At 39.8% G+C, this 1,047,954-nt stretch overlaps 7 protein-coding genes, 1 non-coding gene and 6 pseudogenes across 18 annotated transcripts; 7 read left to right on the top strand and 7 right to left on the bottom strand.

Moving 5' to 3' along the window:
• The first annotated feature begins 43,330 nt into the window (after window positions 1–43,330).
• On the top strand, window positions 43,331–83,235 carry Kiaa0040 (KIAA0040 ortholog). 3 transcript variants are annotated; one of them, XM_045150494.1, is made up of 2 exons: window positions 43,331–43,392; window positions 80,140–83,235. In XM_045150494.1, exon 2 carries the CDS (start codon window positions 80,273–80,275, stop codon window positions 80,564–80,566), a length of 294 nt encoding a protein of 97 aa, XP_045006429.1. In that variant the 5' UTR covers window positions 43,331–43,392; window positions 80,140–80,272; the 3' UTR covers window positions 80,567–83,235. The 3 variants fall into 3 exon arrangements, with proteins under 3 accessions (XP_045006429.1, XP_045006443.1, XP_045006438.1); XM_045150508.1 differs by lacking the exon at window positions 43,331–43,392 and adding an exon at window positions 56,823–56,839; XM_045150503.1 differs by lacking the exon at window positions 43,331–43,392 and adding an exon at window positions 56,828–56,910.
• Window positions 83,236–91,954: 8,719 nt separating this feature from the next.
• Window positions 91,955–171,657, bottom strand: Tnn (tenascin N). 3 transcript variants are annotated; one of them, XM_045153002.1, is made up of 22 exons: window positions 171,603–171,657; window positions 163,735–164,173; window positions 161,933–162,307; window positions 161,042–161,305; window positions 155,458–155,643; window positions 155,176–155,265; window positions 140,844–141,107; window positions 137,467–137,730; window positions 135,616–135,879; window positions 132,972–133,235; window positions 129,551–129,814; window positions 128,259–128,522; window positions 125,857–126,120; window positions 124,272–124,535; window positions 119,540–119,803; window positions 115,811–115,941; window positions 112,655–112,787; window positions 112,063–112,214; window positions 104,707–104,803; window positions 103,283–103,450; window positions 95,416–95,579; window positions 91,955–92,858 (listed from the first exon to the last, which is right to left on the bottom strand). In XM_045153002.1, the coding sequence occupies exons 2-22, from the start codon at window positions 164,144–164,146 to the stop codon at window positions 92,718–92,720; spliced, it is 4,689 nt and encodes a 1,562-aa protein (XP_045008937.1). In that variant the 5' UTR covers window positions 164,147–164,173; window positions 171,603–171,657; the 3' UTR covers window positions 91,955–92,717. The 3 variants fall into 3 exon arrangements, with proteins under 3 accessions (XP_045008937.1, XP_045008946.1, XP_045008957.1); XM_045153011.1 differs by lacking the exon at window positions 132,972–133,235; XM_045153022.1 differs by lacking the exons at window positions 129,551–129,814; window positions 132,972–133,235.
• A 37,029-nt stretch (window positions 171,658–208,686) lies between these two features.
• Window positions 208,687–213,865, top strand: Mrps14 (mitochondrial ribosomal protein S14). The gene is made up of 3 exons (XM_004658770.2): window positions 208,687–208,773; window positions 210,372–210,530; window positions 213,444–213,865. The coding sequence occupies exons 1-3, from the start codon at window positions 208,729–208,731 to the stop codon at window positions 213,624–213,626; spliced, it is 387 nt and encodes a 128-aa protein (XP_004658827.1). The 5' UTR covers window positions 208,687–208,728; the 3' UTR covers window positions 213,627–213,865.
• A 2,721-nt stretch (window positions 213,866–216,586) lies between these two features.
• Window positions 216,587–228,590, bottom strand: LOC101614779 (calcyclin binding protein). The gene is made up of 6 exons (XM_045142218.1): window positions 228,433–228,590; window positions 223,674–223,893; window positions 222,075–222,171; window positions 221,774–221,873; window positions 219,513–219,610; window positions 216,587–217,807 (listed from the first exon to the last, which is right to left on the bottom strand). Exons 1-6 carry the CDS (start codon window positions 228,451–228,453, stop codon window positions 217,651–217,653), a joined length of 693 nt encoding a protein of 230 aa, XP_044998153.1. The 5' UTR covers window positions 228,454–228,590; the 3' UTR covers window positions 216,587–217,650.
• Window positions 228,591–239,192: 10,602 nt separating this feature from the next.
• Rabgap1l (RAB GTPase activating protein 1 like) lies at window positions 239,193–921,728 on the bottom strand. 7 transcript variants are annotated; one of them, XM_045141715.1, is made up of 26 exons: window positions 921,579–921,725; window positions 854,943–855,011; window positions 853,268–853,460; window positions 848,357–848,567; window positions 846,128–846,302; window positions 833,807–833,964; window positions 830,976–831,086; window positions 806,147–806,213; window positions 802,335–802,437; window positions 800,844–801,010; window positions 773,282–773,423; window positions 726,295–726,388; window positions 703,599–703,749; window positions 525,972–526,085; window positions 505,357–505,431; window positions 484,166–484,291; window positions 481,083–481,226; window positions 438,143–438,184; window positions 389,922–390,050; window positions 280,264–280,356; window positions 268,038–268,148; window positions 256,040–256,144; window positions 252,967–253,050; window positions 248,756–248,827; window positions 245,733–245,930; window positions 239,193–244,495 (listed from the first exon to the last, which is right to left on the bottom strand). In XM_045141715.1, the coding sequence occupies exons 2-26, from the start codon at window positions 854,967–854,969 to the stop codon at window positions 244,343–244,345; spliced, it is 3,045 nt and encodes a 1,014-aa protein (XP_044997650.1). In that variant the 5' UTR covers window positions 854,970–855,011; window positions 921,579–921,725; the 3' UTR covers window positions 239,193–244,342. The 7 variants fall into 7 exon arrangements, with proteins under 7 accessions (XP_044997650.1, XP_004658829.1, XP_044997649.1 ...); XM_004658772.3 differs by having other exon boundaries at window positions 854,829–855,011; XM_045141714.1 differs by lacking the exon at window positions 921,579–921,725 and adding an exon at window positions 921,188–921,206 and having other exon boundaries at window positions 854,829–855,011.
• Window positions 317,739–317,893, top strand: LOC123457967 (annotated as a pseudogene).
• LOC123458029 lies at window positions 355,831–356,046 on the bottom strand (annotated as a pseudogene).
• LOC123458245 lies at window positions 461,174–461,282 on the bottom strand. Its single transcript, XR_006635542.1, has one exon. It is a non-coding gene; the product is annotated as a U6 spliceosomal RNA (small nuclear RNA).
• Window positions 611,296–611,760, top strand: LOC105944019 (annotated as a pseudogene).
• Window positions 612,358–637,567, top strand: LOC105944020 (annotated as a pseudogene).
• Window positions 667,524–694,948, bottom strand: Gpr52 (G protein-coupled receptor 52). The gene is made up of 2 exons (XM_004658771.2): window positions 694,884–694,948; window positions 667,524–668,837 (listed from the first exon to the last, which is right to left on the bottom strand). Exon 2 carries the CDS (start codon window positions 668,631–668,633, stop codon window positions 667,548–667,550), a length of 1,086 nt encoding a protein of 361 aa, XP_004658828.1. The 5' UTR covers window positions 668,634–668,837; window positions 694,884–694,948; the 3' UTR covers window positions 667,524–667,547.
• On the bottom strand, window positions 751,075–753,072 carry LOC105944021 (annotated as a pseudogene).
• LOC105944022 lies at window positions 773,544–786,004 on the top strand (annotated as a pseudogene).
• LOC123457638 (60S ribosomal protein L34-like) lies at window positions 798,095–798,394 on the top strand. The gene has a single exon (XM_045141718.1). The coding sequence runs from the start codon at window positions 798,095–798,097 to the stop codon at window positions 798,392–798,394; it is 300 nt and encodes a 99-aa protein (XP_044997653.1).
• Window positions 921,729–1,047,954: the final 126,226 nt, after the last annotated feature.

Genomic DNA, 1,047,954 nt, shown 5'->3' on the forward strand with positions numbered 1-1,047,954 from the left:
TGTTGTTTGTGTTTTGTTTTGTTTTGTTTTTTGTTCTTTAAGGTAGGGTCTCACCCTAGCCCAAGATGACCTGAAATTCACTATGTGGTCTCAGGGTGGTCTTGAACTCATGGCGATCCTCTTACCTCTGCCTTCTGAGTGCTGACATTAAAGGCATACACACCGCACCCAGCTAATTCCCTCATTTGAAAGATGTTATTGAGTGAACAATAGTGAATGATTTTCAGAGTTTTATCCAGATAGGGGTCTGTTTCAAATGTTATCTAGCACCAAGGAGATATCTATAGCCTTGACACACCAAACCATACCCTGATTGGATGAGGCAGTGAAGTTCCTTTTGGATACAACCCCCAGTAGCCAGGAAGTAGCTAAAAATGATCAGTAGTTGTCCCCTTCCCTCTAACAGCAGTTAGAGTTTCTTTTCAAGAGAGGAGGAAATGAGGGGGAGTCAGGTAGCTTTGTTAGGCAGTTTAGGGAAAAGGCTCACAAGAGAGAAATGTTGTGTCATCGTGCTTCAACAACAGAACTGGAATTTAGTGTCTACTACAGTCTCATTCAATCAGCGCTCACTCTCTCTCTCTCTCTTTCTCTCTCCTTAATAAAGTATGTGTATGGACCTCTTTTCTGAGACCAGGCTAATTGGCTCTCCCACTGTACCTAGGTGTGCCAACCTTTTCTGGTAGACAGTCCCTGATCCCACATAAACAGAGAGTTATGATGCAGGGATGGAGGCATCCTCTCTATTCTTTTCCCAGCTCCTTGAATGTTCATCTCTCCACGCCCAAGTCTTCCCAACACCATGTCCTTCCCACTCTGGTAGCCTGGCTGACAATATAGGAAAAGATATTCTTTAGTACTATTTCTATGGCCTTTTAATTTTTTTTTTTAAAAGCACAAGCCATTTTAGAAAATCCCTTTTCAGTCTATGGCCATACCACTCTGAACATGCCTGATCTCGTCTGATCTCGGAAGCTAAGCAGGGTCAGGCCTAGTTAGTACTTGGATGGGAGAATGCTCAACTCCCAAATGTGCTCTCAGACCACATGAATGCATCCATTCCCCTTTCCTTGGTTCACAGACTCTCCTTCATTCCTGAGTTTCCTGAATAGTGTAATAGTTCATAAACTTAAAAAAAAAAATACAAAGAAAAAGAAGAAGGAAAATAACCACCTCTACCTTTTCATTTTCATAGCAAACAAATTCTGGATTATCAAATACATTGTCTAAATGGACTGTCTAAAACTCATAGAAATTTAAATTCCAATTCTTCCTCTTCCAAACATTTTTTTTTCACTTCTTGGATGAAGCATTTTTGAATCATCCCACAAATAAGATGTCTGACACTCAAATTTTCTGATTATGTAGTGAAGATATGTGTGTGTGTGTGTGTGTGTGTGTGTGTGTGTGTGTGTGTGTGTTTGAGCAAGTGTAGTTTATTTATTCTCCATATTATATTCTGCTTTGTCCTGTCCTGAAGTGTTGCCACATGGCACTAACATTAAACTAACCCTCCCTGTCTAATTCCCAGTGTCTCTTCTACAATTGCATGAATGTACATTCTACTGAGAATCTTCTCTTAGAAAAGCCTCATTTCATCACAACTTAAGGCTTGCTTTGGAGGATGCCTTTCTTCCTTAATCAATTTCAACACCGCAGGAAATGTGACAGCAAATGCAGCCTTTCCCATACTTTAATTTTAAACCGAAACGTATTCCAGAATCTGTGTGATCATCCCTTATTTATATTCAGTGGCTTTTTACTACTCACTTCAGGGGTTCCATTGCTGAGGTCTTCATATAATGCTTTCTGCTGCAACACATTGCCACCACTTTAAACATCTTTTATGTTCCCTAGCTACAAATTGTTTTTTCATTGAATATTTTCAGGTTGTGGTTGCTCTCAAATAACTAAAACCTCAAAAGGCAGAACTATGGGTAAGAAGACTAGAATATATTATATGATTCATAGAACAACTATTTTAAGAGCTATATACAAAGATATACACCCAACATAGATATAATAGAGAAATCAAAGCAAAATTCTAAAAGGTGTTATAAGCTGGGCTTGATGATGCATGCCTTTAATCCCAGCACTCAGGAGGCCAAGATGGGAGGATTTCTGTGAGTCTGAGGCCAGCCTGAGACATAGTGAATTCCGGGTCAGCCTGGGCTAAGGTGATACCCTACATCAAGAAACAAAAACAAACAAGAAAAACAGTAGAAAAAATAGTATATTTAAGTTCCATCTTTGCCAGGTGTGATGGTGCACACCTTTAAGTCTAGCACTCAGGAGGCAGAGGTAGGGGATCACTGTGAGTTCAAGACTAGTCTGAGACTACATTGTAAATTCCAGGTCAACCTTGGGCTAGGGTAAGACCCCACCTTGAAAAACAAAACACAAAACAACAACAACAACAACCAAAAACTTACATTAATTGTAAATGGTTAAGATACGCTAGTAAAGTGACAGATGTTGGGGACTGGAGTGATGGCTCAACACGCGCACACACACACGCACACATGCACCCCACTGCAGATCACATCATACACCACATACCCTTCATAACACATACACACACACACACGTACACACACAAAGCATGACCCAACTATATGCTACCTGCATGAGACTAACTTTAAATGTAACAATCCAGGCAGGAATGGAAAAATATTTCTCATGCAAATATTAATCAAAGGAAAACAATGGTGAGTACATTAGTACCCGAAACACAGACTTCAAAATAAAAAATAGGGCTGGAGGTTGTCTTAGCAGTTAAGGTGCTTGCCTGTGAAGCCAAAGGACCTCAGTTTGATTCCCCAGGACCCACATAAGCCAGATGAACAAGGTGGAACATGCATCTGAAGAACGTTGGCAGTGGTTGGAAGCCCTGGTGTGCCCGTTCTCTCTCTCTCTCTCTTTCTGACTCTTCCCTTCTCTCAAATAAATAAATAAAAATAAAATATTAAAAAATAACAAATTCCAGACCAGTGGAGAACATTGTCTACTCATAAAAATGGTCAATTTCTCTGAGGTGAGAGGAATATTCTAAATATATATACTAAACAGTAGAGCTGCAAAATATGTGGAACAGAAACTGATAGAACAAAAGAAAAAAAAAATTCGCAGTTACAGTTGAAGAGTTCAACATCCCTTTCTCAGCAATGGTTTAAAAATAATGAGACATAAAATGTCTCAAAACATAATCTTATATTTCTATAACCTAAAAATAAAAATCAATGAAACTCAGAAGGCATTCTTTGAAAGTTACAAACTAGGAAACTGACAAAAGAAGAGACATCATAAATTACCAGAATCAGACATGAAATGAGGTATTGTTACAAACTCAACAGACTCTGAAAATGATAAATGAATATGCAAATAATACAGATACTTAAATTTAATAAGTAGACCAATTTTTCAAAACACAAACTACCATAACCCATCTAGCATGAAATAGATGTTTTTGTTTTACTATCCCTATAACTATTAAGAAGTTGAATTTGTAATTTTGAAGCTTCCAAGAAAAGAAATTTCCAAATCATATCATTTCTTTTTTTTAATTTAGTTATTTTTACTGACAACTTCCATGATTATAAACAATATCCCGTGGTAATTCCCTCCCTCCCCTCACCTTCCCCTTTGAAACTTCACTCTCCATCATATCTCCTCCCCTTCTCATTTTACAAGAGAATTTTACCAAATGTTTATAAAATTCAACATTAATTCTACACAGTCTCTTCCAAAAAATGGGAGAGGAGAAAGCATTTTCCAATTTATTCCCTAAACTGTTATAGCTCTGATTCTAAAACCAGATAAAGACGTTACAAAAAAAAATCCCTTATGAGCATGGACACAATCCTGTAAAGACCATTAGCAAATGGAATTCAGAAATATATAACAATCACTTACAGATTGTGACCAAGTAGTGTTTATTCCAGGGATGCAACTGTATTCAATGTTTGAAAAGCAATCAAGATAATCCATCAATCTATTGACCAAAGGAAATTACATGATTAGATCAATAGATACTGAAAGAATTTTTGACCTAATTAAATGTTTATTCATGATAACTGGACATGCATAGGTCCAAAAAGACAATATTCTAAATCTTATATCTTGTTCAGATATTAACTCAAAAAGGACCCTAGACTCAGATGCAAAACATAGCACTATAAACCTTGGAAAAATGGCTAAAATTAAGCAGTGATGTTCTTCAACTTGATTGTACTCATGTCTACATGTTGATTAGTTATTTAATGTATTACCAGGGGAAGAAACCAGGTAGGGGATGCTCATGATCTCTCTGCATTATTCTTTACACCTGCATAATTATCTCAACAGATCAGAATTGAAATAATATTCATTATTATCATTTGCATCCCTTTTTAAATTTTAACATCTAATTATGAATGCTCTAGAAAACTCCTTTTAATAATGTACATAAAATGTTTAATTTTTCACTTTTATGCATTTATTTCTATGAAAATACACTCAAATACAATTTTGATGATGCCATTTCCTTGATTTTAACTCCTTGCATGAGGTCTGGGGATATAGCTCAGTGGTAGAGTGCTTGCCTAGCATGCATGTAAATATGATAAAGTCGTTATGTTCAATCTATAACAGTGAAAAAAACTCCTGGGTATGGGACTACACCCATGAAATTATAGCACTTGGGGGTGAAAAGGTAGGAGAATCAAATTCCAAGCCAGCTTTGTCTGCATAATGAGTTCAAGGTCAACCTATTTCAAAAAAAAAAAAAAATCAAGCAAGCAAAAATCTTTCTACAGCTCTTTAAGGACAATAGGATCAAACTATAGCTTGCCCTCTAAGGCCACACATGACTCATACACATCCCTCTCTCCAGCACTTGACCACTTGAACTTATTTAATGTTCCTTGCTGTTTTATCTCCTCTGACATCTCATCCTGCCCCACAACACTCTAGAAACATCTTACTGTCATCCAAATCCCACCTCCTGCAGGAATTTTTAATGTTTTCCTCCCCAAAGGTCCTTGCCTCCGTGGCGGCAGTGATAACCTCTGGTTTGGTGCCTACCAGCTCAGGGTGTCTTTTTCCCTCTTCGAATCTATGCATGCTGTGAAGTTTGTGACTGAACTTTCCACCTTTGTCTTTCTGTGCTTAAAAAGGTGCCTTGTATATATAAAGAGGTCAGTTAATGGTTATAGCATGCAAGAATGTCCAGCTTAGGTTTTCGAGTCTGTTGATTTATCTTTTCTCTCCCTTTCTCATCTTTTCCTCTATATATTTAATTTCTTACTCTCCTGAAATCTGTTAGACTTTGTTCAAAGGACTAATGTGAAACAAGTATCTCATCTGACAGTTAGCTGTCCTCACACTGTCTATTAGCTCCTCAGGTGTGGCCAGGGTGCACTTTAAAATATTATTTATTTATTTACTTTTTTTTTTTTTTTTTTTTATTTTTATTTATTTATTTATTTAATTTATTAGTTTTCTTTTCAGTAAATACAGGCAGTTTGGTATTTACTTTTTTAAATATAATTTTTATTGACAACTTCCATAATTGTAAACAATATCCCATGGTAATTCCCCCCTTCCCCCCGCTTTCCCCTTTGCAACTCCACTCTCCATCATATCTACTCCCCCTCTCAATCTATCTGTCTTTTGTTTGGATGTCATCACTTTTTCCTCCTATTATGATGGTCTTGTGTAGGTAGTATCAGACACTGTGAGGTCATGGATAGCCAGACCATTTGGTATCTGGAGGAGCATGTTGTAAGGAGACCTACCCTTCCTTTGGCTCTTACATTCTTTCCACCCCCTCTTTCAGAATGGACCATGAGCCTTAGGAAGTGTGATAGAGATATTTCAGAGCTGAGTACTCCCCTGTCACTTCTTCTCAGCCCCATGATGCCTTTTGAGTCTTCCCAGTGGTCACCACCATCTGAAAAGAGAAGCTTCTCTAACCAAAAATGAGAGTAGCATTAATATATGGGTATGAACATTAAGAGAAGTGCTTACTGGGCAGTTTGATGAGCATAGTGTATACATTTAGCCAGATACCAGCAGACATTACAGCCCTAGGACTCATGACTACCCTTGTTGTAGGTTTTCAATATCAGAAATGTATTTCCTCCCATGGAGGGAGCCTCCAGTCCAATTAGAGAGTAGTTGGTTTCCCCCATAACAGAAATGCTACTATTGCACCTGTTGGCTCATTAGGCCAGGGTGGCCAAATTTAAGACTTGCAGTGTCCACTGTTGAGTATCTTCACTGGTGATTTCTCTCTCCACCATTGAACTATATGCAGAGTAGCTTATTCCAGCTTTCTGTCAGCTGGTCTACAAAGAGAAGGTTTTCAGCTCAGCTCCAACAGGATTTCTCAGTGAACTTACAGACCAAGTATGTGGAGTCTTCAGCAATAGGGTCTTACTATCCATTCCTGGTGGGAAACCAAGGGCCTAGGCAATGGCCTGTCATGTTTGGGGGGGGCATCAGGTACCTCCCTGGCCAACACTCGAAGGATTATTTACTTATTTATTTGCAAACACACAGAGAGAGAGAAGAGAGGACCTCTGCTGCTGTAAACAACCTCCAGATGTATATGCCACTTTGTGCATCTGGCTTTATGTGGTGTGGTGGTTTGATTCAGGTGTTCCCCATAAACTTAGGTGTTCTGAATGCTAGGTTCCCAGCTGATGGCAATTGGAAATTAAAGCCTCCTGGAGGTGGTGTATTGTTGGGGGTGGGCTTCAGGGTAGTTTCAGGTAGCCAGTTTCTCCATGCCAGTGTTGGGCACACTCTCCTCTTGCTATTGTCCACCTTATGTTGGCCAGAGGGTAATGTTCACCCTCTGCTCATGCCATCATTTTCCCCCTGCCATCATGGAGCATCCCCTTAAGTTTGTAAGCCAAAACAAACCCTTTTTCTCCTCCTAAAAGCTGCTCTTGGTTGGGTGATTTCTTCCCGCAATGCAAATCAGCAGCATGTGGGTACTAGGGAACTGAACCCATGTTGTTAGGTTTTTCAGGTGAGCGTCTTAACCACTGAGAAATTTCTCCAGCCCCAGGGTGCATCTTTTATGCACTCATTAGACACAGTGAAGAATTTAGGTCTGGTTGCTGAGTGAATGAACAACTGAATGAATGACCATGCTGTACCTCAAATAGTACAATATGCAGGTTACTATTTACTTTGCTCCCACTCTTAGACAAAGAAAGACAGATACAGAGACAAAGAGGTAACAAGGCCCGAAAGTATATAAACCTCAAAGAAGACTATGAAGCAGAGGCATAAAGGATAAATATGTGCTTGGAATTCTGAACATCATTGTGTAGCTTCTGTGTTTGGATTAGGTCCCACACATTACTCTTTGTGATTGATGGAAGGAAGGAAGGTGTGAAATCTTCATATCATTTCTAGCTGCCTGGAAGGGCTCTCAGTATGAGTCCTACTTGTCACCTACACAGAAAATACAGACAGAAAGACAATGTTAAAATCATCCAATATGGGCTGGATGGATAGCCTAGTGGTTAAGGCACTTACCTACAAAGCCAAAGGATTCAGGTTCAATTCCCCAGGACCACATAAGCCACATGCACAAGGTAGCAAATGCATCTGGAGTTCGTTTGCAGTGGTTGGAGGCCCTGGTGTACCCATTCTCCCCACCCCTCTCTCTCATAAATAAATAAATGAACTTTCTTTAAAAACCGTCAAACAGCATGTTTCAGTCTTATTCAGTCTCAGCCTTGAGGAAGTTATAATCCACTTTCAATTGTAATCATTCTAAAGGTTTACCTTTAATAAAATGTGATTAACTTAATAATTATCAAGAATTTATGGGAAAAAGTATGAGCCTTAGCTATATAGGCCTGAGTTCAAATCCTACCTTGACACTTTGTAGTTATAGGATCCTGCCAGCTGTCAATCTACTTTATTGACCCTAAAGTGATGTTATAACATTTGTCTATAGGATAGATATATGAATGAAATAAGATGATGAGTGTTAGCTCAGAGTGCAATTCCTGGCATATAGTCAGCCAGTATGTAATAACTGTCCCTTTCTTCATCAAAGCCCCCAATCTTTGCATTATAAACTTCAAGCCACTTTCACATGAAATATTTTCCTCCCTGAAACTGCATTAGAATCCAGTTATCATATCAGGAGAATGCTTAAAGAAAGTATGAAATGCATGAAAAATGTTGTGTTAGACACCCTACAGGGCTCTCAGTAAATACTGTGGACTGACAAATGTGTTGTCAGAACATAAAATCATCTAGGTAGAAAGGGATAATGGCATAGAAAGGTAATTTGGAATCCATACAGAATAATGATTTTACTTCAATAAGGATTTTACTTTTGGAAGCAATAGCAAAGGAAACTGGAAATCACTTTTTAAAAATCAAGTTTTCTTTACAATGATAAGTGTATATGACCATCGACAGGCACAGTAGAACAGTACCCAGAATACGGACACCTTGCTGGTAAAAGTTGTTGTGGGTGACTAAAGATGTGTGTACTAGTGACACCGGCAACTAGCTCCTTCTAAATGACATTGGGAGGAGACCCAGCCACCATCTGTATGCATAACTACACAAGCTGATGAAGCATGTCCTAGAATAGCATCATTCTGAAGACAGTGCTCACCTCTTGAGTATCTCCCCAGCTCTCAGGTTTTCTCTGCAGTTTTGTTTGTAGTTGTTGGAGGCCCTGGTATTCTCTCTCTCTTTCTCTCTCTCTATCCCTGTCTGCCTCTTTCACCTTTATTTGCAAATAGATAAATTAAATTAATTTTAAAATAAAAGGTAAGAAGGCCATCAATCCACAGGAGGTAAAAGCAGCTCATGCAGAGAAACAATCTCAACTAACACTCTCTCTCTCTCTCTCTCTCTCTCTCTCTCTCTCTCTCTCTCTCTGTCTGCCTGCCTTTCTCTCTCTCCTCTCTCCATCTCTAGTAAAATAAAATTAAGAAAATAAGTGGAGAAGCTATAAGGCTTATATGATGTATAGATATATATGGTATATTAGGTATAAGCATATCCTAATACACTTGCACAATTGACAGAAAATAATTACTACCATTTGTTGATGTACACCTTATAAACCTCCATTCCCTATCCTGTCAGTTCAACTAATCTACCTAATATTTTGCAAATACTTGAGGTTGTGGTTGATTATAGGTCACTAAATGAACTTCACTCATCAATGCCTTGCTTCTCTTAGGTTCTCAAGTTCTTAGGAAACAGGCCACCCAGAATTACAGAAATCCTGGGAGGGATGGAAAGGAAGAGGGGCTGAACAAGAGGGAGGAACACAACTTTCCACCAAAAGCATCTCAATGGCCCAACAAAATAACCCAACATCCTGGAAGGATAGCTATTTTTTTAATTGTCAGAAAACAAAACTGTAAAGTACTTCATGAATCAGCTGTGGAGCCTGACATAGCTTTTCTCTTTCATAATATAAAAATGAAAATTTCTTGGGCTGGAGAGATGGTTTAGCGGTTAAACGCTTGCCTGTGAAGCCTAAGGACCCCGGTTCGAGGCTCGGTTCCCCAGGTCCCACGTTAGCCAGATGCACAAGGGGGCTCACGCGTCTGGAGTTCGTTTGCAGAGGCTGGAAGCCCTGGCACGCCCATTCTCTCTCTCTCCCTCTATCTGTCTTTCTCTCTGTGTCTGTCGCTCTCAAATAAATAAATAAATAATTTTTTAAAAAAATGAAAATTTCTTATCAAGATGAAACTTAAAAACAAAGGCAATATGTGCCAACTTGTGAAGAGATCTACAGTACCATGGTTTTCTGGCACTATGGATTATCTTAGAAATGGAAGTAGTCGATAGCCATATACGGGTTTCCACTGCAGACACTACTAAATGATCTTGATTGTTTTTCTCCCATCCTAGTATTAGCCATGCCTGATCCTGCTTAGCTTCTGAAATCACATGAGACTGGGTGCCCGTTCAGGGTGGTATTGCTATAGACATGGTATGTTTTCCTAATGAACCTGAGAATAGAGAATAAGCAAAACTAGAGTGAATAGTTCATCATCCTCTTAAAAATAATGCTGTTTGTATTCCACAGAGATCTCTGCAATTCCATATTTACTGTTGCACAATTCACAATAGTGAAATCATTGAATTAGCCTAGAGGACCATCAACAGAGGCTAGATTTAAAAAAAAAAAAAAGTGACACACACACAGAAAGCAGAGTACTACTCAGCTGTAAAGAATGAAACCATGTCCCTTGCAAGAAAATGAATGAAACTGGAGATCACCATGTAAAGTGAAATAAGCCAGACTCAGAATGACAAATACTGCATGTTTTCTTTCATGTGAACAATCTAGACTTTAAAAATAATGAAAGCATGGCTGGATAGATGGTTTGGCAGTTAAGGCACTTGCCTGCAAAGCCAAAGGATGCAAGTTTGATTCCCCAGCCCCACGTAAGTCAGATAAACAAGGTGGCACAGGTGTCTGGAGTTTGTTTGTTATGACTAGAAGCACTGGTGTACCCATTCTCTCTTTTTTCTCTTTCCCTCTTTCTCCCTCTCGCTCTCAAATAAATAACTAAAAATAAAATATTTTAAAAATAAAAATAATCCTGCTAGAACTGAGCAGAGATAACCTCCTCCATGTAGACCAGCTGACAGCTGGAAGAAGCCATTCTGCAAGCAGTTCAATGGGAGAGGGATAAATCACCAGTGAAGACACTCAACAGTGGATACTGCAAGCCTTATATTTGACCAGCCAACCAAATGAGCCAATGGGTACGATAGTGGCACATCTGTCATGGTAGAAACCAACTGCCCTCTAAGTAGACTGACGGCCTGCTCCATGGGAGGGAGTACAGCCCTGATACTGAAAACTTAAAACAAGGGTAGTCATGAGCCCTAGGGGTGTAATGTCTGCTGCAGTCTGGCTAAATGTGTATACTATGCTTATCAAGCTGCCCAGTAAGCACTTCTGTTAATGTTCATACCCTTATATTAATGCTACTCTCACTTTTGGTAGAGATTCTTCTCTTTTCAGATGGCAGTGACCTTGGGATGACTCAGAAGGAATCATGGTGCTGGAAAGAAGTAACCACAGTGCTCAGTACTGCAATATCTCTATCACACCTTCCAAGGCTCGGGGTCTAATGCAGAAGAGGTGGCGGAAAGAATGTAAGAGCCAAAGGAAGGGTAGGACTCCTTCCAATGTGCTCCCTCCAGACACAAAATGGCCTGGATATCCATGACCTCACAGTGCCTGACACTACCTACACAAGACCATCATAAGAGGAGGAAAAGATTATGACATCAAAATTAAAAGAGAGACTGATTGAGGTGGGGAGGGGATATGATGGAGAATGGAGTTTCAAAGAGGAAAATTGGGCGGGGGAGGGAGAGTATTACCATGGGATATTTTTTATAATCATGGAAGTTGTTAATAAAAATTTGAAAAAAACTAATGAAAGTACAAGGAGGGCTATTTTGGAAGACATGAACAGTAGGAGTGGGAGGACAGAGAGAAAATGATAAGGGGATGAATATGATCAAAGTACATTTTATGCCAGCAGGGTGGTACACATCTTTAATCACTGAACTCAGGAACCTGGGGTAAGAGGATCGCTGTAAGGTTCAAGGCCACCCTGAGACTACATAGTAAGTTTCAGGCCAGCCTGGGTTAAAGTGAAACCCTACCTCAAAAAACCAAAAGAAACAAGTACATTTTATGCATGTGTGAAGTGACATAATGAAACTCATTATTTTGTACAGTTAATATATGCTCATAAAAATAATGCTTTTTATTCATCATTGAAATTGCCCCATGGTTAAGTTAAAATTACCACTTCACAGAGTCATCTTCTCACTTTCATGTCCCATACTTGCCTCAAGTGGTTACATGATCTTCCTTCCCCCCAGGCCACAATTTCTCTGAGCTTCTAAGCCCTTTCTTTAAAAAAAAAAAAAAAAAAAAAGAACTGGGCGTGGTGGTGCACACCTTTAATCCCCACATTTGGGAGGCAGAGGTAGGAGGATTGCTGGGAGTTTGAGGCCACCCTGAGACTACATAGTGAATTCCAGGTCAGCTTGAACTAGAGTGAGACCCTACCTCGCAAAACCAAACAACAACAAAAAAAATTATTTAAGAGAGAGAGAGGCAGATAGATACTGGGCACACCAAGGCCTCTAGCCACTGTAAACAAACTCCAGATGAATGCTCCACCTTGTGCATCCGGCTTTACATGGGTACTGGGGAAACCTGGGTCCATTGGCTTTTCAGGCAAGCACCTTACACACTAAGCCATCTCTCCAGCCCCTTCTAATCACTTTCTATTAAATGAAGTGATGGAAATTTCTATAAAAATGAAATAAACATTGGTTCTCATTCTGATGGTTTGTAATTCTCTTTCCTTTTATTTTTTTAACCAGCCTGCACAGCTACAAGACAGTGGCTGATGAGCCCAGCTGGCCAGTGTCTTTGTTTGAAGTGTGCAACATGCACATCTACTAAGACAATGACTGCCCCAAAGTAGTAACCTGAAAACCAAGACCTCATTTGCTCTCTGTGGTTTCACTTCCTGACCGGAAACAGAGTTTGGGGCTGCAGGTGGGGGCCTTAAGATGGTAAACACTGCTAAAGGAAGTCAGTACAGGTTCATTTGATGGGAGGTAGTGGGAAAGGCCACACAGCCTCTTCTTTTTGTAGGGTAAAGCAGAAAGCACAGTTGGAATGTTCTCCACTTTGGCACCCACTTCTGGATGTAGTCAATATAAAGGGTGCCACGGAATGTGAGGAGCACCCTGTAGTTGTTTGGGCGAGGCCCCAGCTGTGGTTTCAGCCTCCATGGAACCTACGGGGTGCGGAGTGGGGTCCGCTGGGCCCAAGTGCAAGGAGCACAACTGTCTCTCAGGAGGAACTTGGAACTTGGGGTGGGGGTTCCTGAGCAGACTCATCCCTGTCACAGCAGTACTGCACAGGACTTCTCCCCTCTTCTGTGTGACTAAGTGTAAGAGCTCAGACCAGGAGGATGCCTGAATCTAGATTCACACCTTGTCATGTTTACTTCTGTGATTTGAACTTTCTGGACCTCGGCTTTCTCTTCCATAAAATCACACTCCTAACAGAATAAAATCACAAGGCTCATTGTGAGGATTAAAGCAATACGGTTGGCTCGCATTGGTGGCAGTGGGCCTTACTAGAACCTGAAAACAAAGAGAAAATCTGTAATTATGTTCCAGGCTTTATACTTTTTTTTTTTTTTTTTTTTTTGAGGTAGGGTCTCACTCTAGCTCAGGCTGACCTGGAATTCACTATGTAGTCTCAGGGTGGCCTCAAACTCGTGGCAATCCTCCTACCTCTACCTCCCAAGTGCTGGAATTAAAGGCGTGTGACCACCATGCCCAGCTTTTATACTTTAATTGTTACTATTTTGCTTGCTGTGAATTTTTTGCACTAATTTTGATCTTCAAAAAAAATTAGGGCTGAGGGTATAGCTCAATGTTAGAAAAATTGTGAAGTCTCTCAGCAAGGTTCTCAGCTCAGTCCTTAGCACTCCAAGATTATATATGCATATATAATATATATATAGAGAGAGGACTGTTACTTATTTTGATTACTGGGGAGGCTTTGTGCCCCTTAAAATTTGAGCAGTTGCTTCAGAACTCTGAGAACAACAAGGGCTATATTTGTGGGAGGGGGTCGTTTGTTTTTGAGACATGCCTTGTGCAACTCAAGCTATTCTTAAACTCCTGATCCAGGGCTGGAGAGATGGCTTAGTGGTTAAGCACTTGTCTGTGAAGCCTAAGAACCCCGGTTCGAGGCTCAGTTCCCCAGGACCCAGGTTAGCCAGATGCACAAGGGGGCACACATGTCTAGAGTTTGTTTGCAGTGGCTGGAGCACCCATTCTCTCTGTGTCTGCCTCTTTCTCTCTCTCTGTTGCTCTCAAATAAATAAATAAAAAATAAAAATATTTTAAACTCCTGATCCACCTGACTTTGCCTCCCAAGTGCTAGGATTATAGGTATGTGCCACCCTACCCAAAAGTTGCTAATATTTTGCTATCTTCACAGAATGATGTCTGTATAATACTATATAGCACTTAATTATCTAGTGTATTCTATTAGACCTTGCTCTAATTTCTCACATTTTGTTTTCCCAACCAATTTGTATATTTATTGAGGACACGATATGACTGAATCTTTTCTTCTGAAAACTGCTATGTATACAAAAGCTCAGCTAGGCACTTGCCAATTGAATGCATATAACCCATGGTAGATAAATGCTATTCTCCCATTGCTTCATGTGTTTGAAAGTTCTGGTTCATGATCCATGAGGGAAGACATGACATCTGTCATTTATTTTGTGCCATATCTGACATAAAACTTTGGGGCCCCGTATCAAAGAACTGTCAGGGACCTTTGAGTTCAGCTAATCCCACCTGCTCACTTTACAAATAAACCATTTGATGACCAAAGAGGTTCCATGATGTGACCAAACCAATGAAGTGAAGCTGAGGTGAGATTTCAGGTCGCCCAAGTTCTCTCCATTACAGCACTGTTGATCTTCTTTTGTCTGTATCACCACTTCAGTATCAAGCACAGGGTTCTGTATGTAGGAAAAGCTCAACACATGATATAGACCGTTGGTTTCTTTAACTTGTCAGGGTGGTGGGGTTATTGACTGGGAAAATATATATGTATTTATCAACTGTCAATACATTCAGGCTCAGTGGTATAAGGGGATCAAAGAATACTGGATTTGAAGATATATAGCCCTGAGTACAAAACCTGGCTTTCATTATTTCTTAGCAATGCAACCTTGAGTGAAATGAAGTTTTAAATTTTATTTGCCTCATTGAAATCATGAACATAATAATGGTGCTTACCACAAAATTATGCCTAGCATTCCCAATCATTATTATTATTATTATTATTAATGAAGCATGTATGATTATACTGTATATGTTCCATGAATCCTAACAAATAACTTTTTAACCTTTTTTATTTACAGCTTCCATAATAATAGATAAAAAGCCATGATATTCCCAACCCCTCCCCTACTTTCACTCTCACAAATCCACCCTCCATCCTATCCCCTCCCCCCATTAGTCTCTCTCTTTTTTTGTTTCTTTATCTTTTAATTTTTATTTGTTTTAGTCTTTCTTTAATTTTGATGTCATCAGCTTTTCTTCCTATTAAGAGGGTCTTGTGTAAGTAGTGCCACTCACTGCAAGGCTATAGACATCCACATTTTTGTGTCTGGAAGATTGCATTGTAAGCAGTCCTACTCTTCCTTTGGCTCTTACATTCTTTCTGCCACATCTTCCATAATAGACCCTGAGCCTTGGAAGATGTGATAGAGATATCTCCATGCTGAGCACTTTGTCACTTCATCTCAGTGCTACAGTGCCTTTTGAGTCTTCCCAGTAGTCACCGTCAACTGAAAGTGAAGCTTTTCTAACCAAAAGTAAGAAAAGTGTTTACAGAGCAGTTTGGTAAGCATAATATATGCAATTAGCCAGTCAACAGTAGGCATTACTCTCGTAGGGCTCATGATCTCCTTCACCATAGGCTTTGACTAGGTTTCCAGTAACAGGCATGTATTCTCTTCCATGGATCAGTTGGTTTCCCCCATAACAGACATGCCACTATTGCACTAGTTGGCACATTTGGCCTGGCTAGCCAGTCTTAAGGCTTGCAATGTCCAGTGCTGTTTATCATTCTTGATGACCTCTCTCCAATAGGGCTTCATGCAATGTAGCTTTTTCCATCTTTCTGTCAGCTACTCAACAAGGAGAACATTTCAGCTCAGCTCCAGTTTGATTTTTCAGTGACCTTGCAGCCCAAGCATGTAGCGTTTTCAGCAAATGGTCTTACCATGTAATTCTGATGGGAAACCAAGAGCCTTGGCAGTGGCCTATAATGTTTTGGGGTCATCAAGGTCCTCTCTGGCCAACAACTCATTGGAAGGTATCCCATCCCTGGCACTGAAGTTTTTATAAGAACAATCTATGGCGTCCAGGTGCACCATTATCCAAAGAAGTAGGTTTCCAAACAGCTTTTTATAGCTTCTTAAATTTTTATTAACCCTCCTCCCATCCTTCCTTTAACTCAGTCCCTTCCCCTGACCTCATTTAAGCTATTGAACCCCCAGTAATTTGTTCATCTACTTAAATATACAGAATACCCTCTCCTAAGTCCTCCCTTCTCTGCCCTCCCTTATAGCCCCCTTTCTAGGTTATTGGCCTCTGCTACCAATTTTTACTCCAACACACATACTGTGGTAGTTTAAATAAATGTCCCCCAATAGATTCAGGAGTTTATTAAAGCTTACTGGATTTCCAGCTACCTGGCTGGAGGAGGTGTCAGTGGGCAGATCCTAGGGTTCAGCCCTAAGATGTAGTGGTATATTTGGAATTCCAGTCTAAAGAGACACAAAGTTCCTGAGTTCCACCTCAAGTTCCTGAAGTGGGCTGTCATGGCGTGGCTTTTGGAGTTGTGGCTTGGGGCTTTCTCTCTTTGTTTGGACCCATAAAAGCATGCCAGCTTCTTCTGCCATTATGGAACTTCCCATGGATCTGTAAGCTTCAATAAATCCCTTCCACCATAATTGTGCCTGGTTTAGAAGTTCATTTCAGAAACTTGAGGCTGTCTACTACACATAAAAATCTAAACATTTGTAGCTAGGATCCATGTATGAAAGAGAACATGCAGCACTTGGCTTTCTGTAGGTGGCCTCTTTGCTCTATTCACTGTGTCCTTTTCTGTACAAAAGCTTTGTAACTTCACAAAGTCCCAGCGGTTGATTAGTGGTTTTACCCCCTGAGCAACTGGGGTTATATTCAGAAAGTCATTGCCTATGCAAATATGGTGAAGGGTTTCCCCAACTTTTTTCTTTAGCATTTTCAGAGTTTCAGGTCTGATATTTAGATCTTTGATCCATTTGGACTTGATTCTTGTGCATGGAGAGAGATAAATATCTCTTTTCATACTTCTACAGATAGATATACAGTTTTCCCAGCACCATTTGTTAAAGAGGCTGTCTTTTCTCCAATGAGTATTTTGGCATTTTTGTCAAAAATCATTTGGCTCTAGCTGCTTGGGTTTACATCTGGGCCCTCTATTCTGTTCCACTTATCTACATGCCTGTTTTTGTGCCGGTATCATGCTGCTTTTGTTACTATGGCTCTGCAATATATGTTAATATCAGACATGGTGATAGGTTAGCCTTATTTTTGTTGCTCAAAATTGTTTAGGCTATTCAAGGATTTTTGTGCTTCCAAATGAATTTTAGTATTGTTTTTTTCCTATTTCTGTAAAGAATGAAATTGGAATTTTGATGGGGATTGCATTAATGTGTAGATTGCTTTTGGGAAGATTGACATTTTCACAATATTGACTCTTCTAATCCAAGAACAAGGGATGTCTTTCCAATTCCTAGTGCCTTCTGAAATTTCTCTCTTGAGTGTTTTAAAGTTTTCATTGTAGAGATATTTCACTTCTTTCCTTGGTTAGGTTTATTCCAAAGTACTTTATTTTTTTGAGGCAATTTTGAATGAAAGTGATCACCATAAATAACTCATATTAGAATTATTCTGTGAGAGTAAGAGAAGTTGCTTAGTGGTTAAAGTACTTGCCTATGAAACCCAAGGACCCAGGTTTGATTCCCCAGTACCCACATAAAGCTAGATGCAACAATGGAACACTCAGGAGCCATAGATTGTTACTAGATAATTTTCAGTGCCAGGGATGTGATACATTCCAGTGAGTTGTTGGCCATGGAGGTCCCTGATGCCCAAAACATTATAGGCCATTGTCAAGGCTCCTGGTTTCCCACCAGGAATATATGGTAAGACCCTATTGCTGAAGACTCCACATACTTGAGCTGCAAGGCCACTGAAAAATCCTGGTGGAACTGAGCTGATAACCTCCTCCATGTAGACCAGCTGACAGAAAGCTAGAAGAAACCATTCTGCATGCAGTTCAATGGGAGAGGGAGAAATCAGCAGTGAAGATACTCAACAATAGACACTGCAAGCCTTATATTTGGTCAGCCAGGCCAAATGAGCCAATGGGTGCAATAGTGGCATGGCTGTCATGGTGGAAACCAACTGCCCTCTAATTGGACTGGAGGCCCGCTCCATGGGAGGGAATACATCCCTGATAGTAAAAACCTAAAACTAGGATAGTCATGAGCCATAGGGGTGTAACGTCTGCTGCAGTCTGGCTAAATGTATATACTATGCTCATCAAACTGCCCAGTAAGCACTTCTCTTAATGTTCATACCTATATGTTAATGCTACTCTCACTTTTGGTTGTGACCTTCTCTTTTCAGATGGCAGTGACCTTGGGATGACTCAGAAGGCATCATGGCTCTGGGAAGAAGTGACAGGAGGGCTCAGCACTGCAATATCTGTATCACACCTTCCAGGGCTCAGGGTTTATTGCAGAAGAAGTGGCAGAAAGAATGTAAGAGCCAAAGGAAGGGGTAGGACTCCTTACAACTTGCTCTTCCAGATACCAAATGGTCTGGATATCCATGACCTCACAGTTCCTGACACTACCTACACAAAACCATCATAATAGGAGGAAAAGATGATGACATCAAAATAAAAGAGACTGCGAGGAGGAGGGGATATTATGGAGAATGGAGTTTCAAAGGAGAAAGTGGGGGGAGGGAGGACATTACCATGGGATATTGTTTATAATCATGGAAGTTATTAATAAAAAAATTAAATTAAAGAAAGCCAGATGCACAAGGTGGCACATGCATCTGGAGTTCATTTGCAGAGGTAGGAGGCCCTGATATGCCCATTCTCTCTATTTCTTTCTTTCTCTCTCTCTCTCTCTCTCTCTAATAAGTAAATAAGTGTTTTTTAAAAAAGAATTATCTTGGAGATCTCAGTTCCATATAATCATAGCAGAGAGCCCCAGCATCCTTGCTCCTGAAATATTAGAGATTCCCCAAAGCACCAGAATAATCAGTAGACTATGGAAAATGACTTGTCATAAACTCAAGAATATCTATCTATAACCTATATTAGCAAGGATGCCCAATTGATAAGCAGAAGCCTAGACAGCTATAATAAGATGCCTTGTGATTTGGAATACTGTCAACTGGTACAATGACAAGGGACTGAGTAACTCAGAGAAACCAACTGCACAAGTGACTTCACACAACTCACCTTTCATTGCCTTTTCTTCTCATCTCAAAGCAAATCTCCAAGCCCAGATTTACTTGGCTCCATGGAAAGTTGCAAGGTAGAATTCTGTATGAAAAGTTTCCTGTTTTTTAGGACTTGAAACCTGGATTAAGTAAATATACCTGGGAATTTCAAATGCCCAACCAAAGTGCAAAATAGTTTACATTTTTGGAATATCTTTACTCCAAAATCTTCAAAGCACTTCACCTTGCCTGGCACTAACATTCCAGTGTAGCAGCTAAGAGTTCTTTGAGGTCACAAAACTTCACAGAGCACTTAATATTTAATGCATCCTGATAAGAAAAGTGAGGGAAAAGAATTCATAATTTTAATAGTAGTATTATAGGCCACTGATGTTTGCTTTGATGAATTCAACATTAATCACTTTAATTATGAGCATTTGGTCAAGATGAATGAAGTTTTCTTTTAATTCTAAAACTATTACAAAGTTTATGTTTCTAACACTTTATAGACCATTTTCATTTATGTACATAATGTATTTTTATCATAATCCCTTTTGTTACTTGTTTTGTTCCTCTTTACCAAAGGTAGTATGTTGGGAAAGCAAACAGCCTTGGGGATTGAACTTTCTAGTCTGTAAAACTGGAATAAATATATCTCTAGGGCTGCAGAGATGGCTTGGTAGTTGGAGGTGCTAAAAAAATAAATTAAATAAATAAATAATAAAAAATTTTTAAAAGATACCTCTCTCAAGCATTACTATGAGAAGACAGGAGACAGTGAACAGAGCAGTGACACACACCAGGGTTTATATATTGACATTTTCTGCTGCTCCCTCCTAACATGTTCTAACAGGTAGTTCCATCCACCCTACAGGGACACTTTCATAGGGAGCCTCTAGAGGGGCAGCATCTGTTCCATTCTCTTGTCAAGGAAGTCCTTTGTGTTGTGAGTCTTTGAAGGAGCTTCTGGGTACTGGGCTCCTGGACAATGAACAGTGACCTCTCCATATACTTTTAAAAGGCCTCTTGCACTCAGCTAGGCTAGGCTGCTGCCAAGCCTCCTACTAGCAGCTCTTTCCTTGCACTGCTTCCCCACTTTTTTTTTTTTTTTCCCCGAGGTAGGGTCTCACTCTAGCTCAGGCTGACCTGGAATTCATTATGTCGTTGAACTCACAGCGATCCTCCTACCTCTGCCTCCCAAATGCTGGGATTAAAGGTGTGCTCCACCACCCCCGGATACCTTCCCCACTTTTGTTGTGCCCATATGGGTGTGTAGTATGCCTGTGTATGTATATGTTTCTGGGCATAGCTATGTGTGTAGGTACACTTAAGTGTATGTGCGTATGGAGACCAAAGGTTGACATCAAGGCATCTTCCTCAATTACTCAACCCCTTATTTTTGAGACAGAGTCTCTGGCTGAACCTAGAATTCACCAATTTGGCTAGACTAGCTAACACCAAAGCCTAGGATTCTTCTATCTTCACATCCCTAGCCCTAGGATTATAAGCACATGACACCATGACTGGCTTTTGTAGACTCAGGTCCTCATGTGCTTTGTTGACAGAGCAATCTTCCTAGCCCTGTACCCACTCCTATTAAAAAGAAAAATTTTAGCCAGGCATGGTGGCGCACGCCTTTAATCCCAGCACTCGGGAGGCAGAGGTAGGAGGATTGGATTGCTGTGAGTTCAAGGCCACCCTGAGATGACAGAGTTAATTCCAAGTCAGCCTGGACCAGAGTGAGACCCTACCGCAAAAAACCAAAAAAAAGAAAAAGAAAAAGAAAAAGAAAAATTTTATTTGACAGATAGAGAGAGAGAGAATAGGTGTGCCAGGGCCTACAGCCACTGCGAATGCACTCCAGACACATATGCCACCTTGTGCATCTGGCTAACTTGGGTCCTGAGAAAGTAAATGTGGGTCCTTTGGCTTTGCAGGCAAATGCCTTAACCACTAAGCCATCCCTCCAGCCCCCTGTACCCACTCTTAAAGAACAGCCTAACACTCCACTCACCACTCTGTGGGAACAAGAGAGAAAAGCATAGCTCATACTTACTGGTTTACTTTTCAGTTGCAAGTACACGGGAACAGCGAGACTAATGGCCCAACCTCTACTCCACAGAGCCATGCTTGGCAACACCACATGAAGGCTTGGTTCTACAACAAACCTGACTTCTGTGGTTGCCAAAACTAAGTATATACACACTGACTTTGTGTCCTTTGCTTCAAGGAAACTTGTAGTAAGTGGGCCTTGTCATTCTGGGACCATGTAGAATCCATCTGATCTTCCTGACTTTGTCTGGTCTTGTAGCTATAGAATTAAAGTTTTGATGTCCTTCCTACATGCTTTTATTTTATTTTATTTTATTTGTATTCATTTATTTGAGAGAAATAAAGAGGTAAATATATAGAGAGAGAATGGGCATGCTATGCTATGACGCATGTGCCACCTTGTGCATCTGGCTTATGTCGGTCCTGGAGAATTGAGCCTGGGTTCTTTGGCTTTGTAGGCAAGTGTCTTAACCACTAAGCATTCTCTCCAACCCCATAGTGTTTAATTTTTCAATAATGTTTCCCAAATATTCTATCTTGTTTTTCTGAGATTATCCAAACTTCCCAGAAATTAAAAATTGTGCACACAGAGCACCCTCCCTCAGCCTCGTCTGCCTGCAGGGAGCCACATATTCTGTGATATCTCTTGTGTTCTCTTTGACAGTATCCAAAGTGCCCATAAGTAGTTAGTTTTCTGCAGGATATCTGTCCTGTGCTTTTGGCTACTAAGCATCTTCACCTCCTTTGTATGCTTGTGGACCCCCTTTCCTTGTGAGGTGGAGCTCCTCTTCCTCTGCAGAGACTAGCAGCAACAGAAATGTGTTTCAGCAACCTCCCTTGCAGAGGTAGGCTCCCTTTGAACTAGTCTCCACCAATAAAATGCACTTAGTCCATAATTTGAATTGAAAACTAATGATATAAAAAGCAGGCTCCAGGCTGGAGAGATGGCTTAGTGGTTAAGGCACCTGTCTGCAAAGACTAAGGACCCAGGTTTGATTCCCCAGTACCCACATAAGTCACAAGGTAGCACATGTGTCTGGAGTTTGTTTGTAGCAGCTGGAAGTCCTGCCATGCCCATATTCCACCCCCCCCTCTCTGTCTCTGTCTCTGTCTCTCTCTTTCCCCCCTTTCCTTTCATAAATAAGTAAGACTAAATAATTTTTTTTGAAAATCAGGCCCTGTGCAGAATTCATTCTGGCAATGGGGATAACTCCATATGGTCTATTGAATGCACGGATGGCAGCAGATTCAAGGACGGTTTCCAGGACTTATCAGCATGGCATGGGGACAAGCTGCAGCATCTGTGCTGGGCAGGAGCAGCACTGAGTTTCACCATGTCATTCTCCAGCACAATTTGGGTGTTGTTCCTGACTGTGCAGCCACTAAACCTGGCCCTTTGACCTCGTGGATCGTCTCTGAGGCAGGACCAGCTTCATAATCATGTCTCCTGTGTAGTCACACAGGAGCCCCATGCTCCATTTAATGTTCTGCTATTGCCGTGTCGCAATTCTTAAAACTTTTTGATCAAGAGGCCACACGCTTTCATCTTGCTTGGGCTCTGAATATTATGGGGCCTATTCTGCTGTGGTCAACTTACTATGCTTAAGGTCGGGTTCTTAAGCTTTTATTCATATAAGCCCTTCAGTGATCTGATAAAGCCTAAGAAAAGTTTTTAAAGGCATAAAATAAACCATATAGAAAACAAATTATATTCAGATGCAGTAAATATTAAAAATGCAATAGCCTTCTAATATTAGTGTATTAAGTAAATCTAGTGGTAGGACTAACAACTTCTGTTATTCAGAAGTAATCATGAGCATAAATAATATTTGGAATGTCCACAACAACTGAAGCGTACCTCAAAATGTTGCCAATTATCCTAAGATTCTTTTGCTCAGTACAAAATAGAAATCAGGAAGAAGCAAGCAATCCTAACCAAATGGCTTTATTGGAGCTCATGCCTAAATACAAGTAGGACAGTAACAGGTCTCTGACCAGCTTTCTGAAGTGTCAGTGTTTATAGTCTGGACGTTATCCCTGCACAGGCACACTAGTAGTTGTGGCACCCAGCACGTGATTTTTGCAGTATCAAGGTCTACATTCATCATGGTGATCTGTTCATGTGTGCTGAGTGCTTGCACTTGGGTCACAGAAAAATGACAGGGCTTTCTACCATCACCTCTGGGAAATCATACAGTGTTCAGAGTCGGTATTCTGCACATATGGGTCTTGCAGGAAAGTCTCCTTACAAGCTTTGGAAGAAGCTAGTAGTCCCCAGACCCATTTATCTGTGAACACCTCCTGTGAAAACAGCTTGTATCAGAAAAGAACTTTTTATCATGAAAATCAGGATGCTTTCTATTTTTTCGTACACTTTTAAGACATTTTAAGCTCCTTAATCTTAAGGAATCATGAGTGAAGGTCTATTGCTTTTGTAACTGTGTTTGGTTACTAAGGAACATTGACCTTATTATGGTTTCTTTTGCTTTTGCTAGCTGGGCATGGTGGCCTTCACCTTTAATCCCAGCACTTAAGAGGCAGAGATAAGAGAATCAACATAAATTCAAGGCCACCCTAAGACGATTTAGTTAATTCCAAGTCAGCCTGGACTACAGGGAGACCCTACCTCAAAAACAAAAATCTTTAGCTGACTTCAGTGTCTATATAGGCCTACTCCCCACCACCCAAAAATATAAGTTGGAAGCATTTCATAATTATTTGTTTGTCTTGGAAGTGCTATAACCTGGAAGACACAAATTTCATCAGAAGGTTAAAAACACAATAACCACAGATTAACAATAAATAATAATTGTTGCTAGTGTAGCCAAGAAAGAAAGGAACTAAGATAGAGAGGGGAGACAAAACTTGACTATCCCAAATGGAGGTGGCTAAAGGGTTTGGTTGCCTTGTCCAAAGATGTACAGACCTTTGTATGATCAAACATAGCCTTGATGTTTACTTTCATTTATTTGTGTGGTTAATCCTAGTGCAGAAAGAGGTTTGGATAAGAGCAAAGATTCCTCCCTGTGCAGACAGAAGAAAGTGTAAATCTAGAGGTTTATTCAGGGCCACATTGACAAGATTTTCTAATGACTCACAGACATCAGTGAGGGTTCTTCCAGACCAGACAGCTCATCTCTAGGCTAAGATTCCATAGAGTAACTTTATGGTATATGGAACCAGCAATCTGTTATACTCCTGCTAGAATTAACCCAAATAGGGCAAGTCTTGAAGGAGGTGTTAAAAATAGTGATGCTGGAGCTGGGAAAATGGCTTAGTGAGTAAAAAGAGCACTTACATGCAAGCATGAAGGCCTTACAGAGCCTTAGTTTCCCCACGTTCAATATTATGGCACAAACAACTGGGTATGGTCATGTATACCTATAACCCCAGTCCTGCTGAAGGCAGAGACCCTATTGTCTCCAGGTTCAATGAGAGCCTCTGTCTCAAGGAAACATGCAGATGAGTGACCCGATATTGACGTACTCCTCTGATCTCCACACGTGTGTGCACAAGACAATCCCATGTGCACATGCATGTGCATATACCATACACACAAGCACACCACACATATTATATACACACACCTTGCTCAGCGGTTAAGTCACTTGCCTGTAAAGCCTAATGACTCAGGTTTGATTCTCCAGTACTCACAAAAAATGGGGCATGCATCTGGAGTTTGTTTGCAGTAGCTGGAGGTTCCTGGCATGCCCATTCTCTCTGTCTCCCTTCTTTTTCTCTCCTTTCAAATATATATATATGATTGGGCAGATGGCTCAGCAGGTAAAAGTGCTTGCTGCAAGCATAAGGGTCTGAGATGATCAGAGTTTGAGTCCCCAGAGCCAATGTAAGCAGCTAGGCATGGTCATACATGTCTGTAATTCCAGTCTTGCGGGGAGCAGAGACTATAGAATTGTTGGGGCTCAAAAAGCACAGTTCTAACCACAGTACTCTACCCTAGCGCCAGATGAAACCACTCAGGAATTGGGGAAATGAGCAAGAGTGCTGCTTTCTTAGTTAAACTGGTATCAGCACAAGGGTGAAGGAGATAGACACTGAGGACACTCAACACCTACCAACAGAGATTCAGAGGCTCCTAAATGCCCATCACTGAAGTAGACTTAAAATGCATCCAACATGGCTCATGGAATTTTGTAGAAGAGGAGCCAGAAATATTGTTAGAGCCACAAATTGGGACATTTTGCACAGAGAAATTGCCTCTCCCCCATAACTCACTGCTGCCCCCATAATGCATGATCCACAATCCCCATTGGGTTGAACTGCATCCCCAATGAGGAAGGCCTCTTCAGAAAAGGGGCAGGGAGAGGGAAAGGAAGGTTGTTTACATACTAAATATGTCCATATCTAATAAAAAAATTAAAGGAAGAAAAACCACAGTTCTGCATTCTTTGTATCAAGGAAATATATGAATGAGTAATAGAGGAATGATACTCAGTATTTTCCACTGGCTTTATAGAACAAGATTTAATGGATGACTATTAAAGAGCAGATATCCTAGACATACACAAGCCAGTGGGGAAATGAGGAATCAAATCTTTAAGTAGAGACTGTCCTCAAACCAATAAATTTTCTCACAGTGGAGATACGGGTCATCCTCTGAGGAATGCATCTCCAGATACTGTGACAAGCCTGGAGTATGCAGAGGAAGGGAGGGAGATGAGCCTCCACTTAACCGTCTTCTTTTCCAGCTATAGTGAACACTGATCAGGACTTTTTGGTTTTGACCTCATGAGTAGAGGGGAGGCTGAATAGTGAGTGGTGCTGACCTGGCATGCTGAGCTAAAGTAAAAAGTTAGGAGACAGGCTGGAGGAGGTATTTTCCCATCTGCATAAAGCTACAAGACATGATCTCCTAGGTGTGCACAAGTCTATTTCCATATTTCTGTATTGCTTTTTGTACTTGACCCAGACTAGAGCCTGGTTAAAGTTATATATTAAGAGGTCATAAAACTAAATAAAAAGAGCTGAGCATGGTAGCACACACTTTTAATACAAGCACTCAGGAGGCTGAGGTAGGAGGATCACTGTGAGTTTGAGGCCAGCCTGGGCTAGAGTGAGTTCCAGGTCAGCTTGGGCAACAGTAAGACTGTACCCTGGGTGTGGGTTGAATCCACCAATAACAAAAGCATGTCCATCTGAGTAAAAGAAATCTGAGAACTTTCTGGGTGTATTTGTTGGTCTCAGACACAGTAAGTTAAGGCAGAAGGGACAGAATGGAAGCTGGGCTTGGTGGCACATGACTTTAATCCCCACACTTGGGAGGTAGAAGTAGGAGAATTGCCATGAGTTCAAGGCCACTCTGAGACTACATAGTGAATTCCAGGTCAGCCTGGGCTACGGTGAGATCCTACCTTGAAATAAAAAAGGAATAGGGGGCTGGAAAGATGGCTTAGTGGCTAAGCACTTACCTATGAAGTATAAAGACCCTGGTTTGAGGCTCGATTCCTCAGAACCCATGTAAACCAGATGCACAAGATGGCACATGCATTTGGAGTTCATTTGCAGTGGCTGCAGGCCCTGGTGTTCCCATATTCTCTCTGCCTCTCTCTCTCTCTCTCTCTCTCTCTCTCTTTCTGTCTGTCTCTCTCTCTCTCACTCTCCCTCTCTCTCTGCCTCTGCCTCTGCCTCTTTCTCTGTATGTCGCTCTCAAATAAATGCATAAATAAATAAATAAGGAATAGAATGGGTCTGAGGATAGTTTCTAAGACATAGCTTGCAAGCTATAGTATCTTGACTTTTATTCTAAGTCCCTTCCTCAAAAATAAACCACAGAGGGCTAGAGAGATGGTTTAGCATTTGCCTGCAAAGCCAAAGGACCCAGGTTCAACTCCCTAGGACCTTGTAAGCCAGATGCACATAGTAGTGCATGAGGCCCTGATGCACCCATTCCCTATGTGCCTCCTTCTCTCTCTCACTTGCTCAAATAAATAAATAAAAATTAGGAAAAAAGAAGCCACAGAACAAATGGCCCTTACTATAGCACAGCCTTCTCTCTAAACCCTACCCCCGCCAACCCAAATAATGATCAGCAAGTCACTGAGCTTCTGCATTTTGGAGGGGATCTCTATACCAGTGGTCAGATCTGACAGTCTCTTCTAAAAGACTTGCTCAATTATGTCCACACAGTAGTACTGTAGTCCACCTGTCTGTTTGAGGGAGAAGAGTAGCTGGACTTAGGGTATGAATGGTAGAATCAGGGCCATCTAGTAGCTGGGCCTTATGTTGGATCAGTCTTAGACAATGATGACCCTTTACGTTCTAAACAGCTTGTACTGAGCTGCAGAGATGGCTTAGAGGTTAAAGTGCTTGCCTGCAAAGTCTAAGATCCCAGGATTGATTTCCCAGGACCCATATAACCCAGATACACAAGATGAAATATGCATCTGGAATTCCTTTGCAGTGGCTAGAGGCCCTGGTGCACCCATTCTCTCTATCTGTCTCTCCCTCTCGTTCTCTCTCTCAAATAAATAAATAAAAATATTTTTAAAATTTTGAAAATCAAAAGCCAGGCGTGGTGGCGCACGCCTTTAATTGCAGCACTTGGGAGGCAGAGGTAGGAGGATCACCATGAGCTTGAGGCCACCCTGAGACTCCATGGTGAATTCCAGGTCAGCCTGGGCTAGAGTGAGACCCTACCTCAAAAAAAAAAAAAAATTGAAAAAAAAACCAGCCTGTACTAGTGGGGCATTGAATGCCCTGGAGCTGCTTTGGCATGTGCTTTAATGAAGGCCAAAGTGGCTAGCACTCTCAACCAACTAAGCCATTCCTAGTCAAGGGGGCTGAGCTGCTTTGCGAACTAAGCAATCTACCAGGGATGTGGTCCAAGGTTTTGGGTTTAGCCTTGGCCAAGTGATTCCCTATCTTTCATATATGTACAAGTGAAAGGCTTTTCTTGGTCTGGCAGCCCCAGTGTAGAGGCCCAGCCCAACTTAGATTTAAGACAATCACTATCCCAGTAAAGGGGTTCAAATAGTGCAGAGTTGGGGATCCAGGTTTGGCAGAGGCCCCACATTCCCAGAAAAAAAAAAAATCCCAATGTTATCTGTTTAATGTAAAGGCAATTAGGTGATTACCTGATTTCTATCTCTCGCCACAGTTCCAGCCCTGGCACGAGCACAATTTCTAGATATCATGTGTGTTGTAGGGAGAGCTGAGTCTTGGATGGGAAAATCTTGAACACTGTTTTGACAGGAAGTTTGAGATTCTGTTAGTTTTATCATCTGAATGCTGGCAAATGCTGCTAACAATCAATAAATCATCTACATGCTGTAACAAAGTTCTAGTTTTTAGACTCAGGATTTTCAGTTGTTTTACTCAGGCATTTCCAAAAAAAGAAAAAAAAATAGGAACCATAAACCCCTAGGGAAGTGCTGTCCAGGTGTAGCTTCCTGTGTGTCAGTGTCCCGCCATTCCAAGGTAAACAGTCATGATTATGGATAGAAAAGGATGCAGAGGAAGGCATCTTTTAGATCCAGACCTGCAAAGTACATGTACATCTCCTGGACCTGGGAGTGCAAAGTATACAAGTTACAGATGATGGGGTATACAGAGATTACTGAACAACTTACTACATAGAAGCTGGAATGCATTGGCACCTCCCATTGCGTTCTCTTTACTGGTAGTGTGGAAGTGTTACAATGGGATTGGTGTGGGCTATTAAGTCCACACTCAAAGGCTGGTTATCTCTCAGAGGTTGAGGCTTGAGGCTACTGTTTTGTTCCAGGGATAGCCTAATCCAGGCTTGTATCACAATGAGTTCTACATTTACATAGCGCAACCTAGAGTGTCAGTGGCCAAATCAGATGCCTACACCCAGGCCCCTATATCATAGGAATGCACTGGAACCTTGTGACAGAATTGCCCAGGAGGTTAATAGATTAGTCACCTACTCTGGCTTTATGGGGACCTGTATGCATTCTCCTTTTAAGGAAATGGTAATATCTAGTTTGCTATGAAGATCTCTTCCTAACAGAGATATAGGACATTCTGGAACACAAAGTAATAAATAATGGTCAGCAATGGTAAGCCCAATTTCACAACTAAAGGGAAAGAAAGGTAAAGCTTCTGACCTTAGACTACTGACCTATGCCCATCCCTGTGCAGTCAACATCAGAAACACAGCCAATAGGTCTAGTCAGGACATAGTAGGCATCTTTATTATCCAATAAAAATCCTGTTTTCCTCCCTATCACACCAAGGGTTCCCAAGACTACGCGCTGGTGATATCTCCTCAAGACAGATGATGATTTTCTTCCCTGTGAGGTCCATGCCTGGTTCAGAATTGGTCCCTTTGAAAATGGCCTTTCTGGGATGAAGTGGGCAGTCCCTCTTGCAGTCCCCCTCCTTTTGGCAGTATGCATGCTAGTCCTGAATCAAACATTGTTCTCATTGAGTAGATCTTTGGGAACCCTGTAATTTCCCTTGCTGTGACAGTCAAATCCATGCTTTCAAAAACTATGCCTTGACTGGAGAGATGACTTAGTGTTTAAGGTGTTTGCCTGCAAAGCCAAAAGATCCTGGTTCAACTTTCCAGGACCCACGTAATCCAGATGCACAAAAGGGCACATGCATCTGGAATTCGTTTACAGTGGCTAAAGGCCCTGGAGTTCCCATTCTCTCCCTCCCTCTGCCTCTCTCTCTCTCTCTCTCTCTCTCTCTCTCTCTCTCTCTTTCTCTCACTCGCTCAAAATAAATAAAATAAAAATAAAGTTTTTTTTAAAAATAACTATATCATCATGGTGCTGGAAAGAAGTGACTGGAGTACTGAGTAATATCTCGATCACACCTTCCAAGGCTCAGGGTCTAATGCAGAAGAGGTGGTGGAAAGAATGTAAGAGCCAAAGGAAGGGTAGGACTCCTTACAACGTGCTCCCTCCAGACATAAAATGGCCTGGATATCCATGACCTCACTACCTACACAAGACCATCATAATAGGAGGAAAAGATCATGACATCAAAATAAAAGAGAGAGACTGATTAAGATGGGGAGGGGATATGATGGAGAATGGAATTTCAAAGGGCAAAGTGGGGTGAGGGAGGGTATTACCATGGGATATTTTTATAACCATGGAAGATGTTAATAAAACTTGAGAGAAAAAAAAAAACTATGTCTTTTTTTTTTCTACTCTCTAATCATCCTTCACCTCCTGCACTTGATTTCTATTGTTTCAGACCTTAAAGATCTCTCAAGCACAAAAGTCATAGGGATCCCAGTGAGTCAAAGATATATCCAACATAGTCCTACCTTCAGATGTTACAATCTTCCAGGAGATCTTCCAGTGACAGCCATCTGGAAAACATATGGCAAATAATACATGTGTGGTGTTAACCCAGTGATCAAGAAGGCTGAGCAAATGCTACATGCAACTCCATGGGAGAGAAAGAGAAGTATTCAGTGGAAATAAACAACTCTGCAAGCCTTAAGTTTGGCCAGCCAAGCAAAATGAGCCACAGGTGCAATAGTGGCATGTCTGTTAGGAGGGAAACCAACTGCTCTCTAATTGGAATGGAGGTCCATTCCATGGGATGGAATGCATGCCTGATACTGAAAACCTATGATAGGGGATGTCATGAGCCCTATGGTTGTAACACCTGCTGGTGTCTGGCTAAATATATATATTATGCTAACCAATCTGCCCAATAAGCACTTCTCCTGATGTCCATACCCATATATTAATGCTACTCTCACTTTTCATTAGAGAAGCTTCTCTTTTCAGATGGTGGTGACTTATGGGATGACTCAAAAGGCACCATAGTGCTAAGAAGAAGTGACAGAGGAATGCTCAGCACTGAAACATCTCCATCACACCTTCCAAGGCTCAGGGTCCATTGCAGAAGAGGTGGCAGAAAGAATGTAAGAGTCAAAGGAAAGTAGGACTCCTTACAACTTGCTCCTCCAGACACAAAATGGCCTGTATATCCATGACCTTTCAGTGTCTGGCACTATCTACACAAAACCATCACAATAGGAGGAAAAGATGATGGCATCAAAATAGAGACTGATTGAGAGGGGGAAGGGATATGATGGAGAGTGGAGTTGTAAAGGGGGAAGTGAAGGGAGGGAATTATCATGTTTTTTTGCCTATAATTATGGAAGTTTTCAATTAAAAAAAAAAAAGAAAGCTGAGCAAATGGAGATCCTGTCCAGTTGGGGCAGTCAACCATGAGCAATGGCCTTTCAGTGTGAGATGAGAGATAAGACATAGCAATGTAATCCTTCCTGTCAGGCCCACATCAAACTAGCAGCATGGTAAACATTTCATTTTCTCAAATACTAATCTAGCATTCTTTTATGTTATAAATAAAAACATATAGCTAATACTTTTTATTTTTTTAATATTTTATTTACTTGAGAAATTGTTTGTGTGGATATAGGTGTGCCAGGGCCTCAGGTGGCTAAAATTGAACTCCAAATACATGTGCCACTTTATATATCTGGCTTTATATGGGTACTGGGGGAATTTTGTTCAGGCCAGCAGGCTTTGCAAGCAAGTACCTCTAAAGACTGAGCTATCATCTCCCCAACCTTAGCATTTTTAATTCTAGCCTAGATTATGTCTGTGATGCTTTGAATTAGGTGCCCCCCATAAGCTCACATGTTCTGAATGCTAGGGCTCCAGCTGGTAGCAATTTGGGAACTGGAGCCTCCTGGAGGAGGTTTGTCATTGGGGGCAGGCTTATGGGCGTTATAGCCAACTTCCTATTGCCTGTGTGCACAGCACACTCTCCTACTGCTGCTGTCCAGCTGAAGTTGGCCAGGAGGCAATGTCCAGCCTCTGTTCATGCCTCAGTTTCCCCTGTCATTATGGAGCTTCCCCTTGAGTCTGTAAGCCAAAATAAACCCTTTCCTCCCATAAGATGCTTTTGGTCGAGTGCTTCCTGCCAGTAACATGAAGGTAACTACAATAATCCCTTAGGCATTTCACTGCAAATTTGGGTTTTACACATCTTGAAGGAAATGTAATTACTCCAACCATCACTCCTTTGTGGAAAGAGACTTTCAAGAGCCCTTGGGGTAAAAGGAATGCCCATCTTTTGGTCTGGATTTAAAATTCATATGCAGATATCTTGAACTTCTCAAGGTTGCTTTGTCCTTATTAACTTCAGTTGAGTCCTAGGCATCTGCTATTACACTGATTGCAGATAAAGAACCCAAGGCTCAGAGAGGTTGTGATTTGATCAGGGTCACAAGGAAAGGCAGCGGAACTGGAAGAAAAGCCCAGGTTTCTTGCCTACTCCCGGGACCTTTCCTTCCACCACAACCTCTGCCATGAGCAAAACAGAAGGCTGCAGCTAAAGGGGGAAATGCATTCAGGCACATCGTCCACAAGCACACACCCCAAATTCTGGATAGCAGGTGTCTACTAGGAGAAACACAGCCTTTAAAAAGGAAAATAGGTCACCCAATCGTGTGGTCCATACTAGGCTGGATTTTTGAGCCCCCACATAAGTTAGAATTCACTTGGCAAGTGACCAGTGCAGTCAGTCTGTCCCCTTCCTGCCTACAAGCTCCACTCATTACAACAGCAGCAGCAGGAAAGGGACTTTATGAACATAAAAATAAACAAACTTTCTATTTTTAGCAGGGCTGCAGCTGTGGGAGCTTCATTTCTTTGCTTTTTGCTGCAGCATTCTGAGAGAGCAGAGGCAAGGGTGGAGGGGATGGCTGTAAGGAAAATAGGGGCAGTCGTGCTGGAGGCCAAATTTTCTGTAGCTGAGCCTCATTATGTGGAGGCCACAGAAACCAATGTCCAGCCTGGAAGTCTCTGGAGTCTTCAGGTCTGGAAAAACTGGAGCGTGTCCACCAGGAAGCCAGCCCTGTGACTGGGATAGTTTCTGGCCATATATAGAAATAAACAATCTTTTGCCCACTGAAAACTGGGTTACTTAGTGACTCCATCAGAGGAATGGAAGATGTACTGGTTGATGTTTTCCCACTTCACTTTGGCTTTAGTTGGAATCTGTGTGACTCTCATAGGAACACAGATCCCTCATTCTTCCAGCTGACACTATGTGGAGAATTTTCTGTCCCAGCCACCACTGACAGCTGGCAACATTAGGAAGCTTAAAAAGGACACTGCCACGCTGGAGGGTGGGAATAACTGGAGATGCAGCTCCCTCTTTCTGTTAGCCTAGAACTTGTATGGGTGCAAGGAAAAGGGTTTCTTAGGCTTCCACTGAGAGAGGCAGAGAAGTCCTCTCTCTCAATCTCTCTCTCTCAATCTTCATACTTATTTATTTGCAAGAAGACAGAGAGAAGATGTGAACAACAAGGCTTCTTGCCACTGCAAGCAAACTCCAGACTCATGTGCCAATTTGTGCATCTGGCTTTACATGGGCACTGGAGAATTGAATCTGGAAGTACAGGTTTTGGTAGCAAGCACCTTTTAACCACTGAGCCATCTCCTGATTTTTTGTTGTTGTTTTCAAAGTTGGTTCTCATTCTGGCCCAGGCTAACCTGGAACCTGATTTTTATTTATTTTAATATTTTTATTTGCAAGTAGAGAGAGAATAAATGTGCAGCCTGTAACTCCTGTTTCTTGTGCCTCCACCTCTCCAGCATGCCACCACAACCAGCAAATCCTTCCTTATAAATGTCAAAATAGTGTGGGGAAAAATGGACCTGTAGGGTTTCATAAGAGCCTTTTTGATTTTGCTCTTACCGCCCTAGCTCCAAGGTACCTGCAGTTACTTCCTGTTTCCCACTTGTGTCCTTTTCATGCACAGCACCAGCTATGTTTTCACTACTTCAAGAGGCAGAATTGCAGGCCCCAAAGCAGTTCTGAGGAAGGGAACACCACATGCTTTGAGTGTTCATAAGGAGGTAGGTGTGTGAGGAAGGGCATTTTGCTTATCCATGCTTGGAGACAAATTCTAAAGCTCCCCAGATATGGCCTTGTGGGCAAGGTTCTTCATTTTCAGTGACAAATGTTTATTAAATAATTTACCATCTACCAGCCTCTGTCTGCCTGAGCTTACATTCCAGTGTAGGGGACATATAAACAGACAATTTCATCACTGTAATGGGGTAGAGAGACTTTAAGCTGGGAGTCCTATGGGAATACAAAGGACTTAGTTCTACCTCAGCCTTGGGGAGCAAAGGAGAGCTGTCAGGGGAGACTGTAGCTGAACCGGAAACCAAGATGGTAGAAATTGGGTAGGGATGAGAGTCTGTTCTCAAATGCTCCCCAGGTAAGGGCAGCTCTCAAATATTCATTTAGTTGGGTTAACCAAGTAAGAATTTAGCAAGCTAGGCCATATCTATGGCCATATCTATAAGGCTCTTGTCTGTAATTCAGGTAGAAGCTGAGGCAGGAAGATTGCTGCTAGTCCAAGGTCAGCCTGGGCTACATAATGAAATGTTATCCCAACAAAAAGAAATAAACAAAGTGGAAATAGAGAAGAGAAAAGGAAGGAAGGAATGAAGAAAAGAAGGGAGGGAGGGAGAGAGGGGAAAAGAAGGGAAGGGAACTGGTTTCAAAGTTAGTTAATTTCTACTGCCCAATAACATTAACCATATAGGTCCAATAATTTAAGAAATTAAGAAAATCAATTACTGTCAAATCATAAGGGAAAAGAACATCATAATTTATGTAAATCTGAACTTCCACCATTAACAATATGTCCTAGAATTTGGAGGTTGGAAGAGGTCATCTTCCAACTTCCAAATCCCCCTCTAGATACAGCAAACCATTCAACAGCATCTACCCGAGGGCACAGCCAGTCTCTGTGTGAATCACTTCAGTCATGGAGAACTCACTGATAGAGGAGTTTGGGATTCTTCACCAATATATACCAACCCATCAATAATTTAAAATGGGGATATCGAAGGATTCTTGTCTTATGAATGCAAAGAATTGAAATCCGTAAAGTAGGAGGTAAGGTTTAGAGAGATTTTATTAGGTTTTAGAGAGATTTTATTAGGTTAAGGAAAGAGGAGAGAGTATGAAGAGTTCCTGCCCATGAGAAGGCAGGAGGGGATAAAGCCCACCTAAAGACCCAAATTGGGGTCATTTATAGGTTCGGAATAGGGGCTGAGCTAACCAGCCATGATGCCCAGTTTGGGAGGCTGAGCTTAACTAACTACAAACCAGGTTTTAATCTTTCCAAGAAACTAAATTCTAGGAAAGGGGAACTCCTACCTAGGGAGGGACTTCAGGTTGAGTTTATAGAAAAACAGATCCACGGAACTCCTTTCTGAAGAAGAGATAGGAGCTGGTGCACCCTTCTCTGCCCTCCAGCAAAGTTAAGATTGCAGGGCAAGCTCAAAAACATTCCTCACTTTAACTTTCAGGGGGGCCAGTCCCCCTAAGCCACCTCATCGCCACTAATGAAGGCAATTTGTTAGTCCTCACACAGCTTTGAAAGCAGAAGCTAGAGTACATACTTTTCTTTTGCCCATTGGCATTTCTGACTATAGTCTTCTAGTCTCTCCTCAGTCTAATAAACAATACAAAAAGTGACTGGATTTACCTTTTCTTTTTTTTTTTTTTTCTTGTGGTGGGGGATGAATCAGTACATAATCAAAAATATGTGGTGACCTCAACTACCTACATACAAATTCTAATTTTCTTCTAAAAGACAAGAATAATCCATACCAAACTGCTACACTGGTTACTACTTTGATTACCATGAGTATGGATGATATTCTGTTATTTTCCTTCATAGTTTTGAGTCTGAAAGAGAAATCAAATAATATTAATTATGAGAAAAGTCCTACCATGTTTATTCTTCCTCTACACATTTATTCATACTCTATCTAGTTTGAGACCTTTCACTTTCTTTCTCTTATCTTCAAATTCTTCTATACCTCTATATTCTGATCAATCAACCATTATTAAGATAAATTTCTGAAAGTGCTACAGACCTCAGTGATGTTAAATCCAATTGACAAAACTTAACATTTTCTTATAAGCAGTTGTCTATTGTCTGCTATTTTCAAGGTCGGTTTCATATTAGATTGTGAATTCCTTAAGAGCCATGCCATGCCCTACCCTATCCTAACCTATCCTATCTTACCCTATCCTGCCTTATTCAACCTATCCTAGCCTGGTCTATCCTAACCTTCCCTACCATGCCTTATTGTATCCATCATTCCAGTAGTCTACCTCATATAGTGCTAGTGGATGAATGGCTAGGTGGATAAAATTTTAAGAGGTATTATTATTGGCCTGGTGGTTCAAGCATAGTTCTATGCAGTTTCACACAACCTCTGTTGTTCTATACTTCTCTAACTATGGTACACACAACCCTAGAGGCTTATGGACATCCATATCAAGTGTTTATGAAACCACAAGATGTTAAGTAATGCCTTCCTAAAGCAATTAGAGATTCTGTGATAGGAAAATGTGAGAAGCACACCATAACCCACAGTTGCCCAAGTGCTGGAGTTCCCTCCAATGCTGATATCCATACTCTGTTGAGCTCCTCAGTCTGGGCTTTGCTTCCAGACACTGTCAGACAACCTTAGTATCCCACCAAGAGATATTCCTGAAATGCATCACTCATCCTGTATTACTACAAATGCAGCCTACTGATCTAGAAGAGCAGAGCAGCTACACTACAGTCCAGTTATACAAGTATGTACAAGTAGCCCCTGCAAGCCCAGCTGCTCATTTGCCTGCCCTAACAAAGAGTGACACATATTAAACAATAAATGTGAAACACGCTCATAAACTGGCGACCCAAAAAGCTCTAGCTGACCGGGCGTGGTGGCTCACACCTTTAATCCCAGCACTCAGGAGGCAGATAGGAGTATTGCTGTGAGTTCAAGGCCACCCTGAGACTACATAGTGAATTCCAGGTCAGCCTGGGCTAGAGTGAAACCCTACCTTGAAAAACCAAAATAAATAAATAAAAATAAAAAGCTCTAGGTCTCCACAGGCTGTACCTTTCTTCTTCTTCTCCTTCTTCTCCTCCTTCTTCCTCCTCCTCCTCCTCTTCTTCTTCTTCTTCTTCTTTTAAATATTATTCATTTATTTATTTGAGACAGAGAGAGAGAGAATGGTGTGCCAGGTCCTCCGGCCACTATAAACAAACTCCAGATGCATGTGCCACCTTGTGCATTTGGTTTATGAGGGTCCTAGGGAATTAGACCTGGGTCCTTTGGCTTTGGAGGCAAGTGCCTTAACAACTTAAGCCATCCTTCCAGCCCCACAGACTGTTTCTTGATGGAGCACAGTGGGACACAGGGCCAGAGGCAGTCTCAGATTAGGAAATCAAATGCCTATGTCTGTCCCCTCTACAAGGCAAGTGAACATAAAGGAACTCTTTCAACTACAAGACAATCTACTAACTTTGTCATTGTAATGTTAAAAACAGAGCAGCTAGCCAGATATGGTGCACAACTCTAATCCCAGCACTTGGGAGGCAGAGGTAGGAGGCTCATTTGTGAATTCAATGCCAACCTGGGACTACAGAGTGAGTAGAGTGAGACCCTATCTCAAAAAATAAAAAATAGGGCTGGAGGGATGGCTTAGTGGTTAAGGTATTTGCCTGCAAAGCAAAAAGACCCAGGTTTGATTCCCCAGGACAATGTTAGCCAGATGCACAAGGGGGTGCAAATGTCTAGAGGCCCTGGCATGACCATTCTTTCTCTCTTTCTCCTTCTCTTTCTCTATCCCTCCCTCTTTCTCTGTCAAATAAACAAATAAAGAAAAATAAAATATTTGAATAAATAAGAATGAAAAAATGCAACAACAACAAAAAAAAGCAGAGCAGCCAACCCAATGCTGGGTCAAGCACGGTTTATTTTGCTTTGTCAGCTGGATGATCAAATTGGACAAATGTAGAAAAGTTTAAAAAGTTTAATTGCTTAATATTACAAAACAAAACAAAAACTCTAGCTATTATTATTGCTATTGTTTTATCATTGTCGAATGAATCAGATAATTTGATTCTGTCTCAAAGACTTCCCAGACCTGTCCAAATGATTAAGCAAGTCAGAAAATTCTGGGTTGAAACCTAACACTAGAATTAGATGCACAAGGCTTTTTAATTTATTTTATTTTGTTTATTTTTATTTGGGGTTTTTTTTTCCAACCAGGGTTTCAATCTAATCCAGACTGACCTGAAACTCACTCTGTAGATCCAGGCTGGCCTCAAACTTGTGGTAATCCTCCAACCTCAAGTCTCCCTAGTACTGACAGTAAAGGTGTGTGCCACCACACCCACACCCAGCTTGTTTATTTTTATCCAATGTTAAGCATGATAATGGGATTATTATATATGTGTTGAATAAATGAATCTCTACTTATTGTAACCCCTGCTTTCCACTTTCATGACCTTTAACAATTTTTTTTAAATTTCCATATCTGTTTCCACATCTCTTAAATGAGCATGATAATAGAACCTCATAGTGTTGTTAGATACAAACACACACACAAATAAATATGTATATTACATAGCACAGTGCTTGGAATAAGAAAGTAATAAGTCAATAGAAGTTAAAACAAAAATAATGTGTGCGTATTTCTGTACCCTAGTAAATGAACGCTATCCCATTGTTTCATGAATTTTTTTTTTTAACCCTTCCTTTTACCTGTTATGAAAGAGCCAGCCTAGGGACAGGAAGTTTGTTTGTGGTAACACTGATGTTCTGAGTCACTGAAGTAGTTAAGGAAGCACAGTTCAAAGCCACAGTTACTTCGTGCGCCCTCAGGGCAAGAAGCATGAACAATTTTAGCCTCACAAAGACTTCTGTCAGAATGAAAGTGCTGGGCAGAACAAGCTGGGCTTTCCCAGGAGTTTCTCCAACAAAGTGATGAGAAATGCTCTATGTAGTCCATGTATAGGCTATAGGAAACCCGCACCGTGGGATCACTTAATAAAGCAATAAGTAAAGCCATCCCTAAGAGAAGAACAGACGACAGAGAAAACCACAAACAGAAGCGAAATGAGGGCTCTGTGTTCTCTCCTGCTACCTTGAGACCCCTGCCACAAGAAGAGAACCCGGAAGCCCTCTGTTTACACTGAACAAATCAGATGCTGAATCCAGCACAGGGCCCTGAACAGTAGTGCTGCCAATTAACAATGGCCAGTCATAATACTGTAAAACAGCTTTGAAGATAAAGCAGGGGGGGAGGAGTGTCTGTGAACCAAAAACAAAATGAAAACTGAGCCTCTTAGTTCCCCAGAGGTATAAAAAAGGGCCTTTCAACCCCCTGTCCCTTACTGGAGATGATAGGATAGGGTGCTGTACCCCAGCAACTTACAGAAACATTACAGAAAGCACACAGTGTGTGGAGCAGAGGGGTGGAGGATGGGTGGTTATCAGAAGAGATAATCCAAGAGTTTCCTTAGATCTTAGATTTGCAGTTACAGTCATAAAACCAAACTCTTTTTTTTTTTTTTTTTTTTTTTTTGACCAAGCATCTTTCACATAGCATTAATAACATTTTGGATGTTGCACTAAAAAGATCTCCCAAGAAAAGTATATTGTTAGTGCTTTTTTTGAGAAGAATTTTCAGAATTAGAGTAATTTATGCCAGAATTAGATCATTTAGGAGGGAATGTCTGACAGAAATCTAATTGCAAGAGATGCATATAATAAATGGTATGAAAGCAGACTCTTTAAAAAATCTGTTTAGAAGTTGAAAGTCAAAATGACAATGTAATGCACTTTAAATGGGTAAGGCTATGGTAAAAAGAATACTTTTGCTGCCTACATAAAGCAAAGGCCACTGACACTGTAGAATTCGGGAGGAAGGGTAGGGGCTGCCCATTGGCTCAAATCCAAGCTCTCTGAAGACCAAGATTCTTCTGGCTACAAAAATCCAATGTATGCGTTGTTTAAGGGCCTACTGGGCCACCCTGAACCCCCAACCACATGGAGTATACCTCAACTCTCAGTTATGGCTTTACCACTCACACGTGTGTCTAAACCTTTCTCAAACTCATTTACATTGCCAGCTTGGGCCACCTCTGGGAGGTGATCCAGCCCATAAATTCATTACCTGCTGGGTGCAGTAGTATTTCCACTGACTTGTCCTGAACTTGCCTCAATTGTGCTTCTCAGACACTGTGGTATTTCAAGATCTGATGAACAAGTCTGTGCTCATCTTATCCACACCACTTACAGTCTCATCATTTCCTCCTAACAGCCTTCAACTTGTCAGCAGCCCTTCCACCTTCTAGTCAGCCAGGTTTCGCTTTAAGGACTTTCTCTAGCTCCACTTTAGCCTTTGAGAGCCTAGAGGTCAGTGTTGAAGGCAAGAATACCCCACAGTTTCAGATAAGAGTAAGATAATGACCTTAACTTAGTATTTTCCATATGTAATAAAGGTGTCCATTTTTATGAAGCACTGTCTTTCATGGCTTATAGACTCAGAGTTTATGAGTGGATGGGAAACTGTGTCCCACAAGTGGATGACACAGGTGGATCAGTGTTGACCAGAACTGCAATTAAGCTGTATGAAACAAGGCATTTCTGAACAAGAACTGAAAGTGGAGTCATTCTTCACCTTCAAAGCAAACTAAAGTTCAATACTTAATAGCCCATTGATTTTGACAATGTTTACAAGAGAGCTAGCACCTTCTGTCTGAAACAAACTGATATGAAGCCAGAGCTCTTCAGGTGCTAAAGTTAGGGAGGGGTGGTCAGGCAAAAAAGAAGGGGGTTTAAATTTCTGGTCTCAGATAACAATCTGCTATTTTAGGTTTTTCTTTCTTTTTTTTTAAAGTATCCTTTTTTAATTAATTTATTGTGGGGGTGGTGGCAGGAGAGAATGGACAAGACAGGGTCTCCGGCACTGCAAATGAACTCCAGGCACATGTTCTACTTTGTGCATCTGGCTTTACATGGGTACTAGAGAACTGAACCCAGGCCATCAAGCTCTGCAAGCAAGCACCTTAACTGCTAAGCCACCCCTCTAGCCAGGGTTTTCTTAATAAGATGTTAATGTTCTGCTTCACTCCATCTAAAGCCCGCTGGCCTCTTGACCGCCTCATATCCTTATTGAAAACAAGAAAACTAATGAGGATTAAGAAAATATTAACAGTGCTGTGGTTGCCTAGGGCCAATGATGAGTTCATAGGAGTTGGGATTTCACTGCCAAAGGAATAAAAGAGTAGGTGGGTGCTCCAACTTGCTTGTTCATAAGGCATACATCATCCATCCAGAATGAGAACATCCTGGCAGGATGCCCACTTGTTTTTTCTGCCATGATCACATCTTCCCAGGAATGTCAGAACCTCAACACATTTTGCAGTCATGGCAATTCAGTGTGAGCACATTTGCCGTCTTATCCACCTCAAAGTCCCCAATTTGTCTGCCACAGAAGCTACTGGTTTTCAGTCACTTCTAGACTTTTAATAGTCTTTTCTCCTATGAACTAAAATAACTCAGAGATAACACCTATGGATTAACCTTTGGTGTTCCTTGTTCTAACAGACAGTCATACCTATAAAATCCTGAGCTCTTGTTTACTGTTTAAGTTTCTCTTTGTTTCTCCTTTTTCTTTCTTTCCTTTCTTTCTTTTTTTTTTTTTCTTTTCTGAAAAGCAACCCTATGTAACTGTTACCTCAGCCTGAGCCAGTCTGTAACGTTGCTCAAGAAAGTATTGCACGCAGCCTTCTCCCAATAAGTGTCATCCCAGGCCTGCACATCTCCCTCGCTCAAATGTGGAATTGCTACACAGAAGCCATTCTCTGTCAGATGATGTGATGGATAAAAAGATGGATTGGAGGACTGGAAACACTTGAGCCCAAATCCTCAAATTTGGGCTTCACGGCCTGGGGAGATGGTTTAATGGCTAAAGGCACTTTCCTGCAAAGCTTGCCACACAGGCAAGCTTTGATGCCAGTACCCACACAAAGCCAGATGCACAAAGTGGCCCCATGCATCTGACATTTGTTTGTGGTGGCAAAGAGCCCTGGCACACCCATGCTCATTCTGTGTTTCTCTCTCCCTTGCAAATAAATAAAAACATGAAAAATGATAAACCAAAATTTGGGGCTTAACTATCTATGTGGTATGACTTTGAGGGAGCTTCTTACTATACTGTGAACCTCAGTTTCCTCGTCTCCAAAGAGAGGACGTCGCATTTCATAAAAGCAGGGTGTAGGATTGAGCGATACCCTGTAAAGCTTTAGGTGGAAGGACATCTGTATCCCCTCCCCTGCACCACCACCCCCCCAAAAAGTCCCCAGGCCTACATTTAAGGATTCCTGTCATTTTCAAGCCTGTCTACCCCCCTCCTGCTCCCTTCTCTAATAGACTCTATACTCTAGTCACCCCAGCCCAGGGAAGCCCTTCGTCTTTGCTGTCCTCTTGTGGTGCCTGACCTCCCATCCCGAGAACCTTCCTTACATTTTTCTAGGAGCTTTCTTTTCCCTTCTTATTCACACCTAAACTGAGTTCATGCCACACGCATTTCTGAACCGATCTCCTCTAATCTTCTTGTGAAATATCACATTCTCCTCCCCCCACCGCCCCCTCCCAGCCTCTCTGCAGCTATTCTCGGTACTCCTCGACGGGCGGGCGCCGGGCCTCTCTCCGGCCTTTCAACTCAGAGCCATGGGCTTCTCCCGCGGAAACGGACGAGCCCTCCGTCCCTCAGCCGTGACAGTGGGTCCCGCAGGAACACGACAGCTCGGGCCTCATTTCAGTTAGCCGTCGCCGCCGCCTCCGCTTCTACCGCCTTCAAGCCGGGAGGCCGAGACTCGTGAGGTGCTGCGGGCGCCCCTCGGAGCACCGGGCCGAGATGGCCGCGGGGCCTGCGCCCCGCCTCCCTCCCGGGGTCCGACACTGCAGCGTGTGTCCGCGGAGGCCCCCGGGCTGGGCTCGGCCGTCGCGTCCCGTCGGCGGGCGGCCTGGGGGAGGCGAGGCGTGCTCGGGGCGGAGGGCCGAGACGCGTCACGCGGGGCGGGGGTGGCGGGCGGCGGGAGGAGCCGAGCGAGGGCGCGTCGGGCGGCACCGGGGGTCTGCGGGCGGCGGCAGAGGCGGCGCGGCCGTCGCACTGCGGAAGCCGTGTGCGCGACGGGGCGGCCGGCCGGACACCTCCGCGACGCGCGGCGCCGGCTAGCGGGAGGGCGGCGGCGGCGGGGGACAGGGACGCCGAGCCCGGCGGAAGGAGCTCGCCGAGCCCCGCGTCGCCGTCCGTCCCTCTCCTCCCTCGGGGGCGGGCACGGGCCTCGCGGGGGCCCCCGACGCCGCACCTGCGCGAAGCCCACCTGCGCCCCCAAAGGTGAGTTTCCAGACTTCCTTTCCGAGACGCGGTGGGGACGGGACCTCCCTCCGCTGGGGCGCCGGGCGGGTCCCGCCTACCTGGGACGGAGAAGAGGGAGGGAAGGGCTGAGTCCAAGGAGACGCTCGAGCCCGCTGGCCGGAAAAGTTCTAGCTGACTTCCCGCCCAAGCCAAGGGCTCTTCCCGGCAGCTTCCAGGTGCCGCTGGCCTGCCACACGGGCTCCTCCTCCGGGGGGGAGTTCGGGGTGCAGTTCTCAACTCCAAATGACAACAGCTGCCCCCCTCCCCAGGAGAGGCTGGAAAGGGCGACAGATGGACAGTCTGTCTTCTGTGGAAGAAAGTCAAGGTCTGAGTCCGTTCCCCACCCCCACCACAAAAAAAGCATAGCAGGCTTGGATGTTTCTTAACTCATTTTAGGATCTAGGTGAAGCCGCTTTTCAGTGGGGGCTCAGGAACTGACCAAGATGAAAATGTGATTTGGAACCATGTGTGAAGTGGGACCGGCCTGCTGACCTGAGACACAGATTGTTTCTGAACAGTTTTGACTGTAAACCTTCCCACTTTCTGACCCCCTTCCTACCCATAATACTGGGGGACGCAACAGGTCTCACTTCCCTATATTCTGTGAGAACACCTTGTCAATAATAGTTAAGTAAATGATAGAGGTTAGTGTGAACAGCCCTCTTTAACTGAAAGGAAGCCTGAAATAAAGAGCAGCGCTTGTCATAACTTAACAGAACACCAGCTTCCAGCCAGGGTAGGGTGTGTGAGAATTTGCAGGCCAATGCCACTGTTCTGCTCAGTGAGAGGACAGGCACTTGAGCTTCTATCTCCCAAGCACCTACCTTCCAAAGCAGCTCCTCAAGGAACACTCCTAAGAATCTGAAGGCAATTTTAAGGAACCCTCATTCTTAAGTATCGTTGATTGACTAGAGAGTCTTGGGTTACAAAGAGCAAGACTTAAAAAATCATTTTAAAAAATATTTTTATTTATTTATTTAAGAGGAGAGAGAGAGAGAGAGAGAGAAGGAGACAGATACAGGATGGGCACCCCAGGGCCTCCAGCCTCTGCAAATGAGCTCCAAATGCATGCACCACCTTGTGTATCTGGCTTACATGGGTACTGGGGAATTGAACCTGGGTTTTAAGCTTCTGGGGCAAGTGCCTTAACCACTAAGCCATCTCTCCAGCCCTTTAAAAGTTATTTGGATGCATCTTGTTTACAAGTAATTTGCAGGTTCTACCTAAGTAATTCTGCAGGGGGAGGGGGAGGCACTGTTACATTGCATCTGTGTGACCTATTTTTTGAAAATCTTTTTTGAAGTAAATAGTTATATTCTGTATAATTTAGAGAAAAAAAAAACAACAAAGAATTCTGCAATGGTCTTAGGGCCTTTAAGCTGATTCAGTCACATCAACCACTTGGTCTGACATGCTTGCTCTGTGCCAAATGTCCCTCCATGTCTAAAATTCTGCCTCCCTATCCCTGCCCCTGTTCTAAGAAAAAGGCAAATTACAGATTTTTTTCCCCTCTAGTCTTGATATGTTGTCAACATTTGGTCTATAGAGTGAAAGAGACTGACTTCTGCCTTTTCCCTCAAGATCAAACCCAAGAAGACAAACATTCAACAATCTTACTTTATTGACTTTAAAAAAAATTTTGTCTATTTTTATTAATTTGAGAGCAACACAGAGAGAGAGAAAGAGGCAGAGAGTGAGATAATGGGCATGCCAGGGCTTCCAGCCACTGCAAATTAACTCCAGACACATGCGCCCCTTATGCATCTGGCTAACATGGGTCCTGGGGAATCAAGCCTAGAACCGGTGTCCTTAGGCTTCACAGGCAAGTGCTTAGCCGCTAAGCCATCTCTCCAGCCCACCTTATTGATTTTATCAAAGAACAAGTTATACCCACCCCATAGATCCACTCAGCATTACTATACCTGCTGTGTGTTGGGAAGTATGCCTGGGATTTGAAGTCCAAGGCAATGAGATAGTTTCTACTTTTGAGGGCCCCAGTCTTACAAATGCTACAGAAACAAACTATAGCTCATACCTCATACAATCAGTGAAAACTAGAGCTCCTGACAGTGTACCTCATAACTTCAGTGAAAACTAGAGCTCCTGACAGTGTGCCTCATAACATCAGTGAAAACTAGAGCTCCTGACAGTCCGCCTCATAACTTCAGTGAGAACTAGAGCTCCTGACAGTCCGCCTCATAACTTCAGTGAGAACTAGAGCTCCTGACAGTCTGCCTCATAACTTCAGTGAGAACTAGAGCTCCTGACAGTCCGCCTCATAACTTCAGTGAAAACTAGAGCTCCTGACAGTGTGCCTCATAACATCAGTGAAAACTAGAGCTCCTGACAGTGTGCCTCATAACATTAGTGAAAACTAGAGCTCCTGACAGTATACCTCATAACTTCAGTGAAAACTAGAGCTCCTGACAGTATACCTCATAACTTCAGTGAAAATATTCAAAGGAGGGACCTTCAGGAATTCCTCACCCAAAAAAGTAAGCTCCTTAGAAACAGTGCATGAGCAAAGGTTTAAAAGAGAGTAGGACTCCCAGGGAAGGGGTGTTGTGGATAAAAGGAAAAGTATATGCATATTCATGGCAGGCTAAGGGGGAAGGAACAACATAGGATAGGGATTATAGTACTCTACCGTCAAGAGGGACATAGCTTCTGCAGCAGTAAAGAGCCATTTCTGGTTTTAAATAGGGAAAATGTACCATCAGACTTGTGTGTGGAGAAAGAATTACTTGGCTTGGAGAGAGGAGAAGCAGAGATGTTGAGGACCTTGACAAGACAGTAAAGATGGAAACTAAGAGACAGATGGTGCTGAAGAATTAGAATCAAAAGTGCCTAGTGCCCAGGAGAAGTGTGGTAAAGGAAGTATGAATGGGTCTCAGGGTGATTATAACATCTTGAACTGGAGCGGGGAAGATACATTGTGGTCCATCCATGGTAATCATGTAAGCTAGAGAAGGGTGGCTCATAAATTTTGAGGCAGGATGGAGCTAACATTTGAGATATATTTATGTTAGGTAGGCCTAGGAGGTGTCCAGGAGGAGGTAAATGGTCAGCACTTAGGTACACAGGTATAGAGCTTGGGTGTAGGGGCCAAGGCTGCTCTATCCCAGAAGCTCTACACAGAAACAGGGGTGATAGCAGCCTGAGATGACACTATCTGTGAGGCCACAATTATACTGAAGAGCCTTGACTTTGTTGGTAGTGGTAGCTTCTGGGCATTATTTTTCTATCACAGTTTCGAGGCTTTCCTGAGATGCCTGGCAGAGTAATTCCTACAAGTGTGGAAAGAATTCCAGGTATTGGCACATACCTAGCTCATGAGTATTTAAGTAAATAGGGAAACCTCTAGGGATCTCTTCCTCATGTGAAAAGAAAAATATTTAGTTCAGCTGTTAGATTAACTCTCTCCAAAGTGCATACTCAAATCTCTAGTTACCCCACCTGTGTGGGAGAGCCCTGCCTCATTAAAATAAGGAAGAGTGCCTTCCCAGATAATTCCACATCCTTGCAAAGTTATTCTTCCCATCTTGTTGTCAGTGCAAAGAAAGAATGAATGAATGAGAGAGAGAGAGAGAGAGAGAAAGAATGAAGAGAGGGAGGGAAGAAGGAAGGATAGAAAGAGAAGGAGGAGAGAAGAGAAAGAAGGGAGGGAGGAAGGAAGGAGAGAAAGAGATGAGGGGAAGAGAAAAAGAAAAGGGAAGGGGGAGAGAAGTAGAGCGAGAAAGGGAAAGAAAAGGGAGAAAAACACTTGGATTTGGAGGTAGACAGATGTGGTTTCGTTTTCTGGCTTAACCACTTATCAGCTGCCCTTGAAGAAACCTTTGATTTCTTCATTTCCCTTGTATTTAATATGGAAATTATTATTACTCACCAGGGCAATGATTAGATTCAGAATCCATTTGAAAGAGAAAGTACATTTAATGTCCTACATAAACTTTCAGGCCCTCTAAGGAGTTAATTACTTTTTTAAGATTTATTTTTATTTATTTATTAGAGACAGAGAGAAAGAGAGAGAGAATGAGAATGGGCACACCAGAGCCTGTAGCCACTGCAAACAAACTCCAGACACATGTTCTACCATGTGCATCTGGCTTACATGGGACCTGAAGAATCAAACATGGGTTTTTAGGTTTTACAGGCATGTGCCTTAACTGCTAAGCCATCTCTGCAGCCCCTAATTATTATTACTAAATCTTATCTCTTGAAGCTACCTAAATCAGAAGGGAATACAGGCATAGAATCTAAGCATCATAGGACATGTGGCCCTTTCCTTTTTTTTTATTTTATTTTATTCAATGTAAGATCTCACTCTAGCCCAGGCTGTCCTGGAATTCATCCTGTGCCACCACACCCAACTTAAGTGTGGCACTTTTTTTTTAATTTATTTTATTTTGTGGCACTTTTTAATTGCATGAAATATCTTAAGGCTATAATGATAAAGGCTCCTTCTACCATATCAGTGATGTGTGTATATATTCTAGCCTCATCCATGACCTTTTCTACATAGGTAACAGGGTCAGAGGCTAAAGAAGCCATGCTCCACTAATGTGCATCCTGCACATTGTTCACTGCACAAAACTCCTGAGAGTTAAAGGAACTAAAAGTAGCCAAGATTCTCAACTGTTATTCCACTTACCCAATCCCACTTGAAGTTGAAACTAGAGGGGTCTCTTTTTCACCAAGGTGCTGGTTAAACCATCAGAGGCTGTAAATCAGTTGATGGATTAGCTGTATCTGTGCCCCTCTCTCTCCTGTCTCTGACCTTTTGAGGTACAGTCTCGCTTTAGCCCAGGCTGACCTGAAATACACTAGGTAGTCTCAGGCCAGCCTTGAACTCACAGTGATTCTCCTACCTCTGCCTCCCAAGCGCTGGGATCAAAGGTGTGTGCCACCATGCCAGCCTCTGTACCTTTATCTAACCCCAGCTAGGGAAGCCTGTATCCTGAAGAGACATAGACAGCAGCATTTCATGTTCCAATATAGCAGAGCTCTAATGCACAACTTTCAAGTGAACAGAGTTCACTAGAGGCTAGTTGTTGATGCAGAGGAGGAAGTAACCACAGATTCAGAGACTTCAAATGGAAAAACCCTTTCGGGATGAGCCAACCCCACCCACCCTCTCACTTCATAGATGATCCAAGTAGGGTTCAGGGAGGAGAACTAAGTGCCTTGGTCACACAGATAGTTAATGACAGGAGCAGAATCCAAGTTCCACGGCCTTCACCCCTGGGATACCCAATACTATCTAGGTTCATGACATATAGCATGCAGTACTCAAGTGTTGGCAGAGATAAAATGAAAAGATTGTTCCAGAGTGACCTCTGAGGGAAACTGTAGATCTTGAAAAAATACAGGTAGACTTTATCCTATAAAACAGTTTTCACACACCTTCTTTTTCTATAACTTTAAAGTTTTCTTAGGAGTTCCCCAATATCCTTCAAGAAGAAAGAACACACTGGGTGCCTTAATTAGCTAAAAGTCTCTCAATGTTTGGTCAAACAGGACATGAAAACTATTTGGGTTCAGAGACTTGAATGTGCTAGGGACCAGCAGAAGAGCCTAACACCAGCCTAGAACTTGTTTGAAGAGAAAGGCTCCAGGTAGACATTTGGAACTCATGACCCTCATCACCTCATCATGAATACAGTAAGAGAGATAAGGACAGTGGTAAGATAGACCTTTTTTCCTTTCCAAGGAGCAAAGGGGAAAATCTGCAGTGAACTCTTTGAAGGGCCAACCTAAGGGCTGAAAGCCTGCTCACATGGCTGGTGTTTGTCCCACATAGGTCTGAGCCATCTCTACAGAGTACTTCCTGGGGACTCGAGTAGATATTTATTGGAAACTGGGAGGGCTAGCTAAGTCCTCAGTTGAACTCACACAAATGGTATTTCTTTCTGTAGGCAATTTCCAAGGGCCCATGGCAGTGTCCAGCTCTTAATGCCTGGGAAGAAACATGCTCCCATTGTTAAGGCAAGCTGCCCCTGGAGTTTGTCTCTAAGGAAGGAAAAGAAAGCTTAGCCATGGCTACATTCTTAGCCAGAATTAAAGATCAGATTGTGCTTATTAGCCATTGTAGACTTGCCCTTGCTCTTAACTCTCTATAACCCCCCCATCCCCCTAGGATGGATGTCTTTTAGCTGAGTTTTTCTCCTCTCCAGAGGAGACCCTCATTTCAAGGTGAAAAGATTTAAGTAAATCCCATCAGCTATTTTTTTTTTTTAGTAAGTCATTAAAGAAAGGTGTAAGAAGAAGTAGAAAACATGAATAGCTATGTAAAGATAGTTGTAGGTTAGAGAACTTTCCAATGTTCAGAAAAGGATGGAGTTAAAGGTCAAGAGTATAGAGGTGGGGGAGAGGCTCAGACTGGGGGCAGGGAGAGAAGCAATGGGAACTAGAAAGTTATGTTAGCTTTAGTATCATGGGAGCACAATGACACAGTGGACATGCTGTGTATGAATCTAAATGTCATGTGACAGTGGCAACTATGAATTAGAGAATGCTGCTGAGTCAGAAACATACTCTCTCCCCAATCCAAATAATATAATGAGTTTGCATCCTATTTCCTGTGGTTTCTCCATCAGGGAGACAAAGGTCAGGTTTTCCAATAGCTCCTCTGTCTGTGTGGTCCTCAGATACCCAAAGTCTTGGCTATGAACTGGAAGGTCCATGTAGCCCTTCATTGGCCTAAAATCCCACAGGAACTAAGTACATTCAAAGTGACCTACCCATGGGACATGGAATAAACAGTTGTGCATTCAATCTTTCTCAACTGCATAGATTGCCGGTGTAATTGCCAGACTCTCAGTGGCCATTTATTCAGTGGTGTTGCTAAGAATTTGAGGCATTCAAAGACAGCCAGGCTGGAGAGGTTGCTCGTTGGTTGCCTGCAAAAACTAATGACCTAAGTTGATTCCCCAGTACCCACGGAAAGCCAGGTGTGTGTGTGTGTGTGTGTGTGTGTGTGTGTGTCTGTCTGTGTGTCTGTCTGTCTGTCTCTCGTTCCCTCTCTCTCTCTCTCTCTCTCTCTTTCTTTGCAAATAAACAATAAAAAAAAAAATTTTTTTAAGACAGCAGCCATCATTGTCCCCACCCACCAGCTTGCTGTAGGAGCACATTTGGGGAGAATGTGCCACTCTTAAGGCTAGCCCTGCAGACTTAACCCCCTCTCTTATAAATGCCTGATAGCTTTACTCTCTACACCTTTTGCTCCTGACCTGAAAAAATGCCTGCTGCCCAAGGCTCACAGTCTGCTAAGTTGCATTTGCCAGAATAGTGCAGCCATAGCCTAGATGAAAGAAGCCTCCAGGCTTGTTACATGGGTGACCCACATCATTTGAAATGAGACCTCCACAGGGAAAAGGGAGCAGACACAGTGGCCTGCCATACCCCCTAGACACAACCTGCTCAGAGCTCTCTTGGTCTCCAAATTAGAAAGTCAGACTGTACCTTGTGAGGATATTTGGACCAAAGCGTTCACTGGGTCAGGAAGAAAGTAATACCCTGCCAGGTGGCATAGCACATGTACTGACTGCCATTGACTGCCCTTCTCAGTGGGGACATACGTTATTGACTTCCCCTAGGAAAGAGCGGCACTTATGCTGTTCAGTGGATGGATGGCACAGCTTCCCAAAGGCAGCTGTGGAAAGAATACCTCTCCTCCAGACTGTCTTGGCCAAGGGACAAGACACAGTCACAGGACATGTGCCATACAGGGACGGTCAGACGCTCCTGACTGACATTTTCCAGGAACAAGATTTTCATGGCTTGAAAAATATTATTCCTTCAAGGTGGGGCCAGAGAGTGAGGGGAAAATAACACCAGGTCTGTGTTCGTTCAGCATTTGGTGCTGGAATGAATGAGTAAACACAGATATCTTTAGTAACATTTTCTACCTCTCAATTGATTAATAATGAGCCCTCTACCACTCTTTTCCATGTGCCACCTATTTGTTTTTAAGAAATGTTTGTATTATTTCCCTCTGTATTTCTTATTGAGGCAAAAAGTCACATTATATAAAGTCAACTACCTGAAAGTGAACGGTTCAGTGGCAGTTACTGCTTTGTAATGTTCTGCATCCACCACCTGTAGCTAGTGCTAACATATTTTTATTGCCTCAAAATGGAACTTGTTAAGCAGCTTCTCCTTGTTACATCTTCTCCCAGCCCTTCGTAGCCACTGATGTATATTTTACCTGTATGAATTCACTTATTCTGGGAATGACCTGTCAGTGGAATCATAGGGTACATGACCTTTTGTGCCTGGCTCCTTTCATTTAGCATGCTTTCCAGGTTCTTCTGTGCTGTAGCTTTTGCCAGCATGTCACTTTCATGGCCAAATGATATTTCACTATTCCATACCACAATCTGTTTTCTTATTTGTTGGTCATTTGAGCTGGTTGCAGCTTTGGCTGTCGTGGATAGGGCTGCTGGGAATATGTACATACGAGGACTTCCATGTGTACCTATTGGTAGTTCTTCTGATCATATACCTGGGAGTAAAATTATTTTCTTTTCCTCACATTTTTACTTATGAACTTCTGGTTTTTTTTTTTTAAAGAATTTTATTTATCTTCTTGAATGCAAAGAGAGAAGAGAGAGAGAGCACGCCAGAGCTTCCAGCCATTGCAAACGAACTCCAGATGCATATGCCACCTTATGCATCTGGCTTTACATGGGTACTGGGGTATCAAACCTGGATCATTAGGGTTTGCAGACAAGTGCCTTAACTACTGAGCCATCTCTCTAGCCCTTATTTATGAATTTCCAAGTTCAGTTTCTTTTGTTGAAGATAACATGCATACTAAGTAGCATATTTTCTCATGCCTAGTCTCTTTTTTTAATATTTTATATATCTATTTTTATCTATTTATTTGGGAAAAAGAAGAAAATAGAGAGAATGGATGCACCAGGGTCTCGAGCCACTGTAAGTGATTGCCAGATGCATATGCCACCTTGTGCATCTGGCTTTATTTGGGTACTAGGAAATTAAATCTGGGTCATTTGGCTTTTCAGGCAAGTGCCTTAGCCACTAAGCCATCTGTCTAGCCTTCATGCCTGGTCTCTTATGCAATGGCTTTGATGTTATGGTTGTTTATTTTTTTATTTATTTGAGAGAGAGAGATACAGAAATAGGCAGGTAGGAAGAGACAGAGAGAGAGAGAATGGGCATGCCAGGGCCTCCAGCTACTGCAAACGAATTCAAGATGTGTGTGCCCCCCTTGTACATCTGGCTTACATGGGTCCTGGGGAGTATAACCTGGGTCCTTTGGCTTTTCAAGCAAGCACCTTAACCACTAAGCCTTCTCTCCAGCCCTGATCTTATGTTTTAATAGAAGACATTAAACTGATCAAAGGATTCAGTTGGGTGCTTGAGATAGAAAAAAATATTTGGGGTAAATGAAAACTCTTTCTGGGTGTCACTGAGTAGAAAGCCACAGGCAATAACAGCAGCATGTATGGCATCCTGCATGTATGCTGGGACAGATTTACCTACTTCTCCTCATTTGAGCCTCATGACAAGTGATGAGAGAGGTGCTACTCTTAATCTGTTTACAGATGAGGAAACTGGGGTCTCTACCCCAATGTCAGTGCTTTTCCCCTGGCTCCTACAAAGGCGTTCCTCCAACACAGCTCTGCAGCTGCCACTAGTGATGATGGAAAAACTGTTCTGTTTGTCAGAAGCTTATAGTCTATTGACAGACAGATAGGTAAAGAGACAATTATAGCATGGTGTCATAAACACTATGATAGGGGTCAAGACAGTGTCCAGTAGAGCATTTATCCAGCTCTCACCAATAGACTGCCCAGACTATCATTTTCTTCATAACCTCATGTGGGCCCCTTGGAAAGGTATGAGCCTACCCCTGCCCCAGTCACCCTTGGGCACCCTAGCCCCCATCATTGCATCCACAGGGTACAGTTTCCAACCCTTAGTCACTGCTAATTAAATTCAAGTAAATAAACATGCACACTTATAGAATGTTTCTATCTAGAGGCACTGTGATGTTTCCAGCCCCTGTTACACATAGATCCCAGTGCCTGAGAGCAACTCAACAGCTCTTTCAAAACAGACATGGCCCAGGGATTACCAGAAGAGACCTGAAAAGATCTAAAATAGCCTTTATTTTCTCTCTACATCTGAATAGCTTAGTATATGTGTGTGTGTGTGTGTGTGTGTGTGTGTGTGTGTGTGTGTGTGTTAAAGAATTGGGAAGATGGGCTGGAGAGATGGATTAACAGTTAAAGTGCTTGCCTGAAGAGCCTAATGACCCAGGGTCAATTCCTAGTAGCCACAGAAAGCCAGATGTAGTGGTGCATGCATTTAGGTTCGTTTGCTGCACCTGAAGGCCCTGGTGCACCCATTTTAAAAAAGGGGAGGGAAGAATTGGGAAGAGGGGTCAGGAGAAGGGAAAGGGTCTTTCAAGTCATATCACACAGAAGTCTTCCATACCCAGAAAGAATAGTCTGGAGTCACCTAAAGATGAGATGAACTGGGAAACCTCTTTACAAACCCTAATTTCTTCATTTAATCTCAAGGTTGTATTATTGCTTCAAAGCTTCTAGTTTCTGGCTACATAGGACTTGCAATAAACCTTATTTGGCCAGTAAATGAGGCACTAGCTTCTTGGGCATGTCTAGAGTCTCCCTAAATGTAAGTCTCACCCCTCTTTGTCAGGGTCAGTGAGAGCTGGGAGCATCTCTGTTTCTTGATCAGTCACCTTTGGCTCCTCTTTGGAAAAGGAGAATGGCAAAAATTCTTAAGAGACACGTTCAAACGGTAGAAACTTCCCTGGTGTGACTCTAGCTGCATTTTTTTTAAGCACACATACATTTTTAAATGCTCCAGGCTGTGGGGAATTTCAAAACAAAACAAAAGGCAGGCACAGACTTCCCTAGGGACTTGCTGCTCTGGAATCTGCAAGCACCTAGTTAAAAGTCCCACCCCTCTCACTCATTGCTGGGAGAAGTAGCTTCTTCCTTAGAAGGAGTCTATCTGGGATCTCTGTTCCGAGTACCATCTTTCCATCCAGGCTCAGGAGTGTGCCATTCTGGAGTTCTGACACTTGCTCTGTCCTGCTTGGCTGACTCTCCAGACATCTAACCAATATACCTGAGCCATAAGCTGATGCCTTTGGTTACAGCAAACCCCTTCACCCATTGCAAGGCTTTCCTGTTCTACCTCATTCTGGTTGCCTTACCCTGCTGGAACAGTCTTCCCTCTCACCCCATGACCTAGCCCCAGTGGAAGGCAACACAAAGTCCTCACAGAGACAGGTTTAACTCTATCTTGTTTCTGTCCCCCAACCAGTTAATTGATTAATCAACCACTCAGCAGATGGGGCAGGTGGCGGTAAGCTCTGAAATAGCTCAGTGTTCAGTGGGAAAGCCGACATGAACAGCATGTGTGCTATCAGGAAACAATCATTTTTCACGTACTGTTGGGGAGGTGAGGTGCAGAAAAAGAAAGAGGGCTTCAACTAGGATTAATTTCCACATAGCACACAGTTCTAGGGAAAAACACTAAGCTACAGATTCTCCTTAGGTCTATCTGGCGGGAGCTGTACACAGGTCACTCTCTTAGATACGGTTCTACATTCTTCCATGGTGCTGAAATAATGAAAGTCATATTGCTGAATACACAGGAGTTGTCCTTGTGGTTCCTTCTGTATACCTGAGCGGACCACAATAGCCATCTCAGGCTCAGATCCTGCAGGGAGACTGATAAGCAGAGCTAACATTTACTGCACGTTTACATGTTTGCTCTTCACTAAGCACTATTTTAACGTCATATATGTTGTTTAACTCACCTGATTCCTACAATCCTCAGACAGAATCTATTCCTGTTTTCCTCTTACAGTTGAAAACACAGGCACAGAGGGGATCAAAGGATATTCTGTGTTCAGATAGGTAGGGTATGGTGGGGCTAAGCTTTCATTCAAGCTGCCACCTCTGAGAGCCAGTCACCCAGACTGTAAGAGCACTCTGCAAACCAAAGAGCTGTGGGTCACAGCTTCCCTTCACAGTGGGGCACATCCACCTTATAGACTTCCCATCTGTAAACTCTGACCCACAGATTAATCCAGACTTCCCCCCAATCCATTGGCTTTTCACAAACCTTATACTAAATATCACCAGTGTTGCTACACAAACTATGTGTGTGTGTAAGAGAGAGAGAGAGGGAGAGGGAGAGAGGGAATATTAATCCCTTTGAACTCTTTGAAGTAAACTGCCTTTGGTTAGCCAGGGCCTTGTGACATATTTGAAATGAGGATTATCACCAAATTTAAGAATATGCAAAGAGATAAAATGTGGTTGGGGTGGGGGATGGGGGGAGATAGAAAACCACTGTTCTCTAAAGTTTTAACACAACAATCTACTTCCTTGATCAAACATGAAAAATATTCTCTGCATTTATTCAGGACTAGTATGTCAACAGCCATCCCTGACCCCTAGATTTTCAAGTCATAACACCTCATGAGACATTAAGGGCGAGAAAATTCCCCAGTAGTGTCCTCCACAGATGGCTTCCTTGAGGAATCCCAGCCATGTGCCAGGTTTGCTCCCTGAAATGCTGTGGCAATTAGAGCAGCTAGCTAGAGAAAATCCCACTAAGGGAGGGGCGGGGGAAGGAGCTGCTTGAGTGTTGTCATAGTAACAGGAAGGTTGAAAACCTCCATCCAGATCTGGGCTGGAGCTGAGCCACCTTAATTGGAGTCTTCCTCAGGGCCACCTGTGCCTTCTTGAACAGCCCAGGCTCTCTTTTCTTTTTCTTCCTAGCTGCCCTGTGGCCCTGCAGGTACCCACTTAAATCTCACCCTCCTGGAAGCCTTCCCCATATTCCTCATTGGGATTAACAGCTCCCTCATTGCTGCCTCCATAACCATTTGTTTAAATTTCCCTTGGGACACTTAACTAATCCTGCCTTATGGTGCTTCTCCTTTGCTCATCTACTTCCCCAATAAATAACGCATTTCTCAAGTTCACAGTCTCTGTCTTCAGTTCAATGTTGAATCCCTTGCCCAGATAACTGGCAGGGTTTCTACTTATTGTATAGCACTTTCTGGGAAAGCCTCAGAAAAGAAAGATGTGCTCTGTGTGTGTCGTGGGTAGTAAAATGTAACTGAAGTGATTATCTGCTGCTGTACCACAAGGAGCAGATATGGCAGTTCTTAGCTTCCTTGGCCTCAGTGATGTTAACAACTCAGGCTCAGCAAAGAGGGCAGCAAAGAGAGTTCCTCCCTCTGGGAAGAAGCTGGGAGGGCTTTTGCAGTAATAATGAGGCAGTGAGAGGCTGAGTATGACTCATACGCATACTGGAGTCAGTGAGGCAGCTGGAAGCTACTAGGTGAAATGATCCACTTAGGAGTATAGGTGTGTCAAAAACATATCTCCAGGGCTTCCCAACAACATGGGTGAGTCTGACTTCCAAGTGGTGTCATGCAACAGACCTGAGGTCTGCTGGGTACTGATCTTTGCCTGCAAGGTAGGTCTACCCTGGAATACCCAGGAATATTTCACATCTGAGCGTGTTGCCCAGAATGAAAGAGTTCTCCAGCCCAGACTATTAAAATTCTAATTGGTGGGGTTTGTTTGTTTGTTGTTGTTGTTTTTCTGGGTACTTTCTTTTGCCTGACCACAATGTTTTATGTGAACCTAGAAACAAGTATGGCAGAAGCTGGATACCCAGAGATCAAAGAATTTTCTTTTATTAGCTGTGAGACCTGAGACAAATCATTTCATTTCAGTGAGCCTTGGAGTTTTCTCAGATAGAAAAGTGTTAATTCATTAACCTAGCAAACATTTCTCAAGTACAAATAGGCCCTGGATAATGGAGATACTATGATGGGGAATAGATTCCATGTGGAAAGTGGGACAATGGTTAATGAGAACATACCACAGCCAGGGATAGTGCTGCATTCCTTTAATTCCAGCACTTGGAAGGCTGAGGTAGGATAACTGTTAGTTCAAGGCCAGTCTGGGACTACAGAGTAAGTTCCAGGTCAGCTTGGGCTAGAATGAGACCCTGCCTTAAAAAAAAGAAAAGAACCCACCTTACTCCAGAGCAGACTGGAGTTGTGGCCACAGTGAAGGATGTGCAACAGGGGCTCTGACCTTTAATAAGGTCGTGAAAATTTCCTCAAGAGGAACAAAGGTTTCAGCTGAGATTTAGTGAGGGTGGTTAGAGGAGAGTTGGATTTGGACAAAGAACCTCTATGAGACCCCCAAAGCAAGAGAGGAACTGTGGATCTCAGAGTCTGAAAAGAAGAGGCTTTGTGAACTGTGAAAGTAGTTGGCTGCCATTGCATGTACCCCTTCAGGGGCTAATGTAGAGAAGAGAGCAACACACAGGGAAGCTAGAGAGCTACAGCTTGACCGACCACCTTTGGCTACCAAGCCATTGTGGAGAAAATTCTTGCTCTTTATTCACCTGTGAAATAGGGACAAGAAACCCCTCCCCTTTCCGCATTACAGTGACTCAAAAAAAAAAAAGAGTCTTCAGGGCCCTTTAAAGAATCCCATTGTGCTGTGTGGAAGTGGGGAGCATGGCTCAATCCCATAATACCAGCATTAAGGACACTGAGGCAGAAGACCTTGTCCAAAAAAAAAAAAAAAAAAAATCCAGCAAGTTATAAGTGCAACAGGGTCATGCTAGTACTTTCCTCAGTCGTAAACAAACCCTAACCCTAAGTGAGGTCAATTCAAAGAATGTTTTTTCACCCAAGCCTTTCCCAGGGGATCAGAAGATAAATAGCAGTTTCTTTCTGACTGGTTTGGTGATATTTCATTTCAGATCATAATCAGGTTTTTGTCTAAGGAATATGTATGCTATTAATAAAGTTTTTTAAAATTGTAATATATGTGATTACTCTGCCCAGCTGGTGAGGGCAGACTGCCAACAGGCCCAGGGGTAGTAGAAGCTTAATACTGCATAATCCTGAATTCTGGCCAAGTGTCCTTTCAACACTTCTGGAACATCAGTGCTATCAAGTCTCCTCTGCCCACACCTTCTGGGGTCTTCCTGGGGCTCCACATCAAGCCTTCAGAGCCCCCAAATCTCCCAGCTTTGCCTGTACCTGCTTCTTTTCCCAAGCTTCCTCACAAGCCTTCCTCCTTGCCAGCTCACTCTCAGCCTGGGCATGCTAGTCCCTGTACCTTGGCTCCTGCACCTTCCTGTGCTGTCTTAACTCCCCTAGTGTCCCCTTTCCCCACCAGTACGTCCATCCTTCTACATGGTGACCACAATGAGGCCCAGGGGCAGCCCAGCCTCATCTTTGCTGTCCCTACTACAAACCTGAGCCTATACTGTTCTTTTTCTGACCTAATAGCCACGCATTCTGCCACCTGCTGGTATTTAACATCTAATGACTACTTCTTTTTAGAAAAAAATAATAAACTTTCTAGCACATTTTCAGATTCTAAAGAATTTATATGCAGTACAATATTATTTGACTTTCACCACAATCCTGGATGGTGAATAAAGTCAATGCTATTATTATCTTCCCATCTTAGAGATGAGGAACCTGAGGCTTATGCAGCTCTGTGACTTAACCTGCCCATTAGCTAAGCAGAACTTGAAATGCATTAAGGTTCATGAAGAAACTCACTCATCTAAGAGGCCATGCCTCTTTCTTTATTTTATTTTATTTTATTTTATTTTATTTTATTTTATTTTATTTTATTTTATTTTATTTTATTTTATTTTATTTTATTTTGAGGTAGTATTTCACTGTAGTCCAGGCTGACCTGGAGTTCACTATGTAGTCTCAGGGTGGCCTCAAACTCACAGCGTTCCTCCTACCTTTGCCTCCTTAATGCTGGGATTAAAGGTGTGTACCACCATGCCCAGCTATATCTCTTTCTTTTTCCCCCTCTACCATGCCAATCATAGTGTTTGGGAAGTCTTCCAGCCTTCAACCCACAATGAATGGAAGATACCACTCTAACCCATTCCAGGGCAGCTCTTCTACTTCTTTTATGTAAGGTGGCAAGTTAAATATATATACAGGGCTGGAGAGATGGATTAGTGGATAAGGTGTTTGCCTGTAAAGCCTAAAGACCCAGGTTTGATTCCCCAGTACTTACATAAACCAGTTGCACAAGATGACACATGTGTCTGGAGTCTGTTTGCAGTGGCTGGAGGTCCTGGCATGCCTATTCTCTCTCTTCCCCCCCTTTCTCAAATAAATAAATTAAAATATTTTTAAACCTTTATTAAATATGTATGCATATATATTTAACTAATACTTTTGACATGAACTCCATGAGCAACTATAGGAAAATGAATAAAGTGGTATATTGTATTGATGTAAATAATTATTAACACTAAGTCTCTTCAAGTATAAAGAACAGCATATGAAGGTGCTAGGGAAAGGTTCAGTGGGTAAAGTTCTTATCATGAAAGCATGAGGGACCTGAGTTTGGCTCACTAGCAGCCACCTAAAATACCGGGCATGATGACCCATTTGTAATCCCAGTGCTAGAGAGGCAAAGACAGGGGATCCCCAAGACTTACTAGCTAGGTAGGTTCATTGAGAAACTCTGACTCAAAAAATAAAGTAGAAATTGACTGAGGAAGACACTCAACATTGGCCGCTAGCGAAGACAGGCATGCACACAGACACCCACACACATACAAACAAACATAAACGTATGTATCCATTCCATGTTTGCACACATTTGTATGCCAAAAAAGAATGAAATGTTTGTAGCATTATTTTTATTTAGTGACTCAGTGAATATCCTAAGGTAAACTCATGTATATTCTATACCAGATTCCCTTACCCTGGGTAGAAATTAGAGAGCAGCCACTAATGCAGGCACCACTGCCTCTGCTCACACGAGGAGCCCCACCACCTCCTAGCAATGGATGGAATGTGCTTGTCAGAACTTGCTCAACAGGGTGGACATGCACCATTAGCCCTTGAAAGTCAGAGCCTTTGTACACTGAGGATCTAAATTTCCAGCAGCTGGGCTTCAACTTTACTAACCAGTCAGGTGGAAGAGCTGCCCTGGCATGGGTTAGAGTGGCACCACCCATCCATTCTGGGTTGAAGGCTGGAAGACCTTCCACCAGTAGATCAGATTTCCCAAGTTCTGACTGCCTGGAAGAATTGAAAGGTGACAAGACTTTTTGTTTTTCTGTCATGTCCTTTCATTCACCTAGAATGATACCAATTAATTTTGACTGCAGATATTACAGTTCCTAACAGCCCAGATGCACATTCACACATACCTACTTTGCCCTAAGGACCCAAGAGGAGATACTCATTTCCAGCAGATTGTTTGTCTTTAGGAAGCAAGTGCGTTTGATCAAACATCATTAGAATTGTACTGAAGGACTGGGAGAAAAACCAGTGTCCCTTCCAGCATGGTCCCCAATCTTCTACCAGAGACGACACATGTTCGACAACATGTTCGATGTCATATGCTCTCATTTTCTTATATATTCTTCCAGATTTGTCCCCTTTTTGGATATGGAAAAACTGAGATCCAAAGCAGCTTAGTGATTTCCCAATGATACACTGAGTAATTCACAGCTGCTGGTCATACCACAGTCTATGAATGTGTGGCTCTTAAACTGTCCTTTAGCAATATTTTGGCTCATGTAAAAATTTACATGAAAAAATAAACAAAACCAAGAAAGGTCAAAACCAGAACAAGAGGCCTGGGTCCCACAGACTTGCCCACCACTAAGTGTCACCGCACCCTAACTGCCCTAAGGACCCTCTTAGGGCTTACTGCTGTTAGGCACTGTAAGACACTCTTGCCTGGCTGCTCCAAGCCAGCTCCATCCCAGGAGTCTTTCCTGCCTGTCTGACTGGCAGGGCCAGACCCAACAATCAGGTTGCTCTGCTCTATCAAAGTATTCCCACCCCATGTCCTGTCCTTCAGGACCCTGATACTTTGAGAGTGAGTCTGATAAGCCATGCATTCTGAGTGCTCAGGGGAAATAAAGTCTAAACAACCCATCCCAGAGGCTGCACCTTAGAAAGCCCAGGAACAAAAGCTACAGTCCCAACCTCTCCCACTATGTCACTCATCTCCCAGGGGTCCCAAATGCTTTCCAGAATGCCCAAATTCTCCAGGCACAAGTGAAACAGAGGTGATAGGTGAAAAGGTAAAGCCAAGGGGTGTGTGTGTGTGTGTGTGTGTGTGTGTGTGTGTGTGTGTGTGGTATTTATGAGGCAATCCTCTGTAATCTTTAGCTTAAGAATTTTGTTCCATTTATACTCCCAGATCACATATTTGTAATACAATAGGTCCATCTTATCTAAGGGGTATATTATCCCAGGACCTCTATTAGATGTCTGAAACCTTGGATAATATCAATCCTATATAAATGCATAGTTTTATTCATATGAATACTTGTGATAAATTTCAGTTTATGAATTAGTCACAGTCACAGGAAGCAGATCAGGGCAGGAGTGAAACAAGTGGAGTTTAGGAGCAATAGTCTATATATACAAGATGGCAGTGAATTTGATGAGCCTGAAAAATGTCTGTTATGCAAAAGGTACTAGAGTGTGGGAAAGGGTGTTTCCTCCTCATCAGTGGATGATGTTTAATAAATATCCTAGCTCACTCATATATGTCACGTGCCTTCATCAACTATTGCTTAAGAAAACAGTGCCTTTTTCAAAACAGAATAAAAGCCTTCATGCAGTGTTTGGGATGTAGCCTTAAGTCCATGCAGTGAGGAAACGAAGGTTCACCCGCAGGCAGTGGAAAGTCCTCTGTGAAGTACCTACTCTGGGACAGAAGCTTCATGACTCTGAAACATTACACAACCTGGTACACACCCCACAGGGATGAATTATTACCGCATTGAGGATATTTCTATAGTTCTGCTCCCTCTGATTTGGATGGTGCATATTAAACTTTAATATTGCACTGTAGTAGTGTTTGGCTTTTAATTGCCTTGAACTTCTGTTAACACTAAACAAAGGGAGGAAATGAAAAGGAAAATAGAATCATATCTGTATTGCTTTCAGATTGCGTAATGGGATACTTTTGCCACCCCATTAGTTTCCAACTATTCCAGCTTGTGAACCTCTTCCCCCACCACCACTGAGATGAAGCAAGCCCAAGTGTGCAGAACCCAAAAGGCCCTTATCCAGAATTAAAGAGAATTATGCAACTTTTAATTTAAGGCTTATTTTTTAATTACCACTTGTGTGGGAGACCCTGAATCACATGAATATTAGGTGTCCTCTTGCTTATTCAAAAAATACTGTATCCCTCCTAAAGGATGTGATGTTTGCAGACTACGCAACAGTGTCTGAAGTAGACCTGGAGCAGAACTTTCCCTTTCTTTATTTGCGGAACAGAAAAGGCACCACCCAACCCCAGCCCCTCCTAACTCAGATGACCTCAGAGGCTCTTGCCTTCCAAAAAATAAAACCTCACCTAGTTGCTTTACCACACCCACAAAAATTGGCTCCAAAATCTTTCTCCAAACAATTTTGAAGAGTGAAAATGAGAGCTAGGTAACTGAGGTCTTTCACTGTAACCATGGCTACAGTTTTTACGAGCACTAAGACCAGGATGTGGTCAGATTGGAAATATACAGAAGTGTAAGTGGTATCAGAGTATGCACTCATGAATTCTCCACCTTGGAAACATAACTCCTGGTGACTGTGATTCATGCAAGACCTGGGGGTGTGGGATGAGAGGTTGGAGGGCTGCATGAGAAAGAAAAGCTCAGTGTTCTAAGTTTAGGTCTAATCCAGTGGTTTTTTAAAAAAATATTTTTATTTATTTATTTATTCATTTGAGAGAGGGAAAGAGGCAGTGGGGGGGGGGGTTGAGAATAAGCACATCAAGGCATCCAGCATTGCAAATGAACTCCAGATGCATATGCCACCTTGTGCATCTGGCTTATGTGGGTCCTAGGGAATCGAACCAAGGTCCTTGCAAACGCCTTAACCGCTAAACCATCTCTCTAGCCCTCTCAAGTGTTTTTTGTTTGTTTGTTTTTGTTTTTCTTTGGGGGGAGTTGAGCTAGGGCCTTGCTTTAGCTGAGGCTGACCTGGAATTCACTATGTAGTCTCAGGGTGGCCTTGAACACAAGGTGATCCTCCTACCTCTGCCTCCCAAGTTCTGGGATTAAAGGCATGCACTACCATGCCCAGCTGTCCTCGTTTTTATGTGTGGTTCTCCCTACAGAGATGATGGCATGGGGAACAGGTAATGTGGTCCCTACTCCAGAGGTGTATGATCTGGGGCTGCAAGTTCACAATGCCTCCACGGACCAGGCAGGTGAACAGGACTGGGAGAAACAAGCAGGCAGAGAGGATCCAAGAGAGCACAGACCCTTTTAAAGCTCCAACAGATTGTGCATTTGTGGAATTTTAGTGTGGCTCAAGCTTAGGACTAACTAACTATTGATGTTTTTATGTAAAGGAAGAAAAATGTCAAGCAGGAAATAAATGGGTTTGGCTCTTGAACTGCCAAGTGAGCATTATGCCTACATGAAGGAGATTCACGCCTTGCAGTCGCATCACCTGCTGTCATGTGTGATGCTGGATTATACTTCCGTCCTGTCATGGGTGGTCCTATTAAAATGTGAGCTCCTTAAAGGCACATCAGACATATCATTGCAGTGTTTCCATAGGGTGTGCCACATGTGGCAGTTCTCATATTGTCAGCTAATGAATGATTGGGTGAACATCTTGTCATCCTAGAAGGTAAAGTCAAGAAGACGAAGTTATTGGCCTTCTGAATATGGGAACTACCTAGCAAAGTGCTTACAGCAGGATCTTTTGACTCAGCTAGGATTAAATTCAAATTTCATTCTGCCCTTTATACCTCCATGGCCTTGAACAATTTTCTCAGTCTCTGACAGCCTCAGAATCTTCAGTGAGGATATATAAAGGTTGACCCAACTTGTTGACTGAGACCTTGTATTTAAAACCTTGATCACACACGCCAGTGTGCACTTAGTAAGGACTCAACAAATGATGGCTTTTGATTCAACCAATAATTCTCCGTTCTAATGAAAGGCAACAAGACTTCTGCCAACACTTTGTTGAAAGGCTTTGGCCTTCTGAAGTAAGTCAAAAAGCTGCTCAAAGAAAACAAGTGAGCATTCTAGTTGAAATGAAGAGGGAAAGTTGATAGTGATGTGTTCAGCCAGCCCCTCCCACCAGTAAGAAACTAGATCCTGGGAGTCAGGAGGGCTGAGGGAGGGAACAACAGTTAGAATGGAGATAAAGGCAGCAAGAAAACAGAGAAAGCCAGATGTGTCTTCCCTGATTCCCTCAGGCTTGCTCAACTCACCTTTGAAACCAATTCAGTGAAAAAATTGATCAAGCTGGGATTAGAGCAAAATAATTGGTTAATAAAAGGATGTTTCCACATTTTTAAAATATATTTTTATTTATTTATTTGAGAGAGATAACAAAGGGGAGAGAGAGAATGGGTGTGCCAGGGCCTCCAGCCATTGCATGCAAACTCCAGATGTGTGCGCCCCCTCGTGCACCTGGCTTACGTGGGTCCTGGAGAGTCGAACAGGGATCTTTTGGCTTTGCAGGCAAATGCCTTAACTGCTAAGCCATTTCTCCAGCCCCCTGTTTCCACATTTTATATAAAATGAGCTTTACACTTTGCAAAGCAATTTTAAGGTGCTCACTGTGAAGTATAATAGATGCTTTACACATTCTCTCACTGATTTCACCTAGAACCATATTCATTCATCCCTTCATTCACCCATTCAGCAGACACTGCTAGCCCACCTTCTACCAGGCATTGTGCCAGACTCCAAGTTCAAATGATGAAGCACAATGGGTAAAATGCCAGAGGCCAGCATCATCATTTACAGAAAGGAACACTGAACTCAAAGCATGTGAGCTTTTCCAGACTTTGTACTGTATTGGTAGAGGAAACGGTTCTTAGCTATAAGTTTTCTGGCATGTGAGAAGAAAAATGAGGAAATTCCTTAATGATCTCAAGGAAGTTGCTGACTTGCTAACAGTCTGGAGATAGTGTTCCATCACATCTAACAGAACTGAACTTGTCAGGGAATTAGAGAGGTATACTTTCCAGGCATTATGCCTGAGAGTGAGCCAAAGAAAAAAGGACTCTTTAAGGAGAGTATAATTAGGGATGAGAATAAAAAGGGAGGGAAGGAGAGTAGGGAAAACCATGACGAGGAATTTTTAAAAGTGGAGATTTCAGATCTTTTGGAATGTTCATGTTTCCAAATGAAACCCTTTTGAAACTCTTCATTGTCTTTAAACCATTCTCCAATTATTTCTCATCTTTGAGAAAAGCGAAGGTATCTTTTACTTTTCCTGTATATCCTAGCATGGCTTAATTAATACTTGATTGATGAAAGATTGACTCATCCAAACCTGAAGTGAAGTGGAGCTTTTTAATTTTCTTTTCTGCTGAACCTGAAACAGAGCATACAGTAATTAGGAAAGGATCCTTTGTTATCAGAAAGTTCCAGCTACAATAGGCTCTTTGTGTTGAGCAAAGGAAAGGTAGGCGATTATTTAGGTGCTGATAAAACATACCCCATTCTCTACTGCTCTTGTGATAATGGGATTTTCATGATCATTATTTCCTCTCAAATGAGTTTTGTGTCTGGAGGATTTGACTGGACAGTACTAAATGGGTGGGCAATTATCATCAAGGCCCAACCATAGCTGTGATCTATGGATACTTTCTGTGCCCTTCACTCTTACAGTCTCTCCCCAGCAACCTGAATTGACTGACTGGTGTCCAGTCAAGATCTCACTTATTTTAGAGTCTCTGGGTTAACTGCACTGATTCATGTAGCCATATGCCAGTCACAAGGCATCCAAACAGAATAGCCAGGCAGGGGCACTCTTCTCATGGAATTTGTGTTCCACTGGAGGATGGCAGGTTTTAAGCATGTGTATCACCATGATCAGGGTGTAATTAAAGATGAGTAGGAAAAAAGGAAAAAGCAGGGAAGATAATAAAGAAGAATAAAGGAATTGGAGTGAATGAGGAACTTCATTGTGGAAGTACTATAACATCAGTGAGGTAGGATGGTGTGGTAGAGGCTGGCTGAGTTAGGAAAAGACCCTTTCTGTGGTATCTTTTGAGGAAATTTGGGTGGAAATTTATTCAGCCGAGATATGACTCTTGAGAAGTACTTACACCAAGAGCTGAGTAAAACTGTCTTCAGCAGAGACAAAGTTCTGTGCAGGTATAGAGTACCAAAGTAGGTGTGACCAGGACACAGTGAGTGAAACAGAAAGGAATGCAATAAAAGAGTCAGAGAAGGAGGCAGGAGCCAGATGATGGTGGTGTGGGCCACATGATGGAAGAAGCAAGGAATAGATGACAGAGAAAAGGGTTGAATGTGGGGGACTTGTGGGATGGTGATGTGGGACTTGAGGTCCAGGAAGGGATTAGACTCTAAAAATGCAGGGGATCCCAAGGCCCATGAACCCCAACTTTGGATCTTTGTCCAAGTTAGCAAAGAATTGAAAACATGGACTCTGAGAAGGGTAAATTATGAATTGCAAGGGTTTTTATTTATTTATTTTTTAGGGAGAGTTAGGACCCAGAGGGAAAGCAAGCAGGGAAACTCAAGCCAGAAGTCTGGCTGGGAAGGGGTAGGAAAGACTAAGGTAGTCACAGAGTAGAAGCTTCTGGGAATGATGTGCGTGCACATCTATACAGAGAGAAAGAGAGAGAGAAGCAGGAGAGCCCAAGCCACAAGACCCCCCTTGCACAAGGTGTCAGGAAAAAACTGGGAGATAGTAGGGGGCTCAGAACTTAGAGATCACACATATAGGAAAACAAACAAAACAAAATGCATGTAGAACGCAAGCAGGAAAACACCCAGGCAAAAAGAAATACTACTCTTCCCGGGCAAAGGGACCAGGAAGCGTGGACCAGGAGAGTCAGGGGTTAAGAGGGTGAGAGAGATTCATACCCATGGTTTATGAAATTCATGTGCATCAAACACCCAATTAGGATGTGCCTCATCATTAGAGTCAGTTGTGTAAGGGAGAGAAGTGATTGCATGGTGGTGGGCTCAGAGGGCTGACTCAGGAGGGCTGTGCTTGGGAAAACTGGAAGAAGCAGCAAGTTTTCACTGGAATTTATGCTTGCAGCCATCTTGGATGAAACTGGGTCAGACACGGGTTCTAGTCTTGCCAAGACAGGCAAGAAGGCATCTCCTTGGACCTTTGTTTGTGGTAGACTACCTGTAAAAAGGCTACTTTGTTCCTATTCTCTATCAATATGATAAAGCATTTAGTGTTGTTTGTTTGTTTGTTTGTTTGTCTTGGTTTGTCAAGGTAGGTAGGGTCTCGCTGTAGCCCAGGCTGACCTGGAATTCACTATGTAGTCTCAGGCTGACCTCAAACTCACCACAATCCTCCTACTTTAGCCTCCTGAGTGCTGGGGTTAAAAGTGTATACCACCACACCCAGCTTGTTTTTTGTTTTTTGAAGCAATATCTCACTGTAGTCCAGGATAACCTGGAATTCACTATGTAGTCTCAGGGTGGCCTCCTCACAGCATTCTTCCTACCTCTGTCTCCTGAGTGCTGAGATTAAAGGCGTGCACCCCCACACCCAGCACATTTACATTTTATACATCAGGTAATGGGAGGTCATGAGAAATATGCTAGTGATGAGACCAATATGCTCTGCTCATGTAGGAGAACATACTATAACAAGGGAAAAGTAAAAACTCAGATACTGATGAAGATGCATCTGTACTGACCCAGGTAACAAACAGCAGTGACCTAGCCTGGAGAGAAGGGTGGGTTGGGTATGTGACTGGGAGATAGACCTCATGAAGCTCAGCTCATGGCTGGAGGTGAGGGAAGTAAAGGCGATAGGCAAGGGTGCACACACAGTCGTTCTGCTCAATAAGAATATTGGAAGAATTCCTTCTTATGTTGAATATTTATTAGCACCTATTGTGTGATTTATTAGATCATATAATATGTGATAGGCACAGAGCTAGACAGAGAAGTACAAACCACTGCTCGTAGGAGCTTGCAGTAAGTATGGAAAACTCAACAAGTACAAGAGAGCATTTGTTATACATATATAACCCTCAGCATTTTTTCTGTGTAATTTTTATTATAATTTATTGTAATTTTTCAAAAGAAACAAATAATTATCATATAGTGAGATCAGGGCTCTCCTCACAGCCTTGTCCTTGTCGTCTATGTCCTTTATGGTCCATTTGGGTTCCCTTCTTTGTTCACTTGTTTACTATCTCCTTGCAGAAAGTAAGGAACTTTGCCATGTCCCTTTTGTTCATGGCTACATCGGCAGAGCCTAGCATGCCTACTGGCACACTGAGGAACTCATTAAGTTCATTGGCAGAAAGAAAGAAGGGAGAGGAAGAGGATACAAGAGGACAGTGTCATGTGGGGATGATAAAGTGGGCTTGGTTATCATTACACAGAGGTAGGTGAGAGCCACGGAAAGGACATGAAGAGATGTGTCTAAACACTAAGTGTACCTCTGAGTGACACCTGTTCATCTTTCTGGAAACGTTGCTTTGAAAACAATGATGGATGAAATAAAAGAGTCTCCTTACTACAGGAAAACTAGAGAAAAAAGGGGAGATGTCTTTTAACAGGCAAAATCATCACACATGGTGGTGGGTGGAGTCAAGGGATGTTTATTTTGGCCCATCTTGTTGGTTGAGGTTAAATCATTATCACATCTATTGCCTGGCTAGGCTGTGAGACACTGTAGCAATAGGATGGAGTTAATTCTCAGAACACCTATTAATATCAACTCTGTTTCACAAATGAGAAGACAAGCCCAAGGGAGAAAGAGGCTGACTTTCAGTGTGACACAGTGAGTGAGTGACAGAGCCAGAATTCAGGCCACCATCTGTGGTCTCAGGAACGCTGCTCTAGAGCATTAAGGTGAGCTGCACTTGGTCAGAGCTGTGCTTGAGGAGAGCCGTGGGAACTCACTGTACATTGTTGAAAGCATTGCCAACAGGAGCTTTTTCATCAGTTGCATTAGTCAGGATAGGTTCAACTTCTGCAGATCTCAGTGGCTTCTCCCAACTGAGGCTTATTGTCAAAAGATGGGTTCTGTGCCATAGTCATTCAGAAGCGTCTTCATCTCTGCTGCAATTCCCCCCCCCCCACCTCCGTCCTTGCAACTTGCCATGTGAACACACAGAAAGAGAAGGAGAAGACCATGGCCAGCATTCAGTCCCATGGTGCCACAGATATGCAGAGGAGCTACCAAGGATGCTCTAGCACATGCCCAGGAAGACAGCATGGTGGGCCTTTTACAAGACACTGCCAAAGAGCTCTCTGTGGGAGAAACCTGCAAGAAGATGAGCTGAGAAGCAGAAAACATTAGTTCTAACTGTCCTGGGTATTTGCTGACCTCCAGCCAAGAGTCCTCAGACTTCTGGCTAATAAGCACAGAAATCCAATCAGGTGGCCCAATTCCCCAACTCAGGATTCTTCAACTCTAAAATGTCCTTTATGATAAAGCATCTTTGTTTATTATTTTTAATAGCTCTAGGTTCTACTATATTGATAGTCTATTTGAACTTCTATCCATAATTACAACCATAATTACATACATTGATTCTGAGGAAAAAATACTATCTGTTTTCTTTTAACAATCAATATCTAGTTACATATCATATATGCATACTTGAGGGGAAAGGGAGCCTCCACCTGTTAGTAGGACTAGTTGATTGAAACAATTAATTAAATTGTGAGAAAATATACAAACTTTTTTTTATAATGTCTAGAGCAGGTTTTACTAATAAATATAATGGTCTACAAGAAGATCATTTGCCATGATAAGATAATTTTTGTACAATACAGTCTGACATCTGTTAGGGGGCATCTGAGCATGCCAGGTTGGCAAGGTAAAAACCGTCAGAAAAATATCTACACCTAGCAGCAGAGTTAATAACTAGCAGTGGAGGTTCCACTCTGTGCTCTCACAGCTGGGGCGCCTCAGATTCTGAAGTGCGTGATATTATCATAACCATAGGGATTTTGCAAGGCAGGGTGGTTTAAGAGCTGGGACAAAGTTTGGGCAGGCATGGTGGAGAGGTCTGGACAGAATAAGTTATTAACAGCTCCCAGGAAAGATGGTGAGAGGTCAGATAAAGACTGACTGATGTGATTATTTGGGGAAGGAGAAAGAAAAACAAAAATAATGTATTACACATATCCATCCAGATTTGGACTTCATAAGAAACTAGAGCTAAAAAAAGGGTGGGGGCAGAACAGAATCCAGGGACATTTCTGAGAGTTGTGCTCATATCTAGAGAACATCTGAGCCAGGCTGTGTCTAACCCTCCACCACCATCACCCTCGTCCTGCTACCATCTTTCCCCAAACAACCAGAAGGGTCGCCCTCACCTGTCTCGCCTATCTCTTCTTCATACCTTGGTGTCCTTTCTCAGTTTTTTCAAGGTAGGGTTCTCACTAGCCCAAGCTGACCTGCATCTCACCCAGTAGTCCCTGGCTTGAATCTACAGGAATCCTCCTACCTCTGCTTACCAAGTGTGGGATTAAAGGTGTGTGCCACCATTCCCAGTTACCTTGATGTTTTTTTATGAAATGCAGATACATTATATTTCCTCCTTGCTCAAAACCCCATGGCTCTCACAGCACATGCCAGCCTTGGTGGAGACTTGTGAGAGCCTTTAGATGTGGGCCCACCTGCATAGTGGTCTCGTGTAATCCCCATCTTGTTCCACCACCATTGCAGTGCTCAGCTCAGTTGTCCCTTCAGGTCTTTTTCAGGAAAAGCGGTATGCTCAGTTACTCACCTAATAAAAATTTCAATAAATGTTATTTCTCTGTGTTTCTGAACTTTTGGAGAACACTTAATAGTGTAGTACCAATTGAACTCATTGCTGTAAATTTAGAGACACTTCACCTGAAAAGGAACCTGAGGGTGAAGAAAAAACATGTTACACATATTACTTGGAAATACACTTAAAATAAGATTATCTTATGTTTCTAGGCAGTTTGGGCTCTCTGGCTAATTTTTTAATTCAGATCTCAGCTCAGTCATCTCTACACAGAGCCCTAACCTCCCTTATGGGTCACTTTTGCCTTTTATCCACCTGTAAAGCATCTTGTTTGTTCTTCATAGTATTTATATAATTATACTTTTATACCTGCGTACATGGTTCGTTAATGAATATTTGCTTCCCATATTAGATTTTGAGTACCGCACTATAAGGGCAGGGATCTAGTTGGCTTGTTCCTTGATATTCATGTCCCAACCCAGCTCCCAACCCTTAGGTACTCACAAACCATGGCCCAGTGCAAACAAGGACATCTTGACTATCATTCCTTTCCATGTTTTCTCCTTCAGTCCCTTCAGGCAGTTGTTTGCTCTTTCTCTTGCACCCATCCCATAGCCCATTGCACAGAAGTTGACCATAGGACTCATCACACCACACTGCTTCTATTCCTGTTTCTCCTGTCTGCTAGACTGGGGAGAACTCAGTATCTGAACACATAGGGCCAGATATATTGCTAGTGTTCAACAGATGTTTATGATGTTAGGTTAGATAATCTCTGTATTATCTGTAGTATATAGCTGGGAAGAAGAGATTCTTCATTCACTTTTTTCTCAAGTTTCTATCTTCCTGCACATGAGATGATAGAGAACATTGACACTAGTGAGAAGACCTGGGTTTGAGCCTGGGATCAACCTGCATGACCTTGGCAAGTTACTGAGCCTTAGCTGCACAACTGAAGCTTAATAAGCTTTTCTTATAATGATGTTGCAAGGATCAAAAAGGATCAGTATATTTCATGTGTCATGACAACACTGAGCAAGAAGTCACACTGAAAGAGGCTCCCCACACTAGGATATCTAACCTAGAGATAAAGCTCTTCCCCTAACCCCCTAGCCCTTAATTCATCCTTCTTTCAACACAAGGCTCATAAATGAGGGTTATCTACTCAACTTGAATTTGCAATAGTTCCTCAACCTGAAAATCATCTAGAAACATTCAAACCACTACAGATATAAATTTGGGGACCCCACTCCATATCTATTGAATCAGGACCTCCAGGAGTCATGGTCAGGAATCTGTGAATTTAACTTTCTGAGTGACATTTCCGAGCCAGCAGCCCATCCTGCTATCACATAGCATCCATGGGCAGAGGAGATAATAGCAACAGTGATAATCCCGACCCAGGCAGAATGCACCACGGATACATGGGAGCAAAGGCCTGAGTGGAGCTCTTTGCCCCTGACTTCAATTTTAAGCCGCCTCCACCCACACACCCTGGAGTCTGCAACAGCAGCAGAGGATCTCAGAAGACTCCAAGGGAAAAGAGCCTCTCACTCTGCCCCATCCCTCCACAAAGCTAAAGATTGGCACCATTTAGAGGTCCCCGTGGAATTTGTCTTGGGGATCAAATTGGGTCCATCATGGACCTTATCATTAATATTTCTAGAAGGCATTTTGCTATCATAAACACTGTTCTTGAACTTTTTGTGTATTATTTCATCTAATAAACAGGAGCAGTAAGATGATGCAAAGTAAAATGCTCCACTGCCTCATGGAGCACTCCAGAAGGGTATCAGCTCCTGAGCCAGCCTGGGCTCAACCCTGCAGCAACATTTGGTTCTCAGAGGTTGGATCCAGTCTCCTTAAGAAGTGGCCTGCCCCTCTGTACTCCCAGAGGTTCCAAAGCCTGGGAGTGTGGCTTGGGCCTGAAAACAGCCAGAAGTCTCCTCAAACCTCATCTGTGGGCTAAATCATGCTCTGGATTCCTACACGTATTCCCCAGGTGGCCCTTCTCCATCATGTCATGGGATGCCAGAATCTAGAATTCTAGCCACAGGGGGGCAGACTGGCGGTAAGCAGAAAGGCTGACCTTGAAGCTCTTTTCTCTCAAAGGGGTAGAGGAGCTGTGTTTCTATGACAATGATGATTGAGCTGGGGGGCAGGGAGCTCAAGGCTAGAATTAGTCTGTTGTTATTGCAAGACAGCCCACTATTTTATGGATTATGATTATATAGTATTATACAGTTTACAAAACACATGAAATATACTAATCATTTTTAATCCTCACAAAATCATTATCAGAAACGCTTATTAGCTTCATCTTGTAGTTAAAGCTCAGTAACTTGCCAAGGTCATGCAGGTTGATCCCAGGCTCAAACCCAGGTCTTCTCACTAGTGTCAGTGTTCTTTATCATCTCATGTGCAGGCAGATAGAAACTTGAGAAAAAAGTGAATGAAGAATCTCTTCTTCCCAGCTATATACTACAGATAATACAAAGATTAATAATACTTTGTTTCCCGGAAACTGAAGGCAATCTTCCCTTGTTCGTTCTCCTTAGATCCGCCCCGCCCCCCCCAAGAGGTGGAGCTTCATTGGCACCTATTGTTAGTTTTACTAGAATAAATGAATTACATGTCAGTGTCATTGATACCTGAAAGCCAGTAAAAGGACAGGTCTCCCTGAGTACATACTATGCACAAGGTATAGTTTCTTTTGCATTGCAATCCCATGAAAGACCTAACTTTTAATTCATACCACTGAGGAGATATTTGATTGTTTCCTAGAAATGCTAATAATGCAAAGCTCATAAATACTAATGAAACACTATAGATTAGCAAAGCTCAGCAAGTAACCTAAGGGGCCTAGACGAGAATGCTTAGATTAAAAAATATAAAGAATACCTTTTAATCGAATTTTCCCCAGACTGGGCTCCCAGATGTTAATGAATACTCTCCTTGGCTGTGTGGAGAGCTGACTCCAGTAAGTGCCTTTAGGAATGCAGAAGTGAGTTATTGACTTAGCTCTAGCTTCAAAGAAATATGTTTACTCAAAGGCTATTTGGGGTGCCTGGGATGGATGAGTTGTAGACAAAGGTGGGAGGGCAGGAGATCCTGGGACATTGAGATGAACACGTAATTCAAAGGCATGCTTCCATTTCAGCCAACTAAACAGTCTAAGTTGGAATTTGCTTATTATATTTGGTTTGATGACATGATCCTTCAATAATAATAACTCCCCTATACTATACACAGCTCCACGCTGTCAGGAAGTGTAACTTTGTCATTCATTGCTGAACCCACAACACCCAGCACAGAGTGTGGCACTTACCAGGTGTCCAACATATGCATGTTAAATGACTAATGAGCTCTCTCAAGGCATTTTCCAGAGCTTTTCAGATTTTGTTGACTGCTCCTAAAGGACAGCTGTGATCACAGTGTTGTACTGTTACAAAGTTCCCAAACTCCCACAACCCATCTACCGTAGCCACCACTTACCCTTCTAAGTTCTCTCTGGTCTTCTCCCACCTGTGTTCCAGGGTCATTGGGAGACAACCCTTGAGCACTAGAAGCTTCACTGCTTGGGATGTTTGAAAGTCCTTTTTACTCAGGTTTCTCTATCAAAATCATACTCATCTTTAAAGGTCCCCTTTAAGTGACTCCCACCTTCCTTAAAAGTGCCCTAATATTCTCCAAAGGCTCAACATTCTTCCTCTGTCCTTGGATTATCCCAAGGGTACCCCTGATGACCTTCTGCTCCCTGCAAGGGACCAGCACCACCCTGATACAAAATAGTTGATAAGGAACTGTGGGGCTAGTGTCATCTGTGAATCCCACAAACACTGTACAAGGAGCCCGTAGTCCCAGGACAGCTTGGTGTAGAATCAAATAGAGAAGAGCACCCAAAGTCTTCCCACAGCACAATGGAAAAATTGCTCTAAATGAGCCAAAAAATACTGGATCACACTTTGCTGAGGCAAAAGTAAGGGTCATAGCAAAGGGAGAAAGCCCAAAAGAGGGAAGATCATATGAGAGGAGAGGGGAGTCATGTGTGGCTGTGGAAGCACCAAAGGCTGCTTGTCTCTCCCAATTGCTAGACGCTTAACGGAGTGCTGAAGATCCATGTCATGGGATGTCCCCAGCCCTTGGGGGCGGGGCTTGGGCAGTGAGAGGATATGGCTTCTTAGAGGACTTTTCTTCATTACCTGTTGCCTTCAAGTTTCACCAGTCCTTTGCTTCCTCTAAGCCTATGCTTGGGCAGGACTTGGGTTCCATTTCATGTCTCTTTTTGCAGTTAGGAAGTGTCTAAAAATGGGAAGTAAATCTCTTTGTAGCCTTTTTGACAATGGACTGGGATAAATGTTGAAATTAGTCTGGGAAATAGCCAGGGATTGTGAGATACAAATCCTGGGCTGCTTGCCAAAAAAACTGGGTTAATTCCATACAGAGGATGGGAGACCTCTGAGCAGTGCCTGTGAACAGTTCACCTATTGGAGCTCTGGAGCCAAACTCCCCAGAATGAACAAGTCCAGCTCTGCCACTCATATACCAAGTAAATATGCCTTCCTGTCTTTACACAAAAGGTGGGAATGGCTGTACCTACTGCTTAGGTTATAATGGAGGTTAAGTGGAGGTAGAAAGTTTCTAGAAGAGTGCCTGGCATATAGCATCTTAAAATGTAGTCTAAAATCATTGTTTTCCTATAGCATTACTTCAGTCTTGGTGGCCAAGGGGTACACACGGTAATAGGTGTCAGTTTGTGCAATTGCAAAAATTGTGCAATAATGCTATTGGGCTGAGGCTACATGCCAGCAGACCAGGCCAGCTGGGACTGGAATGATCACGTGGTCTCTGGATATATAGAACATTGACAGGACACATTACTAAAGGAATTATATTTCCAAAGGCAACTCCTAGGATTCTATATAATGTACCACCCAGAGGGGGTGAGCATGCTATTGGCTGCAGTGCAGGGCAACAGACTTATGCTTGAACTAACCTCAAATTTTGGACGCAGGCACCCTGTGGCTTCTGTCCATAGCCATAGTATCATCCTGTTTTCACTTAAAAAGAAAATGGTGGGAGAATGAACCAAAAGTAAGGACAAAGTAATAGTCCATATGGAAACATACTACTTGGTAATCCAACTTTAAAATATAAATTAAATCAAAAAGTATTTGAATGAAAATCTCAGATAAAGCTGCTCCCAGAAGCCATATGGTATTAACCATAAATTTCAGTGCTAGGAATGAGATACCTCCCAATGAGTTGTTGGCCAGGGAGGCTGCAAAGGCCCATAAAACAATATTGGCTTTTGCCATTGCTTATGGCTGCCCACCAAAACCAGGTGGTAAGTCCATACTACTGAAGATGCCACATGTTTTGGTTACAGGACATAGAGAAACTAAATTGGAAGTTCTCTCCCTGCTGGGTAGCTGTGTTCATACCAGAAAGTGCTATGCAAGCTGTTGACAGAGAAAAGCCATCTGCAGTCCTACCCACCATGGGCCCTGTGTGCTCCCTAACTGACCTGCCATGTAAGATATTTCCACTGGGACAAGAGTGGCATGAATGTTATGGGACTAACCAACTGCTTTTGGATTGGTTTTGAGGCCCAACTCCACAGAAGAGAATTCATGCCTGGTACTGTAAACCTGGTCAAAAGCCTGGGGACATAGACCCTAGTAGGGAATCTGCTGCTGTTGATATGCAGGTCTTGTTTATGTAGCATTAGCCATGATGAGGTCATGAATGCCATCTCTGCTTTGTGTCTGGAAGACAATATTACAAAAAAATATTATTATTATTTTTTTGTTTGTTTGTTTGAGGTAGGGTCTTGTTCTAGCCCAGGCTGACCTAGAATTCACTTGGTAGTCTCAGGGTAGCCTTGAACTCATGGTAATACTCCTACCTCTGCTTCCCAAGTGCTGGGATTGAAGGTGTGCACTACCACGCCCAGCTTGGATTACAAAAAGTTGTTACCACAATGGGCAAAGGTTAATACAAAGATGCATAGTTAGTAACATTGCCAAGAGCAAATGACTACTATTTGCTTGGCCTTAAACAGGGCTTTTAAACCACCTACTCCAAGGCTCAGTGAACCTGGAGAAGAGGAGACAAAGAGAATGTAAGAGCAGGAAGATGAGGAGGAAGGCTGCAAAACACTGTCTTATGGATACAACATGGCTGCTACACTCATGAATTCACAGCAGCTGTGGTTTTCTGCACAAGATTGAGTCCATCAATATTTCACCAGTAGAAAAAGTGTTCAGAAGATCCTACACCTCTAAGAGCAACTAATTACAGTTCATGGTTGCTGGCAGGAGGAGTTACGTTCATCAGTAGCGTAGCCACTGGTGGCTGCCCATTCTACAGTAAATATCCTTCCACCTGTGATCATACAGTGATGATTTTTTTTTAAAGAAATCCTCAGTGAGTAAAGTTCAAGGGGCCAAAAGGGGGGCGGGGCATGAAAGTAAGATGAGGATTAATAGAGAAGAAGAAGTGTTAGTGAAAGGAGATGGGGTTAGGAGGTGAATTGAGGGAATAAGATCAAAATACATTATAGGGCTAGAGAGATGGCTTAGTGTTTAAAGCACTTGACTATGAAGGCTAAGGACCCAAGTTCAATTCTCCAGTACCCACAGAAGCCAGATATATAAGGTAACATATGCATATGAAGTCCATTTAAAAGTCCTGGTGTGCCCATTCTCTCTATTTGCCTCTCTCTCTCTCTCTCCCCTCCCTCCAAATAAGTAAATAAATTAAAAAAATATTTTTTAAAAAAATACATTATATACATGTATGAAAATGTTCAAACTGGCTGGGCTTGGTGGTGCACACCTTTAATCCCAGCACTTGTTGGGGGTGGTGCAGAGGTAGGAGGATTGCTGTAAGTTCAAGGCCAGCCTGGGACTACAGAGTGAGTTTCAGAACAGCCTGGACTAGAGTGAGACACTACCTTGGAAAAATAAAAAATGAACAAACAAAAAAAATGTTAAAACTGAATATGAAATGAGTAACTTTTAAAAATGCCCCAGCTATATTCAGGAGTCTTAGGAGGGTTGCAGTTCTAACCCAGCCTGCTTGAAGTAGCAAAACCTTGTTGATCAGCAAAGTACCAGGTAAAATATCAATAAAACAGTATTGTTAGGGCTGAGTTGATGGCTAAGTAATTAAAAGTGCTTGCCACTTAATGATGAGGGTCTCTTGGGCTAGAGACTGTCAAGTTCAACTTCCCAAAATCCATGTAAAAAGCTGAATGTGGCCACACAGTAACCCCAGTCCACAGCAAGACAGAGACTAGAAAATAGTCAGGGCTCACAGACAGATCCTCCCATACCATCCCAAGGAAATACATGGGTAACTACTGAGAAAAGGACACCTGATGTTCTCCTCTGATCTGTCTATACACACACATGGGGTGCACACATCTGCATACACACAATAAAAAACCCAACGTCATTATCATATCTATAGCTCCTGTGCTTTCTCAGCATTCTTGAGAGGATGCTAGACTCCTTGTCTAGAAGTCTATGTTTACTGCAGCTCTGTGTGGCCTCAGATACATTGATTTACCACTTTGAAGCACTTTAAAGTTTATCAAATTCAAGTGAAAGCTAGTCTAAGTCTCCAGCTTGAAAAAATCAGTGATTCTTCATATTTTGGTCCAGGGAAATGTGTTACATACCATGAAGTCTCTTAAATTTGCTTGAGTTATCTGGTCTTTACAGTCATCTTTGGATGCAAGAACTTATGGATTCCAGAATCCACAAGAGCCTGTGAGACCTTATACCTGAGAGCTAAGCTCTAAGATATGTGTGCAGAGGTGACCTAGGGGTGGCCTTCTAAGAGTCCTCTGTCCTTGTTGCAATGGATAAGAGTAGGTATCAAGACCAGAGTTGGCATACATGCCCTGAGGTATTTAAATGAGATCTGTTCCTAGTTAAGAGCTTTTCCTCACCCAGCTACCGTTGATGGAGTTAATCCACCCATATGACAGACTCAGTGGTATCTTTATCATATTGTGACCATATTACAAAGATAGAGATGATTCCCAACTTCAGAGTAGGTTGTAGCCTAACAGGTCATTTGCAAAGGAAGAGGTGGCGTTCTGTTTGAGAGCTAGAGAGTGGGCCCTGAGGGACACTGGGATCAGGATAGGAACAGGGAGGCTTCCTCAGGACTCAACCTCAGTTTCCAAGTACCAGTTCTGAAAGAGCTGTACAGCTCCTTTCTCCCTGGGAATAAAAGTAATAGGCAGGGAAGGCGACCTGGGGATGTTTGCTTGTGGGGTGGAAAACAGGAGGGTAACGAGAGACACAAAGGTAGAAAGCAGAGCCAGGAATAGGAATGGGACATAAGGAGGGAGGGAAACACAGAAGAGTAACGAAGGCAGGATGAGGCAAGATGAACACTGATGACCACTTAGCCTGGGGGAAGCCCCAACCCCCTGCCAACCACAGCAAAACGTAAACAGTTCCTTAAGTCTTAATAAGCATCAAAAATGGCAAGCTGTATATCTCACAGGTCAGATGCAGACCTACCCTGTGGGAAATGTGCACTCCGCACCTGTCAGGTGAACTGCAGTCTAAAGAAGATAGAGAGCTGCCAGTGGAAAGGGTAAAGGGACAAATTCCTAACCAAAATAAACTCACAGGATAGCCACAGTGATTCATCTGTCCAACAACTGCTAATCACCTACTGTGTACCAGACCTGATACCGTCCTTACAATCCTTACATTCTAAGTCAAGATCACGCATGTGCAGAGCAAGAAGTACTCAATGCTTATTGACTAAATGCATGCACTTATCTTGTTTATTGAGTCTCAGTACAATTTCAGTAAGCTCTTTGCAAATCTTTAATTCCTTCCCCTTTCTAGGCCTAAAACCTCTGATGCTACGAAAATGATAGACTATTCCCATTGCATTTCTCTTGAATTATCTCTTTTAATTTCTTCAGATGCTCTTAGTGGCATGCCTAAACCCAGAGCTGGAAGAGGACTAAATTGCAAGAGGCCAAGACTGCATCCTGTGAAGCCCAGGACTTGCTGGAGACTCGCAAGGGTCCTCTGGCCACACACTAGCCTAGCACTATGGAGAGACTCAGCTCCTTCTTCAGCTCTGTCTGGGACACCATCCTGACCAAACACCAAGAGGGCATCTTCAGCATCGCCTGGGCTATTATCCTGGCGCTGCCCCTGTTGGTTATCCTCACACTCCTCTTCATCTGTTGCCATTGCTGCTGCAGCCGGCCAGGCAAGAATAGCCAACAGCCAGAGCAAAACAAGAGGAAGAAGAAGAAAAAGAAGAAGAATGAAGAAGACCTCTGGATCTCCGCTCAACCCAACCTCCTCCAGATGGAGAAGAGACCATCACTGCCTGTCTAGTGAGGCAGGAAGCCCAGGTGTCCTCCCCTGGAGCCAGGCCTCCTTCCAGCCACACAGACTCAGGAGGAGTCCCAGAAGTGATGTACTCATGCCTCCCGATTACTCCACCAAGGAGCAAATGTCAGACTGTCACAGTGGAGAGGAGCATATGGATAATCCCTCCTCTATCCGGGCAGCTATGTGACAGCTATGTGACCAGTAACAATGTACTTTGCCCTAGGTCAAGCATGCATTAAACACCTCTGGTGTACCTGTCCTGAAAGCACAGAGCACACTTCTCCGTGCAGCTTAGGTGGCTTCCAAGTAAGCACATGCCCATTGCATATGCATCGATATACATACCCCGGCACATGCAGGCGCCAGGAACATGGAGCAGCACATTCTGTTCAAGTGGCCACTGAATATGTATTTCTTATGAAGCAGTTCACTATGTCCATTTGAAGAATTGTCTCATGGGAAAACATGGCCAGATTTAGATGTATATGCACACTTACATAGCTGTTCAAGGCCCCTGTGTGCTGTCTATTCTGTATTTCATTCAGGTCAGAGATGGGTGCTTTTGTTTTCCTACACCTACATAGCCTTTTAGTAGAAATATATTTGGACCTTCCAGGAAACTGGTACAGTCCCCCACCCAGCGGGTAGTGATACAGACATAGCTAGTTCCTATGCTTCTGGCCCTTCACCTGTGCCTAAAAATTTATGGATCAATTCGTGAAAATTCTTGTGGTCAAAGACCTCTGGGATGTTACTCCATAACCACTCAGAAAATCACCCTTGTATATAAGCACGATGAAGAGTTCTGAGCAGTGGCTGCTAGAAAGCTATGGCAGCCCACTTGTTCACAGCCATGGGCTGCAGTTGTGTACCTGTGTGACACATGTGCCGACAGAAAGGGTACGGAGACACCGTACCTGGGCCAGGTAGCGTCTGTGCAACCAGAGGCTTTCGGTAGGAAAGGAATGAGGACGATCTCAAGTGCAGACTCAAGGAAGGCGCCACACACTGGAAACCACTCCTGAGTTTGTAACCATGTGTTGTGCGTCGCAGATGGGATGCAGAAGTAACAGTTTAAATGCAAGTAGACTGAGGCTTATTATAAAGAAGTTGATTATTTATCTTAATGCTCAGGCAAGTGTCTTACACATGGTAGGTACTCATAACTGGTTGCTTTTGGAAGTAATGATGTTAAGGGTAAACTTGCAATACCTCACCAATTCCCCCAAGTATCCTTCTCTTCCAAGAGTCCCCATTCATTGCTGCAGTGGTTGGCAAGACCAGGGTTGAGTTGGCATGGGCCCCGAGATGTATGAGGACATGCACCCGATCTGCTCTGAGTTGAGCTTTTCCTCACCCAGCGAACACCAAGAAACATGGTTAATGATGAACTGGGTGGTATTTCAGTCATATTGTGACCACGTTATTAAAAATGGCAAATTTCAAACTTAGGAGTAGCCTGTGTTCTGACAGCTCATTTACAAATGTACTGGGAAGCTCTTGAAATATTTTCCCATGGAAACTGTTCTAGAGAGTGGCAAAAAATCACTGTCTAATTAATAACATGGCTAAACTATGACATTTGTAATAGCAAAAACTAAATTCAACAAGACTATGTAAACGGAAAGATGTACTCTCTCTCTTCTCTTGGGCTGCCTGGTGCCCACCTGCTGTCCAGATGTACACCAGGCTCTTGGAGGGTAGGCATAAGCCCTCACACCTGGATCTTCTAACCGATAACCCTGTGAATCATAATTTAAATTTACATATATTTTGGAGCCACTCACATTCACCCTACATAGCGGTAAGGTCCCCAGGCCCTTGGACGCTCTAGAAAAACCTCTTTGACTAGAGGCAGCCTTCCTGATTCTCTGTCCCCTTGTCACCTGAGAGCTTTCGCAGCATCTGGCTGCCCCTGCACATCATAGGAGGGCCAGTCCTCTCCTTGAACCACATGCCTTGCTGTCCAGTGCTTCCCACCAGGAGGGGGTGCCCTTTCCCCCTCCAACTCTCAGTCTCCCTAGGATAGACAACCTGAGGGGATGTGGAGCCTGACAGCAGAGGTGGGATGTCAGATGTGACCTTCAAAAGTCTATCACCAGGATCAGGGACCATATAAGTATCATGGTTTCCATGGCAACTGGCTGCCAGTTTGAATTAAGACAGCGATCAGTTGTCACTGCTGTGACAAGGGCTCCGTCTCCAGGCACAGTATCCCTACTGACTCCTAATCAAATGGACTTGAGCCAGTTATAGTCACAAACCACCTAGAGGCTCACGTTTCAGTTGCATCCATATTCTAGAATTCAGAAGACACACCACCGAGCAGCCTAACCTCTTCCCAGCCCCGCCTCCCTGACAGCCTAGGCCTGTGCAGAGCTCCTGTGTGCAGCCCTCACATGGCTGCTGGATAGCAGAGGCCTCTGAGCAGCCTCGGCCAGACTCAACACAGTGAGGGAGGTCTTCTCTCCATTGCTCAACAGATGTTGCTTTTTTAAAAAAAATTCTTGGAGGGAGGGCCACCGGGAAAAGGGAACAGGAAAATGTAGAGAAAGAGCAGTCACTTTTTCAAGAAGAATATATAAATGATCAAAGTTGCGTAGTATTTGTTAGTATTTTTCTGTAAAATTCAAACACATAAAATTTATTTAAATAAATATTTTGCAAACAGAGGCCTTTACTTGCTGAAGTGAACTGCTTTCTTATCATTAGACACTACTGTCACTCGGTCACCACTCAAATGGCAGATACAGGGCTCTCCCTCTGGGACACAAAAGTTCCTGCCTGGTCACTCACTGCCTTCCCTGAGTTACAGGCCAGAGAATCAGAGACATTTGTCTCTTTGCATGGCAGACTCAAGGGCTGAACTGAGAGATGCTAGCTACAGAAAGACATACTTATGTTCCCTGGCTTCACTTACAAATGCCTTCCAGTGAGGTCAATTAATGTCTTCTTACAGGAAAGTAGGAAATAATACCTAAGAAAAACTGGCTGGGTGTTGTGGTGAACGCCTTTAATCCCAGCACTCAGGAGGCAGAGGTAGGAGGATCAACCATGAGTTCAAGGTCACCCTGAGTCTATGTAATGAATTCTAGTCAGCCTGGGCCAGAGTGAAACCCTACCTCTGTGAGGGGGTGGGGTGGGCAGCAGACCTCTGACTTAACCCACACTGAAAAGCAAGGGCTCAAGGACCCAATCCCTAGTAGCTACCAGAGACAGAGAGAGACATGGTGCATCAGTGTATACACCCTTTGTCCAAGCCGGCCAAAGCTTTGCATTGATTATGAAATGACGCAGATGCTCCTGAGTCCTCTGTTGATGATGCTAAGCTTGCTATTAAAGCAGAAGCCACCCAGAACAGTGCTAGCCAATGGGAACAAGATGATGGAAATGTTCTCTATCTAGACTGCAGTATGGTACTATCAGCCACCTGTGGCTCTTTGAGTTAATTAACATTAAATAAAATTAAAGATCCAGAGCTCAATTCTGTCAACCATATTTTGAGCGCTCAGTAGACATCTGAGGTTAGCAGCCCTCATTTTATGTGGCATAGATCTATTATAATCTTGCGGGAAGAGTGGTCAAACACATTGGCAAAAGGCTATGCTGTCTGAATGAGGGCCAAGGAAGGAAGGCTGGCATCACTGGCACACATTTTGTCCTGTCCCCCACCAGGGCAGAGGATTCCTACAGTTCTGTTGGCTCCTGAGCTCCTTCCCCAGGCAACAGAGTCTGCATTCAGCTTCCTAGCCACTCCAGGACATTGCAAAACTTTCCAGCACAGAGGAGTTTCCAGAGGGCCGTTGCACACCTGAGAGGAGCACTAGTTACCTCTGAGCCCCACCAATTCAGGCCTGCCCACACTTGGGGTGTGAAGACAGGTTTACAGAAAGAAATCATTCAGCTTTCTCAACTCGCCGGAGCACCTGCTGGCCCCTTACCCCTTGCCTTAGGATTAATGCCAAATTCAAAGTCACAGTCATACAAGATTGAACAAACAATCCCTTTACCCCACTTGCAGTGTCTGACATAGATTTGAAGGGGTGTTTTCAAATATAAGTGTGGGTGACCCCCACAAAGGGATATTTTATTCAAGAATGGGAGTGTGTACACACATGTAGCCCTTTCTTTTTTTTGCATGCATGTGTGTGTGGTATACGTGCTTACATGCATGTTAGTGTGGGGGGGTACATGGGTGTATGCTCATGCACGTGGAGGCCATAAGTTTGTGTTGGTGTCTTCCTCATTCACTTCTCTACTTTATTTTGAGTCAGTCTGTCACTGAACCCAGAGCTCACAGATTAGGCTGGACTAGCTAGCTGGCATGCTCCAGAGATGGGAGCCCCTGTCTCCACCTCCCTAGTGCTGAGATTGAAGGCACGTGCTGCCATGCCCAGCTTTTACAGAGTCCTGGGGTCTGAACTCTGAACCTCATGCTTGCATGACAGGACTCTATCCACTGAGCCATCTCCCTGGCCTCATGTAGCCCCATCTTGAGGCTGTTTATTCCATGTGCTGTTTTGACTGTTTACCATGTGCCAAGCCTACTCGGAGCCAGGGATATGAATTTGTCCTGAGAAGATCTCACAGCCCAGCTGGGGAGTGGGCAGCAGACCACTGCAATATGGCATGTTCATTGCATCAGGACATCAGAACAGTCTGGCAGAGTTGCAGGGAGGAACCTGAGAAAGGAAGCTGCTTGCACAGTGGCATGAGGCGTACCATTTTGGAAGCCATCTGGGCTCTCCAGAGCCTATAGGTCCTGTGGGATAGGACCCAGCACTAAGGCAGTATAGATCCAGATTCAAATGCCAGTTCTCAATGGTCAAATAATGTAAGCCTATGGCTTAGTCTCACCGCTGAGACTTATCTGTAAAGTAAAGGTAATGAGAGCCCCTATTTCACAGAGAAGATTAAATGAAATAATATACATAAATCATTTATCATGGGGCCTGCTGGCTTATGGAAAGTGCTCATGTCAGGTGTTGTTAATGAGATTAGAAGGAAAATCACAAGTTATGCCCTAGAAATCAAAAGGGGAAAGTGCAAGAAGAAAATACTAAACAGTCCATAGAGTCAGATGGTGGTGCAATCAGAGTGAATGAGACAGTTTCCCCTCGACTCTTAGTAACCTTTCTTTTCTGTTTGTGAACCATAATAATCCTGTTAATGATTCCTTTTAAAATATTTTATTTATTTGTTTGTTTATTTACTTACTTGAGAGAAAGAAGCAAATGAAAGACAGATACAGGCACAGCAGGGCCTCCAGCCACTGCAAACGCATTCCAGATACATGCACCACCTTGTGCATCTGGCTTACATGGGTCCTGGGGAATCCATCTGGGTCCTTAGGCTTCATAGACAAGCTCCTTAACCACTAAGCTATCTCTTTGAACCCTGTTAACTATTCTTAGAAAATAAACCCAAGAACTAGTTAAAGATACACCTTTATTATGGGAAAAGGGAAGCAAAAGAAAACCAAGTCTTAAGATTCAAACTCAGTCTCTTATCACTCCATAGGGCTTTGTAATACATAAAGAGCACTTTCATTATTGGAGGACAGGAGAAAAATAGCTTTTTTTTTTTTTTTCTTTTTAATAGCCAGGGAAAAAAGCCCAAGGAAAACGAGGACAGCACCTTGCTTGCCCTTACAGAACCCTCGTCTGATCCAGTCTCATCCAAGATGGCTGCAAGCAACACTCCCCAGCAGCGGCTTCTTCCTCAGTCTAGCACTCCTGAGTGGGCTGGCCCCTCCTGGGTCAGCTTCTTGAGTCTCCCAGCCAATCAGTTCTCTCCCTTACATACCTGAGTCTAATACTGAGGCCCATCCTAACTGGATGCTCGATCAGTATAAAGGAGCCTAAGCACACGTGTGCGTGCGTGTGTGCATGCGTGTCTTCTGTTTCACCTTGGCTCCCTTCGTCCTGTGGGTCTCCAGCACGCAAGTGTGCAGGTCTCTCTCCTCCTCCTCGGCCTGACTGGGGAAGCGAAGTTCCTTTTGCCTGGGTAGCTTCCTGCTTGCTCTCTACTTGTATTTTGTTTCTAGATGTTTTCATGGTTTACCACTTGGGTGGTCTCTACTTAAGCTTTGGGTCCTTTACTTTCTCTTTAGTCTTTTCTGACCTCCTATGTGAATGTGAACATAATGGGATCTTTTGGTTTGGGCTCTCATGTATTACCTTGTGTGTGTGTGTGTGTGTGTGTGTGTGTGTGTGTGTGTGTGTCTTCTCCAAAGGCTTTAAAAAAATTTTTTATTGGGATGGAGAGATGGCTTAGTGGTTAAGGCACTTGTCTGCCAAGCCTAAGGACCCATGTTAGATTCTTCAGATCCCATGTAAGATGATACAAGAATGCAAGGTCACAAGGTGCCGCACACGTCCAGAGTGTACAGTGGCTGGAGGCCTTGGCCCACCAATATTCATTATCTATCTATCTATCTATCTATCTATCTATCTATCTGTCTGTCTCATTTTTAAAAAGGCTAGTCTGTTGGGCTTGCCTCAAAAAAAAGAAAAAAATTGTTTTGTTGATAAGTTTTTATTTATTTTATTTTATCTATTTATTTGAGAGAGAGAGAACACCAGGGCCTCCAGCCACTGTAAACAAATTCCAGATGCATGTGCCACCTTGTGCATCTGGCTTACATGGGTCCTGGGGAGTCGAACCTGAGTCCTTTGACTTTGCAGGCAAGTGCCTTAACCGGAGAGAGAGAGAGAGTGAACACACCAGGGCCTCCAGCCACTGCAGATAAACTCCAGATGCATGCACTACTCTGTGCATCTGGCTTTATATGGGCACTGGGGATCCTAGGTTTTGCAGGGAAGTGCCTTAACCACTGAACCATCTCTTCAGTCCTCAAGAGGCTTTTTTCAGGGGAAATTTCTCTGTGAAGGAGATTCTCTGCACCTCCCCTCCCCTTTTCCAGCTCAGGAAGGAAGAGAACTCTTCTTTTAGCCAGCCTTCCCCCTGGATCTTAATTCTCCCTAAACCTCGTAACTAACCTCATAATTCACAATTTATCCTTCTTGGAAGCTATTTTATTCCATTCTTTGCTAATTCTAATAAAGACTCATAAGTTGGGATTCACAGGGCTGGGATCTTTCTAGGACTTTACCCCATCCTGCACCCAGAATTATGTATCGCAACCTCACTGGATTCACACCTTATGAGTGCACACAGTGGAGCCCAGGAAGAGGGTGGTGTGCCCAGGTTTGCAATGGAGATCATCACCCTCATGCAGGCCTCTCAAAGTCTGAGGGCTTTCCAAGAGCTCTTCCTTCCATGCACTCAGGAGCTAGCCACAAGACTGTGTCCCAATGTCTTCATATGTTCTACAACAAGCACTGTATGTTGCCTGGACCTTCCTCTAATTAAACCTAGTTCTCTTTCCTCACACACACACAAAAAAAACCACTCTCGCTGTATTTCCTTATTTTATTCATAATTACAATTTATTTTTCATAGAATGAATGTTTTTATGGGCTCCCGTGGAAACCTAACTTCCTCATGTAACATTGAATGAGAATGCAAAGCATTTCCCCACAGAAACACGAGCCTGAAAGGAGAACTTTGGGAAGAACTTGAAAATCTTTTACTGCTCTGATCTGAGCCTAGAGTGCGGGTGTCAGCAGTCTTCCAAATAGTGCCTGATTACCTGTTTGCGCATAAATTCAGGAACGCTGCCTGCAACTTCTAAGTGCGGGCTGGATGCTGAGCTACTACCCAGTGTGCAAGCCTCCCATGTTACCCAAGAAGGAAGAAAGTTAGGGCTCCCCACCCTACACTACCCTGTGAAATCCCCTTCATGGAGAAGAAAGTTTTGTTTGTGAGCTCTTGGTATGACAACACTGCCATCTTCTGGCAAGCATGAGTATAGCGTGGCTCCTGCACTGGTCTACAGGTCCCAACCACACCAACCTCCCTCTTGATCCTCTTCACTGCCCTGGAGAAGGCTTAAAGTAACCACTTGCATTCATGGAGGACCTCTGCTAGTAACTGACTAAATGTCACCATGAGCTTTTTCACCATTTTCTGTTTCTCCTTTTGTTGCCGTCCCTTCATTTGCCTGCCTTCCTGTCCGCATGTTCTTATTTTACACACCCCCTTCACTTGCTTGGTTTTCTTCCTTGATCTTAACTCTTTGAGTCTCTTTCTATCTTGTTCCTGCAGCATATTCTAGTTTTTATAATCCTCGAACCCCTGAGAATTCTAAGTTATCCCACAGCTCTTGACCTCACTTGGCAAGCAGATTGAGTCCCATTCCCAGAGGAAGCCGCTGCCTCCAGGTTCTGCCATGCACAGCCAGCCGCCCACCTTCTTGGCTGACTCTTCTTCCCGAGGGCCTCTTTCATCTGTGCTCTCTCCCTTTCCCACCTTTTCCACCCCAGGCCAAGTCATGACCTCTCGCCTGAACTCTTACAGTCACTTTGAGCAGGTCCTTTCCCACCTCCACCCCCAGGGGATAATTAATGTGGAGAAGGTAGAGCTGGTTAGGAGGAGTCGATTCCAAAGTTCCGTATCACAGTAGGATGACCACGGTTGACAAGGATTAATTGCACATTTTAATGTAGTACTTAGTAGTACTGGAGAATTTTGTGAGTTTCCAACACAAAGACATGATAAATGTCTGAAGTGATGGATATGCCAGTTGCCCTGATCTGAGCACATTATGTACACATATTGAAATGTCACCTTCTATCCCATAAATATGTGCAAGTATTACATGTCAGTTATAAAACAATTTTTTTAATCCTATTGTCCTGCATTCTTTATCCTGTCATCAAATTAATATTTTCAAAACATAAGCCTGTCCATGGCACTCGTAGGTTTAAAAGCCTCTATGAGCTTCCCACTGTCCAGATGCTTTCACGTGAGCAGTGGCTCTCACCCCTGGGCCCATGTTAGAATCCCCCAGGGAGCTTTGAGAAGCTCAGGGGCACAGGAGTCACCCTGAGACCTACTGAAGTGGAGTCTCTAGAGGAGCCATGCACAAAAGAGTACATATCAAAGCTCACACTGACTGTGAAGGATGGTGTGAGCTGAGAGCCACATCCTGGAATGACAAAAAGGAATCCCAGCCTACCTCTCCCACTGACTCACCAGGCTCTCCTCACCCATTGAGAGAAACCCCCTCCCCTGCCTCTGACACACTGCCCTACAGGCTGCTCCCTCCCCTAGCCAACTCAGACTGTCCTCCGAAACTTAGGTCACCAGGTCCCCACAAAGAAGCTTTCTCCCTCCATGACCTCTGGTGGGATTAGTCACTGCCCTCAACGATTCACCACACTCTAGTGGCTTATGTTCTGCCCCCTCCCCTGTGCCTGGCTTCTAGTTTAGTCCCACAACCTAAGTTTCTGTTCACTTTGGTCTGTCCTAAGGGACAGGAGTTGTTTCTTATGAGCTTCAGAACCTTGATGGCTCGTAACCTGGCTCTAGGAAGTGTTTGAACCTTTCTAAAGATTTCTGAAGGTCCATCCAGGAAACCCATTCCATGGGCCCATATTCAACTACTGGAATGGGAACTTCTGGGCCAGTCATGTTGAGGTAAGGAGGCATGGGAAGGTTCCGGGCTGGGATGTTTTCCATTTAGATACCTACCCTCGAAAATTAATTTCTAAGACTTCCTTTCCTATTCACAGAAGAACTGTGAAGGTCAGCTGAGGACTTCTTCTCCCTTGCCCCCCTCCTGTTTATGTCAGCAGAGGTCCTGTTTGCCAGGAAGAAATACTCTGGCATCTCTGCCAGGTCCCTTAGAGGTCATCAGTGGAGAAACCCTGAGGCACTGAGCCTGGTGTGAGCAGTCTTCAATCACTGGGCCATTAGTGGCCCCACAGCGGAGATACTCAGAGAGGACACTGATCCAGAAGCATCTTACCGAGTCAGAACAAGAACTTCTGGGGAGAGTACCCAGCAAATTCAAGAAACCTGTTCAAAGGAGAGTCTTGCCACCATATGCCTGCCATCTCTGGTGTGGGTCAGTCCGTGGAATTAAATCTACTTTGCCATACAGGCCATTCCTTGATCTAAAAGCTTGGCCTATCTCTACCAGGATGAGCTCAAGGACTCGGATTCACAGACGTACACAAGCACTTGGAAGCAGAAGGCTGTATAGAGCGATCTTTAAGACAGATGAGGAAGTTGGCTCAGGCACAGGCCTGGACAGGGCTGGATCAGACTCAGAGAATCTGCATGTCTGAAAATATCTCCCGTCAGGAAAGTCTCCATCCCGCCCCTGCAGCAATGATCGCCTCTTGAATTTACACACATATATGTTGTTCATTGTCAGTCTCTAATGCTAGACTATAAACATAATTTATTATTTACTGTCAGTCTCCACCACTAGAATATAGGCATTACCCGTTTATTGTTAGTCTTCTTCTCGAAAAGAAAATCACTAGAATATGTAGCTGAAATATAAGTGAACGTTTTGTTTACTTAGAAGGTGTGGCGCTTAGAGGAGAACCTGGCACATGATTGTATTTAATCAATACTTGTTGAATGAAAAAGTGAAGGCATCAATGACAGCATTTGTTACTGTTATTATTGTTATTATTATTTGTCACTACCCATTAGTACAAAGACTCAGTCTGGCTCGCTCATCTGTTTCCCCAGCATCCAGCATACTGCCTGATACAGAGCTGGCCAACACCTAATAGATTCTTGAATCAATGAACAACGTGCAAGCACATTTGCTAATGATTATTCCCACCACTGAAAGTGTGCTCCATTCACACCACACATGATCACATCTAGCAGTTGCTGTGGCACTACTGTGTGTTTGCTGGGTGACACTGTAAACCTGAAAGGTTGGCAGAAGCAGTTTCGGGCGTACGGTGTGGCCTTTACGCACATGATAAAACCTGAGAAAGCTAGGCAGCCCTGCACACCCCAGTCCTGACCGGGAGCTGCAATGTCGAACGTTTGCCTTTCTTCCCACTACACACTTCTGCATTTCAAATAGTATTATTTGCCATCACACAGGCGACCAAATTCACTATGATACACAAATTGTACCTTCACTTGTACTTTGGTTAACTTTAGAATTTCAAGTGCACTTCAGTGGAGGGAAATAAAAAAAAAAAAAACACACAAGGTAGTTTTTTTTTTTTTTAAGCAAGTGGTGTATTTATTTTTTCTTGAATAGGAATTTAAGTTACTTCAATGGTCACTGACTTGACTAGAGAAAATCTTCCCCACTGATAGCAAACAGGCAAGAAAGATGAGACTGGCTAAAAGTCCAAACAGGAAGGCTCACAGTGCTGCACTGTCCCTGGGGAACCCAAGGGCCCAGCAGTGAGGGTGCAGGGAAGCTGGGGAGAGGTGGGCTTGGAGAGGAGTCATAAGAGAGAGCCTGGGTGGAACCAGTTGTTACAAAAATTAGATTATTTAAAGTTGAAATGAGTAAGGATTTATTTACAGCATATGCAGGTCCATGTGAGTGATTATGCAAATAGCCAGAAAGGGGGCAGTTAAAAATAGCAATAAAATGGGAGCTTTGGTTTCCAGCTCGCTGGAGACTAGTCAAAACTTAGCTAAATGTGAATACATCTTTGTCCCCTTTTACTCTCGTATTCTTCTTCATAACACCAGCCATTTAACGGGAGTAAGGTTCACACTTTTTCCTCAAAACCCAAGGAGAGCAGAAAGCAACAAGCATCAGGTCGTCTGCCTTAGCCCTGAGCCCCAGGGACTGGGACATCTCTTTGGTTCTTCTTTTAAAAAGATTTACAGGGTGTGTGACTGTGTGTGTATGTGTGTGTGCTGTTACTTCTAGCAATTTCTAGACATTTCCAATTACTGAGGTACTGGGTGAATAATTTCTCCTTTTGTCCTAATCCAATACATCTGATACCAAAAACATACTGGAAAACCTTGTCATCTTAGCACTGTCTGTCCCATCCATACATACTATGCAACGTTGACATTGATGCCTTTCAGGCCTCCCAGAGGACAGGCAAAGATACAGGTGGCACGGAAGGAGTTGAAGCAGGTGCTATCGTTTGTTCTGTGGGTTGACCAGCCATTTAAGATGCTATTGGCTATGAGCATCCTTTAACCTCCAGGTCCCCAGCCACCACCACCCACCCTTTCCCAAGCTTATATAGCCCCAACCACAGCTGGTCCTGTCTTCTGCAAAGATGGCCCCGATGAGCCTTCAGAACACTCTAGCCTTGCCTTCCACAGACCTCTTCTTTCTGCCAGAGAAACGGTCTCTGCTGTAGCCAAAGGGACGGATTTTCAGTTCCACATAAGGAATGGAGAATTCATGTCCTTTCCACGGCTCCCAGTTTACTCCCTAGGAAAACAAACCAGCATCAGCAAGAGGCTCTTGGGAAGGCAGTTTCCTGCACAAGGGAATCCTTCATTGAGAATGAAGCCACTTGCTCTCTGCTAGAGAGGGGAAGTGTAATAATGGGTTAGAATCCAGAGGTGAAGGCCAGAGCGAAAAAGCTAGCGCCCTCTACTGGAAAACTGTGGTTAAACAGGCAGAGAGGACCAACCAGAGGTGGGAAGACCAGGCTTTGAGCCCAAGATGTAGGTGAGGCCTGCGCACAAAGGTAAGGGCTGGGCGTGGCAGGGGGTTCGGCCTGGCCAGCAATCAGCCAAATCGGCTCTCACTCTGTTCCTTTCTGAAAAAAAAAAAAATTAAAGGCAAAAATAAACATAATTTAATTGGCCAATTGTGTAAAATCATTTTCAATTTAGACTGTTTAGATATTAGCTCTGGGGTAACAAATAGCCTACTGAAAACTAAATTTCATTTTATGTCTTTTGACTGGTGAGCACAGTAATATGTAATTCACTTAATAACCTTGCAACCTGGCCAATAAAGAGCCCAAGTGACCAATTTTATATATTTTAATTTGTGAGGTAAATAATAAACAAGAAACTAAATGCCTTGCAGACTGCGAAAAGCACATTAACCAGATAAATGTCTTTTATTAGCAAACATAGGGATGGCTTAGGATGTGCTGGCTGCTCATTTCAAATATTTGATCTCTGATCACAGGCTTCCCTCAGATGGCCCACATGCTGCCACAGTGATTCATGGGCCCACCCTCCCCAGCCTCCCTAAGGGCAAATCTCTTCTTCCCTTTGAAAAAAAAAAATCACAAAAAGATTGTGAGTCCTGGCAGCCTGGTTTGGACCAAAGTAATAAAAATGACCCTAGACGTTAGAAGCACTAATATATCCAGTAATATTGGTATGGGTGCGTTCTGGGGAAAGGCGGCCTTGTGAGAACTAGTGTCAAGACCTAGGATGAACTAATGGAGCACACAGGATTTGTGGTGAGTAGGAGCAGACATACAGTTTCCAGGAAGCTATGAGGAAGCAGGTAGGAGATGCCACCTTGTGACAGAGTCAAGGTGATAGACAGGGGTCATGAAGGTTAGAGAAGTTACCCATAGGAAAACTTCAGAGCTTGGAGGACACAGGTGCCCCAAAGGTGCTCAGCCCGCCCCTGTGCTGGTGGAGAATAGGCCTGGCGTGATACTCTAAGCAGACTCTCAGTGGCTTTGGGTAAAGTGTATCCAAGGATGGGTCTGCCCTAACATGGATGACTGTTTTCCTGGTGATTATGAGAAATGGCTCTGGTTTGGTGGAGGAGACAATTAGAAAGGAGGATGAAATGTCTTGTTATGGACTGAATGCTTGTGTTATAGGTTAAAATTCCATCTCCCAATGTGGTGATAGTCAGAGGTAGCCTTTGGAAGCTAATTTGTTCAGATGAGACCATCATGAGGGTAGAGACTCCATAATGAGATTAATGTCACAAGAGAAAGGCCAGAATCTCTTTCTGTTCTGTCCTCTCTCTTCCTTCTGTTTCTCTCCCCCACCCCCATCTCTCTCTCAGATATAGCTAGGGAACAAGGTCCCACCAAGAACCGAATCCTTATCTTGGACTCACCAGCCTCCTTGGAGAAATAACATATCTGTGGTTCACAACATCCAACTTGTGGTAGTTTGTTATACCAGCCTGAGTAAGACAGTGTTTATATATGAATTTAAAAAGTTAAATGATAAGCAGGTGTGGTGGTACACAGCTGTAAACCCAGCATTTAGGAGGCTACAGTAGAAAGATCAGGCTTCCAGGCCAGCTTGGGCTGTATTGAAAGATTCTGTCTCAAAAATAAACAAACAAACAAACAAATAGTTGGGTAAAGCAGCCCATGCCTTTAATCCTAGCACCCCTGGGACAGAAGTAGGAGCTCAAGGCCACAATGGGGCTACAGAATGAGTTCCAGTCTGGGCTAGAGTAAGAAACAGCCTGGAAAAATAAATGAATAAATAAATAAATAAATAAATAAATAAATAAATAAATAAATAAATAAAATGAGCTGGGCGTGGTGACATAGGCCTATAATCCCAACACTTGAAAGATAGAGGCAGGAGTTCAAGGTTATCCCTAGCTACATAGCAAGTTCAAAGTCAGCCTGGACTACATGAGACCCTGTCTCAAGAAAACTAAAACATAAATAAATAAAAAAAAGCCAAGCTGGGCGTGGTGGCCACACCTTTAATCCCAGCACTTGGGAGGCAGAGGTAGGAGGATCACCATGAGTTCAAGGCCACCCTGAGACTACATAGTGAATCCCAGGTCAGTCTGGGCTAGAGTGAGAGCCTACCTTGAAAAAAAAAAAAAAAAACAGATGGCATATGACCACATCATTGGTCATTATACAGCAAGTGGTAGGCTGAGCTGATCACTGCATGCAACAGAACCAGTGTGTAGTGCTGGAATGTACAGCAGGCAGGGATCACTGCCTCTATACAGGGTGATCATGACCTCGAGACCATAAAGAGAAGGTGTACAAAGCCTGTGACAAAAAACATATTCACCTATCACTTACCTCACTGTGCTTGGTCTCCCCATATTTGCCATTAGGGTTGGCCAAGTGGCAGTTTTTATACCACCAGCCACCATGATGAGTCAGAGCACAGTTGCTGAGGGCAATGTCATTATCTCTATCAAAAGTTGTGAATTTCCATCCATTGTGGTAAGTCAGAGCATCCCCTACAGAACAGATAGAAAGAGAGATAAGAAACATAGGAAAGAGGGCCCAGCAGGAAACATCTAGGTATGAAAATACCAAGGAGAAACGGGGAGAGAATTGAGTCAGTAAAATACTTGCCCCTCAAGCATGAGACCCTGAGTTTGATCCCAGCAAATGCTGAGTGTGTCACATACCTATAATCCCAGTCCAAGAGAGCCAGAGAAAGGTGAATTCTTAGAGCTCACTGGCCAGCCAATCTAGTCTAACTGATGAGCTCCAGGCCAATGAAAGGTCCTGTCTCAAAAAGAGGTGGATGCCATACTTGAAGAACTGGCCTTCATAGGTCCACATACACATACTAATATGCAGGCATGTATGCATGCATACACAGCATGCACAATCACATGACCGAACCCCCCAAGAACACCACCAGGGATTTAGTCAGCCATGTCACAGGAGGTCATCACTCTTTCAAAATGACCAAAATGAGAGAATGATATAGATGAGTAGGTTCTCTTTCCTAATCCATCACCTATATACCAGGCCTGTTTCTCCAGCAGTCCTTACAGCAAGTTTTTCTTTTTCTTGGATTTTTTTCTTTTTCTTTTTCTTTCTTTTAAAGATTGGATGCCAGGCATGGTGGCACGCATCTTATTTATTTATTTATTTATTTATTTATTTATTTATTTATAATTTATTATTTGAGAGAGACAAAGAGGCGGAGGGGGGAATGAGCACGCCAGGGCCTCCAGCCACTGCAAACAAACTCCAGATGCATGTGCCCCCCTTGTGCATCTAGCTTATGTGGGTCCTGGGGAATCAAACCAGGATCCTTTGGCTTTTTAGACAATCGCCTTAACCACTAAGCCATCTCTCCAGCCCCGACTTTTTTTTGAGGTAGGATCTCACTCTAGACCAGGCTGACCAGGAACTTATTCTGTAGTTCTAGGCTGGCCTCAAATTCACATCAATCCTCCTACTTCAACCTCCTGAGTGCTGGGATTAAAGGAGTGTGCAACCACACCCAGAAAATATTTAGTCATTTGCAAGCAGAGGGTGGGGGGCACACACAAAGACCTCTAGCCACTGTAAACAAACTCCAGATGTATGTGCTTCTTTGCGCATCTGTCTTTTACGTGGGTACTGGGGAATCAAACCCAGGTTAAGTACCTTAACTGCTAAGTCATCTCTCCAGTCCCCTGACAGCATTTTTGCTATCTTGTTTTGGAAGATCCATACAGTAATCTTTTAAAACTATTGTTAAGGGGTTTTTGGTTTTTTTTTTTTTTTTTTTTTTTTTTTTTTTGAGTTTTTGAGGCAGGATCTCACTATAGCACAGCCTAACCTGAAATTCACTATGTAGTCTCAGGCTGGCCTCAAACTTACAGTGATCCTCCTATCTTGGCCTCCTGAGTGCTGGGATTAAAGACGTGCTCCACCACACCCGGAAAGTCAAGTGTCTGGCTACCAATAGCCATTTTCTGTCCGCCCGTCTTTGCTATGGAGCCCCCTTCTCCCTGCCACCCTGGTGTGAATCATATTTGACAAGCCTTTCATGCCCTTGATCTAACCGTTGGTTCTCAGACTACCCTCCTCGCCTCTACATGGCTATAAGGCCAGGCCTTTTCTTGTCTCTGTAGACCAGTGCCCACCTAACAGCCTCTCAGACTCTTCATCTGCCAGCCCCTTCCCGTCCAAACCCCTCTTCTCACTCTCTCAAGCCTAACATCCTATTTCTGAGCAGAGAGGTCCATTGTCCAGGTTTGCTGTGCAAGTGTGTAGCATGGCTGCCCCTCTATGCAGTGTCCAATACCACTGTTGCCACTAGCGGAAGAAGCAGGTGCACCTGCCATGGGGTGTCTCATTGGCATTCACTGGTCAAATCTTACCCATACCTTAAAGCCTCCTCTACTCCTAAGGAAGACTGTCATTGATCTTGCTGCAGGTGCCCCCTCTCCATTTATACCTGAGCTTCTAGAGCCATCTAGGGACATGTGTACAAGTTAGTGCTTCATTACATCATGTCTGGGATCTGCTTTAATTATGTTCCTTGTAGTGAACCTATTTCCCTATCACAGTTGTCATTCTTTAATAAATTTACTCTCTTTCTTTTTCAGCTCATAAAAGGCAATAAGATTACACATCAGTCACGAGCCTAATCAAGTTCCACTCCTGCAACCCCTGAGTTTATGGATCATCTACACACATATCTTACCTGACTCTTCAGGCCTGTAAGATAGGCAGGGCAGCTTTTGTTCCCATGCGGAAATAACCTCACAGGGTTAGACTCTAGGGACTTGTTAAGGTCCCACAGTCTGCAAATAAGCCAACCAAGACTCAATTCATGGTCCTCAGATTCTAAGACCATAAATTCACCTGGGGCTCCTTCATTCCTCAGAGAGCTTCATTCTTGCTGGTAAGAGCAGGCTGTCTCTGACAGCCTGCAACAGTGGTTTTCCCAGAGGAGCTCTCAGACTTGCATCATTACTTCACCCAAAAACTTATTAGAAATGCAAGTTCTGAGCCAGGGAGATGGCTCAGTGGATAAAGCTTTTGCCCATTTGCCATGTAAACATGAGAACCCGAGTCCAGCTCTTCAGAACCTACACAAAGCCAAACACTGTGGCAGACTCCTGTAACCCCAGCACTCCTTTGGGGAAAGGAGGGGTGAAGACAGGAGAATCTGATGCCAGAAGCTTGCAGGCTTATGGCTACTTTTCCTGTAATGAACATAGCTTTCCAGAGCTTGTCTTCTAAGAATCCAGGCAGAGACTTGCTTAAAGATATGTTCGTGGCCAGGTGTGGTGGCACACGCCTTTAATCCCAGCACCTGGGGGGCAGAGGTAGGAGGACTGCTGTGAGTTTGAGGCCACCCTGAGACGACATAGTGAATTCCAGGTCAGCCTGGACCAGAGTGAGACCCTACCTCAAAAAACAAAACAAAGAAGATATGTTTGTGGTTACCTAGCCTTGGGCACCAGAATGAAAATAGGAGGAGCAGGGCTGGAGAGATGGCTTAGCAGTTAAGCGCTTGCCTGTGAAGCCTAAGGACCCTGGTTCAAGGCTCGATTCCCCAGGACCCACATTAGCCAGATTCACAAGGGGCGCACACATCTGGAGTTCATTTGCAGTGGCTGGAAGCCCTGGCGTGCCCACTCTCTCTCTCTCTTTCTCTCTCTCTCTCACTCTCTCTCTCTCCTCCTCTCTGTCTGTCACTCTCAAATAAATAAAGAAAAATAAAGAAAAAAATTTTTTGAAACGAAAAGAAAATAGGAGGAGCAGGTTTCAGCCTATATGGGACATTTTCCGTTCCCTACAGATGGATGTTCTACCTTCAAGAAACTGACGGCACCCTACTGTTCTGAGTGTAGAAAATGAGAATACTCATGAATCAGAAAATAACTTTGCTCAGTTCACCCAAACCTAAGCTAAGACAGTATTCTCATTCATTAAGCTCATCTTCTTAAGTAAGAGAAAGTTAAATTGACAATGATGGCACATGCCTGTAATTCCAGAGCACAGGAAGCTAAGCAAGAGGATCATATGTTAGAAGCTATCCTGGGCTACATATTGTTCCCAAAATGAAAATTAAAAACATAGTTGAGCCAATGATGCTTCGATGCCCTGTACTTCCTTTCTGTTGTAAGAGAAAATACTGTTAAGCAATGAGGGCCTAGTGCAATGGCTTTGGTGAGAAGCTAGTTCTTCTCTGTGGTTGGGTGGGAGTTGTGGCAAGCTCATAGAAGGTCTGAACCCATTCTCAAGGTGGGACCACTCATCTAAATGACGTTCTGAGACCCGCTCTCCTCTTCCACATTTTGTGAGAGAGGAAAGATGATCCAGGAAGCCATCCCCTCAGACCAGGAAAAGCCATTAACATCACATCCCCTGCAAAACACATTTAGGCATGACTGAGTCTGGACCCTGAATGTCTTTTGCTCTGAAAATAGGGGTCAGCAAGTAAAGCGTGACATGTATCCTGTCTAGCTTCTCCTTTTGCCCATGTACCCATTACTTTTTTTTTCTCTCTTTCTTAACTGCTAGCCTTTAAAAATACTTCTTAGGGGCTGGACAGATTGCTTAGTGGTTAAAGCTCTTTCCTGAAAAGTCAAAAGATCCAGGTTCATTTCCCAAATATCCATGTAAAGCCAGATGCCTAAGGTGGCACATGCTTCTGGAGTTCGCTTGTAGTGGCTAGAGGCCCTGGTATGCTCTCTCTTTCTCTCTCTCTCTCTCTCCCCTTTCTCTCTTTCTGAAAGAAAGAAGAATGAAAGAGAGAAAAAGAAAGAAAACATTTAAAAATCCTTCTTGAAGCATAGGAAACACTAACATTTGGAGACAGAAAAGAAAATGGTGTCCCTGACTCCAGCCCATAAGTACTGCTGGAGAGCCCCAGGCACATTTCCAGGTGCCTCCAGCAGGTAGCCCCATCTCTTGAGCAGCCTAGAATGACTGAAGCCATACAGGAGGAACATGAAACCAGCTGTCAATAATTGGAGAGCCCCTAAAAACCAGTGCACCAGTGTCTATGTATGCTTCCACTGTCATCTGCCCATAGATAAACAACATTTCAAAAGTAGAGCTCATAAGAAAACCTGCAAGACTCGGAACAAGTGATTGAATTTACACTCTACTGCCTTGCTGAAGTTTCGTACCCCCCAAAAAATAAAAAGTTTATAGACATGATGTCAGTGGAAGTCAAAAGTTATAAGCCCACCTGGAGAGTCTGCAGAGGGGACAGCTCTATGCTCACCAGGGCTATATGCATCCCTGTTCTAACGAAGCTTAAGCAGGGGAAGAGCTGGCACACAGAGATAGCAATGCCTTCACCTTCCATTTGAATGTCTGTCCTCTACATGGTGCCTCATCATTTAGAACACGAGTAGCCAGAAGCTTCCTAAATTTTAAAGCCTTTCTCTGAACTGATGAGTACAACATGTAAGAGATGCTATAATGCCAGTGATCCCACCATTGTAATTCAGCATTTAAAAGTAGGAGTGATAATACACAAGGGAAGATTAGATGGCTGCCTAAATGTGATGTGATTTGAGAGCCTCCCAAAGCTTCCTATTAAAAAACACATCCTCCACTGGCTGGCCCTGTTGGCCTGAACAACCTTAGAACAGGAATTATCCCCTAGTCACAATTAAAATGCAAATAAGGTACCTGGGAGGAGAATCGCATTAATTCAAAGAATATGTTGACTCCCTTTCACTCACTTTCCCATTAGAATCAGGTCATTTACTGGATTAAGTTAAATAAGCCCAGAAAAGGCAAATTCTAATGGCCTAGGAAAGGAAAGGGGTCTGGACAGTACTGGAAGGATAAAGTAGAGTGAGGTCCCAATGAAGAGGCCACGGAAGGATCAGTTCTCAGGGACAAGGGTAGGGCACAGGGGACTAATGGATGCACCCAACTTCACATCTTGTCCAGAAATGAGTCCTGTGCAAAACTGTGAGTCTTTAACCCAAGAAAGGCTGAGGTGATCTGGAAGCAAAGGAGGTGACCAAACAGGCTGTGATCAGACTGAGACCAGAGCAAGAGACTGAAGGGGTGGTTTGGAGATGGCCTATGTGTCTCTTCTTATACCAATAAATCCTGAAGGTATATCAGGAATGCAATCTGATACTTAGAGAACGGTTGAGGAATAGGCGAACTTGGACTTGGGCTTGGTCTTTCAAGGCAGCAAATTAAAATTATTTTAGCATTACATTATTGTTACCTCTAGATGTGGTGGTACATGCCTATAATCCCAGCACTCAGGAGGCTGAGAAGGATCATGAATTTGAGCCCAGCCTGGGATGTTTTAATAATAGCCTGATCACCACATGAATGAAGGTCCATCAGTGTTTCTCGATCATATCTGAGCTTCCTTTTTATCCATGTATTAAAATAGAAAGATACATCCTCCCAGTGGAAGCCCTGTTGGCCTGAATAACCTCTGAACAGGAATTATCCTCTAGTCGTAGCTGAAATGCAAATAAGATACCTCAGATGAGAATCACATGAATTCAAGAATATGTTGACTCACTTTCCCACTAGCCTAACTTCCATGCTTTATAATACACTTTGACTGCATATGGTACAACCCTTTTCTAGTCATGAAAACCAGGACCTCTCAGGAAAGAACCCAGAGAACACGGGGTCCATCTAGCCACAGTGTCTTTTTTCCAAAGATCCTTTTGAGAGCTTGGTTGGAGGTTCTAGCAGGGGAGCACAGCTACTTGTATACCCTTGACCGAAGACCAGTCCTCCTATATTGGGGAAGATCATCCTCTTTTACCAAGCATGCAGCTTCGGGAGGGACGCACATGGAATGGTGAGGGAGAAAGGGGACACCCGCCTAGCCAGCCAGATCAGCCGAATCAACCCTGGCGATCAATGGGGTAACAGATGTTGCAGCCAGATCACCTTCACATCCCAAAGATTCTTTTGTACTTCTTCCCAGAAACAATGCTTTGCACACTCTTCCCATTCAACCCTTGCTTAGGAACTTTGGACAATTCTATATCTCAGAAGAAAATTTCACCCCTTCTCATATCACCATGCCAGCAAGCCTCCCCTTCACTGATCCTTCAGAGACTATTTCTGAAAGATACTAAACGTGTCTTAGTACCTTAAAGATAATAAAGTCCTACAAATGTTCAAGTGTATATGTCAAATTCTTTGCCCTTCCCCCCCCCCCAGTCCTTACTCTCCCCTAGGCTTATCCAAGTGGAGAATCTTCCTTCCCTTCCACGTGAATTCAGCCCCTCTTTCTGATCCAACTCCAGTCCCTTGACCAGCAGGAAGCTCCCTCCAGATACTCTGGTCCTTGGTGCATCCACCTCTCTACTCCTTGACCCTTTATTTTCATTACCACTTGTTCTGTAGAAGTTACCTTATATATTTCTTTTCTTCACATGTGCATCTGAAGAGAGAGACCATGTCTTACCCAGTCAGTCAAGTTGGCTGGTAACACATCCTTATATAGTTATACCAATCAGAAACATACAAGAGGCAAAGGCCAGATTCGCTTTGTTAAAACATAATTGGTTTTAAGATATTACTAGGAAAGTAATAACTGCACCATCTCCTCTTAAAATACCCATATGATTCAAGCTCTTCCTTCATGTTGCTTAACTGTGTTCTTTCCCTTCACAATTGAATGCACCATCAATTGACCAAAATCCAATGCACAGCTAATGGAGGCTAAAGATCTCTGCCTTCAGCTGAACCACTAGTTCCTGTGTTGTCACAGTTGTATTGAGCTAATGAGACCAAAAGTTCGTATCATTTGAATCAGCACTTTCTATGTTTTAATTTCCAGCAAAGTACTACAAAAACGCTTAAATAACACACATGTACACACACACACACACATGCATGCATGCACACTGCTCTGCAGATGGTGAAAGCCACACTGCTGAGGCCTGAAGAAGGGCAGGAAGCTCTGCGGAGTTGCTCAGAAAGTTAATTTACAACAGCCTAAATCAGGAGGAGGGGTTTATTCCAGGAGGGATATAATCGTTTCGGTTTTATGACGGTCAAGGGTTGTTCTGTGTCAGCCCCCAACCCCTGCGTGGACCAGGACCTCCAGTACCAATCAGGACAATTCACCTCCACAGGAAAAGAGTTCACCCTCCCCCCACTCCCATACTGGATCCATGGCTCATGGCAAACCAATCTTTAAACATGAACAGAAAGCAAGAAACTCTAATCATAATAAAACCCTCACTTTTACCTGCTGTGCCTCTGTATTTCCCAACTGACAGCTTGTACCGTTCCTTGTTGGAGGCCACTTGGAAGAAATCATATACAGCATAGGCAGATTCGTTGGCAGTCTGTAAGTCCACCCTCACTTCATACCGGGTAGGAGTTCCAGAGGTGAGATTGTGTAGTTTGTCAAGTCCTAAAAGCATGGGGGTGGGATTCCAATAACCAGTCAATTTGTGTGTAAGCTATCACCATTTGCATATGAAAGTTTCTGAGTCAAAAGTCAAGAGAGCCCTTATCTTCTCTACTAGTCAGTTTTTCTCAATAATTTCTCTTTGGAATCCCAGGACTCGGGAGGCAGAGGTAGGAGGATCACTGTGAGTTCAAGGCCACTCTGACTACAGAGTTAATTCCAGGACAGCCTGGACCAGAGTGAGACCCTACCTCGAAAAACCAAAAAATAATAATAATAATAACTTCTCTTTGGGAGTGCTGATTTTCTCACTCCTATTTCCTTAGCATGGCTGTGCAAACGACCTCTGTGGAAGGGCATAGTGGGTATGGTGGAGGATAATATTGGGCTAAATCTTCCCACTTGGCTCCATCTCTCTAAAATAGAAACAGCTCTATTTATTGTCCACACATCTCACAAGTAGAAGAGCAGTCAGTTGACTCATCCTCAGATCTCAAAGGAGACTCTGTACCAAGCAAACCACAGGCATTGCCTGCTCTATGAGACACTGAGTGTCCACATTCATTGTTTTTTTTTTTTTTAATCTTGGATTTTCCAGTTAATGTTTTTGGCTGTTTCACTATCTGTGAATATATGCTCCAGGTGAAAGAGGAGGAAAATTATACCAGCAGAATTATAGAAACTGCTAGCATGTCGCCCCAACACCAGCCCAGGATCCAATCAATCAACTGTTTTTCTAGTATTGTCATTTATAACAAATGTAGGCACTCTCTCTTTCTCTCTCTACCTGACTCTTTCTCAAGTAAATAAATAAAATATTTTAAAAATATTATGTGCTGGAGAGATGGCTTAGCAATTAAGGCATTTTCCTGCAAAGCCCAACAGGTTTAATTCCCCAGTACCCATGTAAGACAGAGGCACAAGGTGGAGAATGCATCTGGAGTTAGTTTGCAGTGACTAGAGGCACTGCAATGCCCTTTCTCTGTCTCTCTATTTATCTATCTGCATCTCGCTGTCTCTCAAATAAATAATTAAATATTTTTTAAAAGATTTTAAGATATGTAGGGTCTGGGAAAATCTTGCAGAACTTAGCTATAACACAAAAGTCATGAGGGACAGTTCCACCTCTTCATAAGTCCACAGTACCTTCCTATTAACATGAGCCACCACAAAGTGTCCATGTCCCTTGGACTTCGTAGAACTAGAGAGCTTCCTTAAGCTGCCTGATCAGCCCCCCTCCTGATTCTCAGAGGTCATACCAAGCCAGAACTCCTTCATAGGGTCCCCAAAACCTTCCACATAGCTCCGCCAACGCTTGAAGAAGTCCAGCTGCCCAGTGTTCCGTCTCTGGAAGACCTGAGAAAGGAAATGGATGTTTGGCTCTGATGCAGAACAGAAATAACCAAGGAAAGGGGAACAGTACTTGCATTTCTTAAGGTGGTGCTGGGATACAGAAGACACTCTGAACCTGCACATACATTTATGTGAGTACTTCATCTTCATTTTTCTAGAAATGACTTTATTTATATGTCAGTAGTCTCATCTTATTATTAATTATGCTATTGTCTGTTACATAATAAACACTTTAGGCTCAAGAAGCATGCTAGGTATGAAAACATGTAGTAGTACATAACAGAAAAATGTTTCCTCCCTCAAGAAGTTTTGATCCTAGAGCACAAAAAAACCAGGAATATGATTGGTAGTGGAGGGTTGTGTAGGGCAGAACAATGAACACCTTTGCTGGCTGTTACCTATAGCTTTCAATATCCATTCAACTCAACTGGGGCACATTAATCTATTTATCTCCTACCCTCCACTTAAACAGTTTGAAAGAAGAAATTATTTTTGGTTCACTTGATTACTAAAATAACATTTAATATTTATGGAGGATAAAAGCTCACCCAACAAGTACTTATTGATCATCTACTATATACTTGAACTATGCAAGATGATGTAAAAAAAAAATGAAACATAAATAGTTCATATTGTCATGAAGCTAGCAGTTAAGTAAATGAAACAGACATAAATTAAGTAATAATACACAAATACCATTCAATTAAAACAATGGTAATATCATGAAGTAAAGCTATAATGACACTTAAGAGCATAAAACAAGAGAACCTAATTAAGGAGCCAACAGCACTCCTCTCAGGCTGGAGTGATGTATTAGTGAAGTGTTTGCTATGCAAGCATTAGGACCTAATTTGAGATTCCTAGCACCCACTTACACATTCAGACACAGAGGCTGGAGAGATGGCTCAGCAGTTGAAAGTGCTTGCTTGAAAAGCCTGAAGGCCTGGGTTTGAGTCCCCGGCACCCACGTAAAGCCAGATGCACAAAGATGGCACATGTTTCTGGAGTTTGCAGTGGCGAGAGGCCCTGGTGCATCTCTCTCCCCCCAACCCCTACTCTTTACTTGAAAATAAATAAATAAAAATAATAAGAAGAACCCTGGGGCTTACTAACCAGCTAGCCTAGCTGAGTCAGTGAACTTCAGGTTCAGTGAGAGATTCTGTCTCAAAAATTAGAGTGGAGAGTAACTTAGGAAAACACCCTATGTCAACTTTTAGCCTATATACCACACACACATACACACATCACTAAAATGAATGCTTCCCTCAGAAGCAGCTGAGATGTGGAGTATGAGGTTTTGTGGTTCTGGGTGTTGATTAGGAAAGGATGGAGTTTAATAAATATTGTTGAAATGTTGGCCCATTGTAAGACCAATGGGAAATATTGAAGGATTCTAAGCAGGAAACAAAACGTTCATGTTCACATCTTCCTCAGAGCCCAGTAGACACAATAGGCTGACCAAGGCCAAGAGTGGAAAAGAAACAACCAATTCAGAAATCATAGTATTATGCTGCTGACAGAGGACAGCGTCCTGGACTAGATGCTACCCTGAGGAGAGACTAAAGAGGACAGAAAGTAAACTTGGTAGACGTGGCAATGCACAGGATGTAAATGTAAAGAACCACGTCAAGTCAAGAGTGAGTGGTAGTTTTGACTTGAAGTACTGGATGGCTATTCATCAGCTGCTTACATTGAAGGAAGATTCTGAGAGGCGACAGGGTTTGTGTTAAGCTCATTGAAGAATACTATATGACTTTCCCCTCTTTCCCCTTTTCTTTTTGGCTGTGGTAGGGATGAACCCCATTGCTGTGTGCATGCTAGACAAGTGTTCTACCACTGAGCTACATGCCCAGCCTTTTGTAAGCTCTTTCTGAGATATCTCTTCAAAAGAAGAGCCCATGTAAGCCGTCCAAGTAGGAGACAGAAATTCTAAAGAGAGCTCTAGGCTAGATTTCGAAGATGGGCATATGTCTGGGAACATACTAGGAGTTTAAGAAGTCCCATTTCACTTTCGTCTTCCCAGGAACACAGAAAGATTTCCTTTTTCAGCTTTCTTTGCAGTGAAGTAAAATCCATGTGACCATTTCTAGCCAAAAGGCTATAAATGAGAGGACAGGAAAGTGTGTGGGTTCTCCATGCTGTCTTCTATTGTCATGTGCCTCGGTAAGGCCACATGTTAAAATGTCACAGCCACAAGATGAAAGCAGATTGAATCCCTGAGTCACCACTCAGATGTAGTGCCAAAGTCTCCACACAAAACAAAGAGCAAAACAGCATTATGTGTTAGAGCATTGGAATCTGGGGGAAGAGGGTTATTACTACAACATAATCCATCCCATTAACCCTAACCCTAATGAATATAGAGGACCACTGAGAGTCATGGGGAAAACAAAGGCCCAGGGAACATTATGGCCATATAGAAAGAAAAATAGGAACTAAAAAGAAAAGACGGCTGAGATGAAACCTTAGAGACTTCTAATATGTAACAGCCACACAGGGAAGAATGTTTTCATTAAGGAGAGTGGAGAAGCCACGACAGGTATAGAAAGAAAACTACAAAAGTATGGAGTCACAAAAGCCACAAAGAGAAATAATGGTCAGTAGTGTCAGATGCAGATGGCAGGTGAAGGAGCATGAGAACGAAAACTGGCCCTTTACTTCTGCACAGGCTGAGTTAGAGCTAGGCAGTCAGACGAGAATGAGCCGAAGACAGGTGAAAATGGAGACTGGGTTGGTCAGTACATTTCACAAAGACTGGCTGCTTTCCTTCTTTTTTCTTTTTTTATTTTAGAGATAGCAAGAGAGAGAGAGAATTGGCACGCCAGGGCCTCAGCCACTTGCAATTGAACTCCAGACCCAGTGGGCATGCGTGACCTTGTGCTTGCCTCACCTTTGTGTGTCTGGCTTATGTGGGATTTGTAAAGTTGAACATGGGTCCTTAGGCTTTGCAGGCACATGCCTTAACTGCTAAGCCATCTCTCTAGCCCTGCTGCTTTCTTCATAAAATTCTTTCTGTTGGAAAATAAAATTGGTCCCTCCCAAAGTAAATCAAATTTCTTTTTATCAAATAAACCTGGAAAGTACCTACACATAACTGTGTGAAGTATTGGGGTTGGTAATACATATAATTCCACTCGACCTTGAGAACCAAGCTAAAAGCCTTCTTAGCCAACCTCAGAAATTATTTACCACTTACCAAAAGCTAGAATTGCATCTTTCTCCCTCTACCTATTTTCCTTTGTATTCATTCAAATGCAGAAGCCCAATGCAAAACCTAATAACCCCACTTTCTATTAGGCTTCAAAGCAAAGTCCTGAAGTGAACTGTATGATCCTAAATTTGGTAAGGCAAACCTCCCCATAGCTGTGTGCTCTTTACATTTTTTTTCTAAGCTTGAGAAGAAGTGGGGAGAACAGATGACCCTATGACTCTGCTGAAACCCCACTTGGAGGCTCACCTTTAAGCCCTCAGGAGCACCAGTCCAGCTTTACTGGCCCAGGCAGTGCTGAACTGAGGTGCTCATGGGAGAGGAAAGTTCCAGGCTCCAAGTCAGTCATAGTCACTTCTACCAGTGAGTGGGTCATTTTGGTTTCTGACCACAGCCAACTCATTATACAACAGATATACAAGTGGAAAGAATAGTCTGCTCTACAGAGTTGTTGGGAAGGCTAAGTGAGATGGTATGTGGCCTATAAAAATGTCCTGTGGGTGGGAAAGGACTGCTGAGCAGAATTTAGGACTGCTCTCAATAACCAAGCACTGTATTAGCATTGTTGCTCCTTTCACCTTGTCTCAGTTGCCTGTTTATTAAACTTACCTGCTCTTTTCTTGGCTTCCTTTATTCTTTACCCACCTAAATAACAATTGTTTATTGAGCATCTACTGAATGTTGACTCTGAGGCAAGTATATGATGCCATTTCACAGATGAGAAAATCCAGAAAAGTAGCCAAAGCCATGCAACTATTCAACTATTGGTGGTCAAACAAAGATAGCACACAATCTCATCTTTCAGTCAGAAAGTGTACAAATGCCAGCTCTTTGGAGTCTATTTCCACAATGGTATTTCTTAAGACCTGGGGCCCTTGTTTGTTTCCTAGAAAGGAGCCCATGCTAACCTCTCTCTCAGACTCTCACTGCATCATGGACAGTAGAGTCATAGGTTGGATATGACACTGATACTTGCTTTCCTACCATCCATTTTGTCAAATAGCACTCCCAGTGGAAGGTGAGGATTGTCTGAGACTGCCTTCTAAGACAGATCTCTCTCCAACCAATGAGCACAATGTCCAAGGCTGACAGGAACTTTCCAGACAAATTTTCTTTTTCAATAATGTCCCCATGTCACCAGGGGAGCTGATTCTCGAGTTCTTCACTCATTGTTTAGAACTGGCTTCAAACCTGCAAGTAGTCGAGGATGGCCTTGAACTTTTGATCTTCCTACAGGCAGATACCACCACACCTTTTTTTTTTCTTTCTTTTTGGCTTTTTGAGGTAGGGTCTCACTCTGGTCCAGGCTGACCTGGAATTAACCATGTAGTCTCAGGGTGACCTTGAACTCACGGTGATCCTCCTAGCTCTGTCTCTAGAGTGCTGGGATTAATACCTTGTGTTTTTTATGTAGTGCTGGGGTCAAACTCACAACTTCAAGCACTCTCTACCAAGACTCTCCCTCGACTCAAGTTTCACTCTTCTAAACTATCAGATGAAGACATTAGCCCCTCTGTCGTTTGATAGTTTAAATGAAGACTTTAGCAAGGTCATTAATCCCAGAAAATAGCCCAGGGTCTGGCACACATAGATAATAATAAGTTGTTATAATGTTTCAGTAAATGTTTGTTTGCATTTTATGTCAGATTCAAATGAACTGACCTGCACAGATCATTTATACCTCTTAATCAGACAAGCTTCATTGAATTACTCAGGGTCTAGTTCATTCCTATTCTGAGATGAGAACACTCTGTAATGCACTATTTGAGAATATCAAAAGCTCTTTAGCAAATAAGTCTCAAGAGATGGGGAAAAAATCTATGTCTGGTTCTGTGATCCAGACTTGTCATTGTGCTGGAGAACTTACTGTCTTAAATGACTAAATTGAGATTTTTTTAAAAGTCAAAATTGCATTTAAATGCCTGTGGAAAGAGCCTCTGATGGAGCCCTTAAGACTTCCAAGACAGAAAGCAAAGATGGAAATATTTGAGACAGTTAAGTGTTCCCTGGTGTTCTTTACCAGGCAGCCTCATTGCCTCAGGGCAGAGTTCTTGTGCTTTTTCATCACATTGGGTTCCTGCTGCCGGGGCAGTGAATAATTTCCTTAAAAGGATTTTAAAAGCTTGAAAGAAGCAATGGGTCATCCTCCAGTGACAGAAGACTCTTAACTGTCAGTAAAATATGCAGCAGAGAAGGCTTTCAGAGCTCTACATGTCTTCTGGAGTATCTGGCTTTGAGGAGAACCCCTAAAGTCTTGGCTGACCTACCTCCAGGGGGCTAGAATAGAAAACAAGACTTAGGATGGGTTGGGAAGGTAGACTGGTGTTGGTTACAATGCTGAGTAGATTCAGGATCTCTAGAACTGACTCTGTCAGGCTCATGTGTATGGGCAGATATAAGTTCCTTGAGGGCAAGGATTATAGTTTGATGTGTTCCTTATTGGATTTTGAGTACATGAAACTGTGCCCGACATTTAGTAGGCACTCAATAAATATGTGTGCAATCAATTATGACTTTTGCAGGCAGAGACAAGTCTCTCTGCAAAGGTTCCTGAGATAAATATTTCCTGCCCTATGTAAGCGTGGCTTGGTTTCAAAAGGACCATCAGACAATATAAACATCCTACTAATGGTCAATTGTGGGCACAATGGCAGGAAATTGGGCTGCAAGCCTGAGGGAACTAGATGCTTGGAGTTACAATAGTAATGATGAAAAACAGCAGGTACAGCCCCATGGGTCTGCTCAGGTGGAAGAACTCACATGATACATTCTGGTCTGTTATTTTACAAATCAATCAGGAATTTCCCCCATCCAATTCAATTGCTGCCTTTCAACTATCAGATGCCACTGTGCAGATAATAAGTTTTTGTTTTTTTTTTTTCAGTGCTGCTCATCAGATGGTATCATTTTACCCATGGCTGCTCAAGTGTCTGGCTTCCCAGGTCCCTGAGCAAACGTGTAAATGAATATAGTTTGAAATCGTGCTTTCTCTTTCCCACACCGGATTGTGACGTACATCAGGTGAAGGCTGCATGTTGGTCGGGGATGGTGAGAGCCTCTATCAGTTCAGGCATGGGGAGAAATAGGGAGGAGACAGAATCATCCTCACCTTCAAAGGAAGCTTATCACATAAATAGATCAGACAAGCAGGGAAAGGAGATGTCATTAGTTTAAGCAGATAATGACCCAAGAGAATAAAATCTCCCCATAGAAGAGAGACGGAAGGGCAGGGAGAGCATGACCCAAGCTTTCCTCTTCAAATCAAAGCTTTAAAGTCTTGTTTCTAGCTCACAGTCAAGTTATAGAACTTGGACCACAGGCTCCAGTTCAGAGGACTGAGATTCCAAAGAGGCTGAATGTTCCCATCTTGGATGACCTCAGATGACCTATTGTGAAGACCAATGAGTTGAGACACTGGAGCCTTGAAATCTAGCTCCAGCATTGTCATGAACTGGTGAGACTCACCCAGGACCTCTTCTTTGTGAGTATTCCTGTTTTATAAAGCAGGGTGGGGCTAGAAGGATGGCTTAGCAGTTAAGGCATTTGCCTGCAAAACCAAAGGACCTTGGTTTGATTCCCCAGGACCCACATAAGCCAGATGCAAAAGGGGGTGCACACACCTGGAGTTCATTTTCAGTGGCTGGAGGCCCTGACATGCCCATTCTCCCTCTCCCTCTCTCTGCCTATTTCTCTCTCTCAAATAAATAAATAAAAATAAAGTTTTTAAAGCAGGGCAACAATCCTTTCACTAAAGCTATCATGCTAAAGTCATGTTTTTGAGAGTGTTTTCACGAGAGTAAATATAGGTAATATTCACATATTGGAGATTATTAAGTAATGATAAAGTCACAGTCTGCACAGTTGTCAGGTCTGGTTCAACCAAGCTTGTTTTATGATAGGTGATAAGTACTGCCCTTACATTGACATGGGATCTATGTCTCAAAATAGCTACAAACCACCAAAGCTCTTCTCAGACATGGCCCAAGGAGAAATTGCACGCTCATCTGCTCTGTGGGGGGAAAAGAAGACACTACATAGAAATCTTCAGACTCACAATCCAGCCGCCTCCATCTGTGTCCATATCACAGTACACCTGCATAGGCCGGTCAGCATCACCATTCAGGTAAATGGTATAGAGTCCACTGGCAGCATCGGTGTTCTGCTGAACCTGGCTGCAGTCCGAGGGGTGTGGAAAACGGGCGTCCACTGAGGGCCAAGCGGAGGGAGGTATTGTTAGAAGAAAGGCAAGGAAGAGAGTAGTGAAGCACAGCTTCTCTCCTTTTTAAGGCAATTTATTTTGTTTGGAAATAATTTTATAACCCCCTACTATTTTGTTCCTCCCAACTCTTCATGCACTTGTTTCTCTCACTCACTCTATTCTCATCAAACCCTGTAAACGTGTTTTAAGGTCAAGCAGGGACATAAGTCACTTGCTCTTCCAGTTCAACTCTCTGATAGCATAATATGCCACTTACGCTCCCCTTTAGTCTCTTCACTGTGGAGTGGGTTTCCTTTGGACCCATTGTCCCATTTCCATTTCTTCATACTGAGAGAAATTAATAGCTCTGTACCCACTACTCTTCCCTGACCTCTCCAATAGCTTTCCCCTATTCATTGTCACCCAGGGGTTCTGGATTCCATGTTACCTGTGGAGAGGGTGGTGGACACACTTCTGCTCCGACGATCACCCTTATAGGCAACCAAGGAAATAGGGTAGGTGATACCCTGTTCAAGGCCTTGCAACTCAAACCGGTGCTCCCCTCTTTGGAGCCGCACCTCCTACCAAACAGAGGAGACAGGAGACAGTCAGTGGTTCAGTTTATCTTCCCCCAGCTCCCCAGGCATCAACAGCACAACCTAGCACTTTATCGGAAGCTTTTCAAGGGCTCAATGGCAGCCTGGAATCCCACTGGATCTCAGACACTTCCCTGGAGGGCCATGCCACTAGCTGAGAGCCAAGGTCAGTGAGAGACTCCAGCTCAGGAAAACAAGTAGGTGCATAATAGAGGAGAGATACAGACAGTGTTCTCCTCTGGCCTATGCACTCATGCACAATGGGCACATTTAACTGTCCACACCACACACACACACACATGCTGAAATAAAAAGAGAGGGGAGTGAAGCTGGCCATTGATACCTGTGTGATACAGAAATGGTATTTCAGTCTTTCTAAATCTGCCTTACTTCCTCTGTATTGTACAAGGTTGCCTCTCCTAGCAGGACTGTCATGGACATTCATCTTAATAATGAATAAATAAAAGTGTCCTTCCTTTTCTCTTCCTTCTTTCCCTTTATTTTTGCCAAGGAGAGAGAATGACAAATTTTTATTGGACAAGATTTTAAAAATGTGTTGGCCTTTAGAGAGTCAAGGGGACGGGGTAGCCCTTGAGTATTTACTGACAGCCAGGAGTGGTGGCACACATCTGAAAACCCTTGCTACTTGGGAGGCTGAATCATTAGGATTTCAAGTTTGAAGCCAGCTTCAACAACCTAATGAGACCTTGTCTCATAATAAAAATTTAAAAGGGCCAGGGATGCTATTTTATGGTACAGTATTGGTATAACATATTCAAGGCTCTGAGTTTAATCTCCACTATCTCAAAAAAAAAAAAAAAAAGAACAGCCAGGCATGGTGGTGCACGCCTTTAATCCCAGCACTCAGGAGGCACAGGTAGAAGGATCACCATAAATTCAAGGCCATCCTGAGACTATATAGTGAATTCCAGGTCAGCCTGGACAAGAATGAGACCCAACCTCAAAAAAAAAAAAAAAAAAGAAAAAAAGAAATAATAAAACAACAAAGAAAAGATGTGGTACATTTATGCAATGGAGTTCTATTCAGCAGTAAAGAAAAATTAAATTATGAAATTTGCAGGGAAGTGGATGGATCTGGAAAGGATTATACTAAATGAGATAACCCAGGCCCAGAAAGCCAAACATTGCATGTTCTCTCTCATATGTGGATCCTAGTTACAAACGTATAGACTTCTGTATGAGCTGGAACCAAAAATCGGTAGCAGAGGCCAGTAAGCTAGAAAAAGGCTGTAAGGGAGGGAGGTTAGAGAAGGACTTAAGGGGATGGTATTGTATATATGTAAGTAGAAGAACAGATTACAGGGAGGGGAAAGGCCTAAGCGAGGTCAGGGGAAGAGATTGTATAAAAGACGGGTGGGGAGTGGGGGTCAATCAGAATTCAAAATATTCTGATTAAGACATATGAAAACCTACTTTCTTGAATAATGGCACATCCAGAAGCCATAGATTGTTACTAGAAAATTTTCAGTGCCAGAGATGGGATACCTTCCAGTGAGTTGTTGGCCAGGGAGGTCCCTGTTGCCTCCAAAACATTACAGGCTATTGCCAAGGCTTTTGGTTTCCCGTGAGAAAGAGATAGTAAGACCCTATTGCCGAAGACTTCGCATGTCTGAGCAGCAAAGTCACTGAGAAATCAAGCTTGAGCTGAGCAGAAATCCTTCTCCCTATAGCTCAGCCGACTGAAAGCTGGAAAAAGCTGCACTATATGCAGCCTTATGGGAGACAGAAGTCATCTTTGGTGAAAACAGTGGACACTGGAAGTCTCAAATTTTGCCAGACAGGTCAAATGACCAAATGAGTACAATAGTGCCATGTCTGCTCTGAGAGAAACCAACTGCTCTCTAACTGGACTGAAGAACTGCTCTGTGGGAGGGAATACATGCCTGGTCCTGAAAACCTAATCAAAAGCCTATGGCAGGGGTGGTCATGAGCCTTAGGGGTATAAAGCCTGCTCTTGTCTGGATAAATGCACATATTATTCTCACCAAATTGCCCTGAAACCATTACACTTAGTGTTCACACTCATATATTAATGCTACTCTCACTTCTGGTTAGAGAAGCTTCTCTTTTCAGATGATGATGACCACTGGGATGACCCAAAAGGTAACATAGTGCTGAGAAGAAGGGATGGGGGAGTGTCCAGCACTGAAACATCTGACACCCTCCATGTCTCAGGGTCCATTGTGGAAGAGGTGGTGGAAAGAATGTAACAGCCAAAGGAAGGGTATCAGTCCTTACATACAACTGCCCAGACAGAAATTGGCCTCTATATCCATGACCTCACACTTAGCAATACCTACACAAGACCCTCATAATAGAAGAAAAAGATGATGATATCAAATTAAAAGAGAGACTAATGGAGAAAAGGAGGGGATGTGATGGAGAGCAAAGTTATGATGGGGAAAGTGGGGGAGGGAAGGGAAATATGGTTTGTTGTCTATAAGTATAGAAATTGTCTCTCTCTATATATATATATAGACAATATATATAATATATTTTTTTTCTTTTCATATATATAAAAAGAAAATAATGAGCACCTACCATACACTCAGCACTATCTTACATGCTTCAGAAACAGATAAAAAGAATCAGCCCTCATGGAATTTAAATTTAAAAAATTTTAAAGGAAAACACCAAGGCTTAGAGTATATCTCAATGATACAGCACTTACTCGCCTTGTATGTACAACCCCTCAGTACTGCAAAATAAGTAAATAATAAATTAATATTTTAAATGGGGCATATGTGTAGCCAGCAAATATATGCAGTGGTCAGATAGGAGCAGACGCAAAAGTTAATCCTTAGAATGTGACTAGTGACTATGTTTAGCACTGACCCTGTTCATAGTAAGTGATCAATCAATATGGATTAACTGAGTGTTCAGCAGCTTGCCACGTGGCCAGAAATCAAGCTGATTTGCCCAAGTCAGTTTTTCAACAGGAAAAGGCTATGAGAAGGCAGCAAGAGAAAGACAAAGAGTGTCTGTACCTTCACTGTGCCATTGGGGAACTGGTAGGTCAGAATGTAGCCATCGATCTGAGCAGAGGGGGGCATCCAAGTCAATGCCCCACCAGTATGTGTTACACCAAATGGACGAAAGTTTTTGGGAGGGTCAATATCTATAAAAAAAAAAAAAGGCAAGGTCATTATTATTACCAGGATCCCACGTGTAATCTTTAAGCTATCAATTTGTATTATGTCTCTAACTATCTTCCCTTTTCCCTTCCTCCCTTCAAGTAGCTGGTAGATCTGTTCTTTCTCACTAGTGTCTTCCTTACCTTTGTTCCCCAAAAGTACAGAAGCAGAGGACAAGATAATTAAAGAAAGGGGCATTGGGTAGGTCCCAGATGGATAAAATCTGGGGTGTTTTCCTCAACATATTCTCAAAGAGTGGTGGATATGAACAGTCTAGTTTTAGGATGTGGGTTCTCAGTGGCAACAGGGTTCCCTAAGTGATGTGGGAAAATGAGAGTTATGGAGAAAGGACACAGAACCTAGGGATGATTGCAAACTCTACTGTATGAAGAGAAAACAAAACTACTAATAGGCTTCCAAGGGTCAGCACTGGGAAATTCCCAAAGACATATACAGCCCCAAGGAACTAGTGCAACTCTAAATGTATCAAGATAGATGCCCATGAAGCACAATGGGGGCTAATGAAGGAAATTAAGTTAGTACAGAAATGCAAAATTACATTTCTTAAATATCTGAATGTGTGATTTTCAATGCATACTCCATACTGAAAGGAGTCAGCACTTATATAAATAATGAAAGAAGTTGTACTTCTATAATCCTAGCAGGAGGCTTACTATGAGCTTGAGGTCAGCCTGGGCTACAAAGTAAAACCCTCAAAAAAAAAAAAAAAGAAAAAAAGAAAAGAAAAGAAAAAAGAAAACAGAGGCAGGTTCCTGTATGAGGTATAGGGAAAGCAGCTTTTCTTGTGTGTATTCCCCACCCAAACACCAGAGGGCATGTGTTGGGTATGTGAGCATCAGGGTAGACCAGAAATACTCTACACCAGTAACTGGTCAGATGCTCTTTTCTTTTCTTTCTTTCTTTTTCTAATCCAAACAAGATATGAATGGAAATTTCCATTTTGAGGAAACATTATCATAGAGGGCTATGTTAATTTAGAAGTTCCAAAAAAGACATCTTCAGGCTATTTTCTACCCAGTAGCATTTCAGCAGAGATCTGAATTGCAGTATTTTAATAGAAATCAGGCAGCTGTTGTTTTGAATTAGGTTGTTTTGACAAATTTTGAATTTCTGTAATATCAGCTTGGTTTGATTTTCTAAAGCATAACATCTGGCATGCATCTTATCCTATTCATTGCATGCAAAGACTAAATTTCCTTTTGGAATCAAAGCAAAACTGTAACTATTTAAATATCATAAGCAAGTTTCTGCCACTCTTTGATTGCCCACTGGTCCCCTGGCCACAGACTTGTCTGACTTGGCTACATCCACATTTCTATGAAGTAAAAAGATGATGGTTTCATTATGGGTTTTTGTTTGGTTGGGGATTTTTTTTTTCTTTTTTTCTTTTTTCTTTTTTGAGGTAAGGTCTCACTATAGCCCAGGCTGACTTGGAATTCACTATGTAGTCTCAGGGTGGCCTTGAACTCACAGAAATCCTCCTACCTCTGCCTCCCAAGTGCTGGGATTAAAGGCATAAGCCCCCATGCCCAGCTTTGCACAGCTTTTTTAATGTGAAAAGTTTTACTCTAATAATTTTGGGATTTAAAATACTGGCTAATTTTAGGGAGGTCACTGATAACCCCCAAAATATTACAGGCCATTGCCAAGGCTCTTGGTTTCTCACCAGGAATAGATGTTAAGACTCTATTGCTGAAGACTCCACATACTTGGGCTGCAATGTCACTGAGAAATCATGCTGGAGCTGAGCTGAAAACCTCCTCCGTGTAGACCAGCTGACAGAAAGCTGGAAAAAGCTATGCTAAATGCAGTTCAATGAGAGAGAAAGAAATCACCAGTGGAAACACTCTACAGAGGACACTGCAAGCCTTGAATTTGACCAGCCAGGCCAAATGAGTCAACTGGTGCAATAGTGGCATGTTTGTTATGGGGAAAACAACTGTTCTATAATTGGACTGGAGGCCATGGGAGAGAATACATCCCTAATACAGCAAACCTACAACAGAGATAGTCATGAGCCCTAGGGGTGTAACATCTGCTGGTGTCTGACTAAATGTATATACTATGCTCACCAAACTGCCCAGTAAGCACTTCTCTTAATGTTCATACCAATATATTAATGCTACTCTCACTTTTGGTTAGAGAAGCTTCTCTTTTCAGATAGCAGTGACCTTGGGATGACTCAAAAGGTACCGTGGTGCTGAGAAGAAGTTATAGAGGAGTGCTCAGCACTGAAATATCTCTATCACATCTTCCAAGGCTCAGGGCCCATTGTGGAAGAGGTGGTGGAAAGAATGTTAGAGCCAAAGAAAGGTAGAATTCCTTACAATGTGCTCCTCCAGATACAAAATGGCCTGGATATCCATGACCTCACAGTACCTACACTACCTACACAAGACCATCATAATAGGAGGAAAAGATGATAACATCAAAATAAAAGAGAGACTGATTGGGGGTGGGGGAAAGGGGTATAGTGGAGAGTGGAGTTTCAAAGGTTAAATGGGGGGAGGGAGGGAATTACCATGGGTTTTTGTCCACAATTATGGAAGTTGTCAATAAAAATTAAATTAATTAATTAATTAAAGTGTGCACTAAAAAGAAAATAAAATACTGACTAATTTTGACTGGTTAAAAAAAAAAAAAATTTAAGTGCCACCAACTTCAGTGGCCAGGTTCAAATAACTTGACTCAAAATTCCTGAAGAGAGATACAAACCTCCAGGATTTACTAAAGCCTCATTCTACAGTGCTGATCTGAGACCAGAGGTACATGTAGCCTAATATCTTTGTTTCTCAGCAGGCCATGGCATGTTCCACCATCACTCCACCCCCGTCCAGGAAGCAGCTCCTGCTTCTTTCTTCTCACAGTTGGAGCAGAGCCCTTCAAGGCCTTAACACCAAACAAGGTGTTCTGTAGCAATCTCCTGACTTGGACCGAATTAAAACATTCTCTCCAGGGAGGTTCAGAGACTCCGGAGGTAAATAAGTCTCAGAAAGCTGAAACTTAGGTCACAAGGCCTCCTGCCCAAGGTTAAAGAGACAGTGCACAACTGCTGGGGTTCAGGGGGTACTCTCCAACCAGCCAAACTGCCTGTCCCCATGGTATGTGCAATGAGCTCCAGAGATGTGGCTCCCCTGCACTGACACTGGTTTCAGAGTGAACTTTACAGTAATGCAGATGCCTTAGAGGCATTCATGCTTCAGCAAGCTTTTCCTCATCCATGGGCTGTAAACACCCCCAATAAACTCATTGGTTCACCAAAATTGGACTTAAGAGCAATTGTGCTTTGCTCTGTCATCTGACCCTATCTGGGTATAAATGGACTTCTGTTCATATCTCCCCAAGGGAAAAGTTTCGCCCAACACAAGGGCAGACAGCCTGGCAGCTGCGTTCTCATCCAAACGATCATGCCAAGTACTGTCTCAGAAAGGTGAATATGGAACCACTTAGCACAGTGTCCGCAAGCAAAGCAGCCAGCCTCCTTGCTCCCCTCCAAACCCAGGAAGGAAGACTTACTCTTGGGAAGCGTGAAGTGTGCCCCTGAACTGGCCCGCACTGTACCTGTAACAGCCTCAGTGTTGGCCTTCTTGCTCTCCCGGGCCCCCTTCTGGGCCCACACGTGGACCGTGTACTCCACACCTGGCCTCAGGCCTGTGAGGACGGTGCTGCTCCGATCCTTTGACACTGGAACCTCCCTGGTCTCGCCGTCAGCAGAGGTGTAGCGCACCATGTACCTGTCGATGGTGGCTCGCACTGGATCCCAGGAGATGGTGGCTGTATTCTCTGTCACCCGATTGGTCACCAAGTTTTGGGGGCTGTCAATTTCTTTGGAAAAAAATATTTAGAGCAGGTTAATTTTAGACCCAAGAAAGACCATAGATACATCCCCTCCCCAGGAGCTCTCCATTTGAGTTATAACTAACAATGGTATAATTCCCATAAAACAGATGAATCTGATAGTACACTCCTATAGTCTCAGCACTTGGAAAGCTGAGGTGAGAAGATCACAGGTTAGAGGTCAGCTGGGGCTACATAGTGAGATTCTGTCACAAAAAACAGCAGGATTGGGGCTGGAGAGATGGCTTAGCGGTTAAGCGCTTGCCTGTGAAGCCTAAGGACCCCGGTTCAAGGCTCGGTTCCCCAGGTCCCACGTTAGCCAGATGCACAAGGGGCACACGCATCTGGAGTTCGTTTGCAGAGGCTGGAAGCCCTGGTGCACCCATTCTCTCTCTCTTCCTCTATCTGTCTTTCTCTCTGTGTCTGTCGCTCTCAAATAAATAAATAAATAAAATTTAAAAAAAAAAGCAGGATTGGAGAGATGGCTTAGTGGTTAAGGTGCTTGCCTGCAAAACCTAAGGGCCCATCATCAATTCCCCAGTACCCACATAAGCCAGATGCACAAGGTGATGTACACACAAGGTTGTGCATGTGCACAAGGTGGTACATGTGTCTGGAGTTCAGATTCTCTCTCTTGCTCGCTCTCTCTCTCTCCCCCTCTCATATAAAGAAAAAAAAACACAAAAAATATTATAATAAGCCAGGCATGGTGGCACACACCTTTAATCCCACTAATCAGGAGGCTGAGGTAGAAAGATTATTGCTATGAGCTTGAGGCCAGCCTGGAGCTACAGAGTCCAGATCAGCCTGGGCTAGAGTGAGACCTTGCCTTAAAAAATATACTGTAATAAACAAAAATAGAATAGAGGAGCTGGAGAGATGGCTTAGCAGTGAAGGCATTTGCCTGCAAAGCCAAAAGGACCTAGATTCAATTCCTCAGGACCCACATTAGCCAGATGCACAAGGTAGCACATGCATCTGGAGTTTATTTGCAGCGTCTAGGGGCCCTGGAGCACCCATTCTCTATTTGCCTCTGTCTCTGCTTCTTTTTCTCTGCCTCAAATAAATAAATAAAAATGAAATATTTTTAAAAAATGGAATAGAGGACTGGGGAAATGGCTCGGTAACTAAGAGTACATGGCATTAGGGCCTGAGAGGGCCTGATTCACCCTGAGTTCGATTCCCCAGTAGCCATGTAAACAGCTGAGTGTGGCCATACAAGCCTGTAACCCCAGTCCAGTAGGGAACAGAGACCAGAGATTCACTGGAGCTCAGTGGCTGAAAAAAAAAAGTCTAAAAGAAAAGAAAAATGGGACTATAGGTTTAGTGAGAGACTGTCTCAAGGAAACACATAGAAAGTGATAAGAGGAGGAGGCCCAATGTTCTCTCCTGGAAGGCATGAACTCTTCAGCACCCACAAATGCATGCCGCATAACACATACACACACACACACACACACACACACACACACACACACACACACACAAAATAGAGGCAAGATGCTCTCAGTTTCCACTTCCCAGGGAAACAAGCTACTGGCTATCAAAACTGGAAGGAATCAGATCATAAATCAATATGGAAAGTTCCTATCCTTATAGTTCTCACCAAAGTAACAATAAAAAATCTAAACAAGATAAGCCACCCAAAACTGCCATTGTAAGAAGCTCTTTGATGCTCTTTGTGGCATCTGGCTGTGCTTCACCACATCTGAGAACAAACTTGTACCTTTCAGCCTTCTTGACTCATGAAGGAAGGAAATTGAAGCCAAGCATGGTGGCTCATGCGTTTACTCCCAGCACTCAGTCCGTTGCTCACAGCCTTCAGGTGCTGGGGCCTCCCAAGTTCCTTCTCCTCCTTGTTCTCTCTCTGCATAGCTCTCTAAGGGGCGCTATCATGCCCACAGCTAGAAATGCCATCTGGGTGCTCATTGCTCTGTAGGAGCATCAATGCGGAGGCCCTGGCTTGTATCTACTATTGCATATCCACCAGTGCCTGGATTGACTCAAAACCTCAATAAAGATTTGTGGGATTGATAAATCACTCAATTAACCAAGAAATCTCACAAGGATCTCGAACTTAATTGACATTCCTTTCCTGAAGAGATAAATATCTCTCAGTCCTCCTTCTCAAAAAATAAAAAATGCTTCCATGTTGCACAAATTAGAAACACAGTTCACTCTTGATTTGTTTATTTTCTTCTTACCCCACACCTTATCAATCAGCAAGTACCTTCATTTGTACCTGTAAAATATGTTCTCAGACCCCTACTTTATTCTATTCCTACTCCCATCACATTGCCCAAATCATCTCCAATTCTTACACAGAATTTTGCAATAACTTCTTGAATAATCTTTCTCCTTCCATCCTCAACATTTCTTCCATTATTTACTCACTGAGTCCTAAAAAATGTTTTTTAATGTTTTATTTATTTATTTATTTGAGAGAGAGAGAATGGGCACGCTAAGGGTCTTCACCACTGCAAATGAACTCCAGATGCATGTGCCCCCTTGTGCATCTGGCTAACATGGGTCCTGGAGGTCAAATATGGATCCTTTGGCTTTGCAGACAAATGTCTTAGCCGCTAAGCCATCTCCCCAGCCCCTAAGAAACATTTTAAGTGAATACTGCATCATATATCGTTTAATAGATACAACACATTTCCTCTGTGGGCACCACGTATTCCTCTGTGAGTTGACCCTGCTCCTTCCCACTGCACCTCAGGACATCCTCTCACTAGCTTTGTTCCAATGTTCTTCAACCACTGCACGTGCTCGTCCAGATTAAAGCCATGACATAAATTCCTGCCTGAGCCGTAAATGGCTAGTTTTCTCCAGTAGCCACCCTCTCCTTTTCCTACAAGCACATGGTCCCAACAGATTGCCTGCAGTGATAAAAATATTCTACAGTCTTCACCGTCCACTGTAGCAGTCATTAGTCACATGTGGCTACTGACCATTTTAAATGTGGTTAGCCCGATTTGGAAAATAAATTTTTACTTTTAACTATTTTAAATTAAAATTTAAATGTGGTTATTGAGTTTTACAGGACAGTGTGGCAGAAGTTAAATCTGGGCACATGGCCATTCATCTGAAGACCTCATTTCCCAGCATTCTGGCAGTGAGGTCTGGCACTGAGTCTTGGATCTGACAATAAAATGTGAGAACTGGTGGATGTGATGTTCCAGTCATGTCCTGCCCTTTCTCATGCCCCCTCCCACTAGCTGGAATGCAGATGTGTTGGAACTCTGTAACTGGGGGCAACTCCCTAGGGTAACGGAGCAGTAATAGACAAGAAGTCGGTTCTCCTATACCAGGGAACCGCCATGTCTGACAGTGGACACCGTACTACTTCTTCCTCGTGCTGCTGATACCCTATTCCTCTCCTTCATAGAACTTACCATCTATTGTCAGAAGTTTGCTTCCTTGTTTATCATCAACCTCTCTTACTGGAATTAAGAGGGAACAGATCACATTTATTTTGTTCATCCCCAGTTTTGGCACTTAAAAGGTGCTAATGAAATTTAGCTGCATGTGGAACACAGCTCCAGCTACTCATGATAGTATATGTAACTTTGTACCATAAAATTTCTACTAAATCAAACCATACTTGGGTTTCTCTTAGATTATAGGAATGGCTTGCCACTAAACATACATAAAACAGCTTGCTACAGAACAGTTCTTTAACCCAATAGTCTTAGGAACTTTATATAGGATTTGTACTATTTCCTATAATTTTCTATAGCTGAGAAGCGTAGTGGTCAAAATCATATGCTTTGCAAAAAGTTTTAAGACATTAATGGAGCTGTTAAGTACCTATTTATAGTCTAGTACTATGCTTTCTTCTTTCTTCAAGTGAATGAAAGTTTTTTACAGCCAACTCTCAGCTGTGATTTGAACATAAGACTCAACTCATGATCAAATTGCCACTGTGACAATAGTAATAGGTGTAACCATTGAACTGTGATTGAGACTCCAGGATTCTGCTGTCATGAATGGATTAATACCATTATCAAGGAGTGGGATCGTGCAAGAGTAGATTCCAGTTCAGTAACCCCTTTGTCTTCTTTTTGTCTTTTGCATGTTCTCTTGTCCCTCTGCCATGTTATGATGCAGGACAAAGACCCTCACCAGATACTGGCACCAATACTTGGACTTTCCAAACTCCAGAACTATAAGCCAAATAAACATTGTGTTTTTCATAATTTACATAATAAGCAGCCCTCTTGTTATTCCAGAAGGAAGATGAAAGAATTTCCTGAAGCAGTCCTTGGTCTCTGACATCATAGTTCTCCAAAATACCTGTGCCATCATTCCACAATAACAAGATGAACCCACATTCACGAATCCAGTTTGCTCATCTCTTTCTTCCCACTCCATGTCAATGTAAGAAAAGGAAAACAAAACTTGAGCTCCCATAACATGACAGGTGATATTCCCAGAGAATAGTGTTCCTTACCTGTGGGGGCCTGGGTGTTGGCTTTCTTGCTTGTCCGACCTCCCTTCTGGGCCCACACGTGGACAGTGTACTCCACGCCAGGCCTCAGGCCTGTGAGGACGGTGCTGCTCCGATCCTTTGACACTGGAACCTCCCTGGTCTCACCGTCGGCAGAGGTGTAGCGCACCATGTACCTGTCGATGTCAGCCTGCACAGGGTCCCAGGAGATGGTGGCTGTATTCTCTGTCACCTGGTTAGTCACCAGGTTTTTGGGACTGTCTATGTCTAAAAAGAAAAGTTTTAATCAATATGTGCAATTTAAAGGCCCAGGGTACAGAGACAGGTGATTGTGTCACCTGGGGAGACCCTTTCATGTTCTGTGGCTTTCTGTCTCATACATTCCAATTTCAGTGGGAATTTTGTTTTTATGTTGTTATTTCTTTTGTGCACACACATCTTCTCTTCCCAGAAATACTTCTGTCCTAAAACAGAAAACCCAACCAACCAGAATCTGAAAAACCTAGACTTCTACCAAAAGTTGAACAAAACAAATCTCTCCATTCATTTTACATCAAGCCTCCACTGTGCACAAGGCACCTCATAGGCAGACTTCAAGACTTGGGTTCTGTTTACAAGGCGCTAACAATTTTGCTACCCCTATCATGACTATAAAAAGTTCCACCTTATTCTAAGATACTAGAAGCCAGATCCAAATATAAATACTGCAGGAAGATGGTTGCAGCCTATTCCTCTTTGTGTCCCCAGTGCCAGCCAGAGGACAGGGTACATGGAAAGTGCTTAGTACATATTACCAAATAAATCAGCAAAAATTAAATCCTGCTTTAATGCCTCAAACGCATATGGAGTCACTCTCATGCTGGCTTGATGGCCATCACTGTACAGAATATAGTCACATATCTCACTGACAATTAGATATAAATGTCACACAGGTATTGGCCTAACCTCAAAATCCTGAACAACTCTTATTTTGCTACTGCACAGAAAGCAATAAATTTCCCTCTCTCGTTTAGTCAACTTTATTTGGGTAGTTCTGCTAGGCAGTCTCCTGTTACTACTTATCCCATCATACCAAAGAAACACCTCTTCACTGTTAGTCTCCACAACTGTATCACGTATTTCTCATTCACAGAACTTATCACCTATATTGACAAATGTGTTTATAAGTGAAATATAATTTAGAGTCAAGAAAACAACATATAGCTACTTGCTGTAGCAGATATAAAATCTATAGTCTTGAAGTCAGATTTCAATAAGACTTTAATTTCACTTTCTGGTTCCACTCACAAACTCACTGAGGAAAAAAACAAATTACTGTCAACAGCAAAAGACTCATTTGCCCACAAAATGAGGTCTACATGCAACTATCCAAAAAGAGCTTGGAGACTATCTAGAGAATTTGGCATCTTGGAAAACTGGTTAAAAGGAATCAAGGAATGGTATGTGCAGTTGATTATGAGGGACCTGATCCTGCTCCTGCAAACATCATCACTTTCTACTCATTTTACAGGAGGAAAACAAAACCTGACTTCCCAGAGGCTTACCAGTGAGGACAGGTACTAGACTCCCTAACTTTGAAGTTCATTACCTGTGGGAGCCCTGGTGCTGGCCTTCCTGCTCTCCCGGGCACCCTTCTGGGCCCACACGTCAACCTTGTACTCCACACCTGGCCTCAGACCTCTCAGGACAGTGCTCCTTTGGTCCTTCCCAACAAGAAATTCCTTGGTCTTTCCATCAGCAGAAGTGTAGCGCACCACGTATCTGTCAATGTCAGCCTTCACTGGGTCCCATGAAATAGTAAGGGTGTCCTCTGTTGCCTGATTAATCTCCAGGTTTTTGGGGCTGTCAATATCTAAAAAGAAATTGCTTATTGACAAACACTAGTAATTAACACCAAAGAGTGGGGTCATTTTGCTTTGACTGTGTTTCCTTTTCCTATGGTTTCACAACTCAGATGAGTATTTTCAGTTCTCATGGATAAAAATCTCGTCTTCTTTACTGGATGCTTAGATCCTCAAAGAGGAAACACAAGATAGTGGAACAAACACCACACCCAGAGTTGGAGGGGCTTGGTTCTATACTCAGCCCCAGGAGCAGAGCTGAGAGGCTAGAAGCACCTTAGGATACAATCAGTAGACCAAGAATCCTATCTCAGCTTTACCATTGGCCAGCTACAGCCTGGCGCAACTCAGCTGCATATGACTCCACCTTGATTCATGAAGTATGAGACTTCCAACATTCCATTCCACGAATACTTCATGAATCAAGCCCCATGTCATCAACTATATGACTTGTAAAAACTAAATACTTCACTGGATTTGAGTATTCTCAACTGCAAAACAAAGATACTGATTCCTGCTCCATCAGCTCAACAAATTCCTCTGAGAAGAGGAAGAGAATGAATCTTATTCTTGTTGTGTATATAAAATGATGTAACCACTAAAGAAATATATACTAGCATATATAATATACTGAAAAATAAAAACTGATTTAAAAAGTGGTTCAGAAATTTACTTGTAGGTATATATGTCAATGAAAAAAATAGTACACAAATGTTGCTAACATCATTCTTTATGATACTGAAAGAGCAGAAGCAATATGAAGGTTCAATAGTGACAAATGGAGCTAATACCACTAATAATAAGTGACAATGAATTTTTAAGTTATAATAGAATTGTATATTGGTACATTTTATAATATAAATGAACCTGGAAAATACAATGCTTCATAAAAGAAGTCAGTCACAGAAGGCCACATAGTATATGAATCCATATAGTGATATCCAAAACAAAAAATGAACTCTCTCTCTCTTTCTCTCTCACAAACATATATATTTATATATATATATATCACATATAAGAGAGAGAGAGAGAGGGGGGGGGGAGTTCGTATATACATAGTTTTTTTGTTTTTTTGTTTTTTGCTTTTCAAGATAGAGTTTCACTCTAGCCCAGGTTGACCTGGAATTCACTATGGAGTCTCAGAGTGGCCTTGAACTCACAGCAAGCTACCTACCTCTGCCTCCCTAGTGCTTGAATTAAAGGCATGTACCACCACACCCAGCTAGAAAACTATAGATATAGACAACACTTGTTACTCATGGCTGTAGAGAGGATGAGAAGTTACTGATAACAGACATGAGGTTCCTCTTGGTGATGAAAATTCTCTGAAATAGTGGTAATAGTTGTATAATTCTGTGAATATACTAAATCCACTGAACTGTACTCTTTTAAAAGGTGAATATTATAGTATATAAATACTGATATAAGGCAAAGAGAAAGCAGATGGAAAACCTTATAATTATCAATTGTTATATATAATTGGAACCAGAGTGAACATATAGTACTCAAAATAGAATTTATTCACTTAAAAAGCAGTATCCTCTCCTTGTCCCAAAAAGATCACAGGAAAATCCATTTCCATAAAGTTCTTAACTCACAGATCCTAAGACACATGGCTTCAAGAGGAATATTTTGAGATTTACTGCAAATGAAACAGACAATTGGAGGAACTGTGGATGGATATATTAATCACCATTAACTTTGAGGAGACAAGATAGGAAGGTGAGTCCGAGCTCTTTATTTTGAGACGTGTTAAGTGGCATGGAGGGATATGCTAATAGCGTGACAAAGCCTACCACCCTGGTCTTCTCCAAATCATTTCTCTTTTTTTCTTCCTTTCTTCTGCCCTTCCTTCCTTCCTTCCTTCCTTCTTTCTTTTCTGTTTTGTTTTGTTTTACAAGGCAGGGTCTCACTCTAGCCCAGGCTAAGCTGGAATTCACTATGTAGTCTCAGGGTGGCCTGGAGCTCACTCATGGCAATCCTCTATCCTCCTACCTCTGCCTCCCAAGTGCTGGGATTAAAGGTGTGTGCCACCACACACGACTTTTCAAATCATTCATTTCTTCCAAGGTCAGAAAGGAACAACAAAATGTCCTCCCTAAGGCTGTTCATGCGATGTGTTACAACCTGAAATTACAACATTCATTACCTGTGGGGGCCTTGGTGTTGGCTTTCCTGCTAGACTGGGCCCCCTTCTGGGCCCACACGTCGACCTCGTACTCCACGCCAGGCCTCAGGCCTGTGAGCACGGTGCTGCTCTCCTCCTTTGACACTGGAACCTCCCGGGTCTCTCCATCGGCAGAGGTGTAACGCACCATGTACCTGTCGATGTCAGCCTCCACCGGGTCCCAGGAGACAGTGAGAGTGGTCTCGGTCACCTGCTCTGTCACCAGGTTTTTGGGGCCATCAATGTCTAAAAGGAAAAGAGCTGATCAATAAACACTTGTAACAAGTGCTAAAAAGTGAGACGATTTTGTAAGGTAACAATATTATGTCAATATTTCAGGAACCAAACCAACAAAGCTAAGTGACTTGTAGAAAGTATGCACTTCAGTGCATTACAGGGTCCCCTGCTGCAAAATGGGAACAGCAACGCCTGCTCTACCAATTCAGCAAACGCCACTGAGTACCAAATAAGTGAATGAGATAATCCTCATTCACTGCTAATGGGTATGGCAAATGCTGTAACCTGCAACTCCACACCTGGCGAAACTGATCCTTTTGAATTTTTTTAAAATAGTTTTATTTATTTACTTGAGAGTAAAAGAGGGATGGTGAATGGGTGCACCAGAGCCTCTAGACACTGCAAACAAACTCAAGACATGTGCATCACCTTGTGCATCTGGCTTACATGGGTGCTAGGGATTCAAAGTTGGGTCTATTGGCTTGGCAGGCAAGCATCTAAATCATTAAGCCATCTCCCCAGCCCTGATCCTTTTATTTTTATCCTGAGGATCAAACCCAGGGCCTTGTGCATGTTATGCAATGTCCTGCTATAGAGAATTGTATTCCCAGACTACTACTAATCTCTCTCTCTCTCTCTCTCTCTCTCTCCCTCCCTCCCTCCCTCTCTCTCTCTCTCTCTCGGTTTTTCAAGGTAGGGTCTCACTCTAGCTCAGGCTTACCTGGAATTCACTATGTAGTCTCAGGCTGACCTCAAACTCTCAGTGATCCTTCTATCTCTGCCTCCCTATGCTGGGATTAAAGGTGTGTGCCATCCCACCCAGCAAATCTCTTATGAGATCAAAATATATGGCTGAATATGACCTTATTGGGAGAGAATCTTTGAGGGACAGGGTAAGTAGTATGACAGTCTGCTCCCATCTTGGTCTTCTACGAATCATTGATGTCTGCCAATAGCAGAGAAGGAAATCATCCACATGTGCCCCCCAACAAGCATAGGGTGATAGTTGCAGCCTTTTCAAGGAGTGATGTCCTTACCTGTTGGGGCTTTGGTGCTCGCCTTTCTGCTCTCCTGGGTCCCCTTCTGGGCCCACACATCAAAGTGGTACTCCACGCCTGGTCTCATGCCCGTCAGGGTAGTGCTCCTCTCCTCCTTCCCAACAAGAATCTCCCTGGTCTCTCCATCCTCAGACGTGTAGCGTACCACGTACCTGTCAATGTCGGCCTTGACTGGGTCCCAGGAGACAGTGGCAGTGTTTTCTGTCACCTGCTCAGCCACCAGGTTTTTGGGGCTATCAATGCCTAAAAAGAAGAGAGTTGATCAATAAGCACTAGTAAGTTTGATGTGGTGCCCCAAGTCGGTAATCTTGCCACACACCCACTAAGGATGCTAAGGCAAGGGGATCATGTGATCATGAATTGGAGGCTAGCATGGGCAGCCTTGTGAGATACTGTAGCAAAAAATAATCATAGGGCCAGGTATGATGGTGCATGCCTTTAATCTTGGCACTCAGGAGGCAGAGGTAGGAGGATCACTGTGAGTTTGAGGCCACCCTGAGACTCCATAGTGAATTCCAGGTCAGCCTGAGCTAGAATAAGACCCTACCTCAAAAAAACAAACTAAAAAAATCACAGGGGCTAGAGATGGCTCATCAGTTAAGGCGCTTGCTTGCAAATCCTAATGACCTGGGTTTGATTCCTCAGAACCCATGTAAAGTCAGATGCACAAGGTGGCACAATCTTCTGGAGTTCATTCATTTGCAGTGGCTAGAGGCCCTGGTGTGCCTATTCTGTGGTGTGTGTGTGTGTGTGTGTGTGTGTGTGTGTGTGTGTGTGTATTTATATGCATTTCTCTCTGTCAGATAAATAAAATATTAAATAATAAAAACACTAGTACTAAGCACCAGGGTGAGACCACTTAGAAAGTTCCCTGTTCTTACAGTTTTGTCCTCTCCTATACTGGTTTTCTGCTGTCTTATTGGCAGAGATCTTGTCTTCACAGTTAGACTCTTGGGTCCTCTAGGAGGCACAGCATAGTGGAAGGAGTCAAAGTTAGGTGTTCGAGTCCCAGCTCATAAGGTCAGAGCTGAGAAGCAGTAAGTACATTGGGTTTCAGTCAGCAGGCCTGATCTCACCTCTGCCATTGGCTATCTATGACCTTGCAGACCCCAGGTCTCCATCATACAATATCTCAGTATTCCGTGAGCATTTCATACATCAAACCCTTCAAATCAATAGCTAACTGTGTGAAGACAGAAAGCGTGTACTGCACTGGATTGGGGATTCTCAACTGGCAAACAGGGTCATCAATTCCCATTCTACCAATTCAACCAAGTGTGCTGAGGACAAATTAAATGAAGAAAAATGCCTTCTTTTGTATATAAAATGTAACAATCACCTTGGAACGTAGTTTGGTAGTAACCCAAAAATTAAATATATAGAATTACCAATTCCACTCCAAAGCATATCCCCAAGAAAGATGAAGACATATGACTATAAATGCCCCCAGCACCATATTCACTATAGCTAAAAAGTGGAAACAACCCAAATGTTCACCAAAAGACAAAGTGATAAACAAAGCTGCATATTCATTTTAAGCAAAACTAGGTGTTGATATGTTACAACATGGATGAACCTGGAAAATCTGTTTCAAGAAAAAGTCACACAGGTCATCCATTTAAATAAATGTCCAGGGAAGAGCTAGAGAGACAGTGATATTATCAATTGTTACCTAGGGTGGGGGGGATGAGGCTGGGGAGTGAATGGTCATGAATGTGGTTCTCCTTTATGTGATGAAAATCTCTAGACAGTGCAACTAATTGAGTCACTGTGTTAATAGACTAAGTGCTGAATCATATACTGTAAAGGATAAATCTCATAGTATGGAAACACATTTTAATAAGGCTATTCATTTTTGTTTGTTTATTCATTCAAGGTAGGATCTCACTCTAGCCCAGGCTGACCCAGAATTCACTATGTAGTCTCAGGATGCTCTGGAACTCACAGTGATCCTTTTACTTTGACCTCCCAAGGGCTGGGATTAAAGGTATGTGCCACCACGCCCAGAGCGCGCACGCGCGCACACGCGCGCGCGCGCGCGCACACACACACACACACAGAGAGAGAGAGAGAGAGAGAGAGAAAGACAGACAGAGATAAAGAGAGAATGGGCCCATCAGGGCTTCTAGCTGCTGCAAACTCTAGATGCATGTGCCACTTTGTACATCTGGCTTACCTGCTGAGCCATCTCCCCAGCCCAATGAGGCTATTCTGAACAGATAAGGAAACATATGGAAAAGTCTTAAAATCATAAACTGTTACTGCGTGTAATTGTAACTATAGGATACCCAGAATAGAACATAGTACTCAAAAGAGGATTTATTCACTAACAAAGCAGTAACCTTTCTGATTCTAAACATATTCTAAAAGCCGTTTTTCTGAAGCACATCAGTATATAACCTAAGCTCATGATTTCTTCCTCAGAACTTTCTGCATGTGTTCATGGTATGTACACGTGTGGGAGATACACATATGTACACATGTGTGCACGCATGTGTGTGGGTACACATATATGCATGTGCTTGTGGATACATGTGAGAAGTCAATATCAGGTATCTTACACAATCCCTATCCACCTTACTTTTTGAGAGAAGGTCTCTCACTGAACTCAGATCCCTAAATTCTCATGTCTCTGCCTTCCCAGCAGCACTAGGATTACAGGCACATGCCTCCATATGTAATATTTAAAAACATATTTTATCTTAAGCTGGGCACGTCTTTAATCCCAGCATTCAGGAGGCAGAGGTAGGAAGATTGCCGTGTTTTCAAGGCCACCCTGAGACTACATAGTGGATTCCAGGTCAGCCTGAGCTAAGGTAAAACCCTACTTTGAAAAAAAAAAAAGTTTTGTTTTGTTTTGTTTTTGTTTTTTTGCAAGGGGAGAGAGAACCAGGGCCTCTAGCTTCTCTAAACAAACTCAAGATGCATACACGATTCTGTGAATCTGGCTTCATGTGGGTACTGGGGAACTGACCCCAGGTCATTAGGCATTTCAGGCAAGCACCTTAACTGCTGAACCATCTCTCCAGCTCCATTCCCAGTATTTTACATGGGTGCTAGGGATCTGAACTCAGTTCCTCATGCTTTTATCGCAAGTGGTTTAACCACTGAGCCATCTCTACAGTCCCGCATCTAATTTCATTATGCTACTTCATTTTCAACATGGAATAATTTGGTGATTGACCACAAAGGAAATATTAATGTGTTCATTTTTGTAAGAGCAAAGTCTGTATTTTGAGATTCCGCGTAAAGGACATAGAGGGATAGCAGCAGTAGTATAACAAAGTCTACCATGCTTCTCTGCTACTAAGAGAATGAACCCTTAGAGAGAGAACAGCACATGTCCTCCCTAAGGCTCTCCACTAGATGTGTAACATCCTGAAGTTACAACATTCATTACCTGTGGGGGCCTTGGTGTTGGCTTTCCTGCTAGACTGGGCCCCCTTCTGGGCCCACACGTCGACCTCGTACTCCACGCCAGGCCTCAGGCCTGTGAGGACGGTGCTGCTCCGATCCTTTGACACTGGAACCTCCCTGGTCTCTCCATCGGCAGAGGTGTAACGCACCATGTACCTGTCGATGTCAGCCTCCACTGGGTCCCAAGAGACAGTGAGAGTGGTCTCGGTCACCTGCTTAGTCACCAGGTTTTTGGGACCATCAATGTCTAAAAGGAAAAGAGCTGATCAATAAACACTAGTAACAAGTGCCAAAGACATAGTGATTTCCATTGTCTCATGGACAGAGAATTTGTCTCCACAGCTGGACTCTTAGATCCTCAAAGACAGCACATAAAGCAGTGAAATGGGCACCCCATCCAAAGGAACTGAGTTTCAGCCCTAGAGGCAGAACAAAGAGGCAGGAAGCACATGGGGGTCAGTCAGTAAGCCAGGTATCATATCCAAGCTCTTCAACCAGCCACATGTGGCCTTGAACAACCCAACAGCCTGTCTCTACGCCTCCACATCATCTCTGAGATCTGCAATTACATAGAGTTTTAGATTCGTTCAGGTACTAATATATGCATCTAGTCTCATACATTGCGAAAATGTTTATGACTTGGGCAAGTTTATTCCCTTTATATTTATAAAGCAGGATTGTTAATAATTATGTACATAACTCAAGATTTTAAAAAATGCTATATAAAAGAGGGCTTTGAAAATGTTAAAGTTTTACAGTGTATACAACTCTGAAGCCATAGAATATTCACTCAGTAATTCAAAATGTAATAAAGGCCATACCAGCCTTGGTGCTTCAATTTTTTCCACAGAAGGAAACAGAAACAAGAATTAGGGGTATTCATTTATACCTTACAGTTGTTGTATTACATGAATTAACAACATGTCACTTATGACTATCCACAACACTGAGTAGATACCCAATCAATTATTATTACTAATGGGATCAATCTGTGAACACTTTATAAAAGATTATTTTCCTCCATACATCATACACAGAAGATACTAAAACGTATTTTACCAAGAAAATGATAACATTTCTTAAAGTTCACTGCAATAGCTATTTTCCTAGTCATTTGCTCAAACTCCTACGTCATATGTTGGTTTAGGACCCTTGGCTGGCCAACCATCCTCAGCCTATTAAAAAAGTTTGAGAGTCCAGGGTGTTGGGAATAAAAGAATGTACATATTTGAAAAGACTTATATTCTGTTCTCATGGGTGGTACTTGAGTCATAACTAGTTTCAGTGGGATCGCCCACAGAGCTCATTTGTGTACTGTGGAGTAGCAGAATTCAGCAGGGGTGACTGGAATGTCTGAGACATTCTGCTTACCACAACACAGAGCAGCACCTAATGTGTAGACACCAGGGATGCTGCTAAACATCCTACAATGCACAAGAGAGACCCGTGCAGCAAAGAATTGCCCTGCTCAAATATCATCAATGCCAAGATTGAGCGCCCCTTCCTGAGCATGCGGAGCACAAGGGCTTGTGTGCCTGACACAAAATGTAAGCAGCACGCACGCCATGTCATTTGGCTATACAAGGGAGACGTGTGTTTTGCATGGGACAGATGTGAATCACGTGAAGGAGGGCATGCCTGGGGTTGTGCTAGGAGCTGTCCTGGAGGACTACCTGGAGGAGAGAGGTGACACACTCAGAGCGGGGGGGTCGGGGGGGGAGTATGCTGGGTATGCTGGGGGATTAAGAGGGAGGAGAAATGGGGGAGGTGTTAGGTGGGAGGAAATGACACTTGTCAAGCTAGAAAAACACAGGAAAAAATATAAGAAAAGCTGAGCAGTCCCTTCTCACAGCAGGCAGTTAGCATGCAAACGGCCAACTGTAAATGAAAGACTCTTGCATGAAAATGGGCATCTTCATTACTTAAATCAACATTTGGGGGACGAGACGCTGGCTTATTTTTAGCTAACAAAACACTGCCCTTATTTCTGCCTGAAACATTCATCTGAAGGGCAGAAACAAGAACAAGCTTCATAGAATGGGTTTCAACAGGTAGTTTTTTTAAACAGAAAAGTTGTTTGTGGATCATAATCCACAAGCCTGCCACGGTAGTTGTTTGAGCTTTCTTCCTATTTATTTTCTTACCAAGATGAAGCTTAAGTGTTTGGTTTTTGCTGTTGTTGTTGTTTTGTTTGTTTGTTTTGGTTTTTCAAGGTAGGGTCTCACTCTAGCCCAGGCTGACCTGGAATTCACTATGCAGCCTCAGGGTGGCCTCGAACTCACAGCGATCCTCCTACCTCTGCCTCCCGAGTGCTGGGATTAAAGGCATGCACCACCACGCCTGGCAAGTTTTTGTTGTTTTTTGTTAAACAACAAAGGTACACAGGCAGAGAAAGATTAGGTGCTATAAGCAATAAACATTAACCTTTAAGGACCAAAGTTTGGAGACCACTTTATGAGACATAAATTCTAGGAGAAGCCATTGAAGGGAAGGGAGGAGTTTACAGTTTGTTATGGAGGATACCACTAGCTAATAAAACCTCCCTCTGTGCCTAGATGGGAGAAATAAAACCAACCGAGACGTTCATGAGATTAGTAATGACACCATCATGATGCATTTTCTATTACCTGTGGGGGCCTTGGTGTTGGCCTTTTTGCTCTCCTGGGTCCCCTTCTGGGCCCACACATGGACCTTGTACTCCATACCCGGCCGCAGGCCCACCAGCATGGTGCTGGTCTTCTCCTTCCCCACTGGAACCTCCCTGGTCTCTCCATCAGCAGAGGTGTAGCTCACTATGTATCTGTCAATGTTGGCCTGCACAGGGTCCCAGGAGACAGTAACTGTATTCTCTGTCACTCGGTCAGCTACCAAGTTTTTAGGACTGTCAATGTCTGAAAGGAAATGTTTAGAAGAGCCTAAGCTCTGACAGTAGGAGGCACACCCGTCCCCTCATCATCCTGCTTCTCATCTTCCAGAGCGCCCGGCACAGGACCAGGGATTCCCACCCTATGTCTCTGCTGAGAGTCGAGGAAGAAAGCAGCCCTTGGGTCTCGATTTCAAAGGAGGGGTAGTTATTAACTCAGCCTTATTTCTTGGTTTTCAGTACCCTCCAAGGTAGGAGGACCAATATCGTCTTAGTAGCCTGTGGCACATCAAGACTGCCCCAATGTCAATTTACCTAATTTGCCATTTAATCAAGTGCTGCCTGATGAGCACTCGCTGAACGTTATCACAGATACTGAGGTAACCGGTTCCTCTGCCCGTCTCACCTGAGTCTGCTAAAAAGAAGCATTCCCACTATACAATTCTACTTCTCCTTTCTGGCAGCCAAGGAGTTTCATGAACAGCCCAACCCTGTCAGAGAACTGGTGTCTGTGATTACTTCTAAGCTCGCTCTCTGTCATGCATCTTTATGATTCCAGTTGCAGCTGGGTATAGTGGTGCATACCTTTAATCCAAGTACTCAGGAGGCAGAGGATTGCTATGTGTTCAAGGCCACCCTGAGACTACATAGTGAATTCCAGGTCAGACTAGACCAGAGTGAGACCCTACCTTGAAAACCCAAAAAAGAAAAAAGAACCCAGGCCTGGTGATGCATGCCTTTATTCCCAGCACTTAGGAGACAGAGGTAGGAGGATCATTAGTTCAAAACCACCCAGAGATTACATAGTAAATTCCAGGTCAGCCTGGGCTAGAGCTAGACCCTACCTCAAAAAAGAAAAAAAAAATTCCATTTGCAGTCTCTCATCTCAGGCCACAACATTTTGCATCATACACACTCAAAGCCACAAGTTCAAAAAATCAATTCCAAGGCTGGAGAGATGGCTTAGTGGTTAAATGTTTGCCTATGAAACCTAAGGACCCCAGTTCAAGGCTTGATTCCCCAGGACCCATGTTAGCCAGATGCACAAGGGGATGCACGCATCTGGAGTTCTTTTGCTGTGGCTGGAAGCCCTGGCACGCCCATTCTCTCTCTCTCTCCCTCTGCCTCTTTCTCTCTCTGTCTGTCGCTCTCAAATAAATAAACAAAAAAAAATTTTTTAATCAATTCCAAGATAGGCATGATGGTGCACACCTTTAATCCCAGCACTTGAGAGGCAGAGGTAGGAGTATCACTGCAAGTTCATGACCACCCTGAGACTACATAGTGAATTCCAGGTCAGCCTGAGCTAGAGTGAGATACTACCTTGAAAAACAAAACAAAAAAAAAGAAATCATTCCAGGGCTGGAGAGATGGCTTAGCAGTTAAGGCATCTGCTTGCAAAGCCTAAGGATCCAGATTCGATTCCCCAGGACCCACATAAGCCAGATACACAAGGTGGCACATGCATCTGGGGTTCATTTGCAATGGCTACAGGCCCTGGAACACACACACACTCTCTCTCTCTGTCTTTCTTTCTCTCTGTCTCTCAGATAAATAAATGATTTTTTTAAAAGAAAGGGAAATCAACTCCAGTGGACCGTCTCCTGCTGCTTACCTGTTGGAGCCTTGGTGTTTGCCTTCTTGCTCTCTCGGTCCCCTTTCTCAGCCCACACGTAGACTTTGTACTCCACACCTGGACTCAGGCCTGTGAGGACCGTGCTGTGCTGATCCTTCCTCACCGGAACCTCCCTTGTCTGTCCATCCGCTGAGGTGTAGCTCACCACATACCTGTCGATGTCAGCCTCCACCGGGTTCCAAGAGACAGAGGCGGTATTCTCCGTCACCCGATCGGTCACCAGGTTTTCTGGGCTGTCAATTTCTTTAAGAAAGGCATAAAAGCAGAAGGTAACCTTATTCTTAAAAGGCTGCTTGTACAGCCAAAATGATAATATCAATAAATTTATACCACTGGTTGAGAGAACTTGGGGTTCAATTAAACAAGCGGTCAGAAATTTGAATAAGATACTAATGTTGATGAAAAATGCAGTCTTTGGGCTGGGGGAAATGCTTAGCAGTTAAGGCATTTGAATGCAAAGCCAAAGGACCCAGGTTCGATTCCCCAGGACCCACATTAGCCAGATGCACAAGGGGGTGCACGTATCTGGAGTTTGTTTGTAGAGGATAGAGGCCCTGGCTTGCCCATTCATTCTCTCTCTCTCTCTCTCTGTCAAATTAAAAAAAAAAAAAAAGCAGTTTTCAAACCAAGCCACAACATACAGATCAACTCTATAAACTTTTATCACAAGTCACTTTTGGATAAGAAGAATTTGTCTTTAGATAAAAATTCTTGTTTTACTTTGGATTTATATAACATTCCTTCAGTTTCTAACTCCTTGTACCTGAAAGCAATTACATTTTGATAGTCCTCTCCATCTGCTCTAATATTTTCCTTGGGAAGAAAAATATCCTGGAAGTATAAGCTGCCAGTTCTTTCCAAATAAAATATGTCTGTGACTAGGAAACCAATACAGTTTTTAATCAATGGTATCTGAAGTCTGGGTTAATACAAATAACCCTATATGTAGAATCTTCCTGAATTTGTGCATAACTATACTGGGTTAGAACTTGAGATCCACTATTTCTTGGTTGCTCACTTGAGACAAATTGAGTAATTTAAGTTTTTGTCTCTTCAACTCTATGAAGAGGAAATATCAGTACCTACCCCTCAGGCTATGATGAATATAATATGAACAAATGAATAGTAAATGTACATACATGTTCTTAGTGGTGACATCTGAGATATAAAATGTCCCTTCCTCCTCAAAGTGTAAACTCACAGAGAAAGTCAAAACCCCAAGCAGTTTGGTACATGGTTTTAAAATGATGCCTTTATTACCCTGTTTTAAGAACCAACTCCTCAAGAGTTTTCTAGGAGAGCAAATGCATTTCATACTTGCATACCACCACTTGTAGGCATGACGGCCAGGTCAGTGCAGTGCATGCATGCCCGTGTGAGACAGCTGGTCTGAAGAAGCAGAGTTTAGACTACGCCACAGACATCTGTCATGGAAAGTCAAAAGATCTACCTCCTGGACACCAAGCTGGCTTTAATGTTCTAGTCTCACTCTTCATTGCCATACCACCTCACCAATCTTTGTGAAATGGCTCAACTTGTCCCATCTGTCCCCTGAGACCTCTGAACACACTGCTTCCACTGCTGGTTTCCACCCATCCTTCCAGGCTTTGCTCAGGTGCCACCTCCCAGTCAGCCTGCCACAATGCCTCTCCAAGCATGTTTCCTCCAGAACATAACTGAGAGTACTTTATCTGTTATACTCTCGTCTTCACACAAAGGATTGTGAACATCACAAAGGTATGACGATACCCTTCGTCTATGCTCCTCCAGAGCCCAGCTCCATGGCTGATCCACCCCCAGCAGCAATACCACACACCCCAAAGGTTCACTAAACAGTGGGGTGCTTAGTCACACTACCTTCTCCTAAGACAGGACAAGAGTCTTTTGTAGTCCCACCTCCAATGTCTTGAGACCGCTGACTCACATGCTTTTCACAATGCTGAAAATCCCAGTGAACAGGAAGTCATGGGTAAGAGAAACCAAAAGGTGACAATCCACAAACCTCAAGCCAAATCTGATCCACTGCAGATCTTCACAAAGTTTCTTTAGAATGCAGTTGCACAAACTTATTTACATATTATTGCTAGTTGGCTGTTTTCATACTTCGTTGGCAGAACTAAGTAGATGCAACAGAAACTGCTTGGTTTCAAAAGCCAAAAATATTTACTATCTGATCCTTTATTTAATCATAATTTTTTAATTTTTATTCATTTAGTTGACAGAGAAAGAAGGAGGAGGAGGAGAGAGAGAGGGAGAGAATGGGCACTCCAGGGCCTCCAGCCACTGCAACCAAACTCCAGACACATGTGCCCCTTTGTACATCTGGCTAACATGGGTCCTGGGGAATCAAACATGGGTCCTTTGGTTTTGCAGGCAAACCCCTTAACCGCTAAGCCATCCCTCCAGCCCCGATCCTTTATTTTTTTTTAAAAAAAAAAAAAAGCTTTTCTGGGGCTGGAGAGTTGGCTTAGCAGTTAAGGCGTTTGCCTGCAAAGCCAAAGGATCCAGGTTCAACTCTCCAGGACCCACATAAGCCAGATGCACTAGGGGGCGCATGCATCTGGAGTTTGTTTGCAGTGGTTGGAGGCCCTGGCATGCTTGTTCTCCCTGTCTGTCTTTCTTCTCTGTTTCTGTTTGCAAATAAATGAAAATTTAAAATTTAAAAAAAAGTAGAAGGAATGGCCACATTGTGTTCTCGCATGTCTCAGAACCCCCAGAGGCATGAACTAGGCAGAATGAGTGGATGAAGCTTAGGGACCTTTGTGCTTCTGAAAGTTTAGAGGCAGAATCAGGACATCGGGTCTCTGTTGACAAAGGATGCAAACTATTTCTAAAAGAGCTGCAGATTATATGCACAGTGCCTGTCCAGCTACTGCAAACTGAGATAAGCATTCAAATTCAGTTGGGCCAATGTTTTGAATTTCCAAGTTCTAAAAAATTTAAAATTAGAAAGTATTGCTCTAATCCAAGAGAGATTTATATAGACATTCAGCCCAAATAGATATGATATTCTCTACTGAATAGAGAATCTTGTCTTTTCAGTGTGAGGTTAAGAGGGAAAAAAATCATACATAATGATATTGAAAATAGCTTTCACAAATTTCCATACTCCTGCAAACAAGAGAGCTGATGTCAAGTGCCAATGATCTCCTCATGCAAAAAGCGACCTTCAGCCAAGTGTGGTGGCGCACGCCTTTAATCCCAGCACTTGGGAGGCCAAGGTAGGAGGATCGCCATGAGTTCAAGGCCAGCCTGAGACTACATAGTGAATTCCAGGTCAGCCTAGGCTACAGTGAGACCCTACCTCGGGCGGTGGGGGGGGGAAGCAACCCGTCACCCTGGCATTCACCAGTTACCTGTGAGGGCCTTGGTGTCGGCCTTCTTGCTGCCCTGGCTGCCCCTCTCCGCCCACACGTAGACCTTGTACGCCTCCCCCGGCTTCAGGCCCTTCAGGATGGTGCTGCTCTCGTCCTTGGGCACTGCCTTCTCCTTGGCGTCCCCATCAGGGGAGATGTAGCGCACCACATACTTGTCTATATCCGCCTTCACCGGGTCCCAGGAGACGACTGCCGTGTCTTCTGTCACCTGATCAGTGATCACGTTCTTGGGACCATCAATTTCTTCATAAAAATACATAGGAATGGAAAATTAGAGAAACCATTTAGCCCATCAAGATCACAGCTACTATAAGATCGGGCTCAGTAGCCTATGTAACACAGAGGGATCTCATTTAACTACAGCAGGTGAACAACTGGCCTCTGCTTGGACCCTTAACTGCCAGTGGGTCCCCGATGTTTTATCTGTTCTATTTTCAGATCACTGAACACATGAGAGAGGAAACTGTTTTAGATGAAGCTGGTAAGCATCCTCAGAAGTGGCTGTGGTGATCACTTGTAGAGCACTGTCTGTGGAGTCCACTTCTTTCAAAGTACCTGCCTTAGCTAGACAGATGGAATGCTCTGGTTGCTCTTCCAGCAGATCAGTCATTCAGCAAATATCCAAGACTAGTTTTCATCCCCTTTCCCAATTCTCCTCAAATGAAACAACTTGCCTGTCTTGGCTCTGCCTTCCAAATTATAGTTTCTAGACCTGGCACTATACAATGTTCCTTTTCTTTTTCCAAAGAAAAGTGCCCAAAGCTTAGTTCATTTATTCCATGACAATTCATTACATATCCATTATGTGTCAGGAATGGTACTTAGCAGTTACCTATTAATAAAACGGGAATTTTTGCTGATGTAGAACAATTTGCCAACTATATCCTGGACCCGTGCATGCTTCCCCGTAACACACTGTATGCCCATGGCCTTTGAGGAAGCATAATCTGGGCCTCAGAGATGACTCAGAGAATAAAGTGCTCACTACTCAAGACTGAGTACCCAAGTTCAGGATCCACATAAAAAGCCGGAAGCCACAGCAGGGTCCTGTAGTCCCAGCATGCTGACCGATGTTAATATGGGAGGCCAAGAAAGGAGAATTTCCCAGGAAGTTCTTGTTGAGTGCAGGAAAAAACAGTACCAGGGAGAGAAGCCCTACCTGAAAAGAGTTGGAAAGGTAAAGACAGACCCCAAAGTTGTCTTCTGTCACATACACTGTGGCGTGCCTGCACTCACATACACATAAATATATGAATGCACACACATACAACAAAAATAAGTACACAAAAAGCGAACATCCATCATTTTCTTTTCACGCAGGTCCCTACTAACCGTTGTCAGCCTTGGGGGTTCTCAACCTCTGTCAGCACTAGATACCTGCTAAGTACCAACATCAAAGATTCTACTTGAGGAGGTTTCAAGCAAGCCCTAGACCCACTCTCTGTCTCTCTCTCTCTCTCTCTCTCTCTCTCTCGCTCTCGCTCTCACTCGCTCGCTTGCTCGCTCTTTCTCTCTCCTTCCTCCTTCTCTCTTCTCAGTCTTATGTAGCCCAGGTTGGCCTTAAACTCACTATAGAGCCAAGCATGACCTTAAATTTTGGTTCTCTTGCCTCCCCTACCAAGTGCTTTGATTACAAGCATGCACCACCATGCCCAGTTTACGTGAACCCAGGGCCTCATGTAAGCTAAGCAAATACTCTACCAACTGAGCTATATCCCCAAAACTAAGTCCTTTTTTTAAAGACAGGCTCACATAGCAGGAAGATGATATGAAGACACAACAAGAGAAGACAGCTATATAACTATATGACTTAAGTGGTGCATCTAAAATTCAAGGAACACCAAGGGTTAACATCAGAGGTTGCAAGAAATGGAAGAGTCTTTTCTCCAGTCATCAGAGGGAACATGGTCCATCGACATCTCAGCTGCAGACTTTTGGTGTCCGCAGCTATGCAGCAAAAATACCATTGTCTTAAACCACCCATGCACTGGTACATTGTTACTGCAGCCATTGGAAACAAAAAAACAATGAACCAAATGCTCTTTCTTATGGAGCTCATGATCTCTTGAGAGCTAGCTCTTCTTTTTGTTTTAGGACAAGGGGTGGGGTCCTTTTCAAACAGGGTCTCACTGTGTAGCCCTGCTGGCCTCAAACTCAAAATCTTCCTACTTCGGTCTACTGAGTGCCAGAATTACAGATGTGCCAACATCAGCCATCCATTTTATAAACAAGCAAGCTTGGTGTGGCAGTGCGTGCCTCTAATCTCAGAATTTGGGAGACTGAAGCAGAGGATCAAAAGTCTGAGGTAAGCCTGGACTACACAGGGAGTTTAAAACCAGACTAGGTTAGTGAGCAAAGTACTGTCTCAAAATAAAATGATAGTGAGTTAATAAATAAATAAAACTCTCAAGTGGTTCTGATGCAGTGTCACTCCCACACTTTGCATGTATAAACACATCCTGGGTCTAACATTTATCCATGTTAGTTTTCTCTTAAAGATTACATTTGTGGCAGCTGGAGAAATGGCTTAGCAGTTAAGGCATTTGCCTGCAAAGCCAAAGGACCCAAGTTCTATTCTCCAGTACCCATGTAAGCCAGACGCACAAGGTGGTGCATGCATCTGGAGTTCATTTGCAGTGGCTGGAGGACATGGCATGCTCATTCTCTATCTCTGTATCTGCCTCTCCCCACCCCCCAGATAAATAAATAAAAATAAAATATTTTTTAAATATTTCATTTATAATTTAGTCTCCTTTTTGTCCAGCATGTTGCTGTTGGAGGACATTAAGCCATCTGAGCACATCTATCAAGGCCACTGATAAAGATGCTAAACAGAATAAAGTTGAGGCTTGCAACCAGCACATCCTCTGCATGCAGACCAACATCCTTTACCTACAAAATAGCTTCTGCCTGCCAGACACTTAAACAGCTTTCCTTCCTTCCTATGCTGCTCTTGGTCTCTCGGTCAAGGAATTTCCAAGAGAAGTTACAACTTCACATAGTCTCATATTTAACCTTGGCTAGCATGCACCCTTATCAAACGCAAGGGCAGTGTCTTGTTTGCATGGAAAGATGAAAGAGGTTCAGATACCAGAAGCAGCTCATATTTTGTTTAGTAAGCCAACTGTCATGTATTGAGCACATAGCAAGGGTCAGGTGCTTTTCACAAATTATTGTATCAAGCCTCAGAGTAAAAGAACAAGGGATGAGGTAAGTTTGGAAAAACTAATATAGCAGTAGCTACATGGGAGACTCACCAAGTAAGTAGATAACTAGCTTAAGATCACTCAGGTAGTAGATAGTATTCCCTGGCTCAGTTTGCAGTCTTGAATGCCTACTTAGAATTCAGGATTCAGCAGTGTTAAGGTTAAACTGTATAGTATCCCCTTCCCTACAAAAACATGTCGAGGTGCTGTCCCTTGCACCTCAGAATGAACATATTTAGAAACAGTGTTTCCACAAATAATAAATTGAAATTGGGTCATCTGGGTGGACCCAATACAATATGACTGGCATCTTTATGAAAGAAGATTTGGACAGCGACTCACAGGCACAGCAGGAAGATGCTAGGAAGCCAGCAAGAGAGGACATCTGCACGGCTCACAGGATGAGTCCACAACTCAAGGAACACCAAGGGTCACCCATAAAGGCCACAGGCTACAAGAAAATGGGAAAAGTAATCTCTCCTCCAGCCATCAGAGGAAGCATGGCCCTGGGGACACGTCAATTTCAGACTTCTGCTCTCCACAGCCATGAAGCAAAATGTTCTGTGGTTTAAAGTTACCCGCGCTTTGGCTCACTGTTACGTACCAGTTGGAAACAAATGAAAGAACAAAACAAAATATTCTTTCTTATAGAGCTCACATTCTCCTGGGAGAAGATAAACAGTGAGCAAGTGGCAGAATATTCCAAAAGCAAACAAGGCAAGGCAGAGGATTATAGAAAGCTGAACAGAAGCTGAGGGGGTAGTGCAGGATTAGAACACGTGCTTAGCATGCATCAACATGATCCGGGTTCAACCTCTGGAGGGAGGGAAGAAGAGGGGGTAAGGAAGGTAGATGATATCTATGAGCTAAGGCAAAGAAATCGGAAGAGCTTTCACTGAACTTTGTCCACAATCTAATAAAAACCTATGTGAAGTAGGGCTGCCAGCCATGTGCTGCTTGGAGAACTTCATTCCAGGCAAAAAAAGAGCAGCATATTTAAAGGGCATGTTTTGTGAATTCAGGAAGGCCAAAGTAAGTTAAGGGGCTGGAGGTGAGGCCAGTGAAGTGAGGGGGAAAGTGGATTGTGAATGGTCATTGCAACGGGTATGGCTTTCATGCTGCAAGAAATGAGAAGTCTCTGGCGTTTTCTAAAGAAGGATGACGTGATGTGACTTGTGTGACAAAAGGATCCCTGTAGCTGCTGGGGAGAGTTCAGGTTATTGCGGGGAGGGTCAGAGATGAAGCCACTTGGGAGACTTTCTGTGAAAGATGGCGGTGGTGCGGACAACTGTGGCAGTAAGGGAGATCACAGGAAAAGTGGGGTTTGGGCATTTTCAGAAGGTAAAGCTGTCAGATTCTGCTGATGGACTTGATACAGTATACAATGGATGAGTTGTTAGTTTGGGACCTGAGCAATGTGCCAAATGGAATGACTGTTACAGCCACAAGCCACAGCCACTTCTCCAGGAAGGAAAGGCTTGTAGTAGGGGTAGAGAATGAAATCCAGGAGGTGTTCAGAGGACCTGAGCCCAATCCTTTCTATTGGACTGCACAGTTCTATGTTATACCACTACATCTTAAGCAGCATTACCACCAAATTGTTCCTATGGAAACACGACTACTAATAAATTCTAAGTAAAATAAAATATGCTATAAAGGCTAGTGTAATCTGAAAAATAACAGCAGTAAATTAGAACTTGGGGAAATAACTGAGGAGATAAAATGGTCTTGAACTATTGCTTATGCAAGGTAGACACTAGGCATATCTCACTGCAAAGGGGTTTCTGTGGAATGAGAGGCACAGTCAGGATGCAGAAGCACACAGGACTACAGCCATGACCTCAGGAGGCTTTCCCAAGGCTCTTAAGAGAATGTTCAGAAGAAAGCATGCACAATGGCAGAGGACTCCTTCTCTGTCCTCTTGCCACTTCCTGTGTAAGAAATTATTCTGGGGCTAGAGAGATTGCTCAGTGGTTAAGGTACTTGCCTGAAAGGCCTAAGGACTCACAGTCAACTGTTCTGGTCCCATGTAATCCAGGCATACAGTGACACAGACACACAAGGCTGCACATGTGCACAAGGGGGCGCAAGTGTCTGGAGTTCAACTGCAGTGGCTAAGGCCCTGGTATCCCAAATCTCTCTCTCTCTTTCACTCTCACTCTCTTGCATAACAAAAGGCCAGTCTGGTGCAGGGAATTACAGGCCAGCACCAAAAGAAAAGAAAAAAAGTAAAAGACAGAGAAGAAGGAGAGAAACAGGAGAAATTTGAGGTTAGGTTTCATACCTGGATGTGGTATACATCCACAATAAGTGTTGATCAGAGAGACCTACTAGATCTCCCAAAACAAACAAGACAGACTTCCGTCAGAGCACTTGATTACCCACCAGGGGTCAATGGTAAGATCCTACTTCTGAAGACACCATACACTGTTGGCACAGGCCATAGAGCTGGTTGGAATCCGGAGGAGTCAGTCCCCAGACAATTATCCTATCTAGTGTCGGAAGGCACTACATGAGCTCCTGGGGTAAAGTGGCCAAATGTCTGTCCAAGAAACTCAGCAGCAAACAACCTGATGTGATACTCACCCAATGCAATAGTGGCACACAGCCATGGTGGGTAACCAGCTGCTCTTGGATTGGCTAACAGATCCACTCAGTGGAAAGAAACCCATATCTGGAACTGGGAAACAAGTTAGAATCATATCCAGATGATTCTGCTTTCCATTGTCAAGCGCCCACTAACCTTAGGCTCTAAGAGGGTCTACACCCTTTTAACCCATTTAACTGGTGCTAACTTCATTCTGAAAAAGAGAATCTGCTTCTCTTTTTCAGATGGGAGCTGGACCTGGAGAGATAAACAACCCAGTACACTCCAACCCAGCCCCAGTTGAAACCACAGAGGAATTGGGGAAATGAGCAAGAGTGCTCCTTTCTTAGTGAACCTGATATCAGCACAATGGTGATGGAAAAAGATACTGAGGACATTCAACACCTACCAAACCAGACATCTAGATGTTCCTAAGTGCCTATTACTGAAATAGACTTAAAATACTCTCAGCATGGCTCAGGGAATTTTGTGGAAGAGGGGACAGAAAGATTGTTAGAGCCACAACTTGGGACATTTTGCACATAGACATGGCCTCCCCCCCCACACACACACACACATGCATGACTCACAATCCCTGTGGGGTTGACCTGCATCCCCAACAAGGAAAGAATCTTCAGAAAAGGGGCAGGGAGGAGGGAAAGGATGGTACCAACATGTGCTGTTTACATATATAATATGTCCATATCTAATAAAAAAAAAAGGGCAGTCTGTTGGGCTTGCCTCAAAAATTAATAAATAAATAAAAGAAATGATTCTGGGGTCTGGAGTGATGGCACTTGCCTGCAAATCCTAACAACCTGGGTTCTATTCCCCAGTGTCCATGTGAAGCCAGATACACAAATATAGCACCTTTGCAGCAGCTGGAGGCCCTGATGTGCCCATTCTCTCTGTATCTCTTCCTTCTCTCTCTCTCCTTGCAAATAAACTAATTGAATTTTTAAAAAGAAGAAATGATTCTGAACTTGATAGGAAGGTATGGTCAGAACCCTCCAAGGCAAATTCGTAGTCTGGGAAAATCAGTGATGGAATGAGAGTGGACAAGTCAGGATGGAGAGAAGACTACAAGAATACCCTAACAGTCCTGTTCTTGAAGCTGCTGGTCTGCATCATCTCCAGAGCGACCCCCATCTGTACACTAGAAGCATCTCTCACTGCCTCACACGAGCACTTGGCCTGTAGCTCCCAGGAACTATAGCACAAGCCAGAGGTTTGGTAGGGTCAGAGCTATCTGTATATGCCAAGGGAGCCATCACACCAGCCCTGAAGCTCCGTTTCCCCAGAAGTCCAAAAACACTCAAAAGATGAAGTAGTTACCAAGAGAAAACCTTGACTTAAACATCAGTAGCATAACAGGCTACACAACCAGGCAATACATTAGTAGTCTTCTGCTAGCTTTGTGTAAATAATGTAAGGGTTATGAGGATAATAGTTGCCTGGGTTACTTTTCATGTAAGGTAATTTTTGCTTAAAAAAAAAAAAAAACAGGTGTTGGAGGGATGGCTTAGTGGTTAAGACCCATGCTCGATCTCTCTCCAGATCCCACATAAGCCAGACGCACATAGGTGACACAAGGTTGCACATGCACACTAGGTGGCACAAGCATCTGGAATTAGATTGCAGTGTCCCTGGTGCACCAATTCTCTCTCTTGCTCTTATTCGCTCTCTAAAATAAATAAATAAAAGCTGGACGTGGTGGTGGTACACACCGTTAATCCCAGCACTCAGAAGGTAGAGCTAGGAGAATGGCTATGAGGTCTGGACTACATAGTGAATTCCAGGTCAGCCTAGGCTAGAGGGAGACTGTACCTTGAAAAACGAAAAAAAAAAGCCTGGATTTTCACTTTGACCTGCAGATGCTACCAGGTGAGTTGAATGAGGTGAAAAGAATTGGCATCTGTCTTCATGTTGTATCTGCCCCTTGGCTGCCTAAACCTTTGGGTGAGCATCTACTCAGCTCTGCACATAGACATGTTGACCATTTGAGTAGTTCTTTGTCCGGAAGTAAAATTCAGGGTTAGTGTGATATAGACTGACTTGTCTCCCACTTCCCCCTTCAAGGCCAGAGAAACCTAACGGTCATGATGAAAAGCACCAACCATGGAAAGTGGTGACATCTGAGTTCCTGGTGATCTCTGCCTTTCCTCAGAAAAGACATGTGTCTCCCATTTATTGCCTATCTCTCCCTCACTATTCTTTTTTGTTCATTTATTCATTTGAAGTGAACGGGAAGAGAGAAAGAGAGAGTATATGGGTGTGCTAGGGTCTCTTGCCGCTGCAAATGCACTCCAGATACATGTGCCGCTTTGTGCATCTGTCTGAACATGAGTACTAGGGTATCAAACCTGGGGTAACCCAGGCATACAGGTTTTGCAAGCACATGCCTTTAACTACTGAGACATCTCCCCAGCCCACCCTCATTATTCTTGACCCATATAACCCCTTAATGCCCTTAAATTGAAAGGCTGGTTTGCAAGCAAAAGTTTCCATTTTGCCATTATTTGGCTACTGAATAAAGCATTTATTTCTTTGTAATACTCATCTTTCAAACACTGGTTCTTTTGTGGGATGAGCTTCTTGACCTAAGTTTGAGCCAGGAAAAGGCATCTTTGTGATCAAAACTATGAAAGAAAACAGAAGCACACCATGCCAGAGAGTTATAGGTAACCTAAAAGTTGAAAAGACACCTTCTCTAAGCTGACAGAGCCAACTAGAAACAGAACTAGAGCTGGAGAGATGACTTAGTGGTTAAGACACTTCCCTGCAAAGTCAAAGGACCCAGGTTCAATTCCCCAGTGCCCATGTAAGCTAGATGTACAAGAAGGCACATGTGTCTGGAGTTCATATGCAGTGGCTAGAGGTCCTGGCAGGCTCATTCTCTGTCTCTTCCCCCACCCCCACCCCCTTACCTCTATTAAATAAATAAATTAATAAATAAAAACTAGCCTCGAACTCTAGGTTTTCTAACCCCTTCCACTCCCTTTTCTCTCAACTCCATAACAACTTATACCAGAGGGAGGTTCTCTGCAGAGCTATTGCCCCTGACCATTCTCAGGGAATAACAATGATAGTAACCAGATGCAGAGACTCAGGAATGAGAGGAAGACCTTCCCCCCTCCACCACCACCACAAAATGCCACGCTGTTAAAAGCCAGTAATACAAGACCAAAACGTCCCTGCTGTCTGCCAAGAGGGAATGTGGGGGTCATGAAACGCTTTTTCCATGCAACGTCTTCCAGTAGCTGCAGTGTGGGCCTAATCACAGATGAGTCACAGCCACAGCTCGTCTAAGAGACAGGCTCTCTCCACCTTGGTCCCAATGTCCTCCTCAGGCCCCACCTTCCCTCTGCTGGACACTGGAAGTCCAGCCAAGGTCAGGGAGATTTAAGGGAAGACATAAGGCTCAATTATCATCTTGCCTTTAAGTGCACTGTTAGATTAAAGGTGAGCCCAGTTCAAAGAGATGGAAATCTCAAAACTTGAATATGTAAAAGTCGTTTAAATTAGGCACTCTGGTTACATCAGGAAAGTTTATTTCACTTTATGACAAGATTCAACACAAGCCTTAGGAGTAGTGTCCCCATTCATGGTGACCACCTGTGAATTACCCAGTTTGGTAGTAGAAAAAGGCATGCTAGATTACAAAGGACATGGGAATATGAGATCAGGGACAGGTCATAAGCTATTGCTTTGAAGGTGAGTTCCTGGAAAAGGTAGAGTATTGTACCTATGCATTCTATGATCTGTCTTTATCATTTGTAGAGGTTGTGTTCAGGGATACCAACCCCACTTCTTTCTCCCTTCTAGCTTTACTTCTTGGGAAGATTATCAATTTTGATCTCAAGTGTATTTGAACTCAGGGGTAGCTCAGCTTTCACTACTTCTCCCTGAGTCTCCTAAACTTTTTAGAGTTCCATTTTCTAATCTGTAAAATGAGAGTAGTAGCACTTATAATACTATTATAAGAACCAGATATTATATTTATGAAGTCTTACAGTACACAGAGGTCCACAAGAATACAGTTGCCATTCAAATGATGTATATATTAGTATTTTTCAATCATTAGCATTTGTGCTGGGCATGAATATGAGAGACAGTTCTGAACATCAACAGGAGCATATTTTGGTACACGAAGAAATTTGGAGGCAAATTATTAGAAGTTAGACCATTCAGATGAAACACTGATTGGCAATCAGTTAAAAATGAATAAGAACAGAGGCCTTAATCACTCCACAGTAAACATCAATAACACTACTGAGGAGGACCTACAGGGAAGCAGGGACAGGGGATGGGTCACTACTACAAGCTATGTTAAAAAATTAATCATTAATAAAAAATGAATAAGATAGTAAGAGAAACAAGCCAGGTGTGGTGGTACACACCTTTAATCCCAGCACTTGGGAGGCAGAGGTAGAAGGCACACTGTGAGTTCAAGACCACCCTGACACTATAGAGTGAAGTGAAATCCAGGTCAGCCTGGACTAGAACAAGACCCTACCTCAAAAAGCAAAACTAAAGTAAAATAACATGACATAAAATAAAATAAAAAGAGGAGCCAGGTGTGGTAGTGCATGCCTTTAATCCCAGCACTCTGGGAGGCAGAGGTAGGAGGATCACTGTGAGTTCGAGGCCATCCTGAGACTCCATAGTGAATTCCAGGTCAGCTTGGGCTAGAGCGAGACCCTACCTCGAAAAGCCAAAATAAATAAAATAAAAATAGGAACTTTAAACTCGTCCAGTCTAACTGAGGTAGGCTAGGCAGGCATAGGGGAAAGAGGAAAACAAGGCAGCTAGAAGCTGATGTAACCACAGAGCTGTATCACAGCAGGACGTCATGTGACCACAACAGTAATGACACAAAACCACCCCAAACTGGCTGCAACCACTATGACCAATCAAGAGGACTGTTAACTTTTGCTTCATTATAATGGCATCTCCACAGTATTAGCATTGCAAAACTGGCTGTTCCCACCATGCATCTGATGCATGACACATCTAGGAAACCCCTTATTAGGAGAGAAAAGGTGAAGAAACCCACTTTTGGGAATCCCAGTAGCAGATCCTAGAGTGCATTGACCAGCCAGACCAGGCTGGTTGGTGAGCTCCAGGCCAATGAGAGATACTTCTCAAAAAGAGGTTGTCTCTGTCGGGAGCGGTGGCGCACGCCTTTAATCCCAGCATTTGGGAGGCAGAGGTAAGAGGACCGCTGTGAGTTTGAGGCCACCCTGAGAATGCATAGTGAATTCCAGGTCAGCCTGAACTACAGTGATATCCTACCTTGAAAAACCGAAAACCAAAAAAAAAAAAAAAAAAACAAAGAGGTTGTCTCTGGCCTCCTCATTCATGTGCCTGGTCATACACATGTTCCATATACATATGAGCATGCATATATGCACACACATTACACAAACACATTTAAAAAAAAAAAGAAAGAGGCTAAAGAGAAGTGGTGTGATGATAAAAGAAATCATTCTGTGGGTTAATAGCTGTGGGTGAAACTAACAATAAGACATTCCTTGCATGTATATACAAACCTTCACTTAAATCCCATCATTATCAGGGCCACCATGCCCTGTCTACTTAAAAGCTCTAAGAACCTTAAAATGGGTCAATCCAGAAGCAACAAGTACTGCTTCATGGATTGCTTTCCCATCCCAAGGTTTTCTCCTCTGCATAATCCTGAGGCAGGACAGAATGACAGGAAATCAAGGAGATCTGGGAAAGAAACGAGCCCCTTCCCACCCCCACAGTGAAGACTGCCTGCCTAGAACCAGTATTTCCTACTCTGATCATCTCAAACAGGAGAGTTAGAACAGCTAGTGAGCCATGCTCACTGTCAAAGTGCATGTGACCTTTAAATTTAACCTTGTAAGACTCCCTTCTCATCTGTAAACCTGTACTTTTCTAAGAAAAAAATCCCAATAAAAGATTACAATTAAAACATGTCTTGAAGCCCGTTATGGTGGTGCATACCTTTAATCCCAGCACTTGAGAGGCACGGGGTAGGAGGATCTCTGTGAGTTCGAGGCCAGTCCAGACTAAATAGTGAATTCCAGGTCAGCCTGGGCTAGAGAAAGACCCTACCTCGAAAAACAAGCAAACAAACAAAAATCTTGACCTGCTTTTGACCTATGCATAATAAGAATTTCTTTGACCTTCTTTGACTTATTTTTTCTTTTCTATGCTTAAAAAAATCTGCCAACCTGTACAATGCACTCATAAGTCACCTTATAATCTTATTTACAAAAAAACTTGTTTAGATCAGAATAAGTATATCATAACACTTTTACTTAACATTTTAAACCTATAGATCATATCCCATGACCAAGGTAACTTCGAAAGCTACAAAATCACATGTAGCTATTTTTAAGACACTTAAGTTTGGCTCTTTCTTGAGAAGCCCATACTCACCCCTTGAGTATATACTGCCCACTCCATAATAAGCCCCAGCTTTGCTTCATTTTGCCCTCAAACCTGTAGCATACAGATTTGTAGCATCAAGATCCTGGCTATACCTGAGTAGACCTCCCTGGGACAGCACAGCAGGCAGCCTAGTTGGCAAGGTGGAATTACATCTCCTGATGCCACTGATAATCCAACCCCTCTTACCTACAGTCAGTGTAGAATCAATGTGAACACATTTGTTCTCCCTGAATTTTACAAATATATTCCCGGCTCTATGTTCCACACACATATTTCCAACTGCTATTTATCCTTGCCACTGGCAGTTAGTTACAGGAACTGGTCCAAGGACATAGCCAGTTTTTTTTTTTTTTTCTTTTCTGGCTAGCAGCTGTAACAACTCAATAAACATATTTAGAGAACCTTCATTCTCAAGAGTTTGAATTTAACAAGTTCTACTGTGACTTGGTAAGTGGAAAATAACTGGACTGCTTCCTTTATTCCCTGCACATATTGATGGTATTCTTAACTTCCAGTGTCATTTTTCCATCTTATGAGATACAATATGTTTGCAGAAAACAGATTATTTTTCTCTTAAATTAATTGTCTATCTAGGTTTGAGATTATTTCCTGACCTTAGAAATTACACTGTCTTGTCTTTTTCTATTTCATGTTAGTAGAACACACATGCCAAATTTATTTGTAATCCAATAAAATATCCCATCCTAATTTTAGGATATAACTGACAATAAAAAGACTATTTGGGTACTAGTATACTAGCTGGGATAATATACTTGAAAGGTTAACAACTAATTTGATGCTACTTGCAATTAAATGCTCAAACAACTTGGAGCAGCAATGGCTGACATTTAATGTAATGATAAAAGGCTTCACACAAGAATCAGAAGTTCTAGCAGGGCCTAGAAGGATGGGTGACATTGCTGTGAACTCTTCAAAGTCAGAGATCATGATGCAGCCTCTCTGTTAGTTTCTTTCTTTTTAATGAGTATGTGTAGTTGCGATATTTACATGTGCAGGTGGAGCCAGAGGTCAACCTCAGGTGTCAGTGCATCATCTACTGTTTTGGAAACAGGCTCTCTCATTGTCCTGGAGCTCACCAATGAGGCTACATTGGCTGGCCAGTAGGCTCTAGGGATTCTCTTGTTTCTGTTTTCCCAGTGCTAGAATTCCAAGCATGTGCCACCAGGCATTACATTTACATGGGTCCTGGGAATCAAACCGAAGTACTCATGCTTGTGAAGCCAGCACTTTACCCTCTGAACTACAACTGTACTATGACTCTCATACTCCAGATATGCAATCTGTTAAGGAGATGAACTAATGAATTCATTTTTCACATCCCCTCATCCTCATTATCACCTCAACTACTTCAAGGACTGAACAGAAACAAACTAAACCACTTTTTAAGAAAGATTCAAAATTTAAAGATCATTCTTTGCAAGCTCTAATCATTAGCTCCTACCGGTTCCATTGTGGTCTAGGACACAGGCTCCCAACATGGGTAGACAGGACACAGAGTTATTGTTGAAGGCTCACAATTCAATATGGGCTCCTTTCAAACTCTGTGCTGCTTAATAAATGATAAATTGCTGATTTATAAATATTCTTAGTAAACACACACTAATTATCTTATGACTACCAAATGTGGGTCTTTATACCTTTTGACATTTCAAAACAGACTGCTGGAGTGTGAACATCAGAGGGAAAAAAATCCATGTGCAACAAGAAAAAGTAAGAAAGATCACTTTTCCTTAGGAATACAGAGCTGTGTGCCTAGGTTCATGAGAATAATTACCTTGAAACAATAATCAAGTGATTGAAATGACTGAAACAAGTAGAAAGCTGCCACAGTCTTTTCCCTTGACTCTACAAGCCTAGGGAAGATTTTTCTATTCAAGAAAAATTTGAGATAGAAGGAATTTGCTTCTTTTCTTCTACCTCAGTATAGATGTGCACCCGTGGAGGAGTAGAATCCCTACATCCAAATTCCAGAATGTTTCCCAGAAAGGAGTGAGCCAAGAAAAATATGAGCATGCAAAGATGACTAGGCTGTCATAATGCCTCAGGTAGCTCTTACCTGTCCTGCCACTCAGGAGAATTGGTTTCCCCTCCAGATCTCCTCTCATAGGAACAACTGTGATTTTATACTCTGTCCCAGGCTGCAGACCTAGAAATAAGCAGCCAGCATGAATGTGAGACTCGACTCCAGACACACATACACACACCATACACACACCTTCCCTGGATTTCTCATGTAAACAGAAGATCAGAATTTGAGCCTATAACAATCTACCTGCCTCAGTCTCCCTGGGACTACAGGCATGAGCCACCACACCCACCCTTCAGTACTGGTTCTTACCAGTGATGTCGTAGCGACTCTTGGGGTCATTGCTCTTGGGCACAGTGACTTCAGCCACCTCATGCCCTGTCAAGGGGCCATATCGCAGTTTGTAGTAGTCTACCTCAGTCAGAGGGTTTTCCCATTCCACGTCGAGGGAGGTCTCAGTCTCTTCATTCACCCAGGCAGTGCCCACCACAGCGAGATCTAGGGCAGGGATCAGAGCACTTACTGAAGTGTGGTGGTCACAAAAGTCTGAAATGGCCACTGGTTCCCTCCCTTTACACCCCCAGAGCTGGCTGGCTTTGGTCCCAGAAAACAGTCCTTAACGACAGTTTTAGGGCAGGAAGCAGCTAGTGGAGAGGGTTCAGATTCTCCATGAGGGCAGACACTCCCTGCAAGCCCCTCACTCCTCATCCTGCTAGCTTTCCCTATCCATACAGACTTTACCTCATGCAAGATTCCGCCTGTTCTGAACTGATATTCATCCTTTCGTTGCAGAAACCTTGCCTTTGGTACCAGCCTCAGGAAGACATGCACAGGCCCTTCCACCTGCAGCTCGAGTAATGAAGTTCAAATGTTCTGTTGCATGACATTTTAACACAACCAGCTCCTTCCTCCAAAATCCCACACTTCTGCTTTTGGCTCTCAAATTCTCTATAGATTAACCTAAGGCAGAACTATAAAGCAAGTTATTTTTTAACTTGATCCTTATCTGTATTCTGTCTGCATTTTCTACCAAATTTTAGTTCTATCACTATACCCCCACTATATTCACCCTTCCTCACTGTTCTGTCCTGTGGAGAGCTATCATATGCCTTTGTTCAAGATAAAGCACTTAACAGCTAAATGTCTTGCCTACCACTTGGAAAAATCATGGAATTATGACTAATAAAAGAAATGGATCACTGACACAGCTCCAAGGGAAGAACATTTGGGAGGGGGTGAATGGAATCTGTTGGAAACATTTTGAATTGCAAAAGCTGTATCCCAGATGGATGTAGACTGATCTTAAAGTTTGGAACAGGGAAAACGAGTCCCCAAGACTCCCAGCCTGGCCTCCTTTGGAGGTCACATTTCCTTCACCTTGGAATCACTTCCACCCATCTTGGCTGACTGATCCCTTGTCAAGGATGTGTGACGGGGAACTTGTACATCAGGCAGGGTGAGAACTTGATGATCTCTAGGTCCTTTGGCTCTGAGCATCTTGATTGTCTCTGTGATAAAAAGCCTCAGAGAGACTTTCCCCTCACCTGCGCCTTCTACTCGCCAGTCAATGGGAGGGATTCACAAGTGAAAAGGCCAGGATTTAGAAAGAATGTTTGAGATGATGATGGGAATAAATGTCGCTAGGTCTTAGGCTCCCTGGGGAGTAAAACAGAATGATTTTGAACTTGAGTCGAATCTGGCAAAAAGATAAAATTTGCCCCAGAAATATTTTTCAAATCCATACAGCAAGACACCATAAGGAGTTGCTAAGACTTTCAGAGCAGATGTCCCTGTCTCCCCATGGCAGCCTGGACACCGTCCTGCCTGTCACAGATACAGCACAGGCAAAATGAGCCCCTGCCAGCCAGAGGGGCCCTTCTCTCACAGCTGGCCTTGGTGTTCTCCCACGGACATAAACTATTTCACAGAACATTAGCACCAGACGAGGCCACTCTGCAGCCATATCTGAGACACACAAAAACACGACAAATATGGTCCACACCTAGGACCACAGATCCTCTCCCCTGACTGACAAACGGGACTGCTGTCGTCTAGTCACAGCTTCGGTTTCCCTCTAGCCTGCCTCTTTCTACAGAAGAGTCACTAGGACCCACAACCACAATAGCACACGCTTCTTGATAGATTCCAACCCAATGCAATCTCTGGCCCCCAAATTACCTAACCAAAGCCCACATTGTAGAACAAATGCCTTCTTACACTGTTACGGAGACATTCCCACAGTTTCCCATGGTATACGTTCTCCCAGGCTAAAATGAACAATTCCAGCTTGTGCAACTATAGGGGTCTCTGGCCTGCAAGATAGGCACACTGAAAGGCAATCACAAAGTGTACCCTTAAGCTGCCACATCTCTCAAGGTCCTTTCAGCAAAGGCCTGCCCTAGCCCACCCTGTTCCTAGCACTAAAACAAGAAACTGTTTCTGCAAAGACAACCACATGGCAACATCCTATTCATCTGCATCTGTCTGGATCCTTCCCCAGGAGTGTAAGGCAATATGAAGGCAGTACATTTTTGTTAGCACCTGGGTGCTTATGGTGTTTTGATTTGGGTGTCCCCCATAAAATTAGGCATTCTGAATGCTAGGCTCCTCAGCTGATGGTAACTGGAAATTAAAGCTTCCTGGAGGCAGTGTATTGTTGGGGGAGGGCTTATGGGTGTTATAGCCAAGTGTCCCCTTGCCAGTACTGGCACACTCTCCTGTGGCTATTGTGTACCTTATGTTGGCCAGGGGTGATGTCCACCCTCTGCTCATGCCATCATTTTCTCTGCCATCCTTGAGTGTCCCCTTGAGTCTGTAATTTCTGCCGGCAATGCAAACTTGACTGCAACAGTAATATTAGTACCAAGGAGTGGTGTCATTTGCTGCTAGGCACCTGACTGCGCGGCTTTGGCCTTTTGGAGATGATTTTCAAGAGGAATGTGGAAGGATTTGAAATCTTTGCCTAAGAGGCACCTTGCAGTGCTGTAAGAACAGCTTGATGGACTATTCTGGTCAGAGTTGCAAGACTTGAATGCAGTAAGACCTATGGACTGTGAGGTTTGGCTTATGAAGATGAGAAAGAGCTTTACCTGGACTGGGCTAGAGGCAGTTTGTGTGAGAGGCTTGCTGTTATGACTGTGTCTTGAGAATTTGTGCAGGTTGCAGTGTGCAAAAATGGACTGGTGTGAGCAAAGGGATATGGCACAGAAAGAAATCTTTAGGCCGAAACTGCTGCCTGTACAGTGGCAATTGAGAGATTGCAACCATTAAGGTTGGGCCAGCTGACCTGCACTGGGGCAATAGGAAGAATGTAGTCTCTTTTGAAGGGGCCTGAATGCTCAAAGAGTGTCCTGTTCTTCAAAATCTGCTTATTCCCCCCACCCCACCCCCAGATTAACAAATTGGGGAAGAGAAGGTCACTGAATTTGCAACACAGTCTTGTGTTTTGGAAATGGCCATGGGCAGTATGAAGCAGGTTTGCTAGATGCCTGCATGAAGACCCAATGAAGCCGTGAAGATGAACCATGGGTTGCAGTACCCAGTAGAGACGCTGGAATCATGAGATGGCTGCTAAGGAAAGCTGCCAGAGCCAGATAAAGTTTTCCAGGACTATGAGTAGTCTATCTGGAGGGGCAAAATTGAAACTCCAGAGACCTGTTGCTGTTTAGAATTATCAGACTTGAAGATTTGTCACTGACTAAAGTTGTTGGACTTGGAGCTACAGAGTTTGATGTTTGCCCTGGTTGTTTCAAATCTTATATTGGTTGAATATTTCTTTGCTATGCCCAATGCCATCTTTGCAGTGTGAATGTTTATTCTGTACCATTATGTTTTGTTTTGTTGTTTTTTTGGTTTTTTGGTATTACAAGCTCTGTTAAAAGGCCTGGGATAATAGGGATGTTTGAAAATCATTAGGATTGATAAACAAAAATTGAAAAAAATATGGAGACCTTTAAAGTTGGACTGAATGCATTGTATTTTATATCATGTATGGTTATCAATTTATGGGGGCCAGGGGTGGAATGTGGTGGCTTGATTCAGGTGTCACCCATAAACTTAGGTGTTCTGAATGCTAGGTTCCTCAGCTGATGGCAACTGGAAATTAAAGCTTCCTGGAGGCAGTATATTGTTGGGGAGGGCTTATGGGTATTATAGCCAGTCTCCCCTTACCAGTGTTTGGCACACTCTCCTGTGGCTATTGTCCACTTGATATTGGCCAGGGGGGTGACGTCTATCCTTTGCACATGCCATCGTTTTCCCCTGCCATCCTGGAACACCCCCTCAAGTGTGTAAGCCAAAATAAACCCTTTTTTCCCAAAAGCTGTTCTTGGTCAAGTGATTTCTTCCAGCAAAGTGAACCTGACTGCAACAGTGCTCAATAAAAAATGTATTCAGAAAAGGAACAAATCATTCATTCAGACAGCTAGAGTTCTCCAGCCTTCAAAGATCAAACCTGCTTTAAGAATTTTCATGAGGGAATAATAATGTCTAAAGTGTTAGCTGCCAGGCACAGTTAAAGGAGAAAAAGCTGTTTGCTCCTTTAAATGTCTTCACAGTCATTATTTTGTGTCATTTTGTGTGTTGTGTTGTTTTGTTTTGAGACAGAATCTCACTATATAGCCCAGGCTGGCCTAGAACCTGTGATCCTCTTGCCTCAGTCCCCTGAGGGCTAGGGCACTACAACCAGCTCCAATTTGTTTTCTTAGTTGTGGTACTAGATTTGCAGCTAAAAAATAAAAAAATAAAATAAAAAGTACCTTAAAGGAAACCAGCCAAAATGTTTCAATCACTCTGTGTCATTCTTTTCCATTATAATACTAACTTCTCTATCCAGAGGCATTGATAGCCATTTCTTTAAGCATAGGATATATGACCCTAAACTAAACATGCTTAGGCATGCGCCACCTCTGCATAGGATACTCTCTCCTTCATGAATATGGTTCTAAATAAAACCCTGCTGTCTTCTTCACTCAAAAACAACACTGCTTCGAGAGGTATCCCCAGGGCTTTCCTTGCTTGCTACAAAAGGAATAAACCTCCCTTCACTCTTTAATCTCCTGGTTGCTCACCAAGAGCTGAACTATTGCGTTCTGCTGCAGAAGTGGTGATGTTTATTCTTGCAGATGTCTTGGTAGCAATCGGTGATGGGAGGACGACTCTGTCTATCCTGTTCTGCATTCCCGCTTTTGACCTCTGGCTGGGTACTGAGTCAGCCAGGCTCCTGGCCCTCTGGTCTTGGGTTCAGCCAGAAGGAACCACAAGCAGATCGGGGCGCAGGAGAGACAGTAGAGTTTGCATCCTTCTACCAACAGCACCTCACCTTTCCTACACCTTCCTCCAGGTCCGCCTACTAAGGCTCTTCCTTCTCAGGCTGGAATGGTTGGTGCTCCTGCTAGGATGTTCTGCTACCCAAACTCTGCCCATGCCTTTGTAAACAACCTCTTATAAATTCTCTTCAGTTGCCCCATTTGTGTTCTCTTCGCTGCTGAGATGAATCTACTTATAAGGGTAGATTTCTGTGGCTTCTCACTCAACCCCGTTGAATGCGCTCAAAGTGCTTGGGGGCTTAGAGAGGGGCTGAGGATTCAGGTGTGCTCTTTGGCTGCTGGTAGGGGCGTGTGAGGTAATCAGATCTGACTAATCTCAGAGAAATGGAAGATCTCTTCAGCCCCAATTCAGCAGGCGTCCATGACAGGCTTAAAAAGACCCACTAATGAGGAAATTATGAGAGGAGAGAAAACAGGAATCTCGTCCAGAACCCAACATTGCAGCCACTATTGTTTTCAAAGCCCAAATCAGGGTAATCAGTGGAAGAGGGAATGTGTGGAGAGAACGGGAGAAAACACTTAAAATGGAACCTGGTGGGGGGGATCTGGGACATGGGGCTGGCCCTCACCTGTGGTGGCAAGCAGATGCTGCGGGCTGCTGGAAACGTCTTTCTTCACGTTGCGCAGGGTGACTATATACTTGGTTCCAGGCTGCAAGCCGGGGATCTCATAGGTGTGCTGCTCCTTGGGCACCTGGATCTGCTTCGTAGCCGGCTCCTTCCCCAGGGGGTAGTAGCTGAGCAGATAGTGGTCCACCTCGCTGGTGGGCTCCCAGCTCACCAGCAGGGAGGTCTCTGTGCTCTTGAGTAGCTGCAGACCCTGAGGGGGGACCACTGGACAGAGAGGGAACAGGTGTGGAGAGTGAGGCATGCTGGGGATCCTAGCCAGTGAGGAGTATGCGGACCAAGAAGGGCACCATTCTTGGCATACTCCCTAGGAATGAATACACACACACACACACACACACACGGACACACACACACACACACACCCATGAATAAGAACTCAGTGGTCTTCACACTGGAAGCCCCTAGCCACCACCACCACCAGCCCATGGGAACTTGTAGACATGCCAGAACTCAGGCCCCGACCCGACCTGCCCCCAAGCTCTTGATGCCCCTGCGCTGTGTTGTTGGGGTGTTTTTTTTTTTTTGGTTGGTTTGGTTTGATTTTTCAAGGTAGGGTCTCACTCTGGTCCAGACTGACCTGGACTTAACCATGTAGTCTCAGGGTGGCCTCGAACTCTCAGCAATCCTCCTACCTCCCAAGTGCTGGGATCAAAGGAAGGCGCCACCATGCCCGGCGCTATGTTTTGATAAGCCCTCCAGGGATCCTGACCCTTGGGGTCAAGGTTGAGACTCCCCCACTGGACAGTGGAACTGGATGTGCAAGGGTGCAGTGGCCACCGCTGGGGGAAGGAAGGGCGGCCCCGGCCCGAGGCGGCGCAGCGAGGCTCTCACCCTGGGAACAGTCGCGACCCGTGAAGCCCAACTCGCAGTAACACTCGCCGGTGTCGCAGAAGCCGTGGCCGCTGCAGTCGCCGGGACAGCGCTGCTCGCTGCAGTCGTCCGCCGTGAAGTCCTCGTGGCACTGGCACACGCCGCGCACGCACACGCCGTGCCCGCTGCAGTCCTGGGGGCACGCGGCGTAGGCGCAGTCCACCCCCACGTAGGGCCGGTCGCACACGCAGTGCCCGTCCACGCAGCGCCCGTGACCGCTGCACGCCCCGGGGCAGGTGGGCAGCTCGCAGTCGGCGCCCTCCCAGCCCTGCTCGCAGAGGCAGCTGCAAGTCTCAGGCAGGAAAGTGCCGTGGCCGCTGCAGCGGCGGCTCAGACCTGGGAGGAAGAGGAGAGACAGGGGTGACCTGAGGAGGTCTCCTTCCTTGGAGATGAGCTAGAAAAGGCTGGCACCTTCTGGGTCTTCTTGTGGGGCTCTGTCAAGGAGACTGGGTTCCTGTCCTTTGCACAGGAGCCCGAAGCATAGTGTTTCTCCTTTCTCTGCCTAAAAAGTTGCCTTGAATCCCAGCACTTAGGAGGCAGAGGTAGAAGGATCACCCTAAGTTTGAGGCCACCCTGAGACTACCTAGTGAATTCCAGGTCAGCCTAGGCTAGAGCAAGGCCCTATCTAGAAAAAAAAAAAAAAAAACAACAACAAAAAAAAAAAAAAAACTTTCCTTCTTTTACCTTTCCAGATGAATTCTCTGGGTTCTGGGTTCGGGTTCCTTCCTTTGTGACTGGGAGTAACTATTTAATTATTTAAAGTTTACAGTAAAGAGGCCTTACATTCTCCACACTGTTGACTGGCCTCTGACTGTAAGGAGCTGGCTCCTGGGAGAAAATCAGGTGAGAGCCACTCAGTCGGGACTTTGCCTCATCCTGCTGGACTGAGCTGGCCCGAGTGAGGCCTGCTGGTTGTGCAATGAGCCAAGCTGAAGGCTGGAGAAGTGGACGTACATAAATTGCAAAACAGCCCAGTCTTGGTGATGGACAAGGGGGTGAGGGTGGACCAAGGCATTTAACCTGGACCCCCTCTGACCCTACACAGCAAGGGTCTGCTGGAGGGCTGGTCAGGCACAGTCCTTTCTGCTTCTCAGAATCCCTCCTTCTCTTCCTAATGATGTTTCCACAGCAGGGTTCCTAAGAACATTACTAAGGCAGTAAACGTGCTGCTTTCTTCATGGCCGTGTGCATGTAGCATTTAGGAGTGCTTTCAACCATAGCAATCCCTTCAGACGTAACATTTATGCCTAAGTACCATTTGTTGTTGTTTCAGCAGTTTATGCTTTTAAAAGGACAGGACAGAGGAAACTTGATTATTTATAAAAATCAAACTGTAGTACTTTATAACTAATAAAATAGTCACAATTTCCCGAATACTAACTCTGGGCCAGGAAGCTAATCCACACCATATTTGGTTCTCAGAACTAGGCTTAGCTGATAGAATCAGCTTCACTGAACACTTGAAGAAACAGAGAATTTGCTTAATGTCTCATTGGACTTGTCACCCTCCCTACTCCGTCGTTTCTCTGAGTGGAGATTGGATCTACAAGTTAAAAGCCTCTGGACTCGTTCCCATCCCAGATGCCCCTAGACCTGTACCAATGAATTAACAGCAGGTGCATGCCCTACACCCCAAAGAACGCCAGGTGACAGGTGGGAATGTACCAGAAGCACCCAGTAGCCAGAGGCTGATGGAGGCCGCCCTGGCACATAGCAGATACTTGCTGAGTGTTTGTGGGATGAAGGCCAGGTGGTAATCTCACCCGCAGCTCCTGGGCAGCAGCGCTGGGGGTTACACTGCTCCTTCATCTCCGCCATCTCTTCCTCCAGCTTCTTCACACGGGCCAGGAGGTCCTGGATGCTGTCTGCCAAGTCGCAGTCCTTCTGTGGTGTCTGAAGGCGGATGTTGTGCCTGAAGATGAAGTTCTGCTCGTCCCCACCCTCCCCCAAGGCCAAGAGCGGTGTCCCATCGTCACTGAGGGCCTGCGGGTCAGCTTCCACCTGGACCAGGGCGGACTTGGGCACATCGATCTTGTACGTGTGGCTGACGGTGACCTGTTGCTCCTTGTTGCTGCAGCCCTGTGGCTCCTGGGGAGTGGTCGGTGCTGAAGACACCAGGAGCACAGAGGCAAGCAGGAGCCCCAAGGGAAAGCCGACCTTCCCCGGGAGACCCATCCTTAAAGAGACAGTACTCCAGGAGGCCTAGACCAGCAAGGGGCACGGGGGGGGGGGGGGGGGGGGGGAGGGAGGGGGAGGGGGGAGGGAGGACAGAAGAAGGCCATGAGATTCGTTGAGGGAAACTGGTAATGTTAACAGATTCTTTAAAAAAAATTTTTTTTTGTTTTTTTTTAGAGTAACAGAGAAAGAGGCAGCTAGAGAGAGAGAATGGGCATGCCAGGGCCTCCAGCCACTGCAAACAAACTCCAGACGCATGTGCCCCCTTGTGCATCTGGCTAAGGTGGGTCCTGGGGAATCGAGCCTCGAACCGGGGTCCTTGGGCTTCACAGGCAAGCGCTTAACCGCTAAGCCATCTCTCCAGCCCAATGTTAACAGATTCTAAGAGTCCACAGAAAGCTGAGAAAGAAGCAAAGAGAATTCCTCCTGTATCTCCTGTGGATCTGGGCTCAATATTTGCTGTTGTACCTCCTGTTTATCTGGAGTGCCCTTCACTTCTAATCCTAGGCTCACCTGGGCCAGACTTTCATCCTCTTAACCCCTAGTCCTTACAACAGCCCGGTACTATCCTCCTCCTTCATAACACCATAACATAATAGTTGCATAGAGAATGCTGGCTACATGACAGATCTGTCCTGAGTATTTCGCATTTGATATCTCATTAAGTTGTCCAAGAATCCCATCGTTACCCCGTTATTTTCTTTGGTGTGCTGGGGATTGAACCCAGCACCTTGTACATGGTAGGCAAACACTATAGCACTAAACTACACCTCTATTTTATTGCCTCCATTTCTAGCCAGGGAGACTAAGACATGCCCACTCTGAATGACTTCTCCCAGGCACACAGCTAAGAATGGTGAGATTTTTTTTTTAAATTTCTAAACATTTAGGTATTTTTGGTTTGTTTTTTTTTAAATTTATTTGAGAGAAAGAGTCAGAGAGAGAGAATGAGTGCCTCCAGCTGCTGCAAACGAACTCCAGACGCATATAGCATCTTGTGCATTTGTCTTATGTGGGTCCTGGGGCATCCAACATGAGTCCTTAGGCTTCACAGGCAAGCACCTTAACCACAAAGCCATCTCTCCAGCCCCCAAGATTTTTTTTTCCAGTGCTAGGAATCAAAGCCAGGGCCTCTTGCTTGCTAGGCAAGGGTTCTACCACTAAGTTACACCTCTATCCCCAGAGGAGGATTTGGACCTAAGTATCCCACTCCAGACCCTGTGCTCATCACCACGATGCCAAGCTTCTTTACAATAAGGAAGTGGTAGTTCCAGAGGTCCAGCAAGTTGTCCTGGGTACCACAGCCAGAAAGGGTGGAGCCTGTGCTCAGATCCAAGTCCATGGGCTGCAAGGCCAGTGTCCTACTCGAGGCTTGCATACAGACCAGCAGAATCTAAGAATTTCTAGTAAAAATACCTTATCCACAAAAGTCCTCTCTTCTGTTCCCCTACCTTACCCCAGTTCTGTTGTTAAACATCTAGAAAAGCCAGCCTGTGCCTCTATATTGGTCTTATTTTTAGTTATTCCTGTATGTAGTTTTTCTCCCCACTGGCTCTTCCTGTTGTTTGTAGCATTGTGTCATCTGTAGTAATGATAACAGCTCACCTTTTCTGACCTCTTTCTAGATTTCAGGTACTGGACTTTCAGAAGAAATGGAATGGTCGGTGGAGGGTGGAGAACTTTTTACTCCCCAGAGCTGGGCAACAAGCAGGTAATATATCTACACATTTTACAGACAGCTGATATAATGGGAGTTTGGAGGGTGGAGCGAGACCAGGATGAATAGACCAGGACAGCAGGCAAGGAGATGGGTGTCTGACTTTGGCCAGGAGCAATTGAGGGGTGAGCACTTGGCTGGACCTGGCTACCTGGCAGAGACAAGAGGAGGCCTATGTGAAAGAGGCCTGCAACCCTGGAATTTGGTAAGGCCATGTTGATGCCACAGATCAAGGCTGTAGTGCCCCCAAGTGGGCAACTAGGGCTGCAGCTGGGGCATAGTTCAGTAGGGATGCTCTGTCCCAAGGGGCAACTAGCTATAGGAGGAGGTTCCAGCAGGAAGAACTCAAAAAAGGTTTCCTTAAAGGGGTGCTAGGCTACCACGAAAGGTGTCTACATCACAAAGGCCTCCAATAACTGGGGGGACCCACATCAACCCCAGTTAAATAATGGTTTCCCCTTTCTTTCCTAATACCCCACCACATCTCAGACAGCAACCAGAGGAGGCCACAGCAGCCATGCAAGTCATGAGAAGATGAGAAGCGGAAGAGGAAATCACCCAGGTGTGTACGCACACAAGCGAGCGTGCACATGCGCGCGCGCGCACACACACACACACACACACACACACACACAATGTGGATTCTAGGCTCAGATCTGAACTCAGAGAAACAAGATGTGGCTTGGAGAAGACTGAAGTTATTTCTGTTCACAAAAATAATCTAATATCAAAGCAAGCAGGAAAGCTCCAGAGTCTGATGGGGACTTTTGTGAGAAGACAGGGAAGAGCCAGAGGAGAGAACTGAAAGGGGCTGGCATGGTTAGAGAGCTTTATATCTTACAACTATCACTTTAAAAATCTCAGCCCAATCTTCAAGCTGGGAACTGAGGTACAGGAGGCATGGAGCACCTCATGAACACAAGGGCACAGGTTCCCAACGTGTGCACAGTCTCTGCAGCAGTGCCCTTAACCCCTTGTTTTGGTCATCACTAAAGCATCTACTATGGGTGTGGCAGGACACGAGCTTGCGCTGTCAAAATTCCCTTCGTGGACCACAACACAGCTAGGAATGTCAACTTTTCTGCTCACTCACATCATCTAATGCCTACCTCCCAGTGGCTCACTATTCCTGAGGACTAAATGGAGTGCAGATGTTTGTCTGTACAAGTTCTGAATGCATGTAGAAAAATAGCCAGGGACTCCTGCCATAGACCACAGAAGGGCTGTCCAAAGCCTTGTCTCAACAGTGTTTGTTTTTGAAGCCTGGAATAAGAGAAACCCCAGAAGCTCTTGTGGGAGCCTTCTGTGTCGCCTGTCCCTCTGAATTGTAACAAGATGTCCTCAGTAATTATAACCTCTCGGCTTCCACGTGTTGAGCTCAGCTTTTCCTGGGCAGGGTGATTACTCGAAAGAGATGAGATTGGGGAAACCCTCCACCTGCCACTGCCAAGTGTGCAGGGTAAGAAGAGAAGCTGCTGGCCCTGGCTCCAACATGCAGAGGAGCAAACATGTTGAACAACATGAGGAAGGGATGACATCATAGTCTGTTAGTATGCACAGCACACCACAGACAGCTCCCCAGGGGTGCAGAGGGGTGGGAGGACACCAAATTTCAACAAGAAAAATAGCAGGATGCTATGTCCAGGGTCGTTTCCCATGGGGAGTGAGGTAGGTGGTGCAGGATGCATGGAATAAAGGGTGTTTTATACACAGGCGTATTCCTTCACAAAGTCATGGAAATAAGGTACATACCCCCAAGAACCACTGGCCCACTGAGGCTGATCATGACTGCAGGAGGGGGTTGGATGGTGTGGGAAGTTGGGAAGCCATGACAGGAACAGATGCTATCTGGTAGGGCTGTCTGGGGGAGGCTTTTCAAGGGGTCTAATGGCTCACCATGAGCTGGGTGGATGATCACCCCTGGATCTGCCTCGAAACCCACTGATGGCCTTTAAGTCTGTGTTCTACTCCCTTTTCGTAGCTGCAACTACTAGCCTGGCTTTAATTTCTAGCTGAATATTGACAGCTTCCAAATCTGCAAGTGTGTTTCTAGCTCAGATATCCTTGTGAGCTCAGGGATGGAAATGGCTATAACTACAGTGATCTCTTCTGTTTCCCTAGCCTCATAAGCCAGCTCTGGCAAAATAGTGTGTGAATTAAATAGCAACGGGCACTAGATGTTGTCAGTGCATTTATTAGATGATGGGTAATGGGCCAAACAAGTTAAAAACATTAATTTCAATTAATCCTCAAGATGCTGACAGTCCACTGACAGTATTTTTTGTTATACCTACTCATAAATGTTAGGTAATGTGGCCAAAAACATCCAACAAGTTAAACAGCAGAGCTGGAATCACCTACCAGATATGTCCACTCCCTGTATCTGGATTCTTCATCTTTGTTCAATATGTACTATAGATGTGGAAAATAAAAAATAAACCACCATATGTCCTCTTGCCTGCCTTATTTCCTTTAAGAAAATTGTTCTTCTAAAAATAGGAAAGTCAAAGCATCCAGAGTACCCAGAAAAACATTAACAAATCAGTAACTGAACCTGGGGCCTGCACAGCCTCTGAGTAGCTTCAAGATGATCCTTGGAAAGATGAATTTCACTTCCCCTCCAGGGAGATTAAGTCCCAGGCACTTCTCATGAGAAGCTAGGACACAGTAGTGTGCACCATAATCTCTGTCCACGAGGGAACATGTCAACCAAGCCTTAGCAGAGGAGAAAGATGGCCTCCCAATTGCCATGGTGCCCACCACTTTCAGGGCTGGGTGGCCTCTATGCCACCTTCTTCTCTCCAAAGGAGGACACACACCCTGGGTCAGGAAAAACATCCTGCTTTCACCAAATGAGCAGTTGCCAGTTTCTAGCCACTGTTGCAGAGGTTGGTACTTAAATACAGGACTTTCTCTGGTCCCTCATGACCTCATCCTGTCTTTATGGTTAACCACAAGCAAATGAGAACACTGCTTTGGGTTTTAGAAAAGCTGTATTATCATAGATTTCCAGTGGAGTCACTAAGAAGATATTTTGTCCCAAATGAAAGGGTAGACATCATTGAACTCTGAAGGAAAACGAAGGAAGTGTGTGGCTTGAGATGCACTGATGTCACAAATGTCATTGGCAAACTTGTCACTTCTTATTCTCTGGAGCATATTTTGCCAGCGGTTCATAGCCTGGTCCCTGCATGACTCAGAGTGTTCTGACTTGAAACCTTGGTGCAGGGAAGCAAATTCTCAGGTAGCTAAGAAATCTACTGTGGTTGACCTATCCTGAACTTCAGACCTCAGACAACCCATTTCTTCCCGTTCCCCCTTCTTCAGTGCGCAAGAGTGTCTAGTGTGCTCGGCAGAACTGTTTCTCCTTGGCCAGCCTCCAGTTGAACCAAATGCATGCAAACATCGCAGTCTTTGCACAGGTATTCCATGTAGGATGAGACACAGCAAAGGTGTGGTCAAGACTGAACACTTGGGTTTATAACAGCTTTCCTATGATGACAGTCCAGGCATCACTGGACGCTCCCATGTTCCTAGGTCCACGTAATGAGTCCCTGGGAAGTGCTTTTAATCTCTCTCTCTCTCTCTCTCTCTCTCTCTCTCTCTCTCTCTCACACACACACACACACACACACACACACACCATGCAGTAACTCACTTTGTTAAAAAAAAAAAAAAACCTCTTTCCATGGAATGGAGGTTGCCTACCCGCCAGAGGCAGAAAAGACAAGGGGTTGTGCCTCCGTCACAGCCCTGAAGTCCAATCACTTTTACAGGGCTCACAGGGGCTTGTCTTGTTTTGTCAGCTGAATCTCAATCCGTCTTTTGCAAAGGCTCCCATGGATACTGGTAACAGTAGCTACCTTGTTCTAGGCTCTTCTCATGCTCCAGGCTCTACTCCAAGCACTTTAAACCTTTCCCTGAACATCAGGCAAGGGTGGTCATTGACCACCCACCTGGGGAATGAATTACTTTCACATAGAAAGATCTTCTGTTAGCCTTAGTGGACCAGATCTATGCACAATGAGAAGATAAAATAGACACAGGACCCAAATTCAGTTATTTTCTTGACCAACCCAGTACCCAAACAAAGATCCCCATGCCCATGGGCATGACAGGCATCTGCTGGAAGCTCTGCTTCAGGTGAGTGACAATGCAGAGAGACCCATGGTGAAAAATTACAATTCCTTCCTTTAGTTTAGTGTGTTATCCCAGATACTGAAACTTTAAAGTTCCAGACTTCCATCAAGGAAATGTAAGGCTAACCCAGGGATCTGTGCTATTTCACCCACACTCACTGGGCACAGATATAGATGGCAGCTGATTGGCATCAGCCTGGGTCCTTTGTGATGACCACGGGCAAACCCACTGCTCATCAAGGAGGAGGCCTGAGGATCCCAGCACCATCCCCTCAGAGACCGGTGGTTACAAATGCCCCAACATAACCTAAATGATGATCTCATGTCTGCAGCCAGACCCCATGGGAGACAGGGCTCTGGAATGAGTGGTGGGGAAACAAGAGTTTCCATAGGCCTGGGCACAATTTCCTCAGGCATCGTCTCAGGAACAGACTGGTCTACCCTACACGTCAAACCACAGCACGGCACTAGAATGGAAACCAGAAGCCACAAGATATTTGGAATCATCTGTCCTATTTTTCTTGCCTTGGGAGTCAGCTGCAGCTCTCAAACAGGAGGGACAAGAAAGGATTCAAATTATTATATACAGCAAGCTCAGGTGCCTCCTCCTTCCCAATTGCTCGAAAAGAACAAATAATACCAGTGTTAACACTATTTCCTCCTGAGTGACTTCTCCTGACAATGCCACCTTCACTCTAAATCTGCAGCAAATGCCACAGACACTCTGCCTTTGCCCTGGAGACCCTGTCTACAATCTATCAGTACATAGCCTTGACTGAGCTGGTGGCACAGGATATCCTGGTGACACCCTGACTTTGCCAGGAACTCAATCACCTTGGGAACCATGGCTTACCTGTGTCCACATGTGGCCAGATGGTTATTTTTATATTGAGGCTACTCTTTTTTTTTTTCAACGATTAACATGCAACTCTAGGGGGTCTTCAGTTAAACCCCAGTTATTCTCAGTCAGTCTTCCTCCCCCAGCTGCTCCCTCAAAGATTAATAAAAGGTCAGACCTCCACAACTAGCCCGTCACATCATTCTTGAGACATTTTGAAATGCCTTGTTGGAGGTATTGTCAAGGTAATTGAATGGAATTTCAGAGGAAAGAAATTGTCCTCTCACAAACAACAATTAAAATGCGCACAATTAAATTAGCCCTCCGAGTACATTTGCAAGTATCATCTTAATTGGTACATACACACAAAAACAGAAGAAGGGGCAATCATAATAGCTTCCTGATCACAAGTGAAATGAAATTTCTGTTTTAGGATTCATGAGAACAATGAGCTGTAACAGATAAGAAATTAAGCACAAGGAGGTCTTCCACATTGTAAAGACAAGAAAAAAAGATGAGTAGACTTAAAGGAAGCACTTATGTAAAATTACTGCTCCAGGTAGACAGTAGTATTCCACCAACTGTCCATTGCCAGGTAAGGGGATGACTACTCTAACACAACCTGGGAATGGGGGTGGGGGGCCACGGATCTTGGGAGATATTCTGAATTTAAGCCATATGACCTTGTCTGGGTTTTCTGGCTTAGAGCTTAGGCCTATGAGCATCAGCACACCTGGCCATGTTTCACCCTGTCGCTCTTACCTAGAAGATTGCTGAGCACAGCTTCCAACCCTCCTGCCTCCTGGGAGCTGGTTATGGTGTTGCAGCCCTCAGTGCGGGTCAGCTCCTCTTTCTGGTCTCTCTGGCTTCCCTCCTTGGGTTTAAATCCTGTCTAGCCAGAGGAGGAGCCAACCAATGGGGACTCAGGGATTTTCCTTCCTTCTTTTCCCAGCAGGAACTCTGTTAAGGATTGAGCAATTCATTCTCTTATTCTAAGTAGAAAAGAAAAAATATACATTCCCTCTTTTCTTTTTACTTCAATTACGCAGCAGCTAAAAATATCAGAGGCTGTTTCCATTTAAGTGGATACAGAACAAGGATATTTTAAAAGTTTGCATATCTCTGGCCAGGAGCTGAGTCTAGGGGTTTGGAAGTACATTTATTAAGTCTCTTTTTCCTGTCTCAGGCATTCTAGACCTTAGACATAAAAAAAAAAGACCTTTCTCGGGCTGGAGGGATTGCTTAGAAGTTAAGGCTCTTGCCTGCACAGCCAAAGGACCCAGGTTCAATTCCCCAGGACCCACGTAAACCAGATGAACAAGGTGGTGCATGCACCTGGAATTCGTTTACAGCGGCTGGAGGCCCTGGCTTGCCCAGTACCTTTCTCTTTGTCAAATAAAAATATCTAAATAAATAAAAGTATTAAAAAAAATATTAAAAAAGAAAAGAAAAGACCTTTCACATAGAAAGAAATGAGCAGAGACTTAGGGTCAGAAGGTGCTCTGCTCCACCCCCACAGCTCCGTCATCTCACACCTGTGATAGGCAGAGGTGAAAGAGGCTGAGAGATGCCTGGCACTACATACCTTCCCAGATGCCTCCTACGTACACAGGAGCTCTGTAACCAGGGAGGAGAGCCCGCCCCTTGTAGGATACTCTTTCTCTTGCCATCAGGTGGACAGAATTTAGACCCTTCTGAATTTTTTTTTTGCATATGTATGTGTGCATGGTATGTGCATATCAACGCGGGAAGCACATTTGGGTATATGTGTATTGTAACAGGGTGCTAGAGGCCCAGGAAAGTCCTTGAGCCCCACACCCCAAGTTTGTTACGAATTTTAATCAAAGAATTAAATGAAAAAGACTGAGAAGGATAATTATTAAATTATTATATTTATTGAGAGAAATTCAGAGCCAAGGAAAGGCACCCACATGGTTAGAGATCCCACATGGAAGGCCTGGAGAAAGCATAAGAAGAAAAGAGAAAAGAAAGCTCAAGGAGCTCCTGCCATGTGGGGAGCTGGAGGGGATAAACAGCCCATGTGGAGAGTGAGGGTTGGGAGCCCTCCCAGCTAGGCCTGGACCTGGGCCAAGTCAGCCCAGGCCCAGCCAAGGGAAAACCTCACCCACAACTGGAAGTTCCCAAGTGGTCAGAGAGCCTCTCTTTCCCTTGCAAAGGTACTTATAACCTACAGTATTCCTCACTTGCTCACTACCTTATTTACTGAGGCAGGGTCTCTCACTACAACTCAGAGCTCACTGATTTGGCTAGTCTAGTTATCCCTCTTTTTCTGGGGATATCTTGTCCCCACCTCCCAAGAGCTGAGATTACAAGCAGGCTGTCTTACCCTCCCAGCATTAATGTGGGTCCTGGGGATCCAAACCCCTGTCCTCACACTTGTAAGTGCTTGATCTACTGATCCATCTCCCCAGCCACAGTGTTCGATCTTTGTATGAACTAGAACTGTTTCAACGGGTCACAGGCCAACCTGATGTTCATCCTTCCCCACTGGTCCTCCTCCATCCTGCCCCAAGCAGATTCTGGAGGGAGCTTCACAACATGGAGAGAGCCCATAGCTTTCTACTTCACCTTTGTTGTCTTCAAAGACTGTTTTTTTGGAGGAAATAAGGATGAGGATAGAGGGTAAGAGGGATCAAAGAATTGTACTCAGAATTTTTGTTACTGAGCCAGGTCCATTGTGCTCATCAAGCTGCTTGTCCACATTGAAACAAAGAGCTTTGAAAAGTAGAAATACTTTATGCACAGTTGTGATGGTTAATCGTGTGTGTATGTGAGTGTGTGTATGATGTGCATATGTGTGTATACATGTGGAGGCCAGAGATTGATGTCACATATCTTCCTTAATCACTCTCCACCTTGTTGTTTTTTCTACCTTTTATTTATTTATTTATTTTGAGGCATGGTCTTTCACTAAACACAGAGCTCACAGATTTGGCTATATTAACTAGCCAGCCAGTCCTAGGGCTTCTCCTGCCTCTGCTTCTCCAGCTCTGAGATCACAGGCAGACACTGGGATTTAAACTTGGGTCTTCATGCTTATGCAGCAAGCACTTTACCAAGTGACCCATCCTCCCAGCTCCATGACAGTTAATTCTGATTGTCAACTTGACTGGACTTAGAATCACCTTGGAGACAGACCTCTGGATACATCTGTGAGGATATTTTCGAAGAGGCTTAACTGAGATGGGAAGACCCTCCCTGGATGTGAGTGCACCACCCCATGGTCTAGGGTCCTAGAATAAAAAAGAACAAAGTGTGCTGAACACTAGTACCCTCATCCTCTGTCTTCCTCTCTCTCCCTTTTTCTCTTTCTTTTTCCTTGAGTGTAGACACGGTGTAGCCACCTGCCACACTCCTGCTGCCAAACCTTTTCTGCCATGACGGACTGTACCTTCAAACTGTGAGCAGAAATAAACTCTTCCTTCCTTAAGTTTCCTTTGCCAACTATATTGTCACAGCAATGAGGAAATTAATATAGGCACTAAGCATGAATACTGGAAAATAAGTTTCAAATCTTCCTCCTTGAAGATGCGGCTTGATGATACTCAATGGAATCAAGAAGCAACTTATCTGAAACATGGAGAAAGGTGATCAGAGGTATGGAAAAGTGAAGTAGTCAAGGGTCTGCATAAGTGCACTCAAATGTCCCTCTTCATGGGTGCGTTCAGAAAGTGGTGGTGGTAGCAATGTGGAAAGGTGATGTCCTCTGATGTCAAAAGATCACCTGTCTCACAATTGTATAGGCTGGGATGAAGGGGCCAGTGGTTTCTACTAGTTTGAGTTGGACAAATGCAGCCTCCAAGTTCCTAAAAACACAATTTAGGCAACTTGGCCATCATAAACCACACATCACAAGTCACGTATAGCAAAGCTAGTAAGCTACCAACAGTAGCTACATGCTTGACTACACGACCTCTAAAATTGAAAGTAAAAGCTAGCAACTACACATGAGTGGTGTGCATTAAGTGTAAAGGTATTATCCCCTCAGTAACTGCAAATGACCTTTGATTTAACCTCTTCATACCTCAGTCTATTCATTCTCTAAAACAGGAATGTTATAGTAATTATAACCATCGAACCAATTGATACATAAGGAACTTGGAATAGAAGCCGGGCATGGTGGCTCATGCCTTTAATCCCAGCATTCGGGAGGCAGAGATGGAGGATAGCTGTAAATTTGAGGCCACCCTGAGACTACATAGTGAATTCCAGGTCAGCCTGGGCCAGAGTGAGACCCTACCTCGGAAAACCAAAAAAAAAAAAAAAAAAAGGAGCTTGGAATAGTCCCAAGGGAAAAATGAGGATTCAATAAAAATCAGCTGCTATTGTTGCTGAGTATGATTGGTCTTGGACTGAATTTTGTAACATACCCCACATAAACTCCACTTCAGGCCACCTACCCTTCTTCACATATAACCACAAACAACTCTGCTATTTACCGCAGGAATTAAGGGCGACTACATAAAGGTGACCAGTGTAGCAAAATTTAAAGCTGACAAAAAAAAAAAAAAAAAAAAAAAATCTCCTCGGACCCAAATATCTTCCTTTTCACTTGGTTCTTTTGTCCTCTGATTCCTAAGTTTGAAGATCTCCTCAGAAACTCCTCAGAAGCAGTGAGTACACTGCTGCCTCCTTAAACTGCTCTCCCATTCTTAATTTCCTTTCACTAATTCTCCCCACATGAGCAGTCTTTACCTAATCTCTCCATTACTCTACCTTCCAAACCCCCAGTGGATAAAACTAAGCCAGTCACCCAAGCTCCTCTGGCCCTGCATTGCAACAGCCTGGAAAAATTGAAGCTCGCTCTCTCATAGAACAGTGGAAGCCAGGCCAGATTGGGAGCACAATAGCATCATCCACACCACATGGAGACCTTGCTCTAGGACCACCTCCCAGCCAATGGGAGGGAAGAAAATACAGGACTCTTTACTTAAAAATAACAAATCCCACTCTATTTTATAGTCATTTCAGAGTTAAAGAAAAATTTTAAAAGGGAGGAGGGTACTTAATAGGTTGATATTGTATATATGTAAGAAAAATTTTAAAACTATTATAAGGAGTACCCATCTATCCACATTCTCTGAATGTTAACATTTTATTATACTTGCTTTTTGATTCATTCTCTTAACAGATTTTCCTAAAACTTTGAAGAATAAGGATGTGATTTGTATCTCCACCTCTTCATTTCTAAATACCCTCAGTGCACAATATTTATCCAAAACAGGAGCATACTTTAACTTCTACTACACGGTAGTCAAGATCAGGAATTGATACTGGCATCATGATGCTGGTCTTCTGACTGACAGGCTGTATTCAGATTCCATCAATTGTCTCTCATGTAATTTATAGAGTTAAAAAAAAAAAAACATTTTCTGTTAAAGGATCCAGTTCACTGCATTCACTTGCCCTTGCTTTAGAGTCTCCATAACCTAGAGCAGTTCTTCAATCTTTATCATGACCTTGAAGTCTTTTTTAAAATATATTTTTAATTTAATTTTAGAGAGAGAAAGAAAGACAGAGAGAAAATTGGTGCACAAAGACCTCAGCCATTAAAATCTAACTCCAGATGCCTGTGCCACGTAGTGGGCATGTGCAACCTTGCACTTGCCTCACTTGTGTGCATCTGGTTAATGTGGGCTCTGGAGTGTTGAACATGGGTCCTTAGACTTTGCAGGCAAGTGCCTTAACCGCTAAGCCATCTCTGCAGCCCTAACCTTGACATCTTTGAAGAGTGAAGGTCCATTACTCTGCAGAGCATCCTCAGTTTGCTTTTGTCTGCTATTTTTTCTGACAAGAGTTAGGTTATACATTTTTGGCAGGACGATGTGTGTCCTCCTAATCCCATCTTATCAGAAGGCCCTTGATAACAATCAGTGTGTCCCAATGTTAGGTTGTTACTTTGGATCACTTATTAAAGTGATATGTGCTGGGTTTCTCCAAGGTAAATATCTGTCCCTTTGTAACTAACAGCTATTATTATTATTATTATTATATTTATTTGCATGTGGCAGTGCACTGCAAATGCTCTCCAGATTCATGTGTTACCTTTCCACCTGGCTTTCCATGTCTACTGGGGAATTAAATATGAGACAGCAGTCTTTGCAAGCAAGTGCCTTTAACTACTGAGCAATCTTCCCAACCTATTAACACGTATCTTGAAAGATATTTTAAAGTCTTGTAAATATCCTGCTTTCTTCTTATGCTTTTATTCATGAGTTTTAATAACTCATAGTACCCTGAGATAGTTCCTTATTATTGTGGCTGCTGATTTTTCTAATTCCAAACTTCCTTCTATGTTTATTAGGTGAAATTTCATCATAAAGAAGAGGTTTTAAGCTAATTGATCATGATGGTGTATGCCTGTAATCCCAGTACTCAGAAGGTTGAGGCATGAAGATTGTAAAATAAGGTCAGTCTGAGCTACAAAGCAAGATCCTATTGAAAGAAAGAAAGAAGGAAAGAAAGGAATGAAGGAAGAAGGAAAATTAAGAAGAAAGGAAGGAAAGAGAAGAAAAGAATCAGAAAAGAAAAAAAGTCCTTCTTTTGGATTATGAAATTTCTCATTATACTATACTTGTCTGTTCCTTGATAAACTCTCATTACAGGATTAGGCTTCAAAAGTTCTCTGGGATTGCCTTTTTACTTCCCTGTGGTCTTCCCATAGGTTGTAAGATTAAGATTGGGGCTGATGTTATTTGTCCTTGTCTGGCTCCTGAATTCCAGGGTTTCTTCTCAAGCCCCATGAATACAGTATCTACCATCTGCCTTTCTATTGGCTATTTGTTCTCCCAAACTTCCACCAGAATGGACCATTAAGCTCTATTCACAACATTCTGGCTCTTCTTTGGCCCACAGCTCCAAACTCCTCATCATTGCTTCCATGATACACTTCAGAAGGCCTGTGAACCATATGGTCAAATTTGCCACAGCAGTGTACCCCCTTTTGCTACAAATTGGTTTCTTTTCTCATGCCCATGACCAAATGTCTGGCAAGAAGCAACTGACAGGAGAAGAGGTTTACTTTGACTCATGAGGGTCGAGTCCATCATGGTGGGGGATGGCTTAGCAGAACTTACGGTGGTGGGAGCATGTGGCTGGGACTCCGCATCTTAATAGACCAGAGACAGAACAGGAAATGGTTTGTGACTGATCTAAGCCAACCAGGATAATCCCATCTCCTTGCCAGCAACTGAATCAGACAAGAACATGCAGTTCACTTGAGGTTAGTGAGACATAAAGAAAAGGATACTGGCAGAAATTCAATGAAAGCATCTTTCACACACACGACCAAAGAATACATAAATGTTGTCCTATCTGCATGGGATGCCTGGATTATGGCGTCCATTTATAACTAGCAAGGAGTAGTGGTCAAAGGCAAAGGGAAAAGCATGAAAAATGGCTAAGTAAAGTGGAAGGAACTACTGTAACCCTGGGAGATGGAATCAAGAAGATGAGTGGTTAAAGGCCAGCCTTGGGTACATGAGACACTGTCTAAAAAATAGTGAAAAAGGAAGGGAGGGAGGGAGGAGAGAAGGGGGAAAGGAAAGAGAAGCTTTTGGTGACATTGCCAAGCTGCTAAAAGAATTGCAACTCAATTTTCCCTAGGTTAGAACTTTCTGAACTCAGGATTTTGTTTCTTAAAGCTACAGCCATTCTAATAGATTCAACAAACATCAGAAAATTTCTTGGTGGCAACTAGACTTATTGATGTGCTTCTATGGACAGACCTATGGAAGGGACTCTGAGAAGAAATAGAGAGTCGTAGCCAGTGAGAGGCAGTGGCTTGAAGGGAAGGCAGTCCACTCAAAGCTTGTTGTTCTAAGGCTAAAGCTCCCCTATGTTGTCTGCAGGTTGTGAGTGCATCGTCGCAAAAAGTGGCCCTGGGGTCTTCACAGCTCAAGACCAAGTCTATCTGACCACTTCTTGAACCCAGACTAACTCTGTGACTTCCTTTCTCCAATAGAAGGCAGCTAAATGCCACTACAAGTCTGGGCTTGGGGCTTCCCATGGCCTTGCCAACTCTGCTCTCAGGTGATAGAACACAGTGCCTTGTAAAGAATGGAAGAAAAGAGGAGCGCAGCCCATCTGACCATCCTAGCAGAGACCACAGACATTGGAAGGAACCCAGGTGAGCAATACCAGGTCAAACTACTGTAAACTGACAAACACTGAATTTTGAAATATAAATGATCATTTCAAATCATATTTTAGAGATATTTATGAAGTAGCAATGAAAAAATAATACAAGAGCCTACATACCCAGAGCTAGGCTCGGGGTCACATACCTATAATCCTAGCACTTGGATGCCAGAGGCAAGAGAGTAGAAAATCCTGGGGTGCATAGTGAGGCCCTGTCTCAAATAAAAACAACTAAAACAAACAAACAAGAAAGCCTATACCCAACTAAGGGATTAGCTTAACATGAAACTAATTTCAACTCATCATTTTGTTCAATAGTATAACCAATTCCAGAATAACCTGGAAAAAAAGACGCTGGCTCAAATGATGGTTCAACCAATATGTTATTATACCATCATCTTTTAATTGAGAAAAATGTAGGAAAAAGTGTTCCGATTGTAGTCATCTACCATTGTATTTGTCCTAAGACATCACCAAAAGCCCAGTCAGCCAGTGTGCTGGCGCTGAGAAAATCTGAGTCACTCGTGGCTAGTCCCGAGGCTTGGAGCTGGTCTGTTGGACTTGGTTGAAAGACTGGTACTAGTGGCTTTAATTAGGTTGCTGAATTGATACTACTGAATCTAAAAGATTGGAAACCAAACCTGAACAGACCTTTATTGTCAAGATACCTTGCTCTCTATTTTTCCATAAATTATATTTACTCTATATAAGATCATTTTTGCCTTATTCCCTTTCTGGTAAATTCTATATTCAAGCTTCTAAAAGTGCTTACAGGGATGTGCCATTTTTGACTTTAGATGTGCAATTGCCTGTAAAAATGAACAGAATAAGGAAGTCAAGCCAAGAGGAAAGTTTATTATTCCCTTCAAGGCAATGAAAGACCTTGATTCGTCTTCCATCAATATTTTCTCTCCTGTGGTCAATATTTTTTGACATCAATCTCACTAGAAGTCAATATCTTCTTATTAATCTCTTTTGGCAATAACAGTTGCTATGAGCCAATTACCTCAGGTGTGTGGGGCCAGAGAGCTGGATTTACAGCTCCAGGTCTGGAACCTCATAGAGGATGACGGTTTTCTTTAGGAGGCTCTTTAGGTATCACTTGCCCACAGGCTGCTGTTTTGCAAATATCAATATTATTTCCATTATGAAAGCAATTAATTGCTACAGTCTAAACAGAAAATGCAGAAAATGTGAAGAAGAAAATGAGCATTTTCTTATAATTTCCACCATCATAAAAAATCATTTTTCCTACAAATAAGCAAATAAACAGAAAAAATGTACATATCTATGCATATACACAAAAAAGACTGAACAATAAAGTTACATGGAATATTTTGCCACTTTTTACTTCTTATACAGTTATTTTGTCATTTTGCATATATTTTCAAGATTTGCTTTATTTGTTTTACTTTTTGCTTGTGTAGGTGTGTGTTATGTATAGTGTGCTCAGATGTGTGAACACATGTGTGTGCAGGGGCATATACATGTATGTGTGTGTGTGCACGTGAAGGCCAGAGGCCAGTGTTGAGTTCTTCCTTAGTCACCCTCCACCTTACTTAAAAAAATATTTTTATGTATTTTTTTGCAAGCAGAGAGAGATAGAGAGATGAGAGAGAATGGGCACACCAGGGCCTCTAGCCATTGCAAACAAACTCTAGAGATGTACACCACTGTGCATCTGATGTTACATGGGTACTAAGGAAACAAGCCTAGATTGTTAGGCATGCACGTAAGCACCTTAACCACTAAGCCATCTCTCCAACCCCACCTTACCTTCTGAGACAGTGTTTCTTGCTAAACCTAAAGCTCACTGATTTGACCAGACTAGCTAGCCAGCAAGCCATGGGATCCTCTTCTCCACTTCACCAACACTGAGTTTACAGGCACACACCATAGTGCCTGGCTTTTACAGAGGTGCTGGGCATCCTCACACCTGTACAGTGAGCATTTTATCCACTCAGCCATCTCCCAAGCCCAAGACTTGCTTTCTAATGTTGCCTAACATTCTCATGTGTGCACGTTATGCCCAGGGCAAGGGCTGGCTGCAGACAAACTCAAAGGAATTTAGAGAAGTCATGGGAGTGTTCTGTATCTTTATTGTAAATGTCACAGAACTTTATTCAATTGCTAAAATTCATCAAACTGGGGCTGGAGAGAAGGCTTAGTGGTTAAGGCATTTGCCTACGAAGCCAAAATACCTGAGTTCAATTACCCAGGACCTACATGAGCCAGATACACAAGGGGTACATGCATCTGGAGTTCATCTGCAGTGGCTAGAGGCCCTGGTATGCCCATTCTTTCTCACTGTCTGTCTCTCTTCTCTCTTCTCCCTCTCTCTCTCCTTGCAAATAAATAAATAAAATTATAAAAATTTATCAAGCTGATACTTTAAAAGGGCAAATCTTAACATATCTAAATTAAACCTCAATATATCTGACTTAACATAAAAAGGACTTGTTAAAAGATCACCGTATAACCTGTCCATGTTGCCCACACTCTGTTCTACTCTTGAAATCTCTCAGTCTTGCCAACACAAGGAAATCACTGGGAGATCTGAATGAAGTATGACAGCAATGCTGGAGAATGCAAAGCCAAGTCTCTGATCAAATTGGCCATACCTGGAGCCCAGGCAACATAATTTTTAAAAGTTCACCTGTGGTTCCAGAATGGGCTATGCCACATGGTTGAGAACCATAAACTTACACACCAAGCCATTAAGACCAAGGAAGTAGGAGAAGATAAAAATAAATGAGTACATTTTACAATCATAAAATCATTTTGTAAATTTTACAAAATGGCACATTTATTAGCCCATTGATATTTTGGTCCTATTTCCCCGATAGCCATTCAACTGTCCTAGAAGTATTTTTAGGGAGGTAAAATTCACATCCCATGCAATTCATCTGTTCAAAGAATGCTATTCAGTGTTTTACAGTTACATGCTCACAAGACTGTACAACCATGATCATTATCTAATTTGCAAACACTGCAACAATCCCAGAAGAAACAGCACACCTATTAGCAGCCACTTCCCATTCTTCCCCCAGTAGGCTGTGACAACTACTAACCTTCTCTCTATCTCTATGGATTTGCCAGTTCTGGACTGGAATCCTAAAACTTACATGGGTCCTGGGGAGCCAAACCAGGCTCCTTAGGCTTTGCAGGCAGAAGCCTTAACACCTATGCCATTTCCCCACCCTCCTTTGCTTTTTAAATTGAATAGTTGCCCTTTTATTGTTGAGTTATAAAATTTCTTTAAATATTCTAGACTTTTTTTCTTTGTTGCTGGTGACAATGTCTCATTTAGTCTAGGCTGGCTCATATAGCCAAGGATGACCTTGAACTTCTGAGCCACCTTCCTCCATTTTGAAAGTGCTGGGATTATAGGTGTGCATCAGCACACCCAGTTTATGCAGAACTAGGATTGACCCCAGGACTTCCTGCATGCTTCATGAGCACTCTACCAGCAGGCCTGCATCCCAGCCCGAGACTATAAGTAGTCAAATAAGTGGTCTGCAGACACTGCCTCCCAGTGATGTACTGTTAGTGCATCCTTTGAAATATAAAACTTTCTATTTTTATGAGTTCCAATTTCCATTTTTTTCTTTTGCTACTTGTGCTTTAGGTATGTATTAGAAATTGTTAACTAACCCAAGGCACAAGATTTGTAAATTTTCTTATAATTTTTTGAGGCAAGCCTAACAGACTGCCTTTTTTATGGAAGAGTGAGTGAGTGTGTGTGTGTGTGTGAGACAGAGAGAAAGGGAGAGAGAGAGAGAATTGGTGCACCAGAGCCTCTAGCCATTGCAATCAAACTCTAGACATGTGTGACCTCTAGTGAGGATCTTCAACCTTGCATGCTTGGGTCACTATGTGTCTGGCTTACGTGGGACCTAGGGAGTCAAACAGGAGTCCTTAGGCTTCTCAGACAAGCACCTTAGCCAATAAGCTATCTCTCCAGCCCATTCTTCTAATTTTTTAATAATTTGTTAGCTCTTTCAGATTGGCTAGTGTTGCCATCCTTGCCAGAATGGCTATTATAGTTCCACTATGAGAAGCCCTAAACAGGACAAAGGGTGATGACAGAAGAAAATGGATCCTTTATGACATTCTTTTTAAAATATATTATTTATTTACTTATTTTTTTTGAGAGAGAGAGAGAGACAGACAGACAGAGACTGGGCACTCCAGGGTCTCCAGCCACTGCAAACAAACTCCATATGCATGTGCTGCCCTGTGCATCTGGCTTATGTGGGTACTGGGGAATTGAACTTGGGTTCTTAGGCTTCACAGGCAAGCACATTAACCACTAAGCCATCTCCTCAGTGCTGCCCCCTTTATGACATTCTTGATCCTCTAGAGATTTGTCTATTGGTTGCTACCAGCACACTATTGGTAATCTTTGTAGATGGTTCTGTGGATAAGATGTTCTCTTATGCCAATGTATTACAATACCTCTCAAACTTCAAATGTGTAAATAAAAATGATGAAAAGGCATCACAATCCTTTGCTAGGAGATGACTAACTGCTACAAATGATAGGAAAATCCAATCATTTTCCTTTTTGAGTCACAGGTTCAAATACTGAGTCACCCAGCTCAAATGCTCCTCCTGAGGCCATGCTGTTCATGCTTTAAGCACACACAACTTTGATTCTCCCCAATAACCAGTGTTTGGTGTTTTGTTTTGCTCAGTTTGCTTAATTGTTGCTTTCTAAGAGGACAGGATTACAGCGAGGCTACACTATGGCAACTGTTCCATTACACACTAGGGCAAAGCCACAGTAATGACATGGTCTTCCTGTAGAACTGCTGAAGTCACCCATCAGGCCATCTGTGATCCCAGACGGATGTGTCTACGGTTCCTGTGTGACTAAAAGACAGAGACATACTGGATACTGATACAGACTGTCATCTTTCTACCCTGGACCTTAACCTAAAACTTGAAGCGCTGAAACTTCTTCTAGAATACAAAATAGGAGGCTGGAGAGATAGCTTAATGGTTAAGGCACTTGCCTGCAAACGGTAATGACCTAGGCAACCCAGGTTCAATTCCCCAGTACCCATGTAAAGCCAGATGCACAAAGTAGTACATGCATCTGCAGTTTTTGTGCAGTGGTTAGAGGCCCTGGTGCACCCATTCTCTCATTTTCTCATTCTCTCTCTCTCTCTCTCTCTCATTCTCTCTCTCTCTTCTCTCTCTCTCTCTCTCCCCCTCCCTCCTTACAAATAAATAAAAATCTAAAAAATAGGGAACATGCTTCAAGATATAGGCATAGGCAAGCACTATCTAAACAGGACTCCATTAACACAGGAAATAGTCCAAAGAATTAACTAATGGAACTGCATGAAATGTAAAAGTTTCTGCATAGCCAAAGAAACCAGCAGCAATGTGAACAGACAGCCTGTAGAATGAGAGAAAAATCTTTGCTGGCTATACCTTAGACAGAGAACTAATAACCAGAATTTACAAAGGACTGCAAAACTTAAACACCAGAAAAATAAATTTACTAATCACCAAATCAACAAAGCAAGCACTTTAAAAGGAAGAAACACCCATGGCCAATAAGTACTTTCAAAACAGTTCCACATCCCTGTCCATCGGGGAAATGTGACTTAAAACTAACGAGGAGCCACACTGGAGTGGGAGGAGGGAAATCATCATGCTGGCACATGATGTGTCTGTACAAAGTTTCTACTTAATAGAAAAAGAGCAAGAAAAATAGAAAAAAATAGGAAAATTTTAAAAAATTATCATCTTACCCCAGTCAGAATGGATATCATCAAGAAAACTGGCAGCAAATGCTGGTGAAGATGCAAGAAAGAGAACTCTTAGTTCATTGTTGGTGGAGGTGTAACTGGTACAACCATTATGGAAATCAATATGGAGTTATCTCAACAAATTAGAAACACGACTCCCATGTAACCTAGCTATATAATCTGGACGTATACCCTAAGAACTCTACTCATTACTATAGAGATGCTAGCTCGTCCGTGTTTATTGCTGCTTTATTTACAATAGCTAAAAGTAGGAATCAGCCTAGATGCCCACTGACTGATAGATGGGTAATGAAAATGTGGCACATATACACAATGGAATTCTATTCAGCAGTATGGAAAAGTGAAATTATGAAATTTACAGGAAAATAAATGGACATAGAAAGAATAGTATTAGCTGGGTGTTGTGGCGCATGCCTTTAATTCCAGAACTCAGGAAGCAAAGGTAGGAGGATCGCTGAGAGTTCAAGACCACCCTGAAACTACATAGTGAATTCCAGGTCAGCTTGGGCTAGAGTGAGACCCTACCTCAAAAGACCAATGGAAAGGGCTGGAGAGATGGCTTAGCGGTTAAGCACTTGCCTGTGAAGCCTACAGACCCTGGTTCGAGGCTCAGTTCCCCAGGTCCCATGTTAGCCAGATGCACAAGGGGGCGCATGCATCTGGAGTTCATTTCCAGAGGCTGGAAGCCCTGGCACACCCATTCTCTCTCTCCCTCTATCTGTCTTTCTCTCTGTGTCTGTCGCTCTCAAATAAATAAATAAATAAAATTTTTAAAAAAAAGACCAACGGGAAAAAGAAGAAGGAGTAGGAGGAGGAGGAAGAGGAGAAGAAGGAGAAGAAGAAGGGAAGAAAGGAAAAGAAAAAGAAAAGAAGAATGGACAATATTAAGGGAAGAGACTCAAACTCAGATCAAAACTATTTGTTTCTGATGTGTGGATCTAAGTGTGTATGTATAGAGGGGCAAATGTGGATAAAACCTATAAATGTAAAATGCAACCAAAAAATAGTATTAAGAGATGAACTGAAGAAGGGGTGAAGGAAGGATGATAGGACAAATATGACATTTAAACAGAAGAGTGGAGGATACTGGAAGAGGACAGGAGTTCGAGAGAGGAGAGGGCATTGGAGATAGGAGTGAGGGACAAGAATCTACATAAACAAATTGTATTTGAAAATACCAGAATGAATGCTACCTAAATCTGTGTATGCCAACTAAAATAAGAAAAAACGGGTTCCTCATCTTCCCCTCCCTCCAAGAAAGAAATACATCTGTCTCATCTTGTAGCCCAGGATGTGGCCCATGATGGCCTTAAACTTGGCAATCCTCCTGCCTCATCCTCCTGAGTGCTGAAATTACAAGTGTGAGTCACCATGCCTGGCTATCTTTATATGCAGTGTGTCTGTCTGTCTGTCTGTCTGTCTGAATGTCTGTCCTCTATCTATCTATCTATCTATCTATCTATCTATCTATCTATCTATCTATCATCCATCTTTTATATCTATATGCAAGCTTAAATACATCCCTTTTACTGACACATATTTTGTTTTCATATATTTTAACACTATTATTTTGAGAACAAGCTTGAAGTGAGTTTCCTCAGCATACTGAACTAATGTAGCCCATGCTATCAAACTACAATAACAATTTAAAGTGGTTATTATGTCTTAATGTGCTAATTTGTTTTCATGGACACTACATATTCTTGCATTACTGGGGCTTTCTCCTTATTTGTACTTCTCGATTACTTTCTTTTTGGTATTTTATTATGCAGATGTTTTTCATTTTAATTTGGTCAAGTTTTTCATCCATTCCCTTTATGGTTTGTTCTTTCTGTGACTTATTTCAGAAATATTTTCCTCTCCTGAGGTCATGAAGATAGTCATCTATATTGTGCTACGAAGGTTTTTAAGTTGTGTTTTAACACATCTAGGCCTGTTATACAACTGGAATGTATTTTTGTCTAATATGATTTTTTCCAAATAGTTATATGGATGTGATAAATGATGTTAAAATGACTAGATATCCATGCAGAAAAAAACATTTGCTTTTCTAGTAGGTCGTGTCATCTTTCCTTTATCAAATCTGTATATATGCAAGAGTTTGCTTCTGGATTCTCTATTCCGGTCTATTGATCTATTTAATTAACCTCTACCAATGAATTCTGCTTTATTTTATTTTGTAATAAATCTTTTAAGAGTGTATTTATTTGGCTAGTTATTTACATGTGTGTGTGTGTGTGTATGCCAGTCTCTCTTGCCACTGCAAATGAACACCAGATGCACCGTTTCTTGCTTCTGGCTTTACATGGATGCTTGGGAACCAAATTCAGACTGGCAGACTTTGCAAGCAAGCACCTTGAGCCACTGAACCATCTCCCTAGCCCCTATAATAAGTCATTATGTCAAGCATGTTAATCTATCTCAATCTTTTCCTCCGAAAATGTTTAGTCTAAACTTAGATTCAGATTGCCAAATTCCATGACAACTCTTACTGAGATTGGACTGGAGTCTTCAATGGGTAACTTAATTCAGAAAATATTATGGGCTACATAGTGCTCCTAAATTCATATGTTAAACTCCTAACCTCCAGTACCTCAGAATGTCATTGTATTGGAGATGGCATCCTTAGAGACATGGTGAAAGTTTAAATTGAGTTAAATGTGAGTGATGTCTTTATAAGAAGAGGAGACTAAGCTACAGGCAAACACACAGGAAAGACCATGTGAAGGGCCAGGTAGAAGGCCACATGCCATCTGCAAGCTAAAGAAACTGCCTCAGTAGAAACCACTCTTGCTGATCCCTTGAACTCCCAGCCTCAGATCTGTGAGAAAATAAATTTCTATTGTTTAGAAAACTTGGCCTGAGGTGCAGGTTAAGTATCCCTTTTCTGAAACGCCTGGGACCTTAGTGTTTCAGTGTGTGCGTGTGTGTGTGTGTGTGTGTGTATGTGTGTGTGTTGCATGTTTTTATAAATTTTGGAATATTTTCATAGACTTTATGGCTGAAAACCCTAAATCCAAAATGCTCCAAAATCTTAGGAATTTTGGAGTATTTTGGTGAGTTTCAGATTTTGGAGCATTTTAGACTTCAGTTTTTTTCAGATTAGGGGTGTTCAATCTGTACATTGTGTTTTGGAATCTGTTTCTACCTTGTTAGTGACTCAGTACAAGGACCACTGATATAGTCTCAATATTGAGTTTTTCTATCTATAAACATGGGCTAGCTCTCCATTTCTCTCTCTACTTATTGACTCCTATCAACAAAGTTTTATATCTTTTGTTAGATTTATTCTAACAGAAGTGTCCTATGTTCCTGTTTTTTATCCTCTCATTAATTCAATTACTCTTCTGAAGATTTTTATAAGTTTCTCTGAAAAACTATATTAGGTGAAAAATGATTACCTTTTCTCTTTCCTAAGAGCTTTTGACCAAGTTAAAAGGAAAGCTGGTGAAAGTTAGTGTCCTTGCTTTTCTCCTGATCTCTGGGGTCTACTAACACTTAAAGGTCATGTGCTTGTCTAAAGGCATCCCCACCCCTCCCTGCTTTCTATAGCATATACTGAGAAAAGCCACCTCCCTCACCTCTGATATTCAGCCAAGACAAGGCCTCATCATGCAGCCTGAGCTAGCCTCAAACTCACAATCCTACCTCAGCCTCCTGAGTACGGGAACCACAGCAGTGTGCCATGATCTCAGGGTATCAGCCCCTTTCTTGGACTCTGTCACTCTTCTTCCTCCAACAAAATCTATCTGCTCTAAGACCCACAGCTTAAAAATAAAATAGTGTAGCAGTTCTCACTTACATACTGATGGTTGGTCCTTGGTCAGAAAGCACATTTGAATAAGCACAAAAGGGGGATTCCAGGCCCAAGAAATAATTATGAATGTTGGAGTCTGAGCATAGACACTCAGGTCACAATAATAGTAGAAAAACACCAACAGTCCCTCTGCACAGCTCTCTCTTTTGTGACAATTTTCCCTCTGGGTACTCAAACTAGACGAACTCAGATGGAGCCAAGATGAATTCCAAAGGGGGAGGATTCGATTTCTTTCCATGTTTGCATCAATGGCCTAGATCCACACAAGTTCGGACACTTATTTACATGGCATTGGGCAAGGTTTCCCCTCCTTCCTCAGGTCCCTGGCCTTCCTAGGGATATTATCAAGATTAAATGAATTGTTAATGTAACTCACATTGCGCCATCCTTGATCCTGTACAACGGGGTCAGGGAGGAGGGAGAAGATGGTACCAACACATGATGCATCCATACAAAGTATTTTCTTAATAAAATAAATAAATAAGTAAGTTAGCTAAGTATACTGGTGGCCACATTTGCACTGCCCTTCAGTCACTTACATTTCATTTCAAAGTCTCAAAACAAACCATGTATGGTGGTACATGCCTGCAATCCAGACACCCTAAAGCTGAAACAAGAGGACCGTGAGTTCAAGGCCAGAGAGGGCTGCATAGTGGAAACAATCTCAATATATATATAATGTTTTAAATGTTAGCCTGCTCCTCATTTGTTTTTTGTGTTTATTTTTGTTTTTGTTGTTGTTTTGTTTTTTTGCTTTTCAAGGTAGTGTTTCCCTCTAGTCCAAGCTGACCTGGAATTCACTATGTAGTCTCAGGGTGGCCTCAAACTCACAACGATCCTCCTACCTTTACCTCCCAAGTACTGGAATTAAAGGCATGCACCACCACGCCCGGCTTCCTCATGTGTTTTATTCTGTGGCTTTGCCCCACACTGTTTGCGTCCATCTCTAACCCTCCCTTTCAACAACCATCTTCGCTTGCCTTGCCTGTGCCTTCTCTAGCACTCAAGAACAAGCACAACTAGCTTACAGACCAGCTTTCCACAATGAATGAAATGCTGAGCAGGAAACAAACAACCCAGAATGCATCAAGTGGACCCTAACTATTTAGACAGTGAAGATAGGGGTGCTGGAAAGCTGGGGAACCCTAAGCAGGTCTGGATCATAGCCCCACCTCCTAGAAACTTAATTGTTACACTAGGAACTCAGGCCTAGTGGTCTTGATGCCATTCATGCTAGTTATAGGGAGTCCTGATAGGAATGGGGGGTGACCAGCCTCACTCTTTTCAGTAAATCTGTCAGATATTGAATTGACTATAATATCTGGGAGGGCAGAGAGCTGCCACTCTTTGTCACCATGTTATTCCAGTGCCCCATACCATGCCTGGTATCTGCTTAGCAAATGGGTACAAATCTATAGTAATTTTTCCCCTGTATCCAACTTCATCAATGTTCAATGCAGCTCCACACATAACAGGTGATTAGTAACTATAGGAAACTACAAGGGTTCTACAGGTGGGGATTGTGCTGCAAAGACAGTACTCACATCCCCTGTGACGTGATGAGCCACTGGCAGATACTCACTTGTCTTGTACTGTTATATTGGTGTAACTGCTGTACACATCCTCAATAAACCACTGTACAGGAGAAAGTTAAATCACTAAAAAATACAGCTCTGTTCGCAGAAAAAGGTGTCTTGCCTAAAGTAATGAAGTACTGGATATCACTGTCTCAGCAGCTGTGTATTGAGGAACTAAGACAGGCAAGGCACTGTGCCAGGTAAAAAGGGTCTGAGAGGCACAGGACCCAGCCCTAGCTCAGAGTGAGTTCAGTGAACCATCAGGGGAGCAGATGCACTCAGGCAGAGGAGATAAAAAGGGACAAGGCCACAAAGGTCAGCACTCAGATCTGCCTCCACCTTTGAAAAGCTCCAGAGCCTACAGGGTTGCAGGAAACCACCACTGATGATCCCTGTGGCCCACAGCATCAAAGCAGGAGGTGTTCAGAGGAGCTCCATGCCCCAGATGCACCAAAGCCAGAGGAGCACCGACACTCGCTCACCTCCCATCTCACTCTAGAGTTCAGAGGAATTCTTCTACTAGTGGAAGTGTTACCGGGCATTGAAATTCATTAAACATGCACAGTCTCCTTGTATTTATTTATAGCTTAGCCAAAGAGGAGGAGAGGAGTCTACTTCCTTTCCCAACTTGCCTGTGCCCATCTTATAATTTATAGAAAGTCATGAGACAAAGGCCAGGCTATAGATAAATTTATATAATTGCTAGGTAATATAACTGTTTTGTTTTTCTCCTGGTAGGATGGCAACCTTGACCCCAGGTTGTCATCAAACAGAGAAAAATGAAGTTTGAAGGATTCTCCATTTTAAGAGTTGGATTTGCTGGGTATGGTGGAGCATGCCTTTAATCCCAGCACTCGGAGGCAGAGGTAGGAGGATCACCATGAGTTCAAGGCCACCCTGAGACTACATAGTGAATTACAGGCCTGGACTAGAGTGAAACCCTACCTCGAAAAAACAAAAACAAAAAAAAATTAGATTTGTGTGATGTGGGGTTCTCATACATTCTAACCTGGCAGAGTTCTGTATCCATAATTTCATTCCTTTGATAATGGAAACTGCAAGCCTTTTGTATCTTAGAGACTAGGATAGATAGATAGATAGATAGATAGATAGATAGATAGATAGATAGATAGATAGATAGATAATATATGTATAGATAGATAGATAGATAGATAGATAGATAGATAGATAGATAGACAGACAGACAGATGATGGAGAGATAGATGATAGAGAGATAGATTCTGCATATGAGAGGATACATGTGATATTGGTCTTTCTGAATCTGCCTTACATCCCTGAGCAGGAGTGAGGAGATCATTTTGAGCAGACTTCTACATCCGTGCTCAACACACTAATTTTACAAGGAAAGGCGACCGTCTGATAGCTGAAGGAAGGGCGCAAGCGTGGAGTCAATCATGCTTCTTGGCAAAAGAACTTCTAAGTGCTCGTTTCAGAAGCTCAATGTGAGCACTGCTGGCAAGGGTGTGGGAAATGCTGTTCTCCAGCTTTCAGCCCTCAAGAGAAAGATGGAGTAGAGAAAGAATGGCATGATGCTGTCAGTGGAGAGGTCAGCGCAGAAGTTTCAGGGTAAACATAGGACAACATTCTAAGGCAGCAAACCATTACTGAGCACTTGAGGCGTGATGCCATCTGTGCTAAAGTGGAGGCGTTGTCATGAGGGCCCCAGCCTTTGAAGACACCTTGAGGAGAGGTAGGAGCTAAGACCAGGCTTTGTCAAACAGATAATGAAAAAGAGCATGAGCACGTCGGGGTACCCATGTTTATTCTTAACCAAGGAAACATGTCATGATATTTGTAGTGTTGGGAGAGCTTTCTCATTAGTTTATTCTATTACTTGTGTGTATTGTGTGTGGTGGGCGTGTAGAGGTCAGGGGGCTTTGGGTTTAGTCCTCACCTGTATACCTCATTTGAGGCAGTGCTTCTCATTCTGTGCTGTTCTTTGCTACATTTACCACAAGGGTCCAGAGTGTTCTTCTGACTCTACCTCCCATCTCATCCTCACTGTCAACATCAGCGTCCTGGTATCCCAGAAGCCTGCCAAGTCTTGTGGCTTTTTTTTTTTTTAACATGGGCCCTGAGGAACAAAGTTGGATACCAGCTTGAGCAGCAAATTTTTTATCCACTGAGCCATCTCCACAGCTCATTTTGTAAAAATTAACATACAAAACAGTGGGTTTCATTATGAAATTTGCATATACATGTATCATTGAACTTTGCTCCTCCCCCCCATAGTATTTCCCACACTTCTTCCCCCTTCAGTAATCGCTTTCATCCTCCGAAAATGTCCCCTTCAGTGTTTATATATAGAAATTTAAATCTAGATCCTATGTATGATAGTAAATATGTAATATATTATCCCCCCCCATTACCCTCTCTTGTTTACCCCTTCCTTCCCTTTAGACCAATGCCTACCCCTTCTACTTTCATTCATTCAGATAGATAAGATAGATAAGTGGACAAATAGATAGACAGATGATAGATAGATAGATAGATAGATAGATAGATAGATAGATAGATAGATTCTGCATATGAGAGAATACATGTGATATTTGTCTTTCTGGGTCTGGCTTATATTGTTCAGCAGGAGTGTGGAGATCATTTTGAAAATTCATGCATGCGTATACAAAGCTGAAAATATCCACACTTCAATGTTAACAGTGCTTTTTGAGAAGGTGGGACTATAAGTAAATGCTGATTTCTGTATCTCTCAGTATTTTTAAATGTTCTACAATGAGTTTGCATTACTTTTTTTCCAAATTAAAACCAAAAGTTTCAAGAAAGAAGACAGGAAGACAAAACTTGTAGCAGCATAAAGGAAGTTCTTCCCATATTTTGTGATGTGATGTTTCTTCTCAGTAGGATAACTTATCTTGTCCTTCTTCACCTAGTTGCCTTCTTCCTAAAGCCTACACTCATAGCTGCTGAGGTTCTCCCATCTGTCATCATTCTTACAAGTAGGAGAGGTCTGTCTTCTTCAGAATACAAGCCCCACAAGGACACTTGCCTTGTTTACAGATGTTTCTCAAGCACAGTGGTTGCTCCCTAAATTCTGTCAGAAAGAGTTAGTAATGGCTTTAAAGGATATGAACCTGGAGATAGGTCAGTAAGGTGACAGAGACAGTAATCTGAACAAGTCTCAAACTAAAGAAAGGGAAGAGTGAGAAGGAGAGAAAAACATCCATGGAAATGTTATGGTATAGAACTGACAGAATCTAACTGCTTGGATTCTTTCAACAAGAAGCAGGCGTGTAGAGAATAAACTGATAGGAAATTCTGAGAGACTTAGTTAAGGAATGATAACATGGAGTCTTCGAGAGTATTCTTTGGGATATCTGGATATCTGATAATATTTCCTGATGCAGGAGGCAGTCATTGGAGATGGCATCAAGTACTCCAATTTTGGGTGAGAAGTATGGGTAAGAAGAAATCAATGATGAATCCCAAGTTCTAGTTTAGGAGTCATTCACTGGAGCTACAAATACAGAAAGTAGACCAAATACCATTGTGTCTATTACCTAATCATTGCTATGAGCAAATAACTTAGAGAAGGAAAGCGTTTCATTTGCCTTCCACTTCCAGAGAGATAGAGTTCACCATGGTGGAAAAAGCATTGCCAGAGCAGGTACCTGGCATCACATTTTCACATCAGCAGAGAGGTAACAGAGAATAGTAAGCAGGGCCAGGCTGTCACACCGCAAGACCCATCCCTAGTGACACATTTCCTCTGGCAAGGATATACCTCCTGAAGTTTCCATAACCTTCTAGAATAGCACCACTAGCTTGAGGTGCTCACTGAGAGACCCAGGATAACCAATGATTTAGCAGGGACTAATCCAGGAGAGATGCCTGTATGGAGATAGAGATATGGACATAGTGATAGTAGCTGCAGATATAGAGTGAAGTAGAACATGTGTAAAATGAGGAGAGGAAAATATTGTTGGGAGACTGATATTTTTAGAAGAAGGAAAGGGACCCTAAAGAAGAGACTGGAAACAAACTTAGAAGAGTGAAAATGTCAGGAAATTTTATGAAAAAAAAAAAAGTACTGACATTTTGATCAAAGTAAGGGTTAAAAGTAGTAAGTTGGAGTGGTGAATAGGAGCCAAACTTTGGAGGTCCATGAATGTCAAGTGAAGAGTTTGATAGCATCCAGCCCCTCCGTGATCGGTAGTGATGAAAGAGTTAGATGTGCTGGAGTTGGTGAGCTGATCCTTCTCACCTTGGGGAGAATTTAGAAACAATATGGCTTGGTCAAGGGTTCAGAATCTAAGACTTGGAGGTAGGAAATAGGGAGGAGTTTTTAAGAATATATTTCTCATCAAAAATATGTCATCTAAGCCAAATCACCACTGGCATAAATAAGCTAGAGAGGAAAACCCAAAATTTTGAGGGCTGTCATTTTTGCTTGATTCTTAACCAAGCCTGTTGGCAATGACAAAGGACAAAAATATCCCTCAAGAATCCTGCTGGGATAGCCAAGTCTAAAACCAACTGCAGCCTATCCAACAGTCTCTACAAGGAGCCTCTGTCATGGAGTCTTAGCGCCATGTTAGCCATGGATTTTTAGTTCCTGTTCCAAAGGAGCCATCAGACAAAAGCAAAAGAGTGTCTTCCCACCTTTCCATTACCACGTCCCACAATAAGAAGAACCTGTACCGAGGCAAAGGGAAAACAGACATCCTGACTCTTTTAAACTTTGGCAGCCCTACCTCCTACCATACCACTGCGGCTTTGGGAGAGGATTAAAGCTAAGCTTCAAAAACAATTATAAATGAAGGATCTGGTTAAGCATGACCACAGTGGGAGACAGATGAGCTGGACTTTTGCAGAAGGCATTAGGGTGCATGGAGAGTATGTGAGCCTGACTGTAGAGGAAGGCTCACAGTGACATTGTAGGGATTGTGCATGTCACAGGAGGATGATTCTCTACTAGGAGATGGACAGGAATTCATACTGACAGAAAATGGTGGCAACTGATAATGTGATTATGACCATGTGGAGGAGACTTCACTGGGCACCCACACTTTGGAGACATGCATTAGGTGGTTACTTTTAGTAATTCTTTAAGTTCCAGCCACTGGGCAAAGTTAGAAGCTTCAAAGACAACAGAGGGTTGAGATGGACAAACCTGTTGCCGTCGGGCACTAGTCCTAGGAATTCTGTGTCCGATGGGGAGAAGAAGGAAGCAAGAGTAAGCTACACATAGATCATCATGTTGGTTCTCTGATCAGAACATTGGCCAGCACTCCCACTATATCACAGATTCACACTGTGCTGGACTGTTCTTCTTGGTGAAAAGTCAGAAAAGTCAGAGAAATCTTCTGGAGAGGAGAGAGACCACCTCCAGATTCCAGGAGCACATGAACTTGAGCCCCTTGGACTCCCTCAAGATATACCATGTTAGAGATGAGAGCCCCCTCATTCTGTAAGCTCAGCGGTGAGACCCAATGTGTGTGGTAGAGTAAAAAAGGAAAAACCACCACTGGGGAACAGGGCTCATGAAGGGCTCAGGAACAGCAATAAATTCTGAAGTAACATCTAAGGCTGAGGCTATGACATCGGTGCCATGAGGAAATGAAGGCACACAGTAAAGAGACGACCTCTGGCAGTTCTGTCCAGTACTCTTATCTTGTAAACCTGTGAAGCACCAGCATTCACGGGGCGTTGCAATCCACAAAGACCTGATCCTGAGCTCACAGGGCTCCTGGTTTTCTAGATAGAAAACTGTTGCAAAGTCTGTAAATACAATTACACTGGAGGTGAGCACAGAGAAAATTAACCCTGCCCAGGGGGTAAAGGGAAAAACCTCCTAGCCAAGATGGCATAAGTGCTCTTGAGGGCAGAAGAAAATGTGTGTGTCTGGGTGTGTGTGAATAATGTGTCCCCTGTGCAATATTTTGTATCTGGCAGTTACATAATAAAGACTTGTGGGTGAATACAAGAATTAGTTACTTTTTCTCTCTTCCTGAACATTCTTCCTAAATCTTATTGTCTTTTTCTTTTTGGAAATGCCCAGAGAGTTTCATTTTGAAGTAACATCTGGTAAACTGGACACCATCCGACACAGCAATGGCCACTTCATGACATGAGGCCATATTTTAGGGACCGATGCCTTGGCCTGCAGTCAGGAGAGTCATTGTCATGATCCTCATACAACATTTATTGAACACTTGCTGTGCACCAGGTGTCTCAAGTATGAAATGTGCTGAATCCTTTAATCTTCACAATAACTCAGAGGTGGGAGTATTTTAGACGAGGGCTCCAGTGCACAGAGGGGTCATGTACTGTGCTCAAGGTCAGAGTGTGAGTAAACAATAGCACTAACACAGTTTGGCTGGAGAGCCTGCCACTCAAACTGCATCCCACACTTAGGCTTCAGCCAAGAGTATCTTGAGTTTTTAGCCCGTTGTTTAGGCTAGAGATCAGTAATTATTAAAATTTAAACCTTTTAGGCTATAAGGGAGGGAGGAGAGGGAAGAACTTAAGGGGATGGTATTGTATATATGTAAGTAGAAGAGCAGATTACAGGGAGGGGAAAGGCCTAAGCAAGGTCAGGGGAAGAGATTAGGCTTTGGGAGAAAGCTGTGGAGAGAGTGTCTGATAAACATGGAACATTCAGAGAACATTCTGTCCCCTTGCTCCTTCAAGGCCCCAGCCTGAACCATGGACATTATGACATGACACACATATCTACTGCTCTGGGGTGCTGGGTGGCCTGAAGGATTCCATGAACCATGTATCTTCAAGTCCAGGAAAGGGGACATCTGCCTTGTGGTGGCATCATCAGGACTCATCCAATGGCTTTGCAGATGTTTCCTACCCTTGGGCCCCATTAATTTATGGTTCTTTGATAGTTTCATCCCCATAGTTACCAACTGTGGCTCACTTAAGCAAAACTGCTAACATTTTGCCCTTTCATTAAGATGGGTTTGAAATGTAGAAAAACAAGGATGAGGCAAAAGAAAAAAAGAGAGTAGATGATGTGGAAGAAAGGAAAAGCTGCTTTCCTATCAACTGTTTATTCATGCAAACAAAAATCAATTTAAGACATTGCAAAGGAAAATGGATGTGACCTTATGCCTGAAACCACACAAAACATTTTGTTACAGCCTTGGCCACAAGCAGCTGGAAGAGAGAGCCTAAAAAGGGCACTGAGTCACATTCAGAACCTCAAAGTTGACTTCCCTTTAGTAAGAGGAGAGAGAGATGCCCACACCTCTGCAGAGGCAGAAGTGAGCTTTGGAACCAGGCAGATAATCGAGAAGACCTTGGGCTCAGGTACAGATAGGGCCAAGACAGCACTGTGACTGACTCCCATGGAACTCCACTGAGGCAGGTCTGGAACCCATGACAGCCAGATAGCCCTGGGGTTTCTGTCTTCAGGTAGCCAACAAAGCTCTCTTGGGCATTCCAGAAGATTCCAAGTAGCACACACGTACATGGTCATCAGTTGAATGTGAACACTCCCATTGTCACCATCACACAATGTCTGTCGGGTGCTGGCTCTGGGCAGGGCAGCACATGTGGTCCAGGAACACAGAGACTGAGCCTCACCTCTGACCTTTGAATGTTGCTTTCTTGCCAGAGAGGCAGAGGGGTACTTTACGGCTACTTCAAAGGGATCTCCCTTGAGGATACTTTTTCCCTCTCTTCCTCTGAAAGAAGTAAAACAATTAAGTTACTTCTGTCATCATTATCAAGTGTGGTTTTTGTCATGCCTGGAAAAGGAGAGACAGAAGGAGAAAATAACTTTCTTCTGAAATATTAGGGCAGCAGATTGGATTCAGAAAGGCTGGACATGGGGGGAAAGTCCAAGAACAATAAGAAAGATGTTGATATCAGCCCAGTCACTTCCCACTCAGGTTGACAATGTGGTTAGGACAAAGTGACAGGTGAGAGTTTGATTCATTTCAATCCAAGAAATATTTCTGAGCATCTACACTATATACCAGACCCTCTACTAGAAACTTGAAAGCAATATGATTTCTTAAGAAACCTTCAATAGTTGGAGAAAATAATACAGATGAATATTAAAAGAGTTGTACATAATTATGTCCCTGATGTGGTTACCTCTATGAAAATTTCCAACTTTTATGTGTTCACTTTGCATATGTCTTTAGAAATGCAGAAGAGGCAAATCTTGTACACACACATTATGAGTCCCTCCTAGGGGACATAATTAGGAAGAGAGGAACTGGGCAGCTAGAAATCAGTCATTATTAAAATTTAAACCTTTTAGGCCATAAGGGAGGGAGGACAGTGGTAAAGCAGCTGACATGAGTTGTTCGCATTGAGGTCTTAAGTAGATAAGTGTTGTGGATTAAGTAGTTAGTTTCCCCCTCAAAATTCATCCACAGCCTCAGAGGTTTGGGCTGATATGAAAATAGCCCTTTCAGATGTAGTTAGGTAAAGATTGAGATGAGATTTTCAGATTAGAATGGGTCCTTAATCCAAAAGAGGGTGTTCTAATTAAAGGGAAAGAAAGCATGCACACACACACACACACACACACACACACACACACACACATACACACACACACACACACACACACACACACACACACACACACACACACACGAGGAACAGAGGACTGGGAAGACAAGGCAGAGGTTGGATGCTGTTGCCAAAGCAAAGTACACCAAGATCTCCAGAGGCTGGAGGCAAAGACAGTAGGGGGCCTTCTCCCCTGGAGCCGTTGAAGAGAACATGATGATGTCATGATTCTGGACATCTGGATTCCAGAACTGTGAGAGACCATATTTCTGTTGTTTTAAGCTACCAGGTTGGTGGTAAGTTTTTCTAAAACTATAGGAAACTAGTTTAAAGAGAAGAAAAAGGGCTGGAGAGTTGGCTTAGAAGTTAAGCGCTTGCCTGTGAAGTCTAAGGACCCCAGTTTGAGGCTCAATTCCCCAGGTCCCACGTTAGCCAGATGCACAAGGGGGCGCATGCGTCTGGAGTTCGTTTGCAGAGGCTGGAGGCCCTGGTGCGTCCATTCTCTCTCTTGCTCTCTGCCTCTTTCTCTCTCTCTCTCTCTCTGTGTCACTCTCAAATAAATAAACAAAAATAAATAAATAAAGGTGTGTGCCACCAGGCCTGGCCAATTAAAAAAAGAGAGAGAGAGAAGAAAAAAATCCAGGTGTCTAGAACCAGGAGTTAGCCCAAGAGGAAGAGGAATTCTTGGAAAAAGGAATTGATAGCATGTGTTTCTTCATACAAACACCTAAGCCATCGCTGAGATTACAAACTGGGAACTGGATAGAAAGGCTAAGAATGATCTGCTAACACAACTGCCACAACTGGCTAAACAAGATTATTCTAAAATCACTCTGTTCCAACCAGCCACTTACTTGACATTTCTGAATGATGGCAGAATTATGGTTATTTTTTTAAAGTTTACAGGACTACTTGGGGTGTAGCTCAGTGGCAGTGCACTTGCCTAGCTGTGATGCCCTGTGTTTGATGTCCAGCACGGAAAAACAAAGGACTCCAGAGGTAAGCCAGGGAGGAAAAGCTGGCAGACCTCCTGAACTGGACGTGGGGCCCATATGCTCCTGGGCCTACCCCTGTCCTGCAAGCCTGCATGCCGTATCCAGTGGCCCTGCTGGCATAACCAGAAAGGTAGAAAATCAACAGTTCCAAGCCCTCAAGACAAGGAGACATTGAATATGTGGGTGGAAAATGAAATTCAGGAAGAAAAACCTCTTTGCATGCATATTATATTGGTTATAGAACCAATCAAAACAAATACACTAGATTTTCCTTTAGGCTACTGGAAACAAAACTTAACACTTCGTTTGATGAGTGTTGGGGACTGGAAATTGACTATCATATCCACTACCATTAATTTAAAATGTGAAAATGTACATTGTTTTGTCTTTATTTAGACATTAATCATTGCTGTCAATGTAACAATGAAAAGGTTTTTCAGATATTTGCCCCACTCACAACTTAATTTTATCAGAAAACCTCAAATTCAACAAAGGCAAATCTTTTCCCCTCATCAAACCCCTGGAAGTGGTTTTACCATGGTGAAAAAGTATTTTCAGGCCCCTAACCTGAGGCAGATTAGGAAAAGCCATTATATGGGATTGTGTTCACACATGACATACCTTTACCCTAATCTTGTCATCTCCTCCTTGCCCTTTTGGTCAATAGAAATCCATACATACCTGACGTTCGGTTAAGCATTTAGTAAACTAAACTGGGCTAAAAGGTTGGTCGAGAGAAAGGCTTTGTGAGAACTACTAAAGGAAGAGTTGAGAGTTAGAAAATCTAATATGCAGAGGTGTTGAGGAGAAACTAAGAGAAGTACGACAACCATGAATGTTACGGTGAGGGGTTTGGATCTTAGTTTGCAGGTGATGGGAAGCTAACAAAGCAGGAGTGGGAGGGAAGTTCACTCTTCAGCAGAAAGGGGTGGGTGCAGGGTGTAATGTTGGGGAGATAATAGTTCACATTTTAACAAGTGAAGGGGCCCCTGGGGAGATGGCTCAGTGGGGAAGAGTGCTTGCTGAACAAGCATGAAGACCTGTGAACATACGTAAAATGTCAGGGGTGGCCGTGCATGCCTGTGACGTCACTGCTGAGAGGGACAGAGATGAGAGGGTCGCTGGGGCCGACCAGTCAGCCAGTCTGGCTAAAAACTGGCAAGCTCCAGGTTTACTGGGAGACTCTGTCTGAAAGAAATAAGGCAGAAGTGTAATAGAGGACACTTGGTGTCCTCCTCAAGTGTCTGTACAAGTTCACATGGAGCGTGTACAAATGCACACATATGTGTATATACCTTGCATGTGCACAGGCAGACATGCACACGTACACCAAAAAACAGTGAGGAGGGGTCTGACATAATGACACACATCTGTAATTCCAATACCTGGGAAGCAGGAACAGGAGGTTCATCATAAGTTCAAGGCCAGCCTGATCTAATAGAGAGCCTGAGGCCAGCCAGGACTAAATACTAAGACTCTGTCTCAAAAACTAAATAAATAGGAGGAGAAAGGCAAAATTAGAAATTACAAGTTTCATTATTTGTGATACAAACAAGACATGACGACTGTTGAAATGAGTAGGAATTAGAAAATTAAAGACATGCCGGGCGTGGTGGCGCACACCTTTAATCCCAGCACTCGGGAGGCAGAGGTAGGAGGATCGCCGTGAGTTCGAGGCCACCCTGAGACTACATAGTGAATTCCAGGTCAGCCTGAGCCACAGTGAGACCCTGCCTTGAAAAACAAAAAAAAAAAAAAAAAAGAAAATTAAAGACAAACTACAGTAACATCAGCAATATGTGGACAATCTTTTAAGTGGGGCACTGTTTTGTCTTAGCTTAGATGGCCCCTCACCATTCCCAAAACCAGAATCCAAACTAAAGGTCTACATGCAAGTAATTTGTCTGGGAAGCAACAGGGTACAAGAGTGAGTGATTGAGGCACTGGGAGAAGAAAAGATGCAAAAGGAATGCAAGACAGGTATATTGGCGCACACCTTTAATCGTGGCACTTGGGACGCTGAGGTAGGAGTATCACTGTGTTTCAAGGGCAGTCTGAGACTACATAGTGAATTACAGGTCAGCCTGGGCTAGAGTGAGACCCTACCTTGAAAAAACAAACAAAAAAAATTGAGTTAATTTTATGCAATATTTGCACTGTTCTGGTAAGAATGAGATGCATAAGAAAATCACACATTATAAAATACGAATTGTGTAATTTCACATACAATTAAGATGCTCTTATATTTTGCATTATGAACTACCATTGAAAAATCAGGAAATGAGTGGCTAAATCCATGCTAATGATTTAAAATTAAATTCAATGATTTCATCTTCCTTTATTAAATAGCACATAAAAACCCATGACAAATTGAAAGTCTGAGAAAGAAAAAGGAAAAGCTCATGTTTAACTTCCTTTGACAACTCTTTTCCCTGCATTTTCAACAAGGAGCTCATTTTCATTGTGCACAGGCCCTACAAAGTGCAGTCTCTTTTGCCTGAAAATTCTACAAAAGGAGCCAAATAAATCTCAAACACAGAGGTTCACCTGATGATAGAGTGTCATTATTTTGCTTGGAGCACACCTCCCCCCCTCCCCGCCCCCTTTCTCTCTTTCTCTGTATGTGTATGTCCAGAGTTGGGTGTTGAACTCAGATGTCGTGTTACTGCCACCTTGTGTCTAGTCTGATGCACAACATGTAACTCCAAGAGGAGACTCACAAGCAAGGCAGGGAAGATCCTGTGGCTGCTTGGGTAATACCACCGACACTCAGCAGCCAAACTGGTACACCAATAGGATTACTATTTGGCTGCTGGTGTCTACACAAACACAAAAGGCAGATTTGTAATGAGAACAAGGGTTTCAACCACTATCCCTATACACCTGACCTATTTACAGAGTCAGGACTGAAAATGATGCCTTTCTGTCTCCCTCCACATGTTCCTTTCCTTTTTTCCCACTTTCTTCCTCTTTGCAGTACCCTTGTATTGTCCACGAAGTCCAGTCTTTTGGGGGACTTGAACTATGCCCGGCTCTTATATGGAAGGTCTAGTGGTAGACCTTGGAAACATCACCATGAAGCACTGCATGGACAGATGGGGAGGAAGTCAAGGACAAAGATGCTTGTGACTCATCATGAGCCAGTCATAGGACAAGAATATGCCAAGTAAATGCTCTAACTGTGGGGCTCAGAGGCTGGCGTGAAGTTAACTGTTGCTTCCTAGTAACAAATATAAGAGAAATTACTCCTTCCCAAATGCGGGCATTAAGGAAATGATCAATTCTGCATTAGGAATAGATTACATAATAGGAGCCAACAATTTATTTGATGGTAGACACCAAGAAGCCCAAGGAATAAAGCCAAGGAGAATGAACTTCTGTACGAAATTAACTATGAACGAAGCAAACACCCCCGAGCTCTTAATGCCTTGCTGCTCCGATGATGGTCCTGGCATCCCAGTCCCTGAGGACAAGCAGAAGACACTGATGGGGGCCAAGAATGCCCCTTTCCCTGACCACTGAAAAACACAGCTTAATCCTGTGTGAGGGGGGCAGGTCTGGGGAGATGATTCAGTGGATAAAGCACCACTGCTCTAGCTGGAGTAACTGAGTTCAACCCCTCGACCCATGTAAAAAGACAAAAGCCATAAATTCCCAGCACAATGATGGGTGGAGATGGGAGGTGGAGGCAGGAGAATCTCCTGGACACTCCTGGCTCCCTCAGCAAGAACATCGGAGCAAAACTACAGACCAAGAAACACAAGGACTGAAAGACTGAAAGTCATCTTCTGACCTCCACACATGCACCAGCCGTGGCACGCACACACCCACACTTACTCATACACATGAATGGGGACACACAGGAACACACATACACAATTAAAGTTAAAAAATGTTTCAGGTAAACCAGGTATGGTGTCTCATGCCTATAATCCCAGCACTCAGGAGGCTGAGGCAGAAGGATCATTGTGAGTTTTATGTCAGCCTGAGCTACAGAGTGAGTTCCAGGTCTGACCCTGACTCAAAACAAAGATAAAAATGTTTGGGGTAAAATAATATTCATTAACATATAAGAAATAGTATTATAAGCCGGGCGTGGTGGCGCACGCCTTTAATCTCAGCACTCGGGAGGCAGAGGTAGGAGGATTGCCATGAGTTCAAGGCCACCCTGAGACTACACAGTTAATTCCAGGTCAGCCTGGACCAGAGTGAGACCCTACCTCAAAAAACCAAAAAAAAAAAAAAAGAAGAAATAGTATTATAAAACCAACTGTATCATATGTGTGAGCATAAAATGTATGTAAATTATAAAGAAAATGGAAAAATTCACACCACAAAATTGTCAGCAATCTACTAACTCATCTAGTATTTGAGTATATTTCCTTCTAATCCATCTAATTTATACCTAGACCTATGAGTGTATATATACCTATATATTTAAATTTGAAAGCCATCATATTTTTAGATAGGGTCTCATTATATATCCCATACTGGCCTTGAGCTCACAGTGATCCTCCTTCCTCAGTTCAAACACTACACTCAAAAACTATCAGACTTTTAACAACTTAGAATCCTGACATGTTATTTTTTAAATCCATTTAACTCTCTCATACTGTCAGACTTAACTTATTTATTTGCTTTTGTGATAAATAACCTCATGATAAGTGTAATAACATATAAACTTCAGAGTTTCTCAGTATTTCCAAGGGATTCATTCCTCAAAGAAGCATAACTGGGTCAATAAGTATAAACTTTGAAAAACCTCTTGCCAAATCACTTTGTAGATAAGTTAAATCATTAAACTAATTTATATTATACCAGTGTGATGGTTTGATTCAGGTGTGCCCCATAAACTTAGATGTTCTGAATGCTAGGTTCCAAGCTGATGGAAATTTGGGAATTAATGCCTCCTTGAGGCACTGCATTGTTGGGGGCAGTCTTATGAGTATTATAGCCAGTGTCCCCTTGCCAGTGTTTGGCACACTTTCCTGTTGCTATTGTCCACCTTATGTGGACCAGGGGGTGATGTCCACCATCTGCTCCTGCCATCATTCTCCCCTGCCATCATGGAGCTTCCCCTTGAGTTTGTAAGCCAAAATAAACATTTTTCCCCCCAAAGCTGCTCTTGGTCAGGTGATTTCTGCCAGCAATGTGGACCTGACTGCAACACTATGGTTAGTACCAGAGGAGTGGGATTGCTGATAGACACTTAACTGTGTGAATTTGGCCTTTTGGAGCTGATTTTCAAGAGGAATGTGGAAGGATTTGAAACCTTGGCCTAAGAGATGCTTTGCAGCACTGTAATTACAGCTTGATGGACTATTCTGGTCAGAGTTGAAAGACCTGAATGCAGTAAGAGCTAAGGACTGTGAGGTTTGGCTTATGAGAGTGAAAAACAACTTTGCCTGGACAGGGCTAGAAGCAGTTTGTGTGAGAGGCTTGCTGTTATACCTGTGTCCTGAGAATTTGTGCAGGGTTGCATTGTGTAGAAATGGACTGGTATGTACAGAAGGATATGGCACAGAGAGAAATCTTTGGGCCAAAACTGCTGCTGTTCAGCTGCAATTATATGAGATTATAACCTTTGAGATTGGGCCAGCTGACCTGCACTGGGACAACAGAAAGAATGTAAATTCTTTTGAAGGGGCCTGAGTGCTCAAGAAAAGTACTATTCTTCAAAGTGTGTTTTATTCCCCCTGGATTAACAAAATAGCACCCTACCTGGTATTGTGGAGTATAAGAAATGCAGGAAAGAGAGGGTCATTGAATTTGCAACATGGTCTTGTATTTTGGAAATGGCCATGGGCAGTGTGAAGCAGGTTTGCTGATGCCTGTATGGAGGCTCAATGGAGCTGTGACGATGAACTGTCAGTTGCAGTGGAGACCCAGTGGAGATATCAGGACCATGAGATGGCTGCTAAGGAAAGCTGCCAGCCCCAGATGAGGTTTTTCAGGACTTGAGTAGCCTAGCTGGAGGGGCAGAATTGGAACTCCAAAGACTGGTTACTGGTTAGAATTATCAGACTTGGAGACTTGCTGTAGAAATCACCTAACCAAGAGCAGCTTGTAGAAAAAAAAAAAAAGAGGTTTATTTTTGGCTTACAGGCTCTAGGGGAAGCTCCACGATGGCAGGGGAAACAATGGCATGAGCAGAGGTTGGACATCACCCCCTGGCCAACATAATGTGGACAATTGGAACAGGAGAGTGTGTCAAACACTAGCTTGGGAAAACTGGCTATAACACCTGCCCCCAACAATACACTCCCTCCAGGAGGCATTAATTCCCAAATCTCCATCAGCTTGGAACCTAGCATTCAGAACACCTAAGTTTATGAGGGACACCCGAATCAAACCACCACAGCCAGTGTCCCCATGCCAGTGTTTGGCACACTCTCCTGTTGCTATTGTCCACCCTCTGCTCATGCCATCATTTTCCCCTGTCATCATGGATCTTTCCCTTGAGTATATAAGCCAAAATAAACTGATTCCTGCTTCCCCCACCACACAAAGCTGACCTTGGTCAGGTGATTTCTGCCAGCAAAGTGAATCTGACTGCAACAACCAGTAAGATGTGAAATTACTCATTTTCTGCACCTATGGCAACATTGAGTTAAAAAAAAAAAAAACCTTTGCTAATTTGCTAGTTTAACTCAGTCTCCTTGATCTATTCTGCATTCTCTTAAAAACTATTCAAATTGAATACTTTTAATATTATTGGATTTACTGAAAATTGTATGTTGGGATTTAAATATTTAAAATATATATCCTTCTGATTGAGGGTTGGTAGTATTTATTAATTTTTAACTCTTTACCTAAAACATATATTGATGTAGAAAGAAGTAAAGATAATATTTCAAAAAGTTTCCCAAGTCTTTACTCAGTAATTCCATTACTACTGGTTCAGTCATTTATATTTTGTCTTTCTCTCTCTACATATATATGTACATATAATATATACATATATATTATTTGAGAGAACAAGAGTGTGTGTATGGGTATACCAGGGAGTCTTGTGGCTGCAAACAAACTCCAGATGTATGCACCACTTTGTGCACCTGGCTTTACATGCACACTGGGGAATGTAGTTAGTACCACTGACCTGCATACTTACAGTTGTTAAGATAGTGAATCTCATGTTTTATACTCTGTGCATGACCCCCAACGTTAGCATGTTGGCAATTTAATCTCCTGGACAACAGGGCAGCTGGACCTTATGAAGATTATCAGGTCATGTTCCAGTAGATTCATGTCATGATGGAGTGGAACCCTTGTCTGAAAGTGGCTTGTTGTACAAGGGAATTTGGCTCTGTTCACTCTCACATCTTCTGCATAGGATGGCATACGCCCCTTCAGTTTGTACTTTCACACTCTCAAAACAGTGAGAAATGAATCAATATTATGAATTACCCATTCCTACGTATCCCAATATAACAGTACAGAATGGACAAAAACATTTTCTTTTAATTTTTTTATTGGGGGGGGGGTTAGGGTCTCATTCTAGACCATGTTGACCTAAAACACACTCTGTAGTCCCAGGTGAGCCTTGAACTCAAAATGATCCTCCTGCCTCTGCCTCCCGAGTGCTGTATTTTTTTAAGTAACTAATATTATTTAAAGGTGCTACCTGGAGTTTTCGGTAGTTGAAGGGAGGAATTTCCAAGTGTGGAAGTTTTTTTTGTTTTTTTTAATCCTGTCCTTTGCATTTCTTACATTTGTCTGTCTAGCTGTATTTTTTGTAATCATACCAAGGCTTGTACAGTATGAATTCCATACACCCCATCAGCCTCCACATACTAGGCCTGAGAGCTGAGATCCTGGGCTACCTCTTCATGTGCCATTACTTTGCCATTTTTCTTATTTGGTTTGGTTGTCTTGTTGCTCTTCTGATGAGGTCTCATGTAGCCCAGGCTTGCCATTAACTTGCTGTGTAGCCAAGGCTGGCCTTGAACTCCTGATCCTCCTGCCTCTACCTCTCAAATGCTGGGATTACAGGCATACACCACCTTGCCCAGCTTTACTTTGTCATTTTCAACAGGCAAACAATTGAGTCCACCTGGCTCCTGTGACCTAAAGTTTATCTGGCCACTCCCAGGAAGATCTGGCCACAGTCCTCTGTCCATTCTAGATGTGTGTAATCCTGTTTTTTTTTTGTTGTTTTTTTTTTTATGTCATTGTGCAGATGGGTTCTTGGTCTTGCTCTCTGTCAATACTAATGCAGAATGAAACCATAGTCCACTGGGTGTGGGGAAATGTTTAAACAAGTTTTTAAAAAAGCAAAAGCTCAGAGTACCCATTTAATGAGCTTATTATAGATACCCTCAATTGTGGGCAGGAGAAGAGGACGGTGTTAACATGGGCTGGAGACAGAGCCTGATCATAATATGACAGGAATTAAAGGCAGGAATTTGCATTCGGGTCTCCTTTCTCCCCAGAAGGCCGATGTGTGACAGCGCAGATGTAAATAGCCTAACAGGCATTTCCTCACCCCATGCAGCAAAATAGCTATGATACAGGCACTTGCCTAATCCATCTTCCTTGAAACTCTTCTACCAGGAGGGTATGTGATACCTTCCTTACATCCCCTCCAAAGGTTCTTTCCCAACAACAACAACAAAAAAAAAAATGCTAGGAAAATGACCTGAAAATTCCCTGTGCCACAGACTGAAAACAGGTTTCAAATGGCACCGCCACACACTCCTGAACAAAATACACAAGCTCTTCCCACCCCACACCACCTCCATACAGCTGTACTGTGCAGCAGGTTGGGCGGGACCAAGGAGACGGGGGAAAAGAAATTGTGGGGAGCAGAGACGCAGGCAGTTTAAGGGCGGCTGTACAGTGAATGTGGGCCGCAACCCCGCAGCCAAGCCCGCCCGTCAAGATTTACGACTTCCCCACGCTCTGCGCAGCACCGCGAGCGCGCAGGCCCCGCCACAACCCGTCCTTTCCGGTACGTGCGGCCCAGGCCCCGCCCTCCACGCAGCGCCGTTTCCGGCGCTGTCAATAAAGTTGCGGCGGATGGTGGCTTGCGGCGGACAAGATGGCGGCGTCCGTGCTGAGCTCGCTGCTGCGGGCGATGCGGCAGGTCAGCGCGCCGGTACCCCCTCCACCTCTCACCCCTGCCGCTCGGCCCCGGGCTTCTCCTTCCACTCACGCTCCCCGCCCCGGCTGAGCTGCAGATGTAAACCTGATGTTCGTTAAGTGTACGGCGGACTGTGTGCGAAGCCGCGAGACTGACTCCGACGTAGGAGGGCCTGAGCGTAGTTGAGAGAAGGGCAGGGCCCCGAGGATCGAGGCCTCGGAGGCTGGGGTTGTGCAAAGGACACGGACAGAAGTTGTCAGCCATGGAGCAGGAAAACCCGGGGAGTGTGGTGGCGGTGGCTTGGGCACACGACCACAGAATTTCAAACTGGGGAGGCAGCCGCTCTCCGCTTAAAGTTGACGGGTTAGTTGTAAAAATAAAATATGAGAACTGACTGTAGTGTTGAGCAGTGAAGCGCTGACGATGTGCTGTTAGGGGCAGAAACTGAAAGAGTAGCAAAATAGAAATTGGAGACCGTGAGCTTGGATAAGCCTTTAAAAGTGGGGTCCTAAGTTTAGTCTTAGGAATGTGAATAGTTCCTCTCCTCCAACCAGTTTTATTCAGTAGAGATAAAAAGCAACCACACAGGTAATTTAAAATATTTCTAGTACCTACATTAAAGTTAAAAAAGCAACTGCAGTTAATATTGATGTTTTATCCAGGTATATGCAACATGTTAACATGAAATCTATATTAAAATTACTTATGGGGCATTTATATCTGTCTCTTGGTGGTAGATTTTCAAAATCTACTTCGTATCTTACACATAAAACATATCTGTTAGGATTCTAAATTTTGCACCATAACATAGAAAGTGTAGTTGTACCAAGACAGATGAATTAATATCAAAAATCGCATTCCCCAGTTGTACTAATTTCATTTCCAGTGCTTACTAGCCGTGTGTGTGTGTGTGTGGCTAGTGGCTACTGTTGTGGAGAACTTATTATAATAAAAGGGGAGAAGGTACAGCATGTGGCGCCGGTGCTACTAAGTGAATGGATGTGATGGTGGGAGTTTGTGGCAGTTCTCTTCACGTTGCTTCTAGTTTTGTAGTTTCGGAGAGGTTTGAAGTCATCAGTTGAATGTGGGGCTGTGGGAGCACATAAGAGGACCACCTGGGCCTAGTAGCCTTACCAACATGGTGAGATTCCATCTCCCACTGCCCCCAAAAAGCAAAAGATGTGGGAAAGAATTGGAGTAAGCCCTCCGAAGTAAAAGATGGGTTCAAAAACAAATAAACAACAACAACAACAAAAAACAATGACTGAAAGAAGTTTGCAGAATTGGGCTGGAGGGATGGCTTAGCATTTAATGCACTTGCCTGCAAAGCCTAAGAACCCAGGTTCATTTCCCCAGTTAACCCAGGTTAACCAAATGCACAAGGTGGCCCATGTGTTTGGATTTGTTTGCAGTGGCTAGAGGCCCTGGTGTGCCCCTCCTCTTTCTCTTGGCTTCTTTCTCATCTCCCTCCCTCTCTCCTCCCCCCCCCCCTTCTCGCTCTCTCTCTCTCTCATTTTCAAATAAATAAATAAAAATTAAAATTTTGCAGGATAGATGGATAAACACGTGCAGAGCCCACGTTCCCTGTCTCTGTCCTCTAGGTGGTTCCTTCATCGGCTTCAGGCCAACTTCGAGGTTATTATGTCGACTGGAAAATGGTACGTGATCTGAAGAGACGAAAAACAGCCCATGAATATGCAGATGAGAGGCTACGATTCAATTCGCTCAGGAAGAATACCATTTTGCCAAAAGATCTTCAGGTTAGCCAGTTGAATATTTTTCTCTCATGAAATCATTAATCCACTTTAGATTCCCTTTGATACTGGTTTCTTGTGGCTTATTAATATAATGTCTGAGGAATATGATCAAATACTCAAGTCAAAATAAATAGCCTTAAATTACTCTAGTGAATTTAGGGTGAAAGATAATGATTCATTCTGTCAGTCCTTCATTATACAGTCCTAGAAAATACTAATGAATGGAGATCACACAGAAACTGGAATGGTATTTTGGCCCATCTTCATCTCAATCTGTGGGAATCCTCAAAGCATTTGGGGGCATTGCTGATGCATGATCCACATTCTTTGCTTGGTCCTTTCACTACCTTTGTGGTCAGTTAGCTTTCCATTCTTGTCATGCACTGTCAGATTAAGTGGCAGGATGCCAGCCTTGCTTGGCTACCTGAACATAAATGGTCCTGTACCTCAATGATAACATAGAACATCTGCATCAGGAGGCTTGTTAAGAAGTATATACTAAACTCAAGGGCAGTCACCAAAAGCTAGAGTTTTTAAAACATAATGTTTATATAAGTTGGCAGAATGATATATAGTCTATTTGTTACTGTTCATTCTTTTAAATTTTGTCTGGATTAAGCCGTAAACAGAAAACTGAGTTGTCAGTAATACACTGTTTTGGCTTTTACTATGAGGGCTTGAAGCTACTTAAATTTAGAGAGTATTAAGAAAAGGCCCCTGAGAAACTCAGCAATGTAGAATGGTAGCTGCTAGGAGCTGAGAGCCAAGAGATAGATTGGTCAAATGGTATATACTTTGAGTTATAAGGTGAATAAATGCTGGGCAGCTAAAGTACAGCATAGGGATTACAGCCTAGAGGGTAGACTGAGCCATTCTTAGCACCAAAAAAAAGCATGTGCTGAGGGATATGTTAATTAACTTGATCGTGGTAATCATTTCACAATATAGGTGCGTCAGTTATGACATTTTCCCTGTTAGATGCATAAAATTTTAATTGTCAGTAAGCCGGGGTAAGTGTTGCATGATGTGTTTACTGAGTTTGCTCCCCAGAAGTGTCTGGTATTAGTAGCAGCAGTAGCAGTGCAGAGAATGAATTGTAGAAATGGATGAGGCAAGGCTCTTTGATGCTTACAAGTCAAACTCATGTTACAGTTCTAGTGATCAGACAGGCTTTCCCAGTATGTGCTTTTTTGACCTAAGTGCTTTTTTTCCTTTTATTTCTTTACTCCAGTTTCCTCATTTGGGGAGGGGGACTGATGGAAGGATTTATTGTTTGTCAATCAGACTTCACTGTGTTGCTGTAATTCTCCACATATTTCATGTCAGCACATGCATAAGCTTTTGGATGTAACTCTGAATGCTTAACAGTTGTCTATTTAGTAATTGTCATACTTTGTGTTCTTTCAAATGCTTGGGCAGTTGTTCTGTGTCCACTATAATGCAGCACACTGTCAATCATATGTGCTAGTACATTTGACATGCACACACACTCTTGAGCACACACATAAGAGTAGATGGCAGGCTGAAGGGATGGCTTCGTGGATAAAGTGCTGCACAGGCTTGAGGACCTGAGTTCAGAATCCATGTAAAGCTGTATGCTGTAGCAGCAGCATCTGTATGGTGGGGAGGGAAATGGAAAAAGAAGAATCTCCTGGAAGCATGCAGGCCAGCTAGTCTGGTGAACACAGTGAACAGTGAGAGCCCCTGCCTCCAGGTGGACGGTGAAGACACATGCGCCGTAACACACACACACACAGATCAGTGTCCACTGACAAACCTGAGCCTTATCTACCATGCTTTTTCTCCCCTCAACTACTTTGTTCTAACCAGATTCATCTACACCTACATTTTTAATGTAAATCTTGTCTGATCACTTTGCCTTATTTCTGCAGTAGTCAGAATGTTTACAGTGTGGCTTGAGATGATCCTACAGTTCCCCTTTCTCTGTCTCAAACCATGTTCCTTCCTACCTTAGCCCAGAGGTTTCTAATTTTTATATACTTCAAAATTGTGTGTGGGGAAGGGAAACAAATGTATTCATGGTTTTCTAAATGACCTAAACAAGGGTGTATGTAGAGAACTATTCATAATAGCTCAAAACTACAAGTTTCTTGGACATCTGGGAAATTACAGTATACTCACACAACAAAATCTGCCATCAGTGAGAATGAGTAAATTGTCACTTGCACCAGTGAAAGTGAGTCTCACAATCATCATGTTTAGTGAAAGAAGCCAAACAAATGATTAGTCCCATGCTGGCCACACAGGTCTGTTTGTGCAAACATACTGCCCTTTATTCTTAAGATTCATGACTCCAAAATGTCACCTTTTAAAAATTGTATTGGGGCTGGAGAGATGGCTTAGTGGTTAAAACACTTGACTGCGAAGCCCAAGGACCAAGGTTCAATTCTCCAGGACCCACATAAACCAGATGCACATGGTGGCACATGCACATGAGTTCATTTGCGGTGGCTAAAGGCCCTGGTGCACCATTCTCCCTCACTTTCTCTGTCCCTCTCTCTGTTTCTAATAAATAAATAAGCCAGGTGTGGTGGTGCACGCCTTTAATCCCAGCACTCGGAAGGCAAAGATAGGAGGATCTCTGTGAGTTCAAGGTCACCCTGAGACTACGTAGATAATTCCAGGTCAGCCTGAGCCAGAGCAAGACCCTACCTCGAAAAACCAAAAATCAGAAAAAAAAAATTTTTTTTAATCATATTGGAAGGACATAAAGCATTTTTGGTTAGCTCTCTGGATTGTTTTTTCTCACAGGGTAAGATTTACTACTGTGTTCAGGGTACTTTGGCTTAGTTTTGTCTACTATAATGAATCTAGCCTTTTCTTCCTCATTTAGGCATTGACTTAAGCACTTGCGTAAATAACGTGGTCGTGTAGTAATGTTGTGATTTCCCTTAGCAAGTGGCTGATGAAGAAATTGCCGCACTTCCCCGGGATAGCTGTCCTGTAAGGATCAGAAATCGATGTGTTATGACATCCCGTCCACGTGGTGTAAAGCGTCGCTGGAGGCTTAGTCGCATAGTCTTCCGTCACTTAGCTGACCATGGGCAACTTTCCGGAGTCCAGCGAGCAATGTGGTAAATCATTTCTAGAACCTACTGAGCTTTCAGGGAAGCCAGTACTGCAAGAAGAGACTTTTGTAGTAGACAAGACCCTAGTTTTATATTGGGGTCCAGTATATTTTATCTACCTGATGCTTATCTATAGTTTCTTTTAAATTTCAAGTGAAGAAACTGAGTATTTCATTGTCAGTGTATTATCTTTTTAATAGATCCTGTATGTGATAGAAGAGTAGAATAAATGTATTTTGTGCAAAAATACGCTATTTTCATGTTCCTTCATGTTTAAACTTTTAATAACATAAGTTTTTGTGATTTTTTTCTTTAGTGTTAATTCATGAAACACTGTTGTTATACGCAGACCAACTAATGGACAGGTCACTCATCTGTGGCAGTTTGTAATCCTGGGCTGATTTCTCTGTCATGCAGTTTACCTGCTATTATTGTTAGAGAAGCAATAGACTGGGCTGCTTGTGCAAATATACTGTGCTTTATTCTTAAGATTCATGACTCCAAAATGTCACCTTTTAAAAATCATATTGGCACTGAAGAGATGGCTTAGTGGTTCGAATGCTTGCCTGTGAAGCTTGAGGACCAAGGTTCAATTCTCCAGGTCCCACGTAAACCAGATGCACATGGTGGCTCCATACAGATGCTGATGCTACAGCATACAGCTTTACATGGATTCTGAACTCAGGTCCTCAAGCCTGTGCAGCACTTTATCCACGAAGCCATCCCTTCAGCCTGCCATCTACTCTTATGTGTGTGCTCAAGAGTGTGTGTGCATGTCAAATGTGCTAGCACATATGATTGACAGTGTGCTGCATTATAGTGGACACAGAACAACTGCCCAAGCATTTGAAAGAACACAAAGTATGACAACTACTAAATAGACAACTGTTAAGCATTCAGAGTTACTGACATCCAAAAGCTTATTCATGTGCCGAGGCTCTGGGTTATCTAGTGTTCAACTTTGTCCTAGCTGACTAGAAGAAGCAATACTTTCTTATTCCATGTATCTTTAAAGACATCCTTTAATACAAAATATGCCTCTTTCAATTAAAGAACAAGCTTTACTGAAGTAGTATTTATACTCTGGATTCATGTTGCTTTAATCTGCAGCAGAAGAGTAAGGGTTGCTTCATGCAGTAACTAAACTATGACCAGCCCAGGAAGGAAACAGCTGTACAAAAATATACATAGTAGTAATTGGATAAATTTGTAACATCAGGAAAATATTCCTGGAGATGACAGCTGAACCTAAGTCAGGAGACTGATTGCATTGTGAACCAAGCACAGTGAAGCAGATTTAGTCAACTTCAACTATCAGGAATAGGCACAAAGTAAGAAAGGTCATGTCATGTGAAGAGGTTAAAAATTGACTATTGTTGAGTTTTAAGCAAAAATCAGTTTGTTCTATAGATAACTGACAGATGTGTGGTAGTCCTGAAGGATGAACCTATACACAAGACAATTTTGTAGGATTGCTTAATTGAGGAATCAAGGGCCTGAACTAAAGTAGTGGTACTAGATAAGAGATAATATTTAGGAGAAAGTATTAAGCAAAGATAGGTGGGGTGGTGCATGTCTGACATCCCAGAACTCAGGAGGCTCAGGCAAGAGGATCAGGAGTTCAATGCCAGCTTCAGCAATATAGTGGGCTAAAGGTCAAACATGGGCTGCATGAGACCCTGTTCTCAAACCAACAAAAATAGTGTATCAGGCAAGACTTAAGTGACCAATTCTGTAATTTGGGAGGTAGAAATGGCTCTGAATTCCTGGGTTAGATTACAATTTTTATTCACTTATTAGAGAGAATGGGTGCACTAAGGCCCTCTAGCCACGGCAAACAACCTCCATATGCATATGCTACCATGTGCATCTGGCTTACATAGGTTCTGGTGAACCAAAACTGGCTTCCCAAGCTTTGCTTGGCAAGCACCTTAACCTCTAAGGCATCTCTCTCCAGCACCCCCCCCCCTTCTTGTTTTTAATTTTAGTTATTTGAGAGAACAGACAGAAAAAGGAAAGAGGCAGGTAAGAGAATGGGCACACCAGGGCCTCCAGCCACTGCAAATGAACTCCAGCTGCATGTGCCACCTTGTGCATCTGGCTTACAGGGGTCCTGGGGAATCCAGCATCGAACCGAGGTCCTTAGGCTTCACAGGCAAGCATCTAATCCCTAAACCATCTCTCCAGCCTCAGCCCCCTTTCTTAAAACTTTATTTTCTGCTCATCTTAATAACCAGTAACCTTCTCATACCCAGAACCATCAAATTGGCTTTCTAGTATTAATAATGTGTTGTCATCTTGTTATCTGAAAAAACCCAATGTATTTCATCCAGTTGCTATCTTAAATTCTTTGTTTCATAAGCACTTGCTTTAGTCCTCCCATTGTAGTTGGAGAAATGAGGCCATTTGTCCTAGAGTGTCCATTTGATTGTTGGCCTCATTGAATTTCATATGCAAATTGATGGGTAAGAAGCTGGGCCAGAAGCAGGTTGTGTCGCTCAGGTGAATTTTCATTGGCAGTGCTGGGTACTGTATTGTATCAAAGGCACATTTTCAGGTTGTCCCAACTTTTAACGATGCTTAGATGCAATCCAGGTAGGCCCACCCTGATCCCTGCATTTCAAGTTCACCACTCAAGTCTGTAGAGGTAAAAGGTACTTTCTAGCAAAGTCCAATGGCTCAGTGGTCTGTATGTCAATAGTGATTACAACCCTTATCTACTGCCTTAAGGACTGCAATAGTGATTTTCTAATTCCATCATTTTGGGGTACAATAATCAGAAAGCAAGCCCTCACAAAATGACAAATAGATTGACACTTGATCTGGGTCTTTCCAGCTTCCAGAACTGAGAATGTCTGTATATTTACAAATTACCTAGTCTAAGGTCCACAGCCAAGGGTGACCTCTTGCCTCGACTGATCTCAAGGGCTAGGATTACAGGTGTAAATCAAAAGGTCTAACTCTCCAGTATCTTGTTCAGGTACACAAATTTATTTTTACACAGAAGCAACTATGCTGCCATTTTGTACTTTGCTTTTCAACATAATTCTATCCTGTTGCTCATTCTAAATCACTATACAGATTCTCTCATGTGGATATGCCCTCCTATATTTGAATGCTCCCAACCCTCTGTATCATTAATTTTCACCAGATAAATGCACATAGACTGTTTTTGTTCATTTGAAATCCTACCACTTTTACTGGATTCTTGTAAATCACAGTTTTGGTGATCCTCTTGGATTTTTCCTTTATCTTGCTACCTAACTGCATCAGCTACTACCTCCAATAAAATGCAGTGGCAAAGCCTAATTTGTCTGACATATTCTTAAAACAGTAAAACCATTTTGTTAAATAAAAATCAAACTTTATTGAACATAGGCATAGATGGATTTTCAAATTATTTTTGTTTCATAGCTGTTCTGTAAACCATCTGGTCCATGGCAGTTCCTCTCATATAAAGATGCTTATACATTTTTGTCAAGTTTGTATTTTGTCTCAATTTTATATTCACAAACATATATTTAATTCTAGATAGGAGCACTTGTGATTGGATGACTAGAGCATGGTAATGCATGGTATATACACTGCTCAAGCTGGTGATAAAGTATCAACTGCTCTGCAGTAACTGTCACATACATGTACAAATTGGAATTTTAGTGAATATTTTGGCTTTACTCTTATTTTTACATTAGCATAGCTGATGTAAGTTACAGGCAGTCAAATACTTTTGTTTCCTACCTTCCAACTGAACAGAAATACACAATGTATCATTTTCGTTGGGTTAGACACACTTTTTACATCTCAACAAGAATGCCATAACCCTTTTTTGAACAAAATTACCAGGGTACTAATGAAACTATCTTTGGAGGAAGCTTAATAATCATATTTAAAATACATCCTCCACTGGCAAGCTCACTGCCTTCTCCTAGAAGGTGGCTATGTAAATTCTTGTCTCTCAAATTTATGTGCAGTTCAACAACATTCCCTTACTGGAAACACAAATTTCCACAACACAGTTCCCCAAAACTGAAGTCTTAAAATTCTGTCTCTCCCTTGGCTTGCTTCTCTCTTGATTCCACCCAGGCTTTATTAATGGTTCGCTTCATATCATCGTCTCCATCTTCATAAATTTTCTTTAAGACATTCATTAATCCCTCACTGGGATCTGTTTCATTGTCATAGGAGGGCTTTCTGTTGAGAGAGCACAATAGAGAAACTGAAGCTTGGGAAGATACAATCTCAGGTTGTTAACCCTGGTAGAAAGTAGAGGGCTAGACAAAAAGCTGGAATATACAACCACAGCACATTATTGGTTATTTTTATGAAATTACATACCTAGTTGTACACAAAGGAAATCATTAAGCAGAGGTGAGATCTCCTGTGATCTTAACAGAAAGTAAGTGAACAAGTACTTTTTCAACTCTATCTAAATTTTTTTTTTTTTTTTTGGTTTTTCAAGGTAGGGTGTCACTCTCGCCTAGGCCGACCTGGAATTCACTATGGAGTCTCAGGGTGACCTCAAAGTCACCATAACCCTCCTACCTCTGCCTCCCAAGTGCTGGGATTAAAGGCATGCAATTTTTTTTTTTTAATTTGGGAGAGAGAAGAAGCAGAGGTGGGCCTTCTGTCACTCCAAATTCTAAATGCATGTGCAGTCTTTATGCATCTAGCTTTACATGGGTACTAGGGAATTGAACCCAGGCTGTCAGGCTTTGAAATCAAGCCTTTCCTACCACTAAAGAACATCTCCCAGCCCAACTTGTCTTAATTCTTAAAAGCATGTTTCATCACTTTATTAAAAGTATTTTAGGGGTGGGGGAGATGGCTCACTGGGTAAGAGCACTTGCTGTGCAAACATGAGGACCTGAGTTAAGATCCTCAGTACCCATGAAAAAAGCTAAGTGTAACATCTGCACATACCTGCATCCCTAAGAAGCAGAACAAATTTATAGTTTTGGACCACAGAGTAAGACCTTGTCTTAAAAAACAAACAAAAAAAAGTAAAGCTGGGTGTGGTGGTGCCTTTAGTCCCAGTACTGGGTAGACACAGGCTAAGAGGATCACTATGAGTTCCAAGACAGCCTGGGCTAGAGTAAAACACTGCCTTGAAAAAAACCAACTGCATATCAGAAACTTAAATTAGGGCTGGGGAGATGGCTCAACAGTTAAAAGACACCAATACCACATAAAGCCAGATGAACAAAACAGGATATAAGTCTTGAGTTTGTTTGCAGTAGCAGGAGACGTTGGTGCATCCATACCCTCTCTCAAATGAATAAAACTATTATTTTAAGAAAAAACTTAAGAGTTGGAGAGAGATGGCTTAGTGGTTAAGGCATTTGCCTATGAAGCCTAGAGATCCTGGTTCAACTCCCCAGGACCCACATAAGACAGATGCACAAAGGAACACATGTGTCTGGAGTTAATTTGCAGTGGCTAGAGGCCCTAGCGCACCCATTTTATCTGCCTTTCTCTCTCAAATAAAATAGTTAAATAATAAAAATTAAAAAATGAACTTTACTGGGCACAGTGGCACATAGCTTCAATCATAGCACTTGGGAGGCAGAAGTTTACTCTGAGTTTGAGGCCAGCCTGGAGCTACCTTGGGAGCCCCCATGACCCCCCCCCAAAAAAAAAACTTTAAAAAACTACTACTTGGGAGGTTGAGCTACTTTGCAATTCCTAAAGCACAATTATTTGAAAATAGGCATAGTATCTATAGAAATACCAATATGCCCAGGAGTAAGCATAAGAGAGTTAACTATAGTTACTGCCTTAGGAACAGCTTGCTGGATACATGCCCTCCTCAAACAGGTCTGACAACTGAAAGAACATTAGAGTAATGAGACTAGGAAGTGGACATCACTATACAGCTGCTAAAGGAAAGTAAACTCACTCTTTTTCTTTGCACTCCTTCTCAACTTGAGTCAAGTAGTCCCATCGTGTGTTTTCTGCTTTCTTTCTACATAAGATGATAACTGTGTCAGTCTTGACCTGGAAAAGTGGGAAGAGAAATATAACTTATATGACATAAGCATAAACACGAGAGTAATTTACTCAAGTACCTAGTATATAAGAAATATTTGTGATGCTGATAATACTTATGAATAGGCCAGAATACACAAGTAAAATCTGACTGCCTTCAATTACTAATAGCTATCAAGACCTAAGCAGAGGGCTGGGAATGTAGCTCAGTTGGAAGACTGCATGAAGCCCTGTGTTGGATTCCTAGCGTCACATAAAACAAGGCATACTGGTACATAACTAATATCAGTATTCAGAAGGTAGAGGCAGGAGTACAGGAGTTCAAGGTCATCTTCACTACACAGAGTTCAAAGCCAGCCCGGGCTACATGAAATCTTATCTCAAAAAGGGCCTAACGAGATGCTGGAAAGAACTTTAATTGGGAAGGCTTCCCTGGGACAAAATATGAACTGAAAAGTAAGGTCCAAAGCCAGGTGTGGTAATGCATACCTTTAATCCCAGCACTTGGAAGGCACAGGTAGGAGAATTGTCAAGAGTTTGAGGCCACCCTGAGACTACATAGTGAATTCCAGGTCATCCTGGACCAAGGTAAAAACCAAAAAAGGAAAAAAAAAAAAAAAAAAAAAATTATCTGAATTAGTGAAAATTAGGTTATTTTTTAAAAGCACTGGGTGCTGGACATGGTGGCACACACCTTTAATCTCAGCACTTGGGAAAGAGAGGATCACTGTGAGTTCAAGTCCAGTCTGGGAGGACTACAGAGTTAAATTCTAGGTTGGCATGGCCTAGAGTGAGCGCCTACATATAAAACAAGAATTAAAAGCATTGGGTGCCTTCAGTATTTCTCTACCTTATGAAACAAGGTCTTGCAAGGAACCTATAGCTCACTTAGTTGGCTGGACTAGGTAGCCAGCAAACCTGTGGGATCACACACCTTTTATGTGCTTGCTAAGGCTCCAAAGTCAGTGCTTATGATTGCACATAAAGCACTGATCATCTGATCCACCTCCCAAGCAGCTGGTGTAGCTGGTATCTTCCCCAGCTCAAAGCTCACTCTTAACCATTTCAAATCTCTATTCTTGATTTTAATGTAATAAGCTTATTATAAGCATCTATCTTCTACAATGAACTGATCCGGGTTTTTTTGGCAAAGAGCCAGATAATAATTATATTAGGTTTCTACCCTGCCACTATAGTGCAAAAGCAGCCATAAACAGGGCTGGAGAGATGGCTTAGCGGTTAAGCGCTTGCCTGTGAAGCCTAAGGACCCCGGTTCGAGGCTCAGTTCCCCAGGTCCCACGTTAGCCAGATGCACAAGGGGGCGCACGCGTCTGGAGTTCGTTTGCAGAGGCTGGAAGCCCTGGCGCGCCCATTCTCTCTCTCCCTCTATCTGTCTTTCTCTCTGTGTCTGTTGCTCTCAAATAAATAAATAAATAACATTTAAAAAAAAAAAAGCAGCCATAAACAATGAGGAAGAATGGCTCTGTTGTAGTAATACATTGTTTACAAATGCAGCAATAAGCTGCAGTTTACTGATACCAGATACAGCAGAAAATTTAGTTTCTCTCAACTCTGAAACAGCCAGATTCAACTTAATGGAGTGTAGTACTTCATTCCAAAATGCAGGGATAAGCATCCAACCAAACACAGTTTATGGAAGGAAGAGATTTATTTCAAGTTTACAGATCCAGGGGAAGTTCCATCAATGGTGGAAAGAAAGTGCTAACTTCCATAGATCCAAGCCAAGAGAAAAACTACAGCAAGCAAAACACCAGGACCAACACACACAATCCAATGGCAGCAAGCAGGACTCCCAGAGCTCAAACTGCTTTCTCCTCTTTTTTTTTTTTTTTTTTGGTTTTTCAAGGTAGGGTCACACTCTAGACCAGGCTGACCTGTAATTCACTATCTAGTCTCAGGGTGGCCTCAAACTCACGACAATCCTACCTCTGCCTCCCTAGTGCTGGGATTAAAGGCATGCACCACAAAACCTGGCATTCAAACTGCTCTCTTACACCTTTGGGCTAGACGATTCTCCCCAAGTGACATCTCCTCCAGCCAAGTGGCTGGAGATCCAAATTACAAGTTAAACACCCAACTCAACAGGAAGTACACATTCAAACTACAATACGGTTTTACAATGTATACATATATTACATATACCACACTCACTTTTTTTGAACTGCCTTCCACAGAGATGGGTTTCAAAAGATTGTTCACAATCATGGAGTAATTCTTCCCATTTAGATTCTTCACCAAAAGATCAAATGATCTGTAACACAATAGTGAATGAATGTGTCATCTTTGGATTCTGATAGGCAATCTACAGTTCATAAGAACGTCAAGAGCTCTATTTTAGTGTCTACATGTGGCTATCCCAAATGATGTGCACACCTCTTCAGAGCAGATACAAAACTAATTAATTCCAAACTTAAGCAGAAGACTCCCATGATAAGGGACTGTGAGAACTCACCTCTCGGTGAAATGCACTTGCACGTTCTCAATGGGAACCTGGTGAACTCCAGTTAAGGTAATGTAGATTTTCACAAACTTATCTGACTGATCCCATCCTAGCAACAACAAAAACAAGTGGCAGAAGAATCTTAAAATCTCTAGAACAGCAATTTTACATGGCTTAGTAAAACTCAACAATATAAATACATGAAAACCCAATAATAAACAGTGGTTTTAGGCATTTGTTGAGGGGTAAAATGGACTCAAACTCAGTTCTCACAATCCTCTTCCCTTAAGACAAGAATATGATCCTGAAATGTTTTTTCTTTAAAAAAAAAAATTTGTGTGTTGGGAGTTTAAGCCCCAAGCCTTCATGGAAAACGCTTTACCACTGAGGTACATTTTTGGCCTTACAGAATTTTGGCTGAGGTTTTTTGGTATTGTTTTATTTTTTGAGGTAGGCTGATCTGGTATATAGTCTCAGACCGGCCTTGAACTCACAACAATCCTCCTACCTCAGACTCCCAAGTGGCTGGGATTAAAGGTGTGTACCAAGCCAGGCTACAAAGTTTTTCTTTGAAACTAGGTCTCAAGTAAGTTGCTCACTCTGGCCTCAAACGCAATCTTTGTACCATTAGCCCACAAGTATCTGGGATTAGAGGCCACAATCCCAAACAAGCACACCAAGATTACCCTGTTTACCAAGATTTCCAGTTTTTTGGGAAATAATTCTGTCTTACATCTAAATATTAATAGAGCCAGGCACAGTGGTACGACACTGTTGGAGTCCTTGCACTCCTAGAGGCAGGAGGACCAGGAATTCAAGGCCAGCTTTGGCTATATCATTGAAACCCTGTCTCCCAAGGGGGACAAAAAGGAGTAGTTGTCCCTAGCCTTTGCAGTTATTTTCAGGGACAAAATTTGCATAGTGATATAGGACTGTACTACTAGTTATTTGGGAAGCCTAGGAGGATCACTTGAGCCGGAGTTGAGTTGTGAAACTAGCCTGGACAACACAGCAAAATGCCTCATTCTCACAGATAAAACAATAGTTTCTAATTCTTTTTGATCTATCAGTATCTAATTAATGCCACTTCAGTATATACTGTCAATCCAACCTACACCAATTCTGTCAACACAAAACATTAAAAAAAACTAGGTCCCATGTGACATGAAAGTAGAAAGGGGACAAAATCAACAAAAACAAATTTCATGTGAAAATGCCATAATGAAACCTAATATATCTTATGCTGACTTTAAAAAGCAAATTTTTAGGCATGGAGAGATGGCTCAGTGATCAAAGGTGTTGTTTTCAAAATCTGATGGCCCAGGGTTTGATTCCCACTACCCAAGTAAAGACAGATACACCAGGTGGTGCATGCGTCTGGATTCATTTGCAGGGCAGGGTGCCCTGGCAGCATGCTCATACTCACTCACTCTGCCTACTGCTTTCTGTCTGACCCTCAAACAAATAAATGCAACTATTGTTTGAAAAATAAAAAATTTTAAAAACCACAAGCATAATTAAAATATTATATAACAAGAATATAATATGAAGGGGAAGACTTATTTCTGCTTAATGGAGAAAAAAAAAACTAAACAGCAAAGCAAGCCATACCATAATTACTGATCTTCACTGTATATCCTGTTGTAAGAGGAGCAACCACAGCAGCTGGCTTTTCACTGTCAACAAGTTCTGGTTTCTTCTGTGATTTCTGCTGCATCTTGTTCTTTATTTCTGTCTCAATCTTGTTTTTTTCAACTGTAAGGGCATCACGCACTCTTTTCCTAGTGGACTTTTCCAACAAGACCTTTACCTCTTCTAGGTCTTTCTGCAACTGTTAAAACAGAAGGAAAGTGAGAGATAAGTCCTAGTACACATTTCAGCTACTGAAATAAGAACTGAAAAGACCTCATCTCGATTTTTTAAGAATGAGTTACAAACACCCTGGCTTGCTGAGCTGTAAATAAATTGTCCCTTTTATTTATTGTTTTTTCCAAAAGAAACAATCTTAAACCAAAGACAGATAATTAAGCTCAATTTTCCAGTTTGGTAGGCAATTATTTGCCCTTGTTTTACAAAATTTAAAGGAAACAGGAGAATTATAAAGCAGAGTGCTGAAACTTTAAAAAGTTAGATTTCCTTGTGATACTTCTTAAATGTTACATGAGGTAAGCATTGAGTCCGAGGTGCTGCAGCAATGGTGCTGAGGCAATGACTGTTCCGCATCTTTTCAACAACCCGTCCTCACTCACCTTCCAAATCTTAAATACCCCACCATAGTTTGACCTTTGGTTTTTAAAATATTTGCAAACGCACACACGCACACGCGCGCACACGAGAGGGGGGGGGGGAGGGAGGGAAAGAGAGGAAGGGAGGGAAAGAGAGAGGGAGGGAGAGACAGATAGGGAGAACACGCGTGTGAGACACACACCATACCCTTTGCCATTACAAATGACTCCATAACCATCACTTTGTGCATCTGGCTTTACCTAGATATATAGGAGAAATGAACTGGGCCGGCAGGCTTTTCAAGCAAGCACCTTTAAAATTGTGAGGGGTTTTGGCTTTTTTATTTTTTTGAGGTAGGGTCTCACTTTACCCCATGCTGACCTGGAACTCACTCTGTAGTCCCAGTCTGGCCTTAACTCACGGCAATCCTCCTACCTCTGCCTACTAAGTGCTGGGACTAAAGGAAAGTGTGCATCACCAAGCCTGACAATTTTTTTTTATTCTTAGATTTTACTTTAATTGATTTGGAAGCAGAGATAGGAGGCAGACAGAATGAGCATGCCAAAGCCTCCAAGCACTATAAATGAACTCCATCCAGATGCAAGTGCCACTCTGTGCATCTGCCTTTATGACAGTACTGGGGAACAGAACTTAGGACATTAGGCTTTGCAGGCAAGTGCCTTAACCACAGAGCAATCGCACCAGCCCTGCCTTTAAAAGAAATGTTTCTTTTTTTACCTAATATTTTATTTGAGAGTGAGAGACAAGACAGAATGAGCACACCAGGACCACTAGCTACTGCAAATGAACTCTAGATGTATGTGTCCCCTTGTGCATCCGGTTTTATATGCATACTTGAGAACCTAATCTGGGCCCTTTAGTTTTGCTGGCAAGCCACATCTCCAGCCCCCAGGTTGGAGTTTTTAAAATCTTTTTACTTTATTTAAATCACAGATGTCCTATTTGAACATAATGTAATGTGATCATAATCCCCTCCCATTCCTTCTTTTGTTCTCCCTTCCACTGAAAGACTTAACAAAAAATTTTGAGATTATAAGACACAAGATAAAAAAAAAATCTGTTTTCAAGAAAAGTTGTCTTCAGTAGTGGGGTCAGTTTTACAGTCATAATTTGACATATCTGCACAGAAAGGAAAACCAAGACATACTTTCAAATGAACATGCTATCGAAAATTGATCTTTTCTAAGCCTATTTTCTTGTGATGCCAATGTATCACTTATTAAAGTCTTCTATTTTCTAGAAACTGACATTTCATAAAGTTATAGAACGTCACTAAAGACAGTGTGAAGAAAATTGGGGGTTGTAGCTCAGTTGGTACAGTGCCTGCTTAGCATGGAGGAGTCCCTGGGTTCAATCCACAGCACTAAAACTAAATGTGGTGGTAGTGCCCAACTGTAAGCTCTTGGGAGTAGGATGGAGGAAGACTGGAAAGTTGAAGGTTATCTTAGGCTATGAGAGACTATCTCAAACAAAAACAAAACCCAAATAATAACAATGGGCTTAAATATTTTCCCCAATTGTTCTCTGAACTAATTATATATAAATGTGTAAGATCTTTCCAGTTAACTAGGTCACTTGACCAGAAGAAAGCTTTATACTTTTATACCTTTATACTTCCCATCAACTAAAAAGGTTCAAATAAAGACCCTTAAATGCTACTCAGTATAGTATCTAAGCTACACAGAAGTTTGAAAGTTTTCTGTTTCTATATAACGCTCTACCTGCTACCTAGTCTTTTAGTATCTTATTTAGCTTTGATGACTTTGTCTCTTATTTTATTTTCTTTCTTTCTTTTTTTTTTTTTTTTCCCGAGGTAAGGTCTCATTCTAGCCCAGGCTGACCTAGAATTCACTCTGTAGTCTCAGGGTGGCCTTGAACTCACAGCAATCCTACCTCGGCCTACCAGGTGCTGGGATTAAAGGTGTATGCCACCACACCAGGCTCTATTTTAACAATAAAATAGCATGAAAAAACTCAGAATGGCTGGAGATGTAGCTCAGTTGATATGCAAGAAGCCCCGAGTTCAATCCTCAGCACCACATATAACTAGGTGGGGTAGCATCCCCATCTGTAATACAAGCACTAGGGAAGTGAAGCAGGTACATCCAAAGTTCAAGGTCAACCTGAACTAGATCAAACTCAAAAACCAAGACAGTAAGCACATGAATATATGTTCAATTTCTTTTGTCATTGGGAAACAAACAGAAAATCCCTAAGATGCCACTTGACACTCACTAGAATGGTATACAAAAAAGTCCAAGAAACAAAATGTGGAAAGCATATGGATAAACAGGGCTGTGCCTAGAATGGTGCAACTACTTTGATTCACCCTAGCAGGGTAGGGTCTCGCCCTAGCCCAGGCTGACCTGATACTCACTATGTAGTCGCAGAGTAGCCTAGAATTCACAGCTGGGATTAAAGGTGTGTGCCACCATGGCCAGCTTAGTGCAACCACTTTGAAACAGTCTACTGGCAAGCATCTTAACATTATGATCCAGCAATTCCACTCTTAGGTTTATACTTTTTTTTAAAACATTTTCCATGATTATAAAAAAATCCCATGGTAATTCCCACCCTCCCCACCCCCCAACTTTCCCCTTTGAAATTCCATTCTCCATCATATATACTTAAGGTCTGAAAACACACACTTGTATACAGCATTAGCTGGGTGTGGTGGCTCACATCTTTGATCCCAGAACTTATAAGGCTGAATGTCACTGCCAGGGCTGGAAGAATGGCCTGCAAAGACAAAAGGACCCAGGTTCGTTTCCCCAGGACCCACGTTAGCCAGATGCACAAGGTGGCGCATGTATCCTGAGTTCGCTTGCAGAGGCTGGAGGCCCTGGTATACCCATTCGCGCGCTTCTGGCGCGCGCGCTCTCTCTAAAAAAGAAAAATATGTATCACTGTGAGTTCCAAGGCCAGTGGTTTTCAAACGTTATAAAGTGTACAATTTACTGGCTTTTCTTCAGTTAGGAAGCATAGTATTATCTAGTTCCAGAAGACTTTCATCACCCCCCAAAAAAATCCATTAAGTGTCCTTTAAAGGCTCACTCCATTCACTCTTGTCTCAGCCCCTAGCAACCACAGATTCACTCTGTCGGTAATTTGCCTATTTGTAGGCATTTCATAAGGGGATTCATACCTCCAGTAACATGGCATGATGTTCATCTGTGCCCTAGCATATCAGTCACTGCACCATTCTTTCTTATGGTTGAGTACTATCCCACCGTCAGGATGTAACACATTTGGTACATCTGTTCATCAGCTGATACAAGTTGGTTGCCCCTTCTTGACTATTAAAGTGCCGTACTTGTTTTTCTAAGGCAGTGCCTCCTTAATTCATCCATGTTCAGTTTTATAAAGGTTAAAAACAGCCGGGCGAGGTGGGGGGGGTGGCAGAGGTTGGAGGATCACTGTGAGTTCAAAGCCAGCCTGAGAATACACAGTGAATTCCACGGCAGCCTGGGCTAGAGCGAAACTACATCGAAAACAGACAGACATAAAAACAAACCGAATTTTCTATCATTAGTTACACCTAACTTTCCAACCGTTTTAGAAACGCATATATACATAATAAGGACTGGCAGAGCGCATGCCTGTAAGGTGCGAGGCCCCGGGTTCCAGCCCTGCCGAAAGAGGCGGGGAGGGGGGAGGCATACAGCAGGTTTGCCATGAACTGCATTGGCGTAAGCACTGAGAAAGAATACAGCGTACAGCAATCTTATGAAACGCGGACTATGAAAGGCTAACTCACTTGGCCCACTACAGCTACTAGTAAGTAAAAGAACACTCTTTCCGAAGCCCTCCGCCAAGAGAGTTTTAATTTGCAGTCAGTTTTAATTTCCCAGAGCTTGCTGGCCCGCGGCTGGTCCACGCGGACGGAAGGACCCGAGGCAACGTGAAGGTGACCAGAGCCCCAGGCGGGAATCACGACACGCCCCCAACGTCCCGCACGCGGCCGGGCAACACCGGGGCCGCGGCAGGTGGCGGCGTGCGCGGCCGAGGGTCCGGGGCCGCCCACGGCAGGGGGCCGGGACGATGCCGCCACCCGCCGCGGGCGAGATCCGGCCAATGCAGGGCCGCGGGCGCTCCCCCGGTGAGAGAAGGCCGACCCTCTTACCTCCTCCAACACCGAAGCCATGGTCGGGCCTAAGGCCGGAGCTACAGCCGAGCACCGGAGCACGCAGAACACGCCGCACCAACACGCTCGCCACGAGCGCGAAGCCCAGCCGCCGCCGTACCCGCAGCGCGCTCAAGCCGGAGCGCTCCCGTGCGCGACTCCGCGGCCCGCCTTCCACCCGCGACGCCTCTGGAACCTTCGCGACGCCCCCCACCGCGCGCCCACAGCCCCGCCCCGCCGAGCTCGGCTCCGCCCCACGCCCCGCCTCCTGGAAACTCAACTCTCGCGAGAGAGCCGACGGGAAGCGGAACGCCTCTTCCGCTCAGGCCACTGAGCGCTTGTACTTCCGCCGCAGTTGCCCCAGCTGAGCAGGCGCAGCTTGGAGTGGTGACTTTAACCCAGTCCCGGAAGTGTCGCACAGAGCTTTGGTGTGTGGGGGGGAGGGGTTCCAAGTGGGATGTAGTTGGAGAAGGGCTGCTTCCGGTCGTTCCGTTAACCAGCCATCTTGTCTAGACTAGTCCGTGAGCGGCGGAAGGATGGGTAGAAGAGAGCATTGTCATGTTAGGACGAGAAAGGACGAACTAAGGTCGCTGGGTTTTAGTGTCTTTTGTCGCCCTTGAGACATTGTGCATCCGGGGTCTCCGACGTGGTGATGTCCTCAGAGCAAACGTCAGGGGGTTGCGGTGGCCACGTGACCTGGGCTCCGGCGCGGCCCCAGGGCATGGGCTGCCCGCCTTAGGTGGGCGGACATTTTTGTCTTTTATTTCCTAAGCTCTTGAGAAGCTTTTCCTTTGCCTTCCCCCGTTGTCGACTGTCGCTAGGTTATAGTTCTCCCCGATTTTGCGGTTGGTGTGTAGTGGGCAAACAGAAGAAATGCAGCGAAATGATTTATCTTAAGGTTCTGGCAGCTCCAGAGTAACGCACTTGGAATTTTTTTTATTATTTCTGGCATCATCATGACGTGAGAAGCAGCGTTGTAGACACGGACAAGCCAAGGCGTCCAGGACGCACTCAATTTACAGTTCGTCAGAGAGCAAGGCTGCTAGAACCATTGCGGTCAAGAATAAGGAAGTTTACAAAAAAATAATAATTATCAACACACAGCACGCGTGGATTCTCACACAAACGTGCACAAAACGACGTGTGGGAAAGAAGCCAGACAGAAGAGTGCATCTTGATTCGTTCCATTTAAATAAAGTGTCAACTCATAATCCTTTGGTCTGTAGAGTGAGAAATGAAAATTGTCTTTCCTGCAGAGGGGAGGACAATGACAGTAAGAAACCACCAGAGGGGGCTTTTGACGTTAAGGTATAGCTTCTTGGTTTGAATACAGAATATAGGAGTATGCACTTCATGGAAAAGGCACTGAGCAGTAAGCTTACATGTGTGTAGTTTCTTTTGTAGTTTAAAACTAAGGTCCAGGAAGGAATTTTTCCAAGAAGGGAGGTGGTGATTGAGCCCACTAAATTCCAAATACACCCAAGCAGCTTAGGAATAAATTGCCAAAGTTTATGAACTAAAAGTTGTACTGGTAATTATATCTTGATACTTAAAAATGTCCAACCAATGTTCAGGAACTAATACTCAGTTGGCATTGGGTGAAAACGTCACCTCGGAATCTTCAGTGTCAGGCCTGGCTTAATCTGAAAATTATGTCTGGAAACCCAACACGTCTCACCTCCTCCCCACTTTGCTTTCAGCACTCTACCTTCTTGGTCTAGACATTTTTCTTAAGAGTGTGTGTGTACACATTTTTACTATTCCTAAAACCTACTGAGCTGTTTTCTCTGCTCCAAGTCTGTACTCTGCTTCCGCTGCCTAGTCGGCTCTTGTTCCAGGTCATCACATAGCTCTTATCTTCACAATTAGGTCTCTTCAAAGTGAAATTAGGGACTCTCTTAGGCCGTATTAGTCAAAGTTCAATCAGAGAAACCAAATCAGTAGAAAAGAATGAAGAGTGAATAAAGAGGTGCACACAGTGGAGGTTGGCTAATCAAGTTCAAAATCTGTAGGACAGGCAGGAATAGAAGATCAAGCATGTACCCTATGAGAACTAGGAAATCAGGGAGGGAACACGCTGTCCTCAGCCCCGCTTGCTTTTAAGACCTTGAACTGGATTACTCAGGCCCTGTCCCTTACTCAAAGTGACAGACTAGGGCTTTAATTATGTGTTAATTGCTCCACTGACCTAGACAGTATAAGCCAACTAAGTTTACATATCAAAATCCATACAAACAACTATCCAGTTTCTCTCTAGTCTCGAAGTGTTTCATACTTTTGTTTTTTGTTTCTGCTTGGTGTGCAATATGTCTGTGGTGTGTGCACATGCATGTGCCCATGCAATGCCATGTGCTTGCCTGTGGAAGGGTGCACTTAACTGTAATGGCAGGAGTGGTTGGAGTGTTCTACTCTTTTACACTGATTTTTTTTTTTAATGTAGGGTCACTTTGTAGCCCAGACTGACCTGGAATTCACTATGTAGTCTCAGGCTAGCCTCAGACTCACAGAGATCATCCTACCTCTGCCTCCCAAGTGCTGCAATTAAAGGCAGGTGCCATCATGCCAAGCAGAGAGCTCTTTCACTCATTCTTATTTTTTCACCTGAGTCTTTTGCTAATCCTAGAGCTTTCGTTCCTCCCTCCTTAAGGGTTAATGACTTTCCCTGAAACCAGAGGGAACTAAAGGGTTAATGACTGACTCTCCCAAAAACTAAGAGGTCTTGGGAACATCAGAGGCATTCAGTCCCAGACAAGCCTGACAACTTCCCTGACTGGTAAAACTTCCTTTAACTCAGAAGGCCTTGAACATTAAACCATCTGGGGTATCCTTCCTAGACAATCTTGCTGAAAAAGGCTTATTCTGAACAAGGATACAAATAGCTACAGTTCCTTGTCTACTTCCCTTGGACCTGCATCTGGTACAGTCTGGTTTTTCTTAGGATCCTCATTATAAGCTTGAACCCCAGCCTAGTTCAGTGCTTCACCCTCCATCCCACGGGAAGTTTGCAGCCCCTCCCCTCACTGTGCTTCAATAAACAGTCTGTCGAGATCAAGTCTGGTATTTTCCTTTGCTTTTCTCTTTGATTTTTCTGACACCTCCCAGTCTCTGTTCACCTACTGTGGTGGTTTGAATGTAGTAATGTCCCTGTGACCTTAAGTATTCTTGATTAATATTAAGCTTCCTACTTAGTTTTCAGCAAGTGTATCAGGAAGTGTGTCATTGGGAGTAGATCTGGAGTCCAGCGGTGAAGTGTGTGTTCAGTCATCTCATGTTGGCTAATGCTTGCTTCTCTCCTCTCCCTCCCCTCTCTCCCCTGTGGATATAGGATAAAGTAATCCAGCTTCTTCTGCCATAATTGTGTTTCCCCTGGATTTTGTAAGCCTAAAATAAACCCTTTCCTCTTATAAACCGCTTCTGGTCAGGTGTTTGTCCCAGAAATACACTTACCAGGGTTACAGACAGGCGTAGCTATACCAACTCTTCATGTGGATCATGGGGATCCAATTGGAACAATCTCTCAGGCCTCCTCCCACCATCATGTTTGCACAGGAAGTGCTCATAACCACTCAGCAGTCTCTCCAATCCCCCTGCCATTCTTTATACTTTTGCCACCTGATATATGTTAGTCTTCTTCCTGTTATTAGCAGTTGTTCTCAGTTTGAGGCAGTTGTAGATATTTTGCTCTCTCCTTCCCCCCACACTTGGCAATATCTGGAGACATGTCCAGTTGTCACTATTGAGGAAATACTACTGGCATTGTAGGTAGAGCCAGAAACACTATTAAATATTATACAATCACAGGGCAACCCTTCCCCCAACCCACAAAAGAATCATTTGGCCGAGTATGCCAGTATGGTTGAGGCTGAAAGGCTATGCTGGAGTTGAAGCTCCAGAGTGAATTATTCTTTTTGTCCCGTTTTTTACTTGATTTGATTCAAATTAGAGACTGGAAGCCAGAAATACTGTTTTGGTGAGCTTTGGTGCTTGCCTGTGAATCCTAAGGACCCAGGTTTGATTCCCCAGAACCTACATAAGCCAGATGCACATGGTGGAGCATGCATCTGGAGTTCATTTGCAGTGGCTAGAGGCCCTGGCATGCTCACTGTCTCTCCATCCCCTACTCTGTAACAGGGTGCTAGGGGTCTAGGAAAGTCTTTGAACCCTAAAGTCTAGGTTCCTTTCTAATTTTAATCAAAGAATTGAATAAAACTGAAGACTGAAAAGGATAATTATTAAATTATATTTGTTGAGGGAAGTACAAGGAAAGGTGCCCACGTGGCTAGAGATCCCACGTGGAGGGCCTGGAAAGAAGCATGAGAAGAAAAGAGCACAGAAAGCTCAAGGAGCTCCTGCCATGTAGAGAGCTGGAGGGGATAAAGAGGCCATGTGGAGAGTAAGGGCTGGGGCCCCTCCGGGCTGGGCCTGGGCCTTGGCTGAGCCCCTCCAACATAGGCCTGTATCAACCCAGCCCAGGGCCAGGCAAAGGAAAAACTTACCTACAGCTGGAAGTTCCCAAGTGATCAGACAGCCTGCCCTCTTCTTGCAAAGGTACGTGCAACCTGTTAGTGGAGGTGGGCTGTCTTCTGGCTCAGGTGAACCAGAGGGACAGCTGGTTGGTTAGGGCTAGGGGCTATCTCAGGAAAAGGCTAGCCCTGGCACCAATTTCTGGGGGCTGAACTTGACCAAACACAATGTTTAAATCCTATGAAAGACTTCCCTCCCAGGAGGGGGTTCTGGCTGTTTGTGGAAAAACAGGTCTGGGGAACTAGGCAAGAGAGATAAGAAATTAGATCATCTTTGATTTCTGGCAAGTACAGACTTTCCTGCTCTTTTTACCTTCAGAGGTCCAGTCACCCTAACTGTACCCCCTCTCAACTCTTTCTCTTTCTCCCTCTCTAAAAATTAATTCAATTAAAAAAATACTTAGCAGTGTTTAAGAAGATAAGTTAAAAACCACAGTTCCCCAAAACATGCATATATGACATAAATTTTATTTCTGATTGCTATTTGCAGATCTTCATCATGCTTGGCTATGCCTTAGACCTTGTCATGTCACAGACCTACCCATTTCTAAAATCTTAAAACATCGAGCTGGCAGTTAAAGGCACTTGCTTGCAAAAACCAGATTCAATACCTCAGCACCCACATAAATCCAAACCCAGAGTGGCACCTGTGTCTAGTGTTTCTTTGCAACAGCAGGAGACCCTGATGTGTGTGCGTGCACACACATAAGCACACATGCACACACACATGCACACACACATGCAAATAAATTACAAAGTAAAATCATAAAACTCCCTAATGACTGTCATATCAAATTCTTAATTTTCTCCTTTTGCATTGGCCTATAGGACTAGAGTTATGATCCCAAGTTTTATCATTTTCTTAGCCACTGAGCCCTTGGTTGTTCTACTGCATCTATCCAGCAAGACACCAGTAGTTTTGCTTTGATTTCTCCCAGACAACATTGGTGATTATCCCCATTCTATTCCACTTCATTTCCTTTCTTTCTTTTTTTTTTTTTTTTTGTTTTTTGTTTTTTGAGGTAGAGTCTCACTCTAGCTCAGGCTGACCTGGAATTCACTGTGGCATTCAGGGAGGCCTCGAACTCATGGCAATCCTCCTACCTCTGCCTCCAAGTGCTGGGATTAAAGGTGTGTGCCACCACGCCCGGCATCCACTTCATTTTCTTTTAGCCATCAATTAAAGTTACTCAATTCTCCCACCCTGAAGAGTCAACAACACAAACTCAGTCTGGCTTTCCTCTTGCTGTCCACAAGTCCCTGTATCTGCCATGGAGAAGTGTGGTGGTTTGATTCAGGTGTCCCCCATCAATTTAGGTGTTCTGAATGTTAAATTCCCAGCTGATAGAGATTTGGGAATTAAGGCCTTCTGAAGGGAGTGTGTTGTTGGGGGTGGGCTTATGGGTGTTATAGACGGTTTCCCCTTGCCAATGTTTGGCACATTCTCCTGCTACTGTTATTCACCCTATGTTGGCCAGGGGTAATGTCCATCCTCCGCTCATGCCATCATTTTCCCTACCATCATGGAGCTTCTCCCTCAAGCCTGTAAGCCAAAATAAACTTCTTTTTTTCCCACAAGCTGCTCTTGGTTGGGTGATTTTTACCAGCCATGTGAACCTGACTGCAACAAGAAGTAAAACTCTACAGTTAGGCAGGGTAACTCATAACTGTTGTCTCAATCCTAGAGGCTGATACTTTCCAAAAAAGAAAGAAAGAAAGAAAGAAAGAAAGAAAGAAAGAAAGAAAGAAAGAAAGAAAGAAAGAAAGAAAGAAGGAAGGAAGGAAGGAAGGAAGGAAGGAAGGAAGGAAGGAAGGAAGGAAGGAAGGAAGAAAGGGGAAGGGAAGGGAAAAGGAGAAAGGGGGAAGGAAAGGGAAAGGAAAGGGAAGGGAGAAAAAGGAGGGGAATGAGGAGATGTCTTAGAGGGTAAAGTCCTCTTTACTCAACCCTGAGTACTAAGTTTGATTCCCAGACCAAAGATAAGAAGCCAGCGTGCGGATTGGTGAGATGGAAGGCAAAAAGGAGAGTTGGATTTAAAAAAAAAAAAAAAAAAAAAAAAACCCACAAGCAAACAAACAAAAGGTTTGGGAAGATAGCTCAGTGGATAAAACATGTGCTGAATTGGGATCCCCAGATCCCATATTACAAAAGGCAGGTCACTGTGGTGGGCTTCTGAAATCCCAGTATGCTGAAAGCTAGGAGGGAGGCAGAGACAGAAGAATTTCCCAAAAGCTTACAAATAGTGAATAACAATGAAACCCTGCCCAAAATTAGGCATAAGTCAAGGACCAACCTGAAAGTTGTCCCCTGACATGCACACACACACACTACACACTAGCACGTACAGGCATGTACATACACATATATCAAATAAATTTAAAAAATTAAAAACAAAACAATATACAAACTCCTTGCCTTGCTGCCATTCTGAGCAATTGAGTACAGGAAAAACAAACAAACCTTGTGTCTTAAAACAAAAACAAAACTCTACAAACAATACACATCAGGATTATTCTGTCTAGCACCCCATATAAATGAAACTATGAGTCTAAGCCTTTCATGTAAAATTAGACTCCTTGAGATGGCTTAGTAGTTAAGGTGCTTGCCTCCAAAACCAAAGGACCCAGGTTTGATTCCCCAGGACCCATGTAAACCATATGCTCAAGGGGGCACATGTGTCTAGAGTTCATTTGCAGTGGCTTGAGGTCCTGGTGTGTCCATTCTCTCTTCCTATTTTTTCTCTCTGTCTAATAAATAATTAAAAATAAATAATAAATAATAATAATAAATAAAAATAAAAATTAGATGCCTTAAGGGTCAATGAAAACAGTACAATTTTTACAGTGCTGACATTTGAAAACATGATGATTATGTAAGGATTGCTATTTTCCCATTACAAAGAAACTCAAGACTCTTAAATTGGAATAATGTAGCTTTCATTTAAAAACTTGTAGGTTGCTTATGGTGAGCCATTTCTAAAGCTTGGACTTTCTTTAAACTTCCTCTTTCAAAGACTATTTCTTTGATAGTAATCAACTATTTTTTTAAATTTATTTTTGAGAGAGAGAGAGACGCAGAGAGAGAAAGAGACAGAGAGGGAGAGAGACAAAGAATGGGTGCACCAGGGCCTGCAGCCACTGTGAATGAACTCCAGAAGCGTGCGCCCCTTGTACTGTGCGCTTTGCATTGCTTTGAGTCTGGCTACATGGAACCTGGAAATTCGAATATGAGTTCTTAGGTTTCGCAGGCAAGCACCTTAACCGCTAAGCCATCTCTCCAGCCCTCAATTATTTTTTTAAAAGTGTAATTTCACAAATGGTAAAACAAAAACAGATAAAAATCAAGACTTTTTTCTTGCAAATATAAGCAAGTGACATGTTTTATTTATGAATTAGTTGATAAGGAAACCAGTAAGAGGTTAAAGCTGCCACAAAGTTATCTGAGCAGCTGGATTTTTAGTTTGTTTGTTTTTCAAGGTAGGGTCTCACTCTAGCCCAGGCTGACCTGGAACTCACTATGTAGTCCCAGGGTGGCCTCAAACTCATGGCCTTCCTCCTATCTCTGCCTCCCGAGTACTGGGATTGAAGGTGTGTGCCACTACGCCTGGCCTCAGCTGGATTTTTATAAGCAGTTTAGCAATGGAGTGTTAATATAAGGCGATGAGGTTAGATGTATACTAGTTACTGTTTTACAGGTTAATAAATATAACCTTTAGAGTTATCTGTTCTGGTAAAAGAATATAAGGATTTACATTCTATTGGATAAAAATTTACACACTAACATAGAGATTAAATATAAGAACATTAGTCAAGAATGAGCAGTGAGCTAACAACATATACTCCCCCAGTCCTTGGTCTGACCTTGAAAGAACATATATATCACTTGCCTTTCTGCATAGTTTCCAAGTTTTAAATAATTGCCTTTTAACGTGGAATTCCATTTCCTTATTTATTTATCCCACTTTAAGTAGATCCAGGCTGGCCTAAAACTTACTCTATAGCCCAGTCTGATGGCCTCAAGCATGTCTTAGTAAGGTGTGAGCCACCACACTGTATTTTTTTTTTTTTTTTTTTTTTGAGATAGGATCTCACTCTAGCCCAGGCTGACATAGAATTTACTTTGTAATCCCAGGCTGGATTTGAACTCTCACAGCCATCTTCCTACCTCAGCCACCTGAGTGCTAGGATTAAAGTCATGTGGTCACCATGCCTGGCTGGGTTTTTTGTTGTTGTTGTTTTGAGGTAGGGTTTCACACTAGTCCAGGCTGACCTAGAACTACGTAGTCTGAGGGTGGCCTCGAACTCACGAATATCCTCCTACCTCTGCCTCCCCAGTGCCGGGGTTAAAGACGTGCACCACCACACCCGGCTTCTGGCTGTTTTGGCTTTGTTTTTTTGAGGTAGGGTCTTGCTGTAGCCCAGGCTAACCTGGAATTCACTATGTAGTCTCGGGGTGGCCACAAACTCATGGTGATCCTCCTACCTCTGCTTCCTGAGCACTGGGATTACAGGCTTGCATCACCATGCCATGCTGTTTTGTTTCTTTTTTTTATATAAAATTTTTTGTTTATTTTTATTTAGTTATTTATTTGAGAGCAATAGACAGAGAGAGAAAGAGGGAGAGAGAGAGAATGGGCGCCCCAGGGCCTCAAGCCACTGCAAACGAACTCCAGATGCGTGCACCCCCTTGTGCATCTGGCTAACATGGGTTCTGAGGAATCAAGCCTCGATCCAGGGTCCTTAGGCTTCACAGGCAAGTGCTTAACCACTAAGCCATCTCTCCAGCCCCTGTTTTGTTTCTTGAGGCAAGGTCTAGTATAGCTCAAACTGGCATTGAAGTGGCTATATATGAAGGATGACCTTGAACTTCTGTTTGTACTACCTCTTCCTTCCAGGTGCAGGTACCACAGGTGTGAATCAACTTGCTGAGCTTTCCCCATATTGTACATGTCATGCTCACTCATGATGTGCCAAACTCAATGGGTGTTTTCTAACTTTTGACTTCTTTTTTTCTCTTACTACTGCTGAGGAATCTAGCCCTTAATCTCATACATGACATTCTAGATAAGTGTTCCTATTAGTCAGCTATACCCCAGCATGCTTTATGTTTTATGTAAAATTTCTCTTTTAAAATACTCTGAGGGCTGGGGATGTAGTTCAGTTGGTAGGGTGCTTGTGTAGCATGCGAAAAGGCCTAGGTTCAATCCCTAGCACTGAATAAAAGAGACATGGTGGTGCACTCAGGAGGTGAAGACAAGATCAGAAGTGTAAGTCATCCTCAGTTACATAGGAAGTCCAAGACCAGCCTAGGCTATATGAGACCCTGTCTCAAAAATCAACCCCCCCAAAATGCTAAAATGTCCATGAACCAAATAATAGGTGTCTGTGGTCTGGACTTGACCCCAAAATTGTAATTTTACAATTTCTGATTAATATGTATTTTCAGTATATTCTGAATTCTAAGAGGTGCTAACCCATCTCTTGGCTTTCACTAAGGTTCCATGAGCTCCCACACCAAAAGACAGATACAGAGTAGATTAGTAATAGCCTTTTGACCCAGGATTAACCAAATCATATATTTTTTTTTGCAAGAATTTGGAATTAGGACAAGATGGCTACTCCAAGTCTGCTGTTCATTTGAAGAAGGACATGTACAGGTGGTAGTTGTATGGATTGCTTTTGGAGAGAAGGATGAAGCAGAGAATCATCTAGAAAGCCAAGCAGGTGAGAAACTGTGGAAACAGTTGCTTGGTCTCTTGTGACATTCCAGGCTCTTGAAGTACCATGATACAGATACCCCTATTTATTTTTAATTAATTTGTCTTTAAATTGATTTAACTCACTTGAAATAGTTTCTTTTACTCGTAATCAAGGACCTCAGTTGAAAGTACAATATGTCTGTTGGTAGTGTGCTGTGCAGGACATCAGTTTGTAGAACCTGTCCTAGGGCATACTCCTGTGCATGTTTACTTTCTTGGTACTCTCACAACAGATAAAAACACTAGGAAAAGATAAAATAAAAAGAAATAAATGCCAGGCCTGGAGTCACCTATTAAGTAGTTCCAGTACTTGGGAGGCAGAGGTAGGTGTATCAGCCAGAGTTGCAGAGTTCCAGGTCAGCCTGGGCTAGAGTGAGACCCTGCTTACAAACAACAAACCCACTGGGGTCAAATGACTCAGATTAAGGTCAACTTGAAAAAAATCAGTGTGCTGGAGAAATGGCTCAGTCAGAGACATATATGGACTTCAGAACAAATGTTTATTACTATTTAATGGGCCCAAAGGGCCAACACAAAGCATTAAAAACATCACTGGCTCACAAAAGCAATCACCTTGTTACCTTCTAGGTTGCATTTTTTATTTCACAAGGTTTCATTCACACAAGAGAACAAGTTACCAATCCAATTCAAGTTCATGGTGAATATAAAAGTAAACATTTGTTGGGACAATGTACAATAAATTGCACTTTCTTAACAGGCATTACATTTACATTAAGAGTGTACTATACATAATACATTGCATATGGAAACATCTAATTGGTCAGAGTTTATAGAGGAAGAGGGTGATGACTAATGTTTCTTTTGCAGCCAATTAGCACTCTTCAGATTACTCAACTTCTTTATGCTATAACCTGTCTTCATTGTAGATGCTGGGGGAAAATCATGTTTCATAAAAATAGAAAAAGGTAGCATAAAATTTCTACTACCTCCTCAACTAAGGGAAAGGGGGGAGTTGGAGAGAAAGGAAGTGGGTTAACTGAGAACAGTTTTCCAAACTTTGACCTAAGAATTCATGCATTTTATGCAAAACAATGAAAAATACAGAAACTGATGCAGAAGTCTGTTGGGACATCTTGAGTTCCAGGACATCTCCAGTTTTCTTATTGTGCTTTCATGTCACTAGTCTTTTGATACATTTATATTTTCACAACTCAGTTTTCTTGAGCTTATACCACCTACAATATAGTTATATAAAGTTGTAATTTAGTGAAAAAGGTCTTACATATTAACCAAATGCCACTGGAAGAGGAAAATATTTTAAAATATTTAGTTTATTTTCAAGGATTTATTTTTTTCTCAAATGTTTTAGAATACAACTAGGGCTATACCAGAGACAGTAGCAGAGAAGATAGGATTTATTTTGATGGAGATGATTTTATAGCTGATAGCAAGTTTACTTGAAGGTAAGCTTGAGATATAGTTTTTGAGAGGAAACTGCAAAGATACACCAGTCACTAAAATCCCACAAACATCTACTTTTCTCTTTACAATTCAAAGGTCACCATCACCTATTGAGGTTTAGTTCTTATTGGAATCTTCACTTTTGTAAATTTTGAAAGTTAGTTAATGAATTTGGTAGGGTTAAAGTGCTTTGCATATATTACATAAATGCCACCATGAGAAAGGAATAATGTTTTCAGACAATTCTATTTCAATGTGACCATCAACAAAAGTGACTTGACAGAGTTTTATATCACAGAGCTGATGGCTGGGCTTCTAGTTTTGCTCACCATGTCTTGAAATCTTAATGTGTTATTTGGTTGCATGTTATGTGGTATACAAAAGAAACAGGAATACTCAATAAAATTTCACTAATCTCTCTCTGTGTCATACATACACACACACACACACACACACACACACACACACAGAGCACATAAATATTCAAAAATCTAGGTGTTCAAATTATACAACAGAATTTGTTCATTCTTTATTTACTTAGTATTGAGGAAGAGAATCAGCCATTGTTTTTTAAATAAGTTACAATCATTGTGCTAAGGAATTATAAGTGTTTTTTTTTAATAAAAAATGGTATTTTTAAAATGTTCTTTTTGTCCCTTTAAGGAGTCCTAAAAAGCTGGTAACCACCTTTGTGTCTGATGCTCAGAGCTGGTGAGATCATTAGCAGACTTGATTTCAGCTAGAGCACTGGAAAGGTTGGTTTTGACATTAGCTACACATTTGATTCTTTTGTTTGATGTTTTTGAGACAGGGTCTCACTATGTAATCCTGGTTGGCCTAGAACTCACTATGTAGCCCAAGCTAGCCTTGAAGTCATAGCAATCCCTCTGCTTCAACCTCCTGAATGCTGGGATTGTTGGTGTACAAAACCATACCCAGCATTGGTTCTTGGACTCCTGACAAGGTCTAAATTTATCTGCAGTGCCCTTGCCTATGTATTGTCTAGGTTTTCTAACTTCAGCTAAAAAATGAAACCACTGTTATTAACTGGAAAATATTTGAAATAGAATAGGAATTAGAGAAAAAATAAATATTAATACACAGAACTGTATTAACTTTTTAAAAATGAAAGACAATGAAAATTATTAAACTATTAACATCAGCACAAAAGTTTCTCTTTCACTTTTCCAGGTCATTTTAATAAAGCCAATGAAGAAATCACCAATTTAATAGCTGGAAGAGGGAAAGAGAGATATTTGTTGTATGAAAAGACAGGTTGCAGACCTATATAGCATTTTATTACCCTTTCTGATAGGCACTCATGTACAGAATCTTAGTGAACTGAAAATTTCTTTGCATTAAATTGTTTGTACTAAATATAACTAAGTCATGTCATGACTTGGGGAAAGCTAGCAAAAATATGCATCCAAAATCCAACTTGTTTTCTGACAGCTTAAAGAATGTGTTCAATAAGAGACTTGCATAACAAAAGCTAATGAGTTATTAGGGTTTTTCTGTGTATTTTACAGACTTAATACAAAGAGAAATGATCACTTTCAGATGTTGCAACTACTGGATTTTTGGAGGAATATTTTTTACATTGTAAATGTTAGGAGATGAAAACCACTAGAATACTGAAGATTTCCTGGATATTTTGCTGGATGATCTTCTTCTAAAAGGAATTCTAATGGAGTTTTATCTGTGGTGGCACATGCCATAATCTCAGCACTTGGGAGGATAAGGCAGGAGAGTTTCAAGTTCAAGGTCAGTCTAGGTTACATGGTGAGATCCTGTCTCAAGAAAAAAATAACTTGCAATTTTTGACTATATCTCAAAGTAAGTGAAATTAAAATGCATAGTTGCTTCATGTTGCCATGTATGAGTTTTCAACCAACAATAATGGAAACTTGATTTGGAGCACTGCTGTTGTAACATACTGTATGAACAAGCACAGCCCCTATCATGTTTTGCATTCTCTTTCCAATCTTTACTATTGCTACAAATGAAAGACAATGCAGTGAGTGGTATATATGTAATCTCTAAGTAGGTGGAAAAGAAAAAACTATTTTTGTCTTTCATAGTAGTTAAAAGAAAATTCAAAAGATAGGTTCATCTAACTTCTAAAGGTGATTTTGTTTAGAAAGGAAAAGGAAAGAAGCTATGAACCTGAACTAGTTTTACAGATAAGACTTGACCTAGAGCCATTCTGTTTTTCTTTCATTACCATTTGAGGAAAATCATGCAACTTAGGCATTCTGTGGAATGTATTTATTTTCAGAAGTCAAAGAGAGCTCTGAATGGTACTATGAAGTTCACAACAACAACAAAAATGCATCTTTAGTTTAGCTGGCCATTTGAAAAGGTAACTTGTACAGGGTTTCTTGAATCAAAGCATAAAATGACAATAAAGCTAAGAGACTATATACTAAATGACTTATAGAAACAAAATGTAATTTTCCAGTCACTATATTCATAGAAAAAAATAGCTTAACTAAAAACCATGTGGGAAAAGTTAAAGTCACCAAAGGTATGTGGAATGCTGGGTCATTGCCCGTTTGGATTAAAAGAAATGGACCTTCTGATGAGAACTATCACCAAAACAGATTTCTATATGGAAAATATATTGGCAAATGTAGCAGAGACCAAGTAGGCATCAGTTTCTTGGGGTTGTAGATGAAGGGAATTACACTTTTGGAATTTAAAGATCATTGTAGAGGAAAGGATCTACCATGAGCAAATCTGAAGTGCATCCTCTTGGGGTTGACAAGCATCCTTTGATACATGCTTGTCAGACTGCATTATTTACAACTGCAGCATATGGCACAGAGAAGACCCACCCTGACAATACAGACTTGAAGATTCTTGAAAAACTGTATGTTTAAAATGAAGCCAAGATGAATATAAATCAGTGTCACTCTACATAGCTGACAGTAGTTTGGTTGCTGTAAAAGGACCAGATGCTTTCATAATATCTTAGAAAATGGGAGACTCAGCTTTGTTCTTACAAGAGCTATTTATATAGACATGTCAAATGTAACTGAAAACCTATTTGCACCAATTTTTAAATAACACCTTTCCATGAGTTAAGTATTTCTACAAAGATTTTATAGCCAATCCAAAATGCCAGGAATACACTTGTATCTCTTTATCCATACCTCATTTTTAGTGTGTAGAAGTCAGGAAAAATTGCCCAACATTCAGCTATGGTGACATGAAGCTGACTTCAATTTCCATTGCAACAGCATATCCTTTAGTGAAGTTATAAGACATTAGTGTTTCCCTTAACAAGTCTGTCAACATTAATGAGCTCATCACTGTTTTATTACATTCTAAGCACAATGGCTGGCCAGGCCTGGGCCTTTCTAATCTCTCTGGAGAAGTTTCCCTAAGTCTTCAACCCATAGTATCTACCTTTGTGTTTACATTTGCCACAAGTCACAAGCATGCCCATGTAGCCATATGAGGAACATTTAAGTTCCAGGTAGAGTTCTTGAAAGGAACTGCTAGAATATCATAGCCAAATGATTTTATTGCACATTTGTCAAAAGCTTAGTTCCATTTACCTAGTGTACATTCTCAGCAGCCTGTCTGTCCCACAGTTCCTAGTACTTCATGTCCAGATTGCCCAACAAAACATAATTATCTTTGGGAACTTTCAACCTGGTCTGTTCTTTCCTTGGGACAGGAGAATCACTACTCTGCAAATGACTTTTAAGATGAAAGTCGATGGTGATCATGACCAGCCTCACAGTGTGCTTTATCTGAAAAAGTCCTGAAAAGTTAAAGAGGCTAGGTTCCTTTTTTTTTTTTTTTCTGTGACAGAGGTCTTATCACTTCAACCTTAGATACTAGATGCTTCCATTTTTTAGGTAAGATAAAAATTATCATGAATAATTAATTCTATATAAAAAGCATTTAGTTTAAGATTAATTATTTCCAACTAAACATCAGGCATATAAAATAACATGTAATACTATGATAGATCTGAAGATGGCCTTCCATGAAGAAGTGGAAAATAGGTATTCGACATAAATCAGGTCAATTTAAGTAACATCCCTTTGAAAAGTGCCGTTCATGAAAGATGGAGCGCTACTGAAAGACTCTGACTGGCTTCTGGCCTCTTGGCTTTCCTTCCAAGGACTACATGAAGAATTCTCTCAGGTTTCCATTGCTTTGAGCTTTGTGCTCATGTGCTTGGTGAGGTTGCAACTATGTGCTCTCCTTGGGTGGCTGAGTGGCCTGTGGTGGCTGTAGTGGCTGGTTGCCTGTGGCTGTTTTGATAGAGTTCAGGGTTTTGCTAAACCAAGAGTTTTTTGCAGCTTGTATTTCATTCATAAGGGCTCCTCTCTGATGTTCAAGTTCCTAATCAAAGAAGGAAAACCATATGAGTTACAGAAATGCCAAAGGAAATTAGAAATTAGGGCTGGGGAGATGGCTGAGCAGTTAAGGTGCTTGGCTGAAAAGCCTAATGACCTGTGACTGATTCCCTAATACTTACGTAGTCAGATGCACAAAGTGGTGCATAATCTGGAGTTCATTTGAAGTGGCACTGTGCCCTGGCATCCCCATTCTCTCTATTTGCATATATACATGCTTTTTAGAATCACCAGATCGCTGTAGTTAGTGTCCTGCTCTTAAAACCCAGGAAGATTAAGTTTGCTTCTTAATGGAAGAAGCAAGTTTAAGGCTAAAAGAATTACCATTAAAAATCAGAATCTGAGCCAGGTGTGGTGGCATATGCCTTTAATTCCAGCACTTAGCAGACAGAGGTAGGAGGATCACCATGAGTATAAGGCCATCCTGAGACTACACAGTGAATTCCAGATCAGCCTGGGCTAGAACAAGACCCTACCTCAAAAAACAAAAAAAATTAAAAAAAATCAGAATCTGGCTTTCTTGTAACAGTGAAATGAATTGTATTTTATATTCCCCTCATCCCCATGACCTCATGCCATTTAGGTCTAAATTTAGGTTTATGTTGCAACCAGAGAATACATGTTTAAAATTACATAAAAGTATGAGCATAAATGAGTTCCAATGTAAACATGCCCCTAGTGAATATCCAGGGTCCAGAGAATGCACACTGCTGAGGATCCTTAATGCTGCATGGGTTGGACATGAAGTAGGGACTACTGGTGAAGAGGCAATGGCCAAGAGTCCACCAGAAGCCAGGCCCATTTTCCTAATTATGACACTCTGCAGTCTGGGTAGAATGGGGAAAGGTATTTGGAGAAATCAGCTAAAGTCAAGAACCTCCAAAGAAAAGAATGGCTGTTAGCCAATAGTGGAGGGAAGGACAACTGAGGGGTTCGGCCTTCTAATTTGCAGGATCTACTGAACATGATCAATGTGAAAAGACATGAGTCACACATCTTAGGGAAAACTACAAAGCACGCTGAGTTCTCACAAGTGGTAAAGTTTGTGTTTAGAAGGACATGATGTAAAACGTGATGATGCAGGACAGTTAGGAATACAACATGTAAGTGACACATACAGTAATATCTTGTGACTCTGACCCCAGACAGGATATCATAAAGCCCAGCTTCTTAAACTGTGGGGTCATGATGCAGCTGATGTCATCTTTTATCAAGTTACCCACCTGGATTTTACACTTGGCCTCCACCAACTGCAGTTTGGTTTGTGCCAGTTCCAGCTCCATCTCCCTCAGCTGCTTCTTAAGGGAGTCTTTCTCGTCGTCTGCCTCAATTCCCTGGTCCTCGCTGCTTATGGCTGTTGGTTTCAAAGCACCTTCCTTACTGAAAATGTCACTGCAGTGTTTGCATGCCATCATTTTACCCTGAAATATATAAAAGGTATCCAACATCAAACTATTTTATAGGCTCAATCACTTACTGAAATAATATATGATTTTTAAAGATGGCTCAATCCTATCAGTCCTTTTTAAAATATTTTTTGTTTTATTTATTTATTTGAGAGCAACAGACAGAGAGAAAGAGGGAGAGAGAGAAAGAGGGAGGGAGGGAGGGAGGGAGAGAGAGAGAGAGAGAGAGAGAGAGAGAGAGAGAGAGAGAGGGAGAGAATGGGTGCACCAGGGCCTCCAGCCATTGCAAATGAACTCCAGACACATGCACCTGGCTAACGTGGGTCCTGGGGAATCGAGCCTCGAACTGGGGTCCTTAGGCTTCACAGGCAAGCGCTTAACCGCTAAGCCACCACTCTAGCCCCAGTCCTCTTTCTTAAGGTACTGTTTTTCTTGTACTGAAACCAAATGGTTACAGGCAGCACAAATCCAGCTATCCCAGGACCAGTGTACTTTTTTATTAAGGATCTGTAAAAAGAACCTAGGAGTGTATATCCTGTCTATGAAATTTGATCTAGAAATTTTGGGCTTTCATTACTATTAACAGGTGCCGAGTCTCACACAGTCTACTCTACTTGTATTTCATTTAATCCTAGAGAAACTACACAAACAGGTACCCTCCTCCTCCTCCTCCTCTTCACCTTTCCCCTCTCCCTCCTTTTTCCGGTTTTTCAAGGTAGGGTCTCACTCTAGCCCAGGTTCACCTTGAACTCACTCAGTAGTTTCAGGGTTGCCTTGAACTCACAGTGATCCTCCTATCTCTGCCTCCGGAGGGCTAGGATTAAAGGCGTTAAAGGCATGCGCCACCACACCCAGTTTACTATTCTTTTGTTAATGAAAAAACTCAAGACTTTAAGTAGCTTGTGGTAACTTATATTTAGTAGACTGAGGAGGTCATGATGGCTAACCTAAATCTACTCTTGAAACAAAGAACATCTTTTTCAGTCAGCTTAAAGGAAAAACAATCATATGTATATAATAACGAAGTAACATCACTACATGCCCATTTTGTGGATCAAACCAACAGTGAAGATAAAGACAACTAGAGCAATTCTTTTCAAGACAACAGTGCTATTGTTTCACTCAGATTTCAAGAATAAATTAGAAACCAAACATGTTACTACTTTTATCTAGATGTCCTACTGTTACAATGAGCTCAATGTGTCCATACCCAACAACTGCATTCATCCTCACATACACATAAAGCAACTCTTCACCACACTTCCGTGGGATTCACCCAGTTTGGCTTGAAGATTGGCATCACGGATTCATTAACTGCTCCTCATCCCATGTCCAGTTCATCATTAAGCTCTCCCTCTCTCGTGTCCAAGCTCTTCCTTTCTAGATTTCAGCTTTTCTATCCCCACCAGCTTTTCTCTTGTCCTGTCCATAATCTACTCTATATTTTTGTCTGCTTAATATCCATTAGACACATTGAAAAAAAAATACACTTTTCAGTCTGTTACTTAGAAACCTAGGCGAAGGAGCTGAGGAGGTGGCTCGGTAGATAAAGCACTTGCCGGGCAAGTATGAAGACCTGAGTTCAGATCCCCAGTAGCCACATAAAGCTGGATGCTGTAGAACTAGCAGGTAATCCTAGCATGCCAAAGGTAAGAAGGGAGGCAGAGACTAGAGAATTGCCCAGGAGCCTATAGGCCAGCTAGCCTGGTGAATACACTAGTGAACAACAAAACAAGAGACATGAGGACTAACAACCAAAGTTGCCCTCTGCCTTCCACCCACATTAGATGGGAGGTGCGTGCCTCCACTCATACTCAGGAACATGTACATAAACATATAGTCACTCCAAAAAGGTTAAAATGACTTTGAAATTTTGTTAAATTGAATGTTAAATTGCCTATAACACTTTTGTTTACTAAAGAAACCTGGGGCTAGAGAGATGGCTTAGCAGTTAAGGCTCTTGCCTTCGAAGCTTAAGAACTCATGCTTTAATCTCCGGGTCCCACATAAGCCAGATACACAGTGATGCAAGTGTGCAATGTCATACATGCACACAAGGGGATGCATGCATCTGGAGTTTATTTGCAGTGGCTAAGGGCCCTGCTGTGCCCATTCTCTATCTGCTTCTTTCTTCTTCTCAAATAAATAAAAATAAATTAAAAGAAAGAAACCTGCATATGTTCAAATAGGAGGACATCATGTTTCTGTGACACTGATTCCAAGTTTTGCCTGATCCAACAGTGCTTCTAAAGAATGCCAATCCATTTGGTTTATTGTTGTCTAAGGAACATATAGCAATAACAGATTTTACCACCAGGGGACAGCAAAAAAATAAATGGCATATATTTTCTTTAAAAACAAAGCACTAAAATTTTGGTTAAGGGCTGGGCATGGTGGCACACGCCTTTCATCCCAGCACTTGGAGGGCAGAGGTAGGAGGATCATCATGAGTTCGAGGCCATCCTGAGACTACATAGTGAAGTCCAGGTCAGCCTGGGCTAGAGTGAGACCCTATCTTGAAAAACCCTTTGTTTAAGAAACATTTGGTTACTTAACATGTTTTGTCATCCAAGTTCCATATTGCCCACGGTGTTAACTGTTTCAGAGAGTGACGGGAGGATCCGATCAAGCCCCTAGCTGAAGCTATATGAATTCAGATAATAATCCAAAAAAGCCACATGGGCCTCCAGTGTCAGCTCAGATTCCCCATCCTTTTCTGCTACTTGTGTCTGACATCCCAAAACCTGGGGCAGAAGAAAGGACTTCTATTCTCCACAATTTCGGAATGCTTTCATATGGAGCAGGGCGGGTCTATGAGAGTAAGCTAGCTCACTTCTTACCTTTACTACTTCAAGTTCCTCCTTGCTGGCTGCTTGCTGTTTCTCCAGCCTGGTACTTAACTGGGAACAGATCTAAGATAGAGAAGAAAGTTAGTGACCAATGACAGAACTGTTTATCAACTCATATAGCACTCTAGTGTATCTGATCTGAGAAGACAGCTTGCATATGAGCGGCAATGCAAATGCAAGTCACTTGTGAGCTAACCAAAAAAAGGCTGCAAGTTCATTGTGCAAAGCTCAGATACAGGATGGGCATGTTTGGTTTCTTGCTGTCACTTCCGTGGCTAATTCCAATGAATTTTTGCCCTCACTGTGGAATCAACCCATAGAATCTCTGCTGAGAATCTGCTTTGAACAAAGCATGTTGTGGAGAATTGGATGGAAAGAATTCTGAAACAACAGTATCTCTCCATCCAGACAAAGAAAGAGTCTCTTTCTTTCTTTTTGTATTTTTATTTTATTAAAAAATTTTTTATTGACAACTTCTATACTTAGAGAAAATAAACCATGATAATTCCCCCCCACACCTTCCCCTTACAACTCTACTCTCCATCATATCCCCTCCCTCTCTCTGCTAGTCTTTCTTTTATTTTGATGTTATATCCTTTTCTCCTATTATGAGGGTCTTGTGAAGGTATTGCTAGGCACTGCGAGATCATAGGTATCAAGGCCAATATCTGTCTGGACAGTTGCATTGTAAGGAGTGGTGCCCTTCCTTTAGCTGAAAGAGCCTCTTTCAGTCGTAGACGTTTCCTTAAGAGGTAATGGAGTGAATGGAACATCCCAGCTCCCTCTGGACTGAAAAGTGCTATGCTGCAGTAACTGAAAAAGATATATTTGAAGAGTTTAGAATTGTACAGTGCCTGGCCAGTAGAGATGCTTATTTAAGAAAAGCATATTTGATTTTCCATTCTGAAATAAGGTGCTAGTAAGTACTGAGAACAAGTAGAAATAAAATTGTTCAAAGCTATTGGCTGAAATAAAAATCTTTTCTTTTAGAAATATGGATGAAAACAAATCTAAAATATATGAAAAAAAATTAAAAGCAATCATGTGCCAGGCATGGTGGCACACACCTTTAATCCCAGCACTTGGGAGGCCAACATAGGAGGATCACTGTGAGTTCAAGGCCAGCCTGAGACTACATATAAATTCCGGGTCAGCCTGGGCTAGAGTGAGGCCTTAACTTGAAAAAAAAATATATTAAAAAACAGGGGATGTCAAATTAAAAGTACAAATTGGGCTAGAAGTGTATACAGTCTACTTATATTATCAAAAGGCATAAAAAAGTTGTAGTTACTAAAAACTAGCTCAATAGCAAGTCTAGCTTATTGAATTCAGTTTCCAATGTTTCCAGTTCCAAAGCTGGAACAATTAGTAGGACTGTATTGACTGATGTTAGAAAGAAGGGATCACCCTGGCAGTGCCTGCAAACCATTCAAGCCTTTTAAATAAACCCAAGCATTTTTGAAATATAGCCAAGCCCAAAAGCAGGATGCATTGAAGTTACTTTGTGTTCAGTTTCCTCCAGAGTGTTGCCTATTACATTACTTCAAGAGCTTGCCAGATAATAGTTTGAAATAGCTGAAAAGGTTGCCACTGTAGAGTGTGGTATGCAGTGACCACCTGAAGCATGATGTGGCAATAAAAAATGCATTTTTAGGCTGGAGAGATGGCTTAGAGATTAAGTGCTTTCCTGTGAAGCCTAAGAACCCTGGTTCAAGGCTCGATTCCCCAGGACCCACATTAGCCACATGCACAGGGGTACGCACACATCTGGAGTTTGTTTGCAGTGGCTGGAAGCCCTGGCATGTCCATTCTCTCTTTCTCTCTGCCTGTTTCTCTCTGTGTCTGTCACTCTCAAATAAATAAGAATAAACAAAAAATTTTAAAGAAGTGCATTTTCGGGATGGAGAGATGGCTTAATAGTTAAGCACTTGCCTGTGAAGCCTAAGGACCCTAGTTTGAGGCCCTATTCCCCAGGACCCACGTAAGCCAAATGCACAAGGTGGCGCATGCATCTGGAGTTTGCAGTGGCTGGAGGCCTGGTGCACCCATTCTCTCTCTGTCTGTCACTCTCAAATAAATAAAAATAAACAAAAAAATTAAAAAAAATTGCAAGTGATGGCAGGTACCATAGCACATAGTAGCCAACATTCTCCATGCTGACTAGCATCTAACATATTCAAAATCTCAGCACCACCTTCCATGTTTTCCCTTTGCTAGCTAATGTTTCTGTCTCCTCCTTTGGCTTGGTGTCCTGTTTCTTTCACTTTGACTCTTGGCTTTGTCCTTGCCTGCAAACCTCATCCTTTGTTGCCAATGATACTTGTATGATCAGACCCTTTTTACCCAAACATTTCTACTGCAAACAAAATACAAACTCCTCAGCGCAGGCCTGAAGACCTTTCTGGGGCCCCATGTACCTTTGCTTCTCCTCCTGTACTTGAATCTCGTGCCAAATAAAATGTTCTCTGCTGAATATCTAGCTTTGTGCCAGCCCACTTTCCATTTCCATCTGGTCTTCCTCCAAATCTCACCTAGCCTTGGAATCACACTTCAGATGATCCCATCTCCAGGAAAGCCTTCCTCACATCCCACATATACTTGCTTCTGTTCTTATCTACAAATATGTGTTATCCCCTATTATAAAATAAGTTTCTAGGATACGGACAAAGAGGCACCCATATGTAATGCCAGCAAGGGGAGACTGAGGCAGGAGGATTTAAGAGTTCTATGCCAGACTGAACTACATGGAGAGACCCTAAAAAGAAAACAAATAAAAGGCTTCTAGAGGAGAGAGATCAGTACGTTTTATGGTCCCATGAAGCATCAAGTTTCATCACCTATAAGCATTAAAAAATAGTTTTATCCTAAGAGTAAGACAGCTCTGAAATCTTATTTATTTTATTTTATTTATTTGAGAAAAAGAGGAAGAGAGAATGGGTACACCAGAGCCTCTAGCCACTGTAGATGAACTCCAGACACATGTGCCACCTTGTGCATATGGCTTATGTGGGTACTGGGGAACTGAACCTGGGTCCTTAGGCTTTACATTCAAGTGTCTTAATGACTAAGCCATCTCTCCATCCCTGAAATCTTATTTCTAAGAAATTGTCCATGAATATCAGAGTTGTTCTTTTGTTTAAGTCTTGGAGATTATTACTGAGCTACATCTCCAGTCCCAATGCTTCCTAATGAAAAGATGTTCATAATACACAAATGAGCCAAAACCACTTCCAAAGTGTAGGATGAATTATATAGTCACTTTGTTTATTTACAGTACATATTTATTTATGTGGTACTTGCTTACATAATGATGCTTACTCGACACAGTGATTATCTTTAGATGAAAAGAATAAGGGAATTTTTTTATATGTTCCTAATTTTCTACAAATATATAAATAAATATATAAATAGCATTTATATGCATAAAATACATTTTAAAATGCATCAGAAGCCGGGTGTGGTGGTGCACACCTTTAATCCTTTAATAGCACGCGGGAGGTAGAGATAGGAGTATCACCATGAGTTCGAGACCACGCTAAGACTACACAGTGAATTCCAGGTCAGCCTGAGCTACAGTGAGGCCCTACCTCAAAACTTGCCCCCACCCCCCAAAAAATATCAGGTTTCAACAACATTTGAGAGGCAGGTGATCCCAAGGAAACCCTTCAAGTGGAAAATGTCCCATGGTGCTTTACTTAATTCTGGGAGCCTTGAACATGAATGTTCTATGTAGGGTCTCTCAGCAACAAATGGTCCTTCCCAAGTCCAGCAGCTAACAGGAGGGACATGAAAATATACCTAGAGATAAAAGGAGGGCTTTCAGGAACCACTCTGGTGATGGAGCTAGAAATGTCTTCATGGGTAGAAACATCTTCATGGGCAGAAAGCTTCCTATTAAAAGAGCATTTTAAGAAAATTTCCTGCCAGCACTGGCTTATAGTGGGTGAGGCCACATAAACCAAGCTGGGGGAAAAAATAGGATCATTTTCTGTTCCTCTAATTCTATCAAACACTGTAAGCAAGTCTAGTTGGTCAACTAGACTTCCCAAGTTATCAGCAAGCATACCCTACCACTGCCAACTTCAGAGAGTGAGCCACCATGTTTAGTAAATCTAGAAACTGCTTTACAAATTAAAACAAAAACAAAACCATTAGAAAAAACAATTGCTTATATAGCACTAAAATCCACTGTAGCATATTACCTGTTTATATTCAGCAATGATAGCCGTCGTCTTCTTTATTTCATATTCTGCTTTTTCTAGCTGTTTCCTGAAGACTTCTTTTAGCTAAATAGAGAAACATCAGTATTCTGTCAAAATTTTAATAAGTTTCCATAAACATCTATATTCATGTCTTCCTGATTCATAGTCAATGACAATGCTACGTGCTCCTCATTGAAGTTTTATCTTCATAATTCAAAAACCTACATCTCTCTAGAGATGGAGGAGGTTTCTTTGCTGTCAAGTAGAAGACATACGATCAACCCTACAATAAGACTGTGCCTGCTTACTCTGCTCCTTACTTGATAAGTACACTGCTAAATAGGTGCCAATTTAGAAGCTATCTTTATTATAAAAATCTAAATCAAAATTCCATGGCAGCACTACATTTATTACTTAATGGTATATTGAAAAATTACTCAAAAAGCACTTTTAGTCTTCCTGCTTACAATATCCTACTGTCATTGCTGTTACTTTTCTCAAAACAAGGATAAGACAAGAGGCTTTGGAGTCAGGAAATGATGGAAGGTAAGAGTTCTTAAGAAGGACAGAAGACTCAGTGAGTGAGACAGAGGAGAAAAGTGTCACAGGTACTTGTTTCAGTCACTGACATACTACATCATGGATGCTATTTTTAAGTTTTGTATCCTGGTACAAAGAAAGGTTAAGTGATGAAAAACTCAGGTGCTGTCAGATGAAAAATACCTCAATTCTACTGAGATGTTGAACAAATGGTCAAGCAAACAAGTACAAGGTCAGATTAAAAAGATGAGTTTTTCATGTTATCACCTCAAATTATGAATAGAATGGACTATACATGTGGTAATTTGTTAATTATTATAACTTTGAGACAGGATCTCACATAGCCCAGGCTGGCCTTGAATTTGCTATTTGGTCCTTCTGCTTTACCTCCCAGGTCTGGGACTACAGGCATGCACCACCACCACACCTAGTTCATGTGGAACTAGGGATGGAACCCAGGGCTTTAGGCATGCTAGGAAGTACTATACCAACTGAGCTACAGCCCCTGACTCTTACTATAATATATAACTGAACATTATTATCAGATTTCTGACATTCTTTGTGTCTGTACATGCTTAAATTCTAATAGTAACTGATTCAAACATAGCTGTTCCATCTCTATTTTACATAATTTAGTACATAAACAATAGCATCCCCCTTTCCTACAATAAGACCCCACTGACTCTAAGACAAACCTGGGTAGCTGAGGGGCTTGGAGCGAGTGTCACTGAACAAAGTTTCTTCATGTAACAGATGGGACTCCTGACCCCTATCACACAAGAGGACTGTAATCATAACTGCTGGAACAGGCTGTGGGGAGCCTATATCCTGCCCACACTGGTGAGTTCTCAACACACGTCCCAGCCCCGCCTGTCTTCGGTATTAGTCACCCAAGGACTGATACATATTATGGAACTGTGGGAGCAGGTAGGACATGGACTAAATAAGTTTAAAACAGTTTCTTCACTTAAGTAGCCCAAAGAAAAAATGGCGCATGCCAACAATCTCAGCACTCAGGAGGCTGAGGCAGGCAGACTGTGAGCTAAGGCCAGCCTGGGCTACAGAGTGGTGATCCTGTCTCAAAGAAACAAAAACAAAAAACAAAAACTAAACAAAAAAAGAAAAATAGAGAATTCACAGTCACCCAAAAATTTCAAGTAGATTAAAAAAAAAAAGCTTGGGTAACATTAAATGCCAGATATACCTTTTAACATATTTCAATGGGAAAAAAAAATCACAGAACATTTTTTATGAGTTGGGGTAGGTGCCAAGTGACACATCCCTGTGTAACTTAACAAGCTTCTTCTTTTTTCTTTTTTTCTGGTTTCTTGTTCTTTGAAATGCTTTCAGTTGTTTTAGGGTTAGTATTACTGAAGCCTTAGAATAAAAGTCACTTATCATGATATAAAAAATTTCATTTTGTAAATTAGTCATGTTAAAAGTAGACTTCAACACTATGAATAATCTCTACCCCATAATTCAGATTCAGCACCGTGGCTGGGCTGCTGGGTAGAAAACATGGGTGGAAGGTCAGGCTCTTCCTCAGGGAATCTAGGAGCCCCACGTCCTTGGCATAAGGGCCTCTGTTCCATCCTAGGCTCTGTTGCTCTGCTGGGCTGATTAGATTCAAAATTACATGAAAAGCGGGATGCTGGCTCCCCACTCATATGTTCTCCTTATTCTCCCAGGGAGGTCTGGGAGCTGGACCAGGGATTCCGCCACTCCCTCTCAAGGCAGAATCAGGAGAATGAAGCACACTGAATAGGGTTAGGGTCTTGGTAACCCCTACCAGAGGCTTTTCGGTTCCACAAGGTTCATAAACTACTTCCGAAGCGTTGATGATCTTGAGGATATGGCTTGCAATTTTTAGATCCTTCAAAGCTCTTAGACCCTAATTCCAAATCACTAATCTTAGAGCAAATGAAATACATTTCCTAGATTATCTCAGTGTGATAGTGTGAATGCGTGTCTCCCTCCCCGCCCCCCCCCCCCCCCCCCACTCAGGTGCTTCATCAAAGCTGGTCTCCAGCTGCCTTGGCTGGAGGAGGTGCCACTGGAGGTAGATCCTGAGGTCTAGCCCTAAGGTAAATTGGAGATGGGCCTGAATTCCAGCTAACAGGTATGCAGTGAAGCTTGAACTCTGGCTGGGCCCCTGCCTTGTGCTGCAGGTTATATGCTTGCTTGTGGTGCTGGCTATTTGGGGGTGAATGGGAGCTAGCTTCTTACACTGTTTTATGGAACTTCCCCTGGCTCTGTGAGCTTGAAATAAATCCCTTCCTTCCCTAAACTGTGCCTGGTTTGGATGTGCATCCCAGCAACATGGAACCAACAACACTCAGTAAAGCAAAATTCCTAAAAGCTCTTCAAGGGCAGAATACCACCTTTTGTCTTAACACTAATCAAATAAAGTACCAAGACTCAACCACATAGGTTTACTATTTAAACATCACCCCTCAATTAGAAAAAAATATATTACAAAATTAACTCGCTGCCAATATACTTATGCACAGAAAAGCCCGTGTGTGTTTTTTACCTGAGCAGTCTCTTCCTCTTGCTTCCTCTTCTCCTCCTCAGTTTCCACCAGCCTCTGCTTGGTGAGGAGGAGTTCCTTATTCAGCACATCTGCCTTGTCTTCTGCCTGCAAGACAGGGCGCAACACAACCATAAGGAAGCGAAGAAATCTTGTGCTTGTGTTCTCCAGCCTCACAATCACCTCAGGCCATTCTGTCCCTTTCCAGCTCACCACACAGGTGGCTTTCCTCTAGGTAGCTATGTGCTAGGCACTTGGCATACATAGTTCTTAATCCTTACAACAACAATTTTATAGCTAATGACGCTGAGTTTTGGATAGATCAAACAGCCTGGGGTCAAATGTCTAACAACACAGTCATGGCCTAGATTCAGATTTGAATGATATCAAAGTCCATGTTCATCCCACACATTTTCAGATGTCACAAGAGCATTATTTGCTCTGGGTGCATGGATCTTACGAAGATGGAGAGCCTCATACAGAAGCTTCTAACTGCTAATGCATGGGAAGATTCAGAGGACAGTTGGTTGGCTCATAGAAAACACTAGGCAGGAAAATTCAAAAACTAACAGGTAAACTGGCCCACAGGCCACTCACACAGGGCAGTGAGCAGATAAAGAAGAAATTAAGACAGGATCTCATGAGAGAGAAAGGCTGGGTGAAGTGAAGAATGTACCAGGAACCAAGGCAGGAAAGGCTGTGTTTGTAGAGTGGTGAGGAAGAGCCTGGAGATAGCACTTCCATTTTACTTGAGCCAAAGTGAATTATAAAGTACTGAGTATATTTGAATTAATCTTGTCTGTCTTACACTCCTGGGGTCCTGGACCCATCCTCTGGTTCCGGCCATATACTTACTTCGCAGTGAACATGACCCAGGCTGGCCCTGCTCGCTCCCAACTCAAACACTTTAGCTATTTCATCCCTCCCATTGCTCTCAATGGCACTGTCATGATCGGTCACATGTGGGACTTGGGTGTCTTGCCACTAGACTTTAAGCCCCAGGAAGAATCTTATCTTTTGCTTTTCACTGCATCCTTAGTCACCGTAGAGGCTCTGAGGACAGGAGTAGGTATAAGTAGTTAGCGAATGAGTGGACAAGAACTTCTAAGTCACTGCGGAAGCAGGCTGTGCAGTGGCGATGGCAAAGGGCCACAGGATGAGTTCAGCAAAGAAAACCCAGAGGCAGAGGACAGGCAGCTATTTGAAGAAGCTGTCCTTGGCTGGTGTCAGCCAGGGATACTATCCAAGTAGTCATGCACACTGGCAGCTTATGTCTGTGTTTCGCTCCATCTCCCTCATGTCCAGATGGTCAGGCCAGCAGTCTGCTGGAAACAGGTAGAGAACTGCAGCCTAGCTTCTCTGCTATTCTTCCCTTCTAGCTTCTAACAGCCCACATTCTAGTGGTCACTGTTCTTTTTTCAGAGCATTGGGAACTACCTAATGACTCTAAGATTTATTCTGGTGCATTAAATTTTGGTGAGAAAAATTCTGAAGAGCAGATGGACACAATAAAACTAGATGCAGACCTAAAAAAAATGCAAGTGGAAAAGCCGGGCGTGGTGGCGCACGCCTTTAATCCCAGCACTTGGGAGGCAGAGGTAGGAGGATCACCGTGAGTTCAAGGCCACCCTGAGACTAATTCCAGGTCAGCCTGGACCAGAGTGAGACCCTACCTCGAAAAACCAAAAAAAAAAAAAAAAAAAAAAAATGCAAGTGGAAAATGTTACAAGTTAAGTGGTAGGCTATCTCATATAGATTATAGAAGATCAAAACTTTGAATTTCGGAGCTGTCATCTAGATGACTGAGGTGACCCACAAAGTTGGAAGACCCTTGCCAAAGTCCTGGGGATGGTCAGAGTGGTGTGTTGGGAGTCGCTGTATTGATCACAGAAATGTTCTTAAAAGTCCAACCAGGGTTGGAGAGATGCTTAGCAGTTAAGGTGCTTGTCTACAAAGCTAAAGGACCTTAATTTGATTCCCCAGGACCCATGTTAGCCAGATGCACAAGGTGGTGCATGTATATGGAGTTCGCTTGCACTGGCTGGAAGCCCTGGTGCACCCATTCTCTCTCTTTCCCTCTTTCAAATAAATAAATAAAAATAAACATATTTTTTTAAAGACCAACCGAAGTGGGCCTGGGGAGAGGGCTCAGTGGTTAAAGAGTGCTTTTGGCTTTAGCATAAGGGCCTCTTGTCCTAGAAACTGCCAACTGCCAAATTTCAGAATTCATTAAAAAAAAAAAATCTGGGCATGGTCATACATGTCTGTAATCCCAGTCCTGGGGAGGAGGAGGGTTAAGGCCTAGAGACTAGGGGATCAAGAGGTTGGATGGACAGCAGATGCAGGTAGAGGGAGAGACCCTCTCTGAAGTATAGAAATTCCCAAATGAACACTAGGACAACACCCAACATTCTCCTCTGGTCCCCACATAGATGCACATACACATACACTACACATACCACACAACACATATATTCTACACACACATACACACACACACACACACACACACCCTTAACCAAATGTATCTTCCTGTACTTTAGCCCATTACATTCTAACCAAGAATGTAAGTTATACCAGTTAAAAGGATTGCAATGAAATCTGCAATTTTTACCTAAAAAATTCCTGTAAACTGGGTGTGGTGGCACACGCCTTTAATCCCAGCACTCAGAAGGCAGAGGTAGGAGGGTTGTTGTGAGTTCAAGGCCACCCTGAGACTACATAGTGAGTTCCAGGTCAGCCTGGACCAGAGTGAGACCCTACCTAGAAAAACAAAAAACAAACAAAAAAATCCTGTAATATGCACCATACCATGAAACTCTGAAATAAATATTTTACAAATCTGATGTCTTGAAGAGAGAGAGATTCATCTAACCCTAACTCTAAACTTGAATGGTCAATGCTATGCTGACTTCAGTAACAAGTTTCTTGAATCTTGCAACCTATGCCGCTATTGTACAGTTTTGAAAATTATAAGTAAGAAAAGGGGGAAAGTCTTCCATATGGAGAACTTTTTTTTTTTTTTTGGTTTTTCAAGGTAGAGTCTCACTCTGGCCCAGACTGACCTGGAATTCACTCTGTAGTCTCAGGGTGGCCTCAAACTCATGGCAATCCTCCTACCTCTGCCTCCGGAGTGCTATGATTAAAGGCGTGTGCCACCATTCCCGGCTGGAAAACTTTTTACAAACACCTAAATATTGTGAAGAAAACACTGCCATTTTTATTTGTATAGTTTCTCTCTCTCTCTCTGTGTGTGTATGTGTGTGGAGGGGTATGCTTGTGTGTGTGCACATGTGTGCATGTGCGTGTGCATGTAAAGGCTAGAGGTTATGTGAGGTGTCTTCATCAATCACTCTCCATCTTGTTTGAGACAGAATCTCTCACTGATCCTACAGCTCACAGATTCAGCCAGATGAGCTGCCCAGCGAGCCCCAGAGATCCACCTGTCTCTGCCTACTCAGCACTGCCCATGACTTTTTTTTTTGTTTTTTTGGGGTAGGGTCTCACTCTAGTCCAGGCTGACCTGGAATTCACTATGTAGTCTCAGGGTGGCCTCGAACTCATGGCGATCCTCCTACCTCTACCTCCCAAGTGCTGGGATTAAAGGCATGCACCACCACGCCTGGCTGCCCATGACTTTTTACGTGTTGGTGCTAGGGATCAGAACTCAGGTTCTCATGCTTGTATGGCGAGCACTTTACCAATGGAGCCATCTACCCAGTCCCTTTTTAGACATCTTCTGCTGAATAATCTTTGTTAGTCATAAGACAGTCTTATACATTGTTATCACTATTTTTCCCCATCATACATAATTAATGTTGTGGTTCCTATATATAAGCAATACCACATTTTCATTTTGAGAAAACTAATCTAGAGTTTCTTTTCTTTGTTAAATAGACCAGATCTTATATGACCTGGGTCATCCTCTAAAAATTGGCTTCTGTAAAAAAAAAATTGGCTTCTGTATTATTGTACAGCCAACTGCTATACCTCACTCAAATATACATTCTCTTTAATGTTAAATGATGATAATATTAAACAGCGAGTTACTCAAATTCTAAATCTGAATACATAAGACCTCCATAATTTGTAGACTAAGTGGAACATTACCATTATTAAGTCTTTTTGTTGTTGTTGTTGTTTATTGGGGTAGGGTCTCGCTCTAGCCCAGGTTGACCTGGAATTCACTATGTAGTCTCAGGGTAGATTCGAACTCATTCTGCCTCCTGAATGCTAGGATTAAAGGCATGTGCCACCACATCTGGCTATCATTAATCACACATAAACATCTTATAATTCCTACTGATATTTGAAGTTAGAAGCACAATCAATTGCCTCTATGACATAACCACATAACAGAAACAGGCACTACAATGTGTGCTTTAGTCACAAACCTGGTCAAAAGCATAGCTCTAACACCAGGGATGATTTTTCAGAAATGATTTATGAAAGAACACATTGAGCTGGTTGTTTGATTTAAACAAAACAATGCATCTCTCATGGCCCTCAGCTTTTGGTCTGTGGCCAGAAGCAACAGATAGATCTTCACTAACTTACCTCTTCCTTTCTGTTCCTGGGAACAATGAAGGAAGGGTCTGAAGCACTGAAGTGGAGATTCATCTTTTTTCATTTCTTATCCTGAGGAATCTTTGCATAAGGTGTGTGAGTGGGTGAGTTGTCAGACGAGAAGCATCCTCAGTCAGAAAGAAAAAATGAAGTCCCTTTACCACACAGGGAACCTCGGACACATGGAGCATGGTAATGACAAGACATAGGATGATGTGCTTTGGCAAAGGTACCCAGTTAGAGCCGGGCATGGTGGCGCATGCCTTTAATCCCAGAACTTGGAAGGCAGAAGTAGGAGGATTGCTGTGAGTTCAAGGCCACCCTGAGACTACATAGCAAATTCCAGGTCAGCCTGGGTGAGACTCTACCTTGAAAAACCAAAAAAATAAAAATAAAAAGTACCTAGTTAGTATTTGTTAAATATGGTCTCACAGCCCAGTTTCATGTTTAAGCCTGGCTACTTTCAATGATATACTCTGACTGCAAAGGCACTAGGCAAACAGGGGAAACAGGTAAAGTCAGTCTTTCTCTCTCAGACCCATGCCCTTCTGTGAGAACCTAAGGGCAGAATGGGTGTTTGACAGAAATAGTCTACCTGCTGAGGCAGAAACTGTAAAATCAGAAGTCAGGAGGAGATATGAAAGAAATGGCAATTTTATTCTTTCCTCTTGATGATTAGCTGCAAGAGGCAAAGGTCCAGGTCTTACTACCTCTTTAAAAGACAGCATGGAAGAGGTATGGAAGAAGAATATAGGGAAAGTAGAAATGAAAGCATGATAGAATTCTTTCTTTAAGAACTGATTTAGTGTCCACATGAGGTGTCTAGGTATTCAAAAATCAGTAATTTCAAGAGTAACCATAGAGCAGTCATTTCATTGATGCAGATGAAATGATTTTTAGGGTTTTTTTTTTTCTGTTTATAAAGTTATGGGTGGGGCTAGGGAGATGGCTCAGCAGTTAAAGGCACTTGCTTGCAAAGTCTGATGGCCTGGGTTAAATTCCCAAATATCCACATAAAGCCAGATGCACAAAATGGCACATGCATCTGGAGTTCACCTGCAGTGGTAGAAGGCCCCGGCACACCCATATGCACTCTCTCTTTTGGTTCTTTCTCTTTCTTTCTCAAATAAATATATAATTTTGAAAAATAAAATTATGTGCTATATATGTATTATTATTATAATTAACATTGTTTTTCAAACTATTTTACAGATGTACTCTCTTTCTCCCCTACTACTTATTGAACATGCACATTATTTCTATTCTTTTAAAAATATTTTATTTACTAATTATAATATTTACTTATTTACTTATTTTGCAAGCAGAGTGAGACAGACAGTGACATACAGACAGAAGAGGATGGGTACACCAGGGGCTCCAGCCACTGTAAATGAACTCCAAATGCATGCACCACTTTGTGAGTCTGGCTTTACATGGGTACCGGGGAATCAAATCTGGATCATTAGGCTTTGCCAACAAGCATTTTAATCACTGAGCCATCACTCCAGTCCTCTGTTCTTTATTCATATGAGAAACCTGTAGTAAATAAACTAGTATATCCATTTGTAATCATATCATTAATTTTTAAAATAACTTTCAAGTCTAAGTATGAATATGTCAGTTTTCTTATTTATTTATTTATTTATTTTTGAGATAGTGTCTGACTTGTAGCCCAGGCTGATCTGCAATACACTCTGTAGTCTCAGGCTGGCCTTGAACTCACAGTAATCTTCCTACGTCTACCTCCCAGTGCTGGGATTAAAGGCGTGCGCCACCATACCTGGCCATTGTTCTCATTTCTTTTTTTTTTTTTTAATTTTTTTTTATTTATTTATTTGAGAGCGACAGACACAGAGAGAAAGACAGATAGAGGGAGAGAGAGAATGGGCACGCCAGGGCTTCCAGCCTCTGCAAATGAACTCCAGACACGTGCGCCCCCTTGTGCATCTGGCTAATGTGGGACCTGGGGAACCGAGCCTCAAACCGGGGTCCTTAGGCTTCACAGGCAAGCGCTTAATCGCTAAGCCATCTCTCCAGACCTGTTCTCATTTCTAAAGTGAGGGATTGAAAATAATACTTGCCTCAAAAGTTGAGTTAGCAAGCCGGGCGTGGTGGCGCACGCCTTTAATCCCAGCACTCGGGAGGCAGAGGTAGGAGGATCGCCATGAGTTCAAGACCACCCTGAGACTCCATAGTGAATTCCAGGTCAGTCTGGGCCAGAGTGAGACCCTACTTCGAAAAAATACCAAAAAAAAAAAAAAGTTGAGTTAGCACAAAATAAAAATGACCATAATACAGATTTTTAGAAAGGAACATTAGAAGAGATCTGTGGACACAAAGAAGGTAAAACTTGAAGCCTTGTCCAAAGTATGTCTATTTATGTTATAAGAAGCATGGCTGAAACACACCTAGCAGCTGAAACACCAGTGTAAGCAACATCCTCACAAAAAGTGGGTGGGGCCAGGCATGATGGCTTACTCCTTCAATCCTAGCACTCAGGAGCCAGAGGTAGGAGCATCACTATGAGTTTGAGGTCAGCCTGAAACTACATAGTGAATTCTAGGTCAGCCTGGGCTAGAGTGAGACCCTACCCTAAAAAAAAAAAAAAAAAAAAAAAAAAAAAAAGCAAGCAAGCAAACAGCTGATGGTGCAGAACAGCAAGAGGAAGAGCCTTCCAGGACAGTGAAGCTGCTGAAGACCCTGAATTCAAAGACTCAGAAAACAGGTCAAAGCCTCAAGAAGGCTGAAGACTCTTCTTGAGGCAAACCGGAGCCACCTAATATCCCTAAAGATTCAAACTTTCTTGTACAGAAGGCTACATTCATTGGTTAATTTGCTCCCTTTCTGCTCAGTAAAAAAAGCAGTATCCAACCTTTGCAACAGTACAGGTCAGAAGCAAAATACAGCATGACCAAGCAGAGAAAGGAAAAGGAAAAGGAGGCTACAGAAAGAAGTTCTAGGTGATTGAGGCAAAGAATTAATTAGCAATTTATTTAAGGTCTAGTTGATTTATCTATTGTGCATGTGTGTGTGCAACTTGCATGCATGTGAAGACCACAGGACAACTGTGGATGTCATTCCTCTGGAACTTCATTCAGATTTATTTTAAAAAAAATAATTTTTATTTGTTTATTTGAGAGAAAGAAAGAAAGAGGCAGAGAGGAGAGATTGGGCACTCCAGGGCTTCCAGCCACTGTGAACAAACTCCAGACACATGTGCCACCATGTGCATCTGGCTTATGTAGATACTGGGGAATCAAGCCTAGGTTCCTAGGCTTCACAGGCAAGCACCTTAACCACTAAGCCATTGCTCCAATCCCTCATTCATCCTTTTTAAATCTGGGTCACTCAATAGTCTCATTCCTACCTCTGCCTCCCGAGTGTAGGGATTAAAGGTGTAGTCACCACACCTGGCTCGACCTTTCTTTAGCTCATTTCACTGTATTCCCACTGAATGAAAGGATTTACTTTTTTTCATGTAGACAGCCATCTTAAGAAAACTACTCATGAATAAAATATTCAAATTGGGGCTGGAGAGTTGGTTTAGCAGTTAAGGTGCTTGTCTGAAAAGCTAAAGGACCCAGGTTCAATTCCATAGGACCCATGTAAGGCAGATGCACAAGGTGGTACATGTGTCTGGAGTTCGTTTGCTGCAGCTGAAGGCCCTGGTGTGCCCATTCTCTATATGTATCTGTCTCTTTCTCTCTCAAAAAAAAAATTTAAAAAATGAAAAATGAAAAATGAAAAAGATTCAAATGGAAGATTCAAGAGTAAGATCGCATGGAGGGCAACCATGCTACTGCTTACCTGAGCTTGGGCCAAGTGGCCCTAACTGAATGGGAAGCTTGCCACCTTCTCTGGCTCTGGCTCTCTTAGTCTAGACTTTTATTGATATCCAAATGGACTAGCCAAATAGAATTTGGAGTTAAGCCCCCCAAATTTGTTTTGAATAGGTTTCTTTTTCTACCTATAAATACCACTTTTTTTTTTTTCGTTTTGTTTTTTCAAAGCCCATTTAGGGGCTGGGGTTGTAGCTCAGTGGTAGAGTACTGCTTATATGAGAAAAAGAAATGTGGCAGAGACTGCTGTTAGCCATCCTGAAATTTTAAACACACAAACAGGTTGATGTTATCAGTGGATCGTTACACAGGTAAAAATTGGCTCCACAGCCTTGGAGTTTCAATATTTCTTGCCCTGATTCATCTACCAGGAATATTTTCTTTTTTAGAAGTCAGAAAACTGTTGAAGTATTTCAATGCACATATTAGTTATACAGTTCAGTGGTAGAATGCTTTCCTAGCATGTAAAACACCCTGGGTTTGATCCCCCAGGACTCCTAGATAGATAGATAGATAGATAGATAGATAGATAGATAGATAGATAGATAGATGGATGGATGGATGGATGGATGGATGGATGGATGGATGGATGGATGATAGATAGACACATAAAAAATACACAAGCCTGTTCCCATTTTAGCAATGATTTTTGAAAATGCTAGCAAAGGAAGTCAGGAAGTCCTAAGACTGTCAGCACTGTTGGAATGAACAAGGGAAGCCAAATAATTAAAGGGTTCCCTAGCAACCACTAACATTTACTAAGCACATACTACTGGAATGTTTTTTTTTTTTAAATGTTATTTATTTATTTATTTGAGAGCAACAGACACAGAGAGAAAGACAGACAGAGGGAGAGAGAGAATGGGCGCGCCAGGGCTTCCAGCCTCTGCAAACGAACTCCAGACGCGTGCGCCCCCTTGTGCATCTGGCTAATGTGGGACCTGGGGAACTGAGCCTCGAACTGGGGTCCTTAGGCTTCACAGGCAAGCGCTTAACCGCTAAGCCATCTCTCCAGCCCACTGGAATGTTTTTACTCCATCTTTACATCTTCCTTATGGGGTAGATACTTTTAAAATATGGACAGGAAAGAACTGCCCAGGATGACACAGCAAGATTCACACCCAAGTAGTCTGGCTCTTAGGCACTAAGATGCTTATCAATCCAATAATTCAACTCCTGGGCATTTTTTATTACTGTTTTGTTATGTTTTTTATTTTGGAGTCTGGGTCTTTTGTAACTTAGGCTGGCCTTTGAACTTGCTACATAGTTCAGGTTGGCACTGAATTCCTGATCCTCCTGTGTCCACCTCCACAGTGCCATGATGTACAGGTATGCACCCCACACTGGGTTCTCAATGTATGTGATTCTTATAAAACTTCATATTCAGTGCTAACAACAAACACACAGAGGATGAAATCAGAGAATCAGTCCCATTCACAATTGCATCAAAAAAAAAATAAAGCACCTTGGAATAAACCTAACCAAGGAAGTAAAGAATCTCTACAATGAGAACTTTAAAACACTCAAGCGAGAAATTGCAGAAGACACTAGAAAGTGGAGAAACATCCCTTGTTCCTGGATTGGAAGAATCAATATTATGAAAATGGCAATCTTACCTAAAGCAATCTACACATTTAATGCAATCCCTATCAAAATTCCAAAGGCTTTCTTCATGGAAATAGAAAAAACAATCCAAAAATTCATTTGGAATAACAAAAAACCTCGAATATCTAAAATAATACTGAGCAACAAAAATGAGGCTGGTGGTATCACCATACCTGATTTTAAGCTATACCACAGAGCCATAGTAACAAAAACAGCATGGTACTGGCACAAAAATAGACATGTAGATCAGTGGAACAGAATAGAGGACCCAGATGTAAGCCCAAGTAGCTATAGCCACCTGATATTCGATAAAAATGCCAAAAATACTCATTGGAGAAGAGACAGCCTCTTCAGCAAATGGTGTTTTGAAAACTGGATATATATCTGCAGAAGGATGAAAATAGATTCCTCTCTCTCGCCATGCACAAGAATTAAGTCCAAATGGATTAAAGACCTTAACATCAGACCTGAAACTCTGAAACTGCTAGAGGAAAAAGTAGGGGAAACCCTTCAACATATTGGTCTTGGCAAAGACTTTCTGAATACAACCCCAATTGCTCAGGCAATAAAACCACAGATTAATCACTGGGACCTCATGAAATTACAAAGATTTTGCACTGCAAAGGACACAGTGAAAAAAGCAAAGAGGCAACCTACAGAATGGGAAAAAATATTTACCAGCTATATATCTGATAGAGGATTAATATCTAGGATATACAGAGAACTCAAAAAGTTAAATAATACGGAATCAAGTAAGCCAATCAAAAAATGGGCTATGGAGCTAAATAGAGAGTTCTCAAAGGAAGAAATATGAATGGCATATAAGCATCTAAAAAAATGTTCTACGTCACTAGTCATCAGGAAAATGCAGATTAAAACTACATTGAGATTCCATCTCACTCCTGTCAGATTGGCCACCATCATGAAAACAAATGATCATAAATGTTGGCAGGGATGTGGAAAAAGAGGAACCCTTCTACACTGCTGGTGGGAATGCAATCTGGTCCAGACATTGTGGAAAACAGTGTGGAGGTTCCTAAAACAGCTAAAGATTGATCTACCATATGACCCAGCTATAGCACTCCTAGGCATATATCCAAAGAACTCATCTCATTTCCTTAGAAGTATGTGCTCAACCATGTTTATTGCTGCTCAATCTATAATAGCTGGGAAATGGAACCAGCCTAGATGTCCCTCAACAGATGAGTGGATAATGAAGATGTGGCACATTTATACAATGGAGTTCTACTCAGTGGTAGAGAAAAATGAAGTTATGAAATTTGCAGAAAAATGGATGGACCTGGAAAGGATTATACTAAGTGAGGTAACCCAGACCCAGAAAGCCAAGCGCCACATGTTCTCTCTCATATGTGGATCCTAGCTACAGATGATTGGGCTTCTGCGTGAGAAGGAAAATACTTAGTAGCAGAGGCCAGTAAGGTAAAAAGGAAACATAAAGGGTAGAGAAAGGAAGGGAAGAGGATACTTAATAGGTTGATATTGTACATAAGTAATTACAATGATTGTAATGGGGAGGTAATATGATGGAGAATGGAATTTCAAATGGGAAAGTGTGGGGGTGGGGAGGGAGGGAATTACCATGGGATATATTTTATAATCATGGAAAATGTTAATAAAAAAATAAATAAATAAAAGAAAAAAAAACCTTCATATTCAGTATGAGGAAGAGTCTTAGGTAATTATGGTGGCCCTTGGTTTAGGAAAAGTACTGGTGAAGAAAAGACACATCAGGGTAGCTTAGGTTTGTAGAAAGGATGTCACACATGCTGTTAGAAATAACCCAAACCCTTCTCTGAGACTTGCATTTTTCATTCACTCCCTTCCTACCTGCCCATTCATGTATCTAGAAGCTCACTCATGTGGAGAAGAGAGCAAGGCGGGGGTGGGGGAGTGCTGCCAGAGCCATGTGGTCCATGCCCTTGAACAAGTTAGATACAGTCTCAATTCCACCCAGTGAAGGGCATATTTACCTGGTCCAAGTCATTCCGCAAGGCAATTTTGCTGGTTACTAGCTCGTGCGCAAGGTCATCATTCTCTTGTTCCAACCTCAGGCTGGCCTCCTGTAATCTTCGGTTCTCCCTCTGTAGAAATAGAGCAACAGCGGAGGTAGGCATTAGTGCCAGCACACACAAGCAGAAACAAGAGGGACTGGTGAGGAACACAAGCAACAACCACAAAGTGAACTTTCAAAGGTGAAAAAGAAGGCGCGGGTGGCACAGGAAGGCAGGCTGCTGTCTGGGAACAAACAGTGAGTTTAGCCAGCGGTGCAGTCGCAGAACTCTACCAGTGAAGCTGGCCCCCACCCCTAAGTCATCCAAACAGGACTTCATAGGTAAAATGTACAACAAAGAGCAGAACTCCCAAGTCTATTTCCAATCCTGGGTTTTCATGCAGACCTCGTTACAGATACAGGAGTCATCTGAAACGTGCCCAGTGGCTCCACACTTGACCTACAGAAACTGCAGGACCTAGTAGGATTGACACTAGTCATTTCTTCAAATTGTTTTTCTAAGGTCAGGGGTCAAATTAATTGGCACTATTTAAGAACACTAAATCCAGAATCAAGGTATGTGGGTTCAAAAAGAATGAAAAAGACAAGGGAGCTTATGCTTTTCTAAGCACTGTTTTTTTATTGGTGAGAGCAAAAATCCCTGTAATAAATTTTTAATTTTATTTTCATTTTATTCAAACTTCATATCAAAAGAACTTTGGTCAAATAAATTACTGAGCTACTTTTTTTTTTTTTAACCTCTTGGAATTCCTGTCTTTGGTTATGAGTGAATCAAGTGACGAATTCTTATGAGGCAAGGTATCCCTTAGCTCCCTTAGCTGAACTGGGTAAGCTGATGTCAGAAGCTTTCAGAATAACATCTAAGTCTTCTATATTCCACAGTATCAAAAATGTTTTCTTTGCTACTGTTAGTTACAGGTGATTCAAAAGGTAGCTAATAGACTTCAGTGTGATGAGACCTTCCTGGTTTTAGGTTTACACACCCAACAGTGTTTTCTGTGGGGACAGGGGTGGTAAAAATAAATCCAGACCAATACTGATAAGAAAAAAAATCAAAATATATGTTCTGGAAGACAGTATTTCACAGAGGAGTACGGATTAGTTTTATCTCATAGAGAACAATCTGGTATTTGTTATATAGACAGGAAATCCAATTTCTCTCCTCTCTCCTCTGGCCCTCTCTCACAGAGCTAAAAACAGAGTAAGGGCAATGCCTCAGCCACTCAAAGAAGCAGATGACCCACAAGCAGGGAAGGCCAGCAAAGACGTTCAAGAAGGACCCACAGTTTGAGCACATCTTTTCTACTAGAAAAGATAGACTGGGATAGTTGGGGGATGCCAAAAAAACTTTTTTAAAGATGTCTACTAAAAAAAAAATGAAGATAGAAAATATCCCAAATCTTGTAAAATACTTTTAAATAAATGGCAGAAAAATATCTAATAGTAAACAAAATGCTCACATAACCTTATAGCTAAAATAGATAACTAGAAAACTTCATTTTAATGACTATTTTAAAAGACATTGGGTTAAAAAGATGCTTTAATGGTTTAAAGCGCTTGCTCTTAGGAGGCCTGATGACCTGGTCTCAATCCCTAGTACCCATAGAAACCCAGATACACAAACTGGTGCATGTATCTGGAGTTCATTTGCAGTGGCAGGAGGCCCAGGTATGCCCATTCCCTATCTTCTAAATCTCTCTGCTTGTAAATAAATAAAAATATTAAATAAAAAAAACCCCAGGGCTGGAGACCTGGCTTAGCAGTTAAGACACTTTCCCACAAAGCCTAAGGACCCATATTCTACTCTCCAGACCCCAAGTCAGATGCACAAGGTGATGCAAGCGCAAGGTTGCACATGTGCACAAAATGTTATATGCATCTGGAGTTTGATTACAGTAGCTGGAGGCCCTGGCACACCAATTCTCTCTCACACACACATAACAAAAAAGGCCAGTCTGTTGGGCTTGCCTCAAAAAAAAAATTAAAAGCCATATTAAGAATAAAAAATAGGAGCCAGGCATGGTGGCACACATCTTTAATCCCAGCACTTGGAGGCAGAGGTAAGAGGATTGCTGTGAGTTTGAGGCCACCCTTAGACTACAAAGTGAATTCCAAGTCAGCCTGGGCTAGAGCAAAACCCTACCTTGAAAAACAAAACAAAACAAAACAAAACAAAAAAAAGAATAAAGAATTATAGCACTGTGTGGATAGTGGATGATTTTTTGTTATCTTTGTCCTTTGGAAAATGTTTCCAAGTTTTCTACAATGAAAAAAAATATATAAAGTATAAGGAAAAAACCTTTGTTTAAAAAACTCTTTAATCCCAAATTTCAATTCTACTAGAAGGGATAAAATACAAAAATGAAGAAAAACTATTAAGTCTACTCTGGTAGAAAGTCATGTTCTATACAATACCATACTGAACCTTTTCTTGTGACTAAGACATAATGCAAGTTCTCAAACATGCTTTCTTGCCAGGAACCCTGTGTCCCAGAATATTCCTGAAAAAACAAAGAGTGTACCATGTATTGGTAGGACAACTTATTCTTACTGAATTCTTTGTTTTCTCAGTCAACACACATTCTATCCTCCTGTGGAAGCATCACAAATGACACATGAAAACCTGGGTTTTAGGAGAATTTCAATCTCTAGTTGGGGCTAGAGTTAATCCTTATTTCTGAAGCATCTATTACTTCTTTCTGTAGAAACAACTTAGATACTTGTAGAAAACTTGAGTTTTATAAACATTTCAGAAACTTTCAATCTGTTTCCTCCTTGCCAGGAAAAAGCAGCAATGCCCAGCACAATTTCAACATCACCTCCTTCACAGGGCAGACTCTTGGGTGGAGAACAGATTTTTCTCATTTCTTGATAAATCTCTTCAAGAGACCTAGATAAGATTACCTCAATACCTGTTCCTGAGTGAAGTGCCCTGTTTCTACTGAGATTGTCTGAAGCTGTACTCAGGGAAGTCTAAAGCACAAGAGAGCCTTCCTCACCTATTATTTACACCATGTTAAGTTGGCACAAATGAAAATATGATGTTTGTGGGGAAAATGTTCAAGTATTTCCATACCACACAAGGTAGCTACTGCATTTTCAATTAGAGATGAATGTCTGGTGGGTTCACTACTCTAGAAGGAAGGTGAGAGTGGTGAGCACAGCTGAAATGCTGGCTGTAACTTCTGTGACACTGCTGCAGCTTGAACCCATCTTCACAGACACACAATTAAAGGGGTAAGGGCAAGGTGGGGCCTGGGAGGAAGTGTGGAGGGGGGTCCCTAAAGATGAGACTAGCCCACAGGGCATGCCCACCGCTTGGGCGTTAGCAAGCAGCTTCAGTTCGGTGTCTGCAAAGCAAGCGGCACAGTGGGGAGCGTCAGACTCCTGCTCACGCTCACAGACAAGGGGAAGCAAGCGACGGCGCTAAGAGGCCAAAAATGCAGTATCGTCCTCCAAAGTTTGGGCCTGGGGAGGTGAGGTGTTCTTGGGACACTCAAGTGGCACCCAGTGCGACGCTGCTACTGAGATGGAGGCACCAAAGATTAACGCCCATTACACTGCTTAGTTGTGTTTTCCAGCTCTTCCTAAGGAGCCAACACTACTCTCAGAACTAAGAACAAGCTTACCTTCCCATCAGAGAGGAAAACAAAGTGGAGCTTGGTTCATTCTGAAAGGTTGGCAGAGTCTGGGGAGAGGCTTGCAGTCAGTGTGGAGAGACCCACACAGTGCAGGTTTAACACAGCAGATGTGCTGAATGCTCAGAGCCTGGGGGTGGGGTGGGGGGCACTAGGCAGATGGCTCCCTTGCCTTGCAGAAAAGATTATAGGAGCACACAGTTACATAAGCCCGAAAACCCACACTGCACTGTCTGAAACACACTCCATCTCATGCAACCGACACCACTGGAACGGAGAACAGACCGCTTTCCTCTGGTGCTCCTTCCCCCTCGTGCACAGCAGCTGTATAGCCAGGAAGGTTTGGTTAGTAACTTTTGGGAGGAGGATACTGCATTTTTCAGAGACAGACGCTAATACAGACACACACAGATTTAAAAAAAAAAAAAAAAAAAAAGAACCAACATAACTTACCTCCTCAACAGTCATAGACCAACTACCGTTTTCAATCATAGGTACAAAGACAATTGAAAGAAAAAGGAATATCCAATGAAATGGCACACCTACTAATACTTAGAGAAAAATGGCAGTAACAAAAACAGACACTTGTTAGTACTCTCTTCGCTGTTTTGTTTTTTAGTGTCGTATGCTCTAAGTTCTCTCTGCGACGGCAAACATTCAGAAGAAGAAAGTATCTACTTGTGGCAGCCAGGGACAAGTCTCAACTCAGGAGACTCAGGCTGGAAAACTCCTCCCTTTCCACACTGCTATTTGCAGTTTGCATGACTTGGGGAAATGCTGTGTGTGGAACTATTAGTAATTATGGGCGAGTTGATACTGTGTTAAAGCTGGATGGAAGAAACTTCCTTATACGATAAGGTCAGTCTCCTTGCATAATGGTTCATCTCCAGACAAAAGAATGGAATGGCTAAGCAGGGAATGCAAAAGGAAAAATGAGCTCAGTTCCCATTCATTCCTAGGGCTGACTTTGGGATGAAGCTATCCAAACCATGATGAGGAGAAAGCAGAGAAATGGGAATTGGCAAGAAAAAGAAAATGAATCAGCTTTCAGGGAAAAAATGATGGGGAAGGCGGTGGCTGCATAAACCTTGCTCAATATTTTGGGTGTGTTGTCTGATGCTATGATGAACTGTTGGCACATGTTTTTAAAGGCATTTAAGGGTCAGGAGAAAATGTTTATCTAAAAAAAAAAAAAGTATAATTTCATTAGCAAGGAAAGTGTCAATTCTTGAATGTTTTATTTTGGATACCTCTTTTAAAAGAATGGATAATCAGCTTAATTCTCAGAAGACAGTTTTTTGATATACAAAGATAAATTTCTACATGTCTATTTTGTTTGTAAATAAAAATTTGAGGAAAAACTGGATATCTAAAACTGTTTTATGCTTTCGTTTTCTCATTACCTCCAATTTTATCTCTCTGGTAGAAATTAAAAGATCTTAAATGTTAAACTAAAAACACAATCTTGTCAGAAATAACTGACAGTTGGCAAACCAGACTGCATACAAAGTAAAAAAAAAATAAAAACTTAGATGTTACTCTAGCATAGGAGCTAGTACTTTTAATGTTAAGTGGCTGCACATTAAATATTTTCTGGTGTGCAGACCACAATTCATGTTGAAATGAATCTGCAATGGCTGCAAAAGCCATGGATAACAGGTAAATAGAAATATGTGATAGCATTCCAATAAAACTTTATTTACAACAAGACAGTACTGAGCCAGATATAGACCACAAGTCACTGTTCGTGGATCTTTACACATAGGTAAGTCAAGTTCACAGGTCAGTCTGGGCTAGAGTGAGATCTTGTCTCAAAAAAAATTAAAATAATTAAATAATAAAGTTATGGATAATGTAAAATGTATTATCATCATTTCTCTGTAATACAGGAAGAAAAAGTCTCCAAATTTAAGAAAAATGTTGGGGAATTCTGAATATCATCAATAAACATACTGAGAAGTTCTTTTGCGCATGTCACTTAGGGATCCCCAAATGTTAAGTACAACTGAGTCAGTGGGACACCATCGGAAGCTGTCCATTCCTCATAGCTACATCACTTGGGAAGCCCCCAAAGGGCACAGGCTTGCAGTCTTCACCACCCTACAACAATAAATGCATTGTTATCCAGCCAATGAAGAAAGTGGCACCTGCTGAAGGTTGTCTTTGCAGGCAGATAGAAACAATCCTCACATGCATTTCTACTCATTGAAAGCACATTTTTTTGTAAAACAAAAGCTCCCAAAAGCCAACAACAATCTAGAGAATATGAAAGAAGTAAAAGCTACAGGAAGTAAAACATGCTTATTTTCACTAGCAGAACATTTTTCAAAGATGTCTGAACTTATTTTTATATCTGTGTAGGGAAGGACCCACCATAACAAGGTGACAAAAATCAAACCTGTCTCCTCTTAACAGCTAAGAAATTTAATATAATTTAAACATGTTCCCTTGTCAAATTTAGAAAACTCTGAAATTACTGCCCATAATTTTAATAGAAAAATAAAGGTGGTAAGTAATATGGTATAATTAAGTTTTACTTCAAGTAATTTGTATTATTCTTACTATATACAATTAGATAACTAAGAGATATATGTAGTGACAATTGTTTTACAAAAATTAGCATATGAAAAAATTTACTATAGACTTATAGGAATCATTAGAGGAATCATTCCCCACCTCCTACTTGAATTACATCTTGTTTTTATTTGGTTTGGTTGGCAGTGCTAGGGATCAAATCTGGGCAAGTCCTCTACCATGAAGCTACATACCTAGAATTACACTTTTTTTTTTTTTTTTTTTGTTTTTTCGAGGTAGGGTCTCAGTCTGGCCCAGGCTGACCTGGGCTTCACTATGAAGTCTCAGGGTGGCCTTGAACTCACAGCAATCCTCCTACCTCTTCCTGCCGAGTGCTGGGATTAAAGGCGTGTGCCACCATGCCTGGTGAATTACAATTTTTTGACTGTTGAGTCAGAGTCTCACTCTAGCCCAGGCTGACCTGGAACTTACTATGTAGCTCAAAATGGCTTTGAACTAAAGGTGCTCCTCCTACCTTAGCCTCCTGAGTACTGGGATTGAATTACATTTTGATTAACAAGAATTTAATGTGTCTAAGATAATGAAGGAAATTAATGTTCTAAATTTAACTATACTGAAAATGGATATTTCAACTAGAAATTGTATATTTATAATACCATGAGTGTCTCAGACCCAAGAGTGTTTAAACATCCCAGATTCTGTCTAGGATATTCCCCATCAGAACCGGCAATCTTTATTATATCTTTGGGAAATTCGCTGACTTAATTAATTGTATCTTTACAGACCTGACACATATTAGTATGAGTAGCTCTTTAATTAAACAAGAAACAGTTGTCATTCTCCAAAGGCTGACGAAGGCTATAGTTCTCTAACAATATATCATCAATTGATTAGAGAACTAAAAAACTTTCCTTGTAATGAAAATAATTCCTCTCCATAATGATGAAAACATTATCCTCATATCTTCATTTAGGAAACTACCTGCTTCTTGGGAGTTTGATTATCAACTTTACAAATTTTGTAAAACAGCTGAACATATCCACTAATGTAAGTTTTCTGGCGACTTGCACAAAAATGAAAATGAAAATGAACTTGACCCATTCGTTGGCCATATCTATAAGTATATGTGAACTCATCAATTAATTTACAAATCAACACACCAGAGAAGGCAAGAATATCACATAAATGTGGCTAGGCCCCAGTTAAGAAAGATGACAAAGAGTTTTAGAATTGATAGTCTATAATTATCTTCCAGTAGGTTTCCTTTCTGTCTCCAGAATCTTGTCATGGAATCAAAGAGAACACTAATGGCTGCAAGCAGTTGTTGTGAGGTTTGCTGAGCTCAAAAACAGACCTGATTTCAAGACCAGGTAGTGCAGACAGTGTGCATATGTGTGTGCTACTGATAGGAACAGCACATATTATACCTACAATTAATAAGCAACACTAAAGATGAATGTACCACTCATTTATGCTGACCAATAGTTATTAGTTAGCTAAAATTAATTAGCTAACATTGATCTCCCTTCAACAAGTATGATCTTCACGTAAGCATTTCACTTCAACACAAGTGACCTACCCAAGTTGATGTAAGAATAACAATGGGTAGGCTAGGATATAGCTCACTGGACAGAGTGCTTTCCTAGGTTGCACAAGCTCTGGGTTCAATCTCCAGCATGATATAAACCAGTATGATAGTGCACACTCGTAATCCTAGCACTCTAGTGGATACAGGAAATCGGAAGTTCAAGATCATACAGAGACTTTGAAGTCAGTCTGAGATATATGAAACCCTGTCTCAAAAAAAAAAAAAAAAAAAGATAAATCTAGCCAGGTGTGGTGACCAATACCTTTGAGCCAACATTCAGGAAGCAGAGGCTACCCACATAAAGCCAGATGTACAAAGTGGCGCATATGTCTAGTGTTTGCAGCAGCAGGAGGCCCTGGCGTGCCCATTCTCCTTCTATCTCTCCCTCTCTCAAATAAATAATTTTTTTAAAAGACAAATCTAGAATTGATTCTAAGTTAAATATAGTATGGAGCTAGTGTGAATTTTTAAATGGAGAGAGTCACCATGCTACAGAGTGATCTCTTCTAGACAGGGAGAATAATTACATAGGTGAGAATAACCAGGTGAAAGAAAAAAAAAAAATGGTAAGATCAGGAAGGAACTTTTACTTGCTAGTTGTAACATTTGGAAAATATAAAAAACTGACAGGGTTTAAAATATGACAATTGGTTAGAGCAAGACCCTACCTTGAAAAACAACAACAACAAAATGACAAAGATGAGGCCAGGTGTAGTGGTATATACCTTTAATCCCAGCACTAGGGAGGCTGAGGTAGGAGGATCACTGTGAGTTTGAGGCCAGCCTGAGACTACATAGTGAATTCCAGGTAAACCTGGACTAGAGTGAAACCTTATCTTGAAAAACCATCACTACCACCACCACCAACAGCAACAACAAAAAGTAAAAAATTTGGGCTAGAAAGATAGCTTAATGTTTAAAAGCACCTACTTGCAAAACCTGATGGCCCAGGTCTATTTCCCCAGTATCCATGTAAATTTAGAAGCATAAAATGGCACATGCATCTGGAGTCTGTTCTGGCATCTCTCTCTCCCTCTCTCTCTCTGTTTCTCTTCACAAGTAAACAATAAAAACAAAAATAAATAGATGACAATAACTTTTAAATAACAAAAAATTCAGATAGGTTTTAACATTTTGGAGTATTTATTTCCCTTTTTTCACTTGCATAAAAGTGAAATGGTGGTGAATATAATGTTTTTTTTAAATCCTGTTTTCCCACTTATTGTTTATTTTGCACTAAGTGTGGAAATCCTGGTTGGAATGGTTAAATAATAATTTATAGTTATTCCAAACTTTATTTATTTTTTTTTAAATTTTATTTATTTACTTGAGAGCGATAGACACAGAGAGAAAGACAGAGAGAGGGAGAGAAAGAGAATGGGCGCACCAGGGCTTCCAGCCTCTGCAAACGAACTCCAGACGTGTGCGCCCCCTTGTGCATCTGGCTAACGTGGGACCTGGGGAACCAAGCCTCGAACCGGGGTCCTTAGGCTTCACAGGCAAGCGCTTAACCGCTAAGCCATCTCTCCAGCCCCCAAACTTTATTTTGCAGCTTTTTGTATCATGAAATATTTTCCCTTTTAAAATGCATCTTTGAGCCGGGCGTGGTGGCTCATGCCTTTAATCCCAGCACTTGGGAGGCAGAGGTAGGAGGATTGCCATGAGTTCAAGGCCACCCTGAGACTACAGAGTGAATTCCAGGTCAACCTGAGCTACAGCAATACCCTACCTTAGGGGGGAAAAAAAAGCATCTTTGAGCAAAAAGAAAGAAAGAAAAAAGAAAAAGAAAGATGGGAGTTAGATGCCAATATTCTGGAACATTTGCTTGGGTTGTGTGGTAGTTTGAATATGATAGTGAAAATGTAGGGCCCCACAGACTCATGTGTTTTTGTAACTTTAGCCCTTAGCAGGCAGATTCCTGCTAGAGGAGTCGTGTCACTGGGGGCAGTTCTGATTCCAGACCAAAGGAGTAGAGAGAGCAGTTTGAGCTCTGGTGGGGTTCATGCTGTCTGCTGGTACTGGTGTTTGCTTGATGCAGTTGTTTCTCTCTGCCTGGACCTATGGAAGTAAACAGTTTCTTCCACCACTGATGGAGTTTCCTCTGGATTTGTAAACCTTAAATAAGCCTCCTCCTAACTATGTCTGGTCGATGTCTGTCCCAACAACATAGAGCTGACTGAAACAGATTGGGAATAGATTTAATTCACATACCATAAAATTATGTGTTTTTTTTGAGGGGGATGGTAAACCAGAGTTTTACTATGTAACCCAAGCTGGCTTCAAAATCTTGATGTTCCTTCCTTAGTCTTCTGAATGCTGGAGTTATAGTTTTTTCATCACTATTTATGGCAAAATCATGCTTTTGTGTACAGTGTACAATTCGGTGGTCTTAATATAATAATGAAGACATGTAACCATCACCACTAATTTCTGAACATTTTAGCAGGCTTAGGATTTTAAAATTTAAATTTAATACCTTTTCTTTTCTTGTACTTAAGATTGATATGTTGGATAAAAGTTAGTACAGTAATAAAACCTCAGAATGTAAACTTCTGTATATGTCGCAAAGACAGTCACAAAGAATATGTTTACTTGTATTTTGGGGGCAGGGGCTAGAGATCAAACACAGGGCCTTGCCTCATGCTAGGTAAGCACTCTACTACTACATCCCTACATGTTTACATCGATACCACAAGAAGAGTTTCTGCTGGCAGTCATGGATACACTACTGGATCTTTAATCCCAAGCCTGCTTTTATGCACAGCCTTTCTATATGTGCCACCAAGTACAAGAGAAATAGCATCAGACTTGAATAGCTTATCGTATGATATTTCTGATTTACAAAAACATAGCTCCTATAGTCTTCCTAACTCTCTTGGTGTATGGCAATCTGAAAATTTATGCAGAATTGGTTTCCATGGTGGAAGAAGGGTTGTTTCTGAGCAGGTGTGAGTTCTCACTCAGTGTTCTCAGTATTTTTTCTTATTCTATATTAGAAAGTACTCATTTTATTCATGACAATATTACATACAGAAGATGCTCAAAGGTATTAAAGTTTTTGACACACTTTGTTACATTAAGATAACTTTTTATACTTTACTTCTGAAACTAGATTGTTGACTATATGAAGGACCAAATCTGTTTTTGGTTGGCACTGTATTGTCAATTGCTACCTTGAAAATGTCATTGTAAATTGAGGGTTCTAACTTTGCTAAGAAGTCCATCAGGACAAATTCCTAGACATTACTAATAGGGTATAAAAGGCTTAAGAGATGGCTTAGTGGTTAAGGCACTTGCCTACAAAGCCAAAAGACACAGGTTCAATTCCCCAGGACCCACGTAAGCTACATAAACAAGGTAGCACTTGTGTCTGGAGTTCATTTGCAATGGCTAGAGGTCCTGGTGTGCCCATTCTCTCTCTCAAATAAATAAATAAAAGTTGGGCTAGAGAGATGGCTTAGCAGTTAAGACATTTACCTGCAAAGCCAAAGGACCCAGGTTTGATTCCCAGGACCCACATGACCCAGATACACAAGGTAGTTCATGCGTCTGTAGTTCATTTTAGTTTTTCATTTTGAGAGAGAGATAGAAAGAGGCAGATGGGAGAGAGAGAGAGACGGAGAGAGGGAGGGAGAGAATGGGCACGCCAGGGCCTATAGCCACTGCAAACATACTCCAGATGCATGCGCCACCTTGTGTATGCATCTGGCTTACATGGATACTGGGGAATCAAATCTGTAGGCTTTGCAGGCAAGTACTTTAACCACTAACCAGCCCCTACAGCTATTTCTTTCATATTATTGAAATAGTATACACCTAATTACATTTTATACCTTTAAAAACTCAATTGAAATTATTTTGATTCTGAAATTGCATACTGTATTCAAATGTGACTGTTATTCATAAATTATTTGTAGAGATAAATGTTGCAATAAATACAATAACTGTGCTTGATATAACTTCATGGCTTTTATTGTCTTTCTGAGTTTGTATTTTTAATGTTTGCTACACACAGGGATAAGTTTGAAACATCTTGTGCCAGTCTTGAACAGTTCACCTTCTAAAAGTCTCTGTGGAAGTGATCATGCACAGCTAAAACAGTACTTTGCCATTTTCTTTCTTTTCCTCATTTTTGAAAGTAGAAAGCCACTTTCTTTTTCCCTTTCTCTCAGCTTCTTAGGAAGGTTCTCAGAATAAACAGCTGGAGTTACCTACAAATATACAAACTGAAAGGGAAAAAAAATATTATGGTTGGGCTACTTAGAAACCTCCTGGACTAAAGACATACCTGGACAGTCAGCATCATCACACAGGGTCTAAAGCATTCAGGATGGAACAAAGGGGACTGGACTCAACAAAACTGCTGGCTTTCAGGATATAGATAGGTCTGTTTTGCACCGGCGGATGCAGAGTGTCTACCATACCTTGTATCTATCCATTGGGTCTTCCTGTTGCAGCTGACTCTCCCGCATTGCCTGATATTCCTTTTCATATTTCTTTAGCTTTTTGGTTGGTACCTGCAGAGTTTAGAAAAAAAAAGTTAAATAAGACCATTATATAGATAAAAAAGCTTTCTAATTAACTTTCTGGCATTCTAAAGCAGCATTTCCAATTTAAAGGAAGGCTTAGAGCCTGGAGTTGAGGCTAAGAAACTTTTCCTATGAAGGTCCAGGTAGTATATATTTTAGGCTTTGTAGGCTATTTAGTTGACATCATAACTATTCAAATCTGTTGTTATAGCACAAAAGTTGCCATGTGTATTAGATAAGCAAAGAAGTATAGCTGAGTTCCAACAAAGCTTTATTTATAAAAACAACCACAGTATCTATCTCTGTTCAATCATACTGCTGGTATCATAACATTTTTGGTGTATGAATTTAATAATTCTGTAAACTTTAACTATAATTAGGCATAATTCACTTTACCATATTGAAAATGAAATTATTTTAGAACAATATTTACCAGTAATAATTAAATGGACCAAAACAAAAGACTGAAGTTTGACCCTAAAACTCAAAGGAATATAAGATCTTTGTCCTGAATGAAACAATACAACTAGCTCAACAATTCATTTTTTTTTGTAAAAAGACAAAAGAAAACTATGTCACCTTCAAAAGATAGTTGTTTTCTTTTTTCTGACAAGACTAGAATCTTTCAGTGTTAGAATTCTACAAATAAGCATTAGCATGGTATAAAGAACATAGAATTTGCCAGTAGATAAATGACAGTCTAAATGACCTTTATGAACTATGATCCTTCAGCAAACAGGGATTACCTGTTCAGTTTACCTACAGGTTTGATAGGTTTTCTTACCTATGAAATGGCAGGTAAACATATTCTACCTCATCAAACTTATTAGGAGAATAATTGATGTAACAGACAAGGAATCCAAAATACTGTCTGGTTCATGGAAATTAATAATTGAATAAACTATTCAGACAAAAAATAATGCATTATAACGTATTGTGTTCCATATGATGTACCAAATCTAGTTTCATCCTTTCCTTGGATAATCAAAAGGATGTAATTCCTTCTTAGTGGCTCTGGTGAACAAACCCAGGGCCTCATATGTGTTAGGCAAGTGCTCTGACAGGGAGCTACACCATCAACCCTATATATTTCTTTTTGTAAATATTTTACTTTGTTTATTTACGAAAGAGAGACAGAGGCGGGGGGGGGGGGGTAGCAGATAGAGAGAAAGAATGGGCACTCCAGGGCCTCTAGCCACTGCAAATGAACTCCATACTCATGAGCCACCTTGTACATTTGGCTTAGGTACTGGGGAATCAAACCTGGGTCCTTAGGCTTCACAGGAAAACACCTAGCCACTAAGCCATCTCTGCAGCCCCTATCTAATTCTCTTAAACATCAAAAATTCCTTTAATTTTAGATTCTAAAGAAAGAGACTTTAAATTTTATTTTTGTTTTAAAGATTACACATATATAATTTTGTTCAGGAAGAATGATGTGTCTATATCAGTACATACAATACTATTGCTGAAAAGATTTGACTCATCTTAAGCTTCCCCCTCCCCCTGCCCCCACACACACAAGTCCTTTTTCTTTTTGTTTTTTCGAGGTAGTGTCTCACCTGAGCTCAGTCTGTCCTGGAATTCACTATGTAGTCTCAGGGTGACCTTGAACTCTCAGAGATCCTCCTACCTCTGCCTTCTAAGTGCTACGATTAAAGGCATGCGCCACCACACCCAGCTCTCTTTTTTCTTTTCTTTTCTTTTTTTTTTTTTTGAGGTAGGGTCTCAATCTAGCCCAGGATGACCCAGAACTTACTCTGTAGTCCTAGACTGGCCTCCAACTCACAACAATCGTAAGTATTGGGAAGGTGTGTGCCACCACACCCGGCAACAAGTTACTTCTTGTTGACTTCAAACTATGGTATTTAAAAATGTGTGCATAAGTGTGAGAGAGATCCAAAGAGAATGGAAATCACCCAGTATGAAAATAAATACAGCTTTCTGGTAGGAAGATAATTTTAACTCTCTGGCTTCTGGCCAGTGTTTGTTAAATGAAAACAAAGACACCAGGTATCCTTCTCTTCACTCTAATTGCTTTGCTTTCCTTCCCAGTAGCACTGTCATGTGCTATAAGTATCTGCTTTTGACTGCAACTAGGGAGTTTCTCAAACAGGACCCAAGACTGATAGATGGTGCAAACCATTCACTACCCGTGTTATGAGTCGATTCATCTGGCTAATGGGGGAGTACCTCCCAGTCAATCAATAAGTGAGGACATTCTCCAGGGTGTAGCCGAATTGCAAAGCCACTGCTAAATCTTGTCATGAGAAACATTAATCCTTGATTACTCCATCTCCAGAGACCTTCCACAGCACACTGTGACCAGCTAGAGTACAACAGAAAGCAAAGTGCCACCCGCCACCTGCAGGGCTTTACAGATGGTTAGTGAAACAAGGGAAAGATTCAAGATCCTGTGCTAACAAAGCATTTGTCTTAAATATGATGAATTTCTTGAATTTTCTTTTCTATATGTACTAATCATATACTCAGAAATCCAAAAGTAGACTGTCAAAATCATATAGCAAATCACTGGCACTGATCACCCTGGAGCTAAGGGACAAAGGAAGCAAGTCTCAAGGAGCTTCTGCTGGACCTCAGAACAGGGCTATGGAGCAACTAACCACCCGTGAGGAACATCTGCCCCAGCAGCCATTTCCCTACCAGATCAAGAGTACTTTTGTGTTTTTGAAACTGGAATACCATACCACTGGAAACCAGGCTGAACATTAGTCCAGTATTGGAAATATTTTCTACATAGTTCTAAAATGGATCCATTTATTAATAACTGAATTACATATTGCAAGCTTGTTCCCAGAAAATTGTTCAAACAATTACTGAAATTATTTTTTTACATGTGAAATCTAGTTTTTAAAACCAAGCTTGCTATTTATTATGTTAAACAGTTCATTTCAAAGTGAAAATTTTGAAAAAAAAAATGCATTGCACAATCCTAATAAGCAAATCCTTTCCCATCTGGCTGAGACTCTAGGATGTTTGGCTTCATCTTCTTCAGGGAAACAGAGACGGTTCCCAGAACAATATGTTGCTAGGAAACCTTCCAAGCTTATTTATCTTGTGCTGTGGGGTGATACAGAACATCTACCTGTAATTGGCACTATGTGAAAGGCGGAAGAGTGGAGAAGGCAAAGCCAATAGAGCTAATGTGAGACTCTGGTTCTTTATGAGGCAATCAAAGGAAATAACTTGTTACTTAAGATGCAAACAAAATATTTAACATTATATTCCAGGAATAAATAAAAACATATGTTATCCTAGGGAATGGAATATTGAAGCTTGAATGTTTTCTTTTTTTTTAAATTTTTTTTAAATTTATTTGAGAGGGACAGACACAGAGAGAAAGACAGATAGAGGGAGAGAAAAAGAATGGGCGCGCCAGGGCTTCCAGCCTCTGCAAACGAACTCCAGACGCCTGCTCCCCCTTGTGCATCTGGCTAACGTGGGACCTGGGGAACCGAGCCTCGAACTGGGGTCCTTAGGCTTCACAGACAAGCGCTTAACCACTAAGCCATCTCTCCAGCCCAAGCTTGAATGTTTTCTTATTGGAGAAAGGAATTAAATAAAAATTCTCCAGTATGTACTGTCAACTAAAAGAATAAAGGGTCATTAATTAAAAATTATTAGAATTGGAATAACCTATTATCTCAAGACTTTAAATAAAAGTAATAAAGAAGTACACTTGCATGTATTAGGAATCAGCATTCCTTTAAATTGTTTACCTAATTTGGGAGTCCTATTTCATCAACTATCCATCCTTTGCCTTTCCAGAAATTCTTATTTGGCTAAGTTTAAGAAATGTCCTCAGGATAGAAAGATTACCCATTAGTTAAAGGTGTTTGTTTGCTTGCAAAGCCTAAGGCCTAGGTTCAATTCCCCAAACACATGTAAAGCCAGATGCACAATAGGTATCATGTATACCTGGTGACTCAGAATCAGTTAAGTGGGTCTTGAGGGACCTTTGGAGACTGCCTATCCAGTCAACTCTTTCTTTAGGTTGAGGAAACTAATCAAAGGAAACCAGATTGGGATGGAACTAGCTGGCTGCAGCAGAGAAGTCTGAATCTGGGTAGTTCTACTTCCTCTCTGCTTGCACACTATATCCTGGTATTGGGCCATGTGTCAGGTGAAATGCTTCCCAAACTGCACTCATTCCAGGGGCACTTTCACTATTTTAGCCATATCCATATATACTTTACCATTTTTCTTTTTGAAAATGCAAATTTTATTTTGTAAGAAAACACTGTTTAAGTAAGAGTCAAAGTAAAAGAATGGCTGCTCAAAGTTAACTACATTCTGGGCCAGAGAGATGGCTCAGTGGTTAAGGCACTTGATGCAAAGCCTAATGACCTAGGTTTGATTCCCCAGTACCCATGCAAAGCCAAATGCACAGGGTGTTCATGCATTTGGAATTTGTTTGCAGTGGCTAGAGGCCCTGGTTTGCCCATTCTCTCTCCCCAACCCCTCTCTTTCTCTGCTTGCAAATAAATAAAATACAAAATCAAAATAAGATGACTGCATTCTAATTCCTGGAACTGGTAAACGTGTTGCCTCATGGTACAAAATGAATTTTCAGATGTGATTAAAGTTAAGGAGATGGAAATATTTTGGATTATTGAGTGGGCCAGGTGAAACTACCTAAGTCATTAAGAGGAGAGCCTAAGGACTTCCAACAGAGGAAGATGCGACTACTGCAGAAGGCCAAAGAAATCTGATGTTGCTGGCTTTGATGGCAGAAGTAGAGTTCCCTTAGTTAAAGGAATGCGGTAGGTAGCCTTTACACACCGGTGAAGCAAGCGAATAGATTCTTCCTAAGAACCTCCAGAAAGGCGCATACTCCTACCATATCATTCTAGGCCTGTGATCCTCATGGCACCCTTCTAATCTACACATCTTTAAATAACAGATTTATGTCCTTAAAACCACTTGTTTATAGTTATGCTAATGATAGGAAACTAAAACATGTTACAAATATTACTCATTGTTGGGCTGGAGAGATTGCTTAGTGGTTAAGGCACTTGCCTGCAAAGCCTAAGGACCCAGGTTTGATTCCCAGTACCTACTTAAGCCAGATGCACAGGTGGCGCAAGTGTCTGGAGTTTACTGGCCGTAGCTAGAGGCTCTGGCGTACCCATTCTCTTTCTCTCAATCTGCCTCTTTCTCTCTCTCTCGTGTAAATAAATAGAAAGCAAGTATAATGACATATATGTATGAAAATGCAATAATGAAATGCATTGTTTTTGCCAATTTTAATCCCAGCACTTAGGGAAGCTGAGGCAGGAGGATTGGTGTAAATTTGAGGCCAGCCTGTGCTACAGAATGAGTTCCAGGTCAATCTGAGCTGGAGTTACACCATGTTCCCAAAATAAAAAGTTTTATTTAAGCAGGGCATGGTGGCTCACACCATAAACCCCACAACATTTGGGAGACTGAGGTTAGGTGGTCACTGTGAGCTGTAAGTTAGCTTGGGCTAGAATGAGATCCTGCCACAAAAATAAAATAAACAAAAATTAAAAACATTCCTCTCTCTTCATTTACATGTATAAGCATGTAAATAGAAAATAAACTATTAAGCTTTTTGTTACACTTACCTGGATATAAAACTAGACACAGTAAGCAAAAGATAAAAGCCAGGTGGCTCCGCCCAAACTGCAAACTCCTGAAGTCCCTTTCTGTCTTCTCTCTCATCACCACTGGCTGTGCTTGCTCTCTGTTACACCTCTGTAGGCAGGTCTTCTAAGGATATGAGCAACAGCCACTGGTATTCTCATTATGGTTTTATTGCATTTCATTTTTAAAATGCTCATTCAGACTCCCTCCAATGATTCCAGGACCAGCATTTTGAAGGACACTGCATAAGTCAAATGGGAATTTTCATCTATCTCCCTAATAACAACCAAGTGGATATCCATTCTAAATTCTCATTATAAACTCCACTCCCGGTATCTATACCCTCACTCAATGATGAGGGTGATTCTTACTTAGACGTTTTTAGGAAATAATAAAGAAGTGAGTCTTAAGCTGTGATAGGGGAATGGCAAAGGAGTTAAAAATGACCTTCACTGACAGGAAAGGAGAAAACACAGTAATTACTGAGCTGTGTTATTCTATTTTTAAAGATTTTATTTTTTTTTAATTATTTATTTATTTATTTATTTATTTGAGAGCGACAGACATAGAGAGAAAGACAGATAGAGGGAGAGAGAGAGAATGGGCGTGCCAGGGCTTCCAGCCTCTGCAAACGAACTCCAGACGCATGCGCCCCCTTGTGCATCTGGCTAACGTGGGACCTGGGGAACCGAGCCTCGAACCGGGGTCCGTAGGCTTCACAGGCAAGCGCTTAACCGCTAAGCCATCTCTCCAGCCCTAAAGATTTTATTTTATTTTTTTATTATAGTGGAGAAAGAGAGAGAGAGAGAATGAGAGAGAGAATGGGCACACAAGGGCTTCTAGCCACTGCAAATGAACTCAAGACGCATGTGCCACCTTGTGCATCTGGCTTATGTGGGACTTGCAGAATCAAAGCTGGGTCCTTAAACTTTGCAGGCATGCACCTTACCCACTAAGCCATCTCTCCAGCCCCAGCTGCATTATTCTTTTACCACGTTTATTATGCAGGCCTCAGTCAGAGACTTGCGGGAGGAAGACTGCAAAAGAATAGGAGTGTCCTTTCTAATAAATGCTTGTGATTAGAGGTGCTTTGGATTTTGGAGTATTTACAAATATATAATAAAATACCTGGGAGCTAAAACACAAGTCTAACTATAAAATTCATTTAAGCCTAATATACATCCTAAACACAAAACTGGAAGGCTGCTTTTTTAAAATTTTTATTTGTTTGAGAGTGACAGAGAGAGAAAGAGGCAGAGAGAGAGAGAGAGAGAGAGAGAGAGAGAGAGAGAGAGAGAGAGAGAGAGAGAATGGGCATGCCAGGGCCTCCAGCCACTGAAAACAAACTCAGACGCGTGTGCTCCCTTGTGCATCTGGCTTATGTGGGTCCTGGGGAATCAAGCCTTGAACCAGGGTCCTTAGGCTTCACAGGCAAGCACTTAACCACTAAGCCATCTCTCCAGCCCAGGAAGGTGATTTTTTAAAAACAATTTTAGTTCACCTCTGCTTGGAATGAGACCTGTCACACAGTTGGGTATGGATTTCCAGCTCTGGTATCATGTCAGTGCTACAAAGTTTCAGATTATATGGCCAGTCATGGTAGCACATGCCTTTAATCCCAGCACTTAGGAGGCAGAGGTAGAAAGGTCACCATTACATCAAGTCCACCCTGAGACTGCACAGTGAATTCCAGGTCAGCCTGGGCTAGACTGAGACCCTACCTTGAAAAACAAAAAAACGAAACAAACAGAAAAGTTCCAGATTTTAGAACATTTTAGATTCAGGATTTTTAGTTAGGGGTGCTCACCCTGTACACCCAGCTTTGTTCATTCCTTAACTTTTTTTCTTTTCATTTAAAAATCGTGGTGGTGCATGCCTTTAATCCCAGCACTCGGGAGGCAGAGGTAGGAGGATTGCCATGAGTTTGAGGCCACCCTGAGACTACAGAGTGAATTCCAGGTCAGCCTGAGCTAGAGAGAGACCCTCCCTTGAAAAAGCAAAAAAAAAAAAAAAAAAAAAGTAAAGTTCTTCAGGGCATGGTGGCACACACCTTTCATCCCAGCACTCAGGGGGCAGAGGTAGGTGGATCTCTGAGAGTTCAAGAACACCCTGAGACTACATAGTGAATTCCAGGTCAGCATGGGCTACAGTGACACTCTACCTTAAAACAAAAAACAAAACAAAACAAAGCAAAGCAAAAAGTATAGTTCTCATTTCTCATTCATTATTTTTATATATAACAAAGTAGAGTAGATAGATGTCTTAAGTTTATTCTATATTATTATTATTATTATTTGGTTTTCAAGGTAGAGTACACTAACTTCAAATGAACTTGCTATAATAATCTTCACTTCACAAATCATATCCAGCAGTTATCACCTTATTTTGACTTTTTTGTTTTCATTGCTTATTTGAATACTGTGGTGGTTTGATTCAGGTGTCCCCCATAAACTTAGGTGTTCTGAATTCTAGGTTCCCAGCTGATGGAGATTTGGGAATTAACTCCTCCTGGAGGCAGAGTATTGTTGGGGGTAGGCTTATGGGAATTATAGCCAGTTTCCCCTTGCCAGTGTTTGGCACACTCTCCTGTTGCTATTGTCCACATTATATTGGCCAGGGGGTGATGTCTACTCTCTGCTCATGTCATTGTTTTCCTCTGCTATCATGGAGCTTCCCCTCGAGTCTATAAGCCAAAATAAACCCCTTTTCCCCTAAAGCTGTTCTTGGTTGGGTGATTTCTACCAGCAATGTGAACTTAACTGCAATACTTATTGAAATGTGAATTTCATAAATTCATTTTTAATTTATAGAATATATTTCCCTTGTATTTATTATTTAATTTCCTGATTAGCAAATATGATATTTCTTTGTTTAATAGCTTAACTTCTCCTTTACACCACAGACCATAACGTTTTCTAGTTACTAGTAGTATAATAGAACCTTAAGTAACAATTTCAGAATGCACCTACTATATTAACTCAAGGAAAACTTACATGGAGTAGAGAAATAACAACACTGAAAAATACAAATCTGGAGAGCTTCAACCTGTTCTATGCTCTATAATGTAAAGGGCATGATCTTTTGTTCAAGTATATAAATTTTAGGACAAACTGATAGAACTTAAGGAGGGAAAAGTACATAGGCTATACCAGTTCCTCAACATCAAGTACTACTGACATTTGGGTCAGATGACTTTTGGTTTTCTTGCAGTGTTGCGGACTGTATCTAAGGCCTTGCACATGTTAGGCAAGCATTCTACCTGTGAGCTATATGCCCAGCCCAGGTTGGATGAATTTTGTTTGGGTATACATCCCATTCCCAAGTCCCTGGCATCCCTTATGTGTGGTACTTACCTTTGAGTGGCTAACACAAAACTTTGACCAAGAGCAGCTGATGAAAGGAAAGGATTTACTTTGGCATACAATCTCAAGGGGAAGGTCATGATCATAGGAGAAAGCATGGCACAAGCAGAGACTGCCATAGCAGGTGAAAAACAGCAACAGAAGAGTGAGATGGAGCTGGGCTCTGGCAAGAAAGAGCTGGCTACAACACCTTAAAACCTACCCCTACCCTCAAAATTGCAACCAGTCTGGAACCAAACATTCAGAACACATGGGTTTATAGAGGACAACTAATTCATATCACCACACTAGCCACTTATCTCACCTACAAAGGCTTATCATGTCGGTTTGTTGCTGTGACAATTAGGATACTTAGATGTTTCAAACTAGTGGGGAAAGGTATGTTCAACATGAGATCTGTACTGAATTTACTGAGCTAACCTGTCAATAGACAGAGGAGGCTGCTTGTGATATCTGCTTTTCTTTCTCTCTCTCTCTTCCTTCCTTCCTCTTTCTCTCTCTCTCTCTCTCTCTCTCTCTCTTTCTTTCTTTCTTTCTTTCTTTCTTCTTTTTCTCTCTCTCTCCCCCTCTTCTTTTTCTTACCCCCTTTTTAAAAATTTATTTAGGACCTAGGGTCTCATTCTATAACCTAGGTTGGACTTGGACTATAGGCAAAAATGGCTTTGACTCCTGATATTCCTGCCTCCACCTCCTGAGTGTTAGTATTACAGGTATGTTTTTTCATAATGTCTCACTCTAGCCCAAGCTGACCAGGAACTCACCCTGTAATCCAGGCTGGCCTTGAATTCACAGTGATCCTCCTACCTCTGCTTCCCAAGTATTGGGAGGATTAAAGGCGTGCACTACCATTCCTGGCCCTCTGTTGTTTTTGATCAGCAGTAATTGGCATTAAGAGAAGTATGACAGGGTGGGGAGATGGCTCAGATGATAAAGTGCTTGCTTTGCAAGCATGAAAAACTGAATTCCAACCCCAGACATATTAAAAAAAAAAAAAGCCTTGCATGGCAGTGTGTTTATAATCCCAGTGCTGGGAAAGTGTAGGCAGGCAGATCCCTAGGGCTCACTGGCCAGCCACTTTATCCTAATTAGGCAAGTTCCAGGCCAATGAAAGAACCTGTCAAAAAAAAAAAAAAAAAAAAGTGCCTGAGCAGCATGTCCTCTTCCCTCCACATGCATATGTGCATATACACTTAAACACATGCAAAGAAAAAAGTTTTATATCAAAACTTTTTCTAGTCAGGCACAGTGGTGCTTGCCTTTAATCCCAACACTCTGGAGGCAGAGGTAGGAGGATCTGTGAGTTCGAGGCCACCCTGAGACTATATAGTTAATTCCAGGTCAGCCTGGACCAGAGTGAGACCCTACCTCGAAAAATAAAAACAAACATTCTAGCAGTTTTATTGCTAACTTAAAAAATGGTATTTAAGAGCTGGAGAAATGGCTTAGTGGTTAAGCGCTTGCCTGTGAAGCCTAAGGACTCCGGTTCGAGGCTCGATTCCCCAGGACCCACGTTAGCCAGATACACAAGTGGGCGCATGCATCTGGAGTTCGTTTGCAGTGCCTGGAAGCCCTGGCATGCCCATTCTCTCTATCTATCTGCCTCTTTGTCTCTCTCTGTCACTGTCAAATAAATAAATAAAAATGAACCAAAAAATATTTTTAAAAAATGGTATTTAAGCCTCTTAAGGCAAGTTATTCAAAACTGAAAATAAGAAAACTGAAGACAGGTAACTTATCCTGGGTCACAGAGCTAGCAAATCAGAATTAGGAATGGGGTCTAGACAGTCATCCTCCATAATATTCCCTCTTCACTCTCCTCTTTTGTTTGGGACTAGAGCATTTAAGCAAAGCTGAGAGTCTGGACAGAGTGCCAAATACATGTCTAGTTTCTATAGATTCCTAAGTACAACAACAGATGATCACAAAGGGAGATCAGGAGGAGGTTTGCAAGGCAAGGGGAAGAGAGTGGAGAGCACCTCTGTGAGGATTTTCATCACGTAAGCTTCTTGCTCTGTTAAAAACTGTAGCATCTTCCCCTGGGCTCAAAAGAAACATTGAGTCAGTCACTCATAAGAAGCTATTTCTGAATGCTTAACGAATCTGCTTCTCTATTTTAAAAACAAAAGCTAAAAAAAAGAAAAAAAAAAAGAAAAAAGAGCCAGGCCTGGTAGTGCAGGCCTATAATCCAGCTACTAAGAAGGATCATGAGTTCAAGGCATGCATGGGTAATTTAGTGAAACCATGTCCCAAAATAAAAATAGAGTTGGGCATAGTGGTGCATACCTATAATATAAGGATTTGAGAGATAGAGGCAGGAGGATCAGAAATTGAAGCTACATAGTAAGTTCAAGCCCAGCCTAAGCTATGTGGGACACTGTCTCTAAACAAACAAATAAACAAGCCAAACCAAACAAACTGTGGGGAGGAGTTATGTCTCAGTGCTGAACAAAACAGCAGACTGGAAGCAGCTTATGGAAGGAAAGGGTATATTTCTGGCTTACTTTTTTTTTTTTTTTTTTTTTTTTTGAGGTAGGGTCTCGCTCTGGCCCAGGCTGACCTGGATGGAATTCACTATGTAGTCTCAGGGTAGCCTTGAACTCACAGTGATCCTCCTGCCTCTGCCTCCCGAGTGCTAGGATTAAAGGTATGCGCCACCACGTCTGGCTCTGTCTTACATTGTTGAGGAAAGTTTTCGTCATTGCAGGAAAAGCATGGCAGAGCACACAGCCAGGCACCCCGTCTCCATAACAGCATGGACAGAGTAGAGTGTGCGAGCTGGCACTGGTAAGTGGAACTGGACTATAAAATGTAAAGCTGTCCCCAGTGATACACCTCCTTCAGGAAGGTTCTATTCTATCCACAACACTACTCCACTGGGGAATTAAGTATGAGGCTTAATCACAAGCATGGAGGTGATGGAAGACATTTTTATACTGAAACCACCCCACAAACAAGTTCAGCGGTAAAATGCTTACTTAGCTGTATAAGGCCCTACTTTCAATCCCCAGTACTGCCAAATAATTTAAAAAATTATTAATGGCTAAAAATGATGGTAAGTAAATATTTATTTAAAAACAAAATGAGGGCTGGAGACATGGCTGAGCAGTTAAGGCACTTGCCTACAAAGCCCAAGGACCCAGGTTTGGTTCCCCAGGACCAATGTAAGCCAATATGCACAAGGTAGTGAATGCATCTGAGTTCATTTGCAGTGGCTAGAGGCCCTGGCTCTATCTATCTATCTATCTATCTATCTGTCTGTCTGTCTGTCTGTCTGTCTGTCTGTCTATCTATCTATCCATCATCTATTTATTATCTATCATCTGCCTCTCCCTCTCTCTTAAATAAATAAATAAATAAGTAAAATGAAAAGGCTCAAATGACCTAAGTTAATATGTTTCAAAGTAAATCTTCCTGGTAGTCTTAAACCCAAATACTTAAAAAATTAATATGATAGACCAAAGGTACCAGCCATTATGTATTGCAACGTGCACTCTAGATAAATAGGCATAAAATATAGTGTCTGGAAATTTAGAGCAATCTGAGGGTTCCTAATGTAGCGTCACAGTCACATCTGCAAGGACTTATCAATTAAGAGATAAGTGCATCAGTAGTAACTGAAATTCTAATAGACAGTATGGAGGAGTGTAAGTTAAATGACTTGGGGAAAAATGGAAGGACATCTAAGAAGAATGGCCTTTACCTATAGGTTTCACTTTTCAGACTAGATAGCAAGAGAAATTACTTTGACTCTGAGCTTTCAGAACTAAAAGAAGGGAACTATTTGTGAATGACATTTTAGTACATGAAACTAGGAGGTAAAACTCTACAGAACAGCAGAGCATATAAATTATTATTAGGTGAATTCCAATACTTAAGGAGCATAAAGGCTTAGGGAGTTAAGGTAAGAACAAGACATATAATACACTCTCATTTCTTACTCCAATTCTAACTCTCAAGGGTACAAACATCAAATTACTAAGTAAGTAGTCTTTTCCTGAATTCATATTAACATACAACTTATGGTGATGCCCTTGCTTTTGTCTCATGATATGTCAGCTATCCCAAATTGCTAAGGCCTAATGGTACACACAGCTGTGACAGGTTCCTGGACTCATTCATGAGTAATTGTTTGGTATGATGTTAGCCACTTCCCCATATTCCTGGCTCACTGTAGAATGTAGCATGCTCATCAAACTGTCTATGAAAGCTTCTGAAATATTGATTTCTACTTTCTTTAGCTCATTTCAGATATAAACTGTGGTTCTGATGCTGCAGCAACTTTAGGAGACTTACATTTTATAGAATCTGATTATCTATTTATAATTTTCTCATTTTAAGATCTAATTCAGCACACTATCATTGTGGAATTCCTTGGCACTTCTGTTCTTGAGCTTTCTTATCAATAAATAATATCTAGAAGTAGAGAAATTTCTATATGTTTATGTTGAGAATAACCAGCTTTATAATTTCTGGTCTAGAACTTCTAGTGAGCACAGCCTACATTATCCAATAGCTAACTCTATACCATCATTTAAATGGTTCACATTAGAGAAATTTTAAATCTGTATTCATGTCCCGCTGTATCCCCAGTCTGCTCTTTCTTCACTGTTCATCTCCCATCTAGAAGAGAATAAATTTGTAAGGTTAGAAAGGACTGATTGTTTTGATGCTCTAAAATATTTCAAGCATCTATATATAAGTATTTTGGAAGTAAAGAAAAATCATATTCTTTTAAAAAATATTTTAATGTATTTATTTGCAAGCAGAGAGAAAGAAAGAGTGAGAGAATGGGCATGCCAGGGCCTCTGGCCAATAGAAATAAATTCCAGATGCATGTGCCACCTTGTGCATTATATAGGTCCTGGGAAACTGAACCTTGGCCATTGGGCTTTGCAGGCAAGCACCAAAACTGCTGAGCCGTACCTCTGCAGCACAAATCATACTCTTTGAAGAACAACTGTTTGGCCAACACAATTTCTCTTCAATACTGATGTGTTGAAGGTGTATGTATGTATAGGTGGTTTAGGGGATAAAACGGCTTATGCATGAAACTGTGTCTTGCCAAATACTGGTTACATAATGTTATAAGCATTTTACTTTAACCTATTTGTCAGAACTTGAACTTACATTGATAGTAGAGTAACACAAACTACCACTACTGCCACAAGCACTGCCTTTTATTGGGCACATAATGCACATTGGAATAAGTGATTAAGCACTCAACATAAATTGTAGCCTTCACAAAAGATAAGTGTACCTACATCTGCTTTATAAACTGAAAAAGCTGAAAACGACTAAGTAACATGCGCAGGTGCCATCACAATGACAGATCCCACAGGCCCTTTGACATAGAAGCTAAGACCTAATTATATGCGTTACATGACCCTCACCTACACTACCATCATTAGCCAGCCAGCACACATGGCTCTCAATGTGGGACCTCCACAGGCATGATCAGGAGCGAGTTCCAAGTACTGAGCCACTCCACTCAGAGATAAACAAACCATTATTTTCACACCTGACTACAAGATAATGAACCTCAGGTACTTGTCATACTACCTAACATAAAAAAATACACATGAACACTTACTTTAACCCTGATTTCTGCAGGATATCTAGAAGAAAGGAGAAGGACAAATAGGCTCTGGAGTAGTTGTGTCAGGAATTTAATTCTTAAAAAGGCCTGCTTAGATAGAATTCTACTAAGTCTTAAGAGGGGGCAAGATGAAATAAATGATACATTTTATTTCTCTCACAGACTTCTGAAAAAAAAAAAAAAAGTACTGAGAGCAAATACCACCCAGGAGATTTGTAGCTTAAAGCAAATCATCTTAAGGTCCTAGAATCTATGAACACTTAGATGGAACATTTTTTGAAGTTTACATCTTCCTTAACAATGCTCATCTTTGTGTACCATTTCCTATACTCATTTATTTCTCTTCCCACTTCATTCCTTACTGATTTTCTTCATTCATAGGCAATAGTTGCTGTGGGATTTTTAATTGGGTTTTAAATTTCTTTTTAGTGGATTCTTTGCACTTAAAGGGTAGGGAAAAGGCCATTTAGAATATGACTATATTGGTAGTCTCAATTTGGGACTGAATTATAAAAATTATAATTATTTTTCTCTTTGCAAAACTTAAGAGGAAATATCTTAAATGAGTATACTGTGGTGAATGTTTTGATTTCTTTTTGGATGAAGTACTCAAAATCTATGGGAATATCTCATATAAAATCTAGTATAGTGTTAGGAGAGGAATAGAATGTCTACCAACTACTAAAAATTAAGATTACAAAATGGCTTGCATTGCAGCAACTTGGTTATATGTTCAATGGTCTTGGTCTGATCTAGGGAGTATTTAACCAGATGTAGTCCCAAAATTGTGCTGCAGAAAGCTGACAGAGCTAGGCTTGCAGAGTGAGCTAATTAAGCTTATTTGAAACCAGACAATGAGAGGAGAGAAAGAATGATTGGGGAGCCAAGTAGAACACTGCTCTCTATTATCCTCCTACACTCATTATAACAATGCTTTGCCACAGAATGCTAAGAAACCTGAAGGAATGTTTTTGTGTCATTTGTTATTGGCCATTAGATCAAGCAGACATATAGCTCCTTTTAAAACATCCACAGTGGACAGAAGATTCTAGACAACTATGCTGTAAGAAATTTGAAACTAATGGATAAGAAACATACACATATTTTATTTTTTAAATATATTTATTTATTTATTATTTGAGAGAGAGACACACAGAGAGAGAGAGACAGAGAGAATGGGTGTGCCAGGGTGTCTAGCCACTGCAAATGAACTCCAGGTCATGTGCCACCTTGTGCATCAGGCTTACATGGGTCCTGTAGAATGCAACCTGGGTCCTTTGGCTTCACAGGCAAGTGCTTTAACCACTAAGCCATCTCTCCAGCCCTATTTTTTATTTTTTGGTTTTTTGAGATAGGGCCTCACTCTAGCCCAGGCTGACCTGGAATTCACTCTGTAGTCTCTGGGTTGCCTCGAACTCGCAGTGATCCTCTCCTACGTCTGCCTCCCAAGTACTGGGATTAAAGGCATATATGGTTTTAAATAGATTCAACTGTACTATTCCAGACTGAGGAGGGCAACCTTGACTGGATGTACCTAAGGAAGTCAGCCTGGTAAAAGTCATCACTGACAGCATTAAATTGCATGATGACTGCATTGCTAGTTTTGTGCATCAACTCTTTTGAGATAGGGTCTCCCTGTGTGGCTTTGGCTGGCATGGAACTACTATGCAGAACAAGCTGGCCTCAACCTTGTGGTGATCCTTCTGCCTCTGCTTCTACAGGATATTTTTACACAGGAAGAAAAAACTAACTCAATAACTTTTTCTTTATATACATATAGTATCTATGACACGTGTGTGTGTGTGTGTATGTGTGTGTATGTATGCATGCCTTGTGTGGTGTATATGTGTATAGGCCAGAGGACATTAAGCATCCTCCTCTATCATTTCTTCACCTTATTTCCTTGAGACAGACTTTCACTGAACCTTCAGCTGGCATCACTGGCTGACCAGTGAGGCCCAGAGATCTTCCTGTCTATCCCTCCTCAGTGCTGGGCTTACAGGCATGTGCAGCCATCCCAGCTCTTTCTATGGCAGCAGGGGGGGGGATGGGAGGGAGGGAGAATGTTAAACTCAAGTCCACATGCTTGAGCAGCAAGCACACTTACCCACTGAATCATCTCAGATTCCCCAAGACTATTCCTTTCTTTTTTTTTAAATTTTTTATTTATTTATTTGAGAGCGACAGATACAGAAGAAAGACAGATAGAGGGAGAGAGAGAGAATGGGCGCGCCAGGGCTTCCAGCCTCTGCAAACGAACTCCAGACGCGTGCGCCCCCTTGTGCATCTGGCTAACGTGGGACCTGGGGAACCGAGCCTTGAACCGGGGTCCTTAGGCTTCACAGGCAAGCGCTTAACCGCTAAGCCATCTCTCCAGCCCCCCAAAACTATTTCTAAAACTCACCCATTGCTGATTGTGATTGTTCACGTCTCTAATTCCAATACTTGTGAAGCTAGACAGGAGGACTGTTAAGAGTTAGGGGCTACACTCTACAATATCAAGCTACCATCAATCACGGGGTATAAGAGGGCCTACACCTATCAAACTGTCTATCAAAAAAGTAAGTGTTATCTCAATTTTCCGGGTGCTAACTTACTCTCCGTTTGAGAATCTTATCTCTTTTCCAGATAGATGCAGATCCTAAGAAGAGAGCTGCCCCAACATACCTCAGAAGGGGCCCAACTGAAACTAAGGACAACTGGCGAAATAAGTAAGGGTGATGTTTTGCTATGAACCGGATACCAGCACAAAGGGGAAGGAGATCAACGCAGAGAAAAATCAACTCCTACCAAATCAGAGAGCCAAAGCTTCAGAGGCCCCTAACACCTCAGCACTGAAGCAGACCAAAAATGAACCCAACATGGCTCAGGGAAATCTTGCGGAAGAGGAGGTGGAAAGAATGTCAGAGTTACATGTTGGGTCATGATTTGCAGAGACATTTATCATACTAATAACTGGGGGCTAACTCCACAATGCACGACCCATTTTCATTAACAAGGAGGGTCTAATGGGAGGGGGTAGATCACAGATGAGCCTAAATAATGGTACCAAACTGCCTGTATTCACTGAAAAGAAAACTAATAAATTAAATTTAAAAAAAAAAAGAGGGAAGGAGGGAAGGAGGCGGGGGGACAGAAAAAGAAAGAAAGGGAGGGAGAAAGGAAGAAAAAAAGAGAAAGAGGGAGGGAGGGGGTAAAGAAGGGAGAGAGAGAAGGAGGGAGAAAGAAAAGAAGGAAGGGATGAAGTATGGACAAAAATAAAATGAGAGCAACCAAAAAAAAAAAAAAAAAAAAGAGTTAGGGGCTAGCTTACTACACAGCAAGTAACAAACCAGCCAGGACAAAAATACGAAACTGTTTCAAAACAAAACAAGATAAACAAACATCATCTAATCACTAACTCATTCCAACAACCTAGCCAGCCTAGAACAAATGTACAACTTGTTCCCTCAAGGAATTTATAGTCTATAAGGGAAAAAGTCTTTTAAAAGTTATCATACAAGTAAAAGCTATATTGTATTTATTTAAAAAGTAAACACAGTGCTCTGAGGGAGAAGTAAAGGTGGAAGGACAGTACAGTACACGACTCTATATCTGACTTGTCTCTGAAGAATTACAATGAAGCTGAGTTCTGAGAAGAAACCAGTGAAGAGTGGCCAGTGTGTTCCAGGCACACAGACAACAGCAAAGGATGGGAAAGAGCAAAAATTACCAGCCCAGTGCAAAATGTTGTTCCTTGTTCAAAAACTAAGACTTTCAAGATGCTGTGAGAGAGTGTTAATCTAGTGTGGCGACCTGTGTAAATTCACATCTATGAAGCTGGCTCCAGGAAAGGAGAATGTGTGTCTGAGGGGATGCATGCCAGGTGTCAGAGCACAGTGAGTGAGGGGAGGAATTGCTAGCCAAAGCGGAAGGGGCCTGAGGGGTACAGTCTCATGTGTGTGGTCCAGGAACCAACCTCATGGGGTGTCTGCTTTGCAATACCATCCTCCAAACCATTACTAGGAGCTATTGTGCAAGACACAATGTTATGTAATCACACAGCCTGTGCTAGAAGGAAGACAAGACAGTCTGCTTTCAAAGAGCTTACAGATAATTCTTTAATTTAGGGTCCAATCTGCAAGTTCCTCAAGAAAGGTATAAGCACCATTTGTGGGAGAGTAAGACATGATGATTACTCACTTGGAGTGGAGAATTGCAAAGCACACAGACAGAACTGCAGATTAACTTAAGTAAGCATGGTTCTGCCTTGGACAGGTTAGTCTATCATGCCACTGAGGACAACCATCACTCCCTTGTGCTCGGCCCCAAGTGCTGCTGTGAGTTTTAATGCATTTGAGTCCATCACATAAGAGGTAGGCACTATTACCATCTTCATCTATTGAAGAAGAAACAGAGGCACAGGAGTAAATGAGTTGCCTACCATTACATAGCTAGCATGCTAGGAATTTCATTCAAATCCAAGTTGTCTGAGTTCAAAGTCCTTGCTGACCTGCTATAGGACCCTACCCTTTTACTAGCAATACATTTTATTTTGCTCTGTTTACTTAAAATCGATATGCTATAAGTATGCCTTTTAGTTTTCCTCCAAGTCTTCTGTTGTTCCTCCTCCTTCTCCCTTCTCCAACACACAGAACTTCCAATTAGCTAGCTAGGAAATATCCAAGAAAAACAATGGTCCTCAAGATTTGCTTATTGGTTTTTATATGTAAAACCTGACTTGGCAGGAATGGCCGTATGAAATATTGTGGTCTAATTTCTGAAAGCCAATTCTGCTACTAATAGCCCAACTGTGTGTTCTATTCTATTATGAAGGTCAACTAGAGACCATATAGTAATGGCTAATTTCTACTGACTCCAATAACTGTAAGAACTCAATGGGACTCTGGGAATTTACATTGGCTCCTAGAGTCCCCATGACCCAATGCTGAACCTGTGCATATATAAGCTTATCAATTCAACAAATGCCAACTATGTGCAAGGCACTACATCATGGTTATGTGTGAACCAGAGAGGTTTAATAAGGGAGAAAGACTCACCCTGAATATAGGCAGTACTGCCTCAAGGACTGGAGTTCCAGATGAATAATAAGGATAAAAAGAAGAAAGCAAGTTGAATCCAAGCATTCATCTCTCTCTGCTTCCTGACTATAGACACAATGTGACTAGTTGCCTCATACTCCTACTGCCATGCCTTTCCTCCATGATGGACTTATATTTTCAAAGTGTGATCCAAAGTAAACTCTCTCTTCCTTAAGTTACTCCTCGTTAGGTACCTGGTCACAGTAATACAAAAAGTAACTAATACATTACCATTAAGAAGTCACTAAGGTTTTAACATGGGGCACTAGGGTTGGGGATATACCTCAGAGGAAAAGCACTTGCCTATCATGCAGAAGGCCCTGGGAGCTCTTGATCTCTACTACTGTAAAAACAATAAATCAACAAATCAACATAAACAATACTATGAAAGGATCAAAAAGGAAACCATGTATATGCTTAACTAGGAGGATAAAGAAAGAGGTAGAAATTGAAAGAACATTCAGAAAGCTATAAAACTGGCTGAGGAACAACAGCCTTTATGAAGACAGAAAAAGTAGAAAAGAAGATAAAGAAGGACACTAATACAAGAGGGGTGTTTAGAAACCAGGCCTGCCAGGCATGGTGGTGCACACCTTTAATCCCAGTACTTGGGAGGCACAGGTACAAAGAATGCTGTGAGTTCATGGCTAACCTGAAACTACAGAATGAGTTCCAAGTCATCCTGGGCTAGAATGAGACCCTATCTTGATGCAAAACAAAAACCAGGCCTGATGGTACATATCTATAATCCCAGCACTTTAGAGGTGAAGTTAAGAGGCTCAAGAGTTCAAATCCATCCTCAGTTATAAAGTAAGTTCACAGTAAGATGAAAACGGGGGGGGGGGAGGGGCAGGAGGGGGAGGGAGAAAGAGATTTAAAATGAGTCTTTTCCTGTCAGCTCAGTTAGGCCCAATGATCCCCTGCCTTCCTTGAACTCATCTAGAATTAGTCTAAATTACCCATTTAATAAGCATGCATGTAAAGGAAAAAAAAGGAGAGAATGAGTTCAGAAAAATTTTCCTTGGTTATGAAACTCTTCTATAGCTATGGGTAGGCCTTAAGGCAAAATAAAACAAAAATCTTATTCAAACCTGGTACCTAGCTCAAGCTAACACAAAGCTGAGTACCTAGCAGTTACCTAGCACAGATTTACTCAGGTAAGAGTGTACTAAATGTCTTGTGGTTCAAAGAGAGTTTGTTAATTAGTTAGAGTATTGGAACAAAAGGACAGATACAGACTGCTCATGTATCTTCCTTGAGTATGAACATTACAGGAGCAATGTAATGACATAAAACTGATTAGTGGAGAGCCATAGGAATCTGCTCAAACACAAGACATTTTTGTGAGCTAAATTAGAAAATTATGATAACCAATTAAAATGACAGTTTTCCATGTTTGACAGAGCCAATAACTACTTCTGCTCTTTGGGTAAATTCTAAAGTAATATTGAAATTATGTAACATTTTATATGCTATCCTATTGGACTATTTCTTAAATTAAACATTCATTATGGGCTGAAGAGATGGCTCCATGGTTAAAGGCACTTGCTTGCAAAGCCTGAGGTCTGTGCTTGATTCCCCAGTAAAGCTAGATGCACCAAGTGATGCATACTTCTGAAGTTTATTAGCAGTGGCAAAAGGCCTTGGCATGTCCATACACTCTCTCAGTCTGCCCTTTTCTCTCTGTCTCAAATAAATAGAAATATTGAAAAGGCAAAATATCATTACAATCATTCATAATAAAACACAATGTATACAAAACTATGATAAAAACACTATGCACAATAAACTCAACACATGAAGAATATATACACACCTAACAATATATGAGGCTTTATATAAAAAAGTAATTTCATTTTGGAAAAAAGCAGTATCAAAGGGACAAAAATGACTTGGTGGTTAAAGGTGCATGCTTACAGCTTGCTGGCCCAAGTTCACTTCCCTAGCCACACAAAGCTGAATGTAAAAAGTTTATACACCTGGTGTTTGTTTGCAGCAGCATGAGATCCTGGAGTCTCCCACACCACACATACACACACACACACACACACACACACACACACACACACACACAAATTTTACAAAGTGTTTAAATTTTTCTGATGTAAAGACAAGATCAAATGAGACTATATTTAAATTACTGTTTCCTCTACACACAAGTAAAGCAACTTGTCTGTCTGCCTCTTTGAAGTCTGTATACTGCAGTGTACACATGAACAACTGCTCTTCAAAGTTTGGAATGGGGTAGCATTTGTTTTCCTATCTCTATGGAAGCTGTAGGAAGGCAGGAAAAGGAAGGCAAGGGAAAATGTCTATTTCAACCCTCATGTAGCAGCCACCTTCTCTTCTCAAACACCCAACCAGAAACAGCTTACGGGAGGAAAGGACTTATTTTGGCCTTACAGTTTCAAGGGAAATCATGGCAGAGGAAGCTGGCTCACTTTGTACATCCACAGGACACACACACACACACACACACACACACACACACACGGTGAGAGAGACAGACAGACAGACAGACTGAACAGCCAGCCATAGCTGGTTCTGAACACTTAGTAGAGCTGGACTCCTCAACCCCAAGGTTTACCCCTACAAACAGCTCTTCTAGCAAGATTTTACCTCTTAAATGCTCTACCATCTGGGGACTAAGTAGGAACCTTAATCAAATATACCTGAGGTGGGTGGAATAGATAGCTCAGTGGTTAAGACACTTGCTCACAAAGCCAGGTTCAATTCCCCAGTACCCATGTAAAGCCAGATGTATAAAGTAGCACATGGTCTAGAGACCATTCTCTCTCTATTTCTCTCTCTCCTTCTCCTTGTAAATAAATAAATATTTTTTAAAATACCTAAGGCTATGGGGGATATTTACATTCAGAGGACCACATGTCACTTCCTTTCCAAGCTTCCGGGCCCTCCTCATTTTCCTGGGAACCAAAGTTGAAAGGCAGCTGGAAGTAAAAGGTCACTCACAGACTGCAGCTGTTTGAATGTCAGCTAAGAGCTGTGAATGACAGTTTATAGCTATCTTTAAATTTTTAAATGATGTTTTCCCTAGTAAATTCCTGACAGTAATAATTTACTAGGGGAAACTGACTAGATAACTTGAGAAAATAAGATCTTCTGAGGCCTAGCCTGCTGCTGTCTTTCGTAGTTCCATTATCACATATCACTTTGTAAGGAACGCCTGCAAGAGGAAGCAGTGAAATGACAGTATACTCATCAAGTGACTCTGATGTCACAACTTCCTCTAAGTGGAGGATGTGTAGAAAGCACTGAGGAGCTAATTAATCCAAGGATTGATGGAGAAAGAGATGGGGAAGAGAACATAATTTAGTATTTAATTATATTTTACTATAAGAAACTACGCAGTCAGCTATACCAAGAGTTTTAACACTGAGCCCACTGAATTTGGCAAAAGATCTGTACTTGAGCTTTGGAGAGAATTCTATAAATATACAATATTACCCAGAATACCTTGGAAATATAGGGAATGTTTATAAAAAACCTTTTTGTTTTCTATGTCCATAACTCAATTCTTTCCCTCTGTCTCTCTTTGTTTTTTTTTTTTTTGGGGGGGGGGGGTTTGAGGTAGTATCTCGCTCTAGCTCAAGCTGACCTGGAATTCACTATGTAGTTTCTGGGTGGCATCGAACTAGCAGCAAACCTTCTATTCTACCTCTGACTCCTGAGTTCTAGGATTAAAGGCATGTGCCACCATGCCTGGCTTCAATTTTATCTCTTTGATATAAATATATTAAATATTTACTAGCAATAACAAATAATAAGGGGGGCTGGGCACACCAGGGTCTCTATCACTGCAAATGAACTCCATATGCATGTGCTACTTTGTGCAATTGGCTTTATGTAAGTATAGGGAAATCAAACTCAGGCTACCACGCTTTGCAAGCCAGCACCTTTACCCACTGACCATCTCTCCAGCTACCTTTTTAAAAAAGTATTTAAATTTTTTTTATTTACTTGCAAGCAGAGAGAGAGAGAGATAGAAGAGAGACACACAGAGAGAATGGGCATGCCAGGGCCTCCAGATGCATGTGTCACTTTGTGCATCTGGCTTCGCAGGCAAGTGACTTAACCACTGGGAAATCTCTTCAGCCCTCTAGCTCTCTTTAATGTTTTTTTTTTTTTTTTATTTTCACTCTTTTTGGAGAGGGTGCTATCCCAAACTATTTATTATACCCTGTCTTCTACTTAGACATGGCTCTGATAAATATAAATTCTACTGCATTTCTAATACAGTTCTTAATATTTATACTGAACTTTTAAAACAATTCAATAGAATAGTGTTAAGAACACTAACTAATAAGGAAGACAAATTTTAGTAGCCTATATTAACACACTATCTAAGGTGGTATCTCCAATAATATGAAAATAAACCACAGGGGAGCTCTAAGTTATAAGGTATGGTTTTCACTATTATTGAAAACAAAGCCCAATCCCATGTATTTCAATAAGCACATACTTAGGGCTAGTGCTGGGCACATTTATGAATAAGACCAAGCTTCTAACTGCTATACATATATTTTTAAATAAGCTGTTGCTATTTTTAAATTAATGATGAAAGAAATCTGGTAGTTCTACAGACCTTGATGAACATGAAGGCTGTCCTAACACTGTTTTGGAGAAGCCACTTATAGTGTACCATATCATGTAAGCTCTAAGATGCAGATTCATACTTGAAAAAATACAACATAAGTCTGGTACCTCCTCATTCTCAGCAAAAGTTTTCTCTCTCTCTTTTCATGAGCAGACTTTTACTAGTTAACATACATTTACTAGGGGAAACATTGTTATGTCAGAACAACTTCATTGTCTCTGTGAAGTACACAATAATTTTAGGTTCATTACCAGGTAGAAACTATGAAATTTGCTAAGCTAAAGAATGTTTCAATTTAACTCAAACTTCTTTTTCTGCTAAGCCACCATTTCCTTTGACTTCATGTTCTAATCAACTCTACTTTCAGCACCAGTGGTTGGCTTCCTTTTTGGAGACATTTTCCACTTAGAAGCAGAGTTAAATTTAAATCTAAATGTTGCAAAAACAACTGGGCTCATCTAGACTTACTTTTTACCCAGGCTTAGGATTTTTACAAGTTTACATAATGCTACAATGTCATGGATCTTAAGGAATGTCAAAAAATATTGAAATCACATATGATAAAATTCAAAATTTTCAAAATCTGTTTAAACTTTCAGAACTCTAAGTTTTTCATATTTTTTTAATTTTTTATTTATTTATTTGAGAGCGACAGACACAGAGAGAAAGACAGATAGAGGGAGAGAGAGAGAGAATGGGCGTGCCAGGGCTTCCAGCCTTTGCAAACGAACTCAAGACGCGTGTGCCCCCTTGTGCATCTGGCTAACGTGGGACCTGGGGAACCGAGCCTCGAACCGGGGTCCTTAGGCTTCACAGGCAAGCGGTTAACCGCTAAGCCATCTCTCCAGCCCAGTTTTTCATATTTTTAAGTTAACAATTCCCTTAGGAATTTTTAAGGTATTATTTATAAATAAAAGTGCATAAGAGCAAGACAAAATGCAGGCAAGCTCCATATTAAGTGCTTTATAATCTAGCCAGCTTTGTAAATAGTAGTATGTATTTATGTTTTTTGTTTGTTTGTTTGTTTGTTTTTTTCAAGGTACAATCTCGCTATAGCCCAGGATGACCTGAATTCATTACGAAGTCTCAGGGTGGCCTTGAATTCATGGCGATCCTCCTACCTCTGCCTCTCAATTGTTGGAATTAAAGGCTTGTGCCACCATGCCTGGTATTGTGTGTTATTTTTAGTCTGGAAAAAGTCAAAGGACTGTACTTGGAAATTCTTAAAACTATTTAATCAGGGTTGGAGATATGGCTTAGCAGTCAAGGTGTCTGTCTGCAAAGCCAGAGGATCTAGGTTTGATTCTCCAGGACCCATGTAAGCCAGATGCACAAGGGCATGCATGCATCTGGAGTTCGTTTGCAGTGTCTGGATGCCCTGGTGCACCCATTCTCTCTCTTTTTTTTTTCTCTTAAATAAAAATAATAAATAAATAAGATACAGAGAGGAAACACCCTAAACGATTAAAAAGAAAAAAAACCTATTTAATAACATCAACTCAGAAACCAAGAACTGAAAAGCATTCACAAAAACTTTCTGGAGAAAAACAATAATAAAAGGCTTCCCTGAGAGGAAAGAAAATAAAAACTCAGAAATAATAATCACCTTTTTAATTTTTATTTATTTATTTATTGGTTTTTCGAGGTAGGGTCTTACTCTATCCCAGGCTGACCTGGAATTCACTATATAGTCTCAGGGTGGCCTCGAACTCATGGCACTCCTCCTACCTCTGCCTCCTGATTGCTGGGATTAAAGGCATGCACCACCACGCCCAGACCTTTTTAATTTTTTAGAAAATATTTTTATTTATTTATTTTCAGGTAGAGAGAGAATAGAGAGACAGACAGAATGAGCATGCCAGGGACTCCAGCCACTGCAAATGAACTCCAGATGTACGTGCCAATCGGTGCCTCTGGTTGTATGTGGATACTGGGGAATCAAACCTCGGTCATTAGGTTTTGCAAGCAAGCACTTAAAGTGCTCAGCCATCCCTCCAGCCCGATAATCACCTTTTTAGAAAGAAATCCATAAGGGAACGTTAACATGAATGGGAAGTATTTCTTCATTCAGGTACTGTGTCTTAATTATCATTTTCTGCTGACAAAAGCTAAAGGAAACAGGATGTATCTGGCCTAGGAACCTAAACAAAGTAGAGAGTCTCTGGCTAATTCAAATGAGTTAAATGATGCAATGCTGAATTTGACTCTACTAAGAACACAAATTTTTCATTATGTACTTATGTACATAAAGAACTAAAGAAAAGGACGTAATAAGTAATCCAGGTATGGCAGGATATGTCTGCAATCTGAGCACTAGAGAGACTGAGATAGGATGAATGTGAAAACAATCCAGACTACACAGTGAGACCTTACCTCAAAAGACCTAAGTTAGCTAAAATCTGTTTTCATGTGTTTGGTTACAGCAAACAAATAAACAAACTGAAAAATACCGAGTCTGGAGTGGCCTATAGGGAGGAGACTGGGTTCATGGTAGGAGGAAGGCAGCCAGGCCCAGTGTTTGTGCCAGAGCACAGCAGGAGTGAGAAGGGCATTTATAGAGTGCCAGCCTGGCACGGGTGTGTTGGAGTCCAACCAGAATGAGGAAAATGCATGGGAGGGCACAATCTGGCATGAGGAGTTACAGTAGGGGGAGGATGGCAAGCACACTATCCAGGGTGCAACAGCAGGGATGGCAGCTTGGCATATTTAGGGCGATATCAAATAAATTACAGATACAGACTGCTTAGTGCCAAGAGGGAAGTTAGAAAGAGCTCTATAGTACTGGGCTGTAAATGGAGGTACCAGTACAAAGTCAGAGTGGACAAACAGGCAGATGCAAAGGCATGTAAGCGTGTTTGTCTGTGTATGCACGATGCCTAGCTGACTGCTGGGAGGACCTAGAACAATACTTCCCCGGAAGCAACAAACCTATCATAGAGTTTTGGGTTTGGCTGTCACTGTATATGAAAAAGAACCAGGGCCATTTGTAAAACACAAAAAGAACCTGGAATATCTTGCAATGACAAAAGCAAGTTATACTCAGAGAAGAAGAATATGTCAAAGGACACAAAGTTATCCAAAGGAACTCCCACTGGAGTTCCAAATAGGAGAAATCTCAGCATCCAAATAAATGATACAGCTATATTACGTAGAAATGGAAGCCATGGGTATTTATAGGCATAAATGAAAGAAATTATGTGGGAATGGAATATTTATATAATTCCAAAGTACTTCTGCCCAGTATCTTTTCTAGTCATAAAAGGGAAAAGAACAACCTTACATGTAGAACCTTGTAACTTAGTCAACCTGGTCAGATAAAGCAGTACCAGTGTGAGAACATATGAGAACTATGCTCTGGGTGCTAGATTGGATGTGATGAGGAAAAACACAGCATCGTCTGCATTCACTTCCATCAAGATACGTGCCCCAAGTCCAACCACAAGGAACTATAGATGAACTCAGAGAGACAGTCTATTGATGACTAGTTTGTAATTTTCAAGAATATCAGCACTAAGCGTGTCAAAAGACAGAGAGAATTTTCCACACCTGGAAAAGCTGGAGAGAGTTGAACATGGCTGAATCTAGTTCTCCATTAGGACATTCTCATATATTAGGTAATTAATATCCTTCTGGACAGGCTGTAAAGATGGCTTAGTGGATAAGGTGCTTGCCTGTGAAGCCAAAGGACCCAGGTTCAATTCCCCAGAACCCACACATGCCAGATGCACATGGTGGCACATGTGTCTGGAGATCATTTGCAGTGGCTAGAGGCTCTGGCATGAACAATCTCTTTCTCTCTCTCTCTCTCTCTCTCATAAATAAGTAAGTTAAAAAAAATCCCTCTGGGAACTGAAGATGAGGACTGACTTTCTGGAGTAGTTCTGATATAATCCTACATAAAGATGCAAAAATTCCACATTCCTTCTAGTTTATGCATCCCCCACCCCCGCAGTTTACTACCAGCCTTTCTGTGATTCAGAGCTCACTCAACAGAAAAGTGTTGAACAAAGGTAGCTCAAAACTTCGCTGAACAGGCAAATAAACACTTACCTAAAACACATGCTCAACCTAAGAAAAGCTATTATAACTTTAAATCTCATTTTAATGATAATAATACTAATCTCAAACATCTACACCTAGCCAGGTGCATGCCTTTAATCCCAACACTTGGGAGGCAGAGGTAGGAGGATCGCCATGAGTTCGAGGCCACCCTGAGACTCCATAGTGAATTCCAGGTCAGCCTGGGCTACATGAGACCCTGCCTCAAAAAACCAAAAAAATAAAAATAAAAAACATCTATACCTAGATACAAAACAGGAGGAGACAATGTCTTCAACCAGCACATACACTCATTCACATAGTACTTCTGCCACTTGACTGTAGGCGTAATGAGGAAGTAATAAAAGGCAATACATGAACATTTTTAAAGTTAAATATTAATGAAGCCTGCTAGCATGAAATAGAAATCATCTCTTCATTTCCCACAGTGACAAGGAAATGGAGGGCAAGAACTAAGTATACCACACAGGACCATTTGTTTACATGGAGATCCTCATGCTGTGGTCACAGTCCCACTCCTCTAGGCCACCCTGAACTGTTTCCATGAATTTGGTTACAAAGGAAAATTGGATGACTGAAGGGGACCCAAGAATATACTATATAATTAAGAGGTCACCAGCATAATTTAACTAGAGATGGCTACAGTTTACCCAAGGTTTCTAAAAGCTTTAGAAAAGGAGCAAAGGAGAGTTAGAATAGCTTGCTATTCCAAAAGAAAGACTCAAAAGTCATCTTGAGGGATATTCCAGTGACCAAAAAGGGATAATCTCATCATTTCCATAATTGAAAAGATATGATATTGAATAAACTATAAAAACTGTGATTTTACAGATTATAAATGAAACATAATCCTGCTAGAATAAGGAAAAGAACCACATGTTATTTCTGTGTTCCTTATTTCCTCATTCTGCCTGGCATACCATGTCATATAGATATAAAAACCTCATGCCTTTCTCCTTTTCATATATCCCAATTGGCTGAGGCAACTAATTCCCATTTAATATAGTGGAGTAAAACATATGGCAATAATGGTCACTTCTCTAATATCTTTTCAAAAAACATCTAAGTCTTGTCAGAGCCAAAGTAAGCTTTGATTTGGCTAAGGAGTATCAGATTCTTAAGTTAAAAAAATTATTTATTTATTTGAAAGAGAGAAAAAAATGAATGACAATGAATACCAGGCCTCTTGCCACTGCACATGAACTCCAGATGCATGGGCCACACTGTGCACACATTGTAGGCATGGGGAAATAAAACCCAGGCTGCAGGCTTTGCTGAGCCATCTTTCTAGCCCTTCTTTCAAGCTTCAAAAGCCTTACAAAGAAAGCTCTGAAAGGAGAGCCACAAAATGTACCAGCTGTTGAAAGTTACAAGGAATGACTTCCTTTATCAAAGATGGATGAGAAGTAGGGTATCAAGCCCACCATTACCAGCAGGGATTCTGAATTTTCTCTTATAAAATAATGAAAAAGTCATCCACCATCTTTCCCTTATAAAAGAAATGGGAAGTATTCACCATATAAGAGACTAAGGTTTGGGGCTGGGGAAATTGTTCAGCAGTTAAAGGTGTTTGTTTGCAAAGTATACTTGTGCAGTTTCAATTCCCCAGTGCCCATGTAAAACCAGATGTAAACCAGATGTAAAGTGGCACTTGCCTCTGTGATCCCAATGCACCTACAACAACAGGAGCTGGAGCCAGAAGAGTCCAAAGCTCATGGCGAGCTAGTTTCACATTCCTTTGCAGCCTAACAGTTCATTTGTAGGGGCAAGGGACCCTGTCTCAGATGGCAACAAATAACAGGAAGAACCTAGACCCATCAATACAACAAGAAAAGAAAGTTGATTGCCTATCACAAGATGAGTCATCTATATCACAGCTGCCAGAGTCCATGGAACATCATAGATGAAATGATGGGTTAAATATGAGTGCTACCCACACTCCTAGCCCAAGAACCTTCTCAAGGGAGATGGTGGTAGACACTGAGGAGACTCAAAACTCATTTTAGCAGAAAATCAGAGGCTGCTGAGAGCTCAACACTAAAGGAGACTTATAATATGCCCAAGACTCAGGGAACATTGCAGAAGATGGGGAAGAAAGAATGAAAGAGCCACAGGGTGATAAGGCATGTTCTGTGCACCCTCCACCAGAGACTGGTATATTCATAACCCCAAAGTGATTACCATTAAGCTCACTGAGAGGAGCCCTCAGGGAAATGAAGGTGGGGGAGAAGGAACATAAGAGTATAACCTAATGGAAATATGGCCATTAGGCAGTATGTTCATATGGTAAGTTCTCAGTTAAAAGAGAGAGAGAGATAGAGAGAGAAAGAGAAAGAGAGAGAGAGAGAGAGCTAGAGAAATGGCTTAGTGGTTAAGGTGCTTGCCTATCTCTTTCTCAAATAAATTATATATGTGTGTGAAGATATATATATTACATTATATATATAATCAGGTAGATAAAAAGATGCTCAATATCATCAAAGAATGTAAATTAAATTTTCAAAAGATAGTACTTACTACATACTTATCTGAATATCCAGGCTATAAGGATAGAGATTAACATCATTAAGTACCACAGAGCACATGGAGAAATATAAAATGTGACGGAGCAAGAGTTTGGAAATTACTTAAAAGTTATACAAACTTAGTATATGGCTCAGCAATTATACTCCTAGGCATCTCCCCAAGAGAAATAAAATCTTGCGTGGAAATATTCATAGAAGCATTATTCTTAGTAGTCAAAACTAAAAAAAAAAAAAAAGTTAAAAGTTCACCAATTGATAAATGGAGAAACAAAATCTGAGAGGCTCAAATCTTAAAGTACTGTTATGCAACATACACTAGTCTAAACTGGCCTCAAGCTCACACTCTTTCTGCTTTAGCCTCCTTAATTCTGGGAGAAGTGACACTTAGAAATCATTGCTAGAGCGGGGTGTGATGGTGCACACCTTTAGTAACAGAACTAGAGAGGCTGAGATAGTCAGATTGCCATGAGTTCAAGGACAGTCTGGGGCTACAGAGTGAGTTCCAGGCCAGCCTGGGCTATAATGAGGCCTGATAAAACTACAATACTAAATAAAATGAAATAAAATAATTGCTAAGTGAGAGAAGCCAGATACAAAAGACTACATATCATAAAATCACACTGATGTAAAATTTCCCAAGAAGGCCAATGGATAGAGACAGAAAGTAAATCCGGGATCACTGTAAATGAGCATTAAGGGACTTTTAGGGATGCAATGATGGGTACACTCCATAAATCACTGTACAGTATAAACACATGGATTTGTGACTGAAATATAAATTATACCTTCATAAAACTATTTTAAAAACTAAAGTACCAGCTGGACGTGGTGGTGTATGCCTTTAATCCTAGCTCTCTGGACACAAACGGATCACTGTGAGTTCAAGAACAGCCTGAGACTACATAGTGAATTCCAGGTCAGCCTGGGCTAATGTGAGAACCTACCTTGAAAAACCAAAACAACAACAACAACCTAAAATATCTAGCTGGCATCTCTCTTCAGAAGTAATTTTTTTGTTTGTCTGACCTGGAATTCACTATGTCGTCTCAGGGTGGCTTCGAGCTCACAGCAATCCTCCTACCCCTGCTTCCCGAGTGCTGGGATTAAAGGTGTGTGCCACCACATCTGGCTTCAGAAGTAATTATCAACATGAAGCTTTACCATCCCATTCTGGCTCCACTTCAAATCTGTGCTCATCACAGACTATTGTATATAATGAAAGGCATGACTGTGTCACAGACTAGTAAAAATAGTAGTTACCCAACATGTATGTTAGTTTCCTTGTTGTCGGGACAAAATACCTATACCTGACCAGACGTAACTTAAGGAAGGGAAGGGTTTATTCTGGCTTCCAGTTTCAAGGGGCTACATTCTGTGATGTCAGGGAAGGCATGGGGCAGGGGCTTGAGGCAGCTGGCCCCCTCCACAGTGGGGAAGCAGATAGGGATGGATGCTGCTGTCAGCTCACTTTCTCCTTTTTATTCAATCCAGGATATCAGCCCATGAAATGTATAGTCCACTGTTAGGGTGAGTCCTCACACATAATCTAATCTAGAAAATCCCTCACAAATAATTCCAGAGATTTGTTTCCATGATGATTCTAAATCCTAAACCAGAGATGAACATCACAGTCAACATCCTACCTCTACTTTGTCCTTTACTAACCATCTTTCACTGGGAGGAGTTTCTGATGCTCAAGGTTAGCCAGCCCTGTGGTTTGCGGAGATGATATGATGTGAGTGTGGTAATGGGTGTGGTTTCACACTTAAGCCCTAAATGAGAAGGGTTTGTCCTAATTTCCTTCCTTTCAGGCAGGGAGATGGCAGAGCACCATCTTCTCCCTGAACGTTGAGAAGGAGCAGCTTTGGGCATGGCAAAAGTGCTAACTGGCCTTGGTCCTTTCACCCCATGGACTGTCTGGGAGAAAACCCAGTAGATTTTAGGATAATCCAGTCTCATTGTGTAACATGACAAGTGGAGCTCATTCCTCAACATGTGTCAGTTGCACAGTGTCTCAGGCTACTCTTTATGAGCCATTTGCAAATCAGCAATAAGTATGTTCTTATCTAATTACAGAAAAATGTATGCAACAACTTCTGTTGGTTTTCAATATTTAAGATCTGTTGTAGATAAATATGCTGGGAAATCTATCCTGGACACTAGTATATATCCAAAGTACATGTATTTAAAGAATGCACCAGAAACTTATTGAAGCTTTGTAATTTGCTTCCATCTTTTGAGTGCTGAGACCTAGTTTCTGAAGTAGTGAATTGCCAGCTATTCTCATTTCTTACAAACACTGGAATTAACATGATTCCAAGGAAAAGTTTTTGCTGCAGTTATTTCAATGAAACTTTAAGATAGTTCCATAGAAAGAAAAAAGATAACTGCATAGTATTAAAAAACTTTTTCAGGCAGCTCACTAGTACAAAAAAGCTAGGTGTGTTGGCTAACTTACCACCCAGTTTAAAACAAAACCAGGGGGTTGGAGAGATGGCTTACCTGAGAAGGTGCTTGCCTGAAAAGCCTAAGGACTCAGGTTCAATTCACCATTACCCACGTTAGCCAGATACGCATGGTAGTACTAGCATCTGGAGTTCATTTGCAGTGTCTAGGGTCCCTGGCCCTCCCATTCTCTCTCTGCCTCTTTCTCTTTCTCTCTCATAAGTAAATAAAAATAAAATGTGTTTTGAAAGATAAAACCAGGGTAGGAAAGCACTCAAGAAAACTAGAAGCCAAAGGCACTGTTCTGTTCTCCATCTCAGAAGTTACAGGGTTAAGTCTTGTAAAATTTCCAGAATGTAAGGGTTTGCCTAGACATATCTGCCCTATCAGGAAGATTGTATCTCACCCTCCCCTCTGTAAAGAAAAAAAAAAAAAAAGAGGTATGTTGTTCTTCAGGCAAATGAGGGAAACACCATGTTCTACTTGACAGCCCACAAGTGTGAAGCTTCCAGCTCTAAAAGCACAAGGTTTAGTTCAATTGCCTTAATTATACAGCAATGCCATGCAAGTCAAAACCACCAAGGAGATCAGCAGCATGCTTAAAGTTGAAGTGTTTTCATATAAAGATCTTCTAAATGAGCTGTAGCGAACAGCACATGCTGCATAACTCTACACAAAACCAATGCAATGGTCTACGCCCTGCATAATGAAAAGGCACACACTTTCTCCCAGTACTAGGTAATGACTAGATTCTGAATACTGATGCTGTTTGATGAGGATGGAAATGAACACAACAGAGACTGGTGCCATTAGAATGGCACATATTTAAATTATGTTCAACAGTTCCTAGGTTCAAAAACTCTGAAAACATACTGTTACAATTTTCCATATGAAATAAACTTACCAAATTAGACATGTCTGGCTCTATGTTGTACAACCTATACTTGGTTATAAGTGTCTTTTAAGTCATAGGTATTTCTAGATGTGAGGATTCTGTTCAGAGAACACTGAAGCATCTTGAGATCAAAGACCATGTACCTAACCTTTTCTGATGCCTCCTATAGCAAGGCATGATATATTCTTGCCACTCATAAGGGTGGTTTCAGGGTAGGCAGGATGAAACAAGTCTCTTTGGTACATTTTTGAATTACTTTTCTAGGACAATGGATGTGAGCAGATCTGCCTATATTCTCTTGCCTAGCTCCGTTGGGAGAGAAATTTAGACAATTGGCAGGGAACTGTGGTAAACCCACAGAAGAGAACACAATCATCTGTCTCATTTGCATGTGGAGCATATGGCTTGTCTCTCATTAACACCTGCCTGACATGGAAAATGTCTCTGACCAATCATTTATGGTTTTGATTTTTATTTAAACGAGTTCATGAGAGAATAAATGCTCACCCAACTCAATTTATGCTTTGCATTTTCAAATGTACAAATCAAATTTTACCTATTTATTCCCTTGACCTACAAAGGAGAAACAAGGCTGCTGAAAGCAGGCGCTAATATGAATAGCAGTGCCCAAAGCTCAGCAAGACAAGCAAGTTTCCAAAGTGAGCAGGGCTTCTGAATTACTTCGCCAACCTTGTCAGCACATCTCAAAAACTCAGAGGGGGGCGGGGAGGGGAGACTGGAGAATCTGGAATAAAATCATGTGGGCCTGGAAGTTGTTTAAAACCACTGTCTCTACAGTAGTCTTTATCTCCATTCAACAATATCCAGGCAAACATAGCTGATACCTGGAGGCACAAAGATCTGAACTGCTCAGTCATCCATCCATGCAGCAGCTTAGAAGAGGCACAGAATAGCAAGGCAGCTTTTATTTTTGTAGCAATAAATGATGATTCAATCCCATAAAACTCTTTGAATGGGCTATTCAATTTTGAAATCTCAAAAGACAGATATCATTACTACATAGATAATATGTTCACAAAGACATTGCCAGTATTATCAGCACATTCTCCCATTTTATAAGTTTTAGGAAAAATCCCCCAAAACTTACTGGTGAATGGGATACCATTTCACAGAAAACTTAGAAAAGGTAACAAAATTACTGAACTTACACAAACTTACATTAAATTAACTATCACTAATGCATTATGCATTTTATAAAACAGTTTGCATTAGTTATTAAATTACATACTCAGGTATGGTGGTGCATGCCTGAAATCACAGCACTTGGGGAGCAGAGGTAGGAGAATATCCCCACCCCAAATTTCAGAGCAGTTGGGCTACATAGTGAGTTCCAGGCTACTCAGAGTTAGATAATGAAACTTTGTTTTGATAAACAAACAAAATTACAGAAAGAGGTGGGAGATATAACAGTGGTAGAGCACTTGCCTAGCACACAGGAGGACCTGGATTATATTTCCAGTACCACACAATAGATAAATAAATATGCAGTTCAGGCTTTGAACTTGTGATTCTCCTGCCTTAGGCTCTCAGATGCTGGAATTGTAAGTGTGCACCACTATGTCTAGTAAGGTCTATTGACTTAAAAGAAGCAGAACACTGATAAGTCATGGAAATTGAAAACCATTGAGCAAAAACATTACCAAAAAAGTGAAAAGAACAACCTATTGAATGGGAAAATATATCTGCAAATCTGATAGATGGTAAGGATTTATTATCCAGACTATATAAAGAAAAACTGCAATTCAACAACAAAAATAATCAATTAGAAATGGCTAATAGACCTTAATAGACATCTCTCCAAAGAAAAGACACAAAAGACTAACAAGACATGAAATAAGACTCAACATTATTAGTCAGTAAGGAACTGCAAACCAGAATGGCAGTAAGATCTCACTTCATTCCCACTGGGAGGATTAGGATAAAAAAATACACACTAGGGCTGGAGAAATGGCTTAGTGATTAAGGCACTTGCTGCTGACCTGCAAAGCCAAAGGACCCAGGTTTGATTCCCAGGACCCAGGTAAGTTAGATGCACAAGGGGCACACACATCTGGAGTTCATTTGTAGCAGCTGGAGGCCCTGGCGTGCCATTCTCTCCCCCTCTCTCCCTGCCTATTTCTCCCTCTCAAACAAATAAAGAAAAAAAATTAATACACACACACACACACACACACACACACACACACACACACACACACACTAGCCCAAATGTGATGGCGCATGCCTTTAATCCCAGAATTTGGGAATCTGAGGTCGGAGGATCATTGTGAGTTCAAGGCCAGCCTGGGCTGTATAGTGAGTTACAGGTCAGCCTGGGCTATAGCAAAACCCTACCTCAAAAGCCAAACACACACACACACACACACACACACACACACACATACACACAGAGAGAGAGAGAGAGAGAGAGAGAGAGAGAGAGTAAGTGTTGGTGAAGAATGAAGAAATTTAAATCATTATACATTGCTGCCCAAAATATAAAATGTTTCAACTGCTGTGGAAATAGTATGGTGATCCCTCAATAAGGTAGATACAGAATTACCACATGAGCAATTCTTCTACTTTGTACCCAAAAGAATCAAAAGTAGGGACTCAGAGACATACCAGTATACCCATACTAACTGCAGTGTTATTCACAATATCAAAGGCAGAAGCCTCCACATGTCCAAGGAATGAATAAGCAAAATAAAACATTACATTAAGTGAAGTCATATTTAGCCACATAAATGAATGAAGTATCAATACATCAATACATGCTATAACACACATAGATGAACTGTGAAGACACTATGGAAAGTAAAATAACCAGATACACAAGGAGAAAAAAAAAAGATACTCAGAAAAGGTCATCTACAGAGAGAGAACACAGGCTGATTGCAGCCAGGGACTGGGTAAAGAGGAACAGGGGAAGCAGAGAAACTGGTTACTGGGTGAGAGGTTTCACCTTGGAGTGACAGATGTTTTGAAATCAGTCAAAGGTAACAGATGCAGAACACCCTGAATGTCCACTTTAAAGTGGTTCATTTTATGTTATGTGAATTTCAGCTCAATAAATCATTAGGAACAATGTTTGCAAGGATTTAACAAGTGAAAATAGTATGTAGTATGGACCATAAACAAAAATTAAAAGCAAGACTAGCACCTTCCTGTACAAGCCCTGTGCTACAATTACAGTACCTGGAGTCCTGTCCAGCAGAGCACACATGGGAAGAAGAGGAACCACACCAGGCCCTGAAGGCTGGATGAGCCCTTTCAATGTCCAGGGTCCTTTATCTTAAGATTTCATGCAATATTGTAAAAAAAAAATTTTTTAAAGCAAAGCAGGACTAGCAATCATCATTCACTGCTCTGAAGGCAAAAATTCTAATTATGTAGCATTTCTGACTATAGGAAAATAATAACTTTGGTTTTCTATCAGGAGACACCTGTCACAGACAAATCAAAATACAAAAATCTCTGAAATACCCTATCAGAGCAATGCCATTTAACAGTATGGCAAAATATTCACTAATGTTTCTCAACTTGATATGGAATTTAAAATCTACCTTTTCCCAAATGCAAATGAATCTTCAGCCAATGTCATAGCTTTGCTCTTATCATCATCCATCCAGACTGTGACTGGGTGAACCATCAGATATTTTCCATATTGCCATATCTTATCTTATTTTTAGCCTTTTCATTTATATTTGATTTTCATATAAGCATTGAGTATATCACATTCTATCTTAGCCCTTTTTAAAACTGCATGCCATATACCTGGTAACCCTATTTATTTATTAGAGAGAGAGAGAGGAAGATAGAGAGAGAATGGGCATGTCAGGGCCTCCAGCCAATGCAAATGAACTCCAGACACATTTGCCACGTGCATATGGCTTTACATGGGTCCTGGGGAATTGAACTGAGGTTCTTTAGCTTTGTAGTCAAGCACCTTAACTGCTAAGCCATCTCTGCAGCCTATCAAAACTGCTTTTTATCATATCATCTTCTATAACACTTTATATTACTCCCTACAAGAAAAATTATTTATATAGTTGCCTCCTAAGCTAACTGTAAACGCTCAGGGGATTGGAGAGATGGTTCAGTGGTTAAGGGCACTTGTTTGCAAACCCTGATGGCCTGGGTTTGATTCCCCAGTTCCCACAATAAGCCAGATGCAAAAAGTGACACATGTGTCTAGAGATCATTTGCAGTGGCAAGAGGCCCTGTCATGCCCATACTTTCTCTGCTTGCAAATAAATAAAAATATATTTTTAAAAACTCCCCCAATCCCCCTTAAAGAAAAACACTGCCCCAAGTTAAAGTCTGTATGCAAATACCAGTGCCTACACAGAAGACCCTTTTCTCAATACCACATCAACTCAGAGACCTCTAGCTATAAGAACTATCTTTATCTATTTCTTATCTGTCTACATCCACTACGCTATATGGCATTACACAGAAATATAGGTTGAGTATCCCTTATCCAAAATACTTGGGACCATTGGTGTTTCAGATTTGGGACTTTTTACTTAAATTATGTATACATAATTGAAAAAATATTTTGTGTATTTGAGAGAGAGGGAGAGAGAATAGGCACACCAGGATCTCCAGTCACTGTGAACCAGCTCTAGGCACATGTTCATCTGGCTTATGTGGGTACTGGGGAACCCAACCTGAGTCCTTAGGCTTCTCAGGCAAACAACTTAGCCATGAAGCCATCTATCCAGATCTGTATACATAATTTTAAAATTTTTGGGTATACATAACAAAATCTCTTGGGAATGAGCCCCAAGTCTAAACAAGGGATTCACTTACCCTTCACATATGCCTTACTGACATAGACTGAAGATAATTTAAAACTCCACTGGGGCTGGAGAGATGGCTTAGTGGTTAAGCACTTGTCTATGAAGCCTAAGGACCCTGGTTCGAGGCTCGGTTCCCCAGGTCCCACGTTAGCCAGATGCACAAGGGGGTGCACGCGTCTGGAGTTCGTTTGCAGTGGCTGGAAACCCTGGCACGCCCATTCTCTCTCTCTCCCTCTATCTGTCTTTCTCTCTATATCTGTCACTCTCAAATAAATAAATAAATAATGAACAAAAAAAAAATTATGAAAAAAACTACATTGTTTACACACCTGTGTTTGCCACTCATCACAGAAGGCCCCCTGGAATGGACTCTCACCTATAATGTCATGTCAGTGCTAGTTTGGGACTCTGGATTTTCTGAACGAAGATTCTCAGCCCATAGTACTAATTATCCTGTTCAGAATTCTCTTTCCCCATCCCCAAAATGAGTGTTTATTTTGCAGTTACTCAGTCATACATCTAAAATCCATCAGTGGTCTATTCAAATAGCAGAACTGAGGAAGGTCTGTGTCATATTTTAAAAAAGGAGTTTCTCAGCCTAGAGATTGTTAAACTGAAATCTTATGAAGGCAGAGACCATATTTATGCTGTTCTTTAGTCTCACTACTAACATATTATTGGGCTCAGAGTAAATTATAAATGTTCCATTTCTAAAAAGCTAAAGTTAGTTTATAATACCTAGAAATATGAATGTGTGCCAGTATGTATGTATGTATACATATGTGTGTGTATATATATATATATACACACACACACATATGGTATGTATGTATGTATATAGATGTATATATGTGCATATATATATATATATATATATATGTATGTATATATACTACACCATCACTATCAGCATGTTTGCTACAGAACAAAGTTCCTTTCTCATGTACAAAGCTTCCCCAAACACAAGACTTTTGAAATTTAGACAAACATAGCTACTTTGATATTTAAATAACCTAAAGAAAGCAAATAAAAATCTCATAGCAGTGTCAATTATTGTTAAAGCAATCATTCACATTTAAGAGTCATGCTCCAAAAATTCAGGAAATTGTAATTATCGGTTTGACATCTAACATATTATCTCTGTGAGAAATTGCTGAAGTGTAGAAAATTCAGATTCTGGAAATCAAAGTGACATATAACCAAAGAAACATGGAGCAGATTTAGCGAGAGAGTACAAAGCCCAAGTGTCACGTAACACAATTAACAGTCCAGCCCTAGAGCCAGATAGCCCGTGCTCCACCCTGACTACTGCTCTTCAGTTTTGTGACCTTGAACAAGCTGCCTAACCCATGCTTCACTTTTATTATCTGTACAGTAAACCTTAAAGAGAATACCTCCCTCACAGTTGTTGTGAAGGTATGTGCTATTAGTGTAATTTTGGGTCACTGTTAATCATCAGAGAAATGCAAATTAAAACCACAATGAAATATATATCAAAAGATTTTTAAAAAAAAGACAAGAAAGGTCTGGAGAGGTGGCTTAGCAGTTGAGGCATTTGCTTGTGAAGCCCAAGGACCTAGGTTCTACTACCCAGAACCTACATAAGTCAGATGCACATGGCACTTGCATCTGGAGTTCATTTGCAGTGGCTACAGACCCTAGTGCACCCATTCTCTTTCTCTCTTCATCTCCCCTTCCCTTCTGTCTATCTCTAATAAAAATAAAAATAAATATTTAAAAAAATACAAGAGAAATTACAAATGTTGTCAAGGATGCAGAGAATTAGGAACTTATATACAGGTTGTGAACCATATAAATTAGTGTAGCCACTGTGGAAATCATGGAAATTTCTCAAAAACTATGATGGATCTATCACTTGATGGGCAGTTCCACCACTGGGTATGTACCTAGAGAAGATGAATTCTGGTTTGTTTTTGTTTTTGTTTTTGTTTTTTTGTTTTTTGTTTTTTCGAGGTAGGGTCTCACTCTAGCGCAGGCTGACCTGGAATTCACTCTGTATTCTCAGGGTGGCCTTGAACTCATGGCAATCCTCCTACCTCTACCTCCTGAGTGCTGGGATTAAAGGCGTGTGCCACCACACCTGGCTAGGAGATGAATTCTTTGCACCAAACTTTGCATCCCATGCTTATTGCAGCACTATTCACAATAGCTACACTATAATCAACCCTTCAGCCAGTGAATGAATGAAGAAAGACTATATGATCTATTTATAAGATACAACACTGCAAAGCCATGCAAACTATGAAATCCTGTCACTTGCAACAATGTGGAACATTATTTGGAGTGAAACAAGCCAGACACAAAATGATCAATCCCACATCTTTGCACTGGTTTCTTACGAAACCAGAGAGCCGACACTGTTGATGTATGCAACAGAATAGAGCTCACCTAAGACAGCAAAGGGTAAGGGAGAGGGGGGGCAAAATTAAGAGGGATTCTGGTTTGTTTTTAAATATTTTATTTATTTAAGAGAGAAAGAGAGAATGGGCCCACCAGGGCCTCTAGTCACTGCAAATGAATGAAGTCTATATGAATGCATTACCTTATGCATCTGGCTTTATGTGGGTACTAGGGAATCAAAGGCAGATCCTTAGCTTTACAAGTAAGTGCCTTAACTGCTGAGACAACTCTCCAACTCCATTTTGTTATTTTGGATAGGTTCTCACTTTGTAGTCCAGGTGGTCCTGAACTCAACATGTAGGACAGGCTGGCCTTGAACTCATGATACTCCAACTGCCTCAGCCTCATGAGTGTTGGGACTATAGGCTTAAGCCACCATGTCTGGCTTATGAGACATTTTTTAAGGACTGAGAAGGGTGTTAGAGGACAGGAAGACAGAGGGGCCTTGGGTAGAAGATAGATGGACATGATGAATAATGTATGCATGAAAAGAACAGAAACACATTAATTTGTACAATATGTTAAAAATAGGTCAGAGGATTAAAATAAAGTGTTTGATGTGATTTCATAGATTTTATATAATGTTCAAGCATGTTCAATATACAATACAATATATAAAAACTATTATTTTGATTAGAAAACTGAACTAGAGTAAATGCCTTTGACTCTAGATAGAATATTTTTGTCTTACATCATTTCATTTTTGGTTGACTTGAATATTATTTAGGAAAATGAACAAAAGGACTACATTGATGGATACTTCAAGGTTGTACTGCCTTTAAATATCTGCAATACATTGTTCTCAAGTCATATGGTTTCCATAGTGTAGTGGTTTATCACGCTCACCTCAACTGTTCTCAAGTCCACTGATAGCAGACAGAACAGTTTTTTGACAGAAACAACAGAATGAACAAGTTCATTCATGTATTTCAGTTATTTGCCCAGTTTTGACTGGATAAGGACTGAGAAAAGCTATTAGTTAAACAACCTTGGTCCAGTCTCAACAATACTCTCTTCACCCAATGTAGTGTTCTAAGCCTCATTCCTTACCAGTCATCAGGAAGTGAGCACACAGGTCATAAGTTTCTCCCCAGAGGGAACAAATGAACTCGAGTGAGTTCAGTCAATTAAGCCATACTGCTTTTACCGTGATAAACCATGTTCCAATCTCTCCAGCCTTCTCTTTTATCCTCCTGTCTGCACTCTTCCCACTACTACAAAAGCTGTTCATTAAGACATTGAATTCTGGGTAACAATCTTGAATGACAGGTTATCCTCATTTCTCAAGGTTATACATTCGTTCTCAAATCTTTGGAGAGTTAAAGTCAATGACAACTTGCACTACAAATTTACAGGTGACATGAACACTTTCAAGGGATATATATTTAATGAGAAAGAAGCTGAGCCGCCCTACATCCAAGGCAAGAAGCAACCTGCACCTTTCAGGCATAGCAATAAAATAATCCTTTTACATGAAGAAACTGAATTAATGAAACTGTGGCTGTTAGGCCAGAACTCGTCAGAGTGCACACTGGGTCACATTTCAACTTTTTAAAGGACTTATCTTGATTCCTTATGCTCATCATATACTGGGTAGTTTTTGCACTGCCTTGTATATTTATAATCCCAAATCATTAAGATTGTCACAGTCTATCAGCTTGGAGTAGTACTATGACAGATAGGTGAGTAGATGCACCCACGGTCTTGGTCCCACTCCACTCCTCCCCTAGTTTAACTCGTGGGCTCTAAGTGGAAGGGAAGTGGCAGGCACCTCAGTGTGCCCTCTAGCAGCAGGATGCACATGTGCACACAGGACGTTTGTGACCTGGACATAGTTTTAACTTCTGTACTCAAAGAACAGCCTGCAAAGGCTGTGCCAAAAACTGTTCCAATCAGCTACAAGTGGAACACTTAATCACAATATTAGGATTATTCCAGGAGATGACTTTGCAACTGAGCAGTGACGTACTATTGGTGAAACTTTCCAGCCTTGGCAGCACTCTGTGCTGCTGATCACAGTGAAGAGTTACAAGGAAAAGCAGTGCCTGTGATTGGATCTACCAAACAGGTCTACAGTAAGGTCCTTAAAGAAAATTTAAGTGAGATGGTTCTTAAGTCTCTAAGACATCTGCACATATGGAGGAAGACCCTTGCATGGCTCTCTGCACAAACAATTCTGCTGCAATTTCTGGAGATAAAGGCATCCACTGCGTTGTTTCCTTTCTCCTAGAAGGAACCATAAGCATCTCTAAACAACTAACAAGTGGCTGTCTTTAAGTCAGGCTCCGTGTCTCATGCCTGTGATCCCAGCACTCAGGAAGCAGGTGAGGCAGGAGGATCACTTTGAGTTTCAGGCCATCTGGGCTACACAGTGAAACCTTGTCTCAAAAACAATAATAACAACAAAAAAGCCGATACATGTCACCTCTCCTATGTGTTCCTGGAAGTGCTATTCCTTCTGTCCAAAAAACCCTTCCGTTCCCACAACTGGCAAATTCTAAATTTTTTTCTTTAAAATCATGCTCAATATTTAAGTTGGCAATTTCTGGTAGACATATTCATTTTTATAACCTTTAAGGAGAACATTTTAGCCCAGTGACTTTTTTTTTTTTTTTTTTTTGGTGGGATCTCACTATATGGTCCATCATTCTATCCATTCAGCAGAAACAGTGCCTGCTGGTAGTATTAAGAGCTATGATAGGCACAATTGAGAAATAAAAACAACCTATATGGAAAATAAATTTCAACACACAGCTTAGGAAATCAGACAGGATATCCCATTTCAGTGAGGGCCTGAGGCACAGGGGATGATAAGAGCACATGAGAGATCCAAGGCCCCCACGTCTCTGACACTGCTTGCATCACCGGTTTGCAGTTGCTTATACTGCTAACCCTCTACCTAGATGGTTATCTGCGTGATGAGCTCTCACGGTGCTTGTGCACACAGAAGGAAACATGGCAAAGGAACCACTAACCTAATAAAGACGCAACAGAAATAACCACTGCATTACTTTTTAACAGTTAAGCGCTAAATACATAGCTATACTCTAATGACTCTACAATCTATTTCATGACACAGCTCTGAGGACAGAATGATAGAAAAACCACTCTATTCTCTAGGCTTATTGGGATGATGCTTGCTTAGCATGTGCAATGCCCTGAGTTCAATCTTCAGAAACAATTAATTAATTAATATCCATTTTTTTGTTTCTTGTTTGAGGTAGGGTCTCACAGTCTAGGTTGACCTGGAACTCACTATGTCATCTCAGGGTGGCCTCGAACTTACAGCCATCCACCTACCTCTGCCTCCCAAGTGCTGGGATTAAAGGCATGTGCCACCACGCCAGGGTCAGGAACTGTAGACACGTGCACCCCCTTGTGCATCTGGCTTGCGTGCATTCTGAGGAATGAACCCGGGTCCTTTGGGTTCAGAGGCAAATGCTGTAACCGCTAAGCCATTTCCCAGTTCCCTTAATTTTTTTATTAACAGCTTTCAAACATGAACAGAATGTATTTTGATCATAGTCCCCTCCCATAAATGTTCATTTTTTACATGCATAAGTATTTATGAATGGAGTTGTTACAAACATGCATTTATTTCTAAACCTGTTTGTGCTCATAAGAAAAAGAATGTAAAAAGAAAATGAATTTTTGCTTCTATCAAAGCTATGATGGAGTACTTTGGAAAGACATGACAAAAGTGAGTGGTGAACACAGAGGTAAGGTCACATTAAATGTTGGACATGAGGGCTGGAGGGATGGCTTAGCAGTTAAGCGCTTGCCTGTGAAGCCTAAGGGCCCAGGTTCGAGGCTCGATTCCCCAAGACCCATGTTAGCCAGATGCACAAGGGGGCGCATGCATCTGGAGTTCATTTGCAGTGGCTGGAAGCCCTGGCACACCCATTCTCTCTCTCTCTCTGCGCCTCTTTTTCTGTCTGTTGCTCTCAAATAAATAAACAAAAAAAATTTTTAAAAATGTTGGACATGAGACCATGAAAAATGCAAAAAACAAAGCCAGGCGTGGTGGTGCATGCCTTTAATCCCGGCACTTGGGAGGTAGAGGTAGGAGGATCATTGTGAGTTCAAGGCTACCCTGAGACTCCGTAGTGAATTCCAGGTCAGCCTGGGCTAAAGTGAGACCCTACTTCGAAAAACCAAAAAAATGCAAAAAACAAAGTTATAAAACTCTCTAAATTGGACTGGGGAGATGGCTCAGAGGTTAGTAAAGGTGCTTGCTTGCAAAGCTTTCAGGTTGGATTCTCTAGTACTCACATAAAGCCAGATACACAAAGTGGCACTTGTGTCTGGGGTTGGTTTGCAGTGGCAAGAGACTTTGGTGTGCCCACACTCTCTTTGTCTTTGTCTCTCATAAATAAATAAATAATATTTTTAATTGCTAAAATTTTGCCATTAGATTGCTTCATAAATTTATTAATTTGCCAAGCATTGGTGCTGCACACCTGTAATGCTAGAACTTCAGGAGGTAGAAGCGGAAGACTCAAGAGTTCAGGGCCAGCCTCAGAAGCAACACTATAACTTTTAGGCCAGTCTGGGAAAATAATAAAATCTGAGTAAATTAATAATAATGATAATAATAATAAATTTATTGATCCTCTTATGGGAAAAATATGAAATGCAGGGTTTCTATAGAAAGGTTCTATAACAAAATCAATAAGGAAGAACTTGTTTTAAATTAAATGTTAATGTTAGTTGTCTACCACACATTTTATGCTTCTTCTGAATTAACTCTTTCTACTGTTCAAAGAACTATAATCCTGACTACTAGGGAAATGGGTTTCTACAACAGATATATGAAAATATTCTCAATATAAATCTTCATTGGGGAAAATTTAACTCAAAATCACAATAAGATACCATCTCACCCCAATAAGAATGGCAATCATAGGGCTGGGAATGGCTTAGTGGTTAAGGCATTTGCCTGCAAAGCCAAAGGATCCCGGTTCGATTCTCCAGGACCCACATAAGCCAGATGCATATGTGACTGGAGTTTGTTTGCAATGGCTGGAGGCCCTGTGTGCTCCCCCAGCCTCTTTCTCTCTCTCAAATAAATAAAACATTTTTTTAAAAGAATGGCAATTATGAAAATCACTAACAAAGCAAGTACTGGTGAGGATATGGAATAAAGGAACCTTTACTGTTGGTCGAAAACATAGAGTAACACAGTTGCTATGGATATGGCATGAAAGTTCTTCAAAAAATTTAAAGGGAGAAGGAAATTAAATCAGCATGGAGAGACATCTGCACTCCCGTGTTTATTGTGGAACTATTCACAACAGCTAAGAAAGAAACAACCTAAGTGCCCATCACTGATGAATGCCAAAATAAAACACAATACATATAAATGGACTAGCCGTGAAAGAAAGAAAAAGAGGATGCAAGGGGGCCAAAAAGAGGGGAAATTTCCTCATTTTGTAAAAATATGGATGGAACTAGAGATTACTGTACCAGAGAGTAACAATCTAGGCCCAGAAAGAAAAGTACTGTATGATCTCACTCAACATAGAACCTACAAAAGTTGATCTCATGGAAGTTAAGAGTTATTTATTTTTATTTTTGGTTTTGAGGACAGACCCAAGAGCCTCTGAGCTATACCAGCAGCAAGCTTAGGCATTTAACAGACACTGTTTCCACTCATACCTCTGGGAACTTTTAAAGTCTGCCATGATCACATAATAATGAGCGTAGATCCAACACCTCAGCTCTGCCCAGGAATGCCCAGCCATGATCAGCCAACCCCTAGCCACCCACAGGGACAGCATTACTCAGGCTGCGGGGAGTGGAAGGGCAGGGAGGGATGGGAAGGTTAATCAATTGGTGCTATGTTTTTGTTAGGATAAAGAAGTTCTGGGGTGCTATTGTATAGTATGGTAGTTGTAGAAAACTATGCATTTCAGAAGGTAGAAAAATCAAGTGTATGCCTGTAATCCCAGCATTTAGGAAGCAGAGGTAAGGGATCAGGAATTAAAGGATATCCTTCACTATGTAGTGAGCTCAGGAGAAGCCTAGGATACGTGAGACATTGTTTTAAAAAATGGCTGGAGAGAATGCGCAGTGGTTAGAGCACCTGTCTGCAAAGCCTAATGACCAGGGTTTGATTCCCAAGTACCCACATAAAACCAGATGCACAGTGGGGCATGCACCTGGAGTTCATCTGCAGCAGACAGAGGTTCTGGTGGGTCCATTCTGTCTCTCTTTTTTACTATCTCTTTTTGCTTGAAAATAAATAAATAAATAAATAATATTAAAAAACAAAACAGTTAAGTGGGGCTAGGGAGATGGCTCACCAGTTAAAGACACTTGCCTGCAAAGTTTGATGACCTGGGTTCAATTTGCCAGTACCCACATAAAGCCAGATTTACAGTGGTGCATGTGTCTGAAGTCCTAAATTTATATGGGCAAGAGGTCTTGTTGTGCCCACAATGTGTCTGTCTTCCTCTGTGTCACTCTTTCTCTCTCTCTTGCAAATGAGTAAAAATATTTTGTTTTTCCGGGGTTTTTTTGTTTGTTTGTTTGTTTAGAGACAGAGCTTCAGGTAACCCAGATTCTCTCTCTCTCTCTCTCTCTCTCTCTCTCTCTCTCTCTCTCTCTTTCTCTCTTGGTTTTTTGAGGCAGGGTTTCTCTCTCTAGCCCAGGCTGACCTAGAATTTACAATGTAATCTCAGGATGGCCTTGAACTCACAGCAATCCTTCTACCTCTGCCTAAAAGTGAAGAAGAAGAAGAAGGAGGAGGCGGAGGAGGAGGAAGAGGAAGAGGAGAAAAAAGGAGAGGAGGAGGAACAGGAGGAGAAAGAGGAGGAGGAAAGGCAGAAGAAGAAAAAGGGAGGAAGAAGAAATAATATCAAGGCCGGAGAGATAGCTTGGTGGCTAAGGTCCTTGCCTGCAAAGCCTAAGGACCCAGATTCAATTCCCTAGTATCCACATAAAACCACATGCACAAAGTGGTGCATCAATCTGGAGTTCGTTTGCTGGAAGCCCTGGTGTACCCTGTCTCTCTGTCTCTCTCTTGCTCTGTCTCTACTTGAAAATAAGTAAATACTTAAAAAAAAAAAAAAGAAATATTAAGTGCAAGGAGATAGATATGTTTAATCAAGTTAGGCAATATATAATGTATATCAACATGACATAATATCACCACTAATAATTATGGCATTTTTTGTTGTTGTCGTTGTTTTGTTTTTCGAGATAGGGTCTCACTCTAGCCCAGGCTGACCTGGAATTCACTATGTAGTCTTAGGCTGGCCTCGAACTCACAACAATCCTCATACCTCTGCTTCCCGAGTGCTGGGATTAAAGGCATGTGCCACCATGTCCAGCTATAACAATAGCTTCTATGTATCAGTTAATAAATTAATTTTTAAAAATAAGGAATTTTAAAAAGAGGGCTTCTACAATATTTTAGGCTGCTACAAATCCTGTTGTGAGCATGACAATCATCAGGGCTCCAGTGCTGCTTTGTGTTTGTTTGGCTGGGAATCCAGTTTTTTAAAAAATAAATATATTTATTTGACACAGAGAGAGAGAATAAATATGGGTGCATCAAGGCCTCTTGCCTGTGCAAACAAACTGCAGAAACTTGAACCTGGGGAATTGAACCCTAACTGTCAGGCTTTGCAATGAAGCACCTTTAACCACTGAGCCATCTCTCTAACACTGAGAACCCTATTTCTATTCCAGCCTTCTATCCTTGCACTGACAATGCTACTCATATTGAGCTTGAGCACACAGTGAGGTCATAAATCTAATACTGAAGTCTCTAATAAATTAATCACTTAAAATTTTTGTTAACCACACCTAAAATCTGATTCATTCAGTTCTTAAAATATAATATAATATAATAAATATAATAAAACCTAAGCTACTTCATCTGAATTACACAGCCCTATATCACAGCCTGGTCTCTAATCTCTTCCCAACCTCATTTCTTACCAGTCTGTCCCTGACTCATGATGCTCCAACCACAGACTCTCCTGTTCTGCTATACACGGATCAAGCTCTACCACCCTGGTCTTCTCTCAGGTTTCCTCTGCCGGAAAAATGCATTTTCCCATGGGCGTCATTCAGACCTCAGATGGCATCAGTGGGACTATCACTGACCACCCAATGTAAAGCCTCCCACTAGTTACATGAACACTTGGATTTGGTGACTCCACCTGAAGTCTATGGACAGTTTATCACTAGATGAAAAGCAATGCCACTATTTCACATGGGTCTTACCCTTTCCAACTATAAGATTCACAATATCATGTCTTCTATTGTTCTTACCCAGATCCCCCATGCCAAGAACATTCACCATATGGCAACAAATCTTTTTGGTTGACTATTAAACTAAATGAAAATGTCAGTGGTTAAAGCAAAACAATAAAAAGTTTAATGTTTACAGCCATTATGGGCAAGTTGGTGAATTTATAAAACAGATTAGTAAGATTTAATGTATTATATACTTCATGTGAACTGTTCCTATAACATCTCTGAAAAGATATTCAGAATTGACTCGCAAACCAATCCTATCTCTTCTATAAAGAAAAACTATTGCTCAGGCTGGAGAGATGGCTTAGTGGTTAAGGCACGTGACTGCAAAGCCTAAGGATGCAAGTTCAACAAACCCAGTACCCACGTAAAGCCAGATGCGTAAGATGGTGCATGTATCTGGAGCTCATTGAGTTTGTTTTCAGTGGCTAGAGGCTCTGGCATGCCATTCTCTCTCTTAAATAAATAATTTAAAAGATAAAGAAAACAAACTATTTCTCAACATCTGAAACAGTGTCAAATGTAGTTTTATTGTAATAAAAGCTAGTTAGGGAGATTGTATGATACAACTTCCATGAGGTCATCATCCTGATGGGGTGCAATTTTGCAATGATGTAGTTGTTTTGGGGTCATCCATGCTCTTTTAAGAAACCCCTCACCCATGCTACTAAGCCTTTAGGATTGTCTCTTTATACTTGTTTTAAAATTTCATCAGGAAGTGAATTGTGGACCAAATATGTTCCCATTCATGTTGAGATTCTATTCCTAAAATGGCAGGATTTGGTTGGTCATGGAGTCTTTGGGAGGTCAGTCAGTTCAGAGTACTGAGCCCTCATGATAGGATCATTCTCTTGTAGCAGGAAACAGAGAGGATTTGTTTCCTCTCTCTTGGTCTGTCCTTTGCCACATGAACTGTAAGAAAGCAGCCATGTGTGAGCAGGGTGAGGCCTCTCCAAGAGTCCTCCTATCCCAATCCCAGCTTCCAGACTCCAAAACTCGAGAAAAGAAGCCCATTATGGAGGCATATACCTTCAATTGTAGCGCTCAGGTGGCGGAGCTAGGAGGACCACCGTGAGTTCAAGGCAAGCTTGGGACTACAGAGTGAGTTCTAGGTCAGTGTGGGTTAGAGTGAGACTCTGCTTCAAAAAAAAAACAAACAAAATTCTATTTAAATAATCCAAGCCGGGCATGGTGGTGCACGCCTTTAATCCCAGCACTTGGGAGACAGAGGTAGGAGGACTGCCATGAGCTCAAGGCCACTCTGAGACATCTTGAGTTCCATGTCAGCCTGAGCTACTGTGAGATTACACCTCAAAAATAACAAAACAAAACAAAACATAAATAATCCAGTACTTTTCTGGAACAGTGTGAGCTGACTAAGACCTCATGCCAAAGAAAGTATTCTGGAAAGAAGCCTGAAATGCTAACAGTAACTCCTGTACCCAGGGTTGGCTCTTTCACCAGGTTACCATCTCCTCACCTTCAGACAAGCAGTCTTCCTGCAGTCATCATCGACATTGTCTTCTGACTGTATGGACTCTACCATTCCTATTTTACCAACTTTACATCATAAAGAAAGCTGATTTTAGAGTTCTGAAAACAATACCTGTGTACCTTCCTTCCACCCCAATTTGGGTGTTTGGGGCTATTTTTTTTTTTTTTTTTAACCTGGAGAAACCATCTCTAGGCACTTCTGTCTTAGTCATAGAGGGCACAGGAGGAGTGATGAAGAGTACTCGCTTTTCTGCTCCTCTGGGCTCCTGGTATCCAACGCCCACTGTCAAGAGCAAGGTCTCCCGCAGAGCTGAGAGGAAAGCAGGAGAGCCTGCGCTGGCTCAGGACCACAGAGACACAGGCTTTGCTAGGCCCTCAGCTACTTCCTCCCTGTGCCACCTCAGAATCAAGTTACTCAACCAGCCAGTGTCCATCTTACTACACGTTACACGCAGATAACAACTCTACCTCTTACGTAGTTGTGAAATGTAAATTAAATAAGACTTTGCATATAAGGAACCTACCACATGGTATGGGTGTGTGAACTAATGTCTATAAAATGCTACAAATACTCTTACCCCAAAGGATATACATACACATTCATACATCTCCTGGCCTGGTAGATGAGCCTGGAAAGGAAGTTTAAGTGAGTGCAAGCTAAAATATAGCATTTTTAAAGTATAGAAGCAGCTAGCTAGAGGGCTTCCCCCCCCCCCCCCAGAAACACAAATGAAGACTGCAGAGCTTCAGGGCTGCTCTAAAGTGACAACTGAACCACATAAAAATGTGAGCAAATGGTGCCTGCGAGGGTACAGGGAAAACCCCAGTGAGAGAGCAAGTTGAGGGAAGGCAGCATTGCAAGAGAAACTGACTTGGTTGGGAGAGCAAGAATGACTTTTCTGCTGAGACACATGCTTATGAAGACACCACAGGTCAGTACAGGTGAGACACGTGTTTCTGAGGATACCATAGAACACTACAGCTCACTACAGGTGATACATGTGTTTATGAGGACAGTACAGGTTACTACAGGTGAGACACGTGTTTGTGAGGACACTACAGACCAAGGGGGAAGTCAAAGAAAACACTAGGAAAGTGGTATGCAGGAAAACGATTGGTAGAATATAACATCTGAAACAGGTTTAGTATTTAGAAACATTAACAAAACCTGGGAACTTTCAAAATTTGTGATAAAGGAACATACATTTTGAGCATATACAAAGCTATAGAGAATAGTTCATGTATCTGCACTAGCCAGCTTCAAAAATTATCAGCTCATGCCCAGTGTCAGTATCATCCAGTATTTAGCCTTTTGTGCCTGGATCCTTTTACTTAAGGCTTGTGACTTCATCCACGTTGTGATAGGGATCAGTATTTCACTATTTTCATTCCCTTTAATTGCTGAATGACATTCCATTGTAGGGAACTACCACTGTGCGCTTATACATTCACCATGTGATGGACCTTTGGATTGGGTCTAGATTGACACTATTAGGAATAATGCTGCTATGCACAGTCATGTATAAATTTTATTAATTTTTTGTTTTTGCTTTTGTTGTTCCAAGGTAGGGTCTCACTCTAGCCCAGGTTGACCCAGAATTCTCTATGTAGTCTCAGGCTGGCCTCAAACTCACAATCAACCCTCCTACCTCAGCCTCCCAAGTGCTGGGATTAAAAGTGTGCACTACCACAACCAGCCATGTACAAATTTTTTTCTGTGTGCATATATTTTCCTTGGACAGATTTTTTGGTTAAATTCTTAGGAAGATTTTCTGGATATGTTCATATTGAATTTTTAAAATAAGATGTCAAACAGCTTGTCAAAGTGGCTCTACTCATGTTCTCACCAGCCATGCATGAGGGCTCTGGTTTCTCTGTGTATTTGATATTATTTACTATATTTACTATAGCCATCCTAGTGAATATGAAGTGGGTCCCTGATGAGTACTGATGGTGAGATCTTTGATATGCTCAGTAGCCACTGATATGTCTTCCTTGGAGTAGTACAGTGTGTAATGAAGAATTTTGACCATTTACAAGTTTAATAATTTATTTAATTTCAAAACAGCTTAAATGATTTGGGGATAGTGAATTTATTTATCAAATATTGCTAAAGTTATTTATTCGAAGATTATAGAAAGGGCTAAGGATGTGGTTCAGTGGAAAATCACTTGTGTACTATGCATGAGGCATTAAGGGTGATCCTCAGTATTGGTAAAAGTTTTTGTAAAAGAATTAGTTTAGGATAATAACTAGAATGTGAGTTCTTTATCATGCACTGGGGTTTTTTAAGTTCCTTACAAATATGAGCTGATTTACTTCCCACAACAGTCTTATACAGTTAGTGCTAACATGATTCTATTTTTATGTTTGAGAAATGAAGTTGGAGGGGTTAGCCTCTCCACATGCACAAAGATAACTGCAGGTAAAAAGGGGTTTGGTGCAGGTAGTTTGCCTTAGGATCTGCCCTTATGGATTCTGCTCAAAGCCATCTTGATTTTTTATGAGAGACAGAAAGAAAGAGATATAAAGAGAAAGAGATTTGGCATGCCAGGGTGTATAGCCACTGTAGTCAAACTCCAGATTTGTGCATCACCTTGTGCATATGACTGACCTCATGCATCTGGCTTACATGGGTTCTAGGGAGTTGAACCTAGGTCCTTAGGTTATGCAGGCAAGTGCCTTAACTGCTAAGCCATCTCTCCAGCCCCATCTCAAGTTTTCTCATGTTACTTAGTTATTTTTTCTCCAAGAGAGTCTGGTGATCAAAGGTGGTGGTATAACTGCTGTGCATGACAGGGTTGTAAATCTGGGTGTTTCACAGCAGCAGTATTTTGCCATGGGAATGAGGCAGCAGAGAACTCAGGGACAAAGAGCTGAACAAAGCAGATATGAAGCATGAAGCTAATTAGATGGCAAGAGTCAGAGAGAATGATGCCAGCATCCAACCCGTCCCAGCCCTGCTGCGTAGCCGACCACAGCCTTGCATTTGAGTGAGCACACCTTGGGGCCCACATGATAAATTATCTTTCTTAATTCAGATAGTGCAGGATTTGATTGCAAGTGATCACAAAAACTTTAAATCATCAGAACTGATAAACCAAATGAGGGAAGACCAAGATTGAGTTTCTTGGACAAACTTGAAATTGATAAAATAGTGCCAAAATATGTGTATGTTAAGAGAGACAGAGAGAGAGAGAGAGAGAGAGAGAGAGAGAGAGAGAGAGAGAGAGAGAGAGAGAGAGAGACAACGCAAAACATGTTCAGTAAAAACGTTTCTTTTCTTTTTAAAGTAGGGTCTTGCTCTCGGCTGACCTGGAATTCACTATGTAGTATCAGGCTGGCCCCAAACTCACAGCAATTCTCCTATCTTGGTCTCCTGACTGCTGGGATTAAAGGCATGCACTACAATGCTCTGGCAGTAAGAACTTTTAAAGATGAAAAAATTTTAATTGATTGCAACATGTCTGACTTAATATTTTTTAAAATTATTTTATTTATTTATTTATTTGCAAGCAGAGAGAGGAGACAGACAGAGAGAGACTGGCTGTGCCAGGGCTCCAGCCACTGCAAATGGACTCCAGATGCATGTACCCCCCTGCACATCTGGCTTATGTGACTACTGGGGAATTGAACCTGGGTTCTTTGACTTTGCAGACAAATGCCTAATCTCTAAGCCATCTCTCCAGCCCTGACTTAATATTTTAATACTGACTTAAAATCAATATTTAAAATGTATATTCAGTCATTATTTATAACTAATTACATTGATTTTACTTTTTCTCCCATCTCCAGCATATGAAATTACTCTGATCATTTTTTTTTTTCCTATTTTGTTTTGGTTTTCAAGGTAAGGCCTCACTCTAGTAAAGACTAGCATGAAATTCACTATGTAGTCTCAGGGTAGCTTTGAACTCATGGCGATCCACCTACCTATGCCTCCCAAGTGCTGGAATTAAAGGCATGTGCCACCACGCTGGGCTGAAATTTTTTTATATTTATTTTTATTTATAATAATAGGGAAATAGGGAGAGAGGTGATAATGGGTGTGTCAGGGTCTGCAACTGCTGCAAATGAACTCCAGATGTGTGCAACTCCTTGTGCATCTGGCTTACATGGGTCCTGGAGAATCAAACCTGGGTCCTTTGGCTTTGCAGGCAAGTGCCTGAAACATTAAACCATTTCTACAAACCTGAAATTTTTTTACAATTTGGTTTGCTGGATGAAATTTTTGTGCCAGTCCAATAAGAAGGAAGGAATTACAGAATGCTTGTCCTCACTTCCCATCCATACAACAGGCAAACTGGAGCTCTCAGAACAGGCTCCCTTCCTTTGCTAACAGAAAGCTTCTATTTTGGTATCTGTCAGCTAACAATGTCTATCTACTCAGTGCCAATACACAATAACCATATGCTATTTGGTTAATAACCACTGATCAATTCTCTTTCAGAGGCAGCATGACCTCAATTTTCTAGATGTGGAACATGGTAAAGCCAGAATACAGGCCCTTTCTCCACTGTATTCCTGACATCGAACCTTCCCATTCAATTTAATACAAGAGTTTTCAGTTTTCCAATTTTATAAGGTTGAAAGGTTACAAGTTTCAATGTTTCCCAATCATTTATTCTTCTCATATAAAGGAATTATTTCTTCCTACATAGCATGACTATAACTATCCTGAGCAAGATCTAATCAACACACGTGGACTGTCGTGCTACCACTGTCCAATATCTAAGTACAGATACTTGTGAATTCTTTCCACCTGCATTTTTCTATTGTCCTTGACATCTTTTTCCCTTGGGCCGTATAGCCTCTGCCTGCCCATCACTGCTACATAATTGCTGCAGTAACTGATCCCATCTGCTCAGTAGCTGATGCAGACAATGCACAGTCCACTCTCCCTTGGTTCTATATTGTCTTCCCACTGTTCTGAGTTCAAATGTCAACTCTTACCAGGCATGTTTAACCTGTGGCCCTTGAGCCACACATTCCAGTTCCAAGGTAGCTAAGATTGTGGCCCAACCCATTTTTAGATAATGATGGCATTCTCAACTTTAAAATGTTGTATATCTAATCTGTATCATCTCCAGGGCAGAAGGCTGGATTCCTGTAGGACTGATGGTGATCTTCTAATCAAGCCAACACACTGGGGTACCATGACTACTCCATTCTTTCCTCCTGCAAACCGCAACCTCTACATCCCTATGGCTCCTTATCTATTCAGCCCACTCCTTCCTTTAGACCTGCTCCAAACACTCAGAAAAGTCCTTGTTTTATGAGAAGAGGGAATGATTAGTAAGGGTTTTCCCTATGTGAGTAATTCACAAGTACTCTTATTTGAGTGTCATGGAAATCCAATGGGGTGGACTACGAGGTTTCTCATTGCTACAGTGAGGAAACGAAGGCTTAGAAAAATTTAGTAATTTCCTGGTGAGTAGATCTAAAGCCTGAACTGAAGCTTATGTAACTTTAAAGCACCCTATACAGTCAGGTGTAGCAGCTCCCACCACTAAACTCAGTACTCAGGATGCTGAGGCAGGAGGACTGTGGTAAGTTTGAGGCCAGCCTAACCTAGAATATGAGACCTTTTCTCATCTTGCACTCCAAATAAATAAAAGATGTCACCCTAAACAGTTACCAACCTCTCAAACTTTGCACAGCTGTCCCACTGACACAGGTCCCACCCCCTCCTCTGGCTGGCAAACACCGGATCAGCCTTCAAAGCCAAACTAACTGTTCCCCTCCCCCACCTTTGGAGGCCTCTTCCTCACTGCTTAAATAGTAGCAATTATTCTCCACTTGGTTCTACCCTATGCTAGCAAATAGCACTCCCATAAATATCAATTTTGCACTTTCTTAGTGTACTGTGAGGTCTTTAAAGGGTGACATTCTACTTGTGCCCACCGCATTGTAGTAAGCCAAAAATCTTTGTACTGTTATGTACTGATCCTTAGTAACACACATCTCTTTATAGCCATTTAATAGATTTAGAAGTTGAAATAATTTGGCAGAATGTATAATATTTAATCTGAAGCATTTTAGCTTGTCACAGTATGCATTAGTTAGAGGTTTGTTCACCGTTAAAACATTAGATCATGCATTTTGAATTTAAATACATATCCAAAGCCTTCTTCGGAATGCAATAAATGTAACATATGTGATTTTTCCCTTCTTGTATATTAGTCAGTTATATATAACTATAGCTGGATGCAATGCCACATACCTGTAGTCCTAGATAATGAGAGGCTGAGGCTGAGGGCTCACTTGAACCCAGGAGTTCAAGGGCAATCTAGCAATACCTCATCTTAAAAAGGATAGAAGGCCTGCAAAAATAACTGGAAATGACAGCAGTGGTTGAGAAGAATACTGGCCACTGTACTCAAAAGCCAAAGCCCGGACAGGAGCCTGCAGAGATCTCACGCCCTCATGTACTCTGTAAACATCTCAGGGTGACTTGAAGATATTTTGTGTGCATGTGGTATTGTGGTGGTGATGGGAAATTTTTGTCTTCAAAAATAGTTAACTGAACCAGTGAACAGCTAAAAGAAATCTGGTGGATTTAACAGATGGTAGGAACACTAGGTGTAATGAAGCACCTTTCTAAATGTGTCTAAACCATTCTGAATGCACTGATCCTAAGTGGCAATGTATCTGTATTGTTAGTCAAAGTTCCTAGGCTTTACTCTTAGTATTTCTTGGTGTCTGTTTAGTTTATTGTGATAAGTACAATATTGGTCTAGGTATGTCTTATTTTGTGTGTGAAAGTTATATTTGGTTTTGGTTTCCTTATCTTTTTTGCTCATCTGTAACATATATAAAGGAATCTCTGATTTTCTTGCTCCTTTTTTATTAATAAGGAATCAATAGTATATAGCCATGTTTTTCAAAATGGAGATTGAAGCATTTCTTAAATCAACTTAGTGACTCATATCCAGCCACTAATATATCAGTAAGCAAAATAAATTTACACCAAAAAAATCCAAACAAAAACAGAAAAGCACTGAGAAATATCACATATAGCAACAGCAGATATTGGAAGACAAATGATCTTCAGTGTTGTGTGTGTAATGCCTTGCAATGAATTATTTTTTCTATGAGTCTCCATTAAAAACATTAGAAAGCCACAGGATTAGTTGTAAATAAGAAAAAGAAACAGTATCCACATCTGAGAGCCACTGAAATTCTTTCCATTCGAGGAATGAACACACTTCCTCTTATGAAACAAAGCCAATTACACAAAAATAAGTAATCTGCATTAAGCTTCTAAATATTCTTTAGAGATCCAAGCTGAACTTAGAAAGTATTTTGTAAGTTAGCAAGAGTGGCATTTGCCTCACAGTACAGGAATAATGTAAACTAAAAAACAAACTAGTTTATACTATAGAAAAATCTAAGGACTCCTTTCATATGATTAAGGATTCATCTCAAACAAAGCAAACTTCAATATGAAAAAAAGAAAACAAAAGCAAATAGTGGGACTACTGTATCGAAGTACAATTTTATTCTAGTTTTTTCTGATAAACCCAAATCACTTATTATGTCTCAAGGATTATCTGAAATTTCAAATCTGATAAAGACATCTAAATTTTCAGAAAGTTGTAGAAAGTAACATCTCATCTAGACTCAATGTTTGGTGTATACATCAATATTCTGTACCTGTTTCATGCCTCTAAGCCTTTCCCTGTCAGTAACCAAATTTTGTATCAAACATATATAAACTATCTACAAATGTACATTAAGATTCAGCTATGAAGTCATTCACTTTTTCTTCTCTCCGTGCATTCATCTTCCCTCAACAACATGGATACAATGCCTGTACTTATTAAATGAAAACTGCTCCCTGTGACTCAGAAAACTCTTTAGTTCCTTAGCCTCCTCTGCCCTCTATACTCACACTGTGCTACCTCATGTCCACTTGCTTTTGTGATGTCGGGGATAAAGCCAGGGTATGAAGCATGACAGGCAAGCACTCTGGCATGAACCCCTAGCCCACATCACTGTTTTTGTCTCTTCTCTTGCTTGGTCTGGAAAACTCCCAGAAGTTTTTGAGGATCTTAGAAGATACTGATAGAACCATCACAAAGAAATGAAAAAAATCTGAATTCTTTGGGCAAGCTTTTATGATGGAATTTATTATGAAATTAACAGCTAAGATGAAATTTAACTATTCAGAACGATAGACTTTCCTCCCATGACTCAGTGTACATAATGTGTTTAGCTAAAAGTTGGCAAATTTCACAAAGTATGGATAATTCATATTGTGGTTTTGATTTTGCCGTCTTTCCCCCTTTCATCTATCAGTTGTTTTAAACTACATCTAGCCAACACTAGAAAAGTGGAGAGCGTAGATGAATCGCTATGTGCTCAACACCTGCTAGCCACCACTATCAACACAGGCATCTACTTTCATCTACATTGCCAATCCCTCTACTGGATCCTCTCAAATTTTTTCAGACATTTCAACCACAACTATTCAATATGTATCTCCAAATCACCTTTTAAAAATAATTATTGTACAATGACTAAGTAATTTCATTAATATAATTAAATAACTCATTTGTGGTCAGATTTCTTCCTGATTATCTCAGAGATGTTTTTAATAGTTTGTTCACATCAGCAGCTAAACAAGTTTGATACATTGCATCTGACTGTATAACCCTTTTTAAATCAATTATGGGATGGCCCTTTCTCTTTTTTGTGGCAATTTACTACTTGAAAAATACTGCCACATTGTGGTTTTAGGGTTCCTGTGCCTTAAGATAGGGAAGTAGGGTTTCATATGGCAAGTTTTACTGCTATAAAAAACATGTTTCATTCTGTTTCTGCAGTACACACTGCAGAAGAAGAGAGGGCTGCAACTGCAGCTAGGAAAATTTGCTTAAAAGATATAGATCACTGTCTTAACTCACTAACCATCATAATGTTTCCCTTTACAAAGAACGAATACTTGTAAGACATGTTTTTCTACTGTGCCAGAACACACACACACACACACACACACACACACACACACACACACACACACACCCCACTACTGGAGAGTAGTTAAAAACTTTTACAAAGAATAAATCCCAACTAAAGCTGTACTCAGTGTTAATATAATTGCTCTAAGTTCGTCTTGGAAGTAATTTAAGACCCTAAAAGTTATTTGAGTTTTAGATTGTTCAATTTGCAAAGATGTCACAGTCCATTGAAGAAAAAAAATTCTACTTCAAAGACACTGAGCTACAGGAATACAAATATAGCTAGTTTCAATGTAAGAGTCATATAAACACATACAAAGCACACAATGGGGAAAAAGTAAAATTCCTCTCTTCCTCACTATACATGAAGGCATTAGTCTAGCATTTAAAATGCACTACTGATGTTCAACAGTGCTCAGCGATGTAAATAAATCATTGAAAACTGCAGACCTTGCTGTAGCCTGTAACACAAAGCCGATGGCAATACTTCTATATTAACTTACAGCTGTTCCTCCCTTGCTATGGCAGGATAGCTGTCATATTAAAGAAGAAAGAACAGCCCAATGTAGTGTGCAAGGCACCACCTACCATGGACCTGGGCTTGCTGATGGCCACCAGACTAGTGAGGAAGTCTTCATCGTGCAGCTGGCTGAAGACATGGGCGTCATAGGCTACCATAATGGAGATTTCTTCCATCATCGTGCCAGCTGGCTTCTTCACAACAGCTGCTGCTGCCCAGCTCCAGACCAGACTATCCCAGGAAAAATCCTATGGCAATTCAGTGCCAGTGCACACACCCACCTGAGTGTCAGGGGGCTGGGTGTCAAAATCCCAGAAAGAAAGAGAAAAAAAAAGCAGCTGCTATCACAGACTTGTCTAGCAATTCACCCCCAGAAGAAAAGTAAAGGAGGGTCTCTTATCTATGCAGGAAGTATATATTATAAACACCTTCTGCACTCTTAACACAACAGATGGAAAAATTCAGTTTTTAGAAATCTTTAAACTTTAAAGAAAAAACAGAAAGAGAAGTTTCCTAACAGAAATTATCCTATATGAAACACCCTTCCCCTCAAACAAATCAATTTATGGTGTGTTCTTGGTAATTAAAAATTTTTGTAATGGTTCATCTTCTTGTTTCAGTGTTATGTATATGAAGACACTTCTTGGAAGAAAAGGAGTTTTTTCTTAATGTATTTATTCTTTCATGTTCTTAGAAAAAAACAGATGACAATCATCTTAAATTTACAGAATTCTTGGCATTGTTAAAATTTACCCCAAAGTATGGAGAAAAAAAAAGCCTCCCCCCCCCAGAGTATTTCTGTTAAAAAAAGTACCATATAAAACATATAAAAATGAAGTAATTCCTTTAGGACAGTAATGCCAACTATAATAATTTCCCTTTCTCTCACTGAATCTATAAATATTTAAAATAGAAGTTTCTGTTATTTCAAAAGCAAAACTAGGATCTAATTTATGAACTTTTTCTCCCGGTGACAAATGCCCTCATCACCTTTTATGCAGCCAGAAGTTCGAGTTCTCATACCAGCATGTAAACGCAAGCTGTTGGTGCCTTAACTACCTGACATGGTTTCTATATGTAGCAGCGCTGGGGAGTTGTTAAGCAGGATTCTGTATTTCAAGATAAAAAGGTTCATCCCTGCAATGTTTCCTCAAATTGCCAGGATGTTTAATGCAAGCTAATTCCTTGCAGAGCATTAAGCAAATCAGAGAGGGAAGACAATAAAGCTCCTTTAAAAGTCCTTTATCCAATATTCCTAGTATCATTATTGCTTTTATGGATGGCACTGCAGTACTATGGGGAATATTTTTTTGTGGGTCCTAGAAATCAATTTGGGGATGTCTGTTTAAAAGTCAAAAGAAATATAGCAACTGATTGGAATCTTTAGTCTTATTACAAATAGTGGGATTATGTTGTTTAAATTTGTTTGCTTGTCAAGAAAGGAGTACAGGAACTCAGAACAAGGCCGATAATGCTTGTTTCCCAAGTTTTCCTAACGGCATTTCATCTTCCTTAGACCAGCATGATTACTTAACTAGTCCTTGTGCTACTTAAACGTGACTGGGGAGTTTTGCAACTTGTAAGTGAAGTCTAGATTAAAAGTGCTTCCACACAAAAGGTGCAAAAAAGTCTCTTGCTAGGAAACAACCAAACCTAATAGGCTTATTTAAGCAAAAATTGCAAAATTTTAAATAAATCTTCAGGATTAAAATAGCTTCAAGCTGTGTTTGACCCTCAGTAAAGCCAATAATGCATTTTACTTTATTTTCTCTCTACAATGCATCTTGTTTTTAAGGCACTATTTTCATTAAAAAAAAATTTTCCCCTAGCACATTTATCTTAAAGCTGACTAACCCAGTAACAACTAGATGATAGCCAGGAGTCAAGGCGTCACAAGACACCCAGGCAGTTCATACCTTTTAGATTCCTTTTTAGCGTTGCAGTAGTATTTTAAAAGACTGAATTCTTCATATGTTCATTAGCACCAGAGGATTTCAGATTTATCTTGCAGCACTAGTTTTCTAGCCATAGAAGCAATTCCTTCTGCTTTCTTACTTTCCTTCCTTTGGTGACTCAGTGCTTCCACACACTGATATCGAATAGGTGCGCTGACAAAGACACCTGTTGTGAAAGGTAATGGAACTAGATCCCATAATGCCTTACTCCCTACTGGCAACCGCCCAGAGGCAAGCAGGAATTGTAACCCCGTCTGAGCAGTCGCCAATGGGTCCCGGGAGAGTGCATTCAGCATAACAATAGGTAATCTTCTCAGTTAAGAACACTTTACCCCAAGAAAGAAAACAGGCAAAGTGCACCTGAAAGGCGCTGCATATCAACTTCTTAAGATTTAAGGTATCAAAATAAGAGTGCAAAAGCAGTTTAGAAATATAACCAAATGTTGTAAAAAATAAACAGTTTTAATTTTACATAAACAGAGGCTGGCAACTCCAAATACTTAAGCTTTTTTAGCATTTTATACAAATGCTTAGATAAATATGTTTACAAGCTTCTGACTTACTACCTTCATAAGACTGTTCTAACTAGTCACAATGACTAGATATCTTTTTATTTCTAAATCTAAGAGCTCTTCGTTCTTGGACTGATTTTCTTGAGCAAGGACTAAGTTTGCTCTAGTAGCATTAACTTTTTTCATCAATCTTTAATATATTTCTTAAAATATATTTTACTTTCAGAGCCTTGGAAAAGAAAAGATCATTTTGTTATATTATTAAATACATGACTGGTTCCAAACAAGAAAAACTTGTTTCTGTACTCCGTTTTTCCCCCTTGTCCTAAGACATTTTCTACAGTGTCTATGTAGGAACTCTGTTGAACCCTCCCAATCTTCAGCAGCTTTTGTTCACTGGCATGCTTACCTCTGGCCCTTAACTTTCTCACAAGACAGCCACCCACCCTGTACCAGATTTAGACCATATTATCTATCTCCCTGAGCTGTTTACGTACTTCTGCATGGAGCAACTGGGGGTGGGGGAGGCAGAGAGGTAAAGAATTACCTGAGATCAAGGATGGAGGCAGATGATGCAGCTTACACACTGCTTACTGTACAATGTGTGGGGAGAGTTTGAATATTAGCTGGTAGCAGAAACCAAGGCACTCAGGGTAAATATACAGGTTCCCAGTTCTAACAGGAACTAGCTAGCTGTGGATCCCAGGGCTAGTCATTTTAACTCCTTAGGTTTCAGTTTCCTTATGGTCATGTAAATTGAGAGGGACAGACTAGAGGAGTTGTTCACACTAGTACACAGGGAAAGCCTGCAAAGCAATGGGTCCTATTTCCTTCTACAATAGAGGCTTCCTGGGAAATTTTATAGTGAAAATGCCTTTTTAATCTCTATTAGAATAAAAATTAAGGGGGAATATTTTCTAGACATTATGAAAATATCCGAGAGTTGCTATAATATGTAAAAAAATGCAGTAGACTTTGTAGCCACGTTGAGATTTTCTACTATCAACTCTTTTTACCTAATAAAGAGAATTCAATCAAGTAGCGATAAAATTTGCACTAGGTATAATTTATAGCTTTTCTGTTTGGAAGCCAAACTAGCTAAAAATTTTCCAAAGTATTCCCAGGCATTTTAATTTTAAAAATTAATGAATAAAATATGGTAAATGATTTTATTTATTAAGTTAGAATACAAAATAAGGATTTTCACTGTGGCACTTTCATACATATAATGTCATTATACTTTCTTCTTTATCTCCGAGACTGCTCCTCTTGCTCTCTTCACCTTCCTCCCCTCAATGGTCTCTCCTACTTTCATGTATTCCATTACTTTCTCTTTTTTACTTTCTCTCTTCTTCCTCTCTCAGGGTCCTCTTTCAACTTTTATGACCAACACATCTAAATGTACGTGTATGTGTGTGTATGCATACACAAATACTTTTAAATCTAAAGTTATTTTCTCATCAATGATTTTTTTAAATTATTTATTTATTTTACAGCGACAGAGAGAAGGAAGTGGAGAGAGAGAGAGAAAGAGAATGGGCATGCCAGAGCTTCCAGCTTCTATAAAAAAAACTCCAGATATATGCACCCCTTTGTGCAACTGGCTAACGTGGGTCCTGGGGAATCGAGCCTCAAACCAGGATCCTTAGGCTTCACAGACAAGCGCTTAACCACTAAGCCATCTCTCCAACCCACATCAGTGATTTTTAAATACTATTTTACACTGAGGGTTAATTTTCTCCCAAAGTCATCTTTCTAGAACTGTAACTTTTAAATTAAAAAACAGAAACCCCAACTTGGTTCCCACTAAGTATGAGACAAATAAGATATTCTTGCCTTCAGAATCAAATTGTGAAATATGAATAGACAAAACAAAAATCAGGAAAAGGGGCTAGAGAGATGGATCAGTGGTTAAGAATGCTTCCTGTACAAGTGTGAGGGCCTGAGTTTGAATATCCAGACCCCACATAAAACAGATGGGTGTGGCCCCATTCACCTGTAACCCCAGTCCCACAGGAGAGTAGAGACCAAGGAACTGCCTGGGCTCATAGCAAAAGAAAACAGCAAGCTCAGGTATCAGTAAGAGACTCCGGCTGAAATAAGAACAGGCAGAAGAGTTGTACAGTGGCCAGTTGACATTCTGCTCTGGCAACATCAGGCAAGCAATCCCCACCCCCCCCAAACCCCACCGCCAGCCACCACAGGTGAGCACAGTGTCCTGCAAGGACACATACACATGTATAAACCACACACACACATACATACAAGCAAAATAACAAAACAAAAAAAGGAGAGTCTGAATACTACATGTACCATTTCCCATTTCTATGTTCCTCCCAAATACAACAGAGAAAGCTGTTTTGTAGTGTGAACAGAATTTTGCTATCCACCAAGCACTGAAAAATATTAAAAATGAGTCTCTCATATAAAAAATTGTCTTACCTCATGAAAGTGGCTGTAAAGACTCTTCCCTGTGGCTCAGGTTCTACTTGTTGAACATTCTCATTATGACAGCCATAAAATCAGGTCACATGGTAAGAAGAACAAAACAAACAGGGCAGAAATATAGTGTAGAGGGCAGAGGTCTGACTCCCCCTCTGTACAGGAATAGCTCTGCAGAAACTCTTCTTCCTGCCCCAGTGACCCTCGCCTACTCATTCATGTACATCCTTATACAACGCTGTAAATATTCGCTAAGTATTTAGGACTTAATGTTAAAGGAGCTCTAAAACCACAAAAAGGTCATAGGGCTGACATAGAAACAAAAAATAAGAGGGGTACTGAAATCACTGTTCTAAGAGGTTTCTATCTGTCCTTCAGAGTGCACATTATAAAACCCCAGTGTTCTAAGTGGGAGAACAAAAGATGTGACTGAGAAACCCTAGAAGTAAATGAAAAATGTGGGGTAAAGTATTTTAGATTTGAAATAGTCTACTAACACTTACTGAGCTCTTACAGTGGAAAAAGAACTAGTACAAAGATAAGGGAAATCTTAATTCTCTTAAAAATTAGGCAAGGTAAATAAAGAAAACCATTCTTCTTGTGTTGAATTCCAGCCATTTAGCTCATTATCTTTCCTATCTTTGCTAGCATAGCAATTGCTAAGCAAATTCAAAACCTCAGCAAGCATAGTATCTTTAAAGGAAAAAAAAAAAAAATCCACAGCATTGAACTGAGGAAAGAAATGTCAGTGGGATCAGGTACAAGGATCTCTCTCTCTCTTGCAGCCTCATTTGCATCTTACCACAAAGAAGAATGAAGGTGAGGTAGATTCCAGACAAAGAAAGAAGATCTCTACCTCAATTGTAATAATAAACTCCACAAAAAACAACATTCAATTAAATTGACCTCACCAAACAGAAGTGTTCACAAACACTTGCTATTATCTAAAATGACATTGTTGCAGACCCATGCAAAAACATGAATGCTTTGCCCTGTCTTACTTTGAGCAGAGCATGTAAGTGAATTCAACTTACAAATAACTTAATTTCTAAAGCCTTGAAAAATGATTTAACAAGTATTACCAAGTCAAACCATTTGCTATAATGGGTTATATTCATCTCCCCCTCCCCCAACACACACACTCGCACACTCAGAGTGAGGACTAGGGAACAATAGTACAGTTTCATTCTCTCTTGTCTCAGGCTCTTCTTCCAACATGGATCCATTCTAATGGCTCTTCTGATCTCAGCATTAAGTTATATATAGGTAGCTTAAACATGGGTTTGGCTAAAATCCTAGTGGTAAAACTTGAATTTCATTGTATGTGAATTGTATCTGTTTTTTTTTTTTAAATAATTCAGCAATTACTAAATGCTTTCAATATGCATGGAAACAATTACAGAATGTATAATATTATGTGTAATCTAGTATAATATATTTACTAAGTTTTATAATTATAAAAATAGCAGCTAGAAGTCTTAATATTTCTAGGCTTTAGACATGTAATGAATTCTCTATTTTTTCCTTTGTAAACAAACCAACAAAAGCAGCTAAAGCCAATCATGTTGGCTTAGCCCAGCACTTGGGACATGGAGTCAGGAGGATCATGAGTTTGAGGCCAGCCTGAGCCATGTAAGGAGACTGTCTCAAAAAGTCAAGGACTGCCAGGTGTAGTAGTACACATCTTTAATCTCTGCACTCAGGAGGCAGAGGTAGGAGGATTATTGGGAGATCGAGGCCAGCCTGAGACTACATCGTGAATTCTAGGACAGCCTGGGGCCCTACCTTGAAAAATCAAAAAAGAAAAGTTTAGGGCTAAGGAGATAGCTCAGTGGTAGAGTACTAGTCCAGCTAGACAAGCCCTGTGTCAGAATTTCAATACTGCAAAAATGAAAAAAAAAAAAAAAAAGCAAAGCAAAGAAAGTGAACTTATACCAGAATGGGCTAAGTGCCAAATACTACTGCTTTTCATACACTGTGGCTTACATGTATGTATGTATGTGTATGCATGCACGTGCACACACATATACACACACACACACACACACACACACATACCACTTACCCTAAAACACAATGGAAGACCAAATCTATGGTATAGGATTTGAATACAATGAAGTCCCTTCGCAGACCAAGATACTTTAATGAAAAAGGTGGATTATATTTGGATGAGCAAAGGGAAATAAATTTTTCCTTACAGGGAAAATGACACTAGCCTGGCCAAAGTGATAAATTCACGTTGCACATACCAGGAGAGGTTTCAAAGGCAGATTTGAATAGACAGGAGGTACGTTTCACACATCACGTTAGGACAAGAGCAGTCACAGAAGGGTAATATAATTGTTACCACATGGACTCCTGAATTTTTAAAGATATGATCTTATTATTTGGTTTTGTAATTTACTGCTTATATGATTGTCTTAGTCTGTTTAGGCTATTACTAGAACAAAGTATCATAAATGAGGTGACTTGAAATGAAATAAATTTATTTGTCATAGTTCAAGAGCTGGGTGGAGGTTCAAAAACAATGTATACTGGTAGATTTGGTATCTGATGAGGGCCTGCTTCCATGGACAAGCTGTCTTCTCACTGTGGACACATGGTAAATACCTTCCGGTAGTTTGAATGGATAGCCCTCAATATAATCTGGAGTTTCTTAAAATTTATAACTTAGATCACCAGCCACCTGGATGGAGGAGGTGTCACTGTGGGCAGATCCTAGGGTCCAGCCCTAAGGTGTATTTGAGGCATTCCAGTCTAAAGATATGCAAAGTGCGTGAGTTTAGAGTATGCTTTCTTGTGTGTTGATGGTGGCTTTTTTTTCTGCCTGGACCTGTGAAAGTGGGGCCATCTGCTTCTGCCATTTTGGAACTTCTCCTGCATCTGTAAGCTTAAATAAATCCCGTCTTCCCATAATTTGTACCCGGTTTGGAAGTTCATCCCAGCAACTAAGGCTGACTGCATATCTCAAGTAATATTCCTCACAGGTAAAAAGGATCTCTCTGACATGCTTTTCTGTTGTTATTTATTTATCTTTATTTTATTTATTTTTATTTTATTTCATTATTTTTTAGGTAGAGTCTCACTATAGCTCAGGCTGATCTGAAATTCACTATGTAGTCTCAGGATGGGTTGAGCTCACAGTGATCTTCCTACACAAGTGCTGGGATTAAAGGCATGTTCCACCACACCCTGCTCTGGCATGCTTTTATTTTTACTTTTTGGTTTATTTTAGAGACAGAGAGAGAGAATTGGTGTGGCAGGGCCTCAGCCACTGAAATCAAACTCCAGATGCTTGCACCACCTAGTAGGCATGTGTGACCTTGTGATTGCCTCACCTTTGTGCATCTGGCTTATGTGGGATCTACAGAGTTGAACATGGGTCCTTAGGCTTTGCAGACAAGTGCCTTAACTGCTAAGCCATCTCTCCAGTCTTCTGGCATGCTTTTGTAAAGACACTAAACCCGTTCAAGAGGCTCCACTCTCAATAGTCCCACCTTTTAAAATCCTATTGGGGGTAGGATGTGAGCATGTAAATTCAGTGGTTAGCAATGGCCATGAGTAAATTATATAGGCTATTTCATTGTTGGTTTTCTCATTAAAAAATAAGAAAATATTAACAGTACTGGTATTGAAAGAAATCAAGGTATGTAACTTTGAGGCATGCCTTAGACACTTAGTAATATCTTGTCCCTAAATAAACAAATAAATAAACAAGAGGACATATAGCTCATTGGTGAAGCATTTACTTAATATTTATGAGGCAGGCCTGAGTTCAATAACCAGTACTGCAAAAAATACAAAATAAAAATTCATGAAGGACTAAAAGTCTTAGATCAATCAGGTAATTAGAAAGAGGAAGTCATATTGAAAACATATACCAATGGATTGATCTTATATATAGACAACATTAAAGATGTCACCCCAAAAAAACAAGTCTACTAAAACTAATACATATATTTAGTAAATTTATATAATAACAAATGCCAGGAATGCTGGCTTATTACAGTCAGGTTTCACACTGCTGGTAGAAAACACCTGACCTACAGCAGCTTGTGGGAAAAAAGGTTTATTTTGGCTTACGGACTTGAGAGGAAGCTCCATGATGGCAGGGGAATATGACGGCATGAGCAGAGCGTAGAAATCACCCCCTGGCCAACATAAGATGGAAAATAGCAACAGGAGAGTATACCAAACACTGGCAAGGAGAAGCTGGCTATAATACCTATAAGCCTGTCCCCAACAATACACTGCCTCCAGGAGACATTAATTCCCAAATCTCCATCAGCTGGGAACCTAACATTCAGAACACCTAAATATATGGGGGACACCTGAATCAAACCACCATATTCCACCCCTGGCCCCCACAAAGTGATAATCATCCATGATAGAAAATGCAATGCATTCAGTCCAACTTTAAAAGTCCCCATATTAACAGTCCTAATGATGTTCAAACATTCCCTCATCCAAGGTCTTTTAACTGAGCCATAATACCAAAAAATCCCCCCCCCCAACTCATAATGGCACAGAACACACATTCACACTGCAATGGGCATAGCAAGAAAATATTCAACCAACACAAGATTTAAAACAGGGCAAACATCAAACTCTGTAGTTCCAAGTCCAACAACTCTCGTCAGTGACAAATCTCCAAGTATGTTAATTCTAACCACTGACAAGTCTCTGGAGTTCCAATTCTCCCCTCTAGCTATGCTATTCACAGTCCTGGAAAACTTCATCTGGGCCAGCAGCTTTCCTTGGCAGCCATAATATGGTCCAAGCATCTCCACTGGTTCTCCACTGCAACCCACAGTCTAACCTCACAGCTCCATTGGGTCTCCATGAGGCATCCAGCAAACTTGCTTCACACTGCCCATGGCTGTTTCCAAAACATAAGACTGTGTTGCAAGTTCACTGACCCTCTCTTTATTCCACAATACCGGGGTGGGGGTGCCAATTTGTTAATCCAGGGGGGAATAAAGCTGACTTTGAAGAACCGGATACTCCTTGAGCACTCAGGCCCTTTCAAAAGAGTCCACATCCTTCCTACTGCTCTAGTACAGGTTAGCTGGCCCAATATCAAAGGTTGTAATCTCTCATATAATTGCAGCTGAACAGGAAGAAATTTCAGCCTAAAGATTTCACTTCTGTGCCATATCCCTCTGCTTACACCTGTCAATTTCTACACAAAGCACAAGTTCTCAAGACACAGGCATAACAGCAAGTCTCTCACCCAAACTACTTCTAGCCCAGTCCAGGCAAAGCTCTTTCTCACCCTCACAGGCCAAACCTCACAGTCCATAGTTCTAACTGCATGCGGGTTTTTCAACCTTGATCAGAATAGTCCATCAAGCTGTACTTACAGTGCTGCAAGACAACTCTTAGGCCAAGGTTTCAAATCCTTCCATATTCCACTTGAAAATCAACTCCAAAAGGACAAAGCATGTCAGGTGTCTAGCAGCAAATGACACCACTCCTCAGTACCATCTTTACTGTTGCAGTCAGGTTCACATTGCTGCAGAAATCACCCAACCAAGAGCAGTTTGTGGGAAAAAAGGTTTATTTTGGCTTACAGACTTGAGAGAAGCTCCATGATGGCAGGGGAAAATGATGGCATGAGCAGAGGGTAAACATCACCCCCTGGCCAATATAAGGTGAACAATAGCAACAGGAGAGTGTGCCAAACACTGGCAAGGGGAAGCTGAGTATAACATCCATAAGCCCACCCCCAACAATACACTGCCTCTAGGAAGCATTAATTTCTAAATCTCCATCAGCTGGGAACCTAGCATTCAGAATACCTAATAGAGGACACCTGAATCAAACCACCACATGGGTCATGCCTGTAATCCCAGTATTGGGGAGTCTGACATGACAAGATTAATGTGAGTTTGAAGCCTGCCTGGGCTATGTTTTAAGTTTCAGGCAGCCTGGCAGGCTATAGTGTGGGACACTATCTCAAAAAGAAAAAAAAAAAATCAACATACAAAAGCCAGTAGTTTTGGTGTATACCATAGTGAGTTATCTGAAATAGAAATCACGAAAGAAATATGATTTATAATAGTTACGCCAAAATAAAAATAAAATATGTAAGAATAAAGTTAACCAGAGATAAAAGAGTTCTATAGTAAAAACTTTAAAATGCTGATAGAAAACTGGAAAACACGCAGCTTTCTTTGATTGGAAGAGTCAGGATTATTAAATGTTCATACTATTTGTAATGGACTGAATGAGGTATCCCCTATAATCTCATGTGTATTTTAGTGGTATGAAAGAAATGTCCCACCATAGCCTCATGTGTTTTGAAAACTTGGACCCCAGCTAGAGGTAATTTGGGAAATAAGGTCTTGCTGGAGAAAGTATATTGCTGGGGATGCGCTGAGGGGGTGTTAGAGCCCAGTTCCCTTTGCCAGTAGAGGCTCAGCTCATTGTTAGTGCTTACTGTCTGTCAGCTGCTGTCACAATATGTGATGTCCAGCCTCTGCTCTATCATGCTTTCTCTGTCATAATGTATGAAATACTTGGTCCCCACCTGGTGGAAATTCAGGAATTGGAGCCTCGCTGGAGATATGTTGTTGAGGATGGGCTTAGGGGTAATACAGCCCATTTCCCCTTACCAGTAGAGGCTCAGATCACTGTTTCCTGTCAGCTGCTATGACAAGATGTGATGCCAAGCCTATGCTCTACCATACATTCCCTGCTCTGATGAAGCTTCTCCTAGAGCCTGTCATCCAAAATAAACCCTTTCCTCCCATCAGCTGCTTTTGGTTGGGTGTTTTGTCCCAGTAACAAGAAGAAAACAACAATGAAGCATTAGAAAAATAGGCAGTTTTCTTGACTAGGCAGATAAGGAAAAAGGGCCCTTGATAGGTAGCTACATTCTAACCCAAGATGACCAAGAGGATGACACCACTTCGTCCTTATTTTTGGCTTAAGTGTAATTTTCCTACCAGTGGGCTGGCTTGACAGGTTTTCTGGGACCTGTGCTGTACTTGGCTGAATCATGACCCAGCACTTTCTCCTTTATTAAACAGACCAAGCATGGACTCTGGATGGGCAGGCTTTCCCCAGCCAACAGAAGTCCAGTTCCCACTGGGATTGAAACTTGTCCAGCTTTGGAATCCCCTCAATTCAGAGGAGTGTTTTCTCTCTGTTTTCTTTACCTCTTACTTTGAAATATGCTTAATTTTTTAAACCCTTTCCTGTCTTTTAATTCTTCACTCGGCAGAGAAAACAAAGTCAACAACCCAGATGGCATCAACAACACTAGATGAAGAGTTCTGCAGAGTCAATGTAATCTCTATCAAAATTCCAATGGCATTATTTATAGAACTAGAAAAAAATAATTCTGAAATATGCATGCAAACATACACATAAAATCCTTAATAGTTACAGCAATGTGAGCAAAATGAACAAACTAGGATGTTTACCAAAGAACTATTTATGACAGCTGAGAATTAGAGTCAACCACTAATGGGTTCAAGAAAATGTGGAATATTTACAATAAAATAGTATTCAGATATTTAAAAAAAAATCAAGAAATCTGTCATTTGTTACCTCATTGATGGAACTGGAGATCACTATGCTAAATAAATAAGAGGTACAGAGAGACAATATGGTAGTTTGAATGAGGAATGTCCTCCATAGCCTTAGGTATTTGTGATTAAGCTTCTACTTGGTCCCTAGCTAGCCTTTGGTAGGTACAGTCTTGCTGGAGAAGGCATGTTTCTCTAGGGGTAGACCTTGAGGTTGATGAGTCTAGCCTCTGAGTATTCACAGCCAACTCATGTCTGCTGTTCTCTTTCTGCTGTGGATGTGTGATGAAGTGAGACAGCTTCCTCTGCCATGATGAAGCTTCCCCTTAAAACTATAAGCCTGTAATAAATCCCTTCCCCTATAAGCTGTTTTTGGTCAGGTAATTTATCCTAGCATCAAGAAGCTAACTAATATAACAAGTACCACATGATCTTATTCATATGTGTAATCTATAAAAGCTGGACTCAAAAGATGCTGAGACTAGGGAGTGTGGTGATTAGGGAGTATTGGGAAAGGTTATACTTACATAAAAGAAAACAGTATGGGAGAGCTATTATACATTGGATGAATATAGATAATTAGGTGTTATATATTTCAAAATGCTAGAATAAGAGATTTTAAATATTATCACCATAAAGAAATGGCAAATGGGGCTGGAGAGATAGCTTGGTGGTTAAGGTGTTTACCTAAAAAGCCAAAGGATCCAGGTTTGATTCCCTAGAACCAACGTATGCCAGATACACTAGGTGGCTCATGTGTTTGGAGTTCATTGGCAGTTGCTAAAGGCCCTGGCACACCCATTCTCTCTATCTGCCTCTTTCTTGCTCTCTAAAATAAATAAAGAAAAATTAAAAATTAAGCCAGGTGTGGTGGTTCACATTTTTAATCCCAGCACTTGGGAGACAGAGGTAGGAGGATTGCCATGAGTTCAAGGCCACCCTGAAACTACCTAGTGAATTCCAGGTCAGCCTGGGTTGGAGCGAGAGCCTACCTTGAAAAACAAAACAAAACAATAAAGTTAAAAATTTTAAAAAAAGAAGAAATGGAAAATATTTGGAATGATATTTTTAACTCATTTTAAACTTGAATTTGATACATACAAACATATATGTATAATAAAGCATCACATGGTACCTGTTAATATATTTAGTATAATTTTATGCATAAGCTTTCAACAATTAAGCCCAAATATTTAAAATCCAGCAAAAATATAAATATAAAAAATAAGCCAGGAGTGGTAGTGCTTGTCTTAAATCCTTGCACTTGGGAGGCAGAGGTTGGAGTATTGCTGTGATTTTGATTTTGAGGCCAGCCTAAGGCTATGTTGCAGTCAGACTCACATTGTTGGTAGGAAACACCTGTTCAAGAGCAGCTTTTGGAAGGAAAGGACTTATTTTAGCTTATAAGACTCAGGGGGAAGCTCCATGACGGCAGGGGAAATGATGGCAGGAGCAGAGGGTGGACATCACCTCCTGGCCAACATCAGGTCGATAGCACCAGCAGGAGAGTGTGCCAAATACTGGCAAGGAGAAGCTGGCGATAACACCCATAAACCCACCCCAACAATACATCACCTCCAGGAGGAGCCAAATTCCCAAACTGCCACTAAAGGGGGACCTAGCATTCAGAGCACATAAGCTTGTGGGGGAAACCTGAATAAAATCACCACAGACTACACAGTGAGTTCCAGATCAGCCTGAGCTAGAGCAAGACCCTACCTTGAAAAAACAAAACAAACGAGCAAAAAACCCAAGTGAGGCATGGTGCATGCCTTTAATACCACCACTTGGTAGGCCAAGGTAGGAGGATCACTGTGAGTTTGAGGCCTGGCTGAGATTATATAGTGAATTCCAGGTCAGACTGGGCTACAGCAAGACCCTATCTTGAAAAATTAAAAGAAAAGAAAAAAATTTATCACTAAGGGAGTCAGGTGTTATGGTGCATGCCTTTAATTCCAGTACTTGGGAGGCAGAGGTAGAAGGATGGCCTGTGAGTTTGAGGCCAACCTGGGACTACATAGTAAATTCCATCAGCCTGGGCTAGAGTGAGACTCTACCTTGAAAAAAAAAAAAACAATAAAATGAAAACTTTGTTAATAAATGAAAAAAACATAATTTATAAAAGAGAGTTTGGACAGAAGTACCATGTTGGGATAAATAATGCTGCTCCCAGAAGCCATAGCTCCTAGTGATAGAGGTGACCTATAAAACAATATAGGCTATTACCAATAGTCTTCATTGCCCATCAGAACAAGATGATAAAGATCCTATTGCTGAAGACACCATATGCTTCAGTTGCAAGACACTAAGAAATCAAGCTAGAACTGAGTTGGATGTCTTCTCCAACCTGGCTAGCTGTGGTAGTGCTATGAAGTGCCATGTAGCCTGCTTGGGAAGAAGAGTCATCAATAGTCTTACCCAGTTGTGGACCAGCAAGCTATGCAAATGGCTAGTTTGACATGATGTGCCCACTGGAGCAATAAGGACATGACCTTTATTAAACTGATAAGAACAGATACTACACTTGATCTTAGCCAAAAGGCAGAGAAGCGATAGGACATGACCTTTATGAGAGTAATCTGATTAAATCTGAAGCCTGCTTCATGGGAGGGAATTCATGACTGAAAAAAAAACCTAGTCAAAAGCCTATAGCTGGGAAGGTCATAAACCCTGAGATACTATAGTTCGGATAACTGGATAGGTTGTGCCTATCAAGTTGCCCTCTAAATATTTATATTCATGCTCATAGATTAGTGCTGCTCTCACTTTTTGGTTAGAGAAGCTTCTCTTTTCAGATGGTAGTACTTGCTGCATAGACTCAAAACTCACTAAAGTGCTGAGAATGACAGTTGAGTGACCTCATAAACATAGCCACTATCTGCACAAGACCTGAACAATATGGAACCTATCAACATGCCATCATGGATGATGGAGAAGGGGAAAAAAGACATCACAGTGGAAGAGTGACTAAGACTACCTGGAAAGAAGGAATGCAGTAGAAGGGAGAAAATGGAAGGGGGACAAAAGAAGGCAATGGGAGAGGATTAAGATTGAAATATATTATGTACATATATAAAAATGGTCAATAATAATTTTTTAAAGAAAACCCAGGAGGCACATATAAAAGGTATTAAACATCAATCCTCTGCCAGTTTCCCCTAAGCAACTAAATATTTCTGAACATTGCTGCATTTGAGACTGTGTTGGCAATTGGCGTGAGTCTGGTTAGTGATGACTGGAACAGGTTATGGAGATAAAAGGTGGCAGTAGGGTGGGGACAATTTTCTGTTGTTCACTACCTTCTCTTGTTTCCTGACTGCATGGCTAAAAGAATTTAATCAATTACCTCTCATTAAATTGAACAACAGTGACATGAACAAGGAACAAAGAGAACATCTGCTTTATAATGACATTCATGTGCTGTAACCTGATCAACAAAGCACCATCACTATGGGCTCTCATGTGGAAATATATAATCATTCTTTATAATTGTATTATAATAAGGTTTCCCACTGTTCATTTGTATTTTAGAACCAAAAGAAATACCCTGTGAGAGAATTTAGAGTGGAAGCTTATCCTGAAGTTTAGAACTGACCAGCACACTTAATAATTCCTTTCATTTCAAACGCAACAGGAGTTTGGATTAGTGGTGACTGGAAGAAAAGTAAAACATTTAACCCCTGGCCCAGGGAATTTTTATCACATTACTTCTGTTAGGTGACACATGGGACTGGTTTTAGTATCCCCACTTTAAAAGGGCTACTTGCCTTAGGAGTAAAAATAATTTAAAGTAAATGACAAGCATGATTAAAACTGAAATGTGGGCTGGAGATGGCTTAGTGGTTAAAAGCTTGTAAAGCCAAAGGACCCAGGTTTGATTCTCTAGTACCCACATAAGCCATATGCCCAAGGTGGCACATGTGTCTGGAGTTTGTTTACAGTGGCTGGAGGCCCTGGTGTGCCCATTCTCACTCTCTCTCCCTCTTTTTCCATGTCTCTCAAATAACTAAATAAAAATTAAAAAAAATAAATAAACCCTGAAATGTAGCCAGGTGTGGTGGCACATGTCTTTAATCCCAGCACTTGGATGGCAGAGGTAGGAGGATCACATGAATTCAAGGCCACCCTGAGATTACTGAGTGAATTTCAGGTCAATCTGGGCTAGAGTGAGAGCCTACTTTGAAAAACAAACAAACAAAACAACAACAACAACAACAACAACAACAACAACAACAACAAAAAATCCCTGAAATGTGTGATTATAAAAGTTCAGGTTCATTATAAGATGAATGCAATAGAAAAGAAGGTAGGTACACTCAATTCCCTTTTTGTTTGTATTTTGTTTTGTTTTTGACATAGAGGTGTAGTATGTATCCCTGGCTGGCCTAGAACTTGCTATACAGTCTAGATCAAGGCTCCTGCTGCCTCTGGGGCCTCAGTCTTGGGATCACAGGTATTTCCACTATGTCAGCTTCTTTAAATTCAAGTTTTAGCAGTCCACTTCCTGAAGCAGTCTTTATATTTAAAATCCAAAGCTCAATACTATACTTTTATTCTCTTAACATTATAACATTATTTAAAATATGAACTGAAAACTTACATTGCATTCAGTGGGATTATTTATAAACCATTGCCAAACAGAAAGATAGAGATTCAAGTGAGCCATCAATTTCACCTCAAGTTACTGATGAGTACAGCACACACAGTCTGAACAACAAAAGAAAATACTGTGATTAAGGTCACATTCCTCAACCATCTTTTTTTAAAATTTTTATTTATTTATTTGAGAGTGACACAGAGAGCAAGGCAGAGAGAGAGGGGGAGAGATTAGGTGCACCAGGGCCTCCAGCAGCTGCAAACGAACTCCTGATGCATGTGCCCCCTTGTGCATCTGGTTAACGTGGGTTCTGAGGAATCAAGTCTTGGCCTAGGGTCCTTAGGCTTCACAGGCAAGTGCTTAACTGCTAAGCCATCTCTCCAGCCCCAAACCATCTTTTAAATTATTTTTTATTTTTATTTATTTGAGAGCGAAAAACAGGCAGGCAGAGAGAAAGAGACAGAGACAGAGAGAAAGAGAGAGAGAGAGAGAGAGAGAGAGAGAGAGACAACATTGGGTGCTCCAAGGCTGCCAGCCACTGCAAACGAACTCCAGATGCATGCACCACCTTGTGCATCTGGCTGATGTGGGTCTTGGGGAATTGAGTCTTGAACTGGGGTCCTTAGGTTTCACAGACAAGTGCTTAACCACTAAGCCATCTCTCCAACCCCCGAAAAATCTTTTGATGATGACTTCCATGATGTTAAAAATTGGCTTTAAGAATTATAATTAATTGTTTAATTGACTAATAACATATATAATTTATTTAAATGGTGGTCATAAGAGCAGTGACCATACAAAGGGAATTCAAACTTCACATAATTATTTGAATGAGTTTCTTTTCTTTTCTTTACTTTTTTCTCTTCTTTTGGTTTATTAAGACAAGGTCTCCCTCTAGTCCAGGAGTTCACTATGTAGTGTCAGGCTGCCCTCGAACTCACGGTGAACCTCCTACCTGAGATTAAAGGTATGCACCACCACACTTTTCAATTTAAAGCTAAAACACTTTCTATCTTCTCTTCCCTCTCTTAACTACCTCTCCTCCTCCTTCCCTCACCTCTGTCTCTCTAGTCTCTCTAGTGTTTTGGAGAAAGGGTCTCATGTAGCCTAGAGTGGCCTTAAATTTCTGCTGCTTCTACCTCTACCTTCCAAGTTTAGGATCACAGACATGCACTACTACATCCTACACCAACACACTTTTTATAAAAAAAAAACATACAGATAGATATGGGAGAATGATAGAGGGGAAAAATATTATAAAAGTAAAATTATTTTAAGATTAGCAGGTTACATATCTACCATATCAATCTTTGCTTTGCACACCTTGCTCAAATACACAGATTCTTTAAAAATCACAGTTTACGGAGCATACAATTTTTATTGTTTCTGAAAAGTAACAGCACTAAATTGTTTTAATTATTGACCTTAAAATTACAGCTTTCTGTTTTGAAATTTTTTCTTTTTGGTTTTAAACCTACAATGAGAAAAAATATATATGTACCCACACACAGTAGAACTCAAGAGCACTGTGCTAGTGTATCCTTGGGCCAGGGTTGGGGTTACATGGGGAGGCACTAAAGAACTAGTAAGCAAGATATACGAGAAACACGTGGTCACAAAATGCAGGGTGATGGCTAGTACAGTGGTATTTCTGTTTCCTTGTCATTCAGCAGCATGCTGGGGATCCTGTAGTCTGGTGGAGAACAATCAGATCCTGGGCATTGCAATACTCCTTCCAGCACAGACACTTCCCACACACATGGTGCATCTTCCTCAGAAAAGTTTCATGGAGCTCACAACACTCAATGGGCTTGCTGGTACCTCATACAGGTGCAAGGAGGTGGCAAACCACCTGTAATCCCAATGATGGAGATGCAGCTGATGCTTAGCTAGATAGGCTAAAAATAGCAAGACCTAGGTCCAAGTGAGAGACTGTCTCAATAAATAAGGTGGAGAGTGACTGAGGAAGACATCTGATATCAACCTCTGGCCCCCACACTCAAGTGTATATACATGCATGCACACCAAATACAGAAGCACCCACAAACAAGAGGACATGTATACACACATGCACACACACTACACATACATACATATGTAAAATTCAGAAGAAATTCAAAGTGAAACAACTTCCTCTTAAATTTGATTATCAATATATGAATATTTGAATTTCAAATAAATACGTCTCCTAAGTTCTTACTAGGTATAGACCTATTTGTTATTTAGGTGGTTGCTAAGCAACAGTCTCTTCTGTAGAGCTCTAAAGTGCATGGAATTAATAGACTTCCTGAAAAAGATAAACTGAATGAAATCTAGGCAATGGAAAGGGGAAAAAAAAGCATTAACTTGCTAATAAGGCTGTAAGTTCAGTGGCATTAGTGAGAGTTGGCTAAGCATTTGGTTTTCTGCTACTATTTCAGCACATCAATATTGTAATTTTATTGAAATAATAATCATAACACCTCTACACTCAAAAGCCTAATTATGTTGAACATTTCAAATTAAATCAGACCAAGACACTCCAATTACTTCTAACAACAATGCTCTCCACATGTGTTTCTTTAACAGTATCTTCCTCAAACCACCAGTTTCAGGTACGTTAAAGTTTTTTTATTTTTATTTTTTATTTTTAAGTAGGGTCCCACTCTAGCCATTCTGATTTGGAATTCACTCTGTAGTCCCAGGCTAGCCTTGAACTCATGGCAATCCTCCTACTTCAGCCTTCCAAATGCTGGAAATAACAGTGTGCACCACCACGCCCAGTAATACTCATATGTGAAAATATTACTGTAACATGAAATCATAAAGCTGCCCAGCAATAGTCATATGTGAAAATATTACTGTAACATGAAATAAAAAGCTACAGCCCCACTGAAGCTGCACAGAAACTATCAGACTCTAAAGTTTGGCAAGAGTGCCAAGATGCTCAGTGGGGAACCGCTAGTCTCTTTAATAAATGTTGTTGGGAAAACTGGATCTGCATGTATAAAGAATGATGATAAACTTACATTATGGCAAAATTAAGTTGAAGTAAATTAAAGATTTAAATGTAAGAGTTTTAAATCATAAAACTCCTAGAAGAAAACACTGTGAAAAAATTCTTTATGCTTGTCCTGCTAATCACTTTTTGGATAGTAGCAGACAAAGAAAGTAAACAAATGGGACAGCACCAAACTTTTGCACAGCATAAGAATCAATAAAATGAAAAGAAAATCAAGGAGTGGGTAAAACATTTGTAAATCATATATAGATATTAATAACCAAAATAAATACAGAACGTGTATAATTTGATAGGAAAGTAACCCAACCCTAAAATTTGTAAAAAAAAAAAAAAAAAAAAAAGACACGGGCTGGAGAGATGGCATAGCGGTTAAGCGCTTGCCTGTGAAGTCTAAGGACCCCGGTTCGAGGCTCAATTCCCCAGGACCCACGTTAGCCAGATGCATAAGGGGGCGCACACGTCTGGAGTTCATTTGCAGTGGCTGAAAGCCCTGGCACGCCCATTCTCTCTCTCGCTCTCTATGTGCCTCTTTCTCTCTCTGTCACTCTCAAATAAATAAATAAATAATCTTAAAAAAAAAGACACTGTCCCAAAGACATTCAATATTATTAATCATGACAGAAATGCAATTCTGAACAGGAAATATTACTTCATATGTGTTAGGATGGCTATTGTCAAAAGGGCAAAGCATAAAAAGGATTGGTGAGGGTGTGGGGAAAATGGAACCCTTGTACATTGCAGGGAATATAAATTCTCACAACCATTATGGACAATAGTATAGAGGTCCCTCTAATAAATTTATAAGAGCTATATATTATCTACTAATTCCACTTCTGTGTATGAATCCAAAGAAAAGGAAATCAACATCTTGAAGAAAGATCTGCACTCCTATGCTCGCTGAAGCATTAATTACAATAGCCAAGACACAAAATCAACTGAAGTGTCTGTTGATGAATGAATATGCACAGCAAGTATGCTATGCATGTTTATATCTGCATTGGGATATTATTAAGTCATAAAGAGGAGAAAATCCTACCATTTGAAACAATGTAGATAAGCCTGGAGGACATTAAATTAAGTGAAAAAAAGCCAGCACAGGGCTGGAGAGATGGCTTAGCGGTTAAGCGCTTGCCTGTGAAGCCTAAGGACCCTGGTTTGAGGCTCGGTTCCCCAGGTCCCATGTTAGCCAGATGCACAAGGAGGCACACGCATCTGGAGTTCGTTTGCAGAGGCTGGAAGCCCTGGCGCGCCCATTCTCTCTCTCCCTCTATCTGTCTTTCTCTCTGTGTCTGTCGCTCTCAAATAACAAATAAAAAATAAAAAGCCAGCACAAAAATACAAATACTATATGATCTAAGTTACAGATAGAATATAACATGGTCACATCACATTAGTCTAGTTAGGACTGTCGGAGGCAATGGGGAAGTGCTGGTCAGAGACACAAACATTGTTTATAACATGGTTACATTCTGGTGTTGTAATATACAGCTTGGTGACTAAAACTGACACTATATTATATATTGAAATTTCTTTTTTTTTTCTTCGAGATATTGAGATAGGGTCTCGCTCTAGCCTATCCCAGGCTGACCTGGAATTCACTGTGTAGTCTCAGAGTGGCCTCAAACTCATGGTAATCCACCTACCTCTGCCTCCCAAATGCTGGGATTAAAGGAGTGAGCCACCATGCCTGGCTGGCTGTTTATATATTTGAGAGCGAGCAAGAGAGAGAGAGAGAGGGAGGGAGGGAGGGAGGGAGGGAGGGAGGGAGGGAGGGAGGGAGGGAGAAGAATGGGCATAGCAGGAGGGGCCTCTAGCCACTGCAAATGAACTTCAGACACAGACACCAACTTATGCATCTGCCTTATGTGGCTACTGGGGAATCTAACCTGGTCCTTGGGTTTCACAGGCAAGTGCCTTAACTGCTAAACCATCTCTCCAGCCCCCTAATACTGAAATTTCTAGGACAGTAGATCCCAAATGTTTTTATCTTACATGAGACTACATATAAATATATGTGCAGGGCTGGAGAGATGGCTTGGTGGTTAAGCGCTTGCCTGTAAAGCCTGAGGACCCTGGTTTGAGGCTCGATTCCCCAGGACCCATGTTAGTCAGGTGCCACAAGGGGGCACACTGGAGTTTGTTTGCAGTGGCTGGAGGCCCTGGTGCGCCCATTCTCTCTCTCTGCCTCTTTCTCTCTCTCTCTGTCACTCTCAAATAAATAAATAAAAATAAACAAAAATTTTTTAAAAAATTATTAAAAAAATGGGCTGGAGAGATGGCTTAGTGGTTAAGCGCTTGCCTATGAAGCCTAAGGACCCAGGTTCAAGGCTCGATTCCCCAGGTCCCATGTTAGCCAGATGCACAAGGGGGTGCATGCGCCTGGAGTTCGTTTGCAGTGGCTGGAGGCCCTGGCACACCCATTCTCTCTCTCTCTATCTGCCTCTTTCTCTGTCTGTCACTTTCAAATTAATAAAAAAAAATTAAATTAAAATAAATATATGTGCAAATATCCACACACATACTACTCCTCTCCCTTCTCTTTACTCTGTTTTCTGTCCCGTCTCCCCCCTACCCCCCCATCAAAACAGGGTCTTGCCATGTAGTATAGGCTGGCTGTGAACTCAATATGTAGCCCAAGCTGGGGTTCACAATCTTCCGCCTTAGTTTCCCAAGTGCTGGGATTATAAGCATGTGCCCTATGGCTATTTTTTCTTTTCCTTTCCTTCTTTTTATTCATCATCATTTTCTTCTTTTTCCCTTCCATGTAAGGCCTCACTCTAGCCCAGGCTGACCTGGAATTCACTATGTATTCTCAGGCTGGCCTCAAACTCACAGTGATCCTACTACCTCAGCCTCCCAAGTGCTGGGATTAAAGATGTGTGCCACCATGCCTGGCCTTCTTTTCCTCTCCCTTTCCTCCCTCCTTCCATTTCTTTCTTTGTTCTTTTCTCTCTTTCTCCCTTTTTCTCTTTCCTTCCTTTCTTTCATATCTGTGCATCCTTCTGCCTCAGTCTTCAGAGTAGCTAGGACTCTGCCACTATGCCAAGCTCTCCTCAAAATGTATTTTAAAGTTCATATTGAGAAAAGCTTAATGCAGAAGATAGTGAGGCCAGCTTTAAGAAATTATCCCGGGGGGAAAAAAAACCCTGAATTTGTGAAGAATATTACTATGGAGCAGAAGGAAATTCCTTGTATCTGGGTTGTAGTCATGCACCTAGGCCTTCTACTGATTCTGCCACCAACACATCATGTGAGCTTCTTAACTGTATTTTCACATGCAAAATGGGAGTAAATGACTGTCAATTGTACTTTAAATATTTTTTATTTATTTTTATTTGAGACAGAGAGAGGGGAAAAGAGAGAGGGAGAGAGAGAGAGAGAGAGAGAGAGAGAGAGAGAGAGAATTGGTGCACTAGACCTCTAGCCCTGTAAATGAACTCCAGGCGCATGCGCCACCTGTGCATCTGGCTTACATGGAACCTGGAGAATTGAACCTGGGTCCTTAGGTGTCGCAGGCAAGCACTTTAACTGCTAAGCCATCTCTCCAGTCCTGTCAAGTCTACTTTAATTTGACTCTACTTTAAAGAATACTCATATAAAAGGACTGTTCATTGTTATTTATGAAAAAAATTATTTAATCTTTGTGTATGTGGTTGTGCTGAGAGTCAAACCTAGAGCCTTGTACTTGCTAGATAAGTGTTCTACCTTTGAGCTATATGCTGAGCTTTTAAAAACTTTTAATTGCTCAGATGAGACACTTGTTACTACATAGTAGGATCTTTTGAGTAAATTTTCTTTTTGTTGCCCAATAATAATAATGACGATGTCCCAGATGAAATCCAAAACTTCACTGTGAAGGTTCTAGGTAAAGAATGAAAGGCAAGAATCAGCAATCATGATGTGATTATATACACGGAGGTAGAAGCCAGCAAGTAGGACATTATGATACACATGCAGTTACAACTGTAATGACCTTTATCTTCACAACCTACCAGGATTTTTATCACCAGGCAGCTAATGAGAACAAATACATTAATTCATATTCTACATATAATACACCCCAAATATCTTTTTTTTGTTTTTGTTTTTCAAGGTAGGGTCCCACTCTATTCCAGGCTGACCTGGAACTCACTATATACTCTCAGGGTAGCCTCGAACTCACGCAATCCACCTACCTCTGCCTTCTAAGTGCTGGGATTAAAGACATGCACCACTACGCCTGGTCCAAATATCTTTTTAAAATTTATTTACTTATTTTTTTAGCATATAGACATACAGATGGTTTCATTATAGCACTTTTTCATAATTTGTTTTTGGTTTCTCTTTCTCTTATTTCAAATGCCTTTTAAAATCTGTTTTCAAATACCTTTGATTTGAACTTCTCTTTCTAAAACCTTCGCTCATTTAACAGTCTTCTCTTTCTCTAGAGTTTATATATTTAGCAGGTAATACAGCCCATAAAAATTGAATTGACTAAGGTTCTATGGAATCACACATGGAATATAGACTCATGACATAAGAGCTAGATAAACCCATTAACAATCAGATGGTAATCATCCCTCTTGGCTCATGAACAAGGGCCCTAGAGGAAGCTAAAATCCTGGCTTTCCTTTGGCCTGCATGTAGGATGCAGCTCATTCCTAATGTGGTTCCTGTACAAAGCAAGCTCCACTCTTGGGGCTAAACAGGGCGAGAATAAGACTCCTCCACAGCTGTTTAGACTGGAGAAGATCTAGGCCTGACTAGGGCCATCTGTGTCCTTATAGCTTGGTTCACATTTGCTGTATATGTACCTCAGATCAAGGCCAGAAATGGGGTGGTGGTCTCTACTATCAGAGTATAAGGTATAGGATCCATTGTAATTTGACCCTTACACTCAATATTATATGAGGTTTCCATATTTGTAGTTTCTTGTTGAGAATGCTTCAGGGAAAATACTCCAGAAAAGAGGATTAGATAGGAAAGCAAGAAAAGTTATTTTAAAAATGTGTTTGTTACGGTTGGGCACACACTGTGTGTACTGGAGTAGTAATTTGTAAAAGAAAAAAGTTTCATTTCAAACTCACTGGTGGAATCTAAATATATATCACTCATTTCCTGACTGCGTAGGCCATTAAAGGTCTAATCTATTTCCTGAGCTGAAACTAGCTAATGGAAAAATATTTAGTAATCATTGAGTGAGATGGACAGTTGGCATCTATTCACACAAAACATATTCTTTGTCATAATTCCCTTTGGAAATCTGTGTGGTTTCTAAAGGAATAATTTCACATTTTATAATGAAAAGATTTTGCTTAATAAAATGATAAAGGTCCCTTGCCCTAGTGTTTTAGGAATGAGGGCACCCCTCTGTGCTAATCTTTACCCTCAACATTAAGTAACATGTGATCTGGAAGTGTGCTGTTTACTTTCCCGACAGTCACTCGTGAAATCAATAAGCAACAATAAAAATAAAAATATAAGGTCAGTGCTATTACCATTGCAAAACTCAGGCTGCTGCATTTAATAGATGGAAATCTGTTAAATAAACTCTTATGATATTGGCTAAAGTTGCACAGATTTGTATGAAAAAGTAAACTACAACATGACATTCCCTGTACTTCTCAATTTCATCCTCAGAAGTTTACTTAACTTTTGTGACAAAACATCACTGAGCAGCAAACCCAACACATCTGTGATGGGTTGGAAGATTATGATAGCAGCTAACTTTGTAATTGGCCCAGGAAAAACATTGAGAAGACAAGCAAGCCAGAAGAAAACCCCAAATGCAGACGAGCACTAAGATGACTTGGAGTCATGCGTACTGCCCCACCCTCTCAGCAATGCTCAACTGCTGCCTTAGGAACAGTCATTAGAGCCACATTTGTGCTTCAGAACAAAACTGGATTTTCAGTTATCTTGGTATCAGGGGTCTCAGGAGCTTATCTCACATAGCTCTTTCAAGGAGAGGGTCTTAATTTAGAAAGCTGAGCCCACAAGATTTAGCTTTCTCCTAAGCCAGTGTCTACAAAGTATGACCTACAGGAACACAAAGCTCAGAAGAAGGTATAGTTTGACTAGGTAAAATGACAGCAGTATTCTTATCATGACATAGATTATTACTATTCTATATTGAGATATCATTCAGTGACAAGTCATTTTGTATGTTTTGTCACAGAGCATTAATATAACTTAAAAAAAATTTTTTTGTATTTATTTGAGAGAGAAAGAGGCAGAGAGAGGGAGAGAGAGAATGGGTGCGCCAGGGCCTCCAGCCACTGCAAACGAATTCCAGACACATATGCCCCTTGTGCATCTGGCTTGCGTGGGTGTTAGGGAATTGAACTGAGGACCTTTGGCGTTGCAGGCAAACACCTTACCTGCTAAGCCATCTCTCCAGCCCTAATACAATTTTTTTTTTTTTCGAGGTAGGGTCTCACTCTGGCTCAGGCTGACATGAAATTAACTATGTAGCCTCAGAGTGGCCTCGAACTCATGGCAATCTACTTCTGCCTCCCAAGTGCTGAGATTAAAGGTGTGTGCCACCATGCCTGGCTCTAATATAACTTTTACTACTGCAAAGTACCTCAGTCTTCACCAGGACTAGCAATACTATGGTTAGCGAATTAACACTTCAATCAGTATTGTGAAACTATTTCTCTTCTATTCTGTGTGGCCTGTGTTTTCTACTATTGCTTTGAATCAGTCCTCTCTGCCTTAGAGCTTTGTGTCCTAATTTCAATCTGTGTAATATTAAAGACACAATCCCCATCTTGTGTCTTCCCATGTTTTTGATGTTATTTGTGCGACTTTATTGAGCCCATTACCTTACTTTTTCTCTAAGTATCATGAGAACCCAGAAGTCTCCTGGGGCCAGCTCACAAATCCACCCATTACTTTAAACTGAGTTTTGTTGCTTTTGATTCACCAAGAATTCTACCAGCTTGGTTTAAGATAGGCAGCCATAGGCATCTTTTTCCAACTCCATTTATCTGTACTATAACACATATTGTGATTTGCAGTTGCATATATCTTCTACTTTCTTTTATGAAAAGCATAATGGTTTCTGTTTTGTTTTTTCCTAGCAGAGTTGAGTGATTTTTAAGAGAGGATAATCTTTGTAATCTTTGCTTTGTGATTTAAAGATTAGATCTAGAATTTTCAGCCATTTTCCTCACAATCCCATTCTCTATGTCACCCGCTGATCAGATCTGCTCTTTCTCTTTCTCTCTCTCAAACACAACCAAAAAAAATAAAATAATTTTTAAAAAATATATTATATAAATAGACCTTATGGGTGCTCATGAAACACAGCTTAACCAGGCTTAATGAGAAGTTGTAATTTCATAGATGGAGAACTTAAATTATAATTTCAAGATGTCTAGGATTGTCTTCCTCTGTATAAGTCAATTAAAATCCTTGTATCTATCCCTTCAATGTCCTCCCCACCCCTGCGCACACCAACACATGCTTTTAAAAACTCATAACTCAATCCAGATGTGGTAACTCATGCCTTTAATCCTAGCACTCAGGAGGTTAAGGTAGAATTGCTATGAGTTTGAGGCCAGCCTGGGCTACAGAGTGATTTTCAGATCTATTAACAACAAAAATTCATGATTCAGCTTATTTTTACTCTTGCTTATTCATGGCTTCTACTGACTCATGTCATCTTTGTCTGCCTTTTTGTTCCTAGTAACCATTTGACCTCTGTTCCTATTAAATAATTCTGTTTATCTTGAACTTACAATTTCTTCTTTTTCCTTTTGGTTTGTCTGAGGTAGGGTCTCACTCTAGGCCAGGCTGGTCTCGAACTCACAGCAATCCCACCTCTGCCTCCCGACTGCTGGGATTAAAGGCACGTACCACCATGCCCAGCTTGAAGTTAACAACACCTAAGAAAACACCTATCAGTCGACCATTAATTCCTACTAGATCCTGTGCAGTTGGTATAAGCCTCATTTCATAGTGCTAAACTCATATTCAGGGAGATTCAGTAATTTTATCAGGATCCCTTAGTCAGTAAGAACTGAGCCAGAATCCAAACCTTGATGTGTCTTCCTCCAAAGCCCCTTCCTTCTCTGAGAACTCCACAGAGGGAAGTACTCCAGGCAGAAGAGGCAGGCTGTAACAAGGGCATCTTGGTGTGAAGTAAGGGGAAATGTGCTGAGCTGAGCTGTATGGCAACATCCTTCAGGTAGCAGGGAAGTGCAGGGTCCTCTGCACAGAGAAACAGTAAGGTAAGACTGTTTTCTAGGTTGGAGATGTAACTTGTAACTTAGTGGGGGAAATCTTGCAAAATTTGTGTACAAGGCCCTGATTTCCATCCCCAGAACTTAAAAAGGTGAGGCGGTTCCTCAAGCAGACAGCATAGGTGGTACTATGAGGAGGAAACTTGGGAGGACAGGAAGAAGAGAGAGTAGTACAAGGCAGCTTCCCAAGTCCAAACAAACGCTGTCAGTGGCCTGAATCTATGCATTCTGAATGATCCTAGAAGGTCATACCATTTTCCTAGGAGGTAATGTTTACCAGTAAACTTCTTAAACACTGGATATCATAAAATTTGGTAAAATACTTTAGAAGAAAACAGTTTGCTGACGTATTGTCAGAAAATAAATCTTTGTGTCCTATTCAGTATTCAAACTATATTCTTGCTTAAAATACTTCCTGCTATTATAAAGCAGTTTAGGGTTTCTTCTATCATTGGACATTATACTAAGACATTGAATTGTAAAATTCACTGGCCCTCCTTTAGGAAAAGGAATGAAGGCAGTCATAGTTTATATAAGATACAGTACTCTAAGGAAGTTAATGTAATAAGGCCATACTAGCATAGGGTATATAAGGTAAATTAGAACTTTTAACAAGCTAACATACATGCCAGAGGAAATTCCTTGCCAAACAAGTGGGCTGTAAGAAGTAGAGGGTGGAGTTGTGAAAAAAGTAGGATTTTTTAGATAATATGAGAGTTTGGGAGAAAATGGGAGAACTTGAGTATGCTGACAAAAATAGGAGACTACCATGTGTTATAGGATGCTGGAGGTACGGCTCAGTGCTGCCAAGTAAGACTCATGTTCAGAAGAAAAAAATGCTTTCATAGAAACCAAGAAAAAAATTATATTCAGCAGACTATGAAAAGAAGATAATGAGCAAATTTGTGTATTGAAACCCTAGGTCACCATTGGATAGGAACAAAGCTATTTGAAGTTAATGATTTTAAAGAGATAATTAAGTTAAAATAGAGTTGCCAGGTTATGCCTTACTCTAATGTGGCTTCTGTCCTTATAAAAAGAGATTAGGACACAGAGCACATGGTCAAGAGGATGATCATGTGAGGATAGAAAAAAGGTGGCTACTATTTGCCCAACAAAGTCCTCAGAAAAACTAGGTCTACTAATCCCTTGATCTCAGACTTCTATTCTACAGGACTAAAAAAAATAAATTTCTGTTGTTTAAGACTCCTAGCCTATGAGATATGCTATCATGACCACCCTTGCCTTAGCAAACTCATACAAACATGAGACTAGTGGCAGACATGAGAAACAGGGTAGAAAGGAGGCAAGGGCTGGAGTGAATGCAGTGCTCCTAAGGTAAGGGACAATAGAGGATAATGCAGGGCCTGGGCAGAGAATGAAACATATGGTAGAAAACACTAAGTATTATGTTGAACTTGTGCTAAGTTGAGCAACAGAAAACTCCCTAGCCTAAACTGTGTCACCTTTTCATGTGATCTGTATTCCAAGACTTCTTCACTATATAGCCATCACCTCTCTCCCCATAAGTACATGAAATAGACTAAGTGAACTACCCATCATGATTTGGGCAGGAAATCCCTCAAGTAGCATGTTAAATTATCTTTCTGTGATTAAATTCTTGAGAAAGACAACCCAACTGAAGAAGGATTATTTTGGCTTGTGGTCCTTGGCTCTGTTGATTGTTGGTCAATGTTAAGGCAGAGTATCGTGGTAGTGACAGCATAGTAGAATTCCTTGCCTCAAGGGGGCCAGAAAGCAGACACAGCATGAGAAGAGGTCAGAGACAAGATATACTTTTCCAGGGTATGCCTTTAGCAAAGTACTTCATCTAACGAGGCTCCACCTTCGGCTCTCTACCTTCCCCAATTAATGCCATCTTATTACAAAGGTGACTCATGCATCCATTAAGCCCAAGCCCTATGGTCTACTTGTCTCTGGAAACTCCTTACTGACACACTCAGTGGTGTGTTTTACTATAACTCCTCTAGCCACTTCTCAATTCCATCAAGTTGACAAGATTAGCCATCCCAGGCATAGGAAAAAGGCAATGAAAGGTCTCCTTCCTAATGCAGATGGCAGTAAGAGGAAGCTCCCAGTCAGCAGACCTTCTACAGAGAAAAGACTGCCCTCTTAATATGACCATTAATTACAGATTGTAAAGTAAGTAGCTTCTTCAAAGTACTAGATTCAGTTATTTGCCAGCCAAATGATAACTGGATTAAAGACTTCGAGAAATGAGAAGATGAATAGTAAGTAAATGTGATGAGATTATATTTTATATCTAAGTAGGGGCACTGGTCTGAAGCAGTTGTGGTTTATTGTTTGCATATCAGTTGCTCCCTTGTTGTTGGGACAAAATGCCTGATGAGAAGCAGCTTAAGAAATAAGAAGGTTTACTTTTGTGTTACAGTTTCTAGGGAAAGTCCATCATGGAGGGGAAAGCATGGCAGGACCAAGAAGCCAGCTCCCATAGTCACAGAAGTAGGGAGGAGAAAGTAGACAGCAATGAATGCTAGTTGCTTAGCTAGCTTTCTTCTTTTTAAACAGTCTATGAACTTTGTCCCTGGGATGGTCCACTCACAGGATTCTCCCACCTAACTAAGCTAACCTAGAAAAATCCCTCACATATTTTTTTCCACATTGATTATAAATCCTATCAAATCAATCACCCAAAATTAACCATGCCAGTAGTATGGTACTCAGTCCTCAATTTAGAATGACTGAACTAAAAAAAAGACCTTTTTTTTGAGGTAGAGTCTCACTCTAGCACAGGCTTACCTGGACATCACTGTGTAGTCTCAGGGTAGCCTCAAATTTATGGAAATCCTCCTACCTTGGCCTCCCAAAAGCTGAGATTAAAGGTGTCCACAACATGCTCGGCAGAGAGAGAGGGAGAATGGATGTGCCAGGGCCTCTACCCACTATAAACAAACTCCAGATGCAGGTGTCACTTTATGCATCTGCCTGTATGTGGGAACTAGGGAAACATACCAAGGCTGTTATGCTTTGCAAGCAAGTGCCTTAACCACTGATATATCCCTCCAGCACTTTTATTCTTTCATTTTTACCATAGTACTGAAGCAATATTGAATTAGTAGAAACAATATTTATAATTTAAACATTTGAAATTTGACCTTTAGCTAGGTGAGTGATATGTATTAAAGTGTCCTGATGCAGCTCCAAGTTAGTCACCAAATAAAAGAGTATACAATCAATATTTTATAGTGTACTATGCTGCTAAGCTATGATGTTTGGGTATACCAGATGTAGATTTATTAAACTTAATAATATTTTTCAATTTATGATGGCCTTACTGAGGTATACCTTGTCCTAAATTGAAAGTATATTTTCTAAAAATCTAAGGATCCAAAGGTCTAGCTTTTCTAACCACTATAGATTAGGAAGAAATGTGGCTCTCATTATAAATAACTGCAGGGAAATTATCTATTATGTTCCCCACATTAATACAAGATCCAATTTTAATCTCAAACACAGATAAATATAAATAACAACAAATGACTAAAATATAGTTCATAAAGTTATACAAAATATGAAAATTCTGATTTAAAGCTGCCCATTAGTTTAAGTCTTGAAAAAACTGTAATGAATTAAATATGGGGATGGGGAGGGGTGAGAAAGTTCACAAAGAGAAAGAAACTATTACATGAGAAAGTAATTTTGGTGTTCTTTTTGTTGGTAATGAAATGTGGGAGGCATACAGTACAAACTTGGAACTGTATATAAAGGCATAAAGCCATGGTTTACTATTTTTTTTCTAATAAAAGAGACACTCATACAAAAATCAATTTTTGTATCTATTTATCTTATTTTTTCTTTGGGAAAGTTTAATGATTTCTTTGTAGAATAATTCATGATACAATACCCAATTTACCCATTAAGTTAATTTTAAAATGTCAGCATGGCTTTCATTTTAATGAAGTACCAAAGGAATTGGCACTAGTAGGTACAGTAGTAGAAATAAAATAGTATAAACAAACAAAGAAGATAAATGCATTGTAGCTAATTAGGTATAGCATAAAAGCTGAGATTCCAAGTGCAGAATGTACCTGATAGGCATCTGAAGCTATGGCCTGTTTTCTCCACCTGCTTCCAACTGTTTCAGAACACATCCAACATGTATGTATTCCTTGCCCACTGACAGAAAACAAAACAATGCCCCAGAACTGAGATACACTGAAGATTAGGAATGTTATTTGAAGCCTCAAAGGAGAAAAAAGGGAAAGATGTTAGCAAATTAATTAATTACCACCTGTTAATCAACACAGCTCTGTATCCTACACACATTTCTTTAGTAGGGAAGTATTGTGCTTTAAACTGAATATCCAAAGTGTAGTTGTAAAAGTATAGAGGTCTTTATATGGAAGGGACACAAGATTCAACCTCATTAAAAAAAAAAAAAAAAGGCACTGGGCATGGTGGCTCATGCCTTTAATCCCAACACTAGTGAAGCAGAGGTAGGAGGATTGCTATGAGTTTGAGGCCACCCTGAGACTACATAGTGAATTCCAGGTCAGCCTGAGCTAGACTGAGACCCTACCTCAAAAAAAAAAAAAAAAAGCCTTTTCTGGTACAAATAGGGTAAACACCATAGATCCATGGAGTTAGTACCATCTTTGTGTGACTTGACTGCTAATTCAAAGAAAACTTCTATTTGGAAGAGTACATTCTTATTCACATATAACAATAGCAGCTAGCAATAAGTAGCAAGGAGTTAAACAAAATTAGAACCAAATTGATTTAAATATTAATGTTCTTTATTGTTTCAGTCTAGAATGAAAGTTATATTCAAGTGTAAAATCTACAATTACAAGTATGGATAGAGTTCATAGAGGGAAAATATTATAAAGACATTCACCAATACCCCATTAAAACAATAAAAGGTCAAATCAGATTCTATTCTGCCATTCTGGGAAAGCAGAAAATTGTCCAGCCTGGTACATAGGTAACTGAGCTAGGACATATCTTAGATTTTTTGAGGCAAGCAGTTACGATGGCAACATATTTGTCACCGGTAGCTACCTTCTCAGCAGGAATTGGAAGACAATTTTGGTGTGTAAGCAAGTTACCAGGTTAGGATTTTGCATTTAACACAAAGGGCTCTTCTCATTCCCCTACACATAATTTGCCTCTGCTACCATTGTTTATTCTTCTTAAAAAGCATCTGAAACCTTTAATCATGTGATCAGGATAAAGTAGAAGTGATGTTGCCCCATAATTATTGGGACAAAGAGAAGCAAATGCTAGATACAGATCATGAATGCCAACATATCAGCTGGCATAGTCTGGCTGCAACCAATTAACATGAGCTGGAAACTGAATATTTTGAACACAGATCATCATTAAAAGAAAGTGTCAGAAAATTGTCTTTAAGAACTTTTTTGGGGAAAAAGTGTTTCCCCCTCCCCTTCTATAAATACAAACAAGTAATTTAACAGCTTCCTCCACCATTCTACCTGCTCAGGGACCTCAACAATTCTTTGTTGCTGTCCAACTCTTGTAGTCACTCAGTCCCAATCGATCTTCACTTTGTTTTCTACAAGAGCCCATTGTCCACATGTCAATCATTCTCATGCCACCAGCCTTACCTTTATAATCCTCAAGTGTGCTATAGGCAACAGCTATGGACATAGGAGAATGAGGGCTAGTATTTGGAAATTAAGTGATATGGCTAGTAGTCATTGATAGCCTACTTATTAGCCACAGGGGAAGTATTTATACTATGGAAATTACCAAGAGTTGCAAATCAAAATCAAAGATGCCTTCTCTCCTTTTCTTGCCCTCCTATTCAAGATATGGCTTACACACTTGCCATTGCCCTACCTTTGCCTCACGCAGGCAAATTTCAATTCAGGTTAAAAAAAAACCTTTTTCAGGCAGACAGGCATGGAAATGTGGAGTGAGTAGGCCAGACCCCTGTTCCCTGGCTCCTCCTACCTCCCTGGTCTGGGTTTCCTGCAAGGACAGTGAGTGTATGGGCAGGCGTGGTGGTGTGGGGTGAGTAGGCATAATCCCTGTTCCCTGGCTCCTCCCAGCCCCTGGTCCTTTTAGGTCCTATTGTGCTTTGCATGGGAAGGCCTTATCCCTGTGTGAGCCGTGGAGTCAGGCCTTTTGCTCTGGTGTCCTAACTGGCCACTGGGTACCAATCTCCCTGTTCACCTGAGTCAGAGGGTGCATGGGTCAAAGGAAGAAAACTTGCTTCCTCCTAAAAAGACAACTTAAAAAAACCGATGAAATGAAGAGCTGGCTCTTTGAAAAAATAAGCAAAATTGACAAACCCCTGTCCGATTTGATCAAGCCCAAAAAGGAGAAAAGTCTCAAATTAACAAAATAAGAAATGAAAAAGGAGAGATCACACAGACATCAATGAAATTGGAAGAACCATCATGAAATTCTTCCAGAACCTCTAGTCCACAAAATTGAATAATCTGGAAGAAATGATGAATTTCTAAACACATACCCCCTACCAAAACTAAACTCAGAGCAGATAAATCTCCTAAACAAACATATCACATTCATGGAGATTGAAAAGGTAATCCAAAACCTCCCAAAAAGAAAAGCCCAGGACCGATGGCTTCTCAGCTGAATTCTATCAACCCTTAATTAAAGAACTAAAACCAATTTTTCTAAAACTATTTTACATAATTGGAGACTAGGGAATCCTCCCCAACTCCTTTTATAAAACTAGCATCACTCTAACACAAAAACCAGACAGAGATGCAACAAGGAAAGAAAACTATAGTCCTATATCCCTAATGAATTTAGATGCAAAGATCCTGAACAAAATTCTTGCAAAGAGAATTCGACAACAAAACAAAAGCAAACCAAATTCAACATCTCATCAAAAGCATTATCCACTTTGATCAAGTAGGCTCCATTCCAGGGATGCAGGGATAGTTTAACATATAGAACCCAGTCAACATAATACACCACATAAATAAACTGAACCATAAGCAACACATGACCATCTTAGTTGATGCAGAGAAGGCCTTTGAAAAAATACAATACCACTTCATGATCAAAACACTGGAAAGAATAGGGGAAAATTACAAGGAGTTCCCACTGAGATTGGGAACAAGACAGGGGTGCCCACTCTCACCACTGCTTTTCAATACAGTATTAGAAATACAGTATTAGAAGTACTAGCCCAAGCAATAAGACAGTTCTGAGAAAGAAATAAAAGGGATTCAAATTAGAAAGGAAGAAATCATGTTAGCCATATTTGCAGGTGATATTATCCTATAAATAAGTGATCTAAAAGTCTCCATCTCAAAACATCTAAAAGTAATAAATTCCTTCAGCAAAGTGGCAAGATAAAATATCAATGCACAAAATCAGTAGCTTTTCTATATACAAAGTACAAATATACAGAGAAAGAAATCAATGAAGCTGTCCTATTTTCAATAGCAAAAAAAAAAAAAAAATTAAATCCCTTCCAATAACACTAAACAAGGCTGCGAAAGACCTATATAATGAAAACATTTTTTAAAAAACTTAAGAGAAAAATAGAGGAGGACTTCAGAAGACGGAAAAACCTCCCATGCTCCTGGGAAGATAGAATTAATGTTGTGAAAATGATAATTCTACCAAAAGCAAAATATAGATTTAATGCAATACCAATAAAAATACCAGCATCATTCTTCACAGAGATTGAAAAAATGATCTCAAAATTTTTATGGAATGGCAGCAGGCCTTGGATATACAAACATCCTCAGCAAAGAAATCACCTCTGGTGTTATCACCAGACCTGATCTAATGCTACATTACAAAGCCATAATGGCAAAAACAACGTGGAACTGGAATAAAAACAGAAAAATACACCAATGGAACAGAATTGAAGACCCAGACCTTAGGTCAAGTAACTACAGCTACTTGATTTTTGACAAAGGTGCCAATAATGTAGGCTGGAGAAAAGACAGCATCTCTAACAACAAATGGTGCTGGACAAATTGGATGACCATATGTAGAAAAATGGAATTAGAACCACTCATTTCACCATAAACAAAAATCTAGTCCAAGTGGATTAAAGACCTCAAAATACAACCTGAAACTTTTCAACTACTGGAAAAAAAAAAATAGGAGGCATGCTCCACAATATAGAACTGGGGAAAGACTTCCTGAACAAGACCCCAGTAGCCCAGGAAATTAAACAAGCACTCAACCAATGGGATCTCATGAAGCTAAAAAGCTTTTGTCCAGACAAACATACCATAAACAGATCCAACAGATTACCCACTGAATGGGAGAAAAGCTTTGCCAGCTCTATCACTGACAGAAGCCTAATATCTAGTCTAAATGAACTCAAAAACTAAACAATAAAATAATCAAACAACCTACTCCAAAAGTGGGACGGAGAACTAAATAGGGAGTTCTCAGAGGAAGAATTACAAATGGCTAACACACACTTAAGAAAATGTTCAATATCTCTAACCATTAGGGAAATGCAAGTTAAAACAACTATGAGATTCCACCTTACCCCAGTAAGGATAGCAAACATTAAAAAATCAAATGAAAACAAATGTTAGTGAGGGTGTGGAGAAATAGGAACACTCATTTACTGTTAGTGGGAATGTAAGCTGTTACAACCACTGTGGAAATCAATATGGAGTCTCCTGAAAAGGATGAATAGAGTTACCAACAGTCCCTGTTATTCCCTTATTGGGCATTTACCCTAAAAGCTCCACATATCAGTTCAGAGATATTTGCTCAACCATGTTTATAGCTGCTCATTTCATAATAGCTAAGAACTAGAATCAAGCAAGGTGCCCATCATTGGATGAATGGATAACCAAGATGTGGTATATCCACATGATGAAATTCTACTCAGCAGTAAGAAAAAAATGGCACAATGAAATTTGTAGAAAAATGGTTGAACAAGAACAGATCATTTTATGTGAACTCACACAATCACAGAAAGACAATTGTTGCATGGTCTCACCCATCTGTTGTTCCTAACCTGGATCACCTGAGTTGTTGATATACCTGAATGGCATCTCAAGGCTTGGGCAATAGGGAAGGTAGGGCAAGAGCAAGGGGAAGGATGTGTGTGTGGGGGGGACACAAACCTGAAACCAATTGAACTGGTACCATAGAATCCTATATCCTGGAAATTAGACTAAAAGATGAAACCCTCAAGAGGACCTTAGGGGGAGCACCTGAATCAAAGGGCCCTAGAGAAGGTGAGATGAAACCTAACCTTAAATTTCTCCTGTTTCTCTTTCTTCTCTGGCTTTTTCTTTTTTCTTTTCCCTTGGCACTGGCCTGTAATTCTCTTTGCCAGGATGTGGACTACATCCACAATGAGCTGTTGATCAGAGAGACCTAGATATCCCAAAACAAATAAGACAGACTTCTGTCAGAGCACTTGATTACCCACCAGAGGTTAATGGTAAGACCCTGCTGCTGAAGACACCATACACTGTTGGCATGGATCATGGAGAGATGTGGTTGGAATCCAGAAGACAGCCAGTCCCCAGACAAGTAGCCCATCTAGTGCTGGAATGCACTACATGAGCTACGGGGGGAAAGTGGCCAATATCTGTCTGTCCAACTTAAAAGCAGAAGCAAAGAACCTTATATGATGCTCACACAAGTGCAATAGTGGCACACAGCCATGGTGGATAACCAACTGCTCATGGATCGGCTAACCGATCCACTTAGTGGCAAGGAAACCATTTCTGGAACTGGGAAACAATCATATCCAGATAATGACTCTGCACTATATTGTCAAGCTCCCGCTAATATTGGGCTATAAGAAGGTCTACACTCTTTAAATTCTCTCTAAGCCAATAACAGTTATCCTATTTAACCAGTGCTGACTTCACTCTCTGTTGGAGATTCTGCTTCTCTTCTTCAGACAGGAATTGGACCTAAGGAGATAAACAACCCAGTGCACTCTACCCCAGCCCTCGCTGAAGCCACAGAGGAATTGAGGAAATGAGAATGAGTGCTGCTCTCTTAGTGAATCTGATATCAGCACAAGGGTAAAGGAAATAGACACCGAGGACACTCAACTCCTACCAAACCAGAGATCTAGAGGCTCCTAAGTGCTCATCACTGAAGTAGACTTAAAATGCACCCAACATGGCTCAGGGAATTTTGCAGAAGAGGGGGTGGAAAGATTGTTAGAGCCACAAGTTGGGATATTTTGCACAGAGACATTGCCTCTCCTCCATAACTGACTGCTGCCCCATAATGCATGACCCACAATCCCCATGGGGTTGATGCTCATCCCCAAACAAGGAGGGCCTCTTCAGAAAAGAGGTAGGGAGAGGGAAAGGATGGTACCAACATGTGTTGTTTATATACTAAGTATGTCCATATCTAATAAAAATAAAAAATATTAAAACCTTTTTATTTTCCATCTCTGCTCTCTCCACACACATACATATATAGTTGAATATTTCAAGAAAAACACAAAACATTGCCAAATTTTGTCGCTACAAATTCATGCTCTACAGTAATATAGTGGCACAATTTTTTAAATTATTTTCTAGTTCTATCATTCAATATACTATATAGAAGATTTCATGTTCTTCATACCTCTCATTCTATTAGGTCTCCTTAATCCCTAGGTCCTACCTAATAGAAAAATCACAGAATGTCAGCTGGAATATCATGTTTCCTCCTCACCTATGCATTCACTTCTATCCATCTATCCCTTGCTCATTTTCCCTGTTATAATAAATGAAAGATTCATTTTTTGAAATTAATCTCTTCTTCCTTAGAGACCTCTCACTGTTGATATATTTCTTTTTACTTATTGAATCTTCAATTTCCTGTACATCTTTTTCTTACTGGCACTTAGAGATGTCTAGCCCCTCGAAACCCTTGCATATAACTCTCTAGGCTATAGTCACAGTGGCCTTCTCCTAGTTTCTAAAGATTTCTAAACTCTCCCTCTTGACAGGTTTTATGCATGCCAGTTCTGCACTCTAGAGGGCCTTACTGTCTCAGTACAATCAAGTGTTCTCTGAATTACTATGTCAAAATCAGGTTTCTTTGGTCTTAGCTCTCATACATCTCAGTTACAGCTCTTTTAAGTATTAACTCATTTGAATATATAAATTGCTTGTTTGTTTGTTTTTGAGGTATGGTTTCACTCTAGGCCAGGTTGACCTAGAACTCACTCAGTATGCCAAGGCTGGCCTACAATTCACAGTGATCCTCCTACTTCTGCCTCCTGAGTGCTGGAATTAAAGGTGTGTGCTACTACACCTGGCTTTTTTTTCTTCTTTTTTTGAGGAAGGACTCATGTCTCATTATGGATCTGAGGATGAACTTAAAATAGCTGATCCCCTTGCCCCCCAGTTCCTTGCTAGTATTAAAGTTGTGTGCCACCACATCTTTAAGTAACTGGGAATTGAACCCAGGGCTTTACACATGCTAGGCAAGAACTCTTCCAGTTATTAAAATGATTATTAACATCTTCCTCACATACCCATGACTTCAGAAAGCACATCTGCTTTTGCTTAACCTCACATTATCTGGGTTTGGCATTGCACCTGGAATACAGCAGGTGCTCAGGGCAGAAGTTAAGATTCATTAGGTTTTGTTTGTTTTTAGCATTTAAAGGCCCACCCTTTGTATTCTCCACAAATCCATCTTGGGCACATATTCTTTCAAGTCTTTCTCATATTTACTCTCTGGCTTGCTGGCCATCTCTTCCATTTCCCAGCCTCTCCTTATATAACCTTTTAGGAAAATACCTCATCTTCATCCCTCCATTTACTTACTTCCTATTTACTCTTGAACTGGATTTTATGTTTCACTCCACTGAAACTGCTCTCCCTAAGGCCATCAAGGACCTCTGCACCATTAAGTATTGTACAATGGCCATTTTATACTCCTCAGTATCTTACATGACTCCTAGGCACCACTGATACTTGTTACCTGCCCCCACTTCCTCCTTGTCCTCCCTCAGTGCTGGGGATTGAACCCAATGCCTTATAGACTTCTTGAAAATATACCTTTTTGTTAATGTTTATAAGCCATATTTTTCAAGGTTAGTGCCTTCTTAGCCTTATCACCTTTTATTCTTCTGCCTTTTTTTTTTTTTTTTTTTTTTTTTTTGAGGTAGGGTTTCATTCTAGCCCAGGCTGACCTGGAATTCACTATGTAATCTCAGGGTGGCCTCAAACTCACAGTGACCCTCCTACCTCTGTCTCCCGAGTGCTGGGATTAAAGGCATGTGCCACTGTGCCCAGCTCTTCTGCCAAGTTTTAAAATGTTAAAGCATTTTTTTTTTCAAAAATCAATTTTTAATTTTTTTCAAGCCAAACGGTATCCAGCTTTACTAAAGACACTTTTCATAAACAATCATGGTACTTCAGGCAGGGCATGGCAGACACTCCGTAACAGTATACAAGGACTTTCAAACTCCCTTCTTGTAGAGACTAGCAAAATCAGAAAGCCACTATAACATCCAGTCCAGTCTTCATGCGAATGTTAAAGCATTTATCTCCAACCCATTTTTCCCTGCTCTCATTGTATACTCCTCTATGAGAGTTCACCTACTCCTATTGTTTCAATGCTATTGTTTCCAACATTCAGCTCAGCTCTTACTTCAATATCTACTTGCCTTCTGCCCATTTACTTGGATGTGAGTTTGTGAATATGCACCACATACTTAACATATCCTAAATTTAACTCATCATTAGCCACCTGTAGAAGTTGTTCTCTTTGCCTTCTTTTTCTTCTCAGTATAATCACTACCAAAGTGCCTATGCAGGAACGCTGAGTGTCACTACTCTTCCTCTATCAGAGGGCTCTTTTAATCACTGATATCTATAGATCCTCTCTCTTGAATATCTCCCGTCCATCTCTGTATAGCCCATAACACATGATCTGGTCACTCCTCACCTTGATTACCACAGTAATTCCTGAAATGGCCTGTGACCAACATTTAATCTTACATCTTTCAATTCGTTCTCTACACAGAGCCAGAATGACCTTCTTAAAACAAATCTGGTCTGGTCATTTCTGTCTCCTATTCAAAGCCTCTCAGTGCTTTCCAGTACCCTCAGGGTAAAGTACAGATTGCTTCTTAAGGCTGACCCAGATGTACAGAAGCAGTCTGGCTCCTGCTTATCTTGCCAGTTTGGTCTCTCTTACCTCCCCTCATCCACTGGCTCCTCTCATGCCCTAATCTGCAATCATGACCTACATTTAATGGTCCTGGTAACCCCATATTTTGTTACCTATGAGTTCCTGCACATTCTCTGCATGAACATCCTCTTTCTGCCTGTGTATCCTCCTACTGGTCTCCAGGTCTCATCTTAGCTCTTATTTCCCTGGACTCTTCTTGCAGTTCCCGGTATAAACAGGCACTTAATAAATGACCCTTCTTTTCTACCTCCCTTCTTTTAGGTTACCCTTTGATGTCTTTCATTTGTTTGTGTTTGTATTTTTAAGACAGCCCAAGCTGGCTTGAAATTTATGCCAATCTTCTTATCTCAACCTCTGGCATACTGGGGTTGCATACATGAGCTACCATACCAAGCTCTTCTTTGTAGTTTTAATTTTGCTCTAATTATTTTATTGACAAAATATAATTTACATAGGGTACTTTGTATTTTAAAACATTTTATTATTAAGATTTACCAAAATAACAATTGGATTATATACTTTTGAGCTGTGTTACTGATAACAGTTTATCATAAATGTGGTATTTTTGAAATTATTCCAAATTAAAAACAGAGGCTTGTTACCAAGACTTTTGGAGAAAAACTCTCAAGAAACATTCATAAGGCCAGAGGACTGAGGTACATATGATTTTCTAGTCTATAGTTGTTTCATTCTTTTGGCTCACTTTGTGTGTGTGGGGGGGGGTGTGTGCATGCATGCATATCTGCCCTTGATGTGCCCACATGCTTGCCTGTGGTGGGTACGCTTGCTTGCAGTAGCTGGAGTAGAACATCAGGCGTCCCACTCTCCCACCTACTCTTACTTGAGCAAGAATCTCTTACTAATCCTAGAGAATGCTGTTTTTTTTTTTCCCCTTGAGAGCCCTGGAAATTCTCTGGTCTCTGCTCCCCACAGATCAGGGGTTACAAATGCACATGACCATGGTTAGCTGTTTCTGTGGGTGCTGGACACTGAACTCAACCAGTCTCTCAGGCCTCTTCAGGCCCTTATGCTTGCACAGGAATTGCTCCTAACTGCAGAGCCAACTCTTCAGCCCTCATTTTTTAAAAATTTCTATCATATTTTTAAAAATTTCTATCATATCAGTGTCAGCTATATGAATTTCTTTATGTCTAAAAGTTTCAAATTTTTTTTTGTTCATTTTATTTTATTTATTTATTTGACAGCGACAGACACAGAGAGAAAGACAGATAGAGGGGGAAAGAGATTGAATGGGCACACCAGGGCTTCCAGCCACTGCAAACGAACTCCAGATGCGTGTGCCCCCTTGTGCATCTGGCTAACGTGGGACCTGGGGAACCGAGCCTCGAACCGAGGTCCATAGGCTTCACAGGCGAGCGCTTAACCGCTAAGCCATCTCTCCAGGCCTCAAACTTTTAATATTTGATCATCCAAACATATCATCTAGTTGAATTGTAAGGAAGCATAAAATCATGTAAACATATAATACCTGTCAGCATTTGAACAATAAAAATGGCAATTTGGTCAGCCAAACTTAATTCAATATAAACTGTAGTGAATAAAAATAGGTAATCCAATCTATATTTTTAAATGTATGGAGGCATCCCACTCATAACTTCTAATATTCTATAGAAATATAAATTTGCTTAGTAGGCTTAGGACTGCCTTATTATATATAGAGGCTACTGTACATAGTCACTGAATTCCTTTCCAGAATCTAATGAAGGTTATATAGTGTCTTAAAGGCAAAACATAATGCTTACATGGTCATGCAGAGAAATTCAAAATTCTGGTGATTCAGTTTCTAAAGCCAAAATCCAAATTTAAGAAATTCTGTAGTAGATTTTTTTTTTTTTTTTGAGGTATTGTCTTGCTCTAGCTCAGGTTGACCTGGAATTCACTATGTAGCCTCAGGTGACCTTAAACTCACAGCAATCCTCCTACCTCTGCATCCTGAGTGCTGGGATTAAAGGTGTGTACCACCACACCTAGCTAGAATTCTTTTTTAAAATATTTTATTTTTATTTATTTATTTGACAGAGAAAGAGAGTGAGAGAGAATGGGCATGCTAGGGCATCCAGCTGCTGCAGATGAACTCCACATACATGTACCCCCTTGTGCATCTGGCTAATGTGGAATCTGGGGAATTGAACCTGGGTCCTTTGGCTTTGCAGGCAAATGCCTTAACCACTAAGCAATCACTCCAATCCCTGGCTAGAATTTTTTTTTGGAGGGGGGATTACAGGCAAATTTTATTTGGAATCAGTTTTACTAAATAAATATTTATTTCTCTTATATTCAAGAAAACATTAAAACTACAGAAAAATTTATAGGAAAAGAAAAAAGTGGGATTTTGTTTGCTAAACTATACAAACATGAAATAATCAAATTTCTCATAAAAAGATTCATACAGTAATAGAAAGCAAAGTGTTTACAATTGCCAGCCCTTTCATTTTAGTCCATATATACATATTTAGTTTTTCAAGGTAGGGCCTGGGGCCTCCCTCTCCCCAGGCTATCTGGAATCTGCCCTGTAGTATCAGGCTGGCCTTGAACTCACAGTGATCTTCCTACCTTTGCTTCTCAAGTACTGGGATTAAAGGAGTGCACCACCATGCTGGGCTTTCTTCTTAAAAAAAAAAAATAATAATAATAATTTGAGAGAGACAGAGAGAGGCAGAGAAAATGAGTATGGATGTGCCAGGGCCCCTGCTACCTCAAAGAAATACCACATGTATTTGCCACTGTGTGCATCTGGCTTTACATGGGTACTGGAAAATCAAACCCAGCCCATCAGGCTTTGCAACTGATCGCTTCTTTTTTTTTTTCCACGAGGCACTTTCTTTTAAACATTCAATAAAGCTAAGCAATTCACAATAATATGGAACACATTTTTTTCCCCAAAGAATTAGATTAAATTTAGACAACGTTTGAGCAAGTCCACTATATTCACACAGTGTGGCATATTAGTATGGGGTAGATATTTAGTGAATCAAGAAATATTTAAACACAATTAAAAAACATTATTCAAGTCAACCAAACCCGAGACTGAATATAACCTCATCAATAAGTCTTTTAGTACATCTTCTAGTCCTTGGTTTAAAAGTATCTTGTTAAGCTAGAGAAAAGGCTGTTTTAATTTCTCTACTAGCAGGTGTGATTACTTCAATTTAAAGTGACAAAACCAGTAATTCTTTTTTTTTTTAATTTTATTTATTTATTTGAGAGCAACAGAGACAGAGAGAAAGACAGATAGAGGGAGAGAGAGAGAATGGGCGCGCCAGGGCTTCCAGCCTCTGCAAACGAACTCCAGACGTGTGCGCCCCCTTGTGCATCTGGCTAACGTGGGACCTGGGGAACCGAGCCTCGAACCGGGGTCCTTAGGCTTCACAGGCAAGCACTTAACCGCTAAGCCATCTCTCCAGCTCCAGTAATTCTTTATACCTGGCTAGAATTCTTAATGGTAGCACATTAAAAAGTGAATACACAGTTGGGCGTGGTGGTACATGCCTTTAATCCCAGCACTTGGGCTGCAGGTGTGGTGGCACGTACTCAGGAGGCAGACGTAGGAGGACTGCAGTGAGTTGGTGAGTTCGAGGCCACCCTGAGACTACATAGTGAATTCCAGATAAGCCTGAGCTATCATGAAACCCTACCTTGAAAACTGGTTGAACTTGGAACAGATCATTTTAAGTGAATTTACACAATCACAGAAAGACAATCATCACATGATCTCACTCATCTGTAGTTCCTAACCTGGATCAGCCCAAGTTGCTGATATAACTGAATAGTATCTTGAGGCTTGGACAATAGGGAGGGTAGAGCTTGGGGAAAGGGAAGAGGTTGGGGGGGGGGGGACACAAAATCTGAACCCAAATTGAACTGGTACATAGAATCCTATATTCTGAAAATCAGACTAAAAGGTGGAACCCTCAAGTGGACCTTAGAGGGAGTACATGAGTTGAAGGGCCCTGGAGAGAGTGAGATGAAACCGAACCTCAAACTTCTCCTGTTTCTCTTTCTTCTCTGGCTTTTTCTTTTTTCTTTTCCCATGGCGCTGGCCTGTAATACCCTGTACCTGGATGTGATCTACATCCACATTGAGCTATTAATCAGAGAGACCTACTAGATCTCCCAAAACAAATAAGACAGACTTCTATCAGAGCACTTGATTACCCACCAGAGGTTAATGGTAAGACCCAAATGGTAAAGATACCAAATGCTGTGGGCATGGGCCATGGAGAGACCTGGTTGGAATCTGGAGAAGAGGCAGTGCTCAGATAATTAACCCATCTAGTGCTGGAAGGCACTACATGAGCTACCAGGGGAATGTGGCCAACATCAGTCCAAGCAGCTCAAAGTCTAAGTGCCTCAGAAGCAAACAACCTGACATGATGCTCACACAAGTGCAATAGTGGCACACAGCCATGGTGGGTGACCAACTACTCTTGGATTGGCTAACAGATCCACTTAGTGGAAAGGAAACCACATCTGGAACTGGGAAACAAGTCAGAATCATATCCAGATAATGATTCTGCTTTCCATTGTCAAGCTCCCACTAACCTTACATTATAAAAGTGTCTAAGCCTTTTTAATTCTCTCTAAATGAATAATGGTTATCCCATTTAACTGGCACTGACTTCACTCTCTGTTGAAGAATCTGCTTCATTTTTTTAGATGGAAACTGGACTTGAGATAAACAACTCAGCACACTCACCCTGGCCCCAGCTGAAACCACAGAGGAATTGGGGGAATGAGCAAGAATGCTGCTCTCTTAGTTAAGCTGATATCAGCACAAGGGTGATGGAAAAAGATACTGAAGACATTCAACACCTACCAAAGCAGATACCTAGATGCTCCTAAGTGCCCATCACTGCAGTAGACTTAAAATGCTCCTTGCATGGCTCAGGGAATTTTGCAGAAGAGAGGGTAGAAAGATTGTTAGAGTAACAAGTTGAGACAATTTGCACATAGACATTGCCTTTCCCCCCCAACCCACATAAGGCATGACCCACAATCCCTGTGGGGTTGGCCTGTATCCCCAATGAGGAAGGTCTCTTCAGAAAAGGGGCAGGGAGAGGGATCAACCAACATGTAATGTTTACATACAAAATATGTCCATATCTAATAAAAAAAAAGAAACCACAACAGTGAATACAGATTGTCAATAAGGAGAACATGGCACATGCCTATCACCCCAGCCCTCAGAAGGCTGACACAGGAGGATTTGAGTTTCAGACCAACCTCAGCTACATGATGAGTTCTAGACCAGTTAGAGCTATATGGTAAGATTGTACTTTTAAACAAAAAAAATAACAACATAACAAAACAAAGATAACAATAAGAATTGACTCCATGAAAAAGTATAGGATGCTCATATTAGGCATGTGAAGCATCTTTGATTTCAGCATTAAGTAATCAAGTATCTATAAAGTTTGATGGTTCAACATATTTTCTGATATTAGCCTAGTGAAAATCATAAAGCCATTATCTCAAAATAACTTAAGATAACTTTAAGTTAATTAGCAGTTTAAGGTCTACCAAAAATGTCTCTGCTTTTTAATATCACTTTAGTTTTAGAAAAATAAAATGAGGGCTGTAGAGCTGGCTTAGCTGTTAAAGAACTTGCCTGCAAAGCCCAAGGACCCAGGTTCGATTCCCTAGTACTATGTAAGCCAGATGTACAAGGTGGCACATGCATCTGGAGTTTGTTTGCAGTGGCTAGAGGCCCTGGTCACCCATTCTTTCTCTTTCTCTCTCAAATAAGTAAATTATTTAAAATTTTTTAAAAGGAGCCTTGTTCAAACCTGCCCTGGATGGGGCTCAAGTTTAAAAAAGAAAAAGAAGAAGAAAACTAGGGCAGAGAGATGGCTTAGCAGTTAAGGTGCTTCCCTGTGAAGACTAAGGAAACAGGTTCAATTCCCCAGTACCCACATAGGCCAAATGCACAAGGTAGCACATGCCTCAGAAATTCATTTGCAGTCATTAGAGGCCCTGGTGTACCATTCTCTTTTTCCCCTCTCTCAAATAAGTAAAAAGGGGGTTGAGAGGTGGAGAGATGGTTTAGCAGTTAAGGTGCTTGCCAGCAAAGCCAAAGGACCCATGTTTGATTCTCCAATACCCACATAAAGCCAGATGCACAAGGTGGAACATGCATCTGGAGTTTGCTTGCAGTGGCTAGAAGCCCCAGAGTGCCTGTCTCTCTCTCAAATAAGTAAGAAAAAAATTTAAAAAGCAAAAGAAAACTATTTGTCCAACCTAATGTGATGTATTAGTAAGTCTTGTGGTTACACTCATGGAAATAAGCCACATACAGAGCCAACTCCCTCTGTTTAGGAATCAGCTCAGTGGTTTAGTCCCTTAAAGTTAGAGCAAAATGATCCACTTTGTTGGACTGAGATGTATGCAAACATGTCTTTAAAGAAGATACAGTTATACACAAATACCAACTTTAAAAAAATAAAAAATTTAAATTTTTGACAGAAATTATATCCACCCATAAACAGGCTATGGATAATAAATGATAACTTCAGATTTTTGCACATCCTGTGTCTATAGTAGCGTTCATGAGTGGTTGACGAATGACTGTTGCTCTCCTGGCATGTTCTATCCTACGACAGTCCATAAGGTGCTCTTTGCTTCACTCATGGTCTCAGTGAGGTCCACTTTAAGTCACTAGTGAAACAATCACCCATCACTGTAATCTCTCTTCTTTTTCCCTACATCTTTCCCCATGTTATCTCTGCACGTCCTTTATTTTTTTCTGTTAATTGTTCACTGTCTGTTTTTAGTATGTAAGAATGTAAGGTCCACAAGTTGCTTGGGTGTTTGTTTAGGAAACATATTTACATTTATGTCATGGTTAAACCCAGAACTGATATCAGCAAACTGATTCCAAGTCTTAGAAGTGTGCTCTCTTACCTTAGTTCTGTAACTTTCTGGATAGTGTTTCCAATTTCAAACCAAATTAGTTTGTTAAGGTTTGTTTAGTTTTATCAGACATAGGACATGGACCAATACATAGACAGACATTTGGCAGCAGTGAGATGAAGTGGAAGATCAAGATTCAACCTGTTCACATTAAGTACCTTAAGAAAGGAAAGCATTGCCTATCAGACTTTTTTCACTACATCCTAAATAATTTTAAAACAGATGGTAAAAGCTATCAAGTCTGCTGCCATGGAAACCACGACCACAGCGGCCATTCCAGAGCCCCACTTAGAAGATATACATTTGTTTCCCTATTATTATGATCTCCACCTGCCACTTTTCACTCTATATCCTATTAGATGGTACAACAACTATCCACATCTTGGCCTGACCAAAAAAAATGTCTAGGAGAGACTAGTTCATATACAATATCACTTGAAGTGTATTCAGAAACATGCAATATATGTAGAAAAAGGAGTTACCATGATTTTCTGTTTTTCTGCATTCAAGCTACACCTTTCTAGCATATAAATTATAAATCTTACTTTAATATTGCAAGCCTGCTCCATCAATCTTCTTGCATTTTCCTCTGCTCTGTATCTCTTTGGAAGCTGAACTCTAAAGAACTTCAAAGCACCTTCAAAATCAGCCTGTAGAAGATCTTCCTTTGAGGTCTGCAAAACAATCACCAAGACTTATTATTACATTTCAGCCTGGATACATTACAAGTGCAAGTGTATTCCAAAAAGAATTTCTATTTTCCTGAATATACTTTTATAGCGAGGATCTAATTAGTTCCAAATATGCTTAGGATATATTTCTATTATTTAGGATACATTGCTACAAGCTGAAGTAAGTCTATAAATCCTAGGAGTGGGCTGGAAGGATTGCTTAGTGGTTAAGGCACTTTTCCTGCAAAGCCAAAGGATCCATTTCAATTCCCCAGGACCCACGTAAGCTGGATGCATAAGATGGCGCATGCATCCGGAGTTTGTATGCAGTGGCTGGAGGCCCTGGCATGCCCATTCTGTCTGTCTATCTCTGTCTCTCTTTCTCTGTCTCTCTCAAATAAATAAATAAATAAATATATCTTTTTAAAAATCCTAGAAGTAATCTCAGTGTGAATTAACAAACCAACTTTTTTTTTTTTTTTTTTTTGTTTTTGAGGTAGGGTTTCACACTAGTCTAGGCTGACCTGGAACCAGAATGGCCTTAAACTCACAGTGATCCTCCTACCTCTGCCTTCTGAGTGCTGGGATTAAAGGCATGGGCCATCACAATTGGTTCCCAACATTTAATTTATATTACCTGAAGATTACAGTGGTGGACCCTGGCAAAGCTTACCAAGTTAGGAAGGTTGGGGGCGGGGAGAAAAGACTCCCCCCTCAAAAGTGAACTCTGACTACTCTGTGACTTTAACTTGATAAGCATTTCAAGGGTTGTAAAATCTCACAAACAAAGCAATCAATGCTTACCAAAGTTACATAATAAACACCTAATGTGAAGATGTCTTTTCAAATAATGACCACAGCAGCTGGTCCAGCACCTTAAAGAATGCTAGGAATAAGCCAATGAAGCAAACCACTTTACTGGTTTCTTATAATAAACACTGTTGCAAAGTTCACTTCTTTTATGAGTTGAAGGGAAGCAAAACAAGAAATATTTAGGTTATTTTTTCTTTATATTTTATGTTTTCTACAATAACATTTTCATAATAAGACAAGACATTAGTAAACAACTATAAATGGCCTGTGTAAAACTCCTGACATATATTTGATGCATATATAGGTAGAATGGATACATAAAAATAAGTCAAAAAGAAATAAAATGTTTTAGCTAGCAGGGTAGCTCACATCTATATTTCTAGCACTCTGTAGGTTGAGGCATGAGTGTCACCACAAGGCCAGCTGTGATTACATCGTGAGTTCCAGGTCAGCCTGGGCTATAGAGTAAGACCCTACCTCAAGAAAGAAGAAAGAAACAGAGAAAGAAAGAAAGAGAGAGAGAGAAAGAAATAAAATTAAAAAATGGAGGCTGGGGAGATGGCTCAGCAGTTAAGGCATTTACCTGCAAAGTCAGATGCACAAAGTGGCGCATGCATCTGGGGTTGGTTTTCAGTGGCACTATGCCCTGGAGTACCCACTGTCTGTTTGTCTGTCTGTCTTTCTCTGATTGCGAATAAATAATAAATTAAAACTTTTTAATAAATAAAATGTTTAAAATTGTCTCTTAATTGTCAAACATGTCAGTAATTAAAAAACAATGGTCCTTGAAAATCACAGAACTACTTATTAGTTCAAAGAAATATTCCTTTTTTTTGGAAAATGTTACCTTATTTAAATTCAAATGCAAAGCCAACTAGCCCTAAAGATTATATTGAAAACTATATAGGAAGTCAGAAAAATTTATGCTGAAAACAGGGCCTGAATTCTTGTCATCACCACCCTGGCCTAAGCCACAGGTGCTACTTCAGTGACTTCCTGGGACCCCCTGGTTTCCACTCTTGATCATTATTTATTGTCCTCGCTGCTGGGTAGAAATCCGCATGTCACCTCCCTCTCTTGTGTAAAGCCCTCTAGTGGGACTAGAGCTCAGAAAGAAGTCCAATCTCTTCCCCAATGCCCACAGAGCCTTTCATGACCTGGTATTGTACTCCTTCTACCCTAGGCTACTTTTCCCTTGGTTTTAAAAGTCCCAAGGACATGTGTTCTTTTTTTAATAATTAAAAAATTTTATAGATTGATTTGCAAGCAGAGAAAGATAGAGAAGAGAGACAGAGAGAATGGGAATGCCAGGGCCTCTAGACACTGTAGATAAATCCCAAAACCATATACTACTTTGTGTGTCTGGCTTTACATAGGTACTGGGGAATGGAACTTGGGTTATGAAGCCACTAAGCCATTTCTTCAGCCCTTTTCTGTTGTTCTTATACACACCAAGTTCATTCCTAACAGAAGGCTACTGATGCTGCTATTTTCCAATATCTTCCAAAGAACAGTAACATTTTGTGATCCATGTTTTAGCTCAAATGTAAGATCTGAGTCAGGCCTCTCTGCACACTTAAATTCTTTGCCCAGCCCAGCCCACACCAAGTCACTTTCTAGTTTTATATTTGTTCCTCTTTTCTCTTTCCTACCACAGTTTCTCTCCAGCTCCTGTGTCTGTCATGGTCACTATTGTACCTATAATGAGAATAATGTCCAGAATATAGGAGGCACCATTACTACTTAAATCTGCTTCAGAATAAACAGAGGAGACCTACTTTCATTTCCTCTTTGCTATATATGCATCATTTTCTTCTCCTCTCCGCTGCCCTTAAAGCAGTACTTAAAGGAGATGAACATATCAACTGTCATAGCAGATGGCATCATGATGGCTTATGTTGGCAAGTTAGTAGTCAGGAAAGAAAGCAAGGCTAACTGTGGCAGCAAGTAAAAATAATAATAATTAAAAATAAAAAGCAAAAGCAAAAACCTTCAAAATATTTCAGATTTATTTCCTTCCTCATAAATACATCAGTATGCTATGTTCAACTTAGTTGGAAAAGGCTGTTACTGGAACCATCAATCAGAAAGTCTCTAACTGAAATATCAACTACTTGGAAAGTGTCTAGCTTCTAGTAGTCAGTCAGGATTTGTCATGTTCCCCATCTTCCTTTTTCATATGTAATTAGGATTCTGATGGCCAGCTCTCTGGGAATGGTTTGGAAAAGTTCAAGGTAGGCTACCTAAAGGGCTTAAGGGAAGCAGGATTAGCCCTTTCCTGATACTACCCAAAGGTCTAAGTGCCACAAACTTCTAGTTAACCCTAGAATCAGAATCTTCAAAATAGTGGGGACAATATCTCACTTAGCTAATTTTCTAAATCTGTTCACAGGCTAATTTCAAGTGTAGCCATGGAGGTCACAGTGCAGAAATGCTGAGATCAAGAATGAGGAATGAAGAATACTGCCTCCTTACACCCTGGACTTCTAGTCAGGAGAGGATGCCATGAGAGCAGACATGATGTTTGCAGGAGGCCATGGTTTGGGGGGAGGCGCTGCTGCAGGTGGTGGTGAGGCAGGTAGTGGCTGCCTTTTCCAAGACACTGGTAGCACTGGTGATACTCCAGATTGCAAGGCTTTCCTACCTCAGTAGTAAGTAATGCTTTACATGAAAATAAAAATAGTTCTCTCACACACTAATTATTAATTAGCTGGCTATGGACATAATAACATAATAGTTATAATTAAGTTTATAACTGTATGAGTACTAATCCTGTGACAATGAAGAGAGGCTTGGTGCATGATTTCCTGATAGGACTTCAGCTTTAAAGTGCACCCCTAAAAAAGCAAATAACACTTCAGTAATCAAACCAAGTACCCCAAAAAGGTTGTGTTTATTTATGTGCTCACACAGAACCCCATCTACCTAGAGTAAGTTTAGGCTGGAAAGCTATTATTCTTCAATTAGGAAATTCTTAAAAGTTTTTCTAGTCGAGTGTGGTAGCTCATGACTGTAATCCCAGCATTCGAAAGGCTGAGTTAAAGGTATCACTGTGAATTTAAAGCTAGCTTAGGCTACAGAGTAAGTTCCAGGTTGGCCGGGGCTACAGGAACATTTTGCTTCAAAAAAAGTTTTTCTAAGAATATCTTTTGATTAATGCAAGGTAAGAATAAAACAGTAAAAAGGCAATTACTTCCTCAACATTATTCAATAAGGGAACAGGTTTCCTTCCTTTTAAAAGATAAACTCTACCATCTTGTAAATAAATATTAAAGGATAACCTTATAATCTCTGAAAATTAGTGTTCTACCAATATTCATCTTCTGCTTATCAAGCTTTCTGACAAGTCCTTTCAAGTAATGTGAACTTTGTTTATTAATTACATCTTCAAAGGTGATATTTCTCATCCCCTCAGTTGAATTACAAACAAAGACTGCCTGTAAGATTAAGGATATTACACAAGTCCTACTTCTATTTTCTTTCAAGTAATTAGGAAGAAATTTCCAAAGGAAAATGGTGGTTTTAATAATATTCATTGCATTTTTCTTGGTAAAAGGAATTAAGCAAATTGCCAGGCACACAACAGACAAATGACAACTGCTGTATTTAGGTCTTAAACTTCTTCTAATTATTGTAATCTCTCTTGATTGAACTACCTTGTTTTAGTGGTGTGCATGCTGGTATGTGAACATACATGTATGTGGCTGTACATACGTGAGAGGGTCAGAGACTGACATCATTTTTCTTGATTGCTCTCCATCGTATTTAGTGAGGCAAGGTCACTGACTTGAACCCAGGGCTTCTGATTCAGCTAGCATAACTAGTCAGCTTGCCCCAGGAATTCCCTATCCCAAGTACTGGAATTACAGGTGGGATGCCAGGCCCACTCAGCATTTATGTAGGTGCTGTGAATCTAAACTCTGGTCCTCATGATTGTGTGGCAAGCACTTTATCCACCGAGCCATCTCCCCAGGCCCTCAGGAGCAATCCTCATGGCTGCTAATGTCAGAGATAAAACAGGGAGATATGTCCTTTCTTCTGTCCTTCTATTTTTGTTTAAAATTCAAGTTCTAGGGCTGGAGAGATGGTGTAGCAGTTAAGGCATTTGCCAGCAAAGGCAATGGACTCAGCTTTGATTCCCTGGTGCCCACATAAGTCAGATGCACAAGGTGGCACATACACCTGGAGTTCATTTGCTATGGCTAGAGGCCCTGGTATACCTAGTCTCTCTCTCTTCTCAAATAAATAAATACTAAAAAAATAATGTTTTAGCAAATCCCACAAATTCAAAAGTATTAAGGTATAATTTCATTAAAAAATCTAATCAAATTTAATTTTATGGCTGGGTATATGTATATGGCTCAGTAGGTAATGTACCTACCTACCATTACAAAGCAAGCACTACATAATAAAATCAGGTGTGGTGCATGGCTGTAATCCTAGCACTTGAAAGGTAGAGATAGGAGGATCAGGGACTCAAGGTCATTCTCAGCTACATAAGGTTGTAGGCCAGCTTGGGCTATATGAAACTGTCTCCAAAACATTACAATGGTTAGTAAATGGGGTGTGAATATATGTATGACATGTGTGTTCATACATACACTTCAAGTCTCCTTAGCCTGGGAATTCTTTGGAATCATGCTGGAAAATACCCAGAGTACCAATATTGAAGCAATAGCTGATACAAACATAATTTAACATACAGTGATTTGATATTAGCAACTTCTCATAGGATATGGTAGCCAAAAAGAAAACTTAAGGAGAAAGAAGAATTTTGAACATGAAGAGAGTAAAAGCTTTCCTTCTTTCTCTAAAGTTCACACATAGAGCATGAATTCTAGCCATATCACTTTTGATAGCATTTTAATGTGTTTTCCCACTGAAAAATTCAGTGTAAAAATATCACACTTTAAAGTTTTTTTTAACAAAAGGTGAGTAGAAATAGTTCTAACATCCGAGAGTGCCAGCGGGTTCTATTCCAATCTTATTATTCTTAGATGATAAATCTTTTCTTAGGGGTCTCTATCTAATAAGTAGCAAACTCTATGTTTGATTCTTTTAGTTGATTATTTGGGAGAAAAGTCCAAGTATGTTACTCTTGTCTTTATTGGTTTATTTTTAAATCCAAATGGCCTTTTTTCTTTCCGTTATGGAGTCAAATAGAATTTCTATTTACCTCAAAATATTTTTGGATGTCTAAGAATCATTTGGAAGTATAGTCTTTAGAAAAAGGAAACATTATTTAGCTGGTATCTAGGAAGTTTGTATCTTGTTCTTTATTATTTTAATTCACTGGGAAAAAAATCATGTTTGGTAAGTCACTTCATGGAATTGATGCCTTGTGGTAATATCTCAAAGTGAATGGACCTGATCTCATAAGGTAATTGTTTTTTTACTGCTTGAACCTCTGAAAGGCAAGAAGCACACATTTCCAAATGTGCATCCTCTGTTCAACGGTGGTCTCTTTACTAGTAAGCCTTGGTTTTAGTACTTTGATGGCTCCTCTGTGAATCTGGCACAATAAATAAAGCTTAGAGTCCAAATCTCCAACTCTGTCTTGATACACTGCTATTTATTGATATTTTGCTTATTTGTTTGTTTGTATGTGAGAGGGACTTCTTAGGTAGCACAGGCTGGTCTAGAACTCATTATGTAGCATAGGCTAGGCTTTCATTCATGATTCCACTGCCTCAGCCTCCTGTTTGCAGAATTATGCCTGGCTTTGATTGCCTGTTTTGAAAAGTTAATTTATAGTAAGAAATACTGGGATTCTTAAAAGTAAAATAAGGTATGTGTAGATGCAAAATATGCATTCATGTTTGAAACATGACTAACAAGGCACAGGGACATATCTTAAGCTGAAGTACTTATCCTCTTGACTGAATACGGAAAGCCAACACTACTACATATAGGAGGATTCCTCCTAGGAGTTCCCGGTGCAGATCAGCCATTGATCCTCCATCATTAGCCAGTCCAATAGCACAAAGCTGAACAACTGAACTTCCCTCTAGTACACATGCCAAACTTTGCGCAGGAACCTGTTGGGCAGCAGGTCCCAATTCACAGCCACATTGCTAATTTAAAGGTCACATAATTTCCCAAAACATAGACTATTCTATCAATAGTCTTGCAAGTGTAACTGTGTATAATAGGGTCAGAGATTTACAGATGGCCTTGTTGAAAAGTCAGCATGTACTTATCACATGCAATGCAAGAGCCTATTCTAAGTGGTACGTGTCCAAAACAATCTAAGGGAGACACTACTTCAGACACCTCATTTGGAAACAGATACAAAGACCCCCACAAGTTAATTCCCTGTGGATTTCACTGGTGACTATTTTTTTTTTTAATTGGAAGATATCCCTAAAGGATATCTGAATGTGAGATATATTCTTTTTATCAATTTGGTGTTTCCCTCAAAACACTGAAAATGTAAATGCAAAACAGCAGCACCAACAGATGATTAGAAAGTCACTAGTAGAAACCCTTTAATTACAAGGTTAAATAGACTTGGATGCTCAGAAATACATTTCATGGGCTTGATTCCTCAGAGATGCAGATATTTGTTGAAATGTATTTTAGTATTTCCTAATATCAAAATTTCCAAACTTAAAAAAAATCCAAAATCCTTTTTAAAAGAGTCATGACCTTTCAGTTTTTCCTTCATAAACTAAAAATAATTCAGAAAAGCAATAATTTCACCCAGGTATTAAAGCATATGTATTTAGCTTTGTAAAATGCCTTGCTTATATGGGAAAGGAACTATATTTTCCAATGACAGTCTCTCTCTAATTATATGCTGCTTATTGCATCTAACTTCATCTTGCAATGATAAACACTTTCTTCACAGTGGGAAATTTCTCATACCCATGCCTAGGTAACATGTCTGCTAAGATGAGATAGAAGAAATTATATTCCAAGGTAAATATATACATGAATATGGCATTAATAACTGTAAAAAGAAACATAATAACTGTAAAAAATATAAACAGAGATGAGCTACAGTGGGAGAAGCTATGTAGTAGAAAATGAATCAAGTAAATATTATACTGAAAAGAAATCAATCTGAAAGAACCATAATAAGAAAACAATCTTGAATGGTATTAAATTCCATTCTATAAAATAAAGATAATTTTTTTTCAATTACTGAATTATTGTATAGGACTATAGTAGACCAATTATATCATAGAATCATTGCAAGGTATAGTTCTGAAGGCACTAAAGAGAAACCCTGCAACCCAGTGATTGTGGGTGTTTAATTTTAACTCTTGGAAGGAAATGAGGAAGGTTGATTTTTCTCTTGCTCAGGAAACCAAAAAATAAGCAAGCCACACTTCCCAGACTCACAGCACAGACCCAGAAGCTGTAAGATGCTTTACAGACACATGTTTTCATCCTTCTGGGAGAGAAACCTGTAATTTCCCACCCAGGGATTTTTCAGGTAGTAAAATTCCTATCATCCAAATCTAATTGGCAAGCCAATGGAGGCTGAAAAGTAAGCTACATAGAGTCTAGATAAGTGGCTATTTCTCTTAGAAAATTTAACCCTTTGAGGACATAAAATAACAGAATGCCCACATTAAGTTCTTGGGTTTTCTGCTTTATTGCTGAGCCTTGCCAGCTAGAAAATCTCTTTTTCTCCTGCCACAGAAAGGATGGCACTAATGTGACCCTGGCTCTGAAAAAAGAGCCATGGTTTCCTCTAGCCAATTAAGGAGTGGCACGGACCAGGCTCCAAAAGGGCTACACAACAGTGGCCACTCAGCCCTTCCTCTTTAGCAGAAAGGGGAGAAAGAGAAGAAAACAGGAGCCCATGAGCCTCCTTCAGGGCAACGTTCTTACAGAGGGCAGCAGATTCTCTACAAATGAAGTTCAATAACAAACAGTCTCACCGCCAGAAGCCGAGGCACAAACAGCCGATGCCCCATCCCCAGAAGTTCCAGCACTCGACATGCATACTCATTCACCAGCTTGCTCCTTTCGTCGTGCATGTCCTGGGACTTTTTGACAGGAGCTGTGAGCTTAGCAGCTGGGGCTGGGCAGGGCACCCCTTCTTCCATGAGCAGAAAGTAGATATCCAGAATGAGAATGCTGGGTCTCTTATCCACAACCTTAAGAAATGCTGAGAGGGGAGCCAGGCTGTCTCCCCAGGAAGATGTACAAGATGGTCTATAGTGGAAACTGTCAGCTAATGTCGCCTCAAGAAAAACATTTTGGCAAATTTTTCTACTATGAAAGAACCATGAAGTAGGCTGTAAAATAAATGAAATGTTGATCTAAATAAAAAAGGCAAAAGCAACTGAATGCCAAAAAAATGGCCAAGAGCAATGCAGGAGACCTCAGATACATGTGTAAAAATGGACAAGCTGCTCAGAAGGGTCTAGCATGTGAGAATGTGTGAGTGCTGTATGAAGAGAGGAGAGAGGAGAGCAACCGACTGTGTGAATGTGTGTGTTGAGCAGCAGCGGCGGCGGCAGCAGCCAGGAGAAGCCAGGGCAGTAGTGAAGCTGCAAGGAGAAAAGGATGAGCTCATTGCAATCCGTGATTCCTGACAAGCAGTGCTGCTGCCGGCTGCCGCTGCTGCCGCTGCCACCCGCCCCTACTGCTGCTAGCTGTGAATCAGTAATGAAGGGGTAGGACAGGAAGGGGAGCAGAAGGGGAGGTAGGTGAATGAGCATGCAGAGAATGTCTCAGGGGAGAATGCTGTAATAAGAAGCCAATGGCGAGCCGTTGGACAGATGTGCTTCCCCCTCCCAGCCCACCTTCAATCAGTGTTAGTCTGACAGTTTCTGCTGTTGTATCCTAAATCCACAGACAGATGAACTAGCTTCTCCTAACATGTGATGCTCACAGAAAAATCAGCCAGCCAGCCATTTACAAGGCTGCCCCTCTTCACTCTTACTTTCCAAGAAGAACAGAAAGAAGTCTGATTGTACTCTGTGTGTAAAGTGGGAAGTGCCAATCCTTAGTAGCTTGCTGAAATCTCTACAGAAGAGAGGTGTTAGGGTAAAATGATAGAATGTGAACAGAAGAGCAAGGACCCAGCATCCAGCAAGTGACACACCCTCAAGTTGAAGTGTTTATGCCATAATAGTGACTTCTGCAACGGCAGGACACTCAGAAGCATGTCAGCATGCTGGTCACAACTAAAAGGAGGATGCTTCTAAGCATTAATGCGCTAAAACATAAAAACCCACAGCAAATCGAGAGTATACATTTTAGAAACTACAGGAGTAGAGATTTTCAAAAAATAAATTTATGTTATAGATGTCAAGCAATAAAATTCTGATGTGTTTTATAAAATAAAATACTATTTTGATAATCTCTGATCAAGTGAATATTTCCCTATTAAGGCTGCTAGCATTAGGAATTATCTTACTTTAAAACTTTACAATATTGGGCTGGAGAGATGGCTCAGAGGTTAAAGCTCTTGCCTGCACAGCCTAATGACTGGGGTTCAATTCCATAGTACTCATGTTAAGCCAGATGCATAGTAGCACATTCATCTGGAGTTTGTTGGCAGTGACTAGAGGGACTGACATGCTCATGTTCTCTCTCTCTTTCTCTCTCTACTAATAAAATATTTTTAAATAAAAACTACAATCTTCATGATAAAGTGTTAATTTCTGTAACATGAATAATCAATTATAACAAATGAAGGCAAAAGCTCAAGACCACCTTTAGGAACAGCCTCTTACTGTTGTCCCAACAATGAGCTAATCAATGCTCAGTATCCCAGCTGTGTTTTCGTAATTGGGTTCATAAACACCATACCAGTATCTACAAACACAGTTTCAGCATGGTGCAATGAGCCATAGTGCTAAGAGGAGACAGCAAGTTTTCCCCTAGACTTAAGTTTCCTCCTGTGACACATAAGTGGTACAAATCTGCAAGAAATCAAATAGAAATGACATCTATCCATAATACTAGAAAAAGAAATAGATGGCTGGGCATGGTAGATCAGTCCTTTAATCCCAGAACTTAGGAGGCAGAGGTAGATAGTTGCTGTGCGTTTAAGGCCAGCCTGAGACTACAAAGTGAGTTCCAGGCTAGCCTGGACTAGAGTGAGACCCTACCTCAAAAAAACAAAACAAAACCAAATACAACAAAAAAGTAGATTAATTATAAAACTGGTGTTAAAGGCAAATAAATAGGAAGATATATTGCATCCTTTAACAAATAATTATTTTATTACTGTTTCTAAAATTTCAGGAAAACAAAACTTTAAAAAATCCAACATTTTGTTGGGTGTGGTAGTACACATTTATAATCTCAGTACTTGAGAGGCAGAGGCAAGAAGATCATGAGCTCAAGGCCAGCCTGATGTACCTAGCCACACCCAATCAGGGGATGTACATCCATGGTGCATCACTTACCTGACATGTGCAAGGCTCTAAGTTCAAGTCCCTTTTTAAAAACTTTAATAAAGTACTTTACTATGAAGTGAAAAAAGCTGGAATAGTACATATATCATATCAATATGTATTATTTTTATTTTGGGTCCCTAAGGTTTGGAGCGACACTCTGTTAGGCTGCCTAGGATGGGGTAGATTGTACTGAAACTGGGAGATTAAGGAAAAATGAAGAGGGTCTGGGAAATTCATATTCTACCCCTGCACAGATACACACGCACGTGCATGAGCGCGCGCACACAAACACACATCCACACGCATGCATGCACGTATGCACAAACACACATATGCTCAGCAGCTTCATTTTAGGTTGCTCACATACTTGTGTTCTGCTTTAGACTGTTTTAAAGGACTGTCTGCTGATGGTGAGTGAAGAGCTAGGCCACCACACTTCACATTCAGCACAAGGGATCAGTCTTACTGGATTGGGAAGAATGAAGTCACTCCTCAGATGACAGGAGCTTTTCCCATCTACTTTTTTGTGGGGCAGGGGAGATGTTTTCATCCAACTCACTAGAATAGGATAAAGAGAAGAGAAGAGAAGAGAAGAGAGGAGAGGAGAGGAGAGGAGAGGAGAGGAGAGGAGAGGAGAGGAGAGGAGAGGAGAGGAGAGGAGAGGAGAGGAGAGGAGAGGAGAGGAGAGGAGAGGAGAAGAGAGGAGAAGAGAAGAGAATGCTTAGGCCAGGCGTGGTGGCACAAGCCTTTAATCCCAGCACTCAGGAGGCAGAGGTAGGAAGATCGCTGTGAGTTCAAGGTCACTCTGAAACTACATAGTAAATTCCAGGTCAGCCTGGGCTAGGAGGAGACTCTACCTTGAAAAGCCAAAACCAAACAACAACAACAAAAAGAATAAAATGTTTGAGACATTTATTTTTTCTTATATGAAATAGAAATTTTAAAAAGTCTGCTAAAAAGGATTCTGAGAAAAGAAGTAAAAAATGAATCAAATAATTTCAGAACTGTATAGTTTAGCTCTGATGATCGGAGGAGGAAACACAATCATATGGCATAAGCAGTAAAGGAGATGATTAAAAGATCCTATCAGTAAACTAAGGCTTTATAATACTTAGGCTCATTTGATAAAGTACTATGTGAAAATCATTATAAAGATCATCATGGATCTCAGTTTCCCCAACTTCCCCACCATGCTGCTCATCTGAGCTCTCACTTTCCACCATTTCTCAGTCCTGGCTTGTTTGCAGGTTGTCCTTTCAGAGCAGGGTCTTGATCACCCCAGGGAAGATTACCTTGTGGAGCATCACTCATTGAAACTGAAGAACAGGGTCTAGGAGTTTTTGAAGCCATAAGAGTTACCCTCAATCTCAGCATTTCTTCATCTTTTTTTGTAGGCCCCAAATAACTCATTTACTACTACTGATGAGATTCAGTAATAAATCACAAAACATTTTTTGAAGTAAATTCAGCAAATCAGCATTTCAAAAATGTAATAGAAAATAAACTTCTAAATTAATTAGTAATAATACAACATTTCTCAAATTTTGTTGCATTACCATAAAAGCGATATAAAAGCTTCTAAAAAATAAACTCAAGATAACATGAGAAATTTGGATAAATTATCCACAGAGAAGAAAAGGCAGAAAGCTCTGCAAGTAAGTTGAACCTTAAGAGAAAACTCAACAGAAGTTCAGCATGTGCCCACTGCCTACACATGGAGAAACTGGGTAATAAGTAACTCAGAAGAGTGGGCAGAACTTGGGATGGAGTAGTGACATAACAGAGCAATAATGTTTGAAATTCACAAGGAAGGAAAAGTACTTTGAGCTTCTATGGTTACAAAAGCAGGAAGGCAAATATATGGGGAAAGGATGGCCAGTTAGTAAGGCATGTATGTAGACTCCATGTATGGACTCTATGCCATCTTATCTCCATCTGTAAGAATGCTACTCCCTGCTTGGCATGGGCATTGATGGGACACCTTCTCAAGCAGGCATTCAGGTTCTAAGATCAGGCAGAGAGTTTGTATTATGTCTGTGTTTCCCTAAAGGCCTTTAGCTAAAAAGAATCCTTTGGCCAAGGATGATATGTTTGGAGGTGGCATTCTCTGAACTCAATGAGGGAGTAAGGGAGGGCCAACAATCGTCTCACAGTTAGTCTCTTGCCTGCTGAAAGCAGGTGGTTAGTGGTATAGGCCTCACTGAAGTTTTGTACTTAGGAGTTCTCTGCCTAAACGACTCCACTGTGCCATCCTTGTCAGATTATGCTGAGAATATAGATTTCCACTGAAATATGAAAAGTGTATTTGACTTAACTAAGCCTATAATCAAGAATATTGAGTGTACAAAAGGGAAAACAAACCATCTTAGGATGCTACTTTAGGAGTTACAAAGATGAGAAAGGAAATGCAGGACCTTAAACTGGGGGCATCGAAAGGTGAAAATAAAGCAGGGGCTGATGGATACTTTTATAACAGGACAAACACAATGTGACTATGAAGTAGGTATGCCTTTGTTGTTTTTAACAGATGCAAGTAGAAGTAGGCTTAAGCTAGTGGGATGTGTTTAAATGAAGATCCATGAGTAATGAGAATTAAATGTATCTAAGAACAAGTAAGAGGATTGCTTATTATACTATCTTTTGGTTTCATTTATATTATTAATATTATTATTTGGTTTTGCAACGTAGGGTCTTACTCTAGCCCAGGTTGAACTGGAATTCACTCTTTATTCTCAGGTCGGCCTCCAATTTAGGTTGATCCTCCTACCTCTGCCTCTCAAGTGTTGGGATTAAAGGGATATGCCCCCACACCCGACTCAACATTATTATTTTTTTTAATGTGGTATTAGACATCAAACCCAGAGCCTAATATGTGCTATGGACGTCTCTACAGAGAAAACCATGTAGCCAACCCTAAGCTATATTTATTAACTCCATATATGCAAAAGGTCTCTTAGCATCTTTAAAATGGCAATATCATCTACCTAGCCAAAGTGTTCTCAAATTTTAATAAGTTGTACATATAAAATCTCTTATAGAGCCTAATACAAGATGGACTGGGAAGTCATGTGTAAAAGAGAAGAAAATATACTGTTACGTTCACCTGAAATAAGGTTTATATAGGTGAAAAAGAACTCTGGATAGAAAAAAGTCACCAAAGACTGGATAAATGACTGGTTGTCCCTGGAGACAACCTGGCCCTGCAGTTCACACTTAGGATGGAGTATTAACAGTGAGTTGCAAAGCACCCATACTTTCCTAACCTAGGAGAGGTAAAAGTACAATATTGTAATTCTCTAACTTTTTTGTCTGGCTGACAACTCTTTAAAAGATGAACTTATAATCTGACAGTTTCCTAAGATCCAAAAAACAGACCAGAAAAGGATGACTTCATGAATAGTAATGGTCCCTTGGCTCTGTAAAATCACACAAAACTCACTCCTTTCAGCCATTCAAGTCTCAATTCTTTTTTTTTTTTAATTCAATTTGTTATTTATTTGCAAGGAGAGAGAGAAAAAGATTGGGAGGGAGGGATGGAGGAAGAGAAGGGAGGAAAGGAGGATGGGCACACCAAGGCCTCCCGCCACTGCAAACAAACACACTCCAGACGCATGCACCACTTTGTACATCTGGCTTTACAAGGGTACTAGGGAACTGAACCCAGACCATCAGATTTTGCAACTAAGTGCCTTTAACCATCCCCTCAAGTCTTAATTCTGTCCAAGACTGTTAGAAGCTTCTGGATGTGAGAAGACAGAAGAGACCCTGCTTCTAATTTTATGGATTACTCAAGCTACTTGACAAAAAAAAAAAAAAAATGAAATGTAATAAAACTGAGCTTACAAATCATATGGAGGGAAATTAGTCTCATTATTTCATAGTTGTATCTCAGAATAAAGTAAAAATGAGAAAGATATTACATAATTATCTAGCACTAGAATATGGTTCAGGCTACAGATCTATAAGAATTCAATGAAAACAAAAACAAAGTTCCCTGAAAAATAAAGTAGACTTAACCAGTTTTGTGTTATTACTTTAAGAATGTTCTGACCTCTTGTAAGACAAGTGAAAACTGATGGAACCTTTTTTTTTTTTTTTTTACAATTTTTGTTTATTTTTATTTATTTATTTGAGAGTGACAGAGAGAGAAAGAGGCAGAGAGAGAGAATGGGCACACCTGGGCCTCCAGCCACTGCAAAGGAACTCCAGACACATAAGCCATCTTATACATCTGGCTTATGAGGGTCCTAGAGAATCCAGCCTCAAACCAGGGTCCTTACGCTTCACAAGCAAGCGCTTAACTGATAAGCCATCTCTCCAGCCCTGGTGGAAGCTTTCTGTTGTTGTATGTTTTCAAATAGAGAAGATAGCCTCCCACCCAGAGCAACTTAAGAACACTCTGAATAGGTTTGGCAGTATCACTAGCAGCCTGGTACCATCCTTGTGATCAGACTTTGTAACACCTGGATTAATGTAAGAACTTGTTCTACAGCTTCTCTGCAAGCTGGCCATTTTGTTTCTGCTTCTGTGTCTGCGTTGATGGGAAGTGTGGACCTGCTTTATTATTACATATTTATATTTGTTAGAAAAGCAGTTAGCCAAAAATCTGCTACTTCTAGTCAATAGTTCCAGTTACACATAAATTTTAAAAACCTGATTTACAATGGCATGAACAGCACACATCAAGTTGTAGATAGCTAATATTGCAACTTGATATGTTTGGGCATCAGTATACTCCCATGAGACAGTTATCATTATCAACATCATAAACTTATCCACTATCTCCTCTTCCTCTTATCCCTACTTTGTTCTTTTTCAGTTAGGAACCCTTGATACAAGATCTACCACAGTAATATATTTTATAACAACAGCAGATAAGCATATTTCTCTTTTTCTTTGTGACATTAATTAAGTTGAAGACAGACTTAATTGTCTTTTCTCTAAGTTAATCCTCTCTGTTTCTGGTTGGTCTCCTGTGGGCTGATTTTCTGACCATTTTAGATTATTCACAATCCTGCTTGCTCCCTAAATATGCACTTGATTGAATGATGTCTCTCCATATAGTCTGCTCACATTGGAGAAAAATACTCTATATTTTATAACAGAATTATAAAATAATAAGATCTTACACTCTAAAAAATGGAAAGATCTATCAACTTTTTATCCTATTGATGAAAAGAGTGGAGCAGACAAGAGTCATAAAACTTTCAGGAGACAGATCCAGGAAGGGAACAAACATCCCAGATGCACAGCAGGGAATCCAGTATTTCCTGCACTGTAATATGCTATCTTTCAATTAGCATAACTCATAAAGAAAGCATCTGATTAAGACTATGCTTCCCCATTGTACCTACACAGAATTAGTCCAGAGCTTATGCTTGTTTGCCTTCTGCTCTGAAAGAATGGAAGAGTCTTAGATTTAAGTTGAAAAGAGGGCATACATAGCCTGCCTCAGAACAGTCACTTTTTATTTTAAATTAATTAATTAATGAGAAATAGAGAGAAAGAGGCACAAAGACAAAGAGAGAATGGGTGTGCCAGGGCCTCTAGCCACTGCAAATGAACTCCAGACACATGTGACACCTTGTGCATCTAGCTTACATGGGTACTGGGGTATCAAACCCGAGTCCTTAGGCTTCACAGGCAAGAACTTTAACCATTAAGCCATTTCTCCAGCCCCGAACAGTCAGTTTTAAGTAGAGTCCTATAATTAATAAAGAACACCTGCATTGTTTTCAGTAGCAGACACTTTCTCTTTCAATCATACAAGTCAAGGAGCTATACACTTGGGCGCTCAGGCAGCATCTACAGAAATGATGCTTTCTTTCTTTTTTTTCTTTTTTTGTTTTTTTTTTTTTGTTTTTTCAAGGTAGGGTCTCACTCTGGCTCAGGCTGACCTGGAATTCATTATGTAGTCTCAGGGTGGCCTTGAACTCTCAGCAATCCTCCTACCTCTGCCTCCCGAGCGCTGGGATTAAAGGCGTGCGCCACCACACCTGGCTAGAAATGATGCTTTCTTGAGGCCATGTTTGCAAATGGCACACTACCTCAGGTCTTTCATAATCTTCCCTGGGAAGTATGTGTAAAGCTCATATTTATTTTCAAACCTGAGCAAAGGCATAAACATATGTTAAGAAAGGCTTTTTTAAGCATTTTAAAATTGATCAGATTAAAATTATGACTTCTAGAATCTGGACTATTCTGTGCTCCACTCAATTCATTTTCAATTTTTGTATTACTTTTAATGTGTACATATTTTTCCATTGCTTTTAGAAATAATGAGGTGCTGTACTGATCAAGATGAATCACGAATTGCCTTGACCACCTCTGGCACATCTCCGATTCTCTATTAGATTGGCAATCTCTGCCATTTTCATGTTACATAGAATGTTAGGGGTAGTTTAATAGCTGTCACTGTAAAAAGTATTTTTTGGGGGGTACTGAAGGACTTATAGGAGTCAATACATGTATTGCCAAGTGAATTTGTTGCTACAAAATGAAACTGTCAAGATGGGAAACTTCATTGTTTTTAAGTGAACAAGTCTGAAAACCATAACAAAGTTGGCAACAGAATGAACAGTTCCTTCCCATTCCACTCTAACACACTCATTGACCCAGCTTCAAATGGACTCTGAACTTCAGAGCCAGCAAAATGGTAAGCGTGGAGGTGAATTTTCCTTTGCTTTTGCTGGCAGTGATGGGCACCTCTCCCTTATGAGCACAGCACCTGTCCACACAGTATTAGTCTGTCTTGCATGATGACAGCACCATGTGAACTGTGCATCTGAGTCTTCCCTGCTTGAAGGACTCTTTCATTTAGTGCAGCTCTTGCTTCTCTAAGGAGGGCTTAAAAGAGAAACTCACACATCAAGAAACTAAAAGGATGGACAACAATTCTTTTTGTGCAGGGCTTATGAAGTCCATAAACTAGGCTAAGACCATTAATATGCATCACTACATTTAATCTGAATAGTCAATAGTGGCCATTTTACAAAGGCAGCACCTAGCTGAGCTTAGACAAGTCAGATGACTTCCTGAGGTCATATAGCTAGCTATAGTTTTCAGTTGATACCATACTAAGCCCTGGCATTTTAGCATACTGGCTATTTCCACAAAGGAGTCTAAGAGACATCAGGGAGGACATTTCCCCACCCTATCCCCAGAAAGCAAGTCACAGCCTCTCAGGTCACAGGTGCCCTTCCCATACTTGGGGAAGAGAAGCATCACTGTTCCTGTGGGTGGAGGATACTGAGGGCACTGGCTGAGCAGGTCTTGCTAAATTTCCCCTACTTCGCCACATTTAGCTTACACCTTTTGTACTACTACATTTTCTCACAACTCTCCATTCTTCACTAAATCTAGTTTAAGAATGCCCATGTTTAACTGTTTCTTGGAGTCCTCACTTCCTTATGAAGGATCCTATATTCATAAAACTTAATCACACAAAGTATACTTTTTTTAAAAAAATTTTTTTGTTCATTTTTTATTAATTTATCTGAGAGTGACAGAGAGAGAGAGAGAAAGAGACAGAGAGAGAGAGAGATTGAGAACGGGCGTGCCAGGGCCTCCAGCCACTGCAATTGAACTCCAGATGCGTGCACCCCCTTGTGCATCTGGCTAACGTGGGTCCTGGGGAATTAAGCCTCGAACCAGGGTCCTTAGGCTTCACAGGCAAGCGCTTAACCGCTAAGCCATCTCTCCAGCCCCAAAGTATACTTTTTAGATAGCCACATATGCAATGTCTAAGTGTTTTTAAATATAGTCTGAGTTATTTAAGATAATGAAGGAAATTCAACAGGTTAGATCCTACAGAGTAGTCTAGTGGGCACGATAGGATGTATATAGCCATTTATTTGCACATATACACATTAGATTATGAAAGAAGCATCAAAAGCAAAAGTAAAGCAAAGACAAAGCTTTTCTCAAAGAGCAAAACCTGTACCACGTACCATATCCATGTCTTCCTTCTTAATATCAAACAACCTAATCATGACATCAGCTTTCTTTCCACAACTCCCACTCTGTATATCTATGTCCTTATAGAATATATGGCCTCATATACACCTTACTTCAAATGGCCAAAGTCACCATTTCATCCCCATAGTTGCTCTTCTTGAATTTCCTTTCCTGGCTAACTGTATTTGTTATTCACCCAATTACCCAAGCAGACATCCCTGTACTATGCTAACAGGCTTCTTTTCTCTCTTCCTACACCCAACCCATCATTCATGTCTGGGTGATTCAACCTCCTTCCATGTCTCAGAACTATTCCTTCTCTTCCACTACTATCACTTCTTGTAATCACCCTTTAGAATGACATGTTGGGATCTCTACCACACCACACATGCAGGTAGCTGCTATCTCCATGCCCTTGTTCATGATTATCTTTTCTTTAGTTGTGCTTCCTCTCCAACTCATGGGCCTTCTTCTAATCTGTGAAGACAATTCTCATATGTTACCTATTCATAACCTCAGTTTCTAGGGCTTAAGGTATATGGCCCTCTTGTTTGCCCAACTTCTACCCATGCTTGCCTTCTTATAGCACCTGGAGGCCTGTTCTTGAATGTGTTCCATCAGACTCAGGGCACAGGGTCATTAGCCCTTATTAAGCTTATCAATGCCAAGGATTTCCCCCCGCTTTTTTGTCCCCAAAGCCCATCAAAGGCAGTTACTTGAAATACAACATCTGTTCCCATAAATATTTGCTGAATTGGTTCAACATTCAAAAATGAATAAACTATTATTATTATTTTTAAAATGTTTATTTTTATTTATTTACTTGAGAGCATCAGATAGAGAGAGAAAGAGGCAGATAGAGGAAGAAAGAGAGAGAATGGGCACTCCAGGGCCTCCAGCCACTGCAAACGAACTCCAGATGCTGCACCCCCTTGTGCATCTGGTAACGTGGGTTCTGGGGAATCGAGCCTCAAACCGGGGTCCTTAGGTTTCACAGGCAAACACTAATCCGCTAAGCCATCTCTCCAGCCTGAATAAAATATTATTATCTGTAAGAGGTAAACATTTTTTTTTCCCTAAATAGGGTTACTATTAATAGTGGCTATACCTTAGGGAGTTATCCTTGACAACACTACTTTTGACTTACCTTTGCTTTTCCCAGCATTCCAAATTCTAAAGAAAAGCTTCATTTAAATGAATAGGACATTAATAGATAATATTTATTTAGATTCATAGAAAAACCACTGGTATATTCTAGACACAGAAAGGACAAGAGGAAACACATGTCCCCATCTAGCATGAGGTCTTTCTGCCATTGCCCTTTGCTCCTCGCTGTAAACAACTTTTTGTATTCCTGAATACTCCAAGATAATTTTGGAGACATGTCATTTCCCTGCCTAGTACATCCTCCAAATCCCAACCCGTGAGTAAACCTGATTGGCTTTTGAGTGGTGAGTAGCCAGACATGAGCCCAGTAACGTTACTGGTATTTTGATATTTCTGAGCCTTTTTGACTCTCTTCTCCTCCTTGTAGAATGCTCTCCTCCGTAATTTTTTCTTTCAACATTTTAACAACCCTTCAAAATATTGTCATGGAAAGAACACAGGCTGACGTGTGAGATGGATCTGATGCCTACTGCCTGTGTGACTTCACAATAGTCAAACTCTCATGAGTATTATTTTTAACTAGGAAAATGCAGTTAATAATAACAATAATATGAACCTGCTATTGTTAATCATGTCTTTGAGATTTTCATCTTGGTGAACTGGGATGATAGTGGAAGGGATTAATAGTTCACCAAAATGCTTTGACAGTTATTTTAAAGTAAAATACCTTTGGCAATTAGCAGCTACAGAAGCATTATGTAAGCATAAAAACAGTCTCCTGAAAATATGGCTGTCATTGACTACCTCAGAGCCTTTCCAAATTGGGATAAGACTTGCCCTTAGCAGATGCTCAATGAAGATCTTTCTTAGAAGTTTTCTTATCTACTGAAGATCAGGTCCACCAATAATGGACATATTTGCCTTTTATATTTTCACAGAGATTTCATTAGCCAAGAATTATTAAGTCATGTCACAGAAAAAGATAGCACAATCAAATTCTACTCTTAGAGTCCAGGGAAACACTGTCCCAGGGTACTGTTTGCTCTTTGGGACCATGTGACTCTGCTGCAAATCATTTACTATTCTTTTAAAAGTTGTATTATTATTGGTATTATTACTATTATTCACCTTTTTTTGTTTCTTTTTTGAGGTATGGTTTCCCTCTAGTCCAGGATGACCTAGAATTCACTATGTAGTCTCAGGGAAGCCTCAAACTCACAGTGATCCTCCTACTCCTGCCTCCCAAGTGCTAGGATGGCAGTGCCACCATGCCCAGCTCAAATTTATTATTTTTTATTAAGTAGGAACTTGACTATATGGACAAATCATGTGTTGGTCCTATTCCTCTCATGTGTTATCTTCTTATAGCCCCTCTTTCCCTCCCCCATTCCACTGAGGGCCCTCCTCAGTGGGGTTACTGGTATTCACCATGGTGTTATAAATGTAAGTCAGCCAGTCCCGGGATTGTGGGGACAATGCCTGAAATCTTACTCTGTGGCTCTAACAGTTATTCAGCTCTCTCTTCCACAGTATTCTGTTAGCCTTGGTGAGCATGTTTAGTGTTGAGCCCTCTACAACCTCTGGATTTCATTTACTATTCTTTTAAGGTACCTATACCCTCCACTTTTCTATGCTTTATCAAGAATGCACTTAGTCTTGGGCTGGAGAGATGGCTTAGTGGTTAAGCGCTTGCCTGTGAAGTCTAAGGACCCCAGTTCCAGGCTCGATTCTCCAGGACCCACATTAGCCAGATGCACAAGGGGTCGCACGCGTCTGGAGTTCGTTTGCAGTGGCGGGAAACCCTGGTGCGCCCATTCTCTCTCTCTCTCCCTCTATCTGCCTCTTTCTCTCTCTGTCACTTTCAAGTAAATAAATAAAAATGTACAAAAAAATTTAAAAAAAAAGAATGTACTTAGTCTTCAGCTATCTATTTTTTTTGAGTGTCTCATTTATTTATTATTTTGAGAGAGAGAGAGAGAGAATGGGTGGGCCAGGGCCGTCAGCCACTGGGAACTCCAGATGTGTGCACCCCCTTGTGGCATATGTGTGACACTGCATGCTTGTGTCTGGCTATGTGGGACCTGGAGATTTGAACATCAGTTCTTAGGCTTCACAGGCAAGTGGCTTAACTGCTAAACCATCTCTCCAGCCTGAGTATTATCCTTTGCAGATGAACACATTAATAAACTTATGCCTTTTTTCCTGTTAATCTATTGCCAATTTATGTCATCACAGTTGGTGGATTTTTTACTCTCTATAATATCCTTTGCTGTGGTTTGCATATATTGCTTGCTCTCTAAAGATTCATATGCTGGAAGCACAGTCTCCATCCTAGAGGTATGGAAATGGTAGAACCTTGAAGAGCTGGGGCCTAAAAGGAAGCAATTAGGTTATGGAGAGTCTAGCCTCATGAATGGATTAAATCCAGTCTTATGAATTGCAGTAGAGAATCAGTTCTTGCTTGAATGGACTGAATTCAGCTATCTTAGCTCACTGTCTTTTATCTATGCACCCTCTGGCACATGGCCGTTTCCCTTTCTGCTTTTCTGCCATGCTGTGGCACAGCGGGGGGACTCTTACTAGGCTGCTTGCACTATTTTCTATGAACCTTCCAGCCATATGTAAGCCTTGTCACTCTAGTTTCAAGATGTATCTTGTATCTGTCCTCCTTACTATCAGTTCCTGTTTGGCCCTCTATAACAAAATCTTTAGATTCCATGTTTCTTCAGTCACCCCTTCTTAAGCTACAGTTCACATGCCTGAATTACTCAATCAAAGTGATGTCCTACCCCATGAATCTGATAAAATTTCTATTTGTTTAAAACTTAAAAATCTGCCAGGCATGGTGGTGCACGCCTTTCATCCCAGCACTCCCGAGACAGAGGTAGGAGGATCACCATGAGTTCAAGGCCACCCTGAGATTACATAGTGAATTCCAGGTCAGCCTGAGCTACAGTGAAACACTACCTCGAAAAAAACCAACCAACCTAACAAACAACAAAAAAAAAATCAGGCATGGTGATACCACCAGCCTTATTTTTGTTGCTCAGTATTATTTTAGATATTCGAGGTTTTTTGTGATTCCAAATGAATTTTTGGATTGTTTTTTCTATTTCCACGAAGAATGCCTTTGGAATTTTGATAGGGATTGCATTAAATGTGTAGATTGCTTCTGGTAAGATTGCCATTCTCACAATATTGATTCTTCCAATCCAGGAACAAGGGATGTTTCTCCACTTTCTAGTGTCTTCTGCAATTTCTCGCTTGAGAGTTTTAAAGTTCTCATTGTAGAGATTCTTTGCTTCCTTGGTTAGGTTTATTCCAAGGTACTTTATTTTCTTTGATGCAATTGTAAATGGAAGTGATTCTCTGATTTCATCCTCTGTGTGTTTGTTGTTAGTATTTAGGAATGCTACTGATTTCTGTGTAATTATTTTATGGCTGTAGGTTTCTATCAGCTCTAACAGTTTGCTAGTAGAGTCTTTAGGGTCCTTTATGTATAGAATCATGTCATCTGCAAATAATGATAACTTGATCTCTTCCTTTCCAATTTCTATCCCTTTTATGTGTGACTCTTTCCTTATTGCTATGGCTAAGGCTTCCAAAACTATATTAAATAAAAGTGGAGACACTGGACACCCTTGTCTTGTTCCTGATTTTAGTGGAAAAGCTTCCAGTTTTTCCCCATTTAGTAATATCTTGGCTGTAGGATTGTCATAAATACCTTTTATTATATTGAGATATGTTCCTTCTATTCCCAGTCTCTGTAGGACTTTTATCATGAAGGGATATTGGATTTTGTCAAATGCTTTCTCTGCATCCAATGAGATAATCATGTGATTTTTGTCCTTCAACCCATTTATATAATGTATTACATTTATAGATTTGTATATATTGAACCATCCCTGCATCTCTGGGATAAAGCCTACTTGGTCAGGGTGAATGATCTTTTTGATATATTCTTGTATTCTGTTTGCAAATATTTTGTTGAGAATTTTTGCATCTATGTTCATGAAGGAGATTGGTCTGTAATTTTCTCTCTTTGCCTGGTTTTGGTATCAGGGTGATGCTGGCCTCATAGAAGGAGTTCTACTCAGCAGTAAAGAAAAATGAAGTTATGAAATTTGCAGAAAAATGGATGGATCTGTAAAGGATTATACTAAGTGAGGTAACCCAGGCCCAGAAAGCCAAGCACCACATGTTCTCCCTCATATGTGGATCCTAGCTACAGATGATTGGGCTTCTGCGTGAGAAAGAAAATACTTACTAGCAGAGGCCAGTAAGTTAAAAAGGAGATATAAAGGCAAGAAAAAGGAAGGGAGGAGGGTACTTAATAGGTTGGTATTGTATATATGGAAGTACAATGATTGAGGTGGGGAGGTAATATGATGGAGAATGGAATTTCAAAGGGGAAAGTGGGGGGGGGGGAATTTCCATGGGATTTTTTTTATAATCGTGGAAAATGTTAATAAAAATTAAAAAAAAGAATGAATGAATTGCAGTCTCTGTTCTTTGAGAGTATTAGATGTTCTCATAGCAAAAAAGTTATTGTGTCTCAATTTCATAAAGAAACCAAGTAAAATAATCCTGTGGCACTAAAAACCAGGAATTTAAAACATCTTTAAATGTATCCTTAAAGAAAATTGCCATTTTTCTCCCCTAAGCCCATGTATATATACATTAAATAACCAACTTAAGTGGTATAGTTAACTGCAGTGAGTCCTTAAGAATACCATGATTAATACCCAATAGTTTGCTTCCAAAAAGGCTATTATTAACCTATAACCATCATAAAGACTAGCCACAGAAAAATGGAAAGACCATTTTAGACATGCAAGTGGCTGAGTCACTGTCACTGTGGTTTTTAGTACAGAACAGAAAGGCTTCTAAATTTAACAATAAGGTTACCATAATATTGGTGTTTAAAAGTGCTCTGTTCTGTGAGTTTTAGATAATATATGCTATCTTACTGTTAACTACTTTAGAAAGAGAAGGAAATAAGCAACACAAAATAACTAGAAGCAGGCCTTGGACCAAGTAAGGAAGAGAGGAATAAATAAACTCTGGAGTTGTTACAGGATGGCAAGAACATCCCTTCAAATCCAGATTGTTAAAGGCTTGGTCCCTTTAGTGTACCTTTGAAGGAGATATCAAACCTCAGTCTCTCCCTTCTCCTCTGCATCCTGACCACTAGGGGAATAGTTTTACTACTATGCCACAAGTTTTGCTACAACAGGAAGCCCCCATTGGTCCTCATGACAGCATGAGCACTGAGTACGTGAACTTAAAAGCTACCATAGGATTCAGCTGGTCCTGTTCTTAAAAGGCAATGCTTTGTTAGCTTGACAAATACTAGAATCAACTTTACTGTCTTTGCTCTGAAATAAAAACAAATTATTCTCCAACAAGAATCCCTCAGCAGCAAGTGTGCTAAGGAAAAACTTGATTTCCTTTTTTTTAACCCTAAAACTGCCTAAGTATACCATAAAATAACAAGTCAAGAGAACTATAGTTAGGGGCTGAGGAAATGGCTCAGCACTTCCTGTGCAAGCATGAGGACCTGAGAGGGCCTGAGATGAGAACCCCGGAGTTTGAGTCCCCAGCACCCAAGTAACAGCTAGGCAAGGTCTGTAGCTCCATTCCCTGGGGCTCATGAAAATAGCGAGCTCCAGAATCGGTGAGAGACTCATGTCTATCAGCCATGAAGAGTGGACATCTAACATTCTCCTCTGGCCTTCTTACATGCCCGCACACACATACATGAATGTACCCCCCACCCACACAAAAGCATGGGCAGAAAAAAAGAGAACTATAAGCATACTTATAATTGCTTTATTGAAATTGCCAATTTTACTAAAATGGTAAGTTGTATGATAAACTAGCCTTAATCAAAGAACAAAAAAAATTCACTTAAGTGGAAATATTGTATTTAGAAATACTGTAGTATACTCCCAACATCCAAATTATACAAAGACAGGAATATTTTTGTCCCAAAGTCCTTAACAAATGGCACTTTGTGCAATCCTGAATCTGTCTGACTCCTTTGGTGTTTTGACTCCTGTCTTTTGCAGCTGGTTCCTAAACACTGGGATGTGGTGTATTGACACAGTACTCTAGAGGATAAAAAGTGAGCCCCATGCTGTCTTTAAGAAATAAACAGTTCCGAGCTGGGCGTGGTGGTGCACGCCTTTAATCCCAGCTCTCAGGAGGCAGAGGTAGGAGGATCTCCATGAGTTCAAGGTCACTCTGAGACTACATAGTGAATTCCAGGTCAGCTTGGGCTAGAGTAAGACCCTACCTTAAAATTAAAATAAAATAAAGTAAATAAAATAAAACAGTCCCACAATGCATGACCCACAATCCCCATGAGTTTGACCTGCATCCCCAATGAGGAGGGCCTCTTCGGAAAAGGGGAAGGGATGAGGAAAAGGATGGTACCAATGTGTACTGTTTACATACTAATTATGTCCATAGCTAATAAAAATAAACAAATAAAAAGACATAAGCAGTTCTATTGGAGAACATCAGATATTCATACATGGAACATTCAAGCAACAATGAAAGATAGTATGTTAGTGTCAACACAAACAATGCATGGTATAACTGTAAGGGCTGTTTATTTTGTACAGAACGCATCCTGATCTATCTTTTGAAGGAGGTGGGGCTTTCCTGTTTCTACAGGCTGAGGAGGAGAAAGGGATTTCCAACATAAGGATGGGCTCAAAGCAAGAGACTGAAAAACACCAACCTGAGGAGGTACAGAACTGACGATATACAGAATTCTCTCACCCCATCAGTCTAACTAGAGGATCATGACTAGATGGGGCTAACCATGAAACCTTTTCCATATTCCATGTTGGAATGTTTATCTCAGTAGCTTCTATGTATTTAAAAACAGGATGATGGGGGATGGAGAACGGCTTAGTCTTAAAAAGTGATTACTTGCAAAGCCTGATTGCCTGGGCTCAATTCCCCAGTTTCTACATAAAGCCAGATACACAAAGTAGCCCAAGCGTTTGGAATTCATTTGCATGGGCAGGAGGCTCGGGTGCCCTCTCCCTATCTCTCTTTCTCCTTCTCTTTCAAATAAATAAGTATTTAAAAACGAGGGTGATATTCTATTTTTCCCAGTTATTGGAACTTAGTGCCCATACTTCCATTTTTTTGTAGTAATTAAGTTTCAAATTATAGAAACAGATGTATTATAAAAATAATGCATTTTAATTTAAGAAGGGTTAATCAAGTGATCATCTCCTCCTCCTCCCTGCCTGCTCCTCTTAGAATCTAAAAGGAATTTATCTGTTTATCAGAGCCATGATCTAGAACAGTCACAGCAATTTTTCTGGGAAGGTGACCTATAGAAGATGTAGAAAGTGAGTGGGAGATTTGGCAATCCATGGTATGCTTAAAATATGTTTGTTACCAGGCATAGTGGCACACACCTTTAATCCCAGCACTCGGGAGGTAGAGGTAGGAAGATCACTGTGAGTTCAAGGCCAGCCTGAGACTACATAGTGAATTCCAGGTCAGCCTGGGCTACAGTGAGACCATACCTCAAAACACCAAAATGACAAAAACCAACCAAAAAAAGACTACACACACACACACACACACACGCTTTATATGTACTAATATATATATATATATATATATATATATATATATATATATATATATATATATATATACACAATGTTTTGCTTACCATCCATGAAGTCCTGGGATTGACCCTGAGCCCTGCCTAAACTGGACTTGGTGGTACATTACTATAATCCTAGCACAAGGGAGATGGAGGCAGTACAATCAGAAGTTCTAGATCATCCCTGGCTACTTAACAAGTTCAAGGACACCCTGGGCAGTATGAGACTCTGTTTTAAAAGAATATGGATTGGGAAGATGACTCAATAGTTAAAGAGTGCTAGCTACTTAAGCATGAAGGCCTCTTGGGCCTAAGACCACAAAGTTGAACTTCCCAGAACCCATGTAAAAATCTGGGTGTGGCTATGTACATCTATAACCCTAACCTGTGAGGGTGGATCCTAGAAAGCTGCTCGCAGACAGTGACTCCAGGTTAAGATAGAGAAACTGCCTCTTAGAAATGCATAGATGAGCAATAACATAAGAGCACCCAGGATGTTCTCTTTTGGCCTTCATATACACGTGTATGAGGTGAGTACATCTGCATATACATATGCATAAAGTACACATCACACAGCACTTGACACATCATAAGAACAAGAAAAAGGAGGAGGAGAAGCAGCAGTGGGGGTGGGGAGGGCATGGTAGCAATTTCTAGAACCTCAGAATTTGGGAGGATCAGGCAGGAGGATTTCTGAAAGTTTGAGGCCAGCTTTAGTTAGACAGTGAGTTCCAGACTACTATGGGCTATAGACTGAGACGCCCATAAAAAAAAAAATTATATGCATATAAAATGTACCCAAGCTGCATGAGGCTCATTCTGCTTTGACTTCAGGCCAGTTTGCCCCTCAGAGCCCTGACAGCTCAGAGGTTAGATGGTCCCAGGTGGCAAAAATCCACTTGAAAGCTTTCTTTCCACTCCTGGATGCATCCTGTAACTGCCTCCTGCTGCCCTCTGGTGGTCAGATGGCTGCAGACCATTCCATGTGGCCTCTGAAAACATCAGAACATTGTCCCCCACAGGAGTTCCAGGCCTCTTTGTTTTGTCTCTTTTTGGCCACAGGTCCCCTGGCTCTCCTCTTCCTCATACATTTATTTTATGTTTTATGTTTAATGTTTTTTAAATTTTTAAAAAAATTTATTTATTTATTTGAGAGAGTGAGAGAGGGAAGGAGGCAGACAGAAAGAGAGAGAGAATGGGTACCCCAAGGCCTTCAGCCACTGAAGATGAACTCTGGATCCATGAGCCCCTTTGAGCATCTGTCTTACGTGGGTCTTGCGGAATCAAACCGAGATCCTTTGGCTTTGCAGGCAAATGCCTTAACTGCTAAGCCATCTCTCCAGCCCCTGTTTAATTATCATGTATTAGTTATATATAATAATGGGTTTCATTATGACATTTTCATACATGTATACATTTCAATTATTTTTACCCCACCCTGTTTCTCTTGCCCACCTCCCATCCTTGCTAACCCCTTTCTATTTTCAAATCACCTCATTTCCATTTTCACATATTTTTAATTTTATTACTGTCATATGTGTGCGACATAATATGTTTCCTTAAGGTTAATTACAGGAGCATGAGTGAGGGATTGTTTACATGAGCAGGGGCACCTTACAAATGGCCACATCCCTGAATAACATGTTTCTCTCTCCCCATCAACTGCATATAAATACTCAAGTGGGTGTTTTCTGCAGTTTTTTTTTTTTTTTTTTTTTAAGCCACCGAGCCTTGGGTTGAGGATAATGCCCAACATCTTTACCTGTTTCCTCTTTGGTTTCTGGTTGTTTTGTTTTTCTTATCTACTACACTAAGGTTTCTGGAAGGCCAGTTTCTGGAACTGGGGCCTGTGGCTTGTCCTTTACATGGGCTACTCACTTGGAAAAATACTTGTAGATGGGGTAAGGCATTTGCTATGCTGGTGGAGGCTACAATTTCCCCTTCATGAATCTCATACAATGAATTGAGTTTTTGGAAATTTTAAAATTTTGCTTAAGGCTAAAAGATATCTTTTTCCTTATTGTCTAGTGAGTCTGCTCTTCTCTTTTCGGTCAATGTCAAGGATTCAGTTCTACAAGAAGCTAGTTAAAGTCATCCCGCTGAGCCATCCAATTGTCTTTGTTACTGGTTATGGATCCAAATCCTAAGTATTCATTTTTTTTAAAAAAAATTTGTTCATTTTTATTTGTTTATTTGAGAGTGACAGAGAGAGGGAGAGAGAGAGAGAGAGAGAGAGAGAGAGAGAGGGAGGGAAAGGGAGAGAGAATGGGTGCACCAGGGCTTCCAGCCACTGCAAAGGAACTCCAGATGTGTGCGCCCCCTTGTGCATCTGGCTAAAATGGGTCCTGGGGAATTGAGCCTCGAACCGGGGTCCTTAGGCTTCACAGGCAAGCGCTTAACCGCTAAACCATCTCTCCAGCCCCTAAGTATTCGTTTCTAACTTGAACTTTAATATGATCTGTGTCTTCTTGCTCCTAAGCCCCCAGACCCTATATATCACTCCATCTCTTGCAATACAGACATATGAGTTATTCAAAGACCTTTGATTTTTAGCAGAGGAAGTAAGTGAATTGAGCCTGGGGATGTCTCAGTGGGAAGGAAGAAGGAAGAAGGAAGAAGGGAGTGCCTGTCTATGTAAGGGAGTAAAGATGGTCACAGATACTGAATGGCCAGTAGGGCAGGCTATGACAGACTATAATTGTTTCCAAAGAACATTTTCTTCTCCTTTCATACAGATTGTTAATGAGTTATAACAAGGCATATGACTGTTGATGTACACACTATATTTCCTAGTACCCTTGAAGTTAACTGTGGCATCTGTCCATAAAACATAAGGAAAAGTGTTGCATGCTATTTTCTATTTGCTTAAGAGTAAATATCTGGTCCTCCTTTTTTCCTTCACATCCTTTCCCCACTTTCTCTGAATTTGAACATGGATGAGGAATTGATCTAACTGTAGCAATAGAGACAACATCCTAGGGTGCTGTGAAAGAAAAATTTACACAAGAGCCTGAGTCTGAGAGACCTCATAGAGCTGAGCCCCCTGCCTTTTGGGCAAATCTTTTTGTCTCTGCACTAGGATCTGTAGGAGGAATATATTCTCCGATTTAAGTCACTGTATTCTCATGGTTCCCCTTTCATGTACCCCATCTACTTAAAGAGAAATAAAACTGTATTTCTCATGGTTACAAATGCCACAAGTAAATTATTTTCTTCTAAATTAATTTAGCTTTGCTTAAATTAAGTTCCTAGTCAAAGGAGAGCTACAGGAGAAAAAGAGAAAGCCTCTTTGTATTTACTATATTTTTAATAAAAGGAACATATTTCAGTCTTTTTCTCAACATTAATAATCCAAATATGAAATAAATTTATATTTTAGTTAAATTTTTTCTGTCATAATTCAGTAAAAGTGATGTCAATCAACTCTCCCAGTGAGCCATCATATTTTCAACATTTTGATTAACAAAATTAGACTAGTTCAGGCTTAAAAGCAGTATTAGTAACTCTTACAGATTTTTTAAAAAAAAAAAAAAGGCCATAAAAACTTATTGAGCAATGACATCCACTGACAAAAGTCTTATGGAGATCTCTCCCTGTGATGAGCTCACACACAGTGACTGGTTGCAGTGACATGGAGCTCAGTTGGACTACTGCATTGTTCACTATTTAAGGGTGACTTCATCTTAGAGGTGATGAAAGAACAGTGGGGCCAACAGAACTTAGAAATAAAACACTATTCTCGCCAATCACAAGCAGAGAATATTTTAATTTTATGATCATTTTCAACAACTTGTTTACCTAAATTCAATTAATTGTTGATATTATAGCTCTGGGTTTCTTTGATTTTCTCTAGTTCTGCTCTATAGAACCAGTTAATATTTTTAAATTGAGGCAACCATCTTTGAGCATGTACTCTTCAAACAACTCATCTAAAAAGCTTTCTTCCACCACTTTTTATTAATTATATGATCAATACAGATTTGTGAAACAGAAGCCATTTTATTCAATTTCAGGGTTAAGAGTTTCCTGCTATCCAACGTAAAAATCCATGGAATTTTGAGTGAGTTCTGAGTAGCAAGCAGAATCAAAATAAGGTACTTCTTCATGGAATAGTATTAAGATTTAAAACATGTGCATATCATAGCTTAGGATTTGCAAACATTGGCACTTTGGTAAGATAGATCCAGCTGTGATTCTGGTGTGTAACTTGACTAGCTGAATGACTATGACCAAATTTCTATACCAATAAGTTAATGCATTGTAATAGTAGTAAGACCACTATTTTTTAAATTTTTTTTTTAAATTTTATTTATTTATTTGAGAGCGATAGACACAGAGAGAAAGACAGATAGAGGGAGAGAGAGAGAATGGGCGCGCCAGGGCTTCCAGCCTCTGCAAACGAACTCCAGACGCGTGCGCCCCCTTGTGCATCTGGCTAACGTGGGACCTGGGGAACCGAGCCTCGAACTGGGGTCCTTAGGCTTCACAGGCAAGCGCTTAACCGCCAAGCCATCTCTCCAGCCCTATTTTTTAAAATTTTTATTAGCATTTTCCATGATTATAAAAAAAAATCCCATGGTGATTCCCTCCCCCCCCAAATAAGACCACTATTAAATTAATAATACAATACTAACAGTCATATGATTGTTAAAAGTAAAGGTTATGGGCTGGAGAAATGGCTTAGCAGTTAAGGCACTTGCCTGCAAAGCCTAAGGAACCATGTTCAATTCTCCAGGTCCCACATAAGTCAGACACACAAGGTGATGGAAGCACACAAGGTCACACAGGCACACAAGGTGGTGCATGTGTCTAGAGTTTGATTACAGGGGTTGGAGGCCCTTATACACTAGTTGTCTCTCTCTCCCCCTCACTGTCTCATGTAAAAAATAAAGGCCAGTCTGATGAGCCTCAAAAAGAAATATTAAAGGTTATACATTATGTTAAGTAAAAAGGACAAACAGTATGTCATTACACATATAAAGTACCTGGTGTAGTCAAATGCACAGACTCAATGTAGAATGGTAGCTGGTTAGAGAGGGAAATATCTGTTTAATATACAGAGTTTCCGTTTGAGGCAATGAAAAAAGTTCTGGAGATGATAGTGATAGCTGCACAACAGTGTGAATGCACTAAATGTTTGTGTTAAAATAGTTAATGAGTTAAATTTTATATCATAGGTATTTTACTATAATAAAAACGAAAATATTAAAGGTCATGAAGATTAGCTTAAAAGTACCAGGTACATTTCAGTAAAGATAGGTGCCTTGCTGTTAATGTATAATTTTCTCTATTTTTTTTTTTTTTTTTTTTGCCTTTTTCAAGTTAGGGTTCATTCTAGTCTAGGCTGACCTGGAACTCACTCTGTAGTGCCAGGATGGCCTCAAATTCACGGTGATTCTCCCACCTATGATTCTCATGTACTGGGATTAAAGGTGTACACCACCATGCCTGGCTAATTTATAATTTTAAAAAATGCATTTAGGGGTTGAAGAGATGGCTTAGCAGTTAAGGTTCTTACTTGCAAAGCCTAAGGACCCAGGTTTGATTCCCTAGACCCACATAAAGTCAGATAGACAAGGTGGCACATGCATTTGGAGTTTGTAGTGGCTACAGGCCCTAGTATACCCATTCTCTCTATCTGCCCCCCACCCCACAAATAAAGAAACAAACAAACATTAAAATGCATTTAGGAGCTCCTCACAAACTGCAAATACTACACAATTAAATAATTATCAAAGGCAGTCATATTCTTTCTTTTGCATAGCTCCAACATATGATGTGGTAGTATGTGTGACCATGGCATACAGATGCATGTACTACAAAGACAACTGTACACAGGCACACAATACCATTTAGGCACACTTCTAAGGAGGCTTAAAGTTGGAGTGAAAACAACTTGCTGATACTTTTAAGTATAATTAATGGAACATTCCTTTTATATCATATTATTCTGTCACTTGTTTTTTTAATTCTTTTTCCATTTATTTATTTATTTGAGAGAGGCAGAAAGAGAGAGAGAGAAATGAGAAAGAGTAAAAATGGGCACACCAGGGCCTGCAGCCACTGCAAGTGAACTCCAGGCACATGGGCCACCTTGTGCATTTGGCTTATGTGGATACCAGGGAATCAAACGTAGGTCCTTAGGCTTTGCAGACAAGTGCCTTAACCACTAAGCCACCTCTCCAGCCCTATCCTGCCACTTCTTTTCCAGTAACAAAGACAAATATAAATTTAGTCAAGCACTTAAATATATATGGTAATTATAAGATGATTGCTATTTATTCATTAAAGGACCAAGATAGCTGTATAAGGCACATAAACAAATACATCTGTATACATGCACACTCACAACTGCACACACATGTGAACACACACACATATCTACATACAGCATAGACTGACATTCTACATGACAGAAATCTAGTGCCTTAGGAACTTATTTCTTCATTTGATAGAGAAATACATTGTTAGAAAGGTTTGATTAAAATCTAGCTTCAGGTAAAAATAAGCAAAATGGCAGAATGCACTTCAGAACCCCATCCTGTGCATTGGTCAAAAAATGCACCATAGCAAAGGTCTCATCTCAGCCATTTTCCCTTTAATCCTTCACATACTGCTTACTCTGCCTAAAATTCCCTAGTCTCAGTTACTTCGCTGTCTGGAAAATCTTCCCTGGTTCTCTCAGAATGAAACTATCAAAATACTTTTAAGGCTCCTGGAGCTCCCTTAAAAAATGCAGGGATTTCTAATATTGTACTTTTCTACACCCTCCATTAGTTCCCTGATAACTTTAAGACATCAAATGTCATTTCTGTACCTCACTCCATCCCAACCCAGGACATGTCAAAAAAAAGCTCTCTCAGCTTGTCTGTTGAATGAGTAAAAGAAAGTCAACCAACTGCCACAGGCTTGTCCAAAGGCAGCAGGAGCGATTATACTAAGGAGTTGCAAGTGGGATGACAGCCTTGGAATGAATGCTGCTGTGTTGGCAGAGCATGATAAAGATGGAAAAAGAAGTTTTAAGTAAGAAGATTGAGAACTTGAATGAGTTTGTGCTGAATACTTATTTTGCTCACAACAACAGGACCAGGAGGACAATGGATTTTGTTGTTCTCTCTCAGCAAATGACTTCATATTTCTTAGGGTACACTAAGTTCAAATTAATTTAATTACTGGCTGCTTGGAACAGTGGCATGTTTATTAAACTTCTCTTTCTTCCTGGCACTTTGAATTGTCTCATGGGAAATGAATAATGAAATATTGCCTCAACAAATTTAAGATATGATTTAATATATGAAGCATTCTGTGATGTTGTAGTTTTCTCAGATATAGATCCCTACGTCATAAAATACATTTTTTATAAAACTTTAAAATTACCTGAGCATCCTAAACTAGTTGAAGCCCTGCATTAGTATTTGTTGGTTTTAGCATTAACTAGACAGTACCTTCAAGCTAACCTGTCATCAGACATCAGACACAGAACACACCAGAGTAAGGTCAAAAACAAATGATATTGGAAGACAAACCAAAATAAAGGAACACCAGTGTCACAGAATTCAGAGTGCTTCACAATTTAAAGCCATAACAAGAGCAGAGCTTTGCTGCCACCAAGAGGACAGTAGGCATTCCTTCAGGAAAGTATCAACAGTGAGCAAATTCCATTGCAAACCTAAAAGAATGGCTATCATTTTGTTGAAGTCTTTTAAGTTCTAACCTGAACCTTAACTGCAGAAACAACAGTTTTGCCTGCAATTTTTCCTTATGTTATTATCTTGGAACACAGACACAACTTTAAACTCAAGGTGGTATAAACACTAAGTGTGCTGGTTTGATTTTAGCTTTTTTGCTCATGCCATCATTTTACCCTGCCACCATGGAGCTTCTCCTCAAGTCTGTAAGCTAAAATAAATCCTTTCTCCCATAAGCTGCTCTTGGTTGGATGTTTTCTTCAAGCAATGTAAAGCTAGCTAACTTCAACAGTAAAACTGGCACCAGAGGAGTGGGTCCATTGCTGTTAGAAACCTGATGGTGACTTTGGTCATTTGTCAATGATTTGAGGGAGAAATGTGGAAGGATTTGAAAGAGATATCTTCCAGTGCTGTAATTACAGCTTGATGGACTATTGTGGCCCGAGTTGAAAGACCTGAATGCAGTAAGAACTAAGGACTATGATGTTTGGCTTATAAAAGAAAGAGCTTTACCTGGACTAGGCTAGAAGCAGTTTGTATGAGAGGCTTCCTGTTATGCTCATGTCATGAGAACTTGTGCGGGGTTGCATTGCATAGAAATTAACTGGTGTGAGCAGAAGGATAAGGCAAGGAAAAAAAGGAAATCTTTGGACCCAGACTGCTGACCATTTTGCTGCAATTGTTGGAGAGATTACAACCAATGATACTGGGCCAGCTAATCTGCATTGGGACAACAGGAAGAATGACGACTGTTGGGCCTGAATGCTGAAGGACTGTCCTGTTCTTTGAAGTTTGCTTTATTCCTCCTGGATTAACAAATTGGTAGCCAACCTGGTATTATGGAGTATAAGAAATATAGGAAAGAGAGGGTCACTGAATTTGCAACACAGTTTTGTTGTTTGAAAATGGCTACAGGAAATATGAAGCAGGCTTGGTGGATTACTTGTGTAAAGGACTGATGGAACCATGACGATGAACCATGGGTTGCAGTGTAGACCCAGTCGAGATGTCAGGACTATGGGATGACTGCCAAGGAGAGTGTAGCCACCATATGAAGTTTGAACTTTTCCCGGACTGTGAGTAGCCTCGCTTGAGGGGTAGAATTTGAACTCCAGAGAATCAGCACTGGTTAGAATTATTGGGCTTGGAGACTTGTTACTTGTTAAGAGTTGTTGGACTTGGAGGTACATAATTTGATGTTTGCCTGTTTGCTTAAAGTCTTGTATCACTTGAATATTTCTTTGTAATCCAATGCCATCTTTTCCAGTGTGAATACTCTATACATTTATGATTTTTTCATTTGTTTTTTTTATTATGGGTTAGTTAAAAATCTTGGATTATGGGGATGTTTGAACATCATTGGGATTGATAAAACCTATAGGGACTTTTAAAGTTGGACTGAATGAATTGCATTTAACATCATGGATGGTTATCAGTTTATGGAAGCCAGGGGTAGAATGTGGTGGTTTGATTCAGGTTTCCCCCATAAATTTAGGTGTTCTGAATGCTAGTTCCCTAGCTAATGGAAATTTGGGAATTGTAACCTCTTAGAGGCAGTGTATTGTTGGGGTTTGGTTTATGGGTGTTACAGCCTGCTTCCCCTTGCCAGTGTTTGGCACACTCTCTTGCTGCTGTTGTCCATTTGAAGTTTGCCAGGAGCTGATGCCCACCCTCTGCTCATGCCATTGTTTCCCCCTGCCATCATGGAGCTTCCCCTCGAGTCTATAAGCCAAAATAAACCCTTTCCACCCACAAGCTGCTCTCTGTCCACAAAGCAAAGACAACTGTAACACTAAGGAAAGCTGAAATTCCTTTTCCAGTTCTTTAAAAACCTTTATTTGCAAAATACATATGTGAGAGGCACACCAGGTTCTCTTGCCACTGCAAACAAACTCCTGATGCATGTGCCATTTTTGGCTTCTGGCTTTACATGAGGGGCTGTAGAATTGAACTGGGGCTGACAGGTTTACAAGCAAAGGCCTTTAACTGTGGAGCCATCTCTATAGCCCCATTTTCTAGTTTCAGGATATGTTGCTCTTCACTGCGTATAAGTTAGTCTTCTACACCATGCTGGCAGGAGAAGTACCGGAAATTGTCTTTTGGAAGGTAAAAGGAATACTGAATTAATTTGATTTATATTAAATAATAATGTTATTTTTTCTCTCTCTCAAACGAACAGGTCCTAATCCTGGAATTTCTTGATACTCTATGAAGCCTATGTTCTCCCTTCTTCCTTTGGCTACTGAAAGATACTAACAGAAGATGAATTATACTCTTCTACCAAAAAGTAAAGATGTATAAGAAATTATCAACCACAGCAGAGAAGTATGAGAGATCCCGAGCTTCTAGAGACTACAGAAGAAGGCAGAAGCAGCTCCAGCAGCAGCAGCACAGATCCATGCAGCTGCCAAGAGAAACCAGATGGAGAGATTTTCTACTTACACCAGTCTCCTCTTTGAAAACTCAAGAAACCTGAAGGGGAAGACAGCAGGGACTGGCTGAGTGGTGGGGACCAGCTATACAGCTCCAGTACAACTTCACGCACACTACACATCCTTCCCTTCCACAACTGCTAGAGCCAGCAACCACCAGAGACCTGGGGCAGGGAGATCAGCTACACAGCATCCAGCACCAGGGATCACAGCAGAGACTCACTGACCCAGCCAACCTATCTGAGCCCACAGTGCAGGAAAGAGGGACCCAAGTAGACACACTACATAGCTGAGACCAAAGCCATCCCAAAATGTAACAGGGTCTACTTACACCAGATCAGCACCTGCCAAAAAGGCCTGGAAGTGCTCATTATCCCTTCAATGTCAGGACAAATTAAGTGTTAAGTTGGATGGATGGTCAGATATGACATTCTTCAATAAACTGTATTTTGGGTTGTCATTTGTTGATTCCTGATTTATAGTACCTTTGTTTCTTCTTCTGGCATTTGTGGGGACAGGGTCTCACTCGGCCACAGGTTGATCTGGAACCCTTTACAGACCAGAAATCTCAGCCCCCCAGTTGACAGGATTAAGGGTGTGGGGCAACAAACATTCTTATTGACTTTGACTTTGTCTGTTTGTTTTAATATACACACTTACATAAATACTCCATCCTGGTTTTGGTTGAATGTGTATACTGTTCAGTTAAATTTTAGAATTTGCCTGTATTTTGCTATACCCAGCCTACTAGAATACTTGCACAGCAGGCAAACCCAACACCTAGGGTAACTTCTGCTATTACTCTGAAAGTCACACTTGGCATCTTAAGCTCCTGCCTGAAAGATATATAATGTCAGATTTACACATCTAAGAATACTGCAGATAATTAGAAAACCCAAGCATCAAATTAACCCAAGATACAAAATCTCTACATAATATAGGAAACACAAAAAATTCAGACAATGTAATTCTGCCCAAAATTATAAATCTATCAGTAATGACCTCTAGTGAGATTGATCTAGATGAAATGCCTGGGAAAGATTTCAAAAGAATAATTATAACTAGGTACAAAGATATCAAAGAAAAAATCAAAGGAATCAAAGAAGACATGGGAAATCAATTTAATGAAATAAGGAAGTTAATATAAGACATGAGTAAGGAAATAAAAATGTTGGAGAAAAACCAATCAGAAATAGTAGACATGAAAAAACACAGTAAGTCAAATAAAAAAAAACTCTACAGAAGGTATCACTAGTAGAATGGATGAAGGAGAGAAGAGAATATCTAGAGTAAAAGACCAGGTAGCACATATAATAAAGTCCAACAAAGAGAAAGACAACTGTAAGCTAATAGGAAGGTATGAATGGGAATTTCAAGATATTCAGGACAGTACGAAAAGATCAAACAAGAATTCAGAAAGAGAAAAAAAGAAAGAGAAGAATTTCACTCCAAAGGCATAGTAGGTGTTTTCAACAAAATAATAGAAGAAAACTTCCCCCAAATTGGGAAAGAGATGCCAATGCAGATACAGAAAGCTTTTAGAACTCCACACAAACAAAACCTGGAAAGAACCTCTCCTCACTATAACACAATTAAACTACCAAACACACAAGCCAAAGAAAATATATTGCAAGCAGTTAGAGAGAAAAAGCCATTTACTTTTAAAGGCAAGCCCATCAGGATAACAACAGATCACTCAACACAAACTTTTAAAAAGCCAGAATGGGGGCTGGAGAGATGATTTAGTGGTTAAGTGCTTGCCTGTGAAGCCTAAGGACCCCAGTTCGAGGCTTGATTCCCCAGGACCCATGTTAGCCAGATGTACAAGGGGGCACATGCATCTGGAGTTTGTTTGCAGTGACTGGAGGCCCTGGCACACCCAATCTCTCTCTCTCTCTCTGCTTCTTTCTCTCTCTGTCTGTCACTCTCAAATAAATAAGTAAAATAAAATAATATTTTTTAAAAGCCAGAAGGGCTTGGAATGATGTATTACAAGTTCTGAAAGATAACAACTGTCAACCAAGATTACTTTACTTAGCAAAGCTATCTATCCAAATTGATGGAGAAATAATGACCACTAAGCCAGCTCTGCAGAAAATACTTGAAGGGATCCTTCATGCTAAAGAGAAAGCAATACACAAAAAAGGAAATAGGAAAAAATAAACCACACTCAAATAACAGTTAGTATGAGGGTAAAAGGAAAACAGGAAGCACTACAAACCAAGAAGAATGGCAAGTGTAAATGCATACCTTTCAATAATAACTCCTTTTTTTTTCTTTTTTTTTTTTTGATTTTCGAGGCAGGGTCTCACTCTAGCCCAGGCTGACCTGGAATCCTGGAATTCACTATGTAGTCTCAGAGTGGCCTCGAAGTCACGGTGATCCTCCTACCTCTGCCTCCCGAATGCTGGGATTAAAGGTGTGCTCCACCATGCCCGGCATAACTCCTTTTTTAAAACTGATTTTGTTTTCTTTCTTTTCATTCATTTTTATTTATTTATTTGAAAGTGACACACACACACACACAGAGAGAGAGAGAGAGAGAGAGAGAGAGAGAGAGCGAGAGAGAGAGAATGGGCACGCCAGGGCTTCCAGCCACTGCAAAAATTCCAGACACGTGTGCCTTGTACATCTGGCTAACATGGGTCCTGGGGAATCGAGCCTCAAACTGGGGCCCTTAGGCTTCACAGACAAGCACTTAACCACTAAGCCATCTCTCCAGCCCTCAATAATAACTCTTAATAACAATGTTTCCAATACCCAAATCAAAAGACACAGACTTGCAAATTGAATTAACAGGCAGGATCCTTCTGTTTATTGCCTCCAAGAAACTCACCTCTCCATAAAAGACAGACACTATCTTAGGGTGAAAGGATGGAAAACAGCTGAAGATTCCAAGTGCCTGGGCTGCAAGGTCACCAAGAAATCAAACTGGGGCTGAGCTGAAACCCTCCTCCCTGTAGACCAGCTGACAAAAAGCTAGAAAAAGCTGTACTGCATGCAGTCCTATAGGAGACAGAAGCTATCAGTGGTGAAAACAGTGGATCCTGCAAGCCTCAAGTTTGGCCAGCCAGGCCAAATGAGCCAATGTGTGCAATAATGGCACATGTGTTCATGGGGGAAACCAACTGCTCTCCAATTGGAATGGAGACCCACTCTATAGGAGGGAATACATGCCTGGTAGTGAAAACCTAATCCAAAGCTTATGGTGGGGGAGGTCATGAGCCTTAGGAGTATAACACCTGCTCTTGTCTGACTAAATGCATATATTATGCTCACCAAACTGCCCTGTAAGCACTTTACTTAACATTCCCACCCATATATTAATGCTACTCTCACTTTTGGTTAGAGAAGCTTTTCTTCTTTAGATGGCACTGACCACGGGAATGATATAAAAGGCACCACAGTGCTGAGAAGAAGTGGCAGAGAAGTGTTCAACACTATCACACCTTTCAAGGCTCAGGGTCCATTGCAGAAGAGGTAGTGAAAGAATGTAAGAGCCAAAGGAAGGGAGGACTGTTTACAATCCAATTGTCCAGACAGAAATGGGCCTCAATATCCATGATCTCACAGTGCCTAGCACTACCTTCACAAGATCCTCATCACAGGGGGAAAAGATGATGACATCAAAATAAAAGAGGGACTAATGGAGAGAGGGAGGGAGAGGGAGGGGTATGAAGGAGTGTGGATTTGTGAAGGGGAAATGGGGGAGGGAATTATCATGGTTTATTGTCTATAAGTATGGAAGCTATCAATGAAAAAAAAAGCCAATACACAAATGTCCAGAGCATATTATTCATAAGTCAAAAAAGGGAAATCATCCAAAGGTTCATTAGGTGCCAAATGGACAAATAAAATGTGTTATAACTACACAACAGAATATTACCCATCAGCAAAAAGAATGAAGAACTACCATATACTACAATATAGAAAATCCTCGAAAACATGTGAGGCAAAAGAAGCCAGCCTTTAAAGACTACCCAATATATGATCCAATTTATATGAAATGCTCATTATAGGTAAACCTATAGGGACAGAATATGAGTTAGTACTTGCCAGGCAGTGGTAAGAGGAGGAAATAATTATGGAGCTTCATATTGAGGTGTTGAAAATAATCTAAAATTAGATTATGGTAGTGGTTTCATAAATTTGTGTATATACTAAAACCTACTGAATTATAATCCTTTAAAGGTCAAATTTCACTGAATTTACATCTTAACAATAAAAATAAAATAAATTAAAGATTGAACTAGAGCAACTAACTTTTAAAGATTTAACAAATAAAAGTGACTTGTGATAAAAAACAAAATAAGCCATTACCCTGGCCAAATACTAGAAAGTAAGGAACAATGAAGCCCATGCTTTGTCAACATGTCTGACAGACCATGATCCATTTAGTACCTGCTATGTGCTCAAGCATCATCACTCTTAGTACTTTTATTAACTATCTAATCCAAAGAAAGAAATGCCCCTTTCTGTATCAAAATCATTCTCCTTCAAAAACCTTAGTAAGTTATAAAACTATCACACCTATGTGGTTAATCACTACCTTATGAGGGTCCATGAAAGCTGATCATTTCCTCATCAGCACTTGACCTGCAATGCCTTGAATGGCTCCTGGCACCAAGTGTTCAGTTTTTGTTACTGAAGGAGGTCACTGCAACAGGCTGGTTTAGAGTTTTATAGCCTAAACTACCAAAGTAGAGATAGGAGGGAAGTTGGAAAATTCTAAAAATTCTCAATATGCAGAATCCATAGGACTTGGTAACTTAGGAGACACGAAGTATTCAGAGAAGAATATCAAAGAACAATGTCTGTGTTTCTGGTTCCAGCAACTAGGGAGTGTCTTTACTCAAGTGCAGGTAACTGGAGGAGCAGTAAATTTGGGAGGACATATTAGTTCAGTTTTGACTCTGGGAAGTGATATAATGTGAAACTACAGTTCAGTACTCAGATCTGGTCTAAATATACAGATGAGAATGAACATTTATTAATGAAACCAGGAAAATGAACAGGATCCACAAGGCAGGAGCACCAAACAAGTTCCCAAAGGCTACACTTGTGTTAAACTTGGAACTGATGGCTAAGAAAACACAGGAGCAAGCAAAGGGAAATGAGAAGCTGCAGAAGGGCAGATGAAAGTTAAGACAGAGGTTCACTGTGAGTTTGAGGCCACATGAGACTCCATAGTGAATTCCAGGTCAGCCTGGGCTGGAGTGCGAGCCTACCTCGAAACCTAAAAAAAAAAAAAAAAAAAAGTTAAGACAGGAGCCAAGGGAAGATGTTGGAGAAGGAAAAAGGAAAATAAGAAAGAAAAGGTGAAATATTGTCATTATGCTCTTTTGACAACTGTTCAGGGATTAAGTAAGATTAAAAATTGAAATATCCATGAGATTTTATTAGTGAGTAATATTAGTGAGAATAATTAATGAATTTCACTTCAATGAAAATGAAAATACATGGTGAAAAGGATTATAAAATAAAAACATTAAAGAAGTATTTGTAAACTCATGTATACCATATAAAGTGCCCCCAACCAAGAGAAAGCCCATTCTTCCTCACTTTACCGAGGATAAACTGGCTTTCCTAAAAACACCCATATTCTTAAAGGAACCTAGAAGGCACCAAAACTGAAAAGTTTTGTTTATTTATAAGGAAACACATTACTATAATAATTAATTTTTAAGCTACCTAATTTTATAACTTGTTTTTTGTAACTTGTTTTTTATATCCATAAAAGCACCCGTTTTAAAAAATAACTTTACCTAGAGTATTTGGAAAATGTACTTTCTGGTAGAGTTATTTTGTCACACAAAAAGACAAAAATTAAAATGTGATTATAGTTTGACCATTAATTCCATTTCTTCAAATTTACCTAAGAAATATGATAGTAATATAAAGAAGGAAGGTTAGGGATATTTGTTGTATTTATTCCATATGAAAGTCTGGAGAGAAATATTTATAAAATTGGTTACATACATTATGGAACATACAGCAGAATAAAAATGGTCATTAAGAAAGGAATTAGTGGTAGAATATAAGCTATCATGTACAAGGTCTTATCTTCAGCATCACACACTCATACACTTTCTTTTTTAAAAATATTTTATCTTTATTTATTTACTTATTTGACAGAGAAAGAGGGAGAGGGAGAGAGAGAGAGAGAATGGGAGCACCAGGGCTTCCAGCCATTGCAAATGAACTCCAGATACATGCACCACCTGTACATTTGGCTAACGTGGGTCCTGGGGAATTGAACCTGGGTCCTTTGGATTTGTTGGCAAATGCCTTAACCTCTAAGCCATCTCTCCTGCCCATTCATACACTTTCAATTCCACAGAAGGATATGAAAATTCTATGTATAAATAAAAGCATCTGGCACACTGTAGTACTTACTGGATCCCATGTATCAATCACATATGAGCTCATTAGATCCAAGCAATAATCCTATGAGATTGTGAGTATATACATGCATCTGTGTGTGCCTATGTGTAGAAGCCAGAGGTCAACAGTGGTATCTTCAATTGTTCTCCACCTTCTTTCTTGAGACAAGGTCTCTGAACTTAGAGCTCACTAATTTGGCTAGACAAGCTAGTCAGTAAGCCCTATGGACCCTTCTGTCTCTGCCTCCTCAGTGACAGATTAGGTGCATGCCATCATGCTGGGCTTTTATGTGGGTGTTAGGGATCTGAACTCAGGTCCTCATTCCTTTATGGTAAGCACTTTGTTTGTCTAACCACATTCCAAGCTCCAATATCTGTATTTTAAAACTTGAGAAACTGGGCTGGAGAGATGGGTCAGTGGTTAAAGGAGCTTGCTTGCAAAGCCTGATGGCCTGGGTTTGATTCTCCATTATCCATGTAAAGTCAGATGCACAAAGTGGTGCATGCATCTTGAGTTCATTTGCAGTGGCAGGAAGTCCTGGTGCACCTAAACACACACACACACACACACACACACACACACACACACTGCCCCTCTCTCTCTCTCTTTGTCCCTTTGTTTCTCTCAAATAAATAAATAAAAACATTTTGACAAAACATAGAATCTAATAAGACCACTGGATAAATTTTTGAAGTTAGTATTTGAAATGGTCTGACTCCAGTGTCTACATGCTTTAAATAACTATATGTAATAGTAGCATGGAGAAATATTCGTAATATGCTAACTGTAAAAGAATATCTTTGAACAGAAGTTTTTATATTTATGCTCATATTTACTTCCCATATTATCTGTTATCTTCTCTCTCTCTCTCTCTCTCCCTCTATAGATAGATAGATAGATAGATAGATAGATAGATAGATAGATAGATAGATAGATAATGCCTGCAGATATATCCATCTACTAAGGCATGGGAGAGAGAATTCATATCAAATATTTTATTCTTATCTCTAGTGGTGGGTTGCCTTTTTCTTTTTAACTTTTAGATGAGCAAATGCACATTCCTTTATCTGGCATACTAGATTAGAGGCTGGAAGTCAGTCACTGCGTTCTTTCTGAGAGATGGAGCTTTCAGATCAATGATATTCATGTTAATATAACTCTAAGTATATTGTGTCTATGTGGAGTCTTCAGGATTCATACAAGGTGGATATACCTTGCATGGATCTTCCTGGTAAGAGAGTTCCCTTTTCGCTTTTCTACAGTCTTCTGCTCTACCAATTGAGCTATCAAAGGATTCACCCTTCATTTAATTCTCTGAAGAATGTTCATTTACTGCTAGAGAAGATATTAAAGGCTTTTCTTCCCAGTGACCAGAAAATGTCTTTTACCCAGGCCATGACTGGTTAAAAATACAAAAAAAAAAAAGAAAGAAAAGACTATAAATAAGGCAACATGCCACTTAAGAAAACAATGTATCAGTGTCTATTAAACTTACATAAAAGGGCTAGTATCCAAGAGACAGCACTGGGTTAAACAGAGACATACTAAGCATCATTAATAAGGAAAGACGTTTGGAAAACATGTAATGTTTGAGAGCCAAAGGAAGATCAGGTATGACAGGTAAAATCAGAACTTTGTTGGACATCCTTCTCATTAGTGATTTGATATTATTTCTAGTCTGAATTATGCAATAGTTTTATTGCCTAGACATTCTTAACTCTTATTATAGTTCTATTGAGAGATTTTGTTACAAAAAGTTTGATTCTTTTATTTTTATATTTATTTATTTATTTGAGAGAGAGAGAGCAATGGGTGTGCCAGGACCTCTAACCACTGCAAAGGAACTTCAGATGCATGTGCCACCATGTGTAACTAGCTGACATGGGTACTGGGGAATCAAATCTGGGTCCTTAGGGTTCACAGGCAAGCACCTTAGCTGCTAAGCCATCTCTCCAGCCCTAATTTATTTTAATATCAACAAAAAAGACAAGGCCAGGATCCATAATTTCATTAGAAGACATAGCAACCATGTCTGTTATTCTAATAAAACATTTTAAGTAATTTCCTAATGTCTACAGTAACTTTGGCATAACAATTGTTCATATATAAACACATAATGATTTAATGAATGAAATGAGTGAAGGTATTATATAAACTTTACCCCAAACAAATGTTTAACAGAGGCAAGGAGCAGCTCATATTTTTTGAAGTTTCAGAGAACCCTGTTTTGTGTGTGTGTGTGTGTGTGTGTGTGTGTGTGTGTGTGCACGTGCATGCGTGCTTGTGTGCACTCACATATGCACATATAAGCACAGGGATGTGGTGGCAGAGGATAACTTCAGGGGTTTGTCAGACATCATTCTGAGCCAGGGTCTCTCACTGGCATGGAATTCAGCCAGTAGGCTAGACTGGCTAGAAGTGATTCCCCAGGCATCTGTCTCTGCTTCCTCAGTACTGGGATTACAAGTGACTCCACCATGGCTGACTACTTTTTTGTGGGTTCTGGGGATTGTGCTCAGGTCCTCAAGCTTGCAGGGCAAGTGCTCTACTGACTGAGCCATCTTCCCACCCATTTATGCCTCTTTAGAATCATGATCTTTTAACAGTTAAGTGTTGGGTCTCTCCAGAGATATGAGGAAGGGCCTCTCAAGATAAATTTTGAGAGATTCATGTTAACTAGGGATTATGAACACATTCTGGGTTACCTCATGAATGACGATGGCAATCATAAGAATGACAGCTAATGTCTATTAGGCAGGAAAACTTTCTAGACATTAAGAACTTTTAAATATTATCTTATTTTTCAATAAATTAACTTTATTTTTATGTGAAATACAGCTCTGAGTACTTAATTTGCCCAGGGTTAAATAGCAAGGCTGAAATTAGAACATAATCTGTCTGATCCCATTGTCTGTGATTTAACTGTCATGTTAAATTGGGACAGGAGAAGCCTGTATTCTTTTTGTTTTGTTTTGTTTTGTTTGAGGTAGGGCTTCACTCTAGCCCAGGCTGACCTGGAATTTACTCTGTAGTCTCAAACTCATGGCAATTCTCCTACCTCTGCCTCCAGAGTGCTGGGATTAAAGGCATGCATCACCATGCCCAGCTCTGTATTGTCTTTTTAATAAACAAGGTAACTATTACTTTCAATAACAGAATGTCTGCTTTGGGTTATTTTCACTAACTATGCAGCAATGATCTTGCCTTTACCAGGTCACTAAAGCTGTATTCATAGGTTGATGTAAGATCCCACAAAGTAATTATAATTGAATTCTAAAGTATCTTATAAATTTCTAGCTATTGGGAAAAGATCAGGAAATTGAAATGTAGCAGTTTCTTTTTCAGTCAGCATATTGTGGAAGTTTTGAAATATCTCAATTATATGTTTAGGTATCTCTAAGAATGTTATTATGGCAGGAAGTATTTTAGGAAAAAAATCTAGCTTCATTTTGACAGAAAATGGATTTTAACTTTTTTCTCATAGCATACAACTCATAAATGAAAGCATCATTTATGTGATCATTCTGCTAATGGATTAATAAAATAAATTCCAAGCAAGCAATAATAAAAAAGATGACAGTGAAGGAAAGGGTCAGAGTTGTTCAGAGCTGAAGAATCAAGAATGTGTCACAGGCTGTAAGTTGAATGACACCAGTTCCAAGACAAAGAGCTAAGGGAGTCTGATAATTTGGGATGAAAAGAGACTTACCTTTAGAAGAGCCAAGGCTACATGAAAGATTATGTTCAAACCCTGAAATAGAAAAAAGAAGTTAATAATATCTATTATTATTTTACTATTTTCTCAAGACTTTATACATCATTAATAAAATCCTCAATTTATTTCATCTTTCCACACAATAGTATTATCGTATAAATGTGAGATGCTCTGTGTAGGCTCTTGTGTTTGAGCAATGGTTCCTAGCTGTTGGCCCTGTTTGGAGAGGTTGTGGAACCTTTAGGACATGAAAACTAGCTACTAGCTATAGAGACATGGAGGCAGAACTTAAGGGTTACAGGAGAGTTCCACTTTCAGCTAAAGCTTTCTCTGTTTCTTGGTGTGCTGAGATGCAAGCATGTAGCCTCACACTACTGCTACCATTCATGCAGCCAGTGCTCCTTGCCCTGGTGCCCTGGAACTCCCCGTAAACTATAAACTCAAAATGACTTTCTTCCTGAAGTGATTTCTACTGGGTATTTTGTCACAGTGATAAGAAAATTAACCAATACCAATATTAATTTAAAAGGTATTTCACTTCTCTGGGACACAAAAATAGTTTTAGGTGTCACACAGGATATCCATCTCTGCTCGTATAGTTCTGTTATTGAAGTGTTTGTCTTCAAGTATTTAGAGAGATACAGGCAGGAATTAAGGACTACCTCCCAGACTTCCCTTTCCCTTGTTTCAGGAAAGCTACAGCAATGCTCCATTATGGATGTCCTAGCTCTAGAGTAGCCATATTAGATTGGAATTTGAACTCTGGGCTCACTCCAGTGACTCTGAAGAAATATGAGCAATTAAATTCATTAGCTTTGGAAGATATGTTCAAGATAACAGGATTAGAAGTGAGATTTCCATGGAATGTGCTGAGTCCTTGTTTTCAAATAATCATGTTTCGGTTCTTGTTTTCTAGTCTATGCTCAAAATATAAGTCCCTCTTATCTACAGTTCTCTCATGCACATTATGCTCTGGTATTTCCGTTAAGCTAGTTCCCCACTCTTCTCTTTCCCCAGCCCTTTATGGTATTCATTTGAAACTTCACTGTATGTTCAACCAGCTTGGCTATCACTCCCAAGATCAGTATAAAACAGTCTCCTACCTCCTTATTTTTTATAGCAAAAGAAACCCCATCAATTCTCATAACAGCTTTCACTACAAGTCTCATTGTTCAGGGAATGAAAGTGGCTAGCCCATATGCATATTTACTAACAGATAGGATGCCCACCACCCAAGTCATGTGATATCTAGGTTCATGATATCTTCAAGCAGTGCTGATATAATATATATAGTAAATGCTTATTTGGTAAATTAGCTATTCTAAATTTCTGGTGGTTGATTATTTTCCATATGGGTTCTACTAGACTTATTTACAGAATCACCTTGAAATTATAGTAAGAATCACTTTTCTTAAATTATGTTAAAACAAATTTTGAAGCAACTGACCTATGAAAAGCAAACAAGAACACATAATTTTTTTTTTTGAGGTAGGGTCTCACTCTAGCCCAGGGTGACCTGGAATTCACTATGCAGTCCCAGATTTGCCTCAAACTCATGGCAATCATCCTACTTCTGCCTCCACAGTGCTGGGATTAAAGGCGTGTGCCACTATGCATGGCAAGAATGTACAATTCTTTAAAATTAAAAACCTTTGCCAGGCATGGTAGTGCACGCCTTTAATCCCAGCACTTGGGAGGCAGAGGTAGGAGAAGTGCCATGAGTTCAAGGCCACCCTGAGACTCCACAGTGAATTCCAGGTCAGCCTGGGCTAGAGTGAGACCCTATATCAAAAAAAAAAAAAATTAAAAACCTTTAAATATCCAAAATAGATCCCACAAAGACCAAGAGAAAAATTCTTCAAACTTTTATATACTTCTAATTACTTCAGTGGTAAAAATTTAAAGTTTATATATATTAGAAGGTATAAACTACAAGAAAAAGTATGTGCTAAATGAGGTTAAAGACAGAAAATCTAGGGCTGGAGAGATGGCTTAGCAGTTAAGCGCTTGCCTGTGAAGCCTAAGGACCCCGGTTCGAGGCTCGGTTCCCCAGGTCCCACGTTAGCCAGATGCACAAGGGGGCGCACGCGTCTGGAGTTCGTTTGCAGAGGCTGGAAGCCCTGGCGCGCCCATTCTCTCTCTCTCCCTCTATCTGTCTTTCTCTCTGTGTCTGTCACTCTCAACTAAATAAATAAATAATTTAAAAAAAAATTTGTAAAAAAAAAAGACAGAAAATCTAGAGAGAGGGGGGAGAGAGAGAGAGAGAGAGAATGAATTAATGAATATGAATGAATATAAGAAGGGTCTTTCATAGGCCAGGCTTTGGTCAGTTAAAAGTAAGGCACTACAAAAAAGGTCGGGCTTAAGATTGGTAATATCAATGCAATTACAACTCTTAGTGGATTCCTCCTCTCTAATAATGATGTAGATCATCGGTAAACTAACTTTTTCTCTTCTACATTAACAATTCTTTATTGTTATTTTACTTTCTGTATACTCTTCCATCAGAGAACCTTTGGGTAATTGAGATGAAATGTATTCTTTCAATTTTTATTGAGAACTTTAATATATGAATATATTATAAAATGGTTATATTCCCATTGGGTCTTATGCTTATGTCTTCTTTTATCCACCCATATTCTACTGAGGGTAATATATATTTGGTTTTTCAAGTTAGAGTCTCACTCTAGTCCAGGCTAACCTGGAAGTCACTAGGTAGTCTCTGGCTTGGCTCAAACTCACAGTGATCCTCCTACCTCTGCCTTAGAGTGCTGGGATTAAAAGTGTGTGCCATCACACCCAGCTATACATATTTTTAAAAGAAGAAGATGCCTGAAATTATCTAGATGATTCCACTTTTCAGAAGCATGTAATCTCTAACAGTTTACACGTGAAAGTCAGTATGTATATCTAGCAGATCTTAAATGCAGGAAAATTTGAAGCATTATTAAGAACAAAACACCAAATAAATATGTTGTTATAACCACTTGTTATTTACAGTATTGGATTTAATTACTGTTAGTACAAGGGTCAAATGATAAACGAGAGCAATCATCAATGAAATATTTTCTATGTGACAAGATATGAGGCCAGTAGATGAATAATGTGTTCTTTTATCATCCCTCAACAAACAACCCTAAACTCCATTTTTCCACAAAGAGAAATTAGGAATCAAAGAATGAGCTAGGAGTGGTCCTGCATGAATGTACAGCAAGTACCCAGGAGACTGAGGCATGAAGATGGGTAGTTTAAGACCAGATTGGGGTGCATGGTGAAGACTCTTTATTTACAAAGACAGTTTCATAGAATTAAGTGTGCATTTTCTATAATCATATAATTCATATAAATCTATAAATCTAGCATTTTAGCCTGAGTAGAGTTGACTCAAAAAGTCATACTCTAAATCACTAAGTTAGAGAATATAGTTCAATGAATATGAGAATATCATAGTTTAGGCCTTAAAGTCCCTTTGGTAAAGGCTCGTCCCCAAGATAACACTACTGGGAGGTAGTGGAGCCTTTAGGAGATGGGGGTCCAGTGGGAGGACTTTAGGTGTGGTGGTTTGATTCAGGTGTCCCCCATAAACTTAGGTGTCCTGAATGCTAGGTTCTCCGCTGAGGGAGATTTGGGAATTGATGCTACTGGAGTCTGTGTATTGTTGGGGACAGGATCGTGGGTTTTATAGCCAGTTTCCCCTTGCCAGTGTTTGGCACACTATCCTGTTCCTGTTGTCCATCTGATGTTGGCCAGGAGGTGATGTCCACTCTCTGCTCATGCTATTGTTTCCCCTGCCATCATGGAGCTTGTCCTTGAGTCTGTAAGCTAAAATAAACCCTTTTTTCCCAAAAGCTGCTCTTGGTCAGATGATTTCTGCCAGCAATGCAAACCTGGCTGCAATATTAGGTCAACGGGGGAATACCCTTTAAAATGACTGTGAAACCCTGGCCTCTTCCTCTCTTTTTCACTTCCTGGTCACAAGGTTTAGTTCCACCATAGGTTTAAAGTTATTGGAGTAACTAACCAGGGTAAAACTTTCAAAACTGTAAGGCAAATAAACTTAAACCTTGTGTGGCACCAAAACCTTAGTTGGTTTGAATGCTAGGTTCCCAGCTAATGGAGATTTGGGAAGTAATCCCTTCTGCAGACAGTGTATTGTTGGGGGCAGGCTTATGGGTGTTACAGCCAGTTTCCCCATGCCAGTGTTTGGCACACTCTCCTGTTGCAACTGTCCACCTGATGTTGGCCAGGGGGTGATGTTCACCCTCTGCTCATGCCATCATTTTCCCCTTCCCCTCAAGCTTGTAAGCCAAAATAAACCTTTTTCCCACAAGCTGCTCTTGGTTGGGTGATTTCTATCAGCAATGTGATCCTGACTGCAACACCCTGTATTTTTCCAAGTTGATTATCTCTGATGTTTGTTATAGCAGTGAAAAGCTAAGAATGTGATTAAAGAAGTTCCCCCCCCCCTTTTTTTAAATTAATTTCCACCAGTTCCTATGGAATTAAAGACAGGTAATGGCTGGGGAGATGGCTCAACATTTGAAGGCACTTGAGGGCCCAGGTTTGATTCCCTAGTGCCCTCTGGAGCCAGATGCACAGAGTGATACATGCATCTGGAGTTCATCTGCAGTGGCAAGAGGCCCTGGAGTGACCATTCTCTTATCTCTTTGCTTGCAAATAAATAATAAAAATATTAAAAAGAAATAAAGACAGGTAAAATTTCAGAGCAAAGAGCAGAAAAATGAAAATGGGAGAATTCTATCCAAACCAGATTTTGTTTCCATACTGAAAATATTCATAAAAAGTAGTGGATTGCTTGTAGGATATGAGGCAATAAAAAACCACCTGCTTTGGAAAGAAAGGGTCACCACCTTCCTCCAATGACAGCAGATTGAGACCAGCATGCTGTGTCTGAAGAAATGTTTCCTTAACTGATTTGGACATTGCTTTTTCATAATTTAGTCACAGTCTGGGGGCATCTTTGCCTAAAATAACACCTGCAGGTAATTTCCCCAAATTGAATAATTGCTCTAAAGTGCAGATCGTGGTGTTCCTGGGTAGGCCAACAATTGAGCACCCACAATCATGATGCATAAAATAAAGGCTGACAAGAGAGCACTCACTGAAACAAAGATGCTGAACATTTGACTGTGATGAGCAGGCAATCGTGGGTTCTGAAAGCTGACAGATTGTGTGAGAAGCTGTCAAAAACTATGCTGACAGCACTGGGAATAAATGCTGAAAAGGTAATGTCAAAAGGGGCCAAATATGCATCACAGCACCTGTGTCCTTAGGGATCAAACACAAAGGGAAATAAATAGTATATGGAAATGGAAATCCTAACAAGGGAGCAAGAAGTTCACAAGCCCAAAGGAGCAGCACAAATGGAGCAGCCCATACACAAAGCCAGAGGTAGTAATGCTGCTTTTCTGACCCATATAAAATTGGATTCTCTGCCCCAGGCAGAGGTAATGAGCAAATTAAGTATCACTTAAAAAGCATATGAAATGAGGTATATAGTTGGTGAGTGTTTGCTAAATGCTCATACTTACTAGTAAGTTTATGTATTTGTTACCTACTATTTCAGCATTTTGTGTGTGTACGTGTGCATGTGTGTTTCCACTCAGTTCTCTCAACAGTTCTTTTGCATGAGTTGTTACCATGTTAGAGATAAGAAAACTGAGCTTCAGAGATACCACACTGTACTAATTAGGATTAGAATTTGGGCCTGACACACAAATCCATGGTTCCTTCAGTAATTTCACTTCAACTGCTTATTAGGTAAGACTTTTTGCAGATATATGTGATAGACTAAGAATGGTTACAATTCTCTCGCATTTCAGCAGTTATGAGAGGTAGGGTCTTTGTCCTTGCTGAATCTGGGCAAGTATGCCACCGCTCTGATGAGGGGATGGGGTGGAGGTGATGCTAGGACATTTTCTGGGCCGAAGGCTTAAAAGACTGACAGCTTCCGTGTCTACCTTTGGAGGGCTCGCTCCTGGAAGCCAGCCAAGATGTAAGATGCACAAGTATACTTAGACCTCGTGTTCTAAGAAGCCAAAAAATGATGATTCACCATGACAAAGAAAGACCTAGCATAATCAAGGTGCAGACCATTGAGTAAAGCTAAGCCCTTCCCAAACACTGACTCAAGAGATCATGAACAAAATAAATGCATCATTTTAACTTTAAAATTTTCTTTGGAAATAATTTTTAGATACATATTTATTTATTTATTTATTTATTTGCAAGGGAGGAGAGAGAGAGAATGGGTACGCTAGGTCCTCTTTACACTGCAAATAAACTCCAGAAGCATAAGCCAATGAGCCATTTATACATCTGGCTTTATGTGGGTGCTGGGGAATCAAACAAACCTGGGCTGGCAGGCTTTGCAAGCAAGTGACTTTATACACCAAGCCACTTTCCCAGCCCTGGAAATATTTTTTCCTGGAAATATTTTTTTTTTGTTTTTATTTTTGGAAGTAGAGTTTCATCTAGTCCTGGAATTCACAATGTAGTCTCAGGGTGGCCTCAAATTCACAGTGGTCTTCCTACCTCTGCCTCCCAAGTGCTGGGATTAAAGATGTGTGGCACCATATCTGGCTTGGAAATTTTTTGTTCATTTGTTTTTGCGAGGTAGGGTCTCACTCTAGCTCAGGCTGACCTGGAATTTACTATGAGGTCTCAGGGTGGCCTCAAACTCATAGCGATACTCTTACCTCTGCCTCCTGAGTGCTGGGATTAAAGGCATGTGCCACCACACCCAGCCTTGGAAATAATTTTTTACTTAGAAAATATTGTTTAAAATTTATTTTTATTTTTATTTATTTATTTGAGAGTGAGAGAGACAGAAAGAGGCATCTCTCCAGCCCATTACTTAGAAAATATTTGAAAAAAGAAACAGTCCCCAAAGTTCCTGCATACCTATTACTCACTTTCACAAAATGTTAACATCTCATATAACCAGATCATACACAATGATCAAACCAAGAAATCAGTATTAAAATTTTGTCAAATGTCCTGCTAATGTCATTATTTTTCTGGTTCAGGATACAGTTCTGGATCTTTGAAGTTAGTGCCTGCCTAACTAATCTTCCATCTAGGACTATTTTCAGTCTCTTTCATGGGCATGATATATATATATATATTGGGTTTTGAGGTAGGGTCTCACTATGGCCCAGGCTGACCTGGAACTCACTATGGAGTCTCAGGGTGGCTTCGAATTCACGGTGATCCTCTTACCTCTGCCTCCTGAGTTCTGGGATTAAAGGCATGTGCCACCATGCTTGGCTGGAGCATGATATTGTTTGAAGAGTACTGGCCTGTGGTCTTGAAGAATGTTGCCAAACTTGACTTAACTAATGTATCTGTATTAAATTTGAATCATGTGTTTTGGGGACAAGTACCACATAAGACATTCTGTTACTATCAGGAGGTTAAATAACATCAATATGTCTCACCATGAAATCACAGCTTTACAGCTACCCAGTTCTAGTTAGTTTTGTTAAATATGGTAATCAAACCTGTTTGGTTTTCTTCAATAAATTTCTCCTATCTATGACCTATATAATCATATACCTCTATTAGTGGTACCTCTCCTAAATTAATTATCATGTAAATATAAAGAAGCAAGTACTGGCTACTTTTAAATACACATTCAAATAACAAGAATAATTTAACATGTTAGTGGAGACTTTTATATGCTTCTCATATTTTAAGCTCTTTAAAGACTTCATCTTTTAGGATGATTGACATTTGATACACTTATTTAAAATACAAGTATATTTAGTAATATACTAAATAGTAGCAATGTTTGGGCTTAATGGATTGTTTTCACAGATGTCCACTAGAGGTCAGGACTATAGTGCTGAAAACCAAGCAAAGTCCTTTCTCATGTCTAATAATAATTTACTAATACAATATAAACTGTTCAAAAAGTCAGGCATTGTGGCTTACATTTATTATCCTAGTATTTGGTGCATTAAGGTAGGAGGATTTCCATGAATCCAAAGCCTGTATGGGCTAGAGTTCCAGGTCAGCTTGGGTAGAGTGCAACCCTGCCTCAAAATTAAAATAAATCTTGGCTGGGGGGCTGGAGAGATGGCTCAGCAGTTAAGGAGCTTGCCTGCAATGCCTAATGACTGGGTTCGATTCCCCACTACCCACAGAGAGTAGGATACACAAAGTGGTGCATGCATCTGGAGTTCATTTGCTGTGGTTAGAAGCCTTGGTGCACCTATTCTCTCTCCCTTCTTTCAAGTAAGTAAAATAAAATAATTTTTAAAAATGCCGTGGCTAAGGAGATGGCTCACAGAATAAAAGTGGTTGTTGCACAACTATGAGTGCCGGAATTTGGATGCCCAAACCCCATGTAAAATCCAGAAAGTGTGGTGTGCTTCTGTAATCTGTAAAGAAGGAGCAGAGACAGGAGAACTTCATGGAAGCTTGTGGATGGAGCACAGCAGCAAACAGCAAGTTGAGACCCTGCATTAAATTAGACAGAAGACAAGGACCATCCCAAAAGTTGTCCTCTGACCTCTACATGCATGCAATGGCACATGTGTGCCTGTACTCACATACACATGTGCACACATATCAGATAACTAACTTTTTACAAATTTTTAAAAAACATTTTTTAAAACAGCTCAGTAAGGTGGTACACACCTTTAATCCCAGTACCTAGCAGGCAGAGGTAGGAAAACCACTGTGAGTTCAATGCCAGCCTAGAAGTAGAGTGAGTTCCAGGCCAACAAAGGCTAGAGTGAGACCCTACCTTTAAAAAAAGTAAAAGTATTAAAAGTTAAAAAATAGATTATTTCCAATATCCCTTTCCCTCAGATTTATTACATATGTTCATATTTACTGTACTGAGTAGGAAAGAGTTAAAAAATGGACAGAGATGAGTTATAAACTAGGAATAGCCTCTTATTCTACTGCATAGTGAGATTTCACTGGTGGTCCCATTGGCTGCCAACCCCAGCTTCCCATGATCTCATGTTATGGGAATGTGAAAAACTAGCTTCTTCTCAGTGTGGTCTTTCCAACCACACCTGACTCCCTGGCTTGAATCTCTATGATGTGCCTCTACTTAGAACATCCTTCTGCCTCAATTAGCCATTTCTCTCCTCCTCTAGGTTTGAGCTTAGATGTTAACTAAGCTGGAGAGGCTTCCTGGCCTTCCATGGCTAGGATTGGGTCTCCTTGTTCATCCTCTTTAAAGTCACCCCACTGCCCCTGCACTCATTACGTACCTTTCTCTACTCCCTTGTGAGTTATATGAGGACTTCAATGGTGTATTCCCATCATCAGGACACTACCTAGAACAGTGCTCAATGCTAACTCAATGAACGTATGATATGAACAGTCGCTAAGAAGAAGCAAATAAACTTTTAATGAGAATTAAAAATTATGAAATGATGGGCTGGGGTTAAAGGTGCTTACTTGCAAAACCTGACAGCCCAAGTTCATTTTACCAGTACACATGTAAAGACATATGCATAAAGTGGAACATGCATCTGCTAGTATTTATTTGTAGTAGCAAGAGGCCCAGGTGAGTACTGTCTTTAGAAATGAATAATTAGTAAAATATTTAAAAAATATGAAATGGTTGGGCATTAATCTCAGTACTCAGGAGGCAGAGATTGGAGGATCACAGTGAGTTCAAGACCACCCTGAGACTATAGAGTGAATTTCAGGTCAGCCTGGGCTAGAGTGAGACCCTACCTCAAAAAAAAAAGTTTGGAATATTGTTCAAAGTAACTTTCCTATCTGTTGAAATTATCTGAATGATACTCTTTTCATTGCTAAGTCTCCTTTTTGGATTATTCAATAGCACACATTACCATCAATTCCCCTTTAAAATGGAAAGCAAGTTCCTGGGCAGCAACATTAAGCTTTTGGTACCTTATCTTTCATCCTCTCCTCCAGATAGGAAAGGCTTACTTCTCTTTTCCAAATCTGAAAACTAGGGTATGTTGCATCAAACTTATTTGCTCAGAAAAACAAAAACAATCACACATAAATCATGGTCTTCAGAAAAAAAATCAGGGGCTATTTTAAGCTTTCACAAAACAGAAATCAAGCAAAACAGAATGCTCAAGAACCTGCAGTCAAACCATATGCAGGCTTCAAAGCCTTGAAGTTATAGTAAGTAATCTTGTTTGGAAATGAGTGATGCATCTATCAAGATATTATGCCAAGACCAACGTACTGGGATGACATGAGTTGTCAATCTCCCTCTGCCAGGGGTGAAGTTCTGAGGTCTGTGTCATGCTGAGGAACCAGTTTGTGTATATATGTATATTATCTTTGGGAACAAGTTTGTCTACTATCACTACCCTATTTGTGATTATTAGTGAAGCTTAAACACTAAGGACAGCAGAGAAAGAAATGATACAAGAGGAAACCTGGAAAAAGATAATGTGGGAAAGTGTTATTCCATAAATAGTCCCAAGATTGCCTACCTGTATATGAATTCATCTTTTTGTGTGTATAATGCTGAAGTTCAACTGAACCCAGTACCCTGTACATAGTAGGAAACTGCTCCACCACTGAGCTATATTTCCAGCCCACATTTATTTTATTACCACCTTACAGCTGCTCCATCTTTTCTTCTACCTTCTGTTTCCTGCCACCTGGAGTCACTAGCAGCTTGATCTGTATAAACATGCAGTGCAACCTTTAAGAATCGTGATGTGCCCTGAGGTCAGCCAAGAACCTTAAGTTACTTTCTGTCTTGGAATTTGAGCATTTTGTATCAAAGTATCAAAGACTTGGTGCAAGCCTGAGGAGACCACATTGCATGGTAAGGTTCAATTGCTAACAGATGAATAGCACTTCATTGTTAAGAACATCTGTGTTTGTGGCTTCATTCAATTGTAACAATGTTAGGTACAGAAGCTATCATTAGTATCTCCGTTTTAGGAAGAAAACTAAAATATGCTAGGTGATTTACTTGGGTTCACAGAATTAAGACATGGAAGTTGGAATACACTACAAGTTTGTTTTTACTTTGTCACATCAGATCATTTGACAGCAGGAAAAAAAAAAACATTTTCTAATTTAGTAGTTAGTTATTGTGGAACAAGCTATCCATGACTTTCAGTACTGAAGCATGGTAATCATTTGATAGCTTTGACATACAGTTCAGCCTATTCCCCTTTGTGTAACCATGTAGAATGGAAGATAGAACTTGTTTGGTTCTTAGGAACTAAATAACAAGAAAGTATCCATCTAAAATATCAAGATAATTAGACAACTAGCACTTTAAGTTCTTTTTTTTTTTTTGTTTTTGTTTTTTTTTGTTTTGAGGTAGGGTCTCACTCTGGCCTAGGCTGACCTGGAATTAACTCTGTAGTCTCAGGGCGGCCTTGAACTCACGCTGACCCTCCTACCTCTGCCTGCCTCCCGAGTGCTGGGATTAAAGGCGTTCACCACCACGCCCGGCTCTGCTCTTTAAGTTCTTTTCTAAGAAACCCTGTCCTCATATCAAAAAATGACATGGGAGCTGGGTGTGGTGGCGCACGCCTTTAATCCCAGCACTCAGGAAGCAGAGGTAAGAGGGTCGCCATGAGTTCAAGGCCACCCCGAGAAGACAGTTTCTCTGCTCAAAGTTCTTTGTTACTGCTTTAAAAAAAAAAAAAAATTACACATAAATGTCATTACATCGAAGTTTGGACTGACTGACCTCACTGTTTGCACCTACTTTTAAGTTCAAAAACTGAATGGCAATACTACAGAGAGATGGATAGAGGTGGTTGGGATGGGTGGAAGTGGCATAGGAGAAGGTCAGAGTTAGAAAGGGCAGTCCTTCTTGTGTAGACCGGAAACCGTTACATAAAGTAAAGCATGTTTACAAGACAGTGATAGCTTGAACAAGGTTGAGGAATGAACACCGACTGGCCAGGGCAAAGTGTTGAGAACAAAGCAGTGACTGCAGCATCCAATGAGGCAGCCTGGGTACTCAGAAACTGCATGCGATTGGCAAGGCTGAGGGACAGGAAGTGCAGGTGAGAAATGAAGCTGGAGAGGGAGGGAGGTGCTCCACTGGCTCCCCTTTATCCTACATCTTTCTGTATGTTGATCCAAGTTATTATGGGTTCAAGAGGTTCCTGGGCAATGAAACAGACCTATTCTTTCCCCGGAAGTCTGACTTTCTTTTTGCCTTTATCCCTTTCTGGAGAGGGTAAGTTGTTATGAGGTAGACTGTGGAACAAGCCTTCCTAAGTCTGAATCAGCTACCTCCTTCTAACTACAGGATATAGAACAACTTATTTAAATTCTCTGTGCCTCAGGCTCTTCGTAAGCTCATTTACCCACAGGATAGTTGTGAGGATGGAATGGGGTACTATACAAAAAACACTTAGAACAGTAACTGGTGTGCGCACACACTCAAAAAACATATCACTATAGTTAAGGTCCCAAAACCACACCCAGAATTTTTATGGGGATTTCAGCTATGGAGCCCAAAGAATCTGCTACATATTCAGATGAATGTTGCCAACAGAAGCTGATCAATTTAATCCTTGGCATTTATTCCTTCAATGCTAGTTGTGATTTAAAAATTAGTCCAGGGCTAGAAAGATGTTTCAGCAACTAAGGTGCTTGCCTGAAAAGTCTAAGGACCCAACATTCAATTCAATTCCCCAGTACCCACGTCAAGCCATATATACAAGGTGGCATATGCGTCTAGAGCACCTTTGCAGTGGCTGGAGGCCCTGGTGCACCCATTCTCTTTCTCAAATAAATAAAGATACAATAATAAAAAATGATTCAAATCAAACAGAGATTGGTTGTACGCAAGCTTGACATTGGCAGGCCTCACAATCCCTAAGTTGGACATGATTTTGAGAGGTGTATCCATTCAGACCTTCAGATGTCAAATTCCCACCACAGGAAGCAGAAATTGATAATAAGCAGAGAATTTCAGGGAAATAACCAGGAATTTAAGTACCCCTCCTGGTTCAGCATTTGCTGGCTTCGTTGTGTGGATCTGCCTCACATCGAACACTGCTGTCCCTTCTAGTATAAACTCACTTCCTTTTGTTCTATTCTCAAAGGAAATGGAAAACATCTGGTCATAATTTTTCATGTTATTCAGGATGCTTTTGAAAGTATCCTTTTCAAGGTTAAATATCCTTAATTCCTTCAATCTGATCTCATGAGTATTAACTTTAAATTGTTTTCTTGTTCACCAGTGAATTCTTCTCATAACACTTATAAATCTCCTAAAAAATAAACAAATTTAAAAACTAGAGGAAATTCTGTAGCATAGGTCCAAATAGTGTAGACTATTATTAACGAATTACCTACTATACTCAGAGTATCAACTAAATTCTAATAAGGAATTTACTTCTGCTTTAAGCTTGACAATAGACTTAGGCCTTATGCATGAGATCTTGATCTCTTAAAATTTTATTAGTTACTGAAAGAGGAGAGGAGAGAGAGGGAGAGAGAGAGAGAGGGAGAGAAAGAGAGAGAGAGAGAGGGAGGGGGAGAGAGAGAGAGAGAGGGAGGGGGAGAGAGAGAGAGAATGGGCATGCCAGGGCCTCTAGCCACTGCAAACAAACTCAGACGCATGTGCCACTGTGTGCATGTACATCTGGCTTACATGGGTTCTGGGGAGTTGAACCTGGGTCCTTAGGCCTCATAGGCAAGTGCCTTAGCCATTAAGCAATCTCTCCAGCCTAAGATCTCAATTTTTGTTTTTTAACAGGTCAGCTTGGAAATTAAACCTGGGCCAGAAAACTTTACAAGCACATAACCACTCAGCCATGGGGCTTATAACATTCACTATCATATTTATGCAACTCTTCTTTTTTAAAACTAGGACTATGGGTCTAAGTTTCAAGTCTAACAAATCATGATTCTTTATAAATTGGATATACTACAAATGTAATTGTTAAACTTTCTGATTTCAAATTAAGAACAAATTTAGTAAGTTTATTGGAGACATAACAGATTTTCATTTCTAGCTCCCATATGTGGAAAAGAAGGTATGAACATTGTTAGGGCAGAGTGTGGAAACCAAAACTTACTTAGAAAATATACCTGTAGGACTTGCCAGGCATTACACACATTTCAATGTTTTTTTTTTTTAATATTTATTTATTTACTTTTTTTGGTTTTCTAAGGTAGGGTCTCACTCTAGCTCAGGCTGACCTGGAATTCACTATGTATTCTAAAGGTGGCTTCGAACTCTCGGCGATCCTCCTACCTCTGCCTCCCGAGTGCTGGGATTAAAGGCGTGCACCACCACACCCGGCTACATTTCAATGTTTGTTGTGTACAAATGAGAGTAAAAATGAATTGTTAGTAATTGCAGGTAAAAGAAAATCCTCAACTGGGAGTCCTAGGTGTAAAGGGACTGGAAAGACACATAAGTATAGGCTGGTAGCAAACCCTGTTTGTACAAATCTTATACAAACTCTCAAGACCCTTTCATGGTCTCAGAGCATGATGGTCTACCAAGACCACATCAAAGGAGGCCTGAAGGGCAGTATTAAGATTTAATTTCTACTTAGTGATACATATTACTTCCCACAAACAGCAGATGGCACCATGAATCAGTGAAGAAATGAGAAAAAGCCAAACAGACAAAAGTTAAGTCTTTTAGAAATAACTCAATTGTTTAAAAGCTAGCTTTATATTAAAGACAGTTAATTTAAGATATATCTTTGGTAATTTGCTAAATATTAACTAAGTTACATTTATTTATTTTTCTTTATGGCATTTCAAGGTAGAGTATTCTTTAGCCCAGACAGACCTAGAATTCATTCTGCAGCCTCAGGCTTGCCTCAAAGTCATGGCAATCCTCCTACCTCTACCTCCCAAGTGCTGAAATCACAGGTGGGATCACTTTATTTTTAAAATTATTTTTACTTATTTACTTGAGAGAGATAGAGACAGAATGAGAATAAATATCAGTGCACCAGGACCTCTTGCCACTGCAAACAAACTCCAGACACACGCATCATTTTGTGTACCTGGCTTTATGGGGAATCAAACCCAAGCTGGTAGGCTTTATAACCACTGAACAATCTCTCCAGCCCCATAAGCTACTTTCAGTGCAGTCTTGTGAACCACATTATGTGAGGAAAAATATAACAAATAGGCATTCTAATTTATAACAAGTCTAGTAAAAACCAATTTATTAAATATAAATTATAATTATTTGCCCAATAATCCTAATGAGAAACTAATTCAGAAAAGATACCTAGATGAATAAAATTTCAAAAGAAAAACTCAGAGTGCTGGACTATTAAGCAAACATACAAAGTTAATATAATCAAGAACTATAAAACAATTAGGATATTCTCAAAAATATTCAAAATCAAATAAAGATGGAATTATCCACGATAGCTCATTGGCAATTATATTTTTGTCATCCAAAGCCATTGCAACTCTTTGATTCTAGCCGTTCCTAGCACTATCCCAGAACATAAAAGAAACCTAGGAGGCATGCTACATGAAAACACAATGGAGTCCAAGTGAGCCCTTCCTTCTTTGGCCCAGCAAGCCAGCAAGCAAACAGGCCTTGCTTCAGAAGTGATCTCATTCTTGGAAACATAAAGCACCTGAACTGTCTTCTTTCAGAAACACAAACTTCATCCATGCAATGTCTACAAAAGTTAGAAGTGGAAAAATCCAAGGTTAAAAGTGAAAATTACAAATAAGGTAAAAGGTTATTTATTATCAGTACTTACAAATTATCTGCCTAAATTACAATAATTCTTTCTTCCTAAACAAAATTTGTTGGAAATATAAAAAGGAAGTCATGTTTCAGAAGTAAATGCTGAAGCCTGGTGTGGTGGTGCACACCTTTAATCCCAGCACTCGGGAGGCTGAGGTAGGAGGATTGACATGAGTTCAAGGCCACCCTGAGACTACATAGTGAATTCCAGGTCAGTCTGGGCTAGAGGGAGACCCTACCTCAAAAACAACAACAATGAAGGTATATGACAACAATGAACAAATGTTACCAACAATTTCCCTATAACATCTTCTTTCTCAACTCATAAATGATACAGTGGTTGAGGAGTAATGTTTCCATTATCTTATAACAAGTATTTTTCCTGAGTAAAATATAGTAATAATGCTTTTTCCTTTTCTCTTTCTTTTTCTTTTTGAGAGTATCTCACACAGCCTAACCTGGTCTTCAACTTGCTATGTAGACATGGCTGACATTGAACTCCTGATCATCCCAATTCCACATCCCAAGTGCTGGGGTTATATATGTGTGCCATGGTTACTTGATAGCAATAATACTTCTTAAAAATTTAAGCTTTAAGTCTTCAACTGCAATTGCACAAGTTCAACTAACCCCCTTCTGCTCTTCCTGGGCAGCAAAGCCTACCTGGTTTCGTCATCTCCTTCAGTGTATTGACTATAACCACAGTTATCTCAGAAACTCTGAAATCAAATGCTGTAAGTCCATGATTTAAGACAGCCAGTGGATTCTCCCAACAGTTGGGATGAGTCCTTATCTTTTAAAAAATATTTTTATTGTTTAATATTGAAGCAAGGTCTCAATCTAGTCCAAGCTGATCTAATCCAGGCTGGCCTCAATTTCACTACAGTCTTCCTACCTCAGCGGCCCAAAGAGTTTCTTTCATTGGAGATTCAAAATCTTGCCAAGTTGACCACTGAGATTAACCATCACACACATATATACTTTTCTATTTATTATCTACACACTTACTAGTTAGCTTCCTGAATACAGAAACAATGTGTACTCTATTAACCATCAGACCAGTTAGGACTATCTCCATGTCAACATATATTAAGAATATAATATTTATTAAATGAGTTGTGATAGATAAATATGATAATATTCCTTTTTATTATTATTATTTTATTTTTTAGAGATCGTGTGTGAGAGAGACAGAAAGAAACAGAAAGACTGAGAGGGAGAGAGAATTGGTATGCCAGAGCCTCAGCCACTGCTGTCAAGCTCCAGACATTTGCACCACCTAATGGGCATGTGTGACCTTGTGCTTGCCTCACCTTTGTGTGTCTGGCTTCTGTGGGATCTAGAGAGTCGAACATGGGTCCTTAGGCTTTGCAGGCAAGCACTTTAACTGCTAAGCCATCTTTCCAGCCCAGGTAACAATCCTTTTAACCAGTATATTTGGCCCCTTAGATGTTGAACTAATGAACTATTAGCTGCTATTTTCTAGAAACAATATCTTACATCAAAATACTTTGAAGTTTCTACAGATCTTCTCTCAGCATGCTCCTCACTGCAGTGAGTTCTAGTCTGTTTCATATTGGTGTTTCACATATGATACTCATCCACTTTGCATTATCTTCAATGTCTTTGAATCCCTTTTAGATTCCCATATGAACCTTTAGGAACCTTGAAATTCTAGTTCTCTTGATGGCTGGGACAATGGCTCACTGGGTAAGAGTTATTGCAGCACAAATATGAAAGCTTGAGACCACCTGAATTTGATTCACAGCACCAGTGTAAAATGCTGGGTGTAGCACCCAATCCTGTGGGGAGTAGAGAGACAGAGAATCACTGGGGCTCACCAATCAGCCAATCCAACCTAAAATAATAACTCCAGGTTCACTGAGAAGCTCTGGTTCACAGAAACAAAGCAGAATGGTAGAGGAGGACATCTGACATTCTCCTATGGCTTCTTAACATGTGTGTATGGGGTTTGTACATTTGCATACATATGTGCATATATTATACACACACTAAACATACTACACACATGTACATGCCAAAGGTTAGTTATCCTGCTGATAAAATACAACACCCTAATGTATTCCATAAATTCCCTTTACCCCAAATTTAAGAAATCACAGGAGAGAAATAGCCAAAAAACAAAATCTAATCTAAGATTTTTACATATATTGTATAATGTGTTCCCTCCCTCACAATTCCACAAAATTGTAGTACTGTTAAACAGTTAGGTATTACATAACATGTCTTGAATGTATACTTAATGTGAAAGAAAAAAAAAAAAAGCTGAGTGCCAAAGGACAGATTTAAAGCAACAATACATCTTACCATTTATTCACTTTAAAATGGTCTATTTTTGTGACACAGTCTCAGTATGTAGCTCAAATTAGCCTTGAACTTACTATGTATCCGAGGCTGGCCTCAACCTCACTATCTTCCAGAATCAGCTTCCTGAGTGTTGGTATCACTGGCATGTAGTATGCATCACCATGCTCAATTAAGCACATACTCTTTTTTGTTTGCCACTTACTGAAAGACTAGTGTTGAATTATGTTTTGATTATTTTTAGTTTTTACTTTTTACAGCATTATTTTGAGAGAGAGAAGAAGAAAAAAGAAGAAAGAGATAGGATGTGCATACCAGACCAGCTGCCACTTCAAATAAATTCCAGATACATGTGACACTTTGTACATCTGACTTTGGATGGGTACTGGAGAATTGAACCCCGACCTTTGATTTGCTTCCACATACCTTTAACTGCTGAGCAATCTCCCCAGCCCTATAGTACTACTTATTTTAGCTATGTCAGTTCTACATTTAAGTTTTGAAATTTATTTACTATCTGTTTGTGTTTGTCTAAGTACATGCATACTACAGCAAGTATGTGATGGTCAGAGAACAACCTGTAGATGTCAGTTCCATCTACCTTTGAGATTTTCTCTCTTCCCCACTCCAAGAACAATCGGGCTGGCCCTGGAGCTTAGGGAAATTTTATAGGCTCTGCATCGTATTGCCAAAGGTGTGTTGGGATTACAGCAGCATATGACAGTGGTTAAATGGACTTTGCTGTACAAGCCTCCCAGCCTGAGTTTGATCCCCAAAACACATGTAAAGTCAGCTATGCCTTTATAATGTATATGTCATTGCCACAAATTAACTTTCAGTGGATTTCTATATATGTAACTGCACTTCCTATCTGGTATGTCAAACTTCTGAGGTAAATAGATCGAGGTGTGAGGAGGGGGAAAGCTATGTGCTTTACTTGAGCCTGTAAAGAAAAGAGTCCTAAAACAACTATGATTTCACTGTGCAAAAGAATGCAAATTTAAATGTATTTTTTAAAGGTAAGGTCTCTCTTTAGTCAAGGCAGTCTTTATCCATGTATTACATAAGCAGAGACTATGGGCCACCACAGTGTCCTGAATAGAACACATTCTCTAAGTGTGGATTAGGTATCACTGGCTCTTATGACCTTATTTCCAACATGTCACTGTCCCTGTGTATTATTAGGCCAAACCACAAGAAATTGCCAATATTTAATAATTTTGGACTTGTAGCAAATTCTTAGGTAGGCATGGTAGCATATGCCTACCAACCCAATATCTGGGAGGCTAGGAAAGGAAGATCATGATTCAAGGCCAGGATGGATTACAAAACAAATTCCAGACCAGGTATGTATGTATGTATGTATGTATGTATGTATGTATGTATGTATGCATGCATGCATGTGTGTGTAATGTGTGTATAATGTATGTATATTCCTTATGGTCCAATATAATATAAGAACCTACTAACCTGCCTCTTTCAAAAAAATGTCTGATAATTCTGTTTCCATCACCAAATAATGTAATTGGCCTAAAACAGAGTACAGATATGCTGTCTGAGGGCAAAGCCTCAGTCCATTTATACACAATGAACACAAGCAGACATCTGAAGTCCTATAGTTGGACAGGAAGAAGACTGGGAATAGAACCCCTATGGTTCAGGGTGAGTCAGCAGATTCTGCTAGCCACATAGAACTGGCAGAAAGGGGAGAGCTGAGGCGATCTAATCCTACCCACCATCCCAGATCCAAATTGACCACAGTGATTTCCCTATAACATAACCATCCTAATATACCATCAATGTAAGAGGAGTATATTTTAAGCTTGGTTATGGATTTTGTTTTGTTGTTGTGAAAAAGATAGACTTAGGACTGGAGAGGTGACTCTCAGTGGTTAAAGGTGGTGCTTGCTTGCAAACCTTGATGGGCCAGGTTTGATTCCCCAGTACCCAGGTTAAACCAGAAGCACAAAGTGGTACATGCACTTGGAATACATTTGCAGTGCCGGGAGGCCCTGGCACTTCCTTCCTTCCTACCTTTCTCTCTCTACATCCCCCCAAATAAATAAATGAATACTTTTAAAGTATAAGGTATTTCATAAAAAATAGACTTAATCAAAGTAAGAGGGGCTGATATCAATCACAGAATTTACTACGTATTAAGCTACACTTTTTTAAAGCTATACTTTTTTCTAAACAAAGTTATTCTTTCAAAACTTGGGGGAAAACTTTGGGAAAAGAGGGTCTATAGAGTTTCAAAAGAGACTTTATAAACTCAATGTTTGTAGGATCTATTAAAGATCATAGACCATTTTCCAACTCTGTGAAAGTAAACATCTGAAAAAGACCCCAAATATTTTATAATAGGAAAATGCAGACCCACCTTCATTCTGTCTGGCAACTGCTGACACTAAAAGGTTCCTACTTGTTATCCTAAATCCTTACAAAGTAAAATATCTATTTTTAATTGCAATTTGTTCTGGTGCTTCACTGCCGAGAAACATTTCTGATGCAGGTACTATTGCCGAGGAAGTTTAGCTGTTAAACTATGTATCTGTTCTCTGTCAACATGGCTTTGTTGATAGGCCATTGGTCACATCAGGCCAAAAAATCATGGAAAAAAATCAGCATCCCACACTTTTTACCCTACACCCGCCACTCAGAATCAACACTAAAAACCCAGCAACCAAAGAAACACTGCTGGATGTTTCCTATAACTTGTGTGTTTCTCTGAATTCATTACCTAGGACTATTATGTTACTTCCTGGAATCTGACAGCTAATAAATTCAAAGAACTGAAAGAGGTACACGGACGGCCCCATGCCTCTCCACTTCCCTTTCCCTTTCCTCTAGAGAGGACTGTGCTATATGTAGTGCTCCATAACTCCCAGGTGGGACAAAATAATGTACCCTAATAATTTTTTACTGCTCTTGTATATTTCATGAAAAAAAGCATACATTCAGTAGTTCAAAGACATTTAAGTGTACGCAGTTTTACAACTGTACAACAGCACATTTTTAAACTTCAGGAAATGAATAACCTTGATGTTTAATGAACATGCACATTTCTGGGGCTTTACCCTTCAAGGATATTGTAGCTAGGACATGTCCCTAGAACTATGTTTAATAACCACTCTGCTTCCCCATTCACAAGTTATTGTTACAAACTGAAATAAAATGTGACTTTTTTTTATTGCAAGGGGAGAGAGAAGGGAAGGGCGAAGAAGAGAGAAGAGAATGGGCATGCCAGAATCGTCTGCCACTGCAAATGAATTCCAGATGCATGCCCACTTTGTGAATTTGGTTTGACATGGGTACTGGGGAGTTGAATCCAGGTTTTGCAAAACAAAACAAAAAAAAAGCAAAAAAGCCTTTAAGCTCTAAGCCATCTCTCCAGTCCAAAAAGCATTTAATTCAGAGATTTTTAGTGTATTCAAGATGAGTTGCCATCACAACTCTATTTACATTCCCTGCTACTGTAAACAAACCCTATTGCTGAACCTGTGAGTAGTTGCTCCCAGTTTCTGCCCTCCCTAATCCTTGCCAGCCATGAATCTGCTGTTTCTGGATTTGCCATAAAAGTGGGATCACACATGACCTTCATGTCCGTATGCTTTCCTGTGCTTAATGCTGTCCATGTTCAACCATACTGTACCATGTATGACTATACCATTCCTCTTTGCGGATAAATTACATTCTACATGGATATTCTACATTTTGCTTACTCAGTTATCAGTCAATGGGTATTTGGGTTCTTCTTTTAATAGCTATTATAAATATTGCTGATATGACCATTCATATGCAATTTTTAATGTGTAAGCATACATTTTTAATTTTCCTGGGTATATATGAGAACCCAATAAGTAGGACATAGAGTAACCCTGTATTTAACTTTCTGAGTACCTTCTAAACTTCCTAAGTGACTGGACCATTTACATTCCTCCCAAGAGTGTATGAAGGTTCTAATTTCTCCACATCCTTATCAGTATCAGTTTCTGCCTGTCTTGTTGATGATAGCCATTCAGTGGGCCTGAAAACATATGACATTATGCACTTTTACCTTGTGTTTCCATGATAGCTACTTTAATCACACATCTCTATCTTTTTTTTTTTTTTTTTTTTTTAAGGTAGGGGCTTGCTCTAGGCCAGGTTGACTGAAATTCACTAAGTAGTCTTAGGCTGGCCTCAAACTCACAGGAATCCTTCTACCTTGGCCTCCCCAGTGCTGGGATTGAAGGCGTGTGCCACCATGCCCTGCTTTTAATCACACATCTTTAAAAACATGTTCTATTTGTTAACATAGAGAGAGAGGGAATGAAAGAATATGGGCATGTCAGGGCCACCTGCTACTGCAAACAAATTCCAGACACATGTGCCACTTTGTGCACCTGGCTTCATGTGGGTACTATGGAACTGAACCCAGTCCATAAGGCTTCACAAGTAAGTGCTTTTAATTACTGAACCATCTCTCTAGCCCCATCACACATCTTTTCATGGGTCTTTAGGCTTCACAGACAAGTGCCTTAACCACTAAGCCATCTCTCCAGCCCCTAAATCTTTAATTGTCTCAGTTCATTAATATATACTTCTATACCTATGCTATTACCTCATAGGCTCTTGCTGGTTTTTTTTGTTTGTTTGTTTGTTTGTTTGAGATGGGGTCACCCTATGTAGCCCAGATTGGTGATCCTCTTGCCTCAGTCTCCTAGTACTGGGATGACAAGCATGTGCTACAACATCTGGTTAACTCGTGTTTTTTTTTCAAGTTCTTTTTTTCTTAATTTTTATTTATTTATTTGACAGAGAAAGAGGGAGGGGGGAAAGGGTGCACGAAGGCTCCAGCCACTGCAAACAAACTCCAGACATGTGTGCCCCCCCTGTGCATCTGGCTAATGTGGGTCCTGGGGAATCAAACCTGGGTCCTTTGGTTTTGCAGGCAAACACCTTAACAGCTAAGCCATCCTTCCAGCCCTAACTCAGTTTTTATTACTGTAGTTTTACAGTAACTTTAAAAATATATGGAATGCTTCACAAATTTGCATGTCATACTTGTGCAGGGGTCATGCTAATCCTCTTTGTATCATTCTAATTTTTTAATGTATGTGCTGCTGAAGTGAGCACTACAGTAATTTTTTTAAATTATTTTTTATTTGCCCATGTGTGGGGGTGGGTGGGTGTGGGTGTGTGTATGTATATGGTCTTTTGTCAACACAAATGAATTCCTGTCTGGCTTTACATAACAGCTTGTGGCATTAAACCCAGGTTTTCAAGTTTTATAAGCAAGCCACTTTGACCACTGAGCCATATTCCCAGCTCCTACAGTAATTTTTTAAAGTTAAAAAATGTATTTATTTATAAGATATGGAGAGAAAGAGAGAAAAAGAGAAAAAGAATGGGCACACCAGGGCCTCTATCCTTCAGACACATGTGCCACCATGTGCATCTGGCTGATGTGGGACGTGGAGAATCAAACCTGGGTCCTTAGGCTTTGCCAGCAAGTGCCTTAACTGCTAAGTCATCTTTCCATTTCTACAATAAGTTTTTTTTGTTTGTTTGTTTTTCAAGGTTGTGTCTCACTCTGGTCCAGGCTGACCTGGAATTAACTGTGTAGTTTCAGGGTAGCCTCAAATTCACAGCGATCCTCCTACCTCTGCCTCCTGAGTGCTGGGATTAAAGGCTTGCACCACCACACCCGGCTACAGTAAGTTCTTTTTTTGTGTGTGGTTTTTTGAGATAGGGTCTCACTGTAGCTCAGGCTGACCTGGAATTCACTAGGTAGTCTCAGGGTGGCCTTGAACTCACAGAAATCCTCCTATCTATGCCTACCAAGTGCTGGGATTAAAGGCACGCACCACCACACCTGGCTATAGTAAATTTTAAAATCACTCCATGCTCCAAATAATTCTAACATGAACTGTTTATACACTACATTTGAGAAATACTGCCTGATGTTTTCAAGGGTAATTATACTTTTCTTTAATAAGTACAATACATCCTTTGCAATATGGGCTTCTATATCACAAATATATTAATGTATCATTAGATGTAGAATTACCTTACCTCTTTCAAATTTTCCTCCAAAAAGAAAACTATGCCACCTTGCTATTGAGTTTGGAAGTCACAGATGGCAGGTTAAATATGGATAATGATGCATTCTATTTGGCCACATAATTTTCCACGGCTGTTAAATCTGAGTTGCTATCTAGTTCACTGCTCTGTATTGTTTTCTTCCTAGTGCATTTCATTCACTTTGTGTCCTTGAGTTGGCCATATCTAATCTAAATAAACCCTTAATATAGACCCACTAAGAAAAGAAATGTTGATTTCTTATTTTGTTGTAACCAACCCCAAGTTTTTCCAAGGATTTTATCCAAACAATTAAATTCAAAGACCTTTCTTGAACTAAGTAAAGTATAATGAATATTACCAACTAAGTAAAGTATAATGAATAATATTACCTAACTTGGAGTGATTGTACAACTTACAAGATTGGAATGAATGTGTGAAATTCATTGTGTTCAAAATATTATTTGATATCAAATCTAGTACAGATTTAAAAGCTGATGATAGCATGGAAGATAAAATATATTTAAGGTTTGTTAGTAAACTTCAAATAAAATTCAGAATTACCTTTACTGAAAATATTTAGAAAGTGGTTTGTATTTGTCTGAGAAAAATACACAGATAAAAACACTGGGTTAGGGAGATGACTCAGCAGTTAAAGACACTTGCTTGAAACCCACATAAAGCCAAATGCACAAAGTGGTACTTGCATCTGGAATGGGTTTGCAGTGGTAAGAGGCCTTGATGTGCCCATATTCTCTCTCTCTCTGTCTGTTTCCTCCCTCAAATAAATAAATTAAATTAAATAAATATTAAAAAATTTTGGCTAACAAGTTGGGATATTATGCACAGAGACACCGTCTCTTCCTCATAACCGATGGCTACCCCCACAATGCATAACCCACAATCACCATGGGGATAACTGGCATCCCCAATGAGGAGGGTCCCTTCGGGTGGGGGGGGGCAGGGATGAGGGTAAGGGTGGTACCAACATGTGCTGTTTACACACTGAGTATATAAATAACTAATGAAGAAAAAAAAAGTCCAGAACAAAACAAAAAATCTTGGCTGGCATGATGTTAAAAAGTCATTTTAGGGCTGGAGAGATGGCTTAGCAGTTAAGCGCTTGCCTGTGAAGCCTAAGGACCCCAGTTCGAGGCTCGGTTCCCCAGGTCCCACGTTAGCCAGATGCACAAGGGGGCGCACGCGTCTGGAGTTCGTTTGCAGAGGCTGGAAGCCCTGGCGTGCCCATTCTCTCTCTTCCTCTATCTGTCTTTCTCTCTATGTCTGTCGCTCTTAAATTTAAAAAAAAAAAAAAAAAAGTCATTTTAGAGCCGGGTGTGGTGGCGCATGCCTTTAATCCCATCACTCGGGAGGCAGAGGTAGGAGGATTGCTGTGAGTTCGATGCCACCTTGAGACTCCATAGTGAATTCCAGGTCAGCCTGGACTAGTGTAAGACCCTACCTCAAAGAACCAAAGGAAAAAAAAGTCATTTTAAAGACTGGTATGAAGAAGGCTTCAGAAATTCAACTATGGAAAAGCCAACTCTGTCTGTCTAGAGGATCGCTAGTTGTCAGTTTTCATGGAAGCTGAGGCATGTCCTTCTCTCCTTTCCTAGTCCTTCCTACACAGGGCTTCAGGGTGTTGCTCTGCATCTTCACTATTCTCACTTAGCGAAACCATCTTGAGGAATGTTTGATTGTCACCTGAATAGTATATGAACACAAATGATACCAAGGGTCTCCAAAATATATGTGCTTCTTTGATGCTAAAAGCAGAGCAAAATCCAATTGCAGAGCATCAAGGACAGGATTTCCTCTCATTATCATCTACTTCTCAGGGCCCTGCCCATCCCTCTTTTCTTTTTGGGATTACACACTCCATGACTAAGACAAAAGAAGAGGTCTTTTATAATGCAACTCTACGCAAAGATATGAGGCAGAGATTCGTCAGATACCAACAGGTAGGCATCTCATTAGGGTGGGGGAAATGTGTTGGTAGCTTCTGAGGACTGATGCAAGAGGTTTCCTTCCATTCCTTTCTTCATTATGGTCAGATCTGAAACACTCTAACATACTATTAGGTCAAACTGAGTAACTGAAAGCAAGCCAAAGGCCTAAGTAAATATAAGAAAATAGGAAAAAGGAGTAAAGTAAAAAGAGAAACAGAGTCTGGACAGGTAAATGAGAGACAGAAAGATTTTCTGAAATACCATGGAAGGATTGGTTAAACAGATTCCAATCTTAGCACTAGAGGTAGGAGAGAGAAAGCACATAGAAGAATCTTCCCTCAATGATTCTCCACCCAAGAAGGGTATCTACAGACCATAGCAGGCAACTGGAGTCTGGAGAAAAGAATTCCTCTGCCCATCCTTCAAGGCACATTGGTATGAATGATGAACCAACAATGTGGACTTCACTGTATCTTAGTACTGAACTACATCAATATAATCTGATTTTTTAAAGAGATCTCACTAAAAAAGCACTTCCAGGTAGTTGGGGAAATAACCTCTGCCAATAAAGTGCTTGTCTTGTAAGGATGAGTTCAGTTCCCAATACCCACATAAATCCCAGTGCTGGCACAGGCAGATCCTTGGAACTCACTGGCCAGCGAGTCTGTCAAAATAGTGAGCTCCAGGCCAGTCTCAAAAAAAAACTGAGAGCATGCCTGAGGATGACATATGAGTGTCCATGAGCACCTGTATTTATGTGGACATACCCACACAAATGTGCCTACACATATGTGAACATGCCTATATACATAAACTCATACCATATACACATGTAAACACACACATATGTGAACCTGCATACATACATAAAGTCATACCATATACACATATAAACACACACACACACACACAAGCATTTCTAAAATTCCAGGTAGTTCATAACCAGAAATAAGTGTAAAGCAGCTATACTGATTAAAAAAAAATCTGGAACAAGCGTTAGATCATATAACAAGCTAGGAGAATAGGAAAAGTAATGTGTGATAGCTAAAGGTTTCTTTTTCAGAGGTCTAAAATTTTAGTGTGTGTCAGAGTTGACTTGTACTACTTGAATATGATAAACAATATTAACTTCTGACTCAACATCATTTATTTGTTTTTATTTTTTTAAAAAATATGCTTATTTATTTGGAGAGAGACCAACACACACACACACACACACACACACACAGAGAGAGAGAGAGAGAGAGAGAGAGAGAGAGAGAGAGAGAGAGAGAGAGAGAGAAAGTGGCACACTGCTGCAAACTCCAGATGCACATGTCACTTTGTGCATCTGGCTTTATGTGGGTACTAGGGAATCAAGTAACTGCTGAGCCATCTCACCCAGCCCCTCATTTATTTCCAGTTACTTATTTTTCAAGGTGCAAATTTATTAATTGTTAGGTAAAATGTGCTTTGAAGGTCAAGCATGGTAGCTCCTGCCTTTAGTCCCAGCACTTGGGAGGCAGAGATAGGAGGATCGCCATGAGTTTGAGGCCTCCCTGAGACTACAGAGTGTGTTCCAGGTAACCTGGACTACAGTAAGACCCTATCTCAAAAAAAAAAAAAAAAATCACAAAAAATGTACTTTGCTTCTATTTAATAAGAAAACAGATGAGCCATAAACTATATGATTTTCAATGCTATTAGGTCTTTATTATATATTCTTTGAAATATATAATAAAATATATAATAAAAGTTATATTACTATTAATAGACAATATTTTCAATATATTTTAAGTGTAAAAAAGATGCTGAAATCAGGGCTGGTAACACATGCTAGTAATACCAGCTACTCAGAAGGTTGAGGCAAGATCACAAATCAAGACCTGTCTGGGCTACAGACTGAGTTTAAGGCCAGCCTGGGCAACAGTAAGACCCTGTCTCAAAATAAATGGGAAAAAGAGGGTTGGGGGATGTAGATCAGTGGGAGAGCAATAGGCCAGCACACTCAAGGCCCTGCATTCCATCTCACTCAAAAAAAAAAAAGATTTTTGACCTTATGAATGTACCAATTTTCTTAGGTATTAAGAATTTTTATGGATAGATATATCCTTACAATTAGCAAACCAAGAGGATTAGTCTGAAGAAACATGTACCTCTTCAGTACAAAGTTAGAAGAACTAGATCATGCCTTAGAAAGAAACACACAACCAAAATCTTTAAGTGCCTTACATAAGAACAAAGAAGCATCTTAAACAAAACAATGACCAGATTATGACCTGCTCCAAGCTGTAATCTTTACTTAGGTCAATGAACCACTGGACCAATGAAAAAACTGTTCTATTCAATTATGAAGAAATTTTGGCATTATCACTCAAAAATGAAGAGCAAAATGGATTATATTACTAATACATACACAAGAAGCAAAATGTCAAGTGGACATCTAACAAAAAAAAGAGCTTCAGAATGCTCTGGTGAGATAACCTGAAAAATAGACCAGAAAATCCTATTGTGCCCTTTTTAAACTGATGAAATCAGCAATTTTAGTATAAGTAGAGGGTTAAGAGTAAGACCCTACCTCGAAAAACCAAAAAAGAAAAAAAAAAAAGAAGAAGTAGCTAGATACCACTACCTGACAGCAATTCTAGTAATGGTATGTCCAGGTATAATTAAAAGGCCCTAGAAAAAAAGATCAAGCCACTGTTTGGTTAAAATGCCAAACAATGGAGCTGATCATAAACTACTTAAAAGGGGCAGTTAGAACAGAGTACCAGGAACACCACTGAAGTGATATACTATGGAAAAATTCTGCTGGAGCAAAGCGCACCCAGGGTATGAGACCAGCAACGCTGGAATGAGACACAGAAACCTACATCAAGAAATTTTAAAACTTATTTATTTATTTATTTATTTATTTATTTGCAAGTAGAGGGAGATAATGAGTGCTTCAGGTCCTCTTGCCACTGGAAACAACTTCCAGATGCATGTACCATTTTGTGCATCTGCTTTTGTGCAGGTACTGGGGACTTGAACCCAGGACATCAGGCTTTGCAAGCAAGTGTCTTTAACAGTTGGGCTAACTCCATAGCCCCTGTACTGAAAACTGATAGGACCTCAACCTTAAAAGGAGGATAAATAATGCTTTTTTTGAGGTATGGTCTTGCTCTAGGCCAAGCTGACCCAGAATTCACTATGAATCTTAGAGTGGCCCCCAACTTACAGAGATCCTCCTACCTCTGCCTCCTGAATGCTGCAATTAAAGATGTGTGTCACCACGCCTGGCTCAATGATTTGTTTTAATGGTTTATTTATTTTTATCTTAGAGACAAAAAAACCATCTGCCTATCTGTTGTACAGATGGACAAGAATAATTAGAATGTCTGACTGTAAAAATTTAAAAACAAAAGCCTATTTCTAAGTTGGTAAAGGGTATAAGGGATGTGATGAGCAGTACTGTATTTGAGTGAAATAAGCTCTGCAGTTTCCAGTAGAGTATGTGGCCCAGAAACACACTCCAAGAATGTCTACCAGCAACCTATACTCCAAGATTTAAAGAAAAACTCCAGGAGTTTATCAGCTAAAGTTGCTATGTCTAAAACAGGACAGGAAAGGCAAGTCCTCTCTAATATAACAAGATTTTCACAACCATTCTACTGTTTATGATAGAGTTCCTTCTCTATTGTACAATAGAAATAATTTATAAATTAAAGGAACATTGTTACCAATAATTGCAGTGAATCTTTCAATAAGTATTATTTAGAAGGTGTTTTTACAATTCAATCTATTGACAATGGGAAGCATTCAAACATTCCATACACCACTGCAGATAACCATGAAAATAATAATTATAAAAGGTCAAAGCTGCAAATTGCCTTTATACAAAACACTATTTATAAAAAGTATACCATGAAAATAATTTAGAAAACAGTAGCCACTTCAACTCTGAAAACCAAATTATGATTTTAAAGATTAAGGCCTAATTTGCAAGTGTACCACTCTAATTAAGTAAATATGTATGGTTGCATATATAATAACTTATTTTGAAATGCATGACTTTTATTTAATAAATATTATATTTACCAAATACTTACTTTCAGTGTAGTCAACCCTAAGAATTTTATTATTTGAGTTATAAGTACTCTAGAAATGGTTTGTTATGCCAAATCCAAAATGTCTAGTTTCAGGATATCAGCCTCCTGGACAGAGGGTTGTAGCCCATATGACTAAATGGTCTAAGAGATGGACAACTGGTCTAAAATGAATCATGGGACTTGTAGCAGTGTACTCTTATTTGAAAATATGTATGGGATCAGTCAGTTTCTCTATTAGGAATTTTTGTTTGTTTTTGTTTTGTTTCTCAAAGTAGAGTCTCTATCTCTCTAGCCTAGGCTGATCTGGATTCACCATGTAATCTCAGGCTGGACTTGAACTCATTGCACACCTAATTCTGCTTCCTGATGGGATCAAGGCATGCATCTGGCTGTACCAGGAATTTTATCTAAAAAGCACATATCGAAATTGCTAGGAGATACTGGTATTAAGAGTTTAAATACCATGCACACCTTCTGAGATCATTTAGGTTTTGCACAAAACAAGCCTACAAAAACCCTAGGTCAGGAAAAGAAAACAACATGGGACTCATGAAGTGCAATTGCTGGAATGACTTCAGTGCCTCCTTCTGAGGATCCCACTCACATTTTCCTGCATTGCTTCTGTATTCATACTACACCTCCACTATTGTTGAGATACCGTCTGGTTGTCTGTTTCTTAAAATATCTTTGAATTTTGAAATGGACAGAATCCCTAAAGGTATTAACTATTGCCTTTCTTAAAATACTCAAGAAGTAAGTTATTTTTTAACCTGTAATATTTGAATGAAGATGATAAAAACAATTTTGTCCACTAATACTTTATCTCTATTTCCCCCAAAAAACTATTTTGTGTGTTTGCCACAAGTCACCTAGGTATTCAGTAATACACAACTAGGTATGTAGTACACATGAAAAAAGACATAGCTCTTCCTTTTGGAAATTTATGACCTAGGATAGGAAACAATGATTTGGAATGTAATACGAAATAGAAAAAATGGGCACTGGCCAATGGGCAGTATTAGAGAAAGTGAAAGGATGGGTCGACATACTGATGAGTCATCGAGTAACTTCTTAGAGGAAGCAACATTTCCTTCTATGGGAAACAGTGTAGACGAAGAATAAAGAAGATTGGCTCAGCAAGAGGGAAGGAATATACAAACGTATTCAACATGTAAAATCTTATTGCATGTATGTCTGCCATACCCAGCTTTTACATGGATGTTAAGGATCCAAACTCAGGTTCTCATGCACTTTACTGACTGAGCCATCTCCCTATGTTTAAATATAATGCTTTGTATGTACACATATACTTTTTTTTTGAGGTAGGGTTGTACTCTAGCCCAGGCTGATCTGGAATTCACTATGTAGTCTCAGGTTGGCCTTGAACTCACAGCGATCCTCCTACTTCTGCATTTCAACTGCTGGGATTAAAGGCGTGTGCCACCACACCCGGCTCATGTAATAGTTTCTTAATCCATTCATTTATTTATAGGCACATAAGATGATTCCATATCTTAACTATTGCAAATAGTACTGTAAAATACATGGACAAGCAGCTATCACTTTGGTATGTAAATTTCATTCCTGTGGATATATACTGAGCAATGGGATAGCTAGATTATTTGGAAGTTCTACTGATAAAATTTCCATACTGTTCTTTGATAAATGAATTCTTTTTTCTTCCATCTTGTGCAGCACTTTTTTTTGTTTTGCTAATAATTGAACTTAGATGAGACAGTGCTTTACTATAGTTCTGACTTGCATTTCTCAGCTAAAGACACTGAGCATCTCCCCCCATTGGGTTTCTTTCTGTGAGAAATGTCTGTTAAATTTACTTGTCCTCTTAAGTGAATGACTTGCTTTTTAATGTTAGATTTTAAAATTTATTTTATCTTTTGGTTTTTTGAGGTAAGGTCTCACTCTAGTCCAGGCTGAACTGGAATTCACTAAGTATCCTCAGGGCAGCCTTGAACTCATGGTGATCCTTGTACCTCTGCCTCCCAACCGCTGGGATTAAAGACATGTGCCACCATACTCGGCTTGTTAGTTTTTTAGTTATTTCTATCTCCTAGATGTTAATCTACTGTCAGATGACTGCTACCAAGTATTTTCTTTTATTCTTTAGGTTATATCTTTACTCTGGTGGTTTATTTTCTTCTTTTCTGTATAGAATTTCTTAGTATGATGTACCACTTTTCAATTTTTGCTTTCTTAGTAGTAGAAAATGCAAACCTAATTGAACAAGTCCAAAACTCTCTAGAAGCTCTCAAGAATACAGTCAGCCATGTGGAAGATAGAAACTCTGATCTGGAAGGCAAGATGGAAGAAACAGTTCAAGAGTTCAAAAGTTTCAGTAAGCTCAAAAGTTTCTGTGAACAGAACATGAGGGAAATGTGGTATACCCTTAAACATGCTTTCTTTATTTGGGGATCTTAACCAGAAGATTTATGGCCTGTGACAATATCATGAAGTGTTTTTCCTGTATTTTCTTCTAGTCTTAAATTGTTGATCTATTTTTGAGCTGAATTTTATATAGGATAAGAAACATGGGTCAAATTTCAAATTTCAGTCTTCTGCATTTGGATGGAAAGTTTTCCCAGCACCATTTATTGATGAAGCTCTCTTGTTTTGAACACATTTTTTGGCACCTTTGTTAAGAATCAGCCGGGTATAGTTACATGGGTTTATTGGGTTCTGGGTCTTCTATTCCATTAGTCTACATGTCTATTTTTAGGTCAATACTATGTTTGGGATATTATAACACAATAGTATGTCTTAAGCTCAGACACAGTTTTATCTCCAGTTCCCCTCCCCTCTACCTCTTGGGCTATTTAGGATATTTTTTTCTAATTTTGGGAGAAAAAAGTAATTGGTGTTTTAATGAGGATTGAATTCCATAAGTTTTATAGTATTAATTCTTTTGCTGCACGGATATGGAAAGATTTTGCATTTTTTGTTTTGTAATTTCAATTTAGTTTATTCCTAGTGTTATGTGGGGGAGGAAGTGTGGGTGTTGTTTATTGTAAAGGAAGCTGCTTAAATGATTCAGGGACGAGATTTTAGACAGTTTTTGTATTCTTAAAAATTTCTATTGATATTTTAAACTTTGAAGTCCTATTTGGTTGTTTGTTGGATAGACAGAGCATTTTAAAAGATTTTTTTTAAATTTTTATTTATTTATATGAGAGTGACAGACACAGAGAGGAGGACAGATAGAGGGAGAGAGAGAGAATGGGCGCGCCAGGGCTTCCAGCCTCTGCAAACGAACTCCAGACACATGCACCCCATTATGCATCTGGCTAACGTGGGACCTGGGGAACCGAGCCTCGAACCGGGGTCCTTAGGCTTCACAGGCAAGCGTTTAACCGCTAAGCCATCTCTCCAGCCCAACAGAGCATTTTAGTGTCTACTCTTATATACATTATTGCACAGGTTTTCAGAAACATTTTTCATAGGTCTTAATTTTCCTTATATCAGCTCATTCACTTTTTGGAGGTGGGGCAGTTATTGGGGCTAAAAGGGAGAATAGTAGATAATGAACCAATTCTTCAGATAACTTAAGCACACTTCTTTCCAGGGGAAATTATACCTGGTGGTATTTAATGAGATAATGGAGAAATGTCAATTTCTTTTATCTGAACAAGGAAAGAAAGCACTGGAGTCATACTCTAATTGGAAGGGTCAATGAGTTCCTTCAATTTCATGAAATACCAAGTTACTATATAAAGCTGAATATATTTGGTACTCTAAAAACTGAATTATCTGGAAAGTCAACTTCAAGCACCAGTTGTCAGTTATCCTGTCAAGACTAAGCAAAATACTGGAGTTTTCCTAATGTATCCTTTGTAAGAAGGTGAAGGGAAAGAAAAACACATTTGGAGAACTACTTTAATCACTACCAGGAAAATAAGTAAAACAAAATTTCCATTAAAGTCACTGACTAAAATTGTGTTTTTAGGGCTGGAGAAATGGTTTAGCGGTTAAGCGCTTGCCTGTGAAGCCTAAGGACCCCGGTTCGAGGCTCGGTTCTCCAGGTCCCACGTTAGCCAGATGCACAAGGGGGCGCACGCGTCTGGAGTTCGTTTGCAGAGGCTGGAAGCCCTGGCGCGCCCATTCTCTCTCTCTCCCTCTATCTGTCTTTCTCTCTGTGTCTGTCACTCTCAAATAAATAAATAAAAAATTTAAAAAAAAATTTTTTTTAAAAAAATAAAATTGTGTTTTTAGCAAAAATAGTATCTCAACTGGGTATATATGGGGAAGGAAATTTAAAAGCTAGGTAATTTGGGGTAGAATAAAAAAGACTGCATAACTGAACAGTGCAAATACTGGACATATTATTGCTTGAATATTTAGACTAAGCGCTAAGTACTTCATATCACAATTCACTTAGTCAGAGAGATAGGTAGCCCCTATAAATAAATAAAGATACTGGGACTTATACAGGTCAAGTAACTTGGAAAAGGTGACCAGGAATGGTCCAATATCTTAAAGGTTTAGCATCCTTACATCAGTGTTATACTTTCTCTATGTTATTTCTTCTAGAACTGAACCTTCTGATAGACTTTTCCCAACCAGGGAATTCTCTCATATAAGAACAGAAGTGACTCAGCTATTAGGTCCAGCTTCCAGGCCCCATCTGTATGCAACTTCAGAAGGCAAATGAATAGCTTCATTTATTAAGTGAGTTCCACTTTGTTTAATTCTCATGAACTGTAATCTGACCCAGGATTGGCTATCTAAAAACAAAACAAATATCTTTCCTTCACCACAAAAGTAATGTCTATTCTATTTAGGGATGTTATTTGGCATTATCTATCCAAGTTGAGCATATGCACCTTTAACTGAGCAATTCCATTTTCAGGTGTATACTCAGAAGTACCTACCTATGTTCAGCATTATTCATTGCCTTAAATTGGATATAATTCAAATGCCTATAAACAATAGAATGAAGGAATGGATAAGCTATAGTATAGTCTAAATATAAATTATATTATTTACAATTACATAATATTTATAATAAACGATATTATTTATACAAATTATATATAGTATTAATATGTATATAGTATAAATTGTGCCTAGGTACTATAAGATAGATGAATCTTACAAACATGATAAGGAATTTACAAAGCTAGACAAAGCATTCATTTTGTATGATTATATTTACATAAAATTAAAAAACTAAGGCTGTGGAGATGCCTCAAGAAGAAAGAGCACTTGCAGTGAAATCATGAGAATCTTAACTTGACCTCAGTACCAACATAAAAAGCTGTGCACAGCCATGCATGCTTACAATCCCAGTGCTGAGGGGTGGGGGGAGTGAAGACAGAAGGATTTCCAGGGTTCCTTGGTCAGTGAGAGACTTTGCTCAGGGTAGTAAGGTGAAAGAGCAAGAGAGAACACATGACATCATCCTCTGGTCTACACATATGCTGGTCCTGCAAATACTTTTGTGAAAAAACTATTTATTTATTTGTTTGTTTGTTTGTTTAGAGGCAGGGTCTCACTCTAGGCCAGGCTAGTCTTGAACTCACTGTGATTCTCCTACTTTAGTATCCCAAGTGCTGGTATTATAGACATGAGTCACCATATCCAGCTAAAAAGATAAAGTTTTATACTAATTTTTATTTACCATTATACTTCAATAAAAAGTTATTTCAAAAAGTGCAACATAATTACATTTACAGAAGTTGTTAATATAAAGGTATTTCAAAAACTGGGCCAGGTGTGGTAGCACACACCTTTACTCTGAGCACTTGGGAGGCCAAGGTGGGAGGATCGCTGTGAGTCTGAGGCCACCCTAAGACTACAGAGTGAATTCCAGGTCAGCCTGGGCCAGAATGAGAGCCTACCTCAAAAAGCCAAAAAAAAAAAAAAAAAAAAAAAAAAGTTGTTTCAAAAAGTACATTTTTTCTAGGTGGCTTATAAGCAAAGGATTCATACTATAAATATTAATATATTTAGACTTTTTCTTTACTCTAAAACAGATTGGGCAGATATCAAAACACATGGTTTAAAGTTATTTTCCTTTTGGGAGACATAAAGGGAAGAGAAAGGAAGGGAGGAGGGTACTTAATAGGCTGATATTATATATATGTAAGTACAATGATTGTGATGGAGAGGTAATATGATGGAGAATGGAATTTCAAAGGGGAAAGTGTGGGGGGGGGAAGGAGGGAATTAACATGGGATATTTTTTTATAATCATGGAAAATGCTAATAAAAATCTTAAAAAAACAAAATAAAATAAAAAATTATTTTCCTTTTGAATACGGCTAAAAGTATACAGACAATATATTAATCTTAACACAAGAAAATGTGTTTTGGGACTCTAATTTTAAATCATGTTAACATACATCTTCAACTAAACAAGTGAAATGACCAAGGCTACCATATAGTCAGGATTAAGTAAGCATTTTAAACAAACTAGGATTTTTTAAATTTATGCTGTCAAAGCTATATTTTTTGTTGAAATAACTTCATATTCTTAATCTTAGAATGAAGAAATCTTTAAAACTGTACATGATATGATGATCTGCCTTATAAGAGTAACGTTGAATTCTTTTTTAAAATACTTTATTTTTATTTATTTATTTATTTGTCAGAGAAAGAGGGAGGTGGACAGAGAGAGAGAGAGAATGGGCATACCAGGGCCTCTAGCCACTGCAAACAAACTCCAGATACACATGCCCTCTTGTGCATCTGGCTAACGTGGGTCCTGGGGAATTGAACCTAGGTCTTTGGCTTTGCAGGCAGGTCCCTTAACCGTTAAGCCATCCCTCCAGTCCAGCTGAATTCCTTTTCACTTTATATTAGGATCTCTGAGAAAGACTAGTATTTTGAACTATGAAAAATTAACACCTTGTCACCTGACAATTTTAGCCTTTCATTTGCAACAAAGTATTAACTCACTGCTATCATCAAGATTTTCACAAAGAGAGAATATGACAAAAACATACATCTAGTAGGTTTTAAGATGAATTCTATTTCATTCTTAGAATACTTTACCACATAGAAAATAATAGCTCTTGATAGAAATATTTTATTAACTATAAGAAAGAGTGAAAGAGAAAACACAGAAAGGCAGGAAGTCAAAGTTTATGTGAAAGTTCCTTTGCAAAATAATCCTCAGCAAGGATGACAAAGATGAGTTAGTGGAAAGAATGAACATCCTGAGGACACACTACAATATTGTTCCCCATAAAGTTTATTTTGAAAACTTACTTTAACTCTGTCATTTCCTTGGAAATCATGATGCTGTGATTACAACCTATTTCATGGTTTGCAAGTTTCTTAAACAGTTCAGGAATAAATCTAACTAAGGAGGTGAAAGATCTCTGCCATGAAACATCTAAAGTACTAAAAAGAGAAACTGAAGAAGACAGCAGAAAGGTCTGCCATGTTCCTGGATTGGCAGAATTAATAGTGAGAAAATGGATCTATTGCCAAAGTAATCTACAGACTCGATACAACCTACATCCACATTCCAATGACATTCTGCATAGAACTGGATAACAAAACCATCCTAACATTTATATGGAAGCTCAAAAGACTATGGCTAACTGTTGTAGCTACCTTCTTGTTGCTGGGACCATCACCCAACCAGAAGGAGCTTATAGGAGGAAAGGTTTTATTTCAGACTTACAGATTTCCAGGAGCAATTTCATTAGTGCAGAAGCAGCTGGCTCACTTCATCACATATCCACAGCAAAGACACAATAGCAAGTACCAGTAAGCACAAGCTGACTCTGACCACACAGGGCTTGACTCAATTCCAAGGTCTGTCCCTTGTGACACACTTCCTCTACCACCTCTCAAATGCTCTAAGTGGGAACTAAGTAGAAAACTTAATCAAAAACACCTGAGGCTATAGAGATATTATATTCAAGTCAGTTAAATAAAACAATCCTAAACAGAAAGGTCACTGCTAGAGGTATCATAAAACCTGACTTTAAATTATACTACAAAGTCATGACAAAATAGCATGGTCATGGCAACAAAATAGACTTATAAAACAATGGAATAGATCAGAAAGCCCAGAAGTAAACCCACACAGCTATGGTTACCTAATTTGTGACAAAAATATAAACATATATTGGAAAAAGATAGTCTAGTGAGCAAATGGTGCTGGCAAAACTGGATATTCACATACATAAGAAAGAAATTAGATTCATATATCTTATCTTGTACCAAAAAAAACCCCAACACATTTAAAATACCTTATTTTAAAACCTAAAAATTTGAGCTGGGAAGATGGCTTAGTGGGTAAAACGCTTGCTATCCAACTCTTGAGTGCCTGAGTTCAGTTCCCCAGCTATATAAAAGCTCTGGTGGGCTTCTATAATCACTATGTGCCTATAGCAAGAAAAGAGGTGAAGACAGGAGAATTTTCTGAAGCTATTAGACCATTTATGCTGGCAAATACAGCATAGAACAATGAAAGATTTGTCTCAAATGAGGTGGAGGGCAAGGACCAACCTGAAAGTTGTCCTCTGACCTGCACACCCACACACTATGGATGGTATCCATGTACCCATTTAAAAACACACATACTGCCAAACAAGCAAATAAATGTGTAAAACTACTTAAATAACCTAACTTACTAGAGGAACTTTAGAGCACAGGTACAGGCAAGAATTTTCTGAAAAGGACTCCAATAGCATATGGAATAGTATTACATGCAATTAAAAAGGCTGTGTACAGCAAGAGTTTATCAGCATAGCAAAATGGTAGCCTACAGAATGGGATATTTGCCAGATATACTTCCAACAGGAGGGTTAACATCTAGAATATATAAATAATTGTAAACATTGAACATCTAATAAACAAAACTACAAATTAATAAATGAACTAAGGAACTGAACAAAAGGAAGCACAATGGCCATTAGGGAATGCCAGTTAAAACTACTCTGAGACGATGGCCCTCATCAGGAAAACAAATGATAACAAAAGAGAGAAACACTTATTCACTGCTGGTGGAAGTGTAAACTGGAATTACAGAAATCAGCTTCCCCCCAAAAAAGAAAATGAAACATAGAATTATCATAGGATACAGTCATGTTATTCCTGGGTATATATTCAAAGGACTCTTGAGTCCTACCACAGAGGTTCTTGTATATCCATGTTTATTTCTGCTCTACTCATAACATAAATGAATAGATATCTTTCAACAGATGAATGAATAAGAAAAATGTAATAGATGCACGTTGGAACTTTATTCAGCTTCAAAGACAAATCATGAAATGGATATGGAAATTATTTATTATTTTTTAGTTACAAGCAGAGAGAGATGGGGGGTGGGATGGGCATACCAGGGCCTCCAGCCACTGCAAATGAACTCCAGATGCATACAACACTTTCCACTTTGTACATCTGGCTTTATATGGATACCAAGGAAATGAACTCAGGTCATTAGGCTTTGAAAGCAAGCACCTTAACTGCTGAGTCCTCTCTCCAACCCAGAAATTATTATATTAAGTAAGATGATAACTCACACTGAGAATAAAATACTGAATGTTCTCTCTCATAGACAGATCCAAGATGGATGGATAGATAGATAGATAGATAGATAGATAGATAGATAGATAGAGGATAGATAGATAATAGACATATATATATATACATAAATATATATGTGTGTGTGTATATATATATATAATCTATATTCTATATTATATTCTATAATCACTATGTGCCTATAGCAAGAAAAGAGGTGAAGACAGGAGAATTTTCTGAAGCTATTAGACCATTTATGCTGGCCATCTCTTAGTATCTATAATGCAAAAACTATTAGCAATCTCTTAGTATCTATAATGCAAAAACTATTAAAATTTCACATGCCCACATTTCTATTTTCATATATATATACACACACACATACATACATATATAGGTCATGAAATTATAAAGGGAACCATGAGGGAAAAAAGAGGTCGTAAGGTAGGTGTGTGTGGGGGAATATTAGAATACATGTGAAATCAAAATGAAAAATGGACTACTAAGGGTGGAAGGGTAGAAGGGGGTGGGGGGAGAGAAGGAACAACAAAAACAAAGTATGCATGAAAATACTATAACAAAACTCATTACTTTGTGAATCAAAAAACAAAGAAAAAGAAACAGACTGCAGGTGTAAGGGGAGGGAAAGCAACACCTATGTTGGTTTTGTTAATTTCAATGAACATTGTGATTTTTTACCAATTGCAATTATAGCAGACAAATGACAGGAAGGCTTTTAAATTTAGCTTGCTTCTCTGTGCTATAAATTCAGGCAATTTTATTAGCAAGTGACACAAGAAACTCCAACATCTTTAAGATAAAGATGAGACACTATAAACCCATGTACCAGAAGACACTTGATCAGGCTCCAGGTGTGTTAACCCCCAGGCAGACCTCTTAGAAAGTCCTCATTCCAGAGAACTAAACAATAACAATGCTACTCTACAAAAAGTAATAGAACAATTTAGTCTAACGGAGTCATTAAGAATATGAATTTTGGGCTGGGCATGGTGGCACATGCCTTTAATCCCAGCACTTGGGAGGCAGAGGTAGAAGGATCACCATGAATTTGAGGCCACCCTGAGACTACATAGTGAATTCCAGGTCAGCCTGAGCTACAGTGAGAAACAAAAACAAAACAACAACAACAACAACAAAAGAATATGAATTTCTATAATGAAAATAATATGAGTAAACTAATATGAAATAATCAGATAACCTTTTCAAAAATGAAACAATAACAAATCTCTTAGTATCTATAATGCAAAAACTATTAAAATTTCACATGCCCACATTTCTATTTTCATGAAATATTAACTTTAACTCAATTTACAACAGATAATATCTATGAAAACTTATTTGATTTTTTTCTTTCTTTTTTTTGAGATCAAATTTTGTTCTAGTCCAGGTTAACCTGGAATTCACTATGTAGTCTCATGGTGCCTTTGACCTCATGTGATCCTCCTACTTCTCTACCTCCCAAATGCTAGAATTAAATGCATGTGCCATCATGCCTGGCGAAAACTTATCAAAACTAATTTTTCTTCCCTCCTTTCCTAACTTCCTTTTTTCCTTCCTTTCTTCCTCCTTCCTTCCTTTTTTTGTTTCTTTCTAAGGAAAAAGAGAGAGAATGAAAATGGGCACACCAGGACCTCTAACCACAGTTCTTTCTTTCCACCTTCTTTTTGAGACAAGGTCTCTCTTGTTACCATTGAATAGGCCAGTCTACTTGACCTGTAAGCTTCTCCATTGTAGCTCTGTCTCCCACTGCCAAAGGCACATTGGGATTGCAGACCTGTGCTCTACTATGCATCATTCATTACATAGTGCATCATTTATTACATAGGTATCGGGGAGGATGGAACTCTAAGTATCAAGTTTGCAAGCAAGAGTTTTTAATCACTGAGCCATCCCCTGCAGTCCCTAGAATAACATTTTATAAACTAATGTGAAAACACAACTTTAGTTGTTATACATTCAGGATTCAAGATCCTTTTCAATGGAGCCTCAAGTTCACCCAAACTTTCCTTATCAAAGTACTTTACAAATGATGCCAAACTCTCCTTTTTACAAAGTGCTCTGCACCCTTCAGGGACTATGCAACTGCTAGCCAGAGCATTTGAAGAGCAAGGCCAGCAATGTCTGCCTATAAAGCGCTACTGCTACTGAAGGCTAAGAACTAACACCTATGCTTTACATGGCTTATGCATTTTGCCTTTTCAAATACTGAGTTGACAATTAAATTTATACTGTCTAGAGCGATTAACATGGTTAGTCTCTTAAAAAGAGAACGCTCTTCCTGGAAAAAAATATAGTAATGCAAAACTAAGTAGATTATATTAAGCTGATAATCATAAGCATAAGCTTATAGCTTATATGCAATCATGCCAATAAAACAAAGATATATATTTATGTATATTTATATTTCCATTCACATATATGCTTCTCATTCAGCAAGTTTCCTTTTAAGCTATTTGTTAAACATTTTGATGGGCAACATAAGCTGTGTGTTTGTGTAATAAGCTATTTGAAAGCATCAAGGAGGCTTAGAGGCGTGCTTCAGCAGTGTGACATGCGCACAGCACAGGTGAGACAGGGTTCAATCTCAGGGGTGGCACCCCTAAGCAAAAGATTAGCATAAACACATACAGCCAGTTAAGGAACAAAACAGTATAAAATAAACAAATATAAATGCTAAATAGCCCACAAACTAATATCTGAAATATGGTGCCTAAAAATATGATTGAGGTTGGGATGCATTTTACAGGTAAAATTTTTGTCCAAAGACCCTAGACTTGATTACTAACACTGAAAGAAAAGAGAGAAAGGGAAGGAGGGAAAGGGGAAGGAAAAATGGAAGCAGACAAGAAGGGAAGGAAAGAAGATTATATGATCGAAAATGTTACTATTTTTCTCTCTCTTGCTGGAGACTCAAACATCACATGCCCATAAACAGCTAATGAACTGAGGAATTATTTTTTTTAAAAATCTCACATTTCCTATTGTAGCATAATGGTATTAATATTAATAATACCAGAGTCTAAATTCATTTTTTCAATGTTTAAAAATGTAGTATCAGTGATAGATTATTTTATACATATAGGTTTATGAATATAAACATAAAATATAATGACATTTTTCTTTGTGGGAAATACAAATGTCTTAATATTTTTATTCCTCACAATAATAAAATTACAAAATAGGCTTTTCTAAAAGGTCAAACCATACTTTTGTCAGTGAGTATAGGTCACTATCACATGAAGACAGTGAGGAAAATAATTCATTTTAAGCAGAACCTATTTTCTAATTTTTCTTATGTATGAAGATGGGAGTCACTCTACCTCACAAAGCAGTAAGTCAATGATGTGGAACACCATGCAGAGTGGAAACTTGGCAGTAAACAGAGTGAGGAACCACTGGGATGCATACATATGAGCTTCCAGGTTCAGATCACAAAAATGGCTGTGTAGGTCAGGTAGCTGTTCCTAAAAGTCAAAGTGAAAGGATTAGAAGAAGCTACATTTCCTACCACAGCTGCAATTTCCATCAAGCTTTACGCGGTCACTGTAATTGTATTCCAACATTGGTTGCTGTTTATGGAAGCGCCCAGAAGTGATGGCACCTGAGCATGTGAAGGATACCTGTGTAAAACAAAGCCTTGTTATAACAAATAACAAACATGTTTTGTTTACATGGCTGTACTGGGCAGTGCTTCGCCTCTCGGAAGTGCAGCCTAATGAATAGCATGACTCCAAGGTCAAGCCACAGCTTATTTTTCAGGGCTCACCTCTTACCTAACTAGAAAAGAAATGTATCTTCTTTTCAGACACCACAAAATGTACACATTATCTGAGGCATATGATATCATTACAGGATATTTTTTGTGCACTTGGAAAACTCCAAGTGTGACCACATATTTTAAAAAAGTCTATCTTTAACATATTAAAAATGGCAAAGTATAACTGTGAAAAAGCATAACACATAGTGCTGAATAGCTCTTAATAACCCTTTATACTAGCTTTATTTTATTCCTGAGTTAAAAAAGCAAGTGTACCCAGCTATAGCACTCCTAGGCATATATCCAAAGGACTCATCTCATTTCCTTAGAAGTACATGCTCAACCATGTTTATTGCTGCTCAATTTATAATAGCTGGGAAATGGAACCAGCCTAGATGTCCCTCAACAGATGAGTGGATAATGAAGATGTGGTACATTTATACAATGGAGTTCTACTCAGCGGTAAAGAAAAATGAAGTTATGAAATTTGCAGAAAAATGGATGGACCTGGAAAGTATTATACTAAGTCAGGTAACCCAGGCCCAGAAAGCCAAGCGCCACATGTTCTCCCTCATATGGGGATCCTAGCTACAGATGACTGGGCTTCTGTGTGAGAATGAAAATACTTAGTAGCAGAGGCCAGTAAGTTGAAAAGGAGACATAAAGGGTGGAGAAAGGAAGGGAGGAGGATACTTAATAGGTTGATATTGTATATATGTAATTACAATGATTGTAATGGGGAGGTAATATGATTGAGAATGGAATTTCAAACGGGAAAGTGTGGGGGTGGGGAGGGAGGGAATTACCATGGGATATATTTTATAATCATGGAAAATGTTAATAAAAATTTAAAAAAAAAAAAAGCAAGTGTGAAAGGCTAAGTACAAAGTATTTTCATAACTAAAGGACAGAGGCAAAGATATAAGAAAGCTAACATTCATTTTGTTCTTGTAAGTAGACATTAAAAATATGCTCACTTTGAAAAGAACTGCATGTGCCTATTTGGTAGCTTAACTGGGATGTCTAAATGATCATCAACCTAAAAGACAAAAAGTACTAAGAAGTTTCTTCATTGAAAAATTTTACTAGATACTTATGACTTACAAAGCCCCAGAGATAATGCCTTTTTGGAATAAAAACACAAAGATTGGAACTTTGGTGAAAGAAAACTAAAACATAAATGTCATAGTTTGGCTATAAAGTGTTTTCCCAAAAGACTCATGTATGAAGGCATGGTCCCTGCCTGGTGGCACTACTGAGACGTGACTGGATCAAGAGGACAATAACCTTATCAATGGCTCAATCATTGGATTCACAGCTGAATGGGCTATTAGGAGGAAAACAGTCACCAGAGGTACTCCTGGCCTGTTTCTGTCTCTCTACTTCCTACCTGTCAGGATGTGGGCAGCCTCCTCTGCCACAGCATTCCACAGCCATTATGTTCTGCCTCACATCAGACCCATAGTAATGGAGTTGGCTGACTGAACTGAAATCTCCAAAACTGAGAGACAAAATAAATCTTCCTTCCCCTAAGTTATTATCTATTTTTGTAACAGCAAAAACTTGCTAATACAAGAACCACAAATATTTACTTGCAAAGATTAAACATATTTTATTAAATTCTCAAATATTTAATATACATGGTTACTAGACCTTTCTATAAACTCATTTCTTCCTCCACTCCTGTGCATCCTTGTGCATATGGCTCATTTCCTATCCTTCTCTCTAAAAGGTCTTCTATATTCCCTTTGCCAAAAGAGTTGCTCCTTAATCTCCCTCTAAACTCCCAATCTTTTACTCTTAATGTTCTTTCATTCAATCGTGCTCCTCTGGATTCACTTTCCTCTTTAGATAACAATGCATTTCCTGATTGGTCATATCACTGGACTTACACCAGCACCTTCTACTCCCACATTCCACTAATCTTCCTCTGCAACCATTTTACATTGCCCTAATATAAATTCATCCAATCATATGGTTCCTTCACATTTCTTTTGGGTCCCCACTATATTTTTCAGGGAAAGTCATAAAAATAGATTCATTATAAATTTAAGATTTCCAATCCCAAGTAGACATTCAAAGGCATTGTATAATTCTTATTAACAATTCTAGTTAATAATTTTGCCTTTGCTCATAACCCTTTATGCTTTACAGTATTTTACATAGAGTTATGAATATTTCTTATACCAATATATTATGGAGTATACTACGACCACACTGACATTGTTTGAGATGAGGAAATTATATGTGAACATTAAAATATGGAATCTATATTATCAAATTTTAGGAATTTCCAAAATTTCCTTGCCAATATATTTTTTTAACATATGCTCTATATATCCAAAGATGATAGTAGTAATAATTAGAAGAAAGGACTTCCATATTTCAATTTTTATTTGGTAGGTATCTTCACTGAGTAACTTATTATATCCTTATTTCAAAATGTAATAAACCTGAATATTGACAATGTGAGGTTATTTAACATTAGTCAAATGATTAAATACATATAATATTAATATCAATTCAGTGTTGGTCATTTCATTTCATTAAACTTTTATAGTTAAATATTGTTTATCAAATCTATTAGGATTTTTTTTGTTAGCTGAAGAAATAATTAAGTGATAAAATCTCCTCCTTCTTATTTACCTGCATTAGTTTCTCCAGCTGAAAAAATTTACAATGAAGATCTTCAAAGTTGTTTTTGTAAAGGTCTCGCAAGCGATAGTTATACATGATTTTCACCAAAACGCAGAATGCTTGTTCTTCTGGCATCTACAGAAAAAACATATGCATATAATATATGTGTGAGTAATAACTGGCAAGAATGTCAACAAAATCCCTTCAAGTCCTCTGCAGAAATGTCTGAAGGTCTGCTGTGACCTTAAGTCTCACACACCTGGCCCCCTAAGTACTCAGTAATTTCTTCTGTATCCTGCCAGTGTTTCTTCAGAAGATATAGGCTTTATATAGTTTTTTTGTATAATTCTATTTCTTATTTTATTTCTCCTCTTTCCACAAAAGGTAACATTACACAGACAGATAAATACACACACACACACACACATATACACACAGACAACACATTTAGCTCTTCTCCTCTTAACAACATGTTAAAATTATTTCCCTCTCAATACATGTATATAGGTAGGTAGGTGTATTTATATAAATAAACACATACAGAGAGAGAAAGAACTTTGTGAAAATTTGAACTTTGTGGAAGAAAACTAAAACATAAATGTCAGGATGTGTGTGTGTGTGCATGCACACACATGCACCATTTTCTTTTCTGAAATATTTGCTTATTTATATATTTATTTGCAAGGAAGAGAGAAAGATAGACAGACAGAGAGAATGAGCATGCCAGAGCCTCCTGCCATGCAAAATAACTCTAGATACATGCTCTACTTTCTGTATCTGGTTTTACATGGATTCTGGGGAATCAAACCAGGGCCATCAGACTTTGCAAGCAAGTGCCTTGGACCACTAAGCATTCCCTGCAGCCCCCTATCAAAAAAAAATAAATAGGGGAATAGCTATCTGGAGTGAGTAGGCCGGACCCATATCTGGGCTCCTCCCACCTTCTCCTGGGTCTGAGTTTCTTGCAGGGTCAGTGTGTGGGCAGGCACAGTGGTCTAGAATGAGTAAGCAGATCCATTTCTGTCCCCTCCCACCTTCCGGGTCTGAGTTCCTTATATATCCGTGTGTGGGAGGCCATAGGCCTCTGGAGTGAATAGACCAGACCCCTGTATCTGGGCTCCTCCCACCTCCCCAGCCAAGGTTGCCTGCACTGGTTCATGTCCTAAAGGACTCAGCATGAAGTAGGCCAGATCCCTATTCCCTTTCTCCTCCTAGTCTCCTAGTCCTGGTAGGTCCTACTGTGCCTTGCTCCAGGAGACCTGGCCCCTGTGTGAGCTATGTAATCAGGCCTTTTGCTCTGGTATCTTGACTGGACACTAAATACCAACATCCTGTTCACATGAGTCAGAGGGTGAATGGGCCAAAGGACACAAACTTGCTTCCTCCTCAATAAAATAAAGAATCTCCCTAAAATGGGTAGATGACAACAACAACAACAACAACACACACACACACACACACACACACACACACACACACACACACACACAAAGAAAGTCCAAAAACTGAGAGATCTCCAAGGATGCCTACTCCTGCTACGAAAGCCTCCAATGAAATCTTGGAGAAATCAATAGAAATTCATTCTCAAAATGAAAACACAACGACGAATGAGACCCTGATTTAAAAAAAAACAAATAAAAAAGAAAAGATCACTGATCTTGAAGCAAACTATCAAAGAACAACAATTGTATCAATGAAATTGAATAAAATCATCTCCTAGAGTATTCAGCTTTTGACTATAGGCTTAACTTGATGGAAGAAAATGCTAGAACCCTCCAAAGAGATATGAATAAATTGAAGGTAAATCAAGAAATGGAAGACCTCATCAACCGGTTTATTAAGCTTAATGAAGACTTGATCAAATGCAAGATTGAATGACAAGAAGCATCAAGAAAGTAAGATGGACATTATACAAAACAACACAACAGAAAACAAAAATCAAATAGAATTTATGAAAACCTCTCTAGAACCACTCACCAATAACGTTATTCATGTGGAACACAGAACCTCTGACCTGGAAGATAGGACAGAAATTGTTTGGGAGGTCAAAAGCTCTCTTAAGTTCAAAAAATCAAGTGAACAGAATACAAGGGAATTGTGGGACACTCTAAAACAACCAAACATCCAGATCACGGGCATACCAGAAGGAGAGGAAATCCAGATCAGAGGCATAGAAAACATACTCAACAAAATTATTGAAGAATATATTACAAATCTTTCAAAAGAGAGGCCCATCCAGGTACAAGAAGCCCACAGAACACCAAACAGGCAGGACCAAGAAAAAACTTTCTGAAACACATCACAGTTAAAACCCTTAACAATGAAAACAGAACGAGAGTGTTAAAAGCAGCAAGAGAGAAGCGATTCACAACATACAAAGGCAATACCATTAGAATAACATCAGATTTTTCAATGAAAACCCTGAAAGCCAGAAGGAGTCAAATCTATAATTATATGAACACAAAGCAAACCTACAGAGAATATTTGAGGGAATACTCCACACAGAACAGGTAACCAACCAATCTCAGGTGCCAACCAGAAGAAGATCACAATAACCAAAATAGACCAGGCTCAAAATAGTACATAACACAAGTAAGCACCCAACCCCATAAAACACCTCATCATGGCAGGGATTAATTCAAACCTCACAGTAATAACCTTAAATATTAATGGTCTTAACTCACCCATCAAAAGACACAGGCTATCAGAATGGATCAAAAAACTGGACCCTTCTATCTGCTATCTTCAAGAAACCCACCTCACCATTAAAGACAGACACCTCCTCAGGGTGAAAGGTTAGAAAGTGACATTCCAAGCAAATGGAAATAAAAAACAAGTGGGTGTTGCTATATTAACATCTGATAAAATAGACTTCAAACCAAAATAAATCAAAAAGGATTTAGAAGGCCACTTCTTATGCATCAAGGGAATGATCCAACATGGGCACATCAAATCATAAATATATATGCCCCAAACACATGGGCACTATAGTTTATAAAACAAAATCTACTCGACAATAAAACAGAAATAAACACAAACACCATCATTTTTGGAGATTTCAATACTCCAGTATCATCAATAGATAGGTCATCCAAGCAGAAAATCAACAGGGAAATAATAGAGCTCAACAAAATCATAGATCAACTAGACCTAAAGGATATCTACAGAACTTTCCACCCCAACTCTACAAAATACACATTCTTCTTAGTAGCCCACAGAACCTTCTCCAAAATTGACCTTCTATTAGACCATAAAGCATGCCTTCATAAAGTCAGGAAAATTGAAATAACTTCCTGCACCATGTCAGATCACAATGCTTTAAAGCTAGAAATTAACAAGAGACACATCAAGAATACCACCAACTCCTGGAGAATAAACAACACACTTTTAAACAATGAATGGGTTATGGAAGAAATCAAAAAAGAAATTGCAAAATTCCTAGATTTGAATGATAATGAAAACACAACCTACCAAAACTTGTGGCACTCAATGAAGGCAGCCATAAGGAAAATTCATAGTCCTAAATGCCTTCAATTACAAAGACAGAGAGATCACAAATCAATAACCTGACTGTCCACATAAAAACACTGAAAACAACAAGTAACTACCCCAAGGAGCTCCAGACAAAACGAAATAATCAAGATTGGAGCAGAAATTAATGAATTGGAAAAAAAATCAAAGAAACGAAGAGCTGGTTCTTTGAAAAAATAAACAAGATTGACAAACCACCTGGCCAAAGTGATCAAGCACAAAAGAAAAGTCTCAAATTAACAAAACTGAAATGAAAAAGGAGAGATCACTATATACATCAATGAAATTGGAAGCATCATCATAGCATACTTCCAAAACCTCTATTCCACAAAATTAAATAATCTGGAAGAAATGGATGAATTCCCAGACATATACTACCTACCAGAGCCAATTAATCTCCTAAACCTATCATGTCCATGGAGATTGTAAAGGTAATAAAAAACCTCCCCCAAAAGAAAAGTCCAGGACACGATGGCTTCTCAGCTGAACCCTATCAAACCTTCATGGAAGAACTGAAACCAATTTTTATCAAATTATTCTGCATAATCAGAGACTAGGGAATCCTCCCTGACTCCTTTTAAGACACTAGCATCACCCTAATACCAAAACCAGACAGAGATACAACAAAGAAACAAAATTATAAATCTATATTACTAATGAACTTTGATGCAAAGATCCTGAACAAAATCCTTGCAAAGAGAATTCAACAACACATCAAAAACATTATCCACCTAGATCAAGTAGGCTTCATCCCACGGATGCAGGGATGGTTTAAGATATGGAAATCTGTCAGTGTAATACACCACATAAATAAAATGAACCATAAGAACCATATGATCATCACAATTGATGCAGAGGCCTTGCACAAAATACAACACCAATTCATGATCAAAACACTGGAAAGAATAAGCATGTAGGGTTTATATCTCAACACAAAAAGAGGCTATAGATAAAGATCCTAAAGCCCAAATACTTCTTAATGGAGAAAAACTCAAGGAGTTCCTCCTGAGATCAGGAACAAGACAGGGGCACCCACTTTCACCACTGCTCTTGAACATAGTACTAGGAGCACTAGCCCAAGCAATAAGACAGGAGAAAGAAATAAAAGGGATTCAAAAGTCTCCATCCCAAAACTTCTAAAGGTGATAAATTTCTTCAGCAAAGTGGCAGGATACAAAATCAATGCACAAAAATCAGTAGCTTGGGCTGGAGAGATGGCTTAGTGGTTAAGTGTTTGCCTGTGAAGCCTAAGGACCTCAGTTCAAGGCTCAATTCCCCAGGACCCACATTAGCCAGATGTATAAGGGGGCACACATGTCTGGAGTGGCTGGAGGCCCTGGCAAGCCTATTCTCTCTCTATCTGTCACTCTCCACTAAATAAATAAAAATGAACAAAAATTAAAAAAAAAAGAAATCAGTAGCTTTTCTATATGCAAAGGACAAATACACAGAGAAATAAATCAGTAAGACTGTCCCATTTTCAATAACAACAGCAAAAATTAAATACCTTCGAATAACACTAACAAAGAATGTGATAGAGGGCTGGAGAGATGGCTTAGCAGTTAAGCGCTTGCCTGTGAAGCCTAAGGACCCCGGTTCGAGGCTCGGTTCCCCAGGTCCCACGTTAGCCAGATGCACAAGGGGGCGCACGCGTCTGGAGTTCGTTTGCAGAGGCTGGAAGCCCTGGCACGCCCATTCTCTCTCTCTCCCTCTGTCTTTCTCTCTGTGTCTGTCGCTCTCAAATAAATAAATAAATAAATAATTTTTAAAAAAGAATGTGATAGAACTATATAATGAAAACATAAAAACACTCAAGAAAGAAATAGAGGAGGACTTGAGAAGATGGTAGTACCTCCCATGTTTCTGGATAGGTAGAATTAATGTTGTGAAAATGGCAATTCTATCAAAAGAAATATAGAGGTTTAATGCAATACCAATAAAAATACCAGCATCATTCTTCACTGAGACTGAAAAAGTGATCTCAAAATTCATATGGAATGGCAGAAGGCCTTGGATATCCAAATATATCCTCAGCAAAAGAAACACCTCTGGTGGTATCACCATACCTGATCTAAAGCTATATTACAAAACCATAGTCACAAAACAGCATGGTACTAGAATAAAAACAGAAATATATACAAATAGAACAGAACTGAATATCCAGACTTTAGGGCAAGCAACTACAGCTGCTTAGTCTTTGACAAAGATGCCAATAATGTAGACTGGAGAAAAGACAGCACCTTCAACAAACAGTGTTGGGCAAATCGGATGACCATATGTAGAAAAATGAAATTAGTCCCACTCATTTCACCACACACAAAAATTAAGCCCAAATGGATTAAAGACCTCAATATAAGACTTGAAACACTTCAACTACTGGAAGGAAAATAGGAAGCATGCTCCACAATATAGGGCAGGAAAAAGACTTCCTGAAGCTAAAAAGGTTTTGCACAAACAAACATACCATAAGCAGAGCCAATAGATAACTCACTGAATGGGAGATAATCTTTGCCAGCTATATCACTGACAGAAGCCTAATATCTAGAATCTACAAAAAACTCAAAAAGCTAAACAATAAAAAAATCAAACAACCCACTCCAAAAGTGGGGCAGAGAACTAAATAGAGAGTTCTCAGAGGAAGAATTACAAATGGCTAACCCACACTTAAAGAAATGTCCAACATCCCTAACCACTAAAGATGTACAAATTAAAAGAGCTATTAAATTCTACCTTAGGGCTGGAGAGATGGCTTAGCGGTTAAGCGCTTGCCTGTGAAGCCTAAGGACCCCGGTTCGAGGCTCGGTTCCCCAGGTCCCACGTTAGCCAGATGCACAAGGGGGCGCACGTGTCTGGAGTTCGTTTGCAGAGGCTGGAAGCCCTGGCGCGCCCATTCTCTCTCTCTCCCTCTATCTGTCTTTCTCTCTGTGTCTGTCGCTCTCAAATAAATAAATAAAAAATATTTAAAAAAAAATTAAATTCTACCTTACCCCAGTTAGGATAACAAACATTAAAAAAATCAAATGAAAATAAACGTTTGCGAGGCTGTGGAGAAATAGGAATCCTCATTCACTGTTGGGAATGTAAGCCATTACAACCTCTGTGGAAATCAGTTTGGAGACTCCTGAAAAGGATAATACAGAGTTACCAGAAGACCCTGTTATTCCCTTACTAGGCATTTACCCCCAAAGCTCCACATCTCAGTTCAGAAATTTTTGCTCAACCATGTTTACAGCTGCTCAATTCATAATAGCTAAAAACTGGAATCAACCCATCATTGGATGAACTAAGATGTAGTATATCTACACAACAGAATTCTACTCAGCAGTAAGAAAAAGTGACACAATGAAATTTGTAGAAAAATGGTCAAACTTGGAACAGATCATTTTAAGTGAACTCATATAATCTCAGAAACACATCGTCACATGAGCTCACTCATCTGTGGTTCCTAACATGGATCAGCACAAGTTGCTGACATAACTGAATAGCATCTTGAAACTTGGACAATAGGTAGGAAAGGGCTTTAGGAAAGGGAAAGGTTAGTTGGGGGGTACGACACAAAATCTGAACCCAAATTGAACTGGTACCACAGAATCCTATATCGTGGAAATTAGACTAAAAGGTGGAACCCTCAGGAAAACCTTACAGGGAGCACCTGAATCAAGAGAACCTGGAGAGAATAAGATGAAACCAAACCTCAAATTTCTCCTGTTTCTCTTTCTTCTATGGCTTTTTATTTTTTCTTTTCCCTTGGTGCTGGCCTGTAATTCCCTATACCAGGATGTGGTCTACATCCACAATGAGCTGTTGATCAGAGAGACCTACTAGATATCCCAACATAAATAAGACAGGCTTCTGTCAGAGCACTTGATTAATCGCCAGAGATTAATGGTAGGACCCTATTGCTGAAGACACCAATCGCTGTTGTCATGGACCATGGAGAGACCTGATTGGAATCCAGAGAACCAGTCCTCAGATAATTAGCCCATCTAGTTCTGGAAGGTGCTATATGAGTTACCAGGGGAAGGTGGCCAACATCTGTCCAAGCAACTCAAAGTCTAAGTGACTCAGAAGCAAACAACCTGATGTGATGCTCACACAAGTGCAATAGTGGCACACAGCCATGGTGGGTGACCATCTGCTCTTCTACTGGCTAACAGATCCACTCAGTGGAAAGGAAACCATATCTGGAACTGGGAAACAAGTCAGAATCATATCCAGATAATGATTCTACTTTCCATTGTCAAGCTCCCACTAACCCTACACTATGAAAGTGTCTAAGCCCTTATAATTCTCTCAAAATTAATAATGGTTACCCATTTGGCACTGACTTCACTCTCCACTGGAGAATCTGCTTCTCTTTTTCAGATGGGAATGGGACTTGAGGAGATAAACAACCCAGCCACCCTGGCCCCAGCTGAAACCACACGGGAATTGGGGGAATGAGCAAGAATGCTGCTTTCTGAGTTTAGCTGATATTAGCACAAGGGTGATGGAGAAAGATACTGAGGACACTCAACACCTACCAGACATCTAGATGTTCCTAAGGGCCCATCACTGAAGCAGACTTAAAATGTTCCCAGCATGGCTCAGGAAATTTTGTGGAAGTGGGGTGAAAAGATTGAGCCACAAGTTGGGAAATTCTGTACAGAGACATGGTCTTTCCCCCATAACTGACTGCTTCCCCTATAATGCATGACCCACAGTTGCTATGGGATTGACCTGCATACCCAATGAGGAAGGCTTCAGAAAAAGGGCAGGGAGGAGGGAAAGGATGGTACCAACATATGATGTTTATATACAAAATAGGTCCATAACTAAGAATAAAAAAATGAAAAATAAATAAATAGCTACATAGTATTCCACTATATGGATATTCCAGAATTCATCTAATCAATTTCCAACTGGTGCATTGTTGAGATATTACATTTTTTAAACCATCAAAAGTTGTAATAAACAACATTGTATTTGCATTATTACTATTATTATTATTATTTATTATTAATTTTGTTGAGGTAGATATCCCAGGTTGACCTGGAATTCACTATGTAGTCTCAGGGTGGCCTTGAACTCACAGAAATCGTCCTACCTCTGCCTCCCAAGTGATGGTATTAAAGCGTGTACCACCAAGCCTGGCCCTGCATTAATTTTTTATAATAATCAAAGATTGGCTAAAGATAAGCAAAGTCCCTAAATAGGGATTGGTAGCTCAAAGGATAAATGTAATTTGAATTTTTAAAAATTTATTTATTTGCATGTGTGTGTGTGTACGTGTGTATGCATGCAAGCAAGGGCCTCTTGCTACTGTAAAAGAATACAAGGCATTTGCATCATATTTTGTACCTAGCTTATATGGGTGGCTCAGGAATTGAACCCAGGGCTAACATGCTTTGCAAACAAGTGCCTTTAAGTGCTGAGCCATCTTTTCAGCCTTTTTTTTTTTTTTTTTAAATAAGGCCTTACTATGTATCCCTGGCTTAGTCTCCATTGTTGACATTACAAAATCAGGTCACACTTTAAATGTTGATAGACAATGTGACACTTTACTTACAGAGTTTTCTTGATGCTGCTATTTATCTGTCAATAAAAAGAGCTAAGAATATAGATCAATCTGGTAAATTGTTTGCCTTGTCAATGTATAAAGCTCTGGGTTTGACTCTCAGCACCGTATAAATCAGACATGGTGGTACACACGTATAATCCCAGGACTCTGGAGCTGAATGCAGAAGGAAGTTCAAAGTCAATCTTGGCTACACAGTAAATTTGAGGCCAGTAAATACTACATAATACTCTATTTAAAAAAAATATTTCAGGAAAGGAGCTAATAAAATTCTATCAAGATTTAAGTTATCAATATGTTAACTATCAAAGATATTTTCTCTCAACAGAGAATAAAGTCTTAAGTCAAAGGAAAAAAATCTTAAAATTGAGGTGTCAAGAACCTGAAAGAATATGAAAAGGGAAATATTTATTGTTTCGAAAAGTATATCAAGCCAGGCATGGTGGCACATGCCTTTAATCCCAGCACTCAGGAGGCAGAAGTAGGAGGATCACTGTGAGTTTGAGGCTACCCTGAGACTACATAGTGAATTCCAGGTCAGCCTGAGCTAGAGATAGACTCTACCTTGGACAAAAAAGAAAATATATCAAGTAGAACAAACATGTCAGATGATTGACTATTTTGTAAGCTTCTACTTTAAAAATCACCCATAAAAAACAAATTTAACAAATATAATTTGATTATTATTTTATATATTTATTAACTTCATGCCTGAATCACTCTGACAAATAGAGCTCCATCTACCCACTCATAAATACAATTTTAAAAAAAAAATTCCTATCCAAATCAACCACTTGTATTATCTACTTATAACCATCAAGGGCCTAAACTGTAAAATAAAATCTCCTACAATTAAGTAAATATACTTCACTATGATCAGGTTGTCTAAATATTGGCTTATTCTTTTGTATCTATGTGTATTCAAAGTTGTTTCATAATGTTTGTGCTCTGACCTTAGCTGCTCAAGTCTGCAAGTTCTTTTCAAGCTTGTATTTAATTCTAAGAATACAAGTGCACTGAATGAAGTACTCCTTCAAAACTTCTGTCATTTTGACTTGCACCTGTATGGCCTAAAATACTTCTCTTACCACCAAATTCTAAGCTTTATCCTCTTTTCTTGGATCTTCTCAAGTGGCTGTTCAGAAATCTGCATCTAAAATAATTATAGCCAGCCTTAAAGAAATTCACACAGCCTCTTTCTAAATGGATGGCAACTGCCTGTGTATTTTACAATCTGGTACCTTGTCTGGGGGATAATAAGCCTTTGTTTCCTTGAGTGTGGTAAAACCACAGAAGCAAATAGATGGTTTAACTACCTTGTGGCCTTCATACACAGTCACTGCATAGCTGAGATGGAGGCACTGAATACAAACACAATGAACAGACCTTCCTAGAAGATGAGGACACAGGCATATCACTTAATAAGGACACATATCCTGGAAGAGGTGATGTAAAGTGTGTGGATGGTAATGCTACAGGAAAACTGCAAGTAAAGACATAGCCTCATAGGGACCAAATGAGGATAGATTATTCAAAATAACTAGAGTGATGACTTATAGACACAAATTTCTGCTTATTTTTAGATAAAGAACTTAAATGTCATACCTCTTTCTTCAACCTCTCTCCTCCTCATCCACAGAATATAACATGACCATTTAATGTGCTTGAAAAATGAACTATTTAAAGTGACTAAAAACCAAAATTTTTTTGTTTTATTTATTTGAGAGTGACAGACAGAGAAAAAGGGGGGGGGGAGAGAGAGAGAGAGAGAGAGAATGGGTGCGCCCAGGCCTCCAGCCACTGCAAACGAACTCCAGATGCATGCAGCCCCTTGTGCATCTGGCTAACATGGGTCCTGGGGAATTGAGCCTCCAACTGAGGTCCTTAGGCTTCACAGGCAAGCACTTAGCTGCTAAGCTATTTCTCCAGCCCCCCAATTTTTGAATATTAATTACTAATATCAGCTCATAATCTACTTATTTTGTAAAGCACAATTTTAAAATGTGTGTGTGTGTGTGTGTGTGTGTTAGGGTCTCTTGATACACAAACTCTAGATGCTTACACTACTTTTTTTGGTCTGGCTTATATGAGTGGCTTGGGAATTGAACTTTGGCCATCAGCCTTCACAAGCAAGCACCTTTAACAGTTTGGACATCTCCCTGCCCCCCTTTTATTTTTGTAACTGCATTTACACTTGGCGGGGGAGAGGCCATCTGGAAGTTAGAACCCTTTATGTCTACTTAAGCAATATAATCAAACTTTTTTTTTTTTTTTTGAGGTAGGGTTTCACTACCCTGGCTGACCTGGGATTCACTATGCAGTCTCAGGGTGGCCTTGAACTCACAGCGATCCTACTACCTCCGCTTCCTGAGTGCTAGGATTAAAGGCATGCACCACCATGCCCAGCTTTTAATACGGTCAAACTTTTAATATTTGTCTAATGTTCCACATAAAAAATTAAAAATATAAGCCGGGCGTGGTGGTGCACACCTTTAATCCCAGCACTCGGGAGGCAGAGGTAGGAGGATTGCCATGAGTTCAAGGCCACCCTGAGATGACAAAGTTAATTCTAGGTCAGCCTGGACCAGAGTGAGACCCTACCTCGAAAAACCAAAAAACAAAACAAAAACCAAAAAATTAAAAATAGCAGCTTAACTTTGGTAGAATCAATACTATCTGTGAAGATTATGTGAATAACGACTTTCAAATGTTATCTCGTCACAAAAGAGACTGCAGTGAGCCACAGCAGTAACGCGGCACATACGGTTACACTACTTCCATCCTGCAGATAAACCAGAACATAAATGGCCACAGCACAGGTAACAGTAAAGTTGTAAAATAATTAGGAAATGATTTTTGAGTATCTTTCTGTTTTTAACATAAATTATTTAAGTATCAGTTTATGCCATGTAACTTTATTTATTTATTTATTTAAGAGACAAAGAGAATGAGCATGGGCCTGCCAGGGCCTCCTGCCACTGCACAAGAACTCCAGACACAAGTGCCACTTTTTGCATCTGGCTTTATGTGCGTACTGGGGAATCAAACCCAGGCCATCAAACTTAATAAAGCAAGTGCTTTTAACCACTGAGCTATCTCTCTAGCCCCAATGCCATGCAATATTTAACAAGGATTGTATTTAAAAACTAATTTACAGAATTCCTGAACATTTAACAACTGTCCTTCATAAGCTGGTATGATCCGGCTCCAGCACAACTCTGATATAAACCATACTGAAAAACTAATGCAGTGTTCCAAGTGTGATGGAAGATCATTAGAGATTAAACATGGAATCTGATGTTTACTTTTATAACTATGAATTCACTGTTTGCCAGAGAGTACAGGGAAAGGACAGTAAGTTGATTTAGTAAGGATTCATGACTTTCTTTTATATGAAACTATAACCTACAATAAAGAATAATCAGTAATTCTCCTCAAGAAGGCTTCAAGGTGTGGGGAGATGGCTCAGTGGTTAAAGGCACTTGCTTAAAAAGCATGTAAGTCTAGGTTCAACTCTAGATTACCCACGTAAAGCCATATGTACAAAGTGGTTCATGCATCTGAATTTTATTTTACAATAGCAAGTGGACCTGGCATACTCATGTCCATTCTTATTCGCTCTAGCTCTTATTCTCACTCTTTCATAAATAGTATTTTCTAAAAAAGAGTTTCAAGGCCAGGCATGGTGGCGCATGCCTTTAATCCTAGCACTCGGGAGGCAGAGGCAGGAGAATCACCAAGAGTTCGAGAACACCCTGAGACTATATAGTGAATTTCAGGTCAGCCTATGCTAGTGTGAGACCCTGTCTCAGAAAAAAACAAAACAAAACAAGAGTTTCAAGAATGGATGGTGACTAAAGAAAAGGTTCTACCATGAAAAAACACGATTGGAAGCTGCATTAACATATGTAAATTCCCAGATAAGCTTTTAGTTATTAACTGGTAGCCTTTGACAGGTAAGCTCTGAGTGCCTGAATATTCTTAGTTCCAAAAAATGCAAATAATATCCATGGCATAGAAATATTAGAAGGGTTATAGGAAATAACATATGCATGAAGTTGGAGATCAATAAATATAAATTTTCCTTTTCTTTTTCTCCTTGAAATACAGAAACTCTTACAGAGCAGCAACTACAATCATACTTTATCAATAGCACTCAAAGGAATAAATGAGTACATGGGTAAAAATTTGACCTTATCTAAATGTACAAAAGTAAAATTTTTTGCTTTAAGACTCTTTTATTGTCAAAATAACTTATTGGTATATGTACTTTGTTTTTTTTTTTAAAAAAAAAGCATTTGCCTTTTATGTATATAACATGACAGCAGTACCTGTGTACCAGTGGGAAGACTATCCTTCCCCATCTTTTTATAAATTAAGTGCTGACAAGCTGCATTACCAAGTTCTCCTCACAATTAAGGGATATAATAAGCTCAACGTAGATGACTGGGTAGGGTTAAACACATAGCACAGCTCTGCCTTTGAAATCTTACTGATCCTTTTAGGTTAATCATAAGCAACTTAATCCATAGTCTTTGTCATTCTCTTTAATCTGAAGAGTTCTTTTCTCTCTTGGAATCTTCAAAACTTTACTTATATCTAGTATAGTTATTTGTGTGCCCTGAGCCTCTGCAACATAGTTTTCTTTTTCTTTTTTTCTGAGTCAAGCTCAATAGACTGGCCTAGACTGGCCCTTTTTTCTGGTTTTTTTTAATGCAAGAGAGTGAGAGAAAGAGAGAGAATTGGCACACCAGGACCTCCAGCCACTGTAATTGAACTCCATACACATGCGCCACCTTGCACATTTGCATTAACTTGTGCGTCTGGCTTACATGGGATCTGAAAAGTCAAACATGGATCCTTAGGCTTCTCAGGGAAGTGTCTTAACTTCTAAGGCATCTCCAGAGAGCTTTTAATAAATATTAAGTGTTAAACATTTATTTAGACTAGCTTCACTTAGTAAAACTCTGGAAAAAGCCAACAAAAGGTATGCACATTCTGTTTGTCTCTGTGTCCAAATAAATGTAAATAGTAAAAAAAAAAAAAAAAAAAAAAAAAATCTCACTGAAATGACTAACCTAATACAAAGATAAATGTTTCACTGAAGTAATCAATTTATCATTGATAAAAAAATCAAAGAACAATAAAAATAAACTGAAGCATATGTAACATATTTAAATAAAATATTAAGATGTGGGATCATGATGGGTCTTAAATACTGAATTTATATTTTTTTCTGTGTATTGTAACTTTGTAATAGAATCAGAGATATTTCATTGGGCAAAGAAGATAAACACTAAAATCTTGTAATTTCAGATTTTAAAACCTTCTCTGTGGCTTTATGAAATACCTACCTAGCATTCATACTCTGAGTATGAAGTATGGTATAATAACAATTTGGTAACAAATGTTGATAATGATTTGCCATCTGTGCTATTAGAGATGGTCTTTAAACAGAGCCCATCTCTAAGTAGCAGTACATTTCTCCACAACAAATCATAAGAGGAAGCACTTTTAAGTACTGAATACCTTTAACATTCAAGTAATATACATCAAGATATTTTCTGGATGGACTGAAGAAGTGGCTTAGCAGTTACAGCACTGGCCTGCAAAGCCTAAGGACCCGGGTTCGATTCCCCAAGACCCATGTAAGCCAGATGCACAAGGGGGCACATGTGTCTGGTGTTCATATTTAGTGGCTAAAGGCTCTGGCATGCCCACTCTCTTTTTCTCTCTGTCTTCTCTCTCATAAATAAATAATTTAAAATATTTTTAAAAAGAGAAAGATTAGATTTTGATAATTAAAAATAATCTTTATTTTTAAAATAGCACTGTTTCCTATTCCAAGCCAATGTTTCACATCATTTTTGAATTAGCTACCTTTTACTCTGAAGACAATGAATACTCCATTGATTTTTCTGAATTTTCTTCTATAAAGATGGATGCTATTTGTTGGGAGCTATGAACCAAACCTCGGCCATGTTAACAGAAACCAACATATAGCAAGTTAAGTTTCTACTTCCTCACCTAATACTCAACTACCACACACAAAGATTGCCATATAGCAAGTTAAGTTTCTACTTCCTCACCTAATATTCAACTACCAGAAACAATGGGATCATACACCTGGCCAAACACTCCCCCATCCTGCCGGTAGCTAATGAAGAAACAAAGACATTGCAGTTTAACCAGTAACTCTGTGATCTTTGCCCTAACTATGTCCCCTTCCCCCTACAACCCTATATAAACCTACATGTAAGAATAAACTCTCGAGACCTTGACAAATACCTAGCTTGGTCTCCTTCTTGTGTCTGTTTGCCTCTTTTCACCCAGGTTAGCTTCTCCTCAAATCCTTGTTCAACTCCCCACTGGCCGGGGCAGCTATTTGGAAAGTCATAAGCTCCCAAGTCATCAATTTCTGTTCATATATTGAAATACAATAGAATGAAAGTTGTTTGTTTATTTTCCCTATAAATCAAATAGATGCTGAAATACATTTCAATTGAATGGCTACTTATCATATTCCTATGTGCTATTAATTTAAATCAATAGGACCAGAGGCCAAAAGAAACTTGACCAGGCAGATAATTACTAAGTGTAGAAATGCTAGCATCAGCTGTTAGTATTAGACACACTCACAACTCCATCTGATTCTCACAACAATCTCATGAAATAGACAGGTTTACATTGTAGGCATATGACCAGTGAGGCTCAGAGGCATTAGGGGATTTGCCAATAACTACAGACCTATTAAGGAAATCCTGGATTTAATATCATGATTGTCTTTTTAAGTTTTATTTTTATTTATTTGCTAGACAGAGGGGGGAGAGAGAAAGATAGAATGGATGCACCAGGGCCTCCAGCTACTGCAAACCAACTCCAGATGCATGCTCCACCTTGTGCATATGGGTCATGTGGGCTCTGGGGAATGGAACCTGGGTATTTCAGCTTTGCAGGCAACCACCTTAACAGCTAAGCCATCTCTCCAACCCCAACTGTGTTCTTTTTGTTAAAATGCCAAATAAATAATACTCTTATCCAGGCGTGATGGTGCATGCCTTTAATACCAGCACTCAGGATGCAAAGGTAGGAGGATCATCATGAGTTTGAGGCCACCCTGAGACGACATAGTGAATTCCAGGTCAGCCTGGGCCTAAGTGAGACCCTACCTTGAAAAACCAAAAATAATAGTAATAATCATAATAATGATAATAATACTCTTTATGCTCAGAATATGAGGTACTCTTCTCATAATAACCCTAGAAGGATGCTAATATTTCCATTTTATGAAGAACTTGAAGCCTACTTTAGGAATCTTGCCCAAGGTCATTATACTGAAAAAATGTAATGTATTCTTGTTGTGTTTCATATCCTTTGAGGGACTTTACCTTTCAAATGGCAGAGTAGCCTAAAACAATAACAGAAGATTAAGAAAAGGTTTTTTAAAAGGTAAAAAGTACTGATCATACATGATAGAACACTGGATAAACTGGAAAATGACTCAAAGAACTTGATACAAGAATTAGAATAGGGCTGGAGAGATGGCTTAGCGGTTAAGCGCTTGCCTGTGAAGCCTAAGGACCCCGGTTCGAGGCTCGGTTCTCCAGTTCCCACGTTAGCCAGATGCACAAGGGGGCGCACGCGTCTGGAGTTCCTTTGCAGAGGCTGGAAGCCCTGGCGCGCCCATTCTCTCAATCTCCCTCTATCTGTCTTTCTCTGTGTGTCTGTCGCTCTCAAATAAATAAATAAAAATAAAAATTAAAAAAAAAGAAAATTTTTAAAAAAGAATTAGAATAAAATTTCACCACATGCAATACCACTGTGTGTCAATTTTAACATTTAGTTGTAACTTTAACATTGGAATGCTAATGGCAGACATTGGAAGCTCAATGTTTTGACTATTATATGCATTGCTTCTAGGATGATTCTAGTCCATGAATTTGGGTGTACATGAGTAAAGTGTTAAAGTTTAGCCAGGAGTAGAACTTCTAGGTATGCATATCTTCACTGGACAAATGAAAGGAGTGTGACTACTTATAGTTCTACTTTAATTCAATAGTACAAAATATTCTGGAGTATCAAACAATCTTTCTCGCCGGGCATGGTGGCGCATGCCTTTAATCCCAGCACTTGGGAGGCAGAGGTAGGAGGATTGCCGTGAGTTCTAGGCCACCCTGAGACTCCATAGTGAATTCCAGGTCAGCCTGGGCTAGAGTGAGAGCCTACTTCGAAAAATAAAAAAATAAAAAATAAACTTTCTTGAACTTAGGAAACTTCTTTATTCTTAATATGCCAGTATTTAAATAATATAATAGCTAAGTTAAAAAATAAACATGATCTTTGAAAGTTTAAAACAGTATAAATACAATTAAGTAATTTAAGGTACTTGATAAAATTTATTAGGTTAAATTTATAAGAAATAAAATATATAGTCATTTATTGTACCCCCAGTTGAGCAGAATAGTATTAAAATGACATTCAGGTTCTTATGTACTTAATTTCAAAGCAAGTTAAAAAGGAAATGATTGTAAGCAATCTGTGCTATATCATCTTTCAACTATATATAATAACTTTCTTATAATTCTAGAAATGGCTATAACAGCATCTATTACAAGTATTTAATTCATTTGCTGCTTAAATGACACATACCACAAAGCTATTGTGAAAGCATCTGAAAGTTCCTAGCACTGATGAAACTATTTATTTTTAAAATCTGTTTAGACATGGAAAACTTGAAAATTCGAAACTGTTTTTGAACGTACTTTTGCTTCTGGTCTTTCTTTATTGTTGGGAAATGAATATGAAATATAAATGTCCATGGGTGAGGAAAGGACAGCATTCTAAAAGAAGCAGGCCCTGACAGTGATTAATATGGAGCTGCCAAACGATGTCTGCAGCAAAAAGAAGCAATAGCTTATGTAACTGATAAGAAATTAGTCAGCAAGATCCTAATAACACACCTACCTGAAACCCAAGATAATGTATTTGATAAATTGTTTAAGTTAGGCTGCATTCAACTGGCTTAAATGGCAGAGTAAAAAGGTGGGTTTCTATAATGTAGTTGTTATCATGTTTGCCTCATGTAACAGAGTAAAAAATATGGAATAAAAGTTTCCAGATAATCTTTATTATTCAAACTGGCTGATGGGTAGATTTTTGATTAACAGCATATGCTAATTAACAAAATTATTAAAAACAATACCTATTAGAAATTAGAATATAATATTCTTTTCATAACACAATGCTAAATATCAGTTAATCTTTCCTACAGGATCCTGAAAACATATCTGTATTTTGTCATTTTATAATCTATGGCAACAACTGCATAGTTCTATCAATTTAGAAAGAAAGCATGAAAGACTAGACTAATTTTTTTTCCATCCTGTGACATTTGGGAGCTGTTTATTGGGCAAGTTTACAAAAGCTCACTTGTCATATAGCTCATATTATTGCAGAGTTGGTAATATAAAAACATTTTTGAGAATTTCATTTTCTTTAGTTATCTTACGTTCTAAGTTTTTTTGGTAAATTTTCTCTCTTTAAGGGTGAGGACAGGACATATTCACAAATAACTAAAACCTTGAAATTAATCTAAACTTGAAGACTATCATACTCTCTCTAAAATTTCAAAATATAACATGTTTGTAAGAAGGGCACAGGTAAGAGTTGGTAAGCTACAGTACAAAGAAGACTGTGTATAAATTGCAGCATCTCCATCAGCGGCTTGAAGTGTTGGTTTGAAGATCAGCTTCTCATTACAGCATTACAGTGATTATAAAAGTTCCTTTAGAAGAAAGATAGCTCTCAACCTTGATGAACACATTCAGCCTATGCTTATAGTCTCCTGTCTCCCAAGGTAGGGAAATGACTATTTTAGATACTAGGTGGATTCAGTGGTGAAAGTAGGACCCCTGAGAATTTGTGATTATAAAATGTTTACTAGAAGACATCCCATGAAGAGGGGGTGTGCCAATATCAAGGGAAAAGGAGACCAAGAAGACAAGAGGACCATGAACAGATGCACTGGAGGGAGAAACCTACCCCAATGTGAGGTAATCACAACAGAACTACTGCTGTGCATCACTCACTAGAAACATGTCATCAGAATTAGGATAATGAACATGCTATAAATATTCATTTACAGAGTACATAACTCAAAGGAAATGCTTCAGTTATAAACTTGTTAGGCCTCTCTGCAGCATTTGACACTGTGCATTGATTTTCTCACTGAAAAAATCTGAATATTTTCCAAGATTCTTTATCAGCTATTTAAATGTTTGTTGTTCCTGGGACTTATCCTGTCTACCTTAATCTATTTATTCTCCATAAATGATCTGATCTACTCTCATTATTTCAGCTTTGAGGTCTCCCCAAGCATCAGTCTCTAGTTTATAACTGGGCAGTTCTACTTGATATCTCAAAAATATTCCCAAATCAAAATATTCCAAACAAAATTCATCAACTCTTAAACGTTTTTCTTCATTCAACCTCAATGGATGTATACTTTGAGCTAGCTAAAAATACTACATCGATCTAGTCACTGTACTAGAAAACTGGGCATGTCACCTTTGATACTTTGCTAATCCATACACAAAGCCTACTGACTTAGCCTCCTGAATGTTTCCTATGTCTGCTTCTCTTTCTCTGTTCCTACCATCTCTCATTTCCATTGATATTTCCCAATGTGTCTCTGATGTTGCTTGTTCTTTTCTATTCTATAACAAGAATCTGAACTGGGTTTACTGGGCCCAGAAGAAACCTCAGGGGAAGCTGTGACACATATTGTTCCCAATGCTAACCCAACAATCACCTCCAAAGAAATAGCAACAAACAATGTTGTGAACTGAAACACATCATTAACAGATGAAATACATAGACTACAGAGAACTCAACACTAAAAACAAACTGCTAACATATCTGCCAAGGCTCAGGGATTATTGTGGAAGAGGGCACTAGAATATTGTAAGAGCCACAGGGTGGGTAGAAATATTCCTGAGGCATAGCACCCTCTTCCAGACTGACAGAGGCACTATTTACCCCACAATGAACACCAATAACCCTACTGAGGGGCCCTCAGAGAAATGGAGAGCAGTGATAAGGGAATATATAGCTATCGCCTCTGTAAAAAATAAATAATAAAAATAATTTGAACTGTGTTATTCCCTTGCTTCATGGCCCCTTCATTTGTTTTAAAAAGCCACACTGATTATGTAACATAGTCCTCAAAATATGTCCCCTGCTTATTTTACCTTTGTCTCATGTAAATCCTATTGTGAAGCTTTATTGCATGAGGTTCTTCTTTAAGTATAGCATCTTTTTGTCTCCATACATTTACTCTAGATCTTTTTGTCTACAATTCCTGTAATTCTCTACTTTTGGTTTTTCCTACTGCTTTCCTTATCTTCAATTTTTATGGCTTGCTGAAACAGTCACCTGTTCCAGAAGGCTTTTCCTGAAAGTTCTGATGGAACTGGGCTGGGCAATTCTCTTCTCTCTGACCCAGTCTTTCACTTGGCCTTAGCACAATGAGTTCCCCAACGAGCATGTATTATTTCTGTCATCAGAAAAATCAATGAAAACACAGAACAGACAATAAAAATAATGAGTCTGCATGTATATCATCTGTGCTCCATCCTAGACGATAGTGTATTTGAGAGAACAAATTTTAAATGATTGATCTTTGTAATCCCACTTCCAGCCCAGGACCTCTCAACTGATGTTCAGTAAATATTCTGTTAAATGAATGTGACTGAAACGAAGAGAGAGTATGTGAACACAAATCACAAGAAACACCCTTGTCATTGCGCAGTAGTTCATAGTGGTCTTACTTCTGATACTCAGGCCACTGCCCTGTTTTCTTTATTCTAAACAGTTCTAGTTAAAAGTAATTCCAAATAAGCAATTTATTTGTTTCTAGCCAGAAGAACTAATTCTTTTGAAAAGTTGCCCTGTCCTTGGAAATAGATCTGTTACTTCACCCAAGGTACATTTTTAAAAAGCTGTGCCATGTCTAATCTTCCTCAGGTAAATGGGAAATCAGAAAAAAGAACAAAACCATGTAGACTCCACATTTAGTAGCACTATGCTACTTTTCACTTGGAAAATTACTTACATGTAACAGCAATACAGCAGCAAGAAAAGACTGTCCTTGACAGTACCCAATGTCTTCATCATACACTGAGTAGGCCTAAAAGAGACATAAAGAAGAAATGCTGTAATAGTCACAGATGTTTACTTACATGTTGGTTCATAACAGGCTGCTGCTTCTTCCTGTCTCCAGGCATCTCACTTATATTTCACTCATTTTCCAACTTGAGTGTGTATGTCATTAACATATTGAGACCCCCAACAAGAAAAGATACTTTTCCTAAGGCAGTTCTAGATTCCCATTATCATAGTTCATCTTTGAAATGTGAAGATCAAGAGATACTCAGACAAGTCAAATTTAAAAGATCCATTATTGTTTAACTTGAGGTGTATGAATTCATGAGAAGCATGTATAATGTGCAGGGAGAGTTAGGATTCTGAGGTAAATATGAATGTCTTCTGCTCTACATGGGAGAAGCCTGAAGCTTGACCAGAGCATCGTGCAGAGCCACTATTCTGAGAGTTAATCCATCATGTACTAGAACCGAGCTCTCGCAGACTTTCCTAGCTGCGCTGCCATTTTCCACAAGGCTGAAGAGTACAAATGGCTCTTCTTTTACAGTGCTGCGCCCACCCACTCACTACTGCAGGTAGTCTAGATACTCCATACCTTAAAGACCATGTTAACAAGGCCAACTGAAGATGGCAAAAGAGGCTCGTGCATAGGAAGTACAGCATTTCTTACAAAGTAACTATCACCATTCAACTTAACATTTAGGCCTTGGTCTTCAGAGGAAAAGCAATAGGGAACATGCTTAATATTTGCTAAGTACTTCAAGCATCTGGGGTCATAATAAAAATGTGAAAGACACTTTACAATAATTTTTAGGAGGCTGAAGCAATAAAGAGAATGTGCTGATTAAAAGACATTAGATGGAGGTTAGAAAGCCTTTCTGTAAAAGTCCAGATGGAAAATATTTTAGGTTTTGAGAGAAAACATTATCCATTAAAATGTAAAATCATTTTTAAAAGTCAAGAGCAGCATAGAAACAGACTTTGTGGGCCACAGTTCACATACTGTTGATCAAATTAAGATTTTAAAAAGTAGGCATTGTCATATTTGTTTGTAAAATCCAAACATTCCTAAGCGTGCTGCTGGTATCCTGGGTACATATCCCATCCCATACATACCCCTTCATTTTAGTGAGAGGACTTCCATCCAATTTGCTTAGGACAACTCATTGTGATTTTTATAAGGATGAAGACTTTCTGCTTAGGGCAATGACTACCAAAACTGACAAGGAAAGTTTCACAGGAAGGGTAAATGGGAGAGATCTTTGACAAAGAAATAAAAATGAAGAGTTTGCAACTCTTTCTCTATCTCTTGTGTTTCCAATGCAGGGAATCAAACTCATTCAGGTGGTAGTTAAGCAAAGTGCTTAATGAGCTATAGCCCAAGCCCTGCAATAGTTATGTAAAAAAGGATTTTTGAAACATAACAAAGTTAATAAGATGCATATATTTTGCTTTCATTCTTTGAGTAGAGTATAATGCAGTTACCAGCATAGAATATACAGACTATTAACACTCTAGAATGTTCCCTAATGCCTCCTAGTAGTCTAACATCTCCTCAAGCATTGATCTGATTTTTATAATATATATTTTTACAATGTACCCTTTTGGAACCTCATATAAATGAATTATATACTGTGTACTCTTTGGGGTCAGGCTTTTTTTACTCTCTATAATGTTCCTGAGATGATTCCATGTTATTGTGTCACAGTAGTTCATTGCTAAGTAGTATTTCATTGTACAAATACAGTCTACATTGTTTATTCATTCTCATATTTCCAGTTTTTCTCTGCTCTTTTCAAAGATCTAGGTTTTGGTTTTTTGTTTTGTTTCTCTTTTTTAAAGATTTTATTTATTAATTTGAGAGGGAGAGAGAGAGAAAGATGGAGAGAGAGACAAAATGGGCATGCCAGGGACTCCAGCCACTGCAAACAAACTCCAGATGCATGCGCCCTTCTACATCTGGCTTACGTAGGTCTTGGAGTGTCAAACTGGGATCCTTTGGCTTTTACAGGCAAACACCTTAACAGCTAAGCCATCTCCCCTGCCCTTGTTTCTCTTATTCATGTGTTTTTAATTTCATTAATTTCTGATACTATTTTCATTATTTCTTTTCTTCTATTTACTTAGTGTTTAGTTTGGTCTTCATTTTTCTGGCTTAAAACAATACCTAGATTTTTCCTATTTTCTAATGTAGGCATTTAAAGTTGAAAGTTTTCTCCTAATTCCTTGACATCTTTCACAAACACTGCTAATTATGGTGCCAAGCCACATTATGAATTATCATCATCCATGAACATGACCAATGGGGACACACAGACATGGTTCTTTTTCAACTCAATGAATTTTCCATAGTAGTGTCTGTGTGAAGACCTAGGGGCTTCCAACTCCAAAAATCATTGCCCCAGAGAAAAAGCTGGGGTTATACTACAAAAGCAAGGGTCCAAAGGCAATCTTTACACTAGGGATGGAGTGCAGTTGAGTAAAGCTGGTCTAAAACAGCTTCTTATTGAGGCCTTTTTCATCAGGTCAAATGCTTCTATCCTTTCTATCCCTGTGTGAACTTAAATAATGAAGAACAATCTAACTAAGCCAGTATTTAACATCATATAGCCAACCCATCAGATTTCAACAAAGTTACTCAGTGGCACAGTATCTATCTTGCCCTGGGTTCAATATCCAACACCAAAATAAAATAGGGGCCTGAAGGGCTGCATCTTAATATATTTAGACAGCCTCTGTTCATCTTTTGTGCATAAAGTCAATGCCCATTATGTTCCCTAAAATTACCATGCATAAGATAACCCATGTCCTTGTTACATTGGAGAAATTATCAGTCACATCACCTTCACTCTCTAAAGTTTCTAATCAGACTGTAAATAGTGGAACCATCGAATTTATGTCAGGACTCTATGCTAAAAGCAGCCTAATTTTGCACCTGAAAATTTTGTACCATTGTTTTAAAAGTATATGATGCCAGAAGTGATGGTGCACACCTCTAATCCCAGCACTTGGGAGGCAAAGGTAGGAGGATTGCCATGTGTTCAAGGCCACCCTGAGACTACATAGTGCATTCCAGGTCAGCCTGGGCCAGAGTGAGACCCTACCTCAAAAAAGCAAAAAAAAAAAAAAAAAAAAAAAAAAAGTATATATAAAATTAGATTTTATAACAATATTTTCTCTCAACATTATGCATGACTAGAAAAATGTTAATCTCTCATGATTTATAATATCCACACTCTTGAGTCCTATGTTTATTTTGCATGAATTTTAACTCTGTAAACTCAGGTCTTCCAGCAAGTAAAGAGTACCAACTCAATAAAAAGCAATAATATTATGGTACTATTGTTCTCTTTTAACCTTTTTCTGCTAATGCTGATATCTTATTCTCATCTGATGACAGAAAAATTAGATCAGTGGAATCAGTATCTAGCTAAAATTTAAAAGGAGCTTTTCTTCATTATGACCAATTTAAAGTCCTGCCTAATTTTAAAAATTGAAAGATCAATTAGCATATTTTATCTATTTAAATTTCTTTGACATTACAATAATATTTACAATAGCTTAATCTGTACTTTTATTCAGAACTTACCGTGTGTGTGTATGCGTGCATGCGCGTGTGTGTGTGCGCATGTTTGGGAATAGAAAGATAAAAAGATAACTGGTATTTTACAAAGCAAAAGAGAGGGGCTAGAGAGATGGCTTAGTGGGTTAAGGCATTTTCCTGCAAAGCCAAAGGACCCAGGTTCAATTCTCCAGGACCCACGTAAGCCAGATGCACAAGGGGGCTCACGCATCTGGAGTTCATTTGCAGTGGCTGGATGCCCTGGCATGCCCATTCTTCCTTTCTCTCTCTCTCCCTCTCTCCCTCCCTTCCTCCCTTCCTCCATCTTCCTCTCTCTCAAATAAATAAATAAGTAAAATATAAAAAAATAAAAGAGAGAGAGAGAGAGAGAATACCTATGGGAAGAAAGGGAAATAAAGTGGGTGAAAGTTCTAATCCTATCCCTGTTTAAAGTATTTCTGATTGTATGGGGCTTTGTCACTCCTTTTTCCATAAACTAGGAATGTTGAGATTGTTGAGAGTGCTCGTTATAAAGTGATAAATATATTCTCTAGGCTTCTCTTCCTGTGTCTAAGTGAAACATGCTTCATCAACCCCATATCATTTTTTATTTTTAGAGAGAGGGTGAGAGCGAGTGAGAGAATTGTCATACCACAGCATTAGCCACTGCAATTGAACGCCAGATGCTTACACTACCAAGTGTGAATGTGCGACCTTGCACTTGCTTCCCCTTTTTATATCTGGCTTATGTGGGATCTGGAGAGAGAGAGAGATCTAACATGGGTCCTTAGCCTTCACAGGCAAGTGCCTTAACTTATAAGCCATTTCTCCAGCCCCTATGTTATTTTAAAAAAATGTTTTCAAATTTAAATATATTTATATATAATTTATTGATTTATTTATTTGAGAGAGAAAGAGAGAGAGATTGAGAAGCCAGGGCCTCCAGCCACTGCAAACAAAGTCTAGATGCATGCACCCCCTTGTGGCTCTGGTTTATGTGGGTCCTGGAGAATTGAACCAGGATCCTTTGGCTTTACAGGCAAACAACTTAACCGCTAAGCCATCTCTCCAGCCCCTCAAACACTTTTTAAAGCTTTTTTTTTTTTTTTAATTTGAGAGAGAGAAACAGAGAGAGAATGGGTGGGCCATGGCTTACAGCTACTGAAAGCAAACTTCAGACACATGTGCCCCCTTGTGCACATGTGTGACATTGCATGCCTACGTCACTGTGTCTGGTTTATGTGGGACCTGGAGATTTGAACATGATTTCTTAGGCTTTGCAGACAAGTGCCTTAACCACTAAGAAATCTCTCTAGCCCTCAAATATTTTTATAAATATTTAAAGAAATATTTTATTTATTTATTTATTTATTTATGAGAGAGAAAGAAGAAAGGAGGAGGGGAAGAGGGGGAGGGGAGAAAAGGAAGAGGAGAGAGGAGAAAGAAATGATAGGAGAGAAGAAGAGAGGAGAGGACAGACAAGATGAGATACATACATCACTTTCTGCATCTGGCTTTATGTGTATACTGGAAAATTGAACCTGATTTAGCAGGCTGTGTAAGCAAGTACTTTAACCATTGAGCAACCTCCCAACTCTCTCTTTTTTTTTAAACACAAACATATTTGACATTTGTATTAGTCAAGTTCTCATGGTTGTAACAAAATACCTGGCAAAAATCAGTGTAAGAGAGAAGGGGTTATTAAGGATGATGACAGAGAAAGCATAGCAGGAGTAGGAAGCTTGTGTCATATCTATATATCATCTGGGAGAAGGTAGAGAGAGAGACAGAGAGAGAGAGTGCACAAGTGGGGCAGGACTTAACACCAAGGCCCACCTCCAATGACACGATTCCTCAGAAAAGCTCCACCTTCTAAAGATTCCACAAACTTCCCCGATAGTGCCACTAGCAGGAGATGAAGTATTAAAACACATGAGATATATGGTACATTTTATATTCAAACCACTATAACATTTATAGAGAAATGTGCTAATAACACTGAAGGTCTGTGATAATTAGATGGAGAAGATAATTAATTCACTGACTTCAAAGCCTATTCTCTAACTAGACAATCAAGGATAAAACTGAAAATTAGTTGTGTATTAATCTACCTTATTTTATATTTTCAGGTTGGGTTAGCAGTAAAAACCATTGATAGATTTCATGCAGCTTGAAAACAGAGTATTAGAGAAGTTCCTCCTCTTGGAATTCTTCAAGGTATTGCTGTGCTTTAATCTAAGCTATGTCTGAGTTGAACAGAATCTTCTTCCTCTATTCAAACTTCACATCTCTTTATATCTTACTTCTCTTGCTGTATTTTAATGACTTCTCTGGATAACTGTCTTTCTTTAAAAACAACCTGTAATTACTTCTGGTAATAGAGGAGTGGCTCTTACTGAATCAGCCTACCCCCTAGTAATAAATAAATAATATCAAGTGAAATATATAGAACAACCAACTGGAAACAATGAAGAATTGAACAAAGCAGAAAGAAACTGGAGGAGAGGATGCACTTAGGAGAAGGGAATGACAATGGGTAAAATCAGACTGTTCTACTACCTAGGGTCCTAGTGAGCTGAATGGCTCTAATATTTCCTATGCTAATTAGAAAATTGTGGATGGAGAAAGTATTGTTACTAACATTTTCACTGGATAAAATTCTCCTTATTCAAAGTTTCCTACAGAAACTGTGGAGATGGTTCAGTGGGAAAATGTAAAAGAACACACATAAAGTGAACATGGTAGTACTTATTTGGAATACCAGTATGCTATAGGTGAAATGGGAGACAGGGACAGAAAACCCCCCTAAAAGCTCACAAGCCAGCTAACTTGGTGAACGCAGGGATGAAAAAAGATCTATCCTCACAATTGGGAATGACCAACACCAGAGGTTGCCTTCTGACCACATGTGTACAATGGAAGGTACATGCCTGTAATCATCTACATACACAAAGGTTTAAAAAAGGTTTCCTAGTGAGGTGTGGTGGTGCACACTTTTAATCTCAGCACTTGGAAGGCAGAGTTAGGAGGATCACTGTGAGTACAAAGCCACCCTGAGATTATATAGAGAATTCCAGGTCAACCTGAGCTAGAGTGAGACCTTACCTCAGAAATCCACCCCCTGCAAAAATAATGTTTATACACCATCACACATATGATCTATGAACCTTTAAGGAGGCTTGTAAAGGAAATAAAAAAGGGGTTATATCTTTTTAGACCCAGAAATGGAGTGTACATAATAGCATAATTACAGACAAGCAAACTTGAAGGTGAACATGATGTGAGCACAGTCATAGGAAGACTAAATGGAAACTGGGAGCTATTTTCTTTTTCTTTCTTTCTTTTTTTTTTTTTTTTTTTTTGGTTTTTTGAGGTAGAGTCTCACTCTAGCTCACGCTGACCTGGAATTCACTATGTAGTCTCAGGGTGGCAATCCTCCTACCTCTGCCTCCCGAGGGCTGGGATTAAAGACACGCACCACCACACCCAGCTGGAAGCTATTTTCTAACTAGACAGAGGGGATGCTGTGAGGACACATGGGAAAGGGTCATACTTCTAAGACAGATTGCTCTTCGGCTCCTTGGTGCTGTGTAGGTAACTGTCACATTTGCTAATTTGCTGTTGATGAGCAGGACTTACGTTAACCAGTAGATGTGGCATACAACTGCTTTTTCCAAATGCTAACTTAAATATTGAGTTGTCATTACTTTTTCCACTACAAATCTAAGAGTAGTGCTGAGAGCAGACAACTGCAACTCAGACTTCTTCCTCACTTTAACAGAAGCTTGACATTTACATAAAGTAATTAACCATTCATTAGACAGGCAAACCATTTCATTTATCATCTTTAATGAGCTCCTGTTCAAAACATGCAAGGGAGTAATCAGTCTTTGGGTTAAGGGCACCAACAGACTTTAAGTGGGCATGTAAGGGAAACAGCAAAGTATAAAATATATGGAATAAGTTTAATTATATAGTCTTATCTGTCCATACAACTTATGAGATAGAGATTCAAAGACAAGATTTTTTTTTAAATTAATGCCATGATAAGCTAATAAGGTCACAAACTTGAGAAAACTCAAAAGACACTGGTTGTGTGAAAGAAATGGAGGGAAAGAATAAAGGTAGATTATTAATATAGTACTTAAAAATACAGCTGGGCGTAGTGGCACACATCTTTAATCCCAGCAATAGGGAGGCAGAGGTAGGGGGATCACCGTGAGTTTGAAACTGCATGGTGAATTCCAGGTCAGTCTTGAATAGAGTGAAACCCTACCTCAAAAAAAATAAAATAAAATAAAAATAAAAAATACAAGTGGCCAGGACTAGAGAGATTGCCCAGCGGTGAAGGCACTTGCTTGCAAAGTCTAACAGCCTGGGTTTGATTCCCCAGTACCCATGTAAAGCCAGATGCACAAAGTGGTGCATGCATCTGGGGTTCGTTTGCACTTGTACTCTCTCTCTGCATGCAAATAAACAAGAATATTTTAAAATATAAATGGCATCTCAAAGAATTTTTAGCATTAATTTCATCATAAAACATCAGCATTTGCTTTTCATAAAGTGCCAAAATGCGAATATGAGAGCATATAATGTGTAACATATTGAATCAGAATCCTTAAGTACATATGGATATGGTAATAAAGTAATGAATGAATAGCTTGAAAGTCTGATTCAAAACAGGACATTTATTTCCACAAAGGATAATAAAAGAAAAACTTCATAGATAAGCCTACTAGATAATATGTTACTTATGTGATCAAACTGAAGATCAGCAATAATAAGAAAAAGTGACATTATATAATGTGCAAAAGAAAGAAGTAAGTACAGATTCTGTGTTATTAAAATGTATAACCTAGCCAGGCGTGGTGGCACACGCCTTTAATCCCAGCACTCGGGAGGCAGAGGTAGGAGGATTGCCATAAGTTCGAGGCCACCCTGAGACTCCATAGTGAATTCCAGGTCAGCCTGGGCTAGAGTGAGACCCTACCTCGAAAAACCAAAAAAAAAAAAAAAAAAAAAAAAAAAAAGTATAACCTAAATCTAACCATGGCAGAACATAAGACAAAACCAAATTCAGGGACAATCCGAAAAATGACTGGTCTACAATCTTTAAAAGCATCAAGGCTAAGAAAGTGAAGGCAAGACTGAGAAATGATTCCAGACTAAAAGAACTCAAAGAGACATGACAATTAAATAAAGTAAGTAATTCTGAACTGAACCACTTTTGTATAAAGGACAGTCACCACATGGACAGTGAAATATGAATGATGTCCAAGGCTTAGATAGTAGCAATATAGCAGTGCTAATTTACTGACTGGATATGGGTTATGGTTTTGTTTCCAAAGAATATACTTGTTTATAAGAAAAACATATTAATGTACTTGGGGGTAATGAAGCATGACACTGGCAAATGACACTCAAAATAGTTCAGTGAAACAAAATTCTGGGGCTGGAGAGATGGCTTACTTGTTAAGGCACTTGCTTGCGAAGCCTAAGGACCCAGGTTCAATTCCCCAGTGTCCACGTAAGTCATATACACAAGATGGCACATGTATCTGGAGTTAGTTGGCAGTGACTAGAGGCCCTTGTGAGCTCATTCTCTCTCTCTGCTTCTTTCTTTCTCTCTCTCAAATAAAAGAACTATATAATATTTTTAAAAATTTTATCTGTGCATCTTTCCTATAAGTTTGAAATTGTTAAAAGTATAGGATACATTTTGGCTGAATCTAATAATAAAAGGTTGACCTTAAAAAATTATTAAGATTGTCCTATATGTTGGTAACAAGGAGAATATCAATGTAAACTCTAAAAATAGATTCACTGATATGAAATAATCTAAGCACTGCAGACAAACGTAGAAAGCTAGCTGTACTCAAAAATATTCACTCACAAAGCAATTTTCTTATCTAACATAGCTGGCAAAAGTCCTAGATGCAAGCTTCTTTTTATATAACACTCTTTAAAAATGCCCTTGGCAACAATTAAAAAGTATACTGACTCTTTAAAATAAAAAATGTAAAAAAGCATGCTGGGCATGGTGGCATATGCCTTTAATCCCAGTCCTCAGGAGGCAGAAGTAGGAGGATCACCATGAATTCGAGGCCACCCTGAGACTACATAGTAAATTCCAAGTCAGCCTGAGCTAGAGCGAGACTCTACCTAGAAAAACCAAAAATGAAAAAGAAAAAAAAAGGACTTCCGGTCAAGAAGGCGACCGCCTAGCTGCACTACAGACAACAAGGACAAAAAAAAGATAGATGCAGATCCTAAGAAGAGAGCTTCCCCAACATACCTCAAAAGGGGCCCAACTGAAACTAAGGACAACTGGCGAAATAAGCAAGGGTGATGTTTTCCTGTGAACCAGATACCAGCACAAAGGAGAAGGAGACCAACGCAGAGAAAAATCAACTCCTACCAAATCAGAGAGCCAGAGCCTCAGAGGCCCCCAACACCTCAGCACTGAAGCAGACCACAAATGAACCCAACATGGCTCAGGGAAATTTTGTGGAAGAGGGGGCGGAAAGAATGTCAGAGTCACATGTTGGGTCATGATTTGCAGAGACATTTATCATACCAATAACTGGGGGCTAACTCCACAATGCATGACCCATTTTCATTAACATGGAGGGTCTAATGGGAGGGGGTAGATCACAGATGAGCCTAAATAATGGTACCAAACTACCTGTATTTACTGAAAAGAAAACTAATAAATTAAATTAAAAAACAAATAAATAAATAAAATATAAAAAAGAAAAAAAAATTTAAAAATCTAGATTACTGTATCCTTAATTTTTAATGCCCCTATTGTAAGCAAACTATCATGATGATGAGAAATCACTCACAGCATTTAGTTTATATTTTTGGACTTTGGATGTTTTAAAGGACATGTACCCAGAAACTCTATAAAACAAAACAAAACCAAGAATCTTGCCTTAAGAAGTTGAACTTGCAAAGATTTAGGTATATAAAATACTTCACTGAGGAAGAAAACAATAGGAATAGGGACCACTTTTAGGAGTTTATATGAATTAAAACTTCATATTATGGCAAGTCAGCTTCTGAATGAAGTGGGGTATCATAGGTTTTACTTGGCTGAAATCTCCCCTGATCTTGTCAAGCTATCCTTAGAAATATACTGTAGACTAAGAAATTTTGCCTAATCTTCAGATAAAATTGCACTGTGGTCTAATGTCTCCCAGGTATCCCCAATTCCCTCCAATTTTTTTCTATAGGCATTTTTCTCCTAATGCATTTCATATATATGTGGAGGACACAGAGACAGAGAGAGAGAGGGAGGGAGAGAAAGAGAAAGAATGGGCATGACAGGGCCTCCAGCCACTGTAAATGAGCTCCAGGTGCATGCGCCCCCTAGTGCTTCTGGCTTACATGGGTTCTGGAGAGTTGAACAGGGATACTTTGGCTTTGGAGGCAAGTGCCTTAACCAGTAAGCCATCTCTCCAGCACTCCTAATGCATTTAATGTCATCTTGGTGACAGGACTACGTCCCTTTCATCAAGTCAAGTCCATCACACATTTACAAGGTGTGACTAATATTGAGTGTGACTAAAACAAATAGAAGATTTTAAAGATAACATTTTCCCTCAAAAACTTACCACAACATAGAGAAGATAAATTACTGTTCAAAATATAACCCATGGCAATCTAAACTTTTTAAAGAGTTGTTTTTTTTTTTTGTTTGTTTGTTTTTTTTTTTTACTTTGTTTTGGTCTTCAAGTTGGTCCAGCCTGGTCAGGATCTCACTACAAAGCACAATCCAGCTTGTCACTCATGATTCTTCTGCCTCAGCCTACTGAGGGTTGGGATCATAAAGTTGATGCACTGCAACACTAGGCCATCCAGTTTTATTGAATGTTTTTGAGATTTAGAAAATATGGGGTATGTATACATAGCAACATGGTTGCTACAATGATGTACATGAACATAGTTATCATCACATCACAGAGTTACTTTTTTGTGTAGGAGAAGAGCAGCTAAAATCATAATTAAATCCCAAATGCAACACAGTTTCATTAACAAAAGCATTCGTGTAGGACATGAGAGCTCCAGCTTTATATGAATCTATACCTCACTATGGGAAGAGTGGGTAGGACCAGCTTCCTCGAGCTTGGCAACTGAGGGCTGGATAGATGGGGATGAGGGCAATGCAGATTCATCTCATGAGGGAAAAAGCAGGAAGAGACCTGCTTAAGGGGAAGGCTTCAAACTGCATAACAATCAGCAAGCAAGAACAGGAGCCATATACTATAGCACATAGAATCCACTCAGGAATAGTTTACTGACTATAACACTTAAGGCACTTGAACCTAGCATAGGAATAGATCTTGATTGTAAGAAAAATCAAAAGTTCTGGAGGAAATATGGATATCATTCTATTTGAAGATTCATTGTGTTTTATATTTTCAGATTAGATTTTTATCTTTTCTTCTCATCTTAGAAATAAATCTTTTTTTTTCTTCCTCAAAGAGCAACCTTGTCTTCTAAAAGAGTAACTATACCTAAACCAACAGAATTCACACCAATCTCTTTATTCTAGCATCATCAATTTTTATCATCATCATTATCCTATCCTTTCTCCTCTATATCCTAGTAATGGTATGAGGGCTTGAGCTGTCTTTCCAGTTGAAAGGCTATGGGCTGCACCAAAATGACAATGCTATTTCAAGAAAACTCTACTGGGACCACACACATAGAAAAAAAAAAATTGGTCTCTTCAGGTAATCTCAAGAGCATTGCAAATCACTCATTCTCTTTCCAAAACACCAGACTCACTAACTTAACCTTTTCATTGTTATGGTCCTAGAAGAAAAATCTGCATTTTTTAAAAAATTTTTTTTGTTTATTTATTTATTTGAGAGAGAAAGAGACAGACAGACAGAGAGAGAGAGAGAGAGAGAGAATGGACGCGCCAGGGCCTCCAGCCACTGCAAACAAACTCCAGATGCTTGCGCCCCCTTGTGCATCTGGCTAATGTGGGTCCTGGGGAATCAAGCCTTGAACCAGGGTCCTTAGGCTTCACAGGCAAGCACTTAACCGCTAAGCCATCTCTCCAGCCCAAAACTCTGCATTTTTAAATTAATATTGTCTTCTATGCTGAGTTCTGACTCACAGAAAGTGAATACGTAAAAGTTAATATATAAAGAGACACAAAACATTCTGAAAAATCTATCCTATTTGTGTGTATATATATATATGATATATGTCATATACATATATAATATACATATTAAAGAAGAAATACACACAAAAATGACAGTGACACTAACAACTGCAACAACTGATGTTTTAAAATTTTTGTTTATTTATTTATTTGAGAGCAACAGAGAAAAAGAGAAAGAGAGAGAGAGAATGAGTGCACCATGGCCTCCAGCCACTGCAAACAAACTCCAGATACATGTGCCACCTTGTGCATCTGGCTTATGTGGGTCCTGGGGAATTGAGTCTTGAACTGGGGTCCTTAGGCTTCACAGGCAAGAGCTTAACTGCCAAGCCATCTCTCTAGCCCATAACAATTGACTTTTAGGTCTTGTAAACAAGGGCTGAACAGGAAGTTAAATTCCACTCATATACACACACTCATATATTAACACATGTTCATATACTCACTAACATACACACTGGCCCCCATACAGAACTATATGTGAAGCTTTTAAACTTTGAGTTTGTAGATTTCTTTGTGTGTAAGAGTATGTGCATATAATTACTATGCTGAACACTTGTGAATAAAATTCTCATTGGCAATGAAGTACAATTCTTCAGAAATGGATAAAGTAGAATGATTTTTTGGATATGTGTGCTGGACTGCACATATATATGTATGTATGCTCACATGTATGTGGGTATATGTGCACATGTGCATGCTGAAGTCAGAGGTCAACACCAGATAACTTCCTCATGGTATCTTGCTAACCCTAGAGCTCACTGATTTAGAAAGCCTAGTTACCCATCAAGCCATAGGGATTCCTTGTCTCGAATTCACCAATGCAAGGATTACTGGTGTGCCCCACTATGCCTGGCATTTATGTGGGCTCTGGGTCTCAGAACTGAGGTCCTCATGGTTAAGTGACAAGCATGGAGCCATATCCCCAATACAATGCAGAATGATTTTGATGGAAAAAGTGAATTTATAATCCTTATTCGGAAAGCCTTATTAGGATGCCAATCTGGTACTGTCCTATCCTACTGTAGATGAGAGAATCAGTATAAATTATTCTTTCCTTTAAAAAACTAACCAATAACTTCTCTTCCAAAAAATTTCAGGAGATCATGGTGGGAAACTGATCATTTATATTTTCTCATTTGTGCTAAATGATATAGTGTAGGGAAATTCATTGGAAAACTGATCAGCAAGAAAGATAATAATAGGCCAATATTTTAGGAGATCCCAGTATGTAAACAGAACACTTTTAGGAAGTAATTCAGCCTTTTACTTGAGATCCTGGAAGGGCCTCACTTTTCATATAAGAAGCAGAGCAGTCAAAAATGAGTCAATGGCTAGAGCCCATGCTATGGCTTAGTAATAGAGGACAGGCGTAGCATAAGTAAACCCTAGAACAAGACTTTCAGAGAAAAAGAAAAGGCCAAAGGCCTCATCATAACTCATTATTCCCACCAGAAAAAGAAAACCTATTATGGAGGAAAAAAGCATTACACAGAGCCTTTATAATTTTTCAGGTACATGGTCCACCATTCCATTAAAAATGATTAAGTATGAAATAACATGAATAAATAAAAATCAAGATGACAACAAAATTATAAGTGATCAGACATTAGACTCTATGAGAACTGAACTTTAAATCAAAATTGACGAAGTTACAATAAAACAATACTTAAAAATCTAAAAAACAAACTACTGAAGCTCTAAGATACATGAACAAATCTAAAGCAGGATTGTGCGACATGAAAAAAGCCAGAGGCAAGGAGTAGACCAGATGCCTGCTTCCCGGCTCCTCCCAGTTCCCTGGAGGTGCTGGTAAAGTGATTTACCTTTATCTCCTGGTGCTTACACAGGAGAGCTAGCTGGGTTATATAGTGGGTTAAACACACCAAGTATTGGTGTGCTTCATGTGCATACCACATCTTATAGCTTAATAAAGATTTAATAGTAATAACAAGACAAAAATACTCATAAGAAAACTATTTTATTTATTCATTTTCAAGCAGAGAGATCAACAGACAGACAGACAGAGAGTATGGGTGTCCTAGGGCCTCTTGTCATTACAAACAAACTCAAGAAGCATGCACCCCTTTGCTCATCTGGCTTTGTCTGGGAACTGGGAAACCAAACCTGAACAGATGGTTTTGTATACAATGCCTTTAACTGCTGAGACATCTTCCAATCCAGGAAACTACTTTTTTCTTTTGTGAACATAAAAGCTTTCATTAAAAATTATTCTACCTTCTTAAAATTGGTTGTAACAGAAGACAAAGTGTGCATGGTACTCAGCTTCTATTTATTGTTGTTAGAAACCACTAGTCTTATTATTACAATTTCTAAGCACTAGCTGGGCATGGTGGTGCACACCTTTAATCCCAGCACTTGGGAGGCAGAAGTAGGAGGATCACTATGAGTTCAAGGCCACCGTAAAACTACAGAGTGAATTCCTGATCAGCCTAGGCTAGAGTGAGACTCTACCTTGAAAAACCAAAATAAATAAATAAACAAATAAAATTCCAAGCACTAAAGAGATTATAGTGTAATCCCATGAAAGTAGCTCAAATAAACATTTAAAAGGAATAAACTGGGGTTGGAGAAATGGCTCAGTGGTTAAGGTGCTTGTCTACAAAGCTAAGGTCCTGGGTTTCATACCTCAGAACCCACATAAAGCCAGATGCACAAAGTGGCACACACATCTGGAGTTCATTTGCAGTGGCTATAAACCCTGGAACACCCATCCTCTCTCTTCCCTACCCCCTCTCCTTGGAAATAACTGAATAAAAAAATGTTTTTTAAAAGGAACACAAACTTACACTTGTTAAAATTACAATAAATTCTTTACAAAGACTTGATTACAAAAATTCTAGGTGAAATCATTAAAAATGAATCATTTTTCATTTGTGATGGCTCTCAGCATGTCTGGGGCCTATCTTGTCAGTAATGTAGCCATTGATACCTGAGGAAAAAATATCTAAAACAGTTACTTTGTCTAGCAGCTAGAGTAGCCTCAAGGTTACTGATAAAGATATGTGGGTACTCTTTTCTTTAGTGTTTTCTACTTAAGACATCTCCATGTACAGGGTAGTATATCATCATTTTCTTCCTTGAATTTTATTTTGTCCTTTGTTCTGGGGAAGGAGAGAGAGAGAGAGAGAGAGAGAGAGAGAGAGAGAGTGTGTGTGTGTGTGTGTGTGTGTGTGTGTGTGTAGAGGACAGAGGATGACTTCAGGTGTTAGTCCTCACATTTCACTTTATTTGAGGCATATCTCTCATAGCTGACCACTGTGTTTGTCAAGCTAGCTGACCCAAGATTTCTGAAGGATTCTTCTATCTCTGACTCCATTCCTACCACAGACACACTGGAAATACAGAAGGTAGCTCTAGAGTATCTAGCCTTCTGTGAGCTGTGGGACTCCAAATTTGGTTACTCAAAACTGTACTTTATCTACTAAGCATCTCCTCAGCCCCTCTTTGCATTTTAGTATTTAGCTTGACAAGGTGTTTTCATAGCCCTCTGAATTTTATTTATGGTGCTGATGCCAACACTCACTTGCCGTTTAAGTATCATCCCTCTGAGAAAAGTCACAGTGATATAATGGGCTCTAGAGTTAGACATGCCAGCCTTAATAGCTAATGTTCTATCTGTGTGATAAGAGTCAATGCTTAACCTTCCTATGGATTTGCTAGCCAACAGCAAGGTAACATAACATGTTGTTTATAAACATGCCTAACATAATTGCTAATAAACTATATTTTTCTCATTTAATTCATAAACTCATAGTAGAATTATAGAAATACTATAGAATTTTAACCTAAAAAACTTGGGTTTAAGTAAGTTTCTGCCACTCTGTGGCTATCTAATTTTAGGACTAATTTAACCTGCCTGTATATTATCTATGGAATACAGGAGCTCTACTTTCCATACAGAATAGCAACAGGAACCAAACGACTATTTGGAAGTGCTTTTTGAGCCACAAGACTTTGCAAGTCTCCAATGTTTCTGTTCAGCTTGTTGTTGGTCAACATTAGGAAGCTTCTTCAGGCTACTTGTGAGAGCTGAAGCAATCATTTTCCCCGGGGAAGTGAATTCATCCTGAGAACACAGCTGCCCCTTCAGGTCTGCTGAAAATAGTTAGGAGATTGCTTTTAAGGATTAGCTGGCAAAGTAGTGGCAGCCCTGGGAGTCCCAAAGCCTCCTTGGCAGCCAAGGTCTGGATCTACTTTAGAAAGATGTCCCAATTCAAAAAGGTTCACTAGAGGGGTTAGGAAGATTGTTCAGTGGTTAAAGGTGCTTGCTTGCAAAGCCTGCTGGCCTGGGGTTCAATTCCCCAGCAACCACTTAAAGCCAGGTGCACAAAGTGAAGCATGCATATGGAATTCATTTGCAGTGGCAAGAGGCCCTGACCTGCACATTCTCATTTCCCCACTTCCATGCAAATAAATAAATAAATATTAATTTTTAATAAAAAGCTTCATTAGAAACTCAAGAAACAGATTTGTACACAGTCAGAAAGCCTGCCTGAGTCTCCAAAGGATTCCTAAATTCTCCAAGGTACTGGTCTAAGTTAAATCATTTAGGTCTACTTTGACCTGAGAACACTTATTCTTTCACATGGAAGGCTTGAAGGTTCTTTGAATCTGCTTGGTTCCAGAATGAGAATCCTACAGGTTGCCCATAGTCAGGCTTATTAGGTGCCATGATTTGGATGTGAAGGGTTCTTCACAGGGCTGTGTTCCGAATAATGGTGTATTTGGAAACTTTTTGGCAGTGTGGCTTTGTGAAAGATGCATGTCACATGAGGTATGTCCTTGGCCTATATTTTTGATCTGACCCCTGCCTACCCATTTCTTCTCTGCCTCCTACAAATTGAGCTGCTGTGCCTCACCTCATGATGTTCAGGATCACCTCAGGCTGAGTTCAATTCCCCAGTACCTACATAAAGCCAGATGCACAAAGTGCCACACAAGTCTGGAGTTCTTTGCAGTGGTTAGAGGCTCTGGCATGCCCATTCTCTCTATCTGCACCCCCACCAAATAAATAAATAAAGTTGATTTTTCTCTTTTTAAATAAAATGCATCTGTATAGTTGTCAAGAGGTTAGGGCTAGAATTAGAAAACTGAACACACCTATTCTTGGAAATGTGGCCTTGTTAGCACAGAAGCTGGAGTTTGGGAAGAGAAGTAGGGGCAAAAATGGGGGTGGGAGAGTATAGGTTGCAGCCTGAGGCACTGCCAGCCTAGAAGTAACAGCACATGCAGCTAGCAAGGGAAGTGAGTACAGAGATGAAGGAACAGACTGAGCTGGAGAGAGAGAGAGAAAAAGAGAGAGAGAGAGGTGCATGTATAGGGAGAGACAGAGCCAGTAAGATTACAGAGTGATATGGAGATCACACAGAGAACTACAGAGATTGTAGAACATACACCTTACTTCAGTAAAGAGGGCCAGAAAGAGAGATGGAGAGAGAATGGCATCTGGACCTTTACGTCCATATCCTTGGAACATGGTTGACGTGCTCAGTTCAAGAAGGGCCTTGTGGAGATGTGGGCTAGTGTTCAGGGAAAGAGCCAGGTTAGTAGGATATCTGTTGAGGTTTGGCTGGGTGATAAGGGAGAGAGGAAGGTGGGTAGAATGCTCTGAGACTAACGAGTATTTATTGTATCTTCTCAAGGACATTTTTAAAGTGTGATTTGACCTAAGTAATAAAAAATACAGTGAAAGGAAAAAGGAACAAATATTTTGACTTACAGAATACTTTCATTTGCAGAAATCTATAAATTCTACTATTATACTTTCATCTCAATTCCCTCAATATAAATTTATGACAACAGAAGAAGCTTTGAACCATTTCGATTTCCTCCTACTCGGTAAAAGATATTACGATGTGAAACTGGAATTGACAAGGCCATTAAAACTTGACAGTAAGTTTTTAACAGTATTCCTCTAATCTGACAGTTCAGATCATTTCTCATTTCACTACAGCCACAGAAAACTTTTCAAGTACAAAACCAGACTGTTGTATCCTTGAAACCAAGGTTGGTTTCTAAACTTACAATAATTAATATGTTCCTTGTAATTTCCACTCTGTTTAAAGGCAGTGCATTTTGCATTCCTATTAAGTTCTACTAATGAGGAATTAGCAGAAATAAGTAAGATAATATGTGTGAAGTATTCTGAAAATATGCAATTATTACAATACATGGATGGCACTGTAATTTTTAAGAAAAGGACTATAATGGTGTTGCTGATGTGACTAAGTTACTAAGTTACATTCTTAATGGTAAGTATTTGGATATACTTTCTTTAAAGTCAGAAGCAAGACAAGAATGCCTATCACCTCATGATTATACCACAAACTAGAGGCTGTGACCAGTGTAATCAGACAAGAAGAAAATGATGTGTTGTCCTTGAACCCACAGCAATCCATCATGCCTCAGCTTCCCAATAGCTAGGATTACAGGCTTGAGCCACCACACTCCAGTTTTTTTAATGCAATGCTGGGGATCTGAAGCAAGACACCTGTGAATGTTAGGTAAATATTCCAATACCAAGTTACATCTTCAGCCCTTCCAAAATAGGCTTTGTGATCAGTACATATTTAGAATATTTCAGAATGTTCACATTAAAAATTGAGAAACAAAAAGGGAAAAAGTATAACACAAAAGAATGGAAAGAGCAAAACTACCAACATGCAAGATGTACTTTAATGAAAGATGTGCCACTTGTAAAAGTAGACAGCTGTGCTTGATTAGAATATACAGGTGAGTGCTTAAAACAGTAAATACAAAATTAAGGAGATATGAATATACATCAGAATACCTACTGGTAAATCTTTGCTACTCCTTAAAAAAGCTAAATGTGGGTTGAAGAGATGGTTTATTGGTTAAGGCCAGATGCAGTGATGCAGGCACGCAATGCTGCACATGTGCACAAGGGGGCGCACATGTCTGGAGTTTGTTCACGGTGGCTGAAGTCCCTGGTGGGCCCATTCTCCCTCACCTCCCTCCCTCCCTCGTTTTCTCTCTCCTCTCTTTCTCAGAATAAATATAAAAAAGCTAAACATTTTTATTTCGGTACTATCTACCTTAGATATTAAACATGGTGTTAGTTTTTTTCCTCCATAATTTGAACAAGTTTTCGAGGAGCTCATTGTTCATTAACAACCTCTACAGGAATGGCAGGTGAGAACAGTATGTATGTACCCATCACACTTCCCTCTGCATTTCTGCTGTAACCTTGAGAAATTAATAATGTGTTGGCTACTCTCCACCAACAGAGACAGAAGCTTTTGTCTCTACGCAGAAAATATTCACTACAAAGTAGGAAGCAGGGCTTGTTTTTCCCTAGGACTGCTAATGACAAAGGAGATTTCAAAATGAAATATGAAAACACACCAAGGCCCATGATATGATACAACTCAGAGCATATCAATGAGATCAGACTTGCCAATATTCAACAACAGGCCCTACACTGATTCTCACACTTGTATATTGTCAAAAAATGTAGACAATTCTTGCATTATCTTGCCAAAAGAGCAGAGTCGCCTGGTCTCCTTTGAGCCTTTATAACAGTTGGGAAGGACCTTCTGTTCTTTTTTCTGCCGGCAGGTGAACCAAACATAGGCTGGGATGTACCTCCTCCAGAACGTGGCACCGGAAGGTTAGTGACTGTCTGTGCTCATGGGGAGGATTGGCAGCATTGTGTAAAGCAGAGGACATTGCACAGTACACATAGACATAAAGACAGAAAGTCTAAAAATCTTGATGGTGGGTTTCTAAGATATAGGTTAGTATAAGGAGTTTATAAAAATGAGGGGAAAGAGCCTACCTTGCAGATCTTATAGAGTGATTCCTGACCATCTCCTCCAGTATCTTTAAAGTAATCATGTGCAGGAAATGTACGATGAATATCTCGAGTAATAACGCTCTCCTGGGCTGAGTCCTAAAAAGGAAAACATGGTTGTTAATATAAACATTTCTTTCTAACTATGGAAAATAAACATATTCATGAAAACAAAAATTTAAAAGATATAAAAAGAACTATACCTAAAAACCCTCCCTGATATGGAAAACCTTAAGTGCTTTTCCTGAGGCCCATATCTTTTGTCTTTTCATGAATTTACTTACAGTTATATGAGAATGTGTGTTTTTATATAAGAGGGGAGAGACAGGAGCAATTTGTATACACACTTTTCCATAGAAGCAAAATGTTTCTTTAACTTGGTAGGATCAGTTACAGAGTGTTCTTTACCCAGACATGCAAAAATGTTTATTCTCATTAAAAACAGTTAATAAAAGGAATTGAATATGTCTGCAAACAGATGTATCATACTTTAATATAATCCTATTAATGAACATGATATATATATATACATATATTTCAATTCCATAAGGAATATTTTTATTCATATGTCATACATATATGTTCAAGAATAGATTTCTAGGACTGGAGAGGTGGCTTACGAGTTAAGGTGTTTGCCTGCAAAGCCGAGGGACCCAGGTTTGATTTCCCAGTACTGCCATAAGCCAGATGCACAAGGTAGCACATGCATCTGGAGTTCGTTTGCAGTGGCTAGAGGCTCTGGTGTACCCATTCTATTTTTATTTGCATCTTTCTCTCCCTTCCCCCTCTTTCAAATAAATAAACAATATTTAGAAATACTATGTCAAAGGATACGTGCAGGGGCTGGATGATGGCTCAGTGCATAAAGCACTCGTTGCACAAGTGTGAGCAGAGTGTGGATCCTCAGAACTACTGGATGCTCTATTGCTACATTGATAAGCCCATCATACTATGACATAAAGGGAGTTGAAAACAAGAGAATTGCCCAGAAACTCACAGGCAAGCTAACTTAGACACAACAATGAAATAAGATACTTCTTAAAAGATGATGGAAGGCAAGGAATAACCAATATCTAAAATTGTCCTCTGGCTTCTACAAGTGCACCATGGCATATGTGTGCCTCCAGTCACATGCAGAAATATGCACACACACCAGGCGTGGTGGCACACTCCTTTAATCCCAGCACTCGGGAGGCAGAGGTAGGAGGATTGCCATGAGTTTGAGGCCACCCTGAGACTACATAGAGAATTCCAGGTCAGCCTAAGCTAAAGTGAGACCCTAGGGCTGGAGAGATGGTTTAGTGGTTAAGTGCTTGCCTGTGAAGCCAAAGGACCCCAGTTCGAGGCTTGATTCCCCAGGACCCACGTTAGCCAGATGCACAAAGGGGCGCACACGTCTGGAGTTTGTTTGCAGTGGCTGGAGGCCCTGGCACACCCATTCTCTCTCTCTCTCTCTCTCTCTCTCTCTCTGCCTCTTTCTCTCTCTGTCACTCTCAAATAAATAAATAATAAGCAAAAAAAATTTAAAGTGAGATCCTACCTCAAAAAACTAAAAAAAAAAAAAAAGAAATATGCACATACATCAGATATACATATGCCTCCCCTAGCTATATATGTATATTTTAGCTTGTGGTTGCTTTTTGTTGTTGCTGTTGTGTTTGAGACAGGGTTTCATGCATCCCAGGTTGGTCTTGATCCCCTGATCCTTCTGCCTCCACCTACCAAGAGTATATGTCATCACACTTGGCTACCTTTTTAGTTTTCATATAAGTATTTTCACTCAGAGTTGCTGTAACAAAACATACTCCCAAAATACTAGAATACATGTTTCCACATCTGGCCAATATCACATATTTTCTAATTTTTAAATCACTAACTCTGTAGTAAATGAAACTCAGGCCACAGTCCCCCTCAGAATAAAAATATCAACACTCCTTATGCATATTAAGTTAATTAATCAATTCATTCACACCACAAACAAAAGCCTCTACAAGCTACTATATTAAGATGACCTATGTTTTAGACACACTTAGAGGTATTTTTAAGGATTTGAAAACAAAAGCTCAAAATTACATAAGATTTCATACCTTGTTAAAATGATTATTCACTTTTCATTTTATTTCTGGAAATTTTGTTTAATGTGTGTTTAAATGTCTAGAAAAATAACCCTAATGATGAAAATTCAAGAAGCATCAAAGGCTACTAATTGCAAATTAAAAGTATTGTTTAATGTCTTGCTTCAAAAAATATTGACAAATCCCTCTTTCAGTTTCATATGAGGAGAGGACAAGTGTTTCGAATCCTTGCCACTCTAGTGGGACAGGACCCCTCCTCTCTGCAGCCGAGGAGTACACAAGAAGGGCCGCTGGCTGGCTTTCAGGGAAGTCAGGACCCTCTCCAGCCGCCCTTTTCATTTCAGCTGCTATTTCATGGCTAGGTGGCAATTAAACCTTAAGTCATGTAAAAAAAGAAAGGAATCAGAGTGAAAAGTTCCAAATTTGCTAACAAACACCGAACATATGATAAATCCATCCAAAAGACGGCCTGACGGCTTATAGAAATGGAATAATGAAGCTGAACAGACCTGGACCATCCTCCTGCCTCAGCTTCCCAGGTGCTGAGGACTATAGGCATAAAGCACAACAACTGGCTTGGTAAATTCATTCCAATGATAAAGGAAAATTTTGGAGTTGGGAGTCTAGAACAAGGTAAACCAAAAGTTAATATATAAAAAGATAGATTACAGCATTGGAGGAATATATCTCAGCAAGACTTCATAGGTTTAGCATGTGAGTCTAAATATGAAAATCTGGAAGACACAGCAAAGGTTGTCTCCAATGGAGAAATTATCTTTCCATAAAGTAATAATTTTCACTTAGAAACAACTTGAAAAAAATAATGAATACAATGATACTGCCATGGGTGAACTATTTTGGGGAAAAACAAATGCCCAATGGCCCATGACATAATTCCTTTTGCACTTTACAGGATTTTCAGGGGGGAAAAAATCACTGAGTTCATCTTCCCTAGAAAATACTGACACATATAACATTATGCTTGTTTATACACTATCAAGAGTATGGTTCATAGAAAGGGAAATTGGTCAAAATTTTCCAAAAAGTAAATTTGTATAATTCTGAGCATATTTTTTTTAATTTTTATTAACATTTTCCATGATTATAAAATATATCCCATGGTAATTCCCTCCCTCCCCACCCCAACACTTTCCCATTTGAAATTCCATTCTCCATCATATTACAATCATTGTAATTACATATATACTATATATATATATATATTTATTATATATATATATGTATATATATATATATATATACACACACAATATCAACCTATTAAGTATCCTCCTCCCTTCCTTTCTCTACCCTTTATGTCTCCTTTTACCTTACTGGCCTCTGCTACTAAGTATTTTCATTCTCACGCAGAAGCCCAATCATCTGTAGCTAGGATTCACATATGAGAGAGAACATGTGGCGCTTGACTTTCTGGGCCTGGGTTACCTCACTTAGTATAATCCTTTCCAGGTCCATCCATTTTTCTGCAAATTTCATAACTTCATTTTTCTTTACCGCTGAGTAGAACTCCATTGTATAAATGTGCCACATCTTCATTATCCACTCATCTGTTGAGGGACATCTAGGCTAGTTCCATTTCCCAGCTATTAAAAATTGAGCAGCAATAAACATGGTTGAGCACGTACTTCTAAGGAAATGAGATGAGTCCTTTGGATATACGCCTAGGAGTGCTATAGCTGGGTCATATGGTAGATCAATCTTTAGCTGTTTTAGGAACCTGAGCATAATTTTTTCTCTGCATACTCTGTATACTCATCTTCCTTGTTTAAGAAACAAAGTGGGAGAGGCTAATGAGATGGCTTAGTGGATATAGCACTCAGTGTGCAAGTGTGAGTTACCTGCGTTTGGATTAGAACCCATATAAAGCCTGATGCTGTATATGAGTATCTGTAATCCCAGTGTGCCTAAAGCAAGAAGGAAAGTGGAGACAGAAGAACGGTCGGGAACTTGTAGGCTAGCCTGGAGAACACAGTGGGGAACAACGAGAGATCAACTGCCTCAAACAAGGACCAACAATCTAGCATCCTCTGGCCTCCATACCTGTATTGTGGCACCCTTGTAATCACACATATATGAACACAAGCAGAAGAAAAAAGGAAGAATGCAAGGGGCAAAAATAAAGGAAAACAGAACCGAATTATTTACTATTTTCCTTTCCTAGGATTAAAAAAAAACTAATCCAAGATAAGGCCTCAAATAGGCTACTCTATTGTGATTATATACACAGGCAATTTTACTTTATTTATTTTGGCATTTTCTTTTTAAATTTCTTTTTAAAAATTATTTATTTGAGAGAGACAGAGAGAGAAAAAAGAAGCAGAGAAAGAGAGAATGGGCACACTAGGGCCTCCAGACACTGCAAATGAACTCCAGACGCATGTGCCATTTTGTGCATCTGGCTTATATGGGTCCTGGGGAATCAAATCTGGATCATTTGGCTTTGTAGGCAAGTGCCTTATCAACTAAGCCATCTCTCCAGCCCTTGTTTGGTATTTTCAAGGTAGTGTCTCACTCTAACACAGAATGATTTGGAATTCACTATGTAGTTCTGAGCTGCCTTGAACTCACAGCAATCGGCCTACCTCTGCTTCCATAGTGCTAGGATTAAAGGTGTGTGCCATCACATCCAGCCCTACAATGCAATTCTAAATGACATAATAATATACATACTTAGGGAGTACAGTATAACATAGTTTGCATGGGGTTTTAGTGTGTCCCCTTAGGCTTCAGGTGTTCGAAGTTCAGTCCTACATGTGGTAATATGGGGTGGTGGTGAAATCTTTAAAAAGTAGATCCTAAACTGGGCATGGTGTTGCACACCTTTAATCTTAGCACTCTGGAGGCAGATGTAGGAGGATCTCAGTGAGTTTAAAGGCAGCTTGAGACTACATAGTGAATTCCAGGTCAGCCTGGGCCAGAGTAAAACCCCACCTTGAAGAAAAAAAAAAAAGTGATCCTAGTGTATGCAGATTAAGACACTGAGTGAAGGAGCACTCTCCCTGAAAAAAAAAAAAATTATTATAGTTCTTTTGTGTCTCTGGTTAGACCGAAAATATTGTTTTAAAAGGGAAGTACTGGCCTCTCCCCACTCTTCCTTTCCTGTCTCTTCATATCACTTGTCCTTCTTGTACATATTTCCACTACTGTTAAGGCTACCCACAATGGATCCTTGTCAAGAAGAACTATACTCCAAGGAAAGCTCTTATTCACAAATTACTCAGACTCAGAGATGCTGTTATAAGAACAGAGAACAGACTAACATAAAGTGTAAAGATCAGAAACAGAAACTGGCATATAGATTATCACTGACATTTATCATTTCTTTATTTGGAAACTTCACAATCTTCTCTGCTAGCTATTTTATTTTATTTTTAAATTTTATTTATTTATTTGAGAGCAACAGACATAGAGAGAAAGAGGGAGAGAGAGAAAGAGAGAGAATGGGCACGCCAGGGCTTCCAGCCAATGCAAACGAAATTCAGATGTGTGCGCCCCCTTGTGCATCTGGCTGACGTGGGTCCTGGGGAATCGAGCCTTGAACCGGGGTTCTTAGGCTTCACAGGCAAGTGCTTAACAACTAAGCCATCTCTCCAGCCCACTACTAGCTATTTTATAAAACACAATTATTGTCAGCTACAGTTACCCTAGCATGCTACAGCAATATCATAGTTCTATTTTTAATTTTTTTAGGAATCCTCATGCTGTTTTCAGTAATGGATACATTCACACTAGCAGTTTATTAAAGTTTTCTTTCCTAGGATTACTTTAAAAAGCATCCAACAGGGCTGGAGAGATGGCTTAGCGGTTAACCGCTTGCCTGTGAAGCCTAAGGACCCCGGTTTGAGGCTCGGTTCCCCAGGTCCCACATTAGCCAGATGCACAAGGGGGCGCACGCGTCTGGAGTTCGTTTGCAGAGGCTGGAAGCCCTGGCGTGCCCATTCTCTCTCTCCCTCTATCTGTCTTTCTCTCTGTGTCTGTCGCTCTCAAATAAATAAATAAATAAATAAATAAATAAATAAATAAATAAAATTTAAAAAAAAAAAAGCATCCAACATAATGCTTTCAGTTGGCTGCCAAAGAATTCCTGGAACTTATAGACTAAGCTATTTTGCTATACTGTTCAATAATGTCTTTCATATAAGGGAGGATGTAGAGTTGATACTTATAGACAGAGTAATTGGAATAAAATTTTGTGCTCTACTAATAAAAGTAAAATAATCATGCTTCAAAAGTGAAAACTAATAAATAAAAATGAACAAAAGTGAAAACTAGAGTTAACCTACTGTTTAATCAGCCATTAACAGTTGAAATAAAAAATAGCAAATATTTTAAGAATCTATACCTAATCCTCCAAACTCACTGACTCACTCAATGACTCAGCAAATACTTGAGTCAGGGAATCAATCACCAAATTTAACACTCTCTAAAAGGACAAAGAAATTTTTTATCACTATTAATTATTTTCTGCTTAGAGTTACTCTAATTATAGTGGTCAAATTTTATAAGAAATAAAATGAACATAGCAGAAGGACAAAGAAAGGTTAAGTAAACATTTTGTTTATAAATGTCTAAAGCCTTTCACAGCACATCCTCAAATGATATGAGTTTATTTTCTTGGAAGGCCTCACTCAGTAAGTAGAACCTCCTTAAGTCCTAGCGGCTGTCTCAGAAATGAGATGATGTAAGTCATTCCTTCATGGCCATCTACTTCACCAATGTCCAGACCCAGAACTCGACCCACAATTTACCTCTTAGCAGACACATTTCCCCTACTATTCCTTAGGGTCAAAGTTCTGATTCTATTTCTGCTTTACTAATGTAATACATTTAGGAATTGAGAAAATTATTCATTCATATTAAATGTCAGGTTTCTCATTTATAAAATATGTATAACTTCTTTAGAATGAAACAATGCAAAGTGTTTAATATGTTGCCTAGTATACTTTGAGTAGACTATATATTATCTTAAAATATTTTAAATTTATTATTTTTCAGACATTCTACAGAACTTGTACTCTTTTAAAAAATATATTTATTTATTTATTTATTTATTTATTTTGCAAGTGGAGAGATAGAAGAGAGACAGAGAGAGAATGGGTATGCCAGGGCCTACAGCCACTGCAAAAAAAAAACAACTGGAAGGCAACCTGGGAAGTTAAGCTTTGCAGGCAAGCACATTAACTGCTGAGCCATTTCCCCAGTCCCTAGAACTTGTATTCTTTAAATAAGGAAATGAACAATTATTTCTCTTTGAGTATCTTAAACATGATTATGAAACTAATTCTCTAGAATTTACATGAGAAAAAAAAAATATATATACACACACACACATATATACATACACACATATACGTATTCAGATTTAATTACCTATTGCATGTTTTATGTGTCCTAAATTATTCTTGTTTCTATTAATCTATGAGTAAAAGCAAAGGGAACAACTGTTTGGATCAAATACTATTTTTACCAACGCACACACATTGGCCCCAGCTTCTCACTACATGATAGGCAATGATATGCACTAATATGCCCAGAGGCAGGTGAGAAGGACAGAGGCAGATTAGAGCAAAATTAACCAAAGCAGTCACCAATACCTTAGAATTTAGCTTGTAAGGAACAATGGAAGACATGCCTCTGTAATAACTGTGTGTCTCTATTCAGGACCATCACCATCAAGAATGTAAAATAGGGCTGGAGAGATGGCTTAGCGGTTAAGTGAAGCCTAAGGACCCCGGTTGAGGCTTGGTTCCCCAGGTCCCACGTTAGCCAGATGCACAAGGGGGCGCACGTGTCTGGAGTTCGTTTGCAGAGGCTGGAAGCCCTGGCGCGCCCATTCTCTCTCTCTCCCTCTATCTGTCTTTCTCTCTGTGTCTGTCACTCTCAAATAAATAAAAATTTAAAAAAAAATTTAAAAAAAGAATGTAAAATAAGGCAAAGTCCTTGAGGTCATCTTTTTCCTGTCATATGTTGGTCCATACCCAAAAGCTGACTTGGGACCTTAAAGTAGTGGAAGGTTTTAACAAAGTTTGAAAAGCTGATTTTTATCCTAATACCAGATTCTATCATCACAGAATCTAAACTGAAGGCACAAACCATTTTCATAAGACTAAACTTGTCCTCAAAAAGGACAACACTTTACTGGATAAAACCCACCATCCAAGAGAGGATATGATTCAGCTTGATGAAGGTCAGTCTAAGCCAACTCTAGGAAGTATGGCAAGGAGTTGGTTCAAGTTTTTAAATAGATTCAAGTTCAAGCCTGCTCTCAAGAGTATTACATGAACTGTTCTTCCAGTGCAACGTGTATTCCCTGACATTGCCGCAACTCTCTTAATTCATCCCAGAAGAGAATCATCACTCGCTCTCTTGTTGTGAAAAAAGAAACAAATGCAACATCCAAGTGTCAACAAACATTAGGAAGACAGAGTGGAGAGCACAGTCTATTATTTTTTCATGAAACAATTTCTGGGCTGTCAAGAACTAGAAAGGCATTTTAGTGAGGATGATTCTTTTCACATGTGACCTTACCAAAAGTATAAGTAATGTCCTGACAAATGAACACCTTGTCAGTACCTTGATTTGTCATATTTTTAAGATTATGACAGCACCTTTTATTGTTAATCCCTAGTGCCAGATCCAAAACATAAGCTACATTTAACTTTTTATCTACCACAAAAATAAGCCAACTGTGTAAGCACCATAACAATCTGTTAGCACCATTAAAAATGCCAGTGTAAACCACTGCTAGCCACAATCAGTCAGGAGATAAATGACTCAGAGCTACAAAAGAAGCTGTGACCTTAGACTGTGCCTTCCCTTCTTGCTCCCCAGGGTTCCTCCTTTAGCTCTGTGCTGGAGGGTGAAACATCACAAACAGGTTTGCTTACATGTCCCTGAAAGCAGATGGGTTTGCAGTGGTGGGTCTTATTTATTCACCTTGATGTTTCCAAAAATACAAAGAACTAGAGATGAAACAACAAAATAGTCAAGTACAAACTAGTTTCAAATGTACAGCTAAAAATCGAGCTAGAAACAGTAACAGAAAAAGGCAGGATCATCACGAGTTTTATTACTTGAACACAGGGAGAAGCCTTAACATAAACAAGACATACAGATAAACAAAACAAAATAAAAACCATCAAGTAAATTATGACAAAATGCTTCCTAGGCAACATACACTAGTGCGTGCACACACACAGAGACAGACAGACAGACACAGACACACATAGACAGCCTCAGAAACAAAGCCTGACATACAAGTCAAAACATAAGCAATATCCTGCCTGTAAGTAAAAACCAACCTTTTTGGGGGGTGGGGGCATATGGCAACCACTAGAACTAAGGGAGGAGGGACACGTCGCAGAGGAGGAAGTGTAGTGATGGAGCAGTCAATATTCTTGATGGGTAGCAAGTGCCAAAATGGGAGTGGAAGCATATAAATGGATGGCATGCTGTTGAGACTATACGATCAGGACGCACTGTAGAATGTGGACATAGCCTGGCTTTCCCAGAGACCCGACAGAATCTGAGCCACAGCACTGTCTATAACAAACATCAGATACAGCTACAAATGCACTTGAGCAACACTTAGATCTGCACTCATCTCCGGGCCTGCTGACAGTTCATTAGCCGAAAATAAAGATTCAAGTGGGGCATGTGATAATCTTGGAACACCTATCAACAATAAACATCTGTTAGAATGAAGAACTGAGCTCCATACTAATATTAGAAAAATTTGTGGCTTTCTATTGTTTTATTTTCAAGTTATTATTTTTTATCAAAATAGTCCTTTCAGATGTTAATTGGCTGGAGAAGAGAATTCATAAAGGCACAAGTTGAGTGGGATTCAGAAAATGGAAACATAATATTGTTCTTTTCTTTGAGATAGGGTCTCACTATAGCTCAGGCTGACCGGGAATTCACAATGTAGTCTCAGGGTGGCCTCGAACTGACAGCAATGCTCCTACCTCTGCCTCCCAAGTGCTGTGATTAAAGAATTGAACCACCACACCCGGCTGGAAATGTAATCTTGAACAAAAACTTTCTAGCGAAATCCAGCGGCTAATAAAGCATGATCTCATCTGCCATCATTGGTGTCACCTCAGTTTTGTGAACTGTTGTTCCACTTTGGTCTTTTCTGCTTTTACTATTTGAACAATGCAGATATGAGGGAAGAATGAACAATATCCCAAAAAGGTCTAATCCTTGCCATTCATTATGGAAATGTAAACACTAGGCCTGTGGAATATCATGTGTTATTGGAGGCCATGGTAAATAAGTAGTCTAACTTGTGACAGGATAGAGACCTTGGGCAATGAAATACTAAGTTTAGAGAGAGGTAGATGCAGAGGAGGTTACATCGGACACCTGTGATTAAGTCCCAATAGTAATTCTGTTCAGAGAAGCTGGGTGGATTTTCTTAGCTAGCAGTGCTCCACATGCATTGTTATACAATGATGTCTGAAAATCAGTGTCCAAGACTCACCAGGAAAGAACATAGGAAGCCCAGGTGTAAAGCTTCCCCTGATTGTTGAACTTTAGGCCCTCCCTTTCCTGTCCTGATTCTGTACCCATTAGAACTGAAACACTCTACTGTATCTGAGATAGCTTTCTCTAAATGCTAGATGGTGGTTTTGTTGGCCCCTGAGCTTTCCACTGGAGTCAGAAGGTAGGGCAGTTGTATATGGACCCTGTTCCATTTCTAACCCTACAGTTGGGTAGACTCTTACAAATTAGTTAATTTTTATTATTGTTTTTATTATTATTTGGGTAAGGGACTTGTTATTTAAGCAGGCTGGCCTTAAACTCACAGACTTCCTATTCAAGGTACCTCTGGATTCTGATACATACTAGTGCTCATATTTTTGCAGACAGAAACACTTTTTGCTGAAGTCTTTGCCCCTTTAGTCAATATGCATTTTAGCTTTTGATTTATATGCTAATGGAGTTAAAGATTTTTAATTTCTCCTTAATAGACCCAAGCAACTAAGAGAGAATTTTAAAAGTCTGAATTTCTAATAAAGGGAAATAAAATTCAATTTCTACAAAAACTAAGACATTTAAAATGAATCTACACTTATTTCTCATGTGTTGAATGCTATTTGTGGCATCTGACTTGATTCAGTGCCATGGGGACTAAGAGGTTTCTTTCCAGGAATCTATCTGGCTCTGTTTTTTATTACCTTATTTTGCCTGTTTCTACAAATAAAATCTAACAGAGGGTGAAGAGATGCCCTAGCAGTTAAGGCACTTGTACAGGTTCAACTCCCCAGAATCCATGTAAACAAGATGCACAAGGTCACACATGTGCACAAGGTCAAGCAGGCACAGAAGGTGGCACAAATATCTGGAATTCAATTGCACTGACTAGAAGCCCTGGTGTGCTGATTTATTCTCTCTCTCTCTCTGTCTCTTTCTCTCTCTCATAAAGAGTTAATATAACAAAGTGTTAAATGGTTAATACAAAGTTACATACACAAAACTGTTGCTTTTGCATGCCAATTAAGTAAAAATGGTTAGGTTAAAAAGAGAAAATCAGTACTCTTATTAGATAATCACTTGGGTCAAGTCGGCTATGGGCTCTGCTAGCACTACGAGACTGTATCTCTGGATAGTATCCCTTGATGCCTAGAACACTTCAATAGCCTAAAAATTCTTATGGATTTAAATTTTCTCTCTTCCAACCAGCCTAGGCTAGTCTACCTGAAGAGCTACTTACTTTCTTGTAACATCTAAATTTGTCTATCAGCAGGCATCAACTATTAACCACAAATAGGAAAAGCCCTCACTGAACTCTCTCTAAATCACATTCCACTCCACCAAGATGCACTGTTCTCTTAAGCTTTTGTGCTTTTGTACAATTTGTTCTGCCTGAATGGTCCTGTCACACCTATTAAATTACTTTCATTTAGAAGGCTCACTAGACATCTTTCATAGTGCTCTTCTAGTAATCTCAGATGAAAATACTAATACTTTCTTTACATTCTTATGATATCAAGTTATATACAGCCTATGCTTACATGAAGATTAGGACAGACTTCCTTGCACTAAGCTAAGGTATACCCTACCTCTTCTTACTGAAAGATGGGCTCCAGAGATGTGCTACAAGAGACTGGAACTTAGGGTAGCACACCCAGTGACCTATATGTAAAAAAATAAAATAAAAAAATCACTATTTGTTGAATAAAAATCTGGTGGTTTGTCCAGGTGGCAGGCATGGAAATCTAGCATTTGATGTCTGCCCTGCTGACATCAATCTGGTTTTCAATCTTGCATCTGTCTGTTTTTTCTTGCTGTACCTTTATTTCTTGCTTTTAGAGTGGGAATGTTTACTCTGTGTCTATATGTATTGGAAGTATGTAACTCATGTTTTGATTTTACAGGGCTCAGTTGAAGAGCCTCTTGAATTTCAGAAGAGACTTTAGACTTTTGAAGGCTGGTGGGACTGGTAAAAACTATAGGAATTTTAAAAGCTGGGCCAAATTTGCATTTTGCATTATCAGATGGCCATAAGTCTGTAGGAGCCAAAGGTAATTTAAATACGGTGGTTTGAAAGAAATGTTGCCCACAAGAGTATGTCCCCAGCTAGTGACAGTTTGGGAAAGTTGTGGGCCTTTGGGAGAGATCTTGCTGAAGGAGGTATGTCACTGGGGCTGACTTAGTCCAGCCCTACTAGGTGTTAGCCAGCAAGCTCAATGACTATGAAGGCAGAGAATGGTGAAGTGATTCAGAAAGACAGGGAGTAAACAATTTCTATTGCTGCTTAAGTGGAGGGTGGGCCATGCCTCACACTAAGCCACAAATGAGATATAGGTTGAGAAAAACTTTCCTTTGTTGAGCACTTATAACTACCTTGCAAAATGCTTTAAGCTGGTTCCACAGGAAGAGGGGTTACAAAAACGATGACAAAGTCTAATGCTATCTGATAGGACTAAAGCAATGTCTTGATTCATATATTCACGCACAAGAAACAAACAGTCTCACTGTTCAAAACGCTACTTGAGCTGGGTGTAGTGGTGCACACCTTTAGTCCCAGCACTCAGGAGGCAGAGGTAGGAGAATCACCATGAGTTCAAGGCCACCCTGAGACTACATAGTGAATTCCAGGTCACCCTGGGCTAAAGTGAGACCCTACCCCAAAACAAAACAAACTCTAGTTGGCCAGTAGCTACTTAGAAATAACTTTGGAGCAAGTCATCAGATCTCCACTCACAATGTACCTGATGTGCTGGAAAGATGACTCAAGCCTTATAGATTTATGAAGCATTCATTTGTTCAGATCAACTCAAGTTAGATTAAACTGTTTATAAAGAGAAGATAAATGGTGCAATTTAACTAATTAACTAATGAAAACAGCACTCTTCCAAGTTAATATTTCTGATATTGAATATACAGTTATGAAGTAACTGATGTAGCCTCAATCAAATCTGGAGTAGTGTGAAACATAACTTATAAAAATGTAGTAAATGTAACACCCAAAGAGAGAAAAAGTGAATTTTGCTGATTTTTTTTTTTTTTTTTTTTTTTTGGTTTTTCGAGGTAGGGTCTCACTCTAGCCCAGGCTGACCTGGAATTCACTATGGAGTTTCAGGGTGGCCTCGAACTCATGGCGATCCTCCTACCTCTGCCTCCCGAGTGCTGGGATTAAAGGCGTGCGCCACCACGCCCGGCTTAATTTCGCTGATTTTGATGCTTTACAAAAAAAAACAAAATTGCAGCATCATGACTTTAAGTGTAAACCATGATGACATCTCTGCTCTTAACACTCAGGAACTATCCACAACCCTAGAAAGTTAGGGAGATGGAAATGGGTGAGAGTTCGAATGATTCAGTTCTAACCTCTCTGAACTATCTGAGAGCAGAGCATTACTGGACCATTGTCCAGCAGGAGAATTTGGGAAACTGGCTATGAAAAATAAAGGGGGATGGCTGGAGAGATGGTTTAGTGGTCAAGGTGCTTGCCTGCAAAGCCTAAGGGCTCATGTTCAACTCTCCAGGTCCCATGTAAGCTAGATGCACAGTGATGTAAGCACACAAAGTCACACATGCATGCAAGGGGGCGCATGCATCTGAAATTTGACTGTAGCGGCAATTACCTCTCTTATCTCACTCTCACATTTAATATTTTTTTGTTTATCTTAATTTATTTATTTGAAAGTGAGAGACAGAGAAAGAGGCAGACATAGAGAGAGAATGGGCATGCCAGATCCTCTAGCCACTGCAAACGAACTCCAGACGCATGTGCCCCCGTGTGCATCTGGCTAATGTGGGACCTGGGGAACTGAGCCTCAAACTGGGGTCCTTAGGCTTCACAGGCAAGCACTTTACTGCTAAGCCATCTCTCCAGCCCTCACTCTCACATTTAACAAAGGCAATCTGTTGGGTTTCCCTCAAAAATAGAAAGGAACAACATGAGGAAGGAGCACAGCAATATATCCCAATTAGAAGAGGTCTTCTTATCTTCTGGTTTGTATTTTGCTGAAGGATTTCAGTTGGACAGCTAATATAACAATCAGTGTCCAATGAAGAAAAACAACTTCAGTATGCTCATGTATAATATGAGCTTTCATTATCTTAGTTACAATCCCATGAAGAGTAAAAACTACTACATTTTCTCCCAACTTTAGGCTTAAGAAATAAAGTATTGTATAGGAAATTCTTATACTTAAAAATTATCTATTAATTATTCTCAATGAAAATTTAAGTGGGCATCCTAAAATCTGCCAGCCATGTTCACATTAGTAATTTACAGTGTTGGGAGAAGTAAATTTTTGAGTATTTTCAGACATTATTTTAATTTTTAAAGTTGCATTAAATATTTTGATCAAAAGGTACCATATTGCTTTTAAACTAATTGTATTTGACTTCTAAGCAAGCTGTGTTAAATTTTCTTGACAAAAATGAACAAATACTAGGCAAAGCTTCAGGTATTACTATGAATAGAACCAGAGAGATCTGATTTAAACTAGACTTGACTGGGGGGGGGGAGGAGAATGAGAACATCTAGATAACAATGGACAGACATCATCATTGGGGAGAACAAAAAGCCAGTAGAACACAGAAAACCTGAATTGATGTCCTGAAAAACAAGATCAAATTAAGATATCATAGACTCTCGGAGGTCCCAGGATACAAGCAGGCAGGGAGCAAAGACTCCTCCAGTGAATAAATGACAAAGATGCTGAGAATGTTTACTTTATCACATTATCTTCTGACCAAATGCCAAATAAAGATCAATCAATATCTGAAAAAAATTTCCAGCTATAAACAAAGTAACTTTGAAATTAGCAAATGACATAAGCCTTCACCTGAGATTTCAAACCTGTGCTAGGCCTTATGAAAGGACAAATTATTTCTCTAGAACTTACATTCTAAATATTTATGTGATGAAGTATTTTAGGGTACAACTTGAAAGACTCAATAGATATTATGGATGAGACAGACTGCCTATTTAGGAAAGATAATGAGATATTTTCAACAATTTTTTCTAATTAAATAATAAGTGTTACCATTAATACTCAAGCATACTTTGTGATATTATGCAAACCTTTCTTAGGGGTTTTCACTTTGTAGTGTAGTTTTATAAACTAGCGGCCACTGTATAGTATCTGATTATTATGGCAAACATTCAAGCAAATCATCTTTTTAAAAAATATTTTTTAGTTATTTATTGAAAAAAAAAAAAGGGGCATATAGAAAGAGAGGATGGTCACTCCAGGGCCTCTAGCCACTGCAAGAACTCCAGATACTTCTGCCACCTTATGCATCTGGCTTATGTGAGTACTGGAGAATCAAACATGGGTCCATAGGCTTCAGAGGCAAGTACCTTAACTGCTAAGCTATCTCTTCAGTCCCAAATCACTTTAAAAAAATTTTAAATTACGGGCTGGAGAGATGGCTTAGTGGTTAAGCGCTTGCCTGTGAAGCCTAAGGACCCCGGTTCGAGGCTCGGTTCCCCAGGTCCCACATTAGCCGGATGCACAAGGAGGTGCACGCATCTGGAGTTCGTTTGCAGTGGCTGGAGGCCCTGGCGCACCCATTCTCTCTCTCTCCCTCTATCTGTCTTTCTCTCTGTGTCTGTCACTCTCAAATAATAAATAAATAAAAAATGGACAAAAAAAATTTTAAAAATGAACAAAAAATTTAAAAAAAAAATTTAAATTATTTAATTGACAATGTGAGTTTTCTTCTCATATATTCTAGAGAATATTTAAGTGAAAATTCAGTAGAAATGTCTTTATTACACTTACATGTGCTACACACACACATACATACACACATTAGACCACTTCCATTGAAATAATTTTAATTTGCAACAATTTTAAGGTATGTGTGTATTCATGTGTACTCAGATCCAAGCATGCATGTATGCACAGATATCAGAGGACAGCCTCAGATGCCATCCTCAGGAGCATCTTGCATATCTTTTGAGACAGAGTCTCTCGCTGGCATGGATCTCACCAATTGAATGGCTGGTGTCCCATGTCCTCCTCTCCAGTGCTGAGATTACAGGTATGTACCACCACACCTGCATTTTATATGGGTACTGGGAATCACACTCACGTCCTCATGCTTGTGATGCAAGCACTTTTCTCACTGGGCTATTTTCCAAGGCCCTCATCTATAACGTTTATCTTTGTTGAAGTTAATCAACTACAAGTATCAGGGCTTGACAACCTGCCATCGTACCTACGAAGGGACTAACAAGGTTGAGTGGTTTTGATTTATATTCTTAAAAGTATACTACGTATCAAGTTTCATGATGGCACTGTCAAACAAAATGTTTCTGTTGATTCCCCTCCCTCCCTTTTTCTCCAATCCCTGTCTCTTCCCCTCATATCCTTCCACCCCTTCTCAGACACCAGCCCTCCTTTCTCTTTCATATCATATATGAACTATTATCCTCTCCCTTCCTATACCAACACCTTCTCTCCTCTCTCATGGTCTCTTTTCTACTTTCATAGCTTATACCCACACTCACTTGTACACATATATATACATTAAAAGCAAAAATCTACATACAAGAAAGAATATGCAATTTATGTTCTGAGTCTGGGTCACCTCAGCATAATAATTTCAAGATCCATCCATTTTCCTATCAATTTTATGATTTCATTCCATTGTGTATAAGTAACACATTTTCATTACTAGTCCATCTTCTTTTTAAACATATATATTTTTTTATTTATTGGCAAGCAAAGACAGAGGTAGAGAGAAAGAGAGAATGGACATTCCAGGGCATCTAGCAATTGCAAATGAACTCTAGTCTAGATGCATGTGCCACTTGGTGCATCTGGCTTTACACGGGCACTGGGGAATCTAACCCAGATAGTTAGGCTTCACTGGCAAGTGCCTTAACCGCTTAAACATCTCTCCAGTCCTCATCCATATTCTGACAAGCATGTAAGTTGGTTCCATTTCCTTGCTATTGTGAATAAGCAGTAATAAACATGGATGTTTGGGTATCTCTATGGACATGATATAGGGTCCTTTGGAAATATGGCCAGGAGCGAGAAAGATGGGACATGTTGACAGCTCTATTTCTATTTTTTTTTTTTTAATTTTCTTGGTTTTTCAAGGTAGGGTCTCACTCTAGCCCAGGCTGACGTGGAATTCACTATGTAGTCTCAGGGTGGCCTCAAACTCATGGCGATCCTCCTACCTCTGCCTCCCGAGTGCTGGGATTAAAGGTGTGTGCCACCACACCCAGCCTATTTCTAATTTTTTGAAATTCTAATTTTTTTCAATTTTCATAGGAGCTGCATTTGCTTATACTCTCATCAGCAGTGAATATGGGTTCCCCTTCTACAGCCTCTGCAGCATGTGTTGTCATCAGTTTTCTTGATGATAGGCATTCTTGACTGAGTTGTGATAGAATCTCAAAGTGGCTTTTAATATACATTTCTTTGATCGCTAAAAATATAGAACATTTTCAAAAATACTTATTTGCCACTGGTGTTTTCTCTTTTGAGAATTTCCTGTTGATTTTATTAGTACATTTGTTGGTCAGCCGATTTGTTTTGGACTCTGTAATTTTATGATCCTTTATAAAGTCTAGGTATTAGTCCCCTGTCTGAAGTATAGCTGACAAAGACGTTTTCCCATTCTGTAGGCAGTTTACTCTCTCTGCTGATGGTGTCCTTGCTAAGCAGTAACTTTTTAACTTCAAGAAGTATCATTTAATGATTCTTGGGGTTTTATGTTGTGCTAATCGTGTACATTTTACAAAGTTCTTGCTTATACCTATATCTTGAAGTCCATTCCTTATGTTTTCCTCTAGTATTTCCAGTATTTCAGGTTTTAAATTCAAGACTTTAATCCACTTTCAACTGATTTTTGTGTAGACTGAAAGACATGGTCAGACTCCATTCTTCTATAAGTAGATATCCAGTTTTGCCAGCACCGTTTGTTGAATAGGCTGGTTTTTATCCATATATTTTGACAGGGTTTGATGGATTTTGGAGGTAATTCATACAGACTGTGACTAAGCATACATTTACAGGCTATTAGCAAAATGGGAACACTAAAAATAAGGAGCAAAATTATCTTTGAACAATCTAATAGCCAAAAAAAAAAAAAAAAACACTCAAGTAGTCACAGTGGGAAAACTAAAATTTGCTCTTTTCTTTATGCTGACTTCATGGAATTTCCACAGAAAATCCATTGATTCTGAGTCTTATCATCTCCAACTGCGACAAATTTTACTTTATTTTTCTCTAGCTGTATAGAAAAGCACAAATATTCCTTAAAGCTAGGGGGAGGAGAGTGGACTCAGGACTCAGGAAAAGGCTGGACAAATTTTGGCCCTCTGCATGGGTAAGGGGTCTTAAAATCAAATCGTGGGCCATATTTGAAAGCTAGGCAGGGTGGAGTAACAAGTAATCTAGAACCAATACTACACAAAAGAAACAAAGTACAGCCACAGGTACAATTTCAGTTTTGCTTACAGCTATAACAAAAACTAAAAAGGCACAGGAGAAACAATTTTTCTCTTTGTTTAGCAGACAGGGCCTCTATGTAGCTCATGGTGCCTGGAACTTGCTGTTTTCCTGCTTCATGTGTAGCTGAAATATCATCTCACACTGGGATCAACTCTAAGTACTCTTAAAATATTTTATAGTCTCTGTCTCACGTTAATTTTGTAAAGTGGTATATGAAAGGTTGTACACTTATAACTCTTGTTACTTTTGACCTGCCACATTTTATTTATTTATTTATTTATTTATTTATTTATTTATTTATTTGACAGGAAATAAACAGGAAGCGAGAGTGAGAGAATCTGCACATAGGGCCTCCAGCCACTGCAAACGAACTCCAGACACATGCATCCCCTTGTGCATGTGGCTAACATGGGTCCTGGGGAATCGAACCTGGGTCCTTTGGCTTTGCCTACAAATGCCTTAACTGCTAAGCCTTCCCTCCATCCCCTGACCTGCCACATTTTAAGTGCTTCACAGTACATGTGGCTACTGCCTATGATAATGGGCAGTACAGGGATAGATTTAACACAGAAACAACATCCTTTGCCTTCAGTCACAAGCTTTTCTTTCTGTAGGAGAATAGAAAAAAATATCTTTTGATATAGAAGCAAAGAGAAAAATGGAAACATACTCAAAACCTGTCTCCCCAGTGGCCTTACTAAGCACCAAGAGGGAAACTGGTTAGGCTTTTTCTTCTTCTATCAGCCTTCTGTGATACCATGCTCTCTTAGAGAGTATCCAAGCCTGTCATTAAGATGGAATTCTCTTATCCATGCATGGTCCATATGGAGTATAAGGGACAAGGGCTTATCCTCTTTCCCTGGGTTAATAGATAAGCATCAGAGAAAAGCACAAACAGGGGCATGATCTTAAAGCATATTCTACATGCTGGCTCCAAACCACTCTATGGTAATGAAAATGTCATTTTTGTACAGGTATGTCTGGACTTTTGACCCTGAGACATAATTCTGTCATCTACAGAGTTCATGTTTAGAATGTACAATCATATAACAATAAAGTCATAGAAAATCTCATGACATTTTAAGTTTACAGTTTTGTGTTGGGCTACATTCATAGCTATTCACAGCTGGCTACATGGACCCACCAGCAGGCTGCAGGTTGAACATGTTTGTAAGGCTGTTACTGAAATAATTTTATTTATTCCTACATTAAGAGAATAGTGAATGATTATTTGCAGTAAGAATGGTTAACAGCTGGATAGCCAAGTACCACTGGGGTTCTGCTTCACCTCTGGTCTCTCAATGTTCTTCAGTTCGGTGAAGCACAGCATACAAGATGACCCTTCCCAGTGGAATGTACTTCTTAGAAACATACAACGAAAAAAAACAAGGAAGGGCTTCAAAACTACCTCTACAGCCTTCTGTAATCCCAGCATTGGGGAGATAGAAACTGGAGGATCAGCTACATAGTGAATTTGGGATCAACCTGTTCTATATAAGATCCTGTCTCCATTGTTGGTGGGAATATAGGCTGGTACAGCTATTAAAGAAACCAGGAGGTTCCTGAGACAACTGAAAATAGATTTACCATATGACCCAGTTATACCATTCCTTGGCATATACCCTACTCCTTACTACAGAGATAGTTGCACATCTATGTTTATTGCTGCTCTATTCATAATAGCTGGGAAGTGGAACCAGCCTTGATACCCTTCAACTGAGGAATGATAATGAAGATGTGGCATATGCACATATGGAGTTTTATTCAGCTATAAATAAAAATGAAATTTGCAGGGAAATAGATGCATCTGGAAAAGATTATACTAAGTCAGGTAACCCATGTTCAGAAAGTCAAATTCTGCACATTCTCTTTCATATGTGGACCCTAGTTTCAAATGTTTAGATGTGAATATGAGTTGGAATAAAGATCAGGAGTAGAGACCAAGAGGCTAGAAAGGGGCTATGAGGGAAGGAAGAGAGAGGAGGGCTTAAGGGGCGAATATAGCAGATATGTAAGTAGAGGGCAGAATACTGAGGTGGGGTGACCTGAGGGGGAAAGGATGGAGAAGAGAAGGGTGTGGGAAGAGAGTTAATCAAAAGTTAAGATTTATGAATAGGCCTACTTCTTTGAAAGATAGTAATGAATAAGTTTAAAAAGAGTTTGACCAGAAGTATTTTGTGGATATGGATAATGCTCTGGGTAAGCAGCCAGAATTGTTAATACAAAAATTTCAATGCCACGGGTGGGATACCTTCCAATGGGTTGTTGGCCAGTATAGGCCCTGAACTTCCTAACATATTATAGGCTAATACCAAGGCTCCAATTTCCCCACCAGAACTAGATGGTAAGACTACAGCTGAAGATGCCCTATGGAGTGTATTCAGGTCACTGAGAAATCAAGCTGGAGCTTAGCTAGAAGGCTCCTCCCTGTTGGCTACCTGTCAAGATGCTTGTTTGGGTAAAAACTTACCAACAGTGTTAACCAGCAGTGGATCCTGCAAATTCTGTGGTTGGCCAGCCAGGCCACATGTATCAACTGGTGCAAAAGTGGCATGTCTACTAGAGGGGAAACCAACTGCTCTCTCATTGGACTTGAGGTCTGCTCCATAAGAGGGAACTCCTGACTGGTTCTGAAAACCTAATCAAAAGCTTATGACTGGAGAGGTCATAAGCTCTCAGGGGGTGGGGGGAGGACTGCTTTTGTTGTCTGCCTAAATGGATATATTATGCCTACCAAACTGACCTCTCATTACTTATGTTTATGCCCATATATTAACGCTACTCTCATTTTGGGTTAGAGAAGTTTCTCTTTTCAAATTCACAGGGGTGAGAGAAAACTAATCAGAGTGCTTAGAAGTGACATTGGAGTGGTCAGCACTAAGTGAGACATCTCTATCACACACTCCAAGGCTCAGGGACCATTGTGGAAGAGGTGGTAGGAAGACTGTATGAGGCAAAGGAAGGGGAAGAATACAAATAATACTGTCTTCCAGGCACAGTGTGTCCTTGTCATTCACAATCAGTGACTGATGTTACCTACACAAGATTTGCATAATAGGATAAAAAATAACATCAAAATAAAGAGGCTAGTTGGAAAGAAGAAGGGATTCAGTGGAGGAAGGATTTGGGAGGGGAGAAAGGCAGAGTGGTAGGATGGGATTATTATCATGATATATTGTTTATATATATGGAAGTTGTTAATAAAAGAGTTTTTAAAAATAATCAGAACTAAAACCATCTAATATTTCTGAAAATTTGCTTTCTGACAGTACTTGTATGTTTGCTTTGTTACTGCTGTGAAACAAAACTTAAGAATGTTAACTTAAAGGTGGAAAGGTCATGAAATACTTTCACAGTCCTTGGCCTTGTTGCTTTGGGCTTGTAGCAAGCAGAAGAAAGCAAAGCTTCTCATCTCATAGCATCCAGGAAGCAGAGAGACAGTAAGAAAGGGGCCAGAGACAAGATACACCATTCAAAGGGACACCCAGTGACCTACTTCGTACAACTACTCCCCATTATCTTAGTTGTTCATTAATCCACCAACCATCAATAGATGAATCTAGTGAAGCCGTTAGAGCCCTCAGATCCAATCACCCTTTGAGGGCCCTACCTCGGAATGGTGCTGCTGCATTGACAACCACCAACCTTTCAACATATGAGTCTTGGACAACACTTCATATCAAAATCATGAGAGATGGGAGTAACAACAGCTTGAACACCATTGGCTTAGAACACAAAATTTCAGAGTTCTGACCCATGTCACATTCTAGGAGATACACATGGGTAGGAAAGAAAAGAAGGGCTGGTGAGATGGCTTAGTGGCTAAGAAATTTGCCTGAAAAGCCTAACAATTCAAGTCTGACTCTCCAAGACCCACATAAAATCAATGCACACAATGGCATATGCATTTGGAGTTCATTTGCAATGGATGGAGGCCTTGCCATGCTCATTCTCTCTACCTCTGTCCCTCTTCTATTTCTCTCTGCTTGCAAGAAAACAAAAATATTAAAAATAAGGGAAAAGAATATCTAACTCCCTTGGAACAGAAATTTAAGACAAATGTAAGACAGATTTGTTAAGAAGGGCTCTAAAATCAAGGTTGGGATGAGAATACTATGTGTTCAATATGACAGTGCTAAGAACAATACTTAAATGACTATAGGACAAAGTATAGTTTTCAGGCTAGATGATATTATATCTTCATTGAATAAGATATTCATTTTTCTTTTAAATTCTTTTTTTGCTACATCTTTACAAAAACATTTAGGAAACATAAGAGTTAAAGCTACAGTGACAATAATTTTCCTGATGTTATAAATAGAATCTCATATAAATCCTTTGTGTGTGTGGAGTTAACGATTTACATTATTTGCAAATCTTAATAGTGTGTATAATACAAACGCTATGCTTTACATTGTTATTTTTGGTTCTGAAATGAAAAAGCAACATGGATTAAATAACATGTGATGTTTTTGAATAATGAAGCCACATAGACTAGAAATGCATAGACTAGAAACAAAGTTCTAGCATTAAGAATTAAGAAAAGAGTTAAAGAAACACTCAAAACCTCTATGAATTCTACCCTCAGTACTACCCTAGAGCTACTCATCACTATTAGAGTAACAAACTGTCAGGCACAAAGGAGGCTTTGTAGTGTTCCTATCTTGTGATATGGAGAGCATGTGTCAAAGTGAATCACGTCCTCCTGTGCCTCCTCCTGAATGGGCCCATGAGCACCAATGCCTGATTTCCTCTCACTTCTCTGTTGCTACCTAGTCTCCTTTGCTAGCAACTCTCTGATAAAACACATGGATTCTTTTTCCTTTTTTTTCTGAACAAACACACCCTTTTAGATACATAAATATTCAACTATAAGCCACTCATTAGTGATTTTCAAATTATTTCTCTAGTCTTCTGATCTACATTTTAAGTTGCCAATTGAGCTTCTCAACCTAGTTGCCTCACTTACCTCAAACTCAGTGTCCTAAAAACCAAACTTATTTTCTCTCCTAAACACTCTTTCCTTGCCATATTCATTCCCCAATGTGTCTAAATCTGGAATCCTCCATTCTGATTGTTAGGTTTTGAGCACAGTCTCAGAGCTGAGCATTTGTCATTATGTCTAGGTTTAGAGCATTTTCATAAATCTCCAGATGAATCTCATATCTTCACATCATCACTCACCCCAGTGTTCTCATCCCTTTCAACTTCTGGTAGCCTCTACTTTCTGCTTCTGTAGATTTGCCTATTCTAAACATTTCAAAAGCATAGAACCACATAGATAAGTATTTTTTAGCTATTCATTTGTATGTTTCCAAAATGCAGCCATGTTGTATCATGAATCAGTGTTTCCTTCCATTTATTGTTAATATTCCATTATATGGCTTTAGCATATCCTATTCACTTCAAAAGTCCTATCATATTCAGACAGACACTGAGAATACTCAAAATGCACCAAAGCAGAAATCCAGAAGCTGCTGAGAGCTCAACACTAAAGTAGACTTAAAGCACACGGATCAGGGAACTTTGTGGAAGAAGGAGTGGAAAGAATGTAAGAGCCAAAGGGTGGGAGGGAATATATAGAGGCATTGCCACCCACCCCCCGCCCCAATGACTGACTGCTGATCTCACAACCCACAACTCCATGGTGAATACCAACAATTCCACTAATGAGGGCCCTCAGCAGAATGGAGGCAGGAAGGAGGGAATGATGGTACTAATACATGATGCATCTATACGAAGTTCCTACTTAATAAAAAAAAAAGTCCTATCATAAATAATACCTTATGCTTCCTATTTGTGTTTAATTTTTAAAAAATATTTCTAGTTTTATAGTATAATTTCTAAGGTATTGTAGTATACAGCTTCAGGTTCACTGAGATGAACTTCCAGACCAGGCACAGTGTGGTGGTTTGAATAGAACAGGTGGCCCCCAATATATTCAGTTGTTTGTAGTTTGCATCTGCTGAATACCTGGCTGGAGGCAATGTCACCGGGTGGATCTTAAGGTGTGGTGGTGGGTTTCAGATTTCAATCTAAAGATATGCAAAGTGTGCCTAGCTGGAGTTCCTGAAGTGTGCTGCATAGCTTGTGACCCTTCTGCTTGGTCCTGTGAAGGCAGGCCAGCTTCTTCTGCCATTATGGAACTTCCCCTGGATCTGTAAGCTTCAATAAATCTTCTCCTCCATAACTGTGCCTGGTCTGGAAGTTCATCTCAGCAAGCCTGAATCTGTCTGCTACACACAGTTATGGAAAAAGGGATTTATTGAAGCTTATAGGTCCACAGGAAGTTCCATAACGGCAGAAGAATCTGGCTCTGCTTTCACAGGTCCAAGCAGAGAGAGAAACCTCAAGGCAAAAGCCAAAAGCCACACAGCACACTTCAGGAACTCTAGGTGGAACTAGACACTTTGCATATCTTTATATTAAAATTTCAACCCCACCTTAAGATCTGCCCAGTGACACTTCCTCCAGCCAGGGGGCTGCATATCCAAGCTATAAACTAATAAAATACTGAATATAGGGCTGGAGAGATGGCTTTGCAGTGAAACGCTTGCTTATGAAGCCTAAGGACCCCGGTTTGAGGCTCAATTCCCTAGGACCCACGTTAGCCAGATGCACAAGGGGGTGCACATGTCTGGAGTTTGTTTGCAGTAGCTAGAAGCCCTGGTGCACCCATTCTCTCTCTCTCTCTCTCTCTCTACCTCTTTCTCTTTCTGTCACTTTCAAATAAATAAATAAAAACAAAAAAAATTGAAAAAAGTCTTTTAACAAAACGCTGAATATATTGGGGGCCATCTATTCAAACTACCACAGGTATAATGAACCCCATCCTACAAATTACTTAATTAATAAACCAATAACAACAAAACTTAGCAGGAAAATGTGAATCCATTAAAAATTTTATTTTTCACATTACAATTATATTTAAAGATATAAAAGAATGGTTTTCCTTTTATTTAAGCTGTTTCCAGCTGGACATTGTTTTCTTTGGCATTTAACAAATTGTTGGCAAATGAAAGAAGAGAAGATCAGTGTGATTGGTTAATTAAGATTTCAAAGAAACTGCTGCTCCCTAGAGGGGTGGCTAATTTCTCATTTATAAGCCCATTTATAACCCCAGCACTGAGAAATGGTCCTAATAAAACTCACAGTTAAGTAGGCTTTCAAATGCACACTATCCATTAACATTTGGACTGCCTGCTGCTAGCAAAATATTAATATTTGATGCCACGACATTTTTGTTTTCTAAATCTGTTTCAGAGTCTTATGAAACAGCTTGCTTTATGTGTTAAGTAGATTAAAATCAGGTTGTAATGGCTTGTTTAGGATGATTTCAAATAGCTAACAGATCCTAAGAAACTATTCATTTTCTGATTAGATTATTGACAACATATCCTACAATAACTGCAGGATGATACTATTTTTTTTGGATAAAGACATTTGAACATAGGGTCTTCTGCTGATCCATAATAATGTTAGTGACAATCTACACTTAACAGGCTGACAGACACTGTTCTAAGAATTTTGCATTTGCTGATATTAAACAAATTTTCAATAACTCTATAAAGTTGCATTAATGTATGTAAGTTTGCACTGACAATATTCTTTACCAAGTTTGATTCTTAGAGACAGATCTATTTAGCAAGGTTCTTCTATATAATATTCATAGAGCTACAGATTATGTATCTTTAATATTAATGTTGGGAATTAGTTCACACAGAACAGGGATAGAGCACAGTGGTAGAGCACTTGTTGAGCATGCACAAGGCACTGGGCTTAATCCCCATCACTGGAAACAAGGTGATCATATGTGAAGGAATGAGTGACAGTGATTACAGTGAGATGATTATAGGAAGAAAGTCTAGGGTAGAGAATGCCATGATAGCATGAAATTATAGCAAGGAGAACCATTTCATTCCTTAGACAATAATCTTTTTTATTTTATTTTTATTTATTTATGAGAGAGAGGGGGAGGGAAAGAGAAAAAGAGAGAGAGAGAGAACAGGCACTCCAGGACCTCTAGCCACTATAAATCAACTCCAGATGCTATGTCACCACCATGTGCTTCTGGCTTACATGAGTTCTGGGGAATCTAACCTGGGTCCTTAGAGTTTGCAGGAAAGCACCTTAACCACTAAGCCATCTCTCCAGCCCAACAATAATCTTTCTGAGAGCAAAGAATGTGTCTTTTATTCACCACTTCAACCCCTAGGACCTGCTAAGAAGGAAAAATATTTGCTGTGCAAATATCAGGAGAAAAAGCAGCAAAGAACAGTGATCTGAACATTGAAATAGTAGATAGTATTAGGTATATTTTGTAGTATCACATATCAGTCTAAACAAAACTAGAATAACCTCGCTGGCAGAAGGGATATGTCACTTTTAGAAGAGTGATGGGGGAAGGACAGCATCAATATTCCTCAATTTAAATCTGTATTACCATCGCTGTGGTAATCAATGAAGCCCACAGAGTTTGGAATTATGTTCATGTCAAAAGATTCCTTAGCTTCTTTCTCTGAGATCTTCAAAAGATATGAAGAGAGAAAAATAAACCAGCCAAATTCTATATACATTCCCCAGACACACAACATATCAAGATCTATGACACAATCTTTCACCTACTAAAACTTTTAACTGATTTCTTAAGTGCAGTGAAAATATTAAGTTTCAGGCCTCATTTATAGTTCGTTCTCCCACCCCTCTCTCATCTTTCTTCCCTTCCTCTTCCACTCTCTCCTCCATTTTCTTTTGCTAGACTGATGATGTGGGGAAGTTGAGAATCTAGGGCCTCACCCATGATGGACAAGTGCTCAACCACTGACCTATATCCTCAGAAAAATGTGCTTTGTATACATTAGGGAAAATTAAGCATGGTGTTGCAGTCAGGTTGGCATTGCTGGTAGAAATCACCCAACCAAGAGCAGCTTGTGGAAAAAAGAGGTTTATTTTGGTTTACAGGCTTGAGGGGAATCTCCATGATGGCAGGGGAAAACAATGGTTTGAGCAGAGGGTAGACATCACCCCATGGCCATCATAAGGTATACCAGAGTGTGTGCCAAACCCTGGCATGGGAAACTGGCTATAACACCCATAAGCCTGCCCCTCAAAATACACACCCTCCAGGAGGCATTAATTCCCAAATCGTCATCAACTGGGAACCTAGCATTCAGAACACTTAAATTTATGGGGGGGACACCTGAATCAAACCACCACACAAAAGCTGGGCATAGTGGCACACACCTTTAATCCCAGCACTCGGGAGGCAGAAATAGGAGTATCGCTGTGAGTTCAAGGCCACCCTGAGACTACATAGTGAATTCCAGGTCAGCCTGGGCTAGAGTGAGAGACTACCTTGAAAAACCAAAGAAAACAAAAAAACAAAAACCACCACACAAATAAATAAATAAATGAAATAAATGGGACCACAATCAATCATTTGTTTGGTAATGCCATCTACCGAACATTTCAATATTTAATTAAGAAAAGATGCCATATATGGAACATGGAATTGAGGCAACCTAAATCTGTGTTCCCAGGCTATGGTCACTTATATTTGGCTCCAGAATAAACTATCTCATATACCCTTTGAAGAAAGAACTGTATCTTTTGCATGGACAATTATCATGCACCAAAGCATGGCTCTAAGGACAAGCCTCTTCCATTTAGGATTCAAGAGGTCAGAAGCAGGTACTAGTGTGGACCCCTTGTGCTCAGCCCTCTGATTTCACCTTAAGTACATGTTGGTGAATTCATTCTGGGGCTAGGACCTCAATTGATTTGTTTATTTTGAGCTGATTTTAGGATCATCTTTGTTGATACCTTCTTGTTGAGTTTGCTATCAAAGTATTTGGCTTTAGGTAGCCATTTTGCCTATTTGCTTTGAAAGCATTCTGGTTTTGACCATTCAGTTTGTTGTTTGTGTTCAGATACTTGAGAATATTTTGGTTTCTGACTGTTGGTCTTACTATTCTGCTAGTATTCATTATTCCCCCCCCTTGCCCCTCCTCCAATATTTAATTCAAAGAAGCATGAAATGTCTGGGGAAAAACTGCTATTTGGTACATCAGCTACTTTGATACCTATGTCAATTCCACTTGCAAGTATTTGATAAATAATGAGAAAACCTAACTAAAAGTAAACTGGGTTTGTTTCCCACAGTGAAGAACATTTGATTATAAGTTGTTTTTTTTTTAAATGCTAAAGTCTTAGGTAATAGTATTTTTTCAAAAAACATCTATGGGCAGCCTGTTTAATTAGAAATTTTAAACATTTTTAAAAAGCTGACATATATATAAAACAATAAAAGCTATATAATAACCTTTTTCTAACAAAATTACCATCATGCTTAAATATTATTCTAAATATGGGCAAAGATAACTGACACAACTTAAATATGAGCTACATTTTTCTTAAAATTTGAACTGGTAGATTCTTTCTACTTAAGCCTTCAATCTCCACATCAATAGAGACAAATTTCCTTATAACTGACTCCATCAAAGAATGAAAAAATTAGTCCTGAGATCTAAGAAGGTTGCTAGCTTTCACTAAATTAAGGATAAAATCCATCTGAGCCTTTAGACAAAGATCAATAAAAAAATATAAAAGTGATTTTAAATGCTCTCTCTAAAGTGTGGAAGGTCAGAAGAGAAAATGCTAATAGTTACCCTCTATCTGTTTGTTTTATACACCAGTATCTATTTTGTATACAGGGTAGGAAATGTATGTTTTGTTTGTTTAACATCAATTTTTTAACCAAGGTAATGCCATGAGAAAATGATTTAAGTATGTAGAAATTCTAATGAGAGAATAATTAAAGAAACTCAAATTTATTACTTTAAAGTGCTACCCAGCAACAGAAAGGTCTGGGGGACCTGCTGTGATGATCAGATAAGGAGATCTGTAATTAGTATGCATCTTATGTATATGGTAATCAGTGTTTCCAAGTCCTAAAGGCTGGATGCACAGAGACATTTTGTTCTTCTAAACATTTAAAACAGACTCTTTGTAATCTTGTTCATATTATTTTTGCAGAGACCGTTAAAAAAAAAAACCAGTTTTAGATGCTAATGTAAAAAAAAAAAGTTCACAACCCTTAGTAAGAGTTTTAATGAGGTCCTCTTTGGATTTAGTTTTCCCTTTATCTATTATGCACTTACTACTTTCAGAAACACTTTCTTTTTGTATAAATAGTATATTGTGATGGAAGCTATGAGTTCTTATTTCTTACAATTTCTACCTAGGAACATTTCGTAAGTTGGAATCTGACACTGAATAAAAAGGAGAGAGTGGGAGTGATAAGATTCAGTGGGCAAAGTGTTTGTGGCACATGCATGTACATGGTCTAAGTTCACCTCTCCAGAACCCATGTAAAATGATGGGGCATCATGGTGCGGGTAATCCCAGTGCTAGGGAGGTTGAGACAGGGAATCTTTGGGGCTCACTGACTACTTGACTAGCCAATCAGTGAGTTCTAGGCTCAGTAAGAGAAAACAAAAAAAAAAAATAAAAAGCAACTGAGGAAGATCCCCAACTCAACCTTTGGCCTCCTCAAGAACACACACATGTCAACTCACACACACACACACAAGTGTACACATACCATAAACATGAACATATATACATGCACGCCACACACAAATACTCATGAAGACGGAGAAAGACAGAGAGAGAAGAGGGATGAAAGGAGAAAGAGGAGGGAAGAGAAGAAGGGAGAGGAAGACAGAGGTGTGGGAAGGGAAGAGAGAGAGCACACAGAGCATCTTTGTTTCTGGAATGGGGATGCAATGTGACTGGCCATCTCAAGCTCATACTGCCACGCCTTCCTTGCCATGATGATTCCCTCCAACACTAAACCAAAATCAACCCCTCCTTTTCAAAGTTGCTTTTGTTAGGCACTCTGTCACAGCAATGAGAAAAGGAACTAATATTCTAGACAAGCACTCTACCAAATGAACTATACGCCCAGACCCATATTTTTCATTTTTAAAGATGAAATTCTTCTGTATTTCCTAAAATAAAGGACCTCTCCTTACATATTCATATACAGTTATCAAAATCAGAAAACTATTATCTGCTTTCAATGATGACAATTCCATTTTTTTTAATTAAGTAGAAGTTTTGTATGGACACATCATGTGTTGATAGCATCCTCCCTCTTCCCTACCCCCATTCTGTGGAGGGCCCTCCTTAGTGGGATTGCTGGTGTCCCCCGGGGTTGTGAGTTATGACTTGTGAGAGCATTAGTCAGTGCCTATGGACATTCCCTTCTATTCTGTGGCTCTTACAATCTTTCCACCCCTCTTCTGCAAAATTCTCTGAGTCCTGGTGGGTGTGTTTTAAATCCACTTTAGTGTTGTGCTCTCAGCAGGTTCTGGATTTCTGCTTTGGTCTATTTTGAGTATCCTCGGTGTCTGTCTCCATGACCCTGGCACTAGCTGACAGGCTCACCACTGAAGCAGCACTCTTGCTCTTGTTAATGGCAACAATTTTTGAAGGCACATTGAATGTTTTAAAATAATGGTGAAGTAAAAAGGGCAATGGTTTGGATTTCAAAGTCTATCTTTTCTGCAGTTAACCAGACAGATATATTACTAAGGGATAGGCAATTAGTCACTAGATTTCAGTTCATTTAACCACACAAGAAGAAATTGGCTTAACAAATCATTACTGTCTCTTCCAATTTTAATCTACTAATTCTGATAAAGGAAAACTAGCCTTAAACTTTTATGACCAAATAATACAGGAGGTGTCAACAAACTTCACTCAAGTACTGGACTTGCTAATGCTTAACCTGTGAAATGAAGTAACGTAAGCTCACATTCTCTGAGTTTAGCATATTAAGAAACAGTGTTTGGGGGATGGAGTAATGGCTTAGCCACCAAGGCATTTGAGGCATTTGCCTGCAAAGCCAAAGGACCCAGGTTCAACTCCCCAGGACCCATGTAAGCCAGATGCACAAGGGGGCACATGTGTCTGGAGTTCACTTGCAGTGGCTGGAGGCTCTGAGTGCCCATTCTCTATCTGCCTCTTTCTCTCTCCTTCTCTCTCTCAAACAAATAAATAAATATAAAAATATCTTTAAAAACGAATAAAAAACAGCGTTTGGAAACTTTAAGGGAAGTTATAAGATGTCACATGAACACAGACCGAGAGTAAAAACATCTAACATCGGTTCCTTAAGTTTCACATGTGGTCCTATTTATCTTTTTGAACAAGATGGACAGCTGTTTTGTATCTTGATCTTTATGAAGATCAAGTTCCAGAAAGCAGTAGAGGTTTCTCCATTACTCCATCCATGGCCCATGCAGTCTTCTTACTTGACAGTCTGTACTCCACCCATAGACTATACATACACATATTAAAAGCATATTCACACCCTCAGATCTTGATCTTGATTCATTTAGCAGGAAATGCTTCTAAAATTTTTAAACTGTCAAAACACTGTCAGATTAGGAAAAGAGAGCAAATTTTGCCCAGAGTACATGAAAATTTCTTGTTTTATTTTTCTAAATGTGTCAGGATAATACAAATAATTGGGACAAATTGTCTTTCTATAAAGAAAGTCAAGGGGGCTGGAAGGATGGCTTAGCTGTTAAGCACTTGCCTACGAAGCCTAAGGATGCCGGTTCAAGGCTTGATATTCCAGGACCCACGTAAACCAGATACACAAGGGGTCACATGCATCTGGAGTTCATTTACAGTGGCTGGAGGCCCTGGCCCACCCGTTCTCTCTGTCTGCCTCTTTCTCTCTCTTTTGTCTGTCTCTGTTGCTCTCAAATAAATAAATAAAAATAAAGCAAACAAAAAAAAAATTTTAAAAAGACAGTCAAGTATTTCTGCTTATAGCTAAAATGAGAACTACTGTGTTTAAGCATTTTATAATTATTTTGGTCCCCAGCACTTAAATTATATAATTCCAAATGAATTTATGTTTAATCACATTACTTCAGGATTTTATTGTGCTTTTGACATTCTGTACCATCAACATTGAGGCTGTACAAGAAGATGTTGTCTAAAAAACTCTGTACAGAATGTGACTTTCAAAGGCTACATGACCTTGAAATACTCTAGAAGAAAACATTTATATTACATGCACATGCTACAGATTGTTAAATTCAAAATCTTTATCCAGGAGTCACTGAGATACAAACCTCCTGGATTGACTAAACTTGTCTAACATAAAGGTGAAATAAAACTTAGTTTATATGAAAAGCAGACCAAAGAAATCTATGGTTCTTCACTGTGCTGCACCCCCCATTAGTAATGGCAATTGCAAAATTACAATGTTTTGCAAGTGTTTCCAGAGTCAGGTGGAATAATAGCTTAGCCAAAGATACTTGGGGAGAGGGAGGACAAAATCATATGTAATACACTCCTTTTCAATAAGCAGTAGGATCAGTAAACAAACTTACTAAGCTAGGTGAGAGTCCCCCCTCCTCACAGAAGCAGGAGGGAGGTGCTGCTAATCAGTGTGGATTGGTTCTAGCTGGCTACTGGGAAGTGCTTGTCCTTGCTCACAGCCACCCCATCCTGCCTGCACCAGCAGGAGCCTTGGGAACTACAGTGGAGGATGGCTCCCCATTCACAGCAAACCTGCAGGATCAGAAGAACCCGAAGGACAGAACAGGGTCCAAGGAGCTCCACGAGAAAGATTCCAGCAGCATTCCACAACCTCACCTTTCCTATATGAGACCATAGGGAACACTCAATGGAAGGAAGCCAAAGACCCCACTCCCTTCCCACCACAGAGCACCCAGACCAGCTGATCAGAAGTCCTGCTCAAATGATAGAGGCCAAAAGTGCACTACGGAAGGACCTGTCTTCTTAACTCAGTGTAGGTGAGGTTGAAATTCACTCTTACATCTTCACTGGGGTAATACATACCTCAAATCTGGTTTCATATAGGTTCCAGTTGGAAATGCTAATCACAACTCCTATATCAGGGCAGGTTGCTAAATGAAACATCACAGAACTGAGGCAGAAATTCTGACTTTTTATATTTGATGTATGTTTAGCATACACTGCCTTTAAAAAAAAATGTTTTGTATGTTAGGGTTAACTTTGGGTCATTTTAAAAGTTTTTTTTTTTTTCAGCTTTTATAGTGCTTCTCTTTCTAAATCTCCAGTCTTGCATATCTACTCCATGGTGGCATTGATTGTGTCTGTATACTGCTCAGGAAGATTTTGAGGTTGTTCTGTATTTTTAAACATCCAGTCTACTATAGTGGCCTCTCTTCTACTCTTCCCATGAACAACACATGTACTTTCCTTCTCTTTTCAACCTATTCACCACATTTCTCCTTCATAAGTACAACTTTCCATAGCCTTAATAAACTCTAAAATCTATGGAACATAACGATATCCCCTTCAAGTTTTTATTTATTTTATGCTAAAACACTCTTATTTATTCAAGAGAGAGAGAGTGCACCAGGGCCTCCAGCCACTGTAAACTCACTACAGACACATGTGCCACTTATGCATCTGGCTTATGTGGGTACTGGAGAATCAAACCTGGGTCCGCAGGCTTCACAGGCATGCACCTTTACTTCTAAGCCATCTCTCCGGCCCTACTTTATTAATTTGAAAGAGAGAAAGAGAGAGAGGGGAATGAGAATATGAGCACTCTAGTGTCCTTAGCCACTGCAAACAAACTCCAGACACATGTACCACCTTGTGCATCTGGCTTACATGGGTACTAGGGAATTGAACATGAGTCCTTAGGTTTTTTTGTTTTGTTTTGTTTTACGTAGGGTCTTGCTCTAGCCTAGGCTGACATGGAATTCATTATTTAGTCTCAGGCTGGCCTCAAACTCATGGCAATCCTCCTACATCTGCTTCCCAAGTACTGCAATTAAAGGCACGCACCCCACCTCCATCTTAACACCACTCCCATCGTAACTCATCTCACATCTCCACCCCTTCAGTGGTGGTTTGAATCAGATGTCCCCATAAACTCATGTGTTCTGAATTTTTGATCCCCAGTTGGTGGCAATTTGAGAGTTAGAGTATTGCTGGAGGAAGGTGTTGAGGGCAGGGTTTGGGGTTTTATAGCCCAGTTTCTTCTTTCCAGAGTTTGGCACACTCTCTTGCTATTTTCCACCTGCAGGGACAGAGGTGATGTCCAGCTTCTGCTCCACCATCTTTCCCCTGCCATTGTGAAGCTTCCCCTTGAGACTATAAGCCAAAATAAACCCTTTGCTTCCATCAGCTGCTTTTGTTTGTGTGGCTTGTCCCAACAACATGAAGGTAATTACAACTAAGTAACCAAAAATCCTAGTACCATACCAGTCTTGCTCTCTGGTTGGGTTTGGAGCCTGCTCCATGGGAGGGAATTCATTCCTGGTGCTGAAAAACCTATGACTAGGAAAGTCATATGCTCTTGGAGGAAAGCTACTACTGTTTTTATTTTTTTTTTTTATAGATATGTTTGCTCATGACACAACATGACAGGGAAATATTTGAACACAGGGAAAAATTTGAACAGAGGTCTACTGGACTCTAAAGTATGTGTTCAAACAATGCTCTTATTGACAGCAACTGGGAAAGTAATATTTATACTATTATAATACCACATTTTCTAAGTATTAAACATGTATTACTTTATTTAATATTTACAATAACTCACACAAGTTAAGCCATAATTATCCTCATTTTGTAATGAGAAAAGTAAGACGTACAGAGGATCAGTAACTTACCCAAGCTGATATAACTAGTAAATGTTGGATTCAGTATTCTAACCTCTGACCCAGGCAGTTAGGACAGAGAGCTCAGGTTTTAAACCAAGCAATCACACTGTTATTCATTTATTTCCATAATTCATGTATTTTCTAACACATATATCCTTCCTATTTTTCTAATTAATATATTAAGTAATATATGTCAACAACTCTTTATAGCAATAATAATATATGACTATATAATAGTAGTCCTATATAACCATCTCATATATTAAAATATCAAAGGTATATGAACAAACAAAATATGGCATACACCTACAATGGAAAAGTATTTATCTATAAAATGAATACAATTTTGATATGTGCTCCATAACCTAGACAGACCTTACAACATTATGCTTAATGAAACAAGGCAGATAAATTAAATATAAATAATGTATTGTTCCACTTATATGAAGTATATGGAATAGATAAATTCATAGAGACAAAGAGATACATTTAAGCTGGGTGTGGTGGTACACACCTTTAATCCCAGCATTTGGGAGGCAGAAATAGGAGGATCACCATGAGTTCAAGGATACTCTGAGACTACATAGTGAATTCCAGGTCAGCCTAGGTAGAATGAAACCCTACCTTGAAAAAAAAAAAAAAGATACTTTTAGGGGCTATAAGATGGTATAGAAAATTAATGAGAAATGTTGTTATTGAAGATGGTAAGATTTTTGTATACAGATAGTGATGGTTGTTTATCTCTGTGAATATAATTAGTGACACCAAGTCACACTTAAATATTGTTGAAGTGAGTGCTGGTGGGGTGACTTAGCAGTTAAGGTTGTTGCCTGCAAAGCCAAAGGACCCAGGTTTGATTCCTCAGGACCCACATTAGCCAGATGCACAAGGGGCACATGCATCTGCAGTTCATTTGCAGTGGCTGGAGGCCCTGGTGTGCCCATTCTCTCTCTCTCTTTTTCTCTCTCTCTCCCTCTTTCCAAAATAAACAAAATAAATTGTTGAAATGATATATAACATGCTATATTTTATCATAAAAGTATTAGACATACTGAATGCTAACCATAATTCACAAGCATTTTTGTTTTTTTAAATTTATTTCAGTCAAAGAGAGATATAGAATGGGTACATCAGGGCCTCTAGCCACTGCAAACAAACTCCAGACACATGTTCCACCTTGTGCACTTGGCTTATGTGGGTACTGAGGAATCAAACCTAGGTCCTTAGGCTTCACAGGCAAGTTCGTTAACAGCTAAGCCATCTCTCCAGCTTTACAAGCTTTTTTTGAAGGGTGATGATAAAATCCTCTGGGACTGGACGATGCTAAAAAGTTTCCCACATTGCAGTGTTATTACCCTTGCCAAACTGTAGCAGATAACAGATGGAAACTACCACTTCTGCAAAATGTCTATACAAATCCATAACTATTTCTTGTCTTTCCAACATGATCAACAGTACCTTCAGGAGAAAAGTCATTTCATACACACACAAAAAGTTTCAATAGTCTTATTTAGTTAATTTCAATGTTCAAAGCCTCACAAGATAGACAATCTCTGCACTCTTTTCAACAGTTAGTCCAAGACAATTCCCTAATGTCCATCTTATAAATGAAAAGTAAGAGAAGTAATGCTACTTGAATCAGCATGAACTCGACAGTAGAAGCTCTGCTTTTCTGCTCAGCACTTGGTAAGGTGCTGTATTATGCAGTCCTGAAAACATGTCACAAAACATCAACCCTGATACTCGTCCTGTGATATATTAAGCAGAGAAAGATGAATAGTGATCCTTTCCAGCAGCTCTTCTCCTCCACCTTTCTTCTCACAGCATCTAGTATGGCCTCTGCATTAAAGGGGGGAGATTTAAAGAGCCTAACTCAAAAAAGATAAGCAATTATTACCCACAGGAATAACTGTGATGGATAAATTTAAAATGGTGCTGCTGTCTCCCCCAAGCCTTGGCTGATGAAGAGGTTTCCCCAAACTTCTATGAGAAGAGTTCACAAGCCAGACTCCTCTCCCTCTCCCACCTCTTGTTATTACTCCTCCAAATAAGCAGGAAAAAAAAATGACATTTCTTTTTTGCTCTCTGGTTGGCTTCTAGTCATAATGAAAGCAACAATAGAATTACCAAAAAACTTGGCACCAGAGAAAAGAGATTCAATAATAGGTAACGGTTGAGGCTCCAGAGATGGCTCCTATAAGCCTCAGGACCTAAGTGTGGATCACAGCATCCACTAAAAAACCAGACGGTGGCGTGGACCTGAAATTCCAGCACTGTGAGGCAGAGACAAGAGAATCCCCACGTCTTTATGCTTAGTTTAGCAGAATTGGTGAAGTTCAAGGAAAGACCCTACTTCAAAAACTTAGCTGGAGAGTGATTGAGGAAGACACTCTAACATCAAAATGTTGCCTATACATGCACCTGCACACCATGTGCACCCCCACACATATGAACAAACACGCACACCATACACACATAGATATGCAAAATTTAAAATGGTAAGGAATCTTCAATTTGACATCCAATGATTAGAAAAATTACTGATATATCTTTTGTTTAGGGAAGTTAGTTCTAAATGAAGTTGAGAATTCAAATTAGAAATAAGAATTATTAATGTTATGCCATAAGATCATTATGTATCAGAAAAATAAACTGTGATTTCCCATGTATTTATTAAACAAACCCATAAACTTAAATCTTTAGTTATACAAAGAAAAGGACTTCCTCTTAAGCAGCCAACACTCAGCTGGGAACAGATTTAATCAAGTTCCTAGAGGATCACTTCCTGACTCCTGTCTTCCTCCACACAACATAGCACCTTTCCTACATTGTTAAACTACTTGTGTCCAAAATTCCTACACAAAGCAATGATAAAATAAGCCTGGGGTAGAATGTGTTTACCATGTGACCCTGTGTCAAAACATAGCTTTCTTTGGTATTAAAAATTTAACTTCATATGTCATAGGAAAATTCTAAATCTTGTCAAGACAATGAATACCTTATAAATATTATGACAATCAGATTAATATTGGTATAAACAAGGAATTCGGAGGCACACAGAAGAGAAACTGGAAACCAAGAAAAGCTACAGGGACCATGAGAGAAATCAACTAGTTGAAAATAATAGAAAAATCAAGGCAATTAACTAGGAACCAAGAAAACAAAGAATTCTGCAATAAGGTTGAGATAATTAAAATCTAAGGAAGCAAAAAGTTCAACTGATACAGCAGCTATTGCATGGCAATACAAAGTCATTAAGTGGAGTGAAAGTGGGGAACTATCAGAAAAAGCAGTTTCATTCCATGTGTCACAAGAGTAGAAGATGTAGCTAAGTTTTAAAAGAACTGATTTGAACCTATGCTAATCTATTTTCTTTCTTTTTTTTAAATTAGTTTTAGGTGTGCACCACCACATCCAGCCCCTCCCTGTTTTATTCATTTATTTATTTAAGAAAGAGAGAGAGAGAGAGAGAGAGAGAGAGAGAGAGAGAGACTGGGCATGCCAGGGCTTCTAGTCACTGCCAACTAACTCCACTTGCATGCACTCCCTGGTACATGTGGCTTACGTGGGTCCTGAAGAGTTGAACTGTATCCTCTGGCTTTGCAGGCAAACACCTTAACCGCTAAGCCATCTCTCCAGCCTTGCTTTCTATTGCTATAAACAAACAAACAAACAAGCAGGCAAAAAATCCAAGGGTTGGGTCCTTTGCAAACAGACTTGTTTAGCTTACAGATGCTTTGTTTTGATTTTGAGACAGGATATCACTATATAGCCCTGGCTGGTGTGGAACTGCTATGTAGACCAAGGTAGATTTGAATTTTCCACTGCCTTACAAGTGTTGTGATTACAGGTGTCTGCCACTACACCCAGCTTTCTATCTTAACAATTTGTGAGGCTGAATTTCAAGGTTAGTGGCCACATCTAGAAAAATTCAGCTTCTAGAAAATACCACCTGCATCATGATGACTGTAGCACAAAATAAAAGCCAGAGACAGTCAAGAGACAGGCTCACTCTTATGACATTCATTCTCTCAAGAACTCACCATTGCCCACAAGAACTATGATAAACCCTTCCTAGGGTTCTGTAATCAGTGGCTCAGTCACTTTTACTAGGTCTTACTTAAAGGTTCCACCAGCTCTCAACATTGCTACCCTGAAGTTCAAGTTTCTAAAGTACAAGAAACTTTGGAGGAATCAAACCATACTTAAAACCTCAGTCTTTTATGCTCTGGTTGCCTGACTGTGGCCTCCAGTCATCACTGACCTGACACTTGCTTTGCAATCCAGTTTGAAATGATTGTTTACAGTCTGTGGCTGCTTTTATGTTACAAAAACCAAAATGAGTCATTCTTACAGAGATTGCATTGGCTACAAGCCCAACAAGCCTATCCTCTTCCAATAATCTACCCCGCTGATCTATTAAACCACTAATCCTTCACCAACCATCACTCCTCTCTTCCAAAGGCTGCTTACATACTCTACAGTGCCGGTCCTGTGTCCTCTGGAAGAGAAACACTAGAGATAAGAAAATATTTGACGTTGTAGGGGAAAATAACTGCAGCATGTGTACAAGGATGGATAATGTGGCCTTAAAAAGTAACTTGGGCAGGGGCATTTATATTATTTTATGTGAATGGAAAAGAAGTTAATTCTTTTTTTTTTTTCATTTCTTCTTTTTTTCTTTTTTTATTAACATTTTCCACGATTATAAAATATATCCCATGGTAATTCCCTCCCTCCCCACCCCCACACTTTCCCGTTTGAAATTCCGTTCTCCATCATATTACCTCCCCATTACAATCATTGTAATTACATATATACAATATCAACCTATTAAGTATCCTCCTCCCTTCCTTTCTCCACCCTTTATGTCTCCTTTTCAACTTACTGGCCTCTGCTATTTTCATTCTCACGCAAAAGCCCAGTCATCTGTAGCTAGGATCCACATATGAGAGAGAACATGTGGCGCTTGGCTTTCTGGGCCTGGGTTACCTCACTTAGTATAATACTTTCCAGGTCCATCCATTTTTCTGCAAATTTCATAACTTCATTTTTCTTTACCGCTGAGTAGAACTCCATTGTATAAATGTACCACATCTTCATTATCCACTCATCTGTTGAGGGACATCTAGGCTGGTTCCATTTCCCAGCTATTATGAATTGAGCAGCAATAAGCATGGTTGAGCATGTACTTCTAAGGAAATGAGATGAGTCCTTTGGATATATGCCTAGGAGCGCTATAGCTGGGTCATATGGTAGATCAATCTCTAGCTGCTTTAGGAACCTCCACACTGTTTTCCACAATGGCTGGACCAGATTGCATTCCCACCAGCAGTGCAGAAGGGTTCCTTTTTTTCCACATCCCCGCCAACATTTATAATCATTTGTGTTCATGATGGTGGCCAATCTGACAGGAGTGAGATGGAATCTCAATGTAGTTTTAATCTGCATTTCCCTGATGACTAGTGACGTAGAACATTTTTTTAGATGCTTATATGCCATTCGTATTTCTTCCTTTGAGAACTCTCTATTTAGCTCCTTAGCCCATTTTTTGATTGCCTTGTTTGATTCCTTATTATTTAACTTTTTGAGTTCTTTGTATACCCTAGATATTAATCCTCTATCAGATATATAGCTGGCGAAGACTTTTTCCCATTCTGTAGGTTGCCTCTTTGCTTTTTTCACTGTGTCCTTTGCAGTGCAAAATCTTTGTAATTTCATTAGGTCCCAGTGGTTAATCTGTGCTTTTATTGCCTGAGCAATTGGGGTTGTATTCAGAAAGTCTTTGCCAAGACCAATATGTTGAAGGGTTTCCCCTACTTTTTCCTCTAGCAGTTTCAAAGTTTCTGGTCTGATGTTAAGGTCTTTAATCCATTTGGACATAATTCTTGTGCATGGCGAGAGAGAAGAATCTATTTTCATCCTTCTGCAGATATTTATCCAGTTTTCAAAACACCATTTGCTGAAGAGGCTGTCTCTTCTCCAATGAGTATTTTTGGCATTTTTATCGAATATCAGGTGGCTATAGCTACTTGGGCTTACATCTGGGTCCTCTATTCTGTTCCACTGATCTACCTGTCTGTTTTTGTGCCAGTACCATGCTGTTTTTGTTACTATGGCTCTGTAGTATAGGTTAAAATCAGGTATGGTGATACCACCAGCCTCTTTTTTGTTGCTCAGTATTATTTTAGATATTTGAGGTTTTTTGTGATTCCAAATGAATTTTTGGATTGTTTTTTCTATTTCCATGAAGAAAGCCTTTGGAATTTTGATAGGGATTGCATTAAATGTGTAGATTGCTTTAGGTAAGATTGCCATTTTCACAATATTGATTCTTCCAATCCAGGAACAAGGGATGTTTCTCCACTTTCTAGTGTCTTCTGCAATTTCTCGCTTGAGTGTTTTAAAGTTCTCATTGTATAAGTTCTTTACTTCCTTGGTTAGGTTTATTTCAAGGTATTTTATTTTTTTTTTGATGCAATTGTGAATGGGAGTGATTCTCTGATTTCATCCTCTGTGTGTTTGTTGTTAGCATATATGAAGGCTACTGATTTCTGTGTATTTATTTTGTATCCTGCTACATTGCTGTAGGTTTTGATCAGCTCTAACAGCTTGCTAGTAGAGTCTTTAGGGTCCTTTATGTATAGAATCATGTCATCTGCAAATAATGATAACTTGATTTCTTCCTTTCCAATTTGTATCCCTTTTATGTGTGTCTCTTGCCTTATTGCTATGGCTAAGACTTCCAAAACTATATTAAATAGTAGTGGGGACAGTGGACACCCTTGTCTTGTTCCTGATTTTAGTGGAAAAGCTTCCAGTTTTTCCCCATTTAGTAATATGTTGGCTGTAGGCTTGTCATAAATAGCCTTTATTATATTGAGATATGTTCCTTCTATTCCCAGTCTCTGTAGGACTTTTATCATGAAGGGATGTTGGATTTTGTCAAATGCTTTCTCTGCATCTAATGAGATGATCATGTGATTTTTGTCCTTCAACCCGTTTATGTAATGTATTACATTTATAGATTTGCGTATGTTGAACCATCCCTGCATCTCTGGGATAAGCCTACTTGGTCAGGGTGAATGATCTTTTTGATATACTCTTGTATTCTGTTTGCCAATATTTTGTTGAGAATTTTTGCATCTATGTTCATGAGGGAGATTGGTCTGTAATTTTCTTTTTTTGTTCTATCTTTGCCTGGTTTTGGTATCAGGGTGATGCTGGCCTCATAGAAAGAGTTTGGTAGAATTCCTTCTTTTTCTATTTCCTGGAAAAGCTTAAGAAGCAATGGTGTTAGCTCTTCCTTAAAAGTCTGGTAAAATTCAGCAGTGAATCCATCTGGGCCTGGGCTTTTTTTAGTTGGGAGATTATTGATAACTGTTCGGATCTCCATGTTTGTTATAGGTCTATTTAAGTGATTAATCTCTTTTTGATTTAATTTAGGTAGGTCATATAGATCAAGGAAATCATACATTTCTTTCAGATATTCATACTTTGTGGAGTATATGCTTTTATAGTATGTCCCTATAATTTTTTGAATTTCTCTGGAATCTGTTGTGATGTTACCTTGTTCATCTCTGATTTTATTAATTTGTGTCTCTTCTCTCTTTCTTTTGGTCAGATTTGCTAAGGGTTTATCAATCTTGTTTATCCTTTCAAAGAACCAACTCTTTGTTTCATTAATTCTTTGGATTGTTCTTTTTGTTTCTATTTCATTAATTTCTGCCCTAATCTTTATTATTTCTTCCCGTCTACTAATTTTTGGTTTGCCTTGTTCTTCTTTTTCCAAGGCTTTAAGGCGAAGCATTAGGTCGTTTACTTGCGACCTTTCTAATTTCTTAATATAGGCACTTAAGGCTATAAATTTACCTCTTAGAACTGCCTTCATTGTGTCCCAGAGATTTTGGTATGTTGTGTTCTCATTATCATTTGACTCTATAAATTTTTTGATTTCCTTTTTGATTTCTTCATTGACCCACTCATCATTTAGTAGTGTATTGTTTAGTTTCCATGATTTTGTGTATGCTCTATAGCCTTTCTTGCTACTGATTTGTAGTTTAATTCCATTGTGGTCAGATAGAATGCAAGGAATTATTTCAATTTTCCTGAATTTGTTAAGATTTGCTTTGTGTCCTAATATATGGTCTATTTTAGAGAATGTTCCATGTGCTGCTGAAAAGAATGTATATTCTGCAGCCTTTGGATGAAATGTCCTATATATATCTGTTAGGTCCATTCCTTCTATGACCTCATTTAGTCCAGATGCCTCTCTGTTTATTCTTTCCCTGGATGACCTGTCAATTGATGAGAGTGGGGTGTTAAAGTCACCCACCACCACTGTGTTTGGTGTTATCTGTGACCTTAGTTCTAATAGTGTTTGTTTGACGAATTTGGGAGCCCCCATGTTAGGTGCATATATGTTTAGGATTGTAATGTCCTCCTGTTGGAGTGTGCCCTTAATCAATATAAAGTGACCTTCCTTATCTTTCTTGACTAACGTCGGACTAAAGTCTACCCTGTCTGATATTAGGATAGCAACCCCTGCTTGTTTTCTAGGCCCATTTGCTTGAAACACCGTCTTCCAACCTTTCACCCTAAGATAATGTCTATCCTTTGTAGAAAGGTGAGTTTCTTGGAGACAACAAATTGTAGGATCCTGCTTTTTAACCCAGTCTGCAAATCTATGTCTTTTCGTTGGGGCATTGAGACCGTTGATATTAAGAGATATTATTGAAAGGTGTGTATTTATGTTTGCCATTTTTGTGTGTGTGTGTGTGTGTTACTGGTTCTACCTGTGCTCTCTTCTGTTAACTGGTATTTGAGTATAGCTGGTTTTTTCTAGGTTCCTTATATGTGTGCTTTTCCTTTTGTTCAGCATGGAGGATTCTATCAAGTATTTTCTGTAGAGCTGGTTTTGTCTTCAAATACTCCTTTAACCTGCTTTTGTCATGGAATGTCTTTATTTCTCCATCTATTTGAATGGATAACTTTGCAGGATAAAGTAACCTTGGTTGACAGTTGTTATCTTTCAGAACTTGGAATATATCACTCCAAGCCCTTCTGGCTTTAAAAGTTTGTGTTGAATAATCTGCTGTAATCCTGATGGGCTTGCTTTTGTAGGTAACTTGATTTTTCTCTCTAACTGCTTTCAATATTTTTTCTTTGGTTTGTGTGTTTGGAAGTTTAATTATAATGTGGCGAGGAGAGGTTCTTTCTGGGTTTTGTCTGTCTGGGGTTCTAAAGGCTTCCTGTATCTGTATTGGCACCTCTTTCCCAATTTGGGGGACATTTTCCTCTATGATTTTGTTGAAGATGCCTACTATGCCTCTGGAGTGGATTTCTTCTCCTTCTACTATGCCCTGAATTCTTATATTGGATCTTTTCATAGTGTCCCGAATATCTTTAAATTCCCACTCATACTTTTCTATAAGTTTGTCTTTCTCTTTGTTGGACTGTATTAGGTCTGCCACCTGGTCTTCTAGCTTAGATATTCTGTCCTCTCCCTCATCCATCCTACTGGTGAGATTTTCTACAGAGTTTTTTATTTCATTAACTGTGTTCTTCATTGCTAGTAATTCTGACTGGTTTTTCTTTATTATTTCTATTTCCTTATTTATGTCTTGTATTGCCTTCTTTATTTCATTAAATTGGTGTCCTGCCTCTTCTTTGATTCCTTTGATTTCCTCTTTGATTTCCTCTTTGATTTCTTCTTTGATTATTTTCATGTGTTCTTTGACCTCTTTGAACATATTTATAATTATTCTTTTGAACTCTTTCTCAGGTATTTCCTCTAACTCTTTCTCACTGGAGGACATTTCTGATGCATTAATACTTTTAGGTGGATTTATATCGTCTTGCTTTTTAGTGTTTCTTGTGTTATAATGTATATATTTTTGCATCTTGGATTAAGTTAATGCTTGGATTTTCTAGCTAGCTGTGTATTCTTAGCTGTATCAATTGATTTGATGTAATATATTTTCAGGGTAGGACCTTAAGGTATTAGGTGTGGCTCTTAAGACTCTCAGAGTATCTACAAAGATGTTCTTAGGTGTTGAGTTTCCCTGCTATAGGAGTATTCAAGCAGGCTGAGTGGAATAAAATACAGGTAGATTCTAAAATTTAACTAAACACTGTACATATTCAATCAAAAACAGCCCCGAGTATGTATGCAAGAGTAGTTATTATAATGGCCAGATCCTCTATCAACAAAGAGGTTTAGATTTCTGGTCTGTTGAGCTATCCAAGTCAGCTTGTGACCAAGTGAGACCCTTCCCTGGTGCAATCCCTGTTACCTTGCGTGATTTTGGTCTCAGTCAAGTTGCTGCCTGGGTCGTCGGGCTGCTGTTCTGATTTCTGGAGCTGGGCACTTGCTTTTCCTACGGGGCAAACCGAGCCGCTGCTGCTGCCTCTGCTGATGTCGTAGCTGCCACCACCGGACTCACCACTGCTGCTGAAGCTGCTGCTGCCGTGTCCACCGCCGCTGCTCCCCCCGAAGCCGCTGCTGCGGGATCTGCCGCCGCTGCCGCTCCTGGGTCCGCTGCTGCTGGGGCCGCTGGTACCGGTGCTGGAGCCGCTGAAGTTGCTGCCGAACTCTGCTCCTGCTTGGGTCCCGCCATCAGCCCAAGTTGGCGTGGCCGGTCCCGGGCCGCTGCTGTGTTCGCTGGAGCTGGGTTCAGGCGTTGGGGTAGGGGAGGGGAGGGAGCCGCCGCTGCTCTGGTTGTCTCGCTGCTCCTCGTGTTCTTCTACCGCGCGGTCTTCTCCTCCGCTGCTCGCTGCCGCTCTCCCCTCACGTTTCCCGAGTTGCGGAGAGCGCGATGTGAGGGGAAAATCCCGCACCTGGCTTCTCCTGTGGCTCAAGCCGAGAGTCTGGCGGTTTTCTTCTGCGTCGTGGTTGCGGCGATTGGCCGAGCTGCCGGAGCCGCCCTTCCCGCCTGTGCAGGCTCTGGATGCTCTATAACTCTTCCACTTCTCCGGTGCCACCTCAATTTCCTATATACCTCACTTTTTAGTAAAAGTGTGTATTCTGCTGAGTTTTTTTGTTTTTTTCCCCCCTAGGTTGCTTTGGCGTGGTACCTGCGCCACCATCTTAACCGGAAGTCTCAAGAAGTTAATTCTTAATATGTGTTCTGAGTAGCCTACCTTATTTAAGGTCTGCCACTTTTAAAACGATTTTCACATGTGTTAGATCGATATGATGATAAATATATTAAATAAGTGAGTTGTCTCCCATCATTTTATATTAAATACACTGAAATTTAATTTCTAAACCAGGAAAAAGTCATAAGCTATATGAAATCCAATCCATGAGTTTGTCTCCACTACCCAAGTTTTGAAGTGTTTTAGCCAAGCAAGAAAAGTGCAGAAGAAAGCAGAACAGGAGAGTGGATATAAATGTCAGAATCAGAACCAAACGGATTTCACCTTGACAAGCTACTTTGCCAAACTTGTGATTCTAGGCAAGTTTTCTGCCTGTCTGTGTTTCACTATTATCACCTAAGGTGATGATAATGGTAGTATATCATGGGTTACTGTGAAAATTCAATCAACTCATTAAAAGTGCCTAATTTAGGATGGATGACTCATTTATGAAAAAATAAGAAAACCATAACTATTATTATTATTATTATAAGAGGTTAAAAGGATCGTTTGGAATATTCTTTTTACTTTATGCAAAATGAAATTCCATGAAGAGAAAATTACATTGAAAATATGTATTTCTAGGAAACAAGGACAGGCTACAGGTTCTGTTGGTTTTAAACTCTAATGGTTATCCCTTATTATTATATGAGGTCAGTAATGAGCTTGAACAGTTGTTCCAGCCGGAGAGAGGCACTGGATGTGATACACATTTTGAGAAATGAATGTATTTTCTACTAAAAGAAAGATGTGAAATGACATTTTGTGGGTGTGTGTGACTTAATGCCAATCTGTGGAATTATGTATTTTGGCTAGAGGCCAATTAAGCAACTTTCCACCTATTCATCCATTTCTGAACAAGCAGAGCAGAAAAAGCAATGTCATTGAGGACACTGGTGTTAATTGAAAAAACAACTTAGGTGAAATTATTTGCCCATGTTTACTGTGAAAACAATTATTTATGAAACATATCTTTGTACTGCTCTGCTAAAAAATGTACTGTAGATATGGTTCTGACTTGTTTCCCAGCTCCAGCTATGGGTCTAGTACCACTGAGTGGATCAGTTAGCCAAATCAAGAGCAATTGGTTCCTCACCATGGCTATGTACCACTATTGCACTTGTGTGGGCATCACATCAGGTTATTTGTTGCTAATTAGGCTCTCTTTTTCAGATAGATGCAGATCCTAAGGAGAGAGCTGCCCCAACATACCTCAAAAGGGGCCCAACTGAAACTAAGGACAACTGGCGAAACAAGCAAGGGTGATGTTTTCCTGTGAACTGGATACCAGCACAAAGGGGAAGGAGACCAACGCAGAGAAAAATCAACTCCTACCAAATCAGAGAGCCAGAGCCTCAGAGGCCCCCAACACCTCAGCACTGAAGCAGACCACAAATGAACCCAACATGGCTCAGGGAAATTTTGCAGAAGAGGGGGCAGAAAGAATGTCAGAGTCACATGTTGGGTCATGATTTGCAGAGACATTTATCATACCAATAACTGGGGGCTAACTCCACAATGCACGACCCATTTACATCAACAAGGAGGGTCCAATGGGAGGGGGTAGATCACAGATGAGCCTAAATAATTGTACCAAACTGCCTGTATTTACTGAAAAGAAAACTAATAAATTAAATTAAAAAAAAAAACATACTGTAGAGTTAAACATCAGTTGAGTTGATTTCTGAAAACCTAAAGTTATCATGCTAATAATTATAGTGTTTATTATATGCCACTAGCAATTTGAATATGCTAATTTGTCTCATTGTCATAGGTCTGAATATTATATTCATTTTAGAGACAAGAAAACCCAGATACAAAGAGAGGTTAAATAGCTTGCCCTGAATCACAGAAGTATACATAGGATTTGAACAGGGCAGTCTGGCACCAAATTTTTGTTCTTTGAACTAATGACTTATATTGTATATCTATATGGCAGCCAATGCAGGTACATACAATAACTCTTTTTAAATTTAATTTTATGCCTAATATACAGAGTTGTGCAAACTGAGGTACTTTTAACCAAAACCTTAGCATAAAAACAAGCACTTATTTTTCACTTTTTTATACTCACTGTAATAGCTCATGATTGACATTGTGGCAAAGGATACTCTGTGAATCACTCTAAAATGCTCTAGTATATGGACAAACTACTTTTTGTAAAAGGCCACATAGCATTTTAGATTTATGGCCAATATGATCTCTCCAGGAACTACTACTCTGTTTCTATCGCACAAAAGTAGTCACAGGTCAATGTAAAATTTATTTTAGAGTAAGAAAGAGAGAGGATTGGCATACCAAGGCTTCAGCCACTGCAATCGAATGCCAGACACTTGCACCACCTGGTGGGCATGTGCAACCTTGCACTTGCCTTACATTCATGCATCTGGCTAATGTGGGATATGGCAAGTTAAACATGGGTCTTTAGACTTCACAGACAAGTGCCTTAACCACTAAGCAATTTTTTAGCACCCTTTTTCTTTTTTTTTCTTTTTTTGGTTTTAATATGTAGGGTCTCACTCTAACCCAGACTGACCTGGAATTCACTATGTAGTCTCAGGATAACCTCAAACTCACAGTGATCCTTCTACCTCTGCTTCCTGAGTGCTGGGATTAAAGGCATGTGCCACCATAATCAGTTATAGTTGCTGATTTTAACATTAAAGAAGGTCAAACAGATTTGACCAATGGACCTTAATTTGTTAAATCAAAATTTACATAAATAAGAACTTCAATGAAGTGAAATTAACTAATTGCATCATTTAAAATTGTTTTACATAATATATGTGGTCTAAGGCAGTGGTTATCAGCCAGCAGCAACTTTATCACTCGCGCAAATGTCTAGAGACATTGTGATTATCACAAAATGAAGGCTATTGGCATCTGTTGGACAGCCTATATAGTGCCAACACTGAAAAATCCTGGCTTAAATTTAGTTAGTGGGACCTTTCTACTTGTCTTTTGTTTTGTAAGATAGGGTCTTTCTGTAGCCTTGAACTCACAATCCTTCTCCCTCAACCTCCTATCTATTTACTTTAAAATAGCTTTCTTTTATAAGCCTAAAGCAAATTTTCTCCCATATTCTGTATTTACTCATTTAGTCTATGAAAATAGGAGGTGAGCAAGTTTATCTCATTTTCTACAGAAGAAAGTAAGTATACAGAAGTTAAAATGATGTGCATAGATTCAGAAAGGCAAATTATGTATGAACTAAAACTCAAACACATATTTTAATGTTTTAAAACCCATGTTAATTCTGCCATGTCTCATAGGATGGTTGCATTTGATTTAAAGTTTTTATTTTCAAAATTTATTGCAAAAACATTGAATTTTATTTTTCAGACCATAACTTGCAATAAAATTCAGTCCTAAAATTCAGAAGGTAGAAATAAAATGGAGAAATGTTAATGCTACATTCATAAAATATCCTGGGAGAACATCATTACAGTTAACACATGATTTAAGATATCCTGCCCCCATATTCTCTGGTTGCTGATTTAGTCACCTATAAATCTCAGTGTTCTTTTCTGCTTACTGCTCTTATTTTCTTAACTCACAGTAGGATGGATCATCTACTAGTTGTATAGCTTTAGAATGACTGAAAATAGAACTGATGTATACATGGAGATATGTTTGAGTTCAATCTGTAAGATCAAGGAACATGGAAGAAAAGTTTCTCCAGAAAATCACAGTACTTCTTCCAAGAAACCCAAATGGGAAACACAACTAAGTCTCTACCAAGAATTATAGTTCTCATAAATGGAAGCCTTTTTAGATATACAATCAATTTCAGTCTCACAGTACCAAGACCACTAGCATATATAAACTTTTGGAATAACTCAAGAATCCACTAGAATTCAGGACATACTTTAGGCTCTATTGACTATAATTCTCATCAAAATTGATCATTTAGGAAAGGCATGAAATAGAATAGAATTATTTCTTCCATTCAATTATCTAGTCTTATCCTCAATTTCAATCAATAGCACAAGAAAAATGACTTATAACATCTTTAAATTATAGGCTTCCAAATTAAAAAGTCGTTTTTATTTTCAATTCAGATAATTTCAAGCATGTTCCTAATATGTTTTTAGTCCAGTACAGTTTGATATCCAGCACAAAGGATGTTCACTTACAGAATTATAAATAAGATGCAGATAAGTATTATGACATAAAAAGATTTGAGGTTCCTATCTCTTGAACTTAGTATTAAACAATTTGCATCTGCAATTTCAGAAAGTCTCTCTTTTAAAATTTATTTATTTATTTATTTTAGGGAGAGAGAAAGAGAAAGAAACATATAGAGAGCATGAGTATGGGCATGCCAGGGCTTCCTGCCACTGGTAATGAACATCAGATGCATGTGCCACTTAGTGCACCTGGTTTTACATGGGCACTTAGGAACTAAACTGTGATCCTTAGGCTTTGAAGGCAATTACCTTACCACTGAGTCATTTCTCCAGCCCACAACTCTCTCTTTCCAATGAAGTAAAAGTTCACTGTGTGTCTCCTGGCATGTAAATATTGTATGGGTGTGTTAGTACATGGTTGTCTACGGTTTGGCTGAGACACACTAAAGATGAAAATTATGTTTTCCTTTGAAACATATGAAGATATAAGTCTTATGCTCATAAGGTATGTCCAATATAAAATGTAATACTTCCAATGAAAATATTTAATCAAATTACACTTTCAGAGTAGAAACATGATAAAACACATGGTAATCAGTGATACTACGTAACAAAAGCATCACTTTGGAAGTATCCGTGTTTGAAAAGGATATCCTTCTTCTTGTGTTAAAAGGCAACTAAGTTGTTCCTTACAGAGTTCTTCCATAATTTTCTCTAAAGAACATATATTTACACGTGTCTAGAACTTAAGACTCATGATAGAAAACCAAAATTTTGCCTGCCTGAACCATGAATACATACATTTCGTCACCTCACTTTTCTGCAGTGCCAGGAACTTTTAATAAACAGGAATTTAGCATACTGGGGGTGGGTATCAGCATCCAGGTTAGGAGACACTTAGAGCGACATCAAGATACTTCTACCTTTAACTAGCAAATGTCAGCCTTCGTTAGGAAAGAACAGCCAAGTCAACTATAGAGGTCAAAAGAATGACAAATGTCACTGGGAAAATTGCCACTTCTCTAACACTGCCAAATTTAAAAGTGAGGTAGGGTTGCATCTGGTAAAACAGCAAAATTATCAAGCAGTATGTATATATTGAAGCAATGGAAAATTTAATTTACTCTGGCAGTACAACTATACAACAGCATAAGGAGGTCCCTCAGGCTGAGACAAAACATCATGGACTTTATAGAAAGTACCATGGTGGATGGCATGCAGCTCTAGGGTGGACCTTTTTTTGTGAAAAAGGAGGTCAACACAACTGAACTGAGAAAGATTAACAGATTTTGACTTGGACACTTCAGTGCTTCAAAGAATACTAAGATGTATTGCAACTGCTTTTATCTGAAAAAAAGAATTTTAAATGATTGAACGTTTTGGGAAAGCTACAGGAAAACAATAATGTTTTCCTTAAGGGAAGTGGCTACAAAAGGCTGCAATGAAATTCAACTAAGAACAATTAAAATGCAAGAATCTAACCATGCTCTCCTTTTTTTCCACAGAGGAGGCCTGAGGTAGTAGCACTGAGACCCCTGCCCTTTGATCACCAAGCTGGTATACTCTGTTTTTCAAGCCTTATCATCACCTTTCTCAAATGGAAAACAGTGAAACCTCTGGGTTAAGTAATAATCGTTTTCTAGTGTATTATCCTGAAAGATGTAAAAGCTCTAGCCCCAAAGAAAAGCTTCACATATTTTTTAGGGGTTTAACTTATCAGCACAGCCTCTACAGACTTAGAATTCTGGACATCTTCAGTTTATCTGAGCTTGTCATAAAGCTTATGGAACAACTGCAATCCTTCCTTGGACTGTCTGTTTCCAGATATGACCATAAGAACAGAGGGTTGGTGTAATCTGGGTGCAGCTTATGGTGCATAGGCAAGTTTAGTAGGGTGTGAACACCTGGCCTTACATAAAAGCAATGATGGAGGCAGATCTCCAAAGTGGAAGTGAGATGAAAGCTGGAAGTGGGGTCATGGAAGGAATGAGAACTGCCAAAGGTGGTTTCATGATATGTAACACATAACAAGTTCAGGCCAGAACTGGTACTTAAGCAACAAATATACATGGTCATCAATTTGATAGAAAAGATACTTGATTCTAACAGATGGACACTGTACCACTCAGCCTCAGTGAAGGCATTAGCAAGACATTCAGTAACTTCCAAACTCCAGAAAGATTTTCCATAGCCATCCACAGTTCACTGAAGAGTCTTACATTTGGTCCTTGGTTAAGTGCTAGGATCCAGGTTGTAATTTTGGAAATCATGGACAACTCAAAGCATTATCTACCAAGGGTAAGTGTGCATGCTGCCCAAACCAGTAAGGTTGACCTTTCCATTGACAGATACGTACATGTGAATGTATTTCGTACCTCTTTACTAGTCAAAAACTTGCCAATTCAGTTATGTCACTTGAGTGTAAACCAATGATATCATATCCCTTAGAGAAATATGGCATTAGAAGATCCACTAAGCCATAGCTTGCCATTCTTAACGTTCTATATTTTAAGATGGTCAAAGAATTTATAGCTATAAATCTCCATGTACTTCCCTCATATCATCTATTATGTCCTCATAAATTCTATTTGACTGTTACAGTTTAAATTTTAAATGTTCTCCAAAGGCAAATGTGCTACAGGCTTGGTCCCCAAAGTGGTGTGATTGGGAGATGGTATACCTTTAAGGGTTGAGATGTAGTGGGCAGTTTTAGGGCATTGGAGGAGGTGCCCTAGAAAGGTATATTGGAAGTCTTCTTTGTTTTATGTCTCAGTCCTGCATCTTTTGTCTACCACATGCCTCTGCCACAATGGGCTGCTTTCTTGTCACAGGCCCAACTAACTCTACACTGAAAGCTCCAAAACTGTGAGTCTAAATAAACCTTTTTTAAATGGATTGATCTTCAACTATTTATCATAACATAAAATTAGCAAACACAATAGCTAAATATAGATTCATCAAGTACCACAAAGCAACTTGTGAAGTCCAGCTCCCATAATCCATCTTGAAATAATTACAGAGAACCTTCTAGAGAACCAGAAAAAAACACTAATATTTAATATCTCCTCCTAGTTCAACAGTGCAAACCTGGTGCCATTTTTATTATTCAAATCATGTCCTTTTTTTTTTGACTGACACTCAGATTTTAAGCTTCTGTCACCAATTCAGCCAATTGATGAGAAAGAAAAGTACAGGACTGTGGAGAAGAGGATGAAATCTAACAGGTTCACTACTCAAGCCCTTCCTGTCTCTGGTTATCTTTGTATTGCTGCATACGTCCTGGAAAACATCAACAAAATTTACTATGATTTAAAAAGCCTTAATTTGATGTTTTTCTGATCAATATTTATTTGTTGACATAGTTTAAACTTTTTAAATTGGCAGATTGCTGTGAGTTCAAGGCAGCCTAGAACTACATAGTGAATTCCAAACCAGTCTGTGTTGGAGTGAGACACTACCTTGAAAATACCAAACAAGGGCTGGAGAGTTGGCTTAGTGGTTAGGGCACTTGCCTGCAAAGCCACAGAACTCAGGTTTGATTCCCCAGGACCCATATAAGCCAGATGCATAAGGTGGTGCATGAGTTTGGGGTTCATTTGCAATGGATAGAGGCCCTGGCATACCCAATCTCTTTCTTTCTCTCATAAATAAATAAATAATTTTTAATTTTCAAATATAAAGAAATTATTATTAAAAGTCAAAAGAGCAAGCCATGTTGCACATGCCTTTAATCTCCAGTAATCGGGGAGGCAGAGGTAAGAGAACCAAGAGGTCAAGGTCACCCTGAGACCACATAGTGAATCCTAGGTCAGCCTGGGCTAGAATGAGACCCTACCTCATAAAACAAAAACAAACAAACATTAAAAAGTCAAAAGAACATCTTCACAATACAGTTCAAACACAGAGCCTCTCCCAATACTTAGCCTCTAATGCTTTTCTATCCATAATAACTAAGTGATCTATAATGAGTTCTGGACTTCTCATGGGTATATTCACAGTCCCTGAAGAAAAATATGACAAATTTTCTTTCCTTGTACTATAACTTCATGTTTTTTTAAAAAATTCATTTATGAGATGGAAGGGTAGAGAACAAAGGTGCACCAGGGCCTCTAGCCACTGTAAACAAATGTCAGACTCATGCACCACCGTGTACATCTGCTTACATGGGTACTGGGGAATAATCAAACCTGGGTTCTTAGGTTTCATAGACAAGCCCCTTAACCACTGAGCAATTGCTCTAGCCTATTGTCCTATGTAGTACTTATGTCCATCATCAAATCATCTTTACCCATATAGATTCCACCATCTTTGATGCTATTTCATTTGCTGTCAAACAAAAATAAACTATTCCCTACATAAAGCTCTTCCCAGATTGAAAATGAGCACCAATAACTTATTGCCATGGGTTAATTAATCATATTCCTTTGGCTATTTTTGTCATCCATATTAAGCATTAAATAAAGGGAATATATTGCATTTTTTACTTCTTGGCACATAGCAGAAACACAAATATTTGATAAATGCATTGCTATGAACATATAATGGATTTCATATAATCAAACCAAATGTCCAATAAAGAACTTGAAGTTTTACATGATTAAAGAAAATAACTGTAAGGCTTTATGTCATAAGCTAATTAAAGGTATTCTATAGATATTATAAACATGTTAGACAGAGATTTAAGAGATTGATTCTACTCAAGTGAGTTAAGCAATGACAGATGGATACCTAAAATTGAATATGATAGATAATGTGTACCTCACTATACAAAATGAAACTATAAAAACTTAATCAATTTGACTTGTCCTTTGTTTGTTTGTTTTGTTTTTCAAGGTAAGGTTTCATTATAGCTCAGATAGAGTCTCAGGTAGCCGCAAACTCATGGCAATCCTCCTAGCTTTGCCTTCCAAGTGTTGGGATTAAAGGTGTGTGCCATGACACCCCACTGACTTGTCCTTTTTTTAAAAAAATTTTTTTTGTTCATTTTTTATTTATTTATTTGAGAGCGACAGACATAGAGAGAAAGACAGATGGAGGGAGAGAGAATGGGTGCGCCAGGGCTTCCAGCCTCTGCAAACGAACTCCAGATGCGTGTGCCCCCTTGTGCATCTGGCTAATGTGGGACCTGGGGAACCGAGCCTCGAACCGCAGTCTTTAGGCTTCACAGGCAAGTGCTTAACCGCTAAGCCATCTCTCCAGCCCTGATTTGTCCTTTTTAAAGAGCCTAAATATATACTATTGCATTTAATTGATGTCCATATTATTAGTTTTTAATGTTTACCTCCAAATAAAGGATTATCATTTGTATAGAGAACATATTTGTGAGAGAATGCTTGTTCTTTCCTTTGTTTACTTTAACCATAGCCCAGAGAATCCCATAGGGACATATGACAGGCTGTTCATCAGACTATTACCTATTCTAACTATTGTAAACTTGAGTAAAGAGCAATAAGTAATTTACTGCAAGCGGGCCATAGAAACTCCAAGTGCATACTAATGTATGAAAAGCAAAAAAAAAAACAGGTTTTACAACTATCCAACTATCACCACTTTTTATTACCCTGAGCTACCAAGCACCCAAAAAGTAGGTATGACACATATGACAAACTAGCTATACACAGGACTTTCATTTTCTTCCCTTAAAAGATAGGATTCTAGCTGGGTGTGGTGGTGCATGACTTTAATCCCAGCCCTCAGGAGGCAGAGGTAGGAGGATCACCATGAGTTCAAGGCTACCCTGAAACTACATAGTGAATTCCAGGTGAGCCTAAACTGAGACCCTACCTCGAAAAACAAAACCAAACAAACATCAAAAAAAGAAAGATAGGATTCTATAGTAAGGTAAGTGGCCCTCTACCTGTTAAGCACTATAAACATTTTGTTTTCACAGGAAATTGTATCTTTAATTTAGAAGGAAATGTTAATTTTAAACTTCTAGGAATGTACTATGACATAAATGGGTAAAAATTATTTCAAACAAATGCAAGATTTTTCTTAAAGAAGAGAACATGGCACAGGATTACAGTGTATAAAGAAAAATATTCTTCCTATGAAGCATATTATACTTTTACTGTGAAGTAAAAGTATTCTTTGGGGGCTAGAGAGATGGCTAAGTGGTAAGGTGCTTGCCTGCAAAGCCTAAGAATCCAGTTTTGATTCCCCAATACCAAAGTAAGCCAGATGCACAAGGTGGTACATGCATCTAGAGTATGTTTTCAGTGGCTAGAGGCCCTGCCATGCCTATTCTCTCGTAAATGAATTAATTAGTTAATTAATGTTTTTTAAAAAGCACACTTGGGCTGGAGAGATGGCTTACAAGTTAAGGCACTTGCCTGCGAGTCCTAAGGACCCATCGTTGACTCTCCAGGTCCCATATAAGCCAGACACATGAGGTATGCAAGCACACAATGTTGCACATGTTTACGAGGTGGTGTATGCACCTGGAGTTTGATTGCAATGGCTGGAGGCCCTAGTGTGCCAATTCTTTTCCTCCTTCCCTCTCAATCTCTCTCTCTCATAAAAAACAAACAAACAAACAAAAAATACAAAAAAGTACTTTTTCTAAATCTACCACCATAAAATTTCAAGGAGCTCACTTACAAATGTGAAGGGGACAGAAACATAGGGTGGACTAATTTAGTTTAGCATTATAGCCACCCACTTATAAAAAAATTAACAAATTTCTGAACACATTATAAGAAAAAAATTAGACAACTCCTTAAAAAGAGGTAAATTCTAGATTAGGTATAAAACTGTAAGAAAATAGGAGACAACATGCACAGTCCTTCTAGAAAAGAAGGGAAGAGGAAGGAAGGGGAGGAAAGGGGAGAAGAGAAAAAAATGAAGGTCAAAATTTAAGGGGGAAGGAGACCAACATAGAGAAAAATCAACGCCTACCAAATCAGAGAGCCAGAGCCCCAGAGGCCCCCAACACCTCATTGCTGAAGCAGACCAAAAATGAACCCAACATGGCTCAGGGAAATTTTGCGGAAGAGGGGGCGGAAAGAATGTCAGAGCCACATGCTGGGTCATGATATACAGAGACATTTATCATACCAATAACTGTGGGCTAACCCCACAATGCACGACCCATATACCTCAACAAGGAGGGGCCAATGGGGAGGGGGTAGGTCATGGATGAGCCTAATAATGGTACCAAACTGCCTGTACTTGCAGAATAGAAAACTAATAAAAAAATAAATTAAATAAAAAATAAAAGAGGGATTGATTGAGATAGGGAAGGGGATATAATGGAGAATGGAATTTCAAAGAGGGAGGCGGGGGTAGGGAGGGTATTACCGTGGGATATTTTTTATAATCATGGAAGATGTTAATAAAAATTGAGAAAAATAAAAAATTAAAATATGAACCAATGACTTGGTTCAATTTATAAAACTAATTATATTATATTTGAAGAGTAGTGGTTATACAAATGAAAATAATAAGATAAAATTCTTCAAAACCTAGGGAATGTTGTTAAAAATCTGTTTTGAAGTCAGGAGAACTGCAGTGAACTGAGCATGCTCTGAATTCAGGATGACACTGATCTCTCAGAGAATTCTGCAGTGAACTCCTTCTTGTGCCAGTTTGCTGCTGAGCATTTCTGTATCTAAATCATAAGAAACAGGGTGCACAGTTTTATTCTCAAGTGCTATTTTTGAACTATTTAGGATGCAAGTTACTAATATTATCTTCATAAAATGAGCCAGGAAGTTCCCCTCTTTTCTGAGGCCATCCTATCCAATTAGGGTTAACTCCTCTTTTAAATGTTTGGTAGAATCTCCCAGTGAAATATTTTGGCCTTCAGATATCTTTGTTCAGAAGATGTAAAATAATTAAATCATATTTACTAACATTTAAACAGCAATCTAGATATTTAATCTGGTAAGTTTTGGTGGTTTGTAGTTTTTGGAAAATAGATTTATTTAAATTATCCAGTTATAGTACAAAGTTGTTAATGGAATTCTCCAGTCATTTTTTAAATTAAAAATATTTTATTTCTGGATCTACATATGATTTTAATAATAAACAGTTTTTAAGAGGAAAATGTATTATTATAGTCAACAGAAGATAAAGTGCCCAGTTATCTGAATGATAGTATTCTGGGAAAACAGTGGCTTGAGGGTTTTGTAATTAATTTTTTTATTGGCTTTCTTTTTTTTTCTTTTTTCCTTTTCTTTTTTTTTTTTTTTTTTTTTTTTTTGGTTTTTCCAGGTAAGGTCTCTAGCCCAGGCTGACCTGGAATTCACTATGTAGTCTTAGGGTATCCTCGAATTCATGGTGATCCTCCTACCTCTGCCTCCTGAGTGCTGGGATTCAAGACATGTGCCACCATGCCCAGTTTGGCTTGAGGTTTTTAAATACCCAATAGCACTGAGGACTGTCCCTTCTCTGTTTACAGCTCCATGAGTAACAATGTAACATCCTTTCTGTGCCACTGGAGGTAACAGTTTTCACAGAGATTAATGATTATGTCAATATGCAGGAACTGGGTTTAGGTAGCTAAGACAGTAATTTCTGAATTGATTCCACATTCCATTTATGATTTGGAGATTTGTACCTTCTTGTTTGTTTTTTTATTAAGGTTAGTGAAGTTTTGCCCTAAGCCTTTTGTGTGGTTGTTGGGGGGTGGTGTTCTATAATGTTTTCTAATTTTCCATATCCTGGATTTTTATTTTGTATTATTTCTTTCCTTCTGGGCTTATTTTCTTCTTTCTTTAGTTTCTTGGAGTGGAAACTTAAATTATTAATTTGAGAATGTCCCTCATTTTTAGTATAAGCATTTAGTGCTTTTAAATTTCCTGGCAGTATTGACTTAGGTGTCACCCACATATTTTAATGTATTCATTTTCATTCAACTATGTGTATTTTGTTTAAATTTTCTTTGATACTTCTTTGAAAATGCTTTTTTTTTTTCTCTCTTTAACTTTCTATTATTGAATTCTACTTTAAAACTAATCTGGTCAGAAAACAAAAGTGCATGATTTCATTTCTTCCAGGATTTTGGGGGGTTGTTTTATGCACAGGTCTATCATGGCAAATGTTCAACATGCATTGTCATATCCTTGTCAATTTTATGCTGTGAAGGTCTATCAGTTGCTAAGAGGGGAGAACACAATACACTTACAGTTTGACATAGTCTCTAACATGGCCATATCAGACTTAACTTTGTTCTACAAGCACTGTACACTGGTAGTGTCATTAACTCATTCTAGAAGTGTAGTTTATGGATAGAGCTGCTGCTGACTGGCTGATATTCAGACACATGACCAGTGGTGGTGTAATGAAAACTAATTTTCACACAATGTATATTGATCTAAAACCATTTCTAGTAATGAACAGATGCTTATTCATGACTTTGGACTTTGGCAAAAAATAGTATTTCTTTTCTTAAATACAAATTAACTTTTATTATTCAGTTTCCTTACTGATATTCCATAAGAAAAAAACCTGTAAGAGAGATATCCAGATCTGTATTTCTGAAGGCATGGTCTTCTACTATTGTTACTATTACAGTGATTTAAATGCCTACTATTATGGTAAAATGCCCTACATGTTGAATTTTTGCAATTTATTTAAATTGTTAACAAGAAAGTTAATACAACCTAAAAAGCCAATAAGAGGGGCTGAAGAGATGGCTTAGCAGTTAAGGTGCTTGCTGACAAAGCCAAAAGACCCAGGTTCAATTCCCCAGGACCCATGAAAGACAGATGCACAAGGTGGCACATACATCTGGAATTTGTTTGCAGTAGCTAAAGGCCCTGTTGCACCCAGTCTCTCTCTCTCTCTCTCTCTCTCTCTCTCTCTCTCTCTCTCTCTCTCTCTTTCTTCTTCTTTCTCTCTTTCAAATAAAATAAATATATAAATTTTTTAAGAAAGCCAACAAGAGATGCAGAATGAAATCACTGCAAACAGAATCCATGACAATCATAATTGGAAGAGAATAAATATGTCTTGGTAATCCCTTTGGACTTTAGATCATAAGAGTTATAGGTAGTTTTTGAAATTGGAAAGAAATAATTAATGTTTTAGAAGTGGAAGGGGTAGTGGCCTGGAAGACTATAATGATAAGAAGAAAATCATTTTAAGTATATAACAGCATCTGGGAGAAATACAAAAGTGAAATCCCTCAGTAATTATATTTACACTAACTAAGGCAGAAAGGTAGAAGGAAGGGATTATAAGCTAAAATAAAGCTTGGTTTCCAGCTACTTTAAATCTCCAGGGTTTAAGACTGGAATAGCTCTCAACTACTACTTAAAGGTAAAGCTAAAATCCTTCTCCACTATTTATGGAGAAAAAAAAAATCTAAGCTTCTAGAATTATTCTTAGGTTCTGAGATCCAGGAACAAGTTGGCTTCTTTTCAATAGTATTACTTCTTCAACTTGTTTCATTTCTAGAGATTTCAAGAGCTGTTACTGAAAGCTTTCACTTTATCTCTGCATACTTCTAAACTCTTGCCTGGATTGAAATCAACTTTGCATAGATGAGAAGTGGCTTTTTATTCATCAGAATTTTGCCTATATACTTACACAGGATCACATCTCAATAATTAAAAACTACCCTCCTCCTTTAATACTTTCTTAATCTATCTTTCAAGTACCTGGTGCTTTACTCATTCTCCATGAACTAAAAAAATTGTTAAATTTTTTTTTTAATATTTTTTGTTCATTTTTAATTTATTTATTTGAGAGCAACAGACACAGAGAGAAAGACAGATAGAGGGAGAGAGAGAATGGGCGCGCCAGGGCTTCCAGCCTCTGCAAACGAACTCCAGACGCATGCGCCCCCTTGTGCATCTGGCTAACGTGGGATCTGGGGAACCGAGCCTCGAACCAGGGTCCTTAGGCTTCACAGGCAAGCGCTTAACTGCTAAGCCATCTCTCCAGCCCTGTTAAATTTTATTTTCTATAAATTTCAGTATGAAGAAAAAAGGAATACTCAAAATTATGGACCACCCTGGGTAAATAAACTTGTTTATTCTCTTTCCTTTTAATAATTATTTAAGAGCTGGAGAGATGGCTTAGCAGTTAAGCACTTGCCTGTGAATCCTAAGGACCCCGGTTTGGGGCTCGATTCCCCAGGACCTACGTTAGCCAGATGCACAAGGGGGCACACACATCTGAAATTCATCTGCAGTGGCTGGAAGCCCTGGCGTGCCCATTGTCTCTCTCTCTCTCTCTCTCTCTCTCTCTCTGCCTCTTTCTCTGTCTGTCACTCTCAAATAAATAAATAAATAAATAAAAACAATTTTTTAAGTTGTTAAAAAAAGAATTATTTAATACACTGGCAATAATTTGTTTGCTTAGGAAGAATAGAATACAGAACACTGAAACATGTTAGTATAAACTACTAAAAGAGAGCCTTTGGTCTCATTATCACTGTAGGTTTGAGCTGACTGGAGAGCTATACTTTACTTGTCAGGATTCCACTCCATGTCCACACATGACTCAAGGACAAGGGTTAGGCATCCTGGCCAGGTGACTTCTGTAAAAGCTCTAACTATACTATCTCAAGAAACAGATGCCAGACTTTTAAACCATTGTGGGTAGTCACAGTAGTATGAAATGAAATGTTTTTTGGGTTTTTTTTTTTTTTTTGGTAGTTATGAGGTAGTTTTTACTGCTGTGTATATGTGTGCATGTGTGTGTGTGTGTGTATTCAAGTGTATGAGTTGGGTGCACATGTACCATGACACACATGTGGAGATCAGAAAATAGCTTCAGTTGTTAGTCCTCACCTTATACTCTGAGGCAGGGTTATTCACCAAGCTAGCCAACCTACTACCTTCTGGGACATTCTCAAGTCTTCACCTTCCTGTTCACTGTAGGCACACTAGAATCACAAATACCCCTGCAGCATCCAGCTTTCTGCGGGCTCTAGGGATCCAGGATCAGGCTTGTGAGGCCAGTGCTGAACCATTACCCCAGCTCCACTGTGAGATTTTTCTCTTCAATTTAGATTAATACTATAATGTTCACCTACTTGTAAAATGCTTTCTGGCACTTGTAACTAAGATTGAAATTCACTAACTAGAGATTCAAATATACCATTAGTGTTATTAGAACATAAAACTAAAGCAGCAGCAAGTGGTTACTGAAAGTAAAACCCAAAAACTTGAAAAGTAGCAAGAAGACAGAATCAAAAGCTTCTGCACACCAACACTATCCCCCCATGAATAGTTAGTGAAGCGGAATGAGAGGACCTAGCCAACTCCTGCGACAGGAAGATGGGCACACAGAAACCTTTGGCATATTCATATAGGAATGAAAAGCACATGTCAGAAACTAGATGAAAAATTTTCACTGTTCTGGAAAACAAAGAATAATACTATTCTCAAACTTTTGTGGGGAAACCACTTTGGCCATTTTTATATTTATCTCTAATACTAAATAAATAATATGAGGGCAAATATAAGCAAATTCAGAATTTCTTCATTATTTCTATTCATTCTCTTAACATCATAATAGAACTTTAAAAATATTTAAAATATTTTTTATTTGTTTATTTGCCAGCAGACAGACACAGAGAAAAGAGACAGTGAGAATGGGCATGCCAGAGCCTTTTAGCCACTGCAAATGAACTCTGGATGCATGTGGCACTTCGTGCATCTGGCTTTATGTGGGCACTACAGAACTGAACCAAGGTCATTAGGCTTTGCAGGCAATCACTTTAACCACCGAATCATATATCCAGCCTGCTAATAGGACTTTTAAAGTAGGACTATAGAGAAATTTTTGTTGAAGTGCTATCTTATTTACAATTATTATTTTTACAAATGGGTCAATTTAGAAAGTGAACTAATGATACACAGCAAAGAAGTTAGTAAAAGAATCTTGGGTTACTTGGCTTCACTCTTTGGGTAACACTTTCTCATAATTACCTTTATCCTGAAAAATTATTCTTATAGCTGCTCAAGTAAATATATGTGGCATCAACCTAGAAAGTGATCTACTAACGTTGCTTCTAAATTGTAACCTCCCACACAGAATGGAACCCATACAAAGCCAGCAAGTGCAGTGATAAATTTAACAGGCATTGAAAGCCTAATAATAAATTGAAGCTTGAGAACACACTTATACAATTAAGGTATGTGTGCAAGGAATTAAAACGTAGAAGAAATGAAAATACCTAATAAAATATCAAATTATAGCTGGTGTCAGAATAGCATAAAAATCTTCATAAAAACAAAACTATACTTTAAGAACAACTATGACTAAGAACATAGTTTGTCAGAGACTAAATTCAACCTTGGTCAAGGGCAAAATAAATATATTTATTTCCAAATATAACATGGTAGACAATAAATGGATATATTTTAAGTCAGATAATAATATTATAGTTTACACATAGAAACTTAACAGAGAACTTCCTTATCTATAAAAGAACTTGCTAGGCATGGTGGCACATGCCTTTAATCCCAGCACTTGGGAGGCAGAGGTAGGAGGATCAGTGTGGGTTCGAGGCCATCCTGAGACTACACAGTGAATTGTAGGTCAGCCTGGGCCAGAGTGAGACCTACCTCAAAAAAGTACAGTGTAATGGTTAATCTCTGCTTGTCAACTGACAGGATTTAGAATCATCATGGAAACAATTCTGATCATATCTGTGAGGAATATTCTAGATTAGATTAGTGGAGATGGGAGGAACCATCCTAACTGTGGGTGGCCCCATCCCATGTGCTAGGTTCCTAGGCTCTATAAAAAGGAGAAAGCATTAATTCTCATTATTCTCTAGTTGCCATCTGCTGCTGTGACAATGTGAGCTGGTTTCCTGCCCCTGCCATGCCTTCCCTGCCATGCCAGACTTGAAAATTGTAAACCAAAATAAACCCTTTCCTTCCTTAAGCTACTTCTGTTATTTTGTTCCAGCAATGAAAAAAAGTAACTAATACACATGGCTTAAGAATATTTACACTTTTCGGGCTGGGAAGATGGCTAAGTGGTTAAGGCACTTGCCTGCAAAGCCTAAGGACACAGGTTTGATTCTCCAGGTCCCACGTAAGCCAGATGCACATGGTGGCACATGCATCTGGAGTTCATTTGTGGTGCCTAGAGGCCCTGACACCCAATCTCTAATAAACAAATAAATCAGAAAAAAATTAAAAAGACCTTTGTTACTTTGACCATTTTCAGAGTAATAAAAGTTAACATTCATTGATAGCCTGCTTGCTAAGTGCCAAGAATAGGAAGAAACTATTATGTACCACCTCTTTACATATAAAAGCATTACTGCTAGTAAGACGTGGGATAGAAATTTGAACTTTAAGTCTTTGTTTTAAAATCACTATATGAAAACTCAATTTTTTAAGTTTATTTATTTATTTTTTATTAGAGAGACAGAGAAAGAGAGAGAGCAAGCATAGGTATACCAGGGCCTCTAGCCACAACATATGAACTCCAGATGCATGTGCCACCATGTGCATCTGGCTTACGTGGGTTCTGGGGTACTGAACCTGGGTCCTTAGGCTTCATAAGAAAGTGCCTTAAGTGCCAAGCCATCTCTCCAGCCCAAAAACTCAATTTTAAAATGTGAATTTAATGAAATCCTGTGATGGCTAATTCTGAGTGTCAACTTAATAGGATATGAACAACTTGGGCCTTGGCTATATCTGTGAAGGCTTTTCTGGCACAGATTAACTAGGGAAGGAAGACACACTCTAAAGTGAGTGACACCATCCCATAGTCTTGAGGCCCAGACTTTAAAAGGGGAAAAATGGGAGAAAGCCAGATGAGTGCCAGCAATCACTCCAATTCCTGATCTGTCCATATGTGAAAAATCAGCCTCTCTGCCATGGTGCCTTCTCCCTCCATGGTAGACTCTCTCTCAAGCTTGGCCAGAATAAATCCCTTCTCCTTTAGGTTGCTTTCTGTCAGATATTTAATCAGAGATAAGAAAAGTAACTAATAGAAATCCCTCTGACTTTGTCTTAACTCTTTTACCTAAATATAAAGTGTATAATTTAAGAAAACCCAAAGAAAGCAGTTTTCACCCTTTCCTTCAGTTTTCATAAACTAATTCTAAAAACTCCTTTTCAACCTTACCAGGATCAAAAGAAGCATTAAAAAAGAGGATTTATGGGGAAAGGTCTGTATCAAAACTCCTATTTCCCTTATTATTTATGGAACATTACAGAAAAGATCTCAACAACTTAAGAGACCTGGGCAACATACAAATTATATCTGTAAATATCTAAACTTCGTTATAATAAAACTTTGGCTTCATGTAGTCATTTTCTATAGCAGTGGTCCATACTAGAAGGGGCATGTGTGCGTGCTTGCACTTGTGCGCATATAAGCACAGATACGCAGTGGTATACAGAGTAGAAACCTGGGGACCATCCTCCATTGTTTGCTCTCATGTTTCTTTGACAGGGAATCTCTCACTGAACCCAGAGCTTTTTTTTTTGGGGGGGGGGTTGTTTTGGTCAAACTGGCTAACCAGAGAGTCCCAGTGATTCTCCAGTTTCCAATTCCAACAGTACTGGGATTACAGGCGGGTATGGCCATGCCCACCTATTTATGTGGGTACTAGGAAATAGAACTCAGGGAGAATCCTGTTCCCATAGCAAGCACTCTTACCTGCTGAACCATCTCCTCAGTGCCCTAGATGTATTTTTAATGTCTAGTCACATACTATTGATATATTTATACTTAACAAATTAGCTATACCTACTATTGTTAGCCTGTACATTAAATATTTTTAGGTAAAATAAATGTAAAGAAGGGATGAAGGGATAGCTTAGCTATTAAGGCATTTGCCTGCAAAGCCAAAGGACCCAGGTTCGATTCCCCAGGACCCACATTAGCCAGATGCACAAGGCACGCACGTGTCTGGAGTTCGTTTGCAGTGGCTGGAGGCCCAGGCATGCCCATTCTTTCTGTCTCTCTCTCCCTCTTTTCTCTGTCAAATAAATAAATAAATAAATATAAAAGAATGAAGCAAGCTGGGCATAGTGGCATACGCCTTTAATCCCAGCACTTGGGAGGCAGAGGTAGGAGGATCACCATGAGTTCGAGGCCACCCTGAGACTACATAGTGAATTCCAGATCAGCCTGAGCTATAGTTAAAACCCTACCTCAAATAAAAAAAGAAAAGAAAAGAAAAAAGAAAGAAAGAAAGGCTCTAATATGTTCCTTCAACTACTGAGTTACAGCATATACCAACATAAATTTAGAGACCATGGATAACAGATTAAAAAAAGAAATATCTCTTTTTGTAGATTACCTCCAGTACCAACTACAGAGCAGCTTAAAGGGTTTTTTTTTCTTGAATAATCCGACATGCCAGTGGGATACTGGATCTGAGGGCCCACTCCCTGCACCATAGTTTTCAGCACAGATTAGAAGAAGTTTTTTCCCTTTTTAAAATACTTTTTTTATATATAAAAAAGAGTGGGGGGAGAATAGCAGAATGAGCATGCTAGGCCCTCTTGCCACTACAAATTGACTTCAGATCCATGTGTCACTTTGTGCATCTGGCTTTATGTGGGTAGTGGAGAATCAAACCTGAGCCATCAGGCTTTGCAAGCAAGTGTCTTTAACCTCTGAGCCATCTCTCCAGACCCTAGGATTTATTTTTTTTTTAAGTTGACACTCAGATCTATTATCCTTTAAAGTTTTTCTTATCTCATTGACCAAATTCTAACATATTCTATGTCAATGTTAAATCCCACATAGAATTGAAGTAGCCTGTGTGAAGAAAAGATAGAACATGCTAAGTCTCATCAAGCATTACCACATGTTAAATATTACCATATACCAAGTCATGTGTTAGCCACTTTACATGTACTCTCATTTGACTTTCAAACAATCCAAAACAGTATTGAGAGCAAAATCATACACAGACCAGCAGAAAGAATGAGAATTAAAACACAGCTTTACCCAATACTCAGTCATTAAGTACTAAGTTTGATCTCTAAGACCAACTAAGGAGGCTTTCTCCATGGAAAAGGTCAAAACAACTTTGGTGCGGGGAATGGGCCCTCAGATCCAGTATCCCACTGGCATGTCGGATTATTCAAGGAAAAAACCCTTTAAGGTGCTCTGTAGTTGGTACTGGAGGTAATCCACAAAAACAGATTTCTTTTTTTAATCTGTTATACATGCTTTATTATGTATCAGTTGAAATGCACCTATTCTTAAAAACTACACTATAAAGTAGGAGCTCTTACTATTCTAATTTTATAAATAAGAGAACAAAGTATTAAAAAGTAAGGAGAGAACTATAGCAATAGCTTGGTTGGTAAAGTATTTGTTCGCCTTGCAAACATGAAATCCTAAATTGGATCCCTACAACCTAGATAAAAATGCTGGACAGAGTGGTATGCGCTTGAATCTCAGTGCTGGGGAGGGAGACAGGAGGGTCCCTTGAGTTTCTCTTGTCTGCTATGTAGCCTAATTGGTGAGCTCCAGGCTAATGACAAAATCTGTCTCAGGAAAAGCAGTTGACATTTCTGAAGAATGGTGTCCAAGTTTGTTTTCTGGCCTACACATGTTTGTATGTGATTTTTCACTGGCACCCAAACATGCACTCACAGATACATACGTGCAAATACACTCATGCAAAAACAAACCACCAAAAGATAAGTGAATTTCCTAACATCACAAAAAAGAGCCAAGATTTGAACTTAGTGCTCTACCTCCAAAGCCCAGACTCCAGTGTGTGGTGGCTCACACCTGTATCCCAAGCACTCAGGAGACTGAAGCTGAATAATTACCACTGAGATCAAGGCCCACCTGCACTACAGAAGGAGCTCCAGGTTGACCTGGCCTAGAGTGAGACCCAGCCTCAAAAAAAAAAAAAAAACCAAAAGACACCTAGAATAAAGTCCGGACTCTAAAAGACTAAACCATTTAGTTCTCTTAAAATTTACTATGAGCTAGTCTAACAGAAAATGTTATAAACATGAAACATCACACTCACTGGCCCTATAATTTGAAGTTACTTGGTATTTAAGGAAAATTATCTTTAAATTGCACCCAAATTTTAAATATTTCAAAGACAAAAATCTGATTATTTTCTATAAACATGACCACTTTCCCTTCAATATATAACATAACAACTTTATAATGCAGAAGGAAATATCATTACACCCACTTTGTAAGTTAAAAAAAAAAACACCACTAAGTCAGAGAAAATTAAATGTCAGGATGAAATTCAAAGAGTAAAATGAAAGCACTGAGAATAGAATATAAGTGTCCCTAGACTAGAGGTGTGTCTATGAAATTACACTCAAAAATTTAAGTTCAATTCAGTAGAGAGTTGTACAGCACAAAATATATAGGATATAGGGCACATATCAGGCTTGGAAAAGTATAAAAATTTATAACTAGTTTATAATGTGGCAGAAAATAAGACAGATCCAAAAGGAACCATAGTAAAGAATGAAGTTTAAAAAAATAATAAAAATTAAAATTAAAAGAAGAAGTTAAATAGGAATGAAAACTAGAAGAAAATTTCAGTGAAATAAAAAAAAACCCACAAAATTTACTTTTATGTCAACAATAAGAGAAAGGCTTAAAGAAGCTCTACAAACATGTGGAGGGCCTTGAAGGATAAGACTGAAAAGACAGACTCAATGGAGACAGTACCTTCAAGCAAGTTAAGGAATTTAGAGCTTTCTTCTAAACCAAAGAATTCAAGAAAATTACATAATACTGCACTTCAAAGAGGCTGCTCTAGGAACATTTTTAGAAGACTGACTAAAGAAGAGAGAAATTAGCTGAAAAGAGTACTTATTAATTGTGTTTTGCATGAGGTTTGAGAAATCATTGGATATGATGTACTTCCTTAAAAGTCACTTTTACTGGAAGTATTGTTGAGTTTAAAAAAAATTGTATCTTTTTTGTACTTGAAAGGTCTTGAGGCTTATATCAAAATCACTCTTTTTTTTTTTTTGGCTTGGTTGTGTTTTTGGTTTAGACAGGATTTCTCTTTGAAACCCAGACAGGTCTCAAATTCACAATCCTCTTCATAGCCTCCACAGTGCTAGGATCTTAGATGTGACCAACTTATCTGACTCAGAATCATACTTCTCCAGAGTAAAATGAGAAACATGGAGTACTATATAAAACTCACATGACTGCAGGCCATTAGGACTATGCTGTAAGGCAGCACCACACTACCCCTCTCTCACAGTAAGGAGCTTCCTCTCCTTGTCTGGCTATTTAGAATTAGCAGGTAGAAATGTGTGAGAAGCTCCGAGAGTATAGTAATGCAAATGGGAAGGTCTGAAAATCTGACAACATCAAGAAGGAATAAAAGATGTTAGAAATTTTCAGGTCATGGTCAGAAAACACTAAGATTCCTTGCCAGAATATAACACACATAAAATCCAGCTCAATTCCAAATAGAATCCTTGCTCCTCTATGAAAGCTCATGAGCCTGGACTTCACTGTTGTCACTTCTACCAGCATTTTCTTCTCCTATAATTCCCCCCCCCCCCCCAGAATGGTCCATCACAGCATTCTGGGGCTTCTCTGGCCCTTAGCTCCATACTCTGCCACATTCCTCTCACACATCAATTCCAAAGGCCTGCAAGCCATACTATCAGGTTTATTACAGCAATTTCGCTAGTTCCTGGTTCCAATTTTCTGTATTAGGGACACCAAAGGCAACCCTAGACTTAGAAGAAAACAGTTGATAATGCCTTATTTGCATATGAATATAAATTTCATAATTATGTGTTTGTGGTGAAAATATTTAGAGTTACTGTTTTCAAAGTAATATTTCTTAATGGAAAAATACCAAACCATGTGTGGTGGTTTGATTCAGGTGACTAGATTTGGGAATTAATGCCTCCTGGAGGAAATGCATTGATGGGGGAGGACTTATGAGTGTTACAGCCAGTGTCCCCTTGCCAGTGTTTGGCACACTCTCCTGTTGCTATTGTCCACCTTATGTTGGCCAGGTGGTGACGTCCACCCTCTGCTCATGAAATCCTTTTCCATACCATCAATTTCCCTGCCATCATAGAGCTTCCCCTCAAGCCTGTAAGCCAAATAAACCTCTTTTTTTTCCCACATGCTGCTCTTGGTCAGGTGACTTCTACCAGCAGTGCAAATTTGACTGCAATACCATGTATCAACCTAATGTATCAGTATCTGCATTTAAGACTACAGCATTAAAAATTCCTCTATAGGGCTGGAGAGATGGCTTAGCGGTTAAGCGCTCACCTGTGAAGCCTACGGACCCCGGTTCGAGGCTCGGTTCCCCAGGTCCCACGTTAGCCAGATGCACAAGGGGGCGCACGCGTCTGGAGTTCGTTTGCAGAGGCTGGAAGCCCTGGCGTGACCATTCTCTCTCTCTCCCTCTATCTGTCTTTCTCTCTGTCGCTCTCAAATAAATAAATAAAATATTTAAAAAAAAAGGTTTATTTAAAAAATTCCTCTATAAAGTCAAAATAATTACATAAAAGTTGACTTTCCATGAAACCTTACCAAAAAGTAAAAATTCGGGGTTGGAGAAATAGCTTAGCAGTTAAGGTGCTTGCCTGCAAAGCCTAAGAACTCATGTTTGAATCTCCAGGTCCCACATAGCCAGATGCACAGCGACACAGTTGTGCAATTTCACATAAGCACCAGAAGGGGGTGCATATGTCTGGAGTTCATTCACAGTGGCTGAAGGCCTGGAATGCCCATTCTGTCTCTTTTTCTCAAAATAAATAAATAAAAATAAAAGTATATTGTTTCAAACTATGTTTTTATAAGAATCATTAATATTGAAAATGGAATTTAAAAGTGAGTCTCATTAAATTATGAATTATATTGGGGAAAGTGTGACTCTTAAATTTTAAGAATGAAATGATTTTAAGAAATAATCTTGCTTCTTTACATTTTCTCTACAGATTTTGTTTCTTACATTAAAAACATACCATTTACTTTCTGCTTATAAGTATAAAAGATAGCCTATAGACTGTAACATCATAGAACTTTTGATATCAGTAAAATGAGAAACATATCTATTCTAGGTGATATGTAAGTGATAGTGATAGAACAAATGGACGAAGTTACAATAACTGTAAAAATAAGTAAATCAAGATGAGCATGAGTGTTACATTTTGTCCCATTAGTCTATAAGAAAATGGTTTTAGAGATACAGTAACTGGGCTATTTAATATCAGATACCGAAACTAATTCCTTGTTACCATATTGTACTTAAAAAAGATAGAAAGTAAATGCAAAAATGTTTTCTCCATATGACATTCTAAAATTGATGCTATAGTAATTTAAAAAGTGCCAGTTATTTTTGTAAACTTTTCCAATAGATTATTAAATATTCCATCATCAGTAGAGAAAGTGGCTAAATACACAAAAGACTTCCAAATAAAATATTACAAAGTCATTACATCATTAAAAATCACTTGGTAGCATTGAGGAAGTTCACAAAAATTCATGTGAAATTAAAATATATACTATAAACAGAGAATATATGAAATATACATTTTGGTTGGAGAATTATTACCCTAATTTACCATGAGAAATCAAGAGCTGTGCCTATGATTTGGAAAAAGTAGAAATCTGCATCCTTTTTTGAAGCCTGTGGCTTTTTAATTATGGTCTTCTATGTTTTCATTCTCAATAAGCAATATTTTATTGACAGGAGAAGAAAACCTTACTATTTCACCCCCCTCATAGCTTCTATTAGAAATATAAAAACAAACTCAACATGAACATTTTCTCCAATACTTAAATTATTATTATCCAAATGAATTTTGTTAGCCACCTCCTAATAAAAATACAGTGGTTGGGAGCTGGGCATGGTGGCATACGCCTTTAATCCCAGTACTTGGGAGGCAAAGGTAGGAGGATTGCCATGAGTTCAATGCTACCCTGAGACTACATAGTGAATTCCAAATCAGCCTGAGCTAGTGTGAAACTCTACCTTGAAAAAAAAAAAAAAAAAAAAAAAAAGAAAGAAAAAATAGAGTGGTTGGAAAGAATGTGGGATAAAAGGGAAGCCTTGAACACTATTAGTGGGAATGGAAATTAGTAAGACTATTGTTTAAAATACTACAGAAATTTCCTTTAAAAATAGGATTTGGTCATCCCAATATTGAGTATGTAACAAAAAGGGGGGAAAAAAGATAGGATGTTAAAGAAACATTTGGACTTCAATGCTCACTTGGAGCTCTACTGACAATAGCTATGAAAAGAAAACAAGCTAAGTGCCAACAACTAATGAACAAAGAAAATATACCATCTACAAGAGTAGTTTTCAATCTCTGAAAGACAGTATCTTATTATTTGTGACAAACTAGATAGAACTGAAGGCAACTGTCAAGTGAAATAAGCCAGGCACCAAAAGGACAAGCTCTAAGTGGCCTCCCTTACTCATATAGAATATAAACAAATTGATCTTATACAAGTGTAGAGTAAAAATCTGATTACCAAGGGCTGAGAGTATGGAGGAAGAGGGGACAGGGAAAGGTTGCAACAGGTACAAAGTTACAGTTATGTGGGAGAAAGAAGTTCTTGTATTTTTTGCACAGTGGTCTAACTACAGATGATGGCAAGTGTTTCCATATATATAATATATATTAAACCAAAATAAAGGACTTAGAATTTTTTACCACAAAAGTGACAAGTAGATATGTTTATCCTGAAGTGAACATTACTCAATGCATATATGATTCAAAATATCACATGATATATCATAAATATGTATAATCTTTATAAACCATTTAAAAATTAAAATGCTAAAAAATAAAGCTGGCAACTTTTCGGTTGGAACATCTCTTCCGGTTTTCAGTTGCCTGTATTATGTAAATGGATCAATTATGTAAAGTATTATGTAAATGCTTTATTTCTGAAAAAAGAAAAACCCAGCTAAGCCAAGAATGCACTTGGGAGGCTGATACTGGAGGATCACAGGAGCCTAAGAGTTCAAGACCAGCCTGGGAAACAAAGCAAGAACCCATCTCAAAATAAAAATTGAAACCAGTAAAAATGCTATTTGCCTTAATACCTGATAGCTAAGTTTTTACACAAAGATACAGATAAACTTGGCATTACTCTACTTCTGCTGTCAATATAGAGAATAAAAAGTGGCATAATCAGATAAAGACACTGCATAATGGAAATTATAAATTTTTCCTTAAGAAGCAGGAAGGATATGAGTCTGTTGATGGTTTATAGTCTTCTTCTGAGGACTGGCCATAGAAGACTAGAGAGACACAGACAAGACTCAGTTTCCTTAAGACTTTTTACCATAACTACAAGTGAGTGGCAAGATGGGTATTTCTTAGAAAGAAGGGCTCTTAGAAGCAATAAATGTATGCCACCAATCTCCACAAGTTCCTCCAGGTAAGGCCTGTCTTCTGAGAGAAAAGCATGTCACTTAACATTCAGCCCAGGTTAAAGAAGAGTGATCACTAGAACTAATACAGCTCTCTATTCTCAAATTTTGTTAAGCTACTTTGTACTTGATTCAACCTCTTAATATGAACTGTCATAGCAACTCATACAACTGCCACCCACATGTAAGTTTAGTCTATTTTTAATTGAAACTTCATCTAAGTCATAGAAAAACTGGCAGAATACAAAAGTTCAGCTGAAAAGACATTTATGAAACTATCTTTAGTTTGGTGAGTGGATAGCATATCACTACTTTAAAAAAACAATAAACGAGACTGCTGGCTTCTTAAGTGAAACAAAAACTTCAGAAACAGCAATATATACCTATGACATACATACATATATATATATATATATATTTTAAAATCTCAGGCTTTTAAAACAATTTTTACCCTATATTTCCAAAAACAATTGTTTGAAAGGTAAAATAAACCTTCAATAGCTAAAGATAACCTTTATAGTAATTTAATATAAAAGTAATCTAGGAGGTCTAGGATGAAATCATATTAAACTGTCACACAGACTGTCTTTTTGTGAAAATAAATAATAATATTTCTCTAATATTGCTAAGTGTTGTAAAATTTCCTAAGTTACAATAAATATTATAACATTATTTTAATTTTAATTTATTTTTTTTCAGGCAGACAGTGGGAGAGACAGAAAGAATGGGCACATCAGGGCCTCTAGCCACTGCAGACTCCAAACTCCAGATGCATGCACTATTTTGTGCATCTGGCTTTATATGAGTACTGGGGAATCAATCTTGGGTCAGGCTTTGCAGGCAAGCACCTAAACTACTGAGTTATCTCTCCAGCCCTTACTGTAACATGATATACATCCTATTTCAAAGATGGATTTTTCCCTCTAATCACTGATGCAGGCAATTAACCCAAAGCAACCATTACTTTAATCTAAAAGTTACTCTTTATTAATTCTATTGCTTCTTCTTTTGATAAAAACCAATTTTTTAAAAATGTAAAAAGTATAATTCATCCTACAGGAAAGAAAAGGCTTACTTTTTTTCCTAATTCATTTACCAATCTATCACCAATGTGTCCTCTGTCTTACAGTCTTTTGCACACACATACACATGCACACACACACAGAGTTGCAGAAAGTTGAAATTATTTTTGCTTCAGAATTTTTTATTCTAAAACTCGTCCTTTAAGAAAAAGATGTTATATAATTAAAAGGGGCCAAACCTCAAATATCCAGAGTGCCCCCAACCCTGTTACTATTCATTGTGAACACATTCTCCAAGTACAGACCTCATCAATAATTACTATACCGATGAAAGGATATTTGCAAAGGGAAAAAAAGTATTAGGGTAAAAGCCTGAGGTAATGTAAGACTAAGACTTTTTTTTATAGAAAACATACTTACATATCACTTTATAATTTATGAATTCCATCGGAATTATGCAATAGCATGTATCTAATTAATATTTACAAACTGACTACTATGTGCAGGTACTGTTCTAGGGAACTAGAAAGGTTTGTTTTTCTAAGAAGTATTTTTACAAGGCTCATCACTATGATATCAACAACATGCCACTAAGAAGCAATTCTGGAAGATGGAAGCCTATAATCACAGCATTATACATAACCATAATGAATTTTTTCCTTGGTAATTACTGCTTAATCTACATGCTTTATAAAATGAATCATTTTCCCTAAATACAATTTTTAGGAAAAGAAAGTTGACTAAGTTGGGAAATGGAGAAGTGTAAATTTATAAACATAAACAATCCAAGATTTTCCCACTGATCTAGATATTTCACTTGTTCAGAAAGGATTCTAACACCTAATAAATACTGACTACATCTTCCAATGACCTCTAGTAGTAACTATCCAGGCTGAAGACAAACTTTTGCTGGCAAACCAGTCACCACCTAATTGGACATCTCTGCATGCTGGCTACCATGCAGCTCCTGCAGTTTAAACCACAAGCAGTCATTGCTTATTTAGCACCTTCTCTGTGCAGAGCATGCAGCTCCAGAGATCCTCATACACTAGACTTGCAGTTTCTGGATCACCCTGATACTGTGATATTAAGAAGAAACCTAGTAATTGGAACTGTCTTTCAGTAAACTTACACTTGGTTTATTTTAATTTTGACATATGTAATGGAAGAAAGAGGTAGTAATACTTTTCATGAGAATAAATGCAAATATTAATTTTGAAAATTAAAGGTTTATTGAACTATAATGAGCCTAACTGTAAGAGTTGTGGGATTTTTAGAGTAAATGCTGAGTGTTCTCAGCAGGATAGTGGCACTTGAAAGTATTAGCAAATAAAAAGGAAGTGACATCTATGCATAATTTCATTCAAGAAAGCAATCACACAAGGTTCAATATCTAGAATCACATAAACACCATTAAAACCCCAAAATATAATCTGGTGAAATACTTAAAAACTGGAATATCCTAGAAATAAGGAATTAAATTAAGATATTTAAAACCTTTCAAATAAATATATATATATATATCTCCTTTCTCCTCTCTCTCTCAATCTCTCTCTCTCTCTCTCTCTCAGAGAGAGAGAGAGAGAGAGAGAGATTGAGAGAGAAAGAGATTTATCTTAATTCACACAGAGAAAGAGAGAGAGTGAGTGAGAGACTATCAGAAATGATATAACTGAATTCTATAGATGGAAGGAAACCCACTTCCATGCATTTATTTCTTTATAAATTTTGATCTACTTCCTTGGGGAATGCCCAAAACATCTGCAGATCTTTCTTCAATTTCTTAGATTTGCTAGAGAAAACTTCTAATCTCTTACCTCAACGATGCTGGCATATTAATAGGAGGGGCACTGTAGCCCTGTGTGTAATGAGTATGATCATAGTTTGGAAGCCAGTTGTTTCTCAAGTAGACATTAAAATCAGTTCTCCTTGGCTGGAGAGATGGCTTAGCAGTTAAGCGCTTGCCTGTGAAGCCTAAGGACCCCGGTTCAAGGCTCGGTTCCCCAGGTCCCACGATAGCCAGATGCACAAGGGGGCGCACACGTCTGGAGTTTGTTTGCAGAGGCTGGAAGTCCTGGTGCGCCCATTCTCTCTCTCTCCCTCTATCTGTCTTTCTGTCTGTGTCTGTCGCTCTCAAATAAATAAATAAAAAATTTAAAAAAAAAATCGGTTCTCCTATTGAAACTCCATTTTAACTCTTATTTCTAGAATGTACTACTGTTTCAAATTTCTGAGTTATTAGATGATCACATATGAACCTGGCCTTTTTCACTGCAAATTTACAACTGAGCATTCTCCTCTGCCTTTTGTGAATGAGTATTTGGAAGTACAATGCTTTCCATTTGGAAGTGCTTTTGGAAATGATCTGTGGAGTTTAATCTTCTGTGTGTAACCACAAGTCATATTATTTTTGGCTTTATTTTAAGAATGAATATAAAGTTAACAAAGCAAGAAGTCTAATTTCTCAGTCTAGGGTGTTATCTGTCCTCTTCCAAACCTAGCTTTCTATAAATGTCTTCTAATATATCAAAGTACAAGCTGTACACAAGTGAAAAATGCAAATAATCTGATTACTGTACTACTAAATAAAACCCAATAAACTCATATGGCAGATATTTTACCATAATTTAAAATGAACAGATGTTGTATCATAATTTAGATTTGTGACTAAGTTATATACTAAATTCCATATAACCAATCAAAATATTTTTCATTTCTTACTATGATTGGATCAAATTAATTTGATCAGCATATAACATAGTTATTTCTCTAGGTAACATGAGTTTTAGCTGCTTTCATAACTCACTGGGGTTATATTTCAGATTACCTGGACCACTTAAGATCTTTAATAGAAAATTTTAATCATCAACTCATTTTGTTAAGATTAAATCACTTTTTAAATCAGATGCCTAAAGCATAAGAAAGCCCAGATAACTAATGTGCCATTTAAATTTTGAACACACAATTTATTTCATCATACTAATTTATATTATAATATATTTACCAGAGTTTTGAATAATGAATCCTTTTTAAAAATAGAATCAAATATAAAGCAGAATTGCTGTGTGTTCTTTCCATGGCAGGCAGGAAGTGATTAGCAAGAAAGCCAAAACTAATTTTAGTTTAAATGTATATGATAATATTAAATTAGTCCTTAACATAATAAGTAAATCTGCATCAGTTGCTATGGAAATACATCACTCACTGAACAAGAAATTCCTCAAGTTCTGTCACTAAGTAGCTGCTGGCCTGAGGTTTTCATTTTGAGGATAAAATGAAAAATATATCAATTTCCAGTTTATAAATACCTAATCAATACTTCAATTTGCTTTGCAATCCATAGCAAGATTTTGCTCTGAGTCTTGAGAACTAACGCCTTTTCCTTGGCTTTCATTTCCTCATCCCTTTAATAAATGAAAGAATTCTTGATAAAAACCATTTCAGCAGGTCTCACCTCAGGCAGATTGGCTCCAACTATAAATAGTAAAATCTGCCATCTGCCTTTCTATTCTCGAGCTGAATGCAGTGTTGGCATTGTGTTCACACTTCACTGGTGCCAGGCCTGATGCTGTATAGCCAGTAGCAGAAGAAAATAATAGTGCAAGACAGAGATAATGAGGTGACGAACAGAAATGGTACTACTATAATTAACTGCTATTCTGATATTCACCACAATAAGGTATACACAATGGTGCCGACAGCTTAAAGCCACTTCAATGGGCTTGAAATCAAAATGCTATTAAAACCCAGCTACTTTACATCACTGAAGATTAATTAACATGTATGGAACCTAAGCACAGTTGGCAATATATGTTGGTCATGTCAAAAAGGGACTCAATAGGTATTCCATGTATTCTTTATTCTAATGCTACTCAATGAGGCATTTCTTTCCATAAACATGAATATTTTTATATTCTGCTTAACAAAGACATGTTTGCTGTATTACTTCCATAATCAGCAATGCTGAAATGCCCTTTAGTTATACCCACTCTTCCATATTATTTTAGTTCTGCAACACAAAGCAAATTTTAATGCCATACACGGTGCCTGACACACTTCTTAGGCTCTTTCAAACCTTGCCTACTGTTTTGCATTTACATACACCTGACCTACTTTAAGTAGATACTATCAAGGCTGTCACTGTATTTTGGAATGGAAGAGCAATGCATAGAAGGCTACTTACTTAATTGAAATTTTCCTTATTAGTAATTATTGAACCTGCTTATTTGCATAACAGACTGCCAAGAGCAGGAGGCCCTCTTCCTCCTGGAGTGCCTTTCTCAGGGAGCACAATGTAAGCACTGTCTTCTTGAGAGGTACAGATAAAGATCTGGTTAATGCTCAGGCTGAAGGAAAAACAGTACACAGAGAGTTCTACGTGTTATGGTCACTAAGTAGAAACATGTGGAGAGGTATTTAACTGCAAAGTCAGCATCTCAAGTAATCAAAATCTCAGGTCCTGGCATTATTTTTTGTTTTGGTGCCTTTAAAAAAAGTTTTTTAAGGTAAGGTCTCACTCAAGCCAAGGCTGACTGGGAACTCACTTTGTAGTCCCAGGTTTTGTTGTTGTTTGGTAGCTAGTTTCATTTTGTTTTTAACTTAAATACACAACTAGAGTTGGGAAATTAAAAATCTAATAATATCAGATTGCATCCCCACAATATCTGAAAGATGAGAGCAAGTTACACTCCTCTGAGACATTATCTGTATCTGTTTGAGAGAACTTAACCACTGGTAAAACTGCAGGGATTATTCCTGCTGGAAATTATTCCTGTTGGAATAATTCATTCATTACCTTTACATATTAAAAGAACTGTGAATTAACACTTAAGCATAGAACCATAATATAAATGTATAGTATCTAAAAGTTTTAAAACTCAGACTTCAAATCTTTGGGTTCAAATGCTAGATTTGCCATTACTGGGGCTATTTAACCTTACAGTGTTTCCTACGCGAGCACTATGATCACTTGTGGCTGCACACAAATGCCCACCAGCTTTACATGGATAGCTATGGAATGGAACACAGTTTGTTAGGCTTTGCAGAGAAGTACTTTTAACTGTTGAGCCATCTCCCCCAATCCCACATTTTTTAAGTGTTTTGAATACCAGAAGCAATCTTTGGGAAATTATCATTCCTATTATATTTAACAAATTTAGTGAGTACACAAAATTTATTCAACTGATCTAAATGACAAAAACTGCATTAGAAGCTCTCCACTCTCAAAGTTAACTGTGATTACAGGAAATGCCTTATGGGATTATTCTGAGAAAGAAATAAAATAATCATTGATGCATTCAGCACAATGTTGAGCTCATTACTGGTTAATGTTTCTTCTCATTGTTAGTCATTAAATATTATATATAAGGGCTTGAACTTCTCACAGATGACTAGTTAGTTGTCACTCTGAATGTTCACAAAGTATCTTTATGCATATTAGAAAACAGCACCTCACACCAGGACTGGAGTGTGTAAACCCAAGCATAGGTGGACACCTAATGGGGCTTAGCAGCCCCTGACCTTCCCAGTCAAAGCCCTTCTTCAGAGCACTGGCCCTCATTAGAAAACCGGTAGGTGGGTAGACAGAAAGAAATGACTGAACTAAGTAAGTTATAAACAGAGATTAAAATAAAAAAACACTGGATAACAGATAGGAATATTAGGAAATAGATAAAAGAAGGATATTTTCCTAAAGATGAGGTTAATGGTAAAGAGCAAAGAACTTCATAAGCAATACTATTTTATTAGAACAGATTATAAACTAAGACACAAAAGGAAATGAAAGAAGCATCCTGATCTGGAAAAAAAGATCAATGGGTAAAACCTCGAAGAAACATGATAAATCTAGAATGGCAAACACATACACATGCACATATGCACACACACAATATAAATGCTATGGGAAGGTGGCAAATTAGTTCAAAAGGTTAAATCATAAACTTCCTGGCTTGCAGTCTTATAACACCAGTATGCTTCAAATTTAACAAATATTTATGAGTTGATTTTCAAAAAGGCAACATTTATAAATTCATTTACTCAGCACTGGAATGGCTATTCTTGGTGAGAAGCTCAGACCCAATGAAAAAAGACTTGCCTAGGCTCTTCACAGCAAACTCCCATTCCATCTACAAACCGGGGTCTAGTGTCTTGAACAACAAAAACCTGTAAGTCAAGGTCACTAAGGAACACCTGCAGTGTACTCTCATTTCTTTTTTTCTCTGTCATTTACATTTGTCATACAGCCTGAGTTAATATGTATCATCATCCCAGGTCACTACACAATTGGCCCTCAGAAAAAATAAGATAATGCTCCTGGATCTTTCAAGTTTCCCTTGGTTGATTCTTTATCTTCTCATCCTAATCTCTCTCAATCTCCCAAATGCAACTTTTTCCTTCTTCCATAACTCACTCTTCAGCTCACCTCTGATAATTACAGAACAATATCCAACCAACTTCTTTTTTAAATTGTACATAAAATTTCCATAAATCTTGTCCCAATCTTCAAATACTTCTCTATGGAAAATTTTACTTTTATTAATGATTTAGAAGTTAGCAGCTGACTTATTCATTGTCCTCTAAGGTGACCTTAACAGCCATTTGGCCACTAACACTTGTTGAGCTTCAGTGATCTCATTTCTACCCATCACACCACTTACCATCACTACCATCCTGATCACTATGAACAGATTGATAACCCAGATTATGAACACTAACTGGTGTCTGTCTTCTTCTGATTCCTTGTTCTAAGTAAAAATACATTATAATTTCTCTTTAATTCATCAGAACCTTTGGTTTTCTTGAACCTTTCTACCTAGCTTCTTGTAACCATTTCAAATATATCAAGAGCGTTATGTGTACTTATGTTTTCAACCTTGGATATTTTCTGGCTTATCTTTTTTATTGTCTTAATATGCTTTATGCTCATTTCAGGATGCTAAGTACTACTAAAAAGTCTCTAATCCATGCTTCTGCTGAGAATTCCATGCAATCTTTTCTTCTGACCTCACAATCAAGTTCACATTTCTCAAAGTCTTTTTTTTTTTTTTTTAAAGCAGGAACTCACTTTATTGTAACAGGCAGGTGCTTATATAGCTTTAAGAACGAGGGTGGGGATTTTAGGATGGGGTGAGATGTAAGGGCCAATAGCATACTGTGACTTTTGAGATGATTGGTTCTAAGTGTATGTGAGAGAACTCCAACTTCCTACGCAAAAGTAGCAGGCCTGAGGCCATTTGGCACCCTTCTGAGTCATAGCTGGCCAGAGACAGGTCACCAAACTTCTCAAAGTCTTTTAAATATACTTTATTTCATTTATTTATTTGAGAGAGAAAGAAAGAGACAGAGAGAGAGGCAGAGAATGGGCATGTCACAGCCTCCAACCACTGCAAATGAACCCGACACATGCACCACCTTGTGCATCTGGCTTACGTGGGTCCTGGAGAATTGAACTGGCAAATGCCTTAGCCACAAAGCCATCTCTCCATCCCTCAAATGGTCTTTTACAAACAGTCATTTAAAATCTTTCCTGTGCTGGGCATGGTGGCTCACGCCTTTAATCCCAGCACTCGGGAGGCAGAGGTAGGAGGATTGCTGTGAGTTCAAGGCCACCCTGAGAATACAGAGTGAATTCCAGGTCAGCCTGGGCTAGAGTGAAACCCTACCTCAAAAAACAAAAGCAACAACAAAAACATCTTTCCTTTTCTACAAATGTATTCCTATGTATTCTTAGGTGACTTCTCCTTTACTAAAAGCTAGAATTTTCTCTTTTTATTAATTTGTTATGTATCTTATAATTTCAAGGGTATATATCTCATAAATATGTATACATATGAGAATACTAGTACACACACACACATACACACACACACACACACACACATATATATATAGCTATAAATGAATTTATATTAAGCAGAGGTAAATACAAAAGTATATTCTGATAGAGTATAGGTATGTTCTCAACAAAGCTCAGAGAACACCTAATTGCAGCTCAAAGGTGAGGGAAATGTCTGACTAAAGTCTTGTCATCAAGTGTAGGATTTGAAGCCTCTAATTTCTTGAGTAGACATGGATATAAATGCAGAGAAGGATGCCACTGAATTTGAGCTTCCTTTTTCAAAAGGAAAGAAGAAAGAAACACGTGGTTTAAAAAAATCCTGTGACATACCTAACTAAAAAAATAAAAATCTCAGGATAGCAGCAATCAGGGCTTCTTAGAGTTAGGTCAGGACAAAATGGAATCACCAAGGACAACAGGAGGGCAACAGAGACACAAAGAAGTTGGTCATCCACATTCCTCAAGGAAACACCCAGCCCTCATCCCTTCCTTGCCTAACAATGCCCCAGGTCTAGGTTTCTTGCCCCCTTATTTCTCAGGACACCAGGTTACTGTTCTGGTGTCACACCCTGGCTATCTTAGATCTCTACTAAAGAAACCTTTTCTTTACTTCCCCCTTCCTCACATTCCCCGAGCCGAAGAGCTCTATAAAGCCCACTATCTGTAATCCCAAATTGACTGTTCCGTTCTTGAGAATCAGTCCCAGCAGCTTGTGTTTTTCCTGAATAGAAGCTTCTATCTTTGCCTCAGAGTGGTCTCTGTGGTCTTGGTAACTCCTGAACCTTAAACTTAGAACTGACACAAGACAGTAGTCTGAATGTTTCTGTCCTTCAAAATTCTTATGCTGAGGCCCAATCTCCAATGTAATAATACTGGAAGTGAAGCCTTTGACAAGTGATTAGATTGTCAGGATTTATGAAAGCAACCCCAAGCAATACTTGTTTCCTCACTATGTGATGACAAAGCAGAAGGTGCCATATATGAACCAAGAAGCAAGCATCACCAGATAGAAAGTCTACAGGTACACTGATCTCAAATTTTCAGGCCACCATAAGTGGGAATAAATATCCATTATGGATAAAGGAAATATGATACAAATATATAAAGGATAGTATACATCCTTAAAATAATGGAAACCATATGAAATAAGATAAATAAAGACAAATGCAACATGCTCTTATAAATATGTGGGATAATCAAATACAGGTAGATAATAGAATGCTTATTGGCTAAAGGACAAAAAATTTGGTAGGTAAGTTCTAAGATGCTAATTAAGAAGAAGCTTTATTATATAACATGATGACCATAATAAGTAAGGAACTGCTGTGTCCCTGAAATTGATAAGAGAATAAAACTTTTAAAATATCTAAAAAATATGTACCATACTATTACTTATCTCACTAATTTTTAAACTGGAAAACTCTAATTTTAGATGCCATGATAACATGTAAGAGTCTTCGTAACATTTTTAAAAAACTGCAAGCATTTTTAATTTGCAGGTTTTGATTTCTAGTTGGAAATATGAAAAATAAAATCTATGAAAACAAAAACTCTAAGGGTATAAAAGAGGTTTTGTGGAGAACTGCTGTAATAGACACATAAATTAGATTTGCCAGGCCCAGACTGCAAATTTGGATGCAATCAAAAACCTGTCAGGAAGAATTGTGATTAAAGAGTGTGGTGTGATTGGAAATGCCTTGTGAAAACAAAGAAGGGAAGTCATCCTGATGTAGAAACTTACATTAGGAGATTATATATACTAGAAAAAGCAAAAGCTTGTGGAGAAGGCAGGGAGCAAGGACAGGAAGGCAAGAACAGCCACAGAAACTTTGGACCTCCTAGAACTGTAGTATATTCAAGCACAGGATTTGGATACTTCTGGTTTACTTAACTAATAATGATTAATGCAGTACAATGTTTAAACAAGTGAGAATATCTGATTAATTATAAAAATCATAAAATTATCTGAACAACTTATGGCAAATATTTCAAAATTCCCCCACAATTGTTGTTAAAAAAAAATAATAACCCTTTTAAGATGAAGCATATTGACGAGGGGCGGGTGGGGAAGGATCACCAGCAAGATCAGGAAGGGAGGCTCACATGCTTGCCCACACCCTGGCCCCCAGCATGCCCACCCAGTCATCAGAGTACAGCCATGAAAAAGAAGATCCTCATCTACAACAACCACAGGAAGCCACAGTGTCAAGTTCCACTAGACCTACAGTGAAAATATGCAACAGCAAATCATCAAGGAGACTTTCCATCTGGTACCTAAGAGAGATGAGAATGTAACTTCCTAGAAGGAAGGTTATTAATTGAAGGTTCTGACAGCAAACTGACTTATTCATACTATGCAACTTGGCATTTTAGATCAAATTCAAGTGTTTGTGGAAACATTAGACAAATGTTTTGAAAATGTCTGTGAACTGGATTTAATATTCCATGTAGACAACATTCTTGCAGAAATGGTGATGAGGGAAATGGTCTTGGAGACCAACATGAGTGGGACTGTTACACAGACTGATGCACAGAATAAACTGGAGAAATCTGAGGCTGGCTTAGCTGGAGTTCCAGAGCCAATACCGTATTGGCTATAAAGAATATGCAAACTTTGTGTTAATCAATGTTTTACTTCTTTTCATAGTTTTACCATCAAGTTGTGCATATATAGACTATCATTCAATTTTATCTGTTTATAAGCTTTAAGTAAATAAAATAATTCTGAGTATAAAAAAGAATATGAATCTTCTGAGATCCCAGAAATATTAACATTGTTGTTATCAGTACAAAAGTGTCAAACCTATGCTGTTTTAAATAAAATATTAAAAAGGCTGCTCCCAGGTAAAACCCAGGGGGTAGTCATCTACATTTACCCTGTAGTTGTTTACTAGAAATAGAAGAGAGTCTTAAATTTACTCTTGGATTTAAGTCAAGGTACTATATAGAAGTTATATGAAACAGTATGGAAGTTCAACGTTACTTTGGTTGCTCAGAGGTTTTAAAGAAAATTGTATAGTTTCAGTGTGATTTTCCCCCCTTCTTTTCTAAACTGCCTCTATGTATTATCTATTACAGTATTTCAAAAAGTGAGATGTTTAATTATATACAATATAAAATATTGGTGTTTTGTATGGATTACAAGTACAACATTCTTCAATTTTGCCTGCTATTTGTTCCAACTGTTATTTAAAGAACCAAGTGTGTTTTGCATGAAAACATGAAACAAATTCCAAGGTAAGAAGACTCTTAAAAGAAAATGAAGCTTCTTAACATAGTAGTCTACAGTTGCTTTTCCACTTACTCCCCATCTCTTGTTCCCTTAAGGTCTGGTTTCTACTCCACTTTCTTCACCCAAGCATTGAAAGGAGGGAAATGAATGCCATCACTACAAAGATTCCTACCCTGTGTTTAACTGGCTTAAAATAGAGGCTGGAGGGATGGCTTAATGGTTAAGGCGGTTGCCTGCAAAGCCAAAGGACCCAGGTTCAATTCCCCAGGACCCACGTTAGCCAGATGCACAAGGGGGTGCATGCGTTTGGAGTTTGCAGTGGCTGGAGGCCCTAGTGTACCTATTCTCTCTCTTTCTCTCCCTCTTTCTCTGTCAAATAAATAAATAAAAATACTTCACTTAAAATATACAGAAATCGGGCTGGAGAGATGGCTTAGCAGTTAAGCGCTTGCCTGTGAAGCCTAAGGACCCTGGTTCGAGGCTCGGTTCCCCAGGTCCCACATTAGCCACATGCACAAGGGGGCGCATGCGTCTGGAGTTCGTTTGCAGAGGCTGGAAGCCCTGGCGCACCTATTCTCTCTCTCCCTCTATCTGTCTTTCTCTCTGTGTCTGTCATTCTCAAATAAATAAATAAATAAAAATTAAAAAAAAATATATATATACAGAAATCATAATTTAAAATACAGATAGCACAAACAGCCCATGATTCTACTTTCAGTCATGATTCCTCTTCCCCAAAGCAATTATTTTGTATTAGTAATAATTACTAGTATATCTAGATATCAATATGCTTACATTGTTATCACTTGATTTATTTTTTAAAATATTTTATTCATTCATTCATTCATTCATTTATTGGTGAGGAAGGGAGGGAAGGAGGGAGGGAGGGAGAGAGAAAGAGAGAGAGAGGCGAGTGGGGGAGAGCGCTGGGGGTGGTAGCTCATGTCTTTAATCCCAGCACTCGGGTGCAGAGGTAGGAGAACTGATATGAGTTTGAGTCCTGCCTGGGACTACAGAGTAAGTGAGACCATACCTCAAAAAAAGAGAAAGAGAAGTGGGGGATGGAAGGGGGAGAGAATGGGCATGCCAGGGCCTCTAACCACTGCAAAGGAATTCCAGATGCATGTGTCACCTTGTGCATCTGGCTTACATAAGTACTAGAGAGTCAAACCTGAGTCCTATATTTTCAGGCAAGTGCTTTAGCTGCTAAGCCATTGTCCCAGCCCTGATTCGTTATTTTTATTTGTACATAGGCTCCTGCTATGACAGATTAAGGTTAAGCTCTAATAAACAGAAGCATTCATTGTTACCACATTTTACTTCTCAAATTTGACCTCTCCCCTTTTGATTTTCCTATCACTACTTGTCACTCCCCAAACAAATCACAAACTCAAACAAATGTGTAAAATTCACTTATTGGTTGTGCTTCATCATTATTCATATGAAGAGTGCTTCTTCAAATACAATGTGTCTTTGTCACAGAACTACAAAAATCTATTCTTGTCCTATATATTTTAGATAAGGAATTTGATCTGAATAACATTAATTTTATTAACTTCAGAATAAAAATAGACAAGGTGTGAATAAATGCTAAGGTTTTAGCATTTACTTCCTATATTAATCAAAATACGATGGCACTAATATAGTTTACAAAAATAACAAAATGATTTCATATTAAAGCAGTAACTGACAACAGCTCCTCAGCCCAAAGTTTATTATTTAATCTAGCAAAGAATCATTATAAAGCATGTACCATACTTCAGATAAAAGTAAATAGTTCTAAATTTTTTATTGAAAAATAGTATTAAGAAATGATATAAAGCCACATTTCAAATGTATTTAATGGGTAAAAATAAAAATAACTACAATTTTTTGTAGGTATTAGCAATAGGGCCTTGCATGAATGCACATTATAAGAAAGCATCATTTCAATGTACCAACTGTGATGAAGTCTTTGCTTAATGTGCTACATGACCATCTAACATCAATGAGGGGAATTTCTTGAGAATCAGGGCTGTCAAAGAGACAGTGCCACTGCACAGCAGAAAACTACAGCTAGAACAATGGAATTTACATGTCTGTAGTTAATACTTGCCTGTCCTCAGTAATGTATATTTTACTTGCTATATACATTTAAATATCTATTCTTTATTGGCCAAACAATATAGTCCAAAAGCAATGTCTTTTGGTTCTAGAAAAGCATTTTGGAATCTAGAATACAGTACATTTAACATCACTGTCATAGTGGCCATTCATTTCACCAGTGACCGACATAGATCCAAATAACTAAAACTGATTTTCCTGATTAAGGCATTCTGAAGTCTCAAGTTTCCTACCCAGGTGCAATTTTAGAGCCTAAGGAAAGATGGAAGGCTCATACTGTGGTTACTATGTTCTGAAAATAAGGCTTTTCAGGACTTACAAGATGAGGCACTTGAGTTATCTTCTGTACTTCCAAGAAGGTGATGTGTTCCACTAGAGCGTAACATGTAATTTCAAGTATAGTTTTAAGCATTGACATGCTGTGTGTGCATTTATTCTCTGCTTGTTTCTATTTTAGAATAAACAGCATAAAAAACCTGCCATACACTTCAGACACGATGTGAAGTGTTAATAGTGTAAAGAATTTTAGGGGAAGCCAATAACTAGAGTAGATCCCATAAACATGAGTATTACTACCACTACCATGGTACCTGAGAATAATATCAGCTGTTAAGCTATCACTAAGAACAAAATACCAGAACACATGGGCTGGAGAGGTGGTTTAGCAGTTAAGATGCTTGCCTGTGAAGCCTAAGGACCCACCTTCGACACTCCAGATCCCACATAAGCCAGATGCACAAGGTGATGTAAGTGCACACGGTGGCACATGCGCAGAGGTGGCACATATGTCTGGAGTTCAATTTCAGTTTCTGGAGGCTCTTGCATGCCAATTCTCCCTCTTTTCCCCTCCCCCACCCCCCTGTCATAAAAAATTACAAATACTATAGAACACAAATGTTTTGTCCCAAGTGGTAATTCTTATCTCCTAGTGAACACACTTGTACCATAAGCAAATATAGTGAGAAATTCTTTGTTTTCCCAGTTAGAAATACCACTGGTTTACTGGTCATTTAATATCATTAAAAACACTTCATAATAGGGCAAGTTGTGTAAGGAATTCCTACACTATCAAAAATTCCAACAGGAGAGAAATTATCCAAGATGGAAAGTCAGGAAGTTTAATCAAATTGAAAAAGCATGCTCAGCTGTATCTATAATTATTCCAGTATCCATGAGGGGATTAAATTTTAATTTCTCCTAGGTAGAAATTACAGCTTAATTTGTTTTGGTTTCAGTGTACTGAATTTGTGTTTTTAAAGCAAGCTTACTGTGGTAGTTTGAATGTATGTCCCCAATAGACTCAGGTGTTTTATTAAAGATTGTAATTTGGATTTCCAGCCAACTGACTAGAAGAGATGTCACTGGGGATAGATCCTGGAGTCAAGCCCTAAAGTGTATTGGGAGGTGGATCTCATTTCTAGCCTAAAGGTATGCAGAGTGGTATGAGCTCTGCCTGGCTCCCCGATTGCTGCCCCTTTTGCTTGCCAGTGGTGCCAGCGGTTGGATGGTGTCTCTGTGCTTAGATCTGTGAAAGGAAGCCAGCTTCTTCCACTATAATAGAACTTCTGCTCTATCTACGAACCTCCAATAAATCCTGTTCCTCTCAGAAACTGTATCTGCTTAGAGGCTCATCCCAGCAATGTGGAGCTGACTACAACACTTACTGAACTGTAAATACCACGTATGAGACTCCTAGATTATTCTGTAACCAGAGAGATTGCATATTTCTCTATGATGTGTAGCCTTAGGTATCTTATAAATACCTCTATCTCCTGTCTCTGCTTAAAATCTAACTTGTGGGCTGGAAGATGGCTTAACAGTGAAGGCACTTGCCTGTGAAGCCTAAGGACCCAGGTTTTATTCTTCAGTTCTCAGGTCCCACATAAACCAGATGCACAAGGTGGCACATGTGTCTAGAGTTCATCTGCAGTGGCTAGAGGCCCTAGTGCACCCTCTCTGTCTGTCTCAAAATATTTTTTTTAAGTTTTTATTAGCATTTTTATTAAAAAAAAATCCCATGGTAATTCCCTCCCTCCCCACCCCCTACACTTTCCCCTTTGAAATTCCATTCTCCATCATATTACATCCCCATAACAATCATTGTACTTACATATATACAATATCAACCTATTAAGTACCCTCCTCCCTTCCTTTCTCTTCCCTTTATGTTTCCCTTTTAACTCACTGGCCTCTGCTACTAAGTATTTTCATTCCCAGGCAGATGCTTAGAGATCTAAATTGTTCTTTGACTATCACTGTAGCCATGTGGTTGTCTAGTATCTCTGAAATAAGAAATTCCTTATTAGGGGAAGAAACTTGGATAGCAGATCTTGATCCTTACAAAATATACCTACAAGCAAAAAACAAAAAAATATTCTGAATTTTAATTAGCATCAAATTTTCATCCTAACCACAATTCATAGGAAGGCATCTCACACCTGGCATTGGGGTTTTGTTTATTACACCATGGCCTCTAGGAATATGTAGAGTAACTTTGCTCAATTTTTTCTTTTAAAATATTTTATTTATTTATTTGCAATCAGAGAGATGCGCGTGAGCGCATGCGTGCACCCGCGCGCGCGCGCGCACACACACACACACACGCACACACACACACACACACTACAAATTCATCCATTAACACTTAAGTCCTAAGTATATATTTCAGAAGGAAAGGAAAAGAGTCCGAAAGGTATATTTTCATGCGGAGAATCCTGTTAAAGATAGCATTCATTACTGAAAACCAACTAAATGCCACAGATCACTTGCTAGGGATCTGTGTATGAAAAAAAAAAGTGAGATATTGAGGGAAATTCACTGCATTTGTCTAAAGTAAGGCATGTGTGCACAAAGAGTTACAGGCACTAGGCTGAGACAGGTCTTGCAAATGAGGCTCAACTGTGGTCTCAGGTTAAGAGACCATGATAATCTAGGGGAAACCAGCTACAGAAATCATCAGAGCAGGGCTGGAGAGATGGCTTAGCGGTTAAGTGCTTGCCTGTGAAGCCTAAGGACCCCAGTTTGAGGCTCGGTTCCCCAGGTCCCACGTTAGCCAGATGCACAAGGGGGAGCACGTGTCTGGAGTTCGTTTGCAGTGGCTGGAGGCCCTGGAGCGCCCATTCTCTCTCCCTCCCTGTATCTGTCTTTCTATGTCTGTTGCTCTCAAATAAATAAATAAATAATGAACACAAAATAAAAATAAAAAAGAAATCATCAGAGCAGTGCTTAAGGAAGCAGATCTAGGAATAGTGAGTGAAAGGGACTTAGAAAAGAATTATAAATTTCTACACTCTGATGAAACACCATAAGGGCCTGAACCTTAGCACTTGACATTGAGAATAGAATGGTGCAATAATTTGATGATGTTACATAAGCAAAGCGACCCTGATTGGAGATGTAAAATTTGAACATTATCAAAAGTCACAGATAGTATCATAAGCAAGGACTGTGTGTAGTGTAGGCGGGAAGGTTAGAGAGACCTGGATATGTTTCTTGACATAGAAGCTATTCAGCTGAAGATTTCATTATACTTCAAGTATGAAAATTTAAGCAATAGTTGGAAATGCAGTTTTAAGGTCTAGGAAATTGAAGTAAATAGGATAAATATATTTTAAGTATATTTTTATTTATTAAAGAGAGAAAGAGGCAACCATAGATAGAGTTAATATGGGCGTGTCAGGGGTTCTTGCGACTGCAAAGAAATTCCAGACACATGCCTCACTTTGTGCATCTGACTTTACCTGAATATTAGGAAATTGAACCCGGACCATCAGGTTTTGCAAACACGTGCTGATCATCTCTCCAGTGCCCAGAAATATGTTTCATAGTGATTACATAGTGGTAGAAATAAAGGGTTTTCAAAGAACAGAAAGAAGAGGGGGAGGGAGGGAGGGAGGGAGGGAGGGAGGGAGGGAGGGAGGGAGGGAGGGAGGGAGGGAGGGAGGGAGGAAAGGAAGAAGGGATCTAAATACAATTCATTGCAGGATGCCTGTATTGTAACTTTGAAAAATGCGGAAGGGTAAGGATTTGTCAGAGAATTTAGGAGATGCATACAATAATATAGAAATCCTTAGGTCATTATAATGCATTCTTGTACATTACCTGAGGGAGAAGGAAGAAAGAGTGGGAGTTGGAGAGCTATATATATAAATATACATAAGGGCTGGAGAGATGGCTTAGCAGTTAAGCACTTGCCTATGAAGCTTAAGGATCCCAGTTTGAGGCTTGATTCCCCAGGACCCATGTTAGCCAGATGCACAAGGGAGCACATGCATCTGGAGTTCGTTTGCAGTGGCTGGAGGCCCTGCCGCGCCCATTTTCTCTCTCTCTCTCTCTCTCTCTCTCTCTCTCTCTCTCTCTCTCTCTGCCTTTTTCTCTGTCTGTCACTTTCAAATAAATAAATAAAAATAAACAAAAAATTTAAATATACATAAAGTTGAAATGAGGAAAAACAGAAGTATAATTAACATTTTTCATTTATATGTCTTCATGTGACTAGACCATATACATTTGCTTTCTTCAGGAAGATAAAGGATGGAAGTATGACAATGTATCTTACTCATAGTACCCACGGGGATATTTTTAATTGAATACCTTTTTAGGCTAGGATTCACTCATGTAAGGCTTTAAACTAAAATAAAGGGCATTTGAGCAAAGGTATTCATCATTATTACTGAAGCCTTAATTATTGTATCCCAACACTATTACACACTAGCTATTTTTACTCAGTTTTCTAGCAAAAGATCCCCTACCTACCTATCAGGAATAGACTATACTTATCCCTATTTATCTAGTGCTCTGGACATTCAAAATTTGCCAGCAGTTTTTAAAGATAGCATAACATTGTATAACTACAACTTAATTAAATGCAAATGTGTCATTTTTTTTCATTCCTAGCAAAATGAATACAACTAAACAAGACATAAATATTTTATATAATTAAACTTATTGTTTATACACCAGAGCCACGGTTCATTAGAGACATAGAGATGTGCTTACATACTTATATCCAGGATGAGAGGAAAATATGTTTTCAAATGAAAATCTGTATCATGTGCTCAGAATTACTTCAACAGTACATTCTTAGTCTAGATATGTCTCATGGATATATTACTATGAATTATTTTTCTGAAGAACGTTGCTGCTAGCACTTCCCAGAGGAAAACATGGTTCTAAAATAGAGATCTGGGTAAAATATACAATTCCAAATGAATGCCAATTCATCAATCAAATGTCATCAGATCTTAACCACTTTTTCTCTGGCTGTGCTACTATTTAGCTACAAAACAATCAAGATTCTACCAAAGGGCACATGGCAGAAATGATGACAAACTACATTAGTAAGTAAGAAAATAACTCTGGGATTCAATAACAAAGTGAATTGTAAAATTGCATTGGTTCAGGGCAAAACAGTGTAAGACTGTGAAACAAAAGCACATAACAGAGTTACTAAATATGTATCATCAAGATGTAATGAAAACCCACTGTATTTAAAAAACCCAACATTTAAAAAGGTATTCTATGCCTCAGTGGAGGAATTTAGAAAAAGCCTAACAAGTAAATACGGGGACTAAGGCCTTGTTTCATTAAAGCAACATGCTAAATCTTCAAAATTGAAATTTTGTTTAGGTTGAAACACGCAATTCCCTTTTCGCATCCCCAATCATTTTCTATATAAATCAATCTTAATATCTAGGTCTATTAGAAGTCTACCCAGTAATAAGGGGAAATAAAGGGGAAAATTATAAAACAATCAATTTAAATAAAATCATATCAATGATTATATCTGATATATGAATATTAGATATATAATCACATATATTTAATATGTATAGAAGCAAATGCATATTTTTACATATTTACATATAGAAATATATTATTCCTGTCAGGCATGGTGGCACACGCTTTTAATCCCAGCACTCGGGAGGCAGAGGTGGAGGATCACCATGAGTTCAAGGCCACCCTGAGACTACATAGTGAATTTCAGGTCAGCCTGGGCCAGAGTGAGACCCTACCTTGAAAAACAAAAAAAAAAAAAAAGAAAGAATGAAATATATTATTACTTATCACAACAATTATATTCTAATGTTCTCTATTACTGTTTTGCAAGATTAACAAAATAATACTAAATCCATGAATTCAAAGGCATTAAAAAAATTAAACTTAAAAGTCTAAATGGCTAGTCCTCATAATGCTGCAACATGCTACATGAGCTGTGGGGGAAAATGCCCAAACACTGTAAATAAGCAGGGGATCATGGTAGATACTAAATCAATCAGCCAGACAAAAGGTACACACCTGTGCAATAGTGGCACTCAGCCTATACAGGTAATAAATGGCTCTGCGATTGAATAAGAGGCCTGATCAATGGGAAAGAACTCAGAGCTGGTACTGGGAAAAAAGTCAGAATTCTATGGAGATGATAGTTGTAGATTCTAGTGAGAAGTTCCAAAAAGAGAGCTATTTTCATCAAAATCTCTCTTAATTAACTATGCTTATCCCCTCTAACCCTTGCTACTCACTCTCCATTGGAGAATCTGTTTTCTTTTTACAAAATGCAATGAAAAACAGGAAGAACCAAAATCCATTATCATTGTTAAGAAAAGATATGACTCCCTAACAGGAGATGAACCATCTCTTCACATCAACCAGAGTTCAGGTGAAACTCAAAGAGCCTGACAACCTATGCCAGGGAGATAGAGATAAACACTGAGGACACTCAAAATGTAACAAAGCGGAAATCCAAAAGCTGTCGAGAATGAACACAAAGTAGACTTATAATACAGCAACCAAGGCTCAGGGTACATTGCAGAAGAGGAGGCAGAAAGACTGTAAGAGCCACAGGGTGGAAAGGAGTATCCAGAGGTATTGCCCCCACCACCATGACTGACTGCTACATTCATAACCCTATTGTGAATACCAGTAACCCCACTGAGAAGGGCCCTCAGTGAAATGGGGATGAGGAGGAGGGGAATGGGTCTAATACATATGATTTGTCCATACAACAAAGTTTCTAATTAAAAACATATTTAAAAATATTTTATTTATGAGAAAGAGAGAGGGAGTAGATGGGCATGGCAGGGCCTATTGCCACTGAAAACAAACTCCAAATGCATGTGTTATTTTATGCATCTGGATTTAAGTGGGTAGTGGGGACTGAAACCCAGGTTATCAGACTTTACAAGCAAGTGCTTTAACCACTGGCTCATACCCCAGCCGAATAATTTTTTAAAGTCTAAATGGTTTTATTTTTCCCAAGCATAACTTAGAATTTTTAAAATGTGAAATATATAAAACTGGCTTTGTAAGTGTGATATATGTAATATAAAAATATACATGAATCTAAAGGATTTTGGAATAAATTAAGCCTGCAAGGTAATGTGCTTTTAGGGATTTTATCTTACTTTCAATATGGTACTGCAGTAATACCTGTATAGTTAAGACCTCTAAAAAAGAAATCAGTAAGTAAAATCAATATGAAGGAGCTATTGTTACAGATACTGATACTGTAACATGTAACTCACTGGCATTAATAGATGCTCAACAAGAGATGAGGTGGCGAGTCAGATTTTTTAGTGAAGTAAATCAATAGCCAACCTACAAGTTGCTAGCATCTTTTGTTCAAATAACAAGGCTGCTGCTCTTTCTAAGAAATCCTTGTTGGACTAAGAGAGGAATAAAAGAGCAAGAGAATCTGCAAGGAGCTGCCAATGACAAGAAGGCAAAAGAGTAGGAGGGAGAAAAAGGCATAAGAAACAGGATCAGAAAGACAAGCATTAGTGCACCAGGAAGAGCTGGGGATATAAGGAGAGAAACAGAACTCATACAACACAGCAAAATAAGAAAATCAAATGGGGCAAAGAGAGGAGAAAGGGTAATATTAGAAGACAGATTTATATAAGCACAGAGGTGTAAGGCAAAAGGAAACAATCTAGTTTCCTTGTTAAGATCATACAGTCTAGGGGCTGGAGAGATGGCTCAGTGGTTAAGGCACTTGCCTGGAAAGCCTAAAGAGCTTGGTTTGATTCCCCAGAACCCAGGTGGTGCATACATCTGGAGTTTGTGAGACTGTGTTGTCTTGTGGTCATGGTGGAGGAGATATGGGTGCTGGGTCACTCGCTAAAAGCCAGGCAGCTAATTGGGCTTATCAGAGAAATTTGTTAGTCAGTCTGGTCACTATGTGTCCTGACTTGTGTCCACTGAGATTTGGTTTATGTTTTTGGCAACCACTATTGATGACACTGAATCTTACTGTAGCCTCTACTTCTAAAGTCTAGTTAATGTTCAGCATCCATGTACTGTTTACAACCTGTGACCATGACAAGCATATTAGTAATATCAGAATTTCTCTCTTCCTAGAAGGTAAGTGTCATGATTTTAAAACTATTAAAAACTCAGGATAAATTTTTACTGTCGTGTTATGGTATTGATGACAGTAAACTTGGCAGGGGCTTCAAAAAGCAGTATTTCTGATATTAAAACTATAATTACAGAGTTAACATGTAAAGAAGCCTAACTCTCTGTATATCTTATGTCCTACCTTTCCATGCTCTTAAGATGGACAGTTGGTTCAGTGGTTAAGATGCTGCTTGCAAAGCCTGAGAGCCTGGGTTCAACTCCCCAGTACCCATGTAAGGCTAGATGCACAAAAAGGCACATACAGACTGGAGTTTGTATCTAGTGGCAAGAGACCCTGACATGTCCATTCTCTCACTCTCTCCATCCCTCTCTCCTTGCAAATAAATAGAACTATTAGGGATGGAGAGATGGGTAAGTACTTAAGGTACCTTCCTGCAAAGCCTAAGGACCCAGGTTTGATTCCCCAGTACTCACATAAAGCCAGATGGACAGGTGGCACATGCATCTGGAGTTCATTTACAGAGGCAACAGGCCTTGGCGTGCCCATTCTCTCTCTTCCTCTTTTTCTCTCTCAAATAAATAAACTATTTCAAAAATAAGTAAAAACATTTAAAATAATAGTTTGCTATACAAGGACACTAGGTCTGCCATACAATGTTCTGTAGTTCACAGACTTTTGTGAGAAAAAAGCAGATAATAAGCCTTTTAAATGTTCAAATGACAACAAGGTCTGCCTGGGGCATGCAGGAGACAAAAAGAGCTTCATAGTTTAAACAACATGCAGACAAGTACCCTTAAGGATCATTTCTGCCATTTGTCCTTGGTTATCTAGAAACCAGAGTTTGACCTTTTTGTCCTTAACTCTATATTTGCCAGCACAGCAATGGAGTTACCAAATAGTTCATGTCCAGCTGCTCCACTGGGGTGTAGAGGTTTGTACTAGGACCCATGGACCAGTCATCAACATAGAGACACACGATTAAAAAGCTGATACCTGGACACATCATGGGGACTGAAAGTTGGACAAAAGCTGAACTCCTCAAAAATCTCAGTCCACTTATTTTAAAGATAAGTTATTTCCATGAAAAAGCATTATAAGCACTTAATACACCCATCATCCTTTGACAACCGCTGTTTTTGAGTACCTTTCCTTTCCATTTCCTGGGAGTTCTAATTTTTTCTGCCTTTCTTTTTAACAAATTTGCTTCCTATTTCTCAACAAATAAAACTTCTCTTTTCTAAAATCTTACCCTTCATTGTCCAGGAACTTCATTCGAGTTCATAAAACAAAGAACCCAGAGCCTTTGGCTAGGAGTGGCTTGTTACCATTGAAAGTCCTGTGCCCTAATCGGTAAGTTAAGTCCACCTAAGAGCTGAGAAGACTCTGGGGCTCTTAAAAACCCCATACTTGATATTGAGAAGTGGAGCCTTTAAGAGATGATTAGGTCCTTCATGAATGGCTTATGGCAGTTATCACTGGAGTGCGTTTGTTATGAAAGGAGTGGACTCCTGATGACAGGGCCATATCTTCCCACATGTTCTTACTCTACTGCAATGCAATACTTTTGGCCATGTTTTAACACAAGAATATCCTCAATAGATGTGGCTTCTAGATCTTGTCTTTTCCAGCTTTCAGAACCATAAGCCAAATAAATGATTGTCGATATTTTGCCCAGGTTCATAGTAAACAAGCAGGCAATATCATATAATCCTGTTGTTCTCAAACTGTTTCTTCAAAGATTGTTTTACTCCATCACTATCAGTGCCAACACTTCACTGTCTGATACCATGAAGATTCATCCCATGAAAAGAAATGTAGGTGAGTGAAAACACTAATCAATGGCTCTTCCCTCAGTACTAGAAAAGATGTTGTCACAGTCCAGCAGAAATGGCCCATGTATCACCCTAAGTCCTTTCTGCATCATAACTTAGAGTGAAGTTATATACAAAATTTCAAATTCTGTTACAAAACACAAAAATTTCTGTACTTTAAAAATTATTTTTTTTAGAAGACAAAGACTTTCATAAGTACAGTTCTGAAACTATACTCCCTTACCCAATAAAGATGTAAGGTTAAACTCAGAGTTTAAAATACTGTTTAATTTTTTTTTTAAGCAGGGTCTTATTCTAGCCGAGGTTGGCCTCAAATTCACAGTGATCCTCCTATCCTAGCATCCCTGGAACTCTGTGGATAAAAGGTATGAGTCAAAATCCCCAGCTTGTAAACATTAGTTTTGGAGCCAACAATTCTACTCCTGAGAATTTATTCTACTTCTATGTATGCCAAATGATATATGGTAAGAGTTATTAGCTGAATTCCTGTTGTAGTGACCTTCACATTGCAGGGACAAAGCATCTGACCCAACAGCAGCTGGTGGGAGGAAAGTATTTTTTGACTTACAGTTGAGGAAAAGCTTCATGATGACAGGGGAACGTGTGGCATGAACAGAGGCTAGACATCATCTCGGCCACAGCAGGTGAAAACAGCAGCAGGAAAGTGAGCTCACTGACACCAGCAAGCTAGAGGCTAACGAACCTCAAGGTCTACCTTGTCCTAGTGACACACCTCCTCTAGCAAGACTCCACCTCCCAAATTGCATTGCAGGTCAAGCATTCATAACACATGAGTTTTGGGGAAACACCTAATTCAAACCACCAGAATAACTATCTTTAAAATCACACTATTGGAATTTAGATGCCTAATAACAGAATCTGACAGTGGATAGGTGATACAAAGAATGAGATAGCTTTGCATCTCTAGATAATGAATTTAGCAAATACATGTGAAAATGTGAGGCGTTCAAGTATGTAAACTATGTATCTTTTGTTCACAGAACTGGAAACATTTGAAAAGAAAAGAAAAGATGGAAATGATTATATTCAATTATATCCTTTTCTATATCTTTGATTTTGGCTTGTGTGTGTATGTAGTATGTGGTTTGTATATGTATAGTACATGTGTGTGTGTGCAGATGCACATGCCCCATGTGCATGCATGTGGATGCCAGAGGAAATGTTAGCTGTCCTTCTCTCTCTCTCTCTCCCTCCCTCCCTTCTGCATCATTTTCTTGAGACAGAGTCTCTAACTGAACCTGAAACTGCCATTTTAATCTTTGACATTTTTCGACTGAATTTGTGAGCTAGGAAGAAGGTAAACAATAAGATTTCCTGGGCTACATCTCAGAGGGAGGCAGTTTTCCCCAAATATGCCCAGGGTACAAAGAATCATGGACTAGAGCAAAGACTAAAAGCCTTACAATCCAAGCTTCTGAGAATATATTTCAGAAGCTTCTGAGAGGCATTCAATTCTGCTTATCAGGAAGATCAGGGGAAGACAGATGAAATATACTGGAAGTAAGACTATTTCCTTAACAAAAAAATTTTTTTTACAGAAATTGAACATCTATTAGAATGCAAGATTTGGTAATAATAATAGTGATTATAGTGATGATAATAAAAATAATAAAAATTGGATATGACATCACATTTAACTTATCTGTATACACACGAAAAAATCTCCTTTACTTGTATAGGAAGTGGAACAGAGAAGAAGGGTACCAGGTATCTGCTGCACCTCCTAGGAACCTATGTCCCAGTCTAAAGGAAACAAACAGAAACACAGGAGGGAGAGTATGTCCATGTAAGGAAAATTAGTTTAAGATTCTATTCTAAAAGACAAACATTTTGGCTGTTAGGAATTTTTTTCTATTAGATGACTTAAAAAATCTTGTATTAGAGCTAGATATATGGCTTAGTAGTTAAGATGCTTGCCAGTAAAGCCATAAGACCCAGGTTCTATTCCCCAGAACCCACATAAAGCCAGATGCACAAGGTGGTGCATGTGTCTTTGGAGTCTGTTTGCAGTGGCTAGAGGCTCTGACATGCCCATTCTCTGTCTCCCTCTCAAATAAAAAATAAATAAAAATATTTTAAACATTTCACATTAATAATGAAAACAGAGGAAATAAATTAGCTTCATCAAACTTTAATCATCTAAATGGAATGGAGAAACATTGTAATAATTAAAATTCTAAAGCCAGATATTAATAGGCCAGAATTTACAGAGAATCATTTCACATTGAAAGCATGAAACCACTTGTAAATTATGACCACTCTGTAAAAATTATCTCACATAAATGGCTTTTCCTAATATAAGAACAACAAAAATAATCCATTTGAGGATAAGATGAACAGAGTGTCTAGGTCTATCAACCACTTATGTACTGCTTAAAATAGTAGCAAAACAGAACCAATTTCCTTCTTTGCCATGTTTTTATCTTACAAGAAATAGCATCTATCGGCCCAAGGGAAAAACAGTACATCAACACAAAAGCTGCCTGGCTGAAGGTGGCTGTGACTTTATCTGCAGGAGTCCATCAACAGACACACGCCTGGCCAAGCCACCAGCAGAGTATTATTTTCAAAAGTCAAGAAACAGATCAATGCCACTTTCTCTCTTAAGATATTATATGCAGCCAAGTTCTAAATATATCCTCTAAGAAATACCAGACCCCAATGATAAAAAGATACAAAAATTTATTTTTTTCTTGAAAAATAATATCTAAATATATAATGTCAACTGTCAAGAAAGATGTAAGATCAAACATAAAGCTAAAATATTGGGTCTGGAGATAAAATGTTAACTTTGAATTCTAGATAAGTTTCAAATAATTTGCACTAAACATAAAAGTAGATTCTATTATTAAAGTTTTTATTTTGTCAGATAACTTTCTCTTTCCAGGTAGCAGTCACTACTGGGGAAACTCAGAAATCACTAATGTTGAGAATAAGAGACTGTGAAGTGCTCAGATGAGATATCTTCACTGTGTACCCCAAGAATCAGGAAACACTGTGGACGAGGGAGAGAAAGAATTAAGAAGCAGAGGATACTAAGGCGTGCTTTAGAATACTTTCTCCCAGACAACAAAGTGGCCATTGCATTTACAAACTCACAACCACTCTCATTACCTACACAAGACCTGCACAATATTGGGCCAGTTGCATTCTATCTTGGATTTTGAAAGAGGGCAAAAAAATTACATCAAAATAGAAGAGGGCCTAGTTGGAAAGAAGAAACAGTTCAGTGGAAGGAGGAGATAAAGGAGGAAAAGGAAGGCAATGGGAGGGAATTCTGGTCAAATAACACTTGTATGTGTATTTTGTGCACATGTATGAAAATACTTATATACACATGTATAAATCATCAAGAAAAAAGTTTAGTGAATAGGGTATATTTTGTCTCTAAAATGATTAACTTCAATACTAGGTAGGTTGGGAAATATCTACAGATAAGCAAAACCAAGCCAGAAAAACAAGTTGTTTCAGGGCTGAAGCGATGGCCCAGTGGATAAAGCACTTTCCACATAACTCTGAATACCTCAGTTTGCATTCACAGACCCCATGTTAAACCTAAAAGCTGGGCTGGCTTTTGAATTCCCAGCATGCCTAAAATGAGAAAGGAGACAGAGAAAGAATTTTCCAAATGCTTTCAAATGGAGCAGTGAGCAACAATGAGAGAGGACTGCCTCACAGGAGGTAGAAGGTGAGGATTGACTTGAAACTTGTCCTCTGACCACCACATGCACACCATGGCATATGTATACCTCTACTTACATATAACTACAAACCAATAAATACATACATAAGTCAACACATGTATAAATACACAAATAATTTTTAAACTTGTTTTTTAAGACTCATATTGATCCCAATGGAATACATTATTTTTCACTTCATTAACCACAAAAGTTCATTATGCCATTCAGTATCTAGTCACTAGAAACACATTGTGTCAAGCCCTGAGAATACACTGACCTAGGTCCTGATCTCACAGAGTTTGTAGTCTAATGCCAATTACATAAGAAGATAATGCTGCAGACTACTAAGTCTGAGCCAAGGGCAAGCCATTATGGGAACTAGTCAGATACTCCTGAGTAGTATGGTAAAGGGGAATGGGACTGATGTTGAAGGAAACAGAAAAAAACACTCACAAAAGAACTAGCAATTAAGCCAATACCCTAAAGATCACCAGGACTTATTCAAAGAAATGGAAGAAAGCTCCAAGTAAAAGTAGTAGTATTTATATAAGAGAGAACAAGTAAGGGCAGGAAGATTATGGTACACTATGTGGAAATAGGAATATGATATATTTGAAGAATTACAGGTAATTTGGGTACTAGGAGAGTAAGTGAAAACATTCTTCATTCATCACTTCTACTTGTTCATCCACTCCATTCAACTATATGACGGTCCTGTTCAAAAATGAAAGCAGCTCTATTCTTTACAAATTATGCATGTCAAAGAAACTTAACATAGTCTACTGAAGGCTCCTTGGAAAAGTACACTATACAGAATTCCTTTGTAAAACCACGGAAAAAAAGTCTAAAAGTAAATACATTCCTTCTGTAACTTAAGAGGCTCTGGAATAATTTACTTATTGGTTTATTGTCCCAGTTTTTTCTTTTTCCACTGCTTCTGAATTTTAGGGTATGAACATTTTATAGATCTTAGTTCTGACTCCTGATATGGGTCTGGCAGAACTAAAACCAAGATATTGGTAAGGCTGCACTCCTTCTAGAGGATCTTGAGATGGATTTTCTTGATTGTGCTATGTTTTAAGGGCTGACCACCCTCCCTGCTCATGGCCCTATTCTTCTACCTATAAAGCAAAGGTTGATTGCTTCACAAATGGCATCACTCTGATCCTCCTACCTCTACCTCCCAAGTGCTAGATGGCAGGCCAGTAGCACCATTCCTAGTGGTAATCTTACTATTTTAAGCCCAACTAATTAATAATTTTAATTCCACCAATTTTGTTATTTTTTTCATTGCCATATACTGTGGAATATTCAAAAATTCCAGGGGTAAGGGCAGGGGAATCTTTACATACTCATTATTCTGCTAACCAGAATAAACTAAATAAATATGTAAAGACTATGTACACTACTAATGAACCAACAGAGATAACATCTCTTTATATACCCTATCTGCTAGGGTAAAGAAATATATACAAAATCATACTTAAGGACACATATATATCTGAAAAGTGCTAATAAGAGGAATCAGACAACTGAAGAAATGAGTACAATTTTAATTCAAAGGCTTAAAGGGTGTATGAGACATGAAAGAGATACTTAAAGCAGATCTTTCAAAAAAGGTAGGTGCTATAATAAGCAGAGCTGAATATAAAGGGATATTTCAGGTTTTCAGGAAATCAGAACAAGATAAAAGTAGAAATATTTAACAAGTGATGTTTAGGGAGAATGAAAACACCCAATGGGAACATAGTTTCTAGGAGAAAATGGTGACTATATAGCAGAGATGAAGAATAAAATACAGCAAATGTCACCGGAGTTTTAATTAGTGTCTCACTGGTGTCCTTCAAATAAGCATTCACAGTCAAGTGCTGGTGACAGGAGCTAGATTGCAACTCTGACAGAGTTGACTGGTAACAGAAAGTGTAAATGAGGCTTTTGATACATGTGCAGTGACAGGAAGCAAAATAAAATGATGTTCCAGAGGAAAGTAAGAAGAAAGGCTTGTAAGTATATGAATGAAACCCGATAGATGAGAAGAGTAAAATAGTCGATGACAAAGGCTCCAATCCTTAAGTCAATACCTAGGAGTAGAGAATATCCCAATAAAGTTGCTAACAATATCAAATGTTAATGTAGGGGTAGCATGAAAAAATTTATCTAATGTCTCACTTTATAAGTGGATTCTGGGCTATATCCATTGAAAATACTCTATCTTTATTATTAATAGGTTCACATATAGATTTCCTATGAAATTCCTGAGTCAAATTTATTAAGGCTATTAGGTAAGTTAAGAACTTTAAAAGAAAACCTCAACCAGTAATATTTCACACCCATAATTAAAAGATAAGTTCAATTCTTTCCTCAAAGTCTTATACATGGTTTCTGATGTAGGAAGGAAATACATCAACTACAAGAATTGTTAACATACTGATGTCTCTAAGTATCCCCTAAATTTCAGACAATAAAAACACATGTTTGCAGAGCACTGGAAAAAATATAATGATTAAAAAATAAGTTATTCTACCTGAATTGCAAGCCCTGGAAGCTTATTTGAATGTAAATATCTTTTTCTGAACACAATATAAACAACAATGAAATTTCTTATAGTGTAAGCAATGCTTATTCTATTCCCTTTCTTCTCCCTTACAATAATGGGATTATTTTAATTCCTCTGTTGAAGTAACTACCAGAATATGATTAAATATCTAATTGTATAATAGCACTGGACTCAGATTTCAGTCTGCTATGTGATTCAAGGTCACGCTCATCTGCTGGCATATCTCTCATGAGATATGAGACATGGCAAGAACCAACATGACCCAATTCCCAGATCCCCTGCTCTGGAGGGTATGCCTGCAGAGTGAGTAGGTCAGATCTCCCTGATCCCCTCCCACATACACCCCAGTTCCCTTGTCACACTAGGTTCCCCTGCTGCTTGTTTGGGGCTGCCTGGAACCTGCAAGATGCTATAGAAGAAGGCCCCTTGCTCCACCTTCTTAAATGAGTGGCCCTTGGGCCCCTAACTCCCAGATTCCCTGCTCCAGAGGGTACATCATAGGAGTGAGTAGGCCAGAGCTCCTGGTTGGTTCCCCACCTCCCTTCCCTAGTACTGGTATCCTTGCTGCTTGCTGCCTTGGGGGATAGAGAAGGGCTGCTCCCTGCATGTGGGTGGCAGAAGCCAGCCTTTTGCTCTGGTTTCCTGATTAGCCCCTGGGTACCCAAATCACTATTCCCCCAAGCCAGAGGAAAAGTACAGGCCACTGTGGAAGCTGGCCTTTGCCCCTGGCTCTCCAGCTTCCCAGTTCCCATTTCCCCAAGCCCTGATCCCCATGTGCTGAAGAGTATGTGCAAGTGAAGCAAGTAGACCAGAATGCCCAGTTCCCCAGGTACCTCTGATGTACTTGTATTCTCCACAATCTGCGTATCTGAAGTTATAACTCCATCATATACCAATGTGGCTCACATTTAAAACAGAACACCCACTTAAAATCCTACAAGGACAAATACTTGCCTCCCCCACAATAGAATAAAACATTTCCCCAAAATTGACCATAATGAATAAAAACCAATGAAAGCTAGAAAACTGAAAGATCCCCACCAAGGATGACTGGTCTCACAATGAAAGCCTCCAGTGAAATCCTAGAGAAATCAAAAGAAATTCAATTCCAAGATGAAAACACAATACTCAATGTAACCCTGATCAAAAGAACTGCTGAAATGGAAGTAAATCACCAAAAACCAAAAATTGCATAAATGAAATTGAGTAGAATTATCTCTTACAGGACTCAGATTTTGACACTAGGCTTAACTTAACTGAAGAAAACCTAAGAAGCCTCAAAACCGATTTTGAGAAATGAAGGTGAGTCAACAAATGGAGATTCTCATCAACCAGTTGATTAGTCTTAATGAAGACTTGATCAAATGCAAGAATAAATTCTAGGATGCATCAAAAAAATCAGACTCAAACTGAAACTGTACCATAAAAAGAGACAGCCATGATGCAAATTAACATAATAGAAAACAAAAACTAAATAGAGCTTTTAAAAATCTCTCTAGAACCCCTCACTAACAGGGTTACTTATGTGGAAGACAGAATCTCTGACATGGAAGACAAGAAGAATTGATCAGGAGGCCAAAAACTGTGCTAAGTTCAAAAAATCACGTGAACAGAATATGAGGGATACCTTAAAATTATCAAACATATGGACCATGGGTACAACAGAAGAAGAGGAAATCCAGGCTAGAGGCATAGAGAACATACTCAATAAAATTAATGAAGAAAAGTTTCCCAATCTCTCAAAAGAGAGGCCCATCTAGATACAAGAAGTTCACAGGACATCAAACAGACAGGAACAGAGAAGAAACTCTCCAAGGTGTATCACAGTTAAAACTCTTAACAATGAAAATAAATACAGAGTGCTAAAAGCAGCAAGAGAGAAACAACTCACTACATGCAAAGGCAATCCCATCAGAATTACAACAGATTTCTCAAAGGAAACCCTGAAAGCCAGAAGGGTCTGGAATGTAACACATCAAAATCTATGAAACTATGGCTTCCATCCCAAGCTACTGTACCCAGCAAAAGTATTCCTCATAATAGATGGTGAAAGGAAAAATTTCCATGAAAAGATCAAGTCTATGACTGTATGAACACAAAGCCAGACCTACAGAGAATACTTCAGGGAATACGCCACACAGATATCGATTACTACCCACAATGAGCTGTTGATGGAAGAGACCTACAAGGTTCCCAAATCAAGATACATTTCTGTCAAAGCATTTGATTATCTGCTTGAGGCAAAAGGGAAGACCCTATTGCTGAAGATACTATATGTTTCCAACACAGAGCACAGATATACCAGGCTGGAATCAGGAAGAGGGCCAGTCCCCAGACAGTTAGCCAATCTAATGCTGGAAAGTGCTACACAAGCTACTGAGAGTAAGTGGCCAACAATGGTCTGAGCAACCAGAGTTCTAAGCTACTCAGAAGTAAATACCTGACACAATGTACACCCCAGTGCAATAGTGGCACACAGCCTTGGTAGCTTTCTGATTGGCTAAAAGAACCACTCAGTGTAAAGCAACCCATATCTGGAATTGAGAACCAGATCAGAATCATATGGAGACAAAGATTATACTCTCCAGTGTCAATTCTCATTAGTCTTTGACTAAAAGAGGGGTTACATACATCAAATTCTCACTAACTAAATAATGCTTATGCCATTTAAACTATGCTGACTTCACTCTCTGTTGGAGAACCTGTTCTTCTCTTTCAGAAGGTAGTGAGACCTGAAGAGATAAACTACCCCTTGCACTTCAGCCAAGCCACAGCTGAAACCATAGAGGAATTACGAAGAAGAGCAAGAGTGCTGCTTCCATGGTAAACCTGATAATCAGTGCCAGGGTGAGGGAGACAAACCCTGAGGATTCTCAACATTTGCCAAAGCACAGATCCAAAATCTCCTAAGAGCTCATCACTGAAGTAGACTTAAAACTCACATACCACAGCTCAGGAAATTTTGTGAAAGAGGGAGTAGAAAGACTGTAAGAGTCACAAGTTGAGACATCATGCCCAGAGGTATTCCCTCCCCCTCCAAGAATAACTGTCTGCTACTCCCACAATGCATATAACCCACAACCCATAGGGAATACTTACAACCCCAATGAGAAGGGTCCCCAGTGGAATAGGGGGAGGAAAGAGGGAAAAAATGGTACCAACACATGATGGAGCCATACAAGATATGTTGATGATGATAATAATAATATGAATAATAATAAATGGTAGTTTAACAAGAAAAAAATAAAAATAATTTAAAAAATCTAACATGAGCCGGGTGCGGTGGCACATGCCCTTAATCCCAGCACTTGACAGGTAGAGGTAGGAGGATCGCCATGAGTTCAAGGCCAGCCTGAGGCTCCATAGTGAATTCCAGGTCAGCCTGGACTAGAGTGAGGCCCTACCCCGAAAAACCACACACACACACAAAATCTAACATGATCTGAAAGCTACATTGCTGAATGTGTACCTATCACTATAATATTTCCTCATAATCTTTGATAACTTCTGAAGGAGCACATACATACTTATAAAACTAAATCACAGTAAAGGCTAGTAATATTGCAAAAAATAAGAATACTGGCATAAATGGAAAACAACAGAGAAAGGCTTCAGTAACAGAACAAATAAAACAATTAGTAAGTGCTAAAATAGGCTATCTGAGAATATGTAATCAGAGGAAAATAATGACAAGAAGTGAAGAAAGCTTACAAAAATTTTGGATATCATTAAAAGGGCAAATATTTGAGTTATATGGTCTAAAAGAAACTTGACAATGCCCAAAAGAATAAAAATCTTATACAAAGAGATCATAACAGAAGACCCAAAACCTAGATAAGGATACAACTATTCAGGTAAAAGATGGTCAAAGGCCACAAGTCAGTCAGAACCCAACCAAGTTTATACCAGTTTAGATAAAATAGCCACCTATGAGAGATGAGAGGTTTCTCAAAGCAGGGGAAAAAAAATGAATGAGTGAACATGGTAGAGCCCCAATTCATCTGACAGCATGTTTTTGTTCACAGCATGAAAGAATGGGATTAGATTCACAGAACAATGGGGGAGGTCCCCACTTTAGAATATTATAGATAGTGAAGATACTCTAGGTTGAAGGAAGAAATGGGTATTCCCAGACCAAAAAACAAACAAACAAGCAAAACTGAGAGAACGTGCCACCACAAGAGTCTTTCCTATAAGAGTAATTAAGCTGAAAGAAAGAGAAACCATTGAAAAGTGAAAAGTACTAAGCTCACTTATAACATGATATGCACAGATAAGGTAAGAATGATCTAATATTGCAAATATAATATGTAAGCCATTCATGTATTTACTGTAAAGACTTAAAAAAAGCAATTAAATATAAACTACATTAAGAGACATTTAATAATGAAAGTAACATTTGGGCATTACAATTTCAAAATATGAGAAAGGATTGAGTGTAAGCACATAGCATATTTATTAGCTCTTCCATCCCATCATTTCCTATTCTTAGACTTAGCATTGAATTGTTATTATCTCAAAATAGCTTGTTACACTCAAAACAGATTTTTCTACACCTAACAGTAATCACAAAACAAATTCCATAAACACCAGAAACAAAATGCCAGAAATGAAGACATAGTATTAGAGAAAAATCACTTGACCACAATGAAAGACTGTAAGAAAGAAAAATGAATGCACCTATAATAAAACCATAAACCAAGCAACAAAGTTCAAGTAGCAAGACTTTACCAATCAAAACTAACCTTAGGGTTGGGGAGATGGTTCAGTGATTAAAGGCTTTTGCTTGGCTTGATTCAATTCCCCAGTACCTACATAAAGCCAGATTCACAAAGTGGTGCATGAATCTGGGGTTCATTTACAGAGGCAGGAGGCCTTGACATGCCCATATTTATTCATTCATTCTTGAATTTTCCCTCTCTCCCTCCCTCCCTCCCCCCCCCACCTCTCTCTCTCTAGCTAACGAATAAACAAATAATATTTTTAAAGTAACCTTAAGTACAGGTGAATTGAATTCTCCAATAAGAAGACACAGAATTTCTGAATGGATTTAAAAATCAGCATATTATTTCTACAAGAAACTCACCTTATCTCTAAAATCATACAAAGACAGAAAGTACATATTTAGGATATCCTATACAAATTAAATCCAAAAGAAAACATGACTAAGCATACAAATGCCAGATAAAAACAGACTTTAAAGTTGGAGAGATTGCTAAGTCAGTAAAGTACTTGTCATGTAAATGTAAGGACTTAAGTTAACAACAACAACAATAAAAACAGGTATGAGGGCACATGCTTGTTAACCCCTGTATGGAGGAAATGGAAAAAGGTGGAACCCTGGGGGTCACTGGACAGCCAATCTAGCCTAGTTGAGAGACTCTGTGTCAAAAAAGGAGAATGGCTCCTGAGGTTGTTCTCTGGCTTCTACAAGCACCTTCCTCTCACACATACACACTCACACACACACACTCTCACACACAAATAGTAAAAGAAAAGCTGTAAAAAGAAATAAGGAAGGTCATTATATAATGATAAAAGTGTGAGCTGGAGAGATGGCTCAGCGGTTAATGATGCTTGTCTGCAAAGCCTGGTGGCTGGGTTCAGTTCCCCAGCATACATATAAAGCCAGATGCACAAAGTGGCACATCATCTGGGGTTTGACTACAGTGGCAAGAGGCCATGGAATGCCCATTCTGCCATTTTTTTCTCTCTTTGAAAATAAATAAATAATAAAAATATAGCCAAATATAACAGAGTAGAAGAGACTTAAAAGATCCCAATTCAAGCTGCCACACCTTTAATCCCAGCACTCTGGAAGCAGAGGTAGGAGGATCGTGGTAAGACCACCCTGAGACTACATAGTAAATTCCAGACTTTGATGGGGCCTCTATGATATTTCAAATCCTAAATGGAGATGGTCAGTATTTTTTAGAAATTCTACAAGGAACTTGAAGCACATGGTGCTGATGAGTTATCAAAGACAGTATAAGGCAGTTTCTTGGTAAACCTAGATTCAGGATACAATGTTTCTTTGCAAATATATGGCCCTGAAAACTATGCCTGTATCCAAGGATTCTATTGAGCATCAGGCTGGGATGTTGAAGAGAAATTATTTTGCCTCTGTCTTTGAGAAGTATTTTCAATTCCAAGAAGAGGGCAAGGAAGGCAAGAACAGGGCAGTTCTTTTCTGTAGGGATGATGAAGCCATGTACGTTGAATCTAAAAAGACTGAGTCACATTAGTCCTCAGTACAGTTTAAAGATGAGGATGACATGGTGTTTGGGAAGGTGTTCAGGACGAAGAGTTAGCCAAACATCCCCCCGCCCCTAGGTCCTTTTTAGCCACAAGGAACCTCCTTTAGAGCTGAAAGACAAGGATGTGGCTATATCACCTTCGTGCTGTTTGCATGCCACACCACACCACACCACACCAATGCCAATGCCCAAGACAACACCATCAACCTGATCCACATGCCAGAATTACCTGCACTACCACATCAAGTGCTCTAAGACCTATAATCACACACATATGTCGGGGGGGGGAACCCTTGGACTTCCTCAAGGTGCTCAAGCATGCACACCCAGATGCTGAGAAAAAAAGAAATTAAAAAATCATAGGGAAGACATTTTCATCCTACTAACTCTTGAGAACTGAGGAGGAAGCGCTGTGGACAAAAGGCAGGAATGCTTGCTACTGGATAACCACAGCCCTTCATGTTGCACCTCTCTGGGTACTTATGGGATGATCTGTTCTGGTTCCAATTTGTCCATGTTTGGAAAATAATCTACAGAAATGAGCTATGCCTGCAAGAACTTTATAGTTTCCAGATTTTTAAAAAAAAAACACACTTGATCAATAATTCCTTTTCTTTTATATTCCCTTCCTCACTCCCCTTCCATCTCACATTCTCTTTCCAATCTGTTTCCCTTTGCCATACATTACTGGTATTGAATTTCATGTAATACAATCTGAACTTGTTTTCTTCTTTAAGCATTTAAGTTCAAAACTCCTGTATCTAAAGAAATATGGTTGAAGCTGGGTGTGATGGTGCACACCTTTAATCCTAGCACTTGGGAGGCAGAGGTAGGAGGACTGCCGTGAGTTGGAGGCCACCCTGAGACTGCATAGTGAATTCCAGGTCAGCCTGTGAGTGAGACCTTACCTCAGAAAACCAACAAATAAATAAATAGATAAATAAATATAGTTGGGGTCATTAATAAAGAAAATCTATCTTAAAAAAAAAAAAAAGAAGAAAAGGCTGAAGAGATGGCTTAGTAGTTAAGGCAACTGCAGTGGCTGGAGACCCAGCTCTCAGTCTCTCTCACTCTCACACACACAAAAAAGTTCATTCTGTTGGGCTTGCCTCAGGGGGGGAAAAAAAAAAAAAAAAGGAAACATAACCCATGCTTTCGATTGAATTAAAAAAAACAGCATTGTTATGTCTAAAAGCAATCTATAGATTCAATGTAACACAATCAAAGTACTAGAAATGTTCTTCACAAAACTATAAAAAGATGCTAAAATTCATATTTAGTAAAAGCAATCTTGCGCACAAACAACAAAGGAAAAGGAATTACGCTACCTGCCTTTAAAACAAAAGCAATTAAAACATCACAGTAGTGGTGTACATACACATGTGCACCAATGTGAAAGAACTAACACCTTAGCAGTCAACCATTCTATAATTTAAAAAAAACCTGACATTGAATTAAATACCTGGAATAAGAACTGGAACCATAAACCAAATGGAAGAAATGTAAGAGAAATGCTTTAGGGAAATAGGAATAGACAGAGGTTTTGGGGGGTTTTTTGGTATAAAACTCTGAAAGCACAAAAAAAAAAGAAATTTAAAAATAGACAAATGAGGTTTTTGTCAAACAAAAGAACTTCTGCACAGAAAAGGATACAATTAAAAGGCTGATGAGGCAAGCTAGAGATGGGTAAAAATTACTACAAACTACTTATTCCACAAGGGAATACCCAGAACATTTTAATTTAGTAGCCAAAAATAATCCCACACATAATCCAATTTAAAGTATTTTATTTAGTTAGTTTGCCAACATAAAGAAAGAGAAAAAGTAAGAGAGAATATTGGAATACCAGGGCCCTCTTACCATTACAAACAAATTCAACATCTAAGAGTCACTTTATGCATCTGGCTACTCAGGAATCAAACCCTGGCCATCAGGCTTTGCAAACAAGCACCTTTAACCACTAAGCTGTCTCTCCAGCCCCATAATACAATATAATGAGCAATTTTTTAAAGGTCAGTTTTGAAACAATTTGAAAAATTAGCAAAAGAAGAAATACAAATGTCTAATAGGTATATAAAAAAGTGTTCAATATCACTGATATGAGAAAACATCAAGCTTATAGTTAGAATGTCTACTATTGGGTCTGGAGAGATGACTCAGCAATTAAAGGCTTTGGCAAGCCAAGTCTGGCACCAGATTCAAATCTCCAGTACCCACATAAAGCAAAATACACAAAGTAGCCATATACCTGAAGTTTGTTTGCAATGGCAATAGGTCCTAGCGCACCAATTTCTTCTCTCTTTCATGATGTCTCTCTTTCTGCTTACAAATAATTTTTTAAAAGAACGTCTACTCGTAAGAAAACAAAAGATAACATATTCTTTTTTTTTTGGTCTATTTTTATTTATTTATTTGAAAGTGACAGAGAAAGAAAGAGGCAGAGAGAGAGAATGGGCATGGCAGGGCCTCCAGCCACTGCAAATGAACTCCAGATGCATGCGACCCCTTATGCATCTGGCTAACGTGGGTCCTGGGAAATGGAGCCTCGAACCAGGGTCCTTAGGCTTCACAGGTAAGAGCTTAACCACTAAGCTATCTCTCCAGCCCAAAAGATAACATCTTCTTAAGAGCATGTTGGGAAAAGGGGCAATTTGTACACTTCACAGATATCTTTGTGAACCTAGACCTTAAAGATATCATATGCATATCCTAGCAAGTTGACAACTGGTATACTCCAAAGTACAGGACAGTAGAGTCCAGAACTTTTTGGTTTGTTTGTTTGTTTGTTTGTTTGTTTGTTTGTTTGTTTGTTTGAGAGCGACAGACACAGAGAGAAAGACAGATAGAGGGAGAGAGAGAGAGAATGGGCACGCCAGGGCTTCCAGCCTCTGCAAACGAACTCCAGATGCATGCGCCCCCTTGTGCATCTGGCTAACGTAGGACCTGGGGAACCGAGCCTCGAACCGGGGTCCTTAGGCTTCACAGGCAAGCGCCTAACCACCAAGCCATCTCTCCAGCCCCAGAAGAACTTTTTATTTTTCAAGGCAGGGTCTCACTCTAGCCTAGGCTGAGCTGGAAATCACTATGTAGTCTCAGGCTGGCCCCAAACTCACAGCAATCTGCCTACCCCTGTCTCCTAACTGCTGAGACTGACGGCATGCACCACCATACCCAGAAGTACTTTCTATAATGACAGAAATGTTCTAAATCTTTGTTGTCCAAACATAAAATGTTTTTCCTAATATTTTAAATTTGTATTTAATAAAAATCAATTTAAATAGCTACTTGTAGCTAATAAATAGCACAAATCTAGACAACAATGTACACCAAAATTGTGCTTGCATTAACTTACAATGACATAAAATCCTTCTTTAATCTACATATAATACAATAATAATATTTCCATCTTCATGGAATATACCTGTGGTTACATTTCCTAAAGTAATTTTATTAGTCAAGTATATCAACACAAAATCAGAAAATATTTCATGCTAACCTTGAAGATGAAAACTTGGTAGGAGGTTTATATCCTAGATTTTCTACTTTGGCACAAAAAAAACTGCCTGATTTTCTTCTAAATTAGTAACCTATTGCTGTCAAAATGTTCACGTAATTTAAATTTTAAATTTAATGACTTTTCTACTAGAAAAACATCTAGAAAACTAGTTTGCCTTTGCATTTTGCCAAAAACCAACCTATTATCATGCTGGAAAATATCGAAGCAAAATCCTTATTCATATTTTAATGAAATAATTTCTTAACACACAATGAAAACCATTTAAGTCTGCTTTGAAAGATCAGTAGAGGCGTTCTCCAGTCTTAACTGTTTGTTATACTACTTCACATAATGAATTATAAAGTACAGTCAGTTCTAGTTTATTCATAAGCCACAATATTCACAGCAGTTGGCTGCAAAAGGTCATTCAGTCCAGGCCTTACTCAAGAGGTTATGTAGATGCTCATTACCCCTGATATGTTTGTCTTCTACCTTTTACACAGAACTCCTTTTTGTGAGCACAGCACACTTTGTGGGATGGATACAATTCTCACGTAGAATTGCTCTACGTAGTCATGAGGGTCTCCACAACTAACTTTACTGTAGACCCTGAGGCAGTGGTACGTGTGGCAGCAGTGGTACAAAGTCACACAGGAGCAGCAGACAAGGATGCTCCTCAGGCAGCACAGCAGAAGGGAGGGTGGCCACCCGACAACACAATTCTGCACTTGTATCCAGAGCTGACCTTAACACTGCAAAATCATATGCAAGTTGGCAAATAAATGAGATGAGAGATTAAGCAGATGATGGATGAATCCTAAGTAAAGCTTTGAAATCACTTTCTAAAGCATTCCCAGTTTCTGCCAAGATTATCTAATAACTGCAACCTCTGTATGACCCTTTTGTGTAAAGTAATGTGCACAGGATCAATTAGGAATTATATAAATACCTCCCACATCCTTAAAACAGAAGACATGAGCAGATGAAAAGTAAATTTGAAAGTTAAAACATATAATTTTTAAAAATCACATTAACTGACTTACTTTTAGACTTTAGTGTCAAACTAAAATGACAAGTAGCTCATTTGTTACCTGAATTTATAATTTTTATTAAATGCAAGAATCAATTCTCTATTTTATTTATGGAACAGACTCATCTTGTGACACCTGGCAAATATAACTGCTAGAAATATTAAAGGTGTAGAAGTTTCCAGAGAATGTCTATACTGCTCAGTACACCCAGGACTCAATAAGGATCATGGATTTATAACTCCCAGCTGCACAGCTACTGTTTCCACCCAATTAACCAGTTAAGACACTTGGGGGTTAATTAGGGAATGAATGAAGTTATGGTCTTCACCAGTGATATATTACAATAAATTATGCAGCTCTGCCTAAAAGGATAGAAAAAAAAGAAAAACAAACAAAATTATACCACCATTTTCTTGTTAGGATGATTAATACTAGTATTCAAAGCAATCACCTCGGCATTCTACCACAACCATTGACTTTAAAACAGATTTCATTCCAAAGGACCATGAGCTCCCACAGTGATTCCAACCTGTAGATTATTCTATCTCAGTTTGTTGTCTTAAGTTCACCTACATAAAAATTTAATTAGTTTGGAAATGCAGGTTCCTGAGTTTCTAAGTCCCACCAAAACAGACTCTAAAGAATGAAGCCTATGTATATATAGTTTTAGCAAACATTTTAAACCTTAAACATTCGGTAGATGCAATAAACAACACTACACATACAGATGTTACCTGAACTTTCTACTCGAGGTATGGTCAGAAGTACAAAATCTAGCACTCAACCTATGAAAGCAGAAAGGAAGATAAGATCCTTTGAAGATTTGTATTTGCATTAAAAGCTGGGGCCCACTGATGTTAGGCAGTTATTTTTAGAGGCAAAGACCAAGGCACATCGGAGATGGTGTAGCAAACACCTGAATATGCAGCACTGTAAAACAAGCAATCAGAGTCAAGGAACTGTTGAAATGTGGAGAGAAGATTCTGAGTATCTTTTGCTAAATTTAAAAATATCTGTAGTAATACCATTTCTATTTTAATCTGCCAAACACTATGTTAATGATGGAACACAGAAGTCATGCCAAAGACAGAGAGAAGTTTCAAAGAAGTTTTATTGGTAATGATGGTTTGTGTTAATTTGGTCCCTAATATAAAATTCACTTAAGATATAAATGAAATGAAGATATTATTCATTCTAGAAGTATCATTTTACTCTGTATAAATGCACATCTCAGATTGAGGTGTAGTATGATATTAAATGAAGATTTGCTAAAAAGAATCTTAAACTAAAATGGGAATTTCAAAGCTAAGAAGCAGTTACCATGAACTTATTTTTTTATAAAGGCAAATAAGAAACATAGAGAGGTCTAAAGTTCAAGAGATGTGATTGAAAACAAGACAGGCACAACAGGAGGTAATATATATATCATGCTGCCTCAAAACCACTATGTTACAGAAAAATGACAAATTATTTTCTTCACCAAAGGAACATATTAAACTACAGAAAGATTCACTAAGCTAAAGAAATTATTACTACCCAGATATGGGAATCTTATCTCTATGTGCAGCCTATTTATAAAACACACAATGCAGGGCTGGAGAGATGGCTTGGTGGTTAAGGCACATGCTTGCGAAGCCTAAGCACTCAGGTTCGATTCTCCTGGTCCCATGTAAGCCAGATGCACATGGTGGTGCATGCGTCTAGAGTTTGTTTGCAGTGGTTAGAAGCCCTGGCATGCCCATTCTCTCTCTCTATTCCTGCCATGTCTCTAATAAATAAATAAATGAAAATAAATCTTTTTAAAAAACACACATAATGCTGATTTTATAAAAATACCTTAAAAAAATCTCTTTGGAGAACTGATCCCTTGGCACTCATGTAAGCCCCAGGTGACCTCAAATCATTTACTAGAAATCTTATTAATATGAACATAATAAGAACTAATTTACCAAGGCAAGCATAAAATCAGTAACTTCCTTCTTGAATAAAAATAATTCTATTAGTTTCACACACTTAAGAATCCATGTACCTGAGTATCACATCAGCTCCATGGTTATATCTTATTACAGGAACGGCAAAGAGTGTGCAGATATGTGCCAACCTCTCTGTATGTGAGGAGAATTGAGTTTGAGAAAAGTAATATAGGAAGTAAACTGAAAAACACTCAAAATGGCTACTGTCTGCTTGGGACTTTGAATTAATACAACTAAAAAATTATTCCCTTCCTTTCTGATGTTCTATACTAAATGCTAAACAATGGTGATTGCTGTGTATAAACATCCCAATAGTGGTTACACCCAACACGGGATTTCCAGATGCACAGAAGCACAGTGTGGGCTATTTGCTTTGAAACTGCATAATTTTAGCCAGAAATGCCATTTTTCAATGTACTAACTTCAGAGATTGATGAGCGCAAATTCTGAAAATTAGAAAATTGTTGTCTTTGAGATCTTTTCTTACATATAAGACTAAGAACTGGGTTAAAAAATTATTTTCATATATATTACAATGCAGGAAAAATTCTTACATCAGGCATCACTCTAATAATGTTGCTGGAACCCAAACTAGAATTCACAGTGATATCTTCTGATGTTTTATCACATGTCTGAATAATACTTTTTAAAATATTTTATTTTTATTTATTTATTTAGAGGGTGGGGAGAATGGAAGCACCATGGCCTCCAGTCAATGAAACTTCAGATGCCTGCACCACCTTGTGCATCTGGCTTATGTGGGTCCTGGAGAATCAAACCAAGGTTCTTTGGCTTTGAAGACAAGCGTCTTAACTGCTAAGCCATCTCTCCAGCCTCTAAATAATATTTAATGATAATAATCCATCTTAGGTTCTGCATGTAGCCATGATATCTCAAGCACAGCCAGGTCATCTCATGCACGCACATGTGGTACTCAGGCAGTGTCAAGTAAGTGCAAGTCCAGCAAAGACGGAACACTGCCACAGGTTCTGTGATTCAAAGGGTCTTTGCTCTCATAATAAACCCCAATAAAATTCATTATACAACACATAGATGCCTCTGCCCTGGGGATATGGCCTTTAGACTGAAACTGTGTGTCCTGAATTGCCCTCCCCCCGCCCCACCAGCTCCTTTTACTAGAAACACTCATCAAGCACTTAGGAAATGCCTCTTCACATCTCTGGCTCAGTGTCCTTATAATGGTTCAGCATGTTACAGAAGTTCAAGGGCTGGGCTGCTGTTCAAGACAGAGATGGATACTGTATTGATGCTGCAGGAGGATTTGAGTGATGAAAGCATTTAGTTAAAAGATAAATTCATTACCTTGTCAGATTCCTGCTCTCAGATATCATGAAGGCAACAAATCCCTGCTTAACTAAAACTCATTTCTCAGTAATGCCAAGCATCCAGTTCCTTCATGTTTGAATGTGTGTTCCACAGATACTAACAATTTTTTTTGAGGGAGTTTTTCAAGGTAGCATCTCACTCTAGCACAAGCTAACCTGGAGTTCACTATGTAGTCTCAGGATGGCCTTGAACTAATGGCAATCCTCCTACCTCTGCCTCCCAACTGCCCAGCTACTCACAAAAATTTAAGTGGTATTTGTAAGAGTTGCACATAGTATCTGACAGGTATTCAATAATATTAAGAAATTCATAAATCTCTTATACTTTGTCTTTTACATGATATTAGAGGCAAAATGAACTGAAATTTGGTTTTGCCTAAAAATTTTAAAATTATTTTAATTCCCCTTTTATATAAATATATTCAATATATTGGATATATAAATATATTCAATTTTGTAAAATATCTGATATTCCATTGATCACTAAATTGCTCCAAAATTTACTATTAAAATAGTATTAACAAATTTAATATACTTAAAATCAAAATATTATAGGCATTATTATAGAGAACACAATGGTTTTAAATTAAAATTCAAAATCTATAAGATAAGAAAATAGCTATAAGTGAGCTCTTCTCTTATTTAAAGATATTTAAAGACTTTTTAAAATAACATTTAGGAGTTGGAGAGATTGCTTAGTGGTTAAGGTACTAGCCTGCAAAGCCTAAGGACCCACGTTCGACTCTCCAGATCCCACATATGCCAGACGCACAAAGGTGAGGCAAGCACAAGGTTACAGATACCCAGTAGGTGATGAAAGCTTCTGGAGTCAATTGCAGTGGCTAAAGCCCTGGCACCCCAATTCTATCTCTTTCCCTCTTTCTCTCTAATAAAAAAATAAATGATATTTAATTATAGTCAGTGAACCATTTTTTCTTTGAAATCCATCTTTCACAAACCCTATGACAGACTTTCACATTCTGGTTTTGACCCTTTCATTTAATTGAGGGACAAACTATTTAGCACACAAAATCCTTTCTAAACTTCTTTTTCTAAGGTGTGTTTTTGTTAACTAAAAATATATTTCCTTGACTACAGAAAGAAGATTGAAAACTTTAGTGAAAATTGCACTAGGGAGGCAGAGGTAGGAAGATTCATTAAAAAATCATGAAATTTGGCATTATGTAGTTATAGGCACCAGATTATGCTAACCCCAAGGCATATCTACAAATTCATCATCATCCAGAAAGTATCCAGAGAGCTTCTGAGGTAAGAAAACAGCCCAAGAAAAGAGTTCCAGGTCAGCCTGGCCTAGAGTGAGACCCTACCTTGAAAATAAACAAACAACTTATCACGTAGTGGTTCCTGGATACAGAGACATGTTATTTCAGATACATAGTGTGTTCTTACATGCTGGCCTCAACACAATGAGCACTTTTAACTGGTGTTCAGCAAATCCCGAAAAAATGTCTAAAGATAGTGAGAGAAGAATTAGGCTACGTTATCATGTTTCCTATTGAAAATTTCAATAAGAAACATTTTGTTTATTCAGCATTTCTGTTATCTGGGGTTTAGAATTACAATAGATATAATTTATTTTTGATTTTTTAAAGCAGGTACTCCTACTTAATGAAATAACACATCTTAAGACACGGAGGAATAGTTCAAAATTAGAACATCAACAATTGCAAAGTAACACTTCTTTAATACATAATTTTATGGAAAAGTTAAATAAATGTATTTATTTTAATATAGTATTTACTAGCTACCTAATATGTACAAAGATTATATTAGGCATTAATTTTACAATTAATTTAAATAAATTGAAGTTAGAAATTATAAGGGAGGCTATAAAAACATTTTAGAATAAAAACATAATGGTAAGCACTATGCTTACACAAAATGCACAGGAACAACTAATTCCACGGTATGTCATAGAAAATAGGGTAGGTTTAAAAAAGTCAAGTAAAAAAGGTTCATTAGAGGGCTGGAGAGATGGCTTAGCGGTTAAGCGCTTGCCTGTGAAGCCTAAGGACCCCGGTTCGAGGCTCGGTTCCCCAGGTCCCACGTTAGCCAGATGCACAAGGGGGCGCACGCGTCTGGAGTTCGTTTGCAGAGGCTGGAAGCCCTGGCGCGCCCATTCTCTCTCTCTCCCTCTATCTGTCTTTCTCTCTGTGTCTGTCGCTCTCAAATAAATAAATAAAAAATTTAAAAAAAAAAAAGGTTCATTAGAGACTGAAAGAAATGATGGACATGGATTGATTTTCTCAACGTTCATGTTTACATACACAACTGGAAAAGATGAGTATGCTCCAAGACCCTGTAACATTCTACACAAGAACCTTAGGGGAGGACAGCTGTGAGCCTCTTCACCCTGTTTCAGCACTTAATTTGCTGAGAAACTCAAGTATTATGTGCTTTAACTATGCAAATTCTAGGGGGCATTTTAAAGGAATCTAGAGGGATTTTAAAGGAAATTCTAAACCCATGAAATTTGGCATTATGTAGTAACAGGCACCAAATTATGCTTACCCCAAGGAATATTTACACATTCATCATCATCCCAGAAACTCCCAAAGAGCTTCTGATGAAAGAAATCAGCCCAAGGAAAGAAAGAACAGTAAATGCTGTAAAGAAAAAACACGATCAGGGCATTTTATTATCAAAATGCACTTGAGTCCACATTGTTTCTACCTCACATTTCTAACTGGAATTGACCAGAATTCTGGAAAGTAGCTATACCAGAAGAAAGAAAATGAGATTTTGTGGAAAATTTCTTTAAGTAGGAAGAGTATAAGGCAGGAAGACTTTAGAATTGATGTACTACTTGCTTACAAAAAAAGCTTTGAACTGGGCATGGAGGCGCACACCTTCAATGCCAGCACTCAGGAGGATCACCGTGAGTTCAAGGCCACCCTGAGACTACATAGTAAATTCCAGGTCAGCCTGGACTAGAGTGAAACCCTACCTCAAAATAATAATGATGATGATGATGATGATGACTTTGTTGGAGGGACGAGTTAGATTTGTACTAAGGAACAACCATGCTTCTGCAGAGCTCCTGAGGAACTATTCACATGAGGATTTCTTACAGCAGCAGAGTACCCTAAGTCTAATTCTCCTGGCTCTATCATAAAATAGCAGCAACCTCTCACACTGCAGAAGTGGACATCACCTGTTATATGGGATCTAGAGCACCAAAGCTAGACTGGGAGAGAAAGGACAATAACAAAAGATAGTTCAAGAAGGAGAACCTTCTTTTTTTTATTTAATTTTTTAAATTTATTTATTTATTTGAGAGCAACAGACACAGAGAGAAAGACAGATAGAGGGAGAGAGAGAGAATGGGCGCGCCAGGGCTTCCAGCCTCTGCAAACGAACTCCAGATGCGTGCGCCCCCTTATGCATCTGGCTAACGTGGGACCTGGGGAACCGAGCCTCGAACCGGGGTCCTTAGGCTTCACAGGCAAGCGCTTAACCGCTAAGCCATCTCTCCAGCCCAAAGAAGAACCTTCTTAGGGAAGAATTAGCAAACATCCCATAGCATAGGTTTGCCTGGTATGCTTCGGAAAAATAATCCTGGAGGCTGATGATGATAAGAAAGGAAGGAAGGGAGGGAGAGAGGGAAGCAAAAAGGGAGGAAGGAAGGGAAGGAAGGAGGCAGAATACTGGTCAACTTTGTCACTGTATTGGAATTTTTTGGAGGGAATAAAGTGGAGAAGTGAATTTGCTAGTATCATTTCTCCTGTTGAGAGTTCAGTTTTTAGCATTATTGCCACTTGTCTCCAATTATTTTAAAAGATTTTATGAAAAATAAGCATAAATGGCACTCTCCTGACTACATGACAAAAACCAAAGACTAGAGCATAGCAGTTAAGGTACTTGCCTGCAAAGCCTAAGGACTCATGTTCGACTTTCCAGGTCCCACATAAGACACATGCACAGTGACGCAAGCACCCAAGGTTGCATATATACATGAGGAGGCACATGTGTCTGGAGTTCAATTGCCGTAGCTTGAGGTCCTTGTGTGCCAATTCTCGCTTTCTCTCACATTAAAAAATAAAAATTAAAAAAGGCCAGTCTGTTGGACTTGCCTCAAAAAAAAAAAAAAAAACCCAGAGACTAAGTCAAACATCTTATAATGTAATTAGTATATATTTTCCCATCCTAATTCTTGAATGGACTTACATTTTCATCACTGACCTCAAGTCTATTTCCCTTTGTATTTTTCTGGCTTAATTTCCAAGGCTGGCTAAGTAGCAAGGCTTTTGTAAAACATTTTAAAGTGATCCACATTATACAACTCAAGAATTCTTAATCTCTAATTCAAATGACAACTAAATATTCTTGAAATAATCCTCAATGACACTATCCTTGAAGGCAGAGTTTATCAGAATGATCATGCCTAGTTTCATATTACAAAAGTTTAAATGCCCACATAGATTTTCATATACACTAAAGTGTCCAAATGTCTCTCCTAAAGATTAACAAACTCCATTTGATTTTCAACATATGCACATTTAGTCATGCCCATAGTTGAGCAGTCAAATTCTAAACACTCAATTTCATGATATGTTTTAGCATGCTAGAGGCTGAATGAAAAAACTTTAGTTGTATTAATAACACTGTACTGAGAAGTAGATAGGTAAACTGGTTTATATGGAAAAAGAATAATAATTCTAGTATCTTACTCTGTTGAAAATGTATAATAAACAAAACTACTAAAAATATAGATAAATCATGTAAACATTTAGTAATACAGAGAATTTCTTTAAAACAAAATTTAATATTTTAGTTTTATTTATTTGACAGAGAAAGAGGGAGACAGAGAAAAAACGAGTGCACCAGGGCCTCCAGCCACTGCAAATGAACTCCAGATGTGTGCGCCCCCTTGTGCATCTGGCTAATATAGGTCCTAGGGAATCGAACCTGGGTCCTTTGGCTTTGCGGGCAAACACTTTTAACTGCTAAGACATCCCTCCAGCCCAGAACAAATTTTAATATATCATACCTCTTTGAACTATCTGGACATGCATTATTAGTGCTATTTAAAAGGTTATTCTTACTTTATAAGTGAATGAAATCTAAAATACTGCTCTATAGTTTGACCTTGAAGGTATGGAATAATTTTGCAGTATATATACTTGTTTTCCTACCAAAATAAAAGAAACAAAACTTAGAAATAAGGATTATTTTACTAACACAGGTCACAAATATCTCTGTGATACATATATGGCTAACTAGTGATTAGGGTTATAATATAAATAATATAATATAATAATAGTATAATAAGTGGTATAAAAACTTTATAAATGAAATAGAATGGCATACATCTGAATTTTTCTTTTTAGTTTCAAGTATTATTACATAGTCAACAGTAGCAAACCTGCTGCTGTTACCCCTGGAATGCCTATGTGGAAGCTGACACTACTAGCATCTGAGAATTGCACTTCAGGAAGACTCCAACCATTCTGTTACTAGCATGGTTCTCTATACCTAGGTTGTTTCAAAAAGCAACATGATTTATGACAAATACCCACTCTCCTGAGCGTCTAAGATTTTGGTATGCGCTAGGCAAAGGGAGCCCTATGGGATCTGCTCTTGGCAAGAACCCTGGGTTCCTAGGCCCCAGCAAGTTTCTCTGACAGACAACTCTTCATGGATGCTCTCACAACTTCCAGCTGGAGGAGTGGAGGTTGTTCTGTGCCCATCCACCAGGAGGGGACTCACCAGTGTGTACCTGCTTCATTCCAGACTGTCCCAAGTGATTTTTTCCACCTACTGACTTTGTTTTCAATCCTTTTGCTATAATAAATATAACCATGGAGACTATATGGTAGGCCCTGTGATTCTTTCTAGCAGATTGTTAAACTTGAAGTGTTCTAGAGGAAACTTAAACATAAGTGTATTTTAAAAAACTCATCCCTCTTTGGGAAAATAGATGAATTGTCCACTTCAGCTTCATCAGAAATTTTACCACATATTTTACCTCCACATGTTTTCAACTATGAAGGTCTGGTAAATGCTTTTATACCACATCATTTTCTTTCTCACCATATCCATCTCACTTTCTTTCCTGTTATCCCCCCCCCCCATCACTTCAAGTTTAGATTATAAGTGTTCTCTGACTCCGTCTGCCCTGGATGCCATAACAAAACACCATAGGCTGGGTGGATTAAACAGCATGGATTTATTTCTCATAGATCTGGAGCCTATAAAGCCTGAAACTAAGATGCTGCCTGTTCAGTTCCTAGTGAGTCCTAGTCCTGGTTAGCAGATGGGGAGAGAGATACCTTCTTGTTATATAGTGAAGTAAGAGAGCTAGAGTGCCTCTTCTTGTAAGAAAAAAGCAGGATTATATTAGTGCCCTTCCTCTATGAAACCACTGAACACTTTTCACCTTTTAGTGATCTCAAATCCGAATAGTCACATTTTCATTGGGGGACTCAATATATAAACTGATGAGGGAGGGAAATGCTATCCTTAACATTTTATTTGGTCCCTCTGTCTCCTGTACTAAATTCTGCATTTCGCAGCCAGATTAACCTTCCCAACAGAATCATTATTGTTAGATTGGGACAGGCTCCCAAAATGGAGTCGCCATGTGGTGACAGAAACATAAGGAAGTAGGTTATCTATGTTCCTCAAGAAACCACCCAGCCAATATCCATTCCCCTTGCCTGACAATGACCCCCCCGGCCCCGGTCATATTTTCTTGCCCCCTTATCTTTTGGTAACTATTCTGGTGTCATCACCTGGCTATTTTAGATCTCCCTAAAAATACCTTTAAAAAAAAAAAAAAAAAACTTTTCCCTCCTTCACCTTCTCCCAACTGAAGAACCCTATATAGTGCACTATCTGGAATTTTAAGTTGACTGTACCCTGCTATTGAGAGTCAGTCCTTGCAGCTCATGTTTTTCTTGGATAAAAGCTTTTATCTTTGTCTCAGAGTGGTCTTCGTGGTCTTGGTTACTCCTGAGCCTTACAATTATGAGCCTTCATTGCTTACAGTCCCCAAGGAGGGGTCCCCAACACTTAAGTCATACAGAACAATACATTACCTGCTTACCACAGAGCCAATATCTAAGCTGCAAAGCCAGAATCTGATGAGCATTGCTTGGATGTCAAAACATGGAGCCTTTTGTATTTGTACTTTCTTCTGATTTGGATATGTGGAATCCTTTTAAAATATAACTGCCTGTTGTAGTTAGGTTTGCACTGCTGGCAGAAAACACCCAACCAAGAATAGCTTGTGAGAAAAAGGTTTATTTTGGCTTACAGATTCAAGGGGAAGCTCCAAGATAGGAAGGGAAAATGATGGCATGACCAGAGAATGGACATCACCTCCTGGCCAACATCAAGAGGACAACATATAACAGGTGAGTGTGCCAAATACTGGCAAGAGGAAGCTGGCTATAAGACCCATAAACCCGCTGCCTCCAAAAGATTTTAATACCCAAATTGCCATCAGCATTCAGAACTCCTAAGTTCATGGGGAACACCTTAGTCAAAAACCACCATAATGCCTACAGTATGTTCTAGTTTGTACCTGTGGTCCTAAGATTTTTGTCTAATTTAGCAAAACTGCCAATATATAACTTGAGCATACCTAAGTTGTAGAGCATTTGACTAGCATAATCAACACCTTGGGTTCAATTTCCAGAACTGCAAAAGAATTCTAATGAATGAAGTGATTAATACCTTATACATAAATTATTACTAACAGATATATTGGGTATTAGAAAGCAAACCAAACAGTTTTACTTTCCCTATTAGAAGGGATGAGTGGAATCTGAAATTAGCATTGTATCAGCAACCTAAGCCATATCATGAGCTTCTAACATACTTTTAAAAATAAGTAGAAAATACCAATTCTTCATGGCAACATCAATACAACAGCCACATCAAATGAAACAGGAGCTCCACCATGTTCCAGCTATGAACTAAATATGACTGAATTCAAACAAGAAACTGTAAATATGAATAAGTAGACGATGAAGATCAGACAGATAGATGATAGATTTTTTAAAGTCTTTCAAATCCTTCCCACATAAGCCTTTACAAAGTTATCTGAAATGCACTGCCACTGACACATCAGTATCAATAAATCAAGATTTTTTTCTTCTACGTATCTGCTATATATAAGTCACACATTTTTCCACACAGGAATCTGAGTGACTAGAAAGCAAAAGTGCCTAATTTAATTCAAAACTTGGGCTGGAGAGATGGCTTAGTGGTTAAGCACTTGCCTGTGAAGCCTAAGGACCCCGGTTCGAGGCTCGGTTCCCCAGGTCCCACGTTAGCCAGATGCACAAGGGGGCGCACGCGTCTGGAGTTCGTTTGCAGAGGCTGGAAGCCCTGGCACGCCCATTCTCTCTCACTCTATCTGTCTTTCTTTCTGTGTCTGTTGCTCTCAAATAAATAAATAAATAAATAAATTTTTAAAAAGAAATAAATAAAAATTATAAAAAACTTAAACTTAGCTTTTGGCTGATGCCAGAGGTGAGCAGAGGTGGATCAAAGCATAAAAAGATACTTACTCTGGGGCATGGGAGATGCTGAACAAGGACATTTGGATACCTGACAAATCCATGTTGTGAAGGTCACTTGATCATCCAGTGAGAGGTGAAAGAAAATTAGTGATCACATGCACACACAAAACATATTTAAGCTAAAATTATCATACTAACATGAGAAATGCCTGCTTCTTAGGCCTAGAACAAACTAATGCTTTTGTTTCCACCTTTTAAGCAGCTGAGTTCTGCACGTATCTGGTTGCTCTCAGGTATTTAAAGGTGGGTGAGGCCTGTTTGGCAGTAACACTCCCCAATGCATCTAAGGACATTTCTGGAACTGGAATTGAATGAAATTATGTTTCCTTTTGGAGTGGTCTGGTGAGCAATTTTGATGTTTCTGTTTTTTTCTAGCCCAATGACTTGAAAGAACAGTACACTTCGGTTCTAACTGAAGTCGACATAATCAATGTCTTGAGAGTGACTTGTGAACTGAAGTGAAGCACAGAGGTTATGTTGCTGGATTCTTCTGCAGCTCCTCACCAGCACACAGACTCTTCCTGCAAAATTTTGCATGATTTCCCTCAAAATTGTGTATGCAGAGAAATAGCGTGCAAAGCAATTCCCACATCCCAGCTATTCTGGCTGACAGGGTCTACCGTGTTTCTGGGAATACAGAAATCTAATATGCACTACCTGTGATTTGATACTAACTGTCCATAATTTACACTTCTGAGATACGCTGTATTAGTGGTTTAAAGAAATGACTCACCTAAGAACAAACCTGATGTTACGAGAAAGTAGTTATTTCATTGCTAAAAAGATACAGGTAGCAATATGACACTTTCTGATATTTTATAACTATAATAATTTCCCTTATCACCAATATATTCATATGTAATTAAGATTTAGGCTCACAATTAGAGGGTATCTTACTATGTCACAGAGTTGGCTTATAATCAAGGAGACCACTTTTCTAGTTATGAAAGAATTCTTAGGATAAGAAGTAATCTACAGCTTATTAATTTAGAGGCCCTATGATTAAAAAGCACATAAAAATTAAGCTGGATGCAATGGTTCATACCTATAATTCCAGTACTCACAATAGAGGCAGGAGAACTACTAAAAATTCCAGGACAACCTGGGCTACAGAGTGAGTCTCCTGTATCCAAAAAAGAAATAATAATAATAATAAGATTACAAGTTAATACAACAATAAATATTTCTGTGGAATAAAGATAATTATCTAAGTGGTTATTCAAAAGAATGAAGACAGTAAAGAAAGAATGTACAAACTGCATTCTGAATGAAATAACAGTAAGGAAGAAAAAATGTCCTGATAGTTCTTTTCAATGATCATTATTAACTGCACAATGTTGTATTTTAGAAATCTAGATAACTCTTGGCTCTAATAATACCCACCAGAAAACAAAAGAGATAAACAGTTTAAAGCATAAGAGTTGGGAGCTGGGGAGATGGCTCAGCAGTAACAGCACTTGCAGAATAAGCATGAAGACCTGAATTCAATACCAGGCACCTATGTAAAAAGCCAGCATAGTGATGAAGATAGCAACAACAGGAGGATCACTGCGGCTCACTGGTTAGTCATTCAAACCAAAGCATGGGAAGCTCCAGGTTCAGTGAGAAATTCTATATAAGTAAAAGGAGCTAGAGAAACAATAAGAGAAGATTATTTGATGTCATTCTCTAACCTCCATATAAGGTGAGTACATCTACACGTATACGTGTACACACCATACACATCAAAAAAGAAGGAAGAAGAATTGGTAATGATTATTTCCCATTACAATTTTTAGGGTCAATTTGTATAAGATATCTGGAATAAAAGCTAAAAACAGCAAGATGTAAATACCTGGAGGAAGGTACAAGGGCAGACTTTGAGAACTCTATTTTAAAATACTTGGTACAAGAATGGCAGTTCTATCACTGAGGGTCGACTGGCTTTCTGTAGAAGTAAATTCTGCAAAAATAAAATAAACTTTAACTCTCAGGATTATTGTGGAAAAGTGTCTACTCATTTATTTGTCCTGTACTTAAAACTCAAATAGTGATTATCTTTCAGCTTAAAAATCTCCACTGAAAATGGATTCTTGAAAAATCTTTCAACAAAATATATTCTGAACATTAAAGACAACTGTATTAAAACTTTTATATGTTTAAAAGGTAGGTATGGAACACAAATGATAATATTCTCAAAATAAGAACTATCAAAATAACCATATATTAAGTCACACTTCAATTTGCTAAGTGAACAAACAAATGTCATGCTTCTTGGATTTCAAAATACCTATAACTCAATGTAGACATTTACAAAAGAAAACAATCTCTTCTGACAAGTCTAAAATATCTTGTAAAATAAGCATCATCTTTCAACAACCTAACTAAAACACAACTCATAAAAATATAAAGATGTAGCTGGTTCATTTGTTAAAACTATGATATTTTTTTCCTGGTTAATGTTCCAGTTGCCATTAAAATCATAAAACAAAGTTAAAATAATAAACATTAGAGGAAGACTAGGTTTTATAAATTATATAGCAGCTTTGTAATTAAGCTATTTAATAAAAATTTAATTAAAATTTTACAATCAGTTACAATGAAAAAGAAAGTGGCAATTGTTAAACATTCTTATAAAAACATGTAAACTATTTAGAAGAAATCAACACACAAGTGTAAAGGAAAAGTATCTAATAAATGAAAGGTGCACTGCTATAAAATAATTGAAATGATCTCTACAAAAAGCTTTTACTCATGGTCATTTCTATGAAGAGAACTAAATTAAATGACTTTTGTTGGTGTGTACCCAGGACTTAATGCTTTACAAAATGGTACATGTCAACATAGCACAAAGTATCCAGAAGAGTCAATACAGTAACTTAGGACTTGCATGGTTGCCCCTTAGCTGGTTTTCAGAAATTGACCAGTACAAGTTCCCTACACTGAAATAAACCTCCTTAAAAGACAGAGGGGATTCACAGTGTCTTGACCATGCCTGTATGCCAGTAAATGGTTGATGTTAAATAGCTGCTTTCTATCCAGGAATATAAAATTTTGGTTGGTGTAAGGCAGAGGCCTGTGTGGCCAACCTGATGAAAATCTTGTATCCTGAGTCTTTCACAAGTTTCACTGGTACACAGCACTTTGCACATGTGGTTACAACTCACAAAAAACTCCCTGCTGGAAGAATTAAATGGCAACTATGTGGCTCCATTCAGACAGGACTCATCAATCCTTCACCTGGTTTGCTTTGCTAATTGTGTTTTGTATCCTTTTGCTGTAATAAATATCAGCCTCATGAGTGTGATTACATGCTGATTATTATCAGAAATGAAGGACATGAAAGTTTGGGAATACCTTTTCAAGTAATATATCCAGATTTATACATTAAAGATACAATTATTACCTTTGAAGATAGTGGAAGATTGATTAATATTCTAAAAGACAGAACAACTTCATAAAGACAAAAAGGAAATAAAGGAAATTAACAGGAGATATGTGTTAAGACCTCCAACTATAATGTACTTCTCAAAGTTCCCATTGCCTTCCAAAAGCACCCTGCTGAGGAACAGACCTTGAATAAATGGGCTTTGAGTGGATGTTACAGATCCAAGCATTACCTAGCATCAAACATTTTTTGATGTTTGTTTGTTTAAGAGACAGGGTCTTACTATATAGCCTAGGCTGGCCTGAAGCTTGCTATATTGAACAGACTGATCTCAAACTCATGGTCCTCTCACCTCCACCTTCTAAATTAAGGTTGCACTTAAAAAAAAACACAAACTATCAAACAAATAAGGAAGGCTAAACATAATTAAGTAAGTGTGCCAGAGTTCATCTAAAGTGAGAGTATGTTAACACTGCAAAATATAATTATAATGATATCTAATTTACTTTTTGCTGAACAAATAGCAATATAGTATCTAAGCCAAGAAATAACCTATAAGACACAGGGCATTAACATCTCTGAGTACCATTAAAAGAAGGATATACTAATATTTATTTAGTGAAAAGCTAGTGATGACCTTGAAAACCAGATGTTATAACAATCATTCAAGACTAAGAAAACATGAGAGTAATGATTCTACTAAGGTACCCAGAAATCTGACATTTTCTTATAATTATAGTCATAAGAACTCATTCAATTCAGCTGAATACACAGAAAAAATAAATTTGAATATAAAATTTTTAATGGAATTATCTTCTTTAAAAAGCAGGTTCTTGCTATGTTACTTAGAGTGTTCTCAAACTCATGGGCTCAAAGGAAGCTCCTATTTTAGCCTCCTACCCCCATCCTGCCCGTCCGTGGTGACTGGGACTACAGACATGCATCATCATGCCTGGAATCCTAGTGAAGTCTTAAAGAAAATACATTATTTTTAAAAGTCATTAATATATTCACTGAGATTACAAGGCCTCAAATGATTGCTCTACTACTTCAGTGACTTAGAACAAAACCACATGCATGAATTTGTTTTCATTCTAATGGGACAAATGTAGTGTACTGTCAAGATAATTACCAAGGTAATTTAGTTTCTAACCCATTTACTAAACTTGAAGAAAAATAAAGATTCTGATAGGTTGGCTTAGAGCAATGATAGTAACCATGGCAAAAATTTAAAAACCAGGGCTGGAGAGATGGTTTAGTGGTTAAGTACTTGCCTATGAAGCCCAGTTCAAGACTCGATTCCCAGGACCCACGTTAGCCAGAAGCACAAGGGGCGCATGCATCTGGAGTTCATTTGCAGTGGCTGGAGGTCCTGGTGTGCCCATTCTCCCTCTCTCTCTATTAGCCTCTTTCTCTGTCACTTTCAAATAAATAAATAAAAATTAAAAAAAATTAAAAGCTTATATGCCAAGCACCTTTAAATCACTATCACAAAGTTTTGGAAGGGAGGCTGGGACATGCATATACATATGTATGCTTGTGAATGGAAGCCAGAGAACAACCTCAGGTGTTACCCTCAGAAACACTATCCACCTCCTTTGAGACAAGGTCTCTCATGGGCCTGGAATTCACCAATTAAACTAGCCTAGCTGGCCAGCAACTTCCAAGAACCCTCTTTTCTCTGCTTCATCAGCACTGGGATTACAAACTCATGCTTCCACACCCAGCATTCTCCATTAGTACTGGAGAGTCAACTCAGGTACTCATGCTTGCAAAAATTGAGCTATCTCCCTAATCCTCTCACCAATTTTTTTTTAAATGAATTGCAACTAACTTAAAATTGCTTTATATTTTCACTTATTATTTGACATCAAAAGTTGTAAAATTGCTGGTACTACAAAAAATCATAACCATGAGTATAACTATGACTTTTATTTTCTAACTTACAAATTAATAAGATATACTAATGTAGTGCTTCAAAAAAATAATTACAAATTCACTTAGGCCTGACTTCTATTAATCATTTTCTGTTGCTTTATTTTCCGTTTTATTGTTTATTGGAGTACTATAAAGAAGCTTAGTTGTTTGTAAGTAAATCAGCTGTTTGAGACTATCAGAGCACCATTATTTGATGGAAAATTTAATAAATATTTCCTATATCTGAATATTGTGTTCAATGTTAGGATTTATTCAATACTTAAGAAATTACTATGCTTTACCATTCTTTAAAAATAATAGCCATTTTAATATGCAAAAAATTTACCCCAGAAGGAAAATATGTAAATATTTGCAGGTAAATTAGCTGTATAAAGGTGGAAGCTATTTAGAAAAATATCGATTTCATTTATAGGAAGGCACTGAGTTGACAAACCACTGGAATCATAGAGGAATAATCACTAAAATTTTACCAGTATGCCTGAAATTTTTTTATGTCTGGCTGAATATGGACAAAATCAGCAATCATTCCTTACAAAATCCTGTATCTTATCAGGAGCATTATAATGTCTTATACCTGGACCAGCAATTTTTTTCTGTACAAGTCAAGTTATAAATATTTTGGCTTTACAAGACACAGAATCTCCACCACAACTATTTAACTCTGCCATTGTATCATATAAGCAGTCAATAAATAAATGGGTGCAGTTACATTTCAATATAACTTTAATAACAATAGGCATGGTTGTGTGATGTACTCATTTTTATATTACAATTGTCTATACACAATCAAACTTTTTTCTAGCAGTACATGTGGTCTGGAAGAACTGAAAATCTTTTTATTTAGAAATCTCAACACGTATAAAGTTTGGTATAGTTTCTGGCACCCAATAAATAACCCAGTAAGTACTGTTAAAATGAATAAATTAATAATTGAATGGGAAGTAGGAAGATGGCTCAGTCAGCAAAGGACTTGCTGGCCACACAAACATGACTACCCAAGTTCAATTTCCAACCTATTCAAAAGTGGTGCAAGTATCTGGTGTTTGCAAGGGGCTCTAGCATGCCCATACACATGTAAAATAAAATGACAAGTAATAATAAAATAAAAACATATCCACATACAAATGCATGCACATTCTATTAATGGTTTTCCAGACCTATGAAAGAAAATGAAGATAAATTCATCTGACAAATTCATCTAATAAATTTTAACACTTTGATCAATTTTAATCACGTTTAATAACAAAAAGCAAAACTGATAGATTACATGGATGATTGGGATCACAGAAGCAATCTAAAGAATCATTCCATAACATTATACTTTAAATTTGAATTTTCAGAATGCATTTTCCAGATTTATTTCCAAATAAGTATACTAAAAAGTCTAATAATGTTTTATGATCTTGAACTTGGCATAGGTTCTTATTTTAATTTTCCCTGGGGTAACAAAATTAGGAAGTAAGATTAAATTATTTTATATGATTCCCTATTTTCCTTCAGAATACATGCCAACACAGCAAAAACAAACACATATCTGTACTTTTTAATGACTAAACTAATTATAGTCTAATCATGGCAAAATAACATTTGCTAGAAACCAACAATAAAATATATTAGTAACATCTACTAACATAGAAGAAGCTATTCTCTATTGTGAAATTGTTTACTTGAGCAATTGTTGTAACAGAATTTTGAATCATCTTTTCATACTCAAAATAAAACCTTGAAGAAAATTCAAACATGATTTAGTTTATTCTATCAACACTAAGCTCTTCCTACCTGATCCCAGCTAAGTTATCTCTGGGTACAAACTTCTGACACACGTGTAGAAGCAAATGCATAAATGTGCCTATACATATGAAGCCAGGACAGCCTTAGGTGTCATTCCTCAGGGATATGAGGCCCCGGACAGCCTTAGGTGTCATTCCTCAGGACTGTCTCTTTTTGGAAACAAAATCTCTTACTGGCCTGGAGAAGGCTAAGTAGGGAAGACTGGCTGGCTGATGGGCTCCAGGGATCCTTCTATCTCTGCCTGTCCACTGTGGGAGGAAAAAACACATGCCATCATGCCTGTCTTTTGTTTTTTTTCAATATAGGTTCCAGGGATCAAACTCAGGTTCTCATGATTTCAGGCAAACACATTACTAATTATGCCAACTCTCTAGCCCTCAAAATCTTTAAATTTTCTTCAAATTTATCATTTATAACATGATTCTTATGAATTTAGCATTTTAATCATGAAACTCCTAAGATAGTAAATGCAAGAAGACTCAGGAAGTGATTGTTATAAGAAGTATAACATAACTAAACATTGACACTATTAGGAACATAAGTAAATATTTCAAAGTACATGTACACCTATAACTTTAAGTCATGCCCATCTCCAACAACTAAACAGTTCATCTCTTACTATACCATGAACCTTACTGAAGAATTTTAAAGAGGAGGCTATACAATTTTTTATTTTGGTGTGTTTCATAATTAAAGTAATTCCATCATACTGTCTTTCTACAGTATATTTGGGCCTTTTTATTCCTATAATCACCTTTATTTACACTTAATTTGAAAACATAAAAAAATAGAGCCAAATTTTCTAAAAATCACAAATATAGTTCCCCTCAAATAAAATATCATTTTTCAGAAGTTTTACACATTAACCCTTAATAAATCCTACCTGATACATTATGTTTCCTGATACTTGTCACCTAAAAGTTTTAGCATTTTATAATTTCAGCAATTACTTTGGCCCCATTTACTATGTAAAGGTACTAGTTTCATATATATCAATCATATTTCATATTTACCATAATAACACACTTCTAAACTTGGTGTGGTGTCTCATGACTATAATCCCACCACTAGGTAGACTGAGCTAGAGGATCATGGAGAGTTTGAGACAAGATTGGACTATATAGTGAACTCTAGGTCAGCATGGGATACTAGAAAATGAAACAAGGAAAGAAAGGATAGCAGAAAGGAGACAGAGAAGAAGGGAGAGGAGGTTTGAATGGGAAAGGAGGGCAGGGGATAGAAGGAGAAGGGGAAGGGAAAAGAGAAGAAGGAAGGGAGAAGAGCAGGAAGGAAAGGGAAGGGAGGGAAGGGGAAGAAAAAAGGAGGAAGAAGAAAGAACAGAACATACTACTGCTAAATTTGCTGCTTTGATTTTCTTTACCTTGTTAGGGAATCATATATAATATAGAGTATTTATACTTTAGAAATATGGATACGATCTTTAGAATCAGAAGATTAAAAGTAGAATCATGATATCTTAAAATGCAATTAGTTAATGTTTCATCTAGAAAATATTTCTCTAATGCAGGGTCATCCTTTGTTGTTAAAGATGTGAATAAATGCAGAAAGGTGCCATCATCAATGATGTGCTAAAAGTCCTTCAGTGACAGCGACTGAAATACATTTCATATGCAACAAATAGCACTTCAAAATGTTTACATGAAACACAAATATATCAGAGTATATAACATTGCAAGCTTATGTGAAAACTGCCAGAAATACTACAGATATAATAAAATTACATCAACGATCTTCATACAAAGGTAATATTGAGAAATCACTAGTTACTGGTAACTAACAAAGACTGTTCTGTGAAATATCAATGTTGTTTTTTTAATATTCAATATTGGGCTGGAGGGATGGCTTAGCAGTTAAAGCATTTGCCTGCAAAGCCAATGGACCCAGGTTTGATTCCCTAGGGCCTATGTAAGCCAGATGCACAAGGTGGAACATGTGTCTGGAGTCTGTTTGCAGTGGCCGAAGTCCCTGGTGTGCCCATTCTCTATTTGCCTCTCTCTGTGTCTTTAATAAAATAAAATAAAAATTTAAATATTCAGGTTTTTTTTTTTTTTTTTGGTTTTCCCAGGTTGGGTCTCACCCTAGCTCAGGCTGACCTGGATTTCACTATGTAGTCTCAGAGTGGCCTCAAACTCTCAGTGATCCTCCTACCTCTGCATCCTGAGTGCTGGGATTAAAGGTGTGTGCCACCATATCCAGCTAGCATTATTCTTAATAGATAATTTTATTTTCTTGATTATGAAAGAAATAAATTCTAGAGACTGGAAAGATGGGTCAGTGGTTAAAGGCACTTGCTTGCCAAGCCTGACAGCCTAGGTTCAATTCCCCAGTATCCACATAAAGCTAAGTGGTTGCATATGTCTAGAGGTCATGAACAGTGGCAAGAAGCCCTCGAGTGCTAATACTCTCCCCTGCACTCTATGTACACCTGACTTTGCCTCTATTTTAAATAAGTAGATAAAATATTAAAGCTTATGGATTTAAGCAAAAGACTGCTACAATAAACCCATTTTTAAAAAAGTGAAATAAATTCTCATTGTATACAAGTAATCCAAACAGAATAGAGGGCTAGGAAGATGGCTCAGCAGTTAAAGGCACTTACTTGCAAAGCCTGCTGGGCTGGGTTCGTTTCCCCAGTATCCATTTTAAGCCAGACTCAAGGTGGTGCAAGTATCTGTAACTTGTCAGCAGTGGCAAGAGACCCAGGCACATGCATGTGCATACACATACAAACAAATAAATTTTAAAAAGTTGAAAAAAGAGAATAATAAAAAACAAAAACTCTTAATTAAGTACATCAGTTTTATTATTTTCAAAGATAATTCCTTTTAAAGTTATGGAATTTTAAGATTATAAAGCAACACTGGCACTAGATAAAACTTCATTTAAGAAAAATATTGAGAAAGGAATCTATTTGTTAAATTTCTGATCATTTTGTTTTCAAGTTATTACACATTTGGTTTTATACTGTTACTTTATACTATTTGTTCTCCATCTTAAAGTTTTGTTCAGGGAACAGAGCATCCAAAGAAACCTATACACAAGGACATAGCATTGATTCACAAACACATGTTACCAAGCATAGTGATGGCCCTACCTGAACACAGGTGATATTTTGCTCAGAATGTTACATTAACAGACTCTTTACATCTTGATCTATGTCATCTCTTTATTAAACTAATTACCCAGTTAATCATTACATTCCAATGTTTAGCTTTGGAAATGGGGAGGATCTGAGGAAATTTCTTTAAGGCAAAGATATCATTTATTTTTAAACATAATATTTATGTTATATGTATAGCAAACCACCTTACTAATAACTGAAACACATGTGACAAAACGTACCTAAGTCCGTTTTAATACATGAGGAAACACAAGCTATGAAAACAAATGATAAAACAACCCTGAGTATACTTATACACTAAATAAAATAAGAAAGCAAACCACTCTCACACCCAATATTTCAACCTCTGCTTAGTGGATATCCTTATTCTCAAATGGTATCTCCACAAGGAAATGAGCTTTCAGAAATTATACTTTCTACACTTAAAAAAATGAAAGTTTAGCCCAAAATATGAGTTTAAATAGACTTAAAAGATTATCACTAAACTAATTGTTAAAAATGGAACTGCTTATCCTTAAGGTGTGTTGACAATAAACATGGTACCCAGAAAGAAAATAAAGCAGCAGCTTCCACATAATGAACACTTTCTGTGTAAAAGAGCCATGCTGAACAGATAACCATAGGAACTCACTTCATCCTCAAATCTTGGCCAGCAAATCAAACAAGTCTCTGACTTTGTCAATGAGGCTTTAGAACATTCACATAGGTTGTGAAGGCCAAAATTTTAGTCCAGATTTAAACATTAGGAAGTTATAAAGTATGTTAATACCTCATGACTTCAAAACAGCTATGTAATAACAGAATCCTTAGTTACAGCATTAGTTCTGACTGTCATTTATAACCAAACCAGATAATTACTACAGAGTACAATACCATGGTGGGAAAATATGTTTCCTATTTTTAAAACAAAGGAAGTTGAAGAGTCATTTCAAAATAAGTTATCATCTTTTTATGTTAAACACAGATATGTTCCAAGGAAGTTACATTGTTGCCCAAGAGTTGCACATATAAAAGAGCCCAAAAGAAATTTTCTCATTCTAACTCTTCAGTATCTGACAAAAACTTTCTGTTCTGCTTCAAAAGATTCTTCAAAAAAATTCAGAGATCTTTGAAAAAGCTATTCAATGAGATCCTAAAACAAATGAACAAAAGTAATAACAAGGAAATACTATGCCTCAGAGTTTCAGTTTTATTACAGGGTGAGACTGGGCTTATCAGACTGTGGTTTTATAAAAGGAACTTGCAAGATCAAAAAAAAAATAAAGATACTGCAAAAAAAGAAGCAAAAGAATTCAGATGAGAAACCTAAGTAGGACAAAGCGCAGAGAGACACAGGTTTCAAGGCTTTTGTGGGCACAGCAGTGCAGCTTGCGTTTCAGTCTTTTGGCAAGTGTATTCAACAGCGCTGCACAGTGAAGAAGAGCAAGGGCTTTGGCTCCGGGACAGCCAAGTGTACAGGAACTTGTTACTGATTGGTTGAGTGGTCTTCAGTGAATCACCTAAGTTTTCTCATCTCTATACTGGGAATAACAGCAGCAGTATCTCCAAGGGCTATGGCAAGGATGGAATGTGAAAATGCATGTAAAAATTGACAGGAAATCTGGTACATAACTGTTAACAATTATGACCAGGAAACACAAGGAGAGGGAAATACAACAGACACTGTGTCAGGTTTTCTGTCCAGAACATCTACTAGGTCCTTTTAAACTATATTTGTACTCTAAAAGAATCAAGTCTTATTTTCCCAAATAATGTGCATAATACTGAAGATCATATTTATGTTATCAAAAAAGCTCACAGTACTGCTTAAAAGGCATGAGATGTCACTGGCAAATAGGAGACACTAATTCAAATAAAGTCCAGCAAACAACGTGTAAAACAACTTGATTTTGATTCCTGAACAAGTAACTCTTGTTCCTAGGGTTTTTTGGTTTGTTTGTTTTTTAGTGAACTGAATCAAAGTCCGATTGTGGTATGCAGAATACTATTTTATTCTTCACTTTAAATCTTTCATACAAGTTTAAAAAATATACATGGCTCCAGAACAACCTCAATAAAATGACACATTTCTATTAACAGACTTCTGAAGCCAAACCATCAGTGTGCAAATAAACTTGGCTTCTAAGTTGAAGAGTCATAGGCACATTTCATTAATGCATTTCATAAAACAAAAAAAATTCCAAGTTCTGAGAAGAAAAATACTCAGTACTTTGATATAAATTTTTAAATAGCTTTCAATCAGAAGCTTAGAATTAAAAAAATGTAAAATGTAGAAGTTCTGCTTGTAACTACTTTAAGATTCATGTCCCAAATGCAATTTTTCATCTAAACCCTCAACAGTTTATTATACAATCTCAAGAAACATACTAAAAATAAGTTAACATCTGCATTTTAAAACAGATGATTATAAAATAAAATACTGATAGCTCTTAACTGTTAAGTATATCACATTCTCAGCAGCACTAAGAATGCAGCTTTGTCTAATATAAATATCTCAACTACACAAAATTATTTTCCTCTTAAAATAAGTTTATATATATATGTGTGTTTTTCAGTGTTGAAAACTGAAACAACATTGATCTACAGATTGTGCTAAGAAAACATTAGCCACAGATCACATAACATAATATACATTTTCTTTGCTGTAAAAAATGTAACAGGTATAAATACTTATCACACAAATGAATTGTGGACACCACAGTTATTGTAGCCTAACATAAAATGTCAGTCTTTTACTCCCCTGTGTTATTTAAAAGAGGACATACCAAGTAGCATTAGTACTGATTGCACATTACTGAGTTAATAATGCATCTGTATCAGAATTACTTGTGGGATTTATTACAAAACATAAAAAAGGTTTAACTATAGAAACACACACAAAAAAGATACTACATTAGGCACATGAACAAACTTCCAAAAAAAAAGCAGGTAAAAAGTATTTCTAAAATCAATTACAAATATTTAATACACCTCTGAAATAGGTTACTAAGTTGCTTCGTGGAAATAACTGATTAACATTATGATTGCCTTTTACAGTAGATTCTTTCGTTAGCTAAAACACTTCTAGAGTGAGTTATCACAGGATTCTGAGAAAAGGGAAAAAAAAACAGAAAAATAGGGGAGCAAATGTCCTTTTTTGCTTGTAGCAGGAAAAATCGACAGTGCAGAGAACATTATGAAAACATAAAGGGGTTGCATAATAAATGCATAAATGATAAATGATAAAATGATATGCTTACTTTATATTCTCCACAAAGAAACCACTGTAGGTTTAAGGTGTGTAAAAATACACTTTGATGTAAATGGTTATATTTGGCCACATATATGATATGTAGCATTTTCACAAAGGGAAGTTAATGCAAATAATAACCTCCACAAATACAAGGACTAAATAACAAAGACAGAGGCAGAGGGGACAGTAAAAGAAGGAGATGCAGAAGGGCTTGTTTGTGTCTTGAAGATCTGAGATATCTTTTTCATCTTCAGTATGACTTTTTTCCTATTACTGAATACTTACATTAACATGCTATAATTCTTTCATGAGTTTACCTCTTCATACATGCTTTATTTTAGTTTCTTTCCATGTAAAAAAGGAAACGGAGACTTTTAATCTCATCCTTCATTTCATAGTCACTATTCACATAAATATTTCTCTTGTGGCAAACTTCCAGGTGAATCACAAACACAATCCTAAACCACCATCACATTAGATTTATGACACAAGTTCTCTTCAAATGGAACAGGAATTTGCCCGCTTCCTAGGTTTGGGGTCTCGTGCTTCCTGATCCTTCACACACATGCAAGATGTGCACATTGTCTCAGAAAGCCTTCTCAGGCCTAGCCGGAAAACACTGTTCGAGAGGCTGTATATTACACAGTTACAAAAACTATTACTTATAGCAAGCCAGGTGGTTAAGAAAGATAGTGTTGGATTGTCCAAGACACGAGAACTTTCTAGAAGAAAGTAAATAATATACGGGAGCCATAGCATGTAAAATACACTAGTTATCCTAAATAAAACCATGGCATAGCGACGATCTGGGCTATGTCCTGCCTCTCTAGAAGCATCTACCTCATGGCTAGGGAATCGAGCCCTTCTGTCATTTATTTCTTTGGTGTGCTGCCGGCAAATTTTGAAAATGTGGAAGTAAGTGAAGCAGACAACCAAGGCAGCAGGAGCATAAAGTAAACAAACAATAAAGCACGTAAAATAGGCACTGGTGAGCCAAGAGGTGGCACACCATTCAAAAATGTCACCGTGGTAACCAGGTTTCCCCCAGCCAAAAAAGGAAGGCAAGAAAATTAGGCAGGAGTAGATCCAGATCAAAACAATGCAAATTCTCAGGCGACAAGGGGTGACCAGTTGATTGTAGGACAGAGGTTTGGTTATTGCAAGATAGCGATCCACACTAATGCACGCAAGACATGCCATAGACACGCTTTTCAGAACCGAGATGATATATCCAAAAACCTGGCAAGTCAATGACTCGTGGACACCTGTGGAGTAGTGCAGAAGGGACAGAGTAGGAACCAAGCAGGTAACTCCAACAAAGAGATCAGCATACGCCATTGTCTGTATGAAGTAGCTGGTCGTATAATGATGTAACAGTGGAGCACAGTGAAAGACAAAGATAACTGTTAAATTCCCAGCGATGATTAGAAATGTCAGCAAGACAATAACAACTGTCTCAAAGATGCAGACATCCTCTGCACTATAGTGACCAAATCCAAGTGGGCAGGAGTAGCGCTCAGACACATTCACGATGTCATTGCTCATGTTCAGGGTCTTCCATTCAGTGCCCCTGGATACATTCATGGCTTGGTATTAAGGAAACTTGCAGTGTGGCTTCAGCAAGCAGGTGCCCTTGCCAGCATCTGTTAAATTCTGCCCACAAGAGTCTAAGAACCTGCTCCAGCAGACAGTGGCAGCACTTCTGTTATAGCTGAGCATCCCAGAATGGGCTCAGGTCTCTTCACCAGTGACACATCTCAGCTTTGGGGGATAAGGGAGGAGGATGAGCTACAAAGGTGAAAAGAGGTCTCTGATTAGCTCCCTCCGGTGCTATCATGCAACTTTTTGCAGACACAAGGCACTTTACAGAAAATGGATTTATTATTTAGTACTATGAAAAGTTGAATTTGTAATAAAAAAAAATCAAGTGCCCGGAAGAAGAAAAGCTTCTGTGGGCTGTTTATGCTCTTAAGAAAGGTAGTCTTTCAGGGACCAACTAGAATGAAAGTAAGAAGAGACAACCTTAAACTGTCTGAGGCTTCTTCTGCATCTATGATGAAAAATGCATCCATACTTTAGAATTTAAATAATTAATATCTCCGCTATGGTTGGAAAACCAAAAATAATGTTTATGAAACAAAGAGCCCATGGACTCAGTCTATGCTTGAGGCTAGTGGGTTTGCTTTATGTTCATTTCTCTTTTACTTTTTTAAAGGAAAGAAAAACAACTCTATCAATGTTAATTACAAAATATTCATCTCTGCATAGGCACAATGGAGCCAAATAATTTTTATGAAAAAAAAGGTAATTTCCAATATGGAAGATAATATACAATAAATTTGTGCATTAACACCTAAAAAATAGGATAGACTTCTGAAGTTGCAATTTTACATTCATTTTTAAGTATTTAGATTCATCCATTTATAGTTTCTGTTGCTACAAACAGCACAGTAATTTATACCTCTTCTATTTCAAAACAAAATATTCTTATGCATAATTTCAGCATTTATAACTGAAAAACTTTTATTATTTGATATGCCACCTTATAATGAGGCATAATAAGATACAGACCTCAAAGTAATTTCTCACCTTTGTTGTTTGAGATATTGCCAATCTCACATATATGCAAATGTAGATAAAATTTAGACAGCAATAGAATCTTCCCTATACACTGAGCTAATGTTACTGAAAATGCTGCCATTACTTATTACTTAAGTATTTCTAGTAGGCTTTATATTCTATTTCTTTATACTTTTCTATCTATTTCCATCAGGTGATTAACACACTAAAGCATTACTTTAACTAAAGCTTCTGAAAGTGGAAAATTACCTTGTTTATTATATTTGCAGTTATGTAGCAGCCATATGTTAAGAAAATGCCTCTTCTATTTCTGCATTCTATTTTGAGCAATAGCTCAATTAAAACAGGGGCCATCAAGTAGGCTGTAAAGATAGTCTTGTTTTAAAATTCCTCAAAACATCAAGTTTTTGAAATACTGAAATATTGGCAGAACAGAATCCATCTGAAAGGCTTCCAAGGTCATTCTAGCAGCAGGTTAACATTTGCCAAAGTCTTTTGCAAGTATAAGCATTTCAGAGAGTCTCTTGTCACTCTTGTGTTGTCATAGCTTTTGAAGAAATAGCATGCACTAGAAATAAAAACATTTCCTCAGGAACAATGCAGCAGCTTAATAGAAAGCATTCTTCTCAAAGTTATTTTCTCCTGCAGTGCCACATCATTCAGGGAAGTCCTTCTTCTTTTGTAACAGCCTCAGGATATTCCTCCTTGTACAGTTTCTCTTATCACAAAATAGTTCTCTTGTTACAGAAATAAGGTAATGTTTCTCACCTACATTCACTCTTATCAGCTGCTAGGCTGAGCTGCTAGATTCAGAAGTCCCATTTACAGTGATGCAGTTATCAGGATGCTACCAGGAGATTCTTTACAATTTCTTAGTCTCACTGCCTCCACCTGAGCCGGAGCACTGCTCCTCCTCCTCATCCCGAGCTGATGCAGAAGAACTCACCATCCAAAAGGTGACTCGACTCGGTCCTCCTGCCCTAATCAACAGCACAGCCAATGGCTACTGCAGCTGAAACTGTCACTAGGTAACAGTTGCCAGGCACATGCAGGCTTATAGACTTACACTGCAAGCTCCGATGAAGATTGACAAAAGACGACAATAGAACTGACCAATCCTCACATTATGTTAATGGCATTTATGAACTTCTGGAGATATTTTCCTTATGGCATTGTAAAGATGGTTTCTTATGGGCAGTATGGGGGAAAAGCTAGCATATACCTTTAAATATTGTAAAGAAACTACCACAAGCTACTATGACATTAAAAAGTCAGCAGTAATCTAATGCTCATTGGCAGAAAAAACTTATTAATTATTAAAACTCAGCCAAGTTGTCCTGAACTCAAGTGATGACTACTATTTTCAACTATACTCAGTATAGTATTTTTCATTAAAAGTCATTTATGCTAATTTACTAATCCTTATCACACCCATACAAATTGACACATTTGAGATTAAATATTCCAAACTATACAACAAAGTATTAGACAACCATGTTACAAAAAGCTATTTGGAGATATATGTGAGGACAACTATGATCCCAGAAAACTACATATATTACCATGCATAGAATTACTGTGTAGTTCACTTTCAAGATTTATTTATTTATTTGCACATGTGTGTGCACACCAGGGCCTCATGCCACTGCAGCAACCACTTGCATGGATAGCTGGAGAACTGAACCTAGGTTGCAGGCTTTGCAAGCAAGCACTTTTAATTGCTGAACCATCTTCCCAGCTCCTGTATACTCCACTTTTTATGCTAATGTGCTCAAAAGGTCAAAGGACTATAAAAATTTGTAATATAGAATGTGAGCTATGCATATTTAATATAATAAATATTTGTTCAAATACTTGATGCCTATAAAAATATATGTCTTTAGTTTGACTTACTACATAGAACTATTCACTTACTTTAAATGTGGCCATTACTTCTATGTGTCCAATATGGTTTTTTTAAGTGAAAGAACATTTTAATTCAATTTAAGAGCACTCTATGTGAATAAATTCATGTCTGATTTCAGAAACCGATTCAAAAGTATATACCTAGGTGGGTATCAGTCTCTGGCAGGGAAGTTATTGTTGTTTGAATAAATGAGTATGTTATGACCATCAAATTGTCCCCTAAATATGTCCAAATATGCATATATATTAGCACTGTTCTTACTTTTCATTAGAGAAATATCTCTTTTCAGATGGTGTGACTGCTAGAGAGATGCAACACTCACAAAAGTGCTGAGAAACAGTGACAGTGGAGAGTTCAACACGTAAGACATCTCATACCTTCCACTGGTTCAGGAACCATAGTGGAAGAGATGGCAGAAAGAATTAAGGGCTGGACTGGAGAGATGGCTTAGTGATCAAGGTGCTTGCCCACAAAGCCAAAGGACCCATGTTCAATTCCTCAGGACCCACATAAGCCAGATGCACAAGGTAGTACATGTGTCTGGAGTTCATTTGCAGTAGCTGAAGGCCCTGGAGTGCTCATATTCTCTCTCTCTCTCTCTCTCTCTCTCTCTCTCACACACACACACACACACACACACACACACAAATAAAATAATTAACAAAAGAATTTAAGAGCCAAATAATGTGGAAGAATGCACTGGAAGCTGTTCTACAGATATAAAGTAATCATGGTATTCATGATCACACAGCAACTGTTGTTATCTGCATAAGACCTGCATAATACTGGGTGCACCAAGAGATTGTCATGGATGATGAAGGAGGACAGAAAGAAAAGGCATCAATATTAAAGAAGAAATAGGAAAAATAGGTTCACTAGAAAGAGGACAAAGAAGGCTGACAAAAGAGGGTGGTGGGAAGAAAACATGTACATTTTTAATAAAAATTTTATTTTGTAGAACTTCTATTGTATTTTTTAAAAATAACAGAACAAGTTGAAAACTTTTTTCAGGACTAAAATGAATCAGGAAATTAAGGTGAAAATAGTGCAATAAACTAAAAAGTCCAATTTTATATAAAAACATCTTGACTTGTAGAAACAACTAAAAACACTTAATCAAGATCACACCTAATATTCTTTACTAAAAAATAGCATTAAGAATAAAATTGGGCTGGAGCAATGGCTTAGCGGTTGAATGCTTACCTGTGACCCCAGTTCAAGGCTCGATTCCACAAGACCCACAAAAGCCAGATGCACAAGAGGGCACATGCATCTAGAGCATTTGTAGTGGCTGGAGGCCCTGGTGTGCCCATTTTCTCTCTCTCTCTCCCTCTCAAAAATAAATAAATAAAATATTTTTAAAAAGAATAAAATTGGGGGCTGGAGAAAATGGCTTAGCAGTTAAGCGCTTGCCTGTGAAGCCTAAGGACACCGGTTCGAGGCTCAATTCCCGAGGGCACACGTTAGCCAGATGCACATGGGGGCACACGTGTCTGGAGTTCGTTTGCAGTGGCTGAAGGCCCTGGCGTGCCCATTCTCTCTCCCTCCCTCTCTCTCTGCCTTTCTTTCTGTGTCTGTCTTTCTCAAATAAATAAAAATAAAAAAAAGAATAAAATTGTCTTTGATAAGTATTCATGATTATAGATAGGTCTCATCTTCCATATCAAGAATAGTTAAGTATTATGCTTTATGACAAAACAGTTAAAAAATTAAGTGTCATCAACTACTACACCTCACAGCACTAGAATTTAAATCACTAAAATAAATGTAGACATAGAAATAGTTTAAATTTTCGTAGTTCTAAATTAAAAGATTGGCAAAACAAAACCGCCTCATTTAGGGGATTCAAGCACTAGATTCCTTTAGTTTGACATGTTTATTTCCAAAATAAACCCCACAAATCACTGGCAAAAATCTGAATCTGAAAATACTCTAAATAATCCAAAATTACACAGCTTCCAAAGATGTATAATAATATAAAACAGTTGAAGAAATAGTGCTTTTGACAACTAAAACTCCTCCTTTCCTTCCACTAACTTAAAAGAAAATGTTGCATGAGTTGCAATAAGACAATTTCTCTCTTTTTAGCAACTGACCACATCACTTCTTGGCTTTCTCCATGGCTATCCCTTTTCTTTTCTTTTTTATTTTACTTGTATATTTATTTGAGAGGAAGAGAGAGACAAAGAGAAAGAGGCAGACAGAGAGAGTAAGTATGGATGTTCCAGGGTCTTCTGCACTGCAAATGAACACCAGACACACAAGCGACTTTGTGCATCTGACTTTACATGGGTACCGAGGACTCAAACTCAGGCTGTCAGGCTTTGTAAGCAAGTGTTTTTAACCACTGAACCTTCTCTTCGGCCCTCTATCCCTTTTTCTGATCTGGATATATTGTGAATTAATTTTACTCTGGAGCACTAATAACAAAAGAGCACTAGTAGATATTTACATATCTCATTACACATAGCATTCTTTGTTCTCTTATTAGGCATCATTCTCCTCATGTTACAAGTTAATAGGTGTTTTGTCACTCACTATTATCATCACCAACTACTTCCCTCTTCTTTCAACTGATGAATGCTAACCAGGAAATATCTAAGAGGAAGCTTCAGTTACAAAACTACTTCTCTCAACAGTTAGCTTGCTTGCATCACCTCTATTGATACCCTGGGCAAGCTAGCACATCACCCTGTGCTCAGACAACTGCAAGGGCTTGCAATCTGTTCTGTCTGAGTTGCTTATGGCTTCTCTTCCATCTACTATGACAGGAGTACTTTTTCTAAAATACAAACAAAAATGTGTCATCACTATCTTACTTAAAATGCTTTAAGGGTTTTATACTTAAGATAAACAACTAATATGATCTTCTCTCTGTAATGCTACCAAATCTCATTTCTCTTCTAGGTTATCCAGGAGTAGGAAACTCTCCCCACCACATCTCCATAAGTCCCAAACTCACATAACCTTGATGTGATCCCTACTATACCTAGGATACTCATAACAACTACTTAATATGTTGTCATATTTCTTTCATTTAATTCAGATGAAATCTTATTCTAGGCTCAAATACTTATCACCTGAAAAACCTTACCTGAGTTCACACATGGAAGAGAATAGTTAATAATTATTTGCAATATTAACATATCACAGTTTGTAATTATTTTATTTAGTTTTGTCTTATTTACTAAATTTTAAGCCGCATGGAAGGAATAATACTTGTTTCACTTGCCAGTGAGTCTCAAATACTAACATTATAGTATTAGGCAGTAGAACAGAAACTGAAAAAAAATAATTGTCAAATATAGTTTTCACATAAGGCATACAAAATGATATGTAAAATCAGTGAGAGGACAAAATTTCAAAGTCTTCTCTCTGTGAAGCTTAGAATAAGAATTTCTTGCAATCCCTTAAATGACTTCATACAATAAGCTTCACAGAAAAAAATAGAAAATATGACTAAATTGTGTGGGAAAAATTAACCTTACAATATATTTAAATTAAAAGCAATATAAAGCCGGGCGTGGTGGTGCATGCCTTTAATCCCAGCACTCAGGAGGCAGAGGTAGAAGATTGCCATGAGTTCGAGGCCACCCTGAGACTCCATAGTGAATTCCAGGTCAGCCTGGGCTAGAGTGAGACCCTACCTCGAAAAACCAAAAAGAAAAAAAAAAAGCAATATAAGTAACCTATATCTCTATGTAAACTCAAACCAACATAAAATTTCACTAGTGCTTTGAAAAGCAAGCACAAATAACTAATTACTTATTTTAAGAAGCTCAAATGCTACACAATAAATATCAATGCATTTTAGATACAGTATTTAGTATAGTCTTTTAAAAATATTTTATTTATTTATTTGCAAAGAGCGAGGAAGAATGAATGGGTATACCTGGGCCTCTGGCCACTATAAATGGACTTTAGTTGCATGCACTACTTTGCGCATCTGGCATAATCGCTGAGCCATCTCTCCAGCCCTCCAGTTTAGCTTTAAATCCACTTGGTCTAAGTGCTAGAAAACAAACCCATAGAAGGAATATACATAACAATCTGCTGATGTAGCAACCTCTCAAAGGCAAAAAACAAATTTACTAACTTCATTTTATTATAAGTCAAATAATTAACAATTAAAAATATTCAGCAAAATTTAAATTTAGAGGAACCAATGAGAAAAACATCTTTGACCTGATTAAGACACTTTATGAGTCAACCTACATCAAACACAATATTTAACAGTGAAATACTAAATGATTTTTCTTCATAAATGGGAACAAGAAAAAGATTTTTCTCATTACTTCTGTGCACTTTTTAACTCAGGTATCAACCAGCATAACAGATAAGAAAAAGATAAAAGCCATACAAGAAAAGGATGATATGACTATACAAATGAATACTTTAAAAATTTATGCATAAGCCCATTGGAACATGAATAAATAAGTACATTTTGTCAGAATACAAGGTCAATATGCAAAAATAATTAATATATATGTTTGCAACAAATGAAAGGATATGAAATTATTTTAAAAGATATAAACCTATAAAGTAGAATATGAGAATCAACTTAATAATAGATATTTTAGATCTCTATTTCTAAAATTTAAAAATTACATTGAGAGTAAGTAAAGAAAGAGATATACTGTCTTTTGGTTTAGAATATTCATTATTAAGAATGCTCTCCCAAAATTTAGCGGTAGCTTTTTGGTGATTCCAGTTAAAATCTTTGTAGGCATTTTTCTAGAAATAACAAGCTACTGATTCTAAATCCTATATGTAAACACTAGTACTCTAGGATACTAAAAACAATCTTGGAAAAGAAAACAAAAAATGAAGTCAAGAATGTCCCAGCCTGGTTTCAAATTTATTGTAAACCATGGTGGTAAGAGACTGGTGGAAGATAAACAGCAAACACTGTGAAGACCACAAAAATAAACCTAGAGTCACTTGGTCAATTGAATTTCAACAAAAATTCTAAAACAAGCCAAGTGGAAAGGAAAATCTTGTCAATGAATGTTATCAGAATAAACTGGTTATCCATTGGGTAAGAAAATGAAGTAAGATCACTTTAACAAACTGTACATAAAAATTTTGTTGAAATGAATGACAAGTACACTCAAAGCACAAGCACATGGATGGCTTTTTTTTTTTTTTTTAAGAAAACAGGGAGTATCATGGAAAAGGGGGTGGAAAAATTGTAAGAAACTCAGGGTGGGTAGGAGTAGCCTGAGACACCATGTTTCCCCATCCCTGTAGAGACTGATAAAGCCTGTCTGTCCTCACAATGAATACCAAAAACACCACCAAAGACCCTCAGCAGAAACAGGGCGGGAGAAAAGGGGTCTATGTGTATAGCCTTTTTATTAAAAAAGAAAACAATTAAATATCCAAAACCTGGAAGCGATCTACACATCCATCACCAAGGATATGGATAAGCAAACTGTATACGTCCATATTATGGAATACTCATTACCAATAAAAGGAATAAAACCAATAACAGATAAATTCAAACACTGAAGAAAAAAACCAATGCCTCAAAGAGTACACTGCATGATTTTAAATTAATTTCCATAACATATAAAATGAATTTGATGCAAAACATGCCAGCAGTAGTTGACAGAGTTGTGTCTGTCTGTCTACGTGCGAATGTACATGCATAGGTATCTGCACGCATGTGCGTGTGCATGAAAATGGCCACAATCTATAACTGAATACTAAGAATATCAAGGAACTTCTAAGCAAGAGGGAAACATTCAGTACCTTGTGAGACATGGTCCATTTGCATGCATACTGGTCAAAACTAATCAAGCTGCAATATTTAAGACCTTTGTAATAAAAAAAAAAAAAAGCCAAAGGGGATCACAAACCTGTGACTGCATGTGAACGTAGCAAGTACTCCATTTCTATGTAAAACCACCAAACAGGAACACTAAATTACTTAACTGAAAAATAAAATATTGTCAGAAAACCATATTCATTGTTATTTAGAAAGAAAAATAGAAAACCCCTCTAAAGCACTATTTCATGAAGAATGAAGGCTACTAAACTGTCTACTCAAGCACAAGTGAGACACAGAAAGAAAAGACCTTAAACAATTCTGCTACACCATCTCTCCAGCCCTAATATTTTTATTATATTTATTTTATTTATTTATTTATGAGAGTGCTTTGTGCATCTGGCTTACGTGGGTCCTGGAGAATTGAACTACGATTCTTTGGCTTTGCAGGTAAATGCCTTAACTGCTAAACCATCTCTCCAGCCCTATTATCATTTTTATACTAAAATGTTTTATTTATTTATTTGGGAGAAAGAGAGGTAGATAGAGAAAAGGTCTCTAGCCACCTCAAAACAACTCCATATGCATGTGCCACCCTGTGCATCTTGCTTACATGGGAACTGGGGTATACAACCTGGGTCCTTGAGCTTTGCAGGCAAGCACCTTAGCTGCTAAGCCATCTCTCCAGCCCTATACAATTCTTAAAGAATGCTTTATCTAGCTGGGATCTAAGGCAACTGACCAAGTATGTAAAGCCTTTGATAGATTCTATTAAATTCAGTCAATTACAAAGGAAAATGGAAAAAATATACATTAACTTACAAGTACATGTAACTCTTATTGGAGCTGGGCATGGTGGTGCATGCCTTTAAACCCAGCACTCAGAGGGCAGAGGGAGGAGGATCTCTGTAAATTCGAGGTCAGCCTAGGACTACAGAGTGGGTTCCAGGTCAGCCTTGGTGAGAGTGAGACCCTATCTCAGGTGGTGGTGGTGGGGGGACAGGACATATTATAGGGAGAATCCATACATATAAAATTTTTCTATTAAATTAATTGAGGAAAATAGTGTGCACAATATCAGAATGAAACATGTATACTATAATCTTTCTTTCCATATTTCTCTCCCTAAGTATGTTACTATGATCAATAAACATTAATTAAGTTTGAAGGTTAAAAGATACTATGATTTATACGGCACAGAGTGGATTTTGAAATCAAAAACATTTGAATTAGAATAATACTTGTATTCAGTATACATGAGGACATAGGTGTGTAATGTTCTCCATGTGTCTTAGTTTCCATCTGTAAAAGGGAATAATGACACCTACCTTTTAAAGTTAGGTATGAAAACTAAATATTGAAAGTAAAGCACAGGGCTGGAGAGATGGCTCAGTAGTTATCAGCAGATGCCTGAAGATCCTAACAACCCCAGTGCTTACTGAAAGCCAAATGCACAAAGTGATGCATCCATCTGGAGTTCACCTGCAAAGGCTAGAGGCCCTGGCATGCCCATTCATTCATTTTTTTTCTTTTTTTTTTTTGAGGTAGGGCCTCACTCTAGCCCAGGCTGACCTAGAATTTACTATGTAGTCTCAGGGTGGCCTTGAACTCATGGCAATCCTCCTACCTTTGCCTCCTGAGTGCTGGGCTTAAAGGTGTGCACCACCACACCCAGCTTCCCATTCATTCTTTCTCTCTCTCTCCCCTTCTTTTTCTCCCTTTTTCCCTCAAATAAATAAATAAAATTCAAAGCAAATATTAACAAAACATATTTACAAGTTGTTCAAAGTTCACTGACAATAACTTTTAAAACATTATTTTTATCACCAATGGGATTTTTGTTTAGTAATTTCCCCTTAAACACCCACTGGTAGCCAGTAATAATATTTTCTCTAATGAGTTTCTACTTTCTTTAATATTTCTTTGAAAAATGCAGCCTTAAAATATTATTGTTGGGGGGAAAATCATTGTTTAAATCTGTCCATACTTATTAAGAATATTCCATAATTACAACACATTAATACAAAAGTTATTAACTTAGGAAAATGCTCAGTGGTTAAAAGCACTGGCTTACAAAAATTATTCAAGCTTTAGAAAAATCTGTTACATGAATACAATATTTCCCAAACAATTAAGAGAATTGTGCAAGGTAGAATTGTGCATTCTAACCCAGGTTGACCTGGAATTCACTTATGTATGACCTGGAATTCACTTCACTCAGAGTGGCCTCAAATTCATGGCAATCCTCCTACCACTGCCTCCTTGCTGCTGAGATTAAAAGCATGTACCACCATACCCAGCCCTAATATTTTTAATTCAGTTTTACTTTATCTACTTTTATATTTAAATTTTTTTCCCAGTTTTTCAAGGTAGGGTCTTGCTGTAGCCCAGGCTGACCTAGAATTCACTATGTAGTCTCAGGGTGGCCTTGAACTCATCACGATCCTCCTACCTCTGCCTCCTGAGTGCTGGAATTAGGGTGTGTGCCATTACGCCTGGCTTACATTTAAACTTTATAAGCCATATTGTTTACTCTACCTCTAAACCAAGAATTCTGAGTAAAATTTATTGTTTTCCTAATAGGCTGGGACCATTGTTGATAACCATTAGAAAACTTGTAATACACTCAAACCTTGTAGCTACCATTGACAGTAAAAATTTAAAACACAACACTTTTTAATCAAAATGCATCTTGATGTGTGTATATATATATTTGCATATATATAAAGAGATTTGTGTTTCTATAAGTAACCAGGTACTACAAAATAGCATATATTTCTGGCTATGTATTTTTAACAAACATAACAGTATCTTCTCCTCCCTCTTCAAATTTGCCATTCAAAAGCTTTTCAAGTGGCTTAATTAACAGAAACTACACTTCTAAGAATTATTTCTCAAAAAATAAATTAGAAGGGCTGGAAGGATTTCTCAATGGTTAAGGAGCTGGCCTACAAAGCCTAGTGACCCAGGTTCATCTCCCCAGTACTCTTGTAAAGCCAGATGCACAAAGTGGCACATATATCTAGGGTTTGTTTACAGAGGATGGAAGACCTGGTACACCCCATTCTCTCCCTCTCTCTCTCCTTATAAGTAAATAAATAAAAATATTGAAAAATAAATAAATAAATAAAAGGAATTGCTCTGAGTGAAGTGTCATAGTTTAGTCCTAAATTGCCATATATTTCTGAATGAGTGAGATATTACTATTTTAGCATGGAACTAAAAATATTTCAAATGAATTTTTAAATATTGAGAGAAAAGTAAATCCTAAGCTTTCTTAAGTGTATTTTTATGGTTAATAGTTTTTCTTGCTTTATGGGGTAACACATTTGTAAATTAAAAGTCTTAAAACTGTATGATAATAGAAAAGCATAATCACATTTAAATAATAGGTTTACATTAGAGGAGAGAAATGTTCATTCAAATTTATTTTAATTAAAATGAAAATTTCTTATAAAAGAAGATGGTTATTTTTTAAGATATCTTATTGTTATGGCAACTGAAGTGCTAAAAATAATTAAAAAATATCAAAGTTGTTATAGCAACTAGAATTTTAAAAAGTCATGAGTGTAGGATAATCAAACTTAACTTGGCATGGAATACAACAGCTATGAGTCAATTTTCAAAGAAAACTTGAAATACTCTTGCTCTTGTCTTTATAAGTCATCACTAGAAACCAAAATCAAACAACGAAAAACAAAAGTCTCAGCATAAGAGCTGCACTACCATTTCTACATTGCTAATTCTATATCTATCTGCATATCTGTATAGCTGTGAGAACCCTCCATGCACAGAGCAAGAAATGCTCACTCAAAAAACTGAACACAAGCATTCGCTTTCTTTGGAATTTAGGTTTTCTAGTTTGCTGACTTACCTCTTAAACCCAGTCTTTACCATGCTGCTGTAGAGTACACTAAAGGTTAGACACTGTCTACTTACTGCCAAACCTGTGCCCAGATTCTTCTAGTTACAGTTCAGTTAGATTAGAAACTTACTGAAGGCCAACTGCTCCTTAGTATTGTTCAAGGTTCTGTCATCTTGTTCTCACAAAGGGGAACATTTATAAAGGTTTCATGAACAATGACAAAGCCTTAGAAAGATTTACATAAGGAAACAACATAAATTAATGTCTTTTCCTAGACATGGCTAAGATGGGAAATAAAAATTTATATTAGCATGTTGTATGTTGGAAAAATCAAGAAATCTTTAGCCACCCCAGTTCCTTGACAATCAAATGAACATGGTTTGGCAACAAATGCAGAAATGTATGGTGTGAACAGAGCATATTTCTTCATCATTCATGAACTGAAAACGACTGAATAGAAAGAATGATAAACACACACACTTTCATTCATTCATTCATACCCTTCTGCCTTGTTATGACCTTTAACTCATACATTTTTTATTTCCTTTTTCTGCTAAAGTGACTGGCTGATTTTATGAGTAAATAAAGAAGACTTCAGAATAGACTGGTTTTGGGTGGGAAGGATAAACATGGTTTCCTCCGACCTAGTCAAGAAGAGTTGCAACTTTTGTTGGCAAGATAAGGCTTCTTGTCAATATCTAACATAGATCCTGGTAATTCAGTAGAAAGGGACTACCCTGAAAAACACAAATTCCTTTCCTTAACTTCCTTGGTAATGAAAATCATTAGTTATGACCAATAATATTATTGTAATCCTAAGTTTAATACAATTACATCACCTTCCATTAAAATAATGTAACTATAACTGCCCTTTTGATGAGATTTACAAAACTTTGCAATATTTTTACTCTGTGCTTATTAGCATAATCCAAAAAAAATCACCTTTACTAATTTTTACCAAAGAAAAAATTAAGAACATTCAAAAGCAATACAGAACTGAATATAAGGTTCTTAAATTATAATGAAAAATAAAACTGATTTATTAAATAATTTATTTGATCACAATATTTCACAATGTTGGTTTATATCCACACAGTTCCTATAAGACAAATTTTATAACAGTTGTTGGATTATTTACTTTTCTCTGTCACATAAAAAAGTTGCCTGTGGATGTGTATATGTTATACATTTTTAAATATTTCTCAACCCTGAGTCCAAGGAGACTATGTATCTACCTTCTATGCTTTCAATTTTTAATTTTGATTTCAATAAAAATGTAAAAGCTTGTCGGGTGTGGTGGCACACACCTTTAATCCCAGCACTCGGCAGGCAGAGGTAGGAGGATCACCATGAGTTCAAGGCCATCTTCAGACTACATAGTGAATTCCAGGTCAGCCTGAGGTAGAGTGAAACTGTACCTTGAAAGACAAAACAAATTTAAAGCTTTACTGGAAGGTAAATTGGACAATCTCATCATTCTCATAACAAATTCTGCAATGTTAGTGTCAACATTTGTTGAGCATTTAACATTATTTTAGAGTCATGTAATTCTTAATTTCTTTCAGACTATCAAAACAAACATTTCAATACATAAATGTTAGCCGGGCATGGTGGTGCATGCCTTTAATCCCAGCACTCGGGAGGCAGAGGTAGGAGGATCACCATGAGTTCGAGGATACCCGCGACTACAAAGTGAATTCCAGGTCAGCCTGAGCTAGAGTGAAACCCTACCTCGGAAAAACAAAACAAAACAAAAATAATAATTTAAAAAATGTAAATGTTGTACCACGTGAAGGTTATATTAAATACCACCACATCATATACCAAATTTTTACAATGCATTAGAAAACTGTGTTGGGAAAACTGAATTACCTGAAAGCACATGACCTGATAAGCATGCCTAAATAAGACACAGAGAGACAGCGAGATGGGGGGGGAGGCAAGATTGGCTGTCAGTCAATATCATGTTCAGAAATGTAATTTCAAGAAGATATTCATAACATTAAAATAACATGGTAAATATGCACTTTATTTTTATAATATGCTTCTATTAATGTCATGAGAGTTGAAATATGAAGAATTCACATTTAAGTTTTTTTTAATTTTTTTTTTGGTTTATTTTTATTTATTTATTTGACAGCGACAGACAGAGAAAGAGGCAGACAGAGAGAGAGAGAGAGAGAGAGAGAGAGAGAGAGAGAGAGAGAATGGGCGCGCCAGGGCCTCCAGCCACTGCAGACGAATTCCAGACGCGTGCGTCCCCTTGTGCATCTGGCTAATGTGGGTCCTGGGGAATTGAGCCTCGAACCAGGGTCCTTCGGCTTCACAGGCAAGTGCTTAACCGCTAAACCATCTCTCCAGCCCCACATTTAATTTCTGTCACCATTTATTTACATAAAAATAATGAGAAAACACATACAGTCAACAATGGTACAATGAGAATCTTTCAGGAATTTTCACTCCATGAAATAGTTTCATATATTAATCAAAATTGAAAAAATTCTAGCACATATTAGTATTCAAAAGGTGGTTTTGATAATGATAAGCAATTGCTCCGGAAATATAAGTAAAAGAGAAAACACCGCCATAGAAAGTAGTCTAATTTTCAACATACAGTATCTATTAAACTTATGGAAAATGTTCAAAGATACATCAATGCAAAAAGAAAAAAATTACAAGAGAAAACATAATAATCACAGGATGTTCTTTTAAATACACACTTGTCCTTGCATCAAAGCACTAAAAAAATATATCATTTTTTTAAGGAGGGAAGGATTAAGATAGGGTCTCATTCTATAGCTCTAGCTGGCTTGGAAGTCTGACCTGCATGACCTTTATCTTGCCATGAAACTTCTGCCTCAGTCTCCCTAATGCTGAGACTGTAGGTATGTGCCATCATGCCTGGCTTAATGGAATGTCTTGATAGTTAAGCCGGCCTCTTCAAACTTCTTCCACCTCCTCCATCCACTCCAAACAATGTACTGAAAGCTTCTACGCCTAGAAAACTGTCTTGTTTACCTTTTTATTACCTATGGAACCTACCATAAATATTTCATAAACATCTGTGAATATGTTTCTTCTGCCTCAGCATATTTCTCCCAAGACTGCATAATACTTTACAAAGACATTACTGACTGAAAACATGGTATATGGCTTACTCCAGATCATATTCATTATGTCATGGAGGATAGAATATCAACAGAAATGATACCATGATACCTGCTGAGCTTTGGACCAGGAGTGTTTTAAACCAAAGCTCATGACGAACCTGTTGCAGAGGTCTAAAATAATTTGCTTGGTGATTTTTGTCTTTGAAACGGGGTCTCATGTATCCCAGGACTCACTATGTAGCTAAGGATGACCTTTAACTCCTAATCTTCCTCCCTATATTTCCTGAGTGCTAGGATTACAGATATATGTCACCATATCTACCATTTTCTTACTAGTTACTACCCAGTCTTACTAGTTAATTCAATTCAGTAAGTAACAAAGGCTCCAGTACATTTCTATCTTCACTAGGCTGAGCTCCTTTGAGAATTTCTTTCATTGCTATTATCTTCAGTGGCAAGCAATGTACCTGGCAAATAATATAAGGTAATACTATTTGATAACTAAATAAGGTTGACTGACATGTTCATTTCCTGTAAAATAATCAGCATAAAAATTATTTTATATAGCTGAAGCTTGTCTTAAAATATCATAAACCAAGGTAGCTTAAACTTACCTAGAATATAAAGCACTTTAGAAAAGAAGCTAAAAATACATTTTTCATCTTTCCATGTTATAGAAGAATGAGAAAAATGACAAATAAAATGACTTAACCTACATCTGCCAGTACAACTTTCTTTTTCACCAGGCAAAGCTAAGTAGCTCAAGTGATGAGGTAATACAGAGAACAAGTAAGAACACCAAACATTAAAAAATAATCACTTTTAAGAGACAGAAATTGAGAAATAAAAGAATAAACTGATTATGTTGTTTTCAAGACAAGTCTAAAAGAGAAATAGAAGTTGCTAAACTGACAGATGCCCAGTAAGAAAATGTTTCTAATCAGAGGGATTTGTGATCAAAGAAAAAAATGACTGAAGTTGGTCTCAACAATCATCTTGGGGAATTTGGGAACCTCTAAACAGAACAATGGAACAGTGTTAACAAATGGGTAGGTTAGATGATAGAACCTTAAATAAAATGCATGTTCACACATTAATATATAGCCACCAAGATTAAATTTTCCTATGAATATTACCTATATCTCACAATGCCAGTTTCAATTCTGCAATGCTCCAGGTTTTCTCATGTGATAGCCATACCCAGGCTCAAGTTTGTTTAATGTGGGTCTATTGCTTGTATTCACAAAATGTTACTATCCTTTAATTATCCCAAGCACTTTCTTTTACCTGCTTTCAGGGCTACAAAATCCAAGTAAACAAGCATAATTAAGTAAAAAATTATTCATAGCAGTTATTTTTAATATTTTAAAAAATAACATAATTTTTTCAAAGAAAAGTAACAAGTTAAAAGTCGATTCTCCTGGGATTTCTCCTATGATTTATAAAATAGATGTTAATAAGATGGTAGACTTAATTGGCTATGCAAAAACTGTAACACAAAAGTTAAGTTAGCATTTAATTAATATTTGTAGTGAAAAAAATATACAAACTCCTAAAAGCTAATATCCTGAATTTGCTTATAAGACTACAATTAGGTAAATCCTCAGGCTGGCGTTTTCCTGTAATCATATACTTGTACTATTACCTATTATGTACAACATATAACATAGTACATATAATTGTACTATTTATGGTACCATGTCTTTATCTATCAAGACAATGGACTTTTTAAATAAACCTTACAACAGACTATTTGTTTAAACTGAGACTCCGTACTAGGCCCAATAGACCAAACAAAAATCGAATCAGTTTGATTGGCTTTCAGACTTACTACGTGGTAGAGAATTAATGCCTGGCACTGAAAACCTAATAATAAAAATCTATGTCTAGGGAGGTAACAGGCCCTTGGAGGTAAGCTACTAGTGGTTTTTAGCTAAATGAATGGGTTGTGCCAATAAAACTGCCTTCTAAATATTTATATTTATATTTATATTTATATTTATATTTATATTTATATTTATATTTATATTTATGGCCATAGATTAGTGCTGTTCTCAGCTTTGGTCCAAGAAGACTCTCTTTGCAGGAGGTGGTAATTGATAGGAAAAATCAAGATTTTCAAAGTACTAAAAATAAGGGAGTGCTGAGTGCACAGTCCTAAGTAGCATATCTATGTTACCCCCTGCAAGGCTCAACAAATAATGAAGAAGAGGAGGAAGAAAATTTAAGAGCCAGAGGAAGGGCATGGATGTGGTGGAACACTGTCTTCTAGACATGACATGATTCATGCTCATAAACGCCAACAGTGGCTATTGTTACCTGCATAAGACTAGACTTCTCCATATTCTCTCATGGATGGTCAAAGGTCTCACGAGGGGGCTGGAGAGATGGCTTACTTAGCGGCTAAGCGCTTGCCTGTGAAGCCTAAGGACCCCAGTTCGAGGCTCGGTTCCCCAGGTCCCACGTTAGCCAGATGCACAAGGGGGCGCACGCATCTGGAGTTCGTTTGCAGAGGCTGGAAGCCCTGGTGCGCCCATTCTCTCTCTCTCCCTCTATCTGTCTTTCTTTCTGTGTCTGTCGCTCTCAAATAAATAAATTTAAAAAAAAAAAAAGGTCTCATGAGGGCCCGATCCATCTCTGAAGAGTTATTGGGCATTCAATGGGTGCTGGGGGAAGGGGATACATTTTCTTCAGTTATGTAGACACTGGTAAATTATGCCTATATTCCATAAATAACTCCCACCCATGCTCATGCAAGCAAACCTAATTAAACTCAATGAGTCACAAAAAGAAATAATGAAGACTTTAAAGTAGAAGTGGCACTAGTTAGGAAGAAGTGGTTTAGTAGGAGGGGGACAAGATAATCAAAATATATTATATACATGAAAAAGTTGTCAAAAATAAATCTTTAAAGGTGGAATCATTCATATTAGCAATTCAAACTCAAGCTGTTATCTAGCATTCTTAGAAATCAGTATAAAAACTAACAGACAAGTCCCTAAACAAGCCAGTTTCAGCTGACACAAGAGGGAGTATACTCTGCTGTAACCTTTGTAAGGAAGGCTCTTTGAAATAATTCATCCATTTTGTGTTCTGTTTCTATATTCCTCAATCATTTGCTTTCTATAAATCCAACCTCCTCTGCTCAGCTCATCTGAACACACATTTATATTGTGACAAATTGCCAAATTCTATAACAAAAAATAAAAATCAATTCAGGCATTTAAACTAAAGTTGTTGTAATTTTGTCTTCTGACAGAACCTTAACTCTCCAATTCTCAGCAGCCTTATCAGGGCCAAGGTATATATAAAGATGTACTTTTGATAGAAGTATTATAAAAGATTGGGAAACCATTTATCTCATATCCCTACTGTGGTTATATGTTTGTCAACTTAATGCTCTAATGGTTTAAATGCTTACCTGTGGAAATATTATGTGGGTACCAAATGATGGTTGTAGAAATGTGAGGGATTCTAGTTATAATAATAGACTGGAAAGACATTTTCTTAATAACTCCTTGTATAAATGTGCTGCCCAGGCTGAATATCATTATGTGACAATTTATAATTTAGAGCCTTCTGTCAAGATGATTTTAGCCCCTGACATGGCACTGAGTATGCTGGGAACAACTGTATACCCCAAAGAAAAAGGAAATTACTGGTGCTGTTCAAGAGTGAAAGTATTAAATAGGCACTATTTCTTAGAAAACTTCATCATATTATGATGGCGAACAGATCGTAACATACAGAAAAACTTTGCCATTTAACCAATAACAATTACAATAAACGTTCAATCAACAGTTTCTTCCAAGTAGACAAAATTTAACTGTCAATATAGCTCTACTTCTTAGAACTTTCTAATCAACTAATTGCAGTACTGAAATTATTTTTTTCTGTGTGTAAAATATAGAAATTTGGGGGAAAATCTTCAAAATGAACTTTTGCCCAATATCCCTGGAACATCTTTATAGCTGTAAATTTTACTTTGTACAAAATGCTGTAAATAACCTAAACAAAATCAAAATAAATGGTCAATTGTTATTGAGTATGTGCATGTACTCCATTTCTAGAAAATACTGCTTCAAATCAATTGCTAATAAAAGCCACCAGACAGTATAATCAATTCAACATGTTTGTTCTCACTTTAATCCACTGATTTACATTTTTAAATTCATTATAATAAATACTATTATGTATGCCTAACTTGCTCCTAATATTTTGAGGGATTCTTCATGAGAATACAAATTTATGAAGAAGTGTAAATATAATTGCAAAAAAAAAAAACTATTCTTCATGTTTCAGCCAAATACAGGAACTAAGAAAAGTTCCAGTTCAATTATTGATAGATGGAAGGAAGTCATGCCTTGTGTATAAAATTAGATGCTAACAAGACCATACATCTTTTGGACTACAAGTTAAATGCCAGCCTGGGATACATAGCAAATTCAAGGCTATCCTGGCTACATAACAAGTTGGAGGTTAGCATGTACTACATAGGGAGACTCTGTTTCAAAAATGAAAGGATGAATGAAATTTTCAAAATCTAGTAATCTTGAAGTCCATAAAAGGTTTTCACTCCTAAGGGTAAGAGGTATAAATATTATAAATGTGGACTAAGATACAAAGACTATTAGACATTGTTGTTACCCAAAACTATTGATAAAGAGTAAAAGTACAGGGATTAGACAATGGGTCAGCCAGCAAGAGTATTTGCTACCTAGGACAAGAAAGAGACTGATTCTTCCTGAGTTGTATTCCCCAGCACCCATGTACAATAGCTAGGCATTGTCACTCAGAACTGTAACGCCAGTCCTACGGGAAAGAAGACTGAAAAATCACTAGTGCTCTCTCTTTGGCCAACCTATGTTGTACTCATGTGTTTCTATGCAGGCATATATTGGTCAGCAGCTTCAAGACAATTCAGGAAGAAATTCCATCTCAAAGAAACTGCAGATAAGCAACAGCATAGACCATTCAACATTCTCCTCTGGCCTCCACACACACATACACAGGCTATATACATGTGCATACACATGTGCATGCACCATACATAACACACATAACTACACACTTACAGGCATGAACACACACACAAAAAGAATAACCCTGTAGTATCTTACACAGGTCAACAAATGGTGTACAAATTCTAATGACAACTCTGTATGACAAAAATATTTCCAATGCTGTGATTTATGACATATATATCTAAAATCAGGAACAAAAAAGGTAGAAAATTCTATTATTCACAAGGATTTGCAATGGTTTTGTTTTGATGATTGATGGTAATCCTGTTTTTAGTATTTTAATTCTATAAGAACTTAGATTCCAATTATTTATTGTGATTTTTAACAATAATAATGCCAACAAAATGGTAGTCATGCACACAAAAAGAACATAAACGTGTTGTAAATGATGATATATATATATATATATATAAAATGTGTTAAGACTTTATCCTTGTTTTTATTTCATGGCAGCAATAAGTCAGTTCAGAAAGAGTACGATATCAACATGATCACTGCACTGAGGGTGGTTAAATTTAGTCAACACATTTTTTCAGTATTGTTGTGTTCTCTACAATGGAAATAAAACAATATTTTACATATGGTATACTATGCACACAAGAATAAAGAAAAATAAAGTCTAAATAACATTAAAGGATATTTCCAACAGATTCACTAGTTGTTAATTTAATAAATTATTGAGTCCTTTCTACCATGTCAAAGTCAGGTAAAAATATAATGTAAAAATACAGTTATGATAAAAATGTATATTATACATTGTCATATTAACCACTAAGCAAAAGACAGTGCAACATAGAATAGACATGGAATTTGAGGCTGCAAATTCAGATTATTCTGTAACCAATAAAAAATACACTTTTGCGCATGTGTGTTTGTATGTGTTGTGTGTTTGTGTGTCATACTCATGTGTTGTTATGCATGCATACATTAGCCAGAAGAGAATTTTGGGTGCCCTGCTTTACTGATCAACTGCATACTTCCCTTGAGACCAGGTTTCTCCCTCAATCTGCACCCACCTTTTTTGGTCAAAGGGCCCAACATGTCTCTGATTTTGGTATTACACCCCCACACCCGCCACCTCCAAACTAAGATTATAAACATGCATGACCATGCCAAGCTTTTTACATGGGATCTGGGGGAATCAAACTCTATGGGTCTAAGCCCCGCCCAGCTCTCATACTTAAATGGAAGATACTAGGCCACTGACTATTTCCCCACCCCTAAAAGTATTATCTTTTTACCTTCAAATATTTCACTTAAAAAAGTAGTAGTATAAAGTCATGATAGATTAATTATATTATTTAATCTCAGATTCCTATTTAATTTCATTTAATCTTGAAGAATTAAAAATTGCATTTATGAAACATTTTAGGAAAGTCAAACTATATAAAACTTTTACCAATAATAGGGCTACAGAGATGGCTCAAAATAATAAAAATAATCTTAAAGTGAGTTTTATTTAGTGAGACATTGAGAGAGAGAGAAAATTGGCATACAGCTGAAATCAAACTCCAGAAACTTGTATCACCTAGCAGGCATGTACAGCCATGCACTTGCCTCACCTTTGTGCATCTGGCTTATGTCATGGGATCTGGAGAGTGACTGAACATGGGCCCTTAGGCTTCTCAGGCAAGCACCTTAACTGCTAAGTCATCTCTCCAGTCCTTAAAGTGAATTGTAATCAGAGAAGAATGATTACAAACTGATTTAAGATTAGTTCCCTCGGACTTGTATTTGAAAATCAGTGAAGCAGAGGAGAGAATTATTACTGTCCAAATTTAGGGACTTTCATAAAGATCCAATTAGAAAGTATATGAAAATAACTTTGTAAACTATGAAGGGCTATAAATCATTATTATAATGGAATTTAATATTCTTAAAATGTTTTGAAAGTTGGTCCAATGTTTAAATAAGAAATTGTTTAAATCTTGATGGTCCTTATTAATCTGACACAGGGATTCTAGATATAAAACAATCGTACCCAACAGGCAGAAAAGATATTCTGGTAGGTAACATTTCTAACATACAAATTGGAAGAAACCACAAAATGCAGACAAAAATGAAAATACAAGGTTTCTATTTGAAAAAAAACTTAAGAATTTCAATACAGAAATAGCTGAACATTTAACCAAACACAGTATCCTTCTAAGTGGGAGGCCTCATGCACCTGAGCAAGTGACATGACCATGATACCAATCATGGAATAATAATGTATTTCTATGAGGAATCATATGCCAGAAATGCAACAACATCTTCAGAATACTGAAAGCAAAAACTATTAACTCATTACTCTGTATCCATTGAAAATATCCTTTAACATTAGCCAATATACAATTTGTTCATACTGTAAAGTTCATAAGAAAAAAAGAATAAAGGCAAAGTAAAGGCATTCTGCAATAAAAGAAATGTTATTCACCAACAGATCTTAACTACAAAAAGCACTGAAAAGTATTCTAAACTCAGAGGCAATGATAGAAATGAGAAAGCTTCTGGAATGAATGAAGAACATCAAAAACAGCTTTTAAAACTGGATCTTGTTCTTTATGCTAAATATTCATTCAGTTGCAATATGTAAAACATCCCGTAGGACTGGGGTTCCTGCTGAGGAGAGATGACCTGTAATGACCATTGAAAAGCAAAAGAATGAAGAAATCTAATGTTGAATCCCATGTAAAACATAAAAATCCATGTTCTTTCCAATTATACGGTATTATACCCCAACATGAAAAAAAAAATATTTCTTAGTGTGTGATACTGACGGACATGAAACTTGGGTCAATCTTCATTGTTTTAAAACAAATGTATTTCCTAGAAATTTGTTTCTATTACCAGGCATGGTGGTACATGCTTTGGTGCAGCACTGGAAGGCAGAGGTAGGAGGATCACTCTGAGTTTGAGGTCAGTCTGAGACTACATAGTGAACTCCAGGTCAGCCGGGCCAGAAAGAGACCCTACCTTAGTCCCCTCCCCAGCAAAAAAAGAAAAAGAAATATGTTTACCTCATTGCTTTTGCAAAGTTCGCATAAGCATGCAAAAAAAAAAGTTCTTTTCCTTAAAGAGCACTTTTCTCCAATTATAGGCCTCAGAGACAAAATTCCACACTGGACACTCAAACAAATATAAACAACATGAAAGTGATAAAAAGCACACAAGGAATGAAAAATAAAACCTAACTGGTAAGTCCTCTTGAGCACTTAGAATATAAGAGATGTCTTAAATAAAGAGTAACATTTATAAAACACTCATCCAAATTAAATTATTAACATTGAACCATGAATCTAGACTAGCACTCAAGACTCAAGTCATTATGCTTACGTGAGTGATTAAACATATCATAAATAAAATAGGAATTCATTTTCTTGGGAGTGATTTCTAAAAGGTAATGACAATAAAGTGGCTATTTGAGTTAATGCATGCAGTATATGGCACTTCCTTTCCACAGAAAAGCATTTGTGAGGTTTTCCTAGAGGACTGTAGATTTCTGGTAAGGATGAAGGTCTGCCATAACCCTACATTTTGTGTTAAGCTACTTTCAGCCATTATATAATATGTTAAATTAATACATTTGACTTTCGTTCTAAAGGCTTTTTCTCTCAATATGATGTGGTAAGAAGGAAGAGAAACAAGACTTTTCTTCTTTAGAAAGAGAATATGTTAAGGCTTTAAATGTGATAGGTTGAGCAGTACTCCAAAAAGATAAGTGAAAGTAATATTTATGTTAGGCTCTATAAAAGCCTTGTTCTTGGGGTTCCTAAAAGCCTCTATACATTTTGAGAGTTACAGAAGAGGCCTGAATCAAAAATGAAAGTAGACAGCCAAAACCCAAGAGAGAAAAATTGTTCAACAGAATCATCTTTTACTTCTTTAATTCACTGACTTTCTTCCTTCATTTTCCATCAACTCAAAGTAAAGTACCAGGTGATTTAAGTGTTACATAAAACATAAATTACAAAAACATAACTTAAACCTTACAAGGCAATAATCTTTGACCTGTTTTCATGGTTATATATATGATCTCCCAAGTCAATTTGATTCTATGATAAGTGAGAATACAAAGGTGGAAGGGAATAAAAAAAATACATACTTTCCATATTGACAATGGGTTTCTAGTCCTTACTAGTTCCAAATTCATCCATCTACTTAACTATTTAAAAACTGGTGAACTGTACTGTATTGGAACAAAAATCAAAGGAGGTAAAATTGACAAAAGCAATGCTTAGAACAATTACAAAATTATCATTAGTTGTCCACAATCAGTTGTCATGTGATAAATTAAGAAATAATTTATATGATGAATAATAATGATCATCAGAGAAAAAAATCCACCGGAGAAATCATGTGTGTGTGTGAGTGTATGTGTGTGTCATACGGAACACATTCTTGTGAAAATTTGAAATTAAAACATTCCCTTTTACATAATTGTCAAACCAATACAGGTATGCTATCAGAAATGTCAATATGAAAGTTGGACAAATGGCTCAGCAGGTAAAGGTTGCTTGCTAGCAAAGCCTGATGACCTGGGTTCGATTCCCCAGTACCCACATAAATCCAGATGCACAAAGTGGCACATGCACCTGAGCTTCATTTGCTGTGGCAGGAGGCCTTGGGGTATCCATTTCCTCTCATTCATATGTTCTCTCTCTCCTTACAAGTAAAATTTAGAAAAAGAAATGCCAAGATGATTTAAATAAATGAATTCACTAGCTATTTAGATTTTTAACTTTGATCTCGCATGACAAATGTATGTTTATATTTAAATATGTTCACATATTCAAATGTCTACTAAAATTTCTAGATAGTATGGCTTGTTCCAGGATTTTATAAAGCACAGTAAGACTGGAAATTAAAAAATCCTTGCAGATCAAACCGGGTGTGGTGGTGCACGCTGTTAATCCCAGCACTTGGGAGGGAGAGGTAGGTGGATCGCTGGGAGTTTGAGGATACTCTGAGACTACATAGTGAATTCCAGGTCAGCCTAGAGGAAGACCCTACCTCAAAAAAAAAAAAAAAAAAAAATCCTTGCAGATCAACCAAATTGTATAACTTGAAAATTATTGTTTTCATATAAATTTACATTCACAGATAGTCAATATATCAAAATTTATAACAATAAGATATGGTATGCTAAAAAATCTTTACGTTTTCTCCTTGACCAAGAAATATGCAGCTAGAAAATGGTACCAGAAGCTGAAGTAAAAGCAGCCAGGGCCTTTTTAACAACACGGAGCAGGCAGCTGATGAGCAGTTTCCTTTTTAATTAGAGTCATTTCTCGATTAATTAGTCCCCAAACACTTACTGCAAGATTACTGTGCCACTGGGACGAAACCCTAATGCTCCTCATGGTAATAAGCATTTTCTTTCCCTAGGATTAAGCTCAATCTATTTTCTCTTCAACTGGGAAAAATCTTTCCACAGAAGTGACTTAGAAAAACCACAGTTCATTATCAAGAGGTTTATCACCAGCCCCAGTAGAAAACAGAATTTGTATATTATCTAGAGAAAATCCTTGGTATTGGGTTGTGGTATAGTTTACTCAGAAATTCTTGATTTTAAATAGTATGCAATAAAAATCACTTACCCTTTCAGATTTGAGGTTTCACTTGCTTGTTTGGTTGGTTGGCTGGTTTTAGTGCAGTGTCTGCAGTGCTGGGGAATGAACCCCGAGCCTCAGCAAATGTAAGGCAGGCACTACTACATCTATCCTCAGCCCTCAATTAACCTTCTGAATGCAAAGGCAGATACAGAAGACTGAATGAAATTGAAATTTTACAGACCTACCTAAATAGCTTTTGCAATACTGGCATTTGAAATTCTTCAAATAAAAGAACACCTGAGGTCCATGTAAAGTAAGAAAGCTGTAGCTACTCAATTAGTCAATATGAAATGGAACCTTAGTTAGAGTGTCTAAATACCAGCTACAAAGATAGAAAAATAAAGGTAACATTTCATCCCAAACTTCCATTCTACTTTTGCACACAAGGACTAAGGATTTAGATTCAAGTGAAAATTGCTCCATTTCACATCAATTTTGCAGATATCAAGATAAAAGCTTCATGATGCTGTCTTCAAAAATTAGTCATCTATTAAAAGATTATGCAGTTTTAATAAACATGTCAGAGATCAGCTACTCAGAGGATAGAAGTGATTGAATTCTTCTGACACTAATAGAAATTAAAGCTCTATTGGAAGAAAGTGTGCATACTAATGACATTCTGATCTAGGAATAAGAATTCTGAGCAATTTTTGCCTAGTCTTTTTTATCAGTCATTAAGAATTAAAATGTTTATATATAAAAACTAAAGTCCACGGTGAATTGAATGGTAATAACACTGGTGAATTATGCAACTAGATTTTTAATTCAGAGGGAAAAGTAAATCAATCAAGAATACTAATAATTTCTTATATTATTTCTTATATCATTAAGACACAACATATTGACATGATTATAATATTTAATTTAACAAATGAAATTAGGTGAAGAACATATTAATTCAATCAAAACACAGTTTGTGGGATAAAACTTTAAAGTTTAAAAAATTGCATAATGAGCTGGAGAGATGGTTTAGTGGTTACGGTGCTTGCCTGTGAAGCCTAACAACCCAGGTTCAATTCCCCAGTATCCATATAAGCCAGATGCACAAGGTGGTAAAGTGTCTGGGATTCATTTACAGTGGCTGGAGGCTCTGGTGCACCCATTTTTCTCTATCTGGCTCTTTCTCTCAAATACATACATACATACAGTACATATATACATACAAAACATTTTTATAACGTGTATAATAATACTGCCCCAATGTGATATTTATAGAGCATATTTTTGGAGATGCTCAATAAATTTCAAAGAGAACTAATTTTTTTTTTCAAATTCAAGATAGCCTTAAATTTATTTACTGGCCTTTTGGTTTTCCATTTACCTCATTTTTTCAGAAGAAGGAAATAGGACCTAGAAAATGAGTTTGCTATAGGAGAACTGCTGCAGGTCAGTACTTGTGTTATACAAGCATTGCATAAGTAATAAATAAACTGAATTATAATGAAGAACAATGAATGAGTTAAAAAATACATTTGTTAATGAGTAGTTTTATGTCTGGTCCCTAGGAAATACCCATGAAATATAATGAAAACCAATCAGACTTCATTTAATCAGCTATGTTCTATAACTTAAAAGATTTCTAAGAATATACTCAAAATTCCTAAATTCAAATCCTTTGATTACAATGCCATAGCCAATTAATTCCACTGATTTGCTGATTTTTTTCATTGTTGGTTTGGTTTGTTACTCATCATGGAGCACTGACATTTAGTACTTTAATGCATTCTTAAGGGCTAGTACTGGGCTCTAGGGTTGTAAAGTAAAAGATGCCAGAGTCAGTCCATGATGACACAACCACAATCTTGTAAGTCTTAAAAAAAAAAAAATCAAGCCAGATGTGGTGGTACACCCCTTTAGTCCCAGCACTTGGCAGGCAGAGGAAGGAGGATCTCTGAGAGTTTGAAGCCACCCTGGGTCTACAATAGTGAATCCAGGACAGCCTAAGCTACAGTGAGATCCTACCCTGAAAAAAAAAAATCAATTAAAATCCATACAACTAAAGGCAAGGACAGGCAGAAAGAACAAGAAATTCTGTAAAAACAAAACTAAAATTTCACTTTTCAAGACTACATTATAGGCAGTTAAGAAAGGGAAGCATTGGGACTACAGAGTGAGTTCCAGATCAGCTTGGGCTACAGTGAGTTTTGAGACCCTACCTTGAAGAAAAAAAACGGTGTTGGCGGGGGGGGGGGGGGGAGGGAACAGCTAATAAAGGGAATGGAAGACAGTACGGAGAGACAGAGTAAAATAATGGGAAAGAGACAAAAAGAAGAAAGAGAAGACATTATGGGGATTCACAAATCAGTCAAGCAAGAAGCTGTAAAACAGAACAATTATCAAGACACGAAGAGAAGACATCTGACAAGAGTGCAGACTAAGAAGGTAGATTTTCGTACCTGCCTTATAGGTGGCTGCTGACTATACCCTTTACACCATCATACTAATGAAGAGAAACACATCTAAATACAGAATTGGAGGGAAAGACAAATCAAAGCCAAACACAGAACAATAAAAAAGCACAATAAAACATAAGTATATTCTCAAATATGTGCTAAACCAATAAAGTTCATTTTCTCTTTAATTGTACAATTATACACATAGTTACAGCTGAGCACCAATAATATATTTCATCAAGCCACAGAGTGATCTATGTCCAGTAAGAATAAGTAAAAAGTTTTATTTCAAAACAGAATGCTTATTCTAATTCTAAAATATAAAAACATTCCTTCATTTGTTTAAATACAATGTTTAAAGCAAAGTGGGCATAGTGGCTCATACCTGTGATTCTAGCACTTCTGAGGCTGAGACAGGAGGACTAGCAAGGGTTTATGAAATCCTGGGCTACTGAATGAGACACTACCTCAAAAAATAAAGGCTAAAAACTTATTTTGTAACTGGTAAATGAATATATCTCTAAATACATTAGAATAACTTTTTAAATTTTTATACAAAAAAGCTGATAGAACTTGTATTCATGTGTAATTTTATAACATGTAAATATCACTGTAGGCATGAAATAAAATAAACAACCTATAGAGATAAGGACTAAAGATACTGGATTTAAAAATATGCTGAGGAAACACCATACTATGTTAAGATATAACTGTGGAATTAAAAAAAAAAAAAAAACCACCATCAAGGCTGGGAGTGGTGGCACACACCTTTAATCCCAGCACTCAGGAGGTATAGAAAGGTGGATTGCTGTGAGTTTGAGGCCAGTCTGTTACTATAGAGAGAGAATTCCAGGTCAGCCTGAGTTAGAAGTGAGACCCTACATTTAAAAAAAAAAAATCATTATTCAAGAAGAAAAATGAAAAATTACATTTTCTAACTGAACTCTTTCGCTAGTTCTTATTCCTCTAATACAAATCTTCCAATATTTATATATTCAAGGTATGAACAATATAATTCAATTGGTTCTCTTTCTCCTCTTTGCCCATAGTTTTTAATTCCTCAATTACTGCTTAGTGAATTTTAAATAATTGCAAAATTTCTAAACCAATTCTAATGCTATGTCAATGTCAATAATTCACTCGTATAAATGCCTATGGTTCTTATAAACAGTAGTGCTACAGACCCAATAAGAATAACCTCATTCTATCAAAAGGCTCATTTCCTACAACTAGACAAGCTGATCACAGGGAACAGAGCAGCTGTGTAATTAGCACTGTTCTGACTCCATGAAATCAAATGTTGAGTGTTATTTGACTAATAAACTGCACAGGATTTTTTTTAAAAGAAGCTTCATAAAGGAAACGCAAACATTTACCTGGTTAAATGACATATGGTGTTTCATTTAGTGTAAACTGTTCAAATAAACTATTTAATATCATAATTTGACTCTTCAACCCAATATTTATTGAATGCCATTCAAACCTAAAAAAATACTGATTTAAACATTTCCTCTTGAGAATTTATAGTATAACTATAGGACATTTCACTGGAGTAATTTTTTTCTTTTTCTTTTTTTAAAAATATTTTATTTTTAAATATTTATTTATTTGACAGAGGGAAAGAGAGAGAGGAATGGGTGCACCAGGGCTTCCAGCAACTGCAAATGAACTTCCAGATGCACACACCATGTTGTACATCTGGCTTACATGGGTACTGGGGAATCGAACTGAGGGCCTTTGGCTTTGCAGGCAAGCGCCTTAACTGCTAAGCCATCTCTCCAGCCCCCCCTTTTTTTCTTTTGATAGCTGTTTTATTAAAAGCCATCTGCCATGATAATAAACGGGAGAACAGAGAGAAGACAGTGTTTACTCTGAACACTACCAATAATTTGACAGAAATAAACACAGTGAACTTTTATCTGTCCATGCAATACTTAAGAAAGCAGAGAACTTGCACATTCTTAAAAACAGCCACTCTTGTGGCTGCTTTTTTATTTATTATTCAAACACTGGATTGCTGGCAGTACGGAGCTACCAAAGTAGTATTTGCAACTATTCCCCATTTTGTTCTATGATACAGAGTAAGCAAATGCTGCCTATAACTTATAAAATTGAACTGATATTTCAGTCAATGATTTATTTTAGTTAAATTATTTCAACAATTCCTATGTAATACAACACTACTGCAATACCAGGCACACAATAAATAATCAAAAATTTTTGGTCAGATGTGGTGGCGCAAGCCTTTAATCCCAGCTCTCGAGAGGAAGAGGTAGGTAGGAGATCGCTATGAGTTTAAGGCCACCCTGAAACTACATAGTGAATTCCAGGTCAGCTTAAGTAAAACTCTACCTCAAAAAATAACAACAACAACAAACAAACAAAAAACTTTGAATGACACTGGAATTTCAGTTATTAAAATTCCATTCCATCAGCTCTATGGTTAATTAAATCTCTTGTGGCATCATTTGATTTTTTTTCCTGAGGCTCTTCAGTTGCTGGATGAACAATTCAAGTTGTGGGGGAAATAAGCTTATGATTATAATATTTCTGAAAGTTACCAATTAAAGTTTTGCTTTGGTTTTAAGCAAGTGTAAGGTAAAAGTGTTATAAATTTGATCACTTCAACAAAAACAAAGAACCACAATCTAATATTTGCTGTGCTATATAGGTACCAATCAACAGATTTGATAAGTTAGTATATACATGTCATATAACTGCTAAACTTGTACATACACTTCGGTTATATTAACTAACATTCAAATTGTCCTAAAATGTACACAGCCTCCCTCATAACAAATGACTCAGGCTATGTAAATAGTGACTATTACTCAGTGGAACCTCATGCCACCAACTAATTTCAGAAGCTCTAAATACTTTTTTGCTCATTTCCATAGGGGCTACAGGATAGCCATACTTTGAGGTCATCTCTAAAATTACAACAAATGCTAAATAAATAGAAATAACAAGAAATCCCAATGAAGCACTTGAGATTTTAGTTGTGTGATAAGTCTTCAAGTGATCCATCAGTGGTGATATAAAATATAGATTGCCTTCTGATTTTCCTTATACCCTACTGTTTGTGAATGCTTGCTATTAGGCCTAAGTGCTCTGCTTGAATTACCTTGTTGAATTTCCACAATAGTCCTGTAACATAACAAACAGCATGGCAATTCTACAAAGGAGGGAATGGTGACAGGAAAGAATTCACAAGTTTACAAGCTAGTGAGTAGCAGAATTTGAAATGTTGAGCCAGGTTCTCACTTCATGATAAGAACAACTTTTGCCACAGCAAGTTGTGCCTGAATGATTCTGTGGAGATTGGCATGGACAAAGCACAACTGTCCATGGATTTGGACCTAACAGCTCTTCTGAATAATCCTCTTGGATCATTCAGAAGATAACCAAGCATTCTCAGTGGCCCTGTCTACCTACCAAAAACAATCAAGAGTACTACAACAGGACTGCTGCTCAACACTCTCCACAGTGAGATAGCATAAACTCATGACCTACCACTGTGTAAGGCTTATGGAATGGAAAAAAAATAAATAAGTGACCATGTAAATAATTCAAAAAATGAACTCAGGTCCCCCTTGGGAGGCATGAAAAGAGAATTTATTGACCATCTGAAACATGTTAAGGATAAGGTATCTCACAAAGGGCACAACAACTGTAGAACTTGTTGGTAAGGATGAAGGTCTACAATAACCCTACATTTTGTGTTAAGCTACTTTAAGCCATTATAGAATATGTTAAATTAATACATTTGACTTTTGTACTAAAGGCTTTTTCTCTCAATGTGATGTGATAAGAAGGAAGAGACTGTAGAGTCTGCTGAGGAAGTACAGTGGGATGAGAGTCAACCTAAGAGTGTTTGTCTAGCACATTCAATGTCCTATATTCAATTCCTCTAACATCCAAAAGAAGAAAAAAGTTGAAAGCATATTATGATAATGTCTTCCCATCCTTTGAGCCAATGGAGTCACAAAACAAAGATATTTGAGGGTCACACAGGTTCTTAAAGTATATAAATAATATAGAGTAATAGAGAAACAAGTCTGTGGCAAAACAGAAAGCACAAGAAAAGCACAAGCACGGTATACTTTGATATACTGACAGTTTCACAAAATGGAACTGAAAGAATGCTATCCATGAAATGAATATCTCAGGATATAATTTTGCTTTAGGTTCTAATCTGGTATACCTTTACTAAAGAATTAAATGATTGATACATTACTTTTTCATATAAGCCTAGTCTTATGTGAGTTTTTACCATTCTTTCTTATGCAATCTATGATCTCTGACAGGGTTTTTTATAAAGCAACTCTGTTTAATCTGAACTGTCCCATTATGTGATGCTGAAATCTGGCCATGTATTTAATATGGTTAGAAAAATGAAGTGGACTAAAAGAAGGTAGTGATAGCTCCTGAACCACAACCAAAAAAAAAATGCTACATATGCAGGTACTTTTTACTTAAAATCTTCTGGGAATTCATACTCTTCCCACTGAGTGATGGTAAGCTAGACAGATTTGCTACCAGAGGACATAAATATACTGTTGGATACAATGAGACTTGCTGTCTCATTTCTACTTCTAAGCATAGAAAAAAGAGAGTCATTTTTAGAAATATAACATTATCCATCTTGTTATTATCTTTGACTATGATGCACAGAAGACAATGAAATTAAATATACCATTGTACTTGTCACAGAAATGTTAAGACTTGAAAGCATTACTGAAGGCCCCTCATCAGAAGAACACATTTCTATACTGTTTGGATGAAAATGTTTTGAACAAAGTGTTCGTATAACAAAAGAAAATAACATTAAATTTTTTATGTCACAGATTTATAAACTGGACATGAAAATATTTATTTCAGCCAGGTGAGGAGGTACACATCTTTAATTCCAGTACTTGGGAGCCAGAGGTAGGAGAATCGCTGTGCGTTCGAGGCCACCCTGAGACTACATAATAAATTCCAGATCAGTCTGGGCTAGAGTGAGACCCTACCTCGGAAAACCAAAAAATATATATATTTCATGACTATATACATTGGTAGTCAATGTCAAGTGGCAATTAGAAAATGTCACTATAACATAAGCCACTAAGATTATATATATTTTGAATAAGATATTCTATAACAAATTTCAACTACTGCTCCTATTAAAAGGAAGTTAAAAGAAAGGAAGACAGTTATCTACTCAATATTAATTCTCTCTTTTTTCAATAAAAAATGCATTGAAGAGGGACTGGGAAGATGGCTCAGTAGGTAAAATGTTGAGTTCAGCTCACATGTAAAATGTCAGGAATAGTAGTACACACCTGTAATCTCAGCACTGCAGATACTCTGGGGCTCCCTGGCTATTGAGACTAGCCAAATAAAGAAATTCCATGTTCAGTGAGAGTGCATGTCTCAAAGACCAAGAAGGAAAGCAGTAGAGGAAGACAGCTGACATCAACCTCTGGCCTCCATATGCACAAATACATGTGCCCACATATATATGAATACATACATGCAAGCACACCTCATACACATACCCACGCAGTAAAATATTTGGGCATGAGGTGAAGGACAGCATCATTAAAAATACTTTGCATGGCTGGAGGGAGGGTTTGGAAGTTAAGGCACTTGCCTAAGGAGCCTAAGGAGCCATGTTTAATTCCCCAGTACCCAGTAAGCTAAATAAACGAGGTGGCACATATGCTGGAGTTCATCTGCAGTGGCTGGAGGTCCTGGCATACCCATTCTCTCTATCTATCCCCCCCTCAATAAATAAATTAAATTAAATACTTTCCAGATTCCAAAGACTTACAAATACATAGTATTCTGGTCAAAGAGATCTAAAGGTCATCTGAATTAAAAGTTAAACCAGGGGCTGGAGAGATGGTGTAGCAGTTAAGGCATTTGTCTGCAAAGCCACAGGACCCAGGTTCAATTTTCCAGTACCCACATAAGCCAGATGCACAAAGTAACACATGTGTCTGAAGTTTATTTGCAGTGATTAAAAAGGCCTTGGCATACCCATTCTCTTTCTCTCTCTATCTCTCTCTCTTTCTAATAAATAAAGAAAACAGATTTTTTTAAAAAAATCAATTTAACCAAGGCAGAAAGTATTCAAAGATTATCACAGGCATTATTTATCACTAACCAATAAGTGTTCAGAAAAAAAGATGAAAGTACTGATTGCCCAGTACTAATATATTTTTAGAGAAGTTCAAAGCACTTATGACTTACTGGACCTATTTAAAAAAAAAAAAAAAAACCAAGATATCCTCATGAAAACAATATGAAAAGAGTTTCTTACCTTTGTGATAAGAATTCGGTATTTATCTAGCATTGCCTGGTTGTCATGGCAGCCTGCTAATAATTGCCATACTTCTGCCCTCAATGCTTCTGGAACACCACTCTTCACCAAAGTGGAAAGCCCTTTGGGTCGGGCACCAAGGTTATTGTGCCTGAAGAAAGAAGAAAACAAACCACTCATATGACATGTCCTTAATTATTATGACTATATGAAGTACATTTATTAGTTTACATAAAAACATATGCCTGGGTCAAGAGAAAAATGAAAGGGAATGCAAAGCTAAAATAGTGCTTAAAATACAGTGATGTCTTTAACATTTTTTTCTGGATTCATCCTATTTAAAGGGGGTATGTTATTCCATTTTCAGGGAAAGATTTTTGTCCTATTATTTATGTTGTTTTTTTTCTTTCAAGGTAGGGTCTTGCTCTAGCCCAGGATGATCTGGAATTCACTATGTAGTCACCGGGAGGCCTCACACACATGGTAATCCCCCTACCTCTGCTTCCCAGCTCATTTATGTTTTTAATCATCTTATTATTATGTAATAATGAATATATAACTTTTGTTCTAGACAATATTTCAAGACATAAAAAATATTTTAATCCCCTGAGGTAGATGCATTGCAACTCTGTCCAGTGTTGCATTGGCAGGGGACTGGTGCATAATGATGTTAAAAATGGACAATAAGCTGGGCATGATAGCACACACCTTTAATCCCAGCACTCAGGAGGTAGAAGTAGGAGGATCGCCATGAGTTCAAGGCCACCCTGAGACTCCATAATGAATTCCAGGTCAGCCTGGGCTAAAGTGAGATCCTACCTCAAAAAACCAAAAATTAAAATAATTTTTTTAAATTTATTTATTTGAGAGCGACAGACACAGAGAGAAAGACAGATAGAGGGAGAGAGAGAATGGGCACGCCAGGGCTTCCAGCCTCTGCAAATGAACTCCAGACGCGTGCGCCCCATCGTGCATCTGGCTAACGTGGGACCTGGGGAAGCGAGCCTCGAACCGGGGTCCTTAGGCTTCACAGGCAAGCGCTGAACCGCTAATCCATCTCTCCAGCCCAAAAATAATTTTTAAAAAATGGGCAATAAGCAAATCACACCTTCCTTGGCGATACCTATTTGTCCAGACCATATACAAAAAGTAGGTTCCACATTATGGAAGGCATGAAGTTATACACACTACAACTGGCTGCAGCACTCATATCCTGACCCAAAGTTTGCCTTGGTAGCCCAACTTTTAATTCTCAGCTCCAGTATGACTGTAAATATAAAAAATCTTCTAGAATGAAATTATCTAAAGTGATTTTTTTGGAAACAAGAATTCCTTATGTTGGTAATATAGTAGTTGCTCTTTTTTGGTCTCTTAGAGGTGACCTGGTGCAAGCATCTGGACTCCAAAACTTGAAAATGCATCCCCGCTTACCCTAATACCTCTAGGCCATGATTTCAAGTTTTCAGTCTAAAAAGTCATGGGATCCATCTGTTTGTTCTATATAATCACCATCCCACCTACTTGTCTAAATTATGCACATTCTGCTATCTCTAACCCACATTTAAGTTTTGGCATCCCTTCTTCTATATGCTTAATGTATTTTTCCCTCATGTTGCCATAATCTAGATATTTTGGGGGAAAGAACTATGATAATGTTCATAACTTATATAAATTCAAGTAAACTCATATTATTAAGTAAATCATCAGACTTATGCCCATCCTGCTTTTACTTGGCTAATATTTCCTTTTGTTTTGTTATTCGACATAGGGTCTCACTCTAGCCCAGGCTGACCTGGAATTCACTATGGAGTCTCAGGGTGGCCTCGAACTCACACCAATCCTCCTACCTCTGCCTCCCAAGTGCTGGGATTAAAAGTGTGCGCCACCATGACCAGCTTAGCTAACATTTTGTTTTGAGGGGTTAGAAAATCAAAGCTGATGATACCAATCATCATAAACCAAAATGAAATTGAAAGAGTTACAGAGTTTATGAGCTTTAACACTATTAAAGAATACCATTATACTACTAAAAAACTTAAACAGGTTCAAATATCACATAGATAATATTATACTATACATATGATATGATATGTTATAATATGATATGATCCTGGCTATTTTGAGATCTTCTTTTGAACATACATATAGAAAGAATATAGGAGAATATATACATAATAAAATTAAGAGGAAAGATACACTTTTTATTTTCATGTGCTGCCTGAACTACTACAATGATCTTAAATCTTTTATACTCTAAGACAGAAAAATAGTTTTAATTCTTTAAATTGTCCTCATAGACTTAAATCAAAAGTTGATTTTAGTCAATTTGAAAGAAATGATAAATATGTTCTCAAAAATATATCAAGTAGACAAGTTTTAATTTTTCTTGAGAAGAGGAACACCTGATAAACTATTTGATGCTTGGAACTTCCTTCCAACTATCTTAATATCCACTGAGTTTGAGACCGCAATAGAACCAAGATCATTTATGAAAGGAACTTTTCATAATTTAATGTTTCGTTTTGATTATGCTTTTAGATGGGGAAAACTTGTGATTTCAAGGTAGATTAATATGTTTGTTCTTAATGTAGAAAACAGAGCTAATTAATAAACCAACAGTGTGGGTGTATAAATGGCTAAGCTTATTTCTTCTAAGTTAAAGAAAAAACACTATGAATATTCAGTTCCATAATATATGATTCACAGAAGGCGAGTCAAGATATTTAACTATATATTGCAGAATAGGCACAAATATGATGATTTACTTAATAATATGATCACATTATATATCAATACCCATGAAAACTCAGCATAACTCTAAGTAAAAGAAAGCCAGATTCTGCTTTACATGAACTTCTATCATGATACCTCTGACATGCATATAAAATTTCTGTTACACTCTCACTATCTTGATTTCTTCCCCTCCCCCCCTTTTTTCAATATATTCAACATGACTTCTCTGCCAATTTCTACTGAAGTGATCCATTACACCTTTCTATGCAACTAAGCTCGAGGGCTATTTTTTAGTCCTTGAGGTTTTAACTACTCTGTCCACTGTTTCCCTTGGCTGAAGTGACAAAACACTCCTTTTCTTTATCCCCTTCTATAAACCTTATGATTGATTGTTTACTCTCTACTAAATTCTTAAATATTCCCAGTTCAATGGCTCCACTCTTGTCCTCAACTATCTAGTTCTTTCACTCTTGTTTTTAGGTTACTTCTGCCCATGTTTTCTGAGTAACAGAAGCTCAAAAGCATCACAAAAACAATACATCTGAGTATGAACTTTCATTCTTGTCCCAAAACTAGGATCTTTGCTGCAGAAGTGTGTCACTGGATAAAGCCCTGCTTTCTCCCCCGCTCTCTTTCTCCACCCTGTAATTGTGATGACTGCCTTCCTCCTTCTCCTGCCATGTTTTCCCCACCATGTTGGACCACCCCTAAAATTATAAACAGAAAATAAACTCTTCATCCCCTAAGCTGTTTCTGGTTGGGTATTTTGTCCCAACAATGAGTAATTAACTGATAAAATACCAAAGTATTAAAACAGCCATTGCTTTCAATATTTCTAATAAAACCATAATAACAGGAGACTAGGGAGATGGGTCACTGGATAACTACGTGCTTGTTGTCCAACTCTGAATAGCTGCATTCAGATCCCATGTATAAGCCAGAAGCTGTGGTGAGCTTCTGTAATCCCAGTATGCCTATGGCAAGAAGGGAAGTACAGCAAGGAGAATTTTGGGAATGTTCATGAATGGTGTGGCAAGCAAATCCTTAACTCAAAGGAGGTAGAGACAAGGATCAACTCAAAGTTGTCCTTTGACCTCCATACACATCATGACATGCAATCACATACATGCTACCTAAATAAAATTTAAAGTAAAATAAAAGACAAGGGCTAGAGAGAATCTCAGTGGTTTAGGCACTTGCTTGCAAAGCCTAAAGGCCCAGGTTCAATTCCCAAGTACCCACATAAAGCCAGATGCACAAAGTGATGTATGCATCTGGAATTCGTTTGCGGTAGCAGAGGCTCTACGACCCTTCTCTCTCTTTGTCTCTCTGTATCTCTCTGTCACTCTCTCTATGTGCTTGAAAATAAATAAAAATATTTACATTTTTTAAAATGGGGCTGGCAGGATGGCTTAGCAGTTAAGGCATTTGCCTGCAAAGCCAAAGGACACTGGTTCAATTCCCCAGGACCAACATTAGCCAGGTACACAAGGGGGCGCACATGTCTGGAGTTCCTGTGCAGTGGCTGGAGGCCCTGACACACCCATTGTCTCTCTCCCTCCCTCTTTCTCTGTTAAATAACCAAAAATATTAAAATATATAACATACAGTCATGGTTTTGATGTAAGAGTACTTCTATCAGAAACTTAGAAATCAGAACTTACCCAGGAAAAAAGATAGATATAATAATTTATAAAGTCACCCATAAGCCAAATAGATACTGGTTGATCCGTAATCAATACTGTTATATTGTTTTGTTTTGCTTCTTGCAATACTGGGGGTTAAACCCAAGGCCTTGATTATGCTAGGCAAACATTTCACCACTGAGTCAAATCCCCAGAATCTCCATAAGGGCAAGGATTTGTCACTTCTTTGCTTGGGTATTCTGAGCTCCAAAAACACATGACTGGCACATAACAGGTATTCAATGCACTTTTCAATAAATAAATGACACATTTATAAAATGAATTTAACACGGTAGAATACTATGGCCAAATAAACAAATAAGAATGCTTTTAGATAAAAACTTTCTCATTCATTTTAACAAGATGAAAAACATTGTCATGTACTACTCACCTAAATAATTTTCTTTCAAAAAAACTTCATTTTTTATTTTTTCAGACAAGCCCTACCCAGGCATGTAAGAACTCTTTCCATTTTCATAACTATTTATTGGCAGAGAAAATTTCAAAGAGAAGGTATCATTTCAAACAAAAGCAGCAGAAATGAAGAGATGCGAAATGTCACTGAATGTGAAGATAGTCAAAAATACATTAGGCAATTATGATACCAAGATGGTAAAAGTAAGTATCTAGAAGATAGGAGACTACAGGAAAAGCAGCTTGATCCATTAAAAAAACAAAACTCTCAAGAAAGTGAAGAATTAGAACTGAAAATGGTATATTACAAAGTGATACATTATCAAATAACACAGGTTGGGAATTCTTTCTTCCCCCAAAGTAAGAAATCCCAGGTAGGCAGAAGTTATGCATACCTAGGCTGAGAAACATTACGGCAAGTATGTGCCTACTGTACATTAGCTAAAGTTCAATTCCCCAGCAGGAAAAGGAGACAAGGGCTGAAGAGATGGTTTAGGTGTTAAGGCACTTGCCTGCAAAGCTAAAGGGCCCAGATTTGATTCCCTAGGACCCACGTAAGCCAGATGCACAGGTCTAGAATTTGTTTGCAGTGGCGGAATGCCCTAGCATACCCATATTCTCTCTCTCTCTCTCTCTCTCTCTCTCTCTCTCTCTCTCTCAAATAAATAAAAAGAAAACAGAGGGCTAGACAGATAGTTTAGTAGTTAAGGCACTTGCCTGCAAAACCTAAGCACTCATGTACAAGTCTTCAGGTCCCACATAAGCCAGATGTCCAGTGACACAGCATGCAATGCTGTACATGCTCACAGGGGTTACACATCTGGAGTTTGTTCATAGCAGCTGAAGGCCCTGGCATACCCATTCTCTCCTTTCTCCTTTCCTCTTTTTCTCTCTCAAAAATAATTTTTTAAAAAAAGAAAGAAAAATAGGGCCAGGTGTGGTGGTGCATGCCTTTAAAACCAGCTCTTGGGAGGTAGGAGTAGGAGGATTGCCATGAGTTCAAGACCACTCTGAGACTACATAGTGAATTCCAGGTTAGCCTGGGCTAGAGTGAGGCACTACCTTGAAAAAAGAAAATGAAGGGAAGGAAAAGAGAAGAGAAGAGAAGAGAAGAGAAGAGAAGAGAAGAGAAGAGAAGAGAAGAGAAGAGAAGAGAAGAGAAGAGAAGAGAAGAGAAGAAGAAAAAGAAAAAGAAAAAGAAAAAGAAAACAGAGACTAGAGGGAAAAGGAAATGGATAGGAGAAAGTGTTATTTCAAGAAAAGAAAAAATTCAAAGATCATTATTAACATAAAGAATATATATTTTAAATTTGATTTTCTTATGATTTTGCTGGGTCTCTATCAACCTCTCAGTTAAAAGGGAAAGAAGCTAGTATGTTCATGCTTAATGATTCCAAAGTTTCCTCTGAGCTTAGATGTTGTGTTTCTGATAGTTTGAAAGAGCTCAGATAGGTCGAGGGACCAATGACTAAAAATAGTTTCCTAATGAAGAATGGTGATGTACAATAGAATCCAAGAACTCAGTTGACTGAGACAGGAAAATTAAAATTTGAAAGCTAGCCTTTGCTAAAATCATATCTCAAAAAAAAAAAATCAAAGGTATAAAATGAAGGAAAGGAGCTATTTCTCCAAAGCACAAACTATAGGACTCTACACCACAGGTGTTTTACCTTAGTAAGTCACAAAAGTGCCTTCTTATTAATGCCTTCCTATTATTCCAAAAACTTTGAAATTTTCTAAACCTGAAAAAGGTCAATGCTTGAAAGACAAATTCTGAAAACATTTTTAATTGCCAATCTTATATAATAAGCATAAATTTCTGTAGGTTAGGCAAATTTCACCCTTTTCATATCAATTGTCATGACATAGACACAGTAATGGCTCAAAAGAGAAAGGTTCAAATTGAAATAGACCCAGTATGTTTTATAAAGGTTTAAACTCAGCTGTCACAGTTTATTCAGAGTTCCCTTGATTCCTTTCACAAATTTTTGAAGTCAAAAATATCTTAGATTAATATCAATGTACTTATATCTAAACAGTAATTAATAAAATATCATTTAGAATGATAATACATTTCTGAAAAATATATGCTCTGAAATTTAGAAAAACTCTGTCACTTCTCCTTTTGGACATTAATCTTTATCATGATGCATCAGTTTGATATATATAGCTCATCAATAATTATCCCTCTGTTTGTTTTATTGTTCATTTTTGAGGCAAGCCAAACAGACTGCCCCCACCCTTTTATGAGCAAGTGTAAGAAGGAGACAGAGAGACAGCGAATGAGCACATCAGGGCCTTCAGCTATTATAATCAAAGTCCAGACATGTTTGCTACCTTGTGTGCATGTGCAACCTTGCAAATGTGTCACCTTGTATGTCTAGCTTACATAGGATCTGGGGAGCCAAACATGGGTTCTTGGGCTTCACAGGCAAGTGCCTTAACTGCTAAGCAATTTCTTGAGCCCTCCAACTAGTTTTTCAGTCAACAAGTAGTTCTGGTTTTTATTTCCGTGGTGGGTGGGTGATTATGTCAAGTATTTTATTTTGCTGCTTAACCAGTTGTATATCTTATTTGAATACTGTTTGCTTAGACTGATTGTTTCTAGTTCTGGACTCTATTCTGTGCTACTAGGCTATGTGTCTGTCTATCCTTGTGTGAGTTTTTTACTACTACTGTAGCTCTATAGTAAACCCTAAATAAAACAGACTGAGTTGCCATTTACAATTAGTTGTAAAAGGAGAAATTCTAGGTCTTACATCCCCTTTTAGTGATAATAGAGTTGTTTAAAAAATGGCACTTAATATAATAGACATTTAAATGTATCACTGACAACTCTGCCCAATACTATGCCTGGTAGAATAACTCTGAAAAGGAAGAACACATTATGCAAAGACAAAGATAAACATGAAGAATATCATGAATTACATCTAAATGTTAATGTTTTCAAAATACGTTAATGACTATAAAAATGGTTTAGGAGTTCTGGTTAAGATGGCGGCGCAGGTACCACGCCAAAGCAGCCTAAGGGGGAAAATGCCAAAAAAACCTCAGCAAAATACACACATTTACTAAAAAGTGAGGTATATAGGAAACTAAAACGGCAGCGAAGTAGGAGAGATCCAGGGCATCCAGAGCCCACACAGGCCAGCAGAAGCAGCTCCAGCAGGTCTGCCGAAAGCCGCCAGACTCAGCTTGAGCCACAGGAAAAACCAGGTGAGGGGAGCTTCCACTCATACAGGAGCTCTCCGCAAACTCAAGAAACATGAAGGGAGAATGGCAGTGAACAACAGAGGAGCAGATCACAAGGTAGAAGAACACAGGGAACAGCAAGAGAACTACAGCAGCATCGGCAGCCTCCCCTTCCCAACCGCCAGTGCCCAGCTCCAGTGAACAAAGCAGCAGTGCAGCAACCCAGCCACACCAACCTGAACCAACAGCAGGACCGAAGCAGGAGCAGAGGTAACTGGGACTACACCACGGAAGGGTCTCACCTGGTCACAAGCTGACTTGGAACCCTCAACAGATCAGAAATCTTAAATCTCCTTGTTGTCAGGATTAAGGGTGTGGGTGGGGCACCACATACCCTAAGGGACAGTTAGAGGATATGGTTGTCATAATGCCTACTCTTGGATAAATACTCTGAGCTGTTCTTCCTTGAAAGTTTACGTTGCTTAGTTAAATTTTAGAATCTGCCTGTATTTTGTTCCACTCAGCCTACTTGAATACTCTCATAGCAGGCAAACCCAACACCAAGGGTCACTTTTATAGATACTCTGAGAGTCTTGAGAGCCACATCTAATGCCTTAAGCTCCTACCCTGAAGCCATATAACATCAGATTGTCTGACACATATAAAAATACCAAGCTACCTGGAAAATCCAATCATTAAATAATCAAGGATGCAAAAATATATATATACATTATAACACAAGAAACACCAAAAGTCAAGACAATATAAATCGAACAAAAAGTATTAATGCATCAGAAATGACCTCCACTGACAACAAGTTAGAGGAAATGCCTGAGAAAGATTTCAAAAGAATGATTATAAATATGCTCAAAGAAGTCAAAGAAGAAATCAAAGGAATGAAAGAGGAAATCAAAGGAATCAAAGAAAACACAGGACACCAATTTAATGAAATAAAGAGGTCAATATTAGACATAAATAAGGAAATAGAAATAATAAAGAAAAACCAGTCAGAATTACTAACACTGAAGAATATAGTTAATGAAATAAAAAACTCTGTAGAAAATCTCACCAGTAGAATGGATGAAGGAGAGGACACAATATCTAAGCTAGAAGACCAGGTGGCAGATCTAATACAGTCCAACAAAGAGAAAGACAATCCTAACAGAAAAGTATGAGTGGTAATTTCAAGATACTTGGGACACTATGAAAAGATCAAATATAAGAATTCAGAGCATAGTAGAAGGAGAAGAATTTCACTCCAAAGGCATAGTAGGCCTCTTCAACAAAATCATAGAAGAAAACTTCCCCCAAATTGGGAAAGAGGTGCCTATGCAGATACAGGAATCCTTTAGAACACCAGGCAGAAAAAACCTGGAAAGAACCTTTCCTGGCCATATTATAATCAAACTATCAAACACACAAACCAAAGAAAAAATATTGAAAGTAGTCAGAGAGAAAAATCAAGTTACCTGCAAAGGCAAGCCTATCAGGATCACAGCAGATTACTCAACACAAACAAAAGCCAGAAGGGCATGAAGTGATGTATTCCAAATCCAGAAAGATAACAACTGTCAACCAAGATTACTTTATCCTGCAAAACTATCCATTCAAATAGTCAGAGAAATAAGGACATTCCACAACAAAAGCAAACTAAAGGAGTATTTGAAGACAAAATCACCTCTACAGAAACTACTTGAAAGAATCCTTCATGCTGAAGAAAAAGAAAAGCACACATATAAGGAACCGGGAAAAAACAAACAATACTCAAATACTAGTTAACATAGGAGAGGAAAGTTAAAACCAGAAGAAATTTTAAAAAAATGGCAAAAATGAATACACACCTTTCAATATTATCTCTTAATAGCAACGGCCTCAATGCCCCAACCAAAAGGCATAGGTTTAAAGACTGCATTAAAAAGCAGGATCCTACAATTTGTTCTCTCCAAGAAACCCAACTTTCTACAAAGGATGGACACTATCTTAGGGTGAAAGGTTATAAAATGGTGTTCCAAACAAATGGACCTAAAAAACAAGCAGGGGTTGCTATCCTAATATCTGACAAGGTAGACTATAGTCCAACATTAGTTAAGAAACATAAAGAAGATCACTTTATATTGATTAAAGGCACCCTGCAACAGGAAGGCATTACAATCCTAAACATATATGCACCTAACATGGGGGCACCCAAATTCATCAAACAAACACTATTAGAACTAAGGTCACAGATAACACCAAACACAGTGGTAGTGGGTGACTTCAACAATCCACTCTCATCAACTGACAGGTCATCCTGGGAAAAAATAAACAGAGAGGCATCTGGACTAAATGAGGTCATAGAAGGAATGGACCTAACAGATATATACAGGACATTTCATCCAAAGGACGCAGAATATACATTCTTTTCAGCAGCACATGGAAGATTCTCTAAAATAGACCATATATTAGGACACAAAGCAAATCTTAACAAATACAGGAAAATTGAAATAATTCCTTGCATTCTATCTGACCACAATGGAATTAAACTACAAATCAGTAGCAAGAAAGGCTATAGAGCATACACAAAATCATGAAAATTAAACAACACACTACTAAATGATGAATGGGTCAACGAAGAAATCAAGAAGGAAATCAAAAAATTTATAGAGTCAAACGATAATGAGACCACAACAAACCAAAATCTCTGGGACACAATGAAGGCAGTCCTAATAGGTAAATTTATAGCTTTAAGTGCATATATTGAGGCCCCCAACACCTCAGCACTGAAGCAGACCAAAAATGAACCCAACATAGCTCAGGGAAATTTTGCGGAAGAGGGGGCGGAAAGAATGTCAGTCACATGTTGAGTCATGATTTGCAGACATTTATCATACCAATAACGGGGCTAACTCCACAATGCACGACCCATTTTCATTAACAAGGAGGGTCTAATGGGAGGGGGTAGATCACAGATGAGCCTAAATAATGGTACCAAACTGCCTGTATTTACTGAAAAGTAAACTAATAAATTAAATTTAAAAAAAAAAAAAAAGAGAGGACTTCCGGTTAAGATGGCGGCGTAGGTACCACGCCAAAGCAGCCTAGGGGGGAAAAAGACCAAAAAAACTCAGCAAAATACACACTTTTACTAAAAAGTGAGGTGTATAGGAAATTGAGGCGGCAGCGGAGAAGCAGAAGAGTTCCAGAGCATCCAGAGCCTGCACAGGCGGGAACAGCGGCTCCGGGGCGGCTCGGCCACCCGCCGCAGCCACGGAGCGGCAGAAAGCCGCCGGACTCTCGGCTCGAGCCGCAGGACAAGCCAGGTGCGGGATTTTCCCCTCACACCGCGCTCTCCGCAACTCGGGAAACGTGAGGGGAGAGCGGTAGCGAGCAACGGAGGGAAGAGCAGACCGCGAGGTAGAAGCACACGTGGAACAGCGATACAACCAGAGCAGCCGCGGCTCCCTCCCCTCCCCCACCACCTGAACCCAGCTCCAGCGAACACAGCAGCGGCCCAGGACCCGGCCACACCAACTTGGGCTGAGAGCAGGACCCAAGCAGGAGCAGACTTCGGCAGCAACTTCAGCGGCTCCAGCACCGGTACCAGTGGCCCCAGCAGCAGCGGACCCAGGAGCAGAGGCGGAAGCAGATCCCGCAGCAGCGGCTTCGGGGGGAACAGCGGCGGTGGACACGGCAGCAGCAGCTTCAGCAGCAGTGGTGGCTCTGGTGGTGGCAGCTACAACAGCACCAGAGGCAGCAGCAGCAGCTCAGTTTGCCCCGTAGGAAAAGCAAGTGCCCAGCTCCAGAAATCAGAACAGCAGCCCGACGACCCAGGCAGCAACTTGACTGAGACCACAATCACCCAAGGTAACTGGGATTGCACCAGGGAAGGGTCTCACTTGGTCACAAGCTGACTTGGATACCTCAACAGACCAGAAATCTAAACCTCTTTGTTGATAGAGGAACTGGTCATTATAATAACTACTCTTGCATACATACTCGGGGCTGTTTTTGATTGAATGTGTACAGTGTTTAGTTAAATTTTAGAATCTACTAGTATTTTATTCCACTCAGCCTGCTTGAATACTCCTATAGCAGGGAAACTCAACCCCTAAGAACATCTTTGTAGATACTCTGAGAGTCTTAAGAGCCACACCTATTACCTTAAGGTCCTACCCTGAAAATATATTACATCAAATCAATTGATACAGCTAAGAATATACAGCTAGCTAGAAAATCCAAGCATTAACTTAATCCAAGATGCAAAAATATATACATTATAACACAAGAAACACTAAAAAGCAGGATGATATAAATCCACCTAAAAGTATTAATGCACCAGAAATGTCCTCCAGTGAGAAAGAGTTAGAGGAAATGCCTGAGAAAGAGTTCAAAAGAATAATTATAAATATGTTCAAAGAGGTCAAAGAACACATGAAAACAATCAAAGAAGAAATCAAAGAGGAAATCAAAGAGGAAATCAAAGGAATCAAAGAAGAGGCAGGACACCAATTTAATGAAATAAAGAAGGCAATACAAGACATAAATAGGGAAATAGAAATAATAAAGAAAAACCAGTCAGAATTACTAGCAATGAAGAACACAGTTAATGAAATAAAAAACTCTGTAGAAAATCTCACCAGTAGGATGGATGAGGGAGAGGACAGAATATCTAAGCTAGAAGATCAGGTGGCAGACCTAATGCAGTCCAACAAAGAGAAAGACAAACTTATAGAAAAGTATGAGTGGGAATTTCAAGATATTCGGGACACTATGAAAAGATCCAATATAAGAATTCAGGGCGTAGTAGAAGGAGAAGAACTCCACTCCAGAGGCATAGTAGGCATCTTCAACAAAATCATAGAGGAAAATTTTCCCCAAATTGGGAAAGAGGTGCCAATACAGATACAGGAAGCCTTTAGAGCCCCAGCCAGACAAAACCCAGAAAGAAACTCTCCTCGCCACATTATACTCAAACTTCCAAACACACAAACCAAAGAAAAAATATTGAAAGCAGTTAGAGAGAAAAATCAAGTTACCTACAAAAGCAAGCCCATCAGGATTACAGCAGATTATTCAACACAAACTTTTAAAGCCAGAAGGGCTTGGAGTGATATATTCCAAGTTCTGAAAGATAACAACTGTCAACCAAGGTTACTTTATCCTGCAAACTTATCCATCCAAATAGATGGAGAAATAAAGACATTCCATGACAAAAGCAGGTTAAAGGAGTATCTGAAGACAAAACCAGCTCTACAGAAAATACTTGATAGAATCCTCCATGCTGAACAAAAGGAAAAGCACACATATAAGGAACCTAGAAAAAACCAGCTATACTCAAATACCAGTTAACAGAAGAGAGCACAGATAGAACAAGTAACACACACACACACACACACACACACACACACACACACACACACAAATGGCAAACATAAATACACACCTTTCAATAATATCTCTTAATATCAACGGTCTCAATGCCCCAACGAAAAGACATAGATTTGCAGACTGGGTTAAAAAGCAGGATCCTACAATTTGTTGTCTCCAAGAAACTCACCTTTCTACAAAGGATAGACATTATCTTAGGGTGAAAGGTTGGAAGACGGTGTTTCAAGCAAATGGGCCTAGAAAACAAGCAGGGGTTGCTATCCTAATATCAGACAGGGTAGACTTTAGTCCGACGTTAGTCAAAAAAGATAAGGAAGGTCACTTTATATTGATTAAGGGCACACTCCAACAGGAGGACATTACAATCCTAAACATATATGCACCTAACATGGGGGCTCCCAAATTCGTCAAACAAACACTATTAGAACTAAGGTCACAGATAACACCAAACACAGTGATGGTGGGTGACTTTAACACCCCACTCTCATCAATTGACAGGTCATCGAGGGAAAGAATAAACAGAGAGGCATCTGGACTAAATGAGGTCATAGAAGGAATGGACCTAACAGATATATACAGGACATTTCATCCAAAGGCTGCAGAATATACATTCTTTTCAGCAGCACATGGAACATTCTCTAAAATAGACCATATATTAGGACACAAAGCAAATCTTAACAAATACAGGAAAATTGAAATAATTCCTTGCATTCTATCTGACCACAATGGAATTAAACTACAAATCAGTAGCAAGAAAGGCTATAGAGCATACACAAAATCATGGAAACTAAACAATACACTACTAAATGATGAGTGGGTCAATGAAGAAATCAAAAAGGAAATCAAAAAATTTATAGAGTCAAATGATAATGAGAACACAACATACCAAATTCTCTAAGACACAATGAAGGCAGTTCTAAGAGGTAAATTTATAGCCTTAAGTGCCTATATTAAGAAATTAGAAAGGCCGCAAGTAAACGACCTAATGCTTCGCCTTAAAGCCTTGGAAAAAGAAGAACAAGGCAAACCAAAAAGTAGTAGACGGGAAGAAATAATAAAGATTAGGGCAGAAATTAATGAAATAGAAACAAAAAGAACAATCCAAAGAATTAATGAAACAAAGAGTTGGTTCTTTGAAAGGATAAACAAGATTGATAAACCCTTAGCAAATCTGACCAAAAGAAAGAGAGAAGAGACACAAATTAATAAAATCAGAGATGAACAAGGTAACATCACAACAGATTCCAGAGAAATTCAAAAAATTATAGGGACATACTATAAAAGCATATACTCCACAAAGTATGAAAATCTGAAAGAAATGGATGATTTCCTTGATCTATATGACCTACCTAAATTAAATCAAAATGAGATTAATCACTTAAATAGACCTATAACAAACATGGAGATCCGAGCAGTTATCAATAATCTCCCAACTAAAAAAAGCCCAGGCCCGGATGGATTCACTGCTGAATTTTACCAGACTTTTAAGGAAGAGCTAACACCATTGCTTCTTAAGCTTTTCCAGGAAATAGAAAAAAAAGAAATCCTACCAAACTCCTTCTATGACGCCAGCATCACCTTGATACCAAAACCAGGCAAAGATAGAACAAAAAAAGAAAATTACAGACCAATCTCCCTCATGAACATAGATGCAAAAATTCTCAACAAAATATTGGCAAACAGAATACAAGAGTATATCAAAAAGATCATTCACCCTGACCAAGTAGGCTTTATCCTAGAGATGCAGGGATGGTTCAACATACGCAAATCTATAAATGTAATACATTACATAAATGGGTTGAAGGACAAAAATCACATGATCATCTCATTAGATGCAGAGAAAGCATTTGACAAAACCCAACATCCCTTCATGATAAAAGTCCTACAGAGACTGGGAATAGAAGGAACATATCTCAATATAATAAAGGCTATTTATGACAAGCCTACAGCCAACATATTACTAAATGGGGAAAAACTGGAAGCTTTTCCACTAAAATCAGGAACAAGACAAGGGTGTCCACTGTCTCCACTTCTATTTAATATAGTTTTGGAAGTCTTAGCCATAGCAATAAGGCAAGAGACACACATAAAAGGGATACAAATTGGAAAGGAAGAAATCAAGTTATCATTATTTGCAGATGACATGATTCTATACATAAAGGACCCTAAAGACTCTACTAGCAAGCTGTTAGAGCTGATCAAAACCTACAGCAATGCAGCAGGATACAAAATAAATACACAGAAATCAGTAGCCTTTGTATATGCTAACAACAAACACACAGAGGATGAAATCAGAGAATCACTCCCAATCACAATTGCATCAAAAAAAATAAAATACCTTGGAATAAACCTAACCAAGGAAGTAAAGAATCTATACAATGAGAACTTTAAAACACTCAAGCGAGAAATTGCAGAAGACACTAGAAAGTGGAGAAACATCCCTTGTTCCTGGCTTGGAAGAATCAATATCGTGAAAATGGCAATCTTACCTAAAGCAATCTACACATTTAATGCAATCCCTATCAAAATTCCAAAGGCTTTCTTCATGGAAATAGAAGAAACAATCCAAAAATTCATTTGGAATCACAAAAAACCTCGAATATCTAAAATAATACTGAGCAACAAAAAAGAGGCTGGTGGTATCACCATACCTGATTTTAACCTATACTACAGAGCCATAGTAACAAAAACAGCATGGTACTGGCACAAAAACAGACATGTAGATCAGTGGAACAGAATAGAGGACCAAGATGTAAGCCCAAGTAGCTATAGCCACCTGATATTCGATAAAAATGCCAAAAATACTCATTGGAGAAGAGACAGCCTCTTCAGCAAATGGTGTTTTGAAAACTGGATAAATATCTGCAGAAGGATGAAAATAGATTCTTCTCTCTCGCCATGCACAAGAATTAAGTCCAAATGGATTAAAGACCTTAACATCAGACCGGAAACTTTGAAACTGCTAGAGGAAAAAGTAGGGGAAACCCTTCAACATATTGGTCTTGGCAAAGACTTTCTGAATACAACCCCAATTGCTCAGGCAATAAAACCACAGAGTAACCACTGGGACCTAATGAAATTACAAAGATTTTGCACCGCAAAGGACACAGTGAAAAAAGCAAAGAGGCAACCTACAGAATGGGAAAAAATCTTCGCCAGCTATATATCTGATAGAGGATTAATATCTAGGATATACAAAGAACTCAAAAAGTTAACCAAAAAGGAATCAAACAAGCCAATCAAAAAATAGGCTAAGGAGCTAAATAGAGAGTTCTCAAAGGAAGAAATACAAATGGCATATAAGCACCTAAAAAAATGTTCTACATCACTAGTCATCAGGGAAATGCAGATTAAAACTACATTGAGATTCCATCTCACTCCTGTCAGATTGGCCACCATCATGAAAACAAATGATCATAAATGTTGGCAGGGATGTGGAAAAAAAGGAACCCTTCTGCACTGCTGGTGGGAATGCAATCTGGTCCAGCCATTGTGGAAAACAGTGTGGAGGTTCCTAAAGCAGCTAGAGATTGATCTACCATATGACCCAGCTATAGCACTCCTAGGCATATATCCAAAGGACTCATCTCATTTCCTTAGAAGTACATGCTCAACCATGTTTATTGCTGCTCAATTTATAATAGCTGGGAAATGGAACCAGCCTAGATGTCCCTCAACAGATGAGTGGATAATGAAGATGTGGTACATTTATACAATGGAGTTCTACTCAGCGGTAAAGAAAAATGAAGTTATAAAATTTGCAGAAAAATGGATGGACCTGGAAAGTATTATACTAAGTCAGGTAACCCAGGCCCAGAAAGCCAAGCGCCACATGTTCTCTCTCATATGGGGATCCTAGCTACAGATGACTGGGCTTGTGTGTGAGAATGAAAATACTTAGTAGCAGAGGCCAGTAAGTTAAAAAGGAGACATAAAGGGTGGAGAAAGGAAGGGGGGAGGATACTTAATAGGTTGATATTGTATATATGTAATTACAATGATTGTAATGGCGAGGTAATATGATTGAGAATGGAATTTCAAACGGGAAAGTGTGGGGGTGGGGAGGGAGGGAATTACCATGGGATATATTTTATAATCATGGAAAATGTTAATAAAAATTAAAAATAAAAAAAATTAAAAAAATAAAAAATAAAAAAAATAATAAAATAAAAAAAAAAAGAAAGAAATTAGAGGGGCTGGAGAGATGGCTTAGCAGCTAAGGTGTTTGCCTGCAAAGCCAAAAGACCCAGGTTCAATTCCCCAGGACCCACATAAGCACAAGGGGCACATGCATCTGGAGTTCATTTGCAGTGGCTAAAGGCCCTGGCACACCCATTTTTATCATGGAAAATGCTAATAAATATTTTTTTTTAAATTATAAAGGTCACAAGTAAACAACCTAATGTTTCACATTAAAGTCTTGGAAAAAGAAGAACAAGGCAAAAGAAAGAAGAAATAATAAGGATTAGGGCAGAAATTAATGAAATAGAAACAAAAAAAAAAAAATCCAAAGAATCAATGAAACAAAGAGTTGGTTCTGTGAAATGATAAACAAGAATGATAAGCCCTTAGCAAATCTAACCAAAAGAAAGAGAGAAGAGACACAAATTAATAAAATTAGAGATGAAAAAGGTAACATCACAACAGATACCACAGAAATTTAAAAAGTCATAGGAACATACTATAAAAGCATATGCTCCACAAAGTATGAAAATCTGAAAGAAATGGATGATTTCCTTCATTTATATGACCTACCTACATTAAATCAAAATGAGATTAATCACTTAAATAGACCTATAACAAACATGGAGATCCGAACAGTTATCAATAATCTCCCAACTAAAAAAAGCCCAGGCCCTGATGGATTCACTGCTGAATTTTACGAGACTTCAGGGAAGAAATAACACCATTGCTTCTTAAGCTTTTCCAGGAAATAGAAAAAGAAGGAATCCTACCAAATTCCTTCTATGAAGCCAGCATCACCCTGATACCAAAACCAGGCAAAGACAGAACAATAAGAGAAAATTACAGACCAATTTCCCTCATGAACATAGATGCAAAAATTCTCAACAAAATATTGGTAAACAGAATATAAGAATATATCAGAAAGCTCATTCACCCTGAACAACTACACTTTATCCAAGAGATGCAGGGATGGTTCAACATATGCAAATGGATAAATGTAATACATTACATAAATGGACTGAAGGACAAAAATCACATGATCATCTCATTAGACGCAGAGAAAGCATTTGACAAAATCCAACATCCCTTCATGATAAAAGTCCTACAGAAACTGGATATAGAAGGAACATATCTCAATATAATAAGGCTATGACAAGCCTACAGCCAACATATTACTAAATGGGGAAAAACTGGAAGCTTTTCCACTAAAATCAGGAACAAGACAAGGGTGTCCACTGTCCTCACTTTAATATACTACTGGAAGTCTTAGCCATAGCAATAATGCAAGAGATGCACATAAAAGGGATACAAATGGGAAAGGAAGAGATCAAGTTATCATTATTTGCAGATGACATGTTCTATATGTAAAGGACCCTAAAGACTCTACCAGCAAACTGTTAGAGCTGATAAACACCTACAGCCATGTAGCAGGATACAAAATAAATACATAGAAATCAGTAGCATTCCTATATGCTAACAACAAACACACAGAGGATGAAATCAGAGAATCACTCCCATTCACAATTGCATCAAAGAAAATAAAGTACCTTGGAATAAACCTAACCAAGGAAGTAAAGGATCTCTACAATAAAAAGTATAAAACACTCAAGTGAGAAATTGAAGAAGACACTAGGAAATGGAAAAACAACCCTTGTTCCTGGACTGAAAGAATCAATATTGTGAAAATGGCAATCTTACAAAAGCAATCTACACATTTAATACAATCCCCATCAAAATTCCAAAGGCATTCTTCATGGAAATAGAAAAAACAATCCAAAAATTCATTTGGAATCACAAAAAGCCTCGAATATCTAAAATAATACTGAGCAACAAAAATAAGGTGGGAGGTATCACCATACCTGATTTTAATCTATACTACAGAGTCATAGTAACAAAAACAGCATGGTACTGGCACAAAAGCAGACATGTTGATCAATGGAACAGAATAGAGGACCCAGATATAAGTCCAGGTAGCTATGGCCACATGATATTCAATAAAAATGCCAAAAATACTCATTGGAGAAAAGACAGTCTCTTCAGCAAATGGTGCTGGGAAAACTGGATATGTATCAAGAAGGATGAAAATAGATTCTTCTCTTTCTCCATGCACAAGAATGAAATCCAAAATGACTAAAGACCTTAACATCAGACCTGAAACTCTGAAATTGCTACAGGAAAAAGTAGGGGAAACCCTTCAACATATTGGTCTTGGAATAGACTTTCTGAATATAACCCCAATTGCTCAGGCAATAAAACCACAGATTAACTACTGCTCATAAAGATACAAAGTTTCTGTACTGCAAAGGATACTGTGAATAAAGCAAAGAAGGAACCTATAGAATGGGAAAAAAATCTTTGCCAGCTATATATCTGATAGAGATTAATATCTAGGATATACAAAGAACTCCAAAAGTTAAATAATAAGAAATCAAATAAGCCAATTAAAAAATGGCCTATGGAGCTAAATAGAGAGTTCTCAAAAGAAGAAATACAGATGGCATATAAGCATCTCAAAAATGTTCTACATCCCTAGTCATCAGGGCAATGCAGAGTAAAACTACATTAAGATTCCATCTCACTCCTGTCAGATTGGCTACCATCATGAAAACAAATGATCATAAATTCTGGCAGGGATGTGGAAAAAGAGGAACCCTTCTACCCTGTTGGTAGGAATGCAATCTGGTACAGCCATTGTGGAAATCAGTATGGAGGTTCCTAAGACAGCTAAAGATTGATCTACCATAAGACCCAGCTATAGCACTCCTAGGCATATATCCAAAGGACTCATCTCATTTCCTTAGAAGTACATGCTCAACCATGTTTATTGCTGCTCAATTCATAATAGCTGGGAAATGGAACCAGCCTAGATGTCCCTCAACTGAGGAGTGGATTATGAAGATGTGGCACATTTATACAATGGAGTTCTACTCAGTGGTAAAGAAAAATGAAGTTATGAGATTTGCAGGAAAATGGATGGATCTGGAAAGGATTACACTAAGTGAGGTAACCCAGGACCAGAAAGCCAAGCGCCACATGTTCTCTCTCATATGTGGATCCTAGCTACAGATGATTGCTTCTGTGTGAGAAGGAAAAAACTCAGTAGCAGAGGACAGTAAGTTAAAAAGGAGATATAAAGGGAAGAGAAAGGAAGGGAGGAGGGTACGTAATAGGTTGGTATTGTATATATGTAAGTAGAAGAATAGATTAACAGGGGTGCAAAGGTACAAAGTGAGGTCAGTGGAAGGGATTGAGTAAAGGAAAGGTGGAGAGAGGGCTAATCAAAATTTAAGAGGATGCAAATAAATCAATGGAACACTCAGGAGCCATAGATCATTGTTAGAAAATTTTCAGTGCCAGGAATGGTGTACCTCCAGTGAGTTATTGGCCAGGGAGATCCCTGATGCCCCCAAAACATTATAGGCTGTTGCCGAGGCCCTTGGTTTCCCACCAGGAATTGATGGTAAGACCCTACTGCTGAACATTCCACATACTTGGGCTGCAAGGCCACTGAAAAATCCTGCTGTAACTGAGCTTATAACCTCCTCCATGTAGACCAGCTGACAGAAAGCTGGAAGAAGCCATTCTACATGTAGTTCAGTGGGAGAGAGAGAAATCACTAGTGAAGATACTCAACAGTGGACACTGCAGCCTTATAATTGGCCAGCCATGCCACATGAACCAATGGGTGCAATAGTGGCACGTCTGTCATGGTAGAAACCAACTGCCCTCCAATAGGACTGGAGGCCCACTCCATGGGGGAATATATCCCTGATACTGAAAACTTAAAACAGGAGTAGTCATGAGCCCTAGGGGTATAACATCTGCTAATGTCTGGATAAGTGTATATACTATGTTTATCAAACTGCCCAGTAAGTACTTTTCTTAATATTTATACCCTTATATTAACACTACTCTCACTTTGGGTAGAGAATCTTCTCTTTTCAGACAGTGACCTTGGGATGACTCAGAAGGTATCATAGTGCTGGAAAGAAGTGACCAGAGTCCTGAGTAACATCTTGATCACACCTTCCAAGGCTCAGGGCCTATTGCAGAGGAGGTGGTGGAAAGAACATAAGAGCCAAAGGAAGGGAAGGACTCCTTACAACATGCTCCTCCAGACACACACAAAAAAAACATATTCATGACCTCACCGTGCCTGACACTACCTACACAAGAACATCATAAGGGGAGGAAAAGATCATGACATCAAAATAAAAGAGAGACTGATTGCGATGGGGAGGGGATATGATGGAGAATGGAATTTCAAACGGGAAAGTGGTGGGGGAGAGTATTGCCATGGGATATTTTTTATAATCATGGAAAATGTTAATAAAAATTAAGAAAAAAATAAAATAAAAGAATGACCAAGGCCACCCTGAAACTGCATAGAGAATTCCAGGTCAGCCTGGGCTAGATCAAGACCCTACTTAAAAAAAAAAAAAAAAATAGGGGGCTGAGATGGCTCAGCACTTAAGGCACTTGTTTGATAAGCATACCCACCCAGGTAAAATTCCCCAGTACCCACATAAAGCACAAAGTGGTGCAGCTCTGGCCCATGCCTCTCCACCCCCTACTTGCAAATAAATGAATAAAATATTTAAGAAAGAAAGAAAGAAAAACCAAAAAACAAGGTTTAGGAGCTAAAGACAATTGCTTGACAAGCATGCAGGCCCTGCTACAAGTTCCCAGTACCCATGTAAAGCTAGATGTACAATGTGTGGTACACATTTGGAGTACATTTGCAGGAACAAGACACATGGTATGACTATTCATATTCTCTCTCCCTCTTCCTCTCTCTTTTACAAATAAATATTGTTTTAAAAAAATAAAGTAGAAGCCAGGCATGGTGGCGCATGACTTTAATCCCAGAATTCAGGTGGCAGAAGTAGGAGGATTGCCATGAGTTTGAGGTCACCCTGAGACCACATAGTGTATTCCAGGTCAGCCTAAGCTACAGTGAGACTACCTCAAAAAACCAAAGATTAATAAATAAATAAAACACATTAAGGTATATGATTTTAATATCATGGTTTTAAATTTTATTTAACAGACTTCAATCACTATAAAATTAATAGCAAATATATAAATGCACAAATTTTAATAAGAAAATATATTCTTACCATCTTCCTAGCAATTCTCCCCAGGAATAGAGGATCTTCTCAGGACAATCTTTAGACACATCACCAGTTCCACTTGAGAGTTCATTGTCACTCTCTGCAGAAGAATCACAAAAACATCACCACCTATCACTCTATTATTATTGTATAAGTGTTTACATATTATAAAGCATGAAATATGATTATGTCTAATAAAAAAACAAGTAGTATTTACCTTATTACACCCATGGTGAAACAGTAAAAATTTCATTAATAAAATTTTATCTTTAGTGTTTAAATATTTTCATTTTTTTTTAATTTTCATAAGACTTTACTGTTTACATATTACTTTAAAGAAAAAAATCATCATTAGCGAGTCCTATAGTTCCCAAACTCAGCAAATTTTCCATTTGGGTATATGGAAAATATATGGATTTTTCTTTTTTTTAGTCTTTTTTATTAATTAGTTTTGTACTCAGTGAATACAGTCAAGTTGATAATTTTCACTTATAGGTGTGATTCTGCACATATCTATACTATACATATTTAGCCAAAGGGAATAGCAAAGGATATGATATTAGAACCTGGCAGAGTGAGAGGGCTGGGGTCCCATTCCTCCCCACAGAAAGTTCAGCTAGAAACTATCTACTGACTAAAACATCCTTTTGAAAAGTCACAAAACCTGGAAACAAGCTTTAGGCACCTATATAGTATATAGAACTGAACAAATTCCAGATGAGTCAGGTAAGGACAGTCTCACTCCAACTATGCCACACTTCCCCCTTCTCCCTAGCCAGACGGAGGAGATTTCCTTGTGCTCACAGTTTCTCCAGGAGAAAAGAAGCCAGTTTCCTGAGCAGTACATGATATGGTTTCAGTTTACTAGGAGAGTAGCATAGCTTGACCACCTCGGGCTTGGGTAGAAACAAAGAAAGTTAACAGTGACATAAACCTTGATGGTACCTCTCTGTCTGTGCTCCTGCCAGCTGTGGCACTCTATCAGAAACAACAGCCAACCTCATAATAAAACACCAAATTAAGCTAATCAACTCTAGAAGCATTGCAAGAACAATCAAACTTGAGCAATCCCTTGACTGCTGATCTCCACACAGCCAGGGAATCACCCCAGAGATCCCTCCCACACAGGAAGTCTACCTTGGTGGATTCCAGGAAACAAAGGAGTTAAGATGGCTTAACAAAGGAAAGCAAGTAGTTGAACCATGTTGGCAAACTGGCTGCCCAACAACCCACTAATGTAGGGAGACTCACAGCTCCACGGATCTCAGAGAAGGGGCTAAACCATCTTGAAAGCAGGCAGTAGCTCCATCCAGGAAAAAAGCCCACCATACAATTCCAACAGGCAGAGACCCTCCCTACCCCATCTATGGAGAAGAATAGGTGCTGGAACTACTTGTTCAAGAACATCAAATAGCTACTGAACAGTCAAAAACCCATCCCACAGCTCCACACTCATGGGAAGGCAATCCCCAGGCACACAGCTCTAGGTTGGAGCCCAACCTACCTAACTATGGTTTGGTCAAGAAAGACATTTGGGGGCCAGCCTGACAAACATAGAGAGTAATAGACTAGATCTGAAAGCTCAGAAATAAATCTATGCACTTAAAAACAAGTGATTTGGGGCTGAAAGGATAGCTTAGCATTTAAGGTGCTTGCCTGAGACGCCTAAGGACCCAGGCTCAATTCCCCAGTAACCATGTAAGCCAAATGCACAAGGCAGCACAAGTGTTTGGTGGTCTGCAGCGGCTAGAGGCCCTGTTGTGCCCACTCCCTCCCTCTCTATCTCCCTCTTTCAAACAAACCAAATAATAAATATAAAAAACAAGTGATGTGCAACATCAAGCAAAAAGACAAAAGGTATCTTTGGTAAATGCTGCTGAGAACACTAGATACCCACATATACAAGAAGGGAAATGGAGGCCAGACATGGTGGGGCACACCTTTAATCCCAGCACTCGGGAGGTAGAGATAGGAGGATTGCTGTGAGTTCAAGGCCACCCTGAGATTACATAGTGAATTCCAGGTTAGTCTGGGCTAAGTAAGACCCTACCTTGAAAAACAAACAAAACAAAACAAAAAGAATGGAAATGGAATTCTACCCCACAAAAATAGGTAAAATAAACAAAAGTCAAGAAAAAAAAAGAGTAGTCTCTAGTTTTGGTATTATTTCCATAAATATCATGATTTATTTGATTACATAAACCTTTTTTAATGTAAGAAAATAAATGTAACAATAATTTTCTGTTAGTAATTTTCTTACCACACAGTAAGCACTAAGTAAATATTTACAGAATACAACTTAGATTTTTTGGTTTTTTTCCTTTGTTTTGTTTTTTCAAGGTAGGGTCTCATTCTAGCCCAGGCTGACTTGGAATTCACTATGTAGTCTCAGAGTGGCCTTGAACTCACTGCAATCCTTTTACCTCTGCCTCCCCAGTGCTGGGATTAAATGCATATACCACCACACCTGGCTATAATTTACATTTTTTGAGTGCTATACTTCTGAAACACTCTAATATAATTATTTATAAGTATTCATAATAACAATAAGCACAACAAGAGGATTCTATCTTTTGTTTCTTTGTTTGTTTTGAGATAGATTCTCCCTCTAGCCCAGGCTGACCCGGAATTTTCTATGTACCCTCAGGGTGGTCTCAAACTCAATTGATCCCCCTAGCTCAGCCTTCCTAATGAGTGCTGATTTTACATTTTTAATTATCTTTATTGTCATATGGAAAGAGAGAAATTTAATTTACCATAAACCCCTACTAATAAGCCACAAAATCATCACCTAACAGCAACGTTTTTCTTCCTGACAATCTCCCAAATTATTTTCCATCACAAAAGTGAAATCAGAATTGTAAAAACCTGGATTAGCAGAGGAAAACCACAAGCCCGGGAAGAAAATGAACACAATTTGAAATAAATCCTTGTCCCTAAGGAACAATTACAGATTCGGTGATAGCAAGTTAATCAAATATTTGAAAAGGCAAACAAAACTCAGGCAAGGAGACTAGGTGTCTTGGTCTCCTACTAAGTCTCTTCCAGTTTTAAGAAGTCCATTCCGGGCGCTCTTCTACATTTTATACACACTGTCTCATTTGCTCTTCTACACTGCTTAAAGATGAGTTGGCCCACTTTACAAATATGAAAATTGTGGCACAGAAAGCTTAATTTATTTACCCAAGGTTATCTGTTAATAATTGATAGAGGGACAGAATTCAACCATAGTCTGAGTCCAGTCACATACATATTCTTTTTCCTACCATGTTTTTGGAAAGGGATGTACTTGGCATTTAGCAGAGAGCAGTCTGTGTGCCAATGGCTAACTTCTAGGAAATGCTAAAAGCTACAGCCAAAAATGAAAGACAACCATTTAAAGCAATATGCCCATGAAACACTAATTTGCCACCACAGATCAAACTGACAGGACCCAAAAGATGTAATTCCCCTTTTTTCAAGATCTCAAGGACCCCAAGAATGTGGGTGGGCCTTGAACTCTTGATTTTCTTGCCTCCAATTTTCAAGTCCTGGGATAACAGACATGCACCACTATTTCTGGCTTGTCAACATACATACATACATACATACATACATACATACATACATGGTATACAGAGAGAGAAAGCGAGACTTTTTACCACAATGTCTGTAAGATTGTCATGAAAAAAGACCCGTTTTCATTCTTCATTGAAGTATTAAATTCTTAAACATTCATATTTTACATATCTTTCCCCTCTTCGGGAATTTAACTCCTCTGAGTACTGTAACTGATTTTTATTTATATGTAAACAGAAGCCTATAACACATGACAATATTCACATATGGAAGAAGTATCAGTATTTGTATTTCACAGCTTTATTTATAGCATACATTTGTTAAATCAGAGTAAGACAAAGATATTCACATAGAGGAATGTGAAGAATCGGGTAAATTCCCTAAAGACACAAAGTGCTCAGGTTTGGAGACTATGACTCATCAGAAGGGCATTTCATCTTTTTTTCTATTTTTTATTTTTAAAATACCACATTTCATTCAGATTTTCCAAAGGAGTGCAGAAAGGGGAAGGCTGAGGGGTATGGGAAATAAAGTGGGGAGAAGTAGACCATGTGGAGCCCAAAAGCCCATGTGGGCCATGTGTAGCTCAGAGTCATGTGACCCGGTAGATCTGGGAAAAAAATACATGGAAAGAAAAGAGAAAAGAAAGTTCAAGGAACTCCTGCCATGTGGGAAACTGGAGGAGATAAAGAAATCATGCAGAGAATTAAGGACTTGGGGGCCTTCCAGGTAGGCCTGGACCTGGGCCTAGCCAGCCCAGGCACAGCTGAGGAAAACCTCACCCATAGCTGGCTGGAAGTTCCCAAGTGATCAGAGAGCAAGAAGCCATTTCATCTTTTGACTGCAAGTGAGGCTTTGGGAAAGTTCTAAGATGTTAAGAGTGAAAGAATTTAGAGAGTGTGAAGCTAATAGTCTCAACCTGATCTACAAAGTTTATTTAAAGGGGCTCTCTGATAGAATATACTTAATTTAGGGAGTGGGAACTGGACAAGTCAAATTTTACTTCTTTTCATAGACAATTTTTGATCTATTTCAGATTATTTGCAGTATATTACTCTAGTTCAAAAAGCAGAATTAAGCAGACTACTCCAGATAGCAATAGACCCATATAGCAAGCTACAAGTTTTTTCTACATAAACATGCATAAAAGAAAAACAATACCTCAATCTTATAACATTGTAAAAATACATAGGATATCATATGTGATATATGGTAGTACTCTTTTGTTACCTACCATTTTTATTATTGCTATTGTGACTAAATCCTTGGTTGTCTGCCTATCACTTCAAAGTCACTAGAACAGCATTCCAGGTTTGTTTTATCTCTATTATCTAGATTTTTTAACATGCAAGAGGAGTGACCAATTGAAAAGCACCAAAATAAGGTACAATGGATATAAATTTTTAGATCAAACAAAATAAATATTCATGAGACTTCAATAGAATTAACTTAAGAGCTTCTCTCTTAATTTTGGCCACTCCCTGCTTTGAAGAAAAAAAAATTGTTCTTATTAGCAAAGGTTTTCATCCTACTCATAAAAGGAATTTTTCAGACCTTGACGTTTTAAAAGGAATATACATACACACACACACACACACACACACACACACACACACACACACACACACAGCCTATATGCACATAAACTATATTAGGAGCAAAAGAGTACAAAATGTTATTTTTTTCTTTTCTTCCCTTTAAGACAAGGTCTTTCACGGTGTAGTCCAGACTGGAAAGCCTTTGAACTCATGTCCTGCCTTAAACTCCAAGTGCTGGGACTACAGATCTTTTCTTAACTGAAAAAATAAAAAGGTGAAAAAGTAAACAGTAAATTGGACAATTTTTTTTTAATTTTTTTTATTCATTTTTTATTTATTTATTTGAGAGCGACAGACACAGAGAGAAAGACAGATAGAGGGAGAGAGAGAGAATGGGCGCACCAGGGCTTTCCAGCCTCTGCAAACGAACTCCAGATGCGTGCGCCCCCTGTGCATCTGGCTAACGCGGGACCTGAGGAACCGAGCCTTGAACCAGGGTCCTTAGGCTTCACAGGCAAGCACTTAACCGCTAAGCCATCTCTCCAGCCCATGGACAATTTTTTAAAAGATTTATTTTTATTTATTTATTAGAGACTGAGAGAGAGAGAAAGAGAAAGACAAGGGCGGGGGGGGGGTGTGAGTGAGAAAGAATGGGCATGCCAGGGCCTCTGGCCACTACAAACTCCATATGCATGCACCCATGTGCATCTGACTTATGTGGGACCTGGAGAATTGAACCTGGGTCCTTAGGCTTCACAGGTAAGTGTTTTAACTGGTAAGCAATCTCTCTAGCCCCACGTTTGACAATTTTGAGTTTGACAGGTTTCTCTTAATTTTACTATTGTAAACAAATAAATACTATATGAAAATAATACAGACAATGCCATGTAACTATAAACTACATAAGGGAGGAACAAGCAAAGTTTATTAATCATGTGAAGGAGATGTCTGAAAATTTATTGATGATACCTGTCAATATAAACTAGTATGAGTGTAAATAGTATGAAGGTAAATAATGTCCTATGGACAGGCCAAAACTAAAACATACATCTACATGACTATAAATATATTGTCTCATTCCATGCATGACAGAGAATATACTTGTTCTAAATGACAGCTGACGGCCATGGGAATAGCATTAAAAATCATACCAAAAAATTATCTCTAATTTCTGAAATATAACACTTCACACCACAAAAAAGCAAAGTGATTTATTACAAAGAAAATGCTAGTAGTAGAAGCCACAGCTTGAATGATTTCTTTGCAAAATAAATCATCATCACTGTCATTCTGAATCTAATTAAGATTTTCTAATTCATCCCTATTGTTACTAATCATAAATTATTAATAAAAATGTATTATTAACTATTGAAGCCTTCCCATGATACTCAAGAGAACTAGGACAGTTAATACCCCCATCAGAAGGACAATTAACAATATGAAGCAAATCTCTTCTTAATCATGACTGTAGTATAATAAATTTTAAAATCATTTTTAAATTCAGGAATAACTAGTTCAATTTATCATACGTGACTATTTTCTCAAAATAAATTGAGGGATGAAGGAGAGGAATTCCTAATATGTGAATAGAAGGAACATACATAAATAGCTATATGAAGGGATTTTTTTTTCTTTGGTTTATTTTTATTTATTGATTTATTAGAGAGCGAATGGGTGTGCCAGGACCTCTAGCTCCAGACGCACACACCACCATGTGCACCTGGCTTACATGGGACCTGGAGAATCGAACCTTGGTCCTTAGGCTTCGCAGGCATGAGCCTTAACCACTAAGCAATCTCTCCAGCCCATGAAGGGGTTTTTAAAACATACAAAGAATGACTTTTTAAAAGGACAACTACTTAGAAAAAGCCAGCTGGAAGAGTTGGACAATTAGAAGCAAAGTAGTGCAAAAGAAGGCCAGTTTACTTTAACAAGAGAGAAAATGAGCTCACTAACTGGCACCTACAGCATTAGACATTAGTTTCCCAGCAGAGGGATCACTGTCTTCACTGAGCTCTGAAAGGGAAAAAGCTACCAGCACTGTAAGAAGTATGCCCACAGCACTAGCAAAAGCAGCCACATGGAATCAGGTAGTCAAAAGGGAAAGAGTGAGTCCAGGTTCAAGTCCACATTCAAAATTTTGTTCAACACCTTCCTAAAATATAGAGTGTTGAGTAAAAACCAAGTGGAGTTACTGATCAAATTAGTTAACTAAAAATGGAAAAGACGGAGTGATTATCCAACTCTATATGTAGGAATGGGTACAAGTGAAGATATGTGGAGAGGCAGAGTAGGTAGAAGGAAGAAAGACAGATGGATAAATATTTTGAAGATGGGACATTAGGAAGAGCAATGTAAAATCTTGAGGAAATAGTCAATTTACAGATACAGAGATTGCTGAGTGCACAACATAATACAGGAGACAACACGCTCTCGCATGTGTGCATCCACATGCACACACACACACACACACACATAGTCTGTAATATGGCCAGGTGCTTATTCAGTACCTACATAAAGCCAGGTACACAAAGTGATGCATGTACCTTATATCTTAGATCATTTGCAGCAGCAAGAGGCCCTGATACACCCATTCTCATTTATAGTCATTCATTCATTCATTCTCTCTCTCTTCCCTTGAAAATAATAAAAATATATTTTTTAAAAGAGATTGTTTAGGGGGGACAGGAAGAGGAGGGTGGGGGAAAAACACAAAAATAAACCCAAAATGAACAGGAACCATTGAAACCTTTATCCTTGAAGACAGACTAAAAGACTGAATCCTCAATAGAAGCATGAGGGAAAACACCTGAAAAGAAGAGCCCTGAAGAGGGTAGAACAAAACCTAACCTTAAAAACTCTTTTTGGCTCTGGCCTGTAACTTCAGTAAGCAGTTGCTACCCACAATGAGCTGTTGATCAGAGAGAGCTACAAGGTCCCAAAGCAAGACCCACCTGAGGCAAAAGGTAAGACCCTATTGCTGAAGACACCATATACTGCCGACACAGAAAACAGAGAGACCTGGCTGGAATCCGGAAGACAGCCAGACCCCAGTTAGCCCATCTAGTGCTGGAAAGTGCTATATGAGCTACTGGGGGGAAAGTGGCCAACAATGGTCCACCAACCAGAGTTTTAAACTACTCCAAAGAAAACACCCTATAAGATATACATGCAAGTGCAATAGTGGCACACAACTTTGGTGAGTAAGCAATAGCTTTCTGATTGGCTAAGAGATCCACTCAGTGGAAAGGAACCCATATCTGGACGTGAGAACCAAGCTAGAATCCTATGGAGACAAAGATTATGCTCTCCAATGTCTAGTTCTGACTAGTCTTTGGCTTTAAGAACGGCTATATCCATCAAATTCTATCTAAATTAATGAAGCTTAACCCATCTAACCAGTGCTAACTTCACTCTTCACTGGAAAATCTGTTTTTCTTTTTTAGAAGATAACAAGACCAAAGGAGATAAACTACCCCTCACACTTCAGCCAAGCCCCAGCTGAAACCACAGAGGAATTGAGGAGGTGAGCAAGAATGCAGCTTCTATGGTGAGCCTGACAATCAGTGCCAGGGTAAAGGAGACAGGACCTAAAGATACTCAATACCTACCAAAGCAGAGATCCAGAGGGTCCTAAGAGCGCCTCACTAAAGTAGAATTAAAATACACCCACCAAGGCTCAGGGAATTTTGTGGGAGAGGGGCAGAAAGATTGTAAGAGCCACAGGTTGAGACATCATGCCCAGAAGCATTGCCTCCCCTCAACAACTGATTGCTGCTCCCACAATGCATAACCCACAACCCCATAGGGAATACCTGCAACCCCACTGAGGAGGGCTCCCAGTGGAATGGCGGCAGGGACGGGGGAAAGGGAAAGGATTGTATCAACGCATGATGTATCCATACTAAGTATGTCTGTAAATTAGAAAAAAAAAAAATAGAATGTGTTCCAGTCATCATTATACTCCTCATTCTATCAAGGTACTTGAAGATCTTCAGCAATTGCCATGGACTCAACAAATGTCTGATGAATAAAATAAAAACATTAACATCTTCAGAACCTATTTATCAACTGTCACTTGAAAATTCTGAATTTCAAATCAAAATCCTTAATTTACTTCCAAAGCTGGTATTTTTTCTGATTTACTCCATTTCCATAAGTTACAGATCCCACTGAAATACATCTTCCACATATACAGCTAGGGTTGTATTTTAAATAGTTTTAATAGTGAATAAATTATTTTATTTAGTTGAGACAGAGAGAAAGAGAGAGAATGGACAGAGAGACAATGGGCATGCCAGGGCCTTCAGCCACTGCAAATGAACTCCAGATGCATGTGCTACCTTGTGCATCTAGCTTAAATGGGTACTGGGGAACTGAATCTGGATTTTTTGGTTTTGCAGACAAGTATCTTAATCACTAAGCCATCTCTACAGCTCTAGGGTGGTGTTTGAAAAATCTGATCTGTCTTTTCCCACTTAAAACCATTCAAATGTTTCATGATACATGTGAATGAGAAACAAAAGATGAAACTCTCTCTTAGATAGGGTTCTTGGCCACCCATCCACACCTATCTTGTAAAACTCCCTTACTCTCTTTTTTTGTTTGTTTGTTTGTTTGTTTTGTTTTGTTTTGTTTTTGTGGGGGGGGGGGAGTTTTGAAGTAGGGTCTCACTGTAGCCCAGGCTGACCTGGAATTCACTATGTAGTCTCAAGGTGGCCTCGAACTCAAAACGATCCTGCTACCTCTATCACCTGGGTGCTGGGATTAAAGCTAAAAACTCCTTTATTTTTAAGTTATCTGTCCCAGGTCTCATATAAACACACCAAATGTAGCTTTGCCTTTGATCCTCTGCCCTTACTGTTTTCTCCTGAAATGTTCTTTGCTCCTCCAATGGATGGCTTCTTCTTGTCACTCAGATCTCAATTTAAATGCCACCTCCTCAGAGAAACTTTCTGATGAACAATCAGTCTAAAGTAGATATGGAGACACGCTACCAATGAACCAATTTTAATTATCTGAATGGAACATTAGTTCTTGATATTTCTCTTACAAACTATTAGTCATCTCTCTCCCAACTAAAAGCAGAAAGAACTTACTGGTGTCAGAGGATTCAAGATCACCTCCACAGTCCAATGACTTTCCAGAAAGGTTCAGAGAGTCAAAGCTAAGATATTACAATGAAAGGCCACAAAGAAAAATCATAATCATGGGAGTATATTCAAGAGACAGGGCCAGAAGAAACTAGCATAAGCCTCCAAGAGATAACTCCCAATAGAATAACACAAGAACACTGAACTGTTGACATATATGAAATACAGTCTACCAGAAAAGCTCATCAGAAAATCATGGCTAACGTTTCTGTAACAGTTACCATCACATTGCTGGGACAAAGCATCTGACCAGAAGCAACTAATGGAAGGAAAGAAAAGGCTTACAGTTTTGAAGGGACATTTAATCATGGCACAGAAGGCATGGAAGGAACAGCCAGCCAGGTATCAGATCTCTATAGCAGCAGGAAACAGGGAGTGACCTAACTACTAGCAACCATGGCTAGATTATAAAATCCCAAGTTCCAGGCTGAAGGGTTGGCTTAGTGGTTAAGGTATTTGCCTGCAAAGCCAAAGGACCTAGGTTTGATTCTCCAGGTCTCATATTAGCCAGATGCACAAGGGGTCCGGAGTTCATTTGCAGTGGCTGGAGGCACTGTCATGCCCATTCATATTCATATTCTCCCTCCCTCCTCCCTCCCTCTCTCCCTCTCCCCCTCTCCCCCGCCTCTCTCTCTCTCCCTTCTATCTCTATCTCGCTCTCTCTCCCTCCCTTTCTCCCTCCCTCCTTCATAAATAAATAAATGAAAATGATTTTTTTTTTTAAATTCCCAAGGCCCATGCTCAGTGACACACCTCCTCTAGCAAGGCTCTACCACTGGAGATTAAGCATGAAGTTTCATCACAATCACATGAGGCTATGGGGGTCATTGCAAACTCAAACAACCACAGTGAGGTGGTTTGATTCAGGTGTCCCCCATAAACTTAGGTGTTCTGGATGCTAGGTTCCCAGCTGATGGCAACTGGAAATTAAAGCCTCCAGGAGGTAGTGTATTGTTGGGCTTATGGTTATTATAGCCAGTTTCCCCATGCCAGTGTTTGGCACACTCTCCTGTTCATGTTGTCCACCTGATGTTGGCCAGGGAGTGATTTCTACCAGCAATGCAAACCTGACTGCAACACACAGTTTCCACAGGACTTTACAAGCCATGTGAGTAGCCTTCCTTAACATGTATAAAACTCAGAGTCCGAGAGAAAAGCAGGTGTTTAGTATGAAACATGTTGTTAGTTCAAATATTTTATGTACAGTGATCCATACTATAGGCTAGTAAATTATGGGCACACTCACAAAACCTAAATTCCCTGACACCAGCTGTTGCAGTCAGGTTTGCATTGCTGGTAGAAATTACCCAACCAAGAGCATCTTGTAGGGAAAAAAAGAGGCTTATTTTGGCTTACAGGCTTGAGGGAGGAGCTCCATGATGGCAGGGAAAACAATGGCATGAGCAGGTGGACATCACCCCCTGGCCAACATCAGGTGGGCCATAGCAACAGGACAGTGTGCCAAACACTGGCAAGGACACACTGGCTATAACACTCATAAGCCTGTCCCAAACAATACACCACCTCCAGGAGGCTGTAATTTCTAGTTGTCATCAGCTGGGGAACCTGGCATCCAGATCACCTAAGTTTATGGAGGACACCTGAATCAAACCAACACACCAGCCAATTTTGTAAGCAAGCTTTTTCTCTAAGTTGTCTGAAACCTGCTGTGTTAAGTCTTTTATGAACATTAATGCATCACTTATTCTAACTTCTATTAGCAGATGCAAAAACAAAAATATATTGCCATTTTCTAAATCTAACATTTCAAAAAATTATCCATTAAGCAAGTGCTTACTTAATACTTGCCACACAGTAGGCAATAGAAACTAAACGAAACTCAAGAAACTAAAATACCATCTGCCCTTTAGGAACTCATACTCTAGAAGGAGAGAAAGATGAATATACAAAGGCCAATTTTATACACAGTATTTCAAATTATTACACTGGGATGCTAACAGAACTCACTATATAGCCAAATTTTAAAAGGTACAGTGGAGAACCTTTGTGCCCTTGAGAAATTTATGTTCCCTAGGTTCTGTACTAGAGTGGAAGCACTAACATCAAGCAAGGGTAGCATGAAAAAGACACCTTCAATCAGAACCCCCAAGCTAAAGCAGCATATAGGAAGTAAATGAAAAGTGAGCTTTAAAAGTTCGCCAAAGGGCTGGAGTGATGGTTTAGCAGTTAAGTGCTTGCCTGTGAAGCCTAAGGACCCAGTTCGAGGCTCAATTCTCCAGGACCCACATTAGCCAGATGCACAAGGGGGCACATGCGTCTGGAGTTCGTTTGCAGTGGCTGGAGGCCCTGGAGTGACCATTCTCTCTCTCTCTGCCTCCTTCTCTTTCTGTATGTCGCTCTCAAATAAATAAAAACATTTAAAAAAAAATTTTTAAAGTTCGCCAAAACACGGGAAAGGAAAATTGCAAGGCTACACACCAAACTCTTCCTGCTAAAGAGGTTAAAAAACATGAGAACAATTTTCTAAAACATTATACAAAGCACCTATAAAGTAATAAATCTATCACATCTGTAGAGATATTTCTTATACCAACCACTGATTAAAGCAAAGAATGTAGCATTAATATGACATAAATATACTCAGCCCACTGCAAATGTTAATCTCTACTCCTATCATTCCACCTCCTTTGAGTGAACTATATGTCTCTTACTGCAAACATAATGCTATTACCTATCATCTAAAGTTTCCTTCTGCCTAGAATACCTCCCTTACCATGGAGCATAATATTTCTGGCTAAATATACATTAATCAAGACTGAGAACAAATGCTTAATTTGTAAAGAAACTCCTGAATTTCAGGCCAAACCAGATTTCTTTGTTAGTTCACATGGTGCTCCATTAACCTGTTATTTCTAAATTACTAAATTTTGTAAAAATTACCCATTAATGAGTATGCCTCTCTAAGAGACATGTTTTCTTTATCTTTCTGTCCATAACACATGTCAGAATAGTGAGCATCCACAAAAACTTTATGAAGCTTTAACAAATGCTGTAAAAACTATTGGATCACAAACAAGTTATAAACGGCTTATTAATGATATGAACTGACCTAGAAATCATTCTAGAAAAATCTAAAAAGGGGACCCAAGCAGATGGCTCAACAAGTAAGAGCAGGTTCTATGTAAGCAGGCAATTCTGGAGTTCTAGCCCCAACCCCACACAAAAATCAAAGCAAGGCCATGCATGCCAGTAAATCCAGTGAAAGGGTGGGCAGGGACAGAGACTCACTATAACTCACTGGTCAAGCTAATATGACTAACAAAAATAAACAAAAAAGAAGTATTTTAAAAGCTGCTGCACCTTTCTATTCATTAAAATCACATTGAAACACTCAGGAGCCATAGATCGTTGCTAGAAAATTTTCAGTGCCAGGGATGGGATACCTTCCAGGGAGTTGTTGGCCACGGATGTCCCTGATGCCCCCAAAACATTATAGGCCATTGCTGAGGCCCTTGATTTCCCACCAGGAATAGATGGTAAGACCCTATTGCTGAAGACTCCACATACTTGGGCTGCAAGGCCATGGAAAAGTCCTGCTGGAACTGAGCGGATAACCTCCTCCATGTAGACCAGCTGACAGAAAGCTGGAAGAAGCCATTCTACATGTATTTCAATGGGAGAAAGAAATTCCACCAGTGAAGATAATCAACAGTGGACAGACAGTACAAGCCTTATAATTGGCTAGCCAGGCCAAATGAGCCAACAGGTACAATAGTGGCACATCTGTCATGGTGGAAACTAACTGCCCTCCAATTGGAATGGAGGCCTGCTCTATGGGAGAGAATACATCCCTGATACTGAAAACTTAAAGCAGGGGTAGTCATGAGCCCTAGGGTTGTAATATCTTCTGATGCCTGGATAAGTGTATATATTATGCTTATCAAATTGCCCAGTAAGCACTTCTCTTAATATTCATACCCTTATATTAATGCTACTGTCACTTTAGAGAATCTTCTCTTTTCAGATGGCAGTGACCTTGGGACGACTCAGAAGGTATCATGGTGTCGGAAAGAAGTGACTAGAGTACCGAGTAACATCTCGATTACACCTTCCAAGGCTCAGGGTCTAATGTGGAAGAGGTGGCAGAAAGAATGTAAGAGCCAAAGGAAGGGTAGGACTCCTTACAACGTGCTCCCTGCAGACATAAAATGGCCTGGATATCCATGACCTCATAGTGCCTGATACTACCTACACAAGACCATCATGCGAGGAGGGAAAGATCATGACATCAAAATAAATGAGAGACTGATTGAGATGGGGAGGGGATATGATGGAGAATGGATTTCAAAGGGGAAAGTGGGGGGCAGGTATTACCATGGGATAATTTTTATCATCATGGAAAATGTTTTAAAAAATTGAGAAAAAATAAAATAAAATAAAATCACATTGAAAGAGATCATTTCAATCTCATGTTATTATGTATCTAAGAAACCAGACCTAATAGCAGAAAGATGTACCAAACAGGGAAACAAACAATAATACCATAGACTCAAATATTTTGCAACAAGAGGGAGCCTTGTAGTACCAAGTTTCCAAATGAATTTATTTTGGTCCATGACTATCTTGCCTCAAAGACAATTTTCTTCATTTGTCTACTCTAAGATAGAATTAGGCTCTACACAGAAACCCAGGTCCATAAAGTCTTTTTTAAGTTTACAGGAATTCTAAGAAATATTTTATATGGACAAAAAAAAGCCTATACTTCTATAATCCTTTCACCAGTTTCATCAACAAAAGCTACCTTGCCCAAATCTCACTAGCAATGAGCCCCTAACATAGCACAAAGGAAAATATGTCATGCAGTTTGTTCTGCTATAACTTCTATTAAGGAAAGTACAGGTATCTTCAAAATGCCTAAATATAAACCATCTACTGCCATCATCCACTGACAGTGGACTTGTTTGTGATAATTATCGTGTATTACCTCTGGCACTTCATTGTGTAGGAAAGCTAGTCAGAAAATAAATCTCTAGAAGGATTAAGCAATATTTAGCAATGATTGAGTTCTATCATACTAATAATAATGCAAAAGCTTTAAATTTTATAATGGAAGTATGGTCTGATGCTATGTTTTCTTTTCTGAATCATTACCACATGTCAAAATGTACTAGAAACAATAAGAGACTGTGTATCAAAGAAACATGAGGTGAGCGATGAGGTGTGAGGGGGACCACTGCACATCCTCCCCTAGTTTTTGACCATGCATGTCAGGCACACATATCTACAAACAGGTGCAGACACAACACAGGCACACACCACCTCACTTACTACACACATTTTTAAAAACCCTAACGCAAAAAAAGTTATAAAAGGCTGGAGAGACGGTTTAGTGGTTAAGGCATTTGCCTGCAAAGCCAAAGGACCCAGGTTCGAATCTCCAGGACCCATGTTAGCCAGATGCACAAGGGGGCGCATACATCTGAAATTCGTTTACAGTGGCTAGAGGTCTGGGCAGACCCGTTTTCTCTCTCTCTCTCTCTCTCTCTCTCCCTTTCTCTGTCAAATAAATAAATAAATAAAAATATTTTTAAAGTTATAAATAATAACATGCAAAATGTAGCTTATTACATTCAAATACATATTTTTGATCCTTTCCTTCTAAACCTATTGTGGAGGATGCTGCCTAATCATTCTGATTAAGACTTAATATCTTTAAAGAAAATATCATATTACAAGAAAAATAGTAAGACAAACTCAAAATTTAAGCTATGTTTGCAAATATTAATCCTCTAATTGGATAAAATGACTATTCTAAATATTCAACAGATATCTTATTTTGTGAATGATCAGAGAAGTGCACATTCCTCACAGAGCATTCAAATTGCAACCACTGCTATTAAACTTATCTTTCTCTATACATATGTACTTACTATCCTGCATTCATTTTATGCATGTCTCTATTAGTCTCTAAATAGCAAAACACAGTAATTGTATCCATTTAATACAACACCTTACCTATTCCAGGTACCAAGTTTATCTGAAAGTGGTTAAGAGAGAATTAAATAACCTGGAAAGGTATAGGTAAGGAAGAACAGAACAAGGCTTGGAAATACTGAAAGCAAGTAAGAGGAAAAATAACACTGAAGAAGTCATAAAGATTACAGGGAGAAAGGTGAATACAAAGACTACTGAGCAGATTATAATGAGGCAATTTCTGAAGAAACATGAAAAATCTAAAACTCAAATTACTTCTCTGATGTGAAATTTGCTTGTGGTTTGATACAAAACAGAAAGGACAAATTGGTAAGCCATCCAACTTCAAACTTAAGTCTTCTTGTTAAAATACCACTAAAAAAATTTAAATGTGCTCAAATAGGCAGTCTTTAGAATTGTTCTTGTACAATCTGCCTGATTCTATTTACATTATAATGAAATATTAATAGTGCTCAATTCCGTAGCCTTTCTGCTGACACATATTCTGCAAATATTTACTCCAGGCCCAATAATAAAACCAGCATGATATTTTTAGCAATAAGTTTTCAGAAAAGCTCAGCTTTCTTCCTGCAGTTATCTGTGTCACTCAATTCCCAATACCATATTCAAATCATTAGAACACCACACCCCCTGGTGTAACAAAAGCAATAATTACAAATGAAAATCAACCTCTCTCCTTCTATACACCAACTGCAGCTAAAGAGAATGGTATATAAATTACCTTCATAATCTTTCTGCAAATAGTTAATAAACCCTCAATATGGCTCCAATTACATAAAGCAATTAACTCCTCATAGAATATAAAATACTTAAGACATGGCCTTGACATTATTTCTCAGCCACAAATCTCAGTTTTCCAAAAGTATAAATAAGATCATTCAGTGTAATTTAAGTAGCATATGTTGAGCACAACTACATGATACCCATGTTTTTACCAGCCTCCAAATTTTAAATAGTTTAGTGATTTGAGGTGATTACATTTCCTGATTATAGAAAATTATGTATGAGAACCCAAATGATCAATACCCTCTTTCTGAGGACTTTTCCTCAGACACCTACCTACCCAAGCCTGCCACTCTCATGCACCTGGGAGTCAGGCACAGGTTGCTACTAGCAACTTGTTTCCAACTCAAATCCCAGCATAATGTTGATAAACTATGAAATGTGCCTACCCAACTCTCATGTTAACTGAGGTAGCACCTATTTAAGAAGGAAAGAGGACATTCAATCAGGCCTGAGAAAATATTTTAGCATGAAAAAATGCACAAAACATGTGACTTTAAACAAGCTGCTTAATCTCTAAGTTTCAATTCCCTTTCCGGAAAAAAAATGGATAAAATGTCACATCAGAGGGCTGGTATGAGAAATTAATTAATAATTCACATGATAAGTATTTCATATTCATGTGCCATTACTTTTAATCACTAGAAAGTGGAATTTTGGGTGAATTAATTTATTTTGAAAGTGACCAGACTACCCATCAGATATTAGAGGATTCTGCTTCAGGAGAAGGCAAGCAATAGATAACTCTATACAGCCCCTTGTAATTCACAGATAGTGATAGACAATTAGACAGACAGATGGATAGATAGATGACAGATAGATAGATGATAGATATATAACTATAGACAAATATCATGATATATGCATAATCACACCAAAGTTATCACTACAACCTATTAGCCTGAATACAAAAAATAAAGTTTTTATTACTTGAAACTTTAGACACGTTTCCCCCCACCTCAATTGTTCTATGAATTAAATTATGTAGAAAAAGAGTTTTTTTAAATAGATGCTTAATTTTGAATTTTTTAAATTTGTGTGTGTGTGTGTGTGTGCATGCACGTATATCACACTGCACATGGAAAGGTCAAAGGATACCTTCAAACTGTCTGTGGTCTACCTTCTTTGAAACAGGTCTCTTGTCACTACAGCCAAACTCCTAGACTGCAAACAAATGTCAGTCTAACTGGTCTGTGAGCTTCATATTCTCCTAGCTATACCTCCCCTTGTCACAGGCACACTGGCATCAAATATATGTGCCACGTTGCTTCTGCATTTACATGGGTGCTGGGAAATAAAACCTGGGCTTCAGAAGCCAAGTGCCGCATGTTCTCCCTCGTATGTGGATCCTAGCTACAGATGATTGGGCTTCTGTGTGAGAAGGAAAAAACTCAGTAGCAGAGGACAGTAAGTTAAAAAGGAGATATAAAGGGAAGAGAAAGGAAGGGAGGAGGGTACTTAATAGGTTGGTATTGTATATATGTAAGTAGAAGAATAGATTAACGGGGGTGCAAAGGCCCAAAGTGAGCTCAGGGGAAGAGATTGAGAAAAGGAAAGGTGTAGGGAGGGCTAATAAAAATCTAAGAGGATACAAATAAATCATATGGAATCCTCCGGTTTTGGACAATGGAACACTCAGGAGCCATAGATCGTTGTTAGAAAATGTTCAGTGCCAGGAATGGGATACCGTCAGTGAGTTGTTGGACAGGGAGGACCCTGATGCCCCCAAAACATTGCCAAGACCCTTGGTTTCCCACCAGGAATAGATGGTAAGACCCTATTGCTGAAGACTCCACATACTTGGGCTGCAAGACCATGGAAAAATCCTGCTGGAACTGAGCTGATAACCTCCTCCATGTAGACCAGCTGACAGAAAGCTGGAAGAAGCCATTCTACATGTAGTTCAATGGGAGAAAGAAATTCCACCAGTGAAGATAATCAACAGTGGACAGACAGTACAAGCCTTATAATTGACTAGCCAGGCCAAATGAGCCAAAGGGCGCAATAGTGGCACGTCTTTCATGGTGGAAACTAACTTCCCTCCAATTGGAATGGAGGCCTGCTCCATGGGAGAGAATACATCCCTGATACTGAAAACTTAAAGCAGGGGTAGTCATGAGCCCTAGGGTTGTAATATCTGCTGATGCCTGGATAAGTGTATATATTATGCTTATCAAATTGCCCAGTAAGCACGTCTCTTAATATTCATACCCTTATATTAATGCTACTGTCACTTTAGAGAATCTTTTCTTTTCAGGTGGCAGTGACCTTGGGATGACTCAGAAGGTATCATGGTGTCGGAAAGAAGTGACAAGATTACCAAGTAACATCTCGATTACACCTTCCAAGGCTCAGGGTCTAATGCGGAAGAGGTGGCAGAAAGAATGTAAGAGCTAAAGGAAGGGTAGGACTCCTTAAAATGTGCTCCCTCCAGACATAAAAGGGCCTAGATATCCATGACCTCATAGTGCCTGACACTACCTACACAAGACCATCATAAGAGGAGGAAAAGATGATGACATCAAAATAAAAGAGAGACTGATTGAGATGGGGATGGGATATGATGGAGAATGGAATTTCAAAGGGGAAAGTGGGGGGGGGAGGGAGGGTATTACCATGGGATACTTTTTATAGTCATGGAAAATGTTAATAAAAATTGAGAAAAAACAAAAAGAAAATGAAAAACAAACTGGCCCAGCAGGCTTTGCAAGCAAGCATTAACCACTAAGCAATCTTCCCAAGGCATGAAAAGGAATTTTATTTTAATAAATATCTCAAAGGTTTCCAATAAATGCACTTCTTAGTTGCTTATGTCAGGCATAAGAGATTAAGTTTTGGGGCCGGAGAGATGGCTTAGCAGTTAAGCATTTGCCTGTGAAGCCTAAGGACCCATGTTTGACTCTCAAGATCCCATGTAAGCCAGATGCACAAAAGTGAGGCAAGGGCAAGGTCGCACACACTAGGTGGCACAAGCTTCTGGAGTTCAATTGCAGTGGCTGAGGCCCTAGCACACCAATTCACTTTCTCCTTCTCTCTCTCATGTGTACATGCCCTCTCTCTTAATAAAAGGATAAACAATAAAAAATAAATAAAATACATTTTGTAAAATTGAAAGCTATTAATGCTTAATAGAATTTCAGTAACATAGACATACAGGTAGAAAGCTTATTGTTTATTGTTCTTCCTTTGTATACTACAGATTTCACTCTTTAGAAGCTGCTGTGTTTAAGCAGATATATAAAGACTAATATGACTCAGGAACGAATAAGATTAGACCTTAAGAGCTATATTCATGAATTTAGCAATACTATATTTATTATTGATTTTTTAATCCAGAGCACAGGGAGGAAATTAATATTAAATGCTAGAGTTCAGCTGATATAGGATCTAATCACACTCAACCACCTGATAGTTAAATCAGTTGTTTATAAAAACATGACTGGTTATCTGTAGAGAAAAAAGTTAATAGACAAGATGACACTCTGAATTAGTCTGATAGCATTTATGATTCAAGTCAAAGGCAATACACACTATGCAGTTTCCATGTATTCCTTAAATTCCATATGATTTAAGATGTTTATTTAAACCTTAAAAGATTTTTTTGTCATCTTTCAGGAACATAGTATTAAAATACGATAGATACACAAATGTTTTCAGAATGAAGGGAATTAACTGATACACAAAAAAATTTGTCTCTCTTCCAGGGCAACCTAACCATACTGAGCTTTTGAATATGGCAATTTAGAGACAGGTATGACTCACCCACCTTGTCCTGTCAATTATTTCCCTACAATCACTTATTTTATTTCCAATGCCACAATCCTAATTCAGGCTTTTATCTCTTCAGATTAAATTTACATAACATGAGCTCTCAGTTCTTATAGCATTTCACATAGCTTATTTCCAGCTGAAACTTCAAGTTCAAACCCCTCTTTGTTCATGCCAGGTCTTAGCTCAGATCCCCCCACAATGACTTGACATGGCTGAAACCCACATTGCTATGTCTACAAGGCTCTCCACCGCCTGTTCTCAGCCTGCCACCCTAACTCCACTCTTGCCTCAAAGCCGTATTTCAGGATCTGCTTGCATGGGAATGAGATTTGAAGCTACCCAATCAAAAAACTCTTACCACTTAAATAAAATACTTGATTCCAAGTGAATTTTCTACCAGTTAAAGAAAGGATAATGAACTCTCCAGACACAAACACCTTGCTATAGGAATTGAGTAAAAGGTATATTCTTGTTTTCACAAATATCAAAAGGCTATACTTCCCACAGACGACTTTTTTCCATGTTCTGCTGCTGGATGTAAAAAGCAAGCCACTGATAGCTATATGCTGTAAAGAAATGAATTCTGCTGAAATCACATGAGCATTGAAGAGGTCCTTATAGCTCAGAAGAGGCCATAGCACTGGTGGAAATTTTGAAAGCAGCCTCATGAGACCCTGCACAAAGGACTCAGCATTTACTGTTCATGCCCATATATTAATGCTACTCTCACTTTTGATTAGAGAAGCTTCTCTTTTCAGATGGCGGTGACCACTGGGATGACTAAAAAGGTACCTGCTAGGCCTGAGGACAAAGCTTCAATTCCCCAGGACCCATGTAATCCATATGGTGGCACCTGGGTCTGGAGTGTGTATGCAGTGGCTGGAGGCCCTGACACACCTATTCTGTCTGCCTCTCTCTCTCTCAAATAAATACATAAAACAAAATATTTTAAAATAAATAGATAAAATAAAACCAAAGGGTCGCCAAAGTCAAAAAAATACAAGAATGAAACAATGTATTTTAAAGACCTTTCCTTCTACACCCCATCTCTCTTCTCCTTCCTGAAAAATACACACACATACACACACACACACACAAATTATATATATAACAGAAAGTACCCAACTGATAAAGAACTGTTAGTTAGCATGCATAGATAATGTTATTCAAAAATATTTCCTGGGCTGGAGAGATGGCTCAACAGTTAAAGGTGCCGGCTTGCAAAGCCTGATAGCTCAGGATCCATTCCTGAGTACCATGTAAAGCCAGAGGCACATAGTGGCAAATGAAATAAGTTTATTTGCAGTGCCAAGAGGCCCTATTGCACTCATTCACATGCATTCCTCCTCCCTTCCTCCTATTTCTTCTTCTCTTTCCCCCTCCTTCCTTCCTCCTTGCAAATAAAAAAATAAAAAAACTCATTATCATAAAATGAATGAATGTAACAGTAAATATCTTATATGGGTATATGAGGACTAAATGCGTTAACAGAGACCATTTAAGCCCTTGTTAACAGAGTGGTGCAATCAAAAGCAGTGGCAGCACAGAAAACATTATTTAAAAACAGAAATCAGACTACAGCCAAAACCTAAAAAAAAGTATGGTTCATTTTAACATAATCTCCAGGAATGCATATGCATATCTCAAGTTTAAGAAGCACTTCTTTAACCACTGTCTGTACAGCTAAGTGCTATATGTTTACTTTTTCTGAAAACACCCATTTTTTTCTGTCTTATTTCTTCTCTCCATTTGCATATAAATAATTTTCATTCATGAATTTTTATGAGGCAAATGTTGCCTGTGAATGTCTTCTATTTAATGAGACTATGAATTAAGTTGGAAAATGACCACCTGGGTTTTGGACTGTTTTGTACTCTAGTTATGATCATTAAATCAGAGGAAATTTTGTTTTTAGTTTCTATTAGCATTTATTGCTTGTACAAAATAAGAGATTTCATTGTATTTTCATACATGTATTTCATACACGTGTACTTTTATCCAGTTTACCCTTACCCCATAATATTGTGGTCTCCTTCACCCCTGTTGCTGGGCCTCATCCTCTTCTCAAATAGTGGAGGAGAAATTTTTTAAGATAGTATTTTAATCCCAGCATGGTGCCACTGTAACCCCAACACTTGAAAGGCTGAGGTAAAAAGATCATTAGTTTGAGGATGGCCTGGGTTACACACCAAGATCTTGCCTCAAACAAAATACGTTTAGTCAGCCCACAATAAACCTAAAAGAGAAAAATCAGCTGTTAAGGTTATTTTTCCCCAAAATGGCTGTTGAATTTATTTGCTTGATCAATGGTCCTGGCAAAAATTAACCAATGTTGACACATTTGTAATGAAATACTAATTTTAAAAACCTATAACATCTTGATAGAAATTAGAGTTTACACAAACAAAAGGAAACCTTCAGTATTGCCAGCAAATATAAAATGAATATATATATATATACACACACACACACATATTCATGTTCACATATATTCATATATATATACATATACATACATACATACATACATACATATATACATATACATATATATATATATATATATATATATATATATATATATATATATATAAATCTGACAGTATGGAAAGTATTTACACATTTATATGTGGCACCTGACCATATTTTCAGCCATTATATCTTCTCTCTAGATTAAAAAAAAATAGTATGCTGATTTTTTATAACAAAGCTTTTTTGTACAAAAATCAAATAATGGCCAAGAAGTCACAACAGTGCAATAGTTAGAGGATTAAAAAAACTGCATCAAACAGGGGCTGAAAATAAATAGTACCTCAGAGGAGCAGGAGGAGGAAGAGGGTAGAGCTCAAGAGGGGTTTGCTTCATCACCTTAGTGTGTGGAGTTTGTCTTCAGAGCACAGGTGACCTCTCGTGGGGACCACTCAGCTCCCTAAGAGTCAGGCCTTCCTGAAGCCTCAGAGCAGTCATCTGAGCTTATGGGTCAGAAGCAAAACATGGGCTGCAGTGAACCACAGCCACTGTGAAGAGAAGTCACTTCTTTCTACTGCTCAATCTTGTCAACTGAAGTCCCTAAGTAGGTTCCTTGAGACAAACATAATTTAAAATTTCTGCTTAAAAGCATACATATGGCTTATTCAGGCAAAAATGCATGTACATTCTAGCCCAAGCAAGCAATTAAAGTTATTTTGTTTAAGTGAGGGGGAGGGAGGGTATTACCATGGGATATTTTTTTATAATCATGGAAAATGTTAATAAAAATTGTGAAAAGAAAAAAAAGTTATTTTGTTTATACTGGAAGGTCAGCTGTGTAAAAGATTTCTGATTTGACAAGCATCTTTTGTGTAGATTTCTGGGGTCAGAACGGTCACCTCAGACCACCCAGGGAAGGCCTGTGCTGATCCCTGACAGTGAGTAATTGGGGCCTGCACTGCTGGGGCTGGGAGCAAGCTCCAAAGGCAGCCTCTGTCTACAATCAAACTAGGCCGTGCAGGGGACTCACGTTGACAGACTTGGTTTAGAATTGTAAAAGGAGAGTGTTACAGGGCAGATCAAGGGAACACCCAGTGAGAGCCATTTTGGCCAGTCAGAAAATATGAGGCAGCTCCCCACTGACCAATCTGCACCAGGAAGGTGTGAAAGGCACAAGCAAGAGTGGCCAGAGATCGGATGGGGCTGGCAACCAGTGCCCCAAGGCAGCAAAGCAGTGCCCCAGTGTGGTTCCCCACCTTGGAAGAGAAAGAGATCCTGATTCTGCTGTGACTAAAAAACAAAGGATGATTTTTGGCTTAAAAAGAAGCCACTCAAGGGTTAAAATAGTTATTTTAACAAAATTAGTTTTCAAATAAGCTGACACTATCTGGAAAACTCTTGTTCCCCTATATGCCCCTATGTTTCCACTGCTTCACCCAAGCAGGACCTGGGCCTGAGGAGAAGTCAGGCATGGGAAGAGGAAGCAAGCCTGAAAAGAACCTTTACAGAACATACAGCAGGTGAGCCCACACATCGCAGTCCGGCCTTGGCAGCTGGGCTCAGATAGGTGTCTCCTTCCTGACCTTGCTGGGCGAGGGCTTCACCTGCTCCTCGCCTGCCTTTGGCTGCTCTGGCTGCTTTCCCCTCAAGGATGCCATCGCGGGGTGGTGGGCCCACGGTCCCTCGCTTCTCAGGCTCCTTATCCTCTTGCACCTGCTGCTCAGACTTAGCTTGCTGCATTTGGAGCAGCCAAAGCTGCACTCGCAGCTCAGTGATGGCCTCACGCTCCTCTCCTCATGAACTGCTTGGTTCAAGTGATTGTTCTTGATCTTGAAGAATGACAGAAGGGGTTGTTAGTTAACACTTCAGTGAGCAAACGCAGTCAGCAAGTGAGGGAAGCATCCTACAGAGGAACTTCCAGCTCTTCATTCTGTCTTTGTAAGTCTTCCAGAATCACCTGCAGCTCCTCTTCATCCTCACGCTCACTGTCACCCTCAAAGGAGTACTCCTCAGTTTCACTCCTGCCATGCTGTTGGCAACTGGATCTCCACAATCTCAGCTCAAAGGTGCTCAATCTCTTCTTTTTCCAAGGCAACTTGCCAGTGTAGAAACTGCTCCATGGCCAGGAGCTCCTCCTGTTCGATCAGGATCTCATTCTCCTAAAAGGATGTTTATAACTTCCTCATTACATTCATCTCTTCTTTGGAAATATCCTCCTTGGAATGATTAGCAATCTCCTGTGCAGTCTTGGTTTCACACCCTTGTCTCTCTCAGTTTTCCTTTGAGGGTTGTCAGAATTCTTTGTACTTTCCATAATCTTTCTTCTTTAGATAAATCCTTTATCCCACCCTGCAGGTCTCAATATAAATAATTCACAAGAAACTCCTGTCTCCTGATTTCTTCCTTGATGCCCGCCTGGGTCTCTGGCAGGATGGGCACTGTGGCCATGTTAGACCAGGACAGAGGTCTTGTCACATGCTTTAGTACTACATTTCCAAAGAACTGTTGAATGTGTGTGAAAAGCCCATCCAAGAAACAAATGCTGACCTGGACAGTTGGGCCAAGCACTATAGAGAGGTTCTCTATGTTCATCTTTGTTTCCAGTTCCTTTGCAATGACAAAGTCCATGTGTATGATGAGCCAGGAAATCAGAAGGTGGTTACATTCTGGCAGTTCCTTGAGCAAGTGCTAGAATTCTTGCATCGTCTTCATCTCCATGGTCTTCCCGCAAGCCTCTTCAAATTGGGGCATAAGCTCTTTGGTAAGCAAATTCTCTGGAAGGTCATGCAAATACTGCTTCAGCAAACTAGCTACAGACTCATATTCTTCCAAGGTTAGAGACTCCTCTCAGTCACAGGTTGCTTTTACCTCATCACTTTAGATTTGATTCCTGAAACTCTGTAAATGCCTTCACACATCATGCCATGCTTCTCCATGTAATCGATGCACTCACGGAAGACAGCTTGCAAGTGAATGTCATCATACTTAATGGTCCTCTGCACTGCATCGACCAAAGGAATTCCAAAAATGGGCTTGAGACTCAGAGCATCAACTGAGGCCCCTCTGGCTCCTGAATTGGCTTTTTTTCTTTTTCTTCTTTTCCTTCCATTGTTTAACAACATCAGCTGCTGTGAAGTCTTTTGACTTCTTCTCTATGCTTTTCTTCTTTGTATTTCTCTTTCATTTTAAAATCCTTCTTCTATTTAGAGAAGTCAAGTTTCTTGAAAACATGGATTCCTGTGGACCTTTTCACCTTGGAAGGACTTTTGGCTTCATCTCCAGAGCTGTCCTCTTAGAAGACAGCATAGCCTTCCATCTTTTATTCTTTTTCCTTGAATTTTCCTTTTTCTTCCCATGGTCTTTCTCATCATCAGACACTCTATCAAGAGGCTCGTGGAGGATGTTATGGGGAGGCAAGGGCTCACCCATGCAATGTAATCTAGGAAACTCTGTAAGGCTGATCTCTTCAGAAGTAGGGTCTGGGTCAACCTGCTGTCATGCTCAGCCCTGCAGCATTCACTGGAGCTGCCGGTGGAGGGCAGGAAGCACTCAGTCATGCTGAAGCCCTGACAAGAAAGGGAAGTAGTCTTCTCTGTTACCTTCTCTGTCACCTGCACCTGCCACGCACGACCACCTGCCCCTGCTGTAGTCGCTGCCTCCTCCACACGCTCATGACCACTGCCTCCTGCACTGGCCCCCTGGCCAGCCTCAGGAACCCCATTCTCAGCATGCCCAGTCTCGTGTTAAGGTTATTTAATATTATTGTAAACCTGGAAATTTTAAATTATTGGGGATTTACATAACAGCATATTATATTTACCATTTATTGCCTTTAAATAGCTTCTTATAGCTTATTTTCCATATTATAAGTAACTAAAATGCAAATATAAGGTCAAAAAACAAAAACCTAGTTCTAACTTCATAAGAAGAAATACCAAGTGTAATATAAGTTTCAGCAGGGACAATTCAGAGCATCTGAGAATGCAGAACAGTGACAATGAAATTTTTTAATGATCCCTATAACATTATAGGATATATGGACTTAACTTTCCTACATTAGAAAATTAAGATTCCTTGCATTCAAATCAATACCCTTTAACATACTTTTTGAATATCATTTAAAAAACGTACAAAGATACCTTAATTCTTTTTACTTGAGATTTTTCTCAGAAAATTAAATGCAATTTTAGTCATTTTAAATCTGCATTCCCCTTTTAGTTAAATTACAGGTTAAGGCAAGACAATTTAGAATGACTTGAAATTCCACTTTTGCTTTGACAGGCAAATTGTTGAAAATAATTAAATAAAAGAATACTCCAGTTCCCCCCAGCAGGAAAACATTTCTATGCCACCTCCAGCTCTAACTTTTGATGGCTGAGTTGACAGAAATGTCAACTACTGAACTAATAATAAAGTGTATTGAAAATGTATGAACACCTATCTATAAAAGAAAAGAAACTATTACTTCCTACTCTGTGATTTTTGTAGCTTTACAGAGGTGATGGCTAATAGATTTTTCAAAAGAAAGGTGACATATCAAATACGATAAAACTGTCAAGAACAGAAGTGGGAAAAAATGAAAGGAAAACATAAATTTGATATTTTGCTCATATTTAGACAATATATAAGAGTGAGAATTTGAATTTTTTTAATTTTTATTTATTTATTTGGGAGCGAAAGACAGAGACAGAAAGTGGCAGATCAAGAGAGAGAGAATGGGCCCACCAGGGCCTCCAGCCACTGCAAAGGAACTCCAGTTGCATGTGTCACCTTGTGAATCTGGCTTATGTGGGTCCTGGGGAATTGAGCCTCAAACCAAGGTCCTTAGGCTTAACCACTAAGCCATCTCTCCAGCCCAGAATTTGAAATTTTTATGTTTTTTTTCATATTTTCAAGTGCAATGCCCCAAATGTTATCTCTTTTTCTAATTTTTCCCAGTATTGAATAATACTGAGACACCAGGAAAAGATAACTATTTGGTTTTTTATCAATTCTTTTGTTATTAATTTTTCATTTATTATTACTCATAGCACTTAGTGAGCGTGTACAATCTCATGAGGAGTTATATTCAAAGAAAGCATAGCAAGAAGGAGAGAGAGAATAATGTGGCTATGGGGTGGGGAAAGATAGATCCAGGCCAAGGGAGATGCAAATGTAAGAAGTCAGAGGCTAGCGGTTATCTGCTGGGTTTGAGGAACAGCAAAAGAATAAGTATGAAATTTCTGAGCCACAGAATGACAGGAAGCCCAAACAGTAAAAGTAACATGGCAACACTACATAATCTAATCGATTTCAAAAGAATGGTTAGTGTGTGAAATGCACACTAGAAAGCACGTGGCTGAAAACAAGGAACCATACAGGGCCAGTAGCAGTTGGATTCTAGATTCCCAATTTTCAAGCTGACAAGGGAAAATTGAAGACTTGCTTGATCAGGCTTCAGTATTTACTCCATCTGGGAAAAGAATTTTCCCAATACAGTAGAAAAGAAGCTAAATTATTTAGGAGACATAATGCTAGAAAAAATGTCTCCATTGTTCATGTGCAAGGTTCCATGTCCAACACAGGGATGCATCACTAGTCAGAGCTTGTCTGGTTATCTCCTGAGGGTGTGTAGAGTCTGTGCATGTAGACCTGCACGTGGGATTTCATGAAGTTTCACTCATTCCTAAGATCTCCTGTGAAATCTTGGCCAATTTAGCTTTCCCCTCCAGAGTTATCCCATGCTAACTTCAACACTGGTTTTCCCATTCTCTTCTTACAAACATCATAGCTACTGTTGCCAATAATGTTCCAGAAATATAAGGTCATTCATGTTCTGCTTTAGAGGAAGTGCGCTCCCTCCAGACAGAGCTGTTGACTTTACAGCACCTTAAGAATAAATCAGCAGTGGAATGAACAGAGCAGAGCAGGAGCAGTGGCAGGAGCCAAAAGCATTCTGAGACCATGATGATAAACAAGGTTCAGTAGTCTTTCTACTGAATACACTGCTCCTTAGTTTTTTGTTGTTGTTGTTTGTTTGAATTTGGTCATTTTCCAAAGTTCTTTTTAAATAAATAGTTCTTTTTAAGAATTTTGTCCATTTTTATCATTACTTTGTGACAAATGGATTCGCAAAACTCCTCACTTAGCTGCTCTGGATTGAATGCATTTTAAATAACTTTGGGTGAGTAACCTACTAAAAAATGTCATAGAAAATATTTTGAAACATTTCTAAGTATAGAAACTGGCACTGTGCTAAAGTCACTATTTTATTTTGGCTGTTCACATGCCTTTGTTGAAAAGGCTTGCTCAGGTGGACTTAAGTGAGAAAAAAAAGCCTTTTAAATAAGAGTAAATAGCATTTGTAAAGACACAGAAGCATGTCAAGAAAGGGTATGGTTAAGAACTGGGGGAGTGAATTCCTCTCCATTTTTAGCTCTCCCTGTCCAACTACAAAGACATTCAAACCTTTTGTAGCCTAAAAATGCCCTGTGTTGGCCAAAATACTATTTTTAGTCTAATATCTTATAAAATTTCTTGAAAGAATAATTCAAACACTATTCTCCCCTTCTTCACCTCTGCTTCCTCTTCAATCCACAATAATAAAGCCTCTGTTCAGACTTTATGAAAATCACCTCAGAAAGATTCAAAGACTTCACCAATAAATCAAATCCTGAGCCCTTACCTGACAACAGTACTGACCACTGTATCCTTGAGAATACTCATTCTAAGCGTGTACATTACTTGGTTCTTGGATTGCTCTCAAGTCATTTTTCTGCAAAACCTTTCCTAAGGCTTTCTCTCCCTGGATCACTGTTTGAAGATACATAATCTAATTTCTGCCCCTTTTTAAAAAATAATTAAGCCATTGTATATTGACAAAAAATAAATGGGTTTATAAAACAAAGTACAGTACACAGGAAGAAACCTAAGATATATATGGGCTCTTGACATATGATCACACAGACATGGCAAGTCAGTGGAGAAAGAACAGTTATCCATTAATGGTACTGGCACAACAAGCACTGTTTTAACCAACTTTTTCCACATTTCCCATAAGATAAGTCCTCCTTATGACTCCACATCTATGAGTCTCACACCTTTCCATCTAGCCCTAAACATCTCTCAAGATATAACACAATTTCTGATGACTGAAAAATAGTTAAATTTTAATGTTTAAACAGTGAACTTCAAATCAACATAGAATACTGAATGAACATTACCCTCACTTCCCAACCTACTCTGTGTCATTTACTAACACCAAGATCATCCAATTACCCCCAAACTAGAAATCAAGATAAAATATTTGGTTTGATCACCTCCCTTCTTTTCTACCACAATGACAACCAGTTCATTTACAAGCATCATTAATTTTAGTTCCAGTTTATTTCTAAGTCTATCTCTTTGACCCTTGATACTTACATTTCAAGGTGGCTATCTGATGCAGCTATATTAAAACAGCTCTGAGGCTGGAGAGATAGCTTAGCAGTTAAGCACTTGCCTGTGAAGCCTAAGGACCCTGGTTCGAGGCTCGGTTCCTCAGGACCCATGTTAGGCAGATGCACAAGGGGGCACATGTGTCTGGAGTTCATTTGCAGTGGCTGGAAGCCCTGGCGCGCCCATTCTCTCTCTATATATATATCCCTCTTTCTCTCTCTCTCTCTCTCTCTGTTGCTCTCAAATAAATAAAAATAAGCAAAAAAAAAAAGTTTAAAAATAACAGCTCTGTCAAGTGGCTATGTAAAAAGTGAACTTGAACCAAATTTACTTCTCCTTTAAGATTTAAAAACTAAAATGATCAATTCTAACATGTAACATATACCACTCTAAGATACTACCAGTGAATATCTCTGGATGTTTTGATGAGTAAAAACTCATTTGGCTTGTGTCTCAGTCAGGTCCCTGTGGCTGGGATGAACCTCCAGACCAGCAGTTATGGGAGGAATTTATTTGAAACTTAAAGATCCAGGGCAAGTTCCATAATGGCAGAAGAAGTTGGCCCTCTTTCATAGGTCCACACAGAGAGAAAAGCAACCACCACCAGTACCATAAGCAAACTCACTACAGGAACCCCAGGCAGAGCTCAAGCGCTCTGTGTATCTTTGGCTGGAATTCAGATCCAACCTCAAACACACCTTAGGGCTGGATCCACCCACGGTCACACCAAGTTACAAGCTTCAGTAAAACTCCTGAATCTATTGGGGAATATCCATTCAACCTACCACAATGTGCCATTTAGTTCTACATATATTAGTTTTCTACTAGGGTTGATTTTCATGAGTAAGTGGTCCTCCACTAAAGAGCACATCTGTACAATTTTCAAATATTATCACCACTGAAGTAGTTATCATTGAATCACAGAACACCTTTCCAAGACTTGCTTGACAATGAGTAATTTATCATGCAAAATGAATGGGAGATTAAGGTTTACTTGTCTAAAACTTTTCTTTGAAAGAGAATATATTTAGTTTCCAGGAAACATTTCTACAACTTGTCCTTTAAAGTATGTATGGTAATGGCTGACATAATTTAAATGTCTTATACTAAAATTTGTTACTATCATATTAGCTTATATATGTTTGAAATCACTCTCTAGAAATTCTTCAAATATGACAAAAGATCCCTAAATAATATAGTTTGGAACACAATTTTTCACAAAACACTTTCATAACACATTACATTGAATTTTTCTTTTTTAACTTTTTATAACTATTTTATTTATTATTTATTTATTGGAGAGAAAGAGAAAAAAAAGAAGCAGATAGAGAGAAAGATGACCACACCAGGGCCTCCAGCCACTGCAAATGAACTCAAGATGCATAACCACTTTCTGGATCCAATTTAGGTGGTACAAGGGAACTGAACCTAGGTTCTTAGGCTTCACAGGCAAGCACCTTAACCACTAAGACATCTCTCCAGCCTACATTGTATTTTTCTAAGTCTATAATCTTAGACAGATGTGGAATATTTGTAAAATGATTATTATCTGGACTATATAGTATATACCCTCTCCTTTCTCTAAAGGTAATACTAAAAATATTATCTTCTAGTAAATGAGATGTGAAATTTATCAATTTAAAGGTTAAAAGAAAAATGACTTCATTTGATGTGTAGTGAAGTATTATGGGCTTTAAGATAAAACTAGCACAGGTACATTATATTTAGTTATGGTCTTAACTTTATGACCTCAAATTAGTTACTTAAAATATTTTATTCTGTTTCCTCAAATGTAGTACATGGATGAAAATAGTTATTTCTCAGGGCTAATATGAATAACATACTAATTAAATATTACCATTCTACATGATATATTAAATCTGCCATAAAATACTAAAAATTAGAAAGTGAAGAATTTCTTTAATAAGATCAAAACAGCAAATTATGTGATATTAAGTTGTACGATGTGTTGTTAATGAATATTAATTTTGTTCACTTCCAATTTTGTTTCTATATTGTTTGAATTTCTAAACAGAATAGCATTTGATTATGACATTCCTTGAAATCTTTTGTTCAAATAACTTTTGGTAGATTATCATCATGCCTAATTATACTGCTTCAAGAGCACACAGTTTAATTGCATTCTCTAATCCTTCTCTATTTACTGGCAGGAAAGAATGTACATAGCTTCTAATACTGCCCTTCAATCTCTTGCACATAGCTTCTGTCCTTTCTCATTTGTGTAAGTGGTGATAGAGATGACCTCAATAGCTCTTGAGGAATATTCTAAAAGAAAATAGTAGATGCTTGGGCAGCAAGGTCACTGAGAAATCTTGCTTGAGCTGAGCTGAAAATCTCCCTATAGACCAGCTAACAGAAAGCTGGAAAAAGCTACACTGCATACAGCTCTATAGGAGAAAGAGAAGTCATCAGTGGAGATAACAACAGTGGACACTGCAAGCCTTAAGTTGGGTCATCCAGGCCAAATGAGCCAATAGGTGCAATAGTAGCATGTCTGTTATGGGGGAAATCAACCACTCTCCAATTGGACTGGAGGCCCACTCCATAGGAGGGAATACATTATGACAGGGGAGGTCATGATCCCTAGTGGTCTAGCTTAATGCATATATTATGCTCACCAAACGGCCCATTAAGTACTCTCTTTATGTTCATACACATATATTAATGCTACTCTCACTTCTGGTTAGAGAAGTTTCTCATTTCAGATAGCAGTGACCTCTGGGATAACTCAAAGGCACCACAGTAAAGAAGTAACAGAGGAGTGCTCAGCACTGAAAGAGCTACACCTTCCAAGGCCCAAGGTCCATTGCAGGAGAGGTGGTAGAAAGAACGTAAGAGCCAAAGGAAGGGTAGGAGTCCTTACAATCAATGCACTCCTCCAGAAACAAAATGGCCAGGATACCCATGACCTCACACTGCCTAGCACTACCTACACAAGACCTTCATAATAGGAGGAAAAGATGATGATGTAAAATAAAAGACAGACTGAGATGGGGAGGGGATATGATGGAGAGTGGATATGTGAAGAGGAAAGTGAGGGGAAGGAATTACTTTGGTTTATTGTCTATAATCATGGAAGTTGTCAATAAAAAAATTAATAAAAAGAAAATAGTGTAAACCCACAATGGAAATAAGGCTGAACTCTGACCAATGGAATATTATGAAAGGGGTATTGTGCAACTCAAGATTAGGAAATGCAGGGCCACTGCAGTTATTCTCTTTTTTTTTATTTTTGGCATTAAAGATAGATATGTATGTACATAAAATCTCTTAATCACATTTAACCCCTAGTGCCTTCTCTTATATCCCCTCACACTCCTACTAAATCCCTCTTCTACAGTGACGTATTTTTATTCCTGTTGTGTCTGAGTTTAAATTAGGGTTTCTTGAAAATGGGCAATTTACTAGTGGTTATATCACTAAAGAAAATGTCTTCCTCTCCCCCACTCACCATTAATTGCCAATAGTTTCTTACAGAGGGGTGGGGCCTTGTGAGCCCCTCCTCCATCCATGATGGAACTTAAATGGTACTCATTGATAGCTATTTGACTTTTATCATAAGGACATATAAGCAGCTACTATGGAGAGGCCAATATTAAAAAGTGGTACTACCTACAAATAAGTGGCATCATTTTGGGAGCAGTATAAGTAAGATACTTGGAGCTTATATAAATTCTCAGCACCACCCAGTCCAGATTTCATATATTACATGTCCAAACAGTATCTGACTTTTTACAAGAAACTCTTAAGTATTTGTAGACAAACAGATGACCAAGAAGACAGAAATTAGGAGCACAGTATCTTTGTTTTCTAGATAGCTAGTTAGGATCACAGGGCTAAAAGAACATCAAACTGCCTTAAACTAGAAGTCAACTCCAGTCTGGGATTAGACCTGATTCATCAATATGGCAAGTAGGAAGAACCCTCCATTCCCTTTACTACCTGGTTCTTCCTCCTTCTTGAATTTTTTGGCACACTTTTTTCTCTGCTGGCAAACTTCTTCAGAGTCTACACCCTTCTCCCTGACCCACCAACCAATCAAGGTCCTTTATTTTCACGTTCAGTAAAACTTCACTTGCTGACCCTACTTAAACCTTCCTAGCTCATCATTCATCACTATCAGGAGACAACAAACATCCCTGAATACTAGTGACATGTTTAGCAAGTCCCACTAAGACCTGAAGAAAGGTAAGCCGCCTTGAGGATTCTTTTATTTCTTCTTCTTCAGTGTTGGGATTACAGGTGCATACTGTGACACCAGCTTTTTCACATGGGTGCTGGGGATACCAACCCATGCTTGCATGGTCAGCACTTTACCAACTGAGCCATCTCCCCAGCCCCAAAATATCCTACTAAGAATTGTAAATGAGCTAAAAGATGTTGCTACAATAGGTGGCATCAACACAAACTGTCACAACAGGTGTTTGGGGGACAGATGAAGCAACATGTAATGGCATAAGAAAGTAAAGAGATGACCAGATAACCATGAAGCAACTATCATCTAATTTGTCTGTATTTGATTTTTATAACAGAAACACTATAAAAGGCTATGATGGCTCAATGAAACAAAAGGGCTTGGAATCTAATAGCATTAAAAGTTCAGGGCTAGAGAGATGGCTTAGTAGTTAAGGTGCTTGCCTGAAAAGCCTAAGAACTCATGTTCAAATCTCCAGGTCCCACATAGCCAGATACACAGTGATGCAAGAGTGCAATGCCACAAATGTGCCACAAGAGGGGGGGCGCATGTGTCTGGAGTTCATTCACACCCATTTTCTCTCTCAAAAAAATAATTAAAAAATTAAAAGTTTAAAATATTAGGGTTGGAGAGATGGCTTACCTGTTAATGCACTTGCCAGCAAAGCCAAAGGACCACAGTTTGATTTCCCAGTACCCATGTAAAGCCAAGTGCACAATGTAGCACATGCATCTAGAGTTCATTTGCAAGTGGCTAAAGACCCTGGTGTGCCCATTCTCTATCATCTGTCTGTCTGTCTGTCTGTCTGTCTATCTATCTATCTATCTATCTATCTATCTATTCATCCCTGTCTCTTTCAAATAATTTTTTTTTTTTCAAGGTAGGGTCTCACTCTGGCCCAGGCTGACCTGGAATCCACTCTGTAGTCTCAGGGTGGCCTTGAACTCACCAAAGGGGGGAAAAAAAGCAGTTAAAAATTATTAAAATGACAAGCAGATATTTTCAGTGAGTAATTCTTTTTTTATCTTAAATGCCATCAAATAGGAAAACAGAAACCTTAAGATATAGGTTCCACCTAGAAAGCCAACTACATACTAGGAGAGCAAAAGAATGTTACCAAGGCCTTTGACTGCATAGGAAAGGCTATAATGATCCATATAGTTAGTTTAAAGGGAGTTGCTTAAAACATTATTAAAAGAAATGAATATGACCTAAATAAATGCAAAAACTTCCTGTATGCATGGTTTAGAAGATACAGAACTATTAAATATAATGCAAAGACTCAATTCTGATTTTCTATCAAAATCACACAAAAAATCACCTTTTTATAGAAATAGACATGCTGTTGATAAATAATGGAATTACAAAAGGCCCTAAGTAATCAAAGCAACCTAAGAAAAGTTTAGAAGACAAATTTTCCAACTCCAAAACTTAATGTAAATCTACCATGGTCAAAGTAGTTTACTACTGGTTGGTACACGGATAGGTATATAAAACTAGTGGAATAGAATTAATGGAACTGAAAGCAAACAAATAAACCCATGTCGATGACCAGTTAATTTTCAACAAGAAAACCAAGACCAAACAATAGCAAAAAAAAAAAAAAAAAGTTTCTCCAAAAAATAACGCTGGAACAACTGAAAAGTGAAAAGTCACATGCAAATATGTAGCAGGCCCTTACCTGACTCATATAAAAAGGTTACCACAAAACTAAAGAGAGCTAGAGAGATGGCTTAGCATTTGCCTGAAAAGCCTAAGGACTAAGGTTCGATTCCCCAGGACCCACATTAGCCAGATGCACAAGGGGGTAACACGCATCTGGAATTTATTTGCAATAGCTAAAGGCCCTGGAATGCTCATTCCCTCCCTCCCTCCCTCTCTCCCTCCCTCCCTCCCTCCCTCCCTCTCTCTCTCTCTCTCTCTCTCATAAATAAATAATAAAAAATAAAATATTTTTAAAAATCAGCCAGGTGTGGTGGTGCACACCTTTAATCCCAGCACTCAGGAGGCAGAGGTAGGAGGATTGCAGTGAGTTCAGGGCCACCCTGAAGCAACATAGTGAATTTCAGGTCAACCTGGGCTAGAGTGAGACCCTACCTCGAAAAACCAAAAATAAAAAATTAATAAAAGGCATAAAGACATCCATAAATCACAAGTTAAAATTTGTGCCTCAAAAGATAATTCCAAGAAAACCTACAGAATGCAAGAAAACCTTTGCCAATCATGTATCTGGTAAGAACCTATACAGAATACATAAGAACTTCTAATACTCAACAACACAATGGGAAACAACACAATTTTAAATAAAGAATACCTACAAACATTCCATGAAAGGAGATATACTTATGATGGCAATACTAACACGAAAAGATAACTGAGGGCTGGCGAGATGGCTAAGTGGTTAAGCACTTGCCTGTGAAGCCTAGGGACCTTGGTTTGAGGCTCAGTTCCCCAGGACCCACCTTAGCCAGATGCATAAGAGGGCACACATGTCTGGAGTTCATTTGCAGTGGCTGGAGGCCCTGGCGTGCCCACCTTTTCTCTCTCTCTCTCTCTCTCTCTCTCTCTCTCTCTCTCTCTGCCTCTTTCTCTCTTTGTCACTTTCAAATAAATAAATAAAAATAAACAAAATAATTAAAAGAAAAGATAACTGAGCACCACAGTCATTAGGCAGATGCAAATCACAACCACAGTGAGGTACAGCTTCACACACACTAGCACAATGAAACCAAAACAATAAAAAACTTTAACTTATATCAAAGTTGTTGAAGAATTAGAACCTCTATATATTGCTACTAGGAAAGTAAAACTGTTCAATTTGCTATGGAAACCTCTTTGGCAGCTCCTCAAAATATGAAAAATAGAATCACCATATGAACAGCAATTCAACTGTTAGTTCTATACCCAAAAGAATTGAAAAACAGGCTTCAAACAGATACCTGCATGTGAGCGCTCACCACAGTCTTGGTAACAGCTAACATACTGACTCAGATGTGCATCATCTGATGAAAGGATAAGATAGGGTATACATGCTATAACAGCTATCAGTGAGATCAACTTTGGAATCATGCTAATGAAGGGAGTCAGACAAAACACCATTTTCCATTGTTCTATTTATATATTTTTCAAAACAAAAAGATAAAACCACAAAGACAAAGCACAAAGTCATGGCTGTCAAGAGCTATGGAAAAGAGAAACAAGAACTGACTTCTTAGATATGGTGTTAACACCTTGGGGGAAGAAAATATTTTGAAACAAGACGATGGTTTTACAATGTTAATTGTTAAATGCCAGTGAACTACACACTCATAAATGATTAGTTTTCTCATGTGCATCTTACCTTGGTTTGGGGAGGTTTTATAATTTTGTGAGATGTGGATGGTGCATGCACATATGAGAATACAGATGTGTACATGCGCCCCCATACACCTGCAGAAACCAGAGGAGAATGTTGGATGTCTTCCAACGCTCTTCTGCTTTGTTTCCTTGTGCCCCAATGGGCCATTTCCCAGGCCCCCTTATCTCAGTTTTTTAAAAGTGGGTTGTTCGAATATTTTAATATCTTGATTAACTTGGCAAAATAATGTCATAACTGCAAATGTTAGAATCAAACACCCTGCATTTAGATCTCAGCATTGCCACCTCTAGCAGAGTAACATAACCAAATGGTTTATGTTCTCTGTGACTTAGTTCCATTACCTCTAAAGCCAAACTAATAAAAGCACTCATAGCAACCAATAATTCAATCAGATGGTACAGCTGCAGCACTTAAATGATGCCTTACAGACAAAAACCAACAAATGTTAGCCAAAAATAACTATTCTTATGGTAAGCAAATAAAAGCAAGAGTTGCACATGAAGATGGAATCTAAAGACTTCTTTTCAAAGATGATATTAATTCAAAATCTACTGTTAATAGACCATATCTCATAAGAAGATAATGAAAAACCTTAAAGGCCTGTCATTTAGTTCCAGCCTCTATAAAAAGAAAGCTGAAAGCAGGGTGTGGTGGCGCACACCTTTAATCCCAGCACTTGGGAGGCAGAGGTAGGAGGACTGCCGAAAGTTCGGGGCCACCCTTAGACTACATAGTTAATTCCAGGTCAGCCTGGATCAGAGTGAGACCCTATCAGAAAAAAAAGAAAGAAAGAAAAAGGAAGGGAGGGAGGGAGGGAGGGAGGGAGGCTGGCTCAAAACCAAATCATGTATAACTCTCATGTTGATTAGCAACTCTCAGCAACAACAGAACAAATAGCATGCTGGCTTAGAAAACTCACTGGTAAAGGATACAGCAACAAGCAATTTGGAATTGAATAATGTCAAACTTAAGTAGAACATGACATTATCACTGAAATTCTAAAAATGCTTGAGAGATTTGAAACTTCTCATTAAATACTTCAAAAGTACTTGAAATAAAGTAGAAAGCAAACCAGCATGGTGATGCTTGCTTAACTGGCACTAGGGACTATGCAACCAAAGAACCAAACAAACCAAATTCCCCTCTGCATTTAAAAGAATCCAACTTAACAGTGGCAGAGACTAGGGAAGGAAATAACTATCCAGCCATTCTGAGGAAACATCAGCCTGGAAAGGGACAGATCAGCTGAAGTTCAGATACAAACAGAGCCCTGCCACTGTCAGTCAGCCATGTAGGGAAGTTGCTCACCAGGGCTAGTGGCCATTCTGAGGCAGCTGTGGCATGGGAGAGGACAGACCAGCTAAACGTCAGCTGCGAGCAAGGTCCCACAGCATCCCAGCATCATAGGGAGGGGCTGAGCAAGGAAGATGCCCATTAGGACTGGTCACCACTCTTAGGCTGCCTAGAGGGGAAGGACCAGCTGAAGGACAGCAATAAGCATCTGACCAACTTGTATTCTACTTATTACACCTATTTTCCAACCCCTACACCCCCCCCAAAATTATCATAAGGTAGTTTACTGGTCCCAGCACTCCAAAAGAAGCTACAAGCAAATCTTATTCCAAAGACCCAGATAGCTAATGAGTCTGCAAAAAGAGCACCCAGCATGGTCAACAGGGAAGACAGGCCTCCCAAGGTCTTGTCCAGATGTTGCAGAAGGTGGCACACAAAGTAGATCCTGCTTAGGCTAAACTGCACCCACCCCAACCTAGTGGACAGTCTTCAATCCCACATGTACCTAAAGCAACTCAGACCAAGCCACCCAACACAGACTGTACAAAGCTGCTGCTGGTGCATCCTCAGTAAGACAACTAATCTTGAGACTTGGAAACCCAAAACGAAATCTGAGCAAACATTTTAAATTAACTTAATAAGACTATTAACAGTTTGCTGAGTGGGACGAAACCAGACAAAAGGCAATCAAACTGTATTCCAACAATGGCTGAAGGAAATGGCAGAAAGAGCTCAAATTACAAATCTAAGGTTGGCTCAATGAATTGGAGGAAAAGCAGCAAAAAGAACTCACAGATGGGATAAATGAAGAAAATGGAAGATAATCAACAAAAATAACTCCACCAATAGCTGAAGAAAACCAAAGGGAATCAGGAAACAGTACTGCAGAGACGTATTAATGAAATTGAAGCCAATCAAATACAGATCAACAGAAGACTAAAGAAATTTGTGGAGAACCAACGAATAAACAAGCTCATGGGCCAATGGAATAAGCTCAGTGAGGACAAACCAAATGCAGGAATGAATTCCAAGACATAATAAAAAAGTCAAATCAAAAAATGAAAATGGGGGGCTGGAGAGATGGCTTAGCCATTAAGTGCTTGCCTGTGAAGCCTAAGGACCCCGGTTCGAGGCTCGGTTCCCCAGGTCCCACGTTAGCCAGATGCACAAGGGGGCGCACGCATCTGGAGTTCATTTGCAGAGGCTGGAAGCCCTGGCACGCTCATTCTCTCTCTCTCCCTCTATCTGTCTTTCTCTCTGTGTCTGTCGCTCTCAAATAAATAAATAAAAAATTTTTAAAAAAAATTTAAAAAAATGAAAATGGGGCTGGAGAGATGGCTTAGCAGCTAAGGTGCTTGTCTGCAAAGCCAAAGGATCTAGGCTCAATTCCCCAGGGCCCAAGTAAGCCAGAGGCACAAGGTCATACATGCATCTGGAGTTCACCCACAGTGGCAGCAGACACTGGTGTGTCCATTCTCTCTATTTGCCTCTTTCTCTTTCCCTCTCTGCTTCTTTCTTGCAAGCTCTCTCAAATAAATAAAAATATTTTTTAAATAGAAATGGAAATGGAATTTTTTTTTAAAAATTATTTATTTATTTATTTATTTGAGAGCAACAGACACAGAGAGAAAGACAGAGGAAGAGAGAGAGAGAATGGGCGTGCCAGGGCTTCCAGCCTCTGCAAACAAACTCCAGACGCGTGCGCCCCCTTGTGCATCTGGCTAACGTGGGACCTGGGGAACCGAGCCTCGAACCGGGGTCCTTAGGCTTCACAGGCAAGTGCTTAACCGCTAAGCCATCTCTCCAGCCCTGGAAATGGAATTTAAGAAAGAGATAGAAATGCTAAAGGAAAACATAACAGAAAACAGAAATGAAATAGTCCTCCTAAAATGATACCAAGTCTCACCAACAGAGTAGACCACACAGAAGACAAAATTTTGGAATTCAAGGACAGGACAAAAGAATTAAACCAGGATTTTAAAAACATTGTCAAATTCAAAAAAGTGTGCAAAAAAGAAAGTGTGTGAACAGAACATGAGGGAACACTGGGACAACATTAAAAGGCCAAAACTTGGATCATGGGCACAGAAGAAGGGGAAGAAATAAAGGCCAAGGGCATAGAGAATACCTTAAAGAAAATTATTACAGAAAATTTTCCCAACCTTACAAAAGAGAGACTTATCCAGGTACAGAAGGAGCACAGAACACCAAATAGACAGGACCAGAGAAGACACACCCACATCACATAATAATAAAACACTGAACACAGAAAACAGGGAGAGACCATGAAGACCAGCTGACAGAAGCTGGAAAAAGCTATGTTGCATGCAGTTCAATGGGTGAGAGAGAACTCAGCAGGGGACATACTCAACAGTAGACACTGCAAGCCTTAAATTTGGCCAGCCAGGACAAATGAGCCAACAGATGCACTAGTGACATGTCTGTCATGGGGAAACCAACTGTTCTCTAATTGGACTGGAGGACCACTCCATAGGAGGGAATACATCTCTGATACTGAAAACCTACAAAAGGAGTAGTCATGAGCCCTAGGGGTATAATGTCTGCTGGTATCTGGCTAAATGTATGTACTAGGCTCAACAAATTTCCCGGTAAGCACTTTTCTTAATGTTCATACCCATATATCAATGCTATACTCACTTTTGGTCAGAGAAGCTTCTCTTTTCAGATGGAAGTGACCTTGCAATGACTCAGAAGGCACCATGGTGGCAAGAAAGTAAGAGGAGTGCTTAGCACTGAAACACCTCTATCACACCTTCCAAGGCTCCAGGTCCATTCCTTAAGAGGTGGTGGAAAGAATGTAACAGCCAAAGGAAGGGTAGGACTCCTTACAACGCACTCCTCTAGACACAAAATGGCCTGCATATACATGACCTCGCAGTGCCTGACACTACCTACACAAGACCATCATAAGAGGAGGGAAAGATCATGACATCAAAATAAAAGAGAGACTGATTGAGATGGGGAGGGGATATGATGGAGAATGGAATTTCAAAAGGGAAAGTTGGGGGGGAGGGAGGGAATTACCATGGGTTATTGTCTACAATTATGGAAGCTGTCAATAAACAATAAATTAAAAATAAAACAGGGAGAGAATACTGAAAGCTGTAAGAGAAAAACAGCTCATAACATACAAAGGTAAGCGCATCAGAATTACCTTAGGCTTTTCAATGGAACTTTTAAAGTCAGAAGAACCTAGAAGAGAGTATTTCAAAATTTAAATGGCTGCTAACCTAAACCACTGTACCCAGCAAATAACCCTCATAATAGAAGGTGAAAGAAAAACCTTTCAAGATTAGAACAAGTTGTATGATTACATGAGCTTGACCAAGCCAACCCTACAGAATATTACACAGAACACTCACACTAAGGAGAGAAACCAACATGCACAAGAGGAGAGAAAAAGAAACAATCAAAACTAGAATAGAATGACCAAAAGGCACACAAGGACCAAGACAGCACCAAACTCTACAAAACCTTCAAAATGACAAGGGATTAATTCACACCTCACAGTTATAACTCTGAATATTAACGGACTCAACTCTCCAATCAAAAGACACAAGTTAACAGGCTGGATCAGAAAGTTAGATTCATCCATCCGTTACTTACAATTAAAGATAAACACCACCTAAGGGTGAAAGGATGGAAAAAGATATTCTACACAAAGGGAAACGAGAAACAAGCAGAAGTGGCTATACTGATTTCAGACAAAACAGACTTTAAACCAAAAGTAATCAAAAGAGATAAAAGAAGATAAAAGAGATAAAGAAGAACACCTCATACTCATTACAGGAACAATACCACAAGAGGATATTACAATCATAAATTTATCTATACCAAACACAGGGCACCAAATTTTATAATGCAAAATTTACTAGGCAATAAAAAATATAAATATCAATACAATGATAGTAGGCGTCTTTAACACCCATTATCTGAATAGTTGGTCTTTTTAAGTTGTCCCAAAGTTCCCTCATGTTCTGCTAGCACACTTTCTTTTTCACACATTTTTTTGAACTTGACAATGTTTTTGAAAATCCCGGTCTAGTTCTTCTGTCCTGTCCTCAAATTCCATAATCTGTCTTCTATGTGGTCTACGATGTTGGTGAGAATTTCTTGGGATCATTTTAGGAGGGCTATTTCATTTCTGTTTTCTGTTATATTTTCCTTAAGAATCTCACTCTCTTTCTTAAATTCAAGAACTATGTTTGAGAGTGGGCACCCCTGTCTTGTTCCAGACCTTAATGGGGTCACTTCAGGGCTTTTTTCCATTTAGTGTGATCTGGGCCTTAAATGCTTTATAAATAGCCTTTATTATGTTGAGATATGGTCCCTCTATCTGTAGCATCTGCAGTGTTTTAGTCATGAAGGGCTGTTATATGTTGTCAAAGGCCTTTTCTGCATCTGTTAAGATAATCATGTGATTCTTGTGTTTATTTATATGGTAAATTACATTAATCGATTTCCATCTACATCCACAATAAGCTGCTGATCAGAGAGACCTACTAGCTACCAAAACAAATAAGAGACAGTTCTATCAATCAGAGCACTTGATTGCCCACCAGAGGTTAATGGTAAGACCTTACTGCTGAAGACACCAAACACTGTTGGCTCAGACCATGGAGAGACCCAGAAAGAGAGCCAGTCCCTAGATAATTAACCCATCAAGTGCTGGAAGGCGCTACAAGAGCTATCATGGGAAAGTGGCCAACATCTGTCCAAGCAACTCAAAGTCTAAGCAACTCAGAAGCAAACCACCTGACATGATGTTCACATAAGTGCAATAGTGGCACACAGCCATAGTGGGTAATCAACTGCTCTTGGATTGGCTAATAGATCCACTCAGTGGAAAGGAAACCACATCTGAAACTGCGAAACAAGTCAAAATCATATCCAGACAATGATTCTGTTTTCCATTGTCAAGCTCCCACTAACCTTAGACTATAAAAAGTGTCTAAACACTTTTAATTCTCTGTATTTAATAATGGTAATCCCATTTAACTGACACTGGCTTCATTCTCTGTTGGAGATTCTGCTTCTCTTTTTCAGATGGGAACTGGACTTGAGGAGATAAACAACCCAGCGCACTCCACCCTGGCCCCAGCTGAAACCACAGAGGAATTGGGGAAATGAGCAAAAGTGCTGCTCTCTTAGTTAAGCAAATATCAGCACAAGGGTGATGGAGAAAGATACTGAGGCCACTCAACACCTACCAAACCAGACATCTAGATGCTCCTAAGAGCCCATTGCTAAAGTAGACTTAAAATGCTCCCTGCATGGCTCAGGGAATTTTGTGGAAGAGGGGGCCAGAAAGATTGTTAGAGCCACAAGTTGAGACATTTTGCACAGAGACATTATCTCTCCCCCATAACTGACTGCTGACCCATAATGCATAAACCACAATCCCCATGGGGTTCACCTGCATCCCCAGTGAAGAAGGCCTCTTCAGAATAAGGGCAGGGAGGAGGGACAGGATGGTACCAACATGTGATATTTACATATAAAATATGTCCACATCTAATAATAAAGAAAGAAAAGGAAAAAATTTTTAAGTATTTTTTAAATTTATTTTTACTAAAGAGATACTTGCTCAACCATGTTAATTGCAGCTCTATAACAATAGCTAGGAAGTGGAATCAGCCCAGATGCTCATCAACTGATGAATGGATAATGAAGATGTGGTAAATATACACAATGGAATTCTATATGACAGTAAGGAAAATGAAATAATGAAAATTTCAGAAAAATGGGTGGAGTTAGAAAAAATTATTTTAAGTGAGGACATGCAGACACAGAAAGACAAACACCATATGTACGCTCCCATAATGGGGTTTCTAACAGGACCAAGTGGACAGGAATGCAAATGGCAGTTAATACCAGGAATATGGACATAAAAAAATAGAGTGAGACAGGAAGGAGAAAAATGGGGTAGGAAAAGAGGAGGGATTTCCAGACAGGTTGGGGGAAAGACAGAATGTCAAGAGTGTGAGCAGACTGGAGGGACAGGGAGTGGGAATGGTGACCAGTAGGTGGGGAGGGTGGACAGAGAATTACACAGAAATTAAGACAGCATTAAGAATCAGTTCCTTGGAAACTCTCATTCTAACTAGCATTCTACAGGATATAACCAATTAAGGTGGAGGGAGTACCGTCTGGACAGAAGGTAGAAAAAGCTTAACCTTAACCACAGACTCTAGCTGGTAAATCCAAGGCTCAGAACTGGGTTACCTCCATAGTTAGCTGTTGGCCAGGGAGATTCATGAGGTCCACACAACAATATAGGCCATTGCCAAAACACTTGATTACCTGCCAAAGCTAAAAGGTATGATCCTATTGTTGAAAACATCTGACTGCAGGCCCAGGACATGGGAATACTATGCTGGAACCAAAAGGGAAACTAGCTCCCTCCTGGCTAGCACTTAGTGCTGGAAAGCCTTATTGGAACTGCCAGAAGACAACAATCAACAATAGCATGAATAAGCAGGGGACCCTGAAGAGTAGGAAATCAACCAGCCAGACAAGTACACACTTGAGCAATAGTGGTATGGTTCCTCTACAAGGAACCAACTATTCTATGACTGGACACGTAGCCCACTGAGTGGAAGGGAACTCCTACCTGGCACTGAAAACCAAGTCAGAATCCTATGGTCAGGAAAGAGTAGGCTGGGCACACCAAAAATCTCCTAAACAACTTTGCACAGCCCCTTTAACCCAAATTGCTCTCATGCTTGGTTGGAGAATCTACTTAATTTTATAGATGGAAGAGAAAATGGAAGAAAGCCTAGAACCATCAATAAGGCAAGAAAATAGCCAATTGTCCACCATGAGAGTTTCCACATCTACCACATCTGCCAATGTCCAGGAGCAGTGGAAACTACATCCTGAATGCTGCTCTTACTGCTGACAACCTACCTAGATTGATGGTGACAGACACAGAGAACAATGAAAACCTATGAAAGCAGAAATTGAGAGACTACAAATAACTCAGCAATAAATCAGACTGCCAAGAAGCCTGCCATGGCTCAGGGAACATTGTAGAAGAAGGGGCAGAAAGACTGTAAGAGCCACAGAGTGGGTAAGAATACCCTTAGGCTCAGTCCCCACTACCTCATAGGAACTGACTGAGGCCTGCAGCACCCCACAGTGGTGACCATAACCCTGCTGAGGAGGGCCCCAGGGTAATAGGAGTTTGGGTAAGAGGGTAATAGTACATAACTTGTGTGAAAAAAAATACATACACACACACACACACACACACACACACATATATACACACATACAATATAACTTTAAAAAAAATAAATATCATGCCCTCAAGAATGAGACAGGTTTGTGTGAACATATGTATACACACATACACACACACACACACACACACACACACACACACACACACACTTGAAGATTTTCAAGTAAAGCAGCTACGTAAAGAAAGAGACTGAACTGAATACATTCAACTTCTTACCCTCTTCTGCTTCATCCTCTTGGGGTGACATTGGACCCCCTCCACTAGTAGGAGTGACTGGTTCCTCCTTGTCAGACTCTCTCTGTAGACTCACCACCTCATATATTGCATCTCCAGCACTGGTATGGCCTTTTCCCTCAGACTGAGAAAGATATAACCATGTTTAAATATTAGAAATATGAAGGAAATACTGAATATGGCATAGCAATTGTTCATTAAAAATGGCTAAAATGAAGAGCATCAAGTTACATATAGCTAGAGCATGTCAGAATTTCAGAAACTTTTAAAGTATATTATTGTTCACACAAGATTTCAAATGAATAGTTCCACTAGTTTTGTTTTTTTTTTTTCCAGCAGTAGGGATTGAACCTCCAGCCTCACACAGATAGGCAAACATCTAGCATTGTTTTAACCAATACAATGAAACTTACTAACTTGCTACCATTTTGAGACATCTCAATTTCTTTTCATCAAAGACACAAGTCTTAAGACAGGTAACAAATGATAGTTGTTTTTTTATAACTGGCTATCTCACACTAAGACAAATATGACAGCTACATTTATCAACTAATTTATAGAAACAGATATTGTTTGCCTTATAAGAGTCCTGAATCTTTTCTTTTAAAAAATTAAGGCTAATATCATTACTTTGCCCTAACAAAGCCTACAAGGCCCTAGAGAAACTGTCTCTGATGTCCCCTCCAATATCAAATCACAACCAGAGTTTGTTACCTCATTCAAACCCTTTAAAATCTTTTTCAATTTAAGGCAGTAAGCCATCCCTCTCTCTCCCTCTGCCATGCTGCTTTTCTTCTCTTTACTAACACTGATCTATGCAGAATCCTTACCTCAAATGTTATTTCAACAGAGGTTTTTCAGATGCCTCCACCCTAGCTGAAACTTGGTTATCTATGTTTTTGATTTTTCAACAAGGTCTGCCCTTCTGCTTCATTGGGTTTAACCACAATGTAACTGCACATTTATTTTTATAGTTATTTGTCTCATGGACACAATAAAAACCATCAACAGAAGAACTATATTTTTGCATTTTTAATTTAATTTTTACAATTTGATTCATGTATGTAATGTATTTTTAATCTTAATTCTTCCTATTACCTTCTCTTATCCCTTCTTCCTATCTTCCTGAACCTCTTCTTCCCAACTAGTCTTCTTATACTTTCATGTTTTTTATAGAAAGAAAAATACTTGTTAGGCTTGTTAATAAATAATGTGCACAGATTTTAGAAAAGATAGCCTCTTATAATGACCACATAGATTTAGGTACTTTAAAATGTTTGATGCCCTTTTCTTTCTCTCCAAACCTGAGGTTTAGAACTCTTGTGTAGTAAAGCAGACTATTTACTGATCTTGTTTCTGTCAAGCAGAAATCTCAAAAGATGAGGAAAAGGGAATTCAAGATGGATATGCTTTAGACAAAATGGCAAAAACAAAGTCAATAAAGTAAAACTAATAATTTTAAAATTTAGCTAGGTATAGTGGTACACACCCTTAATCCCAGCACTCAGGAGGCAGAGGTAGGAGAATCACTGTGAGTTGGAGGCTAGCCTAAATCTACATAGTGAATTCTAGGTCAGCCTGTGCTACAGTGAGACCCTACCTCAAAAAAACAAAAATAAACCGGGCATGGTGGTGCACCCCTTTAATCCCAGCACTCGGGAGGCAGAGGTAGGAGGATTGCTGTGAGTTCGAGGCCACCCTAAGACTCCATAGTGAATTCAGGTCAGCCTGGGCTAGAGTGAGACCCTACCTTGGGAAAAAAAAAAAAAAAAACTTGATTTCTTGATTAATTAGTTCCTTTTATTTTTTACATTGTCCAAAGATTGCCATTTATATATTTTAAAATCTCTGAAACTGTTTTATTTAATGCTTCCCTTTCAAATCCTGATCTGCATGTAGTGCAACATGTGGGTACCTTTTCTTGAGGAATAAAGCTGACCAAGAAATAAATACATTGACCAGTAAAGTGAAAAAACTTAAGCATTCAAGCAAACTAGAGATAACAGACATCAAACTGGAGGCAGCAAAAGCTAAAAGAGAGGGCTGGAGAGATGGCTTAGTGGTTAAGCGCTTGCCTGTGAAGCCTGAGGACCCCAGTTTGAGGCTCCATTCCCCAGGACCCATGTTAGCCAGATGCACAAGGGGGTGCACGTGTCTGGAGTTTGTTTGCAGTGGTTGGAGGCCCTGGCGCGCCCATTCTCTCTCTCTCACTCTCTGCGTCTTTCTCTCTCTGTCTGTTGCTCTCAAATAAATAAAAATAAACAAAAAAAAATTTAAAAAAAAAAAAGCTAAGAGAGAGCTAGAGGGAGAAAGGAACAAAATCCAGAGTGAATTGGATGAATTGCAGTCAGACTATGAAATTCTCAAATCAGCTGTTGAACACCATATAATGCTCTTAGTGGAAAATGATCGGGAATTAACTCATAAAGCACAAGCTGCCAAGAAAGAAGGTTATCGAAAACTTGTGGCATTACAGGATGAAAATCTTGAACTTGAGAACAGATTAGCAGAGTTAGAGAAAATGAGAGTGGAATATGATGCCCGGTTGCAATCTGAAAAGGACCAGTGAAGAGAAATTTTGGGCTTCATAGATGGCAGAGGAGTCAGCCCACAGGGAACTCAAGAGTATTAGGTTAAAACTTCAGCAACAGATACTGAATACTGAAAAGGCAGAAATAAAAAATAGAAAATTCTGAACTGAAACAACAAATTAATCATTTGCAAATCCAAGAGACCTCACTGACACAGTCAAAGAATGACTTGCTAAACTCAAACCAAATAATGAAGGACATGGTGGAGACATTAAAGCAAGAATGCTGAAATTTAAGAAGCCTAGCCGAAAAGTGTAACTAGAAGTTGAAAAGACCTTGGGGAAAAGAAAAAAAAAAACAGATACAGTGGCTAGAAGAAAAGCATAAGCATCATGAGCGTGTCACAGACAAGAGAAAACTACAATCAAGTTAAAGAGAAATTGCAGTAAGCTGCAACTGCTCAGAACAGGAGAAAATCTCTTCATGAAAATAAACTGAAGAGGCTTCAAGAGAAAGTAGAAGTCTTGGAGACAAAAAAAGAAGAATTGGAAACAGAAAATTAGTTGTTAAATACACAAAATGTTCCGTCTGAAGAATACACAGGCTTCAGATATGACCAAAGGATATACAAAAAGACATAATGAATTTCGAAGTCTAATTTTGGTTCTTAACATGCCTCCAACAGCATCCATCAATCCTGCAACCTTTTAGTCATCAGCCATGGTTCCAGACATATACTTAGTTTTTCTACCACTTGCAGAACAGCATCAAAAGGAACTGTCCCCTGTTTCACAAAAGATCAGAAGAGCTAGAAACAAGACAAAGAAAACAACAGGAGGAGTTTGGATCTCCTGGAGGAATGACACTGGAGGCAAGACAGACACATCAAAGAGGTAAAGCCAGAGAGTCAATAGAGTATAATGGTGAACATGTGCCCCTAGATACTTTATTACTATCTGCCAAAATACTAGTGTGCCTCAAGAAAAGGTACCCACATTATGCTTTTTTATTACTTGTGTGACCCAAAGAGTTTCATTAGGCATGAATGGGGGTGACTACGATTTCAATGGAAAATAATGTAGTATATGGCACAGTAAATGTATGTAGAATAAGTGACTAGAGGAATAGTAAGTATGGATTTGTGAGTTAAATATATCTAAGCTTCCACTCAAATTTTACTTCCAATAATATGCACATCAAATTACTTTGCTAAGTCATCTGTGCCAACAAAATACAAAGAATTCTTTCTTCAATTTGTTAAGGGCATGGACAAATTTATTATTAATATTATGTTTACTGCATCATATAATTTAAAATTGTAAGTACAGTATCAAAATCATTTTAAATTATAAAAGAGGGCTGGAGAGATAGATTAACGGTTAAGGCATTTGCCTGCAAAAGCCAAAGTTTCCCTGTTTGACATTCCAATACCCACATAAGGCAGATATAGAAGGGGGCACATGCATCTGAAGTTCATTTGCAGTGGCTGGAAGCCATGGAGTGCTTATTCTCTCCCCCACCTTCTCTCTCTCAAGTAAATAAATAAAATATACTTTGACTAGGCAAGCTGGCACATATCTTTAATCCTAACACTCAGAAGGCAAAGGTAGAAGGATTGTCATGAGTTTGAGGCCATCCTGAGACTACCTAGTAAATTCCAGGTCAGCCTGGGCTGGTGAGACCCTACTTCAAAAAACCAATTTTAATATATAATATACATAATAAAAGACACATAACATAAATAAACATTAAATAATTAAATCTTATCCATAGCATCTCCAGTATTTTAGTCATGAAGGGTTATTATATTTTGTCAAAGGTATTTTCTGCATCTGTTAAGATAACCATGTGATTCTTATGTTTAAATTTATTTATGTGGTGAATTACATTAATCAATTTCCATCTATATCCACAACAAGCTTTTGATCAGAGAAACCTCCTAGATCTCCCAAAACAAACAAGAGAGACTTCTGTCAGAGCACTTGATTACCCACCAGAGGTTAATGATAAGACCCTATTGCTGAAGACACCAAATGCTGTCAGCACAGACCATGGAGAGACCTGGTTAGACCCAGGAGGAGAGCCAGTCCCTAGATAATTAACCCATCAAGTGCTAGAAGGCACTATATGAGCTACCAGGGAAAAGTGCCCAACATCTGTCCAAGCAACACAAAGTCTAAGTGACTCAGAAACAAACAACCAGATGTGATGCTCACACAAGTGCAATAGTGGCACACAGCCATGGTGGGTAACCAACTGCTCTTGGATTGGTTAACAGACCCACTCAGTGGAAAGGAAACCACATCTGAAACTGGGAAACAAGTCAGAATCATATCCAAATAATGATTCGACTTTCCATTGTCAAGCTCCCACTAACCTTAGACTATAAAAGTGTCTAAACACTTTTAATCATCTCTAAATTAATAATGGTAATCCCATTTAACTGGTACTGACTTCACTCTCCACTGGAGAATCTGCTTCTCTTTTTCAGATGGGAACTGGACTTGAGGAGATAAATGACCCATTGTACTCCACCCCGGCCCCAGCTGAAACCACAGAATTGGGGAAATGAGAAAGAGTGCTGCTCTCTTAGTTAATCTGATATCAGCACAAGGGTTATTGAGAAAGATACTGAGGACACTCAATACCTACCAAACCAGACATCTAGATGCTCCTAAGAGCCCATCACTGAAGTAGACTTAAATGCTCCTAGCATGGCTCGGGAAATTTTGTAGAAGAAGGGGTGGAAAGACTGTTAGAGCCACAAGTTGGAACATTTTGCACAGAGACATTGCCTCTCCACCATAAGTGACTGCTGGCCCCATAATGCATGACCCACAATCCCCATGGGGTTGACCTACATCCCCAATGAGGAAGGCCTCTTCAGAAAAGGGGTAGGGAGGAGGGAAAGGATGTTACCAACATGCAATGTTTACACACAAAATATGTCCATATCTAATAAAAAAGTTAATCAAAAATATATAATAAAAGAAACATAATATAAATAAATGTTAAATATTATAATATGCATTTTATATTAATATGTATTAAATAATGTAATAAAAATAAATATTAAATAAATAATTAAAACAGAATTTAAAAATTATAAAGATACAATTGCCTTCTGCACAAAAAGAAAGAAAAGAAAGGACAGCTATGAAAAGTTAGATGATTAAATTCTTAAGTTCAATTCAAATTTTATTGAATTTCTATAACACTCAAGTGACAGAGAACTTAATATCTACTAATAGAATAATAGAAAGAAATGTAACAGAGCTGGACAGAGTTAAGTTGGTAAAAGTGCTTGCCTTGTAAGCATCAAGACTTGAGTTTAGGTCTAAAGAGATGGCTTAACAGTCAAGGAACTTGCCTGCAAGGTCTAAGGACCAAGGTTCCATTTGCTAGGACCAACATAAGCCAGATGCACAAGGTGCTGCGTGAGTCGAGTTCATTTTCAGTGGCAGGATGCCATGGCATGCCATTCTTTCTCTATTTGCCTCTTTATCTCTCTGTCTTTCTCTCTCAAATAAAAGAATAAATAATTAAAAAAAAAAAAACTTGAGTTTGAGCCCCAGAATCCAGTACTCAGGAAGCAAGGACAGGGGATCCCTCAGGGTCAACTAGCTAGCTAGACTAACAGAACCAGCAATCTCTTTGGGATCTAGTAAGGCTCTGCCTCAGTAAATAAAGAGAGCAATAGTGGAAGACAACCAAGAGCAACCTCTGGCCTCCAGGTGTATGTATGTGGGCTTGTGTGCATGTACACACATGTACACATGCACACACACACAGTGCCACAAGCATACACACATGAATTCACATCACAAACACATTCAACATGCAAAAAGGGCATGAATATGTCAATTAATATCTTAAGAAAGCATTTCTAGCCGGGCATGGTAGCACATGCTTTTAATCCCAGCTCTCGTGAAGCAGAGGTAGGAGGATTGCCTTGAGTTCAAGGTCACCCTGAGACTACAGAATGAATTCCAGGTCAGCCTTAGCTAGAATGAGACGGTACCTCAAAAAAAAAAGAAAAGAAAAGAAAGAAAGAAAGCATTTCTTTCCCCTTAACACTTCATCTACAATCTCACTTTCTCCCTTCTCTCAGCTCATCCTAACTTTCACTCCTTTCTTCTTTCTTGAGAAGACTCTTTCCTGAATCTAAGTTTTACTCCTACCCAAACAAAAAAGGAAGTAAGGTAATGAGAAAAAAGCTCAGCATTGAAAATGCTACAGATGTGTAATTTGTTACTGCTTTGTGCTATTACAACGCATTACAAAAGTATATATTTGTGCTATTGAGGCTTAGATAGTCTAAGCCCTGGTAAAATATACAAAGAGCATTATACTTCCTTTCCCAGTGTGACCCTGGAAGTCCTAAGAAAACTCAAAGCTTTTCCTTAAGACATCTGCATTATCTGTTTCTTTCAAAAGTCTTTCTCTGACTTGGGCATATTGGTGCAAACCTGTAAGCCCAGCACTCAGGAAGCTGGGCTGCAACACAAGAACCTGTCTCAAAACAGGAGAGCAAGCCGGGCGTGGTGGCGCACGCCTTTAATCCCAGCACCTGGGAGGCAGAGGTAGGAGGATCGCTGTGAGTTCAAGGCCACCCTGAGACTACAGAGTTAATTCCAGGTCAGCCTGGACCAGAGTGAGACCCTACCTCGAAAAAAAAAAAAAAAAAAAAAACAGGAGAGCAGCAGCACTGCAATATCTCTATCACACCTTCCAAGACTCGGGGTCTATTGCAGAAGAGGTGGCAAAAAGAATGTAACAGCCAAAGGAAGGGCAGGACTCCTAAGAACAAGCTCCTCCAGATACAAAATGGCCTGGATATCCATGACCTCACAGTGCCTGACACTACCTTCACAAGACCATCATAGAAGGAGGAAAAGATCATGACATCAAAATAAAAAAGAAACTGATTGAGAGAGGGAGGAGATATGATGGACAGTGGAGCTTCAAAGGGGAAAGTAGGGGGAGGGAAGAAATTACCATGGGTTATTGTTTACAATTACAGAAGTTGTCAAAAAAGTTTTTAAAACAGTAGAGTGGGAAGAAGGGGGTCTTCCTCTGATCTTCATATATGTAGCAGATTCCTTCTTGTCACCCATACTTCATATATGTAAATTTCACTTCTTCACGAAGGCCTTCATTTGACTACCCAGTCAAAATTATTCACCCCAGTCATGGTTATCATTCCTTCATTGCCCATTGTTTCCCATTTGTTTCCCTGCCTACCTATCCATACTATGTAGTTTCCTCATTCTACAGAAGATAAATTGAATGATACAAAACTCTCTTTATGATATTTTCACTCTACCTTGCTTAAAAAGTAATTTCACAGCCAGGCATGGTAGCACATGCCTTTAATCCCAGCACTCAGGAGGACAGAGGTAGGAAGATGACCGTGAGTTCAAGAACAGCCTGAGATTACATAGTGAACTTCAAGTCAGCCTGGGCTAGTAAGACTCTACCTCAAAAAAACAAAAAAAAAAAAAAAAGTAATTTCAACCATGCCTTTAATCCCAGTACTTAGGAGGCAGAGGTAGGAGAATCTCTGTGAGTTTGAAGCCAGCCTAGGACTACAAAGTGAATTCCAGATCAGCCTATATTACAGTGAGACCCTACCTCGAAAAAAAGCAAAACAAAACAAAAAGTAATTCATCACTCAGTAAACATCTAATATTTGTTGAATGAGTTAAAAAATGAATGTGTAGCGCCGGGCATGGTGGCACACGCCTTTAATCCCAGCACTCGGGAGGCAGAGGTAGGAGGATCACTGTGAGTTCGAGGCCACCCTGAGATGACAGAGTTAATTCCAGGTCAGCCTGGACCAGAGTGAGACCCTACCTCGTCAAACCAACAAAAAAAAAAAAAAAAAAGAATGTGTAGGTTTTACAGCAGCCACCAGGAAATGAACAAACTAGGGTAAGCTCAATGATGGTAGAGAAAACGAAGGAGAATTAAGATACATCAATAAGACAAGAAGATAGCAGGCTGCCCACCACAAGAAATTCCACCTCTACCACATTTGCCTGAGTCCAGGAGAAAATGCAGAGGAATGAATACTGTTCTTACTGCTAGCCTGACAACCAGCTCCAGGGCAACAGTGATAGACATGATGATTAACCACAGCATCTAAAACTGCTAGAGGATAAAGTAGGGGAGACCCTTCAACATAATGGCATAGGCAATGACTTTCTGAATATAACCCCAGTGGCTCAGGAAATAAAACCACAAATCAACCATAGGTCCTCATGAAATTATGAAGCTTTTGTATTTCAAAGGATACTGTGAATGATCAAACTACTTTGAGATTCCATCTCCTGTCCCTGACGTCCCCAAAACATTACAGATTATTGCCAAGGCTCTTGGTTTCCCACCAGAAATAGATGGTAAGACCCTATTGCTGAAGACTCCACATGTTTTGGCTGCCAGGTCACTGACAAATCAAACTGGGGCTGAGCTGAAAATCTCCTCTCTGTAACCAACTGACAGAAAGCTGGTAAAAGATGCATAGCATGCAGCCCTATGGGAGACAGAAGTCATCAGTGGTGAAAACAGTGGGCACTGCAATCCTCAAGTTTGGTCAGGCAGGCCAAATGATTGGGTACAATAGTGGCATGTCTATTATGCTCTCTGATTGGACTGGAGACCAGCTCTATGGGAGGGAAAACATACCTGATGCTGAAAACCTAATCAAAAGCCTATGATAAGGGAGGTCATGAGCTTTAGGAGTGTAACACCTGTTCTTGTCTAACTAAATGCATATGTTATGCTCACCAAACTGCCCTGTAAGCACTAGACTTAATGTTCATACACATATGTTAATGCTATTCTCACTTTTTGTTAGAGAAGCTTCTAGATCGGGGTGACCACTGGGATGACCCAAAAAGGCACCGTGGTCCAGAGAAGAAGTGACGGAGCAGTGTTCAGCACTGAAACATCTCTATCACACCTTCTAAGGCTCAGGGTCCATTGCGGAAGAGGTGGTAAAAAGAATTTAAGAGCCAAAGGAACAGTAGGACTGCTTACAATGCAATCACCCAGACAGAAATTGGCCTCAATATCCTTGACTTCACAGTGCCTAACACTACCTTCACAAGATCCTCATAACAGGAGGAAAAGATGATGACATCAAAATAAAAGAAAGACCAATGGAGAGAAGGAAGGGATATGATGGAGTGTGGATTTGTGAAGAAGCAAGTGAGTGAGGGAAGGAATCATCGTGGCTTATTGTCTATAGAAATGGAAGCTGTCAATAAAAAAAAAAAAAGCTAGATGCACAAGGTAGTACATGCATCTGCTGTTCATCTGCAGTGGCTAGAGGTCCTGGGTGTGCCCATTCTCTCTCTCTCAAATAAATAAAACTTTATCAAAAAAATTGTCAAAATTCTCACAAACCAAATTCAAGAACACATCAAAAATAATTTTAAGAAAAGAACACATCAAAAGCACCATTTACCTCAATCAAGTATGTTTAATCCACCTGATTCAGGGTTACATCACATATACAGATTCATACTCAGGAAATGCATAATCATTTCAATAGATGAAGAAAAGGCCTTCAAAAGAACACTGAAGAAGATAGGGATAGAGGGACCATATATCAACCTAATAAAAGCAGTGTACAACAGACTGTCATACTAAATGGAGAGAGAAAGCATCAAAGAGAGGGAGGGAAGAAGGGGAGGAGAGGGGGGAGAGTAAGGGGGAGGGAGGGAAGGGGAAGGGAAGAGAGGGGAAGGGAATAGAGAGAAGAGAAAGAGGAAAAGAGGGAAGAAAGGATGGAAAGGCCTCGGGGGAATGGTAGAGACAATGGGGAGTACATAAAATTAACAGCACCATCAATCAATTCCACTGAAACCTTCTTCTGGGATACCATGCTACAAGCCATAATGTTCAATAAAGTGGAAGGGGGAGCTAAACAGAAGAGCCCTATAAAAGGTGGAGAAAGTATAACCCTTGAACCATAGGCTTTGGCTGGTAATTTCCAGGGCCAGAATTGGGTTCCCCTCCACAATAAGCTGTTGGTTAGGTAGACTCAAGATCCCCAAAATAATACAGGCCATTGACAAAACACTTGGGTTACCTGCAAGAGCTAAAAGGTAAGTCTCTATTGCTGAAGACACCACAGCCTGTGGTCATAGGACATCAAGTGACCAATGCTGGAACTGAGAGGGAATCCAGTTCCCTCCCAGCTAGCCCTCATTGTGCTGCAAAGTGCTTCAAGAGCAGTTGGAGAATAACAGCTGCCAACAGATTGAATAAGCAGAGCATCCTGCCAGTTACAAAGCACCCAAGCTGGGCAAGAAGTACACACCTATGAAATAGTTGCACACAGCCAATGCAGGTAACCAACTACTCACAAATTGGACATGAGACACACTCAGTAGGGGAGAACTCATACCTGGCTCTAGGAATCAAGCCAGATTCCCTAATACAAGAAACCAACAGGCTCCACAGAGAACCTCACTGGTCTTTAATCAAGAAGAGTGGATATGCACATCAGTAAGTCTCTCTAATTAGTGGGATTATCCCCTTCAATTCAAACTGCTTTCACTTAAAAAAAATTTTGTGTTCATTTTTATTTATTTATTTGAGAGCAAAAGACAGAGAGAGAAAGAGGCAGGTAGAGAAAGAGAGAATGGGCATGCCAGGGCCTCCAACCACTGTAAACAAACTCCAGATGTGTGTGCCCCCTTGTGCATCTGGCTAACATGGGTCCTGGGAGAGCCTCGAACTGGGGTCATCAGGCTTCACAGGCAAGCACTTAACCGCTAAGCCATCTCTCCAGCCCCAAACTGCTTTTACTTTTGGTTGGAGAATCTATAGTAACTCAAACCTCATCAAAACAGACATCCAGAGAATACAGGAAAAGCAACACTCAATCAGATCCCTATCTTGCCTCCCAAAGCTTAAGAAACATTGTGGGAGAAGGGGTAGAAAGGTTCTAAGAGCTTCAGGATGGGTGGGAACAGCCCGAGGCACCGTGTCTCCCCCTACAATGCAGAGACTGACTAAAGCCTCTAGGTCACCACAATGCATACCAAAAACCCCACCAAAGACTTGCTGGCAAAAATTATTTCTATTATTTAAACCTTACTACTTTTATCTTATAAAATGCCCACCTTGAACCAGATGTTGGGACTCCTGCTTATAATATTAGCATTGGGGAGGTTATAGCAAGAGAATTGCTATTGAGTTGAGGCCAGAGTCCAGCCTTGGCTGCAGAGACCTTTTTCAAAAAAACTGAGACATGGAGCTAGAGAGATGGCTTAGTGGTTATGCACTTGCCTATGAAGCCTAAGGGCCCTGGTATGAGGCTCTATTCCCCAGGACCCACGTTAGCCAGATGCACAAGGGGGCACACACGTCTGATGTTCATTTGCAGCAGCTGGAGGCCCTAGTGCTCCCATTCTCTCTCTCTCTGCCTCTTTCTCTCTCTGTCTGTCACTCTCAAATAAAGAAAATAAACAAAAAAAATCCTGAGACATACATAGATAGACAGAGAGACAGAAAGACTGAGTGAAGCAGTCAGAATGAGTATATGCTATGCTGACTTGGAAATGTTCTAAACGCTCAGTCTTTCATACCTAAAAAATATTTGTTGCTATCAATTCTGGCAACATTTTAGAGTGCCTAGTGTGCACAAAGCCCTAGATCTGAGTCCTAGCACCACAAGAATAATAGCACAAGCCTGTAGTTTCAACAGTCAGGAGGTAGTGGCACAAAGGCTCTGTGGATAACCAACTGTTCTCTTATTGGCCCTAAGGCCAACTTACTGGGACAGAGCTAATATCTTGTACTGGAAACCAAGACAGAATCCCATGGCCAGGAAATTCAGACTTCAGGAAGAAGCCCCCACTGCTCACTGGAGAAGAAGAGTAAGCACTCAAGTAACTTTGCACGCCCCTTTAGCCCAAGCTGCTTGCACTGCTTATTGGAGAATCTGCTTTATTTACTGTTGACAGAGAAAATAGAGGAGAACAAAGATCAATCAATAAAACAAGAAGATAGCAGACTGCTTACCATGGTACCAGGGCCTTGGAAAAATTGCACATAAGTGATAACGTGAATATTGCTCTTACTGCTAGCCTTAAACCAGTTACAGGACAATGGTGACAGAGACAGTGATCAATCAAACTCTATCAAAGCCGAAATCTAAAGGCTACAGAGAGCTCAACACTAAATCAGAAAGCCAACAGTCCTGTCATGGCTCAGAGAACATTGCAGAAGGGGACAGGGGCAAAAAATTTGTAAGAGCCAGAGTGGGTAGAAACATCCTGAGGCACAGTTCACCCTGCCCTTCCCACTGCTACCCCATAGGGACTGACTGAGGCCTTTATGACCCCACAGTGAATACCATAACCCCACTGAGGGAGGGCCCCCAGAGTAATGGGAGCAGGGGCAAGGGGATGTAGGAGTGTAACCTGCTATAATATATATATATATATATATACAAATGTGTATATATATTACATATTAGATAATATATTATATTATATGACATATATACATATATACACATATACACGCTTGCTGCAGAAGCAGACCCCTTATTCCACCTTCCTGATTGGTGAGCTGCCCCAATTCCTAGGTCCCCTGCTCCAGAGGGTACATACATAGAATGAGTAGGCCAATAAAAGTTAGAAAACTAAGAGATCCTCTAGAAAAATGAGTTACTCCACGTAGGAGAGTCAAACAACCAATCACAAGAGCCAACAAAAAGAGTGCAATAAACAAAACTACATCAGGCTCAAAAAAGTACAAAACACAAGAAAACAGCAAACCAGACACCAAACACAGGTGCACCACAGTTTACAAAACAAAACCTGCTTGACAACAAAATGGAAATAAACACAAATACCATCATAGTCAGAGACTTCCATACTCCACTGTCATCAATACACAGAACATCCAAGCAGCAACTCAACAGAAAAATAACAGAGCCCAACAACACAATAGATCAACTAGCCCTAACAGACATCTACAGAATTTTCTACCCCAACTCTACAGAATACACATTCTTCTCCGTAGCCCATGGAACCTTCTCCAAAACAGACCATATGTTAGGCCATAAAGGATGCCTCCATAAATTCAGGAAAATGGAGTAACTTCCTGTGTCATATCACATCACAATGCTTTAAAGTTAAAAATTAACAACAGGCACATCAAGAACTCTACCAGCTCCTGGAGACTAAACAACACACCTTTAAACAATGAATGGGTATAGATGAAATCAAAAAATAAATTGTAAAATTCCTAGAATTGAATGATAATAAAAACACAAGTTACCAAAACCTATGGGACAATTAAGGGGAATTCTTTTCCTCCTAAGGGGAAAATGCATAGCACTAAATGCCTTTCATAACAAAGACAGAGAGATCCCAAATTAATAACTTAACTGTCCACCTAGAAGCATTGGAAAAACAAGAAGAATACAACCCTAAGAGCTCCAGATGGAAAGAAAGAATTAAGACCAGAGCAGAAATTAATGAACTAGAAACTAAGAAAACAAATTTTAAAAATCAATAAAATGAAGACCTAGCTCTTTGAAAAAATAAACAAGGTTGATAAACCCCCAACAGACATAAGTGAAATTGGAAAAATCATCAGGGAATACTTCCAAAACCTCTACTCCACAAAACTGGATAATCTGGAAGAAATGGATGAATCCCTAAACAACATACCATCTACCAAAACTAAACTCAAAGCAGATTAATCTCCTAAACAAAACTATCACATCCATGGAGATTGAAAAGGAAATCAAAAACCTCCCCAAAAACAAAAATCCAGGACCAGATGGTGTCTCAGCTGAATTCCATCAAACCTTCATTGAAGAACTGAAACCAATTCTTCTCAAACTGTTTCACATAATTGTAGACCAGGGAATCTTCCCCAACTCCTTTAATGAAGCTACCAACACCCTAATACCAAAACCAGATAGAGATGCAACAAGAAAACTATAGGCCTATATCCTTGATGAATTAAGATGCAAAGAATCTGAAGAAAATCCTCACAACCTGAATTCAACAGCACATCAAAAGCATTATCTACCTTGATCAAGTAGGCTTCATCCCCGGGATACAAGGATGGTTCAACATATGGAAATTGGTCAATGTAATACACCACATAAATAAACTTAACCACAAGAAGCACATGATCATCTCAACTGATGCAGAGAAGGCCTTTGACAAAATACAACAGTACTTCGTGATCAAAACACTGGAAAGAATAAGCATGGAGGGTTTATACCTCAACATAATAAAGGCTATATGTACAGCACCTAAACCCCAAATAATAATTAATGGAGAAAGACTCAAGGAGTTCCCACTGAGATCAGGAACAATACAAGAGTGCCCACTCTCACCACTGCTCTTCAATATAGTACTAGAATTACTAGCCCAAGCAATAAAACAGGAGAAAGAAATAAAAGGGATACAAATTGGAAAGGAAGAAGCCAAGTTAGCCCTATCTTCAGATGGCACGATCCTATACATAAATGACCTAAAGTCTCCATCTCAAAACTGCTAAAGGTGATTAATTCCTTCAGTAAAGTAGTGGCATATAAAATCAATGCACAAAAATCAGTACCCTTGCTATATGCAAAGGACAAATATACAGAGAAAGAAATCAGTGAGGCTGTTCTATTTTCAATAACAACAAAAAACTTAAATACCTTGGAATAACACTAACCAATAATGTGAAAGATGAATGTAATGAAAATATAAAAATACTCAAGAAAGAAATTGAGGAGGACTTGAGAAGACGGAAAGACCTCCCATGCTCCTAGACAGGTAGAATTAATATTGTGAAAATGGCACTTCTACCAAAAGCAATATACAGATTTAATGCCATACCAATAAAAATACTGGCATCAAACTTCACAGAGACAGAAGAAATTACCTCAAAATTCATATGGCATGGCAGTAGGCCTCAGATATCCAAACATATCCTCAGAAGGAAAAAAAAAAAAAAAAAAAAACCACCTCTGGAGGTATCACCATACCCAATCTAAAGCTATATTACAAAGCCACAGTAACAAAAACAGCATGGTACTGCCATTAGAACAGAAATACGAACCAATTGAAGACTCAGACTTTAGGTCAAGTAACTACAGCTACTTGATCTTTGACAAAGGTGTCAATAATGTAGACTTGACAAAAGACAACATCTTCCACAAATGGTGTTGAACAAATTGGATGACCATATACAGAAAAATCAAACTAGACCCACTCATTTCTCCATAAACAAAAATCAAGTCCAAATGGATTAAAGACCACAATATAAGATCTGAAACTCTTCTCCTACTGGATTGAAGAACTCTCCATACAGGAGTGGGTAAAGATTTCCTGAACAAGACCCCAGTAGCCCTATAAATTAAGCAATGACTCAACCTATGTTATCTCATGAAGCCTAAAAGCTTTTGCACAGACAAACATACCATAAACAGAGCCAATTACCCACTAAATGGGAGAAAATCTTCACCAGCTATACCACTGACAGAAGCCTAATATCTAGAATCTACAAAGAACTCAAAACTAAACAATAAAAAAAAGCAAACAACCCAGTCCAAAACTGGGGCAGAGAACTGAATAGGAAGTTCTCAGAGGAAGAATTACAAATGGCTAACACACACTTACGAAAATGTTCAGCATCCCTAACCATTAGGGAAATGCAAATTAAAACAACCATGAGATTCCACCTTATTCCAGTAAGGATGGCAATCATTAAAAAAAACTAACAGCAGGGGCTAGAGGGAATGCTTAGCAGTTACAGCATTTGTCTGCAAAACCAAAGGACCCAGGTTCAATTCCCCAGGATCCTCGTAAACCAGATGTACAAGGGGGCGCATATGTCTGGGTTTCATTTGCAGTGGCTGGAGCCCTGGCATGCCCATCCTCTCTTTCTTCCTCTCTTTCTCTCGGTCAAATAAATAGATAAATAAAAATAAACTATTTTTTTTAATTTTTTATTTATTTATTTGAGAGCAACAGACACAGAGAGAAAGACAGACAGAGGGAGAGAGAGAGAATGGGCGTGCCAGGGCTTCCAGCCTCTGCAAACGAACTCCAGACGCATGCTCCCCCCTGTGCATCTGGCTAATGTGGGACCTGGGGAACTGAGCCTCGAACCAGGGTCCTTAGGCTTCACAGGCAAGCGCTTAACCGCTAAGCCATCTCTCCAGCCCAATAAACTATTTTTTTAAAATCTAACAACAACAAATGTTGGCAAGGATGTGGGGAAAGAGGAATACTCATCCACTGTTGGTGGGAGTGCAAACTTATATAACCGCTATGGAAATCAATTTGGAGATTCCTGAAAAGGATAAAAATAAGAGTTACCAACAGACCCATTTATTCCCTTACTGGGCATTTGTCCTAAGTGCTTCATGCATCACTACAAAGAGATTTGCTCAATCATGTTTATAGCTGCTCAATTTACTATATCTAAGAACTGGAATCAAACCAGATGCCAATCATTGGATGAATGGAAAATGAAGTTGTGGTACATTTACACAATGGAATTCTACTCAGCAGTTAAAAAAAAATCTATACAATGAAATTTGTAGAAAAATGGACAGATCATATTCCACAAACTCACACAATCACAGAAGGGCAAACACCACATGGTATCACTGCAGTTCCTAACCTGGACCTGCTTGAGTTGCTGACATACCTGATAGGCAACTCAAGGCCCAGACAATAGAGATGGAAGGGTCAGGGGGAATGGGGAAGGGGAGGGGAAGCAAACACGAAATTAAATCCAAAATGAGCTGATACCACAGCAACCTTTATCCTTGGAGATAACCTGAAAGATATAACCCTCAAATGGAGTAAGAGTAGCACCTGAAAAGTATGGCCCTGGTAAGGGTAGGATGAAGCCTAAGCTTAAAAGAAAAAAAAAAAAAAATCTGTCTCTGTCCCTAACTCCCAGTAACAGAAGTTGGTTGTTATCCATATTGAGCTATTGATGGGAGAGAGCTACAAGGTCCCCAAATCAAGACAGCTTTCTGTCAAAGCACTTGATTACCCGCCTGAGGCAAAAGCTAAGACCCTATTGCTGAAGACACCATATGCTGCCGACACACAGCATGGAGACACCTGGCTGAAATCCAGAAGAAAGCCATCCCCAGACAGTTAACCTGTCTAGTGCTGGAAAATGCTACATGAGCCAATGGGGGAAAATGGCCAACACCAGTCTGAGCAACCAGAAGTCTAAGCTACTCAGAAGCAAACACCCAGAAACGATGTACATGCCAGTGCAATAGTGGCACACAGCCTCAGTGGGTAACCAATAGCTTTCTGATTGGCTAAGAGATCTGCTCAATGTAAAGGAACCCATATCTAGAATTGGGAACAGATCAGAAGCCTATGGAGACAAAGATTATGTTGTCCACTGTCAAGCTCTCACTAGTCGTTGCCTGAAAGAGGGGTTAGATGGATCAGATTCTCCCTAAATTAATACTACTTATCCCACTTAAACTATGCTGACTTCACTCTCCATTGCAGAATCTGTTTTTTCAGAAGGTAGTGAAACTGGAAGAGATAAAGTACCATTCACACTTCAGCCAAGCCACAGCTAAAACCACAGAGGAATTGGGAAGGTGAGCAAGAGTGCTGCTTCCATGCTGTTCCTGATAACCAGCACCACGGTCTAGGCGACAGACCCTGAGGATACTCAACACATACCAAAGCAAAGATCCAGAGGCTCCTAAGAGCTCATCACTGAAGTAGACTTAAAGCTCACCCACCACGGCTCATGAAATTTGGCAGAAGAGGGGGCAGAAAGATTGTAAGAGCCACAGTTGAGATATCATGCCCAGAAGCATTCCCTCACCCCCAAAATAACTGACTGCTGCTCCCACAACACATAAACCACAACCCCATGGGGAATATCTGCAACCCCACTGAGGAGGGACCCCAACAGAATGCGGGCAGGGACGAGGGAAAAGTGGGTACCAACACATGATGTATCCATATAAAATATTTTGTTGATAGTAATAATAATAAGCACATGAGAGAAAACATGGAACTTATTTCCAGTAATAGAAAAAAGAGAAAATAACAGTTCATGAAATTGTTTCTAAGGCAATTTATCAAATAATAATAGTTGGTATCAGAATAATGTTTTGAAGATTTATGAACTTTACATTAGGGTACTTCAAGACAGTGATTTTAATTAAAAATCGCTTTGGAGAACTGGGTGTAGTGGTGCATACCTGTGACTTTGGCACTTGGGAAGTAGAGGTAGTAGGTTCACAGTTCAAGGTCAGCCTGTTGCTACACAAGGTCCTCTCCCAAAATTTTTATATGAAAACCGGGCATGGTGGCACGCACCTTTGATCCCAGCACTTGGGAGGCAGAGGAAGGAGGACCACTGTGAGTTCAAGGCCACCCTGAGACTACAAAGGTAATTCCAAGTCAGCCTGAGCCAAGGCCAAGCCCTTAAAAAAACAAAAACAAAAAGAAATTATATGCCACAGCATTGTCATGAGAAGCAATAAAAGTGGAAGCATCTAGACTTTCTAAATTCCCATTTTTCTTCCAGCTACTTTAGAAATCCTTCAATAAATATTTCAGAAGAAGAAAATATCAAGTGAAACATAATTTTTCTGTCCAGGAACTGGCTGAATGTCTGTCTGTCTCATTCTTTTTTAAAAAGTCAGGGTTTTGTTATGTCACTCTGGTGGCCTGGCACTCATTATATATAGCCAGGTAAGCCTTGAAGTTGTAGCAGTCCTCCGGCCTCAGCCTCCTGTGTGGTGGGATTATAGGTATGTGATACCACACCTAGCTTAATAAATTCTTTTTTTTTTAATTTATTTGACAGAGAAAGAGGGAGGGGAAGGGAGGGAGAGAGAGAGAATGGACGCACCAGGGACTTCAGCCACTGCAAACAAACTCCAGATGCATGCGCCCCCTTGTACATCTGGCTTATGTGGGTCCTGGGGAATCGAACCTGGGTCCCTTGGCGTTGTAGGCAAATGCCTTAAACACTAAGCCATCCTTCCATCTCAAATTCTTTTTCTTTGCTAGTTTTTTGTTTGTTTGTTTGTTTGTTTGTTTTTCGAGGTAGGGTCTCACTCTAGCCCCAGCTGACCTGGAATTCACTATGGAGTCTCAGGGTGGCCTTGTACTCACAGTGATCCTCCTACCTCTGCCTCCCGAGTGCTGGGATTAAAGGCGTGCACCACCACGCCTGGCACCATCTCAAATTCTTAAATGTACCAAATCTTCCAAAAGAAATTGGCTAACTTTTAAAACATAAGCTATACTATCCTATATATGTTGGCAACAAAAAGGTTTTAGCATTTTAATGGATGCTCATTCAGAAGTATCAATAACCAGGTTTAGCCTTCAAACCCATGAAAGGTAAGAAGAATGCATTTTCTCAAAGTGTAATTATTACATAAAATAATTTAAAATAGTTCTCTATATTTAGATTTGTACTTAGCATTTGTTTTGTTCCCAGTTATACTGGAAGAGGAAACTTTGAATCCCATTCAACATTTAGTCAATTGCTATTAACTTCTATCCCACTATTCTTCCAAAGTTGTCCAGGTCTTAGTCTAAGATTATTGTTCCTTATTTTGTAATCAAATCCCTAATTAATCTGCCTGCAATAAATAAGCTGCAGGTATTCTCTCCTGATAGAAACTATTTCCTCTCATCATACTTGGCCTCAGGTTCATGTGGTTTGCACCTAAATCAGTATTTACCCTTCTCATGTATCTGGCTCAGCCCTCTCTTCCTTTGGCAGTCACAAAACACCTGCATTCTCCAAGCTATATCCTTACCCTTCATCCTCATTAAACATCTGGGCTTAAGTGGTTCCACCTATTTCTATTCACAGTCTCAAGCACTGACCATTTTTTAAATCTTTATTCCAAGCTTTGGAAACAAATATCCAACTGCTTACCAAACATCTCTACGTGGGAGTCCATAGGAATAGTAAATTCAACATATCCAAATCTATACTATCCTTCATCACCCCAAAACTTTCTTACTGGAAAGATACCACTAGTCACACCAAGTAGCTTGGAAGTAATCCTAGCCTCCTTGTTCAACCTCAACTTCATATAAAGGCAAATATAAAATAGGATTGATTGTCACTCTCCAAAAGCCTCTTCATTTCATCTTTTCCATCATCCCCACTACAACTGCTTTCTTCTGAGGCAATTATAATTTCTTATCTTGGCCACAAACTGCCTACTCACTTAATATTTACTGACTCTAGTCTTGACATCATTTTCACAGATATCACAGTGACTTTTAACAATTCTAAAATTATATCATCATTCAGAGCTTAAAAGCCATCAGGGGTTCCTCTCTGCTACATTCCTGGACATGACAAAGACATACCTACTCAGAGAAAAGCTTCAGGAATACCCAGGTTCCCACAACTCTTGAACATTCCAGGTTATATCAGAGGTTTATTAATTTACCCAACTACTGCCTATGACTGAAATAGCCTTCTCAGCACTGGCAAACTTCAAATGAATGGAAGGACTTATATCCAGGCATGGTGGTACACACCTATAATCCCAGGACAAAAGCTTGACTTTTACATGACAAGTAGCTATTTTTTTTTAATTTTTTTGTTCATCTTTATTTATTTATTTGAGAGTGACAGAGAAAGAGGCAAATAGAGAGAGATTGAGAATGGGCGCGCCAGGGCTTCCAGCCACTGCAAACAAACTCCAGACACGTGCGCCCCCTTGTGCATCTGGCTAACGTGGGTCCTGGAGAATCGAGCCTCGAACCAGGGTCCTTAGGCTTCACAGGCAAGCGCTTAACCGCTAAGCCATCTCTCCAGCCCAAGTAGTCATTTTTTAATTGAGTCACTGTTACATGAAAGACAAAGGATTCCACTCAAACATAATAGACTAAACAGAAGGCAAAGCAGGCGAATAATTAACATTAAATTAACAATAACTGAGTAAGAATGTAGTTCATTGGTAGAGCCCTTGTCTAGCATGTCTGAGGCTCTGAGTTCATTTACCAATAATTTTTTAAAAAGCCAGTGTTCACTGAGCACTTATCAAGTGATAACCATTGTTCCTAAGGTTCATATGACAATTCTGTGAGGCTGTATAATTAAAGTCCTAATTTTAGAAATGAGGTTTATCTTATCTAAGGTTACACAGCCAGCAGGGTCATATACACTAGGTATATTGGAATACAAATTGAAGAGGCATGACTTGAATCCAGTATTATTACAAGTACTGTTTCTTGAGTCTCTATGTAATTTTACTGATGCACTTTTACCTAATATTGTAAATTTTTACTACCACATTCTTCATTCCTTATGGACTGAGAAGAGTTAATATTACTGACTCATGTGTCCTGCTTAGCACAATACTTGTCATATTGTAGGCTCTCAATAAATGTTTATTAAACTAAGTTGAGCACTGAAAATAACTTTAAGAATGAATAATAGCATGTCAGCAAAACTATAAAGTAAGTAAAACAGCCTTTGGCCTTCTTCCTTCATCTACTGACACTGTATCAAGCAGGCATGTCCTCTTGATTTCTTGACCTTGACCTCTAATTTAAAAAATCTAGCCTAAAGAAAGAATCAATAAAAACAATATGATTGGTAAAATTTATTAAGGTTTATTTCCTGGGGATGTTGGCATTTAAATGAATAGCAAAGCATTAAGTCAGGAGAATCAACATCTAATAATAAAATGTCAGAAATTCATTAGTATTAAATAGCTTTGTGGAGCAAAATCTCTGGGCAAATACTTTCCAAAGAATCATATAAAAGGAGAATGATCTTCCTAGGCAATATCAAACATCACTTAATTTTAGCAGCTAGGAGCCAATTTTCTTGGAGTAATAAGAGTTTTAAGTGCACTGACAAGGTAACAAGTCCTTGGATTTTTTTAATTAGTTTTTCAGGGAAAAAAAAGTGCAGTAACAGTATCAATAGTCAAAACTGGTGCAAGTAAAGAAAACACAAGTTGAAATGAATAGTTAAAAACAACTACTACACAGGGCTAGGGAGATAATTCAGCAGTTAAAGGTGCTTGCTTTCAAGACTGCTACCCCAAGTTTGATCTCCCAGCACCCACATGAAGCCAGACACATCAGCCTGTAATCTTAACAAACGTACGGCAATCGAAGGTAGAGCCAGGAGAATCCAGAAGCTTGCAGGCCAGTTAGACTGCCACACATGCAGCAGCAAAAATCAAAAGGGAGATCTCAAGTCTCAAGTCTCAAGTAAGGTGGAAAGAAAGGACAAGCACTCCCAAGGTTGTCCTCAGACCTCCCCACACATGGACCATGACATATGTACATTCCCCCAACACACACATGTCATACAGATACACACATGCCTACATACACAAGTTTTTAAAAAATGACTAGTATATAGAAATAATTTCAGTGAAAAAAATCCAATTTAATTTCTAGGCTGGAGGGATGGCTTGGCAGTTAAGGCATTCACTTGCAAAACCAGTGGTTCCCAGTTCAACTCTCTAGGACCCACAAAGCCAAGACGCACAAGAGGGTACATGCATCTGGAGTTCGTTTGCAAGGGCTGGAGGCCCTGGTGTGCCCATTCCCTCCCTCTCTCCCTCTCTCTCTCTGCCTCTTTCTCTCAAATAAATAAATAAAAATATATTTTTAAATAATCCAATTAATTCCTGGTGCCTAAGCCACTCTAAAACCAAAACTAAACTATTCTACTCCTCTGAATAATGGCTGTACCCAAATTTCTAAAGGTAATCTTGAATTGCATAAGATACTCATTTAATGCTTTCTTTCTATTAAATGTTTGGACAAATATTTCCAGATTACAATCCATGGCCACAAATCAATCCAGTTTTGTAGTCACAAAAAGAAATTAGTGTGACCTCATGCAGAATAAGCTGGTATAAGATAAGGATATTAATCGCAGCTCCGGAAATAATTAACCATGTAAATTTTAACAATTATTTAGATTCTCTGGTCTTTTTTATCATTTCTGCTCAGGGTGACTATAACTTCACATGTGCAGCAATCAATAATCTATTTTTCATGGCTTTCTTTAATATACAGTACTTGTGGTGGTTTGATTAAGGTGTCTCCCATAACTAAGGTGTTCCGATTGCTAGGCTCCCAGCTGATGGAAATTTGGGAACTAAAGCCTCCTGGAGTATATTGTTGGTGGCGGGCTTATGGGTGTTATAGTCAGCTCCCCCTTGCTAGTGTTTGGCACACTGTTCCGCTGCTGTTGTCCATCTGATGTTGGTGAGGAGGTGATGTCCACCCTCTGCTCATGCCAGCATTTCCCCCTGCCATCATGGAGCTTCCCCTTGAGTCTATACACCAAAATAAACCTTTTTTCCCACAAGCTGGCTTTGGTTGGGTGTTTTCTGCCAATAAGATGAACCTGACTGCAACAGTACTACATTTAGAAACTATATTCTTCATATTTAAGACACATTTAAATCAAGTCCATATTTAGTACAGATGAATATTACAAAAGACCTAATCTTCTTACTTCACATGAAACAGTCTCGTTACCAGCTTTAATGTGTTATTACTAAGAAAACTTACATGGTACTTAGCAAAGTCACTCAACTTAGAAGATTTTAAAATATGAGGTACTAATCTACTCCCTTTCTCTCTCTTTCTCTCTATGTATGTGTGCATGTGTGTGTATATATTTATATACATACAAACATACATACACACATGCATACATACATACATATAGGGGAGGGAGGAAAGGAAAGGAAGAGAGGGATAGCAAAAGGGAAGAAGAAAAAAGGAGAGAGAGCAGTCATATGAGAGATCATAAAAAGCTAACTTTTTTTCACAATTCTATAGAAGGTAGAATTCACATAATAATTGACTGTCAATAAAACAATGATAACACTTTTCTATACAGTTCCTTTATGCAACTTTAAACAATCCTTCGAAAATGATGAATTCTGACAGTGATACAAGCTATTTTTTTAAAGGGAAAAAAAGAAGACAGAATGGAAGGATAGATGGTAAAGAAAAACATCTCAAGCTGGGTGTGGTGGTACATGCCTTTGATTCCAGCACTTGGGAGACAGAGGTAGGAGGATCACCATGAGTTCAAGGCTACCCTGAGACTACATAGTGAACTCCAGGTCAGCCTGAGCTAGAGTGAGACCCCACCTCAAAGAAAAAAATCTCAAAAATATTAAAAGATGAACCGGGGTCTTCTTGACAATCAGCCGCCATCCGAGGACCCGCACAAGCAGGGCATCCTCAGGGGTTGAGCTGTACTCAGAATGGTCCAGCGTTTGACATACCGTCATAGGCTTTCCTACAACACAGCCTCTAACAAAACTAGGCTGTCCCGAACCCCTGGTAATAGAATTGTTTACCTGTACACCAAGAAGGTCAGGAAAGCACCAGAGTCAGCTTGCAACGAGTGCCCAGGCCGACTTCGAGGGGTTCATGCTGTGAGACCTAAACTCCTTATGAGATTGTCCAAAACACAAAAACATGTCAGCCAGGCCTATGGTGGTTCCATGTGTGCTAAATGTGTCTTTGACAGTATCAAGCAAGCTTTCTTTATTGAGGAGTAGAAAATTGTCGTGAAGGTGTTGAAGGCACAAGCACAGAGTCAGAAAGCTAAATAAATATGAAGCTTTTTAAATAATAAAAACCAAGGCTTGTTCTGTGCCTTTATGCTAATTCTGTTATTTTGATTTACTATTTGGGGTTTGGTTTCCATTATTTGAGGACTCCATAATTGATAGTTGCTGACCTTTTTTTCCCCAAAGAAAAAATAGTTGGAGGTCATTCTGACCACTGCTTTGAAACATAACTGGTCTTTTTTGTGCTTGTTTGTATATTGTATGCATATGTGTATACTTAGGTGCAGGCCAGAGGAGAACATTGGTGCCCTCATGGCTTGCACTCAATATATATGTATGCCAGTCCACACCCCTGCCCATACTAGTGTTAAAGACTATACCTAGTCTTTAGACTATATTGTTTTTGAGAGACAGACAGAGAGTATGGGCATGCCTTGGCTGTTGCAAATAAACTCCAGACACATGCATGTATGCATGCACACACATATGCATGGCACTTTGTGCATCTGGCTTTATGTGGATACTGAGAAATCAAACCTGAGCTGTCAGGTTTTGCAGAGCGGCACTGCAGCATCTCTTTAGCTCCCATATGTGGATTTTTTTAAATTATCTTTTATTAACAACTTCTATGATTATAAACAATATCCCATGGTAATGCCCTCCCTCCCCCCAATTTCCCCTTTGAAATTCCATTCTCCATCATATCCCCTTCCCCTCTCAATCAGTCTTTTATTTTGTTGTCATCTTTTACCACCTATTATGATAGTCTTGTGTAGATAGTGTCAGGCACTGTGGGGTCATGGATATCCAGGCCATTTTGTGTCAGGAGGAGCATGTTGTAAGGATTCCTACCCTTCCTTAGGCTCTTAATGTTCTTTCTGCCACCTCTTCCGCAATAGACCCTGAGCCATGGAAGGTGTGATTGATATACTTCAGTGCTGAACACTCCTCTGTCACTTCTTCCCAGCACCATTATGCCTTCTGAATCATCCCAAGGTCACTGCCATCTCCTTTTATGATGGTCTTTTGTAGGTAGTGTCAGACACTGAGGTCATGGATATCCAGGCCATATGTGGATTCTCATGTGGTCTCTATCCCATGAGGCCAAGTCAGACACCTGATCTTCGGGTTATTTGTAATGAAGCTTTTTGTATTTCATATTTAAGTCCTCTGGAAAATGTTCTCTTAGAGGCTCAAAGCACCTTGTTCAACAATTAATGAGCTACTGTATGTGAAATCCTAAGTCAAGGGTACAGTGGTACTCACCTTGAACTTGGAGTCCAGGTCAGGACATGAAAATAGGGGCTTTTTGTAACTATACAGTATTGGTATAAGTGAGTGGGCTTTTCAAGGCAGGATCTCTGGGACCCAGGCTGACCTTGGTGGTCCTCCTACCTCAGCCTCCCCATTTGATGGGATGAAAGGCATATGTTCCATATCTGGCTTTATTTTTTTATTATTTGCAAGGAGCTGTAATGCTTGGCTATAAGCCTCATCCCAAATGCCCTGCGTGTAAGATCTGATTTGTTACTGTCTTCTAAGACTAGTTGTTCCATATCCTGCCATTCTAAAACCAGCCCAAGCTAAGTTTTAGACACTGGAAGAATCAAGGGAAATCAGTCTGTCCTTTAACCTAAATTTGAACATTAACTAATATAGCATAACAAATGTCTGTAGAGGAGTTTGTTCTTGATACCTTAAGATAGAACTCAGAGAGAAAGAGGCAGATAGAGAGAGAGAGAGAGAGAATGGGCACGCCAGGGCTTCCAGCCTCTGCAAACGAACTCCAGACGTGTGCGCCCCCTTGTGTATCTGGCTAACGTGGGACCTGGGGAACCGAGCCTCGAACTGTGGTCCTTAGGCTTCACAGGCAAGCACTTAACTGCTAAGCCATCTCTCCAGCCCAACATTTTACTTTCTAACCCTGACAAACTTACAGATGCCATTTAATATGAAAATAAGCTTATACCCTTACTTATGAGCCAAATAAGTTGCTTGGATAATGTGGCTTCGCTAATGTTGCAAACAGAAATAAGCAATTAGGTACATGTAGGAAATTTATTCATTTTAATTTTATAAGCATAGAATATTTCTGTGACTGGATGTTTTCATAATTCTTGCTGTTTCAAGTAACCACAGAGAAAAAGCCAAAAAAAGTTGTTTTATATGTTTTATTTCATGGTCAATAGTAGTATGGTCATACTTGAAACACAGACTTTACAGGTTTATTTAAACACCTAATTATTACATTTGCTAGGTTTTTTTTATCTTATGTATAATCCAGATGTGGATTTTTAAATACTCCATTGATTGACTTCAAATACACTTGTTTTTGAAGCATATCATTGCTTTTAATTGTGATGTAAGAAATGATCTTTACCTTAAAAATTAAGCTTAAAAATAAAATGGTATTACATTTTAAAAAAAAAGGTCTTACCTGTTTCAACCTCATGAAGAAAGTCTCTGTGAATGTCTTCCTACTGAAATACCAAAACCGCTCATTTGCAGGGTACACACGGACCACGGTCTCCAGGAGAAAGCGGACAGGCTCCACCACTTCTGTGACTACCATATCCACTGCCACTGTCATGTACACTCGTTTATCTGTAGTAAAAATTTTCTGGATTTTATACTGGTTTTATTATTCCTTGATTATTTAAGAAAACAGCCTACAGATTACATACCAATTAAAATCACAACAATTCCACATACATGAAGTACCAAGTTTGAATCCCCAGCATCCAAGTAAATGCTGGGTAAGTGTACTGGAATAAAAAATTACAAATAAGGGCTGAAGTTGGCTTAGTGGTTAAGCCACTTGTCTTCGAAGCCTAAGGACCCACATTAGATGTCTCTCCAGAGCCCACATAAGCCAGACATACAAAGGTGAGGCAGCGCAAGGTCACACATGCCCACTAGGTGGCACAAGTGTCTGGAGTTCGCTCTCAGTAGCTGAGGCCCTGGCATGACAATTCTCTCTCCTCTCTCTCGCTCTCACTCTTGCTTTATCTTTAAAAAAAAATTGGGATAATAAACATAATGGATAAATGAAAATGTGACTAACATTTACAAGTTACTGATTGCCACTAAGCATGTTAAATAAAATGTAAGTATGCAGAGAAAAAAATTTTGGTATAAATTCCCCAAAACAAAATGATCAGAATGCATAATAAATAAATGAAAAATAGGGCTGGAGAGATGGCTTAGCGGTTAAGCGCTTGCCTGTGAAGCCTAAGGACCCCAGTTCGAGGCTCGCTTCCCCAGGTCCCACGTTAGCCAGATGCACAAGGGGGCGCACGCATCTGGAGTTTGTTTGCAGAGGCTGGAAGCCCTGGCATGCCCATTCTCTCTCTCGCCCTCTATCTGTCTTTCTCTCTGTGTCTGTCGCTCTCAAATAAATAAATAAATAATAAATAAATAAATTTTAATAAATGAAAAATATATGCAATCTACAATGCTTACAAAGTTAAAATAACCCAAAATATTCAAATTTCCAGAATTTCTTTGCTGTCATCTTTCCTATTCCTGTATCACTCCCACTCAAATAAAACAACCCTATAGTAATAAATAAAGCACAAAAATCAAATGCTTTCTACATGATCTAATTAAATTAAGATACCTTGTTAGCACAGCAGATAGCATGTCAATCTCATTAAAAAAATGCTCATTTTAAATAAGATTTGGATTTTCCTTAAAATGTAACAAAACAAGATTGTTAATAAGCATTAATAAGAAGTGCTTTTTTATTTTTTGGACTGTTTTTCCTTTTTAGGCAGAATCTTACTCTAGCCCAGGATGGTAAAGAACTCTGTAGCCCAGGCTAGCCTCAAACCCATGGTACTTCTCCTACAGTAGCCTCCCAAGTGTTGGTATTATAGGTATGAGCCACCACACCTAGGACCCTAAGAAATCTTTTAAGAAAAGTCACCTTTTGGGGTTTCTTCATTAAGTGCCAGAAATATTGGTGCATTAGGGTTCCACATGCCAGTGATGACATAGGCTCTCCCATCACAGCTCTTTCCCATGGATTCCTATAAAAGTTCAAACATTCATCATTTATGATATACGCAAGTAACCCAATATTCTAAACTATAGCTTCTTTATAAACTATTTTAAATATTTATTTATTCATTTATTTATTAGAGAGAGGAAGAGGAAGAGGCAGATTGATAGAGAGAATGGGCACACCAGAGCCTCCAGCCACTGCAAACGAACTCCGGACACATGCACCACCTTGTGCATCTGGCTTACGTAGATACTGGGAAATTGAACCTGGTCCTTAGGCTTTGCAGGAAAGCACCTTAACCACTAAGCAATCTCTCCAGCCCTAAACTATAGCTTTTAATCAGTTTAAGTCAATAAAATTTGGAGCTACATCCTAATAGGAACTTTATTTTTACTATAAAAAAATTTTCAGTGAGAGCTTTTGGAAGGTTACCTCCTAGACATGAAGTGGTCATTGCATTCATGACCTCTCACTAGTTGTGGCTACCTGAACCAGATCTGTACAACACTGAGCTCATAAACTTTTCTAAATGGCTGAAGAAGGAGATACCAAAAAAGGCAGCAAAGTAGAAGAAATGTTTGGAAATTATCAATAAAAAGTATTAAACCTTTTCTCACTACAAAATCATTTCTTTTTTAAAAAAATATTGTATTTGAGCCGGGCATGGTGGTGCACACCTTTAATCCCAGCACTCGGGAGGCAGAGGTAAGAGGTTCACTGTGAGTTCAAGGCCACCCTGAGAATGCAGAGTTAACTCCAGGTCAGCCTGAGCTAGAATGAGACCCTACCTCGAAAAAACAAAAAAATGCTGGGCGTGGTGGCGCACGTCTTTAATCCCAGCACTCGGGAGGCAGAGGTAGGAGGATCGCCGTGAGTTTGAGGCCACCCTGAGACTACATAGTGAATTCCAGGTCAGCTTGAGCCAGAGTGAGACCCTACCTCGAAAAACCAAAAAAAAAATAAATAAATAACAACAATAGTAATAATAATAATTTTATTTATTTGAGAGAGGGAGACAGAGAGAGACAGAGAGAGACAGAGAGAGAGAATGTGTGCACCAGGGCTTCCAGCCACTGCAAATGAACTCCAGATGCATGCACCGCCTTGTGCATCTGGCTTACGTGGGTACTGGGGAATCAAACTGAGGTCTTTGGCTTTGTAGGCAAGCGCCTTAACTGCTAAGCCAACCCTCCAGCCCCAAATCATTTCTTGAATATTAAACTTTCCTACAGCTAGCTCAAACACAGTTTGAATCCCCCACAATGATGAACTATACCATCTTAAACCATGAGCCAAAAAAATTCTTTCTTCCCTAAGTTGCTTTTTTCAGGTATTTTGTCATAAGAATGATAAAATACAGTGTTATTTATAATTATGACTTTCCTTTTCCTGAAGATCTGAAACTACATTGATAGATTTAGTAAACTAGAAGACTCAATTTACCTTATTATAAAATATTTTCAGGGAAGAAACACCAGTCAATATTGCTTAAAAATTGGGCTACACAGCTGGGTGTGGTGGCACACACCTTTAATCCCAGCACTTGGGATGCAGAGGTAGAAGGATCGCCATGAGTTCAAGGCTACCCTGAGAGTATATAGTGAATTCCAGGTCAGCCTGGGCTAGGGTGAGACCCTACCTCAAAAAAAAGAAAAAGAAAACTGGGCTACATAGATGGCACAGTGGACCCTTTCTACACAGTGTGAGGGACCAGAATTTGGACCCCCAGCACCCACATAAATGCCAGTGAGCATGGCAAGCCATTAGCACTGAGATGGAACAGGGGATCCCAAGGATGAGCAGGCTAGCTATACTAGCCAAACCAGCAAGGTCTGTGTTCAAATGAGAGGCCCTGCTTCAGTAAATGCATGGAGAACAGTGAAGAAGGCACCTAACACCAGCATCTGGCCTCCATATGCACACACATGAACATGCACCCCCCAACATGTGTCCCCACACATAAACACCTGCATCCACACCACACACAAAAGCACTGTTCCAAACAAATTTTAAAAGTCTCACAAATTGTCAAGTTAAATGCATTGTGCATGTTTTTTGATGTCTTTTAGAGCAAATAAAGTAGGATTAAGGCTTGTTTTCAGTTTCACATGACATTTGGGTGTAACACAGAAGCAGAAGTATTAGCATCTTGCTCCAGAGAGCAGAACTAAGACTAATTAGGCAAAATTATAAGGAATATACCTTCCCCTAATTGCAAACAACTTTTCAATAACCACACTGTCCCTTGGATTTCAATATAAGGGAAGAAGTTCTTTTTTATTAGATATAATCTAGCCAATTGCTAGTGACCACATAGTAAGAGTGCATGAAAACCAAGAGCACTGGTTAACAGCAAATCATGACTCTGGATTATTATACACAACTGCCCAACCAGATGTCACTCAGGCAAGACTACTTCTCTTTCCAGGAGCAAGAATGTCAACAAGGCCTTTGATTTTGGTGACAGATTTGACAAAGTAGTCTCAGAAGTTCATAGAAGTGCTATATATCTGATTTTAGGCTTTAGGACTGATTTCTGCAAGTAATTCAATCTTTTAAACTCTGAAAGACCATAACTAAGACCTAGTTAGTGCTCTCAACATACTTCCTCTAGGAATTTTTAGGCTTCAAAGTGCTATGGTCTGCCTTAGGTAAACCCATGTTCATTACTGACATGCTGTAGAACAGGCAACACAGATGGCTCAATAAGTAATTTATGTTTTCACTTTCAATGTAACTGCTTGTCCTTGTCTGACCTATCCAGGTTGTGCTTTCTACTACCAGAGCTCATAGTGCGACTGAACACTATCCACTGCTGGACTTAAAGAGTGTGTAGGCACCAAAAGACTACGAACCCTCAAATTTAAGATCTGTTTTTTATACTTGTATATAACTCCAGCACTTTGCACACTGCTTGGCACACAAACAGGTACCCGAAATCAACTGCTAGAAATTCAGTACTGACATCACCTTGAAATAATTCAAAGGAACATTTCTCATCATGATATTTAAATGGCATTTACAAAACACAATTGAAAGGAAGATTACATGTCATTCCTCCTACCATGAAATTTAAAAATATCAGTTGATTATGGAATTTTATACTTACTCTAAAATAATGATATCCTATAATATTTTAAAATCACAATGTAAATGTTTTCATTGACTGCAACATTAAAAGGTGTTTCTATTTGAGTTAAGATACCTTACTACTTTCACCAGAAATACCAGCCCTGGAAAATATTTTATTTGTATTTAAAGGCATTCCTTAAAGAAATACAATAAATATACTTTGCCAAGGACATAAAATCAAGAATTAATTTAGAAAGAGAAATGCTTTAAAGAAAACAAGTATCATTATAATACTGAACTTAACAGTGCAGTAAAATAAACTAAAGGTTCCAAATTCATTTTGGATGTATTTGTCATAATCATATACCTGTCATTTTGGGCTCAAAGAAAAAACTTCTAAGAAACAAAACAGATGAATAAATGGACTTTATCATAACAATATCCTTTTATTTACTTTTCAACTTACATATGATCGTTTTGATGGAAATTTTCCTAAATCTTTCCCTCATGTGTAATTTTAAGTCTGAGTTTCAAAATTTAATTATTGTTATCACAAAGCCAAAATAAATAACTGACAATAAGACAAAAACTTTTAGATAGAAAATAAGAACCTAGAATAACTACTATCTGTACTTGAATAAGATGCTTAAGATTATAATTACCATATCCAGTAAATGCATGTCACTGTTCTTCACATTTCGACCTGGGCTTAATAACATTCCAAAACATCTGAAAATATTGGGAAGAAAGAAAAGGGTAAATAAGGTACCAAGAATACACAGAAGCCCAGTGAGCAAAAATCCCTTAAAATAATTATACAATGATCTGAGTTTTGTACTTATAAACTGCATTAAATTTTCTTCTAGAAACATTAGAAATAAAGATTCATAATAAAATAACATAAAAGTCATAGGAACAAGGTATCAAAATTCCCAGGTCTTTATTTTTCATGTAAAAAGCAACCACAGTATCCTAATAATGGCAACAAGTTATTAAGAAAATATGGCCGTAAGTAAGAGTTAGTTCCCAGGGAACTAAGAGGTTTTATTTGCCTTGCAATTATTCCAAATATGTAGGTATAGATCAATTAACCCACTGAAATAAAACAGGGTGTTTTAAAAAATAAAATAAGAAAACTGGGCGTGGTGGTGCACACCTTTAATCCCAGCACTTGGGAGGCAGAGGAAGGTGGATCGCCATGAGTTCGAGGCCACCCTGAGATTACATAGTGAATTCCAGGTCAGCCTGGGCTAGAATGAGACCTTACCTCGAAAAACAAAAAAAAAAAAAAAAAAGAAAGAAATAAAAGACTTTACTTTCTCTGCACCAATCCAGACTCACAGAAAGTATTACCCTGGCTTTCAAGAAGTCATGTTCCCTGAGTAGCATGTTTGTGCTATATTGAAAACAGTCAGATAAGCCTCCTTTCTAAAAGGGCTATCATACTGGTGAAGACATTATCTAACACATGATTAACATATCATTAACTATTCAGTCCTTGCTTTCTGATGCTGATGAAGACTGAGGAATCCTACCAGCTCTATTACCTTATTTGGAACAGATTTTCATGCACTCTTAAATTCGGAAAATCTAAGATTTTTATGTTTTCTAGACTACGTTGTCTCCACTGTACAGATAAGCAAATCAAAGTCCATATAAGTTAAACAATCTACTCAAGGGTTAGAGGGATGGCTCAGTAGATAAAGCCTGCTTGGAAAGCATGATGAGCTGGGTTCAATTCCCCATTTCCCATATAAAGCCAGATGAGCAAAATGACACGTGTCTGGAGTTCATCTGCAGTCGCAGGAGGCCCTGACGCTCCCATATTCATTCTTTTTTTTTCTCTATCTTGCAAATAAATACATAAATACATAAATAAAATTCAAAAACATCTACTCAAATTCATATTGATACTAAATAGGTCTTACAATTCAGCGAGCAATATAATCTGTGCAGAGTGTTGCTCTGCCAATGGTGCAGAGCCACAGTTCAGTGTTTTGATCATGGCTTCCTAAAATGTGAAGATAGGTTGTAGAGTATAGAAGGGATAAAGAATGTAAGAAAGCATTAAAAAAAATTGGCATGTTGTGTATTTGTTGTATGTGTAATGTGATGTGCATGTGCACACTCATGTGAAGGCCCCTGGAGAATGTCAGGTACTACCCCTAACATTCTTCTGTCATATTTTCTTTAGACAGAGCCTCTCACTGAGCTCAGAACTGCCATATTTGGATTCTCCAGTTTCTGCTTCCCACTGGACTGGGGCTACAGATGTGCAAGGCAGCACCCAGTCTTGCATAGGTGCCAAGGAATCAACCTCAGGATTTATTATGCCCTCTCCGGTGCTCATGCTTGCATGAGAATGCAAGCAGTCTTCCCTGCTGAGCCAATCTTTCCAGCCCCAAGCATAAGCTTTGTTTAAATTTCAAAACAGTGTCAGGAGCTGAGGATGTAGCTCAGTGGTTAAGCTTGCCTAGCACATGTGAGGTCTTAAGGTTGATCCTGACAGACTTAACCTTTCCTACACATTATGCTCCAATTTGTATCTTACATGGGTTTCTTAAAGAATAATTTGTGTTATAAGGTTTTCTAAATTATAAAGCTATTACATATTCATTCTAACAACCTAGCAAATATCAAACGGCTGAATATTAAAAAAATATTCTAAAAAAATTCTTCAATTTCCAGGTAAGATGGAGGCATAGTAGCCACACCAAGGCAGCTTAGGGAGGGGGGGAAAAAAAAAACAGAAAAACATCAAAATACACTCTTATACCAAAAAGTGAAAGTGGGGCTGGAGAGATGGCTTAGCAGTTAAGCGCTTGCCTGTGAAGTCTAAGGACCTCGGTTAGAGGCTCGGTTCCCCAGGTCCCACGTTAGCCAGATGCACAAGGGGGCGCACGCGTCTGGAGTTCATTTGCAGAGGCTGGAAGCCCTGGCGCGCCCATTCTCTCTCTCTTCCTCTATCTGTCTTTCTCTCTGTGTCTGTCGCTCTTAAATAAATAAATAAATAATTTTTTTTTTTAAAGTGAAAGTGTATAAGTTTTTCTAAACCGTAGCAGAGAGGCAGAAGAGACCAAGATCTTCCAGAAAGAAGGAAAACAGCCAGAATCCTGCTGAGACACCAGTGGCACCGGCTGGCCCGCCTGCCCACCCAGCTGGGATTTTCCACTCACACCAGCCTTCTTGCAAAGTCAAGAAAGCTGAAGGAGAAGACAGCAGGGACCAGCTGAGCAGCTGCTGAAGAACACAAACGAGACCAGCTGAGCTGCTCTGGTACAACTCCGGGCATCCTGCAGTCTCCAAAGAACTCATTCAGACCCCAGCTGCAGAGCATCCAGCACAGATGATCAGAATACCAGATCCACAGTACAACAAAGAGAGATCAAGGTAGGCACTCACATTGGTGATATTGTAAGCCATGCCAAGGTAACTTACACAAAGGCAGGTACATAGGCCTTCACTGGAAGTGTTAATCTCTCTTTCCATGTCAGGGCAGGTTATAAATTACATATTCTTGGTTGTCTTAACCATTCTCAAATAAGCTGTATTTTGGGGTTTACAATTGTGGCCTTTGAAAGTTTCCTGATTCATCTCCTGAGTGCATTTGCAGTGGCTAGAGGCCCTTGGGGCACCCATTCTCTCTCTTCACCTGCCTCCCTCTCTTTCATAAATAAAATAAAGTAAAAGAGTTCAAGGCCCACTTAGGATACATGAGGCCCTTTATTAAAAAAAAAAAAAAAAAAAAAAGCCGGGTGTGGTGGTGCACTTCTTTAATCCCAGCACTCGGGAGGCTGAGGTAGGAGGATTGCCACATGTTCTAGGCCACCCTGAGACTACACAGTGAATTCCAGGTCAGTCTGAGCTAGTGACACCCTACCTCTAAAAAACAAAAATTAAAAAAAATTAAAAAAAAAAAAAGATAGTTGGGAAGTCTCATATTACCAAAGTGGCTGAATTTTTTTCCTCCTTAGTAAAGAGATAAAGTAGAGAAAAGCATACACTGCAAAGGTGTTCCCAGGACACAAAGTAGTATGAAACACTAAAGTCATACAAACTGAAATTATGTACATAATCAATTAAGTATGACTGTTCTGTGACCTTTAAATTTGTCAAAACTGTGAAACTTCTATCATTTATGGATGTACAGGAATATAAAATAAAACTATTTAGAAATATAACTATAAACACTGACATTAAAATTAAAGAATTTGGGCTGGAGAGATGGCTTAGCAGTTAAACACTTGCCTGTGAAGCCTAAGGACCCTGGTTTGAGGCTCAATTCCTCACGACCCACATAAACCAGATGTACAAGGGGGCACATGCATCTGAAGTTCATTCGCAGTGGCTGGAGGCCCTGGTACACCCATTCTCTCTGTCTGTGTCTGTCTGTCTGTCTGTCTGTCTCTCTCTCTCTCTCTCTCTCTCTCTCTCCCTCTTTATCCATCTGTTGCTCTCAAATAAATAAAAATAAATAAATAAACAAAAAATATTAAAAGCATTTGAGCCGGGCATGGTGGCACAGCCTTTAATCCCAGTACTTGGGAGGCAGATGTAGGAGGATCGCCATGAGTTCAAGGCTACCCTGGACTACATAGTGAATAAGGTCAGCCTGAGGTAGAGTGAAACCCTACCTCAAAAAAACAAACAAAAAAAAAAAGTAAAGCATCTGAAAATCCCTTAGGCTCTCTTGTAATTTTCAGGACAGAATAAGCATCTTTTTATGCCTTAGTGAACTGTTTTATTTCTAAATTTCAATCCACTCCCAATATTTTATCCTTTAAATTACAATCTTGTGAACTATTCAAAAGAACCTTTAGTGTGAAGATTTTGCCAGTTACTTCCACTGTGACATTCTTTTTTTTTATCATTGCCACTTTATTTATGTTGCTAAGTTTGTCTTCCCTAAGCTCCTCTGTCTATGTAGCCAGAATCTCTGGAAAAACAGCAGTGTCAATATTCCATAGTCAGCTTTCTTCCCTAAGTGTATGTAAATCCCAGTCAAATCCTGAAACATTATGTCTACAATGAAGGAAACATTTTGTTAAACTATAAACATATTCTGTGCTTTCTCAAATGATGCTTGGGTATTGTCAATTGCATGCTTTATGTAATATTATTTCCAAAATTTAACTTAGGAAAACTACATGACTTCCTTGTAATTTAACAATTCCCATGCGGTATCTTTTAACACTTTAGCTCCAATGCTAGAAATACTAGTTTAATTTTTTTAAATATTTTACTTACTTATATGACAGAGAAAAAGAGGCAGAGAGAATGGGCGCACCAGCGCCTCCAGGCACTGGAAAGGAACTCCAGATGCATGTGTCCTCTTGTGTATCTGGCTTATGTGCATACTGGAGAATGGAACAGAGATCCTTTGGCTTTGCAGGCAAATGCCTTAATGGCTAAACCATCTCTCCAGCCCCTAGTTTTAATTTTTTGTTCGTTTGTTTTGTTTTCTGAGGTAGGGTTTCACTCTAGTCCAGGCTGACCTGGAATTCACTATGGAGTCTTAATCTTCAATCCAAAGTATGAGTTGAGTTGCTCCAATTCAACTATAAGCAGCTTTCTATTTCTCATGAAACTGAAAGATGTTGGGGTAACTTTCCCTTGTGTTTTAACTCACCATACTTTTTCAGTCTAGTTCATATCTCAGCTTTAGGTCAAGCTGGTCTAAACTACCTTCATTTGGCTGTCATTTTCTTGCCATTATTGATAGCACTGAAGCTAGTAGAGTGTAAGTTTCAAGTTGAACAGCTATGGAGTCCCTTCATTTTGGTTTGAATCCTAATGCTATAGTGATCATGTCCAAGTTATCTAACTTCTGTGTTTTAACTTCCAATTTATAAATTATGAATAATAAGAATGTTGAGAGGATAAAACCTCAAATAACTGAAATATTTGTAATTTTCCCTGGTATAGAATAAATACTTAATAAATGCTTGCAATTAGTACCCTGTCTCAAAGAAGGCAGAGCACAAACACATAGAAGTTGTCCTCTGACCTCCACACACATGCACACCCACACAGATAAATAAACAAACATAAATGAAAGTAAAAGTTTCCTTTTATGGTTACATCTGGTTAACATGGAGTCACTTGTTTTTCTCAAGGTGAGTCAAAAGTAGACAAAGATGAATCAAATATCAGAAATAAAATGAATTTCAGTTTTTAGAGAAAACTTGTAACATATGAAATTTCATTAACTTTCTGACAAAATAAAGAGTACTAATGATTCTACCTAGAAGTTCCTAGCACTTCTTTGTCCTTCACTTGTCAAATCATTTATTTTATTCTTCCAATTATTTTTCTTTCATCTACAGATCACATTCTCTCCTGTGGTTACTCAAATATTTTCTTTCACCTTTTTATCTTCCTTTATATGGTTGGAAACTAATGTTTTAATGAGGATGTTCAATGAGAGTGAAGAGTCAAAAGTTATTTCCTTTTTTCAGCCTAAGTAATTAAAAGGATCAAGTTGAAAATGAATAATGCTAGAGATTACAAAGGAACACAGTCGGACAGGTTTGAATAATCATGAGTTTGATTTTTAAATGGAACTTTGAGACGTCAAATGAATATATGAAGATGTTGAGTATATGACTCTGGATACCTTGGGTCAGAGTAAAAACTTGGAAACATTCATTTATAAACAAAGTTTCAGGACTTAATGAGCTAATCTGAATATAGGGAAGAAAACTACTCAAATAATGTGTTTTAGAAGGCAACTGAGATGAAATCTATTGTACAAGTAGAAAATTTGCCTTAAAAGCTTAAACTTTTCACCCAAATTAATAAGGGGGGAAGCAAAATATATGCAAATAAAATTTATTGACAGAAAACAAATGAGAGTAATATCTAAAGTAATATCTATCTGAATTTCTCCTACTGTCTTAAATTTTAAAAATTTAAATCACTGGCTGGCAGTAAAAATGGAGATATAAAGAGAAGGGTAAAATGGATCAGCTATTCTTACAAACTGAAAGAAGATTTCTGGCAGCACTAAGTTCCACCTGAAATTATAGGTGTGAATCTAAAATGAATTTGCCATTTGTTTTGGTTTCTCCCAGGTATTTTCAGTTACAACAGATAAAAGGAGCAGAAAGTGGACATAACTAAGAATGTGCCTGGAGAATAAGCACATGGCTGGGGATGGTGTTACATGCCTATAATCCTAGGACTCTGGAGGCTAAAATGGGAGAATCTCTTATATGTGACTAGCCTGAACTAATAATGTGACCCTGCCTCAAAAAAGGAGGGAGGGATGAGAAGGCAAGAGAATTATGAGAGTACTTATAAATGAGTAATTTATAAAATAGGTCATGAAATCCATACTACACAGGAAACAACTAAAACTGGTGGGCAAGAGATAGTGAAAACCTGGTAAAATCATAAAATAGTCTCAATGGGGTTTAGGAAAATTAGTAGGAAAAAAAAAAAGTGAGCTAAGGAGATAAATAGTAGTCATCAGAGAACAAGATACTTGAAATGAGACTTGTTTGTTTGTTTTGATTGTTCAAGGTAGGGTCTCACTCTGGCCCAGGCTGACCTGGAATTCACTATGTAGTCTCAGGGTGGCCTCGAACTCACGGGTCATCCTCCTACCTCTGCCTCCCAAGTGCTGGGATTAAAGACATGTGCCACCACGCCCGGCTTAGGGTTAACATTATTGACAATGAAAAACTCTCAACAATAATAGTGGAAATAGAAGGTTGAGATAGGAAGATGCTTATTGGAAAAAATCATCTACATAGATTTTGAAACTACCAAAAATTAAGACAAGCATATTACAACACAGTAATCTGTCTCCAGGTTCCTTTCCTCATGTCCTACAAGTGCTGGGAGATTCATCAAAGATGCTGGGGACGCCTCAGAAGATGGGAAATAAATATGCAGGACTGACACATGCTCCCCACAGCTGCCAAATCTCTTGGTGTGTCTAATAAATACATCCTGAGCAAGAGCATCTTACAAAGAAGGTGTACAGCAATCAATAAGTATCAAAAGGGGAGAGACCAAGGGGCTGTCTTAGCAGTTTAAGGTTTAAAGGTTGACAGGTACTTGCAGTTGTTATCCTCACCATTCACATAAAACCTAACACTAGATCTAATGTATGCACATTTGTAATCCAAAGCACCAACAGTAACAGAGGTATTCAAGAGCTCCTGAGCCTCGCCCTCCCAGACAGCAAAACAACAAAGGACACCTGTCTCAAAACAGGTGGAAGGAAAGGACCAACAATCCAAGGTTGCCTCTGAATTCTAAGTGCATGCCACACCACAAGCATGCCTATGTAAACACACATACACAATGTCAAAAATGTCTCAGAGCCAAGTGTGGTGGTGCACGCCTTTAATCCCAGCACACAGGAGGAAGAGGTAGGAGGACTGCTGTGAGTTCGAGGCCACCCTGAGACTACAGAGTGAATTCCAGGTCAGCCTGGGCTACAGTGAGACCCTACCTCGGAAACCAAAAAAGAAAATTATGTCTCAGGTGAACAACCTATATTACATCTTTAGAAACTAGAAAAGCGATTTCAAATAAAGGCATACTAGGGCTAGAGAGTTGGCTTAGCAGTTAAGCGCTTGCCTGTGAAGCCTAAGGACCCCAGTTTGAGGCTCGATTCCCCAGGACCCACGTTAGACAGATGCACAAGGGGGTGCACATGTCTGGAGTTCGTTTGCAGTGGCTGGAGGCCCTGACATGCCCATTCTCTCTCTCTCTCTCTCCCTTTCTCTCTGCCTCTTTCTCTGTCTCAAATGAATAAATAAAAATTGAATTAAAAAAAATTAAAAAAATAAAGGCATAGTAGAATTAATAGGATAAAAAATAACAGGGATCACAGCAAAAATAAAGACCTTTTTTTAAAATTTATTTATTTATTTACTTATTTATTTATTTGAGAGCTACAGACACAGAAAGAAAGACAGGTAGAGGGAGAGAGAGAGAATGGGCGCGCCAGGGCTTCCAGCCACTGCAAACAAACTCCAGACGCGTGCGCCCCCTTGTGCATCTGGCTAACGTGGGACCTGGGGAAGCGAGCCTCGAACCGGGGTCCTTAGGTTTCACAGGCAAGCGCTTAACCGCTAAGCCATCTCTCCAGCCCTAAAGACCTTTTATATTGGAGAACTTAGAAACAATCAACCAAAACTGAATCTTGAAAAATTAGAAAGTTTGAACAAACTAATGATGCATATCAAAAATGACTCATTAACAGAAGATCCACTCTCCAACTCCCTAAAAAGTAAACAGTTTACAAGGCCACTATTACTGGTATCATTACAAAACTAGTCAAGGACACACAAAAAGCAAAAGCAAGAAAAGTAAAATAGCCACTTTGATGAACACAGATGCAAATATCCCCAATAAAACACTAACAATATACTGTAAAGACCATTTGTCATGATCAAAGAGGATTCAGTTCAGGGTTGCAAAGACATATGCAAACATAGGGCTATTCATATATGAATATATATATATATATATATATATATATATATATATATATATATATATGTAGTATTTGATAAAATTCAACATCCCCTCATGATTAAAAAAAAAAAATCTGTCAAAACCAGGCATGCTGGCGCACACCTTTGACACCAGCACTCAGAAGGAAGAGTAGGAGAATTTCCATGAGCTGGGGCCACCCTGAGACTACACAGTGAATTCCAGGTGAGCCTGGGCTAGAGCGAGACCCTACCTCAAAATAAACCATAATAATAATAAATAAACGAAATAAATAAAAATAAATTTTAAAAAACCTGCCAGGCTGCAGAGATGGCTTAGCTATTAAGGTACTTGCCTGCAAAGCCTAAGAATTCATGTTTGAATCTCCAGGTTCCACATAGCCATAGACACAGTGATACAAACACACAATGTCACACATGCACACAAAGTGGGGTATGCTTCTGAAGTTCATTTGCAGGGGCTCAAGGCCCTGGTGCACCAATTCATTCTCCCTCTCACATAAAAAAATAATAATAATAAAGAAAAAAAGAGAAGAAGATAACCAACTGCCTACCATGAGACCTGCTACCTCTCCCACAACTGCCAACATCCAGAAGAACTTGCAGTAGAAGCAGCACCATGAGCACTGCTTATTGCTAACCTGATAACCAGCTCCAGGGTAGCAGTGGCAGACATGGGGATCAAGTACAACCTATCCAAGCAGAAATTCTGAGGCTACAAAGAACTCAACACTAAATCAGACTGCCAACATGTCTATCAGACCTCATCATGGAAGAAGGGATGGAAAGATTGTAAGAGCCACAGAGTGGGTGGGAATACCCAGAGGCATGGTCACCTTCAGTATCCCACTGGGACTCATTGAGGCCTTCATGACCACACAGTGAATCCTATAACCCCACAGAGGAAAGCCCCAGGGAAATGGGAACAGGGGAAAGGGAATAAAAGGGCATAATCTGTTAAAAAGAAAATTAAAAAGCAGAAAAATAACATTAAAATCTGGCAGGCAGCCAAATAAATGAAATCAAAATTCCCAAAGCCAGCTCACTGGCAAGGTAGTACAAGGCCTGGAGCACACAGCATCTGTATTGACAGGGCTCCAGAAGTGTCTTAATAAACCAGAACCAAAGCCATGATATTGTGGAGGGACCGTATTCACAGCCAGGGTGTAGCATCATTTCCAGACTTGATGGTAAAGGCAAGAAAAACAATCACAGCACATCAGAAGCAGGAAGACACACTCCTTCCTGCAGTGTCCCTCCAGCACCCTCTACTGTCACTATGGAATACTGTGCATGCTACAAAGAAGAAATGTCTAAACCTCCATTAGTGTAGATTGGAGGGGAGATTTGCAGGTAAGAAACAACAAACTGATAACTGACATATAGAATACTGTTTAAATGCTACAATTTCTTCTAATTACTTAGCAGTCAGGCTACAAATCCAAAGCTCTTAAACCAATAAATCTAAAATTACCATTGTGGTATAAAAGTATAATATGACTTAAAGAAGATTCAAAAAAAGCTCCAATAAAAGTTTGTAGCTGGGTGTGGTGGTGCACGCCTTTAATCCCAGCACTCGGGAAGCAGAGGTAGGAGGATAGCCATGAGTTCAAGGCCACCCTGAGATGACAGAGTTAATTCCAGGTCAGTCTGGACCAGAGTGAGACCCCACCTCGAAAAACAAAAATAAAAAAAGTTTGTAGATAATACCAGTCATGATTGTGATACTGTACTACAGTTATGTAAGACGATACTACTTAGAAAACAATAAATAAAGGTACATAGAAACTCTACAATAGTAATACAATTTCCATCAGAAAACAATGTATGCTTTCATTACTCATACAATAAATTGTTTTTTTAAATACAATGCTAAAAAAGTAATACTATTACATACACATGCTTAATATATACACTGTGATACCACCTCCCTCTACTACATACAAGCAGAAAACAGCAAGAGAAGAAGCTGAAAATTCTGTCTTAATTAAAAGTTCTAGTTCAAAGGCTGACAAATAGGAGCTTCCAATACACTCCACAAATCACCTAATATAGGCAATTGTTCTCTACCAATTTTTACCTGAAGTCACTATGAGAAAACACTGAAAGTATTTTTGTCCATGTAATAATGTTTTCCGGGCTGGAGAGATGGCTTAGCGGTTAAGTGCTTGCCTGTGAAGCCTAAGGACCCCGGTTCGAGGCTCAGTTCCCCAGGTCCCAAGTTAGCCAGATGCACAAGGGGGCGCACGCGTCTGGAGTTCGTTTGCAGTGGCTGGAAGCCCTGGCGTGCCCATTCTCTCTCTCCCCCTATATCTATCTTTCTCTCTGTCTGTCATTCTCAAATAAATAAATAAAAAATGAACAAAATATAAAAAAAAATAATAATAATAATGTTTTCCTAAATAGGGGGTACAGCAGACAGCTTCAGGTTGCTGGAATGAACTTCCAAACCAGACACAGTTTATGAGAGGAAGAAGGGATTTATTTGAAGCTTACACATTCAAGGGAAGCTCCATATTGGCAAAAGAAGCTGAGCCCCCTTTCTAAGCCCTACACCAAAAGAGGAAAAAAAGCCACCACCACAAACAAACACACTTTAGGAACTCCAGGCAAAGCTCAAGACTCTGTACATATTTAGACTGAAATTCCAAATCCACCCCCACACCTTAGAACCTAGGACCTGCCCACAGTGACATTTCCTCCAGCCAGGTAGCAGGAAATCCAAATTACAAGCTTTTAAAAACTACTGAATCAACTGGGGGACATTCAGTCAACCAACACGGGGAAAAAGGGATTTTAATCGTACAGCCTTGAAAGGCACATATAGGAAAAAATGAACATGTGCATGAACCAATCTTCAAATATTATATAGAGTATAATATCTTTTTAATTTTTTCATTTTCAAAAAATGGAATGTAAGAATTATTATAACGTTTTGTTGGGTGTGGTGGCACATGTCTTTAATCCTGGCACTAGGGAGGCAGAGGAAGAAGGAACACTGTGAGTTCAAGGCCACCCTGAGATTACATAGTGAATTCCAAGTCAGCATGAGCTAGAGTGAGACCCTACCCCAAAAAAAAAAAAACAGAATTATTACATCTAAAGCACTTATTTTTGCTAATATACATCATGAATATATTAATTTATATAAGAGAATAAAAGATGCAATCAGACTAACATCTAAGTAACCTCAAGTCAGAAACTTGAGCTTCTTTGTAAATAAAGCTACAACAAAAGGCTGATGGCAAAAATAAGCACTCAGTAAATTTAGCAGAAGCCTTACCATCAAGTTAGTGAGAAGAAGGTTCCTCTCTTGGGTTTTGCGGTACTAGAGATCAAACCAAGGCCCTACACATGCTAGCCAAGTGCTCTGACATTCCTGGCTGCCTAACATCAAATGATATCAGTGAAAAAAATTAATAATAAATACTGAAATTCTAACATTTGTTGAAGCTAATTATGTCAAATCATACTAGAAAATGGTTCTGTGATCAAAGAAAAACCCTAGGAAATTTTTCAGGACTCAGTGACTAAAATAAGAAATAATGCACACAGACCCTATAAAGAAAGGTACCCAGTGAACACTCATATTATGGAGTGTTCTACTTACACCTTTGAAGTCTCATCACAAAGATTTTTTTGCTGTAAACCAACTAGCAAAAATTAAGAGCTGAAACAGGCACATCTCTGAATTACTCTGCAAAGGGTAAAAGTACATGGGTCTATATAAACTAGGGAGATGACTCAGTAGGCAAAACACTTGCCATGCATTCATAAGAAGCTGAGTTCATACCCCCAGTGTCCATGTAAAACTGTTGGGCAAATAGCCAGGTGTGGTGGTGAACACCTTTAATCCCAGCACTTGGGAGGCAGAAGTAGAAGGCTCTCCATGAGTTCGAGGACACCCTGAGACAAGTGAATTCCAGGTTAGCCTGGGCTAGAGAGAAACCCTACCTTGAAAAGCAAAAAAAAAAAAAAAAAAAAAAACTGTTGCTGTTGGGCAAAGTGGAGCACACTGTAATCTCAACACTGGGGAGGCATAATCAAAGAATCTCCAGGGTTTACTGGCTAGCTAGTCTAGCTAAATTCATGAGCACAGAGAGCACAGATTCAATATGATAGATCCTGTTTCAAAAAATAAGGTAGGGCTGGAGAGATGGCTCAACCGTTAAGGTGTTTGCCTGCAAAGCCTAAGGGCCCATGTTCAACTCTCCAGATCCCATGTAAACCAGATGCACAAAGGTGAGGCAAGCACAAGGTCGCACATGCCCACTAGGTGGCACAAGCATCTGGAGTTTAATCTCAGTGGCTGAGGCCCTGGCATGCCAATTCTATGTCTCTCTCTCTCTCTTTCTCTCTCTCTGTCTGTCTCTCTCATGTTAAAAAAAAAAATAAGGTGGAGGACTGGAGAGATGGCTCAGTGATTAAAGGAAATCAGTATATAAGTTCCTTAACAAACTAAAAATAAAACTACCATCTGATCCAGCTTTACCACTTCTGAGTAGATCCTAAAAGGAATCTAAGTCATCATACAGAGATACCAGCACATTCACATTCACTTCCATAAACCAAATTATGGAATCAGCCTAGGTGTCCATCAATGAATGAATGGATAAAGAAAATGTAGAATTTTATTTAGCAATAAAGATAAATGAAATTATGTCATTTGTAGGAAAGTTAATGAAACTAGAGGTTTATATTAAGCAGATAAGCCAGATACAAAAAGACAAATATATTCTCAAATGTAGAATATGGATTTTTTTAAATTAAGACATCACAGTAGTAGGAGGACTACTTGAGAACCAGAATGTTTCTTGCCAGGCGTGCGGGCACATGCCTGTAATCCCAGCACTCGGGTGGCAGAAGTGGGAGGACTGCCTTGAGTTCAAGGCTGCCCTGAGATTAATTCCAGGTCAGCCTGGGCTAGAAAGCAAAATCCTACCTAAAAAAAAATGTTTCTTACATGAATTTTACTATGAATTATAAGTATGTACAATGTATTAGAGTCAGAGTCTATTAAGTGATTTTTCCCTTAATGTATGTATGTATTATTCTACATATATAAACTCTGCACGAGTTTTAAAGAAATCTTGGATGAGGGCTGGAGAGATGCCTTAGTGGTTAAGCACTTGCCTATGAAGCCTAAGGACCCTGTTTTGAGGCTTGATTCCCCAGGGCCCACGTTAGCCAGAAGCACAAGGGGGCGCACGCATCTGGAGTTCATTTGCAATGGCAAGAGGCCCTGATGCACCCATTCTCTCTCTCTCTCTCTACCTGCCTTTCTCTCTCTGTCACTCCCAAATAAAGAAATAAAAATAAACAAAAAAATTTTTTAAATCTTGGATGAAAAAATAAATGGCTTTGTCACAGTAAAAATTAATGCTTTTTAAAAAAAAAATACTAATAAGCAGGGGTTGGAGAAATAGCTTAGAAATTAAGGCGTTTGCCTGCAAAGCCAAAGGACCTAAGTTCCCTTCCCCAGGACCCACGTAGCCAGGTGCACAAGGTTGCACGTACGTCTGGAGTTCATCTGCAGCAGCTGGAGGCCCTAGCATACCCATTCTCTCTCAGTCTCTATCTTCCTCCCTCTCTAAAATAAAACTTAAAAAAAAAAATTAATACTAATAATCAGCATTCCAGGTAGGTGATAAGTGCAGTTGGATTCAAAGTATTATACTTTCTACTTCTGGACATGCTAGAATTTTATACAAGGCAAAATTTTTAATAAATTGTATTTTCAGTAATGGGAATTATGCTATTTCACACCAATGTCTTCCTACTGTGACTTTGTCAGCCATAGTGTTTGATCTAGGTATACTCTCCTGATAAGACTGCCATCTACTGGATTACTTAAATTCTACCATTCACAGTTTGAGATTTAAACAAATTTAATATATTTTACAGAACCAAAAGCAAAGAACTTTGTTTGGAGTTTGTTTTCATAATTGAGTATTTACAAAATCTCCTATATCATAGGTAATTCTGCCAAAAAAAAATATTGTTTGGGCAAGTCCCATTAACCTAAGCAATCTCAGTCAATTCTTATTTGGATATCTATAGAGGTCATCTGACAGAATAATTGAAAAAGGACTCAAATAAGTTTAACATGGATTTAGTAACAATCATTAAACATATACCAAGATTGCAAGTGGCAGGTATTACTATCAAGATAGTTTCATTACTTTGCCCTGCATTAAAAAAATTAAAAATGGATTATAAGATGTAAAATTTGGAAACTACTCAAAAATATAGAGAGAGAAAACATTTACAAAATACAAGTATAGGCGATGACTTTTAAAGAAAACTCTATTAGCCCAGGCCATAATAGCTAGAATTGACAACTGGATTTCGCCAAACTAAAAAGCATGTACAAAGCAATAAAAACAATTACCAGCATGAAGAAAAAGCCTATAAAAGGAGAGAAAATCTTTACCAGGTATTCATCTAGCAAGGGAATATATGAAAACACTCAAAAAGTTAAAAACAAAGAAAAGAAAAAGAACAAATAACCTTATTCCCCAGCACTGGAATTATACAAATATGTGCCACCACAGCAGATATTTTAACGTAGGTACTGGCAATTGACCTCCAGTCCTCATGTTTATAAGGGAAGCACTTTACCAACTCAGCCTTCTCCCCAGTCCTGAAAAGATTTTTCTTTCTCTGGATCACCACCAATTTTCCCACACCTCGAATCCAAATAAATAAGAATTTGTATTTCAAGATTTTTGCCTCCACAAAAGATTCTATTAATAAACATGTTTTAAACATATGCTTAAGACTTTCAGTCAAAATAGCAGACTCACAAACCACAACAGAGCTGGGGGAGTGGTGAAATCAGAAAGCAGTGAGAGGCCAGGCATGGTGGTACATGCCTTTAATTCTAGCAGAGGCAGAGTTAAGAGTTGGAGGCCACCCTGAGACTACAGAGTGAACTGCAGATCAGTCTGGGCTAGAGTGAGACACTATCTCGAAAAAGAAAGAAAAAAGAAAGAAGAAAGAAAGGGAGGGAGGGACGGAGGGAGGAAAGGAAAGGGGAAAGGAAAGGAAAGGAAAGAGGAAGGAAAGAGGAAGGAAAGAGGATGGAAAGCGGAAGGGAAAGGGAGGGAAGGGGAGGGAAGGGGAGGGAAGGGGAGGGAAGGGGAAGGGGAAGGGGAAGGGGAAGGGGAAGGGGAAGGGGAAGGGGAAGGGGAAGGGGAAGGGGAAGGGAAAGGGGAAGGGAAAGGGGAAGGGAAAGGGGAAGGGAAAGGGGAAGGGAAAGGGGAAGGGAAAGGGGAAGGGAAAGGGGAAGGGAAAGGGGAAGGGAAAGGGGAAGGGAAAGGGGAAGGGGAAGGGGAAGGGGAAGGGGAAGGGAAAGGGGAAGGGGAAGGGGAAGGGGAAGGGGAAGGGGAAGGGAAAGGGGAAGGAAAGGGGAAGGGAAAGGGGAAGGGAAAGGGGAAGGGAAAGGGGAAGGGAAAGGGGAAGGGAAAGGGGAAGGGAAAGGGGAAGGGAAAGGGGAAGGGAAAGGGGAAAGGAAAGGGGAAAGGAAAGGGGAAAGGAAGAGGAAGGGAAGGGAAGGGAAGGGAAGGGAAGGGAAGGGAAGGGAAGGGAAGGGAAGGGAAGGGAAGGGAAGGGAAGGGAAGGGAAGGGAAGGGAAGGGAAGGGAAGGGAAGGGAAGGGAAGGGAAGGGAAAGGGAAAGGGAAAGGGAAAGGGAAAGGGGAAGGGAAGGGAAGGGAAGGGAAGGGGGAAGGGAAGGGGGAAGGGAAGGGAAGGGAAGGGAAGGGAAGGGAAGGGAAGGGAAGGGAAGGGAAGGGAAGGGAAGGGAAGGGAAGGGAAGGGAAGGGAAGGGAAGGGAAGGGAAGGGAAGGGAAGGGAAGGGAAGGGAAGGGAAGGGAAGGGAAGGGAAGGGAAGGGAAGGGAAGGGAAGGAAAGGAAAGGAAAGGAAAGGAAAGGAAAGGAAAGGAAAGGAAAGGAAAGGAAAGGAAAGGAAAGGAAAGGGAGGAAGGGAAGAAGGGAGGGAAGGAGGGAGGCAGGCAGTAAGAACCAAGGGCAACCATAATCTACCAACAAGACAAGAATAGACAGCTGACTCCCTGACAGGAGGTAAACCACCCCTCACACAGCACCCAGGGCCCAGGTAAAACCAGAAAGGAACTGGCAAGATCAGCCAGTGTGCTGCTTCCATGGCAGACCTGATAACCTGGGCCAGGGTGATGCAGCAGACACTGAGGAGACTCAAAACACACCACAGCAGAAACCCAGAAGCTGCTGGGAACGCAACACTAAAGCAGAATAAAAGCACACCCACCACGGCTAAGGGAAGTTTGCAGAAGAGGGGGTGGAAAGAATCTAAGAGCCACGGGGTGGGAAGAAATATCCAGAGACATAGCCCTCCCCACAATGACTGACTGCAGTTCTCACAACTACACGGTGAACAAGAGCAATCCCACTAAGAAGGGCTTTCATTAGAGTGGGCGCAGGGAGGAGGGGAATGAATAATGTTACCTACATACGATGTGCCCATACAAAGTTTCTACTTAATTTAAAAAAAAGTTATTCTTAAATAGTGGTACTCTTCTTTCCAATACAATAATTTCCCTGAGAATAAGGCTAATATGTCCACTCATAGCTATTTTTTCTGTATAGGGGTTAGCAAGTTTTTTTAAAAAGAGTGCATGTAGGACCTGACATATCCAAAAGCAATGAGAGACTATCGTTCTTCCCATATCCCTACCACCACTTCATATTTTTGCAATCTGATATTATATGGTTACTTTAATTTGCATCTCATTATGTATTTGTAAAAAAAAAAAACAGACATCTTAAGATGTATTTGTTAGGCAACTGAATAGCTTCGCTATGATTTATGTAGGCATACTCTTACCTAATTCTCCTTTGTTTTCTGTCAGTTGTTAAGAAATGTATTATAGAGCCGCAGGAAAAGCCAGGTGCAGGAGCTTTCACTCACACCGCACTCTCCGCAACTCGGGAAACGTGCGTGAGGGGAGAGCAACAGCGAGCAGCGGAGGAGCAGACCGCGAGGTAGAAGAACGCGTGGAGCAGCGAGAGAACCAGAGCAGCTGCAGCTCCCTCCCCTCCCCCACCGCCTGAGCCCAGCTCTCAGGCGAACACAGCAGCGGCCACGGGACCGGCCACGCCAACTTGGGCGGACAGCGGGATCCAAGCAGGAACAGAGTTCGGCAGCAACATCAGCGACTCAACACCGGTAACAGTGGCCCCAGCAGCAGCAGAACCAGGAATGGCAGCAGCGGCAGACTCGGCAGCAGCAGCTTCAGGGGGAGCAGCGGCAGTGGACACAGCAGTAGCAGCTTCAGCAGCAGTGGTGGCTCCAGCAGTGGCAGCTACAGCAGCATCAGAGGCAGCAGCAGCGGTGGGTCCAGCAGCAACACCTTCAGCAGCAGTGGCTATAGCCCAGCAGGGGCAACTTGAGCAGCAGCAGTTCCAGCAGCAAGGGTGCTGATCTGCAGGGCCACACTTGCCAGGCTCGGTTGGCCCCACAGGAAAAGCAAGTGCCCAGCTCCAGAAATCAGAACAGCAGCCCGACGACCCAGGCAGCAACTTGACTGAGACCATAATCATCCAAGGTAACTGGGATTGCACCAGGGAAGGGTCTCAATTGGTCGCAAGCTGACTTGGATCCCTCAACAGACCAGAAATCTAAACCTCTTTGTTGATAGAGGATCTGGTCGTTATAATAACTACTCTTGCATACATACTTGGGGCTGTTTTTGATTGAATGTGTACAGTGTTTAGTTAAATTGTAGAATCTACCTGTATTTTATTCCAAATAGCCTGCTTGAATACTCCTATAGCAGGGAAACTCAACCCTTAAGAACATCTTTGTAGATACTCAGAGAGTCTTAAGAGCCACACCTTACACCTTAAGGTCCTACCCTGAAAATATATTACATCAAATCAATTGATACAGCTAAGAATACACAGCTAGCTAGAAAATCCAAGCATTAACTTAATCCAAGATGCAAAAATATATACATTATAACACAAGAAAGACTAAAAAGCCAGACGATATAAATCCACCTAAAAGTACTAATGCATCAGAAATGTCCTCCAGTGAGAAAGAGTTAGAGGAAATGCCTGGGAAAGAGTTCAAAAGAATGATTATAAATATGTTCAAAGAGGTCAAAGAACACATGAAAACAATCAAAGAAGAAATCAAAGAGGAAATCAAAGGAATCAAAGAAGATGCAGGACACCAATTTAATGAAATAAAGAAGGCAATACAAGACATAAATAAGGAAATAGAAATAATAAAGAAAAACCAGTCAGAATTACTAGCAATGAAGAACACAGTTAATGAAATAAAAAACTCTGTAGAAAATCTCACCTGTAGGATGGATGAGGGAGAGGACAGAATATCTAAACTAGAAGACCAGGTGGCAGACCTAATACAGTCCAACAAAGAGAAAGACAAACTTATAGAAAAGTATGAGTGGGAATTTCAAGATATTCGGGACACTATGAAAAGATCCAATATAAGAATTCAAGGCATAGTAGAAGGAGAAAAATTCCAATCCAAAGGCATAGTAGGCATCTTCAACAAAATCATACAAGAAAATTTCCCCAAAATTGGGAAAGAGGTACCAATGCAGATAGAGGAAGCCTTTAGAACCCCAACCAGACAACACCCAGAAAGAACCTCTCCTCGCCATATTATAATCAAACTTCCAAACACACACACCAAAGAAAAAATATTGAAAGCAGTTAGAGAGAAAAATCAAGTTACCTACAAAAGCAAGCCCATCAGGATTACAGCAGATTATTCAACATAAACTTTTAAAGCCAGAAGGGCTTGGAGTGATATATTCCAAGTTCTGAAAGATAACAACTGTCAACCAAGGTTACTTTATCCTGCAAAGTTATCCATTCTAATAGATGGAGAAATAAAGACATTCCATGACAAAAGCAGGTTAAAGGAGTATTTGAAGACAAAACCAGCTCTACAGAAAATACTTGATAGAATTCTCCATGCTGAAGAAAAGGAAAAGCACACATATAAGGAACCTAGAAAAAACAAGCAATACTCAAATACTAGTTAACAGAAGAGAGTACAGGTAGAACCAGAAACACACACACACAAAAATGGCAAACATAAATACACACCTTTCAATAATATCTCTTAATATCAACGGTCTCAATGCCCCAACGAAAAGACATAGATTTGCAGACTGGGTTAAAAAGCTGGATCCTACAATTTGTTGTCTCCAAGAAACTCACCTTTCTACAAAGGATAGACATTATCTTAGGGTGAAAGGTTGGAAGACGGTGTTTCAAGCAAATGGGCCTAGAAAACAAGCAGGGGTTGCTATCCTAATATCAGACAGGGTAGACTTTAGTCCGACGTTAGTCAAGAAAGATAAGGAAGGTCACTTTATATTGATTAAGGGCACACTCCAACAGGAGGACATTACAATCCTAAACATATATGCACCTAACATGGGGGCTCCCAAATTCGTCAAACAAACACTATTAGAACTAAGGTCACAGATAACACCAAACACGGTGGTGGTGGGTGACTTTAACACCCCACTCTCATCAATTGACAGGTCATCCAGGGAAAGAATAAACAGAGAGGCATCTGGACTAAATGAGGTCATAGAAGGAATGGACCTAACAGATATATACAGGACATTTCATCCAAAGGCTGCAGAATATACATTCTTTTCAGCAGCACATGGAACATTCTCTAAAATAGACCATATATTAGGACACAAAGCAAATCTTAACAAATTCAGGAAAATTGAAATAATTCCTTGCATTCTATCTGACCACAATGGAATTAAACTACAAATCAGTAGCAAGAAAGGCTATAGAGCATACACAAAATCATGGAAACTAAACAATACACTACTAAATGATGAGTGGGTCAATGAAGAAATCAAAAAGGAAATCAAAAAATTTATAGAGTCAAATGATAATGAGAACACAACATACCAAAATCTCTGGGACGCAATGAAGGCAGTTCTAAGAGGTAAATTTATAGCCTTAAGTGCCTATATTAAGAAATTAGAAAGGCCGCAAGTAAACGACCTAATGCTTCGCCTTAAAGCCTTGGAAAAAGAAGAACAAGGCAAACCAAAAAGTAGTAGACGGGAAGAAATAATAAAGATTAGGGCAGAAATTAATGAAATAGAAACAAAAAGAACAATCCAAAGAATTAATGAAACAAAGAGTTGGTTCTTTGAAAGGATAAACAAGATTGATAAACCCTTAGCAAATCTGACCAAAAGAAAGAGAGAAGAGACACAAATTAATAAAATCAGAGATGAACAAGGTAACATCACAACAGATTCCAGAGAAATTCAAAAAATCATAGGGACATACTATAAAAGCATATACTCCACAAAGTATGAAAATCTGAAAGAAATGGATGATTTCCTTGATCTATATGACCTACCTAAATTAAATCAAATGAGATTAATCACTTAAATAGACCTATAACAAACATGGAGATCCGAACAGTTATCAATAATCTCCCAACTAAAAAAAGCCCAGGCCCGGATGGATTCACTGCTGAATTTTACCACACTTTTAAGGAAGAGCTAACACCATTGCTTCTTAAGCTTTTCCAGGAAATAGAAAAAGAAGGAATTCTACCAAACTCCTTCTATGAGGCCAGCATCATCCTGATACCAAAACCAGGCAAAAATAGAACAAAAAAAGAAAATTACAGACCAATCTCCCTCATGAACATAGATGTAAAAATTCTCAACAAAATATTGGCAAACAGAATACAAGAGTATATCAAAAAGATCATTCACCCTGACCAAGTAGGCTTTATCCCAGAGATGCAGGGATGGTTCAACATACGCAAATCTATAAATGTAATACATTACATAAACGGGTTGAAGGACAAAAACCACATGATCATCTCATTGGACCTAGAGAAAGCATTTGACAAAATCCAACATCCCTTTATGATAAAAGTCCTACAGAGACTGGGAATAGAAGGAACATATCTCAATATAATAAAGGCTATTTATGACAAGCCTACAGCCAACATATTACTAAATGGGGAAAAACTGGAAGCTTTTCCACTAAAATCAGGAACAAGACAAGGGTGTCCACTGTCCCCACTTTTATTTAATATAGTTTTGGAAGTCTTAGCCATAGCAATAAGGCAAGATACACACATAAAAGGGATACAAATTGGAAAGGAAGAAATCAAGTTATCATTATTTGCAGATGACATGATTCTATACATAAGGGACCCTAAAGACTCTACTAGCAAGCTGTTAGAGCTGATCAAAACCTACAGCAATGTAGCAGGATACAAAATAAATACACAGAAATCAGTAGCCTTCATATATGCTAACAACAAACACACAAAGGATGAAATCAGAGAATCACTCCCATTCACAATTGCATCAAAAAAAAATAAAGTACCTTGGAATAAACCTAACCAAGGAAGTAAAGAATCTATACAATGAGAACTTTAAAACACTCAAGCGAGAAATTGCAGAAGACACTAGAAAGTGGAGAAACATCCCTTGTTCCTGGATTGAAAGAATCAATATTGTGAAAATGGCAATCTTACCTAAAGCAATCTACAAATTTAATGCAATCCCTATCAAAATTCCAAAGGCTTTCTTCATGGAAACAGAAAAAACAATCCAAAAATTCATTCGGAATCACAAAAAACCTCGAATATCTAAAATAATACTGAGCAACAAAAAAGAGGCTGGTGGTATCACCATACCTGATTTTAACCTATACTACAGAGCCATAGTAACAAAAACAGCATGGTACTGGCACAAAAACAGACATGTAGATCAGTGGAACAGAATAGAGGACCCAGATGTAAGCCCAAGTAGCTATAGCCACCTGATATTCGATAAAAATGCCAAAAATACTCATTGGAGAAGAGACAGCCTCTTCAGCAAATGGTGTTTTGAAAACTGGATATATATCTGCAGAAGGATGAAAATAGATTCTTCTCTCTCGCCATGCACAAGAATTAAGTCCAAATTTATTAAAGACCTTAACATCAGACCGGAAACTCTGAAACTGCTAGAGGAAAAAGTAGGGGAAACCCTTCAACACATTGGTCTTGGCAAGGACTTTCTGAATACAACCCCAATTGCTCAGGCAATAAAAGCACAGATTAACCACTGGGACCTAATGAAATTACAAAGATTTTGCACCGCAAAGGACACAGTGAAAAAAGCAAAGAGGCAACTTACAGAATGGGAAAAAGTCTTCGCCAGCTATATATCTGATAGAGGATTAATATCTAGGGTATACAAAGAACTCAAAAAGTTAAATAATAAGGAATCAAACAAGCCAATCAAAAAATGGGCTATGGAGCTATATAGAGAGTTCTCAAAGGAAGAAATACGAATGGCATATAAGCATCTAAAAAAATGTTCTACGTCACTAGTCATCAGGGAAATGCAGATTAAAACTACATTGAGATTCCATCTCACTCCTGTCAGATTGGCCACCATCATGAAAACAAATGATCATAAATGTTGGCGGGGATGTGGAAAAAAAGGAACCCTTCTGCACTGCTGGTGGGAATGCAATCTGGTCCAGCCATTGTGGAAAACAGTGTGGAGGTTCCTAAAACAGCTAGAGATTGATGTACCATATGACCCAGCTATAGCACTCCTGGGCATATATCCAAAGGACTCATCTCATTTCCTTAGAAGTACGTGCTCAACCATGTTTATTGCTGCTCAATTCATAATAGCTGGGAAATGGAACCAGCCTAGATGTCCCTCAACAGATGAGTGGGTAATGTAGATGTGGCACATTTATACAATGGAGTTCTACTCAGCGGTAAAGAAAAATGAAGTTATGAAATTTGCAGAAAAATGGATGGATCTGGAAAGTATTATACTAAGTGAGGTAACCCAGGCCCAGAAAGCCAAGCGCCACATGTTCTCTCTCATATGTGGATCCTAGCTACAGATGATTGGGCTTCTGCGTGAGAATGAAAATACTTAGTAACAGACGCCAGTAAGTTAAAAAGGAGACATAAAGGGTAGAGAAAGGAAGGGAGGAGGATACTTAATAGGTTGATATTGTACATATGTAATTACAATGAATGTAATGGGGAGGTAATATGATGGAGAATGGAATTTCAAATGGGAAAGTGTGGGGGTGGGGAGGGAGGGAACTACCATGGGATATATTTTATAATCATGGAAAATTTTAATACAAATTAAAAAAAAAGAAAAGGAATTCCAGAAAAAAAAAAACTTCAAGAAATGTATTATGTTATAGGGGTTAACCCTTCATCTATCATCTAAAACACATTTTTCAGAATGATTACCTGTCATTGACCTTATACAAAGGTAGCGATACTCTGTCCTCCATGACTTTTATTTAAAGGATGTACATTTACAGAGATACATCTGCATATTTAAGGCTTCTGAAACTCTAGTAACTAAAACTAAAAATAATTGGTTATGGTAGATGTAAATAAGAGCAGGAAAATAGGAATGTGAACAGGAAGACCTGAAACAGTGATCTGAAACCTGAGATCACTTCACTATCAACTGATATGTTCAGTAAGCCAGCTACATCTTACTTACAGTGGAGACAGTATCATTATTCTCCTCCTGCTTTTGATTAAAAGAAAAAAGAAAACTCAAGAAAAAAAAAATAGTGAGCATGAGCTGATATTCTATTTTTGAATCTCAGTATATTTTGTAGTATATTTTGAAACAGAGTAACAATGTCAATACTAGTTTGGGGTAACTTTTTTGTTTGTTTATTTTGTTTTTCGAGGTAGGGTCTCACTCTGACCCAGGCTAACCTGGAATTCACTATGTAGTCTCAGGGGGCCTCAAACTTGTGGTGATCCTCCTAATTCTGCCTCCCAAGTGCTAGGATTAAATGCATGAGTCACCATGCCTGGCTCAAGTTTAGGATAACTTTTAAGAGCAAGCTACTTACCTTTCAAAAGCTAAGTTTTAGATATAAAGTACATTTTGGAACACAATAAAAATGTTAATACTAGTTTCGACTAACATTTAAGAGCAAGCTACTTACCTTTCAATAGCTAATTCTTTGTTAGAAAGTTGCTGAACTGTAATCACAACCTTCTTCTCTATTCCTTGCTTTAATTTGAAATAAAATTTATCTCTATCCTTAGGCACAGGACTGAAATATTCAAAAAGAAAAAGAATTACTAAAGTAACAATAGAATAAAATGATAACTATTCCAAGATTAAAACAAATCAACAAATATAATGCAACACCACTATCATCCCTAAGAACCTGAACTTTTGCCACAGGTAGCAAACTGTAAATTTTATAATCAGCAACACAGAATTTCTAATAATTTCGAAGGTGAATTTTCAAAAGTTTTGTATGTTATGTCCAAACCAAGGTTAAATGCAAGATCTAAAAAAGTGACAGCATAGTATTATTTTAATCTTAGTTTTTAAATTTAAAAAATTTTAAATATGATTTATTTTTTGTTTTAAGAATGTCAACTTCTGGTTTAGCTGGTTAGAGAGTCATGTGCACCTGTAACACAGTTATAGCAAGGACAACTTACTTTTAGACACCTAGACTATGAGATGACTTTGATAAACAAAAGACGGACAAAGGGCTGGAGAGATGGCTTAGTGGTTAAGGCGCTTGCCTGCAAACTCATGTTCAAATCTCCAGATCCTACATAAGCCAGATACACAGTGACACAAGTGCCCAATGTCACATGTGTGCACAAGGGGGCACAAATGTATAGCATTCATTCACAGCGGCTGAAGGCCCTTGTGTGCCTATCCCCCCTCCTGCCTTTTCCTCTCTTTCTAATAAATAAAAATAAAAAAGATGGACAAAGAGACAGAGGTCATGACAAGTTAATAAGGTCTAATGTATGACACAGTAACTACTCTCATAATGAATAATGCATTAAAAGTGGTTAAAATAGAGGAGGTCTTATCAAAAAAGAAAAAATACTTTCAGTAACTTGCTTGGCCCAATAATCTTTTTTTTTTTTTTTTTTTTTTTGGTTTTTCAAGGTAGGATTTTGATCTAGCCCAGGCTGACCTGGAATTCACTGTGAATTCACTGTGTAGTCTCGGGGTGGCCTAGAACTCAAGGCAATCCTCTTACCTCTGCCTCCCAAGTGATGGGATTAAAGGTGTGCACCACCATGCCCAGCTCTCCAACAATCATTTTTTATAGCTAATAATACACATAAAATAACTGCTTAGCAATTATTGCTAGATTAAAGACACTGTTAAAACATATAGGGTATCATTAATTAGTGCAACTATTTCCTATAATTTATTTTTAAACAAGAAAAACACATGTAAAATAGGAATAAGTGGTGCCTTTAATCTCAGCACTCAGGAGGCAGAGGTAATACTATCACTATGAGTTCAAGGCCAGCCTGAGACTACAGAGAGTGTTCCAGGTCACCCAGGGATAGAGCAATACCCTACCTCAAAAAAACAAAAACAAATAATAATAATAATAATGGTCATATATATTAGTAACCATTAAAAATTATTTTGAAAGCCAGGCATGGTGGCACATGCCTTTAATCCCAGCACTCAGGAGGCAAAGGTAGGAGGAGTTCCAAGGCCACCCTGAGATACATAATGAATTCCAGGTTGGCCTGAGCTAGAGTGAGTCCCTACCTTGAAGAACAAAGATACATACATTATTTTGAGAAGGGATTTTAATTAAAAAATTCTTATAGGGCCGGACATAGTGGTGCACACCTTTAATCCCAGCGCTTGGGAGGCAGAGGCAGGAGGATCACCATGAGTTTGAAGCCACCCTGAGACTCCATAGTGAATTCCAGGTCTGCCTGGGCTAGAGTGATACCCTGCCTCGAAAAAAAAAAAAAAAATTCTTATAGGGACTAGAGAGGTGGCTCAGCAGTTAAGGCACTTATTTGCAAAGTTTAACAACCTAGATTAAATTCCCCAGTACCCACATAAAGCCAAATGCACAGTGGCACATGTTTATGAAGCTCACTTCCAATGGCTAGAGGCCCTGGTGCACCCATTCTTTCTCCCTCTCCCCACCCCACATCATCTATCTACTTGCAAATAAATTTTTAAAATTCTTATAAAGATGGACTGGCAGTTAAGGCATTTGCCTGTGAAGACTAAGGACTCATATTCAATTCCCCAGCACCCACGTAAGCCAGATGCACAGGGTGACACATGCATCTGGAGTTCATGTGCAGTGGCTACAGGCTCTGGCAGGCCCATTCTCCCTCCCTCCCTCCCTCCCTTCCTTTTTCCCTCCCTCCCTCTCCCCCCCTTCTCTGTCTCTCTCTCTCTCTCTCTCTCTCTCTCAAAATAAATAAATAAAATATTTAAAAATATTTTTTAATTCTTATAAAGATAAAAATATTCAAACATACAACCAGGTAAAATTCCTCCTAGAAATAAAACAAAGGGAATAAATTAGCTAGGCATGATAAGCATGCCTAAAATCCCAGTACTTGAGAGATAGAGGCAGGAGCATCAGGAGTTCAAGACCAACCTCAGCCTCATAGTAGGTCTGAGGTCAGCCTACAGAGCAAGAATGAGACCTTGTCTTTAAAAGTCCAAAATCTGGGGGCAGGGGTAAAGAGATAATTTAAATATCTGTGATTCCCTAAGGATTGCAAGACTCTAGCTTTTTGCTCTACTTCTATTATTTTACTAAAGATTCTCTAAGTTATCATTATTTTTAAATCATTTAAACATCAGAAATGTATGAGTGAAACATAATCATGCACCAGCCAAATCTTTACAAATGTAAAAATCTTTACAAATGCCAGTGCTGTCTAGTTTCTAGAATTGTTAATCAGTTTTCTATCTCTGACACAATGCTAATTTTCTTTGCAAGTTATTCTTGTCAAGCAACCTCACCTAAAGTTTCCTTTTCCATCATCTTCTTTAACCTCCAAGGAGACACTGAAGGTAAACACATCACTGTCGGGGGTTGGAATAATGGAATCTTTAACATCAGACACTTGTCTGGATGAACGTTTGAAAGCAGTACAGAAACTATATAAAATTCTGCTTACCTAAAAGAATGAAAATGAAATGCTATTAGGTAAGGTATTGATTCTAATTATCTGTCTCTCCTAATTTGTGACTCTGTAACTTTCTAATGACCACAATTTTTTAGTACACAGACATAGACTAATAATCTACTGGTTCTTTTTAGATGTCACATAATACAATTTTCTTCACTAAATATGTTAAAAAAGGAGTGGGTAAACAACTATATATGGTAAATATAGATCATTCGAACTCTATTCTCAAAATTATCTTGCCTAAGGACTATCATTAATATGAAATCCAAGGAGGGAGATATTAGTAAAAGTATATACCCAAAGGTAAATTAATTCAATAAACTCTTAACTTCATAAAATCAATTATAAACCATCATTTCACAGAAACTTAAGTTCAAGTATGAGATGTGTTTACAAACTTATAACCAACAGTAAGCACCACCAGTATAAGCACTAGGGATCAAAAGAGAGCTCACATTTAAAAAAGAAAAAAAGAGGAAATGTCAAATAAAAATGGAAACATGGGGGGGAAAAAAAGAGCCCCATGAGGTGGCTCATGCCTTTAACCCCAGCACTCCATGCAGAAGACTGAAGTAGGATCACCATGAGTTTGAGGCCAGTCTGGGGCTACAGAGTGAGGTTAAGATCAGCCTGGTCTAGAGTGAAATCCTACCTGGAAGGAGGGAGGGTGCTAACATTAAGGGGCCATAACTAGGATCCAGAGGATGAAGAATAGCAGGAGCTACTCAGGAGACACAATATGCTGATATCCTTATATGTGGTTCAGAACTTCACCCATACAAAAATATACAAGAGACATGGCCATAAAAAAATCCCACTGTCAGTACCACTGGGGATCATTCTACTATTTTAGAAATTTTTCTTTAAAAAGACTTCTCTTTAAAGAAACTACTTATCTATCAGGAAAAAATGTAGTTTAGAACAAAGAATATATTATTATGGTAATTTCTCCCCATATGGACAGTGAGAATCTTTTGGTTTCAAATAAACAAATCAGTTATTCTTCTGTTAAGGAACATAGATGGTATCCACTACTATTAGTCAATAATGATCTCTTAAACATATAGCTACAGCTGCAGATCTTTAGTTTACCAACTCAGTATGTACTTTTCACTCAGTTTCATCATCCAGAGAAAGCTTATAAAACAGGCCTAATAGGTATTTGCAATACATTTTGCAAATGAGCATAGTTAAGTTACTGGGCTAATTGTAAAACTCTGAGTTGAGGGCTTTTTAAGGAGGCTGCTGTATAATATTATTCTGATTAGTTCCCTGCTGTTGATTTCCTTACAGAGTCGTAAAGAGAATCAAGTTCAATGAATAAATGAATGTGTGTATGGTTAGGTTATAATAATATGCCCAAATGTTTTCATATTGAGGAACTGTAACCTCAGTAAGAAAGAATTCTTTAACTCAAGACATCTTTTGGGGCTAGAGTAATGGATGACTCAGCAGATAAAGGCACCTGTTTGCAAAGCACAACAGTCTCCCCAATACCCACAGAAAGCCTGATGCAGAGTGACATAGCATCTGGAGTTCATTAGCAGTGGCCAAAGGTCATTCTCCTCTCTTTCGTTCAAATAAATAAATATTTTTTTAAAAAATAAAGACATCTTTCAAATATTCTTGCTTTGTTTCTTTAAACTCTGACATTTAAATAAGTTAACAAAATGAATTATTAAAAAAAATAATAGGCATGGTGGCTCACATCTGTAATCTCAGCACTTGAGAGACTAAGGTAGGGGGATTAGCACAAGATCCAGGCCAGCCTGAACTAGAGTAAGACCCTGGTCTCAAACACACACACACACACACACACACACACACACACACACAGGTGCAAGGGAGAAAGAGAGAGAAGGAAACGGAGAGAGAGAACTAACAAGTTCACAAAAAAGTTATATTCACTTATACATGCCTTCAGGTTACAAAATACACTACATAATATTGCAGTGAATGGATCCTAATTTCTAAAATGACCTTGCCATCTCCATCTCCCCAACGAACATCCACAAATGAGGTTTTAGCTCTAGTCTTCAACTTCGGTTTCTACTTGCCTTAGCTTCAGAGGGCTAGATACTGAGCCATAATATAAAATACTGGTTTCAGCATATGGATGACATAACCTGGTGTGGCATCTAAAAAGGAGGAACCTTTTCTTAACTCTGTATATTGGATGAGGTTTGGCTGTTAATTGCAGAGCATAAGTGGAAGAGTATGAAGGAGGGTTGATCGCCCTCCCAAATATGATTAACTGTATCATGAAGAGGGAAGTGAATTAGTCACTTCAGAGCCTAATGCAACTGACTTAAGGACTATTTTCACTTTTTAGTAATATAAAAGCATCAAAGATTCCCAGAATGGCCAGGTGTGGTGGTGCACACCTTTAATCCCACCACTTGGGAGGCACAGATAGGATCGCCATGAGTTCAAGAGCACCCTAAGACTACATAGTGAATTCCAGGTCAGCCTGGGCTACAGTGAGACCCTACCTCGAAAAAACAAAAAATAAATAAATAAATAAATAAAAAGAGTCCCAGGATGAATGAAGTGAAATGGTCTTAATCTTTTCTTAATAATTAGGTCAACTCTAATGGCTACTAATTATTTATCTATATTATATGTTCCCATAAACTGGTAAAGAACTATATACATGTCTCAAACACTTTTCTCACCAAATGGCTCCAAAACAAAGAAAGCAACAAAAGATGGATATCACTAAGAAATTGAGCAATTAAGACAATGACTCATTGTCTCAATTCACTCATTTGATAAATTTTGAGCATCTGCTGTATACAAAGTATTATTTTAGGTGCTATGGATGCAGAAAACAAGGAGTCCAAATTCCAAGAAGTCTACTGTCAACTTTTTATACAGTCAACCTAAGTGTATTTGTTTGTTTGTTTGTTCGTTTTGTTTTTCGAGGTAGGGTCTCACTCTAGCCCAAGCTGACCTGGAATTCACTATGGAGTCTCAGGGTGGCCTCAAACTCTCACAGCGATCCTCCTACCTCTGCCTCCCGAGTGCTGGGATTAAAGGTGTGCGCCACCACGCCCAGCTCCTAAGTGTACTTTAAGAAGCATTAAACACAAAAGTAGGGGACACTAACACATAATTTTGTATAAATAGTCCAACTCCAAGTGTATTCAATCTTTTTTCTTCCTCATTTCTTCTTCTAAGCCCTTTAATTTTCTTTGTATAGGACACATCAGTAAGCTTGTCTACCAGAAGCTACCCTGAAAATGCCCAAAAATTTGCCAAATTCTTTTTTTAATTTTTATGAGAGAGGGAAAATTGGTATGCCAGGGTCTCCAACTGCTGCAATTGAACTCCAGATGCATGCAACCTTGTGCACTTCTATCACCATGTGCATCTGGCCTACATGGGACCTGAAGAGTCAAACATGGGTCCTTTGGCTTCACAGGCAAGTGCCTTAACCAGTAAGCCATCTCTCCAGCACAAATTTGGCAAATTCTAAAAGTGACGGGACTTCAGGAATTTCTTTTCAGAAAACTAAGTGTGGGGCTGGGCCCCAGTGGTAGAGAACAATGGAAAAAGATCATGTTGCACCTTTATCTGTTTTGGAGAACAATGAAACAGGACATTAACTTTACTAACAACAATGTAACTATATTTAATATTGAGCATATCCCACAAGTGTATTTCCAGCAAATCATCTGTAAATTCTAGAAATAAAAATGGTGACCTAAGAATTACTAAGGTAAAATTCAGAAATAATGATTATCAATGCCTATGGTTCATAGAGCAAATTGGATAATGAACTTCATGAAGTAAATTAAATCTATGCCATGACAAACATTTAAATATATAACATCATTTTATAAAAGCACGTACACAGAAATAATGTAAAGTTGGCATTTTCTTTGCAGAAGGCAAAGGTTTATTGAGAAATAACACAATGCAATTTTTCCCAGAAATTAGTACTTATAGACAATACTACTCAAGCACAAAATTGTGTTTCTACTGAGGTCATTGATGCTGTTCTTGAAGAGGTGTAGCAGAGTCACATGTAGACATATGGTGTGGACATATACTAAAATATTAATGGCAATAGAATTTAGATCAACTTTTATTTCCTTCCTTATTACAGCATTTTTTTCAAATTCTCAAATATGTATTACATGGTAAATATTCCAACAATGGTATTACATAGCAAAATTATTTACTTAAATATAGCTAGTTTTTCTAAGATAAACATTTTCCATTAATATTAGTGTAACATACATACTCATATAGACACACCAAAAGTTAGACATAGAAAAATCATACTGTGAAAAACTAAAGTGTCAAATAAAATTGTTTAGATAGGGCTGTGCTGGCTCAGAGGTTAAAGGCACTTGTTTGTAAAACCTGCTGGCCCAGGTTCAATTCCAAAACCAGGCACACAGGTCAGACACAAAAAAATGACACAAGTGTCTGGTATTCGTTTGCAGTGGCTAGAGCCCCTGGCATTCCAATGGACACACACAGAAATTATAAAACTATTTGAAAATGAAAAACAGCTTGCTCGAATGCATTATCATTGAAAGCTGAAGCACAAGCTTGGGCTGGAGAGATGGCTCAGCAGTTAAGGCACTTGCCCGCAAAGCCTATCAACCCAGGTCTGATTCCCTAGCACCCAAGTAAAGCCAGATGCACAAAGTGGCACACATATCTGGAGTTCAAATGCAGTAGCAGGAAGCCCTGGCATGCTCATATAATTTCATATTCTCTTCCTTCCCCCTCCCTCCCTCTTTCTCTCTCCTTGAAAATACACAAGGGCTGGGCCCCGGAAAAAATTGGAGGCAGAGGTAGGAGGATCGCCGTGAGTTCAAGGCCACCCTGAGACTACAGAGTTAATTCCAGGTCAGCCTGGACCAGAGTGAGACCCTACCTCGAAAAACCAAAAAAAAAAAAAAAAGAAAATACACAAAATATTTAAAATACAGGTCTAGTTATTTTTTTAATTATTATACAGTTGGCTTCATGCCTATAATCCCAACACCTGGGAGACTGAAAAACAAAAAAGATCACTGCAAGTTTGCAGCTAGTCTAGTCTATATTGCAAGTTTGAGGCCAACCAGTGTTACATAGTGAGATACACTCTCAAAAACAAAAAAAAAAAACGTGCTGGAGAGATGGCTTAGTGGTTAAGGCATTTGCCTGAAAGCCAAAAGCCAAAGGCCCCAGGTTCAATTCCCCAGGACCCACAATAGCCAGATGTACAAGGCAGCTCAGGCATCTGGAGTTCATTTTCAGAGGTTAGCATGCCTGCTTTCTCTCTTTCTCTCTCCATATCCTTCTTTCTCTCTCTAAAATAAATAAATAATATCAGGTGTGGTGGTACACACCTTTAATCCCAGCACTTAGGAGGCAGAGGTAAAAGGATTGTCATGAGTTCGAGACAACCCTGAGATTACATAGCGAATTCCAGATCAGCCTGAGCTAGAATGAAACCCTACCTCGGGCTGGCGGGGGGAGGAGATGGGAAAAAAAGCCTAAATTCAAATAAGTAAATAAAAATATTTTAAAAATGCAAAACCATGGACTGGAGAGATGGCTTAGTGTTTAAAGCACTTGCTGAAAAGCCTAATAGGTTTGATTCCCTAACACTCAAGTAAAGCGAGATGCACAAAGTGGCACATACATCTACAGTTCATCTTCAGCAGCTAAAGGCCCTAGCATGCCCACTCTCCCTGTTTATCTTCTACCTCTCTCTGCTTGTAAATGAATATATTAAAACAAAAAGGGGGGCTGGAGAGATTGCTTAGTGGTTAAGGCACTTGCCTGCAAAGCCAAAGAACCCAGGTTCAATTCCCCAGGACTCACGCTAGTACAAGGCGGTGTATGCATCTGGAATTCATTTGCAGTGGCTGTAGGCCCTGGCATGCCATTCTCTCTCTCTGTCAAATAAATAAATAAAAATTTTAAAAAGCTGGGAGTGGTGGCTTAATCCCAGCACTTGGGAGGCAGAGGTAGGAGGATCACTGTGAGTTCGAGGTCACTCTGAGACTACACAGTGAACCCCAGGTCAGCCTGGGCTAGAGTGAGACCCTACCTCGAAAAAAAAAAAAAAAAAAAAAAAAGAAAAGAAAAGAAAAGAAAAGAAAAGAAAAGAAAAGAAAAGAAAAGAAAAGAAAAGAAAAAAAGTCACCAAAGTAACTTTTTTTTTTTTAATTATGCAAGTCAGGCTAGAAAGATGGCTTAGCAGTTAGGGCACTTACTGCAAAGCCTAAAGACCCAGTTTTCAATTCCCCAGTATCCATGTAAGCCAAATGAACAATGTGGCACATTCATCTGGAGTTCCTTAGCAGTGGCTAGCAACCCTGGCATGCCTGCCCGCTCGCTCACTCGTTCCCCCCCCCCCTCTCTCTCTCTCTCTCTCAAATAAATAAATGTTTTTTTTAAGTTTTAAAAATTATGCAAGCCACCTTAAACACTAACAAGTTAATTTATGAATTATCTTCAAATCTTATACATACAGGTTAAAATGCCATATCAATAAACATGTTTAAAAATATTTTACACAAAAAAAAACTTTCTTTTATATGACACATTAGAAATGAAAAAAATAGTGCATTAAGAATAAAGATTTTAGGCCAGGCGTGGTGGCACTCGCCTTTAATCCCAGCACTCAGGAGGCAGAGATAGGAGGTTTACCATGAGTTCAAGGCCACCCTGAGACTACATAGTGAATTCCAGGTCAGCCTAGACTAAAGTGAGACTCTACCTTGAAAAAACAAAAACAAACAAACAAAAAAGAATAAAGATTTCAGAAGGATGGAGAGATGGTTTGGTGGTTAAGGCATTTGCCTGCAAAGCCTAAGGACCTAGGTTAGATACCCCAGATGAGAAAGTAAGCCAGATGCTCAAGGTGGTGTATGCATCAGGAGTTCATTTGCAGGGCCTAGAGGCCCTGGCACACCCAATTTCCTTCCTTTCTTTCTCTTTCTGCTGCTTCTGTCCCTGAAATAAATAATAAAAAAAAAAAAATACAATAAAACTTAAAAAAAAAAAAGATTATAGGGCTGGAGAAATGACCTGGTGGTTAAGGCACTTCCCAGCAAAGCCAAAAGACCCAGGTTCAATTCCCTACTACCCACATAAAGCCAAACTCACAATGTGCCACACATATCTGGAGTTCATTTGCAGTGGCTAGAGGCCCTGCTGTGCCTATTCTCTATATATATATCTGCTTCTCTCTAATAAATAAAGAAAATATTTTTTAAAAAAAGATTATAGGAGGGAGATACTGAGCAGTTAAGGCTCTTGCATGCAAAACTCAACAACCCAGTTTCATTCCCCAGTATCTACACGCAGCCAAATGTAACAGTTGGCTCATGCATCTGGAGTTCATTTGCAGTGGCTAGAGGCCCTGGCACACCCATTCAATATTTGCCTCTTTCCTTCTCTAATAAATAAATAAATAAATAAATAAATAAATAAATAAATAAATAAATAAATGGCTGGAGAGATGACTTAGTGGTTAAGGCACTTGCCTGTGAAGCCTAAGAGACCCAGGTTCAACTCCCCAGAACCCACGTAAACAAGACACACAAGATCACACAGGCACACAAGGTGGCATACTGGAGTTTGATTGTAGTGGCTAGAGGCCCTGGCATGCCAATTCTCATTCTCTTTCTCTCTCAAAGAATAAATAAAGAAGAATAAAGATTATTGGCTTGGGATATAGCTAGTATAGAGTGCTAACCTAACATGGGTGAGGCCCTGAGTTTAAACCCCAGCACCACAAAAAATGAATAAGTAAATAAATGTCTTGCAAGTAGTCATGATGTCCACCTGTTATATCAGCACTAGGAAATCTGAAGGGGGGTAATCACAAGATCAAAGCCATCTATCTTCAAAATAAGTAAATAAATAACTTCCCAGTGATACTACTAATACCATAAAATACCTTGATTTCTAAATATAACACTAACAGGGATAAAGGGATGGCTTAGCGGTTAAGGCATTTATTTGCCTGCAAAGCCAAAGGACCTAGGTTTGATTCCCCAGGTCCCACATTAGCCAGATGCAAAAGCAGGTACACACATCTGGAGATCTAGAGTTCATGTACAGGCTGGAGGCCTTGTGCCCGTTCCCTCCCCCCACCTCTCCTTTCTCTGTCATATAAATTAATAAAATATTCTAAATATAACACTAACAATTGCTAGAACAGGCAAGTATTTAAAAACACCATTAATGGAGATAGAGAGATGGCTTAGCATTTAAGGCACTTGCTTATGAAGCCTAAGGACCCAGGTTCAATTCCTCAGTACCCATGTGAGCCAGATGCACAAGGTGGTACATGTATCTGGAGTCTGCTTGCAGTGGCTAGAGGACCTGGCATGCACCTATTCACTATCTGCCTTTTTGCCCCTCTCTCAATCTCCATCTCTCTCTCTCTCTCTCGCTCGCTCGCTCTCAAATAAGTAAATAAATAAAACATTTTTTAAAAATAACTTCAGCTGGGTGTGGTAGTGCATGCCTTTAATCCCAGCACTTGGGAGACAGAGATAGGAGGATAGCCATGAGTTTGAGGCCACCCTGAGACTACATTGTGAATTCCAGGTCAGCCTGGACTAGAGTGAGACCCTATCTCAAAGAAAAGAAAAACCTTTAGGTAAAGCTGGGTATGGTGGTGCAGTCAGGAGGCAGAGGACCACTGAGAGTTTGAGGCTACCCTGAGACTACATAGTGAATTCTAGGTCAGCCTAGGCTAGAGACCCTACTTCAGAAGAAAAAAACAAAAACCTTTAAAATCTGCTTTGAATAAAATGTTACACTAACTAATAAAACCTTAGAACCAAGTAGGCTCTTTAAAGGTGTTTTTTTTTTTAAGTTTTATGTGTGAAATCCAAAACACATAACAGGCTTAAGTTCCTCCTTGTCTTGTTATATTATTTCTGACATTTTACTTTGTAAGAACTTAACAAGTCTCACATGTCACTCTCCCTGTAAAAAGATCACTGATATTAAGATACTTCTGGTTCCATTGCTCAAATCCTCTGACGTCTTTTTCAGAGATACAGTCCAACAAAGCTCTGCAGAAAACTATTCAGGGTAACAAGTCAAATGTGTCCTGATCCTCCTTAGCCTTTAGATCATAGAAGTCCAAGAACCACAACCCTTGCTGGGCATCCTTTCTACCGCTGTTGGTGTCTCCTGCTTGAAGAGTTTTACAGTTAAAGAGAGGGTAACAGTAACTGCTGGGCGTAGTAGCCATCCTTGAGAAAACATCTTCTTCACTTTACTAGAAGCCTCTTCAGATATCAACTAGGGACTCTGAAAAAAAATAAATAAATAAACTAATGGCATACCTGCATATCATATTCCTAACTAATAAGAATGACACCTGAGACTCAAATAACAGTTGTCCCTTTAACCACAAAACAGGAAATCTCAGGAAACCTGATAATCAGATGACTAGTAAATGTAACTAAAGACTTCAGATTAACTAAAAATATAATCATTTTTGGATTAAAAACAGGTAGGTGTGGAAGTTTTTGTAAAGACTTGAATAAACCACAAAGGTAACTGGAATGAAGCTATGTAGCTGGTAAGTCCACTCTAAGCTGATATATCCACTATCCACTACTGAAAGACAAAAATTCTGTGTTTATTTTTATAATATTTAAGCAACAACAAAGCTGCTGAAAATTTTTTATTTTATTTTATTTTTTATTAAGAACAATACTTTGTATGAATACATCATGTGTCGGTACAATCTTTCCCCTCCTCTCTGCCCCCATTCCACGTGAATTAAAGACTTCAATTTGAAACCCAACCCTATTAGCCATTTTTTTTAACTTTGTGATAAAAAGTGAGTAACCACACATATCAAATACAAACTAGAAAAGTTTTGAGAACAAATATAAGGTTATTAGTAATATATTTGAACAACAACATAAAGTAGGATGGCCCCAGGAAACAAGAAACATAGGACATTGTCTAAATAAATATTCTCTATGCCATGGGATGTTATGAGCATCAAGTGAATGTTTTGTATAATGCCTAGCATAGCTCTCTATTTACACTGGGCTGCTCTTCATTTAGAAATTGTCTCTCATAATAAACATTAATGGCCATGGTCATGTATACCTCCTTCAAATAGCATTTTACTGCTAATGCTCTAAAATGTAACACTTTTAAAATGTATTTTAACTTTCTCACAACCTGCTACATACTGAATACACTCCCCACAATAATACTAATATTATCTAATAATATGTACAAAATTATCAAGTCAAAAATTTTCCAGTTTCTTACACTACTACCCACTATTAAAACTCTCAAAGTCAATAAACATTTCCCCCACTCATAAACCAGTAGCTCTATAATCCCCAAAGTGAGTTGCATACCATCACAATTATGGATAATGCTTGTAATAAGGTCCCTCTCAAATTCCTTCTACGGCAGCATTTCTATCTCTCCAAGTAGCAGGTTTTCCAGATCTTCAGAGTTCATTTCCTTGCTGTTGGGCTCCAGTGATCCAGTAAACACACAGGAGTATTAAAAGGCGGCTGCCAATGTGAAATGCCAGGACTCTACCATCTGCTTCCCCACCTCTGTAGTGGAGTGTGTAATGATCAGACATGGCCCCTCTCATTCATAAACACACACATATTCTCTCAACATACTTGTGGTTTATGGCTACAACTTGCCAGGCACACTAGTAACACACTCAATTCACTCACTCTTGTCTATTATACCTTTTGAGAAAGAAATCAGGAGATATATAAGTGTTGAGATGAAACAGATTTAGGCCTATCAGAAAAAAAAAAAAAAACTAAAAACTTGAACTACATAAGACATGAGTTCTAACACTGAAGTTCTATAGTGTCAGTGTAAATTATTTATGTTTATACATTTTAGTGTAAAATGAGTAACCAAAACATAAAAAAATACCATAACCATTACACTTGGCATTAATACGCACAAATCTCTATATTTCTATGAATTCTCATGTTGTAGCCATAAATAAAGTCAATACTGCAAATAAAAGTATCTGTTCATGTTGTATGACAAATAAAGACTAGAATAACTACTGCCTTTAGCATTTTCTGCTGGCAAATTTTAAAAAGCAAACACACTTTGAAACCTTGCCCACCCAAACCCACTTTGCAATGGCTTGTGAAATGGCTTCAGGTTCTAAGCTTAGAATGTAAGTACTCATTTTTTACTTGGCAGCAGTTCAATAGATTCCGAAAAGAAGAATATTCACAATGCATTTTATAGACACTTGATTCTGAACTATTACTCATGTAAGAAAATACCATTGGTTAATAAGTTCTAGGCGTATAAAGACATTTTCAAAGGAGTATAAGCAAGTTCACACCCCTGCTCTATGTAACCATTTATATTTTTAACTGGGCCAGCTCTCCAGAATGAACCCTGGCCTCTAAGAGATAACAAATGATCACCAGTGAAAATAACACAGATCTATGAAACAATATTATATGTGTAATTTTATATATTATGTTAATATTAATGTAATATATAACTGAAAGTATTATACAACTATCAAGCCCATCAAAGAAACAGGCATTGTCAAAGGGACTTTTTAAAATTATACAGACCAATCAACTTGAACAAAATAAGCCAGGTGTGGTGGCACATGCCTTTAGTACCAGCACTCCGGATGCAAAGGCAGGGGGATCGGAATGAGTTCAAGGCCATCCTGAGACTACATAGTGAATTCCAGGTCAGTCTGGACTAAAACAAGACCCTAACTCAAAAAAAAAAGTACAAGAACATTTTCTGAACATAAAAAATAGTGTGGTCAAGTGGTATTTTTCTATTAGACCTGGTAACTGAAAGACTGCCCTACCTATAATATCATGTTAGTTCAGAGATCTGTCAGACTTAGCTTTCCATATTCAGCTCTACATCATTACAAACATTAACTTTGTCTCTAGAAATATTCTCCAACCTAGTCTTTTCTATGACAGAGAAAGTAATAAATCAAAAATATTAGCCTAATGGGGAGGGGATATGATGGAGAATGGAATTTCAAAGGGGAAAGTGGGGAGAGGGAGGGTATTACCATGGGCTATTTTTTATAATCATGGAAGATGTTAATAAAACTTGAGGGAAAAAAAATTAGCCTAATTCAACTCTATACGAAATTACTACATGATATCATACTTACTGCCTCTTTAATTTCACAAGAAAAAACATGTATTTGAAATTCTTCTGAACCATGAGAACTCTCTGTAAATGCGAAGCAATTGCTCTCTGTTGTGCCATCATGCCCACGTGCACAGAATAACACCTTATAGATTGGAAAAGATGCTATCTCCACATTGTTGCATGGATCTATGATTCTGCATAAAGTAAAGAAAAATCAGATAAAATATTAGCCTAATACAAACCATGCCAATATATGACATATAAAATAACTACATTAAAATAACAAAAATAAACTGTTACTAATACAAAAAAACAAAAAATATTTTACTGAAAATATTTTCACACATGTGCACACATACACATAAGATTGTTTTTTAAAATATTTTTATTTATTTATTTATTTATTTGAGAACGAGAGGCAGGCAGACAGACAGACAGAGAGAAAGAGAGATATAAAATGGGTGGCTAGGGCCTCCAGACACTGAAAATGAACTCCAGACACATGTGCCACCTTGTGCATCTGGCTTAGGTGGATCCTGGAGAATTTAACCAAGGTCCTTTGGCTTTGCAGCCAAATGCCTTAACTGCTAAGCTATATCTCCAGCCCCCAAGATTATTTTATTTTAATAATTTCTTTGTTCTTGTATTTTTTATGACTCAATTCTTTGCTTTCAAAGCCAAATATACATACATCACTCATCTCAACAGTTTTGAATCATGTTCTTTTAAAGCAAAGCAATGTCAGTACAGAATAGCACAGATACTTCCTAGAAAATGAATTTCTTTTCACAGCAGCACCTGTAAATTTATTTAAGTCCCACTTATTATTCAAATGAAACCTCTTTCATCCCAAAGAAGAGTTCAGGTAGTTCCAAAGACAGTTTCAACCACAGAATTTAACATCTGAAAGGAAGGTTGGAGAGATGGCTCAGCACTTAAAGGCACTTGTTTGCAAAGTCTGACGGCCTGGATTCAATTCCCCAGTACCCACATAAAGCCAGATGCACAAAGTGGCTCATGCATCTGGAATCTCTTTTCAATGACAAAAAGCTCTGTGTGTGCCCATTCTCCCCTCCCCCCTCAGCCTGCTGGCAAATAAATGATAAATAAATTTTTTTTAAAAAGACCCAAAAGGAATTTGTGCAAATTAGAAGCAAGTAATTCTCTGACTTTCCTTGCATGGGTACTATGTCTGGATTGCTGTGAACATCTAAGATTCCCTTACTCTCATACTAAGAAGCTCAAGTGATAAGCAGAGGTAGGAGTGAGGCAACCACAGAATTTGAAAGGCAAATCACAACACTAAGTCTTTGTCAAGGCATGTTTGAAAAACTGAAACTAGAGCCGGGCGTGGTGGCACACATCTTTAATCCCAGCACTTGGGAGGCAGAGGTAGGAGGATCGCCGTGAGTTCAAGGCCACCCTGAGACTACATAGTGAATTCCAGGTCAGCCTGGGCTAGAGTGAGACCTTACCTCAGAAAAAAAAAAAAAAAAAAAAAAAAGAATTGAAACTAGAACTGGAGAGATAACTTAGCAATGAAGGCGCATGCCTGCAAAGCTGAAGGACCCATGTTCTACTCTCCAGATCCCACATTAGCCTGACACACAAAGGTGAGGCAAGCGCAAGGTCGCACAAGCCAATTAGGTGGCATAAGTATCTGGAGTTCAATTGCAGTGACTAAGGCTCTGGCATGCCAAGTCTCTATCTCTCCCTCCTCCCCACCCCAAAAATAAATAAATAAATAAATCAAAACTAAATAGATACCATTAAAAAACATTCAACATTTTTAGGACACAATATAATTAATATGATTCTAAGATATTTTCCTGAAAAACTCAAAGTATTTTAATCCAGACTTTATAAACTTATACTGTTCTTATTTAGGAATACACTTTACTATCACTCTCAAGATTTTTGAACCACTATCATATGACAGGCTAACGATGAGATTTTTATGCTCCATCAAAATAAAAAAATACAAATTACAAGTATGTTTGCATGTTTATTTCTATTTACAATACCTTAAGGATGTTTTTAAATGTCCCTGCAAACATGAACATATTTATTTCCCTCACCTTCTCTCAAATAAATAAATAAATATTTTAAAAATACAGTGCTTATTTTGCAAATCTACAGAGCAAAGATGAATTCACAATGAAGCCCTACATCTGATTTATGACATAACACCTCCATCACCACTCAAAAGACTTAATACATGCCTGAGGGGAAGCAAATTAGAGCTTACCTCACAGAACCTTCTGGAACATTTGGAACATACAGAGTAACAGGGAAATGGTACTGACTGGAAGATCTCATGGTTGCCATTGCCCGTAAGGCCTCCACTTCATTACGTGGTGAAGAAACCTTTGTACATCCTAAGTAGGTCAATTTGTTAAATAAAACACTATCTTCTTCAGGAAGTTCACTTGGAGAAGAGGGTCTGGGTGTGGAAATTTCTTTAAAAGAACAAAAAAGTCAATAGTCAATCCAGAACTCTCTGATGTAACTTAGCAAGTGTTCAAAAGAAATATTTCAAAAAAAATTAGGTCCTCTCTCTCTTCCTTTCTTGCTTGTTAATCTCAATTCAGAGGTTCATCCAGAAATACTCGTTTTGTACTTACCTCTCAATATTGCCTTACTTAGCTATCTATAATTAGCTATGAAGATCCATAGATAGAGGACAAAAAGATGAAAAACTGTGTTATAGACCATGTGAACTAACCTGAAAGTAATGTCAATTATGTAAAAGCAAGTCATTTAAATTTATTTTGGATTAAAGGTTTTTATAGTACCTACCGTTTTTACTATGTAACCAAATTTCCTAAGCAAAAGTAAGTCCTATTAAAATGTTATAGCTCATACTTTTATGAATTAATATGAAATGACCCCCACAGGCTCTTGTGTTGAATGCTCAGTCCTCAGCTCATAGTGCTCTACAGGGAGGAGATCGAATTGCGGAAGGTGGGGCTGACTGAAAGAACTAGGTTACCGAGGACCTGCCTTTGAAGGTTCTACCTAGTTCCAGCTCTCTTCCTTTTTCTGTTTTCTGTCTACAGTGAGGTAAGGAACATCCTCAACTCCACTCTCTGGCCAACAGTGATAGTATGTCCAAGTCATGGGGTCAAGCAACCTTGAAATCATGGCAAAACAAATCTCTCCTTTAAGTTGATTTCCTCAGGTATTTTGATCACAGTGATAACAAAAGTAACAAGTACACATTTCAGAAATAACAAGCCTTCATTTTTCTCCTTACTGGCCTGCTGGCTACCATGAACTTTGTTAAATATGTGAATGGATTTTTTTCCAATTGATGTTGATGATTTATATCACATTGGTTATTGGTATTTTGAAAAGCTACTGCCAGGAAGTCCAGAAATAGCTCCATGCATAATCATCAACAATAGAGTTTAAATAAAGGCCATTAAGTGGAAAAAGAAGTAGCTTTTCAACAAATAAATGAGCCAATTAAATGTGTTAGATATTAAAAAAAGAAAAAAGGGAGAACTTTCACTTACCCATCCTACTTTTTTTTTTTTTTAAGACAGAGTCTCATGTATTCCAGAATGGCCTTTCAACTCACTATGCCCTTGAACTTTTGATTCTTCTGCCTTTCCTGAGAACTCAGGTTACAGGCATGAGCCACTACACCTGTGGCACTGGGATCAAATCCAGGGCTTCATGTAAGGCAGGCAACAATTTTACCAACTGAGCTACATCCCAACCCCCAGCCCCATATTTAAAAAAACAAGTCACCCAAAATAAGACCATAAACCCAAACGTAATCCTAAGCCTACAAATATTTTAGAAGAAAACTGGGAAAGGGGCATGGAAAGATGGCTCAGTGGTTAAAGGCACTTGTTTGCAAAGCCTGTCAGCTTGGGTTCAATTTCCAAGCTCTCACATAAAGTCATTTGTGGGCCAGACTGGTTTACATAAGCAAGAGACCTTTACTCAAAGGTGGAGCACAGACAAGTCTGTACAAACAATTCCTCTAACATGCGTGCCATGGCATACACATGCACATACACACACATAAACAAATACATTAAAAAACTTTTAAAAGTCAGGGAAAAAATCTTTGTTTTTTGTTTGTTTTGTTTTGGTGTATAGGTTAGGTTTGTTACTGGGGTTTGAATCCAAGGTCCCATACATGCTAAGCCAAGTACTCTACCACTGAACTACATACCCAATCCTCTTCTTGTAACTATCAAATGGGGTCTAAATTACCCAGCTAAGCCTTGAATTCACTCTAGTGATGGGGTCTAAATAACCCAGGGTGGCCTTGATCTTGTAATGTTTCTGCCTCAGCCTAACTAAATCACTGGTATTACAGGTCTGTGGCACACTCAGCTGAGAAAATCTGTTATGACCTGAGTTAGTAAAGATTTCATAGTTAGATAACAATACCAAATATCACCAAAATCAGGAACTTCTGTCAAAAGCCATTGCTAAGAGAATGAAAATCAAAAGCCACAGACAAGGAGAAAATATTTTCAAGTCATATTTTCAAAATTCAATAATAAGAAACAATCCAGTATAAAACTGAACAAAAGATTTAAATACATACTTAACCAAAGAAGCTATATCGACGGCAGTAGCATATGGAAAATACTCAACCTCATTAGTCATTGGGGCATTTCAAATAAAAACTATAAAAGTCTACTACACATCTATTTAAATGTCTGTAATTGAAAACTTTGACCTTATCAGTTGATGGCACTAAGTAGAACAAGTGAAACTCTCAAAATGCTGATGGTAATGTAAAACGGTGCAACAGCCTGGGATAACAGTACAGCTGATGCTTAACAAGGTCAATATACATCTGCCAAAGGTTTTAACCATTCCTAGGTACTCATCCTTGAGAAATTAAAGCATTTATCCATATAATCGCCTGTTGACAAATATAAACAGCAACTTTAATGGGAATAGCCCAAAATTAGGAACAGCTCAAATAAGCCCTCAATATAATATTCCACATACTGGAATACTATTCAGTAATAAAAATGTCTAATAAATCTCAAAACAATTATGCTCACTAAAAATCCCCAAAACATTAATTATTCAATAAATTAATGGCCTTGATTAAAAATAATATGGAGGGGGATAGAGAGATGGCTTAGTGGCTAAGGTGCTTGTCTGTGAAGCCTAAAGACCCAGGTTCAATTCCTTAGCACCCATGGAAGCCAGTTGCACAATGCAATTTACGTGTCTGCAATTCTTTTGCAGTGGGTAAAGGCCCTGGTATGCCCATTCTCTCTCCCTCTCTATTTTCCTCTTTTTCTCTCTCAAAGAAATAAATAAAGTATTTTTTTAAAGCAACAATATTGGAAACAGAAAATACTTAGACAAAACTTACAGTTTTACTGCAAGAATATATATTTTCTGAAAGAAAGGTAAAGCCGTATTACTTTTAATATGGTAAATTTTTCTGAATATAAACAAGTAGATTTATTTTACTGACTTATAGAGAGGACTAACTGTAATCTCACATTTGTCACATAAAAGAAACCCATCTACACAAATCCCTCCCCCTTATCAGAGAAACTTATTAAGGGGTTTGAATGAAAAATGTACATACAACTATCATTTCATGCCATTACCCTGGTTAGATGGTCAAATCAGAGTGAAACTCAGAACTTCTGTACAATTAGCAAAATAATGGATCCCTTCTGTAGCAGTTGCCTTCTTGTTGCCGACGGAAAGCACCTGACCAAAAGCAGCTTGTGAAAGGAAAGGATTTGTTTTAGCTTATAGACTGAAAGGGAAACTTCATGATGGCATGAGCAGAGGCTGGGTATAACCTCTGCCTCAGCAGATGGCGAACATGGCAGGAGGGGAAGCCAAACACTGGCAAGAGGGCCCTGGCTATAACACCCGTAAGTCTGCCCCTAACAACACACCTCTTCCAGTAATGCTCCAATTCCCAAATTGCCATCAGCTGGGGATCAACCATTCAGAACACATTACTTTATGGGGGACACCTAATTCAAACCACCACATCTTTGCTCTGCCCAAAGTATGAGCAGATTATTTAACCTTAACACTTTCTGGTGGTAGCCACCTGTGACAATGAGCAAAGCCAGATATGAAGAAGAATGACATGAAGAAAATCACACCTGAGTAGTAGAGCCACCAGGGTTGAGATCAAGCCATCTATCTCTAAGCCAGCTGAAATTAGAGATGATTTTGTATCAGGTTTTTTTTTTTAATAGCATACTAACTGAAACATTTGTTGACATACTGCAGATTCACAAGGCTTTATTATTTTTTATACTCATGTATCCTTACTTATAAACTTGTATTCAGAGTATAAATCCCACTCATGCATAGCTAGATTTTTTTATGAAATACACTCATGGTATTGATGTGCTTTTTTATTTGGAATTTTCATCAATATCTAAAATAAGAGTAAGCTGTACAAAAGGTCATATAATATGAAAGATTATGTCCATTACACTATGCTTTGATGCTCAAGAACTTATTCATTTGTTTGATACTATGTACCAAGTACCAGAGATAAAATGAAGACCCAAGCATAGTCCTTATTCTCAAACCACACTGAACTCTGGTTTTATAAGCAGATATATGGACAAAAACTTAAGAACCAAACTCTCAACCAGAACTGAAAACATGATGGCCCTGATCTTGATAAAACAAAACTAAGGAGGGGTATGGTGATGCATGCCTGTGATGCCAACACTCAGGAGACTGAGGAAGAAGGATGACAAGTTTGAGTTCAGTCACACACTGTTTTAAAAACAATTACATAACAAATATGAAATACTATACACTGGTAACATGCTCTCCAATCTCAGTGAATACTGCAACAGAGGAGGCAGAAAGAATGTAAGAGCCACAGGGAGGAAAGGTATATACTGAGACATTACCCCCTCCACAGATACTGACTGGGACATTTAAGACCCCACCAGGATTACTGATAACCCCACTGAGGATGGCCCTCAGTGGAGTGGGGGTAAAGGAGAAGGGACATAAGAGTAACCCAAAGACATGACCAATTTGTAATATGTTCACGTATTAAAGTTCTCAATAAAAATTTTAAATATTTATTAAACTAAAGAATTTTCTAATTTTCAACTTAATTTTTTTGTTATTTTATTCCATGTACCTTACCATTTGTAGGTATTGGATATAGTACCTGTGTTAGATGGATCCAAAACTAACTGAAGAGGTGGCTTATTTGTTTGGCTGGCTGGAACATCTCCAAATGAATGGTCTGAAATCTCACTGGAACTATGACAATCAACAAGATGACTGTTTTGTCCTTTCTCAGAATCTCTCAAAATCTCTTCCATGGCTTTTTCCAATTGTTCATCACCATTGGAAGCTACCTATAGAAAGAGCAACCACTTCTGCTTCAAAAATCCTATTATAATTGTGGAGCTTAAATTTATGAAAAAAAATCATTTCAGGAAGAAATTTAAATCTCAGTATTTAAATATATAGCTACTAAAAACTAAGTATTTATAGTTATACCAAATTTCACAGACTTATGACACAATAAAACTCTGAATGATAAAACCAACTAAATTAAAGGATGATTATTAGTTTCACAAAGGATTCTTCATAAAACACTTCAGATGTTTCCAGCTACATTTGACTTAAGATCTCATTTACAGAGATTCCTTTGACTCTTTATTATTTCCTTGTATAGGAATATAAACTACAAATCAAATAATCTTAAATTCATGTGTTTTAAAAGAAAAAGCAGATAAGTTTAAAGACCATATTTCTTTTTTTATTTATTTATTTTTTTTTTTTTTATTTTTCAAGGTAGGGTCTCACTCTAGCCCAGGCTGACCTGGAACTCACTATGTAGTCTCAGGGTGGCCTCAAACTCATGGCAATCCTCCTACCTCTGCCTCCCAAGTGCTGGGATTAAAGGCATGCACCACCACACCCGGCAAGACCATATTTCTATATCACAGTATAATATCATAGTATAAACATATTTCCAATTTATTTACAAATTGTTAGCTTTCAAGGAGCACTGCACATTTCCTTCAAATTAAGTTGACATATTTTTTAAAAGCAGATGAGGCACAAGACCTAAGTAAATAAATGATGTTTCAAGCATAGTAATGCTAAAAATACAGCTGCATTAAAATAAAGCATGCACATATATGCCTAGAGTTACTTGCTTGCTAATATTTGAGGTAGGAAAAGCAACTGAAAAATTGAAATTATTAATAAAGGAAAATATTCAAATGAAAATTCAACAGCTAAAAATATAAGACATGTACTTTCAAAAAGTAAGATTGTCAACTGTCAAGTCATCTAGCAGAATGTTACCAGTTGTTTAAATCATTAAAACCAAAACAAAATTAAGAAGTAAAGGCAAAATCCATCAAGTGAGAGGAAAATCATTTTTATATAATCAACTTTTAAATTAAAACCCAGAGAAGAAACAAAAACAATGACATAAATTAAGTTTATGTAAGATTCACCAATTAATTCTAATTGTTTGCATTTGCCCTTCTATTTCTTCCTCCTAAAGTTCCAAATTACAAGGAAAATAGCCAAAAATAAAACTTTAAAATACTAAACCAAATAGCCTCTGGATGAATCAAACACTGATTTTGTTATTAAGGTTAGTACTTCAGGAAATGTTTAGATTTTTATGAATCTCCCAAGATAAGCTTCAAATAGTTTAAAGAAAAAAGCATTTAAAAATATAAAATTAGAAAAGGAAGCAGTACCTTCAGTTGTGGCCTTTCCTCCTCATCTTTTGTAGAGGTATCATCTGCATGCTGAGGAACCAAAACAAATTCCTCACTGTTCATTGTAGCCACAGAATCAGATGACCCACTAACCTTCTGTAATGCAGCTCTGACCTCCATTTCAGGTGTGCAAACTTCTCTTTCCACATTCACCCAGGAAAACTGCAGGAGTTCAAAAAAAATGCTGATTAAAAACATATACTAAAATCATGAACTGAAGAAGCTTTGAAAATAGCTCATGTGCAGAAGAATCCTACTGGCTAGATAATTATCCCACATTTGGAGAGCAACTTTCTTGGACTGGGCCACCTAATGGAAATGTACTCTTCTTCACTCTGAATTCCCAGACTAAAGAGATATTGTTTGTTCCCTGCAAAACACAAACCAGCCGTATCTCAAGTCAAAAGATTTATCTCTACTTAATTATCTTATTTCAACTAAAAATACTGATTATGTTCCTTTTAATAACTAGAGGAAAAAACAAAACATGTTACTAGAAACACCTAAAATTCACATGCGTACAATACATTCAGCTGAGCACAGCTGTGCATGCCTGCAGTCCCAGCTACTCAGAGGACAGAGGCAGGAAGAGTTCTGAAGCTCAGTTCAACAAGGCAAGAGCAGTATGGCAAGCTGTCTCAACAGTATATATATTCAATAATTTTCATTAAATCTAAATGCTTTCAAAAAGCTCAACTCTAGGAACTATAGGGATGGCTCAGCAGTTAAGGTGCTTGCCTGCAAAACCAAAGGACCCAGGTTCGATTCCCCAGGACCCACATAAGCCAGATGTACAAGGTGGCAAATGCATCTGGAGTTCATTTACAGTGGCTGGAGGCCCTGGGGTGCCCATTCTCTCTCCCCCCCCCATCTCTCAAATAAATAAATAATAAAATAAAATTTTTTAAAAACAAAAAGCTCAATTCCAGGATGGAAAAATAGCTTAAGCATTTGCCTATGACACCTAAGGACCCATGTTCAAATCTCCGTATCCCACATAAGCCAGTCACACAAGGTGATGCAATCACACAAGGTAGCACATGCACACACGACAGTGCATGCGTCTGAAGTTCAACTGCTGTGGCCCGAGGTCCTGGTGTACCAATTCCCTCTCTCTCTCTCTCTCTCTCTCTCTCTCTCTCTCTCTCTCTCTCTCTCTCTCTCACACACACACACACACACACACATTAAAAAATACCAAAAAAACCCTCATTTCCTCAAGACTATGTGCTGCATATTTTTTATGGGTCACTGAAGTTGACAGACTAACTGGATTTAACACCCTAACTCATGTATCTTTTCTTTCCTACACACATTAACACTTACTAACATTTATCATACACACACAAAGAAGGCATTCATACTGCATTCATGGAGCAAACTTAAGTTTCAGTAATCAAACACAGTGTAGTTCCATTTTCAAAATAGATCTATAGACCCAAAGAAATTCAACATTTCCAGAAGTTGATATAGTTAGTCATACAACTAATTTTGACTGAAAATGTGTACTACATAGGACACCATACTTAGTGCTGGAATTAACTGAGTTAGTAAGAGCCTGCTGTCCTAGAGCGTAAATACTAGTGAGGAAAGAAACAAGCAAGTAAGCCCTTAAAATGGACTATAACTTCTCTTTTCAGATGGTGTGCCCACTGGAGTGGCTCAAAGCTCCACAAAGTGCTTAGAAGAAGTGACAGTGAAGTGCTCAGCACTGAGACATCTCTATCACACCCTCCAAAGCTCAGGACCATTGCAGAAGAGGTGGGGAAACAATGTATAAGACAAAGGATGGGGAGGAGTGCTTGCAATACTGTCTTCGAGACACAAAATGGCCCTGACAGTGGCTGATGCTACCTACACTAGACCTGGTATATGAGAAAAAAATTAATATTTACTTATTTATGAGAGAGAGAGAAAGAGAAAGGGAGAGAGAATGGGCATGCCAGGGCCTCTAGTCAGTGCAGACAAACTCCAGAAGCATGCCCCACCATGATGTTATCAAAATAGAAGAGAAACAAGTTGAAAAGAAGGGAGTCAGTGGAGGGGGGATCTAGGATAGGGGAAAAGAAAGGGTGACAAGAGGAAACTATGATCATGGCATTATGTTTATATTTATGGAATTTGTCAATAGTTTAAAAATGAATTACAAGTAATTCTGAATTTTATGAAGAAAATAAAACAACAGAAACATGTCAGCAAAACTATGAGGCTAGATATACCAAATAAGGTAGTAGGAAAAAAACCTTTCAGAGTGAAGCATGGGCTAAAACCTGGCAGACAAAAGAGACTCTGACATTAAACAAATTACAGAATGGCCAGATAGGTAATGTGAGAGAAGGGCAAGTTAAGCAAGCTGTGCAGAACATAGGACCTAGGAAATATCAGTGCATAAGAATACTCTGGCTGGGTGTGGTGGTGCATGCCTTTAATCCCAGTACTCGGGAGGCAGAGGTAGGAGGATCACCTTAAATTCCAGGCCACCTTGTTCAATTCTCCAGAACCCATGTAAGCCAGATACACAAGGGGGCACAGGCATATGGAGTTCATTTTCAGTGGCTGGAGTCTCTGGTGCACCCATTCTCCCTCTTTCTCTACCTCCCTACCTTTTTCTCTGTCAAATAAACAAATAAATAAAATATATTTTTAAAAAAAAACACAAGTGAGCCGGGCATGGTGGTACATGCCTTTAATCCCGGCACTCAGGAGGCATAGATAGGAGGACTGCCATGACTTCGAAGCCACCCTAAGACTATACAGTGAATTCCAGGTCAGCCTGAACTACAGTGAGACCCTACCTCAAAAAAAATTTTTTAAAAAGTATATATATTCTCCTTAGGATTTTTTCTCTAGAATATCCTCTAAACAAAAAAACATGTATCACAGTTTAAAAAAAGTTTCTGAACTTTTTATAATGGCAGAAGTTCTTTCTGATACAAACAAAACTGACAAGTGCAATGATTGCCCTAGTGGTGGCTATAACAAGGACAAGCAAAGACATAATGGCCTCGGACTTAGATGACTGACACAGAATAGAGACAAAGAGAGTTTTCATCTTTATCCAAGGTTTTAAAAAAAAAAAAAGGTCATTTATGTAAACACAAAATATCAACACAGACAAGATGGCATGGCTGAAATTTTATTGACCAAATAAATATTAGAAATACAAGGATGTTTCATTTTTGTTTTTTGCAGTGCTGGCAATCCAGCACAAAGCCTCTTGCACACTAAGTATACAGTCTCCCACTGGGCTATAACCCTAGCAGTCCCACAAGGATAAGCTTGACTAGTAAACAAATATGGGAGGGGAAAAAAAACCACTATCTCAACCCCAGAAAGAACAAATAAACAAACAAAAATGTAAAGCACCTGAGAAAATTAAAATCTTATAGGCACGAAGGTAGCATCGCCTAGATAGAACAAAATATGCATCCTTCCACACATATTTGTACCACCACTGAAAGCAGTTTCAATAATCTCCCCAGCAGACTGTCTACTCTAGAAATATGATATTACCCTATAGTTTTATGGCTATAAAAAATGGGGGGGCAGGGGCATTCAAGTAGTAAAAGGAGTGAAGAATAGATTATGCCAGCTTACTCTGTTAATTTGCAAAAGATACATGTGAGTCACATTCAGGGAAAACCACACTGCTAGCTACCACCTACAGAAGTACTTTAAAGGCATTGCAAGTACTAATTGTAGCTGATTTGACTTTTAACTTGCCCTTTTTTAATGTATGAGAGAGAGCAAGAGAGAGAGAATTGTCACACCAGGGCCTTAGCCATTGCAAATGAACTCCAGACACACACACCACCTTGTGTGCATGTGCCACCTATGGGCACGCGTCATTTTCTGCATCTGGCTTACATGGGTTCTGGGGAGTTGAACCTGAGTCCTTAGGCTTTGCAAGCAAGTGCCTTAACCACTAAGCCATCTCTCTAGTCCTTAACTTGCCTTTTATACTCAATTGTCATTAAAATCTCAAATTCTCAATGAAAACAATTACTTAAACCAGCAATTATTTTGTTTTAAAGAAGTATTTCAAAACTATTAAAATTTCATACTTGTTCCCTGTGAATAATCACTACTAGAGTCTAAGAAAGTATTTTCTTCATGTCCAATCATTTTAAGAATAGCCACTACAATTCATGGTTTTTTAAATTTTCCTTCAATCAGTTTCAATGTTGTTTCCCTGAAGCAAGATGCCCAAACCACTATGTCAACAACAGTGATCTCAACTCAGTATGGTGGGACAGATAATCACTGCTTGATTCTTACTTTTCTTTTCTTTTCTTTTTTTTTTTTTTTTTTTTGGTTTTTCGAGGCAGGGTCTCACTCTGGCTCAGGCTGACCTGGAATTCACTATGTAGTCTCAGGGTGGCCTCGAACTCACGGCGATCCTCCTACCTCTGCCTCCCGAGTGCTGGGATTAAAGGCGTGCGCCACCATGCCCGGCTTGATTTTTACTTTTCTATAGGTTAACTCAATTGCTCTGTGCTTGAGTATTGCTTTTTTTAAAATTTTGGTTTTTTTCTTCTTTATCTGGAATATACAGACGCGTAATTGTTTTCAAAAATAGCATATTATAAGTGATATATTTTTGGAGGTATTATCCAGTTTTGAAGAGCCTGGTACTATACATATACAGGTATGGAGTTCTCTTTCTTTTAATCACGTAGTAATTTGTGAACATATACCTCAAGTAGCAAAAAACTGGAGTACTGGACTCCACTTTACGTCTCAGCAATTTTTTAATTAATTTTAATTATAAGCAAAGGGAGAACACCAAGTCCTGTTGCTGTTACAAATGAACTCCAGATACATATACAACTTTGAGCACACTGTTTTATGTGGGTACTTGGTAACTGAACCAGGACTGGCAGGCTTGGTAAGCAAAGGCTTTAACTACTGAGGCATCACCCCAGCCCACCACCAAATGTCTTTTTAATGATCCACTCAGTGCTATGATTTTTTTTTTTTTTTTCCCCGAGGTAGGGTTTCACTCTAGCTCAGGCGGACCTGGAATTCATTCTCTAGTCTCAGGGTGACCTCGAACTCATGGCGATCTTCCTACCTCTACCTCCTGAGTGCTGGGATTAAAGGCATGCACCACCATGCCTGGCCTCAGTACCATGATTTTCACATTTGGGACCTTTAATTTCACTAATTCAAACAGCCTCCAACTACAGTGCTAAAGCTGTCCAATATTCTTGACCATAAAAACACTGTGATATGTTTCACTAAGAAAATTTATTGTTAGATAAGTGTCTTTTAGGCATGAGTTAAAGGATTGTTTGTTCAATATTCATGTATCCACAATATATGTTAAAGTATTTTTAAAATATTTTTATTTACTTCTTTGAGAAAAAGAGGGAATGGGCAGTCCAGATCCTCTTACTCCTGGAAACAAACTCCAGATTCAGACAACACTTTGTGCATCTGGCTTTAGGTGGTACTAGGCTTTGCAAGCTTTGCAGCAGACTTTGCAAGCAAGTGTCTTCAAGCATCACAGCATTTCCCTGGCCCTATTCTGAATTTATTTTTTTATTTTTTTATTTTTTTATTTTTTATTTATTTTCTTTTTGAAAGAGAGAAAGAGTGGGCATGCCAGAGCCTCCAGCCACTGCAAATGAACTACAGATGCATACACAACTTTGTGCATCTGATTTGCAGGAGTCCTAAGGAATCAAACCTAGGTCCTTTGGCTTTGCAGATAAGAGCCTTAACCACTAAACCATCTCTCTAGCCCTGAATTATTTTTAAGATACATATCAATCAACTGAACAAAAAATGTGGAGTGCAGGTTTGTAAACATCTACTTGTTTCCCAGCGAATAATGCTTCAGTATTTACTCTGTAAGTGTTCACAGTGACTATATAGATTATAACCACTATATAACATAACCAATTTGGAGTATTCTCATTGGAAATTAAAGAAAAATTTTGCTACAAATAATGCTTTTAATGAATTTACATGTAACCAGTAGTAGAATAAAAAGAAAATATATACAATCTTCTTGGGATTAAGAACCATAATCTAGATAAAAATGAAAGGGGGGAATACTTGTGACATGTGAACAGAAGGAAGAAAACTATAGGGAGGGTTGACTGGAGGGAGGCAGAAAAAGATAGGAGGAGGGACAGGAATCAAGAAAAACGAAATGTATTTGAAAATGCCATGAACTAAAGAAAGTTTGAAAAACATCATAATCTACTAATATAAGCAAATATTAAAAAGTGCATGAATTCCAACACAAACTTAAATGTGAAAAGATTCAACACGGTGGTAATGAAAGTGGCAGAAAAACAACAAACATAAGCCAAAAATATAAATTCCACTAATGTAAATAAAGAGCACAAAAAACAATGTTGGAAATCCAATGTGCTCTCTTTCAGAAAATCAGCCTTCCAGATCCTTCAGTGGCCATCAATTTGCCCCTCCTGCCAAAAAAAAAAAAAAAAAGAAAAGAAAAGAAAATGCATGTGCTTAACCTTTACTAGAACAGACATACCTTAATCAAATTATATCCCAAACAACTGTAAAACTGCATTTGTAACATAACAGCAAGTAAAGGCACATGATGCAATAACAGTGTATTTACATTTGTTTCTCTAATCAGATACCTCTCTAAGAAAGTGATATTTGAACTAAGATTTACAGAAAGAGGAAGGGATCAAAGCAAGGCTGGCAGTCTACATAAAGAATGCATTACCCAAACTGCTGCATCCATGTTCACTGTCTCCAATTCTCCCATTTTCTCCTTAATAAATGGCCACCTGCCTTTTGTATTATCTTATCGTTAATACTATTGTTATCAAGATCTCCAGAGGCTGGGGACCTTTGCCTTACAAGCATGAGGACCTGAGTCTGATCCCCCACACTCCCCAGTAAATGGCAGATGCAGTAGCACACACCTATAGTCTCAGCAACGGGAAGGTATATGCAGGAGGATCCCTGGGCTTTGCTAGACAGTCAGTCTAGCCTAATCAGTGAGCTCAGAGCCAATAAAGGTGCCTGTTTCAAAAACCAGAGGCAAACAGCAAACCTCAGGATAACACCCAAGGTTCTTTGTGCTCTAGCCTCTACATGCACTCACATGCATGCTCACTCACATACACCCATGCCCACACATATGCACATGATATACACATACACATGCAAAAAAATAAAACCTATGTACTTTTTTAAAAAGAAATCTCCAGTGACCTTGCCAAAAGCAAAATTACAATTTAAACATCTTAATTATCTTTATTCTCAGTTCTAGCATCATGTATTGGACCTATCTGCATCTTCACTTTTGTAAAACAGGGGGTGGTTGTGAGGAATGAATGGGTTAATACATGGAAAAACACCTGATCCACATCTGGCACTCAGTGAACATCAAACAGTATCAACATGTGGAAGAAAAGGTGGGGAGGGGCTACAGAGACAGCTTAGCGTTTAAGATGCTTGCCTGCAAAACCAAAGAACCCAGGTTCAATCCCCCAGTACCCACATAAGCCAGATTCTCAAGATGGTGCATGCATCTGGAGATAGTTTGTAGTAGCTAGAAATAATGGTGTACTCATTCTCTCTTCCCCCCCATAAATAAATTTGAAAAATAAAAAATTTTAAAAACATTGGTATAAAGAAAGGATTTTTTTTCAACAAAATAGTTGTATAGGGCTGTGAGTATTAAGGGAAATAATTAAATTGGTTCCAACAGGAAATCATACTCTCCACAAATATCAAAACAATTTTGGTCAGGTGTTTTGCCCCAAGCTTGCAATCCCAGCTCTTGGGGAAGAAACACAAGAAGATGACAAGTTTAAGGCTAGCCTGAATTACATGAGACCCTGTCCCAAAGTCACAGGGAGAAAAAGGGAAAGAATATGAATTTGGATTCTTTTTTAAGTGTTAAGAGAGCAAATTTTCCAATATAGCACTCAGAAAAACAAGCATAAAGCCAAGGAAGAAATCATAACAAAAAAGACTGATAAATGTAAACATAAAAATTTAAGACTACTGCATATCAACTGGTAATGAGCAAAATTTAAAGACAAAAGTTTTGAAATATGACAAAATGTGGTTAATGTTCAGTGTCTTAAATTTGCAACCTGTTGAATAAGAAAAAGATTAATAATCCAATAAAAAATTAAATAAGTAAAGATCATAAAAAAGGCAAATGACCAATAAACATACTGCCTTCTAACAGTCATTTTAGTCCTCCCTCAATAAAGTAGCAGCTTGAATTCCTTGCCTTCTGGATTAGGGCAGAGGGGAAGTCCCTGGTTGAACTATAAACCAGTAAACCTAATAGCTCTTAACATTTTGCTCACAGAAGCACATAGTCCATTAAAAGCTCTGTGAAATAAACCATCTCATGGGAGAATTACTAGAGCCTTTCCTCTGCATAGTGTGTTAGATATGTAAGAGGTCTGCAAAAAAGAAAGGTCAGGGAAATGATAAAATGTTCTACAAAAGTGGAAACAATTTTACTTCAGTAGATATTAAAGAAACAAAGAAGACATGATTTGTGGTTCATGAGTATAGCATAAATTCTTTTGGATCAATAGTATGCTGAGAAATAACACTTCAAATACTTTTCATGGGCTGGGCATGGTGGTGCACGCCTTTAATCCCAGCACTTTGGGAGGGAGATGTAGGAGGATCACTGTGAGTTCAAGGCCACCCTGAGACTACATAGTGAATTCCAGGTCAGCCTGAGGTAGAGTGAGACCCTACCGTGAAAAAAAAAAAAAAAAAAAAACTTCAAGGCAGCCAGCTAGTAAGTCATATTACGAAACAGAAATAAAGTACAAAATGCTTAATGCTTATTAACTATACTCATGTGCAAAAAATTATATATACACCTATTTGCTGTTCAGAGAAAGAAAATTATAATGCCATCTGCAACTCTTACTGAAAACATCTAAATGGAGGGGGGAATAAAGCTTATCTAGAAATGAATATAAGTATTTAGGAAACATACAAAAGTTCATAAAATGCTTGCATGACAGTACTGCAAGCTATTAGATGAGAAAAATGAAAGTCAGTCAATAAAAACAATTATGTATGCTGGGCATAGTGGCATATACCTTTAATCTCAGCATTCAGGAGACAGAGGTAGGAAGATCACTATGAGTTCACGGCCAGACTTGGACTACAGTCAGTTACAGGTCAGCCTGGGCTACAGTGAGGACCTATACAAAAAAAGGGGGGCAGCATGGTAAAGTATGGCTTTAATCCCAGCACTCAGGAGGCAGAGGAGGATCACTGTGAGTACAGTGAGTACAGCCTGAAGCCACATAGTGAATTCTAGGTCAGCCTGGGCTAGAGTTAGTCCCTACCTAAAAAAAAAAAAAAAAAAAAAGACTTATGGCTGGGCATAGTGGCACACACCTTTAATCCCTGCACTTGGGAGGCAGAGGTAGAAAGATCACCAAGAGTTCGAGGCCACTCTGAGACTACATAGTAAATTCCAAGTCAGCCTGGACTAGAGCAAAACCCTACCTTGAAAAAAAAAAAAAAAAGGTGGGGGGGCTAGAGAAATGGCTTAGCAGTTAAGTCACTTGCCTACAAAGCTAAATGACCCAGGTCCAATTCCCTAGGGCCTACATAAGCCAGATGCACAAGGTGGTGCACGCGTGGAGTTTGTTTGCAGCAGCTGGAAGTCCTGGTATATCTATTCTCTGTCTGTCTCTCTAATAAATAAATAAAATATTTTTTAAAACTGTGAGCTGAATTCAACCCTTTAAAAAAAGACTTACAATAAAGAATAACAAGTCAAGGAAGAGGAAAGAGTTGATGTATTATCAATAAATATTCTAGACTTCCAGTTAAGATGGCGGGGTAGGTACCACGCCAAAGCATCCTAGGGGGGAAAAAAGACCAAAAAAAACTCAGCAAAATACACACTTTTACTAAAAAGTGAGGTGTATAGGAAATTGAAGCATCAGCAGAGAAGTAGAAGAGATCCAGAGCATCCAAAGCCCGCACAGGCCGGCAAAAGAGGCCCCGGCACCTTCACCAACAGAAAGCGGCCAGACTCGGCTCCAGCCGCAAGAAAAGCCAGGTGCGGGCGCTTCCCCTCACACCTCGCTCTCCGCAACTCAGGAAACGTGAAGGGAGAGCAGCGCTGAGCAACGGAAGAGCCGACCACGAGGTAGAAGAACACGTGGAACAGCGAGAGACCCAGAGCAGCTGCGGCTCCCTCCCCTCCCCCACCGCCTGAGCCCAGCTCCAGCAAACAGAGCAGCGGCCCGGGACGCAGCCACACCAACTTGAGCCAATAGCGGGACCCAAGCGGGAGCAGAGTTCAGCAGCAACATCAGTGGCTCCGGCACCGGTAACAGCGGCCCCAGCAGTAGCAGCTCCAGTGGCAGCAGCAGCGGCAGACCCAGCAGCAGCAGACCCAGGAGTGGCAGCAGCAGCAGATCCCACAACAGCAGCTTCAGTGGCAGCAGCAGCTTCAGAAGCAGTGGTGGCTCCAGCAGTGGCAGCTACAGCAGCAGCAGAGGCAGCAGCAGCAGTGGGCCCAGCAGCAGCAGCTTCAGCAGCAGCAGCTACAGACCCAGCAGTGACAGCTTTAGCAGCAGCAGTTCCAGCAGCAGGGGTGCTGATCTGCAGGGCCACAATTGCCAGGCTCAGTTTGCCCCACAGGAAAAGCCAGTGACCAGCTCCAGAAATCAGAACAGCAGACTGACGACCTAGGCAGCAATTTGACTGAGACCAAAATCATCCAAGGTAACTGGGATTGCACCAGGGAAGGGTCTCACTTGGTCGCAAACTGACTTGGATCCCTCAACAGACCAGAAATCTTAACCTCTTTGTTGATAGAGGATCTGGTCATTATAATAACTACTCTTGCATACATACATTGGGCTGTTTTTGATTGAATGTGTACAGTGTTCAGTTAAATTTTAGAATTTACCTGTATTTTATTCCACTCAGCCTGCTTGAATACCCCCATAGCAGGGAAACTCAACCCCTAGGAACACATTTGTAGACACTCTGAGAGTCTTAAGAGCCACACCTAACACCTTAAGCTCCTACCCTGAAAATATATAACATCAAATCAATTGATACAACTAAGAATACCCAGCTAGCTAGAAAATCCAAGAATTAACTTAATCCAAAATGCAAAAATATATATATTATAACATAAGAAACACTAAAAGCAAGACGATATAAATCAACCTAAAAGTATTAACACATCAGAAATGTCCTCCAGTGAGAACGGGTTAGAGGAAATGCCTGAGAAAGAGTTCAAAAGGATGATTATAAATATGTTCAAAGAGGTCAAAGAACAAATCAAAAGAATCAAAGAAGAAATCAAAGAGGAAATTAAAGGAATCAAAGAAGATGCAGGACACCAATTTCATGAAATAAAGAAGGCAATACAAGACATAAATAAGGAAATAGAAATAATAAAGAAGGGCTGGAGAGATGGCTTAGCGGTTAAGCACTTGCCTGTGAAGCCTAAGGACCCCGGTTCGAGGCTCGGTTCCCCAGGTCCCACGTTAGCCAGATGCACAAGGGGGCGCACGCATCTGGAGTTCGTTTGCAGTGGCTGGAAGCCCTGGCGCGCCCATTCTCTCTCTCTCCCTCTACCTGTCTTTCTCTCTGTGTCTGTAGCTCTCAAATAAATAAATAAATAAAATTTTAGAAATAATAAAGAAAAACCAGTCAGAAATACTAGCAATGAAGAACACAGTTAATGAAATAAAAAACTCTGTAAAAAATCTCACCAGTAGAATGGATGAAGGAGAGGACAGAATATCTAAACTAGAAGACCAGGTGGCAGATCTAATACAGGCCAACAAAGAGAAAGACAAACTTATAGAAAAGTATGAGTGGGAATTTCAAGATATTTGGGACACTATGAAAAGATGCAATATAAGAATTCACGGCATAGTAGAAGGAGAAGAATTCCAATCCAAAGGCATAGTAGGCATCTTCAACAAAATCATAGAAGAAAATTTCCCCCAAATTGGGAAAGAGGTGCCAATACAGATACAGGAAGCCTTTAGAACCCCAGCCAGACAAAACCTGGAAAGAATCTCCCCTCGTCATATTATAATCAAACTTCCAAACACACACACCAAAGAAAAAATATTGAAAGCAGTCAGAGAGAAAAATCAAGTTACCTACAAAAGCAAGCCCATCAGGATTACAGCACATTATTCAACACAAACTTTTAAAGCCAGAAGGGCTTGGAGTGATATATTCCAAGTTATGAAAGATAACAACTGTCAACCAAGGTTACTTTATCCTGCAAAGTTATCCATTCAAATAGACAGAGAAATAAGGACATTCCATGGCAAAAGCAGGTTAAAGGAGTATTTGAAGACAAAACCAGCTCTACCGAAAATACTTGATAGAATCCTCCATACTGGAGAAAAGGAAAAGCACACATATAAGGAACCTAGAAAAAACAAGCAATACTCAAATACCAGTTAACACAAGAGAGCACAGGTGGAACCAGAACCACAAAAAAAAAAAAAAATGGCAAACATAAATGCACACATTTCAATAATATCTCTTAAGGCCAGTAAGTTGAAAAGGAGACATAAAGGGTGGAGAAAGGAAGGGAGGAGGATACTTAATAGGTTGATATTGTATATATGTAATTACAATGATTGTAATGGGGAGGTAATATGATTGAGAATGGAATTTCAAACAGGAAAGTGTGGGGGTGGGGAGGGAGGGAATTACCATGGGATATATTTTATAATCATGGAAAATGTTAATAAAAATTAAAAAAAAAAAATATCTCTTAATATCAACGGCCTCAATGCCCCAACGAAAAGACATAGGTTTGCAGAGTGGGTTAAAAAGCAGGATCCTACAATTTGTTGTCTCCAAGAAACTCACCTTTCTACAAAGGATAGACATTATCTTAGGGTAAAAGGTTGGAAGACGGTGTTTCAAGCAAATGGGCCTAGAAAACAAGCAGGGGTTGCTATCCTAATATCGGACAAGGTAGACTTTAGTCCAATGTTAGTCAAGAAAGATAAGGAAGGTCACTTTATATTGATTAAGGGCACACTACAACAGGAGGACATTACAATCCTAAACATATATGCACCTAACATGGGGGCTCCCAAATTTGTCCAACAAACACTATTAGAACTAAGGTCACAGATAACACCAAACACAGTGGTGCTGGGTGACTTTAACACCCCACTCTCATCAATTGACAGGTCATCCCAGGAAAAAAATAAGTAGAGAGGCATCTGGACTAAATGAGGTCATAGAAGGAATGGACCTAACGGATATATACAGGACATTTCATCCAAAGGCTGCAGAATATACATTCTTTTCAGCAGCACATGGAACATTCTCTAAAATAGACCATATATTAGGACACAAAGCAAATCTTAACAAATTCAGGAAAATTGAAATAATTCCTTGCATTCTATGTGACCATAATGGAATTAAACTATAAATCAGTAGCAAGAAAGGCTATAGAGCATACACAAAATCATGGAAACTAAACAATACACTACTAAATGATGAATGGGTCAATGAAGAAATCAAGAAGGAAATCAAAAAATTTATACAGTCAAATGATAATGAGAACACAACATACCAAAATTTCTGGGACACAATGAAGGCAGTTCTCAGAGGTAAATTTATAGCCTTAAGTGCCTATATTAAGAAATTAGAAAGGTCGCAAGTAAACGACCTAATGCTCCCCCTTAAAGCCTTGGAAAAAGAAGAACAAGGCAAACCAAAAATCAGTAGATGGGAAGAAACAATAAAGATTAGGGCAGAAATTAATGAAATAAAACAATCCAAAAAATTAATGAGTTGGTTCTTTAAAAGGATAAACAAGATTGACAAACCCTTAGCAAATCTGACCAAAAGAAAGAGAGAAGAGACACAAATTAATAAAATCAGAGATGAACAAGGTAACATCACAACAGATTCCAGAGAAATTCAAAAAATCATAGGGACATACTATAAAAGCATATACTACAAAAAGTATGAAAATCTGAAAGAAATGGATGATTTCCTTGATCTATATGACCTACCTAAATTAAATCAAAATGAGATTAATCCCTTAAATAGACCGATAACAAACATGGAGATCCGAACAGTTATCAATAATCTCCCAACTAAAAAAAGCCCAGGCCCAGATGGATTCACTGCTGAATTTTACCAGACCTTTAAGGAAGAGCTAACACCATTGCTTCTTAAGCTTTTCCAGGAAATAGAAAAAGAAGGAATTCTACCAAACTCCTTCTATGAGGCCAGCATCACCCTGATACCAAAACCAGGCAAAGATAGAACAAAAAAAGAAAATTACAGACCAATCTCCCTCATGAACATAGATGCAAAAATTCTCAACAAAATATTGGCAAACAGAATACAAGAGTATATCAAAAAGATCATTCACCCTGACCAAGTAGGCTTTATCCCAGAGATGCAGGGATGGTTCAACATACGCAAATCTATAAATGTAATATATTACATAAACGGGTTGAAGGACAAAAATCACATGATCATCTCATTAGACGCAGAGAAAGCATTTGACAAAATCCAACATCCCTTCATGATAAAAGTCCTACAGAGACTGTGAATAGAAGGAACATATCTCAATATAATAAAGGCTATTTATGACAAGCCTACAGCCAACATATTACTAAATGGGGAAAAACTGGAAGCTTTTCCACTAAAATCAGGAACAAGACAAGGGTGTCCACTGTCCCCACTTTTATTTAATATAGTTTTGGAAGTCTTAGCCATAGCAATAAGGCAAGAGACACACATAAAAGGGATACAAATTGGAAAGGAAGAGATCAAGTTATCATTATTTGCAGATGACATGATTCTATACATAAAGGACCCTAAAGACTCTACTACCAAACTGTTAGAGCTGATCAAAACCTACAGCAATGTAGCAGGATACAAAATAAATAAATACACGGAAATCAGTACCCTTCATATATACTAACAACAAACACACAGAAGATGAAATCAGAGAATCACTCCCATTCACAATTGCATCAAGTAAATAAATAAATAAATAAATAAAGTACCTTGGAATAAACTTAACCAAGGAAGTAAAGAATCTCTACAATGAGAACTTTAAAACACTCATGCGAGAAATTGCAGAAGACGAGGGAGGGAATTACCATGGGATATATTTTATAATCATGGAAAATGTTAATAAAAATTTAAAAAAAAAAGAAATTGCAGAAGACACTAGAAAGTGGGGAAACATCCCTTGTTCCTGGATTGGAAGAATCAATATTGTGAAAATGGCAATCTTACCTAAAGCAATCTACAAATTTAATGCAATCCCTATCAAAATTCCAAAGGCTTTCTTCATGGAAACAGAAAAAACAATCCAAAAATTCATTTGGAATCACAAAAAACCTCGAATATCTAAAATAATACTGAGCAACAAAAAAGAGGCTGGTGGTATCACCATACCTGATTTTAACCTATACTACAGAACCATAGAAACAAAAACAGCATGGTACTGGCACAAAAACAGACATGTAGATCAGTGGAACAGAATAGAGGACCCAGATGTAAGCCCAAGTAGCTATAGCCACCTGATATTCGATAAAAATGCCAAAAATACTCATTGGAGAAGAGACAGCCTCTTCAGCAAATGGTGTTTTGAAAACTGGATATATATCTGCAGAAGGATGAAAATAGATTCTTCTCTCTCGCCATGCACAAGAATTAAGTCCAAATCGACTAAAGACCTTAACATCAGACCGGAAACTCTGAAACTGCTAGAGGAAAAAGTAGGGGAAACCCTTCAACACATTGGTCTCGGCAAAGACTTTCTGAATACAACCCCAATTGCTCAGGCAATAAAACCACAGATTAATCACTGGGACCTCATGAAATTACAAAGATTTTGCACTACAAAGGACACAGTGAAAAAAGCAAAGAGGCAACCTACAGAATGGGAAAAAATCTTCGCCAGCTATATATCTGATAGAGGATTAATATCTAGGATTTACAAAGAACTCAAAAAGTTAAATAATAAGGAATCAAACAAGCCAATCAAAAAATGGGCTATGTCCTAGCTACAGATGACTGGGCTTCTGCGTGAAAATGAAAATACTTAGTAGCAGAGGCCAGTAAGTTGAAAACGAGACATAAAGGGTGGAGAAAGGATGGGAGGAGGATACTTAATAGGTTGATATTGTATATATGTAATTACAATGATTGTAATGGGGAGGTAATATGATAGAGAACGGAATTTCAAATGGGAGTGTGGGGGTGGGGAGGGAGGGAATTACCATGGGATATATTTTATAATCATGGAAAATGTTAATAAAAATTAAAAAAATAATAATTAAAAAAAATGGGCTATGGAGCTAAATAGAGAGTTCTCAAAGGAAGAAATACGAATGGCATATAAGCATCTAAAAAAATGTTCATCACTAGTCATCAGGGAAATGCAGATTAAAACTACATTGAGATTCCATCTCACTCCTGTCAGATTGGCCACCATCATGAAAACAAATGATCATAATGTTGGTGGGGATGTGGAAAAAGAGGAACCCTTCTACACTGCTGATGGGAATGCAATCTGGTCCAGCCATTGTGGAAAACAGTGTGGAGGTTCCTAAAACAGCTAAAGATTGATCTACCATATGACCCAGCTATAGCACTCCTAGGCATATATCCAAAGGACTCACCTCATTTCCTTAGAAGTACATGCTCTACCATGTTTATTGTTGCTCAATTTATAATAGCTGGGAAATGGAACCAGCCTAGATGTCCCTCAACTGATGAGTGGATAATGAAGATGTGGCACATTTATACAATGGAGTTCTACTCAGCGGTAAAGAAAAATGAAGTTATGAAATTTGCAGAAAAATGGATGGACCTGGAAAGGATTATACTAAGTGAGGTAACCCAGGCCCAGAAAGCCAAGTGCCACATGTTCTCGCTCATATGTGGATCCTAGCCACAGATGATTGGGCTTCTGCGTGAGAAGGAAAATACTTGGTAGGAGAGGCCAGTAAGTTAAAAAGGAGACATAAAGGGAAGAGAAAGGAAGGGAGGAGGATACTTAATAGGTTGATATTGTATATATGTAAGTACAATCATTGTAATGGGGAGGTAATATGATGGAGAACAGAATTTCAAATGGGAAAGTGTGGGGGTGGGGAGGGAGGGAATTACCATGAGATATTTTTTATAATAGAAAATGTTAATAAAAATTTAAAAAAATAAAAATATTTAAAATAAAAAATAAATATTCTAGTCAAAGAACAACATTCAGCCTTATGACAAAGTCATCCAAAGTGGAATAAAAAATAAATTAATAGACATGCTTAATTACTTCTTAATACTGATAAACCAGCTCTTTCATAAGAAAAATATGCTAAGAACCAGTTATTAATATAAATAAACCAATAACCAGACAACAAACCACTCAAAACAAACTACAGAACACCCCAAACTTCTTAATAATAGGTCAAAGGAAAGATCAGAAACAAAATAGGCTTCCTCAAAGTAGAAAAGAAAATCAGACGCAACAAGATGGAGTGGCACATGCCTATAATACTACTACTCAAGAAGCTGTAGCAAGAGGATTAAAAGTTTGGGCCAGCATAGCAAGAGCATGTCTCAAAGAAAGAGAGAGGGAGGCAGAAGGGAGAAGGAAAGGGAGTAGGAGAGGGGAGGGGAGGGGAGGGGAGGGGAGGGGAGGGGAGGGGAGGGGAGGGGGGGAGGGGAGGGGGGGAGGGGAGGGGAGGGGAGGGGGGGGAGGGGAGGGGAGGGGAGGGGAGGGGGGGAGGGGAGGGGAGGGGAGGGGAGGGGAGGGGAGGGGAGGGGAGGGGAGGGGAGGGGAGGGGAGGGGAGGGGAGGGGAGGGGAGGGGAGGGGAAGGAGTGAAATCTCTACCTAGAATTAGACAGCAGTGGCATATAATCTTGTAAACATATAAGAAACTGTACCTTTTCAACAGAGTTTTATGGCATGTGATTTTATCTTTAAAATATTACTAACTGACACAAAATACAATCTTCCAAAAAGTGAAAGAAAAAAATGTAAAAAATGGTTACTGTTCACCAGAAATATTGGAGTTAGCAAGAATATGCTAGCAAACCTAAGTTTCTATGTGTTCTGAGGTTTCTATTCTCCAAAAAGGGAAGAAGAGGTACCTATTCTGTCTTTGTGGCAAGCTATCAGGATGGGTATGCAAACACTTCACCAATATTCCTCACAGGCACATCTCTACACCTGAGACTTTGTGAGAGCTACTATCATTTCAGTTAGAGAGATCACATGGGGTTGTGGTTTGCTTGTTTTTTATTTTAATCACTAGTTCTCAGTAAATTCTAAAGGCTGTATTCTTGTGTTTTTACATACCTATTCTGGGAGCTGAACAATCTGACAGTTGTGCTCACAGCAGATAAAAATGAATCATCTGCCATTCTGATTAGGTTTTTATGTTATTCACACAAATCAAGTTCACCTCAAAAAAGCAGATGACTGATAAACCCCATGACCAGAAACACTCTTTTCTATGATCCATGGAACAGACACCATTAGAAGAGTCAAAACAGCATCCATTTTCCTGAACATAAACTCATGTTGGCTTTACCTTGTTCTTCAAACTAAATAAGAAAACACAAAACAGCATACTCTACATCATTAATTTTTACCTCATATGAAAATATTTTAAATAAGTTAATAATTAAGCTGGATTGCCTTGCCACTGTTTGAGGGGGTTGTTTTGTTTCTGGTGGCACTAGGGACTGAGCCTAGAGTTTTCATATATGCTAGGCAACTGTTCTACCTTGGACCTAACACTCCAGCCCTGCTTTTTATTGTTGTTTTGTTTTTTTATTTTTTGTGTTTTTGTTTTTGTTTTTGTTTTTCGAGGTAGGGTCTCGCTCTAGCCAAGGCTGACCTGGAATTCACTATGTAGTCTCAGGATGGCCTCAAACTCACGACAATTCACGTACCTCTGCCTCCTGGGAGCTGGGATTAAAGTTGTGCACCACCATGCCCGGCCCAGCCCTGCTTCTTTAATGTTGTTATTTTGTCTTTCCTGAGACACAGTCTTCCTAAACTGCCCATATCAGCCTTAAACTTGCAATGTTCCAGTCTCAGCCTCCTAAGTAGCAGGAATTACCACATTTCCCATAAGCTTTAGCCTTTATAAAGAAATATTATTTTTGATTATAGAATAAGTGCTCAATTTGGCCAGCCATCAAAAATCAGGAAAATTGCTGGGTGTGGTGGTGCAAGCCCTTAATCCCAGCACTGGGGAGGCAGAGGTAGGTGGATCCCTGTGAGTTTGAGACTACACAGTGAATTCCAGGTCAACCTAGGCTAGAGAGTAAGACCCTACCTCAAAAAACCAAAAATAAATAATAATTTATTCATACTGCCATTCCAAAAAACAAAGAGAGAATTTTAGACAATACCTATATAATAATTATCACTTACTGAGTACCTATGTGCTTAAAATACTTCCCTAAATTCTACAAGGTAGCTATTATACTATTATACTCACTTTATAGATATGAAAACAGGAAGAAGACAATTAAGTCATTTGCCCAAAAAACCAGTCTACCAGATTCCAAAGAGCCTGCTTTTCTTACTCAAAAAAGGCAAAGAATAATAATAATATCCAACATGTGTTATTTATTTTATATAAGCTTTGCACTGCATTTCACTTAACTCTCTAAGTTTATAAATGAAGAAATGAGAATGCTAAATGATATACCCAAGGTCACATGGCTAGAAAAGAAATCTGACCAGGCAAATGACCTTGTAAGTCAGTTAATCTCTGTAAGAAATGTAAATTGTATAAAGAAATGGGAGAACAGTCATGCTTGTAAGCAACACAAACACACGTACGTGAAACTTACTTTATGGAAGTGACTGTACTATACACTTGTCTTTCTCATGGAGTTCCTCAAAGAACTTAACCAAGTCTAGAAGTTTAGAAGTCCAACAAATATTTAACTAAAGCAGATTTTTAGTTTTCCATTTTACTGACTTTTTAAATTTTTTTTTAAGTATTTGAGAGAGAGAAAGAGGCAGATAGAGAGAATGGGCTTACCAGGACCTCTAGCTATTGCAAATGAACTCCAGATGCATGTGCCACTTTGTGAATCTGGCTTTATGTGAGTCCTGGGGAATCGAACCTGGGTCTTTGGCTGTGCAGGCAAGCACCGTAAGGGCTAAGCCATCTCTACAGCTTTTTACTGACTTTTTAAGATGCTTTAAAAGAAAATTTAACCTACATCAGGAAGACAAACAGCCTACAATGCTTTAAAATAGAAATTGTTTTATTATGCTATCATGCTCTTAGCAAGTATACATTCATCCTTGATCTTCAAGTGTAAATGTATTCTGAATCTGCATTAACTCTACTTTTCCAATAGTAAACACACAGGCAGACTTGTAGGTGTTACTATTTATTAGCAGTGATCACTTGGCTACTTCTCAGATGCTCTGCTAGCTTTCTATTCAGTCACTGGGATAACTGTTGAATGAAATTAAAATAGAAACAGGAAACATATCCAAGAACAAAGCCACAAAGAAATACAAATGAGATGGAAATTCAGATCTACTCTGAAATGTCATCTTTTGCATTATATCATTCAAATCTGTGCACTTTATTATGTGATACTGCTATTCTGAAAAAAAAGGAAGGTATAGACTAAGCATATCTAATTTGACTTTAAAAGAAGTAATAACCTTGGAAATAAGAAACTGATCACTCTAGCTTTGAAACACTTGAGCAATATTTAAGTGATTAATTAGTTAAAAAAGGAAATACAATGTCAGGCCTGTAATCCCAGTACTGAGGAGGCAGAGACAAGTAGATCCCTAGAGTTCCCATGTCAGCCAGTCTAGCCTAATTGGTAAGGTGACTAGAGGAGGCAATGAAGAACCCTATATCAAAAAGTGAATGGCGGGCTGGACAGATGGCTTAGTGGTTAAGCGCTTGCCTATGAAGCCTAAGGACCCCGGTTCAAGGCTTGATTCCCCAGGATCCATGTTAGCCAAATGCACAAGGGGGCGCACGCGGCTGGAGTTTATTTGCAGTGGCTGGAGGCCCTGGCATGCCCATTCTCTCCCCCTCCCTCCCTCCCTCCCTCTCTCTCTCTCTCTCTCTCTCTCTCTCTCTCTCTCCCTCCCTCCCTCTCCCTCTTTCTCTCTCTCTGTCACTCTCAAATAAATAAATAATTTTTAAAAAAGTGAATGGCATACCTGGGAAATGACACCCCAGGTTGTCCTATGGCCTCTACATGAACACACACGTGTGTACATGCACATACACTCACACACATATGAACACATACATACACACCACATATACATGATAAATAACACCAAATAAATGAAAGAAAAATACAAGCATATGGAACACTGAATAAAACCTTAAGACTATAAACAGCTAATTCTATCTGTTCAACTTTAAAGTAATGGAGTACAACTATGATATATCAAAATTCATAAAGATGACCTCAAACATGAAAAAAATACTTATTTTCCCAAAAGATACCAAAGAATTTTTTAATGTGCATGTCATGAATTCATGCATACAAACATTTACCCATGGAACCCATGGAAGCCAGGTGCACATTGTGGCACATGTGTCTGCAATTTGCTTGTAGGGGCTGAAGACCTTGACATGTCCATTCATATTTTCTCTCTCTTTCTCCCCCCTCCCTCTCTCATAAATAAATAAATTAATTAAATATTTAAAAAGAAAGAAGGAAAACAGGCCAGACATGGTGGTGTACGCCTTTAATCCCAGCACTTAGGATTCAGAGGTAGGAGGACCGCCATGAGCTCAAGACCACCCTGAGACTACACAGTGATTTCCAAGTTAGTGTGGGCTAGAGTGAAACCCTAGCTTAAAAACCCAAAAAGAAGAAAAGGCTGGGTGAGGTGGTGCACGCTTTTAATCCCAGCACTCAGGAGGCAGAGGTAGGAGGATCACTGTGAGTTCAAGGCCACTCTGAGACTTCATAGTGAATTCCAGGTCAGCCTGAGCTAGAATGAGACCCTACCTTAAAAACCCAAAAAATAAAAATAAAAAATAAAAAATATAAATCAAAAAGGAAGGAAGGGGCTGGAGAGATGGCTTAGCGGTTAAGCGCTTGCCTGTGAAGCCTAAGGACCCCGGTTCGAGGCTCGGTTCCCCAGGTCCCACGTTAGCCAGATGCACAAGGGGGCGCACGCGTCTGGAGTTCGTTTGCAGAGGCTGGAGGCCCTGGCGCGCCCATTCTCTCTCTCTCCCTCTATCTGTCTTTCTCTCTGTGTCTGTCGCTCTCAAATAAAAAAAAAAAAATTAAAAAAAAAGGAAGGAAGGAGAAAGAAGAAAGAAAGGGAAAGAAAGAAACTTTGGAACTTCTAAATTAGTCTATCTATTAATGTTGGTCAGTCCTGTAGAGCAAACCCTTTGTCTTAGACTGTTACTACTCCTGAATACAAAATAAAAATGAGAATGTCTCTCAAATATAATGAAAAGTACAGTATTAGTTGATTGTGATATGTCCACAAATAAAATATCCATCCAGAGGAAATTGAACAGAACTCCCTATAATGAGTTCCTTAAATTGCACCCCAAGTCACAAATCATGTAGCTTCTATGTGAAGTTACCATAAGCATAGCCAAACAAAAGAAAATGAAGTTATGGGCTGGAGAGATGGTTTAGCGGTTAAGTGCTTGCCTGTGAAGCCTAAGGACCCCGGTTCGAGGCTTGGTTCCCCAGGTCCCACGTTAGCCAGATGCACAAGGGGGCACACGCATCTGGAGTTCGTTTGCAGAGGCTGGAAGCCCTGGCGCGCCCATTCTCTCTCTCTCCCTCTATCTGTCTTTCTCTCTGTGTCTGTTGCTCTCAAATAAATAAATTTTTTAAAAAATTTAAAAAATATAAAAAAAGAAAGAAAATGAAGTTAACAAATGAGAATCACTTATAATTTGAAATAAGGTCATTTTTAATTTTCTGCCTACCAGTTCAGTCAATAATTACTGTCAAGCTCTTCATAAAGGCCCTTTGTAGTTTAATATTAAGGAGGAAAAAAGATGAACTTCACGTCTAATCAAAACAGCTAAAAAGAGCTGGGCGTGGTGGTGCACGCCTTTAATCCCAGCACTCGGGAGGCAGAAATAGGAGGATGCTCATGAGTTCGAGGCCACCCTGAGACTACAGTGAATTCCAGGTCAGCCTAGGCTACAGAGTGAGACCCTACCTCAAAAAAAAAAAAAAACAATGGGCTATGGAGCTAAATAGAGAGTTCTCAAAGGAAGAAATACGAATGGCATATAAGCATCTAAAAAAATGTTCGTCACTAGTCATCAGGGAAATGCAGATTAAAACTACATTGAGATTCCATCTCACTCCTGTCAGATTGGCCACCATCATGAAAACAAATGATCATAAATGTTGGCGGGGATGTGGAAAAAAAGGAACCCTTCTGCACTGCTGGTGGGAATGCAATCTGGTCCAGCCATTGTGGAAAACAGTGTGGAGGTTCCTAAAACAGCTAAAGATTGATCTACCATATGACCCAGCTATAGCACTCCTAGGCATATATCCAAAGGACTCATCTCATTTCCTTAGAAGTACATGCTCAACCATGTTTATTGCTGTTCAATTTACAATAGCTGGGAAATGGAACCAGCCTAGATGTCCCTCAACAGATGAGTGGATAATGAAGATGTGGCACATTTATACAATGGAGTTCTACTCAGCGGTAAAGAAAAATGAAGTTATGAAATTTGCAGAAAAATGGATGGACCTGGAAAGTATTATACTAAGTGAGGTAACCCAGGCCCAGAAAGCCAAGCGCCACACGTTCTCTCTCATATGTGGATCCTAGCTACAGATGACTGGGCTTCTGCGTGAAAATGAAAATACTTAGTAGCAGAGGCCAGTAAGTTAAAAAGGAGACATAAAGGGAAGAGAAAGGAAGGGAGGAGGATACTTAATAGGTTGATATTGTATATATGTAAGTACAATCATTGTAATGGGGAGGTAATATGATGGAGAATGGAATTTCAAATGGGAAAGTGTGGGGGTGGGGAGGGAGGGAATTACCATGGGATATATTTTATAATCATGGAAAATGTTAATAAAAATTTAAAAAAAATAATTAAAATGAAAAAAAAATGTAAAAACACAGGCCAGAGAGATGGCTCAGCACTTAGGGCACTTGCCTGCAAAGCCTAACAAAATGGGTTTTATTCCCCAGTACCCACGTAAAGCCAGATGCACAGTGGCGCATCCATCTGGAGCTCACTTGCAGTGACTGGAGGCCCTCGCATGCCCATGTTCATTCATTTAAAAAAAAATTTTTTTTATTATTTTATTTGAGATAGAGGCAGAGAAAGGGGTGGGGGAACGGGCACACCAGGGCCTCTAGCCACTGCAAAGGCACTCCAGATGCATGCGCCACCTTGTGCATCTGGCTTGCTTGGGTCCTGGGAAATTGAACCTGGATCCTTAGGCTTTGCTGGCAAGCACCTTAACTGCTGAGCCATCTCTTCCCGCCCCATATCCATTCATTCATATTCTCTCTCTTTCTCTCTCTCTCAACCTGTCTTTATCCCTCTCTGCATGCAAATAAATAAAAAAATATTTTTAAAAAGCAAGAAAAAAAAACCAGCTAAAAATAAAATCATGTTACTTAAGACAAATACCCAAGGCTTTCATAACAACCATCAGGATAACAAATTTTCTATACTTCAAATTATTTTACATAGATGGAAGAAAGACATAAAAGGAACCTAGCTAGTTATACCAAGCTATACACCTTATCTTGAAACTAAATCCAACAATAAGAATTATAAAGGCTGGTGGGCTGGAGAGATAGCTTAGTGGTGAAGTGCTTGCCTGTGAAGCCTAAGGACCCTGGTTCAAGGCTTGATTCCCCAGGACCCACATTAGCCAGATGTACAAGGGTTGGCGCACATGTCAGGAGTTCATTTGCAGTGGCTGAAGGCCCTGGCACACCCATTCTCTCTCTTTCTCCCCCCCCCCTTCTCTGTCTGTCACTCTCAAATAAACAAGTAAAAAATAAACAAAAAACATTTTTTTAAAGAATTATAAGGGCTGAGATATGGTTCAGTGGCACAGCACTTACCCAGCATGCTTAAGGTACTGGGTTTAAGTCCAGCACCACCAGGGGGGCAAAATTATAAAACATTAAAAGGGGGTCTGGAGAGATGTTTGGTGGTTAAGGCACATGCCTACAAAGCCAAAGGTCCCAGGTTTGATTGCCCAGTACTCACATAAAGCCAGATGCAAAAGTTGGCACATGCGTCTGGAGTTCATTTAAAGTTGCTAGAGGCCCTGGTGTGCCCACATAAGCAAGATACACAGCCCTGGTACACCCATCTCCTCTCTCTGTCTATCTATTTATCTCTGGCTCTTTCTCTCACTCTCTCTAAAAAATAAATAAATATTTTTAAAAAAAAAACATAAAATACAAGTCTGGAGAGATGGCTCTTCTGTGCTTGCTTGCAAACCTGCCAGCCCAAGTTCAATTCCCAAACACCCATGGAAAGACAGATGCAAAGTGGCACATGTGTCTGTGCTCCCAATGTTCCTACAACAGTGGGAAGTAGCACCAGAAGAATCGGGATACTCATGGGCCAATGAGAGTGGTACCCATGAAATGGCAAAAACAAAACAACAAGGGATACCCTACTTCTAGCAAGGGGAAGGAGAGGGCAAACACCCCAAGGATTTCCTCAAATTTCCACATGGCATCATATATATCCACACATGCAAACATATGCACACATAAAAAAAATACACATTAGGTCATAAACACAAAATATACAAATTGATTGTTCCTAGTAGGTATGAACAGACCCAGATAGTAAATGTATAGTTGTAGATACTGTAACGATGTTTCATATACATAATCCCTTTTCCTACTTCTTGAGAAGTTTACAATGGTAAATCAATATTTAAGCACAAAGTGGAAAGTCATTTTCCTACTAAATTCTCCAGTTATCTAACACACAGCAAAAATTACTTTTGTTACCTTTTTTGTCCAAAGGCACAAAATGAGTTAAAAATTGTCTCTTGTACTACAAGGCCACTGAGAAATCCTGCTGGAACTGAGCTGATAAACTCCTCCATGTAGACCAGCTGACAGACAGCTGGAAGAAGCCATTCTACATGTAGTTCAATGGGAGAAAGAGATACCACCAGTGAAGATACTCAACAGTGGACAATGCAAGCCCTATAATTGGCCAGCCATCCCAAATGAGCCAACGGGTACAACAGTGGCACGTCTGTCATGGTGGAAACCAACTGCCCTCCAAATTAAGACTGGAGGCCCCCTCCATGGGGGGCGGGGAACACATCCCTGATACTGAAAACTTAAAACAGGGGTAGTCATGAGCCCTAGGGGTGTAACATCTGCTGATGTCTGGAAAAATGTATATATCATGCTTATCAAATTGCCCAGTAAGCACTTCTCTTAATATCCATACCCTTATATTAACGCTACTCTCACTTTGGGTAGAGAATCTTCTCTTTGCAGATGGCAGTGACTTTGAGATGACTCAGAAGGCATCATAGTGCTGGAAAGAAGTGACTAGAGTACTGAGTAACATCTCAGTCACACTTTCCAAGGCTAAGGGTCTAATGTGGAAGAGGTGGCAGAAAGAATGTAAGAGCCAAAGGAAGGGTAGGACTCTGTACAAAGTGCTCCCTCCAGACATAAAATGGCCTGGATATCCATGACCTCATAGTGCCTGACACTACCTACACAAGACCATCATAAGAGGAGGAAAAGACCATGACATGAAAATAAAAGAGAGACTGATTGAGATGGGGAGGGGATATGATAGAGAATGGGATTTCAAAGGGGAAAGTGTGGGGGGGAGGGAGGGTATTACCATGGGATACTTTTTCATGGAAAATGTTAATAGAAACTGAGAAAAAAAATAAAAGAGAAAAAAATTCTCTCTTGCTTTAGAATTTTTCCCCCAACACTAGAAATCAAACCAAGGCCTCATATATGCTAGGCAAGCTCTTGAGTACTGACTTATATCATAAGCCAAACTCTCTTGCTTCTGAAAAATAAACTGAGATAAAAAATCATATTTTTTGTTTATTTATTTATTTGAGAGAGGATATAAAGAGAGAGAGAAAGAGGCAGATAGAGACAAAGGGAGAATGGGCAAGCAAGGGCCTGTAGCCACTGCAAATGAATTTCAGACACGTGCCACCTGGTATATTTGACTTACATGGGTCCTGGGGGATGGAACCTGGGTCCTTTGGCATTGTAACTGCTAAGCAATCTCTCCAGCCCAAAAGAACTCATATTGGGCTGGAGAAATGGCTTACCGGTTACACACTTGCCTGTGAAGCCTAAGGACCCCGGTTTGAGGCTTGATTCCCCAGGACCCTTGTTAGCCAGATGTACAAGGGGGTGCACGCATCTGGAGTTCGTTTGCAGTGGCTGGAGGCCCTGGTGTGCCCATTCTCTCTCTCTCTCTTTCTCTCTCTCTCTCCCTTCCTCCCTCCCTCCCTCCCTCCCTCCCCCCCCTCTCTCTCTCTCTCACTCTCTCTCTCTCTCTCTCCCTCCTTCCCTCCCCTTCTTTCTTTCTGTTGCTCTCAAATAAATAAATTAATTTAATTAAAAGAACTCTATGCCTGCCGAGAGTGGTGACACACACCTTTAAAAAAAAAAAGTACTCATTTTTTTTTATCAAAATTACTACCTGTTTTTTTTTATTTATTTATTTGAGAGCCTACCTTTCTTTTTAAGAAGTCTTTTGCCTATTTTCTTTGATGCATAAAAATTGTACATGTCTTAGAAAAACCCATGTGATATTTCAATACATGTATATATTACAAAATTTCTGTATGTTTTTAAAAATAGGAAACTGTATACAAGATAGTAAACACAAGGCTGAAGGGGTGACTCAGTGGTTAAGGCATTTGCCTGCAAAGCCAAAGGACCCAGGTTCGATTCCCCAGGACCCACGTTAGCCAGATGCACAAGGGGGTGCATGCATCTGGAGTACGTTTGCAGTGGCTGGAGGTCCTGGTGCACCCATTCTCTCTTTCTCTCTCCCCTTTAATTTTCTTTACCAAGAGCACGATTAAAGGACTGGATTGATGGCTTAGCGGTCAAAATGTTTGCCTTCAAAGCCTAAGGACGCAGGTTTGATTCCCCAATACCCACATAAGCCAGATGTAAAAGATGGCACATGTGTCTGGAGTTCATTTACAGTGGCTAATGGTGTCTGTCTGTCTGTCTGTCTCTCTCTCTCTCTCTCTCTCTCTCAAATAAATATTTTTTTTAAAAAAAGAGCATGATTAAAATAAATAGGAAGCTGGGCTGGAGTTGGTCAGTGGTTATGGCACTTGCTTGAGAAGCCTAAAGACTCATGTTCGATTCTCCAGGTCTCATATAAGCCAGATGCAAGGTGACACAAATGTGCAAGGTCACACATACACACTAGGTGGCACGTGCATCTGGAGTTTGATTACAGTGGCTGAAGGCCCTGCTGTGCCAATTCATATTCTCTCTCTCTCTTACATTAAAAAAAAGGTTAGTATGTTGGGCTTGCCTCAAAATAAATAAATAAGAAGCTTAATGCAGACAAGTTAAAAAAAAAAAAAAAACAGTGAAGAGCCAGGTGTGGGGCACACACCTTTAATCCCAGCACTTGGGAGTTCAAGGCCACCCTGAGATTACATATTGAGTTCCAGGTCAGCCTGGACTAGAGTGAGACCCTACCTCGGAAAAAAAAAAAAAAAAAAAACTCAGTAAAGCCACAATATTAAATTTACTTCACGTAAATTTTCATAACAAAATTAGTACATAGTAACTGTCCCAAGAAGAATTCCAGCATTCTTTTTCCAAAGAATAACTACCAAAAATCCAATTTCCTTATTACAACTTCTACCATCATATAAATGAGATTATCACCAAATGTGCATTTTAAGCATTCCAATGATAAAGCTATCCTGTTACATATAATCAAATCTTTTTTTTTTTTTTTTTTTTTTTTTTTTTTTTTTTTTGGTTTTTCGAGGTAGGGTCTCACTCTAGCCCAGGCTGACCTGGAATTCACTATGGAGTCTCAGGGTGGCCTTGAACTCACGGCAATCCTCCTACCTCTGCCTCCCAAGTGCTGGGATTAAAGGCGTGCACCACCACGCCCGGCCATAATCAAATCTTAATGAATCACATAGGATCTCCATCATTGTATCTGAATGCACAGCAAGAGGCAACTGAACAAATTATTTACTGAACCATATGCACAGGGCATCCTATATAGTTTCAGGTGAACACTTTTTGTAATTATGCTATACATCCTGTTATTAGTTTTTCACATCATCAACAGGTTAACGCAAAATAATGCTTTCACTTCACTCTAATAATCATTTCACTATGTGTAACAAATCATAATATATACCTGAAATACAATTTAAAAATACAATTTTAAAGCTCCTATTTCAAGTGGCAAAAGAAACAATGACTTACATATTTCCTTCCTGCAAAATATGAAGAATAGTCCTGAGATTTCATTCTCACACAAAAAAACCGAACATTACAGTGGTAATCTGTGTAATGTTCATAAATATAGTTATCTTTCACATAAGGATTGAATAGCATAAAGGTAATTATTGCCTCTTGCTTTTGTGAAATGAGAAGCTTAAAGAAACAGTTATCAATTTGAGGAAATGACATTTTCTACTTTCAATGGCATAATTTAAAAATGTAACAACTGTTACAACGATGTGTTTATATGTGGTAGTTCTCATGTTAAAGATTTAAACATTCAACAACAATTTGTTGAAAGCAGGTTATTATACCCATGAATGGTAGTTATCATTTTATCACTATACTTACTAAATGCCTGCTGTGAATGAAGCAAGATTGGTCATTTTAATTATCTTTCAGTTTACACTTATAACAATCAACAAACAAATTCTGATTATACAAATGGAAAAATATATTCAGAAGATTAAATAATTTGTTCTAGTTAATATATGTAACAAAATTAGACTTGAATCAGCCAAATCATTCTCTATTTGTAGTCTTGTCTCCTGCAATAATGACTACCCATTGGTCAAGTTTCTCAAGTCCAATTGTTGGTGCGGGAAGAAATCTGGACAAGTGATTTTAACCACACCTTCCTAGTTTCCAACCCAAAATTTACAGATGAAGGTATTGTGATAAGGAAAGGTGTTGTAATCACCTAAAAAAAAAAAAAAACTTCTGGGCTGGAGAGATGGCTTAGCCATGGGCGAAGTCTAAGGACCCAGGTTCAATTCCCCAGTACACACATAAGCCAGATGTACAAGGTGGCACATGTGTCTGGAGTTCATTTGCAGTGACTAGAGGCCCTGGTATGCCCATTCCCTCTCTTTCTCTCAATCTCTCTCTCTCTCCCTCTCCTTCTCCCTCCCACCTTCCCCCCCTCAAATAAATAAATAAATATTATCTTTTAAAGTTATTTAAAAATTATAATCTTGTTTTATTTCTTTGGGGAAGATCTTACTTCTTGGAGGAATCTTCACATACTTTTCCATTTACTTGTACCAGTAATAAAGTTTAATGTTTTAATCCGCATTTAGCTTCTTCTGTGGCGTAAATGCCCTGTAAAATTCATGAATTACCAGTTTGATGGTATTAAGAGATAACAGGCATGGTGGCCCACGCCTTTAATCACAGCACTAGGGAGGCAGAGGTAGGAGAATCACTGTTAATTCCAGGCCAGCCTGAGACTACATCTTGAATTCCAGGTCAGCCTGGACTAAAGTGAAACACTACCTCAAAAAGAAAAAAAAAAAAAAAAATCACATGTTTAGGAGATGATTAGGTCATGAGGGCCCAGCCTTCAAGAATGAAGTAACTCCACTATCTCAAGAGTAAGTTAATTATGTTAAGATTGTGCTGGTTATAAAAAGGGAGAGTGTGAGCAGGGCATGGCGGTGCACACCTTTAATCCCAGCACTTGGGAGGCAGAGGTAGGGGATTGCCATGAGTTCGAGGCCACCCTGAGACTACATAGTGAATCCCAGGTCAGCCTGAGATACCCTACCTCAAAAAAAAAGGGGTGGGAAAGAGTGTGGTGTCCCAATTTTCCACCACTGACCTGTGCTAACTCCCATGTGATGTCTTTTATCATGTTATGACTGGGCATGAAGCCTGAGCCAGATTCAGTCACTCCATCTTGGACTTCACAGGTCCAAAATTGTACACCATATAGATCTCTTGTCTTTATAAATTAATTAATCTGTGGTATTCTGTTATAACAGCTGCTTTCTATTCTTAGTTAAGAAGTTAGGCAGACACATGTTCTCTCTCATATGTGGATCCTAGCTACAGATGACTGGGCTTCTGTGTGAGAATGAAAATACTTAGTAGCAGAGGCCAGTAAGTTGAAAAGGAGACATAAAGGGTGGAGAAAGGAAGGGAGGAGGATACTTAATAGGTTGATATTGGATATATGTAATTACAATGATTGTAATGGGGAGGTAATATGATGGAGAATGGAATTTCAAATGGGAAAGTGTGGGGGTGGGGAGGGAGGGAATTACCATGGGATATATTTTATAATCATGGAAAATGTTAATAAAAATTAAAAAAAAAATTATAAAATAAAAAAATTAAATAAATAAATAAATAAAGAAGTTAGGCAGATTCAGAAGTAACTAAATTAGACTTTCAAATCTCCAACTGACAGTGTGGTTAGAAAGTTTAAGATCAAGCCACTATAGTTAATAAAATACGCACAAAATAAGAGAGTATCATGCCCTTTTGTTTAAGGTTTCATCTATTCCTGTTTTAAAGTGTCTTATTTATTTGTGTGTGAGAGAGACAGAGGCAGATAGAGAGAGAATGGGCACATCAGGGCCTCTAGCCACTGCAAATGAACTCCAGATGTATGTGCCACCTTGTGTATCTGGCTTATGTGGATACTGGGGAATCAAAACCTGGATCTTTAGGCTTGGGAGGCAAATGCCTTAACTGCAAAGCCATCTCTCCTGCTCTAACCTATTCCTTTTTAATATTTTATTTGTTATTTATTTGCATGCAGAGAGAGAGGGGAGAACAGGAAAGGGAATTGACATGCCAGGGCCTCTTGCCACTGCAAACAAACTTCAAACATGTGCCATTTTGTGCATTTGGCTTTATTTAGGTACTGGGTATTTGAACTCAGGCCATCAGGCTTTGCAAGCAAGTACCTTTAACCACTGAGCTATCTCTCCAGCCTTAGTCTATTCTTAAACATAGATTTCCTTCAATCAATGAAATCTTCAAATCATTTGATCCGCTGCTCTGATCACTTTGCAAAAAGACCAAATCAACATTACACAGACATAGCATAAAGGCGGCTGCTGCTGCTGCTCAGAAACAAGACTGCCTTCAAGTGATCCAGCCCTACAACCTGATCCTAACTTTTATTTTGTTTTTTCTTTTTTGGTTTTCTGATGCAGGGTCTCGTTCTAGCCCAGGCTGACCTGGAATTCACCATGTAGTCTCAGGGTGGCCTTGAACTCACGACGATCCCCCTATCTCTGCCTCCCAAATGCTGGGATTAAAAGCGTGCGCCACCACGCCTGGCCTAATCCTAACTTTTATAATCTAGCCCATCTCTCCTCTGTTTGCTTGCTTTGAGACAAGTTCTTACTACAAAGCCCAGGCTGGCCTCAAAACAAAAATCCTCCTTACTGGGCATGGTGGCACATGCCTTTAAACCCAGCACTCAGGAAGCAGAGGTAAGAGGATCACTGTGAGTTCAAGGCCACCCCTGAGACTACATAGTGAATTCCAGGCCAGCCTGAGCTAGAGTAAAACCCTACCTCGAAAGAAAAAAACCAATCGGGCTGGAAAGATGGCTTAGTGGTTAAAGCACTTTCCTGTGAAGCCTAAGAACCTGAGTTCGATTCTCCAGATCCTACATAAGTCAGATGCACATGGTGGTACACGCATCTGGAGTTCATTGGTAGTGGGTAGGGGCCCTGGCATACCCATTCTCTCCCTCTCTCCCTCTCTCTCTCTCTGTCTGTCTGTCTCTCTCTCTCTCTCTCTCTCTCTCTCTCTCTCTCTCTCAACTTCTCTCTGCTTCTAATAATAAATAAAAGATAAGTCAGAAAAAGTAATAATAATAAATCCTCCTGCCTCAAGCTCCAGAGAACTAGCCACAAGTGTGAGCCACCTACCCAGCTCTTTCCCTTTGTTAATATAGAACTCTGGTGAGCAAATCTGATCACTCTGTATGTAGTATCTGGCTTGACTTGTCTCTATTATTACACAAACTCATGCTCTAAGCATGTTCCAGCACTATTCTGCTCAATGCTAATAAAAAACAGCAGGGCAGTAAGCAAGCTAGCACACCAAACAGGTATAGGTCCAAGGTTAAAGCCAAGGAGAAAAGAAGCAACAGGAAGAGAAAGGAGAAAGCAGGTGATCAATATTTAATGACTTCCTCCCAACAAAGTATGAGTACACATTAATAACCCAATTAGCAGGAGATTCAAATTAAGGAACTTGCCATGAAATAAATGATCAGTGGGCTTTTTCTTAAGCCATGTCCTTATATCACCAAGTACAAAGTGAAAGATACTAGAGATATACTAAGAAAGAGAAGACTGATGCTAAACTTGGTAAATAGGGTCGGCTCTCTTTGTTCACCTTCCTTTTCCAAAGTTAATGGGCAATCAAGATATACTTCTGTTTTTCTTTTTTTGGCAGTAATTAAAGTATTTCTATACTATAAAATAAGACAAAAAAGTTCAAAAAAATTTTTTCAGTGATTTATTTATTTACTTATTGAAGAGAGAAATAATGAGACAGAGTGTACACAGGCATGCCAGGGCCTCCTGCTGCTGCAAAAGGAAGCCCAAGCCAAAAGTGGTGACACATGCCTTTAATCCCACAGCACTCAGGAGGCTGAAGTAGGAGGATCACCAGGAGATCAAAGCCACCCTGAGACTACATAGTGAATTCCAGGTCAGCCTGAGCTAGAGTGAAACCCTACCTCGGGGGAAAAAAAAAAAAATGTCCAGACACATGTGTCACTTTGTGCATCTGTCTTTACATGGATACTGGGGAATAGAACCCAGGCTGTCAAGCTTTGCATGTAAGTGCCTTTAACCACTGAGCCATCTCTCCAGCCCTACAATTTTTTTAAATAATTACAAGAATCTATTTATCCATTATTCCCTTGATATACACATACAAGTTGTCTCTCTTTTCTTGCTACTACATATAATGCTTTTTATTTTTTTTTATGGTAAGGTCTCACTCTAGCTCAGGCTGACCTGGAATTCACTATGTGGTCTCAGGGTGGCCTAGAACTCATGGTGATTCTTGCAACTCTGCCTCCTGAGTGCTGAGATTAAAGGCATGCACCATAACATTTGCTCATATAGTGCTTCTATAAACACCCTGATGTCACACAAATTTTTAAGACAAAGAGAACTTAAGAAATTTTCAAGCTGTTTTAAGGTGCATCCTAAAGTTACTCCTACTCGAACCTGCTGTACAGATTCTTTGATGGTATTTTAAGACATATTGTTTTAGGCTAGAGAGATGGCACTTTCCTGCAAAGTCTGATGGCCTGAGTTTGATTCACCAGAACCCATATAAAGCCAGATGCACAAAATAGTACATACATTGGGAGTTCATTTGCAGTGATAGAAGGCTATAGCATGTCCATACTCTCTCTGTGTCTTCCCCTCCCCCCTCAAATAAATAAATATTTAATAAAAAAGAAGTATTGTTTTACGGGCTGGGAAGATGGCTTTGCAGTTAAAAGACACTTATTTACAAAGCCTTCTGACCTGAGTTGAACTCCCATATCATCCGTGTAAGCCAGTGTTCATTTACTGTGTCAAGAAGCCCTGGCATGTCTATACACACAAATAAACAAACTAGTAATTATTTAAAAGAAGTACTGTTTTATAAACATCTGGGAAGTGAGAGGTTTAAAACCTCAATAAATAAACACACACACACACACACACACACACACACACACACACACACATATATCTGGATTAACAAATCTGGAAACCCTCTCCAATTCTCCCTTAAAAGTCAATCACTTCTACAGTGCTTATACAACCCTTTGCATAACTTATACTCCTACTCTAGCACCTACTGTATCATATAATTATTTATGTCTATCTCATCCATCATAACTACTGCTCCTAGAAAACAAGCATGTTTATTAATTTTTGTATTCTCAGCTTCCTAGCAGGTGTAAGGAACATAAAACACCACCTGATAACATTTGGTGAATAGTTAGTTAAACATCCATTTCAGAGAACTAAATAATTCCCCACTAGTATGACAATTTCATAACAGAAAACTTGAAAATATTTCTATTACACAACCCCTAAAAATATGTACCAAATCCACTTTAAAGTTAATGTTATTTGAAAGGATAATTTCCTGACCCATAACAAGAAACTGCATTACATAGATGTAACATAAAGACACACACTAAACTCTTACTACACACAATTCTTTTTATAAAATGTATCCTGCTAAATCATGCAAAAACATTATTGTGATTAAAAGGAAAACCTTTAGAAATGATGCCATTGATTCTGTCCTCCAGTAGACCTTAGTGGTGAACAGTCTGAAGACATAACAAATCAGCATACTAGTGTAGCTTTAATTATCTATGTTCCAGGTCTTCTATACTTTGAATCTATCTGGTTCTCCAGAGAGCAAGAATCATATTTTAGAGTCACAAGCACAACCTTAACTACATTTGGGGGGGGAAATGTTCAATTATTAATTTCATACAATCATCCTAGCTTTTTGAAACTTCCCAAAACGTGATCAGGATTAACAGAGCATCAATAAAAGATAAATGATTTTATAGAAAAAACATTTCTTTGCTTGAAGTTTCCATGTAATGTAAAATTTGTATAAAATCAGTATTAGCATCTGAATTTTTCTTTTCTTTTTCAAGGTAGGATCTTGCTCTAAGGCTGATTTGGAATTCACTATGTAGGCTGGCCTCAAAAATCACAGCAATCCTCCTACCTCAACCTCCTAAGTTCTGGAATTAAAGGCATGTGCCACCACACCCAACTAAAATGTTTTCATGTTACATATTTTATTAAATATAATGCATAGCTGGATGTTCACATTATAATCTACCAATAAGATGTCTAATGTTAAGCTTTAATGCCCCCCTACAGTGCCTAATATTTTGTATATAATACACTTGATTAAGTCTACAAAGACTTAAGCTTGCTATTATATACCATAAGTACACCAAAGCATGTGCTATTATACCATGATAACCCAACATATATAGCCCTTGTCTTCATGGAGCTTTCAGTCTTGTGTAAAAAAGCAAACATCCAGCCAGGTACAGTGGTTCATGCCTATAACCCTAGCACTCGGGAGGCTGAGATAGGAGGATCACAGTAAATTTGAAACTAGCTTAAGGATACAAAATTCAGTTCCTTGTCAGCCTGGGCTACAAAGAGACCCTGCCTCATTTAAAAAAAAAAAAAAAAAGCAGATATTCAACTAATAAGCCCACAAATATGTACTAATCAAATGTAGCAAGCAGAATGAAGGAAAGTAACAGGATAACATTAGTAGGATTGCAGGAATTGGGACTGTCCTACTTTATCCTGGAATATTACCTAATATTAAGAAAGCTGAGATTGACCTGCAAGGACAAGCCATTTGAGACAAGACCTACAAAGATATGAGCCATGTCACCTAACCAGTATCTAAAAAGGCCGAGGCAAGTTTCAGAAATTAAAAAGCTAGTATAACTTAATCTCATAACACAAGGAAGACAGATTTAGAAAAAACAGATAAGGAATAAGATAATTATACAGGGATATGCCACATTTAAGGTTTTATTCCCAAATACACTGAAACTATCTTAAAAGGAAGCATTATACTGAGGAGTATGTAAGACCAAGTTATAAAATGACAAAAACAGCTGGGTGTGGTGACGAACACCTTTAATCCCAGCACTAAGGAGACAGAGGTAGGAGGACTGCAAAAATCAAGTTGACTACAGGCTAGAGAGGAAAAAGAATAGGGGTCCATACAGAAGAAAAGACATTCTGGACTGTTTAAATTAAAACACTGATTTTAATTACACTTCTCATTTGAAAAAAGTATCCTAAAACATTGTTAAAACTTTCACGAATCATTTGCATTTAATATGTATTCAAATGAAAACATACTAGCTATTGGTTCATGAGATTAGCCTTGTACCTTCCTTGTTTACCAGTTCAGGCACACAAATTATTTCCTTATTTCCTTGGTAGTTTTTTGTTTGGTTGGTTGTTGTTGTTGTTGTTTCTTTGTTTTTTTGAGGTAGGGTTTCACTCTAGCCCAGGCAGACCTGGAATTCACTCTGTAGTCTCATGGTGGCCTTGAACTCATGGCAATCCTACCTCTGCCTCCCAAATGCTGAGATTAAAGGTGTGTACCACCATGCCCAGCTCGGGTATACTTTTTTTTAAGTATAAAATTATACTTTTATTCTTGTTTGGGGGATTTTTCAGGTTTTTTTTTTTTTTTTTTTTTTTTTTTTTTTGGTTGTTCAAGGTAGGGCCTCACTCTAGCACATGCTGACCTGGAATGCACTATGTAGTCTCAGGGTGCCCTAGAACTCATGGCAATCCTCCTACCTCTGCTTCCTGAGTGTAGGGATTAAAGGTATGTACCACCACGCCCACCTCAAATTTTACTTTTTTAAAGTCAATTTATTTAGTGTGTGTGTGTGTGTGTGTGTGTGTGTGTGTGTGTGTGTGTGTACGCGTGCAGGTGCATGCATGTCACCGTGTACATGTGGAGGTCAAAAGACAACTTTTTGCTGAGTCCTCACCCTCCACTTTGCTTTGAAGCAGTCTCTCACTCTCTTTCTCTTCCTCCCTACTTCTCGCCCTCCCTGTTGGCATACAGAGATTTGAGTATCATTCATGATGGCATTTTCAAATACAATTTTTTTTTTGTTGATTCTTGTCCCCTCTCCTATCCTCAATCCCCCGCCCACTTCCAATTACCCTCTCCTTCCAATACCAACTGAAGTTTACATGTCACATGTGTCATTTCACCCTTTCCTCACTCTTCTTCCAAAGTCATCTCTTTATACTCCTTCTTGGTTACCATTCTACCTTTCCAGGTTGTACTCACATTTGTCACACACACATACACACACACACACACACACACACACACACACACACAAAGCTGAGAATCCCATATCAGAACTTCAAAAAAAATATGTAGTTTCGGTCTTTCTCAGATTAGGTCACTTCTTTTAATGAGATTCTCTCTAGGTCCGTCTATTTTCTAAACTTCATTTTTCCTTACTGCTGAATAGAATTCCACAGTGTGTATATACCATCCATCATCTGGGCTGATTCCAATGCTTAGCCATTGTAAATATGGCAGCAAGAAACATGGATGTACAAGTAGCCCTATAGTAGCATGTGGAGTCCTTAGGGTGTATGCCTGGGAGCTGGGTCATACAGGAGTTCTATTTCTTTTTTTTCTTTTTTTTTTTCCCCCAGGCTGATGTAGAAGTCACTATGTAGTCTCAGGGTGGCCTTGAACTCACAGCAATTCTCCTCTCTGCCTCCCAAGAGCTGGGATTAAAAATGTGTGCCACCACACCCAGCTGGAAGTTCTATTTCTAAATTTTGGATACTTCCATATTAGTTTCCACAGTGGCTGTCCTACTTTGCATTCCCAACAGTGAACAATGGTCCTTCTTTTCCCAATCCTCCCCAGTACTTATCAGTTTTCATAATGATAGCCATGCCAATTAGGGTAAGATGGGGTGGTGGTTTGATTCAGGTGTCCCCCATCAACTTAAGTAGTCTGAATATCATGATCCCAGCTGATGGCAATTTGGGAATTAAGGCCTTCTGGAGGGTGAGTATTGTTGGAGATGGGCTTATGGGTGTTATAACCAACGTCCTCTTGCCAGGGTTTGGCACACTCTCCCTGTTGCTATTGTCCACCCAATGTTGGCGAGGAGGTGAAGCCCACCCTCTGCTCATGCCATTGTTTTCCCCTGCCATCATGGAGCTTCCCCTCGAGTCTGTAAGCCAAAATAAACCTTTTTTCCCACAAGCGAGCTGCTCTTGGTCAGGTGTCTTCTGCCAGCAACACAACAGATGGCATCTCAAAGTTGTTTTAATGTGCACTTTCCTGATGGCTAGGGATGCTTAACACTTTTTCAAAGTACTTACAAGTCATTCGTGTTTCTTTTTTTGCCAACTGCCTCCAGTTCATTACCTATTTGGTGACTGGTAGATTTTTTTTTTTTTTTTGGTGTTTAATTTTTGTAGTTCTTTGTAAACTCTTGTTATTAGCCCCTCGTCTTAAGTATAGCTGCAGACTTTTTTCCCACTCTGTATGCTGCATGCTCACTTTGCTGATAGTTTCTTTTACTGTGCAGTAACTTTCTGATTTCATGTAGTTCCGTTTGTTCATTCTTGGCAGTCTTTGGTTGTCTTCTGACTCAGTTCATAAGCTTCCCAGAAATTCTACTGACTCTGCCTCCCTTCTTGCCTTCGGCACTGGGATTATAAAAGCCTGCCACAACTTCTGGTTTTTACATGGAGCTTGGTCTCAGAAATCAGGTAAGCAGAGTTGTACAACAATGCTTCATCCACTGAGCCATCTCCCCAGCCCCAAATTTTACTTTTTAATTATATTATTCTTCCAAATACATTACAATTATCACATTGTTCCTAAGTTTAAAATAAAGGCAAACTTTTTCAATAAATAATTATTTGAATGGATAGTTTTTATATCTTTAAATAAAACAAGAAACATTATAAGTAAAACCTTCTCAAGAACCAAATCTTAAAATTACCTTTCAATGTACCTTACCTCTAATTGTCAAGACAACCTACATAATTTTCTCTAACTCAAAGTTCTTCAAGTTAGATCTAAAAGATGGTAAGATATCTCCAAGTGTCCCCATGTTTCCCAGATACTGTCATGAGAATAAGATAGCAGATAAAGATCCCTCCCAGATTTCTCACATTGCTAGAAAAATGAATCAATGGAGTCTATAAACCCAGAGACCAAGAAGGATTACCTTATATAGCAAACAAGAAGCTGAGCAGAGAAAGACTGTCATCTAAACTCCAACCCAAACTCAACTAGAGAACCACCTCCCATACCACTCAGAATGAGCATCACCATAAAGTCGAAATAACTGGTATTCAACAGCCAAAATTAAAAGACAATTATCTGTAGCCTACTGAGAGAGAAAAGTCATCAACGGTGCTGCCCAATAGTGAAGCCTGCAAGCTTTACAGCTGGTCTGCCAGGCCAAATGTATCAACTGATGTAATGGTGGCATGTCTGATATGGGGGAAACCAACTGCTCTCTGATAGATCTGAGGCCTGCTCCATGGGAGGGAATTCCCAGCTGGTACTGAAACCTAAATCAAATGCCTATGGTTTGGGAGAGGTCATAAACCCTAAGGAGAAACTACCATTGTTGTCTGGCTAAATGGAAATGATAAGCCCACCAAACTGCCCTTTAATATTTTCATTTAGCTGCATGCAGAGAGATATAGGGGGAGAGAAACAGGGAGAGGGGGAGGGAGGGAGGGAGGGAGAATGGGCATGCAGGGCTGGCAGCAGCTGCAAATGAATCCCAAATTCATGTATCACTGTGCAGCTGACTTTACATGGGTACTGAGGAAATGAACCTGGGTCATTAGGTTTTGTAGGCAAGTGCCTTAACCACTGAGCTGTCTCTCACACCCTCAAACTGCCCTTTAAATACTTATATTTATACTCATATATTAATGCTACTCTCACTTTTGGTTAGAGAAGGTTCTCTTTTCAGATAGCAGTGACCACTGGGGTGACTCAAAACTGACCAAAGTGCTGAGAAGAAGGGGCAATAGAATTTTCAGCATTTAGTTAGACATCTCTATCACATTCTCCAAGACTCAGGGACTATAGCAAAAGAGGTACAGAAAGAAATTTAATGGGCTGGAGAGATGGTTCAGTAGTTAAAGTGTTTGCTTATAAAGCCTAATGGCCTGGGTTAGATTCCCTAGTAGCCACATAAAGCCAGATGCACAAAGTGGTGCATGTGTCTGGAGTTTGTGTACAGCAGCAAGAGGTCCTGGTGTGCCCATGCTCCCTCGTGTTCTCTCTCTCTTTCTCTCTCTCTTCCTCCCTACCTCCAAATAAATAAATGTAAGAGCCAAAGGAAGAGAGGAGTGCTTACAATGCTGTCTTCCTGGAACAAAGTGGTTTTAATATTCATGACCTCACTGTGGCTGATGCTACCTATACAAGACCTGAATAATAGGAGGAAAAAAATTATGACATCAAAATAGGAGAAAGACTAATTGGAAAGAAGAAAGAATTCAGTAGAAGGGATAGGACCTTTGAGAGGAATATTTGGAAATATTCAGACCCAGAACTATATCCCAGCTCCAAGAACTTTTAAAAAGTGTTCAGTATCTGGACTATAATTTATTAGTTATGGGTGTTACCCTTTCATTTCATCTCTTGACTAAAACCTACAGCAAGCTCTTTTCCTTAAGAGTCAGTTTTTGGTAACCATTATAGTCAGGAAGTTCATTATCTCAAAACAAAGTGTTTTATTGCAATCTCAATTTCCTTTTCTAGAACTGGATGAAGAGAAAAGAAATCACTTATACTCACGTTTTTATAAGCTACAGAACTACTGTTAAGGTCACTTATTAACTTTCTCTTTACCAACAAAGAGATACTCTGTCACTCCTATGAAATAACTTGGAGAGCCTATGTTCCATGTCTTTAATGCATGTTTCTTTTTCTTTTCTCTGAATCTTCTCAACCTCTTCCCAGATCCTTGAAACACCAAAAACACTACACAGAATTCTTAAACATGTACCTAATTAAAATAATCCAAAAGACTGTGATCTCAACATTAATTCCTCCAATTTACCTTATAGTAAGATCTGTATTACTCTGCAATCATCCTTATCAACACCAATGTTAATGTCAAATCTCTATAGGTACATTATTTGTTCTTCCTTCAAAATTACTACAATACAGCCGGGCATGGTGGCGCACGCCCTTAATCCCAGCACTCGTCTTTAATCCCAGAACTCGTCTTCCATCCAAGAACTCGGGAGGCAGAGATAGGAGGTTCGCTGTGAGTTCAAGGCCACCCAGAGACTACTGAGTGAATTCCAGGTCATCCTGGGCTAGAGTGGGACCCTACCTCGGAAAAAAAAAAACAAAAACGCAATATATACTTCTCCCTCACCTATGCTCATTTTATTTAAACATCTTCTTAAATTAAGGAGGGTGTATAATGTAGTGGTGGCCAAGAGACAGAAAAGTCAGAGGTAGTCAATACTTTCTGTTACCCATATAGTAATCTACCTACTTTCTTTGTATTAGAAGAGCCTTGAACTGGGGCCTGGAGAGATGGCTTAGTGGTTAAGGGGCTTGCCTGTGAAGTTTAAGGACCCAGGTTCAATTCCCTAATACCCACATAAACCAGATGCACAAGGTGGCACATACATCTGGGAGTTTGTTTGTAGTGGCTAGAGGCCCTGGTGTGCCCATTCTTTCTCCCTTCCTCCCGCCCTTCCTCCCTCCCTCCCCCCTCTCATAAATAAACAGAATATTTTTTAAAAGGAGATGAGTTCAATTTTTTAATAACCAGAAAAAGAAGAGCCTTGACATTAAGTTCTTGCAGGAAATATCTATTACTGCTCAGGAATGGAATGGTAACATCACCTCTCCTGTGTGTTCAACACCCCAAAAAACCTTACTGGTTGTATTACACTTTCCAGTGATAAGTTTAAGGCAGAAAATAATACAATTCTGGCCAATACAACCTAAGAAGTCCACTACAGAATTTTTTTAAAAAGATGCATTGAAAAATAGTGTTCTTTTTTTTGCCTGGCATCATAGTATCTACACAACGGCTGTAGCCTTCCTAAACGATGAAGTGAAACATTAAAATAGTGAAGATAAATCAAAATGATAGAACACCTGAGAACTTAACACTCCAAAGCTACTGAACTATCCAACCTGACACTGCTCTCCTACACTCCGTATGCAGTGAGCTACTTCCCTGAGCTAGCTGAGCACTGAAGAATCGGACAGAGCACTCTGGCCAGTTACAAACTATGTCATGTGAGACAGGTTTCTCAATCTCCCTGTATTTTCTGTCTCAACTGTAAAATAAACACAAGTACCTCTTTCATGAGATTTATTTTAAATGAAAGAATACTATTATTTTACTGGAATTCAATACATAAACACAGCCAAATTTTAAAACACAGGAAAAAAGGCATTATTCAGGAACCAAGAGGAACTACTTCCACAAAATAAAAGTACAACATAAAGATTATCAATTAAGACGTGTGTGGCCAGATCCAGCTTTTTATATGGAAGCTGGAGGGTCAAACTCAAGCTGTCCCAGACTCTGCCAGACCCTTGTGCTCAAGCAGCAAGCACCTGAGCCATCTGCTGAGCTATCTCCCCAACCCTAAGAATGGTTCTTAATAGCATGCATTCTATAGACTGAGTTTTAGTAGTTATACAAAAGTATTGGGCTCTACATATTCTTAACACCCCTGAGGAATATTCCTGAGGCCTTAATAACCAAATTCTTACATACCATTCATGTACATTTTCTCCATAAAATGAATACATAAGACATTTAAAAATGTACATTGAGCAAAAAATGCTAGATTCATATGGGACTTATTTAATACCAACATTTGTGTATGTATGTGGTTCTAGAGACTGAATTTAGTTAGGGCCTTCAGCAAACTAGGTAAGTGATCTACCAAACCAATTATACCCCAAGCCCTTTAACAGCTATTTTCAAAGTGTGAAACGTAAGTACCTAGAAGCATTTTCTTACTAATAGTAAAACATTGTTTTATCCAGGCATGGTGGCATACTCCTTTAATCCCAGTACTTGGGAGGCAGAGGTAGGAGGATCACCAAGAGTTCAAAACTACCCTGAGACTACACTCTAGCTCAGTCTGAGCTAGTGAGACCCTACCTCAGAAAACCAAAAAAAAAAACACAGTCTTTTCTGTCAAAATGATATGATAGTACAAATGAGAGTACAAAACCAATAGTAGGTAAGCATTTGCTGGTGCCTTAACAAGTGAGGTAGTAGCACTAAATTGTACTGATAATCACTGTGTTCACCACCATATATGTACCATTAATAGGAGTGTGCATGGACACAAACACACACACATAGACATAACCCCAGCACTTAGGAGAAGGAATCAGGAGGATAGGGAGTTCAAGATCATCCCCAGCTACACAAGCAGGGGGTTCAAGGCAGTATGGTCTACATGAGACATACATATATATAACCAAAGTGGAGGAGCTGGAGAGGCAGCTCAGTGATTAAAGTTACTTCCTTGCAAAGCCAGCTAGCCTGGATTCAATTCCTCATTACCCATGTAAAACCATACTCTCAGAATGCTACATGTGTCTGGATTTCATATGCAGTGGTGGAAGCCCAGATGCACACATTCTCTCTCTCAAATGAGCGTGCCAGAGCCTCTAGCCACTGCAAACAAACTCCAGACGCATGTGCTGCCTCGTATATCTGGATAACATGGGTCCTGGGGAATCGAACCTAGGTCCTTTGGCTTTGCAGGCAAATGCCTTAACCACTAAGCCATTCCTCCAGCCCAATAAAAATATTTTTGAAGCTGGGCATGGTGGCACAAGCCTTTAATCCCAGCATTTTGGAGGCAGGGGTAGATGGATCACTGTGAGTTCGAGGCCACCCTGAGACTACATAGTGAGTTCCAGGTCAGCCTGGACTAGAGTGAAACCATACCTCAAAAAAAAAATTTTTTTTCTTTTAAAAAGAAGAGTAGGAGCAGGAAAGATGGCTTAATGGTTAAGGCACTTGCCTACAAAGCCTAAGAACCCAGGTTCAACTCCCCAGAACCCACATAAGCCAGACACACAAGGTAACACATACGGTGGCACACACATCTGGAGTTTCACTGAAGTGGCTAGAGGTCCTGATGCACCAATTCTCACTCTCACTCTTTCTCTCATTAAAAAAAATAATAATAATAATTGGGCTGGAGAGATGGCTTAGTGGCTAAGTGCTTGCCTGTTAAGGACCCCGGTTTGAGGCTCAATTCCCCAGGACCCACATTAGCCAGATGCACAAGGGGGCGCAGGCATCTGGAGTTCGTTTGCAGTGGCTGGAAGCCCTGGCACAACCATTCTCTCTCTTTCTCTCTCTATCTGCCTCTTTCTCTCTCCCTCTGTCACTCTCAAATAAATAAATAAATAAAAATGAACAAATAATAATAATAATAATTTTTTAAAAAATAGCAAAGTATGCCTGGCATGTTGGTGCACTTTAATTCCAGCACTTGGGAGGCAGAGGTAAGGGGACTGCAGTGAGTTCAAGGCCACCCTGAGACTACAGTGTGAATTCCAGGTCAGGGCTAGGGTGTGGCCGTACCTTGAAACAAAAAAATAGGAGAGTGTAAGTGTATTTCACTTGAGTGTTTTTCACGAAGTAGTAAAGGTAATTGCTTTTACTGTCTCCTATCTTCTTAACATCTCATAACAAATTATTTTACTGCACACCAAAGTACAACCGTTCATAAAAGAAAGGCACTTTTGCCAGTGTTTGACTTGCAAGCTGAACTAAGCATTCTCTTCATAGAATATCATTTTACTTGGAAGAACAACTGACAAATATAGATATAAGCATATCAATACTTGGAAGTCATGCTTTTAAAGCAAAGACTGTCACTCGAAGAAAACAACAGTATTAGTGGCAAATGATAAAATTAGAGCTTGTACACAAAAATTAGCTTCCCACTAACAACTTTTCTAATTAGATCAATGGTAAAACAAATGTGACTGTTTACATTGTATAATGAAATATGTCAACATTAGAAGGATCTTCATAACTCAGTGAACCAATGTTTTCAAAATGATCAATGTTACAAAAGCATGCATGTATAATAGAGCCATTCAAAGACCAATACAAAGCAGTGAACTTTAACTGTAGCATGGTATACAAAAAGTTCATTAGTATGATGTCAAATTTCACACAGCAACACACTATTAATAATTAGTTGTAGAATTCCATGGGGCATCAAAGAAAAAAAATAACCACATTATCTTAAAGGACTTAATAAATTACTCCTCTCATTTTATTTTTTTAAATTTATTTATTTGAGACAGACAGGAAGAAAGAGAGAATGAGAGAATGGGCATACCAGGGCCTCTAGCAACTGCAAACGAACTCCAGATGCATGCACCACCATGTGCATCTGGCTTACATGGGACCTGGGGGTCCTTAAGCTTCGTAGGCATGCGCCTTAACTGCTAAGCTATCTCTCCAGCCTCTCCCATTTTAAACTACATATGAAAACAGTAGGATGAATGCAATAGGAGAAATGACAATTTGTCTTCCATTACTTCAAACATTCAGGAGACCAGCACTTGGGAGGTAGAGGCATGAGGATAAGGAGTTCAAGGCCAGCTCTGTTGTTCAGCAAGTTTAAGCTCAAGGCCAGCTTGGGCTACATGAGACCTATCTCAAAGAACCCGAGAAGGAGTGGGTTGCAAAATATGAAGCAATACTATCTGCTTGCTGAACTGTTTTGTTTTAGAAAGTTGTTTGAGGGCTGGAGAGACAGCTCAGTGGTTGAGGAGTTTGTCTGAAAAGCCTAAGGACCCAGGTTTGATTCTCCAGTACCCACATAAAGCTAGATGCACAAGGTGGCACATGCATCTGGAGTTCATTTGCAGTGGCTAGAGGACCTGGCATATCTATACTCTCTCTCTCTCTCTCTCTCTCTCTCTCTCTCTCTCTCTCTCTCTCTCTCTCTGTGTGTGTGTGTGTGTGTGTGTGTGTGTTTCAGCTTGCAAATAATAAAATATTTAAAAAAGAAATTGCAAGGCTGGAGAAATGGCTTAGCAGTTAAGCGCTTGCCTGTGAAGCCTAAGAACCCTGGTTCAAGGCTGGATTCCCCAGGACCCACATTAACCAGATGTACAAGGGGGCCACACGCATCAGCAGTTCATTTGCGGTGACTGGAGGCCCTGGCACACTCGTTCTCTCCCTCTCCCTCTCCCTCTCCCTCTCCCTCTCCCTCTCCCTCTCCCTCTCTGCCTCTTTCTCTCTCGGTCTGTCACTCTCAAATAAATAAAAATAAACAAAAAAAAAAGATAAAAGGAAAGAAATTGCAGCCGGGAATGATGGCACACACTTTTAAACCCCAGCACTTGGGAGGCAGAGATAGGAGGATCACTGTGAGTTTGAGGACATCCTGAGACTACATAGTGAATTCCAGGTCAGCCTCGGCTAGAGTGAGACCCTACCTCAAAAAAACAAAAATAAATAAATAAATAAATTGCAGGCTAAAGAGATGGCTTAGAGGTTAAAGCACTTGTGTGTGAGGCCAAATGACCAAGGTTCGATTCCCCAGTAATCACATAAGCCAGATGCACAAGGTGGCACATATATCTGAAGTTTGTTTGCAGTGGCTGGAAGCCCTGGCACATCCATTCTCTCAATCTTAATCCATCCATCCCTCCCTCCCTCCCTCTCTCTCTCTCTCTCTCTCTCTGCCTCTTTCTCTTTCTCCCTCTCTCAAATAAACAAATAATATTTTTTTAAAAAAAGAAAGCTGGGGGCTGGAGAAATGGCTTAACGGTAAGGCACTTGCCTGCAAAGCCAAAGGACCCAGGTTCAATTCCCCAGGACCCATGTAAGCCAGATGTACAAGGGGGCGCATACATCTGGTGTTCATTTGCAGTGGCTAGAGGCCCCGGTGTACCCATTCTCTATCTATCTATCTCTCTCTCTCTCTCTCTCTCTCTCTCTCTCTCTCTCTCTCTCTCTCTCTCCCCCTCTCTCTCCCTGCCTGCCTATTTCTCCATCTCTCAAATAAATAAATAATATTTTTTTAAGTTGGGCTAGAGAGATGGCTTAGCAGTTAAAGTGCTTGCCTGAGAAACCTAAGGACTCATGTTCAACTCCCCAGATCCTATGTAAGCCAGATGCACAAAGATGAAGCAAGCGCAAGGTCACACATGCCCACCAGGTGGTGCAAGCATCTGGAATTCAACTGCAGCAGCTAAGGCCCTGGTGTGCCAATTCTCTGTCTCTCTTTCTCTCTCTCTCTCTCTCTCTCTCTCTCCCTCTCTCTCTCTCTCTCTGTCTCTCTGTCTCTCTGTCTCTCTAAAATAAAATTTGAGGGGATATGATGGAGAATGGAATTTCAAAGGGGAAAGTGGGGGGAAGGAGGGTATTACCATGGGATATATTTTATAATCATGGAAAATGTTAATAAAAATTGAGAAAAATTAAAATAAAATAAAAATAAATAAAGTTGCTTGAAAGGTTTAACTTGGTGATGAATAAATAATAAGCATCTTAAGTTATCAATTTAAACTTATAATAAAGATCCCCATCTACATATTTCATATCTTCCCTCTGGCCACGCTAGTTCTTTTACTTATGGGCATGTTTTCTTCCCAAACACAAATGGCAGCAATTCTCCAAAACTCAGCTCACCAACTGTTTCATCATATTCTACCTCACTTCTAGCAAATCACTTCCTCCTATCTGATTTCCAATGTACTTTAACTGATCTTCTCTCAAGATGAACCTATCTATATAAATTTATCTTTATTAAAGACAGATTATTTATCTTTATATCTCCAACTCAACAGATAATAGGCATAAGGTGAATACTTGGGAAATTCATTAAAATGCATATAAAATATCTCAAAGAAGAAACATAAATATGAAATTACTATTGAAACTAAGAATAAGAACAATGTAATTACAGATTTAAAGAGGTGCTTGAAGTCAGTGAGTCCAACTTCTTATGTAAATTATCCCTCCAAAGTGTGTCCCTTAGAGAGTTCTTTCTTATTGGGAAGAAAAACGCATGCTCCACCTTGTACATCGGGCATTATGTGGATACTGGAGAACTGAACTCAGGTCCCTAGGCTTTACAGGCAAGCACCTTGACTGCTAAGCTATCTCCCCAGCCCCATAAGCTTTATTTATAAGGAATGTCTTAGATATGCCCTTTTGGGGGCTCTTGCATGAATGAAGAGCTGATACTGGATCTACATTGATAGGCATACTATTTCAAATTTTCATATTATTATCAAAACATCTCCCCCAGACTTTTTTTTAACTCAACTCTAATATGTCAAGCAGCCTTGCCTGATACCCAGGCGAGAATACATATCCCTCTAAAGCTTTACTGAAAGGCACATGCTATGCTTCCTCATCCTAGCTACACCTGTCTCCCCAGTATGACTACTAGCTCTTTAACAGTCCTTCATCTCTGCTTTGCTAGTCTAACCCATATACTACCTTATTGATAAATACTGTGAAATAAAATAATGACTGAATGAAACCAACTGTACAAAAAGCCATAAAGTTATAACAGTCCATAAAATAAAATAAGGGCTTTCACTCAAAATGATACTAATTTTCTTCTGAAAATACACACTCAGTGGGAAGTCATAAAGAAAGGATTAAGTACCAATCATATGACAAAATAGTAATTAAGCTGTTTCATCCACCTGTATCCCAAAATATCTTTGTAACTAAAGGGAGAGAAAAAAAACCTGTATTTTACATAGATAGCTATATATATTTATTCAATTTAAGCATAATCTAAGCATACAAAGTTGACATTTTAAAAATTATGATTGTTATAATTGGTTAAAGAACTCCAGATATGCTCTAACTATAAAATTCCTCATGGTAAGAAAGCTTCTTTTATTGGCATCGTCAACGATGTTAATGGGTATAATAACAAAAGTTCAGTCAACAAAAGCAAAAAATAAACAAAGGAGAGTGCATCAAACTAAAAGCTTTTCCCCAGAAAAATGAAGCAATCAACAAAATGAAAAGGCAGCCAGCCTACAGACTATAAGAAAATAATTTCGAACAAAATATTTTATAAGGGATTAATAACTAATACAACTTAAAAAAAAAAAAACATACAAGATGGACAAGGACTGATCAGCAGTAAGGCACTTGTCTACAAAGCTTAACGACCCAGGTTTAATTCCCCAGGACCCACATAAGCCAAATGCACAAGGTGGCACATACATATGGAGATCGTTTGCAATCGCTAGAAACCCTAGCACACCCATACACACACACACACACACACACACACACACACACACACACACACAATCTATCTCTGTTCTCAAAGGATGAAAAACCTAAACAGACATTTTCCCAAAGAGGACATGCAAATGGCTAATGGGCATGTGTAAAGTCTGTCAAAATCATTAATTGTTAGGGAAATATACATCAAAATTACAGTATCACCTCACATCTATCAAGTCAGTTATATTATCAAAAAAAGATGAGCTGGACGTGGTGGCACGCGCCTTTAATCCCAACACTTGGGAGGCAGAAGTAGGAGGATCACTGTGAGGTTGAGGCTACCCTGAGACTACATAGTGAATTCCAGGTCAGTGTGCACTACAGTGAGACCCTACCTCAAAAAGAAAAGATGAGTGTTGGCAAAGAAGTGGAGAACAAGGAATTCTTGGACACTGTTGGTGGGAGTCTAAGTTGGTACAGATAATACAGAAAACAATATCAAATGGATAAAAATAATAAAATGGAACTATCATCTAAACCAAGATTCTGCTACTGAGTATCTAGCCAAAGGAAATGAAATCATAACTTCCCAGAAAGTTCTACATTCATGCGTACATTGCACCACTATTTACAACAGCCGAGATGTCAAAACACATGAAAGTATCCATCAATGGATGAATGCTTTAAAATTATAATGTCTTGCCTGTGAAGCCTAAGGACCCCAGTTCAAGGCTCAATTCCCCAGGACCCACGTTAGCCAGATGCACAAGGGGACACGTGTGTCTGGAGTTTGTAGTGGCTGGAGGCCCTGGCGCTCCCACTCTCCTCTCTCTCTCTCTCTCTCTCTGCCTCTTTCTCTCTGTCCATCACTCTCAAGTAAATAAATAAATAAATAAATAAATAAATAAATAAATAAATAAATAAAAATAAAAAACAAATTTAAATTATAATGTGTGTATATGTGTGTGTGTGTCAGCAAATACTAATTACCCTTTTAAAAGGAGTCCCATCCTCAGCTATCCTCGCCCGCCCCACCCCATTTCCCAACCATGCTCTGGCTGCAGCTTAAAGCCCTGGACTCCTGCCAAGCCAGTGCCACCTCTCTCCAGCCAACACAGAACGATCTATCTAGACATTGATACCGCAATGGACCACCACTTTCAAGAAGCCAGTTTCACAAAACAAGTTCATGAAAGATTACATAAAACCAATCAAAGCCAACTTGAGCACCAGAGACCAGAACAAATAAAAGTTTTATGTCAGGAGCTACCAAACCAACCAAGTACATCCTTGATTTATCTTACAGTACTACTGATTGCTAAGTCCGAACTAATACACATGTCAGATTTCAAATATGATTCAATAAAATAGATACACCAGGGATTATGTCAGTTCTTTTATAAAGCTTAACTTTTCTGATTCTCACAGCCACTTTACAAAATAGGTAAAAGCAAGTATTACCATACCTGTTTAGAGATAGTTTAAAAAAAAAAAGTTGCTATTGAAAGTCACTATGAGACAGATTTAGGAGTAAGAGAGACTTCTAAAGACCTGTGTAATCTCATATAAATTGCTGTTTTAGACATGCATTTCCTACCTCATACATATACTTACAATGAAAACTGACTAGATAATATTTCTTATCTTATGTAGTAACTATCCCATTATAAATATTATTAGTTTAATTTTTTTTTTCAAGGTAAGGTCTCACTCTAGCTCAGGCTGACCTGGAATTCACTATATAGTCTCAGGGTGGCCTCGAACTCACAGTGATCCTCCTGCCTCTGCCTTCTGAGTGCTGGGATTAAAGGCATGCGCCACCATGCCCAGCTTAATATTTTTATACAAAGAGAGAAACTTATTTTATCTGAATCTGACAGCAGTACTGGACCAAGAATGGAAACTCCTGTGTTCTGCTTACATTGTTTCCAAAAAAAAAAAAAAAAAATTCTTAGCTATTCATACTTCAATGGCTAGTCCTCCCTACCCACTGGAGAACAACTAACAGTAATTTCTCCTTTTCTAAAGTCTTTTTTACTTTATTTTATTTATTTACTTACTTGTTCTTTTTGAGACAGAATCTTGCTAGATAGCCCTAGATGGCCTAGAATTCACTATGTAGACCAGACTAACATTGAACTTGGCAGCAATCCTCCTGCATCTGCTGCTCTAATGCTGGATTTTAAAACATGTATCATCATATTCAGCAGTAATTCTGAGAAGCTACTCTTTGCACTTCTAGGTTAAATTCTAAATGGCAGACAACTACTAAAGCTGTCTACAAAAACAAAATGAAAAAAGAAAGCAAGCACATAAAGCTAGAGTGGGAGTTAACAAATTAACTGACTAGCAAACTGGTTTCTCTAACCTATTATCAGATTATTTTTTAAAAAAAAATTATCTGATATCTTCAAATAGTAGAAAAGGCCAATTTATTGTATGTGACACTAACTGCAACAGGAGAAACCTGATTCATCTATTAAAACTACTGACAATGTATACAAGAAATATAAAACACATGTCAGAAGTTTAAAAATAAGCTTAAGATGGGCTGGGGAGATGGCTCGGTGGTTAAAGGCACTGCTTACAAAGCCTGCTGGCCCAGAATTCAATTCCCCAGTACCCAAATAAGACAAGATGCACAAAGTGACTTACGTGTCTGGAGTTATTTGCAGTGGCAAGAAGTCCTGAGGCACCCATATTCTCTCTCCCCGTCTCTTTCCCCTATCTTCCCCTTCCCTCAAATGAATAAGGTAAGCTTAAAAGGTCTAGACTTGATACAGTAAGCTACATAACTCACACAAAAAATTTCTTGAGGATGACTATTATTAGCAAATAAATGACTCTAAGATTTAAACAATGATATCCAATTCTACTTTTCCACTAACCTTACTAGGAAGCTACTGTTAGTTTGGGTTCTTGTACATAAAATTGAGATATTAAAGAATAGAAAAGATAGAGAAAAGAAGACATCAACTAAATTACCATTCACTACAACTTGGTAATACCACTTGGTGATTTAACAAAAGCAAATCAAAACATTAGTCCAGGGCTAAAGAGATGGCTAAGCAGTTAAGGTGCTTGCCTACAAACCCAAAGGATCCAGATTCAATTCCCCAGGACCCACATTAGCCAGATACACAAGGTGGTGCATGTGTCTGGAGTTCTGGTGCAGTGGCTAGAGGCCCTGGCACACCCATTCTCTCTTTCTCTCTCTCTTTCTGTCAAATAAATAAATAAAAATAAAAAATGTTTTAAAAAACATTAGTCCAAACATTACTACTGATAGCAAGATAAATATAAGAAAAGGATTTAAAATGAAAGAATATAGTCCGTGCACTGGAGAGATAAGGCTAAAGGCACTTGATTATAAAGCCTGAAGGCTTTGGTTCAATTCCCCAGTATCCACATAAAGCCAGATACACTAAGTGGTGCATGCATCTGGAGTTCATCTTCAGTAGAGGGAGGCCCTGGTGTACCTGTGTTCATTCATTTATTCCCCCTCTCTCCCTCCCTCCCTCCCTCCCCCCCTCCCCTCTCCTCTACTCTCCTCTCCTCTACTCTCTCTTTTCTCCTCTCTCAAATAAATGAATAAATTTTTTTAAATATCTGTATTTATTTACAAGCACAGAGATGGAGATAAGAAAAACAGACAGAGAGAATGGGTGCACCAGGGCTTCCAGTCACTGAAAATGAACTCTAGATGCATGTGCTACTTTGTGCACCTGGCTTTACATGGGCACCAGGGCAATGAACCTGAGTTGTGAGGCTTTGCATACAAGTGCTTTAAACACTGAGTCATTTCTCCATCTCCGCAACCCTATAAATAAACTTAAAAAATAAAAACTTTTAAAGAAAGTTCATGAAACTGCCATTTTGGTCTAAAAATGCTGAACTTAGCCAAGTGTGATGGTGCACACCTTTAATCCCAGCACGTGGAAGGCAGAGGTATGAGGATCATGGTGAATTCGAGGCCACCCTGAGACTACATAGTAAATTCCAGGTCAGCCTGGGCTAGAGTGAGACCCTACCTTGAAAAACAAACTAAAAAAATAAATAAAATAAAAATGCTAAACTTAATTTTTTTCCATCTGTACAAGGATAACATACTGTATTAAGTATGCAAGGTCTTAGATCTAAGTAGGCTTGAATACAGAAACTAATAAAGTACTACCTAAATAATGAAAAAAAAATACAGTTCATGAGACACGATTCTGAAAAATACAATTCAGCCTGTGGAAAATAGCTGCTAAGTAAAGGAACCTCAAAAATAATGTCTGCCAATATGTGTGTGTAGGCTCCCTCCAGTGGTTGACAGTTCACTAACAATTTCATCACAGTGTTATATACCAAGATAAATTTAGAAGAGAAACAAATTAAAGAAACACCTGGCTGGGCATAGCAGTATATACCTGTAATCCCAACATACAGGAGGCTGGGGCAGATGGATAGGAAACCCAAGGCTAGCCTGTGCTACATGGAAAATCCCTATTTCTACATACATACATACATGTATGTGTGGGCACATGCATGCACGCACACACACACACACACATAAAACATACATAGACATTTAAGAGCCATCCGTAAATCGCTTATATTTATATAATGTTCTTAATATAGGGACTTGAAATAACACATCCATCTTATACTATAGAATAGACACATAAGCCAGGCATGGTGGCACATACCTTTAATCCCAGCACTCAGGAGGCAGAGGTAGGAGGTTCGCCATGAGTTCAAGGCCACCCTGAGACTGCAGAGTGAATTCCAGGTCAGTCTGGGCTAGAGTGAAATCCTACCTCAAAAAAACAAACAAACAAGCAAACAAACAAAAAAAAAAAGAATAGATACTATATGGTTTATCAAATGCTAGAGTACTTTAAACCTTAAAACTGAAAACCATAGGTCAGATTTTTTTCTAAAACCAATGTTTGATATTTGCATCCCCTGTAATGAATTTCTGCTTTGCAGGCATAATATCAGTGTACACGTGAAGTAGGGGGAATTCTACACTTGCCTATTAAAATGTGTTTCTTTCCCAGAAATCTAGCACACAAAAACTCCCGTTGAGTTTTAAGTGTTTTCATTTTTGTATTACACATGATAATCTTCAAAAAGCCAGGCTGCTTACTTAAGAGTCATTTGCCAGATGGCCCATATTTTCACCACAAATACAACAACTAATACAATGATACCTCTACAAATTACTATACAATTTAAATTAAGAACATGGGCTGGAGAGATGGCTTAGCGGTTAAGCGCTTGCCTGTGAAGCCTAAGGACCCCGGTTCGAGGCTCGGTTCCCCAGGTCCCACGTTAGCCAGATGCACAAGGGGGCGCACACGTCTGGAGTTCGTTTGCAGAGGCTGGAGGCCCTGGTGCTCCCATTCTCTCTCCCTCTATCTGTCTTTCTCTCTGTGTCTGTCGCTCTCAAATAAATAAATTAAAACAACAAAAAAAATTTTAATAAATTAAGAACATCAACATCACATTTTGGTACCATGCACAAGAAAAATAATGATAAAAAACTTGGAAAGATTCTAAGACTCTCAACTGATGAAACTTTGTGTGTCTCAAAAAGGAAGAAAAAAGCTAGTGACTTGATTAACTATCTAATTCAACTTATGTGAGTTACTGGTACAGGCTGCATCTAAACTCTTATGCTGTCTAGGGTGTTCTATCTTGTGGAATAGTTCATATAAAATGCTGAAACCGACTAAAATAACATGATAACATAATGTATGTATCAGAAGCTAAGTTAGGAAAGCAACTGAGCATATTTATTTTAGAACCAAAGCTCATTCCCAAAACTCTGCTTTTACCAACCAAGTAGTTATTTACTATAGCAATTTCATTACCAAGATTCCCCAAATTTTCCACACACTCCAACGATGAGCTATCTGTCTATGTGTATGTTGTTACCTAGGAAACGCATGAAAGGGCTTTCACCTCTACAAAATTAGCAGATCAAAGAGAAAAAGGGTTTCTTCATATTGTGTATAGTTTTATACAGAAGCATAAGTGTGAAATCAGCCGACAGAAAAGAATGGGAAGTGCTTCAGTGAGTTGTGTCCATTGATCTTACTGAAGCCTCCAAATTTCCCTGTGGACCAAGGTAAGCTCCATCTAGGACTTCAAACCATCTCCACTCACACAGGCTGTTAAATACGTAACACCGAAGTCCAAACAAGTTCTTCAAGTTACAAGAGTCACCAGATTTGATATGAAATTCCCTGCCTTGCTGCCCTAAATTCTGAAGCTAGTCAGTTCAGCTATAGATCTGCATAAACTTTCTGATCTGCCTCCAAAACAAAAGATCTAGTGGTTTAGAAATCTAGAAGAACCTTTGAAAAGATTCAAAATTATTTCCTGTTTTGCAATAGTCAAGCTGATGTTGCCTACTGAGCAGGAAAAAAAGAAAGGAAAAAACACTGGAAAGCCACTACTATCTTCTTACAAATATATTTACCTTTTTGCTTTTCTAATGCTTTGGCAAATTCAAAATTGTTTCTCTAATACTAATAATCTCTCCCTTCAAGTTTTCTGTAAGGATTCTTAAGTGCTCTCAGGGGTATTATTTTAATCAAGAGCACAGCATTTAAATCTTATTTAATGTTAAGTATTAAATGACCCCAGATACAAAAGTGAAAAATAAGCTGAAAAGCCAGGAAAACTGGCAGTCTAAGCTCTTAATCATCTAAGGCTGACTGACTTCATTGCCTATCTCTGACTACTCACTTTTCCCTGTCCATGTGTCTAAACATTGGATCACCTAGGCCTGTGGCCCAGGAAGGCCTTTGGCTCCAACTAGTTATCCTACTTCCACATGTCCAAATCCTACCGTTTCCCCTAAACATAGTTAAAAAGGTCCTCTTGGGCTGGAGAGATGGCTTAGCAGTTAAGCGCTTGCCTGTGAAGCCTAAGGACCTCGGTTCAAGGCTCGATTCCCCAGGACCCACATTAGCCAGATGCACAAGGGGGTGCACGCATCTGGAGTTCGTTTGCAGTGGCTGGAGGCTCTAGCATGCCCATTCATTCATTCATTCATATTCATTCTCCCCCCCCCCCTCTCTCTCTCTCTCTCTCTCTCTCTCTCTCTCTCTCTGCCTCCTTCTCTCCCTGTCTGTTGTTCTCAGATAAATAAATAAATAAATAAATAAATAAATAAATAAATAAATAAATAAATAAAATAAACAAAAAAAATTTTCAGCCGGGCGTGGTGGCGCACGCCTTTAATCCCAGCACTCAGGAGGCAGAGGTAGGAGGATTGCCGTGAGTTCAAGGCCACCCTGAGACTACAGAGTTAATTCCAGGTCAGCCTGGACCAGAGTGAGACCCTACCTCAAAAAGGAAAAAAAAAAAAAAAAAAAATTTTCAAAAAGGTCTTCTTGCCAGGCATGTTGGTGCATGCCTTTAATCCCAATACTCAGGAAGCAGAGGTAGGAGGATTTCAGTGAGCTCAAGGCCACCCTAAGACTACATAGTGAATTCCAGGCCAGCCTGAGCTATAGTGAGACCCTACCTTGAAAAAGCAAGAAAAAGCAAAGGTCCTCTTCTCTTATCCTTACAACTGTAATAATCTCCACCACTCTAAAAATCTTAGTACCTTATCTTTAACTCTTTACCAGCCTTTACTTTCTGCCTTCTGTTATCTTTATGCCCATATTTAATACTTCACAAAGATCTTTTGCCCATATTTAATTTTTCACAAAGCACAAAGGCTTCAGGGTCAAGGTCCACACCTTATTCAACTCTATTCAAATGCCTTATACATACAAAGTACTAGAACAGAATGAAATGAATGACTTAGGTTAGGAAAGGACAGAAGCCCACAAGACACAATTCTTGGGAGTATTGCACATGCCTGTAATTACAGCACTTAGGAAGTAGACTTAGTAGGATCTAGAGGTCAAGGTTTATCTCATGGGGAGTCAAAGGCCATCTGGGCTACATAAAACTCTGTCTTAAAAGGGGGAATGGCTGGAAATATGGCTCAGCATTTAAAGCACTTGCCTGCAAAGCCCAGTGACACTATTTCAATTCTCCAGTACCCGTCTGAAGCCAGATGCAGAAGGCAGTAGTACATGCATCTAGAGTTTATTTGCAGCAGGTGGAGGCCCTGACACGCCCATGCTCTGTCTGTCTCTCTTCTCTGTATCTCTCTCTACTTGCAAATAGATAAATATATATATATATATATATACATATATATATATTTAAAGAGAAAGGAAAGTAGAAAAAGACAAGATAACAGGAAAAGGAAAAGAACTCTAGCTCAGAACCCCGACTTGAACAACAATCTATATGAAATTAGACCTTAGACCTCAATAGATAGTATGTTCATCTGCAATTAGGACAGTGGGCTATTTTTAATTTTTCAGATTTTATAGGAAAAGAGGGGGAGGAATTGCTGCTTTTTCTTTGTTTTTGTTTGGTTGTTTTTATTTATTTATTTTCAAGGGGGGAGAGAGAGAGAGAGAGATAATGGGCATGCCAAGGCCTCTAGCCACTGCAAACGAACTCCAGACACACATGCTACCTTGTGCATCTGGCTTACATGAGTTCTGGGAACTCCTAGCTTCTTAGGCTTAGCAAGCAAGTGCCTAAACTGCTAAGCCATCTCTCTAGCCTTGCTGCTTGTTTTTAGTGAGACTATAAACCCTTAGTTGGGTGCAACATTAATATGAAGGTGAAATCTAACAGTTTTTGTAAATAAAATGAAAAGAATGTATCAAAGTGTGTTATAGCCAGTAATGATGTAACAATTAGTTACAACAGAGAGCCCAAAGTGTATCACTACTGATGTCCCCAGAGTAAATACTCTTACCATGACCAGTCAAGCTACACTATATCACTGAATGTGGAGCTCAGTGGGAAGAGATATGCACAACTGCTGTTGCAAGCTAGCAGACAACTCTGCACAGCCCTGAGAAGATAAGGAGTAGTTCACCAAATGGTTCTTTCAGTTTCACATGCACATGTACACATGTGCATGCTAAGGCTAAACATTCTTACTTTTTATTGTGGGTCGCAGTTAAAACAGTTTAATAAATGTTAAATTAAATAATCCTTTTCATGTATCCTTCATGTATGCTGTAGTCAATAAATTTTATTCTTACACAGTCTCTTCACCACAATTCATTCCTCTCTTCAATAAAGAGTAGCAGATGCCTATTAATATCACTAAAAGACAAATAAATTACAGGTAACCAGAATTTGGCTTAGTAATTACCAGCTAAGGTTGAGGTCTCTGTCTCTGCCTTTGTTGAGCTCCATACCCATGAAGGACAAAACACAAAGTGACCTCCTACTGTGGGCAATGGCTCCCTTAGCAAAGGGAAGTGGAAGTCCTATAATATGAAAATAAAACTTGAAGTGACTATGGTATTTGTGTCAATGCACAATTTTTAGAAGCCTGGTATTAAGAAAGCCAGTGTAATAAAAAGAGTAAATTTTCCAAACCTATTGTTTCCCAAATTCCCCAACACAAACCTGCAACCCCTAATGGGAGTTTCATTATTAAGAATCCCCTTCAGAATTGGTGTGTGCCATGTACTAAAGACATGTAATACTTGTTGAATTTAGAATGGGAAAGAACAGTTAGGAAGATGGTCAAAGGTGCTTGCTTAGAATGGAAAAGAGGTTAGCTCAGCAAACAATTGCTAGAAATTATTTTCTTCTTAGTTAAGCTTAAGTAAACTGGACAAGGAGCAAAGAAATTTCTTGAATGTATTTTTATCTGAAATATGTATATCACAACAACATAGCCTATAGCCAGATTTTTCATGAGTATTTATAAAGAATTTCATTTTCTGTTTTTAAGACTATTTAGAAAACAAGAAGGCTCAACATTTTCTTTTTTTATTATGAATATACTTTATATGGACATATCATGTACTGGTACCATCATTTCCCTCCTCCCTGCCCCCATTCTGCTGAGGGCCGTCCTTAGTAGGGTTGCTGGTATTCCCCATGTGAGTTATGAGTTGTGGGAACAGCAGTCAGTCATGGGGCAGAAGAAGAGCAATGCCTCTGGGTATGCAGTCCCAACCTACGGCTCTTACAATCTTTCTGCTCCTCTTCCGCAAAATTCCCTGAACCATGGTGGTAACATTTTCAAGTATACTCGTGCCTAACTCTCAATCAACTGAACATATGCCTAGAAATTTCCTAGGAAAATCCCCCAAAATTACATTTAAAAAAAAAAACAGGGTAACAAGTCAGTCAGAGTATGAACTTGCTATATTCAAATAACTGTGGCATCCCATCTGCTGAATAAGAGCAATATGCAAAGCTAATGGTGTATTAAAAAAGAATGTTGATATACAAGTTCTGCTTAATTCAATTAACTCTTCCTTATTATGATCCACTGATGCCCACATACTTATACTCAATTCATATACTAACTGTAGGGCTGGAGAAATGGCTTAGCAGTTAAGCGCTTGTCTGTGAAGCCCAAGGACCCCAGTTCAAGTCTTTTTTGTTTTTGTTTTTGTTTTTGTTTTTGTTTTTGTTTTTGTTTTTTCGAGGTAGGGTCGCAGTTTGGTCCAGGCTGACCTGGAATTAACTATGTAGTCTCAGGGTGGCCTCGAACTCTCGATGATCCTCCCACCTCTGCCTCCCAAGTGCTGGGATTAAAGGCATGCGCGACCATGCCCGGCTTCTCAGTTCAAGTCTTGATTCCCCAGGACCCATGTTAGCCAGATGCACAAGGGGGCGCACTCGTCTGGAGTTCGTTTGCAATGGCTGGAGGTCTTGGTGTACCCATTCTCTCTCTCTCTCTCTCTCTCTCTCTCTCTCTCTCTCTCTCTCTCTCTCTCTCTATATATATATATATATATATATATATACACACATACACATACACATACACACATATATACATACATACATACATGCATATATACATATATCTGCCTCTTTCCCTCTGTCTGTCGCTCTCAAATAAATAAAAATAAACAAATACTAACTGTAAAGTCAAAATCATTCCCCATGCTGAAAAGCTAGGAATCAAATCAAACAATCAATGTCTCTATCCATACTCTTAAGACTCACCTCAAAAACTGAGCATGCTGGGATGGAGAGATGGATCAATGGTCAAATGCACTTGCTTGCAAAGTCTGACGTCCCAGGTTCAAATCCCCAATGGCAGATACATAAAGTGGAGCATACATCTGGAGTTTATTTGCAGTGGCACAAGGCCCTGGTACACCCATATTCTGTCTGCCTCTCTGTCTCTCTCAAATAAATAAACTTCTTTAAAAAAAAAAAAAAAACCTGAGTATGTCTTCTTAAGTCAGATTCCAGTCTGTCCATTCTGTTTTCATTTCCCAATCATGACAAGTTCATGAGACTATCTCTATTAAGAAATTCCTGGGCTGGAGATACAACTCAGTAGTTAAGCCACTTGCCTACAAAGCCTAAGAACCCAAGTTCTATTCCCCAGTACCCATGTGAAAATTGGCGCATGCATCTGGAATTCGTTTGCAGTGGCTAGAGGCCCTCTTTCTATCTGCTTTTCTCTATCTCTCTCTCAAATAAATAAACAAAAGGCTTTTTAAAAAAAGAGATAAAGGTAGGAGGATTGCCATGAGTTCAAGGCCACCCTGAGACTACATAGTGAGTTCCAGGTCAGCCTGAGCTAGAGCAAGAGCCTACCTTGAAAAAGAAAAAATGGGGCTGGAGAGATGGCTTAGCAGTTAAGCGCTTGCCTGTGAAGCCTAAGGACCCCGGTTCGAGGCTCAATTCCCCAGAACCCAAGTTGGCCGGATGCACAAGGGGACGCAGGCGTCTGGAGTTCGTTTGCAGTGGCTGGAAGCCCTGGCACGCCCATTCTCTCTCTCTCACACTTTCTCTCTGTGTCACTCTAAAATAAATAAACAACAGAAAATTTTTTAAAAAAGAAAAGAAAAAACAAAGAAAGAAATTCCTGAGTTGGCCAGGCACAGTGTCACACATTTGTAATCCCAGTACTCAGAATGCAAGAGGACCACAACTTCAAGGCCAGGCTAAGCTAACAGTGCTCAAGGCAAAGACAGGCAATATAACAAAACCTTGTCTCAAAAAAAAAAAAAAAAAAAAAATACTATCTCTGTTTCTTGTCTCTCTCTTTCTCTCTCTCTCCAGCCAGACAGGAAGTACACACTTATGCAATAGTGGCATATAGCCCCTGCAGGTAACCAACTGTTCTCTGATTGGACATGAGGCCTGCTCAGAGGGAGAGAACTCACATCTAGTACTGGAAACCAAGTCAGAAACCCATGATCAGGAAACCCAGAGGAGCCCCCACTGTTCTCTGGAGAAGAACAATGGGCTTGCACACCAAAAAAATCTCTCAGATAACTTTGCACACTACCTTTAACCCAAGCTCCTCTCCCTCTTGGTTGGAGAATCTACTTTCTTTTACAAATGACAGAGAAGATGGAAGAAGGAGAGTCAAGATCCACTGATAAGAAAAGAAGATAGCCAATTGCTTACCACAAGACAGGGCCCACATCTGCCAGAGCCCAGGAGAAATTACAGAGGAAATGGCAACATGAATACTTCTCTGACTGTTAACCTGACAATCAGCTCCAGGGTGATGGTGACAGATACTGTAATCAATCAAAATCTACCCAAGCAGAAATCCAGAGGCTACAGAGAACTCTATACAAATCAGACTGCCAACAGGCCTGCCATGGCTCAGAGAACATTGTGGAAGACAATGGTGAAAGATTTTCAGACTTGCAGAGTGGCTAGGAATATCCTGAGGCACAGTCCCCAGCTACCTCACAGGGACTGACTGGGGCCTTCAGGACCCCACAGTGAATACCATAATCCCATGAGGAGGGGCCCCAGGATAACAGGAGCAGGGATAAGGGTATAAAAGAATATAATCTGGGGGCTAGAGAGATGGCTTAGCTGTTAAGCACTTGCCTGTGAAGCCTAAGGACCCTTGTTTGAGGCTCAATTCCCCAGTACCCATGTAAGCCATCTGGAGTTCGTTTACAGTAGCTGGAGGCTCTGATGTACCATTCTTTCTGTCTCTCTCTGTTGCTCTCAAATGAATATAAATCAATAAAAAAACTAAAGAATATAATCTGTTTATATATATATATATATATATATATATATATATATATATTATAAACTTTTATTATATATACAACTCAGTAGTTAAGCCACTTGCCTACAAAGCCTAAGGACCCAAGTTCTATTCCCCAGTACCCATGTGAAAATTGGCGCATGCATCTGGAATTCGTTTGCAGTTATATATATATATATATATATATATATATATATAATATATATATATATATATATAATAAAAGTTTTAAAAAACTACAGCTAGAGAGATGACACAGAGGTTAAAGGTACTTGCTTGCAGAACCTGACAGCCTGAGTTCCCAGTACCCATGTAAAGCTATGTGTACAAAATGGCACATGCATCTAGAGTTCATTTGGAGTGATAGAGGCCCTGGTACATCCATACTCACTCTTTTTTTCTCCTTTCCTCTATCAAATAAATAAATTAAAATATATTTTTTAAAAAAAACTAGAAGCTGGGCATGGTGATGCATACCTTTAAGCATACCTTTAATCCCAGCACACAAGAGGCAGAGGTAAGAGGATCACCATGAATTCAAGGCCACCCTGAGACAACAGAGTGAATTCCAGGTCAGCCTGGACCACAACAAGTCTCTACCTCACCAAAAAAAAAAAATCTAGAAAAAACTATTTTAAAAATCCTTTATTTTTAACCTTAGACTACTGTTATCCTCAGGGCTGACCCATATATATGTTGTACACATGTACAAACTGATTAAAACTTGTAAGACTACCTGAGAGTAATAGTTCACACCTTTAATTTCAGCACTCAGGAGGCAAAGGTAGGTGTTCAGCATGAGTTCAAAGCCACCCTAAGACTACATAGTGAATTCCAGGTCTGCCTGGACTGCTCTAGACCCTACCTTACAAAAAAATTTAAAAATAAATTGTGGCCCTATAGAATGAAAGGATTCTGTGCTGGGGATCCCATCAGGCTACCACAGTATCAACTTCAGTCTTCAAAAATACCCCTTATCTAGCCACACCACTTAAAGAATGGTAAACTTGAATACATTCCCAGTTCTGTATCACCAGTACAAGAAAATTTTGCTACTTAGCTACCACTATCTTCAAAGATAATATCTAAAAACCTGTGTATTTCTTACACATAATACTTTTTAATATAATTCCTTTTCACTACTTCCTCGGCCATATAGGACCTTCAGCTTATTAAAGAATTATATGAAGATCCAACTAACTACACAGTGATGAAACAGTTCCAAATTTGGATTAATAAAAAGAAAAAACCTAAAGGTTTTTAGAAGTCACAAATTCAGACTTACTGAGCTGATAAAAATCAAACTGTCTCAAATGCCTAATAATATCCTGTCCTTCAAAGAAAACACAGCTAAGCATAGTAAGTCAAGCCTATAATCCCAGGCACTCCTGAGGCCGATGTAGGAGCACTGCCTTGAGTTCAAGGCCAACACGGACTACACAGTGAGTTTCAGGCCAGTCTCAATGTGAGCTACAGTGTGAGACCCTGTCTCAAAATAAAATAAAATAAAATAAAATAAAAAGTTCCGAAGAAAAAAACAGCATAACCTCTCAAATGACGAACTATTGCTATAAATAATGAGACAATTATCAAAGAAACAAAAATTATATGAACATCACAGATGTGATAAACAAATTTCCATCGAATATAGAAAGAAGCTTCATACACTTACAGTGACATCTTTTCAGTTGGTTTGTATGTTTAGTATTTGTCCCACTAGTACTGGACCCTTCCTACCTCTAGAGTATAAATTAAGCTATACAGTATGATGAAAGATAAGCTCTGCACTACTCCATCTATTCCTCCCTAGATGATTCAATACCATATAACATTAGAGCACATCTTGAACTAATTTAGTCTAGACACTAGTCTAACTCATAGTTTTAGCTAACTTCCCCAGAAGTACAATTTGGTAACGTAAATAACTAAATTCAACTAGCCTTTTTTCTTTGAAATCTCAATGTCCATTTCATATGTGCTCTACCAAGATAATAAATCATGGTGTTAGCAGCATGTGGACCAATATTTTCCAAGGGCAAAATCCACTTCCAATTTGACCACAAACTTCATGTCTGTATCTTCTGACATCATAACTACCAAGTATTGTACAGGAGTGCAGCAGACACCAAGCGAAAACACTACTGTTAAAAAAAAAAGCCTGGGGCTGGAGAGATGGCTTAGCGGTTAAGCGCTTGCCTGTGAAGCCTAAGGACTCCGGTTCGAGGCTTGGTTCCCCAGGTCCTACGTTAGCCAGATGCACAAGGGGGCGCACGCGTCTGGAGTTCGTTTGCAGTGGCTGGAAGCCCTGGCGCGCCCATCCTCTCTCTCTCCCTCTGTCTTTCTCCCTGTGTCTGTCACTCTCAAATAAATAAATAAATAATGAACAAAAAAAAAAATTTTAAAAAGCCTGCAGATTTTCATGAAATTGTGGTCTCTGAATTGTAACAAGCAACTACCTACTTTCTACAAGAAAACTTTAATGAAAACATCCCTAAACCTTCCAGTGCCAAAAATGCAAAACCTTGACGTCAGTTTCCAAACAGCACTGAATCTGTCAGGCAAGCCAAAGTTCTATTTACCACTAATGTGATGAGTTTGGCATTTCAGTTTATTTGCATTAGGACCATCCATTCTGCAAAGTGATCCCACTATTAGTACGCTTCCTATAATCGCTGTGAGAGAAGTCCACGGAGAAGACACACAAGCACCTGGACACACAGGGCCTTGAGATCGGAAATGAACTGTCAGCTCAGCCCCCTTTGCGCCGGGCCACCTCCCGCTGGCCAGTGGCCCCTTTCCACATGCTGACGCACAGCCCAGCCCTGCACCGTTGGCGATCAGTGCAAAGTACCAGCCAGAGTCTCAGAAACTTTGACTCGGTTATCCGACCCCCCCTCCCCGCCCCACACACACACATTCACATACACAGGCGCGGGGAAGTGGGGTGGGTGTCACGCCCCAGGCGGGCAGCTTTGAAGTGGGGCGCTCCTTGCAGGTAGAGATCTGCCCCAAGACGCTAGACTGCAAAACCACAAGCATCAACACAAGCGGAGCAGCGGAGTGCTCGGCAGCGGCGCAGGAAGGGGACGAGCGAGAAAAGGACAGTGCGAGCCACGGAAGCCGGCACGGGGAGGTAAGGAAACCTCCCAACCGCACGCCCCCCACCCACACCCACCACCCTCCGCACCCGGGGCAGCGAACTCGGCGGCAGCCACCTCCCAGCAGCGACCCAGGCGGGGGCGGCGGCAATGTCAGGAGGGCACCGCGGGAGGCGGCGGCCGCGGGAGCCTGCACCCCGCCCCCAGGTGAGGGGCGCCCTCCCGCCCGCCAGCCCCGGCCGAGACCACACGAGCTGCCACCCCGGAGAAGCCCCGCGTGCCCGGGGATCGGCCGACAAGGATGAGCCCGCCCGTCCTCCCGCCGTCCTCCAGCATCCCAGTCCCGGGGCCGGAGCCCCCATCTCAACCCTGTCCACCGTCAGCCGGGACGCCGATAACCCGCCCCCGGGCCGACCGGGACGGCGGGCTCCGGGCCGCCACACCGCCCTCAGGCCCCATCCGAGGCCGTCCTCGCCTCACCTCGAGTCTCCCGGGGGGCGCCGGCGGAACAACAACTCGCTCAGACGCCCGCCGTCCCGCGCTGTGGGGCCGGGCCCGTCCCGTTCTCTCCGTCGCCGCCAAAGCCCGGCGATGGAAGAGGGAGGAGGGAGCGGGGCGGAGGGAAGCCGGGTGGGGAGCCGGGAGGACCGCGGGGCAGGAAGAGGCGAGGGCGGGGGCGGGCTGAGGAGGAGCGGGAGGAGGAGGCGGCCGGGAGCGGGCGCGCGCGCGCGCTCGGACCCTCGGCGCGGCGTGCGCGCTCCTGAGGGAGGAGGCGCGTGCTCGGCCCGCCGCGGCGGCGGCGCGCGCGCGCGTCCACGGCCCCTTCCAAGCGCCAAGTACGAAAGTGAGAATGTGACCCGAGCCCCAGAGGACCCCAGCCAGCCGAGGCGCGCGAAACCGTGAGGAGCAAAGAAGGAGTTCTCCCTTGGAAGAGGTCATTGTCTTCCTCACAAACCGGGGTTTACATATTGCCATTTTTTTAAATTTATTTGAGAGAGAGAGGGAGAAAGAAAGAGAGATTGGGCACGCCAGGGCCTCCAGCTGCTGCAAACTCCAAACGCATGGCACTACCTTGTGTATCTGCCTTACATGGGTCCTGGGGGAATCGAACCTGGGTCCTTGGGCTTCACAGGCAAGAGCCTTAACCGCTAAGGCTTATTTCCACTCTTAATGTCCAGTAGTCGTGTGGGGAAGTCACCTGAAAGAGTGCTTTCCCCAGTTACTCTTCTCTGTCCTTTCAGAAAGTCTGCCAGAGTCAGAAAACACTGAAGAAAAAAAATCTGTGGAAAATAAATAGGAAAGCACTGAACACTGCTGTGTAATTAGATGAAGACAAGGTAGCCTCGTATTCACCTTTTATCCTCTGGGGGTAGTAGATTTTGGAGTACAAACAAGTTCCAGATAAAATAAAGCATCTGCTGTGGCGGCTACAAGCCTGTACTGACCCCTTGGATGGTGGATATCCTTCCTAGATCAAGATGCCAGAAATGACCTGTACAAGTTCTGAATCTTCCAAATACTTTATTTCTGCCAGGCTGTGACACCTGTACATTCAGAGTCACCTAGATAAATCCGCGATGTTTTAGAGCATCCTTGAGGATCTACCTCATTCAGTTGTTTATCTTCCACAATAAATAGTGCCTAGCTCATGAGAAGTATTCAATAAATGTGATGGCTTGAGTAAGTGAATACAGTGCAGAAAATTTTAGAATGTCTTTGGGTTCAAATTCTTTTATTCCACTTAAATTTCCCTGCCCATAGTTACCCACACGGGTCCAAAAACTACTCTGAGAAATGTGGCCTTTGTCCAAAGGGCCTTCTAGCCTACTTTCTTTTCTTCCCTTTTCCCAATGCTAATTGTCTATAGAAATAAACTATCTAAGTGGAAAGGAGAAGATGTTAGATTCACTTGTATGCTGGTTTTGCTTATCCGTGTTTTTTTTAAGTAGGTTCATAATTGACCTACAGTTAGCTATGCAAATTTGAAATGTAAAACTTATCAAGCTTTGCCATATACACACACCTGTGAAACCATCACCATAGCCAAGATAATGAACACAACCATCATCCCAAAAAGATTCATTGGATCTACTCTGTCCCGTCTCTCACATCCTCAGGCAACCACTGATCTATTTCACTGTACCTTACTTTGCATTTAATGTTGTCTATGAATGGACTCACACAGCACGCTTTTTCTGAGTTGCTTTTTCCATTTACCATATTATTATTTCAAGATTCATTCATGTTGATGCATATGTACAATGACCTATTCCTTTTTAGTCTCACACCATGTATCCATTTCCTTTGTGTGACAGCCATTATGCTTTAGAATATGCATCTATTCAGCTCCTTCTAATTTCTGCTTTTGTTTTCTTTTTTTCAGACCTGGAAATTTCCCTTTCTTGATTTCAAGCTTGGAAAAATATTTTTTTCAATGTTTAAATCTATCACTTTCATGTTTTTGGAAAGGCAGAGAGTCTTCCTTTGTCAGCTAGTTGAACATATTAACCTGAATTAGATTAATTTTTAACAGTGTAAGGGAATTCTCTTTGAAAGGAGCTCTATTTTTTTTTTTCTTTTTAAAAATTAACACATCAAGCTGGGCATGGTGGCACATGCCTTTAATCCCAGTTCGGCGGGGTGGGGGGGGCAGCGGCTGAGGTAGAAGGATTGCTGTGAGTTCAAGGCCACCCTAAGACTACATAGTGAATTCCAGGTCAGTCTGAGCCACAGCAGACCCCACCTCAAAAAAAAAAAAAAAAAAAAGATTAACACATCAAGTAAAGAGTTTCATTATGGCATTTTCATACATACTTTGTTGATCCTCTTCCCCTACTCCTCTCTCTCTCCCCCTCTGTCTTGACTTTGTCTCACTCATGCTGGTCCTATTCCCCCTAGGGACCTTATTCTGCATTCATATCACAAGCATTCTATTTCCCTCTGCCTTTCCTTCTTTCCCTCCCTTAAGATATTTCTTCCATTTGTATGGCCTCCACATACTTATAAACACATATAAATATTTAAATCTAAACCAGGCACTGTTTCTCATGCCTTTAATCCTAGCACTCAGGAGGCAGATGTAGGAGAATTGCCTTGAGTTCAAAGCCAGCCTGAGACTAATAGTGAACTCCAAGTCAGCCTGAAGTAAGTGAGACCCTACCTATAAAAAAAAATTAAATCTAAACTTTGTATGTAAGAGAAAACATGTGGCAATTGTCTTCCCGAGTCTGGGCTACTTTCCTTAATGTAATTTCTAGTTCAATTTTTTTAAAATACATTTTATTTATTTATTTGAGAGAGAGAGAGAGAGAATAGGCACTCCAGGGCCTCCAGCCACTGCAAACAAACTCCACACACATGTGCCACTTTCTGCATGTGGCTTACATGGGTCCTAAAGAGTCAAACCAGGATCCTTTGGCTTTCAGCCCCAGTTCAATTTTTCTACAAGTGTTACCATTTCATTTTTCTTTAAGGCAGAATAAAATATGTATATGTAACACATTTTTAAAAATATTTTCTTTTTATTTATTTATTTGAAGAGAAAGAGGCAGATAGAAAGAATGGTGCATCAGGGCCTTTAGCCACTGCAAATAAGCTCCAGATGCAAGCACCACCATGTGCATCTGGCTTACATGGATACTGGGGAATTGAAACCTGGGTCCTTAGACTTCATAGGCAAGTGCCTTAACAGCTGAGCCATCTCTCCAACCCTTGTAACACATTTTTCTAGCCACTCATGTCAGTGCACGTCTAGACTGGTTCCATTTCCTGGCTGTTGTGGACAGAGCAACAGTAAACATGGATGTGCTGGTGTCTCTTCAGTAGGATTTGGGGGATATGCCCAGGAGTCATATGGTATGAGTCATATGGTAGGTCTATTTTTAGTTTTGTGAGAAACTTCCAGACGATTTCTATAGTGGCTACACAAGTTTACACAGTGAATAAGGAGGAACTCTTTTATTACAGTGTAAAGGCACACTGTAATCATGGAGGTAGCCTGCCTCTGTGGATTTGGCATCAGCCATTTCAGCAGAGTAATCACTCCCTCGTGTTTTCCCTACATCAGTCTGTCAAAGCACAGCTTTGGCCCTAAACCTCCAAATCCCTTGAAGTACTTGTAACAGGCCCAGTAAATTCTAGGTTTTGTGCAAAAAAAAGTATAAATTTAAAAAAAGTTATTTAAATGCATGTATTTTACAGAAAAGCAACTTTAAAAATTACAAATGTTTTCATGATAGAAGGAGGAAAATTACCACTTTCTTCTTCTGAGGAGTCAAAGGAAATCTACATCCTCCCTCCTTCTCTCTGACTCCCTTCTCTAATATATTTTAAATCCTTCTCTTTGCTACATTAAATAGACTGCAGGGTTTTCACACGTGTGTGGTGTGATGTGTGTACAGATGCATGCTCCCCATGAGTGTGCATGCAGAGAACATGGGAGAATCTTTATGGCTTCTTTTAATGCTCATATGTTTCCTTGAGATGGAGTCTCAGTTAACCCTGAGCGGAATGGCTGACCAGTGAGCCCCAGCATTTCTCCTGTTTCAGCTCCCTACAGGACTAGGATTCCAGCATGCATGACAATGACCATCTGTCATTGTGCTGGGAAATCAAACTCAGAGTGAATGAGGCCCTCATGCTTGTGTGGCATGATTTCTTACCCAATGAACCATCTTCTCAACCCAGTAAACCACAAATTTGAAAATGAAAAAAAAATTCTTTAAGGCCAGGCGTGGTGGCACACACATTTAATCCCAGCATTCAGGAGGCAGAGGTAGGAGGATCACTATGAGTTCGAGGCCACCCTGAGACTCCATAGTGAATTCCAGGTCAGCCTGGGCTAGAGTGAGACCCTACCTTGGGGAAAAAAAAATACCCCAAAGATCATGGGGGCCAGTTAGTCTGGATTTCTTTGCAGTGGCAAACAAGAGGCATGTCTCAAACTAGGTAAAAGGCAAGGACCAACACCTCAAAGTTGACCTCTTACCTCCACACACATTGTGGCACATGCACAGCCATATGTGTGTGTATACACACACACACACACACACACACACACACACACACACACACACACCAAAATCAAAACAAAAAAAAAAAGATTCTCATGAACACTAACACTTCTTTAATTTCAAGAAGATTCTTACTGTTAGAAAACAGATATTACATTTAATTGCTCTTTGAATTTCATGTGAGTGTAATGGTATCATGTTCTCCCTGAGCTTCTGTCCCTCACTGACTACCTATGTGAAAAAAAAAAGAAAGAAAGAAACTACCTTGTTCCTGTTCTCTAATCCCAATACTTGGGAGGCAGAAGTAGGACGATCACTATAAATTCGAGGCCAACATGGAACTATAGAGTGTCAGTTCAGCCTAGGCTAGAGTGAGACCCTACCTTGTAAAAAGGAAAAAAATACAGAGCAAACCAGGTGTGGTGGCACACACCTTTAATTCTAGCACTCCAGGAGGCAGAGGTAAGAGGATCACTGTGAGTTCAAGGCTAGCCTGAGACTACAGAGTGAGTGCCAGGTCAGCTGGGGTACAGTGAGACCCTATCTCAAAAAAATGCAAAAGAAAGCCGGGTGTGGTGGCGCATGCCTTCAGTCCCAGCACATAAGAGGCAGAGGTAGGAGGATCACTGTGAGTTCAAGGCCAGCCTGAGACTATGTAGTGAGTTCCAGGTCAGCCTGAGCTAGAGTGAAACCCTACCTCCAAAACAAAAAAAAAAGTATAGTGAATTTTTCCTAGCATAGGAAAATTTAACTTTGAATTCAATATCTTTATTTCTTTTTTTATTATTTTTATGTTCATTTTTTGAGGTAAGCCCAGCAGACTGTCCCCCCTTTTTATTTGAGACAGCAACACACAGAGAGAATTGGCATACCAGGGCCTCCAGCCACTGTAATCAAACTCCAGATGCATGAGTCACCTTGCGCACATATGTAACCTTGTGCACTTACGTCACCTTGTACATCTGCAAAGTAGAACATGGGTCCTTGGGCTTCTCAGGCAAGCTCCTTAAACACTAAGCCGTCTCTTCAGCCCTTAATTTTTATTTACTTATGTACTGAGAGAAAGAGAGTGAGGGAGAAAGAGAATGAATGGACACACCAGGGCCTCTAATCACTAAAAACAAACTCCAGACACATGTGCCAGCATCTGCATCTGGCTGATGTGGGTTCTAGAGAGTCAAACCTAGGTCCTTAGGCTTCAGTGTCAAGTGCCTTAACTGCTAAGCCATCTCTCTAGCCCCTTCATTTCTTTTTTTTTTTTTTCTTTTTGTTTTTTGAGGTAGGGTCTCACTCTAGCCCAGGCTGACCTGGAATTCACTATGGAGTCTCAGGGTGGCCTCAAACTCACAGCAATCCTCCTACCTCTGCCTCCTGAGTGCTGAGATTAAAGATGTGCACCACCATGCCTGGCTTTTCATTTATTTTTTGATTGTGGAAAATAATGGGTTTAGTTATGGTATTGTCTTTATTTTGACAGAGAGAAATAGGCAAGTAGAGAGAAACAGAGAGAGAAAGGGCATGCCAGGGCTTCCAGCCCTGCAAATGAACTCCAGATGCATGCACCCCCTTGTGCATCTGGCTTACATGGGTCCTGGGGAATTGAACCTAGGTCCTTAGGCTTCACTGGCAAGCACCTTAACTGCTAAGCCATCTTCCCAGCCTGACAGTGGCACTTTCATATAGGTAAAGCATGGGGCTTCATGGGTTTGTTTGCTTATTTGTTTTTTATAGTGCTAGGATCTGGTGTTTATTTTTTTTCCAGAAAGTTTTAGTGTTATACATTTCATTTATTTCAGGGTTCTTCCATTGGTGAATAGGACAAGAATTGTAAAAGCTTTTTGTTTTATAAATGTGGCCTTGTACAGTGGAAAAATCTATGTATTCATTACATTAAGCCAGTATGACTTGTGAGATAGTCAAAACATAACTGTTCTCTGAAATTACCTCATGGGGTGAGGACTTCCCCTATAGTAGAGTGAAAATTCCAGCAAATCATCTTATGACCATTCCCCTTATTTGTATAAAATAGAAAGGCCTGCACGTTAAAGTCACAAACATTTGACCTACATTTGATATTTAGAAAGGGAAGCTTTAGAGAAAAGGGTTATGGTCACATTTTATCTTTCCTGCCCAAGTTCTCCCCATATTTGATGGTTGCTATTAGTGACTGACTAGGTTGGAGTTCAGGGAGAGGATAAGGAAAAGAGAGCAGAAAGGTCTAATTGGCTAGAGCTATAGTAACATAGTTCTGAACTCTCTGGGGCAGACAGGTGTTTAAAGCTAACACTTTCTTATGGGACTTCTGTGAGGTCCTCAGTGCTTGGCTACTCTGCTTTCTGTAATCTGGGCCATGTGTTTTCTTCCTCTTGCTGCCCTTTCTCCATTACTCTTAGGGTTTTGATTGTTTGGGGGTTTTTTGTTTGTTCAATTTTCAACTTCATATTTTTGTTTTGTTTTGTTTTTCCTACCTTAGGCAGTTCTCTCAGGCAGGAGTCAAAAAGAGCTCAAGATTGGCTTTTCCAGCAGGGCATGGTGGCACATGCCTTTAATCCCAGCACTCAATAGGAGGATCGTCATGAGTTCGAGGCCGCTCTGAGACTACATAGTGAATTCCAGGTCAGCCTGGGCTAGAGTGAAACCCTACCCCAAACAAACAAACAAACAAACAAACAAACAAACAAAAAGATTGGCTTTTCCCCACTGTCTGGCCCTCCTCTGGTCCATAGGAAGCATTATCCATCCATTGTCTTGGCAAACTAAAGGGACTGGATGGTCCTAATACAACTGAGAATATCCTCTCTAATAACAAAGTCTGCCAAACATTCACTATCTGGCCCTTTAAATTCTCCTGGGGAAATTTTCCCATTATATTTCTCTGAACTAGTCTATAAAAAGGCCCACCCAGAAGGCCTAAGTTGAAAGGGCAAACACCTGTTCTTTCATCCTACTGAGCGGGTCATAGGGATGCCTAAGTGGGCTTTCTCTAAAAAGAAAGTACTCAGAGTTTCCACTGACTGACCTTTGTGGTTTTTAAGCCAATGGAAACTTGTTTTGAATCTCTGCCTGGTGGTCTGGCACTTCACTCTGAATATCACACCTTATACAGTGTGCATAGGTCAACATTTCCCGTGCAACCTTCTGTGACATTTCTCATGGCTTTAAGAGTCAAAATAGTTCCCTTTAACTTTAACATTTAACATTAGGACCTTTTCAGCCATAAATAGGAGAGCTATATCACCCCACCCTCAACCAAGGCCCATGGAATATTGCAGAAGGGGTGGAAATAATTTAAGAGCTGGAGAAAGGTAAGAAAGTGATGTGGAACTCTGGTTTCTGGGCATGACATGGCAGTTGCATTATTGAAGTCAGGGCAGCTGCAGATATTGCACAGGTCAAAATCCTGTTATGGAATGAGGCTCCTAGGGTTCCCTGAGGATTTATATACAGCTAATGGTTGATGGGGAAGAGAGAGAGATTTTCTTCAGTGAGGTAGCCATTGGTAAAGTGTCCATGTGCTCCTATAAGCAACCTTAATAAAACTTATCAAGTCACCAGAAAAAAGAAGGAAGGAAGGTAGAAGGGGTTAAGATGAGAAGTGGAAGGGAATCAGTGGGGAGGAGGGGAACAAGCGTAAGATGGAGGAAGAGGACTGAAACACATTATGTCCATATATGAAAACATCATAATGAAAACTGTTATTGTGTACAAGTGACATATACTAGTAAAAATCATAAAAACTAAAAATGAACAAAGCATGGTGGCACATGCCTTTAATCTCAGCATTCAGGAGGCAGAGGTAGGATGATTTCCTTCAGTTTGAGGCTATCATGTGACTACATAGTGAGTTCTAGCTCAACCTGGGCTAGAGTGAGACCCTACCTTGAAGAAAAAAGAAAATCATAGAGCTGGGGAAATAGCTTAGCTGTTAAGGTATTTGCCTAAGGTGTTTGCCTATGAAGCCTAAGGACCACGGTTCGATTCCCCAGGACCCATGTAAGCCAGATGCACAAGGGGGCACATGCATTTGGAGTTCATTTGCAATGGCTAGAGGCCCTGGTGTGCCCATTCTCTCTCTTTGTCTGCCTCTTTCTCTCATTCTCAAATAAATAAATAAATAATTTAAAAAATCATAAAAATTAGAGCCTTCTATTAGAATAAGAGGGATACAAACTGATCATAATAGTCATAAGTACTCCTAATATACAAAGTAAACTTTGATATTTTTCTCTATGATCCATAATTTTTTTCTTTTTTTTAATATTTTTTGTTCATTTATTTATATATTTATTTGAGAGCGACAGGCACAGGGAGAAAGACAGATAGAGGGAGAGAGAGAGAATGGGCACGCCAGGGCTTCCAGTTACTGCAAACGAACTCCAGACACATGCGCCCCTTGTGCATCTGGCTAACGTGGGACCTGGGGAACCGAGCCTCAAACCGGGGTCCTTAGGCATCACAGGCAAGCACTTAACCGCTAAGCCATCTCTCCAGCCCTTTTTTCTTTTTTTTAATGAGAGAGAGAGAAAGAAAGAGAATTGGTGTGCCAGGGCCTCCAGCTGCTGCATTCAAACTCCAGACACATGTACCACCTTGGGCACATGTACAACCTTGTGCACTTGCATCACCTTGTGCACCTGGCATATGTGGGACCTGGAGAATTGAACATGGGTCCTTAGGCTTCACAGGCAAGCACCATAACTGCTAAGCCATCTCTCCAGCCTGATCCATAAGCTTAATCAACAGTTTAATTCCTACATCCTCTTTGCCATTCCAGCTTGAATTCTTACAGACCTAAGAAACTGTCCTCCAAAACACCTTGAATTTTTCATCTCATGGTAAAAAAAAAAAAATTCAAAATATGTATTTGACTATGCTCTTTAAAATCAAGCACTTCTTTAAAAGACAAATGCCCATCTAGATATATGAGTTGCTATTTCAATTTTCAGAGCAATTTCATGAATATGTCATACCAGCATATTACTGAGTTAAATTTCTTCATACCTTAAAAAGTCTTTCTTCTCCTAAGATGTTGCTTTCTTTCTAAGTAGGTGAGCAGAAAGAAAAGAAGAGAAACACGGGTATATAAAACACTTGCATCCCTGCCATGATTCCTTTACTCTTTCTCCCACCTGAATAAGATATAACAACTTTTACTTATCTTTACTTACCCATCTGACTTGTGAGGGATATTCTCTCAAAATCCTGGTCAAAATGTACTGCATAATTTTCATTTGGACATTGTTGCTTAATAGCATATATCTTCATGCTTTCATTGACCACATATTGGTCAAGTATTCCTTAGGTAAAAGGTACTATTTTGGGTGCTAACAATAATGTTTTTAAAACATTTTATTTATTCATTTGAGAGACAGAGGCAGACAGAGAGTGTAGCACACAAGGGCCTCCTGCCACTGCAAACTGCAAACAAACATATGTGCCACTTTGTGCATCTGGATTTATGTGAATACTGGGGAATTGATCCAGGGCCATCAGGCTTTGCAAGCAAGTGCCTTTACCACTGAGCCATTTCCTAGCCTTGACAACATTAAATTTGACAGAGAAAAACTCTAAGCCCTCAGATACTTGTTGCAAACATCAACAATAAAAAAAAAAAGCATAATGTGTGCTATGATGGATACAAGGAAGAAAAGCAAAAAAAGAGTGTAAAGGGATAGAAAGTATCATTTCAGATAGGGTAACCAGGAAGTGCCTCTCTAGGGAAGTGCTTGAACAGAAATCCTAAGGACATGAGGCTTTGTTAGTGTAAATGGCCGGAGATGGCAGTCCATTACGTGCGTAAAGCTCAGTAGAGAAGTCAGTATGGTTGGGACCAGTGAGGAAAAGAACTGGAAGAAGACAAGTTTGGGGAAATACCTGAAGACCAAGATGACAAAAGACTTAGGACTTCATGAAAAGAGTTTAGTTCCAAGTTGATGGAAGGCCATTTTCAGCAAAAGAGTTATAAGATTAGTTCCATGCTTTAAAAAAATCAATGTATCTCCAGTAATGAGAATTAACTGTAGAGAAGTAAAACTAGAAGAGAGGATACAAGTTAGAAAGCTTCTATAGAGGACTGGAGAAACGACAGTGATAGTTTACAATAAAGCAGTGGTGGGCAGGTATTAAGAAATGATTGATTCGAGGCCACCCTGAGACTACATAGTGAATTCCAGGTCAGCCTGGGCTACAGTGAGACCCTACCTTGAAAAACCAAACAAATAAAAATAAAAATAAAAAAAAGAAATGATTGAAGGCGGGCGTGGTGGCGCACGCCTGTAATCCCAGCACTTGGGAGGCAGAGGTAGGGGGATTGCCATGAGTTCAAGGCCACCCTGAGACTCCATAGTAAATTCCAGGTCAGCCTGGGCTAGAGTGAGACCCTACCTCGAAAAACCAAAAAAAAAAGAAAAAGAAATGATTGAGTGCCGGGCATGGTGCATGCCTTTAGTCACAGTACTCATGAGGCTGTGGTAGAAGGATTGCTGTGAATTCGAGGCCACCCTGAGACTACATAGTGAATTCAAGGTCAGCCTAGCCTACAGTGAGACCCTACCTCGAAAAAAAAAAAAGAAAGGAAAGAAATGATTGAGGGCTGGAGAGATGGCTTTTCAGTTAAGGCACTTGCCCATGAAGCTTAAGGATCCAAGTTGGATTCCTCAAGTATTCAAAACATAGGAGTTTATGAGAGACATCTAATTCAAACCACCACATTCTGCTCCTGGTACCCAGACTCTCAACCATTTCAGGTTGCAAAATGCATTCCATCCAACTTTAAAAATCCCCATAGTTTAAGCCGGGCGTGGTGGCGCGCGCCTTTAATCCCAGCACTCGGGAGGCAGAGGTAGGAGGATCGCCATGAGTTCGAGGCCACCCTGAGACTACAGAGTTAATTCCAGGTCAGCCTGGACCAGAGTGAGACCCTACCTCGAAAAACAACAACAACAAAAAAAAATACCCATAGTTTGTATCAATCCCAACACTGTTCAAAAGTCTAAGATGGGGCTGCAGAGATTGCTTAGCAGTTAAGGCATTTGCCTGCAAAGCCAAAGGATCCCAGTTCGATTCTCCAGGACCCACGTAAACCAGATGCACAGGAAGCACATGCATCTGTAGTTCATTTGCAGTGGCTAGAGGTCCTGGTGCACCCATTCTCTCTCTCTCCCCCTCTTTCTCTCTAATAAATAAATAAATAAAATACATATTTTAAAAGAGCATATGAAGTACTATAATGTTAAAAAAAAACATAAATTTTTTAAAAAGTCCAAGATGTCATCTGATGCTCAAGACTATCTCTTAACTGGAAGCCTGTAAAATTAAAACTCAAGTTAAATACGCATAATGGCACAGAGTTAGCATTCACACCACAAAAGATGGCCAAATGAGGATTTATGACTAGAAAGTAGACATATGATCTTGAGTTCACATCTAAGCTGGAGAAAGTAACTTAAAGACTCAAAAACATCTAGAGTTTTTTTGCTTAAAAAAAAATCTCAGGGCTGGAGAAATAAGTTAGAGGTTAAGGCGCTTGCCTGCAATACCAAAGGACACAGGTTCAGTTCCCTAGGACCCACGTAAACCACATGTTAGAGGCCCTGGCACACCCATTCTCCTTCTCCCTCTCCTTCTCCCTCACTCTCTCAAATAAATAAATAAAGTATGTTAAAATCTAAACAGTTGGGCTGGAGAGATGGCTCAGTGGTTAAGTGCTTGCCTGTGAAGCCTAATGACCCTGGTTTGAGGCTCCATTCCCCAGGACCCACGTTAGCCAGATGCACAAGGGGGTGAACGTATCTGGAGTTTGTTTGCAGTGGCTGGAAGCCCTGGCGCACCCATTCTCTCTCTCTCTCTCTCTCTCTCTCTCTCTCTCTCTCTCTCTCTCTCTGCCTCTTTCTCTTTCTGTCACTTTCAAATAAATAAATAAAAATAAAAAAACACAAAAAAATTTAAAAATATAATCTAAACAGTTATAGGCGGGCTGGGGAGATGGCTCAGTTGATAACATGCTTATCACTGAGGTCTGAGAACCTATGTTAGAACCTCAGCCCCAGATGAGACAAGTCTCTGTAATCCCAGCACACTGAGGAGATTTCCTGGACGCTCCTAAGAAACAGAAAAGAACAACAGTAGATCCAGAGATCCCGCCTGAAGTCTAATGAAAAGGAGAGAACTGACTTTAAAGTTGTCCTCTGAACTCCACAGGTGCACACACACACACACACAAACAATGACAAGTTACAGGAAAAGTTCTACAAACTTGTTTTTTCTTAGTCATTTTAGAGTAACAACCAAGATTAACTCAATCCAAACATAATGAGAATGCTGACTCAATGTCCTACCATTCCAGTATTTTAGTGTGTTCTTTCTACAAACAGAATATTTTCTTTCATAAACATACAAAAATAACACATCAAAATACAGAAGTTAAGGAGCTGGAGATGTAGCTCAGTTAGCTAAGTGCTTGTGTAACATGTAGGAAGCCGTAGATTTGATTTCCCAGTATTACATAAATGAGGCACAGTGGTATTTGACGCCAGCATAGGATACATGAGACCCTGTCTCAAAAAAGAAAGAAAGAAAGAAAGAAAGAAAGAAAGAAAGAAAGAAAGAAAGAGAGAGAGAGAGAGAGAGAGAGAGAGAGAGAGAGAAAGGAAGGAAGGAAGGAAGGAAGGAAGGAAGGAAGGAAGGAAGGAAGGAAGGAAGGAAGGAAGGAAGAAAGAAAAAAGAAAGAAAGAAAGAAAGAAAGAAAAGAAAAGAAAAGAAAAGAAAAGAAAAGAAAAGAAAAGAAAAGAAAAGAAAAGAAAAGAAAAAAAGAAAGAAAAAGAAAATCCCAGAAATTACCATCAAATCTTCAAGCTTCAAATCGGGCATAGTGGCTCACGCCTTTAATCCCAGCACTCAGGAAGAAGTGGTAGGAGTATTGCTGTGAGTTCAAAGCCATCCTGGGACTACAGTGAGTTCCAGAATAGCCTGGGCTAGAGTGAGACCCTACTGAGAAAACAACCACAAAAAACTGAGGTAGTTTGAAATTGTGCACCAAGCACCTAGTAGAATGTAGAAAGAAGGGTGCAGGACCAGGACCAGTTTTGTGATATTCCAGTAAAGATGCTGAATCTGAATCTCATCATAATAAAGCTTGAAAATGCGAATTGAATAAATAGGACAGTGACTAAAGAGGGATATGGGTTTAAGAGATGGTTTCTTTTTTAAAAATGTTTTTATTATATATATAAGCGCTTGCCTGTGAAGCCTAAGGACCCCGGTTCGAGGCTCGCTTCCCCAGGTCCCACGTTAGCCAGATGCACAAGGGGGTGCACGCATCTGGAGTTCTTTTGCAGAGGCTGGAAGCCCTGGCATGCCCATTCTCTCTCTCTCCCTCTATCTGTCTTTCTCTCTGTGTCTGTTGCTCTCAAATAAATAAATAAATTTTAAAAAAATGTTTTTATTCATTTGCAAGGATAGAAAAAGGGAGACAATGGGTGTGTCAGGGCCTCTTGCCACTGCAAATGAATTCCAGATGCATGCACCACTTTGTGCATCTGGCTTTACATGTACTGGAGAATCAAACCCCAGCCATAAGGCTTTCCAAAGGCTTTAGCCCTCTCCCTTTTCTTTTTTAAATATTTTATTTACTTATTTAAGAGAGAGAGGTAGATAGAGCGATAGAATGGGCACACCAGGGCCTTTAGCCACTGCAAATGAACTCCAGATGCATGCGCCATCTTGTGCATCTGGCTTATGTGGGTCCTGGGGAATCAAACCTGGGTCCTTAGACTTTGCAGGCAAGTGCCTTAAACTAAGCCATCTCTTCACCCCCAGCCTCTGGTTTCTTTTGTTAAATGAGAATCATTAAATGTATTTGTATATTGGCATCAAAAGACCTACAAAAAGAAAAATTTTATTCAGCAAAGATATGGGATAACTGTAAGCAAACAATCTTTTCTTTTCAGGAAGTAGGTTATGTCTGTTTCTTGGGAAAAAACAGAAACAGTTCTACTTTCAACTAGGAGGCCAGATAAGATGTAAGTAAGTGAGTAGAAGCAATAGAAGGGTGAAATGTTCTCTTATTCCTCAGTGAAATAAAAAGCAAGGTCATCATCTGAGGTAGAACAGGAAGAGGCCTGAAGGTAACAGTGTTATCTGGAAGAGTGGAAGAATCAAATGACTCAGGAGCATGCAAACATGGTAATTTGTTTTCTCCAGTTGTTTAGGCACCAACGAGGAACAAAGCTACATTTCACCAACTGGGGATTTTGCCAAACAAGTACCAAGGGAGAGAAGAAGGGCAAGGGCGTTGAGGATATGAACCATAACTTCTCACAATACAAACTATCTCATGAAAGAGTACATAAGTGATAACCATATAATGTTGAATGCATTTTAGTTAACATTTAGAAAAAATATTAAATACTTTTACAATGTAATACATGTTTATTCAAGAATATGTGGAAACATGGAAATATTAATATCTAAAAACATTAACTTTAATTGCCAATCATATTTGGAAATAACACTATGTTAAAAATACAAAGTGGGAGCTGGAGAGATGGCTTAGCAGTTAAGGTGCTTACCTGTAAAGCCTAAGGACCTAGGTTTGACTCCCCAGAATCCTTGTAACCCAGATGCACATGGTGGCACATTACTCTGAAGTTCATTTGTAGTGGCAAGAAGCTCTGGTGTCCCCATTCTCTCTCTCTCTCTCTCTCTCTCTCTCTGTCTGTCTGTCTCTCTCTCTCTCTCTCTCTCTCTCTGTCTCTCTCTCTCTCACACACACACACACACATACATACACACAAATAAATAAAAATAAAATATTTTTTAAAAATACAAAAGTGGGCTGGAGAGATGGCTTAGCAGTAAAGGTACTTGCCTATGAAGCCTAAGGACCCAAGTTCCATTCCAAAGTACCCATGTAAAGCCAGATACACAAGGTGGCACATGCATCTGGACTTCATTTGCAGTGGCTTAGAGGCCCTGGAGAGCCCATTATCTATCTCCCTTTTTCTCTCTTTCTCAAGTAAATAAATACAATATTTTTAAGAAGTACAAAGTAACCAGGTGTGATGGCCACTTTAACCTCAGCCCTCAGGAGACAGAGGTAGGAGGGTCATTGTGAGTTTAAGGCCAGCCTGAGACTATATAGTGAATTCCAGATCAGCCTGGGTTAGAGACCCTACCTCAAAATAATAATGATAATAAAAGCAAATTGAGAAATCAGTATTATCAATGTTGTTACCATCTAACTATGATAAATGCCATTGTTTCTTACTGTGACATTAATGCAGTTTAGGAACTTCTGGCCTGAATTTTTCCCTTTATATCTGGGGTCTATTAACTTAAATGTTTCAACTTACTTCTCCCTTCTCTTCTTAGGCACCAATAATTTAAATAATTATTAGTTCAGTAATTTTTCTCATTGCAAGATAGTATAACTAAGCCACTATTTGATAACTATCAGAATCTCTTTAATCCATCTCAAATTACCAAAACAGGACAATTTGATGGCCCATTCTGGGCCACTCAGTCACATCAGCTCTTTCTAGCTTGTATGATGTAGTATGGTACTAACATGGAAACTAGGCCTATTTCACATGAGGGGCTGAGGACAATGTTTAGTTCATTAAGAAGTAAGGTAGGGCTGGAGAGATGGCTTAGTGGTTAAGCGCTTGCCTGTGAAGCCTAAGGACCCCGGTTCAAGGCTCGGTTCCCCAGGTCCCACATTAGCCAGATGCACAAGGGGGCACATGTGTCTGGAGTTCATTTGCAGTGGCTTGAAGCCCTGGTATGCCCATTCTCTCTCCCTCTCTCTCTCTCTCTCTCTCTGCCTCTTTCTCTGTCTGTCACTTTCAAATCAATAAATAAACATAAAAAAAAAACAAAAAAAAATTTTTTTAAAAGAAGTAAGGTAGAGGGGTAGTAAGAAGAGCATCTGTACCTTAAAAAGGACCCAAGTTGCCAAGCATGGTGGTGCATGCCTTTAATCTCAGCACTCGGGAGGCAAAAGTAGGAGGACTGCTTTGAGTTCAAGGCCCGCATAACACTATATAGTGAATTCAAAGTCAGCCTGGGTTACAGTGAGACCCTACTTCCAAAAAAAAACAGAAAAAAAGACCCAAGTCCATTCCCCACCCTGCAGAAACTGACACCACTTAGTGCCTACAATGAATATCAATAACCCCATCAAGGAAGATGATCAGCAGAATTGGGGCAGGGGAGAAGGAATATAAGAGTGCAACCTGTTTACAAAACAATTAAATTTTTTTAAAAGACTCAAGTTGTGGCTGAGTGTGGTGATGCATGCCTTTAATACCAGCACTCAAGAGGCAGAGGTAGGAGGATCAGTGTGAGTTCAAGGCCACTCTGAGACAACAGTGCATTCCAGGTCAGCCTGGACTAGTGTGAGACCCTACCTTGAAAAACCAAAAAAAAAAAAAGAGACTCAAGTTTTGACAAAAAGTCCTAGGTTTAAATTTCAGATCCATCTATATGATTTTCCTTGGGACTGTTTATCAATATTGTTGCCTTATCAGTCAAATACACTTAGTGATACTTTACAGGGCTATTCAAAAATTTGAGCAGTCAATGTAAGTCAACTGCATACGTATTTCCAGCTGCTAGAGAAGCTAAGATGGGCATATCATCTCCATCTCCAGCCCAGCCTAGACAACATAACAAGAAAACTAAAAAAAAAAAAAAAAAATTGAGAGCTGGAGAGATAGCTTAGCAGTTAAGGTGCTTGCTTGCGAAGCCTAAGGATATATGTTCAACTCTTCAGATCCCAGGTAAGCCAGTCACACAAAGGTGAGGCAAGTGCAAGATAGCCCATGCCCACTAGGCGGTGCAAGCATCGGGAGTTCAATTTTAGTGACTGAGGCCCTAGTGTGCCAATTCTCTTTCTCTGTCTCTCTCCCTCTCTCAAAAAGAATTGAGCAACAGAATAAATATAAATATGAAGTCAAAATTATAAGCTGTATTAGGTTAAATGTCTCATGCTTTTGTAGTTAAACCTCATGCTCAATCCCCAGTCTGTGGAATATTTGGGAGGTAAAGCCTTACGGGAGGTGGTTTGCTCCTGTGCCTGGGCCTTGGGATTTAATGATCCAGTCCCACTTACCAGTGCTGGAAAGCTCACTTTACTGCTTCCTTCCTACTGATGTGATAAGATATAATGCCCTGGATGTCTGATCTGCCATTCATTCCCTGCCATGATGAAACTCCCCCTCAAAACTGTAAGACAAAATAAACCCTTTCCTTCCATAAGCTGCTTCTGGTCAGGTGTTTCATCCCAGCAATAAGAAAATAACTGCTTGCCAGTGTGGTGGCGCATGCCTTTAATCCCAGAATTTGGGAGGCAGTGGTAGGAAGATTGCCATGAGTTCGAGGCCACCCTGAGACTACATAGTGGATTTCAAGTCAGCCTAGGCTACAGTGAGACCCTACCTCAAAAAAAAAAAAAAAAAGAAAAGAAAAGAACTGCTACAAAAGCCTTATACAACCCCAAAGGTATAATAGAGAAGCAAATAGCACAATTTTGGTAAAGCAGGTTGGAAACCGCTTAAGGAAGGATAGGATTTATTCTGTCTTAGAGTCTCAAGGGAATACATTAATCATGCTAGGGAACGCATGGCAGCAGGAGCAGGAAGCTGGCTGGTCACATTGAATGCACAGTCAGAAAGAAGAGTGAACAGGAAGTAGGGCAGGACTATAAAGCCTCAAAGCCTGCCCCCAGTGACCCGCTTTCTCAGTGCCATCAGTTGGGGACCAAGTATTCAAACATATGAGCTGATGAACATTTTACATTCAAACCACGTTAGTTATATCAATATTTTCTCCTGTTTGGCTAGATACATGGCTGAGTGGTTAAGGCGCTTGCTTGTGAAGCCTAAGGACCCAGGGTCAGTTCTCTAGTACCCACATAGGCCAGATGCACAGTGTGGCTCATGCACCTGAAGTGCATTTGTAGTGGGTAGAGGCCCTGGTGTGCCCATTTTCATTCTCTCTCTCTTTGTCTCTCTCTCAAATAAAATAAAAATAAAAAAGAGGTTATTTCTTTCTTTAAAAAATATTTTTTCCTTTTTTTTAGTTTTTTGAGATAGGGTCTCATTCTAGCCCAAGTTGACCTGGAATTCACTATGTAGTCTCAGGGTGACCTTGAACTCATGAAAATCTTCCTAGGTGTGGCCATGATGCCCAGCATTTTTTCCTTTTTTTTTTTTTATTGATGAGTAATAGTCCATTCTATGAACATCGTGCATTTTTATCCATGTACCTGTTGATAGGCTTTTGTAGTTATAATAAGAGCTTTGGGGAGGAGAGGGGAGGGGGCTTGAGGCAGGGTCTCACTCTGTGGTGGTTTGAATAGAATAGATGGCCCCCAATATATTCAGAAGAGTGGAGAGGTAGTGAAGGGAACTGGGGTTAGGGAACAATATGGGTGTGAGCACTACAATGAACACCACCCAGTCATTCTAGAATGAAGAGAACAGAGCCTGTCCTATGGGCAAGACCCTTAGCTAAGTCAAGGTTCTTTGAGTTGTGGCCTAACCATATAGTTTCATGACATGGGACTGGGTGTCACATGAAATGAAACATTGAAACATTGGACCTTTGCATGTAAAACACAACTCAGCTCCAATTAAAGGGTAGTTTCAATCATGTGATCAGTTCACAGTCTAGTTTTTATTTCCCCTTGTCACATCTAGAATGTCAGTTCACTATGAATATACATTCATATAATATACAATAATATATATAATTTATTCATAGATATTTTTAAGACCTATGAATTGAAGGAGAGAAATAAAGGCTGAGAGTGCCTGTCTAATAGATCCAAATTCAAAATGCATTTCCCCTAGTTGATAGGCTTTTGTAGTTATAATAAGAGCTTTGGGTAGGGGAGGGAGCTTGAGGCAGGGTCTCACTCTGTGGTCATTTGAATAGAATAGATGGCCCCCAATATATTCAGTTGTTTATTTGTTTGTAGTTAGCCACCAGGCTGGAGGCAGTGTCACTGGTGGATTTTTAGGTATGGTGGTGGGTTTCAGATTTCAAACTATAGATATGCAAAGTATACCTAGCTGGAGTTCCTGAAGTGTGCTGTATGGCTTTTGGCTTGTGTTTCTCTTTCTCTCTGCTTGGGCCTGTGAAGACAGGCCAGCTTCTTCTGCCATTATGGAACTTCCCCTGGATCTGTAAGCTTCAATAAATATAACTTCCTCCATAACTGTGCCTGGTCTGGAAGTTCATCTCAGTGAACCTGAAGCTGTCTGCTACACACTCTAGCTCAGAATGACCTGGAACTTACACTATAATCCAGATCAGCCTCGAACTCATAGAAATCCTCCTACCTCAGCCTCCTCAGTGCTGAGATCAAAGGCTTAAGCCAGTATGCCCAGTAAACAAGTTTTAAATCAAGTTCAATCTGAGTTTGGCATGGTGGTACATGCCTATAATCCCAGCACTTGGAAGACTGAGGCAGGAGGATTGTGAATTCAAACCAATCAGCTACGCAGCAAAACTCTATCTCAAAAAACAAATAATCCAGTTTGAGTTCCTTAAATGTTCATGATTTTGCCTACCATATAATACACTTCTAAATTGTTCTGAAGTATATCCTCACAAAGTTCATATATGTATGTGTGTATGTATATATATATATATACATATATACATATATATATATATGTAGAAAATTTTGGGGGGTTGAGGTAGGGTCTCACTCTAGCTCAGGGTGACCTGGAATTCACTATGGAGTCTCAGAGTGGCCTCGAACTCACAGTGATCCTCCTACCTCTGCCTCCTGAGTGCTGGGATTAAAGGCGTGCGCCACCACACCCGGCTAAAGTTCATATATTTAAGTTCTAACTCTCAGTGTGACTGAAGTTAAAGGTAGGGGTTTTAAGAAGGTACTTAAATTTAAAGGAGACCATAAGGATGGAGCCATAATCCAACAAACTGGTGTCTTTACAAGAAAAGGAACAGATACCAGAGCCCAGTCACTATGTCAACACAATACACACACTGAGAAGATGAGCATCTGCAAAATAGGAAAAGAGACTTCACCATAAACTAACTCTACAGCACCTTCAATTTAGACTTGTTTAAAACACTCAGTTTATTTAGTGCAGCCTGAGCAAACTGATACAAACTTCAAATGAAGGAATGATGTCTCAGATCTGTCAGGTACAAAATTAACCCAATATCTTCCCCACCAAAACTCCATTCTCTGTTGGTATATTTGATCTCTCTGAAGGACACCACTATTTACCCTGTTGCGGAATCCAAAATCCTAGAGCTACTCTTAAGACTTTTCTATTGTCTCTCAACTGTTTTCTGATTTCCCAGCTTATTTTTCAGTTCCAGTAATTCTTCTCTCTCCCTCCCTATCTCCTCTCTCTCCCTCCCCACCCCCCCTCTCTCTCTCCTTGGTTTTTCAATGCAGGGTCTTGCTGTAGCCCTAGAATTCACTATGTAGTCTCAGGGTGGCCTGAACTCACCACAACCCTCCTACCTCTGCCTCCCAACTGCACCACCATGCCGAAACAGTACTCTCTTGATCCATACACTTTTCTTTTGTTCCACCATCATGTCTCTACTCCAACTTTCCATCCTCTTTCCTGGAGTACAATCATGGTATTCTAACTAACCTCTCACCACCCATTCTTGCTACCCTGGGATTTAGTCTCTTCGGGATAACCAGAGTATTCTTTTTAAAGCTCAAACATCACCACTCTGTCAGATGGTAGGTTATGCCTGCTATTCCTGCACTTGGGAGGCAGAGACAGGAGGATCACTAAATTCAAGACCAGCCTGAGCTATATAGCAAGTTGCAACTCAGCCAAGGCTGAGAAAAAGAAAGAGAGGAAGACAGGGAAAAGAAAAAGTATAGGAACTGTTCCCAGTGCTTATAGGATCAATACCTTTCTGTCATGTGTAAGACCTTGCATGACCTGGCTCTATACCTCCAACCTGTTTTCCTAGTCCTCTCCCTCACTCTGTAGACTTCAACCACTCTAGCCTCTCCATTCCCTAAGCATACCTACTCCTTCAGCCACAGGACTGATGGACCAGCTGCTTCTTCTGTATGAACTCTATCTTTCTGATTGAGTCTACTTCAGTCACTATGTTGCCAGAGAAACCTTCATAGATCTGTGGCTAAGGCAATTAAACTGTTATGAACCTAAAATTACACTGATGATATTTGTCATGTAATTCTTTGGTTGATGCCTGCTTCCCCAGTGCCTGTCACAAATAAGAATATGACAAGAGGGCTGGAGGAATCTCTCTCTCAAATAAATAAATTAATAAAATTATAATAAATAAATAAATATGACAAGAGTCATCCTCAAATACTGAAATCTTCTAGAGAAACCTGTAAGCACTGTAAAATACTTTGAATCTTGGCTAGGAATATCTTTTTCTGCAGAGAAGGAGCAGAATGCCACAACACACACACACACACACACACACAATGAGAAAGAGAGTGCAAGAGAAAGAGAGAATTGGTGTGCCAGGGCCTCCAGCCACTGCAATTGAACTCCATATGTGTGCACCATCTTGTGAGCATGTGCAACCTTGCATATGTATCACCTTGTGTATCTGGCATATGTGGGATCTGGAGAGTCAAAAATGGGTCCTTAGGCTTTGCAGTCAAGCCCCTTAACTGGTAAGCCATCTCTCCAGCCCCACAACAAATATTTTCATCTGAAAGACCACCTGGATCCCCCATAACTTCCCTTTGATGTTCTACACAGAGTTCTACACGCTACTTGTGAGACTCAGAATGATGGGCTACGGGAGGAGGACTTTGTGATCTATACTGCAAGATTCAAACATAGACAAATGAAGATATTGGGGCTGGAGAGATGGCTTAGGGGTTAAGGCATTTATCTGCAAAGCCAAGGACCTCGGTTCAATTCCCCAGGACCCATGTAAGCCATATTCCAAGGGGGCACATGTGTCTGGAATTCATTTGCAGTGGCTGGAGGCCCTGGCGTGCCCATTCTCTCTATCTCTCACACAAATACATAAAGAATTAAGAAGAATGAAGATACCCTCTAACTGGACAGAAATGCCTTCTGAGCTGCAGAGGACAGAAGGCTAAACCTGTGGTAGATGTGGCCTAACCCCTTTCAATTTTCTCTACTCCCAAATACAGTAAGAAAGTCCGTTCTAATGGGTGGGAGCAGCATTTAAAGCAGGAATACAGGGAAGGAAAACTTTCCAGAGTGGAAGACATCTGAATTGCACTTTAGGATAATTTTTTTTCATGAACTGCCTAGCAAACCCAGTAGAAATCTTAGTAAACAGAGCTCAGGGAGCTAAAGTATAGGTAAATGAATATACTTCCACCAGATAAAATATGGAGCATATGGTCTGGCATCTGATTTGGCAATAGGACAGAATATCTGAAATTGGGACTCTACAGAAAAATAGAGAGCATATGGTCACTGGAAGCATAAGGGTTAGCTTGGGGGAAGGTTCTAAGGTGTGAGAGCAATAAGCCAAGGAAAAGGTGACTAAGTGCACTGGGTGAGATTAAGTGAATGTCCTGCTTGCAGAGAGCTAAAAACAGAGCAAAGATATGAACGACAAAGCCTCTGGAGAGCTTCTCCCTTCTGTCTGGTGTGACTGATAGTAAGGGCCTCCAGCAACACCCAGCAAGGGGGCTGTCAAAGTGGGTGATGACGGATTTTGTGGTAGTAGAGCACTTTAGGGTTAGCGGTAGAAACAGCAAAGCAGGGCTGGGGGTGGGGGCACACTCCTGTAACCCCAGCACTCGGGAAGCAGAGCCTAAGGAGCATGGCAAGTTAAAAGCCAGCCTAGTCTATACCAGAAGGTCCTGTCTCACAAAAGCAAGAACAACCAACAGAAAGCCTACAAGAAAACAAAACAAAATAAACAACAAATAAGTTAGAAAAGAGCAAATACTACAGCAGAAATACTGATGACTCTTCCTCTAATCTCTCACTTTGTGACAAGTAACACTATCAAAACTATTTTATCTGTTCTGTAAATAGAAGACAGTGGTAATATATAATTTCCTACAGGGAAACTGATATTTAAAGTAAATGATTCACACCGAACGGCTGAGAAGTGACAGTGGAATGTTCAACACTAAGTGAGACATCGCTATCACACCGTCCAAGGCTGAGGGACCATTGTGGAAGAGGTGACAGAAAGAATGTTAGAGCCAAAGGAAGGGCAGGAGTGCTTGGCTTCCAGACACAAAGTGGCTGTGGGGTTCATGACCTCACAGTGGCTGACACTACCCACACAAGATCTGCATACTAGAAGGAGAAAAACTGATAAAAATAGAGGTGAGACTAGTTGGAAATAAGAGATTCATCAGAAAGGAGATTCAAGAAGGGGGAAAAGAGAGATGATAGGAGGGGATAATGATCATGGCATATTATCTATATGTATGGAGGTTGTCAATAAAAAGTTAAAGAAGAAAATGATAAGTAAGTAAGATGTTCAATGTGAGTAAAGTACTTTTTGGCATAAAACAAGTTCTAAAAAAATCTAAGGACTTCTTGAAGGGAATGAAAGAATGAATGTAACTTAGCTATTTGAGAGAAGTAATTTATAAAATCCAAGTATCTGCATGATAACAAACAAAACAACAATTCCTGGGGGAAGGAGGTAATAATTACTTTGAGTGTTTGAATCTGATTCTGTCCATTTCAGCACAGAAGTGTCAATCTCATATGTCCACACAAAGGAAAACAGATGCTTGGAAGGAACAAGTAATTCACACAAGAATATAAAGCCAATGGACACATTAAATTATGTAGCCTGTGCTGGGTAAATGGCTCAGCAGTTAAAGGCCCTGGCTGCCAAAACCTGCCATCCTGTGTTTGATTGCCCAGTGCCCACATAAAACCAGATGCACACAGTGGCACATGCATTTGGAATTTGTTTCAGTGGTGGGAGGCACTGGTGCATCCATGCTCTTCCCTGGCCCCATCTTTCACTCTCTCTCTTTGCAAACAAATAAATAAATAATTTTTAAGCCTGTCATGGTGGCACATGCCTTTAATCCCAGCACTCAGGAGACAGAGGTAGAAGGATCACTGAGTTTGAGGCTGAAACTACATAGTGAATTCCAGGTCAGCCTGGGCTAGAGCAGGACCCTACCTCAAAAAACAAAATAAATAAATAAATACTTTTTAAAAACTTATGTAGCCTAAATGGTGACCAATGAAGCAATGAGCTATGTCTTTGCTTATCAATAATAGTTAAAAATGGGCTGGAGATGCCAGGCATGGTAGTGCATGCCTTTAATCCCAGTACTTGGGAGGCAGAGGTAGAAAGATTGCCATGAGTTTGAGGCTACCTTGAGACTACACAGTGAATTCCAGATCAGCCAGTGCTATAGAGAGATCCTACCTCAAAAAAACAAAACAAACAACAAATGGCTAGAGAGGCACCGGATGTGGTGGTGCATGCCTTAATCCCAGCACTTGGGAGGCAGAGGTAGGAGGATTGTCCTGAGTTCGAGGCCACCCTGAGCCTACATAGTTAATTTCAGGTCAGCCTGGACCAGAGTGAGACCCTACCTCGAAAAACCAAAAAAAAGCTGGAGAGATGGCTTAGCTGTTAAGGTGTTTGCCTATGAAGTCAAAGGACCCATGTAAGCCAGATGCACAAGGGGGCATATGCATCTTGAGTTCATTTGCAGTGGCCAAAGGCCCTTGCACACCCATTCCCTCTCTCTCTCTCTCTCTCTCTCTCTCTCTCTCTCTCTCTCTCTCTCTCTCAAATACAATTTTAAAAATGGGCTGGAGAGCCAGGTGTGGTGACATATGTCTTTAACCCTAGCACTTGGGAAGTAGAAGTGGGAGAATCGCTATGAGTTGGAAGCCACCCTGAGACTGCATAGTGAATTTCAGGTCAGTCTGGGCTACGGCGAGACCCTACCTTGAGAAAAAAAATTCTTTACCAGCCAGGCATAATGGCACACACCTTTGGTCCCAGCACTCCAGAAGTCAGAAGTAGGTGGAACGCTGTGAGTTTAAGGTCAGCCTGGACTAGAGAAAGAGACCCTACCTCAAAAAAAGAAAAGTGGGAAAAAAAAAGAAAAGCAAAGTAAAAAAAGTAAAAGCCTGGTGGCCCAGGTTCAAATCCCCAGAACTCATGTAAAACCAGATGCACAAAGTGGCACATGCATCTGGACTTTGTTTATAGTGGCAAGAGGCCCTACTATGCCCACATTTTCTAGCTTTCTCCCTCGCTCCTGAAAATAAATTTTAAAAAATTTTTAATAAAGGTTAAGGGCTGGAGAGATTGCTCAGTAACTAAGGCACTTGCCTGAAAAGCCTAATGACCTAGGTTCAATCCCCTAGTACCCACATAAAGCCAGATGCAGAAAGTGGTGTAGGCATCTGGAGTTTGTTTGTAGTGGCTCAAGGCCCTGGCATGCCCATTCTTTCTGTCTTGCTATCTCTGTTTGAAAATAAACCAAATAAATATTTTTTAAAATAAAGGTTACTGGCTGGAGGATGGCTTACTGGTTAAGGTATTTGTCTGCAAAGCCACAGGACTCAGGTTCGATTCCCCAGGACCCACATTAGCCAAATGTGCAAGGGGGTGCATGCATCTGGAGTTCATTTGCAGTGGCTGGAGGCCCTGCCATGTGCCCATTCTCTCTCTCTTTCTCAGTCAAATAAAAATAAAAATAAATTTTTAAAAAATAAATAAATAAAGGTTAAAGCCAGGCGTGGTGGCACATGCCTTTAATCCCGGCACACAGGAGGCAGAAGTAAGGATTACCGTAAATTTGAGGCTACCCTGAGACTACTTAGTGAATTCCAGGTCAGCCTAGGCTACAGCAAAACTCTACCTCAAAATAACAACAAAAAAAAAAGGAAATGGTAATACTTAGCATTGTTGTTGATAGAAATGGGCAATCTCATATGTGTGGTTAGGGTGGGAAAGACATAATAAGGCACAATTTTCCTGAGAGACAATTTGACAAAATACCAGAAATATATGTAGATTAAATGGTCAAAAATGAATGCACATTCTATTGCAAAAAGTCCATGTCTAATATTTGTTTTTGAGAAAAAAAATCTGAAATATTCATTTTCTTTGTTTGTTTGTTTTTCAAGGTAGGGTCTCACTCTAGCTCAGGCTGACCTGGAATTCACTATGTAGTCTCAGGGTGGCCTTGAACTCATGGCGATCCTCCTACCTCTGCCTCCCGAGTGCTGGGATTAAAGGCGTGTGCCACCACGCCTGGCTTTGAAATATTCATTTTTTAACAATATTGTTTGTTAAAGTTAAAACTGTCTAGTGAAATCCCTTGTTGACACTATGATAGTTCTGTATATTACAAAATTGTACAATCATGTAAAATTATAGGTATCTGAAAAGAAATACATAGTGCTGCTAATATGGCAAACTTTGAAATAGTATATACAGTTTAAATCCAAATATTAATCTATAACTATAGACATTAATATTTTTAAAGATTTTTATTTTATTTTACTTGAGAGAGCAAGAGGGAGAGAGAGAGAAGAGAGTGGGTACACCAGGGCCTCCAGCCACTGTAAATGAACTCCAAATGCATGCTCCACCTTGTGCATCTGGCTTACTTGGTACTAGGGAAATCAAACCTGGGTCCTTAGGCTTTGTAAGCAAATGCCTTAACCACTAAGCCACCTCTCCAGCCCTAGACATGAATACTTACAAAAATAAAAAAGCACTAAGCCGGGCATGGTGGCACACTTTTAATCCCAGCACTCAGAAGGCAGAGGTAGGAGGATCGCCATGAGTTCGAGGCCACTCTGAGACTACATAGTGAATTCCAGGTCAGTCAGAGCTAGAGTGAGACCCTGCCTCAGAAAAAAAAAAAAAAGAAAGAAAGAAAGCACTAAATATTAGCAAGGACTGAATTGTGGATGCTTGTTTCTTTTTGTGTGTCTTCATTTTCTGTTTTTCTTTAATAAAGATACATTATTTCTATAATAACATTTTAATGAGTATAATTACCAGAAATGTCTTCATTGAAAGTTTTCTGGGGAAGTGGCTCAGTGGGTAAGAGTGCTTGCTCTGCAAACATGCTAATCTCAGTTTGATCTCCAGCATCTACATAAAACGCTGGGCATTGCCACGCATGCCTGTAACCCCAGCACTGAGGTGAGTGGGTAAAAATGGAGACTCTCTGGGGCTCATTGGCCAGTCAATATAACCAAAGCTTCAAGTTCAATTGGAGACCATCTCAGGAAAATAAGGTGGAAGAAAAGACGCGAGATGTCCTCCTCTACCCTCCACATGTATGCACATAGAGCTCTCACATTTGTACATGCACATGTACCACACATACTATACACACTCACCCACAAAGAAGAAAGTTTTCTTGTCCAAAAGAAAGTGAAAGTGAAGTTGGATCAGGTATGGCAGAACATACCTATAATCCCCAACATTTGGGAGGCTAAGGCAGGAGGACTGTGAGGTCAATGACAACCTAGGCTACATACATAATGAGATGCTATGTCAAAACATACAGAAATGTTCCTCCTGGGCTGGAGAGATGGCTTAGTGGTTAAGGCACTTGCCTGTGAAGCCTAAGGACCCAGGTTTGACTCCCAAGATAGACACACATGGTGACCCATGCATCTGGGGTTAATTTGCAATGGCTAGAGGCCCTGGCATGCCCATGCTCATTCTCTCTTTCTCTCTCTCATTGATAAATAAGCTTAAGAAAATTTAAAAATATTCCTCCTGGATGAACTATTCTACAAGATATAACCCCCAATAAAGGGGAAAGAGACAGTCCAGACAGAAGGGCCCTGTAGACGGTGGAGAAAGCTTAATCCTAAAGCCATGGGCTCTGACTGGTAAATCCCATGGTCAGAACTGGGTTACCCCCTCTACACACACACACATTGAGCTGTGGGTCAGGGAGACACTCATGAGGTTCCCAAAACAACACAGGGCATTGCCAAAGCACTTGGTTACCCATCAGACCTACAGGATAGACCCTATTGCTAAAAAGACTGCACAGGATGCTGTCACAGGACATTGAAAGGCCATGCTGGAACTGAGAAGGAAGCCAGTTCCTCCTGATCAACACTTATAGCACTGGAAAGTGCTATGGTAGCTGCTGGGGGATAATGGTCATCAATAGCATGAATGAGCAGGGGACCCTGCCAGCTACAAAGTCCTCAAGCCAGGCAAGAAGCACACACCTGTGCAATAAAGTGGCATGCAGCCTCTGTAGGTAACCAACTGTTCTCTGATTGTACATGAGGCCCACTTAGTGGGAGGGAAATCATACCTGGTACTTGGAACCAAGTCAGAATCCCATGGCCTAGAAACTCATAGACTCCTTAGAAAATCTTGCAGTGCTCGCTGGAGAAGAATGGACACATCAAAAAGTCTCTCAAATAACTATGCATATCCCACACCCCCATAATCCAAGCTGTTCTCACTCTTGGTTGGAGAATCTGTTTTATTGCACAAATAGTAGGAAATACTCGGGAGATTCAAGATCCAGCAATGCAACAAGATAGCTAACTGCCTACCATGAGACATACCACCTCTACCACATCTACCACAACCCAGGCAAAATTGCAGAGAAAGTGGCAACAGGGGTACTGCTTTCACTACTTGCATGATGACCAGCTCCAGAGAGATGGTGACAGACACTATGATTAATCAAAACCCATAAAGCAGAAATCCAGAAGCTGCAGAGAACTCAAGACTACATCAGACTGCTAACAGGCCCACCAAGGGTCTGGGATCATTGTTGAAAAGGGGGCAGAAAGTTTGTAAGAGCCACAGGGTAGGTAGGAATATCCTGAGGCATAGCCCCCCATAAAGAGACTGACTAAGGCCTCATGACCCCACAGTGAATACCTATAACCTCACTGAGGAAGGCCTTCAGGGAAATGGGAGTGTTGGAGAGGGGATATGAGTATAACCTTTTTAAAAATTAAATTAAATTAAATTTTTTATTGTTTAAGTATTTTAATTTATTTACTTGCAAGCACAGAGAGATAGAAAGAAGAAAGATTGAGAGACAGAATGGGCATGCCAGGGGCTCCAACTGCTGCAAATGAACTCCAGTTGTATGAGCCACTGCATCTGGCTTTATGTGGGCACTAGGGAATTGAACCTGGGTTATAAGGCTTCACAGGCAAACACCTTAACTACTAAACCATCCCTCTAACCCTAAACTGATTAAAAATAAACAAATAAATAAAGGAATAAGGGCAAAGAATAAGATAGGAGAGGAGAGAGGTGGAAAGTTGCATGAGAGAAGTAGATGTGCCCAGGAAAGTTCCTTAATTACTAGGAAAAACAACAAAAACCTCTTCCATATATGCCACAAAGACCAAGACTTAATTGGGTTTCTGTTGTTGTTGTTGTTGTTGCTGCTGTTGTTAGTTTGTTGGACTTGTTTGTTTACTATAGTCCTGAGGATGGAACTCAGGTCATCAGGAAGGCAAGGCACTTGCTGTACTGCTAAGCCACAGCCCCATCCCAAGTGGGGTTATAGGTCACTATTTCTTTCTTTTTCCTTGACTTTATAGTTCTGCATCTTGAGAAATAGCATTCATAAATTTGAGAGTTATGGGATGGGATGATGTTATGTATTGGATCTGAATTGTTCCCTACTTGCTCATATTTGGACATGTGGTCCCCACCTGGTGGCACTATGCTGGGAGGTTTTAGAAACTTTGGGAAGTGGGGCCTCATTGGAGGAAGTATGTCACTGGAGGCCAGTTCTTGGAAATACATTACCCCTGGTCCTTCTCTACTTTCAGTGTGCTATGATGTGTCCCAGCTGTCCTCTACCAAGTCCTCCCAGCCCCATGATGTTCTTTCTGCTCTAGCACATGTGATCATGCCGCTGTGGCATGAACCCCATTACATATGAGCCAAAATAAATCTTCCTTACATTGTTGCTGTCATATATTTTGTCACAGTATCACAAATGGGGAAAACAAAAAATGTCAATACTTAACCTTTAAGTCACTTTTTCTTTCTGCCAATGTTTGTTTATCTCATCACCAAGAAAGTAACAGTTTCAACAATTACAAATAGCCCAGAACTTCAAAAATATAAGAAAACCCACTATTGATGCTTTTCCAGAGCCTTTCAAAATGCTAAAATGTTCACTAACGTCATAGAGGTTTTGTAATGACTATATAAGCTGAATTGTGGGGCTGGAGAGATGGCTTAGCAGTTCAGCACTTGCCTGTGAAGCCTAAGGACCCCGGATCAAGGCTCGATTCCCCAGGACCCACGTTAGTCAGATGCACAAGGGAGCACATGCATCTGGAGTTCGTTTGTAGTGGCTGGAAGCCCTGGCGCACCCATTCTCTCTCTGTGTGTGTCTCTCTGCCTCCTTCTTTCTCTGTCACTCTCAAATAAATAAATAAAAATAAACAACAACAACAAAAAAAGCTGAATTGTGCCATTATACGGTTGTAGTGAATTACAGGTTCTCAAACTTAAACACAAAGGTGTCTGTTGCAGACAAGGTTCTTGGTAGTAATAACAGGCCCCTCATTTAAGTAGAACATTATTAGAATAAAAGGAGTATTGTCGGGCTGGAGAGATGGCTTAGCGGTTAAGCGCTTGCCTGTGAAGCCTAAGGACCCCAGTTCGAGGCTCGGTTCCCCAGGTCCCACGTTAGCCAGATGCACAAGGGGGCGCACGCGTCTGGAGTTCGTTTGCAGAGGCTGGAAGCCCTGGCGCGCCCATTCTCTCTCTCTCCCTCTATCTGTCTTTCTCTCTGTGTCTGTCGCTCTCAAATAAATAAATTTAAAAAAAAAAAAGGAGTATTGTCAAGCCAGGTGCAGTGGCACACACCTGATACTCAGCACTTGAGAGCCTGTGGTACAAGTTTGAGGCCAGTCTGAACTACCAAGGAAGATGCTGTCTCAAAAATAAATAAATAAATACAATTGCCACAATAAAATAACAAGAAAAAAGAGAGACTGATTAGATCACTATAACAGCATATCACGGACGATATGACTGACAAGCAAGAAATTTCTCTCACACCTCAAGATGAAAAGACCAGTACACATGTGACCTGTGAAGACCCATGGATTAGTTAATTTCTTATTGATGTGAACAAACACCCGACCAGAAGAAACTTAAGGAAGAAAGGGGTTATTTTGTCTTAGGGTTTTGAGGGACAGCTTCAAAGCAGGGAAAACTTGGTAACAGAATCTCATACATTGCCAGGCATGAATCAGAGGGTGAACAGCAAGTGGGGCAGTTCTATAAAATCTTAAGACTTGTACTCAGTGACCCACTTCCTCTAGCAAGACTCCACCTCCTCAAATAGTTCCACAGCCTTCACAAACAGCACCACCAGCTGAGACCAAGTGTGCAAACAAGTCAGGTGATGGGGGCATTTCACACCTAAACCACTGCAGCACACTACCTGGTTTATAGACAGCATCTCACTGTGTCTTCACATGGTGGAACAGGAAAGGTGACTTTCTGGGATGTCTTTTACAAGGACAGTGCTTCCACTTGTTAGTCCCGCTTCTTGACACCATCACATTATTGATTATGTTTCAGAACATGAATTGGGGTAGGGGCACACACACATTCAGACTGTTGAAGATATTGTTAAATGCTATAAAAATGTTAAAGGTGGGCTGGAGACATGGCTTAGTGGTTAAGGCATTTGCCTGCGAATCCAAAGGACCCAGGTTTGATTCCTCAGGACCCATGTAAGCCAGATAGATGCTCTAGGGTGTCACATGCATCTGGAGTTTGTTTACATCTGCTGAAGGACCCAATGTACCCATCATTTTCTCTCTCTCTCTCTCTCTCTCTCTCTCTCTCTCTCTCTCTCTCAAATGAATAAAATAAATAAATAAACTCAAAATAAAATTAAAAGGTATTGAGTAGTTCAAAGAATGGCTGAAATTACTTAAAAGCAAAACAAACAGGCAAAAGGCTTACAAGTAAGCAGTTGAAGTAAACTAGCCTCAGACTTCATCAGAGAAAAGTTGATTAATAAAACTAACTGGCTTGGCTTTCCTGGGGCTGAGTGGTTTCAGATATTGGAGAAATTTCAAGCTATTTCTTAGAAAGTGCTGAGCAAAATGTGACTGACAAAGTGGTTGCCCTATAGCTGGCACCACAGACATCAAGCACCAGGAAACACAATTTGCCTTTGACCACTTCTATACCTGAAGCTGGAGTTTGTTGTAACCTCAATTGCCACTGGAGGAGAGAAGGGGAGGAAGAAAGGAAGGGAGAAAGGGAGGGAAGGAGGAAGAAGGCAACAGAGAGAAAAAGAGCCAGGACTCGTGATAGAGAGAGACCGGGATACAAAGGTCACTGCATTTAGCTCTGAGTCAAAGTTCTAAAGCAGATGTCTGTTTGAAATGCCCAAGTCACGTGCCAGAACTCTCCCTACAAAGGAGGCAGAGAAAGGCAGTGTTTGAGATCTTCCACTTGAGCCGGCCATGGTGGCACCCGGGAGGCAGAGGTAGGAGGATTGCCGGTGAGTTCGAGGCCACCCTGAGACTCCATAGTGAATTCCAGGTCAGCCTGGGCTAGAGTGAGACCCTACCTTGAAAATAAAAAAAAATTTAAAAAAAGAGCAGACAGAGATCTTCCACTTCAATTATGAGAGACAGTTTTAGTTTGCCACTAAGATTTATATGATGAGCAACCTGTAATTATAGGAAATAATTCAAGTAGTCCAAGTAATCAATCTCTACTGTAGTATCCAAATTATTTTCAATTCTGTGTTTATTTATTTATTTAAGAACACTGGGGCAACCACTCATCAAGTTTGCAATATTGTTGCTTTTAGTTTAAAGTTACATTTAACAGATTAACAAAATACCACTATAATGTTATCATAAATATTTGGGATACATAATAGTTCTATATACGCAACTCTATGATGGAAATAATCCCATGCCTAAGTTATTGAAAATATACTTTCTGGGCTGGAGAGATGGCTTAGCGGTTAAGCGCTTGCCTGTGAAGCCTAAGGACCCCGGTTCGAGGCTCGGTTCCCCAGGTCCCACGTTAGCCAGATGCACAAGGGGGCGCACGCGTCTGGAGTTCGTTTGCAGAGGCTGGAAGCCCTGGCACGCCCATTCTCTCTCTCTCCCTCTATCTGTCTTTCTCTCTGTGTCTGTCGCTCTCAAATAAATAAATAAAAAAAAAAAAAGAAAGAAAGAAAATATACTTTCTAGCCCAGTTTGACAGCTCACGCCTTTAATCCCAGCACTGAGGTTAACCTAAGACTGCATAGTGAATTCCAGGTTAGTCTCTAAAGCGAAACCCTACCTCAAAAAAAAAAAAAAAAAAACCAGAATATATAGACTTTCTGACCTTTATTCATTATAAGAGTATTCTCTATTCCGCTGGGTGTGGTGGCACACACCTTTAATCCCACCACTCAAGAGGCAGAGGTAGGAGGATCACCATGAGTTCGAGGCCACCCTGAGACTACATAGTGAATTCCAGGTCAACCTGGGCTAGAGTGAGACCCTACCTCAGAAAACCAAAAAACAAAACAAACAAACAAAAAAGAATATGCTCTATTCCTATTATTTACTCAGAAAAAAATTGTTTTATGTTTAATATTTCTGAAGAAGAGTAGTCAAACAAAGACTACAGTGTTTGCCAAGAAGAAATGGATTTAATGGAAACCTTTTATCTGGGATAACCCTTAAGAAGAACAGTAATGGACACTTTGTTCTACACAACTCTTCAGCCTTCACTAACATTTACTATGGTCAAGTAATTTGACCAAAATACTTAAAATCAGGGTTTATGTTTATTTTTCTTGAATGTTTATTTCTCTTACCGAATGACTTAGAATAAACCCATTAAGATTTTTTTTTTCTAAATACAGGGTATCTAACCCAAGCCCCTTATGTAGCTGAGGATGACCTTGAACTTGTGATCCTCCTGCCCCTGCCTCTCAACTGTGAGGATTATAGGTCTATGCCACTATGCCTGCTTTGTATGATGCAGGGTATTAAACCCAAGGCTTTCTGTATACTAGGCAAGCACTCTACCAACTGAACCACATTCCCAGTCCCAAAGACACAGTTTTTTACTAAAAGTAAAGAGCAAAACACTGACACAGGAATTCTGGTTTTTGTCTTTCATAATACAGTTTCAGGCCTTGGCCATGTCACCTAAACTTCTTATATCTCAGATTGGAGATGTAGTTCAGTGGTATGGCGCTTGCCTAGTGTGCAGGAGGCCCAAAAACAAAACAAATATACAAATGAGGCCAAGTGTGGTGGCACATGCCTTTAATCCTGGGGAGACAGAGGTAGAAGGATCACCATGAGTTCAAGACCACCTGAGACTACATAGTGAATTCCAGGTCAGCCTGGGCTAGAGCATGACCCTACCTCAAAAAACCAAAAATTAATAAATTTTATATATACATATACACACATATATATATGTAATATACACAAATGAAAAATTCATAGGATATGTCACATATCTCAGGTCTCTCAGTCTACAAATGACGTGATGCATATACTATGGATTTCAAATTACATATGTGCAAGTATTTTTAAAATTATAAAATAGTAAACAAGAAATATTATTGAATTAGGTCCTCCAGCAATTATTGTAGCTTTTTATTTTTATTTTCATTTCTATTTATCTATTTTTGGGGTTTTTTGTTTGTATATTTTTATTTATTTATTTGACAGTGACAGACAGAGAGAGGAAGAGGCAGATAGAGAGACAGTGAGAGAATGGGCATGCCAGGGCCTCCAGCCACTGCAAACGAACTCCAGACACGTGCGCCCCCTTGTGCATCTGGCTAACATGGGTCCTGGGGAATTGAGCCTCGAACCAGGGTCCTTAGGCTTTACAGGCAAGCACGTGTAACCACTAAGCCATCTCTCCAGCCCTATTTATTGGTTTTTTGAGGTAAGGTCTCACTCTAGCCCAGGCTGACCTGGAATCCACTATGCAGTCTCAGGCTGGCCTCGAACTCATGGTGATCCTCCTACCTTTCCTCCCAAGTGCTGGGATTAAAGGCGTGCACCACCATGCCCAGCCTTATTTTTATTTATTTTATTTATTTATTTATTTATTTATTTATTTATTTATTTATTTATTTGGGGGGTTGGTTTTGGTTTTTGCAAGGTAGCGAGGTAGGGTCTTACTCTAATGCAGGCTGACCTGGAACTCACAGCAATCTTCCTACCGCAACCTCCTGCCTACCTCAGCCTTCCAAGTGCTGGGATTAAAGACATGTGTCACCATTCTCAGCTTAATGTAGCATTTTTTAAATCTAGAAAATATGTCTCTGAAAAATAAATTTAAAATTATAAAAGCTAATAGATAAATATGTTGTGGTTGTCTTCTATATGGAAAATTTAAAGTGGTAATTATTATTATTTTTAAACTGTTTCCAGGATACCATTCTTTGTTTATTTTATTTTTTTCAAGGTAGGGTCTCACTCTAGGCCAGGCCGACCTGGAACTCACTCTGTACTTCCAGGCTAACCTCAAACTCAGAGTGATCCTCCTACCTCTGCCTCCACAGTACAGGGACTAAAGGTGTGCACTACCATGCCTGGCTTCTAGGACACTGTTCTTTCAGAATTTTTCTGAACTACATTATGTTCCCTTAAGTCTTGGGGTGTTCTGAGATTTGTTGTTATTGCTTTTAAGCCTATGATACTGAAAATAAGATTTTCTATGAAAGACAACCATTAGTACATTAGACAGAAAGTAGTGGGATTATTCTATTTAAAATAATTCCCTCCCCCTTTGTTAGGAGCAGAGGGAGGAGAATGTATTGAAAAGATTTGCGTGACAAATACTCCATGTCTACTCTGTGGAATTACCAAGTGCCTAAGGACTAGAAACGTCCTAAAACACCACTATTAAGAGGTTCCTTTGTATGTTTTTCTTTCTTTTTTAATCCCTGACCCTTTAACTACTGTCTGAATAATCTCTTAATAACTCTTTGAAGCTCTGGTTTACAGATTAAATGTACTGAGTCAGGAAAGCCATGTGATTAATCAAGATGCCAGAAATGCCAGCAGACAGGCAAGATGCTTATTTTGGCAGCTCCATAATGTGGGCTCTTGAGTAGGAAAAAAAAAGAATCCTCAGGCCAACTCTTTTACAAAAGTTCTATTTCTCATCTCTCACTGTGTAAACCTAAATAGAATTCCTTTCAGGTATTTTTGCGTGTGTTTCTTTTTTATTTTATTTATTTATTTTTGTTTTTTTGAGGTAGGTTTTCATTCTAGTCCAGGCTGAACTGGAATTTACTATGTAGTCTCAGGGTGGCCTCGAACTCATGGTGATCCTCCTACCCCTGCTTCCCGAGTGCTGGGATTAAAGGCGTGTACCACCACCTGGCTCCTTTCAGTTTTTAAATAAAGTTAAAGCTGAATCTAAACACTAGTTTTTGCCTTTTATCCATTAACACTTCAGTTGAAGACAAGCTACACTTAATTTTAAGCAGGATGAACCCTCCGAACTTCTTCCTCACACTGTTCTGCTTGCATTTATCATAAAAATTTGGGTTAGAGGGGCTGGAGAGATGACTTAGTTGTTAAGATTCTTTTTTGCAAAGCCTAAGGACCCATGCTCTACTCTCCAGATCCCACATTAGCCAGCTGCACAAAAGTGGGGCAACTGCAAGGTCTCACATGCCCACTAGATGGCACAAGCGTCTGGAGCTCTATTGCAGTGGCTGAGGCCCTGGCTCACAAATTCTCTCTCTGTCCTCTCTCTCTGTCTCTCTCTCTCTCTCTAAAAAACAATACGCTTGGATTAGAGAAAATGATCTGAAGAGGTGCTACTACTTGATTCCCTAACATTGACAATCTCTCAGATTCATTTCCATAAAACATAATGCAGCTAATATGCATAGTAATTTAGTTATTACAGAATCCTATGTAATGTGGCTAATAAAAACTATGCAACCCATCTTACCCCAAATAAATTGTCAAAAAATATTTTCTAAACCAGGTGCAGTGGCACACACCTTTAATCCCAGCACTCAGGAGGAAGAGGTAGGAGGATCACTGTGAGTTTGAGGCTACCCTGAGACTACAACATAGTAAATTCCAAGGGGGACTCATTATGTATAGCAGGCTGGCCTTGAACTTTTGGTGATCCTTCTTCCTCTGCCTTCCACATGCAGGGATTACAGGCATGTGGCAACCACCATCCTGGCTAGCATAGTTGATATTTTGGTTGAGAGCAGAGCTTAGAATCTTGGCAAGAACAAGAGTAGAACTTAATCAACATAGTCAGCTTTTCATTATACTCAGTATTACTTATACATTAAGATTAAGGCCAGTGTGGTGGCACACACCTTTAATCCCAGCACTAGGGAGGCCGAGGTAGGAGGATCGCAGTAAATTCAAGGCCACCCTAAGACTACATAGTGAATTCCAGGTCAGCCTGAGCTAGAGTGAAACCCTACCTCAGAAAACCAAAGAATAGGGCTGAAGAGATAGCTTAGCGGTTAAGACATTTGCCTGCAAAACCAAAGGATCCCGGTTCTACTCTCCAGGACCCACATAAGCCAGATACACAAGGGAGTGCATGCATCTGGAGTTTGTTTGCAGGGGCTGGAGGCCCTAGCACACCCATTCTTTCTCTCTCTCTGCCTCTTTCTCTCTCAGATAAATAAATAAAATATTTAAAAAAGATTAAAAGAATATAACATAGTTTTTCCTGAAACTTACACATGTTAAATCAAATACATTAACATAAGTTAAATTAGATCACACAATGTTCTAAAGGAGCTATAGAGGGAAAAAAAAATATGTAAAGGATCTTATAAATGAATCATAGCTTACAACTTCTGACACATTTTAAAGGATTCAGTTCATTTAAAAAAATAGTGAGTCCTCACTATGTACAAGGTGCGGTAAAACAAACAAACAACAAGAAAAAAACAGCCATTGCAATATCCTAAACAATGCCTCTGAAATATTGTGATGATCAATTAACTTTCCTTGTTCAAGTCAACAACTCTTATGGAATATGTTAAAACAAAAAACAATGCTGGTTATTTCCCTATCTCCAAAAGGCAAGTACTTTCACCTCTAGGTGATTCTCTTCAAATGCACTTGCTTACTCTAAATAACATACTTGATTGCTATTTCATATTCTTTTAGTTGTAGGCATTCATTATTTTCCTCTTTCCTTACCCACATCCCCCCCAAATTAAACACACACACACACACACACAAAGCTCTCATTCTTAAAGCAATATAGTGATATAATTTTGTTTGCATAAATATATTGTTGATATGATTATGATAACATGCTTTCAGGACAAAGCAATGTAGTGTCATCTATGATCACCTTTTTCCTAGATTTAATAATTTGGATGTGTATGTGATCAATTTTATAGTCTCTAATTGAATCAGACTCTCTACTGGATGAATTTAATTACTCTGTTAATTTCATATTCCTAAATATTTCTGCCCCTGCACCTCTGGCCTATCTCAACTTGGACTTGTTGCATAGTTGGTATCCTAGGATCTTCCTTGGTAAACATCTTTAAGATGTCCCTCCACATTTTGTCTTATATATAATTCCAGGTTGGATGCAATTTTCCTTCAGAAGTTTTAGGCCACTTTTCCATTGCTTTCTGCATTCTGTTATTGCTATTGAGGAGTGCAAAGGTATCCTAACTCTCTGCTGTTCGTATATCTTTTGTGAGACCATTTTTTATTTTACTTTATTTTATTTACTTATTTGAGAGCAACACACAGAGGAAGAAGGAGAAAGGGAGAGAGAGAATGGGTGCACCAGGGACTCCAGCCACTACAAACAAACTCCAGATGCATATGCCACCTTGTGCATCTGGCTTACATGGGTCCTGGAGAATCATACCCAGGTCTTTTGGCTTAGCAGGCAAATGCCTTAACTGCTAAGCCATCTGTCCAGCTCCTTAGCTAACTTTTGTTTTTTACAAGAACCACAGCAGAGCTTGGAAACAAAGCAAATCTATACAAAGTATGTTATAGCCTTCTCTTTACAGATGGTGGTGACCACTGGAGTGACTCAAAATTCACCAATGTGCTAATAAGAAGTGACAATGGAATTTCAGCACTAATCAAGACATCTTGAAATGTCAGGGACAATTGTGGAAGACATAGTGGAAAGAATGTTAGAGCTAAGGGAGGGGAGGAGTGCTTTGTAATAGTGTCTTCCATACAAAAAGTGGCCTTGATATTCATGACCTCACAGTGGCTAACACTATCTACATAAGACCTGCATAATAGGAGAGGACAAAATGATGACATCAAAAGAGAAGAGAAACTAGTTGGAAAGGAGATTCAATGGAGGGAATATTTGGGAAGGGGAAAAGAGAGGATGCTAAGAAAGGATTGTGACTTATTATATTGTCTATGAGTATGGAAGTTATTAATAAAATTGTTTCAAAAATCAGAAAAAAATGGCTAGGTAGATTAATGGTTAAGGCATTTACCTGGGAAGACAAAGGACCCAGGCTCAATCCCCTTGTACCCATGTAAGCCAGATGCACAGGTGGTGCATGTGTCTGGAGTTCGTTTGCAATGGCTGGAGGCCCTGGCGTGCCCATTCTCTTGTCCTTCTATTTGCTTCTCTCTCTCTCTCAAATAAATATTTTTTTAAAAAATGAGAAAAATATAGAATATAGCATAATAAAGTATATTAAAAATTATATATTTATACATAATATGTAAAATATATGTACTATATCTACCTATATCTATCTCCATATATATGTGTGTATACACATATGGCTTGATGTTGCCTTGTGGACACTGTGTATGACCATGAAATATTTGTACCCATCATGAGCTTGATAATATCTAGCTAGACATAAAACCTGGCATCAATGCACCATCATCAACTGGAAACAATATAAACAAGATTAGACCTAAATAAGCAACTCCAAAATGACACCAAAGTGCCTGGACATGGTGGGGCACACCTTTCATCCCAGCACTTGGGAGGCAGAAGAAGGGTCACTGTGAGTTCAAGGCCAGGCTGGGCTACAGAGTGAGTTCCAGATTGGGCTACAGTGAGACCCTGCTTTAAAAAAATTTTTTTTAAAAAGTCACTTGTGCAGGTGGTTCCCATTCCTGGCATGCCTGCTTGTCTTGAGTTTATGTCATACCTCCTGCACCCACTCCTGTGGCTTCTTCATGGGTAATACTTCCTCAGATCACTCACCTGATAAAACATGGAACCCTGGGCTGCAGAGATGGCTTAGTGGTTAAGGCGTTTGCCTGCAAAGCCAAAGGATCTCAGTTCTACTCTCCAGGACCCACATAAGCCAGATGCACAAGGAGGCACATGCAGCTGGAGTTCTTTACAGTGGCTGGAGGCCCTGGTGCATCCATTCTCTCTCTCTCTCTCTCTCTCTCTCAAGTAAATAAATAAAATATAGTTTAAAAAAAGAGCCAGGCATGGTGGTGCACACCTTTAATCCCCGCACTCTGAAGGCAGAGGTAGGAGGATCACTGTGAGTTCGAGGCCACCCTGAGACTAGTGAATTCCAGGTCAGCCTGAGCTAGAGTGAGACCCTATCTCCAAAAACAAAACAGAAAAACAAAACAAAACATTGAGGGCCAGAGGGATGACTTAGTGGTTAAGATGTTTGCCTGCAAAACCAAAGGACCCAGGTTCAATTCCCCAGGACCCATGTTAGCCAGATGCACAAAGAGCCGCACGTGTCTGGAATTCATTTGCAGTGGCTGGAAGCCCTGGCGTGCCCATTCTCTTTCTCTCTCTCCTCTCTCTCTCCCTCTTTCTCTGTCAAATAAATAAAAAATTATATGTATATGAAAACATTGAACCCAGGCCAGTTTATAGAAAGGTAGCTTTGGGCTGGAGAGATGTCTTTAGTGGTTAAGACATTCTCCAATACCCATGTAAAGCCAGATACACAAAGTGGCTAACATGCATCTGGAGTTCATTTGCAGTGGCTGGAGGCCCTGGCATGCCCATTCTCTCTGTCTGTCTCTCTTTCTATCTCTCTCTGCATACAAATAAAAAAAAAAAAAAACTTAAAAAAAATTAAACAAAAATGTAACTCTTGTCACTTCTGTGACTTTTAGATACACCCTGAAAGATAGTGGGCAAGAGAGACCCTCCCTGTGGGATAAGCCTTGAGAACTGTAACTCACAAGGTTGTCAAGTCACAAGCGAAAGCATCCTGTATGATGGGAATTTTCCATACATTGTTGCCTCAAAGAGAAGACCTTAGTGAGAACAGTCGTACACCTACTGGATTTATAGACCTAATCTTGCTTCTCATCAGCCAGAAGCTCTTGATGTTGGTTTTAGAGAGCAGGCATATGTGACTGGAAACCCCAATTATACTACCACTTGGGAGACTATGCCAAATTGGGGTGTGAGGCTGGGAGAAGGATGAGGTACATATTCTGAACTATAATATGCAGTGTATACTCTCCTCTTTAGTAAGAGAAGGAATATAATTGGGATTATGTCTCAGAAAGTTTTACTTGGGCTGGACAGATGGGTCATTGGTCAAGGCACTTGCCTGTAAAGCCAAAGGACCCAGGTTCGATTCCCCAGTACCCATATAAAGCCATATGCACAAGGTGGCACATGGGTCTGGCATTTGTAGTAGACCTAGCATGCCCATTCTCTCTATTTGCTTCTTTCTCTTTCTCTCTCTTTAAATAAATAAATTAAATATTTTTTAAAAGACTTTTACTGAGCCGGGTATGGTAGCACACATCTTTAATCCCAGCACTCGGGAGGCAGAGGTAGGAGGATCGTCATGAGTTTGAGACTTCATAGTGAATTCCAGGTCAGCCTGAGCTAGAGTGAGAACCTACCTCAAAAAACAAAATTTAAATCCCAGCACTCAGGAGGCAGAGGTAGGAGGATTGCCATGAGTTCAAGGCCACCCTGAGATGACAGAGTTAATGCCAGGTCAGCCTGGGCCAGAGTGAGACCCTACCTCGAAAAACCAAACCAAAACAAAACAAACAAAAAAAAAAAAAACACCCAAATTTAATCCCAGCACTCGGGAGGCATAGGTAGGAGGATCACCATGAGTTCAAGGCCACCCTGAGACTCCATAGTGAATTCCAGCCAGGCATGGTAGCACACACCTTTAATGCCAGCACTTGGGAGGCAGAGGTAGGAGGATTGCCATGAGTTTGAGGCCACCCTGAGACTACATAGTGAATTCCAGGTCATCCTGGGCTAGAGTGAGACCCTACCTCGAAAAACCAAAAAAAAAAAAAGAAGAAGAAGAAGAGGACTGGGGAAATGGTTTAGTGGTCACAGCATTGGCCTGTGAAGCCTAAGGATCCTGATTCCATTCTCCAGGACTCGCGTAAGCCAGATGCACAAGGGGACACATGTATCTGGAGTTCGTATATAGTGGCTGGAGGCCCTGGCATGCCCATTCTCTCTTTCTCTCTATCTTTCTCTTCCTCTCTCATAAATAAACAAATAAAATATTTTTTTTAACAAAGAGTGAATTTCAGGTCAGCCTGTGCTAGAGTGAGACCTTACCTCGAAAAAAAAAAAAAAAAAAACAACACAAAAACCACTTTTACTGAATACCCCTTGCAGAGATAGGAGTGCATGCCAAAATTAGAAGACTTTTGGAGCCTGGCATGGTGGTTCACACCTGTAATCCCAACCCTAGGAAGGCTGAGGTAGGAGAATCATTGTGAATTTATGACCAACCTTGGCCACAGAGTGAGTTCTAGGTCAGCCTGAGAGAAACTTTGCCCCTCTATCCCCACACATAGAATTTTGTGAGATAAACAGCAGAAATACAGTTTAGCTGGAAAATGGAAGATCACAATTTAGGTGAGAAGACAGGCCTAGCAACAGCAGTTTGCGAGGCAGTAGGTATCAGATGTGAAGGTGTAAGAGCAGTTTACTCCCCTGAATCAGGGTGCAGAATGAGCAGCCAGGCAAGCTGCAGCCTGGGAAATCCCAGAGTCAGAGGCTGAAGAAATGGAAACAGGCTGATGCAATCACAATAAAAATCAATGAGGCACTTCTAGTTATAAATGGCTTTTGGCAAGCAGCCTCTGACTCAGCCTTTCTCAACTGCTGCTGAAAACACTAAGACGATTAAGAACAAAAAGAAAATTCATTCCAAAGCTGAACACAAAGAATGATGACCTGGGAGGGCCTTCCTTGGAGGATCACCCTAAATTAACACTGATTGTGTTGGATGCAGAGAAACCAATTTGGTGGCCTATCTACCCTGCTTGATGATACAGGACAGATCCACCCATCTGAGGGAAGACAGAAGGGCTGAGTATCCTTTCCCCAGGGTCTGCTCACTGAATCAGACCACCAGTGTCCACACAAAGCTACAAACTACACACCTGGCCTTTTTTTTTTTTTTTTTTTTTTTTTTTTTTTTTTTTTTGTATGGAAAATCTGACATCTTGCTTTGAGAAATGGTGACAGAAATGTTAGAGGCCATCATCTTGTTGTATACCTGGAGTTTGCAACTTCCATTCCTCAGTGAGAAAGGATGCGGTGGATAAAGGAACAGCAGTTTTCCATCTGCCCTAGCAAAATTGTCCTTGTGAACAGTCTACGGGCAGAGCTGCTGGCCCCAGTGCCTTCTGGGAGGACAGCAACTCACGGATTCCATTGGTTTGGTTGTCAAGAGATTTTGCTAGTTCCCATTCCTCAGGCTGTGACATTGCAGCGGTAATGTCCTGCCACATGGTGGCAGAACGGAGGAAAAAGAAGACATGGAAATGGCATTAATTTTGTCCCATCAATCTGTTCTTGAGTTAACGATCTGAAAATGTAGCCCATATTATTTGTTTGGGTGGATGATAGGTATACTAGATATGGATGAGAAAATAAAGATGATGAAAAACAATGATACAAACTGTCTCAAGGTTTAATAGTCTCACTTCATATTTAACACTACAAAAAACAATCACATTTTCTTATATTTCATTTCCTAAGGTTAGCATTCCTGGCACTGTTTCCAACTTCTAGCTAAAGTCAATCTTGCCTTAATAACCTTTGCAAAAGATCAAGTTCTTACATCCATCATCCCTCACAGTTCTCATATTTTAGATTGTTGTTTGCTTCTCTCTCAAGACACTTGGCAAGTGCCCTCTGTTTCCCATTTACAGCTGGTGACCAATGGGGCTTACTTATACATAGCCTTCCCCAGTTCCTTGGACCCCTCATTTGCATTCCATGTCTTCTTCATGTCCCAAGAAATACATAAAAATAATATAGATAAAGGGGAAAGAATATAACCCAATCCATTAGGAATATTTACTTATTTCTAAAAATGATATTCAAAGGAAACAGGTTATTTCTTTATTTATTTTTGAGGTAGGGTTTTACTGTAGGTCAAGCTGACCTGGAATTCACTCTGTAGTATCAGGGTGGCCTCAAACTCATGGCAATCCTCCTACCTCTGCCTCTGGAGTGCTGGGATTAAAGGCGTGCACCACTGCACCTGGCTGAAATAGATTCTTAAAAATAAATGGACATTGGGCTGGAGAGATGGCTTAGCAGTTAAGCACTTGCCTATGAAGCCTAAGGACCCCGGTTCAAGGCTCGGTTCCCCAGGTCCCACGTTAGTCAGATGCACAAGGGGGCACAGGCATCTGGAGTTCATTTGCAGAGGCTGGAAGCCCTGGCATGCCCATACTCTCTCTCTCCCTCTATCTGTCTTTCTCTCTGTGTCTGTTGCTCTCAAATAAATAAATTAAAAATTAAAAAAAAAATAAATGGACATTATCAATACAACAATGAGTTATGGATGATACGAAATAGAAGCAGATGGAAAAAAGAAGATGAGATAAAGCTCAAGCTGAGAAATAAAGGTATGTCAAGAATAACCTAGAAGTTGGACAGAAGTAGTAATAAATCAAAGACAAATTGAATAAAAATATGTAGACCTAAAAATGGAGAATAATATGACACAACATTAATGGGAAAAGACGCACATCTAGACACATATGTCTTGGTAACAAGGATTTTATAAGCATCCAGGCAGAGTGTAAAAGATCACTGAGCAATGAACAAAAAGTCAGGAGAGCCTCATTTAGTGTTTTCAGTGTAACAGTTTTCTAACAAAGTTAGATGATGGATAGATAAAGATTTTAATTCAAGCTATTGTTCAAGTGTGAACCAATGTGTTTATGTGTGATCACAGAGCAAATATATTCAGAATAAAAATACCACCCATATTCTCTTCTTAAAATAAAATCTTGGATATATGTTCAACTAAGAAAGAAGAATGAGTGAGCCAGGTGTGGTGGCACATGTCTTTAATCTCAGCATGACAATGAAATACTTGTACCCATCATGAACTTGATAATATATAACTAAACATAAAACCAAGCACCAATGCACCATCATCAACTGGAAATAATATAAACAGGACTAGACCTAAGGAGATCCAAAATGACAACAAAAGGTCTTGGTGGCACAGACCTTTAAGCCTTTAATCCCACCACTCAGGAGGCTACAGAGTGAGTTCCAGGTCAGCCTGGGCTACAGTGAAACCCTGCCTTGAAAAAGAAAAAAAAAAAAAAAGTACTTTAGAGCCAAGTGTGGTGGCGTACACTCTTAATCCCATTGAGGTAGGAGGATTGCTGTGAGTTCGAAGCTAGCCTGGGACTACAGAGTGAGTGCCAGCTCAGCCTGGGCTACAGTAAGACCCTACCTTGAAAAAAAAAAAAAAAGAGGGCTGGAGAGATGGCTTAGTGGTTAAGTGCTTGCCTGTGAAGCCTAAAGACCCCGGTTCGAGGCTCGGTTCCCCAGGTCCCACGTTAGCCAGATGCACAGGGGGGCGCACACGTCTGGAGTTCGTTTGCAGAGGCTGGAAGCCCTGGCGCACCCATTCTCTCTCTCTCCCTCTATCTGTCTTTCTCTCTGTGTCTGTCGCTCTCAAATAAATAAATTAAAAATTAAAAAAAAAAAAAGAGTGTGTTCCAAATGAGGAAGTTATGGCTATGGAGTGTGGGTATTAAGGTCCATTAAACATCACTCATTTATTCAACTAATAGATAGTTTATCAAGCCATTACTGTGTGCTGAGTGTTGGCAGTGCAACCATGAAAAGACTAATGTCTTGGAACTAATGATAAATATGCAAACCTCAACAAGTAATTATAGTCAAATATGTGCTGTGTAGTATGCATTAGAAGTAACTGGCCTATTTTAGGGGCCAAAGAGTAGCCCTGGGCTAGAGATGGCTCAGTGGTTAAAAGTGCTTACTGGGCTGGAGAGATTGCTCAATGGTTAAAGTGCTTGCTTGCAAAGCACTGGGTTAACTTCCCTAGTACCCTCATAAAGCCAGATGCTCAAAGTGGCACATGTGCCTAGACTTCATTTACAGTGGCAAGAAGCCTTGGCACACCCATTCTGTATCTCTTTCTCTCCCTCTTGCATGAATATGTATGTATGTATGTATGTATGTATGTATGTATGTATGTATGTATGTATGCATTCAAGAAAGTATTTAAAAAGTATTCACTTGTAAAGTCTTCCAGTCTGGGTTCAATTCCCCAGTACCCACATAAAGACAGATATACAAAGTGGCATAGGAGTTCATTTGCAGTGGCAAGAGAACCTGACACCTCTCTGTCATAAATAAATAAAATATTTTAAAACAGAGTGGAGCACGGTGGAGCTCACTTTTAATCCCAGCACTTGGGAGGCAGAGGTAGGAGGATCACAGTGAATTCGAGGCTACCCTGAGACTACACAGTGAATTCCAGATCAGCTTGGGCTAGAGTGAGACCCTACCTTGAAGAACAAACAAACAAACAAACAAAATACAAAGCAGCCCAGGAAAAATAAAATTTTATTTATTTATTTATTTATTTATTTTATGTTTCAGCATTTAAAAATTTATTTATTTATTTTATTGACAACTTCCATAATTGTAAAAAATAACCCATGGCAATTCCCTCCCTCCCTCAACTTTCCCCTTTGAAACCCCACTCTCCATCATATCCCCTCCCCCTCTCAATCAGTCTTGCTTTTATTTTTATGTCATCATCTTTTCCTCCTATTATGATGGTCTTGTGTAGGTAGTGTCAGGCACTGTGAGGTCATGGATATCCAGGCCATGTTGTGTCTGGAGGAGCACATTGTAAGGAGTCCTACCCTTCCTTGGGCTCTTACATTCTTTCTGCCACCTCTTCTGCAATGGACCCTAAGCATTGGAAGGTGTGATAGAGATATTTCAGTGCTGAACTCCCTCCTCTGTCACTTCTTCTCAGCACCATGGTGCTTTCTAAGCCTCCCAAGGTCAGTGCCATCTGAAAAGAGAAGCTTCTCTAACCAAAAGTGAGAGTAGGATTAATAAATTGGTCTGAACATTAAGAGAAGTGCTTACTGGGTAGTTTGGTGAGCAATATTATATACATTTAGCCAGACACCAGCAGATATTACACTCCTAGGGCTCATGACTATCCCTGTTGTAGGTTTTCAGTATCAGTTATGTATTCCCTCCCATAAAGTGGGCCTCCAGTCCAATTAGAGAACAGCTGGTTTCCCCCATAACAGACATGCCACTATTGCACTTGTTGGCTCATTTGGCCTAGCTGGCCAAATATAAGACTTTGAGTGTCCAGTGTTGAGTATCTTCACTGGTGATTTCTCTCTCTCTCCCATTGAACTGTATGAAGCATAGCTTTTTCTGTCTTTCTATCAGCTGGTCTACATGGAGGAGGTTTTCAGTTCAGCTCCAGCAGGATTTCTCAGTGACCTCGCAGCCCAAATATGTGGAGTCTTCAGCAGTAGGGTTTTACCATCTATTCCTGGTGGGAAACCAAGGGCCTTGGCAATGGTCTGTAATGTTTTGGGAGTATTAGGGACCTCCCTAGCCAACAACTCATTGGAAGGTATCCCATCTCTGGCACTGAAAATTTTCTAGTAACAATCTATGGCTTCTGAGTGTTCCATTATCCAAAAAAGTAGGTTTCCATATGACTTATTTATATCCTCTTAGATTTTAATTAGCCCTCCCTCTACCTTTCCTTTACTCAGTCTCTTCCCCTGACCTCACTTAGGCCTTTTCACCCCTATTAATATTGTTCTACCTACATATATACAATACCATCCTATTTTTTATTTATTTTTATTCCCTTTATATCCCCTTTCTAGCCTACTGGCCTCTGCTACTGGGCTTTATTCCTACTTACATAGAAGTCCAATCATTTGTAGCTATGATCCACATATGATAAAGAACATGTGACATTTGGCTTTCTGGGCCTGGGTTACCTCACAAATTAGAACACTTTCCAGATCCATCCATTTTCCTGCAAATTTCATAACTTCATTTTTCTTTACCACTAAGTAAAACTCCATTGTATAAATGTGCAACATCTTCATTTTCTACTCATAAGTTGAGGGACATCTAGGCTGGTTCTACTTCGTAGCTATTATGAATAGAGTGGCAATAAACATTGTTGAGCAATTATCTCTAAGGTAGTGAGACAAGTCCTTAGGATATATGCCTAGGAGTGCTATAGTTGAATCATATGGTAGATCTATTTTGAGCTGCCTCAGGAACCTCCACACTGATTTCCACAATGGCTGTATCAGATTGCATTCCTACCAACAGTGTAGGAGGGTTCCTTTTTTTCCACATCCTTGCCAGCATTTATGGTCATTTGTTTTCATGATGGTCACCAATCTGATAGGAGTGAGATGGAATGTCAACATAGTTTTCACTTCCCTGATGACTAGGGATATAGAGCAATATTTTAGATGCTTATATAAAATCTGTATTTCTTCTATTGAGAACTCTCTATTTAGTTCCATAGCCCATTTTTTAATTGGGTTGTTTGATTTTTTTGTTTTGTTTTGTTTTTTGTTTTTTGATGTAGGGTCTCACTCTAGCCCAGGCTGACCTGGTATTCACTATGTAGTTTCAGGGAGGCCTGGAACTCATGGTGATCCACCTACCTCTGCCTCCCAAGTGCTGGGATTAAAGGCATGCACCACCATGCCTGACCTCCCACACTCCTTGTTATTTTATATATATATATTTATTTATTATTTATTTATTTGTTTGTTTGTTTATTTATTTATTTGAGAGAGAGAGAGAGAGAGAGAGAATGGGTGCACCAGGGCCTCCAGCCACTGTAAACGAACTCCAGATGCATGCGTCCCCTTGTGCATCTGCCTTATGTGGGTCCTGGAGAATTGAACCAGATCCTTTGGCTTTGCAGGCAAATGCCTTAACTACAAAGCCATCTCTCTAGCCCGTTTGATTTCTTATAGTTTAGTTTTTTTGAGCTCTTCATATATCCTAGATACTAATCCTCTGTCAGATGTATAGCTGGCAAAGAGTTTCTCCCGTTCTGTAGGTTGCTTCTTTGCTCTATTCACAGTGTTCTTCTCCATACAAATGTTGTGTAATTTTTGAGGTTCCAGCAGTTGATCTGTGGTTTTACTTCCTGAGCAATTGGGGTTATATTCAGAAAGTCTTTGCCAATACCAATATATTGAGGGTTTCCCTACTTTTTCCTCTAGCAGTTTCAGGTCTGATATTAAGGTCTTTGATTCATTTGTACTTAATTCTTGTGCATGGAGAGAGTAAGGATCTGTTTTCATCCTTCTACATATACATATCCACCTTTCCCAGCATCATTTGCTGAAGAGGCTGTCTTTTCTCTAATGAGTATTTTTGGTATTTTTGTTGAAGATCAGGTGGCTGTAGCTACTTGGACTTACATCTGAGTCCTCTATTCTGTTCTATTCATCTAGGTGTCTGTTTTTGTGCCAGTACCATGCTGTTTTTGTTAGTATGGCTCTGTCTTGGGTGAGATGGAATCTCAGTATAGTTTTGATTTGCATTTCTCTGATAGCTAGTAAAGTTAGACATTTTTTTCATGTTTATTAGTCCTTTGTTTTATATCTTTTGTGAATTATCTGTTCATCATTAGCCCATTTATTGATTAGGTTGCTTGTTTTCTTGTTTAGTTTTTTATTTTTTCAGTTTTTTATATATGCTAGATATTAATCCTCTGCCAGATGTATACTGGCAAAGATTTTCTCTGGTTCTAAAGGCTGTTCCCTCACTAGACCAACTACTTTTCTGTACATCAGCCTTTAATATCATGAAATTGCATTTTTCTGAGCACCAGGACTCCTCTTCAAAAAGTTTTTGTTTAGCCCTATATCTTAATGTGTTTCCCCTACTTTGTCCTTTAACAGTTTCAGAGTTTCATGTCTCACATGTAGGTCTTTGACCCATTTGGAGTTGATTTGTATGCATTGTGAGAGATGAAAATCTAGTTTCATTCATCTACATGTGATTATCCACTTTTCCTTGTAACGTTTATCAAAAAGGCTATCTTTTCTCCAATGTGTATTTTTGGCATCTTTGTCAAAAATCAGGTTAGCTATATAGCTACATAGACTTATATCTAGACCTTCTTTTATTTAATTGATTTACATGCCTGGTTTTTGTTGGGTTTTTTTTCCAGTACCATGCTGTTTTTGTTACTATGGTTTATAATATAACTTGAAATTGTGTATGATAATACCTCCAACATTATTCTTTTTGTTTGTTTGTTTGTTTGTTTTGTTTTGTTTTGTTTTTTTGAGGTAGGGTTTCACTCTAGCCCAAGCTGACCTGGAATTCACTATGGAGTCTCAGGGTGGCATCAAACTCATGACAATCCTCCTACCTCTGCTTCCCTAGTGCTGGGATTAAAGATGTGTGCCAACACGCCCCGTCTATTCGTTTTTTTTCTTTTTTAATTTTACATGCAAACAGGGAGAGAGATAACGGGTACGCCAGAGCCTCTTGCCACTGCAAATGAACTTCAGATGCATGTGCCACCTTGTGCATCTGACTTATGTTGGTACTGAGAAATTGAATCTGGGTCCTTAGGCTTTACAGGCAAACACCTTAACCACTGAGCCATCTCTCCATCCTCATTTTTTTTTTTTTTTTGTACAGGATTGTTTTTGCTATATTGGGTCTTGGTTCTGCCATATGAATTTTTAAATTTTTTTATTTGTGTGTGGGGGGGTTATGACTGGCATGGCTCAGATGTGGAGATCAGATATGGAGATCACAAAACAACTTCAAAGTTTTTATGCTCTACCTTCTTTTCTTTTGGCTTCTTAAGATAGGGTCTCGTTCTAGCCCATGCTGACCTGAAATTCACTCTGTAGTCTCAGAGTGGCCTCAAACTCATGGTGATCTTCTTTCCTCTGCCCCCCAAGTGCTGAGATTAAAGGTGTGTACCACCATACCTGGCTCTATCTTTTGTTACAAAATTTTTTTTATTTATGGGCTGGGAAGATTGGTCAGTGGTTAAAGACACTTGCTTGTAAAGCATTCTGGCCCAAGTTTGATTCCCCAGTACTCACATAAAGCCAAATACACAAAGTGGCACATATGTCTGGAGTTCACTGTAGTGGCAGGAGGCTCTGGTGTGTTCATTCTCAATCTCTATATGTGTCTCTCACTCATTGAAAATTAATAAAAACATTTTTTAAAATTTTACTTATTTGTGTGTGTGTGTACATCTGCTGTACACACCAGAGCCTCTTGCTGCTGCAAATAAATCTTAAACCACTTTCTCCATCCAGTTTACGTGAGTGGCTCAGAAATTAAACCTGGGCTGCAAATGCTTTTCACCACTGACCCATCTTCATACACCCCCGCTCAACCACCTTCTCTGAGACAGGGCCTCTGGCCTCTGCAAATGCATTGCCAGACTGCAAAGAATGTCAGACTAGCTGGCCCACAAGCTCCAGAATCTCCTGGCTTCACCTCCCATTGTTGGAGGTGCCCTGGGATCTCAGATGCACTTTGTATCTGGCTTTATATAGGTGCTATGGAATTGAACCCAGGCCAGCAGGCTTTGCAAGCAAGCACCTTTAATCTCTGAGCCAACTCCTCAGCCTCTGCTATGTGAATATTTTAAATTATTTATTTCATTAGACAGAAAGAGGCAGGTGGAGAGGGAGAGAGAGAGAATAGGCACCCTTCACCCATTGCAAACAAACTCCAGATGCATGTGCCATCTTGTGTATCTGGCTTATGTGGGCACTGGGAAATCAAACCTGGGTTCTTTGGCTTTGCAAGCAAGTGCCTTAACCCCTAGGCCATCTGTCTAGCCCTGCCATATAAATTTTTAAATTTTATTTTTACTTATTAGAGAGAGAGAGAGAATAGGCATGCTAGAGCTTCTAGCCACTGCAAACAAACTCCAGACTCATGTGCCACCATGTGCAGCTGGATTGTGTGGGTTCTGGGGAATCAAACCTGGGACCTTAGGCTTTGCAAGCAAGTGCCTTAACCACTAAACCATCACACCAGCCCTGCCATGTGAATTTTTTTTAATTGTGCAACTTCATGTTCATTAGAGTATTTCTTTTAAAATTTTTTTGTTCATTTTTTATTTATTTATTTGAGAGTGACAGACACAGAGAGAAAGACAGAGGGAGAGAGAGAGAATGGGCGCGCCAGGGCTTCCAGCCTCTGCAAACGAACTCCAAACGCGTGCACCCCCTTGTGCATTTGGCTAACGTGGGACCTGGGGAACCGAGCCCCGAACTGGGGTCCTTAGGCTTCACAGGCAAGCGCTTAACCACTAAGCCATCTCTCCAGCCCGCCATATGAATTTTAATATTGCTTTTTTATTTCTGTGAAGGCTATCACTGGAATTTTGATGATGATTGAATTAAATATATAATCATTTTTGGTAAGATAAACATTTTCATATTACATCTTCTAATCCATGAGTGTGGAATCTTTCTGTCTGCTAGTATCTTCCTCAATTTCTCTCCAGTATTTTACCAGCAAGTGTCTTTAACTGCTGAGCCATCTCCCCAGCCCATTGTATTTTAAAGTTTTCACTTGCTGGGTGTGGTGGCACACGCCTTTAATCCCAGCACTTGTAAGGCAGAGGTAGGAGGATTGCCATGAGTTTGAGGCCACCCTGAGACTACATAGTGAATTCCAGGTCAGCCAAAGCTAGAGTAAGACACTATCTCAAAAAACCAAAAAAAAAAAAAAAAAATTACTGTAGAGGTCTTTTGTTTCCTTGGCTAGAAAACAATAGGTAATTTAAAAAAATATTTTATTTTTATTCCGGTATTTGAGAGAGATAGGGGCAAAGAGAGAGAAAGGATGCACCAGCTGCTGCAAATGAACTCTGGATGCATGCGCCACCTAGTGCATCTGCCTTATGTGGGCTCTGGGGAGTTGAGCCTGGGTCCTTTGGCTTTGTAGGCAAGCACCTTAACTGCTAAGCCATCTCTCCAGCCCTGCCATATGAATTTTGACATTGCTTTTCTATTTCTATGAAGGCTATCACTGGAATTTTGATGATGATTGAATTATATCTATAATCACTTTTGGTAAGATAAACATTTTCACAATATTACTTCTTCTAAGCCATGGCAAACAAAGTCCAGATGTATGCATCATTTTGTGTATATGGCTTTATGTGGGTACTGGCGACTTGAACCCAGGCCATCAGACTCTGCAAACAAGCACCATTAGCCACTGAGCCATAGCTCCAGCCTCCAGAAATTTTATGTTTGTTCAAATCTCTCATTTTTATTCTTCACAATTGGTTTGGTTGGTTAGTGAGCCCAGCTACAATTATGGCCTACAATGAACGAAGCTGAAATGCCTTTGGTATAAGAATATAACCCAATAGTTAGGGGAAAATACCGATGTGAGAGCAGGTATTTTCACTCACATATCAAGTATATCTCCTAAAGACTTAGATGCACTGCCTTATTCAAGCCATTATTAAATTAAAAATAGGGAAAATTAGCCAGGTGTGGTATCTCACACCCTTAATCCCAACACTGGAGAAGCAGAGGTACTAGAACATGAGTTCGAGGCCACCCTGAGGCTAAATAGTGAATTCCAGGTCAACCTGAGCTAGAGTGAGACCCTACCTCAAAAAAAAAAAAAAAAAAAGGAAAAACTAATCAAAACTAATCACTTAATAATATCCTTGGTTGTGGGATTATCCATATCCTTGAATAGTTCTGTGCTAGCTTTTCCTTGTAAATCAGTAATGATGAAAGAAAGTGGGATCATGAAATGGAGAATTTATTTTAATAAAGTGATAGATTCCAGGAGGAGGACGCTAGGTGGCAGCATTTAATCAAGACAAGAGAGATGCAATGTCCACATTATACATGAAAGGGGTGCTAATCAAGTAAATTAATACAAGAGATTTATGGCAGTAATTAACAAGTGTAACAACCCGGTCTCAATATGCCAAACAAACAACAAAAATTCCCATCTTTACTTTCTTCTGTCCCCCTGGATCTGCTGCAGCTCTTCCTATTGGCTGAACCCCAAAACCATCTGTACAACAATCTTAGGAAAGACACATAGCAGAGCAGAGAAAACAGAAGGGCTTGAGCAAGTGGAATATACCTAGTGTAGACAGGAATAAATCCAGTAACAAAGGGATTTTTTAAGAAAGTTACAGAAAAAAAGAGCTGCTTTATTTCCTGGTAGATTTAACATTCTGAAAGGATGTATACAATGCCAAGGGTAGGGAAATACTTTGCTGTCCTGGTAGAATAAGCTACGGCACGAGGAAAATGTAAATTAGTACAAGAAAGAAAAACTAACAATCTTGAAACTTAGGTCAACTGTAGGCAATGTAAAAATAAAATCATAACGAATACTAAGTATTCATCAAATAATCTGACTTGATGATGGGAGGTGGGGCAGGGACATTAAAATAGATATGAAAAATATATAAATAACTAATAATTTATATATGAATATGTAAAGTAGCTATGAATGTGGAAGTGTTAAATGATAGCAAAAGGGTTTTTTCTTTTTTTTTTTTTATTTTTGAGGTTGGGTCTCACTCTAGCCCAGGCTGACCTGGAATTCACTATGTAGTCTCAGGGTGGCCTCAAACTCATGGTGATATTCCTACCTCTACCTCCCAAGTACTGGGATTAAAGGCATGAACCACCACACCCAGCTACAAGAGGGTAATTTTAAAACCAAAATACCAAGAAACAGTAGTCTGAGCATATTATTTAGAAATATAGTGCAAATGTTGTAATGGCTAATTTTATGTCAGTTAGGGTTTCAGGGTGCTCAGCTATATGGCAAAACATTACTTCTGAGTTTCTAGAATCGACCTAGGATTTGTCATGGTAGACCTGATGAAACATAGACTTTCTCAATGTGTGGGAGTACCATCTAATCTGTTGAGAGTAAAAGAAAATGTTGAGAAAGGTTGAATTAACTCTACCTGACTGCTGAACTGGTCTATAGATAAACTCCTGACCTTGGCACTTCTGGGTCTCTCTCACAGCCTGGAATCTATATCACCAGCTTAGGCCTTTAAACTGTGCCACCCTCTCCTGGATTTTCCAGTTTGTGTATTTAGGGGTGGGACCTTGCCTTCATAGCCACATGAGCCCATACTTTACAACTTTCTATGAGATCCTGTCTCAAAACAACAAAAATCATGACTGGGGCTGGAGAGACGGCTTAGCAGTTAAGGCGCTTGACTACAAAGCCTAAGGATCCAGGTTCAACTCCTCAGGACCTACGTAAACCAGATACACAAGCTGGCACATGTGTCTGGAGGTGGTTGTGGTGGCTAGAGGCCCTGGTGTGCCATTCTCTCTCTCTTTCTGCCTCTTTTTCTCTCTCTCTCTCAACTAAATAGATGACCAAATAAAAACATTGTTTTAAACACGACTGAGAGATGTCTCCTGACCTCCACCATGTGCAGTGGTACACAGCTCATGCACTCACACACATACTTGTAGGCTAGGAAGCAGTTTACAGGAAGGTATGGATGGAATCAGCCATTTCATTTTCTATTACAAATTTTAGAATACTATGTGACCTTTTAAACTATATATGCATATTAAAGTAAACTTTTAAATAATTTATTTTTTTAAGTTAGGGTCTTACTTTAGCCCAGACTGACTTAGAACTCACTCTGTAGTCCCAGGCCATCCTCCAATTCACTTAGTAACTAAAGTTGACCTTGAACTCCTGCCTATATGCCCACTTTCAGTGCTGAGATGATAAGCATAAGCCATCACATCCAACTCTATGTGATGTTGAAAATCAAACCCAGAGCTTCATATATGGTATGCAAGAGCTCTACTGGCTGAGCTACACCACAGCCTGAAGATTTTTCTCTTGCTAAAATAACACTCAACTTAAATGCAGGTAACTCCTTTATACAAGCACACTAAAATAAGTAATAAAATTAAGATCTTATTTGTTCCTGTCTTGCTCCAGTTTCATGATTTCCAAGTTTTTTCTTCTCCATGTTCCAGATCTCTTAAACTTTAGTAAGTGAAGACTATTTTACCACCTTCATAAGAATGAGGGAGAACTAATAAAAAATGATTGACAAGTATAAAGCGGTGTAAAGGATGAATAATATAAGGCAAATCTTCTTGGCTGGAAATTATTAGAACATGGGATATGAAAAAGAATTACAGAATATGGGAATTTAATTCAGAAATGTCTTTCTTGGCGACAGAATTTTACTAAGCAAATAGACTGCACAAATTCTGTCAGGTACAGCAATAATCAGAGTGGACTTTCACAGCACTCACTTAGGAGTAAATATAATACTCAAGACAAAACCTATCTATAGTAAAATACACTAAAAACAATAGAGCTAACAATAAAAGAGCAATTAGTAAATGTCAAATATTGCTCCATGGCCCTTTAAGATTACATCATTTAATTCCTCACAGTGATTCAATAAATTGGGCTAGACTCTTCCTTGTCCTATAAATGGAAAACCTTTTAATGAATGAGTAACCTGTTTAAGGAAGTGGCAGAGACTGGATGTAAACTCAGATCTGTTTTACTGAAATGTAGGAGCTCTTAGAAACTTTGCCAGGGCCTGGCATGATAGCGCATGCCTTTAATCCCAGCACTCAGGAGGCAGAGGTAGGAGGATCGCCGTGAGTTTGAGGCCACCCTGAGACTACATAGTGAATTCCAGTTCAGTCTGAGCTAGAGTGAAACCCTACCTTGAAAAAAACAAATAAATAAACTTTTCCAGGGCCCGGCATGATAGCACATGCCTTTAATCCCAGCACTCAGTAAACTGAGGTAGGAGGGTTGCTGTAAATTCAAGGCCAGCCTAAGATTACATAGTGAATTCCAGGTCAATCTGGACTAGAGTGGGACCCTTACCTTAAAAAAAAAAAAAAAAAAAACTTTGTCAGACATGGTGACATAGGCCTTTAATACCAGCACTCAGGACTTAGGAGGCAGAGGCAGGATGATCACTGTGAGTCTGAGACCAGCCTGAGACTACATAGTGAATTCCAGATCAGCTTGGGCTAGAGCAAGCCCCTACCTTGAAAACAAACAAACAAAAACTTCTAGGGATTAATGGGAATGCAAAGGCCTAAGTGAGGTCAGGGGAAAAGACTGAGTAAAGGAAAGGTGAGACGAGGGCTAATCAAAATCTAAGAGGGTATGAATAAGTCATATGGACAATGGAACACCAAGAAACCATAGATTATTACTAGAAAATTTTCAGTGCCAGATATGGGATACCTTCCAGTGAGTTGTTAGCCAGCGAGGTCCCTTATGCCCCAAAAACATTATAGGCCATTGCCAAGACTCTTGGTTTCCCACCAGGAATAGATGCTGAAAACTCCATACACTTGGGCTGCAAAGTCACAGAGAAATCCTGCTGGAGCTGAGCTGAAAACCTCCTCTGTATAGACTAGCTGTCAAAAAGCTGAAAAAAAAACCTATGCTGCATGCAGTTCAGTGGGAGACAGAGAAATCACCAGAGGCAATACTCAACAGTGGACACTGCAAGCCATCCAGGTCAATGGATACAATAGTGGCATGTCTGTTATGGGGGAAACCAACAGCTGTCTAATTGGACTGGAGGTCCACTCCATGGGATGGAATACACACCTGATACTGAAAACCTACAACAGGGGTAGTCATGAGCCCTAGGGGTGTAACGTCTGCTGTTGTCTGGCTAAATGTATATCCTATGCTCACCAAACTTCCCAGTAAGCACTTCTGCTAATGTTCATACCCATATATTAATGCTACTCTCACTTTTGCTTAGAAAAGCTTCTCTTTTCAGATGGCAGTGACCTTGGGAGGCTTAGAAAGCACCATGGTGCTGAGAAGAAGTGACAGAGGAGGGAGTTCAGCACTGAAATATCTCTATCACACCTTCCAATGCTTAGGGTCCATTGCAGAAGAGGTGGCAGAAAGAATGTAAGAGCCAAAGGAAGGGTAGGACTTCTCACGTTGTGCTCCTCCAGACACAAAATGGCCTGAGTATCCATGACCTCACAGTGCCTGACACTACCTACACAAGATGATCATAATAGGAGAAAAATATCATGACATCAAAATAAAAGAGAGACTGACTGAGAGGGGGGAGGGGTATGAGAGAAAGTGGAGCTGCAAAGGGGAAAGTGAGGGGCTGGGGGGGAATTACCATGGGTTATTGTCTATAATTAGGGAAGCTGTCAATAAAAAAATAAATTAAAAAGTACAAAAAAATAAATTTAAAAAACTTTTAGTGCAATTTGAGCAAAAGCAAAAATAAAAAAAAAAACAATCAGGGATGGGGTTGAACAGAAATTACTATGACTGACAAGTTTTGAGGTGAGGGACTAGGGAAACAGAATATTAGTGGGAACCAATTAAAACTGGCAAGGAATGTCACAATAGATTGTTACATAGGAACCACTCGAATAAACCAAAGAATATGTCAATCAATTTAGAAAATACTTATTGAAGTCCTCTGAGTTGGCTGCTAAATTAAGCACTAGTAATATAAGTTCTTAGGTTATATGGTATAGTATGCCTAGAAGTGGAGAATTACTACAAAATTGCTATTCTGAAACATGATATCAATCATCAGTTTCTTAGAGGAAATTAGTTCAAGTATTAATTTGCCTTATTATGTAAAGGGCACAAGGTGACTTAGATAGTCTTCAACCTCAGGTGACAACCTGATTAATAGAATTATTGTGCATAGTTATGATTTGAACTATGGGTATTGGCAGGATTATCCAGGTCAATACTCTAGATGTTTCGTTGTCATAGATTTTTTTAGTTATTTTCTATATAAAATCATTTTCATTATTTGTAAGCCTCTATTATGACTAATGTCATTTTAGCATAAGTATTTATGAGGGAGATTTCTCAGGGTATTGGAATAAGCCTGAACCAGAAGTCAAATATAGGTAATTTGAGAACAATTTGTCCTCTCCCCCTCTCTCTTCAACATTTACCAACTATATGATGGACCTGGGCAAAATATTTAATTATTTTTTATACAACTCTAAAATGATGAAAATTTCTCCCATGCTTATGAATGAATGTAGCAATGGGTTGTGGAGTGTTGGGAATGCATCAGGTATGACTGGGTTTCTTGGTTTGTTTGGGGGAGGGTTTCTTGAGACAGGGTCTCATGTAAACTAGGCTGGCCTCAAACTCAATATATAGCTAAGGCTGTATTAACTAAGTATTAACTCTTCTGCCTCTACCTCCCAAGTTCTGGGATTACAAGTATATCCCACCACACCCAACCTTTATAAGTATTATTAAAGTATGAAAACTGGGCTGGAGAGATGGCTGCATGATTAATGCATTTGCCTGCAAAGCTAAAGGACCCAGGTTCAATTCCCCAGGACCCATGTAAGCCAGATGCACGCATGTGTCTGGAGTTCATTTGCAGCAGCTGAAGGTTCTGGCATGCCCATTCTCTCTTTCTCTCTCTCTCTCTCTCTCTCTCTCTCAAACAAATAAAATTTAAAAAAGTATGAAAACCTATGCTTTTAGGAAAAGAAATCCCAGAAACAATATGCAGCCCTACATAACTTGTTTATTTATTTATTTATTTGAGACAGAGAGAGGGGGAGAGAGAGAATGGGAGTGCCAAGGCCTCTAGCCACTGATAACAAACTCCAGACGTGTGGGCCACCATGTGAATCTATCTGGCTTATGTGGGACCTGGGGAATCGAACCAGGGTCCTTAGGCTTCTCAGGCATGCACCTTAACCACTAAGCCATCTCTCCAGCCCCCTATATAACTTTTGATTCTAGAAACATGTGCATTGGATTTGGAATCTTCTAGTAAGCTGGTAAGAGAGAACCACCTGTCTTAAGGACACTGGGGCAGGAGATAAGCACTGTTAAAGTACTATTAGCTACTGTCAAAGCACTACTAATGTTATTGGTATTGTTGTAAGCAATCTTTCCAATGCTTATTTTTCTTTTTAATACGCTAAGCTTTGAGGGGTCAGAATTAGTTGATTCCCTCACTGAAAGCCCTTAGACTGGTTCAGTGGCTGTCTGGAGCTAAGGACTATGATCCAAGCAGCCAGCCATTTTGCTCTCATGCCAGCACCATCTGCTTTTGACACTCCATTGATGTCTTGAGAAAAACACATTACAATCATAGCTGCTTGCTGCTGAAGCACAACTCTACCTCCAAAGGCACTATTCCAGTCACAGTTTCAAACAGCTTGTGCCAGATTTTTTGCCATCACACAAACCCTGGATGACCTTGTTTACCCTGAAGACATTTTTTTCACAATCCAGAGGTGAGGTCTCCCCTTGCAGCCCAGAATAAGGCCTGTAACTGGTACAAAGTCCTTCATTTGCATGAAGAACTGCTGTGATTGGTGAAAGCTCGGGGACTATGCCATGATTGGAGCAAGCACAATCCTTCATTTGCATAAAGGACTGCTGTGATTGGTGCAGATATGTTTATCACATTCCCTTCGAACTATGTAAGTAGGCTCTTCAACTGGCTTCAGGAACAAGCCAGGAGACACACCGTTGCTACTGCAACATTAGGCCAATCAAAAGCTTATCTTGGGAGATAACTTCTTGCCTACTTTTGATCTTTATCATGAAGTGCATGAAAAATGTGGTGGAAAGGCGGCCACAGTGTCAATGAGAAGGAAGCTAAAGAGTTCTAGAGTGGCCAGAGCATGACGATCCAGAACAGAGGTGATGGAGACCACAAGGTGTGTGGGAGCCAATAGGACCTGGGTCACTGGAAGAATTCTAGGGAGCTGTCAAAGGACCAAGGTGTGGGGATGAACTATAAGAACAAACTGTGGTAACAAATTAATGGGAAAGAACTGTGGGAATATTTCTTATGGACCTAACAAGTAGCTTTTGTGCTATAATTGCTGTGAAATGCTAAATTCCTTATTTATACCTTGTTCTAAAGTTAACCTTACAATTGTGTACTCCACCTACTTAAAGCAATGTGACTTGGCCTGAACAGCTCAGATGACCACTATTGACAAGCAATGTTTAGAGAAGCTCACTGATCTTAAAATATGCTCTTTGCTCCTCTGCTCAGAGGCCTGGTTGGACTCTCGACTCAGCGAACATACATGTGTAAGAAGTGCTGATCATAGCATTGAAGACAAAGAGGCATTAAATTGCCTCTATTGAAGGCAGCAGGTGGGTTTAATGTGCTTGCTCTTGTGATCAGAGTGTATGTATGCTTTGGATCAACAGAGTCCAGCAGGTCATACTCCTAAATCCCTTCCTTTAACCAATGTTAAGGATTATCCAAGGTTGAAGGTTTCTTACTCTCTACTTTTCCAGGTATTACTTACTGGCTTTTCGCTGTTCAGTAGACGTGCCAATGAGTGCCCCTAAGCAGAAGAGAGGAAGCCACAGCTGCAGTGACATCACAGCAGTGGTGACAGCAGACTGACTAATGGCTCAAACTAAACTTCTCTGTTCCTGTTTCCTTAGGCTGCTGCTAGGTGCAGATTGCTCTCGCCTGGGATCGGGGTACCAGCACTTAGCGCCCCCATCTCTCAGGCTCCGCTCTTAGAAGCAGTCTGCCCACTTCGGGACAAGAAAATTCCTGAGGTTGGTCTTCTCTAAATATGTATGTATATATATATATTTGAGAGCGACAGACACAGAGAGAAAGACAGATAGAGGGAGAGAGAGAATGGGCGCGCCAGGGCTTCCAGCCTCTGCAAACGAACTCCAGACGCGTGCGCCCCCTTGTGCATCTGGCTAACGTGGGACCTGGGGAACCGAGCCTCGAACCGGGGTCCTTAGGCTTCACAGGCAAGCGCTTAACCGCTGAGCCATCTCTCCAGCCCAAGCCTGAGCATTTTAAAAGTAGCTTCTAAGGACAGGGACCCTGATATCTATGGCCCAAGAACTGTAACACTTGCCAGTGTAGAACTGAGGATGCCAACAGCCAAGACCCCTAGAATAGCCCCAACACTAGAAGGCACTACTTACTGCTGCTGCTCACTGCTGTGAGAAGCTGAGGATTATAAGAGCTGCCAAGTTCTGGAGCTGCCGATGATCAAAAACCCAGTTCACTAAGCCTCCAACCTATGCACCTAGAACCATAAGTCTCTGGCATCTAAAGTTTGGAGCAATGGGCCCCTGGTTTTCAGGGCTTAGAGTTGTAACTCTCTGGGTGTGCTGCCAGTCTAGCACATAGGCTTTGGGCATTCAAGGTCCTGGGACTGCCAGCACTGGAAGAACTTCTCTTCACCTATGCACAGCACCTATCACGTAGAGCAAAAGGGCCAGACAGCCGACTGGTAACACTGGCACTGGTGTGGACCATGTTAGTCTGAGCAAAGATCAATAGCAGAAAACTGTAGCTTAATTTCAAGATATTTTTTTTCAGCATCTTCTTAAAATTTATTTATTTATTATTGTTTGGTTGTTTTTTTATTTTTATTTTTTCAAGGTAAGATCTCACTCTAGCCCAGGCTGACCTGGAATTCATTATGTATTCTCAGGCTGGCCTCAAACTCACAGTGATCCTCCTATCTCAACTTTCTGAGTGTTAGGATTAAAGGCGTGCACTACCACACCCAACTGTTTTGCTTTTTTTTTGAAAACAGTCTCATTCTGTAGGTTGCACTGGAACTTATTATGTAGCCCAAGCTGTCTGTCGTCCTCCTGTTTCAGCCTCCTGAATGCTGGGATTTTAGATGTGAGCCACCACACCCAACTCCTTCTTAAGTTTGTGCATATATGCCTTTTCCACATCAAATAAGAAATATAAATGTGGGCTGGAGAGATGGCGTAGCGGTTAAGCGCTTGCCTGTGAAGCCTAAGGACCCCGGTTCAAGGCTCGGTTCCCCAGGTCCCACGTTAGCCAGATGCACAAGGGGGCGCACGCGTCTGGAGTTCGTTTGCAGAGGCTGGAAGCCCTGGCACGCCCATTCTTCCTCTCCCTCTATCTGTCTTTCTTTCTGTGTCTGTCACTCTCAAATAAACAAATAAAAAAAAATTAAAAAAAAAAAAAGAAACAGAAGTTTAAAAAAAAAAAAAAAGAAAAAGAAATATAAATGCATTTAAAGAAGATTTGCTAAATGGTCTTTTTATCACATAGTTGTCTGCTGTTCCCCGACACATTCTCATCAGTTTGCATAGAGTAATTTTGCAGTGGAGGAAATACACCTAGGTGGTACACTTTTCATTTTCTTAAACACATATTCATACCATATATGAGTAGTATGACTGAATTACCTTCATGAGTAATGTTTCCATAAACAAATTTATAGGGTATGATTATATTTTATTTATGTGTGGGCAAATGATGAACAAGATCCAATGATTTCCTAAGATGAAAGAGCAGCAGCCATGCAAGTTTGTCTTCTAATAATCATGGGACCACAGGAAACTACAGGAACTGCAGAAGTGCTGGAAAATTAGTTTTTGCCTATCTTATTGCTCATTTGTTTATGAAACCAAGCATATTTCAAAAATAAAAGGATGGAATATAGACAAAAAATGTGAGGGTAGGGCTAGAGAGATGGCTTAGTGGTTAAAATGCTTGCTTGTGAATCCTGAGGACTCAGGTTCAATTCCCCAGTACTCACGTAAGTCAGATGTACAAGTTGGTACATGTGTCTGGAGTTCATTTGCAGTGGCTCAAGGCTCTGGTGCACCCATTTTCTCTCTATCTGCCTCTCTCCCTTTCTCAAATTAAAAAAAAAAAAAATCAAGCTGGACGTGGTGGCACATACCTTTAATCCCAGCCCTTGGGAGGCAGAGGTAGGAAGATTGCTGTGAGTTCAAGGCCACCCTGAGACTCCATAGTGAATTCTAGGTCAGCCTGAGCTATAGTGAGACCCTACATAAAAAAAACAAACAAACAAGTGCCGGACATGGTGGCACATGCCTTTAGTCCCAGTACTTGGGAGGCAGAGGTAGGAGGATCGCCATGAGTTCAAGGCCACCCTGCGATTACATAATGAATTCCAGGTCAGCCTGACCTAGAGTGAAACCCTACCTCAGAGAAAAAAAAGTGAGGATTAAAATAAAATAATTATAAAAATTTTATAAAGGGAATAAACATGTGGCTAAAATAATAAAAAACATACACAAACATTCCTTTAAAAGTTGCTGGCATTTTGGCTGTTTTAGATGTTGTAACTCTGCCAGACAATAGAAAGCACGTGCCAAGACCCTGAGAGAGAAAAGAGTTCTGCTTGATCTGGGAACTGAAAGAAAGGTAGAGCTTAACATTCAAGAGAGAAAGACTTGTAAAACAGGTTGAAGAGTTCAATCACAATCACATCATACCTGGTATGGCGGCTCAAACCTTTAATCTCCCTGCTGAGGTAGGAGGAGCAACATAAGGTGGAGGTCAGCCTGGGCTACAGAGTGAGTTCCAGGTCAGCCTGGAAAGCCAAAGGACCCAGGTTCAATTCCCCAAGACCCACATAAGCCAGATGCACAAGGTGGCACATGCATCTGGAGTTCCTTTGCAGTGTCTAGAGGGCCCGACATGCCCCTTCTCTTTCCCTCTCTCTCTGCCTCTTTCTCTCACTCCAATAAATAAGCTAAATAATAATATTTTTGTCTGTTATGGGGGAAACCAACCACTGTCTAATTTGACTGGAGGCTCACTCCATGGGAGAGAATACATCCCTGATACTGAAAACCTATAACAGGGGTAGTCATGAGCCCAAGGGGTGTAATGTCTGCTGGTGTCTGGCTAAATGTATATACTATGCTCACCAAACTGCCCAGTAAGCACTTCTTTTAATATTCATACCCATACTCTCACTTTTGGTAGAGAACCTTCTCTTCTCAGATGGCAGTCATCTTGGGATGACTCAGAAGACACTATGGTGCTGAGAAGATGTAACAGAGGAGTGCTCAGCACTGAAATATCTCTATCACATCCTCCAAGGTCAGGGTCCATTGCAGAAGAGGTGGGGGAAAGAATATAAGAGCCAAAGGAAAGGTAGGACTGACAAATGGCCTGGATATCCGTGATCTGACGGTGCCCGATACTACTTACACAAGACAATCATAATAGGAAGAAAAGATCATGATGTCAGGGCTGGAGAGATGGCTTAGCGGTTAAGCGCTTGCCTGTGAAGCCTAAGGACCCCGGTTCAAGGCTCGATTCCCCAGGACCCACATCAGCCAGATGCACAAGGGGGCACATGCATCTGGAATTTGTTTGCAGTGGCTGGAGGCCCTGGTGTGCCCACTCTCTCCTCTCTATCTCTGCCTCTCTCTCTCTCTCTGTCTGTCGCTCTCAAATAAATAAACAACAACAAAAATTAAAAAAAAAAAAAAAGATCATGATGTCAGAACAAAAGAGAGACTGATTGGGGGGGATATGATGGAAAGTGGAGTGGATATTGTTTACAATTATGGATGTTGTCAATTAAAAAATAATAATATTTTGGGCTGGAGAGATGGCTTAGCGGTTAAGCGCTTGCCTGTGAAGCCTAAGGACCCCGGTTCGAGGCTCGGTTCCCCAGGTCCCACGTTAGCCAGATGCACAAGGGGGCGCACGCGTCTGGAGTTCGTTTGCAGAGGCTGGAAGCCCTGGCGCGCCCATTCTTTTTCTCTCCCTCTATCTGTCTTTCTCTCTGTGTCTGTCGCTCTCAAATAAATAAATTAATTAATTAATTAATTAATTAATTAATTAAAAAATAATAATAATATTTTTAAAAAGGGCTGGAGAGATGGCTTAGTGTTTGTGGAACTTGCCTATGAAGTCTAAGGACCCAGGTTAAATTCCCAAGTACCCATGTAAGCCAGATGCACAAGGTGGCACAAGTGTTTGGAGGTCATTTGCAGTGGCTGGAGGCCCTCACATGCCCTCCCCCCCCCCATAAACAAATAAAATATTTTTTAAAATTTTTATTTATTTTAATATTTTTGTTCATTTTTATTTATTTATTTGAGAGTGACAGAGAGATAGAGAAAGAAAGAGGCAGATAGAGAGAGAAAGAGAGAGAATGGGCATGCCAGGGCCTCCACTCACTGCAAACAAAATCCAGATGCATGCACCACCTTGTGCATCTGGCTAATGTGAGTCCTGGGGAATCAAACCTCCAACCAGGGTCCATAGGCTTCACAGGCAAGCGCTTAACCGCGAAGCCATCTCTCCAGCCCTTACAAAAATTTTAATGGGCTGGAGAGATGACTCAGTGGTTAAAGGCGCTTGTTCCTATAGCCAGGTTCAAATCCTCAGTATCCACATAAAGCCAGATGCACAAAGTGGTGCATGCATCTGGAGCTCATTTGCAGTGGCAGGAGGCCCTGGTATGCTTTTTCTCTCTTTTACTCTGTCTCTTTCTCCATGCAAATAAATACATAAAAATTAAAAATAAAACAGAAAAACAAGGCTAGAGAAGTAGCTTAGCAGTTAAGGTGCTTGCCTGCAAAGCCAAATGACCCCAGTTCAATTCCCCAGTACCCACATAAGCCAGATGCACAAGGTGGCACATGCGTCTGGAATTCGTTTGCAGTGGCTGGAAGCCCTGGCATGCCCATTCTCTCTCTCTCTCTCTCTCTCACTCTGTTTCTTTCCCTCTCTCAAATAAATAAATAAATAAATAAATATATATATATATTTTTTTTTTTTAATTTTTTTTTTTTTTTTTGGTTTTTCAAGGTAGGGTCTCACTCACTCTGGTCCAGGCTGACCTGTAATTAACTCTGTAGTCTCAGGGTGGCCTTGAACTCACGGCAATCCTCCTACCTTTGCCTCCCGAGTGCTGGGATTAAAGGCGTGTGCCACCATGCCCGGCATAAATATTTTTTAAAAATCAGATCATACTGGAATTATATTGCTCTTTTTGTTGATTTTTATGATTTTTATTTATTTTATTGTTATTACTATCTCATTAGTAGTAGCCATGCTGGTTCTGAGCTTAAAAATCTTCCTTGAGCCTCTGGAATGCTGGGATTTACAGGAGTGTGCCACTACACATGGCTTCAAAGTGGGCATTCTAGGTCATGGTATGAATTTAGATTTCATTCTAGCACAATGTATGAAGTTACTGAAAGATTTTAAATCAAGAAATGACAGGATTGGATCTGCACTTCAAGAAGATTCTTTTTGATGTTGAAGAAGAATGGATTGGAAAGGAACAATGAAAGAAAGGCAATGAGGAAATGTAACAAGACTATAACACAATAGTCTCTGCGATAGAAGGCAATGAATTCAACACAGGCAGTGGTGAAGATCAGTCATGCTCATGAATTTGAGGTGATTTAGAGTTTTATTAGTGAAACGTTCCACACATAATAAGCATCAAGATATAATTTTCACATACTAAGATGAGTTTTCTTAATGAATTCAAAGTTCTTAACAAGCACTTTAATCAATTTACTAAATATTAATCAAATTACTTCTTAATATATAGAAATGAAATTTGAGAGATAGCTCTCTTCCTTAAAATGCATATCAGCTTGGAAAAACTCTGCCCAAACAAGTGATTTGAAAATAACCTATTGTTGGGCTGGAGGAATGGCTTAACAGTTTAGGCATTTGCCTGCAAAGCCAAAGGACCCAAGTTCAATTCCCCAGGACCCACGTTAGCCAGATGCCCAAGGTGGCACATGCATCTGGAGTTTGTTTGCAGTGGCTGGAGGCCCTGGCATGCCCATTCTCTCTCTCTCTCCCCCTCTTTCTCTGTCAAATAAGTAAATTAAAATAAAATATTAACAAAATAACCTATTGCTTTACATTAAATAAATTATACTCAGTGGAAATATGTTTGATTGAAGAACAGAGGAAAATACATAATAATTTGGAATATCAAAGATTCTTTATCGTTTTTATTGTAGTTTTTCAAGGTACAGTCTCGCTCTAGTCCAGGCTGACCTGAAATTCACTATGTAGTCTCAGGGTGACCTTAAACTCATGGTGATTCTCCTACCTGTCTCCCAAGTGCTGGGGTTAAAGGTGTGCATCACCATGCCTGGCTAAACATGTAATTTTAGTCTTAGCATCACCCAGGAATGGGCTCATGAGTGAGAGCTATTTTGGCTTATTTTGTAGATATTTTTTACTTATTTACTTGAGAGGGAGAAGGTGAGCGAGAGAATGGGCATGTCAGGGCCTCTAGCCACCATAAATGAACCCCAAATGCATGTGCCACATTGTGCATCTGGCTTAAATAGGTACTGGGAAATCAAACATGGGTCCTTAGGCTTCTCAGGCCTTAACTGCTAAGCCATCTCTCTAGCACCCCTCATCTTTATAGTTTTAAAATTAAAGATTCTTCTTCTTCTTTTTTTTTTTTGAGGTTGGGTCTCACTTTAGCCCAGGCTGACCTATGATTCCCTATGTAGTTCCAGGCTGGTCTTGAAATCATGACAATCCTCATACCTCTGCCTCCCAAGTGCTGGGATTAAAGACATGTGCCACCATGCCCAGTTTAAGATTCTTCTTTTTTTTTTTTTTAATGTACTTGAAAGAGAGAGACAGAGAGGAAGAGTAAATATGGGCATGGCAGGGCCTCCTCCTGTTGAAAATGACCTCCAAATGCATGCACCACTTTCTACATCTGACTTCAAGAGGGTACTGGGGAATAAAACCCAGGACATCAAGCTTTGCAAGCAAATGCCTTTAACTTCTGAGCATCTCTCCAGCCCTAAAAATTCTTCTTGAGGTGCTAAGGTTGGATAAGGTTTAGTCAAAGACAAGATTTGATAATGGTCACTATGGTAGATTCTTTTTTTTAATATTTTATTTTTATTTGTTTATTTATTTGACAGAGAAAGGAGGAGAGAGAGAATGGGTGCACCAGGGCCTCCAGCCACTGCAATTGAACTCCAGATGCATGTGCCCCCTTGTGCATCTGACTAATGTGGGTCCTGGAGAATTGAACCTGGGTACTTTGGCTTTGCAGGCAAATGCATTAACCACTAAGCCATCCCTCCAGCCTAATTCATTTTCATTTGTTTTTGCTAATTTTTTTTAAATTTATTTTTATTTATTTATTAGAGACAGAGAGAGGAAGAGAGACAAAGTGAAAATGGGCATGCTAGGGCCTCTAGCCATTGCAAACAAACTCCAGACGTATGTACCACCATATGCATCTAGCTTATGTGGGGCCTGCAGAATTGAACCTGGGTCCTCAGGCTTCACAGGCATGGGCCTTAACCACTAAGCAATCTCTTGAGCCCTGTTTTTCCTAATTTTTTAACTTAATTTTTTTATGACAGAGAGAGGGAGGGAGATAACTGGCACACCAGGGCCTCAGCCACTGTAATTGAACTCCAGACATGTGGACTATCTTGTGCGCATGTGTCACCTTGTGCATCTGGCTTAAGTGAGTTCTGTAGAGTCAAACCTGGGTCCTTAGGCTTCTCAGGCAAGGACCTTAACCACGAAGCTACCTCTCTAGCCTTTTAAAAGAATTTTATAAACAACTTCCATGATTGTAAACAATATCCCATGGTAATGCCCTCCCTCCTCCACCTTTCCTTTTGAAACTTGACTCTCCATAATATCCCCTCCCCCTCTCAATCAGTTTCTCTTTTATTTTGATGTCGTGATCTTTTCCTCCTATTATGATGGTCTTGTGTAGGTAGTGTCAGGTACTGTAAGGTCATGGATATCCAGGCCATTTTTGTGTCTGGAGGAGCATGTTGTAAGGAGTCCTACCTTTCTTTGGCTCATTCTTTCTGCCACCTCTTCCACAAAGGACCCTGAGCCTTGGAAGGTGTGATAGAGATATTGAAGTGCTGAGCACTCCTCTGTCACTTCTCAGCACCATGGTGCCTTCTGAGTCATCCCAAGATCATTGTCATCTGAAAAGAGAAGGTTTTCTACCAAGAGTGAGAGTAGCATTAATATATGGGTATGAACATTAAGAGAAGTGCTTACTGGGCAGTTTGGTGAGCATAGTATATACTTTTAGCCAGACACCAGCAGATATTACACTCCTAGGGCTCATGACTACCCCTGTTGTAGGTTTTCAGTATCAGGGATGTATTCCCTCCCATGGAGTGGGCCTCCAGTCCAATTAGAGGGCAGTTGGTTTCCATCATGACAGATGTGCCACTATTGCACCCATTGGGTCATTTGGCCTGTTTGACCAAATATAAAGCTTGCAGTGTCCAGCAGGATATTTCAGTGACCTTGCAGCCCAAGTATGTGGAGTTTTCAGCAATAGGGTCTTAGCATCTATTCCTGGTGGGAAACCAAGGTCTTCAGCAATGGCCTGTAATGTTTTGGGGGCATCAGGGACCTCCCTAGCCAACAACTCACTGGAAGGTATTCCATTTCTGGCACTGAAATTTTTCTAGTAACAATCTGCGGCTCCTGAGTGTTCCATTGTCCAAAAAAGTAAGTATCCATATGACTTATTTATATCCTCCTAGATTTTGATAAACCCTCCCTCCACCTTTCCTTTACTCAATCTCTTCCCCTGACCTCATTTAGGCCTTTTCACCCCCACTAATCTATTCTTATACTTACATATATACAATACCATCCTATTAAGTACCTCCCTCCCTTCCTTCTCTTCCCTTTATATCTCTTTTCTAGCTTACTGTTCTTTGCTACTGAGTTTTCTTCCTATTCACACAGAAGTCCAATCACCTGTAGCTAGGATCCACATATAAGAGAGAACATGTGACATTTGGCTTTCTAGGCCTGGGTTGCCTCACTTGCTATAATCCTTTCCAGATCCATCCATTTTCCTGCAAATTTCATAACTTCATTTTTCTTTACCACTGAGTAGAACTCCATTGTATAAATGTGCCATATCATCATTATCCATGCATCAGTTGAGGGACATCTAGGCTGATTCCATTTCCCAGCTATTGTGAATTGAGCAGCAATAAACATGGTTGAGAAGTATCTCTAAGGTAATGAGATGAGTCCTTAGGATATATGCCTAGGAGTGCTATAGCTGGCTCATATGGTAGATCTATTTTTAGCTGTCTCAGGAACCTCCACACTGATTTCCACAATGGCTGGATCAGATTGCATTCCCACCAACAGTGTAGAAGCATTCCTCTTTTTCCATATCCCCGCCAGCATTTATTATCATTTGTTTTCATGATGGTAGCCAATCTGACAAGAGTGAGATGGAATCTCAACGTAGTTTTAATCTGCATTTCCCTGTTGACTAGGGATGTAGAACATTTTTTTAGATGTTTATATGCCATCTGTACTTCTTCTTTTGAGAACTCTCTATTTAGCCCATTTTTTTTAAATTGGCTTCTTTGATTTCTTAGTATTTAATTTTTTCAGTTCTCTGCATATCCTAGATATCAATCCTCTATCAAATGTATAGCTGGCAATGATTTTTTTCCCATTCTATGGGTTGCCTCTTTACTTTATTCACAGTGTCCTTAGGTGTACAAAATCTTTGTAATTTCAGGTTCCAGCGGTTAATCTGTAGTTTTATTGCCTGAGCATTTGGGGTTATATTCAGAAAGTCTTTGCCAAGACCAATATGTTTAAGGGTTTCCTCCTTCCCAATTACCATCATTTTTTCAGTCCTTCTAATCACCTTCTTGCCCCTCAAGGACCCCTTCTAAGTTCATGTCACATGTATGTATGTTCCCTTCTTTATGTTTAAATATGGATTGTGCAGCTGAAAGAAAGCATGCAACAGTTGTCTTCGGAGTCTGGCTTATTTCATTTAACATGGAAATTTCTAGCCAGTGTGGTGGCACACACCTTTAATCCCAGCACTCAGGAGGCTGCAGTAAGAGGATCACTGTGAGTTCAAGGCCAGCCTGAGACTACATAGTGAATTCCAGGTCAGCCTGGGCTACACTGAGACCCTGCCTCAAAAAAGGGGGTAGGGGAGCTAGAGAGATGATTTAGCAGTTAAGGAACTTGCCTGTGAAGCCTAAGGATGCAGGTTCAACTCCCCAGAACCTATGTAAGCCAGATGCATATGGTGGTGCTTGTGTCTGGAGTTCATTTGCAGTGGCTGGAGGCCTTGATGTGCCCATTCTTCCCCTCTTCTCTGTCATAAGTAAATAAAATAAAATAAGTTTAAAAAAAGGTTAAGAGCAGAGGCCAGTAAGCAAGAAAGGTGATAGAAAGGGAGGGAGGGGGAACATAATAGGATGGTATTACATATATATATATATATATATGTGTGTGTGTGTGTGTGTGTGTGTGTGTGTGTGTGTGTGTGTGTGTGTGTATGTAGGTAGAAGGACAGATTACTGGGGGGTGGAAAGGCCTAAGTGAGGTCCGTGGAAGAGATTGAGTAAAGAAAGAGTGGGGGAAGGTTAATCAAAATCTAAGAGGGTATGAATAAGTCCCATGTAAGCCTACGTTTTTGGACATTGGTGCACCCAGAAGCCATAGATTGTTCCTAGAAAAATTTCAGTGCCAGAGATAGAATACCTTCCAGTGAGCCAGGGAGGTTCCTGATGCCCCCACAACATTAGATCATTGCTGAGATTTTGCTTTCCCACCAGGAATAGATGGCAAGATCCTATTGCTGAAGACTTCATGTCCTTAGACTGCAAAGTCACTGAAAAATCTTTCTGGAGCTGAGCTTAAACCTCTTCCATGTAGACCAGCTGACAGAAAGGTGCAAAAGCTATGTTGCATGCAGTTCCATGGGAGAGAGGAGTTATCAATGGAGATAAATAACACTGGACACTGCAAACCTTAAGTTTGGCCACTCAGGCCAAATGAGACAACAGGTGCAATAGTGGAATGTCTGTTATGGGAGAAACCAACTGCTCTCTAATTGGACTAGAGGCCTGCTCCATGGGAGGGAATACGTGCCTGATACCAAAAACCTATGATGAGGGGGCGTGCATCATGAGCCCTCGTGCTACAGTGCCTGCTGGTGTCTGCCTAAATGCATATGTTATGCTCATCAAACTACTTGGTAAGCCTTTCTCTTAGTGTTCATACCCATATATTAATGCTACTCTCACTTTTGGGTAGAGAAGCTTCTCTTTTCAAGTGGCAGTGACCTTGGGATGACTCAGAAGGCACCATAGTGGTGAGAAGTGACAGAGAAGTGCTCACACTGAAATATATCTATCACACCTTCCAAGGCTCAGGGTCCATCACAGAAGAGGTGGCAGAAAGAATGTAAGAGCCAAAGGAAGGGTAAGACGCCTTACAATGCACTCTTCCAGACACAAAATGGCCTGTATATCCATGATCTTGCAGTGCCTGACACTACCTACACAAGACCATCATAACAGGAGAAAAAGATGATGACATCAAAATAAAAGAGAGACAGATTGGGGGGGGGATATGATGGAGAGTGGAATTGCGAAGGGGAAAGTGAGAGGGGAGGGAATTACCATGATTTATTGTCTATAGTTATGGAAGTTGTCAATAAAAATTTTAAAAATAAATTAAGAACCTAAGGATGGTCATATTAAGAATTGCTTCAGGGATGGAGAGATGGCTTAGCAGTTAAGCACTTGCCTGTGAAGCCTAAGGATCCTGGTTTGAAGCTTGATTCCCCAGGACCCACATAAGCCAAATGTACAAGCTGGTGCATGCATCTGGGTTTGTTGGCAGTGGCTGGAGGCCCTGGCGTGCCCATTCTCTCTTTCTCTCTGCCTCTTTCTCTGTCTGTCTGTCGCTCTCAAATAAAAATAAACAAAAAAAAAATTTTTGAAGAATTACTTCATCTTTGACTACTATTCCTCAAAAGTAGATACACAGTTAATCCTAAACTACAGTTTATATAAGTGTACTTTCAATATTACAGTAAAAAATATTTTATTTACTTACTTTTTAAAAATTTATTTGAGAGCAACAGACAGAGAGAGAAAGAGGGAGACACAGAGAGAGAATGGGTGTGCTAGGGCTTCCAGCCACTACAAACGAACTCCAGATGCATGCGCCCCCTTTTGCATCTGGCTAATGTGAGTCCTGGGGAATTGAGCCTCAAGCCAGGGTCCTTAGGCTTTACAGGCAAGCACTTAACCACTAAGTCATCTCTCCAGCCCCTACTTATTTTTTATTATTATTTTATTTTATTTTATTTTTTGGTTTTTTGAGGTAGGGTCTCACTCTGGTCCAGGCTGACCTGGAATTAACTCTGTAGTCTCAGGGTGGCCTTGAACTCATGGCAATCCTCCTACCTCTGCCTCCCGAGTGCTGGAATTAAAGGCGTGTGCCACCATGCCCAGCTTATTTTTTATTATATTTTATTTATTTATTTGATACAGAGAAAGAGGCAGAGAGAGAAAGAGAAAGAGGAAGAGAATTGGCACACCAGGGCCTTTAGTCACTGTAAATGAACTCCAGATGCATGTACCCCCTTGCGCATCTGGCTTAAGTGAATCCTGGAGAATTGAACTGGGATCCTTTGGCTTTGCAGGCAAATGCTTTAACTGCTAAGCCATCTCTCCAGCCCTTATTTACTTATTTTGAGGGAGAAAGAAAGAGAGGCAGAGAGAAAGAGAGAGAGATTGGGCATGCTAGGGACTCCATGTCGCGTCCGCCTCGACCAGCAAGGAAGACACAACCACCAGTTCTTCTTACAGCAGTTTATTCAGGCAACTTCAAGCTTCATCTCCCCCAAGCCTCGGGCGGGGATTCCTTATAAGCGCACTCACACCACCCAATCACTCCAGGCCACGCAACCCCTCCAGACGAGCATCAGAAACCAATGAGCGGCAGAGATGGCAAACTCCTCCAAATATGGACTTGTTTGTCCCAAGCACTGAACTTCCATCAGGCGCCATCTTTAGGGCTTGGCCAGGGGTACTCTCCCTATAGGCCTTGGCCATGCGGGCCGAGGGGCTCCCCACGACTCCAGCAACTGAAAATGAACTCCAGCTGAATGTGACACCTTGTGCTTCTGGCTTATGTGGGTATGCAGAATCCAACCCTGGTCCTTAGGCCATCTCTCCAGTCCTCAATATTAACATTTTATAAAACTGTTCACCAAGTGTGATGGCATATGCCTTTACTCTCAGCCCTCAGGAGGCAGAGGTAGGTGGATTTCCATGAGTTTGAGGCCACCCTGAGACTACATAGTGAATTCCAGGTCAGCCTGGGCTATGGCAAGAACCTAACTTGAAAAGAACTTAAATTTTTTTTTTTTAATTTAAGAGTGGTTATCACCCCATTTCCCTAACAGCAGTTAGAGTGGTTTCTGAAAGGGGCATTGATTCACTACAGGAGCTAGACAGTTTCCTTGGCTAGGCAAACAGGGGGAATTGGCCTTTGGCAGGTGACTATATTCTAATCCAAGATGGCAGACAGTGTGGCCCAACTCCCTCCTTCCTGGCCTGATGAAATTTCCTATCTGCATAATACCCTTATATTATGGCTCGGTGGGCGGGCTTGATGGGCTTTCTGGGATCTGCACAGTACTGGATGTATCATGGACCAAGCAGCACCTTCACCTTTAAACTGACCAATCACAGACTATGGATAGATAGGCTTTCCCTACCAATTAAGGTTCAGTTCCACTGGGACTGTAAATTTTCCAGCTCTGGAAATCCTCTTACTTTGAAATAAACCATATTCTTCTAAGCACTAAAAAAGAAAAGTTAAAAAACCAATACAGGGTTGGCACACACCTTTATTGCCAGCACTCTGGAGGCTGAGGTAGGAGGATCCATATGAGTTCCAGGCCAGACTGGGCTACAGAGTGAATTCCAAGTCAGCCTGAGCTAGAGTGACCCTGATTCAAAACATGGGGGGAGGGGCTAGAGAATTGCTCAGTGGTTAAAGGGCCTGCTTACAAAGCTTGATGGACTGGGTTCAGTACCCAAGTAAAGCCTGATGTACAAACTGGTGCATGTGTTTGGAGTTCATTTGCAGTGGCAGGAGACCCTGGCACATTTATACTTGTTCTTTTTATCTGCCTCTTTCCATCTGTCTGTCTTTTTCTCAAACAAATAAATAAAAATATTTTTAAGATCAAATTTAAAAAAAAAAAAAAGCTAATACAGGAATGAGGAGATGATTAAAGCGCTAGCTTGCAAAACCTGATGACTGGACTCAATTCCCCAAGAGCTACAAAAAGCCAGTTGCACAAAGTGCTCATCTAGAGTTCATTTGCAGTGTTAAGAGGCCCTGGCACACCTACACACACACTCTCTCCCTAACACATAAAAAAGCATTTAAAAAAACTAATATGGAACTGGAGGGGCTAGGGTTGTAGCTCAGTGGCAAAGAATTGGTAATACCTATCAGTCATGAAAGTTGAACAGTTGGATCTGGAAAGAATTATACTAAGTGAGGTAACCAGGCCCAGAAAGCCAAGCGCCACATGTTCTTTCTCATATGTGGATCCTAGCTACAGATGATTGGGCTTCTGTGTGAGAAGGAAAAAACTCAGTAGCAGACTCCAGTAAGCTAAAAATGAGATACAAAGGGAAGAGAAGGGAAGGGAGGAGGGTACTTAATAGGTTGGTATTGTATATATGTAAGCAGAAGAATAGATTAATGGGGGTGAAAAGGTCCAAAGTGAGGTCAGGGGAAGAGATTGAGTAAAGTAAAGGTGGAGGGAGGGTTAATCAAAATCTGAGAGGATATAAATAAATCAAATGGAATCCTTCAGTTTTGGACAATGGAACACTCAGGAGCTGTAGATCGATCGTTGCTAGAAAATTTTCAGTACGTGGGATGGGATACCTTCCAGTGAGTTGTTGGCCAGGAAGGTCCCTGATGCCCCCAAAACATTATAGGCCATTACTGAGGCCTTTGGTTTCCCACCAGGAATAGATGGTAAAACCCTATTGCTGAAGACTGCACATACTTGGGCTGCAAGGCCACTGAGAAATTCTGCAGGAACTGAGCTGATAACCTCCTCCATGTAGACCAACTGACAGAAAGCTGGAAGAAGCCATTCTACATGCAGTTCAATGGGAGAAAGATACACCACCAGTGAAGATACTCAACAGTGGACACTGCAAGCCTTATAATTGGCCAGCCAGGCCAAATGAGCCAACAGGTACAATAGTGGCACATCTGTCATGGTGGAAACCAACTGCCCTCCAATTGGACTGGAGGCCCACTCCAAGGGAGGGAATACATCCCTGATTACTGAAAGCTTAAAACAGGGGTAGTCATGAACCCTAGGGTTGTAACATGTGCTGATGTCTGGATTAGTGCATATACTATGCTTATCAAACTGCTCACTAAGCACTTCTCTTAATATTCATACCCTTATATTAATGCTACTCTCACTTTGGATAGACAATCTTCTCTTTTCTGATGGCAGTGACCTTGGGACAACTGAGAAGGTATCATGGTGCTGGAAAGAAGTAACTAGAGTACCGAGTAACATCTTGATCACACCTTCCAAGGCTCAGGGTCTAATGCGGAAGAAGTGGTGGAAAGAATGTAAGAGCCAAAGGAAGGGTTGGACTCCTTACAATGTGCTCCCTCCAGACAAAAAATTGGCCTCGATATCCATGACCTCATAATGCCTGACACTACCTACATAAGACCATCATAAGAGGAGGGAAGGATCATGGCACCCAAATAGAGGAGAGACTTATTGAGATGGGGAGTGGATGTGATAGAGAAGGGAATTTCAAAGGGGAAAATTGGGGGAAGGGGGGTGTTACCATGGGATATTTTTTATAATCATGGAAAATGTTTAATAAAATTGAGAAAAAAAATAAAATAAGAAAGTTGAACAATGATCTAGCAATGGTTTGTAAAAGGAAGCAGAAAAGGGAAACTGGGGAAATGGCTTTGTGGTTAAAGGTGTTTGCTTGCAAGGCCTTGCTGGCCTGGTTTAAATTTCTCAGCAACCCACATAAAGCCTGTGGACATTCATTTGCAGCAGCAAAAGACCCTGGTAGTGGTTTGAATGTAAAATGTACCCCATAGCCTCAGATGTTTGAGATTAGGTTTCCTACTTAGTCCTTTGCTTGGAGCACTTGGGAGGTGGAGCCCTGCTGGGGGAAGTATGGGTGCTGGAGGAGGGGTGGACCGTGTGGTAGAGTCCAGCCCTGTGCATTCAGAATCGGTCTGCGCTTGCTGGTGCTTGGTATGGTCTCGCTGTTGTAGGTGTGTGATGAAGTAAGCCAGCTTCCTCCACCATAACGAAGCTTCCCCTGGAATCTGTAAGCCTGAAATAAACAATAAACCCTTTCCTCCCGTAAGCTGCTACTGATTGCGGTGCAATGAGAATGTCACTGCAATGTGCAGGCGCATGCACACGCACAAACATAATAAACAAGGAAATGGAAAAGTATTATCATAATATCCATACATTTGACATTTTTACTATTTTATGTGGGAGTTTTCTTAGTACAAGAAGATGATGGGCTAGTACATTTATTTCTTTTTACTGCTTACATTTCTTATGATATAACACACCTTTCTGAGAGATTTCTCTACAGCCACATGAAGAAGATTAAAAATGTCTCTTCAGAAAGTCCTTCAGGAAAAGAATCAGTAGAAATACCTCTTGGAAAATACTGATGTAATCTTTGTAATCATTATCTTGCCCGACACTTATTCAATAGAGATTCGCTAAAAGCCCACAAGTGTGAGGACACTCTGATGAAAAACTGAAGTATAGAAGCAGTAAAGCTCTCAAAGAATTTGTCCTAGTAAGTAGGTAAGTATACACAACTCAAGGAAGGCATGAGTACAGTGTTCTAAGTGGCATAAAGGATCAGTACCAGGCTGGTCAAAATTCAGTAGACTATTCTGGGCATGGTGGTTCCATGCTTGTAGCTCCAGCATTGGAGAGACTGAGGCAAGGGGAAGCCAACTATGACACCATCTCCAATAACCCACCTACTCCAGGAAGCAAATTGCCAAGAGCTGGAGACTTAGCATTCAGAACACACGAGTTTATCTGGGACACCTAATTCAAAACACCACACAAGAGGGGGCACCCTTCAATAGGAATGTATGCCCTAAATCCTTATCACCTATTCAGCAACAAGAAGCTAAAGCTAGACTAACAATGCCCCAGTAGAAAAGTAGAATTGCATTAGGATGTCTTTTCAGGACCACTCAAGTTGTCTAAAACAAAAGACTTAAAGATAATAGCATTGGGAATAGAAGTACTGCTCAGTGGTACAGCTCTTGCTTAGTGTGCACAAAGCCCTGAGTTCAATCCCCAGCACCCATATGAAAAGCCAGGCATGGATTTGTACTTTCTGTGGGCCCCGGGGCTGCGATTTGCAGCCTTGGTGAAGATCTCTGGTGTGTTCAATGCCCTCCTCATGCTTTTTGTGGCAATTCTTGGTTTAGCTGAAATGTCCACTTCCTGTAGTGCAGCCTGGCTTTAGGTCAAAGTGAGGCAAACACCACTAGTGAATAACCTTCATCCTCAACCTAATGAGCTCCTCCTGGGATACAGCTGCCCTGTCTCCTTCATCGAGCAGGACTTCTTTGAGTTGCTTTCTGTCCTCACCCACTGTGGCATCAGGGTGCCTGTATATCTGCTAGCCATTCTCAGTGAAAGTGCAATCACATGTGATTCGGCACAGGTAAAGAATACTTGTCACATCCCAGTGTCACGCTACTTTCAAAGATTGTTTCCAATTCCCTTTGTGATGAAACAGTGAGAGGAAACTAGGTGTGAGTGTAGAAGGTCAGTGGGACAGAAATGTCCAATGTCGTCTGAACTTGAACACATGGGAATCCAGCCAGGAGTGTTGCCTTGGAGCAGTTTACTCCCTTTGGGCCATGAAAGTTGGGTTCCTTCCTATGTAGTGTAGGAATGTACTGTATATTCCAGATGATGCAGCAGCCTGGCAATCCTGTGCTCTGGCTGCTCCTCAGGAGTAGGACTAAAGCTTATGGAAACTGTCTTATCACTTAAAATTTGTTTTTAATTTAATCATTTTAAGTGAATTCACACAATCACAGAAAGACAATCATCACATGATCTCACTCATCTGCAGTTCAACTTGGCCTGGATCAGCCCAAGTTGCTTACATAACTGGATAGCATCTTGAGGCTTGGACAATAGAGAGGGTAGGGCTTGGGGAAAGGGAAAGAGTGTGTGTGGGGGGGTACAAAATCTGAACCCAAACTGAACTGGTACCATAGAATCCTATATCCTGGAAATCAGACTAAAAGTGGAGCCTTCAAGTGGACCTTAGAGGGAGCACCTGAATTGAAGGGCCCTACAGAAAGTTAGATGAAACCTAAACTCAAATTTCTCCTGTTTCTCTTTCTTTTCTGGCTTTTTTCCCCCCCTTTTCCCTTGGTGCTGGCCTGTAATTTCCTGTACCAGGATGTGGTCAACATCCAAATTGAGCTTTTGATAAGAGAGACCTACTAGCTCTCCCAAAACAAACAAGACACACTTCTGTCAGAGCACTTGATTACTCACCAGAAGTTAATGGTAAGTCCCTACTGCTGAAGACACCAAATGCTGTCGGCACGGACCATGGAGAGACCTGCTTAGAACCCAGAGGAGAGCCAGTCCTCAGATAATTAGCCCATCTAGTGCTGGAAGGCACTATATGAGCTACCAGGGGAAAGTGGCCAACATCTGTCCAAACAACTCAAAGTCTAAGTGACTCAGAAGCAAATAACCTGATGGGACAGTCACACAAATGCAATAGTGGCACACAGCCATGGTGGGTGACCAACTGCTCTTCTACTGGCTAACAGATCCTCTCAGTGGAAAGGAAACCATATCTGGAACTGGGAAACAAGTCAGAATCATATCCAGATAATGATTCTGCTTTCCATCGTCAAGCTCCCACTAACCTTAGACTATAAAAGTGTCTAAACCCTTATAATTCTCTCTAAATTACTAATGGCTATCCTATTTAACTGGCACTGACTTCACTCTCCGTTGGAGAATCTGCTTCTCTTTTTCAGATGGGAACTGGACTTGAGATAAATGACCCAGCACACTCCACCCTGGCCCCAGATGAAACCACAGGGGAACTGGGGAAATGAGCAAGAATACTGCTCTCGGGCTGGAGAGATGGCTTAGCGGTTAAGCGCTTGCTTGCGAAGCCTAAGGACCCCGGTTCAAGGCTCGGTTCCCCAGGTCCCACGTTAGCCAGATGCACAAGGGGGCGCACGCGTCTGGAGTTCGTTTGCAGTGGCTGGAAGCCCTGGCGCGCCCATTCTATCTCTCTCCCTCTATCTGTCTTTCTCACTGTGTCTGTCACTCTCAAATAAATAAATAGAAAATGAACAAAAAAAAATATTTTAAAAAAAGAATACTGCTCTCTTAGTTAAGCTGATATCAGCACAAGGGTGATGGAGAAAGATACTGAGGACTCTCAACACCTACCAAATCAAAGATCTAGATGCTCTTAAGTGTCCTTCACTGAAGTAGACTTAAAATGCTCCCAGCATGGCTCAGGGAATTTTGTGGAAGAGAGTGTGGAAAGATTGTTAGAGACACACATGTTGGGACATTTTGCACAGAGACATTGCCTCTTCCCCACAACTGACTGCTGCCCCCATAATGCATGACCCACATTCCCCATGGGGTTAACCTGCATCCCCAATGAGGAAGGCTTCTTCAGAAAAGGGGCAGGGCAGAGGGAAAGGATGGTGCCAACATGTGATGTTTACATACAAAATATGTTCATATCTAATAATTTAGAAAAAGAAGAAAATGTCTAAGTATTTTTTAAGTTTATTTTATTTATTAGAGACAGAGATGGAGAGAGAGAATGGGTGTGCCAGGGCCTTCAGCTACTGCAAATGAACTCCAGACACATGCACCACCTGGCTTACGTGGGACCTGGAGAATTGAACCTGGGTCCTTAGGCTTCTCGGGCAAGCACCTTAACTGCTAAGCCATCTCTCCAGCCTTTCTTTTATCACTTGAATAGAATTGTTTTAAATTTAAGAATTTCCATGCATTCCATATTTATGAATACTTTAGGTGAGATCAAGGGTTTCCTTGGATTTTAAATTCATTAAATAAAATTTGACAAACTTAAAAAAAAAAATCATGCATGGCAACACATGCCCATAACCCAGTGGAGAGACAGGAGAATCATGGGGGCTTGCTCATCAGCAAGTCTCACCTTAAAAACAGTAGCTCCAGGTTCAGTGTGCAACAGTCTCAAGTAACTATTGCTGAAGAGTGATAGAGAAAAACACCCAGCATTCCTCTGGTCTTTGCATATTTGTGCATGAAGTTTGAGCATGTATACACACGTAACATAACATATGCACACAAAAAAATAATTTTAAAAAGTAACAAGCTAGCAAAAAGCTGAGGCAGGACAATTGTGTTCCAGGCCAGCCTGAAGCACAGTAGAGTGAGACACTGTCTCAAAAAATCCAAAATGACTTTCAAGTAAGATGATAGTGTAGCAGCCACATCAAAGCCGCGCAGGGGGCAAATAAGCAGAAAAAAACAGCAACATTCACTCTTCTACCAAAAAGTGAAGGTATATAAGGAATTATAAACCTAATGAGAGATGCAGGAGAAACCCAGAGCTTAGCTTCTAGCAACCACATAAGCAGACAGAATTAAATTAGAGATGAAAAAGGCACTATTACAACAGATACCAAAGAAATACAGAAAATCATAAGGGCATGCTTTAAGAATATATGCCCCACTAAGTTTGAAAATCTGAAAGAAATGGACCTAGGACCTACCAAAATTAAATCAAGACAAAATAAACAACTGAAATAGACCTATGACAAGTACGGAGATCCAGAAAGTTATATATTTTTTAAAAAAAAAGTCTTCCAACTAGAGCTGGGCTGGTGGCACAAGCCATTAATCCCAGCACTCAGGAGGCAGATGTGGGAGGATCGTCATAAATTCAAAGCCATCCTGAGACTACATAGTGAATTCCAGGTCAGCCTGAGCTAGAGTGAGACCCTATCTCGGGAAAAAAAAAAAAAAAAAAAAAAAACAGAGCTGGAGAGATGGCCTAGTGGTTAAGCACTTGCCTATGAAGCCGAAGGACCTCGGTTCGAGGCTAGATTCCCCAGGACCCACGTTAGCCAGACGCACAAGGGGCCATATGTGTCTGGAGTTTGTTTGCAGTGGCTGGAAGCCCTGGGGCTCCCATTCTCTTTCTCTCCCTTTCTCTCTTTCTCTCTCTGTCACTCTCAAATAAAGAAAAAAAAAACAAAAAAACTCCCAAGTAAAATGTCCAGGCCCAGATGGATTCACTCTGGTGAATTTTACCAGACTTTCATGGAAGAACTAACAATAATGCTTCTCAAACTTTTCCATAAAATAGAAAAGGGAAAATACTACCAAACTCCTCATCTGGCTAAATGCACATATTATGGGCATCAAACTACCCTGCAAACAGTTTTTGTAATGTTCATTCATATCCACTTATTAGTGCTACTCTCACTGTTGGTTAGAGAAGCTTCTCTTTTCAGATGATGGTGACCACTGAGATGAGCCACCATAGTGCTGAGAAGAGACAGAGGCGTGTTCGGCACTGAAACATCTCTATTACACTTTCCAAAGCTCAGGGTCCATTGAGGAAGAGGCGGCATAAAGAAGGTAAGAGCCAAAGGAAGGGGAGGACTGCTTACAATGTAATCGTTCAGACAGAAATTTGCCTGGATATCCATGACCTTGCAGTGCCTAGCACTACCTATACAAGACCCTCATAATAGGAGGAAAAGATGATGACATCAAAATAAAAGGAAGTTGGGGGGAGGGAATTAATATGATTTGCTGTCTATAATTATGGAAGCTGTCAATAAAAATAATAATAAAAAATAAAAGGAAGACTTATTAAGAGAAAGAGGGGATATGATAGAGTGGATTAGTGAAGGGGAAAGTGGAAGGGTAGAGAGGGAATTATCATGGCTTATTGTCTCTAACTATGGAACTTGTCAATTTTTTAAAAATCAAAAAAAAGGAAGTTGAGGGTGTAGCTCAGTTGGTAGAATATCTACTTAGCATGCACAAAGCTCTGGGCTTAGTCTGCAGCACTGCATAAAGCCAGGGATGGTGGCCTAGACCTGTAATTTCTGCACTTGAGAGGTAGAAGCAGGAAGAGACAGAAGTTCAATTAGAGCACCAAGGCCTCAGACACTGATATCAAACTCCTAGTGAACATGTGCAACCGTGCCCTTGCCTCACCTTTGTGCATCTGGATAACATGGTATCTGGAGAGTCGAACATAGGTCCTTAGGCTTCGCAGGCAAGTGCCCTAACTGCTAAGCCAGCTTTCTAGCCCTCTTTTCTTTTTAAAAAATATTTTTTGTTGGGCTGGAGAGATGGCTTAGCGGTTAAGTGCTTGCCTGTGAAGTCTAAGAACCCTGGTTGGAGGCTCGATTCCCCAGGACCCACGTTAGCCAGATGCACAAGGGGGTGCACATGTCTGGAGTTCATTTGCAGTGGCTGGAGGCCCTGGCCCACCCATTCTCTCTATCTCCCTCTTCCTCTCTCTGTCTGTTGCTCTCAAATAAATAAGTAAAAATAATTTTTTAAAAATATATTTTTTGTTTACTTATTTATTTTCAAGCAGAGATAAAGAAGAGAAACAGAAAGAGAGAGAGATAGGAAGAGAGAGAAAGAATGGGCATGCAAGGGCCTCCAGCTTCCACAAGGGCCTCCAGCTGCCGCAAAGTCCAGATGCATACACCACTATACATCTGGCTTTCTGTGGGGACTAGTGAATTGAACCCAAGTCATTAGGCTTTGCAGGTAAGCACCTTAACAGCTGAGCCATCTCTCCAGCCCAAGTTTCTTTTTGCATAGGGTGGTGACTACTGGGGAGACCCAAACTATTGAGAAATGATAGTGGAGTGTTCAGCGCTAAGGGGCAGCTTTATCACACCCTCCAAGGCTCAGAGACCATTACAGAAGAGACTGTTGCTGAGGGTGGGTCTTGGGGTGTCACAGTCCAGCTCCACGTGGTGCACACAGCTCACTCTTTCTGCTTCCTCTCTGCTGATGAGATGTGATGCTTGGCTGTCTGCTATTGCCATGCTTTCCCCACCCTCAAAACTGCAAGCCAGAAATAAACACTTCCTTCCATAAGCATCTTCTGGTTGGGTTTTCATCCTAACAACACAAAAGTAACTGCTACAGAAAATTGTTACCAAGAAATGGGACTGTTTCAAGGCAGGATCTCACTCTTACCCAGACTAACCTGGAACTCACTCTGTAGTCCCAGGCTGGCCTTGAACTCTCAGCAATCTCCCTACCTATGCCTCCCAAGTTCTGGGATTAAAGGTGCGTGCCACCACACCTTGCCCATGTGATTTTAAGTCTTTGGAAACTGGTTTGCAGGAGGAATTTGGAAGGATTTGGAATTTTGGGTTAGAGAAGCTTCACTGGGCCACATGTAGAGCTTAATGGGCCATTCTGGTGAGATTTGAAAGACCAAAATGCAGAGGGAAATGTGGATTGTAAAGACTTAGCTTATGATGTTTCAGAGGAGAAAAAAGGACTTTGTTAGGAACTGGCTAATATTCTAGCAAAGAGGCTAGCTGCATTCTGCCCATGTACTGAGAGCTTGAACACAGTTGAATTTAAAAGTATTAGGTTGATGTATTTAGTGGGAGAAAATACAGAGCATAAGTATATGAAGAATGTAAAGTTTGACAAAAGAAGTAGTATAAATAAGTTGAAGGTCCCAGACCCAGAGACTATAGCCATTTTAGCTGCAATTGCTTGCTTTTTAAATACTTTACTTATTTAAAAGAAAGATAAATAGAGAGAAAGAGGAAGACAGAGAGAGAATGGATGTGCCAGGACCTCCTGCTACTACAAACAAACTCTAGATCCATGCACCACTTTGTGCATCTGGCTTTATATAGATACTGGTGAATTGAACCTGGACTGTCAGGTTTTGCAAGCAAGCACCTTTAACAATCATTCAGCCCTGCAATAATTTTTAAACTTAATTTTATATATGTATACGTGTGTGTGTGTGTGTGTGTGTGTGTGTGTGTGTGTGTTTATGTACTTGCTGCTGCAAACAAACTGGCTGAAGAATTGAATCTGGGAGGCAGGTTTTGCAAGCAAGTACCTTTAACCACTGAGCAATTTCCCCAGCCCCTCAGTTGTAATTGATAGAGATTACCACCATTGATGATGGACCAGCTGGTCTGCATTGGAACAATAGGAAAGATGTCAGGAGAGCGCGCTCCAACCCACTGAAGGCCCACGCTATAGAAGGAGTGCTGATTCTTTTCAAGAGAGGGGGCCTGAAGGAAGAATACTGTAGGAGTTTCCTGCTCCTCAAGGTTGAACTTTTTCCCCTCTGGAAAACAAAAATGGCAGCAAAAAGAAAAAGAAAAAGAAAATTGGAAGCATCACCCATATGACACTGGTTTTGTAAGCATGAACAAGGCAGGAAGTAGAGGGTCACAGATTATACCACAGTTCCGGAATGCCATGGAGGCTGGGCAATATGAGGCAGGGTTGAAATCCCTGCAAGGAGACCCTGTGAGGACTCTGTGTGCAACTGTGAAGATGGACCACAGGTTGCAGTAGAGACCCAGGATTTTGGAGATGTCAGGACTTTTGGACAGCTGTTGAAGAGAGCTGATGGCTTGGGATGGATTCTGCCTGGGAAACAAAAAGCACAGGTGGAGAAGGAATTTTCCAAGCCTTAGCAAACATGGAATTTCTGGATTTGATGCTTTTCTGTCTTGCATTGGTCCAGACTTGCCTTGCTATGCCCCTCTACTTCTTTTGGGGAAGGGAATGTTTCCAGCACAGCTGGAAAGTATGTGACTTGTGTATCAAATTACAAGACTCATTCTTAAGGAACTGTCTTGCATCTCAGATGACACTTAGGACTTTGGACTTCTGAACAGTATTAGGATGGATAGAGAATTTAGGTACTTTCAAGTCTGGACTGAATGCAATTTGCATCATGAGTCGGCTATGAGTCTATGGGAGCCAGGGGTGGAATGGGGTGGTTCAAATGTAAACTGACCCCAATAGCCACATATATTTATGATTAAGCACATACTCATTCCCAAGTTGGTGAAGCTTTTAGGAGAAGGTGTGTTACTGGGGTAGGTCTTGGGGCATTATACCCCAGCCCCACGTACTGCATTCAGCTCACTTTCTCTGCTTCCTTCCTACTGATGTGGAGATGTGATACCTGAATGTCTGCGCCTGCTTGTACTTTTGCCACGATGATCAAACTTTCCTTTGAAATTATAAACCAGAAATAAACTCCTTTCTTTCATAAGCTGCTTCTGGTTGGGTGTTTTGTTTGAGCAATGAGAAAGTAACTGCTACATATATAAGTCCTAACTTGAAGAGAGGGAAAATAAGAATACTTATAAGGTACGCTGTTTGGATATGCTATTTCCCTTGTTTTTTTTAATATTTAAAAAATACTTTATTTATTTATTTTGAAAGGGAGAGAGATAAAGGCAGATAGAGACAGAAAGAATGGGTGCACCAGGGCCTCTAGCTACTGCAAACAAACTCCAGACACAAGTACCACCTTGCACATCTGGCTTTATGAGAGCACTGGGGGATTGAACCTTGGTCCTTAGTTTTCATAGGCAAGTACCTAAATAGCTAAGCTACCATCTCTCCATCCCTCAATTGGTTTTCTTTTTAAAGATACTTTTTCTTTCTTTTTTTAAAAAAATATTTATTTATTTGCAAGAAGAGAAAGAGAGAAAAAATAGGCCTACCAGGGACTCTAGCCACTGAAAATGAACTCCAGACTCATGCACCACTTTCTGCATCTGACTTTACATGGGTACTGGAGACTAAAACCTGGGTTCTTGGGTTTGGCAGAAAAATAGCTTAAATGCTGAGCCATATCTCCAGCTCCCCAACTTTCTTTCTTTCTTTCTTTCTTTCTTTCTTTCTTTCTTTCTTTCTTTCTTTCTTTCTTTGTTTATTATTTATTTTTGGTTTTTTGAGGTAGGGCCTCGCTCTAGCCCAGGCTGACCTGGAATTCATTATGTAGGCTCAGTATGGCCTCAAACTCCTGGCAATCTACCTACCTCTGCCTCCTCAGTGCTGGGATGAAAGGGGAGTACAAAAATACCTGGCTACTCAATTGTTTTTTTAAAAACATTGCAATTGTGGCATATTGTCTATACATAAGCAGGTTGTCAATAAAAAAAGTTTTTTTCTTTATTTTTTTTATTGATAACATCCATAATTATAGAAAATAACCCAAAGCTGGGCGTGGTGGCGCATGCCTTTAATCCCAGCACTCGGGAGGCAGAGGTAGGAGGATCGCCATGAGTTCGAGGCCACCCTGAGACTCCATAGTGAATTACAGGTCAGGTTGGGCTAGAGCGACGAGACCCTACCTCAAAAAACAAACAAACAAACAAACAAAAAGAACCTATGGTAATTCCCTCCCTCCTCCCATTTTCCTATTGGCAACTCCAAACTACATCATACATTTTCCTCTCTCAGTCTTTCTTTTATTTTGATGTCATCATCTTTTCCTCCTATGATGATGGTTTTGTGTAGGTAGTATCAGGCACTCTGAGGTCATGGATATCCAGGCCATTTTGTGTCTGGAGGAGCATATTGTAAGGAGTCTTACTCTTCCTTTAGCTCTTACATTCTTTCCACCACCTCTTCTGCAATGGACCCTGAGCTTTGGAAGGTATGATAGAGATGTTTCATTGTGCCATGGTGCCTTCTGAGTCACCCCAAGGTCACCACTATCTGAAAAGAGAAGCTTCTTTTTTTTTATTTATTTATTTTGAGAGCGACAGACACAGAGAGAAAGACAGATAGATGGAGGGAGAGAGAATGGGCGCACCAGGGCTTCCAGCCTCTGCAAACGAACTCCAGAAGCGTGCACCCCCTTGTGCATCTGGCTAACGTGGGGCCTGGGGAACCGAGCCTCGAACCTGGGTTCTTAGGCTTCACAGGCAAGCGCTTAACTGCTAAGCCATCTCTCCAGCCCAAAAGAGAAGCTTCTGTAACCAAAAGTGAGAGTAGCATTAATATATGGGTATGAACATTAAGAGATGTGCTTACTGGGCAATTTGGTGAGCATAGTATATACATTTAGCCAGATACCAGCAGACATTACACCCTTAGGGGTCATTACTACCCCTGTTGTAGGTTTTCAGTATCAGGGATGTATTCCCGCCCATGGAGTAAGCCTCCATTCCAATTAGAGAGCAGTAGGTTACCCCATAACAGACATGCCACTATTGTATCCATTGGCACATTTGGCCTGGCTGGCCAAATTTAAGGCTTGCAGTGCCCACTGTTGAGTATCTCCATTGGTGATTTCTCTCTCTCTCCCATTGAACTGCATGAAGTGTAGCTTTTTCCAGCTTTCTGTCAGCTGCTCTACACAGAGGGGTTTTCAGCTCAGCTTCAGCAGGATTTCTCAGTAACCTTGAAGCCCAAATATGTGGAGTCTTCAGCAATAGGGTCTTACCATCTATTCCTGGTGGGAAACCAAGAGCCTTGGCATAGCCTGTAATGTTTGGGGGACATTAGGGACCTCCCTGACCAATAGCTTACTGGCCTCTGCTTCTGAGTTTTATTCTAATTTACATAGAAGTCCATCATTTGCAGCTAGGATCCACATATGAGAGAGAGCATGTGATGTTTGACTTTCTGGGCCTGGATTACCTAAGTATAATCCTTTCCAGATCCATCCATTTTCCACAAATTTCATAATTTCTTTCTTTTTTTTTTACTGCTGAGTAGAACTCCATTGAGTAAATGTGCTACATCTTCTTCATTATCCACTTATCAATTGAGGGACATCTAGGCTGGTTCCATTTCCCAGCTATTGTGAATAGAGCAGCAGTAAACATGGTTGAGCAAGCATCTCTAAGGTAGTGAGATGAGTCCTTAGGATATATGCCTAAGAGTGTGTAGCTGGGTCATATGGTAAATCAATTTTTAGCTGTCTCAGGAACCTCCACACAGACTTCCACAATGGCTGTACCAGATTGCATTCCCCAAAATAGTGTAGAAAGGTTCCTTTTTTCTGCATCTTCACCAGCATTTATTGTCATTTGTTTTCATGGTAGTAGCCATTCCGACAAGAGTGAGATGGAATCTCAAGTGGTTTTTAATCTGAATTTCTATAATGGCTAGGGATGTAGAACATTAATGTTTATATGCCATCCATTTATTTTTTGAGAACTCTATATTCTGTTTCATAGCCCATTTTTTAATTAGGTTGCTTGATTTCTTATTATTTAGCTTTTTGAGTTTTTGTATATTCTGGATATGAATCCTCTATCAAATGTGTACCTGGCAAAGATTTTCTCCCATTCTATAGGTTGCCTCTTTGCTCTATTCACAGTGTCCATTACTGTACAAAAACTCTAATATTGTATGAGGTCCCAAGGGTTGACCTGTGGTTTTATTTCCTGAGCAAATGGGGTTGTATTCAGAATGGTTTTGCCAATACCAATATGTTGAAGGGTTTCCCCTACTTTTTCCTAAAGCAGTTTCAGAGTTTCAGGTCTGATATTAAGGTCTTTAATCCATTTGGACTTAATTCTTGTGCATGGAGAGAGAGAGAAGGATCTATTTTCATCCTTCTATAGATACATATCCAGTTTTCCCAGTACTGTTTGCTGAAGAGGCTGTCTTTTCTCCAATGAATATTCTTGGCATTTTGTCAAAGATCAGGTGGCTGTAGATACCTGGAGTTACATCTAGGTCCTCTTTTCTGTTCCATTGATTTATATGTCTGGTTTTGTGCTAGTACCATGCTGTTTTTGTTACTATGGCTCTATAATATAGGTTAAAATTAGGCATGGTGATACCACCAGCCTTATTTTTTGTTATTTATTCATATTTTTATTTTTTAATTTTTTTGTTTATTTTTAGTTATTTGAGAGCAATAGATAAAGAGAGAAAGAGGCAGATAGATAGAGAATGGGCACACCAGGGCCTTCAGCCAGTGCAAATGAACTCCAGATGTATGTGCCACCCTGTGCATCTGGCTTACATGGGTCCTGGGAAATCGAGCCTTGAACCAAGGTTCTTAGGCTTCACAGGCAAGCACCTAACCACTAAATCATTTCTCCAACCCATATTTTTATTTATTTTTTATTGATATAATTATAAACAACATCCTATGGTAATTCCCTCCCTCCTCCCACTTTTCCCTTTGAAACCCCACTCTTCATCAAACCCCTCCCTCTCTCAATCAGTCTCTCTTTTATTTTGATGTCATCATCTTTTTCTTGTATTATGATCGTCTTGTGTAGGTAGCATCAGGCACTGTGAGGTCATGGATATCCAGGCCATTTTGTGTCTGGAGGAGCATATTGTAAGGAGTGCTACCCTTACTTTGGCTCTTACATTCTTTCTGCCACTTTTCGTGGTCGTAGGTTTTCAATATAAGGATATATTCCCTCCTGCTCCCATGGAGCAGGCCTCCAGTCCAATTAGAGAGCGGTTGGTTTCCCCCATCAACAGACATGCCACTATTGCACCCATTGGCACATTTGGCCTCCACCAGCCTTACTTTTGTTGCCCAAAATTGTTTTATCTATGCGAGGTTTTTTGTGCTTCCAAATGAATTTTGAGCTTGTTTTTTCTATTTCCATGAAGAATGCCATTGGAATTTTGATGGGGATTACATTAAATGCATAGATTTCTTTTGGTAAGATTGGTAACATATTCACAATGTTAATGTTTCCAATCCAAGAACAAGGGATGTCTTTCCATTTTCTATTATCTTCTGCAATTTCTGTCTTGAGTGTTTTAAAGTTTTCATTATGGAGATCCTTCACTTCTTTGGTTAGGTTTATTCCAAGGTACTTTTTTTAATGCAATTGGGGATGGGAGTGATTCTCTGATTTATGTATATTTGTTGTTAGCATATAGGAAGGCTGCTGATTTCTGTATATTTATTTTGTATCCTGATACATTGCTACAAGTGTTTATCAGCTCAAGCAGTTTGGTGGTAGAGTCTTTAGGGTCCTTTATGTAAAGAATCATATCTACTGAAGGTATTAGTATAGCAACCCCTGCTTTTGTGTGGCTAGTATGCCAACATCTTACTTAGAAGTCCTAAAAAATTTTTTTGTTCTTTGGGTTTTTTCTTGGTTTTTCAAGGTAGGGTCTCACTCTGGCCCAGGATGACCTGGAATTCACTATGCAATCTCAAACTGGCCTCAAACTCATGGCAATCCTCCTACCTCTGCCTTCTGAGTGCTGGGATTAAAGGCGTGCACCATCATGCCTGCTCTAAAAATTGTTTTTTTAAAAAGCACTACAGGAGGCAGGCGTGGCAGCGTACACCTTTAATCCCAGCACTCAGAAGGCAGAGGTAGGAGGATCGTCATGAGTTTGAGGCCAGTTTGAGATTGCATAGTGAATTCCAGGTCAGCTCAGGCTAGAGTGAGACCCTACCTCCAAAATAATAAAAGCACTTCAGAGGCTGGAGAGATGGCTCAGTCAGTAAAGAGCTTGCCATGCAATATGAGGACCTGCATTCAGATCCCAAGAGTCTGTGTAAACCCTAGGCATAGAAGTGTGTGCCAGGATTGCCAGAACTTGAGAGGCACAGACAGAAGAATCTTTGGGACTTACTATCTAGTCTTGCTAAACTGGTGAGGTTCAGATTTAGTTAAAAACCCTGTCTCTTGGGCTGGTGAAATGGCTTAGCTAGAGTGAACCCCTACCTCATAAAACCAAAATAAGCCGGGCATGGTGGTGCACACCTTTAATCCCAGCACTCGGGAGGCAGCGGTAGGAGGATCGCTGAGAGTTCGAGGCTACCCTGAGACTACATAGTCAGCCTGAGCCAGAGTGAGACCCTACCTTGAAAACCAAAAAAAAAAAAAAAAAAGGAGATTGTCTCAAGCCAGGCACGGTAGTGCATGCCTTTAATCCAATACTTGGGAAAGAAGCACAGGTAAAAGGATGATTGCCATAAGTTCTAGGCCACCCTGAAACTACAGAGTGAATCCCAGGTCAGCCTGGGCTAGAGCAAGATCCTACCTTGAAGAAAGAAAAAAAAAAACAAACAAAAAACAGAAAGAAATCTTATCTCAGAAAAATAAGGTGAAAATACACCTAACATCAAGGTAGATACCTGACATCTTCCTCTCACCTCCACAGGCATGCAAAAAGACGTGCATGCACACTCACACAACCACATGGGCCCACACATATATGAACATGCATACACACACACACACACACACACCACATACATAGACATGTAAGAAAAAAGAAATACTAGAAAATGGCTTAAATTCCAATGATAGGAGTCTGCAAACTGAAAACCCTAAAACCAAGCAATGACTAAAAAAAAATCAAAACTACACACAAGCTTATCATTATGAAATGTTAAAAAGTCATAAAGAGAAGAGTCTAAAAACTTCCAGAGGAAAAATGAGTCATATCTAAACGAGTAAAAAATAGAATGTCAAACTGAGTGTGAGGGTGCATGCCCATAATCTCAGCTCTCCAGAAGTGAAGGCAGGGGGAACAGAAGTTCAAGGTTATCCTTAGCTATGCAGCATCTAGATAGTGAGCTCAAGGCCAGCCTGGGCTACACAAAACTTCATATGTGTGTGTGTGTGTGTGTGTGTGTGTGTATCTCCAGAGAGAGAGAAACTCTCATCAGAATTCTGTTGTAAATACTGAGTACCAACCAGAATACAATGAAGCAATTTGGAGGGAAAAATAAATAACTTTCATACCAGCAGGTACATAAGATATTATCAAATATTCAAGGACCTAGAAAATGTATTTTACACTTAGCCTTCTCTGGATTTTCCCAAGGTCATACTCCAAGAAGAAAAGGACATAGACCAAGACAAGACAGACAGGAAGAAGTGCAATGCGCAGCTGAAGACCTGGAGAACAAGCAACACAGACTGAAACAAGACCCAGGCTTCCACACGAGCCACTAGGAAAACAAGAAACTAGACTGGACTTCTGTATGTATGAGTGTTTGAGAGGAAAAAGTAGGAAAAAGCGGCCTGGGATTATAATTGAACAGGGTGAAAACTTACTATGGTCTGAATGTACTCCCTAAAATTCATGTTGAATTTTTATATTAAAAGTCTAGAATAGAGCCGGGCTTGGTGGCACACGCCTGTAATCCCAGCACTCGGGAGCAGAGGTAGGAGGATGGCTGTGAGTTTGAGGCCACTCGAGACTACATAGTGAATTCCAGGTCAACCTTGGCCAGAGTAAGACCCGGCCTCAAAAAAACAAAACAAAACAAAAAAAGGTTAAAATAAAGATGGGTTCCCCCCCCCAAAAATAAACCTATTTAGTCAGTTTCACTGACAACCACATTTGTTGATGTATAACTTTGTTCAGTTTAATTTAGAAAAGAAAGAGGTGAGGAAAGAATTACCATGGGCTATTGCCTACAATTATGGAAGTCGTCAATTAAAAAAAGAAAAGAAAAAGGCATCTTTGTGTCCATGTTTTTCTTTATAAATTCTATTTTTGTTCTTATGAAGATGAGCAGTATAAAAAAAATGAAAATGTAATCTCTCTGCTACTACCTTGTCCTTGGCCTGCTTCTGCACACTCAGATGAGAAACACTCTAGAGAAATCTATGCAGGGAGCAGCATTGATGAGTCAGCCCATGGCACACTTTCTCTGTGTTGATCCTGAATCAAAGCTTCAGCTAATGACTGAAACTTCCTTGCTGCTAACGCTCTTGCCTTGAGAGTGACAATAAGATTGAAGGTGTAGCTACTAATAGAATAACAGGTTTTTTTTTTTGTTGTTTTTTTTTTTTTTGGTTTTTCGAGGTAGGGTCTCACTTTAACTCAGGCTGACCTGGAATTCTCTATGTAGTCTCAGAGTGGCCTCGAACTCACAGTGATCCTCCTACCTCTGCCTCCCGAGTGCTGGGATTAATGGCATGCACCCAGCAACACTTCTTTCTTTTACTGATGGTATTTGATGCTAAAGTCTAAATGTTTCTTGTGAAAGCCTAAAGAAGTCATTATGTGTATATTTTCTTACTTAAATTCCACTGGTCTTTCTTTTTTCCATCCTCCCTCTTCTTCCTCCTCCTCGTCTTCCTACTCCTTCTCCTCTCTCTCTCTCCCTCTTTTTAAATTTTTAAAACTTTATGTGTGAGGAAAGTGTGAAAGAGAAAGCATGGGCACACCAGGATCAATACTGTTTGTGCATCTGGCTTTACATGGGTACTGGGGAATTAAACCTGGGCTGATGGTTTTATCAAGTAACCGCATTTTATCTCTCCAGCCCTCTCTTTCCTTTTTCTTCTTCTTTTGTTATTTTGCTTATGTGAATGTGTGTGTATAATGTGGTGTGTGTGTGTGTGTGTGTGTGTGTGTGTGTGTGTCATATGCATGTGTTTATGCCATCAGGGAACATGGGCTCACCTGTGGCAGAAGATGCTTGCCCACAGAGGCCAGAGCAGAAAGTTGGGAGTCCCACTCCATTGCTGCTCTTATTTGAGCCAGTCTCTTACTGGCATCAGAGCTTGCAGTTTTTTGAGAGCCCCGGGAATTCCTGGCTTTTGCTCCATTGTGAGACTGGGGTTACAGGAGTGCATGGCTACACCTGATTATTTACGTAGGTTCGGGAGATTTGAATTTAAGCAGTTTCAGGCCTCCTCCGGCCCTTCAGGTTGACCAGGAAGTACACTTAACCATCTCTCCATCCCTCTTTCTTTCTTCCTACAACTGAAGATCCTCCTCTTTCAGGCTCCTGAGTGTTGAGCTTACAAGTGCCTACGGCACCCTGTCTCCATGCCTCCATTAGATGTTTTTAGTTAAAAACATGGTGCCTCCTATCTCTATGAGTTGAGGCCAGCCTGGTATTACAGAGTGAGTACCAGGTCAGCTTAGGCGAAAGTGAAACCCTGCGGGGGAGCAGGGGGCACAACAAACAAAAACAGTGATGCCTCCTTTCCTGCCTTACACTATTTGACTAGGTTTGTTTATTAGTTGACGCCAAACCTCTTCCTCCGCACAAAAGCTGAGTTTTGCTGGTCTTTCGGGTGACTCGCCTACAATATGAGTATAAAATTGTAGTTTACAAGGTTGTGAAAGAATTAATTAATGTTTGTTGCATGCCTTGTGATCCTCAGATGAAAGGCACTGAGATGAAATGCAGTGAATCTACATGAAATAATCACGCCAGTACACGATATCAAGAATGTGAGGAATGCTTCTGAATGAAAGGTTATATCGATTATTAACTTCAAGTTATCTTTATTATTGCTTCCAGTAGAAGTAAACAGCACTTGAGAGAGCATAATAAAACTCAAGAGATTTCTAGGTGAACACGTACTTGATAAAAGAAGGCATCGTAGCCTAAGGAAATACAACATTTCTTGCTTTTGAATACTAAATATCAAAAGAAGAAAAAAGGCAGAAATAGGAAAGACATGAAAAGGGCAAAAATCAGATGAATAGCCGGGCGTGGTGGCTCACGCCTTTAATCCCAGCATGCAGGAGGCAGAGGTAGGAGGATTTACATGAGTTGGAGGTCACCCTGAGACTACATAGTGAATTCCAGTTCAGCCAGGGGTAGAGCAAGACCCTACTTCAAAAAATCAAAAACAGCTGGGCGTGGTGGTGCACTCCTTTAATCCCAGCACTTGGGAGGCAGAGGTAGGAGGATCGCCGAGAGTTTGAGGCCACCCTGAGACTACAGAGTGAATTTCAGGTCAGCCTGAGCCAGAGTGAGACCCTACCTTGAAAACCCCCCCAAAAAAATCAAAAACATGTTAAAAAAATTGATGAATAATCATCAAAAGAAGACAGTTAACAAGTAATAATGGAGAGGCTGGAGAGATGGTTCCGTGGTTAAAGCATTTGCCTGCCAAGCCAAAGGACCTCGGTTCAACTCCCTTGGACCCAACGTAAAACAGATGCACAAGGTGGTGCATGTGTCTGGAGTTCGTTTGTAGCAGCTAAAGGCCCTGGCACGCCCATTATCTCCCTCTCTCTCCTCTCTCTCTCTCTCTCTCTCTCTCTCTCTCTCTCTCTCTCTCTGCCTCTTTCCCTCAAATAAATAAATAATTTTAAAAAGTAATAATGGAGAGCCGGGCATGATGGCACATGCCTTTAATCCCAGCACTCGGGAGGCAGAGGTAGGAGGATCACCGTGAGTTCGAGACCACCCTGAGACAACAGAGTTAATTCCATGTCAGCCTGGGCTAGAGTGACACTCTACCTTGAAAAACCAAACAACAACAAAAAAAAAAAATTAATAATGGATCTGGGTGTGGTAGTGCATGCCTTCAGTCCTAACACTCAGGAGGTAGAGGTAGGAGGAACTGCATGAGTTCAAGTCCATCCTGTGACTACATAATGAATTCCAGGTTAACCTGGACTACAGCAAGCCCCTACTTCCTTTTTTTTTTTTTTAAATCAAAAAACAAAAGTAATAATGGTTTGGAGAGATGGCCCAACAGCTAAAGGAACTTGCTTACTTGTCAGCCTTGGTTCAATTCCCCAGTACCCACATACAGCCAAATACAAAAGGGCACATGCATCTGCAATCTCAAGGTACCTATGATAACTGGAGGCAGAGCCAGGAGAACCCAAAGCTCATTGGCCAGTCTGTTTGAAGCAGCATGAGGCCTTGTGTCAAAGAAGGTGGAATGCAGACACCTGAAAGTTGCCCTTTGTTTTTGGCAGTGCTGGGGACTGAGCCCAGGGCCTTGCACATACTGGGCAAGCACTCTACCACTGAGCTGCATCCCCAGCTCAAAGTTATCCTTTGACCTCCACACACATGCCTTGGCACATGCACACGCACAGAGAGACACAAAGAATACTGAATGAATGAAAGAATATATAAATTTTTAAAAACAATAGTTAAGATTGTTAGCTGAGTGTGGTGGTGCATATCAGCACTTGGGCAGTATGGACAGGAGGATCAGCACATGTCCACATCCGTTTCTGATCCATGAAGACATTAAGTATGAAACAAAGACCATCAGGTTATCCCTTCTGGTACAGAAAAAAAAAAATTTCATTTGTCATGTCCAACATTTAAAGGAAATTTATCCCCAAATTTTCTATTTCTCTTGATATAATTGTACTCTCACTAAAAATATCCAGGCTCTCAGAGTTCTCTGAGAGCAAGAAGAGTTGAGTCCCAGATATAGGGCAAAAGTTTGCGGACTGGAAAAATATGCCTTATATTATGGTTATGACACCAATATCTACCACTTCTATCAGAGTGAACTGCCTTCAAGAAGTACATCAGGGCTGGAGAGATGGCTTAGCAGTTAAGTGCTTGCCTGTGAAGCCTAAGGACCCCGGTTCGAGGCTCGGTTCCCCAGGTCCCACGTTAGCCAGATGCACAAGGGGGCGCACACGTCTGGAGTTCGTTTGCAGTGGCTGGAAGCCCTAGTGCGCCCATTCTCTCTCCCTCTATCTGTCTTTCTCTCTGTGTCTGTCGCTCTCAAATAAATAAATTAATTAATTAATTTAAAAAAAAAGAAGTACATCATCTCTGGGTAACTGAGAAAATCAGGTTAATGAATTTCCAAAGCTGAAGTACAGTCACTAGGCAAGGGTGATCTTGACCAGTATTCTCAAAAAAAAAAAAATTTACAATTTACCACATAGCAACAGTCATCTCCCTACCAAAAAGGAAAACAATCCTGTAATACAGTTTCAAAACATCTTCCTGACTGGGCTACACTAGAGAAGCCATAGGCTTGGCGTCAGGCAGCCCCATTTATCTGACTCACAGGTCATCATGATTTATTAAGTCACTGTGTTAGTCATCCCTCTGTCACTACAGCAAATACCTGAAGTAATCAAGTTCTAAAGAGAAAAGATTTATTTTTGGCTCACATTTTTAGAAGTTTCTGTTTATGGTTGGTTGACACTGCTTTTTGAGGCCTGTGGCAAATCATGGCTACAGTGTACAACAAAACACGGTCACTCACCTACCTCATCACAAGCAGAGGAGCAGAGAGAGAAGGAAGGGGAGGGACTGGACTCCTACCATTCTCTTCAAGGGTATGTCTCAAGTGACCTAAAGATCTCTCAGCTCCTAAAGTTTACACAACCTCCCAACAGCACTTTCCAAAGACAGCCATCCAAAACATGGGCCTTTGGGAGACATTTAAGAATCACACTCTAATCATTACCTTGGGCCAATAGCCAATCCTTCTGTGGCTGTTTCCTCATATGAAATAGGGTGCTGACTATATGCAAAGTGATTCAAACAGTGCCCAGCATCCAAGAGTTTAGTAAATAGCAATTATGCACAAAGCAAGCTCCAGAAAAGATTATGATGAAGCTAGTTTAGTCCCATCCTACTGATTCACCTTGGTAAAATATGAGGAATAGCTGGTAGAACTTGTTGAAATTCTGTGAATACTTGTTAGTTCCTCATTTTGGTTAATTTCTTTTGTTTTGAGTACAGATTTGTTTCTTCATTAGATAAAAGTAATTCCTTAGAACAAAAAGGAACTCTGAGCTTTAATCAGGTAATTGACTAGAGATCGTGTCTCAACTAACATAGATGGTAAGACGGCAATTGTGAAGAATAAAGGGATGCAGAATGAATCACATCATCCTGAGGGAAGAAAGAGGTTCAGAGGTGTCCCTGAGTCTCTAGAGAAATACTTCGTGGTCTCCTTATGAACAAGCACTGCTGATTTGACTAAAGGTAGGCCCGATGCTTGCTCTCAGAGCTACAAAAATAGCCTCCAACACTTTAGTCGATAAAGTTACTTATAACACAAATGAGCTTTTGGTTAATACCCAAGAGTGTGCTTTTCTGTGAACATTTCACTAGAGTACTGAAATACATCAAACCCAGTCTATGCTTTGGTGATTTAGAATACTGATGGAAATTTTTCAGATTCACTCTGACCTTCAGCAAATGTATCTAAGCCTTTAACATCTTCTGAACATTCAAAACCAAATTGATCTTTTGGTCTGACTCCAAGCTCTCCACTAAGCATACTAGGAAATATGTTTTTGCATATCCAGCAATATTAAAGGGTTTTTTTTTCCTCCAATACTTTAGTTTGGCAGCATCCTGAGAATCCTGATTGTGGATCCCATGCCAAAACTCAATTATCAACTCTACCACTTTTTTGATGTGTGACCTCTGAGAAAGTAACAGCCTTTCTATTTCCTTTGTTTCCTTGTTTATAATGTGGCGATAATAATATTAATATTATCCAGGCGTGGTGGCGCACACCTTTAATCGCAGCACTCAGGAGGCAGAGGTAGGAGGGTTGCTGTGAGTTTGAGATCACCCTGAGCCTACATAGTGTATTCCAGGTCAGCCTGGGCTAGATAGAGACCCTGCCTTGAAAAACCAAAATAATAATAATAGTATTGATAATAGTATTGTATGAATTTAAGTGAGTTAGTACATTTAGAACCATACATGACCCATAGAAAGTATTCAGTTAAGATTAGTTGCAATTGGACCTAGTGGTACAGGCCTGTAATCTCAGCTACTTGGGAGTCTAAGGCAGGAGGATTGAAAGTTTAACAACTGCCTAAGCTACAAAGTAAGTTTAAAGTCAGTCTGTGAAACCTAGTGAGATCTGGTCTCACTATCTGGTACCATGTCATCCCATATGCACTTCCACAGAGATACTGTCCTTACTACATGGTTGTCTGCTAAACCGACCATCAGAAATACGGATGGACACACTGCTAGTCTAATTCTCGGGTTCCATTCAAGCTGTTCCATATGTCCTAATCATGGTCTTTATAGCAAAAAGGCTTAGTATAAAATGAGTTTTTCCAAAAAAAAAAAAAAAAGGCTGGGGATATATATCAGTAGAGGAGCACTTGCTTAGTATGAGCCAGGAGCTGAGTTCAATCACTAGGAACAACATTAACAACAACAAAAAAGGATTAGTTGCTCTTGATACTTTTATTGTTGGGTTTTTGTTTTTGTCTTTTTTTTAAAAAGTATGGTCAAGACTGGATGGACAGCCTAGCAATAAATCTGCCTGCCTGCAAAGCCTAAGGACCCAGGTTCAGTTCCCTGGTACTCACATAAAGCCAGATGCACAAGGTGGCACGTGCATCTGGAGTTCATTTGCAATTGTTAGAGGTCCTGATGTATCTATTTTCTCTCTCTCTGTCTGCCTCTCTGTGTCACAAATAAATAAATTAAATATACTTTTTAAAAGTAGGCTCGCACTCTGTAACCCAGATTGGCTTTGAACTCATGGTGCTTCTACCTAGTCAGCCTGGGGAAACAGAGTTAGCTTCAGATCAGCCTAGGCTACAGTGAGACCTTACCTTGCAGAGAAGAAGAGGAGGAGGGGGAGGGAAGAAGGAGTCTACTATAGGAACTAGGGAGATGGTTCACCAGATAAGACCAGTTATCACAAAAGCATGAGAACCTGAGTTCAATCCCTAGCAGCTATATAAAAATGTGGGGGCCAGGCATGGTGGCACACACCTTTAATCTCAGCACTTGGGAGGCAGAGGTAGGAGGATCGTGATGAGTTCAAGGCCACCCTGAGACTACATAGTGAATTCCAGGTCAACCTGAGCTAGAGTGAGTCCCTACATTGAAAAAAAATTGGGAGGCTGAAGAGATGGCTTAGTGGTTAAGGCACTTGCTTGCAAAGCCAAAGGATCCAGGTTCAACTCCCCAGGACCCACGTAAGCCAGATGCACAAGGGGGCACATGCATCTGGAGTTTGTTTGCAGTGGCTGGAGGCCCTGGTGCACCCATTCTCAATCTTTCTCTACCTGCCTATTTCTGTATCTCTCTGTGTCAAATAAATAAATAAAAATATAACATAAAAAAAAGTTGGGCATGGCCTATACCCTAATACTGAGAGGTGGGAGACAGAAGAATCTCTGGGACTTGCTGGTCAAAGTGACTGGAAAATGACAGCTCCAAATTCAGTGAGATATTATGTCTCAAAGAAACAATATGGAAGAGTAATAGAGGAAAACATTCTACTCTGGCTTCTGCACATGTGTACATAGGGCACATGCAACTGTTCACACATGTGCATGCACTAACATATATATACATATACATTCACACACAAAAAATAATGAAATAAAATAAAAGACAGTATAGCATACAGCAATAAGCATAAATTTATTGGTGTAGATCTATCTGTCTTTCTGTGGTCTTGATAGCTCCCCATTTCTCTAGCCACCAGGATTGGCACATGACACAAGTGAGACTAATCCCTTCCCTTCCTGTTTTGTTTTGCTTGTGCTTGTGCTGAGGATGGGATATGAGAGGGGAGCTGTGATTGTTTGAATATAAAGTAACTCCCATAGCCTCATGTGTCTGTGATTAAGCCTCATACCCAGTCTTCAGCTGGTAGAACTCTCAAGAAGGGGAGCCTTGCTGGAGGAGGTGTGCCCCTGAGGGCAGACCTTGAGATTTCTTAGCCAGGTCCCAAGCCCAGTGCTTAGATCACTTCCACCCAGATATGTGACAGCTTCCTGCTTGCTCCCTGCTTTCTCCACCATGAAGAAGCTTCTCCTACAGACTGTAAGCCTGAAATAAACCCTTTCCTCCCATGTGCTGCTTCTAGTTGGGGGTTTTGTCCCAGAAACAAGAAGGTCACTACAACAGGAGCCCTTCTCATATTTGCATTATGAACCACAATAATGTTAGGACCATATGTGATAACATAACAGGGCCTGGGAATTGTAGCTCAGTGATATAATGCCTATCATGCACCAGGCCTTTGGGTCAGTCTCCAGCACAACAATAAGAAGAAGAAAAGGCTGGGAAAACCAGCCATATTTTTCCTCCTGGTTTCACTATGGAAGAAAATGATGCCATCTGACTAAAAGTTGCAGCTCATGCCAAGGGATTCAAAGAGAATAAATCTCTTCCTCTCTAAATAATCTAACATGAGCAAATACATTCACTATTTAGTTGCAAATGGGCTTCTATTGTTTCACAATTTAAAAAAAAAAGTTGGAGCTGGGCATGGTGGCACATGTCTTTAATCCCAGAGGATAGCTATGGGTTCAAGGCCACCCTGAGACTACATAGTGAATTTTAGGTCAGCCTGAGCTAGACTGAAACCCTATTTCAAAAAAAGAAAAATGTTGGACTGGAGAAATGGCTTAGCGGTTAAGGCATTTGCCTACAAAGACAAAGGACCCAGGTTCGATCCCCCAGGTCCCAGTTTAGGCCAGATGCACAAGGTGATGCATGGGTCTGGATTTTGTTTACAGTGGCTGAAGGTCTTGGTGCCCCCCATTTTCTCTCTCTCTCTCTGCCTTTCTTTCTCTCAAATAAATTAAATTAAATTAAATTGTAAATAAAGGGCTGGAGGGATGGCTTAGTGATTAAGACACTTGGCCTGCAAAGCCAAAGGACCTAGGTTCAATTCCCCAGGACCCACGTAAGCTATATGCACAAGGTGGTGGCACATATGTTTGTAGTCCATTTGCAATGCTAGAGCCCTGGTGCGCACATTCTCTCTGTTTTTCTCTCTGTGTGTATCTCAAATAAATAAATAATATTTTTAAAAAATTATAAATAAATAAATGATCATGGAAAATGTTAATAGAAATTTTTTTTAAAAATGAATTTTTTTTAAAGTTCACTTTTGGACTTCCCAACATAATCCTGGTTTCAGTTTTTTGTTTGTACAAGTAATACTATTAATAATTAACAACTACCATGTACTTAAATTCCTATGTGCCAAGCACTGTTTTAAGTATCTTACATGTAACAGCCCTATAAACTAAAGAAGCAACTTAAGGGAGGAAGGTTTCATTTCATTGTATAGCTTAAGAAGGGAAACAGCTCATCATGGCAGGAAGGTGTGATGACAGGAGGGTAAGGCAGCTGGCCATGCCAAGTCCACAGGGAGGAAGGAGAGAAATACGAATGCTGGCGTTCAGCTAGTTTTCTCTTTTTTATGTAGCCCAAGACCCCAGTCTATAGTATGATGCTGCTGACATTCAGGGTATGAGTACTAATGTCAGCTAAGCCTTTCTGGAAAGACCTTCAGGGGCACATCCATGATGTGTTTCCATGGTGACTATAAATCCAACCGAGTTGGCAGTGAAGATTAGCCATCACAGTAGGCAATACCTTTATCCTTGCATTACCAATGAGGAAACTGAGAAACAGAGACCAAGTAATGGAGAACCACACAGGCAGAGATGAGATTTGACTGGAGGTAGCCTAAATCCAGAGTCCAAGCTTACTGTGCCTTGCCATCTGTCAAATGGCCATTGACGTAGATGTTGGTAGGAATTATACTCTCTATAATTCATACTAAGAATGAGATAAGAAGTAGTTCATACATGAAATGTGTATTAATTTGAGAGTAGAGAAAAGGAGAGTACAAATAGGCCTTTTATAGTTCTATAATGATCTACTATAGAAAAGTGTACCAGAAACTTGAAATAATCAGACTATCCAGTGTAGACTAGTTTCTAAGGTACTCTACTAAATTTCACTCATTCTCCACGCTATTTTGATGTTCTCTAATATTTTAGCAACTTCAGAGCAGAGTGCTGCACATTTTAACTAATCTCTGTGATTTCTGAACTTAGTTCCCCGATGACACCTCTCTTTTGCACCTCCTTTCTTCTGATCCCACTGCATTCTCAGTTAATCAATCATCACTCCTTCCTCCTTTTGGAAAAGCCCTGGAAATTCAGCAGAAACCTCTGAGTTGCCAGGTCCCTTAGTCCTGTCTTGATAAATACAACCTTTCGTAGGTACTTCTCAGGTTGTTTGGGGTAGTTTGGTTGTCCCTTTGTTTTGTGTTGTTTTGTTTCTGTACTAGAGATTGAAACCAGGGTTTCACACATGACAGGCAGATACTCTACCACTGAGCCACACCCTGAGCACTTTTGTTTTTGTTGTTGCTTCACTATTCACCTGGATTGGTAGTTGGACCATCCCCTCTCTGCATTCATTCTTCCATTATGAGTTAGTTGTGGTGGTTTGATTCAGGTGTCCCCCATAAACTTAGGTGTTCTGAATGCTATGTTCCCAGCTGATGGAGATTTAGGAATGAATGCTTCCTGAAGGGAATGTATTATTGGGGGTGGGCTCATGGGTGTTAAAGCCAGTTTCCCCATGCCAGTGTTTGGCACACTCTCCTGTTGCTATTGTCCACCTATGTTGGCCAGGGGGTGATGTCCACCCTCTGCTCATGTTATCATTTTCCCTGCCACCATGGAGCTTCCCCTCAAGCCTGTAAGCCAAAATAAACCTTTGTTTCCCAGAAGCTGCTCTTAGTTGGGTGATTTCTACCAGCAATGCGAGCCGGACTGCAACATTAGCTTTTTGTTCTTTTGTTTGTTTTATTTATCTATTTATTTATTTTTGAGGTAGAGTCTCACATAGCCCAGGCTGACCTGGAATTCACTATGTAGCCTCTAGGTGGCCTTGAACTCATGATAATCCTCCTATCTCTGCCTCTCAAATGCTGTGATTAAAGACATATGTCACTATGCCCTGCATGAATTAGCTTTTTAAAAAAATGTTTGAGAGCCGGGCGTGGTGGCGCATGCCTTTAATCCCAGCACTCGGGAGGCAGAGGTAGGAGGATCGCCATGAGTTCGAGGCCACCCTGAGACTCCATAGTGAATTCCAGGTCAGCCTCGGCTAGAGTGAGACCCTACCTCAAAAAAACAAACAAAAAAAAAAAAGTTTGAAACATACTTCATTTATTTATTTATTTGACAGAGAGAAAGAGGGAGGAGGGAGAGAGAGAGAATGGGCCCACCAGGGCCTCCAGCCAATGCAGACAAACTCCAGATGCATGTGCCCCCTTGTGCATCTGGCTTACGTGGGTCCTGGAGAGTTGAACTGGGATTCTTTGGCTTTGCAGGCAAACGCCTTAACCACTAAGTCATCTCTCCAGCCATAAGTTAGCTTTTTTTTTAAGTTTCTTTTCAGCATCCATTTCCTTTTTTCACTGTTAAGTATTGATTACTTATTCAACCTTCAAACCCATGTTGTGTTTGTTATTTTTTTTTTTTTTTTTTTGTAATTGTGACACAATATCTGTAGAACCCACTTCAAGGAGGAAAGGTTTGTTCTGGTTCAGTTTCAGAGATATTTCCATCTGCTTCCACCAGTCAGGCCCCACCTCCTAAAGTCTCCACCCTTCCAAACAGCACTACAAATGGTGATGAGCTGCTCAAAACAGTCTACGGGGAACATTCCTGAGTCGAACCATTATATAATGTGGTGGTTTGCATTAGGTGTCCCCCATGAACTCATGAGTTTTGAATGCTTGGTTCCAGGCTGGTGGCAATTTTGGAGGTTGTGGTAGTTTGAATAGATACCCCCCAAATAGATTCAGGAGTTTATTAAAGTTTCTTAAATTTCCAGCTACTCGGCTACAGGAGGTGTCACTGGGTGGATCGTGGGGTTCAGCACTAAAGTGGGATGGTGGGTTTGGAATTTCAGTCTAAAGATAAGCAAAGTACCTGAGCTCTGCCTGGAGTTCCTAAAGAGTACGGTGGGTTTTTGACTTGTGGCCTTTTTCTCTCTCTGCCAGGACCTTTGGAAGCTGGCCAGCTTCTTCTGCCATTATGGAACTTCCCCTGGATCTGCAAGCCTCAATAAATTCCTTCCTCCATAACTGTGCCTGGTTTGGAAGTTCATCTCAGTGACTTGAAGTTGTGCTGGCTCACTCTCCTGGTGCTGTTTGCCACCTGCTGTGAGGAGGCGGTGAAGTCCAGCCTTTATGCTACAATCTTTTCCTGCCATCATGGAGCTGCCCCTTGAGACTGTAAACCAAAATAAACAACTTTCCTCCCATAAACTTCTTTTGGTCTGGTGCTTTGTCGTAGCAACTGGAAGGTAACTCCAACAAACATGTCGCAATGGTTTATAGTGATTGTCAACTTGACAAGACCTAGAATCATCTGGTAGAGGTTAACGTAGATTAGATGAGCTTCTGGGCATATTTGTGAAAGATTGTCTTGATTAGATTAATGAAGGTAGGAAGGCCCAGATTAACTTTGGAGGCACCATTTCATGGGCTGGGGTCCTGAACTGTGTAAAAATGAGAGAGATGGGGACTGGAGAGATAGCTCAGAGGTTAAGGTACTTTCCTGCAAAGACTAACAATCCCCCTCCCCCCCCCCCAAAAAAAAGAAAGAAAAACTAACCACCCAGGTTAATTCCCCAGTACACAAATAAAGCCAGATGCACAAAGTGGTGCATGCCTCTGGAGTTCTCTGCAGTAGCTGGAGACCCTCTCATGCTCGCTCGCTCGCTCTCTCTTTCTCTCTCTTTCTCTCTCTCTCTCTCTTTCTGCTTGAAAACAAATGAATAAAATAAAATAAATAAAAGGTGGTTGAGCAGCACATTCATTGCTCTCTGCTTCCTCATATCAACCTGTGTCAAGCTTCTGCTGCCATACCTTCGGCACATGATGGACTGAAACCTGCAATTGTAAGCTGAAATGAACCCTTCTCTTAAACTGATTTTTGTCAGGTATTTTGCCGCAGCATTGAGAAGGTAAATGATACACATGCCAAATATTATTTCTCCAAGAAAGCCTTTTCTGTCACCTAACCACACAGAGGTCATCAAGTCTATATCTGTGCTATTTCAGTATGTGGACTATTTGACTATAACTCAATCCTTTCTATGAAGAAAGTACTTAACATAAAAGAGGCATAGGGCTGGAGAGATTGCTCAGTGGTTAAGTCACTTGCCTGCAAAGCTTAAGGACTGTAGTGGTTTGATTCAGGTGTCCCCCATAAACCTAGTTGTTCTGAATGCTAGGTTCCCAGCTGATGGGGATTTGGGAATTAACGCCTCCTGGAGAGAGTGTATTGTTGGGGGCGGGCTTATGGGTGTTATAGCCAGTTTCCCCTTGCCAGTGTTTGGCACACCCTTCTGTTGCTGTGGTCCATCTTATGTTGGCCAGGGGGTGACGTCCACCCTCTGCTCATGCCATCGTTTTCCCCTGCCATCGTGAAGCTTCCCCTCGAGCCTGTAAGCCAAAATAAACCTCTTTTTCCCAGAAGCTACTCTTTGTTGGGTGATTTCTACCAGCAATGTGAACCAGACTGCAACAAGGACTCAAGTTTGATTCCCTAGTACCCATGTAAAGCTAGATGCACAAGGTGGTGCATGCATGTGGAGTTTATTTGCAGTGGCTAGAGACCCTGGAATAACCATTCTCTCCCTCTCCCTCTCCCTCTCTCTTTCCCTCCCTCTTTTTCTCTGTCACACTCTCTCAAATAAATACTGAATAAATTCTTAAACTTTTTTTAAGAAGATGCCTAGCCAGGTATGGATGTGCATGACTTTAATCCTAGCACTTGGAGGTTGATGTAGGAGGATTTCTGTGAGTTCAAGGCCAGCCTGGAGCTACAGAGTGCATTCCAGGTCAGCCTGGACCACAGTGAGACCCTACCTCGAGATAAATAAATAAATAAATGCCTATAAATACAAATTTCCCATGTATTTTAAATACATTTCAGATTTTGAAATATCCAGCAGTGAACATCTAATACTTAATTTATCTGAGCATTTATTTTCCTACTACGCAATCCAGGAATGATATGGATATTCTTGTGTGCATACAGGGAATTAGAGTAGGCTGGTGGGTACCTGATCAAAACATCTCAGCTCTAGTCTTGCCAACACCAATAGGGAAACACAGCCCAGTGATGTCACCAGTAACCCAAGGTATTCTCTTTCCCCTTGGGGCTTTCACTCAGGTAAAGCCAGATCCTTGACTATGCCACAGAAGAGAATTTCAGAGACTTCTCTATCATACCCTCTAAGGATCAGGAACCACTGCACAAGAGATGGCAGAAAGAATGTAAGAGCCAAAGGAAAAGAAGTGCTTGGAATACAGTCTTCCAGATACAAAGTGACTGTGGTATTTATGACCTCCCAGTAACTGAGCTACCTGTACAAGACATGCATAACAAGAGGGGAAATGGTGACATTAAAATAGAAGAGACAGGGCTGGAGAGGTGGCTTAGCAGTTAAGCGCTCGCCTGTGAAGCCTAAGGACCCCGGTTTGAGGCTCAGTTCCCCAGGTCCCACGTTAGCCAGATGCACAAGGGGGCGCACGCGTCTGGAGTTCGTTTGCAGAGGCTGGAAGCCCTGGCGCGCCCATTCTCTCTCTCTCTCTCCCTCTATCTGTCTTTCTCTCTGTGTCTGTCGCTCTCAAATAAATAAATAAAAAAGAACAAAAAAAAAATAGAAGAGACACTAGTTGGAAAGAAGGGATTCAGTGGAAGAGGGATTTGGGAAGGGGGAAGGGGGGATGATAAGAGGGGATTATTCTGCATGCAGGTCAATGGGAGAAAGAGAAATCACCAGTGAAGATACTCAACAGTGGAAGAGACAGAGAATGGGCATACCAAGGCCTCAAGTCTCTGCAAATGACTCCAGACACATGAGCTACCTTGTGCATCTAGCTTACATGAGGACGGGGGAATCAAACCTGGGTCCTTAGGCTTCAAAGGCAAGTGCTTTAACCACTAAGCCATTTCTCCATCCCCTTATTTTATTTTATTGGTTTTTTTTGAGGTAGGGTCTCTCTTCACTCAGGCTGACCTGGAATTCATTCTGTAGTCTCAGGGTGACCTCAAACTCACAGTGTTCCTCCTTCTTCAGCTTCCAGACTGCTGGGATTAAAGGCATGTGTGCCAACATGCCCAGCTCCCCTTATTTTATTTATTTATTTTAAAATATTTTATTTTATTTGTTTATTTGAGAGAGAAAGAGGGAATGAATGAGGATGGGTGTACCAGGGCCTCCAGCCACTGCAAACAAACTCTAAATGCATGTACAACCTTTAGATGGGTCCCAGGGAATCAAACCTGGGTCCTTTGGCTTTGCAGGCAAGTACCTTAACTGCAAAGCCATATCTCCAGCCCTTTATTTTATTTTTAAAAAGTATTTTATTTATTTATTGGAGAGATTGGGAGAGAGAGGAAGGGGCTGACAGAGGGAATGGGCATGCCAGGGGCTCCAGCCACTGCAAATGAACTTGAGACACATGCACCTCCTTGTGCATCTGGCTCACGTGGGTACTGGGGAATCAAACCTGGGTCCTTAGGCTTCACAGGCAAATACCTTAACCACTAAGCAATTTCTCCAGTCCCTTTAATATTTTATTTTATTTTATTTTATTTTATTTTATTTTATTTTATTTTATTTTATTTTATTTTATTTATGAGAGAGAGAGAGGCAGATAGAAATAATGGAAACACCAAGGCCTCTAAGCCACTGCAAATGATCTCCAGATGTGTGTGCCACCTTATACATCTGGCTTTATGTGGGTTCTGGGGAATCCAACCTGGGTCCTTAGGCTTTGGATGCAAGTGCCTTAAACACCAAGCTATCTCTCCAACCTTAAGTGTTTTTAAGTTAAGTAAAAAGTAATATGAGATGGTATGCTTATTATTTATTTTAAGAAATTTTCTTTTGTGAATGAAATTGTAAAGTGAGTTAATGTATATTATTTATATTTAGCAGTGACAGAGGAGTGCTAACACAGTTAAACTCAAGGCTACAAATATCCTGGCCTTAAACATACCTAATTGATACCATCATCCATGTTTGAGATATCTTTAGGAAGACTATCTCTGTAGGCAATTTGTATTTTTCTTTTTATTTTCAAATTTTTATTAGCAACTTCCATGAATACAAAAAATATCCCATGGTAATACCCTCCCTCCCCCCCACTTTCCTCTTTGAAACTCCATTCTCCATCATGTCCCCTCCCCTCTCAATCAGTCTCTTTTAATTTTCATATCATGATCTTTTCCTCCTCTTATGATGGTCTCACATAGGTAGTATCAGGCACTGTGAGGTTATGGATATCCAGGCCATTTTGTGTCTGGAGGGAGCACATTGTAATGAGTCCTACCCTTCCTTTGGCTCTTACATTCTTTCTGCCACCTCTTCCACATTAGACCCTGAGCCTTGTAAGGTGTGATAGATACATTGCAGTATTGAGCACTACGGTCACTTCTTTCCAGCACCATGATACTTTCTGAGTCATCCCAAGGTCACTGCCATCTGAAAAGAGAAGATTCTCAACCAAAAGTGAGAGTAGCATTAATATAAGGATATGAACATTAACAGAAGTGCTTACTGGGAAGTTTGATAAGCATAGTATATACATTTAGCCAGACATCAGCAGACATTACACCCCTAGGGCTCATGACTACCCCTGTTTTAAGTTTTCATTATCAGGGATGTATTCCCTCCCATAGAGTGGGCCTCCAGTCTAATTAGAGGGCAGTTGGTTTCCACCATGATAGACGTGTCATTATTGCACCCATTGGCTCATTTGGCCTGGCTGGCCAAATCTAAGGCTTGCAGTGTCCACTGTTGAGTATCTTCACTGGCAATTTCTTTTAGTCATTGAACTGCATGCAGAATGGCTTCTTCTAGCTTTCTGTCAGCTGGTCTACATGGTATAGGTATTTTTAAATTTATTATTTATTATTTTTCTTTTCTTTTTCTTTTTTCTTTTTTTTTTTTTTTTTTTTTGGTTTTTCAAGGTAGGGTCTCACTCTGGTCCAGGCTGACCTGGAATAAACTCTGTAGTCTCAGGGTGGCCTTGAACTCAAGGCGATCCTCCTACCTCTGCCTCCCGAGTGCTGGGATTAAAGGCATGTGCCACCACGCCCGGCTCTTAAATTTATTATTTTTTAACAACCTCCATGATTGTAAATAATACCCCATGATAATGGCCCCCCACTTTCCCCTTTGAAACTCCATTCTCCATCATATCTCCTCCCCCTCTCAATCAGTCTGTCTTTTATTTTGACATCATCATCCTTTCCTCCTATTATGATGGTCTTGTGTAGGTAGTGTCAGGCACTGTGAGGTTATGGATATCCAGGCCATTTTGTGTCTGGAAGAGCACGTTGTAAGGAGCCCTACTCTTCCTTTGGCTCTTACATTCTTTCTGCCACCTCTTCTGTAATGAACCCTGAGCCTTAGAAGGTGTGATATAGATATTGCAGTGCTGAGCACTCCTCTGTCACTTCTTCCCAGCACCATGATGCCTTCTGAGTCATCCCAAGGTCACTGCTATCTGAAAAGAGAAGGTTCTCTACCGAAAGTGAGAGTAGCATTAATATATGGGTATGAATATTAATAGAAGTACTTGCTGGGCAGTTTGATGAGCATAGTATATACATTGAGCCAGAAAGCAGCTCATGACTACCCCTGTTTTAGGTTTTTAGTATTCATTTATTCCCTCCCATGGAGCAGGCCTCCAGTCCAATTAGAGGGCAGTTGGTTTCCACCATGACAGATGTGCCACTATTGCACCCGTTGGCTCTTTGGTCTGGCTGGCAAAATGTAAGGCTTGCTGTGTCCACTGTTGAGTATCTTCACTGGTGATTTTATTTTCTCCCATTGAACTGCATGCAGAATTGCTTCTTCCAGCTTTCTGTCAGCTGGTATACATGGAGGAGGTTATCAGTTCACTTCCAGCAGGATTTCTCAGTGGCCTTGCAGCCCAAGTATGTAGAGTCTTCAGCAATAGGGTCTTATCATCTACTCCTTGTGGGAAACCAAGGGCCTAAGCAATGACCTATAATGTTTTGGGGGCATCAAGAATCTCCCTGGCCAACAACTCAATGGAAGGTATCCCATCCCTGGCACTGAAAATTTGCTAGTAACAATCTATGGCTCCTGTGTGCTCCATTGTCCAAAAAAGTAGGTTTCCATATGATTTATTTATATCCTCTTAGATTTTGATTAGGCCTCCCTCTACCTACTTGGTCAGAGTGAATGATCTTTCTGATACATTCTTGTCTTCTGTTTGCCAATGTTTTATTGAGAATTTTTGCATCTATGGTCATGAGGGAGATTGGTCTGTAATTTTTTTTCTTGTTCTATCTTTGCCTGGTTTTTGGTATCCAAGTGATGCTGTCTTCATGGAAGGAGTTTAGTAGGATTCCTTCTTTTTCTGTTTTATGGAAATGTTTAAGTAGCATTGGTGTAAGTTCTTCCCTGAAGGTCTTGTAAAATTCACCAGTGAATCCACCTGGGCTTGACCCTTTTTTTAGTTGGGAGATTTTTAATAACTGCTTGGATCTCCATACTTGTTATAGGTCTAATTAAGTGATTAATCTCATCTTGATTTAATTTAGGTAAGTCATATAAATCAAGGAATCAACCATTTCTTTCAGATTTTCATACTGAGTATATGTTTTTATAGTATATTCCTATGATTTTTTGAATTTCTCTAGTATCTGTTGTGATGCCACCTTTTTATCTCTAGTTTTATTAATTTGTGTCTCTTCTCTCTTCTGGTCAGATTTGCTAAGGGCTTATCAATCTTGTTTATCCTTTCAAATAACCAACTCTTTGTTTCATTAATTCTTTGGATTTTTTTTGTTTGTTTGTTTCTATATCATTAATTTCTGCCTTAATCTTTATTATTTCTTCCTGTGTACTTATTTTCAGTTTGCCTTGTTTTCCATGGCTTTAAGATGAAGCATTAGGTCATTTATTTGAGACCTTTCTAATTTCTTAATGTAGGCACTTAAAGGTATAAATTTCCCTCTTAGGACTGCCTTCATTGTATACCAAAGTATATACAAAAGTGACCCTTGATGGTGGGTTTGCCTGCTGTGAGAGTATTCAAGTAGGATTAGTGGAACAAAATGAAGGCAGATTCTAAAATTTAACTAAACAATGTACCATTCAATGAAAAACAGCACAGGGTATTTATGTAAGAGTAGGTATTATGACAACCAGATCCTCCAGCAAAGTCACAGTCCCTTAGGATGTGTGTTGCCCCACATCCTTAATCCTGTCAACTAGGAGGCTAAGATTTCTGCTCTGTTGAGGGTTCCAAGTCAGCTTGTGACCAAGTGAGACCCTTCCCTAATGAACAACAGAAGAGGAAACAAAGCCACTATAAATCAGGAAGCAACAAATGACAAGCCCAAAATATAGCTTAGTTAAGAATAGCAAATCCAACCATCTATTGGATTTAACATATAATTTATCCTGATATGGGAGGTACAATTAGCACTTCCAATTCAAGCCCATATATACCAAGCTTATTTGGTTGGTACTAACCTGATGTAATACCAGTTACCTTTTGGGATGATTTTGGTCTCAGTTATGCTGCACTCCTGCTTGGGTCCCTCTTTGGCACGCTGTAGGTTCAAGTAGGCTGACTGGGTCACTGGATCGCTGCTGTGGTTGCCGTTGCTGGGTGTTATGAGCTCCCTTCCCCAGGTCTCTCCTGCTTGCTGGTGGTTGAGCTGGCAGTGGGGGAGGCGAGGCTGTGGATGGTGGCTCTAGTTCTCTGGCTTTTGCATGTGATCCTCTACCTCATGATCTGCTCCTCCCTTGGTTGCTGTGGTCCTCCCTTCACATTTCTTGAGTTTGCAAGGTGCTCGGATTTGAGTGGAAAATCCCCTCACCTGTCTTTTTCTGCAGTTCAAGCCAAGCCTTGAAGCTGTGGCCCCACATACCTGGTGCGGCCACTGCTGGAGCTGCTTCTGCCTGCCTGTGTGGGCTCTGGATGCTCTGGGTCTCTCCTACTTCTCTGCTGCCATTGGTAATTTCTTATGCACCTCTCTTTTTAGTAGAAGAGTATATTTTGCAGGGTCTTTTTAAAAAAATGTTTCTTTTTAAGGTTTTTCAAGGTAGGATCTTGTTCTAGCCCAGACTGACCTGGAATTCACTACGTAGTCTCAGGGTGGCCTTGAACTCACAGTGATCCTCCTACCTCAGCCTCCTGAATGCTGGGATTAAAGGTATGTGCCACCATGCTTGGTTTTTGTAGGCAATTTTGATGGTATCAACTGTGTTGAAATTTCTGACTTCCAGCCAGATTTAAGAGAGAGGGGATTCTATATATTCCCATCATCCCTGAATTTTCCCTGCCTTATTCCTGGCCCTGCCACTTAGCCTAGTAACCTTGTGGAAGGTTATTTAGCTAATCTGAATCTTGGATGTCTATTATGTTCTGGGTTTGTTGTTGTTGTTGTTGTTTTGGTTTTTTCAAGGCAGGGTCTCTCTCTGTTATGGGTTCCAGTGTTGCACAGGTAAGAACATCAACTCACAGAATGTGATGCAAAGTTTTATTGGGTAAAAAAAAAAAAAAAAAGAAAAAGAAGAAAGGCTGGTGCATCAGGTCTGCACCCCAGAGGTTGGGATCTCAGGATGCAGCCCCGAACTGTTCATAGGGTCAGCTTTTATTGGAAATAACCATATGATGCTTATACAGTTAAACAGGGGTTGTAGTGGGAGGCTATTACAAGAAGTCGCAAGGTATTCCTTACACAGGTCACAGAACTGAAGCAAGAAACGCTATGCTATGTAATCACAAAGATATTTAGAAACAAAGAGATACAGGAAGGTCATGGTACACTGCACAGAGGGGTCATCCCATTCCTTAGATAACAGTAAATACCTGCATTTTGCAATTAGGCCTGTGGTAATGGATTCCTGGAACTTCTCCTTTATCTGTCAGGAAGATCAGCTTGGGTGGTGGTGGCCTCCATTATGTGTGCCTAAAGGCAAGGGCTACACAGGAAGATGGTTAACCAGGTCTATTGTGTCCCTTTACATTTCATTTTCAAGCTCTACTCCAGGCTGAGCTGGAATTCACTACGTAGCCTCAGGGTGACTTTAAACTCACAGCAATCCTTTTACCACTACCTCCCAAGTGCTGGGATTAAAGGCGTGAACTAGCAAACCTGTTTTATTTTGTTCTGTTTAATGATGATAATAACCTCTTCTTTCCTGCCTCATAAAGATAGAGATGTTGGAAAAAACATACAGATGTTTTAAAATTTGTTTTAGGAGGTGGAAAGATGGTTCAGTGGGTTAAAAATGCTTGCCACACAAGCATGGAGGCCTGAGAGGGCTTGAGATCACCTGAGTTCAAGTCCCAGCAGCATATAAAAAGCTGAATGTGGCCATGTATGCCTGTATCCTCAGTTCTGTGGAAGCCAATGAATCTCTGAGGCTCCCTGGTCTGCCAGTCTGACTGTAAAAAAAAAAAAAAAAAAAAAAACAATAACGCAGTTCCAGAGTGAATAAAACCATCAGCTCCAGGTTGAGTGAGAGACACTTTCTCAAGGAAACAAGGTAGAAGAATTACAGAAGAGGACAGCCTCCACACATGGCTGCATGAGGCACATTCATCTGGACACATATGCATGCATATGCTATACATACACACTACACCATGTGCACGCATGTGCACACACACACCAAAAATTTAAGTAAATCTTTTAGGTTATTTTACTGGTTGTTAAAAAAAAAAAAAAGACCACTCAAAATTACATTGAGGGGCTGGAGAGATGGCTTAGCGGTTAAGCGCTTGCCTGTGAAGCCTAAGGACCCCGGTTCGAGGCTCGGTTCCCCAGGTCCCACGTTAGCCAGATGCACAAGGGGGTGCACGCATCTGGAGTTCATTTGCAGAGGCTGGAAGCCCTGGCGCGCCCATTCTCTCTCTCTCCCTCTATCTGTCTTTCTCTCTGTGTCTGTCTCTCTCAAATAAATAAATTAAAAAAAAATTTAAAAAAAAATTACATTGAAAGAATACATAGGGAAGGGTTTTGTTTTGTTTTGTATAAGAAATTAAAGACCTTAGTCACAAGTCTCAGCCTGCCAGGAAACAGGAAATGCAAGATTACTGGATCATGCAGGAATAATGGGAATAACCTGAACATAGCCGAACTGGGCAGACTTTGATGTGGTTTATGAACTGGAAGTTTCTTTAGGGTCCAGCACAGATAAAGCAATCCCCTACTGCTGACATTTGTCTGAGTTCTCAGTTACTGACATTATATCTTTTCTTTCTGTCTCTGTTTCTCTCAGAGTGACTATCTGCTTTGTTCCAACTGCCAACTAACCGACCTTCTAAATCTATAGCTCAAACCCAGGTTGTTGCTAAGAACCAGACAGCAAAGCTCTTGTTCCACGTTCTGTTATTAAAAACAAAAACAAACAAAACAGATAGCTAATGTGTGGCTGTTCCTGAATCAGAAGCACTTCTCAGTGATGGCCAGGAGTTAAATGGTGCAAACACATCTATTTATCCCTGAACCCAAAGTTCACTCTTTTTTTTTTTTTTTTTGGTTTTTCGAGGTAGGGTCTCACTCTGGCCCAGGCTGACTTGGAATTAACTCTGTCATCTCAGGGTGGCCTTGAACTCATGGCGATCCTCCTACCTCTGCCTCCCCAAGTGCTGGGATTAAAGGCGTGCACCACCACACCCGGCTAAGTTCACTCTTTAGCACACATTTTCACTACATTTGAAGTGTATAAAAAAGGGCTGGAGAGATGGCTCAGTGGTTAAGGTGCTTGCCTAAAAAGCCTAATGACCCGAGTTTGATTCCACAGTGCCTGTGTACAGCCAGATGCACAAGGTAGTGCATGCATCTGGAGTTTGTTTGCAGTGGATGGAGGCCCTGGATTGCCTATTCTGTCTGTATTTCTTTTCTTTCTCTTACTCTCTCTGCTTGCAGATAAATAAATTAAAAGAAACCGGGCACGGTGGCACACGCCTTTAATCCCAACATTCTGAAGGCAGAGGTAAGAGAATAGCCATAAATTCGAGGCCACCCTGAGATGACATAATGAATTCCAGGTCAGCCTGGGCTAGAGAGAGACCCCACCTCAAAAAGTCAAAAAATAGAGCCAGGCATGATGGCATACTCCTTTATTCCCAGCACTTGAGAGGCAGAGGTGGGAGGATCACCATGAGTTCAAGGCCACCCTGAGACTACAGTGTGAATTCCAGGTCAACCTGAGCTGGAGTGAGACCCTACCTCAAAAAAAACAAAACAAAACAAAAAGCCAAAAGATAATAAAATAAAATAATTAATTAATTAAAAGAGAGGGTTGGAGAGATGGCTTGGTAGTTAAAGCACTTATCTGTAAAGCCTAAGGACCCAGGTTCAACTTCCCAGTACTCATGTAAATGCAGATGCACAAAGTGGCACATGTATCTGGAGTTCATTTGTAGTGGCTAGTGGCACTGACATGCCCATATTCATTCTCTATTTCTCTCTACTAAATAAATAAAACATTTTATTTACTTTTATTTATTTATTTGGTTAAAAAAAAAAAAAAAACACTGGCAGGCTAGAGAGATGACTTAGCAGTTAAGGCACTTGCCTGTGAAGCCTAAGGACCTAGGATCACTTCCCCAATACTCAAAAAGCCAGACGCACAAGGCAGTACATGTGTCTGGAATTCATTAGTAATGGCTAGAGGCCAGGGTGTACCCATTTTCTACCCCCATTCACCTCTCTCAAATAAATAGATAAATAAAAATATGTTTTGTCCTGGTAAGATGTCAGCATAGTAGCCATGCCAAAGCAGCCTAGGGGAGAAATAAGCAGAAAAACAGCAAAATATACTCTTCTACTGAAAAGTGAAGGTATATAAGAAATTATCAATTACAGGAGAGACCCAGAACTACTAGTAAGCAGGAAGCATAAAAGCAGCCAGCAGCAGTCACCATCAGCGTGTCTACCTAGCCCACTACGGTACAGAGCCACAGGAGGAGAAGCCAGGTGCAGAGGTTTGCACTCATAACAGCCTCATCACAAAGTCAAGAAACCTGAAGAGAGCCAGGTGTGGTGGTGCATTCCTTTAATCCCAGTACTTGGGAGGCAGAGGGAGGATTGTCATGAGTTCAAGGACAGCCTCAGAATACAGAGTTTCAGGTCAGCCTGAGCTAGAGAAAGACCCCACCTCAAAAAACAGAAAAAAGAAAAGATAAAAAGAAAGAAAGACAGGCAGGCAGGCCAGCTGAGCAGCTGCTGAAGGAGGTCACAAACTGGACACGTTGAGCAGAACCAGTCCAACTCCAGGCACCCTACACAACCTACTGTGGTGGTTTGAGTCAGGTGTCCCCCATAAACTTAGGTGTTCTGAATGCTAGGTTTCCAGCTGATGGAGATTTGGGAATTAATGCCTCCTAGAGACTGTGTATTATTGGGGGTGGGCTTATGGGTGTTATAGCCAGCTTCCCCTTGCCAGTGTTTGGCACACTCTCCTGTTGCTATTGTCTACCTTATGTTGGCCAGGGGGTGATGTCCACCATCCTTTCCCCCTGCCGTTGTGGAGCTTCCCCTCAAGCCTGTAAGCCAAAATAAACCTCTTTTTCCTGGAAGCTGCTCTTAGTTGGGTGATTGCTACCAGCAATGTGAACCTGACTGCAATACCTACCTTTCCCCATCCATCAGTGCCACAAACCACTAGAGAATTATCAATTCCCCACCCCCCCCCCAGCCACACAGCATAACCCAAATCCACAGCACAACAGAGAGACAAAGATGGACACTCAGCATAGGTGAGATTGGAAACCATCCCAAAAGGTAACAGGACCTACTTCCACAAAGCAAGGTATGTAGACCTGCACTGGAAGTGCTAATCTCACCTTCCATCAGGTTATGTGTTAGGTTTGATTGATGTATTCTTGGTTGGCTTTACCATTCTCAAATAATCTGTATTTTGGTGTTGGCTATTGTTGCCTTTGATGTTTCTTGATTTAGAGAGTCTTTATCGTTTTCTTCTGTCATCATTGGGATAGAGTCTCATTTATCTCCAGGCTGACGTTGAACCCATTCCAGACCAAAAATCTCAGCCTCCCACTTGAAAGGATTAAGTGTATGGGGCAATCTAAGGGACTTTGACTTTATTAGATTATCTGTGTTAATCCCCACTCTTGCATAAATACTGTGTACTGGTTTTGAGTATTTATATAGTTCAGTTGAATTTTAGATTTTGCCAGCAATTCACTTCACCATGCTTACTAGAATACTTGAATAGCAGGCAAACTCAAAACCTAGGGTCACTTCTGCTGTTACTCTGGGGGTATAAGAGCCACACCAGTACCTTAAACTCCTACCCTGAAGATATATAAAGCCAGCTTTACATGGCTAAGAACATTGCAGATAATTAGAAAACCCAAGCATCAAATTAACTCAAGATGCAAAAATCTCTATATTATAATACAAGAAACACTTAAAAATTAAGACAATACAATTCCACCAAAAATTATAAATCCATAAGAAATAACCTCTAGTGAGACTGTTTTAGATGAAATGTCTGACAAAGATTTTATTTTAAAAAAAGATTATATCTATGCTCAAAGATATCAAAGAAGAAAACAAACTCCTGAAGGAATCCCAAGAGAACACAGAAAACTAACTTAAAATAAGAAGGTCAATACAAGACATCAGTAAGAAAATAGAAATAATGATAAACTACCAATCAGAAGTACTAGAAATGAAAAACAGAGTAAGTCAAATAGAAAACTCTGTAGAAAGTCCCACCAATAGAATGGACCAAGGAGAAGACAGACTACAGACTATCTAGGCTAGAAGACCAGGTGGCAGATCTAATACAGTTCAACAAAGAGGAAAACAAACTAATAGGAAGGCATGAATGGGAATTTTAAGACTTTTGGAACGCTATGAAGAGACCAAACATATGTCTACAATTATGAAAGTTGTCAATAAAAATTTTTTTAAAGAATTCAGGGCATAGTAGAAGAAGAATTTCACTCCAAAGGCATAGTAGATATTTTCAACAAAACCATGGAAGAAAATTTCCCTCAAATAGGGAAAGTGATGATGCCAACACAGATACAAGAAGCCTTTAGAATACCAAACAGACAAAATCAGGGAAGTACCTCTCACTATCATATTATAACTAAACTATAAAACACACAAACCAGGGCTGGAGAGATGGCTTAGCAGTTAAGGTGTTCACCTGCAAAGCCAAAGGACTTTGGTTCAATTCCCCAGAACCCACATAAGCCAGATGCACAAGGTGGCACATGCATCTGGAATTCGTTTAAAGGGGCTGGAGGCCCTGGTATGCCCATTCTCTCTCTCTCTCTCTCTCTCTCTCTCTCTTTCTCCCTCTCTTTCTCTCTCTCTCATAAATGAATAATAAATAAATAAGACACAAACCAAAGAAAAATTAGCGAAAGTACAAAATCAAGTCACATATAAAGGCAAGCCCATCAGGATAACAGCAAATCACACCACAAACTTTAAAACCCAGAAAGGCTTGGAATGATATATTCCAAGTTCTGGGAGATAACAACTGTCAACCAAGATTACTTTGTCCTACAAAGCTATCCATCCAAATTGAGGATAAATAAGAACATTCTGCAACAAAACAAGCTAAAGGAATATATGAACACTAAACCAGCTCTACAGAAAGTATTTGAAAAGATTCTCCATGTGGAAGAGAAAGAAAAGCACACACTTAAGGAAACAGGAAAAAATAAGCTATATTCAAATAATAGTTAATACAAGACAGTAAAGGAAAAACTGGAAGAACCACAGAAGAAGAATAGCAAGAATAAATGCACACCTTTCAGTAATAACAGTTAATATCAGTGGCCTCAATGCCCTAAGCTAAAGACACAGGCTTGTAGATTTGTTTAAAAGGCAGGATCCAGGGTTGAAGAGAAGGCTTAGTGGTTAAGGTATTTGGCCTGCAAAGCCACAGGATCCTGATTCAATTCTCCAGGACCCATATAGGCCAGATGCACAAGGGGGTGCATATGTCTGGAATTTGTTTGCAGTAGCTGGAGGCCCTGGCATGCCCATTCTCTCTCTCTCTCTCTCTCTCTCTCTCTCTCTCTCTCTCTCTCTCTCAATCTCTCCCCTTCTCTGCCTCTTTCTCTTTGTCTCTCTCAAATGAATAAAGAAAACTAAACAAAAAAAAATTTTAAGTTTAAGGTTAGAGAGATAGCTTAGCAGTTAAGGTACTTGCCTACAAAGCTGAAAGACCCAAGTTCTATTTCCCAGAACCCATGTAAGCCATATGCATATGGCAGTACATGCATCTGGAGTTTGTTTGTAGTGGCTGGAGGCCTTGGTATGCCTATTCTTTCTATCTGGCCCTCTCTCCCTGTCTCTCAGATAAGTATTCAAATATATTAAAAAAACAAAAACCTTTAAAAAAAAGTCTCAGAAGCCTGGGGTGGTGGTGCATGCCTTTAACCCCAGCACTCAGAAGGCAAAGGTAGGAGGATTGTCCTGAGTTCAAGGCCACCCTGAGATGACATAGTGGATTCCAGGTCAGCCTGGTCTAGAGCAAGACCCTACCTTGAAAAGCAAAAACAAAAAAAAAGTCTCAGGCTAGCCTGAACCATATTGCTAGATCCTACTCAAAAAGCAAAACAAAGCCAGTAGTGGTGATGCATGCCTTCAATCCCAGCACTCAGGAGGCAGAGGTAGGAGGATTGCTATGAGTTCGAGGCCACACTGAGACTGCATAGTGAACTCATGAATTCCAGGTCAGCGTGGGCTAGAGTGAGACCCTATCTGGGGCGGGGGAAGAGAACCATGGGCTGGGGAAATGGCTTAGCGATTAAGGTGTGTGCCTGTGAAGCCTAAGGACCCAGGTTTGGTTCCCTAGGACCCACAAGGGGGCGTGTGTGTCTGGAGTTCTTTTGCAGTGGCTGGAGGTCCTGGCATGCCCATTCTCTCTGCCTCTTCTTCTCTCTCTCTCAAATAAAATAAAATATTTTTTAAAGGCAACCAAAAAGTAACTACTAATAGACATTGTTTTCAAAGCATTTTGCGGGCTGGAGAGATGGCTTAGCAGTTAAGCGCTTGCCTGTGAAGCCAAAGGACCCCGGTTCAAGGCTCGATTCCCCAGGACCCACGTTAGCCAGATGCACAAGGGGGCGCACGCGTCTGGAGTTTGTTTGCAGTGGCTGGAAACCCTAGTGCGCCCATTCTCTCTCTTTCTCTCTGCCTCTTTCTCTCTCGCTCTCTGTCACTCTCAAAAATAAACAAATAAAATGAAATCAAAGCACTTTGCATTCCCCCTAATAACACATTAGGAGAGAACTAGTTTCTCCACATCCTTTCAAATGTCATGGTGTGGCCAATCTTAGAACATTATCATTTTAATGTCTGACCAAAATGCATCTATTAAAGAAGACTGGGAAAAGCCCAGAACCACATGTGTCTGGAGTTTACAGTGGCTGGAGGTCCTGGCAGGCGCATTCTTATCTGCCCCTTTTTCTCAAATAAATAAAAGAGTGAGTCCCTACATCAAAAAAAAACAAAAAAAACACAAAAATTAGCTGGGCGTGGTGACGCATGCCTTTAATCCCAGCAGTTGGGAGGCAGAGTTAGGAGGATTACCATGAGTTCGAGGCCACCCTGAGACTACATAGTGAATTCCAGGTCAGCCTGGGCCAGAGTGAGACACTACCTCAAAAAAGCAAAAATAAATAAATAAATAAATAATTTTTTAAAAATTATTTTTTAAATATTTAAAGCCGGGTGTGGTGGTGCATGCCTTTAATCCCAGCACTTGAGAGGCCAAAGTGGAAGCATCACCATGAGTTTGAGGCCAGCCTGAGACTGCATAGTGAATTTTGGTCAGCCTGAGCTAGAGCAAGACCCTACTTAAAAAACCAAAATAATAATAGTAATAATAAAATAAATAAAAATAAAAACCTGGGCATGTCGGGCGTGGTGGCGCACGCCTTTAATCCCAGCACTCGGGAGGCAGAGGTGGGAGGATTGTGAGTTCGAGGCCACCCTGAGACTCCATAGTGAATTCTAGGTCAGCCTGGGCTACAGTGAGACCCTACCTCGAAAAACCAAAAAAAAAAAAAAAAAAAAAACTGAGCATAATGGTACATGCTTGCAATCCCAGCTCTGAAAGATTATAAAATATTTGTTTCTATTGTGATAAAGTGAATGAAAGTTAATTTTGTTGTGTAACTTTTAAATATTTTTATTATATATTGACCAACTAAAGCTGTATCAGTTCTGTAATCTTGAACTACGTATGGTAGCCTGTTTCTGTAATCTTAGCACTTGGGAAGCTGAAGAAGGATTATTTGCCAGTTCTGGGCTAGCCTGATATACATGACAAGACCATGTCTCAAAGATGGTTTTGTAATTTTATTTTTTATACCCTCTCTGGAGAACATCTGTGACTTAATTAGATGTTATGGAAACAAAGTTAAGAATCTACACAGGAAAGAACTATGGATGAACAACAGTTCAATTGTGGTAATTTAAATATTTTTGCACAAACTTAGAAAAGAATCCTTTATACATGTGCTTTTAACAAGGAATATTTTGATTGCTCGAGGTTAAGTGCTTGATTAGGAAATTTCTTGTTGGCAAAAGGGAGAAGAAGCACTTCATGTTTGTAACAATTTTTAACAAAAAGAGATTTAGATGGATCATTTTCCTTTGGGAAATTTTCAATATTGGCTTTTAAATTAGACACTAAATAGCCTTGGCAGATGAATAAAAAATTCAAATCAAATTGGAAAAGAGTACTTATTATTCTTGGAAATAATAAATCATCTACACTTACGGAAGGAAACATGCAATTTAGAGTATCTTCACTTCAGTTAAAGTGAAATGTGCACAGATTCATCCTTAACTTCTAAGATTGATGACTTAGATTGTAAAAATCAAAGCAAAGAGAGGAGAAAAATGGTGAATTCCTTTAAGCTAAGGTAAGAGTAACATCACATGACATGAAAAATACATCATTTCTGTGAGTCCTTGATTTTTGCACTCTTCCCTTTGTATGTTAAATCACCTGAGTAACTAATTTTAGCAAAAAAAGGAATTTACTGGGCCTAGAGGGATGGCTTGGCGGTTAAGGCATTTGCCTGCAAAGCCAAAGGACCCAGGTTCGATTTGCCAGGACCTATGTTAGTCAGATGAACAAGGGGGGGAGGCTGTATGCATGCGTCTGGAGTTCGTTTGCAGTGGCTGGAGGCCCTGGCATGCCCATTCTCAATCTCTCTCCTCCTCTTTCTCTGTCAAATAAGTAAATAAAAATAAGACATTTAAAAATTTTTAAATTAAATTAAATTTTAAAAAAGGAATTTACTGGGAAAAGATTGAGTGGCTCATAGTTTTGAAAGTCAGGGAATGAAAAAGCCAAGACAGCCAGTGTCACTGCTAATATCAGCCTTGAAATGACCTGATCAGTGATGCTAGACACCAGTCCAGGTATTTATAAGACTATGATGTTCTGTAAATTTTGGGATACCACAGGTGATGATGAGATGAATACTATTTACTTTGCTATAATTCACCTCAGATTCAAAGTCCAGACATACAGCTGACCTGATCCACTCCTAGCTAGCACAAAGGGAAATAATCCAGGCTTGGTCAGGTAAGTACATGAACATACCGCTTCCTGGGGTAGAAGAAGAGCCCTGCTGCCTTCTCTAATTCCTACGGGGAGAATTTTCATTAGGAGGAAGAGAACAGAATCTGGGTGGTCAAAAACTTAATAATGTTTACAACATTTGCCCATTTTTTCACGGACATGTGACAATCTTGCCCTATCCTACAGCCATTATTGTTTCATTTCTATAATTGTAAGTAGTAAGTTATTAAATTACTATTTTAAAAATATTTTAAATATATTTCATTTATTTATATTATTTGAGAGAGAGAGAGAGAATGGGCATGCCAGGGCCTCCAGCCACTGCAAACAAACTCCAGATGCATGCACACAGAGTTTACAGGTGAATGCTTTAACCACTGAGCCATCTCTCCAGCCCTAAATTACTATTTTTTTTTAATTTAAGTATATCATATATGTATGCTACACAAACTTCCTTTTTTTCCTAAATTTACTATACCTGTTGAGAGGAAATTTTCTTTGTTTTAGGTTAAAGGAGATATTGTTCTTTGCATCATAAAAGGTAACCATAACATAACCCCTAAACTCAGAGGATAAATGTAATAATACTTCATTGTGTGAAGAAATTAGAACTAGGAGAAGGAAATATTTAAAACACTCATTTTTAGAAGATATTCCAGCAGGGCATGGCAACACATGCCTTTAATGCCAGCACTCGCAAGGCTGAGGAAGGAGGGTCGCGGTGAGTGAGGGTGAGCTCTAGTCCAGTCTGACCGTAATCCTGAGATTAGGACAGA

This window comes from Jaculus jaculus, chromosome 1 (genome assembly GCF_020740685.1).
Source record: "Jaculus jaculus isolate mJacJac1 chromosome 1, mJacJac1.mat.Y.cur, whole genome shotgun sequence".
Taxonomy (NCBI): domain Eukaryota; kingdom Metazoa; phylum Chordata; class Mammalia; order Rodentia; family Dipodidae; genus Jaculus; species Jaculus jaculus.

Coding starts and splice junctions, on each gene's coding strand:
- Mrps14 (XM_004658770.2), top strand. CDS start 208,729: ATGGCGGCGTCCGTGCTGAGCTCGCTGCTGCGGGCGATGCGGCAG. Junction 208,774..210,371: donor TGCTGCGGGCGATGCGGCAG/GTCAGCGCGCCG, acceptor TCTGTCCTCTAG/GTGGTTCCTTCATCGGCTTC. Junction 210,531..213,443: donor TTTTGCCAAAAGATCTTCAG/GTTAGCCAGTTG, acceptor GATTTCCCTTAG/CAAGTGGCTGATGAAGAAAT.
- Rabgap1l (XM_004658772.3), bottom strand. CDS start 854,969: ATGGAGGTCAGAGCTGCATTACAGAAGGTTAGTGGGTCATCTGATTCT. Junction 802,438..806,146: donor ACATGCATTTACTGGATATG/GTAATTATAATC, acceptor GAACTTTTATAG/GAATCCATGGGAAAGAGCTG. Junction 248,828..252,966: donor TCATTGCTGAATATAAACAG/GTAATATGCTAC, acceptor TCTCTATCTTAG/ATCTGTTCCCAGTTAAGTAC.
- Kiaa0040 (XM_045150494.1), top strand. CDS start 80,273: ATGGAGAGACTCAGCTCCTTCTTCAGCTCTGTCTGGGACACCATCCTG.
- Tnn (XM_045153002.1), bottom strand. CDS start 164,146: ATGGGTCTCCCGGGGAAGGTCGGCTTTCCCTTGGGGCTCCTGCTTGCC. Junction 137,731..140,843: donor CGACACCAAGGCCCTCACAG/GTAACTGGTGAA, acceptor CCTTTCTTAAAG/AAATTGACAGCCCAGAAAAC. Junction 92,859..95,415: donor GGGAGACCAAGCACAGTGAG/GTAAGTGATAGG, acceptor TTGTTTTCCTAG/GGAGTAAACTGGGAGCCGTG.
- LOC101614779 (XM_045142218.1), bottom strand. CDS start 228,453: ATGGCTTCGGTGTTGGAGGAG. Junction 222,172..223,673: donor AGTGAAGATCAGTAATTATG/GTATGGCTTGCT, acceptor TGTTGTTGCTAG/GATGGGATCAGTCAGATAAG. Junction 219,611..221,773: donor TGGAAGGCAGTTCAAAAAAA/GTGAGTGTGGTA, acceptor CCACTTTTCCAG/GTCAAGACTGACACAGTTAT.
- Gpr52 (XM_004658771.2), bottom strand. CDS start 668,633: ATGAATGTATCCAGGGGCACTGAATGGAAGACCCTGAACATGAGCAAT.
- LOC123457638 (XM_045141718.1), top strand. CDS start 798,095: ATGGTCCAGCGTTTGACATACCGTCATAGGCTTTCCTACAACACAGCC.